This window comes from Nylanderia fulva, unplaced genomic scaffold, assembly GCF_048542155.1.
Source record: "Nylanderia fulva isolate GAGA-0341 unplaced genomic scaffold, ASM4854215v1 Scaffold11, whole genome shotgun sequence".
NCBI classification, from domain to species: Eukaryota; Metazoa; Arthropoda; class Insecta; order Hymenoptera; family Formicidae; genus Nylanderia; species Nylanderia fulva.
In genome coordinates, this window is record NW_028189302.1 from 980,001 (window position 1) to 2,115,000 (window position 1,135,000).

Here is a 1,135,000-nt window from a genome sequence, read left to right on the forward strand (position 1 = left end):
AGTTTTCGAGATAATGGCAAAAAACTAACATTTACCCCCTCAAAAAAGGCCCTGGATGAAATTAAGGGTATTTTCAGAATTTAATTAGAACATCGAAATATAGGTTTTCACAAAAATTCAACTTGTTCCTATTTTTTAAGAAGTTTTGTCATTTTCAAGTCTAATTTTACTGGACTAAAAGAAGACAAGTATATGCTTATTTTTTCCATATATACATATATGTAATGTTTTTTGATATATAAGAAGTTTATTTTACTCAAATAAAAAATATATATTTGAATAAAATAAATTTATTATCTAAATAAAATGTATACACATATTTGTTTAAAATTACACATACTTATCTAACAATAAATAAAATGTATATACACAATATATGTATATTTAAATAAAATAAACTTCTTTTAATCTATGTATATTACTTATCTAAATAAAATATATAAAATATATACATATATATATAAGTATTTAAATAAAATGAATTTTTTCTTAATCACTTCAAAAGCCTGAATCTATATATAAATTAAATTGATAATTTCAGTCCAGAATTTATTTAGAAATAAAATTGCAATGTCTTCAAATAGATTATAGATATATCTGTGTGAAAATAAAATGAACTTCTCCATATCTAGATAAAAAATATATATACATTACATATTATTTAGATAATATATTATATTATATAAAAAAGCTATATATAAAAATGAATAAACTTTTTTTGAACGAACGACTGTTTAAAAGGGCTAGAGATCCATATATAAATTCAATTGATAATTCCAATCGGGAATTTTGTTTGGAAATAAAATTCCAATATCTAGAAATATAAAATCGAAAGAAATCCTACATTATTGAGAAGATGTAGCGGATATTGCTGAACAAGAAAACACATTCGTATCGACGTGGCAGGGGCGCGAGCCATGTCTTTTTGCGACTTTGTCACTTTTCGCTCGCCCGCCTGTAATTGTTACTCTTTACGACGGAGAAGAATCGTTGTTAGCCGCTGGAGAGGAATTCCAGCGACTTCCGCATTTTGCAGGATAAAGGAAGAGCTACTGAGGCGTGTATAAAGACAAGTCAACCATGCGGAGCTATGCCTTAGTTATAGCTTCGTAAAACGAATATCACGTGATCAGCGATGAAAAAGTGCATTTTACTCGCTTTTTTATGGCTATTAGTGCAACAATAAAGTGCAATTTGCGTTGACACGTATATATTTCACGATAGTCTGAATTCATTCCTCCAGCCCTTTCTTTTATCGCGCTATTCGATAAGTTTTAAGCTCAAATATTTGTATCCATAAAATATATTGTTTCTACGGATCATGGAAAAATTTTGTTAAAAACAATTCTCTGCGACAAATAAAAATGTAAACTTGTTATAAAATAAAAAAAAGTTAAAATTAAAAAATTACTAATATATAATATTATAATATTACTATAATATTATTCTAATTTTAAAATTATGATAATTATTCTTTATTCGTATTTTCTTTTCTTCTTCTTTTTATTTTGTGGATATATGCATCCAAATGATGACGTATGTCTAACTCTCCGTTATTGTATTTCTTGGCAGACAGCTTGTCAACGAAACGTTAAACGAACGAAGACACGGGTAAAGGGAGTAGAGAATTTACGCCATTTTTCTCGCTTCGAAAAATTTACGGCGCCTGGCGTTGCTCCAGACTCGTAATTCCGCCTTTGAAATAAACATCCGGATGAGATATCGCGATCTTATCGGATTGAAGTTATCGGGCTGACATTGTTGTACGTAATAGAGTTATTTACGTGGTTACGCACGCATGGCATGACCAATAAATTCGTGTGCACGTATTTATGTTTCGCGCGAGATGTAATATAAGCGAGACTTATGTGTTGCTTGAGTTTTTGCATTCTATGTGTTTTATATTGAAATTTATATGCAATACTCTTTTTAAATCTTTCTAATAAATTTCTAAACTCACCACAATTTAATTAAAAATTAGTTATTTAAAATCTTGTTATACTAAATTTCTGTAATTCGATAATAAAAATAATTTATTATAAAGTTAACTTAAATATTTATGAAAAATTTGGTTCATATAAAATTCCTCAAAAAATCGATATCATACATTAATTTATATTAAAGTTGCAAAATTAAATATTTCTAATAAATTTCTAAATTTACAATAATTTTAAAAATTAATTGTTTAAATAATATAAATAATTTATTATAAAGTTGCTCTCTTTCTCTCTCTCATGAAAAGTACTAGATTAATAATTTTGCAAATTGTTCTCTCAGTTAAAAAAATTGTAAATATATAAAGAATCGATTGCCATTTAACTTTAATATTTATAAGGAATTTGGCCCATATAAAATTCCTAAAAAAATCGATATCATACGTTAATTCATATTAAAGTCTCGCAAATTCCGGAGTCATGTTTGCGCTCCTCCGTCGAGAGAAGAATCACGTCCGCGAGCGCATCATCAGGTCGGCGAGGATCAAAGGACACCCCTACGCGTGTCTCGTCGTAGAAATGCCACCGTCTCGCTTTATCGTTCGCCGGAGGTCTATCCGTTCATCTCCATGCGTGCACGCACGCATGCATGCACGGACGCACGCACGTCACAGGCGACAGTTGCCATATTATGCATTTATGCAGCGGCGAGTTGTTAATGCGCAAGCGTCGACGACGATTCGCACCTGTATCGAAAACAACTATAGCTCGAAGAAGCATTGGAAGGTGAGAATCGAGGTACCTTTTCGAGAGTCTCTCACGTTGGATCATACGTGACTTCTTTCGCTTCTTGCTCATTAATCTTGGAGTCGCGCGAATGACATTAGTCACCCACGTGCACAAAAATTTGCATTTTTTTAATATAGATATAATTTTAAAATTAAGTTTGACAGTTAATACAGATGTTTAAATAAATAATATGTTTAAAACATCATGGAGTCGCGCGAATGACATTAGTCATCCACGTGCACAAAAATTTGCAATTTTTTTCATTTTTTAAAATTGTCAATAATCTTAAAATTAAGTTTGATAGTTAATACAGATGTTTAAATAAATAATATGTTTAAAACATCTTGTGCAAATGACATTAATTACCAACGTGTACAAAAATTCGCAATTTTTTTCCATTTTTTTAAATGTCAATAATCTTAAAATTAAGTTTGACAGTTAATACGGATGTTTAAATAAATAATATGTTTAAAACATCTTGGAGTCGCGCAAATGACATTAATTACCCACGTGCACAAAAATTGCATTTTTTTCATTTTTCTTAAATGTCGATAATTTTAAAATTAAGTTTGATAGCAGTTAATACAGATGTTTAAATAAATATCCTTAAAACGTGTGTTTTTATGCATTATTTTGTGAAGAACAAATCTATAGTAAAAATAGGAGGAGAGAGCAAAAATTTAATTTATAGAATATATAAATTAAATTTTTTTAATAAGAATAATGCATATATATAAATTTTAAGATTAAATGAAGGTTGAGAAAGAGAGGCAGGTTGTTGAAAAAGTAGCACTTTGTAAAATTTGTATAATAAAAAGTAAAATTGATGGAGTCACGAAGCTTTTATGGAATTCGGAACATATTTATATGTACCATTAACTGGCGCGTGTCGGCTTAAACAATTAGATATCGCATACCGAGATAAATCTCGATTTTCAGTACTTAAGTGACAGCGATGACCATTAATCTACTCGATCGGCGGAATCACGACACCGATCTCTTCCGAGCTTCTAACGAGCGGGCATAATGCCAGCCTTTGCTGGCGAAAACTCGTTCGATCTTTTCGCTCGCTCTTTATTCCAAAGAAATGCGCTTTTTGACTTGTGGAGCAGAAGTTGTTACATACGTAAATCTTTCTTTAGATTCTAGATGTATGTGCTTGATATAAAAATAGATAATAAATCTCGTATGATATATATTACGGTAGATAAAGATAAAATAAAAATAGAAATAAATGTAACATAAATATAAAAATAACAATGAAAATAAAAATAAGAAATTTTTATTGTCACAATGTCATTACATTTTTTTATTTTCCTCATCTTAATTCTTGTCTATATGTATATAATCAAATTTATAATATAACCCAATCTCTCTTTTCTCTTTCTCTCTTAAATTATATTAAATATATTTAAAATTTAAATATATTAAATATATTTATTAATATATTAAATATATTTTAAATATACTTAAATATATTCTTAAGCATATTAAATATATTTAAAATTTTTGTATACCTTCTATATTTAAAAATTATATATTTTTCGAATATTTTCGTTCTCTTCGTTGTAATAGCTTGTTATAACTGCGAGCTTTATTCGGCCACAAGTAACGCTCGTATTTTTGCACATTATCCACACGTATATTACGATTATATGCGCGCACACACACATACATGTTCGATATATGTATATAAGTGTATGCCGTATGATAAAGTGAAGAGAAAAGGACAGATCTGGAGGATGGTTGATATCTGCGAGAGGGCTGGTGACCAGGCATCCCCGTAGCCCGTATATAACATCGATAATGGGCGACCGACCACCATAAACTCTCGGTCTTTCACTCTTGAAAATATCCCTCTTCTCATCCCCACTTGGAGTATTTTCTGCCTAGGTCTAAAATTTCTCATAAGAATTGTTGGTCATCTCGTCTTTTCTCACCATCTCGCTGTCGTCTTATTTACTTGCATTTATTTGCGAGCTTAATGTTTCGAATTCAATGATAAAGACAACCCAAAGAAGATTTATAAGAATAAGAAAGTGTCATATTTATTCATTACTGATACAATTAAAGAATAATAATTTTTTGTATACAAGAAAGTTTCCAGTTTCCAATAGTTAATTTTTTTCTTTATGTCAAATTCCAAATGTATACAAAGTTTTGCTTTGGCAAAAATTCCAATAGTTTAAAAATTCAATCATTTGTCACTTTTAACATCAGACTCATATTTAACGATTTAAAAAATTCTTAAAGTTGAATAAATAATTGAAAAGTATTTTTTGATATAATACTCCAGTTTTAATCATGAATATCTTATTATAATCCATAATCGAAAGGCTTAACAATAATTTTATGTTGTAGCTATAACAATAAAATGTATTAAAAATACATTTTCTTACAACTTTAATCTTAAACTTTTCAAAATTGTGACGTAATGTCCCATACAGCACAAAATATGAATGTTTTCAAAAAAAATATTTCTAAATATTTCTCTAAAATATTGCATAAAATATTTTAAAATGGTTTTAGGAATATTTTAAAATGATTTAAAAAATTTTTATGATAACATTTTTTTAGAATATTTTAAAAAACTTTTAAAAATTCTTCTTTATCACTCATTGTCAGATAATATTTTCTTAAATACATATTTTTGAAATTTAATATAAATTTATATTCAAAAATATTTCTGAAAATAATGTTTAAACATGAAAAAGCGGATATAGAAACATTTTAAAAATATTTTCGAGAATTATTTTATCTTTTAAGAAATATTTTTAAAAGATTTTAAAAATATTTTGTGCTGTATGGACATAGCAATAATTTGAAAGACGAAATCTTTGGCGTAAGAAAAAAAAATTACTAGAAATAATTATTTTCTTTTTATACCTTTTTCATTAAATTGTGTAATTGCACAAGCGTTATTTCCGCAATATTTAAAGTTTCTTACTACTATATCAAAAAAATAACTTCAAACACAGAGTTTTCCCTTTGCTACTGTACGATATAAAAAAATAATGTCTACCATACGAATAGCTAAACTTGAATCTTATCGTGACGTATAACGATCACACAAGCGTGGATGTGCTTCCCACATTAATGCTAGCTCACGGTGGTCTTTTTTTACGATTGCGCTCTGCGCGCACGTCGATAGCGGACTCCTGTATGTGTGTGTATGTGCCCCGTGGAAAAAAATTCCAGTTTCCCCAGGACTTTACGATCAACTTGTCGTATATAAGCGTCGCGGAAATGCTTTAAGAGAGTAAAGCGTGTATTCGTGCGCGCGCAAACCGAGTGTGCTGGCAACACGTACAGCTGAGTAATTATTACTTGGACGATATATGACGATTTCGGACGGAGGGAAAGCATTTTGTAGCCGCCGCTTGTGTCGCTCCGATTTTAAGAGACAGGATTATTGTTTTTACAGCGCCAGAGTCCCGGGTGCGTGGTGTAATATCGCGGATTTTATTCTCGCCACCCTTGCCACCCTTTTTTCTCTTTCCCTTCTCTCATTCACCCCCAGAAGGGACGCGAATATCGTCACGCGAAGATCGAACGAAATGACGTTCTTCTGCTGGTTTTAATAAGGATTGCGGGTTAATAATGGATTTTCAACCCGTTCTTGCCTTTACGAGACAAACCCTTACATGAGCGCAGCGTCTACCTGCTGGTATACATACATGCGGGATAAAGCGAGCATGCGCATATGTATCGATGTATGAGATTCGGGATGCTTTTTGCCATTAAGTTTCCCTAAACGCGTGTTCCGGATGTGCTGGAGATGGAGGTACGCAATTTGGGTGGTAGTGATCGATCGCGAGAATTTTTCGATTGGATCTGGCCTCCTTAATCCTTCTCCCCCGCAAATCGACTTCGAGTTTATTGTAGATCGTATAGAAACACATTTAAAAATATTATCTAAAATTTTTAAAAAATTTTTAAATACATAAAATTTTTTTAAATATATTTTGATTAGTAGAATAATTTTAAAAAATTAAGAGAACAATAATATTTGTCTGAAAACAAAAAATAATAAAAATTTGTATAAATAAAAGAAATAAGATTTTTTGGCTTCTCTCGCAAAGTTCAAAATGTATTAAAGGGATGTTGCCGTAGTTCTGTTTTACCGACTTTAAGTTAGGTTAGGTTCACTTTTTGTTGAATATACAGATTGAAAAATCCTCCGAAATTTTTCATACAGGCTTTTAATCTCATTTTATTACCTCTGTATTATTCTTTCATGGCATCTCTACTAGGAGCGCCATATTTTGTGCACAAATAAACTGCAGAACTTTTGTATTAAATAAGTATTGTTATGAACTGTGATGCAAAAGGCCGATAAAAACTGTAATTTTTTAATTTCTATTGTTTTTTATACAAAATTACAGCGCTCTCCATTCATTATTATCAGTACTTCAATTGTGGAGAAGGATTTTTCAATCTGTATAATCAATAAGAAGAAAAGCTCTTAAACTCAAAATCGGTAAAACAAACATGATCAGCATCCCCTTAAAATGACATTTAAAAAAATGTCTGTGAAATTTGAGGGAATCTTTGCTGTGGGAATAAGTTGCGAGCGATTTCGCGACTTGTGCGCGCACATATACGTGCAAGTGCATATACACGTTCCAAGTGTGTACATAATGAAATCTGTGTCCTACTACTCGTCCCGATGGGCGGAGCGCGTAGCAAAGACTTTGCATACTCGATGAGCACTCGAGATGGAGGCGGTGATGCAGTTTGCATACGGCTACGGTGGCGCAGCCTCACCATTGGTCCAGAAACATCTCGCTGCATCTCCCTACTGCTGTCGGCGCGCTATCCTTTTCTCCCACTACTTCTCCCTCCCCTTCTTTTTCCCGCTTATCTCGTCGTCTTGGTCCAGCGCGTTTGCGGCCTCGGTGCGCAACGTAGCGATGGATTAGATCGTCACGTTGCGCAACTCGCGATTATACAATGACGAACCAACACAACGTCATTTTATGTTAGGAGTGCGACGGGTCAATCGCAATTTCGATGTTCGATTAAATATTTCTCACCCCCTCAGTTTCCATATTGTATAGAGAGATCATGTTTTATGTATAAACATTTTATGGCAAATTTTTTTAATAATTTTTGATTAGTTTTAATTATTTTTTTAATACATAGGAGAGAAAGATAAAAAGAAATTTGTTTCTAAAATAATCTCCATTGAAATAACCAGCTATGTATAATATGTGCGAAAACAATAATGGATGCAGTTGAAAAATTTAAACAAATTATTATTAAATTTAAATTATTTATTATTATTATTATTTCAAATTATTTTATAGAAATTATAATTAAATTATTTATACATATAAATTCTATGTAACTTGTATCTGACGAAAGATGTTTGAGTTTGCGATGCGTTCGCGACTGTCGCTGCGAAACGGCGGATAACATGTCATCGAAACGAGCCGACCGGCGGGAAGAAGGCGGGATACCGGGATAAATACGAAATCGATGATAAACTGACCGGTCCTTAGGGCGGTTTCGTGGTAGGGATAGAGAAAACGACACCTCCTTAGAGTCCGGAATAGCTTCGTATACAACAACCTATGGTATCGCGCGGCTCGTATATATACGGGTTCTCTCTCGAGCTACTTTTTGCTTCCCACGGTTCTGGATCTCTCGTCTCGCGGTTCTTCTACATTCCACGAGACAAGTGCGTGTAACTACGTAGTTGCACGATCCGAGCGAGCGAGATGACGGACTCGAATCTCCCGAAATATCGCGCGCATCCTCCCTTCGCACATATTAACGCAGATAAACGTCAGAGATAAACTAAATTTTCATACTACATTACGATTATTCCAAGTATCTGTTTCTCGCTATCAGCCGATGATCAGCTGATCATTAGCTCACGTCAAGTTGAATTGATATAAAGAATATCAAAGTGTAATAAACAGGTTTGTATTTCTATTAAGGCAATTTAATGGGCGCATAAGTTGATCATAATGAAGAGAATGTATCTATCTTAAAACGTATTGCTATCAACTGGCAATCAGCTGATCATCAACATATATAGTATAATAATTAGAATATCAAGATGCGATAAATAGGTTTCCATTAAGCTGATCATCAGCTGAATTAGTGTGACAATTAAAATATTAGGATACGATATACATAGATAGGTTATTATATTTCTATTAATGCAATTTAATGGACACCTAAGTTGATTATGAAGAGAATGTATCTATCTGAAAAAATATTGCTATCAACTGACAATCAGCTGATCATCAGTTGAATTAGTGTAGTGACAATTAGAATATTAGGATAGGTTTATATTTCTATTAAGGCAATTTAATGGACACCTAAGTTGATTATAATAAAGAGAATGTATCTATCCGAAAAAATATTGCTATCAACTGACAATCAGCTGATCACCGGCTGAATTAGTGTGACAATTAAAATATCAAGGTGCGATAAATAGGTTTGTATTTCTATTGAGGCAACTTAACGGGCGCATAAGTCGACCATAATGAAGATAAACGACGGGATGCCGTCGAAATTACGTTAATTTATCAATTAGAGTCGAAGCCGAGTTCGCGTTAACGTTTGTGGGAAACGATCGACAGCTAATTACTCCTTCAGTATGGCTCCCCGATGATTGCCCAACCTAGCTCAATTGCTTTAACCAATTCAAGTGATTGCGTGACTTCTAAATACCTTTTAAGCAATCCAGCAAGAAGAGAATCTAGGTAGATCGTAAATCACTCCGGGCTTCAGTCTATAACCGATGGTCATCATCGATTCGCGTCACTATATTCGAAGGCTCGAATAATAATTCGATTATTGCTTCGACGGGGTATTGGACAAAAAATTTTTGTCCCATTCAAACTACACTCGTTGTTTCTATCAACATCGCATTTGCATCTATCTTCAGCATCGTCCCTTTAATCGATAGCTATCTTGCGCATCCGGTTTGGAAGTTAAATTGCCGGTGTATCTCTCGGTCGAAGCATTATCTCGGAGGTCAACGACACACACTCTCTCTCTCTCTCTGTCTCTTTTTTTCTCTAAAGACTGAAGTAACTAAACGAAAGCATAATAAGAAAGAGAGGGAAGAGAGAAAGACAGGAGGATAAAGAAATGGATAGATTTACATAAGCAGGCTCTCTCCTGACGTGAAGCCACTAGACGAAAAAACCCTGCGCTTTACAATTAAAAAGAACCTAACCCACCCTCCTTCTGCGCGCAAGCTGCAGGATATATTAAATAATTTATAATTGTTTTGTGTGCCCGACTCGGCGATACACGTCGGCCAGTCGTTTACACAGCCAGATACAAGCGCGAGGTTTTTTTTCGTCAAGAGCAGCGCACTGACAATGATAGATAGACGTTTGATCCGCGATTATGAAGTCTCGCGATGTACCTTGCGGTGTCCCTGCGTGGTCATCACATCCGGTCAGCTTCAAATCTTATCTGGTAATTTATATCAAGAAACTGTAGCTTCTTTTCTTAATTAAAAAGAAAAAAATTCCGAAAAAAAGATTACAAAGTGCGTTCAAATTTCAATTAATTGAATTGTTTTTTTTTCCTCGTCTTCCTTCTCTCTTTCTTTATATCTCTCAAAACATTCACGCAATCATAAGGAGGCACATAGTCGAACGCATCTCCGCCTGTTGACACGATATGACGTAACTCCTGTCAGATTCGACGCAGTGCGTTTCACTTCTGAATGACACGGTAAAATCAATCTTTCGCAAGATTATTTATCAAACGACCAAAAAATCGTTTTACAAGATGAAGCCACGGGATCTGCATGAATTTCCTAAGGCAGCTATCTCGCTACTTCATATCCAAGTATTTTTTAAAAATAGCTAGCGCATAAATTTTGGATCGGCGATTACTCTCCATTGGAGTTGGAGAGAAACATCCTTTCGATACACTCTCGGGAAGGATTTCTTGCTGGCCACGCGCGGACGGTACAAAGGACGCCGAGATTGAACGTCATACAAATTCAGAGTGCTCCTGCATCTCTCTTTCTCTCTCGTCCTTTTTTTCCGCGTCACGACATCGACCTATTTATTTGCCCGTCGTGTACGGGGGTACATGTCGGGTAGGTGAGAGACCAACTAAAATTCCAGCAGCGTGTCGGTCCATACATATCGATGAGAGACGAACGCTGTTTAAGTAGCGATCGAAGCGTCGCGCCGATGTCGCGCTCGTACAAGTTAAGGGACGTGTCCGGAGAGAATAGCGAGCAAGAAGGAGCGATCGCTTCTTTCCTCGCGCAAGAAGGACGACGGGGAGATCGCAGGAGCGGCATCCTGTGTCAAGGATGACGTATGGCCCGACTATCAGCCGCACCTCTTCCTCTACACTGTATACCTACTAAAACGCGATCGATATCGTCTTTTAAATTTTGCTACATAATCCGGGAATTCGTGCTGCACTGTAAACAAAATTTGTTAACTTGACTAAACCTTTCCTCAACTAAATCACTATTTTATTAATTGAACATATATTAGTATTTAAGTCAAATATACGGTTTGTTAGATTTAATATGAATATTTTTATATGTTCAATTAACAGAATAATATTTAGTTAAAAGGTTTGGTCGAGTTAACAAATTTATTTTACAGTGTGGGACTAAAGTGGCTAAATTTCAGGGATATTTCAAAAATTATTCAAATTCGATACTCAAAAATAGAAAAGTCGAGAAGAAAATGTTAGATCTTTCAAAATGTTGATTTTATATCCGTCTTCTAATGTTACATAATTATTTTAAAAATGTTATCCAGCAATATATATGATATAAATATTGCAATAATATTACTCTAAATATTTTTTAAATGTTAATCTAAAGTTTGATTTAATGAAACGTGTATGTAATATTAAGAATGAAATATTTAATCGCAGTAAATCGAAAAGGCTGTAATATACAAGTACAAATTTAAGATACAGATTAATAAGAGTCAAGCGCAGAAATTAGGCGCAGCAATCTTGTTATAAAATATTTCTTTATTTAAATTGAATTTAAAAAAATATTCAATTTAAATAATTCTTTATTTAAACTGATATTTAATTAAACAAAAATATTTAATTTAAATTAATAATTCTTTACTTAAATTGTGTTTAACGCAAAATTAAATCGCGCCTAATTTCAGCACTTGACTGAACCTGCATCCATCTTGTATAAATATTTAAAATTAAAATTATAAGTTAATAATAATAAAATTAATTGTATGCATCTCCCGATAACAAGTGCTATAAGATATTACTTCGCTTTTTGTCATTAATGCACGTCATATATTTATGATGTATATCTAGGGACCTGTCAAGTTGTGAGAAACCGAGTTCGCGTGCGTTACTATCAGTCAGAAGAATAGAAACACGCACGCATACAAGCACGTATCTCCAATAGAACAAGTGGGATCGTAAAATTATGCAGCAGCCTTCGGAGGGGACAGCTGACAACCCGTTTAACCTCATGATCGTCTCTTGTTTATGATAAAAAGAGGACGAGCCAATAAAGTATGACGTGCGCATTCGCGTATTATTAAAGATGGCAAGTGTTTTATTTTTTTACAGACTAGACCACAGGTCAGGACACTTCTATATCGACAACATGCTGTCAAGCATAACAAAATGTAACTAATATGGTTGCCAAGGCCGATTTTTATTCAAAGTGCGCCAAGACAGATTTTTTTTATTTTGACAGTTTTTTGATAGTTTTGTGTTAGATATTAATATTAAATATTAAAAATAGTTTTTGTTAAATTATTTAAAAATAGTGAAATATATTATAATATGACAGGCCTGAGATGGCCGCCATATTGGTTACATTTTTTATACACTTCATTTTAATGAACTGTATATAAAACCGTGGACTAGACACAACGTCCACCATTTATTTAAATGCACCTCGCGCGCCCCTTCCTGCAATTAACTGCTCCCTATTACAGAGAAATAGACAAAGAGAGAAAAGGAAATTGATATAAAAAAATTGGAGGTTAGAAAAAGGCAAATACAATCCAGAGAGCGCGCGCGAACATGTTTCATTCTATTCAATTTTTCGATTTTTATTCAAAGTGCGCCAAGGCAGATTTTTTTTATTTTGACAGTTTTGTGTTAGATATTAATATTACATATTAAGTATAGTTTTTGTTAAATTATTTAAAAATAATGAAATATATTATAATATGACAGGCCTGCGATGGCTGCCATATTGGTTACATTTTTTATACACTTCATTTTAATGAACTGTATATAAAACCGTGAACTAGACATAACGTCCACCATTTATTTAAATGCACTTCGCGCGCCGCTTCCTGCAATTAACTGCTCTTTATTACAGAGAAATAGACAAAGAGAGAAAAGGAAATTGATATAAAAAAAATTGGAGGTTAGAAAAAGGCAAATACAATCCAGAGAGCGCGCGCGAACATGTTTCATTCTTATCTCGTTCGAGGAGACCGGCATATCAACTTGGATGTCTAACGTTGTCATCCACAGCGAACGAGATACTCGGAGTCTGCGAGAGGGAAAGAGAGAAGTGGTGGAGACAGAAAAGGGAAGAGGGTGGCATCCGGTCGCCGTCGTGCCTGGCGTGCCTGCTGACGTCTCGCCGACTTGAAACGCATGCACGTCCGACATCCGACGTTCAATGTATATAATTTATGAAGTATCTGCATTCCCCGCAAGGATAAATCAAGTCGCCACCCCGGCAGGATCCGTCGCCGACGTTTTGGATTACGAATCTCGCGAATATCGCTCGCGAAAGGGTGATATATAGGGTGTTTCACAAATGTGGTCCTGAAAGCATATTCTATTCGTCGAAATGAGTAAAATAGTTCACATAAACAGGTGTCCAAAAATGACTTTTTAATTGACTCCTTCGTTCCACCAGGACGTTTGACAGCTGTCATATTTAAAGACAATTTTAGGAAAATTTTATTTGTCCATTTTGCTTGATAATGAATTATTTAGAAATATGAAGGATGTTTCACAAATGTGGTCCTGAAAGCATATTCTATTCGTCGAAATGAGTAAAATAGTTCACATGAACAGGTGTCCAAAAAGGATTTTTTAATTGACTCCTTCGTTTTACCAGGACGTTTGACAGCTGTCATATTTAAAGACAATTTTAGGAAAATTTTATTTGTCCATTTTGCTTGATAATGAATTATTTAGAAATATGAGAATTATTTTTCTATCGTTTTGTATTGTTGGAAAAAACCCAAATACGATTGTAACCCCTTTTTGCTAATTTTGACATCTAGAAATAAATTATTCGTTCATCCATAAGACTAGTTATAATACGCTATTTATTATTTTTAAAAAATTCGATAAATAAAATACGCTCTTAAAATAACAGTCCATATTTCTGATACACTCCTGTGTAATATATTTTTCCTTGATCAAAATACAACTATTTACACCTCTCAAGCGTCGTTTTGAATGAATTTCCTCATAAGAAAAATCTCATTTCCTTGTGTATTTCGTTAGACACTAATAGATCACAAGTTCGAAGGTGCAAGGATTTTCCTGCATCGATTTCAGTCTCGATTCGTCAAAGCTGATGCTCCCGTCTCGATTCCAAGCATCAAATAATGACGACGACGGCGCAATGGCAAGTCGCTATAATTGAGCTACAAATTCCGCGGTGATCAACCGGTTGCGCCGCGTCTCATACGAAATCAGGCTGTTTCAGGTCGATGGCGGCCCGATAACAATCGGCGACGGACTGCCATCGAGATATACTCAGGACGATTCAAACGAACACCGCCGTCCCGGCATTCCCGAGAGGCAAAAACTCCAGCTCCATGCGTGGTCACGTATGGCCGTGCAACGCCGCGCAACAACGTGCACCTGATACGTATTCATACTTCTCGATGTCGTTCGAGAAGTCGAGGATAGAGAAGAAGCGAGAGCGAGTCACTCAATCGCGCGCAAACTGTTTGCAACAATTTCGTATGAAAAATATGATTGTACAACAATTTTTATTATTTTTATTATTTAACAAAATTAAATAAAATAAGCATTTTTCGTTTTGAGATGAAAAATAAATTATGAAAAATTTGATAAATATATGGTATGAAAACGGCTAAATAAAAGTCAGGCAGACATTAAATAATTATTTTTTAAATTTTCTTTTACAAAAATAATTTATTTTTATTATTTAACAAAATTAAATAAAATAAGCATTTTTTGTTTTGAGATAAAAAATAAATTAGGAAAATTTATGTGATAAATATTAGGTATGAAAACGGCTAAATAAAAGTCAGGTAGACATAATAAAATAATAAAATTGTTTTTTAAATTTTCTTTTACAAAAATAATTTAAAAACCAATTTTATTGTGCCTAATATCTGCTTTTGATTTTTATTAGCCTTTAAATATCTGCTAAATTTATTTAATTAAAAAATGTATTATTATTTTGACAAAATAAAATTAAAAATAAATTTAAAAAACACTTTTGTTGCAATTCATAGTAAAAAAATGAAAAAAGAATTGAAAAACAATTTTGCCGCGTCTAAAATCTGCGTCTGACTCTCATCAATTCTTTCTACTTGATTTTTAATTTATATACCCGATCCTTTTCAACTGATTAAATTTGAATAAATTTGCTCCGATCGCCCAATAAATACTTGTCTAGTCCCATTGCATAATTCCGGCTAATCAAATGTCAAAACCTGTCATTAATAATTGCCCTCTATCGCTCCCGTTTCCTCGATCGTGACGCCCAGATTGCAGTTTTACGAGCGGCAAATCGCAAATGACCTCCGTCATGCACCAGTTAATCGTCCCGCGCGACGAATCGCGCCGGGAACGAGCCGGGATCAGCCGGCGGCGGGTGAAAATCAGCTGTGGGAGAGAGAGAGAGGGAGGGGCCTTTGACAGCGCGCCGACTTGATAGAGAGCGGAAAGGTAAAACGTCAGTCGGGAGAGAGGATCGCAAAACGCACGCGCTGCGTTTGCCCCGATACGGCCATTTCTGCCGCGCTACACGGCTGACAATCGAGGAACCTCGGCTGGAAAATACCGGGCATAGCATACGAATCTGACGACGACGTCGAGCAGGCTTATAACCGCGTCTCGGGATATGCGAGCGGCTGCTGGCCAGCATCAACCTGGACCGACCGGCCAGCCATGAGTGAGTTGAGTTGATACGATTGTTTTTACGGGCGCGCCCAATGCGCAAGAAACTGTCCTTCGCCAGTGACGCTCACCGTCGCTCTTGCTCGAGCCGTTTCACGGGAAAAAAGCCCTCTTTTACTGTTCAAAATGTAAATTCAAACAGGAAATTTTTAATCGCATTCCCTACATTTTAATGACATTTCAACATTTTTCAAGTAATTTTTTTAAAAATTTTATTATTTGAGAATAAGTTACTTGCTTGCTCTATTTTTAATTGATTAAGAAAAAAAACTGAAAATAATCCTTTGAAAATAAAAGTTAGCGAATATCTTATCTCGTACGAAAATTATGTAATATATGTAATAGAAATTTTTTGAATAAAATTTTTATTAATTAAAAAAAGTATTTAATTAATTTTAAAAAATGAGAAATTTCTTTACAATCTTTGTATGGAAAAATTAACGAATATCTTATCTCGTATAAAAGCGATTTTTCTGGTAAAATATGATTTAGGATAAACTCTATATTACTTGAAAATAAAATAAAATTTCAAGTAATATTATTAAGAATTTATTATTTGAGAATAAATTACTTGGTTGCTCTATTTTTAAAAGATTAAGAAAAAAAACTGAAAATAATCTCTTCACTAGACTCTTTGAAAATAAAAGAGTTAGCTAATATCTAGTCTCGTACAAAAATTATGTAATATATGAATAGACATTTTTTGAATAAAATTTCTATTAATTAAAAAAATTATTTAATTAATTTAAAAAAAAATGAAAAATTTTATTACAATCTTTGCATGAAAAAATTAACGAATATCTTATCTCGTACAAAAATGATTTTTCTAGTAAAATATATTTTAGGAGAAACTCTACTTAAAAATAAAATAAAATTTTTCCTTCTATATCTCCAATTAAACAATATAATTAACATTGATTAAGGGGAAAAAAATTGAAAAAATAATCTCTTTACTATTTATTGTATACGGAAATAAAAATTAATGAATATTATTTTAGTGGGAAAATGATGCGGCTCGAAAATGACAATGATGAGAAAGTAATTCTCGAAGCGTATATTTCTTCCCTCTGCGCAAAGGCGATTATGCGAACCACTGGGGGCGAGTTGGCGGGAACGCAGCTGCTGCTGCTCTGCCGGTGGACGTCTTTGAGTGCTTCGTTGCCTCCTTGAATTGCATTCACATATTTATGCGCGCTATGCAATGTTCCCATACTCTCTTTCTCTCTTTTCAGAGACGTCGCCTTTAACGGCAGTTAGTTCAAAATTCATTTGTTGTCCGCAAAAATACTCAAAGTTTTATACTCTGACGTATTTATTGACATATCTAGCTTCGATCCTTTCTCCTTTCTTTTAATAAGTATTCCGCGAAGCATCTTATTTACAAAATGTATCGTAATCGTAATTGCATATTGATTTATCATTCAAGAAAATTTCGTACGTCGTTGTTCATTAAATTATGCGTGTTTTTTTACAAAAATATTCATATCAACATATATATGTCAAAAATGATCTAACAAAAAGTCCTAATTAGCCCCTTCCGTCAGGATGTTTGACAGCTGTTATTTAAAGACAATTTTGAAAAATATTTAATTTATCCCTTTTGCTTAAGAATGAATTATTTTGAGATGAGAATTATTCTTTTATTGTTTTGTATTGCTAAAAAAATAATACGTTTTTCATAATTATTTTAGCCCCCTTTTTCCGTCGGGATATTTGACAGCTCCTATTTAAAGACAATTTTGAACAATATTTAATTTATCCCTTTTGCTTAAGAATGAATTATTTTGAGATGAGAATTATTCTTTTATTGTTTTGTATTGCTAAAAAAATAATACGCTTTTCATAATTATCTTAGCCCCCTTTTTTCGTCGGGATATTTGACAGCTGCTATTTAAAGACAATTTTGAAAAATATTTAATTTATCCCTTTTGCTTAAGAATAAATTATTTTGAGATGAGAATTATTTTATTATTGTTTTGTATTGCTAAAAAAATAATTCGCTTTTTATAATTATTTTATAAGATTCGATGCAAATATATGATTTTAATGTAAAAAAAAAAACGCATTTTCGTACATATGTTATATGAACTCTTTTGCTCATTTCGATGGAACAGAATACACTTCTGAAGCGGCCCACATTTTTGTTGCTCTCTGAATAATCATAATCATAACTTTCATGATTGATCGATCCTAGTTACACGCGCGATCGGTAGCGAGCGGAAGAAAAGGTTCTCCTCGCGAATGTCGAGGCGGTGTTCTCCGGCTCGCAGAAGAAGCAACGTGCCCAGGAACCCAAGTGCGAACGGAATGCGGTCCAATCCATTCGCGGAATCCGATCTTGCTTTAGCAAAATCGCAACCGCGGAAAAAGCGCGCGGAATAATGCGAGAGGGAGCTCCCGCGCGATCGGCGAAATTGTCGCACGAACAATTCGCCGGTTTTCGGACGGTTCTCGGACACTCGATCTCGGATACGTCACCTCGGCGAGCGAATCAGAAGGCGAACGAACCTCGATTTTCAAGACAATGTATTCGCGGATCTGTAAGAATTTTCGGTCTCTTTGACTAGAAAATTCCGCAGAGTACATCATATTAAATTATAATATGTAATATGTATTGTATGATAATAGTTATAATATAATCATTTTTTTTAATTTGTATCATATTGTCTTATTATAATTTTGTATCATAAATATATATCGTATTGTAATTTAATCATTTTTAAATGTTTGAATCATATTTTAATTTAATTTGTATCTTAATAAATTATTATTGTTTAATTATAATGAATAATATAATAATTGTGCGACATACGTCATATTTAAAATGACTTAATTTATCATTTTTGTCAGAAAAATTATTTTGGAATCTTTAAATGGAAAACTGTTTCTTTACTGTCGATTTAAAAAATAAAAAAAAATTTTTATATAAATTTAATCTGTCTAGAATCCATAAATTGAAGATAATTGATATAGTGTGAAATTTTCGAGTCGGCTTATCCGATTTCTTCCGGTCCGAAGTAGTTTTAGAAAGTCTCCGCGCACAATTTTCGATGACGGTACCAGAAAGTCTCCTAGCAAGCTTTTAGAATTTTTCTTTCCCGGAAACATGCGGTTAGAGCCGACCAGCGATTTCCCTCGTTCATCATGAGCATGCTTTATCGTTCCACGTGTTTCGAGCTGAAAGCCGCGACGTTGACAACAACGACGATACGAGGCGGGGTGAACCGCATACCTACAACGCGAACAATTTGTAGCCGAACGAGATAAAAAGCGACCAATTAAGAGAAATCTCTCTCGTGAACGGAACGGTGTCCTTTGCTCTGTCCGGTGTCGGTGTGTGCGTTTGTGAACGCACACAGTAGAAAAATTTGTGTTAAAAACGGTCCCCATTAACATTTTTGTATTAAATATTTAACACATTCATGTGTTAATTTAGCATAGTCCTGTTCTGTTAATTAAACTTAAATGTTAAATTATTAAAACAACTGAAAAAAATGTAAAAATAACACAATGTGCGTATTTTTAATTTTACACAATAAATATGATCTGACAAGATTTTTCTGTTAAAATTTACAGAAAAATATTGATTTTCTATTTTATAAGTGGGAATGATAAAATCTAAAATTAACATATTTTTTGTTAATTTTTACATTGAAAGTATGTTAAGTTTACACAAAATTTATTTTAAATTATTTGAAGTTTTGCATTTATTTTGTGTTAAAATATTAACACAATATTTGTGTCTCCATTTAACATATCCATGTTATGTTAAATTAACATAAAAATTTCTGTGCACATTATGGAGCTTTCTCGGTTTTCTCGGGGATTTTTAATGAGGCCCCGCCTGACGTTTAGACCGCGAATTATCCTGTCACGGCGCGTTAACGTCGCCTATTTTTCTCATCGCGTTAGTCGGTTACGAGCCGCTAATAGGCCGCGTGGCTTCGTTAAATTTCACGATTATAAAAATTGACGACTTCATGTTCGCGTTGCAGGAAACATGGCGGACACAATGTTATGCCAGATATTATATGCGACGCACGACGGAATTGCATGGCGTTATGTAACGCAATCAGTTGTTCCATTTATTTCCATGAAACGAACTTATTAAGCTGCGAAATCGTGTATTTCATGTCGTGAAGGATATTAATTGAAATATTCTGGTGCTTTTTAAAAAGTTAATTCACTTACTCATTTTTCGCACAATTTTAGATTTGATGCTATTTTACTAGGACTCGTGATTATCGATTAATCGATTAGAATCGATTAATCATTTATTCGATTTTTCTGATTAATTAATGTATTTATTTTTAAAGATTTTTTTCTTCTAGAATAATTAATTATCATTTTTAATATGTTTAACCGAATTAAACTATTTAAGAATTTAATCAGAAATGTATTAAGTGCCACAAAATTATTTTTAAATTCCTCTTTAATTATCTTGTAATTATTTTTTTAATGAAATAATTAAAAAGAGAAATTTAAAAAACAAATCTATTGCGCCTACATCTGTGCCTGGCTCTTATTAATCTTTTTCATATTTAATTTGTATTCTATTTAAATAATTTTAAAAGAGAATAATTTTTGATTGCTTAAAATATCAAAGAGTAGATGTCAGATTAAAAAATGGGGACCACACTGAAAAAAAATTTGTTGAATTAACACATATTTAGTTCAATACTGTCAAATGCATCATTTATTTGAAACAAATATTTATTCGTTTGGAAAAGGATTTTCTTATATCAAATCAATATTTTTCATAACAAATAAATATTATTAGTTTCAAATAGATGATTTATTTGACAGTATTGAAATTAAGAATTAACTAAATTTTTTCAGTGCACAAAAAGAGAAAAAAAATTGTTCGACTCGGGAAAAACATTCGAATTTAAATATTTTCAATCGCTCTTAGTTTGAATTTCGCGCGATAAATTTGCGCAGCTTCTGAAAACAGGGCATTCTTCTATCTCCCGCGCGGTCAGAACCGTTGTTGTTGTCTCCTCGCGTCGCGGTTTGCTCTCTTTTTTTTCTACCCGCTGCGCGCATTTGCATGGTGCAATATCGTACGTTCTTAGGCGGCCAATTACGCGAGTCGATTCTGGGTCCGATAGGAAGCCGGGTCCCACCGAACCGGCACGTCGGGTATCCCCCTTTTTCATGATACATTGCGCTTGCGCACGCTAACGCGCCGGTGCTCCCATATGTTGTCGCGGGCCTCTGTACGAGGTGAAACGACGAGGCCCAGAACGGAAAGGTTAAGACCGAGAGGAAATGCGTTCTGCGCGGTCATTAGCATAGGCAGGATGCGCTGCAGTTTTCGTGGCGCACGCGAGTCCATCCCGCAAGCTTATATATTATATGTTATGTCCTGTATAATTAGCATCTGACATCTTCGCTTGAAAATTACTCAAGTCATCGAGAGAATGCTTGATGTATAACTTTTTGTGTGTATGTTTGTTATCTATTATAATTATAGGTTATTATATGTATATTATCTTCTATAGATGTATATCTAATAAAAATGTTAATTTAAGCTTTATTAGAAATTTATATAATTTACATAACTTAATTTCTTATATAATTAAATAAATATATAATTATGTAATTAAATAATGCATTCTTATATAATTTTATATATACATATTACATATATATATATGTGTTATGTATTACAAAAATACAGATTATTTTATTATTACCTTCCACATATGTATCTGATAAAAATGTTATTATTCTAAATAAGCTTTATTCTTATAATTCATGTAATTTCGTATATAATTAAATAAATAAAAAATTATATTATTAAATAATAAATTCTTATATAATTTCTTGTGCAATAAATTATACACTTTTGCTAAAGATGCTCCGAATAAAATTGCAATAATATTTGGACATTTCTATTTATATTATACGATCGTCCAAAATGTCATAAAAAGTTGAGAATTTAGCGTCGTTGAAAAATGTTATAAAATTTTGAATTTAGCATAGAATACGCCCTTAACCGGTTGAAAAAAATGTCATAAAATTTAGAAATTAGCATCGTCGAAGATGTCGTAAAATTTAGCATTTAGCATAGAATGCGCTCTTTAACTCCAGCTGAGAAGAAAGGAACGAGATCCTGCGAAAATAACGTCCAGGAAAGAAGGCATAGATAATCCCGTGAGATCATCAGCATTGACAGGAAGCGCGAACACGCACATAACTGAGCCTGCTCTTTGTCTCGATATCTAAGTAGCGCAAAAGAGCATCCTAATCGGCCTCGATGTACGTCAAGTGATGCATAAAAATTGCATCGTTATACATCTTCATACTCGCTGCAACGTTATTCGGCACGGAGAGTGCGCAAAATAAACATAAAACACGGAAGTATATTCCACGCGCGTATAATTATTTTATACCAACAACTAAATGTATAATTGTTATACGCATAAGCGACATAAATATTTATAACGCGCACGGAACAATAGGCTACAACCGCAAACATAATGTTTGCGAATCAGATCGTGATGCTTTCGTTGCACAGAAAAATAATATTTTTTTTTTATTGTAGAAGAGAGAAAGAGAGACACATAAAGGTCTCGTATCGTTAATTCGTTCGCAAAACCGTGAACGCGCCGACTTTAATTAAAAACCAAGCACGTAGCATGTTAAGCTCCGACATAAGAGAATATTCTTCTCAAGTATATCTCTAATTGAGACGTTTATGCCGCTTTTATTACAACCGTTCTTTCTAAACATTGTTCCTAAACAGAAAACATTGCACTAGTTTACAGTCGAAAAGTATTTTAAACCAGAGAAAGTGTTTCTTATAGATTTTTGGGTGCTGAAACGAAAATTCAAATTCCACCAACATGTCATATTTCCAAAATTGAGGTTTAATGTGCAAAAATTGTTTTATTTGCGATATTTGAGATTTTTTTGTAAAGAAAGATTAATTGTTATCTGGAAATTGTGATGTCTTGAATCCCCTATAAAATGTATTTTTTTATTTCGATATCTTACGTTTAGCTATTATATATTATATAAAAGATTAAAGCTGGGAACTGTGCTTTATCATAAGGACAACTTTAATTTTGCATAACATAGCTAAAAAATAAGAAATAAAAAATGCATTTTATAAGAGATGAATAACATTTGAGCAAAATTTCCAGAAAATGTTAACCTTTTTTTACAAAAAAATGTTAATGACAATATTAAAAGTGATAATTTACAATAAAAAATGTTGTTCATTTCTTATAAAATGCATTTTTTTCTTATTTTTTAGCTATGTTACACTGTAAAAAATAATATGTAATATATTACACAAAAATTTGTAAAATTACATAAATAATAAGTGTAAAATTACACGATAAATAATAGAAATGCACTGAAAAAAATATTTATGTAAAATTACATGATTAAGCTAGGTTTTTTTCGGACCCAGCATAATCATGCAATATTGATACTTACATGGAAGATTACATTATATGTAATTTTATACGAAAAATATTCTTAAATATTTTCAAGATTAAAAATATTTCACTGAACATGTAATTACACATAGGAAATGTTAGGAATGTATAAATGCTATAAAATAATGTTATAAATAAAATAAATAAATACTTATAAAATAAAATTCTAATAAAGTAAAAATAGTAAATTTAAAATTACATATGATTTTTGCATAAAAATAATAATTTTACCTATATTTTACATGTATTTTTACATTAATATGTATTTTCCCTTTAAAACAAATGGAAAAAAAATTACAGTGATAAGCAAGTAACTTTTCCTGTTCTGACGTATAGTAATTTCTATGTAAAAGTACATGGATTTTTTTCAGTGTGTTTACCTTTTCATTATTTATCATGTAATTTTACATTTATTATTTATGTAATTTTACATATTTTCAATGTAATTTTACATATTTTTTTACATATATGCAAAATTAAAGCTGTCCTTATGAAGCAGTTCCCAGCTTGAATCTCTGATATAATACAGCTAAACGTAAGATATCGAAATAAAAAAAAAAACATTAATCGCAAAAATATCGATCTATTCGAAAAAATAGAAAATTAAAGCTTTTATAATGTATACAGTCGAGAAATAAATCGAGCACAGGAAGGTCGCGATCTAAAATCGCTATTACAGTCAACGAGGTGCTTACCGTTTCACGGCGGGAGAGTAAACGGCCGGCTCTCTCGGCACGCACACGTGAAACCGGGTAACGTAATGCGTGACACGTAGATAAGATCCCTCGTGACGGTGTACGGAGAGGAGAATATCGTGACGACGCGACGGGGGCGAAACGTATGCAGGAACACGTAAAGGCTCGACGCTTAACTCGAGCGCGAGAGGCCGAACACAGGAGGCCAGAGTCTCTTCTCGGTCAGCTAGATCTCTCCTCCGGCGGGTGTAATTGGCCGGGGCCCGGGAGATCCTATCTCGGGACACACCGGATCGAGATCCTCGCACCCGCGAGCTTACGGACACGCCGCGATCGCACGACCAGCTTCCACAGGGTTCCGGAGGAAGAGATCGTAAATATTTTTTGCCGATCCGAGCCGAGATTTTTTTCGGTTTCATTTTTATGGGGGTTACTCTCGCGCCCTTATTTCATTGCGATTCTCTAACAGAGAGCGTAAAGTTCAGAAAGAGATTAGAATTTTGAGAGTTTTTCCTTCTTCTTATGTGAATTGTATTTAAACATCTGGTAGCGTTTCTACATTGATAAATATATGTAATATATTACACAAAAATATGTAAAATTATACATAAATAATAAGTGTAAAATTACACGATAAATAATAGAAATGTTTACCTTTTCATTATTTATTATGTAATTTTACATTTATTATTTATGTAATTTTACATATTTTTTTACAATGTAATTTTGAAAAATTATTCATGTTTTTATTTTTACTTTAAAAATTATTCATAAATCTTTATAACAATTCAGTCATACAGACGAGAAATTGAAAGTATTCCCCTTGAAAAATTAAGATTTTTGTTGTTCTTTTCACAAAATTCTGTGTTTAAAAATTCTGTGAAATATAAAAAAATTTTAATAAAAGCACATCGTTTTCTTAAGTCTATAAATTTCCGTAAAAAATTTTGTTCTTTATTTGTTTCAACAATAATTGTTTAACAAATTTTAAAATTAAAAATTAATTTTTACGGTAATTACGGACTTACAAGAACTAGGTAACCTTTGTTTAAATTATTTTTTTCTTGTAGAATTCTTAAGCTATTTTATAAAAAAATAACCTTAATTTTTCAAAAGAGTTTCAAATGTTTTGAAGCACTAACAAAAAAATAATTTTGTATTTTATAACTCTAATAAAAGTTCAGACCAAGTTTCAAAATTTGTTGAATTTCCAAATTCGATAACCTTCGTTGTGAATAAAATTATTTGTTTTTTTCTTTTGTTACTAATTATTAGTTTAAAAAATTATTCGTATTTTTTTTAGTATTCGTAAATCTGTCCGGCGACTCAATCATACTGAATAAAATTATTCGTGTCTTTCTAGTTACTAGTTTTGAAAATTATACCTGTCTCTTTAACTTCCCAAAAAATGTATAAATAATTTTAAGAAAGTAAATAAATCTGTAATGCATCATTAATAAAAAAATGTTACTATTGTTGGATATATCTTCCTATTGACAATGTATAATTGTACAGAACAATCTATATTTTAAAACTACATTCATTTTCAAAAAAAAAGAAAGAAAATCTTTCTTAAAAACAATATGATTTTAAGAGAGAATTTACGACCGTAAAGTATAACTTGAAATATTATCGTATTAAAACGGAATATGCAATAATACGTGCATGAAGTAGCATCGACTGCTATCTAGAACAAATGTTCCTTTTTTTGCTGCAAAATCAGAGCGCGGTCCCGATATCGGGCGCGATAAATATACAAGCTAGGAAAAAGTCGTAACCATCTCGGATTCTTGTACCACCCAGCGAGTAAACTGGTTCTACGCCGCGGCACACAATAGCAGGTATCGCGTGTATGCGATGGACGGGTCAATGAGGTGCTTGTTATGGCAAACACGAAACACTTTGCATACACCATAGATGCTGATCGGCCACGGCGCGGGAGTGCGCAGGTCTCGGACGGAAGAAAAAAAATCGGGAAACGTGCGGGTTTATAAGTGGAAACGGGATCCACGTGTCAGACTTGACACTTAAATAGCACAACGCTCCGTACGTCAGTGTATCTTGAAATATTTTCATCTTCGATCACTACACGTGTACACGTATACTCCGAAACTCAGTCAGATTCTCGTAATGTATTATTACGTGAGCTTTATCGTGTGTCACATAAATACATTTCTTTCGCAATATTTCATTAATTAATAAATTTGTTTTTTATTTTATATGATAATGAAATTCTTTATCGAGGTTCCTAATTCCTGAGATCTTTTGTAAAATTGATAACTTAATTTTATAGATCTCTGCACTGTAAATATTATATTAAAAATATATATAATATAGTAATATATATGCTCTCTATAATGGAATTTACAGTATAATTATACATATATTAAAATATTATATATTAACAATACATATTTAAAAATTGTATATTTGTATTTACAAAATTGTTTAAAAATGCATAAAAGTGATATTAATTGCATTTATTTAAAATTGCATTAAAAATATTCAATTAATTTTACTTATATACAATTTTGTTATTATGCAATTTCTAAGGAATTTTTTAAATACAAATATACAATTTTTAATTATAATTACTTTAATATTTTTTTATATTACTGTATAATATACAGTAATTGCATATTAAAATTATTCAGTTAATATTACTTATATATGCAATTTTGTTATTTACGCAATTTTTATGGAATTTTTAAAATACAAATATGCAATTTTTAATAATAATTACTTTAATATTTTTTTATATTACTGTATAATATATAGTATAATATACAGTATAATATACTGTATAATATACAGTAATTGCATATTAAAAATTGCATATTAAAAATATTCAATTAATGTTACTTATATGCAATTTTGTTATTTACGCAATTTTTATGGAATTTTTAAAATGCAAATATGCAATTTTTAATAATAATTACTTTAATATTTTGTTATATTACTGTATATATTATAGTATAGTGTATATAGTATAGTATATATTATACAGTATAGTGTATACAGTATATATTATACTGTATAATATATACTATACTATATACACTATACTATAATAATAGTATAGTGTATACTAGGTGTGTTCAAAAAGTATCGCGAATTTTGTGTTTTTTCAAAAATTATTTATTTATTCATGAATATCTATTTTGTCCCCTTTAAAGTAATCCCCACCAGATATTATACACTTGTGCCAACGTTTTTTCCAATCCTCGAAGCACTTCAAAAAATCATTTTTTGTGATCTTGTTCAGCTCCTCCTTCGATGCCGTCTTTATCTCCTCAATCGTAGCGTAGCGTCGTCCTTTCATAGGCCTCTTCAGTTTCGGGAACAAGAAAAAGTCACAGGGGGCCAGATCTGGGGAATACGGTGGCTGCGGCATTATTAGTGTGTTGTTTTTAGCCAAAAATTGAGCAATTTTGGTATGAATTTCGCGGCGACCCGTGTCATGCCCAAATCATTGGTAAAAATCGAATGGCACGAGCCAATCGATATGTTTAGGTCCTCAGCAACTTCTCTAACGGTGATTCGACGATTGACCAATACTATTTTCTTTACTTCATCAATGTTTTCGTCTGTTGTTGACGTGCTCGGGCGTCCGGCACGCTCTTCGTCGTTCACATCTTCTCGGCCCTCGGAAAACATTTTGTACCACCGATAAACGTTGCTTCGATCCAAGGTAGCTTCACCATATGCCACAGTCAACATTCGGAATGCGTCCGCGCACTTAATTTTGTTTTTCACACAAAATTTGATACAGATTCTTTGATCCATTTTTTGGAATAGGCAAAAATCGAAGACGAGCCAAAACACGTGCAAGCAAAGCAGCTGTCAAAAATTAACTGAACATTCAAAATGGCCGTACTTGTCGGCATAAATGAAAAACATGAGTACCAACATAACGCCACAAAAAAATCGAAAATCGAATATACGTAACCCGCGGAAATTCAAAATTCGCGATACTTTTTGAACACACCTCGTACAGTATATATTATACTGTATAATATATACTATACTATATATACTATACTATAATATATACAGTGTATATATTTTTAATATTGCTGTATTGAATAATTTCGACATTTATAAAAATGTCGAAAGTTGAAAGTGGAAAACGCGTAATGTATTTCACTTTCGGCTGCCAAGTACCTATAGGATCTTAAATCTTGATTCGGGCGCGAAAATGGGTCGCGAAGGAAGCCCGCATCTTCCTCTATCTTCGTCTCGCGGGCAAATAATGCCACGAGTTCGTGCGAATCCCACCGGCAATCCCGTATTACGAATGTTTGTCGATGAGCGATAAACGCACGCATATCGCAATTATGTGCGTAATTCACTTAATTCGACGTTTCTCCTTCGTTATACAGGGGCGTGCGTGTTCCCGAAGGTAACGAACTTTATTGGCAAGAACGAATTTATCGTACCCTCCGATCTTGCGCAACTTCTGGCTCCTCCCTTCTGCTTCTGCATTGTTTATATACGTGGATGTGTGTTTAACGATTTGCCTGCAATTTTTTCCCAATGCAGACGCGAACTGTATATTTGACTAAAGCAGCCGACAAGTCGGCACTTAAAACGTCTCGTTAACGATTGCTTAATTAACGAATGGCAAAATTATGAAGAACGCTCCTAGGTCTCTGCTTATCTTATCCCGTATAGTATAGAGCGATATGGGATGCATTCAATTGTAATAGACATTACTCACATTTCCCGCGCTTCTTGCACGACTCTCGCGAATGTTTAAGGGGTTAATAATCTCTGAGACGAGATTATACGAGAAACCTTGCCGTATGGCTTATCGGGCATCAGGACGAAGAGAGCCAATAACATTGCAATTGTGATGCACTTTATTCCTTCGGCTCGGCGAGGCGTTATTTATATGCGCGCTGCGGCGGATGAGCGTACGATAACACGGCACGCAAATATTGTATCGAGACTCGATTCATGGATTCATGACGGTTTTATCACGCGATGACGTATCCTCCTCACATACGTGCAAACCTTCTTCCGAGCAACAATCATCATTAAACGATATGAGAATTGCAATAAGAGCACTCGAAAAATGTGAGAGAATGTCAGTCGTCAATTAAATTTCTACTCCCATAATTATATGTTTATATATTAAATAATATATGTTAAGATATGATATATTTTTAATATATATTTTACATTGTATATTAAATAATATATATTTAAAAATTGCATAGTTTCAATATTTTTTTATATTATTATACTATATTATATGTAGTCATTTTGACATTTATAAGGGTTGTCAAGTTTAAAATGAGAATTGAAACACGGAGAAAATTTTCCCTTAGAATTTATTCTGAAAATCATGGTAATCATGAACAATTGAAAGAATTTTATAAGAATTTCTCTGATTAATATTTATCACAATACAAAATATTAATATATACATAGTAAATTTTAGTATGTACATACATAGTAAAATTCATCGAACATATTTTATATTTTATTGTGCTAGATATTAATATTTTTATTGTGGTAAATATTAATCAGAGAAATTCTTATAAAATTCTTCCAATACCATATTGTTCATGATTACCATGATTTTCAGGATAAATTCTAAGAGAAAATTCCCTCTGTGAATAAAAGCAAAAGCTTCGAAAAAGAAGAGTGCTGTAAAATAATATATATATATATATATAAAATTAAATAAAAATATATTAAATAATTTCACATTTTAATTATAATTTGTTTATATTATTCTACAAGAATAAAATTATATGTAGTCATTTTGACATTTGATGATTGTCATTTTCGCGAGAAATCTTTGACGCGGACACAGATCCTAAATAATTAAATCCCTCGATTTTATTTAACGTTTTAACTCCTTGTCGGAACACCACGTCGCGAATTCCGCAGGCTCCGAAAAAGAATTCTTCCTCGGTCTAGCGTGATAATCACGCGTGTCCGTGCGTGAGTGTATGATAGTGCACGCGTGTGTACGCCTACTCGGCTGCCTGCCTGCCTGCCTGCCTGAGCACCCGCACTGACAGCCCATTCCCGCGGGCAAAGTTCAATGTTAGGAGCTCCTTGTTGTTTTATGTACCGGATTACGCCTCACCTACCTTGGAAGTCGCGTTTCCCTGGGGGCGAAGGAGAGTGCCGTGATCGAGACGTGGCCCTTCCGCCACACGGATTTCTCCCAGCTGATGGAATCTTAACTCTGCTTGACCGCTACTTTGCCTATCAGCTGCTACTTGGCTCCGCGATTCTCCGCTTTCAATCTGAAACACGTAGATGAAGCGACTATATTAATATTGTATTTGTATTATGGTATAATATACAGAAAGCTTAAAAAAAACGCCAATAATTATTAACACCTATATAGTGTTTTTGTTATGATTTTTAAAATAATAGAAAAATAATAAAAATTATATCAAATATATTATTGTTTCTGCAGAAGATTTTGAAGAAAAATTATATGATATTTTTGTTTAATTACAAGAATTATATTTTCGAAAATAATTATTATTTTCATGAGTGTCCTGATTTTCCTTAATGTACCTATAATAAAAAGATTGTAAAATATCTGGGAGTTCAAAAACACTAATAATTAATATATAGTGTTTTTGTTATGATTTGAAAAAAATAATAAAAAAATAATAAAAATTATTTCAAATATATTATTGTTTATGCAGAAGATTTTAAAAAGGAAAGTTATGATATTTCTATTTAATTACAAGAATTATATTTTCAAAAATAATCATTATTTTCATGATTGTTCAGATAATAAAAAGATAGCAATTTATTTTTGCAAACATCAAGCACTTCTTTTATAATTGTTATATTATGTGATCTTTATTTTCTTAATATATAAAATAAAAATTAAAATGTCTACTTCCATCAGCTACAGAGACTACTATAGTTTTACTTTTATATATTTACATTAGATTTTCTTTTTATATATTTATTTGATATATTTATTACCTATATTTCATATTCAAATTAGTTTTATTTTTATATTAACATAATTCTAAATTACTTTAAATATAAATAGCATATAAATCTTGACAGTTCGCGCAGCATCATAAATTTATCCGGCGAATGTCAGGTGCGCCTCGCGATGTGTGGGGTCGCCGTGATATATACCGAAGGAACAAAACTAGACAAGTTTCTCTTCCGAGAGAGACAGAGAGAAAGCGCACCTCATCCGCGCGTCGTCGAAACGTCGAATTGGATTGCGAATTTATTCGCAATCATCAGCAGTCTCTCGTGCGCGGACCGAGTGTTAACGTAGCGGGAGACGTCGCAGTAACGAGGATCGAATGGATTACACGTGCGCGTAATGACGCCGCTCTGTCCGAGGTCCCCTCGGTAGCGACCGGTAGCCGCACGCCAGGATTGAACCCTATCAGCCTCCCTGTGAACCCCGCGGATGGGCCGCGAACGAGATGGCTCGCGACACGGGGTTAATAGAGATCGCGTCAGTCTCTCTACCTACCTCCCTTCTCTCTTCCTCCTTCCGAGAGACCGTCTACATATACAGTACCCTTCACAAGTTTGGAAACACCTTACATTTTACAGTTAAACAAAAGGCGTCTTTTTAAGTAAAAAATCTTTTTAAGTAAAAAAAAATAACAATGTAATTGTGCATTTAGAAAAATATTTAAAAACTTTTTGTATTACACGTGCAGGCAAAGTGGCACTTTGTGTGCGTGTTTTCTGTGCGGAAAGCGGCCGATTTCCCACGCCACCGTCTAGCAGGCGACGCGGTGAGTGAATAAGCCGCATTCAAAGCCATTGCCTACGGCTAAAGCCGTGGACAATACATTGTCCACGGCTTTGCCTGCACTTGTAATACAAAATATCGTGTGTATCAAGTGCGGATTGACAATTGGTCACGAGTGCGGGGGATGGACGCACGAGCCGAAGGCGAATGCGACCACCCCACACGAGTAAACAATTGTCAACTTTCCGCACTTGATACACAATATACTATTATATAATACAAGTGCGTATATTAATTTAAAATTATTGAAATTGTAATAATTAAAATTGTAATAATATTTGGAAAATAAAGTTATAACTTTTTCAATTTAAAATATATATAAAAATTTTATTTAAAAAAACTTTATTGTATTTCTTCTCTATTTTATGTATATGTATATCAAAATATATAAAATTCCAATTTTAAACAATTCTCTGCATTCTACGCACTGTAAAAAATATGTAAAATTATATAAATATTAAGTGTAAAATTGTATGACAAATAATGAAAATGTATGATAATAATGAATACATTTTTATTATTTATCATGTAATTTTACATTTACTATTTATGTAATTTTACACATTTTTATGCAATATATTTTTTTGCAGATGACTGACAGTAAAAATGTTTTATATTTTCTTTAAATACCATTCGTCTATCGTGTTCCTAAGAATACAATTTTATAATAAAAGTTTAATCATTTTGAGAAATTTTAATTTAGTGTATATCTTTTTCAAAATGTACAGTACCCTTTACAAGTTTGGAAACACCTTACATTTTACAATTAAACAATCGTATGGCAGCGATTTGTGCAGATTTTTTATATGAAGAAGTCGTAAAATATTTAAATGACATTTTTTTATTTATGACAGATCGCTGCCATGATTGTTTAACTGTAAAATGTAAGATGTTTCCAAACTTATGAAAATTACTGTATGTAATAATTAACAAATGTCTATTTATAAGACTGTTTTTTATTATCACGATTAATAATATTTCAAATAACATACTGCATAAAAAACATTTTATTAAATTTATATTCTTGCATGTTACGAATATCTAATTAAAGAATATTTCTTTAGAGAATTTTTCTCTTAAATTAAGAGGATTCTTTTGACAGATCTGTGCAGATTTTTTGTACAAATAAATCGTAAAATATTTAAATGACATTTTTATTTATGACAGATCGTCGCCATGCAAGTGTTTACCGGAAAATGTAAGGTGTTTCCAAACTTGTGGAAGGTACTGTATAATATTCCGTGAACTTCACCGCTGGGGTCCTGACTATACCTTCGTAAGGTGCGCTCACTCTCCTGTCTTCAGCGAGCAAACCGTTACGTTTAGATGATGAAAATCGTTACGCAATATTGTTATAGCAGTTAAATTTTTATTTTTTTATTTTTTTTTAAATAACACTATCAATTATAAGCTAAGCTTTTTAAAAGTCAATTTTTTAATTTTGTCAGCCACACCATTATGCCTATTTTTATCTTTGTATTTATTATTTTTAAGTTGTATTGAAAAAGACCGAGTGCGGTCGAAACGTTTACATTAAATTTTAATTTAATATAATAAAAATAATATTAATCATACACCTAAAAATTTTTTGCTCGTTCCGCTGTTTGCTTGTTCCACTTTGTCTGGTTTAACATAATTTTTAGTTGCAAACTAACTAAAATATTAATATGTACATAGTAAATTGTACTACTAGTAAACTTAATCAAACATATTTTATATCTTATTGTGGTGAATATTAATATTTTTAATATTATTATTATTTATTGTGGCAAATATTAATCAGAGAAACTCTTATAAAATTCTTCTAATATTGTCCCACGATTGACATTTATGATAAATTCCAAGAGAAAATTCTCTCTGTGTATAGTGTAATCATAGCATTACAAAAGATCTGTCATCATATCGATCTGGCTTTATACAGTTCCGAAATTTACGAGCAAAACAAATTACATCAATAGCTATTATTCTTTATTCTTTTTTTTTGAACGTGAGAAAATTACATATATATTTATAATAATTGTAGCAGCTAAAAGTTCTATCAGCTGATCGAATCGATTATTTATCCGGCTAGGATGAGCCATAAAGAGAAGAACGATATTTCCGAAGATGTTCGCGGGCTCTAATTCAGCTGCAAATATTCGTATTAAACGGTTGAAGCGCAAGGCTAAAGATAATACGAGTACAACGGACCGCACTACAATTCGAGGGACTTGGAACTAGATTGCGTTTTCTTCCTCATCTCTCCCTTGGATCGTTAGGCAGTGTATTATCCATTAATCTAATCGAATCGCGATCGCGTAACGAGCTTTAATGCGAAATCGAATTTATCGGGCGATTGGTAACGGTAACGAAATTATCCTGTCCACGCCGATGATTGCTAATTGATCCTTCCAGTTACGCGTTTTTCTCGCGAGTCATCCTTAATGATTATCGAGAATTTTTCTCCAGCGTAGTTATGATTTTTTTTTTTTTAATTAAATACATGGAGAAATTTATTTAATTATTTTTCTTTAATATTCTATATACGCGAGAATATTATTTTGATTAATTTGGAGAAAATTGCAGATAAATATATATTTGACAGGTGAATAAATTACTAACTTCTCAATAATTCCATATAATAGCTCTGTAAACTGTGCTCGTTACAATTTATTCCCACGCAGACTGATCTCTTTTCTCTCTCATCTTTCTTTTATTTTTCTTCGAAACTCCATTCGAATCTGCTCGTTTCCCAGCTAGCTTATTATCATTATTTTGTGATAAAGATACGAAATGATCCAGACGTTCGATTACACTTATCCTCTCTCGGAGAAGAAAAGAGGTGAGGAATAAAGAGAGAAAGATAGGGGACAGAAATATATATATCTAAAAGTGCTAAGTATGATATTGATGCCGATACCTAATATATCGAGATCCAATCAAATATCATAGCTAACGAGCTGTCACGCCTGCCTGAACACGCTCTCTAGAAATCATCATCTTTCTCGTGAACGAGAGCTTCACCTCACGCCCCTTCTTACTTGCTTGATGCACCAGTTTGTTAAGTACAGTTGATTCTGCTGTTTATGAGATACACTTTTAATGAGTTCCGGATACTTTTCCGCGTAAAGCTCGAATATTTTGCGCCGCTCGCATTTCCATTTTGTTAAATTTATTTAATAATTATATTAAATAAATTAGTTATTTTTTTTATTTATTTAATAATTATATAATATGTAAAAATATTATTAAGATATTATTAGGTATATATCATATTTTATATATAAGATGAAAAATAAAAAAAGAAAAATATTTTATTTTATTATTTTCTTATATATATATATATGTGTGTGTGTGTGTGTGTGTGTGTTATTTGCACACAAACAAGGTATGTATTTTATTTTCTAATAAAGCAAATATTTGTAAAAAAAGGCTTTTTTGCACATCATACCTTTCAACAGCTGATAAACGCGTAAAGCGTCAAATATTGATTCACGCAACTGTTGAACATTGATCAGTAAACTACCTACGCGATAGTGATCAAAGTGTCATCAAAGAAAGAAAGAAACGAGCTCAAGTAATGCACGCAATTCTTTGGTGTGAAATGGATACCGGTGCAAGAAGATAGCGGCGTTCTTAGGCGCGATGCAAAAAACGCTTTCATCGACTTCGCTGCTAGAGATTGTCGACGAAGGTGGAACGACCAGGCTGGTTAACAACGTGGGAACAGCCCTGAACGTCACCTTCCAACAGTCAGCTGAGCAACGAGATCTCTCGCAAAGTCACATCACTGCGTCGCTTATTCGAGATTCCATCGGTTTTGCTCACAGCCTTATTCTTCTATCCAGTTTGATTGCACTTGTGAGCGCGTACTGCTAAAGTCGTTTTTAGCGAATATGTTACATGCATTAATTACAGAAAATTTGAATAATCAAGGTTTGGGATGAAAATCACTTCTTATATTAAGAAAATAAGAGGAGTTTTTTTAACTTTCTGGCAATTTTAGCTCATTGTCAGTTAAAGTCTGAAGATACTTATCATATGTTTATCATAAAATATAATATAATCATCACATTAATAATTCAAAATAATAAGTATAAGATAAAAAGGAGGGAAACTTTTTATATAAACATATACTCTTATATTTCTCCCTGAGAAATTACATTTTTCTAAAGAGGGAGTTAAAAATTAAGTTTTTATTTTTTTCCTCTTTCAGACAAGTTTAAAAATATGAAATTTGGTGGATATTTTCCATTTCATTTTTTTAATTTGTCTGTAGTTTGAGGAAAAAAATAAAAACTTAATTTTTACCTCCCTATTTAGAAATATATAATAAGAAACCCTCATTAATTTTTGACAAAGAATCATCCCCTAAAATTTTTCGCAATTATTTAAATACACCCTGTATATAATAAATAAATAAATAACTAAATAAATAACTAAATAAATAAATCAATAAATAAATAACTAAATAAATAAATATATAGTATTCAATAACTCGATTTGCAACGTGTGAAATGGATATAAGTGAGGAAATAACGATATATATATATAGACACACGTTTTGCGGAGAATGATTTCGCGGAAAGCCAAAGATCTGCGCTAATCCTAGGACGTGTGACGGTGTTTCTTGTCGACGGCCGTGGCTGATGCCGTAAAAGCGGGCGAGGAAGCTGGGCAGCATCGCACGTTGCAGTGGCCGTTTATATACAACAGACGGTGAGGATCTCTCTCTCTCTCTCTCTTTCTCTGTTCGCGGTCGGGTCACCGTATACGGCGGAATATTACCGTCATTAATCAACGACAGACCGGCGCGGAGGTGACGACAGTCTGACAGTTCTCTCCCGCGGCGCGCGCCTCTTTGCGCCCGCACTTTGCGAGAGGGAATTCCGCGTGTGTTTTCCGCGGAAAAGAGGCGGATTCTTTGACCAAGAAGGGGCGGAAAAAAAGAAGAAATAAATAAAAAAAAAAAAAAAAAACGAGAAGCAATTGCGCGCGAGAAGAGAAAACCGGCATTGTATTGTTCGCGATACCGCAGGATAGGACGGGAACAAAACGCACGGAGGTGAAACCGGAGAGAGATTGGTGTCTCTTCCCCGAATGAAAAACGAGATTTACAAATTGCCGCGCTTTTACACGGTGATTTTGCTTGACACGTCGCTGCGCGAAAAGTGCCGTAAACTACGAGCGCGATGATTTCTAATTTCAGACGGAAAGATTTTCGATCAGCTGATAAACGTCAAAATTGTCCTCGCTTGAGTTTCAGTTTAATATCAATTGGCATATTTAAATATTCTTTTTATTTTAAATTATAATTATATTATATTATATATTATTACACAATAGTATATTGTGTATCAAGTGCGGAAAGTTGACAATTGGTCACGAGTGCGACCACCCCACACGAGTGAACAATTGTCAATCCGCACGTGATACACATACTATTTTGTACTACAAGTGCAGGCAAAGTGGCTTTGTGCGCGTTTTCTGTGCGCGAGGTGGCCGATCGCACGCCGCTATCTTGCGGCGGCACAGTGCGGGAATAGCCGTGTTCAAAGTTATTGTCCACGACTGAAGCCGTGGGCAATGACTTTGAACGCGACTCAGCCGTAGACAATGGCTTTGAATGCGGCTTATTCACTCACCGCGTCGCCGCTAGATGGCGGCGTGGGAAATTGGCCGCTTTCCGCACAGAAAGTGCCACTTTGCCTGCACGTGTAATACAAAAATTATTATAAATAATATTTATAATTTAAAATAAAATAATAATTATATATATATATTATAAAAATAAAAAGAGCAAGAAGGATACATTTTAATACCGAGAAAGGTATAAAATCCATAAAGAAATAATTAAATGCAAAGAAAGACTAAAATACAAAGCTCTTTTTTTTTTGGATCATTATTTTGTATCATTTCTGTGTCTCGGCATTCTCGGAGTAAAATTATAAGTCGCCAGCTATGAATCTTCTAAATGACCAGCGTGCCTTTATCTCGGGAGGAGACTCCGCGACTCAGAGGGGGCATCTTCGAAAAACAGTTCAGCGACGCGGAAGATCGGAGACAATGCCCGCCGCAATAACTCGCCGTAGCTTGCGAGATGTGTTTTTAATTCCGCATAAGTCTGCCCCGGCCCGGTGCGGCGTCGGTGGGGGTTGCTTTTCCCCGGGGAAAAGACGTTATTAGCGGGGGCATTAATCAGAGCACGCCTAGTCTGGTTCGAAGGTAAAAGAGAGAAAGGGAGAAGAGGGTGGGCGACGAAAGGGACGAGTGAGTTGAGATATGAAACGAAGGAAAACTTAGCGAAGCCACGTTTCCCTCCCCCTTCGGTCTTTACCCCGGCTTCCTCTTCTTCCGCCGTTTCTTCCACCCTCTCCTTCTCTCATCTCTTCTTTTTCTCTCTCCTCCTCTCTTCATCGCTTTCTCTTCACTCGTCGAAGGATCCGGAGGAGAAGGGCAGCGCCTCGGAGCGGCTCACAGATGAACCGTTTTAATGAAAAGATGGCGTCGCGGCGGGGGTGGGAGGAAATAGGAAAGGGAGGTTGAGGGAGGGGAAGGGTCGGCGGTACAGAGGAAGAGGGTTGCTTTAGTTCGCTCATCAGAAACCACTGCATGAGTCGAGGCTCAAATGAAATTGCCGCTATAAAAATGATGCCTGTGTATATGCCCCGGGTATTAGGTGACCGGTGAGGCCGCGGGTATAAAGCCTCCTCGGAATTCGTTTGACGTGGCGAACGATGCACGATACACCCCCTCCCCCCTTATACACCCCCGCATAACGCATTCCTCGGGACCTTTTTTAATTAACCCAGTTTATTTCATCGCTAATGAAAATGAGGAATAATATATGCATAATAAGAACGACAACAATAACAACAACAATAATAATAATAATAATTTCTTAATATATAATTTGTTTGTGGAATTTGACATCCAGAAAATATATAATGTTCATTAAAGCTATGCAAAAGTATATGTACATTAATTCCTGTCAAAACTCTAAGTGTCAAAAATGTGTCGGAATTTTTCGCCAAAATACAAAAAGCATTTGAAAACCTCCTAAATGCCTAACAGCTGATATATGAGTGGTTGGTGCCCATATATATTAATGAAAAAGTGAACAATTATGCATTGACAGGAGGGTTAAATTTATTAAAGTTAACGATAACATTTCATCCGAATTCGTCATATATTAGATTTCGCCATATATAAGACGTCTTATATATAATATATATATATATATATATATAAAATTATTGCATAAACAATTAATATAAAAATATAAAAATTAAAATAAGCATGGCACTACATTAAAGCCATTATCGGCCGAATATTAATACGATTAATTCACAACTAATAGTCCAACATTGTTCACCACATTTGGCCATATATAGTTACCCATAGTCGGGCCGAAGTTATCATTCCATAATATTCCCATTGCTGGGCCAATCACGGTCATCATTATCGCGTCAATATAAATGACATGGCAACCATTTTTGGGCCAATATTAGGCCAATCGTAAAATCCTATATGGGACGTATCTAAATAAGAAAAAAATGTCTTTAGAAAAATGTACAACTCCTCGGAAAGGAATATAAGAGTACTTGTTTATATAAGAAACCTCCCCTCAATTTTTGCTAAAAAATCATCTAAAATTTTCCGCACTTATTTAGCTACACTCTGTATAAGATGACGTCGATTTCCGTGGTCAGTCGCTGATATCGCGCTTGATATCAGAGACGGGGGATGATTTCTGGTGCACACAGTGTGTCGACGACGCCACCTGCGGCACCCATTCCTCCCCTCTGTGAAGAGAAGAAAGAGCGCGCCTTCATTTTTCTTTTACATTCGCGAGCGCGGAAAGAAAAATCACCGGTTCTCATTACGCTCGACACGTAGGCAGCTTTATGAGTCTCTCCCCCGGTCCCTCGACCTTCGCCATATCTCCTTCCGAGACGTTCTCCTCGCACGATCCCACCACCCCCTCTGCACCCTCTTTCGTCTTCCCCCGCCCTCACGACGAGCGGCGCGAGAAGAAGAAGATATTATTTATTTCGTAAATTAACTCCCGGCCGTGGTGAACGTGACTGGAAAATCCTTCGTAGTTCCACGGAGCTTCTCCGTTTTTATTAATCGGCGCCATTCGCCTGGCTAAGAACGACTCGCTTCCCCTCGCGCCGTGACGTTATATAATTAAGGGCGCGAATCGCGTCCGCAAGCTCGATCCTCGCAAAATTCAACAACAGTCAACAGTTTTGAGTAAATAATTAAATACGATCTATATCCTCTAATTCTATTATTAAGGGGATGCTGTAATTTCGTATAAAAAAACAAGAAAAGTTAAAAAATTACACTCCGCATCAGAAAGTACGAATTAAGGGGATGCTGCCGTTATTCTGTTTTACCGACTTTAAATTAGGTTAGGTTACAGTTTCTTTATCGGTCTCTTGCATCACCTCGTAACAATACTTATTTAATACAAAAGTTCTACAGTTTATTCGTGCACAAAATATGGCGATCCCAATAGAGGTGACATGAAAGAATAATACAGAAGTAATAAAAATGAGATTAAAAGCCTGTATGAAAAAATTCGGAGGATTTTTCAATCTGTATATTCAACAAAAAGTGAACCTAACCTAACTTAACCTACCTTACCGACTTTAAATTAGGTTAGGTTACAGTTTCTTTATCGGTCTCTTGCATCACCTCGTAACAATACTTATTTAATACAAAAGTTCTACAGTTTATTTGTGCACAAAATATGACGATCCCAATAGAGATGACATGAAAGAATAATACAGAAGTAATAAAAATGAGATTAAAAGCCTGTATGAAAAAATTCGGAGGATTTTTCAATCTGTAAAAGTAATAAAAATGAGATTAAAAGCCTGTATGAAAAAATTCGGAGGATTTTTCAATCTGTATATTCAACAAAAAGTGAACCTAACCTAACTTAAAGCCGGTAAAACAGAATAATGGCAGCATCCCCTTGATTCGTACTTTCTGGTGCGGAGTATAATTAAATATCGAAGAGAGGACAGAGATTTCCACCCTCGTCTTCGCTCTTTTCCCCCTTCGAACTTCCCCTTCCCTTCACGATATCCCTGCGTGATTAAGCTTCTCACCTACCCCCCTCCTTCTCTCTCACCCTTCGTCTCTCGTCGTGATTCGGCGTGGCACATTGCGTGCGTGACGTGCGAGCTAAAGATCAGTCCGCCATTCTTCATTTATATTTCGCTGATTGCCGTTATTCCTTCCGATTCATTAACTTGGACCGCGTTTCTCTCTACGTGAGCTTATCGCCCCCGACCGAGAGACGGAAACGGAGAAAAATCGAGGCGGGAGCGGGAATAACCGCCGCGAAGAGACGATGTACGTAACTTAATTATATCGATATCGAGGCGAGGAAGAATAAAAAGGGAACAAATGACGGCCGGGATCGAGGAGATCCACCCGCGATTCCTATGATGTCGCGAAGAACCGCGATATTAATATGAGAGTCATGGCATCTCATTCATGGGCGTCCGCAGGATTTCTTCCAGGAGGAGGCATAATTTTTTTTTTTTTTTAATTTTTGAAAATTTAATTTCTTATATTAAATATGCAAATAAATTCCAGTGTTTATTCAAGGAAGACAAATTGCACTACAAATTGCAGTTAAAATTATAGTTGACAGTTGGGAGCTGTCAGCTGATTGTCCATCAGCAACTGTCAACCATGACATAGTGTAATACAACTTTTAATTATTCATTAAAATATATAATTTATTAATTAATATTAATTTTCTAATTAAAATTTTATTTAAATATTATAATCGCAGGTATTAACGTAAGGAAAAATAGAAATCTCGAAGCATTCTTTCGGAATGATTAATCCTTATCGTTCATTATCGTGAACTTTATCAGATACTTGTGTAATATACATACATGTTATTGTTGCATATATACATTGTTTTTGCTTTAATCACTTATCAGCTGATATGATATACGCATCGTTTCGACACACTATTTTTCTATTTGCTTCAATACAACAGACGCATGATTACGCATGAATTTATTTCTCATAGAAATGCTATTTAAAATTGCGTTTTCTTAAATAAAATTGCGATAAAGTTGCCAAGTGTAATAAAATAATAAAAAATTTAAACCTATGGAGAAATTAAAATTGAAAAATTGAGAATAGATTTCCAATTCATTAACATAAGGCAAATATTACTTTTGTTTAATTTGTACTAAAAATAGAAAATATATATCTATTCATAGTTTCGGTACAAAAGGAGCGATAACAATAGCATACGCAGAAAAGGCGGATACAGCGTCCTGTACCATCGTGATAAAAACCCACACGGTTAGTATATAGTTTACGATCGACCTTTATATTGTCGATATCTAGCCGTTCGAAAGAGGAGGGAAGGGACAGAGAAAGAGAGGCGAGTAGCGACGTTTTATATATGCGATGCTTATCTACGGGACACAGAATGTAGCGCGTTCGCTGTCATCGGCCATATCGTAAGCCTTTTGTCTTACTTATTTTTTATCATGATATAAGCGCGCTTATAGACGCACACATGCGCAGTCGAAACACCTTTCAGTCCGTTTTTCGCGTTTTATGTATATTTTTTCCTCATACAATCGAGAAAGATCTGTGAGCCTCTTTGGCGCTCAAAAATTCTGAAAAATTATTTTTTTATTTTTTGCTTTATTATTTTTTTGTATTTGTAATATTTGCAATCGCGTCCGATAAAAAGAATAATTTCTGGGCGGAATTTTTGGGCACTAATCATCCAGAAAAAAAATCTATGAGTCTATTTGGCGCCCGAAAATTCTGAAAAATTACTCTTTTATTTTTCTCTTTATTATTCTTTTGTATTTGAAATATTTGCGATCGCGTCCGATAAAAAGAATAATTTTAGGCGCCAAGGAGGCTCGCAGCTCCTAATTATCCGGAAAAAAATCTGTGAGCCTTTTTGGCGCCCGAATAAAATTCTGAAAAATTATTCTTCTATTTTTCTCGTTATTATTTTTTGTATTTAAAATATTTGCGATCGCGTCCAATAAGAAAAATAATTTTTAGACGGCACGGGGACTCACGCTCCTAATTATCCAGAAAAAAATCGGTGAGCCTTTTTGACGCCCAAAAATTCTGAAAAATTATTCTTCTATTTTTCTTGTTATTATTTTTTGTATTTGAAATATTTGCAATCGCGTCCGATAAAAAGAATAATTTCTGGGCGGAATTTTTGGGCACTAATCATCCAGAAAAAAAATCTATGAGTCTATTTGGCGCCCGAAAATTCTGAAAAAATACTCTTTTATTTTTCTCTTTATTATTCTTTTGTATTTAAAATATTTGCGATCGCGTCCGATAAGAAAAATAATTTTTGGACGGCACGAGGACTCACGCTCCTAATTATCCAGAAAAAAATCGGTGAGCCTTTTTGACGCCCGAAAATTCTGAAAAATTATTCTTCTATTTTTCTCGTTATTATTTTTTGTATTTAAAATATTTGCGATCGCGTTCGATAAAAAAAATAATTTTTGGGCTCGCAAGCTCCTTTCTCGATTAGAGAACCAGAACGGCACAGATTAATACGCGATTCCGCAGAATGAATTAATATACTCCGTTCGAGGATTGAAGAGGAACCGCGGCAGGGGCGATATAATCACGGTCCGCCATTTGGATCGGCGCTGTTATTACTGTCCGAGCCGTGAAAAATGGTTTCCCCAAACAAATTTTTGGGAGGAAAGGCCGGCCCGGATTAGGTTTAGCTCCCTACATCGTCGTCTCGTCATAATTATCGTGTTATCTTAAACGCGGCGTCCGGCAATTATGACGAGAGCCGGCTGGAGCCTTGGAAACGGAGAGGGCAGATCCTGCGAAGGGCATCCTAGAAGTCCCTACGAGCGTATATCCTCTCGTAGATATTTGGGGAAATTGTTGAGCCTGCGGTGCTGTCCTGTACAAATCATTCCTCGGTCTATACTTATATAGACACGAGAGTCGCTATATGCGATCGCTCCCGCGACGTATACAAATCATCCTTTCGGCCTGTACTTTTTAAGACAGCCGTCTCGAGAGAAAGAGAGAGAAAGAGAGAGAGAGAGAGAGAGAGAGAGAACGATAAAAGTCGGCGGCACAGAAGAGGAGCGCCTCGAGGTAGTCAGACTCCTCAAAGACGCGTGTGGGGGACGAAGAACTGGTTATTAAGTTCAAGACGTGCATTGGCAAACTACGACAACACATCGAGCAATGTTTGATTCTTGGAACAAGAAAGTCAAGAGTGCGCGCCTTCTTACGCCACGACCTGTCATCAAATTGATGACCGCGCCGCGAATTAACGCGATCAGTTTCGCGGAATTCATGTTTCGCATTGATAAACGTACACGGAGAGAATTTTTTTTTTTTTTTTTTTTTTAGTTGTGGGACAATACGATATTGGGAGAATTTTATAAGAATTTCTCTGATTCATATTTACTATAATAAAAATATTAATGTGTACATGGTAAATTTTACTAAGTACATAGTAAAATTAATAGAACATATTTTATATCTTATTGTGGCAGATATTAATATTTTTTATTGTGGTAAATATTAGTTAAAGAAACTAAGAATAATAAATAATAAAATTCAAAAGTAATCAAGAAGATCAAATGCATATAAGTATATATAATAAAAAAAAAGTCTTTCTTTTCTTCCGGTCTTGTTGAAGAAAATGTAAATTTTAGAATAATATTTATAATAAAAATATTTTATCTAAATTTATTTAAATTATAGATATTTTACAATATCATATATTATAAAATATACTATTAATCATATTATAAAAAATACTATTATATAATTATTTATAATTTAAATAAATAAAAAAAAAATAATTATACAAAAATAAATACTATTATAATTAATAATATATCTTAATTGCTTTCGACTACTTGATCAAAATCAGAAATTAAATAAACGAAACGCGCGTATCTTCACGCACGAGAAGCAGAAATAACCCAGGTACACATCTAATTCACCGAATAACGGAATGACCAATTTCCGCTGACGATCGCCAATCAATGATCGTCGATACTGTCCCTTTTGATGGGTTCTTCTTCCCGTCTGTCTATCCTTTCTTCTTCTTTACCCTCGCGGAAGAACTTCCCCCTTGTTGCAATTAACGCGAATTTTATCAGCCGTATAGTGTACTATTTTTTTATTTACATTGTTACATTCGCAAAATTTGATGTAAATATTTAATTACAACAATTACATAGGTGTGCTATGATAAACAGTCGTAAATTATAGATTCAGAATTATTTTAAAACAATATTAATAAAATTAGCAGTATTAATAATGTTAATAATATTAAATATTAAATATATTAAATATATGCTTTGTATCGAGAATTAATGAAGAAAATTATTCCGAACGGTATAACTTTCTGCATGCATAAAGCGTGTTATTTAAACCCCAAAAAATGTTAAATACAATATTTATGATAAATGAAAATTCTCGAAAGATTTCTTTCCATTAGCAATAGTTGTAACAAGGCAGAGTAATATTTGAGCGATGTAATATCTGAGCAGAGTAATATTAACGCGAATTATATCAGCCGTATAGTGTACTATTTTTTTATTTACATTGTTACATTCGCAAAATTTGATGTAAATATTTAATTACAATTACATAGGTGTGCTATGATAGACAGCCGTAAATTATAGATTCAGAATTATTTTAAAACAATATTAATAAAATTAGCAATATTAATAATATTGATAATATTAAATATTAAATATTAAATATATTAAATATATGCTTTGTATCGAGAATTAATGAAGAAAATTATTCCGAGCGGTATAACTTTCCGCACGCATAAAGCGTGTTATTTAAACCCCAAAAAATGTTAAATACAATATTTATGATAAATGAAAATTCTCGAAAGGTTTTTTTCCATTAGCAATAGTTATAACAAGGCAGAGTAATATTTGAGCGATGTAATATCTGAGCAGAGTAATATTAACGCGAATTATATCAGCCGTATAGTGTACTATTTTTTTATTTACATCGTTACATTCGCAAAATTTGATGTAAATATTTAATTACAACAATTACATAGGTGTGCTATGATAGACAGCCGTAAATTATAGATTCAGAATTATTTTAAAACAATATTAATAAAATTAGCAATATTAATAATATTGATAATATTAAATATTAAATATTAAATATATTAAATATATGCTTTGTATCGAGAATTAATGAAGAAAATTATTCCGAGCGGTATAACTTTCCGCACGCATAAAGCGTGTTATTTGAACCCCAAAAAATGTTAAATACAATATTTATAATAAATGAAAATCCTCGAAAAATTTCTTTCCATTAGCAATAGTTGTAACAAGACAGAGTAATATTTGAGCGATGTAAAAAGCATAAAATTGACGGATACTATGTTTCTTCCTAGTCACGTCACACACTGCGAAGTGCTGCTATTACCCACGGCATTACTAATTCTAGTTGGAATTTTACAACTGGCGAACGCGAGGCAGGCAACATGCAACGCATGCCGCGTTGCAAGTGCATTGAATTGCAGATATGATAATTTAATAACGTTAACGGTCCTGGGGCTCGTGGGGGTAAAAAGGGAAAGAACGATGGTCATGCTTATTATTTCTTCAACTCTATGAAAACGCGCGCGCGCCTCTTCCGAGTCCCGAGATTTATAGTCCAGGATCACGAATCAACCTAACGATCGATTCCAACGATCGAGATAGGTCCCGATTTATTTATTGTACGAGAGAGTTGCGAGCCGTTTCTGCATTATTATCGATATGCCCGTGTGTTTTAGATCGAACAGTGATTCGCTCGCTGATGTAATATTTCAAGTCCCGATAATAGATTGTTCTGTTTTTCCTCTTAATGGTACTGTGGAATACGTGACTTTAGATACAAGAACCTGTATTTCTGAAGAATTACATATAAAGAATATTAATTCGAGAGTAGGCGTAGCTTTTTAAGTAAAAAAGGCATAACAAATGTCATTGTGCATTAAGAAAGATATTAAAAAACTTTTCTGTTTTATTTTTAAGTGTTTTATATAATACAAGTGCGTATATTAAAATGTATAAAAAGTGTATAAAAATATTATTTAAAGAAATTTTAATTCATTGTATTTTTTCTGCATTTTGTATATGTGTGTATATCAAAATATATAAAATTCCAATTTTAAAAAATTCTCGTATGAATCAATCGTAAAATATTTAAATGACATTTTTTATTTATGACAGATCGCTGCCATGCGATTGTTTAACTGTAAAATGTAAGGTATTTCCAAATTTGTGAAGATTACTGTATGCAATAAATAACAAATGTCCATTTATAAGTCTGTTTTTTGTTATCACGATTAATAATATTTCAAATAATATACTGAATAAAAAACATTCTATTAAATGTATATTCTTGCATGTTACGAATATCTAATTAAAGAATATTTCTTTAGAGAATTTTTCTCTTAAATTAAGAGGATCCTTTTGACAGATCTGTGCAGATTTTTTGTATACGAGTCAATCGTAAAATAAACGTAAAATAATAAATGACATTTTTATTTATGATTTTTATTCAAATAATATATTGAATAAAAAACACCCTATTAAGTTTATATTCTTGCATATTACGAATATCTAATTAAAGAATATTTTTTTAGAGAATTTTTCTCTTAAATTAAGAGGATCCTTTTGACAGATCTGTGCAGATTTTTTGTATACGAATCAATCGTAAAATAAACGTAAAATAATAAATGACATTTTTATTTATGATTTTTATTCAAATAATATATTGAATAAAAAACACCCTATTAAGTTTATATTCTTGCATATTACGAATATCTAATTAAAGAATATTTCTTTAGAGAATTTTTCTCTTAAATTAAGAGGATCCTTTTGACAGATCTGTGCAGATTTTTTGTATACGAATCAATCGTAAAATAAACGTAAAATAATAAATGACATTTTTATTTATGATTTTTATTCAAATAATATATTGAATAAAAAACACCCTATTAAGTTTATATTCTTGCATATTACGAATATCTAATTAAAGAATATTTCTTTAGAGAATTTTTCTCTTAAATTAAGAGGATCCTTTTGACAGATCTGTGCAGATTTTTTGTATACGAATCAATCGTAAAATAAACGTAAAATAATAAATGACATTTTTATTTATGATTTTTATTCAAATAATATATTGAATAAAAACACCCTATTAAGTTCATATTCTTGCATATCACGAATAATCTAATTAAAAATATTTTCTTAGAGAATTTTTCTCTTAAATTAGAAGGATCCTTTTGACAGATCTGTGCAAATTTTTTGTCTGAATAAATCGTAAAATAAGTAAACGTAAAATAATAAATGACATTTTTATTTATGACAGATCGCTGCAATGCAATTGTTCAACTGTAAAATGTAAATGTTTCCAAACTCTTGTGGAGGATATACTGTATCAAAATATAAATAAAAATTCCCTAGATCTTCTCCATTTTCTCCCTTCTTAATACAAAGTTAAATATTCTTTTTTTAAATAATAGATACTTTTAAAAATGCATTCTGTAGATGACTGACATTAAAAGATTTATATTTATTTCGTTCGCCAAGTTGTTCCCGAGCCGTACAAAATATATATATATATAAATCGCATGAAGAGTCGTACGTATAGCCGGGGCTCGCGAGAGTCCCGTGAATTATATATTCGTGCGTTGAGAACCAATAATTCGATCTTCTTCGAGAGAGCATTTCACCGAGGAGAGGCGCAACGGTAACGACCCCGAGATGCCGAGGTGAGCCCTGGCTGCCGCGGTGGTGATTCAGGACGATCCTGCTTATTAAGTGGAGGCGAGTCCAGGGACGCGGAGGCCCCGGTGTATTATGGCTCCGGCCAAGTGTGAGAGGGAGAGAGAGAGAGAAAGAAAAGCGATGGATGGGTAGATAGGTGGGTATATAGTATATATAACCCCGTCTCTCTCACCCGGACGCTCCACACACAAACTGCTATTATTTATATTAAGTTTAATGCAACTACGTGACTGAATCCTTCTCGCCGGACTGCATCGCTCCCCCCTGTCCTCCCCTTCCTCCCCCGTATCATTAGTATACGCCTATTATTGCATTACTCGGCGGTCGAGCCGAGTATTACAACGAGATGTGCGCACCAACCCGGTGGACGATGACCGCGAAACACCGGACCCTCATCTCTTCTGTAGCATCACGGCCTACGATCGCGCGATTCTATCGGTGTCCGGATACTCGCCGCGCTCGTATTTTCGCGCGAAATCATCCTCCCAGTATGTTAATGATGATATAAAACCATCCCGTCTTCTCCACTTTCTTCCTTCTTCATACAAAGTTATATGTTTTTTTTAATATATATTTAATATATATTTTTAATATATATTTAATATATGTTTTTAATATATATTTAATATATATTTTTAATTATATTTAATATATTTTTTAATATATATTTAATATATATATTTAATATATACATATATAATAGATCTAATATATATTACTATATTACATATATATATATATTAATATTTAATATATATATTTACTAAATATATATCTATATATATTATATATATATAATTTAATATATATATTTTTTTATCTATCTTTTTACTCTATCTTTCCTCGTCTCTCTTTGTTTTAACTATATCTTTTTTTAATCTCCTAATTTTGTTGCATATATTTTTTCATATATCTTTTTGTCTATATATATTTTTGATATTATATTTTTAATATATATTTTTAATATATATTTTTATTTTACTATTATTATATTAATATTTTTAAAAATATTCTTATTTTTCACAGATTGAAGAGGCTTATTTGATATATAAATAAAAATGCAGGTATAAAAAGGGTTGGTAAAAGACAGGAAAAAAATTTATTTCACACCTGACACCTTAATTACTTTTATCCTTGTTACCACCTCATTCGTGAATGAAAAATTCGTATCAATTTGCTTCTTCGAATTATTCGCGAAATTAAACATATAATTATATATTAATGTAAAATATGTAAATCCAAACGATAAATAACATAAAAATTCAAGCGATAAATAAATTCAGGATAAATCCTCTGTCTATGAATACACAACAGGATGTGAAATGCCTTTGAAATTATAGGGCGCGTACGCTTGTAGGTGCGTATGTTTACACCTGCCTCTCTTCCTATGTTCTCAGCCTCACGAATTAGCCTCATCTAAGACCGCAGATAAGACAATTACAGAGGATTTGTATACACTTATGGTAAATTTCAAATTAACTTCTATCTTCTTACAGACATATATAGATACCGCCGGTTCTATTAAATGCAGATTGCGCGGTTTCGAGCGACTATAAACTCGTTTCTGCGTTTGAGTACTTACAACTTCTTAATCGTGTGAATCACACTTTATGTGATAGATGCCGCCGAAGATATATTGTAAGTAGCATTTGTGTAGGGTAGAAGTCATATACATATAACGGATTATATAAGAGCACGTGAGACGATTAAAGGTCAATAATTCGTAATTGTTGTGTTGACAATTATTGCTATTTTATATTATCGTTATTTAATAAGAAATAAATATTCATAGAAAAAGATGAACATTTTATTATATAATATTATTATACTTTTTATATTATTTATATAATATTATATAATAAAATTAATTGGAATAAATATGTGGATTTTAGAGTTTTTTACATGCACGTAACTTATATTTTTTCGCGCAAATATAACTGTCGCTAAGTTATAGATGTGCGTTATCTAGATACGAGAAGATTTTATCCAGCTTTCACGGATCGATAATAACCAGTGTATCTTGTGCGGATACTTGGATTCACGGTATTACGTTCTACTGGACAAGATCGCAATAAGATCGGTCATCATCGCGGCCGAGATCATCTCGCACGCTTTACTTCGCAAACAATAGCTCGTTCCCCTTACAATCGAACGAGATCTTCGTTGAATATCAGGGTTGTCGATTCTCACGAAATCGTAAAACGCATCATTATTAATGAGCCTCCTTTTAATTATTATTAGGAACTTTTACTCGAAACGTTTATGTTTAAAAAATTAAAAGATAATAAGATGTTAAGTTGTTATAGAAGAGAAAATTATGCAAAAATTGTATTCTCCTTTTAATTAATATTAAAAATTTTTAATATGTTCAAAACGTTTATGTTTAAAAAATGTAGATCACAATTAGAAAGTTAGACATATTAAGAAAGTTTAAGTTATAAAAGAGAAAAATGTATTTAATCATAATTATTTCTTTATTTATTAGATTTATGAGTCATATAAGAAGTAACTAGAATTTAACTTGTTTTAAAATTGTTGAAAAATTATTTTGTTTAAGTTACTTCACACGTCATCGCGATCGCGGATCGTATCATTCTTGTCCATTTTTTTGGATCTGGTTTCCACTGACCGGATTCCACCTGAATCTCGTTAACACCCAAGGCATTGTATTCTGCGGCGTTCTGGACGATGTTTACGTGACTGGAGCGGTTTTCATTGTGAGCAGTTACACACCTCGCTCGCGAGACCTAAAAAACATCCCTCACCTCGTCCAGGTGGTTCTTGGAACCACCGGCAAGCTTTTACGAGCCGCGTAAGTCATCGCGAGTACGATCGTTTTCTTCGAGGATCAGCGTGTCATTCATAAAATATTTTTATCGTATTTTCGATAGAGTTATACATTCTTTCCATTCTCGAATGGAAATTCGCGCTCAATTGACAGGAAAAATTCTAACCTCTTAATAAAGCTTCACCTAACATTATCCCCTACAGCACGAAATATTGCTAAAATATTGCATCAATATTTCAATTTTGCGCTATATTAGAAATATGGCAGCAATATTGTGCAAATATTATAAGTTATTATTTTATTAATTTCTAATATTATCCCCTACAGCTGAAATATTGCTAAAATATTGCATCAATATTTTAATATTGCGCTATATTACAAATATTGCATCAATATTTCAATATTGCGCTATATTACAAATATTACAGCAATATTGTGCAAATATTATAAGTTATTATTTTATAAATTTCTAATATTATCCTCTACAGCACGAAATATTGCTAAAATATTGCTTCAATATTTCAATATTGCGCTATATTACAAATATGCAGCAATATTGTGAAAATATTATAAGTTATTATTTTATTGGAGACATTGCAAAATATTACTGCTATATGTTGCACAATGTAGTTTAGGAATGGACATATCTAAAATATGGCAAGCTTTCAGGAATATTGCATGCAATATTTCAATCTTGCAAAACAATATGCTAGCAATATTCTTTCAATATTTCGTGCTGTAGGGAATGTTAAAGATATACAAATATGTATGAGCTACAAGTGAAAGATTATTATTAAAAGAATAATAATAAATATGTAGATGTTATTTTTCTTGAAAAGATGATTGTCTCGGTTTTATGCTCGATTTGCAGACAATTCGTCAAGACCACTTATATGACGTGGATCCAAGGTCATTTTTACAGCCTCTTTTGTCTTGAAATGAGTGAAGCCTGGCAAGGATTCGTGAGAAGACGCGGCTCTTTCTCGAGAGACCGAATGGGTAATTTGGTGCGCGTATACTGACGAATTTATGAATGGCGGGAAACATTTGAATGTTGCCAGGAGGGACGGCTCGCGTCTAGCCTTCGCTTCGTCCCTCACAGATATTTAGGCCGAGAGATTTAGAGAACTAGACCAGACCGGCTCTTCGCCGGGATGTAAATCATCCCGAGAGATCTCTAGCGCCACCCCTATAATCACTCGGTCTTGGTTATGCCGCTTCCTCGACTGGGAATCTCTCTCTCGACAAATTTGCGCCGACTTGCTCGTCTAAATTTCTTTTCGGTATCGCTTTTGTGCGTTGGACCTTCAAGACTGCATCAATATTTATGACTCGCGCGCGTTTATTATTGCAATCAAATATTCATTTAAAACTTTTTATCAAGCAAATAATCAATTTTCATTGCCTGTGAGAACTATTAAATGTATAATAATCTGTGTTTCTTTTTTTTTTTTTTTAAATATTTAAAAAATTAAATTTAATAATAGAATATTATTAATAAATATAATAATTATGAAGTATATTTAATTAATGAAATTAAATTAAATTAAATTTTATTTTAATTATTTTAGTTGAATTTAAATAAAGTAAAATTAAATTTAAATTTAATTTTTTAATTTAAATAAAATAAAATTTAAATTTACAATGTTAGCAGCTTTTGTAATCGCGATGTAGACCTTGCGAGAATAATTTTGTAATGCAGTGCTTTTTACAGAGAGCTCTCAGTCACACATTTAACCGCTGATTATGTACGTCTTCTAGTAATGGAGATCGTAAACAATTTCGCATAACAATTAGGCCAAATTTACCATTTTTACGGTTTACTCGCGGGGTGCAAAGGCCACCGGTAAAAATGAGCGAAGGAAGAGCTTCGAACCGAGTTAGCCAAATTACAGCTTCCATGTCAGGTGGGGTGATTGATGCCCTGCTGCCCCCAGAAACCACCGTGGCGTTTTCCAGGAAATTAAATAGGGCCGAGAGAGAGAAGGAGAGAAAGATAGAGATCAGGAGGCTGCCGGACGCGGGCCAGAAAAGAATTAAACGAGACGTTTGCGGTACCCTAAAAGATTCAAGTCTAGGTGCACTTCAAGGTCTGAGTGTCCTTAGTACAAAATAATTATCGCCCCAGCTAAGTGTTATTATTAGTACTTATATGCACAAATAGAGTGTTAATAGTGATGTTACATGCCTTATTGAAAAATAAATACAAATTCAGGTATAAAAGGAACTAATAAGAGCTAGGCACAAATATTAGAGATACAACAAAATTATTTTTAAATTATTTTATATTTATTTCAAAATACTTTAAAATTGTTCTAAAAATAATTTTACCCCACCTAATGGCTTTTATTATATAATAGTCCTTTTTATACCTGCATTTGTATTTATATATCAGAGCCTTTTATTACGCAAAATAAATTTTAAAATCGATGAGGTTTCTTTACGATCGACAAATTGCATAAAGCAACGCTGAAAAAAAATTATTAAATTAATAAATATTTATTTCACTACTGCCTTATAAATTATTTATTTGAAACAAATAAATATTTGTTCACATCAAATCAGTATTATTAGCTTCAAGTAAATGATATAATAAGGCAGTATTGAAATAAATATTTATTGGGATTCAATAAATGTTTTTTTTTTTTATTGAAGGAATTTATTCTTATTACAGTCTTTTTGCTTTGTTTTGCAAATTAGACATGAGAAGTTTATATCGTTTCGCTACCGCAAAAAGATGTCTTCGAAAATAAGCGATAGACCTTTTCGTTTGCTCCCAATCAGGGTTGAGTAATAACTAATTAATTAGTTAAAAGTTGAAAAAAGTTAATAACTTTTAACTTAGCTTAATTAATTTAAACTGTATTAATTTTTAACTTTAACTAGTTATTTTTGACCTTAAATAACTTATTAACTTTTTTCTTAAATTAAATTTTTTTATCTCTGAATACCATTATTGACTTTTTATAAACTTATAAACGTATTTTAAAATGAAAATAAAATTATTAATTTTTGCGTTTATTTGTCATCAATTGTAATTACCAGAAAATATATTTCTATAAAAATCAAAATTCCTTTGTTAATTGTTATTATATATTTTAAAAGAATTAACAAACAAAATTCTAATTCAATATAAATAATATTTTTCAAAATTAACCTTTGACTTAACTCAGTTAATTCAACTTTAACTGAGTCAACTAAATTAATTTTATAAGCAACCAACTTTAACTTAACTCAGTTTTAAAAAATCATTAACCTCCCCAATCCTGCTCCCAACCATTACAAAATCTATTTTTTTTTTTTGCACTCATGATCACTATCAGTCGCGCGACACGTAAAATTCGTGGCACGGACAGGATGAGATAACGGTTCTCCTCGCGGACAATGTAAATCGTGCATCGTGAATAATATTCAGGTCGCTCGTGATGGACGGTATCCCCCACCCTTTCCCTCGGATTCACGAGCGCTTCTGAAAGTTCTGAAAGTGCAGGGGCCTCCGTAGCCGCGATCCCGCCGTGAATCGTGACGCAATAAAATAGCGCCACCCACCGGGGTCTCGCTATCCGCCGAGGATCTCCGTAATGCCTCACTTCGGGCCCCACGGTCCGCTCTGAAAAGATGCGGCCCCGCGGAGGGCACGGATGCATAATGAACTTGTTAATTAACTATCAGGAAGCTGGATCGAATCTGATAAGGATCCCTGCCACACGACGCGCCTTTCTCTATCCCTGCTCCGGAACTCGCACACACTCTCCGATCCATTGCACTCTCTCTCTCTCTCTCTCTTTCTTTCGTGATTGGACTTAATGTTCTTCCCATAGCTTAGCGTGTTATCTTTTCCTGGATAATTTTCTAGCCATTGATAATTTAAAGAGCAATTTTTTTAATTAAATCGTATACACAGAAAGAATGTTCTCTGAAAATTTACCCGCAGTAAATCATGGTAATCGTGGGACAATATGATACAGGTTTTCTCTGATTAAGATTTATCATAATAAAAAGTATTAATATTTTTCACAATAAGATATAAAATATGTTTGATTAATTTGACTATGAACATAATAAAATTTGCTATGTATGTACATATTAATATTTTTTATTGTGGTAACTCTTATAAAATTCTTTCAATACCATATTGTCTCACGATTACCGTTTTCAGGGTAAATTCTCTAAGAAAAAATTCTCTTCTTATAATTATTATGAAAAATATAATAAAATTATTACTGTACTAATATATTAATAAATATTTTTTATTAATTTTATTCTTAAATATAAAGATATTTTTTTAAATATTTTATATTTAAGAATAAAATAAATTAAAAATGATATGATATATCTAAATGATACATCTAAAAAAGTTAATTAAATTGTTTTCTTTCAAGCTTATTTGACTTTGCATTATGTAACAATTAAAGTTACATGGCTGTGAACAAACGGGCGTGTCTTGTTTGAATTGTTTCGAAGAAATAAATAAAACGCGAGTTCAAATATGATCTCGATGCAATCATAAGATATATACACTTCTATTATTTCTTGCATATTTTCTCTTCTCTGTTTATTTAATTTTTCTTACTAATATATTCCTTTTTCTTAACATGCAATATCCTGCAACGCGTTTCAATCTAATGTAAGTTTTATGTGTTTCTGGTAAAACTTCTCTCTCTCTCTCTCTTTTCCTTTTATCGCAATAGTCTATTTTACACATTCGTTATACATTTGTATATCTCGCATATTACATTGTTACATTTATGCTCGCGGCATTTAACGTGGCAACTGTTGCGTTATGTTGCATCAATATTTAGTAACACTCGACGAGTTATGTGCATTTTTAAATCGCGATGCGCACGATCCTAAGTTGCGCCGACTATAATTATTTCCACGATGACGCGTCCGCATCGTGTCGAACTTTTCATCTCACGAACACTATCCATCCGATTGAAGATGTAAATAGCATGAAAGAGAAAAATGGAAAAACCAATCCACATCGAGCCATATATATTAATACGAATTGCAACGTCAATTGTCAATTGTCAATTTTTCAATTTTCAATTTTAAATTAATTTATTTTATTTCTTTCGTCCAATTAATATTTTTTAATTAATTTAATTTGATTTGCTTTACATAATTTAATTTACTTGATTTTTTAAATTATTTTTTTATGTAATCTAACTCTAGCTATAAAAACATGGATTAAAAAATAAATAAAGAAATAAATAAATACATCTTTGCCTACTATTTAGAAATGTACAAGATACATAATTTATATGTATGTATATTATGACATAAGTTATGAAAAATTAATATATGCGTATCCGACTTAATTTATCGTGTCACGAAACCTCCATGAATTTATGGTTCTTAATAAATAGTGTATATTCCGATACCGAAAAATGGCCTTAACCGAGTGACGACATGGATACTCAGAAAAACGTAATTAGCGACCGCACTTAATTGCCGCATTACTCATGCAAACGATTGCGAGTCAAGCGCACAGCTGATTCTCGTGACGAGATCAACGTGCGAGATACCGCGATGGCAGCGAACGGATTGGACAGTCGCCGAATGTCATTCGATGGTAGAATAACTTAATTCCCGATCGCAATTAACGAGCAATCAACGAATTCTCTCGTTACGAAGCGAGGAGAAAAAATTGCGAAAGTAAAATATCCCGTTTCCTGAAAAATCCCCCGAGTTATTTGGGCTTCTCGCTCTCTCGAAGTTCGCAACTCGGACTCGCCACTTCGCAAGTGTTTGCTCTTCATTATCCGCGGAATTAATGGGACGACTTCGATATCCAAGGTCGCCGCCTTCGGAATCGCTCGAAATCGGAGGAAGCGGTCAATAAATCAAGTCGGGCGCATTTAAAAGCGCATCAAAGCGCCAACCTCTTCTCCCTTTCTTCCTCGTTTCCCTCGCGACTCCCAGCTGATTGATATGCGTTTAATAACAGAGATCCGGTGCCGCGAAAGGCGCTCTCGTCTAGGAAGTTTATGGAGAGAGAGAGAAAGATGTGGGTCTCGATTAATCGGAGTCTCTCTGGAAGCCGGTTGCGGGTGGCTCTTTGGTACACACAGATATATACACACATATATAGATATAGTCTGATCTAATAATATGGTTTTATTCGCGAAGGCTTCCGATGCCGGTATCGTGACGCCTCTAGCTATCCCGGACGCCTTCCACATCTCTCTCTCTCTACTTTGCATCAAAAGAGAGATTATGTATATATATTTAAGACTCGTGATTATCGATTAATTCGATTAATCAATTAATCGAATTAATCGATTAGGATTGAATATACTGATTAAAATTGATTAATCAATTATGTGAATTTGATTATTCGATTAATTAATTATATGAATACGATTATTCAATTAATCAATTAATCGATTAATTATTTAATCGACTTTTATAATTAATTAATATATTTATTTTTAAAGATGTTTTCTTCTAGAATTAATTATTAATCGTTTCTTTCGATTACAATCGATTAATCGATTAATCGGTTAGAATCACGAGCCCTAATATATATATATATATATATATATATATATATATACGCAATTATTTATATCATATGCAATAAAAAATAAAAAATAAAATAGCGTATATTATGAAATTATATTGCCCGCAATTTTAACATAAAACTCTGTGACGTAATATGTAATACTGATATAATGAATATATGAGGGTAAGCTTATCACCACGGAGAGATGATCATATGCTACATTTTTTGCCCGATATTTCGTAGAATGTTTCAAGGAAGACCTTGAAAAGGAAAAGTAGGCCCGGCGAACCTTGGTGGCCTAATTGCTGCCACATCATTTGCATAGTTATGTAAATTGTAGGCGAAGCGCGCGCTTCCCCTGCCACCTTTCGCCTATTTACTTTGCGAGCCGGAACATTATGGCAAGTATTGTCAGGGTAATGAAATTGGCAGTGAAAGCTCGCGCTGTTACTACGTCGCACAACATATGAATACGATATGAATAAGAAGATTACATTTTTGTACGTTTGTATTCATTTTTGTTTTAAGTGCGTTTGTAATTAATAGTGCAATAAGAAAAAAGAAAACTACACAAAAAGTGATTTATTTTATAACACAAACTTTAAAAAAAAATACTGTGCTTTTTTGAAATTATAATGTGTGTCGATGAGTAAAGAAATATTTAATTATCTGTATCTAATATTTAATTATCTGGAAAGTGTATTGTGAGATAACACGAGGATTCATCGCGATATGACTAAAAGGAAATTAAATTTTTGTTGCACGTTTGTCTTAAATGTAGTTAAATGTGTAGTTAAATGGTGCAATAAAAAAAAGGAAATACCAAAAAGTAAAAATTTTTATTTTATAACACAAATTTAAAAAAAATTATTGTATGTTTTTCTTTTATAATAGCAATAAGAAATATTAATTATAAATATTTCTATATATCAAAATAAATTGAAAGAAGGAAAAAGATATGTAAATAGATAAAAAATAATTTAAAATATTTCAAGAATATAATAAATAAATACAAAACATATTTCATTATCTGAATAAATGTATAAATAGAAAAATTAATATTTCCTATCCGAAAATAAATATTTCTATATCAAAATAAATTGAGAGAACAAAAAAAGATAAATGAATCAATAACAAATATTTCATTACTCGAAAAGATATAAATAAATAAATAGATAAAAAATATTTCATTACACACGAAAATATATATTGCGAAATGAAAGGAGAATTCATCGCGCTTAAGGAATGAGACGCGTTTATTTCAGCCGTCGTCGAAACCAAACGTTGTGCATGCAAATCCGCCTAAATGTCGTCGTGGCGTCTGAATGGAAATGAGCTCTCTCGGAATATATATTATTATGCATTCAAGACGTAATTCGTTGAAAGCCGCGGTGATCATCACCTGCTGGGCGCGATCGATCACGCATTCGTGCACGATCGGTGCGATCGACCTCTCGCTAAGGTAATCCATTCGTATGTTTAATCGCGTTAAACAGGAAGCGCGTTGCGTCGGGAATACACCAGCTTCCTTGCGTTTCATTTATATACCCATACAGCACAAGATTGCAGCAACATTATGGCAACATTTCATTGCAATATTCCCATACAGCACACAAATTTGCAGCAACATTGCAATATTGTATATTGCATAACAATATTGCAGAAATATTATACAGGCATGAATTTGCAATATAGTTTAAATAACGTTGCAGCAACATTTGAGAAATATTATGAAAATAAAATTCACGCAAAAAATGTTAGGTACAGAACATTCAGTCCAATCATGTATTTGGCACATTTCTAATAATCCAATAGTAATATTACATATATATATATATATATATATATATATTTTATTGCATTATTGTTGCAATGTCGTAGAACAATATTTCTGAAAGAGAACATTTTACCATTGTTGCAACCTTGCAGCAAGATTGCTGCAACATTTCACAATGTTTATGCAATGTTGTAATATTGCAATGAAATGTTGCCACAATGCTGCTGCAATTTTGTTGTGCTGTATGGGTTCCAACATTGCATATATGTAATATTACTATTGAATTATTAAAAATGTGCCAAATGCATGATCGGACTGAATGTTTTGTACCTAAGATTTTTTGCGTGAATTTTATTTTCATAATATTTCTGAAATGTTGCTGCAACGTTGTTTAAACTATATTGCAATGTTGTTGCAAACTTGTGTGCTGTATATTTCTGAAATGTTGCTGCAACGTTGTTTAAACTATATTGCAATGAACAGTATTGCAATGTTGTTGCAATATTGCTGCAAACTTGTGTGCTGTATAGAATTACAGAGAAGGGAGAAAAAATGTCACACTCTTCTATCTATACAATTTACGTTAGGAAATACCTCGAGATTGCAAAAGATAGAGCCGTTAAAACCGTAACAAGACTGTAATGTACGAACAATTAAACATGTTACATGTTAATTACGTCAAAAGTATAACCAGCCAGTTACCCTATTATTTTCCATGCAAGAAAATTCTGCTAATTATTCGCTATAAGGAGAGAAGTAAATCTATCTCCAACACATATATATATTTAATTGCGATAACTGTTGCACATTCCATTAAATAGAATATATTATTAATGGCGTGTGTGCATGACGAGCTGGAAACTCTCTGCATGAATTAGATATAAATCAAATAAAATATGCCTAGAATATAAGAAGAAGGAAACAGAGGATCTCGGTGAGACTTTCCCAAGCAGAGAAAGCCCCAAGTAAAGGGAAAAAAACGAGAGTGCTCAGCGCGACCGAGAGGTTATTTCTTCCCTCGTTCTCCGCGGAATCTATTCATAAACGTGAGCCGGAATAAATAAATAAATTGGCTTTTATTTACGCGTGCGCTATTGACGTGCGAAAACCCCCGGCTCGAGTTTCTTCTTAGATTACGTGCATTTTGATGCACACGCTCGTAAATCACAGCCAAAACGGATTCTTTCTCAGATGTTCTCTTCGAGAGCTGTAGACGATTTTCAAGTCGATAAAATAACTGTGAATAAAAACACAAGCGATCCGCACAATCATATGAATCTCGAGCTTATTAACAATTCATCTAGATATTTATTTTCTGTTTTCATTTTAATTTAATTTTTATTTTATATATCAATAGAATTTAATTGTCATATTCCATACAGCACAAAATATTTTTAAAATCTTTTAAGATATTTTTTATCTATTTATCCATTTATATCTTTTCGAGTAATTAAATATTTTTTATCGATTTATGTATCTTTTTTGTCCTCTCAATTTATTTTGATATAGAAATATTTATTTTTAAAATCTTTTAAAGATATTTCTTAAAAGATAAAATAATTCTCGAAAATATTTTTATAATATTTCTATGTCCGCTATTTCGTGTTTAAAAAATATTTTCAGAAATATTTGTGAATATAGATTTAAACTAATATTTCAAAAATATGTATCAAATATTTAAGAAAATATCTGAGCGATAAAGAAGAATACTTTTAAAAATATTCTAAAAATGTTATCACAAAAAATTGTTAAATCATTTTAAAATATTCCTAAAACCATTTTAAAATGTTTTTATGTGCAATATTTTATAGAAATATTGAGAAATACTTTTTGAAAACATTCATAATATTTTGTGCTGTATGGGACATTATTTTTTTATTTTATTGTCATTACATATTTAAATCGTAAAAGAAAGTTTGAAACAAGATACCTAATGTTAAAAATATATACGCAATTTTATTAATCCAATCTTTTTTTATAAATATGTCAATTTCAACCTATTATTAATTTTTCTCCGATTGATGACTTAATTAGTCACAGCTTTGATATGGAAATATCCTATGTCTCTTGTGGCGCACGCATAAAATATTCTGACATTTAACCTGTTTCATCTAAGAATAAATAATTGCAATGCTTGTTTCATGTTCTCGCATTGCGTTTCCGCATGGAAGGTTGCGGTCTGTCGGTTAATTTTCATGCGGATAATGACGGTGTGAAAAAAATTAATAATTGCTATAATTGTAATAATCAGCATAATTGTGTATAGCTATCTATGAGATTTGCTTCCGATTCCGTATGCCATTTTATTCCAGACTTGTGATTTATGTTCAGAACATTCAATATCTTTCCATCTCATGAATTTAAGTGAAGAGTTTTTTTTCCGTTGTATTGTATAATATATACCTTTAAGAAAGCCGAATGTTAATTCGAATTAATTTTTATCTCAATACTATAATACTATTTAGAAATATCTCAATTTTGAATAATTTTAATAAATTGCGATAAAATCGAGAGAGAGAGTTTGCTTCGTATATGCTTTTGTATCTGTTCGTAATTATAATTTCTTTATGAGCATTACAATAGTTTTACTTTTTCTGTAAATTACTTCCTCGATATGTAAATAATAAACCTTTTATTAACGTTGCATACAATTCTGTATGAAGAGGAATAATTTAATTAAAAGAAAAAATTTCATTTTATTTAACGAAACTTTATGTAATATTATTTTTTTGCAATAGCGTTAAAAATAAATTATTATTAATAAAAACTCCAACAAAAAAATTGCATTGAGATTTAATTTAAAAATCCTTTAACCATGTTCTTGCTTTGCTCTTTATTTAAGGAAATTTAAAAAATTTATAATATCTTTGTAAACATTACAATCGTTTTACTTTTCCTATATAAATCACTTTCCCGTTCCTCGATATTTAATAAAACTTTAATTAAAGGTGCATAAAACTTTGCATGTAAATAAGAGAAAGTATTAAATTAAGAGAAAGAATTTAACTTAATTTAACAAAATTTTATATAACATTTTTTTCTAAAGAAATTAAATTAAATTAAGAACAAATTTGTAAAAATTTTTTATATATTTTTTATATAACCAAATTATTTTGTTCACAACTTAATTAATTTTTTTTTAAATATACATCTTAAAAAAATATTTCAAAAAAAATAAAATAACTTGAAAATTTTTACTTTACAATTATTTTGTTCTTGTCTTTTTTATTTATTTGTAGCGTTAAAAATAAGTAATTGATAAAAAGTTTGAACAAAAAAATGACATGGAGCTTTCGCTTGAAAATCCCTTAGGCATTCAGAATTAATATACAAGCATTAATCATACTGTCACGATTGCGACGATCACGATTAGGCTAATGCCGCAACATATTGCATGTCGCTCCTTGCTTAGAGAAATGCACTGCCGATCGCCTATGTTCGATACGTCCGTGCTTGGAATGTTGCGGACGCGGTTAGGAAATGGCTTTCAGTTTTTATTTACATCACACACAGGCACATACTGGGTGGCATTTGTGCATCGGTCGCGAAACTTATTACGCATATTAATGATCGCCTTCAGGAGACATTTATCGGCGCATGCAGCGCCTACAAGGCACGTATTCTCAACCGCATCTAGAGCAATCGAAACATTAACACGTCCCGATGCGTTAGCAAAGAAAATTGCTCCTGAAAACTCTTCCGTGCAAAAGGACAGATCGCATAAGAAAAAATATCGATGGCTAAATCAATTCAATTTTTTTTTTGTGTTACATAACTTATGACAAGTCGACTAATTATCTTTTAGATAAAATATTCTCCAATTTTGAAACATTTTTATAAAATTATAATATGTTTTTGTACTGTAATTTTATTTAAAAATTGAAATTTAATTTTATTTAAAAATTGAGATGTATATATTTTTTTATAAAAAAATTTAATTAAATTTGTGAAAATTTGGTACATATTTTTTATATAACAAAATGATTTTGTTCACAATTTAATTAATTTTTTTTAAGTATACATCTTAAAAAAATATTTCAAAAAAATAAAATAACTTGAAAACTTTTACTTTACAATTATTTTCTCTTCTTAAATTACATTTAATTTAAATTAAATATTCAAACTAGAGATAGACTCCTAATTAAATTAATTCTTGAATCAAAATGATCTTTACCTGCGACCTTTGAAGAAAAAAAATTTGAAAACCGTTTGCAGCGAAGAATACCCGCGATTCGAGGTCCGACTGTCAATAATTTGTGCGAAACCGCGAACTGTGCGAGCACATCTCGATGTTGCTTCTCCTAATAAGAATAATTCTTAGAGCTCCTCGAGTAGCTTCTTCACTTCACGTCTGCGCGGATGTACGTGCGTTATAATTGAGAAAATTCGAAAGGAGGGAAGAATGGTTTCCAAGAAAACGTTCTTGCTATCGGTAGGATCATGAGCGATGTTAATAAGCTGCACGCGGCATGGTGAGTACACAAAGAGTTACCCGCTCGGAATTGCGTGTTACCATTTCGTCCCTCGTCCGGCGCGTACGTGCATTTAAATAATTAAGCACAAATTTTGCATTCTACGTATAAATAGTAATGAGAGCCAGGTACGAATCGTGGCTTCGTATCGTTGGAGATGCGCGGAGTTCATTCATTCCAAACAAACTTGTAAATATTAACAATCATTGTCCCTTATAATAATTTATGACAAGTCGGCTAATTACAGATTTTTTCAATTTTCAAACATTTTTATATTTTTATAAAAGAATTTTAATATAAGAGATTAATTTTCAACATATTTTTTATCAAAAAATGTATAAAACATTTTTTACATATTTTTCATTTAAAAACTATAAAAATTTTACATGTTTTTTAAATAAAAAATATACATAAAAATGTACATAATTTTTTTATAAAAAATTTTATTTTGCAAATTATTTTCTTTTGCTTAATATCCCATATGTTAATTTTGGGATATTAATATCCTAATTTTAATTTAAGCAAAAGAAAATAATTTGCAAAGTAACATTTTTTATAAAAAAGATATGTAAACAATTTTTATGTATATATATATATTTATTTAAAAAATATGTAAAATTTTTTATTTTTTGAAAATGAAAAATATATGAAAAATTGTCGCGTTCACAAAATGGTAGTAGGTAAATTGTAAATTGAAGAGAAAAGAGGGCGCAAAGGGTATTTTAAGCCTTATTATGCATCGTCGTAACGTACTCTGTATGCGCGTCAACATTTTTATATTTTTATAAAAGAATTTTAATATAAGAGATTTATTTTTTTCAATTTTCAACATTTTTTATCAAAAAATGTATAAAACATTTTTTACATATTTTTCATTTAAAAACTATAAAAACTTTACATGTTTTTTAAATAAAAAATATACATAAAAATGTACATAATTTTTTTATAAAAAATTTTATTTTGCAAATTATTTTCTTTTGCTTAATATCCCATATGTTAATTTTGGGATATTAATATCCCAATTTTAATTTAAGCAAAAGAAAATAATTTGCAAAGTAAAATTTTTTATAAAAAAAATATGTAAACAATTTTTATGTATATATATATATATATATTTATTTAAAAAATATGTAAAATTTTTTATTTTTTGAAAATGAAAAATATGTGAAAAATTGTCGCGTTCACAAAATGGTAGTAGGGTAAATTGTAAATTGAAGAGAAAAGAGGGCGCAAGGGGTATTTTAAGCCTTATTATGCATCGTCGTAACGTACTCTGTATGCGCGTCATATCGGCCGTCTTGCTCCTGTAAATAGTGAGGTCAGTTCTTTCGATTAAGCGGTATTATAAGACACACATATACAAAAGGAAAGAGGGAACAATTGCGTTTGCAGGCGAGCGAGCATTCTGAGAAATTTTCGCTTCGCGCTCGCGCATATGTACGCATGTTACAATAGGTATATGTATGTCGTGAACGTATATGCATATATTGTATATCGCCGGCGAAATCAGTTGGCAGCTTCCTACGAGAGACAAGTAAGCACGCGCGTAGGTAGATAGATAGATAGGTATAACACGCAGTGTTATTCACCTGGCCGCTCATCGCGCGTTATCTGACACTTATGTTGTAGATTAATCGTATTCTGGAGAGTTATACGAATCTATCACGCTGTATCTCCTTTTTTTATATTAATGCTCGCTTAGTTTTTTCTCTCGAGTGATTTAATTACTTGATCCATGTTTTCGCAACTTTATTTTTCTAGAATTTCAAATTTGACAATTCATCCGGTGTATTTTTTCTTTATTTTCCTATAAAGTACAATTTTGATGTTAATTTTTTTTGAAATTATATTTTAGTAAGAAATATAAAAGATAAAATACATTCGAAGAGAATTAATAAGTATGATAAAAAGATCTAAATAAATAAATAAATAAATAAATAAATAGATAAATATTATATAAAATTGACACTTATATTGTAGATTGTAGATTAATCGTACTCTGGAGAGTTATACGAATCTATCACGCTGTATCTCCTTTTTTTATATTAATGCTCGCTTAGTTTTTCTCTCGAGTAATTTAATTACTTGATCCATGTTTTCGCAACTTCATTTTTCTAGAATTTCAAATTTGATAATTCATCCGGTGTATTTTTTCTTTATTTTCCTATAAAGTACAATTTTAATATTAATTTTTTTTTTTAAATTGTATTTTAGTAAGAAATGTTTCCGAAGAATTTATAAGTATGATAAAAAGATCTAAATTTAAAATAAATAATTAGAATATTATATAAAATTATAATCAGGTATATATTAGAAAATATTCAGTTTCAGAATTAATTAATAATGTCAATAACAAAGCAATTAATATTTTGATATTATGTAAAATAAAAAATAGCGTGATAAATTGAAAGACACGCATCATGTCGCATTAATAAAAGTCAAGAATTTGAAATCGCGAATTATTGATCTATAATTAAAATAAAATTCAAGACAGAATTCTATTTATAATTTCTTGCACATTTTAATACAAATATATATCCTGATCTTACAGTTTATACATAAATGTATATTTTACTTCTTTACATTTTTCTCTGTATTACACGATGCATAAAATTATATAGATGGAATTCTGTCCCGAATTTTTCTCGCAAATTATAGATCTAAAAGCGGACTGAAATTTGAGAAACACGTTTCCAGTTGTCGCACACGTTTCGGTACGACGCGATGCAGTGAGTTCTTTACGGAATCAGAGAGAGTGTAGGCAGACCGTGTGGCCCCTGACAGAATAGGGTAATTTGGGGTTGGTACGTTCCCCGAATGTGGAACGAAGGCGGTCATCGCGTCTTCCTTGAACGTTCCGAGTTAAATCGCGTCTCTTTGCCTTTGCGCGGGAATTCCATACGCCCAATTTCATCATCGGCAAAGAACCGGCACAATGCCACGCGTACGTCAAAGTAGTAGTGCATTTAGGGTATTCGCTATTCACGTACCACGTTGTCATTTGTATGATCAATCTTTGAATTATCGTCACGAAACAAGTATAATTTCAATAATTATGCAGACATGTCTCGAAGCATTTTTTTTAAATCAATTATTTTAGAAATGGATAGCGAAGGAGAGGGCGGAGAGAAGAGACAGAGAAGAGGACAGAAGAAGAGAGAGGAGGGAGGGGGAGGATGGGAGGAGGGGGAGAGAAGAGACGAGAGTGAGAGATAGAGAAGAGCAAGAGAGAAGGAGAGAAGAGAGAAGAGAGAGAAGAGGAGAGAAAGAGATAAGAGTAGGAAGAGAGTGAAGAGGATGATAAAGAGAGGATGAGAAGAGATGAGAAGAGATGAAGATGACAGACAATATGATAGATAGATATTAATAATTACATAATATATATAATATATTATAATATATTAATATATAATATATTATATAATATATTAATATATAATTATAATATTAAATAAAAATAAAATTATACAATAATAATAAAAAAAATAAACATGATTTCAGAAAACAGGTAAAAAAATATTAAAATATTGTTCTTCGATAAACAGATAAATATTTTCAAAAATTAAAGTTTCTCTTCCGCTGGCATTGTGTATATATACGTATATAGTCGCATCATATACAAACGCGTATCGGACTACGCGTTTAATGGCAGTCGCAGCAAATGAATATATGACCGCGGCCCACACACAGGCCGCGAGAGAGGAGCGGACACACTTGCCGCAATTTTATCGTCGAGAAAGAAGACCGTACATAAACGATCAACTGCTCGACCTCGTACGCACCTGGCTGCGAATACGTGTGCGACGACGACGACGACGACGACGACGCGCGGTCGCCGTATTCCTTCCTAAAGAAACCGTCCGTCGAGCGGAAGAGGGTGACTAATGCCCAGGCCGTGAAGCGAGCGGAGATCGGATTCATTTGCAATTTCCAATTGAATTTCACCGGCGAAGTAAGCGGCTCTCCCGGAAATGTTGATCGATGCGCGCCGGCATGTTTTATGTATCCTCGTGTTGCCGCAATGGTGATCACTCATAGAGAGAAATGCAGATCAAAAAATATATACGGCGTTTATTCTTTCCGCTTTGCGAATATTCTTTGGATTTTTCAGAATAAATCTACATTGGAAAAAAATGTGTAATATATAAAAATATTTAAATTAAATGTGACATATTAAATCTAAGAAAATGTAGATTTGACTTAAATATATTAATAAAATGTTCAAGTGAAAATAGTACTTTAGTTAAAAGGTTCAGTCAAGTTAACAAATTTTTTTGGTGTAGTTAATAATTATACATTAATTAGTTTTAATTTTTAATAATATATACAGCCTTGATCAAAGATATATATAGTTTTCAGTTTTAATTGTAATAAAGCAAAATGAAGTTGCTACATAAAAAAATAATTATTAAAAACATTTATTTTAAGAAATTCAATATTGACAACTATATTTTTATATGACAACTCTATTTCGTTGAATTGTTATTACAATTAAGAAAGGATGCTTTATATTTTTGATTAAGATTATATACAATGTATAATATTATTTAAGTATTATTTCTCGTTGTAATAAATTAAAATTTCAATTATATAAAATTGATAAACAAAATATTCATGAAATAGAAAGAAAATGCTGTATATTTTAATATCTGAAAATCTGAATTGCTCTCTACAAATGATTAACATTACAAAAAAAATATATAAAACATGTATATTTAAAAGATAAAATTTCTTCTAACATTCGCTTTTCATTCAATCCATTACAGATATAAAAATAATATGCATTCTACTCATTATATATATCTTTATTAATAATTACAAATATTTAATAGTTTAAATATTTTTAAAAATTAAAAACTTTATTCGCATAACGATGTAAAATATAAAATACGGCTAATTTTAAAAATAATTAATAAATGCCTACATTTTGCACCTGACAATTGCTCCGGCATTGTTCGACACTTCCTTCTCCATCTTTTCCTGCTCTCGTACGGCACTGGCACTTCCGGAAATACGATTAATTACGATCGTGCGATTAATTACTAATTGATGATCGCGCGGCACTTTGCACGGCACTCCCGATTAATCGTACGCGGCGCGCATTTTATTAAATACAACTGCGAGAGAACAACGCGACAATTATCGAGATCGTAAGACGATTATATATAATTCCCGTGTATTCCGCTTCAATTTTCCTCCTTAAAGTAAGATATACAATAAAGCGCGAAAAAAACAACTCTAGCCTAGCCTATAACCTATCTCGATAGACCTCGAAATGTAATACAACAACACGTACAAAAACGCGACTTACTCCACGGAATTTTCGCGCGCGAATGTCAACATGGCAAGCCCATTTTCGCGCGCGAATAACAACAAGGCGACCCCACATAAACAATAAGAATGTTAAAGGCGAAGATAGCAAATACGTATGTATGTACGTACACATCTCAGAATAATAAATGCGAAATATTGTATTTTACGCGTTATAGAATAATGTATGTTGAATATGTTCTGTATGTTTTCGAATTTAGTCAAGTTAATAATTTTTTTTCAGTGTATAATCTTACATAAATAATTATAAATCTTTAAAAATAATGTTGAAATTGTATTTGATATATTATAATTATAATTAATTTATAATTATTAATGACTACATATATGTATGTACACACATATATGTATATATGTATATTAACATATTGTATATATAATCTACATATAATTAATATGTATATAATATATAATATGTGTGTGTATATATAGTTAATATAGAATCTCTATATTAAAATATTAATATAAACGTCTAACATATTATTTTTCTTGTTTTATCATACGTCAAAATTCATATATGTATGTCATACTATAATATTTCTACTCGCTTTTAATAACAATAAATAAATTATTAAATACCGCGCAATTATGATCTATTAATTAGTGCGCGATTATAATTAACTGAATAACTAAATAATTAACTTAATAATTAATTAAGTATTTTCACGAATGAGTGTCATATCAATGTCATAGGTTATTTTATTACATTTTTTTTTCGCACGTGAGCCAATTTATCTATATTTCTACGTCCATGACTGATCGTGGACGAAAGTTGAAGAATGATCGACAACATTGAAAAAAAACATTTGCAATACGCAGTTGGCAGCTCATCGTGTGAAGCAAGTCCGCGTCGCGATCCGCCTATCAGAGTATCGACGTAAAGTCGCACGTAAGCCAGATTCTTCAAACCGCTTGAGATATTCGCGATGACGTCTTATGTCAACAGACGGCGAGCGGGCAGCAAGAGCTCTCGCGTTTCGCCGCTTTTCGTCGCGATTTATTCATCCGATCGGGAGTGCCGCGAGTGCCGCGAGTGCCCGGAAGTGCCGCGAGTGCTGTGAGTGCTCGGGAGTGCCGCGAGTGCTCGGGAGTACCGCGAGTGCTCGGGAGTGCCTTGTCGATCATCGCGTCCACTAATTCGACTCGTATTCACGTGTTCTCGTGTAAAGGAGAGCCGGGTCTCTCCTCGGAGTTGCAAGGACGAAGATCCTTGAGTGTAACCGAGTCGCGATAATCGCTCGTTCTTTCGTTTCGTTGCGCTTAACGTCAATGTTCGTGTAATCCGTGACGAATAAATAAGTATTGTGACATGTCTGACTGAATAAGGGTCTGTTATATGTGAGAAATAAGTGCCGGATATATGGGAGTGTGTGCAAGTGTTTGCTGCAACATGGCGGATTATCATCGAGGAATACGACGAAGGAGGTATCTTGGCTCCTCGAGATACGACGATAAAAAGCGCCGGATCAAGAAAGGACGTCAGTGAGATTTCGTCATATATTCGTGCGACTGTTAATATCCTTTGTTCCGTGTGAGACGACTCGAGCTTGACCTTCCCACACCCCTTTGAGATTTCCGGCGAAACGCATTTTCCGCAATTCTGAATCGAAGAGATTAGGTTGTCAAAATAGTTAGATTCGTTAAATAAACTCACTCGAAAAATAAATCAGGAGTGTTAAGAAATTTCGAGATGTCAAAAAGTGCTTTGTGTGTGCGAATTAATAAAGTCGCATGATCGAACAAAATAGTTGTTTCAAAACACTTCTCACATATCGCATTCTAAGAAATAATACATAAAACGTCGTCAGGTATTACGGTGACGATAATATGAAGCATAGAGAAAGAGAGAAAGAGAAAGGGAGAAGAGTAAATAAAAAAAGGAATGATACATAAACCAGTGATAATTAATACAAAAAAATTGTTAACTTGACTGATCCTTTCAACTGAATATTATTTTGTTAATTGAACATATAAAATATTTAATTTAAATTAAATACAATATTAAATCTAACAAAACGTATATTTTACTTAAATATTAATATATGTTCAATTAACAAAATAGTAATTTTGTTGAAAGAGTCAAGTTAATAATTTTTTTTCAGCGTATAAAAACTTCAAGAAAACCGAGAATATTTAGCGTGCATTTTTCTACAATGTATTGTATAAAGATTTCGTGACGGCGACTATAATCATAATCGTCATCAAGTATTCGTTTTTGACGCACTTTGTTGTTTATGCACAGATGTTTATGCGTCTTGTTTTTCATTCGTGCGGCAAGATTCGCGTTTCTGCATGTCGAAACATGATAGCACGAAGGTTTCGGGCGGCGTGAAACGCGATTATTTCGTGTAATTGTTACAAGTATAGAGTGATTATTAGTGATTAGTTTGCGATTCGCAATATTGTAAACATTACAAGACTGCCTCTACCGAGATTCGGCTACGTCAGAGTTATTTCGCGCGCTTTTTTCTTACTGCGATCGAAGCGAAGATAGGACGGGATTAAAAATCGTATGATCAAATACAATACACTGAAAAGAATGACTAAATTAATACGTATTTGCCAAATGAATCATTTATTTGAAACAAATAAATATTTATTTGTGTTGAAAAGGATTTTCTTATATCAAATTAATATTTTTCAAATAAATATTATATTTAATCAAATCAATATTATTAGTTTCAAATCAATGATTCATTTGGCAGTATTGAAATAAATGTTATACTTATTCGAATTAAATAAATTATTTTTCAGTGTAGTTTTTACCTTGTTTTCTCGCAATATATATGTATATAATAAAGTACGTATCATTAGAAATTATTTTTATTTCAACACACACGTAGAAATGTATATGTGTATTTTTAATTGTATAAATGCAAGAGAGAGAAATTGGTAGCGCAGAGAGAGAGAGAGACCATCAAATTATTTTTTTTCTCGTGATAAAATATTTAATTAAATAAATGCAACAATGATTTTTACTTTTGACACAATACTATGATAGAAATTTGAATGCGTTAAATGTATTTTATTTTTTTTATTATTTACTCATATTTTAAGAGTTTGTATTTGTTGTTATAATTTTCATAATAATTTTATATGTACACTTATATATTAAGAGTATGCAACACATTTATTGTATGCATGTATATGTAAAATAATTATAAAAATAATAATAATAAATATAAACTAAAGCTATAAGTAAATTATACAAAAATAAAACCCATTTTTGCACTGAAAAAAATTTGTTAACTTGACGAAACCTTTCAATTAAATATTATTTTGTTAATTGAACGTATAAAAATATTGAAATTAAACATAACATTAAATTTACAAAACGTATACATATATATTTGATTTAAATACTAATATATGTTCAATTACCAAAATAATAATTTAATTCAGTCAGTTTAATAGTATAGTGTAGTCAAGTTAACAAATTTTTTTTTTCAGTATGCGGGCATTTCTTAGCAAATTTTAAATTCTTGCCTTAAAGGCGATCCAAATTCAACGAGATGCAATTGCACATATTAATGCAAAAAAAAAATATATATATATATATATGATTGTTGTGAGCCATATATTATACGTGTCGCATAAAAGCACCTAAAGCACTCTGAAAAAAAAAATTATTAACTTAACTAAAATTGTCAACAAAATATTATTTTGTTAATTGAAACATAAAAAATATTTAAATTAAATATAATATATTAAATTTAACAAAACGTATATTTGGCTTAAATACTAATATACCTATATGTTCAATTAACAAAATAGTAATTTCGTTGAAAAGTTTAATTAAATTAACAAATCTTTTTTTTTCTGTGCACAAATGACATTTCGTGATTTCTTGTAATTCGTATGCGAATAAATCTCGGACGATCGAAAACACGTCTTCGACGAAAGACGACGTACAACGTGTATCGCGTTTCATTCTCCGCGGACTTCTCGGGACCCTCAAGAATCGCTCCGTGCACGTGCGCGATTATGACACAATCGGACAACGAACGGGAGGAGAGACTAGGGAGTTAACGACGCTCCTATCGCGTGAAACCTGTGTGTGTTACGACAAATTCGCTCGAGTGTCAATCGTGTGATCGTCTTCCTTTGTAGCATCGACTCAGTGAAAAAGAGAGAGAGAGAGAGAGAGAGAAGGGAGAATGGGAAAGATCGAGATAAAATTCAACTATAGACGTGAAAATAAATTATCGAGTGAAAATGGCTAATATACATATTTAAAAAGAGATATTTTCAAAGTTCTGCCAAATTGACAATTTTTATTCTTATTTTTTCAATTGTCAAATGCTAAGTATTATGTATAGGTACATATATTGAGTAAAGTGAATGTTTTTGTAAAGATGAACTGAATTATTTTTTATATTTTACTCGAAAAGGGAAATTCAAGATCACATCGTAATTTTAAAATACGATATATATATCATATATCAATTTAAAAAAATTTAGTGATTGTAGGAGCGAATTTAAATAAGTAAACATGTACATATATTAACTGCTTATTCGATGTAATTTTAATTGGTGTATACTACTGTAGGATAGATTAGAAATTCAACTCTATAGACGTGAAAATATCGAGCAAAAAACAGTTAATATACATATTAAGAAAAAATTTTTATACGTTCTAGATATTTGTCAGTTAACAATTTTTTAAATTACTCATTTCTTATTTTTCAAATCTGTTTTCTTTAGGTGATTTAGACTAAAAAAGACTACGCAATCGGATTCGAGATATCTTAAACTCGAGTGCTGGTCATAATTTTAATTTTCTTTATTTTTTAATTGACTAAAAACAAAATATTATCATTTTCCATATTAGAAAATTAATTTTTTGAAGGCCAGATGCCAGATTCACCCAATTTAAAGCGCGACATTTCTTAGTTCGAGTAAGTCTTTAAGTGAAGATAGATCAATATCGATCTTAAAGCGAAACAATTTTTTTACGACCAGCACCCCACTTTAAAATATTTTAAAGCCGCACTTACGTAGTATTTTTAGAATCATTTGTAGTAGTTTGTAGTGATTCTTATTTTGTGGTTACACGCTTTAGAAATTGCAGTTGTTTAAAAAATACTTAGAAAAAGATTTTAAAAAGTTTTACATCTGTCGTTTAACAAATTTTTTAATTCTCTTATTTCTTTGTAAGGAATAATTTAGGTACTTTACTGAATTATTTTACATTTGATTCAAAAATAGAATTTTACTTCGTGATTTGAAAAAATACATAAACACAAAAAAGACGATGATTGTAGGGACGAATTTCAGGAATGCGCGCTCCGATTGTCAAATTTATAACCGCTTATTCGATGCAATTTTAATGGCCGTATAATCTTATAGGTAGGAATAAGAATTAAGAATTCTATAGACATAAAAATATATTATCGAATGAAAAATGACTAATATTTAGAAAAAGATTTTAAAAGTTTCACATCTGTCGATTAACAATTTTTTTAAATTCTTTTATTTCTTCAAATGTCAAATATGAAGTATTGAATAAAGCAAATGTCTTTGTAAGGAATAATTTACTTTATTGAATTATTTTGCATTTTATTCAAAAATAGAATATCACTTCGTGATTTGAAAAAATACATAAACACAAAAAAGACGATGATTGTAGGGATGAATTTCAGGAATGCGCGCTCCGATTGTCAAATTTATAACCGCTCATTCGATGCAATTTTAATGGCCGTATAATCTTATAGGTAGGAATAAGAATTAAGAATTCTATAGACATAAAAATATATTATCGAATGAAAAATGACTAATATTTAGAAAAAGATTTTAAAAGTTTCACATCTGTCGATTAACAATTTTTTTAAATTCTCTTATTTCTTCAAATGTCAAATATGAAGTATACATATTGAATAAAGCAAATGCCTTTGTAAGGAATGATTTACTTTATTGAATTATTTTGCATTTTATTCAAAAATAGAATATCACTTCGTGATTTGAAAAATACATAAACACAAAAAAGACGATGATTGTAGAGACGAATTTCAGGAATGCGCGCTCCGATTTTTAAATTTATAACCGCTTATTCGATGCAATTTTAATGGCCGTATAATCTTATAGGTAGGAATAAGAATTAAGAATTCTATAGACATAAAAATATATTATCGAATGAAAAATGACTAATATTTAGAAAAAGATTTTAAAAGTTTCACATCTGTCGATTAACAATTTTTTTAAATTCTCTTATTTCTTCAAATGTCAAATATGAAGTATACATATTGAATAAAGCAAATGCCTTTGTAAGGAATGATTTACTTTATTGAATTATTCTGCATTTTATTCAAAAATAGAATATCACTTCGTGATTTGAAAAAATACATAAACACAAAAAAAACAATGATTGTAGGGACGAATTTCAGGAATGCGCGCTCCGATTTTCAAATTTATAACCGCTTATATTCGATGCAATTTTAATGGCCGTATAATACTGCAGATAGGAAAGATTACCGGCGGTAATGTCACAAAACCCAGTGGCTTTACGATTCATTAAAATACCATTTCTTATGCAGCGCACTTAATTACCCGCTGAAAAAATATCGTAGCAACACCCTTTCACTCCCTTCTTATGACGTGTCCTTTCTCTCCTCTCGTCCTTCCTTCTCTTCTCGTCGCGCGAAACTCAATCGGCCAGCTGGTTCATCGTAATGGTTCATATTATGGTAATGCGAGGCGTTTGAATCCCGTACGGCCAACCGTAAAGCCGTAAACGAGTCTCATACCGCCTACGAATAACGCGGAAAGCCCCGGCTACGTGTTTGAAGAACAATACCGACATATCATTATAAATCATGTCGGCGGCTTTTCACGAAAATTTTTCTCATTCCTTTACTGTCGCCTCTGCCGCCGCCGCGTTAATTCGTCTTTGTTACAAAACGATGTCTTACATTTCTTCTTTACATATATACGCATATACACATGCACTGAAAAAAAAGTTTGTTGAATTAACAAATATTTAGTTCAATACGTTCAAATAAATGATTATTGATATATAAATATTAATTAAAATGATTATTTATAATTTATAAATATTAATTAAAGAAACTCTTATATAATAAAATTCTTTCATTATATTGTCTTAGATTACCACGATTTTCAGGGTAAATTCTAAGAAAAAATTCTGTGAGTGCACTGAAAAAAAGTTTGTTAAGTTAACAAATATTTAGTTCAATACGTTCAAATAAATGATTCATTTGAACGTATTGAACTAAATATTTGTTAACTCAACAAACTTTTTTTTCAGTGCACTCACAGAATTTTTTCTTAGAATTTACCCTGAAAATCGTGGTAATCTAAGACAATATAATATTGAAAGAATTTTATTATATAAGAGTTTCTTCAATTAATATTTACCACAATAAAATATTAATATCTATCACAATAAGATATAAAATATGTTTGATTAAATTTTCTATGTACATATTAATATTGTTTTAAGGCCGGTTGTTCCAACTTCTTGATAAGACGAAAATATGCTACATATGTAGGGTAAAACTTACCAAAAAGTTGGAAAAATCGGCTCTTATTGTGGTAAATATTAATGGTAAATATTAGGTGGTAGAAATTAAAATAATACAATTTTCTTTATTTATTAATATTATTTTAATTTGATTTGTGCGCTATTTTTTTTAAAGAATAAATCTTTAATAAAGTAAGACGATTGTAAAAAAATAATATATTTTGTTTTAATGACGAGAGAAAAATATGAGAAACACAAAATTATCTGTTGCTCTAAATTCTAAATAATAATAATAATAATCTAAATAATCTAAATATTAATCAGAGAAACTCCTATAAGATACTTCCAATACCTGTCCCACGATTTTCAAGGTAAATTCTAAGAGAAAATCCTCTCCGTGAACCGAAGAGAGGCTGGAAACACAACGTAAAAGATAAATTTTAATCATGAGACGACGAGAAAGAGAGAGAGCCTATTTTCGCGGACGACCCCGCAAGAGATCGCATTATTTCCAAGGTATCTGCAATTAATTCCGGAATGAGAAACGGTGGCGAAGTCGCTTCACACCGGCCCTGATCGGCTTCCAAATACCGATACCCCGCGTTAGCTTCTTTCGTCACGCTCGCGAGCAAAAAAGCGCAGCCGGTCCCGCTGAGAGAAAGAGAGAGAGAGAGAGAGAGAGAGAAGAGAGCAACGCGCGCGCGCATCCGCCGGATGAATTTTCGAGGTGCTCGCTCTCGCAATTACAGCCGGCAGCGCATCGCGCGTAATAAAGAACGACGGGGCTAACTCGTTGCACGATCGACTACCGAGAGTATATCGCGTTAGTCCCTTTTAGTCACGGTCTGTAGAAGAGAAAAGTGCGGCAGCGTGCCGCCGCGCTAATAAAAACCCAGCCGGTGCATAACTTGCAAATTCGCGGTGTTAGCCGAAGATAAACGATCGTTCGCCAGCGTTTGACGTTGTAAACCGCGAAGACAGAGAGACGCGCCTCGGCGTTTTATCCCCTTGTTGTTAGTCTCTCGTCATCACATTCTTTTTTTTTTTTTTTTTTTTTTTTTTTTCGAAAATGACAAGAATGCCATAAGAACAAAATTAATCTTTTACTCAAATAATAATAAAATTATAAATAGTAATTATAAATTTTCTAAGAGATGTCATATCTTTGAAATTAAAATAATACAATTTTATTTATTTATTAATATTATTTTAATTTGATTTTTGCGCTTTTTTTAAGAATAAATCTTTAATAAAGTAAGACAATTGTAATTTCTTTCTAAAAATGACAAGAAATGCCATAAAAACAAATTTCATCTTTTGCTCTAAATTCTAAAGAATAATAATAATAAAATTAAAATAGTAATTACAAATTTTCTAAGAGAGTCATACCTTTGAAATTAAAATAATACAATTTTATTTATTTATTAATATTATTTTAATTTTATTTTTGCAGCAATATTTTTTTGAAAAAAAACCTTTAATAAAGTAAGACGATTGTAAAAAAATAATATATATATATTTTATTTTAATAATAAGAGAATAATTATGAGAAACACAAAATTATGTGTCGCTCTAAATTTTAAATAAAATTAATAAATAATTCAAAGTAAAATTAAAAATTATAATTACAAATTTTAAGGGATAATTTTATATCTGAAATAATTAATATAAAATTATAGAGAAATATACACAGGTTATATTTCGTTCTTATATAAATGCAAATTATAATTATACATGTGCATACGTATTGCGTGATTAACGAGTAGATGAAAATACGATAAACCCAAAGTATTTCATTCGGTCTCGTGCTTTATGAATTTCTCTCATATAGCTCATTTTCTATCTATGCCTGTAAAGAAAGAGAGGCGATTCGAGACGAGAATAAGTGAACGAATGAACTCTCCGAGGACGAAGGAAGAAGAGACGAGAATCGACTGCTCGTCGAACTGCGTCGAGATGCGTGGCAGATTTGGTTCTCCAATCTTCGGACCCGAACACATTCAAGCTTCACCCCCATTCGGCCTCTTCAGACGCGGCCGCCGCCGCGCATCGAACTGTCCGTGCAAATTTCAATTTTAACTGCTAATCTGCCAGCTAATAGCCCCCTCGTCCTCTCTCCTGCTGTCTCTCCCTCCTCTTTCTCGCATCTTTTCTCCATCGGCAACTTCCATCTTAATGTCCGATTCTTTAGCAGCGCCGCGCAAGTGTTTCCTTTGCCACTTCAGGTTCGAATTTTATCATGCACCTCATCTCGTCTAAACATTATTTTGCGAATAATTACGCAGAGAAAATTTTCTCTTAGAATTTACCCTGAAAATCGTGGGACAATATATGGATATGGTATTGGAAGAATTTTATAAGTTTTACTGATTAATATTTATCACAATGAAAATATTAATATGTACATAGTAAAATTTACTATGCACCTTATTAATATTTTTTTTATAATAAATATTAATGAGAGAAACTCTTATAAAATTCTTCCAACACCATATTATCCTATGATTACAATTATTTTTAAAGAACGATTTCTTATTCGTTCTTTTGATTTTTCATTCTTCCTCTTTTGCTCTTTTTAATTTTAATTATGCTTTATAATTTGCTCAGATTTAACAATTATATTTTTTATTTACACATTTATTATCTATTTTATTACATTTATTATATATATTTATTATTTTTATTATTTATTACATTTATTATATATTTTGTTACATTTATCATTTATTGCATATTTGATTATGTGTATTTTTTATATATTTATTTGTTTCTTTTGCATCATCTTATTCATTCGCGCGAAAATCTATTGTATTATATTAGATGCCAATTAAAGGAGATATAATCATCCATCGATTTCAACTGCTGATCTGGTCATTAAACGATTAGCGAATATATATTTTTTTTTATCTTATTCTTTGTTTTTTTCTGTCAGTTAATAAAAATGTATTCGCGTATTTTTTTCCTCACAATTCTCGAGAAAAATCTAGTCATTCACATATAGGGGACGCAAGTCTACCACTGGGATAATTATATATCTCCGAAAAATCGAACAAATGTCTCTCACAATAATTCAAAAAGATCAGAAACCGTTAAACCGAAATTTTAACGGATAAATGACACTGTAAGATCAAAAGCATATATGAAATATATATATTCCTTGAGTATATTAAATATATATTTTTAATTTATTTTTTATTGATTTTATTTTACTTAATATATTATTTATTATAAAATATATTTTTAATATTATTTATTATAAAAATATTATATGAAAAATATTATATTTTTAATGTCAACGTGTACGTACATTGAAAAAAAAATTTGTTAATTTGACTAAACCTTTCAACTAAATTACTATTTTGTTAATTAAACATATATTATTATTTAAGTCAAATATACGTTTTGTTAGATTTAATATGTTACATTCAATTTAAATATTTTTATAATTAACAAAATAATTAACAAAGTGATATTTAGTTGAAAGGTTTGGTCAAGTTAACAAATTTTTTTTCAGTGTAAGAGATAACGTAAAAATATCATTAAAGAGTAACGGAGGAAAAAGAGAGAAAAAAAATAAATAAAAAGTACGTTTGGTTAATAGACACAGATATTCACTTATCTTCATTTTCTCGTGAATAAGGACAAGGACTTATATTTTTAAGATAAACCTCAAAACGGCATAAACATCTCGACGCGACTCTGCATAAACACATTCTATCATTTCTCATCTTGTTAATAACGCTATGATTAATATTGCTCCTTATGAAAGATGTCGACACTCATGCAATCATCAGTCTCCTAACTTAACGTGGATCGTGAGATTTCCGTTTAGTCTCCTTCGGTCTCTTCTTTCTCTCTCTCTTTCGCTTCTTTTCCAATTCTTCTTTCCCATCGTCTCTCTTATTCGTAGCTGCAACGATGATTTATTGCAATATTTTGACGTGATATATATATATATATATATATATATATATGTATGAAAGATGAATTGACAGGAGACTCTTTATGACCAAAAGTTTGTCCCACCCTCCTCGCCAACAACCCCTCTAGACGCAACCCTCACTGTCGCCGTTGGAATCAGCAAATGCTACGGGCGATTAGTTATTTTTTTCTAATTTGGATATTAATCATGCTATGCGAAGACGTGAGGGTCACAAAATTGTTCGAAAAGATATAAGGAATCGTAAGCGACTATAAATTATTTAATCATTTTGTAGGAAGAAATATGTAATATGAATTAAATTATATCGTTTTTGTGCTTAAATAACTGTTTCATTTGTCAGCAAAATCATTGCAGAAATTTCTTTTTTTTTATCGTAACTACACTGAAAAAATTTATTAACTTGACTAAATCTTTTTAACTAAATTATCATTTTTCTAATTGAGCATATATTAGTATTTTAGTCAAATATACTTTTTGTTAGATTTAATATATGTTATATTTAAATATTTTTATATGTGAAATTAACAAAATAATATTTAATTGAGAGGTTTATTCAAGTTAATAAATTTTTTTCCAGTATACCTATAATTGGAAGATTAAGAATTTGACTCGGGATTTGACAATATAATATATTCACGTCAATCGATTTTTCGTTTTACATTTCCATTATGCATCTCTACATGAAAAAAACTTGTTAACTTGACTAAACCTTTCAACTAAATTTTTATTTTGTTAATTGAACATATATTAATATTTAAGTCAAAATATAGGTACGTGTTTTGTTAGATTTAATGTTATATTTAATTTAAATTTATTTATATCTAATTATTATATTAATTTATATATTTTTATATTTATATATTTTTAAATTTATATATTTTTATATGTTCAATTAACAAAATAATATTTAGTTAAAAGCTCTAGTCAAGTTAACAACTTTTGTATTACACGTGCAGACAAAATGGCACTTTGTGTGCATGTTTTCTGTGCGGAAAGCGGCCGATTTCCTACGCCGTCATCTAGCGGCGACGCGGTGAGTAAATAAACCGCGTTCAAAGCCATTGCCCACGGCTTCAATGACTTTGAACACGGCTATTCTCGCACCGTGGCGGCGTGCGATCGGCCACCTCGCGCACAGAAAACGCGCACAAAGCCACTTTGCCTGCACTTGTAATACAAAATAGTATGTGTATCACGTGTGGATTGACAATTGTTTACTCGTGTGGAATGGTCGCACTCGCCTTCGACTCGTGCGTCCATCCCCCGCACTCGTGACCAATTGTCAACTTTCCGCACTTGATACACAATATACTATTTTCAGCGTATGCGAAGCAAGCTCACGAATCTTACGTCAGCTGATCGTTCAATAAAATAACATTCGCAGTTCTCGGTGCAACGCGCACTCGCGCGCATATTCTATATCATTCGGCGTTCGAGGGAGGTTCGTTTGTTGAGCAGAGATCGCGGAGTCGCAATGCCATTATTATAGGAATGCATTACACCCGGGCAGGATCGCATTGTATTCTAATGGTCCATGCGAGAGTCTCTCGGGTAACCACGCTGCTACCTAGATACAGCACTGAGCGCAAGTCCAGCGACGCATACCCTCATTTGCCATTCATAGGAGTGCAGGAATGTGATCGTGCCTGCGCATTATATCCACGATAGGCATGCGCATTTACCGTTTAAGTGAGCCGTTATTATACCGGCACGAAAACACTTTGACTTACACGAATCGTCATATTTTTTTTCCTCAAATTGACTTTGAACAGAATTATCCGTATATATATATTGGAAGATGTCGCGAAATATGTGGAATTTATTCGTCATGTTAAATATAAGAGATATGGAGCGTTTGTATACATTTATTTATTTATTGATTTATTAATGCTAGTGAAATGCTAATTGGATTAAAGGGGAAATATCGAGAACAGATGAGTATGAAAAATATGTTTCATTTGGTCATATTTGATATATTTAGAAATTATATTATAATTGAGTTTACCTAATGATCAATGCGATAAATTTCATGAGAAATAATAAAAAAATATATTGATTAAATTGAAATAAAAACAATCGGACATCTAACAATAAATATAGACATTAAGGTGAGATGTCAGTCGATTTTCAAGATTTCTATATTTATTTTATATTTTTTATACAGTTTTCGAATTTAGAAATTTTAAAATAATTATTTTGCTCGAAAAACGCATATATTTTTGAGCTTAAAGGTGGATATACCAGTCGATTTTCGAAAATTCTATTTTATTTTAAAACAGTTCTCGTTTGTGGCATGTACGCCTTTCGAAAGTTTTGATAATTAAAACACTTAGAAATTTTTGTAAATAATTAGTTTGCCCAAAAAAACGCATATTTTCAAGCTTAAAGGTGATATGTGATCTGTCAATCAATTTTTGAGAGTTTTAATTTTTTAAAAAATAGTTCTCGTATAGTTTGTGACATGTACAAAACCTTTTCAAAAAGTTTTGATAATGAAAATTTTTTGAAATGTTTTAAAATAATTATTTCGCCCGAGAAACGCATATTTTCGAACTTAAAGGTAAGACGTCAGATTTTCAAGAATTCTGCTTATTCTAAAGCTGTGTCAACAAATGGCATTTAAAATTGATAAAACTATCGAAATATGGTTAATATCTTAACTCTATACATTTCGGAATATTTTTCTGACAAAATAATTATAAATATGTGTTTGCTTTTAAAAGACAAAACTCTTTGTAGAACTATAAATCTTTTCAATTCTGATAAGGAAAATGTCAAGACAAAGTGACACGATAATACAGAAATTATAATTACATTTAATGATTGACGTGTAAAATAATTTTACGAGAATTAATAATTTTACACTGTAAAAAAATATGTAATAATATTACATAAAAATATGTAAAATTACATAAATAATAAATGTAAAATTACACGATAAATGATGAAAATGTACCTATAGTCTTCATTCATTTTCGTGTACTTTTATATTTATTATTTAATGTAATTTTACATATTTTTATATGTAATATTACATATTTTTTTTACAGTGTATATACATATAAATTAAGAATATGATATCGACGTGGCAAATAATTTCACGAGAATTAACAATTTTATATATAAAATATCGAGAAAAATGAGGCGTGAAAAAACATGTTTAATTTGACTCGAGGTTGTATTTATATATACATATATATAAAATTGTTAATTCTCGTGAAATTATTTGATCATGAAACGCAACTATATTATAATTTCTAAATATGGTGATCGAATGGAACATGTTTTTCATGCGCGACTCGTCTTTTCTCGCTATTTTTCCCTTTGATCTAACTTAGCGTCTCACGCTGGGCGACAAAAACTGTGCTATTACAATGTTTTCCTCTCTGCAATTACTCCCCGATTTTATAGTCCCTATAAGAAGAAGTATCGAGGAGAGAGAGAGAAAAATCGCATTCCGTCTGTGTGAAGTATCCGTCAGCTGGTGCGTTTCCGATGAAAGTTGAAAAAGCAAGACTCGGGGATACTCGATAAGGCACCACCGAGTAATTACATTTGTCACGTCCTTACGTTTTAATCAAGCGAAATCGATGAGAAGCGAATGGATGAAAGGACAGGGGCCGATACCTCTGCCTGCGTGGCGCACAATCGTGATAAGAGAAAAAAGACGATAAGGCGGGAAAAAACTGGAGCGAAATGGACGTGCAGCCCTAATACGCAACTTTGATTTCGTGAGATCCGGGGGTCTCTCCAACGCATTATCTTATTCGACATTTTGGAAATTACAGGCCAAATGTGCCCAACCAACTGCCAGCTTCTGTCAGGTCGGAGAGAGAGAGAGAGATAGATGGTTAGAAAAAAGGAGCGCGTGTCTAGGGGACGGTAATAAAAGGACAAAAAAAACGCAGAATGACCGTCAACCAGTCACGCTTTTATGCTCGATATGTAGATGCGACGAATAAAGTGTCCATTATTATAGCTTTTTTTTCGGGCTTTTGTCAGGGAAATCAATGTTTGCATAAAATCACGGTCGACTTCGAGGACCCATGACAAATGAACCGGGGCGTATTTTCGTTTTGCATCTCACGATTCTTTACGCGAATGAGACAGAAAGCGTGCGAAACGATCACGATTTTTACGGTGTATTTAATTCGCACCGAGATTTATTGATAGGGTTACGTTTTTTTGAAGGAGGAATTTTTTTTACATATGAGTTATATATTTCTTATTAAATAATTTTCTTACATTAATGGTTATTTCTATAAGCATTTGTAAAATACGTCATAAAATTCATAATAAGTAAAATTGTATTATTTAAATCGAAATAAATTTGTATCAATTTTTACACGTTGATGCGATAATTATTATTTTTATAAAATATCTATAAAAATATAATGCGAAAAAATTATATTAATTAAATTAAAAATTAATACTGTACATAAAAATTTTAATCAATTTTCACGATAATAAATTATGAAAATAATAATTATCTGATCAATATAAAAATTTGATTAATACTGTACATAAAAATTTTAATTAATTTTCACGATAATAAATTATGAAAATAATAATTATCTGATCAATATAAAAATTTTAATTAATTTTCACGATAATAAATTATGAAAATAATAATTATCTGATCAATATAAAAATTTGATGAAAACAATAATTGTCGAACCGTGTGAAAATTGATGAACATACTTAAAATATTAATTTTGATTTAAATTAATATCAATACATTTTTTTCGCACTTTATTTATTGTATGTATTTTGTGTGGGCCGAGATTTATTGATATACTTAAGGTTTTTTGCGCCGTAGAATAATATATGCATAGTTTATTTTGAATAAGGAATTTTTTTATATATGAGTTATATTTTTCTTATTAATGGTTATTTTTAAGTACATAAAATACGCACGTCATAAAGTATATAATAAATAAAATAGAAAAAACTTATATTAATTTAAATCGAAATTGCATAATTTTTATCAAATTTTATACATTGATTCGATAATTATTATTTTCATAAAATACCTATAAAAATAAAGTGTAAAAAAATTATATTAAAATCAAAATTAATGCTACCTACACATACAAATTTTCTATAATCAATATTCACGATAATTATTTCTATAAATTATGAAAAAATAATTCTCGAATCAAGATAAAATAATTTATGGAAACAATAATTGTCGAATTGTGTGAAAATTAATGAACATACTTAATATTAATTTTGACTTAAATTGATATGAATAAATGTTTTTCCCGTTTTATTTATTATGTGTACATATTTTGTGGGCCTGTGGGATATGAAAAATGATTATTCCGTGGTGTATCGCGGCGTGTGGTCGGATTATTTTCGAGCGGACGACGCCAATGTAACTTCACTGGCGCCATTCTCGTGGCGAGCTGAAAAAAATCTGATTATTATTTTACTCAGAACGTTAGCGATCGCCGGGAATCGTTCATATCTCGACAAGCGCGCTTTATATCTTCCACTTAATGCGAGCGCGGCACGCGAGGCTTAAGGACCATCCATATGCTTGCTTTGTTTCGTATCAGTTCTCATTTCCCAGAACAATCCAGTGACTAGCGATCCTCTTGATCCGAGATAAGGAATCGATGTAATATCTATTATTTTTTTTTCACATCTATAATTGTTTTTAAGCGTATGATAATACTCTTCTATATTCTATTCTTAAATATTGAAATTAACTCTATTCTATATATTTTTTTTATATTTGTATATTTTTACAAAGTTGAATAAGTTAATAATTTTTTTAAACTAAGTTAAGTTAAAGTTATAGTTGCTTATAAAATTAATTTAGTTGAGTTAAAAGTTTTATGAGCAAAAAATTAACTCGTCAGTTAAATAAGTTAAGATTAAATTAACTGAAGTTAAATCTCAAAAGTTAATTTTTAAAAATTTTATTTATATCAAATTAAAATTTTGTTTGTTAATTCTCTTAAAACATATAATGACAAATAACAAAGAAATTTGATTTTTATATAGAAATACATTTTTTGATTATTACAATTGATGACAAATGAATATAAAAATTAATAATACTTCAATTTAAAAATAATACGTTTATATAACTTATAAAAAACAATAATAGTATTCAGAGATAAAAAAATGTGTTATAACTTTTTTTTAATTTTTAACTAATTAACTAATTATTATATACCCAACCCTGATTTTTTAATCGTTTGATTCAATATGTGAACTAGGAAAAAATAAATGAAAAACACTTTTGGAGCATAAAGCGACATCAAAGAAATGTCATTTAATAGTTAATGAAATTTAATTCTTCCATATATATACGAATATTATGCATTTATTGCTAAATCTTGAGTCGTATCTTATATTTTACGGTGCGTTATAATTTATGAATAATTTGTTGCAATATAAAGCGCTTAACTGGAGACCAAAAAGCGATAATTTCACTTATGCAGCTGTTATCCGCGTGTAACGGGCTCGTAAAACTAAATTCATAAGAAATCGGAGCCTTTAAGAGCGCGCTCGGCAAACATCGATCGCGTTATTACGATAATATCATGCAGAGAAAAAAGAAAGAACCCTGCTATTTCGCGCGTTGAACGTCCTCCGCGAGATGCGTGGTCCCTCTTTTTTCATCCCTTCTACTTCTCATCTCTTCGTCATCGGCCGCGCTTTTGCCTCGCTAATGTGGAAACTCGAGGACGTTAAGTGGCTCAACTAGACGACTCCTCTTTGATGTTCACCGCATCGCCGCGATGCATATACACTCGTGCCACGCAACTGCGTAACACTCGCGTATGATTATTATATTCCTTCGCTGACTTCGCGATCGTCCGTGTCAGTCAGTGATGGATTCAGGGCTTCGGGAACCCCTAATGTTAGGAAGATTTTTGGGGACTTCTATCGAAATAAATACAGATATACGAACTATTGAAATTTTATTTTTTAATTAATTTAATTTTTTAAATTATTTTTTTAAATTACTTTAATTATTTTTTAATTTTATTTAATTTTATTTTTTTTTACTATTTTTTAATTTATTTTTAATTTTATTTTTTAATTATTTAATTTTTTTAATTTTATTAATTTTAATTTTTTTGATTATATAATTTATACAAGCACATACATGATTAACAAATTGAGACAGGCAAGCTATTAATGTTTATACTTTTTTTTTTTTTAATTTATACAAGCATATATTAATAAATTGAGGCAGGCAAGCTTTGAAAAATTTATATTTTTTGTCAACAAATACAAACTACAATACAAGACTTACGAGCTCTTAAGGAATTTGTAAATAAGCGAACCAATTTACGAATCTTTTAGCAATCTTCGAGCTTCAAAGAATCCCTTTTGTCCGCTCTTCTCTTAGCGAATCCGTTACTGGTCAATATTATCGCGCACAATTACGAAGTCTTTCCTCTCTTCTTACAAAGTCACATAAGCACGCGACCATGTGCCATTCTGTCAACGTCATTTATATTTTTTTTTCCACGAATCTCGTTACCATGATCAGCGAAAACGCTCGGTAAGGGGATGCTTCAATAACGCTCCATATCGATTAATTAACATTACTTTGTTGTCGATTGTGAGACACATTATTTTGTCATATTTGACAATTATTTTTTTATACATGAATCCTGCAAAAAACTTCGCGTGAATAAATTAATGTATTTTCGAGCGATTATTTTTTTCCTGAAAATGTTTTATTTTCTTGTTTAATGATAAGTGGCAGAGAGAGAGAATTTCATTCTCAAGATAATATATTAATTTTACGATATCGCGGAGAGTAATATTTCGTACTTCTGGATAAAGTAAGAGACTTTTTTTTCGACGATCTCTCGATATTCTTCTCACCGACACCTGAATCTCGATAACGATCGCGGAACGCGCTTTGACGTAGAAATTAATCCTTCCGGCCGTTAAAGTGTAACTCGTTAACTGTGACAGTGGCTGGCAGCTGGATTGAATTGAGGCGCGTGCTATATTACGTTTGATATTGCTGTGAAACTCAACACCGCCGGCTTAGACCTCGACCCTTAGGTCGTCGCTGTTGCTACCGCTTTGGCTCCATTACCTCAACAACCAAACAGTATATCTCACCCTTAAATACCGTTATTCCGTCGTTTCCGATTCGCTTCTGTCGTGTCTTATCAAATATTTTATTTTTTAGCTATATCATTTTTTTAATATTTTTATATTTTTTATTTTTATTTTATATGTACGTATATATATAATATATTTATTATTATTATATAAGTATTTTATAAATATATATTATATATATATTTTTCTCGTTTAATTTATATAAAAATGTTAGCTATATAATTTTTTAAATATTTTTTAAATATTATTTTTTATTTTTATTTTATATGTATGTACATATGTGTATTATAGATATATATATATATGTATATATATATATATATATATATATATATATAAATTATTATGATATAAGTATTTTATAAATATATATTATATATTTTTTTTGTTTAATTTACGTAAAAATGTTAAATATTACTAGGTACGCAATTAGGCAAGATTATAATAGAATGCATATTTTTAAATCTTTTATTAAAATATTTTGTTAACACACATCCAATGACACTTTCTTATACAAATTACCGAGCTACATAATTCTTCCGAAATGTATGAATATTAATTTCTTTACGATTGATATTATTTGCACAACTGGATCTATCTCTTATTCGTGATGAATTAAGTTGTTTTGCTGAATATTTGTGAATAATGCGTTCGCGCATCTTTGATCATATATTTTCTTTTTTTTTATCGCGGTATTGTAAATAGCAATTAATAATGACACTGCATTCGCGTATTTTTCGCTTTATCAGGGCAAAATCAGGGTTAGGTAATAACTAGTTAATTAGTTAAAAATTAAAAAAAAAGTTAAAGAGTTAATAATTTTTAACTTCAACTAGTTATTTTTGACCTTAAACTTATTAATCTTTTCCTAACAATAATTTAAATTTTTTTATGTTTGAATATACTATTATTGGTTTTTTATAAGGTATAAACATATTTTAAATTAAAGTATTATTAATTTTTATGTTCATTTGATATTAATTACCAAAAAATATATTTCTGTATAAAAATCCAAATGATTTCTTTGTTATTTGTTATTATAAATTTTAAAAGAATTAACAAACAAAATTCTAATTTAACATTTGATTGAACTTCAGTTAATTTAATCTTGACTTTTTCGTTCATGCAACTTTTAACTTAACTAAATTCATTTTATAAGCAACTATAACTTTAACTTAACTTAGTTTTAAAAAATCATCAACTTACCCAACTTTGAGCGAAATTGACAGATTATGTAAGAACAGGGCTCTCACGCGTCGAGTGCGTAAAATGCGCGGTTGCACCCACGCAGTAGTTGCACAATTACCTTAATCCGGTGAATATTCCGACAGATAAAAGGGCCGCATGCGAAGGAGGTGGGGACCCGCGAGAGAGAGAGAGAGAGCCGAAGGGAGAGAGAAAAAGAACGCGTTGTCCGACAATTGGCAAATCGCGCGAGACCGAGTCAGAGGTCACTTGGCGCTCTCGCGTTCGCGAAACATTGCATTAGAATGTCAAGAATGCGCCCCTGCTCATTATACAGTCCTCGGGATATGGAGCTTGTTTTTTCGCCGGCCAGAATGGAACAGCAGCCACAGCTAGATAACGAGATGTATCCGAGAGAGAAAGAGAGAGAGAGAGAGAGAGTCGGTATTACGTGTCGCTGAAAATTACGTCGATTCTGGAAACGCTGTACATTGAAGTGCGACAGCTATATAAAAAATATTTAAAAAATATTTAAAAAATTATATAGCTAACATTTTTATATAAATTAAACGAGAAAAATATATATAATATATATTTATAAAATACTTAATAATAATAATAAATATATTATATATATAAAATAGATTTATATATATATATATATATATATATATATATATATATATATACATATATACGTACATATAAAATAAAAATAAAAAATATAAAAATATTTAAAAAATGATATAGCTAAAAAATAAAATATTTGATAAGTCGAAGTGATTTCAAAAATATTATTTATATTAAATTAAAATTTTGTTTATTAATTCTTTTAAAATATATAATAACAAATAACAAAAAAATTTTGATTTTCATATAGAAATTATATATTTTTGGTAATTACAATTGATGACAAATGAACATAAAACTCCTCGGTATATATTTTTGTCGCGTTGAAAATAAAATTGATTGATTAATTCATTAACTTATTAATTTTCTTTATCCGAAGAGCGCAAGTCATATGTCAAATGTCAGAGAAATTCTAGAAATAGTATATATTGAAGCGGCGACAGACTAGCATCTCTTTATTGCGTTAGAAGGATCGCGTTGAAAATAAAATTAATTAATTATAATTCAGTAAATTATTAATTTTTTTTCGGAGAGTACACGTCATATGTCAAATGTCAAATAATGTTTCTTTATTTTTATATCATAAGTTGAGTTAGATATAATATATGTTTTGTGAAAAATTCAACGTCATGCTTATTTTAGGAAGAACTAATTAAGCTTACAAGTCGATTTAATCCTATCCATCTGTTCATCAAGATAAGCGCATATATCCCGAGATTGCGATAATTTCTGTAATTATAAAATAGCTCCTTCGGCCCTTTTTATGCGCGCGGTGATATATGAAAAAAATAATATTTATATAAAGAAATAATATATATAAAGAATATTTATATAAAGAAATATTTATATAAAGGAATAATATATAGCAGGGTTGATAAGTTAATGATTTTTTTTAAAACTAAGTTAATTTGAAGTTGAGTTGCTTATAAAATTAATTTAGTTAAGTTAAAAGTTGTATGAACAATACATTAACTCCGTTAAAGTTAAGATTAAATTAACTGAAGTTAAGTCAAAAGTTAATTTTCAAAAATATTATTTATATTACATTAAAATTTTGTTTATTAATTCTTTTAAAATATATAATAACAAATAACAAAAAAATTTTGATTTTCATGTAGAAATTATATATTTTTGGTAATTACAATTGATGACAAATAAACATAAAAATTAATAATACTTTTATTTAAAAATAATAGGTTTATATAACTTATAAAAAAATTTGTTATAACTTTTTTTAACTTTTAACTAGTTATTACCCAACCCTGATTTTTTAATAGTTTGATTCAATATGTGAGCTAGGAAAAAATACATGAAAAACACTCTTAGAACATGTAAAGCGACATCAGAAATATCATTTAATGGTTAATAAAATTTAATTCTGCCATATACATATTATATGCATTTTTTGCTACATCTTGAGTTGTATCTTATATTTTACGGTGCGCTATAATTTATGTATAATTTGTTGCAATATAAAGCGGTAAAAAATTTAACTTAGGAAAAAAGTTAATAAGTTTAAGGTCAAAAATAACTAGTTGAATTTACAAATTAATACATTTTAAATTAACTGAGCTAAGTAATTAAAATTATTAACTTTTAACTAATTAACTAGTTATTACCCAACCCGGATATATAGTAATATATATAAAAAAAATATATATACGAGCACACGTTATTGCTATCTCGGGGAGAGATGAAGACGCATACATATATATGTATACATACGTCACATTCATCCGAATTTGTCCCGAGGCCGGCCTTGATCCGCTAATTATTGCGAGAGAGAGAACCCGCTTATTTTGTAATCGGCCTCCCTCGCACATGCGTAATATACGCCGAGAAAATTACCGCTCTCTTTCTCTCTCGCCGCGCGCGCTCGTTCCTCCTCCGTTCGTGTAAGTCTTCTCTTCGTGTCGTCGTCGGCATCGCGCGAGTTGCACGACCGGCCGCGCCGAGAATTGAGAGTTCCGTTTCCTTTAATGCGAAACTTCCGCAAAGCCGAGGATAATCCGCCGCTCACTGAACCAGTTTGGCGACGGACGATGAATCGTGCACTTTGCGCCGAAATGCCTGGAAAAAAACTCTGTCAGATTTGAATCGCTATTTTTTTTCTTTTTACTATATATAAAAGTTTGCTATTTCTATGTCTATATTTTTTTGTTTTCTTATTTTTTTATTCTCGATATGTCATCCATTGTATGAAAGCATATATGTATGTATACCTATACAAAATTTATCGAGTAAGTCTTGTATCGTAGTCTTATATATTTGTCAGCTGATTGATTTTTTAATACAATAAATTTTGTAATTAAATTGTAAAATAATATATAGCATATACAATGTATTTCAAAATTAGAATTATAAATTAAGTTGTTTTATACAGTTACTAAAATAATTCATATAATTTTGATATAACAAAAATAATAAAAATATCCTCGCAAAAATGTCTCGAGATTAAACGATAAAAGTCTGAAGAAAGGTGGTCTTTTCCTTTCGCAATTGTCAGCTGATTGATTTTTTAATACAATAAATTTTGTAATTAAAACAGAATTTTGTAATTAAAATTAAAAGCAGTGATTGGGACAAGCTGCATAAATTTTCAGAATTGTAAAATAATATATAGCATATACAATGTATTTCAAAATTAGAATTATAAATTAATTATTTGTTTTATACAGTTACTAAAATAATTCATATAATTTTGATAAAACAAAAATAATAAAAATATCCTCGCAAAAATGTCTCGAGATTAAACGATAAAAGTCTGAAGAAAGGTGGTCTTTTCCTTTCGCAATTGACGAAACGATTATCGTTAGTTTATTTTCCGCGTTTTATATTATTATAAGAGCCGTTATCTGACATTTTCCGGCATATGGAAAGGTCGGCCGTGTTTCGTAGGGACGAGAAAGGAATTAGGTATCTGGAAAAGCGGAGAAATCGAAGGTGTCCGAGAGAGAGGGGCTTTAATAAAATTGCGAGAGACTATCTTGAGGGAGAGAGACGAGTCGGCAACGCATCGCGGCTCCCTTTGATCCCTATTCACACACGCATACCGGCGTTTCGAAAGCGAGATCTCATTATATTTCCCGCGGCTTGAAAACTCGTATCTGATATATGCTTAATTTCACGCTCGCGCGGCGTCGCCGTACAGATTAATAAATTAATCGTTTCTTTCGCTCACAAACTTTTCTCCCGCTGGAATGAATATTTTCCGCTTAAGAATGACCGGTGACTCTGCAAAATCATGCTCAAAATTTCTCATTTCTTCAGGGAGATCCTTTTGGGGAGCGAGATCATTAAAAAGAATCACGTAAGCATCGCTGAAACAAGCAAACAGAGTTTTAATTTCGCTATGAATAATGCATAACTTAGTGATATACATAATAAATTTTAATTACATGTATATACTTGTACAAGGTGTTCGTTTCGTAACAATTCATAATTTTAGCTTTTAATTTTTTACTCTCAGATTTAACAAAATTTCTAAAATTCTGTGAATAATTACAAAAAATTTTTTTTCTGAAATAAAATATTGTAGACTTTTTACAATACTATAATAAATACGGTTTTGGGTGCTTCAAGGTTACACACAATTTATTGTAAATAGTTGTAATAATTCTGTTAAGATTGAAAAAAAATTCACCGAGTGAAAGTTATTACATTTGACAGGATAATCGATCCTTGTAAAAAACGGGACTTGAAACTTACTCTTTTGTGTAGGGTAAAAGATATGTGAATTTTCGTTAAGAAAGACCTTGAAAAAGGTACCTGCTATAAGTGTTTAAAAAAGAAGCGAATTTTCTTGGCATGTGGTTTTAATTTTGTCCAGAGTTATAAAGATATAAAAGTGATTAACTGAGGATGCGTGTCAAATTTGTGTATGTTCAACAAATGAGGGACCCGCTGCATAAAATTTGCAAGGATCCGAGTAAGACATTGTCCGTAAAAAAAAGGCACAAGAATATCAATCAAGAAATAGTAAGATTAACTGTTTTTTTTTTTTTTAGCCAGTAATTCTTTTTCTGCTTAAAATATTGCATTTTTCCCCGTTTTGCCAGCTTTCTCTCAAATTTCTTTGTTAAATTTCGCGTTTCGAGGTATCCTTGTCATTGGGGCAAAAGACGGAGAAGGACACAAAAACGATACCTTTGATTCGACGAAAATGGCAAACCGGCAAAGTTCGGTTCTCCCGGCTCTCAGAAACTTCTCTCCATGCGAGAAGTGCCGGGAACAATCACACCCAGAGTTCGCTCCGAGTTTTCATGAGTACGTGAAGAATTTAAAAAAGTACGCGCGCACACGAAATAAAATTAGCTCGTCGGAGAAGAATGGAGAGAATTCATTGAATTTGAGACGGTGCTTTCTCTCTCTTTTCTTCTTTTTTTCTTCTCTCTTGTATATAGCGCGATGCTGAAGAGTGTTTTTCTATATATTATTAGGCATCATAGATTTAAGCGTCAGGCGAAAGGCTTGATCCGTGACACAATTTTATATTGTGTAAAATAAAAAAAAATCTGTTTGGCACACCTGGCCTTTGAAAGGCTTTCACTGAGGGGTGTTTATATAAAAAAAAAAAGGAAAAGAAAAAATGTTCTCGTTGGGAAAAGAATTTTTCCCGTTTTCTGCGGTGTGCGAACACTCGATTGGGATCAAACCCTCTAATTTTGCTTGTAATAGCTCGTCTTTATTGCTTACTGGGAGGAGGGTGGACCCTTGCTGAGGAATCTAAGGAAACTCACGGGAAGTTATAGAAGGGTCTCTCGCGCGCGCGGCGTGTTTTAGATAAATGGATGTCGATTGTGTGTGTATGTTTGCCTTTCTCGAGATTTTTAAGAGTCGAAATCGCTGTAACGGTATTATATAAATGGAGTGCTGCATTTCAATCGGGAGATACTGTCGTTCGTTCTATGCTATTGTGAATGGATTGTGTTTAGAGTGCTTAGATCCTGAATAAAGAAAAATATTGCTTGCCCATAAATGCGCTACAATAATATTTTTATCAAATTTGGGTATAACTGAATAGTTGTAGATTTTGATGTTATTTAATCCTAAATAAATATATAACGTGTAATACTTTAGATTAATATTTATCTTAGAATATACAGAAGCTGCGGATGTCTTACTATACTGTTCTCGGATCTGATAATTTTAATTAGGTATAGCTTAACTTTGACAATAGACAAGATAAATTTCTTTTAACTAAGATTGCATTATAAAAATTTATAATAAAAATGTTTTTTTTTATTAATTTAATAATTAATGAGAAATACTAAAGTAGTATTGTTAATAAATTGTGGAAAATTATATAATATAGATAATATTTTTGTTCACGAATGCAATAATGCACAAATTTTAATTGTGTATATAATTATAAAGAGCGTCATACATGATATGTTTTAATCATCATATATAATAATTCTAATATTTGTACAATATATTTTTAATATAAATACGTACACACACATTTACATACATTTTACACTGCAGTTACAAAGTATGTTTATTATGCTTAAAATCGATTAAAAATACATTTTTTTTGTATAAAAATTTGGTAAGAAATATTAATATTCCGCGTAATAAGAAATCATTTGAGACTATAGTAATATTTATTCTAAAGAAATTACAAAGAGAATTTTCTCTTATTGTTAGAATTTACACTGAAAATCATGGTAATCATGAGACAATATATGATATTAGAAAAATTTTATAAGAGTTTTTCTGATTAATATTTTTCACAATAAAAATAATATTAACGGAAAAAGTGATCTGATTGCTAGTTGAATTTTTAAAACCAAATTAGACAGGAATCAATTGACCGACACCGGCAAAGTTAAAAATCTTTTATTAAAAAAGAAACGACGTTTTGACCCCAATTGGATCCTCTTCAGGCTGTTAAATTAAAATACATATTGAAATAACCAAATAATCAGGTAACTGTCAGTTGTAACCAAGCAAAAATGACAGTCTTGAAAGTAAAAATAGGAACCGAAAGTTCACTTTGACATATAAATTTACACGTGTAAATACGTGTAATAAATTTACTATGTATACATTAATATTATTTTATTATAGTATAAATATTAACAGAGAAATTTGTATAAAATTCTTCCATTATCATTTTCAGGATAAATGATAAAAGAAAATTCTGCATGCGAATACATTTCACACACTTACTCAATTATAAATATTTATTATGCTTAAAATCAATTAAATATGTTAATTATGGAATGAAAACTCACTAAGAGAATATTAATTAATATTCCGCGAAATCATCGCCGACATATTTATTCTGAAAAAGAAAAACACCTGTGAACGCCAGGTAGATCTCGCTCACCTGTATCGGTGACGAATCAGCGGCGAAGATCAACCCTTCCTCGTCGCGAGGTGCACAGGTACACCTATCTATTTCCATACAGGCTCGTTCGCCTTCTATTGAATACGAAAAAAAGGGGGAACTTGGCACCTGTCATCGGTGCATGGCCATGCAAATACATACTTGCACTCACGATGAATAAAAAAGAGGGTCCTCGTATATATGGCGAAGGGAGAAAGGGTTCGCTCTCTTCTCGCGCCAGCACTTTATTCAGATTAGGGACGACCGACCCGCCCGTGGCATTTAAATGCCGACCCTTCGGTAACGCCACTTGATCCTTTTGATTTTACACGGCGGCAAGTGTGTTTTCACCCTTCATCGCTATAGACGGAACTCCGCCCAGGGAGCGATCCTTCTTCGTCCTGGAACCGGATCACATGTTTCTATTTTCCTCCCTCTCAACCCCATCCTGCCTCCTCGTCAGGACGCTTTAATAATTCATATTAAAGACCATCGACGTCGCGAAATAGGTACGTTGTTGACACAACATTACGGACGTTTCCTCCTCCTCTTCCTTCAAGTGGCTCTCGCGAGTTTACTCGATTACGTCAACGGGAAGAGAATAGTCTCCAAACTTGGAACACGCTTTGGCGCGAAATGCCATCAATTATTCGATATATAATTCCAAAAGGACAGATGAATCAGGTGATCTTCCCGAGTCTCTTTGGGAAAGGATTTTTTTTTTCGCGCAGAGAACTGACTTATTATAATCAGAGTGCGCGTACATATTATTCGCGCCTCTCTCGTGACTTCGTGTCGGTGTAGGGGCGTCATTAAAATCAATACCGGCTCGCTCTCTTTCCTTCCTTCTCTATTCCTTCCCTCGTTCCCATATTATCTCCATCCTCGTCGGGTCCACGATGGACGAGGGTGGCGGAACCGAGGTAGGGGTTTTGCCCCTTCTTATGTATCCGGTCCGGCGTGTGCGAGGCGAAGGACGAAGGAAATGTTAGTGGGGACCTAGCAGGAAGGTTGGCGAGAGAAAGAAAGAGAGAAGGAATAAGCACGAGGAAGACGAAACCACCCTCTCGGGTGGCCGGGGGTGGATAAGGATGGCACGATAAGTGGAAGGCTGCGTTTGTGATGCGAGGTACACGCGATAAGAAGTGGGGAAGGGATAGCGTTCCCATGGCCAATAAGAACCTCTTTAAAGCGCCCTTTTTGCGCACGGGACTGCGCATGCCGGATTCAAATCTGGGCGAGCTAGGTATCGAGTAGGAAAAGGTAGGGGTGGAAAGCGACGACGAGGACGACGATGGAGGGTGGTAAAAGTGCTGGTGGTGGTGGCTGGTGGTGGTGGTGGTGGACGTCGGCTGTATGGAAATATGATAGCGCGATAAGAAAAAGAAGAAAGGCACTCTCTCTGACGCCTATATACGTGTGTGCAACGCGAAAGGGGGATATAGGAGTGGGGAGAACCGCCACGGTTCTCGCGACCAATAAAAGGGCTAGTTTAAAGCGTCTTATTTTTTTTGCACCGACACTGCGCATGCTGAATTCAAATCTTGGGAGTGGTGAGGCTGGATGGATTTGTATGGAAATATGATAGGTGCGAGAGAGGTGCTTTCTCTTTCCCCAGCTCGGCGGAGCCATGGCGGCTCCCGATAGGGAGGGTTTATGGACGTTCGACTTACCCTCGTCGCCGATATTTTCACGGTTTATATTTTTATATCGCATTTATAACCCGTTTCGCCGTTCGCTATTTCGAGCGACGCCAAAATCGATTCGAAATATTAAGATTCTGTCAATTCATTTGATCATATGTGGCATGGGAACGTTACATATGTACATTTTACATATACACTTATTTCAAGTACAATTGGGCTCTTAAACTTTCCAACAAGGGAAAAGAACCAGGGTAATAAATACGTTGTGTTACAACGTACTGTTATTTTGTAATGTATTAATTTGTCGAGTACAATGTCTTGTGTTCCTGTTAGCAGGAACATACCGTAGGTCAGCACAATAATCACATTGTTTGGCAAATCGCCCTCTCGAACGATCTCAACCTGTAACTGTACCCACCTGCTGCCATATCTCATCGAACCGTAACACAAGCTCTCAATCCTTAGGTATATCAATCTAGAGATCTCCAGAGAAGAAATCTCAATGCATCTATCATGATCTCGCGATGGACGAGTTGACACAAATTCTTAAATACTTTTTCAAATATCGGGTAATTAGGAAGAAAAGGTATACATGATATTTTTTTAATTTAAAAAATCTTGGAAATATGCAAAATATATATGATATATACCTAAATATATGAAATTTTATTTGTCATAGTATTTTTATTATTTATAGAAGAACAAATAAGAGTTAATAAATTAATTTCGAAATATCGAGTATCCCTGAGATATTTAAACGCAATTTTGCCACATATTATTTTACGATCTAATGACTCGAAATATGCAAAACATCTTGAAATGATTTCCGATTTCCGAGAACAATTTCGGTAATATATTGTGGCCATAACAATAAGGATTTGCGTGGGTGGTCTAGCGTGAGAGACTTCTCAGCCTTCCTCCGGCTAATTTTATCTCCAATCCTTCCTTACGTCCGCGCTAACCGCACTATCTTATATTATATTATCCGGTAGTTGCGCGTCCACGTGGGGTTATGTCAGAAAATACATTTCAACGAATATACATATACAACTCGCGATTTTTCGCGCGTCATTCCGCCGTCAGAGCCCAGTGAACGCATCTTCGTCATTATCCTGTGCGCGCGGTGAACTCTTATCGATCTCCAGTTTCTGGAGCAACGAGGCTCCTTGACAATTCGAGGCTGGCTGGAACGCGCTCTCGTCACATCCGCGTGACGGAAAAAAACATGCGAATCGAACCGGTCCGGCGCAACTCGTAGCCGGATTGGACGGTTGCGCCTGAATCAAGCCCGAATTTAATTCTTAAGCATCGGTCACGGAACGGGTCCTTAAGTATCAAGGTCTAATCGTCGTCATCTTGGCGGGAGTGGGGCAGGTAGCGCAGCGATTGGCGGCTAAAGCGTTGTATATGCAAATCCCATATGCTCTCTCTCTCTCTTTCTCTCCACGACTTCGCGGGGACCAGCGGAGTCGCGGCCGAGATGCACGCGAGATGAAAAAGGCGCGCTCTCGCTCGCGCGAGTTCTCTCCGGAACTCGCCTTTGGCTCGCCGGGCGGAGCCGCGTTTCCCTGCGATTGGAGGCGTCTTTCCCCACCGACGCGTCGCGGTGCCCCTCTTCCCTTCACTCATGACAATCGTGCCGGCTCTCTGTGTCGGTGTTGCCTGCCGCCACGGCTTCTCTCTCTTTCTCTCTTTCTCTCTGTCCCGTTCACGAACGCTCCCTCCTTGTCTCTCGCTTCAGCCTTTTCTGGAGAGAGAGAGAGAGAGACCTAACGACTCCCCCACCTCGGCTTACACCGAACCGTGGACGCGGCCGCCGCTCGTCGTGGCCGGTAGGACGTACGTGAGTCCTCTAGTGTAGCTGCACACATGCACGCGATAGCATCTGACCAGCCGCCGCCGCTCTGTAACCATCAGAGCCGTCGCATAATCTCTCGCTCGAGTGTGCCACGCCGCGCGAGTATAGACACAGATCAACGTCGGGATAGGTAGATCGATCCTAGAGTCCGAGTTGACGGTCCAAGTTAGCCACCCGAGTGTGTTTGTTGTCCGGGACCGGCTGTATTTCGTGCTGTGTCGAGACACCTGATCAGCGACTTGGCTGACGACGAGGAAAATACACGCAGATTATAGATAAAAAGTGGTGAATCCTGGTGTAGTGACCTCTGAGGAGTCGATGATATCGGCGTAGAGATAGTTTGTTGATGATTGTTCCTGCGGCGAGCGTTCTTATCTCTGGCGTTTCAATGACAGTTGCGAATGACATTGGCGTAAAGACTTGCGAAGGCAGCTTGGAGCAAAACGATTGACACAGTGTGTTTTTTTATTTTTTGATTGCAGCACCAGTGTGTGTTTTGTTATCTCCACGACCGATGGTTCCTGGTCGTCGTCTTGGAAATGATGTGCTGAGATCGAGAGACAGGGCGATCCACGATGATGCGAAGTTTGTGATGAAGGTGAAGATTTTGTTCTTTACGCAAGCGACAGCGACGATCAAGTGTTTTTCGCGCAGAAGTGGACAAGTCGTGTATTGAAAACCACCGTACACAATTGTGCATATAGACGTGACTGTGAAGAACAACTCGCCAGCTCGGGTGTGCAGTGCATTTGTTTGAGCAAGCAGTACTATGTGTCGTCGAGAAATCGAAGACATCGAATTAGACTTGATAGAAGCGACAAGGTGGATGCCACAAGGTTTCGGAGCCATCATCAGGAACCAAATAATACAGCATCTCAGTAGTTCTACGAGCGATGATAGCCGACGCGGGTCATTGAGTCATCAGCGTACGACCTTCCGCTGCGTGGACCTTGCGGGTGGGATTCTTCGTCGACAGCAGGTGAATCCAGCAGGTGACCACGTTGGATCTCGCGGCGTTGGCTGCTTACGGGGGCGTTTCGGGACCCAGGGTCGCGGTGGCGGGCACCGGGGTCCTCGCGCTACCCGGCCTGATACCCGACAAGGGTCTATCATCGCCCGGAGGCCAGTCCAAGCCAAAGTCCGCAGGGCTGGCGGGTCTTGACAGCGAGGCGGTGCGCCGGTGGGTCGCGGAGGCCACGCGGACCGTCCGGCAGGTTCCTCCATGCATGGTCGTGCCTGCCAGTTCGCCGCAGCAGCAACAGCAACATCATCGTCAACCGCAGCAGCATCATCATTCCGCTCACAGGAGTCAGCGTCAGGAGCCCAGCCCACCGTCGGTGGGCATCGCGTCCTTCGTTCTGCCGGCCTCGATGACGCAGACCCCCAGTATGCACCTGCTGGAGAACAACAACTTGGTCGAGGTCGCCATGGCCCAGCAGCAGCAGCAACAACAACAACAACAACAACAACAGTCCCAGCAACAGTTGACGCAAAAGCAGAAGCAAACGAGTCCCACGAACAATAACACCATAGAGGCTTGGAGATCGATTCAGGGTGGGCATCAATGGTGGAGTCCGTCCGCCAGCGTTCATCAGGAACAGCAGCAGCAGCAGCAGCAGCCGTCGATCGTCCAGGTCTCGCAATCGCCGAGTCTGGTGGTCGGATCAGTGTGCGGCCAGATACAGAGGCATCATCCGCAAGTGCAATCGGACATTGATCAGCCTCTGGACTTTTCTGTCGGCTCTCTGCAGCAGCAGAGGCTGCATTCGCGCGCGAGGACTATACACGAGAGAGTAAGTAGGATGCACGACAACAACAACGGCACCGTGAGCAGCCAGAAGATCATCAGGGTTGACGTTAGAAGACAAAGCAGCAGCCCAAGCGAAGCCAGCACCAGCAGCAGTGAGGATGAGGGTGTCTCCACCGGCGGCAGCCCTTCGGGACCTCTTCGGGGTGCTTCGGGTGAGTGTCAGTCAGATTCGCACGTAATTCATTCAAATACGGAATTATTCGCCATGATTCGATGTGTGATTATGAGACTCGAGAGGATAGGAAGAGATTCGCCGAAAAGAAGAATTAGCTACCATATAGTTCAATTTTAGCTGTTTGTTCATATATTAAACATGACGTTTAGTTATCACGCTTAAATTTTAGCTATGACAGCTAATATTTTTTAGCTAAACATTCTCCGTTAAACTATGGCTAAAAATATTATTAGTTGCCGTAGCTAAAATTTAGGCACGACAACTAAATTTCAGATTGTGATACATGGACAGCTAAAATTTAGCTACGGTAGCTAATTCTTTTTTTCCGTGTTCCATTATTTAATTATTTTATTGAATAATATATAATTTATAAAATATGAATATATGTTCATGATTAATGTTCGCAATTAACGTAAACTCGAAAATTTTTTCACCGTAAGATATGTATAAAGTACTGATTAATTCAAACTAAATGAATCAGAGTGACGTTTTAATTCCGCCGAGTATAAATGTAGATTAGATCTCATTATCATTTATCTTGCGCGGTTAATTTCGTTATTAAAAGCAATATGCATATAGCGTGTAGATACGACGAGATGGATACAAGCAAGTATCTGTCTTTATCGCAAGTTTCTCCTTTCGCTCAATCGACTGAAAGTATTGCGATAATCAAACAATTTTCCCTCTTACGCAATGGAATAAAAAATTATTCAACAATTCGAATTATTATCCGATTAAGCAAAAATATAAAATGAAACACTTATAAGATACTTGTGAAGCAACGGGCAGAAATCGTGCGTTTTCTGAAAAACGTTACGTTCGTCAGCTGTCAGTGCAGTCTGTCCTCTTCTTCCCCTCTTTCCTCCTCCCTCTGGCCCCTGTTCTCGACGCCCCCGCATTGCATTGTTGCTTTCCGTGGCTGCATTGTGCATCAAGGCATTGTATGGGCCGTGCGACCCCCAATCGCGAGAAAACCGATTTATCTGAAACGGCCGGATTTTGCATTCACGCATCTCTCTCTCTCTGCATGCAGAACACGCGCCAATTGTGAGTTTGGGACGAATTTACGTCTTAGGGTAAATTTATTTAACGTTTTTTATTTTATTTTAAGAGGAAAAAACCGATATTCTGCCATTTTTTTACTGCTGCATATAATTTTTAACGTGAGACGTATTCAGTATTATTTTCTTATTGCATCTCGAAAATAAAAAAAACAATAACTTATTAATATTTGATACATTAGATACTAGATTTTACATACACAAAAATAATTTAATTTATATATTATTTATATGAATATAATTTACATAGCGTCAGATAATTATTCGTAGATTCCATTTTATTTGAGATGATATATTAACACCAGTTCAAAAAAGAGTCCAGATCCTATTAAGAGCAACAAAATTGTTTTCAATGACTCTTATATTAATTCTTTTGCTTACCCAAATTTATTATATCGGAGGCAGCGTCTTCAACGTATGATTTTATATTACTTATTTCTTTCTGTCTAATATTTTACGTTATAAATCTTTTTCCACAAATAAATATTAATGAAGAAACTTAATTACCTCTTATTGCTTTTTATATGTATATTAATTTTTTAAAGAACTGTTACAAATTATATTACTTAAAACGCTTCCTTCTCATCCTGATGACGATGACTAACCGATTTGCTATCGTGTCAATGCGCATTCGCGTATTTATAAAATTAGTCCGAATGCTATCTACGTTAAGGTTGAACTTGAGGTTCGATATCACGCGCGCATCAACGGATCAGCTGACTCATCGTCGATCGCTTTGGCGGTAATTTTCCCGCCAAGACACTGCGATCGTGTAATTTCGATCGACAATATCGATGTATGATGAATGTGTCTTATTTGGACGTGCTAATTTATTAATAAAATTGCGGGTTTATTAATATCGCGCGTTTCTGCTCTCGATTCAGAATTACTAGTTTCTAAATAAATTTTCATGGATTCATGGATCGTAATTTTTCCAAAAATCGAGTCAACAATAAATGTGCTAGAATTTTATAGTCAAATTATTATCTGTTAATCTCCGTTTACATGATTGTCGCTCTATATATTTTTCTTATATTGATATGATCATTAATATATATTAGATATTTATCATAGCCTATATTATCACACGTATTCCAATAAAATTCATTAGGAAATGCGTTATTAGAACAGATAATCGCGATGATAAAATAGATGGAAAAATATATTGATTAAGATGGGGAAAAAGGGAGACGATTATATATCTGCCAAGAGAACGTAATATAATTTTTATACAAACTGTCTCTATTAACCGCGATATGCGAGGCGATAAATCGAAAATTATTAACGCGGATGATGTTGTTAATGTACGTTGATCAGTCGCGATAAGCATTAGATCCGAGAAATATAGGTAGAAAAATTGAATCGGCCATTTGATACTATTGATAAAAATACGATATAGCTTTAGTCGGTCCAGTGTTGTTAATCTATAGCAATTACGCGACGTCTATGTATTTCTCGTACCTGTTATCGAGGAGAGAGAGAGAGATTATCCACACGATAAGCTCGCCTCTCTTTCACATGCACCAATATTGCAAAAAAAAAACGTAAATAAATAAAAATGCAAATACACACGCGCTGCAAACTGGAAGAAAAAAAGCGTTATCTGTCGATAACATTTTCTCTCTCTCTTTCAGCTCTAATATTTGTTTGAATAAATATTCCACGTAGACTCGCGTGATTGCATAGTTATTTTCGGAAATCGTGACGCAAAAATCACACTTACCGATGTATTTTCGTCTCGCGAGTAATTATTGGTTCGTAAAATATCAATAATTATATTAAAAAATGATTGAAAAAGGAAAGGTCGTATAAAATGATGCGTGTTTTAGCGATATATACAAGAATTTATCTCTGACACGCATACAAGGGGAGGGATAATCCTCGGGAAAAAAAGAATAACTTTTAATGTGTTTCTCGGTTATAAATTATCCTGATTATATCTACTCCCATTTTTGATGGTATTCATAATCAACGATGATGATTCCGCGTCTCGTCCTTGATGAAAATGCGCATAAGGCGTAGATGGAGTGTATGGGCAGGTACCCGTTTCACGTTGGATACCTTGGAGGACCTGTTCCTGTACTCGAGCCCGGACGCGTATTACGATGTAACCTGATACGATGTTTGATTCTATGTTATTTACGAGCAGGTGGATCGCCCCGCAACAATGTTTATCGGCGTAATTAGATTCTATACACCCTAACGCAATCTTTATCACACGTCGATGAGTCGACGAGTCGCGGCGAAAATCATGCTTCTCAGAGATACACGCGCGGCTGCGCGATATAATAATAATTTGCCCGAACATCGATCTACTTGTACATTAATTTCTTATTTGTCATCTTTGCACGCTCTTTTTCCGCCTATTAATTTAGATTCGAAAAAAAAATATCGCAAGATCATAATTCGGATATTCGACTGTTTCCTTCAAAGCCCACTTTACACGATCTATATATAATTCGCGACAGAATTCGGGACTAAATTTCATTTATAATTTTATGTGTCAAATTGTGAATACAATTATTCGTGAGACAAAATTTTTGTATTATTAATTTGATTTAAAATTATGTATAAAATATTTGATTGTAATTGATAGATTTACTACATATAAACAAGGATATTTCTTATATTCACTTAATAAACATGTAACTTGTTCCCGAGACCAAGACTGTCACGTATATTTTTCTTCTTTTTCTGTTTTAAATTATTAATCAAATACGAAAGGTTAAGTTGTAGTTTATGTCATTTACAATTCACCAATCACGAATATTTGTACACTACGCATATTTCATGCGTCTTTTCTATTCATAAAAATAAAAATAGAGCATTCTACTTATAATTTGAGTGTCACGTGTTTTCTGTTTTACACGATGCATAAAATTAATAAATAAAATTCTGTCTCGAATTTTGTCGCGAATTTAAAATTGTGTAAAGTGGGTTTCATATATTTATACATAGAAAACAATTAAATTTGTTCTACAAGTATTGGGATATCAATTTTTCTATAAAAAGGTTGTAGAAATATAAATCATTTAATTAGAAATTAAATCTAAGAAATCTAAAATTATTTCATTGTAAAAATCTAAAATTATTTAAATGCAAAATATGTAATTTTTTTATAAAAATAAAAATTCGAAAAATATCATTAAATTTCTTCGATATAATTCCAAATTATAGAAATACAAAATTTTTTTAAAATAATTTTAGAATGAAATAAATGACTTTTTAAATTTCTACAATTAAAATATGTATATTAATGAGACGTGAATATCAAAAGGAAAATAAATTAAAATCATTTTCGTCTTTTCTCATGAATATTAATAAAACTTGTCTTTCTTTCTCCGTATTAGTATTAATAACGTATACCCGCAATAATCACATATAATTATAAAGCAATTTAAGATGTTTTATAAGGGGAATGTCTTTACGCGCGCGCGTTTCCGCTTATTTGCGCTTAATTTAGCCGAAGGTACACACGAATCCCTTTGATGTGGGGCTCTCGCGGCGTCTCTGAATCATCCTTATTGGGATCATCTTTTTCATCGTGTGATCGCATCCATTAGCTATATATCGCCAGGAGCCGCCGTCCGAGTTTCTTCCTTCATTAGCGTTTTCTGTGATCCGCTCTCGAGCGCCGTCGGATCACTCGCGTGCGGAAAATTAGACGGACCTCTTCTCTTCCGATTCGTGAGGGTACTCGAGTACTCACCGGGAGTACTCACGGAGAGAGAGAGAGAGAGACAGAGAGAGAGAGAGAGAGAAATACCTATACTCGCGCGTTTTTCGCTTCAGTGATTCTTCGGAGCTTCGGAAGAGATGCGTCGATGGAAATTCCGCGAAATCCATTCTCGTCCGGAACGAGACCCGAGACCGACCCCGAAGGATCTCGCTATTTAGGTAGCCATTTTCCTCCTGATGTGTCTGAGAGCCCCTTATCTTCCCTCGTCTAAACTTATATCTCCCGAGATCATCATGCTTCGGAATTGCGGAATAGTAGCGCGAGTAATTTCGAACTTATATATTTTCTCATCTGTCAATTCTGTTCATCTGCTTGTCATTCCAAGACAACAACTATAAAAATAAGATTGTTACATAGTTGAACTTTTTCTATTAAATTTAATAGATATCGCATGTCCCAAACGGTCCACAGAAATTTTTATGTTAATTTAACATAATATTGTGTTAATTTTTTAACACAAAACTTCAAATAATTTAAAATAAATTTTGTGTAGAATTAACATACTTTTAATGTAAAAATTAACAAAAAAACATGGTAATTTTAGATTTTATCATCCCTACTTATATTATAAAATAGAAAATCAACATTTTTTTCTGTAAATTTTGACAGATAAATCTTGTCACTAATAAAGCAGAACACATTTATTGTGTAAAATTAAAAATGGATGCACATTGTGTTATTTTTACATTTTTTCAGTTTTAAGAATTTAACATATAAGTTCAATTAACAGAACAGTAATATGTTAAATTAACACATGAATTTAAGACAAAAATTTTCAAGAGAACCGTTTTTAACAAGAAAACAAATTTTCCTACTGTGTAAGAAGAGCATATTTAATTTTAATTAATTTTATTCTAGTACCATGTTTAACTCGATATTATTAATTAATCATGTTGTGATTATAACGACACACATAATTATTTTATTAATATTATAATAATTAAAATACTTTTATCATATATTTGTTTATAAAATATTTTCATATAATTATTAATTGTGTATACAGATATAAATATCGCTAAGGCATATTTAATTTTAATTAATTTTACTCTACTCGATATTATTAATTAATCATGTTGTGATTATAACGACATTAATTATTTAATTAATATTAATAACTAAAATACTTTTATATATTTTTTCTTAAATATTTTTATATAATATCTTAATTTTGTCGACACTTCCGCACATCATAAACTCTGTGCAACGTCAGGACGCGCATCACGAAAAACTAGATCGACATAATTAATATATCGATGATGCGTTTCGTCGCAATCTTCGGTAAATTCGTGTGTGGACGATAAGATCGTATTTATTGACTCGGATTAATCGCGCGACTGAATATAATATATATTTATCTTTTTATGAGTCCTCCGGTCGAGAGAGAGAGAGAGAGCCGTATGCGAATGGAACGAACGAACGGTCTTTATCGATCGACGATCTCTCGCTCGCGTCACTCGAGAAACGAAGGCTTGGCTCGAAGATAAAAAGCCGGCGCGCTAAAGAAGCGGCCGGAAGCGCGTTACCTCGCACGGCTAATACGCACAATGACTGTGAATACATAAAGACTTCGCTATCAAATGGGATTTGTTCAACGGATGACGCGGTCGGTGTAAAAAGTATAGCGTATATGTATAAAAAAATTAATATTTCCAACAAAGATATATCTTATAAACTTTCCTTTCGCCTCTCTAACAGTGCTTTAGAAATTAAAATAATTCAATACAGCGAAACATATACATTTATGCAAATAGAAGAGAGTTTATTTCTATCTAACTTTTTATCTGATCGGTATAATGAATTTTAGGTATTTTTTTTTTTTTTTTTTATAGAATCCTAAATTGTATTATGACGTCTTTAAAAAAAATTCTGAAATATTACAGTGATATTTTAATATTATTTAAAAGATATTATTATAAAATCTTGCGGATATATAAGTAATCCAATGGTCTGAATTTGCAAATAATGACAAAGAACTGTATCCTTTTTTATCATATTATTTAATAGTAAATCGGAATTTTAGAATTAAAATTTATTAAAAAGAATTTATCTCCAACGAAGTGCTTTGGAAATCAAAATAATGCAGCAGAATATATATTTATATGTATTTTCTTTTTAATAAAATTTTAAATGTGTATAATGACGTTTTCAAAATGTCATTATATAGAACAAAAAATTCTAAACTGTTACAACGATATTTTAAGATTTTTTAAAGATGTCATAAAATTTTGCGGACATAAGTAAATCACTTATCTGGATTTGTAAATAATTACAAATAACTGTATCCTCCTCTCTCATATTTAACCGTAAACCGGAATTCTAGAGAACATGAAGTAATGACGGCGGATATGACTGCTCATACCGAAAAGTATTCGCGTCGCTCGACGATAAACTTCTGGCGCAATAGATATCCCGAGAATTTATTAACGCGGCGAGTTTATTTAATCTATACATACGGATGACAAGATACGCGGCAATCGATTCTAAATAATTGCAATGTAAAAACCACACAAACACGCCGTCTCTTTCTTTATATATACATATATGTCGTATTAAGTCCACTTTACGCGATCTATAATTCGCGACAAAATTCGAGACAAAATTTTATTTAGGATCAGAATTAAATTTCAGGATATTTTTCGAATTTTTATTTTTATTAAAAACAATACATATTTTGCATTTAAATGATTTTAGATGAATTAAATAATTTTAGATTTCTACAATGAAATGATTTTAGATTTCTTAGATTCAATTTCTAATTAAATGATTTTATATTTCTACAACATTTTTATAGAAAATATGATATCCCAACACTTGTAGAACATATTTAATTGTTTTTATGTATAAATATATTAAGCCCACTTTACACGATCTATAATTCGCGACAAAATTCGAGACAGAATTTTATTTATTAATTTTATGCATCGTGTAATACAGAAAACATGTGACAGTCAAATTATAACTAGAATTATAAGTAGAATGCTCTATTTTTATTTTTATGAATAGAAAAGACGCATGAAATATGCGTAGTGTACAAATATTCGTGATTGGTGAATTGTAAATGACATAAACTACAACTTAACCTTTCGTATTTGATTAATAATTTAAAACAGAAAAAGAAGAAAAATATACGTGACAATGTCTTGGTCCCGGGAACAAGTTACATGTTTATTAAGTGAATATATAAAATATCCTTGTGCTTTTATGTAGTAAATCTATCAATTGCAATCGAATATTTTATACATAATTTTAAATCAAATTATGGTTCGTGTAATACAAAAATTTTGTCTCACGAATAATTGTATTCACAATTTGACACATAAAATTATAAATAGAATTCCGTCGCGAATTATAGATTATGTAAAGTGGAGTCGGAACATTTTTCTCTTTCTCACTAATTTACATTTGATGCATGTAAAAGTATAAAATCATCGCTCTGTCATTAAAACAGTCATCGATGTGAACGGTTGACCAAGGTATGATACGATTTTAATGAACAACTCCCGCTATATTCCTCGAAGAAGCAGCCGGAAGTAGCCGAACCGCTCGCGTTGCGTCACCGGCAGCACGCTATAATGCCTCCTTATTTGCATTGTGTGTCCGCCGGGTTTCCGATTATACCCTGCGCGGGCCTTCTCGAATTAAGGCCCCGGCACCGTAACCTGCCCGAAAACGCTCCGGGGCTCTGGCACACCGAATCCCGATTATTACGTCGGGACGTAATACACTCTTTGCGACGCGCCTTCCGAGGACGATCGCCGACACGTGACTCGCTCGAGGACCCGTCATTTCGGCGGATCAGTCGAGAAGCAACATCGCGGTTCTTTAGGATACCGACTTCACGCTACCTGCGTTTGTAACCCTGATGAAGAGAAAGAGAAAGAGGAAAAAGAAGATATATGACATTAATCAAAGCTCGATCTTCGACATCTATATATTTTATTTTGTTAATGTTTTTAAAGCTCTAAACAATTCTTTAGTATATTATAATAAAAAGTAAAATTGAAAAAAAATATTTTTAATATTTTATAAAGAATTAGTTAGAACTTAAAATATTAAGAATAGATTAATTTAAACATATTTTTTTTTCTAAAAAAGTGAAAAATTCTAGAAGACTATTCTTTGTCGAAAATTAAGAGGGGTTTTTCATATAAACATATACTTCTATATCCCTTCCTGAAGAGTTACACTTCTTTAAAGAGGAAAAAAATAAGTTCTCATTCTTTTTCTTAAAAATTATTAATTTTATGAAAAAAACAAGAGAAATAAAAGAGTCTAATAAAAAATTAAATAGAGATTGTTTTATCCCCTTATAATAATACGGAAGATTTGAAAAATATTAATAATAATCCGTTTTACTAGCGAAAAATATTCACCAAATTTGTTTTTAACTTGTTCAAAATTTGAGAAAAAAATTAAAAACCTTTTTACATTTCCTTTGGGAAAGTGTAAACTCCTCAAGAAAGGATATAGGGTTATATTTATATGAAAAATCCTCTTGATTTTTGACAGAAAGAATCGTCTCTTAAAATGTAGAAACACTTTGTATACAAGGTGTCTCAGAACTGCCGGAAAAGTTTTTAATGGCAGATTCCTGGTATCATTTGGAGACGATTTTTCCTCAGCGAAAATGTTGAGACACCAATAATTTTCGAATTATAAGCAGTTGAAAATAAAGGCTTTTTGTAAACTAAGCCTTGTGGAAATAAAATATTAACAGAACTACATTGTTCAGTTAATTTTAGATAGAGTTTGCTTTAATAGAATTTTAATACAAGGCTTATTGTTAATTATAAAGATATATAATAACAAAATTGGGAACATGCTAAAAATGATGCCTCCTTCAACATTTCCACTAATTGTAAGGAAAAATCGTCTCCAAATGATATGCCATTAAAAACTTTCGCCAGTTCTGGGACACCCTGTATATAACATTAATAAAATAAAATAAAAAAACATAGTTCAATCTATTCTTTGTCTCTTTCTAGATCTAAACGAAAATATCACTTAAGAAAATCAAAATTATTCCAAAAACAAGTTCATGTCAATTAAGCCAATTATCCTGTTGCAATAAAAAAATAAACGTAATTCCAATTGACAGATTTCCTGCATCTTTAATAATAGCGGTTTCACGTGATCGTCGGTCGGAAAATCTCACCTGTTACTTTTAGCAGACACGAACTCGTCGCGCGGAAAAGCTTGAGATACGTGACCCGTACGAGCTGAAGGGTGGGTCGGTTAGAGTGAGAGAGGTTAGGTTAGGTGATGGTGGACACAGGAAGGGGAAGGTTCGCGAGGAATAGCAACGCGGGGATTCCTGGCAGATAGGCAGAGGCAGCGTAAGGAAGGTACAACCTATACAGCTCGTGGCAGGTAAAGCCGACGGATAAATCTCACCTTGGATAGGTCAGGTCGGGAGGATTCCGCCGAGAAAACGGAGGACCGGCGTGTAGGGGTCACGTGGCGGCTCCTCTTCCCTTTCCTTTCTTTCCCGCTCGCTCGCTCGCGTGTGTTCTTTTCTAGGACACGCGAAACCGGTGAAAGAACACAGGTAGGTCTTCCTTCCTCCGCTCTAACCCTTCCCGAGGATGCGTTTCGGTCCTGAAGCGACACGCGTGCGGCGCGGCGGCGACACGCGTACACGTGTGCGGGACCAGCCGGCTCCGTTCACGTACACGCGGCGACAAATCACTAGTGCGACGTGACACGCGTCCGACTTTCTCGCACCTTTTTTTAGCCCTAGGGAGATCAAGGTGGTTTCTACAAAAGATATCCTAAGCCTATTTGTACTGCTCGTTATGTCGAATTCTTTGACGGGTTTGGGGTTTTTTGAACGGATACTTTCGAGGAGTTTATAAATTTCGAGCGAGGGACGAATGTTGGTTTAATTAAATAAAAATTTATATATAAATTTTTTTTCTAATTTTATTTAAATATATATATACATATTTACATTTATATTATATTATTTTAGTTTGTTTGTATTATATTGTATTAGAATATTTTATTAAATTAAGATGAATAAAATATCAATATTATAATTTTATATATGCATATTTACTAAATTAATATTAATAAAAATTGAAAGATTATTAATAAAATATGTTCTATTTAAATGGTTTCTACAAAATATATCCTAAGCCTATTTGTACTGCTCGTTATGTCGAATTCTTTGACGGGTTTTTTGAACGGATACTTTCGAGGAGTTTATAAATTTCGAGCGAGGGACGAATGTTGGTTTCATTTAATTATATGAAAATTTATATATATATATTTTTTTTTTCTAATTTTATTTAAATATATATATATATATATATATATATATATATATACATATTTACATTTATATTATATTATTTAGTTTGTTTGTATTATATTGTATTAGAATATTTTATTAAATTAAGATGAATAAAATATCAATATTATAATTTTATATATGCATATTTACTAAATTAATAATAATAAAAATTGAAAGATTATTAATAAAATATGTTCTATTTAAATGGTTTCTACAAAATATATCCTAAGCCTATTTGTACTGCTCGTTATGTCGAATTCTTTGACGGGTTTGGGGTTTTTTTAACGAATACTTTCGAGGAGTTTATAAATTTCGAGCGAGGGACGAATGTTGGTTTCATTTAATTATATGAAAATTTATATATATATATTTTTTTCTAATTTTATTTAAATATATATATACATATTTACATTTATATTATATTATTTTAGTTTGTTTGTATTATATTGTATTAGAATATTTTATTAAATTAAGATGAATAAAATATCAATATTATAATTTTATATATGCATATTTACATAATTGAATTAGATTTGAAAAAATACATGTATATATTTAATTATTGCAATATTTACTAAATTAATAATAATAAAAATTGAAAGATTATTAATAAAATATGTTTTATTTAATTGAAACCAAGATAGATTAAATAATGATGATAATAATATACCTGTACATACACGCTGTAAAATAATATGTAATATATTACATAAAATTACATGATAAATGACGAAAAAATATATTTTTATTATTTACCTTGCAATTTTACACTTATAATTATTTATGTAACTTTACATATTTTTTATGTAATTTTACATAATTTTTTACAGTGTATACACATTCATAAAAGAATTAATATACCTGTATTAATATACCTGTACATACATGCTGTAAAAAATATGTAATATATTACATAAGAATATGTAAAATTACATAAATAATAAGCCTAAAATTCCACGATAAATGATGAAAATATATATTTTCATTATTTACCTTGCAATTTTACACTTACAATTATTTATATAACTTTACATATTTTTTATGTAAATTTTACATAATTTTTTACAATGCATACACATTCATAAAAGGATGCGCGACGACGACTGATGCATCTCGGACTCGACGCGATCGTAATCATCGCTAATCTCTGGCTCCGCTCGCGCGGAAGTTTTATCGAAGTTATGCCGCGCCATAACTCTTCGTTACAACAACATAGTGTTGCTGCGCGCGACATGCAAATTACTCGCATCGTTATCTCGTTCCGATCAATACGATCTCTCTCTTTCTCTTTCTCTTGATGACGGATGCACCGGACGGATGCACAGCCGTTCGCGTCGAGAGGTGCACGGACGACCTTGCTTGGCCGCCTTGCGTCGAAAAAGGAAATGCACCTCGCTCGTAATGAAACCTATCGTCGCGCACTATAGTATTAGCCGCGTAGCGAGAGATAATGCACCGAGAATGTTGCGCCGACACGTAGGACTTCACGCATATTTTCGCGAATCGATACTGCTTATGTAGCTGCATGGGAAATTTAAGTTTTGAAATCGCGGACGCGTATATGTAGTACATATACAGGGTGTCTAACAGGCATGGAAATCTGAAAAACCAGACATTGTCAGGAAATTTTACGATTTATCTGTACTGTAAAAAATATGTAATATATTACACAAGAATTAATTATGTAAAATTACATAAATAATAAGTGTAAAATTACGCGATAAATAATAGAAATGTTTACCTTTTCATTATTTAAGTATCATGTAATTTTACATTTATTATTTATGTAATTTTACATATTTTTTTATACAGTTTAGATTTTTTCACATTATTCTACATTTGTATATATATGGATTACATAAATAAAAAAGATATACAATTTCAATGTAGTTAAACAGGTAAGAAATAATAATTAAAAACATAGTTTACAAGTTTATCAGATAATTAAAAAATAATGAATCCAACTAAATAATTAAATAACTTAATCATTCGTTTTCAAATTCTCTTTTGATTATATCTAAATGAAAAACTGATATTTCTATTAATATTATTTTCATTGAATGATCGGATCAGTCAGGCTTTATGCTAAATTGAAATAAATCAAAGTAATGTGTCGATAATATTCAAATGATAGAGCTCGTTATCGGTGTCTTTTCTTGAATTCCGAGAACACATCTCGATTCACGGGAGTCAATTTCAATAACATTTCTCAACGTTGCGAGATCGTGACGCATACGCACTTCTTCAAGGATCGCGGTAGATGCGTTTGCACCTTCAGCCAGGGATAAATGATGGAAATGATCGCATTTGTCGGCGTAACACCGTCATCGAAGCCCGTATTTGGCGATATATCGTATGCTAATTCGTCGCGATTGGCAGCCCAGCTTGAAAAACGACGACTTCGCGAGCTAAAAGGACAAGGACTGCATAATCCGGCGATCTCGTTGACTCTTTCCCGAGTGAATTATAGTATAGAATCTCACGATCAAGAGAGAGAGAGAGAAGGCTCCGCAAAAGGGAAACGCGATACGCGACCTTGGTAAATCGCGCAATAATATATAATTCCGACAAAAGTAATGAAGTAACGACGTTCGCTCGCCTCCTCAACGTATAAATATGCGCGAGATTGGAAAATGATCTCTCTTTCTCGCACACACGATTGCATTAGTGCATTATCTGAAAGCCTATAGGTGAATCAGGAATATAATGCGCGCTCAGGATCAGATTGCGCCAGCTTCTGTGATTTTTACCCCCTCGTGGGAAGTCGTATATATCGTTCTGGATCATCGACAAGGAATGTAAGGACGAGACGGAACGTCGATTACCGGATTCCTATAGGATTGTGAAAGTACTCTGTACCTCGGTCTCTCTTTTCCTCTCTCACACGTCACGCATTACGAATTCTTTGCGACTCTTACAAAAATTCGAAGGTCGATTTATCGTTTTTTTTTTTTTTTGCAAAACCGTAATGACAAAGGTTTGATTTATTTTAGAATTTTTTGATTAATTGAGCTGACTTTGCTGTCAAAAAGTAGAAATAAAGTACTTTGCACTAATCTTGTGGACAGTGTTGTGCTTAGATAATTTTAAAATCAGTTGAGATAAAACTATGTAAATTTATTTTAGATAAGATGAAGATGATTTTGTTTTACATATACCTATCTAAATAAAAAATGAAATTATATGGCGATTTATCTAGATAATTTTTAAGATTGCTTATGTAAACACAGTTATAAAAAATTATTTTTTTCAAGCAATCGATTCTCGAGCAGAGGATAATTTCGAAATATCGTGATTATCAAAGATGGGTCCTTTCAAACAATTATACTGAAAAAAATTTGTTAACTTGACTAAATCTTTCAACTACATATTATTTTGTTAACTGAACATATAAGAATATTTAAATTAAATGTAACAAAACGTATATTTGACTTAAATACTAATATATGTTCAACAAAATAATAATTTAGTTGAAAGGTTTAGTCAAGTTAACAATTTTTTTTCAGTGTACAAATAAGGTTTGTAAAGGGATATCGATCAGGGATGCGCTTTTGAAAAAGGCAGATAAGAGTGCATGTTGCCAATAAAAGCCGATATTCGTCTGCTTGCTCAAACCATCATGTCAGTCATTGCGGTTCTTCCGCATCCTGCCACAAAATTTCGACTTGCATGCTTTTCAGAATTTGATATACGTTCGCATACCATATGTTCGTTTATGCAAATTACGCGTATTATATCTGTCAATGAATTTTGACATGAATTAGTATCGTAATATTGTCAATCAGCTGACGCGAAAATGTCAATCAAAGGAAATGTCACGTTTGCTTTCACCTGCAGCTGTATTAGAGTAATTAAGTCGCGCGTTATTAAGTGCTAGAGAAGCAGTTAAATTCAAGTCTCGAGATTTATAATACGGTCCTACATTTGTCTGCGAATGCTTGTAAATTCAAGCAATTTGATTTCCCGCGTCTGAAAGTTTTTCGATTTTTCTCCGCGCGCGATAATTCGCGAACCTGCAACGCAATATTGTGCAAGAGGCCCAGAGGCTCAAATTAATTGATGTCTGAAAAATCCAGCATGCATCAACAACGGCGTTTTAATTGCGACATTGTCTCGTGAGACGTGAGTTCTGCAATTAACGCGATTAGTATATAATTTAAATAATTAAAATGAGAGATTTACATGCAATATAGGATGAAGATTTATCGGTGCATATTTATCGCGGCTTAGACTGGGATTAAGGAAATCTTTCATATATACGCGGCGGAATATAAATTTATTCCGCCAACGACTCCGTTGTTGCACTCTATTGCACGTGACTTCATTATAAGTGCACATTCAGCGAATAATTTGCATTCTGCTAATGACTTGCATATATAGTTTACATATCAGCCGGATATTTATTCCTTATGATTGCATTGTTGTTTCTAACTGTTAACTAATTTAGCAGAAAAATCTCTATATTCATATACATACATATAAAATTCATGACGCAGAGAGTGAAGAATGTGAGAAAAAAATTCGAAAAAATTTCGTACATTGGATATACAGGATGTCTAGCAGTCAGGGAAATCTGGAGAACCGGATATTGTCGGGGAATTTTCTAAATTTGGAATTGTCAGAGAAAAGTCAGAAAATTTTACCATTTATCTATAACTGTAAAGAATATGTAATATATTACACAAAAATATGTAAAATTACATAAATAATAAATGTAAAATTGCACGATAAATACACAGAGAGAATTTTCTCTTAGAATTTACCCTGAAAATCATGGTAATCGTGCGACAATATGGTACTGGAAGAATCTTATAAGAGTTTCTCTGATTAATATTTACTACAATAAAAATATTAGTATGTACATAGTAAATTCTTAGTATTTACTATGAACATAGTAAATTTAAAAAAATGACTAAATTAATACATATTTAGTTGAATACTGTCAAATGAATAATTTATTTGAAACAAATAAATATTTATTTGTTTTGAAAAGAATTTTCTTATATCAAATAAATATTATTAGTTTCAAATAAATTATTTATTTGACAGTATTGAAATAAATACTTATAAGAATTAACTAAATTTTTTTCAGTGATAGATATATGCAAATTATATATTTGGAAAAAATAATACTAAAAAGTCAGGGAAAAAATTAATTCCTGGTCTTGGAAAATCTGAAAAAGTCAGGGAATTTTTCTCATTGAGTCTGCTGAACACCCTTGATATATCCCGCTCTTTTTCGTAATAAATAATTTCGGAGAGAATTGTCGTATTTTTGCGAGATTGTGAGATTCCGCCTCGATGCTGATCTAATGACGTTTGCGAGAAGATGACGCGCGCTGGAGGTCGTTTCATATTTCGCGCCATTATATGAGTCAGCAAGAGGGTAGCAGTAGGAGAAAAAGAGAGAGAGCTCGCGAGAGAAACCGGGGGTTTCGTTTTAAGCAAAGATAATGACAGTGTACACAGAAACATGCGTGGCTAATGCCGACACACGTCTCCGAGGTCTTGCTCGCTCTCTCGCTTCCTGCCTCATGTATTCAAATTAAACCACGTAACACACGTAGTCATGGAGAGCCAAGTATAATGGCAATGATGATAATGGTAAACGAGACCCATGGACTTCTTCCTTCGTTCATCGCCGTCAGATCTCGGGAAAGCATCGTGATTTCACGAACCGCATGACAATGCACACTAGCGATAATTTACAATCACGTATATAATTAATTCTGGAAATTATATACATCTCTTCGACTCTAATCGACTAAATCTCGATTTTTTAATCAGATTGCTTACTCGAGATTTTGAAGACATTTGAATTTTATTATTATTAAAATTACTTAAATTTTATTATCGAAAAAATTATTTATTATTTTATTTTTTTTTTATTTATTATTTTTTTAATTTAAAATAATTTATTTATTTATTATTTTTTTATTATAATTATTATATATTATTAATTTAATTATTATTTTAATTCAAAATTAAATTCTTTTCTTAATTTAAATAATTACTTTATTAAATAATTTATTTTATTAAATAATGTACTACCCTAAAATTATTAATTATTATATATTATTTGAAAAGAAGGGTATGACGAGGATAGCGGCGATTTCAAAGATACGCAAACAAACAGGGGGAACGTAATTAAGTACACGATGCGGCAGTGGTTCATAAAACGTATTCGGTCGGTTAACAACGACACGAAGGAAGAGATCATTGCCCGGCGCGCGAAGAAACTAATCTGTCGTCGGGATCATTTCGTGATTCCTTCGGATCTCTCTCTCTCTCTCCGAGCCTCTATAATAACCTCTTCCGGACCTACGTGTTCCGAGGACGTCGTTCCGCGAGCGACATAATTAAGCACGACGCTTAATGTAATTTTAATAACTGGATAAATAAACATAAGCGTGGGCAAGGCGGCGTAATTTGAATCCGGATGTGCCGACGATGAGCGGCTTCGATAAAGCACAATGTTAATGCCTCGCCATAGAGAGAAACTGCACGCATCTCTTTCTGTCTCTCGTCGAGCGAATATCTCACTGTTGCGTGCGATGCGTGCGTGCAATGAGTCCATGCGTGCGTGCATCGTGATGTTATTTTGTATATAGTTTATGCAACGTATGCTAATCTGACGCGCATCTCGCGGCTATTCCCCAAATAATGAATAATCAGAATCCCGAACTCTCTCTCTCTTAACCGCGATTAAATATTTTATATTTTACAATAATATATTTTACTTATTTTATTTAGATATATTAATATATTACACCTTGTATATAATAATATAGTATATGTATATTAATTATTATATATTATATTTATATTAAATAATTATATTAATATATTATATTTAATATATATTTAATATATATATATATATATATATATGTGTGTGTGTGTGTGTGTGTGTGTGTGTGTGTGTGTGTATTAAAAATATATATTTTATATTTTATATTTAACAATCCCTACATGACTCGCATTTTATCTCTCAGAATAAGTCCGATTAATTTATCGAGAGTTCAATTATTGCCACGGAATTTTTTAGGATCTTAAAATTAAATATTTTAAATATATATGTATGAAAAAATAATTAATATATTACTTATATACAGAGTGTCTAAATAAGTACAAATTTCTTTTAAATGTTTTTTTTTAAATATTATATTACTAAATGTCCTTTTTATTAGTGAAAAATATTTCTCAAATTTTTTAAATTTGAAATTTGAGAAAAAAGTAAAAACTTAATTTTTACCTCTCTCTTTAGAAAAGTATAACTTCTCAGGAAGGGATATAAGAATATATGTTTATATAAGAAAACCCCCTTAATTTTCGACAAAAAATCATAAAATTTTTCGCACTTATTTAGATATACCATGTATAATAATAATATATTATATTTTTATATAAATTATATAATTTATATTTATATTAAAAATATATAATATAATAATTTAATATTATACTAAAATAATATTAATTGAATAATATTAATAATTAATATTATATTAAAATATACATGTATATATAATATACATATATAAATTACTGTTGCCTATATTATATAATATTTTCAGTCCATTAAGTTTACGATACCCTTCTACATACGAGTTTTCGAGAATTTCTTCCTAATAATAGCGTGACTTATTAGATCTACTTCAACTGGAACGTCGATTTCTTCCTCGAGCACGCGTGCAATGACTTTATCATTAATTCTTAATTCTGAAGAAGGAATAACGAGAGAGTGGAGGTAATCAGCTTTTTTTTCATGCCTTCTTCTCTTTCCATTATTCCATTTCGTACGCCTTGACTAATGCGCAAACGATTAGATATTCAGATCGTGCGTCTCCTTTACGAACTCTTATGGTTATTCCGTCGCTCTTTTTCTCTCTCGGACGCGGCTTAGGCTGAAAAATTAACGATGAGATTCGCCGTATTTAATTACATCGAAGTATTTTTAACGATGTATGCACGAGGTTTTGCTATTTATGGAAGAGCACGTGTTGAAAAATGATGACGAAGTAAAAGCTATCTATTCTTTCATCCGACATATCTGACGATCTAAAAGAACATATATGAGAAGAAGAGAATTTCTTTATATATTTTTCAACACGTAGACAGCTTTTCAGGGTGTACACTTTCGGAAGAATCCTCGAAAACCTGATACATATTTTCAGGAAATTTTTTGACAACATTTGAGAAGACATATGTTTAATTATTGTGCCCTCTAAATCTATCAGATTCTCCATATAGTTCGCAATTTCAATTTACTTTTCCGAGAGGAGCGAGGATGATCGTCATGAATTTTCATTGCTGATTTTGCTTTTTCGAAGAGAAAAGATCGCCATGAATTTTTATTGCTTATTTTGCTTTTCCGAAAAGAAGAAAGGCTCATCGCCATGAATTTTCATGGGCGCCTCTCCGCGAGGTTCTTAAAACCGTTTTCGCCGCGGCTAATAAATCGCCTGTCGTCATGCAACGCGTACAAATTCGCGGCCGAGTTCGCGGCGAGTTTTGCGCAGAGATATCGTCGCGCTGAGCTCTCGCCAGACCACGAAGATTGATGGAAGTGGCGAGAACGATCTTTACACCCTTGTCAGCGTTATCTAGATAGAGATTCAAATTCGCCATTCAGTTAGACTCGGCGCGTCACTATTAATTAATCATAGCGCGCTCCATTTTCAAACGAGGTGTGAATCGCGATTGGCAAATTTCCTACAGGTACGCGAACCAACCGATTTATCGATCGTAATTGACGCAAGGATCTCTGGACTCGTGCCAGGGTAAGCGCAATTATTTCGTCCGACAAAAAACGAATAATCAATTAGTCCCATTGTATGTCGTCACGATTCAAAACCTTGTTCTTAATTCAAAACATTCGATTCTCTGATTATTATTTTCCGATAATATTTATTCTTAAGACATTTTTAGATATATAATTCATTATTTCGAGGAGAGGAAAAGAAATATAGGTATATATAAAAGCCAAGTATTATAAGTAAATTTTTAATATTAAATATTTTATAATAATATAATAATTTATATAATTTATATAATATAACATAATATTTATAGTATAATATAATATAAATATAATTTATATTATAATTATAATATATAATTATATTATTATATTATATTTATATTAATATAATATAATATAATAATTATATAATTTATATAATATGATATATTTAATATATTTATATATTATATATAATATATTAAAATGTAATATGATATAATATATATTTATATTATAATATTTAAAAATATAATAATATAAATCTAATTTGAAATAGTATAGCTGAATAATATAGTGTGAATTATAAAATTACTAAATGTAGCTTATTTGCTGAATATGCTCGAGATATTTTCGCACGGTTGTACATTTATATGCAATATGCAGTCATATATTCCTTTACAATAGAAGCATTGTAGATGCATTGATATCCCACGTCATCGGCGAGTGATAATAGCAGTGCACACACATGTCGACACCCTTGTCGAATCATGTTGTTATGATGAGAACGCAAATTTATTAATCGGCAAAACGCTCGTTTATTAATTGGTAATATTTGCTCGCGTCACGCATAACGACCCGATTTTTCATGCATCTTCAATCAAGTCTCGGAGCTTCTGCGAGGACGATCATGCATGTATGTAATACGTAGATGCGGTTAATATCGGTGCTACACATTGTTTGTGTGCGTGCATCTAAGTGCATAAGTATGCATAAGCATCCATGCATAAGTATGAATTGAACAATTTAGATGTCTGCTGATTAGCTGCTCTTGTTGGTTCTGCGTTACATTAAGGTGGCGTACATGTCAAGTATTTTATACATACATAGGGTATTTCAGAAGTCGAGTATTTTAATCGCAAATATAAATTCTTACTGTGCATAAATAAGATTGGACATTATTTTTTTAATCGTGATTTTATAACGCGCAATAATTAAATTTAAAATCGAAAATTATGTTAATATAAGACACTCTATTAATAGACGCTCTATTAATATTAAAAAAGTATTAAATATTTTATAATAATATAATATAATAATTATATATAATTCATATAATATGATACAATAATTTATACAAGTTTTTTCTAATTTCGAATTATTATATTATTAATATTATATTAATTAGAAAAATTATATTATTAGTGAGTTGACGAAGAAAAGATTTTTATTTCAGAAGTCGAGTAATTTAATCACGAATATAAATTTTTGCTGTGTATAAATAAGATTGGACATTATTTTTTTAACCAAAAGTGAGATTGTGATTGCCAGTTTAATTTTAATTTTAATTTTATTATTTTTTTAATCGTGATTTTATACCGCGCACTAATTAAATTTAAAATCAAAAATTATGTTAATATAAGACACATGCTTGAGATTTTATTTCAAGTTGAGTTTACCCCTGAAAATTTTCAGTCTTCTAATTTTGAAAATAAATGTATAAATCGAAAAGTGAATAAGATGAAAAAATTCGATTTTATTATAGACGCTCTATTAATATTAAAAAAGTATTAAATATTTTATAATAACATGATATAATAATTTATATAATATGATACAATAATTTATACAAATTTTTAAAAATTTTGAATTATTATATTATTAATATTATATTAATTAGAAATTATATTTTTAGTGAGTTGACGAAGAAAGGAACACGATTTTCTGTTTGACACATATTGATTCGGAAAAGGAGGTTAATTCTGACACATCCGATATATGCATGTAAACATGTATACTCGCGCATATTCCAGATTTTCTGACGCGCCGAAAGAGCGAACCATTGTTTACGGCGCTTTAATTAGCCCGTTAATGTGACCAGAATAAAACCGACGAGTCTCTTATCTGATATGTTTCCGGCGAATCATGGGAATTATTTCCGTACATGCAAATACCAGCGAAAAGGCGAATCGAGCTATGCTTCCGGAACGATCTCGCCAAGTGATAAGAACGACCACGCGTGACTAAGGACAGACAGATTTCCATATACTATGTGTACGGATTTCTACATGCAGATTACTCGAAATAATTCTACCTAATTATCTAATTCCGAAACAATTCCGAAGTATGTCACGGATCTTTCTCTAAAATATTTCTCATTTTTTCAATAATAATATTTAGTGATATTACTTATTTACTTATTATTTCAAAAAATTCATCTTTCTCTAAAATATTTTCATATTTTTAAAATAATTAAACATAATAATTTCATCTTTATGGAAGAAAATGATTATTTGAAAAAATTCCGAAGTATGTCACAGATTTTTCTCTTTCTCTAAAATATTTTTTATATTAATAATATGTAAAAATAAAGATTACATTTCTATGAAAGGAAATTATTAATTGCTACAAAAATTCTGAAGTATGTCACGGATCTTTCTTCAAAATATTTCTCATTTTTTAAATAATAATATTTAATGAAATTACGCCTCTATGAAAGGAAATTATTATTTCAAAAAATTCATCTTTCTCTAAAATATTTTCATATTTTTAAAATAATTGAAAATAATAATTTCATCTTTATGGAGGAAAATGATTATTTGAAAAAATCACAAAGTATGTTACAGATTTTTCTCTTTCCCTAAAATATTTTTCATATTAATAATATTTAAAAATAGAAATTACATCACTATAAAAAAAAAAATTATTAATCGCTAGGAACATTCTAAAAATGTCACGGATCTTTCTCTAATATTTTTTAATAATCAGATCTAAAAAAAAATATTTGTGTCTGCGAAAGGAAACACAAAAGGCTCGAAATATTCGCATAAATTCTTCGATGTTCGCAAAATTAAATTGACAAATAACAACACTCCGACCTCCCTATTATACCACACAAGTTTAAGCCATTACTTGAAGCGTGGCATTATCTTTTACGATTATCTCGTTTTGCCACGATATCTCGAGCCGACCATTTATAAGCGATCTACGCGCAAATGATAGGAATCGGCGTTCTGAGAGAGATCTCGGTCACGTTATAAACTTCAATCGCGGATAAGTAAAATGTGCTCGCGAGCTGTTAAGAGCGTTTACGGTTCCCTCTTCTTTTTTCGCACTCCGGAATATGAGCTGCCTAATTACACGTTTAAACATATATCCGCGTTACGGATGGACTAAGCGTGTCCGAGCACCCGATCCAATCAGGACTAACGATCCCTAACGGGCCGTGGCTCGTCGCGAGAAATCGAATGATAATTATATTTTAAGAGAAACGGTAATTAGGATGAGGCGAGAACGAAAGGATATTCCTCTGGGCGATCTCTGCGAGAGAGAGAGAGAGAGAAAGATCACACTTAAGGATAATATCTTTCGTATATAGTGGTACATATTAGGCGACTCTTAACGAGTCAAGCGTGCTTAACGGCGCGTTGAGCAGTTCCTTGGGATTAACTGGCCGTGCCTAAACGCGTTAATGCATTATTGTACCGGGCGCGTACAGAAAAGACGGAGATAATTAACCCCCGTACCACGTGTAAGCAGCGATATTTTAAGGTCCACTTGCACATGTCTTCCCGGTGACTTCTTAATCGACCGTATGGCTTCATCACGCCGGTGATTTCATTTTTCTCGACGCCCTCTCTTTCTCTTGCTGTCTTTCTTCTTTTTTTTTTTTTTCGTCGCTCCGGGTGTGTATAAATTCGCGATTACGAATATAAAAGAATATTAAATTAATTTTTATTGAACTAAAGATTAAAATAAGTCGATGTTTTAGGAATATTTGGATTGTTAAGAAAATAATTTGAGAAATTAAAAAAATATATATGGGAAATATACGAGAAACTTGGAAAATCGGACATTGTCAGGGAATTTTATAAATCTGTTTCTCTTAGAATTTACCTTGAAAATTATGTTAATTGTGGGACAATACGATATTGGAAGAATTTTATAAGAATTTTTCTGATTAATATTTGCCACAATAAAAATATTGATATGTACATAGTAAATTTTATTATGTATATATAATAAGAAATTAATCGAATATATTTTATATCTTATTGTCATAGATATTAATATTTTTAATGTAGTAAATATTAATTATAGAAATTCATAAAATTCTTTCAATACCATATTATCCTACGATTACCACGATTTTTAGGGTAAATTCTAAGAGAAAATTCTCTCAGTGTGGAATTGTCAGGGAAAAGTCAGGAAATTTTACTATTTATCTGGATTTTTTCACATTATTTTACATTTGTCTCAATAATTTTAAATTATTTTATTTTAAATTATTTTATTTTGAAATTATTTTTTTTACAAAACTAAAAAATTTGATATAATATATTTTTTAACTTCCGAACCTTTTCATTATTGATAAAAATATCTCAAGGATTTTATGATTTAACATTTAATTGATTTATCATATAGATATATGCAAATTATATATTTGAAAAAAATAATACTAAAAAGTCATGGAAAAAATGAATTTCTGGTCTGGGAAAATCTGAAAAAGTCAAGGAATTTATTTCATCGAGTCTGCTGAACACCTTAATTAAGATAGAAGAATTTATATAAAAGAAGTTTATTACATTTTTATTATATAAAAATTAATCTCAATATTTAATTATATATATTAATTTTTTTGATTATTTATTGAACGAAGAGAGACATTGTCGACGAGATAAACATTCTCTTATATTGCGATACACGAAATCATCCTTCACCCTTTCGAAGGTTCGTCAAATCGCGTTTCCCGTCAGGCCTCACGGCGATGTTTACATCCGTTCGACAGTATACGTATAAGTCGTTCCATGTGGGTGATTCATCGACTAACTGCATGCGTGAGAATAGTAAAGGGTAGCATTCCAGCTCAGAGAACGTTGCACCGGGACAACGCTTTATGCAGAATTTCCATCCGGAAAAGAGGGTCACGTATATATGCAGAATGATGGAAAATAACGAAAGGGTGTTTGCGATGCACGCTCGTGACTCATTACATTAATCCTGAACATAACATACAACAATACGTACTTTGTTTATTCATACGCCTCTTTATATTACCACACCTTATATGTAAAGTGAAGATATAAAACGTTACTCTTCTCTCTTTAATTCATTAATATTTAGCATGCACGGGAAATTAATTATATAGTAAAAAATATAATAGGTAAGTCTACGTGTGTTATCTTTTTAAATGTAGATAAATACTACGTAGTTGAATAACATAGCTAATGTACGTGTTTTTTATTCTCATCATATTATTATTTTCAACGTTAGTTAACGTTTAACGTTTTATGTTTTAAAGTAATGAAAAAATAATACTTTTAAAAAATAACAATACTATGTATAGTAGAATAAAGAAACACGTAGACTTTTATTTTATAATTAATTTATCGCATATATATATATATATATATATATCAAATATTAATTATTTTTTAAAATTCTTAACTAAATTTATTATTTTTTAACCAAATTTACAAAATAATAATAATATTAATTTTAAAAAATAATTTTACTTTAGTATGTGCAAATAAATGATTTAAGTGTCGTTGATTGCGTGATTAATTAAAATTTAATTAACTTGAAAAAATAGAAATTAATTAATGCAATATTAGCATTTTTATAAGATATCTCTTATTGGGATTTCGGTTGGTTCTCGATTTCAGTCAAATCTCTCATCAACGAGAGTTTATTAAATTCTAATATCGATCACTTCCGCAAAGTGTCATAAACCTCCTTCTCTTCATTAAGTCGCAGCTAAGACTATCACCGATTTACCGCGATGCAGGAAAACCTCAGCGTACATCCTTCTTTTCACATTCGTTTTCATTGTGCCGCGGCAACAACATCTTGTCGCGCGCAACACAGAGAGAAAGGGGAAATTAATCCTGAGAAACACGGCTTTTTGTCGGCGTGAACACCCAAGTGGCCGCGAGCCGCGTGTGTTTTAAACGCGCGAGAGGTCGGCTGTGAGGCAATTTGCGTCACTTAGGTGTGTTAATGTCCCGGCTTGTCGATCTACACCGTAGAAACTCGCACCATCTCTTTCATCGCGAAGTATAAATTTTTTAATAAACTTATAGCGTTACAATAAACAGAAAAAAGTCAGAAGCAATCAAACCCGTCGAATTTGATGGATGTATGAATAGTGTAACGGCATTACGTCGAGATTTACAATATCATTCTTCATTGTGAAACGTATGAGGTAATATATATCCTCTAAGTAATAATCTTTTTTTTTTTGTACATATTATTATATAGATTAACACAGTTATATTTATTGTTTTTTCTTACCTATATATTTACGATTAAACTCGAGTTTGCTGTCGTGTCATATGATTTTGACATTTGACTTTGACATATGACTTTGACATTTTGTCAATGAATGTCGGAGAAGTCTGTAATTAGCAATATGTATACAATTTTATTATTTTTAAGTGTAATTTTACACTTATTATTTATATAATTTTACATATTTTTTATGTAATTTTATATGCGTAATTTTTGCATGTGTACTTTACATGTATAATTTTTACAGTGAAGAATGACATGCTGTAAAATAAAATTCCATATGTAAAATTACACATGTAAAATTACATATGTAAAATTACACATGTAAAATTACATATGTAAAATTACACATGTAAAATTACACATGTAAAATTACACATGTAACATTACATATGTAATTTTACACATGTAAAATTACATATGTAATATATTACATATTTTTTTACAATGAAGAATGACAATGTATATTGATAAAAACGAAACTTTATGAGAAGGTAAGATAGAGACCCCCTTCCCCCTGTAAAAGGGGGGGTCCGATTCAATAATAAGAATTCCGCGCACGCGCGCGGGACACGGGATATTATTCGGTCGTGGTTTACGAGTCGTGGATCGTAAAAGTTTACTATTTCGCGCGCATAAGCCGACGCGATAATCATTACTACTTCCGCTCCCTCTCTCTCTCTCTCTCTCTTTCGTTTCGAGAGGAAGTCGCCGTCTCTCGCGGATTTCTCGCCCGTATCTCACGATCGACCGTCGTTCGAAGCTTTTGTTCGCATCCCGATGGGCGGGCGAGAGACCCATTGTCCGACTCCTTCTCTCTCACTCTCTCCTTAGGTCGCTACCTAAACTCTCTGCCGGCACGAAAATGCGTGCCCACCGCCGCGGTCGCTTACTTTTTTGCCCACGTAACTCTCATTTTGATCAATTTGAGTTTTTTGCCGGGGCGGCAACCGTTGACTTTACTACCAAGACCTCATCTCTCTCTCTTTTCTTTCGGCCCTTTCTCTCTCTTCTTCCTCGCTCCTGCTCTCGCTGATTACCTTTCTCGGCGATCTCTCTCTTTCCCTCTCGCACTATGTGTGCGCGCATACGTTAAATCTCGCATCTTCCATCCCTCGTGCTCCTTCCGTCGACGTAGTGACTCACTCGCTCGCTCGTGTTGCGCTTCCGTGACGTCCGGAGGAAGAGGAAGGGTGCAGTGACGGATTGTTAGCCGGGGGCGGCTCTGATAGTTGGCACTCTTCTGACTTTGGGATCGCGATGTAAGCTCGTCCCTCGCGACTCAAAGCGAATTTTGTGTATCCTTTGAACGCGCGAAACGCAATGCGATTTCGTCTTCCGGCCGCAATTAGTCGATGTATTAATGAGAATACATTTTTCGAGACCGATTGATTTGTGAAAACGCTCGAGCTAAGGATAATCCCTTCGATTTTATTTATAGATAAAATATCATGTGTAAAAGAATTCAATCTACAAATCATGATAATCTGGGATGGGACATAAATATTAATCAGAGAAACTTGTATCGTATTGTCCTACGATTAACATGATTTTCAAAGTAAATTCTAAGAGAAAATTCTCTCTTTGTACAGTTAAATTTTAGCTGTCCCTATATTACACATAAAATTTAATTATGCTTAAATTTTAGCTATAATAGCTAATATTTTTCAGTTATACAATTCTCCGTTGAACTATAGCTAACAAATATTAGTTCCACAATTATCATGATTTTCAGGGTAAATTCTAAGAGAAAATTCTCTCTGTGTAGGATTCGATTGATTGAAGTAAATAAAATTTGTACACCGACAGAGCAGAGAATATCGCATATACATATATTTCCGTCGAAATCAATGATCACTGACTATGCTCGCGATGATCGATAGTGATCCCGCGACATGTGTTTGCTCATCGGTAGAAAAACGTAAAACCCACCGTGAACGAGAGACTTTCCCATTATCGAGTGGGAGAATCGAGACTGAGGCCTCGGCGTAACCGCAATAAGTCACAGAAAAAAGGAATAGTCGATGCTCCCGGAAGTGGAGTCGGCGGCGGCGAATGAGCTAACGGATGGACAACGCGGACTATTATTTAACTTTAATTGATGATAGCTCGCAAACTGTTCCACATTGATGGTCATCGATAATCGCTAATGATTCCGATCTCTAGCGCACTGCTGAGGGGCAGCTATACCGCAAAACATTTCTCTCCGTCTCTCTTTCTCTCTCTCTCTCTCTCTCTGTTTTTCGAGAGATCTTCAAGTATACGCAACCGTGCGATGATCGATATTTCGTATCGATATGCTCATGGATATATGGTATATGCTTCTCTGTTCCTTTAACGGTACCGAATTTGGGCTCTCACGCCTTTCACGGCCTAGTTTAGCGAGAAACGTGAGTTCATTATAATACGGAATAGAAACCAACTGTTATCCTCGTTCACCTTATGTCTATACTCTATCGTACCAATACTTTTTACTACACTTTTATTCTGTTACGTAATATATAATGGAAGCAATATTGTATGTAATTTTTCATTCAGAGAAATTGGAAAAATAATTATTATTGCGCTAATATTAATATTAATTATTACAAATTTATTTTGTATTACACGTGCAGACAAAGTGGCACTTTGTGTGCGTGTTTTCTGTGCGGAAAGCGGCCGATTTCCCACGCCGCCATCTAGCGGCGACGCGGTGAGTGAATAAGCCGCATTCAATGCCATTGCCTACGGCTGAGCCGCGTTCAAAGTCATTGCCCACGGCTGAAGCCGTGGGCAATGACTTTGAACACGGCTATTCCCGCACCGTGCCGCCGCAAGATGGCGGCGTGCGATCGGCCACCTCGCGCACAGAAAACGCGCACAAAGCCACTTTGCCTGCACTTGTAATACAAAATAGTATGTAGTAAATAGCACTTGATACACAATATACTATTATAATATTGAAATATTTTTATTGTAATATTTTCATTTATGTGCGGACAAGTTTTTAGCCCATATACAGAGAGAATTTTCTCTTAGAATTTACCCTGAAAATGCATGGTAATCGTGGACCATATGGTATTGGAAGAATTTTATAAGAATTTCTCTGATTAATATTTACCACGATAAAAATAGTAATATCTACCACAATAAAATATAAAATATGTTTGATAAATTTTACTATGTACATATTAATATTTTTTTTGTGATAACGATCGATAATTTTCAGGGTAAATTCTAAGAGAAAATTCTCGCCGTGTATATAAATTATAAAAATATCAAGCTAACATATATATTTTTTTATTTTGTTGCTTAATAAATTATATATTCTCGGAATTATATTTACGCAATTTCTCATTTATGTGTGAGCAAATTAAAAAAAAAATTAAAATATTAATAAATTACGCTAATATTTATAAAAATAAAAAAGTAATAGGCTAATATATTAATATGAATGAACCAAAAATAAAATAATTCAAAGGTACCCCGATACTTGGAAATATTTTGGATACGCATTAAAGTACTATCTTATTCAGGATATATTCGCACATAGCGGACCCGCGTGTTCTCAAGTCATGGGAGAACTGTCTTGTTGTTATAACTCGCCACCCGTCGAATAGTGCAAGTAATCGGTTAATCGATAGATGGACGCATGATACGCCATGAGAAGCAGAATTCGCGTCCGACGAACGAGATCGTTACATTGTTTCTGCTATTTCGTGTGCGGGCGAGAGGGGGAAAGGAGGGGGAAGAAGAATCGAATGACGTGTTACAAAGGTAGTTAGCGGAAGAGGTCCTCAGGGCTACATACATACAAACACTCGAGCCAATATGTCTCTCTCCCTCTTGATAGAAAGAAAAAAAAGGACAGACGTCGGTTGGGGTACAAACGCACCCGCGGTGATGATTAACAGCATATCTCCGGGGCCTGAGATCGGCGAGGGTAATCGATTAATACGCGATATCGAGTCCGCGGATTTCTCCCTCTCTCTCGCAAGCATTGTTTGTTGTTAATTACACTGATACATCTAATCGACAAGCGAGAATCGGCTATGATTCGGCGATTTGACCGGTCGCGGACCCGAGATGTAAATGTTGCGCTTTTAATGCAGATCTAACCGGTCTACAATGTCAGAGACACGGCGGCATTGTTTGGTAACATTGGAACGTTGCACCGCACTCTGTTTATCTCGCGGCTGGCATCTCTCGAGAGGATCCGGCATTCTAATTAATATAAGTCGACGCGTCATATGATACGACCGGTTTCATTACGGATTATAATACGAGACGCGAGAATCGACGTTATGACACTTATACCTTGCGCCGCGAATTTTACTTTTCTGTCGAGAATTTTTGTATTTTCTTATTTTTGTTTTAAAATAATTTAAAATTATTTTATTTTTAATATTTATAAAGTGGCTTTGAGTATCCAAGACATTGACAGAAGGGTTAATCAGACAGTCTGTTACATTTTTTCGCGAATTTTACTTTTTTGTCGAGAATTTTTTTATTTTTGTTTTAAAATAATTTAAAATAATTTAGAAAATTTTTAAACAATTTTGTTGTGCCTAATATTTGCATACCTGATTTTATATTTATGTGTCATTTTTATTTTTTTTTATTTAATTTTATAATTTTATTTATTAATTAATTATTTTTTATTTTTAACATTTAAAGTGGCTCTGAGTATCCAAGACATTGGCAGAAGGGTTAATCCAGACAGTTTGTTATACTTCTTTAAAATTAATTCATTACGTTGTTATTGCTTTTGGAATTTTACAAGTTACATTGATGTAACACAACACATACATATTATCGACACAGATCTTATATATTTTCATTGACATTTATATCTACATCGATATACATTAACTTATTTCTACATACATTGTCAGATATTTTTTATTTCATATATACACTGAAAAAATTTAGTTAATTCTTATAAGTATTTATTTCAATACTGTCAAATAAATCATTTATTTGAAACTAATAATATATTTATTTGGTATAAGAAAATCCTTTTCAAAACAAATTAATATTTGTTATAAATAAATGATTCATTTGACAGTATTGAAATAAATATTTGTTAATTTAACAAATTTTTTTCAGTGTACGATTTTTTAAAATAAAAATTTTCGCGGAACGAAAAATCATTCCCTGGTAAAAATAATGAATTTATTTCTAAAATAGATATCTATATGGTGATACATTAGAGTATGTATGTGAAAGTAATATTTATACTGAATAAAAATATTTGAAGAGATACACAGAAGTCACAGTCAATGTATACGTCAGGAAGTGTTTATATGTAGATGAATGCGCATGAACGTGTCAGGTAAAACTCGGTGTTTTGCCTCATCAGTATAGCTGAAATAGTGTCGGTGAAAGCATTGTTGATCTTTATTGATTTCGATATGGCTAGTGTGTATAATTATATATTCCATACCTGGGATAACGGAAAACGATTGATGACAAAAATACCATCCCGTAAAGTTCTCAGTAAGTAAACGATGTATTGTTCATTCCCGATTATTATATCATCGATGACTTACAAATATGGAAACGACGCATATGCTAAAGAGGAGAATAATCTACAATCTAAAGTTTCTATACGTCGTCGCGCATGATTCTATCATGATGTAATGCGCTTTTACAAAAATATCGTATGTAATATATTGTTTTTCACTTCTATCTTCCTACCTTTAATGACAAAAAATATTTAATTAGTTCACTAGTTTTCTAAAAAGAAATTGTATTTTAATTAATTTAATTTTCTAAAAGATTTTTAGAATTAATTTAATATTTTTCTAAGTTAAATTTAATTTAATTTTCTAAAAGATTTTTAGAATTAATTTAATATTTTTCTAAGTTAAATATATTTGTCCAGAAAATATAAAATATTTATTCAGAAAAATATTTAATATTTTTTCAGAATAAGATTTCTAGCTCGTTATCTTAAATAAATATTGACACTTATTTTTCTAAACAAATATCAAACTAAATACTTTTCTATGAAATATACTTTTCTAAACAAATATGAAATATTTTTCGAAGAAGAATCGTTATCTTAAATAAATATCGACACTTATTTCTCTAAACAAATATCAAACTAAATACTTTTCTATGAAATACTTTTCTAAACAAATATAAAATATTTTTCGAAGAAGAAGATTTCTGGCTCGGTCGCTTCTCGCCTCCCACCTACTAAATCGAAGTTAACTGTTAAATCGGCAGTTAATTGCGCTCGCGCGCAAGAACAGAAAGACCCCTCACTGACGTTGAGTGTCGCGTTAATTACCGAGCGTTAGGCAGGCTCGTCCCTCTCGGCGTATAGGTAGACGGATGGATTACTTAACACTTGTCACGCCTCGCTAATTAACATTCAGTCATCTCCCTCTCGGAAGTGCTCCCCACGGGCTCCCTCCTGATGACGACGCGACAGGTGGAAAGTCGTTTAATATTTATCGACCATCGCTCCCGACCCCGTTGAAGGCTTCGGGGCCCCCGATAACTCCAACCGGTCCCCCGGGATCGTCGCTCAATCAGAATTCGTGATGGCGCGCGACGGCTTCACGGAAAATATTAGAATACGAGACGTCGATTAGCGACGGATAAAACGGACGGATATTCTTCTCCGAGTTTTTTTCTTCGTTCCGCGATTGTCAACGTCTCGCGTGGGGATTCTCCGGAATTCCAGATGCAGGACGTTTCGTTCCATCGAACAGTATCTGCGTGTTCGATCGCAGATGGACGGGTGTTGTGCTAACTAATGTAACTTGACACGTGACATTGCTTAGCTAATTCTAATATCGACGAGGATTCCTGGAAAATTGGCGCGAAAAGTGTTTACCAAGTATTGTTGTTTATCTGGATAAGAAACCCACTAGGTCGATGCTTATGAGATAAATAGAAATTCTTTTTGGCGACAAGGAAAACATAAAATATTGTTATGTAATTGTCAAGGAAATCGATTAGAGTGAAAATAATACTTCGTCTGGGGATGCTGATTGTTTCTGTTTTATCGATGAATATTATTTTCATTTATTGGTTATACAGAATGAAAAGTCCTTTACCCAGTATCAAAGTATTTAGGTTACTATATTGTATATAAAAAAGTCAAGAAATTACAATTTTCTTATTGGTTAGAATGCAAAAGACTGATAAGAAAACTGTAATTATTTAGCTTTCTTACATACAGGATTGTATCTAAATAAGTGAAAAAAATTTTAAGAGATGATTTTTTGTATTTTAAATAATTTTTTTTTCTAAAAAAAAATATATAATTTAAAAAAAATAATCTATACGATAATATCTATCTGTTCTTGTAATCATATACGAAATCAAAGCGAATGCAAAGCGTCATACGTGTATATAGAAATGAGTCAGATATTATAAATGTATTTACAGAATAATGATAGCGCTGTCAAAATGGTCACACATTACTAAATTTCTTAGTGGCGAAGTTGAGGAGTTAATTAACAAACTTAAGCAACATTTGATACGGTCAATGCTTGAATGGTTGACAGCCTGGGAAGACCGTGTCCCATTGGCGCTAATGCCGAGGCTAATGACTGTAGAAGTCGATGTCATAATTGAGAGGAAAAAAAAAGAAGATAATGCTGGTATCCTGTTTGAAGAGCGCGACGTCAGAAGAAAACGGTTATGACATAATTACGCAAATACGTCGTCTCATTTCACGCTTTATTCATTCAGCTTGCTGTTTAGCTTCGACCTGCAAAAAATTTAACGACACCTTAAATATATGTACAATTATTTTATAATCAAATAAATCTAAAGATACCATAGAAATCTCAGCTAGATACACCAGATGTAGGTCTTATACAAATTTTTCGGACCGAATTTTCGAACCGATTTTTTGAACCGATTTTTCGAACCGATTTTTTGGACCGATTTTTCGAACCGATTTTTTGGACCGATATATTTTTCTCGCATGCATCACTTCAGAGGGGTAAAAGAGGAACTTTTAAGAATTAATATCTCAAGTAAGAGATTTATCCTGAATGAGTCTTAGCAATTGCTAAGCAAAATTTCGTGCCTTGTGCACTATTATAAAAACACAGAGGGAGCTTTACTCTAATACTTTAATATTATTCTTCTACAAATAATGATAAAAAAAATGCACAGTGTGACATAACTATAAAAGCTTCGGAAAAGATCTCACTTTGACTTTACGGAATAATCACGGGTTCTCGCGTCATCGATGGCCGATCGATCGATCGCGGGATATTTACGTTATAATGAGACTATTAACACGCCGCGAGAAAACTTGGACGGTCGAGCGTTTATGATAGCCGATGACCTACCTAGCGGCTTCCATTAGAGAATAAGCCGCGTCGAGTGAGACATTTGCCGATCTCTCTCGTCTTCGACGCAGGTGCCGTCTCGAGGAAGGTACCATTTAAAAGTTCCTCGCTTTTACACTATACAACGACGCGTGCCTTCGGGCCCCCCGATCTTAGCTCGGCGCATTAGCGAGGATCTCCCCGGAGTTACGTAAAGTGGTTTCCCCTTTCGCTCTCTCTCTCTCTTTTTCCTTGCGATCGGCACCTTCAGATCGGCGCGCCGCGGTCGAATAAATTATCGCGGGAAATTTTCTCCGAACGTATGCAAATTACGCGAACCTGGCGGGAGAGAAGGAGTCGATTGCGTCGTAAGATTGCGTCGATTATACATATATGCGTGAATCACAGTCGCGGATGAACGAGCATATCGATGCACACACATATCGTGTAATAGATATGCATATATTGCGGTCGTAATCACCTGTGTGTCATTGAGCGGAATGGAGAATTAAAAATCGAAATTATCCGCGCGGCTTCCTCTCGCGACGTGACGCCGAGTGTAATTTAATACTACACATTGTTTCCTTTCGATGTGAATTCTCTCGATATATATGCGTTCAACCTTGCCGGTTAATTCTCTCGGAATGAGATGATGGAGTTATAGTTATTACTATCGACAGTAAAAGATAATTGTTTTGCGAAGTGAAGTCAAATTGAAAAACCGTGTAATGATGATTCCGCCTGCATCATCGTCTCGTAATAGATCATCGAGTTTACGTTTATCACGCGATTGTTTGTCGAGAACTACTGTCTACAGAATAGAATAGAAGCTTGGCGGAAATATTTTGTATACTTAGTAATTTTTATTATATTACGTAATTTTAATTAATTACTTCAAAGTTTATTATTTTAATTTAATAAAACTATTAATTTTAATAAATTTTTTTCAAAATTAAAAAAAATGTGATAAATTTTAAATTACATCAAATTATTTTAATTAAATTTTAATACATTTTTTATTAATTATTAAATTAAATTAAAAATTAATTTAATTGAATAAGAATTTTAATATAATTATTTTTTATATCAGATTTTATTATGATATTATTATTTATCAAAATTAATTATAACAAAAATAATTGTGAAACTCAAGCTCTTTTTACGAAAATATACCATATTTCATCTAAACGCAACGAGAGAGGCCGACAAGTTAGAGTTTTAGTCTCGAACGCGAATAATGAATTAATCAGCCCACTTGTGGTCGTGGTGACTATGACAGCTGATCGAATGTTTTCTGTTTCAGATTCGTGCGAACCCGTTGCGGAGCGACCTTACGGTGAGTGACTCACGATCTCAATTTCCTAGCGATTACGAGACCGTACTTAAGTGTACGGCACTGTATAAAAATCGTCGCGGAAACCTTCTATTCAGTATTTTATCCGTGAAAAAAAACTTTACCCTCTCCCATTACGCAGTCCGCGCAATTCAAGCTTCCATTCAAGATGCCTCATTCGCTGTTGATTTCATACGGCATTGCGAAATACGCGATGTAACGCCGTTGGGTTCCCGTTTTCTCTTCCTCTTTTTTTCTTTCTTTTGTAGCGTGCGCCGCCTATGCAAACGCGTAAATTAGATCGAATTCCCGGAACAATATTACTCGAAGCAGAGAGTATCCGGTGGCCAACTAGTTTTATATCGCAAAAATCCGGGCAAAAAGCCCGAGTGTCTTCGATCTTGTAAATATATAACAAACTACGCCCGTATTTCATTTTTCTTTCATCTATATAATCTAACTAATCTTTCTTATGATATCATTTTCGTTAGGGGACAATTTTTATTTTTTTAAGGATTTTTACTGCGATTAATTTTTGTTTTCCCTCTCTCTCTCTCTCTCTCTTCGATCGTCGACACTTACTCGAGTTCAATGACGGCGAATCCGACAACAAGCGAATCCATCCATCCGACGATGATGGTCGGAAGAAGAGAGACGTATATTTCGAAAAGCCGTCCATCTCCGGAGCGTGATATCAAGTCAGGTGCGGAGGGAAGCTGTTATAAGGACATAAAAAGTCGCGTTGCATCCGGTCTCGCGTCTCCTCTATGCCAGAAGTCGTAAAATTCAACGTTATGCGATTCGGGGCCTGTGTTTTGTCCCCCTTTCGAGATTATGATTATCCCAGCAGTGGCGGCAGCCACCGTGGCTAATATCACGCAATAAGCACGCCGGAGCCCAAGAAAGACCAACGGTCTATCTTTTCTCTCTACATATATCTCTTTCTCTCTTCTCGCTCGTCTTTGTCCATCTCCTCCTCTCGCCTTCTCATCCTCCGGTATATAATATGTGCCACCAAACCTGATGGTGTAAACGGCCATCCGGTGGAAACACGTGGATGGTCCAGGACGAGGTGGAGGAGAAGAAGGCCATCAAACGGGCCGCGCAGCCCCGCGGAGGGCATTTCTAACTTTCCTGAAGCAACTCCATCTTCACGGTCTATCGTACGTTTGAGAACACCGAGTCGCGGTAGTCGGGGGCTACCTAGGTGTGTTGCGTCGCTAATGGTCCCGGAATGCCCTCGCAGGGCTCTCTTCGGGTCGTCCGTATCCCAGGGAGATACGGAATATTTTACGATAATAAGCAAAAAATTATTTTGTATTACACGTGCAGGCAAAGTGGCACTTTGTGTGCGTGTTTTCTGTGCGGAAAGCGGCCGATTTCCCACGCCGCCATCTAGCGGCGACGCGGTAAGTAAATAAGCCGCGTTCAAAGCCATTGCCTACGGCTGAGCCGCATTCAAAGTCATTGCCCACGGCTTCAGTCGTGAGCAATGACTTTGAACACGGTTATTTCCGCACCGTGCCGCCGCAAGATGGTGGCGTGCGATCGGCCACCTCGCGCACAGAAAACGCGCACAAAGCCACTTTGCCTGCACTTGTAATACAAAATAGTATGTGTATCACGTGCGGATTGACAATTTTCCGCACTTGATACACAATATACTATTCTCTATTTCCTTTGTTTTTTTTTCATCTTCATCTGGGGAATTAAAACTCGCACTTTTGTGTAAGCGCGAATAGGATTCGCAGCCGAGGTTTTCGGGGGTTGTCGAATCAACAGGTCCCTTCCTCCGATTATGAGAGTGTAAAGCGTTTTGAATCTGACCCTCGTGCGCGAATCTCGATGTAGTAGGAGGAGAGAGAAAAAAAGGGCGAATCTTGTCCGTGGGGGGTCGTGTCAGACGACGACTCTCCTCTCCCGGATCGGTGAAATCGCGCGCGTATGTATACGTGTATGTATTAAACGTTGCGGGGGTGGTCTACCCCAGGCTATACGGGGATGCCTGACAGCCGATTAGGGCTAGGCGGCAGGGAGGCCCCCACGGAAAACTTAAAATAACATCGCTCGATCATCCGGGTGTCTTCGCAGACAGCCGAGGACGCCGTGCTCCGTCATTCAAACGCTTACCATCCCATCACCTTGCTTGCCGCTATTCTACCCTCGTACGAGATTTGATTGTCAGCGAGTGTTCCGTGTCGCGAATCAAACTGCCTTTAAAAACACGTGTTTGATTACTCCATTCATTCGTGCGACCGTACTTTTACATTCTATGCATATATTATGCATTATATTAATTGTTATATATATATATATATATATATATATATATATATATATATATATAGACATGTTTTAAAATATTATATTCTTTAAAATTTTTTAAAATAATTATATACAAGGTGTATCTAAATTAGGGCGAATCAAGCCTGTCTTTAAAAATACGTTTAATTAGCCGATTCATTCGTGCGACCGTACTTTACATTACGCATATATTATGTATTATATTAATATTGTATTAATTGTTATGTATATATTTATAGACGTGTTTTAAAATATTATATTTTTTATGTTTTAAAATATTACAATATATAAATAATAAAATATAAATATAATATTCTTTAAAATTTGTTAAAATAATTATATATACGAGGTGTATCTAAATAAGGGCGAAAAATTTTTGGAGATATTGGATTCTTTGTCGAAAAAATTAAGGGGGTTTTTTTATATATCTAAACATAAACTCTAAAAATTAAGTTTTTATTTTTTTTTCTCAAATTTCAGACAAATTTAAAAAATGAAACTTGGTGGATATTTTTCATTTCATTTTTTTTTAAATTAATATTTTTGTCTGAAATTTGAGAAAAAAGTAAAAACTTAATTTTTACCTCTCTCTTTACAAAAGTGTAACTCCTCGGAGAGAGATATAAAGAGAATATAGAGTATATGTTTATATAAGAAATCCCCCTTAATTTTCGACAAAAAATCATCTCCTAAAATTTTCGCGCTTATTTAAGTACACCCTGGTGACAACTTGTCTTAATATAATAATTAAAAAGTAAGTTGTTTGCGATTAATATTTGAAGACAGAACCCTCATATATATATAAATCACATATAATAAATTATATCAACTGTTTTGCGACTTGTTTAGTAAAATTGAATAAATCTATTCGGAATATTTCATATAAAAAAAAATAATTCATATATATTTTTTCTCTACATTTTGAAAAGAAGTATACACACAAGTTTAAAGTTACTTTTTAATTATTCGCGCGCGAGATAAGATTTCAACATTATTTAGAGAACATACAAAAAATGTTGGAATTATTTTTGACGTCAGGCGGAGGAAAATTTATCAAGCAGTCCGAGGTTGAGCACCTCTTCGATGCTCATTACAGAGCGTCCCGCCCCCGGCGGCGGATAATCAGGGTGTGCGGGGGAGTGAGGGGGGGCGGGGGCGGTGGGTGACCTCGCCCGGGGCCTTTACTCTCCTCTTCTTTCGCCCCTGCCACTTCCATGTCTCTTTGCTCTCTTCCTCCTGTCTCCGACCGAAGTATGCTCTTCTCTCTTCTCTCACCTCTATATACTAATCTCGTCCCTTTTTCTCCTGTCCGGCATCCGCGATCGTCTCCTTTTCTCCCGACGCTTTCGTCTACCTGCGAAGGTGACGGAGCAGCAGCTCCGAGGCTTTACGAATCGCGACCTCGCCGATACTTTGCATTCGGTGTGCATCGCTATCATCCTCCAGGTCTCTCGTTTCTCTTCGAAATTGGAGAAAGTTTCATTTATATACGGCTGTGTCTATATACAGCACGTGATGTCTTGCATTAGTATTTTTTTTTAGTGTCTACTAAAGGAATAATGAAAGTATTTATACAAGTTTTATACTTAATACTAGGTACTATTATAGTGTCAGATATAAGACAATTTTTTAACACAATAATTTTTGATAGTTTTTCTAAAAGATGATTTATATGTACATATATATATATATATATATATGAAATAAAACTATGAAAATATATAATTATAATTAATTATTTTATATATTAAAATATATAAAATAAAATTAAAACATATATGTATATAAAATTATTGTATTAAATATATTATTCTGTCTTATATTATACATTTATATTTTTATATCAGGGAGATATTGAGATTCGAATTATTACGAAATAATTTTTTAAATGTCATTTTTATCACTTGTGTCAGCGCAGTCGCTGTAAAACTATTGGTCGCCTCAATATTTTAGAAATGAGAAGATTAATCAATATCGCGAGAAAGAAAGATAGAGAGAGAGCCTCCAGCTATTTGGCCGCGAATAATAATAATGATTACGAAAAGATTATGGACTTCGAGCAGGAAATGACGTTGGTGAGGGTGGAAAGTGCTGTTCTTTTTTTTTTTTTTTTTATTTGCGAAATACGACAGCGAATCGTGCAATTGCCTTGCTTCCTTTTTCACGGTTCATTATCTATGCAGAGTTTAGTAAAGAGAAAAAGGGGGGCAGATGTAAGGAAACCAAAGGGAGACCAGGAAGAAAGAGTTCGGATTCACGAGGAATTGAGAGAAATTTCGAGACACGTCGCTGAATAATTGAAACACAAACAGGGGAATCGGCGTGGATGCTCAACCTGTGGATCCTCGAAGAGAGACAGAGAAAGAGGCAGAATTTAAAGATCAGAGAGGCCGAATAATTCCACGACGCTTCTAAAAACTAGTCTTCGACCGGAAGTTCTTCGAGCCCGATCTAATTTGCAAAGAAGCTGATCCTTTATTTAGAGACTAACTCCGTTACGGTTTCTCGTAGACATATAAGCGCGGATCAAAGAAATCTCTTCCGCGAACGATTTCCGAGAAGTTTTACATATCACGGTACTGGAGTGTCTAGGACGCAAGATATACGCTCTTTTCGCCGCTACGTATCGGAATGCGACTTTACTAGGATGTACTGTACTAGGATGATGCTTGATCGCCCGTTTGTCCCGTTACGAGAATTCTTTCTTTCCTTCGCAAACGCACCGGTCCATTGCGAACTTGTCCGATGGGGCAAAAAAAGGTTGATGTCACTCTAGATAGTCTATAAAGACTGTCCTTTTGCCCTCTCTAAGATGGTCAACAAAGTTCAACGAGTCGGAGAGAGCCAAACGCATCATCCGAGTTCTATTCTCCATTAAAGGATTCGAAGATAGCTTCATATGTGTTAATATATATTTCCCTTCTGTCAATGTGCATCATTTTTTATTTTCCCATTAATGTATGGGTGCCAATTGCATGTTTTCCGAGTACAAAAGGTCTTTGTATTTTATTTCGAGTGGAAAAATTGGTTTGGGTATCCGAGTACCTGTTCATTGACAGAAGTGTACAAAATGAGAACTCGCGTTTTGTAATTTTTATATTAATTATCCTCCGTTAAAGGATTCGAAGATAGCTTCATATGTGTTAAAATATATTTCCTTTCTGTCAATGTGCATAATTTTTTATTTCTATAAAGACTGTCCTTTTGCCCTCTCTAAAATGGTCAACAAAGTTCGAGTCGGAGAGAGCCAAACGCATAATCCAAGTTCTATCCTCCATTAAAGGATTCGAAGATAGCTTCATATGTGTTATAATATATATTTCCCTTCTGTCAATGTGCATAATTTTTTATTTTCCCATTAATGTATGAGTGCCAATTGCATGTTTTCCGAGTACAAAAGGTCTTTGTATTTTATTTCGAGTGGAAAAATTGGTTTGGGTATCCGAGTACCTGTTCATTGACAGAAATGTACAAAATGAGAATTAGCGTTTTGTAGAGTTTCCATATTAATTATCTTCTCTTTCCCCTCTTATTTGGAACGAATTTGGGAATGTGAGAATTTCCGGAATCTGTTAACGAGCGAAAATGAAGAACGGCGTCGCTGTCCGGTTTTATCCCTAGCTTTATCTCTTGATGGCTCCAATGTCCATTCACCTTCGTCACCACACGTCAGGAAACGCATCGTGACGTAGTTCGGGGGCTGCACCCGGCACCTGAGGATGATGTCGGGTCCGTCGTCACTTTGCCGCGAAAACGTGGCGCCATTCAGGCACTCTTCGGGACCCCATTAAAGAGTCCCCCAGACGGTGCTCGTGTCTCTTCTGAAAAAACGACAGAAGGGACACGAGAAGAGGATGATTCGACAGCCGCAGTAGTAGATTCTTGCCACAATAATTTTCCATGTCCTACGCAAATTCGTAGATTGCCTGTACCTTTCCGAAACAGACCTGAGAACACAGGTACGTGCATTTTTTCGGTTGATTTACCTAAGAAAGAGGGAGTGCGCAAGGAATTTGGAATACAAAATGTAAAAGAATCCCTAAAATATTTTAAATGCAAAATATCCAGATTTTTTTGTGAATCTAATCATTTTATTTAAATACATTATTAAAAAAAAAGAGTTTTCTAGATTAAAAAATGCTTTTTTTATTAAAATAAATATATGAACGACTAATTAAGAATGTAAAACCTTGCAAAATATATTTCCTTATCTTTCTACTTAATACTGATTTAAATAATAGCAAATCTCTTTAACGTCAGAAATTCTTACCGAGCACTTGTTGTTACCTTTCCAGTTATTATCGGCAATCTCTTTGGTTCATCAAGCGATATTGAGCCGCGTTGGGAAGAAAGTGATTACCCAGGTGAATTTAATTTGGCTCCCCGAGATCGATCTAGCGCGTATAACTCGAATAGGAATCCTCGATCCATTTTATTCCCCGTTCGATTCTCGATCGCGTTCGTGCGTAGCGCACGCATCTCTCCAAAGCCATGCCGAATCCAGGAGGGATTCATGAATGAACTATGCGGGTCCCGACGGAAGCACTATTATTTAGCATAGCCACTTTTTCTCGTTTCCCCCTCGCGGCGGCGACGTTGTATCTCTTTGTATCGAGTCGAGCGATGACGCTGCAAAGAGCTCGCGCGCTCTGCATTGGATCTGGAGCAGGTTCGTTTCTTCTCTCCTTCTCGGAGAGACCCTCGAACGTAACTAATGGACGCCACTTTCGCCCCGCTAGGACACTTTATTATCGTAATTCGACTTCTATTAGCGCGGCGAGACTGAAATTGTATTTTTTTTCTTTTTCTTTTTTTTTTTCAAATGGTCGACTGTATTAAACTCGATGCTTCGATTTATGCATCGTGCTATTTGCGTAGTCATAAATGATGTCACATGTAGAAATTTCTTGTAGAAATATATTATTTTATATTTAACCATTTCATATATTTTATTTATTATTAGTCATTTGTATAATTATTTATATGGTTATTTAAATATATATATATATATGTGCATATAAATTTATACCTATATATATAATTATATATTCAAATAATTGTATAAATAATTATATAAATAATTAATATATTATAATAAATAAATATATGAAATGCCTAAATAAAAAGATATACCTATATCAGTCTGTATTTTGTAAAAATAACTTTTTAGATAAGCGCTTTTAATAAAATTATCAAATACGCCGTAATACATAACATTGGTTCTCAATCATCTGTATTTCGGACTTTAATTTTTTTTTTCTTTTCGTTTAGTATTCGAAGTACACTTTCACGGTACAGGTGCCTCGAAATCGAGCCACAAGAGAATCGCTCTCGCCTGTGTGTAGCTGTTGTGCGCGCGGCGAGTCTAATCGCGGCCCGATAAAAGGCAAAGAGAGTCGCATAAGCGAGCTGCCCAGAAGCAATCAAGCGAACAATGACACCGACACTGGAGGTAACTTCACGCAACGCGGTGGACATTGTGCGTAGGATTAGCTTCCGGTTCGCGTTCCAGCCTCCCTCTTTCTCTCTCTCTCTTTGTGGGACCAGGTGAGTCCGCCTTCGAGAACCGCGAAAGAGACGAGGAAATCGAAAAGGGACTCCGCGAGTCGAGTCGAGTCTTTACGGAACCCCAATGAATGCATCGCGAGAGTCTGCGTTTCGCCGCGTTATTGCGACCGTATTTACGACTTGTTGTCGGAAAGGTCGTAAAAAAAAAAAAAAGCACTTGGGCCCTCACACGTGAGAACACTCGTAAGGCCCCCCGTAAGTTGGCTCTCCTGCTCTTCGTTCCTGATCCTGCCTCCTCTTTTTGCGCATCCCTCGTCACACCCGACGCCTTATTAAATCCGCGACAAGAAGCTCGGACGCACCACTTTGCCCGGCCGAAAATGGGCCTCTAACTGATTCTCTCCCGCCGAGCTTCTTTATGTCATCCCTTCCTTCTTATCGACCTTCTTCATCCTTCCCGCGCGTTTCTTTCGTCCAGGAAGATGTGTCTTCCCTGGTTCTTCTTTCGATTACGACTTCTTTTATGATCCATGAACGCAAGTAATATACAAGGTTTTAAATAAGGACGAAAATTTTTAAGAGATGATTCTTTGACGCAAATTGTAAGGGTAGTTTTTTATATAAATATATATATTTATTTTTTTTTATTAAATATTTTATTTAATATTATTTTATTAAATATTTTATTTCAAATATTATTTTATTAAATATTTTATTAAATATTTTATTAAATATATATATTTAGATTCCTCTCTGAGGAATTACATTTTTCCAAAGAGAGAGCTTAAAAAAATTATAGGTTTTTATTTTTTTTCCAATATTTACTATAATTTTGATTTGCTTGTTTTTTATTCTAAAATTTAACTTCTTATATCTCGAAACCTTAGGTATTTAGCAACCTTGCTGTGCATGATAATTTATTTTAATTTTTTTTTCTTGCAAATTATTGATTTTATTAAAAAGAAGTTTTTAGAGGAATTAAGTTTTCCAAAATATATTTTTAGATAATCATATTCTGATCCATTAAAGTTTTAATAAAAAATTGAATACAGGTTGCTAATTTTATTTCATCAATACGGAAGGATTAAAAAAATATTAATAAGCATTTTCTTTATTAATAAAAAATGTCCACCAAATTTTATTTTTTTAACTTATTCAAACTGAGAAAAAAAATAAAAATCTAATTTTCCCCTTTTGGAGATAACTTCTTAGGAAAGAATAAGAAGTATACAGGATGTGTCTAAATAAACGCGAAAAATTTTAAGAGATGATTCTTTGTTAAAAATTAAGGAGGTTTTCTTATATAAATATATACTCTTACATTTCTCTCTAAGGAGTTTACACTTTTCTAAATAGGAAAATAAAAATTAAGTTTTTATTTTTTTCTCCAATTACAGACAAATTAAAAAGAAACTTGGTAAACCCACTAAGTTTAATTTTTTTTAATTTGTCGGAAATTTGAAACCAAATAACTTAATTTTTATCTCCTTCTTTAGAAAATAGTGAAACTCCTCAGGGAGGAATATAAGAGTTAATTTAATTTCGACAAAGAATCAACCCCTAAAATTTTTCACTCTTCAGATACACCCTGTGTGATATCCCTAGATTTTATTTCGTGTACACATATATTTCTTAAAATTCTCGATGATGAATGTAAAAAAAAATCATCATCTCGCAAGAGAGGGAGAGCTACATTATTCGTAATTAGCGAGATAAAATATTACAAAGAACAAAAATAAAATTTGAAAGAAATAAAAACCTAACTTTTAAGCTCTCTCTCTTTGGAAAAATGTAATTTCTCAGAGAGGAATCTAAAAATACATTGATATGAAAAACTACCCTTAATTTGCGGCAAAGAATCATTCCCTAAAATTTTTCGCTCTTCAGGTACACCCTGTATATCCCTAGATTCTACTTCGTGTACACATATAATTCTTAAAATTCTCGACGATAAATGTAAAAAAAAAAAAAAAAATTCGTCATTTCGCGAGAGAGGGAGAGAGATAACTTCATCATCGAGCTACATTATTCGCAGTTAGCGTAAGGTGGAGAGTTCATGAACATAAATTACGACGCGAATGCCGCGGAGCTTTTAAAGCCGCGCCGTCGCGGCTATATCGCCGACGTGTTGCGGTTTTCGGGCGATCCGATCCCGGACCGCAAGAACGGGCCGATTACCGGGCTCGGTCATCCGGCAAACGACTATTAATGATATTTCGTGTCGGATCTGCATGCTCCGACCTCGGCAAAGGGAAGCCGACCGTGCCCGAACTTTCCGTGCATTACCACCGCACCGGCGAGATTTTTACGCGTGTTCCTTGCTCGGGGAAAAGGTCCGGCAGTCTCCTCGCGAGAGATCCACGTTTCAATATAATGCGATAATAACGCAATAGAGAGAGGATCGAATCGAGGTGTACCGCGAGGTATCTCTTTTCTCTCTCTTTATTCTCTTCGCACGGGACCACCTCGTTTTCCTCTCTCCCTCCTCTCTCCAATCCTGGTAAGCATATTCTCTCCTTCCGCAGAAGGTATATATCGGCTCCACCTCCGCGATCGGAGATGCAGAACATCCACCGATCTGCCGGCTATTTATCGAGACAGAGATTCTCAATGTTAATCGAGTATTTGTTCCTCCTTGTCGCGTTAAATGCATTTATGTGTAGGACTTTTAATATTTTTTTAATTTTATTTTTTTTTTATTATTTTATTATTTATATATTATTTTATTTATATTTAATTAGTGCACATTCATTATATTTGTGCACGGAGAAAATTTTCTCTTAGAATTTAAAATCACGGTAATCGTAGGTTAATATGGTATTGCGAGAATTTTATAAGAGTTTCTCTGATTAATATTTACCACAATAAAAATATAAATATGTGCACAGTAAATTTTATTATGTATGTACATGGTAAAATTAATCGAACACATTTTATATCTTATTGTGATAGATATTAATATTTTTTATTGTAAAATTTCAGCGAAAATTCTCGTTGTGTATAGTATTAATTTGTAAATGAAACAAGAAAAACGATTTTAACGCATTATTTTTATACACAAGAGACCAAAATTACAGAAATTAGAAAATAATTATTTTTTCTTATTTTATTGTTTATATATTATTATATTTATTAATAAATATTTCGGGAAAATCTACGAGATTTCTCCGGCGTATTTTTGAAATTACCTTTAAATATGCAAGAAATACAAATCACGCGAACATTTTTTTTAATCGTCTGATTCGCGACAGGTTGTTCTTCACTTATGCAAAACGAATTTTTCCGCACGTTTTATCGACGTTTTCTCACGGTGGGAGAGATCTTTTTTCTTCTTCCGCAGCTTTCTCTTTGCAATGATTCCTTTTACCCAGCACGCTAATTTTCTATGTTGTCGATTCATCTAGCGTGTTCGTTAATTTATATTTTTATCGTCGTGTTATTTTATTTTAATGTGTTTAATAGAGATAAAACTAAAAAAATTTGATATAATATAAATAAAAAGAGTGATTATTTAAATAGTTTATAGTAACATGTTTGTTTTGATTATTGTACATAATACAAATTGTATAATTGATTTAAATCTTTGTTTTTTTACCTTCCGAACCTTTGCATTGTTGACAAAAATATCTCAAGGATTTCATCATTTAACATTTAATTAATTTATCATATACACTGAAAAAAAATAACTAAATTAATACATATTTAGTTCAATACTACGAAATAAATCATTGATTTGAGAGAAACAAATAAATGTTAATTTGTTTTGAAAAGGATTTATAATTATATAGTTTCAAATAAATTATTTATTTGACAGTATTGAAATAAATACTAATAAGAGTTAACAAAATTTTTTGTATTACACGTGCAGGCAAAGTGGTACTTTGTGTGCGTGTTTTCTGTGCGGAAAGCGGCAGATTTCTCACGCCGCCATCTAGCGGCGACGCGGTGAGTGAATAAGCCGCATTCAAAGCCATTGTCTACGGCTGAGCCGCGTTCAAAGTCATTGTCCACGGCTAAAGCCGTGGACAATAATTTTGAACACGGCTATTCCCGCACCGTGCCGCCGCAAGATGGCGGCGTGCAATCGGCCACCTCGCGCACAATGCCACTTTGCCTGCACTTGTAATACAAAATAGTATGTGTATCACGTGCGGATGGACAACAACTTTCCGCACTTGATACACAATATACTATTTCAGTGTAGATATATGCAAATTATATATATTTGAAAAAAAATAATACTAAAAAGTCGGGGAAAAAATGAATTTCTGGTCTTGGAAAATCTGCAAAAGTCAGGGAATTTTTTTCATCGAGTCTGCTGGACACCCTGATATATTCAATCAGGGACGCGCGCAATAAAGCTACGCGGCAACGAGGTGGGTGGATTGCGTAATGCAGTTTTAAATAACGATCGGACGCGATTCTCCTCGGCAGGCATGTTTGCGCTGGACCAGGAGACCCGGCGGAGGATTAAGAATCCCGCAGTCCCAGGCTTTAAACGGCGGATCGCACGAACGCGAGAAGGCAGATACACAAATCAGGCCGTAAAGCCGATCAATTAAACGGCAGGCCGCCGATCTGCCGCGCGCATTATAACCGGTAATTATCCGTAATTAAATATTGGCCGCAGCCGGCCCGAGCGTTTTTAAGGGGTGTGTTCCATTCCCTTTGCTCGTATTATATTCGCCGCTCTTCTCCCTTTCTTCTTCTTTGCGAAGGAGCGTCTTGCGTCGCGACGCGAGTCCGTTCCGGGACGCCTTTGCGATTAAAATCAGCTGTTTTGTTTTTTGCAACTCGTAAATTAGCATACTTTCTCCTCGCGTGGAAAATGAAAGTTACATTTTAATTTGTAGCCGATGAATATGAAACATTCGAGCGGAGTATTATCGTTAAATTTATATCAAGTTTCGTGAATTGGCAAAAAATATATTGTATGAGAATTTAAAAATTTTAAAGAAATTAACAATAAAAATATAAAATTTGTTAAACGATGCTTCTCTCGCGAGATCATTTTGATAATGATTCTTGCAAGGGAAATAAGTACATACAGAGAATTACCCTGAAAATCATGGAAAATTGTGGGACGGTATGGAGAAATTTTATAAGAGTTTATCTCATTAATATATTTACGTCACAATAAAAAAATATGAATATCATGATTTTCAGGGAAAATTCTCTCCGTGTATTTTTAATCGCGCTTATCTCTGCGCGATGGTAGCGAACCATATTGAAAGGCAGCGCGTTAAATCCTGAGAATCATATATTGTTACGACGTATATCTATGTCAATTATATTTGATCATACGCTCCTCTATAATTTGTGGTTTCGTGCGCGGGATAGCAGCTCGGAGAGCAGCGATGTATAAATAAAAGATGATCCTTCCTCCACAAGGAAACGCGCCGCGTGCACTAAGGTATAGCGCCGGAAAGCAAGTGATGCTCGCGTTTCCTTAATTGCGAGACTTCTACGAACTTGTTAAAATTACGGCGACGCTTCTCGTCAGCGGAGGAAACATAATGATAGTGCCGAATGGCGTGTCTGAAATTTATGTGGACGCAAGAAGGTGGGTGGTTGGCGGAGCCACCGGGGTAGGTAGAGAGATGAGTAGGTTGATCTTTTTCTCTCTTGAAAGGAAGAGGACTTGTACCCCGAGCGCACCACAAAACTATCCTGCGTTGCTTGATTTATTTCCCGAAGCGCCGGCGAATAGGAAATTTCGTTCGGCCTCTAATTAAAAAGCAGCGCGGGAAAAGCGCTCCACAAATGATGTACGACAGGTCCTAACCTTCCTCTCGCAAAACGACGATGCCGATGCTTCCCTTAATTAATTAGATAGGTATCGGAAAAATATTACAAAGAACGACCGTTTATTATATATATATATATATGGGGTGTTTCAGAACTGGCGGAAAAGTTTTTAATGTCAGATTCCTGGTACCATTTGGAGAGGATTTTTCCCTAGTGAAAATGTTGAGAGAGCAATTTTTACTATTATGTATATCTTTATAACTAAGCCTTATATTAAAATTCTGCTAAAGCAAAATCTACCTAAAATTAACTGACGAATGTAGTTCTGTTAATATTTTATTTCCACAAGGTTTAGTTTCCAAAAAAGTCTTTATTTTCAATTGTTTATAATTTGAAAATTATTGGTGTCTCGACATTTTTGTTGAGGAAAAATCGTCTCCGAATTATACCAAGAATCTGCCATTAAAAACTTTTCCGTCAGTTCTAAAATCTTGTTTTAATCGACAGAAAATTTTCTTTCGTTTTTAACATAAAATCAGTATGTCCCGGCTTTGTTTCTATATGTCCTTAAATCATGGAAAAGCATTTATTATTCTGTTCAACCGAGAAGAAGAAAAGCGTGCAGAAAAATGATCGTTTTGTGGGTAAAACAGAACCGCTTCAGGATTATCTTAATAAAGGTTAATTACGATCTCCTCTTTTTCGCGGTTGATAGTAAAAATATTCCCTTCGCAGAAGATCTCTACCTTCCAGATACATAGGTACATACATACATATATCCCGTCGGCGTCGGCATTCCATTTCGGAGCCTCTAGAACGAAGACTCTCTCTCTCTCTCCGTTTAGGCATCGCATGACGTTCGTCTATTTATCAAGCAGTATCATCATTCGCCTTTCCTCTACCGCGATGCCGCCCCCTACGGCGATTTAATCTAATTTGTATCGCCCTTTGTTAATCGCGGCCGCGCCGTTAATTCGTTCGGGCTCGCAAACCGGGGCCCCATCTTGAAGAAGGAAGGGGACTCACCGCCCAAATAAACTACCGTACGTCCACGCTCCGTCCGGAGTCGTCATAATAAACGTAAAGGGGACAAAGGGGACACGCATCGTTCTTTTTTTCTCTCTCTCTCTCCGAAGAAGAAGAAGCCCGGAACGTGCGCGGCGTGATCCGAAAGGATAATGCACCGGATACCGGAGGTTAACATCGAGCGAGGATCGAGAGAGAGAGAGGAATCATCAGACGAATGATCATTAAGCTGTCGCGGCATTCGCGTTTCGCTCGAAACGTTGCATGAATATGAGATTTTTTTGCACGCCTTTGATTGACAGAAGTCTTTCAAAAAATTTTTGCTTTATTTTGTTTATTATTATATCTTTTTTAGTTACTCAGAGAGAATTTTCTTTTAGAATTTACCCTGGAAATTATGGTAATCTAAGACGATATAATATTGAAAGAATTTTATTGGGAATTTTCTCTAATTAATATTTATCCCACAATAAAAATATTAATATCTATCACAATAAGATATAAAATATATTCAATTAATTTTACTATGGACATATTAATATTTTTTATTATGGTAAATATTAATCAGAGAAACTCTTATAAGATTCTTCCAATATCATATTGTCCCACGATTATTATGATTTTCAATTTTAAGAAAAAATTCTCTCTGTACGATTTTTCTCTAAGGGAATGCTGACTTTGTTTTATTGACAACTATTATTTTTATTTAACTATTTATCGATTGTACAGAATGAGAAAAATGCTTTTCTAGAATTAAAGTATTCAATCCTATGTATATAAAAAAAACCTTTTTATATAAGAGTCCAAATTTATTATTATAAATATTGTATTTAAATTCTAGAAAAGGATTTTTCATTCTGTGCAGCCAATAAATAGTTAAATGAAAATAATATTGTCGAAACACACACACACACACATACAGAGTCAGCATCCCTTTAAACACCGAAGAGAGCAAGTGATGTAGAATTGGAGGCACATATTAAGCAGGATTATTTATTGGCTCGGCGTACGAGCCCTTGATTTGATTTAACAAACAGCGTTCGGTAACAAATTGATAAGCAGTTGCGGTCGGCGAAGATCAGAGGCTTGGTGCTAGTAAGAGAAAGGGACCGAGGGGTGTTGTATTTCATGAAAGGTTCGGGTCAGGGACGAACGAACGTAGCGCTCGGATCCAGCCGGGCAGAGATAGTACGTGTGTGTCTTTAGCCCTCTTTCCTTCTCTCTCTCTCTCTCTTTTCCTCTAAGCTTCGTGAGAGGGCGCCATTAGCATAGGGGGACCCCCCACGGCGAGTTCAGAGCCCTGCTGGGCCCTCCTTACCAATACACATTGCATAGAGAAAGAGGAAAAGGATGCCTGATATATAAACCGACTTCATTGATTTATGGATCAAACGATTCCTTTAATAATAATACGATATTTATTCAGATGAAGAGCCGCGCGGCCACTTTCGGAGTCACGCTGCTATGATAATACGCTGTATTTGCCGAGTTCTTACCTCCCACTCCTCGTCTATTCATTTTTCCCGATCCGTTCGTCTCAAACTTCCTCCCTAGGAGTCGCCTCTAGCCTGTCTTCTGCGATGATAGCGCGATAACTCTATAGAGCAGCTGGAGATGTGATAACAGCGCGGTTAGGTTTAAATGCTTGCAAGTAGAATTAGCTTAAATATAACAATGTAGATTATAAGGTCTATTGACACAGAGAAAATTTTCTCTTAGAATTTACTCCGAAAATCATGATAATCGTGGGACAATATGGTATTGGGAGAATTTTATAAGAGTTTTTCTGATTAATATTTACCACAATAAAAATATTAATATCTACCACAAAATTCTTTCAACACCATATTGTCTTACCATATTACCTACCTAATCATATATTACATATATGATTTTCAAGGCATGATTCTAAGAGAAAATTTTCTCCGTGTATTAGAGGTATTGATGTCAAAAATTGATTTCACATTGCAAGAACTTTGTCAAAGTATCAATAAATATGACAGCATCCTGTGTAGTCTTAGCATAGATCATAACATGGATGCGTTTTGCAAGTCTAAATATAATATATGTATACATGCACTGTGTGTGCATGCAAATTTTGCGATTACAATGGGTTTGCTCCCATTGTATCGGGTCACGATTATTAAGCCTCCTGCTGATTTCTAACACTCTGAATAAATAAATCTTTTGTGTCAAATGCACGAGAATTAAAAATCTCGCTCTCTTTTTCTTCTCTAGATTATAAATGTACAGGGTGTCCCAGTAGAAAGTTGCTGAAACTAATCAGCTGTCAAAAATTGTGTTGGAAAGAGAAAAATCTACAATTTTTAATGGCTATAAATGAAATGTATACCAGTTTATTTATTCATAAAAAGTAATGAAAAAAGTGCTAATAATCACAAAATCATAAATTAAATATTTTCAACAGTGCGAGATTTAATAGCAGCTATTAAAAGGATCATCAATAACATTAAAAATGACATTAAAAATAACATGGAAAATGTTTTTACAGATTTTCGTAAAAGAACAGAATTTTGTACAAATTCAAATGATGCGCACTTCGAAAATATTTATCATTAGTTTACATGTGTGATTATTAGCACTTTTTTCAATAAAATAAACTAGTATACAAACATTTTATTTATATTCATTAATAACTGCGTGCATTAAAAATGACAGCTGATTAGTTTAGCGATTTCCTATGAGACACCCTGTATGTAGATTATAGGTAAATATCGAAAATTCAAAGTAAGGACGGTGCATAGAAGAATGTATAGAGGATGTGGTAGCGAGCGAGGATGAATCCCAATCGTGTTCCCACACGTGGAAGCAACGTGGAACATACGATCGGTTCGACTCGGTAAAACACGTGTAGATAATTACCGACATGCGATATGAGCTCGCGATATTAATCACGATTAAGTCGATTCCGAGGCGTTTGGTGCACGCTACACCGGATCCACCTTCGTGGGGTCTCTCCGAAGTCCTTCTTTTGCCTCGCGATTTCTTGTTCTCCACTCACGCATCGCCGATCGTTATCTTCTTCCCTTCGCGCGTTATCGTTGCATTTAAAGCAATTTGCATATCGCTGTGCTGCAAGTAATCATTCACATTAATATCCAATTAAATATATATATATATATATATATATATATATATATATATATAATTTTTTTAAGGTTATTTTTAAATTTCTTAAAAATATGTATTTAAAAAAAATTAAAAATATATTATAATAATTATGTTTTAATATATATAAAATATATATATATATATAATTTTTTTAAAGTTATTTTTAAATTTCTTAAAAATGTGTATTTAAAAAAATTAAAAATATATTATATTATGATAATTATGTTATTATATTTAAATTCGTGTGACAGCATTGACAAATCGAAATTCGATGAAAAACTGGCATGATAGTTTTTTCAATTTTTCTTGAAATATTGCTTATAAAAGGTATTATAAATTATTGTTACATTTTTATGTATAGAAGCCATCTATTTGCCTTTTTATCAAGTTTCTTGCCCTACGACTCGTCCCGGATCCCTCGCGTTCTACCTTGACATATTTAAGATTTGCGCTACCATACTTCTGTCCTCTCATATCTTGTTTTCTCGTCGAGGTTTTTTTTTCGTCCGCTTCTCCACGCGCGTGCATACGTAGAGCTCGGTATAAATCAAAGTCCCATGCATTCCCTCCGCGACTGAGGATCGATCGGCATCCCGGGGTCGCGATACGAGGATGACAATGGCAGACGTTTTAATCGGAGCTCTCTCAGGAAACGTATCCTCAGTTTCGATAACGAGCACTTATTTATTTAATTATCACATAAAAATTCAGCATTATATATTATTATATGCTAATATTATGTCATATTATAATATTGAATTTTTATATGATAAATAAGTATTTGTATATATAAAATATTAAAATATAATAATATATAATATAACGATATTATATAAATTAATACATATATAAAATATATAATTCATATATTATATATAATATTTAATGAAATAATATAAAAATTTATAATATATAAAATCATATAAAAATTCAGCATTATATATTATTATATACTAATATTATATCATATTATAATCTTAAATGTTTGTATGATAAATAAGTATTTGTGAATATAAAATATTAAAATATAATATACATAATATAACGATATTATACAAATTAATATATAATATATATATATATATTTTGAAAAGAAGACATTTGCGACGATTTTTCGCTTCTAGTTTCGCTAAACGCACGCCGGGACGATGAGTAGGCGAAGGGACGAAGAATGGGCAGATACTTATTACGTGTAGTCACGTGTGCATAATTAGAGGCAAACCGATAACGGCTCGCAACGCTTGTCAAGCAGTTAAGTGTTACCCGAGGCCGCGCGGCCAGGTGGACTAATGATCTCCTGGGGCATCCTCGGCGCATCTTCTTCCTCTCTTCTCGGTCCTCTTCTTCCTCGCTTCGTTCATTCACGAAGGCGAGGAGGACGCATTATCATTGCGCTCATTGTTACCACTCCCCGCGATACGACTTCATCCTCTCCCTGCCGTGCTGCTACCACTCAAGTGCCTGTCAGTACCGCCTGATTACCGTGATAATCTGCAGGCACGGCAACGGGCTTTCGGGCCCGCGCGGATATGAAATCATTACTGCAACGCCGAGATGCACACGTATACACTCGGCCTCTCGCTGGCAATCTCGATTTCGTCGGTAATTGAACCGTGGAAATTATCCAGGAGCGCTCTATACAAATGATCGTGCGCGCATTTCCATGCATCTCTTTAGGGAGGGGGCAAGGCGACTTTGTAAATTAGATTACCATCAACTGTTAACTGTCTGCCCCGGTGTTATTTGCGATTCGCTGAGAGCAAGAAGAATGTGTGCGCTTGAAAATATACATCGCGCAACGAATTACTCCGCAAATTATCCCTTATTCGCGTAGCCGTGGAATTTCGCGAGGAAACTCAGCCGAAGCAGAAAATCTGGAAAACTGAGTATTGTCAGGGAAATTTTACTATTCGTCTGGATTTTTTCACATTATTCTACATTTGTCTCAATCATGGACATTTTTTATTAAATTGAAACTTAATTTTTATCTTTCTCTTTAGAAAAGTGTAACTCCTGAGGGAGGGATATAAGATATATGCTTATATAAGAAATTCTCTTTAATTTTTGACAAAGAATTATCTTCTAAAATTTTTCGCACTTATTTAGATACATTCTGTATATAATATTTAAATAATACCTATTATATAATTTTTATATTATATATTATTTTCATCATATTTCTACATAATTTTTTTATATATTTTTATATTTTTTTTTATATACATACGTCTAACAATGTAGTGCAATTCATCAAGAGTAAGCTTGAAAGAGGATTCTCCAATTAAAGAAAAAACTGTGCCGTCGTTATAACTCTAGGTTCCGTATACGTCACATTATTATTATTATTATTATAAAGTTATCATTAATATTATTATTATTTGTACGTCCTTCTCGAGGAATTAACTGGATGCACGCGATACCGGTGTAGGTATCATAATCCGCGTTTATGCAGCGCGTTACAGAACCGCCGACGCAGCAGCAGCGTTTGCGTGCGTTTCGCTTCGCTCGCCGGCCGTTTTTTTCCTTCTTCACTCGCTCGCGAATGCGCCGCGTCGTGCACACTTTTCACCACTGACGCGAATGCCCTAACAAGGATTTCGAGGCCGAGATACGACGATCAAGATTAGCTTCTTCGTCAAGCGAGACGCCTTTTGACTTCGACATCTCTTTAGGGCTCGATTATTGTGGCAAATCACTCGCGCAATCATATGTTCAATCAGCTATTTTCTCTTCTGCTTCTTCGTGTTTATCTCATTCATGCCGAATTGCTATTATGTAGGGATATTTATTTAGTGATATTTATTGTTATACTATTATTTATATGTACATATTATATTCAATATATATTGATATATAGAATTATATTAAATTATATATATATATATATATATATATTAATATATATTATATTAAATAATTTACATTAATATATATTATATTAAATAATATACATTATATACTCACTCCAAGAAAAAGCGATACACTTAAAGTTTGTTAAAAATTACCAAATTTCAAATGACAATAACTTCGTAAATCATAAAGATAGAAAGGATTTAAAAAAATGAAAATAAAGCTTGGAATCTCTACTTTAAGAATCTATTTGTTTCAATGTAGCGAGATAAATTTATTCAAAATGGCGGATAAAAAAACGAAAACATGCAAAATTGAAAAAAATGGCCCGAGTTTGCTAAGGTACATGACATGGATCAAATGTTGCAACTGAATGAAATAAAAAGCATATAATAGAACAGAGTCTCCCCTTTAAAATGCTTTTTTATTCATCTCAATACGATGATTTTTCGCCAAGATATTCGCATTTAAAGCAAAAAGCTGCTTTTTTATTTAAATACGAATATCTTGGCGAAAAATCATCGTATTAAGATGAATAAAAAAGCATTTTAAAGGTAAGACTCTGTACTAACATATGCTTTTTATTTCATTCAGTTGCAACATTTGATCCATGTCATGTACCTTAGCAAACTCGGGCCATTTTTTTCAATTTTGCATGTTTTCGTTTTTTTATCCGCCATTTTGAATAAATTTATCTCGCTACATTGAAACAAATAGATTCTTAAAGTAGAGATTCCAAGCTTTATTTTCATTTTTTTAAATCCTTTCTATCTTTATGATTTACGAAGTTATTGTCATTTGAAATTTGGTAATTTTTACAAATTTTAAGTGTATCGCTTTTTCTTGGAGTGAGTATAGATATATTAAATATTAAAGTATATAATTAAATAACATGTATTAATATATATTATATATAGTAGTATTTATACGAGTTTTTAAAGGAAAAAAATGAATACAGATGGTATTCATTGTAGATACTCGTTTTTGTACTGTTAACTATCTTAATGAGGATAATTATTAATAGTGAAAGCCTCGCAATTACAGTTTTTCCGTCCTGTATTATAAGTAGAGAAACGGTGGCAGGCGTTTTCGCAATATTGAGATTTCGATTGTTCAACAAGAAATATCGAGCAGATATCGTATTAATGAGGGTGGGATTCTTTAGGAACGCATATAAGTCGCTGATTGATATGTTTGCGGGGCGGTTTACCGCGCACGCGCAGTGGTTAGACGATGAAAGAGAAGCCACCACACATCCACACTTGCCTGATGATTTAAGGGCCATATATTACGGGCTCTTGGCACCACTTGGAGTACTACTCGCGCTTTGGTACCTGTATTATTGAGACGTCCTCGTGCGTAGGGCGAGGAACAACGGTAATCTTTCTCTTTCTCATGATCAAACAGTCATCTCAAACATTGATACAATTTTTTAGACTACAAGCATACACCGGGAATCATTAAACTTGCCAAATTGCCCGTACACATCAGTACGAAATCATTATTCTTGTATACATATACGGAATAAATAATTTGTTGTCTATAATTTTGTATTTAAAAGATACTGCAATATTAGTGAAAAAAAAATTACTTGTAGTAATTTGTAATATAAATATAATACAATTTTTTTTTAATATTTAATTTCGCAAATTATCTGAAAATCTGTACAAAATAAGTCCACGATAAATTTTTAGCTCAAAAACAATTTACAAAAGTTTTTCTTTTGCAAAAATATTATTTTCATTATATTTTTTATTTATTTATGATATTATCTCTGTATGTACATAAATTAAATAATTAATTAGATACTGTCGCATAAAAAACTTTTTAGTCAAGTATATTCTTGTAAACTTCAAGTTTTAGTTTATGTCTCTCCACCATGATTAAAGTCCAACCGCGCGTAATTGCTCATTATGCGCTATCTTTGATAATACCGCGCATAAAAGATCATTAACATACATTTCGTTCAGCATAAGAGTAAGCGTATCAAGAATCAAATCTAGATAATGCTGGTTATTGCACCTGCAAAATACAATTTTTCAGACTTCAAGTATACATCATCAAATTATTATTCGTACACATTTCAAATTATATAAAATCATCATTCTTATATATAATTATTTGTTTGTAAAATTATTTAGAAAATAATTGCAATATATTAGTAAAAAATAAAATTATATATAATAATTTATAATATACATAAATATTATAACATTCAACATATTATATAAGTATTATTAATATTTATAATAGTGTTATAGTAATTTTTAATTTAAATATCAAAATTGTTAAAAATTATTATAAATACTTATTGCTGTATGTATGAGAATAAAAAGAATAAAAGGAAAGAAATATAAAGATTAATGATTGCAAAGTTCTACGCAGATAAAGAAGTAGATCTAAAGTAGCTGTGACTTTTATGATACTGAGAGAAAGAAGAGAGAGAGAGAGAGAAAGAGCACATAAGGCACTTTGCAATGGTGCGTGCAACATAAACGTAAAGCTCTACGTAAAGGCCCTCCTATTTCCTGTCGGCGTCTAGCGATTTAAGTGCATTGTTAAAAAGCGGGAGCGATTTATTTGACGAAAATGAGGTCGCGTGACCGGCATTCGAAGACATTATCGCGACCATGACGTAGTCCAATTAAGAAGGTGCTGACTCGTTTCGCGGAAACGAATAAACAGGTAATAAAGCAGCATCATCAAATTACCTTGGCAAATAAACACGGTGTATATCTACGCGAGTCGGCATGCAAAGAGTCCGGAGAGTCGTCGAACCCCGGCTGTTTATCGCGGAACACCGGAAAACAATAAAACCCAGGCACCTTACATATATATGTATATGTTACATGCAACAGCTAACACTATATAGGCATCTTGTAATTATCGGCCTCGCATTCATATAATTATTCGACTCATCGAAGCCTTAAAATGTAACTAACAGGTTAGACTCTCAGCAGTGGAAATTATAATATCATTGTGAAACTTATATATTTTTTTTTTTTTGCAATTCGAGCTCAAGTTTCGATTTTATTACAAATAATTTATTTAAATAGATAAAGCATAATATAAAGTTTAATAATTATTCTCCTCCGAATTTAAAAAAAATTAAAAATGTATTGTAAATAATATATATTAATTATTTTCCATGGAATTTTAATAATTTGGAATAATAAAATATTAAATCAAATTTATAATAAAATATGCTCCCTCTCTCTTGACAATTGATAAATTATAGGTATATAATTTTATTTCTCACTAATATTGCAATTTTTTTTAAGGAGATTCTAAATATCCTTGAGAAGTCTGTTGTTTTTTCCCTGTTTTATCGACAAAATGTGAGATTAGATAAACTATAAATTTATTTATGGGGTATACGGATTGTTTTTTACCTGAAATTAGAGCGCTTCGTCCTTTGTTAATATCAATCCTTTAATTTGTACAGGAAAAAGATTTACCAATCTCTATAGTCTCATATATCTTGATTACAATAAATGAATTTATAGTTTATCTAACCTCACATTTTGTCGATAAAGCAGGAAAAAACAACAGTGGTAATTTCATACAATCTGAGACATATAGATAATTTGGTATAGGTTTAGTTATGTAAGAGTGTAATTTTTTGTATACTAAAAATCATATATACTTAGCAGACTGATTTTATATAGTAATATCGCTCTTCTGCGAAGCATGTAAGCAGTGATGTGGAAAATAAATTAGAAAGGAAAAAGGATTGTGCGCTCTCCGAACGCGTCACGAAGCCGCCGACAAGGATAATAACCCAAGTAGCCCCATACAATTCCGGAGGTGGTAAACGACCTCGAGATCAAATCGTATTCCCGACAAATCATGAGATACATCGGCGGGGAATCGATGAAGGGAGCCGCCGGCGCCGCCATAAGGCTATTTCGAGCGTATATATATTGGTACCCCTGCGGAGGCATCGATGTAAGGTCGTGACGCTTCGCGAAGGTTATGACACTCGTAGGAGGACAGACGAGGTCGGGAAACGTGTGTGTAGTTAGGTTGCGCGTTTCGCTCCCGGAGGTTGATGGATGATCTCGGACGTCGGAGATATGAGGCGGCGATTGGCCGATCATAAAGCAGAGACGAAGGAGCACATCCGTCCGGATGCTCCTTCCTCTCGCATCTTCACCTGCGATCGCGTAATCCGTCCACCTTAGGCGGAACTCCCTCGATCGGTTCCCTTTATCGTTCGTTCCCTCCTCCTTCGATGCACAAGTCGAGCTTCCGGTCGGCGATTTTGTTACCGATCGTAAAAAAAAAAAAAAAAAATTGCACAAATTTATCGTCATCGTTCTGCTAAACTTTTATTAAATATGGGAACTTGTACAAGTTTTAGTTTGACGTTTGTTGATTAATTAACGTTCCTGTGACTTTGATATATTTGCGATATATCGAACCGTATATTGCGTTGGTTTATAAATGAGTTTTGTTTGACTTAAATTGAATTTTTATATTTAAAATTGTGTAACAAATTTTACAATGTTTTTATAATATTTAATTTAGTATTTATATTTATTTTATATTTATTTTTCTATTAATTTTTAACAATATTTATTTTTATATTTAAAATTAGTCATAATAAAATCTAATTTTAATCTTATATATCCTCCATTATAAATTTTGTTCCCATTATTAGATTTTGATGGAAAAATATATATATATATATATATATTTTTTTTTACAAATTTATCTCAACACATGAAATTTTTTTTTCATTTAATGAATTTTCAAATGACAAATAAAAATCTGATGGGATAAGATCCGAAAAATTAAAAGAAGATAAAACTGATTACGAAGGCTCCAGAATTTTTTCCTGGATTATTTTAGCTGTAATCAGGTATTGTCATGCAATAAAATCACATTTTTGCGACTGGTTGCTTTTTTTTCTTGTAATTGCTGCATGTATGCATCTACCGCAATTGTTCCGTTTCGATTAAAAAACTCGTGGTTTCTCAGAAGAAGTGATTCAGTAATTATCTGTAGCGGTATTATAATTAGGATGAATTGATGCAAAGCGCAAGTTAATTTCGATCATCTCATTAACTTGTTATCGTATTATCTTTCTTATATACTTTCTCATATTCGCGTAATTATGCGGCTTCAACAAGCTTTTGCTTTTACGGGATCGAATAAAATAGTTGTTACGTGGGTGGTCAAAATATTGTTCTCGCAATCATCAATCATTTTTCGATAAATTATCGAGAATTCTTCATCGAGAAATTGATCGTATGTTTCTTTGTTTATCACTGCCTCAAGTTAAAATATCTAACTTTTCAAACGGTAAATATTTCTCATTTCTAAAACAATGAGAGCAAAGTGCCAGTTAGATGTGAATCATCATCATCATCATCTTAATGATATATATATAATATATTTTAATACTATAGTCCGATGCTAATTTTTATCTAAGCTTTCTTCTTTTCAAGTTACGACGTTTTTAATTGCGAAACTAATTTGCGCGATATATAACGAGCGAATTAAGAAATTAGTATACTGATTATATAATTCGTACTTTTTATAGAGCACCGCGCGAGTATTCTACAAAAATTATTATTAATTGTAGCGTAATTATATATATATATATATATATATATATATATATATATAAAATACGGTATTACACACAGAGCGTAATTATGACGGAATGTGAAGCTATAATAATAATAATAACAACAACAACGCGATTTCTAGGAATAACTTCTGCGCTATTCTCTTACACAATATTTTGATGTTGATTATTCAGCGTCGTGTGTGGCAATTGTCGGTCTGTTAATTGTATTACGAATCCAGCGGCAGATTTACATGCAGTTAATTGCGAGAGAAAAGATATGAAATTCCAAGTTGAGCGATGATACGCTAAAATACCTACCTGGAGTGAAAAATAAGTCACCAGTCAGACATCAGCTGTGGATAATAATGAATGCCTGCTTGCGTTTGAGCGAGATTTTGTACACAAAATCGTTGCATAATATCGTTACGTTGCAACGCGATTTTCTATGTAACATGCTAATTAGAACGCACATCGCTCATTATATGTATATAAAATCGCTCGCAGCGATTATGAAGGAAATTTCCTCTTTGCCTTCTACCCTGGTAAAAGTTGGGGAAGTTTCGCAAATGCGCAAAACGCAATATTTCACGCTAAGCTTGCTCAATTAATTAGGGAATTTGCATAATTAATTAATCAAAAGTCTCTCTCTACCCGACACGCATTACACTTCCCGGTAATGAACGTTCTTCGTATATAATATTCATTGATTTCATTACGATGCATTACAAAACACCAGGCGATGTGTGATAAACAGATATTTCCAAATCCCAGGCAACACACAATTAACTTTCTCATATTTCGCTTAATATAATTAGTCGATTAGAAATATCACGGATTGCGAAAAATGTCTTATATAATTTTTTTTTTAATAATGTCGATTAGAAATATCATGAATTGCGAGAATTGTGATATAATTTTTTATAAGCTTCATTTTGCGTTTCGCATTGTGAGATAATTTTTTTTTAAATATTGATTGAAAGTATTACGAATTGCGAAAAATGCATTATATAATTTTTTTATGAGCTGAATATTTGGTTTGGTGTTGCGTTTATTATTTTGCATCATGCAATGAATTAAAAAAAATAATATTCATTAAAAATATTGCGAAAAATGTGTGATATAATTTTTGATAAGCTTGTTTGGTTCCTTATCATATTTATCATTTTCTCATCATGCGGTGAAATTTAAAAAAAAATAATGTTGATTAGAAATATGGATTATGAAAAATACGTGATAAAATTTTTTATCACTGGAAAAAATAACTAAATTAATAATCACTGAAAAAAAATTTGTTAAATCAACAAATATTTTTTCAATGCTGTCAAATGAATCATTTATTCGAAACAAATAAATATTATTTTCAAATAAATGATTTATTTGACAGTATTGAAATAAATACTTATAAGAATTAACTAAATTTTTTTTGAGTGTACATATTTAATTCAATACTGCCAAATAAATCATTTATTTGAAACAAATAAATATTTGTTTTGAAAAGGATTTTTTTATATCAAATAAATATTTTTATATCAAATAAATAGTATTGAAATAAATACTTATGAAAATTAAATACATTTTTTTCAGTGTATAAGTTTGATTCTCGCATCGCGTTCTTCTCATTTCGCATTATGCGACAAACGAATTTTTTTAAAGGCATATCGAAACCTAACGTCAAATCGAAGGCTCGGCAAGTTAAACGAACGGAAGTTTGCGAGGTGTTCTCGTTTCTCGGGCGTGTGATAAAATAACTAGAATAAATAGCGGACGCGCCGAGAGAGAGAGGCGAGGGAAGACGGAACACACGAATGGACGGAAGGAGGAATAAGGACGCAGGACACACGAGAGAGGCCGGAAAGGACGTCACGTGCGGGACCGTTGGCAGTCGCTTTCTCTGTATGTGTGTGCGATCGCCTTTTTTTTTCCTCCCTCGTAGCTTCGCTCTGATCTTCCCTCTCTGTCTCCGCCGCGCACAAAGTTCAACGCGCGAGCAAACAATTTCAGAATTCGCTGTCTGATGAAGAAGAGGTCTCGTTTGTTTAGCCCCCTCCGTTCCTTCCGCTGCATTTCTCTCTTTCTCTCTCTCATTCGATCACTAGTTTTCCTACGATATTTCCATCCGCGATGTAACATCCGATATCGCTCCACTTAGAAATCTAGGATCGCTCGTCCATCTTCCCGCTATTTCTGCAAAAAAAATTTTTTGTATTTAATATAAGAAAATATAGGATGTTGAATAATTTTTATTTTTTAACTTAGAATAAAAAATTTCCCTGCGCGTTTAGTTGGTCTATTTTTTTCTTATTAATTTTTGAACTTTTACACGAGCTTAATAATTATTAAATTTTTTTGTATTTATATTATTTTTGTTACTTACGCTTTTTATTAACTTGGATGACTCTCTTGAATGGAAAATAATTATATTATTCAAATTTTCCCGAAGATTTCGTATGCAAAACCATATATGTCACTCGAAAGTTACGTGGGAGGGAAACATATGTTATCTGTCATCGGCGATATGTCAAATCTTGAACGCAGGTGTATATTATTTTTTATATTTTTATACTTACGCTTTTTATTAATTTGAACGACTCTTAAATGGAAAATAATTATATTATTCAAATTTTCCCGAAGATTTCGTATGCAAAACCATATATGTCACTCGAAAGTTACGTGGGAGGGAAACATATGTTATCTGTCATCGGCGATATGTCAAATCTTGAACGCAGGTGTATATTATTTTTTATATTTTTATACTTACGCTTTTTATTAATTTAAACTTTTAAATGGAAAATAATTATATTATTCAAATTTTCCCGAAGATTTCGTTTGCAAAACCATATATGTCACTCGAAAGTTACGTGGGAGGAAAACATATGTTATCTGTCATCGGCGATATGTCAAATCTTGAACGCAGGTGTATATTATTTTTTATATTTTTATACTTACGCTTTTTATTAATTTGAACGACTCTTAAATGGAAAATACTTATATTATTCAAATTTTCCCGAAGATTTCGTTTGCAAAATCATATATGTCACTCGAAAGTTACGTGGAAGGGAAACATATGTTATCTGTCATCGGCGAAATGTCAAATTTTGGACGCAGGTGTATATTATTTTTTATATTTTTATACTTACGCCTTTTATTAATTTAAACTCTTAAATGGAAAATAATTATATTATTCAAATTTTCCCGAAGATTTCGTTTGCAAAATCATATATGTCACTCGAAAGTTACGTGGAAGGGAAACATATGTTATCTGTCATCGGCGATATGTCAAATCTTGAAAGTAGGTGTATATTATTTTTTATATTTTTATACTTACGCTTTTTATTAATTTAAACTCTTAAATGGAAAATAATTATATTATTCAAATTTTCCCGAAGATTTCGTTTGCAAAACCATATATGTCACTCGAAAGTTACGTAAGAGGGAAACATATGTTATCTGTCATCGGCGAAATGTCAAATCTTGAACGCAGGTACGATGTGTCAGCGAGCTCTCATGTTCAAAAATCAACGTTCCGCAGGTATCTCGAGAGACAAACAGAATAGATAGCCAAAAAGACGTGGGAGGGAGAATATCCCATCGAATATTGCACGGAAAATGTGTTTTGCCCGCTCAAATTCGAGATCGGGCGAATTCCGCCGACGATCCGATTCCGTCTCGCGCTCTCGGCTTTCAGGACACGCCGAAATTTCCAGCGGAAATGAGAGAGATGAAGGAAAGAAGAGAGAGAGAGAGAGAGAGAGAGAGAGAGAGAGAGAGAGAAAGCGCACAGGCATCTCCCGGGAGACCTGCCACGAGCAAAAGGTCACGTTATTTTCCATCTGAGCTGCTATCCGCGAGGCCGAGGTCCTTCGAATAATTCCGTGGGAGAGAAGCCGGCCCGAATAAACGGAAATTTTCCCTTTAAAATGCGGAATGGCCGAGCAACGGAGCGGTCGATATAGCGGGAGGGCGCGGCCGCCCACCCTCTCCCCCTTCATCCCCTTCCGCCCCCTCTTTCGAGGACCCTCTTCCATTGAGTCTCGCAAATAGCTCTCGTTCCTGAAAGACCTCTTTGCCTTCCCTTCCCTTTCTACTTCCTGTATCTTGTGCGCACGTACACGTCGCGTCTGTTTCCATCTCGCGAGAATTTGCTTCGCATGGCGGCCTCCCCGGCTGTTACCGTATAAGTGTTGCGCTAATTCTGACGTAACCGTATATCGCGTAAATAGTATCGAAAAAAGCGCCTTTTTATTTTTTTTTTTTTTTTGGGGGGGGGGCTAAATGTCTCGGAAAAATATTCTTAATATACGCACTGTAAAAAAATATGTAATATATTACACAAAAATATGTAAAATTACATAAATAATAAGTGTAAAATTACACGATAAATAATAGAAATTTTTATCTTTTTATTATTTATCATGTAATTTTACATATTTTTTACAGTGTATTATCTTGTAGTAACATTACTATCATCGCTGTTTGTCATTAATAAATTAAGAAAAAAATAAATATTAAAAATAACAAATTAATATAAATTAATAATTGAAATAATTCCTGAAATAATAAATTAAGAAATAATTTTTGTGTTGCGTTAATTCTGACGTAACCGTATATCGCGTAAATAGTATCGAAAAAAGCGTTTTTTTTTAATTATTTTTTAGTTTTTTATTTTATTTTTGGGGGCTAAATGTCTCGGAAAAATATTCTTAATATATACTGTAAAAAATATGTAATATATTACACAAAAATATGTAAAATTACATAAATAATAAGTGTAAAATTACACGATAAATAATAGAAATGTTTATCTTTTCATTATTTATCATGTAATTTTACATATTTTTTTACAGTGTATTATCTTGTAGTGACATTACTATCATCGCTGTATGTCATTAATAAATTGAGAAAAAATAAATATTAAAAATAATAAATTAATAATTGAAATAATTCCTGAAATAATAAGTTAAGAAATAATTCTTTTTGAGAACACTGCGTTGCTTAAGTGAACTTTTTACCTTTCGTTGGCGATATACGCGACTTTAATCGCCGTTAGGTTTCTCCTTAATAAATAATATGTTTTGCCCTCAATCTTGTCGGAAAATTTCCGCGCGCAGATCCAAGATTGTATCCAAGAAGAGGAGGAAAAGCGGGAAAGGCGCGCTCGTGTATTTGCTTGGAATAAGCCAGAACCCAATTCAATTACACGTCGTGGCCGCACTCGAGGGGGTTGGTTGGTGGCAGTCTGGCGTGGAAAAGAGGTTCCCGCAGTTTTCTGACAACTCCTGCAGCGGACGAGGTCAGTCTCGTGCAACACGTTCGAAACGATGTCATTGGCCACCGCAATCAGATACCCGAAGGAGGCATTTTTCTTAATTATGTCTGAAAAAAATTATGAAATGTGTAAAAATCTTTGTCCATTATTTTTTCTGCAAAAGAAAAATCGCATATATTAATTATAATAAAAAAGTAACATTATATAATTATTATATTTTATAATTTTATAATTATTATATAATTATATAATATTACACATAATATTAATTAAAAAAATAAAAAATAAGAGATGTTAGAAAATATATTTTACAGATAGCATAATTTTTCCTGGCGATTAAATTTTTTTTAAAACACTCTTTGACATTACAAGACATATTTTTATGTCAATTAAATAATTTTATCGGATTTTTATGGGGGAAATTGCCCATTTGCAGTCGGCTATCGAAATTTTTTGAGGTAATATTTACCTTCGAATTATCTACGATGGAAATGATGCTGGCAGAAGAGAGAATGCACGTTTTTTCGGAAGAAGGGACGCGAAAAGTGGAGACAACCCCTTTATTAGATTATCGGACGAGTGTCGCAAGCATGGGCACTCTTTGAGTTCCCGACGACAACGACGACGAAGACGATGACCCTCCGGGCTTATTGTCTCGTTTCGTAGGAGCCTCACCCTCGGCCCTCATCTTCGTGGACTACGCCCACGTCCGAATCTATTTATTTACGCACTTTTAAGGCGTCATCCTTCCCCTTGCGCTCAAAGACTCGGTGAATTGGCTATGGGAAATTGATTTCAACCGATCTCGTTTCGAGAAGAATATAGGAAAAGTCGAATTTTTTTCCGAAATAATTTTGAAAAAATAGCATGTTTGTTACAAAGAGAGAACTTTTCATCCGGTAGTTTGTTGCACAGTTTCCGGCCTGTAAGAGTTACGATGACGAGGCCGGGTAATGATGGGACAGCTGCATGCAGCGGATCCATTGTTCGTCGATGAATTCACCCTAACTGAATTTTGAAAAGTCACATTTACGTTTCGCCGATCGCTAGCACGTGCTACGTCGATTGCGAATTTTTTTAGGCATGAAAAGGGACGTTTGTCATCGTACGCGCACGTAGTATAACATCTTTTCCGTCATCTCCCTTTTAATTTTTCCCATTTACAATTTTACTTTGAGTCTCAAGCTGATCAACGTTTTTGAACGGTTTTTCCGCTATATTCTTTTCACAAAATAAATATAACTATATAATACGTAATAGTTAACACACATATATAATAGTTAATTATATATTTATTATTATATATATATATATATATTTATATATATATTTATATATTATATATTTATTTTAATATATACAAAATTAGTATATATAAAATATATGTGAATAAATATCTTATGAAAATTTATAAAAATAAATAAAAATATATAAAATAAATAATCTTGTCTATGCAAGTTTTGACAAAAAAAATCTTTTCGACATCTACGAAATTTTCAATTGTTCTACCTGAAAAAAATTTATTGATTTGCCTAAATAATTTGTTAATTAGACAAAAATATTTAAATTAAATATAATACATTAAATCTAACGAAACGTATATTTGACTTAAATATTAATAGGATATGTTTAATTAACAAAATAGTAATTTAATTGAAAGATTTAGTCAAATTAACACGTTTTTTTCAGTGTACAAATGTGACTGACAACTTCTGAGCATTCTTTAAATATCAATTGTCAGTCGTAGCTTCGCACAGTTTAGAACCGACCTCAGAAATTTGTTCCAGTCGGTGCATCCACGTTGCATCGCGAGCAACGCAACTTGTGGAACGAATTCTTCCTCGATTGTCAAATCCCGCGTCTTTAATCTCCACGAGCCTTAAACGCAACAGTTTCGTAGAAGAAAAACCGCTCGCATTCGTCTTGATCCTGGCTTAGACGCATCGCGCCAGGGGAGGAAAACGTGAATTAGGGGTGGTTTATTTTTTTTCTTTTTTTTTTGTGAGGCAAGAGCCGCTCGCGGCATGCGTGTATATGTATATATATGTATGTATGTATATGTGTAGTCGCGGAATAGAAAAGGCGGGGGATGACGAGTGAATGACAGGACAATGAGCCCGGTCTGATGCACGCGAATGCTTTATGACGATTCAATATGTACGTTCTCGGAGAGAAAGAGAGGTTGCACTTTCAATGCACCTACGGAATCTAGGAGGGCGAAGAAGGGACTGGCTCGAATTTCTTTTTCTTGCGCGTTTTGATAGAGCGATCGAGGAAACGAAATTTACATTCATACATCATCGTGATATAATCGATGATGATGATTCCGATGAAAATTAATTATTCATCGAAAAGTTTCATATATCATTTTTAGGGAATATTGTGCACACTTGCAGAGAGATATCTACTTACTGCAATTTAATTACGGTTGCAGTAGTGTGTTGAAGAAAACGTTAACGTATCCGAAATGGAATCTGCGCGCGAGACTTTGCAAACTTCTTCTTGACATGTTCATATTTTCGCGGATGGCAACCAATTATTATCGAGAGTGGCAATTATGGGGTTCTATAAAATAATTGCGAATTTCTCTCCGCATTGTGTGTCTTTGGAGTAATTACGACGGGCTTATCCCCGGCCACGATCTTGCTGCTCGCGTAGTTTCCGTATTTGCTGTCATGGTAATCATGGTAATAATCTCACGGCGTAATTAACTGACACCGCGCCAAATGTGCGTCTAATTATAATACAGGTATATATAATATAGCGCCGGGGGACAATTTTGAATTCACAATACGTAGTTCCTCGTCCTCGTGTGCACAATGTGCCCGATCGCTATCGCTTCGGGATTGCACGCGAATGAATACGAATGAATATATGCAGTTTATACATAGGATCCAGAGTTCTCGGAGTTCTTGTTCGCTAAACAGGGTGTCTAGCGGTTAGGGAAATCTGGAAGATTTTATAAATCTGGAAAAAGTCAGGAAATTTTACTATTTATCTGCACTGTAAAAAATATGTAATATATTACACAAAATATGTAAAATTATATAAATAATAAGTGTAAAATTACACGATAAAAGAAATGTTCACCTTTTGATTATTTATCATGTAATTTTACATGTTTTTAATGTAACTTTACATTTTTTTTTACAGTGTGGATTTCTTCACATTTTTCTACATTTGTCTCAATAATTTGAAATTTTTTATTAAATAAATATAAGACTTTTCCCTGACTCCCAGCACACTTATTTTCTGTGTTGTTAAAAACCGATTTTATTTTATTTCAATGTGTTTGATAGAAACAAAACTAAAAAATTTGATATAATATAAATAAAAAAAGTGATTATTTAAAATTTAAATAGTTTATAGCGACATGTTTGTTTCGATTATCGTACATAATGCAGATTGTATAATTGATTTAAATTTTTGTTTTTTTAACTTCCGAACCTTTTCATTGTTGATAAAAATATCTCAAGAATTTTATGATTTAATTTATTTATCATATAGATATATGCAAATTATATATCTGGAAAAAATAATACTAAAAAGTCAGGGAAAAAATTAATTTCTGGTCTTGGAAAATTTGAAAAAGTCAGGGAATTTTTTCATTGAATTTGCTGGACACCCTGCTAAATTGTTTTGCGAATAATTCGAAGAATCATCAGATACGTTTCCATCTGTCCGTCAAATTCTTCTAGTCTAGAAACTTTACTATTTGTCAAATATCTTTAGGTCACAATTTTTCGTCTTTCTTGTATGGAGATCCTTCTGTCAAATCCTTCTTGCGAAATTAGAAATTTGCTATTTTTCAAATATCATGTTTTTCAAATATTCTATTGTTTTAAATATTCTAATCTCTCAATTATTATATTTGTCAAATCTATTTTTTTTAAATATATTATTTTTTAGATATCGTATACCTATTTTTAAATATTATATTTTTTTAATATACCTACTTTTCCAATATTAAATATATTTAAATATTGAATATATTTTTATAATTTGTAACAGCTCTTTAAAAATTAATATACATATAAAAGGCAATAAGAGCTAATTAAGTTGTTATTAATATTTATTTGTGGAAAAAATTTTTTAACATAAAATATTAGACAAAAAAGTTCGAACGTTTCGGTTGTCTTTTTCAACCTTCTTCAGCGCATCATTTAAAATTAAAGATTAATAGAAATTAACAATAAATTATTCATAACTGTCAATATACAGAAACAGAGTTATTCGCATAAAACTACGTCAAGTAGATATTATTTTTATATAATAATAATAGAATATATTTTTATATAATAATAATATTTTCCAATATGAATATATTTCGCAATTTTTGATACATTACCTCTTGCTCGTATAAGAGATTCCGTCAAAAGACTTGGATCACGTCGACGAGAGTTCACTGCTGGAGAGCACAAAAATACAAAAATACTTTTCAATCGCAATAAATTCCACGTGCGTACGAACGCTTTTAGATACGCAATGTTTCACCCGCAATGTGCACGGTTTCTTCTTCAAGAGAGATTCGATATTCCGCGCGCAATCGCCACGAATCCACTACTGCTCCACTTTCCAGAAATTTGTCCACTTTCCGAGAAAAAGGGAACCCTTTTCGGGCCCGCGCATTAATCGATCGAACGAGCACAGGTTATGGGGTGAGAGATCGCGCAACGATGAAGAGGAAGATTCTGAAAGCAGCTACCAGGATAGAGAAGGGAGAAGTAGGAGAATGTTAAAAGCAGAAAGAAAAAAATCAGTTTCCAGGATCGGGGCAACACGATGCATTGATCGACCTCGTACCTTCCCATGACCCAGAAATCTCGGGAATTCTAAAGGATCGGCGCGGATTTGCGTTCAAAAAAACAGGCGTTTTACCCGTTGCGGAACCCTCCTAACCCCCATTTTTCCAACTTTTTTTTTTGGGGTGAATGGCTTCTTCTCCCGGTTTTTTATTTTTTGTTCTCTCCACCCTGCATCCTGCCATTTACAAAAATCCGGTGAATATGCAGGATACGCAGATCCCTGCATCTCTCACTCGTCGACGACGAGGATCTTCCAGAATCACGGGAGAAAATTTACCTGCACCCCGCTAAGCTTCGCGCCTCTTTTTTTAGATAGGGGTTCGCGAGAACGACCTCGCAGCGTCGGATTTCACCCCGAAATAACGCTTTTTCACACAGTTTTTGCGCAGCGTTTGCTCCGACGGGGGCCTGGCTCCCTTTTTAAATCCCGCGATGTCACGAGATAGTAGTTTTCAGAAATACGTAACGAAATTTCTCATGTTCGACGACTCATCCCCCGAAATTCAGATATCGATTTATTCAGCAAAATTGGGACTGGAGGTATATTTTTAATTATTTGAAATTCACCTTTAAACATATCTTGAAAATTTTGGAAAGAGAATATCAATAATAGGGTTTTTTTTACAATTTTTTAAATTATTATATACAAAAGTACATATATATATATATATATATATAATTTTATTATATATATAATCAGAATTAATATTTATTGTAATATTAAATTCAAATTATTATAATATTGATATTAGATTTTGATTTTATTAATATTAGATTTTTTTACATAATAAAATTCATACTATATATAATTATACATATAGAAAAAGATGATAAATAATGACATGAATTTTATTAAACATGTACAATAATAAAATTATAATATAAATATTGAAATTATATTCAGTATTGTAAAATGTCGGATTTTGGTTGGCCAATTTCAAATAAAAAATCCATTTAAAAAATGACTGTAATCGTGAGGAAAATTAAATCAAAAATGAAAAAGTATCCCCCGAAATTCAGATATTGATTTATTCATCAAAATTGGGACTGGAGGTATATTTTTAATTATTTGAAATTTACCTTTAAACATATCTTGAAAATTTTGGAAAGAGAATATTAATAATAGGGTTTTTTTACAATTTTTTAAATTATTACATACAAAAGTACATATATATAATTTTTAATCAGAATTAATATTTAATTGTAATATTAAATTCAAATTATATTATAATATTGATATTAGATTTTTATTTTATTGATATTAGATTTTTTTACACAATAAAATTCATACTATATATAATTATATATATAGAAAAAGATGATAAATAATGACATGAATTTTATTAAACATGTACAATAATAAAATTATAATATGAATATTGAAATTATATACCGTATTGTAAAATGTCAGATTTTTGTTGGCCAATATCAAATGAAAAATTCATTTAAAAAATGACTGTAATCGTGAGGAAAATTAAATCAAAAATGAAAAAATATCCCCCGAAATTCAGATATCGATTTATTCATCAAAATTGGGACTGGAGGTATATTTTTACTTATTTGAAATTCACCTTTAAACATATCTTGAAAATTTTGGAAAGAGAATATCAATAATAGGGTTTTTTTACAATTTTTTAAATTATTATATACAAAAGTACATATATATATAATTTTTAATCAGAATTAATATTTAATTGTAATATTAAATTCAAATTATTATAATATTGATATTAGATTTTGATTTTATTGATATTAGATTTTTTTACACAATAAAATTCATACTATATATAATTATATATATAGAAAAAGATGATAAATAATGACATGAATTTTATTAAACATGTACAATAATAAAATTATAATATGAATATTGAAATTATATTCAGTATTGTAAAATGTCAGATTTTTGTTGGCCAATTTCAAATGAAAAATCCATTTAAAAAATGACTGTAATCCTGAGGAAAATTAAATCAAAAATGAAAAAGTATCGCTCGCCGCAAATGTAAAATTAGATCTATCGTATAGCAATACCCCTGAGATGTCTCCGCTTTTTTCGCGCCTTTGTTCCGTTATACGGCCACACTGCGGTTGCTAAATAAAACTTTTGTTCGCATAACTCACCCTTCGATTAACCGATATGCGAAAAGAATGATGTGCGAGAGTAATGAAAAAAAAAAAAAGATGACACAACGATACTCGAGCGGGGAAACAAGCTTTTCAATATCGATTGGTATCGCGAGTTCGATAGCTGGCATGTGTTAACGATTTGATTGAAACCCGAGAATATTGTGTGTTTAACCGCAGCGGATGATCAACCGATCGAGATAACGCGCGATAGAGTGGTTTAGAAATGAGATCAGTGGATTATGAATCGTTTATAAAATTCCGGAAATAGATGAGGCGACAGTCAAAGTTAAGCGACGCTTACACATAAATTTATGGCGACGTAAGTAAAGCTCGCGCATGCTTATTCATCAGCTGTTATCGTTATCAATTCTGCGCAGAGTTTATTCAGAAATATTGCACTTTATTGTGCTTATAATATTTCGCGCGAGATATTTGAGAAAGAGAGAAGGAAGACACTTAACTCGATCACAGATATCAAATTAAGAGAAGTATTTTTTTATCTTGAGAGGCGACAATAATTGTTCGATGATCTGCGATGGAAAATTAAAATATTCCGCGCAGACTAAGAGAGATCTTTAGAGAACACTGAAAAAATCCATGTATTTTTACATGGAAATTACTTGTTCAGAATTGGAAAATTACTTGCTTGTCACTGTAATTTATTTTTCCATTTCTTTTAAAGTGAAAATACATATTAATGTAAAAATACATGTAAATATAAAAATTACTATTTTTATAATCGCAAATCATATGTAATTTTAAATTTACTATTTTTAATTTATTAGAACTTTATTTTATAAGTATTTATCCATTTTGAAATATTTTAATCTTGAATAAAATATGTAAGAATTATTGATATTTCATACGAAATTACATATAATCTGTAATCTATCCATTTTGAAATATTTTAATCTTGAATAAAATATGTAAGAATTATTGATATTTCATACGAAATTACATATAATCTGTAATCTTTCATATAAGTAGCAATATTGCATGATTATCCTGGGTCGGAAAAAAACCTAGCATAATCATGTAATTTTACATAAATATATTTCTTCAGTGAATCTCTGCGGTATTTTCCCCCTTCATTAAGGTTATCGATAAAGGTGCGAGTTGACTCTCGGAAATGTTATTTGATTTGGAGCGATAATCTTATTAAAAGTTAAATATGTAAACATGTAAAACCGCACCTTCGCACGTCGCCGTCGTTATCTGCTCGTCGGATGACACATGATAATTCGTCCGATGACACTACGAAGCACCGACTCAATCCGTTGAAAGACCATTCCTCAGATCCATAGGATTATTCGAGGTTTTACGGAACTTTCGATCAGCTCTTCCATATATGACGAAATCGACGGTGACACAATAAACACGAAGAATTTTCCTGACGACATTATTCGGATCCCAGACATACGTACATATCTTGTCTACGATTTCTTGCGACATGTATTATTGTGACATCGAAATGTTTGAGACCTGTCGCTCGATTATCATATATTTGAAATCTCTCGAGTGCGTGAAATGAATAAATAACGCGGAGCGTGTTTCACGGAATTTTTTATCTTTCGTGATATAACGCCAATTATCTCTCCGCCATGGACAGAGAATATAAACGGAATAATCGGATTAATTCATTACGTCATGATAACAATTCAATTGTACATTAATCATATGCAAAATCCAATTCGATATTGGACTGATAATTCTTGAACGTAAAAAACTTGTATAAATTTATTATTAAAATTAATATATTAATTAATATTAATGAAACACATATTGATATATTAATAAATTATTATCTTTATAAAAAGTCTTAAGAAATTAATATATTAATAAAAATATATTAGTAATTAATATTTATGAAATGAAAAGGTTTCGATATATAAATATAAATTCAGATAGGAAACGGGCTGGTAAGAGCAACAAACTTTTTGTAAAATATTTTTTTTTAATTTTAATTAAAGAATTTCTAATCGTTAAATGATTCAAGTACGAGTGAAATATCGCATACGAGAATTATTGAGGAAATGAGATCGGATTTATATATACGGGTTTATGCAAATCGACGGAACATTTTCTAGCCGCTCACGCACAAGGAGAAAGTACTTGAGGAAAAGCGAATAATTTCCAGGAAATGGCGAGATTTCTTATTAAGTTTTATGCGTTGCAACGGAACTCACGCAACTGCAGGTGCTAATCAGATCTCTACGCGCATATAAAACATATATTATTATTATTAAAATTAAATCCGCGAATTTTCTCTGAAAGTAGCAATAAAAGGTACAAAGGAATTAACGATGCGAAAATGCGTAATACGAGAAATGAGAGAGAAACTTTTTCAATTTGACGTACATACATACGTCTCTTCAGGGATCACCTGAAAAGAAGACTCGCTCCCTATAAAAGCATCCCGAGAAGAAAACCTTCCTCTTCCATCATCCGATCATCGTTTTCTTCGTCTCCTTCTTCTTTGCCGGAGAGAGCCGTGAGAAAAATCCGTCGTCCTCCCTCATCCCCCCTTTTTCCTCCTTACTCCCTCGTATTCCAGAAGTGCAACAAGCTCGGAACCACACTGTTAAAAAAATATTTAAAATTACATAAATAATAGATATAAAATTATAAGATAAATAGTGATACGGTATACATCTTCATTATTTGTCGTGTAATTTTGTACTTATTTATGTAATTTTACATATTTTTTTGTAATATTATTACATATTTTTTTTTATAGTGGCAGTGTAAAAAAATGTAATATTACATATAAAAATATGTAAATTACATAAATAATAGATGTAAAATTACAAGATAAATAATGAAACAGTGAACATCTTTATTATTTATGTAATTTTACATATTTTTATGTAATAATATTACATATTTTTTTACAGTAATAGTGTTAAAAAATGTAATATTACATACAAAAATATGTAAAATTACATAAACAATAGATGTAAAATTACAAGATAAATAATGAAACAGTGAACATCTTCATTATTTACGTAATTTTACTTATATTATTTATGTAATGTTACATATCTTTTTATGTAAAATATTACACATTTTTTTACAGTACGGAGAAGTCGTCGATATATCGGGGGACACAGAGGTAATCGCGACAGAGGCCCGCAATGGCAATGCTCGCGAACCTAACCGGTGCGGTGGTCGGCTACCAGTTTTTGCGGGCTCGCGTCTGCGCATGCGCGCGCGCGAGCGAGCGCCTACGCGCGTTATTACGCATGCACGCCGGCGCCGTTGCGTTTTGCGCGAGGACGCATCGCGCTCTCTCGCTTTCGCGTATATATATATGTATGCACATATGTGCACGGATGCACGCGGCGAGTGCATTCGCGAAGAGAGCGCGGTTGCATTGGCGGCGCAGCCAGCCAATCGGGTTATCGGACGACGAATTTACCCCTCCAAGTTTCTTCGAGAGGTGAGCAGTTTGCTTTAAGGATCTCTCTTCGCGTTGGTTTCTCCTTTTTATTTTTTTTTGTTGTCTCTTCTCTCTGTCTTCATTCCGTTCGCGCTTCCTCTCATCGTCTCCTCTTTTCCACGAGTTTGCCGCTGCAGTGTCTGCGGCTCCGGGAGACGCAGCTGCTCTCTCCGGAGATCGAAATGGGATTGAAAAGTAGCGAAGGGAGTGCTAACAGAGGGGTTGAGGAGCCAAGAATGATTTTTGTCTCAAAACACATTGTTTGATCCTGTAACGAATGTATATAACGAATACAATTTATCTTATATAAAGATGTGAGAATTTCGATTAAGATCTCTGCTCGTGGTGGAATAAATAAAAATTTAACAAAAAAAAAAGAAACGCATCGCGTTTCCTTCCTCTCCATCACGCAGCTTTTTAAAGCTGTTTGCGTAAATCATGAATAAATCAGACACATGGTGTGGATAACAAATTGCCCGTGCGTCTTATCGCGTCGCGTGTATCGCGGTAGCGAAATACCTCTACGAACTATATATGGACGCAAAATATCTCGCGTGATGTTCGCGGAACGTCGATCGGAGAATAGGTATTACAAAGTACGTAGGTATCCCGTATTTGACTTACAAATGACGCCCGATTATCAGCGACGTGCTCGCTCGGCTCTGACATTGCATCGGCGGAAAGGTGGAGAAGCGAGTTTTTATCGCGCCGCTTATCGTCGAGAACGAGATCTCACCGCGAGCTATCGATTCCATCGAAAGGGGATCCTCGCGCGATTCCCCTCGGCGTCCCTGATTAATTAATATGCCGCGCAAGCGAAAAGTGCGCGCCGAGAGCGGGAGAGATTAATTAGCCATCGTGTAAAAGAGATAGCCGAGAGGAATTTACTAGGAATTTATTCGGAATTTATCCCCACTATTAATAATTATTATAATTAATAAGAGAATTATTAGTAAATTTTATTGAGAGATAACAAATGATTGGTTGAACGGAGATTAGCCGGAGGAATTTTTTAGAATTTATTAAAATCCCCACGATTAATAATAATATTACTAATTATTAATAAGAGAGTTATTAATAATAATTATTATTAAGAGATAATTATAATGCATGATGATTGAATAGAGAGATAGCCGAAATAAATTTATTAGAATCCCTTTATTAATAATTTTTATTAATACTTATTAATATTATTCTAATTTATTAGAATCTTTATTCGACGATACCTACACTGTAAAAAAATATGTAATATATTACATAATATATTAATAATATATAAGTGTAAAATTACACGGTTGCAATTTTACACATATATTTTGTATGTAATTTTAAATATTTTTAATGTAATTTTACATATTTTTACACGGTAAAAAAATATGTAATATATTACATAATGTATTAATAATATATAAATGTAAAATTACACTATTGCAATTTTACACTTATATATTTCTGTAATTTTAAATATTTTTAATGTAATTTTACATATTTTTACACGGTAAAAAAATATGTAATATATTACATAATGTATTAATAATATATAAATGTAAAATTACACGTGCAATTTTACACTTATATATTTCTGTAATCTTAAATATTTTTAATATAATTTTACATATTTTTTACAGTGTACGTGCACTCTCTGCGTTATTCACGGTGGATGCGTGAATAAATGCGAATCGTGAATATATGCAGACACGATTTCATCTTTCGAGTGCACGCATATAATGCACGCACTTCGATGTAATATGTAAAAAATTCAGAGAAACCTCTTTCTGATGAAAGGAGGAGGGAAGACGCGCGCGTCTCGACCAAACCAGAATATCCATAGTTAACATTACCATAGTTAATCACCGGGACTCTCATTAAACGGTCGTTTCGCGATGCAATCGTACGCAGGCGAGCGACCACGCTGCCAATTAGAACGATATAGTATGATTTTCCAAGAAAGTATACTACTACGGTTCGTTCACAAAGAGGAGAAAAGCGGGAAAACAACAGCACCACCCTTTTTGATTAACATTATATGCAACTTAGTTTTAACGGCGAGGTATCGTGTATTCCAGAGATTCGAGGATATGCAACTTTGTCTCGATAAAATGAGTCTATAGAGAACAATAGAGCATTTTATATTAAATATAAAAAAATATTAAATATAAATTAGTATAAAATTAAATATAAAAAAATATTGAATATAAATTAATGTAAAATTAAATATAAAAAATATTAAAAAATATTAAATATAAAAAAACATTAAATATAAAATCAATCAAAATTAATATTGGACGCTAATGGTGAAAATAAACGGCAAAATTGATTTTGACGTAACTAGCAATTTTATTCAATACTTTCACGACGTTTCGATTTGGTTGTGGTCCTTATCAAGTGAGAATTTTATAACACAATATTACACAATAAAAAGTATTGAATAAAATTGCTAGTTACGTCGAAATCAATTTTACCAAGTTTATTAAATATAAATCAATATAAAATTAAATAAAAAAAAATATGTAATTAAATAAAATTTAAAATTGTATGAATAATATCACATTATTTGAAAAAAAAAATCAATGTATATGTTGCTTTATATATTACGTCGATTTAATTGAATCAATTCGCTAGGAATTCCAAGGGTGAAAGTATTTATTACGTCGAAATCTACGACTGGATCAACTAGCAAAGCATTAGCCTCGTATGATGTATTATATTTCTGTCATCTCTCGTCCGTTAATAAGTTCCAATTTCTCAACAGGAAGTTCCATTATTACAAATTATCAAGATTGAAATTTCGAATATTCATTGAATTATTATAGTTAATCATTCACCGGTAATGATCGCAATTCTCATTACTCGTTAATAGTTGTTTTGGTCTGCACTGCCGGATACATATGTAGTTATACCAATTAGACTAATGAGTGTTAAATATTCCCGACTTTCCAGAAACGCGACTGTATAGTTTCCTGTTGTTTCGCATACGTGAAAAGATAAATAAATGTCGAAAGACATATATATATATACATAAAATAAGTATCGAGTATCTCTTCTCGCACTTCTGCAATATTATTCTTGAAATGTGTGAGATCTCAATATATATACATATATATATATATATATATGTAATATACAGGATGTCCGGACATTCGGAATATTAAATTTTTATAAGTATTCTAAAGTACGGAGATGAATTTTAGATTTATAAATATATTATGGAGCTTTTCCTTATTTTTATTTATATATTTGGCACAAAGTTATAATTTTCAAACATTACCTACACAAACATTACGTAGAGCTGTCAAACAATCGAAAGCCAAAGAGAGAACCAATCTCCAACACAAATCGCTCATTCGATACTCAGAAATTACCCGCAACTAGGGGTAGCTTCGTGCCAATTCGATGTAATCTGTCAAAAAAAAAAAAAAAAAAAGTGAGAAAGAGAGAGAACAAAAAATCTCGTAACGGTAGACTAACATTCGTAGTCCTTTCGGACGCGAACTCGGCATCGTTGAAATGCAGAGGGAGGGGGTTGAAAAAAAGTTTAGAATGTTTGAGGAAGGGGTGGCCGATCACAGAGGGTCCCCTTCCTCACGAAAGGTGCAGGGGTTGTGTTCCTTCGGAAAACGCGTGCCACGCACGTCCGTGTGTGGGCTCTCACGCACGCGCACGAGAGAGAGAGAGAGAGAGAACCTTTAGGGCTCGTGTCTCTCCCGCGCAGGCAGAAGCAGGCGGAGATCGAAGCGTTTAGGCGCGAGGCGAAACGCAGATGCAACAAAACGGCAGCGAGACGCCAGCCGGTGGCTGCTGACAGGGGATGGATAAACGCGGACGACGTGTGTGTGTCTGCCATTGTGATTTTAAAATCGCTACCTACCCCGACCGCCGTCCCTATCGCTCGTTAAAGCTCCACCTATGTTTCGGGAACTTGAAGGTTTTTGTCACCCCTTGGTTGCGCCGAATCTACTTCTCGAACGAGTCGAGGATCATTAAATACATTTTTCCTTTTAAGAAATTTTACTATTTATTTGCACTGTAAAAAAAATATGTAATATATTACACAAACATATGTAAAATTACATCATTAATAAGTGTAAAATTACACGATAAATGATAGAAATGTTTACCTTTTTATTATTTATCATGTAAGTAATTTTACATTTATTATTTATTATTTATGTAATTTTACATATTTTTAATGTAATTTTACATATATTCTACATTTGTTTTAATTTTACATTTACATTTTACATTTATTATTTATTATTCATGTAATTTTACATATTTTTAATGTAATTTTACATTTATTATTTATTATTTATGTAATTTTACATATATTCTACATTTGTCTCAATAATTTGAAATTTTTTATTAAATGAATATAAACTTTTCCTTGACTCCCAGCACGCTAATTTTCTGTGTTAAAAATCGACTCATCTACAGCGTGTTTGTTAATTTATATTTTCATCGTCGTGTTATTTTCAATGTTTATTTCAATGTGTTTGATACAAAACTAAAAAATTTGATATAATATAAATAAAAAAAGTGATTATTTAAATAAAGTTTATAGTGACATGTTTGTTTCGATTATTGTACATAATGCAGATTGTATAATTGATTTAAATTTTTGTTTTTTTAACTTCCGAACCTTTTCATTGTTGACAAAAATATCTCAAGGATTGCATGTTTTAACATTTAATTGATTTATCATATAGATATATGCAAATTATATATTTGAAAAAAATAGTACTAAAAAGTCAGAGAAAAAATTAATTTCTGGAAAATCTGAAAAAGTCAGGGAATTTTTTCATTGAGTCTGCTGGATAACTCTGGATAACCTATGTGTCTTGTAATAGTGAGGATATATTGAACAATCTAATTATTTGTTCAATTAGTCTTTAGATTAGCGTCTTTACTAGACGATTATTTGCTAAGCATATATTGATAATGATATCTCTCTCGATGTCTTTAGAGGTAAAATAATTTTTCAAGTACTTATATAGATTTAAAATTTTTTTGGATTGGAAAAAGATTGTATTGAGAAAGAAATAGTTAGAGAAAGAGAGAGAAAAATGCACTTCTCAAAATAATTAAGGGATAAAAAATTGTCCACAAAATAAGCAAATTTTAAATAGCTGTAACTTTGTTTCGAGAAATGATAATTTAACTTTTAAAACCCTTTTTTAAAATTTAAATTATCATCTTTCGAAACAAAGTTATAGCTATTTAAAATTTGCCTATTTTTTGCACAATTTTTTTTATCCCTTAAACATTTTGAGGAGTGTATGTATATTCTTTTTTCTTTTAACGCAATTATTTTTTTGAAATCCAAAAACTAAGAAAAATTTTTAGGAATACTCAAAAAATTATTTGAGATATATATGTATATAAATCTATAAATATATACATAAGAAATGTTTTAATTTATATAAATATAAAAAAAAAAATTATTTTATATAATTAAAAAATATACAAAGAAAGAGACTCCTTTTAATTTGAGTTGTACGTTTCTAAAAAAACTTAATTTTTCTAAAAACTTTATTAAACTTCTTCGATCGGCTTGGTGCTGCGAAAAAAAAGAAGATATCCGATACGCAGTATCGTTTTTGATCCACGAGTTACGACGTTCAGCTGTGCTCACAAAAAGAGAAAGAGAGAGCTCTGCGCCATATTTTTCTGCGGGAAAAATTGAACAACGGAAAACTCGTGGGACCCCTTGCTTTTCTACGTAACAGTACAGTTTAAAGTCTGGCCACAATGTACACTGTAAAAAATACCTATGTAAAATTACATAATAAATATGTAAAATAACAAATAAATAACAAATTACCTGATAAATAATGAAAAGGTAAACATTTCTATTATTTATTGTGTAATTTTACACTTATTATTTATGTAATTTTACATATTTTTGTGTGTAATATATTACATATTTTTTTTTCAGTGATAAGCTCTATGCTTTGCAACATACTGATAACACATATCTTTCATGCCCTCTCGCTTCCTTGTTCGATATCTCTTGGTCAATGTACACTGTAAAAAAATATGTAAAATTACATAAATAATAAATGTAAAATTACTTGATAAATAATGAAAAGTTAAACATTTCTATTATTTATCGTGTAATTTTACACTTATTATTTATATAATTTTACATATTTTTGTGTAATATATTACAGTGTAGGCTCTATGTTTTGCAACACACTGATAATATAACACATATCTTCTTTCGTACCCTCTCGCTTCCTCGCTCGATATCCTCGTCTCTAGTCACGATATAGCGAAAGGGTTGCGCGCGGTTCCACCCCTCGGATTGTAAATTTCGCTCAAAATGGCGGCTCGTCCCGCGAGTTACATGCAGATTGGCTGGGTGTCGGTGGAAAGGAGTTATGCCGTAGGGTGGTATCCGACATCCCTCGTTCGCGGGGCGGTTTCGCGCTTGCGCTCACAACCCTTGCCGCGTTTCTTCAGCCCCTTCCGCCTCGGCGGATGAGCCTCTTTATTATTCACGTTTTTTTATTGGACGAGGCGAGAGACCGAGCATCTCGTACAACGTAATGGCGATCGGTATAACTAAGAGGAATAGAACATCTAAATACCTAAAAATCCTATCTAATTTTACGTAAATTTACTCGAACGGTTACTTTATATTATTTATATATAATATTTAATAGTTACCCTTAATTACCGATAATTACCGATTTTAATCAAGAAGAGAAGATGATGTATACTAAATTATACTTAGTTGTTAAAAAAAATTGAAATGTTAAATTAAGTAAATCTTACTGCACATTAAATATAGGTACGAATTTCGGGACAGTCTGAGCTTACGAGGGTGTTAAGGTACTCGGAATGTGCGGGGGGTAGGGGGTTGGTTCTATCGATCGTTCCGACAAGGGCAACTGGCAAGAAACAGGGAAACTCGAATGCTGATCCTTTGTCTTTTTCCCTCGCAGGCATTGGGTTTCCATCGCGAAAGTGCGAGCAAGGAGTTGATAGAATAATTTCCGACGGGAATAAAAGCGGTAGGAGAAATAAAGAGAGGTGTAATTGAGCGAATTGTGCGGATTATTACAGAGATATATCGATATCATCGTATATTGCCTCGATAATTATTGTCGGCAACACAGTTTACACAGAAATCATAGTCTCATACGTGTAATACTAACTAGCGATTGGCTAACATTGGACTTTGTTTCCAGACATAATTTTATTATAAGTACGTGTTAGATCAAGATGAACAATTTCATATGAATGTATTGATATAATGTATTGCGATATATATTTCTAAGAATGGTCCTTTTCTTACGAAAGCATATTTACGTATGTTGAAGGAAATAATACGATAATATCAAGAGTTCGATAAGAGCACTTTATATAATTAGAACAAACAGCATACATTTTCCCGTACTATTATATCGTTATTGTTAACGTCATATGCATGATGCATTGGTAAAATATCTGTCATATCTTTATATTTTCTTAAATAGAAAATAGAAAAATTAGTAAAATAAAAATCATAGAAAATAAATAGAAAAATCAGGTAGATGAAATTATAGATAAAAAATATTTTTGTATCAGTAAATATATATTAGTATATACGAATGAAATATATATATAGTACATGTAGATAAATGGTTTCTTAGAAAAATATTTACTTTATCATTGATATTAAATATAAAAAAATGTTTAAAAAAATTAATATATGTGTGTGTAGGTGTGTACATGTACATTTATCATTTTATTAGGTCTCGTTTAACGACTTAGCTTGATTGATTGGTATTAATATTATAAGCATTACGAAAGAACTACGTTTTAAATTGAAAACAGGAAAAGATATCATCATGTTTGTGTACATGATGCACGTGTGTTTCCGATTTGATATCCAAAGAAACAATGATTAATGATTATATTTACCTGATACGTGACATTTTTTTATAGATCAAGAATTATTCAGTATTCTAGTTATTGCTCTTTACATAAAACAAATATTATATTAAAACTAGAATACAATTCTTGCAATCGTGGAACATATTAACACACATAAGAAAATCATAATATTTCATCTCAATATTCTTACGTATGTTTTATACCTTATATCTTACAAATATTCTAATACTTAAAATTTACAATAAATGTTACAAAAAAGGAATGTATTTTTCATGTAATTTGAAAACTTTTGAAAAACAATTTTGTGTCAGAGTTATAAGAAATAAGTTCATGTAACATCCATGTTCGTTGTAATTTCCCACTCATAGATGTAACATTTTATATAACATATATTACATTGTAGTTATATTGTAATTACATACCAAATAGCACATTGATGTATTGATAAATCAGTGCTATCTGGGATATAATGACAATATAACTACAATGTAATATATGTAATATTAAAAATGTTACATCTATGAGTGGGAAATTACAACTAACATATACGTTACATGTAACATCCATGTTAATTGTAATTTCCCACTCATAGATGTAACATTTTAATATAACATATATTACATTGTAGTTACACTGTAATTATATACCAAATAGCACATTGATGTATTGATAAGTCAGTGCTATCTTGAGATATAATATAACTACAATGTAATATATGTAATATTAAAAATGTTACATCTATGAGTGAGGAATTACAACTAACATATACGTTACATGTAACATCCATGTTAATTGTAATTTCCCACTCATAGATGTAACATTTTAATAGAACATATATTACATTGTAGTTATATTGTAATTATATACCAAATAGCACATTAATGTATTGATAAATCAGTGCTATCTTGGGATATAATGACAATATAACTACAATGTAATATATGTAATATTAAAAATGTTACACCTATGAGTGGGAAATTACAACTAACATATACGTTACATGTAACATCCATGTTAATTGTAATTTCCCACTCATAGATGTAACATTTTAATATAACATATATTACATTGTAGTTATATTGTAATTACATACCAAATAGCACATTGACGTATTGATAAGTCAGTGCTATCTTGGGATATAATGACAATATAACTACAATGTAATATATGTAATATTAAAAATGTTACATCTATGAATGGGAAATTACAACTAACATATACGTTACATGTAACATGTTTAAGTATATAACATTTATATACTGTGTTTGCTGGGAGATAATCGCGCAATTACTTCCGGCGTTCGTCGCTACAAATCGGCCGGTCGGTTTTAATCCGTACGTTCGAGCTGAAAATCGGAGACCCACAGACGGCCGGCGATTTATTTATTGGGGAAAGGGCTTCGGGGGCTCCGGCTTCCCTTCTCCCTCTCTCTCTCTCTCTCTCTTTCTCTCGACGCTTCTTCTATCCTAAGCAGGATTCAATTTGGCCACTGCCCACGGTTCTACCTTCAAAGAGGAATCACTATTGCCGGCGTATATGGCTGAACGACGTACGCTGGCCTCTAGCATTAATCTTATATCGAACGCTTTATCTCCGCATTCGCTTCCTCGTCCCTTCTCTTTTCTTCCCCTCTCTCCTCTCTAGCCACATCACCCTCTCTCTCTCCTATTCTCGACCTCCTCAACCCTCAGACGAGCAGGAATTTTCAATTCTTTCGAGTGTCACGAGGAGTGCAGGTCGCTTACAACATGTTGTTCTTCCGCGCTATCCGCAAGTTGGAATTGACAAGGTGTCTTATTGTTAGTTAAATGAGAGGTAGGAATGACTAGAGAGAACCATCTCGGACATTTTTCAATCAAATTTGGGATATTCTTCCGATGTATAAGTTATGTTTATATACGCGGAAAGAATATTGTAATAAAAATTATAATGTAATTTTTGTAATCGTGGAACATATCAGCATGTAAGAGAAATCACACTTACGATATAATATTATATTTTATTTATATTATGTAGTATTATATTATATTATGTTGCATTAATATGTATTGTATTATATTTTTCAAAGAAGTATTATAACTATTTATTATATTTTGCTAAAGCAAATGTATAATTTTTATAGGAATAAATATTCTAATATGATTATACTCCAGCTTTGAAGTAAATATTGTAAAAAGAGGAATGTAGTTTTCATATAATTCGTGTTATAAAAATTTTCTCCGTGTACACGAAGAGAATTTTTTATTATGTTTATCAATTTTTTATTGTTATAAAATATATAAAAAAAATTACTAAAAATTTTATCATGTTTGGTAATAAGTTGAAAATTATCAATATTCTATTTAAAACACTTAAAGACTCATGTGAATTTTTAACATATTTTAAAATTATTGAAATTTGATGTTCTAGTAAAATTAATTAAATCTATTTTATTGTGGTAGATATTAATCACTAAAATTCTTCGCAAAATACCATGTTATCATCATTATTTTTGGGATGAATTCCAAGAGAAAATTTTCTCTCCATATTATTTATTATATGTATATGTATAAAATATGCGTAAAATTCAAAACATAACGAATCCATATCTAAGCATCAAATTTTTCGGTCGATGCGAATAACTATTCTATGGGGGCCTCTATTTCGATTTCATCCTTGTTTCCGCGACGTGTGCGATTAATCGCGCGCGTGAATGGCAGGACGTGGAAAACGAGCGGCTTCTCAGCTAGCCCGATCTCTGCTAGCAGGACATTGGCCAGGACGAATAAGTAATGTAGAGGTCCATTATGCCGAAACGGTGAAGGGTCTCCGGTCGGGGTCAGCCAATCCCCCGGAGGGCCGTTAAAGTGAAATACTCCCGAATGCAAGGTGGCTGCCCGTCTCGCTCGCCTTCTTCAGCGATGGAGATCCCTGGCCACCCTCCGTCTCTCCTCTCTATCAGCCCCATCTCCAGACGCACCCTGCCGCCCTTCCCAACCCGCAGAAGTTTGCGTGTAGGTAAATCGTTGTTATCTGGACAGTGATAAACCCGTGAATGGAGTTTCGCGCCGGATTCGGACCGAGGACCAGGAGGGAATGCGAAGTGGAATGAAGGGAAATGATTCTCCACGAGGCTTATAGGGTGTATAAGGGGGGTGAAAGGGACGAAGTCCGCGGAATGGATGGCTCTGTTTATGCAGACTGGTTTCTGCTCGGATGTGTGGCTGCGCGACCCTTATTGGGTGGAAAAGCAAGGAACGATGCTGGGGACTTAGGGACGCGTAGATGAGGCCGATGGAGTCTATAGACAAGAGACTCTTTTATCTCCGAAGTGTATTTCGTCGAGAAACAATGGATTGAAAATTCATTGATTTTATATTTATCCAGTAATTAAAATAACAGTTCCATAATAGGCCAACTTAACGTTAAGTTGGCCCATTATGGAACAGTTATTTTAATTACTGCAATGGATAAATATAAAATCAATGAATTTTTAATTAGTCCGAGTTGAATAGAATCAATGAATCTTTGTGAAGAAATGAGCGATTGAAAATTCATTGATTTTATATTTATTCAGTCGTTAAAATAACTGTTCCATAATAGGCCAACTTAACATTAAGTTGGTCCATTATGGAATAGTTATTTTTATTTTACACGAGTCTAATTTTTAATTAAATATCCAGTCATTCTTTGCACGTGAACTCTTTCCTCGATATAATTTTTTCGCAGCCTTGTAATTTAATTGAATTTTCTGCAAGTTTGTATGAGCTTCATCGCTTCTTTCATTTTTATCTTCATGGGGTTGAACGAAATTAGGCGACCATGCAAACACCAGAGATTAAAACGAGGGCTTTGTACTATGTTGTTCACGTTTTTAGATCGTAGCCTCGGGCTACCAAACCATTCTTGTGGAAGGGACATGTGTGGAAATGATTCTTCAATATCCTTCTGAAGGTTTCAAAGTATCGGTAGGCATTTAATTAGAACTCTACATTTTTTTTCATATTATCGAATTTTACAATTATTAATCACAGAGAACCAGAAGCAATAATTCTTCATTTTATTAATAATAGTTTGCAGTACCTATATCTTATTTTTATATGTATATATTTTAGTAACAACAACAATAATAATAATTTTCAACTTAATTTTTATTATAACATATCGTCGCATATTCGGAATGCATTTTTATTTTGGAATCAAATTTTTTGAAGCTCCCGACAGAGGAAGGAAAATCGAAATGGCTTCGTATATGCTCTCGGAGCTTGTTCGGAATACCGGACAATGGTCGATCTAGCGGGGTAGATGGAGGTCAGCGGCCATTCTCTGATGATATTGATTAGCCGACGCCCTTAGTTAGCACCGGCTACACTTTCTTCAGCCCCACCGCATTCTGCCTCCTCCCTTCTTTCTCTCGATGGGGAAAAAAACGTTCTCTCTTCCTCTCGCGTAACCACAGACTCCGGTTACCACCCTCGCGCCATCCTTTTTCCCGCAAATGCCGCTGAACCCTTCACTCGCTCATCCCTCTCTATTCTCTTCCCGTCTTCTGGTTACTGTATTTCTGTCGCTCTGGAACAACGCGCACTTCACTGGTCGTCGTTAGCAGGCAGATAGAAGAACCGAGAGATAGAGAGAGAGAGACTATTGCATCAGGGATAGATGGGGGAAAAGTTAGCTAAGTATCCCGGGCTAAATCATTCGTCAAGCAAATAATACCGAGTCTGAGTCACGTCTCACGCATGCGGGGGCGAGATACGATATTCGCGTGTTCCATAAATCCGAGATCCCGAGCAGCACCTACGGGGTGCTCGAAAAGACACGACACGGACATCCGGGATTTCGCACGCGAGACAGAACATCATTTATTTGCGCATACGTGGTGTCAACATATATCAACCAAATCCGCATAGTTCAATCTCATATTATATATTAAATAAATTTTGTATATATTAATATGTTTATAATATTATTATATATAATATATTAATTAATAAAATATTTTTATTTAAGAGAAAACTATTATATATGTTCATAATGTTAATTAATTAATCGTAATATACGATGAATTCAAGTTTGCCTTCCTTTCGATTGCTTTAATAAATGTCGCATCTACAAATTTCGGTGCACCCTGTACATATCACCCTTAACAAATTTGGGAAGAAGAGGAAGAGCTCGGTATGCCCCCGTGTAATTAGACACTGCAGCCTGGAACAACATCCAGAGCCGGGCATTGTTCCCAGAAATTAAGGGAAACGGGAGAAAACCGGGAAAGCTGGCGAAGATAGGGGATTTGGAGGGTCGCTAATTACGGCGGGTTCGTTTCGGGGGAGAGAAGCCATTTTCTGCACACGCATAGTCGTGTCTATGTGTGCGTTGTATTAATATACGCACAATATTTATTTCGAGAGTCTCTTTAGCACTATTTATTCCATTTATTATGCGCTTTTTATTATATATAATATATATATATTATTATACATTATATATTTATATTATATATTATATATTATATAATTAATATTTTATATATTATATAATTAATATATTATATATTATGCAATATAATATATTATATATTATATATTATACAATATAATGTATCAAAATTATAATATAATATATTATATATTATATAATATAATATATTATATATTGTATAATATAGTGTATTATATATTGTATAATATAATATATATTATATAATATAAATATTATACATATAATAAAAAGCGCATAATAAATGGAATAAATACTGCTAAAAGAGAAAGACTCGAGATAAATTTTTAAAAAATGTATATATTTTTTTAAGTATATTTTTATAGGAAAACAATGTCGCGCATTATAATCACGATTCATAATGTGATTGTTTTATGTGACAGACTATGTTGTATCTGTGTGTATATCTAATTTCTGTTGATTAATTTGCGCAGGTAAAGTCTGGATTGGCGACAACGAGGTTGCGTGGCGGACGGAGCAGTCTTTCAAGAGGACATCACCCTTAAATCCCTGTACCACAACAACTACCACGACGACGACAGGTGGCGGGACACTGACACATCCCCACCTGTCGCCACCCGTAGCTGCCCCTATTACCACCCCCGATCACAGAAGCCCCAGTAGCATGCACCCGAAACTTGGCATCTCACCCGGTGAGTGAAAAAAACAAATCTCCATGTATATGCATGCTAGAATTTCGCGAGAAAACATTTTTCTGTTCTCGATGCAAAAAAACATTATTACGCGCGTTAAGCGAGAATTTAACGCGGGAAACGTTTAATGATGGGGAAAAAAGCGTGCAGCGTTTCGATGTTTTTTATTCCTACGTCACGTATCGAAGAAGTAACGAATTCGCACCCTCGCGGTTCATCCGTGAGAAACCTAGTTTGTGTCTGTCTTCGACGTAGCTCGGACAATCGAGGGGTCAGTGCGCTTAAAGCGAGTCCTAAAAAGCGAGGCTCTTTAAATAATACAATAAGCTTGATGCTATTTGCCTGGACATTCAGGGATGGGGAAAGAATTCTTTTTACGAGAAGGCCTTCCAGAGAAATTGCCTCTCTCGCAGGTGCATATCTCGAATCTAATTCCCTCGACAACAAGCTTCGCCAATCACGACACAAAGATTCGTGACGCTCGCCTCGCTGATGTCTTTCGCAACTCGATGATATAATGATTACGATTTATATTCTTTCGTGTTAAGACAAGATAAAATTGCGAAAAATCTGAAATTGCGTTCGATGTCATCAGAGGGATTATTATTTATGTACAAAATATCTTAGAGCGATCATATCGACTCATATTATTAACATTCTTCATCGATTATTTAAAATAACATTTTTCTCAATTAATATTTATAATTCTAATCGTATAAGGGACATTATATATATATATTGATTTTTTCAGGAAATTAATTTAAAAAAATTTCTAATATAATTAATATTAATATTAAATAATTATATCGATTAATATTAATATTATGTTAAATGAAATAAAATGAATTTTTCTTTGTATTTTATTAATCATATAACATAATATATATATATATATATATATTAAATTAAATTTTTGTGATATCATTCTCAAAGGCAGATGAAAAATGCAGTGCTTGGATCGCGATGGCTATCGATGAGAACTTTCGGAAAGCGAAGGCCGAAAAAACCGGAACGGCAGTTTCTTTCGTTTGCCTAAATAAATACGTCTCGAGGGGAATCGCGCTATCCAGGGCCCGAAACACCGGCATCGTCGTTTATACGATCGGGCCCTGGGACTTCGGAGAGGAGCGTTTTTCGTCTTTTCGAGACAAGCAGGGGGTTGCGATCTCGCGAAGGGTGCAGGAGAAAGCAGGAAGCACTCGGCGGGGCATGTTTAATGCATCGCTCAACATTTCCATGTCAAACATCGCTTTGACTCGCGGAATTTAAAACCGTCTTTCGCTAGTGCGCGTTCTTCAGGATCTCGTATGAACGAGAAAGAGAGAGAAAGAGAGACGGGGAAACTACTCATCTTTATTTACTGGATAACTGCTCGACGAAATGTGTTAAGTCCGCGACGCGGTCGATAAGGGTCGAAACTTAAAAGCCACGAGGGTGAAACCGGAGACTGAATGAGATTCCAGAAGCGATTTTAGGAGGTAAATGACGACGGGCCGATCTTTGGCTGAGTGCGTTTTACAGTCGCGAAAGGGCATTAACTTCTGTCTAAAGTATCATTTCAAAAAATGTATTCGGGATTACGCGATGTAATCTTCAATTATTTGTGTGATAAGGCTGATCATTCTCAAAATAATAATTAATGTTGACGGAGATCGGTAAAATATTTAGGTAATATTTATACGTAAAATAAATATTTAAAAAATATATTTTTTGGATTGGAACAAGATTCGTTCGATCATAATATTTTGCGCTTTATTTAATTATTTTTATGACAAAAATTAAGCCACAGACGGTTCCATTAAAATTACATTCCTTGTCGCTTATCAATAATTTATATAACGATATTTATTTACTATTTTATATATAAAAATCTAATAATCTAATGATTTATCTTAATTTTTACTTTGATGTATAAATTTGTTCTTACAACGCAAAACATAATTTATTATACGAAAATAACTAGTCGAGAGACAAAATCAATTTAGTTTCCTCACGCAGAGAGAATTTTCTCTTAGTATTTACCCTGAAAATCTTGGTAATCATGGACAATATGGTATTGAAAGAATTTTATAAGGATTTCTCTGATTAATATTTACTACAATAAAAATAGTAATATCTACCACAATAAAATATAAAATATGTTCGATGAATTTTACTATGTACATATTAATATTTTTTTGTATTACACGTGCAGGCAAAGTGGCACTTTGTGTGCATGTTTTCTGTGCGGAAAGCGGCCGATTTCCCACGCCGCCATCTAGCAGCGACGCGGTGAGTGAATAAGCCGCACTTTGCCTGCACTTGTAATACAAAATAGTATGTGTATCACGTGCGAATTGACAATTGTTCACTTGTGTGGGGCGATCATCCCCCGCACTCGTGACCAATTATCAACTTTTCGCACTTGATACACAATATACTATTTTTTATATTTTTTATCTATTAATATTTTTCTCTGATTTTCAGGGTAAATTCTAAGAGAAAATTTTCTCCGTGAAGAAACTAAATTGATTTTTTTCTCTCCATTAATTATTTTCGTACAATATTTTGCGTTGTAAAAAAATTAATATATTACAGTAAAAATTAAGACAAATCATTAGATTATTAATTCGATTTTCATATAAATTCTAAGAGAAATTCTCTCCGTGCTGGGACGATTCGAGGGGAAACTTAACTTTTGTCGCTGTTATCAGCATCGAGCATAGTGTCAACTTTAAGGAAGGAAAGATATTTTTTCCGGACATGGGGTCTCCGGCCGTAGCTATTTGCCTCGCAAAGCCGCCCTGCCAAGTGTGTTTATTCGGTATATCAATAAGGACGAAGTGGGCGAGAGCGAGAGGACGCGGTCCCCCGAGGACCTTCGTCCTTACGTGGCGGCGGCGATCGGCGGCGGACTCTTTCTGGACAGCTTGATAACATTATGTCGCCTGCGCCGACATATGCACCGGCTAGTTTTTAAAGGAGGGCTCTCTCCCTAAAATATTACAGGCTCGTGAACACGCTCTCGTAAAGACACACATGTGTTACAACGACAGGTCTTTTCTCGAAAAAAAAAAAAAAAAAACGACACTCGGTAACCCTTAAATGTTCGACACGCAATATACTCGATGGATAAAATATAAATCACTCCGGATGAAAAGCACAGGCGGAATAACGTGCTCGTCGATGATTATTCTTCGCTCAGTTTCAAATGAACTTTAACTTTCAAAGGAATTTTAATTGGGAGATTAGTTACGTAGATATTTCTCATGTTGAAAATTAATCTCTCCAGGTAGGATTTATTAGAGTCGGAACTTTTTATATTTGTTTAAACTATATTTATAATTATTAAACGAGACGGAAAAAATTGAAAATTATTTTGAAATCTCTATATGAGGAAAATAATCCTATATTGGCTTAATATATTGTCTTAAAATGACATTTGAATCAGGAATAATAAATATGTTAAATATCAATAAAATAATTAAATTTTATTAAGAAATTAATGGATTTTAATTAATAGATTCCATTAAAATATTAATTTTTGAATGATAAAAGGGGATGAACACGCGGTCTCTTAGAAAGTGGCTTTTGAAATATATAATTGTATTCGCGTAAATTACACGCTCGTCGACTACAGAAGAATTCTTTTTTGCCGGACAGTAAGAAGAAATCGTATTCCTCCCTCGGGACTATCACTCTTCCGCGTCGGATCGCCCTCTTTCCTTCGAAATATGTAAATTCGACGTTTATTCGACCGACCCCCTGGAATTATTTCACGTCTCTGAATAACATTCGGAGCGTGAGAAACGCACCGATGTATCCTCAGGAATGCGAAAAATTAATTATAAAATATATCAGAGTCATACGAAATTCAACTCCTATTTTCTCTTAATTTTATCATTTTTGAGCAAACAGTTTTGCATAGATACCCACAGCACAAAATATTATGAATGTTAAATATAAATAAAATAGAATAAAAATAGAATAAAAAAATTTTTGTGACATTTTTTAGCATATTTCAAAAGATTTTTCAAAATATTTTTAAAAATGTTCTTTATCGTTCAGATAATATTTTCTTAAATATTCGAGACATATTTTTGACAACATTAGTTTAAATCTATATTCAAAAATATTTTTGAAAATATTTTTTACACATGAAAAAGCGAACATAGAAAAATTTTAAAAATATTTTCGAGAATTATTTTATCTTTTAAAAAATATTTCGCAAAGATTTTAAAAATATTTTGTGCTGTATGTAAATAATAAATCTTCTCTAACAAATACTCGTCATTAAAAAGAAAAATCAGAATTTTAATCTAAATTTTTCGGCTCGTTACGTAATTTACTCGGTATGATGATGTGATTAAATTTTACTCACATGGCGCAAAAATTAATAGCCTTTTTTTTCGCCGAAACACGCCGGCTGCGATTGCGTTTATATTTTCATTTCGCTGGAATATGAAATATCGAACGTGTCCATATGCGGACCAATAACTAAGAAGCTACGTGTCGCTGGTGTATATATACGAACGTCCACGTGCGAGGGTGATTGGGGGACGAGAAAGGGTGGCTTTGAAATATTGGCTACATAGATTTTCGACCATTATTGTCGCGTGTAAAACACGGCGACATTTGGCGTTAAATCGATCAGGGCGCAGATCCTTTGCGAGAGAACTCTCTTCGTTTCCTCTTTCGCCGGACGAAATGAATAACGCCGCGGCTGATTGTAAAATTGCAGCATAAACGCCGTAAATATGTCTCAACGAGACGATCCGAGCGCCGTTTTATTGCGCGGAATCGATACCTTTGCATTTGCGCAGTTGTTTCAAGCAACTTACGGGTTTATTTAAGAAACTTTCCTAGATGTGACAACATTTAGAACACAATATAAATTGTTTATTAAATTTTGTGCAATTTTATAATGCAATTTTAATAATAAATTTTATAATACGTTCTCTTCGGAAAAATATATAGATTTGTAAAATTTTAATTTTATAATCTACAATTTTCTAGATAATTTATCCGCTCATTCGCGATGGAGATCTTCAACTATATAACCGAGAATAAACGAGCAAACTGTTTAAGCAGCGCGGAATAAATTGCAGCGATAATCGCGGAGAAAGAGAAAACGCTCGCTCGCCCTCGCCGCATTCGCCAAAAAGCAGGTGTACCGCAAATTAGCATCGGGCTGTAAACGCTTCATTCACGGCGCGGCGAACGGCTCGGGCGGCGATAATTGAAGAGCTAATTATCTCGCATTAAAGTCAACCGCCCCGATCAAAATCCATTCGTGGATTGAGTGCCCGCGCGTCGGAAATGCCCATTTGTCATCGCGTTCAGGTGTTCGTGCTCCCTGAAATTCATTGCCCTGAAATACATTGTGGTCCCGTCAACCTGCTCTAAAGGATTCGTTAAATTGTGTATACGTCGAGTGTAAAAATAAGACTAATGGTGCGCGGGGTATATATGAAGAGGAGATGGAAGAGAGAACAAGAGAGGGAGAGGAGAGGAAGAGAGGAAGAGGAAGGAGAAGAGAGGAGGAGAGAAGAGAGTGAGAAGGAGAGGGGAGAGAAGGACGAGAGAGTGAGTAGTGAAGAGGAAGATGAAGAGAGGAGGAGAGGAAGAAGGAGAATATATTGATATCATTAAGATATATTATATGTAATATATTACTATTTAATATAATATATATTATATTAAATCTATTATTAATTATATTGATTATATTCATCTACCTTATATATTGATATATTAATATATATTATATTAATATATTAATAAATAACAATATATATTAATATTATGTTATATATTAATATTTATTGTTATAGATTATTACTATTATTATTTATTAATTTTTAATTTTTTGATAGCTTTTATATAGACGAGAGTTCTGCGATAAATAAATTTATTCGGAAGACACATAATGAGCGGCGCTTCGAAAAAAATAAAAGCTAAAGGGATATAACAGCTTGCGTGGCTAAAAAAGGTACCAATTAGCCGCGAAATTTATAATAATACGCGATTTGTTATAATTAATCGGTTGTGTGCGCGCACACCTGACCTCTCGCGTGCAACGCACACATATATATATATGCATATACACATACATACACATACGCGCGAACGGCCGGGCACTTTTTCAGATCATAATTTTAGATAGGCCGTTCTCTCTCTCTCTTTTTCTCTCTTCGTTCTCGCCGAGGCAAATGGCGGCGTGTAGGCAAATTGAGGTGAGATTGGAGGTCAGGATTGCACCAGCCGTTACCGCATAGCTATTCACGTTTGCCGGGACAGTTACAAAAACGTTTCGAAGTTAGCAGCTTGCTATCCGCGTGCGATCTGAGCCTAGGATGGGCGCGATGCGTGAAAACGAGAATTAAGAGGATCTTCCCGATTGCACACATACACAAAATATATATGTGTGCATGCGCGAAAACGCTGACGTCGCTGACTTGTTGCGGGAAACGACCACAGCGATAAATTTCTTCTCAAAGGTGGTAGCTCTGCCGGATTAGATTCAATCCTGGTGTAGCTTAGAGCAACAGTGATAAAAAGAATAAATCGAACGATTTCGTGCACTCTGTCGATTTTTTTTTGCAGAGCGATATCTTTTCAACCCTTCTGTCAAAGCACTGCTGTCTCTTTTTTATCAACAAATATGATTTTCATTTAACTATTTATTTATATTAAATGAAAAATCCTTTACTAGAATTAAAGTGTTCATAATAACAAATCGGGGCTACTATATATGTATATAAAAAACCAAGAAAGTTAAATAATTAATTTTCTTATTGGTTCGAATGCAAAAGACTCTTAAGAAAACTGTAATTATTTAGCTTTCTTGTTTTTTTATATACATATACACATATATAATAGTCCAGATTTGTTATTATGAATACTTTAATTCTATATAGCACCTAAAGGATTTTTCATTGTGTATAGCCAATAAATGATGAAATGAAAATAATATTTATCGATAAAACAAACACAGTCAGCATCTCCTTAAAAGTATGTCGGAAAGAAATGATCGCAATGCAATGTGTCAGAAACGCGTGCAGTTGAGACTCGAGAATTTATGTATTGAAAATTATGCGTGACAGGAGGTTAATTTGACAGTTTAATGATAGATCGCTGCTTCTACCACTTTCGTTTTTTTCTTTCGCAAGATCAAAGGCCGGTTACATGCTCAATGTATTGCCAGAAATTGCATTTGCTTGATCAATTGCGTGAAAGTTGATGAAAAAGAGATGGAAGCCACGAGTCTATTATACCGGATCTCGGAGTATCCAGTCGTTAACTGGATGTACTTAACGAGCAGCCACTTTGTAATTACTGTCCATTGTAATTACGAAAATCCCATTAGGAAATCATTATGAGAAATCGCGATCCTAGCTTTCCGTGCGAAAACGTGCCGACGTAGAAAACTCGGGGACCTACTATCCAATCTAGCCCAGAAGAAACACGCCTAACGCTGCTTGAGCTCTTTAATTAAAGGCAGCGCATTTTCCGAACGTACATAATATCCAGAACGGTCAGTCTCCTTCGACAGGGAGTTGATAATTCCTCTCCTTTGATAATAAACGATCCTCGACGCTTACATTTTACCGGAGCGCGGACGTAATGGCCCTGCCATCCATCAATGTCATTGACACCAGGATCAGGGAAATATTAATAACGCGCGCAAACGCAAAAGAGAAGATTGAGGCAGGCTTCATGTCTCTCGCGATCCTCTTTTCGATGTCTTTTCTGCTTTTATTTCCGAGAAAGGAGAAAAAGAGAGAGAGACGGGGCCGTTATCTCTTGACTCGGCTCTACACGTGAATACGTAACGACTCGCTCGCTCTCACGTGCTTCCTCATCTTCTCGAGAGGAGCCGAGGGAACGATTAAGATAAACCGAACCGCTAATTAAGGGGGAGAGGCCAGGTAAGAGAGAACTCCGCGGTCCGTATTCTAGGCCACGCATCTCTCGTACGCTCGAGAGCGTGTAACAGCTTCTTCTTCTCGTGCAAATCAGCCGGCCAAATGTCAACCGTCGTCTGTCTCTCTTTCTCTATCGTATATATATTATACGCGGTCGGTCAGTTTGTATCTCCCGCGAGCGAGATCTTATACACGTTGGATGCACATCACGATATGTGTACCGCGGGAAAAAGGAATTATATATGTATATACGATCAGATGCGGAACTGATATATATACATATATTTTGCGTGTAAGAAGTTGCGCACCTGCGTCGTCATATACCTGAGATCGGAATGCGAACGCGGATTCGATGCGACCTAGTGGAGCGTGTATGCACGGCGCGAATTAGCGGATTATATGTGTATAATTTTTGAAGTGTTACCAGGGTGTCTAAAAAAATGTTCTGGAAAAATTGGGAATTGTCAAGGATTTTTTTTTATATTGAAAAATCCAGGTATTCTTTTTCGTTTATAATTTTTCAAATTAAAAATTTTATACGATTAATACATTAATATTGGGTTATACTAAAAAAATTGCACTCTTTGCAATTATGTGAATAGAAAGCGCGTACAATATTTTAAAAAGCTGCAGCTGCAAATTTTCTTACGAAAATACTTGACAAAAAAGGGAACTCTCAGAGAACTCACAAGGAACTCTTATGGAACTCTCAGGGAATTTTTTTACAAGATTTGAGTAGATCCTGATTACGAACATCTAATAAACAATGAAGAATTATGGGAAAAAATCTTGGTTTTCTCAGAGATTGGTGGGTGAAAAATGTGAGTAATCGAGGAAAATCGCTCGGCGTCACCCGGTATGTGAATTCGCGCGAGGCAACCGCGTAATACCAAGGGATCACGGTGGACCGGCTAACGTGATTATTATAAAGTCAATACGTTGCTAACTCATCAGCCGGCTCCGCCCTCTAACAGCCCGGTAATATGCACCGGCCAAGAAGTCAGTTACGCTCTATCAGAGAGTGCTCTTTTTCTCTCTCTCTCTCTCTCTCCTTCTCTCTCGCCTTCAACCTCTTATCGGGTTCCTTCGCGTCTCTCCTCCCTTCTTTTCTCGAGCGCGCAGCCTCCCTTAAACACGAGAGTGTGTCTATCTATCTACGTAGATAGGTAAGTGCCTACCTACGCGTGTAACCTACCGACATACGTGCGGTTTCCTTCCATCTTGCGTCATCGCGCTCTCTCTCTCTCTCTCTCTTTCTCTTCGCACAGGGTCGGTTCTCTACCTGCACACGTGCAATACACGCTTCGCGTATCTAAAGGCATCTGAACGAGCTGCACGAAATCGCCTGTGTGTGCCTGCAATTATCCCTGAGAAATATATTACTTAAAGGAGCTGGTGCATATGTGTGCGCGCGCTAAGAAAACGAGGCACAACTATTTTTCGCGGTCGCGCTATCTCTCTCTCTCTCACTCGCGACTCCCTTACATATGGTACATCGAACATTATCGGGATTCATTGCGCCGATTTTTTGAGAAAACCGCCGCTGAGGATCGCACTGCGCTCAAGTAGCGAGGAAACTTTGCGCGGATCGCAATTTACTCCCCCTTTTCTGGGGAGGATATGTTATTTCGGGATGAGATTCGTTATACGAAGGTGAGTATAATGGAAGTTTCGCGCTCGATGATTGCTTTTATTTTACGGGGAGGGGTCGCATTGTTCGAGAATCTTGCCTCGACACTCTTTACATAGGTATTTGCGTTATAATCGAGAATGCGAAATAATTCATCCGCGAGGAGAAAATTCTCTCATGTATTTTTTTACGCGATAACTTTCTCATTTAATTTTCGTCAATTTGGAATTTAGGTCTCTCAAAGTATCTTTTAATTAAAAAAAAAATTTAAATCGCTCTTTTTTTCTATCGCGTCACGATATTTTTCATTCGAGGGATCGTTATCTCGAGAGATTCTCGCGAGCGTGTTTCCCTTATTAAGTTTCGCGCGGTAGGCGAGAAAAGGCCAGCGTGTAATTTCTAACAGCGTACTCGTTACTTTGGGATAGTTCGTTACAAGTGACTTATGAAAGCAACACACAGTTACCTCCTTTGAATACGATAAAGAGATCTTAACTACATTCCAATTATTTTCATTAAGGTTTCGCTGGATTTATTGAATACGGTAAAAAGTGATTTTACCTCGCAATTAGATTTTTCATGAGTTTATTTTTTACATTTTTAAATTGAATTTTATTTTTCCTGTATTCCCATTTTGACAGTAGCTAACAGATTGTCGATGTGACAGGACAACTTTCATGTTTCTATTTTTAATTAATGTAATTGCTGAATAAGAACAACACTTGAAAAGGACCACATTTTTCAATAAATGAATAGCCAGTTTTTCGATCAACAATTAATTGTGAAAATTTTTTATTTTTCCTCTTTTCTTCATTTAGCTTATGTTATGGTGCCGAGCATAATTTTTTCCGCGTATGAGATAATAACGATAGCTTTAATCGAAAAAAGAAGATTGTTTGCTAAATGGAAAGATTTACAGACCGTGAAAAATCGGTTACGTTAAAATAGCGTTAACGGCAATTCTCTGGGAGAGAACAACGTTACGGAATTATCTATACTTCCTCTCTCTCGCTCTTTTCATGAGACGCATAGCGCCGCGTGCATCAGTGATCTATGAAAATTATCGATACTTATCGCGCCGCGGTTGTGCGCACGTGATAAATGCACGCACCAACACGCATGAATGCCAGAAAAGGAAGAGAACCGCGAGGCTCATCCGCGAGAGGAGCGTAACCGATAATACGTAATACGGGAAAAAGGGAAAAGTAAGAGTGAGAAAGAGAGAGAGAGGTGAAGCACCACCTCGCGTCCAAGGAGTATCTGTTACATGCCTTATGGACAGCGCGGAACACGTTATTACAGTCGGGAGGCGGGTACGGGAGGAATCGCGCCTTTCCCTCTCCCATCCCCTCGACGAGCGGGTTCAAGGTCAGGGTTGGGCCCCGGGTCGTTTCATTCATTCGTGCGAAAAGTATGCGTATATAGAGTCAGGAGATCGTGCAAGTAGATCTTAATAATCTCTCGAGCACACTTGCTCTCGCGGAATCGTGATTGCTTTTAGATCGAATGTGTGCATAAGATGAGAGAGAGAGAGAGAGAGAGAGGGAGAGGGAGAGAGAGAGAGATGGATCTGACAGATGAGTAATTCACGATACCGTATTGAATATAGGTCTGTTCGTTTTGGCTACACTGGCTATATACCTGTACACTAATTCATAGGTTATCTTTTTCCTTCCAATGTCAACCAAAAAAGACAACCTCTGAACTAGTGTAGCCAAGACAAACAGACCTTATGTCTCGGAAACACTGCTCGTTAGTTTGAATATCTATTCGGGACGAGATATAGAGCCCAACATCTTAAATTACTCTGGCAAATCTGGTGTAAATCGCGATATGAACACTTAGTTCCTATATCTGGATCGAATGTGTGCATAAGATGAGAGAGAGAGAGAGAAAGATGGATCTGACAGATGAGTAATTCACGATACCGTATTGAATATAGGTCTGTTCGTTTTGGCTACACTGGTTATATACACTAATTCATAGGTTATCTTTTTCCTTCCAATGTCGACCAAAAAAGACAACCTCTGAACTAGCGTAGCCAAGACGAACAGACCTTATGTCTCGGAAACACTGCTCGTTAGTTTGAATATCTATTCGGGACGAGATATAGAGCCCAACATCTTAAATTACTCTGACAAATCTGGTGTAAATCGCGATATGAACACTCAGTTCCCATATCTGGATCGAGACGGATAGAGCGAATCGTGCGTAATGATGTCGTTATGCTGACAGCGAATGTGGGTGCTCGAGAGAGTGAAGCATCTCCCTCGAGGTGAAGTCGTTAAGTTCCATCCGGACTTCTTAAAGGAACGGCCAGGTTGTGTTCGCGCGTCTCGACAGGTTTTCGTGGCTAATTTCGTGGAGGGAAGCGCGACGATCGGTTTCTCCGCTACGGCACGTGAGGATATGTGCGCGTATGTGTGTGTATACATGTGTGTTTATGTGTATGCGCGCGCGCGCGTCTCGTGGGTTCGGAGTCAGAGGTTAAGCGGCGTGATTGAGTCTTGCTTACAAGGAGCCGCCCTTCGCTGCTCCTCTCGGGCCCTACCTCTTGGGGAAGGAAACCATAATGCAATTTAAGCCATAATACTTGACTTTAAATTGAAAAGATTGCCCGAGGGATGCGAGGGAGCCGGGCGGTGCTTGTCGTCGTGTCTGCTGGTGGTGGTGGTAAAAGTAGTTGCTGGCCGAGTCTCTCGCATGGTGGACGAGAGAGGTTGACCCGCGAGGTGGGACTCACCAGGAAGATCGTCGCACATTTGCGCCAATAGAACATCGCGCCTCGTGTCGAGCGACACGTAATCTTCCGCGGGATGTACTTATTAGATAAATGATCATGACGCTGCCTATAATGGCGTTAAGCACCCGCTCGTACGATCTTTGAACTATCTATCCCGTTTAAAGCTACATCCTCACTGGAGCAACAACGAGCAACTTTTTGTTGGCGTGCCATCTCTTTAAAAAGTTCCAAGCTGAAGCAACAAACGAGCAACTTTTTTAAGAAACGTGGAACAAAAAGTTGCTCGTTGTTGCTCCAGTGAGGACGTAACTTAGGAATCCCTTTTCTTACCTCGATTGTTCCAGAAAATGTATACACTTGGTCATGACGATGCTTCTATTCTCTTCGCGCGTGATAACTCTAGTCGTGTGGGTGGGAACAAGAGATAATCGAATATGTAGTGCAGTACCTGAACGATGTGTACGCGTCAAAAATTTGCGACATTAACGTTTACCCAAACCGTACACACGGAAGCTAATTCCGAAACAGCGGAGACCGCGCACATAAAAATAACTCGCAGTGTAAAGAGAGTTGGAACGTGACCGGTACCTTAGACAGGTGTTAAGTTAAGGCTGCAATCAGCGTAGACGGCCGGAGTACATAAGGTGGCGAGTCTCTTTCTCTCTCTATCTACGTGGTTCAAACGAAAAGCAGTTTCCCCAATTGGCGAGTTTCTCCACGCTCTGACCGTCCTGCTGACCAGCGGCCATCTGTCGGTCCAGCGCTGATGTCCTGTTTTCCGCCCATCCCTCGATACCCTGCCCTCATCGTTCCAACATCGTCTTCCCTTTTCGTTCGAGCGAAGGCTCGTTCTCTCTCTCTCTCACTCTTACTCCGGCTTACATTTCCAATCAATAACCGATTGAACAAACCCCACCCCATCCCACCCCCATCTGTGCCTTCCCCATAGCATTCTAGCGAACTAACAGGCCAACCGATTCCACGTTTCGTTCAGTACAGATGCCAAGTTTATCGTCATTCCCGGTCGTGCAGTTCGCGAGAAAATTGAAATTTTAATGTGACATTTCTGTAATTCTGTGATTACGTTAAATGCGAACCTTCAGTATTGAAAGGACATTTTTAGAAACTATATAATAATAAAATTGAAGGAGACGTTTATTACTGTATCTGGGTTCGGCAGAAGGTAAAGACGTCAGAAATATAACGAAAACAAGTGCTCCCTCGAACGCGCTCTTGCAACCCCGAGTACGTCGTACTCGGCGAATTTCTTCTGGTAAAAGAGATTCAATTAACTGATACTATAATCTGCCCACGAAAATCGTATTTTTCCTGCTTTTTGTTTCGAATGCCAGGAGAGAGAAGAGACTCCACGATGACCTGGCGCACGATAATTACTGACGAGAAGTCTCTTTCTCGCGGCCAGTTTCTTTAAGAAAGGAAACGCAGCGAGCAGGGTGTGTTTCCACGGGGCAGTCAAAGATTGGAGAGTGAGAGAGAAAGGGAGAAAAAAGGAGCCCTTCTCTTCGCGTCGGCAACGCGAGATGATAAATCAGATAGGTGGCGGCAGCTGGTCCCCGGGAAATTGCCTCCCCATTGTACGAGGGACGTGTTATTTTGGAAAATCATCTCTCGGCTCTTTGCCTGCTAATTTCGAGACGAGGTTCTACGCTCGAAATTACTACCTACTTCCTGGGTCGCGGACCCGCAGTCGCCTTCGGTAAACGCGAAGTCGACCTGGGCATATGGAATGCGGTTTATATGCGCTCTCGGACCTATCCGGCATCTCTCTTCGTCGTCTGAAAACTCGTTTCGGGATTAATCGGAAGCGCGTGTGCATTTTCATCGTCGATTTCATCTTCGATTATGTCTGTCCGAGAATAGATTTTTTTTTTTTTTTCGTCGAACGTGAAAAGGTATTAGAATTTTTCTTATTATTTTGCTTGATTTATTATATATTAAGATGTTATATTTTTATTATTAAAATAATTAAATTAATTGTTAAAAAGATTTGGCTGTATTATTAGATAGTCACATTTGCTGAGCAAATCAAAGAAAATTGATAGTGATTGTATCTTAGATTAAAGAAATTATACAATTATATAGTTATAATATATTATAATTTCTGGATATTTTCAGATAAAAATGCAAAATCTGTTTACATCATTTTCCGTAGAAGTTATTTTAAAGGCTATTTTGAAATATATATGTATATATATTCCTAAGGTGTAGAAATATATTCTTTTGAGAATATAAAACATGCCGACAGTTTAATAGAGATATGAAGATCTGACAGCTACCTGCCGTTTTTATTATTCGAACGTTAGACCGCCTGGGTTTGTGTAAACGTGCTTTTAGAAAACCAGGTAAACGACCCGGTAATTTTGCTTTATTTGCTAATCGAGGAATTTCGAAAATATCAATGCTTGATCGGAACGTGACACTGAATTTTAAAAGATTTTTTCTTGTAAAAGAAGAGTATTGTCCTCTTAGTTTCCGCTGTTTAGCTCGCATTAGCATGTCGCAAATTTATAGCTTCGAAACCGATAGTTCAATAACTATGAAAAATACTTTTGACGTCCCTTCAGGTATGCTACGGATTTACTTGGAAAACACATAAAAGGCAAAAATTTTTTTTGTATCATAAGATTACTGCTAATATAGAATAAAATTAAAGTTTAAATAATTAACAAAGTAAATGCATTTTGCATTAATTTGATGCAATTGAGAAGAATCATACGATTCAAGATAAAATTGCAGTAAATAGAACCATAAGTACTAGCGCGTGTTGCGATTTTATTTCTTTACCTCCTGCGGTTCGCTTTTAAGTTTATCATAATGAGGCGTATAAAGTGCCCCCAAAACGAATTATTGAAAAGGCGACCTCTGACCCGGCTGACCTTTAACAATCGCAATACACGCGACATACGACCAATATCATTATACAACGTACAATGACGCAGTCTACTGCGCCCTAGACAGATCTAGCTTGACCCTCGATCTTTTGCTTTGTCGCTGGACAACATACGGTTTCTCCCTTGGAAAATATGTTCGCATCAATAACATTACGCGTGCTTAGGATCGCCCATTATTACCGCAACAATTTTATAAAAGTATATTAAATCATAAATAATATTTTATTTTTATTCATATAAAATTAATTATGATTACTATTTTATATTTAAATTATATATTTTTATATATAAATTTATATATAAATTTTATATATAAATTTTATATTTATATATAATTTTATATATAAATTTTATATTTATATATAATTTTATTTTTCAATATATTGTATATTTAATAGATTATATACACGAAAAGAATTTTATATAGATATTTCTCGATTTATTATTTATCATTGAATAAATAATATTTTATAAAATTATTGTGAAAATAATTATAATTAATTATTTCTATGTCTCACTGCGAATTGCAACGATCGAATATACGTCGTCCTGAATTTGACAGTTCTCTGCAAATCGCGAAACACATATATCTCTGTTCTTAATGGAAATCCGACATCCGAATACCGACATTAGCGCGACTTCCTGCAAACATTCAATCGGTTTTAATTGGCGGATGTGCGTTTGGGCCGCGCGTGGCGGCGAAACGTCACGTTTAGTCACGAAAGGGACGTTTCCCGCCCGGAAATTTGTCCAGCCTGCCTATTACCGTGCGCACAATTAAAGCCAATAATTCACCCTCTTTCCCGACAGAGGTGAGGGTGAATTATTCGTCGCGCGGAGGCCGATCTGCCACCCAAGCCTGGAATTCAAAGGACCGAAGTGTCTGCGCTCCACATTTTCGAGTGCGTCCTTTCTCCCTGGTCGAGCCCGAAACGTCGATTACGGCCCTCACATGCGTAGGTAACAATAATGGCAACTGACCATCGTCGCCAGGAATATTTCACCCCGACTGTCCCGATGATTCAATCTGACAATGGCCTGGTTCCTGGACAATGCTCTGGTCAAATGCACTGCTGTGTGTGTCTTGTGTGTTGACGGGAAGGGGTGCTTGCAAAATAGGGACGACCTTTGACTCGAAAAAGTGTGGGTGAGACGCGCGAATCGCTTTTCAGACGAGATGCGGGTGTCTTTTCCCGAAATTTCGACAAAGAGATTTTTCGATCGTAAAATATTATTATTATTCATGCTATAAATCGCATTTTCATGATAATACAATTTTATAAGAGAAAAGTTGCGCATTTTATATGAATTAAACCTCAATTACACGGAATTTTCTCTTTGAATTTATCCTGAAAATCGTGAAAATCATTTTATAAGAGTTTCTCTGGTTAATATTTACCACAATAAAAAATATTAATATGTACATAGTAAATTTTAAATAGAGATCTTAAATAAGTTTCATAGAAAATTGTTTAATTTTTTAATAAATAATATTTAAATAAATTAATACTCTTTATTTTATTTAATGAAAGTATAATGATATATCGCACTTTGACCAAATTAATTTTACAATTAATAAATCAATATTAAATATTAGAAGACTCTTGATAATTTTGCAAATTTTACTATGCACCTACATAGTAAAATTAATCGAGTATATTTTATAGATATTAATATTTTTATTGTGGTAAATATTAATCACAGAAGAGCTCTTATAAAATTCTTCAAATACCATATTATCCCACGATCATGATTTTCAGGGTAAATTCTAATAGAACATTTTCTCTGTGTATAAATTTCGCTATTATAATTTAATAACGATCGGAGCGAGAGCGGAGATTTTTTCTTAAAAAAAAAAAAAATTTTAATACGAGAGCCATTAGTCACACAGTTGATCAGACGATATACATAGAAAATAAAATGTAGAAACATTGCATTGCGATGCACATTCGCGCGCCAGTGAAACGTGATAAGCCGTCTTATTCGAGTAATTACTGTTTTTCTATACTCTTTTTGCAGATTTACCAGCGCATATATACCTATGTTAAAATGAATAGCATGAAAAACACGCGCTCTCTCTTTCTCTCGACTTGAGATGCACGAGTGCCTGCCACTTACACATACACATGCTCGGGCGTATGAATAATGAGGGATGGGCGTTTAATTATTATACTCATCGTAACGTATAATATACGGTGCATCGGAGAGCGATATCTTTACCCTCTCTGTATATACGCAGATATATTTTCTTGGATCAATTATTTTCCACGCGCGCGTACGCGATTATTCCGTAAGGAGTTCTTTTTTTTTTCTTTATAATATATTCGAGGAAACTTGTGTAAATCTTGACATTTCGACATCTATATCGCACGAAAATTTTCTACATCAGGATGTACGCTTTCGTGAAAAGCCTTGAATTTAATATTTTTTTTTATTCATTAGATTCAGAGAATTTTTAAAAAATGCCTCTTTGATAATTAATTCTTATTTAGCATTTAAGAAACATATAACGTATCTTTGAAATATTTAAGTTTTTATTAAAATTTCATGTGATGTGAAAAAATTTTAGTTTCGTTGGGATAACGCACTGTCATCCGCGATTTGGCTCTTATTGCCTGTTTATATACTTTAGGTTTATATAAATTAATACTCTTTATTTTAATTATTTTTATTTTATTTAATGAAATGATAATGATATATCGCACTTTGTCTAAATTAATAAATCAGTATTAAATATTTGAAGAACTAATCTTGATAATTTTGCAATATGAATAGAAAACATTATAAAAGCGCATACAATAAAAAAATTTAAAGCTGCATCTATAAATTTTATGTCTGTAATTTTAAATGAAAATACTTGGAAAATCATTAGAAAAATTTTTTTACAAGATTTCGCTCTGATTACGAAGAATTTCGTCGATATGATATTTAATTGTTTCGAAACGAAGAGAAGAATTTGCAAGTCGTGCGTGTCAACAAGGACGATCCATCATTGAAATCGAAGGTTTCACGTTTGGGGCAGATTGTATATAGGCTCCATCGGGGCCGGCTGCATCTGTTTCCCTGTTTATACAATTCTCCCTCGTTCTGCATCCCTTTTCTCTCTCTTTTTCTCTTTCCCGCAGAATGTATATATGTACATACATTCTCCTCGCTGGAGTTACTTCTCGTTCCCTATTTTCCGTTTTGTACCTAATAATGTACTGCTACATATTTCAAAACTCGTTCGGGAAAACTTTCAAACTGTCGGATTTTTCGTAATGTATAAAATAATAACTTTAATAATAATATTCGTTTTAACGACCGTCAGATTGAGAAATATACGGTAAAAAAATATGTAATATATTACACAAAAATATGTAAAATTATGTAAATAATAAGTATAAAATTACACGATAAGTAATAGAAATGTTTAATTTATCATGTAATTTTACATTTATTATTTCTGTAATTTTACATATTTTTCATGTAATTCTACATATTTTTTTACAGTGTAATCAGTTCTTAATTATTGCAAGATAATTTTATTTAATTAGGAAGAAAGAAAATTAATTAAATAATTCAACTATATATCGACAAAATGTATTTTTCAAGTGCTTATATCCTCTCAACTTTTTATATTTACATTCATACATTTTTTTTGTTCTCGAATGACCGAAAAAATTAATTAAAATATATGACATATATATTAAGCGTAAAAGATGTAAATTTTAATTCTTCGAATTGTGTAATACGAAAGGGGGCAAAACGGGAAACGACAAATTAATAACGATCGGAGCCATCGAGACGAAAGAAACCATCCGAACGATCAATAACAAACTCGATTACGTTCAGGCGGCAGATCGAGAAGGATGAAGGCGCCTCTGCGTATTCGTATTATCCGGACCCGGCATTAATTAAGGCAATTGATTAATTAACCGAATTAGATAATCTGCAGATAGATATCCGGGCGTAAAAGTAATTGAGCGCCGACGGTATCGCTTCTTTTGCAGGCAGGCGTTTTATTTATATTTGTGAGCCGCGATAAAGCCAATTCCATCGCAATTGCTCAATCGACATTCGCAATTATTATTACGTGCATGCAAGTTGGAGGAATTTATTTTAGGCCTTCGATGTTATCCTTGGCTCGAAACTGATAAAACTGTCAGTTACGTAATATATGTCAAGTTTTAGGTAACATAAGATGACAACATGTTTTTAAAAGGGTATAGGTATAAATACCTAAAAATATACCCTTACAAAGGAATCCCTTTTCTATTGTTTCTGCACTATTACATACCAAGAAAATGTGTGGTCTTTTTTAAATGCTTTATATGGCTTTTAGTTTTTTATTTTTATTTAACTATAATTTTGAATAAATTACATTGATTTTTGAATAACTAAAAATGGTTTACAGTATTTTTAAATTTTCTATTTTGTACAGATGTATTGTTTTTAAGATTTATTTTATATATATTTTCTTCATCTGACAGCCGAGCAAGGATGTTGAACAATCGATCGACGTTATCGTTTGACTCTTTCACGTCGAGGAACTCGAATAGTGGATGTGCAGTATTAATTAATTGTGCAATCAGGTGCACTAATTTTGTACGGTACGTTTGTATTCGTAAAAGGATTCTCTGTAATGTGAGACTCGCCAATTATTTTTACGGAAAAATCAATACGGAAAATAGGGAATTATTTTATATATTTGTGATGTGATTTTTGCACCGGAAATTTTCTATTTTTATTTTTTAATTTTCTTTTTACATCAGAAATTTTCTTGAATATATATAAAAGTTGAATTCTTTCGTATACATATAAATTACTGTATATTGTGAGCATAATTTAAAATTAAGTATCTGATTAATATTTTATTTTTAATACTGCAAAATTAATTTGTAGAACAATGTGTACTAATGACGAGATTAAAATAATTTTGATTCATATGCAAATATAATTTTTAAAATTAATAGTAAAAATTATTACAGTCGAGAAATGCAGGCGGAAGAATTTTTATTATTACGAATTTTATTTGTTATTATTCCGTTAATTATTATTACTACGAATTTTTATTATTAGAAACGTAAGAAAATCACGCCATAAAAATACAAAATAAATTCCTAAAAATATTATGTGTGAAAAAAAAAACTGATCTAATTGTCAAAGAAACGTCAAATAAAAAAAAAATAATTTTCGGCGAAATTAAAAGCTCGCGTCGATGTGCGCCAGCAAAGGCGAGAGAGATAGGAGATAATTCTTTCGTATACACACTGTAAAAAAATTTTGTAAAATTACATTAAAAATATGTAAAATTACATAAATAATAAATGTAAAATTACACAATAAATAATGAAAAGGTAAACATTTTTATTATTTATCGTGTAATTTTACACTTATTATTTATGTAATTTTACATATTTTTTTACAGTGCATATAAAATACTGTATATTGTGAGCATAATTTAAAATTAAGTATCTGATTAATATTTTATTTTTAATACTGCAAAATTAATTTGTAGAACAATATGTACTAATGACGAGATTAAAATAATTTTGATTCATATGCAAATATAATTTTTAAAATTAATAATAAAAATTATTACAGTCGAGAAATGCAGGCGGAAGAATTTTTATTATTACGAATTTTATTTGTTATTATTCCGTTAATTATTATTACTACGAATTTTTATTATTAGAAACGTAAGAAAATCACGCCATAAAAATACAAAATAAATTCCTAAAAATATAATATTATGTGTGAAAAAAAAAACTGATCTAATTGTCAAAGAAACGTCAAATAAAAAAAAAATAATTTTCGGCGAAATTAAAAGCTCGCGTCGGTGTGCGCCATCAAAGACGAGAGAGATAGGAGAGACGTTTCTATAATTCAGTGAGGTACCTCTCGAAACGTTGGTTGAGCGGGATCGGGGATCAGGGGTGGATAATGTATGTACCCTTGGCTGCACGAAAGCGGGAAGAAGGCGAGAGTTTGGGAAGCACGTAGGGGATCCATGTCTCTCTATCTTCCTCTCGCATTTTCTCACTCTCTCTCTCTCTCTCTCTCCTCTCTTTTTCGCACTGTTGAGGATATCTACGGGGGTGGACTCTGCAGACCAGATGAGAGAGAAGGGGCACTGCTGACCGATCGGGCTACTCTTGGTATACCCCAGTAGTAAAGTTGCCTCCGGCAAGTTAAGTTGAGGCCTCTCTATTTAAGAAAAAAAGGGGAGACAAAAGAAACTAATAGTGTTGTTTGGAAATTCATTGAACGAAGCGTTGACCGAGAGGTACACGAATATTCCAGGCTAATTAGAAACAGCAGACTTCATGAATCTCTCGAGGTCTTTCAGTTCTAAGTGTCAAGGACAAGGTGTTAATGTACGCGAGATGTTTTTTCTCCCGCTTTTCTTCACCTGACAGCCGAGCAAGAATGATGAACAATCGATCGAGGTTATCGTTTGACTCTTTCACGTCGAGGAACTCGAATAGTGGATGTGCAGTATTAATTAATTGTGCAATCAGGTGCACTAATTTTGTACGGTACGTTTGTATTCGTAAAAGGATTTTTTGTAATGTGAGACTCGCTAATTATTTTTACGGAAAAATCAAATAATTGAATCCGCACTATTTAAATAATTCTACGTGAAAAAAACATATTTCCCAAACACTATAGAGAAATTTAATTAAGTGTAAGCGAATGGCTCCTAATTGTACGATAGACAAGTGACCGGTAAGCGACGGCAAGTGTTGTTGCAAATTCCGGAAAGGGAAACTTGAATAGCTTTCTATTGGCGTCGAAGAAGAGATTTAACTTCGGGTTTCGATAAATGAAGAAAATGTACGGCGACGGAAAATCATTCTTGAGGATAAATAGTAAGGATATTTTTTTTATTATAAAAAAGACCAAAGAGAAAATTCAAAATATGTACTTGAAAAAAAAAATTACTCCGCTCACTCATCTCTCCGTGTTTTTAAATTCGATTAAAATAGAATTTATTTTGATTGAAATTTAGCCATTTTTTTGATATTAAAAATTGATTTTATTATTAATAAGTTTAAAATAATTTTTTAATATCAAAAAAATGGCTAAATTTCAATCAAAATAAATTCTATTTTAATCGAATTTAAATTCGATTAAAATAGAATTTATTTTGATTGAAATTTAGCCATTTTTTTGATATTAAAAAATGATTTTATTATTAATAAGTTTAAAATAATTTTTTAATATCAAAAAATGGCTAAATTTCAATCAAAATAAATTCTATTTTAATCGAATTTAAAAACACGGAGAGATGAGTGAGCGGAGTAATTTTTTTTCAAGTACATATTTAGAATTTTTTAAGAGGCAAAAGGCTTATTTTTTGCCTCTTATAAAGAACATATTTTGTACAATAATTTTGAAATTCTAAACTCTGTAAAAAGTGTCTTCCTTTAAACTGTCAAAAGATCTTTAGGCGATTAAGGAGGCGCACAATTGAAAATTATACGGCTACATTAGTTTCTCAATTCAATTAATTTCCATGTCAATTATACTGAGCAATGCTACCAGCATAATTCAAATTGTCTCGCTGGTTTCAACGAATTTTACCGAAAAAAATTGCCTCTCCCGCATGCGTCGTTTTAAATTAGCCTCTTCTCACACACGAAATTCTAACGTATCTATCAAAAAAAATGTACAATCGACCACGATGCCCACATTATGACATGCTTCGTCTATAACTGCCATCATTCCTTCCCCTTTTCATCTCGCCATGCTACATCAGCATAAATTATACAAGTTCCATCCTCATTGGTTCTCTAAACAGCCAAAATTTCGTCTCGCGTTACGTTTTACTTTTTATTTAATATATAGATATATATATCCACGATAATGTGTTTCATTCGAAAAAAATATTTAAACGCGTGCGGTTCGGCCTGAAAAGCATACAAATAATTTTGATGCTCTCAGATTGAGAGCTTAATTCTATTTTAGGAACTGTCACGCGGTCAATAGTTGCGCCGGCGCGATTTAAAATGCAAAACCAAGCCCCTTTCTGTGATTAGAGCGGCAATTGGGGTTGCTTTTAGGTTGTAGAGGGGACGACCTCGCTATTTAAACGTATGGCTTCCCTACGTTTTCCATTGCTCCGGGTTTTCTCGTCCCCTCCCTTAGTTCGCTCCGGATAATCTGTAGATGCACTTGAATTATTCGAGTTCTCTCGTCACTCTCCTCGACGAGATCGGCTCGTGCGATAGTGCCTTTCAAAAAAATATTCCTCTTCGTTTCATTGTGTTCTCCACTGTGTGTCACGTGCACTTACTCGATTTAATTTCGAGCTCTGCGTAACAGATGAAAAATACTGACGTAGGTCACTTTATCAAGGAATTGAATGTGCCAGGAACTTTTTTTTTTTTTTTTTTTTCAAGTCAGTTCCCGTTTCCCCGAATACGAGCACGAAGTTAATTAATTTTAATGTAAAATTAATGAGAAACACTTATGGTGATTCCGGGGTAGGCTTAGAAATTTGATAGGATTATGTCAATCATGCTTATATATCTATCGATTCCTAAGCAAAAGAAGATTATATGATTAGAGATGCGTCTAGTGGCTTGAAAAACTTTAGAAATTCTAAACGTACAGATTTTCTGTTTTAATAAGAAATAAAAAATTTGTTTTTTTATTGAACAACATTTTTGATGTACGAAAAATTCGAATTATTTAATTGAGATGAGATTCTCTTTTATTTATTGCGATATATTATATTGTGTACTTTGCAATTTATTTATTATTAATAAATTTAGGATGTATATTCAGGGTTGGGTAAGTTAATGATCTTTTTAAACTAAGTTAAATTAAAGTTAGTTGCTTACAAAATTAATTTGGTTAAGTTAAAAGTTGCATGAACAAAATATTAACTCAGTTAATTTATATTAAATTAGAATTTTGTTTGTTAATTCTTTTAAAATTTATAATAACAAATAACAAATTTTGTTTTTATAGAAAAATATATTTTTGGTAGTTACAATTGATGACAAATAAATATAAAAATTAATAATATTTCAATTAAAAAATAATGGTATTCAGAGATAAAAAAATTTAACGTAGGAAAAAAGTTAATAAGTTTAAAGTTAAAAATAACTAGTTGAAGTTAATACATTTTAAATTAACTAAGCTAAAAGTTATTAACTTTAATTTTTTTTAAACTTTTAACTAATTAACTAGTTACTACCCAACCCTGCGTATACTATATATTGTACACGGAGAGGATTTTCTCTTAGAATGTGAAAATTATGATAATCATGGACAATGTGGTATTGGAAGAATTTTATAAAAATTTCTCTGATTAATATTTATCACAATAAAAAATATTAATATGTACATAGTAACTTTTACTATGTAATAGTAAAATTCATAGAACATATTTTATATTTTATTGTGGTAGATATTACTATTTTGTCCATGATTACCATGATTTTCAGGGTAAATTCTAAGAGAAAATTCTCTCCCTGTATACTTCGAAAGTAAATTTTTTAATTTATTAATTCGTATTTAATAAAATAAGAGAAAATAAATAAAGATTTGATTGCAGATATATTAAACAAAAATTTTAGCAATCCTAGTAAAATTCTACGGTGCTTATATTTCTGAATTTTTTCTTCAACATGGCACATCTAAAAAAATTGAGTGTTATATTTTAAAAGCAGAAATTAATTAATTTGTGATAACTCTAATAAATAAAATAAGAATAAGAATATTTTTAAGTCAGCTCCTTAATTTTTTTTAAAACCACAATCTACACACTTCATTCCTCTCGTCTAATAGAACCAAACGCGATGTTATTGCGACAATTAAGAAAGGAAGAAAATTTGGAAACTAAGGAATTTGAATCCTATGGTTGGGATCTCAGAAATTTCCCTTGTTCCGTCTCTTAACATCCCCTGTAAAGAAATAGACGAGAAAAATATTGGTCCGAAAGTCGGCTGAATCGGGAACTTTGTGTTAAGAAACGGAACAAGGGGAATTTCTGAGATCCCAACCATAGGATTCAAATTCCTTAGTTTTCAAATTTTCTTCCTTTCTTAATTGTCGCAATAACATCGCGTTTGGCTTTATTGGTCGAGAGGAATGAAGTGTAAATAAAATAAGATTTAATATCAATAGTAGGTGTATCAAACAAATAATAAAATTTTACGGTATTTTACATGATTCGTCTTTAAAAACTAAAAAAAAATTGTAATATTTCAAAAGCAGATTACATAGTAAATTTTATTACGTTTTTATTGCGGGGTCAATATTAATCAGAAAAATTTTCATAAAACTCTTCCAATACCATATTGTCCACGATTACCATGATTTTCAGGATAAATACTAAGAGGAAACTTCTCTCTGTGTATGTACATATATATAAACACATTTCTATAATATAAAATTTTTTAAAACTTAAACGGAAACGTTTGTACGATTCCATAAAGGCCCGTTGAATATAAGGTCGAAGTTAATTTGGCTCCAGAATTTATTCGTAACACCGTGCGAAGGTTCTTGCGTCTTTCCCTTTATGGCGCACGTAACCTGCTCGCGATCTTGGGAGGGCGGTTTATCAGATCGTTATCAGGGGATCTGAACGCGTTCCTGCCCCTGGGCCGGTCACGATCGGGGCCCGATTGCCTCTCGGTTCTCGTTCTTACTTTGTACAGACCTTAATTAAGCGTTATGAGTTGAACTCCTCGTTAACGAAAGACTATATTCTCTCTGTATGTCTCGGACAGGTAGTTAGTTACAAAGGCAGTGCACATATATACACGCGTACACAAAATCGGAATAAGCTGTTTGATGCGCCGCCTAAGACGTCTAATGGCCTTTATCGATCAGCTGTTGCTGTCATGCATATAAGGGGAAAGAAATCATTATTGCGGAAAAGGAATTCACTGAAAAAATTATATTCTTAGCGCCAAGAGGATCCTCTTAATTGAAGAAATTTCTCTAAATTTTAGTACATTTTTTTCTGAAAATATAAGAATAAATTAAGAGGATTCTCTTCAAAAAATTGTCTATGATATATAAATAAATTATTTATTAAAGTATTAATTTTCTAGCTGCTAATCTACATATTTCAAGTAGAAATTTATATGTTTTCGACATATTTAATGTCGATTAAAATATTTCACTAATACTTCCCTATATTAAAAATAAAATTTGAATGTACATTTTATTGTAAGTCTTCAAAAAATTGTTTATAATATATAAAAAAATTATTTAGTAAAGTATTAATTTTCTAGCTGCTAATCTACATATTTCAAGTAGAAATTTATATGTTTTTGACATATTTAATGTCGATTAAAATATTTCACTAATACTTCCCTATATTAAAAATAAAATTTAAATGTACATTTTATTGTAAGTCTTCAAAAAATTGTTTATAATATATAAAAAAATTATTTAGTAAAGTATTAATTTTCTAGCTGCTAATCTACATATTTCAAGTAGAAATTTATATGTTTTCGACATATTTAATGTCGATTAAAATATTTCACTAATACTTCCCTATATTAAAAATAAAATTTGAAGGTACATTTTATTGTAAGTCTTCCAAAAAATTGTCTATAATATATAAAAGGCGCTAATTTTCGGTGAAAAAATGAATGATGGCGGGAACAGTTTTCTGCAAAAGGTACGAATTACCAGAGAGGGAACTGCTGGAGAACCGCTTAATTTTCTGCCTGCCTTTCCGCCCTGCCGAGTGCATCCGCTCTGGAAATAATATTTCTCCGTTTGGCCGTCAGTAGCAAGATGGCGTTCTCGAATTAATTAATTACATCCCCGCCGGCGCGCTAGTACCTAACTCGATCTCGCGCAATTGAGTTGTTCCTTTCCAGGCGCGGAGCCCAGCCCACCTCCACCTTCCTCCTCCTTCCTTCGTTTTCCTCTTTCACGTCGGGTTATTATCGATATTTGCACGCTACGATAATTATCGACCAATTCCATTCGCGGCTCTATCCCTCTTCTCGTTCTCCAGCGCTCGCCTTTCCCGAGCGATATTTCCTAAGCATTATCGCGAGATGTTACGTCCCGATGTGTTAGATTATATGCTATCAACCGAGGAAATTCATCATTTTCATGTAATTATCATTTTTCTACATGTAGACAATGTTTTACAATCAATTGTACATTCCATTTTTTTTTAATACAGGGAATTATTTTTATCAGTGTTAAATATATCGATTACACACATATATATATATATATATATAAATTTCTACTTGAAATATGTAGATTAGCAGCTAGAAAATTAATAATTTATTAAATAATTTTTTTATATATTATAAACAATTTTTTGAAGACTTACAATAAAATGTATATTCAAATTTTATTTTTAATATAAGAAAGTATTAGTGAAATATTTTAATCGACATTAAATATGTCGAAAACATAAATTTCTACTTGAAATATGTAGATTAGCAGCTAGAAAATTAATAATTTATTAAATAATTTTTTTATATATTATAAACAATTTTTTGAAGACTTACAATAAAATGTATATTCAAATTTTATTTTTAATATAGGAAAGTATTAGTGAAATATTTTAATCGACATTAAATATGTCGAAAACATATAAATTTCTACTTGAAATATGTAGATTAGCAGTTAGAAAATTAATACTTTTCTAAATAATTTTTTTATATATTATAGACAACTTTTTGAAGACTTACAATAAAATGTACATTCAAATTTTATTTTTAATATAGGGAAGTATTAGTGAAATATTTTAATCGACATTAAATATGTCAAAAACATATACTTGAACCGTGTAACGGTATGAGCATAACTAATGCATTGTAAAGTAAATTTAAAAGGATCATTTCATTTCTTTTTTCAGGATTCACTCTCCTTTTACACCCCGCTGTTGCAAACTGCGTTGCAGTTATGATATACAAACACCGTTTTTCGTCATACGATGTGAACAGAACCTGACTTTTTTCTTGCAGAATTGAGGTTTTTCACTAAACTGTCCCTAAACATCTGTTTAAATAATTTTTTTTAAATGACCACTTTATCCCTGCTGCGTGCGGACGTTTAGTAAAACATAAATTCTGAAGATAATATAAAAGGTCTCTCTTTTACACAACGCAGAATTTATTTTCGGAGACCGTGAGAGAATTACACGTGAAAGAATTTTTTCTTAGAATTTATCTGAAAATCATGATAATCGTAAGACAAAATAATATTGAAAAAATTTTATAAGAATTTCTCTAAATAACATTTACCACAATAAAAATATTAATATCTATCACAATAAGATATAAAATATATTTGATTAAAATCAGAAAGAAATATTTTTATCAGCTCTCAATATTAAGAATATAAATATAATGTTTTTTTTTTTAAACTGGCCAACAGAGCCAAAGCACGAAAAATTAATTATTCAGAACTGTATCTCTTGGTTTGAGATTACTAAGGCTCTGTTGGTCGATTTAAAAAAAAAATCATATTTGATTAATTTGACTATGTACATAGTTGAAAAATTTCTGTTAAATTTAACAAATATCGCATGTCCCAAACGGTCCACAGAAATTTTTGTGTTAATTTAACATAATATGGATATGTTAAATGGAGACACAAATATTGTGTTAATAGTTTAACACAAAATAAATGCAAAACTTCAAATAATTTGAAATAAATTTTGTGTAAAATTAACATACTTTTAATGTAAAAATTAACAAAAAATATGTTAATCTTAGATTTTATCATCCCCACTTATATTATAAAATAGAAAATCAACATTTTTTTCTGTAAATTTTAACAGAAAAATCTCGTTACTAATAAAGCAGAATATATTTATTGCGTAAAATTAAAAATAGATGCACATTCTGTTATTTTTACATTTTTGTTCGGTTGTTTTAATAATTTAACATTTAAGTTCAATTATATAACAGAACAGTAATATGTTAAATTAACACATGAATGTGCAAAATTTTCACGGAGACGTTTTTAACAAGAAGACACAAATTTTTCCACTGTGAACGTACCTACATATTAATATTTTTTATTGTGATAAATATTAATCAGAGAAACTCATAAAATAATTTTCACGATTTTCAGGGTATATTCTAAGAGAAATTCTAAATTCATATAAAATGTGCATTAATTATATACATATGCACTTCTCTTTTATGCAACTGTATTATCCTGAAAATGCGACTTTAATCATGAATAATAATAATATTTTATGATCGAAAAATCTCTCGAAAATCGAAAAAGTCACGCAGACTTCCGTTCGGAAACAGAAACTCAGTAATGTATATGGCGCGGATTAACGCGAACCCTTCTCCTTATTGTTTTCCACTCTCGCGAAACACACTCTCATCCCCACTCGCATCCAAAGTTTCCGACCATCCCTCTCGGATGGAGAACCATCGTGCTACGCCCCCTTAGTTATAACTTAATTACAAGAAAAGCTGCTCGCAGAGAGAGAGAGAGAGAACCGCCGGCTCTCGAAGCGATATATATTAGATTTTCTGTCATTAGAAACTTCTTGCCCCGGGAAATTATATCTCGGTCGGGGAATGGGGCGAGAAAGAGGAAGAAGGGGCGAGAAATGGTCGAGAGGGTGGAAGAGGGAGAGAAACGACGGCGGGATATTCGATTTCTTTTGTTGCCGCGAGAGAGAGAGAGAGAGAGAAAAGGGAGAGCGAGCTTCCGCGCACACGGATTTCCGGTCGATGGAACAATTAACGACCGAGACATAAGGCTCTTCTGGATCGGAAACTTGGAGATATCTTGCTGCTCATGTGCCTGGAGCAGAGAGATGGAGGTGCTCGAGCGAGTTACTGGCGCCGGCTTTTCGAGAATCGGTGACATACGCGAACAGCTTTTGTTGATATCCAACAATAAGTGTCGTCTGCTTATTGTTAGTCGTAGGCTAAATAATAATAAATAAATAAAATAAATAAAATTTATTTTATATTATTTATTTTATTTATTTTATTTATTTTATTTATTTTATTTATTTTATTTATTTTATTTATTTTATTTATTTATTTATTTATTTATTTATTATTTTATTTATTTTATTTATTTTATTTATTTTATTTATTTTATTTATTTTATTTATTTTATTATTTTATTTATTCATTTATTTTATTTATTTTATTTATTTATCATTATTTAGCCTACGACTAAGCAAAATTATTTTAAAACTTTATTTTATTTACGCTATTAATTTTACTTATTTATTATTATTTTAAATTACATAAGTATAATTAAAAAATAATGATAAATAAATAAAATAAATTTTATAATTAAAAAAATAATGATAAATAAATAAAATAAATTTTATTTATTTTATTTATTTATCATTATTTTTTTAATTATACTTATGCAATTTAAAATAATAATGAATAAGTAAAATAATAGCGTAAATAAAATAAATAAAGTTTTAAAATAATTTTGAACTTAAATAAATTTTTATACAATATATTATGTAATACGATTTTTATTACACGAAACTCTTAATAACTCATAACTCTTATTATACATATGTAATTTAAAATAATAATGAATAAGTAAAATTAATAGCGTAAATAAAATAAATAAAGTTTTAAAATAATTTTGAACTTAAATAAATTTTTATACAATATACTGATATATTATGTTATACGATTTTTATTACGCGAAACTCTTAATAACTCATAACTCTTATTATACATATGTAATTTAAATTAATAATGAATAATTAAAATTAATAAGATAAATGAAATAAAATTTGAAAATCATTTTAAGTTGAAATAAAATTTTATATAATATATTGATATTACATCATACGATTTTTATTACGCAAAACTCTATTATTTAAAGACGCATAACTTAATTAAATTAAATTTATTTTACTAATCGTTATTAAATTTTATTTTAAGAGGAATAACTGAATAATCCATTCTTCCAAATAATTAAATAAATACATTCAATTTATGTAAATAATCTCGCGATAATGATAACAATAATAAGCAAAACAAGAATCGAGCAAGTAGCTAAATTAATTATAACACTATTCCATCGCGCGCAGCTATTTCTGTAACTGCACCACAGTGCAAAGTAGACTCGAAAGAATCTGCCTTGATAGGAGATCTACAAGAAAGCAGGGGAGGAGAGGAGAGGGTTAGAACCTTTGTCCTCCGAGAGAGAAGCGGCGCCAGAGAGCGAAGTATCCGGCGGATCAAAGGAGAAACCGGCGGCGATACCGGCCGATACTGACGCGATGATATTCAAGATGTTAATTGCCGACAAACCTCTCTAATTACCGCGTAATTATGAGCAGCAGCAGCAGCGGTCGCGAGATAGGCTTGTATACGCACACAGGATCTCCCGCATGTCGCGCTTAATTGTCAGGATTGTGTATACGGGAGCTAAACGCGCCTGCGCGGCTCGGCTATTGTGCCAATTAAGGCAAATTTCCGTCGCTATTATTATTTTTTTTTTTATTTTTTATTTTTTTTTCGAAGAAGTTTATAGTCCAGTAAAGACTTTGACTTCAAAAAATTTAAATCAAGCTGAATTTTTGTGGAGACCTTTATTTCGATGTTCGAATGAAATCCTGAAAAGTGCCCGTAATTTCAACCAGGGCGGTTAATCTTAGTTTTTTGCCATTATTTCGAAAACTATCAATTTTTGGAGAAAAATAGTTATTATCAAATTTGTAGCTCATAAAATTCCCTACAAAAAAGGTCATTATACTTTTTTTCGTAGAATTAAGCGTTTCGAAGATATTGAGCGAATTAAGTCTGAAAGAAAATATGTATTATAAATATTGCTACTTTACCGCACGTTTTACTCAAAAACGATTAGTTGTATGAAATAAAGTATACTAACCTTTTCTGTAAAGAATTTTATAGGCTACACTTTTGATAATAACTATTTTTCTCGAAAAATTGATAGTTTTCGAGATAATGGCAAAAAACTGAAATTTACCCCATTTTATCCCCTATAAAAATTTTACTGGGCTATTATTGTACACACGCGCGCCTCTTGCGTTTTGCATTCGATGAATATTTCATCCGAGGGGATAATAATCGTCCGTTTAATCGACACGTTCCTTAATTAAAATCGCTCGACCGAGGCTCGTCCGATTGCGAGATAAACGAGAACAACCCCCTCGTTCGGAAAAAGTCGATGAAACGTGGAATACTTGACGTCGTTTTATTGTTCGACGTTTTGGTTTATTTTCCAGGTTTGTCGCGTCGAGTGACTTTTCATTTTTATTTCATTTGAAACTGATACTTATGGGATAATTACATATTTTTCATCGTATTCTCCTTTTTCAGTTTTATAATATTTTTCTTTTTTCATATTTTTTTTATTATACGTTTCAAAAATTCTAATATTATATACTTCATACGCTAATTAAAATCTTTTGAAGTTATATACATACATCACTTTGCTTAATTAATTTCCTTTAATGATTATAATTTCACTCTATATTTGACAAGTATATTGATGGCTATATATTAACACATTATTTGAATTTGAAATATTCATATCGCAATTATGTTATTGAATAGATTTGTTTAATAAAGCGAACTCTTTAAAAAAATTAAGGCAGAAACATCAGCATGTTAGCACAAACGCGACAGTTCGCATTTTCGGTATTAGCGTACTATCGTATGTGAGACCTAATTTAAACCTCGTTAATCACAATCTGCCACAATTTACGGCGATTTACAGCTGTTATTAGAATACCGTGACGTCGAATTGTCTTGAAGTCTGCATGACAGACGGAGATTAGCAGCGGCGGTGTGTATAATTCCAAAAGATTTTAATTAGTAATTAGTATCAAGTATGTAACGTACTCGATTTTTTTCGCTTTATTTAAATCTAAAATTATTTTGAAAACTTTTGTATTATTTATTATTTTCCATTTTATTTATTTTATTCATTATTTAAATTTATTTGATAGAAAAATTGTTTTAGGATTTGATAAAGGAAGGAATACAAAATCCATATTCCAAAATAAGACGTGAAGAAATAAAATGCAGAAAAATTATTCGTGCAGAATAAATTAAATATATTCATTAAAGAAGAAATTTATTAAAATTTTTGAAATGTATGAAAAAAATGTTCAATTGTCGATGGACGAAATTTCCCACCTCGCAAGGCATCAGTCTTTCGATCTCGATGCATCGAATATTTTTCGCCGTCGTCGAAAAAACAGCTCGATTGTTTCTACGAGTTTTTCTCGTCCTGGAATAAGTCGGCTCCATTACTTCGCCGCGTGAAGCACTTTTCCTCTCTCTACCCTTCTTCTGCGCGAAATACAGTCCCGTAATTCCCCCTCGGGTCCATGGAAAACCACCCCCATGGGCGACATGTTGGTATACGCGTCCCTGTTAATGGCCTCCTCGTTCTCCAACGTACGTGCGGCGAAACGGTCGCTGGAAAACGTGTCTGCACACTATCACGGTAATTCGAACGTAAAGGTACCCGGGAAATAAGGTACGTGTAAAATAGTGCGCGAATCGATTATTGTTGCTGTGGCAATTTTTCGCGCGAAAAATCTCACCGGAGTGGATCCTCAATTTTTCCAGCTGCAGGGTGTCCAGTAGACTCAAAATTCCCTGACTTTTTCAAGACCAGAAATTTATTTTTCTCCTGATTTTTTGGGATTATTTTTCCCATATATGTATATAATTTGCACATATCGGAAGTTAAAAAAAAAAACAAAAATTTAAATCAATTCGAAACAAACGTGTCACTATAAACTATTTAAATGATCACCTTTTTTATTTATATTATATCAAATTTTATTTTTAATATATTTTAACAAATTATAATACATATATTTTAATATATTTAATGGTATCTAATATCACAATAAAAATTTCAAATAAAACATTTTTAATAAAATTAATGTATTAATTTTTAATTAAAAAATGAATTAAAATGAAGTTCTTGAACAATATTATAATTCTTGAGCAATGTTATAATATATTTTGAAATATATAATACATTGAAATAAAATAACACGACGATGAAAATATAAATGAACAGACACGCTGTAGATGAATCGTTTTTAAACAATACAGAAAATTAGCGTGTTGGGAGTCAAGAAAAAGTTTATATTTATTTAATAAAAAAATTCAAATTATTGAGACTAATGTAGAAAAATGTGAAGAAATCCAAATAAATAGTAAAATCTCTTGACTTTTCCCTGATAATTAGAATACCGTGACGTCGAATTGTCTTGAAGTCTGCCAATGACAGATTTAATTAGTATCAAGTATGTAATGTACTCAACTTTTTTCGCTTTATTTAAATTTAAAATTATTTTAAAAACTTTTATTTAATTTATTATTTTCAATTTTATTTATTTCATTTATTATTTAAATTTATTTTATAAAGAAACTGCTTTAGGAAGGAATACAATCCATATTCTAAATTTATATTTATTTAATAAAAATTTCAAATTATTGAAACAAATGTAGAAAAATGTAAAAAAAATCCAGATAAATAATAAAATCTCTTGACTTTTCCCTAACAATTCCAGATTGATCAAATTCCCTGACAATGCCCAAAACTGATCATCAGACCTGGAAATGCAATCGTCTAATGAGAAAGCTAACTTCTTGATTTATCATCTGAATCATCCCGGTTGCGCCATCATGCGCGACAAAACAAGATGCGTGTTAGAGGGGGTCGAAGCGCGATAAAAAAAGGGGGTCCTTTATGCATTCGAGGTGTGGCACGCGACCCCTAACTCTTCCGAGTCGCGACGGACTCATCAATTTCAAATCGCTTTTCTCCCACTTCGACTATCCTCGTTTATTCGCGACACCCCTTATGCATCACTCCCCCTCCCCCTGTTTATCATCTGGCTGGGGGTGCAATTGCAGCACCCTAGCCTTCTGCTTAACCCTCTTCTTCTTCTGACGGCAGTTTTTTTCGCGAGATTAATTAGTGCATTCGATTGTCGCGATGGATCGACTTAGTTCGTACATATATAATAAAAAAAAATTTGTTGACTTGATTAAACCTTTTAACTAAATTTTTTACTATTTTGTTAATTGAAGATATATTAGTATTTAAAAGTCAATATTACACTGTAAAAAAATATGTAATATATTACACAAAAATATGTAAAATTACATAAATAATAAATGTAAAATTACATGATAAATAATGAAAAGGTAAAGATTTCTATTATTTATTGTGTAATTTTACACTTATTATTTATGTAATTTTACATATTTTTGTAGTAATATATTACATATTTTTTTACAGTGTATATACGCTTGTTAGATTTTATTTAAATATTTTCATATGTTTAATTAACAAAATAATATTTAGTTGAAAAGTTTAGTCAAGTTAATAAATGAATTTTTTAGTGCAGGGTATTTGTTATAAAATATATGTTGAGTGAGGCAATTTGAATATTTTTTTGGAAACCTTTAGATCTATCGGTCGTTTGATACGATAAAGAGAGACTTTTGAATATTTATACTTTGAGAGAAAATTGAAAATTAGCGTTAATTTATCCAAATGGCCCCGCTTTAATCCAAGTATTTTAATCCTAGGAAGAATGCATTCGATGCACCGCATGGCATTCAAGACGCCCAAATATCGGAGGCTGCATCGGAGGCTGACGCAGATTCCCCGGAAATGTGTCTCGAAAGAGCATGTAATTAATTACTTTATGCGAGAAAACAAATTATTATCGTGCACGAAACCCTCGGGGTAATAAATTGAAAGGGAAAGAGAGAATTAATCGGTCGATAAATGCACATTTTTTACTCTCTTGATTACGCCGCTATTTTTTTATTTTTACTAGCCCTACACTGAAAAAAATATTTATGTAAAATTACATGATTAAGCTAGGTTTCTTCCGACCCAGCATAATCATGCAATATTGATTCTTATATGGAAGATTACAGATTATATGTAATTTCATATTCTTAAATATTTTCAAGATTAAAAATATTTCACTGAACATGGAATTTGCACATAGGAAATGTTAGTAATGTATAAATGCTATAAAATAATGTTATAAATAAAATGGATAAATACTTATAAAATAAAACTCTAATAAAGTAAAAATAGTAAATTTAAAATTACATATGATTTTTGCATAAAAATAGTAATTTTACCTATATTTTACATGTATTTTTACATTAATATGTATTTTCACTTTAAAACAAATGGAGAAAAAATTACAGTGATAAACAACTAACTTTTCCAGTTATGTACTAGTAATTTCCATGTAAAAGTACATGGATTTTTTTCAGTGTATGAATAAAAAAATGTCATATTACATCATTAATTACAGGATTATACATATTTATTATTTAATGTTAATTCGACATAATTCAGGGTATCTAGTGGTCAGGGAAATCTGGAAAACCGGGCATTTTTTTTTGTCAGGAAATTTTACTATTCATCTGGATTTTTACACCATTATTCTACATTTGTCTCAATCATTTGAAATTTTTTATGAAATAAATATAAACTTTTTTTTTACTCCCAGCACGCTTAAAAAAATTGATATAAATAAAAAAGGTGATTATTTAAATAGCAGATCGTACAATTGATTTAATTTTTGTTTTAACTTCCGTATCTTTTCATCGTTGACAAAAATATCTCAAGGATTTCATGATTTAACATTTAATTGATTTAATATACGCAAAAATCAGGCAAATTTTTTTCATCGAGTCTACAGAACACCATATCAATCTTCCGTCCGGAAAAAAATTTATTCCCCATAATTTCTTTCAAAAATTATCAAAACTTGAAAATGTTGAAAATTCTAAGAGAGCAACTCGCGAATGGAGGAGATGAGCGTTTAAGTATCTTCTCGCACATAACTCGGTTTGTTTCTAACGCCTGCTTTCGACTTATCGAGTTATCATTAAATGTGCGTTGCGAAAGTGCTCTGGGGGTAGCGAAAAGCGAAGAGACAGACTCTCTCCCAACCCTTCCGTTCGGGTGGAGCAACTCTCATAATAAGAAAGAAGGCTCGCAACCACCACCATCGGCGCTGCCACCCCCGTCGGTCCGAATCGGCGGGGGTTCGTTGGACAAGGCGGTCGCTATGGAAACGGAAGATCAAGTGGGTTACCAGCGTGGCTCGCCCGGCGGACTGAGGCGCAAAGGGTGGCTGTGCGCGCCCGGGGTGGGTTGATTTCTTCATAACGGCCGCCATTATCGCGCCCTCCGACTGCGCCTCCGCTTCCTCATTATGTCCCGGGGCGGAGAGAGGAATATTCTTGTTTCAAAAATAATCGCCGCCGACCAACGCTCGCGAATGGCGCCGTTTGTAATTGGAAAAAGTCTCGGCTCGCGTATATATGGTACGCCAACTTTCCTCCCTCTTTTTCTTCTCCCAGCCGGTTTCTTTCCTCTTCCGCTTGAAAAGTTTCGAATTTAAAGGCCCGTCTAACCTGTGGATTTTTTCAGAACGCGGGTAAAATCTCTCTTGCAACTGAATGTTACGTAATTCGAGAGAATTAAGAGTCTTCTTATTTCTCTTAGATTATAATCTAAAAATAATATGATATATATATAATAATAAATATTTATTTATAATTATGGAAAGCAAAATTTGTATAGATGTAAATGTTGAAAAATATTTTGGAAAATCGATGCCTCCCCCGAAATGCATATAGCTTCGTGCTGAGAATATGGTATTCGTCGCCGAAATAAGGGGGTTGAATCGAAGATCGCAGGATCACGTATGCGATGGCACCGTCCAATCGGCTCTCGGCGCGAGTACTTCGCCGCGATTTCTCATCACTATTCACGCGGACGTTGCAGGACGGCATCAGGTATGATTTTCTGCGGTGGCCGGCGCCGTCGGTCGACCGGAAACGTGGTTTCCATATCGGGTTATCGGCGTCGGGGGGTGGCGATGCATACATATCGCCCGCAGCGCGCGAGGTTCTCAAAAATTGATGAGAGGGACTGGACCGCCGCCACGCGCGGGAAACTAGAGATGTATCCAGGTGCCGCCGGCATTTCGTATTCATGATCCGCGACGGAGACGGGATGGCGATGCTCTGGACCGAGGGGAGGAAAATAAATATAGGGAAAAATCGCGCAAGTATCGCATAGGGACGCGAGTCAACAATACGTCGCATATGTCATTCGCTCAGGATCATTTTTTTTAGCGCAGAGTGTCCAGCAAACGCAATGAAAAAAAAAAATTCCCTCGCTTTTTCAGATTTTCCAAGACCAGAAAATTTTTTTCCTGACCTTTTAGTATTATTATAGTCAATATACAATAGTCATATTATAGTCGATATGCAAATAGTCATAGTCAAATATATAATAGTCATGTTATAGTGAACATAAAATAGTCATATTATAGTCAGTATATAATAGTCAAATTATAGTCGATATGCAAATAGTCATAGTCGAATATATAATAGTCATATTATAGTCAATATGAAATAGTCATATTATAGTCAGTATATAATAATCAAATTATAGTCAATATGCAAATAGTAATAGTCAAATATATAATAGTCATATTATAGTCAATATGAAATAGTCATATATAGTCAATATATAATAATCGAATTATAGTCGATATGCAAATAGTCATAGTCAAATATATAATAGTCATATTATAGTCAATATGAAATAGTCATATTATAGTCAATATATAATAGTCATATATACAATCAGTATATAATAGTCAAATTATATATTTTTCAAATATATAATTTGCATATATCTATATGATAAATCAATTAAATGTTTAATTATCACGGAAAAAAATATTTGACTTAACAAAATCTGCAGTCGAATACGTGCAAATAAATATCAATGTAATAAGAACTAAATATTTAATTTAATTGCAATGCCAATGTTATAAGAACTAAGTATTTTGTTAAAAACAAAATATTTAGTTCTTATTTACATTAATATTTATTTGCATGTATTTGACCGCAAATTTTGTTAAGTGCAATGATTTTTTTTCAGTGATTAAATCCTTGAGATATTTTCGTCAACAATGAAATGGTTTGGAAGTTAAAAAACAAAAATTTAAATTAATTATACAATCTGCATTATGTACGATAATCGAAACAAACGTGCCACTATTTAAATGATTACCTTTTTTATTTATATTATATCAAAGTTTATTTTTAATATATTTTAACAAATTATAACACATAATATCACAATAAAATTTTTAAATAAAACATTTTTAATAAAATTAATGTATTAATTTTTAATAAAAAAATGAATTAAAATGAAGTTCTTGAACAATATTTTAATTCTTGAGCAGTGTTATAACATATTTTTAAATATATATCTAATACATTAAAATAAAATAACACGACGATGAAAATATAAATTAACGAACACGCTGTAGATAAATCGATTTTTAACAACACAGAAAATTAACGTGTTGGGAGTCAAGAAAAAATTTACATTTATTTAATAAAAAATTTCAAATTATTAAAACACTCTGTAGCAGGTTGAATATCAAATATTGCATCTTTACCGAAATTTTTCACTCCCGCGTATTGATTAGATATACATATGAAAGTGAATGCAAAAGTTAATTTATTTTAAGTTCCTCCATTCTGTGGCCCATACCTATCTTATTTTTAAAAATTTAATTTACTTTGTGATGATATGTTGCAGCATGAATAATTGCATAAAATCACGATTTATTCTTTAATTAAACACACATAACTGCATGATTTATAATAAATATTATAAGAAACTTTTTATAATAATTTTTATAGTAATATAAATTATTTATTATAAAAGAGTAGTATCTACTCCCTAGAAGAGTTGGGAAAATCGAGAATTTTCTTGGGACTCCAGGAAATGTTTTCGAAAATTGTGTTTTTTATAATTTTATTCTCATTCAACATTTGAGGAACAAATTGTTCATTTTTTAATAATATGTATTTAAATAAATTAGTACATCCTTAGGATGTTATATCTTATATATCTTTAGATGATATATATTTTTTATTATTTTGAAATATATCAATTTTAAATGCTAGAAAAACTGCATAACTGTCTTTGTAATCGAATGAGCAGAAAACATTAGAGACTCACTTATATACCTACTTAATCTGCAATTTTAAACAAAAATACTTGGAAGATCCGGGAATATTCTCAGAGAATTTGTTGACAAGATTTTGAGATAGATATCCTATATAATAAATCATTATAAAAAAATTATATTTATTATAAAAGCACCGAGTTAATGTGTGTTTAATTAAAAGACAGTTATTTTAGCTTCATCGTTTCAATGATATGTACATATATGTATATATAAAAGACAAAATTACACATGACAAGATTGGCGAAGTTGTGCGCAGCGTCCCTGTCGGGAAGCCGCATCCATTAAACCGGAGTGCGGTTAAACTACCGCAAAGCACTGAAATGTCAGCATTAATATTGCAACCGTCTCTTGCAACCGCCGACCGGCGCGGCGGTCGCTCTTCTATGCTTATTATACTTATTGTATCGTGCCCCGCGGGCTTAAATATTAAAATCTCGTTTCCCCGTCTGCGGCAACCTATAGATATATACACCGGCCACGCGTCGGATTGATCGCGAGTTTTATTAATCGGACTCGCCCCCAAGAATAACTTTGAGCGACTCTTATATCGACGAGAATCGAACTCTCGATCTGAAAAATCGATTTACAAAAATTATTTAAGCACAAGATGCGGCTTCGACATTTTTTCTCCACATGTGTGTTTAATTTTATTTTATGATTATTAATATAACATTTTTTATTTAATTTTATCTCTTATTAATTATATTATATATTTTGTTAATATAATTATATTTTATTATTATATATTATAATATATTATATATTATAATATACATATAATAATATATAATATTATATATTTTATATATTATAATATATTATATATTATAATATACATATAATAATATATAATATTATATATTTTATATATTATAATATATTATATATTATATATTATAATATAATATATTACATTATAATATATTTTATTAATTATATTTTTTAAATTTCCTTTGCACAAAAAGTTCCTCTCTTCGAGAATGTGAACTCTCATTTATTCCATCGCACACATTTCACGGATCATCGATACGGGGGGGACTAATCACAGCCGATTCGCGCCCGAGAGAGATTCATCCGATCGATAAAAATCGGCCTCCGGCGAAAACGAGATCATAATCGCGTAATAATAATAATAATAATAATAATAATAATGACAGGCTCTCTCGGACATGCTTCCGTCTTCGCGGATCGAAGACGGGCACCTGTCCGCGGTATATCGGCTTACAGGTGTCACGTGTGCACATACGTCATACGGAGAATGGGATCGCCTCTTGATGGGTGTGTTGCCCGTCACGAAAAGCACCGCGCTTGCACGAGAAGACTCATATAGAAGGCCAGGCTTCTGTGCCCTTTATGAATACCCGAGACGCGGAGAATATTTGGGGCGATAGCCGCAGACACGCGATTCAACGTCGGACGTGTCGAATTAATAAGTGAAAAAGTGAGCGCCGACAATGCCGTGACGTACTTCAGAATTGATGCCCGGCCGCGGAAATCTCGGCATTGATCGCTCGAGGAATCGGGAAAGAAAGAGAGAGAGAGAGGATGTATTTTATTCGTGCCCGAGCGAATTTTCCAAGAGCGAGTAAAATATAAAAAATATATAAAATATATGTAAAATATATTTTAAAAATATATAAAGCTTGCGAGAGATTTAATCCTTCTATTGAAACGATATCCTACTTTAAATGTTAAAAATGTCGGAAATTTTGCTCCGAAACGAAATACAAAGGGTCTTTTGTATTCGGAAATAAAATTCCTAAAATATAACGAGAAAGAATGTTCGATACTCAGAAACTGCTATAAAGAATTTATCACAATGCAATATGTGTTGTCCTGTTTAGTACGTTGATAAAAAAGTAAAAAATCATCCATTGATACAAGAGTTAATATTTACACAGCTGAATATAGATTGAATAATAAAAAGAAATAAATAATAAAAAAAGCTTATTTAGCACATTTTTATCTTATGACGAATTTTTTTCTCGCGAAGCTGGAGATCGCGATCAGATTTTTTTTATATGGATAGACAGGATGTCTAGCGGTCAGGAAATCTTAAAAATCTGGAATTGTCAGGGAAAAGTCAGGAAATGTTACTATTTATCTGGATTTTTTCTACATTTGTCTCAATAATTTAAAATTTTTTATTAAATAAATATAAACTGTTCCTTGATTCCCAGCACGCTAATTTTCTGTTGTTAAAAGTCGATTCATCCATAGCGTGTTTGTTAATTTATATTTTCATCGTTGTTTTATTTTATTTCAATATATTAGGTATATATTTCAAAATATATTATAACATTGCTCAAGAATTATAATATTGTTCAAGAACTTCATTTTAATTCATTTTTTTATTAAAAATTAATACATTAATTTTATTAAAAATGTTTTATTTGAAAATTTTATTGTGATATTAGATATCAATCAATATATTAAAATATATGTATTATAATTTGTTAAAATATATTAAAAATAAAATTTGATATAATATAAATAAAAAAGGTGATCATTTAAATAGTGACATGTTTATTTCGATGATCGTACGTAATGCAGATTATATAATTGATTTAAATTTTTATTTTTTCAACTTTCGAACCTTTTCATTGTTGACAAAAATATCTCAAGGATTTCATGATTTAACATTTAATTTATTTATCATATAGATATATATTTGGAAAAAATTATACTAAAAAGTCAGGGAAAAAATAAATTTCTGGTCTTGGAAAATCTGCAAAAGTCAGGGAATTTTTTTCATTGAGTCTGCTGGACACTCTGATAGAAATGATTCGTGATTAATATATGAATATAGGCGTAATTTTCATTTTTTCATGAAGGGAAATAGAGAAGAAAGGAGAAAGCGCGAGTATATGGGACTACACACTCGTCGCGTGATACGTGCAATGAGATAAAAAAAAAGTGCATGTGCAAACCGTAACTTCTTTATGATCCTCCGGAGAGTCGCCGAACGAGTGGAAAAGGCGCATCGTCGTACTTATCCCCGTTCATTCCTATTTAAAGGCGGCGACCGGCTCTTCGACAGTCGGTATTTCATTTTGATAAATTGTCGTACCTGCTGACGTTTACCATTAAACGAGAATTTTGCGAGACTCTCGATATAAAAGAATCGCGCGCGAGGGCAGAGAAAAGTCGATCTCGATACGTCAAGATATGTTTAAAAAAATCTGTTTATTTTTATATTTTATATGGACAAAATAAATTTGCACACACACATAGAAATATAATCGCTCGTGAGAGGATCAGAATATCGTTCGTGTTCTTTAATATCAATACTAACAATCGATCGATCGATCGCTATACTGATGAATTATGCATGATACTTTTTTTCTTGTTATACGTATTTTTTTTTAAACTTGCAAGAAAGATTGCTCGAGGCCTTATTACATTTGTGCACGAGGAAAAGTGGAGCCTCGGCACGAGACAAGCTCTAGCTTGGGATTATTTGCGCGAGGTCGCTCTTCATATTTAATGTAAGCGCGTACTACTTTCCAGAAGCAAGTCCTTCGCTCGATAATGAAAACGGTCTCGTCAAGGAACTCGCTTTGTTCAATTTTGCACCGACCTGGATATCTGGAATTGCATGCGAGTGCATAGAGAGCAGACGATAAATATACACAGTGTCCCAAAATTGTTCCTTTAATAATAGATTCTTTATATAATCCGCGGACTTAATTTCTCTACGATTTTACTATACATCTTTGTAATGAAATTATTAAATTTTACTTGAAATCGAAAACTGATGAACCTGGCTTTATTATTCACGTAACTTTCTCAAATTCATTATAAGCCTTCTTTTATTCAATTGTTTATTAATTTCTTGATATTTTTAAGGCTAAGAAAAAATGGAAATTTTGTATATAGTGTATCTAAATAAGTGCGAAAAATTTTAGGAGATGATTCTTTGTCGAATATTAAGGGCGATTTCTTATATAAACATATAGAGAGAAAAGTTACACTTAATTTTTTATTAATTTTAAATATTAATAAATATCCTTTTTATTAGTGAAAAATATTCACCAAGTTTCATTTTTTAATTTATCTGAAATTCGAGAAATGGGGATTTTGATAAGAAACCTTCCTTAATTTTCAGCAGAGAATCGTGTTCTAAAATTTTTTGCTTTTAGATACACCCTGTATAAACAATTTATACGCGAGGACACATCATTATATCACTGTCAGACAATTAAACGCTTGTTGTGCGCACCTTGAAGAATAATGAAAAAAAGTCTAAATATACATATCGGTCAGCTGGATTTATCGCGCGAATAAAACCCGCTAATCTTTCAATACGCTGGTAATGCGAGAGTCACGGAATCCTTACTTATCGTCCCTTTTACTCCGGAACTATCTATGTGCTACGTGGTCGTTACTCCGGCTACTACTATTTTCCACACAGTGGACACGTATATCCGCCCATATTTGTGGCGGGTTATCCGCGGCAGGAGTAAATGTATTGAAATGTCGTCCCGGGCACAAATACGACATACGAAGTAACAGGAGAGGAGAGAAGAGCGGAAGGAGGGAAAGGTGGGATTATCTGAATACAGTCGTTTCAGGGGTGAGTTGCGACCCCCCAGGGGGCAGTAGGTGGTCGCGCGCCCCTGGAGTCTCCGCCGGACCCCACAAACTTGTCCCTCCTCGCCGAGGTGACGTATGACGGTCATCCTCGCACCGAATTACCACCATCTTCTCTGGAAGAGAGAAGGCTAGGGTTCACAAATAGATTATTTGAATATCGATCGATCGGCCCCTCCGATTTTCAGGAAATTGCGATTCCTTTAACAGAATTCGACCATCCCAAAGTCTTATTGGGTTGACAGAGTGTCTACACTTTCTTGTTAGAATTTACCCTAAAAATCATGGTAATCGTGGGACAATGTGGTATTGGAAGAATTTTATAAGAGTTTCTCTAATTAATATTTACTACACTAAAAATATTAATATCTACCATAATAAGATATGAAATGTGTACCGAATTACCACCATCTTCTCTGGAAGAGAGAAGGCTAGGGGTCACAAATAGATTATTTGAATATCGATCGATCGGCCCCTCCGATTTTCAGGAAATTGCGATTCCTTTAACAGAATTTGACCACCCCAAAGTCTGATTGGGTTGACAGAGTGTCTACACTTTCTTGTTAGAATTTACCCTAAAAATTATTGTAATCGTGGGACAATGTGATATTGGAAGAATTTTATAAGAGTTTCTCTAATTAATATTTACTACACTAAAAATAGTAATATCTACCATAATAAGATGTGAAATATGTTCCGAATAAAATATGTACCGAATTACCACCATCTTCTCTGGAAGAGAGAAGGCTAGGGTTCACAAATAAGATTATTTGAATATCGATCGATCGGCCCGTCCGATTTTCAGGAAATTGCGATTCCTTTAACAGAATTCGACCACCCCAAAGTCTGATTGGGTTGACAGGGTGTCTACACTTTCTTATTAGAATTTACCCTAAAAATTATGGTAATTGTGAGACAATGTGGTATTGGAAGAATTTTATAAGAATTTCTCTAATTAATATTTACTACACTAAAAACACTAATATCTATCACAATAAGATATAAAATATGTCCGATTAATTTTATTATACACATAATACAATTTACTATGTACGTATTAATATTTTTATTGTGGTAAATATTTATTAATCAGAGAAATTCTGATAAAATTCTTCTAATATTGTATTGTCCCACAATTAACATGATTTTCAGGTTAAATTCTAAGAGAAAATTCTCTCCGTGTAGCGGTCAGGGAAATCTGGAAAACCGACCATTGTCAGGGAATTTTATAAATATGGAATTGTCAGAGAAAAAGTCAGAAAATTTTACTATTTATCTGAATTTTTTCACATTACTCTACATTTGTTTCAATAATTTGAAATTTTTGATTAAATAAATATAAACGTTTCCTTGACTCTTAGCATGCTAATGATTTAATATTTAATTGATTTATCTTGTAGATGTATGCAAATTATATATTTGGAAAAAATAATACCTACTAAAAAGTCTAAATAAGTCTAAATAATACTAAAGGGATCAAATTAATTTCTAGTCTTGGAAAATCTGAAAAAATCAGGGAATTTTTTTCATTGAGTCTGCTAGACACCCTGGTTGTTGACCCCCTGGTTTTAATCAGGGCGTAGATGTGGGTTTCGAGAGACAAGACTGTATAGAGAGAGGCGAGTTGCTTATAGCTGTGCTTCGATAGCAAAATAAATTTCCCATATACGCGATTTGCGAGCAATAAATCCGAATTCGGAGAGTTTGATTTTATTGAAATGATAATGAATACAGCAAGAGATACGCATTATTTGGCCTGTATCCGATTATCTCTTTTGGCTTCTCTCGTGCCGCCTTGTGTACTTGTACGTGTTCTCTTTCTCCTCTTGCTCTATATATATATATATATATATATATATATATTCTTTTATAATTCTCTAATAAAATCAACGAAGACGAGAGAAGCTCAAAAGTATAAATCAATGTCTTCGTTATCCTCTTTTCTTCTCTGGGGGAAAAAAAATAAAAATAAAGGAGAAATACACATACAAGTAACCCTAATATAATTAAGATAAAACCGTACAATGTATATAAGAGCGCGCTCGGCAATTTAAACGAAACAACAACAAGCATTTGGTATCGCATCATTCTTACGGGAAACGAACGATTTTCCTCCCGATCGGCTTATAGCGGCGGTGTCACTAACGAGAGCCTTGTTGCGCTTTTTGTTGCAGGCAGCGACGCGCTTGGACGAATCGATAAGGAGGAGCCAGCCTCGCCAGAATCCATACAAGGTGAGTTACAGAGTTTCATCGCTCGCGCCGTTCTCGTATATACGTACGTTCTTCATGCGATTAACGTATCGATGCGTCTGACCTTCGCCTTCACATCCGACATAAATTAGATTGTAGAAAATAAATAATGAATAATAATAAAAAATAATTAATAATTAATAATAACAATAAATAATAAAATATCTTGCTCCGAGCTGTCAATTTCTACCGGTTCTTATTTAAGGTCCTTTGAACTTAAATTATTTTACATGATACTAATTTATGATAAATTAGATTATAGAAAATAAATAATGAATAATAATAGAAAATAATAAATCAATAATAATAAATAACAATAAATAATAAAATATCTTAAAATATCCGATAAAATATCTTGTTTCGAGCTGTCAATTTCTACTGAATCTTATTTAAGGTCCTTTGGACTTAAATTATTTTGCATGATACTAATTTATGATAAATTAGATTATAGAAAATAAATAATGAATAATAATAGAAAATAATAAATCAATAATAATAAATAACAATAAATAATAAAATATCTTAAAATATCCGATAAAATATCTTGTTTCGAGCTGTCAATTTCTACTGAATCTTATTTAAGGTCCTTTGGACTTAAATTATTTTACATGATACTAATTTATAATAAATTAGATTATAGAAAATAAATAATGAATAATAATAAAAAATAATCAATAATTAATAATAACAATAAATAATAAAATATCATGTTTTGAGCTATCAATTTCTATCGAATCTTATTTAAGGTTCTTTGCGGACTTAAATTATTTTGTGGTAGATATTAATATTATTTATTTATGATAAATATTAATCAGAGAATCTCTTGGAAAATTATTCCAATACTATATCACATCCCACGATTACCATAATTTTTTCAGAGTAAATTCTAAGAGAAAATACACTTTGTGTAAGAGATGGCAGTTTGGATTGCGTAAATACGAAATAGATCTCAACATTGCTTCAATTTCATCAGCATAACATTGTTACATCTTTGAGATTTCGTTACCTTCCGAATCTTTTCTTTTTCCTTCCAGTTTCCATGGAAACGTCCGTTAACTCTTTCCACGTAAAATATGTCATAAAACCAATTACGTTTAGCAAATCTCGCCATCTCGGCGTTGCACGTTTTATTATTTACCTGGACAAAGTATTTTACAACCAAGCCTTTTACCTTCATTATCTGTCAACGATGTGCATTCGTCATGAGGATTTAGATTTTTCGTCAGAAAATAAAAAGATTATTAAAAGATTGCAGATTATCCACAAAGTTGTAGATGTTGTTCACAAATCGTTGACGATTTTTTGCAAAATTTAATCTTTTCTTTTCTTCGAATCTTTTACGATTTTTTTTTTTTTTTTTTTTTTTTTTTTACTAAGCGAAACGAAGACGAATTTTCGAACACTAAAATTACAAATGATCAACTCTCACACGACATCCGCTAAACGTAACCAAAAAGGAGAAATATTGCAAATTTCTAGTGTTGCACATCGCGTGGGAAAATTTCGGTCGGAGCTGCGTGACTATTATAGCAAACAGAAATTGGGGAAACCGTGCCTATTATATTTAGTATAATTTGTCTATAGATACCATTTGTATATAAAACAAAAGTTTATTCACGTAACATTTTTTCAATTTTATCTCCATATCAAATAAATCATAATTATATATTTCTATTATAACGATGTTATAAAATTCAATCCAAAAATTAGATCAATTAAACCGAGTCCGAATATTTTTTCTCGCAGAACATAGACGTCTGTCGTAAGTGCGTATTAACATAATGTATCGTCTAAAATACATATATAGCACACATATCCGTTGTTTGGATTCTCTTGCGTGTTGGACAAAAACAAACTTTTGTATAATAAAGCTAATGAGGAGAATCGTTACAGTTCCATGAACGTGCGTTTCGAGAACGAACTCGAAGAGGGTGTCACGCGTCACGAGATCTGACGTGTATCGTCGTTCGCAGAAGACGCGCGATAATGAGGAGGATGACAGAATATAACGAATGCCGCCAAATAGCTGCATCTGCAAAACTGAGAAATCTCCTCGATGTTAAAACTATAGCGTGCAATTCTACAAATAGAATTAGCATTGTCAGGAATGCTTCTTTCGACCTGACATTATTAGTGTATCTAATTATCTGTCCTAATATCAGGGTTGCGGAAGTTAATGATTTTTTTTTTAATAAGTTAAGTTAAAGGTAGTTGCTTATAAAATTAATTTAGTTAATTATTCGAATTTTATCAATTTTTTTAGTGTGTTAATCGGCTTCGAACATTTTATGTCTCCGCTCGCATGACGGCTTAATAAGAGATAATGGCGCGCAATAAATTTAAAGTTTTTTCTTAATTAATTTAGCATATTTTTATATATTAAAAATATTAATATATTTAAAATATATTTTTAATATATAAAAATATTTAATATATAAAAATTTTTAATATATAAAAATATGCTAAATTAATTAAGAAAAAACTTTAAATTTATTGCGCGCTATTATCTCTTATTAAGCCGTCATGCGAGCGGAGACATAAAATGTTCAAAGCCGATTAACACACTAAAAAAATTGATAAAATTCGAATAATTAACTAAATTAATTTTATAAGCAACTAATTTTAAGTTAATATATTTAATTCTTAAATTTTGAATTCATATTTAATTATGAATTTAATAATTAAACATTATTAATATTAATTTAATAAAAAGAATTAACTATACATGCGCCGTAATTAAAGGATGAAAGGTCCCAAAGATTCGAGGTTGGAATCTGTCGACAAAACGATAGATTTAATTACGATTCTCGCGAATCAGAAACAAACGAACGAACCGGCAGAAACAAAGAGAGCTGGCAAAAAATCCGCGATTGGACCGGAAATGCCGAACCGGTCGTAAACATGGGAACTGGTCCCCTCTTCGCTAACGTAGCTTCTCGTCAAGTGTCTGTCTATGACAAGAAAAGAGTGAACAAATGGGTCGGAGAAAGAAAAAAAAGATCGGTAAATAAAAAAGAAGAATATCGCGCGGCCTGTATTTTACTTTAGCATTTAGTCCACTGTTTGTCTTTATATGGCTATTAGAGCCTCCGCCAATTAGTAATTGCATTTTTAATGCCGATTCTCTGAATCGGGTCCACCGGGTTCCCGGGGGCCCAATCTTGATGGCTCGCGAATCGGGCCCCGAACGGAACCAGGGAGACAGAGGAGGGCATGTCATTAAGGATCATTAATATCGCGGACCTTTGTAATTTGACATACTTCCGATCGCCTAGCGCCACTCGTCTCCTCCATTTTTTCCTCCCAAGACTCTCGAACCTCCGTTTCCTGCAGTCTTTTTTGTCTCTCTTCCTTCTTGCGTTGCTCTGCGAATCGGCCAGAAACTGTCGTGCGACGAAATGTCATTCCGTGATTCTCACGAAAAAAATAATCGCGCCTCCGATTTTGTCAAGTCTCAAGGATCTTGTGAAAAATTACACAGATCTCTCGAAACGATGGTGCTTCCAAACTAATCTGAGACGTCTCAGACTCGTCGCGTACACGACGAAACGATATGATTATTTAATCTTATATATTTTTAAAAATTTATTTATACATGTACATAATAATATATATTTTTATATATATTTAAAAATATATTTTTAAAAATTTATTTATACATGTACATAATAATATATATTTTTATATATATTTAAAAATATATTTTTTTAAAAATTTATTTATATAATAATATATAAATAAATATATATAATAATATATATTATTTTTTAAAAATATATAATTTGTCAAAATATATATATTAAAAATATATTTTTAAATATATTTTTAATATATAAAAATATTTAATATATACAAATTTTTAATATATAAAAATATGCTAAATTAATTAAGAAAAAAATTTTTAATTTATTGCGCGCCATTATCGCTTATTAAGCCTTCATGCGAGCGGAGACATAAAATGTTCGAAGCCGATATATGTTTTTCGATTACGAAATGATGCGCGAGCGGATGCAACATTGGCGATGTAGCGGCGATTAATATGATCCCGCGGATGCTAATCGTTTATTCCCACATCGTACTCGCACACCTGTTCGACCGATATGGTCAAACCCCGGGGATTCTTTTAACGCCGATCTTCTCTCTCCCGCGAAAGATCATTCGAGCACGGTCACGTTAACTCATCATACTTTCTAATGTGTCGGCGCGAGCTTTTTATTTTCATAACGAAACGATGTCAGCTGTCATTAACTGTGAATCAAAGAAGTCGCTAACGTCACTTTGATCTGTCAAGTGAAAGACTGCGAAGGAAGAAATACAAGCCGTCGTATAGCACACTTCATGTTACATAGTTTATCGCTTGAGCTCATCTAAGAATGTCGTCTCTTAAAAATAGTAATAGAAATCGTATATATTTCATCTTTTTTTTCAATATTTTTTTACATTTTTTCTTTTTCATTTAATTATTTATTTTCGAGAGATATTGCATTATAAATCAATTCTTATATAAATTAATCTTTTTTTCAATATTTTTCTAAATTTTTTCTTATTTATTCAATTATTTATTTTCGAGAGATATTGCATTATAAAAAAATTCTTATATAAATTAAATATCTCCATATATACAATATATAAAATTATCCAACTAAATATTATGTATGTAAAATTAAATGCATATATAAAATAATAATTAATAAGCGCATTTAATAAGATATTTTTTTTAATTATAAAAGCGTAATCATATTAATTTCTTACAAGAATTGAAATAATTTCTTCTACATTTTATGAGAACTTAAGAACGATCGGTCACCGATTTGAACGATTTTAAAGATTCGTCTTCGCTCTGGCATCTCAAATCAGAGCGGAGAATGGAAATTCTGAAGGGCCAGATCGATTTCGCTTGGCATGCAAATATTCTCGCGATAAACTCGCCTGAAAACCGCTCGCTCATGCGGACACGAACGACAGTCCGTCTTCTTGGCGACTTTGTTATTCAAATCACTCGCCGGGCCGAGCCGACCATGGAAAACTGCTTTTGAATGTCAAAACGTCCCTTCCGACTTTCCCACAGGAAGTTCTATTCACACCTCACAGCCCGAAACGTCCGGTCTTTCACACATTTGTGACTCGTGAAAATCTTATTCTAATTTCCCACCAATTTTCCTCCTGCATTTTACTCTCCAGTTTAATTTTAATAAGCTAGCCGGAATTTTATTAACAAATTATTAAGTGTGAAAAAGCTAAACATAGCTTTTATCAGTCATTTGATGTGATTTAATGGATTGTCTGTACTTTTCGTTATTAAAATAAAATTAAGTTTATAGGATTCATATATCACTCTCTATTTTAAATTACCTGGTATTAATTGTTATTAATAATATTTGAATAAAAATAAAATAAATTAATAAAATAAAATAAATTGAATGAAAATAAAATAAAATAAAATAAATTAATAAAATAAAATAAATAAATTAAATAAAAATATATTCTGTGACAATTAAAAATGATATAATTGCTGAAAGCTTCTCCGTTTAAAGGAAATCGTGTCGATCGTTAAAATGTGATCGACCTGGTTCACTTTGTTATTCGGATCAGAGGAGTAAAAAGCGAGGTGTGGTAGTCTTTCTTCGAATATAGAGAAGCCCGTTCCTTATTCGAGCTTTTCGGGATTCATGCGTCACGATCGCAACGCGAGACGGAGCAAATTCAAATTCCGCGATGGGGATTTCTTGGGGATTTTCAGATTTTTATCGCCGACGTCCACCGTCAAATGTCCCGTAAACGGAATATGCTAAATTCAACTGAGAACGCTGACTACGACTTCTTTCCTGATGCTTGCCTAACATTGTTTTTCTTGGCAGAAATTTATGCATACCTACGACTATTTGTTTCTACGTGAAAATATTGATTTAAAGAATTTTATTTAATTTTATTACCAATTTTCTGCTCATTATTTATTATTAGAGATAGGAAAAGCAGAATTTTTATTTTTATTTTTGCCACGTGATTTACAAAATTTAATTTTAACTCTTTACAGATTCTCTATCATATTATTATATTCCAGAAATATAAATAGCAATTTTAATTAAGTTTAAAAAATTTTGGTGCACTATTTGACAGAATCCAAAAGATAAGAAATTGTAGATTTTTATTACATATTCTCTGTAATATTATTATATTGTAGAAATATAAGTAGCGATTTTAATTAATTTATACGCACTATTTGACAGAAACTTGGAAGAACTCATTGAATAAAAAATAGTAGATACACACAAATATAACGAGATTTTCCTTCTCTTTCGAGAAGAGGAAGAATTATGATGTGGATCGAAGAATGAAAAATTCCCGCGAACCGGGGGCAGAAAAATCGCGTAATTCGCGGATTCGCAAAAATCAGCTACCATGTTTCAGTGTATATTTCTCACGTTCTGAGGACGACTTTTATTCTTCAGGATGTCTAGCGGTCAGTGAAATTTGGAAAACCGGGTATTGCCAGGATATTTTATAAATCTGGAATTGTCAGGATATTTTACTATTTTTCTGGATTTTTTCTACATTTGCCTCAATAATTTGAAATTTTTTATTAAATAAATATAAACTTTTTCTTGACTCCCAACACGCTAGTTTTCTGTTGTTAAAAATCGATTCATTTACAGCGTATTTGTTAATTTATATTTTCATCGTCGTGTTATTTTATTTCAATGTATTATATATTTCAAAATATATTATATCATTGCTCAAGAATTATAATATTGTTCAAGAACTTTATTTTAATTTATTTTTTTATTAAACATTACTACATTAATTTTATTAAACATGTTTTCTTTAAAAGTTTTGTTGTGATATTAAATACCATTAAATATATTAAAATATATGCATTATAATATGTTAAAATATATTAAAAATAAAATTCGATATAATGTAAATAAAAAGGTGGTGATCACATTTAAATAGTTTATAGTGACACGTTTGTTTCGATTATCGTGCATAATGCAGATAGTAATTGATTTAAATTTTTGTTGTTTTTTTTTAACTTCCAAACCTTTTCGTTGTTAACAAAAATATCTCAAGGATTTCATGATTTAACATATTGATTTATCATATAGATATATGCAAATTTTATATACCTATTTGAAAAAAAATAATAAAAAATAAAAATAAATAATAAAAAATAGTAAAATAAATAATAATGATAAAAAAAATTAAAAAATAACACTAAAAAGTCAGGGAAAAAATTAAATTCTGGTCTTAGAAAATCTGAAAAAATGAGGGAATTTTTTCCTTGAGTCTGCTGGACACCCTGTTCTTATTCTTCCTCTCTGGAGCAAACGCAGCCTCCTCCCCCTTCGATTCAATCCCGGGGAGATTAAATTCATTCGCCCACGCGCTACGAAAATTCGTGAGAAACGCGGTCGATGAACGTAGAAGAGTCTTTTTATTTATGAAAATGGCGCGTGTTGTGATCGACGGATGGGTGTCGGCGTCATTGTCAGTGACATTAGGGGTTTAAGAAAGAGGCTAGCAATTAGCAATTTAACCAATAACACTGCAATTGATGATTCCGTTTAATGGGACACAGCTCCGTTCCCACAGAGAGGAATAATGTTTTTCGCTGTTTTTCTGATGAAGCCGCGCCAATTGCCTCGTGAACTATAATTATGGCATTAACGCATCTCCCTCTTCCCGCTTTCACGATTATCGATATAATTCTTCTCGTTTTTAATCCCCGATGCGAAGCGCATCAGGGCGTCGCTTCGAAAACGCATCTGCAGTTTCGCGTCTTCTTCTACTTCTTCTTCTTCTCTCAAGACGACGATGTCGTTAAGCGACGTTTCTAGAAATGAAACTACTCGTTAATCCGAGAACTGCGATCGAGCAATTGGTCTTTCGCGAGAAAAGTTTTGAAGCGAGACTTGAAAAAAAAAAAATAGATGAGTGCCCGTCTGCGAAAGGTAAAAGAATGAAGACTTCGCTCGTAATTTCGTTTTCACGTAAAACTCATTTATAAATTCAAGCTGTCTAAAAGGAAGGTTCCTTTTCTTTTCTCTCTCTCTCGATTCGAAGCTACATAAATTTTTCGTAGATGCATTAACGAAGAAAGTTTACAAAGATTGACGAAGAGAAAGTTTAAAAAAAGGATATACGCGAAGGATGTCAATATTTATTGTCAAAGCGCTTCTATTTATTACGTACGAATTTGTCATAAATGCATTTTAGGGTGAAGGGAATTTACAATAAAGGTTTAGAGAAAGAAGAGGTTTTGACGAAGATCAAAGTAAGAATAAAAGAAACAAATTATACGAGGAGATCCCAACATTTTTCTAAAGATTTTCCTTCTATTACGTACAAACTTTTTTTTTTACCAGAAGTAATTTTGCATGGAGTTTAAAAAAGTATTCCCATAGAAGAAAACAAGGCGTCAAAGAATTGTGTCACTATATATTATTCACCATTCGCAGCGGGCGGTAATTAAAAATGGCTTATTATTTTTCCGTGCGGGTCGAGCAGGAAATATATTGTTAATAAATGAAAACCTATTGAAAAAATATATCGTTAATAAATTCGTGTGACTCTAGAGTGGATGAATGAATCGGATGATAAACGCGAACTCCCAGTGTATCCCACGCGCTCGATTATACATTAATTAAACAATCAATATTTATTAAGCTCATTATTGAATCGGGAAATTAATTCGATTGCGCGTTTGTATATATCGAGGTCGAACACGTATTTCGCTTAAATGGTCGGCATATGGTTCATAACGATGCAATAAATATGGACGCGGTAAAATGAAGACGATAAATTATTGAACGCCCCCGCTGTCAGCATCCTGAGAGTGTCCTCTATCCTTTTAGTCTTTCTCTATATTGAGTTCTCTCTTTTATTGCGCCTTTCGACATTTTTGTGGACGTTAAGTGTTTTGTTCAAAGTTAAACTTAACTACCGTAAATTTTCAACGCAACTGTAAACTGAAATATATATAATTTTCATCTCCTAACTGCGAAAAGAAAATAGAAAAAGGAAGAGAGAAAGGTACAAATATTATACAATTGTGTCAAACAATTGAAATAATTTTATTTTTATGTTAAATATATTTAATAATTTATGTGTCACTTTTTTTTAATTAAAGCCATTTACAAGACATAGAAGTAGAAGAGAGTTAAATTAATCCTACATTTAACTATGACAATTTCTTTCAAGGTATAAAATAATATTAATTGTTTTAATATATTCAGGCGCTCTTTATCAATCATTTAACAATTATTACAAAAATTAGTCATTAATTTTGTAAAAAAAAAATTGTTAAATATATTTAATAATTTATGTGTCACTTTTTTTTAATTAAAGCCATTTACAAGACATAGAAGTAGAAGAGAGTTAAATTAATCCTACATTTAACTATGACAATTTCTTTCAAGGTATAAAATAATATTAATTGTTTTAATATATTCAGGCGCTCTTTATCAATCATTTAACAATTATTACAAAAATTAGTCATTAATTTTGTAAAAAAAAAAAATTGTTAAAATGTTTGCAGTGAGATTAAGACTTCTTGTACGATGTCGGAAGCGACGATTTAACTGGGTAAACATTTAAATACTTTCAACCCCCCACGATAGAATCTACGATTTTACCCCACAGACTCTTACTTCCGCTTTTCCTTACTCTCCGTTTATTATAATCAATTAGCGCCACGTTATCTACCAGCACGCGATTCTACAGATCGTCGATTGTCGACGTATAACACGTCGAGGGGTGCAACCCTCGCAGTTTTTTATGTACACCAAGCGTTCGTGGGAGTGGGCCTGCAACAGGCTGATGAGTGGCAATCTTTCTACGATCCTTTTTTTACTTGTTTTTTTTTTTTCAAGTCGCGATGTATATCAGTGAAATTTATTACATGTAAATTTCTTTGAATTATTATATTTGCTCATTAATATAAAATTCCATCCATCATTATTTTAAATCGCATAATGATGGATTATTTTTTTAAAGCAAATGCAAATTGATTATGCAATATTTGGAAGAAAAATATTATACTTTAATTTTATGGATGAGATAATTTTTAATTTTCAATATTAAATAATCTTACGCGTAAAAAAATTTTCAAGATAAATAATATTGAATTAAAAAATTCATCGCTATTTTTTTTATTGTGTTTTAATTAATTGTTTCTTTCAAAAACCAACTTAAATTACAGACATTTAATTTAATTTAATTTAAATTACGAACGAGTAAAATATTTCAAGTACGCATTTCTCGAGAGCGCAACAAATTTTCTGAATAATCCGTGTATCTCAAAATCGTTTTCCCAGCAATGGCGTTAATGATATCAAATGTATCTCTTAAGGAAGACTATCCTCCCCTTTCTCTTTTTCCTTCCCCCGAGGATGAGGCACGACGGACGGATTAAATTGCGCGAGAAATACGAGACAGCGCGCGTTTATCTTAAGCACTGGAATTGTATGAGTCAACTGACACGCTGGAACTGGCTTCTACAACCTACGGTATGTATGTATGTAAGGGTGTATTCAACGCGAGAGAAAGAGAGAGAAAGAGTGACGGAGACAGCACCTATCGCTCTTTCCGCGCTTTTCCTCGAAGATCTTTTACGCTTCTGCAGAAACCCGATAGCCCCGTCAGCCATTAAGCCAGAGCCGTGCCCGGTGAAAGGTTGGGTAGGGTGGTTTAAGGGCGAGTAACAATCGAGAAGGGAGGGAGGAGTAAGAGAGAAAGAGGGTGGTGAAGTAAAAAGGAGGGGCTCTCTTCGGGAAAGGGAGAGAAAATGCCTTCTCGTACGCAGAATCTCGCGATCTCGTCATCTCGCGAGTGCGTTGACGTCTCGACGCAGGTATACAGGGTGTCCGGTAACTAACGGACCAATGATTAAGGGCGGATTCTCTGGCCAATTTGGAGACGATTTTTCCTTAGCAAAAATGTTGAGAAGTCAATAATTTTCGAGTTATAAGCGATTGAAAAAAATAGGTTTTTTGAAAACTAAACGTTTCGGAGTTAAAAGTCTAACATAATTACATTCTTCAGTTAATTTCAGGTAGAGTTTACTTTAATAAAATTTTAATTTGAAGCTTAGTTATAAAGATACATAATGACAAATATTGGAAAGTTGTAAAAAATGATGACCTTTTTCGACATTTTCGCTGAGGAAAAATCGTTCCCAAATTGATCAAAGAATCCATTTGTAATCGTTGGTCCGTTAGTTACCGGACACCCTGTATATCGCCGTGAATATCCGTTAAAGAGAGATATGGGTCCGATTTTCCCGCCCCGATACTCTTATCGCACGATCTTCGCCCTATCGCAGGTCCGCGATCTCCTTTATTCGTCTTTTCAATACTTTTCGAAACATGGTACATGAAGGAGAATCATTTTTTTAAATTGTTTTGGTTTTATTTGAATTTTATTTAATTTCTTTTATATCAATGTGTTGTATTTTTGATAAATATAAATATACAGTTATGTGCAGAATAATAGCACCGATTGAAAAAATGAGGGGAATTTGTATATTTCCTTCACAATCGGAAAGTGATTATTAAAGAATTTCCTGGTATTCGTCAATTCGTTCAAAGACCACAAAAGTCAGGATTTAATCCTAGATATACAGTTAAAACAATTAAACATGGTGGAAGAAACATACAAATTCCCCTCATGTTTTCAACATAACTATATATAAAAAGAAAGAGAAAGGGAGGGAAAAACCTGCTGTCTACAAAATGTCTAGACCTCGATGTTGATGTAATTCACGCTGTTAGACTCAGCTGGAGACGGGCAATTTTGTATGATAATAATTTCTCGTCTAAAGTTATGGAAACAGATTTACGGTATTTCGTTACACACAGACATATATTTACGAGAAGATGAATGCGCGACGAAAACGCCTTGGAGAATGAGGTCCAAACGACCGGAACATTGTGGTGTTTAACCGAAAGAAACGACCGATGAGACGATTCTATTGCCACGTAATTGTCATTTCGCGGAGAAACAGCGACCACGTCTAGACGCCGCTCTAATTGTTGTTAAGGGACGAAGAACCACACAGGTAAACGTCTTTACTAAGACGTGACCATCTTGTAGTTGCTGAGATGCCAGAATAATTGGACCCCTATTATGCCTAATTTTAATTACCTCGAAGGCTGCATCAAAACTCGTATAATTGGTTTAACCAATCGAGCTAATCAACCGACCAAGCTAATAAAGGAAAAGAGGTTATAAATCTTATGTGTATTCGTAAAAGAGATATCATATAAATTTTTTATAAAATTTTAAATGTACAAGAGAGAGGTACCTTGTTAATCAAAATCTCTGGCTTCGCGAATGCAAGAGAAGCATGAATAGTAGGTTAGGTTAATACATTAATGGATTTGCAGTAGGTTAATATATATAGATTAATGGATAGTTTCACAGATAGAGAAGATAAAATTTCTCCGTTCCATTTTTTTCTTCCCAATGTTTCGGAGCGGAACTGTTTTAACAATAGCTATAATTAACGCTGATGCACACCTTGGTACTCTTCGGCAGCAGAGTGTAACATATTAAGACACGCTTTTCAAGAAATGTGTAATCCGAAACCAAGATAGAGTCATGATGGAGCGTTTTCCATAAGTGATACCACATATTGCGATGGTCAAAAGAGTTCAAGCTTCGCCGTCTCACATCTGGCATGAAAATCGCAACAATGTGTCCGCTCTCGTTTTGCAAGAAGAACCAAAGCTCGATCGAGCGCGAACGATTTTGAGAAACGGCTCTCTTTTTCGCGACACATTGTTTTACGTATATAAAGAATCGAGATTAACTTAAAGAGAAACTTCTGCGGGAGCCCGATAAGCCACAGGGGTATTTCACACTCGGACAGCCTTTTGTATAACATATTAAGACACGCTTTTCAAGACATGTGTAATCCGAAACCAAGATAGAGTCATGATGGAGCGTTTTCCATAAGTGATACCATATATTGCGATGGTCAAAAGAGTTCAAGCTTCGCCGTCTCACATCTGGCATGAAAATCGCAACAATTGTGTCCGCTCTCGTTTTGCGAGAAGAACCAAAGCTCGATCGAGCGCGAAGATAGAGTCATGATGGAGCGTTTTCCATAAGTGATACCACATATTGCGATGGTCAAAAGAGTTCAAGCTTCGCCGTCTCACATCTGGCATGAAAATCGCAACAATGTGTCCGCTCTCGTTTTGCGAGAAGAACCAAAGCTCGATCGAGCGCGAACGATTTTGAGAAACGGCTCTCTTTTTCGCGACACATTGTTTTACGTATATAAAGAATCGAGATTAACTTAAAGAGAAACTTCTGCGGGAGCCCGATAAGCCGTGGGGTATTTCACACTCGGACAGCCTTTTGTATCGCGCGGGGCGCTAATGTAGCGTTATTTAACTCGGTTAGAAAGAAATGTGCTCGCTCTCTCCCCTCGACCGGACGGACGGGTCGTTCGCGGGGAACCCCTGAAAAAATCCCGGGGGTGCTCGCCGTCCCGTGAAAACACCGCGCGAGGGCGGTGACACGCATAAAATAGCCGGCTATTCTGCCTATAACACGTCAGGTGGTGAACGATGAAAGTTGCTCTTTGTCAATCGCCCGTTTAAAGTTAGACAGGGGGTCAAAATTCCCATATATAATTTCTGGTGTCGAGAAAACTCCTCAGGTGTATATATAATTATTAATATTATTTTATTATATTTTATATTATTTTAATATTGTTCTAATAATTTTTAACAATTATTAATTTTATACATATATCGTTATAGTATTATAAACAATTATAATAATTATTATAACTATAAATAATAATATTATTTTATTATATTTTATATTATTTTAATAATTTTTTACAATTATTAATTTTATACATATATCGTTATATTATAAACAATTATAATAATTATTATAACTATAAATAATAATATTATAATAATTAATAAATATAATATAATTATGATATTATATATTAATAAATATATAATATAAATACCTATATATAATAATTAATAAATATTTGATGTGAGAAATAAATCGCGTTTCTCGGCCTTGAATCGAATTTTCTGTGAATATTTTATAATTTGAAAAAAATATATAATGCTTCGAATGAATGGTTGGCCGTTCGGAGCGATCGCTGCTACTTTAAGGAGGCCGATAAATTTTCATTCTCACGGAGGATGAATATCGATTGGGTAGGTAGCACGTGCCAAAAGGCAATATCTGGCGAATATGTTAAGGAAGTCGCATACATCGGGGTCAGTACAGCGTGAAAATAGAATGTAAAGTGCTCTCGCAAGCCTCCCCGAGGCTTGTGCTGACCGGCCTTAGGCGCAATAGGGTGTTTTCCACGGGGGGTTGGTTTGACGTGTATGACGTGCCGGCCACGTGACCGGCCTGCCAAGTCGACAATCACTGCCCCGCACTACGCGGGGCGAATCTTAAGCACGCGGGATATTCAAATAATGTCCACGTTGCTCTCTCGCTTCTTTCTTCGGGAAATTCTGCTCCGCGAAAATTCCTTTTTTCGCGATTTTAATTCAGATTTTGACACTTTTAAGTTGCGTGAAAGTGAAATACATAAAGTATCGCAATTATTTTTGTCAAGAAAAAAGAATGATCATTTTCCACGCGCGTTTAACAATATCTGTACTTCATCTTAGCGATTTAAAATTCTATTGCCTGGCCTCTTTGCCCTCGGAAAAAGATCTAAAAATCAAATTTCGCCCAATCCGCGGGAAAAGTTCTTAAAAGGCCCGGGAGTGGTCAGCACGCGGGTTTACCGCATCATACATCACTGCCAGTGGACCGGCAAAGGGTGCCGATGCGAGATGATGTCGAGAATATAGTCGTGAAACTTCCCCTAAAGCTCTCTTTTATATGCATAGTTTCATTTCCTCATCGGAAATTTACGGCGATGGCGGAACAATTTCCCCATATTGCATTGCAATTTTCGGTCTTTGATTTGTGTCATATATTTCTAATTAATATTTAAATGTTACGCAGAAATTAATTAATTTGAAAAATCTGCTTTTGAAATATTACAATTTTTTTCAGATTTTAAAGACGAATTATGTAAAATACCGTAAAATTTTATTATTTGTTTGATACACCTGCTATTGATATTAAATCTTATTTTATTTATTAGAGTTATCACAAATAATTAATTTCTGTTTTTAAAATATAACACTCAATTTTTTTAGATGTGCCATGTTGAAGAAAAAATTCAGAAATATAAAAGCACCGTAGAATTTTACTAGGATTCCTAAAATTTTTGTTTAATATATCTGCAATCAAATCTTTATTTATTTTCTCTTATTTTATTAAATACAAATTAATAAATTAAAAAATTTACTTTCGAAGTATACAGGGAGAGAATTTTCTCTTAGAATTTACCCTGAAAATCATGGTAATCATGGACAAAATAGTAATATCTACCACAATAAAATATAAAATATGTTCTATGAATTTTACTATTACATAGTAAAAGTTACTATGCATATATTAATATTTTTTATTGTGATAAATATTAATCAGAGAAATTCTTAAAAAATTCTTCCAATACCATATTGCCATGATTTTCAGGGTAAATTCTCAGAGAAAATTCTCTCTGGGTAACACTCAATTTTTTCTGCTATTTTGAAAAGGAAATTCGGAAAGGCACGAAAGAGAACTGTCTATAGAGTTTTGCCAGGACTCTTGAAACAGACCGATTTTACCAAACATCCAGCCTATATCTGCATCCAAGTAACGGCTGCGTTTGATCGAGTAGCACGTGCCTTCGAAGGGCCCGCACATTTGCCTTCGTCTAACGGTACACGGCCGCGTTGATGATGACGAGCGATGACGGCAACCTAACTGTTATCCGGCCGATTGTTTACCGATCCCTTGCATCTGCCGCGCGATCGGCTATATATTTTTCGTTTTCATCTCGCTGCAACCGCGGCTAATGGGCCGCGTGCGTCCGAGCGTCTCTCGCATGCTTATATATGTATAGGTACCTGGACCCTTAATTTTGGGGTACGAGCAACAATGATCATCGAATTTCGGCGATCAATGGCTTTCGAAATGGACGGAATAAATTAGGCTCCGTCCGCCCGTGAAATTCGTAATATTCATTTGGAGAGCCAGTTCTTAAATAGTGTTGAGGAATTCTCTCGCGTGGCTAAGGTGTTGCTAATTAGAAAACGAATCGGAGTTACGATCAAAAAATATTTCTTCTAACGCCATTTTTTTTACTTAGGATTTTGCGATCTTTTTCTGGGGAAAACCAGGGATTTTTTTACAATACCTTAAAAATCTCATGGACTTTTAGATGAGCTTCAGGGAATTTTTTTTTTTTTTTTTTTTCAAAATTTGTGTCTTTGATAATTTTATTCTTATTTAGCATATAAGAAACATATGTCTAACATATCTTTGCGATACTGAAGTTTTTATTGAAATCTGAGTTTATTGAGGATCTCTCTTTTTGGTATATTAAGGTTTTATGTAAGTTTCACATAAATAAGTAATTTTTTAATAATGTTTAAATAAATTAGTACGTCTCTTTATATAATAAATTACTTTTTGTTTTATATTTTTATATATCTTTAGAATTTATAGATGTAGTAATACATAGAATTTGTTATATATTATCCAAATTAATTTTACGGTTAATAAATCAGTATTGCCAGAAAAGCAATTGTAGGTATTCTTGGTAACTTTTGTGCAATCGTTTGAATAGAAAACGTTAGAAAGCTCGTCCAACAAAGGAATCCGTTTTAAAATACTGCAAAATTTTTTTCTTATTTTACCTAAAATTTTTAACTCTGAAACAAAGAAATCTCATGGAATTTTTTTACAAGACTTGAATAGACACTCTGTTGAATGACCTATTCGAAGAAATGAGAGAAATATGGTTATTACAAAAATTCTCCACATAAGGAAAAGAGCGAAAAATTTTAGATGATTCTTTGTCGAAAATTAAGGGGGCTTTCTTGCACAAATATCTAATTTTATATTTTCCCCTGAGAAGTTATATTTTTTTAAAGAAGGAGGTTTATTTTTTCCTCCAGACAAATTAAAAAAATGAAACTTGGTGGATATTTCCGGTTTATTTTTTTAATTTTTAAATAACTCCTCAGAGAAGAATATAAAATATATATTTGTATAAGAAACCTCCCTTAATTTTTGATAAAGAATCATCTAAAATTTTCCGCACTTATTTAAATACACTCCGTACAATCATTTTTTCCTCAGATTTCAAGCAAATTAAAAAAATGAAACTTGGTGGATATTTTTTGATTTAAAAAATTTTTAATTAACTCCTCAGAGAAGGATATAAAATATATATTTGTATAAGAATCCTCCCTTAATTTTCGACAAAGAATCATCTAAAATTTTCCGCACTTATTTAGATACACTTCGTACAATAATTTTTTCCTCAAATTTCAGGCAAATTAAAAAAATGAAACTTGGTGGATATTTTTTGATTTAAAAAATTTTTAAATAACTCCTCAGAGAAGGATATAAAATATATATTTGTATAAGAATCCTCCCTTAATTTTCGACAAAGAATCATCTAAAATTTTCCGCACTTATTTAGATACACTTCGTACAATAATTTTTTCCTCAAATTTCAGGCAAATTAAAAAAATGAAACTTGGTGGATATTTTTTGATTTAAAAAATTTTTAAATAACTCCTCAGAGAAGGATATAAAATATATATTTGTATAAGAAACCTCCCTTAATTTTCGACAAAGAATCATCCTAAAATTTGAGCAGCGAATCGTACGTTTCGCGTTTTTAATCTCGGTTCTCCGATGGAGTTGGTGCATCTTGTCGCGCGTGCGTGAAAAAAAAGAAGAGACACGGGTCGAAAAGGGGTGGAAGGAGGAGGATGGCCACGTGCCTCCGATAGCACGCGACCAACCTAACGGTTTTAGACTCACCCCACACACAAACTGCGCTCGAAAAACCAGTCCACCCCTTCTCTCTCTCTCTCTCTCATCGTCACCCTTTGCCTCGAGCCGCCGGGTTCAAAACACACGCCAGACGAAACACTGTTATTCCATTGGCTCTGCTATCTATCCCCTTTTGGTACCCACCCTTTTCCCTTTGATACGCTTCTCCCGTTCGTCGTCCTAGCTTCTACAGCCTCGTCGCGGTAACTGCCGCGATTCCCGACACCCAGCATCCGGACAATACTTGTGCGACTCCGTAGTCTCTCGACAAATGGTTCTTACAGATCAAGTTTGCTTGAGAGAGCACTCCAGGAACACTCTACTGCAACTACAATCGTTTATATGTATGAGAGAAATCTGAGAAATTTTTATTTTTTTTATCATTCGCGAAAATATAATTTTTATATATCTTGAGAAAATGTTAATTCGCCTATTACACATTATTCGATATCGTTATTTTTTTTTTTTTTTTTAATTATATTTGCAATATATTGCAATTATAGTTGTAGGAAAAATTTTTTTATAATTTATCAGGATAATTTATGAGAATATAATCTTGAAATGAATCAAGAGAGAGTGTATATGTAGAAAAATTCTGAGAAATTTTTATCTTTTTTTATAATTTGCGAAAATATAATTTTTATTGGTATTTTTTTCATTATACAATATATTGCAATTATAGTTGTAGGAAAAAATCTAAGGAATTTTAATTTTGTTATAATTTACGAGAATATAATCTTGAACTAAATCAAGAAAGCGTGTATACATATATAAAAAAAATTCTGAGAAATTCGTCCATTACATTATTCGACACTCTCTCTTTTCCAAGGAATCTGCAAGTTATAATATATCGCACCTTAGCCATATTTTTCCACGAATTAATGCCAAATCTCCCCGTGTAAAAATGTTCAGCATAACGACGTTTTGAGAAAGCGATATCGAATCCGATCGGACATTTTTCCCGAGACTGCCGTCGCTCTGAATGAAAATCGGGGCCCGGCCAAGCATAATCGAATGACGTAAGGCCCTAATAAAATCGTAAGTCGGTTGACAGGCGGTGCATATACCTCGGGAATAATAGTCCGGGAATTCCTCCCCCGTACAAGCCGGGCCGGGTTTGTGTATTGTCGTCGCCTTACGTAAGAATGGCGACGAAGAAACGGCGCGCAGGGCAGATGCTGCTTAGACATTCGGTCGCGTTGCTACACGAACGAGAAAGAAGAACGGGCCGAGAGAGGAACCCCGGCTCTAATGCGATCTGCCATCTTAGAGGGGTGCGTCTCTCTCGCTGAGAAAAACGCGAGTAAATCGGGAGCAAGGGAGTCTATAACGATGTCAGGAACTCGTCCAAGTCGTCTCGAGAACGCGCGAAAGTGATCGCAACATTCGCAGCGTGCCGAGAAAAATTGGGACATGATGTGTCAGAAATTGTGTTCATTATTAATAGATTTTAGATTATTAAAATATATATATATATATATATATATATATTAAAATATATATATATATATATATATTAAAATATATATATATATATATATATATATTAAAATATATATATATATATATATATATATATATATATGTATATTATAAAGGGTATCTCTAAATAAGTGTGAACAATTTTAGGAGATGATTCTTTGTCGAAAATTAAGAGGGAGATAAAAATTAAGCTTTTATTTTTTTTCAAGTTCAGACAAATTAAAAAAAAATGAACTATTTAATTTTTTTACTTTATCTGGAATTTGAAAAAAAATAAAAGCTTAGCTAGCACGGAAAAAAAAGAATTAGCTACCATAGCTAAATTTTAGCTATGACAGCTAATATTTTTCAACTCTAACATTCTCCGTTAAACTAGGTATGGCTAAAAAATATTTCAGACAAATTTTTAGAAAATGAAATATTTTCCGTTTTATTTTTTAAATTTGTCCGAAAATTGAGAGAAAAATAAAAACTTAATTTATAGCATTTATATTTTGTATTAAAGGAAAATCGAAGTCTAATAGTTTATGATCCTACATGTAGCAATTTCTTAATTTCTAAGAAACAGAAATATATATAATTACACCTGCCATCACGAACATTGAAACAATCAGGGAGAGAGAGTTCCCAGATTTCAGAAAGACAATGAATCCTAACAATGCGATATTTAATGACGCTTGTAATTCTTCACTCAATTAAGATAATCAGTTATGATTAAAAGAAAGGTGCAACGATCTAATTTGCCTACGATTTCACATTAGTTTGTCGCAAAAAAATATAAAAAAAAGAATAAAAATAAAAAAAAATCGATCGGTTAATAAATAAAATCGAGCGATTAAGAGCACCGAGAGAAAAAAATAAAAGAAGGGCTCGCGAGCTCGCGGGGGCAGATTGACCCGAGTGCGAGAGAAAGAGAGATAAAAAAGAGGATTCCGAACGCGGCACGCAACCGCGAAATCGGACCGAGCCGTGAAAATAACGATTTCTCTTTGTGATGCGGTCCGCGTTAAAGTGAGAAGGGCCGGTTTCCAGCGGGAGAGGACAGGATTCATCATCCATCGGGCCCCGCGTGACTCGTCGATATATTTTTCTCGGCCGCTTCGAAAATCGATATTTTATGTAGATCGCGCGGAAAGGGCAAGCACGCCCTTTCGTCGCCGGTGGCTATTCTCGCCTCTTGGCGAACAAAAACACCCCGAAGCGGAGAACGAGAGGGAGCGCGACAGAGAGAGAGAGAGAGAGGCCGTCGTTTAGGGAAGAGATTCTGGTTGCTGTGTAGCCAGAATTCATCCAGAAAATGGAACTTTTTCATAACGATTCCTCGGTCGCGAGGAGAAGGCAGTCTGTGTTGCTATTCATCCGCCGAGTCCGTCAATTTAGATGAAAATGCGTAGGCTACTGTTCGGCTAAAATCATGTGACATCATGCTGGAATCGATATGTTATAGCGTTGCTAATTTTACCCTGAAAAGGAAGTTCGATAAATTAACAAATATTTCGTTCAATACGTTCAAATAGAAATAAATATTTATTTGATATAAGAAAATCCTTTTCAAGAGACAAATAAATATTTATTTGTTTCAATTTGAACGAATGCAATCTGTGAAAGGAGAAACAGAACTTTAATTTCAAATTTAATTTTGATTTTAATTTTTTTCTTTATTTTTTTGACATGAGAAAAATACAGTGAAAAAAAATTGTTAACTTGTGGCTAAACCTTTCGACTAAATATTATTTTATTAAACATATAAAATTATTTTTAAATACGAGTTTTTTGGGTTAAATATTTATTTAGTGGCAACCTATGGTCAAAACTATGCTACATAACTATAAAATTAATTAAACTAATTAATTAATGAAAAAATGTTGCAGAACTATAGAATTCGTCGAAAACTATAAAATTTTATAGTTTTCGACGAATTCTGTAGTTTTACCGGCAACATTTTTTCATTAGTTTCAACAATTAAAACGATAATTTATTTTATCCAAATTTTATGCTCCGATTTACGTAGCATTATGTTATTATATATGTTCAATTAACAAAGAAGTAATTTAATTGAAACGTTTAGTCATGTTAACAATATTTTTTCAATGTAATAAAAAAAATTCTAAGAAAATTCTAAGAAGATTGATATTAATTTTGCTATTATAAATAAAAGTATCAGCATTAATTAGCAACAATCTTATGTTAGGAATCACGTCTACTGGATCCTGAATTTATAAAGATATTCTGATTTCACCAGGCATAATTTATGCGACTTGCATCTTTAGATTTTTTTCATTTCCTTTTAATTTGTAATGTATTATAATTGTGGCAACTTTCGCTTATTATGTGACTGCAATATTTATGAGGCGGTGCATAATTCAGACACTTTTGTTTGGATATCAAAGAATACTATTGTGCAAGTGTGTGTGTTACTTTGTTTCTCGTATTGTAATTTAGACGAGCTAGGAAAAAGGATATTACATTGAGACCTAACAATGCGAAAAAGAGATATGTTCCAGTAGAAATTATCTTCATTAAAGTATATTCGCAATGTTTCTATTTTCTTAATTAAATTTCGGTCTAAATATAGCTCATTCTCTCTTTCTCCTCTAATTTTCTTTTTCTGGGCCCAATAAGTGTTATTTATTTATCAATCCCATTTAAATTAATTTTCCGCATCCATAAATATAAATATATATATATATATATATATATATTTATATTTATGGATTTTTTGATCATGGCGATTTACCCATATATATTTATATTTTTATATTTATATTTTTTATACTTATATTTTTTATTTATAGTATATTAATTTATAGTATATTAGTTATAAGTATATAAATATACTTATATTTTGCCAAGTTTATATTTTTTATATTTTTTATATTTATTATTTATATATACACATATATATATATATATGTTTATTTTTTATATTTTTTATATTTATTATTTATATATACACATATATATATATATATATATATATATATATATGTGTGTGTATATATAAATAATAAATATAAAAAATATAAAAAATATAAACTTGGCAAAATATAAGTATATTTATATACTTATAACTAATATACTATAAATTAATATACTATAAATAAAAAATATAAGTATAAAAAGTATAAACATATATGGGTAAATCGCCACGATCAAAAAATCCTCCCTGTTATCAGATCGAAATCGCAAATAGAGCAAGGTAGTTTTGACCCCAAAAAATAGAAGAAAAAAAAAAGCGCGTCCGACGAAAAAATCCTCGGCCCTTCAGGTGCGCCATTGTTCCGTTTTATCACCTGACGGACGTGACTCACTCACCTAATCCCGAAAATAGTTGGTCGTGCTCGGGGGGTCGTCGGCCACGTACGTAGCGTCTTGGTTGGGTCACGCGAGGAAGAGAGGACCATCCGTTTCTTGAAGGGGGAGAAGGCGAAGGTCGCCGCCGCGGCCTCGCATCCTCGACCTTCGCTGGAAGGAGGAGTAGAAGGAGGCGGAAAGAGAGAGAGAGAGAGACCGGCACGTCTATACATACATATACGCGCAACAGACACATCACGGATCTCTGGAGGTTGCATCTCCAGCTGCATTTCCAGCCCCACTTCCCCATTCCATCAGTGGGTGCATGCACGCATCTTGGATGCGACTCTTCATGTATGCGTGGGTGATGGATAGACGTGTCACACTCGCGCGAAGCGCTAAACGGACTTGAATGGACCCGAAATTGCATTGGGTGCCCCACAATGGAGTGTGTATGTGTGTATGCAGATGCGGGACACAAAAGGGGATGAGGGATCCGAGGGAGATAACGATCTTCCGGATGATGATCGACATTCTTTCCCGATATCGAGATCGAGGCTCTTAATGTGAGTGCTCCTTTCACCAGCGGATTCTTCATGCGTATATGGGATCCTAGCCGATATATTTTGGAACTATTTAGCGAAGCTTCTTTTGGTTGTATAATTTATCTCTTGGTTCTTCAAAGGAATAGGATTGTGAAGAAATAAGAAAGTGCATTTTTTAGCTTCCTCTTCTTGCGTCTTTTTACAAAATGTACTCTCCAAATTTCTTGGAGTGAGAACTGAACAATCTCATTCCAAAAGAGTGGAATTTTACTCCAAAATAGTGGGATCTCACTCTTTTGGAGTAAATTTCTCTCTTTTTGGAATTTTACTCCAAAAGAGTGGAATCTCGCTCTTTTGGAATGAGATTGTTCGAATTTCACTCCAAGAAATTTAGAGAGTACGCTTTTTTTGCCTGGAAAATCTATTCTTTTCTGACGCTACCGAATGGGGAGGCAACTTTACGTTAAAAAAAGAATCTCTGTCGCATGACTATCCGTTGAGACTCGTTTTTGAAATCATCGCTTCTGATTCGCCGACAGAAGAGCGTCGGTTACTTGCTAGAAGGAAAAAAGTAAAGCTGAGAAACCGTCGCTTCTCCTGTCTCTGTGTGTAATTGTCTGCACATATGTGCACATACGGAAAAAAAGGAAATAAAAATCAATCGGGGGTAGTTTCGTTCGCGAATCACTCTCTCTCTCTCTCCTCCTTTCCGTTATCAAAGACATCGCACCTGGTTGAATATTTGGCGCCGCCATCTTTAACGTCTGTACCGCTTCGAGGAAAGGAGAAAAGACGAGTAACAAAGGAGCGCAAGGGTAAAGTCGAGAGAAAACCGGTAAAAATCGCCCCAAAAATCCCTCAGACCCCCTTCTTCCATCCCCCTCCAGCAACGTTGTCTTTCGCGACGAGGGGCCGCAGATTCTCACGGAAAAAAGCGTAATTTTCGATGAAAAAGAGGGAGGGACGATGCAAATTCGTGGATGAAAAGGGAAAGAAGCCGCGTGTGAGAGCCGCGCATGTACCTGCCGCAAATATAGGTATATCCCGATGATGCAGAGAAGGAAGAAGAAGGGTCCAGGACATAAGGCTCTCCTCCGGGAAAGGAGGACGTAGCCGAGCGGAGCGAAATTTTATAGGGATTCCAGCCGTCAGTTTCTGGAGGCCTATCCTACCTGACCTGTTGCATCTTTTTTTCGCCTCTTTTTTTTACGATTTCTGGGGATTCCTGCCACGTTGTGTCAGGTAAACCGTCGTCGGAGAAAGAGAGGGAGATGGACGAAAAAACGAACGTGCGCAGGATTCACAGGATTTTGAATTCCTCCTCCTGCGTCTCCTAACACACATCCCAATAACGATCGTTCCTGGGGCATCAGATGCCCCACCTGCGCCCGCGGCAAGCGCGTTTTTTATGAGGCTCTCTCGCGCGAACGTTTATCTCCACACATTTTCGGTTTCTCTTCTCTTCTCTTCTCGGCTTGCTTTTATCCCCCGGAATCGAGAGTCGATGGGAAAAGCGAGAGAGAGAGAGAGAGAGAAGCGGCTCCAAATGGCTAAGCGACTTCCACTTTTTGGCATCACTGACCCTCGTCCCCCTTCCTTTCTCCCCAACTTGGCCCTTCCGCGGTTTTCGAATTTCCCACAAGAATGCGAAGAAACAGCTTCTTCTTGTGTCTTTAGTCGCGGCTGATTGCTCGCTTTAGTTTACGTGTTCTTGCGTTTTTGCTGTAGGGTGGTATTTAAGAGATTCTATAGTTGAGCGAGTATTTTTAAATTTTATTTTACTATTTTATTATATAGAGTATATAATAATTATATTTTACTTGAAAAATAATTGAATTAAATTATTCGGAAAGAATAAAATTATTTTATTTTTGGAAGAAGAACTGAATTATTGAGGCAAGTTTATTTCATTTAATTACGTTTTACATCTTTGTAATTTGAATTTCAAGATTATTTTGAAGAATGTAATTTTAATTGCACTGAATACTGCCTAATAAATCATTTATTTGAAACTAATAATATTGTTTCGAATAAATATGATTTATTAGGCAGTATTGAAATAAATATTTATTAATTTAATTTTTTTTCAGCGTGTCAAAAGTATTGTTCTCGAAAGTCGAAAAGTCGAAATTTAAAAATGATCGATACCTCGATGGTTTTGCTAAGGAAAAATCAATTCCCAAGAAAATATCTAATATTAAAAAGTATATATTTCTTATACACGAATCTAAAAATATCGTTCTGATTTCTTCCAAAACACTTCAACATTCGAACATTTTTCTACACATATACACACCCTAGAAGACTACAACGCAATATATTACAATTTATAAAAAAAATGTCCGCGTTCATTTTGAACCGAGCATGCGCGACATACGTTCGGGCGCCATAAATCCCTTTGAAAGTAGCGTATCGAAATATTTATTAAAAATCACATGGACCAATCGCGGCCCGCTTTCTGCGTATCGGTTCCGTGCCATTATCCCCCGAACGAGCGGAGCACGAGCGAGCAACGAAGGATAGAAAGAGTGAAAGGGGTGGCGAGAGGGAGAGCAGTCACAAGATACGATGATGGATGCTCGCGAAGGGTTGCCGCGATCGAGTGAGGAGGAGAGGGCACGCCGAAAGGGCAAAAGGGTTCCTACGCCGTCTAACCAATCGGTTCGACGTAACTGATACGCCCGACCAATCCCGGGGGCCCGCTCGGGCCACGTGGTGGAGGGGAGGGTTGATGCGCCCTTAGCGGCGCGTTTCGTTGCGTCACGCTGACATTCGCTCCGTATCGGTCCGCCGACGAAGACCGCCGCCGCGAAAGTGACCTTTCAGCCCTAGATATCGCGCGCAGTCGAGGGAATCTAAATATTGATGAGGCGCGATTTCAATTAAAATCGAATCCGAGTCTCCCGCGTGAACGTTGATAAAGGTGAGGGACCCTTTTCGGAAGTGCGCGGATCCCTTCTTCCGTCCCGATGTCTTCCGAGGCGGGATGAGATCGCGCCGATCGATAGATCGACCTGGGATCGCGCGAGGACGAGCCGATCGTCGTGCTGGACCTCGAAAGACACCGTTGTTGTCCCGATGTAGGGACGGCGAACGGACGGGCCGAAGCTATGATGGTGTTCCTGGAGGAGCCCAGAATGATCTTCGCGGACATGCGTCTTCATGCCACCAGCACCCCGACTATCACCCCGACGCGTTACCATCATCATCGGAAATACAGGGCGCAGAATAACAACGACTGTACGATTCTTTTCTCATCAGTTCGATGAAGCTCGAGAGGACGCGTCAAAATATTCAAATATAATATATAAATATATAATATATTTTTTAATATATGTTATATATCTTATATATAATATATAATATATTATATATATTTATATCTAATAATACCGGAATAATATATAATATATATATAATATATAATATATATATATATATATATATATATATATATCTCTCTTATATATAATATAAGATATATAATATAAGATATATAATATATATATATATATATATATATATATATATATAATATATATATATATATATCTTATATTATATATAAGATATATATAATATAATTATATAATATAATTATATATAATATAAGATATATAAAAAAATATAAGATATATAATATATTTTTTAATATACATTAAAAAAATATAAATTCTAAATATCTGAAAACGGTCGATGTATAAATATTTATAGATCCCCCCGAATCTGTTCATAAGATATATATTTTTTTATTGAGAACGTTTATTGGGATTATTTTTCATGAAACCTGTCTTGTTTGCTTGTTACAGATGCAGATTTACACGGCGATGTTGACGGCCCGGAACTCAGCGGCGATGACAGGAGTATCGCGAGTGACATCCACGATGCCACCGAAGCGCACTTCGATAACGATTCTATGGACTCGGACAAGGAGGCCCTCAACTTGGTAAATTGTCTCATTTTATTTTATTTTATATATATAGGTATCAAATATTTCAGTCAATTTTATTTTACGAGAACCTTGAGGTTTTGTTTGATTTTCAAAATTGTGCGCGACATTATTTAATATTTGGTGTAAATAATAATTCATTTATTATTAGAAGACTCAGTGTTTATAGAAACACTGTTATGTAGTCATACTGCATGTTAATGATTATTATCAGGAAACGCGCAAGAGTGATGAAAAGAGGCGCGGCTTTTAGTGCCACGGGCAAAATGTTTACGAGTATAATTCATAAATAATTTGCACGTCATCTTGCGTGCGCGAGAATACAGCTGTTTAGATAATACGCGCGAAATTAGTTGCTTCTTCTCGGTCTCGAGGCTCGTGTCAACAATTCTATTAATATCTCGGTCGACGTTCGATATATGTATAATATACGCTCTCAAAATTAATAAGGAATTTTTGCGACCAAATAAATAATCGTCACTGTTATAAATCAGAAAATAACGTATTTTAATAATAGACAGTTTTGCGTTGCAGCAACATCTCGCTTTAAGAGTACCAAATTTTTTAGATATAATTTTTTGCAAATGTTAAAAATATATTTAATTTTTAATGCAATTTTTGCATAGAGGCAAAAACAATTTTTACTACAAAATATTTTTTTAAATAAATTATATTTTATGTACTCCTGTCTATAGAAAATTTTTTTTTAAATTAGTTCTAAAATTGTGCATTTTATTTATTCGGTCGTTATCGATAATTAAATGTTTTCTTGCACTTTGTAACTCGTCAATAACGTTCATAAAAATGATTTTGTCAATGATTCAACATGAATGGTATTTTCTCTACTTCTTTGACGAAATCTTGCTTTGTCATATGATGTATTATCATACTTGGCCTGTGTGCGTTGCTTAAATGTATCTCTCGAGAACGGTACCAATCTTATTTGCAAGCGTAATATCCGGTGAATGCTTTCTTTCGGGAGGAACGTCCCGGTCATGTCTTCGATTTTTTTCTTACGGGATGCTTTTTCTCTCTCTATCTCTCTCTCTCTCTCTCTTGACGGGCGTAAAAAAGCACTCGCGATCAATATTTGACAAATAAATAAAGGAAGCCACTAGCGAGATGAACGACAAGAAGGGACAACGACACGTAGGGAGAGTAGGTTTTATAAAACACAAAAGAGCGCAGGATGGACCGTAGTGACCAATATCCTGACCTGGCCGAGTGTAAACACGGCTTTGTTCGACGGCGAATTTACTCTGTAATATTAGGGAGGATTGCCCTCTTCGCGTGTTCTCGGCCCTACGTTACAGTGTGAAAAGTCCGAAGCCCGCATTTCAGGAGGAAGTCTCACTTGATAATTTCAAGCGATAAACCATTCGATCATAGAACACTAAGAGTCATCAACATATCATCTCTCTAATCGTAAAGACTCATTTCTTTAACTTTAATATTGGAACATATATCTTTTTAGAGTTAATAATAAAAGTGGTCTTGAAATATTAATATCCATTCTAATTATAAATAATGTTATTTTAAATAAATTTTATAAATCAAATTATAATTATAAATATATACCTCATTTTAAATAAATTATAAAATTTATAATTTATTTATAATAAGAGTTATAATCATTATAATTATTAAATAATTTACTTGAATTTAATTTGTAATAAAATTTTTAATTATTTATAATAAAAATTCTAAGTGTATATTTCAATATTAATTATAATTGTAAATATTATTAACCCTTAATTAGTATGGTGAGATCAAAAATGACCCAAGAGGTGTAAAAACTAATGTTAATTTTCTTACAGCGATTTTAGAAAAGTTATGTAATTAACAACACATTAATAAATGACTGATATGATTGATTGATGTCGTTGGAAGAGTGTATTGTTTCATTTAATCAAATAACCATAAAAATCTAATATCCCACTATTGAGAAAGTATTTTATGTTGGGGTCTCCCACGATACCAGTTAAGGGTTAATAATTATATAAAAAATGTATAATAAATTTTTTCCCTTAACGAATTTAATAATACGTAAGGGTGATTGATTGAAATGCAAATTGGATGCGATGTTGTTTTAGGTCACGGATGTCTCGCAACGGAACAGCAGTAGCGGTACCAGCGGCAGCGCGTCTCCCCCGAGTTCTGTAGTGAGCAGCCAGCTTACGGGCAACCATCAGCAAGCGCAGCAACAACACGCGTCCAGCCAGCAGAACAGCAGTAACTCGCAGGCGGCACTGGCCGCTCAATTGGTCGGCCAGCAATTGCTGATGCACGGCTCTCTCGGGACATTGAGAAGTCAAGATATCCAAGCGTTCGCTTCGACGCTGCAGCAGCAGCAACAGACGCTGCTGCAGCAACTCGCCATGTTTCAAACCAATCCGGGGCAGCTTCCTGCGCAGCTCTTTCTACAGAATCAGGTCAGTTTATGAAGCCCTTCCTTTTTTTATAGAGTTAGATGAGGGGGATAGACAAGAGGCTCTTTTATATCATATTCTTTACATGAATATAACTATCGATACGACTAGCAAGAGAACCTGACAATTTTGATGGACATTTAACACACATTAGATAGGGAGAATAAACAAATCAATTTAGACATTTTAATTGTACACGGAGAGAATTTTTTTCTCTTAGAATTTACCCTGAAAATGCATGGTAATCGTACGACAATTGGAAGAATCTTATAAGAGTTTCTCTGATTTATATTTATCACAATAAAAATATTAATCAGAGAAACTCTAAGATTCTTCCAATACCATATTGTCGCACGATTACCATGATTTTCAGGGTAAATTCTAAGAGAAAATTCTCTCTGTGTAGGAATGAAAGAATTATTTGAGCTATCAAAAAATATTTTATGACAAGAACACCTCTGTTTAATAATATTTTTTAAAAAATAATTAAAAAAACAATTTCCTTTATAAAAAAAAATTCCTACAAGCGCGTGTAAAGTTTCATCGAAATCAGAATTTTCGGAAGGGGTCTGCGTCGAGTTATCTTATCCGTTTGAATCGCGCATTACGATATTGTCGGAGCCGAATTGGAACTGAGCTTGTCGAGAAGCAGCGACAATTCGGTCCCGAGTCCTGCTATCTGATCGGCGCAGATTCGGCGAGAGTGAACGTCTTATTCTTTCGCGGACGGCATTCTCTCGCGATTCCGACGTCAAGATAGCCGCGGCACAAAGGAGACCCGGGGGATGCTGATGCCTCTCCGTTTAGGCCGATGCAAAAGCGCCAACTTACAACCGCATCGAGACTCTGCGCTTCGCGCTTCATTACGCCGCATTAAAGTCTCTTTCTGAGAGTAAGTCATCCCGGCGGATTTTCGAGTTGAAGCTTCCACGATATTATAATAAGATCTTACGTGGTCTTCTATAGATAAAAATAAAATGAAAATTTTATGAAAATAAATCATGTTGTTTGTCGCAAAAACATTTCTCCAAGAATATTCTTAATCGAAAATCGGATACGAAGATTTAGAATACTTAATGTATCATTGGAATATAAAACATGGACGACACAAGAAAACTTGGAAAACTGATAATAATTGAAGACATCCCCGGAAAAAGCGTACAAAGGAGATTTCCCGATGTTCCTCGATAAATATCACATTTCTCGAGCGTGCCTTTAAAATGCGCTTGCCGAAAAAGAAGCGACATATTTATCAGTCGTCTCTCGCAACACGCATTTCTCGGATGAAAAGAGCGTTTCACGATTTTCTTCCTATTTGTTCGTCGGATCTTTCGAATCGACAGAAGAAGAAGAAGGAGGGAATCGATCCACGATATCCGGGGATACGTTGAAAAACGATCCTGCTTCCTGGATGCTCTCTTCCCCTTCTCGATCCATACGCAGCCCCTCTCGCGAACAATTTGAATGGATCGAGCTCTGCATTTACGGGAAAAAAAATGCCTATAGAAAAATCCGTCACGACGTGCGCGTGCAACTATATAGTCTCCGGGAAAAATCAACAAAACGACTTCTGAGCTCTCCTTAGTTCGCGCTTAATGGGCAGCCGCGTTCTTCATGTATTATACATTTATTGTGCGCGCACATGTAGACGCATATTTGCGCGTAGGGCCCCGATTCTGGGTCCTAGAGGCCTTCTCTTGCTCCCTTCCTTCGCCTTTGGAAGATACCGCACGGTGCCACAAGGTGGGGCCCTTCGGCACCTTGCCACAGGGTGCCTTTTGTTACCTCACACGTGGCCAGGATGTTTCCTTTTTCTCGTCCCGCTTCTTCTTCGCCTAAGCCGATGGGAGGATTCTCTCTCCGCGCGTTTCGCTTCTCTTCTTTTTCCTTTTTTGTTCACGCGGAGCATTAAGAAAGGGCACACGACCTTCTTCTTCCTTCTTCGATCGGGGAACCGTTCCGAGAGTACAACCTGCATCATCCAACCCCTTCGCGGGCGGGTTACGTGTGCGAGCCACGTGAGGGCCTTTGTGGCTTATCTGCCGCAACAGACGTTTCATTTCTTCATTCGGAGATCACCCTTTTTCGGCTCTGATCACAGAGGGAATTTCAATTTTTTTTTTTTTTTTCTAATCCGAATAATTGCGCAATTTTTGGAATTATTCTTGTGTAAATGGAATTAGTACATATCCCCATAATTTTTAATCTCTTAGAAAATAAAATACTTTTCTATGAACCTGACAATTTTGATGACACTTAACACACATTAGATAGGGAGAATAAATAAATAAGTTTGAAAATTTTAATTGTACACGAAGAGAATTTTCTCTTAGAATTTACTCGCGACAATATGATATTGGAAGAATCTTAGAAGAGTTTCTCTGATTAAATTTTACTAAGAATTTACTATGTACATATTAATATCTTTATTGTGGTAAATATTAATCAGAGAAACTCTTACAAGATTCTTCTAATACCATATTGTCGCACGATTACCATGATTTTCCAAAGAGAAAATTCTCTCCGTGTATACCTATTGCTTTTTTTATTTTATTTAATATTTATGATTTCATACTCTATTTTTGTAAATAAATATTATATAAAATGGAATAATTTGGAAAAATGTTATATGTAAAACATAATAAATATATCACTATAATTTTTAATTTCAAAATCCCGGTTACATTAAAAAAAATAAGAGTTCTATTTTTCATATATATTTTTATTCATTTAATTAATTTTTATAAAATGTATACTAAATTCGCCTTATCAATTGTCATGTTTATGATGTAAAATGGTCAATATTTCTGTGAATAAATATTTGTAAGATATCCCGCGGGGGAGAGAAGATCAGTCTTGTTTAAAAGTAGATAAACGCCTTGGATGGGGTTTTAGACGATAACCTGTCGCGGTTGATCCCGCACGTGGCTCAACTCGAGGCGTTTCCGTAGGGTGTCTTCGCATAAACTAGCTGCTCGTATGCCGGCGACACGCGACCAAAACTCCGAACCCTTTTTCGATTCGTGACGCGAGCCCCTCATTCTCATAATCGAGCACCGTGTCCCTAAGGAAAGGGTGAAGATAATCGATCGGATAGATTCGACCCTTGGAATTATATATTACATACATACATTTTTTTCTTTACTCGTACCTGGTGCATCATACACGAGTCCGACACGTGGCGGCCCCCACCTTCGAACTTTCAAAACGCACGAAAACACCGAGACATTTGTCTTCATTTTTCGAGGCTGACGGGCGCAAAATTGAGACCGTAAGCGTCTAACTGTGACGTTTTTTTTTGTACTCGTAAAAGAAGCGAAAATTATCTTTAAAAACGAGTAAAAACGGAACATTAGATGACCATTATGTTGATTCTCTACCAATGGTCGTCGACGTCTTGCAGGGGCTGTTGCAGAGCGCTGGCTACCCGACAAGACCGAGTCATCCGCGCTCACAGTCCATGCAGGTACGGTCTAAAGCAGAATCCGTATCCGAGCATTATTTACCGTGAGAAAAACACGTTATACTTGAAAATCAAATTTTTCTAGAAGTGATACAGGATGTTTACTCCCTGGAAAAATCAGGGAAATGTTAGGATTTTTTTTTACTTTGTGAAAAATCTAGGAATTCCTCTCTATGAAATGTTTTTCAAAAATTGCATATTTTCTCTCTCATAATGCAAGAAGTAATTGATAATTTGAAGATTGGGTAAATTTTTTTTACATATAAAAATGCACATGAAGGGAATTTTCTATCTTTCTTATTGTGATAAATATTAATATTTTTTTATTATGGTGTAAATATTAATCAGAGAAACTAATAAAATTCTTCTCTAATACTGACCATATTGTCTCATAATTACCGATTTTCAAGGTAAATTCTAAGAGAAAATTTTCTCTGTGCATTTATTATTAAATTATGTATAAATAGGCTGTATTCAATTTTTAATGGACTTAAGAGTAATATTTTAAGGCCTTGTATTAAATATTTTTAATAGCACTTAAGAAACATATCTTTGCTACAAGTTTTTATTAAAATCTCTTTACTGACATTTTTTTAAATATCTAGGTCTTATATAAGTTTCAGAGCAAATTGTTCAATTCTTTAAGAATACTTAAATAAGTTAGTGCTAAATGTTAGGAAAAGTCTCGGATACGTACTCTAATTTGCATGTTTAAAAATTTGCATATAATTCGCGAGCGAGATCCTAGTTACTTGATTTCGAACGTTTTTATATTTTTAATTTATATTTTGAGATAAGAATCTGAAAATACTGTCAGGTCCAACAGGCGGTAGCTCAAGCAGCGCAGCAGTTACAGACTCTGCAGAAACAGCAAGCCCTTCAGAACAGCGGCAGTTTGGTCGGGCGAAATTTACCCCAAAGATCACCACCACCTAGCACACCGCCAGCAGTAAAACCGGTGAAGTTAGAACCTTCACCGGAGGAGACGACGGATCTCGAGGAACTGGAACAGTTCGCCAAAACGTTCAAGCAGAGGCGGATCAAGCTCGGCTTCACCCAAGGAGACGTCGGACTCGCGATGGGCAAACTCTACGGCAACGATTTTTCGCAAACTACCATCTCCAGGTAGAGACATATATTCTTCATTTGAATCACGATTAAACAAATCGTAAACATTCTAAAAATATTTGGAACGTTTCTGAATATTTCTGAATTTTTCAATTTTTGATGATTTTTCGTATGATTATTGGTTGAATTTTATATATGTATATATAGAAATAATTTACTTATAATATTTAGTAGATATAATAAAATATTATAAATATTATAATAAAAATTAAAATATAAATAATACAATATTTATAATAAAATATTTATTTATAATATTTATAATATTTTTGTATAATTTGTACATAATAAGAAATAAAATAATTTTTAATTAATCGAACAAGTTGAAATGAAATAAAATCTCTGCATTTCAGGTTCGAAGCGTTGAATCTTTCCTTCAAAAATATGTGCAAGTTGAAACCGCTACTACAAAAGTGGCTGGAGGACGCCGATAATTCCTTGAACAATCCCAATTCACTATCGAATCCACTTACGACACCGGAAGCAATCGGCAGACGGCGGAAGAAAAGGACGTCTATAGAGACCAGCGTGAGGGTGGCTCTGGAGAAGGCTTTTATTCAAAATCCAAAGCCTACGTCCGAAGAAATAACTATATTAGCGGATAGTCTCGCGATGGAAAAGGAAGTGGTTCGCGTCTGGTTCTGCAACAGGTAAACCTCCCCCTGAAGATGTTAATTAGACTTCATAGATTTCTGATTTTCGGCCTTCATTCTCTTCATAGAAGCACCTTATGTTGTAATCTGCGTTTCAGAAGGCAAAAGGAGAAGAGAATCAACCCACCAACGGCTGCGATGGGCAGCCCGACGATGACGTCACCCGCGCCTTCGGTGTTCGCCTCTATCGCTAGTTCCATGTCCGGCAGCCCTTTAGCTCTAACGACGCATTCCTCGGGTATGGGACACCCTCATCCAGCGTCTATGAACTCGCCCTTGCCGCTGGCCTTGGTCTCGACAGGTGGCAACTACCATCAGCTGAACAGCAAGTCTCACGAGTGACACCAGCAAGCGACCCATCAAGGGGACGCTCTCTATCACCAGCATCATCATCAACAGCACTCGCAACAGCAGCAGCATCATCACCATCAGCAACAGCAACGACGCTTGTGCAATTTACCGGAGTTCTATCATTAGCCGATAATCTAATTTTTTAAAATTAGTAATGAGAATGATAACCTTTTGGACCTTCTTATTCTTTTATTCGACATCGAGTGAGAGAATCTATTCTTCATTATTTCTCTCTTCAGTTCTTATTCATATTCGAATAATGGACCGAAGGAGAAATCGAGAATATAATAAATCAATTATCTCGGTGAACACAAAGAATATGAAAGTACCGATTGTGTTTCAAATCGACGAGGTCACAAGTCATCGATGATGACACTGGAGAATCATCGATAATCGCGATCTTGGTGATATCGGTTAAATTTCGGTAGTAATGCGAGAAGTATAAAGAGTCCATACGAAGAAACCATAAAGAGAATTCGAAATAGGTAATCAGTTTCGCAGGAAACGACTGAGTGTATAAGCGAGAATGTTAACGAGGATGCAAGTGTGCGAAAGTGAGAGTTGTGCGATATATAATAAGGGAGAGAATGTGTAAAATCCATGTTGTCATTAAGTAATCCCGGGATTGTTATATAAGTATCTACTAAAAAGTATACGAAGACACGCTGCGTTTTGAATGAAGCACGAAAATGGATGTAAGGTGATTTTTAGCGTAAGTGTGCAGTGAATTCTTTTGGATGCACTTAGTGCATACTGATGCATATTAAAGGCTGTCGTGAATTTTAAAAAATTAACGCGAAAACGTAAGCATGATATGTAAATGGCCGATTCTCCGTTAGATGCTTAGCATATATCTTATCGTGTTGATACATCATATGTTAAGCATTTCATTTAATGAAAACGGGGAAAGCCATTTATATTATTTCTTTACACAAGTAGTGTACACAATCGATTTTAAGATGCATCAGTGTGCAGATCCAAGATTGCAAATCTCTGCCAAAAAAACTTAGACAATTATAAGAGATCATTGATTATTACTATTTCTTTGATAACTTTGACAAATTTTTTTTTTAAACAGAATAACTATAATTCTGTTCTTTGAAAGCTACTCGAGCTGATATATTATGAACGGAAATTGTATTCGAGTTTTTTTCAAACGAAAGATACTGATGTTAGTATATTATAGATCGTGGCAATAATAGAAAAGGTTCAACGATTTCTGCATTTTTTATCTTCTGATTGCATTTGCAAAATTATGTCAAATTATGTGCTACGTCAACATCTTTTTCCATAAATACGAATTTTTATAATTTTTATAGAATTATTCTCTGATATACATATATATATATACATATATATATATTTCAGCTATATAGAAATGGACTTGAGTAGTACAGATGATACTTGCAGCATGTTTGAACCTTTTATTAGAATCTGGAAACATGATAGCATCAAAATGTAATCGAAACTTTCTTAAATTCGAATCTTTTTTATATGAGTACTCGGAAATGTAACAGCATCTAAGTAAAATTCTACAATGTGTATACATGTATGTACTGGATACTTATGTAATTCACATTAACTATATAATATATTCTTTACAATTTTAAATTTACTTAGATGCTATTATGTTTTAAAGTAAGCATAAAAGATTCGAATATATATTTTTAATCAATTTTCAATTACGTTTTGATACTATTATCATTTGCTATATATTATATTTGTTTCGTACTTGAATGTATGAAGTTTTTACAATGATATTAACACATACATACAGGTACGATTTTTTTTTATAAGCCATATTCGATTTCAATGAAATGATATCTATATATTGAATTGAACCGATTGTGTTAAGATATAAATACGTTTTGAACTAGATCCTATCTCTGCAATTATATCTCGGAAGCCGACAATTGACGATTTTTATTCATCGATTGTCTCATTCTTTTGTATCTTTGTCACTTCTCGTAATATATGCATCAAAGTCGACACTGTCAGAGTAATTGGGAAGTCGTCAAATAGTCTGATACATCGGTTCTATATAAAAATCGATATTTTTTGCGACATAATTATAAGTATTATTTTTTAGAAATCTGCTATCAGAAATTCACAAAGATATTTGAATAATAATTAAGATCATGTTGTGTAGGCATTGCGGAGAATATCACGTTAGTCATTTCCCCTTTCTATCAAATATAGTTTGAAAAATGATTTTATTTGATGGTGCAAGCAGGGTTTACGGTGCATCTCAACGGCAAAATGCGGCGAGGTCCGACAATACAGTTGTACATATATATACATATATATATATATATATATACACACATAGGCGTGTCTGTCATCGTATCGTACATATCTGTGTCACAGGGCTGTATATAATAAATAACACGAGTTTTCACGAGAGACCACCGAGTGTTGTACCGAGAAATCGCGAATATATCCACGCGCGACTGTTGACCTCCGAATCACGATCGAATAAAAAAAAAAGACGTAATTCATGCCAAAGTGTATCGCCTGTACAAGTATTATGAATGTGAACGGGAGAATTTCGTAAAAAAAAAAAAATAAAAAATATAAAAAAAAATAATTATTCGGAGGCGACGCGACGCGCGTGGAAATAATTTCTGTGTCGAGAAGAAAATATACACATATATTTCTTGTGCGAGCGATAGTTAGTAATATTTGTAGATAACACGGTACCTAAGTAATACGTAATGTATATACGATTATTTACACTATGCACATATGCGAATTTTAATGGCATATGTATATCCGTGCATCGAGATGGGATGCAGTAGAAAGGAAAAGAGGAGATTCGGGTCTTTCCGATATTTTAAGCGAGAAAGAGAGAAAATCTCCTTTTTTTATGAAAATACAACAAGATAGTGTAATGTATTTTAAAATATGTTTTTCTTTTAAACGTAGTTTAATATATATTTTTTGATGTATAAACGTTTCTTTTCTGTGAGCTAGGTAGAGATTTTTCGCCACTCGTCAAGATCGATGCGTTTTTCCGGTGGACTCTCGGTGATTAATTAAGGGCTATGATTTTAGATTATATATATAGGTCAGAAAAACGAACGTGATAAAATATTGATCGTATACTTATTCCTAAAAAAAAAAAGAAAAAAACAAACCCATACGCGTGTGTACATAGGTTTCATTATCAACGTGCAGAATTTGCGTAAGTGGTATACATATAACGATTGTAATGTCATAAGTATATCGTCGTATATATACATATACATATACATATATATATATATATATAAACTTGTGCGTGCATCGACATATGCATACATACATATATACATAAATGTAAAAAAAACGGACGTTGTACATATAATAGGATAAGATAGGATATTCCGTTAAGAAATGGCAAACATGTATTATTCTCATGTCATACAACCATCATCATCATCGTCATCTGTGTTGATTGAGATTACTACGTAATCAAACGAGATACATGCTACTGTTATTAATGTCGCTTGTCGTGTAAATTGACTTTTTACGTATCCGGAGGAAGATCAATGCTTTACTTTCTGCATATCTGTATGTAAAAATCCCCCGAAAAATGAAAAGGAAAAAAAGCGCGCGCGAACTGTCGATCCAACAATTTGCACGACACTGTGCCGATATATATTTATGTTTGCACATCAAAGAAAAAAAAGAATAGTTCTTAATGTAACAATATTTTTCATATGTATATATGTGAACTTTAATTCTACATTTTTCTTTCGACCTTATTTCAACGAATATAATTGATCGAGCGTCTTTCGAGAGAATTTGTGCAAACTGTCAGGTCATGTACTCTGAGCAATACATTCCCCCTTTCTCGACTCATTTCATCCCCTTCATCTCGTTTCTAAATTTCCCAAACTCCCCGAGTCGTGGACCAAACTGTAGCGAGAATGTCGACAAAAACACGCGCGCAAAAAGAGAGAAAAAGAGCGAGAGAGAGAGACGCAAATATATAAAAAAAGAGTTCCTATAAGGCCGCAAACATTTGTTGGGCGGACGACGATGAGCGAAAAGAGGACAAGAAGGCAATCGGGTAGAGGAGAATAGTTGAACGAAGAAAGGGAAGGGAAGAAAGAAGGTTTTGTCCGTCATGAGTGCTTGTAGATAATTAACAGGATAATAAGAATAATAATAATTATAGCGAAAGAAAGAAAAGAGAGATACGACTCCTCTCTCCTTGTCATCGGCATCATTCGTCGATTTATATGTTACAAAATGCGTTCGATATTTTATGCGATAACGCCGCAGGTGAACATATTAGGCATTTTTACTTGATGATCCGTAATTAGTTACATTCATTAATATAATTATTAGTAATTATTAATTATTATTATTATTTCATTATATTTTAACTTTTATTATTTGAGAATAAAAATGCTAGAGAGCTTTCAGTTACATCAGCATTATTTGTTCTTTTTCACCGTTTTTCAGTTTTTTCCGCTCCCTTCGATCCCTTCAATTTCTATTTTTGCGTAGAAAAAAAAAAACTAATTGATAAGCGAAACGAGATATTTATTTTCTGCTGATCCGCGACGATCGCCGCGCGATTTTTCTATCCTTTATCTAGCGAGCGTGGTGTCGTTATAGAGAAATAAAAAAAAAACTGTATTCCTCTCCTACCGTCCCGTCACCTTCTCATCTGTGTATATACTATCTGTATATATACAACTTTGTAGTAGTGGATAAATAATACTCGATACGCCATATACATGCATAAGAACCAGTTTACGATTGGACGGAAGATAAGAAGCAGAAGGATGCATCGATGAAATAATTTTTAATTCTGTATTAATATTATTCAGATCTTTTTCTAGCAACATCGATAATTAATTATCAATCATAAATTATAATTTTTTCCAATCAAATTTCTTTGCTGGCAAACTCGTAAAAAAGCTGTCTCTGATAAAACTAGAAATATAAACGAGAAGAATTGTATGAATTATATCTGCTTTTTATCTCCGTCCACGCAGTAATTGGCTTAAGACGATCCTATATGTTCAGTAATTAGGAGAAAACGAAGCTACAATGCTCCGAGTATACCAATTAGTCGACTACTCGTAGAAGAGTTTGTATTCTCAACGTAAGACACTATTGGATACTTTAAATTCGTGATGGTACTAAATGTCAAAAAAAGAAAAACTTAATTAAAATGTAATTTTAAAAAATATATAGACATATCTAATCTTTTTTAATATTATGATAAATTATAAAAAAATTTTTAATAATATAAATTATATAAAGTCTGTTCCTCTGTAAAATATTCAGAGAAGATTACGATAATTGTTATAAATTCTTCTCATTTTTCTAGATAATTTTGTGTGTACAATCGCATCGATTAATGATGATAAAGATAATTGTAAATTTTCGCGATTTGGCAATTATTTACCTTCGCGTTTAGAGTATCCAGTTTTTCAACGTCTTCTCGTGGAGGACATCATAGGGTTATCATATAGGTTTTAATAACGTTCGATGTGTGTAACACGTTATCACGAGGCACATAACATAATCGTATAAGGGTTAATTAAAATATACGCGAGAGGAGCACGGTATGACAGTTCTTAAAAAACGTCGAGACGATTACAGAATCCCGTTCAAACGAGAACGAGAAATCGTTTGACTATTTTGTACTAAGAATTATCGATTCTATTATATGCACGTCTGAGAGAGAGAGAGAAAGAGAGCGAGAGGAAATGAAAGGAAGATGAGAGAAAGTGAACGAAAAAATGTCGCAAAATTCGCGAATCTTCCCGTCGACGGACTGTAATAATTAATAGACAAATTTCTTGCTATAAAAATGCATGTCTATGCGGCAATCGTTTTTCATCTTTTGATGAAAGAACGAGCTTTTATGTGGAAGAGAAAGAGAGACAATGGAATAAATGGGAGAGAGAGAAAGTGCGAGAGCATGTTGAATGGTGTATAAATAAAATCATATCAATCGTAAATAGTTCGTGTTATCTAGATATACTACGATTATTACGATTATTATTTATCACAGTATGATTAGCGAAGGATATTGTAATTGTATAATAAACTGGGTCATAGATCATCTCTCTGCTGTCCTGATACTTTTTGATTAATATAATTAATGTATTGAATGAATATATAATTAATTAATTCACGTATGTTGAGAAAAATTTGAAACCATTTTTTTAATTTTATATTGCATTAATTATTTTTTTTTTAAGAAATATGATTTTTTTATATCTCACTTTTGTTAAAGAAATTATTGATATTATTAAGGTAAGTGATTATGTATATTATATACAGACGTCGATTAGAAAATTTGTAGAATAAATATAGAAATGTAAATTATAAATTATTTCACACATATACGCACATATTATAATAAATTGAAGACTTTTTATTAAAAAATTTTGACAAAAGTCAATAAGCTGTATTTAAAATAGACAAGATCAATATATTTAATAATCATTATTGTCTTCAGTCAACATGACTTAATCCTTATTTTTAATAAAACAATTAATACTGGAGAAGAGCTCCGTACTTACCCAATATTTAAATAAAATCCGCCCTTCTCAAAGTAAGAGCGAAAATTTTAATGTTACACAAAATATAATTGCACAAAAATACACAATATTGTAAAGCAAAGCAGGAGAGGATTTTCACAAAATTTTATTAAATTGTATTAATCAAAAAAACAATTAATACTGGAGAAGAACCCCGTACTTACCAAATATTAAAAAAATAAAATCCGCCCTTTCAAAGTGAGAGCAAAAATTTTAATTACGCACAAAAATATTCAATATTGTAAAGCAAAGGAGAGGATTTTCACAAAATTTTATTAAATTTTATTAATCAAAAAAACAATTAATACTGGAGAAGAACTCCGTACTTACCAAATATTCAAAAAATAAAATTTGCCCTTTCATAAAGTGAGAGCAAATATTTTAATTACGCACAAAAATACTCAATATTGTAAAGTAAAGGAGAGGATTTTCACAAGATTTTATTAAATTTTATTAACCAAAAAATTAATGAGTCTCACCGAGACGATATAGGAGAGCTCCGTACTTATCCAATCTTTAAATAAAATCAGCTCCTCAAAATGAGAGCAAAAATTTTAATATTGTACAAAAATATACACGCAATATTGTAAAGCAAAGGAGCGGATTTTCACAAAATTTTATTAAATTTTATCAACCAAAAAATTGACTCACCGAGACGATATACTTATTGTTAGCAGCAGCGGAATTGTAAACTGTAAAATATAAATAACATAAATTAATAAAAAATAAATATAATATAAATATATAATATAAAAACATAATAATAATAAAATAAAAAATATAAATAAATTACTCACCATAAAATATTTGTTCTATAGTTGCCCGATGCCACTTCGGGCCTCCTCGTAGAAGAATGCACTTGCACTCGCGTTACCTTTTTCGTTCACGACGTCCGAATTTTAATTATATCACAATCTTCGACGTCTTTCGATAAAACGCGAGAATTTATTCGCGCGCGAACAAAATCTAATTTTTTTAATAAGGCCATTTATCGAACAACGATGGCGACTTCCCCCGCGATGCACTCATAGAAGTCACCGATATATTACCGAATATTGGCCACTATATGTATACACGCTTCACTATATTTCAACGATATTTTGACACGACGGTGCGAAAGTACGACCAAACACGCGCAATTGTCTACTTAGAATACACTCAAGAACGTCGAAAAACTCGAGAATTTCAGCGTCGAAAGCACGCGGTAATTCTCACGATCGGTCCCCTCGGAAATTTGCGCGCCAAATAACTTTCGGCGGGCTCGAGTCGTCGCTGTGACGTCACGCGGTCACGTGTGCTTTCGGGAGGCTGAACGCTGAGCGAGATTCACACCGCGAATTTTGCGGTCGACAAGCGGCAATAATTTCGCGCGCGCGATCGCGATTAATCTGTCGAATACACGCGACACAATCGGATTTATAATTTTATACGACAATTAACGAGGTAAGACACTAATTAATATGTATTTACACTCAATGTTCGCGGACCGGCACGATGAGCGCGCGAACGTCAACCGCGAACAATGTAAAAGTGTACTAGAGTACAGCACTCTCCACTTTAGATTGCGTTCGGAATTATATTCCCCTAGGGTGAAACGCTGGACCAATCAGGACGAAGCAATCCTCGCTCTCTGATTGGTTGGACAAATTCTGAACTTTGACAGACGGATTTTCGAACATAATCTAGAGTACTGCTGCTATTTTGTACTCGAGGTTAACTTTAATGTCAATTTAAATGTAAAGATAATTTTAATTTTAACTTAAATTTTTAATTTTAATAATCTCAACTCTCTAATTTTAATTTTAAGTACTAACAGCCTAAAAAATAATTAAGAATGTACCTCAAGTTAAGGTATTTATATTAATGTAAACTAAAGACACGGCCACAGTTTCCCACTTTGGCATAAGATTATATTTTGTTATGTAAAGGTGTCTTTTTACGAGCCGCTGAAACCGATTGTTTGAACGACAAAATGATCACGTAACAACTTTTGTCGCTGAATTGAACAGCGATCATTTTTGTACATGAAAAGGATAGCAGTAATTATACTGCTCAAACGCTCAACTTTCAATTCTGTTTGCGCTGCTATTCTTTTCCCTCGCGTTATCTTTTTCATTCAACAAGGCCGGATTCTAATTATATCACAATCTTCGACGTGTTTCGGTAAAACGCGAGAAACTGATTCGCGTGCGAACAAAATCTTATTTTTTCAGTAAGGCCATAATTTATCGAACGACAGTGACGACTTCCTTCGCGACGTACTCAGAAGTCGCCGATATTCCCGAATATTGGCCATTATATATATATACGCTTTACTACAAGATTTCAACGACACTTCGACACGACGATGCGAAAGCACGACCGGAAACGCGCAATTGTCTACTTAGAATATATTCGAGAACATCGAGTAATTACTGCTCAAACGCTCAACTTTTAATTCTGTCGCGCTGCTATCCTTTTCATGTACAAAAATTATCGCTGTTTATTATTTTTAGGCTGTTAGTACTTAAAATTAAAATTAGAGTTAAGATTATTAAAATTAAATTAAAGTTAAAATTAAAATTATTTTTACATTTAAATTGACATTAAAGTTAAACTCGAAAAGATTCGTGAAAAGACACATTTACATAACAAAATATAATAATTATTTTAAAGTAGGAAACTGTGGCCGTGCCTTAGTTTGCCTTAATACAATATCTTAGCTTGACGTTCTTAATTATTCTTTAGGCTGTTAGTACTTAAAATTAAAATTAAAGTTAAGATTATTAAAATTAAATTTAAGTTAAAATTAAAATTATCTTTACATTTAAATTGACATTAAAGTTAAGCTCGAGTACAAAATCGCAGCAGTACTCTAGATTATGTTCGAAAATCCGTCTGTCAAAGTTCAGAATTTGTCCAACCAATCAGAGAGCGAGGATTGCTTCGTCCTGATTGGTCAGTCCAGCGCTTCAACCTACGGGAATATATTTCCGAACGCAATCTAAAGTGGAGAGTGCTGTACTCTAGTACACTTTTACATTGTTCGCAGTTGACGTTCGCGCGCTCATCGTGCCGGTCCGCGAACATTGAGTGTAAATACATATTAATTAGTGTCTTACCTCGTTAATTGTCGTATAAAATTATAAATCCGATCGTGTCGCATCTATTCGACAGATTAATCGCGATCGCGCGCGCGAAATTATTGCCGCTCGTCGACCGCAAAATTCGCGGTGTGAATCTCGCTCAGAGTTCAGTCTCCCGAAAGCACACGCGACCGCGTGACGTCACAGCGACGACTCGAGCCCGCCGAAAGTTATTTGGCGCGCAAATTTCCGAGAGGACGGGTCGCGAGAATTACCGCGCGTTTTCTACGCGAAAATGTCCGGATTCTTTGATGTTTTCGAGTGTATTCTAAGTAGACAATTGCGCGTTTTCGGTCGTGCTTTCGCATCGTCGTGTCGTAAGTGTCGTTGAAATATAGTGAAGCGTGTATAATAGTGGCCATATTTGGGAATATCGGCGACTTCTGAGTGCGTCGCGGAGGAAGACGCCATATCGCGTTGTTCGATAAATGGCCTTACTGAAAAAATAAGATTTTGTTCGCACGCGAATAATTAGTTTCTCGCGTTTTACTACCGAAACACGTCGACGATTGTGATATATAATTAAAATTCGGGCGTTGCAAACGAAAAAGGTAACGCGAGTGCAAGTGTTTCGCGAAGTGCATCTTTCTACGAGGATATGAGGCCCGGAGAGGCATCGAGCAACGACAGAGCACCTATTATGGTGAGTTAATTTTATTTGATATATTACTACATTTATTTAATTTTATTTATTTTGTTATTTTATTAATTTATAAATTATATTTTACAGTTTACAACCCCGCTGTTATACATCATATCGCGGTAAGTCTCATCAATTTTTACTTAAATTTTGGTTAATAATTTTGTGAAAATCATCCTCTTCGATTTTGCTGAAACTTTAATTAATGTATTTTGTGTATTTTTTGGTGCGTGAAACACGAATCTGCAAATTAAAATCTGCCTCCCTCTTCCCTTTAGGTGATTCGCAGGTAATGAATAATAAACGAATAATAAATTTATTTTTGATTTTTAATATAATTATAGTACACAATATTTATATTTTATCATCTGTTGGAAATCACAGAACCTGTATTTTTTCATATATTTCGTCATAGATGTCTCGTAACTCTATTTACATCATAAGTCACGTGACCATGTAACCTAACTTGTGTTTTGGGGAACCATGTAAAATACCAATACTTCTTGTTACAATTTATGTCAATAATTGTAGCATATTTTAATAATTGGTTAATTTATCAGTAAATGTTATAAATATAATTATTACGTGATTGACATCCAAGAGCGTCTGCTAGAGTTTGCTGGAAATTTGTAAACTCTCGACATTACTTTCTAGTACACGTGGTAAAGTAATCGCATTTTAAAGAAAAATATATAAAATATTTGCGAATTGTGATCAAGATGGAATCTAAGAAGACAGGACCGATCGACAATGCTTGGGCATTGAAAATTCCAGAGTTCAAAGAGAAAGACAATCCTCATCGTCTCCTGGAGGAGAGTTCGTTCGCGACGATGTTCCCGAAGTATCGGGAGCAGTACTTGAGGGAACACTGGTCGTTAGTGCAGAAAGCTCTGGCCGAGCATCACGTCAAGGCCGAGCTGGATCTCGTGGAGGGTAGCATGACGGTGAAAACCACCAGGAAAACCTGGGATCCGTATATCATCATCAAAGCACGCGATATGATCAAGCTGATGGCTCGTTCGGTGCCCTTCGAGCAGGCGGTGAGAGTCCTTCAGGATGACATCTCCGCGGATGTCATCAAGATATCCTCGTTCGTCAGGAACAAGGAGAAGTTCGTCAAGAGAAGACAGAGGCTCATCGGACCAAACGGATGCAATCTCAAGTCCATTGAACTGCTCACCAACTGTTACGTTGTGGTCCAGGGCCAAACCGTGTCTGCATTGGGGCCTTACAAGGGTTTGCAGCAAGTTAGGAAAGTGGTGGAGGATACAATGAAGAATATTCATCCGGTTTACAGTCTCAAAGCTTTGATGCTGAAGAGAGAACTCGCCAAGAATCCAAAATTGAAGGATGAGAATTGGGAACGTTATCTTCCTAAATATAATAGTAAGAATATCAGCAAGCGCAAGGAACCGAAGAAGAAGGTGAAGAAACCGTACACTCCGTTCCCACCAGCTCCAGAAGAGAGCAAAGTTGACAAGAAGCTGGGATCTGGTCAGTACTTCTTGACTGAGGATCAGAAGAGAGCGAAGAAACAGAAGGAGCAAGAAGCGAGACATGAAGAGGCTAACAAGAGGAGACAGGAGCGTAGAGCACAAGCATTTATACCACCTGAAGAACCTGTCCCAAAGTGAAATTACGAAAAGAAAAACAGTGTGATACTGACATTGCATGAATAAAGAAGTAAATTCATCAAGGACTCTGAAGAAGTACATGATAGAATAATAATGTTTCATAGTACGAGTTGCAACATATGTTTCATTTAATAATTTCATCATTTCTTTTAATGATATTAATGATGTGATATATAAAGGGATATGTGAAAAATTGAATTCTGTTACACAATATAAATTTACGGAAATATCCCGCCATTTTATTAAAAAAACTTGTTTTAATAATTACTGTAGTATATCGCATTCTTAACATATATATATTTATATATATATTTTTTACATTTTTGTAAAATATAGAGCAGAGGAAATTTCGGTATTTAGCATTGTTGAAGACGAATATACTCAAAATTTATTATATACATATTTTTTTGCAATAATATATGTATTTTTTACTTATCAAAAATCTTATAGAGAGAATATTTCAAAAAATTTCGAGATAAAACAAAATTCTGCACTTATTTTCACAGACAATTGTAAAAATATAATATATAATATTTTGTGAACATTATTAATCATATCCTTTAATTTTTGCTTTTTGTGAATCAGGATATTTTATTCCTAGTAGTATATAGTCTTCAATTATGCTAATACCTTGACTCGATGCAATTGCCATTTCAAATCTCGCTGCAAAATTATTCATAATTTTCGGAAAGTAGCAGATGCCGAACTGGCCGCTGTTTAATTATTTTTTTTTATCTTTTTTTTTCGATATCCAAAATCGCTCTTACATCAGACAAAATATACGGGCTAACGCATTATGTATCAAGGATGTAAATATACTCGTTCAATATAATACAGCACTCTTATTCTATCTGCACCACAATTTCGCTTCTCGAGTACAAATTTGCATATTACTGAATTACACCTATATTAACATTGACTGGTTATCAGCTATCTTAATATTAGGCTCGTGTCGCCTGTTAGCTTATTTTTACTGATTCTGGAAGTACATTTCTCTCTCGTTAGCTTATATCTATACTTTTTTCTCTCTTATGTCGTGCATATATTTATTTACAAATATACGAATATATATATATAAACGAGAAATAAATATTCATGCTGATTGCAAAACAAAAATTTCTGGAATTGTTAGGAGGAAGGTGATTCAATATAGAATATTATGCATAATTATTTACAAAGCAGCGATGAGAGATATAGACAAATTTCAGAGTAATTCTGCGTGTGTGTTCGATATCGCGTTTCTCGTACTTCCTCTTGGTTTAGTTGATTGAAATAAATTTTTTCTCAATAATAAAATGCTCCACCAATAATTACAAAAAATATATACATATATTTTTCGTTTTTTAGCTAATATCAAAGGGATTATTCGCGAAATTCACTCTTCGTATAATCGTTGAATTTAATTGCCAAATAATTTCTTATTAAAAAGTTAAACATTAATTAAGCTCCGCGTGCGAATTATTGCTCCGTGAAACTTTAAATAATCCGAAAACTAAGTTCCGTTATCTATGCTCTTGAAGCTCTTGGACGGCAAAATCCTTTTAATTCCAACGTTGACTGACTCTGTAATTAGAGCTCCCTCTCTCTCTCTCTCTCTTTCAATCTCCGGCTAACGGAAGGTCGACTTGGTCGAAAATCCTTCAAAAGCATCTGTAGCCGAAAGGAAGCGCGATAATACAGAGATACCTCATGTACATATTTACTATCTACGTGTATGTATATGTATATCATCGCTGGCCGCTTTTCCTGATTAAAGGAAAACGTTTTTAAAGGGCCGACGTTTTTTCTTTTTGCTTGCGCGACGATACGATAAAGATCTGAGATTTCTTTTAGAGACATTTTGATTTTCAGAAGCGATTTTATATCTTCGTATAATATGCGATCGTCGCCTTCGTTTAATCCGAGAAAAAGGCGAATCGATCGCGTTTATAATATTTATTTTGAAGTTGTTATCAGCTTATGTGTAGAGAGAATATTGATATCAAAAGAATTTTTTTTCCCTTTTTTTTTACCAGATGCTTAATCGTAGCAACTAGCGTGAAAACGTGTAATATATAATATATGTATGTGGATGCCCGTGTATTATACAAAAGTTCATTAAGATATATATATTATCATTTATATCTCGCTTCGCGATATTTTTTTATAGTCCCAGCACGAAGCAACGGCAGTAAGATATTTTTTTTATATCGTCGGAAAGTATAAGTGTACAAAAGATCACGTCCTCTGCTAATACGTATTGCTATGTTAGTCGTGTCAACTGCCACTTTGATTCACTTTTAACACGTTGTAGACGAGTAATCGGATCCACGAATGCATTTAAGAAAATTTTTTATGGAATTTTTACAATTTTTGAATCTTTTAAATCGAATTTTTCATCAATTACATTAAAATAAGAATTTATTTTTCTACTAGAAGTGAGAAGAAATTAATATCTCTCTCAATGATTATTTCCAAGCTCTAAAAATTCAAATATATATAATCGAAAATTCTTCTAATTCTTTTTTTTTTTGGAATGTTACTACCGAACTACAACATGTTAAATACGTTCATACGCTCCGGTTACGCCGCGCTTTTCGCACAACCAAGTAATATAAGTATACAATTAGTTACAAAAATAAATAATCTCTTTTCTGCGAATCTCGTATAGCGCATATTTTTGACGAGAAAGCGTTTTTGTTCGTCGCAATTTATGTTTCATTACGAAGATGGGGAGACATGGGTATCGGCGGATTCGAAAATGCGCCCCATATACTAATAATAAGATCGGATAAAAATAACATACATTTGCACGGACTTTGCATCTGACTTCGAGACTGATCAAAATAGCAGTATCGGTTGCTAAGAAGCTTCTTGCGTTGTACACTTTCAGTCATGTGTAAATAAAAATTAGTATAAAATTTGTGACTTTCGTGCAAAAAAAAAAAAAAAGAATATTTAACATTTTTTTCAAGATCGTCTTTAAAAAAGGGAATAGAATTTATATGAATTTGGTTAAAAATGTAAATGATTAATTTATGATTGCGAGATAGAACGAGAACACAATTGTGTCATAATTGGTTCTTTTTTCTTTTTCTTTTTCTTTTTTTTAGTAGTGTAAATAGCAAAAATCTTCTTTGCGTTATTTGCTTAAAAGCGTAATCTCAAAACGGTGTTTGTGATAAGACTATCGATTATCTAAAACATGAAGTAATGCCAAAGCTTTGGCTTTCTTCATATAAAAAAAGATTACATATACATAAGTAAAAAAAAAAAAAAAAAAAAAAAAGAGAGAAATTATCCATTAGACATTAAAGTACAAATAATTGGTCTTCGCTATAAATCTGGATTTATGATAAGTAGAAAAAAATGTCATAAACTCAGATTGTGTCTTGTATGCAAAATTATATTCTGACATATAAATATTGTTGCGCAACAATATATATAAGTATGCAGTGCGTATGCAACAATATATATTCTGTTTGTTTCATTATGTCATATATAAAAGAACAAAAGATAATTTAAGTTTTAAAAATCTGCTTTTTTAAAATCAATTTATAAGCAATGATCTTGTGTTTCATTAATTATGTTTCATTAATAGCATTTTTGAAATCAATCTTATAGACTGATTTCATTTAACTTGTCAATTGCCAATATTAATCAAAATTTACACAATTGCATTATACATAAATTTTTTATATCAACGATAGTTTCTTTAGAAAAAACTATATACTTTATGTAAACTATATACTTTATGTAAACTATATACTTTATGTAAACTATATACTTTATGTATACATTTTAAACTTTTATAGACGACACATTTTACGGAAAGTGAAGAGCTGATGTAAATCCACGTAATATTCTATTCAATTTCAATCTTTGTTCAAATAATATATTATATATTATATATATATATAATATATAGTAAAATCTTTACTTATATAATATCCCTCAAACAAATTCTTCGAGTCTAATCATGAGTCAAAATTGTGTATGAATACTCTGCGTATACAATTCAATTATTTCTTAATATACACATTTAGCTCCGTTTAATAACACTTTAAACCGCGAATACGAGGGATTTCTTCGCCCTGCTGACTTTCTTCGAGGCTAAAAGTGTTAAAAAATGACTCTTTTCGCTAATATAATTTTTCTTGTTTTAAATCCAGCGCACGTATGAAGCATATACCGTAAATCCGCGCATTCGAGAGATTAAGATGCAGTCGCGACTTAACGTGCCTCGGGTCGCAATATGCGAGAAACGGTATATGCAACTTCCGCATTGTCACTATTCGTACACACATTCCTCCGCGCTCTTTTTTTTTTACATTATTTTACTATAAATAATTTTACGCTTATCACACATCGATTGCGAGACGTCACCCTATCATTAAGGTTTAATCTTTTGTCATTATAAAAGGAGTATCGTGATGGTTTCTAGCATTTTTTTTCTTAGTGCCTAAGAAAACGATGAAAAGCGATAAAATTTCGAATGGATAATTAATCCCTTGAGTGTCAATGACGGAAAATCCGCCAAAATAAAACTGCAATGGCCAAAAGTGCTTCATGACGGAAAAATTCGCATATTTCATAACGCCAATAAATCACTTTTGCAGTGCAGCAATTGTACTGATAATGCATACTTTAATGTTTTTGAGGTCGCTGATTTTAAGTTTGATGTCGGATTTTAGAAATTGAAGATTGCGGATCCAATATGGCGGATAATAATTCTTTAAAATTAGTATAGTTCAAAAGTTACTTTATTTTTCAAATACTGGTTCAATGTATCAGATAAAACATTTTTCATACTGAAAATCTAAAATTAAACCGATAATTAGCAATACAGGGAATTGAAAAAATGTTTGAAGTTATTATCCGCCATTTTGAATTTTGGAATTCCGACCTTGGATTCTGATCGGCACCACAAAAAACCCCGGAAAAATGACTTATTTTATATTTCTAAATTTAATGTCATTGATAGCATCCTTCGCACACATGCGTTTTTTTTTGCCTGACACTCAAGGGGTTAAAATCGAAGCTTATATTGATTATAGTATGTATATCATATACACCAAGCAGTCTTAAAACATTTTTCACTTTTTTCTGCGAAATTATCCCGTCTTACGTTATATCATTTTCTTATAACATTATTAAGCGATTCCCCGCAGAGAGGGAAGAATTATCCAAATACACTCTCGTCTAAACTTTATGAGACAAACTGCATCGGGCATTCGCGATTTGCAAACAAGATAGGCTCTTCCTTCCGAACCATGTAGGGAGATCACGAGAAGAGCCACAAGCTACAAAGACGCAACGGTCTAGGATAAGTAAGATCCGCCCTAAATCGATCGGACAAGAGTCAAAAGTCCCTAATTAAGTAATAGCGTCTCTCCGATGCGGTCCGCCTCGCTTAAAATGATCTCGATGATCGAGTCGCGCGACGACGACGAATGAGAGTCCTGCGGTTGAATGATGGGTGTTCACCGCAACCATATCAGCTAGTGATTGTGATTGTAGAGATGCCACCTTTGCGTGTCCGCGTTCGAGTCGCACTTCTCGGCCGTGATACCGCGTTGCGCGTGATACCGCGAGTCCACGCACACGGGTATTCTCGTGTGACGTATCAGGCCGCCCTCCAAGTGCCGCCACTTCTGGTTCTCGCTGCCGTCGCAGATCTGCATCAGCAGCGTCGTGCCCTTGGCGTACACCGGCAAGGTCAGGCAGAGGTCGTGGTGCTTGATCAGGCCGTCCTTGGTGAGGCCCCACTCCTGCGAAGTGTATCATATCGATGTTTAGCTCCGCGTTCTACTTTTTTTTTTTTATCGAATTTAGGTTGATCCGCTAGGCTTACCTGGTTGCCGCCGGTGTTGTGACAAGGGTAGAGACCCACGTTTCCGTCGAGAAGATGACCCATGCTGTCTAGACAGGCTGTGCCTTGTTTCAAGGAACCACCGGGTCCACCCTCGCTCGTAGGTATGACTAATTCGGGGTAAACGTGTTTCAGATACCAGCTGAAAGGCTTGCAATGCAGCCTTCGTTTTAGCTCCATCCTATCTTGGATACTGCAATTATTTATACAATTAGCATAATCGAATTTTCATTTTAGTTTTAAAATTTTAATTTAATTCTTTGAATCAAATTCTGTTTTTATATATTAAGTTTTTTATTTTATATCATATATATTTTTCATATTTTTTTATTATACTTTATGTAGATATTATTTCTAATATTTTTATATCTTAGATATCATTTTTATTATATATTATATTTTTTATATTTAATTTTTACAATTCTTAATAAATTTGTTTTTATATATTAATCTTAATATATAATTAAATTAATATATACTTGATATATTAATAATTAATAATAAATAATTAATATACTTGATATATTAATAATTAATAATGAATATTAAAATATATTTAATATATTAATGTTCTATAAATGAATAAAAAAATTTATTTAGTTTTTTTATATATTAAATTTTATGTATTATATATATTATCAAGATGTATTTTAACGAGGGTTTAATTTTCAAAAATAAATTTCCATTTTGCGTAAAAAAAGTCTCGTTATAATTAAATTAATATATACTTGATATATTAATAATTAATAATGAATATTAAAATATATTTAATATATTAATGTTCTATAAATGAATAAAAAAAATTATTTAGTTTTTTTATATATTAAATTTTATGACGAGGGTTTAATTTTCAAAAATAAATTCCCATTTTGCGTAAAAAAAGTCTCGTTCCACGTATTTAGATGCGTATTCAGTAGCGTAGTACTTTGATGTGGCGTTAAATGACATGATGAAATGCGAGTGAAATTAGAGTTGCGTCTCCCTCCTTCTCCGGAGAGAGTTTAATTGAAACGTCGGCGCAAACCAGCGGACTTACTTTCCGTAAGGGATGTTTCGTGCCAACGGCACGGCGTTATAGTAGAACTGCTTGTAGTCGTCCATCCATACTTCGGCGGCGCGCCTCGTGTTTCGGGCAAACACGTTTCCGCTGCCTCCAGGGAACGAGTAAGGATGACGTTTGCGGAATACATGGCCGACACGTGAGCACGGAATAATCTCTAAGCTGCCACCGCATTGCCACACGCGGAACGATATTTCTGAAAGAAAGTTTAAGTTACAGGTGTGCGTATATAATGCCGCCGGCACACAGGCGCGAAACGTCAAATGCGAGGACGGAAGTAGTCGCGAGAGAGTTTAGAGAAACGAGAAGAGAATCCGTAAACTTCCGGATAATTTAATATATTCAGTTATTTTTAGTATTATTTTTTTAACTTATTTTACTATAGAATTGACATGTCTCTTCCATTGCAAATGTTTTTCGTTCTTTAAAGATTTTTAATATTTTTCATTTTTGAAATATTAATTAAAATGATTTTTTAATATATTTTTTATCATTTTATCGTATTATTTCTCAATACTTTTTTTTGTCTATGTATAATATTAAAGAAAAATTAAAAATCTTATCTACTGACACATTTTAAAAAGAGTTGTCTTATATCATAGAATATATAATATATTAATAAATAGAAAAAATGCTGTTTTAATACACAAATCTTTTATTAAATTACTTTAAATTGAACGTTAACATTATTTCAACAAACTCGAAAATTGTATCACATTATTCTTTGTATTCCTGGAGTACTTGTGATATTTAAAAATTATGTGCATGTAATATTTAAAAAATATGCATATTATATAATATTTAAAAAAATTACCTGTAGACACGTTTTAAAGAGAGTTTTATAGATATAATGTACATTATACACGTAAAATTTCGAAAATGATATTAATAAAAAATGTACCGTTTTAATGCGCAAATATTTGGTCAAGTGACGCTAAACTGAAATAATGTAGCCTTATTTCAAGAAACTCGACCATTTTTCTTCCGTCTGTTCGAAATGAGGTTGAAGTTATTTCACACTTTTGACATATATTGGTTTTCTCGCTGTTTTCCACGAAGTTCCTTACAAACTGCGGCGCGCAAGACGGTAGTTCCTGTCGAATAGTTTATTTTCTTTCTTGTTTGAAACGTGTAACGACAGACGCAGCATCTTTCCTGATACTTGGAAGAATAATTGATGCCTTGTACGTAAACACGCGAACGTGACACTTTACGCGATATCGATTAAATGCAAATCTTATTAAAGATGAAGAATCGCTTGATGAACTTCGACTTATTTTTTTGGTATTTATTTTTAAAATTTTTATTTATTTTTTTACGACGTTAAATAGACAATCGCGATTCTCTGTATAAACTTTCGAGAAACTAAATGTTTTTTCAGATTTATTTATTTGTGCGACTGTCGAATATTGTGACAAATAAGCCAATATTTAGGTCAATATGTTCGGATATTTCTCAATACAAACAGAAAATGTTTAAAACTTATTAAGAAATTATAACTCCCGACCATATTGATTGAATAAAAAGTTTACTTCGCAGCAAAGCACTCATCTTGAGTTGCGCGTGCCTCATAAGAAAGTTTTTGTAACGAAGTATATCGGGGGCAAAGAGAAAAGAGGGAAGGCCACGTGCAATATCTTTCATAGCATTTGCAATTCTCTTAAAGCGAAATATTCTTAGTTATTCTTAGAAAATAAGTAACAAATTTTTCAGAAAGCGTCCTTCTATAAAGTATTTTTTTAATTTTATTTTTCAAACATTTTCAATTTCTTTGTAGAAGAGATAAATAAACAGAAAAATATTTATTATTATTATTATAAAAAATATATTTTTATTTTTATATAAAATATAATAATAAATATTTTTCTTTTTATGTATCTCTTCTACAAAAAAGTTTTAAATAAAAAAAATTATATTGAATATTGAATTTTAAATTTTATTTTTAAAACATTTTAAATTTCTTTGTAGAAGAGATAAATAAACAGAAAAATATTTATTATTATTATTATAAAAAATATATTTTTATTTTTATATAAAATATAATAATAAATATTTTTCTTTTTATGTATCTCTTCTACAAAAAAGTTTTAAATAAAAAAAATTATATTGAATATTGAATTTTAAATTTTATTTTTCAAACATTTTAAATTTACTATTTTTTTGCGCACTGAAGAGGAGCAAGTAGTGCTCGAAACGTTTGTGTAATTATTATTTCAAATTAAGAATTTTCCTCTAAATAATAAAATAATATCGTATTGCTCGTTACACATGGCCTTAATTTAATAATTTATCATTTTAAATTTCTTTGTAGAAGAGATAAATAAAAAGAAAAATATTTATTATTATTATTATAAAAAATATATTTTTATTTTTATATAAAATATAATAATAAATATTTTTCTTTTTATGTATCTCTTCTACAAAAAAATTTAAAATAAAAAAAATTATTAAAAAACCACTCCTCAATGTTTAAAGTCGACCAGACTGGCAATAATTTATTATAAATAATTATTTAAAATACAACAACAACGTTTCGGCTGTCATTGCAGCCCTTTTCAAGTACATCAAATTTAAAACAGTAAATCAACTTCTATGCAAACTACCGACAATGTTAACGCTTGTTTTGATGAACAATGTAAGACTGACAGAAGTAAGCACATATTAAATAGATGTTAACTGTTCACAAGAATCTTAGTCACGTGACTAAGATTCTTGTGAACAGTTAACATCTATTTAATATGTGCTTACTTCTGTCAGTCTTACATTGTTCATCAAAACAAGCGTTAACATTGTCGGTAGTTTGCATAGAAGTTGATTTACTGTTTTAAATTTGATGTACTTGAAAAGGGCTGCAATGACAGCCGAAACGTTGTTGTTGTATTTCAAATAATTATTTATAATAAATTATTGCCAGTCTGGTCGACTTTAAACATTGAGGAGTGGTTTTTTATTAATTATTACTGGCAACCTTAAGGATTATTATTTAAAAAAAATTATATTGAATATTAACAAAATAAATATAAAAAAAATACACAAGTATTAGAAATATTGAACATAACGTATGTCGACTTTTCGCGAACACACTTTATATAGGTGTACACGAAAGTACACACACACATATATATATATATATATATAATCATACCTAGATTCTCGCCGCCCCAAACGTCCATCTGAGTATCGTGTTTGCCGAGTTTCTCAAAATACCCTTTGTTGATGACAAACAATCCGCCGGCAATCATAGGGGTCCTAATGGCCTGCGTCGGGTCCTTTTGCCTCGCCTGTCGTTCTATCTGGCTGAGATACTCCCATTTGAAGACGAGACTCCAATCAAAACCACCCCTGAGATCGGCGGAGGCTCCTAAAAACAAGATAAAAATCGTTCGCCTCGAAGGAAGGAAGGAAGGAAGAATATTGTTTACGTAAAGATGTTTGCGATACTCCGGAATCCCAGAGGACGACGTCGAACGATGTTTACGACAACGCCCACTCACCGATATATTGGAAAGTGTCCATACTGATTACGTCGATTACGGGACAGACCACCCTGGTCGGGTCCTCGGCCACCCTTTCCAGAAGGGGTTCGAGCCAGTCGGCGTTGCATTCGCAATGGGAATCCAAAAATGTCAACACATTCGCGGTGGCCGCGTCCGCACCTCGAACTCGCGACCTCATCAATCCCTCTCTTTTCTCGTTTCTGATCACGCGAACCTTGTGGATCCGCGACAGCTCCTCGCCGTCCTCGGCTGCGAACAAATTAATCAGCCTCGTTTTATGTGCATCACCGAAAAAAATATATAAAAAAAAATATACATATAATATTAAATATATTAAATAAATATATATACATATATTAAATAAATATATAATATATTAAAAAATTATATATGTATAATATTAAATATTATTAAAAAATTATAAAATATATATAAAATATTAATTTACTATGTATATTAAATATTATATATTATTTAAAAAAATATTACAGCCGCTAAATAACTGTCCCTACATTACACCTGAAATTTAGTTATCATATGTTAAATTTTAGTTATAACAGCTGATATTTTTTAATTGCAGTTTAACGAAGAATTTTGTCCGTTTAACTGTAGCTAAAAAATATTAATTGTAATATAGACACTCGGAATTAAATTTTTGTTATGATGGTTAACATGCATATTTTTCTGTGGTGATATTTTTTTAATTTTAATCGAACGTATCTCATATTTGCGCAACAATTGCGATATCATTTTACGTAGTTTGCGTTATGCGATATTATTTATCGTTTTAATTATTTTATTTCCAACCTATTATCTCCGTTTATCGATTAAAATATATAATTTCTTATTAAACAATAAATTTCGAACTTGCATACTATACTGTATATGCACCGAGATTTCGTAATTTATATTTATAAAGAGGTGAAGTTTGTTTGTTTTATTGTCCGGGATTTTAATCTCAGAAATTACTAAGTTGATTTAAAAAAAAATCCTTCATTTCTTTCTGATAATTTAGATCTTTCTGAGTAATATATAGGTTATAATTCGGCTAATTTTTTAAATAGTAATTAATTTGAACACTGTTATAATTTAGATTTTATATTTACATGTTACAGAGACAACGTAGTTTGAACATCAACCACTTTGCTGTTGTGCATCGGTATGCGTGAGTGAGATAAACTTTTATTTAATTTTGAGGTAACGAATTTATAGATCGTAGTTGTAGATTGTAAATTACAGATTGTAGAGAGATTCGTTACCTTAAAATGGATGGACTAGAATAAATTAGGTCAAATTTACTTATTATTACATCGGACTTTTGATAGACACCTTTAATATTCACATAATTAAAGCATATTGCACATAAAAGTGTAAATTAAAGTATAAATAAAAGAAAGATATATATAAAGAATTTTTTTATCGAGATTTCACTTATTTATTTTATTCAAAGAACGCGCTTGTAATTTTATTAATTCTGATTTGATTTATTGATTGTATTAATTGTAACAACTGCGTTATATATAACTCATTCTTTTAACACTGATTAAACGTTGATTATTCTAATTTTTTGTAGTCTATCTATCTACGTAGTATGACATATAAAAACATTTTACTTTGATTGATGTAAATCCAAGTTATCGATCAATTAAATAATCTTATACAATAAAAATGTTTTTAATGAATTTTATTTTATTATAAAATTTTATGATAAATAATAATATTAATATATATTATTTTATTTTATAAGTATATATTATTATATTATTATTAGAAAAATATTAATGAAACTAATTTGATCGATAACTCGGCGTTATATTAGTTAAAGCAAAATTTTATTAAATTCAACGATATAAAACAAATGATCGTGATTTCTTACGATCGTATTTGAACATAAAATTATGTTCCTGCACCGGCGATGCTAATTAGCCGGAAATGGAAGGAATTCTCTCCTTCATTGAGATCTTCGGTAGAGATCAAAGTATACATTTCTGATTAGATGTAATCAGAATGATTGTGGCCAAAAGGTAAGTTCACTGGCCTAAAAAGTAGTTAATTTAATCGTGTAATACTGTTGTAAAATATGGGTAAACAACGTAAACGCGATATAATCGATCTCATTGTCAGATTATTTGATACTTCACTTCAAAATATCTAGTTTAATGACATATTGTTTAGGACAATAAAATCATAAATAACAGATTAGTGACGAATCATCAATTCTTTAGCGGTATTAAATGCAGTGTTAAATGTAATATTAAGCGCGATTTTCCGTAATTGAATATACACATCATTTATATTTTAATTATGGTAAATGACGTTAAATATTACACGCGCGCAATATTCTCTTCCCGAGTGATTTGCCAGTATTAATTTGTCGGTTTCGTTTATGTATCGTATATCAAGCAATATTATTAATATCTTATTTCATGTTATTATTTTACAATTAAGAAACTCAAAACTTGCTTGATAGAAATAAAATTACTGAAATAAATAAAATTACTTATTAAATAATTTTTTTTAAGAAATTCGAAATTCGCTTGATAAATAAATGAAATTATTTATTATTATTTTTTTAAATTCTCGAGCTTGCGAGTAATGTATAAAACTACTTACGATGATCGCTGAAATCGTCCACGAGAATGATTTCCTTGATCAGATGTTCCGGACTTCTGTTCAATACACTAAAAAAAAAAGAGCGAAAAGATTTGTAAGTGCAAATTTAAATATAAAGACTCTCAAATTGAATAATATTATATTATATGCTACAATATTATTTTTAATAATCGTCTTATTTATTAGAAAAAAATGTCGAAAATTATAAATCAAACGTGATAAATACAGGGTTTGTCCGGAAAGTAATGCGTCGCATTTTTTTAAAAAAGAATTTATTGATCGCATAGGTAAAACAACTTAAAATTGTTCGAAGTATGACCCTTCTGCGTCAATACATTTTTGCCAACGCGATTTCCATGCGTCATAAGATTTCTGGAACTCCTTGACTGGGATGCTGTTCAGGGAGGCCGTCGAAGTAGCTTGTACGTTGTCAACCGACTCGAGCTGTTGTCCTTTGAGCTCCCTTTTCAGCCGAGGAAATAAAAAAAAGTCCGCCGGGGCCAAGATAACGTTGTTCAGGAAATTGGGATTATCTGCACAGAGTTGCTTGAGTTCTTCACAAACTTCCACTCGGTGTTGCTTTTGCGCATCGGTCAACACTCTGGGCACAAGTTTTGCGCAAATCTTCCGCATGGCCAAGTCTTCCGATACAATCTCGTGAACAATCGTTTTCGGCAAGTTCAATAATTCCGACATTAAGCGAACATTCATTCGACGGTCTGAATTCAATAATTGGCGCACACGAGTCACATTGTCGTCCGTTCGCGATGTTGACGGGCGTCCTGCGCGGGCCTCGTCGGCGACCTCCTTCCGACCTTCTCTAAACATCTTGTGCCATCTGTTTGACTGCGATTTGGAAAGGCAATCGTCCCCGAAAACTTTCTTGAGCATTTCAAAAGTTTCCAGCGGCGTCTTGTCCAGCTTCACGCAAAACTTTATCGCATAGCGTTGCTCTATCGTTCTCTCCATCACAAGTTCGACGCGACCACTAAGCAGAGGTTCACAGAATAAGCCGTCCTAACCCTCCAAGCGCATGGAAACAATTGAGCGACCTACCGTTGGAAAGCTAAGGGTACCCCCCTTCCTCCCCAACCGGTCCCATCGCTCTGCGATGTATAGTCGCGTCACAAAAAAATGCGACGCATTACTTTCCGGACAAACCCTGTAGTAGGTACATATAATAATTGTACTTTATTAGAAATTGAGATACGAAGCTTAAACATTAATATTGACATTAAGATTTATTCTTTCAATCTAAACTCTTTCTTCATTACAGTTATTCAATTGAAAAATTTCGATACGCCATTACTTTCTCAGAGTCACTACCATTCATTTCTATATAAACATTTCCAGTCGATTAAGGTCGAATAAAGTGAGGTACCGGATTAAGAGAAGAACAGAAGCTTCGGATTGTCCCATTGAATCTTTTATCAAAGTTTCGAGGACTCTGTGCCTGACCATTTGCCTCTTGTTTGAACGTTCTCGTGTTGCCTCGTCCTATTCTATTCACGAGTTTAATATAAAAGGATTATTGTGTAAATAATGAGGGCTTCTATTTTAGTTCAGATTAATTATTTACTTTAAAAATCATCTTTTTAAGAAAAATATTTTTAATTAAATCCACGGTTTTTCAATTTTAAATCTATCACATCAATAAACTTATTAAATAAATATCGGTGAAATAATAAAAGATTATTATATAATTTCTTTGATCGCAGTGAAATATTGCCTTAATTTTCGTAGAAAATTTGGACAAGTAAAATTGATCGCAAAGAATTAAAATTAATTACATAATTAGTTTTCTAATTTTTAATCTATCACGTCAATAGACTTATTAAATATATTGATAAAATAATAAAATATTATTATATATTTAAAAAGTTTTTTTCAATAGTGCTGAAATATTGTTAATTAACTTTTGTAGAAAATTTGGACAAGACGTGCAATTGATTGCAAAGAATTAAAATTAATTATGTTTAATTAAAATTATCTTTTCGTGAAAAAATTTTAATTAATATATAACACGATTAGTTTGCCATTTTTTTATCTATTACGTTAATAATAAGCTTTTTAATATATCGATAAAATAATTAAATATTATAATATATTTAAAAAAATTTTTTCAATCACACTGAAATATTAGTTAACTTTTGTAAAAAATTTGAATATTTAATTAAAATTTTCTTTTCGTGAAAACTTTTAATTAATAAATAACACGATTAGTTTCCCAATTTTTAATCACGTTAATAATAAGCTTCTTAATATATCGATAAAATAATAAAATATTATAATATATTTAAAAAAATTTTTTCAATTACACTGAAATATTAGTTAACTTTTGTAAAAAATTTGGATATTTAATTAAAATTTTCTTTTCGTGAAAACTTTTAATTAATAAATAACACGATTAGTTTCCCAATTTTTAATCACGTTAATAATAAGCTTCTTAATATATCGATAAAATATTATTATATATTTTAAAAAATATTTCAATCGCACTGAAATACTAGTTAACTTTTGTAGAAAATTTGGACGAGTCGTGAAATTGATCGCGAAGAATTTGAAGATGCGGTCTCGCCGCGCTAATTAAGACTTCCTTTTAATTTCATCGACCGGGGCGATAGAACCGATATATTTCCCTGACGCTGCGCGCCACGCGTTACAGACTTAAATAAATTTTCCGACTCTTGGCTGCTTCCTTCTTTCGGTACGGCGGTGAGAACTTTGAGTAACTTTTGCACGGAGGCTATATATACCTCCGACGAGAAATGTGGCTCGTACTTTTCTTCGCTTCGGAGTGGGGCGACGCCCCGTAGCGAAGACGTTTTAATTAATACGAGAACACTTATGACACTTATGAGAAATAGTAATGATTTATATCTCAAGATGAGATATGTTTCCGAATAGAGGGATAATCTAAAAAATATATATATGTTGAAGTAATCCAGAAAATATCAAAATGCATTCATGTTGTACTTTGAATTAAATAAAATTAAAAATAAAACCTTTTCTAAATAGAAAATTTTTAAAAATTAAATAAAAATAAATAAAATTTGAAAATCTATGTATTGAGAAAATTAAAAAAAAAAAACAAATATTTTAAGGGAATATTTATATAATTAATTTTTCAATCAATTACTTTTTTCTTTGATCGGTTTAGCAATTTATACTTTCCATATAAATAAAAATGAAGAGAATTTGTATATTTTCATATTTGACAAAGGTCTTTTCGGTTCTTTGGTTCGCATTTGTTGTACTTTGAATTAAATAAAATTAAAAATAAAACTTTTTCTAAATAGAAAATTTAAAAAAATTAAATAAAAATAAATAAAATTTGAAAATCTGTGTATTGAGAGAAAATTAAAAAAAACAAATATTTTAAGGGAATATTTATATAATTAATTTTTCAATCAATTACTTTTTTCTTTGATCAGTTTAGCAATTTATACTTTCCATATAAATAAAAATGAAGAGAATTTGTATATTTTCATATTTGACAAAGGTCTTTTCGGTTCTTTGGTTCGCATTCATATATAATACATACATACATACATATGTACGAGCGCATAATAAAGTGTGAGGTATATAAAACGATGGAATGACGATTAAAAAATTCCATCGCATGCCGTCACCCAATTCCGGCTTGAATTGGGAATCTTCGCGCGTTTCAACCACAACTCGTTGATCGCATCGAGAATTGAAGATTGCCGTGCCCCATATCTATATATCATCCACGATCACGTGAGAATTTGTCCATTCGCAATTATTTTATGTTTGAGAATTTAATCTACGAGCAAAAATGTGTTTATGCACAGTTGAAAAATTTCTGTTAAATTTAACAGATATTACATGTCCCAAACGGTCCACAGAAATTTTTGTGTTAATTTAACATAATATGGATATGTTAAATGGAGACACAAAAATTGTGTTAATATTTTAACACAAAATAAATGCAAAACTTCAAATAATTTCAAATAAATTTTGTGTAAAATTAACATACTTTTAATGTAAAAATTAACAAAAAATATGTTGATTTTAGATTTTATCATTCCCACTTATAAAATAGAAAATCAACATTTTTTCTGTAAATTTTAACAGATAAATCTTCTCACTAATAAAGCAGAATATATTTATTGTGTAAAATTAAAAAATAGATGACATTGTGTTATTTTTACATTTTTGTTCAGTTGTTTTAATCATTTAACATTTAAGTTCAATTAACAGAACAGTAATATAATATATTAAATTAACACATGAATGTGTTAAATATTTAATACAAAAATTTTAACGGGGACCGTTTTTAACAAAAAGAAACAAATTTTTCTACTGTGTACACATATTAAATCCATACTTTATTTTGCGGAATGTACAAAATTCTTTAATTTCCACGTTGTTTCTCATCTTTGATACTATTTAATTTTTTAAATACATATTTAAAAAATTTAAAAAAGAAATAAATGGACAGCTAACTTTTGTCAAAGTTTATATACAAAGCGTAATTGTATAACATAGAAAGTATCAAACTAAGAAGATCCATGTATTTAAATTTGAAGTGTAACTGCATTTGCATTTTATGTAAAACAAAATTGTTTCAAACTTACCTGACGACGGTTCTGAGTAGTGTAGACCGTGCTTCATTGTGGAAAGTAATTATAACGGAAGTCGGTGGCAAATCCTGTCTCCATTGTTTCATTCTACACCTGTAGCAAGAAAATAGCATAATTATGAAGTTGCCAAGAAATCTGAAACGTGTTAGTGGTTTCAATGAAAATCAAGGTTAGCGGGTAAAATATTCTGGTAATGCTTTTCCCTCTGTCGCATCTGTATCTATTATTCGCAGATGCAGATCATTAATATTATGCCTTATTGAACTATAACCGCGAACAAATAAAAACGATAAAATTGTTTTAACAAAATTTAATGAATTTAAATTAAATAGAAACTGCTATGGTATAATGGAATCGAACGCTAAATACATGATAAAATCAGGATCATGAATTATTATAATATTATGCGAAGTATAATAAATTTTTCTATACAGGTATTTAATTTAATATTGTTTTTAAATTGCTTCGTATATTCATTGCTTTTATCGAAGTTATCTACATGCTAATGTTTTTATCAAATTTTTTATTATTCTTCAAAAATTGTTATTTGATCTTCTAGTGATGATAGATGACATAGTGCTAGTTTTTTCCAATATTAGTTGTTCGAACAATTCACTGAGTTATCAGTCAAATATCGACTGATTATTATTATTTATAAATTCAAATTAAAATATTTTTTTATATTCTAGATCCGCTCTTCGCCAATAAACATTTTTTTTTATTTAGAAAATATTTATTTTAAATTGCTTAGTATATTCATTGCTTTTATCAAAGTTATCTACATGCTAATGTTTCTATCAAATTTTTTATTATTCTTCAAAAATTGTTATTTGATCTTCTAGTGATGATAGATGACATAGTGCTAGTTTTTTCCAATATTAGTTGTTCAATCAATTCAATGAGTTATCAGTCAAATATCGACTGATTATTATTTATAAATTCAATTAAAATATTTTTATATTCTAGATCCGCTCTTCGCCAATAAACATTTTTTTTATTTAGAAAATATTTATTTTAAATTGCTTAATATATTCATTGCTTTTATCAAAGTTATCTACATGCTAATGTATTTATCAAATTTTTTATTATTCTTTAAAAATTGTTATTTGTGATCTTTTAGTGATGATAGATGACATAGTGCTATTTTTTCAATATTAGTTGTTCAATCAATTCAATGAGTTATCAGTCAAATATCGACTGATTATTATTATTTATAAATTCAAATTAAAATATTTTTATATTCTAGATCCGCTCTTCGCTAATAAATTCTTTTAGAAAATATTTAGGCTAAATCTATAAAACTATATTTTTGTTGCATTTTGATATTTCTATTTCGATTTTTCTTAATAGCGATTTTGTACAGTAAATGCAAATCCTTGATTTAGTTATTACGATCGATGAATAATATGGAAATATATTTTCGGAATTCTCGGAGGAGAGTTTTTTACAGACTTCACTCTTTTTATTACGATTTCAAGACTTTTATGACGTTTGCCGGGAGAAATATAGTATTCAATATTTGGCGAGTCTTTCTCGTTGCAACATAAATATGCTCGTAAATGAGAAACAAAATGCGTTAAAACTGTCGCATAAATTCGACTCGACCATCCGCGTATAACGGCGTGAATTTTTGCGCCATATTCATAAATTCGTGCTAGCGCTTCACTAAAGACGCGCTTGAAAATTGTATTAGCCATTGCCTCGTATAGATATAGATGCAAATTGCCGGTAGCCGGAGCCATCGATATAAATTCTAAATCCCTCTCTCGTATTTCGCAATTCACTTTCTGTTAGTCCATCTCTCTAAATTCTTCTTCCTTTCAAAACGCATTTCTTATTTTTTTTTTAAATAATATAAAAGTTTGATAAAAAAATAAACAAGTAAAAGCTGAGTGTTTACGACGACCCTGCACTTTAATTTATGCAAAACAATTTATGCAGCACGGTAGAAAATATAGTCTCTTTCTCTCTCCTCTTTCTTCCGAGAGATTGTTTTAATTTCAAACTAATCGTTAAGAAAACTTTATTTATTTTTTAATATTTATAATTTCAATCTAATCATTAAGAAATTTTATTAATTTAATTTTTTAATATAAAAAATAACATACCATAAAACACATTTATAAAAAATATTGCTCAATTAAAGCTTTTTTTAATAATGCCCGCATTTAAAAAAAAATTAATTTTATATTTGATAATTTTTTTCGACTTGCTTTGGATTTTTAATATTTTCCTTTTTACGTTCGCTGTAAAAAAATTTGAATAAATTTTGTCATAAGCATTTATAATTTTTAAATAATAATCGCACTTAGGGATGCTTATAATGAAACTGATTGTTGACTTTTTTGATTATTTTTAATTTTTATTTGCAAGGTGGACAAAAGACAATTATTTATGATCAAATGTAGATAAATAATAGGCAATCGAAATACATATATAATTAAAAAAAAAAAACGTATCTAAGGGTAGCTCATGATAAAATTTATTCCTTTTTTATTCTTATTTTTTTTTTTTTGCAAAGTGAACAAAAACAAATTATAGATAATCAAATGCCATATAAATTTTGTAAAAATTCCCGTTTTGGAGTGCCAACTTCACAGATCTCAAAAGGGGAAACATGGAGAGAAAAGTTGGAATAATCATATTTCTTTGATGCGTCGCGTTTTCAGATGCTTGACGCGAAGCGGGAAGTGCCTAACCACCAGAAGTGGTGCTTAAGAATCCGAGGAAAACGGGAGAAGCTAGAGAGAAAGAGAAAGAGAAGATGCCCGTACTTATACGGCATCGGGGCACCGAGTCGGCGCAGAGAGGGCCACATAAATGCGGCCAGACGATCCCAATATGTCAGCCCCTCTTTGCCAAGATAAACTCGCGGGACGTGCACCGAATACCGTAGGTGCATAGATCCGCGCGCGAATGCACTTTTTCGCGCCGACGCGCGCGTCAAACGAGATCGCGAAAGTTTCTCGCCAGCTGCCGGCGTCTCGTATGCGAGACGTCGCCGCCAAATAAGGGGATGACCGGGTGAACGCGCGTGATTGCGATTTATCTAACTCGGATTCTGAGGCTTCTCAAACGTCAGCATAATGACAGACTGTCATTTATCCGTGCTTCTCTGAAGTCCACTTTACACGATCTATATTCGCGACAAAATTAGAAATTAAAATTTTTTATTTCTATAATTAGGAATTGCATCTCAGAAAATTAAGGATATTTTTCGAAGTTTTATATTTATTTGAAAAAATACATATTTTGTGCATTTAAAGGATTTTAGATAAATTAAATAATTTTAGATTTCTATAATGAGAAATGGTTTTGGATTTTTTAGATTTAATTTCTAATTAAATAATTTTATAATTCTATACATTTTTATAGAAAATATGATATCCCAACACTTGTAGAACATATTTATTTGCTTTTTTATGTATAAATATATTAAACTCACTTTACACGATCTATATTCGCGACAAAATTCGAGACAAAATTAGAAATCTAAATTTTTTATTTCTATAATTAGGAATTGCATCTAAGAAATTTAAGGATATTTTTCGAAGTTTTATATTTATTTTAAAAAATATATATTTTGCATTTAAATGATTTTAGATGAATTAAATAATTTTAGATTTCTACAATAAAATGATTTTAGATTTCTTAGATTTAATTTCTAATTAAATAATTTTATAATTCTACAACATTTTTATAGAAAATGTGATACCCCAACACTTGTAGAACACATTTAATTGTTTTTTTTACACGATTTATAATTCGCGACAAAATTCGAGACAAAATTAGAAATCAAAATTTTTTTATTTCTATAATTAGGAATTATATCTAAGAAATTTAAAGATATTTTTCGAAGTTTTATTTAAAAAAATATATATATTTTGCATTTAAATTATTTTAGATGAATTAACTATACACGGATATTGATATTTAAAAATATATAACTTTAGCTTAAAATGTAATTTGTCATGATTTAAAATTTTGTATTATTTTGTAATTCATTTATATTTTGTGTTCGAATTTAACAAATTTATGTGCTATTTTTACGAGACTGACATTTTTTTAAAAATATTTTTGCTGGAATTTTTTTATTATAATTATATATATTGATAATTAAATAAGTAATTTTAATGAATCAGAATGATTTTACAATAGCCTTTAAAAAATTGAGAACGAGGTATACGATATTAAAAACTTACTGCGCCCAATATATATCGGAAATTAAATTTTTTTATATTTCCACTTAAAACAATTTTTAGTATTAATATTTTGCTTCTAACAAATATTTTATCTCCGAAAAAAAATCTGGCCAAATATAAAAATATCTAAAAATTATTTTTATCCACTAAATTATTCGTTAATCTTACAGAGCTCATATTAGTAATTCTTTCGTGACTTATTGTTAATGAATCGTACAATTACTTATAATCCAATAACCAATATATATTAATCAGAGATTCGTATCGTTTTGTATAATCAGAAATTAAAGTCTGATTCATTATTACACTTTTATCGGCGCGTTGTTTATCGGGCAGCTTTAACGGCTTTAACGAACAAGTTCGGTAATGAGTAATTTAGATGCTCATTAGCGCGCTTCTAGACGCTTCGTCTGTTCCTCGCGGCGCAAGAATCGACAAATTAATTCCGGGCGACCATAATTCCGCATTAAAGCCAGACTAGTCTTTACGACGACATGTTTATCGACAACGAAATTGCGCGAGCCTTAAAGCGACTCCCGACTAGCTGAGACGGATCATCCGGGCGCGGTTTAATTCGAAATTTCAATTTAGGATCCGCTTCCGCACCCCTATATCCGCCAAAGTGGATAATGCGCGGCCAGCCTGCACGATTCCATTGGACGCTCGATCGCGTGTACAACGTTTCACGTGTATATACATATATACATGTGCATTGCATACTCGGATTGATCATTTTGCTAGAGAATATATCCTACGGGAGAGAAAGAGAGAGAGAGAGAATGAGAAGAGAAATTGGGTGCAGCTATGAAAGCAGGTCGATACAATTTATCAAAAGAACCTACAGTCCGGTAAAATTAGACTTTGACTTCATAAAAATTAGGCGCAAGCTGAATTTTTGTGGAGACCTTTTCGATGTTTTAATGAAATCCTGAAAAGTACCCTTAATTTCATCCAGGGCGTTTTTTTATGGGGGGTAAATTTTAGTTTTTTGCCATTATCTCGAAAACTATCAATTTTTCGAGAAAAATAGTTATTATCAAAATTGTAGCTCATAAAATTCTCTATAAAAAAGTCATTATACTTTTTTTCGTGAAATTAACCGTTTTGAAGATATAGAGCGAAAAAAAACGCGCCCAGTGCTCTACGAGCTACAGACATTGCAACTTTGCCGTTTTAATAAAAAACAATTAGTTGTACGAAAAAAAATATGACCTTTTTTGTAGAAAATTTTATGAGCACTATAATTTTGATATTATAATTTGGTAATTTTTTAAATGGATCTTCTGTGTTCTTAATGATTAGATTATCAAAATAAGAAACAGTAATTTAATTTAAATTGTTTATTTAATTTTCAATTCATGTAGTAAAAATCCAAGTAAAAATAGAAAAACGTTAGTTTCATAGAAATAGCACACGATAAATGACAATTCGAAATTCAAACACAAAATACAAATAAATCATAAAATGATACAAAATTAAAAATCATAATGACGGATTACATTTGAAATTGAAGTTTCAATTTTTAAATATCAATATCAGTGGATGTACGATATTGAGCAAATATTGATGAAAGAAAAATATAATGTTCGAATAAGAGAGAGAACACAAAAGTCTACAATTTAACTTTTATTAATAAAATTGAAGGACTATAATTTCCAATCTGCATATATGTCAAGAAAAAAAATACTTTCACGTATCTTTTCATTTAATTTCTAGTCACGTAAAACATAGAGAAATTCACATATTATGCATTTGAAAAATTCCTATAATGATATAGGTAATAAACTTTCATTATTTTGAATTATTTTGGTAGAAAGATTTTTTGTTGCAGATAATAATAATATCAGGCAGCATGTAAAGAAGTAACAAGCGATATCATCTACACTGTAAAAAAATATGTAAAATTATATAAATAATAAATGTAAAATTACATGATAAATAATGAAAAGATAAAAATTCTATTATTTATCGTGTAATTTTACACGTATTATTTTTTTATGTAATTTTACATATTTTTGTGTAATATATTACATACTTTTTTACAGTGTATATTTCCTAACGTCAATAATTGCTGACATAACTGTTATGTGTAACGTCAAATTTCCGGAATACGTATTGTATGACATACATACACACATACATTTTTTATTTCGACAGAAAAATATCTTGACTCGCATCCCCGAAGATCTATTAGAGTGGCTTTTATAGGAGGAACGATTGCGCGAGTCGCGAGGAAAAAGCATAAAGGGCGCGAAATAGAATTAGGACGTAACACTCGGCGCGAAAATGGAGCTTCTTTTTTTCCCGCGAAAAATCCCCGTGTAAACGTTGTTCGTCTCTCGTGGCATGAAAAAATTCGCGAAACATGATATTAAATTTTTAATCCATCATGCACCGGTCTACGTAAAGTCGAGCGAGAGAAACGGGCGGATATTCCCGGATAAAAAAAAAATAAAAAAAAAAAAAAAAAAAATCAGTGTCGCTCGAAAAGCGACAATCGAGTTGAATTTTCGATTCAATATCCGCGTATATAAAACTATTTAGGAGATATAAATCATTTCCGTCGTAGGGCTTTTCTCTCTGGAGATAAAAGGCACATTAATCCTCTGTGATAACATGACGCAGAACGCGAGCTTTTATTTATTAAGGCATTATATGGTATTATTTTTTATTACGCTTTTATCGGGGCTGACATCTCGGGACAGATATTTCGCAATTCGTTGAAAAGACTGTAATTATGCAAATGCAATCTCTGTGATATCGGTGTATACAATTTCTAGATAGACATCGATCGTGAATTGAATTCGTAATCCAATTTAATGGCGCCCGTCTGTACAAACAATCGAGTATTATCGAGACATTTGTTATTGTGACGCTAAATCACACGAATAAAAGAAATATATATAAAATGTTACAATAGAATATGGTAATTGATGCAAATACGACGCTCGCAAATAAACGTCATGAACACATTAATATTCAAAACATCTCTTGAGTTGAAATTTTTTTCCTATCCTGAGACGAAATTTTGTTTCCATTTTTAACTTTTATTTTTTTACGTTTAGGGATTTTGGAGGATTTTTTATTTTATTTATATAAATATTTTTGTATTGTATATATTGCATTTCTATACATGTATATAGGCATGAACAATTTTATTTTCTATTTAGATTAATTAAAGTAGATTGAATAAAGGCAAAAATTTAATAAAAAATTTGTTTCCAAATTTTTAATTTTACTTCTCAATCCACTTTAATATTTTAAACATTTAACTTATAATTTTGAAAACTCTTTTTTTAAATTTCCAAGTAAAAACTTGTTTGTTTACTACCTATTTGAGGTACAGGAAGTAAAAGTTCAATGTCTATATAAATTAAAAACCCTTTGTAAAATCTCCTCCGAAGAGAATCCATAAACGTTAAAAAATTGAGGCCGAAAATGGGAGGCAAATTTTTCGGTTTGGGATGTCGTATTTTTTCGGGGCAGAAAGGAGAAAATTTTTTTTATTTATTTCTCTGTATCATCGCGTTTTCCTCCCGCTATAAACTTCGCTAAATCCTGCAACCGTAAATACGGCATACGCTTATATTTTATATATAGTTCGGTAAAATAGACTTTGACTTCATAAAAGTTAGGATCAAGCTGAATTTTTGTGGAGACCTTTATTTCGATGTCCTAATGAAATCCTAAAAAATACCCTTAATTTCATCCAGGACGGTTTTTATGGCGGGGTAAAAGGGAGTAAATTTTAGTTTTTTTGCCATTATCTCGAAAACTATCAATTTTTCGAGAAAAATAGTTATTATCAAAATTGTAGCTCATAAAATTCTCTACAAAAAAGGTCATTGTACTTTTTTTCGTACAACTAATCACTTTTGAGTAAAATGTGCGGTAAAGTTGCAATGTCTATAGTGCGTAAAAAATACGTACTCCTTTTTATTTTTTTTTAATTCGTTCTATATCATCAAAACGGTTAATTCCACGAAAAAAAGTATAAAGACCTTTTTTGTAGGGAATTTTATGAGCTACAATTTTGATAATAACTCTTTTTCTCGAAAAACTGATAGTTTTCGAGATAATGGCAAAAAACTAAAATTTACCCCCCATAAAAAACGCCCTGGATGAAATTAAGGGTACTTTTCAGGATTTCATTAAAAGCTTGATCCTAATTTTTATGAAGTTTTACTCTTTTCAAGTCTAATTTTACTAGAGTAATAGGAGCACATTTTTTTCCTATACGTAAATATATAATATATACTATAGAAGCTTAATGGGACGACGCGTTAATCGCGTCGTACGATTTCGCGTTTGCGAAGCGCATCGTGAAACGCGCACAATCACGCGAGCGCCAAAAATCATGTTGCACTCTAACATCGCATCCTCCCCTTTCCGGGGATCTCGTGTTTTGTTCGCGCGAGCGAAGCGTTAATTTCTGGAAATGCAAAAAGCATTTCCGTGCTCGCGCGAGACCGGGATTGCGTTCTATAAAATCAGAGTGTATATCGCGGAATCCTGGTTTACAGAACTGTTTGTCGCGAAAAACGAGGGTGAAAAAAGAGAGAGAGAGAGAGAGAGAGAGAGAGAGAGAGAGAGAGAGAGAGAGAGAGGTATATCGGGTACCGCACAAAGTTTTAGACGATACATTGTTGTTGCTTGCAGTTTGAACGCCTCCGCTCTCCTAATGGATTACATATGTCTTATACGCGAGATATAAAATGGCAAACATTTTATAAAGCATTTCGTAAGAACGCCCTTTCCTCTTTTTCTTTCTCCTCCTGCCTGTACTTTACGCGATCAGTTTCTAGGGCAGAAATAATTTTGATCCTTGCGCACTGAAAAAAAATTTATTTAATTCTTATAAGTATTTATTTCAATACTGTCAAATAAATCATTTATTTGAAACTAATAATATTTATTTGATATATGAAAAATATTTATTTGATATAAGAAAATCCTTTTCAAAACAAAGAAATATTGATTTGTTTCAAATAAATGATTCATTTGACAGCATTGAACTAAATATGTATTAATTTAGTCATTTTTTTCAATGCGGGTGATCTTTTGTAATTTCGTCAAACCGTGAAAATTAGGATCTTCTAAATATCGTGGAAATGTTTTATAAAATCGCACTCAATGTTGTGAAAAATATCAAAAGTCGTGATTCCGTGAAAAGTGTATGATGGATGTGGAAACAACCTAGTTTTATAAACAAAAAGAAATTATATTGAAACAACTTTTTGTTTATTCGTGCAATCGAAAAAAAAATTTATATTTTATTTTTATTTTCGGAATTTTCAAAGAAATAATATTTTTATATTATTTCACTCGTATTACACAAAATACTCGCAAATCTCTCCAAACGAGAAAAAGAGAGCGCCTGAATGTAAATTTTTTATTTAATTCTCCACTTTTTTTCCACAAAAAAATTTAAAAAATATATGCCCATTTCAATTTCTAAAGGATTAAAATACTAACTGGTCAATTTGAAATGATTATTTTTTATTACTACACACGTGCCGAAATATTTTTAAATTAATCTATGAATAAAAATAAAAATCGATAACATATACGAAAGCCAGAAATAAAATATTAACGCGAACAAGCGCGTTTCCGGTTCGCTTCCTGACAGAATGGTGTATAAAATGCATAGTTTAAAATAGACCCCCTCCTTTTTCTGTTCTCCCATAAGTCTCCGATTCCCCTGGAAACGTATTGAAGACATCCCTGATTGCTTTTCCATTTGCGGGGGTTCGAAAACGCAGAGTGTGGCTCCCAGAGGGTGCGAAAACGCTCGCAGCTAACGAGCTACATTCGCCATCGTTCATTGTCACATGGCAGAACCTTTCTCTCACTGTACGACACGCTTTCGAACGGATTGCACTGGTATACGCAAATATTATTTTAACGAAGTTACAGGACGACCCTATCGGACCCATTGGCGGTACGGTCGCACGAGTGTTAGCTATCGATTTTCTCGTACGTTCGTATATGAATATCGGGCACAATGGTCATTTTGCTTTCCAAACAAAACGCACTTACGCTAAAATAAGATATATTTTTTCGGTTTAGATATATATTTTATATTGAAGTTTTATGAGTTAGAAAAACCCTCGACGTGTCAACACGACACGTGTGATACGGAAAAAAAATGTTGCGAGCGGAAGCTTTTATCATAGACTTTTTGGAAGAAAAATAAAAAAAATGTTTTTTTTATTTTTTCGAAAAGTTTGCAAAATTTATTACATCCTCTCCGTCATCGTGTTTCGAGGCTGTATGAAGATTCAAGAGACTGAGGGAGAGAGAAATATAACGAGTGGCGTAAATTTGCCGTTTTGCAAATCCACTTGCGCTAAAACGATGTTACGAATTTTATGAAATATATTAAGCTGACAATATTATAAAGAGATGCATTGATAATACGAGAAATAAAACGAGATAATATATCGAATTTGGCGCTTAATCGGGATTCGGCGATGGACACATATATCATTTAATTGAGCGTGATAGCGTCCATACGTGTCAATTCACAGCAGTGTCGTTAACGCGATCGAAATAATACGAGCGGAAGGGATTAATTTGCGCAGCCAGTCGTTTAAATTCATGTGTCAGATTACGAGTTTCAAGACTTGCGCGATTCGGCAAAAAAACGAGTCTAAGGGGTAATCATTGGTAATTGAATATTTAATCACACAAATACTGTGCACTATCGGTCAGATCCCGGCAATTTCGCCTGATAATTACAAAGGATCGGACATGCAGTCCCATCCCCTCCTTTCGTTGCAGTAAATAACGAGGTAATTTAAAAGAGCAGCCCCGGGGGACCGTAAAAATATGAATAGTCACTGCCAATTAACTTCACAAATGAGTATGGGGCGAATCATTATATTACGTATGTACGTATATAGTAGGCGTATATAATAGTATTTCATTCGGCTCTTTATACATTCACCGCGTTAATCGCGCATTCAACACATTTATACTCGTCAAAACCGACGAGTCACGCGCTTGCAATACACGTGATGGTATGTATAATTGTATTTAGCGACAGACTGTACTTGTAATTGCCTTTTAAGTAATCGAGTTATCTATGGCTCGTTTTCAATTTTTACGATACAGGATGACGTGTCGGGATATGTTCGGGAAAAATAAATTTTCGAAAGCCTCTCGACGCAAAAAAATTGCTGTCACAAAAACTCAAAGTTGGCTCTTGTTCCGAAGTTAAATTGTTTTTCATTTTTTTATGAAACATTTTACATAATATACATAAAAATTATTTTGTAATTATTATATTTAGTAAAAGAAATTTAAAATATATTTATTTTAAATAAAAAATAAAATATATTTCGAATTGAATAAACTAAGAGTTATATTTATTTTTTATTTAAGATAAAGAATAAAAAATAAAAAATATATTTATTAAATAAATATTATATAAAATAATATATAAATCCTAATAATAAAATTAATAAATAAAATGTAATACCTAATAATTTATATGTATATTATTACATTATTATTATAAATTTGTTACTCTTTTTGTTTTACTTTAATTCTTTTATTTTATGCACAAGAGTATAAAAAATCTATCGCTTCTCTAAAATTGTGTGCAAAATCATTACTTACGTTTTTCGCGCTTTACGGAATGTTTATTATACCATCTTTCTTGTACGCGTAGTTGCTCTAATTCAGTATTAGAGCGCGCGTACTTTAGGATTGGCGAAGGGTTATAAATTGCACCGATTTTATCGGAGGAAAATTTAGAGACACTATATAAAACCTCGTCGAACGCAGATGTATGTATATATGCGGAGATACCGTCACGGTGAGTTTAGTGCCGCATGTTAATCCGGCGACGTATATTTGAGAATATACGACGAAATTTAATGTAATAATTTCGGATAATTTTTCAGAACTTTAAACTTTCTACTTCAATTATTTATAAAAACGATGTCATCCAATTTATATCTACGCATTTATCAAATTCTTTGCTTTCTTTCATATTTTTTTCCATATTATTTTTTTTTACAAATTGTCAATACATTTATCTTCGATTATATGAATACAATTATTATGAATTAACAGATGATCAAATGAATCGAGTTAAGCGATCCTGCTTATCGTGTAATATGTATGCGCGATTTAAGATCCTCCTGTAAGTAAGCACTGTCGTTTCCAGGCCGCGGTAACACGATCGTAAAATCGTAAGAGTCCAATTCACTCAGTTCGCATCAAGAATTCACAAGGACATCAATCTTTCTCACAGCTTCGCGACCGATATTCGACGGCTCGTAACTAAATATAAATAACGTAATCAGGAATTTTCTTTTATGTACACGAACTGTATTCATATCTATCCGCTCATTCCGCAAATCGCGTCTTAACTCGATTCATCTGATTATCAATTAATTTATAGTAATTGTGATCGTGTGATCGACAATATTGAAACAGGGTGTCCAGCAGATTCAATGAAAAAAATTCCCTGACTTTTTCAAAACCAGAAATTAATTTTTCCCTGACTTTTTAGTATTATTTTTTTCAAATATATAATTTGCATATATCTATATAATAAATCAATTAAATGTTAAATCATAAAATCCTTGAGATATTTTTGTCAACAATGAAAAGTTTCGGAAGTTAAAAACACAGAAAATTAGCGTGCTGGGAGTCAAGAAAAAGTTTATATTTATTTGATAAAAAATTATATAATAAAAAATTTCAAATTATTGAGACAAATATAGAACAATGTGAAAAAAATCCAGATAAATAGTAAAATTTTCTGACGATTCTAGATTTATAAAATTCCCTGACAATGCCCGGTCTTCCAGATTTCCTTGACCGCTAGACACCCTGTTAAAAATAATATTGCAGAAAAAATATTAAAAAAAACAAAGATAGATATAAACTAGGACTCGTGATTTTAATCGATTAATTCAAAATCGATTAATCGAATAATCGTATACTCACCATAATCGGTTAATCGATTTTAATTAGTACATTCAATTCTAATCGATTAATCGATAGTCACGAGCCCTAATATAAATTGATATATCGGATTCTCGCACGTCGTAACCAGAAATGATTAATTAACGGCGGATAACTGAACGGCGACAGATTCGAGAAATCGCTTAATGAAGCTGCGGTGAAGCATCGCGCCGTTCTCGGTTCGCCGAATTGGCTGGTAAAGCGACGCGAGCCGTCCCTAAACCTGTCCATCCGTACGAGCTGGTATCATTATTCACCAAGTCCTCTCCGGGAAGGTTTCGTGAGAAGAAGAGAAAGATGAGACAGAAGAGAGAGAGAGAGAGAGAAGGAACGGGAGTTGCCTCCTTCCTGGACCAGCCATTCTACCGCGGTTTCGCCAACCAGCTCGAAACTTCCCTCGTCTCTGATCGTGAAGCTACCTACTTAAGGTAACGGGAGTTCCGGCGGACGGTCTTCCGGAGGATCAACATAATCCAACTTTCTGTGACCGCCGAAATGCAATCCGGTGTGTGCTTCGCATCGAATAATCGCGCTCCTTTCAAGTTTTTGAATTAAGCGTAGAGTAAACGAGATTATCTCAATTAGAGATCATTCTCACGTATGAATAAACGCGCACAAAGAGAGGAAAATTGAATTTATTAATAAATATTTTAGGAATTAATATTTAATATAAAATATTAATTTTTAAGTGAGTAGAACAATTAAGGGAAAATATATTAATTACTTCTGAGACCAGTCGATTTGACGTTATATGCAGTTTTTATTTTTTCTATATATACAATATTTTATATAAATATTTTATAAATATATTAATTTATTTCTTTTACTTATTTTTTAAATTATAAAATATGTTAAAAAAAAATAAGTAAAAAAGTTAAATGAAAATATTACTTCTGAGACCATAAAAAATCAGTCAATTTAGCATAATATATAATTCATAAATTTTTTAAATATACGTACACAAAAAGTAATTTATTTCCACATAAATAAGGTCCAGCACTTCAAATAATGATAGATGTTTTATTTTATTCCACGTTTTTTGTTCGCCTTGAAAGAATAATTCATCGCGCAAAAACCCGCCACCGGTGTACGCCTTTACGATTAATAAAGAAATAAGAAATCAATCATACTTGGAAGAGCTATCAGCCCGATCGTGCGGTAACCGAACGCGGTGTATCTCGTATTATTATTGAGGTTACACCTGTGGTAAATTATACGTCGGTCGTTACATTTCTCCCATTTGCTCTCTCGCTTCCGGCTAGGCATACTCTAAGCCCGCGGGGGAAAGAAGAAGATGATTGCGGTAATAAAACCGGTCGGATGAAAGAGAGAAAAAAAAATAAAGAATACCGGTGAACCGGTACAACCGTATTCATTCGCGATTTGCCGAGACGCTCCCTTTCCTCGGCAACACGAGAGGAGATGCAGCATCCTTTCTCTCCGCAAGTTGTGGAGGGAAACTGACGTCGCATTTTCTCCTTCGGGACACAGAGGAAAGCAGGTAGACGCATTGGCGTTTTAGCGAGCGGACAAATCGATGGATTAAGGTCGGTCTCCAGGCGGCGATCGGTGCATTAGAAACCTCAGAGTTTCGCTCTACCTTTCGTACCCATCCATCTCCTTCCCTGCGTTCTCTCCCTGTTTCTTTCCAATTACGCACGAGATACATAGATCTCACGACCTGCAGACATAACCGTAGTCACGAACCGGGTTATAGATGATCCATCAATTATGCTTTCAATTAGAGGGAGAACACAATTTGCTCTTGAACCTACACAGTAGAAAAATTTGTGTTTTCTTGTTAAAAACAGTCCCCGTAAACATTTTTAAGTATTTAACCAAATGAGAATAGTATATTGTGTATCAAGTGCGGAAAGTGAACAATTGTCAATCCGCACGTGATACACATACTATTTTGTATTACAAGTGCAGGCAAAGTGGCTTTGTGTGCGTTTTCTGTGCGCGAGGTGGCCGATCGCACGCCGCCATCTTGCGGCGGCACGGTGCGGAAATAGCCGTAGGCAATGGCTTTGAACGCGGCTTATTCAGTCACCGCGTCGCCGCTAGATGGCGGCGTGGGAAATCAGCCGCTTTCCGCACAGAAAACAAGCACACAAAGTGCCACTTTGCCTGCACGTGTAATACAAATATTTTTATCGGCTCTAAGTATTAATAATATAATTATGATATTTAAATCGGTCAATAGAGCCCAAGCGCGAAAATTAATTTTTTGGAACTGTATCTCTTGGTTTGAGATTACTAAATTCCATATATTAATTAACCTCGAATTTACATATGGAAAAATAGGCGAGAAATATATAGGTCCGAAAAGTCGCTGAAGCGGGAACCTCGGCCTATTTTTCCATATATAAGTTCGAGGTTAATTAATATATAGAATTTAGTAATCTCGAATCAAGAGATACAGTTCCGAATTCATTTTCGCGCTTGGGCTCTCTATTGGCCGATTTAAATATCATAATTATATTATTATTAAATATTTAACACATTCATGTGTTAATTTAACATATTACTGTTTTGTTGATTGAACTTAAATGTTAAATTATTAAAAGAACTGAAAAAGAATGTAGAATGAAAAAAAATCTCTTTTACATTCTCTATGATATACAAATACTTCAAAATATTGAACTTATAAGCTCCAAGAACGAAAAAGAGAGAAAAAATAAAAAACGGTGAGAAATATTTGATCCGAAAAATTATTTATTGATTCTGTGAGTACATGGTACTCATTTTTTTACAAATAAAACATACATAGGAAATCTTTTATATTGTCCATGTACATAATAGTATTTCAAAGTGTCACGTATAGAATAAATGCAAAAAAGATGGAACGTGAGAGATATTTAATACGAAGTAATTCTTCCGTTAACACGCGATAGAAAGAGTCAACAAATAAAAAAAAATAAAAAAAAAAAAAAAAAAATCGAAGGAAAACATTGACATTGTACATTGCGTCTCGAAAATCGGAAAGCGCGGCTTTCCATCATTCACCCGTCCGGAGGGGGGGGGGGGACGATTTATCTCCCGCCGTCCTGTTGTAAAGTATTGTCCGCGAGTGGCAAAATAACCCCCTGTCGGGGAGGGTTTCGAGAGAATGCACGGGAACGGTCCATTGTTATTCACGGATATCCGCGGCAGATAAAAGAAGAGCGGAAACTGGCGGCGTGTGTCGCCTATCTCCGCGCCCGGGCACCATATTCCACCATATACGTACGGCGATTCCCTCGATGGATTATAAATTGTCCCGGCCGAACGGGAATTATGGCCGGTCCGAGAGCCGACTTTTCGCCCCGCGATTTACGACGCCATTTTCGCGCGGTAACGTTTTTAGGTGCTCTCCAAACTGCCAAGGGCGCGCGAAGAGCGTTCGCGATCCCCTTCTTTTAGGACGAGGAAGAAAGGGGAGAGAGAGAGAGAGAGAGAGAAGGTTCAATTAAAAAGCGCGGTTTTATTAACCCCCGGAGAGGAAGTCAACAAGCCGAGAGAAGTTTGATCCTTCTGTCATCCATAATTTTTCACCCTTCCACAACATAGGAGTATTTTCAGGTACCGACCACACAGTAGAAAAATTTATATGATATTGGAAAAATTTTATAAGTTTTCCTGATTAATATTAATTATCATAATAAAAAATATTATGTGCATATAGTAAATTAATTTTAAGTGTCAGTTGGATCTCATTTATGTGAGAATAAATGACTTTTTACATATGTAAAAAATTCGCATATTACGCCAAATCAGCCGTCATAGAAACTTATAAAATTCTTCCAATACTATATTGTCGCACGATTATATCATGATTTTCAGGGTAAATTCTAAGAGAAAATTCTCTCCGCGAAAAAAGTTTTTCCGACAAATTTTTAAGTTGCTTTGAGAGTTCATTTTTCCAGAAGCCTCGTTTACAAAATTTTCCGAGTTTTCCAATTCAATTCACGTTTGAACGATGCAATAATTATATAATTATTAGAGAGTACATTCTATCGGCTAAAAACAAACCGCCTTTCTGGACATTCGAACTAATGCTCACTCGCGAGATTGCAGAGATTTCGCAACTTCTTGCAGTTTCGGTGCACGATCGAAACTCTCGGTCCCTCTGGTGAGAGAGAGTGGCAAACTTTTCTCCGAGTTCGCGAACGACTAGTCGTTCGCATCGGTGACACGTGTACCAGAGGATCCTGAACGGTTCTGTCCACGTGAGTAACACACATATATACACACACGAATATCGATTTTCGCGGGCTTCCTGCTGTATATCCAGGAACTTGCACAACCGGTAAGTGCTCCACCCGACGGCCATTAAATCGAATTAGGTATTCGCTTGTTCGCGCGTGGAAAGTGGCAGCCGATTAACTTTGACAGTACATCGTGTAAGTGTCCTTTCGCATAAGGATCTCGGAGGAAACAAACAACCGAACATACACACACACACATTATATATATTCATTAAATAGAAATTTTAAAATTAAAATATTAATTTATATAGGTATATTAATTCATATATGTGAGTTCCAACAATATAAAATGCAGTATAATTTATTTTTCCCAACAATATAAAATAAATAATTATTAACGACCCAACTAACATACAAAATATCTTTATTGTTGGTTAGATATCATAATAAAATAAAATTAAGGACAATGTTTCGACCCTTGTTTTGGGTCCTCTCTCTTATCAAGTCTGACATAAATTAAAATAAATAATTATTAACCTTGTTAGAATTAATTGTTTCAATACGACCTTTCGACAAGTTGACGTTTTACCATCTCGAAACGTTGTCCTTAATTTTATTTTATTATAATGTCTAACCAAAAATAAAGATATTTTGTATGCCAGTTGGGTCGTTAATAATTATTTGATTTATTTTATTAATCACTGGCGAGAAAAACGGAATTACTACTTAATATAAAATAATATGCTTTGTATAATTATCTTAACCTGAGAAAAAAATATTAATATTATGGTTAAATATAATTATATATAATCGATTAAGAAGAGAGCTGATGACATATGTTATTTTATATAATTATTAATATATATATATATATATATATATATATATATAAATTAAACAGAAATTTAAAAATTAAAATATTAATTTATATATGCATATTAATTCATATATATAATTCCCAACAATATAAAATACAAAAGAAATTATTTTTTCCGAATAGAATTCACAATAAAATAATATACTTTGTATAATTATCTTAACATGAGAAAAAATATTAATATTATGGTCAAATGTAATTATACATAATCAGTTAAGAGCTGATGACATATGTTATTTTATATAATCATTAATATTAATGATGTATAATTACATTTGATCATAATATTAATATTTTTTCTCGGATTAAGGTAATTATATAAAGCGTATTAATTTATTCCCAATAATACAAAAGGTATAGTATAAAATAATTCTCATAACTCAAAATTATTTCAAGTAAACTAGGCAAATTGAAATTTTCCAAAAATTGTCTAAATCAACATCTGTCAACCATCTTGACAGGATTAATTTAAAAATCATTTTTGAACCGTATGTTTATATAAACTATTTTTGCATTTCAAGAAGTGGAATGCGCTTCTGAAGCAGCGGTCCGTATTTATACATTCTATATACACACATATATAAAGAACTTTGGCTACATATTTCTTTCAGGCTGAGTTCGTTATTAGATCGAAAGCTATTGTTTCGCCATGATGCGTGAATTTAGAATCGTATATTCATCCCCGCGATGCGATATGATATCCAACTTTCATATATCTAGAAACCTCGCGTATATTTACGCACGAATATTTTCCGATGGAATATTTTTCGCTAGAATAATATTTCGCGGTAATAGAATTTCGGAACAATGCATCCCCCTTTTGTTCTATTTTTTTTTTCATTTTTTTAAACACAATCTCCCGTACTTGGCACAAAAGGGGCAGCGAAGAGTCTAAGCCGCCTAATATTGGCGGAAACTATATCCATCGATGTTGGTACACAACAAGGTTGATACGCCTAACTATTTTATCATATTATTACTTAGCGATAAGTAGGAAACGGGGGAGAGAAGTTATCACACGGATTATCCCTCTATATACTCCCGCGAGATGTTATGCAAATTATCGAACCCTCTCGGCAAACTCCCAGGCGCCAACTTAAAGGCTTCCGCTTGCCTGCCTTCCATTCGCGCGTGCACTCACGCTGCAACCGCATACATCTTCGTACATCCGTACGTGTCCTTATACAAGGTGACTCTGACAACTGGGACAGGATGCTGCTCTGCTGTTTTGTAAGTGAAGGTGGAAAAAAAATGGTAGAGGAAAGTATATTGCATGACGTACCGAGAGACTAACTTCCTATGACACCATTTTTGTCGCAGATGCACTTGCTCGTTGCAACTGCACTTTTTTTTAATGCAGTTATACTTTTTCTTTTTTTTTTTTTTTTTTGTAAATCGATTCTTTGCATTATTCTGCGTATAAAAGTATTAGATGAGAGCAGCGGAAAGTCAATACTTTACGACGTAAGTTTTTGATGTCCTTTCGTGTCGGTGCGCTTGACTTCAAAGAGTGAATCAAAATGCATTTTTCGAACAATGCATTGTGAATAATAATCAGCTGAAAAATGTTATGAAAACGCAATAAAATAGGTCAGAAAAATGATGAAACATTCAAACACTTGGTGTAAGAAATAAAATTTCTGAAATAAAATTGAATATCAGAAAGTATTGATTTTTTGATGACCTCATTTAATACTTTTTCCGCAGAATAATAAAAGAAATTTATGCAAAAAAAATTATAGTTGCATTTAAAAAAATGCAATGTAACGAAAAGATGCATTAGTGTATGTGCAACAAAAAAGATGTCATAGGAAGTTAGTTCTCAGTAGTAGTACGTCATGTAATATTTTTCTCTATCATTTTTTTTCTATCTTCACTTTCAAAACAGTAGCATCCTAGTTGTTTCACAAGTTGTCAGAATCACACTGTGGAATTACTCTTTTTCAAAGAGAAAGGTAAAAATTAGATTTTTATTTCTTTCTCAAATTTTGTTTTTGTTACATCTTTTTCCAACATATAACCCACTATAATTTCATTTTGCTTGCTTTTTTTTTATTCTAAAATTCTATACCACGTTGTGCTTGATAATGCATTTTATTCTTTATACTCTAAAACTATTGATTTTACGACAAAAATTAAAGAAGTAAAAAAAATCTAGAAATCAAGCTTTTTAATGCACATTTTCAGATGATAAAAAATTAAATAGAGATTGCTAGCTTCATCTTTTTCTAACGAATGAGAAAATTTAAAAATATTAATAAATATTTTTTCTACCAAATGTCCACCAAATTTCATTTTTCTACCTTATTCAAAATTCGAGAAAAAATAAAAATGTAATTTTTATCTTCCCTTTTAATGAAGTGTAACTCTTCAAGAAAGAACATAAAAGTAAATGTTTATTTGAAAGATTCCCTTTAATTTTCGACCAAGAATCATCTCCTAAAATTTGTCGCACTTACTGAAAATCACCCTGTGTGTACAATCACCATCTCGAGCTTTATTTCATGTATATTTCTTGTTCTATCTCGCTTAAGATGGAGCTTTGCTGAATATACTTTACACAAGTCATTGTTTCCTAATTACAGCGGAAATGGAATGTGCGTACGGGTTAATGGATTCCCATCGTTTCTCATTTCTATACATTTAACTGTATATACACAGTTGAATGTCTGTTAAATTTAATAGATATTACATGTCTCAAACGGTCCACAGCAATTTTTGTGTTAATTTAACATAATACAGATATGTAAATGGAGACAAATATTGTGTTAATATTTTGACACAAAATAAATACAAAACATCAAGTAATTTAAAATAAATTTTGTGGAAAATTAACATAGTTTTAATGTAAAAATTAATTAAAAATATGATTTTAGATTTTATCATCCCCACTTATATTATAGAATAAAAAACTCAATATTTTTTAACAGATAAATCTTGTCACTAATAAAACAGAACATATTTATTATGTAAAATTACGAAATAGATGCACAGTGAGTTACTTTTATATCTTTTTTCAGTTGTTTTAATAACTTAACATTTAAGTTAAATTAACACATGAATGTATTAAATATTTAAAATTTTTGACGGGGACCATTTTTAACAAAGAAAACACAAGTTTTCCTACTGAATACGATTTGATCAGGGTTGGGTAAGTTAATGATTTTTTTATAAAGTTGCTTATAAAATTAATTTAGTTAAATTAAAAGTTGCATGAACAAAAAATTAACTCCGTTAAAGTTAAGTTAAGATTAAATTAACTAAAGTTAAATCAAACGGTAATTTTTAAAAATATTATTTATATTAAATTAGAATTTTGTTAGTTAATTCTTTTAAAATTTGTAATAACAAATAACAAAGAAATAATTTTGATTTTTATATAGAGAAATATATTTTTTGGCAATTATAATTGATGACAAATGAACATAAAAATTAATAATACTTTAATTTAAGAATAATACGTTTATAACTTATAAAAAAACAATAATGGTATTCAGACATAAAAAGAATTTAACTTATTGTAGGAAAAAAGTTAATAGGTTTAAGGTAAAAAATAATTATTTGAATCTACAAATAAAAAAGGCAATAAGAGCTACATAAGTTCTATACTAGAAATATATTTGTAAAACGATTTATAACGATAAATAAAATTCTACAGAAAATTTCTGTATAATTTTTAATAATTTATGTTATAAATCGTTTCACAAATATATTTCTAGTATAGAACTTATGTAGCTCTTATTGCCTTTTTTATTTGTAGATTAAAATTTTCTAAAGAGCTTTTATAAATTATATTAATTATTTGAAGTTAAAAATTAATACATTTCAAATGAACTAAGCTAAGTAAAAAGTTATTAGCTTTTTAACTTTTTTTTTAACTTTTAACCACTACTTAACTAGTTATTATCCAACCCCGGATTTGACTGACGATTATCGAGAGCGTATAACGGATAAACGCGTAATGTCGCGAAACATAACGATGTAATTCTAGCATAATCGGGCTGTTGCACGCCCAGGTGGTTACATGCTAATGCGGCGAACTGTAATTTTCCAGGATCTTCCCGAGACTCTGCACACGGCGATTTTCCATCCGGCAATGCCGAATGGAATTCCGCCCGGAAAGATCCCTTTCGCAGACAGTTCGGAGATCGCGGAAATACCCGAGACTTCACTTTATTATTCTTTATCCCGCCACCGGAAAATACTACATGTACCTAGGGCTTCTATTCTCGCGTAGCGGAACACAGCCCCGTAACTTCAGAAATATCCACCGCGAGGGAAAACCGACGCAAATGCGAAATTACTTCATTAACATTTTTCCCCGTCCCGGTAATATTGCTGGAATAAAATCGGGAGAGTTATCGCGAGAGCTTTGAATTTATGGAATATAAGCGGAATAAGGAAAAGAGAGGGCACAGCATCTAGGCGCGCATCTGCGAGAAAAATCTTTTTTCGATATGGATTTTTGCACGTTGACACGTTGTCACATTTTCAAATCCTCTTAAGATTGCATTTATTATTGATATGCAATTTCTCGTTGACAGGTTTATTAATGTCGAAAAGCTTTTTAAAACCGAGTTTAAAGAGAATAAAGGATTATTTTTTACAAATAGATTTTTATATCTATATTTTTTATATTTATCTATGTACATATATATATTTTTTACACGTATATTTTTGCAATATCTCTTTAATATTCATAATTTTTCGGTCATAAATCAATTTAGTCGGAAATCGATAAATTAATTGGTTTGCTTAATTGTCCGAAATTATGTAATTTGCGATTTTATATTTTCCGGAAATTTGCATATTATATACATAATTATTTCTAGAATACATATATTTTTATATTTATATTCTTTGTTGAAAATTAAGAGAAGTTTCTTATATGAACATAAAAATTAAGTTTTTATTTTTCTCAAATTTTAGACAAATTATAAAAATGAAAGTTGGTCGATATTTTCCACTAACAAAAGGATATTTGTTAATATTAAAAGGAATATAAGAGTATTCATATGTTTATATAAAGAATGCCCCCTCTTAATTTTCGACAAATAATCATCTCTTAAAATTTTCCGCATTTATTTAGATACACCCTATATATTTTTTATATTTATCTATGTACATATATTATATTTTGAAATATTTTTAATGCACATAGATAAAATTTTATATACGTCTATACGTAGAAAAAAAATACAATATATATATATAAAATATAAAATATTTAATGTGACATATAATGTAAAATACATATGATCTAGAGCAGAAAACGTAAAGAATAAGTAATTTTGCAAGAATCCTCCCAGTGTTGTTCTTGCGAAAAATATTTGTTACAGCACTGAGTGCAAAGCTATGGAAACGCGAAAGGATTGTACGAAAGCTCGAGTGTCGTTGCGCAATACGATAAACAAAAGGATAGAGCACGCGGGACGTTAATATATATGCTTAAAGAGAGAAGACTGGAGCGCGTCTGTAAAGAGAGAGAAAGAGACAGAAGGGGATGAGAGAGAAGAAGCGTTTCTCTATGGGACTCTAGTGTGGCGAAAGTAATGCGGCTATAACTTACACGTCTCCTCCCTGGATTTTCGCATTCATGACGTGGCCTTGGCTAAGCAGAGCGAAATAGGCTTCCTTTCGCTCACCTTCCTCTCGTCTCGTCACTCCTCGTTTGCCCATATTTGTTTATACCGCATCTGCCGATATATAACGCTATTTTCTCTCCAGAGAGTTCACGAGAGGCCAGATTTATTAAAACAATATCTTCCTTTTTTTCCACGAAACTGCAAGCTTCTCAAGGGAATGCTGACCATCACTGTTTTACCGACTTTGAGTTCAAGGGCGTTTCTTTTTATTGGCTATACAGATTGGAAAATCCTTCTCTACATTAAACTGATAATAACAAACGAAGAGCGCTGTAATTTCGTATATAAAAACAATAAAAGTTAAAAAAAATACAGTTTTTTATCGGCCTCTTGCATCAGCTCATAACAACACTTATTTAATACAAAAGTTCTGCAATTTATTTGTGCGCAAAATATGGCGCTCTCTATAGAGATGACATGAAAGAATTCATTATTATCAGTACTTTCATTGTGGAGGATTTTTCAACCTGTATATTCAATAAAAAGTAAACCTAACCTAACTTAAAGTCGGTAAAACAGAACATCTCCTTAAACTTTCCAGCGCATACAGCCGCTTAACGTTAATCCGGAAGAGGCTTAGCTAAATCTTCCTCTTTCTCTCTCCGACTATATAATGCATATAAAAGCTCGTTGCGTGTAGAAAGTTCAGCTGCAAATTTTTATTCGTCTTCGAATAAGAGTTTCGTGGGCGCGCGAGATCGTTGTGTGTTGAGGAATGCGGATGAAAAGATGCAAAGCAGTCATCGATAAGAGCAAAGACATCAATTTTAGTGCGATTTGACAAGTCTTCGACTTGCAAACGACCTTGTCGGGAATGTTGCGGGACCGCTTCGTCAAGATCAATATAATGTCAAACTGACCCGCGCAAATTCGACAGAGAAGTCTTATTAAAGAGTCTGATTTAAGAGCCTCGTCTCAGAAGTCGCCAATTTAAATTCTGATATATGCATTTCGCAAAAGTGAAATCGTGAATACGAGATAGAGAAAAAAAATTAATTTTTGGTAGATATTTTGGAATATATATATATATATATTAATTTATTTTCTGAGGAACATAATCGTGTAATATAAAATGCGCATAATTGCCACAAATGACGTATACGATTGCGGCGCGCTTTCTCCACTTTTACATACATTTCAGATTAGGTGTATATCGTAAGATGACATCCGTGACTTCCATTTTCTATACTGCTGGAATGGGTAATAAAAATGCCGACCGCAGTCGGCATAAATTTTCAGCTGGATTCAGCTACGCATCGAAGTGGAAGAAGTATATTAATATTGCGAGTATATAATCTCGATTCTCTTGATTTTACGTCAATTTTATATTCTCGCACATATACAGAGTGATTCTAAATAAGCAAAAAATGTTAAGAGATTTTTTGTCGAAAATTAAGGGGAATTTGCATATAAATATATGTATTTACCTATATCTCAAATTTTATTTTTGTTCCATTTTTCCCCAACATTTACTATAATTGTTTTTTTTGTTTTCTTTTATTTTATAAACTTCAATTTTATGTAACTCAAAACCATGTTGTGCTCTGTGCTTATAATGCTTCTTATTTCTTTTTTTTGTAAACTATCGATTTTACGAAAAAAATAGAAATAAAACATTTTTAAAGAAATACATTTCTAACGCATTTTTAAATGATCATGTTCCGATCCGTTAAAAAGTTCTAATAAAAAATTGAATAAAGGTTCCTAGTCTTATTCCCATAATAACAAGAGAATTAAAAAGAAATCAATTATTAATATAAATATCCTTTTTATCCTAGTAAAAACTGTTCATCAAATTTCATTTTTTTAAATTTGTACAAAATTTGAGAAAAAAATAAAAATCTATAATCTTTACCTTTCTCTCTCACAATATATAGGAATATGAATAGGTATATTTATACGATAAATTAGTTTTTAATAAATTAACTTTATTTTCTTGGAAATCTCTCTGAATTTTATATATATTTATATAAAAGATTTCTCGCCAAAAAATTATCTCTTCAAATTTTTCGAATATATTTAAAATCACTCTGTACATATATATTATATATTGCGCTATTCGAAATTTAATAAAATTTCCTCGTAAATTTACAAGCTTACACTGGGATTTAATCTGCTTTAGCGCTGTCGCTGTTTTTGTTGCGGATATAATTGTTGTAGAATAAAATTGTATCAAATTTATATTTTTTTTTTACATATAATATCATCGGTTCGTCCATATTTCCGATTATCAGAGCGAAATTATGGGCATGTTGAGCTTCTCGCTATCTAAAACAAAACCTCGCCGCATAGTTCTGAGCGCGTTTGTACATGCAGAATTATTAATCCGAAAGTTAATTAGTTCAGGAACTGAATTTCGCCTTCTCAGCAGTGAGTTGTTCGATTGTTAGCTCACGACGTGATCGAAAGCAGCGGATCGAGAGCAACCGCTAGTTATGGATATATGTATAGGTATATATGTACATGTGTGTATGTGTATGTATGTAGAAGGGGAGGTCAACATTTGACTTGGCGAAGTTGGCAGAGCCACTGCAGGTCGAAGACTTTTGTTTAACAAGAGTAAAAGACATTTTGATTGCTTTTCCACCGACGATATTTACGAACGAAAGATATTTCCGCTGGAATTCCGCTTGACATTTATCTCTCGCGAAATATATAAAGCCGCATGTAAAACGATGAGGTGAGCGAAAAGTTTCTGCGAATTGTTTTTCAAATTAACTTCGCTCACAGTCGAATATTATTTAGACGAGCAGAGGATATAATGATAACAGCCGAATAAACAATAACGGTTAATAATAATCGAAAGTAATAAACGATTTCCGGGCGTTGTCATTAAAAACATCAATTAACATGTCCGATAATTGTTATGCGTGTCATTCGTGACAAAAGGAGCAGAAATGTCCTCTGTGTATCCATATGGACATATTATTATTATTCTCCGCTCTTCATTACGCAGATCCATCCATATATATACGTACATTTGTGTCATATTATTGCAATGAATATTCGCATGGAATTTGCGCTTTGTTTATGATCAGTTAATTGGTTCACTATCATACATATATCCGCTGTTAAGTGGCCGTATGTGAATATTAACGTGAAAATAGAAAGCTTGCACGATGATTATAGTCGCTACGATCGTAATCAGTAATATAGTAATTAATATATTGCCATTAGTACAGCTAAAAAATAATTTTGATAAATAATTTTAATTAATTAAATAATTTCGTGATTCGATTTTTTTTTATATTCGTAATTTTTCAGCCATAAATCAATAAATTAATTAAATATTAACGTGAAAATAGAAGGCTCGAACTTGCACGATGATTATAGTCGCTACAATCGTAATCAGTAATATAGTAATTAATATATTGCCATTAGTACAGCTAAAAATAATTTTGATAAATAATTTTAATTAATTAAATAATTTCGTAATTCGATTTTTTTTTATATTCATAATTTTTCAGCCATAAATCAATAAATTAATTAAATATTAACGTGAAAATAGAAAGCTAGAACTTGCACGATGATTATAGTCGCTACAATCGTAATCAGTAATATAGTAATTAATATATTGCCATTAGTACAGCTAAAAATAATTTTGATAAATAATTTTAATTAATTTTAATGAATAATTTCGTAATTCAATTTTTTTTATATTTATAATTTTTCAGCCATAAATCAATAAATTAATTAAATATTAACGTGAAAATAAGAAGCTCGAACTTGCACGATGATTATAGTCGCTACAATCGTAATTAGTAATATAGTAATTAATATATTGCCATTAGTACAGCTAAAAATAATTTTGATAAATAATTTTAATTAATTTTAATGAATAATTTCGTAATTCGATTTTTTTTTTATATTCATAATTTTTCAGCCATAAATCAATAAATTAATTAAATATTAACGTGAAAATAAGAAGCTCGAACTTGTACGATGATTATAGTCGCTATAATCGTAATTAGTAATATAGTAATAATATATTGCCATTAGTACAGCTAAAAATAATTTTTATTAATTAAATATTTTTTAAATAAATAATTTTTATTAATTAAATGTTTTATTAATTTTAAATAATTTCGTATATCTCGTATTCGTATGAAATCTAAACGTAGCGCGTAATTTTAGTAATTAAATCTGTAACATCTGACTAATCACTAAAATCACAATGATTATATTATACTAATTACTAAAAAAAAATTGATATGACATTATTCCAACAAAGTGTTAGGAAGACTAACGGTTAAAGAATATTATTCAAGTATGTGATCTCAATTCTTGTCTTTCCTTGAAACATGTTATTAAATGTTAAAGTAATAGAAAAATATGTATTTTTATTTGTGTACTTATATTTTTATATGCCTAATCTCAAGTTTAAGTGTTGTATACATAAACTCCGCAATATGAGATATATATTACATGTACACATATACATATGCATATTTAAACTTACCTTGTTCTAAAATAATTAACATCATTAATATCATTAATTAACATGATACCTACTATTTAAGTAATTTCGAGTGCCTCCATATATTTTTGGAACATACCACAAAATCTCAATAAGTTTTCACAATACGGCATAATGTTTCAATATCTTTAATACCTTATTACTTTATTTTTAAAAAAATTGGAATTAACAGAAAATACCAATTTGTTCGATGCAACCACGTTAAAACGATTATCAGTTATATAATTGTCAATTCCGACTTGCATTTGTCGCATAATTATATTTCGATAATAGAATATTGATAAACACGATTTTTTTAAAAATTCTTATATAATAAATTAATAAACTTATATAATAAATATAGAACGTATTTCAATATTTCTTTGACGGTTTTATTAATTTTTTCCTTTTTACTTTTTTATTAAATCTTGAACTTAGAATAATAAAATTTATATTACATTTCATGAATTCCCAATTTATTAATAAAATGCCAATTTTTTCCTGTTAATACGACCTCTTATATAATAGATTAATATTTGCACTTGGAATAACAGTCAAAGTAACAGATTCGAGGATAATCATGTGAGATTGTATTTTGAGATAAAAAAAAACACAAGCTGTGTAAAAAAACGTATCTTAAAATTTTTCGTCGCAATATCGATGTTATTATTGAATTACACGGACTTCAATTATTATTAACACGTAGTTCGCTAAGTTATTCTCTTTCTTCAATCATGGCAGTGCTTAATTAACGAGTGCAGTAAATAATAACATTTTAATTATCATTAATCACAACTTCTCTTAACAGACGATTTATTATATAAAAATACAATATTGCCAATGAATATACGTCAATCAATTCTTGTTATACATATACAGTTGTGAACGCTTCTACAATTAAAATTACAAACATAACTTTATTTTTATTGTGAATATATTGTATGTGCTTTATACTATATATATTATATTATATATGTCGTGTATTATATTAAATATATATTATATATATATACATTACAATTATAGTATACATATTAAATATTGTATATAAATATATACATATAACATACATATTATATAATACTATATTTATATACATATATAATATCAATATAAAAAGTTATGCACATTATTTATAAATATGTGTATATATAACATTTATATATACTATTCAAAAAATTTCCTTCCCATTTCGCTATTCACATCGATTGAGTATTGATAGTGAAATTTTAAAGAAATTAGAACACACGGTCATGTTTTATGCAAAGTACAAAGCGAAGCTACCGCATATCCGCATAGTTACGAATATTTTACATTATTTTATTCCAATAATTGATCGAACTCTTAATAAATTTAATCAATAGCTTCACATATATAACGAAAAACTGTCTCTATATATGCTTTCACATATTCTCTAGTTAAATATGAGATAAAACACGACAAAATAAATTAAACTGTCACTGTTACCTTGCCAATAAAAAAAAATACTTTTGCAACTAATATACATACAAAATAAACAAAGAAAAGATCTTTTTTATATTTTTGTATTACATGAGTAAAGCACTAATTAATTATGAATTTCATGACATGCGATTAGAACATTTTTCATTTTTTCACACAACTCAGGTATCATATTGAAATCTCGTTTTATACAATTAGCTAAGTATTCAAAAATTTCGTCCTTTTTCATTAAATTCATCAATATATATCCAATCTGTTTACAAGTATATTGTCTAAAAATATGCAACCGATATATATTCAAGAGCTTCTTTAACTTTTGCATATTTAAATATGTTTTTCCTGATAACTGTAGTTCTTTTGCTATAATTAAAAAGACACAAAATACACATTATTAGGCAACTATATACAGGAATTCCGCAATGTGAGATACATTACACGTACACATATACATAATTCAATGTACCTCGCTCTAAAATGACTAAAATCATTAACAGAAGACCATTTAAGTAATTTGTAGTTCCTCCATATATTTTTGGGATATACAGACATCTCAGTAACATTTCCACAATTTGGTATAATAATCTAATACATTTATCAATGTTTACTAAATAAATGTCATTAACAAATTTTTGATGTAATTTCTCATTCCCAAAGTTCGATGTAACCAAGTTAAAACGATCAGTTATATATTTGTCAGTTCCGACTTCCATTCGTCGTATGATTAGAAACAGTAAAAAAGTTTCGATAAAATATTCGTCTTTTGAAAACATTAACCCATTGTAGTCCAGTATGACGTGTGTGAGAAATAATTGCCTAGCAGGAATCAATAAATCAATATCAAATAGCTGTTCAAAGAAACTGATTTGGTCTGGCAAATTTATTTCTTGTATACATTCAATCAAATGTACTATTTCCATACCTACAAAGAAATTTTCAAAAATTGAATTGGATAGAATCAACTGTCCTACAATATATTATAGTATATTACATAATAAGATATATTTCGGTAATATTAAAGATTTTGTATAAAAATAAGCATACAATTTTTCGTAAAAAAATTGTTATTATATTTGTATTATTTATATTAATGTACCAAGCCGAAATTGTGAAGATTTTAGTAGGAAGATTATTCTCCCTCCGAAAAATTTACATTCGTTGAAACGAACTATCCATTCTGACTCAGGATTTATCTGAATTTCACATGCCGCTAATTGTAACAATATTATAATGTTTGTTAATACTTCCTGATCCCCTTCGCTCTTTTGCAGATAAGATAAGATTATTCTAATAAATTCTCTGCTTGTGGCTATTACATCTATCACTTCGTTAATATAGCATAAATTGATAATAATACGTAAAACAAACTTCTGAAAATATATTATTAATCGTTAAAATGATTGCTATAGAAAGAGAGAGAGAGGTAGAATATTTTATAAGATAAACTTATCATACAATTGTTGCAAAATATGGATCATTTTTCAATAAATACTTTGCCATGCAGAAGAAATTATGTTCTATAAGAAACAATTTCACATCTCCAAATACGCTCTGCTTTGATAAGAAACACAGAAAAGAATTCGTGTTATTAAGATCGAGTTTCTAAAAACAAAGATAACGGTAAATATTGTAATTACACTAATTGTCTACAGCCGTGAATATGTGTGACTGTAACAGCATTAATGTAGTTTGCTATATTAATAAAAAATTTTTAATAATATTTTTACAATTACAAATTGCACTTTCCGAATTCAGTTTTCTAAACAATCGAATATATACCGAAAAAAAGTTATCGAGAAATCAAACAATATTATATCAAACTTATGAATATTTTTCATTCATATACAGCACGCATTGCATTAATGATAAATTCGTGAAATAAAATGATAAGATAAATAAGAAAGTAACAGAGAAAGAGAATATTTTATGTTCGACTGATTCTCACAGCAGAGAATAGAATCTCGTAATACTATATATGTACATTTAGATATTTTTATTATAGCATTAGAAGTACCAATTCTATTATATATTTGATTGTTATTAAAAATGTTAGAAAGATTTTTTCACGAAATATTGCAGTTTTTTTTACGAGCGTAAAACATAATAATAGAGTTTGTTAATAGAAAAAATTACCCCGTCTTCTGGGTAAAAAATCCGATCTTTCAATTTATTGATTATATATATCCCTATCCAAGGAGGTTCGCCAATATATTGTACTTCCTCATATATTTCCTGATGTGATACTTCGAGTACTTCCTCACATAATTGATCTAACTCTTCCTCCTCACTGTCTGCAGCATTTGTTGAACTGTCAGTTTGGTCCGAATTTTCTATTATTATCTCATCCGCCATTACAATTAATTTTATTTTATATCTTTTCGACCGTCTTTCTTTTAAAATCTAAACGTAGCGCGTAATTTTAATAATAACTAAAATCGCAATGATTATATTATACTAATTACTATAGAAAATTTGATATGACATTATTCTAACAAAGTGTTAGAAAGACTAATTGTTAAAGGATATTATCCAAGTGATCTCAATCCATGTTTATCCTTGAAACATGTTATTAAATGTTAAAGTAAAAAAAATATGTATTTTTATTTGTGTATTTATATTTTTATATGCCTAATCTCAAGTTTAAATGTTGTAATCCTTTTGAAAAAATCAATAGACTACGTTTTATCTCCCATCGTTAAAGAAATGTCATTATCACCATTTTTGAAAGATTTTTTTTATTTCTGCTACAAGATTGTACCAAATTTTATAGCTGATTTTAAGAACAATTGATATGACACATATTATATATATGAGAAATATGAGCATATTGGTGAAATAATAGAAAATATATGTGATATGTCACAAAATATAATATGTGAAATAAGAACATTAACCGAATTATATAATAAAACTGCTTTATTGATATAAATTATGTAATAAGACTAGATATGAATTATACAATATTCACATTTAATAAGTACTTTAAAAAATGTGTCATCAAAATTTCGTGTTACATAAATTCAACATTAATTAATTACGGATTTGCTTTAATGCAATAAATGGCTTCCACTAATTTTTTTCATGTATCTAGTGTCATATTACAATCTGTAGATTTATTATATTCAATAGTCTAGTCATTTTCTAATACATTAATTGATATTAAACTCGTCAATATATAAGGAAAAATACTATACAAAACAAAAATATTTTATTTCAGAAATACGTGCAAACTGTGGTAGTTGTTTGCAATGTGGTCAGTGTATCTTTATTATTTTAACGATGTCCACTTTTGCCCACGTACTTTGCAAAATGTCAACTGTTACGTGGTGAAAAGCTATATTAATGCGTTCTTTGAGTTTAAATGGTGAACGTCTCGAGGTTATTTAGACATTTTATTTGATTTTTTTTTTATATTCCTCATTTTTCAGCCATAAATCAAAAAATTAATTAAATATTAACGTGAAAATAGGAAGCTCGAACTTGCACGATGATTATAGTCGCTACAATCGTAATCAGTAATATAGTAATTAATATATTGCCATTAGTACAGCTAAAAATAATTTTGATAAATAATTTTAATTAATTAAATAATTTCGTAATTCGATTTTTTTTATATTCATAATTTTTCAGCCATAAATCAATAAATTAATTAAATATTAACGTGAAAATAAAAAGCTCGAACTTGCACGATGATTATAGTCGCTACAATCGTAATCAGTAATATAGTAATTAATATATTGCCATTAGTACAGCTAAAAATAATTTTGATAAATAATTTTAATTAATTTTAATGAATAATTTCGTAATTCGATTTTTTTTTATATTCATAATTTTTCAGCCATAAATCAATAAATTAATTAAATATTAACGTGAAAATAAGAAGCTCGAACTTGCACGATGATTATAGTCGCTACAATCGTAATTAGTAATATAGTAATTAATATATTGCCATTAGTACAGCTAAAAATAATTTTGATAAATAATTTTAATTAATTTTAATGAATAATTTCGTAATTCGATTTTTTTTATATTCATAATTTTTCAGCCATAAATTAATAAATTAATTAAATATTAACGTGAAAATAAGAAGCTCGAACTTGCACGATGATTATAGTCGCTACAATCGTAATTAGTAATATAGTAATAATATATTGCCATTAGTACAGCTAAAAATAATTTTTATTAATTAAATATTTTTTAAATAAATAATTTTTATTAATTAAATGTTTTATTAATTTTAAATAATTTCGTATATCTCGTATTCGTATGAAATCTAAACGTAGCGCGTAATTTTAGTAATTAAATCTGTAACATCTGACTAATCACTAAAATCACAATGATTATATTATACTAATTACTAAAAAAAAATTGATATGACATTATTCCAACAAAGTGTTAAGAAGACTAACGGTTATAGAATATTATTCAAGTATGTGATCTCAATTCTTGTCTTTCCTTGAAACATGTTATTAAATGTTAAAGTAATAAAAAAATATGTATTTTTATTTGTGTATTTATATTTTTATATGCCTAATCTCAAGTTTAAGTGTTGTATACCTAAACTCCGCAATATGAGATATATATTACATGTACACATATACATATGCATATTTAAACTTACCTTGTTCTAAAATAATTAACATCATTAATATCAATAATTAACATGATACCTACTATTTAAGTAATTTCGAATGCCTCCATATATTTTTGGAACATACCACAAAATCTCAATAAGTTTTCACAATACGGCATAATGTTTCAATATCTTTAATACCTTATTACTTTATTTTTAAAAAAATTGGAATTAACAGAAAATACCAATTTGTTCGATGCAACCACGTTAAAACGATTATCAGTTATATAATTGTCAATTCCGACTTGCATTTGTCGCATAATTATATTTCGATAATAGAATATTGATAAACACGATTTTTTTAAAAATTCTTATATAATAAATTAATTAACTTATATAATAAATATAGAACGTATTTCAATATTTCTTTGACGGTTTTATTAATTTTTTCCTTTTTACTTTTTTATTAAATCTTGAACTTAGAAGAATAAAATTTATATTACATTTCATGAATTCCCAATTTATTAATAAGATGCCACTTTTTTCCTGTTAATATGACCTCTTATATAATAGATTAATATTTGCAATTGGAATAACAGTCAAAGTAACAGATTCGAGGATAATCATGTGAGATTGTATTTTGAAATAAAAAAAAACACAAGCTGTGTAAAAAAACGTATCTTAAAATTTTTCGTCGCAATATCGATGTTATTATTGAATTACACGGACTTCAATTATTATTAACACGTGGTTCGCTAAGTTATTCTCTTTCTTCAATCATCGCAGTGCTTAATTAACGAGTGCAGAAAATAATCACATTTTAATAATCAATAATCACAACTTCTCTTAACAGACGATTTATTATATAAAAATACAATATTGCCAATGAATACGTCAATCAATTCTTGTCATACATATATAGTTGCGGACGCTTCTACAATTAAAATTACAAACATAACTTTATTTTTATTGTGAATATATTGTATGTGTTTTATACTATATATATTATATTATATATGTCGTGTATTATATTAGATATATATATATATTATATATATACATTATAATTATAATATATATATTAAATATTGTATATAAATATATACATACAACACATACATATTATATAATATTATATTTATATACATATATAATATATATACAAAAAGTTATGCACATTATTTATAAATATGTGTATATATAACATTTATAAATACTATTCAAAAAATTTCCTTCCCATTTCGCTATTCACATCGATTGAGTATTGATAATGAAATTTTAAAGAAATTAGAACACACGGTCATGTTTTATGCAAAGTACAAAGCGAAGCTACCGCATATCCGCATAGTTACGAATATTTTACATTATTTTATTCCAATAATTGATCGAACACTTAATAAATTTAATCAATAGCTTCACATATATAACGAAAAACTGTCTCTATATATGCTTTCACATATTCTCTAGTTAAATATGAGATAGAACACGACAAAATAAATTAAACTGTCACTGTTACCTTGCCAATAAAAAAAAAATACTTTTGCAACTAATATACATACAAAATAAACAAAGAAAAGACCTTTTTTATATTTTTGTATTACATGGGTAAAGCACTAATTAATTATGAATTTCATGACATGCGATTAGAACATATTTCATTTTTTCACACAACTCAGGTATCATATCAAAATCTCGTTTTATACAATTAGCTAAGTATTCAAAAATTTCGTCCTTTTTCATTAAATTCATCAATATATATCCAATCTGTTTACAAGTATATTGTCTAAAAATATGCAACCGATATATATACAAGAGCTTCTTTAACGTTTGCATATTTAAATATGTTTTTCCTGATAACTGTAGTTCTTTTGCTATAATTAGAAAGACACAAAATACACATTATTAGGCAACTATATACAGGAATTCCGCAATGTGAGATACATTACACGCACACATATACATATTTCAATGTACCTCGCTCTAAAATGGCTAAAATCATTAACAGAAGACCATTTAAGTAATTTGTAGTTCCTCCATATATTTTTGGGATATATGGAAAACTTAGTAACATTTCCACAATTTGGTATAATACTGTAATACATTTATCAATGTTTACTAAATAAATGTCATTAACAAGTTTTTGATGTAATTTCTCATTCCCAAAGTTCGATGCAACCAAGTTAAAACGATCAGTTAAATATTTGTCAGTTCCGACTTCCATTCGTCGTATGATTAGAAACCGTAAAAAAGTTTCGATAAAATATTCGTCTTTTGAAAACCTTAACCCATTGCAGTCCAGTATGACGTGTGTGAGAAATAATTGCTTAGCAGGAATCAATGAATCAATATCAAATAGCTGTTCAACGAAATTGATTTGGTCTGGCAAATTTATTTCTTGTATACATTCAATCAAATGTACTATTTCCCTACCTACAAAGAAATTTTCAAAAATTGAATTGGATAGAATCAACTGTCCTACAATATATTATAGTATATTACATAATAAGATATATTTCGGTAATATTAAAAATTTTGTATAAAAATAAGCATACGATTTTTCGTAAAAAAATTGTTATTATATTTGTATTATTTATATTAATGTACCAAGCCGAAATTGTGAAGATTTTAGTAGGAAGATTATTCTCCCTCCGAAAAATTTACATTCGTTGAAACGAACTATCCATTCTGACTCAGGATTTATCTGAATTTCACATGTCGCTAATTGTAACAATATTATAATGTTTGTTAATACTTCCTGATCCCCTTCGCTCTTTTGCAGATAAGATAAGATTATTCTAATAAATTCTCTGCTTGTGGCTATTTCATCTATCACTTCGTTAATATAGCATAAATTGATAATAATACGTAAAACAAACTTCTGAAAATATATTATTAATCGTTAAAATGATTGCTATAGAAAGAGAGAGAGAGGTAGAATATTTTATAAGATAAACTTATCATACAATTGTTGCAAAATATGGATCATTTTTCAATAAATACTTTGCCATGCAGAAGAAATTATGTTCTATAAGAAACAATTTCACATCTCCAAATACGCTCTGCTTTGATAAGAAACACAGAAAAGAATTCGTGTTATTAAGATCGAGTTTCTGAAAACAAAGACAACGGTAAATATTGTAATTTAAGTCTTATAGTATTACACTAATTGTCTACAGCCGTGAATATGTGTGACTGTAACAGCATTAATGTAGTTTGCTATATTAATAAAAAATTTTTAATAATATTTTTACAATTACAAATTGCACTTTCCGAATTCAGTTTTCTAAACAATCGAATATATACCGAAAAAAAGTTATCGAGAAATCAAACAATATTATATCAAACTTATGAATATTTTTCATTCATATACAGCACGCATTGCATTAATGATAAATTCGTGAAATAAAATGATAAGATAAATAAGAAAGTAACAGAGAAAGAGAATATTTTATGTTCGACTGATTCTCACAGCAGAGAATAGAATCTCGTAATACTATATATGTACATTTACATATTTTTATTATAGCATTAGAAGTACCAAATCTATTATATATTTGATTGTTATTAAAAATGTTAGAAAGATTTTTTCACGAAATATTGCAGTTTTTTTTACGAGCGTAAAACATAATAATAGAGTTTGTTAATAGAAAAAATTACCCCGTCTTCTGGGTAAAAAATCCGATCTTTCAATTTATTGATTATATATATCCCTGTCCAAGGAGGTTCGCCAATATATTGTACTTCCTTATATATTTCCTGATGTGATACTTCGAGTACTTCCTCACATAATTGATCTAACTCTTCCTCCTCACTGTCTGCAGCATTTCTTGAACTGTCAGTTTCGTCCGAATTTTCTATTATTATCTCATCCGCCATTACAATTAATTTTATTTTATATCTTTTCGACCGTCTTTCTTTTGAAATCTAAACGTAACGCGTAATTTTACATCTAACTGGTCACTAAAATCGCAATGATTATATTATACTAATTACTAGAAAAAATTTGATATGACATTATTCTAACAAAGTGTTAGAAAGACTAATTGTAAAAGAATATTATCCAAGTGATCTCAATCCATGTTTATCCTGGAAACATGTTATAAATGTTAAAGTAAAAAAAGTATGTATTTTTATTTGTGTATTTATATTTTTATATGCCTAATCTCAAGTTTAAGTGTTGTAATCCTTTTGAAAAAATTAATAGACTACGTTTTATCTCCCAAATATATGAATCTACCATAATAAATATAACTAAAAATACTAATTAAGCGGTATTTTATATTAGGTAGTATCCAATTTTATTACATAACTTTATTATATAAAGAACAATTATCTTTAAATTTGGTTTACATGTCTCACGAATAAAGATATAATGATAAAAAATGCTGAAGCAAAATACTTATCGTTTAAGAAATGTCATTATCACCATTTTTGAAAGATTTTTTTTATTTCTGCTACAAGATTGTACCAAATTTTATAGCTGATTTTAACAACATTTGATATGACACATATTATATATATGAGAAATATGAGCATATTGGTGAAATAATAGAAAATATATGTGATATGTCACAAAATATAATATGTGAAATAAGAACATTAACCGAATTATATAATAAAACTGCTTTATTGATATAAATTATGTAATAAGACTAGATATGAATTATACAATATTCACATTTAATAAGTACTTTAAAAAATGTGTCATCAAAATTTCGTGTTACATAAATTCAACATTAATTAATTACGGATTTGCTTTAATGCAATAAATGGCTTCCACTAATTTTTTTCATGTATCTAGTGTCATATTACAATCTGTAGATTTATTATATTCAATAGTCTAGTCATTTTCTAATACATTAATTGATATTAAACTCGTCAATATATAAGGAAAAATACTATACAAAACAAAAATATTTTATTTCAGAAATACGTGCAAACTGTGGTAGTTGTTTGCAATGTGGTCAGTGTATCTTTATTATTTTAACGATGTCCACTTTTGCCCACGTACTTTGCAAAATGTCAACTGTTACGTGGTGAAAAGCTATATTAATGCGTTCTTTGAGTTTAAATGGTGAACGTCTCGAGGTTATTTAGACATTTTATTTGATTTTTTTTTATATTCCTCATTTTTCAGCCATAAATCAATAAATTAATTAAATATTAACGTGAAAATAGGAAGCTCGAACTTGCACGATGATTATAGTCGCTACAATCGTAATCAGTAATATAGTAATTAATATATTGCCATTAGTACAGCTAAAAATAATTTTGATAAATAATTTTAATTAATTAAATAATTTCGTAATTCGATTTTTTTTATATTCATAATTTTTCAGCCATAAATCAATAAATTAATTAAATATTAACGTGAAAATAGAAAGCTCGAACTTGCACGATGATTATAGTCGCTACAATCGTAATTAGTAATATAGTAATTAATATATTGCCATTAGTACAGCTAAAAATAATTTTGATAAATAATTTTAATTAATTAAATAATTTCGTAATTAGATTTTTTTTATATTCATAATTTTTTAACCATAAATCAATAAATTAATTAAATATTAACGTGAAAATAGGAAGCTCAAACTTGCACGATGATTATAGTCGCTACAATCGTCATCAGTAATATAGTAATTAATATATTGCCATTAGTACAGCTAAAAACAATTTTGATAAATAATTTTAATTAATTAAATAATTTCGTAGTTTGATTTTTTATATTCATAATTTTTCAGTCATAAATAAATTAATTAAATTGCTTAATTGGTCGAAATTATGCGGTTTTATATTTTCATGTACAAATTATTCCAAGAATTTCATTGATTTCGTTAGATATAGTTGATGCGGTCTTGGCGATATTGCAAAATACCATCACTTCGTAGTATGTCGCCAAAATTGCGTAACATGCGTTCAATGCGTGACAATGCGATAGGGATAATTTCGCGTCGATATGTAATGGTTCGGATTTCTCCCAGCGGAAATTTCGCATTGACGTATCACGCGAGAGGTGATTTCGCTTTTTAGCATTATTGGGAATACGCCTGACAATTATTTTCTGATAAAAAATACATACTCGAATTGTCAATTTCAAGCGCGCAATCTGCAAATTGTTTTCTTTATCGGAAAGGTATAATTATAATGTGATTAATAATTTTTTACTCCCCGACTTCTTTATACGTATCTATAAAAGTTAATAATAAATGAGAATAATGAATGTCTATTTCAAGAATTCTACTATTAGTCATTTTACCGGCATATATCTTTCATTTCCGGGTTAAAAATAATTTCCGGCCGTGTCTAAATATTTATAGCATCGTAACTTGGAGATATATATATATAATATTTAACGGTTTGATAATTTTAAACGCTTTTTTGGTAGCTGTTGAAGATGAATATAAAATTATAAAATTAGTACTAGATTTTATATAGAATGTCAGATTAAAATAAAAAAATTATTTTAAAAATAACGACATGAAAAAATATTTAGACACGATGTATTCGATCTGAAATTGTCTAAATTGGAAATTGAAAATATGTAATTTGTGTAAATTATACAAATCTGAGTGTCTATCTTTTCAAATATGCGCGAATCAAATAAATTAAGACAGAAATACAGGTCAAGAAAATTAAAAAAATTTTCTCATTATTATTTATTATTCTTTAAACTTTAATTTAATACAAATTTAATAATTAACACGATAAAATGCAATCTTTAAGACGCGATATAAAATCCATTATTCAATCTGGGTTCATCGCATCTCTTGTAAACCCACAAGAAAGTGTATCTGCGAAATATTTTTCCGAGATAGCCTCATAATATAAATAAAGTCGAATAGGTCGCGGCATATCCAGATATAGCGACTTTTTTCTCCTCCATCCCCTAATCCCTTTTACCTACCTCCCTCGCTTGCTGGCTTTAACTCGCGAAAGCATTTCATATCAGCTTAAGGTTCTTTTCCGCAGTTTCGGATAGTGTAAAAAGAGCGAGATATAGGGGAGCAAGGAACAGTCGTCCGATCGACCGGGCAAGGGAAATTGAAAATTTAATTTCGCGTAAGTTTTGAGAGAGGCGTTTATCCACCCCCGGAAGAAGGGCGTCTTCCCTTTTTAAGCTCGTAATTTCCGCGAAACTGCCACAATTGCGCACTTCCGGCCGCGCTCGTTTTTCCTATCTCGTACAGTCTCATTCTCATCTTCTTACGTATTTCAGCCCCTTTTCTACCCTTATCCTCCCCTTCAAGAAGATACCGGCTGGATTTAAACACAAAGAAGCGCCGCGAAGCACATTACATTAATTGCGCGAACGAATCGCGGGAAGGAAAAAAAAAATATATATATATATATATATATATACTTTTATTGCATCGCCGACGACGCTCGTATTCGAGAAAAAGAGGACATAAACAACATCTCTAGGGCTATGTACGGAGAACGATAACATTTCGTAACGCTCTAAACTTTTTCCCGACAACTTCCTCCTCGTTCACTGCCTCCTAAATTCAACCTATACGTATACTAGTCCTTTGCACTTAATTCTCTAATTTTTAATAAATTTTAAAACACTTCCTCCAATTAATATTGTAAAGCAAAATAAATTTAAAAAATCCATTTCCTATAATATAATTTCCTGTACTATTTTTTCTCTCTTTTTCATATTATTATTTTTCAACTTTAATTATATTTTTAATTTTTTTATCTTCACCAATAAAATTGACTTTCTAATTTAACTTAATTCCCTAATTTTTAATAAATTTTAGAGCTATCCCTCCTATTAATAAAAATTAATTTGCCATGTCCTATAATATATTCATATTTATCATAATCTCTGCAGCAAATGTGTTGTGCACGATATTCATAAAGAGTTAATAATTCTTCATGCTACCTTTGCACTTAATTCTCTAATTTTTAATAAAATTTAAAACACTCCCTCCAATTAATATTGTGAAACAAAAAATAAATAAAAAAATCCATTTCCTATAATATAATTTCCTGTAGTATTTTTTCTCTCTTTTTCATATTATATTATTTTTCAACTTTAATTATATTTTTAATTTTTTGATCTTCACCAATAAAATTGACTTTCTAATTTAACTTAATTCCCTAATTTTTAATAAATTTTAGAGCTATCCCTCCTATTAATAAAAATTAATTTGCCATGTCCTATAATATATTCATATTTATCATAATCTCTGCAGCAAATGTGTTGTGCACGATATTCATAAAGAGTTAATAATTCTTCATGCTACCTTTGCACTTAATTCTCTAATTTTTAATAAAATTTAAAACACTCCCTCCAATTAATATTGTGAAGCAAAAAATAAATAAAAAAATCCATTTCCTATAATATAATTTCCTGTAGTATTTTTTCTCTCTTTTTCATATTATTATTTTTCAACTTTAATTATATTTTTAATTTTTTTATCTTCACCAATAAAATTGACTTTCTAATTTAACTTAATTCCCTAATTTTTAATAAATTTTAGAGCTATCCCTCCTATTAATAAAAAATTAATTTACCATGTCCTATAATATATTCATATTTATCATAATATCTGCAGCAAATGTGTTGTGCACGATATTCATAAAGAGTTAATAATTCTTCATGCTACCTTGAAGTGAGTATGATATATGAAGACGTGTATCATGCGATGCTCTTCGAGCACGTGGATCGATGAGCTATGTGAAAATCGATGAATGTAAAAAGGCTCATTTCGCACTGATTAATGCCGTCGCTAATTATACCGTGCAAACGCACGCGGTGGAATTATTCTCCGACATTACGAAGAGCCATCATTCAAATATATACCGTATACGCATATTTCCTTCGCTTACAATAACGGAACATTCATAGCGCTTTCTAGAGAAACTTTTTTTTTTTCTACTAAAGATTAACTTTACAACTGTCACAGTAGAAAAATGTGTTTCCTTGTTAAAAACGGTCCCCGTGAAAATTTTTGTGTTAAATATTTAACACATTCATGTGTTAATTTAACATATATTATACTGTTTTGTTAATTGAAGTTAATGAAAAAAATGTAAAAATGACACAATCTATTTTTAATTTTACACGATAAATATGTTCTGCTTTATTAGTGACAAGATTTTTCTGTTAAAATTTGCAGAAAAAAATGTTGATTTTCTATTTTATAATATATAAGTAAGGATGATAAAATCTAAAATTAACATATTTTTTGTTAATTTTTACATTAAAAATGTGACATTAATTTTACACAAAATTTATTTGAAATTATTTAAAGTTTTACATTTATTTTGTAATAAATAAAATTAACACAATATTTATGTCTCCATTTAACATATCCATATTATGTTAAATTAACACAAAAATTTCTGTGGACCGTTTGGGACATGTAATATCTGCTAAATTTAACAGAAATCTTTCAACTGTGTAGGACAATTTCTTGTTAAAAACGGTCGCCGTGAACATTTTTGTGTTATAAATATTTAACATATTCATGTGTTAATTTAACATATTACTGTTTTGTTAATTGAACTTAAATGTTAAATTATTAAAATAACTGAAAAAAATGTAAAAATAACAATATGCATCTATTTTTAATTTTACATGATAAATATGTTCTGCTTTATTAGTGACAAGTTTTTTCTGTTAAAATTTACAGAAAAAAATGTTGATTTTCTATTTTATAATATAAGTGGGGATGATAAAATCTAAAATTAATATATTTTTTGTTAATTTTTACATTAAAAGTATGTTAATTTTACACAAAATTAATTTAAAAACGGTTCCCGTGAACATATTTGTATTAAATATTTAAAAACATTCATGTGTTAACATATTACTGTTTTATTGATCGAACTTAAATGTTAAATTATTAAAACAACCGAAAAAATGTAAAAATAACACAATGTGCATCTATTTTTAATTTTACACAATAAATATGTTCTGTTTTATTAGTGACAAGATTTTTCTGTTAAAATTTACAGGAAAAAATGTTGATTTTCTATTTTATAATATAATATATGAGGATGATAAAATCTAAAATTAACATATTTTAAATTATTTGAAGTTTTGCATTTATTTTGTGTTAAAATATTAACACAATACTTGTGTCTCCATTTAACATATCCATATTATGTTAAATTAACACGAAAATTTTTGTGGGATATGTGATATCTTAAATTTAACAAAAAAATTTTCAACTATGTGATCTACCGCGTTGTTCAAACTGAAGAAAATGAAGGAAGAAAATCCAGAATATATCGACCGGATAGAGAAAATCTAGTGAAGAACGAAAACGGGGGTCTCTCTTACGGGATTTCGCCAGGGGGTTCCTTACGAGAGGGAAGATTGAGTCACGTTGCGGAACGCGAGACCGAAATAAATGAGAATTTCGCTCGAGAGATCGACGCGTTAACAAGAGGACACTCGAGGTAAACGTAAGCAAGACGTGAGACAACTTTCCCCCGATTCAGCTAAAAGAGAACAAATAGAGTAAAAATATTTTTAATTTTTGTCAATTCCCAAATTTTTCATCAATTTAAAAGCAATCTGTCCTATTAATATTGCGAGGCAAAATAAACAAAAAAGTCCAAATAAATACATAAATAACGAAATATTTTGATAAAACCGGAGAAAATATTAACAGACATATAAAACGACTAAAAGAGAAGATAAAAGCTTGGAAATTTATTTTTGGAAAAATAACAGGGATTGGGAGAAGGAATCGTGTTCTAATCTCATAAAAACTGCAAGGGTTATAACTCTTACAGGAAGAGTTCAACCCGGTTGTTTCCATTCCGTGGGAGCGGAAAAGTGGCGTGTGTGTTCTTCGGTTAATTGCACACGGAAGATCCTGAACTTGATGTAAAATAATCGCGCACGATTATTATCGCGCGCATTAAGAGATGGAGATCTTTTTCGCGTTAAAAGTTAAAGAGCACCTGAGAAACGGCGTTTTCCCTCTCTTTCTCTCTTAATGCGCGAGGAAAATGTCGGACTCTCGCGAGGTTCAACCATCGTGACGTATACAAATCGTCCGCGTTTATGAATCGTCGGCAGATCTCGCGTGTCAGAAGTGCATCGGGAACGCGAATAACAGTTTGTGCGCGATCTAATTTTTTTGTATTACGAAAACTTTCACCGATCATCTCTCCTCCGAGAGATCTCACGCGAGGAGATACATCTTATTCCTCGCATTTACTTTCGCACAAAAATTGAATACCAGCCACACTAATATATATCGATAAAATTAATTAACAGCTGTTGATGACGATCATTTTCATTTTTTTTTTTTTTATTAATTAATTAGCCGTTGATAGCAATATAATTTTAGAAAATTAACAGCAGATTTTATAGATTTATAAAATTAACTATTAAAAAATGTGATAATAAAAATATATATCTTTATTTTATATATATCGATAAAATTAATTAACAGCTGTTGATGATGATCATTTTTAGATTTTTAATTAATTAATTAGCCGTTGATAGCACACAATATAATTTTAGAAAATTAACAGCAAATTTTATAGATTTATAAAATTAACTATTAAAAAATGTGACAATAAAAATATGCAATTTGTGTTAAATATTTAACACATTCATGTGTTAATTTACATATTTTACTGTTCTGTTAATTAAACTTAAATATTAAATTATTCGAAGAACCAAAAAAATGTAAAAATAATACAATATGCATCTATTTTGAATATTACACAATAAATATGTTCTGTTTTTTAGTGACAAGATTTTTCTGTTAAAATTTACAGAAAAAAATGTTGATTTTCTATTTTAGAATATAAGTGCAATGGGGACGATAAAATCTAAAATTAACATATTTTTTGTCAAGTTTTATTTATGTTAATTTTACACAAAATTTATTTTAAATTATTTGAAATTTTGCATTTATTTTAAATTAACAGAAAAATTTCTGTGAAATTTTTCAACTGTGTACAAAATCTCTGCTTAATTGTGTGCGAGATAAGCACGATATGAAGAAAATGGATCAGATATCAAGGATAAAGCAAGAAGGTTGTTGCCTTATCGCGGAAAATCGTATATATATACGATAGAAAAGAGGTTTATGTACAGGGTGTTATTAAAGTACCGGAACAGCAGAATAATTCGAAAAATATAAGTCCTAGAAAAAATGGCTATCCGACGTTCAGGAAAAAATCATAAAAACCCAGTACTTAACATTTTTTCTAGGACTCATATTTTTCGAATTATTCTGCTGTTCCGGTACTTTAATAACACCCTGTATATATCCCGATTCGCATATAAATTTCCGGATCCCTGATAATCCCTCCCTTTCTCTCTCTCTCTCTCTCGTTCTACCAGCTTAAATTACATTAATCTTGTAAGTTGAAAAACTTTTCTCAATTATAACTTCGTCACACGACGTAAAGAATCGCGCCTTGGCCATGCGACTTGGCGCTGAATCGGCATTTCCAGTCGCGACCGCGAAATTTATTCAAAGCGGCCGGCAAAGAAGCGCGTTTAGCGATTCTTAATGCGAAACAAAGTACCTCGGTGCACCAGAAATTGTCCGTTCACCGAGCGAGGAAGCTCTCCGACCGGATCTAAGGATTACTATGCGGGAAGACGAGGGAATAATTGAGCCGCATAATCTTTTCTTTTCTCCCTTGTAGGTTTTTTACGATCTAGCGCAATGGGTCCTCTGGAGAAAATTAAAGTCGCGGCAAAGAAGAAGAAAAGGGTGGATAATATATATATATCAGGGAAAGAGAGAAAAGGGGAAAGAAGGAGAATGGACACTGTATATCTACAAAATACACATATATTCAGTATTATATTTAAATTTTAATTTAATTTTTTATTTTAATTTATTAATATTAATATATTTATTTTTGGAAATATATTGTTATATTTTTATAAATATATTGGTATATTATTAATATATTTGTTTTAATACAATATGTTAATAATAATTGTTCAATTATATTTATAATTTATTAATAATTATATACAAATCGCTTTAATAATATTTATTATTAATAATATATATTATTGAAGCATAAAAATATTTTTAAAACATTATTATTCAAAAGACAGATCAGTAAAAAAAACTTTTGCGAATCATGCAAAATGTTCTTAGTTTTCGAATAAATTTTGAAAAAAAATATTTTAAATCGATTTTTCTCCAATTGCAAAAACTTTTGTCATCCGCAATCAGAAAACTTTCTTCCTTTTTATTTTCGATATTCAAAATCTTTTTTTATTTGGTTGAAAAAAAACTTAATGTCAAAATTCCGCAACTCAAGCGAGCGACAGCAAACCGAACGGCGGGTTAATTATTAACATCGGGTTAATTATTAATATTTATAATTTATTAATAATTATATATACAAATCGCTTTAAAATATTTATTATTAATAATATATATTATTGAAGCGATATATTCGCGGCGTATTTTTAAAAACTAGTAATCTAGACAAGCTGCACGCGCATAAAAAAATATTTTTAAAACATTATTATTCAAAAGACAGATCAGTAAAAAAAACTTTTGCGAATCATGCAAAATGTTCTTAGTTTTCGAATAAATTTTGAAAAAAAATATTTTAAATCGATTTTTCTCCAACTGCAAAAACTTTTGTCATCCGCAATCAGAAAACTTTCTTCCTTTTTATTTTCGATATTCAAAATCTTTTTTTATTTGATTGAAAAAAAACTTAATGTCAAAATTCCGCAACTCTCAAGCGAGCGACAGCAAACCGAACGGCGGGTTAATTATTAATATCGGCAAAGTCATTATCGCGCGCAAAAAGTCAACTATCGGCGAGGAAAGTAATTTCTTGCATAATTAAGAGGAAGGGGAGTATTAATTGGACCGCGGGTAATCGTTTCTCGCCACTTTCACTCTAGACTGACGTGAGCGCTTTCGCGTCGCGAAAGAATGTCGGTAGAAATGAAAGGAAGATCGGTGTCATCTCCCTTTTTCTCGTTCTCTCTTTGCTCCATCCGACTAGATAAAAGGAAGAAAAAAAAAGTGAAAAACGCGAAAGGATGGCGAGTTTCGGGAAAAAAGGCGATCGTTATAACACGAAGTAGCAGCTGCCCGCGTTTAAGAATTCACACGACCTCCACCTATCGACGCTTAAAAAAAAAAAAAAAAAAGGTCGGAAAAACGACGGGCAACTTTTTGATTTTAAAAGCGGTTTATGTATTATTCAGCAGAAACCAAACTGTAGCGCCGAGCCATCCAGAAAGAAGGGTAGGGGGTGTTTTATGGACGGCGAGAAGCGAAAAAAAAAGGGAGAGATTAAAGCGGCCTAGAAAGTCGCGCACGAGCGAATAATTAGTGTTAATTGAGTATGCCGAATTTGAGTCAAGGACTCCTCTTTTTTTTTCTAATAAAGGGGACCCGCGCGCCGTCATTCGATAATTACCGCGGCGAAAGTGCGATTTAAAGTTTTCTGCCACTGCGATTTCGTTGGAAATTACCGATTCACCGTGGACTGCTGCACTTTAATCTTTGGAGTTGTAAGTTTAACGACACAAATCGAGGAGGAATTTCTACCTGCGACCATTAGCGAGAAAGTGACGAACAGAACGTATTTCAATATTTCTTGGACGGTTTTATGCATTTTTTTCCTTTCCACTTTTTTATTATATCTTAAACTTGCAATAATAAAATTTATATTACATTTGATGCATCGCCAATTTATTAATAACCTTTTTAATAAGATGCCAAGTTTTTCCTGTTAATTTGACCTCTTAATAGATTAATATTTGCATTTGAAATGACAGTCAAAGTAACAGATTCGAGGATAATCATGTGAGCTTGTATAAATCTGAAATAAAAAAACACAAGCTGTGTAAAAAAGCGTACATGAAAATTTTTCGTCGCAATATCGATGTTATTTATTGAATTACACGGACTTCAATTATTATTAACACGTGATTCGCTATGTTATTCTCTCTCTTCAATCATCACAGTGCTTAATTAACGAGTGCAGAAAATAATCATATTTTAATAATCATTAAAAACAACTCCTCTTAATAGACGATTTATTATATAAAAATACAATATTGTCAATGAATACATCAATCAATTCTTGTCATATATACATATATAATTGCGAGCGCTTCTACAATTAAAATAAACATAACTTTATTTTCATTGTACATATATATACGTATACATATACATATATATATATATATATATATATATATATATATATATATATATATATATACACACACACACACACGTTTTATATTATATATATTTTATTATACGTCATGTATTATATTAGATATTACATATATTATATACATACATATATTAACATTATAGAATACATATTAAATATATATAAATATATACATATAACATACATATTATATAACATTATATTTATATACATATAATATATAATATCAATATAAAAAATTACGCACACTATTTATAAATATGTGTATACATAACATTTATATATACTATTCAAAAAATTTCCTTCCCATTTCGCCATTCCAATTGTTTGAGTATGATAGTCAAATTTAAAAAAAATTAGAACACACGGTCATGTTTTATGCAAAGTACAGCATAAAACGAAGCTAACGCATATCCGCATAGTTACGAATATTTTATATTATTTTATTCCAATAATTGATCGAATTCTTAATAAATTTAATCAATAGCTTCACATATCATATAACGAAAAACTCTCTATATATGCTTCCACATATACTCTAGTTAAATATGAGATAAAGCACGACAGAATAAATTAAACTGTCACTGTCACCATGCCAATAAAAAAAATACTTTTGCAACTAATATACATACAAAATAAACAAAGAAAAAACCTTTTTTATATTTTTGTATTACATGGATAATACACAAATTAATTATGAATTTCACGACATGCAATTAGAACATTTTGCATTTTTTCACGCAACTCAGGTATCATATTGCAATCTAATTTTACCCAATTAAACAAATATTCAAAAACCTCGTTCTCTGCCATTACATCATTTGGTATTAAACTCTTCACTATAGTAGCAATATGTTTACAAGTACATTGTGTAAAAATACAGAACCAATATAGACTTAAAAACTTCTTTAGCTCTGGTAAGAATAAATATGTTTCTCTTGGTAACTGTAGTTCTCTTGCTATAATTAGAATACACAAAATACACATTATTAGACAATATGTAGAAATTCCACCATGTGAGATACATTACACGCAAACATATACATATTTCAACGTACCTCGCTCTAAAATGACTAAAATCATTAACAGGATACCATTTAAGTAATCCGTAGTTCCTCCATATATTTTTGGGATATATTGAAATGTTAGTAACTTTCTCATAATAAAATATAATATATCAATACATTTATCAGTTCTTGCTATAAACATGGTATAAACGTGTGTAAATTCTTGATGTAATTCCTTATTCCCAACGTCCCATGTAATCACGTTAAAACGGTCAGTTCCGACTCTTATTTGTCGCATGATTAGAAAATGTAAAAAAGTTTCGATAAAATTTACGTCTTTTGAAAACCCTAACCCACTGACCTCCACTTGGGTGTGTGTGTAATATAATTGCATAGCAGGAATCAAAGTATCAATATTAAATAGCTGTTCCAAGAAATGGTCTGGCAAATTGATTTCAGATATATATTTAATTAATTTCATAATTTCCCTACCTACAAAAAATTTTCAAAAATTAAATTAGATAGAATCAACTGTCCTACAATATATTATAGTATATTACATCATAAGATATATTTCGGTAATATTAAAGATTTTGTATAAAAATAAGCATACGATTTTTCGTAAAAAAATTGTTATTATATTTGTATTATTTATATTAATTTACCAAGACGACATTGTGAAGATTCTAGTAAGAACATTATTCTCCTTCCAAAAAATTTACATTCCTTAAAACGAACTATCCAGTCTGACTTAAAATTTATCTGAATTTCACATGTCGCTAATTGTAATAATTTTATAATTTTTCTCAGTATTTTTTCATGTTTGCAATTTTGTAGATAAGATAGAATTGATCTAACAAAACTTCTGGATTTGCCTATGTCACCTATCACTTTCTTAATACAGCACAATTTAAGAATAATATGTAAAGTATAAATCTGAAATTATAGTATTTCTTAAAATAACTTTAACTGTTATAAAAAGATCGAATATTATAAGATAAATACGTATATCATACTGTCTCATGCAATTGAGGTTGTGGATTTGTCAAGAAATACGTCGCTATATTTAAGAAATTATGTCTTAGAAGAAATAATCGCACATCTTCATATACGCTCTGCTTTGCGAATTGTTTGAGAATTTCCTTTATTAAGTTTTTTTGATTAACATTTCTCTGAAAACGAAAGCAATGACAAATATTGTAATTTTACATCTTATATCGTATTTATAATATACACAAATATAAAACTAATTAAGTATACAGTCGTGAATAATTGTATCAGTAACAACATTAATGTAGTTTGCTATTGATAAAAAATTGTTCAGTTATCCAATTATAGATTGTACTTTCCCAATTCAAATTACTTAAAAAATAGAAAAGATATCAAAAGACCCAACATTATTATTATAAATCTTCTGAATATTTCTTATTTATATAAGGTATACACCGGGCACTAATTCTTTATAAATACGTGAAATGAAATGATTGCGCGTCCTCTCACTTCATATATGATAAGATTCATAAGATAAATGAATAATGAGAGAGCAACAGAGAGAGAATATTTTATATTCGGCTAATTCTCAACGCATAGAATCAAACCTCGCAAAACTGTACATATATATTTTTTTATATATTTTTAATATAAATTTAACAGTACTTAATTTATTATACATATTTGACTATTATATATTATAAATGTATATATATATATATATATATATATATATATATATATATATATATTATTATATATTATTATTATATATATTATTTATTATTATATATTTATTATTATATATTATTATATATTATTATTCTATATTATTATATATTAAAAAGGTTAGAAATATTTTTCCACGAAATATCGCTGCTCCCTTTTGACGAGCGAAAAGCATAATAATAAAGAGTTTGTTAACGCAAAAAGTTACCTCAAGTGTGCCAAAAGTCAGATTTTTCAACTTGTTGATGTCACTCAACCATAATGTCCCTTTTATAGGAGATTCGCTAATAAATAGATTCTCATAATCTAACTCTTCCTCCTCAATGTCTGAAGAATTTGTTGAACTATAACTTTCGCTCGAATGTTCTATAATTATCCTATCCGCCATTGCAATGGATTTTTTCCCGGCAAAGATATTTTCTCGACAATCTTTCCTTTCAAAATCTAAACGAAGCGCGTAATTTTAGCGATTAAATCTGTAATATCTGACTGAATAATGAAGTCACAATGTGTGATTATATGATACTAATTACTATAAAGAATTTGATGTTACATTCCAACACAGTGTTGGGAAGACTAACTATTAGAACAATATTGTCCAATGGTATAATCTTAATACTTGTTTCTCCTTGAAATATGTTATTAAATATTAAAGTCAAAGAGATACATTTTAATTTGTGTGTTTATGTGTCTATGCCTCAAATTTAAATGCTACAACGCTTTTTCAAAAATCAAGGGACAACATTTTTCTTCCTAATATATAAATTTACCTAATATATAATCGAAAATGTATGTGCAAATATAATATTTGAAATAAAATAATGTAATAACGATAATAATAAAGATAAAATAATAACATAAGTCATACAGTGAACTTGCTTTATTCATATGAATTATGTAATAAGACATTGATATAAATTATATGATGAGCACATTTAATAAGCGCATTAAAAAAGGTTTCATCAAAATTTCATATTACATACATTATATAGATAAAACATTAATTAATTACTTAATTAGATAGAGCATTATATAGATAGAGCATTAATTAATTAATTAATTAATTAAAAATTTTCTTTAATACAATACTAGTTTGCACTAATTTTTTACACATCTCTGGTGTAATATAACAATTTGTACAAAATTTATTATATTCAATAGCCCAATCATTACATGTATTTCAGAAATAAAATTCATTGTTGATATTATATTTTTACAGCGCAATAAATTGTACACTTCATTGATAAACATTTTGTAAAATATGATATAATGCAATATTAATACTAAAAAATTAGTGATACTTGCTTAAAAAATATATACTATATAAATATATATTTATATTTTATGTATGTACATACCTTTTTATATGCACATACTGTAACTAATATATTTACTCTCCCATTTACTCATACAAATTGTTTAAAATGTCTTTTAAAAAAAAATTAAAACATAATCATGTTTTATGCCAAATTCAGAATAAAATGCAGAATAAAACAAAGCTAACGAAATTATCTCTCGATGCGCTCTTATGTGTCTTCTAGTTAAAGAAAGAGACAAAACTTGTCAAAGAAAAAATGTTTTAAATTGTCATTGTCATTATTTTTATATATAAAAAATAATTTTGCAATTAATAAATACAAAAAAGTATAAAATAAAAGATCTTTTTTTCTTTATTATTCGTTATTATATCATTTAATATTAAACCCTTCAATATAGTAGCAATATGTTTACAAGTATATTGTGTAAAAATACGGAACCAATATAGACTTAAGTGCTGCTTTAGCTTTTGTAATAATAAATATGTTTTTTCTGATACTTGTAGTTCTTCTGCTATAATTAAAATACACAAAATACACATTATTAGACAACTATATACATAACTCCGCAATATGAGATATGTTACATGCATATATATACATATGCAATTTACACGTACCTTGTTGGAAAATGACTAATATCATTAACATGATACCATTTAAGTAATCCATAGTTCCTCCATATATTTTTGGAACATACCACAAAAACTTTATTATCTTATTACTTTATTTTTAAAAAAATTTGGAATTAACAGAAAATACCAATTTGTTCGATGCAACCACGTTAAAACGATTATCAGTTATATAATTGTCAATTCCGACTTGCATTTGTCGCATAATTATATTTCGATAATAGAATATTGATACACACAATTTTTTTTTAAATTCTTATATAATAAATTAATAATCTTATATAATAAATAAAAAACGTATTTCAATATTTCTTTGACGGTTTTATTAATTTTTTCCTTTTTACTTTTTTATTAAATCTTGAACTTACAATAATAAAATTTATATTACATTTGATGAATCGCCAATTTATTAATAAGATGCCAATTTTTTTCTGTTAATATGACATCTTATATAATAGATTAATATTTTAATTTGAAATAATAGTCAAAGTAACAGATTCGAGGATAATCATGTAAGCTTGTATTTTGAAATAAAAAAAATACAAGCTGTGTAAAAAAACGTATCTTAAAATTTTTCGTCGCAATATCGATGTTATAATTGAATTACACGGACTTCAATTATTATTAACACAAGGTTCGCTAAGTTATTCTCTTTCTCCAATCATCGCAGTGCTTAATTAACGAGAGCAGAAAATATAATCATATTTTAATAATCATTAATCACAACTTCTCTTAACAGACGATTTATTATATAAAAATACAATATTATCAATGAATACATCAATCAATTCTTGTCATACATATACAATTGCGAACCCTTCTACAATTAAAATAACAAACATAACTTTATTTTTATTGTGAATATATTGTATGTGTTTTATACTATATTATATTATATATGTCGTGTATTATATTAGATATATATATTATATATATACATTATAATTATAATATATATATTAAATATTGTATATAAATATATACATACAACATACATATAATATAATATTATATTTATATACATATATAATATCAATATAAAAAGTTATGCACATTATTTATAAATATGTGTATATATAACATTTATAAATACTATTAAAAAAATTTCCTTCTCATTTCGCTATTAACATCGATTGAGTATTGCTAGTCAAATTTAAAAAAAATTAGAACACACGGTCATGTTTTATGCAAAGTACAAAGCGAAGCTACCGCATATCCGCATAGTTACGAATATTTTATATTATTTTATTCCAATAATTGATCGAATTCTTAATAAATTTAATCAATAACTTCACATATCATATAACGAAAAACTGTCTCTATATAAGCTTCTACATATACTCTAGTTAAATATGAGATAAAGCACGACAGAATAAATTAAACTGTCACTGTCACCATGCCAATAAAAAAAATACTTTTGCAACTAATATACATACAAAATAAACAAAGAAAAAACCTTTTTTATATTTTTGTATTACATGGGTAAAGCACTAATTAATTATGAATTTCACGACATGCAATTAGAACATTTCGCATTTTTTCACGCAACTCAGGTATCATATTGCAATCTAATTTTACCCAATTAACCAAATATTCAAAAAACACGTTCTCTGCCATTATATCATTTGGTATTAAACTCTTGAATATAGTAGCGATATGTTTACGAGTACATTGTGTAAAAATACGGAACCAATATAGACGTAAGTGCTTCTTTAGCGTTTGTATTAATAAATATGTTCTTCTTGATAATTGTAGTTTTCTTGCTATAATTAGAATACACAAAATACATATTATTAGACAATATGCAGGAATTCCACCATGTGAGATACATTACACGTACACATATACATATTTCAACGTACATCGCTCTAAAATGACTAAAATCATTAACAGGATACCATTTAAGTAATCCGTAGTTCCTCCATATATTTTTGGGATATATGGAAAACTTAGTAACAATTTCACAATATGGTATAATACTGCAATACATTCATCAATGTTTGTTAAAGGCAAGGTATAATAATATAGAGGTAATTTCTTATCCCCAACGTCCCATATAATCTCGTTAAAACGATCAGTTATACATTTGTCAGTTCCGACTTCGACTTGTCGCACGATTAGAAAGTGTAAAAAAGTTTCGATAAAATTTACGTCTTCTGAAAACCTTATCTCCTTGATGGTGTGTGCGTAATAAAATTGCATAGCAGGAATCAAAGTATCAATATTAAATAGCTGTTCCAAGAAATGGACTTGGTCTGGCAAATTGATTTCAGATATATATTTAATTAATTTCACAATTTCCCAACCTACAAAGAAATTTTCAAAAATTAAATTAGATAGAATCAACTGTCCTACAATATATTATAGTATTTTACATCATAAGATATATTTCGGTAATATTAAAGATTTTGTATAAAAATAAGCATACGATTTTTCGTAAAAAAATTGTTATTATATTTGTATTATTTATATTAATTTACCAAGACGACATTGTGAAGATTCTAGTAAGAACATTATTCTCCTTCCAAAAAATTTACATTCCTTAAAACGAACTATCCAGTCTGACTTAAAATTTATCTGAATTTCACATGTCGCTAATTGTAATAATTTTATAATTTTTCTCAGTATTTTTTCATGTTTGCAATTTTGTAAATATAACAGAATTGATCTAACAAAACTTCTGGATTTGCCTATGTCACCTATCACTTTCTTAATACAGCACAATTTAAGAATAATATGTAAAGTATAAATCTGAAATTATAGTATTTCTTAAAATAACTTTAACTGTTATAAAAAGATCGAATATTATAAGATAAATACGTATATCATACTGTCTCATGCAATTGAGGTTGTGGATTTGTCAAGAAATACGTCGCTATATTTAAGAAATTATGTCTTAGAAGAAATAATCGCACATCTTCATATACGCTCTGCTTTGCGAATTGTTTGAGAATTTCCTTTATTAAGTTTTTTTGATTAACATTTCTCTGAAAACGAAAGCAATGACAAATATTGTAATTTTACATCTTATATCGTATTTATAATATACACATATATAAAACTAATTAAGTATACAGTCGTGAATAATTGTATCAGTAACAACATTAATGTAGTTTGCTATTGATAAAAAATTGTTCAGTTATCCAATTATAGATTGTACTTTCCCAATTCAAATTACTTAAAAAATAGAAAAAATATCAAAAGACCCAACATTATTATTATAAATCTTCTGAATATTTCTTATTTATATAAGGTATACACCGGGCACTAATTCTTTATAAATACGTGAAATGAAATGATTGCGCGTCCTCTCACTTCATATATGATAAGATTCATAAGATAAATGAATAATGAGAGAGCAACAGAGAGAGAATACTTTATATTCGGCTAATTCTCAACGCATAGAATCAAACCTCGCAAAACTGTACATATATATATTTTTTATATATTTTTAATATAAATTTAACAGTACTTAATTTATTATACATATTTGACTATTATATATTATAAATGTATATATATATATATATATATATATATATTATTATATATTATTATTATATATATTATTTATTATTATATATTTATTATTATATATCATTATATATTATTATTCTATATTATTATATATTAAAAAGGTTAGAAATATTTTTCCACGAAATATTGCTGCTCCCTTTTGACGAGCGAAAAGCATAATAATAAAGAGTTTGTTAACGCAAAAAGTTACCTCAAGTGTGCCAAAAGTCAGATTTTTCAACTTGTTGATGTCACTCAACCATAATGTCCCTTTTATAGGAGATTCGCTAATAAATAGATTCTCATAATCTAACTCTTCCTCCTCAATGTCTGAAGAATTTGTTGAACTATAACTTTCGCTCGAATGTTCTATAATTATCCTATCCGCCATTGCAATGGATTTTTTCCCGGCAAAGATATTTTCTTGACAATCTTTCCTTTCAAAATCTAAACGAAGCGCGTAATTTTAGCGATTAAATCTGTAATATCTGACTGAATAATGAAGTCACAATGTGTGATTATATGATACTAATTACTATAAAAAATTTGATGTTACATTCCAACACAGTGTTGGGAAGACTAACTATTAGAACAATATTGTCCAATGGTATAATCTTAATACTTGTTTCTCCTTGAAATATGTTATTAAATATTAAAGTCAAAGAGATACATTTTAATTTGTGTGTTTATGTGTCTATGCCTCAAATTTAAATGCTACAACGCTTTTTCAAAAATCAAGGGACAACATTTTTCTTCCTAATATATAAATTTACCTAATATATAATCGAAAATGTATGTGCAAATATAATATTTGAAATAAAATAATGTAATAACGATAATAATAAAGATAAAATAATAACATAAGTCATACAGTGAACTTGCTTTATTCATATGAATTATGTAATAAGACATTGATATAAATTATATGATAAGCACATTTAATAAGCGCGTTAAAAAAGGTTTCATCAAAATTTCATATTACATACATTATATAGATAAAACATTAATTAATTACTTAATTAGATAGAGCATTATATAGATAGAGCATTAATTAATTAATTAATTAATTACAAATTTTCTTTAATACAATACTAGTTTGCACTAATTTTTTACACATCTCTGGTGTAATATAACAATTTGTACAAAATTTATTATATTCAATAGCCCAATAATTACATGTATTTCAGAAATAAAATTCATTGTTGATATTATTCTTTTACAGCGCAATGAATTGTACACTTTATTGATAAACATTTTGTAAAATATGATATAATGCAATATTAATACTAAAAAATTAGTGATACTTGCTTAAAAAATATATACTATATAAATATATATTTATATTTTATGTATGTACATACCTTTTTATATGCACATACTGTAACTAATATATTTACTCTCCCATTTACTCATACAAATTGTTTAAAATGTCTTTTAAAAAAAAATTAAAACATAATCATGTTTTATGCCAAATTCAGAATAAAATGCAGAATAAAACAAAGCTAACGAAATTATCTCTCGATGCGCTCTTATGTGTCTTCTAGTTAAAGAAAGAGACAAAACTTGTCAAAGAAAAAATGTTTTAAATTGTCATTGTCATTATTTTTATATATAAAAAATAATTTTGCAATTAATAAATACAAAAAAGTATAAAATAAAAGATCTTTTTTTCTTTATTATTCGTTATTATATCATTTAATATTAAACCCTTCAATATAGTAGCAATATGTTTACAAGTATATTGTGTAAAAATACGGAACCAATATAGACTTAAGTACTGCTTTAGCTTTTGTAATAATAAATATGTTTTTTCTGATACTTGTAGTTCTTCTGCTATAATTAAAATACACAAAATACACATTATTAGACAACTATATACATAACTCCGCAATATGAGATATGTTACATGCATATATATACATATGCAATTTACATGTACCTTGTTGGAAAATGACTAATATCATTAACATGATACCATTTAAGTAATCCATAGTTCCTCCATATATTTTTGGAACGTACCACAAAAACTTTATTATCTTATTACTTTATTTTTAAAAAAATTTGGAATTAACAGAAAATACAATTTGTTCGATGCAACCACGTTAAAACGATTATCAGTTATATAATTGTCAATTCCGACTTGCATTTGTCGCATAATTATATTTCGATAATAGAATATTGATACACACAATTTTTTTTTAAATTCTTATATAATAAATTAATAATCTTATATAATAAATAAAAAACGTATTTCAATATTTCTTTGACGGTTTTATTAATTTTTTCCTTTTTACTTTTTTATTAAATCTTGAACTTACAATAATAAAATTTATATTACATTTGATGAATCGCCAATTTAGTAATAAGATGCCAATTTTTTTCTGTTAATATGACCTCTTATATAATAGATTAATATTTGCATTTGAAATAATAGTCAAAGTAACAGATTCGAGGATAATCATGTAAGCTTGTATTTTGAAATAAAAAAAATACAAGCTGTGTAAAAAAACGTATCTTAAAATTTTTCGTCGCAATATCGATGTTATAATTGAATTACACGGACTTCAATTATTATTAACACAAGGTTCGCTAGGTTATTCTATTTCTCCAATCATCGCAGTGCTTAATTAACGAGAGCAGAAAATATAATCATATTTTAATAATCATTAATCACAACTTCTCTTAACAGACGATTTATTATATAAAAATACAATATTGTCAATGAATACATCAATCAAGTCTTGTCATACATATACAATTGCGAACCCTTCTACAATTAAAATAACAAACATAACTTTATTTTTATTGTGAATATATTGTATGTGTTTTATACTATATTATATTATATATGTCGTGTATTATATTAGATATATATATTATATATATACATTATAATTATAATATATATATTAAATATTGTATATAAATATATACATACAACATACATATAATATAATATTATATTTATATACATATATAATATCAATATAAAAAGTTATGCACATTATTTATAAATATGTGTATATATAACATTTATAAATACTATTAAAAAAATTTCCTTCTCATTTCGCTATTAACATCAATTGAGTATTGCTAGTAAAATTTGAAAAAAATTAGAACACACGGTCATGTTTTATGCAAAGTACAAAGCGAAGCTACCGCATATCCGCATGGTTACGAATATTTTATATTATTTTATTCCAATAATTGATCGAATTCTTAATAAATTTAATCAATAACTTCACATATCATATAACGAAAAACTGTCTCTATATATGCTTCTACATATACTCTAGTTAAATATGAGATAAAGCACGACAGAATAAATTAAACTGTCACTGTCACCATGCCAATAAAAAAAATACTTGTGCAACTATAATAATATACATACAAAATAAACAAAGAAAAAACCTTTTTTATATTTTTGTATTACATGGGTAAAGCACTAATTAATTATGAATTTCACGACATGCAATTAGAACATTTCGCATTTTTTCACGCAACTCAGGTATCATATTGCAATCTAATTTTACCCAATTAACCAAATATTCAAAAAACACGTTCTCTGCCATTATATCATTTGGTATTAAACTCTTGAATATAGTAGCGATATGTTTACGAGTACATTGTGTAAAAATACGGAACCAATATAGACGTAAGTGCTTCTTTAGCGTTTGTATTAATAAATATGTTCTTCTTGATAATTGTAGTTTTCTTGCTATAATTAGAATACACAAAATACATATTATTAGACAATATGCAGGAATTCCACCATGTGAGATACATTACACGTACACATATACATATTTCAACGTACATCGCTCTAAAATGACTAAAATCATTAACAGGATACCATTTAAGTAATCCGTAGTTCCTCCATATATTTTTGGGATATATGGAAAACTTAGTAACAATTTCACAATATGGTATAATACTGCAATACATTCATCAATGTTTGTTAAAGGCAAGGTATAATAATATAAGAGGTAATTTCTTATCCCCAACGTCCCATGTAATCTCGTTAAAACGATCAGTTATACATTTGTCAGTTCCGACTTCGATTTGTCGCACGATTAGAAAGTGTAAAAAAGTTTCGATAAAATTTACGTCTTCTGAAAACCCTATCTCCTTGATGGTGTGTGCGTAATAAAATTGCATAGCAGGAATCAAAGTATCAATATTAAATAGCTGTTCCAAGAAATGGATTTGGTCTGGCAAATTGATTTCAGATATATATTTAATTAATTTCACAATTTCCCAACCTACAAAGAAATTTTCAAAAATTAAATTAGATAGAATCAACTGTCCTACAATATATTATAGTATATTACATCATAAGATATATTTCGGTAATATTAAAGATTTTGTATAAAAATAAGCATACGATTTTTCCTAAAAAAATTGTTATTATATTTGTATCATTTATATTAATGTACCAAGATCACATTGTGAAGATTTTAGTAGGAAGATTATTCTCCTTCCGAAAAATTTACATTCCTTAAAACGTACTATCCATTCTGACTCAGAATTTATCTGAATTTCACATGTCGCTAATTGTAACAATTTTATAATTTTTATCAGTATTTTTTCATTTTCCCAATTTTGCAAATGGAGTAGAATTGATCTAACAAAACTTTTGAATTTGCCTATGTCATCTATCGCTTCGTTAATATAGCATAAATTAATAGTAATACATAAAACAGGATACTGAAAATATATTATTAATCGTTAAAATAATTGCTATAGAAAGGTAGAATATTTTATAAGATAAACACAACATACAATTGTCGCAAAACGTGGTTGATTTGCCAATAAATACTTTGCTATGTGGAAGAAATTATGTTCTATAAGAAACCATTTCACATCTTCAAATACGCTCTGCTTTGATAAAAAATTCAGAATATATTTCATGTGATACATATCGCCTCCCTGAAAACGAAGACAACGGCAAATATTGTAATTTAAGTCTTATAGTATTACACTGATTGTATACAGCCGTGAATGTGTGTGACTGTAACAGCATTAATGTAGTTTGCTATATTAATAAAAACCTTTTCAATGATATTTTTGCAATTACAGATTGCACTTTTCGAATTCAGTTTTTATCTAAATAATATGTATCTAAACTAATCATTTTTATCTAAACAATCAATTATATATCTTAAAAAAGTTATCGAGGGATCAAACAATATTATATCAAACTTATCAATATTTCTCATTCGTATACAGCACACATTATAAGTTCTAATGATAAATACTATAACTATATGATAAATTCGTGAAATAAAATGATTACACGTTTCACTCACTCGTATATGCTTATAAGATAAATGAATTGTGAGAGAGCATAAGAGAAAGATATTATTTTATGTTCGGCTGATTTTCAAAGCATAGAATAGAGTCTCGCAATACTATTGTATATGTATATTTAGATATTTTTATTATTATAGCATTAGAAATACCAGATGTATCACACATTTGACTATTATTAAAAATGTTAGAAAGATTTTTTCACAAAATATTGTGTTTTTTTTTTTTACGAAAACATAGTAATAAAGAGTTTGTTAATAGAAAAAAATTACCTCGTTTACTAGGTCTAGGTCAAAAACCATGTATTTCAATAAATCGATTGTAATTGTATTTTCCCAAGGAAATTTGTAGTTACATTTTGCTTTAAAATTTTCTTCACGTAATGAAGAAAATCTTTCCTCTTCCTGAAATAATCTTTCTGCTTCTTCTTGAAGGTCTGCCTTCAAGATTATAAAACCGTCAAACGAATTATCAGTTTCGTCCAAAATTTCTATCATCATCTCATCCGCCATTGCAATTAATTTTTTTGTGATATCTGCTCGACCGTCTTTCCTTTAAAATCTATACGTAGCGCGTAATTTTAGTAATTAAATCTGTAACATCTGACTAATCACTTAAATCACAATGATTATATTATACTAATTACTAAAAAAAAATTGATATGACATTTTTCCAACAAAGTGTTAAGAAGACTAACGGTTATAGGATATTATTCAAGTATGTGATCTCAATTCTTGTCTCTCCTTGAAACATGTTATTAAATGTTAAAGTAAAAAAATATGTATTTTTATTTGTGTATTTATATTTTTATATGCCTAATCTCAAGTTTAAGTGTTGTATACATGAACTCCGCAATATGAGATATATGTTACATGTACACATATACATATGCATATTTATATAAACGTACCTTGTTCTAAAATACTTAACATCATTAATATCATTAATTAACATGATACCTACTATTTAAGTAATTTCGAGTGCCTCCATATATTTTTAGAACATACCACAAAATCTCAATAAGTTTTCACAATACGGCATAATGTTTCAACATCTTTATTACCTTATTACTTTATTTTAAATAAAATTTGGAATTAACAGAAAATACCAATTTATTCGATGCAACCACGTTAAAACGATTATCAGTTATATAATTGTCAATTCCGACTTGCATTTTTCGCATAATTATATTTCGATAATAGAATATTGATAAACACGATTTTTTTTAAAAATTCTTATATAATAAATTAATAAACTTATAGAATAAATAAAGAACGTATTTCAATATTTCTTTGACGGTGTTATTAATTTTTTCCTTTTTACTTTTTTATTAAATCTTGAACTTACAATAATAAAATTTATATTACATTTGATGAATTACCAATTTATTAATAAGATGCCAATTTTTTCCTGTTAATATGACCTTATATAATAGATTAATATTTGCATTTGGAATAACAGTCAAAGTAACAGATTCGAGGATAATCATGTGAGCTTGTATTTTGAAATAAAAAAAAACACAAGCTGTGTAAAAAAACGTATCTTAAAATTTTTCGTCGCAATATCGATGTTATTATTGAATTACACGGACTTCAATTATTATTAACACGTGGTTCGCTAAGTTATTCTCTTTCTTCAATCATCGCAGTGCTTAATTAACGAGTGCAGAAAATAATCACATTTTAATAATCAATAATCACAACTTCTCTTAACAGACGATTTATTAAATAAAAATACAATATTGTCAATGAATACGTCAATCAATTCTTGTCATACATATACAATCGCAAACGCTCTACAATTAAAATAACGAACATAACTTTATTTTTATTGTGAATATATTGTATGCGCTTTATCCTATATATATTATATTATATATGTCGTGTATAATATTAGATATATATATTATATATATACATTATAATTATAATATACATATCAAATATTGTATATAAATATATACATATAACATACGAATTATATTATATTATATTTATATACATATGTAATATAAATACAAAAAGTTATGCACATTATTTATAAATATGTGTATATATAACATTTATATATACTATTCAAAAAATTTCCTTTCCATTTCGCTATTCACATCGATTGAGTATTGATAGTGAAATTTTAAAGAAATTAGAACACACGGTCATGTTTTATGCAAAGTACAAAGCGAAGCTACCGCATATCCGCATAGTTACGAATATTTTATATTATTTTATTCCAATAATTGATCGAACTCTTAATAAATTTAATCAGTAGCTTCACATATCATATAACGAAAAACTGTCTCTATATATGCTTTCACATATTCTCTAGTTAAATATGAGATAAAACACGACAAAATAAATTAAACTGTCACTGTCACCTTGCCAATAAAAAAAAATACTTTTACAAGTAATATACATACAAAATAAACAAAGAAAAGACCTTTTTTATATTTTTGTATTACATGGGTAAAGCACTAATTAATTATGAATTTCATGACATGCGATTAGAACATTTTTCATTTTCTCACACAACTCAGGTATCATATCGAAATCTCGTTTTATACAATTAGCTAAGTATTCAAAAATTTCGTCCTTTTTCATTAAATTCATCAATATATATCCAATCTGTTTACAAGTATATTGTCTAAAAATATGCAACCGATATATATTCAAATGCTCCTTTAACTTTTGCATTAATAAATATTGTCTTCCTGATAACTGTAGTTCTTTCGCTATAATTAGAAAGATACAAAATACACATTATTAGACAACTATATACAGAAATTCCGCAATGTGAGATACATTACACGTACACATATACATATTTCAATGTACCTCGCTCTAAAATGACTAAAATCATTAACAGAAGACCATTTAAGTAATTTGTAGTTCCTCCATATATTTTTGGGAAATACAGACGTCTCAGTAACATTTCCACAATTTGGTATAATACTCTAATACATTTATCAATGTTTACTAAATAAATGTCATTAACAAGTTTTTGATGTAATTTCTCATTCCCAAAGTTCGATGTAACCAAGTTAAAACGATCAGTTAAATATTTGTCAGTTCCGACTTCCATTCGTCGTATGATTAGAAACCGTAAAAAAGTTTCGATAAAATATTCGTCTTTTGAAAACCTTAACTCATTGCAGTCCAGTATGACGTGTGTGAAAAATAATTGCTTAGCAGGAATCAATGAATCAATATCAAATAGCTGTTCAACGAAATTGATTTGATCTGGCAAATTTATTTCTTGTATACATTCAATCAAATGTACTATTTCCATACCTACAAAGAAATTTTCAAAAATTGAATTGGATAGAATCAACTGTCCTACAATATATTATAGTATATTACATAATAAGATATATTTCGGTAATATTAAAGATTGTGTATAAAAATAAGCATACAATTTTTCGTAAAAAAATTGTTATTATATTTGTATTATTTATATTAATGTACCAAGCCGAAATTGTGAAGATTTTAGTAAGAAGATTATTCTCCCTCCGAAAAATTTACATTCGTTGAAACGAACTATCCATTCTGACTCAGGATTTATCTGAATTTCACATGCCGCTAATTGTAACAATATTATAATGTTTGTTAATACTTCCTGATCCCCTTCGCTCTTTTGCAGATAAGATAAGATTATTCTAATAAATTCTCTGCTTGTGGCTATTTCATCTATCACTTCGTTAATATAGCATAAATTGATAGTAATACGTAAAACAAACTTCTGAAAATATATTATTAATCGTTAAAATGATTGCTATAGAAAGGTAGAATATTTTATAAGATAAACTTATCATACAATTGTCGCAAAATATGGATCATTTTTCAATAAATACTTTGCCATGCAGAAGAAATTATGTTCTATAAGAAACAATTTCACATCTTCAAATACGCTCTGCTTTGATAAGAAACACAGAAAAGAATTCGTGTTATTAAGATCGAGTTTCTGAAAACAAAGACAACGGTAAATATTGTAATTTAAGTCTTATAGTATTACACTAATTGTCTACAGCCGTGAATATGTGTGACTGTAACAGCATTAATGTAGTTTGCTATATTAATAAAAAATTTTTAATAATATTTTTACAATTACAAATTGCACTTTCCAAATTCAGTTTTCTAAACAATCGAATATATATCGAAAAAAAGTTATCGAGGAATCAAACAATATTATATCAAACTTATGAATATTTTTCATTCATATACAGCACGCATTGCATTAATAATAAATTCGTGAAATAAAATGATAAGATAAATAAGAAAGTAACAGAGAAAGAGAATATTTTATGTTCGACTGATTCTCACAGCAGAGAATAGAATCTCGTAATACTATATATGTACATTTAGATATTTTTATTATAGCATTAAAAGTACCAAATCTATTATATATTTGATTGTTATTAAAAATCTTAGAAAGATTTTTTCACGAAATATTGCAGTTTTTTTTTACGAGCGTAAAACATAATAATAGAGTTTGTTAATAGAAAAAATTACCCCGTCTTCTGGGTAAAAAATCCAATCTTTCAATTTATTGATTATATATATCCCTATCCAAGGAGGTTCGCCAATATATTGTACTTCCTCATATATTTCCTGATGTGATACTTCGAGTACTTCCTCACATAATTGATCTAACTCTTCCTCCTCACTGTCTGCAGCATTTCTTGAACTGTCAGTTTCGTCCGAATTTTCTATTATTATCTCATCCGCCATTACAATTAATTTTATTTTATATCTTTTCGACCGTCTTTCTTTTAAAATCTAAACGTAGCGCGTAATTTTACATCTAACTGGTCACTAAAATCGCAATGATTATATTATACTAATTACTAGAAAAAATTTGATATGACATTATTCTAACAAAGTGTTAGAAAGACTAATTGTAAAAGAATATTATCCAAGTGATCTCAATCCATGTTTATCCTTGAAACATGTTATTAAATGTTAAAGTAAAAAAAATATGTATTTTTATTTGTGTATTTATATTTTTATATGCCTAATCTCAAGTTTAAGTGTTGTAATCCTTTTGAAAAAATCAATAGACTACGTTTTATCTTCCAAATATATTAATCAACCATAATAAATATAACTAAAAATACTAATTAAACGGTATTTCATATTAGGTAGTATCCAATTTTATTACATAATTTTTCAATATAAAGAACGAATATCTTTAAATTTGGTTTACATGTCTCACGAATAAAGATATGATAAAATGCTGAAACAAAATACTTATCGTTTAAGAAATGTCATTATCACCATTTTTGAAAGATTTTTTTTATTTCTGCTACAAGATTGTACCAAGTTTTATAGCTGATTTTAACAACATTTGATATGACACATATTACATATATGAGAAATATGAGCATATTGGTGAAATAATCGAAAATATATGTGATATGTCACAAAATATAATATGTGAAATAAGAACATTAACCGAATTATATAATAAAACTACTTTATTGATATAAATTATGTAATAAGACTAGATATGAATGATAATATACAATATTCACATTGAATAAGTACTTTAAAAATTGTGTCATCAAAATTTCGTGTTACATAGATTCAGCATTAATTAATTACGGATTTGCTTTAATGCAATAAATGGCTTCCACTAATTTTTTTCATGTATCTAGTGTCATATTACAATCTGTAGATTTATTATATTCAATAGTCTAGTCATTTTCTAATATTAATTGTTATTAAACTCGTCAATATATAAGGAAAAATACTATACAAAACAAAAATATTTTATTTTAGAAATACATGCAAACTATGGTAATTTTTGCAATGTGATCAGTGTATCTTTATTATTTTAACGATGTCCACTTTTGCCCACGTACGTTGCAAAATGTCAAGTGTTACGTGGCGAAAAGCTATATTAATGCGTTCTTTGAGTTCAAATGGTGAACGTCTCGAGGTTATTTAGACATTTTCCGAAACATTGGATTGGACACGATAGTCCTCTCCGGATATTATCCTGTGTGATTTCTATTTTCATCAAGAGCATTGTCTAAAAAAAGTAAATGTGTCTCCTTCATTGAAATCAAAGCATTAATACATATTCCATCCGATTAGCAGCGTACGTGGATGCATCATTTGTCTAGACATCCTTCAAATAACTAATGAACGTACGTTGAGATACACTGATCATGTTGTGAACAATTTCTTCAGTTCACAAGTACTTCAGAAATCAAATTTCATTGTTTGATATTATACTTTTCCTTTTACAGCGCAATAAAATTGCACAATTTATTTACGAATATTTTGTATAATATAAAATACAATATATAGTAATTTAATAAAAAAAATGATCATGTTGCTTAAAAAAAAAAGACATATTATAGGTATTTACTTTATTAACATTTATTCTCCCATTTACTCATTCAAAATGTTAAAACTATGTCAGAATTTTAAGAAATTAAAATACATGATCATGTTTTATGTCAACTTCAAGTGCAAAAAAAAATGCAAAGCTAAAGTATACGCAAATCGCCTAGTTATGAATTGAGATTATTTTATTTCAGTAATTCACAGAGGTTTTGATAAATCAAAAATCGATAGTTTCAGATATTATTACAGAAACTCTCTCCCCCCCTCTCTCTCTCTCTCTCTCTCTCTCTCTCTCTATCTCTCGATGTACCTTTGTGTAAGTCTTCTAGTTAAAAAGAAAAAATTTGTTAAATTGTCATTGTCTCCATTTTTATGTATGAAGAATAATTATGTAATTAATAAATACAAAAAAATATTAGATAAAAAAGATCTTTTTTCATATTCTCTGATTTCTGATAAAAGATTGCATTACTATTAGTATAATATTTTGACGATGAGAGATGCGAAAAACATGTATCTAAAAATATTTGTAAAATAATCGAGATTATGTACAAATTGTTACAAAGTATAATACGTATTGAAATTAGAATTATATTTCGAACTCTGTAATTAACTTGATATATTAATACAAAAGTAATTCATTAGTATATTAATAAATAGCGACTATATAATTTAATAATGCTAGCTATGACAAGTAAAATTACACAGATATATATATTTGTAAAATAATCAAGATAAACAAGTTATGAAACAATAAGAATAAAAATTAGAATTATATTTCGAATCTCTGTAGTGAACTTGGTATGTTAATACAAAGCGATCGATAAGAATAATTATATACTTAATTAATACCATAAAAAATACAGAAAAGGATCTTTTTCGCAATTTTGTATTATATTAATTAAACATTAATTATTAATTTCATTACATGCAATTATAACATTTTTTATTTTTTCATACAACTCAGGTATCATACTGCTATTTAACGAGAAATCGTGGTCGGATCGACGTGAAAACGATGTCGATTCAACTTTTATTTTTCGCAGAGTATCTAATATTATATGATTAAATAAACATTCAAAAACCACATTCTCTGTTATTATATCATTTAGTATTAAACCCTTCAATATAATAGCAATATGTTTACAAGTATATTGTTTAAAAATTTCGAACCAATATAAACTTAAGAGCTGCTTTAGCTTTCGCAATAATAAAGATGTTTCTCTTGGTAACTGTAGTTTTTTTGCTATAATTGGAATACACAAAATACACATCATTAGACAACTATATACATGAACTCCGCAATATGAGATATATTACATGCATACATATACATATGCATATTTACACGTACCTCGCATTAAAATGACTAATATCATTAACATGATACCATTTAAGTAATCCAGAGTTCCTCCATATATTTTTGGAACATACCGAAATCTCAATAACATTTCCACAATACGGTGTAATGTTATAATATTTATCTTTTTAATTCTTAAAACTGGAAAATTAATAGGAAATACCAATAATTTGTTTGATTCAACCACGTTCAAACGATTATCAGTTACAGATGTATCAATTCTGTTTTGTATTTGTGGGACAGTTAGTAACCGAAATATTCTTTCGATCAAAGTTACGTCTTTCATAATAGTGGCGGATAACTGCCTAGTGAACTTCGGTATACTGCACGTGTAAGATTGCAGAGCAGGAATCAACTTATGAACATCAAATAGTTGTTCTAAAAAGCTGATTTGTTCTCGCAAATTTATTTCAGATATAGATTTCACCAGTTGTATTAATTTTATACCTATAAAGAAGTTTTCAAAAGTTGAACAGAATCAATTCTCTTATATTATAATGTATTATATTTTAATAATATAATATTGATAATTACGTGTAACACAATATTTTTTAAAAAATTCTTATATAATTAATTTCGTTTATATTTGTATTATTTATATATTAAAGTAATACCAGTAAAATATTGTGAAGATTCTAGTAAGAAGATTATTCTCCTTCCAAAAAATTTACATTCCTTGAAACGAACTATCCAGTCTGACTCAGAATTTATCTGAATTTCACATGTCGCTAATTGTAACAACTTTATAATTTTTCTCAGTATTCTTCCATTTTTGCAATTTTGTAAATATAACAGAATTGATCTAACAAAACTTCTGGATTTGCCTATGTCACCTATCACTTTCTTAATACAGCACAATTTAAGAATAATATGTAAAGTATAAACTGAAATTATAGTATTTCTTAAAATAACTTTAACTGTTATAAAAAGATCGAATATTATAAGATAAATACGTATATCATACTGTCTCATGCAATTGAGGTTGTGGATTTGTCAAGAAATACGTCGCTATATTTAAGAAATTATGTCTTAGAAGAAATAATCGCACATCTTCATATACGCTCTGCTTTGCGAATTGTTTGAGAATTTCCTTTATTAAGTTTTTTTGATTAACATTTCTCTGAAAACGAAAGCAATGACAATTATTGTAATTTTACATCTTATATCGTATTTATAATATACACATATATAAAACTAATTAAGTATACAGTCGTGAATAATTGTATCAGTAACAACATTAATGTAGTTTGCTATTGATAAAAAATTGTTCAGTTATCCAATTATAGATTGTACTTTCCCAATTCAAATTACCTAAAAAATAGAAAAGATATCAAAAGACCCAACATTATTATTATAAATCTTCTGAATATTTCTTATTTATATAAGGTATACACCGGGCACTAATTCTTTATAAATACGTGAAATGAAATGGTTGCGCGTCCTCTCACTTCATATATGATAAGATTCATAAGATAAATGAATAATGAGAGAGGAACAGAGAGAGAATACTTTATATTCGGCTAATTCTCAACGCATATAATAAAACCTCGCAAAACTGTACATATATTTTTTTAATATATTTTTAATATAAATTTAACAGTACTTAATTTATTATACATATTTGACTATTATATATATATAAAAAAAAAAAAAAAAAAAAAAAAAAAATATATATATATATATATATATATATATATTATATATTATTATATATATATTATTTATTATTATATATTTATTATTATATTTATTATAATATATTATAATATAAGATGTAAAAATCTCTGAAGTCACCAGATGATAATTAAAAATGGTAGTAATTTAATCAACCAACTCTGGCTATTTAATATATCTTTATTTAATATTCATTTATTTAATATTTTATTTAATATTTATTTAATATTTTAGTCTGGTCGATCATGCGATTTTATTATCGGACGACAGTTTTTATCCAGCAAACATCGCTAGGGTTAAATCGATACTGATAAACAATGGTTTTCCGTCGAATGTGGTTAATAAGTATGTAAAAAATAGGCTAAAATTACTTGAGACACGAAAAAATGATGATCGCAATGTTGACAATGATAATTTAGTCAGTGAAGAATTTGACCACATTATAAAATTACCGTACGTCAAAGAATTAAGTGAAGACGTTTCGAGATTATTGCAATCTACGGGCATGCAATGCGTTTATTGTATACCGAAAAAATTGAATACACTAATCAAACGTGTCAAAGATCCTTTGCCCTTAAAAGAAAAAACAGGAGTTGTATACAAAATTAACTGCGCAAATTGTTCCTCATCAAACGTCGGTCAGACTAAACGACAATTAGGCACACGCATAAAAGAACATTTTAATAACATAAAGGTACACAATAGTAATTATTCGGTCATTAGTAATCATAAATTCGATAATGGTCATGATTTTGATTGGTCCGCTCCTGAAATTTTACATCATGAGAAATATGTACGAAAAAGAGAAATCGCGGAGATGTTTTTTATCAAAAAATTTGACAACACAATCAATTTACAAAAAGACACGGATAATCTAAATATTGTTTACGATAAACTAATAAAGGTCGTTTAGTTTGATCGAAGTAATGAGTATATAAAGAGCTTGTAACCAACACAATAATATAGTTAATTGTTTCACATTACATATATCATGTCACATTTTAAGATCAGAAATTAAGTTTATATATAGAAAGTTGTGTTTAAGGTAGGATACATATTATTGTGTGGGAATAATTATTGTTACTCAGTTACTTTTTAATTAATTTTTTAATTTTTTAATTTTAATTTTCTAATAATTGTCATTATTATAATTTGTAGCACTTGATAAGGACCAAAACCCATGGCCGAAACGTCGTGAATATTAAATAAAGATATATTAAATAGCCAGAGTTGGTTGATTAAATTACTACCAATATTATAATATATTATTATATATTATTATATATTAAAAAGGTTAGAAATAATTTTCCACGAAATATTGCTGCTCCTTTTTGACGAGCGAAAAGCATAATAATAAAGAGTTTGTTAACGCAAAAAGTTACCTCAAGTGTGCCAAAAGTCAGATTTTTCAACTTGTTGATGTCACTCAACCATAATGTCCCTTTTATAGGAGGTTCGCTAATAAATAGATTCTCATAATCTAACTCTTTCTCCTCAATGTCTGAAGAATTTGTTGAACTATAACTTTCGCTCGAATGTTCTATAATTATCCTATCCGCCATTGCAATGGATTTTTTCCCGGCAAAGATATTTTCTCGACAATCTTTCCTTTCAAAATCTAAACAAAGCGCGTAATTTTAGCGATTAAATCTGTAATATCTGACTGAATAATGAAGTCACAATGTGTGATTATATGATACTAATTACTATAAAGAATTTGATGTTACATTCCAACACAGTGTTGGGAAGACTAACTATTAGAACAATATTGTCCAATGGTATAATCTTAATACTTGTTTCTCCTTAAAATATGTTATTAAATATTAAAGTCAAAGAGATACATTTTAATTTGTGTGTTTATGTGTCTATGCCTCAAATTTAAATGCTACAACGCTTTTTCAAAAATCAAGGGACAACATTTTTCTTCCTAATATATAAATTTACCTAATATATAATCGAAAATGTATGTGCAAATATCATAATTGAAATAAAATAATGTAATAACGATAATAATAAAGATAAAATAATAACATAAGTCATACAGTGAACTTGCTTTATTCATATGAATTATGTAATAAGACATTGATATAAATTATATGATAAGCACATTTAATAAGCGCGTTAAAAAAGGTTTCATCAAAATTTCATATTACATACATTATATAGATAAAACATTAATTGTTTACTTAATTAGATAGAGCATTATATAGATAGAGCATTAATTAATTAATTAATTAATTAAAAATTTTCTTTAATACAATACTAGTTTGCACTAATTTTTTACACATCTCTGGTGTAATATAACAATTTGTACAAAATTTATTATATTCAATAGCCCAATAATTACATGTATTTCAGAAATAAAATTCATTGTTGATATTATATTTTTACAGCGCAATAAATTGTACACTTCATTGATAAACATTTTGTAAAATATGATATAATGCAATATTAATACTAAAAAATTAGTGATACTTGCTTAAAAAATATATACTATATAAATATATATTTATATTTTATGTATGTACATACCTTTTTATATGCACATACTATAACTAATATATTTACTCTCCCATTTACTCATACAAATTGTTTAAAATGTCTTTTAAAAAGAAATTAAAACATAATCATGTTTTATGCCAGATTCAGAATAAAATGCAGAATAAAACAAAGCTAACAAAATTATCTCTCGATGCGCTCTTATGTGTCTTCTAGTTAAAGAAAGAGACAAAACTTGTCAAAGAAAAAATGTTTTAAATTGTCATTGTCATTATTTTTATATATAAAAAATAATTTTGCAATTCATAAATACAAAAAAATATAAGATAAAAGATCTTTTTTTCTTTATTATTCGTTATTATATCATTTAATATTAAACCCTTCAATATAGTAGCAATATGTTTACAAGTATATTGTGTAAAAATACGGAACCAATATAGACTTAAGTGCTGCTTTAGCTTTTGTAATAATAAATATGTTTTTTCTGATACTTGTAGTTCTTCTGCTATAATTAAAATACACAAAATACACATTATTAGACAACTATATACATAAACTCCGCAATATGAGATATGTTACATGCATATATATACATATGCAATTTACACGTACCTTGTTGTAAAATGACTAATATCATTAACATGATACCATTTAAGTAATCCATAGTTCCTCCATATATTTTTGGAACATACCACAAAATCTTTATTACCTTATCACTTTATTTTTTAGAAAATTTGGAATTAACAGAAAATACCAATTTGTTCGATGCAACCACGTTAAAACGATTATCAGTTATATAATTGTCAATTCCGACTTGCATTTGTCGCATAATTATATTTCGATAATAGAATATTGATAAACACAATTTTTTTTTAAATTCTTATATAATAAATTAATAAACTTATAGAATAAATAAAGAACGTATTTCAATATTTCTTTGACGGTTTTATTAATTTTTTCCTTTTTACTTTTTTATTAAATCTTGAACTTACAATAATAAAATTTATATTACATTTGATGAATCACCAATTTATTAATAAGATGCCAATTTTTTTCTGTTAATATGACCACTTATATAATAGATTAATATTTGCATTTAAAATAATAGTCAAAGTAACAGATTCGAGGATAATCATGTGAGATTGTATTTTGAAATAAAAAAAAAACAAGCTGTGTAAAAAAACGTATCTTAAAATTTTTCGTCGCAATATCGATGTTATTATTGAATTACACGGACTTCAATTATTATTAACACGTGGTTCGCTAAGTTATTCTCTTTCTCCAATCATCGCAGTGCTTAATTAACGAGTGCAAAAAATAATCATATTTTAATAATCATTAATCACAACTTCTCTTAACAGACGATTTATTATATAAAAATACAATATTGTCAATGAATACGTCAATCAATTCTTGTCATACATATACAATTGCGAACCCTTCTACAATTAAAATAACAAACATAACTTTATTTTTATTGTGAATATATTGTATGTGTTTTATACTATATATATTATATTACATGTCGTGTATTATATTAGATATATATATTGTATATATACATTATAATTATAATATATATATTAAATATTGTATATAAATATATACATACAACATATACATATTATATTCATATACATATAAATATCAATATAAAAAGTTATGCACATTATTTTTAAATATGTGTATATATAACATTTATAAATACTATTAACAAAATTTCCTTCTCATTTCGCTATTAACATCGATTGAGTATTGCTAGTCAAATTTAAAAAAAATTAGAACACACGGTCATGTTTTATGCAAAGTACAAAGCGAAGCTACCGCATATCCGCATAGTTATGAATATTTTATATTATTTTATTCCAATAATTGATCGAATTCTTAATAAATTTAATCAATAGCTTCACATATCATATAACGAAAAACTGTCTCTATATATGCTTCCACATATACTCTAGTTAAATATGAGATAAAGCACGACAGAATAAATTAAACTGTCACTGTCACCATGCCAATAAAAAAAATACTTTTGCAACTAATATACATACAAAATAAACAAAGAAAAAACCTTTTTTATATTTTTGTATTACATAAGTAAAGCACTAATTAATTATGAATTTCACGACAGGCAATTAGAACATTTTGCATTTTTTCACGCAACTCAGGTATCATATTGCAAACTAATTTTACCCAATTAAACAAATATTCAAAAACCACGTTCTCTGCCATTACATCATTTGGTATTAAACTCTTGAATATAGTAGCAATATGTTTACAAGTACATTGTGTAAAAATACGGAACCAATATAAACTTAAAAACTTCTTTAGCCTTGGTAAGAATAAATATGTTACTCTTGGTAACTGTAGTTCTCTTGCTATAATTAAAATACACAAAATACACATTATTAGACAATATGTAGAAATTCCACCATGTGAGATACATTACACGCACACATATACATATTTCAACGTACCTCGCTCTACAGTGACTAAAATCATTAACAGAATACCATTTAAGTAATCCGTAGTTCCTCCATATATTTTTGGGATATATGGAAAACTTAGTAACATTTTCACAATATGGTCTAATACTGCAATACATTCATCAATGTCTCTTAAAAGCATGGCATAAAAATATTGATGTAAATTCTTATCCCCAACGTCCCATGTAATCTCGTTAAAACGATCAGTTATACATTTGTCAGTTCCGACTTCGATTTGTCGCATGATTAGAATGTGTAAAAAAGTTTCGATAAAATTTACGTCTTTCGAAAACCCTAACCCACTGCTCTCCAGTTGAATCTGTGTGTAATATAAATGCATAGCAGGAATCAAAGTATCAATATTAAATAGCTGTTCCAAGAAATGGATTTGGTCTGGCAAATTGATTTCAGATATATATTTAATTAATTTCACAATTTCCCGACCTACAAAGAAATTTTCAAAAATTAAATTAGATAGAATCAACTGTCCTACAATATATTATAGTATATTACATCATAAGATATATTTCGGTAATATATAAAGATTTTGTATAAAAGTAGGCATACGATTTTTCGTAAAAAAATTGTTATTATATTTGTATCATTTATATTAATGTACCAAGACGACATTGTGAAGATTGTAGTAGGAAGATTATTCTCCTTCCGAAAAATTTACATTCGTTGAAACGAACTATCCATTCTGACTCAGGATTTATCTGAATTTCACATGTCGCTAATTGTAACAATATTATAATGTTTGTTAATACTTCCTGATCCTCTTCGCTTTTTTGCAGATAAGATAAGATTATTCTAATAAATTCTCTGCTTGTGGCTATTTCATCTATCACTTCGTTAATATAGCATAAATTGATAGTAATACGTAAAACAAACTTCTAAAAATATATTATTAATCGTTAAAATGATTGCTATAGAAAGGTAGAATATTTTATAAGATAAACTTATCATACAATTGTCGTAAAATATGGATCATTTTTCAATAAATACTTTGCCATGCAGAAGAAATTATGTTCTATAAGAAACAATTTCACATCTTCAAATACGCTCTGCTTTGATAAGAAACACAGAAAAGAATTCGTGTTATTAAGATCGAGTTTCTGAAAACAAAGACAACGGTAAATATTGTAATTTAAGTCTTATAGTATTACATTAATTGTCTACAGCCGTGAATATGTGTGACTGTAACAGCATTAATGTAGTTTGCTATATTATTAAAAAATTTTTAATAATATTTTTACAATTACAGATTGCACTTTCCGAATTCAGTTTTCTAAACAATCGAATATATATCGAAAAAAAGTTATCGAGGAATCAAACAATATTATATCAAACTTATGAATATTTCTCATTCATATACAGCACACATTGCATTAATGATAAATTCGTGAAATAAAATGATAAGATAAATAAGAAAGTAACAGAGAAAGAGAATATTTTATGTTCGACTGATTCTCACAGCAGAGAATAGAATCTCGTAATACTATATATGTACATTTAGATATTTTTATTATAGCATTAAAAGTACCAAATCTATTATATATTTGATTGTTATTAAAAATGTTAGAAAGATTTTTTCACGAAATATTGCAGTTTTTTTTACGAGCGTAAAACATAATAATAGAGTTTGTTAATAGAAAAAATTACCCCGTCTTCTGGGTAAAAAATCCAATCTTTCAATTTATTGATTATATATATCCCTATCCAAGGAGGTTCGCCAATATATTGTACTTCCTCATATATTTCCTGATGTGATACTTCGAGTACTTCCTCACATAATTGATCTAACTCTTCCTCCTCACTGTCTGCAGCATTTGTTGAACTGTCAGTTTTGTCCGAATTTTCTATTATTATCTCATCCGCCATTACAATTAATTTTATTTTATATCTTTTCGACCGTCTTTCTTTTAAAATCTAAACGTAGCGCGTAATTTTACATCTAACTGGTCACTAAAATCGCAATGATTATATTATACTAATTACTAGAAAAAATTTGATATGACATTATTCTAACAAAGTGTTAGAAAGACTAATTGTAAAAGAATATTATCCAAGTGATCTCAATCCATGTTTATCCTTGAAACATGTTATTAAATGTTAAAGTAAAAAAAATATGTATTTTTATTTGTGTATTTATATTTTTATATGCCTAATCTCAAGTTTAAATGTTGTAATCCTTTTGAAAAAATCAATAGACTACGTTTTATCTCCCATCGTTTAAGAAATGTCATTATCACCATTTTTGAAAGATTTTTTTTATTTCTGCTACAAGATTGTACCAAGTTTTATAGCTGATTTTAACAACATTTGATATGACACATATTACATATATGAGAAATATGAGCATATTGGTGAAATAATCGAAAATATATGTAATATGTCACAAAATATAATATGTGAAATAAGAACATTAACCGAATTATATAATAAAACTACTTTATTGATATAAATTATGTAATAAGACTAGATATGAATGATAATATACAATATTCACATTGAATAAGTACTTTAAAAATTGTGTCATCAAAATTTCGTGTTACATAGGTTCAGCATTAATTAATTACGGATTTGCTTTAATGCAATAAATGGCTTCCACTAATTTTTTTCATGTATCTAGTGTCATATTACAATCTGTAGATTTATTATATTCAATAGTCTAGTCATTTTCTAATATTAATTGATATTAAACTCGTCAATATATAAGGAAAAATACTATACAAAACAAAAATATTTTATTTTAGAAATACATGCAAACTATGGTAATTTTTGCAATGTGGTCAGTGTATCTTTATTATTTTAACGATGTCCACTTTTGCCCACGAACGTTGCAAAATGTCAAGTGTTACGTGGCGAAAAGCTATATTAATGCGTTCTTTGAGTTCAAATGGTGAACGTCTCGAGGTTATTTAGACATTTTCCGAAACATTGGATTGGACACGATAGTCCTCTCCGGATATTATCCTGTGTGATTTCTATTTTCATCAAGAGCATTGTCTAAAAAAAGTAAATGTGTCTCCTTCATTGAAATCAAAGCATTAATACATATTCCATCCGATTATCAGCGTACGTGGATGCATCATTTGTCTAGACATCCTTCAAATAACTAATGAACGTACGTTGAGATACACTGATCATGTTGTGAACAATTTCTTTAGTTCACAAATACTTCAGAAATCAAATTTCATTGTTTGATATTATACTTTTCCTTTTACAGCGCAATAAAATTGCACAATTTATTTACGAATATTTTGTATAATATAAAATACAATATATAGTAATTTAATAAAAAAAATGATCATGTTGCTTAAAAAAAAGACATATTATAGGTATTTACTTTGTTAACATTTATTCTCCCATTTACTCATACAAAATGTTAAAACTATGTCAGAATTTTAAGAAATTAAAATACATGATCATGTTTTATGTCAACTTCAAGTGCAAAAAAAAAATGCAAAGCTAAAGTATACGCAAATCGCCTAGTTATGAATTGAGATTATTTTATTTCAGTAATTCACAGAGGTTTTGATAAATCAAAAATCGATAGTTTCAGATATTATTACAGAAACTCTCTCCCTCTCCCTCTCTCTCTCTCTCTCTCTCTCTCTCTCTCTCTCTATCTCTCTATCTCTCGATGTACCCTTGTGTAAGTCTTCTAGTTAAAAAGAAAAAATTTGTTAAATTGTCATTGTCTCCATTTTTATGTATGAAGAATAATTATGTAATTAATAAATACAAAAAAATATTAGATAAAAAAGATCTTTTTTCATATTCTCTGATTTCTGATAAAAGATTGCATTACTATTAGTATAATATTTTGACGATGAGAGATGCGAAAAACATGTATCTAAAAATATTTGTAAAATAATCGAGATTATGTACAAATTGTTACAAAGTATAATACGTATTGAAATTAGAATTATATTTCGAACTCTGTAATTAACTTGATATATTAATACAAAAGTAATTCATTAGTATATTAATAAATAGCGACTATATAATTTAATAATGCTAGCTATGACAAGTAAAATTACACAGATATATATATTTGTAAAATAATCAAGATAAACAAGTTATGAAACAATAAGAATAAAAATTAGAATTATATTTCGAATCTCTGTAGTGAACTTGGTATGTTAATACAAAGCGATCGATAAGAATAATTATATACTTAATTAATACCATAAAAAATACAGAAAAGGATCTTTTTCGCAATTTTGTATTATATTAATTAAACATTAATTATTAATTTCATTACATGCAATTATAACATTTTTTATTTTTTCATACAACTCAGGTATCATACTGCTATTTAACGAGAAATCGTGGTCGGATCGACGTGAAAACGATGTCGATTCAACTTTTATTTTTCGCAGAGTATCTAATATTATATGATTAAATAAACATTCAAAAACCACATTCTCTGTTATTATATCATTTAGTATTAAACCCTTCAATATAATAGCAATATGTTTACAAGTATATTGTTTAAAAATTTCGAACCAATATAAACTTAAGAGCTGCTTTAGCTTTCGCAATAATAAATATGTTTCTCTTGGTAACTGTAGTTTTTTTGCTATAATTGGAATACACAAAATACACATCATTAGACAACTATATACATGAACTCCGCAATATGAGATATATTACATGCATACATATACATATGCATATTTACACGTACCTCGCATTAAAATGACTAATATCATTAACATGATACCATTTAAGTAATCCAGAGTTCCTCCATATATTTTTGGAACATACCGAAATCTCAATAACATTTCCACAATACGGTGTAATGTTATAATATTTATCTTATTAATTCTTAAAACTGAAAAATTAATAGGAAATACCAATAATTTGTTTGATTCAACCACGTTCAAACGATTATCAGTTACAGTTGTATCAATTCTGTTTTGTATTTGTGGGACAGTTAGTAACCGAAATATTCTTTCGATCAAAGTTACGTCTTTCATAATAGTGGCGGATAACTGCCTAGTGAACTTCGGTATACTGCACGTGTAAGATTGCAGAGCAGGAATCAACTTATGAACATCAAATAGTTGTTCTAAAAAACTGATTTGTTCTCGCAAATTTATTTCAGATATAGATTTCACCAGTTGTATTAATTTTATACCTATAAAGAAGTTTTCAAAAGTTGAACAGAATCAATTCTCTTATATTATAATGTATTACATTTTAATAATATAATATTGATAATTACGTGTAACACAATATTTTTTAAAAAATTCTTATATAATTAATTTCGTTTATATTTGTATTATTTATATATTAAAGTAATACCAGTAAAATAATGTGAAGATTCTAGTAAGAAGATTATTCTCCTTCCAAAAAATTTACATTCCTTGAAACGAACTATCCAGTCTGACTCAGAATTTATCTGAATTTCACATGTCGCTAATTGTAACAACTTTATAATTTTTCTCAGTATTTTTCCATTTTTGCAATTTTGTAAATATAACAGAATTGATCTAACAAAACTTCTGGATTTGCCTATGTCACCTATCACTTTCTTAATACAGCACAATTTAAGAATAATATGTAAAGTATAAATCTGAAATTATAGTATTTCTTAAAATAACTTTAACTGTTATAAAAAGATCGAATATTATAAGATAAATACGTATATCATACTGTCTCATGCAATTGAGGTTGTGGATTTGTCAAGAAATACGTCGCTATATTTAAGAAATTATGTCTTAGAAGAAATAATCGCACATCTTCATGTACGCTCTCCTTTGCGAATTGTTTGAGAACTTCCTTTATTAACTTTTTTTGATTAACATTTCTCTGAAAACGAAAGCAATGACAAATATTGTAATTTTACATCTTATATCGTATTTATAATATACACATATATAAAACTAATTAAGTATACAGTCGTGAATAATTGTATCAGTAACAATATTAATGTAGTTTGCTATTGATAAAAAATTGTTCAGTTATCCAATTATAGATTGTACTTTCCCAATTCAAATTATCTACAGAATAAAAAAGATATCAAAGGACCCAACATTATTATTATAAATCTTCTGAATATTTCTTATTTATATAAGGTATACACCGGGCACTAATTCTTTATAAATACGTGAAATGAAATGGTTGCGCGTCCACTCACTTCATATATGATAAGATTCATAAGATAAATGAATAATGAGAGAGGAACAGAGAGAGAATACTTTATATTCGGCTAATTCTCAACGCATATAATAAAACCTCGCAAAACTGTACATATATTTTTTTTATATATTTTTAATATAAATTTAACAGTACTTAATTTATTATACATATTTGACTATTATATATTTAAAAAAAAAAAAAAGAAAAAAAAAATATATATATATATTATATATTATTATATATATATTATTTATTATTATATTTATTATTATATTTATTATAATATATTATTATATATTATTATATATTATTATATATTAAAAAGGTTAGAAATAATTTTCCACGAAATATTGCTGCTCCTTTTTGACGAGCGAAAAGCATAATAATAAAGAGTTTGTTAACGCAAAAAGTTACCTCAAGTGTGCCAAAAATCAGATTTTTCAAATCGTTGATGACATTCAACCATAGTTCCCCTTTTATAGGAGGTTCGCCAATATATAGATTCTCATAATCTAACTCTTCCTCCTCAATGTCTGAAGAATTTGTTGAACTATAACTTTCGTTCAAATGTTCTATAATTATCCTATCCGCCATTGCAATAAATTTTTTCCCGGCAAAGATATTTTCTCGACACACTTTCCTTTCAAAATCTAAACGAAGCGCGTAATTTTAGCGATTAAATCTGTAATATCTGACTAAATAATGAAGTCACAATGTGTGATTATATGATACTAATTACTATAAAGAATTTGATGTTACATTCCAACACAGTGTTGGGAAGACTAACTATTAGAACAATATTGTTCAATGGTATAATCTCAATACTTGTTTCTCCTTGAAATATGTTATTAAATATTAAAGTCAAAGAGATACATTTTAATTTGTGTGTTTATGTGTCTATGCCTCAAATTTAAATGCTACAACGCTTTTTCAAAAATCAAGGGACAACATTTTTCTTCCTAATATATAAATTTACCTAATATATAATCGAAAATGTATGTGCAAATATAATATTTGAAATAAAATAATGTAATAACGATAATAATAAAGATAAAATAATAACATAAGTCATACAGTGAACTTGCTTTATTCATATGAATTATGTAATAAGACATTGATATAAATTATATGATAAGCACATTTAATAAGCGCGTTAAAAAAGGTTTCATCAAAATTTCATATTACATACATTATATAGATAAAACATTAATTGTTTACTTAATTAGATAGAGCATTATATAGATAGAGTATTAATTAATTAATTACAAATTTTCTTTAATACAATACAAGTTTGCACTAATTTTTTACATATCTCTGGTGTAATATAACAATTTGTACAAAATTTATTATATTCAATAGCCCAATCATTACATGTATTTCTGAAATAAAATTCATTGATTTGATATTATTTTTTTACAGCGCAATGAATTGTACACTTTATTGATAAACATTTTGTAAAATATGATATAATGCAATATTAATACTAAAAAATTAGTGATACTTGCTTAAAAAATATATACTATATATACTATATAAATATATATTTATATTTTATGTATGTACATACCTTTTTATATGCACATACTATAACTAATATATTTACTCTCCCATTTACTCATACAAATTGTTTAAAATGTCTTTTAAAAAGAAATTAAAACATAATCATGTTTTATGCCAAATTCAGAATAAAATGCTGAATAAAACAAAGCTAACGAAATTATCTCTCGATGCGCTCTTATGTGTCTTCTAGTTAAAGAAAGAGACAAAACTTGTCAAAGAAAAAATGTTTTCAATTGTCATTGTCATTATTTTTATATATAAAAAATAATTTTGCAATTAATAAATACAAAAAAATATAAGATAAAAAAGATCTTTTTTTCTTTACAACGCCATAAATACTAATTATAATATAATATAATCTAATATCATTTAATAAAATTAATTATATATGTATACACATACATATAATGTATATAAAATACTAAGAGCGCGTCTGTGCAATAATCGAAGTTACGTATATGTGCGACGTCACAAAATATGATAAGAATTGAATTTAGAAATACATTTCGAGCTCTACCATACATTTGATGAATAAATACAAAGCAGTTAATAAATAATAAAATAAACATAATCTTTCATAATTTCGCAATTCTGTATTATTTGTATAAGTACAACATTAATTAATTATGAATTTGATTAAATACAATTATAGCTCCCTCTACTCTTCGAACTCTGCGGTATACACACACACACACACACACACACACATTTGTGTATTAATAAAAAGCAATTATAATAAATAGATAGCAAACATATAAAAGTTTAGTAAACATAATCTTTCATAATTTCGCAATTTTGCATTATACGTATCAGCACAACATTAATTAGTTATGAATTTTGATTAAATACAATTATGGCTTTCTCCACTTTTTTACGCATCTGAAATGTCACATTGTAATCTGATCGTACAAGATTCATTAAATATTCAAGAACGTCGTCAACTTTTACTATTGTACTTTGTATTAAATTCTTCAATATGTGTCCAATTTGTTCACAAGTATAATGTGCAATAATATGTAACCAATAGTGATATAACAACTTCTTAAATGTTTGGAAATGTATTTCATTTTCTCCGTAATACAGTTCACCTGGCATGATTAAAATTTATATATCATATTATTACACAACTATATGTATTAATTTCACAATATGAGTTATATTATACATACACTCATATAATATAAAATTTATGTAAAATTGTGTATGTAATTATGATATAAAATATATTGTGCAATTTTATTTTTGTACGTACCTCTATTTAAAATAACAAGTATTGTTAAAAATATACCATTTAAAAAATTTATTATGCCTCCATAAGTTTTAGTTTTGGGTATATAACGAAGTTTAAATAACATATTTAAAATACCGTATAATAGCTTAATAGGTTCTAAATCTATTTCTGTAAGTTCATGTGTGTAATGTGAATCTGGTTCATTATTATAAACACGTATATTCTTATTTCCACAAGTGCTCGCTTTATACAAATGCCACGTATGAAAAAACTGTCTATAAGTCCCGATATGCTTAGTAATAAATTCGTTCACATCGGTATCTCTTCGATTTTGGCGCATGTCTATACGTCGTAGCCAGAGTTTGATCCACTCTGAGAGATTAGATTCAGTGATTTCGAATATAGTCCTCGTTCTATATAAATAAGATAATAGCAGCAAATGAAATAGTTTATCAAGATCAAATAGTTGTTCCAAAAAATTGGTCTCGTCTGGTAAATTTATCGAAAACATAGATCCGATTAAACGCATTATCATTACACCTACGAAGACATTTTTGAATATTAAATTAGATGAAATCAATTCTTATAGAATATATGATTATGTATTATATTATTATAAGTATATTACATTTAGTAAAATGTAAGAATTTTATTTCAGAATATATAAATACAAGATTTATCATATAAAATTCTCATGTAAAAAGTTTTGTTTATATTTCTATGTATGTATTAAAATATATGCGTATATATATATATATATATATACCAGTTGTATTGTTGGTTACAAAAGTGAATCTGTGTTCAATACCAAATTGTAGAAGGAACATCATTCTGCTCGCGAAAAAAATACATTCCTTGAAATGAACTATCCAATCTGACTCAGAATTTCTATAAATTTCATACGTCGCTAATTGTAACAATTGTATAACTGTTATTATTATTGTTTCCTTATAACAATTCTTAAGAAAACTCAAAATTGTTCTGACGAAAACTTTGTTTTTGCTTATTATGTTTATGATTTCATTATTATAGCATAATTTGATGGTAATCTTTAAAATATTCATCTGTGAAAATATATTATCAATTATTAAAAAATTGCTTTAGAAAAATTAAATATTATACAAACATCGATAAATGTATTAATACACAAGAATATACGATTATACTTATATGTACAATTATCTTGTAATGCCGTTTTTTCTGCAATAAATAGATTGCTATATCCAAAAAGTTATGTTTCATAAGATACACTTTTACATCCTCATATGTACTCTGCTCTACTAAGAAATTCAGAACATTCTTTATTCGTGTAATATTGTTTTTATAGCAATCATATTGCTGAAAAAGAAAATAATAAAAAATAATGTAAGTCTTATAAAACGTAAAACAAATTAAGGGCTGTGAATAATTCCATCGATAATTAATTAAAAAATGAAGTATAGTTTACTATTGATAAAAAAATGATTTTTCAATATTAATTATCAAATTATAGATTGCATTTTTTCAATATCTACAATTTATCTACACAACTAAATATTCGTATTAAAAAGTCGTCGAGGGATGGAACAGTATTATTATCAAACTTGTCAATATTTTTTAATCATATACAACACACATTTACTGGTTAAAGGACCATAAGATTAATGAGTAATAAGAGAGGAAGAACGTAGAGGATACTTATATTCGTCTAATTCTCAAAATATATAATTAAATCTTGCAGTATTATATTAAATATTTTTATTATATTATTAAAGGGAAGAATTAAATTTAATAATACATTTAAATGTATTATTAAAAATATTAGAAATATATATTTTCCATAGAACATTGCTCTGAGCAAAAAGCAGAACAGCGAAGAGTTTGTAAGTGAGAAAAAATTACCTCAGGTTTGTAAAAAGTCAAATTCATCAGTTCGTTGATTTTCTCTTCGCCTATCCAAGGAGGTTCACCTATCTGCGTATCTGACTCTTCCTCGTCAATCTTTTCTATAATTATCTTATTCGATATTGTGATGGGTTTTTTCTGATACATTTTAAGGCGAAATTCGCAAAATCTCCTCGTTAACATTTAATAGCTGAAGGTGACGTTCAACTTTAAGTGATTAAATTTTTATCCAACCAAGCGAGAAAATCGCAATTATGATATAATACTAATTACTCAATTCGCAAGCACAAAGAATTTGATACGACATCATTTGAACGAAATCGAAAGACTAACTAACTTGAAAGAATATTATCCTAGTGTTTAACATTGACTTGATTCTCCTTGAAATATATTATAAATATATATTACTGTTTTCATTTTTCTATTTCTTTTGTATTTTGTATTTATATTTCGAATCTCAAGTTTAATGCTGTAACACTTTTCCAAAGATCGGTAGACAAGATTTTTCGTCTCTAACATATAAATATCCCCTAATATACATATTTAATCCAAAACATTCATAATAATATTTCATATTAGAGTACCTCCAATTTTATTATGTTACTAAAATGTCTTAAGTATTAAGTATTAGATACAAAATATGATTTCTTTTTTCATTTTTATTTATGCTGTAACACGCTTTCTCAACGATCGGCGGACAAAACCCACATTGTACAAACAATATTTTATATTCTGCCTTGCTTGTACTTATGCAACGATAATATCTTTATATTCGCTTTACACGATATAATGAACAGAGGTATTACGATATGAAAAATGTCATATAGAAAAAAATTGACATTTTAAGAAATGTTATTGCCGTGGAAAGTTTTTTATTTTTCATATAAGATTACATCAGCATTCATAGTAAATTTTAATAAGGATAGATGTAACAAATAGAATTATAATAAGATACTAATTGTAAGAGTGTGTCTGTGTAATAACTGAGATTATATGCGCGGCGTCACAAAATATAATAAAAATTGAATTTACAAATATATTTCGAGCTCTACTATACATTTAATGTATAAATACAAAGCAGTTAATAAATAATATAATAAACGTAATCTTTCATAATTTCGTAATTATACAACATTGATTAATTATGAATTTGATTGAATACATAATTATAGCTCCCTCTACTTTCCGGTACATTTGTGTATTAATCAAAAGCAATTATAATAAATAGATAGCAAACATATAAAAATATAGTAAACATAATCTTTCATAATTTTGAAATTTTGTATTATACGTATTAACACAACAATATAATTAGTTATAAATTTTGATTAAATACAATTATGGCTTTCTCCACTTTTTTACGCATCTGCAATGTCACATTGCAATCTGATCGTAATGAGCTCGTAATAAGAAATTCAGAACATTATTTAGTTGTAAAATATTTTTGTCACAGTAATCAAGTGGCTGAAAATGAAAATAATGAAAAATAATTTAAGTCTCATAAAATATAAAACAAATTAAGGATCATAAATAATTCCATCGATAATTAATTAAGAAATAAAGTAGTTTGCTATTGATACACAAAAATGAGTTTTCAATATTAATTATCAAATTATAGATTGCACTTTTTCAATACCATTTATCTACACAATTAAATATTCGTATTGAAAAGTCGTTGAGAGATGGAACAGTATTATTATCAAACTTCTAAATATTTCTCGCTCATATACAACATACATTTATGACCATAAGATTAATGAGTAATAAGAGAAAAACGTAGAGGATATTTAATATTCGTCTGATTCTCAAAATGTGTAATTAAATTTTGCAGTATTATATTAGATATTTTTATTATATAATTAAACAGGAGTATTAGATTTAATTATACATTTAAATGTATTATTAAAAATATTGGAAAGATATATTTTCCATAGAACAGTGCTCTGTGTGGGAGCAAAAAGCATAACAGCGAAGAGTTTGTAAATGCGAAAAAAATTACCTTAAAAAATTTATTAAAAGTCAAATCTATCAGTTCGTTGATTTTCTTTTCTAATTACTAATTATATAGTTATAAATGACTATTAGCAGAAAACTTTTCAATAAATTATAGATCAAATTATAAATTGCACTTTTTCAATATTGGCCGCACAAATATATATATATATATCCACTACAAAATCATCGTCATGAAACAATATGTTACTAAACTACTTGTTAAACTTCTACATCATTCCTTATTTGTATATAAAAAATGCACGTTTACCCCCTTTTACCCCCCATAAAAAACGCCCTGGATGAAATCAAGGGTACTTTTCAGGATTTCATTATCGAAATAAAGGTCTCCACAAAAATTCAGCTTGCTGAATTCTATCCCGATTGCGCGAAAAAACACAAACGCGATGCAGCTTCGTCGAATCTCTCCAAGACGAAGAAAGATCGCGTTATTTGCATCGGTAGAAGATGAACGAGCCCGCGCCGCGCGTCCCACGCTATTTCAGATTACCTCTCGTAGATCAAATCGTGAAACTTCCCCGTCGGCTTTAATGGCCCGCGCGGGATCCCGGGTCCCCGGGAAAGGGAAAAAGAAACAGACATTCTCTCTCTTCTTCGCGTGTCTCTCTAGACCGGCTATTGCTCGGTGTGACTATTCGGAAGAGAATAAAAATACAAGCGATATTCGCGCAGCTTCTCTTTCACCTGGTCGGCTTAAAAAGTTGAATCGCGCACTTTCCCCGAGAGAACATGATCTCTATCGCATTTCGCTGTGTATATACAGGGTGTAACTAAATAAAGGTATACGAAGCACACTATCTGGTGCAGAACTACAAACTAAATCGAAAAGTCCTGAGCCATTTTTTAATCTGAGCTTTAGATTTCACGCTATAAACTGTTAAAGTTTGCCAATTAGCGCGTGGCTACAACGGAAAACAACGCAGGCGCCACCTACTAAAGCGTACTAAGGCGGCGCGTGACTACAACGGAAAACAGCGTAGGCGCCGCCTTAGTACGCTTTAGTAGGTGGCGCCTACGTTGTGTTCCGTTGTAGCCACGCGTTATTTGGCAAACTTTAACAATTTATAGCGTGAAAAATAAAGTATAGATTAAAAAATGGCTCAGGACTTTTCGATTTAGTTTATCGTCCTGCACCAGATGCGGTGTGCTTCGTATACCTTTGTTTAATTACACCCTGTATATGTATATACATCTGTGGGAACGCATCCTCTCTGGGAAAACGTCGTCTTGATCGAGTCCAGAAGTGAGATGCAGCGAGATCGATCGCGTCATGATGAATGTCAAAGGGGAGAGGAGGGCGGAAGGGATGTTAATTGCCATGTGCGCTCGTTAAGATTCATGCCTGTACAACTGGAATAATTGTCACGCGTATTACCTCTTAAACACATTGTTACGTAGATCCATTGCATAATGCCGCAAATGAACATGTGCCTCATTCAGCCATAATAATTAATAAATTCATTGATTAATTTGCATAATCTTCATCTGCCAATCCAAGGTATAATGTACTTTCTTGTAATGCATATTTTTTTATTTCTAGGTATTTTAAATTAAAATAATACTTGTTAATTTTAAATTAAAAAATATAGGAATTTGACATATATCCTGTAATGTCACATTTTTAGATTAATAAGCATTATTTTAATTAAACAATAATATCTACCTATAGAAATAAAAAAATATGCATTACATATTATATATATATATTATGCACCGAAAAAAATGTATTAACTCTTGACTAAACCTATCAACTAAATATTAAATGCTAATTGAACATATAAAAGTATTTAAATTAAATCTAATAAAACGTATATTTGACTTAAATATTAATATATATACAATTAACAAAATAGTAATTAAGTTGAAAGGTTTAGTTAAGTAAACAATATTCTTTTTCAGTGTATAGAAATTTTGACATACAATTGTGTACGTCACATTTTTTAATTAACAAGTATTGTCAAAAAAACAATCAAAAATGTCAAACGTGAGAATAAATATACTCTCAGTTCACGCTCTTTATCCTATTTCTCCTTAATTCTTCAAGACAAGAGAAAAAGAACTTTCGCTGTGAATTCCATCGAAATTTACAGTAGACGAGAGAATCTATCGTTTCTCTTTACTTCGATCTTATTTAATTCTCCCTCTACTCTTTTGTCCCTGTCTTATTCGATTCCCATTTCTATCAAAGTCTTGTCTCGATGTAGTTTTTTCCACATTCCTTCGCCGCAGCAAAGACTTCAGTATTGAAATCATCCGTGTAATTCGGTGATATTTGAAAGGATCATGCAATAAGTACTTAGATTAATTTCTCAAGCAATCGTTTTTTTGTACTCATTTTAAAACAACTGTCACATTAATGACATTTGATTATAGTAAAAAGATAATTGAATGTAATTAAAGTAATTGAAATAAATGATGGTTCAATTATGAAAATTAAAGAGCACAAAAATCGTGAAATAATCTCTCGCCTTTATAATAATAATAAACGTATCATGTAATAGGAAATATAGATGTGCGATTTAATTGGGCAATTAAGAACGCTCGCGTGTCGCATGGGATACATTGTCGAGAGAGACGTAAGAGAGAGAAACGGAGAAGGAAGGAGAATAAGACGGAGAGACTGGCTGTTTGATAGCAAGCTGAATCCGAAGACAAGTTAGTCTAAAAGAGGGTCTAGGATGCAAACAGATGTGCAAACAACTTAAATGGAAGGCAAACACAATTATCCTAGCAGCAGTAACCGGAGATTAGTTTTCCAGGTGCAAACCAACGTACCACGCACGTACGTAGCGTGCGCGCACATTTATTTTCGCGTGTGTAAACTAAGTAAGCGAGAGCTGTGACGCGTCGGGATACGAGGGGCGACATTACAAACGCGTCTGGTTGGATCTCTCGTGATGAGAGAGCGCATAATGTCGTTGTTCCTGTCGAGAAACTTCCTGCGAGCTGCGTGATAAACCTTCCAGCGCGCGTTAACGGTAGTCAAACTATAAAGGATGTGTGTCCCTAATATCGGATCCATTTTTTCAATCTCGTATTTGGACGAATTTTGTAAAAAAATTGAATAAATCACGTGGTTTACACGGATCATTAAAATAATGTCATCAATTTCTTTTAAAATTAAAGATTATGCGTTCCCTAATATCGGATCCATTTTTTTAATCACGTATTTGAACAAGATTTTGTAAAAAAAATTGAATAAATCACGTGGTTACACGAATATTTAAATATTTGTATAAAGAAAATTTGTCGATAATGTCATTCAATTTCTTTTTAAAACTATAAAGGATGTGTCCCTCAATATCGGATCCATTTTTTTCAATCTCGTATTTGGACGAGATTTGTAAAAAAATTGAATAAATCACGTGTGTTTACACGGATCATTAAAATATATAAAGAAATTGTTCGATATCATCAATTTCACTTAAAATTATAAAGGATTGTGTCCTTAATATCGGATCCATTTTTTCAATCTCGTATTTGGACGATTTTTTTAATCACGTATTTGAACAAGATTTTGTAAAAAAAATTGAATAAATCACGTGGTTTACACGGATCATTAAAATATTGTATAAAGAAAATTTGTTCGATAATGTCATCAATTTCTTTTAAAATTAAAGGATATGTGTCCCTAATATCGGATCCATTTTTTCAATCTCGTATTTAGACGAGATTTTGTAAAAAAAAATTGAATAAATCACGTGGTTTACACGGATCATTAAAATATATAAATAAAAGTTTTTCGATAATTTAATATAATCAATTTCTTTTTAAGAAATTTTTAAAAGTGACAATTTTCCTTATTAATACACTATCTTCCTAATATTGTTCATCTTATTCTTATTTTTTTTAATTTCAAATTTTTAATTCAGATTATTGAAAACAATCATTAATTTTAATTCATTAAAATTGTTTGTTTAATTATCAATAATAAGTAAAAAACGTCAGTCTCATAAAAATACCACACACATTTGGTAAATTACAATTCAAACAAAAATAAAAATAAATTACAAAATAATGCAAAATTAAAAATTATGACAGATTACATTTTAAATCGAAATTACATATTTTTAAATATCAATATCGTAATATACAATATTCATGATAAATATCCATAAAACAAACATGGCTATCCAAATGAGAATACAAAAATCTACAACTTTTATAAATGAAATTAAAGGACTATAACATATAGACATAAAAATACTTTTACGTATCTTTTCATTCAAAATACCTGTCTAAATACTCTCTTTAAAAAATTGTTTAAATAACTGAAATAATTTACACCAACAAACTGACTACTTCGTTCACTGTATACTACACAAAGAAGAAGCAATTAAGAGAGTTTTCCAAGCGAGTACAGTATTTATATCAGTAAAAAAATACAAGTGTACGATATTGAGTTCAATTCCCTTATATATATATCCTACGTTCTAGAACGCGTAAGATTGGAAAAATAAAAATCATGAGAAATTAGACGACTTCCTAGATATAAATGTGAGAAAAGAGAGAGAGAGAAGGAAGCCGGATGGCCTCGGTAAAATTAATTTTACGACAAAAAAACGCAATTGTTCCCAAAGAGGATAACGTCGCGATATATCGATATATAAAATGACGGAAAGCTCGATCCGGTTTCCGGTCTACTCTCGATAGCTAGGTGCCACGTCGAAATCCTCTTTCTCTCCCGAGGGAAGGATGTAACTATTTCCGCGTCGCGCCGGCGAGGGAAAACACGAGGTCAATATAACAGATTTCCGGAGTTAAGCGGACCACTAATTCCCGTTCTTTCTTTTCTTTCGACGCGACTTACCCTCCTTTTCTCGTCCCGGGCTCTCGTAAGTTCCGGCCGGCACACGCCGTCTATTTACGAGCGGCTTCCTAATTACCCGCAGTTTCCAACGTTAACAGCGAGTCCCGCGTAATGGCTCCGGTTCCTTTATGCCGGAGTTTTCTGATTTACCCCGATAAAGTGGACCAGGCAGCAGCAGAGGACCGGCTGGCGGGAATATTTCCATCGCGGCCGAGAAACAAATTTATTTGCGCGTTTTTTTTCACCGCATCGTTCGATTAATAAAAGAACGATACGTATCGCAAAAAACATTTATTGAATTCGAATAAGTATATTTATTTCAATACTGCGAAATAAATGATTTATTTGGAACTAATAATATTGATTTGATATGGAAAATATATATTTATTTGATATAAGAAAATCTTTTTCGAAACGAATAAAATATTTATTAATAATTCATTTGGGAGTCATTTGGGAAATATCAAAGGTTTTGACATATATATAATAGAAACTTAGATATGAAAAAGATATTTAAATTAAATATAATATATTAAATCTAACAAAACGTATATTTGACTAAAATACTAATTGGTATATGTTGATTTAACAAAATAGTAATTTAGTTGGAAGATTTAGTCAAGTTAACAGATTTTTTTTCAGTGTACATATACACTGAAAAAATTTATTAAATTAGAATAAATATTTATTTCAATATACTGTCTTGTAAATAATTTATTAAAACAAATAATATTGATTTGATGTGAAAAAATACTTATTTGATATAAGAAAATCTTTTCCAAAACAGATAAATAATTATTTGTTTTAAATAAATGATTTTTTGGCAGTATTGAAATCAATATTTATTAATTTAATAATTTCTTTTCAGTGTAAATTCAAATTCAGATATAAAAGAAATTATGTAAGAGCAGATATTTAATGTTAGATGTGACAAAATTATTTTTGAATTCTTGTATACCTATTTTAATGATAAAATTATTTTAAAATTTTTCTCCACTTATTTTAATGACAATAAGTATAGAGGAATTTAAAACAAATTTTTGTCAAAATAAGTATAATAGAAAAGTTTAAAAATAGTTCAAATAACAAAATAAATATAGAAAAATTTAAAAATTAACTTTGTTGCAATTCTTATCAATTCTTATACCTTCTGTATTTATTATCTCATATTACAAAATATTCACATTATATGCGTAAAAAATATATTTTTTATCAAAAAAACATAATAATAATATCTCTGTATTTATCATTTAATATAAATTAATTTAAAAAATATTTTTAAATATTGCATTTATATGTATATATCGATCGATCTCTCGTTTCTTCATAGATAGGATGTGAGTGCTAAATAAAATAGATGCGACAGCATTCGATAAGTGTCGTTGAATGAAATGTCGGAACAAGAAGATTTAGTAACGGGGGGTCACGTATCTATATACATATATTTACACGCCTCGGAGGTAGAAATTTCCATATTACGTGTAACGCAAAGATATACGACATAAAGAGGAATGCTAGGATATCGCCGCGCATTATTCATACAAAATATCAAGCTACACACGAAATCGTAGACATTATGAAATGAGATTTTGAAAGTATTCCGGAGCCTGAAAAAGATGGTTACTTTTTCTCTCATGCTCTCATATCAAAAGAAGAAATATTTCTTTCATTCTTTCTGACGTTTCTTCTCCTCAAAGAAGCTGCGCTCGAATTTACTTCAGGAGATAAGATGTACTTGTAGAAGAGATCCCGGTAGAAACTATTTGCATTTTACATATAAGATATGTGAAATATTAATTTACCAAGAAAACTGTCCGTTTAATAAACGAGGAATGTTATATTAAACACACACATATATATATATATATATATATATATATATATTAATATATATATATAATTAATATATATATATAATATATATATATAATTAATATATATATATTTAATTTATAATTATTTTATTTTCTATAAAAGAAAATTTTTTCCAATCGAAGTAGCTAATTATAATTAAAGATGTAGATATGGAAAGAGAAAAAAATTGTAATCTCATTTTATAATGAATATAATATATATAAAATAATATGAAATAATTTTTTTTCTTTGTCCATATTTACATTTTTAATTATAATTAGCTACTTCGATTGGAAAAATTTTCTTTTATAGGAAAATTAAAAGCCGTAAATTGGTTTTATAGTTTAATTAGAAGCTATCTATTAATACTTGCAAACTGTGTAAAGATACGCGCGAGAGGTAATAAGAATTATATATCGGATATTATTCATTTTCAAGTTAATATGACAGCTTGTGAACTTGGGAAAGTTACGAGATAAAATCAGACCGAATTCCCAAACGGCACGTTATTGTTTCAATATAAGAAAACTTTTACATTTCTGCGACTTATAACGACGTTATTGTAGAAATGAATTTATACAGAGTTTATACGGAAAACTCTCAGAAAGTCAGGAATATAAGAATATCTTGGAAATATTTTTCAGTTGCATGACAACAGAATAGTTTTATGTATGATAAAGAGTATTTTGCTATAGAAATTAAAATACATATCTTGGTTAAAAACAATATTTCATCCAAAAAATATGTAGCTTAGATTATTCCTGTTGTGAAAAATTTGCAGGAAGATGAACATTGTTCTTTTACAAGTCATCGCAGATTAATTTTCACACTTGTTCCCAGCACTATTAATTATTTCAAATTAATCAGCAGTGCTCTTTTTCCCAGATAAAAAATAAATATAAGACGAATGAAGTAATCAATTTGTTAATTTGAGCACGTAATTTTAAATCAGTTTGAAATTGTGGCAAAAAATAGCCTAATTAATCTTTCCGATCGATAAAGTAATTAAGTCCTTTCCTCTCTTTCTTTTCATAATACAAAGAAAAAAATGCTCAAATAAAAATTTAGAAGGGCGTACAATATTCAAGAAATACCATTTACAACCGTAACATTTCCGCAATAATTTTCGACGCGGATGGAAAAAATATACGCAGAAGCTCGATAACGAATCCCAGGGGTTACTCTCGTACTCGCGAAAGTATTTTTTAATACTCTTCGTCGAACAGTTATTTCTCAAATCACCGATCCTTCGATATCACTTCGATTTCACCGAGCGATGGAATCGCGGAAGCGATTTCATGCAGGAAGGGTTTTAAATAATTTTCACCGGCGCGCATTCGTCGAAGACTTATCCTGACAAAAATCACCGAAGTAATCGGACGAGATATGGCGTATGCGTTTTATCGGCGAATGTAGCTGCACGTAAAATAATTTTCAGCGAGCACCGGCTCGTAAAAAGATCCGCTTGAATCGAGAATGCGAGATGGTCGGCCGTGTTTATTGCCGCGATGAAATTAAGCCGCAACGGTGTGCTTACTTTTAAGAAGAGAAACTATCAAGAGAGTGAGAGAGAGTTTCTTCTCCTCCTACACCGAGGGATATAACTCGGCGTCAGCAGGTGCAACGATAAAAAGAGGGACCGCGAAAAGGGTCGTCCTCGAGTGTACTAAGGGACCCTGTTTTAACCTGGTAATAAAGTTTACGAGGGAGATGGATCCATTATTCGAGTCTTTAGGAAACTAGTTCTCTCTTCTCGATTTTTTTTTATTTTTATTTAACGACTCGTCCAGCATTTGTCACTTGCGCGATTACCCGAGACAAGGGTGGGCTTCAGCTATTTCTCTTGTCACTTGTTACATTTTGTTCTCGAAATATTTACAAAGTATATTATGTAATCCATATACTTATTAATAGAATTTTTTGGAGATTTGTTTCTCAAATATTTACGAAATTTTCCACCCTTATTCACTTATTAATTAATATTATTTATATAAAATAAAGTAGAATATTTTCAAATAAAAAATAGAAAAAATGAGATGTCAATTTTAATATTTGTTACTACACTCTAATAAAATATATTACATAAAAATATGTAAAATTACATAATAAATGTAAAATTACATGAAAAATAAGTGTTATTTTACATCTTTTTTTACACATAAAAATATGTAATATTACATAAAAAATATGTAAAATTACATAAATAATAAGTATAAAATGTATACATTTTCATTATTTATCATTAATTAATAATTGTGTAATTTACATTATTTATGTAATTTTACATATTTTTATGTAATATATTACAAATTTTCTTACAGTGAATGTAGAATTGACTTTATATTTTCGAAATCACATGTATAACTTTATAAAAACAGAATGTAATAAACGACGTAATAAAGAAATGGAATAGATCGGATGTTATGTTTTGGCATATTCTGTCAACCGTATAAAATTAGTAAAAATGACATCGGGATAAAGGGACATGTCGCGTGACATCCGATAAAAACTCTATCGAATTTAACGTCTGAGCGTGACAGTCACTGTATCGGACAGTCGTCGTCGTTGCGGAAGTCGTGCGTCGTATTTCCACATTGTGGAAGGCGAATCAGCGCCGGAGAGAGCTTCCTGTGCCCACGTTAATACCATCACCGTACACCAAAGTGGTTATAGAATTTTTCAGCTGAAAAATCCGTTTATCCCGCACCCCGCCTTATCTGAAAATAGCGTCGTATAAGGCGATGTTCGCTACAATGGACTTCTGAACTCACGGAAACAGCCAGACTTCGAATAGCGGACTCATAGATGTCTGTTGCGGAATCGTTACATATATACATATATATAGTATATGTAATATATTACATAAAAATATGTAAAATTACATAAATAATAAATGTAAAATTACATGAAAAATAAGTGTAATTTCACATACTTTTTATGTAACTTTACATCTTTTTTACAGACTATAAAAACATGTAATATTACATAAAAATATGTAAAATTACATAAATAATAAGTATAAATGTATACATTTTCATTATTTATCGTGTAATTTTACATTTATTATTTATGTAATTTTACATATTTTTTATGAAATATATTACATGTTTTTTTATAGTAGTGTAGAATTGATCTTTTTCATGTGAATTTGTTTTCTTAAAATTATTTCGTTTTGTCTCAACACAATTTTGGGAATAATAACAATTTTTACACACGTTTATAAATATATGCATTAATTTTTAATATAGGTATATACATATATAGTATATTTTTTTATCGTTATTAAATATATATACAAGTGTAAGTGCGTATAGATTTATTTTATTAAAACCATTTCGCTTTATCTTAACCCAATTTTGTGAAAATAATAAAAATTTGTAAAACCATATGTAGAATCAAAATTGTAGAAGTATATAAGAAGACATGTATACGTAAAATGTTTTCGCAACCGATATCTACGAAATTTCTATTTTAAAGAAATACTATATCTTAAATATAAAAATATTTAATCTCTAATAAAAATATAAAACTTATAGCATCTGTTCTCCGCGTTTCTGATCTCAAGTTTCTTATGATTTTTCGAACAAAATATTGTCTCTTAAGTTATAAATAAATATTAGCAAAAAAATCAACATGGTGACTTTAAGCGAGGAGAAACGGAAATAACATCGAGGTTTATGAAGCAGCCGGAAATCGGGCGATGCGGAGTGGATCTTGGAGCCTCGAAATCGCCATTGGAATTGTTTCTATCGGGGTCGATATCGCGAAACGAGCACTTTTCCGCGTCCTCGGAATGACGAAGTCTGAGAAGACTGAGAAATCAGTTTGCTCTCGCGATATCGCCTTATCGTAGGGAAAAAGAGAGAATTCTCGTTTCTCGTTCTTTTATATACGAAAAACAGGGGTGCGTTCTCTCGCACCCTCTCGCTTCTCTATCGTGTCGCACCTACATTTGCCAGGCGACACGCCTTATGTAAGTGCTGACGCAAGAGTAAGGGCGCGACAGGAGCTAGATAGGGAACGAAACTTCATTGTGTCAGCCAAGTGCATCGAACAAGATGGCATCTTTTGTCGCGGCTCCGAGAATCTCCGCCTGACACGATTCGGGCTTTCCTTGCCGCGTATAAAGTGTTTCTCTTTCAGCAATTCAAAAATCCGCAAAATGGCGCGCGCCGGTTGCAATTTGTTTTACGTTAGCGTCGAAACAAAAATTCGTAAGAAAACAATTTTTCTACAATTTTGTACACGAAAAGAATTTTCGCTTTGAATTTATCTTGAAAAGCGTGATGATCGTGGGACAATATGGTATTGAAAGAATCTTATAAGAGTTTCTCTGATTAATATTTAATTTTGTTTAATTTAATTTTATTAATATTTACCACAATAAAAATTATTAATATATGTACATAGTAAAATTAATCGAACATATTTTATATCTTATTGTGATAGATATTAATCAGAGAAACTTATAAAATTCTTTCAATATTATGTGTATCGATTGTAGCATTTGAAAAAGATCAAAAAATCAAATTTAATGATCGAAACGTTGCGTTTTAATTAATAAAGGAACATTCAAATTGGTCGAAGAAAATATATCAACGTAAAAAAAAATTTGGATCACAGATATGAGCGAATTTTTATCTACGAAAAATTAATTAAAACAATAATTTCGCCGATAACGGAGGGAATCGAATCGAGAAATTCGCTCGGCCAACTATTGTGCTATTCGGGCGGATTAGGCAAGACGACATCCTTTGTCGTGCCATCGACAATATCACGGTTACTCGATTCCGCTCGCCTCTTTCGAATAAAGCTTCCTGAGATTCTGCTGGACTTACTCGAATAACTTCAAATATACGGGCTTTATTCATGCGCTATAACGTTAACCCGGTCTCGCAATGTTCTCGTTACGAAGAATTCCTAATTCATCATCTCCGCAAGTTTTCAGGAATTTCCTAAACATTGAATAAATCGCAATAAAATCTAATATCCCTCTCATTTAGCGAATTGTTTTCTATCTGCAAATATTTTTATACTCAATTTTATATTTTATATTTATATTACAATGAAATATTTTTATATTTGAGATGTATCTATATTAAAATATTTCTATATTAAGATTTGTCTGTATTAAAATATTAAAATAAATATAAAATATTAAGATTAAATATTTTTACATTGAATTTTATATTTTATATTTATATTAAAATTAAATATTTTTATATTTAAGATGTATCTACATGAAAATATTTCTATATTAAGATTTCTGTATTAAAACACTAGAATGAAATATATATTTATTTTATATTTCCATTACAATATAATTCCATATTATTTTATATTTCCATAGAAATGTAAATATAAATTTCTCTGTATACATAATAAACAAGCGCTGTGACAAACGAGCTCTCCACATTTCCGCGTCAATAGAAAGAGTCTTTTGGGAAAGTACAGTAGAGTTGTTACATAATGCACACATATCACGGCGACGCACCTGAGGGGGATGTCGCAAACAGAGGAATTAAATATTTCTACGTCTGCGACGGACGAGGCACGGATCCATAATAATGCAAGAGACATATAAAACAGCCGGTGCACGAAATGAGGACCAAAGGAAAAACAACACACAAGCTGGCGCTTCCCCATACATCAAACGACAACGCATATCTGGCCTTAGAAGATCTCGTAATAGCGTACAAAGCTGCCTTTATTATAATTCATGACTACAGGGCCGTATAGGGGCTGGTCGTATTATTAAGAATAGAAGGAAGCGCAAGAAAAGGAACTACGTAAGCAACGATCTATCTCATGTTATACGTCGCGTATTTCATAATTTATCGAATAGCCGAGCAACAAACAGAGGTATAAATATCTTTTTATAGAAGTAAATTGCACGAAGACGCAGCATTTCTACTTTGAAATTTGATTGCCGACGTTCCGTCAGATTTTATATCTTTTTAACATACACTGATAAAATTTTGTTCATTCTTATAAGTATTTGTTTCAATACTGTCAAATAAATCATTTGAAACTAATAATATTTATTTGATATAAGAAAATCCTTTTCAAAACAAATAAATGTTTATTTGACAGCATTGAACTAAATATTTGTTAATTTAACAAATCTTTTTTAGTGTACAGACTTTTTTAATTTCATCTAATACGTCGATTCAAATTGAACATAGAAATGAAAATTAGTAATATACATATAAAATATATAACCGGAAAATTTTGCTCGAATTCTACTTAACTTTGATTTTCCTCTAAATAAAAGATAACATATGTACATGATTTATAAATTTAGGTCTTGTTACTTAATTTATTTCATAAATAAATTAAAAATGAATTAATTAAGTCAGTATTAATTACAGTTTGCAAATTACAATTAATAATAAATTAAATTATGTGCAGCTAATTATGTAAATGCTTTATATATATAGAATAATTGTAATATAGAGAAATTATAGTATTAATATTACGAATAAATATAATATAATTATATGTATAAAAATACATATATGTTATAAAAATTTTGTAGAATAAACTTTATATTAAAAAAAAAAATATATTCACTAATTTCATATTTTAATTACGTCAGTTTAGACTTGAAATTTTTAATAAAATTAAACTAAGGGAAATTTGATGTTATTTTCAATAATAAAATAAATATGCGAAGGTTCCGTATTTTGACAATAATCTCTAAAACTGTGTCGGTAGCGCGATTCTTTTCGCGCGTCGGAATAGATCTCGCGTGTTCATTGAGTCAAGAAGTAGTAGCTGCAAGTATATAGTCAGACGGCGCGAGTAGCGAAATCTTGTTATGTCAGACAGGAGGGATAGGCAGGCAAATAGATAGTTCTATCGCGCTCCGAAACGGATCTCTCGCAACTATTTTCCCAACCCCCTATAATTTTTCTCCCGAACATCTGTTACAGAGGTCGGTATCTTCGGCATGATCGTAATTCTTCATGTGACGGGCAACCCACACATAAAAAAAAAATCTTTTGAAATATCGTACCGTTTCTTGAAAAATAATAAATTGCAAATGCAATTGTTTTTGCGCACGATACTATTTTTTAAATTTTAGTTTGCACGAACCAACCACTGATTTATATACATATAAGTGTAATAATACCTTTCCATTTAATATATACGTATAATTTTCAAATCGCACCGTTCATTCTTATACCTGCATTTTTCTTAGAGATTCTTCAAAGTTCAGTCTTACGATGCTGGATTTTTTTATGAATATATATCGCAAAACCTCTCCCAAAATTTTATCTCGATCATACAAAGCGCATTATAATGCATCTATTGTGACATGCAAATATTGCTAAGACTTTGTATCGAATGTAAATTATAAGAGAAGGTAACGATGACGAAGTAGCGTATTTGCGAGACACTAGGATGTCTTTGTAAATTCGTGTGCACTCGACAGTTCAATGTTTGAACGCTGCTCAAACAGTCGAAATGTCATGCAACTCGTAGCAAAGAGCCCCGTGATTGAATAGAACCGCGGGAGACCTTTTACAGTCCAGCGTATATCTCTAATGGAGATTTTAAATATTTTAATATAAACAGGGAATTTTAATATAAATTTTTTTCTGCAAAGGACAAAATGTCGAAGCGGATCTATTTGTAAATCTTGTTCAACAGAAATCGTAATATTTATGTCATATTTATGCCGTATACATATTCTGTTTCTAATATTGGCTCGTCACAGAATGCTTTGTCCAGCAGATTCAATGAAAAAAATTCCCTGACTTTTTCAGATTTTCCAAGAGCAGATATTAATTTTTTCCCAAACTTTTTAGTATTATTTTTTTCCAAATATATAATTTGCATATATCTGTATGATAAATCTATTAAATGTTAAATCATGAAATCCTTGAGATATTTTTGTTAACGATTAAAAGTTTTGGAAGTAAAAAAAAAACAAAAATTTAAATCAATTACAATCTGCATTATGTATACGATAATCAAAACAAACGTGTCACTATAAACTGTATAAATGTGATCACCTTTTTATTTATGTTATATCAAATTTTATTTTTAATATATTTAATGAATTATAATACATATATTTTAATATATTTAATGATATATATCACAACAAAACTTTTTTAAAGAAAACATTTTTAATAAAATTAATGTATTAATTTTTAATAAAAAAATGAATTAAAATGAAGTTCTCGAATAATATTATAATTAAAATATTATAATTAACTTATATTATAAGAAAATATAAATTAACGAATACGCTGTAGATGAATCGATTTTTAACAACACAGAAAATTAGCATACTGCATTTAATAAAAAATGTCTAATTATTGAGACAGATGTAGAATAATATGAAAAAATCCAGATAAATAGAAAAATTTCCTGACAATTCCAGATTTATAAAATTCCGCTAGACGCACCCTGTTAAATATATTTTTTTATATATATATTCTATAAATTAAATTAAAAATTATAATTATAAAAAAAAATAAAATTATAAATGATATTAATCATTTATATATATTAGTGATATTTTCTATATACGTTTAAAATATTTATTTTTAATCCCAGGCGGCTAATATTTGTAAAATCCCTCCACGATTGATGTATTATACTCTCATCAGTTACCGTTCACGCAGTTCCAGATTCTTTTCCCCGTGATTCATGAGGCCGCAGCTAAGTAAGTAAAAGAATTTCCACGTTGCTCCGTCAGAAATCAAGGGTGCGATACCTCGTGGCGCGGTGTACAGTAGTGTACGGAGAAAATAAAACTCTTACGTCATATCCGATAACTCACGCGAGTCCGAGAGTTCGTTCCGAGAGCAGAACTTACGCGAAATTAATCAAACGGACGTAAACTGATTGCGAAATCCCCTTTCCGTTCTGGAAAGCGAAATTAATATCATCTTACGCGATATCGCGTAATCCGTCCGTAACCGAGGGAGACCGCGCAAGCGCGAATATGTATGTATATCGATATAGTAAATCACGTTCATTCTCGCGCGCGCCTGACAGCTCTCGCTGACGCTATCGCGGATCATATGTTGTTGGTCCCCGTGAAATGCGTGTCGCGGTTGCAGAGGCGAAGGAAATTAGATCATCTTGAATTGGTTGCTACAGCAATCTGGTCATCTCTGCGACGACAGTCGGAGAAAGAACGAAATTCGATGAATACAAAATAAACGCGGTTATTGATATCAAAATCTCTAATTATCTTGGACAATAAAAATTTATTTTTTAATACATTATTAAATTAATTAAATTTTAAAAATAATATTAATTATCAAATAAAATTTATAATAATGAATTATTCCTTTTCTAATTTTTATTCGTGTACTGAGAAAAAGATGCATCATACACTTTTATAAATTATTATTATTGTAACTATGCGAGGATAATTATTATCACGTTACTCCAGAACATACGAAGTATAAAATAAACGCGGTATTGGTTGTTTCATATCAAAATGTTCGGAAAAATCTCATTCTTGGACAATAAAAATTTATTTTTTAATATATTATTAAATTAATTAAATTTTAAAAATAATATTAATTATCAAATAAAATTTATAATAATGAATTATTCCTTTTCTAATTTTTATTCGTGTACTGAGAAAAAGATGCATCATACACTTTTATAAATTATTATTATTGTAACTATGCGAGGATAATTATTATCACGTTACTCCAGAACATACGAAGTATAAAATAAACGCGGTATTGGTTGTTTCATATTAAAATGTTCGGAAAAATCTAATTCTTGGACAATAAAAATTTATTTTTTAATACATTATTAAATTAATTAAATTTTAAAAATAATATTAATTATCAAATAAAATTTATAATAATGAATTATTCCTTTTCTAATTTTTATTCGTGTACTGAGAAAAAGATGCATCATACACTTTTATAAATTATTATTATTGTAACTATGCGAGGATAATTATTATCACGTTACTCCAGAACATACGAAGTATAAAATAAACGCGGTATTGGTTGTTTCATATTAAAATGTTCGGAAAAATCTAATTCTTGGACAATAAAAAAAATTTATTTTTTAATATATTATTAAATTAATTAAATTTTAAAAATAATATTAATTATCAAATAAAATTTATAATGAATTATTCCTTTTCTAATTTTTATTCGTGTACTGAGAAAAAGATGCATCATACACTTTTATAAATTATTATTATTGTAACTATGCGAGGATAATTATTATCACGTTACTCCAGAACATACGAAGTATAAAATAAACTGCGGTATTGGTTGTTTCATATCAAAATGTTCGGAAAAATCTCATTCTTGGACAATAAAAATTTATTTTTTAATATATTTTAAATTAATTAAACTTTAAAAATAATATTAATCAAATAAAATTTATAATAATGAATTATTCCTTCTCTAATTTTTATTCGTGTACTGAGAAAAAGATGCATCATACACTTTTATAAATTATTATTATTGTAACTATGCGAGGATAATTATTATCATGTTACTCCAGAACAAATACGACAAGGTTATTGATGTAAATGAAATTTGAATATCTGCAATTATAGAGAATATTTGAGTCATAATGAGTATTAGTGACATTAATACATATCATTTATGTATCCATTTAATATCACGACAATATATGTTGTAAAGTGTACTATATTATTCAATATTGGTTGTGCCAATAACGATTTAATTAATAATAGGATTAAACTGCAGTGTTTGTGGTGTCTCTAATCAAAATATGTCATACCATATAATATTGAAATACACAATAATTACTCTCCAAACGCGATTATCTCGGAGAAGTATAAATATCCCATTCCAAAGTTTCGTTCGAATAGACGATATTTTTTACGGGAAAAAATTCTTCCCAAGCAATCCCATTATCTGCGGATCGAGTTGATTCCATACGATTGCTGGCCCAAGTTTTGCCGCGTTACGCCATGCACACATCGGAAATTTCGATACATGCTCTCCACACGGAAGCGAGAGAGGCGCATTAAGGCGGTCCACGTTTTTATTAGCGGTATATATTGAACGAGACGCGAAGGGCAACGAGAGAGCAAGCAATACCATTAGGACCCCTAAACTTCGCAAACTCAATCCTATTGCTTCCCCCAATTTCCGTTGTTATTCCATCCCCCCATATTCTTCGAGTTCCGGAAAACTCTTCCACGCGACCTTCGAGAGAGCCTTTTTTTCGACTCAAAATATCGCGCGCGAAACTTGAACTTTTATTCTGCGCTTTCTCGCGCAAAAGCCGCGAAGACGTACAAGAATTCATCTCGCGGAGAAGCACGTTTCCGCCGTCGATTTTTCTCAGTAGCGGGATTTATAGAGAGATCCGCAATATATTTTATTTTTCTCCATCTATTCGCAAAGATATTTTTCAACATGATTTTTTTTTCTCCAACAAATAGGTAGAGAAGCAATCTTGCCGCAAAGAAAAATACCCGTTCGCTGTGAAATGAGTTTTGCCAGTTTTGAATTAAATATCGTATATAATGTAAATTAATGTCAGATTTCGTATAATAAAAAATATAATTGAGTAACGCATTTCCATCAGTCATAAATTAATTGCTTAAAATAAATTGAATTAAAAAAATATATAGTAAAATATTTATAAAATCAATCTTGCAGTCAAGCTAATTAAAATAATTGAAAATAATAAATGAAATTAGAAAATATGTAATAAAGCATTACATACATATATGTATATTGTTTATACAAACAAATTATCAATCTTAATACTTATTTCGAATTTTATATAGGAGACAGTTCATTACAAAATGCAAAAAACAGCCGCATATAAATCATACTATAATATCAATTAGATCTAATTAATGACCTTTTAATAAAGCACGCGCGGCAATGTGAAAATTAATGCATCCATCGAGGCGCAAAATAATGCAAATAACATTGCGATGTTAATTATCGATAAACCTTGACAGCGCATATATATCGCGGAGAGAAAGCGAGATGATCGATTAATATTTATCCGAATGACAAAGGTAAATTTTCAGTACGATATAAGAGACAACAGCAGGTTATCTTGAAACGATCATAATTTATGTATTAGTTATAAACGTCATATCAGCAGAGGCTATAAAACGTGGGAAAGTTTCACGCGAGACTTCTGAAGATTTCGAACGAATGACAGGCTTGACGTGTAACAATGTTAATGATGTATGTGTATCGATAAGAATTTATGATCGCGCGGCTTTATCGCTTTTCTTAGGAGGAAGACGAACTTGAGAACTCCTGAACGGTCGGAACGTATTGGAACTTTATGCCGCCTTTGAATCTTTCATGATGTAAAAAGGCGTCGGACAGCGTACGAGGATAGATTGCACCTTAGGTGGGTCAAGTGAATTTCGCTGGATGCAGGTATATCTCGCGATTCTGCGGCTCGTGGAAATTGCCAATTACATATCAGTCCAGTAAAATTAGACTTAAAACTTCAAAAAAATTATAATCAAGCTGAATTTTTGTGGAGACCTTTATTTCGATGTTCTATAAAGAAATCCTGAAAAGTACCCTTAATTTCAGCCAGAGCGTTTTTTTATGGGTGGTAAAAGGAGGTAAATTTTAGTTTTTTGCCATTATCTTGAAAACTATCGATTTTTCGAGAAAAATAGTTATTATGAAAATTGTAGCTCATGAAATTCTCGACAAAAAAGGTCATTATACTTTTTTTCGTACAACTAATCGTTTTTGAGTAAAACGTGCGGTAAAGTTGCAATATTTCTAATTTAATCACATTTAATATTATAGTAAAATGTACACATTTTCTTTCAGAGACTTAATTCGCTCTATATTTTCGAAACGATCAATTCCACGAAAAAAAGTGTAATGACTTTTTTTTGTGGGGAATTTTCTGAGTTACAATTTTGATAATAACTATTTTTCTCGAAAAATTGATAGTTTTCGAGATAATGCCAAAAAAAACTAAAATTTACCCCTCATAAAAAAACCTGACTGAAATTAAGGGTATTTTTCAGAATTTCATTCGAAAATCGAAATAAAGGCTCTACAAAAATTCAGCTTGATCCTAATTTTTTTGAAGTCAAAGTCTAACTTTACTATGGACTATATTGACTGTACAAAGGATCTTGAAGAGTCGTATTTTTATATAAATATATATGTATATATACACTGAAAAAAAATTAACTTGACTAAACCTTTCAACTACACATTATTTTGTTAACTAAACATATAAATATTTAAATTAAATATAACATATTAAATCTAACAAAACGTATATTTGATTTAAATACTAATATATGTTCAATCAATAAAATAGTAATTTAGTCGAGTTAACACATTTTTTTTCAGTGTATATATTTTTTCTCCAATGACAAAAAATCAAATTAGAATAATTTCACATATAAAACTCGATCAAAATGTTCCAAAAGCAAATTAAAGATTTCAAATTGCGAAATTCGATGAAATTATCGAGTATTCGATATTTCACGGTGTACCATCATATTTTTTTTATGAAGCTGCGATGGTATATAACTGGTAGGTGGAACGAATTGAGGTTGGATTACTTTTCGCAGGAAATTACTGAAGATATCCGGCGACGGAAATGGATTCCTTCTATCTTACTTTGATCGCGTACACGTTAACAAGAAATCGTATAAGATATGTGCTCCTTACTTACCTTCAGCATCCTTTAAGAATTACGATCGTAATAAAATAGATATTTTCAGATACATCAAGAAATCATGTACGCGGTAATCAATCTTCCTTCGTTCAGATTAATTGGATGTGAAAGTTTTTTATTCTATGGATGATTACGTTGTACGACCATTTTATTTAATTTTTTTTTTATAGACAGAAAGAAAGAAATATATTGCTACGTCTCTCGCAGATACATATCGCAAATAAATCTCGCGGTTTTTCTTCGATAAAGTAACTGTCAGTTTGAATGTATGTAACATGGGATACCGCGTGAATTTCCTCCGGATCGTTTGCAAGGAATAATAATAATATTCGACGAGAAAATCACGTTATTGGGCTGCCAATAATAAGTAATGTATAAGCGAACTGACAGGCCAATTTCTGTGTCCTCTTTATTTCTTCCCGTCGTCCTCTCTCTCGTTTCGAAGAAGGACCTGTCTCGCGAGAGGACTGTCTGACGGCAAATCGTATTCGACAATTGTTGCATTATTTAGAAACGCTTCGAGAAACTTGTCTGGACGTCTGATCGACAACGAGAACTTATTCCACGAGACATTTCGCGACTCTAAGAGACTTTCTCGATCGACGAAGGGAGTCGAATAAATATTGCAAAACGATAATACACCGATCAAGCTTCCTTTAGATAATATTATGTAATATATTTATGGTTAAATATAATTCTCTAATTTAAAAAACACGATAATATGTCCCTAAAAAATTCTTATTTATGATTAAATATATTTCTCCAATTTAAAAAACACGATAATGTCCCTAAAAAATTCAGGAACAAAATAATATGTCCCTAAAAAATTATTTTTATTGTAAAATTCTTATTTATGATTAAATATATTTCTCCAATTTAATTTAAAAAACACGATAATATGTCCCTAAAAATTCAGGAACAAAATATGTCCCTAAAAAATTCTTTTACGACGGCGACGTTTTAGATAGTATATTGTATTATATAACGAGGATTTCATTTATATATATCGCGTCTATATTTATGATTAAATACATTTCTCTAATTTAAAAAACACGATAATATGTCCCTAAAAATTCAGAAACAAAATAATATGTCCCTAAAAAATTCTTTTTACGACGGCGACGTAGTCGCCAGGAATGAAATACTAAGGGTAGTAGATATTAAACTGACTACACTGGCTGTCTATTAGATTTGTTAAACTATATTTATTGACGTTTCGACCATACGGGCTGTGGTCCTTTTCAAAATTACAATAGAAGCATTCTAGAAATTAATGTACATGCAATCAGAATCAACATTTAAATTGAAAACGTGAAATGTAACAAATGAGACTTACAATGAGTTACTGCATATCGTATTGACATTTAAAAGTACGCTCCGGTGAGACTTAACTTAAGATCGGATGGTAAATTAACTGCGTTTCACTTGTGTCATCTGCCACAACTGAACACACTGTACTAACGAATAATAAACACGTGAAATAGAAGAAAAAAGAGAAATAGCCGAATGTACTTTATCAAGAAATTGAATTCCACTATCAATTTACAGAAATGACACTGAACGCTTTAGTACGATATATGACAGTTTGTTTAGAAAATTGAAGTAAAAAATTTTTAACATACATTGTTGGGAGCTATTATTAGTAGTTATTATTGGTATGTTAAGGCAGGATGACATCAGCGAAACCGATTATATCTATTTATTTATTTATTTATTTATTTTTATTATCTTATACTTTTTATATTATATTTTATTTCTTATTTTTATTTTTATATTTTATTTTAGTAATTTGCCATATGGTACATCACAATTTAGCGAGAATGTAAATATTGTAACTTTTAACTTTGAATAATTTTCTCGGTCGTGTTTATCGTTAGTACAGTGTGTTCAGTTGGTGGCAAGATGACACAAGTGAAACGCAGTTAATTTACCATTCGATCTTACAGTTAAGTCTCACCGGAGCGTACTTTTAAATGTCAATAACGATATGCAGTAACTCATTGTAAGTCTCATTTGTTACATTTCACGTTTTCAATTTAAATGTTGATTCTGATTGCATGTACATTAATTTCTAGAATGCTTCTATTGTAATTTTGAAAAGGACCACAGCCCGTATGGTCGAAACGTCAATAAATATAGTTTAACAAATCTAATAGACAGCCAGTGTAGTCAGTTTAATATCTACTACGATAATATGTCCCTAAAAATTCTTTTTACGACGGCGACGTTTTAGATAGTATATTGTATTATATAACGAGGATTTCATTTATATATATCGCGTCTATATTTATGATTAAATATATTTCTCTAATTTAAAAAAACACGATAATATGGTCCCTAAAAATTCAGGAACAAAATAATATGTCCCTAAAAAATTCTTTTTACGACGGCGACGTTTTAGATGATATTGTATTATATAACGAGGATTTCATTTATATATATCGCGTCTATATTTATGATTAAATACATTTCTCTAATTTAAAAAACACGATAATATGTCCCTAAAAATTCAGGAACAAAATATATCCCTAAAAAATTCTTTTACGACGGCGACGTTTTAGATAGTATATTGTATTATATAACGAGGATTTCATTTATATATATCGCGTCTATATTTATGATTAAATACATTTCTCTAATTTAAAAAACACGATAATATGTCCCTAAAAATTCAGAAACAAAATAATATGTCTCTAAAAAATTCTTTTTACGACGGCGACGTTTTATAGATGATATTGTATTATATTACGACGGCGACGTTTTATAGATGATATTGTATTATATAACGAGGATTTCATTTATATATATCGCGTCTATATTTATGATTAAATATATTTCTCTAATTTAAAAAACACGATAATATGTCCCTAAAAATTCTTTTTACGACGGCGACGTTTTAGATAGTATATTTTATTATATAACGAGGATTTCATTTATATATATCGCGTCTATATTTATAATTAAATATATTTCTCTAATTTAAAAAACACGCCCCTAAAAAATTCTTTTTACTGTACAACGCTACAATGCGCATAAAATGCGAAAACAGAATCGGCAAAATATGTGTAAGAATTGAAGGTACTCACATGGCGCTGCGAGTATCGGGTATGTCCCGATTGCTCGGAAGACCGTCGGAAGCTTCCTGATTGAATTTATTCCTCGCGTATGGATCCTCGCCCGCACGCAGACCTCCTCTCGAAACGTACCTGTTGCTCAAAGAAAATTATCGCTATGCTATATCCCGTCGTTATATTTCTTCATAGCGCGTTTCAAATACTCCGGATGAGAACAAACGCGTCGAGAGAAAAAAAAACCACATCTATCACGATTATAACCGTACGTTCGAGACCGCAATATATAATTGCGGGATAACAGCCGAGAGAATGAAACATTCCAGGACGTAAATGCAACGAGCAATAATGGCGGCGCCCGGAAATGTCCCCTGGAAGCTGCCTCGCGACGAGATGCAATTTCTAGTCGGTCTGGTCGGAAAGTTAACACGTACGAAGAGACGAGGAGGAGGCACCCGGAGAATATATATGTATAATATAGGTTCTTGCGCCGCCGAAATAATTAATACCGCGGAGAAGATGTGCCCGAAGTGAAAAGTCGAGTTGCGAGTCTACGAGGATTAATATTGCATTCTTGCGAGCCGCCTTTCGCTTATGCTTGTGCTTATGCGCGACGAGAAAATATCCTACGAGAGACGCACGGCTGAAGTTTTCGAAGTGTATCCGCTAAGCTGATTATCACTCACCCCTGCTCGTCGAAGTAATTCCACGTCACCCTCGGATCCGGCGTGGGCGCCGGCAGCAGCTCGGATGACATTACAATGGCGGTGCCGTCCGGGTCCACGTAGCCGCCGGAATTCCCGCCGGCGGTGAGAGCCAGAGACGCGGGCTCCTTCAGCCGCAGGGCTCTGTTTTCGTTCTGCTGACAGAGAAACATTTGTTTCATTTAGAATTATATCTCGTAAAGTCAGGTATAAAGGGAATTAGGCGCGACAAAATTGTTTTTCAATTACTCGAATTATTTCAAATGAATTATTTAATTATTTCCGGTCGTTCCTTTGGAATCATCTTCAAGATATTGATCAGGGTGTTCAGGCAGATTCAATGAAAAAAATTCCCTGATTTTTTTCAGATTTTTCAGAAATTTATTTTTTCCCTGACTTTTTAGTTTTTTTTTTTTTTTTTTCAAATATATAATTTGTATAATGTCTATATGATAAATCAATTAAATCTTAAATTATGAAATTTTCGAGATATTTTTGTCAACAATGAAAAAGTTCGGAAGTTAAAACAAAAATTTAAATCAATTATACAATCTGCATTTTATACGATAATCGAAACAACCATGTCACTATAAACTATTTAAATGTGATCACCTTTTTTATTTATATTATATCAGATTTTTTAATTTTATCTCTATTAGGTAAACACATTGAAATAAAATAACACGATGGTAAAAATATAAATTAATGAACACGCTGTAAATGAATTGATTTTTAACACAGAAAATTAGCGTGCTAGGAATCAAGGAAAAATTTATATTTATTTAATAAAATATTTCAAATTATTAAGACAAATATAGAATAATGCGAAAAAATCCAGATAAATAATAAAATTCCCTGACTTTTTCAGATTTTCCAAGAGCAGAAATTAATTTTTTCCCTGACTTTTTAGTATTATTTTTTCCAAATATATAACTTGCATATGTCTATATAATAAATCAATTAAATATTAAATCTGAAATTCTCAAGATATTTTTGTCAACAATGGAAAAGTTCGGAAGTTAAAACAAAAATTTAAATCAATTATACTAAAAAAGTTATTATATTAAATAAGTTTTGATATATAAATCAGGTAAAAATTAAAATAAAAAGAGTTGTGAATCGGCCACAGATATTAAGTGCAACAAAATTATTTTTTAATTCCTCTTTAATTAAAACATTTTGAACATCTAATATCTACGTCTGGCTCCTTTAGCCTTTTTTAATTTTACCTGATTTTGTATTTATATATCAGAGTCTTTTCAATTTATTATTTCATCTCATAAGAATTTATCCGTCACAAATTTCACAAATTACACCATGATCAAATGCATTTCTATATTAGACAACGATAATAAATATTTGTAGAATAAATATTTTGTTGTCATTCGATAAATTAATTTTCATTAACTCTGTCAACGAACGGATATCCGAGTACAAAGCAAATTTAAATATTAAAGTTGTAAATCCAGACAAAATTACTTTTTCAATTCCTTTATACTAATTTTGTATCCTCTATACCAAAAAAAGTATAAAACAATTAAAAAATAATGTCACATCTATGCCTGGTTCTATATCTGAAAATATATTTATATACAACCTATCAGAACCTTTTCGATTTATGTTAAAACTTCATCGAAACTTTTTTTCGCCCAACACAAAATACAACAGAGCCTTTCTATGAAACGCAATTTTCCCGAAAAATAAAAAAAAAATTCGATGCCAGCAGTTGCTATACAGATGCTACACAATGCAATATGTCAGAAAAATATAATTGGTACCCGTGCATTGATGGAATAAAAAATTGTGCATTTAACAGAAGGGGTTAGTTTTCATCAATTTGGGAAACTACGCGTTTGAGACTATACCCCGTAGATGATATGTTCATACATAGTTACATGGTTCGAATATATGAAATATCGTATCTCCGCGTTATATAGCGCAGTTACACTGTATATCTCTGTTCTCCAGTTCAACACCATCTTGCCATCCAAGCAATTCCTCGGGATCGACAGGATGGTCTTGGTCCTTTGTAACTCGACCTCGACGACTCCCAGCCTCTCTCTCCCCGACCACTTGGCTCCGATGTTGGGAGTCAATTGTAAGGCAAAGACGGTCCGTTCTCCGTGTACTGACACATCATCGATATACGCCGTATTGATTTCGAATCCGGCTGCTGCCGGAGGTTCCCTTAGGTATCGCGTTCTCCCTATTGCCTTTGCACGGCGGACACATTGTGCCGCCGTCAATATGTGGGTCGTTGAATTTTGCTCATTACAAACGGTTGAAAAATTTGGGTTCAATTTAACAAACGATCTACACACTGTAAAAAAATATGTAATATATTACACAAAAATATGTAAAACTGCATAAATAATAAGTGTAAAATTACACGATAAATAATAGAAATGATTACCTTTTCATTATTTATCATGTAATTTTACATTTATTATTTATGTAATTTTACGTATTTTTAATGTAATTTTACAAAATTTTTTTACAATGCACACAGAAAAAAAGGAATCCTTGATTCAAGTATATTTTTATTCTTGAACGCTATTTGATTGATTTAAGCATAGAATGCTCTTTGTAAATTTTTATTTGCCTTAATAATAAATAAGTTTGTGTGAAGTATATTTTATCCTTAAGATATATTCTTGTTTTAAAAATTGCGTATGGTAAAAACAAACTTAGTCACATTTGAACTAAGAATTATTATATATATTGAAACGTATTTTTAATGTAATTTTACAAAATTTTTTTACAGTGCACACAGAAAAAAAGGAATCCTTAATTCAAGTATATTTTTATTCTTGAACGCTATTTGATTGATTTAAGCATAGAATGCTCTTTGTAAATTTTTATTTGCCTTAATAATAAATAAGTTTGTGTGAAGTATATTTTATCCTTAAGATATATTCTTGTTTTAAAAATCGCGTATGGTAAAAACAAACTTAATAACATTTGAACTAAGAATTATTATACACAGTAAAAAAAATTGTGTTAAATTTAACACATTTCACATGTCCCAATTTATCCACTCTAATTTTAATGTTAATTTAACAGAAAACAATTATGTAATTAAATAACACACGTAATATGTGAAAAAATAACACAAAAAAATATAATATAAGCAAAAATTCGTACATTTTTATTTAAATGTGTTGTTTTAACACTTAAAAATAGTGAATATTAACTCAACAGACAAATGTCAAAATAACATAACGACAATATGTTATATTAACATAAGAGTATGTTAAAATTTTAACACAAAAATTTCTACACAAGATAATTTCAACAGAAATACGAAATGTTTTTTACCGTGTATATACAATACTTGAAAGTACCGCTTATATCCGATGCTCACTTGTCACTTGTCCTTGCAATATTTATAAGTAAATTTCAGCTTCAACCAAGAATATTTTGCACTTTGTTTTAAGGATAAATTATCCTTTATCCAAAATTATTTATATTTGGCGCTATTATAAGGATAAAATACACTTGAATCAAGGCATATTTGCATTCTTTCAAGGATACTGTTTTTTCTGTGCACAAATTCTTGGTAATCCAACATACACTGAGAAAAAAAATACTGTTAAATCAACAACATCGATGCAGTTAAATTTTATTTTGTTACTTCAATGACATTATTAATCAAATCAAGACGTTTATGCTTTTGGTTCACAAATTGAAATATTGAATCCACTGCATATGTTTCTGGCAGTCGATGTTTAATTGAATCAACAGCATTTTTTTCTCAGTGATATGGATGTATGTTAAATGGGGGTACGAATACTGTGTTAATATTTTAACACAAAATAAAAGCAAAACTTCAAGTAATTTAAAATAAATTTTATGTAAAATTAACATAGTTTTAATATAAACATTGACTAGAAATATGTTGATTTTACACAGAATTTTCTCTTAGAATTTACCCTGAAAATCATAGTAATTGTGCGACAATATGATATTGGAAGAATTTTATAACAGTTTCCCTGATTAATATTTACCATAATAAAAATATTAATATGTACATATGTAGTAAAATTTACTATATAAAATTTACTATGTACATATTAATATTAATAATATTAATAATATTAATTTACTATGTACATATTAATATTTTTACCATGATTTTCAGGATAAATTGTAAAAGAAAATTCTCTCCGTGTAGATTTTATCATCCTCACTTATAGCATAAAATAAAAAATCTATAATTTTTTCTGTAAATTAAAAAAAAAAATCTTGTCACTAATAAAACATATTTATTGTGTAAAATTAAAAATAAGTGCGCATTGCGTTACTTTTACACTTTTTTTCAGTTGTTTTAATAATTTAACATTTAAGTTCAATTAACACAACAAAAATATATTAAATTAAGACATAAATCTGTTAAACATTTAAGAGAAAATTTTCACGGGGGATGTTTTTACCAAGAAAACACAAATTTTCCAATTGTGTAGATTTCTTCGAGCCTCTTGTTCGGTCAAGTCGCGAAATTTTTCGGGGATAACAGCGAATCTTTTAGCGGAGGCGTAGACATGACCCCCAGGTAAAGAGGTACGTGGTTCAACTTAAAATCGTCTTTATTTGCGCGAGAGGAAAACGTAAACGTGGCGCTTGGACAATCGCTCGGATTACCCTCGTCGGGGACACGTATGTCTTAACGATGAATAGACGGACGTCTGTGGAATATTTAAGTAGAGAATATCTTCTGGTTCATCGCTCTTAATTTTTTTATCAATTTAATTAATTTCATCGGGACAGTTAAGAATATAAGAGCAGAAAGGTAAAAATATATATTATAAATTATTTTAAAAAATTTTTATATTAGTCATAATTATATTAGATTATTCAATATGTTATTACAATAATTGTTTTAATATTCTGATTTAATTAATTTCATCGGGACAGTTAAGAATATAAGAGCACACGAAAGATAAAAATATATATTATAAATTATTTTAAAAAATTATTATATTAGTCATAATTATATTAGATTATTCAATAAATTATTACAATAATTATTTTAATATTCTGATTCTCTCTGAATCGCGATACAGGATATGACTTTAAATGAATCTCCAATTTAAGTGAAATATTGATAATAACTTGTGTAATTATACACGATATCGTAAAAACATGGAATTGCAAGAGGGAGATTAACAATGTAGAACTTAACCAGTGGGATTATTCCTCTCTGGAATATCAAACAGCGGAAAAGACACAGCGATCGATTGTCGATGGAAAAAAAAGGAAGAAAGGGCAAGAATAAGCGCTCTAAAAAAACCTATGCAAAAAGAGTAAATGACGATAAGTGCATCTGTACCAGAGCCATTAAATGCGTCGCATTGCAAGCCGATCGTTAGCTTCGCCGCAAATTCTTCTTCCGTCCCGAATCATCCCCTTTTTCCTGGCCCCCATCGACTACGATCCAAATGGCAGTGTTTTCCACGCGGAAAGACACGGATCGTTAACCTTATAGCGTCGATCTCACGCGCGACAACGTCGCGATAAAAGAACGCGAATCGAAGCGGAGGAGTATAAAATAGCGAAGCAGGGTGTCCAGCAGATTCAATGAAAAAAAGTTCCTTGATACTTCTTCAGATTTTCCAAGACCAGAAATTAATTTGTTCTCTGATTGTTTAGTATTATTTTTCCCAAATATATAATTTGCATAGATCTATATGATAAATCTATATTAAATGTTAAATCATGAAATCCTTGAGATATTTTTGTCAACAATAAAAAGGTTCGCAAGTTAAAAAAAACAACAATTTAAATCAATTATACAATCTGCATTATGTCACTATAAACTATTTAAATGTAATCACCTTTTTTATTTATATTATATCAAATTTTATTTTTAATATATTTTAACAAATTATAATACATATATTTTAATACATTTAATGGTATCCAATATCACAACAAAACTTTTAAATAAAACATTTCCAATAAAATTAATGTATTAATTTTTAATAAAAAAATGAATTAAAATGAAGTTCTCGAACAATATTATAATTCTTGAGCAATGTTATAATATATTTTGAAATATATAACACACATTGAAATAAAATAACACGACGATGAAAATATAAATGAACGAACACGCTGTAGAGAAATCGATTTATAACAACACAGAAAATTAGCGAGCTGGGAGTCAAGGAGAAGTTTATATTTATTTAATAAAAAATTTCAAATTATTAAGACAAATGTGGAATAATGTGAAAAAAATTAGATAAATAGTAAAATTCCCTGACAATTCCAGATTTATAAAATTCCCTGACAATGGCCGGTTTCCAGATTTTCCTGACTAGACACGCTAAACACCCTGTGATGGGGGATGGAGAAAAAGAGAGCTGACGAAGGAATAAAAGGATGACGAGAGGGTGGGGATGCACAGAGACGCACAATCGACGTTGATGAAATATTAATTCACCGGTTGCGGGAATTAAACCGGAAACGCGCAGCTCCCGGACGGCCAGCTGTTGCATCCAGGTTCCATCCGGTGGCGTTCGCCACGTGACGCCGCCAACAGCCGCGAATAAAACTCGATAAAGTGCCCTCGATACGATCAGTCACCGACGAGGGGTCGTCGAAAGCAAAAGTGTACCGTGGCGTGAATCAATATTTTTATTGTTTTTACGCCTCCCTCTCTCTCTCTCTCTCATTCTCCTCATCTTCCTTGCTTTCGTTACATGTGCTATAATAATTTATATATCGGATGTATTGTCAATCGCGTGTGTATTTTGTAAATTAATTATAATTAATTAATTAATATATGAATTTTACGTGCGCCTCTTAGATTCGTCAATAAATGACAGATGACAGATAGAATAGAGATAGGATGACAGATGATAGATTTAAAGATATACAAGTTTAAAAAAAATTGCGTGTGTATTTTGTAAATTAATTTTAATGAATTAATTCATATATGTATTTTACGTGCGCCTCTTAGATTCGTCAATAGATGACAGATGACAGATAGAATAGAGATAGGATGACAGATGATAGATTTAAAGATACAATTTAAAAAAAATCGCGTGTGTATTTTGTAAACTAATTATAATTAATTAATTAATATATGAATTTTACGTGCGCCTCTTAGATTCGTCAATAAATGACAGATGACAGATAATAGATTTAAAGATATACAAGTTTAAAAAAAATCGCGTGTGTATTTTGTAAATTAATTTTAATGAATTAATTCATATATGTATTTTACGTGCGTCTCTTAGATTCGTCAATAAATGACAGATGACAGATAGAATAGAGATAGGATGACAGATGATAGATTTAAAGATACAATTTAAAAAAAAAATCGCGTGTGTATTTTGTAAATTAATTATAATTAATTAATTCATATATGTATCTTATGTGCATCTCTTATGTTAGATCCGTCAATAATAAATGACAGATGACAGATAGAATAGAGGTAGGATGACAAATGATAAATTTAAAGGTACAATTTAAAAAAAAATTACATCAATTTTCACGAGTTACGGGCGAAATTTCTGAATAGAAAGGACATTTTTGATTAAAATCGTCGAATACATAGAGATTATTAACATATAGTTTAATTCCACATTTAGCGTTTGTAATTACGGAATTATGTGCCGCGTCTCACATCGGAATTGACAATTTCACGCCCGTGACATATTGGCAATATTAGCGCACTGTCAGTAATATCGGTTTCCGGTTTCTCGTATCGGATTCCGGTGAAGGCAATCTAATAACGTCGTGTTACAGGTTTAACTGTGCGTGTAACTGTGTGATATTGGGACGCAAGACATCGCATAGGGAGAGATGATCCAGAATTTAAACGTCTTCGGTTTGAAAGCTCTCATCCGGCAATCAGAGAAGCTGCGGGATGTAGAGTGTATCCCTTTTATCGCACACATACATACACGTTAATACACCTAACTTGTGTAAAAGACCGACATATACAGGGTGTCCAATTTTAAATAACGCATTGCTATTCATTGAAAACAGATTTCCATCAAAAAAGTTATATAGAATTTCGAGGAGGAAGTCTTATGTAATGTTTACACGAATCGATTTGTGGAAGAAAATCATGGTGATATCGTTTAAAAAAATAATGACGACCTCGAAATCTCGAAGATGCCTCAACCTGGAATGAGACAAGATGTTTTCGAAAGCCTACAACTCTTGTATAAAAGATTTTTCGATGAAAACCTTGGTTTTCGAAAAATAGCAATGCGTTAATTAAAATAAAACACCCTATATAACCGTAATAATTTCTGTAATAATCCTGCATATAATTCCATACTTTAGTACGTGAAATTAAACTAATTAAATGAACTAATTATTATTCGTAACATATTTAAGTAATTAAAAGCACAGGATTATAAAAAATCAATGGCATCCCTAGAACTTCTCATCATGTAAGTTAAAAAGAACACAAAATGATTACATAATCTCACGATATTTTTTATATATTTTTACCATATTTATATTACACACAAAGATAGATGTAACGGTCTCGACATCGCTCGATATTGGGAGACAAACACGTACATCGATTACATGAATCATAAACCGGATCGATCGTTCCGCGAGTAAATCGAGAAAAATGTACCGTAATCTTTTACCGAGACTTGTTTTTATCGCGTATATTCCGAGACAAATTTTTCTCCCGTTGCTTTTACGAGCATAATCGCCGTATCGCGAAGATATAATTATTTTATTTTTTATTTTATTTTTTTTTATTTTTGCGCGACGCACATACGTGATTTCCATAAAATTCATCGCATATACGCACCGATGCAACGATACCGCGAATCCGGAAGTGGCCAAGTGCATGCACGGAACAATATGAGATCACACATCCATTTGCAACGAAATCGCAGAAATACGCAAAAGAGACATTGAAGTGGACAATAAAAAAAAGGAAGAAAAAAAGAGAAAGAGAGATAGAGAAACAGAGCATGTCGGATCGACAGGATTCGCGGGCCGCTGATGCGCGGCGGACGTGACGTAGCTTCGATTAATGATTAGGCTCGATTTATGCCGTTTAACAGCATCACTGTACCTAGCATAATTGTAGATCCTTCCAACATCAGAATTGCATACAATTTAACGGTTTCTTATTTCTCCGTATACATATTTTCTCTCCGTGAAAATGCTAAACGTTCGCGCATGCGCTGTATGTACATTTGACATTCTCATTTTTTTTTTAAATAATAGCTCAAAAAAAATTATGATATATTATAAATACAAATTCAGGTGCCAAAAGGATTAGTAAGAACCAGGCACAAATATTAGGCGCGACAAATTATTATAAATCCATCTATATTTATTACGATGATAAAATTATTTTGATTTAAATTTAAAAGGGCTCTGATATATAAATAAAAATTCAGATATAAAAAGAACCAGATATTAAATGCGACAAAATTATTTATAAATTCCCCTATGTTCATGTTTTAATGACAAAAATTATTTTTGAATTTCTCGATACTTATTTCAATAACAAAATTACCTCTAAATTCCTTTAGACTTAATTTTGACGACAAGAAATTCAAAAATAATTTTGATGACAAAATAAGTATAGAGAAATTTAAAACCAATTTTTGTTATCAATCACTGATGACAGAGAATATAGAGAAATTTAAATATAATTTTAATGACAAAATAAATACGGGGGAACTTGAAAATAATTGTGTCGCGCACCTAATATCTGTAATCTTTTTATTCTATTCGGCGAGGGAAGAAAACTCTCCGGGGAGATTAAGAAGAACTGAAAAGCTCTTGCAGAAGCAACAACAACAAAAAGACACTCTCGTCCGCGTGAAAAGAAAGCAAGTTAAAACTTAGCCCGTTAGCATCCAATAATGCTATTTACGCGCGTAATCGCCGAATCTCGCCGAGTCGTGTTGCTGATCGACTCGCGACGTCCGTCGATTTGCGCGCTCGCGTGCTTTAACTTTTCGCGCGAAATTAAGTATGCATTTCGCCCTCGCCTCTCGCATTAATTTGTCATTGTCACGGCACTTTCCCGACTTCATCGCGACGCGCCTGGATGTAGTTCGCACGAAGTTATATCATTTCCAAGTTAGTGATTATAACGTCGATTCATCACGAAACGACACGTTTTCTCGCGCGTTTCTGTATCAGTTAATGATTATCGATCGCTCCAAGTTTAAATTTCGAAAATAGCAAATCTTTTTCATTTAGCTTCTCGCAACTTTCGAGCAGATCCGAAGATGGAGTACAATTTTCTATGATTATTTGTATATCATTTTTTGATATGTCAAACGCGCAGAGACTCGAATGACATTTGAAGATTTATTTCCCCTGCAATTTTATGACGAATGACAGAGAGATATGTCATTGTCCCTCTCTTCTCCCTCTCCCGCCTTCGTTATTGTTCACTGTCATTCTGCGTGATTGCAGATATAACTGATGAAATCGATCGAACGCAATATCGCTAAGTGATTTCACGATTATTATCGACGAAGATTGCATTATTAATGCGGTCATTGCTGCAAGCTTGTGTGTACTCTGTAATAATGTAAACTAGTTACTGACGTGTGTACTATTATTAGGACGCTTTGATACGGATGCATAAAGCGATGGAAACAAGCTCATAACGTCATGAGTGATAAGCATGCATAAACACGAAAATAAAGAATTATTATTTATTTACGACTGTCCGATTAATTGCAAGATGTAATATTATGTAATTTAATTTTGACACCGCTGGATGAGAGATTTGTTGTTACAATTTATTACTTTACTATAATTTAGTATAAATTAAATTAATATATAATTGAAAAATCAATTAGCGCATCCTGATAAAGAGAGGTAAAATTATTTAATATTTTTCTTTTGGCTTAGCTTTTACTCCGGGATCAACAATGAAACTTTTGATTCTACTTTTATTTCTTTTTAATTTTTTATATTAAAATTTGTCTAATTTTCTTTTATTTTTTAAATATATTTTTTATATACTTAAAATTTTATCTCTTCATTATTTGAATGATTGTTCAATAGGCAGCGTTAAATCATGGAATCTGATCATAAATGATTTTTTTTTAATTTGGAAGAGAGGAGTTTTTTAAAAAGTATTTGTTATAAATAATAATATATTTTTGTATATATGCATATAAAAATTCATTACGTTTCGCAAAATTTTTTCACAACTTTTGAAATACTTTTGAAAAATATATTGTAAATGGCAAAAAAAATGCAGTTGTAACATTATCCAGGGGCGGCGACGACATCGTAATGCAGTTGGGATGACATTTCATTGCATTTCTAATTGCAGCGTGTCGCTCTTTCATGTCGGTCACGCATTATATATATTCCCACTGTGCATATATGTTAATTCTCTCTTGCCTCTTACCTATCTCTGTTCACATATTGAAAAAGCCGAAGGCGCTTTTTACTGTCTATCGAGGATCAAGAAAAGGAAGTCGAGAGAGAGAGATATCTTCCGCGACGCATCTCCGCGATCATTTTGCATTTGCAAGGAACGAGTCTATTATTCACGAGACAGCTTGTCAGATTCGCTTGTCCGACACATTTTACTTTCAGAAAACATCTTAACCGACGCCGCCTCTTTTGTGTAAGTCCTTACGAGCACAAAATTTACTATTAATATGTAGAAGGTGGAACATTCTCTAGAATTGCAGAGAACGCAAAGACGCGTCTTGTAGAAAAGAATTAAATAAATTAATTATTTCAAAATTTAAAATCACATTTTACGACATATTTTGTTTCCATAATTTTAGCGAGATTTAATTATTTGACTGTGTATTTATTTTTTGGTCAGTTTTATCTTTCCCGTGCAAAATTTATTTATTAATAAATAAAAAATAATTATAAACAAATATGGAGAAAAAGAAAAATATATATTATAAATTTATTTATTTCGGAATTATTTTTGCTCCTCAAGACGAGGAAAGTATCATTAATTTAACACATATGTACTGAACAGTTGTTTCGCGCGGGAAAGAGATAAAACTGATACCAAATAAAGATTCTGGAAGATGAGAAACCTGTCTACTTGTCGTCCACGTAAAAATATGAACTGTGCACAGGAGTTTCACGGCAGGCGACTGTTTCATCCTTCTTATACTCGCCATATATATATATATACATACATATCCCGTCATAATTTTGTAGGGGATCGTGCTGGAATTTTCTGCGATTTTTCCATCTCCGGGTAGCTTCGGCAGGCATTTCGAGTCGACGGAGTGCGAAGAGAAGGACAGGAGGGGGGGAAGAGAAAACGGAATACACGCGGCAGGGAACACCGGACCTGTCCGATATGTTTTCGCTGAGTTATGAGTAGATTTGCATATAGAAACTGTCTGTGTGTGTGGGGGGCTGCGGAAACGGATTTGCCCGAAAGCGGACAAAGTGGGTGGGACGACACTTGGACATGACGTCGGTATTAAATTTGCGGTACCGACCGATCCGATCTCCGGGATTAAATATTGTTAGGACAAGGGAGAAGAGAAGACGCGAGACATATACAGGGTGTAACTAAAAAAAAGTACACGAAGCACACCATCAGGTGCAGAACAACAAACTAAATCGAAAAGTCCTGAGCCATTTTTTAATATGAGCTTTATTTTTCACGCTATAAATTGTTTAAGTTTGTCAATTAGCGCGTGGCTACAACGGAAAACAGCGTAGGCGCCACCTTAGTAGACCTTAGTACGCCTTACTGTTAGTAGGCGGCGCCTACGTTGTTTTCCGTTGTAGCTACGCGCTATTTGGCAAACTTTAACCATTTATAGCGTGAAAAATAAAGCTCATATTAAAAAATGGCTCAAGAGTTTTCGATTTAGTTTGTTGTTCTGCACCTGATGGTGTACTTCGTGTACCTTATTTTAGTTACACCCTGTATATATATGTATAATACACCTATATACAATTTCTGCACAAGTGATAGTTCCCCAAGTTTTCAGAGCGAACGAAGGAGCTGGAAGATTGTTGCAGAGGACGAAACAATTTATTCTCATCAACGTCTTTTGCTCTTAATTGAAATACGTGGCGCACGGCTAAGTAAAGACGAAAGTTCAGCAAGAGACTATTCTGAGACAGACGGAAACTCTTGCGGCACGTCGAATACAAACTCCTCTTTTTCGATCGATTTTTATCGCAATTAATTTACGATCAAGATATCGAGATATGCAATTTTTTTCGTGCGTTCAATTCTCTTTTTTTTTTATTTTAATTCGCCTCGTGCATGCAATTAAATAGAGTGCACCAACACGCGCGTTTCGTCCGATTATAAAAGGTTAATTTCCCTCGATAAATTTGACTCGGTTCGGGCAAAATCTAGTTAGCCGATGGCTCGCTTCAATCTTTCATGAAACGACCGTCGTGTATTTACTGCGGAACTCTTGTTAATGGTCGGCTCGTTCCACATCACCCGTGGCGGTTTCGGACAATTGCAGCTCCGGACTGCGAGCTTGTAATTAAATGTTTCCGCGGCAATCCACTTAACATCGTAACACGGGTCCCTGACTTAAGTGAATCTAAGATACATACATTTCCCGTCCTCGTATCTCCATTTCGCCGCGAGAATTACAGGCACCGTAAAGAAACAGCTGGCAGATATTACATGCATTTACTAGCTTCCGCAAGTACTTTTCTTCCTCACATCTCAAGTAAAAATAATTAATAACAAATTAATAAATTTTAAAAATAAAAATAAATTATAAATGTGAATAAATTTTAAAATAATAAATAATAATAAATACATTTATTATTTAATTTCTTAAATTTCCTATAGTTCAAATTATTATAAGAATATGTATATTGTTATACTATTAAATTTTATTTTGTTGCTGAAATATATTTTTATTAATATAATTTTCAATTAGTTGTCGCAATTGTTTACAGTTGATCGGTGAAAATTTTAACTATATGAGCATTACAATGGCTGCATATTATCATTCTATCCGATGGCAGAGCGTAAACACGTCGAAAGAATGCACGTCAATTTCAGTAACATCGTTGAAATTATAGAATATCGAATACGCGAAAGTTACATGGTGTTTAAAACCACATTCACAATGTATGTGTAACATAATCCTATGTTAAATTTTAAACTTATTTGGTATATTGTATGTGTTGTGCGCGCATAGCAGAAATTTATTTATAATTACTAACTATACGGTCTCGTTTATTTCCGATATATCCGACTAAATGCCGCACGGACTCCGTAATCGAATTCTTTGTCAAAATTCGCGAGAGTGTTTACGCGTACGTTATCAATGAATCAATATTGATTTCGATATTATTTATTAACAATATTATCAATTTCTATTTCTCGTTAAAGAAACCTAATAATATCAATTTGTACGAAAAAACAGCCAGGATATATTCATCGAATAATTTGCATATAATTTGATCATCCGTTGGAATGGAAAATTCATATTATCGCGTGCAATATGTATTTAACTAAATTTATATAACCGCTTATTTATTATAACCAATCAAATTACATATAAATTTCGTTATATGTCGTATACTCTTTACGGAACAAGTATATAATCGAAATTAATACGAAAAAAAAAATTAATACAATATATTCAATTTAATTTTTAATTATCGGCAAAACAATTTTTTTTGCGCATGAAAAATGACGTATTTAATCGTACGAATTTTTTCCAGGTTTCTGAGAGAGTCCGAGGTCTAGAAGTGTCTCGATTCTGATGCACGATATCTTCGATCGTGCCGGGTGAAAGACGACAATGGGATACGAAAATTGGATAGAGACATAAGACGCGACAAGAAGCTCCAGGAGCAAGAGGACGAGAGAAACTGCTTAATCTTTCATCAATTTCCTTAATTAACCGACAACAATAGCAGCTGCTTCGTCGATCCTCTCTACAGAAACAGGCATCCCGACATCCCCACGGGACGTATTGCAGGGTCGGTCAAATTCGATGTCTAAAGGACTATTTGTTCGAACGAAAGAGAGAGAGAGATTATTTCCTGTATTATACGAAATAAAAGTATCATTCTTTTTGTACACGATATACTGCATGAAAAGATTGCTATAATGAAATATAACCCTCCCTTATTTTTATGAAAATTTCTTATGACAAAAAAATTTATTATGTTTCGGGAAACAAATTTTATACGTATCGCGTCGATTAATTAAAATTTCAGAAAAAGCAGCGCAAAAAATATATGTAAAATAAAAAAATAAAATATAATATAATATATATATATATATATATATAATATACATATAATATAATTAAATAATATATATATATATATATATAATTAGATTTAAATATAATATATAATAAAATTAATATAATAATTTTATATAATAAAATTATTTTCATCCTTGATAATTTCACTTTTCTCTGATCGGAAAAATCGGAGGAAGGTGCATGCGTGTTTATGCGCATTATCGACAAGAGTGGCGTGCAAGGCGAATCAACCACGACGAAATTCCTGTCGAAACAAAACCTATTGTACGTGAGACAAAGACGAAGAATCCGATGCGCGCATTAGTGTTCTATATACATACACCGATTCGATGCGATGCCGGCGAAAGGGTTGAGCAAACCGGTCTCAATAGATACAGGAACAATGGTAAGAACCCGGGGATGACTGTCGTTTCCATCCCTCTCGCCTCTGGCCTCTCCACCCCTTTAAACAAAGCTCGATCGGCCGCGACCAGAAGGCTGAAGCGACCTCGACACTTTAACGAAACGACGTTTCTTATCGATCCTTCTGCTTGCGCTTGGACGACTGCACCGAGAACGAGAGGGTGTACAATTCACCCCCCGTTGTTTTCCCCTCTTTATCTTTTTTACCGGGGTGTCCAGCAGACTCAATGAAAAAAATTCCCTGACTTTTCAGATTTTCCAAGACCAGAAATTTATTTTTTCCCTGATTTTTTAGTATTATTTTTTCCAAATATATATTTATATGATAAATCAATTAAATGTTAAATCATGAAACTCTTGAGATATTTTTGTCAACAATAAAAAGGTTCGCAAGTTAAAAAAAAAAAACAACAATTTAAATCAATTATACAATCTGCATTATGTCACTATAAACTATTTAAATGTGATCACCTTTTTTATTTATATTATATCAAATTTTATTTTTAATATATTTTAAGAAATTATAATACATATATTTTAATACATTTAATGGTATCCAATATTACAACAAAACTTTTAAATAAAATATTTCCAATAAAATTAATGTATTAATTTTTAAGAAAAAAATGAATTAAAATGAAGTTCTCGAACAATATTATAATTCTTGAGCACAATGTTATATTTTGAAATATAATAATACATTGAAATAAAATAACACGTGGATAAATCGATTTTTCACAACACAGAAAATTAGCATACCGCATTTAATAAAAAATTATTGACACAGATGTAGAATAATGTGAAAAAAAAAATCCAGATTTATAAAATTCCCTAACAATGTCTGGTTTTTCAGATTTCCCTGATCGCGTTTACTGTAAACTCGGTTTATGCCTGAGCCCTTGATAAACACAGAGGGTTCCCCTTTTTTTTTTTTTTTTTTTTTTTTTTTTCAAACAGAATCAGGTCAGCGAGAGATAACTCACACAAAGTTTGGCCATTTTTTCCTACCCGGCCGCGGCAGCGTAAAATGAACTTTCTCTCTATGGAGGATGGCGAGAGGCTCGAATTTCTCCCTCCCTTCTTTTTCTACCCCCTCAACCGCGCCACGCCGCAATTTAATAAAGTTGGGCATTTAATTAACGCTTTTTTATGGCTTTGGATGTTTCGAGTTAGTTCGCTTTAAGGATGAAACATCGGAATTGCTCAAGTATCCCGCGATGCAGTGAACCGAAAGATTGCGTTCGTTTTATTTTAATTAATACGCATACTTTATATATAAAGAGAGAGTTCACCATTTGATTAAAGTTCTAAATTTTCCTAAAGTTTCTACAAGAGTAATTAATGAGGAATATAATTCAATTAACCAATTCTAATATTACAAATTAATTATGTTAATGCATAGACTGAAAAAAAGTTTTGATTAAATAATATAAGGTTTAATCAAGTTAACAAATTTTTTTTCAGTGCATTAATGAGCAATATAATTAATCTATAATATATAATATCTAAAATCTAATCTATTCTATAATACAAAAATAAAATATAATCTAGATTTATTAATTATATTTTATATTACTGTAATATTAATTATATATTTTATATTAAAGATATTACATTATTATAAATTAATCATCATATAAACGAGAGTATATAGCCTAATTATAATTACTCATTAATAAAATTAATATAATTGCATTATGTTAATGTAATTATATAAATAATAAAAGTGCATGAATATTAAACATGTCTTGGTCCTCTGATAACGTTTCAAAATTTGTTATTGATCACAGAGGAAAAGAGAGAACCGAATAATAATCCAGCAGGGTCGTGCATGCGCCGCCATAGATTTTATTTTTAATAACCAGATGCGTCTCTCGGCTTACAGGTAGAGGTGTGCCGTTCGTGTAATCCACGTGGTTGCAGTTGTGTCTAGCGTGACCTGTATGCTAAGCCCTCCACGTCTGCGGAACCGCATGCATCAAGCTGATGTAGGAGACATTAATGCCACGTCGTACGAGCCACACGTGCCACATCGTCTCGCGCCGCGTTTCAAACCGCGCCTCGGCGCCCGTCAACCTCGGATTCTTCATCTTTATCTCCGGCCAGAATTCCATTTATCTCCGTTACACCCCACCGTGCAGTTTCGCGCTCGAGAAAGCATTTCGCTATCTCATTATATCCATCGAATATTCCTCGATGCGCAGACTATAATATATATATATATATATATATTTTTTTTTATATTCATAGAATATATTTATAGAAAATAAATATTTATAGAAAAAATATATTTATAGAAAATATATAATATCTAAAATATATATATTTTAGATATTACATTATATAGTTTATAATGACATAATGCAGATTGTATAATTGATTTAAATTGTTGTTTTTTTTTAACTTGCGAACCTTTTTATTGTTGACAAAAATATCTCAAGAGTTTCATGATTTAACATTTAATTGATTTATCATATAGACATATGCAAATTATTTATTTGGAAAAAATAATACCTACTAAAAAGTCAGGGAAAAAATTAATTTCTGGTCTTGGAATATCTGAAAAAGTCAGGGAATTTTTTTCATTGAGACTATAATACATATATATTTATTATAGTAGACGCGTCCCTTTATAATATTAAAATAAATTTATTTAATATTAAAGGTTCATCGACAATGTAATTTCATAAGTGATATAAGACAAATTTCTAATTTCAGATGAGATTTAAAATAAAATTTATACTTGTAAATGTTTAATAATTATTATACAAATTTTGTTTCAAATCTCACCCGAAATTAAAAAATTAAAATTTTTCTTATTATTTATAAAATTACATTGTCGATGAACCTTATTTAATATTACTAAAAGAAATTGTACTTGAGCGATCTTTACAGACCATATTTTTAACTAAAAACATTTTTTTTGTATTTATAAATATTAAATAATAAATGCATGAAAGTTTTTAAAATAATCTACTATGCAGTTTAACAAAAAATTCTCAAAAAGCACCTTATTTTTAGCTTTCTAAAGCAGGCGCTCCCGTCAAAACAAATTTATTCTTTTAAAATTATTTGCATTTATTTTTAAATTTATTTGAAATTGAATTTATAATGCCAAATCCAATACATTTTATTTATGGATAATAATTTCGAAACTATCGAGGGAGATAACGTAATTTATCGCGACGTATAAGAGAAAAAAAATATATATATATTAATAATTATTAATTATTAAACATTTACAAGTATAAATTTTATTTGAAATCTCATCTAAAATTAAAAATTTGTCTTATTACTTGTGAAATTACATTGTCGATGAACCTTTAATATTAAATTTTAATATTATAAAAGGACGCGTCTACTTCAGAGAAAAGTTTTGTCTCGTTTTTTGAGAATTTTTTTGGACAAACTTTACAGCGAATCATTCCGAAACTTTTAGGCATATATTAATATATATTAATGTATTGATAAATTCGTTGTAAAGTTTGTCCAAAAAAATTTTCCAAAATCAACAAAAAAATTAAAAGAATATTTTTAAGTCAGCTCCTTAATTTTTCAAACCACAATCGAGATGAATAAAGTGTAGATTGTGGTTTTAAAAAAATTAAAATAAATTTATTTGATAAATTAGACAGTACTATGAATAAAAAGGGATTATATTCGGGATTAAATGTGCAGGAAGAATTCTCCGTCTGATTTTGACAAGCGAAAAGTCAATTTTTCGGCCCAGTAGTGAGAACCATTTGCGTATAAATTGTGCGCGAAGGAAGATAAGAGACGCGTTATTGCGCGCGAAAAATATGAAATACGCATTGTCGACTTATAACAAGGAGGCGGCATCATATAGTCGATACCAGACGGAGAGGCTCTGCGCGAGAGAAGCTCAAAACCAAAAGAGCTTTCCCGTGTCCTCGGCAGTCCTCTCTAATGTAAATTTACTGTCGGGCCGTTACTCTTAGCAGTTTTCTTTCTTACGGGATGCACTTTTGCATCGCCGCTCCTTAACCTATGGGCGCGTCGCGAAGGGATAAGCGTATTTATGAGGTCGAGAAAAATCGGCGGGAAACGAGACCGCAGCCACGAGGTTGCCAGAACATATTGATTTTTTTCTCCTTTTTTCTGTTCCGCGCGAGAAAATTCCTCTTCTCTCGAATCCTGTATCGACCGTTCCGCTTATCATCGGTATCCTGATAGGATCGTGCTTCCGTCGTTGAGGAATACACTTGGTGAATAGAAATAGGGTACGAGGAACCTTGCTGCAGGCGTCGATACTTCGTACATACAAATAAAGTATAGTCGCAACGAAAAACACAATATATATACGGGATGATCCTAGATGGTTGCCGCGATTTTTCAAGTACTTTCGGGATTCTGACAAAAAAAGTCACGAACGGAAATTTATTAGTTTTTAACCGGCAACAAATTGCAATAAAAATTGGCTCCACATTTTTTGTTTGATAAAAAAGCAGGTCACTCTGAATTTTTTACATGGAACTGCGCTTATTTTTTTATTTTTTTATTTTTTAATAGTAGACGACAGCAAAATAAATTTATCTAGTACGCACAATGTCATTTTAAGTTACATTACAACTCTGTAAACCATTTTCAATTTGCTGAAGCGTAATTCTTCGTTATCGAAGAAGATACTCGAAATATAAGTATTGTAGTAAGCAGATATAATATTTGATCTTGTTCAGTTCTTGATGTTGCTCAGTTTAGTTATTAAAAAAAATAAAACAATTATAATAATTAAAATAAAATGATCAAAGTAATCAAATAATAAAAATAATTTAAAAAAGGATAATTTTTGTTAATTTGGTTATTTGGTCATTTTGATCATTTTAATTGTTATAATTATTTTATTTTTTTTTTTTAGTTTCTAATTATAGCATGTTAAATAAAATGATCAAAACAATCAAAATGTAAAAAGTAATCAAATGATCAAATTAAACAGAATTTTTTTATTATTTTGATTTTGTGACGACGAAAATAATTGAAACGATCAAATTGATCAAAATTCTCAAAACATCAACAAGCATGAAAAATAAATAATTAAAAAAATCTTTATTCAAGCGAAAAGTTAACCCAAAAATCTTGATTTCATATATTCCCTCGGGGACAAAAACTGCAATAAAAATAATGCACCAAATATAAAACAAACAAAGTTCGAAATTGTTTGATGCTTGAACTCACCTGAACTAATATTTTTTTTCAGCTACTATAGATTGATATCTCAAACGTTTTCGATTAAACGCACGCCCATTGGAAGAATCGTTAGGCGATAAATTCGAACGTCACAGATTACGTATGACGGAAAGCGATGCGTTCGAATGGAAATTGATTTTTGTAACGCTGGGTGGAACGTGAACGCGTTATTTCTCGCGTGTTCACGCATGGACCGATAACAGTGTAATTTATCAACAGATAAGAGAGAGAAAGTGTGTCGTCAAGTGTGATCGACATACGTTTCATATCCGATGACCGCGATAGCGGCGAGCTACACTGTAAAAAAATTTTGTAAAATTACATAAATAATAAATGTAAAATTACATGATAAATAATGAAAAGGTAATCATTTCTATTATTTATCGTGTAATTTTACATATTTTTGTGTAATATATTACATATTTTTTACAGTGATACACTGTAAAAAAAATATGTAACATGTTACATAAAATATGTAAAATTACATAAATAATAAAGGTAAAATTACACGATAAATAATGAAAATATACACATTTTCATAAAAATATGTAAAATTACACTTATTATTTTATTATTTATGTAATTTTACATATTTTTATGTAATATTATTATACATATATTACAAATTTTTTTATAGTTATGTCACGTGTTGGCAGCAGCTTTTATGGGGGATTCTACGAAAATTCATAAAAAATCGATTCTATAAAAATGTGCTTACAGTTTACAGCATAGCCCACTTTTCGGCGGAACGTACCACTATCTCTCTCTTTTTCGAATTTATCGCGTACTCAAGCTAGAAATTCTGCGTTACCATTGTATAAACTTTGTTTCTTCCGTTTCATACGCGAAATAAATTTTACGTCAATTTCACTTACTTCCTTCACGGTAAAAGGCAGAAAGTTAATTAAACGAGTGGAAAAATGTACGTCAGAGTATTACATATTTTTACGTCTTTACCTTGCACAGAGACACGTCAATTATAAACGACACGGCGATAAATAAATATATACCGATAAACATTTTAAAATATCGCTAGAATTAATGAACTCTTTCTCAGAAAGAGAAAAAATAAATTACTTTTCTAGTGCTACGGTAGAAATATGTGCGTATACCAATTTACTCTCCAAGTTGCGACATGTACAAATTTCGCGGAATATTTTTCCGCTGCGAAAACAGAAATGGGGGCACGGACAAAATTTTCCCTCGTTTAACCATAACTGTCGGTCCTGCAATTTACGCATAGTCGCATATGTGTGTCTGTGTGTGCAGGTTTGCAAACATTATTTTTATTTATTAATTTTTTTTTTTTTTACAACCATCCTACGGTCCGTATGCTGCCGAAAGACGAAACTTCGAGACGAATCTCGCTCGCGGAGTCACGCACAGTGATTCTCGAGGAATACAAGGAAAGGGTTGGGCAAAAAGGACGGTCGCAGGGAAATGCGAAGATTAAGAGCACCCGGGGGACGAATAAAATGGGTAGAAAAGGAACAGAGAGAGTCCGGGGGTTGATGTCGAAAAGGACGTTTCGTCGCGCGTCTCGCTTACATAATATTTCTCGTCGACGACTTGCAGTTTCGTTGAGAGACGCGTCTCTCTTTCTCGACCTCATTCTCGAACTAGACGCGACGTAGTGGATTCACTGCGAGAATAATGGGGTGTGATGGATTTACAAGGTACCTTTCTTCTCGCACTCTTCACCCCGATGCAATTAATGGAGTATCTCGTCGGGCAGATATTTACGAATATACAAGTTTAGCGTATGCCTTACGTAAATTATTAAATTATACACGGAGAGAATTTTCGCTTAGAATTTACCCTGAAAATCATGATAATTACGGACAATTTAATATTGGAAGAATTTTATAAGAATTTCTATGATTAATATTTATTCACAATAACAAATATTAAATCAGATAAGAAATATATGTCGGCTCTCAATATTATTAATAATAATAATACATGAATTTTAAATCGGCCAATAGAGCCCAAGCGCGAAAAATTTATTCTTAATTAAATAATCTTAAAAAAATATTAATATGTAATAAAAAAAATATTAATATGTACATAGTAAAATTCATCGAACATATTTTATATTTTATTGTGGTAAATATTAATCAGAAAAATACTTATAAAATTTTTCCAATACCATATTATCCATGATTATCATGATTTTCAGGGTAAATTCTAAGAGAAAATCTCTCTCTGTATATAATTATAAGAAAATAATATAAAACAATTCATAAAAATCAATAAATGAATTATATAATAGATAAATTATACAATCAGTATACAAATCATTACATAATAAAATCAGTGTAATAAATATTTGTGAGAATCTTATTTTGTCGTTCCTTTCAAGAATTTATTTTTGCATCGCTTAAAATATTAAAAAATATCAATGTTTGATAAAAATATATATGTAATAATTTTCATCCAATAAAAAGTAATATGAGTATTACAGTAAATATTGGTTCATTGATTTAATGCTTCCGTGGAGGAAAGAAATGTACGCGATCGGCGCGAAAAATTGTGCGCTTTATTTATATAAATAAAAATAGAAAATTATTGTATTTCTTTCCGTTTTATTTTCCTCGCAATATACGGGCATCATTTACTACCGAATTGGGATCTCTCAAGTGAGTTTTGCATAGGTCGAGAAGATTTTCCTGTGATTTCCCACTCGGCGCAAGAGTTATTTTTACCCTCCCGACGTCGTGCGCGAGTTCCTTTAATTCCAGATTCGAGATTGAATTAATCGAACGGCGGGATTGTCGGAAGTAATAGCTGCGTCGCCGTGAAGGCCACATCGCATCGGCTTTATTCGAAATTCACGAACCAAGGATTTCCACGACGGCGTTTGCAGCGGGAGCGAATAGAGGATTCCTGAACGAAAGGAGATGCACTTTATTGATGCGTGACAGAAAAGTGCGGGATTAACGATAAGCTTTATAGAGCATCTTTCTAAGACGTTCTTTATATTCTCTAATCTGAGCAAAATTCAATCTATTATTCGGAAAGAAAAATGTGCGAATATGTATGTAGTTGCGTGTTCTAAAAATTATATAATAAAATAATATATAATATTATAAAAATTAAAATAACATATATTTAATAAAATATTATATGATAAAAATAACATGAAGATATATATGTATATTTGCTTTTTATACGTCAAATATTCTTTCTTCATTTTTTTAGAGCGCGATTTTAAGGTAGACTTTTTTTCGAACTACACATTTTTGACGGAAAAGACAGATATAATTATTGAAAAAGATAAAATCTTTTCGAAAATAGATTCAATATACCTAATAGTCGAATTAACCTTGACTAAAAATTCTAAATATAGTTTGCAGTGTTATACGACTTCAATGTCAAATTAAAATATGTTAACTGACCAGTTGCATAAAGAGACTCATTATAATTAGATTATACATTGGATGTGAAAATTAAGAGTTTAAGTTGTTGTTAACTAAAAATTAATACAAACGTAATAAATGTGTTAACCAATTATATTGAAAAAAAAAAAAAAAAAAAAAAAATTATAAAAGTAATTCGTATCGACACTTTCCTGCACAAAAGCTGTGTGTTATATTTTGATTAAAAGCAAATGGAGAAAAAAATGTCACGTCAATTGACATTTTTTAAATTCAACATAGTGAAACTTAAATTAAATAATGCGAATATAAAATAAAACGTTATAATATGATCATATACGAAAACACGAAAACACTTTGCGATAGAGGCGATTTTTTCACACTGCTGGTCAGTGTCAAAAGCTGATCCGTTCTTTCTAATCGAACTTCGGAATAATGTGATTGGACCGATATCGCCGCGAAATGTGTGTAATGGATGTTTTTTACTCCGGCGCGGCGTGGAAACAATTTTTCCCCGTAAAATTTTCACGAGAGCCTCCGCGCAACATTCCGCGAAAAATGATTCTCGTAAACGCGGCTGGGAATCGGACGTAGGTAGCAGATAGGTATCGTTGGTCGCCAGGGCGTGCCAAGCCAGCCGCCATGTAACGTTCACTTTTCTTTCTTCTTTTTTTTTTACCAATTTACAATTTCATCCCCTCAGTTTTACGATAGCGTAAAGCGTCCATAAATTCTGCGGAACGTATCCGTCGTCCGTTATGGCCGCGAACGCGATTTTTCCTTCGCGATAAACAACTTTCGGTATGAAACCGCGGCGGCAGGTAATTAATGACAGGAAACACCGTAAGCCGCAAAGGAGCGTTGATCTAATTTTAACCTGTCATAGTTGTCGCGTTATCGTGCTACATAATTTGTTGTAAAAGTTGCAGAAATATGGGTCGCCCCCCTTTATAATAAAAAAAAAAAAAGTACTTTTTTAGAAAAGTTACTTTCGTGACAGCGCTGAGAACAAAATTGTACGATTTATATATATTGTATATGTATCTGGTAAGTTTCAGTGCAAGGCAGAATATATTATTTGCTTCGCGAGAGTTTTGCTTTCTGAAAAAATGAGGCAAAAAAAGTTGATAGAAAAGAGATTGAACTAAATAATAGTGAAAGAAAAATGAGAACGATGAAAATTATTATACTTCGTACATAACTTTTTCAAAAATAGTTAATATAATACAGCACAGTTTTTTATAGTTTTCAATTTATATAAATATCTATAATTTGTGTGCATAAGTGTGAATAAGTGTATACATTTATAATTACAAATTAAATAAAGCAAATCAAATACTTGAAGCTTACACAGAGAGAATTTTTTCTTAGAATTTACCATGAAAATCATGGTAATCGTGAGACAATATATACTGAGAGAATTTTCTTTTCAAATTTACCTTGAAAATCATGATAATGGGACAACATAATATTGGAAGAATTTTATAAGTTTCTCTGATTATTTATCACAATAAAAAATAATAATATCTATCACAATAAGATATATATATATATATTCCAATTTTACTATGTACATAGTAAAATTTACTATGCACATATTTAAAATTTTTGTGGTGAATATAAGAGAAACTCTTATAAAATTCTTCTCCAATATCATGTTGTCCCATTATCATGATTTTCAAGGTAAATTTGAAGAGAAAATTCTCTCACCATGTCATTCAAAAATTAAAATTAAAATTAAAATTAAATTAAAATTAAATATCAATTAATTTATCAAATAATTAAGTTAAATCAAATAAATTAAAAATTTACCGTTCAAAAATTAAAATTATATAAATACTAAATTATTCATATCAATTAATCAAATAAATCAATCAACATCATATAAACTTGAAGCTTATTTAAAAATTAAAACTAAAATTAAAAATAAAAATACATAAAAATGAGAATAAAAATAAAACTAAAATAAAAAATGTTGCATATGTAACAAATCTGCGATTATATAAGTTCGAAACATTTTCCGATTCAGCAAAATGACAAAAAGAGGAGAAAACGGTAACGTTGACTGTAGTAATGCATGACGATGTGTGCCATACGGTAATTATAAGGATTCGAGCACTCGTGCACTAAAATACCCGTCATTAGAACGATAATGGTACGCTGAAGCGAGGCGATTTCACGTGGTATCAGCATTCTGGCCGATCGGTCCAGATGCGAGATGACACTCCGAAAATCGCGGCTACGTCATCGGAGATACTAACACGTTGTCGTAGCGTGAGCGAATTTTTAAAGAAAATTTCACTCGCCTTTTTCGCGACTGTGGAAAATTCTGTGCATTTCACTTGGAAATATTAAGAAATATTATAAAAAAATTCTTCAAAGAGAATAGAAGAAATGAGATACAGAGATAAAGGCTGATATACACAAAGAATATTCTAATACAGCAGCTTTATTTTCCAGTAGCAGTATTTTCTGCATTATAACGTTCGGTGAAATTCCTTTCTCTCGCGACTTTCACGAAGACCATATCGTATCGTATTTGTCAATAGAGAGATTATCTGATTTATATGTATACACACTGGATGTAAACTAAATCCTCCGGATCGTACGACCAAGTTGGTTCACACGCAACGCACCTGTCGCGTTAGATCGGACACGATTAATTAATTTCCGATAACAATTAAGTGCCGGGGTATTAGTCAACGTTAAACAAGGCGATTACTTATTTAGACTGAAACGTTATGTCTCCGGGCTTCTTGCCTCTGTCTTATTGCAGGTCAGCTTTAAGGAGATGCTGACCCTGTCTGTTTTACCGACTTTGAGTTTAAAGGCTTTTCTTTTTATTGGCTATACAGATTGAAAAATCCTTTTCTACAATTAAAGTACCGATAATAATGAACGGAAAGCGTTAATTTCGTATAAAAAATAAAAGTTAAAAAATTACAGTTTTTTTATCGGCCTCTTGCATCAGCTCATAACAATACTTATTTAATACAAAAGTTCTGTAGTTTATTTGTGCACAAAATATAACGCTCCCAACAGAGATGATATGAAAGAATAATGCAGAAGTAATAAAAATGAAATTAAAAGCTTGTATCAAACGATTCGGAGGATTTTTCAATCTGTATAAATCAATAAAAAGTGAACCTAACCAAACTTAAAGTCGGTAAAACAGAACTACGGCGGCATTTCCTTAAGCTCGACATATACGTAAATACGTTAGATACATGAACTAACCAAAGATCACGCCGGGGAGTGTAAGACGATTAATTCCGGCGGAATTGAATCGCTAGTGCTAATTCTCGCAAGATCTCTCGAAAGTACGAACAAGGGGGCTTCGAGAGACGTTTGAGAGGGAGCGAGTGAGAATTGTACTATTCCCCTGAAACTTTTGCGTGTCGTGTCGAAAGTTTGTTATAGATTTAATTTCGGTCGGCCAAATGTTGACTTAATTCACCGAATACCAGACAGCTTTGACTTACAAGACTGAAATTAGTCTTCGGATAATTTTAATTTAACGAGAGACTTTTGCGAAAAAGATACATAAAGTTAACTCCTCTGATCTTTCATTCCGTTTATCTCTGAATTTTTCGAGTGTCAGTATTTAGTTTTAAATTAAATTTCTTGTTTCTGTAAAACAAGAAATTAGATATACATACACATATAAAATATATATATATAATATATAAATATATAAATGTAAAATTTATAAAAATATAATACATGAAAATAAATATATAAAATGTATAATATATAAATATAATATATATGTATATCTAAAATACATAATATATATAACTTTTATTGTGTGCAACAATCATTGTGTAGTAGAAGGGAATAATCAAACACACACAAACGTTCGCTAACGAGTTTTGCGCGCACTCTCTCTCGTTTCATTAAACATTGTCGTGCGTTTTCTCCCTACTCAAACACGCATGTACGAGCCTTTCGTGTAGAATCGCGCTGAGCTTAATTAAAATAATCGTCATTGATTAAACATTCAATGATGCCAGTTGTAACGAAACAGCTCGCGGATACGCGGGAACAAAGATAAACCGCGCGTATTTATTCAAGATACTCGCGCTAGAATTACAGAAGCACTACATTACTTCCGGTATAGTTTCACAAAAGAGTGTTTACAAGACAGAAAATTAAATCGTTAAAAATTATTACGGTAATTTGCACTCTCGAGATCAATAATAAGCTTCTGATAGAGGAAAAATAGAAGATAAAAGATGAAAAAAAATGTGTTAAGCGATTCGTAATTCAGGGAATCAAAATACAGAGGAAAGGAGGACCTACTCAATTCATCCGTGTATCAAGGTCCTTCGGGGCTCGCCTTGATTGGCTTTCAATCCGGCGTCTTGGCACGTCACGATATCTCCCAGTTGCAGCTTTCAAACGGACATCCACATACCGGGATTCACGTTCAGCCTTCGAATCCACTCGCGCAATCGCGATCGATAGACAGACGTCGAACACCCTTGTATATACACAGAAAGAGAGAGAGAGAGAGAGAGATGGAGACCGTCGATTGCTTGAAACTTGGAATTGGGACAGCATACCGATATCTGCCGACGGGCAAGCCGCACACTCACGTATATAAGCCGACTAGACTGTGCATCGGTGCATCCGGTGCATCACTGCAAGGAACCGATGGAGTATATACGCAGTGTCCCGGAAGGAAAGATCGAGGTAATGGTATCGCTAATCTTATCCAAGATTTCTACGCACGCGCCCATCACAAACTGATGCATATATATAGAAGTGCATTGGAACAAAATTTTGTTGCATTAACAAAAATTCTGTTCGAAAATGGACGAAATAGAATTACTGGTGAAATCGACCAGAATTTCTTTTAATGCATATCTTGTTTGCACAACAAATCAATTGTTTGTGCAAACACGATTGTCGTTGCATTAAAAAGAATTCTGGTCGATTTAACCAGTAATTCTGTTTCGTCGATTTTCGAATAGAATTTTTGTTAACAAAACAAAAATTTTTTTTCGGTGTGGGATTAAAAAAATGGATTATTTTAAATCTAAAAGAAATGCGCACCTTACTGTAACTCGTGATAGTCTCTTATGCATTTTTTTCGATGCGCATCTTTGATTCTACACTAAAAAAAAAATGTATTTAATTCTTATAAGTATTTATTTCAATACTGCCAAATGAATCGAATTGATTTGAAACTAATAATATTTATTTGATATAAGAAAATCCTTTTCAAAACAAATAAATATTTATTTGTTTCAAATAAATGATTCATTTGGCAGTATTGAACTATATATAAATATGTATTAATTTAGTCATTTTTTTTCAGTGTAATATTCAAAAGCGGATACATCGGAGAGATATTTGAAGAATACTATATCGTGAAGTTTGGGGGATCCTTTTCGCCTCCGACACTCCGTATGTGACGCGATCCCGGATCGGTGTAGATTGTAGATCCCAGGTGTAGCCGACTGTGTATCGCCAAATTGATCGTACATATGGACACGCGCGGATACTACATACATTCACGATTCGACGACGGCGCCACTGCCGGACCCTGTCATTCGCAAAGTGACACCTCACGTCACGGGCCGGTCTCTTGTCTCGACGCCTCGTGAGATCGGAGCAATGCGAGAGAACGCGATATCCCGAGGTGCCGAGATGCCGTGATGGTGCTAAAGGGCTATTTCGACGATGGATTAGCCGATGCCTCGAATGCGCCTAAAGTTTAGATAAGCAGGTGGTATTCGACGAATTTATTTTTTCGTTCGTTCCGCGAATAAGCATTTTTTTATTGCGCGAGAAAGTGACGCGACGTGAAAAAGGATGAATTACGGTAAATTTGAAGTGCTTAAGGAGAAAAGTACACGTCAAACATTCAGTAAAGTATTCAGCGAGCTAATATACAAGTTATCCGATTTATATTATTTTAATGAATTTCTCTCTGAGAGATTCAGAGTAGACTAGTTTAACTTTACAGTTCAGTTGCAACAAGAAATATCATTAAAATCTAAATTTTCATGGCAATCCTTTTCATCGAGGATAAGTTGGTTCAAATACACGAGAATATAACAATCAATAATAATTTATAACACATACTAGTTATTATTAATTTTAAATTATTAATTAAACCTTTTCTGGTTATTTTAATTTGGGAAATTTTGAGTAATTCGAGAAACAAAAACACAATAAACAATCTCTGGTAATCGCGGATTTATCATAAATAATCGCAATCGTTAATTAAAAAATAATTAAACGATGCAATTTTTCCTTAATTACATGAATATTTAATTAATATGCAACAGTTGAAGAGAAACAAAAATTTGTAAATGATTTTCTTCTTTCGCTCCAATATTTTGAAACTTGCAATCGGCTAATTAAAAATGAAAGCTACTAATTAAAGACCTTGAAAAACAGCGATTGATCTCGAGATTCGTAACTTTTCGTCTGATTTAAAATTGCTGATACTTGGCTTAGGGTGGCTATCGAAGGAATTCATGTATGCGTGTGTTGTCTCTCACTTATCCACTAATCAATCAGAACGAGAACGCGAATGGACGCCGATAATCGGCTTAGTCGCCGACAATCGGCGATTTTAATAAATCCATCGAGATTTCAATCGATTTTGCGGGATTACGAGATTCTGTTCATCAACGAGTCATAGAGCGCATAACGCCGGAAGAATCAAATTGTGTACTAAATGCCAAGTATTATCCATTATTCGTGTTAATATATCGGCGAATTAATATATATAATCAATCGCACAAACGCGAGTAAAATGCGTGCTTTTCTGTATTTTAATGAAATATACTTCGAGTTGATTCAAAATATCAAATACATATATATTGTAATTAAAAACGTCTGTCCTTTTACGACGATAAACTTTAAATCTGTCATATCGCGTTGACGTAAATTTATAAGATGAGCTCCATCGAATTATCGTCGTCGCTATAAATTTTTCGGCGATGTGATACGACGAGAAAATCAACTGTCACGTTCGCGAACGTAACAGAAAAGTACTTCTCCGAATAAATAATTCAATAGAAAAATTTTATCATTATCGATATACATGTATAAAAATTCATTGCAATAATTAAACATGCGACACATTTTAAATTCAAATTTTTTATATATAGACATTTTATTATTTACTTATATTTTTACTTATATTATTTTAATATATAAGTTATTTAATTTATTATATGATTTAATATATAATTCCTTCTTATTATATTCACGAAGATAATTTTCTTTTAGAATTTATCTTGAAAATCATGGTAATCGTGGACAATATTGGAAGAATCTAAGAGTTTCTCTGATTAATATTTACCACAATAAAAAATATTAATATATGTACATAGCAAAATTTACTATATAGTAAAATTAATCGACCACATTTGATACCTTATTGCGATAGATATTAATATTTTTATTGTGGTAAATATTAATTGGAGAAACTTGACATTTTTTCTTTCAATATTATATTGTCTTAGATTATCATGATTTTCAGGGTAAATTCTAAGAGAAAATTCTCTCCGTGTATGATATAATAAGAGACCAGCATAATTCCTTTAGGCTAAAGTTAATTAATTCTTCAAATGCTTTTCTCGCGCTACGAAAAAATTCTGCAACTCGGTTACGTTAAATCAGCTGTGAAACCGAGCGATTAGAGACACACCGTCTCGAATTCAATTCCGAGTCGTCCCTCGTAAAATATCTCGCGAGAGATTCCGCTTCGGTGGAGCTTCGGTACAGTTTGGCGAGACGCTAAACTTTCTTACGGCAGTACTTTATCGCGTCATCGATAAATTCTAAACATCCACGTAAAAGAATTCGGAAGTTGCACGCGCCAACAAGCCCTTCGATCGAGAAAACCCTTCGCGCGCGCGCGCGCGCGCGAAAGAGAACGTGAAGAGGGAAGGAGATTAGGGGAAACTTCGCAACTTAGTTTTTCGCGAGTGCGAGTTTCGCGCGTCTCGAGACGCGAAAGTTGCTGAAGAGCTTCGGCATTCCCGAGGAGCGCGAATACGCTCGACTCCCTCTTTCACCCTCTTTTCTCTACCACCCCTTCACTGGAATTACTTCCGAATGTCCGCCATTTCTCGTACTTCTCGAGCCGTTTCACTACTGCTTAACGAGAATTAACGGCCGTCCTCTTCCCTATTCTCTATCGATTACAAGACGCGGTAAATACGCCGCTTTCCATGGCTGGATGCTCAATTAACGATAATGCGACGGCTAAATTCGCTCAAGTCGTGAGAGAGACGCGGACATTTTGAAATTTACCTCTCAAAACTCTTGTGCAGCTCGAGATAAGAAAGATGCAACATCCCTTAAGCTAGGAATTATTAACACTTGATACTCATTTTGATGTAATATTCCCTTGAAAAATAAAAAAAAAGAATATTTAAATATAAAATAAAATAAAAAGAATATTTAAATATTTTTTTGATATAAAATTCCTTATACAAAAAATTATATCAAAATAGAACAAAAATTGAGTTCTTTAATTTATCGAAGTATTATACACTAGAAAAAGATATATATAATATATAATATCGGGACCGCGTTTAACTGAATGTAAGCAAATCTATTCAATGCCAATTTCAGAGTTCATCGGTTTAATTTAGAGGATCGTATTGCATAAACCCCACAGTACTACTCCAGTTTTAAACGCACGAGTCGAGTGGGACACTTGATGATGAATGGGTGTTCAGAAACAGCCAACTAAGATGAGAGAGCGATGAGGAGTGGCAGAGAAACTAATAGAGAATTATTAGAGGACGCATCCTCCCTGTGCCATGTCGTATTCGTATCTGTTATCGAACTTCCAAGAGACGTTTTCGCTTATATTCCTCCTTTTTCCCCTTCTCGATATTCTTCCGATCGTAAAATACTGCGATATGCGTCGGAACGGTCGCTTAACTTATTCAGCTTCCATTTATAATCATTCTTTATCGTTAAACTAAATTTTTATCATTTATTATTTAGATCTTAATTATATTAATCTCAATTAATTATGCTGAATCTCAATACATACGTAATCTAATTTAAGGTGAACGTCCTTGAGAAGTCTGTGATTTCCGTCCTGTTTTATCGACCAAATGTGAGGTTAGATAAACTATAAATCTATTTATTGGGTATACAAACTCTTATCATTTATTATTTAGATCTTAATTATATTAATCTCAATTAATTATGCTGAATCTCAATACATACGTAATCTAATGCCAATTTAAGGTGATCCTAAACGTCCTTGAGAAGTCTGTGATTTCCGTCCTGTTTTATCGACCAAATGTGAGGTTAGATAAACTATAAATCTATTTATTGAGTATACTAATTGTTTTTTACCAGAAATTAGAACGTTTCGCACTTTGTTAATATTAATATTTTAATTTGTACAGAAAAAAGACTTATCAATCTGTATATTCTCATATATCTTGGTTACAGAATTATGAATTCTAAGAATTTTAAGAGTTCATAATTCTGTAATCAAGATATATGAGACTATACAGATTGATAAGTCTTTTTCCTGTACAAATTAAAGTATTAATATTAACAAAAGGCGAAGCGTTCTAATTTCGGGTAAAAACAATCCGTATAGCCAGTAAATAAATTTATAGCTAAATATAACCTCACATTTTGTCGATAAAACAGGAATTAAACTCAGGTTAGTTTAAGATTTCCTTAAATGTAATATATGTAATAAATGTAAATATATGTAAATATCTTATAAAGTATAATTATGTAATATATTACATATATTGTGTAATATATGTAATATATGTAAATGTAATATATTTGTAACATATATTTCCAATTTCAAATCCATAAATATTATAATATATATTGTAATATATGAATATTGTACAGATAATTACATTCCATGTAAATATATGTAAATATCTTATAAAATATAATTATGTAATATATGTAAATGTAATATATTTGTAACATATATTTCCAATTTCAAATCCATAAATATTATAATATATATTGTAATATATGAATATTGTAAAAATAATTACATTCCGATATTTTCATGCAATTATAATCCATATTCGATTCCCTTGAAAAAGGATGTCGCGTGTGTATATTGCAAAATTGATTTAAGTATAAAAAAATTAAAATTGCAAAGATAATTAAAGGGATTTGCATACTCCATAATTTTTTGTTGACTTTAATGCGCTCCGGTTTTTCGAGTGTAACGAGACGATATTAGTTTTGCGAAAGGGAACGAAGCGAAAGAGAGAGAGAGAGAGAGAGAGAGAGAGACGAGAGATGAAATATGACTCGATCATCGGGATACGTTCGCGAAGCTGAGTATCGGGCGATTGCCCGACTGAAAAGCGGAAATATTCATAAATTAGTAGATTAATTATGCGCTACGTCATCGCGCGGTGGTTGAGCGATGGCTCAATACGTTCTCGAGGCGATAAGCAGAGTGGAAAGTCGTCGTCGTCGTTGATCGATAAAAAGGTTCGTAAGGGGATTCGATATTTTATCTTACCAGCTAGTATGCGATAAATTACCGCGATGAGATTGTTACGTCCGGGCACTTCATTTTGCGATGTTATAACGAGTGGCACGGTACATTCTTTACCTCTTTCTCTTCTTTTTAACGACGCCGAGATGATGAAGAATTTAAGATTTTATGCCTGCTCTCTCCGGCGTAACGAATTCTAGTGCCTGGTTTTCATCAAGCTTTCCCATCCTTGCTACTCTTCGAATTAATAAATCATTTTCGCCTACGTGGGGGTGTGCGTAAAGTAATGGACGTAAAGTAAAGTCAAAATAATTATTTATCAAAGAAAAAATTAAGAGCTTGCTTACAAATTTTAGACTTAAGTAGATTAATAAAATATCGGCGACCTAACCGGATATTTTAAAAATGTTGCCAATAATGTTAATAAAAATTATTTATGAATTTTGGAAATTGAAAATACATTAGGTTTTTATTGAAGAAACTCGAGCGCGCGAATTCGACAGAAACATAATGTGGGAATTTTTAATACAAGATTAACGCCCGCACACGCGCTCTGAATATATTGACGGGAAAATCAATAATATTTAACATTCTATATGAAAGAGAGCGATAAATGGTAGGTACTCGACGCTGAGCGATCAGTCCCTCGGTAAATGCACAATAACGTTTGCAATTCGTTCCCTACCGCGATTTACAATGTGTCTCGTACTCTTTTCGAGTGCAGACATCGCTTGCATGCAAATGCATATAGTATATACGCGCGTATTACAAAAGCCTGATGCAGATAGCATTGACACGTATCCACCTGTATGCGCTGATATGGAGTGCAATTTCAAATCATTCAGGACGTTATCAAATATATTCAATCCGACAATGTACACGCATGGAGTATTCATTGCGTGTGTAATCGGCGTTATGATTATTTAACCGCTTTCGCGATAAAAAATTGAAACATTTTTCATGATCGAAAAATTGTAATAAAAAAGATACACAAATAGTTTCTCGCTAAAAATAGCTCTCAATGAGAAATTTTTTAAATATTAATTCTGACATATCAAGACAAAAATTTTAAATTTATTAATGCTAGGAGAACTGTTATTTATATATGACAAACTACTATTTAAAATTGCGTCTTTTTTTTAAATCGTCATTATTTAACCGCTTTCGGGAATTAAGAAGAATCTTTTAATCGAAAAATGTTGAGAATGAGAACATATATTTTAGTGTTAATACTAACACATAAAAAATATAAAATTGATTAATACTAGGAGAGCTATTATATTTATGACAAACTATTTAAAATTGTTTCTCGCTAAAAATAGCTTCCGGGAATTTAATAATAAAAAATTTCAACTTATAATCGAGAAATGTTGAGAATAGCTTTCAATGAGAAAATATTTTTTAATGTTAATTCTGACACATTAAAAGAAAAAATTTTAAATTGATTAATGCTAGGAGAACTATTATTTATATGATAAACTACTATTTAAAATTGCATCTCTTTTTTAAAATCGTCATTATTTAACTGCTTCCGAAAATTAAAAAAAAATCTTTTAATTGAAAAATGTTGAGAATGAGAAAATGTTTTTTAGTATTTAGGTATACTAACACATAAAAAAATAAAAAATTGATTAATACTAGGAAAACTATTATATTTATCACCAACTATTTAAAATTGCGTCTCTTTTTAAAAATCGTCATTATTTAACCGCTTCCGGGAATTTAATAATAAAAAAATTTCAACTTATAATCGACAAATGTTGAGAATAGCTTTCAATGAGAAAATATTTAATGTTAATTTCGATAGAAAATCACACGTCAAGAGAAATGAATTCACTGACTTTACGCGAGAATCACTATTTATGACAAACTATTTAGAACTGCGACAGATCGCGTCTCTTTTATAAAGAGATGTAGCAAATTGACGATCTCCTAAGTCTCCTCGTTTATAACACAGTTTGATCCTCGTAACACCTTCAACAGTGTCGGTGCCAGTCTGAAAGCCAGGCTTTGTCGGTAACGAAGGTACAATGCGTGACAGGAAGTCGAAAGGAAGTTGACTCTCCGAGACTTGACGCATATCCGTAGAAGACATTTGTAACACTTCTCCAGCAAAATTAAACTCATCTTGAAGCGGATATTCTTTACTTCACGCATTTATATTATGAAAATGAGTTTTTTTTTTTTAATATTCAAAGTAATCTTATTTCTTTCAATTAAAAAAAAGATATTTAATATAAAATCTAGTTATTTTGTGTGTATGGACAAAAAACTGGACAGAAAATTAATCTTCTGAAAACTTGAAAAATTATTTAACTTGAAAATTAAAGAATTATCGCTAAATCAAGATTTTCGTAACAGAATTCTGTGCAACATAGCGTCAGAATGTCAATGTATGTTCAAATGTCTACGACGAGAGATGCCTTTTCAGAGACATTTGTTGCAAGTACCTGGTATGCACATTAGTGCGTGTCGAGGATGCTTGCAACTTAAGTGTCGCACTCGTGACGTCTTATTTGCATGTAAGAGTGAATTTATCCTCAGAGTCTTGTACCAGAACACTTATGAATCTATTCCGAAAGCAACGCGTTTATGGCAGTCACGTACTTGGAAGATCGTCATGCTTATGTCGTCATAGTTATATCAACCTTGAGTCCACATTTTCTCACCGAATCTCCATTAATTCCTAGGTCTAATTACCGGCTGTTCTCGTTTATAACTCAAGCAGTTTATGACGTTTATCAGTTTCTTCCGCCTTTTAAAATTTGTTAAAAAAATTGTTTTTTCGGTTTAGGGTTCATATTATTAATTTCGCATATTATTAAAGTGCGTGAATTGTATTCAAATGTATGTGTGAACATAAACTTTTCTCCCTTTTCCACCATGTTATTTCGTGTGCGATATAGATCCCTGGATTATTTCTTCTCATGATTCTCTCGGCAAGCCAAGAGAGAACGGCAGAAAAAAAATTCTTTATTATTTCAAGCGGCTTTACGTCTGTCCAATTTATGATCGAGTAGACGTAATACAGGGGGCTACGAGCAAGAACAATAATATTTATGAAATCCGCGGACTTTTTCGATATAAAACTCCATCATCTCATTATACTAAGCCTCCGTTCGCGTCCTTTCTTCTTATTGTAAGATTTAAGGCTCAATTCAATTTCTTGGAAGAATCTACCAAGTTATCTCTCAACTTTTCAATTAGCTTTAATATACAGACAAATATACATAGAATGAGTCATCAATTTGATAATTTTCAATAAATCGTAAAATACTTGCTATAAAAAAATTATTCAAGCAAAAGTTTCTCTTATTAGTTTGTGAAAAAAATTATTAAAATAAGATTATCAAAAAATTGCATATTTCGTAGAAAATTTATATAAAATTATTAAATTAATGTATGAAATATCTGTATCTCGTAAAATTCTTATTTTTATAACTTTTTGCCGAATTAATTTATACCAGAAAAAATATTGAGTGGAAATCTATTTAAAAAATTCAACATTACCTTCATATCTTCATAAAAATGCAAGGTAGTAAAAATTATTATTGTATTATATGCCTTGATTCCAGGCAACTTTTGTTTTTCACATGACAATATGTTATGATTTATTCAATTGTCAAATTAGATGACTATCCTATATACAGAATATATCTAAATAAATGCGAAAAATTTTAGGGCATGATTATTTGTTGAAAATTAAGGGTAGTGCCTTATATATAAAAATATTAATAAATATCCTTCTTATTAGTGAAAAATATCCACCAAGTTTCATTTTTTAAATTTGCCTGATTTGAGAAAAAAAATAAAAACTTAATTCTTACCTCCCTTTTTAGAAAACTAACTCCTTAAAGAGGCATATAAAAGTATATGTTTATATAAGAAACCCCCTTAATTTTCGACAAAAAACCTCTTAAAATTTTTCGCACTTATTTAAACATCCTGTAAATTTCTGCAACCAATTACTGTCTTTTTTACTCGATATCGGCTTCATAAAAATAATTTTCGCCCCGGTACGTCCATTTTCCGAGGAGCGAATCAAATAGCCCACTCGACCGGCCACAAAACAAACCGCGAGATCCTCGAGTGTCTTACTCGCAATGCGACAGGGGTGATATATTTCACCGGGAGAGAAAAGGAGGGTTGATTCTCCCGCTCTCTCTCTCTCTTTCGATGGCCACTCTATTCCCATACTAGCTTCACTCCTGGCATCGTCGTGCGCAATATGCGAAAGGTTATCAACTCGCATGTGCTGTATTAAAGTCCGTCCTTCTTTCCTCGGACATATTTCCGCCTCGATATATCGTTTTCCGGAAAGTCGCGGAAAATTATAGGGATACAGTCGCGAAGGGTGTGGCACTTAAGAGGGAGGACAGGTAGAGCGAGTGCCAGCACACAAGAAGAGTGGGTTGGAAGAATGGAGAGTAGAGAGGGATGCCTTTTCTAATTTTCTCGAGCAAGATAAATTCGGTGCCGCGCGGAAACGCGCATAAATGCGCACACGTGCACCCTCGCGTATTGTAAGTAAGGCGGCGACTTGTGCTACAAATGTGTATATATATATATATATATATATATATATATATATATATATATGTATAGCTCTCGGAAGAAAACGAGAACCCGGATTCGATTCATGGCCCGCACGCCCTGGCATTTTCTTAATACACCAGGCGACGCGTGACGTATTATTCTGACACGGAAATAATTGAAACTCCCTCGCGCGCGACTTAGCGAGTCACCCTTCTCCCTCCTTCTTTCACCCTCTCCTGGTCCCCCGATTGTAAATGTGGTACCGTGGAGAAGAACTCCGAACGGGCGAAAATCCAGCGGTTGGGTGTGCTCGACTTCGACGCTTTCACACATTCGTCGTTTTCCAATTTCTCACCCGTCTTCTTCAAGCAAGAGAAATTTTCCACCACGCGTCTCGAACTCTCATATCCACCGAAAATATGATGCGCGAGATCCACGGGTGAAAGAACGCGCGTCATGTTATAATAAAATGTTCGAGGAAAATAATTAAAAATTTTGTGGAAAGTATTTTTTTAATGTAAAAATTAGCAATATGAAATTGTAAAAAGAATTATGGGTGAAAACATTTTTAGATTTTATACAATAAAATATAATAATTTATTAAAATATTTGTTGCCATTTTATTTTAATATTTTATGTAATTTATTATATAATTTCATAATTATAATTTATAGAAAATAAGAAATAAAAAAGTTTGTGAAAATTTATATTTAGAAGAAAATCGTGAGAATATCGTGTGAATATATATACATATATATATATATATATATATATATATATATATATATATATGAGTAAAAACATTTTTAGATTTTATACAATAAAATATAATAATTTATTAAAATATTTGTTGCCATTTTATTTTAATATTTTATGTAATTTATTATATAATTTCATAATTTTAAATTTATAGAAAATTAAAAATAAAAAAATTCGTGAAAATTTATATTTAGAAGAAAATCGTGAGAATATCGTGTGAATATTTGAAATTGATATATATATAGGTAAATGTACGATTGCGGAAATAATCAAATAAACGTAAGAAGACCGCGAGGAAAAAAAGGAAAAATGGAAAACGAGGAAATAAGTGAGTACAGGACGAATTGAGTGCGACGATATATATTTCGGTGTGATGACAGTTCGATTACTTCTCGCGCTTCGCGGCTCGCATGCACGGAAACTACGTGCTCGTATTTTCAGCGATTCATTATCATCGGATAGCTAACGGTCGACCATTTGGCACCATACATTAGAATGGTAACGATAAGGTTCTCGCGTGCGACGTGGGCGTATTACACTCGGTTTGTACTACTGTTGAAGTTTAGCGCGGCAATAGCTGCTGATGCATCTAATAATATTACTCATGAATATACTGATGATTATATAATTGTAGGGTGACTAGTTTTGAAAAAGAATATTAAGGACATTTCAAGGAAATTTGCAAGATTTTTCAATAGTATGATAAAGATGTAAGAAACCGAAAATTTTATTTATTTATTTTTTTTATCAAGTTGATATAAATTGCACATTAATGAAAATTAATATATGCACTACAAATATTCGATATAATATTTTTTTATATTACATTATATTTGAACTTTTAAAATTTACAGACATTTTTTTTCTTAAAATTTGTCCTGAAAATCATGGTAATTGTGGATTAATATATTGGAAGAATTTTATGAGAGTTTCTCTGATTAATATTTACTGCAATAAACAATATTAATATCTACTGCAATAAAATATTAATATTTTTTTATTGTGATAAATATTTAATGAGAGAAACTCTTATAAAATTCCATCCTACAATTACCATGTTTTTAGAGTAAGTTCTAAAAAAAAAATTCTCTCCGTGTATAAACAACTTATGCGTAACACATTTTTGGATTCCGTAAATACAAAATATATTGCATTATTTAAAAGGTAAGATTAAATATTTTTTACTCGAATAGTTTCAGCTGACTCTTTTAGGTGAATATTTAGAATCAAAAAAAAAAGATCTACGAAAAATTCAAATATATTTACAGGATTTTTAAAGGAGAAATAAAATTCCAGAACATTTCAAAGACGGCTAAACACCCTGGAAAAATTTAATATCTCGATTTACATATTTCTGTATTTAAAAAGTGATATCTTATCGCAGAAAAATTAAAAGTTTCTCATTTTTTTAAAGTAAATTTTGAATCTCAGTTTATACTTTAATAGATGTATCTAATAATATCATTTAAGGATATATATATATATATATATATTGATAATTATATAATTATTGCGAGAAATTTAAATATTTCAATTTACATATTTCTGTACTAAAAAAGTAAGATTTTCTCATTAAAAAAAAATATATTTTGAATATCAGTTTACTTCAATAATTGCTGATGCATCTAATAATATGACTCAAGAAGATACTATTGTAATAATTATACTATATAATTGCAAAAAACTTAATTATTCAATTTCCATATAAAATTATTAAAAAAAGTGAGTGTCATCTTTCGTCAGAATAATTTCTCTCATTAAAAAAAAAAAAGTAAAGTTTTTAAACATCAATTTATACTTTAATAATCTCACTGATGCATCTAACAACATCCAGAATATACTAATGATTACTTAATTGCGAGAGATTAAAATATCTCAATTTTCCTCCGTATTAAAAAAATAAATGGTATATCGCAGGAAAATTTAGACTCTCATTTCTTTTTAAAAAAGACAACTTTTAAATGTCAGAGTTTGTACCGCGTTCAATAACAATTTTGTCATAAAATTTACTTCGAGATTCCCCGTACGAGATAATAAAATCGCAAACACATTAAACTGTTAATTCTATTCAAAGTGTACACGCATTGTTGAATGAGCCGAGTTTAACGAGTTCATTTCCCGCTGACATGTGGTACAAAGTACATGGTACATTTGCACGTGTGTATATATGTACACACGCCGCGATATATCGAAGTTTCCTAATTAAAACACTTTTACTAATTATACGAGCTACGCATTCTACGCCAAGGAAAACGATAAAATATTATACAACCTCCGATGTGTTTCTCATCGAGTGTTTTCGCGGCGCTTCGTTATTTCTCTCTCTCTCTCCGTTTAAATATTATTAAATTAATGTTCTCTCTTCGCTAAAATACGATGCGTACATTTCCTCGCAAAAACGGATGCTTTAAACAGATCGGGTGGTAGGTATAATTTTCCCACAGGAAACCATTACCGCATATAAACGCGATTTGCGATACGAGGACATTCGGTCGATTCATTCCGATTGAATCAGAAGCAATTATGGCGCACATTTAGCTCAAAGCTAAAACGGGAAGATTATCGGGCGGCGCGTAATTGATAGGCAGCGCATTAATTAATAGGCGCGATATTTCGCAGACAACCGCGCTGACAACCAATTCGCGAATTTGCCGTTTGCGGTAAGCTCGACTCGATCGTTTCAGTTGTTTAAATTCTCTAATGAACAGGTCTGTCTAACACACATTATCGCTTAAACTTACTCCATCGGGAGGTCGTTATCGGTATCCAATGGCGTTTAATGTCTCACAGAGACGGAACGGAGAGTTGCTTTCAGATATAGCTGCTTCACTAACAGATCTAACACAGCTCGTGTTACAACCTATAGGGAACATCATTACAATCCTTTCTCTTCCCCAGCTCAAGCTTAAAGACGAGCGCGGCTAACAATGTAATTAATTATACTGTGGGTACTAATTATAAAATATTTTATATGTAAATGTATATTTTTTGCAAAAAAAAAATATATATATACATCTTTATAATATACACGTAGAGAATTTTGGTGAATTTTGAGAATTACATGGGACAATATGGTGTTGGAAGAATTTTCTCTGATTAATATTTACCACGATAAAAATATTAATATGTACATAGTAAAATTAATCGAGTATATTTTATATTTAATAAATATTAATCAGAAAAACTCATAAAATTCTTCCAATACCACATTGTCCCACGATTACCATATGATTTGCAGGATAAATTTTAAGAGAACATTCTCTCTGTGTACGTATATTATTTAATTTATCAGTAATAAAATTGTTTAATAAAAAATTAATCTAAAATAATTTTTAAATGGGATTTATAAAAGCAAGCTTAATTAACAAGGACATAAATTATTAACTCCAAAATTAAAAAAGTTATACAATTTTGATAAGTATTTTTATTTTACTGTGAATTTGGAAACATGATTAATTTTTCATTACACGCAAGTAAAAAATACAACGAGATTTTATAGAAAAAAATGTTAAGAATAAATTTTTTAAATGAGATTTAAAATATTTTTAATATAAAAACTACCATTTGCTACACAATTCATAATTTGTACACATTGTTTGTAATTTAAAATATTAAAAGTCTCATCAAAAGAAATAATTTTCTACACTGTAAAAAAAATTTTTTTTCATAATGTGTAAAATATTTTCCCTCCTTTCTTTATAAATGAAAGCAGAAAAAACGAATTTTAGAGGAGTCTAATTTTTCCGAAATAAATTCAAGCGGCAAACAAAAATAGAACATATTATGTTTGTTCGCTCTCTCTGTATATATATATTTCAAAAGTTTCACAAGTTTTCGGTCTTTCGCGTTGTTGGGAACCATAAGCTGAATTAAAATGATACAATCTTGCCGGGACACAAATGATTAACAAATCTCAGCGATCTGAGCGAAACACTGTGCAAGATATACCAGAGTTAGATAGTAGTAGCTGCAGTTTATCGGGACCGAGTACGTTGTTTGGTTTGGAATTGTTTCGAGGCAAACTGCGCTGTTCGCGCGCGCAACCGGTGCGCGATTATGCGATTTCGCGGCTTCGATATGGCCCTTTCCCTCGACACGTTACATTCCGAATGTAATGGCATCGGATGCAATTGCTCCAATTTAACTATGTGTTAGATAGCATAGGACTTTCAACATGCAAGTCGCGAGTATGAATAGTTGTTCGGTCCGCCGACTCGATTATTATTATAAGGGTGTCTATATAGTGAAATTTGAAAATAAAATTTAAAACCATATTCCAATAGTATACACTGAGGAAAAGTTTATTGAATTTGAATAAGTATATTTATTTCAATACTAAATTATTTCTTTGAAGCTAATAATATTGATTTATTATGAAACATACTTATTTGATATAAGAAAATCTTTCAAAACAAATAAAATATTTATTTATTTCAAATAAATGATTTAGTTGGGAATATTTAAATAAATATTTATTAATTTAGTAATTTTTTCAGTATAATAAAGATGTACAAATTGAAAACTTTATTTTCTTTATCAAGTCAATATAATTGTATGTTAATAAAAATTAATATATGCGTATTACAAATATTCAATACAATATTTATACTATATTTGAATGCTTCAAATCTATAACTTATGCGTAACACATATTTTTGAACTCCTAAATAAAAAATATATTGTATTATTTACAAAAATGAAATATCTTTTAATAGTCTCAATTTTTAGAAGCAACGAAAAAATCAAGGATCTACGAAAAATTTAAGCACATTTTCAGGATTTTTAAAGAACAAACAAAATTCCAGAATATTTCAAGGATTTCAAGGATGGCTAGACATATAATCAATAAATCGTAAAACGATAGATATATAATTTTTTTACCCCAAAAACAGAAATTATTAAATTTTCAAGTCTCTAGAGACTTCAATGTAAATGACTGATATAACAAATCTATCAAAAACTGATTCTATTTAATTATTTATTATTACTAATTGAACCTTGATGTAACATACGTTATTATTTAATAAACTGTTATTTATATATTCCAGTATAACGTTTAAATTGTTCGGTTCACTCGATTATCATTATTATTCAAATAACAGATGTGTAACAGATATGTATAATTCACCCCAAAAATAGAAATTGTTAAATGTTCAACTCTTTCCAACACACAGAGTATCAAAATGACTGATATATAATTAATCTGTCACAACTAATTCCACTTAATTATTTATCATTATCTGTGCGTAATACGCTTGTTTATTACGTTGTAAACAACGATATAATATGCGTAATTATATTTAATAAATTGTTTATTTACATATTTCAGTAACGTTTAATTTCGTTTCTATTTCGCGTGAATCACTAAAAGGAGTAACAACAAGAGCGATTCGTCAGCATTTCATCAGCAAAACATCACTTTTCATGTATATATATATATATATATATATATATATATATATATATATATAGTTGCAAAATGTTGCATATTTGAAATTCAACACTCGCGCGTAATGAAAATTACGCGATTACGTTTCTGTAACCCTTTTCTTTAGAGATTCTGCACTTGACAGCCACAATTTACTACGAAACATTCGTACAGAAGGAACACGGGAGAAATAAGGTACGAAATAAAGAGCAATGCTTTAAAAGCCGGTAAACATGACGCTTTCAAGCTATGTACGCGCGGCCTGTCAAGGTTTATTTGTTATTTTCGCCATACGCGTTTATAAATGTGAAAAAGTTAAAAAAAAACATGAAATGACGTGCACAGTTGGCCATTTTTATAATCCGATCTATAATAAAATATTTGAAATAAATGTAGGAAAGTGTAGTATTTCTCATCTTTAAATGTGTTTTTCAAAGTATTACGATTTTATCGACACTGTTAATGCAAAATCCAAGAATTATATTTATACCTATTTTATTTCAGAACTGTTTGCTGAATCAAAATATTTATTTAAAAGCACGTACGTTATTGATCAAATCTTTACACAAAAAAAATATTAGTCAACATAGCTAAATTTTGGATATCCTTTTATTACACCTGAAATATTGGTTAAAAATTACACGGAGAGAATTTTCTCTTATTGATAAAATTTACCCTAAAAATCATGGGACAATATGATATTGAAAGAATTTTATAAGAGTTTCTCTGATTAATATTTATCACAATATTAATACGTACATAGTTTTTCCTATAAATATTAATTAGAGAAACTCATAAAATTCTTCCAATACCATATTGTCCCACGATTACTATAATTTCAGAATAAATTGTAAAAGAAAATTGTGTATGTAGAAAAAAATTTAGCCTAAATTTTAACCATGGTAATTAATATTTTTTCAAGCTGAAAAAATTCAGCAGACCGTTAAATTATAATTAAAAATACGAATTAATATTTTCATATAAATCTAAAATTGAGACGTGGTAACTAAAATATAGACACCTAACATTAAACCACGATATATTTTTTTCCATGCAACCACGTTCCTTTACTCGTGGTTTTCATACGAGCGATAAAAGTTAAAGGGATAAAAAAGCTATTGGTCTATCTTTGCCGTTATACGGAGATCCACTGATCCCGCTTTCGTGCCACGGGATGGAAAATGGGGCTGTGTGTGCGAAAACGACGAGGCGGGTGTGGATAGTATATATAGGAAGGGTCGCGCGCGATCAACTGACAAATGTCTGGCGAACCGCAAACAACGGAGGTGCAGGGTCAGATGTTAGGGACGTTCTAACTTTTCTTTACGTTCCCGACACGTTTTTCCATCTCCTGGCAAAGAAAAGGGGGTGTATTCGCGGCTCGAATGCACCATAGTGTAATATTTTATGGCTGTGTTTATGGTTCGCGCGACTTAAAATCGGTCATTTAAGCAGCGCGACTGCGCCGTAAATTATTCATGACGTAAAAGCGCTCTGTTTAATTTACGGACGGATCGACCGACCAGCTTGGGGTGAGTGAGAGAGAGAGAGGGAGGGACAAGGCGAAATTGTAAACGACAAATGCCGTGACGACTACGTGCCTTGCATCGAATAGCGCGTATAATCTCCGTGTTTTGAATCCGATGATTAGGAGAAGCTTAGTTACGTGGTAGAAATTAAATTCTCCCCGGATTTTAATATATATCGCCCGGAATTAATGAAACTTCATGATGCTGGTTCGAGTTATCTACTTTAAGAGATTTACGTTTCACTTTTAATCTTCTTATACTCAAAAAGTGATAAGAATTTTAGATTAATGGTTTTTTCCTAATATAATGCACACAGATATAATGGAACAAGATTTTCCTATAATTTATTAAGGAATAATCGTTCCATAAATATTCTGCGGTTTAATTATTGCTACCGACTTAGTGCGAGAAATTCTTTAATTAATTTTTTTAAATATAATAATTTCATATTAGTCTCTGAAAAAACCAACATTTTTATATTGAAATAACTGCTCCATAAAATTTTCATCTTTTAATTGTTGTCGATTCAATGTGAAAAATTCAGGCAAACAAAATTACACTGTTAAGAGGATGCTGACCATGTTTGTTTTACCGACTTTGAGTTCAAGGGCTTTTCTCTTTATTGACTATACAGATTGAAAAATCCTTCTCCACAATTAAAGTACCGATAATAATGAACAGGGAGCGCTGGAATTTCGTATATAAAAATAAAAGTTAAAAAATTACAGTTTTTTATCGGCTTCTTGCATCAGCTCATAACAATACTTGTTTAATACAAAAGTTCTGCAGTTTATTTGTGCACAAAATATGGCGCTCCCGATAGAGATGACATGAAAGAATTCATTATTATCAGCACTCTCATTGTAAAGGATTTTTCAATCTATATATACAATAAAAAGTGAACCTAACCTAACTTGAAGTCGGTAAAACAGAACTACGGCAGCATTTCCTGGATACATACACTGTCAGACAGTGTATATTTTACACACATACCAGCGGAAGAATTCTTACGGTATACGCCTATATACCGGTACGGACACAAAAGCGATTTCGATTTCCCGGCGAAGTTCGAAGGTAAAGTCGCGGATGTCAGGGAGCAAAAGGAAGGGAAATATTCCGATCGTCGATGTAGGTTGCGGAGCGATAGATTCGGAGGATAGAAAACGTCCGCTCTCACGGAATGTTCTGGAATAAATTCTCGCATTCCAGAGCGTTGGCCGACGTGTTAGCGGGAAAAAGAGAGAGAGAGAAGAGAGAGAGATGGTCGTCGTCCAATCGAACGAACGGACTCTCTAGCCATCCTCTCCCCGAGAGTCGACCGATGCCGAAGGGCGGTTGCAATAAGGGATGACATTCTCTTACGTCTAGAACAAAGGATGGCCGCGCCGCCGTCGTCCAAATGTCAGGAAGTTCCATTATGCCTGTCCAGAAACCTCGTCTAGGGATAACGTCCCGGAATCGCGAGCGATTATGCAATCGCGGTAACCGGAATTCGGAGAATTTTCATTTCGATATAGGACTAAAATTATATGTAATATTACATTAATGTATAATAAAAACGTAGATATTTGAGAATCGCCAGACAGATAAGACTCTTCTCTCGACCGTACTGGCAAATATTATTTATTAAATCAATCTTATCAAGTAATTTGTGAAAATAAAAATAAAATTATAATTTTATTTTTATTTTTATTTTCACAAATTACTTGATAATGTACAAAAAAATTAAATTCGATAATTGAGCAAAACATTATACGTTAATAAAAAAAAGTAAGACTCTTCTCTCGACCGTACTGGCAAATATTATTTATTAAATCAATCTTATCAAGTAATTTGTGAAAATAAAAATAAAATTATAATTTTATTTTTATTTTCACAAATCACTTGATAAGGACTAAAAGAAGGGTCGAAACGTTGTGATTTAATAAATAATATTTGCCAGTACGGTCGAGAGAAGAGTCTTACTTTTTTTTTATTAACGTATAATGTTTTGCTCAATTATCGAATTTAATTTTTTTGTACATTATGCCATATATCCGCAATTATTCATTATCGAGATAGGTGGATATTGGAAAATTTATTGAATATTTATTTTAAATTAAATAATCAAGCGGAATTTCAAATATCGGCGATAATTTTACGCGAACGCGGAAACGTTTTATAATTTATCATCCGATGAATATCTGGACATATAATATAGAGACAGTCGAAAGATTATATCCCACTGAATTTGATTGCGCTTTCAATAAACAAATCGTAAAATTTTTACAGCTCAATTTTATATCTTGTATCAATTATCATTTTTTTTTCTCTCTCACTACGCGTGATTAAAAATTCATACGAGAGTGATAACGATAATTCTGAGTTCTCCGTCTGCTAAGTAAGAGCAACGTTTTGTTGTAAAGCGCGAATCACAAGTTGCAACTAAGTTGGAAAAAAAATCGCTGCAATATTTAAGACACATTCTCTCTCTCTCGACAGCCCTCCTTCCTTCCGGTTGCGAGAAAATCTCGTGAGAAATTATGCGCGTAAACGCGAAGATAAGTAAAAGTAGTTTTCAGTTATTATGTGTCTGTGGACCGACCGAGACTTATGGGACTTCCGAGTAACGGGTTTGTTAAGCAGGTACTAGTCCAACAGAAAGTGTTCAATTAATCATTAATACTGCCGACGCGGATACCAGCAGCGCCTCTGTTAAGTAATGGCATAATTTGCAGCTGCATAAACAAGGCTTACCCCGTGATTTAGATGCGTGGTTTTGCAGAGCGAAATACTCGCGCGTTTTCGCGAAAATGTATCACTGCGGCGATCGAGAATTACATGATTTCATCGTAAATTGATTCGAATATTTTTAAAAAACCTTTTTTTATTTTTATCAACATTTTTACTAACTCGTTTATTTTATTTGCGATATATTTTATTGCGATAATTTCTTTTTTATTGGAATACAAATATTTTTTCCCATATATGGTTAATATTCGATATATTATTGATTAATTACGATTCTATAGCATTCGTAAGACTTCTTCCAACAAATCATTCAGGTTTTCTTTTTTATATTTTTTGAAAATTCAAACTTGCAAAAAAGTAGTAAAAATAATCATTCTTTTCATTTTTAATGTAATATAATAATATAATATTATATTATTTACAATTATATTCTATTAATACATTAATATAAATAATATATTAATATAATATAATTCTACTTGATTAATTACGATTCTAAAGCATTCGTAAGACTTCTTCCAACAAATCATTCAGGTTTTCTTTTTTATATTTTTTGAAAATTAAAACTTGCAAAAAAGTAGTAAAAATAATTATTCTTTTCATTTTTAATGTAATATATAATTCTATATAATAATATAATATTATATCATTCACAATTATATTCTATATTAATACATTAATATAAATAATATATAAATATAATATAATTCTACTATAATTAATGTAATACCTATTACTCTTTTTTCAATAAAATATTCAATGAAAAATTATATATAGCTTTCCGTCCTCATAACAATATTATGTAAAGGATATTATGTCACATGCGATGAATGAGAATTCAATCACCGTCGTACTTCTCGGTCCAAAGAAATCTTATAAAAAGACCTTTCCACCCGCAAACATGTAGATCAATCCATTCGACGGAATAAAGAGAAAAAAAAAAACCCGAGGGCGGTTTGACTTACGGTCGGAAACCGCGCAGAACGCAAGCGAGGGGTGGCAAAGGCAAAGAGATGACAAAAAGAAAATAGAAAACACTCCTTCCTTCTCGAAACTCCCGTTTTTCCCCGCGAATTCGACAATCCGTTTTTCCCGGACTCTAACGAGCGCCAATATTTGTATCCGTAAATCACGTTTCAATATTTGCCTTCGCGCCGGTAACAACATTCTCGTCCTTCAGAGAATTTTTCGCATCTACTACCCCACCCTCATTCACCCTCCGTCTGTAATAATTCAGAAAAAGTCTCGATATATCTGTTTTATGTTCAAACTATTATTTTACCTTCGCTTAATATTTCCTGCATTTTCTCCGCAATCTATCCGTATTTTCTCGTATAGTGGATTCTGTCGACTTTTTGTCAAAACACATATGTGTCGTCTCTTACCGCGCTAACTTATTCTGCAAATGAATCTTTTATACGTCTTTTTTTATTTTTGTAACAAGGTTCGATCCCGAAATAACCGAATTATCCTTCTTCCCTCTTTCATTTTCTCTCCCAATCATCGCACGCTGTTTATAGCCAATTGACTATCTATTTGGAGTCGCAGTCCGCTCTATTCGTGTAAATAAAAATTCCGAGGAACCTTTTATGCGAAAAGAAAAACGGAACTTCTCGTAAAACGGAAAGGAGATAAAATTCTATATATGTATCCGATGAAAGACTCCGAGGAGGAAAAAAGAGAGAGCATTATTAATTATTCTTGACGTAGTTTGGACTTCGGAAGCTGAAACAAGGGAGGGGATCGTCTGTAGATTATCGCCCCTCCTGTCGGAGAGAGTTCTATCCCTACAATCTTCTTTTTGCCATTCTCGGGCTTAATTAACTTCGAATCGCGAGACTTGAGGAATGGAAAGGGAAGACGGAGAGTTATGAAATTTCGATGACGCCGCCGTCTCTCCCGAGACGATTTCTCGAAATTCGAGGAACGACCCCCGACTTCATCTATCGCCACGAGATAGGTTTTAATGCTTGATTGAACGTAGAATGGCTGATTACATTAGGGATGGCAATTACAGATCGAAAGTTTCCGAAGGAGGCGTTCGTCTTATCTGCGAACCGATGAGGAGAGCGAGATTCCGCGCGCTTTTGTTCGCCTCGTCGCTATTGAAATCTTTTAATTACGTACTTACGATCGGCGATGATCAGCGACAGCCAATCGTCGAACGTCTTCCACAATGTGACTTACCTGCAAAAAAAAACAAAATTATTTTCGTTAATAAAAATTAATTTAATTTAATTTAATTTAATTTAATTTAATCACAGTTGAAATTTCTGTTAAATTTAATTAACAGATATCACATGTGATCAAACGGTCCACAAAAATTGTTGTGTTAATTTAACATAATATGGAAATACGCTGTATCCGAAATACGTCTTAGCGAGAGATTCGTCAACTTTAAATGAAACCGTATCGTTGAAATTTCACGATTTTCTAATGATATATGTATAATTTGCTTAGAATGTGTGCTATTTTTACGCATAATGATTATTGATTATTGTTTTACAGAAGCGAAAAATGTATCATTGCTATATAATTCGAAATATTAGCGAGAGATCCATCAACTTTAAATCAAACCTTACCGATGAAATTTGATGATTATAACACAAAATAAATGCACTTCAAATAATTTAAAATAAATTTTGTGTAAAATTAACATACTTTTAATGTAACAATTAACAAAACATATGTTGATTCTAGATTTTATCATCCCCACTTATATTATAAAATAGAAAATCAACATTTTTTTTTGTAAATTTTAACAGATAAATCTTGTCACTAATAAAGCAGAACATATTTATTGTGTAAAATTAAAAATAGATGCACATTGTGTTATTTTTACATTTTTTGTCAGTTGTTTTAATAATTTATTATTTAAGTTCAATTAACAGAACAGTAATATGTTAAATTAACAAACACATGAATGTGTTAAATATTTAGCACAAATATTTTAACGGGGACCGTTTTTAACAAGAAAACACAAATTTTTTTACTGTGATGTTATATCATTGGAAAATAGAAGACTTAAGAAAATATTTTGCACACAATATACAATTTAAATGTGCCTCGCTAAATGTTGAAAATTGACAACGTGCAAAGTGTTTATCGAAAAATATTTTTTAATAAAACATTGATGCCTATATTATATATTGTGACGTGCGTCGATAAATAAATGTTTCGATTGTTATTGGTAAACGATCTATCAAGTTTTCTTCATGGAAAGATATAACATATCATGTTTTCTTTACTTTTATGATTGACATGTGCAACATGTATACAAAAATATAAAGTCATGTTATTCCATATTCGATTTTGCATGTCAATTATTATAGAGTTTGTCGCAAAATCAAGTTAATATTCGAAATTTGCATAAATTAGTAAGTCTTTTTTTAATTGTATTAATAAAAAAAAAAAATTTTATAAAATATTCGTATAACAATTTGCTTCATCACATTTTAATGTCAGCATCGTGAGATATAAAATAAATATCTTTTATTATCTTTGCTTTTATATTCATTATAAAAGAAAATGTTTTTTAATTATTTGCAATAAAATGTTAATGCACAAAAGGTGATACACAAGAAACGCGGAGCATCATTATTATGTATAATTAGAGTATAAATAAAATTTATGCGTGCAAGAGAAAAAACTTCATTCTCATCTATCCTAGTGCTGCTGCGCCAAAAGATATAAAGTACAAAGAATGTCAACCTTTAAAATTAATTATGACAAATTGTGTTGCGAAAATAATTATTTGCATTACGCGTAATTATATATACAGAGTTATACATTTATTTATACAGTCCGTTGAGTCTGATTCTCGGATTAAATTTCACGTCAACGTGTGTCAGACATTCTCTATTAACAAGTACGATATAATAAGCCGATATATGGAAGTCGGATCAAAGTGAGGAGGAGATATGAAACAGAGGCACGATTGAACACGATGAGACAAGAACTTAAGGCACATATACATGTTGTACGTCATACTATCTGTCGTTTAATTAATCCTCGAGTGCTCGTCGCTAGGTCTTTCTAAAGAGCCACTGCGAAATAATTACTTCAAGGATATTAAAAAGAGACGCGCTTCCATATTTCGCGACTCTATAAAAAGAGCAAAAAATATTACTAGGAACTTTGTGATAAAAATATTTTATAGTTTTGTATATTATATATTTTATAATTTTATATAAATTCTTAAATATTCTATTTTTTGACAAAATAAATAATTATAAATAAATTATTTTTTATTCTAATGTGCAAAAATTCTCAATCTTGGAAATCATCATTTATAAATTATGATATTAGAAACAATTTATAAATTGTATGATATATGCAAACAATATATACACAAATACCTGTAAATATATATAATTAATAATATAATAAATGGATGATATAAAATATTAATGTGTCTACGCGTACATTTATGAATTTTAATCAATAGCGTACAATTATCATTATCTCTTTGCAATATTCACGGAACAATGATTTCAATCTCTCGGATCATAATGAGAAGATCTGAAATTTCTCTCTTGTCTCATAATCCACATCAAAGGGCAAAGCTTGTGACGATAAGGAAAAAAAGAAATAGGAGAGTGGGCAAGAATAATATCCGACTAGTGCAATCAATAGGGAATCTCTGCGTTCTACATTCGCGAAGAGCGGCTGTTAATTCGAAAATAGTAGATCGGGGTAGCTTTGAAGTCTTAACGAATCAAAAAAATTTTCACGAACCGTCGAAGTCGAGTTAATCTGAGCTTTGCGAGGCACGGATCCGCGCTGAAAAAAAGAAGGATATCGAAAGATAGAGAAAGATTATGTGTAATGCTGTGAATATAACCAGATGTCATCGGCCGATTCTTACAAATAAACCTCGGGGAACGTTAGACTCCGATTTTTTCAATTTTTTTTCAGTTTTTTCTGATGTCAAAGTATGAAAAAAATCTGTCGTTGTTTTTAGCTCAAATGGATTTTTATTTTTTTTCAAATTTTGAATTTTGCACAAATATTTTTCACTTTTTTCCTTTTTCCACAATTGTATAACCAATTTTTTTAAATCTAATAATTGCAAGGAAAAAAGGAAAAAGTATATAAAACAAAAGATACAAAAAAATTGTTTAGAAAAGACTTAAAAACAGGTCAAAACTACTTAATGCGGTAAAAACAATTATAAACTATTATCTAATGTTCTATTTGTGTGTCGAGTTTCATAAAATCGGATAGATTTATTTGTAAAAAGTAAGAACTGGTTTAAACACGTGAAAAATCGTATATTTGCGCAAAATTAAAAATTAAAAAAAAAAAAAATTAAAAAAAAAATAAATAAATTTTGAACTAAAAACAACGACAGATTTCTTTATACTTTGACAACAGAAACAACTGTAAAAAATTTGAAAAAAATCGGAGTCTGACGTTCCCCGAGGTTTACTTGTTAGAAGCATCTACAGTTATTTCTTTTTAATTCATATATATATATACATCTCTCATTGCAAGGGAAAGAAAGTCCTCCTTTCGCGAGATTCCTCTACGGAAAGCGAGCAGCCTCGCAAAGCGTTTTCTCTTTCGACGATCGTGAATCGTCACGATTCAACACCGACTGCCTGACGTTTCCGCTATTGGTCGCGAAAAAATATCGCGACGCGACACAGCTATCTTTAGTGCCATTTACATTCACAAGATTGATGTTCCATAGAAATCGAGTGGATCTCGCGCATAAAGCCGAGAGTCATCCTCTATACACGTAATAAATATACAGCTCAACTTTTGTCTTGAGTTTAATTTCATTTACGCCGACCTGGATTCAAAAGTGTACGACCCTTGTGTCGCGTTAATTACGTAAATTGAAGCTACCGTATATACAGTTCCGCGGACAGTAAATACAATGTTGGGTGGTGATCAACTCGGCACAAAGTACGCGATGTACGTTGTTGTTTCATAGCAAATTTTCATACGCGTATTATCGTTTCAAACAATTTTATAAATACGGAATGAAATTAGATAATTGAAAAGTAAAATAATATTTCATATAGGACAAATTATATTGTTATTATATATATTATTACATATATATTGTAAGCTTTACTTAATTAATTAAATTAATATGTAGATATTTTTATTGTATATAACTATTTTTATTATATATAATTATTTTATATTATATTAATTATATTAATAATATACTATATATATGCCATATAATTATATTCAATAATTTATGTAATAATAATTGTAATATAATTATATATGATATAATATAAAAAATTATAATTATATAACATATAATAAAATTATAAATAATATAATATTTATAGTGTAATGGAAAGAAAGAGCAATCAATTTACTATCAAATTGTTCCACATAAAAATTATTATCACAGTCATTTTTTTTTTTGGTGGCGTAGCATCTTTGACATTTCGGAGCACATGTTTTACTTGACGTCTCCAAATACTATAAACGTTGCAACCACACTTTTTTTCCCTCTGCTCTCAGTTAATTTAATCGTTCTCGCAGAAGATTCCGGGCTATTCTCACGTAATAACTTAGTTCCCGTGGAAACGGCCGTTTCCGAAAAGAAATACGACGTCAGTCGTGAGAAACGTCTTCCCATTTCACAAGCGGCGAACCTTCGGGAAACCTTTGATCGCGCCTCTTAGACCCTCGATAATATATTTGATCCTCGTGTTCAAGCTGTCACGAGGCCTCGCCATAAATGTACGAATTTTCGAGGAATATAGAGCGGGAAAAATCTATTTTCTATATATACGGGGTGCGAAATTGTGCTCTGCAGTGCCTCGGCAACTATTTTCAGACAAGTTCGAAATTCAATATTTTCAACTTTGACAACTTTGTCGACATCTGTGTGTCTACACGTCTGGAAAACCCAGGCGTACAAAGACAACAGACATTCAGGGAGGAAAGGGCAAAGTATTCTCTGTGAGTTTCCTCGATTTTAGCTTCAAACCGAATAACATGACTTTACTTCTCTCTCTGGTCTTTAGTTTGCCGATGTTCTTCGATATCGTGACTCGCATCCGCCCTTTGAGGGAACCTAAACGTATTGTTACGACTCGAGACAAAGTCCAGATAATCCAGATTAATTCCGGACAATGCTTCATCGAAGACTCATCTCGTAAGAGTTCGGCAGACTGTCACAGAATTACGTGTAAATCCCGGATGAGTTTATCAATGTCGCACGTTAATTGCGAAATACCTCGCGTAATTACGTAGATCAAGAGTGAATAATTTATCGAATGGTAGTCCGGATAAAATTACCTTAATTCGTGGCAGATTGATTGAATCATATCATTTTGCGAAGCTCTATTTGTTTTTAAATATATACATGTATATATTAATATACATATAAAAGGCAATAAGAGCTAATTAAGTTCTTTTATTAATATTTATTTGTGGAAAAAATTTTTAATAACATAAAATATTAGACAAAAAAGTTCGTCGAACTTTTTTGTCTAATATTTTGTTATTAAAAATTTTTAATTAAATTTTTAATTAAAATTACCTTAATTCGTGGCAGATCAATGATTGATTGAATCATATGATTTTGCGAAGCTCTATTTGTTTTTAAATATATACATGTATATATTAATATACATATAAAAGGCAATAAAAGCTAATTAAGTTCTTTTATTAATATTTATTTGTGGAAAAAATATTAATAAAAGAACTTGATTAGCTTTTATTGCCTTTAAGTTCGTCGAACTTTTTTGTCTAATATTTTATGTTATTAAAAATTTTTTCCACAAATAAATATTAATAAAAGAACTAAATTAGCTCTTATTGCCTTTTATATGTATATTAATTTTTAAAGATCTGTTACAAATTATATGTAAATATATTAATTTAAATCTCATTTTAGCCACCTTTGATAATTGATTCTATAAATTAGTTAAAAGCCATTAAAATTAAATTTTATCCATCATCTTTTTACCGGAGGTAAAGACATAGGGTATCTACGATGGCCGTCACTATTTGATCTTAAAGTACCAGCTGCTCGAGTAAAGTCAAACTGAGCTTAGACCGCCTTGCGGGTGGCAAACTTTAGCAAGAGAGAACTTCCACTTAGTAAGCATGCTAAAAGAACCTCGTCACGAACGCTGAAGTTTTTCTTCCAGAGTAGAAGCCAAAATGTCGGAAAATTCCTCGGCTATGAGTTTTACGACGAGTTTTACGAATTTTTCTAAGCATTAATGCTTTTCCCTAAATCCTCTACTTGAAAAATTCTCAAGACACTTTTATTTTAGAACTTTGTTAATTAATATTTTAAGCTCACAAATGTCAAAATTTTCATTCCTTGATGCAACGTTTAAAAATTGATACTTTCAATTTGTAAATATATTCGTTGGAAAAATTATTTAAATAATACGAGCTCTGTAAAATCGTAATTTAATAAATAATAATTTTCTCGAAAAATTTACGAAACGTATTATTATTGAAGCGTTGAAGCAAGAGCGAAGAAGTTAAGACGCCGTCTATTCCTTTTTTATTTTGACTAGAAGGATTCGGTTTATCTGTGCAACGCAATTAACGAAGACCGGCAACGAGCATCCTCCTTCTCGGAATTAAAACTTCGGAAAAGATGCCTTGGCGGATATTTCGTAATCTTTGTCAACGATAGGGATTCCGTTTAATAGGATATTTTAATTCTTTTAGCTTTCAAACTGCATTTAGCTGGTCGTCTGTAGATAGAACTTAAAATTTCAGTAGTATTAAAACGTTTAAAAATTATAATAAGATTATTAATATTATATACAATTTTTATAACAATAAAATTATTAAATAATATAAAAATTTTATTAAATAATATAAAATTGTATAATATATAAAATAATAATGAAATAATTATTATAAGATAAAACTATCGTAAAAATATACTGTACGAACAAAATTCGGAAGATGATTTAATTAAGGACGTATAAAAATCTCGAATGAGAAGTATATTACATAGCGGCATTCGCATTCAATAGTGCAACCCAGGTTTGCGAAAAAAAATAGGAATGGGATCGCGAGATTTATCGGGAGTTAATTTGCTCCCTCAATTCCTATCCTACTTTCGTGGATAATTACTGGAATGCGCCATTTACAGAATAAAAGTGTGCGGGAAAAACGTCCTCGTTTCTTGCGGTATCCCGGCTCTTTCTCTTCGCACCCTGGATATAAAAGCCACCCTTTTAATCTTCGCCGTCAGAGGTGTATATATATATATATGTTCTTCGTAAGGCGTTCATTGCCTTCTGGCAGAAATGTGCGGCAAGAAAGAGAGAGAGAGAGAGGACTCGTAATTCCCTTGTCGGAGATCTGTAATACGCTTACGTACGCGTAAGTTTTGCGTCCAGAAATTTCATCGCGATAAGTCGCGGTGGCCATTCACGCAAAAGATCCCGAAGAAGGAGGAGAGGACTCTTTATTGTCCGCAGATGCGGCAGAATTGCAAAGTTTTGCGAAAGTACGAGAAGTGGCGGCAGGGAGACAAAAAGGAATGCGAGCGGATGAATACTGAAAAACAGGATTGCACTTGGCATGGTTTTCGAAAAGGACGCAATATCAGTCCTCATATTTTTAATATTCTTATCGCGCCAAGAGACAAAGAGTTACAAAACAAAAAAATTATAAAAAAATTATATATATTATATAAAATATATTATATAAAAATTATATATATATATAATTTTTTTATAATTTTTTTTTGTTTTGTATATAATTATTTTATATAATTTTTATATAATATATATACATATATATCATTTTTTTTATGTATATAAATTTTATATACATATATATATATATATATATATAATTTTATATAATTATATATAAAAATTATATACATACAAAAAAATTATATATATGTTATATGAAAATTATATAAAATAATTATATTGATAAAAAATTATACACACATAATTATATAAAATTATATATATGATCAAGTTTGTATCTGTAATATACATATATAATATAAATTAAAATAACCAGTATCGCGATATATTATTCATCGTTATATTCTCTTCCACCAGTTTACGTCATTTACAATTCGCTGTACACTCATATCACCAATAGATAAACTAGATAGATTATCGTCTATTTGCACGCGAGTATCAATAATCGATTTTTGATATGTAATTAATGATTTAAGCGCGATCTACATACATATGTGTGTATATATATATATATATGTGTGTTGCAACAGCATAATTTTATGTATAATTCGAGCGTGTAATTAATGCAGAAAGCGCGATATGTGATTAGAGAAATACACGCTCCTCTACCCCTCAGGACAGTAAAATTTCAGGTATAACACACAGATGCATAGTACTTGCGGCGTAGTTTAATCATGCATGGTGCAGTTGCGTCATAAAAACAACGTCACACGACGCGCGGAACCACAATTACAGAAGTACGGTAACATATACACACGTGTATATACGGTGCCATTGGTCCTTTTAAAGGATAAACTTTATACGAGAAGTTTTATTCGACGTACGAGCAAAACTGTAAAAAAGTTGCATTGTAAATTTTTTTACGGATTAAATATATATATATAGAAAAATCTCTTCCGCGGAAGAGAATTTTTTCCTATTTATTTTTAAATCGAGTTAACAATTTTTTCCAAGTTAAGTTACGCAATTCCTCGCATACTCGAGAAATCCTTTGTCGCGAAGGAATTAATTGAAGAATCTTATACTTCTTCGCGATCGATATTTACGAAGATTGGCGGTATAAGGATAGCCTATACTTATGGAAAAATTTTTTACCCCCGGAGGTATTCGCAATGTAATTGTGCAATTAATTTCCGTAGAAAATATTTGCAATATCGGAGGAACGTGATTTTGCCGTAAGTCTCCCGGGTACGTTTGAAGAATTCGAAAAATTTCGAACGTTTGCCTTCCATTTTTTATTTCCTTTTTAATTTCAGCCACGAATCATGCGAAAAGAGCGAAGAGATCATCCCCAAGGATATTTTAACGAGACGGGCGAAGGATCTCGAGGAAAATTTTATCACATGCCGAGGCATGTAATATGTCTCACTTCATTGAAACGCCATACGATGTCGTCGAGAGCCGCTCTTATTAAATACTTATTTAAGATCCATCAGTTTAATTAATATTTACGAAGCCGTCCGGGAACAAATATACGAGGAGTCTGTATATATCGATAACACCAGTGCTCCGATATTACGCAATAAATACCGGAGTCATATCTACATATAACAGATAATATCGCGATGTGGTATGTAAATATTGGCGTAATATATGCACCCGGTTAAAAGACAAAGTAAACTTTATCGAGCTGCTACAGCAGGAAAGAGTGAGAGAGAAAGAGAGGATCGGTAGAATATATATCCTCGAGCGCTAAAGTTGATCGCAGGGGATATAATTTAATAACGCAAAGTAAGAGAAGGTGGAGAACTAGTTCTCTCTTTCTCTCTCTCCCTGGCGACCGATTTACCCTACGTTCGCGTTACAGATCGACGCGCATCGTCGAACTCGGCGCGAAATTCCTGGGGGAACTCTGTCGCGGAATAATGGAGTCGAGAAAATTTTTCACGGTCAACGGACGCCTTTTTTTTCCCTCGACAAGTGCGACAAATGGCGCGCTAACGACCGCCAGGTAGAATCGAACCGGGCATAGCTTTGTCATTTAGCGAAATGGGGGTTTCGGGAACGGTTCAGTGCAACGCACAGAGAGCAATCTATTGTCCCGAGATAAACGGAGACAATGCGCTGCCTGCAGGCACGTCCTGTCAGAGCGCCTCAATTTTCGGAAATTTAACTATAAAGTCTGAAAGATGTGCGAATGAATTTTGTTTGCTTGCGCGATTGTTGCAACTTTTTATGTTCCCTCTTCTGTGAAAAACTAAGCTATCAATCATATGCGTCGGTTCTCTTCTATCTGAGTGGAATTATTCATGTACCGTATTAGAAAAAAAAATTGTTAACGGAATAAATCTCAAAATATTATACAGATCGAGACTTTTCGTGTTGAACTATTTTTAATAATTTCAATTTATTGTAAATGTATTTCGCCTTTTAATTTTGACTTAATTATCTAATTTATTTTGACTTTGTATTGCGACTTTTTATTTAGAATTTTTATTTATTTATTTGTTTTTTATTTATTATTATTGTTTTATTGCGCACTGAAGAAGATTAAGTATAGTTCGAAACGTTTGTAATTGGTTTTTTTAAATTAAAATTTTTCCATGGCCTCGTAATATTTAATAAGTTATCATTGTGTTATACACATCGTATTTTTTTCTCTCTGATCAGGTCTGACTAAACTTGATTTATCTACTTAATCCTTCGAATGTAAATATTTCATATTTTATTATTTAGGTTTGTAAATTTTTTTAATTACCAATTCAGATGTATAAAAAGGTTAATATTAATTTTAAAAAGAATTTGTTCGAAAAAAGAACCGAAACATTTCATATTAAAGACCAATTTAAAAACAATTTTGTCACGTCCAATTTTTATGCCTGACTCTAATTAACCTCTTTCATACCTGAATTGTATTTATATTAAATATCAAAGTCTCTATCATCAAGCTATATAAACATGGGCAGCCAATTTTTAGAAAATAAATTTTTTAATACAATAAATAATAGTATTTCGTTTTTGTAGTTGCTTGTGTAACAAAGTTTCGTTTATAATTTTAACGGTTAAAAAATAAAAGAAATTAAACAAATAAATTTTAAAAAATATAAAAAATTACCAGCACCTTTTGTTTAAACAAATTGTCAAAAAGCAATTTTTGTTAATTTTAAAGATTTTTGAAATCTGCTTTTTCCATCAGTAAATTTCGATTGCAATTGCTACAAACAATTACGAGCAAACGAGTCTGAATCACCTGGAAAAAAACAGATTTGAAAATCTTTAAAATTGACAAAGCTAACTCTTGACAATTTGTTTGAACAAGTGCAATATCTAAATCACGCGACTACAAACAAAACGAAAATTAATTTTTTAAACGTCGGATGCCAGGTTTACATAGCTCATCTCTCTTCAATGTATAATTTAATGTTTTATTACATGTAAACAAATGATTAAAAAATCGTATACAGGGTGTCCGGTAACTAACGGACCAATGATTAAGAGCGGATTCTCTGGCCAATTTGGAGACGATTTTTCCTTAGCAAAAATGTTGAGAAGTCAATAATTTTCGAGTTATAAGCGATTGAAAAAAATGGGTTTTTTGAAAACTAAACGTTTTGGAGTTAAAAGTCTAACATAATTACATTCTTCAGTTAATTTCAGGTAGAGTTTACTATAATAAAATTTTAATTTGATTGCTTAGTTATAAAGATACATAATGACAAATATTGAAAAGTTGTAAAAAATGATGACTTTTTTCGACATTTTCGCTGAGGAAAAATCGTTCCCAAATTGACCAAAGAATCCATTTGTAATCGTTGGTCCATTAGTTACCGGACACCCTGTATAACTACAAACAAAACCAGATCGATTTTAATTAACGATACATGTGTTTCTATGAAATATATGAAATATTTTTTGTCATTTCCCGGAATATATCTCTAAACGATTGAAAAAAATGGGTTTTTTGAAAACTAAACGTTTTGGAGTTAAAAGTCTAACATAATTACATTCTTCAGTTAATTTCAGGTAGAGTTTACTATAATAAAATTTTAATTTGATTGCTTAGTTATAAAGATACATAATAACAAATATTGGAAAGTTGTAAAAAATGATGACTTTTTTCGACATTTTCGCTGAGGAAAAATCGTTCCCAAATTGACCAAAGAATCCATTTGTAATCGTTGGTCCATTAGTTACCGGACACCCTGTATAACTACAAACAAAACCAGATCGATTTTAATTAACGATACATGTGTTTCTATGAAATATATGAAATATTTTTTGTCATTTCCCGGAATATATCTCTAAACGATTGAAAAAAATGGGTTTTTTGAAAACTAAACGTTTTGGAGTTAAAAGTCTAACATAATTACATTCTTCAGTTAATTTCAGGTAGAGTTTAGTATAATAAAATTTTAATTTGATTGCTTAGTTATAAAGATACATAATGACAAATATTGGAAAGTTGTAAAAAATGATGACTTTTTTCGACATTTTCGCTGAGGAAAAACCGTTCCCAAATTGACCAAAGAATCCATTTGTAATCGTTGGTCCATTAGTTACCGGACACCCTGTATAACTACAAACAAAACCAGATCGATTTTAATTAACGATACATGTGTTTCTATGAAATATATGAAATATTTCCCGGAATATATCTCTAAACCGGTTATGTATCTACAAAAGATTTGTTAGACATCGTGTAATAGAGAAAGAGGTTGCTGCATTTTTGAACGGAGGAGCGGAATTGAACGAACAGAAAAGCAAAGAGGCTCTCTGTAAGAGAGAGAGAGAGATTGAACAAATAGAGGGGAGAATGGAGAGTTGAATGTGATAACAACCTGCCTTTTATTCGTCAGAACGGTTCCAGTGCAAAAGCTGCAATATCCGGATAATCCGCGGGATGTACGCAGCTCTGGTCGAAGCGCGGGAAAAACTATGGGGGAAAAACGGTGACGAGGGTCGAAGGCTCGCGTGTTTTCTCCCCTCCCTCTCCTACCCCCTGTCCAGGCAGACACAAATATGCGGTCGAAATAGAGGGGTCGCGAGTCGGGTTAGCGAGAGTAGCCAGGGATGAGGATGCAAAAGTGGAGAGGGAGAACGCAATCGACTGACTTTAGTGTAGGCATCGCGAAATTTCAATGGACACGTTGGCCCAGAAAACCGATTGCACTCCATCTCCCCCATTTTTCTTTTTTCCCGATTTTTTTTTTTTTTTTTATCTCTCTGTTTTGAAAAGTAGGGCCTCTTTTGGCTCGTCAGCAACGCAAACAACACGTTGTTGCGGCCCGAATCGCTGCTTCCTCGCGAAACGAGTTTATCCCGCTTCAGTAATGACACGAGCGCGAAATCGCATCAGTTTTCAGAGTAAATTCGTTAACGTCCCATGTGGAAAATTGTTAGGACAACCTTTAAAAAATCGTGGCCTTTAAGGGGTCTCTATTAGGGATTTCCACATTACTGCCAGATTAGATCCTAGTATGATATCAGTTTTGAGTAGCTAATTTAATGTCTGCTAATTTATGGTCTGAATAAGAAAATCATATAAAGGTCCTGATAGGACTAGATGAAGGTAGCTGTTATTAAAATAAATTATGATAAAAAAATCGTGGCCTTTAAGGGGTCTCTATTAGGGATTTCCACATTACTGCCAGATTAGGTCCTAGTATGATATCAGTTTTGAGTAGTTAATTTAATGTCTGCTAATTTATGGTCTGAATAAGGAAATCATATAAGGGTCCTGATAGGACTAGATGAAGGTAGCTGTTATTAAAATAAATTATGATATTGTTTACTTATTATTTTACATTAAATTAGCTACTGAAAACTGATATCACCTTACTAGGACCTAATCTGGCAGTAATGTGGAAATCCCTAATAGAGACCCCACGTTTAAGCCCTTAAAGGCCCCGATTTTTTACCATTACTTGGATTGGTTTCCTTGATAGGTTTTCCTTGAGGGTAATATAAAGGATTTCAAAAGAAAACAAGGCCCTGATTACTTAACTTTTAAGGGTCCTCGATGGAAAAGCGTGAAGGATTCTTGGCTTCCACATTAGAACCTTAACAAAGTTAGGAAAAATTACCTTATCAAAGCCTTAACACAATTTCACAAGGATTATTTTTTTATACACACGCGAAAATAAGATTACAACGGTCCTTTGAGAGAGATCCTATAATTTCCACAACAGAGCTAATCGCGCGTCATTAATATCATTTATACAAGGTGTCCGGTAACTAACGGACCAATGATTAAGGGCGGATTCTCTGGCCAGTTTGGAGACGATATTTCCTTAGCAAAAATGTTGAGAAGTCAATAATTTTCGAGTTATAAGCGATTGAAAAAAATGAGTTTTTTAAAAACTAAACGTTTTGGAGTTAAAAGTCTAACATAATTACATTCTTCAGTTAATTTCAGGTAGAGTTTACTATAATAAAATTTTAATTTGAGGCTTAGTTATAAAGATACATAATGACAAATATTGGAAAGTTGTAAAAAATGATGACCTTTTTCGACATTTTCGCTGAGGAAAAATCGTTCCCAAATCCATTTGTAATCGTTGGTCCGTTAGTTACCGGACATCCCTGTACATATATCTGCTGTCAAGACGCCAAGCGGGACTCAAAGCTGATTATTCCGGCTAGACAAGCAGCCGATAATAATCGTGTATGATTATCATTTCGCATGTATTCACTTCAGCTGCTGGGACGTCATTGCATGCGATCTGCTATGCAGATGTCGTGCAGCATCGCGACATCCAGACACTTCTGCGTATGCTTGCGACAGGATAAGAGAGATTTCGTGTCCCTTTACGTATACTCGATCACTCAAATGATCCGGGTCGTTTCGTCAAACTGTCACTTTCGATATACATATATATACACGGCACGCCCGTATATAGTATGGTATGTACATATTAGGTGTGTTTGCAGCATGTCAACGACTTATCTGCTTATTTGACATCGTCAAGTGGCTCGATGACAAATATGCGCGCCCAGTTCGACTCATGGAAATTTACACGGCGCCTTCGAAGATTTGCGAAGCAAAGGTAAAGTCGAGATAAAGTCGTTGGTCTGCATATATGTATATTACACTGAAAAAAATTTGTTAAATTAATAAATATTTAGTTCAATACTGTCAAATGAATAATTTATTTGAAACAAATATTATTAGTTTCAAATAAATAATTTATTTGGCAGTATTGAAATAAATATTTATAAGAATTAACTAATTTTTTTTTAGTGTATTACTTATATCACAAAAAAAGTTCACTTGACAAAACCTATCTCAACTAAATAAAATTTTGTTCATTTAATATATAAAAATATTTAAATTATATATAATATATTAATCTAATACGAAACATGTATTTGGATTTAAATATTAATATTGTATATATGTATGTTCAATTAACAAATAATTTAATTTGGAAAGGTTTAATCAAGTTAAGAATTTTTTCAGTGTATAATAATATAGGATCTATTTTAATTCTGTTCAAAAATTTGCATATACATGTTCACATATAAATTATATAATATATAGATAATATTGTAATTAGATATTATTATTTATATATAATAAATAAAATATAACGTATCCTATCGTTCAAAAATAAAATCTAAAGTTTAAATAAAAAAATGATTTTTTTATCGATAGCAAAATCACTACACAGTGCAAATGTTTCTAAAAAGTCTGCGCAAGCAGATTTGAAATATCTCAATGTCAGGTGTGTCATTTTTTAAAATTTTAAATGATACAACTACAAACGAAATTATTGTTACTATAATTAACTATATTATTTTCTGTATTAAAAAATTAATTTTTAAAAAGTCGGGTGCTAAGTTTACATAGATTGCGCACACGCAAGTATCGAGCACGCACATACAGTCGACGTATTCGTTCCGCTTTAACTCGATATCGATTTATCTCTACTCCACTTAAAGACTTTAACTCAAACTTAAAGATATCGCGCTTTGCGCTAATTCTCGCGGAAATGTATATTATTTTTCCGTAACGTTTCAAAATTGTAAAAAGTTTATATATTGTGGTGTAAATTAATTTTTTTGGATTTTTAAAAATATCCAAATATCCAAGAAGAGACACACATTTCGCAAATCAATGATAAATTCATATTGGCTTCTGTCTCATATATAATTTTGGAAATAAATATTATCTATTATATAATACGTCTAAATTTTTTATATATTTTAAAAAATAATTTTGAAAGTAATTTTGTATAATATTCACATTCAAAGAGAAAGAGAGAATAAAATGAATAATATGAGAGAATAATATGAGAATAAGAGAATTTGCGAAGTCTAAGGAAGGATATTTTTGTCACATTATATTAGTCCAATTTTATATATTACGCTGCAGAAAAAAATTGTTAAAATTATTTTTAAAAAATTCAGAGGCTCAATCCTACTTTGTCGTAGAGTCTCTGCACAGCATTAATCCATTAAGTAATCCATTAATCCACGTGCAATCTGCGATATTCCTCAATGGTTTTTTATCCACTTATACACTTATTACGCTCAATTATATTCACGGATAACGCTAAATACTCGGAATAATATGTCATTTATTTCGATACAAAACATCATAATCGCGACCGAGTCGTTACTTGACATAATAACTGCCCAATATAAAAATTACTCGACATTCCCGATATTCGATCACACTAAAATCTATTATGGCGGACGCGCCGGCGTTACACAAATTTTCGCACGAAATCGATCAATCCGTCTCGATTGATCCCTCCCGGCGAGCTCGAAATACGCTCCTCGACGAGTCGGATGCCGAATAACACGCGCGATGCACCTTGGAGGAGTGAATAACGCGGGATTCGCGCGTCCTGGATCCTGCGAGAAACAGCGGATTGCCGGGCGTCGATTCGACCGAAACACGAGCGACGCGGATACTTGCACTTGACGTGTCAGTCGCCTGTCAAATCGACACGCGAACGATCGTCCGTCGACGGGCGAAAAGACGCGGAAGCAGCAAGTGACAGCGGGACCCGACTAACCTCCGGCAACATGCGACCCGAACTGACCGGCATTATACTATTTTTCAGTCACGTGATCGCGGCTCGCGGCTTACTTCACGCGCGACATGCGAAAAAGGCGCAATGTTCCAAAATGACATTTGCGTGCTGACACTTAGTTTCAATATCGAAAATAAAATATGTATAAAACGTCATGTAATAAAAAATAATTAATTAATATTAATATAAAACGTCACGTAATAAAAAATATAATTAATATTTATTTAAGCGGCAGAGAGTGTATCATATAATTAAAAATAAAAATATTATTTATTAATATTAATAATAAATATTTTAATTTTAATCATATGATACCCTCTCTGCCGCTGAATTTTTTATCGAACATCAAATGTCGATATATTTATTATACAAACGAATTCGAACAATTAAAATGAAGGTAAAATTTTAATACGATTAAAGATTATAAAATTAATGTACATTAAGTTAAAAAGCAAACATAATTTGTATATATTAATAAAATAGAAATATTTAATATAATAAAGAGCTAATGAAATTTGTGCATTTATTTTTTATAAAAATGTAATTGCATATACATATATATAATTGCAGAATATATGCAAGTTCAATGATTAATTATATTTATCAGTAATCGTAGTTCACACTTTTATTTTGTTGCATAAACTTTTGTACGCACACTTTAAATGACAAAAACATACATATTTTGAAGAATTTAAAATATTTTAATGCGATAGTCGAACAAGAGTAGAACAAGGTTTTCCACATTACGAAAACTGATAAATAGAACGAGCGAAAATCGACCGATTATCGTCGATGTTATTTTGTCGCACGAATTTTGTATGTTTGGCTACATTTCTTTACATAATGTAAAACGTATATCCTGCAAAATTATATATAACTTTCAAAATACTTCTACATTTAAATATATATATATATATATATATCCGACCTTTATAACGCATAAACAGAATTTCCCGGCAAAGATATTTTTACGCAAATAACGCACAAAATATGCAAACATGTATTTGAGAAAAATATTATGTTTGTGATGTTTAAAAAAAAATATTATATGCAAAAATATGATAATAGAAAAAAATCTGTATCAAATATCCGGCAGTTTCTTTTTATACATATGTATAGCTTCAAAAGCTTTCATATTTTTTGGTAGTTTTACACTGAATTATATTTTTCGCTAACATAATAGAAAATAAACTTTTGAAAAAATTATTATATTTAATGTGTTTAAAAATATTATATTTAAAAATAATTATAAAATAATAACAAACTATTCGTATTAAATGTACAGAAGTTTTTTATATATTGTATATAGCTTCAGGTTTTTATATTTCTTATTAGCTCTATTATTTTACTTAAATTATTTGTAGAATTTTTTTAAACATAATAGAAAATTAATTAAACAAAAATATTATATTTGTAATGTTCCAAAAAAATAATGTAGCTAAAGATACGATAATAATAGAAAACAAATTATTTATATCTTTGATTTTATATATATAGCTTCAAGCTTTTATGTTTTTCATTACTAGTAGTTTTACATTTATCCGTAAAAAAAATATTATATTTGTGACATTGGAAAACACATTATATCTGAAAATATGATGAAATTTTTATGTGTAATATAGCTTCAAGCTTTTATGTTTTTTAACTGTAGTTTTATGCTTAATTATTTATGGAATTACTTTTCTCAAACATAATAGAAAATGAATTTGATAACATTAATTCTCCTGTGTGATATACTGCTAATTGCTGAATTCATAGCTTAACGAGTGCAATTCAATAATGCATACGGTGAAATCTGTACTAATAAGCATATTTCGCACAACAGATAGACGTTGGCACACATACTTCGTCGAGAAACCACGGGACGATTGTAGCCTAATTAGTCTTGCTTCTTTGCACATTCCTTATTAACGAGCACTAGCATTTTCTGACTCGATAATGGTCGCGAGTTTTTACATGGTTAAGTAGCAGAAAATGATTTCGCAAGCGAAGATTCGCGAAATCATTCTCCGCGAAAACGATTCGCACGACGGCAGGGTTTCGTAAGTGAAGATTCATGAAACACTACAACGTTTCGATTAACGGCCGAAATTGGAATAATCGTGTATGTAATTCTAAATCGACGATAATGTTCCCGTCCGAGAGTGACGGGTTTACGGATTTACGCGATGCATCGCACGATGACATGCTTTTCTATCGCCGGAATTGATAGCAATGACTGTCAAATGAGACAAACCTTTAGCTCCTAAATCGAGTACGATAGTCGAGTAGTACGAGGCGCCATCAGTCAACATTGACAATGGACATAATCGAAGCGTGGAGAGCGACTCTCGACTGCCAGATCGAAAATCCGAACACAAGCAGGCTAACATTAATATGCGTCAATCAGACAACGTTCGTGCAGCGTAATATCGAATAATAAAATAAAACGGACAAAAATCGAAAAAAAGATGTAATTTTTTTTTAAAAATACGTCTTTGAATAAAATCCATTTTTTTAACAATAGAAATTTTATTGACACAATTTAGCAATAATTATTTTTTTAAGTCACGTTTAAATAAATTGATTTTTAAATAAAATCAATTTAATAAAATTTTCTCCTGCGTGTACATTTAATAAATTGTACAAAAACCAGCGTTTCTTTCAAAAAAAAATTTTGTGTGCAAAATGACGAGAGGTTCGATTCTCATTATCGCAACCGCAGAGTAAATAACTTTAGAAAATATGTAGAAAAGCTAGTCTTTTAAATAAAATCAATTTAGTTGACTCTTTCGCGTTTTTATTTCACATTTAATAAATTCTATAAAAGCCAGTTTCTTTAAAAAAATAAAAAAAAAATAAAAAAAAAAGTTTGTGTACAAAGTGAATGAAAGGCTCGATTATGATCGCAACCGCAGAGGCAGTAAATAACTTTTAAAAAAATGCAAAAAAGCTAGTCTCTTTAATCAATTTCTTCTCTTTATAATAGTTACAAATTTTACTGACAAAGTTTTGCAATAATTAATTTTGCAAGAAAAAAAGCTACGTTTTTTAAATAAAATTAATTTAGTTGACTCTTCCCCTTTGTACGTAGGTACGTTAATAAATTCTGCAAAAGCTATGATTTCTTTCGAGAAGAAAAAAAAACGTTTGTGTACAGAGTGATCGATCCTGATCGCAACCGCAGAGGCAGTAAATAACTTAACCGTTAACGCTACTATTTGTCAAGCTTAACAGCGGGAAACTATTAAAACAAGCTGCGACCGCACAGAATGAGAGGGAGTGGACTGGTAAAACCAGAGTGCGAAGACCGCAGACTATGGCGGACAGCTGTAAAAATTGGCCGGTCACCGCAGACCGACCCGAGACGTTATACTGCCTGTCAAAACTGACCGCGACCGCAGAAGCGGCGAAAGACGTTACAATTTGTCAAAGATGATCGTGACCGCGAATGGTGGCGTGGGACACCACCATTCGTCAAAACCGACTGTTGCCAGCAGGCTGCACGGACGATGAGATATATTACCGTAGCCGGAGCGCGTTATCGCGCCATCGCAAGATGCAATTTGATGCAATTTTCATGCAATTTTGCAGTCTCTTAAAAAAATAATTCTAGTCTACACAAAAAATTTTTTATTCTGTTATTTGGATCAGACGAGGTGTTTCTTATCAATTTTTGGATGTTGAAAAAGATGCTGCAAGTCGGTTTTCACCAGCACGTCATGTTTCCAAAATAATTGAGATTTAAATGGCTTTTTTAAGATATTTAATTTTTTTTTTAAGTAAATGTTATTTTAAAATTGTTTTAAAATTTTGATCATAAGTCAAATTATAAGTGCATATGACTTCGAGATGTAATTTGATGCAATTTTGCAATCTCTTAAAAAATAACTAGTCTACACAAAAAATTCTTTATTCTGTTATTTGGATCAGACGAAGTGTTTCTTATCAATTTTTGAATGTTGAAAAGATGCTGCAAGTCGGTTTTCACCAGCACGTCATGTTTCCAAAATAATTGAGATTTAAATGGCTTTTTTGAGATATTTAATTTTTTTTTAAGTAAATGTTATTTTAAAATTGTTTTAAAATTTTGATCATAAATCAAATTATAAGTGCATATGACTTCGAGATGTAATTTGATGCAATTTTGCAATCTCTTAAAAAATAACTAGTCTACACAAAAAATTCTTTATTCTGTTATTTGGATCAGACGAAGTGTTTCTTATCAATTTTTGGATGTTGAAAAAGATGCTGCAAGTCAGTTTTCACCAGCACGTCATGTTTCCAAAATAATTGAGATTAAATGGCTTTTTTGAGATATTTAATTTTTTTTTAAGTAAATGTTATTTTAAAATTGTTTTAAAATTCTGGTGATAAGTCAAATTATAAGTGCATAGAACTTCATCATCATATAACTACAAATAAAAGATCGAAATAAAAAAAATGCATTTTATAAGGAATAAATAATACATTCATGATCGACATCTGATCAGAATATCCGGATAATGTTAACCTTTAAAAAAATCTTAAATATCACAAATGATTTTTTTTTAGGCATTAAATCTCAATAATTCTAGAAATCTAACCGGTGCTAGTAAAATTTACGACATCGTTAGCATCCAAAAATCTACAAGAAACACTTTGTCTCGTTTAAAAATAATTGATCAATGTATAATTAAAACAAATATAATTTTCAATTTTCTCACGACTTTGTGTGCATACGAGATTACGTTTATACTCTCGTATCCCTCATCTATCTGAATAAGATTGATGATCGTGCGAAATCGACGAGATTCTACGAAAGTTTCTACAAATGACTCGTCAAATCGTACTTGCTCTCTCTCTACACAACGCGATAGGTAGTTACACAGAATATTAATGATCATAGCTGGAAAAATATATTTTGTGACTCCGACAACATCTCGAGGACTCCAACTATAGGATGATAAATCGTTACGAGTCTAAGATTATTAATTTTTGACGGTGTTATACAACTCGCAGTTATACAACTTTCGTATCGCTCTTATTTTTTGCTTTCGCGCAAATGTATCTCGACGAGAAACGATACTTCGATTCGAGCGCAAATAAAAAGTAAAAATAAATAAAAGAATCGGAAGAATTAAATCCTCGCGCGGTTCTCCGCAGAGAGTAATTTCGAGGATTGCCGAAATATATAACGCGCTTCTTCTATTCTCGAAGCATAGAATCGACGCGGCGGTCGTTTTTAACCGGCGACGAAGTGGCGTGAATGCAGCCATTGTGCATCTCGGGCAAAATGCGCAAAAGAGAAGGGTAGGTAAAAAGAACCGGGCTGTGTGTTAACGGGATAAAGGCTGAGCGAGCAGAAGACGAAAGGATGCAAAAGCCGGAGAAAGGAGGGTGGCTCCGCCGGGATATTTCACTGAAGAGGAGTAACTTCGTTAAAACACTCGCTGACACCAGCCGACACTCGCCTTTATTAACGTCCACGTAGCGACTCTTTTAAAGCCGACCGAAGTGCAAACTTGAACCAGATATAAGCCCGGCTGCGTCGATCGCAAATGACGCACGTATATTGTTCAAAGACTAATCAAGCGATTCCAAATGCTTTCATCCACTTTTACTCTCATCTCCAACCTCCATTTAACAAATTATCCTTCTCTACCAAAAAGATTTTTTTATCAGTTACAATATATTTAACAGAAGCGAAAAATGTACAAGTAAATGGTTTCTTTGTACTTTTTCAAACTTGGAATCAAATTGAGGATGCGCTTCTCAGTTTTATATTATTTAATATTTTAATTATATTAATTTTATAATAATTTTGCTTTGTTACCGAAAAAATCTTCCTTACTTTTTTAAATTTATAATACAATTGCTGATGATTATTATTTTCATATATTATTTCGTGTTATAATTTTATAATTTAATTATATCAATTTTATAATTTTATTATAATTATATTAATTTTATAATTTTATTATAATTATAATATTATAATTTTATTTAATATTAAATATAGATTATATAATATTGAAGAGATATATATATATAATTGTCTGTTTGTCTCCATTTGTGTCATTGACGTTACATAATTGAGTTAGGGTCATCACTTTACTTATATACCTACATATACGAGCTTTCATAGTAATTTGTGCTGCGCAAAGTTTTCACCAAAAACGAGCACGTATCGATAACATACGATTGCGAGTTACCTGACGAACATTCCGTGGAACATTTTGGAGATGCATCGGTGAACCACGACAATCCATCAATGTCCAAGGCAAAAGATAAAGTGAAACCAGTTTTCTACATACGTACATTTATCAAAAATGCCCCAACGCCTTGCTGCGAAAATATTTTGCTATTAATATTAATGCACTTTACTCTAACCATCAAATCTATAACGTGTGCGAGTTTCAAAAAGAAGGATGCATTAGTGAAAAAAAAAAAAACGCGTTTGAAGCAATTTCTCGTTATCTTATTTTACTGTCAGATCAAAATGCAAAATAAATTATTTTTGAAGAGAAATAAGAAACATTCAAGAATGAGAATTTAATAAAAAATAGGATGCGTATATTTATTTTTAAAATAATTGTAAAAAATTATATCTTATCGTATTATAAAATATGATCGAGATATAAAATCCGGAAAAAACTATAAAACATGTAACTCTTTGTTGTACAAATATATTAATTCATGAAACTCATAAATTTTAGAAAAATATTTGTTTCTGAGCGGAACCAAATATGTAAAAAGATCGCGAATTGCTAAATAAAACGTATAATAAATTACGAATTTTTCTGACTCAATAGAGCGCAGAATATCCGGCGTGAAAAATCCGAGTCTAATTAATAACGCCCCAATTTACATAACAACGCGCTCGTAGACGCTTATATGACTCTCTTACGTTACATTTATCGTGTCGCAGTTGGAAGAATAATATCGAATGCATAAATTTCATATAGAATAAATATACATAAATGCAGATGCGTGCAAAAGTAAACCTCCCATCTGTCAAAGAACAGAGAAAACAAAGACACAAAAAAAACCTATTTTCATTCTCCAACAATTTTAAAATTGCATTTTTCAAACGTGTATTCCTTCGAATAATAATAATAATAAGAGTGCAAAATAGAATTTCGCTTATTATCGTTATTTCATATTTCAACAAAGCATGTTTGAATTTTGCACGAAACGAATGATAGAATCGGAACGAAAATAAATACTGCATCGCGATTAAACGCGGTAGTTAATTTTGCGACAAAATATTAAATGACGGTATTCCAGTGAAAATCAAATGTATTTAATCATATTTTCGTGTGCGTGTACGTGTCTGCGCGCCACTCCGTATATATATTGGAAAATAAATTTAACGCCACTATATTTAATTATCCGATTACAGCAATGGCCGTCGCCGCCTACAATTTCATCGTCCACGGTCGTATAATCATTGTACAACCCCCGTGAATCTTTAAATTAAAATCGCTCGAAATGTTCCCGCGCCTTCTTCTTCCTCGCCAAATTATATTAAAATGCAACCGAGAGAAGAAGAGGAAATTTTCGTATAATAGACGTATATTCGAAGGAGTTTAATTATAAAAAATAAATTAAAATCGTCAGCAAGTTTAATGTTACAAGCTTGGAAATTGTTACCACCCTAATTAGCGCCATTTCTAAGGAATTTCAAGATTTGACTGTGTCATCGATGGGGAATGAGGATATAATTATCGTACAATTCGGAGGATCTTTGAATTAAAATTGCCCAAAATGTTCACATGTCTTTTTCCTTACCTAATTATATCAAAATGTCAAAATTAAATTAAATGTCAACATCATATCAAATGAAGAAAAGAGAACATTTTTAAACATCTAAAGGTAAATTTAATTATAAAAAAAAGAAATAAGAAACATACGAATTGTGAAAACGTCAGCAAGTTTCGTTTAACGTTAAAAGCCTGTATAATTGTTGCAATCCTAATTAACTACATTTCTAAAGAATTTCAGGATTTGGAAATGTCATCGATGGGGGATGAGTATATAATTATATCATACAATTCGGGAGAACTTTTCAATTAAAATCGCCCAAAATGTTTTCGCGCGTCTTCTTCTAATTAATTATACACGGAGAGAATTTTCTCTTAGAATTTACTCTGAAAATCATGGTAATCATGAACAATATGGTATTGAAAGAATTTTATAAGAATTTCTCTGATTAATACTTCATCACAATAAAAAATATTAATATGTACATAGTAAATTTTAGTATGTACATAGTAAATTTTACTATATGTACATAGTAAAATTTATCGAACATATTTTATATTTTATTGTGGTAGATTTACTATTTTTATCGTGGTAAATTTTTATCAGAGAAATTCCTATAAAATTCTTCCAATACCATATTGTTCATGATTATCATGATTTTCAGTGAAAATTCTCTCTGTGTATCAAAACGTCAAAAAATTAATATTAAAATTATATTAAACGGAGAGAAAATGAAATTTTGGAAAAAAGTGCATTTAATGATAAAAGAAGAAATAAAATAATACCAATTGTAAAAACGTGAGAAAGTTTCGTTGAACGTTAAAAGGCTGGCAATTTCAGCCACGTCGCCGTATAATTGTTACAACGCTAATTCGCGTCGCGGTATTTCTGAAGAATTTCAGGATTCGGAAATGTCATGAACACTGTAAAAAATATGTAATATATTACACAAAAATATGTAAAATTACATAAATAATAAGTGTAAAATTACACGATAAATAACAGAAATATGTCTACCTTTTCATTATATATCATGTAATTTTACATTTACTATTTATGTAATTTTACATATTTAAAATATAATTTTACAAATTTTTTTTACAGTAAACGAGGAAAGAGTATATAATTATCAATTCGGGAGGACCTTCAAATTAAAATCGCCCAAAATATTCCCGCACGTCTTCTTCTAATCCATAATTACATCAAAACGTCAAAAAATATCAAAACTATAAAATTGTTGAAAAATATGCATTTAATCATAAAAGAAGAAATAAAAAAAATACGAATTGTAAAAACGTCAGGAAGTTTCGTTAAAAGGCTGGCAATTTCAGCCACGTCGCCGTATAATTGTTACAACGCTAATTCGCGTCGCGGTATTTCTGAAGAATTTCAGGATTCGGAAATGTCATGAACACTGTAAAAAATATGTAATATATTACACAAAAATATGTAAAATTACATAAATAATAAGTGTAAAATTACACGATAAATAACAAAAATATGTTTACCTTTTCATTATTTATCGTGTAATTTTACATTTACTATTTATGTAATTTTACATATTTAAAATATAATTTTACAAATTTTTTTTACAGTAAACGGGGAAAGAGTATATAATTATCAATTCGGGAGGACCTTCAAATTAAAATCGCCCAAAATATTCCCGCACGTCTTCTTCTAATCCATAATTACATCAAAACGTCAAAAAATATCAAAACTATAAAATTGTTGAAAAATATGCATTTAATCATAAAAGAAGAAATAAAAAAGATACGAATTGTAAAAACGTCAGAAAGTTTCGTTAAAAGGCTGGCAATTTCAGCCACGTCGCCGTATAATTGTTACAACGCTAATTCGCGTCGCGGCATTTCTGAAGAATTTCAGGATTCGGAAATGTCATGAACACTGTAAAAAATATGTAATATATTACACAAAAATATGTAAAATTACATAAATAATAAGTGTAAAATTACACGATAAATAACAGAAATATGTCTACCTTTTCATTATATATCATGTAATTTTACATTTACTATTTATGTAATTTTACATATTTAAAATATAATTTTACAAATTTTTTTTTACAGTAAACGGGGAAAGAGTATATAATTATCAATTCGGGAGGACCTTCAAATTAAAATGCCCAAAATATCCCCGTCTTCTTCTAATCCATAATTACATTAAAACGTCAAAAAATATCAAAACTATAAAATTGTTGAAAAATATGCATTTAATCATAAAAGAAGAAATGAAAAAAATACGAATTGTAAAAACGTCAGGAAGTTTCGTTAAAAGGCTGGCAATTTCAGCCACGTCGCCGTATAATTGTTACAACGCTAATTCGCGTCGCGGCATTTCTGAGGAATTTTCCGGATTTGGAAATGTCATCGATGGGGGATGAGGCGTCGGGGGATGGGGAGGGGGGAGGATAGGGACGCGGGGAACGTGTCAGTCCGTGGAGCTCGGCAGGAATTCTGTTAATTGAACGCCTGGCGGATCCCAGGCGCGGTTGCGAGCGGTCGCATTCGACGCTCGGATAACTGCCGGATCTAACTTTAATCAAATTACATCCGTGACTCGCTGTTTTCGCTATGCTAGAGCCATCACCATCCGCCCGATCGTGCAGCTTTTCCCGCCTCCTCGTCTGCTGAATCGCAATGAGCGCGGGATGACAGAGAAATGGAGAACGAGGCTCTTTTAATTAAAAATTCAACTCCCAACAAACGCTCGTCGATCGACAAATCGCTCGTTTGTTCCCAGCTGATCAATCGATTTTTTTTTTTTTTTTTTTTTTTTATTTTTATGACGACAGTGTATAATAATGAATATTAAAAATTTATTGCATTCGCATCAAAATTGCAAAATTACTACGAGCGACGTCGGTGTTATTATTGCGCGTAGACTGCACTAGAACGCGAATATAATAGAAATTCCTGCTTTTGATCGATACTGCGTGTATTTGCCGGTCGACTTTGCTCTCTGCTTCTGCAAGATCAGCGCATCCTCCGTTTTATCCAACAAAGCTCTAGGAAAAACGCAGACTCCATTAAACCCGTCGTACAAATTAATTAACGGTTCCCGGAAAAGTTCCTGCGCATCGTTCGCTGTGCTAATAAAATTCATTCGTCTGTTATTTCAACATATCGATCGCAGATCTCACGTTTCGCATTGCAAAATATGCTAATCAGAGAAACTTTTATGTTTCAATACGGCCTTTCAAAAAATAACGAGAACTTAAATATTTTGACATATAATTGAATGTGAAATATGTCATTCCTGTCTGAAGACACGATTAAAAATAAATATTTTTCAATGGAATAAAGAAGTTGGTGACTATGTAGAAAAATGACATATCTTTCATTGAATTATGATTTAATTTCCTGTTATTTTTTGAAACACCTTCGTATATAAATTTTTGGGTTTGTACAAAAATAAAATCAATCAATATCAGTAAATTCATAAATCATATTTTTCCTCAAAATTTTGACAATTGTTCAAACATTTTGAATTGTTAAATGATAATAATAATTCAATTAAAATAATGTAAATTATTGTCCTTAATGTACATGCAATTTAGAGTTTGTACAAAAATAAAAGCAATCAATATCAATAAATTCATAAATCATATTTCTCCTCAAAATTTTGACAATTGTTCAAATATTTTGAATTGTCAAATAACAATTATAATTCAATTAAAATAATGTAAATTATTGTCCTTAATGTACATGCAATTTGGGTTTGTGCAAAAATAAAATCAATCAATATTAGTAAATTCATAAATCATATTTCTCCTCAAAATTTTGACAGCTCGAACATTTCTTATTCTCTTCAAACTCTTCTTATTGTCAATTGATTTGTAAAATCACTAAACGTGCCGAGTAAAAATCTTTATACGCTCGAGAGCACCTCGACAAAAAAAAAAAAAAAATATACGGAATAAAGAAGCAGCTTTATGCAAGAGAGTGTCAAGTTTGAAGAGCTGTTCCCTAAGACGGAGATCTTATTGAAGAGTCTCGTAAGAAGAGAAGCGTCCCCCTTTCCGGATCTGATAACGCGACGTTGTTCGGATCTTTTGTCAAAGGAACAAATTGCGGGATAAAGTCGACTCTTTCTCTCTCCTCGCTGACTTTTAGAACGCGTCAATAACGAGGGGCGCGAGCGTAAATCAGCGCGTTCCGCAAAGTTCGTGCTTTTTTTTATCAATTTATGAAGTCGAACTAATCCACGGGAGCAGCTTTTCTCTCCCAATTTTCCCGCCTTTTTTTCCTCTCCCTTCGGCATTAATATAACGCGGCCGCAATTTTTCTCCGTCCACAATAGCCTCGTTCGGCCATTGTCCACACCTCCTCAATAACGAATATTCATCGACGCTTCCATTTTCGCGCATCTATTCATCCAAAATATTCTCCCTTTGTTCCAGACTCTAGTCTGTAATGATTGCATAATGAACGAATAGGGCCAATAAAAACGCGGTCTGATGTTTTTATATATTCGACGCTTATATCGGATCCATCGATGTACCATTTCGAATTGCAAATGTCTTCGAATTATTAGACCCGAACACATTTTTCTGTCGAATCTACCTTTTACTTGGGGTTTTTTGCATTTTTGAATATAGTCATATTTACTTAAATTTTTTTATTAAAAAATGAAGATTTTTTTATCATTTTTTTTTTATACCTGAATGTTTATGTCATATTAATCATTGATATTGATTGATTTTATTTTTGCACAAACCCAAATTGCATATACACTAAGGACAATAATTTACATTATATTATAGTTGAATTATAATTATCATTTGACAATTCAAAATGTTTTAACAATCATCAAAATTTTGAGGAGAAATATAATTTATGAATTTACTGATATTGATTAATTTTATTTTTGTACAGACCCAAAAATTGCATGTATACACTACAGACAATAATTTACATTATTTTAATTGAATTATAATTATCATTTGACAATTCAAAATGTTTGAACAATCATTAAAATTTTGAGGAGAAATATGATTTATATATTTACTGATATTGATTGATTTTATTTTTGCACAAATCCAAATTGTATGTAGACTAAGGACAATAATTTACATTATTTTAATTGAATTATAATTGTTATTTGACAATTCAAAATATTAGAACAACTGTCAAAATTTTGAGGAGAAATATGATTTATGAATTTACTGATATTGATTAATTTTATTTTTGCACAAATCCAAATTGCATGTAGACTAAAGACAATAATTTACATTACTTTAATTGAATTATAATTATCATTTGACAATTCAATATGTTTGAACTGTCAAAATTTTAAGGAGAAATAAGATTTATGAATTTATTGATAATTAATTTTATTTTTGTACAAACCCTAATTGCATGTACACTAAGGACATTAATTTACATTATTTTAGTTGAATTATAATTGTCATTTGACAATTCAAAATGTTTGAACTGTCAAAATTTTGAGGAGAAATATGATTTATGAATTTACTGATATTGAATGATTTTATTTTTGTACAAACCCAAAAATTGCATGTATACACTAAGAACAATAATTTACATTATTTTAATTGAATTATAATTATCATTTGACAATTCAAAATGTTTGAACAATCATTAAAATTTTGAGGAGAAATATGATTTATAAATTTACTGATATTGATTGATTTTATTTTTGTACAAACTCTAAATTGCATGTACACTAAGGACAATAATTTACATTATTTTAATTGAATTATAATTATCAAAATATTTGAACAGTTGTCAAAATTTTAAGGAAAAAAATGATTTATTTCCTAAATAAACTCTAATTTTAAATAATCTGAATGTTATAATTAAGATCACTTTCTCTAAGAAATAAACTATTAAAAAACGATAAAAACGTTTAAGTTAAATAATCTAAACACATATCTGCAAATTGCATTATCTAAAAAAAAAAAAAAATGCCAATTATGCTAATCGCGACAAGTCAGGCGTAGGTTTAAAAGTCTCGCCCGCGTCGGATGAATAAAATTCGCACATGCTTATAGAACCACTCACTCTCGTCGACTTGTGCAATTTGCATCCTAATCATCGCGATGACCGAACGAAAGTACACATATACTATATATGCGCGCACGCGATGAAAAGGCAAATGGGTTAATTGTAATTAGTTGCATTGCGTGGTTGAGTGATGGAAGGATGAAGGAGAGATGAGATGGTAACTTCGTTAATTGCATTCCACCTAATTGACAGGAGCCAACGTGAGTGGGTGGATAGAGGGAGAAAGCGAAACGGTGGTCTCTAATTTGCTGTATCGAGACAATGTCATCGTATCGATCATCCTCTCCGTTAACAACTGGCAGACAATCATTACGGGTCATAATAATGATGATCGCGAGCTCCAACATCGAAATACCATCGTGTTTCTAATGCTACTTGAAATTGCCACGAAAGTTGCATAGTTTCTAAAGGTTAGGTGAAAAGGGATCAGAATATATATACTGGCGCGTCTTATAGTTGCTAACTTAGATTAAACGTGCATTAACATATTCGCATTAACATGGAAAATCACACACACACGTATACAAACTATGTGTGCGCGCATAATCAAAGGAAAACACTATTATATCTGAGTATGACTATGAGGCATTGTTTATACAGTTCGAAACGGTGTTTACAAAAGTCGAGTCGCACAGTTTCGACATAATGCGGTCTCCGATATATCTGGAATTTTCTCGAAATGCAGTTCAAAATAAAAATAATAAAATTCAAACGAAACGTATAAGATATGATATGATACATAATGCTGTTTTGTATTGTATTGTATTATTGTATTCTGTATTATTATATAATATATATTATAAATTTTATAATAATACAGAATGTTTTTCTTGTATTTTATTGTAATATTATTTTAAATAATATATTTAATATATATAGTAATATTATTTAATCTTTTTCTAATAAATCAACGGAAGATAAAAATATGTAAAGAGTTTGTAGATTAATAAAAATCCTCTTTTAATTCTACTTTTTCAAGAAATAAATTTAATACTTATTCTTTTAAAAATGTTCCACCTTTTTTAAAAATACATTTAAAATAAAGTTGAGTTTTAGTTTAACGCGTAGTAACTATATAATCAACTATTAAAACTATCATAATCAATGCAGACGCATTAATTCTAAATTGATCGTTACGATTAGCCGGAAATGCGATTTAATAAATTGTTCCCGAAATGATGTAATAATAATTATGCACACTTTATGGCGAGCCGGAAGCGTTTATCGATCAATTAATGATCAATCCCGTATTTATCGTATTTCTCATTCCGGTATGTATATCTGGACAACCGTGAAACGCACATCCTCGCAGTTAGGATTCAGGGACGAGGGGAAGGATATCGCCAAAATCGATTCGAAACATTGTTTAGATAGTTTGATGCGTTTGCCAGGGTGACAAGTCTCGCGCCTCGACGAATAGTTCAGTACTTGCAGCAGTTATATGTTCGTTATGTGCCATTAGGCATTTTCGCTCATCGAAAATCAAGACGCGAAGGCGAGTTATTTCGAAACAATGTTTGACGTGATGGACTTTTTTGCAAAAGTCGTGAATACTTGAGCCAGTTTTTATGTCACATGTATATATTAATAGTCTACGGTAGAACGTATATGATTATATATATAATATTTCTACACAGAGAATTTTTTCTTAGATTTACCCTGAAAATCATGATAATCATGGACAATATGGTATTGGAAGAATTTTATAAGAATTTCTCTAATTAATATCTACCACAATAAAATATAAATTATGTTCGATGAATTTTAGAGTATGTACATAGTAAATTTTATTATGTACATAGTAAAATTTATTAATAGTCTACGGTAGAACGTATATGATTATATATAATATTTCTACACAGAGAATTTTTTCTTAGATTTACCCTAAAAATCATGATAATCATGGACAATATGGTATTGGAAGAATTTTATAAGAATTTCTCTGATTAATATTTACCATAATAGAATAAATATATCGTTTATTCGTATAGTTTTATCGAAGAGTCGCTTGATTGATGAGACCCAAAATCGTTTTACGAGAAGATTCGACGTTGGAATCTCGCCAAATTCTGCTGTGTGGAAGAAACGTCGGTTTTCGTAAATCAAGAAACTTTGAGAATCTTCGATCTATTACATCGGATACCCGCACAATGCATTTCCTCTTTCCCTCTCGCGGAGAAGAAAAAGATATCGTGAAAGGAAATGACGAAATGTCCAAGTTGACACGTCTGTTACTCTTCATATAGGTAGATACACACAGTTCGAGCTGCGATTCTTTCCAATTGATTTCAAGAGAAAGCACGATGATATGGAAAAAGGTGGCAAAAAGGAGAATTTTCGTATCTCTCAATCAACAGTCCACCATTGCTGGTGTATGATACCCGATAATGGCACCGCAAACGATTCCTGTCTGCGAGAGATATGTTTCGAACTCTTGGTGATACGCACACATACCCACATGCGGAAAATAATAATAATATCTACCACAATAAAATATAAATTATGTTCGATGAATTTTAGAGTATGTACATAGTAAATTTTATTATGTACATAGTAAAATTTATTAATAGTCTACGGTAGAACGTATATGATTATATATAATATTTCTACACAGAGAATTTTCTCTTAGATTTACCCTGAAAATCATGATAATCATGGACAATATGGTATTGGAAGAATTTTATAAGAATTTCTCTGATTAATATTTACCACAATAAAAATGTTAATATCTACTACAATAAGATATAAAATATACTCGATTAATTTTACTATGTACATAGTAAATTTTATTATGTACATAATAAATTTTATTATGTACATAGTAAAATTTACTATGTACATACTAAAATTTACTACTGTACATATTAATATTTTTTATTATTATAAATATCAATCAGATAAATTCTTATAAAATTCTTCTAATACCATATTGTTCATGATTACCATGATTTTCAAGGCAAATTCTAAGAGAAAAATCTCTCCGCGTACACAAAAAAAAATTTGTTAACTTGATTAAGCCTTTCAACTAAATTACTATTTTGTTAATTGACCATATATTAGTATTTAAGTAAAATATACATTTTGATAGATTTAATATGTTACATTTAATTTAAATATTGTTATAGGTTCAATTAAGAAAATAATATTTAGTTCAAAGGTTTAGTCAAGTTGACAAATTTTTTAAGTATAATTTAAGCGTTGCGCTTTGTTTGTAATATTTGTACAATTAATTTCGTATAATTAATTGAATCTAAAAAATCTCTTAAAAGATTTTTTTGCAATTATTAGAATTTTTTTAATTATAGAAGAAATATATTTCATAGAATATTATAAATAATACCATAAATCATATATACTGCAAAATATACAATTTGTATGTATATGCAAAATAATGTCTAAATATATGTCTCAATTAACATATATATTAATACATGTGTATAGTTTGCAAATGTCATCGCACAATTTAAATCCAGATTGCCTTGAACTTTCATCGCATGTCTGTAATTAATAATCTAATCTACGGTAGAAAGCAATATATCTTTCTTATTTAAGCTTCTTGTTTATTGTAACTTTGTAATTAATTGAACCGATATTATTTTGTTTGATATTTCGAGTTTCGAAAGAGACGATATATCACGTAATATTATAAATGATTTAATATCACACACATATGTAGAATATGTATACGTATATGCAAAATACTTTGCCTGTCATCATCCAATTTAAATCCAGATTGCCTTGAACTTTCATCAACGTCGTTATCTGTCAACGAGATGCGCGGGAGTTTAACTTTCTTTAAGAGCACTCTCCACATCCAAAGGAAATATAACTTGCGGTATAGAGCTCTATTCTTATTATGTAGAGTTGTAGAGCTATCATCGCGCGCGTGATAAAATGTTGCTTTCTACGGAAGTATGTGAGACGACACTCTCGTGAACGTAAATTGTGTCACGTGCCGGGACACTCGATTGCTTATTCCTTTGCGTCTTCTCCTCGTTGCTATTAAGAGAGACAATATTGCAAATTGCAAATCAGAATCAACCATGTAAAAAAAAAAATGCGAGGAAATGTGCAATATACAGGGTGATTCTAAATAAATGAGAAAAATTTTAGATGATTCTTTCTCAAAAATTAAAGAGGGTTTTTCATAAAATATAATTATCTTCTAAAAGGGAGATAAAATTTAAATTTTTATTCTTTTTTCATATTTTGAGTAAGTTAATAAAATAAAATTTGATGAACATTTTCTACTAGTAAAAAATACTTATATTTTCTTTAATTTTCTCATATTATATGAAACTTGTAACTCTTTTTCAATTTTTTATTATGGAACTTTTTAATGGGTCGAAATGTAATTTTCTAAAAATATTTAGAAAGCTTGATTCTTTTAGAATTTTATTGCAAAATACATTATATTATGCATAGCACGGTGCTAAATGGCATAGATTTCGAGTTGCGAAAAGTTGAATTTGAGAATAAAAAAATCAAGTAAAACAAAATGGTAGCAAATGTTGGACAAAATGAAACAAAAATAAAATTTGAGAAAAAATGGTAAATTTGATAAAGTATAATATTTCTCAAGGAAAATTTATAGGTTTACATAAAAGTGTCCCCTTAATTTTTGACAAAGAATCACTTCCTAAAATTTTTCCTAAATTTTATACATCGTGTACCTAATATAGAAAACATGTGACAGTTAAATTATAACTATTATTATAAGAAATATCCTTGCTTATATGGAATAAAATCTATCAATTACAATCGATAATATTTTATACATAATTTTAAATCAAATTATGGCTCATGCAATACAAAAATTATTTCCTATGAATAAGTGTATTCATAATTTGACACATAAAATTATAAATAGAATTCTGTCCCGAGTTCTGTCGCAATTTATAAATCGTGTAAAGTGGGAGAAAGGAAAACAAATTTTTACTGCGCTTTACATCTCTTTAGAAGATTCCTTACTTTTAATATCAAAGTACATGGCTTGCATTTAGTTATTTATATATATGTATATACACACATAGTCTTCTCGGAGGATTCGTTAGCGAAATTCCATGCGGAAATTCTAAATGAGCCGACGATGTTGCGTCGCAGACAAGTCGTGACTGATTTATGCAGCTCGCACACACACACACACACACACACATATACACACTCAAGTCGGGATAGTCATCGTAATTTATATTCCGTATAAGTGTGTATTCTCCCGCGTGCGTGAAATCGAACGTGAATAGAAGGCTCTCCCAGCTTCCGACGAACGGGAAACGGGAGCATTTTCCCGGGAAGCAGCTCCCGCAGCAAGTTCGACCCGAGGTAATCACAACTTAGGTAAACCGCAATTTCTCTGAACAGATATTTCCGCGTACTGTTTCTTACGCGGACGTGCAATTTGCAATTCTGTAGATACTTTTCTATTATGTAGCATAATGTTGTTTAAAGACGCGCGCGGACTTTTGTAAATAGAAACGCGGTGCACTTCACTTATTTATATTCTCCGCATTATTCGCCAATTATTCATTACACGCTTGATAATACGTTTCTTATATATAAGAATTTGAAATTTTCGATCATTTTTATTATATATTAATATTATATATTTCTAATATATACTTAATATATATAAATATATACATATATATATATATATATATATATATATACATATATATATATATATTAAGTATATATTATAAATATATAATATTAATATATAATTAAAATGATCAAAAATTTCAAATTCTTATATATAAGAAACGTATTATCAAGAGTGTAATGAATAATACATATAATTATATATTAATATATATATATATATATATATGGTATATATATATTAATATATAATTATATGTCAAAGGTAATTATTTATTAATTTATAATAATTTGCACGTTACAAAATTATACATTAATTTAATATATAAAATTATAATCCTTTTTAATTTAAATAAAAATCTATATACATATATAGCAGTCTTATATATGCCACATAATACATAAATAAAAATTCTGAAAAATTTTTAACAAATATATTATTCATCACAGCTTTCCAAAACAAAGAATTGCGTATAAAATCATGTAAAATTATGCTTTCAATACACAATTGTCATGTAAAACAATACTTTTGAAAAAAGCCTAAGATTGCCAACTTTTGAGATTTGCATTGTTGAATAGCAAGCAGATTACAGATGTAAATAAATTCGGCGATCAACTACTGTGTTCAGAGAAAACGACAGCTTCTGCGGCCCTGAATGGCCCGTAACATCCTTTCACTCGCGTTTAACCTCATCCGACAGGAGAGCAAGCATGCGCAAATGAACGGGATGAACCAGTTCCCGGTTTAAATATAGCTTAATATTTTCTTTTTTCCCAATATCGTCTCCCTTTCGCAACTTTCGCGTTTTCTATCTCGCGAAAACTGCGTCAACGGTTCCGCCATAAATTTAGGAATACGTCGATCTTATCTAACGGCTATCTATCTATCCGTAAATCTAGCCGCCAAGTCGATATTTCGTCTCCCGAGAACGGATCGGAATACATTAGTCGGCCAGCATGATTTACTGGCTTAATTTAATGCACATCCAAAACGTGAGGCAATCTGTGGTGCATTTCGCGCGATTTAAAGCTAATTGAAATGATCAATTCATCCTGTTATTTGATATTATACAGCAAAACAGCAGTTTATATACATGTATACTTGAGTTAACGTGCGTTTATTGCAGAAAACAAAACTAAAATTGCATTGAAAAATTAATAATAGAATCCGATTAAGTCGAAATTCCTTATAATCGATAATTGCAATATTTGTTGATGGCATTTTTATTATTATATTAAGAAAAGATATAGAGAAATTGAAATATCAAAAATTTTTGAGCATCAATATTTCTAACATAAATCATTTTTGTCACAAAGAGAGAAAAAAGCTTTTTATAACATCCCGAAAAGAAAACGTATGTTACATATTCATAATCAAGATAGATCGTTTTATGCAAAATCTAAAAATTATCAATTCATCCTATTTGATATTATACATCAAAATAGCAGAAAACAAAACTAAAATTGCATTAAAAAATTAATAATAGAATACGATTAAGTCGAAATTTCTTATAATCGATAATTGCAATATTTGTTGGTGGCATTATTATTATTATATTAAGAAAAAATATAGAGAAATTTAATATAAAATATCAAGAATTTTAAAGCAGCAATATTTCTGACATTAATAATTCTCGTTATAAAGAAAAAAAAAAGCTCTCTATATAGCATCGCGACAAAAAACGTGTGTTACATATTTATAATCAAGATAGATCGTTTTATGCAAAATCTAAAAATTATCAATTCATCTTATTTGATATTATAAACCAAAATAGCAGAAAACAAAACTAAAATTGCATTGAAAAATTAATAATAGAATACGATTAAGTCGAAATTTCTTATAATCGATAATTGCAATATTTGTTGGTGGCATTATTATTATTATTATTATTATATTAAGAAAAAATATAGAGAAATTTAATATAAAATATCAAGAATTTTAAAGCAGCAATATTTCTGACATTAATAATTCTCGTTATAAAGAAAGAAAAAAGCTCTCTATATAGCATCGCGACAAAAAACGTGTGTTACATATTTACAATCAAGATGGATCGTTTTCTGCAAAATGTAAAAAATTCAGTGATACAACTGTCCGCACACCAATTACATTCGAATGAACACGCGAGGAGAAATCCCCCGCGTAGAAACAGCCTGTAAAACGCTTTGAACGGAAACGTGCTTGGATTTTCGATTCGCAAATCGTATTCCTCGGAATCGAGAGGGGAAATATTTTTACATGGAGTAAACATATATGTGTGTATGTGCGAGATATTACCAGCACATATATATATATATATATATATATATATATATATATGTATGTATGTATGTGTGTGTGTGTGTGTGCGCGTGCGTGCGTTTGTCGTGACTTTCTGTGACGATTTTTCAACTGCAATTTGTCGATGGCGCAAATGCATGTAACGCCGTATGTTCGCGTCGTACTGATGTCGTCTGTTTCTACTGCGAGTCACGCTAACAGACAGAACGATATTGTCACTACTGCGCAATTTTCCGAATTCCTGTGAAAATTCACGTAGCGTATTCAATCCGCACGAGCTATAGATATAAAACGATTCGCGCAATTTGACGTACGTTTTCTTCGATCACGAAATCATATTACCAAACATGGGGTGGAATTTGTTATAAAATGTTAAACTTATTTCTCAAACTATCTTCAGAGCTATAATTGGAATTTTAATTTCATGTAATTGTAATACGAAAAAACATGGAAAATTAAAAAAAAAATATATGCCATATAAAAATATTAATATTTAATATTTACCACATTTTATTTATTATAATATTAATATATTTATAATATGTGATATAATATTATACTATTTCATATTATTTTATTACATTATATAATATTTCCTACATGTCTGATATAAAATAGGTTCGATTAATTTTTCTATATTATGTACGTATTAACATTTTTTGTGGTAAATATAAATCAGAGAAACTCTTATAAAATTCTTCTAATACCATATTGTCCCATGATTTTCAGGGCAAATTCCAAAAGAAAATTCTCTGCATGTAAAATTATATAGATATAATTATCGGATCGATTAAATAAATATCAGTTGAATAAACACATGACGTATGACAATTTGACAGTTTGACATGTGTTATATAGTGAAACATGTAACAGAATTGAATTTTAACAATCTTTTGATACGTTTGTCGATACACAAAGCTGACTAAATCCAGCGTTAAGTGTGACTACGTCTTATTGTAGAACATCGAATTAAATTAAGCGCTTTTATTACGCTTACTTATCACGATGCCTGCCGCAAACACATATACACACAGCTGAATTCTAATTCCAACTCAGTATTATTCGCCCATAGCATATATATACAGGGTGTCTCATTTTAATGTCCCACCCCAAATAAGTTTTTTATTTTTGATTGTAAAAAAAAATGTTTCAGAAACAAAAATTGTATGGTTTCAAGAAAGTCATAAGGTGGTGAAACTTGTCTTATAACTCAAAAAGTACTTGAGATAAAAATGTTTCATTATAGTGTTTTGGAAAGCTTTCGATGTCAGCTGCAACAATATGTAATGAAAAGTAGGTGGTTTCATTTAAGAAATTAAAAGTGATCTTCACATGACCTTCAAGCAACTATTCAAGGTCAAACTAATGGCACCACCTTATGTCCTTCTCGAAACCATACAACTTTTTTCTCAAACATTTTTTTCTACAATCGAAAATACAAAACTTGTTTAAGATGGGACATTAAAATGAGACACCCTGTATACGTATATACATATATATACATATATATATATATATATATATATACACCTTGCATATACATACACACACACACACACACATATATATATATGTATATATTTGCAAAGCGATATTAAGCGAGCACACGACCTTGCATATACATATATACATATATACATATATATATGTATATATGTATTGTATATATATATGTATATATGTATATGCATATACATATATATATATATATATGTATATATATATGTATATGTATATGCATATACATATATATATATATATATATATATGTATATATGTATATGCATATACATATATATATATATATATATATGTATATATGTATATGCAAGGTCGTGTGCTCGCTTAATATCGCTTTGCAAATATATACACGCGCAAAACGGACGTGCGCGAAGGAAGGAAAATCTACGACTGTTCGCGACAAGATGGAAATATCAAAATACGAGGGATCCCGACGCGTTGAATAATACGTCTTCTGTAAGCTCCGAGCAAAGCTCCAGATATATATTGTACGTATATATGCGCGTTTGGTAGCTCGTGAGAAAAACACGACGAGGCAGATAAAAAGATCACATATAATAGAGAGAAAGGGGGCTCTCTTTATTGCTGCATGAAAATTTCATTCAAGCGCGTATAACCTGCAGTTTTACGGTTTTACTCGTTTCCTAGTGTCTTTCGGCAATGACGAAAAGGAAAAGCGTTTCACCGACTATTAACGTGCCGGAAAGACCGCAAAAAAATCGAATAAACTATATAACACATTTCTATCTCTCTGAAAGCTAATTTAAGATTCATTGAAACCGTTTAGAGATGCACACGGCAGTTTTATCATAGATATTTCATACTTTAATGTTAAGAAAAGAAGAATAAACCGCGAGTTAATAGCTTCTCTTATATATATATACGTCGCGAATAAAGCAATTTGGCTTCCGCGTTTAATTGGCAATATAACGGTGAAATATGCCCGATGGAAAGTGAAATAATAGCGCAGCCGCGAGATGCGTTTTCCGTTGCTCTGGACGCGCGATATCTCGCCATCAACATCAAAAGTGGACCCCAATCAAAAAGATAGGAGGTGGAAGAAGAGCTAAGGCACGCGATATCGCCTGCGGCTGCTGCTTAACTTTGCGCCGCGATCGTTTATACAATTGTTACGAGAACGGCAGCTTCCATTAATTCCTTCCTTTTCCCTCTGACTTCGTAAGAAAAAATGCGGCAGAAACGCGACGTCTATAACTTAACTCCCAACTTCGTCTTTTAAGTATCCCGAGAATTGCAATTAATAGCCGAGCGAAGACTTCATCCCTTAAATTAAAGTGGACAAGAAAATGAAAAAATCGTCGCAAACGCGGATACAGAGAGAGAATTTTCTCTTAGAATTTACCTTAAAAATCATGTAATCCTGGGACAATGTGGTATTAGAAGAGTTTTATGAGTTTCTCTGATTAATATTATATTATCACAATAAAAAATATTAACAATGGGAAAATTAATTTTTCGTTGGACATGAGTAATTATTTTAATCTGCCAAAGTTTTCTCGGAATAATCACATTTTGAAATTTTATTCTGATTATCCCCTCTAATCTCCCTAAAAGAACTAAAAAATATTAATATCTATCACAATAAGACAAAATATGATCGATCAATTTTACTATGTATACACAATGAAATTTACTACACTGAAAAAAAATTTGTCAAGTTGCCTAAACCTTTCTCAACTATATTATTATTTTATTAATTAAAAATATATTAGTATTTAAGTCAAATTAGATTTAACTATTTTTATATGTTCAATTAACAAGATAATATTTAGTTTAAAGGTTTAAGCAAGTTAACACATTTTTTTCAGTGTATGCACTGAAAAAAAAAGACTAAATTAATACATATTTAGTTCAATACTGTCAAATAAATCATTTATTTGAAACAAATAAATATTTATTTAATAGATTTATATTCTTCGCCAGAGAGAATTTAAAAAATAATAAGGAAATTAATGATTAGTTCGACCATACTGGCTCTTATTAATAAAGACGAATTATTAATAAGAACCAGTATGGTCGAACTAATCATTAATTTCTTTATTATTTTTTAAATATTTATTTGTTTTGAAAATGATTGTTTTATATCAAATAAATATTAAACTTGACAGTATTGAAATAAACTAAAATACTTATAAGAATTAACTAAATTTTTTTTTCAGTGTGGTACATATTAATAATATTTTTTTATTATGATAAATATTAATCAGAAAAACTCTTCAAGAACATTCTCCCTTGAGAATTAATTTTGCTATATTTCAAAATTCAGAAGTCGGCATCTGAATTTTCCAGCAAATGTTAGTTGAAATTATGTCGACGTAGGAATACGATCAAATGTTGCTTTCGTAACATTCATCGATGTAATTATTGGAACTGCATCGCGAAAAGTTTGCGTCATATTGGCGAGACATTTCACTTGTAAATAGCGGCAGAAACCGCGGTATGATAAACTCGGTAGCATCGAACGATCCCGCTATAGGTGCACGATTGGAAATGTCGATTGAGCAACTGGTTGACTCGTTAAGTAATCTTACCCCGGAGAACGAGCGTGATCGAATATGTCCACCTTTCAAAGGATCGTTCTCTTCCACGAAGAAGCCAGTGACACGTTTATAAACGTAGGTATAGAAACGCTGTGAGATGTGTATATAAAATAAATTAACTAAATAAATGAGACAACATTTAAATTTTAATTCACAAACTAATTCGTTCAGTTTGCGAGCGAAGAAACTTGCTGACATCAATATATCTTCACGTGTATATATGTATATATATATATATATACACATAACATCGGAATTGAACGTTTCAACCTTTTCGATTTAATCTTTCGAGCACTTTGAACAAGAGTCATTTGCTCAGTGAAGTATTCATCTAGGTATTAATGAAGATTCTATTCACACACTTGACATTTCATCACTATCGTAGATCTATCTAGCAGGGTTCATTTTATCTTTATACATACGCTCGTGAAATATCGCATTATTAAACTCTCATAAAATACAATGTCGAAGTTTGCTATGTATGTCGTTTGAAAAGATCAGAATAAAAATCGCCACATTTTCTATACATCAAATTTTGTTTAAAGTTTTTTATATAAATCATAAAAATGGAAAAATTGAAATTTGGTAGAAATAAGTATTTTAATTAAAGGTAGAGATAAGTATTTTGATTAATTTGATCGTTTTAATCGTTTTAATTAATGATCAATTTGATTATTTTGATTAGTTGTCTAATATGATAAAATGGTCAAAATGTTAAAAAAAATAAAACAATTGTAATAATAAAAATAATCAAAATTATTAGAATAATCGAAACAATCAAAATGATCAAAATAATCTATATAATCAAAATAACCACGATGATGAAAATAATGAAAACATATAAAGATATAATATTCTATTATATAGTTATATTATATAAACTCTAGTACATAATATATTCTATATATAAAAATATATATTCTATAGAGTATATATAATATTCTACAGAGAGAATTTTCTCTTAGAATTTACCCTGAAAATTATGGTAATCATAGGTAATATCTATCACAATATAAGATATAAAATATGTTTGATTAATTTTGCTATATACATACATAATCAAATTTATTATATATACATATTAATATTTTTTATAAGTAAAAATACACTAAAAAAAAATTTGTCAACTTGACTAAATCTTTCAACTAAATATTATTTTGTTAATTGAACATGTAAAAATATTTAAATTAAAGGTAATATAACATATTAAATTTAGCAAAACGTACACTGTAAAAAATATGTAATATATTACACAAAAATATGTAAAATTACATAAATAATAAGTGTAAAATTACACGATAAATAATAAAAATGTTTATCTTTTCATTATTTATCATGTAATTTTACATTTATTATTTATGTAATTTTACATATTTTTTTACAGTGTATATACTTAACTTAAATACCAATATATACTCAATTAACAAATTAACAAATTTTTTTCAGTGTATTAATCAGAAAAATTCTTAGAAATTCTTAGAAATTCTTGCAATACTATATTATTCCACGCGATTACCATAAAAATTTCAGGAGAAAAATAAATTCAAAGAGAAAATTCTACACGTACATAGTACGATATATTATTTCTTTAAATCCAAGGAGAAAATGCCTGTAATAAATAACAGATGATCATTCGTACGTGATCGTTTACATATCGCGTTTGACAGCTGATGCGACTCGAGCAAAGTACTTTACGCCGAGGCGTGAGGCAACAAACTCGGTTTACACGATTCATTCGGCGAACGAGCGGGAACATCTTGCCGGTCCACAACCCGATTTAATCTCGCGCAGGGCGATGTATCACGGACTAGTGAGAAATCAGTGTCGAGCCCTAAAAGCGTAGTCTCCCTTTCTCCGGGTCCTGTCACCCTCGCCGCGCGTAATCTGCTAAAAGCAACATATCAACGGAGAAACGCGCTTTATGAACGTTTCGCTGCGTTAGAAGATCCCTTTTCCCGACACTCGAGAGGAAGACGGAATCAAATTTGCCGACGCGAGCCGGGGATCGATGGTACGTATAATTGAACATGTCGTTTCCCGACGGCTTCCTGATTGCGCAGACTGCGCGGGAGAAATAATTGCATTCCATTAAAAATATATAAAAAAATCTCTTCGATGTTTTAAATCGAAATTGATTATAACTGTCGATATTGGAATCGATTTTATTCTCGGGACCAGTGTTTTCTCGCGGAAATAATCAGGTAAAAGATATAAGGCAGAACGAATAGTGTTATATATTGCGTAATCGGTGCAGCTTCTGCACATATATATGTATATATATATGTCATGTGAGAGGTCCGGCAGTGAAAGGATCGTCTAAGGAGAGCTTGATTATATTGTACTTAAACGACTCCAGTGAAAGGTAACCCGATCTTCGAGTGTGGGACTTGGAAATTTGTTTTCACTTCGGAGCAGATTACGCGTTTCGCGGCCGTAAGCGAAACACACAGCTGTTATTTGTGTGACCGTGTTACCTTTTCAAAGGTTAGACCAATTAAAGTGTCTATCGCGTCCTAAATATCCTATTCAATTCAGCGACAAAAAATTTTTAGAAACTGAATCAATCGGAAATATATATAACGCACAATTATTTGTGACATGCATAAACAGAATTTTATTATACATATATTTATATTAATAACAATATTCTGCACTCTGATAACGATATCCTGTACTTTGCTAAAATATTATTTAGGAAATAGTATATTGTGTATCAAGTGCAGAAAGTTGACAATTGGTCACGAGTGCGGCCACCCCACACGAGTGAACAATTGTCAATTCGCACGTGATACACATACTATTTTGTATTACAAGTGCAGGCAAAGTGGCTTTGTGCGCGTTTTCTGTGCGCGAGGTGGCCGATCGCACGCCGCCATTTTGCGGCGGCACGGTGCGGGAATAGCCGTGTTCAGTACATTGCCCACGGCTAAAGCCGTGGGCAATGACTTTGAACGCGGCTCAGCCGTAGGCAATGGCTTTGAATGCGGCTTATTCACTCACCGCGTCGCCGCTAAATGGCGGCGTAGGAAATCGGCCGCTTTCCGCACAGAAAACACGCACACAAAGTGCCACTTTGCCTGCACGTGTAATACAATAAATATTTTGCTCCTCTGTATTTCATAATTCTAAATTATAAATACTGCCTTGATAAAAAAAATTCATTTTATATGATATGGAAAAAAGTCATCTCGTAAAACAATTGTTTTGCTCCAAAGAGAATTCTTATATCGCGGAGAATCAGATACTTGTTTCTTGCTTCGTTCTCGTATTTCGTAATCAATCACTTCAAGCAATTTCGTGCAAGCTCACATAATATTGAATAGCACTGAAAGACAAGATTAAACCATTCTGTGTACGTAACAAACAACCATTTGCGGTTCGTCGGAGATGAGGGAGCTCGTTTTTCTCATCTCAGAGCTGTACCGGAAACTGCAATGTCGCCGTGGAGAGGATATCGAGTGTTAAATTGCGTCGGCACACAGTCTATTCCGTAATAAAATCATGCACAAGTCTGTCATCTCGCTCGTTGCGAGATGAGAGAGAAAAAGGACGGAAAATGTATTTAAAAAAAAAAACAAACGAAAACTCATCTCGAGCGTCAATTAAAGGATATAGCGCGGAGCGAAGTATTTCTTTAATAATCTCGCGGAAAAAAGGGACGAACTCGATACCTCCCCTGCTGATCCTCGCGATGCAGATGGTGCTGCGAAATTGATTTTTAAACGAGATTGCGAGGCCGATGTCCGCTATAAATTGCATCGCAGCAAAAGCTGCACGCACACTTGGAGAGCAACCAAGAGACGGCGCGATTAACTTCCATCGGGATATTTATCGTCTCGTAATTCTCCTCGAGGCTCGTCCAAAGACAGTAACCAAGACATTCCAACGAAATATCGCGGGACCAAATGTTCTCGAGTGACTTCCCGTCGCGAGTTTTGGTCCGATCAACCCTTCTATCAATGAACGGATACGCGAGGAGCAAAACATCTTATAAAATATTTTGTTTCCTAAATTATATTTTAGCAAAGTGTAAGGAATATCGTTATTAATATTCTTATAAGAGTGCAGAATATTACTATTAATATTGTTAATATTGATATGTAATAAATAAAATATATCAATAAGCAACTTGAAAATTTAATGAAATTTATATCGGAATTTTTCTTTGCCCGAAACAAAATATAAAGATCCTTTAAAAAATCTCCTAAATATATATCATATAATATAAATAATATATAAAATATATTATTTCAGAGAACTTGTATATGTAATTGTATTGTAACATGAAATGTACATCGAAAATGTCTGAAAAATAAGTTTCCAAGATAGATTCATGAATCATCTTTACGTTTTCCGAGTCACAATTTCTCAAGATCTTGAATCATCTTGAATAATTGATTAATCGAAGCTATTTGCTCTCGAAAAAAAAAAAAAAAAAAAAAAAAAAAAAAAAAAAAATATATATATATATATATATATATATATATATATATATATAAATATCTCGACTGTAGTAATTATTAAATAATAGAACGTATCATAGTGTATATTTAGATTTAACGAAGTGTCCTTCCACGTCCGAAGAAAAGAGCTATTGTATGCTACGCAATCGATGACGTTGGTTACTCAAGTTCGCTCGTTCTCACGGTCAAAAGGCAAAAGAAAAAGCGAAAATGTGTGACAAGATAGCAAGAATATCCAAGGAGAAAAAAAAGTCAGAACCGTGCGAGATAAAAAATAGCTGTCACGATAAGAAATATTAATAATCCTGTAATAACAAATGTCCATCTCCTTCATAAATATAATGTGATAAATTCTCTTGGGTGAACAGTACTTTTCACTTTGTGTCTTATGAAATATAAATTCATTATTTATTATGTCTCTTTCTCTCTCTATAACTCTGTAAATACTTTTATAATGTTTATTAAATATATATTTTATATTATATTTATTTAATATACATTAATATAATTAAAATAATTATATTAATATTAAATTATATATATATAAAGAACTAAGAAGTCACCAGTCAATAGTTAAAAATGGTAATAATTCCGTCAACCATATCTGGCTATAATTACTATTTATTAAGCTTCACGACGTTTCGGCCATGGGTTTCATTCCTAGATAGTTAGTTCGTAACACATTATCATGACAGTACATCACGTCATGACCTAAGATCAAACAAGTAGTGTTATTAAAATAATGCGGTATTAAGTAGCACTTGATAAGGGCCGAAACCCATGGCCGAAACGTCGTGAAGCTTAATAAATAGTAATTATAGCCAGATATGGTTGACGGAATTATTACCATTATTAATATTAAATATATTTAATATAATTAAAATATATATATATATTTATATATTATATAATTTAAAAATACATAAAAAAAAAAATATATATATATATAAAATTAGTATAATCCTTATTTTCGAAAAAACCGCAAAATATCTCGCGAGCGGTATATCGGAAAGTCCGAATCATGATATCGAAATCGAATACTAAATCCATCTAATTGTGCAACTTGCGGATCGTTAATAGATATTTCCAATTAGAGTGCACATCATTATTGTAGCCAGCGCACGCGCCGATTATAGAATATAAATGGAATTACAGAATATTCGTGTGCCGTGCGAATACAATGGACGATTACGAGATTTAGCGCGGCCGACGAAATCGCGCAATTTCCACGATATAAGCCGCCCGTGGTCGCGGAATTCCGCGTGCGGCAGCTGCGTGACCCGCATACTTCGCGTTGCGCCTGTGTGTATGTCACACGCGCGATTGAAATTTAATTAAAACGTACCTACGTGTAAGAGAGAGAGAGGTAGAGGACCTCTGCGCGCCGTTAATTGAAAGCCGGCTTGATTAATCTCAATTAAAGCTTGGCACGCGGGGACTCGCTACAATCTGACCCCTAGGAATGATAAGGTATCGTGAGAAAGTCGCATAGAAAAATTTACTTAAGGAGGCGCTGCTTTAGAGAACCGAAAAATAAGATTGGTTTCTGAACTTTACAGCGAATCATTCCGTAACTTTTAGGAATCTATTAAAATTTACAAATTTATTTATAAAAAAATGTTTGTATTTATAAATACTTAATAATAAATGCTTAAAAAGTTTTAGAATAATTCGCTATGCAATTTTTATAAAAAAATTTCTTCTCAAAAAACACCTTATTTTTAGTTTTTTATAAAGCAGGCGTACCCCTTAATTTTTTTTACACGGAGAGAATTATTTCGTTATATTTTAATGCAAAATTCACTACAAATTTTGTTTGGTAACATAAACACAATATTTTCATATTATGCTGCATTGTAAACTTTATATAAAATTATTTTATATATTTATCACTCTTTTGGCATCTATATATTCTACTTAAAACACTTAAAGAATCATAAGTTGTTTAATGTGTATTTTGAAATTATTGAAATATTTTACTACCTATATATTTTAGTAAAATTAATCAAACATATATTAATAGATATTAATATTTTTTTTATTATGATCAATATTAATCAAAGAAACTTTTATAAAATTTAATATCATATTGTCATGAATTTCAGTATAAATTCTAAAATAATTCTCTCCGTGTAGAATCCTCGGACCCTCGTAAACAAAGTAAAATATTTGTCGTCAAAAATGAGAGATCATTGATTAAGTAATCTTCCGCGCGAGCTAAGGCTTTTGCAAACATGTCAGCTGACTTTTCAGCGTCTCTCCTCTCGTGAATGGAAGAAAAACTTACAACCCTTTCTTGCGCGGTTTTGCCCGGAATTGAATTTTTACAACAAGATCCTACTCTCGTTTCTCCATTATTGCTACCTTCGGCTAGAGGAATATCCCGCGTGACGCGAAATCGATGAGAAGTATGATTATTGAATTACGGGAGTACCGGCAATTTTACGAGCTTATGGCTGTAACCGATTGCGCGGCATCTACGATGGAAAGAAGATGGGATTTTCCATCTCTCTCTCTCTTCCATCTTATACCTTGCAACGGACTCGTATCGGACAGCTGAAGCTGCAAGGTGATCGTATTCTCTCTACAACCACCTATTCTCCACTTTCTTTCGCGGAAACCGCGCGGCGGCACGTGATGTGAAACCGATAAAGGACACACGAGGTCGGAATTAATGATAATGTCCATCATTCTCTGTAATCGAAGATTCCATCCCAGAGAGGAAGAGAAAGAGACTTGGAAAATGGATTTTTGTCTAGAACAACACGGGGAAAATTGTGTCTTTTGTGCTTCCTTTCATTTTCTCGAGATATACTAAGACATTTTTTATCCTACACTGTAAAAAAATATGTAATATATTACACAAAAATATGTAAAATTACATAAATAATAAGTGTAAAATTACACGATAAATAATAGAAATGTTTACCTTTTCATTATTTATCATGTAATTTTACATTTATTATTTATGTAATTTTACATATTTTTAATGTAATTTTACATATCTTTTTTACAGGGAACTTTAGAATAGTAAACGAACCCGAATAGAAATTTCCCAAACGTTCCCAAATTGGATAAAATATTGCGATACCAATTGGGAATCTTATTTTTATTCCAATTATTTAAAAAACTTTGGGCAGCCCAAATGTTGAGGAAAAATGGAATCTATATACGGATTTTCCACTTAGAATCGTACTTTTTAAACATTACACTTCTAATTCGAATCTCCATAGATTTCCCAATCAGAATCCATCATTTGTTTGGAAAATCGAGATAGATTCCAATCAGTTCCCAGAAAAATTTCCATCCGAGAAGCAAAAATTTCATTAATACACGGAGAGAATTTTCTCTTAAAATTTACCCTGAAATTACTATGGTAATTGTGCGGCAATATGGTATTGGAAAAACCTTATAAGAGTTGCTCTGATTAATATTTACCACAAAAAAAAGTATTAATATGTGCATAGTAAATTTTATTAAGAATAGTAAATTTTACTATGTACATATATTAATATTTTTATTATTGTGGTAAATATTAATCGGAAAAACTCTTATAAGATTCTTCCAATACCATATTGTCGCACGATTTTCAGGGTAAATACTAAGAGAAAATTCTCTCTGTGTACAAATATATATACAAGATTAATCCTTATGTCGGACGTAATTTTTCACAAATGTATCAACCGCGTATTTTCGACATTTTGCACACTATGACAAGTTCTTTTAACAGCTGCTGGAACACATTTTTTCCCGTTATTTCCGGAGGTTTCCCGAATACAAAGGCCCTTTGTATTTCATTTCGAACGAGAAAAAATCCCGACACATTTAAAGTTGGTTCCCTTTCAATGAAAAAAGTTAAAGGCTTAAAAAAAAGGATCAGAACGGATCGACGTAGATTAATAAGAAACCTATATACTGCGACCCGTGTCATAAAATTCAAACGCGACTCTCTCTCTCTCTCTCTCTCTCTCTCTCTCTCGTGGGAAATGATTTGAAACGAGCGAGTTAAGTCGCGCGCGTCCTTAATTCCACATAATAGCTCTTCGAGCAGCTCTCTTGTCAGATAGCATCGCCGTGAAGCGATTACGTAAGCATCGCGAAGCGCAACATTCTATTCTCCTCCGCGTCGTCTTGCGAGACACGCAGAGGATGAGAAGGGAGACAATTTAAAGAACCATCTCTCGCGAAGAATTCGGGTGGGTGGTCCCGGGTGGGAAATAACGGTGTTACTCGGTCTGGATGTTAATAGCCGCCGAGATGCGATTACGGGACGCACGCGTGGCCTTGTTCGGAACCCGTCGTCCTTGACGCATTCGCGGTCTCGCATTCTCGTGCACGCCTCGTTACACCGAGGCGGATGCCGAGGAGAATGTTACTTTCTGGTGTTCTTGCGAATGACAGGGGCGTTGGAGATAGATAGATAGATATGCTATTGCGCAATCGATTATAGACGCGACGTCTTCGAGCGATTGCAACAGTTGTCTCGCACCTGCCAGTCGATCGATTAGATTACATCGTCACGATTTTGATGCAAGATGCCCGAGCTGTTATTATCCTGCGAATATGTTCTCGGATCGATTAATCATTAACGATTTCAAGTGTAAACGGAGAGGGAGAATTAAATCTGTATGTACATATGTACGTAGGTTATTTATTATAGCATTTTGAATTTTCAGAAATGTTTAGTACTTGAGCGATTCGATCATAGAAGAGGAGAATGAAATATTTCCTGCTTCATCCGAGAAGGAAGATAAAATGTATAATACAATTTTTTAAAAATAATATAATTACAGTTTGATATATTATTTAAATGTAATATTCAAAATTAATTTAATATAATTTTAAAAATATATATATTTCATATAATATTATTATGGTTATAAAATATTGAATTTATTTAATATAAAATATATATTTTTGAATTTGTAATAAAATAATTTTTCAAAAATAATATAATTACAATTTGGTATATTATTTAAATGTAATATTTAAAATTAATTTAATATAATTTTAAAAATATATATATTTCATCTGATATTATTATGGTTATAAAATATTGAATTTATTTAATATAAAATATATATTTTTGAATTTGTAATAAAATAATTTTTCAAAAATAATATAATTACAATTTGATATTTTATTTAAATGTAATATTTAAAATTAATTTAATATAATTTTAAAAATATATATATTTCATCTAATATTATTATGGTTATAAAATATTGAATTTATTTAATATAAAATATATATTTTTGAATTTGTAATAAAATAATTTTTCAAAAATAATATAATTACAATTTGATATATTATTTAAATGTAATATTTAAAGTTAATTTAATATAATTTAAAAAATATATATATTTCATCTAATATTATTACGGTTATAAAATATTGAATTTATTTAATATAAAATATATATTTTTGAATTTGTAATAAAATAATTTTTCAAAAATAATATAATTACAATTTGATATATTATTTAAATGTAATATTTAAAATTAATTTAATATAATTTTAAAAATATATATATTTCATCTAATATTATTACGGTTATAAAATATTGAATTTATTTAATATAAAATATATATTTTTGAATTTATAATAAAATAATAAAACTTTGAATGTAATATAATATTTAAACTTAATGCTTAATACAATTTTCTAAAGAACATATTTCATCATATTCGTGTATAATTCATCTAATATTATTACGGTCATAAAATCTCATTCTTATTTAATAATCGCGTTAACATTCTAAATAATGTTCACCGCTTTCTCAACCACGAACGCAATTATTCATGACACCACGCTATTATCAGTTTGTGAAAACTTTCGCGTTCAATCGCCGGTTTCCCAAATTTGTATCTCTCGTCCTTTATCTATCTCTCTCTCTTTTAACACGTATTAATTACGATAGCTTAAGCAATTAACTCGACGAACTAATTGCAATCGTAAATCCTTCCGGACGGTATTTCCGAAGAGAGCATCGCCGTATCTCGCATAATTATTACGGCCTGTTGCAGAGCGCGCGTGCGGTATGCGAGTGTATCGGGGGGATGCATCTGAAGTGGCATTTTAGGGGTGGGTTTTTACAACGGTTCAGGGTCGCTAATGGTACCGCGCTCGCGCGCGAGACTATTAATCATATGCGCCGGGAAAATATCTTGCGCTTAAAGTGCGCGGCGCGCGCCTCCGTCGACGCTGATATGCGCGAAGCTACATAAGTAATGTGCATAAATATATATGAACCCCCGAGGGAGGAGGCAGGGGAACAAGAGGTAAAAGCTGGAGAGTTATGCACGCGTACAGGTTCGAGTATTCACATGCGTAGGTATACTTATAAAGGTTTACGGCAAAGGATACACTTCAAAATTTTTATCTCAATATTTTAAATATATATATATATATAATAATTGATATTAATCTTATTATATAAATTCATTTCAATATTAATGCTATTAATATTTAATATATATATATATATATTATATATAATAAATATATATATATATATATATTTATTATATATAATATAGGAGAATAAAATATAATTGATATTAATCTTATATAAATTAATTTCAATATTAATGCTATTAATATTTAATATATATATTATATATAATAAATATATATATATAAATATATAATATATATATATATATATATATATATATATATATATATAAAATATAATTAATATATACCTAACGTCTTTTAATATTAACTTAATAAAAAATATCTACAAAATCATTATTATTGATTAAAGTAAATAATGAATAAAATTTTTCTTCTTTCACAAGCAAAGCTAAGCCTATTTATAAAAGATGAATAATCGTTAATGACATGATTGCAGCTAGACATCGCTATAGTGCGTGCTCGTTAAAACATTTTAATCTCTGTATCGCAGTGGATAACCTAAATCCGAGAAAAAGGATTTCATTAGCATCTAAACATTATAGCGCCGTTGCACGTTATGCGTTATTTATTGCGGTCGATCTCAGATCTCTGGTCAGGGACGAGGAGTATGATTGCTGATCGCGTTTGGGAGAAAGAGCATTCAGGGCCTCGAACAATGTGTGCGCGATGATTAATCAAAGCACACGGCTATTTGCACAAAACGGTACATAATCAAGAGGACGGCGTTGGAATTATTCCAAACCTGCGGCCTGATGCCTCGCGGATAAGTATCTAGGTCGTAATGCTTTCACATTTCGACGATTATATGTAAATTATTCCAGATTGGCGGTTAAGTATGCGCGGCCCTCATCGAGAAAGACGTGCGTGCGCCAAAATATATTACACGCGCGTATATAACGTATGCGTTTCTGATCATGCGAGTGGATAAAGTCCATCCATTAGGGAAGACGACAAAAATTCCACGAGGCAAAAAGGGCGACAAAAAAATTGGAGGGAATAAATTTTTCAGAGAGAGAGAGAGAAGTCGAGAGGGAAGCGTAAAAAACTCACACTTATCGTAATCGCTCATGCGTCAAAAGTGTGATGTATACCGCGTTGGCAATTAAAATTATAATTTACGAGATTAAAGCGCATTTAAAACTCCAGGAGAAGTACAACGTGCCCGCACATGCCCGTCAAAGTTTCAGTCGACGATAAAAATAACTGCTGCAACACTAATAAAAATGTTTTGTAATCGCCGTACGATATTTCCGTTGACGTTAAACACCATCGTTGCGGATACACCGCGTGTATAGCGGTAAAATTAAGCGGCGATAAGCCTGGCAGAGAGGGAGAGAAACACGGGTACGCAGCATGCAAATTTTTACGTCGGCCGGAAGCGAAAAGGGCGATTACCCCCCTTTCCCGACCCCTCTCCCGTCGCAAATAATCGGAATGCTAAAAGCGTGTTGCGCGCCCCGACACGAACATACGCCTGCGCGACACACAAGAGGAGAGGTTTAACATTCGCCTACTATTATTTCCGAGAGTTTAACATTTTTGCGTACTCGCGAGACTACCCTTGGACTACGATTACGCGCGATAAGAGTGCAAATTTATTGTTGTACGTATGCCCTTTCAAAACACATTTTTGCCTCCCCGAACAGCGAAATCGCTGCACTGCGGTTGCCGCATTGGCCGGTCAGCTGATCGGCAGCGCCGCCGGCCGATCGATCAGCTGATTTCTGTCATTCGACTCTTCCGCGGTTTTATCGTCTCGCGGCGCGTCAAACGTCTTTCGGCAGAGTTTAAATCTGCTCTCAACGTGTTTCCATACATGAAAATCACGTTCGGTGAAACATTAATCATCAGACAGCTACGCGCTATTTTGTAAATCAAAAATATATTCATAAATATTACGCTGGAAATTCTAGATATATAAATCTTTCTTCATCGAATTTCGAATAAAAAATCGATTCTCTTTCAAAATTGCACGTAATTCCACACGAATTTACGGGGCGCTGCTTTAGGGAACCAAAAAATAAGATTATTAAATATTTATTTATTAAATATTTACAAGTATAAAAATGTTTTTTAGAGATCACCTTTAAGGAATCTTCTCGCCGTCGGAGTTGCAAATTTGCCAGCATTCTCATATCTTCAAATTTCATATAAAATTTAAAAAACTGTCTTATTATTTATAAAATTTCATGAAATAACATTAATAAAAAAATTAATTTAAACAATTTTTTTGCAAATAAGTAAAACAAATGTACCTGAAAATCGTATACTATTTCAAAGTTTAAAGCTCGATCATATTGCCAATTTTATATATTTTTTGGTTGCAAGAAGATATTTATAGACCATATTAAAAAAAATTTTTTTGTGTTCATAAATGCATAAAAGTTTTAAAATAATTCGCTATGCAGTTTTTATTTTGAAAAAATTCTCAAAAAACGCCAATTTTTAGCCTGCTAAAGCAGGTGCCCTACAAATTTATCAAATAAGTTCACTTGCGGGAAGAGGAAACATTCGGAGAGGGATGGCAAGTTATTTGGATCGTTCGAGGCATTAACCAACTTGAATTCCCTCGCTACGTTAATGCCAGATTATTTCTATTACAAGGTTTACACGGCTACCCGCTTAAGCTGAACAAATGGTCGAGCTCTAATTAGCACCGTAAGGATGTAACCTGGAAATACAGCGGTTTCTTACTTTTACTTTCTCTCTTTCTCTTCTCCCGCGTTTGTTTTCCTTCCCGCGTAAACGAGCTGAATCGTTCGCGGATCCAAACCGAGCACTTCGGGAGAAGGGAACAAACACGAATACGTGTATATATAGAGTAGAGCAGCGTTCTGGGAAATAATGAGTTTGCTTTAGGCGAATTGACTGCGAGAGATGAGCAGACGTTGGAGAGCAACGCGAGAAACGTTTCACTTTTCTATACATCTTATTCTCATCTCGTTATTTATTAGAGAGAAGAGAGAAATCGCGACTTTTTATACTTCTCTTTTTTTTCGAAAATGTGCAATTAAAAAGAAAATTAAGAACATTCTCTGCGTACAACAATTTTAATCAATCTCTATCGCATTAAAGTGCACACACATTTTCTCTTCCCTCGTTTTTCTTACCTATATCTATTAAATACCGAAGCACACGAGAAAAGGATAAAAACTTTAGCACGGCGAAAGAATCTCGTATATATACGGTAGAAAAAGTGACAATTAATTACGTTTTCATTTGACAGGTCGAGAATGGTTCATAAACGTACAGAAGTATAAACGCATCAAGGCATGAATGTGACTTCGAACAGTAGGGGGAGAGGAAAATTAATGACCTTTCAGGTCAATCTGCGGTGATGCATGACCATTTCCCTCGTTAGAGAAAGAGAGATCCCGGAGGAGGCATCTCACGAAGGTAGATAAGTTTCAGCCGGATGAAGAAGGTCGACCTCCAATTATCGCTGTTAAAGTAGACGAAGGATACAATCTAGACAAATCTCGCGTCTCATGACTTCTATTTTCTTCTCTGTCCCTCTCATTCCTCTTCATCTTATCTCCAGGTAATCTGAATTTAATTGCCCCAGAAGTCGCGAATAAAAATAAGGGGATAATAAAGAATTAAAAAGGGAAAATTCGCGAGAATCTTATTACTGTCGTTATTATTATTGCGTTTCGCAGGGCTCGATTAAACTAACACTTTAACGCGAAACGGTATTATGTCTGTCGCGAGAGCGAAAATACTACTTTTAAGCGCGGACAATGAGAATATAATTATGATTGCGAGAAAATGTACCCCGAAACCGCAATTTTCTACTTCAACTGCGACTTCCAACTTTTGCTCTTTTCTGCACGTTTGGGTTCACGATGGCGACACAATGGTGCGAGGTATCGATCAAAAACGTCGAAATAAATTCCGCGAATGTAAAAAGAAATTTAATGAGCGCGCGGTCGCGCTTTTAAAATGATTCATTTGAATGCGAACGCGGTAAATGTAAATCATAATAGGTAGAAGGGCGGATCGAAATTGCGAATGAAAAACTGACGTTAACAAATTTCCATGATTTTTATCAAGTCGCTGAATTTATATTGTTTGACGAACCGCTCTTTCTTTATTCCTTCGCTCGCGAAAATAAGATTTTTCATATGATGCATAAATCGCGGATTTCTCGTAATGCGCGATTACAAAGTCGCATAAAGCCGTCCACAATTGCGATAAAATATAGAGAATGCATGCTCATTATTTTTTTATTTTCAAGCCAACCGTTCGCCGTATTTGTTTTAATTCAATCGCGCAATTAACGTTCATTAATAATTACGAAACGCATGGGAACGACGTACGTTTTGCACAATTTAATTTTCCGTACGCGTTGTAACTTCCTATCAATATGCACGACTATGGTCGTGCATTATTGCATATTATTACGATATAATTTTCCTCCGCCTTTTATTTCTCCGCCCGTTCTTTTTTCTTCTCTCTTCCCGTTTATTTACATCATTTGACGTTTTCATTTTAAGATCCGTATGTAAGCATCACACCTCGGTTACATATTAATGTGTTCAGCCTTCGCACGGCTACACTTTCTCTAATTATGGCACTTCATTTGTAACATCCCGTTACAATGCGCCGCAAATACAACGCTATGGGAACGTGATAATTACGCTGGTAATGATAATTGCGGCACATAATCGCGATGCTGATGATGGTTCTGAGGAAGAAGTGAAATATTTTCCGTATCTCTTTTGTTTTTTCTAGAACAATTTAAACGCGATGAAAATAAGTTGGTCACGTTTTCTCTGTTTATAGACAATTCGTAATTCAAACTCATTTCGTCTATTAACACTTTTTCTATCAGTATCTGATAACAGAGTATAATGAGGTGGAAGATTACGAGTAAAGTTAATGGGAGAGAACAATTAGCGAGAGATATTGCTCTTAAAATACAACGACACGCTCTAAAATTTCTCTAATGAACTTTAATAAATTCTTTCCCGCGCAAATCATATAGCTTGCGAGATTTATTTGCAAGATATATACATATATTTATATATTTTTTTATATTTAAATATAAATTTTTTTATATTCATATACGCATTTATAATATATTTTTTGGAGTCTATAAATTATAAATTATTGCTAAACTTTAATTTAATTGTACAATTAATGTAGAAAAGCTAGAAAACGTTTAGCCTGTAAAGAAACTTGAATGATTCGGTTTTCTATCAAAGATTCATAAAAAAAAAAGGAATATAAATATATGCAGGCGAATTTATTATTCACTGATAATTAGCGGTGTACCTCTCGGAGGCAAAGTGTTATCAGAAAAGGCGAAAGGTAAAGATAAGTCTGCGACAATTGATGATACTACTTCGAATACATACGCGAGCACGTACCTTTCACGATGCGAATTAACACGCCAGGTTAGACTGCGCCGAACAATAAAACGGGACAGCCAAAGTTACATAGTCCACCGGGAGTAATATAGAGCAGGATAATCTCCGAGCGAGACTGTAACGAGTTTGTAGCGCGCATTTAATCAACGATGTTAGTTATAGATAGCGCGGTAATTACGATAGGCACGATTTACGTAACTATTGACTAAAGGATTAACTGGTAAATGGCTTCAATATATTAAACATGGTTTAAATTAAATATATTAATGACAGAATTTTGAATAATACAAATTTTATATAAATAAAATTAGTAAGTTCAGGAAGAAAGCGCGTTGTTCGTTTTTTAAACGAGCTATTAATGTAAACTATACGATATATTCAAATTTAAATTCAGGTATAAAAAGAATTAAGAAAATAATTAAAATATTAAAATAATTTTATTGTACTTATATCTTACTCGCTCTTTTTATATCTCAATTCAGATTAAAATTATGATAACAATTTATAGACTTTAAAAATATCGTAAATGCAAATATGTAAGTACTATCTTATCAAAATTAAATTAAATATATTAATGACAGAATTTTGAATAATACAAATGTAATATGAATAAAATTATTAGGTTTAGGAAGACAGCGCGTTGTTCATTTTTTAAACGAGCTATTAATGTAAACTATATCTTCAAGGAATATATAAAGTTATTCTTAAGTTTCTTCTTATGAACAAGCATTTCCATTTTTTAATTAACCGCACAATTAGAATTAAAATTAAAATAATCAGTCGAAAAGACTATGCGATATTTAAATATAAATTCAGGTATAAAAAGGGTTAAGAATAATTAAAATATTAAAATAATTTTATTGCACCTACATCTTACTCGCTTGTTTTATATCTCAATTCAAATTAAAATTATGATAACAATTTATAGACTCTAAAAATATCGTAAATGCATACGTGTAAGTACTATCTTATTAAAATTAAATTAAATATATTAATGACAGAATTTTGAATAAAAATGTAACATGAATAAAATTATTAGGTTTAGGAAGAAAGCGCGTTGTTCATTTTTTAAACGAGCTATTAATATAAACTATATCTTCAAAGAATATATAAAGTTATTCTTAAGTTTCTTCTTATGAACAAGCATTTCCATTTTTTAATTAACCGCACAATTAGAATTAAAATTAAAATAATCAGTCGAAAAGACTATACAATATTTAAATATAATTTCAGGTATAAAAAGGGTTTAGAATAATTAAAATATTAAAATAATTTTATTGCACCTACATCTTACTCGCTCTTTTTATATCTCAATTCAGATTAAAATTATGATAACAATTTATAGACTCTAAAAATATCGTAAATGCATACGTGTAAGTACTATTTTATCAAAATTAATGCAGATAAGAAACTTTAAAAAATTGTGTAGTTAAATTAATTATGAGATATACCATGTCTTTCTAATAAACACTTGAATTTGCCTATCCTGAATATCGAAGATATCCTCTCTACCGGAGATCGATCAACCAACAAACAACCTTGAGCTGCATATGAACATCCTGCACATGCTTCTCTGATTCCATTAATGCAGTTTGGAGTATTGGACCAGTCAAATCAACTGTACTATCCTAATTAATCGAGTCAACTGAATTAATTCGAGCTTGCCCAAGGGATTAAACGCAATTCAGGTGACTATTACATCATTTCAAGAAAGATTCTCGGATCGTCGCATGCAAATTTGTCATCATTACTTTCCTTATGTCATAGAATATTATTAAAAAATATATATATATTTTAAATATTAACATTTAAATAAATAATTTATAATATATAATAAAACTATTATATACTATCTATACACTATATAATAATTATTATAAACTATAAAATATTTAAAAAATTAATTTGTATATAATAATTAGTATATAATAAAATTATTATATATATAAATTAATTTTTTAAATATATTATAAAATTAATTTATAATATATTTAAAAAATTAATTTCATACACAGATATACACCAAACTAATTATTTTTCTATTCACTTCCAACTGTTCGAATTTTCCTTGAAAATCATCAAATGAAAGATTTAGTTGAAAAATATTTCATACGGAATATTCGTCGCGGTGCGATTCAATTCTTTCCTACCGAGGAAAAGTCGTCACACACATTCCTGCAGCTCGGCTCGTTGATTCTTACGAAACACAGCTGCGTGTATCACTTATACGCGACTCTTGTAACGTTTTAATCTCGCGACAGAGACGGCGTTCGCGGTTGGTGTCGTTTTCACTCGAGGAAAGAACAATGGAGGCCGCGCAAACTATTCTTTCCACGCGTGCTTATTACGTAAAGAAAAAAAAAAAGAGACACATATAGAAAGAGAGAAAGCTCTCTTTCTCTTCCGTCTCTCTGAATCCCAACTGATTGTGAATCGCGAGCGATTTTAATGCGATCGGGTCGCGACGCCAAATTACTTTCGAGGAACGAAGATACATCGGCGCTTCCGCGATTTCTCGCGCTCGTTAATCTCGCGGATGTATCCGGTGAAATTTGGCGGATCTCTCGAATGTATTCAACGCGCCGAGCCGAGCCGGTTCGGTTCGCTCTCTCGACTCGGTTGTAGTAACTGTTGTCGAGTCTCTCGGTTGCGATTCATCATCATAAATCACGCGGCTCTCCGCCCGACTAGACAAGATCGGGCACAGCAATTAATACCCCGGGTATAGTATATATATATATTACGCGTGTAGATGTCTTTCTTGAAATCCTCCTCGCGAGAGGAGCCGTATACACTGTGAAATTTCGTCCAAACATTATGATCCGTCAAATGAATAATGGCGCTGCGATAATGCACCTCTCCGAAAATTGTGTAGAATCCACGTCCTCTCTCCATCGTACTTCGAAATGATTCATTTGGCAGTATTGAAATAAATATACCACACTTATATAAGAATTTAACATTATTTTTTTCAGTGTAGTATTTTTCACTTTATCAAAAGCACCGAAATCTTGTTTCTCTCGTATTTTAAGCAATTTTTTTTTTTGTAAAACAGAAACAAATAGAAATTATGTATCTTTCATGTTATTATGTAAAATTAAAATTGTTATTGTAATGAAAATTGAAAAATGTATAGTACAGTAAAAAGTACAGTTTATATACAAATAAATCTATTTATGCGATATTTTGCACCGAAAAAATTGTATTCTCGAAACTCAATAATGTATTCATTTTATAAAATCTCTCTTAATAAATATTATTATTTTACAGATAGTATTTTTAATTTTATCAAGAGCACTCAACTTTTTTTGTGAAACAGAAACAGATGGAAATTATGTGTCTTTCACTCATGTTATGTAAAATTAAAATGCGATATTACACCGAAAAAATTGTATTTTTGTGAAGCACAATAATGGATATTATAAAATTCCTCTTAATAAATATTATTTATTAAATAGACATTGAAAAAATGACTAAATTAATACATATTTAGTTCAATACTGCCAAATAAATCATTTATTTGAAACAATTGTTTCAATAAATATTTATTTGTTTTGAAAAGGATTTTCTTATATATTAAATAAATATTTGTCATATCAAATAAATATTATTATTAGTTTCAAATAAATGATTCATTTGGCAGTATTGAAATAAATACTTATACAAATTTAATACATTTTTTAAATTTTATCAAGAGCACCGAAATTTTGTTTCTCTCATATTTTACTCAATTTTTTTTGTGAAACAGAAACAGATGGAAATTATCTTTCATGTTATGTAAAATTAAAATTATTATTGTAATAAAAATTAAAAAGTGTATAATTAATATAAGTACAATAAAAAGTACAATTTTTGTAAAAATAAATCCCATTTCCTCTCCATTTTTATAAATTTTATAATATCCGATACCGACTCTTTAGAGAAGAGAATTCCCCTTATAAGAGGATTCTTTTGACGCCTATATGTTAAAACAGGATATTCGAAAAATAAATGAAAAATTCTTAAACTGAAAATCTAATTCTTTTTTTATATTAGCGCGAGGATTAAAAGCGTTTGCTCATCGTGCTTCGTAAATGATGTCCTCTGCAATTCGATGGTCGCCCGCGTTAAATCCCTAAAGATAGTAAAATCGATTAACTATGCCGGGCATATTATAGAGAGCGGAAATGACACGTACACATTTCGCTCCGCTTTTTCCATTAAATTTCTTTTTCCTCCTTTTAATCCATCTCTTTTCCTCGAATTCCGTCCCCTCCTTCGCTATTTTTCCCGAGCTCGTCCGCACTCTCTTCACTTAAGTATACGCGAGCCTAACTTCCGCACATGCATGAAAGCAGCGTGGGATTTTTCGCGGGACTATATATCGGTTCACGAACTCTCTCGTCGAGAGTTTTGTGGTTCACGAGCTCGATTTCTCTCTCTCTCTCTCTCTTGTATGTTTGTCGAATTTATTCGTCGGATCACGCAAATGCGCGAGATCCGACCATTATAACATCATCCATTTAGCGGTAAATTCTATACGGATTTTATGGGCACGTTAAATCATTTTCGGACGGGCAACGGAAGATTCGTATCTCGCGTCTGAATCACATCGCCTCCTCTTATTCTGAATAATATCCCCGGGTCACGCATGGCGGCGAAATTCTAATCGCAATCTATGAAACGATCGTTAGATTTATTATACACTGGAACAAACATTTGTTAACTTGACTAAACCTTTCAATTGAATTGCCATTTTGTTAATCGAACATATATTGATATTTAAGTTAAATATACGTTTTGTTAGATTTGATATGTTACATTTAATTAACAAAATAATATTTAGTTGAAAGGTTTAGTCAAGTTAACAAATTTTTTTAAGTATATTTTCATGCAGCGTTGCGCTTTGTTTGTAATATTTGTACAATTAATTTCGTATAATTAATTGAATCTAAGAAATCTTTCGAGAGATTTTTTTGCGATTTTTTTTAATTATAGAATAGATATTTCATTTGAATATTTTTACATGTTTAATTAGCAAAATAATATTTATAGTTGCAAGGTTTAATCAAGTTAACAAAATCTTTAAAAAAAAAAAAAAAAAAACGTATTCGTTTAATAATTCCTTAAATGTCAAAAATGTATCGGAACTTTTTTTCGTCCTATAAAAAATAATTTACATAAATTAAACCTTCTGTCAATGCATAATTTTTGATCTTTCAACGTAAGAGTTCCAATCGCGTATTTTTGACATATTATACTGTAATAATTTTTTTTTTATAACAGCTGTTGGGCATCAAACATTCTTTCTCGTTATATTTCAAGGGATTTTTGAAATACAACAAGAAAGAATGTCCAACTGTTACAAAAAAATTATTACAGTACAATATGTCAAAAATACGCGATTGGAACTCTTGAAAGATAAAAAATTATGAATTGACAGGAGGATTAATATTTATGTAAATATACACAAACGTCAAAAGCAAATGCAATCTTTTTTAGTGCCCTTACTAGTGTCGAACTAAGATATCTCCTACATGAATGCGAGGCATAGATGCATTCTCAATAAAAACGGAGTATTTGAAAAATCTGTGAAAAATTGAAAAACTAGCGCATCCTCGATTTACGGTACAATGCATTTTCTCCCGGTTGCAATTTATCATGATTTTGCTTCCTTGCACTTTTGGGAATCGGTATTTTTCAGTACGAAATGTAAGAGTGTGTCCTCTCTCGCTTAAGTATCCATAAAATCCTCTGTGTATTTGTAGATTAGAAAAAAAATCATTTCAAATAATTATTTTAAAATTGTAATAAAATAAAATAAAATGTTCATTTTTTTTCTCTTACCTTTTTGCCTTAATCAACAATTAATAACCATCAATAATGCTCTCTCAATCGTTAAAATATAAAAATATTTGACATTTAATTTTTCATCAACCGACAATATAATTGTAGACAGAGAGAGACTCTGCAAACGAGGGGGAACAAGATTATGCATTCTTTTTTTCAGTTTTTTTTTCGCCTGTCACCGTCCGACGACAAGTTGGCATTTTGCACAACTGCGCAATTTTCACGTATATTTTCACTTTTTAATATTTGTAAACGCGCAATGTAAAGCGCGTGAAAAAAAAAGAAACAACATAACGAATAAAACAAACAATACGACAAATACATTTTAAAGCGAAAATTTTTCATTCTCTCGTTTTTTTTTTTTTTTTTTTTTGCGGCGGCTTACCCGAGCGACAATGCGTTCCGCTCGCGAAGTTAATTATTTTTCAATTTGCTCGTCGGGAGTTATTCTCCGTATTAAAAAGCGCGGATTAAAAGAGCGAGCGCGCGGCGAGTTAGGGCGAAACAAAATTCCGCGGTAATTTAATGTCCGGCCGCCGCAAACGGAAATGACATATTTTCTATGCGCGGGCAGAAGTCGAGCGCGCTCGCGACACAAAGGCGGAGCGAAAAAGCTCCGCTTCGTAATTGCATCACGTAATAAAGCTGGTAACAGAAAAATTGGCGCGTACCCAACCAACTCCGGGTATATACTATATGTACGTATAATATCCGCGATATTTCTCCTGCGACAAGACGGCCGGGTCCTAGCGTGCGCGTGATTACGGCTAAAAATCGACGTGTCGTCTCGCTCTTTCTCTGTGTAGAAACTTGATAAGCGTCGAATACGTGCAAATAAATGTCATTTAATAAGAACGAAATTATTTGTTCAAAACAAAATACATTGATATTTATTTGTACGTAGATTTTGTTAAGCAATAATTTTTTTTTTTTTAGTGTGCGGATACTTATTGCGGTAAATTGGGGACAGGCAAATTATTCAATCAACAAAATTGAACCGGAAAAAAAAAATAGATATGTATAATTACAGCTCGGGGGATGGTTTCCCCTTTTATCGGAAATTTTTGAATAATAATATGCGGAACGTAACTTACAAAACCAGCGAGCTGAAATTTTCGAAAAGATCCGGGATAGAGAAACCAACTGTTGTTGACTTACCTGCAAACATAAATGGAATATTAATTAGTACGAATATTACGCAAATAATTATTTTAGCGCGAGCATAAATTATTTCTACATTTTCATATCTATCTAAAATATTTTTCCCTTGAAAAATATCCGAAAATTATTCTGCGAATTATTATTATACGGAGAGAATTTTTCTAATTAATATTTACCACAATAAAAATATTAATTTAATCGAACATATTTTATATCTTATTGCGGTAGATATTAATATTTTTAGTGTAGTCAATATTAATTATAGAGAAACTCTTATAAAATTCTTCCAATACCATATTGTCCCATGATTTTAGGGTAATTAAATTCCAAGAGAAAATTCTCGCAGTATAAAAAATACAATTTTTATCATCATTCAGCTTTGTTTGCTCTTCTATCCGGGGATAATTAAACGCAGCAGTCTCTTCGAGACAGCGTAAAAAATAAAAAAAAAAAATAAAAAAAAAAATGGAAAAAGCTTAAAGAAACGAGAGAGTCTCGGTCGAATCGAGCGGAAAAATTCAACTCCCTTGACGCCAGTGGGCTTGATAGGCATTCTCGATTAATCGTCGCTTCCGTGTGAACGGGCCTTCAGGAGCAACGCGCTACGTGAATCCCCTTTGATGCGTCTGCGATTGAGACGTCTCCTCCCTTTCTGGATCCCTCGTTAAACCAACCTAATCCACCCTTCTCACAATGCGCGGGCGCGGTGTCATCTCGCTCCGAGTCTTCGAGATTCGCTTTCGTTTGCGCTTCCTCGATTCTACGCACGCGTCCCTACATTATTCACATATATATTTTACGATATACGTGTGTGTATGAGATTCAATTTATAAACATGAGTTCGCGTCAATTAATGGACGGTGTAACTCACGGTGGCATTATTGCTTGTAAAATTCGAGATCGAGCATTTTCGTTGCAAAAATCATCGAATCTACAAATATGCCTATAAATTATCTAAAATTGTCAAATTTTGCTAGAGCTTCGAGCACATTTAATTTTAAAAATCTTAATAAAAATATATAATAAAAATATTAATAAATCACAAAATAAAATAATTACATTAGAATAATACAATACAAGATAAAATAATAAAGTAAAACAATATTAGAAAAAATATATGATAAAAAATAATAATAGCTAGAGCTTCGAGCACATTTAATTTAAAAAATCTTAATAAAAATATATAATAAAAGCACATATAATAAAAATATTGATAAATCACAAAATAAAATAATGACATTAGAATAATACAATACAAGATAAAATAATAAAGTAAAGCAATATTAAAAAAAAAAAATAAATGATAAAAAATAATAATTGTAAGGAGCAAAATTTCGTAGAATAATACAATACAAGATAAAGTAATAAAGTAAAACAATATTAGAAAAAATATATGATAAAAAATAATAATAGCTAGAGCTTCGAGCACATTTAATTTAAAAAATCTTAATAAAAATATATAATAAATATATAATAAATAAATAAATATATAATAAATAAAAATATATAATAAAAGCACATATAATAAAAATATTGATAAATCACAAAATAAAATAATTACATTAGAATAATACAATACAAGATAAAATAATAAAGTAAAGCAATATTAAAAAAAAAATAAATAAATAAATGATAAAAAATAATAATTGTAAGGAGCAAAATTTCGTGTTCTCCTTTGAGAATTTAGAAATTCGCTCTACTGGAGAACGCTTGAAGTCTACGAGCTTGTGTCACCTCTGACGGACTACCTCTTGATGGAACCTTCGTGCATGAAACAAGGTAAGACAGGGTGACGAACACGGGTCTCAAAGACTAGCGTAGATTGACTGACGTATCCCGTTACAACGGCAAATGGGATTCGTGTCTCGTCCGAACTCGGTATTAAGGGGACAGAAACGAAGCCGTCGCGCCGGAGAGGATCAAACTAATTTCGCCCACTTTCAGGAATACAGGAAGTTCAATCTGATACGCAGACCTGCTTAATTTAACACGTCGCGGAGTTTCGCACTTAGGCATACACCAACATTTTCCGAACACTCGTATAATGTCGCTGTAATATAGAGGTGTCCGATCGCGGAAACCGAAACTTTCCGTCACGGAGAAATCAAACGGAGGGTGAAGAAAGGGCTAGGAAGGCAAGTTTCACCATCATATCCAATTTCGCTTCTCTAGGGTGTCTTTTAATCGATCAGGCGGACGGGTGGAACGAACTTACAGCAAAACACGCTCCCTTTGCGAATAGATAGTATATATATAAACGAAGTTTACCGAGGATATTTAATGACATAAACAAATGTACATTGATCTATTTATATTTAACCATCTTATTTTTTATCATTTTATTTATATTTCATCATATACTTTGATCGGGTTTTGTTATTGATACCTAATCATCTCATTTTTCAATTATTGTTTTAATATTTGTTAAGACTTTCAAGTGACTAAACTTGCTCAAAAATCTATTTAGATGAATTAGATAATTTTAAATAAATTATAAAATATAAAAATTATTAATGCCTTAATAAAGAAAGCGAAAGAATAATAATGGCACTAAATTATTCCGACTAAAGCTTAAATAAAAAAAAAAAAAAATAAAGGCTTCTTCGCAATATTTACGTGATATTTACGTAGGTTATAATTCACATACACTGTAAACAAATATATGTATAAAATTACATAAAATAATAAATGTAAAATTACACGATAATTCATGAAAATGTATACATTTTTATTATTTATTGCAAAATTTTACATTTATTAATATTATGTAATTTTACATATTTGTGCAATATATTGCACATTTTTTACAGGGTAAAATTTCGAATTTTATTCGCAGATTAAACAGGATTTTACGCGTTCGCACATCATCCTTATTTTCGTCAGAAATTTGCAAACTATGGCTCAATAACGATTCTCTACAGTGCATATATGCACTATTACACTGCTTTCGGCTATATCTGAAACTTGGGAACTTGCAACTTTCGTGCAGTTCGAGAAGAGAGAGAGTATATCATCAAATTGTGTCTCGCTGCGCGGCGCAAGAGGATACGGCACGTTTGATCCTCGAAAAACTGAACTGATATTATTTCCGAAACATAAATTCCACCGGAGGCCGGCAATCCATCCAGAAGTAAGTTGAATTCTTCCGAAAGCGGCCCTTCCGCTTCCTTCGGGGTCGCGATTACTTCTTTCTTCCTCTCTCTTTCTCTTCCATATATATATACAATATACATATATATTGTATATATACAGGGTGTTTCGAAACTTTTAATGTCAGATTCCTGGTATCATTTTTTAGCATGTTTCCAATTTTTGCTTATTATGTATCTTTATAACTAAGCCTTATATTAAAATTCTATATTAAAGCAAACTCTATCTAAAATTAACTGAAGAATATAGTTCTGTTTATTTGCACCTGCTTATAATTCGAAAATTAATTGGCAGGGTGTCTAGTAGACTCAATGAAAAAAATTCCCTGACTTTTTCAAATTTTTCAAGACTAGAAATTAATTTTTTCCCTGACTTTTTAGTAATATTTTTCCAAATATATAATTTGCATATATCTAGATGATAAATCAATTAAATGAAACAAACGTGTCACTATATAAAATATTTAAATAATCACCTTTTTTATTTATATTATATCAAACTTTATTTTTAATATATTTTAACACATTATATAATATATATTTTAATATATTTAATGGTATCTAATATCACAACAAAACTTTTAAATAAAACATTTTTAATAAAATTAATGTATTAATTTTTAATAAAAAAATTAATTAAAATAAAGTTCTTGAACAATATTATAATTCTTGAGCAATGTTATAATATATTTTGAAATATATAATACATAAAAATAAAATAACACGACGATAAAAATATAAATTAACGAATACGCTGTAGATGAATCGATTTTTCGTGAAAGTTATATTTATTTAATAAAAAATTTCAAATTATTGAAACAGATGTAGAATAATGTGCAAAAATCCAGATAAACAGTAAAATTTCTTGACTTTTCCAGATATATAAAATTCCCTAACAATACCCAGTTTTCCAGATTTCCTTGATCGCTATTGTAAAAAAAAAATGTGTTAACCTGACTAAATCACTATTTTGTTAAATATTTAATATGTTTTATTTAAGATGTTTAATATGTTACATTTTATTTTAAATACAAATCTTATATGTTTAATTAACAAAAAATATTTAATTAAAAGATCTAGGTTTAGTCGAATTAACCAATTTTTTTTACAGTTAACAATTTATGTTATAAATCTTTTCACAAATATATTTCTAGTATAGAACTTATCTAGCTCTTATTGCCTTTTTATTTGTTGATTAAAAATTTTCTAAAGAGCTGTTACAAATTATATTTTTTTCTAGTATCTAGACACCCTGATTGGTGACATTTCCGCCGAGGAAAAATCGTCTCCGAATGATACCAGGAGAATCTGTCAAAAATTCCAGTTCTGAAACACCCTGTATACACATATACGAGAGAAGAAATCGGGCGCCTTGCGACTTTGCGTGCAGAGAGGAAAGTATATATAAAGAGAGGAAACACCGATTTAAGCCTCGGAAAATTGAGTGCACGCCTCGAAAGAGACGCCGGCTTGCGAAACTGTCTCTCGTCCTTCGCACCCATGACCTCGTCGTCCTTCAAAAGGCGCGCGCTTCTTCTTCCGCGTCCTCGAGAGAGAAAGACAGAGAGTTGAAAAGTCTATCTTTCTCTACCCTCGAAGTTTCGGCACACCCGGCGAACTTTGGGGTTGACGCCTCCGGAATTACCCTCCCTCGTTACTCTTCGTGGACTTTCTCCGCCGGCGTACGTTTATTTTACGGGACAGTGCTCGAGATTCATCAAAATGTCGCGAAATTCAGAAGGACGGACTTTGCCCACACTAACTCTTTGGGATGATTTATCCCACCGATAATTGACATATTTACATATTTAATTGATTCGATATAATATCGACGCGCAAATAACGCATCTCTAATTCGGGACATTTTTCGTTAATACGGGGAAAAAATTTTAATTAGATTCGGGCAAAAACTCTCTTCCAAATTTAATCACTGAGCTCTCCCTCGGGCGAGCTTTGTAAATTGCGCGAAGGGACACTCGTGAAATGGTGAAAAATGTGAAAGATAAATATCGATAGATAATAGCTTGTCGTAATTTCAACTAATATCGAATACATGATTCACTGCCTTCGATCGCGTGTCACGAATTGGCGAGAGAATAAAGTGGAACGAAAGTCACATCTATAACGAGCAGAAAAAGTAAGCTGACAATGGAGAACAAAAAAAGAGAAAATAAAAAGAAGATATTAGAAATATAGGAAACATATTATACAGCCACAGGATCATTTTTCAACCATTTATATTTTTTTATTACTTTAATCATGTAATCATTTGACCGGTCTAATCGTTTTAATTATTTTGATCATTTTTACCGTTGTGATTATTTTTTTTCTAAACATTTTGATTATTTTGTCATATTGAATAAAATAATTGAAATATTTTTTTTATTTTAATCGTTTTATTGGAAGAAATTTATAAGAGTTTCTCCGATTAATATTTACCACAACAGAAAATATTAATATGTATATAATAAATTTTATCGTGTAAAATAAGATATATTAATATCTTCTCTAAATATTAATATTTAGAGAAACTTGTAAAATTCTTCCAATATCATTGTCACAATCACCATAATTTTCAGGGTAAATTCAGGGTGTAATTATCAAAATAAAAAACGATCAAAACGATTAATGTATTATGTATAAATCTTTCGTTTGAAAATCATAATGAATCATATCGTTGCATGTCGGCCCTCATTGTCGAGTAAGAAAATGTCGGAAAAACCAGAGGCAGGTGGAAAGAGACCGAGTAAAGACCAGTGGTTACCACAGTAGTGCTTCGCACTACCGGATATGGCGTTTATTTTAGACTGATGCATGCTAATGTATTCTCCGCGGGACGTTCGCTAATTATGCGCTATGCAGCAGATTCCGGCTCGTTTCATAATGAGCGCAAAGGTTCATGTGTGCGTTCTATTTAAAAAAGGGTGTGCGACAGAACTATCTAAGAATAGATAATATTTCTTCCGCAATCAAGTTACGCACAAGTGAACCCGATGACGTATGGCTATACATTAAAAAAATATGTAATATATTACACAAAAATATGTAAAATTACATCAATAATAAATGTAAAATTACACGATAAATAATAGAAATTTTTACCTTATTTATCATGTAATTTTACATATTTTTAATGTAATTTTACATATTGTTTTACAGTGTACCATTAATGCTATCAACGTGTGGCTAAATTTAGTCCTTTTGTCAATCCTTAATTTTTCATGAAAAAAATTTTTAACTCGATTAAATCTTCCAATATCTAATTGAGAATTTAATTATAAAACTTAATTGAAAATTAAATTATAACTTATCATTAAGTCTTATAATGAAGACTTTTATTTATTGTAAATTATTAAACCCTTAATTTTTCATGAAAAAAAATACTATACATTAAAAAAATATGTAATATATTACACAAAAATATGTAAAATTACATCAATAATAAGTGTAAAATTACACAATAAATAATAGAAATTTTTACCTTTTCGTTATTTATCATGTAATTTTACATAATGTTTTACAGTGTACCATTAATGCTATCAACGTGTGGCTAAATTTAGTCCTTTTGTCAATCCTTAATTTTTCATGAAAAAAATTCTTAACTCGATTAAATCTTCCAATATCTAATTGAGAATTTAATTATAAAACTTAATTGAAAATTAAATTATAACTTATCATTAAGTCTTATAATTAAGACTTTTATTTATTGTAAATTATTAAACCTTATTTATTGTTAGTTTTCAAGGTTTACTTATTAAGACTAAATCTTTCAAATAAATATTATTTTGCTAATTGAACATATACAAAAATTTATTTAAATTAAATATAACATTTCAAATCTAACAGAACCCATATTTGATTTAGATACTAATATATATGTTCAATTAAGAAAATAGTAATTTAATCAAGTCTCAACAATTTTTGTTCAGTGCATTTTTTTCATAAACTTCTAAGCATCCAGGTGCTAAGAAATCGATTCTTCTTCTCTTATATAATAATTTTCCAAGATTTGTAACATTTCCTCGTTCATTGACAGAAGGGACTTTCTTGTGGTGGCTCGAAGCGGTTTTCTATCAAAACAAAATAATTTTTCCCGCTTGTCCGACAAAGAGATTGGTCTACAGAAACGGGACATTCTTTCGTAAAGTTGAGTTGAACGCATTTCCTCTGCGCGCTCCGAAAAGAGAGAGACGTCGCGTTTTAATGAATACTTCAAGCGGTTCCGCGAAATTAGTTTCCGCCGGTAGATCCGTTCCCAGCTGACTGAAACCGTAGTCGGGGGCGACTATCCCCGCAGTGCGACATAACGTTGTAAGGGGGATCTCCCTAAGAGAGCTCGTGTTTTACGGAGGCAAATACGCGCGACCAGAGCGCTCCGAGGTGCATATAAATATTCAAGCTACGAGGACGCGATCGCAATTACTGTGCGACGAAGCAATTTTCGCGATGGCGCTGTATTTTGGGTCGCGGGAATCCCCGACGGACGCATATCGGGTCTGTCGCACCGATGATAATATAAAGTAGCCGTTCCGTTAAACAAGCTTTTTTGCGATATTTTACGGCAGACGATATTTCGTGTAAACTCAAGCATCTGATATAATATCGATCGCGCTTTTGTTAAAAATATATCTGTACGATATATTCTTATATATATATGTGTGTGTGTAATTATATATAAGAATTTTATATATAATTATTTTTATAAATAAGTGTATAAAATAAAATTAAATAAAATATAACCCTATTATATAAAAGGTTATCCTCTTATTAAATTAAAATCGAAAAATCTTTTTAGATAAATATTTGAGAAAGCAAATATGAAGGAATTTCAGCTTGAAAGTGTTACGAGAAAAAATTGAAAAATGTGCACTCTTGTAAAAAATAATTGTCGAAAATTTCATAAAAAAGATTCTGCTTGAGAGAGAAAAAAAATCAGTTTTCAAATAATCATATATTAAATACCAAATATTTCAATAACAATATTACTTTATCATATAATTAAATTTCTCTGGAAAGTTTGTTTAAAATTAATACAACATGTAATTAAATTCGTTATATTAATCTTTTATCAACATCTTCCTTAATTATTTATCTCTTGATATTTCGCTTGGGAAAGAAAAAAAACCGTAGATTTATTCGATAGATAAATATATCCTCATCCATATTTTTCCTAAAATCCATTAGAAATGATTGGCAGATAAGAACTTTTCCACGTTATTTATTTAAAATTCGAAACCACAAGAATTATGTTTGCCGGTTATCGTATAATTTAACTTCTAACAGGATAATTATAATGCAAGTGACACACTACGCGGGCGATGTCGAAGTTCGCGACCGGAAGAGGAAAAGAGAGAGAGCAAGCCACCGCGGGAATGCGCGTAAATCCAAGAGAGGCACAAAGCACTCCACTTAGGAGCCACGCTATCCGTCCCAATCCTCCGCGGGGACCTTTCCGAGTGTTCCTTTGACGACAGACGGGGCTTTGAGGTGTTACGACGGAAGTTGTTTTACTGCGACCCGGCAGGAGAACGAAACTTCCCGTACTCATCAGCCAGATCTCCGCGGTGGATTCGACTTTCGGGACAATCGCTGCGCGCGATCCAGTCCGCTCTCACGAGACGAAAGCCTCTCTTAAGTCCATTCGGCAGGGAAACTGCTCTGATTGCGTAAACTCGAAACCACAACGCACCACGAAATGTATATATATATATATACAGGGTGTCCGGTAACTAATATAAACATTTAAATTATATATTGATTAAAAAATAATTATGATATTTCCTACCTCATTCACTAATTTATCACATTTATCTAATTTATTTATTTTTTAATTAATATATAATTTAAATGATTATTAAATTTAATAAACATTTAAATTATATATTGATTAAAAAATAAATATATTTCCTAGCTCATTCACTAATTTATCATATTTATCTAATTCATTTATTTTTTAATTAATATATAATTTAAATAATTATTAAATTTAATAAATATTTAAATTATATATTGATTAAAAAATTAATACGATATATATATATATATATATAAATAATTAATAAATTTTTTTAAATTATTTTTATAATAATATTTAAATATATTATATTGTCGAAAAAGGTCATCATTTTTTACAACTTTCCAATATTTCTCATTATGTATCTTTATAACTAAGCCTCAAATTAAAATTTTATTATAGTAAACTCTACCTGAAATTAACTGAAGAATGTAATTATGTTAGACTTTTAACTCCAAAACGTTTAGTTTTCAAAAAACCCATTTTTTTCAATCGCTTATAACTCGAAAATTATTGACTTCTCAACATTTTTGCTAAGGAAAAATCGTCTCCAAATTGGACAGAGAATCCGCCCTTAATCATTGATCCGTTAGTTATCGGACACCCTGTATATACATATATGTATATATACTAGGTTTCACGAGAGATTCCCGTGATTCACGGCTTTATGTATTTACTTCCGCTTAAGCTGTGTGTCTCTTTCTCTCTCAGTTGCATCTCTGCGGAACCGCATTCCTTGCATTTAACAAGCCTGGTAAATATGTAAGTGATATTTATTCAGATAATAAAAACATGCATGATTAACATTCTCGTTATAGCTGGTCAGTCACGCATGAGAATCCACGAAAATTTTCGATAATTCCCGAAGAGAAAGAAGAAACGCATCCATCAGCTATGATCGATTAACAAGAGAGAATATTGTCGGAATAAAAAAGATACATGTATATACTTAACGTCCTCGCTACAATTCACACATGAAAAATAAGTGCATTCTTCATAGAATTATATTTATACACGGTGAGAATTTTCTCTTGGAATTTACCCTGAAAATCATGATAATCATGGACAATATGATATTGGAAGAATTTTAGAAGAATTTCTCCGATTAATATTTATCATAATAAAAAATATTAAATATTAAATGTACATAGTAAAATTAATCGAACATATTTTATACTTTATTGTGGTAGATATTACTATTTTTATTGTCCATATTGTCCTACGATTATTATCATTTTCAGGGTTCAGTAAATTCTAAGAGAAAATTCTCTCTGTGTATTTTTTCACATTATTATTAACATCATTAAATATATCGGAAAAAAATTTTTTGTTATACTAACTAAAATTCTGTTCGAAAATCGACCAGAATTCCTTTTAATGCAACAAGAATCTTGTTTGCACAACAAATCAGCTGTTTGCATTAAACGGAATTCTGGTCGATTTAACCAGTAAATTCCGTTTCGTCGAAATACAACCAAACTTTTTTTTCAGTGGCATGAATGACCAAACTTACAATTAGCAAAAAGTTCAAGAGTTCTCGAGGAGAAAAAAATCACATCGATCAACTGATTTAATAACTCACGGAAAATATTGTCCGAAAAAAATACATACTTCTCGTTACGACTCACACATATATGAAATCCTTAGAATAATTATATTTATATTTTTCTGACATAATTAACATTGTTTATAAATTTATAATTAATTGTTGCGATAAAATGTATTAAAATTATAATTATTTTTATGTAACTTTTTATAGATTTACTTGAAAAGGGCTGCAATGACAGCCGAAACGTTATACATATATTTTAACTAATTATCTACAATAAATGATTGCCAGTTTGGTCGACTTTTACCATTGAGGAAAGATTTTTATTAATTATTACTGGCGAACCTTAAGGATTTTTATCTATAATTAACGTCGTTAAAGTAGCATCAATCACCAGATCAACGAATGAGAGAGTCTACGCAAACTTTCCAAGAATAATTCCCGCGAAGAAAACCCGCGTCGAACAGCTGATCAGTTAGCAAGCTGCACCTCGCCTAATCGATCGGGTAATATCTCGGGCATTGAATCTTCGCGTTATTATCGCGTCTGCGGTGCCGTGAAGAAGGCAATGATCGCGGGCAATTTTTGATAGAAAGTTGCACATCGCGTTGCAGATCGCGCGCACCATTAAGGCCGCGATCGCCCACTTTCAAGCATGTTTGCGGACGCTCCGGCGAAAGAGAAATCGATACAACACAACGCGAGGTATGCGCTACGTACGAGGTAAACTCGCAAGAGTGGCCTGGCTACGTGGAATGGCCGATGTGTAAAGTTGCCCCCTTTATGGGTAGGTATATACCTCTATCGAAAGTTAGATTACTTTCGTGTAACTTACGGGCAATGCGGACGCCGCGCGGTTACCTTCATCTTTCTCTCTGGCCGATATCAAGTTCGAGCTTCGCGACAGTGCTTAAAGAACGGAACGAGGAGAGAGAGAGAGAAAACGAAATTGGCGATCGGAGGAAGAGACAGGTGCGGATTATGTCGCGCATGACAGGTGGCGGATATGCGGCAATATATAGGATAATGCGTGCATTTTGCAACGTAAAATGGATCTGCGGTGAACCGCAAAGATAACAATGACATTTCGTTTAAATAAAGTGCCATTTCATCCAGTAAGTTTTAATCTTCCTCCGTTCTTAAATATTCTGACAAAAAGATTTTTCAATTTTAATTTAATGAGTATAATAGAGTAATGGAGGGTCATATTTCATTTATATAATTGCCCGTTTTCCTCTTTAGGAATAATAAGATTCTAATTTCGTATAATTTATGTGATTTATTAATATATATAATTTATAAAATAATTTATTAATTGCATTTCTCCATCTCTCTCTCTCTCTCTCTGTCTGTCAAAATTAGGATAATGTTTAAAAATGATTTATTCATAAAAAAAATTAAATTAATGCCATTTATTCTCGTTAAATATTGCCTAGCATTAAAAGCAAAATTATTTTTAGAAGAGAGAGGGAAAAAAATGTAATGAGAAACCATAGCCAAATGTTAAATCATCACTACGCAAATATAGACTTAATTCAGCGAAATTTTCGCTCTCGTCCGCTGGAGGAGAATTTTGAGCCCCGCAATTTCGAGGCAATTACAGAAATTGTGGTAAACTTTTCTCATCAGCCGCTTAGATCACATTCTGTCTCGGCGACTAATTGACGCCAATTTTCTCCGACTTGTCCTTCTATTTACGGTAATTGCGCGATTTTTGCCAGTCGACGTCGTCGTTGTCGCGAAGACGTGATGAGGAGGAATTTCGAGAAATATGGATTTCTAAGGGAAAACGGTTTGCGTGCACGGAAAGAGAGAGAGAGACCCGCCAAGGTAGCATCCACCACCAGACGGTGGATTAAGAATAAAATCGTCTTCGGCCTCTTCCCTGAAGCGGATAAGAGAAAACAGATATCGTTCGCTGGAGGATAAACTTGAAAATGGGAGTATGAGCGACCGATTAAGCGAAAACTATTCCTTGCTCTGGATCCTCTTGCGAACGAACGGGCCAATTAGAATCACGCAATATTGGAGCACTCGATCTAGATTGTCATTTAGGTAGGAACCCCGTTTTCCACGTACTTTGAGCATTCGATCGTGGATATCTATTCGAATAAAGAGTAATGTTCTCTAATTATTTTTTATGAAAAAATAATTAAATATTATTCTAATACTTCGTGAGAGAAGGAGAGACTTATATAAATAAAAGGTAGCTTTAGTATTACGATAAATTAAAATTGAAAAATCTTTTTTAACCGAATATTTGAGATTGAGAAAATAAATGAAAGAAGATTAAAAGAGTTATGGAAAAAAATGGCATTCTATATTTAATTAAAAATAAAAGATCAGAAAATATAAAAACTATATAAAAATATACAGAATATATAAAAAATTAGAATTAATAAAAAATTTAAATTATAATATTTAATTAAAAATAAAAAATCAGAAAATATAAAAATTATATAAAAATATACAGAATATATAAAAAATTAGAATTAATAATAGAATGTAAAATAAAGAGAAATATGAATTTTTTTTTATATATAAATATCTCTCGTTTTGACAAAAATTCTATGTATAATAACATTCGCGTACATATTACGTTTCTTCCATTCTTGTTTAAATAACTGAAATTAGAGACACGTTTTACGACCATTTCGTAATTATCAAAATTATTGCAATCTGGATCATCATCGCAGTCCTACTAGTTTTCACGAGCAAATTTCAAATCTCTACCTTCGCGCATAATAATCGCTATTTAATGACAGCGTTTACTGTAATTGTCCGTATCATCACACACCACATATATAATTTTGCCACAATTTCCGTATAACGCGGCTGGATCGTTGGTCTCGGATAAAAGTGAAATACTAAAATCGCACCGAGAGAACGTCGACGTTACAAATAAAATAAAGAGGACGAAGGAGAAAAGATAGATCTATATACATAAATATATTGTTTCCACTGTGCCAATTTTTCCTCGACCGAGCGAATTCTCCCCAATTGCGAGAGAGAGAGAAGAGGGCTCCTCCTATATCCGTGAAGGAAGCTTTCCTATCGATAAACCCTGGCGTCGGGTCGGATCGGGCAAATACGTGAAGCGCGATGACAGGCGCGTCCGGCGAGCCGGACATCCGGCCCGGCGAGTTCCGTGGATGATCGCCGTTTTTGCGGAGGAGCCGGGCGCAGTAAGTGCCTTATGTGCCGGGGTGGGAAATCCAACCCCCTTTCCACCCCCGGTTTTAACGGCATTGGCCGGAAGATTGCCAGAGACCGTAATTGGACGAGCGCGACCGCCGTTTCCGGTCCATAATAACTAGCACTAGTTATGACGAGACGGCTGGTCCAAGGGAAAACTCTCCAGGGAGAGATATATATTATATATAAGTGTATATATATATATATATATATATATATATATATATATATATATAGTATTATAGTGTATTATATTAATATACTATAATATACATATATTATATTAATAATAAAGATTAATATGCATCCCCTGTTTATGCATAATTAAATATGCTTTGCTTCTTTTAAGATAATGATTTTTTCAACACTTAAGAAACAATACGAATAAAACTCATAAAATTGCATTTCAGAATTAAAAGATAAAATATCTTTTGAAAATAAAATTAGTAATAAAATTCATCGATTTCCAAACAATAAAATAATATATATATATATATATATATATATATATAATTTCTAACCTAAGTTTCCTTCCTGTTTTATCGACCAAATATACGATTAGATTCAGCTTAAAATCTATTTATTGGCTATACGGATTGTTTTTTACCTGAAATTAAGTATTTTTTCTATACAAATTGAAGTATTAATATTAACAAAAGGCGAAACGTTCTAATTTCTGGTAAAAACAATCCGTATAGCCAATAAATAGATTTATAATTTATCTAACCTCACATTTTGTCGATAAAACAGGACAAAAATCACAGATTTCTCACGACGTAAGCTAAGGCACCTGTGTTTCGAAGATTATTTGCTTTTTTCATAACAAATGTATTTTGTATTTCTTTTTTCGTTTTTTTTTTTTTCAGATACAAAAGTCGGAAAAGACAAAGTTTGGTATATCTGTGCACTCTCGCTCTCGTGTATTTTCAATCAGACCGACAGCTCTCTCTCTCGTTCTCTTTCCGTGTGAAGGTTCGGGAAGATACAAGGGAAACCCGGGTTCCGGTCGAGAAAGCGGCACGCTGAATCTCATTACTCTGCCCGTGATTTTCCCGGTCGGCAGAGATTCGCGGCACGACTGATTACGGGGAAACTAATCAGGTTTCTCCATCAGGATCGAGCTTCTCGGGATACAACGATCCAAATGCGTTCAATAACGATCGGTGTTGCCGAAACGAGGCGCGATTGTTTGCGATCGAAATGATAGTCTAGCATATAAAAATATATATGCGCGATCAATGACACGTTTCCGGATATTAGAAGCGTCCCGAAAAAACTTTAGATGCTATTAAAAAAAAAATTGAGACGCTATTTTTCACCTAACATTAAATAATATGGAATAACAATATATTAAAATTTGATATAGAAGAATAAAATTAATTCTAGAATTTTATTTCATTATTTGTATTTTGTATTAATACAAAATACATATTTTTCTTACAATTGTAAGAAAAATTATATTCAACTTTTTTAAATACATTCAAAGATCAAATTTTTTACACACATATTCGTATGGAACGTGTTCTTCAGTTTATGCTCTGTTAAATCGGTCAAGGTTCCAAATAATCATGGGGACCACACAGCGATATACAATTTTTGTACCGTTATATACACTCGCGTGACATGCCGAAAAATTACCTTTCCGACAATGGAATTTTTATATCGACGATAATTGCGTACGCGCCGCGAATTTTTTTTTAACGTTTTGCAATTCATTCACCATTAATTCGTTTTGTCACCGTGTGGCCGAAATTTCTTTTTTATTTTCATAGCGTTCTCATATAAATTCCACACGTATCGATAAAAATCGTCATTAAACTAAAATCATTTATACTACTACACATGCAGAAAAGCTCAACGGATTCAATTGTCTCGTCCAAAAAAAATTTATCATTTTTTTTCACTGTACAATAAATTATACAATAACTTTTATTGGATTAATTTTTTTGAAAAATTACTGAAAATATTTTTAATAATAAAGATTAATATACATCCCCTGTTTATGCGTAATTAAATATGTTTTGCTTCTTTTAAGATAATGATTTTTTCAACACTTAAGAAACAATACGAATAAAACTCATAAAATTGCATTTCAAAATTAAAAAATAAAATATCTTTTGAAAATAAAATTAGTAATAAAATTCATCGATTTCCAAACAATAAAATAATAATTTACAAATAGTTTTCGATTAAATATCGATGAGTAATAATGGATATTACTTCGCAAACATTTGGGTAACGTGTTATATTAACGAAATAATAATCGTAAATGTAAACGTGTGATTCGAAAGAAGAGATTGCATTTTATTTCTCCTTTCACGATTGCGTAAACAGGGCATTCAGATTGCTAAAATAAAAGTGCTGACATCATCGAGTCTTCGAGATAAGGCTCTATTGCAACAATGAGACAGTAATAAATTACCAAGTTATTTTATCCTTACACGACGATTATCTTGATAGAAGAATCGAAAACGATAGAGTCTATCGCGCGAGATATTCTCGCAATGGCTGAAACGAGAGATAATGGTGAAACTTCGCCCATCAAATTTGGCTAACTCTCGCAGGAATTCGCCGGATAATGTTCTGGAACAACGTGACAGATTGCTACCGAAATACTCTCAGACAGAGATAAATTGTTTATCTATTAGCTTCGAGAAATGCCTGCTGGAACAAACAATTATTACGAGTATAGAGCTCGAGCAACTCGAGCGAAATTTGGTTAGATGATGAAATAATAGGAATATAAATTAATATATAAATCGCAGAAATGAGAAATAAAATTTCTACTAAATTTATAATGTCGGATTTTATTTTTTATTTTTGTTATTTCTCTATTAATTTACACATTATATCATTCAACTAAATTTCACTAAATTTTGATATTTTTGACAATACGATATTATTAACACTACTATTAATATGTACCACAATAAAAAATATATATAGGTACATAGTAAAATTAATCGAGTATATTTTATATCTTATTGTGGTAGATATTAATATTTTTATTGTGGTAAATCAGAAAAACTCTTGAGAAAATTCTCTGTGTAATTATGATTTTATGATTTAGACGTTAAATTTTAGAAATGTTCTCGTTATAAAACAAAAGTTTCTCGGTCCCCTCTTTTTTTGTCCAAAACTTTTTATTCGCGTATTATTAATATCGAACGAGAAAATCCATTTCAAATTTCAAAGGACACTGGACAAAGTTCAAAAACAGATTTCAATTTTTCAACTTTCAACCTGTCCGCGAAGATGAGACTGTAAATACTTTATCGGTCACACAGATTTAAACGAGCCAGTCTCTATCGGTGAAACACTGAAAGAGGGGTCGAGAACCTTCTCTCTTTCTCTCGACCATCGACGAGGGATCCTGCGGAAGTTCGTGTACCATCAACGAGATTCCAGACACTCAAACTTCACTCGTGTCGAGGATCTATTATTGGATTCTCATTCTGTCTACCCTGAACGCCTTGGTCCAACAGAAACTTCGGGAGCTACTCGAAGCAGTGATTGTAAATCGGATTCTCCTTGTGACATTGCATCCTTGAAGAAACGCTTTGACAGAATTCGTAACCTGGCGTAGCCAAAGGATTATATAATAGTCACCGGATGAACGGGACTATATATAATATGCTATATATAACTATTATAGTGACATTTCTCGCACGGTTGAACAAGGAGAGCTGATGGAGAACCGTGAATCTTTGTCCAGCAAGCTTGGATCGATTAGGATAAAGTTTAACATTTAATCGTCGCTCTAATTTTAATTCTGCAAATCTTCATTTTGAAGAATAATTAAATATTTAAAATATTAACTGTGTGTTTTATTACTTTAGTTGTCAATGTTTTAGATCAAATAAAATCCATTCCAAATATATTTATCATCCTGCAATTTATATTGCGTGAATCTTTGTCTAATAAGCTTGAACCGATTAGGATAAAGTTCAACATTTAATCGTCGCTCTAATTTTAATTCTACAAATCTTCATTCTGAAGAATAATTAAATATTTAAAATATTAACTGTGTCTTATTATTTTAGTTGTCAATGTTTTAAATCAAATAAAATCCATCCCAAATATATTTATTATCCTGCAATTTATATTGTGTGAATCTTTGTATAATAAGCTTGGACCGATTAGGATAAAGTTTAACATTTAATCGTCGCTCTAACTTTAATTCTGCAAATCTTTATTCTGAAGAATAATTAAATATTTAAAATATAACTGTGTGTCTTATTACTTTAGTTGTCAATGTTTTAGATCAAATGAAATCCATCCCAAATATATTTATCATCCTGCAATTTATATTGCGTGAATCTTTGTCTAATAAGCTTGGACCGATTAGGATAAAGTTCAACATTTAATCGTCGCTCTAATTTTAATTCTACAAATCTTCATTCTGAAGAATAATTAAAGATTTAAAATATTAACTGTGTGTCTTATTACTTTAGTTGTCAATGTTTTAGATCAAATGAAATCCATCCCAAATATATTTATCATCCTGCAATTTATATATTGCGTGAATCTTTGTCTAATAAGCTTGGACCGATTAGGATAAAGTTCAACATTTAATCGTCGCTCTAATTTTAATTCTACAAATCTTCATTCTGAAGAATAATTAAAGATTTAAAATATTAACTGTGTGTTTTATTACTTTAGTTGTCAATGTTTTAGATCAAATGAAATCCATCCCAAATATATTTATCATCCTGCAATTTATATATTGCGTGAATCTTTGTCTAATAAGCTTGAACCGATTAGGATAAAGTTCAACATTTAATCGTCGCTCTAATTTTAATTCTACAAATCTTCATTCTGAAGAATAATTAAAGATTTAAAATATTAACTGTGTGTTTTATTACTTTAGTTGTCAATGTTTTAGATCAAATAAAATCCATTCCAAATATATTTATCATCCTGCAATTTATATTGCGTGAATCTTTGTCTAATAAGCTTGGACCGATTAGGATAAAGTTTAACATTTAATCGTCGCTCTAATTTTAATTCTACAAATCTTCATTCTGAAGAATAATTAAAGATTTAAAATATTAACTGTGTGTCTTATTACTTTAGTTGTCAATGTTTTAGATCAAATGAAATCCATCCCAAATATATTTATCATCCTGCAATTTATATTGTGTGAATCTTTGTCTGGCAAGCTTGGATCGATTAGGATAAAGTTCAACATTTAATCGTCGCTCTAATTTTAATTCTACAAATCTTCATTCTGAAGAATAATTAAATATTTAAAATATAACTGTGTGTCTTATTACTTTAATTGTCAATGTTTAAAATAAAATGAAATCGATCCCAAATATTTATCACTCTGCAATTTATATTATATAAAAAGAACGAATTCAATTATCGTTCGTGAGATTAAAGATGCATTAGTCAGGCGTAAAATCTTGAATCTTTCATCTGCTTAACCAGGACAAGCGGATAGACGTTGACATGGGCTCGATGGGTGCATTAAAATCGCCACGTTAGGAGATAAAATTTTCCCGGGGTCTATTAAGGCCGTCGATAAGAGGTCTACCTTCGATAGGACGCAGTTTTCCTTGACGAGGAGGTTTACCATCGTCGAAAGATTCCCGACGAGCTATTCTACGCCGGGCGTCCTCGTTCTTTCACGAGGTCGAAACACGTTGTTATCGTTAACTCGCACCGTTTTCGCGGCAATCTCGCGCCGCGATAAATGATAACTGCGATCCACAAACGAGAACGGGCCACGCCTTACAGGAGAATTGTTTCCGTGCTCCGGTGCGCGAGCGGGTTTATTAGAATACTGATTATGCGGAGAGAAGCGAGGAATCGATGCGTTCCGGAAACTTTGTGAATGTATGTAAGTATATATGTGCTCCGATAGACTTTTGCTACGATTCTTTAGGTGAGATATCTGCAAAGTGTTTTACATCTAGCAACGATAAAGTGCATAATAATCGGTCCTGTTGTCTAACTAATCTCTGAACATTAAATTGTTTTCATACTCAAATATCTACACCGAAAAAAAATTTGGTAACTTGACTAAACCTTGCAACAATATTATTTTGCTAACTGAATCTATAAAAATATTTATATTAAATTTAACAAAACGTATATTTGACTTGAACACTAATATATGTTGATTTAATAAAATAGTAATTTAGTTGAAAGATTTAGTCAAGTTAACAAATTCTTTTTCAGTGCAAATAAGTCTAAAATAGTAACAATTTTACATAATTTAAAATGCAAGCATGAAAATTGACTAATATAATTATTATAAAATTGGGAAAATAAGAAATTGAAAGAATCAAAATAATTAAAGAGAAATTTAAAAGCAATTTTGTTGTATCTAAATATCTCTGCCTGGCTGTTGTCCTAAATCTGTACACTGAAAAAAATTTTGTTAACTGGACTAAACCTATGAACTATAAATTTTGTTTACTGAATTAGATATTAATGTATGTATTTAACAAAATAATAATTTAATTGAGATTTTATAAAAAATTTTTTTGTCAAATTAACAAATTTTTTTTAATGTATTAAAGCCTTTTCAGTTGTTTAAAAATTCCCTTTCTTTTCTCTCTCTCTCTCTTTCTTGTTTGGATTATTAAATAATTTAATACGCGTGTAGAATTTTCGTCCTAATATAATTTTTTACATTAAATCATCAGATTTTAAACTATTTTTGACTGTGCAGTTTAATTACGAAAAAGTTGTCGTCAACCTGGTGTATAAATGCGCAGTGTATCAATTATTCCATTAGTCATCATTAGTCTGAATTTTTAATATCATTCGTCTCTTCTACATTCTATCACATCACTTTCTAAAAAAATCTACCTTTAATCACGTTACTTTGTAAAAAGATCAAATAAAATTTTTGAAACATAATACATAATGCATAAAATATGTGAACACATCGAAAGAGAGAATATGAAATAGTCTGCAGGGAAAGAAATACAAGAGCATGCAGCGTGGAAATTAATTTATCTTCATCTAAAGTACCCTCAGAGCGTATAAAGTTCTTTCGGTGCTTAATCTCCCGAGATCTCTCCATCTCTCTCTCTCTTCTTCCATGCTCCCCTCTCGCGCATTATCGTTCGTGACATTCGACAAGGAGCCACGGTACTCGTAATATTCTCTACAATGATGCAGTTTTCATATTCCACATCGAGCCAGACCCAAGAGAAGAAAAGAGCGCGCGGTCTCTCGTCTCGTTGCGGCGATTTCGAAATTATTAATGCCAATTCTAGTCTCTCTATGGGCAAGCCACAATTTTTTTTACGTCCAACCATCCAAACGAGCTTTCTATCTTCCACCTGTGTAAAATATTCGCGATCGTTTGCAGGGAAATCTTCAACCAGCCGCGCCGCGCCGCTTCAACTCGTTCCTTCTCCGTCGAAAGGATAAAAATTCCAAGCCCGAACCTCGTCTCGCAAGAATCCACGTTTCCGACGTGACGTCGCTCCTCGATCCCTTCGTGCGCGGGCGCATCTGCGGAAATTATATCGTTATTTTTCCCCGTCTTTCTCGGAATCGTGCCGCCGCGATCGCGAAAACAAACTGTAAAAATCTAGCAAATCGAGCGTGACACTTCCGTGCGCTCCCTCTGACATTCCGATCGCGCGTTGTCGTTCGAAAATCTTATCCGGAATGCGTTTACATCGCAGTCACGGAGCGGAAAGACGCCGCGGGACCCGAAAGTTTAGACGTTTTCGGGGTCGACGGACCGAAAGAGCGAGGGTCACGTTCGCGCGCCGCGACACCGCCGGATTGTCGGATGGAATTTTCACACACAGATCGAGCCCGAGAAATCGGCGAGGGAGACGAGAGAGAGAGATGATAAATCACGGCCAAGTTTCGCTAATGGTTTCGCTTCGAAACACGAATCACGCGTAAACGTCTCGCGCGCGCGGCGAATTGACAATTCGACAATTCGACACGTGCGCGGACGCGACATGCCGTTAACTGTCATGAGCAGCTTCTCGCGGCGCGGCGAATCGAGGAATTCGAGTTTGCTCTCGGCAAACGGACCCGATTGATGTGAAAAAATTAAATGATAATACACAGTTGAAACATTTTTGTGAAATTTATATGTCCCAAACGAATCACAGAAATTTTTGTGTTTATTTAACATATAATATGGATATGGAGACACAAATATTGTTTAATATTTTTTTTTAATTAAAATAAATTTTGTGTAAAATTGTCTTAATGTAAAAATTAAAAATGTGTTAATTTTAGATTTTATTATCCCTATTTATAAAATAAAAAATCAATTTTTTCTGGAAATTTTAAACAAATACATCTCTTGTCACTAATAAAACAGAACATATTTATTGTGTAAAATTAAAAATAGATGCACACATTGTGTCATTTTTACATCTTTTTTTAGTTGTTTTAATATAATTTAATATTTAAGTTTTCAATTAATACAACAGCAATATGATAAATTATGAATGTGTTAAATATTTAAAACAAAAATTTTAACGGGGACCATTTTTAACAAAAAAACAAATTTTTCTACCGTGTAACTAATATCTATAAATACACTGAAAAAAACTTGACAAAACCTTTCAACTAAATATCATTTTATTAATTAAACATATAAAAATATTTAAATTAAATGTAACATATTAAATCTAAAAAAAAATGTATATTTGACTTGAATACCAATATATATTCAATTAACAAAATAGTAATTTAGTTAGAAGGTTTAGTCAAATTAACAAATCTTTTTTTAGTGTATACATTTACGTATAAAAAAGGATGGTAATGAAAGACAGAAATAATATTAACATATTATTTAAATTATACACGGAGATAATTGTCTCTTAGAATTTACCCTGAAAATCTAATAATCGTGGGACAATATTGGATAATATAAATCATATTATTATATTATATATACATATATAATATTATATACAATATTATATAAGAATATTGTTAAATTTTTTCAAATATAATGTAATTTTTTATACAAATCTATTTCGTGATATTTGCACAGAGCGAACTTTCTCTTAGAATTTATCCTGAAAATCATAATTGTGGGACAATATTGGAAGAATTTTATAAGAGTTTCTCTGATTAATATTTATCACAATAAAAAATTAATATGTACATAGTAAAATTAATCAAACATATTTTATATTGGTAAATATTATTCAGAGAAACTCTTATTATAAAATGTGTCCGACTCTTATTAGGCTTTTTTTATGACTGAATTTGTATTTTATATATCAAACCCCCGACGTTTTCAGACAAGACACATCTTTACTTTTAATATATATTCAGTGTTTTAAAATTAAAAAATTCTTGCAGAACCATATCGTAATTTCGATCGGCGGATTTGTATCGCGTTGCAATAAAAGGTCTTGCATTTTTCGCGTTCCGACGATATACAATCAATACGAATTTTACAAAGGGTCGGCTTTAAACGTGATAATTTATCGTTTACGAAGAATGGTATTTGCCATTTTTTTCGTTCGTAAAACGAATAAAATTTGCGCGCCTCGCATACTCAAATTAAATTGCGCAAATTTCGAATACTTTGAAGATTGTGTCGATATAAAAAAAGAAATAAAAAAGAAAATTCTGCGCCGTGTATTTAAACATATTAACACTTTAACACGTAACGCGGCCATTTCTGTCAACTGTTATCCAATTCCTCCTGCGTTTTCTCATCGTGTCACGATCGAGTCCTTCGGAAAGTTTCTCTCGGGATAAGCGTCCTCGAGATTATTCCGGTGTAGTTTTACGACGACATCTTGCGCGCGGCTCTCTGATATCGAATTCATAGGGAATTCCGATTTCTTTTCAAAGGCGCGACCGTTCCGGTTTCCGAAGGCGGAAACGAAAATGACACGCGGTGAACTTAAAAGGAAATACGGAAGAAGACTTACGAGACGGCGACGATTCGCAACGAGTTGATCGAAACGGGCTACGGATGCTGCATGTGAGATCATCTCCCGAAGAAAAGATTCGTGCATACATAACGCGCGGATGCAATCTGAATTTTATCCGACTGACAAACACGATATCGCAGCGGTGATTTATACTTTGTGCACACACGTGTGTTTGTTAAATAAATATTAGTCGAAGGCTCATTGTTAGCCTCTCTCTCTCTCTTGCGTTGCGAGTTAAACGGTTGTAATATCGTATAATAAATATCGTCGTCCGATCAAATCCGCAATTTATCTTCGAATTCGTCAATTCTTGATTTATTGCGGCCAATATACCAATTAATTTTTAATTTAATTTTAATTTGATCGACCTGGTAATCATTTATTCTGAACAGAGTTTCTGAAGGAAAAGAAGGCCTCACAAATTATTTTATAATTATACATCAGTGTCTCGCTCAATTATCTTAATTGGTTCGTTAAAATACTAGACACGCGTTTCAACGCTTCCGATTTTCTCGTGTGTCGTAAAAAGGCATCTTAATAGACGCGAGACACGAACGAATGCGAATGAGAGAAAGTCCGAGAGCGACAGGAGCCAGAAGAAAAAGGAAGAAGCGATACATTATTTATCAATTTCGAACTCTCCGCGCAGTTGACCATTTGCGTTTAATTATTAACAGACAAATAAAGCAAATAAAGTAATGTTCGATTTTCCTGTCAGTCAATTATTTTTTTCAAAAACCAGCTCACAATCAGTCTTCATTTGTTTACCAAAACTTTATTTATCAAACCATTTTTCTCTTATTTTTTTACTACAAACTTCGTAGATTTAAAAAAAAATATTTCGTACGATCTATTGTTTCAATTTAATGTGTTCGTCGAGTCAGAGGATTATTTATTAAAACAATATAAATATTTAAAATATAAATATTATAAAATAAATATAAAATATATATTTATATTATATTACAGTATAAATATATATTTATAAAAATCTAAGATAATGAGACATTTTTTTGCAGCTTACAATTTACGATATAATAAATTAAGTGAAATTATTTAAGATACATTCTCGAAATATAGTGAAAAATATTTTTTTAGCACGAAAGCTATGGGAATAAAAAAATCTTTCTCGAAAGAGATGAAAATTTCCACGAGGTTCAGTTACAAATTACCGAGTATAAAACGTATAATTTCGAAAGAAGCACCGAACAAAAATAATAGCTACGTAATATGTGTTATTTAAAAGTGAGATCTCTGACAGGTTTAACAACGCGTATCGTAAAGATGGGAAATATATAAATTGACGTTATTCGACATTTTATTATTCCGAACGCAATAAAAACATTATAAAGGTGAGAAATTGCGCGCGTAACGAAACTTTCAGTCCCTTTATCATAATGTACTTTTTTCATTTTTTTTTTTAAATTTGTTTTTACGCCATCGCGAGAATATCAAAGCGAGAAGTTAAGCAAATTTAAATCGACAGGGATCGCTATATCGGCAGATATAGTGAGAGAACGCAAGGTCCGCGTGATCCGACAAATTTATCGCTAATTAATTTCGATTCGATCGAGTCACGCGTGTCGCGAAATTTCCATAGCGAAATTCACGGCGTGCTGTAACCGCCGTGTCCGAAAAATGAATTACTCTCGACGTCGATGCGTCATATTGTCGTTTATTCGACGCCGCGGACGTGAAAAAAATAAAGCGCAGCTCGACGTGACAGAGGGAAGGGCGATAACGATCTGTCGACAACTCGTAAAACCGATTATTAATATTTTATTTCCAATCCGCGTGTTCGTCTCTCTCGTGCGTTGCAAAAAAAAAAAAAAATAAATAAATAAATAAATAAAACGAGTGTCGAGTATTCATCTATTTATAAAGCAGCAGTAATATGCCTCTATAATTGCATATATCAGTACAAACTTTCCAGTTTGTATCTTCTTATCCGCGACTTATGTAAGCCAAACGTAATGCGTAATAATGCGTAAAATGAAAAAATGCAACATGCGATCATAGTTATTAGAAAATTATAGTTTCATCGTGCGCAAACTTATATATCTCTCTCATGCGTGTAATCGCATTTATCTATTTATCACGTGAGAAAAGAGCCATGCAAATGTTGACAATATGCGAGAGAAACCATGTCAGTGTAATTTCCTACGGCACTATTTGCATATATATATATATATATATATATATATATATATATATATATATAGGTACGTATGTGTACGTAATTGATTATATATATATATATATATATATATATATATATATATATATATATATAGAATTGAATTTCTAATGATGAAAATAGATCGTTGCATATGGAGCTATTACATACGCAAGTAATCAAAGTTGAAGAGCAAAATACTCTCATGCATGTGTTTATAACTGCTGTCGACTATTCATCATTTCGACTGAAGTAGGATGCATTTTTAACAAAATAAAAAAATTAATAGAGAGAAATTCCTAAAATCTATTGTAGAAGAATATAAATTGAAAATCTGAATTAAATTACAAAAATATTAAAATTCCAATATATTGTTTTTATAATAGTAAATCTAAAATTATATTTTAATTATAATTTTTCAGCGATTCTCTTTGATAAAGTGTGTTTTTAGACTTTGAAGAATGTCCTTTTCAATGGTTGAATATTAAAAACAAATTACCCTGCTCGTTTAAAACAATTTTCATACATAATAATAACACAGTATTATATTATAAAATTCCCTCGTATTTATAAAATAATGTTAAATGCAAAAATTTGTTTGCAATACATATTGATTCTCATCCTTGTATATTTTCATTTTAAATTTGCCAAACAGAATATTAAAAGCGTGTTGTTATATTTATATCTCTTCATAAATTTTTATTTTCTTTATTTATTAACATACACATTTTTAAATTAAATTTTCAATTATATCTATTATTTTTAAATATCACCAATTTTTATTAAAGGAAAAGAAGAATAATTTAAATGAAATGTGATATTACGTCTTTCTTTCTAGATAGCACTACTTTCTACTAAATTAGCACAATGATACCATAACGGTACAATTGTTCCAATTAAGATGCGAGAAAGAAAGAGAGAGCAAATGTATGCTAATGTTGCCTCGAACTTACGGAGAGCTCGATAGAAAGTTGATAATGAAAACATGACGGAAGTTTCAGACTGGCTCGTTAATCGGCTCAATAAAATTACATCGAGATGTCAAGATGACAGAAATGTTCTTTATGTCTAGTGTGATTCGCGCGATCAAAGCAAATCATTTTCAATAGCGTGTATCACCATTTCTCATCAATCCTACTTTATGCTGGCTATGAATTAACGCCTTGTCCTTTCTTCATTTGCCAACACTCGCAAATTGTGTGATTTTTGAATACTATTCATAATTTAATATTCAAATAATTATATAATCTTTCCTGATATTTTCTCAAATTCTTTAAAAATAAATATTAAAGAAAAAATACACATATCACAAATATACTTTATTTCAGAAATATTTTTAAAATTTATTATATTATTTAATTTAGAAATTAACAGAGATATTATTCAGTGAATATAAATGAGCCATTTTAATATTAATTATATCTCTCTTTTCCTAAATTTTTCCCTAATTTTTTAAAAATAAGTATTGTAGAAAATATACAATCAAATAATACTCTAAGAATTTTCAATTTTTTATTATTATATATATTTATATATTGATTAATAAATTTAAAAAGATATATTATTTGAGCAAATAAGATATTTTCTAGTCTCATTTGTTAATTTGATTTTATGAGATAAATTATTGTCGCATTTATAAATAAACGGGTAATGTGTTTATTGTACTTTATTGCATATCATGATGATTTAAATTTTCTCTCGATTTTCGTTCCGTGAAAATAAATGTTGTTTTTCGACGCCTCAATTACATGTGCGTTTTAGACCGATATCGGACCAATAATACGCATCGAATAACAACCATAATATATTTTACCCTTTTCGTGAAAACTAAAAAAATTTCCTCGTCTTGACGCGCGTAAATGCGAAAAAATGCAGCACAGTTACGGCAGTTCTGTTGAAGAAGAAGAAGGCGACTTGATTGAATTACAGATTTTCAAGACGGCGCGACAGTATAAAGATAAAGGGATAGACAGAGAGAAAGAAAGAGGAAAGAAAAAGAAAAAGAGAAGGAGCGCGGTTTACTACGAACTCACTTTGCCGCCTTCCATCACACAGTAGCAGCTGCTTCTTTTATTCGCGGCTCCAATTTCTTCGGGGAGGTCGACGACGTCGCCGCTGACAATAAAACACATCCTGACGATCGTCGTTACCCGCTGCTACGGGTAGCGATAATAAATTTTCCCGTCGCAGCCGGACGGAGCTGCATTGGCGAAGTGTAGTGCAAAGTGCGTTGCCAGTTACACAACGATAAAACCATTGTAAACGCGCGACATATCCGAGACGGGATGTCTCTCGTCGTTGCGCAATTCGTTGCATATTGAACGCAAGCGAGAGAGAATAGATGTTCGATCGTAAAAACGTATATGGGCACTTGTACAAATGCGGACAATAATTTAGCGGACAGAATCGTTAACGAGTGATCTTATACAAAACACTCCATTTTCACTTCGGATGTCTCTTAATTTCTCAATCAATAACACGCGATAATAATATGTAATAAATAGCATGTAATAATAATTTCGAAAATATTTTATTTTTTTAAATAGAGTATTTTTAATATACAATATTTAATATAGGTGTCTTTTTTTAATTACCGTTTACCTTTCGCTTAATTTTCTCTAACAAATAGATTATAAGAATTATCAATAATATACGTAATAATACATTTTAAAGTATAACTCTTCTCTCGACCGTACTGGCAAATATTATTTATTAAATCATAATTGATTTGTGAAAATAAAAATAAAATTATAATTTTAAGATATCAAGAACGAATATAGTGTCGGTTTGACAACACGTTAAGACTCTTAGACGAGTTATGAGAGACACTCATCAGTCTCTCATAACTGAGTCTAAGAGTCTTGACGTGTTGTCAAACTGACACTATATTCGTTCTTGACATCTTAAAATTATAATTTTATTTTCACAAATCACTTGATTAGGACTCAAAGAAGGGTCGAAACGTTGTGATTTAATAAATAATATTTGCCAGTACGGTCGAGAGAAGAGTTTTACTTTTTTAAATTCTGTCTGGCGATTCTCAAATATCTACGTTTTTATTTTAAAGTATATTTGGTATACCTAACTCTCTTATATTTATTTCTTAAAAATAATTGAAAAATTAGTTGAAAAAAATATGAAAATATTAAATTATCCATAAAATTTACGACTACGAGTGATCTTACAAAACACCCCATTTCACTTCAGGTATCTCTTAATTTCTCAATCAATAACATGTAATAATAAATTTCGAAAATATTTTATTTTTTAAATAGAGTATATTTAATATATATTTAATATATATTTAATATTATTTAATATAGGTATTTTTTAAATTTACTTTTGCTTTATTTTTCCTTAAAAAATAGATTATAACAATAATCAATAATACATTTTACAGTACATTTGTTATAGCTCCTTTATATTTATTTTTTAAAAATTATTGAAAAATCAGTGGAAAAAAAATACAAAAATTAGTTTATTAAATTATCCATAAAATTTGCGACTATATAAAAAATATAAAAGAGAGAAAGAGAAGGGAAGAGAATATTACTTTTTCGAAAAGTTTAAAAATTACGGTTTACTTTTCGCTTAATTTTTCCTAACAAAAATAGATATAAAAATAATCAATAATATACATAATAATACATTTTAAAGTATATTTGCTATAGTTTCTTTATATTTATTTTTTAAAAATTATTGAAAAATCAGTAAAAAAAAAATATTAAATTATCCATAAAATTTGCGACTAAATAAACAATATAAAAGAGAGAAAGAGAAGGGAAGAGAATATTACTTTTTCGAAAAGTTTAAAAATTACGGTTTACTTTTCGTTTAATTTTTCCTAAAAAAAATAGATATAAAAATAATCAATAATACATAATAATACATTTTAAAGTATATTTGCTATAGTTTCTTTATATTTATTTTTTTTTAAATTATTGAAAAATCAGTAAAAAAAAAAAATATATTAAATTATCCATAAAATTTGCGACTAAATAAAAAATATAAAATAAAGAAAGAGAAGGGAAGAGAATATTACTTTTTCGAAAAGTTTTAAAAAATTACGGTTTATCTATCTCGCGTATAATTTTCTAAAGAATAGATTACAACAAAATTCAACGACGAGGGAACACCTCTGTATAATATTTAATCCATAAATAACTCTCGAAGAGACGCTTAAGGGGCACTTCTGGCTAAACTTCCGTCGTGTTCCATCCGAAAAGTTTTTCCCTCATCAAATTTTTGTAAGAGAAAATAAACTCTCTCTGGCGCGAGACCGAGATGACCGAGCCCTCTTTCGCGATATTTTGAGTTTCTCTTTCAAGTTTCGAGCGCGCGATAAAGAACGGCGAAACGGAGTTTAAAGATTTCCACGGGAGAGAGAGAGAATTCGCCCGAAAGAGGAAACAGAAACCGCTCGTTAGGATGAACCATTCAAAGAGCTTTAAACATCATTATCGAACTCCCGGGGTTCGATCGATTCGGTAAGAAGAAACGAATCTGGGTCCCAGAGACGTGGAAAACTTTTCGTGTCGAGCTCCTTTTACGAGAGGAAAACTTTTCGCGGACCCTCTCGACCCTTTCGCGGTCGACGATTGCGAGTCATTCATTCTGGTCTGTTCTCACGTTCGTGCGGGGGTCTAACAAATTTTAACTTCTATAACGAGAAATAATGGTCCTATCGGTTCAAGTGGAACCGGTTGAATCCAATTTACATAGCGATGTATAACTCGCAGGGCCCTCGCTACGGTAAATCTATTTTTAACACTTTGCCAAGTGAAGATCCTCCCTCTCTCAACCTTCGAAAGATATTATAAACCATCACGATTTTATTATCTTTACTTTGCTATATCCCACCTATTTGCGTACACCTATATCTTTACAACTTTTAGCCGCCATCTCGTGTTTAGCGCCGGTTCAACTTGTTGGAGAAGTTACCTTTTACGATCGAGATAGATATATATATATATATATTTCGTTACGATACGAAATATTGGATTAACGAGCCTTTTATACCGCAAACTTGCGTAATGCATAGACTATTACAAATATGAATATTAATTCTTACGTGGAAACTTTCCGCACTTCACGTGAGTATTAAATTGACCCCGGCGTATCTTATGCATAAAGATGATAACTTCGTATATATCTCGCTATCTCTCTCTATTTCTCTAAGTATGCAAAATAATTCAGGGAAATTTCAACCTTATGCCTTAAAGAATCGGACGGGACCAAATTTTAGAGAAATCAAATATAATCTGAGAGAATAGAGAAGTGAAAGTACATGTGTCTCTTATGTGGGCGAAATATAGAAAATTTTGATAAATATTGGAAAGATGTTAAATCGAGATTCGACGACGAAATTTATTTATGCCACTTGAGCAGTAATATCATTTTATTTTCGAGGTCTCGAACAGACTCGATGAAAAAAATTCTCTGACTTTTTCAGATTTTCCGAGACCGCAGAAATTAATTTTTTCCCCTTTAGTATTATTTTTTCCAAATATATAATTTGCATATATCTATACGATAAATCAATTAAATGTTAAATCATAAAATCCTGGAGATATTTTTGTCAACAATGAAAAGGTTCGGAAGTTAAAAAAACAAAAATTTAAATCAATTTGATCAAGAAAAAGTTTATATATTTATTTAATAAAACATTTCAATTATTGAGAAAAATATCGAATAATTTAATTATAATAAATAAAAATTAGAAATAAATTTCCTAACTTTTCCTGATAATTCCAGATTTATAAAATAAAATTCCCTGACAATGTCCGGATTTTCAGATTTCCCTGACACCCTGCTTTTTACGTCTAAAGTGTCGATTTTCCGCTGATTTCGAAATGTTTGGCGGCGCCAAACAAGACTGGGAGGCCGGAATAAAGTCCCCGGAGCACTTATTTCCGAAAAGCGTTCATTTAATTCGCGAAAATACGGCGATGGCGGACCAGAGCGCAAACAAGCATGAATGTTTGCAATTAGTAAACATCAGCCATCGAGGCGGAAAGTTGGTTGACGATTCGCGTAACATTCGGTGATTGCTGCCGGAAGTCGGAACTTGGTCCCTGCAGCGAAGCCTTCCGGGGAATGGAAACCTGGCCTCGACAGTCTCATCGCGTTCTAGCCGCGCCAGTCAGTGTTACTTCCGAAACAATTGCGGATCTTCCGCAAAGTCACGATAAACCGGGGGAGAAGCAGGCGCATGAAGCTTAACCCTACTGCAGAAACTCCTATCGAAATCCAGACGAGAACTAAATCTCGACAATTAAACCGGGCAACGTAGCGTCAGGTCCCATCCGCGATTGCATGTTGCGGCGAATTAAAATAATTAGCTTTCGATTGAATGAAAACACTAGTCTGATAGTGCGGATAAAAATCGAATCCGCAAATTAAAGCATTGTTGACGTAATTTCCCAGAGAATTATATATTATATAAGTTGTGGTATATCGAAATATAATTGCATAATATATTATAAATATTTTAATATATAATATATAATTAAATATAATATATAATATATATATAATATATAGATATATAATATATATCTATTAAATATATAATTTATATTAAATATATAAAATATATAATTTATATAATATTTATATATTAAATATTAAATTTATATATTATACTATTATAACAAACTATTATTACTATTGTGTCGTTTGTTACACTTCCAGTAACAACATTTATGAACAAGAATTTGAGTTTTATTACTAAAACATTGTATAAAATTATATAACACATATAACATATAATTTTTATCTTATTATATCCTATTACTATAATTGATGTTATATTAATTATCCTCAATGAATCATATTAATAAATTTTAAAATGTTGCCAGCGGACGCAGAGTTCTATCGGAAATCCAACAAAACGACAACAGTAACATAACAATATTGATTGCGCGATAAAGCGATTTAATTTGGACAATAATAAGCTTAATACAGGAATTCGTATAAATACGATATGCAAAAATATACCGCGAGAGGGCAGAAAGGGGCCGTGGCACTTTGACGCGTTAGGCCTCTCTAATAATTAAAGTTCGCTGCGCGCGTGCTGCCAAAGCCAAGCTCTAGTAATTACGACAAGCTCGAGGGTCATTTTGCCTACGAGAGAGAGAGAGCTCATAGCGCTTCGTTAACGTTATGATCAAAAGCATTGCGTTGCTCAATTAATAATTCACAACGCGCTCAGGTAGCATGTAATACAATAATACGCCTGTCCTGTGTGTTGCGTTATACACACATACACATATATATATATATATATATATATATATATATATATACGTATTTATCCGTGGAATATTAGCCGGGACGGGAAAAACGAGATATACCATAACGGCATATCGAATCGGCGTCGATTGATTAAATATCATCAGTTTGAAATTATATTTTGTCACGTCAAAGAGAAAGAGAGAGGGAGCGGTTAGGTTAACGTGTGTCAATATATATATGTACACGGGTCACCCTATTGACTGCAAATTTCGACTAGATCCGCAAAGAGCTGAAAGCCCCGTTTTGTTCGCGATGCATATGTAATGAATCGCCCCGTTAAGCACTTATTCGCATGAAACGTTCTAACGTTAATCAGCGAAATGCGTTTAAAATCGTGGCGCCGATATTAAATAATTTCACGACCAGGACTGGAAACGTTTTGTTCAACCTACAGTTCGTCAACATTTCAATTACGATCTTATAAGCACGCGCTCTAGGTGGCTAGCTCTCTTTCTCTGATATTTCAATCAATTAGCGAGACAATTTAATTACGCGACGTCGCGGAAAATATATTTCGCGACGCTTCGTATGCAATAAAGTGGATATATGCATATATATATATATACGAATTCGCGAGGGAGTAATAAAATTTTAATTTTCAATTCGACTCAACAGGAATCCTGAAACTCCTCACCCCGAGGCAGGAGCTACCCTTTTAAGGGTCGTATATATACTAATGGCGAAACAACGAGTTCGGCATACATAGAGGAGATCAAAATTCGTTATGCGGCTTTTTGCCCGACGAGCGAAATATTTGCTTATTTTTGCGCGTATATGAATATATATTCTCGTGCAATGAAACTCGACTTGACTGAACAAACGACACGATGACTAATAGGCTAGGTAGCTGCCAAAGTGAGTTACCTCTCGTGAATGAGCTGTGTATCGAATGTGTTCGCTCTTTGATACACGCGAGATTCATCTCTTTCCCTTTTGCCTTTTGACCGTGATCAAAAATGCAAAATATATCGCGTTTCACGATAGCTTTTACTACATTATATCAATTTTGCCGAATAATCGTATGTGACTTTCAATACGAAAAGTGATATTGCAAAATGTTCCGCGAGTAAATATGACGAAAATATTTCTCGTCTCTGATTAAAAAAATCCATTATTTTATAATAGACTGTATAAAGGACATAACAGAATTTAATATAAATTGTTATTTAAATTGTTTTATAAGAAGTAAAGAAATATATAATTAATATGTGATAAGTACGAATTATCTTTAAAAATCCAGAATAATTTAAAGCATAAAAAAGAACAAATCGTTTCAAATGTCATACGAAATCCTATTAATTGCATTACAATTCTGACAGTAGAAGTGCATGTCAAGTGCAGAAAGGATTGAAATCCCTCCCCCCCCCTCTCTCTCTCTCTCTCTCTCCCTTCCTCTTTTTCTCTCAGCAACTTGGACTGTAACTGACGAAACTTGTCCCGGTCTGTAACTAACCAGGAACTTGTATGTAACACGTGTTCTTACCTGCAGGCGTTTAGTTAACAGATGCATTCATGCTTGCAAATGTAGAATGCCATTTAAATGCATCTCGTGGGTTATTAACCGTGCTCAATCGCGAGATGCGCGATTCATGATGATTAGCTAATCCCAGTAATAACTATTTGCAATCGGAGCAGTAACAATAAATTTCAATTTCTCAGATTGCGAGAGAAATAAGTTTCTATTTGCGATAATAAATTAAATTTTATAAGAAAAAAAGAGAGAGGAAAAGAGCACTATATCACAAAAAAAAAGATAAGAAAATCGAGAAAAATATGGAATATACATAAATTTATCATAATTGATTGTTATCAACGCAAGTTATTTCCATCATCGCTTTGCGATCAGAGTTCATTCAATCAATGACTCTCGTCACCTTCCAGCTCGCTTTTAATTTAATATATTTCAATCGGATCGAAAAAGTTAAATACCATAGCGTCGGAAGTGCACGTCAGCGTGTCAGCTACAAGAAGCGTGGAAATATCGAAGTTACTTCAGTTCCAGCTTCAGCTCACTGTTACTGCACACAGCCGAAAACCCCTATCGCGCTTTGCCGACCGAGAAAGTACATACATAATATACACATACAACTACCTGTCTACACTCGAAAATGAGTTTCGCAGCGTTAACCTGCGATCTTGACCGCGACACGAGAGCGCGATATCGCTGCGAAACAGACGACGACTAGACAACACGCTAAATTAACAAAACTAATCTACATTTTGGTAGATTTGCAAGAAAGAACGTACAATAACTCTGAACAGTTATTTTTAATTAATTCATCTTGTTATTCAATTCTTTCTAATATGTAATATAATTTTATATAATCAAATATAACATGATTATATGTATATATTTTTCTGTTAATTTATTTATTTGTACATAGAAAATTTAGACTCTTGTTATAATTCTTTAAACTCGATTAATATTTTTGACAGATATCAGCTGATTTCTGTCAAAAAAATATTAATCGAATTTTTGACAGATATCAACTGATTTTTATTAACTTATTGATTATTATTCAATTCTTTCCAATGTAACATAATTTTATATAATCAAATATAACATAATTATATGTATATATTTTTCTGTTAATTTATTTATTTGTACACAGAGAATTTAGACTCTTGTTATAATTCTTTAAACTCAATTAATATTTTTGACAGATATCAGCTGATTTCTGTCAAAAAAATATTATTCAAATTGTTGATAGATATCAACTAATTTCTGTCAAAAAATATTAATCGAGGTGCTTGTGCTACGTGAAATGTTACGGAATACATTTAAATGGGTCAAAATTTGCTAAATACATCCTTACGCTGTCTAGAAATTAGTTTCACGCAGTTTAATAGAAATAAACTAAGTGTCTTCAGTTCAGTTAGAATTTATCCTGAAAAGCACGATAATCGTGAGATAATATAATATTTAAAAAATTTTATAGAACTTTGATTAATATATACCACAATAAAAAATGTTAATATCAATCTACCATAATAAGATCTAATATGAGAAAATTCTGCGTAATAAATATGTATAAAATTACATATTTGAAAAAATATATATATAATTAAATATTTGATTATATAAAATAATATTATATTTAAAAGAATTTAATAACATTCTTATAATATATTTATTTTATATATATATATGTACGTACATACATAAAAAAGGAAACTCAACAATGGGGAATCTGTTAGCAAATTTATGTCGCGCAAATTTAATGCGTGATTTAAATAATTTCTCATTTATGTAAATATTCATCATAAAGATATTGTTTCGCAAGATAATTTTTGCTGCGTGTGCATTTCTCTCGAAACTATTACCCATACGACTTGCAAATTTGCGCAAACCATTCGGTCGAGTTTATCGCTTATACTAATTTATCAATAAACAGCCTCGCTATTCCACATTGAAAGAGCAATATACAATTATGAATTTCTTTGAATTTACATTTACGAGATATTTCACGCATATATGCATATATTCCTGCGTATGTATAAAATAGTTACGTTATGCGTATAAACCACAAAATGTCAGGCAAAATTGTGATATTCGTGAGTATAAACCTGAAATATATTAGAAGCAAAACGTGCAATTTGACGAAAAAAAAATGCACAACATACGATTATTGTGATTTACGTCATTTAATTTACGTCGTTTAACGTATGAAAATTGTCGAGATAAACAGGCGTTTATTGTTGTGAAAGAATATCCCACGAGATTTGTTAATGTCATGAATGGAGCGATAAATTTTCGAGCGCGATAACGGATCGATGAACGCGATACCGTATTTTAGAATGTTACAAATTCGTCTGGGATATTTATGTCCCGTGATTCGTTAATTCTATTGACGGAGAGCGCTGCACTCTCTCCTCTCTGCAACCGGATAATAGAGATAAACTACGATAAATTATTACGGAAACTGTGTGTTTCGGAAATCTTTAATTAATTGGACGTAGACTAAAATTTAGTTGCTCCTTTACAAATACACCTATACCTAGAGAGAACTAAACGCGTTTGAGACATCCTAAAAATATTTTTTTAATGTTTACGCATGTTATCTTTTTTTATGTCAGCTGAACAAATACTTCGTATTTATATTGCACAGAACCGTTTCGTACAATAACCGTTGTAACAATAACGGTTAGGACTGATCACAGCGTGGGCCGAAATAACAGGCACGTGATTATTGCACCGCATGGAACAACTGTATTTGCACCGTTGTACCTGCCAGTCAACTTCCTTGGTGGAATACTGACCCCGGCGCAATGGCTCCTTCAATAATAGTAACAGAAACGGGGACGAAATCGTCTAACACAACCGTATAATAGGTACACAAACATCATGTGAAGTCTAACAAAATATTGCCAAAGACTGGATACATCGTTGTATATCCATATATAAAATATATATCACGATAATCATCCTCTCGGTAATAAGAAATTTGTACACGTCTGATAATTTAAGATTTTCTTGGAATATATTTGCAATTGCGTATAATATTGACTCTTTCTCTTTCTCCATCGTGTGCATAATTCCCGAGTACTTCGATATTATTCAATATCAATTTTATGCGATAAACTTTATCGTTAAAAGCATTTTTATATATTTAAAATGTATACGCAATATTTTTTACGCTAGAATATTAAATACACGAATTAATATCAGATTGCACATCGTCTATAAATTATTCTTTCAACTAAAATATGCGCAAATATGTAAGAGATACACAGAATTAAAATTATACTAAAATAATAAAGAAGAGATAAACTTTATATACATATATTCCCCTTTCATTATATATATATATATGTATATAAAAAATATTTTTACAAAAGATAAATTTATTTTCTATTGTTCTTATATTTTCCTTCAAATTATTTATAATGATTTGAAATTAAAAAATTTCCAATCAAACCATAGGTAATTGACCGTAAATAAAAAATTCGCCGATCAATTTTCACATTTTCGCATATTTCGCAAAAATTTGCACGTTTCGGACGATCGCAAAAAGATTTATCTTCCGTAAAAGTTCTCTCTTATCGCGGATCAGAATCCAACGCCGCTACAATACGGCATCGGTGATATATTCCCGTCCATTTGCAGTTCGATCTAATCGTATTTCAATTTCTTCCAACGGATCGGCGCAGAATGCCCGGGCGCAAGTTGAGTGCAAAATGCAACTCGTAGCTGCCATAAACTATGGGAAGAGCAGAAAACCGAACCGGCTATTCCGGTCGATCGAATATAATGCCGTACAGACATTTTGCACGTATAACCGCGATATAACGGCGCTTCTCTCTTTACAAACTCTCATTACGATGTTACTATCGTACATAATTAATCTCGGCGCGCATAACCCCCGGTGCATAAAAAATTATCTATTTTTAAAATGAGAATCGATTATGAATATTATTCGCGATATCTGTGAAATATAATAATGGAGAGGAGCTAAAAACGTTTTAAAATATATTTAAAAAAATATGCGCGGATTAATTATATTACATTATTAGCGTTTTTAATATACATATATCTTTGCGGTCAATTTAAAAAAGAATTGTTATATATGGTGAAATTATTATAGACGAATATACGCTCTATTTTCCGAAATGATTGTTCTACGGTTTCCTCCAACCGAGAACGGTCTTATATGCATATCAGCACATATGTTAGCTCGCTGGCTGGGATAATAAACACCTATTACACCCCAGGTAACTCTCAATATTGCAGCTTACCGTCGGATCGATTACAGGACGCGGAGCGGCACATATTCATTTCTAATAATGCGCGTCTAAATTACCATCCAAAATTCGGTTTCCGCGCACCTGCATCTTGCACCGACGTTATACGAATCCGGTGCCATGCGGCGATATGATAGGATCAATGCGGCGTGTGGGAGTTGTGTCGGGGATGAACGGGGGTTCTTAACATAAGCCGAGAGAAATCATGGTATTACGCGTTCCAAGCGCCGGCTTGCTCGAGCTTAAGCTAGTCGCCAGGATGAGGGAGAAATTTTTAGTTTCGAGCGAAGCTAATGGCTGATCAATTATCATACTTATAAGTTAGAAGATGTAGGATTGCGTACAAACGCTTATTTCTCGTGTATATAAATAATTTAATAAATATATATCACAGTAAAAAAATTTATGTTAAATTTAACACATTTCACATATGTCTCAATTTATCTACTCTAATTTATTTGTCATTTTAACAGAAGACAAATATGTAAATAAATAACACACGTAATATGTGAAAAAATAACACAAAAATATAAAAATAAAAATATAATATAAGCAAAAATTCGTACATTTTCATTTAATTGTGTTGTTTTAACACTTAAAAATAGTGAATATTAACTCAACAGACAAATGTCAAAATAACATAACGACAATATGTTATATTAACATAAGAGTATGTTAAAAATTTAACACAAAAATTTCTACACAAGATAATTTCAACAGAAATACGAAATGTTTTTTACCGTGATTGTATATTAAATTATATATATTATATATGTTTTATTATATATTATATAAAATTATTTATGATAATAAAAAAATTAATGGCTGATCAATTATCATACTTATAAGTTAGAAGATGTATATAGGATTGCGTACAAACGCTTATTTCTCGTGTACATAAATAATTTAATAAATATATATTGTATATTAAATTATATATATTATATATGTTTTATTATATATTATATAAAATTATTTATGATAATAAAAAAATTAATGGCTGATCAATTATCATACTTATAAGTTGGAAGATGTAGGATTGCGTACAAACGCTTATTTCTCGTGTACATAAATAATTTAATAAATATATATTGTATATTAAATTATATATATTATATATGTTTTATTATATATTATATAAAATTATTTATAATAATAAAAAAATTAATGGCTGATCAATTATCATACTTATAAGTTAGAAGATGTAGGATTGCGTACAAACGCTTATTTCTCGTGTATATAAATAATTTAATAAGTATATATTGTATATTACATTATATATATTATATATGTTTTATTATATATTATATGAAATTATTTGTGATAATAAAAAAATTAATAATGCACTACAATATAAAAATTATATATTTCGCGTTGCATCGTTCATTTCTCTTCAGTATTGCGAATCATTTTTATTCTTGTTTTTACAATATCTATATATATACACAAAGAGAATTTTTTATTAGAATTTATTCTGTATGAATCGTAATAATCATGGGACAAATATGGCATTGGAACAATTTTATAAGAATTTCTCTGATTAATATTTACAACAATAAAAAATAATATCTATCACAATAAGATATGTTCGATTAATTTTACTATGTACATATTAATATTTTTTAAACTCATAAAATTCTTCCAATACCATATTGTACCCACGATTACCATGATTTTTCAAAGTAAAATCTAATAAAAGATTCACTGTGTATTTATAGTTGAAAAGTTTAAAAAATTTAAATTTAAAAAATTAATAAAATGTTGCGTACAAAAAAATATTATATAAAAAGATATATATATATTTTTACTTCTTTACTGCAATTATAAAAAAAACTTCAATTATACAATAATAAAATTTTTAATTTGTAAAATATTGTCAATATATATACTATTCCTATTTTGTTCATGAATAAAATAATTTGTCAACTCAATTTTAAAGAGATTGATCACTGATGCAATCTTTTTTAATCGATATCACTATAAGATCGTGTAATTGCAATTACGTTTTTCTATGTTACAATGTGTGTAATTGCTAACGATCTCGCGGCAATTAGGTTTTTTCGTAACTTGATGAATAATTCATGAATACCATGTTATACCAAAACAGTTGTTTTATAGCATTATACTCGATGTATATATATATATATATGTGTAGGGGATGCTTAAATTAGTTACGATAATGCAAACTGCGATTACCGTAAGCTTTTGAAAGCTCAATTAAATATAGCAGAACGAGTATTTGAATTCGAAAATCATAAAATTAGATACTTATCGAAGATATTCATTATCGTGACTATAATAAATGTACAAATCATTATAACAATATATATTGGGATTAAATCGCCCTTTGTTTCTCTAATTATTTCGGAAATATTAATATGCAAATATTTATACAACACTAAGCTTCTTATAACACAATAATATTAAAAATAAAAATAATTGCATAGCATCTCAGGAATACGAAAAGAATGTACTAAAATATTTATTAATAATCTCTTACTCGCTAAATGTTTTTTTCGTTTCTTTTAATTAAACAGCAATATTGCTCGCTATAATATTAAAGAAATAATATCCGCGGCATTGCAATTCTAAAAGAATGAGTACTCGCCGCTGCAGTGCTTTGTGTAACCGTGCTTGCTCTGCACAAAACCTACTAAATTCTGTAAAGAAAGACTCAAAACTCCCTCTCTCTCTCTCTCTCTCTCTCTTTTCGCGGGCGCGCGCGGAAAACATAATATTAAAATACTCGGCACGAAGAATCGACGGGAGAAAAAGGAAACTATGCACAAAGGGAGGATTAAACTCGGCAACCGGCCGCGGCGCGGTTCAACGTGCGATTTTTATTTCGCATCGCGAGAGAGCCGAGAGTTGCAGAGCCGCGCGCGCGGTTTTATTCCTGAAGCGTGCGCTCGCAACCGAGCGTGTCTTGTACATCTCGGGCATATCGACCAGACCCGCCGGTAGTTTATCACGAGTCAATCGCTCGTATCCGGAGCGTAAAATGAATTTCCACTCGCTATCGTTAAATCCCTTCAGGATTACTGTGCGCGCTCGCCAGAGTTTGCTGTTCTTGCCCGGAATTTTCCCGATTCTGACATCCACGAATACATGTATGTATACAGACACACATACCTATATATATAGGAGGGTGTTTCAAAAAGCAAATTAAATATTTAGAGATATATTTAATTCAATTAGAGATAAATGGGTCATAGAAAAAAATTGTTTTTTATCTTACATCATTCCTCATAGAATCCTACACAGAGAGCATTTTCTCTTAGAATTTACCCTGACTATCATATATAGACAATATGGTATTGGAAGAATTTTATAAGAATTTCTCTGATTTATCACAATAAAAATAGTAATATCTACCACAATAAGATATAAAATATGTTCGATGAATTTTACTATGTATACATATATTAATATTTTTTATTATTATAAAAAAAATTGGTCGAAAATGGTATATCTCTAATTGAATTATATATTCCTGGCTGAAGGCACAACCAAAAATATTTTGTTCTAATGGAATAAAAAAATTGGTGATTATGTAGAAAAATGACATATATCTCTAATAGAATTAAATATATCTCAAAATATATTTAATTAGCTGTTACTTCTTGAAATATATCTTCGTACGAGGCGCGCGCTGCGAGATTTTGAAGGAAATTCGTGTTTTTTGGAGCACCCGATGTATACAGAAGGATCCAGTTTGTATCCTTCCGTCTCTTTGTTCACGTTCAATTATGTTGGGGATGATAGGTGCAATTAGCTGCAACGCCGATAGCTCGAATCGGCGGATACGTAAGCCCCGCTGCGATTTGGACGCGAACGCGTGTATGTGTGTGTGTATGCGTGTCGTATAGGATATGCAACACATATAGATATACATGTACGCGCAAGTGGGCAGCGGACAAACAGGTTCGTTATAACTATATCTGTATACGGGGTTAAAGTGCCCCGTGCACACTCCACCGGGGAAATTAAACAAGGCACCGATCATGATTGCATTGCCGGAAAGTAATACGTCCCGACGTAATTAGAGACATCACAAGTGAAAACATATATTGAGAGACCAAAATGTTTCGACGAGAAAAAAAATTATAATTTATATAAATCTCTCTCTGGAAATCGGAAACGCATATTAGGCATTTCTATTAAAATTAGATCTGTGCAATTTTATATTAATTATGGCAATTTATAATAGCTTCTGTACTTAATTATTTTGCATTTCAATAAACGGAAATTTTATTCGAGATATTTATACACAGAGAACTTATTCTTAGAATTTATCCTCAAAATTATGATAATCGTGGGACAATATGATAGTGAAATAATTTTTTTTTTTAAGATATTAATATTTATTACAATAAGATATAAAAAAATATGTTCGATTAATTTCATTATGTACCTATATATAAATTAATATTTTTTATTTTCGTAAATATTAATCAGAGAAACTCTTAAAATTTTATTGTTTTATGTTTATATCATGATTTTCAGGGCAAATTATAAAATATTCTATTAATATATTTTAATAAAAATGTATGGTATTTCTTAAAAACCAAGTATATAGAATAATAATAAAAAATTAAACGTTATGCAAAATTATATTAGAATAAATATGCAGAGAGAATTTTCTCTTATTAAAATTTACTCTGAAAATCATGGTATAAAATCGTGGGACAATATGGTATAGAAAATTTTATAAGAATTTCTCTAATAAATATATATATATATATATATATATATATATATATATATTTATCAGGATAGAAAATATTAATATCAGGGCAAATTATAAAATATTCTATTAATATATTTTAATAAAAATGTATATTTCTTAAAAACCAAGTATATAGAATAATAATAAAAAATTAAACGTTATGCAAAATTATATTAGAATAAATATGCAGAGAGAGAATTTTTTCTTATTAAAATTTACTCTAAAAATCATGGTATAAAATCGTGGGGCAATATGGTATGGAAAATTTTATAAGAATTTCTCTAATATATATATATATGTTATTTATCAGAATAGAAAATATTAATATTTACCACAATAAAGATATAAAATAAGTTTAATTAATTTTACTTGTAGATACATATTAATATTTTTCAGGGTAGATTCTTATCAACCATGATTGTCAGAGTAAATTTTAATAGAAAATTCTCTCTGTATATAATACTATTCTCTTATAACTATATACACATATATAATATAATAATTAAATATTATTCTTCGTTAGAGCAATAAATTCACAATAGACTCGCACAATTGGAAGGAAAACAATCGAGGCAAAAAAACTCATCTCGACCACGATAAGATCCGCGCAAATGATAGCCATAGAAATTTAATTCCCGCGCATAGAGGATATCGCGATCGCGAATAATTTGCATTCTCGAATAAGAAGGTTCGAGGTTTCTCATTATCAGAAGGTGCGAAGGTTTCTCGCGCACCGAGTCGCTCTCGTTAAGGTCCTTTTAAAAAAAACGGAACGGCGGAAAACTTGGGAGAGATCTCCTCTTCGTCGAGGGTTAAGTCTGCTGCTGTCCACCTCCTCTGAGTCGCGCCACCTCGTTATGGTATTATAAGGAGAATGCAGCTGAGCGTGAAGCTGGGCGACGAGAAAAAAAAAAAAAAAAAAAAAAAAAAACGGAAAGAAGAAAAGAAACGGAGGGAGAAAGAGCCCTTAACCGGGCTACGGCTTTCGTCGCACGGTTTAAGTGCCGCGGTGATACGGAGAGAGCACGAAATAAAGATTTTTATCGCGGCTTCCTTTTTTCGCGCGAAGACATCGAACTTAAAAAATTAAAAAAAAAATCAAAAAAAAAATCTGTAATTTCTGCGAGATTTTTCCGTTATCGCGTCCGCCTCCGGCTGAGATACTGGTGTATCTCGTCTTTATTAATCCCCTTTCTTGCCGCACCGAGATATCCATTAGCGATTCTGCGAGATGACGCGAGTTTACTCTCTTCGTTAAACCTGACGAGTCTTTGAGATTCATCTCCTCGTTTGTTGCGTCTAATCTATTAAAGCGATCGCCTAAAGATGATACGTGCTTTAACATTGACTGTGCATCAGATTTTGCTGCTTTTTTGTAAAGAGAGAGAAAAAAAGGAGGAGAGAGATTCGTGGAATAAAACATGACGTAGATATTTTCTTCACAATTTAACGCAGTGCCTTAATTTATTTAAATATTTAAGATTCTTATTTTCAAATAAAAAAAAATAAATCAGTCTATAAGAAAGTGTTAGGTAGCAATTCTGTTATGAAAAATTAAATATTATTAATAATTAAGAATTATATAAAATAATTATTGATAATAATTAATTATATCATACTATAAGATAAAGCAGATGAATAATCTAAAAAATAATAAAATATTAATTATAATAAAAGTCAACAAATTATTAAAAATTTGATTCGTGAAATAAAACATGGACGTAGATATTTTCTTCACAATTTAACGCAGTGCCTTAATTTATTTGAATATTTAAGATTCTTATTTTCAAATAAAAAAAAAAAATAAATCAGTCTATAAGAAAGTGTTAGGTAGCAATTCTGCTATGAAAAATTATATTTATCGAGGCGCTGTTTGCTTTTTGCTGTACACCTTGTGCATGTAGATAGTTCAAACATTCAAAGTGTCGTGGAATATTTGAATTTGAAATGAGTTCTTGCCCGGACAACTTCGAAAGCTCCTAGTATGTACTCGGCAGAGTATTATCCAGATATATGTATATGCTGGAAAAATCCTATACAGTGCGGAGTCTGCTTTACAGAACAGAAAGATTTCTCGAGTATCTCGATATCTCGCGTATATGTGATGCAAAAATAATCAAATAATCGGACCCTCTTTTTCATTATTTTTCGAAAGCTAGAGATTAGAGAAGTTGATTAAACTGTGCAACTTGTATAATTAAAGCCAGAAAAATTCGCAAGAATTTTCATTCCTGTCAGAATTCGAGGTGCAAAGTCTATTAAAAACACGTTGTCAAAAGTCCACGAGTCTCTAAATCCGTTAATTCCGTTGTCGGTTTTCCAAGAGAGAAAATCCGCTACTTCAAGACCTCGAGCGACTTCGAGCTTCTCTAATTACCCTCCTTAGAATAACATTAGATACGATTAAATGTACATTCCAGCGAATGTAAGTGAAAAAAAGACGGAAGTAATTAGAGAAACGTAAGAAGAGACAAATTTTTTGAAGTAAGTAGTATTCAACGCGAGAATATTACAAAACAATAGATGACTACAAGTTGTTTTATATATTGCAAATATGTAATCAAATAGATTTGAGCAAAAATTAAATTTGATCAATGTTAGTCTCCCCGGGTAGATAAATAATCTAATATTAATAAAAATTATTGAAGCCACAATCTCCACTTGATTCCTCTCGACCAATAAAGCCAAACGCGATGTTATTGCGACAATTATGAAGGAAAGAACATTTGTTCAACAAATGTTCTTTCCTTCATAATTGTCGCAATAACATCGCGTTTGACTTTATTGGTCGAGAGGAATCAAGTGGAGATTGTGGCTTTAAAAATTAAAAGAGCTGACTAAATAAGTATTCGCATTATTAATAAAAATATTAATTATATAGAATATTAATAATATAAAATAATTATTGATAATAATTAAGTATATCATACTATAAAATAAAGCAGATGAATAATCTAAAAGATTATTTTAATTATTAGAGAATTAATCTAAAAAATAATAAAATATTAATTATAATAAAAATCAATAAATTATTAAAAATGTAATATATAATTCAATATATAATAATTATACAAATATATAATATTAATTATAAGATAAGGCAGATAAATAATCTAATATTAATAAGATTAATAATTATTTAGAATTAATTTAAAAGAATATAATTAGAAGAATAAAATATTTATTAATATTGAATAATTATATATTAATAATTATAAATTCCAAAGAATATTAATTAGAGGAGAAGCTAACGAGGGATTTCGTAAAACCTGTGCAGATAAATAATCTAAAAGATTATTTTAATTATTAGAGAATCTAAAAAATAATAAAATATTAATTATAATAAAAATCAATAAATTATTAAAAATGTAATATATAATTCAATATATAATAATTATACAAATATATAATATTAATTATAAGATAAGGCAGATAAATAATCTAATATTAATAAGATTAATAATTATATAGAATTAATCTAAAAGAATATAATTAGAAGAATAAAATATTTATTAATATTGAATAATTATAGATTATTAATTATAAATTCCAAAGAATATTAATTAGAGGAGAAGCTAACGAGGGTTTTCGTAAAACCTATACAATATTTCATAAGCGGATAAACCGCGCATGATCCGAATTTCGATGCAATTGCACGCGAAGCTGCATATCCAGAGCTCTCCCGACTGCGTCCTAATAAGAGAGGACGTAGATTAAATATCGCGTGGAGAATTTCGCGCATCTCGTAGGGGCAACACGTCCTCGCAGTTTCAGCTAAACGGCAAAAAGGGAATGCTACTTTGGTGCACGCCCGCGGACCAAAGAGCGGAGGAGTGCTTCCGTTTACATTTACCGGAAGTTAAGTTGCTCACGGCGAAGGATGTACCTCGGGTAATTTGCACGCACAGTTTCTCGCCAAGTATATACACTGAGAAAGGCACCTTCAAGGCCTCCCTCTCCTTAATGTTTTAAGGTATATATACATATATATATGCAAGTTTGTACACACCTGAGCACGGGATCTGAGCGCGTGCCCCAAGTCTTCCGGGAGCAAAGCAAATAATTACACGAACCGGTAAAACGTCAGGCATGACGGATCGCTAAGGAATCACGAAAGTGTCTGCCAACCTGGCTACCTGCTGTATGATAAACAACAGAGTGAGCCTCCCGCGTCATTAGAATGCCAGATTTTGACCTTTGTTACGTGAGTCTACAATCTACTATTATTACGATTTAATCGCGTTCGTATATAATCGGTTTAAGGGGATGTTGAACACGACTGTTTTACCGACTTTGAGTTCAAGGATTTTTCTTGTTATTGGCTATATAGATTGAGCATCAGCTCGTAACAATACTTATTTAATACAAAAGTTCTGCAGTTTATTTGTTCACAAAATATGGCGCTTCCAATAGAGATGACATGAAAGAATAATACAGTTAAGTATTGTAATAAAAATGAAATTAAAAGCCTGTATCAAAAGATTCGAAGGATCTTTAAATCTGTATATTCAATAAAAAGTGAACCTAACCTAACTTAAAGTCGGTAAAACAGAACAGCGGCAGCATCCCTTTAATCTCGATTTCAAAATGGGATAAAAATCGGTGGAACTTTCCAAGTTTCGATACGGCGGACAAACATAACGAACCTATATGTATACCTATGTAGAAATGTAAATCTCCCCGGAGATTATACCGCTTTTAAATACCCCATTAACTGTAATAGTTCACTAGGAAAGTTTTCAGTTTTACTGTTGTTATGAAAGTTCCTTCGGAAAACTTTCCTCCACAGTAGGTTTAACCGAATAGCGCTTTCAGACGTAAGAGAAGGATAATTTGCAAGTACTGCTAATTGCGCTTGATGACGTTTATTTATATCTCTCGACAATAACTATTATCTGCGGTCTTAACAAACACAGTTACGGCACCTTTATTTGGAGAACGATAAAAATCTCATCAATAATCCAAGATAAACCATACTGACGTATACAAGTGAGTGTCGAACCCTTAGCTATCTCTCTATATGATTTTATTCCTCACTCGCGTTACTTTTTTTACTCCAATTTCCATGACACCGATAGAAGAAGATCCGAATCTGTCGCGTATGATGTATGTCTCGCAATATTGTTAATATCTCCATATCTCTGAGCGCGAAATATGTCAAGTCCTAGAAAAGCGTTCGAGCGTATTGGTAAATGATGCGTCTCCACGGTTTCTCTCGTTCCAACAACCGATTTGCTTCTCCCGAAGGCATACAACGAGAGTGACAAACGAGGCTATTGGAAGCACACTCGTCGTGTTTCGTCGCGTCTAAATATATTCAGCGGTTCGCGCATTCCCCTTCGGTCGCGAAGAAACGACGTAGCGGCTCTGTGCAAATATATTCGCATCTCGAACAGCTCGAATAGCACGTGGACGGTAAATAGCAAAATTATTATGTATAAATATATAATATGCACGGTTGGTCGGAAAAGTCCAGTGGGTTGAAAAAACCATGTAAATTCCGATTTTTACTATCCCGGATTTTATCCATGGAATAACTAAACTGGTAAAAATAATATTACACTAAAATGCATTTATATAACTTTATGAAAAAAATGTTTTAATTAATAAATCATATTAATCACTATTATTAAAAAAACGAGAGAAATATAAAGTCCTTTTTTATTCAAATTAATATATGAAATACATTTTTTTTTAAACTTTGAAGATATTACTAAAGTTTATATTAATTTTTGATCTAATAAAAAAAAAAATACACAAATTACTAACATGTAAAATAAAAATTTTTTTTTATTAAATTTATTTATTAAAAAATTTATTTAATTTATCATTTTTAGAAAATGCCAATTTTTGCCAGTTTTTTTCGGAAAATATCGGTTTTTATCATTGGCATGGACTTTATCAAAAAAATATGGAATTTTGCCAACCCTGATATATATATAATATGGTATAATAAATATAATAAATCATATTGAATTTACGAAATTTATCTATCTATTCAGCTGAAAATTAATTCATTATCGAATAAAAAATGTTTCTGCATATATTGCATATATATAATAGTATTAGATATTTGTGCAAGAATAATAAAATTTACACACTGTCATATTTCGCATGAGGACGTCTTTTATAAATTTCTCTGATTAATATTTATCACAATATATAAGAATATTAATATTCTGTTACAATAAGGTATAAAATATATGTAAAATATTCGATTAGTTTTACTATGTACATAATAAAATTTATTATGTACATATTAATTTTTTTTTATTAAATATTAATTAGAGAAACTCATAAAATTCTTCCAATATTGTCCCACGATTATTATGATTTTCAGAGTAAATTCTAGTAAGAGAAAATTCTCTTCGTACATATATGTCACATGTTTTCAGGAAGGGTTTTTAATTATGTTTATAATCATACAACATAAAAAAAAGAGTCAGAAATATTCAATTATTTCATTTTTATGCCTAATATCGCGATTTAAATTTAACGTCGTATCTAGTAAGAAAATAAATAGAGTTTACATCTCTCTCCTGATTTCCTGCACAGTCGAAGAAGCTATAAAAGTGTGATATGCGAATAGTCGTTGGAAAGATCGTAAAAATAACATCACATTATAATAATCCACGCGACAAAATTACGACGTTTTCTTCTTATTACGACAGTTTCTCAAACTGCAATAGCCATAATGAAACGCAAGTAAAAATGCCGTCACTGACAGATCTTATTTAAATTTTGAATCATAAAAAAAGAGAACTTCGGAGTGTACTTTTCTTTATAAACAATAAAATTTCTAATCCAATAATAAATACTTGAATTGAAAAAAAATTGAAATATCAATTGAAAAATTCTTGAAATTAAAATTAAATTATATTTTTCTTAGTTTTCTCGAACTATTGACATCTTGATTTTCTTTCAATTCTGCGTGTATAGGTATATGTTGTTTTTTTTCGGCATTTCAGCTAAAGATAATTCGCCAATTAATGAATATTGAATCCAACTTTATAAGCTGTTAATGGGTATTCTCTCATCCAATACTATTTACTCGTCCGTTTCATGCGCAATTCAACTCGTGTGCAAGTAAACACGTTTCACAGACCTCTAACGAAGAACACGAGCCGGGCTGTGTACTTAACTGATTAACAGAGTCGAGCTTGTAAAGTGCGCTTAAAGCCGAACACACGTCTTTCATCCTGCACAGGGTGCAAAGCCGTTTCTCGTTCCTTAGCACCACCACCACCAACTATTCTCTCTACTACGATCGCTTTACTTCTTCTACATTTCGTCCCTTTTACAGCCCTTACGATTGCCAGTAATTTAACGAATGCTGTCGTTAACATGATTTTAGTATTATGATTTTCGCTAACTCTCTCTCTCTCTAGGAGGCTTCTCCTATATGCTAAATATATTACGTCTAACGTTGATGATATTCAGAAATAGAAGTAGACACGCTATCCTTATCGCAGATTGTGTTAAGAAAGATATTACGACGTGTAATAATAAAATTAACAAATAGTAAACTAATCCTTTTCAATTACAACGTCTACATTTAATAAAGTGCAATTATTATCAATTGATTTATTACGATATCACTATCGTGTTACTTTTATAGATGGTTATGTCATATGTATATATCTGTAAAATATCCGTCAACAGTCACGCGACGCTATAATCTTACAGGAAATATTATATAATGATACTCTATCTGTGTGATAAAATAATACCTATAATCGAGGTAAATCTGAAAGTATATAGAAGCGTCAATTAGATAATGTATACTTCCAAACAAATCGAATGAAAATTAATGTGCAAATAAAAAAATTTATTATTGAGAAGAAAATTCTTAATTTGAAATAATAATTATACAAACGTTTCGAGCTCTACTTGCTCCTCTTCAGTGCGCAAAAAAAATAGTGATAATAAATAACGATAATAAATAAATACATAAAATTCTAATAAAAAATCCGCAATACATAGTCAATATAAGTTTTACATTGTAAATATATTTTGCGTTTTAACTATGACTCAACTATATAACTTATATTGACTATGTATTGTGGGTTTTTTATTAGAATTTTATGTCTTTATTTATTATCGTTATTTATTATCACTATTTTTTTTGCGCACTGAAGAGGAGCAAGTAGAGCTCGAAACGTTTGTATAATTATTATTTCAAATTAAGAATTTTCTTCTCAATAATAAAATAATATCGTATTGCTCGTTACACATGGCCTTAATTTAATAATTTATCATTGTTTTTATTGTCATACGAGCTTGAGCATTGGTATGTGATGTTTTGATTAGGTATTAATTTAGCAATAAGATTGTCCTTTACATATGTATATATAAAAAAAATTTATTAACTCGACTAAACCCTTCAACTATAAATTACTAGTTTGTTAATATTGAACATATATTGGTATTTGAGTCAAATCTATATTAAATTTAATATGTTACATTTAATTTAAATATTTTTATACATTCAATTAAGAAAATAATATTTAATTAAAAGGTTTAATCAAGTTAAGAAAATTTTTTTTTTCAATATTTTATGAATGAACCTCATACACATAAGCAATAAATGTATTGTTTATCACTTCGCAAATTATATTATGGCATGAGAATATTGATCGCGAGAGATTTAATTAACGTGAACAATAATTCGGTTTTAGTATGCAATAATCACGTTGTATCCTTGAGTTAGGTACATGGGATTGACGTTATATTCGAAAGCATCATTAATATGTCAGGTACGTATATGTGTGTATACAATACACATACATGTACATACGCGAAGCTAAAGAGCGAGAGAAACTATTACGCCTGTCATAATCAACGCTCGACAAGAAGATAACGACCGCATGTATACGAGTTAACTTAATATATAAGTTAAGTCAATTTCATCTTTTATAACAAGCCGGGTATTATGGTAATGCGGAGACGATCATTAATTCATTTATAATCCGAAACAACTGCTAATATTTGTGCATCGAGACTCAACACGCGCAGAGAATTCGCGAATTAACAACTTACTTAGTTAAGATAAAGCAGTTGGAACGCGTCAAATTAATTTGCACGAAGCGAATTCGAAGTATAGGTATACTATTACGAGATGCGTGGTTTCGCCGAAAATTCTTAATTAACAACACAGCGTAGAGAAGTGAATGTAAATGCATCTATGATTTATTTATTCAAATCGACAATATCTTATCGATTTAATTTTGCCGTTCCGTTCCGAAACCGTTTCGTTATTATATTTTCTCTAAAAATAAAAAATTAATATACATTTATTATACTGCAATATTATTAATATATATTAATATACATATAAAAGGCAATAAGAGCTAATTAAGTTCTGTTATTAATATTTATTTGTGGAAAAAAATTTTTAACATAAAATATTAGACAAAAAAGTTCGAACGTTTCGGTTGCCTTTTTCAACTTTCTTCAGCGCATCATTTAAAATTAAAGATTAATAGAAATTAACAATAAATTAAAACGTAGTTTTATGCGAATAACTCTGTTTATGTATAGTTTTAGTATATTGACAGTTACACGGTAAAAAACATTTCGTATTTCTGTTGAAATTATCTTGTGTAGAAATTTTTGTGTTAAAATTTTAACATACTCTTATGTTAATATAACATATTGTCGTTATGTTATTTTGACATTTGTCTGTTGAGTTAATATTCACTATTTTTAAGTGTTAAAACAACACAATTAAATGAAAATGTACGAATTTTTGCTTATATTATATTTTTTTGTGTTATTTTTTCACATATTACGTGTGTTATTTAATTACATAATTGTTTTCTGTTAAATTAACATTAAAATTAGAGTGGATAAATTGGGACATGTGAAATGTGTTAAATTTAACAATTTTTTTTACTGTGTATGAATAATTTATTGTTAATTTCTATTAATCTTTAATTTTAAATGATGCGCTGAAGAAGGTTGAAAAAGGCAACCGAAACGTTCGAACTTTTTTGTCTAATATTTTATGTTAAAAATTTTTTTCCACGAATAAATATTAATAACAGAACTTAATTAGCTCTTATTGCCTTTTATATGTATATTAATTTTTAAAGAGTTGTTACAAATTATATTAATATATACTATTTTATACTGTATTTATATTTTACTGTATCAAAAAATAAAAGTGAAAAAGATAAAATTATTGGTTTTGATTATTTTATATGACTATAATAAAAAAGGAATGTTAAATTCATAACTAAAAAATAGCTATATTTTTATAGAAATAAAATATCCGATATATCTGTGTAATAATAATGAAGAATGAATGAATCATAAAATATGAAGCAAATAATTTTATTTTTACATTCTCCGCGCTTCTTTTATCTTCGTTCGTATTATTCATTCAGCAATACGATCTGGAAAAAGGAGGGATTGCACAAAAGAAGGCTTGATTCTCTCTGCTCGACCTATTCCCATCCCGCTGTCAATTCTGTCACGTGGCGTTTATACCACTGATCTCGTTAAAACTTAAAGTCATCCCCACGAACGATTTCTCCCGCGCGAGACGGGAATCTCATATCGGGTTTTCTCTATGCTTTATCGCCGGTCTAGCTCGAACGAGCGCGATAAATTTTTCACGTCTGCGAAGGGGAAACATGGAAATGAGCCGTCTTGGCGCAGTAGCGCAATAATAAAGACGCGAAGGTTACTTCGAAACTTTAACAAGCACTGAAATCAGGAGGTGCTCTGCGTGTCCTGAATTTCCATCGCAGAGGCTTTTTGTGTCGACTTTTCAGCGCCCTCGCGAAATTAAGTGTGTAAAGATATATCTTCCATAAAAAAAGAGAAATGAAAAAAGTTTCGCAAAGATGTGCTCGGCGGAATGAACGTCATATAACGTTCCCTTGCTTTTCGCGCAGTAATATTAATTAATTCAATCTTGTTAATTTATTAACACATAATCAAAGAAAAAATCGTTATAATAAATTGTATCATATGAAAATTGTATTATATAAAATATGGCTTAATATGAAAATTATTATGTTATAATATAATTATGCACAGAGAGAATTTTATCTGAAAATTTACCCTGAAAATGATGATAATCGTAGGACAATATGATAGTGGAAGAATTTTATGAGTTTCTAAAAATCTACCATAATAAGACATAAAATATGTTCGATTAATTTTATGTATATAGTAAAATTTACTATGTGTATATTAATATTTTTTATTGTGATAAATATTAATCAGAAAAACTAAAAACTCTTAAAATTCTTCTAATATCATATTGTCGATTTTCAGAGTAAATTTTGAGAGAAAATTCTCTCCGTGAAATTATTAAAATTATAATTATAAAATTATAAAAGAATAAAAAAATTGTAATAGATAATCATTTTTAATATTTACCATAATAAAAATATTAATATCTACCACAATAAGACATAAATATGTTCGATTAATTTTACTATGTACATTTTAATATTTTTTGTGCTAAATATTAATCAGAGAAACTCATAAAATTTTTCCAATACCATATTGTCCCACGATTATCACTATTTTCAGGGTAAATTTTGAGAGAAAATTCTCTCCGTGAAATTATTAAAATTATAATTATAAAATTATAAAAGAATAAAAAAATTGTAATAGATAATCATTTTTAATATTTACCACAATAAAAATATTAATATCTACCACAATAAGACATAAATTTGTTCGATTAATTTTACTATGTACATTTTAATATTTTTTGTGCTAAATATTAATCAGAGAAACTCATAAAATTTTTCCAATACCATATTGTCCCACGATTATCACTATTTTCAGGGTAAATTTTGAGAGAAAATTCTCTCCGTGAAATTACAATATTAAATATATAATTATAAAATTATAAAAAGAATAAAAAAATTGTAATAGATAATCATTACTTATCTAAAAATCGAAAGAAAATAAAATATATATTTATTTTCGAAACTCTAGTGTCTACATACTTCCCTGTCCCGATAAAAATTTTCGTAAACTCTTACACGGAACTCGCGCGAAAAATGATTGTTTCATCTTGATGGTAGGAAGTTTGGAATATAGTTATATATGGAGAGTCCATTGTCCCTTCTACTATTTCAAGACTCTATAGTCACGATCAGTCGTCTCCGCTCGATCGGGCACACACACACACACATACACATACACACACACATACACGAAGGCTCACACCTCGATGAGCATTGGAGCGATACGTAACGAGGAAGACACGCATCGTTGACAAGACTCGGCGCAAAGATAGCGAGACAGACGGACAAATAAGGTAAGGAAAGAAAGATGAGGCGTTCACGTAATACCGACCCCCAGCGTCAATGCTCGACATGATCAATCGCCCTCCTTCTCTTTCTATCCATCCCTTCGCGTACCAAGTGGAAAACGTGATCCAGGAACAATATTGCGGCAGTGTTCTTAGTTCAACCTCGCAATTTCCACCCCTCATCGCCTGATGTTCTGGTTCCATTCCTCCCAGAAGAATTTCGTTCCGTTTCGAGATGAAATCCCTATGAAAAATCACCGGGAAAACTTATGCCTCTCCCTCTTCCCCGCCACTCCGCAAACTCGAAGAAGCCCGGAGAGATATCTTTGAATCTAATGGCATAAACTTGCCATCTACACCGGAAGAGAAAAAAGAGAGCAGAGTGCCCAGCAGACTCAATGAAAAAAATTCTCTGACTTTTTTAGATTTTCCAAGACCAGAAATTAATTTTTTCCCTGACTTTTTTGTATTATTTTTTCCAAATATATGATTTGCATATATCTATATATGATGAATCAATTAAATGGTAAAAATTATGAAATCCTTGAGATATTCTTATCAACGAAAAGGTTCGAAAGTTAAAACAAAAATTTAAATCAATTGTACAATCTGCATTATGTACGATAATCGAAACAAACATATGTCATAAACTATTTAAATAATCACCTTTTTTATTTATATTATATCAAATTTTTTAGTTTTTTTTTTAGTTTTGTTTCTATCAAACAAATTAAAATAAAATAACACGACGATTAAAATATAAATTAACGAACACGCTGTAGATGAATCAATTTTTAACGACACAGAAAATTAGCGTGCTATGGGAGTCAAGAAAAAGTTTATATTTATTTAATAAAAATTCCAAATTATTGAGACAAATGTAGAATAATGTGAAAAAATCTAGATAAATATTAAAATTTCCTAACTTTTCCCTGACAATTCCAGATTTATAAAATTCCCTGACAATGCCCGCACTGAAAAAAAAAAAAAGATTAAGTATTTGACTTAACAAAATCTGCGGCCGAATACGTGCAAATACCAATGTAATAAGAGCTAAATGTTTTGTTAAAAATCAAATATTTAGTTCTTATAACATTGGCATTGCAATTAAACAAAATATTCAGTTCTTATTATATTGATATTTATATTTGCATTCGATCGCAGATTTTAAGTCAAATATTTTATTTTCAATGCGGTTTTCCAGATTTTCCTGATCGCTAAACAAAATATTCAGTTCTTATTACATTGATATTTATATTTGCACGTATTCGATCGCAGATTTTAAGTCAAATATTTTATTTTCAATGCGGTTTTCCAGATTTTCCTGATCGCTAAACAAAATATTCAGTTCTTATTACATTGATATTTATATTTGCACGTATTCGATCACAGATTTTAAGTCAAATATTTTATTTTCAATGCGGTTTTCCAGATTTTCCTGATCGCTAAACAAAATATTCAGTTCTTATTACATTGATATTTATATTTGCACGTATTCGAATCGCAGATTTTAAGTCAAATATTTTATTTTTGCGGTTTTCCAGATTTTCCTGATCGCTAAACACCCTGGAGGAAACAGCTATGTATAATTTTAAACGGCGTAACTATTATCGCGCGATGACGATACCGTTGCTCGGAGCAGCGCGGTATAAATTCGTCGTAAACATAAACAGAATTAATCGCGATTGACGCCGGCGCATATATACACGCGCGAATCTATTTTAATTTCTCGCAAGCGTATGTTGCGAGAAAATCACGAGTGTGTTTACAATGACTTTATAATGACTTTTTCGACAACAAATTGCTAACGAACGTAGCGTGCTGTTTGTTTGCCATAGCGAATGCACATAATCATTTTACGCTGGGGCTTCGGACAAAATTGCATTTCAAATTCCATCACAATTCGCTTGGCTCCTGGACACGCTGGTTTTCAAGCGACGCACGACGGTTGAATACTCCGTTAGCGAGCGGGGACATTTTTCGCGTTTTTTCTTTGCTTTCATCATAAAACGAGCTTTAACTCTCTCGTCGTCGCGCTTTCATCGTCGGCCTTCGTCCATCTCTCTGGCCGGGACGGGCCATCGTTATTGTCACTCAATTATGCATTCAGTGTCTCGTCATCGGCAGTCAAATTTGACAATGTTCTGTACCTATATCCGCGTGCACGACGGCAGTTATCAGCGGGCTGCATAATCATTTGTAAACTAACATATGTGAGATAGACTGGGGACATTGGTCACGGTAATTTGGACACCCTCTCGTTGCGTTAAAATACGATTTAGGTCCTGTGTATATAGAGAAAATATTTATAATTATTAAAAAAAAATAATCGAAAACGCTCCGACATAAAAATACAAATAAGTGTTAATAAACTAGCCTTGCAGAATTTTTTCGATTTTACGAATTCCTAATATTTGATTTATTGTGCGCTCGCATTTGACAAAGAATGAATTAATAATTTGCGGGAAAACTAACTTCACTTAAAAAATCCATGTATTTTATTCACATGAAAATTAAGTGCTTGTTCAGAACTGGAAGAATTACTGAATTATCACTGTAATTTCTTTCCATATTTTTTTAATGTAAAAATATACGTAAAATATAGGTAAAATTATTATTCTTTTGCAAAAATTATACGTAATTTTTAATTTAGTATTTTTACTTTATTAGAATTTTATTTTATAAGCATTTATTCATTTATAACATTTATTATAATGGAATATTTTTAATCTTGAAAATATATACAAATATATTTCATGTGAAATTACATATAATCTGTAGCCTTCCATATATGAGTAACAATATAGCATGATTATGCTGGGTTGAAAAAAACCCAGCATAATCGTGTATAATTTGACAGAAATATATTTTTCAGTGTTGTCCCTTTTTTAATCGCGAAATGTGAAGTAAACAGATGGACAATCGCTAAATCTCTTCGCGCAAACTGACACTTGGAAGTAGACAAGAGCTCGAGTAAAGAGGCTTCTGAAGATCTATTCGGGAATAAAAGGGAAACGGGTGTAAGATAGTCGAGGCATGACGAGTTTTAAATTTCCCTCGTCGTTCCGCGGTCGGGTATCAGCTGGAGGGTCGTAATGTCGGCAAAAATCCAATATCGCATTCAATAAGCCGCGCCACGCGGAAAAGATTCAACCGCCTGCGACCATCCCGGGGCCTCTGGCTGCCACATGACGAAATCACGAAGAGGAAAAGAGAAAGAGAGCATCTCTTCGCCACCCTCTTATCCTTGATGACCTAACCCCCTAGGACGGAAAAGATTTCTCCTTGTTCTTCTGGTCCGAGTTATTTCGTCCGGGTATGAGATGGTTCATCGAACACCGAGGGAGATAGAGAAGACTACAAAACTCCGTCGTCGCGCGATATGAGCGATTTTATTTCGCCGGAAACGAACTCGACCAGAGACGGCTACGTAGTTCGTAGCGCGGTGGAAATACGCGGAAACCGCAAACAATGGCGGAGGAAAATTGAGAAGGGAATTGAAGGGACTATCGTCGTTCATAGCTCGGTATTTCTGAAAGCGATTTATCCGGGACGATTTTTTTTTGTCCTACGCAAAACTCCCGGAGTATCCGCGTACTCTGGTCAGTGTCGAAATGGAATTCGCCATAAATACTCGATCACAACACGAGAACCCGTTTTTTTTCCGGAGATCACACGATAAATCTTCGATCTTCCTGTCGCGGTGATAAATTTATTTTCCGAAAGAATTTTATTTTATTACTCTCTCTCTCTCTCTTTTTCTTGTGTTTCCTATTTTTTTTCGAAAATATTTTATTACACGTGAATTACCTGGTATAATTTGATTTCGGTCAATGCGCAGAGAACGTTGCGCGTTTGCAAACAGAAATTATCCTTAAAATGTAGCCTAGACACGGAAAATGCATCGATGCACCAATGCATCACGGCGTACGGGACGTACTAAATAAATTTATAGTCAGGTGGATCAACCGATCGTAAACCGACTGCGCATACGCATGTGTCGTTTGCACGTTAGTTCACATCCATTTACGAAGTTTAAAGGCTCCGTTCCCGATAACAACGCGGTAATAGGGCAAGCAAAACCAGAGTCGAGCGTTGCACGGTGTTTGATGGTTAACCACGTCAGGATAGTCATTGGTAAATCACCGGTGGTCGTGACCCACCATATAGCTATTGTATTGGTTGCTATAATAAACCTGGACAATTAAATTTCCGCGTTTACGTGTCATTGTGCGAGGAACAAAACTGCACTTATTAGGTATATCATTATTGCAGAGCCATTTGCATCTGTATAGCTATTTAATTGAAACAGAATAAAGGACGTGACAAAAATATAATTGCTGTAAATAACAAATATTTTAAACCTCGCTAATTGATTTTCGAATATTCAATGAGTTAAGGCAGATTTATCGATTTCAAAGCGCGATAATACCTATAGAAATGCATGGTGAATGATGAGATCAACTTATTGTAGCTTCACGCCAAAATGTCGTTAGCTCTATCTAATAAAGCGGAGAGACGGTTCTCAAACGAGAAGCATCGTGTCAAGTCTAGCAATAATAATCGTATCAATCTAGTAACGGAGTATAAAGTCATTTAAGAATCGGAATTACGTTCGGATCTCTCGACGGCTGTTATCTCACAAGAGGGGATACGTCTTACTCCCGATTATCGATCGAGAAACCATTACTCATCTATACGAGGGGGCAGGAGCGAAAAAAGAGCCGAGGAAAAACGAGCGTTAAGGATATAACCCAAAGGAGGAAGAAGGTTCCATCATCTCTCTTTCTCTCTCTTTGACGTGGAAAGAGGCAAGAAGAGACAGCGCGCGCGTCCTATTCCATTGTATCTCGTATCTCGTAGATACTACCACGTCGAGTATTGTGTCTCGTCAATGAAATCGATTCGATTTGATTTTCCCGTGCAACGGCAGCTCTCTCTTTCCTCCTGCTTCATCGGCCATGAATGGAGGAGCATCTCTCGCTCGCGCTTTGTCATATTTTACGCGCCCGTGACTTCACTTCACCGGAGAAGAAAGAGAGATAGATAGAGAGAAAGAGAGAGAGAGAGAGCCTCTGACGCCAAGAATACAAGAAGCAAAAAAGTCAAAATGAAATTTCAACACGCCTGAGCGAGCCGTACAAAGGGTTCATTGTGCGTCACACGCGTGCCCCGTTGCACTGCATGCGCATCGGTGCGGAAACTGTGTTAAAGGATAAAAAGTTATCTTCGTGACTTGAGAGAGAGAGAGAGAGAGAGAGAGAAGAGAGAGAGAGACGCGAGATTTCAAGTATCGATTGCGAGTCCGCTGTCTTTCGCGAAGAGAGAGCGCTTGTTTCAAAACACCGCTCGGATACATCCGGGCTAGATGATATTTTCAATTTCGATCACCCCTTGGCTGTGTGGAATCATGTTATATCTACGTGGAATAGCAAAACTGTAGTAAGAATTTATTTTAAAGCGTATTCAAGTGTGTTTGGTTCCTTTAGTTATATATTTTTTTTGTTCGAAGAAAAATAGAATTTATCTTTCAATGAAAAAATAAATTTATCTATGTGAATTTATAAATGTACAAATAATATTCTATGTATTAATATAATATATATTATTTTTTGTATTATATAAATTATATAATACGGAATATTATTGGTATAATGACAATTCTGTCATACAGGCAATTTCGATCACCCCTTGGCTGTGTGGAATTATGTTATATCTACGTGGAATAGCAAAACTGTAGTAAGAATTTAGTTTAAAGCGGATTCAAGTGTGTTTGGTTCCTTTAGTTATATATTTTTTTGTTCGAAGAAAAATAGAATTTATCTTTCAATGAAAAAATAAATTTATCTATGTGAATTTATAAATGTACAAATAATATTCTATGTATTAATATAATATATATTATTTTTTGTATTATATAAATTATATAATACGGAATATTATTGGTATAATGACAATTCTGTCATACAGGCAATTTCGATCACCCCTTGGCTGTGTGGAATTATGTTATATCTACGTGGAATAGCAAAACTGTAGTAAGAATTTAGTTTAAAGCGGATTCAAGTGTGTTTGGTTCCTTTAGTTATATATTTTTTTTGTTCGAAGAAAAATAGAGAATTTATCTTTCAATGAAAAAATAAATTTATCTATGTGAATTTATAAATGTACAAATAATATTCTATGTATTAATATAATATATATTATTTTTTGTATTATATAAATTATATAATACGGAATATTATTGGTATAATGACAATTCTGTCATACAGACAATTTCGATCACCCCTTGGCTGTGTGGAATTATGTTATATCTACGTGGAATATCAAAACTGTAGTAAGAATTTATCTTACAACGGATACAAGAGTGTTTGTGGCTGTTCTAGTTATACATATTTTATTTTCAAAGAAAGATAGAATTTATCTTTCAATGAAAAAATAAATTTATATGAATTTATAAATATTATATAAATTATTTTTAATATAACAAATAATATTTTCTGTATTAATATATATATATATATATATATATATATATATATCATATGTAATACATAATATATTATTTGTATAATAATAGCACTGTACAGTCAATAATTTAACGAAACATTGAACAGCTGAGAAAAATATATTGTATAACAGAGAGAGATCAAATATCCCAAAATTCAAATACGTATCGTATGTCAGGAATAAAGTTATATATTATGCAACGCACACTGATAGTATCTTATAATATAGTGCAATATTTAAAAACACATTTTTATTATAAATAACGAACAGTCGATTTCTGCCAAAATGTTTGAAGCTGAATGCGTTCTCATAAAATCGCGTATTAGAACGCGAACGTTTTCCTCGCCATATGGCGTCATTCGGATGTCCGTGCGTTTGCAGAGAGAGTTGCAGAAATTTTCTTGTACGCTGCTCCCCTTTTATTTTTACCGTTTCGGAGGACGACGTGGGGTTACACGAGAGTATAAACGGACGGCAAAAGACGGGTAGAACCGTGACGAAATAAGGCGATCACTATGCATTCGACGCTCGGCAACGGCTGTGTCCTAAACGAGGGGCGTTGAGAAAAAGGGAAATAGTCTCGGAAACGCGCGGTATATGCGTTTGCGTATCTTAAAGTTACTTTATTTCAGTCCCTATTTGAACCACAAGTATTAAATAGCACATCTTTTTCGCGTAAAACATAAAAAATAATATCTATAAATTTTAATCTTGATAAATGCCTATAATAAGAGGAAAATGTAATAGAATAATTTTAGGTAAAAAAAATTTCCCTTAATTATACACGGAGAGAATTTTTTCTTAGAATTTACTCTGAAAATAGTGATAATCGTGGGACAGTATGGTATTGAAAAAATTTTATGAGTTTCTCTGATTAATATTTAGCACAAAAAATATTAAAATGTACATAGTAAAATTAATCGAACATATTTATGTCTTTTATTGTGGTAGATATTAATATTTTTATTGTGGTAAATATTAAAAATTCTTCCAATACCATATTGTCCAACGATTACCATGATTTTCAGGGTAAATTCTAAGAGAAAGTTCTCTATGTAAATATTAAATAGATATATTTTTATATACTTCTTCAATTTAAAAAATCTTGAATTTTTCTTATAAGTCAAAAATCACTAGCACAAAAATATAAAAAATTATCTAAAAATTTTAATTTTGATAGACGCCTAAAAAGAGATGAAGAGACGAGATAACAGAATAAAAATATTTTAAATAGAAAAAAAATTTGCGTTAATGAAAAATATGAATTCTGATTAGTTTGCGTATTTATCTTATACTTTCTTAAATTAACCGACGTATTTCTTTTATCGCTTGTATAAATCGAAGCTCGATTGGCTAGCAACGCGATATATTAATGCAAAAACACGCACGAGGCATACTATATACAGAAGCTGGACCGTAGAGCAATAAATGATCGCCGCGGATGCTTCCGGCGTTTCTCTTTATTTCAACATCAACGATCAGCTGATGCTGAGCGTCGTGAAGAATCGGAATCGGAACGGCGCTTGCAGATGCGGAAGCTCGTTTAAAGAAAGAAGCGATATTTCGTTCCGCGACTTCGTCGCAGAATCTGCAAGAAACAAACGACGGTTTCCGGTGATATTTGTTTCTTAATATACCCGTGACGAGGTACGACTAAGCCGTTACGTAAGAGCAATCGTCATTCTTATCGAAAAACCACCGTTTCCGATGGAACTTTTTTAATACAAAAATTCTATCGGCAAAAAAGCAGGGGATGTCGACTGTTCTGCGGATGGCATTTCTAATATTTGGGATATGAAGAAGATATATCATATTCGAAAGAGGGTTATAATTGTGTGAACTGAAAAAAAAATCAAAGTTACGACTCTTCGAGCTATGTAAATCTGGAACCCAACTTTTCAAAAATTGAAGTTTTAATACAGAAATTGCGTAGCATTTCGTTTGTAATTTTATTAATTAAAAAATAAAATTTAAGATGTAGTTGCACGGTTTAGGAATTGCAATAGTTTAAACAAATTGTCAAAAGTGATTTTTGTCGATTTTAAAGATTTTTCAAATCTACTTTTTTCATCAGTATATTTTCAATTGCATTTCAATTGCAACTGCTACAAACAACAACAAACGAGTCTGAATCACCTAAAAAAAGCAGATACAAACAGTTCTAAAAAAGACTGTGCAAGCGGATTCAGATGTCTTACAGTCGGCTAATCATTTAAAAAACTTTTTATATTTTTTAATTAATAAAACCACAAACGAAATACTATCATTTTCCACATTAAGAAATTAATTTTTATAAAGTCAGGTACCAGGTTTACATAGTTATATAACTCTTCGTTATAAAATTTAAGAGACGCTACCAAGTTGGCAGCGTATAAGACAATGAGAAATAATAATTTAGTTATAGACAATTTAACTTTATAATTGAATGCAACAATATATATATACTTTCTTCGTTCCGCAGCGCGCCTTCATTTACGTTCACAATAGAACAAACTTTTCCATGTTTCCCTTTGACAAAGAATAACGAACAGCGAGATAAATGAAAGCGACCCGCGTATTTCATACGGAGGGACGTGATCGTACTATGTAATTGAAACGGCAGTCAAAATACAGAAATATGTGCGGTAGGTTGAATATTATGGAGAAGAAAATCAAGTATAGAGTCGCGATCGTTACTATATTAATTTCAGTTAATCGACCGTAAGAACCAGTCAACCGATTGTGAAAAACGTGTTAAATCGTCTCGACGGATCCATTTTTCCAGACGTCGCTCATCATCGCGATATGACATATCGTAAAAAAAAATTTTTTAAATAAAAAAAGATTCTATGAAAATTTTATACAAAATTATCCTTTTTACATTCAAACATAAAAGTTGTCTCTCTTAGCGCAATTAACAAGTTAATTAATTTTTTTATACGACCTTCTTCGAGAAAGATGTTATTTATTAATGGAACAGAAGCGTCGAGAGCGACACGTTATTATATACCATCGAAATTTATCACGCGACGCTGTATAAAAAAAAAAACATACATCTTGAAAAAAGATTCCATGAAAATTTTATACAAAATTATCATTTCTCCATTCAAACATAAAAGTTGTCTCTCGTAGCGCAATTAACAAGTTAATTCGACCTTCTTCGAGAAAGATGTTATTTATTAATGAAACAGAAGCGTGGAGAGCGACACGTGCGTTACCATCGAAATTTATCACGTGTTGGAAAAATTTATCACGCGACGCTGTATATAAATTAAAAAAAAAAATCGTGCTCTCGCCCTTTTTCCGTCACGGTTCTCACGGTCATGACACCGCAACTCGGGCGCACGATAATTATCGCGGTGACCATTCGCGTTCTCGCGCTCTCGCGCGACACATCGAGGGAAATCAATTAACGGGGACGAGCGGCCGAGCATCAGGGAGTGGGATCGATGAGACAGGCGGCGAGATCGATTGTATCGCGTGTCGTGATCGAGTAATTAATGACTCCACGGCGCAACGCGATTAAAGCCCTCGCGCGTCCGCGGTCACCGTGAATTACGGAACGTAATATACGGGACGCGACTTCGGGGAACGGAAAACGCAGAGAGGGCGGATGAAACTTGTTAGGGCGACACGCGCGCGCGTGCCAAATCATTGCGAGCAGAGAGAAATTTGCGAACGAAATCGGGTCACATAATTCGGCCGTTCTATATAGTCATTGCAACGGCTCGTGTTATCACATTGGAAACGTGAGAACAATATATATAGACGCTGTGTTTAGAAATATATATGAAATATTTTAATGAAATGTTTTTTTAGAAAATGTATTAAATAGATTAGTGATATATTTTTCTAATATTTACTACAATGTATAAATAGATTAGTGATATATTTTATAATATTTTTTAGAAAATGTATTAAATAGATTAGTGATATATTTTTCTAATATTTTTTTAGAAAATGCATTAAATAGATTAGTGATATATTTTTCTAATATTTTTTTAGAAAATGTATTAAATAGATTAGTGATATATTTTTCTAATATTTACTACAAGAAGAAATATATGAAATATTTTTCTAATATTTATTACAAGAAGAAATATATGAAAATTTTAATGAAATGTTTTTTAGAAAATGTATTAAATAGATTAGTGATATATTTTTCTAATATTTTTTTAGAAAATGTATTAAATAGATTAGTGATATATTTTTCTAATATTTACTACAAGAAGAAATATATGAAATATTTTTCTAATATTTATTACAAGAAGAAATATATGAAATATTTTAATGAAATATTTTTTAGAAAATGTATTAAATAGATCAGTGATATATTTTTCTAATATTTTTTTAGAAAATGTATTAAATAGATTAATGATATATTTTTCTAATATTTTTTTAGAAAATGTATTAAATAGATTAGTGATATATTTTTCTAATATTTATTACAAAAAGCATTTCTTTAATATTTAATATACTTGCAACTTTATAAAAAAAGATACTAATTAGAAATGATTATCAATGATTAAGATTTAGATTATTAATTAGCGAATATATACTGCTTCAAATGAAATAATTTTTAACAAAATTGGGTCGCAAAACTCGGTCAACCCAGTCATTATAAAGTGTTTGGAAATTGCAGTAACATGTGTTTAAACATTGTAAATATAAGATAAATATAGACATACACAATATGTAAAAAATACATATATTAAATAATAATGATTTATTTGCATAATATTTAATATAGAAAGTATTTCATTAATATATTGTATTTCAACTTTAAGGAAAAGATACTAATTAGAAAGGATTAGCAATTATTAAGATTGATTTAGATTATTAATTAGAGAAGGTTGTTAATTAGCAGAAAACGATGAGAATATATTGTTTTATATAAATTATTTTTAACGAAATTAGGTCGCAGAATTCGGTCATCTTAGTCACTACAAAGTGAAATTGCCGCAACACGTGTTCAGGCATCATAAGAAAACTGTACAATGTATATTAAATATTGATAAATAAAAAATACTTTTTATATAAAATATTAATATGTTTTTATTATATTTAAAAAACTTTCATTAACATTTGATATATTCCATTTGAACTTTACGAAAAAGATTCTTATAATTAGAGAGAGATAGGTTTATATATTAATTATTATATATTAGTTATAATATAAATTTAGATTGTTAATTAGAGAAGATTACTAATTAGCAGAATATACACAAAGTAAAACATACCTTGCAATGTTTGCGATGGAAGTTAATATACTGCGTCAAATGTGATTATTTTTAACAAAATTGGGTCACAAAATTCGGTCATCCTAATTATTATAAAGTGTTTGGAAATTGCTGCAGTATTCAAAGATTCAAACATAAATATAATAAAAATATAGACAATATATAGAAAATATATTAAATATTAAACAATGTATATTTTATATTAAACATTAATTAAAATATTTTTATTAATACCTAATATAAAAAAAAGATTGTATTAACATTTAATATATTCCAATTTCAATTTTAAACACGATTACTAATAAGATAGATTTAGATAAGTATAAAAGAAGATTATTAATTAGCAGAATGATCAGACTTAATATGCTTTAAATATGCGATTATTTTTTCATAAGTTGAACAATAAAGAGGACATTTAATTGCACGTTGAAAAAATTTAATATTGCCCATTTAGTGCGACAACTGTGCGCTACAGCTGTAATTCGCAAAAGTGGGACTTTAAAAAGCTGCGTAATCTCGGCTATAAATCTTGAATAAAAGAAATGTGCGTCCCGATGGCGTTTAAAGGTAAGTATAAGATACCGTCCTTTCGTGATGTCTATCAGAAACGAACGCGGTCGGCTTACCGCCCTTCGTATTACAGCCCTTGCACATAAAAGCGGTTAACTTCTGTCGCTTTCTTCTTCATTTTATCTCAGAGGCGGTTTTCGCCGAAATACAGTTTCGCGCAATTTCGCGAAATATCTCACGTTGAAAAGCTCGTCGTCATATCTTCATTAAAATGATCTCCCCTTTTCATGCACGTCTTTCGTTCGCTTTCAATTTAAATTCCATTATATCCGGCGAATTATTCGTGAAGATTAATAAAGAAAATGTCTTTTATTTAAAATTAGTATTTTATAAACAGGTATTATTTATTATTATATTATTAATAACATGCTATTGATAAATAATAATTTTATGGAGCATTTTCTATATTTAATATACAAATTAAATTTTGTTTGCATTACTCCAAAAAATTTCATTACTTGATAATTTTCCCTTTAACTCTCATCTTATCTCATATTGCAATAATTTTATAATATATAAAGATGTATATAAAATATAAAGTCCTTTTCATAACTTTATAATAGGAACTATGATAATTTCAAAAGAGGAAATAATTCATTAGCAAGGTAAATCATATCAACGCTAATCATAGATCTCGTCGCATTAAAAGTGGACGAGAATGTCGCGAAACAACTGCCGCTAATTCTTTCATTTTCCACCGATATTAAAGTCGCGCGGCAAACTGCGGATTAATAATGTTACAACGGGGTAAAACTAACTTCAGTTTATATAAGCTATTCACCAGAGGAAAGAAGTACGTGCATGCGAAACTCGTTAATGAAACTGACCTCGAGGGGAGACTTGTCTTGTCTCTCGCTTGTAATTCGCCATTTACATTCTTCTACCAGCGCGATTACGAGATGTCTTACTATTATCTCATTATCATGTATATTCGCGACCATTTATATGATTTTGTGCAAAAATTTTTAATAAAAATTTTTTTTAATATTTAAAGGATAAATATTAATATTTTTAAAATATTAAAAAATTTGTTTTTACTATTTTTTAAATATTTAAAAAACTTTTCTTACCCGTAATTTTCGAGAAAGAATCACCTAAAATTTTTCCTACTTATTTATGCTCATCCTGTATATTTTCACATTGAAAAAAAATGTGTTAACTGACTTGACTAAACCTATCAACTAAAAAATATTATTTTGTTAATTAAACCTATAAAAATATTTATCTATAATAATATATGTTCAATTAACAAAATAGTGATTTAGTTGAAAGCTTTAGTCAAGTTAATAAATTTTTTTCAGTGCACAATTGCGACAATTTAATTGAACGGTATAGGAAATTACCGACAATGCTTTCTTCACACTTCGTATATCACCGCGAGTTGTAATGCAGTATTACATCAACATGACATAATATTTTACAAGTAGATCGTGATTACATCCATCAGAATATATCGTTGAACGAGACAATGGAAAATATAGAATCGCGCGGAGAATTTGTCCGAATTGTTTCGCTTTTACATTCGGTTTCGGAAATAATGCTCTGGAAATATGCTTTTCACGCGAGTTCGTCGTATTTATTTGGTATATGATTATAAAACAAAACTACTTATTTTCTCGAAAGTCTTTGCGCGCGTACTGATGTATTTATATTGATTATGCGCAATTAAACGTGTAAAATGCTTCATTATCAGCTATTTACGCAATTGTCTCTTACGGTATATTTTTATTCAAATTAACCGATCGGAAAAATCACTGTAGCTCTCTCTCTCTCGCGTCTCTTTTATGCTTTTTCTTATTCAAAATGCACCGGGACGCCCTTTTTATTCCGTGCAATCTTATGGGTTCACTAGGCAAGTGGAACGTCTTCAATTTCTCGAAAATCAAGAATCTCTCGAACAAATGTGAACGTGGTAGTAGCAACGATGGAGAATTCTAAATAAAGATATATATATATATATATATATATATAGCATGAAACCTTTATATCGCATCGCATCACGCTAGAGAGATCGAGAAATAGCTCTAGCACTCGTCCCTCGTAAAAAAGGTTACTATCAAAGGGCAGGATCTCGTATCTAACGCAGATCAAAGGGGTGTATCAAAGATGGATTTAAGCTCCACGTCTTGGATAAGCAAGTGTATAAAGAGATCCAATCTTACGAGTTCTTAATATAATTTTCTCTGTATGTTACTTGAAGAGAGATAGAGAAAGATCATCTTGATATATAGATATATATATATAATATATACTTCAAAATCTTTATTTTACTTTGTACTTATGAAATTACGCGCTGTATAAATTCAGTTCCCTTCTGTTAAATTACGTTACGCGCATTTTCTCTCTCTCACCCCGATAAGATAAAAATTGGATTTCGCATTAAAAGATTAAAATGTGCCATTACGATGAATCCCGGCGGCTGTCCTCTTGCCATGTCTCCATAAATGTATGTGTCCTATATAAATATATCGCGAGTCTCATAACATCGTGAGAAGCGAGAAAAGTCGATTTCTCCATTTCTCTTACTTATAATCGCGCGACCGGTGTTAATGGAATTTTGCGGTGAATATCAGAAGCTCGCCATTTCTTTGCGAAGAAATTAATACAATCAGGTCAATTTTCTTTATACTTTCTCATCAGAGTATGATGTTTATAGATGTTTATCCGAGCCTGCGAGGTTACCGTGTTCCCATTTTTCCAATTTTACACGCACACGAAAAAAAAGTTACACGATAGCTAATATTTTTCAGCTATAGAATTCTCCGTTTAATTATAGACTATAGCTAAAAAATATTACATTTCATATACACATTTCTTACAGGGGATGTTTAGAGAAGGAACAAGGGGAATTTCTGAGATCCCAACCATAGGATTCAAATTTCTCAATTTCCAAAAATCTTCTTATCTTAATTTGTCGCAATAACATCGCGTTTGGCTCTTAGTCGAGATGAATATGGAGTTTTTAAAACAATTGGAGAGCTGACTTACAAATATTCTTATTAATAAAAAATATTAGTTATCGTAGCTAAAATTTAGACGTGACAACTAAATTTCAGGTTGTAATATATACCAAAAAAAATTATTAAATTAATAAACATTTCGATGCTGTCTAATCAATAATTTATTTTTAAAACAAGTTAATATTTTGAAAAGGATTTTCTTAAAAAATGTCAAATAAATGATTTATTAGGCAGTATTGAATATTTATTCGAATCCAATAAATTTTTGTTTAGTATAGGGACAGTTAAAATTTAACTGTGATGGCTAATTTTTTTTTCGTTACACAAACGTCATCGTCAGCTGACTATAGACACTCTTCTTCGTGACCGAGGGATTTTCTTATAAAAAATAAATGATTCATTAGGCAGTATTGAATATTTATTCAAATCCAATAAATTTTTGTTTAGTATAGGGACAGTTAAAATTTAACTGTGGTGGCTAATTTTTTTTTCGTTGCACAAACGTCATCGTCAGCTGACTATATAGACACTCTTCTTCGTGACATATGTGCGTGACACACGGCGGCGCGTACACACCGTCGTGACCCTGAAGTGGGTCGTTCGCGACCCTGAACCGGAACCGAGAACGAAAGTGATGGCCCCTAGTCGAGTCGAGTCGGCTCGAGAGAGCCTTAAGCCCGTTTCACGTCTCTCCGCGCCGGTGTTGCAGTTGCGCAATCGCGACCGCGAAAGTACGCGGACGGAATATTCATAGAGCCGCGTGTAAGAGTGACGAAGAGAGAAAGTCAGCTATACAAACACCTACACACGAATTCGGAAAGCAGAATTGGCTTGGCGCCGGAACGGATTTGCCTTCTTTTTTTTGTTTCGGAAATTATACAGGGTGTCCCAAACCTGGCGGAAAAGTTTTTAATGGCAGATTCCTGGTATCATTCGGAAATATTTCCTTGTGGAAATAAAATATTAACAGAACTACATTCTTCAGTTAATTTTAGACACATTTAAAAAAATGACTAAATTAATATATTTTTAGTTCAATACTGTCAAATGTTTCATTTATTTGAAACAAATAAATATTTATTTGTTTTATGAAAAGGATTTTCTTATATCAAATAAATATTTCTCATAACAAATAATTATTAGTTTCAAATAAATGATTCATTATTTGGCAATATTGAAATAAATTACTTATTCAAATTAAATAATTTTTTTTTTAGTGTAGAGTTTACTTTAATAAAGTTTTAATATAAAGTGTAGTTATAAAGATACATAATAACCAAAATTGGGAACATATGCTAAAAATATTTTCACTAAGGAAAAATCGTCTTCAAAAGATATCAGGAATCTGCTATTAAAAATTTTTCCGCCAATTCTGGAACGCCCTGTATAGCTGTCAAACCCGTATAATTTCTAATCTCTATAACACGATCTTGAATGACAAAGAAATATGAGGAATCGTCTCACAATTACATTTTGAATGCTCACGTTATGATAAATAGAGATCTTCCTTTTATAGGAGATTCCACTCACGCGATTTAGCAAACATATTTAACAAGAATTTACCGTTATAATGAATATCGTGTCGACACAAAAGAGGAAAGTTGTGGAATTTATAGCTCTAATGAAACTAAAATAAATCATTAAATTTATGATGAGTTTATTTATGCGTTCGTATTTTTTTCGGCACCGTTTCAAACATTCCTGTCTTAAGATTCAACGTTAAAAAAATGCGACTAGTTTTTAAGATTTGTAGAACCAAAACGTATATTCTTCAGGAACTCGTTTCGTGACACATTCGCTTCAATTACTAATAAAGTAATTCAAGAGACATTTAAGGTCCTGAAATTAAGTATAATTTTAAATCAATTTCTTACGTGTCTGAATTAAAGAAAGTATCGTAAATACGTCAGAGAAAAGAGTAGAAATCGTATAAGGACACATCAAGCGTCGTTATAAATAATAAGTTTTCATGCAATCATTCTTTCATATATACACGAAGGAAAATGCTTCATCGCATGAAGATACGAGTTCTTCTTTCATTAGATTGCTATTAGAAAGAAAGAGAGAGATCCATAATTTATGAAGGCTCATGCGCGAAACTAGAAATCGAAAGAGACGTGCCCTTTCTGAATAATTTACGATCAATAAAATTTAAGTGTAATTAACGCATTTTACTCGGTTGCGCCTAATTAAGGTTAGCTTTCCCCGGAATCTTTTTCGCGAAAAATTTTCAACGCGGCTTATTTATTTTTCCTCAAATTATACAGATATAAATTATGGATATAAATATTATCAATTTATTTTTATTTTCTCCACAGAGAAAGAGAATCATCATTTCTCTGACCGTTTTATATTTCGTTCGTTATCGCGTAAACATTTCTGTTAAAAGGTACACGGTGCGATATTGTGAAAAATTCGCGGAAAGAATGAATGAAACAACGCGCAATTGTGAATATTCGACAATAAATAAATAAAGTACAAAGCAAGATAATATAGCAGTAAACGCGGAATGTGTCCAAGATTTTTGAAAGTCCATCCTCATGATCTATTGCATTTTTCTCATAAAAGCACGCCCGCACAAAATGCATTTAAACTACTGATATATTAATTTTACATAATGTGACTGTTTACTTATATAAATAAATAATTGACCCAAAAAAATCGTAAAAAATATAACGTATATTTTTTTCTTTAGCCAAAAAGGACCAATATTGCGTATATAATTAAATATACAAATATATATATTTATTTTCCCTATAGAGAGAAAATCATAAGTTTTCTCTGTGTTGTATTTGGAATAATGACATTTAATTATATAACTTTATTACATAATTAAATATATAAATTTTTCCTTATATTAATATATGATTATATATTTGAATTTTTGTAATATATAAAAATTTAAGAAGATATATGCATAATAGCTTCTTTTATACATCGTTGAAGACGAGAATGATCTCGAGGGACACCCTTCGCAAAAACTGCGGTAAGAAAGCGAATCGTCGTGAAACGTGAAACTATGCGACTCTCTTATGCTTCGTCGTGACGAATTTCACGGTAAATAAAGTACTGCCGAGCAGCGGCAAGCAGCACGGAATAAAGAATAAGGAAAAAGATCTTGCGCAAGAGAGGAAGCGGGTGTAAAATGCCGGGACGAGCCAGTCAAGACGGTGCAACGTAGAATTTCTACAAGGATCGTTTTAACACAGCAGCGCAACATTTTAGTTGGTAAAAAAAAATTCAGCCAGAAATACGATATTCGAAAATTTAAATACCGCTTGTGAGATTTTTAGCATTACCCTAATTCGCAATTTTTCCAAACTAATGAATACAAAAATACATTAAACTATTTTGCTTCATTAAATCATAAAGCTGTTCTTTATTAAAGTACCTATTAATGAGCTTTATTTCATTTTTCTCATCAATTTGCGTAAACTGTCGATTTTATTAATTAGATAATTTTAATCCATCTTTGATCCATTTACAAATATAACTTTTTCAATTTTCTTAATCTTTTCTTATCAGTTTTAAATTATCCCATCTCAATTTTTTATATTTTAAAATTCATTATTAAAATTCCTTTTAAAAGAATTTAACATTTTAATTAATTATTTTTTCTAATATAATTATTTTTATAAGCTCATTAATAATTTTTTAGAATTATTTCCTTATATTTTTACTGCTGCGAGTCATTTCAGATTTTGTTTATATTTTTCTTTATAACTATATGAATTTCTATAATCCTTTTTAGAATCATTAATTACGTTAATGATTTTTAGACCCCTCAAGGAACACCAATAATTCTCATACCTTTTATAGTAATTATTGAATAAACTGTCGTAAACACTGTCATTTTATTAATTAAACAATTTAAGTCACGTCTTCAAGAAAGTACATAAATGATTTCGCACAAATTGCATGCATTTTCCTCGGACAGAATTATTCAGTCTGTTAAAAGTTACGGATGACAGTGATGTTCTCGTCACAATAAAAAAGACTGATGGATGACAGTTCACGTCTGTTATGACTGCAATAAGATTCCACTGAAGCGAATAATTAAGAGCAACCGCACTGTCTCTTATTCGAAAATGCTCATCCCGACGTAGCTGACACGTCAGTTTCCGGAGAAATCGTTCAAAAAAAAAAACAACGAGATGGGTAAAGAAGAAAGGGAAAAAAGCGAGATCCGACAGAGATTGGCTGTTTGTACTCGGAGAACTCATACATCTTGCTCGGAGCGAAATTCCGCCTCCTTTTCCGGCGCCGCTAACTCGGGAAGAAGAAATGGGAAGTTGTACATATATCTCTCTCCCACCCGCTCCATTTCGCCGAAAATTAATTGCATGTTGCGCGGAACGTAATTAGTAATTTTGTTCTAATTAGGGGAAATTACTCCCGGGAGTGCAGTGAGGGAGAGAGAAAGGAAGCTCTTGCAAGGTTATTTATACACGACAAGTCGCGAATCGTACGAGTGTAAAATGGAGGATTTGTTATAATTACAACTCTCAATATGAGAGGTGTGAAAGAGGGATTATATTAAGCCGATTATTATTATTATTAGATCATAATTTTATTTATTATATATGTATAAAAATATTAATATTTGCCACAATAAAATATACAATATATTCGATTAATTTTGCTATAAATCTAGTAAAATTTACTCTGTATATATTAATATTTTTTATTGTAGTAAATATTTAATCAGAGAAACTTATAAAATTTTTCCATGTCCCACGATTATCATTTTCAGAGGAAAATCTAAGAGAAAATTCTCTCCGTGTATATAATAATATATGCAAATTTAAAGAAATTATTACAAAAATAATTAGAATATAATTTATAAAATTTATAATAAAAAAAAATTATATTGTAAGGTTTAAAGTTTAGTAAAATTAACTTAAAATCTTGATATTATAAAATAATAAAACATAAAGAGGAAAAAAATCTAAAAAATAAAATTAAATAAATATTATTAGAGATAATAAATTTATATAAATATAAATAAGAATAAAAGAATTAATTATCAATAAAATAAAAATAAAAAATATTTTTGAATTGAATAAGAAAAGATAAATTAAAAATCATTTTATTACCGTGTACAAAAAAAATATATATGTATAATATGTTGCCAAATGTGCTTTTACAATTAGATTTCGTTACAGAGATAAGTTAGCGAGATCAGAACGAATAAAAAATGAAAAATCGTGAAATATCACAGATATACCTATACATACATATAAATAAAAGAATGACGTGGCGTTTAATTTTTCTTACTTTAAACAAAGAATGCGTCAGATTTGACACAACTTTTCTGCATATTTACGAGGGAACCTAATGTTTCCCAGCGCGACCTCGGATAAAAAGGCGCCCCGCCGCGTAACTATGATTTATAGGACGTGGATGACGCTTGTAAAGCGGCCATTGTTCGGTACTTTTTGCAACGACAACTCCCCCCCTCCCCACCCATCCCCCTTCCCTTCCCCCGCGCAATTGTTCCAGCACGAAGGGTGCATACTATTTTGAGCGTAGCCTGTCAACGACCGAAAATCGGCGGAGAAGAGCGAAAAGGGGTTGATAAATGATATCGGTATACAGATGCGTGCGTGGCGCATTCGCGGTTATATATAAAGGCACATTACTTCTCGATCTATGCCGCTAATTAAAGATAATCGCTCGCACGCGAGCGGTGATGTGCGAAAAATAGGTGAACGATAATTCCTGTAGTCTCTCTGTATAAAAATAGAGACTATAATTATTCTTGCGAATATCTGACACGAGATATCTAACTTAAAAGGATCCTAAGCTAACCCAAGTTCAAAAATATTTTTTATTTTTATTTTATTGATAATTAATTATTTTATTCTTATTTTTATATTTATATAAATTTATTATCTCTAATAATATTTTTTTATATAATTAAATTCAAATTTAATATAATAAATTCTAATAATTTTATTAATAAAAATATTTATTTAATTTTATTTTTTAGATTTTTTTCCTCTTTATGTTTCCTTCCTGTTTTATCGACAAAATATAAAATTAGAGGTTAGATTAACTATGAATCTATTTATTGGCTATACGAAATGTTTTCTTACCGAAAATTAAAACGCTTCGCCCTTTGTTAATATTAATATACTTTAATTTGTACAGGAAAAAAGATTTATCAATCTGTATAGTCTCATATATCTTGGTTATAGAATTATGAATGCTTAGAACTCATAATTCTGTAGCCAAGATATATGAGACTATATACAGATTGATAAATCTTTTTCCTGTACAAATTAAAGTATTAATATTAACAAAGGGCGAAGCGTTCTAATTTCGGGTAAAAAACAATCCGTATAGCCAATAAATAGATTTATAGTTTATCTAACCTCACATTTTGTCGATAAAACAGGACGGAAATCACATACTTCTCAAGAACGTTTAGGATCACCTTAAGACAGAATCAGGTATCGGAGAAAGCAATTTGAAAATTTAATATTATTTACAAGCGCAAATGTTGTTTTAAACACATAATGTATAATTTATAATTTCAATGCTGATGTACAAAATGTTTCTCGCGTGGAAAACGAGAAATCGTATATTTATTTAAGAAAGTATAATAATGTATAATGTTTGTATAATATTATACCGTCCGAGTAACCTGCTGATATTCAAATTGCGAAAGGCAAACAAAGCGAGTCCAAGAGACAGGAGAAAGAAAAAGTTTCGCGCATACATATATTATACATTTCAGGACTTCATCGCGTTGCTTTAATTAAATAGAATGCACATGGTAACGTATATACTTGGACCACCCGGTCCTTGTTTTTTCTTTTAATCCGCGCGTATGAATCTCTTCTCTCGAGTCTCTGTCTGTAACCCATTCCGTGATATAAACGCATACAAAAGCGCAGCAAGGATCTGCAGCAGAAACGAAAGAGAGTCGGGGAATGCACTTGCGAGAAACGCGACCGGTCACGTTGAATTTTAATCAACTCGCCAACGGAAATAGTATTCGCTTCGATGGCCAATTCGAACTTTCGTATATACTTTGCACAGGATACGGACGAAATATTTCAGGAGCAACGGCGTCGCGAGAAGGTACAAAAAATGGACGACCGAGATAGAAAAATTGAATCGCGACCATCATTGGAGCCTCTCTTTCTCTCCCTCTCGACGCGCGTGGAGAAATATTATTCCACGACAGCAAAAACATCGATCATTCAATTTCCGAGGATAACGTTGCGTCTACTATACAATATATAGTCCGGGCTAAAATTATTTTTTTCCCTTCTTTCCCAAATATTCGCGCGCGCATTTTGCATCCATGCGCCAAAAGTGCATCTAGCTGCATATACACAAAGCAACTATATATATATTATATACACTACTATATACATATATATAGGGAATGTCGGCTTAACAAAGGCCACTGCGATAAATCTCTTGGTTACGAGAGGGGAGTTAAAAATTAACCCGCTTGATGCTACCCGGGCACCGCCCAACGCGTCTCGGCTATTTGTCATGATCTACGGTTTATTGTCCGAAAGGAATTTCCCCTGGCAAGGAAACTACGCGGAGAACTACAGAGCTTGCATAAACCCGCGCGTCACGGAATTTCCAGAATTCCTTTTGCGGGTGACAATAATGACACCCCGGGATCTCGGGGCAAAAATTCAGACGAAACTCGAGAGAGAACGCAATATCATCTTAAATGCAACAATATATTTCTTGTACATTACCATAACTGCGATTTTTATAGGACATGCACATCTCTCTCTCTCTTGAATCGCATCTGCGGAGGAAATTTCTCTGATAGGCGCATTTTTGTGGCTTACCTGAAACGAAAGGAAAAAAAATGTAAGTTTATTTTTCAATTTTTTTTTCTCTCACGATTTTCCCCGAAGGGTGAAATAATTACGAAAAATTTTAGGAGATGATTCTTTGACTTTTATTATTTTTTCACGAAGATCGTATATCTTAAAATTCACACTTATTTAAATTTCCTCTCTTCAGAATACGTATTTTTTCAAAGTTTTCTTTCGTACGATTCCCCGAACGGGATATATACATATTTCCTCTCCTTAGAATATTTTTGCACTTCTATTTATCCTAAAAATATTGCGCCCCTCTTGTGGATTTGCACTTCACCACTTTCGAGACAAGCGAGCCGTATATCAAAACTACCATCCTCGGCATCACTGGCTTTCTGATGTCCTTTTTCATTTCGCCGTGCACAAGCACCGTGAAAAGCTGTGCGTTAAAAATAATAAACGAGAATCTACCGCGCAAAAGCACACAGGATGAGCGTCGTGCCGTCTGCGGCATCCCTATATCTCGAGATCTCTCCAGACCGGAAACACTCGAAAGCCCTCGATCTTTTTTTATTTAATAAGAAGGACTATCTCAGTAAACCGCAATTGCTCGGAAACGACTCATAAAATTTTGAATCCCCTGTTTTCCCCGCTACCGATGGGCGGGAATGCTATTTAATCGTGATCAACGCGCGCGCGCAACAGAGAGGCTGGAGACGAAATAAAATTAAAACGGATAAATACTGCGCACTGCGGTAATTCGGCCAGTTCCCAGAGATATAGTCGGACATATATACAGGGTGTCCCAACCTTACCGTACCATCCGTTTATCACAGAGAACATTTTCTCTTAGAATTTAATTTATCCTGAAAATCATGGTAATCGTAGGACAATTGGAAGAATTTTATAAGAAGTTCTCTGATTAATATTTACCACAATAAAAATAGCAATATCTTCCATAATAAGATATAAAATATACTCGATTAATTTTATTATGTACATAGTAAAATGTACCTATTAATATTTTTTATTGTGGTAAATATTAATCAAAGAAACTCTTATAAAATTTTTCCAATACTATATTGTCCCACGATTTTTATGATTTTCAGGGTAAATTTTAAAAGAAAATTAACTAGATAAAAATGAGATAAAAATATATAAATTTATCTTAGATAAGATAAAGATAATTTTATTTTATATATCTGGATAAAAGATAAAATTATATGGCGATTGATCTAGATAATTTTATAGGTCATAATTTTTATGACTGCTTATGTAAGCATAGTTATAAAAAAAAATTATAAAAGGGATATAAAAATATATGTATTCATATTTTTATTTATAAATTTTTATCGTTTACTGCTTAAGTTTTATTATTTAAGTATTTTATGTGCTATGATTCTTAACTAAAATTATCTACAAATTAGTCTAGATAATTTAGTAAAGATAAAACTTTTTTCATCTAAAATGCAGATATAGATCATACATATTTTTATTATCTATATAAAGATAAGATGACCCCAAAGTTTCATCTAGATGATCATCTATATAATTTTAAGATAACAGCAAACACTGGTAACTAAGCCTTAAATTAAAATTCTATTAAAGTAACTTTACCTAAAATTAAGTAAAAAATGTAGTTTTGTTAATAAATTATTTTCACAAGGCTTAGTTTACAAAAAAGCTTTCATTTTCCATCATTTAAAACTCGAAAATTATTGCCTGGAAAAATCGTCTCCAAATTGCCTCAAGAATTTCCCATTAACGAGTGCTACAGTAAGTCTGGAACACCCTGTACATACATATATACACACACACACATTCGTAGCTGCATTAAGCGAACGAATCTCCCTTTCTCAAACCTTGGAGTTTTATACCCGCCATCTTTCTCGCTTTTACCTATCCTCCTTCTCGATCTCTCGTATTATCAGTTTCCCCTACATCCTGCAGGAAACCACAACGATGGAAAACTCACAGTGAGCATTCGCAAGAAGGGTTCGGCCGCGGTCACATAGATCTTTCGGACCAAGTAACGTTTCACTCGATAAAATATTTTTTTCCAAGAGGAATATCACGTTAACTGTGTACGAGTTTCGAATGGTGGAACTGGGATAAAAGCAGAAGCCATTACGCATTCGCATGGTTAAAAAATAAAAAGAAAAAACATACAGCGGTTCGACAAAACGCACTTGTCGAATTGCATAAAAAAATTTTGCAAAACTTGCAATTCTCTTATATAAATATATGTATATTTATATATATTATTCCAATTGATATTTTTATGTTTTAATAATTTTCTTTTTTTTTTTTTACTAAACTTGATTTGAAAATTTATATTTTCCGATCGATTGTATAAATTCTTAATCTATTCTGTTAAAAAAATTTATTTAAGCGATACATTTAGTTTAACACATTTCTTTTAAGTTTCATCTTTTGTACGACGCGCGACTGTCGCGTCTCCTGATTTTACGTCTGCGATGAAAGCATTAATAAATAAAAATATACAAATGGACGGTGCAGTGTAAAACTTGCCTTACATCCGAGTATCGCGTTACGGGTATACATGACAGGGATGTACACTAGATATGCGTCTGACAAAAGTAAAAAAATTTTTTGGTGGAAAATCGACGCGCTGGCTAAAACGCGAGAGAAGTTTCTTCCTTTCAAAACGCATACACACGTAAAATCCTGACATATGTGTAATTTTTTTGACAAAAAAAAATAACAAATCCATGAAATATTGCGCGAGTTATCCTATAAATTGAGACTGAGTGTGATAAAAATCATGATCTCTCTGTAATCTCCTAATTGCAAACTTGATTCCTCTAATCAATTCATGTAATCTCTCAAAGCTCTCATTAATTTTTATCAATTACTATTATTATTTGAATAAAAAAAAATAATAAATTAACTAAAAATAAACTACATAGAACTTAAACTATATCTAAAAAATATATATGTATACATATAAAATACAAATATCAAGTATATAAATAATAAAAAAAATATATTTATATTTTTATATATGTACATATTATATAACATAAAAATATTAAATATATCTTCGATATTAATATCATTTGCCAACTTAAATCAATTTATACACCAATCATATTAATTTATCATTTATCTCTTTTTTCCATTTTTCATTCGCATTTATAGGACAATAAAATAAAAAAAAAAAAAAAAAATATTTAATGCAACCCGGACCACGGATTCGGCGTAAATAAATCATAGTAATTCGTCTTTGCATGAGCTTTATATGAGGAAAAAGGAGGAAAACGGCGATGTGCTGTTCATGTCCGCGAATGCAGCTGGCTCATTACGCCGCGTGTTTACGAGTGTGCGCTAATGCTTTAACACTATAATATAATCGCCGGACGGTGAATCCCACCGGAGGGGAGGAGGGGGGAGGGGAGGAGGGGGAGGGGGATGAGAAAACACTGCGGGGGTGAATCTCGTCCGCGCGGCCTGGACCAATTACGCTGAAACGTTGCCGTACAATGCTACGCTACGAAATGTACACTCACGGACATCATGCCGGGAATTATGGCAGGTATTAAGAGCATTAGGAAGCTATTGTCGCGCGTATAGGCGTGTGCAATGTGCCGTACCAAATATCCCGTGTAATTGTTCACCGTCGGATGATCAGGGATCGTCGAAGCTGCCCAGAAACTTAACCACGTTCGTGAGAGAGCAGGTGCATGCATTACGAGGAATATGCGCTAAATTTCGCTAAAATATAGATCAGAGTGTCCAGCAGACTCAATGAAAAAAATTCCGACTTTTTCAGATTTTCCAAGACCAGGAATTAATTTTTTCCCTGACTTTTTAGTATTATTTTTTCCAAATATATGTATAATTTGCATATATCTATATAATATATCAATTAAATGTTAAATCACGAAATTCTTGAAATATTTTTGTCAACAATGGAAAGATTCGGAAGTTAAAAAAACAAAAATTTTAATCAATTATACAATCTGCATTATGTACGATAATCGAAACAAACGTGTCACTATAAACTATTTAAATAATCACCTTTTTTATTTATATTATATCAAATTTTTTAGTTTTATCTCTATTAAACACATTGAAATAAAATAACACGATGATGAAAATATAAATTAACGAACACGCTGTAGATGAATCGATTTTTAACATAGAAAATTAGCGTGCTGGGAAAAATTTATACTTATTTAATAAAAAGTTTCAAATTGAGACAAATGCATTGTAGAAAAAATCCAGATATATAGTAAAATTTCCTGACTTTTTCCTGACAATTCCACCAGATTTATAAAAAATTCCCTGACAATGCCTGCACTAAAAAAATTTAATTGATTCTTACATATAAATAGGTATTTAGTTCAATACGTTGAAATAAATCATTTATTTGAAACTAATAATATTTATTTGATATGAGCAATTTTTATTTGATATAAGAAAATCTGTTGAATCATAAAAATTCTTCGAAAATCATTACATATTTGTTGAATTTCTTCTTTTTCTTTTTAATTTCCTACGCTATAGACCCTTGAACAGGTAAAACCAACATAGATCTGTCTCGTGATCAAATGCCAATAATTTTAGTTGAAAATCGAAGCGCTAACTTCCGCACGTACTCACTTTTTTGTCAAAGACATTTTCGCAATCGCGCAATATTAGAAATGAAAAATTCTAATCCAGAGCAGACTAAGAAGATGTTTCACCTTTAAAAGCAAGAAAAATTGTAGAGAAATATTAAACTTAATATACCTGTACCTTGATATAATGATGTACTGAAAACCGCCATAATTTTAACAGTTGCTGCTCATTAACGTCGTTCTCCCTTAGTTTTCTACGTTGTCGATTAGATTTACTCAGAGTTCTGATATTAACAACGTACTTACAAAAGTTACTTTAATTGAAAGTTAACGTATTATAACCGTTAAAACGTTATTTTCTCACTCTTAGGTGTATCTCAGTCCAGTTTTGGAATTCTGTTTTCTCAAACGATCGCTTTAGTTATGCTGATAATCGGTTTTCCAAAAGTCTTAAAAACACATATTTTCTAATTAAGTGTTTAATTGACACGCGAAACGAATATTCAAATTTTTTTAAATACGTCCGCTCGAATCAAAAAATTGAAATAGAAAAACATTATATTGACGTCCATGATAATAAATAGTTTTTCGTATAATTTTATTAATTTGTATTTCCAAAGATTATAAGAAATTAAACCCCCATTACACATTATTTATAATTATTTTTTACGCAAACAGCCGATTTTCGAGCATATGCGTAGAGCAGACGAAAATTTTTCGAGAGTTGCTGTATTTAATGAGAACCGTCCGTAAGGACTTTGTCAGTAAATGTAGTTATGCCAAAGAGTTACCTGATATGAAAATCGGAAAAAATTATTTGCCTCACGAAATTTTGCGCGGAAACGCATAATTTTGAGCACAAGAAAGTTGTAGAGCAGACGAGTCCAAGTTCAACTTTTCGAGAGCTGTCTTTTTTGCAATAACATTCGCATGTTTTTTCTGTACAAAGCTTTGCCAAAAGTTGTCTGATCAATAAAAACTCCCTTACATATTTCATTTATATTATCTTATTTTAAGTGACCTTGACAAAAACGGCCAATTTTCTCACTTAGGTGAGACATTAGCGTTATATCATTATTCTCTGTTTTTTTCTTTAAAACATAATTACTCGATATCATTTTTACATTGACATAATTTTCCAATACGCGTTTAAATTCAAAACCTCTTACCAACTATTATATTTAATTACGAATATTTTAATCAAAAGAAAAAGACGGATCATATTTGTCACCAACTCTTAAAAGGTCAACGCCCATATGTATTTCCAGAGTTTTTTTTTTTTCCATAAAACATTTCGTTATCATGTAATTTGTTCATGTATAATGTATTCTCCTAAAGTCTAATAATTGAACTTAAAATTGACTATTATAATTCTTTTTTGTGAATGTACCCTAAAACTGCCTATTAATATGAAGTGATACGCCGCAGGCATTTTCGGAGCTGGAGTCAAAAAAAAGTACTTCCATACATCGTCGCGCCATTGTTAATATCAGTTTCTCTAGCTCCACGAGAATACCAAACGGCTTCCAACTTGTCTAGATCTAATAATGATTGACGTTCATTCTCCGAAAACGTCTTTTCGACCTGAAACGGTGAGACTCGTCTCCCACCCATTTAGAATCCAAAGATAAGGCGTTTTCAAGGAAAAAAAATTAAAAACGAATTGTAGACTTTTTTAATCTTCAAACTTTCTAGGACAACTCATTGTTCATGACAGAATATATCCAAAAAAATCATTATAATAACAAACCCTTTCAAAATCAACACTATCGTTCTCATTTTTATAAAATTACGCAACATTAGACGTTTTCGACGTTAAACTAAGTTTTCAAAATAATTTAACTGGAATTAAAAGCTTTTCGATACGATCATTCCTGTGCATCATGACTAAATGAAATAGTATTTGATAAAAATAGAATTTCACAAGAAAATGTCACATTGCGTCATCATATTCGAGTCATTGGTCGAGATTTATAGACGTTTTTCTAATATAATATTAAAATATTTGTAAGAGTTTTAATTATCAGAACTCTTTGGAAACTCATTGTACATGACAATACTATACGAAACTACTTTATAATAATCAGAACTGTCGAAAATCAACTGGCGTCTCACCTTTACAGTCGAAATTAGACGTTTTTCGGGTAAAATAATTAATTAAAATAATTTGTAAGTGTTTTAATTATCAGAACTCTTTGGAAACTCATATACATGTCTAATACTATACGAGAACTGTTTTAGAAAAAACAAAACTCTCGAAAATCGACTGGCGTCTCACCTTTAGAGTGGAAAATAGACGTTTTTCGGGTAAAATAATTAATTAAAATAATTTGTAAGAGTTTCAATTATCAGAACTCTTTGGAAACTCATTGTACATGACAAATACTATACGAGAACTACTTTATAATAATCAGAACTGTCGAAAATCGACTGGCGTCTCACCTTTAGAGTGGAAAATAGGCGTTTTTCGGGTAAAATAATTAATTAAAATAATTTGTAAGAGTTTTAATTATCAGAACTCTTTGGAAACTCATTGCACATGTCTAATACTATACGAGAACTGTTTTAGAAAAAACAGAACTCTCGAAAATCGACTGGCGTCTCACCTTTAGTGTCGAAAATAGGCGTTTTTCGGGTAAAATAATTAATTAAAATAATTTGTAAGAGTTTCAATTATCAGAACTCTTTGGAAACTCATTGTACATGACAAATACTATACGAGAACTACTTTATAATAATCAGAACTGTCGAAAATCAACTGGCGTCTCACCTTTACAGTCGAAATTAGACGTTTTTCGGGTAAAATAATTAATTAAAATACATTGGAAGTGTTTTAATTATCAGAACTCTTTGGAAACTCAATATACATGTCTAATACTATACGAGAACTGTTTTAGAAAAAACAGAACTCTCGAAAATCGACTGGCGTCTCACCTTTAGATGTCGAAAATAGACGTTTTTCGGGTAAAATAATTAATTAAAATAATTTGTAAGAGTTTCAATTATCAGAACTCTTTGGAAACTCATTGTACATGACAAATACTATACGAGAACTACTTTATAATAATCAGAACTGTCGAAAATCGACTGGCGTCTCACCTTTAGAGTCGGAAAATAGGACGTTTTTCGGGTAAAATAATTAATTAAAATAATTTGTAAGAGTTTTAATTATCAGAACTCTTTGGAAACTCATTGTACATGTCTAATACTATACGAGAACTGTTTTAGAAAAAACAGAACTTTCGAAAATCGACTGGCGTCTCACCTTTAGTGTCGAAAATAGGCGTTTTTCGGGTAAAATAATTAATTAAAATAATTTGTAAGAGTTTTAATTATCAGAACTCTTTGGAAACTCATTGTACATGTCTAATACTATACGAGAACTGTTTTAGAAAAAACAAAACTCTCGAAAATCGACTGGCGTCTCACCTTTAGAGTGGAAAATAGGCGTTTTTCGGGTAAAATAATTAATTAAAATAATTTGTAAGAGTTTCAATTATCAGAACTCTTTGGAAACTCATTGTACATGACAAATACTATACGAGAACTACTTTATAATAATCAGAACTGTCGAAAATCAACTGGCGTCTCACCTTTACAGTCGAAATTAGACGTTTTTCGGGTAAAATAATTAATTAAAATAATTTGTAAGTGTTTTAATTATCAGAACTCTTTGGAAACTCAATATACATGTCTAATACTATACGAGAACTGTTTTAGAAAAAACAGAACTCTCGAAAATCGACTGGCGTCTCACCTTTAGTGTCGAAAATAGACGTTTTTCGGGTAAAATAATTAATTAAAATAATTTGTAAGAGTTTTAATTATCAGAACTCTTTGGAAATTCATCGTACATACCCAGAACTATACGAGAACTACTTTATAATAAGCAGAACTGTTAAAAATTGACTGGCGTCTCCCTTCGACATCTATAGATACAGGTATCCGATTATCTTAATTTTGGTTTAATTAATATTTTCTGCTTTTAGAAGGTAGAACTCTTCTTAGAACTCATGTAGAACTATAGATCTTTTCATTTCTGATCATTTCTGATACGGAAAATGTCGTAGGACAAAGTGAGACGCTGCGTGAAGTTGGCGTCTCACTTTGCACTAAGCAATTTTTTGGCTTTAACGAGCAGAACTATGTGTTTTACCTATCAGGAACTCTAGAACTATTAAAAAGGAAGTCAGAACTCTCAAAATATAATGAGTTTCCGCAAAATGATACGCCAACTTCACACACACAAGAAAATCCTGTTGAAAACAAATAAATAATTCATTCGAACGTATTGAACAAAATATTTGTTAATTTAACTTTCTTTTTCAGTGCGGTTTTCCAGATTTCCCTACCGCTATAGACACCCTAAAAATGCAACAGGTATATAATCCAAAAATTAGATACATGTCAGAAAATAATCGTTGATCGAAATTGCAATTAATTTTATCGATATTCGAAGAAAAATTCGAAGCGCTTAAATTCTCCGCATTACTATTACTTGTTCCATATAAATGTCGAACGTGTATTCATTTTCGCAATCGCGCATACTAATTAGGATAATGAAGAATAAATTCTACATACCAGAGGCAACCAAACTACATTTCGTGTTTCGCGCTATTAAAGCCGAATGAACGAGAAATGTGGTAGAGGGAAATATTAAACTCTTATATATAACTCTAGTACCTCCTTTAAGAAAATATTAACACATGACTGTACTTTGAAAACTCGGGCCATAATTTAATTTGCTCCGTTGCTCAGCTCATTACCGCTCCGTTCTCCGTTAGCGCTTTTTCTTACGTTTCTCATTTAATTACGAGTCTTACGTCAGACGTGGTGCGACCGATATTAAGCCGATCATCGTAATAATATCGAAGAAGGTACTTTAATGGTGAAAAGATGTATGGAACGAGTCTGATAACAGTTTAGAAACAGTATTTTCTCCTCTTTGTGCGTGTATCTCGGTCGCAGTTCCTTGGAAATTTCATTTAGGTATAGCAATCACAACGAATCGGCTTTAGGTTCATGCTTGAATAGATCGGTCTATCTCTGTGCAAAAGCTCTTAAAAACAACATATTTCCGAAGTAAGTCGTTTAATTGGACGACGCGATATACTGGAATATTTGCAGAAGGTTGTTATTATAAAAATTACGTCCGGCAAATCGAAATCCAAAAAATTGAAAATAAAAAAAATAATTATAATTGAGCACAAGAAATAAATAATTTTAATTCGTAGTAATTTTTTTAATTCGTTTTAATTGCGATACCATAATTATAAGAAAAATAATATCCTCTCATTAATCACATGTATGTTATATATTTTTTTTTTGCAACATGCCGATTTATAACTATGTAGCATATTGCGTAAGAGCGAGACGAAAATCTCCTTTAAAAACACGTGCTGTATTATAAATGGAGAACCGCCGGAAGGAAAGGCGTTTGCATACCGAGTAAAATAGCTTAGTTATGCCAAGAGGAGTACCGTGCAGAGGAAGAATCGGGAAAAAAATGTATTTGCCTCAGCGAGAACTTCTGCGCGGCAACGCAAAATTCTGAAGAGCAGCAAAGAAACGGTTCGTAGAGCAGACGAGTTACTTAACGAAGGTTCAAAACTTTTCGAGAGCCATGGAAATATTTGGAAAGGAAAAAAATTAATGCAGGGCACTACTCGACATTGCAGCAGTGTTTTTCTCTTTTTTTTTCGAAAGCTAAACTTGGCTCAGAGACAGATCTGCACTCGTGCAATCATAAATAGATCTCCTTATATATTCTCAGAATTTATCCGATTATTCTTATTTTAAGTGACTCAAGTTATAGACAAAGAAACGGCACAATTATTCCGTCGACTTAGGAATGTATACAATTAGCGTTTAAAAATATCAATTTAATCTCTCTCTTTCTCTCTGCGATCATTTAAAAATTCATAATTACTCAAATACTCACTTTATATAAATTGCATAATCTTTTACCAATTACGCGGTATTAAAATTCAACCTTCTTTTTATCGCAAGCTATTGATTCAACCAGTTTCAAGTAAAAAATAGCGAATATTTGTCAAGTGCAAAAAAGCAAATAATGTTTTGTACATGAGATATCATATAATAATTGTCAGCGCGAAAGTGTCAAAATGCAGAATTAACGAAATGTCAACGCTCTGCATATGTATTTCCTATATAATAATTATATACATTTTAGCTGTCCATATATTACACATAAAATTTCGTTATCATGCCTAAATTTTAGCATTGACAGCTGATATTTTTTAACTGTAACATTCTCCGTTAAACTGTGGCTAAAAAAATATAGATGGACAATTAAAATTGAGCTATGATAGCTAATTCTTTTTTTCCGTGAAGTGTATCCCTAAATCTGCGCTATTAATATGAGGAGCCGATTACGATGCCGGCAGGCAAATATATATACGGCAGCTGGAGCAGAAAGAAGAAAAGTACAATTAAACCATACATCGTCGGCGCGCACGTTTTGCTTTAATTAGTCCAGATTTCTCTTAGCTCCACGAAGAATACCAAAACGGCTCCAACCCCTTTGTCTAGCGATCTAATAAAGCCCTCGGCATTGCACGTTCATTCTCGGCGAAAATTTCTTCCGCCTGAAAATCAGCTGTAATCTCAAGTTTCCTCGCGCTGATACCAACTTATTTGAGAGAAATCTACCAAAGATACAAGGAGATATTTAAAAAAGGGAAAAAAAGAAAACAAGCGAAATGAGCTACGAACTTCTTTTTTAATCTTCAAAATTTTCTAGGGACACATAACACTTTCAAATAATTGTTTCTTTAATTGGAAGTGTAATAATTTCCAAAAAAATGTCATGTAAATAAAAAACCACCATTTCAAATTATTCATATCTACTATTCGTTTATACATTTTTTTATATACTATTATGCAACTATTTTTATTTGACAGCGAAACATTTTCGACGCTTAAACAAGTTTTCCGAAAATACAATTTAACTGGAAGTTAAATAGCTTTTCGATACGATTTTCTCTGTGCATCAGTGACTACAAAATGAAAATAGTATTTGTATAAAAATAGTATTTGGCACAAAGAGAAAATGTCATTCATTTGCGTCATCTAATGATTCGAGTCATTGGTCGAGATTTATAGACTAATATATATATATATATATATATATAAAATAAAAAAGAATTATTGTGTCTAGAAAGATGCAGAATTCTAACTATTTAATCAAGTTTATTAAAAAATTATTTAAGCATAAAATAAATGCGCGGTAAAAAGAATACTGCATAAAACTGTTTACCGAGAAGAAAATTTCCGTCATAAAGTTTGCCGGCACTCCTTAATTGCTCGATGAAAAAAGCAAATAAACTTTGCAACGCTTTCTTTCTCTTTACTTGTCCCCCATGGTATCTTTATTTGTCGAGAGAAAAAAAGAGAGGATCGAAGCGTAACGCGAAAAAAATATAAAGTCCTCAGGGTCTTTATTCCTTTCATTTCCAAAGTCTTCCCTTTCATTTCCGTGATATCATTTATACAAGTATACTCGAGAATAGATCGATTACATTTGTTGCTGACTTTGACTGTTGTGTTTGATCAAATATCTAGGTCTTTTAAATATGTATTAAGTTAACACAGATAATTTTTCTTCCTTAATATCTATATAATTTTTAAATATTGTTTTCTATCAAAATAATTCATTTTTTATTAATTAAATTATTAATTAAATAATTCTACTAATTGAAATTAATTAATTTGAAACGTTGTGCAACTTGATGCATTGATGATCAGTTTGATCGGAAAAATTATAGTTTATTAATATTACACTGACAACTTACTTCTACTTCATAATTAATTAATTAATACTGCACTATGTATCTTTACTGTAGAAAGAGTAACGTGCGCTATGACAGATAATTTAGTGAGAATGTCGCTTAATATACGAGAACTGCTCGGACGATTTATCGCGATGTACAGCCTATTTTATAGGATAACGCGACAGGAAAGGATGATGGCGCCGAAACGCATCAAGAACGGAGTGACATTCCGGAAATTAACGATTTCTAGTTGCTGACAAAGCCGGATTTATGGATCGAGTCTGCGCGCGTAGGTGCTTTGGATATCGAAATCGGCCGCTTTAATGAACCCCCGGACAATCCGCCGCTTAACCCTCGTGTCGCATGCAATATACATACGTTCCAGCCGCAAACTCAGTTCCGTAACGATGCCGATTCCTGACGAACAGAATCACGCACGTGTAATTTCGGCCCGAGTGCATATATTCGCGAAGACTCATCACGGCAAAGCTGAATATACATGCTTGCATATATAAGATATAATCTTTTCCAAAATTTGATTACTTATTTTTATAAAATAAAAAAAAAAAAAAAACGTAAGCTGACACGGAAAGAATTTATTCTTAGAATTTATAAATATTAATATATGTAATATGTACGTAGTAAAATTAATCGAATATATTTTATATCTTATTGTGATAGATATTAATATTTTTTAGTGTGATAAATATTAATCAAAGAAACTATTATAAAATTCTTCCAATATCATATTGTTTCACAATTACCATAATTTTCAGGGTAAATTTTAAAAGAAAATTCTCGTCTGTGGTGCAGATATGCATAGCATAATAAAACAAATTGCATCTATATTGTAATTTTATATATACAATATTAAAGTTTAGTTTAATATCTCACGTAAAATACCGATGTGCAACTACTGTAATAGATTTTTTGAAAAATCATTTCGGCTACATTTTTTTTCTCCGTAAAAATACTACACCTAACAGATGATATATTTTTACAATGAAAACAACAATTCAATGTTCAAAAGCAATAACGACTGTGAGAAATCTCCATTTTACTATCTCTTGAAATAGAGACGAAACAATTCTTGTTATTTATTTTAAAGACAACTAACCGAGATGAAAGAAAAATGCGAACGAGAAAATACGCATAAATAAAATAAAATAAAATCGAAAAAAATAATAATAGATTCGTTATATATCGATAAGAAATCAATGTTATACAAAAGTACAATAAAATATTTTTCGTAGTTCAAAAATATTTTATAAATTCCATTATATCAGTTTTCCCTTGAAATCTCCTCCTATACTACTTATGTATGCAGAAAGCCACGACCTTCTGATGTCCACGATCTCGCAGTAAAGTAGCGATTTGCGCGACTTCCGGCTACTTACGGTCCAGCCGGTGCGTCTCTGCGACGGGACGCAGTAGAAAAAGGATCGTGTGGCCGGACAAACCTTCCTATATACCTGCCTTTATACACGCGCTGCTTTATAGAGAACGGCAAGTGGAAACTCTGCGGTGAAACCTACCAGCAGCTTGACGTTCGCAAGAAGGCGAATCGGGTCAAACCGAACGAGAGGCGCGCGCATACACAGGTCGACCGACCTCTGTGCATACATATGCAGATCTGCATTGAGGATCGTCTTGTTACCGCCGACCGACCGAGCGTATCCTGCGCAAAGGCTGAGAATCCCCCGCATACGCGGTTATAGACATTAACTAAATATTTGCGCGAGCGGAGAACCACACGCGAGAAACGTCTGGGATTAACCTCGGGCGATGGTACGTTAACGCGATGCGGGAGGTAGAAGATTGCCTGCGAGCGGAGGTAGATGTGGACGACGGGTGGTGACGAGGGATTCGACCCAGAGGACGACAAGCCGACCGGAAAAGCAGAGGGAGAGAGACTCGAAATTCAACAGTAAGATGCTAATCGCGCGCGCGTCTGTCGGCGATTTAAACCCCCTTTTGTGGAGCGGAAAGAGAAATAGAAAATAGAATTAAATAGTATCATTTCTTGTTTTTTTCTTTTTTCATGACGTTTGTTTAAAAAATTATAGAAATGTACGTAAATAATAAGAACATTGAGATATTTCGTGACATCTCTTTTGTATCTCTGATATTTCCGATATTTTATTTAATGAGGTATATCTTTGAGTTTCCAATATTGCGCACGGAGAGAATTTTCTCTTAGAATTTACCCTGAAAATCATGGTAATTGTGGGACAATATGGTATTGAAAGAATTTTATAAAAGTTTCTCTGATTAAAATATTTACCGCAATAAAAAATATTAATATATACACAGTAATTTTTATTATTACTATTATTTACTATTATATATATATATATAATATATATATATAAATTTTACTATTTACTAAAAAATTAATCAAACATATTTAATATTTTATTATGTGGTAAATATTATTTTTATATTGTGATAAATACTTAATATTGTGATAATATTTAGAGAAACTCTTATAAAATTGGATTCTGTCCCACGATTATCATGATATTTCCGGGGTAAATTCTAAGAGAAAATTCTCTCTGTATAAATATAGATTTATGCGGAGCAATTTACAAACGACATTACAAATGATTAAAATAATATTCAAATTAAATATACCGATGGAATCATTTTCTAATAGCACGGCATATTGACAAGTTTAATAACTCTATTAAATATCGAACCAATTTATTAAAATATCGCTGAGCGCTGATTTATATCAACCGGCAACTTTGTTATCAATCGATGACGTGGTCGTAACGGATCAATCGAGTGTCCACGTGAAAACGAATTTAAATCCAACCGTATGTTATCGTTTGATTACGTAACATTGTATAAATAGCGATAAATTTGTCAGAATCAAATTTATGTACAAGTAAATCGTATAAACACGAGGAAAATAATTAAGTATACATCATGTTATATTCATGATGAACGCGGCAAATTGTATAATAAATAAATAAATAAATATTATTATTTAATAAGAAGTAAGAAGTGCCTTTAAATTATTTATATAGTTTGCTCTTAATTAAAATCAGATTACAACTAAAAACAAATATACTTAAATATATATACAATATATCTTACTTCTTATTAAATAATAAAAAATATATTTTTTCCATCCACAATAACTTTATCGAATAATTCCGGAAAATAATTTCCGGTACAATTCAGAATTGAGGGAAGAAGGTTATCCGCATGAAGGTTAAAAATTCCCAGAAAATCCCGGGATTTCACGATTTGACCCGTCACCGTCCGTTTTATTTTTCACTTTTGACAACCGGTCATAGACGTCACATTCCACCGGGCAGAATATCTCGCATGCCCCGATATCACAACGGTATGTACACGATACGGATATACGTATGTATATACATACATATACATATACATGCGTGCGTGCGTGCGTAAGATACACGTGCACACGTGACGATGTGATTCGGTGGTGCGCGAATCGGACAGTCGTGAATCGGGTCATCAGAATAGCACTTATTTCAAACCGGTCCTCGCGAGAGTGGATTATCCCTATATTTTACGGACACCTGTGTGCACGCACACGTGACACGCACACAAGGTCGTGAAGATCGACATATTCACGAAAGGGGACAAGGGTACTGCGAATATACCATTATTATCGATCGTACAACTCGTGCTCGAATAATTTTACATACGCAACAAACCGGCGAATCTCGAATAAATGCGTAGTCTAAATGCTCGTCACATCGAACGGATTTTGCGTCGCATTTTTTTATTCTTTTTTATTAGAACCTTCATTTAAAAAATTAAAAATCAAACGGTTATGTATATAAATAATCTGGAATGTGATCGTGATTTTTTTTTTAATCAAATGTCAAAAATTTTATTTCGTCGAGATAAATTTATTTTTTATCCTTTAGAAATTTTCCTGGCTACATTTATAACATTCATTCTTTTTTGTTAGTCTTGATTTATTTTTTAAAAAGTAAAAAATCACACGATTATATAGCTATAATATCTAGAAAGTAATCGCGATATTTTTATGAAAAAAAAACAAACGTCAAAAATTTCTTTTTATCGAGATAAATTTATTTTTCATCTTTTTCCGAATTTTTCCGGATTACATTTATCGTATACGTCGTAGCAGATTTTGGAATGACCGAAATCAACCGAGTGGTGCCGGGGCTATATATACGAGTGACATTGCATTTCACCGAAGTGCGTTTCGCTCATTACAAGCCCCGAAATCTATACGTGTGAAATAACGAGTGCTGTTCGCTACATGTGTTCACGAGTTACGTGCGAGATACGCGCGTTTTTATCCCGTAAATAAGGTACACTCCCGCTGAAAGCTACGTTGATAATCACCGTTACTTTAATGTTTCAAAAGAACGCGTCGTGCGCATTGCTATTTTTCCCATAAATAAAGGATAAAGGATGTATGCGCAATGCACAATATAATTTGCCTTTCTAATTATTTTAATATACACGACTGTTCTTTTCTCGATTTTAACATTTTCATGAATCAATAATTGGCGAGCTTGTTATATTTCTACGAATTTTTACTTGTTATTCACTTTCTATTTTTAATGAACAAGCACAAAAAATTTTATTTGTCTGTAGAGACTTCATCTCTATATAGTTTTTATCCAACAATTAATTATCTCCTAATTATAAATATTAAGCATACAGAAAATGAGAGATTTTCAATATTCCGTTAAAAATTTATTTACGGATAACAATATAGAAATTTATTATCGATTGGAGGTAATATGAATTTATTATTGAAAGAATAAAATAAAAGAGTGTCAGCGTTTTGCTCTCGATTAAATAAGTAGAACATAGCTTACAAGTTGCAAATATCCAATATCAAAAGCCAATTAGTGAATATCAATTTGTTGGACGATAGTATGGCTGAAAAACCAGATTACTGTTCCATATCGTAAATAAATAGCATGGATAAATACCAATTAACTGAAATCTGTACGAAACGACGATAAAACCGATAAATGAGCTCGCCTGATTAACTAAGGTAAAATTTGTCGATTGCAGTTTAATCTGACATGCTTTATTAATACATATTCCACAATTTAAAAAATTTAAAACATTGTGCATGCGATAAAATAAGGAAACAATTAATATTTCAATAATTTTTTATATTGGAAAAATATTGAAAATAGTCAGGAATCTGTAAATTCCTTAAACAAAGATGAGATAATTTAAAATAAGTGAACCAAGAGGAAGTCATTATATCAAACTTTTCTCGCACATCTTTTTACACGTGACAGATCAGGAATATTATACACCGGCGTAACATTGATAATTACACAAATCGAATTATTCGCCTGTTCTACATTTACTCATCGCGATAATTAACGTCTCCCGTTGGTGGTAATGTAATATGGCGGATGTAGCATGCAACGGGAATAAAGCGTGAGAACCTGGTACGGGATACGTCTTCTCGGCTTACAAACCAAGAAGAATTGCAATGTAATATCGTTCATCACGTGCTATTCGTCGGCATTAGTTTCTCCTCATTTGTGTACCATATGCTTCTCTAATAAAAGCTGATTCATTCATATTTATTTTTTAATACAATAATAGTTTTATATTCAAATTTTCCGACGCGATCAATAATAGAAGAAACGACGCTGTTCCACATATTTTTAGCCTTATTCACAATGCGAAGTAAAAAGAACTATTTGCATATAATAAGATCGAGAAGAAAGAAAAGCGGGCGCGTTATGAGGAACTTATATGACAATGTGCCATTTTCCTTGAAATACCGCAATGCGTTTCGTCGAAGTGCCAGGGCAATGATGATTCGATCGTTCCTTTATGTCGTTCTTTAAATATATGTATGTATAAAACGGTACCAAGTATACCTGTGCTGTGAAAACCATTTTCTTTAATGCTTCAATCTTATTTCGAGCGAAAATGGAATAAAAACTTCAGATATGCATTAAATTTAAGTGCATTTTTTGAAGAATTTAATTAAATTTTGACATCACAACAAATACATAATATATTATATTTATATATTAAATATAATATGTAATATAAAATATATCAATATACATATAATATGAAATATAATATATACATATACAATATTAATTAATATAACGTATACATATATACAATATTAATGTATCAACTTATGTATACTATAAAATATAATATTATAGTATATGCAATATATTAATATATAATATATAATGTAATATAATCTATTAATATATTAATATATTATATAATAATATAATAATATATATTAATATATAAATTAATATATCAACATATAAATATGTTATATATTAATATATACATATATTAATTAAAAATACAAATGCCGATAAAAAAATAAAAAAGTTGGAAATTACGCGTACGACAAATCAAGATATATATGCTGCGCATATATCACGATAAGGAAGAACAGATTCAAGTGCTCCCCTGCGAGCGGGACACGTCTCGTCGTCGTAATCTGATCTGAAATGCGCATAGGAATGATTGCGGCGCGGAATAAAGCACGCGGAATATCTCGATCGGCGATTGTGTAAAACGAGCGTTTCGGTACGACACTCTTAGCCGAAGTGTTCTCGCCGTATAGTAGCGTACTACTCCAAACAACTGATGATTTAATCAACCCGACTATACGAAAGCGGCACTCGACGGCGGACCGGCGCTTCGATTGCGGCCGCCGTGTTTAACGACCGAATCGTTTCCTGCAGGTTAACGCGATTAGTCCGCCCCATTAGCGCGTTCGCGTTTAAGCGCCGTGCGTCGCGTCGGCGATTACAGAGAGACGAGTCAGGTCAGTCACCGAATGCACTTCTCTCTCTCTCTCTCTCTCTCTCTCTCTCTCTCTCTCTCGTACTCACATACCGCAAAACGCGCCCTCGAATTTAACGAATTTAACTATCGACTGGGAAAAAATATTCCTACCCCCGAGAGGGAAGATGAGAACCCCCGTGGAGCGACTTCGCCCAATGAATTTTATTGCGCCCCGCGATAAGTGCGCGGAGACATGGATTCCGCCGTCGTCGGTTTCCGCGGTAAATGGCGGCGACGAAATTTATAGCGTTCAAGAATACTCCCTTTAAAACGTTTAAACGACGAGATTTCGGCGATTCCGCAGTTTCGCGCCGACCGACCAAGGGAAGATCGGTATGAATAGAAAATATCGGCCAGTTATTATATTATTACTTGGATTTTTAAGAAATATTAATTTTTATTATAATAAAAATATATTCGTAAAATATTTTAGAATTTTTGAAAATCATGGTGTATTTAATCATGAGACAATTAATATGGTATTGGAAAAATTTTATTAGAGTTTCTCTGATTAATATTTACGACAATAACAATAAGTATTAATATATGCACATACATAGTAAAATTAATCGAACATATTTTATATCTTATTGTGATAAATATTAATCAGAGAAACTCTTAAAAAATTCTTCCAATATCTTATTGTCTCACGATTACCATGATTTTCAAAGTAAAATCTAATAAGAGAAAATTCTCTGTGTAGAAATATGAATTCTTATTAATATGTATTATAATATATTTCTTAATAATTTTAATTATTGTCCTAACTCTCGACGCAGCTATTAAAATAGAATTGACGAATCCATAAATGAAAGTCGGAGTAGATCACCGATAGTAGATATCCGATATATAATCAAGGCTACTTATAAGAGAGATCAATTCATGTCGAATGCTCAATTACATTAATTCGTTTCATCATCGAACGATTAGCGACGATTAATAGGCGTCAGAGAACGGAACGATTATGATCTACGATTTCCGTTATTCGGAAAATGCGATTCAGTGATGTAAAGTTAATGGTAAAACATCGGTCGCTGGTTGTGAAACAAATGCCTTCCGAATTTCTTTTAACCTGTTGACAAGTATATAACGAAATAAATAATACTTTTATCGACATACAGTGTTTGCTGTTATCTAAATAAAATTATATATAAACGATCATCTAGATGAAACTTTGACGTTATCTTATCTCTATATAGATAATAAAAATATGTATGATGTATATCTGTATAAATAAATCTTGGATGAAAAAAAGTATTATCTTTACTAAATTATCTAGATTTAGAATCACATAAAAGTACTTCAATAGTAAAACTTGAGCAATAAGCGATAATTTATAAATAAAAATATGAATACATATCTTTTTATGTCCCTTTTATAATTTACATTTTTTTATAACTGTGTTTACATAAATAATTTTAAAAATTATGATGTATAAAATTATCTAGATGAATCGCCATATAATTTTATCTTTTATCTAGAATACTTAAAACAAAATCATTTTTATCTTATCCAAGATAAATTTACATATTTTTATCTCATCTTTATGCAGCTAATTTTAAAATCATCTAAGCACAACACTGTCGACATAATATTAATAAGCGCTCGATGTGCTTATTTAAACAAATTTGTTAGATCGTACATTAATCGAAGACTATGATTCATGTGTAAATATATGCTACGTATGTAATGTTGAACTGCAATGATAACACTTAGCGAAAGGGTCAACAAGTTCATCAAATATCGAGAACCCTCACTTAATTGCATTTGCTATTCGATTTAATTAACATATATATTAATTGTTACAGCAACACGTTTATTCAACGATATATGAAAATATAAATGCCCGTTTGCTATTTTTATTCTCGATTGTAAAATGTAATTATATAATCATTAAATAAATTATTACATTATATTCTTTTATTTAAAACAGCGAAAGAATACGCAAAAAAGTGGTTTTAAAAAACATGTTTTTCTCTTATATTGTGTATATTAAAAGTTGTAAATAAAAAATATATTTATATAAATTGTTCGTATTCCTTTTTTAATATAAAATTATAGTCAAATTATTTTAAAATAATTTCTTATAAATATAATTTTTGCAATAAATTCGATTATGTCATCAAATAAGAATCCAGAAAATACGATTAACTTATTAATCTTTCAGCTGAGCATATATAAGAAAATGCGGTCGCAATTGCGTTAAGTTCCGCGGGGAATAACAAAAACGAATAGATAAGAAAAATTAAATTGGCGATGCAATTCTGAGATAATATTATTCAGCAAATGATAGTATTGTTCAGCGAGAGACGCTCTGGAATAAAAGCAATCCTCAGGAAAAATAGAGAATCTAAATGAGAGTTACAGAGCCTTGATCGATCTCTTCTGCGGCTTTTTAACGGCAAACATAAGCTTTAGAAAAGACCAACGTTATACTATTCGTCCATATTATCCGCGTTATCCGTCTTGCTACTACTTTCCGCGTCTAAGATAAATTGATACAGTTTATACGAACAAAAAAAATCTGACCGCGTCAAATTGTCCATAACAACAATTCGCGAAAATTTATATCGGCCAAAAAAGCAAATACACGTGTAATATATTACTTTTTACAAAAAAACTCAAATTCACCTTTCATTATATTTGAATGTATCACGAAATGCGAAATGTGACGAATAAGTAACTGCACGTAGCTCATTTTATTGTTAGTTTATCCGACACCGACCGAAAATACAATACGTACCTACGTATTGTAAGTTGCGATGTCCTCGAAATAATGTAGAAATAGCTTGATATGTTTACGATTTAATGCATTACCTCGACAAGGATATCACGCGACGAAATGCTCGGATATTGTGCCACCTGCACGTCACTGCATATGCATTATATATATATTTGTATGCGGTACATTTGTCCTCACGCGTTATAAATGAAATATATGCATATTAATATGTTTACTTGCAGATGATTATTTAATTTTTCGCATCATCGATTAAATTCGACCAAATTATTTCGAAACAATATACAAGGAAAAAAGTTCTCTTTTTATTGCAAATTTTATAAATAACTTAAAATTTAAAAGATACTTCGATTCAAGAGAATAAAATGAATAATGTAATCTCAAATCGCGAGAAAATGTAAATGATAAATGTAAGTATAGATTTTACTTAATACTAGTATGCAGCCAAAATAATACGACGATATCGAAGTATAACGTTCAAGTTCAATTGAATATTTCCGAATCGTGGGATAATTTTGCATTAATGCGATTTTGTCACGAAAACGTTCTTGCGACTAACAGAGGATCTTGATTCTTCGAGGTGATCGACCGCGGTTTTGGCCGATGTACAAATAAAATATCACAGTCCAGAAGTTATCGTATCTTTCGTATAATGCATGCCAAATTTTAATAAGCATTCTTGGCATCAGAAATAACTCTTTTAACGAAATTGGTTTGGAATAAATATAAAATTAATCCACTTAAAAGATATTCGCATGCATTATCTTATTTGATGATAAGTCACTTATGTCTCAGAGTTCTCTTTTTCCAATTTTTCATCATATCAATGCGCTGCAAAAAATTTGTTACTTGAAACTTGATTAAACCTTTCAACTAAATTACTATTCTGTTAATTGAACATATATTAGAATTTAAGTCAAATATATGTTTTGTTACACAGAGAGAATTTTCTCTTAAAACTTACCCTGAAAATCATGGTAATCGTGGGACAATATATGCGGTATTGGAAGAATTTTAGAAGAGTTTCTCTAATTAAAATATTTGCGACAATAAAAAAATTAATAAATATGTTCGATTAATTTTACTATGTACATACAGATTAATATTTTTTGTTTCTAAGAGAACATTCTAAGAGAAAATTCTCTCCGTGTAGATTTAATATTATATTTAATTTAAATATTTTTATATTATATGTTCAATTAACAAAATAATATTTAGTTAAAAGGTTTAGTCAAATTAACAAATTTCTTTTCAGTGCGAGATATAATCTGAAATATTCTACGAACATAAAATCGACGCAATCACTTCGTACATATATGTATATATTCTCGAAAGACATAAAAGGACGCGGAAGCCTGAAGCGACAACGCGTTTCTCTCTTACGGATTAAGTAATTTGGAGTATAACTTCTCATAATTGCGTAACTCGCTGGTGCAAATTGAGGCATAACTTCGCATACTTAATTGTAGCTCTAATCCAGTCTAATCTAATCTAAGATGCCGGGCGATTTCGCGTTATAGACAAGAGAGTGGCCTAATTAACGCATATAAATTTCATTATACGGGCGAAGGCACATCGCTAATTATTCACGCGACATTTCTAGTTTCACTTGACAAATTGCGACCCAAATTTTGCACGAGTAATAACAACTGCGATTTATCATCCTTTCCTCCTTCCTAATCATAATTTGTACGTATATACAAATATACATCTAATATCCCCCCCACAGGACACACAGATACACACATTCGTGTTCACATACAGTAAAAGGAAAATATTTCACGCCGTTATAATAAACGGCATGTACACGTTTAATAATAATGGCGATTAAATATAAAGGCATTATCTAATTACGGACGTGGTACCTATATTAATGCGCCGGAATTTCGGTTGAATCGGTTTAACCATCGATATAATTCGTATATACACGCACGTGTGTGTGTGTATGGATCAGTCTTTTTATCGAAACTCGACGAGCTGTAAATTACGCCAGAAAATCGCGGTTGCCCGGAGTTTGTCCGATGAAGCGTCCGCGTTGTATATAATGTATAATACAGTAACACAGATGTAAACGCATACGTACGTACGTGTCGCACGCGATCACGCGAGAGTAGTCAATCGGAACGCGGTGCCACGACAGAGGCCGTCGCACTCTGTCATTATTCACGTCACATTAAGCATTTATTATGTTTAACGTTACATTTACCTCAGACCTTCGTTCGTTTCCAGAATTCGATGTAGCGTGCGAACACGCGTCACCCGAATCACATCGGATACCAATATAATATATATACAATAATAGATATATATATATATATATACATATAATAGCCGCGAGCCGTGCATTTATGTAAATAAAGTCTTTGTGCCGCGATCAAATTCAAAATCATTAATACTCTCGCTTTACTGCTACGCTACTTCCTTCCTTTTTGTCTCTTATTTAATGCATATTTTAGTATATATTATTTTTAATATTTTCTTCTACAAATAATATGATAAAATAATGTAATATTCAATTTATTTGAAAATAAAAGTGGAAAATTGTAATTAAATTACTTGTCATTCTTTATGAAAGAATTTGCTGATACCAAATCATTAAATAGTAATTCCCGGCACGTTTGAATATATTAAATCGCGCGTACTGATTTCAATACATTATTAAATTATAATATATTCAATTAATCTTATCTAAATATAATTAATATCAAGGATTAAATTATTTCTATATTAAATTGTCGGTCATAATAATTTTATACGATTTTACATGATTTAGTGCTGTGTGATACGGATTAATTCATTTATGAAATCATATTGTGCGATCTCGAAGAGTCAAAAGGGTCAAAAATCAAATTGAGATTCATGGATTACGATTTAATTTGACCACTAGTTAATAAAAATACTGCTTTGCGGCGAGATTGGAGACAATCGATCTTTTTTTCTCCTACAATTATCGGGCTAAATATATTTGGTGATATTATTTCATGGAATGCGGATGTTGATCACGTAATGGGGTCAACATGCCGCTTGGGATTTAAAGTACAGTCAAGCACATCGGTTATTTTCGCATAAATAAAAGAATATGCAAACCGTTCCGAAAGCATTCTTGAAAAAGAACATTATTTCAACTAATATATAAATAATAATCTGCAATAATATAGTAATCCGGAAATAATAAAATATATCGGATAAAATATGTTTATTTTTCTTCATTCGAAAGATTTACTGTGCGATAATATGTATAAAAAATCTAAACAAGTATTACAGAAATTATTTTGCCATTTAAAAAAGAACGTAAATTTACGCAATCGTGTTCGCTCAGCACGTTATATCTTTAAACATATATTAAAATTATCTGGGATTGCGAATCCCAGAAGCGGACATACGGAATACTTTTAAAAATTACATGCAACCACAGCAAAAAATTTAGTGGAAAAATATGTATATGTTTGGTGGTACATATTATATACGTTTATCAACTTTTTGAGTGCGCATATTTATTTATTTTTGCAAATCTCATCAAAATATTCGTGCAAAATTAAAATATGCAAAATACACATATATTTAAAAATAAATATATTTATTTATGTATATTTTATATATTAAACAGAATGTTAAAAATGTAAATAACGCATATATCCCTTGGCGCCATTTTAAATTCAAACTCACGAGTGTTTGGAAACATCGCATTATTTTATCGTCCCGATCAAATTTTCGATTTTTGACATAAACTTTTCGAGGAAATTAATTCATCACATCTATTATATATTACAAGTCAATTATATTACGACTAAATATGTGATTTTCATTGACGATGTCGTGAAAAACTAAAGGAGCAGCAACAAAACAGCGGCTAACCTCTCTACAAAAGTACAGATAATACATCACGCGTCTATACAGAAAAGTACGAAAAGTCTCTCTCGTGTGTTCCGAACATTACATCGATGGCGTCATTTGGCACATTACTAGATTGCCTCGGAAGCCCCTAAATGCTGCGGTCAGCTGACAATGAATAATGTCATCCTACCTTCGTATCCCTGGACGTGTGATAGTAGTAAACAAAGGCAAACATCCACGCGCATGACAAGAGCAACGCGATCTTAACATTCCGCCGCATGACTGATCCGGGATCTCGCGTATGTCAGAGCCCTGATCTGCCCGGCTGATTTCCTCGATATGTCCTCTCAGCGCAAAACCCTCGTCCTTTCCTCGCACGAAACAACACGCTCACCCGCGAACACGTATGACACTACGAAATATCACCAACGCGCGTACCGGCAGTCGAAGCCATACTGCCGAGGACGGTTGAGAGCGGCGACTGTGATGCTGCTCGCGTGTTCGACGCCATCTGGTGGCGGCGCGTCAAATTAAATTACACCCGCGCGCCGAAGGGCGGCAGATTTCGGACGAACGAAATGTGGTTAGGTGGATTACATAAGGCGAAACGAAATCTCATTTTTCAATTCAACTTCCCAAAACCCAAATCAAGTTTTAGATCTTACGCATTTCGTATGGGAAAATATTATTGCGATCCCATGTTTCCAAATAACGAGTAAAGTTGTTAACACATAATTTATGTTAACATGTTAATTAGATATTTTTTTTATATATATAATCAATATTCAGACTTCAGAAAAGAGAGATAGAAAAGAAAACAATGTAATAATGTGCTCTATATATTCAAACTATTTAGTATTGCATATAAATACATTAAAAAAAATTTATTATCTTGACTAAACTTTGCAACTAAATATTATTTTGTTAATTGCATATAAAACTATTTAAATTAAATATATAACATATTAAATCTAACAAAACGTATATTTGACATAAATATTAATGTACGTTCAATCAAACACAATTAATATATGTTCAAAATAACAATTTAGTTGAAAGATTTAGTCATGTTAACAAATTTTTTCAGTGTATAATAATAATATATAATCTATTTTAATTATGTTCGAAAATTTGCATATACATGTTCCAATATAAATTATATAATAAATTATATAATAAATCGGTAATATGATTAAACTATATATGTATAACAATATAATTTAAAAATGTGTTCTCGCGCGTGTATGTAAAGTTGGAATCTCATTTTGTGAAAACTCATAAATAATTGAGAATTCTGATTTTATTTACAATAGCACTAAAGATACCGATATAGTTTAAACAAATAGTTCTGGCCATTAATACCAAAAATTTTTGGCCAAAAAATTAATTTTTTAATACGAAAAATGATAGTATTTTATTTGTAGTTGTTTATAGTAACAATAATTCATTTGGCAGTATTGAACTAATATGTATTAATTAAGTCATTCTCTTTCAGTGTAGGTGTTTGAAGTTTTGTTAATAGATGCACATTTTAAAAACTGCAATTAATTAAACAAATTGTTAAAAGTAATTTTTATCAAAAAAGAATTTTTAAATCTGCTTTTTCCAATATAAATTTCGATTGCGATTGCTACAAACAATTTTTAACGAGTCTAAATCACCTAGAAAAAGCAGATTTGAAAAATCTTTAAAATTAACGAAAATCACTTTTCACAATTTTTTAATACTATTGTAATTTTTAAACCGCCCACCTACAAACAAAACGAAAATCAGTAGAAACAACTAGAAATAATTCTAAAAAAGACTGTGTAATTAAATTTGAGATATCTTAAATTCGGAAAGCTTAAATTTTATATAATTATAAACAAAATACTATCATTTTCTATATTAAAAAATTAATTTTTAAAAAGTCGGGTGCTAAGTTTACATAGGTCCAGAACTATTTGTTTAAACTAACAGGAACTTTATAACTACTGTAAATATAGTCAGAAATTTTTTATATTTATTAGTTTCCACAAAACGTCAGCTTCACACACACCGTATCCTATCGTTCGAAAATATATATATATATAATCTAAATGTTTTTAAATAAACGAATTGTTCTTTTATCGCGATAACTTGAGTAATATTAATACAATATAATCTATTAACTTATTGATATTTATTTATTTAATGAATATATATTAGTAATGTAACTGCGATATAAGAAAGAAGATAAAATTTATCAAAGTAGATATAATAAGCTAATAATCAGATACACGAATAACGTATATAGAATAAAAAATCTCAGATTTTTTAGTTAAAAATAAAATTCAATTTTTGTTTAATTTTGGTGGAATTTTAAAAATATTCAAAAACAAAGAACACATTTTGCAAATCTATGATAAATTCATAGTTTTTCATGTCATATAATTTTGGAAATAAATATCGATTATATATCTAAATTTTTTTACCGATTTTTATACATTTCAGAAATTTTTAAAGCAATTTCGTATATTATTTACATTAAGAAACCAAAACTAAAAAAAAAGGGAATTTGCAAAGTCGAAAGAGAATATTTTTATCATATCACACATTTATCAAACTTTATATATTACGCTCCAAAAACATAATGTTAGAATTATTTGTAAAAAATTCAGAGGCTCAATCTTACCTTGTCGTAGACTCTCAGCACATCATTAATCCATTAAGTAATCCATTAATCCATTAAGTAATCCATGTGTGATACTCCTCAATGATTTTTAATGCACTGACACTTATACACTTCACACTCGATTATATTCGCGGATAGCGTTAAATCGCGGAGTAATATATGTGTCATTTTTATTTTGACACATAATATCAACGTTCAGTATTAACACATTGTAATCGCGTCCGAACCGACACACTTGACATATACGATTGCTCGATATAAAAATTACTGACACTCCCGATATTCGATCACACTCGCGAAAATCCCGTAACGTAGGTTATATTTGCACATATAACCCTCCTTCGAAGGGCGCGTACGACACTTTGTTCGACGAGAAAATGTAGGTTAGGTTGACAAACCTCTCCTTCGAAGGACGCGATTTCTATGACGTAATCACTGCGATATAATCACGATCGATATATCGATTATATGCTCACTAGCGCGATCTGGTAGGTTCACATTGATCCACTTTTGGCGCGCAATGTATCTTGGATTTGGCGGTAAAATTCCGAGGAAGAAGCCGTGATCCATCATGGCGGACGCGAAACGGCGTTACGCAAATTTTCGTACGAGATCGATCGATTCGTCTCGACTGATCTCTCCCGGCGAGTCCGAAATCCGCTCCTCGACGAGCCGGATGCCGAATAACACGCGCGAGTCACCTCGGAGAAGCGAATAACGCGAGATTCGCGGGCCCCGGATCCTGCGAGAAACAGCGGATCGCCGAGCGTCGATCCGACCGAAACGCGAGCGACGCGAATCTTGCACTTGACGTGTCAGCCACCTGTCAAATCGACACGTGAACGATCGTCCGTCGACGGAGTCGATACTCCGGACGATCTTTGCACGCGGATCCGCCCGGGATGGACGAAAACACGCGGGAACGACAAGCGGCAGCGAGACCCGACTATCCCCCGGCAACTCGCGACTGGAAGTGATCGAGGCTGCGTGCAATTGCGGTCACGTGACCGCGACTCGTGGCTCACTTCGCGCGATTACTCGCGGAACGGGAAGAAGACGCGATGTCGTCCCAAAATGGCCGAAATTGCGCACTGACAAAATGTGATATAATTGAAGATAAAAAAAATTAGCACAGGATGAAATCGAAGTTTGATTAATGTATTTGATTGACAGGTACAAGAGAATCAAATAGACGAGATTATACATACATGGTGGAGGCTGCGAAATTATGACAGCACGGAGGAATGGACGTGTCATATTGCCGATGTAGAAAATGTATTGGGCGAAGTATGGTTTTACGAGGAGTTCGAGAGGACCGGACGGCCTGGAGGAAGGTATTGTGGTGCAGTGTACAATCTTTACAAGGTATACACTAAAGCACTAAACTAAGGTTTTAACAACGCTGCTACGTAACCTTCAAAATTCCTATTTTCTTTGTTCTATAAATAATGCTATATTTGTAAATTTTTGTTGAAGAAAAATTGTCGATTATTAATTATCTATTAACGTCGTTAATTTTTTAACGCTATTAATTTTCATGTTTTTTTTTTGTTAATATTTTTTATTACTATAAAATGCAGAAAATTATTAATACAAGTAAAATAAAAATATTTTCTATATATTTATTATCTTTTATATCTATTTGATTGATTTATTTTTACATTGTTTGTCTCAAATTATTATTCCTCTTACAATTAGTATTAATATTTATAATATTTTATGCCGTAAAATTTTTGACTACACAAAATTAAATTAAATAATTGAGTGAATATTTATATCTGAATAAATTTTCAAATTATTCACGTTTGACAAATATTTTTGTAGAAAAGTGATTGTAGAGAATCTCAGATTTCTTTATTACACAATATAGTGTTATACTATATTGATATTGTGATATATATATATATATATATATATATATATATATATATATTTAGGAGAAATAGAAATAATTAAAATATAAAAATTCTCACAGGAATACACTTATTTATTTCTTTTCTATAGATACACAAGTAGTTTCTTACTTAATTAGATTTTATTTTTCATTTTTATATTCTTTAAAAAAATAAGCATAAAATATATTCATTAAGATAATTGCAAAATAATTTTAGAAAAATAAATAATCAGGAAGTAATAATCAAGTTCGATTAATATATTAATTCACAATATATTAATTAATATTGCTTTTTTATTTTTCAATATTTTAATTTATTTCTCAAAAATAGAAGATATTTATAATCCAGTGCACACATATGCCAATTTATAATATATTAATATTAAAATATTTGGTTTAATTTAATTTTAATTATGCTGTAAAATTGAACTATAGAACAAATAATACAAGAATATATGTATATTAATAGTAAAATAGAATTATAACAATGTAATATTTTTTGTATATATTCTTCAAAATAACAAACATGTAATTTGGTATAAACAATTTGCGTGAATAATATGCAATATTAAGATTTAATAATCTTTGAAATCTTATATTAAATAGTCTAAACCTAACATGCATTATTATAGACAAATGCATTATTGTAGAAAAGAAATATATACATGTTTTAAAAACATTTGGCATAATCGTTCTTTGATTGCAACGATTTTTCGATGACTTTACATCAAATTTATCTTGTTTAGCTTATAAAGCGACTGTAAACCGATATTGGGTGGATTTCGATAAATCTCACAAATACGCCCACTCAGGAGATACAGACGCGCGATGCCGGCCTCGAATCAATCTGTTGCGACCTGTCTTTTCGAAAGGAGTTCCGTGAGTTTGCTACAAAGTATGATTGGATAATATTTAATTTACCGTGAAGTTTCAAAACGCCACTGGCATGGCTTTTACACTGAGATGGTTTCTATTATTACACGTGAGTTTCTGCGCAGCATGGATGGACGAGAGGTACGTAAGAGTTTGTACTATTTTATTACTAATATATTCGTATATTCTGTTCTATTTTAATTTTACATTATAATTAAAATTAAAACCGAATACTTTAATATTAATATAATATATATATATATATATATATATATATATTGATATATATATAAATGTGTATTGTATCATTTTCGTTTGCATCTTTTGTTTTGTCATTTGCATTTGTATAACGTTTATTATATATCGAGTCAAAAGAAATGATCGTGAATTTGTATGTACGATATCAATTTTATTTAATTTTATTGTCTTTATTTGTTTATTACTATTAATTTTATTAATTTAATTGTATTACTCTTTCTTGATGAGATTGCATGAATAATATATAAACTCTTTTCAGACCTGTTCTGGAGTCTCAAGATGGACATCTCGTGATCTCAAGCGCAAAGGACAGAAATATCACCCTGAAGATAATAGGGGGCGGTCACGTGAATGTCAATGAGATCAATCTGCTTCACGTAGCGTCAGCGGTAACGTAACATACTGCACAGTCTAAATGTACAGCGTAATCGAGATAGAATCGGTTAACGCGTACATCTCGATTCCCTTTTAGGCGCAAAATGCGACGCGGGTCATTGACAGATGGCGGATGGGATACTTGGCCGAGATGGAGAGCTCTCTTCACCAGCTAATGACTGTAGTGACAGGCCCTACAGGTTTACAGGGAAGAGTCACCCAGCTCGAGAGGAGCATCGACGTGAACGGCACGATTCGCGCAGGAAACAGATCACGTATATATCCGGTAAGAACACATACACTGCGCGATATTGAATCAACAGCTTGCGATGGCATATCTCTTCCTAATGTACTCTCAAATTACGCTAACAAAATAATGCAAGCATTATTTCACGTGTAAAAATTAATTAGAAGGAAAATTGCACAAACAGTTTTATTTAAAATATTATATTATTTATCTATTATTTAGAGACAAATTAATTTTTTGTGTTTTAATAAAAGTTATTAAAATTCATAACATTAATAAAAATTATATTTACATGTCGAAATAAAAATAAATAAATAAATAAAAATAAGTAAATGTTTGCTGTGTCAAATTATTTTTACAAAGTATCTGTATCTTTTCAGAATGTAAATCCGAATTTGTTGCCGCTTAGAACTAGAAACACCATTCGCCGTATCAGCATACGAGTATGTAAAAATTTCAAATTTATTAAATTATATATACATATGTACAATGATCTATATGATTAAACAAAAAAATATATCTTTTTTTTAGCTTAAAGTATTAGAAGATTCATTGAGAGCTATGCAAACGCTGCTTCGAGAAAATGAGTGTCAGAGTGATCCTTGTCAAAACGGCGGTACATGCGAGGATCTCTATGACGGCTATCAATGTCATTGCCCATCAAATTGGGAGGTATATAAAGCTCGCTGTGTGACAAGAACGCGTTGACATTTCATTAGCATAATTGACGATAATTTTAGGGCCCGAATTGTATGACGGACGTCAATGAATGCTTAAAACTTCTTGGCACAGAACTTGGATGTCAAAATGGAGTATGCCGTAATTTGCCTGGATCTTATCGGTATGCAATATTAACAATTACATTTTCTATTACAGTAATTAATATCAAGCAAAATATTTTCGTTTGACTACAGATATTTTAAACAAATTTACAATAAGCGTTTTTTACATATAAAAATTCTATTAAAAATAATACTTTATTAATAATTTAAAAATAAATGTAAAAATTAATAATTCATAAATAATTTTAATAATATAAAATCTATTTTCTTTCATTCTATTGCCTCGTCTGATTATAGATAAAAAATTATAATAAATTTTTTATATAAAAAATTATATTAAAAAGTAATGCATTGTAAGTAATTTAAATAACATTTCCTTTTTTTTTAATTTTGTTGCTTTAACTAATTATAGACTTTTACATAACAATTCTATTAAAAAATAACATTTTGTAAATGATTAAAATAATTTAAAATCTTCTATTTTTTAATTCTATTGCTTTGTCTGTGTACTATTTTACATGAGCTTTTTACATAAGAAAGTCTAAAAAATAATACTTTGTAAATAATTTAAATAACTATAAATTTCCTATTTTTTATTATATTATTTTACATACAGGTGCGACTGCTTGGCGGGATGGTTCGGTCTTCATTGCACCCAGAAGACGTCGATTTGCAATACGGAGAATTCCGAGGCGCTTTGCGGTGAACACGGTGTCTGCATCGCCAAAAGTGGCTCTCAACTAGGCTACACATGCATATGCGATCAAGTAAGTTCTTTTTATATCTTACTTATTTGGTTTTAATTATAACTCATATTTATATATATATATATATATATCTCATATAGAACTTAGCTATAAACCTATTATAGTAGCAGACATATCCTGAACCTTTTATTTATCGCTCTTAGGGATGGGAGAGCGATGGCACGAGCCCAGCTTGCACCAAAGATGTAGATGAATGCGCGGCATACCATCCACCGTGCTCCGTAAATCCACCAGTATCTTGTCAAAATACTCGTGGCTCATTCACCTGCGGCGCCTGTCCGCACGGTTACAGTGGAAATGGCTATTATTGCACTGACATTGACGAGTGTCTGATTAACAACGGCGGTTGCAGTATCTCGCCTTACGTGCAATGCATAAATACAATGGTAAGAATTCTCCGAAAATATTTTATATATCTATAAATGCACTAGTAGACCCTGATCGATAATAGAAGAGATTTCGGTAAAATTATTTGATTTGATATTTTTTTTATATCGAAGCTTAGCTTTTATTCCAGGATCAACAACATGAAACTTTTAATCTCATTTTTATTATTTTTTTTATATATATTTAAAAAAATTTTTTATATACTTTAAAAAATTTGTTTTTCTTTATTTATAATTGTTCTCAAGTTCTGTTTAATCTAAACATCTTCAATAGACGATATTAATGTATGTATGTAATATGAAATCATATGTATATAATATAAAATGTATGTATGTAATATGAAATCAGTGTAAATTCTTTTTAATTGAAAAGTTTTTAAAGGAGGAGGTTTTAATTTCCTTCTCTAAGATTCATTAGTGCATAAATGTATAATATACAAATTTTATTTGTAAATGAGTATAAAAATATAAAAAATAAAATATAAAAATTATAAACCGTAAATTCTATTATCGTATTATTGCAGCAATCTATTGTATAGTTTTGTATTGATTTAATTTTTAATTTATTATTTTAATGAATGATTTTAATTGTAGGGCTCTAGAGTATGCGGCCCCTGTCCCTCGGGATATCGCGGCGACGGAGTTAGTTGCATTTTCGTCGGTGGTTGCGCCATCAACAACGGCGGATGTCATCCATTAGCCACGTGTAGCGAAAATCCGTCGCTCACAAGTTCTTACGTGCTATGCCGTTGTCCGCTAGGTTACATAGGTAATGGAATGGGACCAAACGGCTGTCAATTAACTGATGTATCAGTTAATACAGCGTGTTCCAGCAACCCTTGTGTTCATGGCGCATGTGTGCCAAACGGCGCAAATGGCTTCACTTGCACATGCAATCCGGGATATTCAGGTACAAATTGGGGAAGAGAGAGAGAGAGAGAGAAACGGGATAAAGGAAGGGAGGGAAAACTTTCTTGTAAACTATAAACGTTCTGTTACATGCATCTCATCACATAAGTAAGATATGGGATTAATTCGTGTTTAGCAAATACGTAAATATTGTCAAATTTAAATGTAAGTTATACGTAAACTCGTGAAAATTACGTTTGACGTTGTGGACAATAATTTCCATAGAAGTTCTATTTTATTTAATAAAAATAGAAATATGAAAATATATAAAAATTAAAAAATATATATATTTAATAAGTATTGAATTAATTGCAATATATAATTGTATTCTCATTAGCTTTTGTTAACATTTAGGGATTACGTGTAACATAGCGGCCGATCCATGCTTGCCAAATCCTTGCCGAAACAATGGCATTTGCGTCGTATTAAACGGACAAGCAACTTGTCAGTGTACATCTAGCTTTACGGGAAATAGATGCGAGACGCCACGGCAATCGTGCGGCGGTGTATCACGAAATTTTATGGGAACACTTCAGTACCCTATGGGCGGTAGCACTTACCAGCACGGATTGAGCTGCGCCTGGGTGTTAATCACAGAACCTTCGAAAGTTCTCAACATCACCTTCACGGCTTTCAATCTCGAACAGTCCACGGATTGCAAGTTTGACTTCCTACAGGTGCGATATGTGCTAACATCACATTTGGTAGTTCTAAAAGTTTTGTCAACTTCTCGTTTCTATCTTCGTAAGTAGAGCCATAAGTTCTGGAAGTCCTCGAAGTTATGTTATAGCCATTATTTGTGTTCTTATAATCTCAGGACAAAATTAGTAAAACAATTGTTTCAAGGATTTGTAAATTCTTTAATATTTATTCTAAAAATTTTTAATATTTTTAAATACTTAAATTTCAATTTTCAATTTTATATTTGATATAATGAATTAGTAAATATAAAAAATTAAGCAGAATTTTGTAGGAAATATAAGAGTGTATTTTTTTTTAAATGTATGAATATATTTTTAGATTCACGACGGCAAGAACGCTGGAAGCCAAATGATCAATAGATTTTGCGGTCCCGCATTGCCTAATGGAAACGGAAATATCATCTCGTCTCATAATAGTCTCTACTTGTGGTTCCACTCGGACAGCACTATATCTCACGACGGATTTACTTTCCATTGGAATAGCATCGATCCTGTTTGCGGAGCCGTTTTAGAGGATAATTACGGTACTATCACGTCTCCGGGCTCGCCAGGCAGATATCCCCCCAATAGGGATTGCTACTGGAGGATCTCCGTTACACCCTCGAAAAGGATTCAGTTTCATTTCGGTCAGCTGATGCTCGAGGAAAATTGCGAAGCCGACTACGTGGAGGTAAATTTTTTATACTACTTCATAAGTCGACTGGCACATAATATTATATGAGTAAACCTTCAGATTATATTATTATTATTTACGTGAAATATATTTTTCCTTTGTCAATTTTGATTTTATATTTGATATATATATATAGATAAAAGGTATGGAGGAAGAACGTTTAGGACTTTACTGCAATCACACTCGTCCCCCGCCTCTGATTACACCCAGTTCTGAAGCGACTGTTCATTTTCATTCTGATGCTACTGGTCAAGACTCCGGCTTTCAGATTCATTATTCGACGGTTGAAGGTAATAATTTGTTTGGGATACTTGATAATTAATAATTTGCGATTGTTTGATTGTGACGTCAAAGGCAAGAGAATGCACGCTGAAAATTTTTACATGCTATTTTTAGAGAAAAAAAATATTTTAATGAAACACAACTTCAGACTTTAAATGGCTTTAGCACACTTTTAAAATATTTCGAAAATTATCCTTTTCTCTTTATCAATTAACTGTAAAATGACTCCAAGGAGCCTTAATTTACACAAATTATTTATAATATAATAAGAAAATTATTTGTTAAATTATTAAATTATAAATAAAAATAATTTATAATGTCAGGCACTCCCGGTTGCGGTGGGGTTTATACAAGTGAAACTGGAATGATAAGTTCGCCCGGCCACTCGGGATCGTCTTATCAATCGAATGTGGAATGTGAGTGGAAGATACAACTGCCAGCAGGCGCACGAATCAGAGCCACGTGGTTGCGATTTAATCTCGAACCATCTTCCAGCTGTCAATTTGACTTTGTCGAGGTGATCCTTCAAATTCATTTAATCTTCCTAGTAATGGATGAGACGGGCCGCCATTGATCTTATTTTTATTCTTTCAGATTTACGATGGACCTAACAGACTTTCGCAGCTACTCGGTAGATACTGCGGATCGGATATGCCGCCGGCGATTAAGTCGAACTCAAACACTTTGGTCGTGGTCTTTAAATCTGATTGGTCTTACGAAATGGAAGGTTTCACACTGTCTTATGAGACTTTATGCGGCGGCGAATTCCACGAGGAAACGGGAATTCTCACGTCACCCTTCTATCCAAGCGTTTATCACGGCTCGAAAACGTGTATTTACGAGATTATACAACCGACAAATAAAGGAATCGTATTGACCATAGAAGATTTGGACATCGAAGGTAGAGATCCGCCGAATTGTTACTACGATTACGTCGAGATTTACGATGGTGATAACGAAAATGCAACGAAGCTAGCTACGTTATGCGGCGAGGAAGATCACATTCCAAACACTCCTTACTATTCAACGCATAATTACATGTACATCAAATTTACAACTGACAACAGTGTCGAGGGTCGAGGCTTCAAAGTTAATTATACGACCATTGATCGCAGTAAGTAGATCTGTAATATTTGGAATAATAATTATCGATGTATTTATCATATGTACATAATAATTGAATCTTTTTGCGTAAAAATGGAGTTTCGAGGATAACAAAATAAATGTTGATATTGTTCTTGTTAAGGATGCGGCGGATTGTTCAAAGAATCAACTGGAGTGATTCAGCCCCCTGTTGAAAATGGACGTTATGCCGATAACGAACAATGTATTTGGACCATTCAAGCACCGCCAGGATACATAATACAACTCACTTGGTTGTCGTTTAATTTGGAATCTCATACTAATTGCATTCATGATTACGTCAAGCTTTATGAAATTTACACTTCACCTGATGAAAATATAATAGCCACGTATGTCGCAATAAAATCATTTTTTTAAATTTTTAATTGCTTAAATTGAAAGACAATATTAATAACAAGTGCTAAGTCATCCGGAAAAGCTACAAATAATATCATTTCTATTATACATATTATGCTTATTTCACAATTAAAATTTTTCTTATATAAACTATTATTATTTTATATGTTATTATTTTTATAATTATTTTAATTAAAAATATATTATTTAGTAATATACTATATTATATATATTTTAAATATGTAATAATTTATATTATAATTTAATATAATTATAAATATAATAAATATTATATATTTATATTATAATTATATTTCAGATATTGTGGTAGTAATAAACCACCCGACCTCATGACGCAGGAACGTACACTTACCATAATTTTCCGCACTGACTCGAGTATTTCGCACGATGGATTTGCCGCCACATATGTTTTCGTGGACGTGAGCAAAGTCTGTGGCGGTCATTATTCGAAATCAAATGGTGTTATTAGATCGCCAAATTATCCTGATAATTATCCGAGTGAGAAAGATTGCACTTGGATTATTGAAGCGCAGAACAGGCACAGAATTATACTTACGGTCAATCACTTTGAATTGGAAAAACATTTAAATTGCGCATTTGACTATGTAGAAATCAGGTAATTAATTTGAACGTTATACATTATTAAATTGAAATAATTTAATGTCATTACTTTTCTATACATACGGATAATCACGTCATGTGTCTTATATTTCTTATATTAGAAATGGTGGATATAATTCTTCACCGTTGGTCGGCAAATACTGCTCAGAAATACCCAGTGAAATACCAAGTCAAACCAATCAAATGTACATTAGATTCGTCTCGGACTTCTCGAGATCGTTCCAAGGCTTTGAGATACAATGGGACAGTACTACGGAAGGTAATAGCTAGTTGTACACATGTAAATCTTCCTTTACAAAAATTATTAAGCAATTTACTTATATAAACATTCAAATTGCTTTAAATATTATTTATTAAAAATTTTTAAACTTATAAATAATCTGAAAATTTTATGTGTATTATACATATATATTTTTTTTAATGTTCGAGTATCTAAAACATTTAAGATTCTTGAAAAATAAGATATCTGGAAATAGAGATAGATTAAAATGATATTAATTAATGATTAATAATATATACAATAGAATATATTGAATATAACAGTACAGTTATAATTTTTGTACTAATTTTGAAAAACAAAATTTGTTTATAGTACTTATGTATATGAATATATGAAAACGGAACTTTATTTAGAAGCTAGTATTTTTTAATTTATATTTCTTTTTTTAATTAAATATAATTTTTTTTATTTAAAGAAAATTATTTTATTTTCCACACGATTGTTATTGCATTTAATTGATATTTAAATATATTTAAAATAATATCCATCTTTATCCAACATTTTCAAGATTTTAAAAAATTCCTTGATTTAAAATAACAAATCCGAACAATTCAGAATTTTTGTCACAGATTTTTGTCATAAAAGTAATTCGAATATATTTTTAATCCATATATTATATATAATAAAAGCTCTGATAAAGTTCCACATTTATCTCAATTTCTTTTGTACATTCGACTTCAGGATGTGGTGGTATGATGACAACAGTCACCGGAGATATCATGTCTCCAAATTTTCCCCAACCTTATTCATCAAACGCGGATTGTTACTGGAAGATAGCCGTAGCAGCAGGTAGTTTAGTGCAAGTCGTAATAGTCGATCTCGATCTCGAGAATCACATCAGATGTCGATTTGACTTCATCGAAATATTTGATGGTATCAGTCACCGCACAAATGGAAGACGTTACTGCGGTACCACGTATCCCAAAATTATTCAATCTACATCTAATCAAATGACCATTCGATTTCGCAGCGACTACAGTTATTCTACCCGCGGTTTCCATCTGAAGTACGAAACACGTAAGTATGTTATTAAATCGATGCTATGTAATTTTAATTTAGTAATATTTAAAAAAATATTTAAAAAATATATATTAAAAAATATCCTACGTATTTTGCTAAAGATTTTTGATTATAAAGATATTATCAATTATAAAACGTAACACATTTTTAATACATTATATAAAAATTTGAATTAATTTTTATTTTAACTTATAATTGTGTTACTTCATCGTAGAACATTATTTTTTATGATGCAGAATGTCACAATAAGCTACACGGCTACTACGGTGTGATAGAATCACCGAATTTTCCTAATAAATACGAGCACTTGATAAACTGTACTTGGACAATTGAGGCTCCACTTGGCAACACGATCAATTTGACTTTCACACATTTCGATCTCGAAGGAGGCACATTTTCGCAGGCTTGCTCATTTGACTATCTACTGATTATGGAAGGCGACGACGACACTCCCAATACCGAGTTAGGTCGATTCTGCGGGAATGAGTTTCCATCGAAAATTAATTCGACCCAGCATCAAGTGTTCATAACATTTGTCACGGACTCCTTTATCGCCTATAATGGCTTCCGACTCGAATGGATGGTGCACGGTTGCGGTGGACAATTGAATAAACCGTACGATTCATTCACATCACCTGGGTATCCATCTGCTTATCCGTCGAATATCGTCTGCGAATGGCTGATCGAAGTGGATTACATGCACAGCATCGAACTCACTTTTCACGAAGTGAGTATGCTGAAAAAGTACCAATTTATGAATTTACAGAAGTGATGCTAGTGAAAGTTGAATCGCGAATTTACTTTTAAAATGAACTCTTCTCTTGTAGGTGAACACCGAAAAAAATAAAGGCTGTATCTTCGACAAGATTCAGATTTACAGTGGCGAAGACGCGGATGCGCCAAAATTGACCGAGCTTTGCTACTCGGAAAAGCCGGTAATCTACACCAGTCCTGGGAACAGAATGTTCGTAAAATTCCAGGCGGATGTATCTTACGCTGGTCGAGGATTTAACGCTAGTTACAGAAGCGTTCCTATTCATTGCGGCGGTAAATTTACAACCGACTTGGGGATTATTCATTCGGCCAATTATCCGCAGAACTATCCGAGTGGTCAGAATTGCGAGTGGCTGATAGAAGTCGACAGAAATCACCTTGTAAATCTCACATTCCTGGACTTTGATATGGAGAACAGTAGAAATTGCACTGATGATTACGTTAAGGTACGTGTTATAATGTTTAAGATAAATTTAAAAAAAATTGTAAAGTTCCGAGTGCGTTTTAAATCCAGTAACAAATGTTAACTCTTTTCTGTATCTTGTATTTTTCTAGATCTTTGACGGGTCAACAAAGGATGATCCCTTGCTAGGAACGCAATGTGGCAATCAATTACCACCGCCATACATTTCGACTAGTAATCAAATGTTAGTAACCATGCGAACAGATACGATGATTTCAGCCAAAGGTTTTAAAGCTCAATATGCTAGAGCCTGCGGTGCTCGCATAATTGTGAAGGATCACGGTTTTATTTCACCCTCGAATGGACATACTGACGTACACGAAAGCCTTAATTGCACCTGGACGTTGATAGCTGAAAATCCAGGTAAATATCACGGGGTGAGCCAAATAAAATGTTGCAAGCTTCGAAAACATTCGAATTGATTTTTTTACATTAAATGGAATAGAAAGGTTAACTCTAGCGTGTAAGCAAATTTGTGAACAAAAAGAGGTTCTTTTTATTTTATTTTATTATTTATTTTTTTTTAGATGAAACGGAATTTATTATTTTTTTTTATTTGGATAACTTTTACAATTAATAACTTACTTTACTTGAAATATTTCTTTTTATTCTGCATTGTTAAAGACTTACGACAGATTTTTCCTTTGTACAATTAAAATCTTTAATAAAAATTTATTTACATATTAAATAGCCAGTCCCCAATTTTTATTTAAAAATTATGTAAAAAATTTAAATTAATATCCAATAATTTCAACAAAAAAACAACTTATAACACTTTATTTGATCCACTCTGTATGTAACTCAACGTTTGCCTCAGTTTACATGTTTGTATAAGTATTTGTATTTCTTCTTAAATTTCAATCAATTTATTTTCTGAATATTATTTGTTGTAGATGACCACGTAACTGTTACTTTCACGCATATGGAGATCGATCCGGTCGGATTTGGCGACATAGAAGGCTCCTTAGGTTCCTGTTTTTGGGACTACATCCAGGTATTCGAGGGTGAGAGCGTAGATGGACCGGTTTTGGGGAAATGGTGCAACAATATTACGCCGCCGTCGATTACGAGCACCGGAAGTGCACTCACGCTGCATTTATTCGTGCGTTATGAATTTACAGGTCATTTCGTCGCCAGTTATTCCGCTCTGAATACAGGTACGTCAAAAGTATAATATATATAATGATATACAGAATGTATATTCTCAGGAAAAAATTTGAAAACCTGGTATTCTCAGGGAATTTTGTTTTACCTTGAAAAATCAGGGAATTCTCATGAAATTTAATCGGAATTCAGAGAATTAAAAAAATGTCTTTTTGATAATTTTTTATTGACGATCCATTTCATTAATATCAATCTTATGTAAATTTCATAAAAATTGCTCGATTTTTTAATAGATAATATTTAAATTAGTACTCCTTTTATTTAATAAATAATTAAATAAATAATTTTAAATATTAATATTTCTTACGAAGTTAATAATAAATTATTTTATTTTCAATTTTTATTTTAAATTATATTCTTGCATATATTTTTAGCGTTTAGATATAATAATATATTGCACTTTGCGCTATTGTCCAAATTAATTTTACAATTAATAAATCAATATTAAAAGCTAAAAACCAACGCTCTTGATAACTTTTCTATCGTATGAATAAGAAACATTAAAAAGTGTGTACAATAAAGGAATTTTTAAAAAGCTGCATCTACAAATTTCCTCATTTTAAACGAAATTTTAAACGAACATACCGGGAATATTGGAGAATTCTCAGAGAATTTTTTTTACAAAATTTGAGTAAGCACCCTGATTAAAAACAAAAAATATATAAAATAAATGATATATAAGAGATGGACGCGAACGAGATTAGAAGATGCTTTTATAATCTCTTTTATTATTTTTCAGCATGTGGCGGAACCTACACTTCCGTCCAAGGCATAATTACATCGCCGGGTTATCCAAACAGCTATCCATTGAACGCGGAATGCGTTTGGATATTGAATTTATCCCCCGGCAACAAGATCACTCTCTCGTTCTCCGAGTTTGACATCGAATCAAGTGAAAATTGCGATCTGGATTACCTCGAGATACGAGAGGACAGCGGAATTGGAAAGCTCATTAGCATTTCCTGCGGCAAAGACATCACGGCAATTACGGCCTCCAACAAACTGTGGATTAAGTTCAAGAGCGACGATTCCGGCACCGCCAAAGGTTTCGTGGGCGAGTATAATTTTATCGGAGGAAATGAACTCGAGGGACCTACAGGACGTATTACTTCACCTTTATATCCGATGCCTTATAGACGTGCAGCTACCTTCTCTTGGCGCATCACCGTCGAAATGAATTCGATCATACGCATTGAATTTACAGATTTACTGAGTGAAAATATCGGCGAATTGTGTATATCTAACATTAAAGTAAGTATCGTTAGAGAAAGATAAATATAATATTTAATATACATAAATATATTTAATAAATATTTTATATAATCAAATAATAATATTATAATTATGATTATTTATTATATAAAAATTAATTAATTAATTAATTTATATATCAATAAAAAATATATATTTATATTAGAATATTCTTAATTTCTCGGTTGCTTACGATTAATGAAATTGAAAGGTTTATGTGTAACTTAAATTATTAAATACTTTTTATCTATTTTCGGTTAGATATATGATGGATATGATAACGAAGCACCAATGCTATTAGAAATATGCGGCTATACTCTGCCAGATGCAATACAGTCATCAAGCAACGTGGTTTACATTACGATGACAACTAATTATCTCAGACAGGGAAGTTGGTTTGATCTCACATGGCTTCAAATACCAAGAGAAACTTCTGAAAATAATCAGGAGATCAAATGTAAGTTTTCTATATACATATGTATAATTGTTTTAATTATAAATAAATATATAATGGAATTTTATTATTAATTCTATTATTAATTCTTCCTTAATACAACTTAGAATTTCAATGCTGTATTAGCACAGCAATATAATTAAAATATAAACAAAATATTTATTTAAAAGATGTTTAAAATATATATAGCAATTAATTTTATTTCCTCACAGTGTCAGATGCATGCAGTAAGGAAGTAGCTCTGATAGGTGAGCGCAACAACACGTATACCTTCAGCTCTCCCGGCTGGCCGTACGGCTATGCTAGCAATCTGCATTGCAGTTGGATCTTCACATCGCCTCCCGGAACACATTTGGTGCTGAGAATACTAGCTATGAACTTGGAAGAAACCAATGATTGCATAGCGGATTCGGTTTCCGTATATTCGGGATACGCACTGACATCGACACCGAGCAATGCTGATCTGTTAAGTAGATTATGTTTGGCAAATTCCACTTGGGCACAAATCAAAGGGACTAATGTGATGACAGTGAAATTCGATTCGGATGGATTTATTAACAAAACCGGCTTCAGCGCATATGTGTATCGAGGTTTTGAATACTTTATTTTTGTGGCAAGATGAACTTTTTAATTGCGATTCAAATATTCGTGTAAAAAAATATTTTTATTGTTTAGATTGCGGAGGTAACCTGACCGGTCCCAATGGCGTGATTGAATATGATAATTCCACTTCTACAAGAGCGATTCGCACGTGGCGTTTCAATTGCGAATGGATTGTGACAGTGAAAACCGGCAGAACAATTAAAGTTCAGATTACCGATATGTCAATACAAGAAATGCCTGATCATTCATGCGGCAATAATTATTTGTTGGTTAGTAAACGTATTATCAATTTTTAGTGTCATTAAATCATAAATATTAACGTTTACATTTAATATTTGGAAAAATCAATTAACATGTGCGTTTATAAACAAAAATCAATTTATATGAGAGCAAATTTAATGTTTAAAAATAATATATATTATATATATATTCTATATTTTATATATGAATCAACATTTTATTGCGTTTTCTCAGGATTACAATTATTATATATACAGTGTATTTTTAACCACTAACTTATATTAACTGAAATTATCATTTTGCTTAGCTGAAAAATGGAGATGGAATTCTTTCACCTCTGTTAGGCAATGGAAAATATTGTGGTAGTGTAGTACCACCAGAATTAGAAACCACTGGGAATCGTCTTTATGTTAAAGTTGCTGCCATGGGTTATCAATATCGTTTTAAACTCACTTACAGGTAATTGTGGCATATTTTCTTAGATTTAAATATACATATACGTATATTTCTGTATACCTATACTATACATATATATATATATATATACTATACATATATATATATATACGTTTATTTTAGTTTTATATTAATTTCATCTTGTTTATTTTAGAGAAGTAAGTATGAACTGTAGCGGTCAGTTTGTCTTCTCAAGCAAACAGAAAAGATGGGAAATATCATCCCCCAACTATCCAAACATCCCTCCAAACTATGCCGAATGTACTTGGACAGCTATTGCTCCTGCTGGTGAAAGGCTTTCAATCCATTTCTTGGAGAGATTTGATTTAAGTTATTCTGAAAAGTAAGAGATTATATTCGAGAGAAAATAAATTTCTTAACTAAAAATTTTCGCTGACGAAAATGTTTCTATCATAATAACAATTTTTTTAGCTGCAAGAGAGAATATATTGAAATAAGAGATGGCGGAACTGATGGTTCAAGGTTCATGGGAAGATATTGCAAGGACGTTGCACCCAGCAGTATGACTACTACTGGCAACATGATATATATTTACTATTACACGGATTTACCAGAACCTAAAAATGGCTTTAAAGCTGCAATTATCTCAGGAGGTACGCTAAACGCGCTTTAAAATTTATTTTTATTTATTAAAGCAATTATAATTAATTATTTATATTAAATTTAATTAATTATAATTGCTTTAATAAATAAAAATAAATATTTAAAACAACATAATTTAATTATATACTTTAATAATTTATAATTATATTTTTGTTCTAATAATGTAGTGTTAATTTTTTTTACATAGAGATCTGTGGTGGAATTTTACGCAGTAGTAGTGGTGTTATCTCATCTCCGAATTATCCGAATTTCTATCCTACAAATCAGACTTGTTCCTGGTTGATAGTAGCACCGACGGATCATATCATAAAATTAGAATTCCGCGACCTACAGTTTCCTGGTTTTCATCGGTGTGATTCGACCGATCACGTGAAAATTGCAGAAAAACTTCCAGAAAATGATACAAGTAAGTAATAACGCAATTGGTTACGTAAATTCAGATTTGTATCCATCAATTAATCGTAAGGGTGATTGCGTGTTTAATATAATATTTTTAAAGTTTCAGACATTGGAACTTTCTGCGGTCTTATAAAACCGGATGTAATTGAGACGTCAACAAACGAAGCATACGTTTATTTCAAGAGCGATAATAGGGAGTACCTAGGTTACAGAGGGTTCAGTTTAAACTTTACTGTTAGTCGAGAAAGTTAGTAACCGTGAAACAAACTTTATTATCAAGCTTATTGTTAATCGTACAATTACAAACTATACTCGATATGTTATCCGTACCATTTCTAATTTTACGTTACGTCATATGTCTGCTTGTAGCATGCGGTGGTTTATTAACTGCAATGAGTGGAGTAATTAAGTCACCCGGATATCCTAATCCACGTACACGACCCAGGTAATTTTATTTTTTTTAATTTTAAAGAACCTAATCCTATCGTCAAACTATATATAGAAAAATATTTTACATATATCAAACGCCTATTAAATAAAAAATTAAGAATAATTAGATTAATCGCAGATTAAAACATTTATACAATTTTACTTACACAAAATATTGCAGACATTGTAATTGGCGAATTGAATTACCGCTGGGTTATCAAGTGGTGATAAACATTATGGATATAGACATTGTTGACGATGTCCAGGTGCATTATGGGCTCTCGGTAAATATAATAATACACTAATAAAATATAAGAAACATTTCAGGGGAAAAGAACGTGCTAATAATTTTGCCCTTTGCAGTTTTACAACGATTTTGGTTTTAATTCCAAGATCATAGGCTTGGGACAGAGTGCTACTAGTACAGAAGAGATAAGGAGCTCTAGTAATACTATGATTATCAGTTATTGGTCTTCCACCGGGCACCGAGGTTTCAAACTTCGATATACGGCTCAAGCGCCAGCCCGTAAGTTTCCAAAGCCATTATTGATTATAATTTATTCATCATGCATTATAATAAACGCAATGTTAAATGTGTGTGGAAATACATTTTCTAATTATATTATAATTTAATTTTCGTATGATACTATAAAAAATATAAGGAGAAACACATACAATTTTTTAATTTTTTATTAATTAACTTATTAATTGATTTATTATGTGATATATTGATTTTAATTTATGGATTCAGTAAAGTTATTGATTTATTAATTTATAAATTTTTTATTAATGCATGCGCAGCTTGTGGTGGACATCTGAGACAACTTGAAGGCAATATAACGACTCCTACAAGTCTGCCGTTTAATCAAACTTCATTTGTCTGCTACTGGAAATTGGAACCACCCGAAAACATGATCGGTTCTATTTATGACAACCGTATGACATTGTCAATAAAAATCATGGGCTACTTGAGCAGATCTGACAATGTGTCTATTATTAGAAGAGACTGCATCTATCCTATATACGTTGAACTGGAGGGTAAGAGAACTTTAGTAAAGAGATACTATTCGATTTTTCTTTCTCTCTCGTTTTTTATTTCATAATAACAAATGTCGAAAAATAGTAAATAAAAATCAATTAATTATAAGTGCGTTATAAAATGTACAAAATGTAATCACTAATTGTAAATATTACAGATTTTGGAAGGAAATGCGGGAATATAACGACACCAATATATTTAAGAAGCCCGAAAATGATCAACAGGTTGACGGTAATTAATATTTATTCTATACATGAAGTGCTGAAAAAAAGGAATTTTAATTAATCTATTAATTTTTAGATAATGAACGCTACTCGTGGAGAAGTTATGAATTTTAATATGCAATATCAATGGCAAGCTTGCGGTGGTGTTTTGGGTGGTCCAGTTCACACTATCAAACCGCCGAAGAATATTTCTTATCCGATAAACTGTGTGTGGCATCTGGATTATCCCGATGGTGAAATGATCAAATTAACTTTCACCAAACTTCAATTGGAAAACAATTGCGACCAGAACTATCTCATTGTCAAGTAGGCTGTATTATAATTTTTTTATTTTTGATCTCAGATTCAATCACAGTTGAAAAATTTGTGTTAAATTTAATATATATATATCACATGTTCCAAACGGTCTACAGAAATTTTTGTGTTAATTTAACATAATATGAATATGTTAAATAGTGACACAAATATTATGTTAATATTTTAACACAAAAAATGCAAAGCTTTAAATAATTTGAAATAAATTTTGTGTAAAATTAACGTAGTTTTAATATAAAAATTAACTAAAAAAATGTTAATTTTACATTTTATCATCTCTACTTATAGAATAAGATCAACATTTTTTTTATAAACTTTAGACAAATTTTGTAACTAATAATACAGAACGATTATTATGTAAAACTAAAAATAGATGCACATTTTATTATTTTTACACTTTTTTTTTAGTTTTAATAATTTAACACTTGAGTTCGATTAACACAACAACAATATATTGAATTAACAGATAAATGTGTTAAATATTTAACAGAAAAATTTTAATGAGGATCTTTTTTAACAAGAAAACACTCCAACTGTGATCTGAATTGATTATTTATTTAGTTATATTATTTATTTATTTATTTCTTGTGTGTAATCAGAAATGGCAAAGCATCTGCGCCGCAAATGGCAAAGCATTGCTTGCATGCTGAGAGCCAGCTTGAGAAATATAATATAAACAGCATATCGAATCACCTGTGGATAGAATATTACGCCTCGCATAATCAAAGCGATTTTGAGATTCATGCGGAGCCTTTTAACAGAGGATGTGGCGGATCATTACGCGGTCGCAGTCGCGAAATTACATCGCCCGAGTAATTATTTGTGATAATAATACAGCTTAAAAAAAAGATTGTTTAATAATATTTTTGCAAAATATTGCAGATTTCCCAAACAATATCCGAACAACGGTGAGTGTACCTGGGAAATAATTGGCGACAATGGATATCATATAGGTCTAACTTTCATCGATCGTTTCAACCTGGAGACTAGTCCTAATTGCGAGAAAGATTATGTGCAGGTCTAATTATTTACATCAAATTTATTTTAATTAAATTATATTTATTATTAGATCATTACATTTATAATTTTTTTTTTTCATATATTGCATATGTATGATAAATAGTAAATATTTCTCATTATTTTATTTTTAATCTTTTTGTTAGAATAATATTTTGTAATAATGTTTTGGAATTTTCTAAAAATTATTATTAACAAAATAAATTTTACAAAATAATAATTTTTAATTAATAATTTCTATAATTATAATTCATAATTTTTAAATTATTATTGACGATAATAACTTGTATAATTAAAAAAAAATTTTAATAGTAACAATAATTATTAAAAATGATTGGCGAATAAAACGATGCTGTGCAGCTATTCGATTGGATCGTAACAGACGGAAATAACGACAGTGGAGAATGGAAGAGTCTCGGCAAGGTTTGCGGCAGAAATACACCTGCGCCCTTTAATTCGACGTCGAACCGGATGAAGGTGATCTTTCATTCAAACGAGGCAGTACAATCGGACGGTTTCCGCGCCGTCTGGGACGAGAATTGCGGCGGTGTTTTCAAAGCGACCGAGAAGGTTAACATCATCCAATCGCCGTTGTATCCAAACCTGTATCCGTCCAACGCGTTCTGCAATTACACCATCGTCGCCCCAGACGAGGACATTATCGTCGAGTTCACTGACTTTCAACTCGAGCGCGGTGAGTGAATCTCTCACCCTTCTTCTTCTCCTCCTCTCAGCCTGTGATGAAACTCCGTGCATTATGTGCTACTGCAAGCATAATATAGCACCTTAGTAAGCCTTTCATGAAGGATACGATAATGTTTGAGATATGAATAAAGTTTACGAAAGTTTTAAATGGAGAGAACGCGAGAAAAATTGCAAAAGATCAGAGTGATGTTAATTTTGACAGGTCACAGTGACTGCCGCTTCGACAATGTCACGGTCATATCGAAAATTCAATACGTGATAGGACATGAGGAAAATGTCGAGGTTTATTGCGGCAACAATAAACCGCCACTCTCGAAGACTGTCTCACCTGTACAGATCATCTTCATCACAGATAGATATGCGCAGCGAAGTGGTTTCCAATTTAAATATTTCCTTAACAGTAAGTTTCTCACAAGCATTAAATTAACACAAATTCAGATATGAAAAGTATTAATAAGAGAGATAGATATTAAGCGCAGCACAATTGCTTTTAAATTCCTCTTCAATTAATTGGAACGTTTTGATTTTTCCTCAGCATATCAATTAATAAAAAAAATCCTGTATATTTTTTTACATCTGAATTTGTGTATATATATATATATATATATATATATATATAATAATAATAATTGAAAAGACTGATATATATATATATATATATATATCAGAGTCTTTTCAATTTATTATTTGAGAATTATATTGAAGAATAATTTATAATTATTAGAGAATACAATTGGTGCTTTTAAAATATACACGATAATTTTACGATAATAAGATAATTATAGGAAAATTGAAAAAATAACGAAATCAATGTAATTAACAGAATGCGGTGGCATAATTACACACCCCACCGAACTCAAACCTTTGATGCGTGGAGAGGAATATTTTGGACGTATGAATTGCACTTGGATCATTAAAGCGCCGGAAGGAAAGAGCGTGCTTGTACGATTCGAGAAGTTCATCCTCGAGTTCAGCTCAAGGTACGCTCTCAATACATCCACGTTTATTTATATATGTATTAATAATACATAAATATTGTAAATTTTTACAGCTGTTACTTCGACAATGTTGCCGTTTACGAGGGTGCTTTAATTAAGGCTGATAAACGGCTAGCTCTGGTTTGTGGAAACTTGACTGAGCATTTACCAACATTTAAATCCGAATCCAATTCCATGGTCGTCAATTTTAATGCCGATAGCTCGAGGCACTTCGCAGGTTTTACGGCCAAAGTACTGTCTATTGTCATTTTTAATTATTTATTTTATTATCAAAAGAGATTTATCAAAATGGATAATAACAAGTAATAAAAAAATAATGACCGTGTTTATCAAAAAATTCACAATGACAAGTAATAAAAGAATAATAACCATATTTTTCATCACTATTCAATTACTCTTCTGTTATTACTTTGCTAACATTGTCGATCAAATTGGGGTGAAACAATGTGTAATAACAATAGACAATTTTTTTTAGGTATTGTTCACAACAAGTCCAGTTGATGGTTGCGGACAATATATCAATATGACCTCGATTCAATCCAAATCGTTTAAAACTCAGCAGACGGCAACTTATCAATCATTTGAAGAGTGTCATTGGACTGTGGTTACTACGCCGGGAAAAAATATTAGATTTACTATTAATAGTATGGATATCAAGAATTCGACTAGTAACTCCACTTCCATCAAGCAAGATGATAGATGCAACGGTGATTACCTCGAGGTAAGTTTGCGCACTGATAAATAAAACTACTGATAGCATTGCATTGCAGCAGTATATGCGTAATGTAATGTCTTATGATAGATAATAAAATAATACGAAGCTATTAAAATGAACAATTTCTTGCCATTCTTCAATGCAATATCAATAAAAAAATTGAAATTAGCAATAGATAAAAAATAAAAAGATTATAAAGAAGAAATACGTATTATTGTAATTTGTTAAATTTTTTATGTTTGTGTTTTTTATGACAAAACAGGATAAGAAAAAGGTAAAATAATTTAAGGCGACTTAGTATGTCTGAAAATAAGTTAAAAAGTCTAAACATTAGGTCCGCAAATGAGCTATTTATGAAATATTTGCAATATCTCATATAACTTAACTCACCTTATAACTTATCTATAAATTTATCTATATTCACATGAATAAAGTAATATAAAAGAAAATAATAATAATATAAAAATTTGAAACAAAAAATCGATTTGTTTTTGGGCATACTAAATCTACTTAAAATATTTTATCCTTTTTTTAACATCCTAAAAAAGTAAAATAAATAAATATATAAAAATAAATTAATATTGTACATTTTATTATTTTTAGATTCGAGATGGTGCTGGATTGTATGCCAAACTTCTCGGTCAATTTTGTGGAAATGTACCGCCACCACTTCCTGTAATATCCACTTCAAACTCCCTGTGGATTAGATTTTATACTGACGGAACTAATGAAGGTGCAGGTGCAACAGCCACCTTAGATGTTGTCAATTGTAAGAAATTTTGTACTTATCATTTCAACAATTGATTAATAATTCACGTATTTGTATATGACAAAATATATTTAAATGCGCAATTTTTTCATGATAAATGAATTAAATCCTAGCAATATATTCATAATTTTTCTCTGTCAGTCTTTTAATTATTTTTATTGATTCTAAAGATGCGCGTTCCAACTACCTAAAAGTTCTTATATTTATTATTATATTCGATTACAAATTTCGTTGACTCTTTCTTTGATTAGCCTTATTTTAATGATGGTTTTATTATATTACAGCATTGTGTGGCGCAACTAATCGAATAGTAAACAGCACAGTACAAATACTCACTTCTCCAAATTATCCAGATACGCATACAGCTGGAATACAATGTCAGTGGATCTTACGATCTCCTGATAGGTATAGTGACAGACAACGAATTCGATTTATAGATTTTGATATGACAGACTCGAGCAAGTGCGAGAATGAGTATTTAGAAATTGCTGAGCAGGGGGTGAGTCTTTAATAACATACAGAACAAATATTCTAAGTCTGCATGGATTTGTTGATAATATCTTTTATTTTTAAAAAATGTATATAATTCTCTCTATTATATGTGTATATAATAATTTAAAACTTTTATAATTGATCAATTTACATACATTATTTTTTTTTAATAATTAATAATGTTTTTTTTATAAAATTAGAAATATATAAACGAAGGCTTCGGAACAGACTTTATTTTTAGTGGTGTAAAAAAACACCAGGTAACCGTTGAGATGGTAAGTTTTTTCTTTTTCTTTCTAAAATGACTCATTTATCTTTTTTATACAATTATTCTTTTATTTTGTACTTTATTTAAACTTTATACATATATACTTATTTTATATTTCAGGGTAGCCTTATACCTTCCTCTTCGTACAAATATTGCGGCAGCGCTTTGCCACACGATTATTATGGGTTTGAATTTTATTCTACTAAATTATTATATGATTAAGAGCAGAATATTTTATGTCAAATTAATTTTTTCCCACAGTTACGGCGACAGCGTGCAAATAACTTTTAAATCGATGTCGAATAACCACAAAGGCTTTAAGTTCGAATACAGTACAGCGAACTGCGATCGGAATTACACGAGTGAACAAGGACGTATCTTTCATCAGGGATTTACTAACTGTTGGATCACCATCACAGCTCCAGCAAATCATACTATTTCCTTGTACTTTAATCAATTTAGCGTTTACGATATAGAACATTGCACGCAAAACGCAGTACAGGTAAATATATTTTATTTTTCTACTAGGATTATTATTTGAATAATCGTATAGTTTTATTTTCCGACTCTTATTACTAGAATTCCACTCCGTTTTATTTTCATAATTTAATTATAATAATAAAATATTGTTTAAAATACAAATATAATTAATATAATATATAATCAAGGTTCGGGTAATAACTAGTTTATTAGTTAAAAGTTAATTTTTAACTTAAACTATTTAGTTATTAACTTTTTACCCTAAATTACAAATTTTTTTATCTTCAAAAATGTCATTATTTTTTTATAAAATCTCATATATTGGACAATTTAATTTTTAATTAGGATTAAATTTTAATAAGAGCATTATTTTGTCATTCTTACAAGTATGATAATAAATAAAGATTTTATATATTATTGGTTTTTTTCATAATAGTAATTACAAAAAAAAATACATTTCTATATAAAAAACAATTTTTGTTATTTGTTAATTCTAAAAAATTAAAATGTTAAATTAAAATATTTTAAAGTTATGATATTTTCATTTAATATATAAAAAATATTGTTGAAAATTAACTTTTGATTTAACTTAATTTAATCTCAACTCAACTTTAACTGACAATGAGTTACTTTTTCGTTCATGCTACTTTTTAACATGACTAAATTAATTTTATAAGTCATTAACTTTTAACTTAGTTTTAAAAAACAATTATTTTACCCAACCCTGAATTTAATATATATAATGTAATAATATAATTATTTGAGAAATTACAAAACTTATGTATGGTGTTAACTTATTTTTAACGAAAGAAAAAATTCAAAGGACGCAAAATATTTGTCCTTGCAACATTGTACATCTAAAATTTCGAGTAAATTGTGTTAACATTTCATAGATTCATGACGGAAACTCCAGCGGACCGCTCATAACGACACTTTGCAGCACAACGACACCAAGTCCGATTTTCAGCAGCGGCAACAAACTCACTCTGCACTCCTGGACCGAGGGTGCCAATTCTTATCAAAGCTACGACATAATTTACACGACCACGAGTGCAGGTATCATTCTTCTGTCTACCTCTCCTACCCCTTTTGTGTCCGATTAATGCGCGCCACCAGATGCAGAGAAATTACAACAATGATTTACGAGGTTTGCACATATACGCGTGCTCGTGAAACGTTGCGGTTTATTTTCGCGCGAGAGGATCCTCCTGATTATACGATGTCGCTTTTCAAACGTCGCGTTAAAACAATGAATATACATGTATGGTATACGTTGGCTGCAAAAACGAAATTGTCGCAGGTCGTGGTTGCGGCGGTCGGATATTTAATTACGGCGGCAGATTCACCTCGCCCTTGTACCCCAATGTATATCGCAACAACACCGTATGCACTTGGGATGTAAGCGTGCCACGAGGCTTCAAGATCATTCTTCAGTTCCTGGTCTTCGACATCGGAACGAGGAAGAATTGTGACAATAACAATGTCAAAGTTTACGATGTCGTTCCTAGTGGTGAACTGTTACAAACCACTTATTGCGGCGGAGTAAGTAGTGTCATCGAAATTATACATATGAGTATATATATAGACACGTGTCAATACTTAACATACTGATACGTAAGAAATTGTCTAAAAAATTTCCTAAATATTTTTATGAACAGAACTTTTTGGATATATTTAGGGGCAGCCTATGGTCGGAACTATGTTGCACATTTTTCTAAATTTGAACAATGAAATTATATAGTTTTCGACGTGTTCTATAGTTCTGTAACATAGTTCCGACCATAGGCTGCCTCTAAATATATATTTAACTCAAAAAATTCGAATTTTCGAATATATGATAAGCGTTGACGTTTTTTCATATTTTGAAGCCTGCTTAAACATATTCAACATATTAATTAATTATTAATAAAGCATTTTAATAATTATTTAATTTATGAATTATTTAATTATCTAATTTTATAGTTATTTATCTGTATAAAGAGCCTTATTTTAGTATTATTATTTAATTTGTATTAATAATATATTATTTAAAGATTCATATTTTTTAACAGTTATTAGCTGATTTCTGTCAAAAGATTAATGGAGTTCAATTTTTATTATTTTTTTAAATAAATATCAATTTTTTTAATATAAAAGTGAAGAATGGCGCACGCTTGTGTTGTTCTAGTATGTAAAAAAATTAAATTTCAAATTTTTCATTAAAGGATCATACATAATGGATAGTTTTCGAAATTTTTTTTTGTAACATATATGCATATATACAATTAAGAATATATGTATAATATTATTTTTTTGTATAGGATGATCCTGCGAGATTGGAAATTGATACTGATCGAATTCTCGTGAAATACACTTCGACAGTGAACAATATTGGAACGGGATGGGTTATTGCATTTATGGCACAATCTACTGGTAAGTATAGACATTCGTTTCCACATGATTGGAATCTGAATTTTTCTTCCTATAACTCAAATCGTGCAACGATAAAAGATTTTATATATATATATAATTGTAAAATAATTTTTTTTTTTTTTTTAGATCATCCCGTCGATTTAATGGATAGTAACTGGTGAGAAAAGTATCAAGAGAGACTGTAAAAAGTGATGTTTATAAATTTAAAATTTAATAGCAGACTTTTTCGAATTTACGTATAATTAGATATAAATAAGTAAAATAAATAATGATATCGTGCGCGATATCATTTGAGACGATTAAATTGATATAATGCGATAAAGTTAATATATAGTATATGAGTAATCTTTATTGTTCGACATTTTAAAATCTTTTCTAGTATATCAAAATGTTATTCCTCCAATCTTGTACAGTCTTCGTTTTGAGCTAGACATTTTTCTTCGTTTTCTATCTCGCTTTTTTCCACGGTGTCCTCTTCATTTAAATTTTCAACTTTATTTACGCTTTCTTCTTCTTCAATAGGACTTGCCGCTTGTTCCTCTTCAGTTTCCTCTTTCTCTTGCACTGTTTCCCGCTCTTTCTTATTTTTCTTACTTATCTTCGGTGTTTTTTGAGCCTCTCTTTTCTGCTTCTCCTTGGTCTTGCGCACATTTTTTTCCAACTCGGAATCTTCAGATGGCAAATCGGTTTCTAATTCTTCCTTGGTTGTTTCGGACCCTAGTTTTTTAGATTTTTCTTGCTTTTTTCTGTCATTTTTTGTTTTCTTATTTTTTTTATCAATAACGTCTTGAACATTTTCAGAATGTTCTGATTTGGAGCGCTTTATCCTCTTCTTATTTTGAACCTCAGCATTTGCATCATCTTTAACATTTTCTATTGCGTCGATATTTTTCGATTTCTTATTCTTTCCTTCCTTCCTTTTCTCTGACTTTTGGCGAATCTTAGAATTCTGAGAAGCCTCGAATTGCTTCTTAGATTCTTTAGATTGATCTTTGTTGCTATTATCTTTCTTATTTCGTATTTCCGTTTTCGTTTTATCTTTCGCTTTATTTTCGGAATTTCTATTTTCTCTCTCGCTTGTCACTTTAATATTTTCCTCACGTTTGTTTCGCTTGTTCTTCGATTTCTGCTCAGAATTCTTTGCCTCTGAATATTTTTCAGAAGGAGTTTCGACATTTTGTTCCGACGAACTGCTCTTTCTTTTTTTCGTGCTCTTATCGAACTGTTCTTTATCGTGTTTGTCATTTTTTCTCGATTGATGCTTATCTCTAAGAAAAGAGAATCATTCATAAATAACATAGAACCATATTAATAATATTGACAAAAAATTGTAGTTTTAAAGATATTAATTTATATTTTTATTTGTTTATTGAGAGATCCAAATATAATCTTTCTAATTCTAAACTTTTTTAGTCCAACTTAATATGGCATAAAATAAAGATGCTAAATGAATGATAAAAATATATAAATTGATTTTTTTTTGTTTTCTGTTTATCAAATACTCACTTTGTATTGTGCTGTACATGGATTTCTTTTCGTTTCTCGCTGTTATCTTTGGATTCTACATCTTTATTTCGTTCTTTATTTGATTGTTTCGCAAAAACATCTGACGCAAATATCGCGACTAATAAAAGGGCAGTCAATAATATCCACAATCTGTAAATAAGAGAGATCAAATTTTGTTCCTTAATATGTTGAGAATTATTAACTTAAGTGTTTCTTGTCATATAATATATAATTCCGAATGTTTAAAATAAAATATATATAATTTCTTTTACCGCATTGTAAGACAATTTGCGAATATCACTTAATCACACTTTGATTTTCTTCGTACAAATAATCACGGGGCCAGTCTGGCGCAACACTATCTCTGTGGAGATATTACTTGCCCCTTATATCTCCGTATGTTCTCACCAGTAATATCTCGATAAACACGTATGTATGTTCATCAGCGTCGTTATGATATCAATATCGCGAACGCTATCTGAATCAAATCTGTGCAGGAATTATAACTTACTAAAGCGAATACGTAGTATACGAATGCGCAAAATATAAGATTCACGCGTCAATACAAACTTTCTTACTGAGTTTTATAAACATAGACACGACCTAAATGACTTGAAATGTGATAAGATAATTTTCTACACTTTTAATTCTTCCATTTATCTCTTATATGTTCAAATGTATACATTATTTGAATATTTATAATATTTAGATTTTACTGATGTATTTTTAAATAGGAACTATATATTTTGATAAATAATATTTCAATCCTATAATAATACTAAAATAATATATTAAAGTGGATATCTTATTAGAGATATCTAATCATAATATCAATAATGATTGGCTGACAAGTGTTTCGTATCTTTTTTATGTTATCTTAGTATAGTTTTTATGTTATCTAAGCACTCAAACTATATAAACATATAATAAACAAAATTTAAAAAATAACTTTTTTATTATGTATATATAAATGGATTTAATAATAAGTGATAAATTTAGAGGATACATATTTATCATCGTAAAAATCTCAAAATCTATTATTTCTCTTAAAAATATTATTTTTGTTATTTAAATGCATTATTGTTTAAATTATTTGTTTTATTAAAATTAAATTATAAGTCATTCTTTTAGTCTACAATTTTTTATAATTGTAGTTCTAATTTTAATAATCTATACTCTATACATATATATATACATTAAACAAATCATAACATTAATAAACATCGAAATATCTAAATAAGATTGAAATAATATATTTCAAAATGCTATTAATCGTGTAAAATTAATCATTATATCAGGGAGAAGTAAACAGGTCTACAAAATAAAGCGCAAAATGCGCAATAATAGTCATTCATGAAAATTAATTCGAAATGCAAGAAACAGAATATAGTGTTCAGTGTTGTATTAACATCTCTTGAAACACGATTATTCCGTATGAACAATAACCATTATCAGCTCGCTCAAAATTAATTGACTCCTATGATTAACGATTTGTGTAAGCGTATCGAAACAACGGCCGTATATTGAAGTAGATATTCGAGATTTATTCGAAGTAGAAATTAAATCAATATAAAAGGGAATTGCGAATTATAAATTACTGTTTCATGGTATTTAGAAATTAATTAATTTCTTTAATATTAATTTTGAATTAAAATAATTTTACCGCGTTTTAAATTTTTCATTAATTTTATGTATAATTATGTATTAATATATATAATTTAATGTAATTTGATCGACTAATTCAAATAAGAGAAAGTCAATATTAATATTTTTGACAATTATCAGCTGATTTCTGTCAAAAAAATAAATATTTCCGAATTGTTTGTCTAAATGGCTATTAATTTAATATGACGTATGTATATAGAATGATTGTTAAATATTAAAAGTATTAATAATTTTCGACTGCATAGCGTATAAATACGACGTTTTTGTGCGATTGATGATTTATTAAAATCTCTCCTGCGTATATGAAATTAGTCTAGAAATCGCGAACGACCGTAATTAAACTTCGCGCGTTTTTCCCGCGTTTTCTGTCATGATCACGTGACAATGATGAACGTCGTTCCGGAGTCTAGAGCAACGTCCCAAACGCAGGACAGGTGGATTCTGAATCGCGATGTATTTATTAATTGGTAAGTCATAATTAGAATTGTTTTAATAATTTTAGATTGCTCGCAGTATGTAAAATCGACGTTCGGCGATACGCGGAATATATCATCGTTTACGCACGCTGTCATATATTGTTGTCATTCGCGCGACGATTCTCGAACAGGTAGGCAGCTCCAGATTACGCATTTTTCGAGCCGCGATTGCGAGAAGTATTACGGATTACGGGATTATTTTCTGAGTAATTAGTGAACATCATTTCGCGCAATTGCTTGACTCTTACAATTAAATAAAATTAAATTGCTAAATAAATCATATTTTAATTATTTTCGATTGTTCACTTAACCTCCGCTATTTGAAGGATGCGAAGTTAGTCTCTTTCGAATCGAGTTAGTTTCTTTGGAGATATCGAGATGGCGCGGTCGTGACTATCGAGAGTTTCGCGCGCCTTTCCCGCGTTATTTTCCCGCCAATTGAGTACGTATCGCCCGCCATTAAAGTTAAAGTCGAAATGTCGCGCGCTGATGAATCGTATTCGAGTGTGATATAAGTGCGCGCGTAATTACTTGTGTTTACGAGTATGTGCTAATTATTAATTAATTGTTTTCTGTAGTGAGTACCACGAAGGAGTAACAATATGATGAAATAAAAGAGAAGGAAGTTCGGCATGGCATTAGGCGTCTTTAATTGAAACAATTTTAAGGTTGGATTTATTATTTATTTATTAGTTATATATAATAAAATAAAATTTATTCGTTGTATTAAATAAAAATTTATAAAATTATTTAATTTCTGCTTGAATTTTGTATGCGTATGGGAAATAATAATTCAATGTATACAATAATATAATTTTTTAATTAATAAATTAAATATTAATTATTTTGTGCGTTACTATAATATGAATTTTATTTGTATGTTACAGATATAAAATCCATCTGACGATTTTGAAAATCTGAGAGATCTGGGAGAAATATTAGGTATCAGAGCAGAGTAACCAAAGTTTCGCCTGTTTAAACATTAAGTGCGGGAGTGTCGTGTAAAGTGTCGCGCGTTCAAGTGCTGAAGTATCGTGTAAAGTGTCGCGTGTTCAAGTGCGGGAGTGTCGTGTAAAGTGTCGCGCGTTTAAGTGCGGGAGTGTTGTATAAAATATCGCGCGTTTAAATCAATAGACTGATAATTATCATGCAATCCTGATCAATCTGAGAGGAGGAGCAGGCCTAGGAGAGGCATCAAGCGCCGGTGGAGCAACTCTGTGGTGAGTATTTATTTATATAATATATTGGTGGTATATACTTTATTTATATAATATTAGGAGTATTTATATATATAATATTTACACAATATTTATATCATATTATATGCAAATCACGTATTTTTTACGCGTATATAATAATGAATTCTATTTAATATATTTGAACAATTTAAATAGAGGAAAATTAGAGAGAAATACACTTTGTATAAATATTATAAAAGTTTATATTAAAAAAATTATCTTTACAAAATTTATATAAAATTATTCAATTATATATCTACTGATTTTATTGTACGCATCAAATATAAAATTTAAAATAAAATACTAATTTTTAGAGATATTAATTATATAAAGCATTGTTATAATTTATTTTCTATTTGTATGTTACAGATCAACGTAGCTTTCAATACAGTCAACTTCGTTGTTACGCATCATCGATTGGTAAGTGATAAACTATATTTTATTACCAGGTTTTTAATCGTTTTATAAATATATTTGATAGTAGGGATATATATTTAAAATAAGAGATTAGACTAAAAATTGCGATAATTAATTTTTTCACATAAATTTAGGGTCGCCATTTAAACATAAATTAACAGTTATAAGTTTATAATAATGTACAATTTGCTTTAAACATTTACATAAAGTTAAATTTGCTTTCGTCACATTGGATAAATTATTGCATTATTTATTTATTTTTATTGTTAATTGCTTTTTGAAATTTGTAGCATTCTAAGTTCAAAAAATCTATTTAAAATACATCAATCTATAATATGTCTAATAATATATAATATGCATGTAATATGCAATATTTTTGAAAGGAGGGAAGAAATGATAATCATATAATAAAAATGCTGCAATTAATAAAACTATCTGTGTTAACTTATATATTTTGAATTCAATCGTATCATGTATAATCTTCATCCTATATTTGTCATATATTTATCGTATAATATATTGTATAATATCCGTCATTTCTAGAATAACAATTCGCATAATACAGTCTTTACTAATATTAACTTCCTGGTCCTCGACTTTATAGAAATGCTAATCTTATATAATTCTATTCAATAATGATAAGTTAATATAAAGACGTTTAAAGAGAGAGATAAATTGATAATATTGATGAGACATTGCCACATGACGCACTAACGGAAAATTTCTATAAACGCGATACATAAATATATTTTATATAAGAAAAATTATATTCATATGTGTGGTTATAAAAATACATTAAGAAACAAACTAAATTAAAAGTAATATTGTAGAATGCAATAAATTTGTTTTATTTCCATTAAAATTTATTTATTTAATAGAGAAATTGCAGTTTATTTAAAATGTTAAACAAACTTGTTTTTAACAAATTTCATATATATATATATTGCAAGAAATAAATTTCTATAATAAAATTAATTATTTCTATAAGAAAATTTCTTGAATTATAATTTTAAGAAAATTAAGTTTTCTTTTAAAGTATTTGAAGTATATTATATTTTAAATATTAATAAAAATAATAGAGCACATTCGTCCCACATTTAAAGTTTATAATTAATTTATAATTATAAATTCTAATTGTAACTAATTTCTACAAACATATTATTATACGAAGTGAAAATAATGTAATATTTTCATCTTGTATTATGTATTACCACAAAAACATTATTTAATAGCCAGGGTTGGGAAATAAAGAGTTACTTGTAACGAAGTTACAGTTACTTTTTTTCGGTAACTTGTAACTGTAACTAGTTACTTTTTCAATGAAATAACTGTAACTGTAATTAGTTACTTTTACAAAGTAACTTTCCCAACCCTGATAATAGCACATCATTAATGTATAAATCTTACATATTTACAGAAGTATATTTATGTATCGATATATACTTTGATTTTACCAATTTATATAAAGTACTTTGTCCGCAAATAATAGAATAAAATTAAATTTACAATACTCTCATATAACTTATTTAACAAATATGCATATATGTTAATAGAATCATTACCATATATATTTATAAAAATATGAATGCCTAAAGAAATAATAATCGGCAAGATAATATTTTCTCTTATTAACGTTTACATATAAATAAATATATCTGTTACTATATAATCTAAAAAAATATGTGTGGACAAATCCTTCTCTAAATTTATTTGTACAACACGGGTTTTATATGGCGTTACATATAATAAATATTCTTTTCGTCAGATTAATAGGGCTAATTTATAATTGTGAACATTTTTATCTCTCTCATATTACCTATATATCTAAATCTCAATACTTATTCAAAAAAATTATTAAAGATTATTATACATTATTAAAAATATCAAGAGCTCTGTTCGAGCTTTATTAGACCAATTAGAAACCATCTATAACAAACTAATAGAAGTCTGTCAAATTCTATCATTTTACTTCATTCTTTCTATTTAATTCATGTTGATTATACAATTATATTCTATGCAAAATTGCAGAAAGATTATTTTTTGCAGATTTACGCTTTAAATATCTCTAAACGTATAATAAATTTGAGACAATATTTTCGCATTTTTAAATATAAGCATTTAAAACATATGCAAAAGATATATATATATATATATATAATTTTTGTTGTGTTTTATAGCACATTCGTTCAATAAGTCGAAATCAGTAATAATTCACATCATTATATAAGATCTAATTTTAGAAATTAATTATGTTTATGTAGATATATATATCATCTTATGAATAAAATTATTATATAACATACTTCAAAAAATGCAAGAATGTAGACAAGAAAAATTGGACGAATTATCGCATAATATTGAAAGTGCAAAAGCTTGCGAGATGTTCTATTATATTAAATTTATCCTACTTAGATAATTTAAACTGCGTTATTTCCTTAAGAAACTAATAAATAAAATGCTAAAAAAGGCAACATCCTGAATTATCTGAATAGGATGACTTATTATCTTATAATTTCCGCAATCTATTTATAATAAATTATTTCTTTAAACATTGTGCATTTACAATACATAATCCGTGTTGAAAATTGAAACATTTTGACATTATCTCTCTGATATTCTTCATAAAAATATAATCTTCTCGTTATATATTGTTCTATATATCATCTCGCTATTCTATATATATATCATTTCTCCATATATTAACAATCAGACCTATTTACAATAATAGAATATAGTATTGAAAATATATGTATTATATATATGTATATATACATATACATATATACACATATCTATTATATAAATGTAGCTGTTTTATGCTTTTAAATAAGCTAATAAAAAACATGAAAATAAAAAAAAAATAAAAAGTTATTATTAAATTAAAAAGAAGAATAGAAATATAATTCAAAAAATTGAAAATTGAGGAAAGTTTGAAAATTAATTTGATTTTTATAACCCGAAATAAATATATATTATGTTTTTGATATACTCGATCGACTAAGAATAATTTTGCTCCTCTCGCGAGATGAATCGTTTAATGGCTGAGAATCTTCTTGAATGGATTGAGGATATTTCTGATCAGGATAGTTCCATGCTTGTATATCGGCTGTACCAAATACTTGGTAGACAATATACGTGCTGCAGCATACACCTGCGGTGACTGCAAATACGTTTCTCCATGCATCGAGAGATTGCTGTTGGAAACATATTATTTTTATATATTATATTGTTTTTAATTGTAATGAACGATAAAAAAATCAAAGAAGAAAAATATAATACTTACGCTTTCTTGTGTAAGTAGACCAGCTACTATAGGAGATAGGAAACTAGCACTCATGTGAATTGTCTGTGCAAACGCTAACACCGGCCCTAAAAGGAAAAGGATATCGATTTATAAATACTGAAATTTCTGCTAAATAAATCTATTTGCAAAAATTATGCATATTCACCAGCAAAATTGGGTGCGATGTCAACAATATTAGCCATTGCACCCGCGTAACCAGCTGTTATGAGGGTGACAGCTATAAACCATATAATTAAAACGAGAATAATATCACAACCCAAGTACCCAATTAAAACTACAAGGATTCCAGGAACCACTTGAGCTATAAGAAAAAAATAAAACTATTAGTTATAATTCGAATACAGAGTTTCCAAGTATTAACTAAATTGAAAAAAAAACAGACTTACATAGTGCAGTAAATATCTTGCGCACAGTGATTAAAGTCATAATTTGCCGCTTAACTAGAAGATCAGCGACGTAGCAAAATACAACAGAACTTAAGTAACTGCAGATAAAAGGAGCACCTGACAGGATACCATTCTAAAAAAATAATAAGCTTATTAGTTTGAGATTGCATCGATCAAATGAAAACGAAGATTCTTTGGATAATAAATGCATACTGCCTGTATACTGAATCCTAATACCGTCTTCATGTACATCGGACCGGGAATGATAAAGACATAATGGACCCATATTCTTCCAAAGGTTGTGATACCGATAGCCCATGCTGGCCAAGACGTTAGTATATATTTCCAGGGAACAGGCATGTCCTGAAACATATGAAATACTACGTTAACGCGTTTGTTCGCGTAAAAAAGACACTGTTGAATAACAAATATATACTGCCTTACCTCATTTGCTCCAATAACTTGGTTTCTAACACATTCCTGAATGTAACGAAGTTCCAGTTTAGATATTCTGGGATGCGAGGCAGGAGTGTCGAAGGCGCAGAAGTACCAAAACACGCACCAGACGAGGCCGATAGTACCGGTTGTGTAGAATACAATCCTCCATCCGCAATGGGCGATGATAAACGCGCACAACGGGTAGGTTAAGCCAATGCCGATGCTGAACCCTGAAAATCTAGATGTTAGGAGTAGCTCACCCTACGTGCCGGAGGAAAGAAACATGATGCTTGTCGAATGGCCTTCGGTCTTGGTTCGTTACGACACTCATGCTTGGTGATGATGATCGCTCTTCAGTCATGATGTATGTATTTCATCCTGTAAAGCGATTCAAGTAAACACTTAGTACGCGGGGACGAGGATGGACATGATGAAGCTGTTAATGGTGGGACAATGAAACTTCTATATCTGCAAATAATAAGAGCATAAAGTCGTTCTACCTGCAAAAGAGTGTCACTCACTCTTCATATATATAGAGAGCGGTATTAGAAACAAGTGTATGAATAAATAAAAAATTAATAATATAAAATAAGTTAAAAAAAGCAGGTTTTATTTGTTAATAATATCTAGCTATGTTAAATAGATAAAGGTTATAACACGCGTAAAAATAATTTAAACTAACAAGAAAAATAGATTTAATATTACGGAACCACTTCTCACATCGTGTTATTACATTATTATATTAAGCTAATTAATAATGTTTATTCTGTGAGTATTTATACGAGTCGGTAAAGATATAAATATTATTTTAGCGGACATTTCGTATTAACAGAGCAAGAGAGTGACAAGTTTAGAGATATTTAGATTAGTAAGCAAGCAAACAGATAAACGCGCCGTATCGGAAATATACGAAATGAAACTTGCGGTCCGTCTCTCACAAAATTTAAGTGAGAAGAATGATTAGATTAACTCGTATTGCAGACTTGACCAATAGATAGAATATACTGATATACATGTAAAAGAGACAAGTATATATACAATAATATATTTGACGAGAGCCCGGCTGATTCTACCAGCTGGAAGTATACTCGGCCTTTCTCATGCTGTTGAGCGGTCGCTGTTGAGTATACCCCTCGGTCCGGCGAATGCAACATGGTACAGATGAACTATTCAGAATCATTAATTAAGCGAAGCAACTTGCACAGATGAAACGCCCGCAGCATTTATATAAAAAAAAATTATTTGCATTTAAATAACAAATTATATTCTTGCTCCGGAATTTTGACTGAAACAATAATGTATATAGTATAGAATAAATTGCTTCTCATTCGAACTTCCGTATTCCATTCTGAAAAAAGCGTGCATTAGTATTCACGAGAAACACAATTAAAAGGAAGTGTGCGACTTTCATTTTACGGCGTTACACTTGCAATATACGACGGAACGCTATAGCTTTAGCTTAATTTTGCCATATCGAGCGTATTGAAGTTTCACTGTAACACATGAAAATCTCTATTAGCGACTGATATTTGATAATGTACCTTGGAAGGAAGACATAAAGCGTGAACGTTCTGCGGGTGGAATCCAGTGTCCGATTACGGCGTACATTGCAGGCCACGTGAGTCCCTGTTTTCACAAAGAGAGATAAATATAAATTATTAAAGTTTGTTTCAAACAATATAGAAATTTAAGCAATATTCAGAAGATAATTCAAAAATTTGCAATTTCTTAAATTATTTTTGACATTTTAGAAATTTGTCTCTAATATAACAAAATAATATAGTAAAATTTATAATATTTAAAGTTTTTGGTGAATCTATCCGGTGATTACATAAAGACTTACACTCGCGATGCCTTGTATACTGCGTAACGCTATCATTACTCCATAATGAATCTCCGCGGCAGTCGGCATAAGAAGGCTACATACGGCAGTAATAGCTTGAGATCCACCAAATATGGTTTTGGTGCCAAAATATTGAGTGAGAACACCACCCAGCATTTGTGAGAGTATGTAACACCAGTAAAAGGAGCCGATAATAGCTGACTGAATAGCCGGGCTCCATTCGAATTCGCCTTCCTCCTGTAAATAAGAACAACTTTGTATAGTTCATGCGCAAAAATCATTCCGTTAATTACAGCAAGTATTAAATGAATTAATTTTCCACTGAAGAGTGATTAAATTTTGATAATATTTTTTCATATTTCTTATCTTTAATATTTAAAGAAAAATTCAGTAAACGGTGATCTAAACAAGATCTCTATTATTTTCATAAAAACAGTGCTGTAAATACTGCACTTTACAATTTTTGATAAAAAATAAGCGTTACTTTCAATTAAAAATTTCTTATTTATTGATTTTTTCTTCATTATTGTACAATTGCAAAAATCTTTTAATATTGTTACAAAAGTTTATTAAAAATTATAATTTAATTTAATTTTATTTGCTTGAATCATTTTACAATGTTGATGATAAAATTAGAAATATTAATTTTGCATGTCATGATTCCCGGATGAGAAATAGAATAAATGTTATCATCATTTTATCTTGTCTAAAGTAAAATAAATGTCTCATTGCGAATACATCTATTGTATTCAATGAATCACATTTTCATCTTACACATTATAACAACGAAACATGTATAAAAAAGCTTGCTAATCAATTTTATTCCTCGACATTACATATTTCGGATGTCTAAATGTTTTATTTTTAAACTTCAGCTGAGAGTCAATTTTCTCACTCTTTTTTTCTCCGTTATATAAAATAATTACATAAAGTTTAAAATAATTACTAAAATTATCTATTTAAATTTATAATTTTGTTTTCAAAGTTATTTAAAATATTTATGTTCGTGTTTTTTTTTGTGTGCTGGTTTTAAATATTGTTACATCACGTTGATGAAATGATAATAATACCTATGTATTTCATATTCATCGTATTCATACAGGTTGTCGTGACGTTAATCGTGCAAGTCATTATACAAAATATCCTGACCTGATTGTGACTGAGTAAACATTATGCACTCATATATATTTATCTTCCCATTGAAATACATCTTAAAGACGATAAAAAACGGCTTGGCAAAAAAAAGTTACAAAGCATAATTCTGTTAGTGCAGATTGATAGAAAATGATGATGCACAACTGATGTGTAATAGGACAAAAAATTATGCACTATGCAATTTATTGCATTATCGCAATAAGCATACCTCCGGTCTGATTATAGTGGTAGTATTTTCCTCATGTGACGCATTCGATATTGTATAACAATGGACCGCAATGGTTTCATTGTTCGATGTTGACGGTATTTTTGCCATTGCCACCATAGCGATGTTAATGTCCGTTCTCATCATAAAAGACACGAGGAATCCGGAAAATGAGAGCATATACAGCACGACCCGTGCTGGTATCATGTCTGTAATTACGAAATCTATATAATTATCAGAGACAATGACATACACAACAACCATATCGATGAATTAGAATTAGAAGGAGAATTTGTAATGTGACAGCAGTCATCATTTTCTTCTATAAAAAAGGCTTATTTCTCTAAATCATGTTATATAAAGAATATTACCTCCTAATCTTCGTAAACTGCAAGATGATCGTTCTTTATACATATCGGATTCTTCATACCTGTAAGATCAAACACAAAATTATTGCAGGATATTCCACAGACAGATAATCAAATCGTTAATCATGTTTTAAGATAAATAACATCATCTTTAATATACTCGATCTTCAGTTTGCTTAGCTTGGACTCTAATCTATGTATGAGAAAGACGATAATGGGAAATACGATAAAATAATCGTAACATATACATTTTGTATAATATATGACGAGATTAAGTATTTTTCTGTTCAGAAAGTTTGTGCAAATAATAAAGAAAGATTATATAGAGTGACCTGAAAACATTAGGTTTCTTTTAATAGCAGATTTTTTTGACTAATTAGAAATCGATTTTTTTCTTAGAGATAATATCGAAGGATGTCATCATTTTTTAAATAAGAATTTTCTATTATATTTTACAATTTATAATATTTTACATTTTACAAATGTATATATTTTTGTATAACTATTTTTATGTAAATTTCAACTTAAAATTTTATTAAATTAAATGTTATCTGAAATTAATAATGTGGAAATGGAAAATGTAGTTTTATTGATCTAATTCCACAAAATTTGGTTTTATGAAAAAATTTTATTTTTTAATTAAAAAAAAACATAAATGTCTGGATATTTTTGCTAAGGGAAAATCGTTTCCAAATTCGTCAGAGAATTTATTAGCAAAAAGACATTCGAAATTTTGAAACATCCTCTACTATACAAAAATATGCAAAAAAATTTAATAAAAAAGTAATTAAAGTGAATGTGTATAAATAGAAAAATAGAAGTTTATATATGTTCTCTCACACACACATATATATATATATATATATATATATATATATGTTTCTTTACCTTTGAGATTCTTCCATTTTTGTGCAGGTACAATTGTTTGAATAGAGTATACGAATTTTTTATGCGAAGTAAAAGCACAAAGATCACCTCGGATTCTGTAAAACAGAGAGAATTTATTTAATTAATTAATCGTTATTTTGTAAGAGAGTAAATCATGCATGGCATGATTCGATTTAAATGAGTTTTCGCGTTACCCAACGTATAATATAGCATCAATAAAGCTTGCAAAGCATTCAAAGTATTGCATCGAGGTCAAAACTCATAAGAATGAGATGAAATTCCAACGTGGAATTTATATCGACATTCTTGAAACCCTAAGAAAACCGTCGCAAAAAATTTATTTATGATTACTATATCCATTAAGAACACGGAAGAGAAATTAATTTTGTGAAAAAAATATCTATATATAAAAATTACTTCATTAAACATAGCTTTTTATTCGTGCAATATTTTATGGATAAATGGTTATAATTTAATTATTGTGCATGTTGCTACTTGGAATTTTGTGCAAATACTAGTAACAGCGTATCTGCAATAGAAGAAATTTTCAATGATTCAAAATCTTTATTATTGTTACGCTTATTTACTTTACAGAATAATCAGCATAGTTATATTGTTCTACAATATCAACTTAATTATTCTTTAGTGTATTTTTAACGTTTCCATTGCATGTACGTAAATTTATTTTAAATTTGTGCAATATATTCAAATGAAATGTTTAGCTAATCTCTGTAATGACTTGTACGAAATGTATATATATGTAAAATATTAAATTTTCACAAGAGATTTTTGAAAGATGATTGCGAAATATTAATGATAAAGTTAACTATAGAAGATATACATATAATGACTAGATAAAAAAAGATAATGATTATATAAATGAAAATAATATAATCGAAATTAAAAACTTAATCTTCAAAAATAGAAAGTATGTATATATCTTCTATTTTTAAAATTATGTTTTTAATTTCGATTATATTATTTTCATTTATAATCATCTTTTTGCCTAGTCATCATATGTGTATATCGTCTATAGCCAACTTTATCGTTAATATTTCGCAATCTTCTCTTATTTGATGGCAGTAATCTCTTGCGAAAATTTAATATTTTACATATCTACACATTTCGTACAAATCGTTACAGAGACTAAATAAACATTTCGTTTGATTATACACACACACACACACACACACACACATATATATATATATATAATATATAATAATATAATATATAATAATAATAAAATATAAATATATATATATAAAGTAAAATCTTTAAATAACTTTTAATTTTATTATATTATTTTTATTAACGTAATATGTAAGAAATCATTATTCTGACAATACAACGCAATTGCATAATATTATGATTTATCTAATATACAATAGATAGAATAAACATTTTTTTATAATAGTTTGTCTAATATTAAATAAATTGTAGATTTAATATACATACAAGTAGTAATACCAAATCTTTATCTATTGTATCAGAGATGTTATACAAACACAGTATCAAAAATTAAAATTATATGATAACAAAATAAGATGATACATTTCAACATTTTTAAAGATTGATATATATGTATAAAAATAATAGTCAGAAGAGAGAATAAATTCGAGATATTTTATCTAACAATAAGTATAGTTATTATATATTTAGATACTTTTGTCTCATTATAATATTAATGACTAAACTTATTAATTGTTAGTAGATTAAATTAAATACATTAGGTAAATCGCGTATTAGCAGGAAAATCGAGCTGATTACGATTGCAACTACGTGATGTCTTTCATCTTATTTGCATATTTCAAGGTAAAGCATATAAAACTTGCTGAATAAATCGTGATAATGAATAATTAAAAAATCAAAAATACATTATTTATTTCCGACCCATTAAAAACATATACTAGTAAAAGCGTAAACTGTCTGAATCCTCTTTAAAAATAGAACTTCGAACTTCTGGTTTTTAAGTAGAAAATAAAAAAAATTATATTAATGTTGAAAACTAATATTTAAAACTATATGTTTTTACTTAAAAATTTTCTAGAGTTTAAAAAAAATTAATAAAAAAATGTTTAATATTTTTTTTTAAATCTAAAGAAATAAAAAGAAAACAATCTTAATTTTATGTAAAATTATAGTCACTATAAAATTCGATACATGATATTGATGGGTTATATAAACTAATATAATACTCTGTTTAACTTCTTCATGAAATATTGCTATTATCAAGACTATCTCCCTCTTTAGAAATATGTTATATTTTTTTCTTTTCGTTTAATTGAAAAAAAATTATAAACGATAAGACAAAAGTATGATGAATGGCATTACATAGCGTAATATTCATTATCTTCATTTTCAATGAATCACGTTGATGAAGTAAGAGTATTTAATGCAAAAACAGCAGCACACGATTATTCCATTTATAAGTGCAATTTAGTAGCATTGGTGAACGGGCAAATTCGTCACATCAACAGTTTTCTTGCATTTTTTCGAGTCACGTCATGTCGAACATACAAACGACCTCGAAAATACCCGATAATAGTTATTATAGTTGGACAAAGCACACACAAGTTCGCTTATAACAAATGCAAAGAAACGTAATGTCAACGCTGTGTCGTCGTGCCTGAAGTGTCACTTACGTATGTCAAAGATGAAGCTTGGGAAAAAAACGCGATTACAATTTGACACGACCGTGCGATAAATGCGATTCGAGATGGGCAGCGAACGTAAGAAATCGCAACACAATCGACATGATTGCGGACGGAACGAAATGCCGGCACTGAAAGGCACAATCGGACCACGAGGCGTTGACTATCTTCGCGACCCCACCATCGCGTCAGTTTTCGATCGCGTTCTCGGTACAGCGCGAGACGTGAATGCTATACCTATTTTATGAGTAAGAACCTGATATAATATGTAAATCATGCCACTTTTTACGATTGATTATTGATAGTCATGTGCTTGAAATTCAATTAATAAGGACTTTTTTTAAAATGTTTATCGTATAAGAAAAACTCTGAAAAATTAGATGCGATATTGGTCAAAAATCTTAGAAATTAATTAAGTTAATTATACTAGCTACAAGTGTATGTTTATATTTAAAAATTAAATTTAGGTAGTTTAACATTCATTAAATTATATTGAAATGAGATTTGCACTAATTATCTGGTAATAGAAACATGATTGATTAATTTCCCAAACGATAGTTGCTATATAGTGTGATGAATGAGTGGGGGCAGGTGGGGAAGTAAACAATTATTGCGTCATAACTGATAATTAATTGCTGAAAACTGAATCATAATATTCTAATACCGTCATCAATAACGTATAAAGTTTATAAGATACAATTACAAAATAATTAATAGCTACTTAAGAGAGTGACTTTCAAATGACCATTTTATATAAGAATAAATACGTGCGATAACTCAGGAATGCGTTAATTGTGTATTATTATTCAATAGATAAAGCTCGAAAAAAAGATATTAATTTAGAGAAAAATATATTTAGATTCACAAAAACGATATTTTATTTTATAAAATAATATTCATCCAAAACCTGAAAAAAAATTAACTCAGAGAAAAATATATTCGAATTCGCAAAAATATTTTATTTTAGAAAATATTATTATTTATCCAAAGTTTGAAAAAAAGATTAACTTAGAAAGAAATATATTCGAATTCGTAAAAATGATATTTTATTTTAGAAAATATTATTCCTCCAAATAGTAATACGAACTGGTAAATTCTTTTCATACGCAAATTATTATATAATACGCAAATAATTTATCAATCTTCTCCTACGCAGCACGTGTACATGCAGTTGTCAATATAAAACACATTATACACATGCTCGTTATAAATTATTTCCTGGGTACATTCTTAAGTGTATTCTGCGGTGAAATATAGAGGCAGCGTTTCTTGATCGATCAATAGTTCGTGTCATATTAAAACTATAGACAAATGCTGATTCTTAATGTTTTGACCTTATAAACAAGTTTTAAGGGTTTCCTAATATATGCCATTTTTTGGATAATATATGACAATAAATTAGTAAAATATATACATCGATATAATTTTATATACATATAATTCAAATTCTCTAATCAAGTCGAGTGATTTCGAAGAACCACTGCTTTCATCTAAAGAAAGAAATTTTGTCACCCGCAATATTGGGCTTAATTATCTCATAATTGACCTTATCAAGTTTATAATCGAGACAAGTCACGCAATTCGACCAATGGAATTGTACTCGAAGCATACACGCATCACAATAACCATGTATGTAACACATTTATTATACAGCTTCGTTTCTAAGAAATAGAACTCTATATTTTCTTATATAAGTATTACTCTCACAAAAAATAAGCTCTTATTACATTAATTTATTGAATAAATGTATTATTTTGCCAGAAAAAAATAATATAATTTTCCTGAAAAATGATAATAAGATATCAAAAAAGGTTCGCGATATTTGTTGAAAAAAAATCAATTGTGAATACCATGAAAAAAATAATATAGAAAGAATTCACAGGGCATTGCATGTTAAATTATAATTATGTGCAACAGGTGTACCAAACATTATTTGACTTAATTTTTTAATTGCATAACATGAGTGAAGTAATCTACTTACAAAAAAACTTAAAAAAAAATTTCTTTTCGATTTTGATCAATTGATAAGATAAGAGCCAGACGTTTTATGTATGTAATTTTATATATACATATATGATTAATTTTTAAAAAAATTTTAATTATAATTATTAATGATTTCGTTTTAATAATTTAGGACATGGTAAATGATACTTTTTAAAAAACATGTAAAGTTATTATCTTTTTTGTATTAAAAAAATTTTTTTAGAAATCGATAAAAATTATGATGGTGATAATTCACATTTAATACTTGACTTATTAACATTTTAATTATTTGCAACATTGTTTGGAATAATTTTTTCAACAATAAATGTGAAGACGTGAAAGAAACAAAAGACTATACTCATCATATGATAATTAATTGTTAGAGAGAAACTCTGCAATTCTTCTTATATGTTAATGTCATCATTAATTCATCTTTGACTCTTTATTATTTCCAAAACGAGGAGCTCAAACAAACTTTCCATTTATTTACATACCTATACTTATAAATAAAAAGAGAATAAAATAACAATAGAAAGTCTTAGCTCTGTATGTATATAGAAAATTATTCCCAAATATTATCAAAAGAAAAATTGTTCTGTCAATTTATAATTAGTGGCGCCTAATGATAGAGTACATCCAGGCTTGACTGAATGTGCAAAGGTCTTGAAACATCGTAAATGTCGATATTTATATCGATACATTACGTATTCATATCGTTACATATCGATATTCTTTAAAATGTTGATTTAAATATTCTTAGGAGCAACAAATTGCGAAACGATAGAAATGTTCGAGGCCACAAAAGACACTTGACAAAGGAGAACATGTCACCGACACGAACCCATGGCCACGACGTGTTCGGTTTTGAGGTTAAGTGTGCCAGCTTCCTCAATTTCTGAGGTACCACGTGGCCGGGCGGTCAGCTGTCAAACTGTTCTCGCTCGAGCGATTTGACACATCAAAGGTTAATCGATCGGGGGCTCACCTTGGTGTCGTTTCTACGTCCAGCGAATACCTCGTGAAGCGTGAACGTTCTCTTGCGCGGCATTTTCATCCACGCAACGCGGCACACGCGATGATAATTCGCTATAATTGTTCGGCGCCGCGATATCAATCAACGCTTCTTCGTCCACGTCACCGATTGGCGAGCGAGGAAGACGCGTCTGTACGCGATGATCAAGTCGAGAGAATGCGGCACGTTGCACCAAATGCACACGACCGCCGGTCCCTATGTTATGTCCGCTCGTTACGTCGGTCCTTTTGATGACGCCGCCGTTCACGTGACCCGAATACAAGCGATACCCTGCGATCGATTAAAAGTCACTGCGCCGACGCGCAGTGCTGTAACACGCGGCGAGCAAGTTGGATGCATTCCTGACTTGTCAGCAGATGGTCTCGTTACGTAATGCTTTTAATTAGAGATTCATTCTTTATTAATAAATATAAATTCTTTCCCCCCTCTCTCGCTCTTCCGTTTTATTTTAAGAAATTAATTTTTAAATATATTACCGTTTTGATATAACTAAGAAGTAATTTTGAAAATAAAATATTTTATTCATTTAGTCACAAAAAATAATTATATATGGTATCTTATTGTATGTATTTTAAATGACACTTAACAAAAAAATTTTAATATATTTTAGAGACACAAATACACATGAAAAATGTTTCTTTACGTTTTTAGAATCAGATCTCAAAAAATAAACTTTTATGTTAATTTCTTTTTACAAGTTAAAAACTTAATAAACAAATTAATTTTAATAAGCTATTAAGAAACTTTAATATTTTCAAGAGAGAATAATCTTATAATTATTTTTACATTACATATCTACTATACTTTTAAATAATATAGATATTTTATTTTTTATATCTAACATTCTGAACATGTATAAGCATTACTATTTTTGCAATTTTAGGTCAAAGTCGATTCAGAATTGATCTTACTTTCACTACATTTTTCAAGGTGTAATTAGGATATGAAACTGTACAATTAGAACGAGGCCTTTTAAAACCTGTTCATAATAAATATTACAATCACGCGAAATAAAACGTGCAAAATTTTAAAAATTAAACCGTATAACTTTATATCAGATATTTCATTGGTTAGCAAATAAAAAATATTGATATAGAAAGTGAACATTATTAAAGTATGAGCTTATATCGTCTCTAAGTCGTGACTTTTAAGATAACTAAACATGTATGACTAAAGAATGAAAGTTATAAATAGAATCGTTTTCTATTCTTACACACGTTATAATTATCTCCTTCATATTGAATCTATTTAAATCGATCTTTCTTACGTCGCATGATATAAATACAACTTCGGACAAATACTTAATTTTTGGCGACGTAAGAAAATTCATGTAAATGTTGTCGAATTCGTTAATTAACACTATCATCCAAAACATGAGCCAGGGAAATTCCTCGATTCAGGCGAGAAAGAGATTTCCGAAGAAGTCCTTATTCTTATCACACGACAACAATTGCAAGTAGGTTATATTAGGATATGTCACATTAATACAACAATGAAAAAATGTGCAATTCTTTAATTGGCAATTATCAGCAACATATCACTTAAGATAAAATAATACGTAACATTTTACTAGATTAAAGATATTACCTTCATCATCATGCATATCAAATTCTACAACAGGAGACCCTCAAATTGTGAAAGTAGATTCATGGGAAGACGACAAAATCGGTCTCGATTGCAGCAAATCTTCGAATCGAATCAATAGAATGGTAATTGTGCAGATAGACATGCATTTCACACATATAGAATGCTAAGAAATATATGCCAAATTTTACTTACACATTCGCTGCCAGGTTTCCAATGCGAATTTCTCCGCGAGAAAATTGTGGAATAATGCTTCCAACCATACTAGGAACTCTATTCCTGTAAATGACGTAATCGAAGAAGGTTTGACAAAAATTTATACAACGTACATTGAGAGGAGTTAATATTTAATAACGAATATATAACAAGAATTTGTTACACAAAGTTTTGCATTATGCATGAAACGCTCGTTGCCATGTTTTATTTGAAATTATATCACTGCCGCATTACTTTTAGAAAGTGAGCTCATTAGTATGTTAACGAAACAATTACAATTGGCTCAGTCGCAGATGCGAAAGATGCAAATTGTTTTGACGAAAGCAGAGGAGGGATTGCGAACCAAAGATCAAGATATCGGTCGCTTAAAGCGGAAGGTTCTCTGTACGCTTCTCTTAATCTAGGAATGTAATATCATAAATTCATAGCAAACACTCTTTTAGCAGAAAGATAATCATTATTGGATTTAATTACATTTGTATTTTTTTATTTGTTAAATTTATTTAAAATAATCTTGAATATATATTTCTTCTCTTTTTTTCTCTTTTTCCAATTATTTTTTAATATTTTTATTTTAGAAAAGATATTTTTTAATTTAATCTAATAAATTCATAGCATATTTTTAGCAGAAAGATAATCATTATTGGATTTAATTACATTTGTATTTTTTTATTTGTCAAATTTATTTAAAATAATCTAGAATATATATATATATATATATATATATATATATATATATTTCTTCTCCTTTTTTCTCTTTTTTTCCAATTATTTTTTAATATTTTTATTTTAGAAACGATATTTTTTAATTTAGTCTAATAAATTCATAGCACATTTTTTAGAAAGATAATAATTATTAGATTTAATTACATTTGTATTTTTTATTTGTCAAATTTATTTAAAATATATAATCTTGAATATATATATTTCTTTTTTATTCTCTTTTTTTCTTTTCCTTAATTATTTTATAATTTTTTTATTTTAGAAAAGATATTCTTTAATTTAGTCTAACGGTTTTTAATTAAATCTCTCTCCGCGTTTTTGGATCATACATGATATTATTTTGACATAGATCAAAGAATGGGAAGCTAAGTATAGGAATCAGGAACTTTTACGGAAGAAAGAGCATCGAACTCAGACTAACAATTCCGAATATTTTTATCAACGATGCCTGACATTAGAAAATAAAATCGTCGAAATGGAGGTTTGAATTTACGTTTTTAGATACGATTCGTATTTCGTAGCAATAACTAGCAATTGCGATATGTTGATTTTACAGAAGTTCTTGGCTGATTATGGGCTGATATGGGTGGGTGAAAATACAAAAGACGCAACGAATATAGGCAGCAAGTAATTAAAATAATAAACATTATTAATTTAATGGGAGGGGAAATCGATTTGATAATTAGTAATTCCATTATAGTTACTTCGACGCCTGTTATGATCAGCTGATTGCGAATATCGATCAGTTAAATCTAGCCGCGGGAAAGGGCGAAGTTCATGTTCACCATAATGAGAAAGGAGGAGGAGCGACTTTTAAAGTATTCCTCTAATTTAGAAATAACGCATTTCATTACACATGATACAGTTTCAGCAAGATATAACTTTAAATATCAAACATCAATTAATTTATTAATTATTGTCGATCAGTTGTTGGCATTAACCCAGCACAAAATATTATAATGTTTTTAAAAAATATTTTTAAATATTTCTATAAAATATTGCATAAACACATTTTAAAATTGTTTTAGGAATATTTTCAAATGATTTAAAAATGTTTTGTGATAACATTTTTTAGAATATTTTTAAAAACTTTTAAAAATATTTTTATAAATGTTCTTCTTTATATCGCTCAGATAATATTTTCTTAAATATTTGATACATATTTTTGAAATAATAGTTTAAATCTATTATTTAAAAATAAACATTTTAAAAATATTTTCAAGAATTATTTTATCTTTTAAGAAATATTTTTAAAAGATTTCAAAAATATTTTGTGCTGTATGGATAATTATTCTATATTTCGGTAATTGTCAATTAGTATTTTCCTTGTGTATTTTGTGATTGAAGACTCCATCCTGCATGACGTTGAAATTTTACAAAAACGGTATAATCGTCAAAGGAGGACCATTACGATCTTATGATGATCCGACTGCGAGCTCGTTTATTCGCGATATTCTGGATGGATACTTTCCGTCTGAATTGCAACAAGCATATCCTGATGGAGTACCCTTTATAGTAAATTATTAGTAAAATAAGATTGTAGGATATACATATTTTTGTTGCTACAAATTCTTTAATCAATGCGAAATTGATTGATAAAAATGTAAAATTGACAGTCATCGGTTTTATTTTGCCTTGTATAGGTAGAAGATCATAGAACGGAATTACATGTAGGCGATACTGCTAGCTTCCCTGGTCAAGGATATCGTTTGGGAAAGCAATCTGCAGTAGATAGTTTGTTATCATCTGGCTCGCGCAGGCCAAGTAACGTCCTCCAAAGATCTGGTCGTATCAGTCCTTTATCGAAAGATAGTGCTTCCGAGAATATTCCGCTTTTATCTCTGTCAACAAATCGGTATTATCACTGCTTATCCAGAACGGATAAATTATTTAAAATTTAAACACGTAGTCTTACATTGATGTAGGACAACGTTTGCTAAATCGTTAATCAAGCTTTAATGCTTTCTTATACTTTTCATTAGTTCATTGAAATCCAGAATTTCTTTGGAAACGCCTTCTGGTAATTTATTCTCTCTGAGATCGCAAATTTTGGCCTCGCACAATAATGTTTGCTCGAGTTCCCATATTCAGTCTCATATTAACGCTGAATTAGCGCGAAGTAGTCGACGAGAAAAGGTACAATTATCGATAAGCAAATAACTCTGTATATTCGTCGAAATTTTCAAATCCCGAAAGATATTACAAAATATTATTATTCCGAAAAAAGAGGGAATTAGCTACAAAAAATCTGGAATTCGATATGTCGACGAATGAACAATCGTTCTTGTCGAGGGACGTTTTGAGAACTCAAAGTGGCAACAGGATGCGGTATCACAGTTCTTCCGACAGATCGTCATCCAGGTTCGCTTTCAGATCAAAGAAATAAAAAATAAATTTTATTTCCGCCCAGTTTCATATAAATCATAGTCTTATTTATTTTCGGATTAAACTTTTGTTAGGCCGGGAACTGTCGGAAGTCGCCTTCGGCCGCGTTCGAAATCCGCTAGTTTGTCTGGAGGACGATTGAATATCGGTATGCAATCGATATTACGATCAAAAGCATCGAGCACGGCGGAAATCAATGATATCGGCGGACTCAAAAGCGTTAATTACACTTCTGGATATTCCACGACGAAACATCCCCGTGTTTCAAAATCGGCTACTTATACAAGGAAGAATGCATCGGTGAGAAATGCGTCTGACTGCGAATAACAAAATATACCGGCAAAATCATGCCAAAAGTGAAATGCATTCAAATATGATCCATTGAAAATTCAAGTATTATTAAAATAATAAATTGGAAAAAGGCCCTGATACGCAAATATGCAAACTCAGGTATGAATTAAAGGGCTAATAATGAGAATCGAGTATTATTGTTTTTTTTAGCCTCCGTTATTGCATCAGATCAACGAGGCGACTGGAAAGTCTGGCGAGTTGCGATTGAAAGTTAGATCATTAACTGGTAGTACTGTTTATTTGGTGCATATGTTTGCTGACGAATCGGTGGAGAAATTATACGAATTACTTGATAAAGCTATGCAAACATCCGGACATAGAGGATATAAAGTAGTGTTGAGCGGGTAAAGAAATATTTATTTTTTTTTATCGATTCACATTTGATCATAACGATATCACCAATTTATACTTAATTTATGGATAATTTTTTAATATGATTTAAAGATATTCGCCGAAGAGGTTGGAATGTACAAATGCATGCTTAAAAGAAAACGGAATTAGCAGAGATTGCGTCCTTCATCTTGTGAATAATTGAATGTTTATTAACTCGTGAAAATAGAATGTCCATGTGTCACGTTTGTCAAAATAAATGTATAAGTAAATGCTGTAAAATTAAAATCTTTAATATCATTTATGTACCTAATAAATTTACAAATATATATTTTAAAATAATTTTTGAGATTATTGATTGTTGAACAATTTTTCTAGTTAATGTAGAAAATTAATACACAATATATATATATATATATATATATATATATATTTCTTATAATATCTGTTGTATATGCATGTAATAACATATAATAACATGCGTATGCAATGGACAATAGAATTTGAATTGTAATTAACCTCTGAGATTATTGCTCATGATTTAGGCTTCATCTAATTAGAGAATGGGTTGATATACGATTTAGTTAATTATCCTGGCACGCAAATACTTAAAGATATCACGTTATAATTACTATCCATTAATTATTAGTAGTATCTTTCTATGAAGAAAATTTTATATGTAAAAGAGATTTCATATTTGATTATTTTCTTATTATATTGATAAGGAAAAGAAATTTCATCAAGATAATCTTTGAAAATATATTACATATTTAGCTGTAATAATTACTATCATTTATGAATACACATGCTATCAAATAGAATTTAAATTACTATTAGAGATTTACTATATGATACTATATGCGAGATTTATCAAACCGGTATTTAGATCTATACATGCATAAAGCGTACATTAAATAACGCGGTAGATTAAATACGATAACATTTGCATGAATGTTGATATTAGCAATTTTACGGGATTTGCTATAATCGTCATCGCGACACGAACTACGTCATGATGGCTTCAAGCTTTATCAATCAATTCAGGATAGGACTCGTACTGATTTATCTATGAACTCTGACCGACAGATCTGTCAACGGAAGCTTTTCGATCAGATATCAGAGAGGAACGTTTAATAAGAGGTTCTGTTTGTCAATCGATATTCAAACTAGTCAACACTCTCCTGGGAAATTCCTGGCATGGTGGCTCGTAAATTTTGCAAGTACCGAGCGAGCCAGACTCCGCTTAATGGCACGATTATTGAAAATATAAGAACGCAATCAATTTGATTGTCGTGAAATAAGAACCGAAGAATCGCTCATTAAGATTCGCGTCATTTTTTTTTTTTAATAAGTTTTTTTAGATTGTGCAATATTAGCGAATAAATATGCAGCACGTGCATTTTAGTGCATTATACACTGTAAAAAAAATATGTAATATTACATAAAAAAATATGTCAAATTACATAAATAATAAATGTAAAAGTACACGATAAATAATGAAAAGCTATACATTTTCATCATTTATCGAGCAATTTTACACTTATTTATGTAATTTTACTTATTTTTATGTAATATTATTATATATTTTTTACAGTGTATAGCATATGGTTGTTATAAACAGTATAATTATCTTGGCAAATCGACTTGGTAATCGATGAATGTAATATTTTACGCAATAATGTTTAATGTAAGAAATTTACGTAACGATCACTTTACATTTTTATAGCTGTTAATAGTTGATAAACTATTATTAAGTCTACTTTTACAATTATTTTGGCAAATCTAAACAAGTGGATTTTATGTAACAATATTTAACATTTAATAACAGATTATTTACTATTTTCATGTTAATATCAATGTTAACAATTGATTGACAATTGTTGAATTTATCTGGGAAATTGCTTTTAAATAAATATATATAATATATTCTTATAAATATTTAAATATTTAAATTAAAATAATCTAAAAAAACACATGAACTACGTACATTATATTGCGATATATATTTTAATATATTGTATCATTAATTACTTGATAGAACATTATTGAATCAATTCAATGATCAGGTTTCCAATTTCTACATTATTCCAAAATCGATTAAACGGAGGCCTTTTGATGTATAACCTAGTTTAATATCATCACCGAATGAATATCATGAATACTATACGTGAAATAGAATATATATAATATTTACAGAGAGATAGATGGCAATAAATAATCAGATTAAATTCTAAAAAAAAAAAAGAAACAATTTTTTTGAAAATATTAAAATATGGAAGATTTTTGTGGAAAAATTCAATCCAATCATCCTTGTTCAAGACCATTTGTCTTTTGTTTATTATCTTTTATTTTATTATAATGTGTTATTGATAAAGTAGAAATATGAAAATACGCGATAATGTTGTTGTTTGGCAAAATATCAAGAAGTGCCTAAACAACAATTATTATTTATCTAACAAATTACTCGTTTTTTATATTTTCAATGATCGCGTATAAGATATAATTTCATATTTTCTTGAGACAGGGAATATTGAGATAAAATATGTCGTTATTTTTGTAATTATTAACTAGGAGTTGCAAGAAATTAATCGAGGATATTAGAAATAATTCTCTGTAAAATAAAGAAATCATTTTTAAGAAAATTCCAATCAATTATTTCATTGAGTCTTGTAAATTATATAATTGATAAATAAATAGAGGAATACATTTTTTTTTAATATTTTTTCTTTGTCCCAGGAAAATATGAAATGATATATTATACGCAACTATTGATTAGACGCTTAATAACCGAAACATAAAGAACGAGTAATTTAGCAATTTGTTAGATAAATAATTATTGTTTTGGCATTTTTTGAGATTCTACTAAACAACAATATTATCGCGTATTTTCGTGTTTTTACTTTGTTAATAATTTACACTTTGCCTCGATTACTATTGTTGCCAATGAAACGGCCGCAATACATTCTGTTTGTACCTTGCATTTGCGCACTTTGTTTAATCGCTTAAACAACGACAAAGGACGTAATTGTGTTGTGATATAAAGGAAAGCCAGGGCTCTCTCTCTCTCTCTCTCTCTCTCTCTCTCTCTCTCTCTCTCTTTTATTCTGTCACTATGTTAACAATAACATTTGCTTTAACTTTAAGGCATTGAATTATTCCCATTTATCTCGAAAGGGGAAATTCAGCAATCTGATTCGAATAATAAAAAGGCACTGAAAAAAAATTAAATTAATAAATATTTATTTCACACAATGCAGCTTTATAAATTATTTGAAACAAATAAATATTGTGATTTGTTTTGAAAAGGATTTTCTTATATCAAATAAATATTTTTTTTACATCAAATCAATATTATTAGTTTCAAATAAATGATTTATTATGTATAAGAGGCAGTATGGAAATAAATATTTATTCAATAATTTTTTTTTCAATGTACGATATAACAATTTATTTAATAATACATATATTTGAGATACATATATATATATATATATATATATATATACATTTATGTTTGTAAAAAAATTACTCTGCAATAATGAAAATAACACTTTTAGTATGGAAATAATTATTCGCGAAATTTTATTTAATTCATGTTATACAATGAATGCAGTTTTTATATTTTAATATACTTACTTCACCAACGATTTAATTTTTAATGACCGGTTTCCGTTCCGATAATATGAAATGCACGGGTGAGGAGTGCAAAAATAACGATATGACATCGTTTCGCGCGAAACACTATTTAATATTTGTAACTATTTTGTGTTACATTAACGATTATCGCTATCCCAGCTGCTATCTACAATTACGGAAAATGTCCTGCGCAATAACGATAAAACAGCAAGTTGATATAATTTTAAGACTTCTAAATAACTGAGGAATAAAAAGATTGATCAAACATTATTATGAATATTATTAAAAATTTTATTAGAAAGATAAAAATATCAGTTGTCATTAACATATAATAATTTGTTAAGAATGTAATGTTTACGTTAAAAAATCAAAATAAAATTGAAATTAAATAGTTAAAATTTTCACTATTTTAACTATTTAATTTCAATTTTATTTTGATTTTGTAACATAAACATTACATTCTTAACAAATCATTATCTAATTAATCAAGTAAAAAAATTGCCATCAATATTAACATTTAGGTAAATATTGGGACTTGTTTAGCTTGTTGTTCCTTCTATTTTTTTTAAATATTGAGATTATTGAGTCTTCGACCCGATTATCGAATCTGAGAGTTGCGCAATCGTCCAATCATGCATATTTCGTCGACTGCTTTATCTGCTTTGTTTCACGGATATCGGATTATATACGAATGTAGATTCGCGATGAAACAATTTCCTCGAAATCCATCGAACATAGTTCCTCCATGCAGTGGATTGTCGAAATCGATTGTACACGGCATCGAGATACCTTCCCGGCAGATTTGTCGGAAATATCGATACAATGAGATTGACGTAAATACTGTTATAACCGATGGTTCAAGGTAGGGATATTCAAATATTTTACCAGTTGTGATTCATGGAATATCGTATTGACTTGACTTGTCATACACGAAAATAAAATTGCCGCGTTGATAGAATTACCTGCGATGGAAAAATATAATTGCAGAGTTATATGTATGAGCTCGCCAAAAGCTTTCGATATAAAAAAGCGCTTGAATATTCTTTCATGAGACGAGAAATTGATTGATCGCTTCACCTCGTGGTTAAAAGAAGTCAGATAGGCAGTAATGGTGCTCGATAGTCAGTCCAATAGATTAAATTGCGTAGATAAAGATGCTTGAAGAAGATGAGAAAAATAAAGCAAAAATAATTTAGTATACGAAAAAAGCGTATGAAGAATTTACATCATAATCCTCTGTCCCACTTTCTAATTTTCAATTCTATTTGGGAATAATTTACTTCTGCTTTACAGAATTTATGTTTTCATAAAATACTTAAAATTCTAGTTTCTTTTATAAAAGTATTGAAATATCTATATATACCATATTTATTTTTTTGAATATTGCTACTTCTTTTACGTCTTTTTTATGAATAACTATTCAATTACAAATTTAAAAAATTCTCTTTACATGTAAATGAGTGCTCTCTATATACTATTGCATGGTAATTGTGAGAAGTATATTAAGTTGATGTACACAGATTATACAATTTTTACGAGCGTTGAAAATGTTTATTCTTTGCATTATTCAATATTATACAACCGATGTTTAAACCTTTTATTTCGATGTAGAGAAAGTATCCAGACATCTGCTGCTCTCTTTCTGTTGCTCATAGACTTCTTCTTTTCATTATACAGAACAATAAATGATCATTGTTAGATTATTATTCGACGAAGAAGAAATACAAAACTTTATTTCGCCGCAAATACCGTAAAGTGTATCGTAATAATATTCAATCAATATATTCACTTTTAAAAATGCCAAAAAAAAATTGCAAAAAAGTGAGGTACAGAAATTTTACGCAAATAAAAATAATATATCGCTACAGTACAATAATGTAACGTTACAGATTTGCCGATATCGGATTTTCAATTGAAAATTTATTTCGTTTGCGTAGACTTTTGCACATGGAATCGTCTCGCATCCGCTAATAAATTAATTTCCGCTTTTTGACTGTACGTGTTTCACACAACACTGCTTTATATTTAGCCATATAAATGTGTTGAAAATGCATAAAGAATTGCTTGGTTAAACGGATTGTTTGGCAGTATGGATTGCTCGTTCTTTAACGCACGTACTGTATTTTTTTTCATTCGTCTTTCTTTCTTTTATTTATTTTCTCGTAACGAAATTTTTGTCTGTTAAGTGCTCGCATGCATACACTTACATATTCACACACCCCAACACGGCTGTAACGTATTAATAAATTCGCCGCACATGACGTAATCTCCTCTCTCAACAAACAGCGATATAATATATTCACAATATATGAAACGCCGCCGTATATAGCTAAAAACAGTTAATCGGCTTACCTACTTTTTTTCTTTCTTCTCGTGAAAAACGCTCGCTGTACATACATCAGTGATAATAAACTATTTCGATTGTGTCAAAATATGACTAGGTTTTTCGCGCGTTTCGCGGATTTTATCTACCTAAACCACAAGCGCGCGTATAATAATATGTTCGTATTTATGTACAAATACACGTCGACGTATACAATACATATACATATTTATACATATACATTACGTTAAGTGCATTTATAAATCACATACATACACACACATTCACACACATCCATGCATATATATATATTTATACAAAAGATTTATAAATCACTTTTCAACAATTAGTATACCATCTTGCATATAATACAACGTTTAGATGCGATCGAGTAATCGTATTTTTTTCTCTCATCGTTTATTTTTCCTTCATTATTTTCACGATTCAATTTTCGATTGATTTTTTTAAATGTAAATTATATAATTGCTAATATGTGTGTTTTTTTTTAGAAATAACTAATATTTTTGCTAAATCGCATATTTATACAAACGTTCGCGCAGACGTAGTATAGTATTAACATGGCAAAAGAGATTTTTTATAATATATACAAAACGTTATTATTATAATTTTAATGAAGATTTATAGAGAGGATATATATTATATTTATTGTAATTTTTTGTGACTCGAACTTTGAGTTGTTTGTTCCTCTAATTAAATGGTTCAAAGAGATTTCTAATAAGAGAATTGGTAAAAAGTGTAGAGTGTATTTTTCATGAAATTTAAATTTAAATTTTCGCTAATTATATATTTTACGAAATAATATGTAGAATTATTTTAGAAAAATTTAGAAATAATATCAATTCTTCGTAATAAGAAGCATCATTTGTATTAACTTGTGTCGCAATTTAATTTTAGTATTTGCTCATCTTTCGTTCAAAAATTATTGAATATTAGTTTTTATTTTTTTTTGCTTTGACACTTGTTTAGGCTTTTGGCAGTGGTCTAATTCGAATTTGGTCCGAGTCATATATATGATACAGCTGTCGATGTTTTATTGCACTATATTTATCATCGCGTGTGAGTTTTTATTTAGCTGTTTTATAATCGATTATTTTATTCATTTTATTGGTTCCTTTCGCTTCGCATTTTCGATCGAGATCGAGGATTCGTGAAAGAAAAAATACTATGGGTTGCAAAATTATAGTCTGAAATTATTGTCATTGGAAATTGCATTCCAATGGACGTTGGCAATCGCTAGTTAGTGTGCGATCAGCTGATCTCGCGAGCGACCTCGCAGAAACCGCAAAATCTGACATGGCAATCCCATATCACTGTCAACCGCAATTAAGTCGTCGCAGATACTTTTTTTAGCTATTTTATCGCTTTGGCGCAGTTTCCGCGAGAAATTTGCTAGCCTACGAGTCGCGATGTAATTTTGAAATACATTTCTGCACGCGAAAACCAGCCTTTGACGGACTTGATCGACCTTCTAAATACGTTTCGATATGTGTAATTTGAAATTCGGCTCTTGTAACCACCTCTGCTCGCGTTCTACCGACATCGCAGTCGGTTTCCGAGTCGGTCTCTGGTTGGACACACTTCGGACCAACTCAAAATTCGGCTCTTTTCACACTCCGAAACACGAGCAATTCCTGGTCAACTGGCATTGCGCGGCATTTCATTTTCCATGCATATTTTTCCCCTATTATTCCTATATTATCGCGATTGATCTACGACACTCATCTATGACACTGGCACTTTTCGATTTGATCCCGGCTCGATTTGTTGGTCGAACGTATGTTTCCATCAGCTATATATGATACCGATAGGTGAACAGAGCATTCCGTTGTTTTCACATATAGATACCAGCTTTGATTCGGATAGTTTCCGAGAACCATTCGTTCGCCGAGACGTCAGCCTACATTGACGAACGTGGCAGGGTAGCTCCCATTTTCCTGATTGGAGCATACGTTTTTGGCATCAACACCGGTTCGATCGATACTTGCGTGGGCGCCGGTGGTGATTTCGTTGAGTCTTCTTGAGATAGTATCATATCCTACACATTTGTTTACTGTTGGAACAATAGCGAGTACACGGGAGAACGTATTTCATACAAAAGGAAATGAAAAAAGGGAAGATAAAAGAAAAGAACCGTTGCAGTTCTCTCGTCCGATTGATCGATCGTTCTCAGCCTTCGATTTCTCGTCGGCACGCTCTCAATCAATGATGATCCGATCATCGTCGTCGGCGCGGGATGGCCCTCGTTGCGGTTTACCAACTCGCTCCGGCGACTATATGTGCTATAAGCAGGTCTCCTTCTGATCGATTACGTTGATGACCACCGAGGCCTGCGTGGACAGCTCCTTTTGAGCGGGCACACCTGTCGGCACCTCTTCGAGTATTGGTCAAAGGGTCGTGGTCCTCGAGACCGTGGCCGAGGGTGGCGGTGGCGGTGGAGGCGGCGGAGAAATTACTACATCCGGTTCACCCGCTAGGTCGCAGTCGAATCTCCAGAGAATATTCTCAGGATGGTCACCTCCTAACGTAGCACAGCGGTTAATCATTCAGTTTCATTCGAGTCGTCATTGGGATGAATATATTTGAACGGAGAAAATTTTCTTTATTTAGAATTTATCCTGAAAGTCAAGTTAACTCTTAACTGGTATCAAAATGACCCAAGAGGTGTAAAAACTAATGTTAATTTTCTTATAGTGATTTTAGACAAGTTATGTAATTATTTAACAACACATCAATCAATGACTGATATTATTGATTGATGTCTTTGGAAGAGTGTATTGTTTTATTTAATCAAATGAATAACCATAAAAATCTATAATAATATCCCACTAATGAGAAAGTATTTTATGTTGGGGTTTCAAATGACCCCACGATGCCAGTTTAGTCAGTGAATTTGACGATACCAGTTAAGGGTTATTTGTGGGACAGTACGATATTGAAGAATTTTATAAGAATTTCTCTGATTAATATTTACCACAATAAAAATATTAATATGAACATAGTAAATTTTATTATGTGTATAATAAAATTAATCGAACATATTTTATTTATATCTTATTGTGGTATAGATATTAATATTTTTAGTGTAGTAAATATTCATTAGAGAAAATTCTTTCAATACCATATTGTCTCATGATTATCATGATTTTTAGGATAAATTCGAAGAGAAAATTCTCTCAGTGTACAAACTTTATGAATAAGTTTCAGGGACCAAAATAAGCAGAAAATGACTTATCAACATGGGGTCGAAAATGTTTCTTCCTAGAGTTATGACGGTTTCTTTTCTTGTTATACTAAATGCTGAAAATGACTTTCATTTGAGTCCAAGGAAGAGCTTGTGCCTGAACCATCATAATTCTACATAAACAAGCGTTTTCGCCCCTATGTTTATATGACATTTTCTTGTTTTGGTCTCTAGAACTTATTCCCAAAGTTTGTACAGACCATTCAGATACACTCTGTATTTGCCCTCCATCGATATAATTAATTCTTTGAGCTTGTAAAATATTTTTTTCAATTAAAGTTTAATTGAAAAAAAATATACCGCGGCGCGAAATATTTTTTAAATACTCTCTAATCTTCTTGGAATAGAATCTTGCTCCGAAGAGGTGGAATCGCACTCTTTTGGAGTGAGATTCCACTTCAAGAAATTTAGAGAGTACATTGCAAATTTAAACATGAACAGTTATTGCACTAAAAAAATTTATTAAATTCGAATAAATATTTATTTCAATAGTGCCAAATAAATCATTTATCTGAAACTAATAATATTGATTTCATGATTTGAAAAATATTTATTTGATATAAGAAAATCCTTTTCAAGACAGATAATATTTATTTGTTTCAAATAAATGATTTATTAGGCAGTATTGAAATAAATATTTATTAATTTAATAACTTTTTTCAGTATATACAAATAACTGATAAATTGTAAATGAGGATCATAAAATTATGAAAAAATAACGCTGCTAATAAATACAAGAAAATTTAGAAAATAAAAAACATAGTTAGGACTATAGAAAAATTCTAATAAAATAGAAAGAAATTGGAAAGATTAATAAGAAAAAAATAAAAAATCATTTCTTAATAACCCATTTTTCGTTATAGATAGAAAAAAAGTAATTCTTTGACATTTCGAAATAGGAAGAGAGAGAAAAAAATACTCAACTTAAATTTACAATCCTTTTTTCTTCTCTACTGAGTTTATCACAACTATACTCACGTTTGAAATTAATCCATGTAAATTTAACCATAACGATCAACGTGCTCGACGTAGCAAACATAATAGGATACGGTATAATCGGTATTTCGCGGCCGACGATAGACACAATCGTACCTTGACCCAAGATGATGCCCGAAGACCCCCGTCTCTGCCTCGGCGGAGGTGCTTGGTGTTTGTGCGCATGGTGGCTGTGTAGGTGTGAATGTGAGTGGCAGTGTGTGTGACGCGTGTGCGTGGGAGTGGCTTTGCACGGTTGTGGTTGCTGTTGTTGCGACTGCTGCTGAAGTTGCTGCTGCTGTTGCTGCTGCTGCTGCTGCTGTTGTTGCTGACGACGAAGGTGAGGATGAGGCCTGTGCTAGGTGTTTCCGCCATGGGGCATCTGATCGAAGCTCAATGATTTCTTCATCTCCGTCATCGACAACGCACCACCCTCCTGCTGAGGAACAAGTATAAGGGCAAAGTGTTAGCTGTATCGCGGACCGATAGGCGAGGAGTCGACTTTCGCAAGTAGTCACAGACGAGTTATTAAAAGTTACGGGAAGTTGTTAAAAGTTATTAAAAAAGAAAAGGAAAGAGAGGACAAAAGGTTATCATTAAGTCGCGTTGATATAACTACGCCTTTAGAGTTGTCTATTTGAAATGAGCAGCACGTGACAATTTTTGTTTGTCAGGAATTTTGGAATGTAGCTTTCAGATCACGTTTTTAGAATGGAATAAAGCGAGTTAGCTTATTATTACGATATATACGCAGATATATTGCCGGATAAGAGACAGCTATATGAAGGTGGAGCGACTCATAAAAGCGAATAGCCACCTTGCGAATATTGTCTAGTCATCTTATATGTTGGTAATTGCAAAATAAAAAATAATTACAGGTTAATACGTGCTCACGTGACTAACTACTTAATAATTTCTAACGTTAATGGCAACAAGATCATTAAATGCAGAAAGCTTAAGAGCTAATACTACCGCTTTTAAGAGCATCTTAGAGAACTGTTATAATTCTTTACGTACGTTTTAGGAAATTGAGAAATAAATCTGATTAACAGAAACGTTGGAAAACGTGAATAATTACATTACAAAAATCAAAATAAAATAATTGATATAATTATACTTATTTTATATATAATTTAGTTGAAAATACTTAGAATTAAATTTGAAATTATATGAATAAAAATTATTTCAAAATCAATATTATTTTTCACGTTTGCAGATTAATATAAATATACGATAGACAATTACTAATATTTTTCATATCTACATATAAATAGATAAATTCTTTTAATTGTAAACTTACAAGTAATCGCGAAAATTGACAAGCACGCAACTGTGATAATGTGACAGATAATGAGTAGAGAGAGAGTATGCAAAATCAACGGAGACAGAATAATACAGTCGATGTGGTTTATTGGAATTCAGAATGCGCAATCTTCGCTTGAATACAATTGAATTTTCTCGACAATGCGGATGTCGCATATTCGTTGTATATGTCAGCGACAAACGGCGCACAAGTATGAGTTAATTACTGTTAGATGTATAGTTAAGCCACGTGTGTATTTATGCGACACAATACGTACGTTTGATTTCGCGAACATTCCGCAATTACTCGATCGTATGCACGAAAATTTACATCGCGCGTCAAATAACAAATTGTCAAAAAAAAAATTATTTTTTCTATTTACGTTTCGATAAATAAGAACAGAATGAGTAAATACGATTGAAGAGTTTTTCAATAGAATTGACATTTGTAATTGATCAATCTGCGTCATTGTGGCAAATATAACTCTTTGAAAGTTACATCACATATCTACGTAGAGAAACGTTGTTGGAATTGCAGAAGTAACAGTTTCAGATGGATCCGTCGATTGAGTCGCTAATCCTACTTTGGCATGATCGTAATTAAACTTTAAAGTGGAAAAGTCTGCGTGACGAGAGGAAGAGACAAGATGTCAAAGTGGAAAGAGATGAAGAGAGAGAGATAGAGAGAGAACGATACATTATCGTTCTTGTCACGCGGAAATTTACTTTGGAGTGTGTTAATATCTTACGAAATTTTCGCTGCTAATAAAAGGTATCGCCCATCTTAATCTTTGTCACTTAAATATTATCGTACACGGAATGGAAAGATTAGATTTAATCGCGAGAAAAATACCTACGCAAATAGTTCTAGAATTTTTTCTTATGATTGATTATAACTCTTTTTGACTAAAACAAAGCATTATTAGTAGCATTAAAAGGAAATAAATATAAAAAAATAAAGAGTTGGAAGAAAAAATATTTTTTATTAATTTTAAAAATGACAAAATTATACAATTTTTTTTTATAAAAGCTTTATATAAAATAAATTATATATATATTATCGCAAAATTATAATAAGTTTTTCTCTCTCAATTTCTCTCTTTCAATTTCTCAATTGTTGATTTGATATTTTAAATATGAAAGAAAAAAGAATGCTATGATCTATGAGTTCGAGAAAATGCAATTCAAAAAAATGTATCTCGCGATCTTTTAAAAAATTATTTCATTTTCAAGGCTGTAATGCTCACGAAAGTATACTCTTGCAAGTTTTCATACGGGATAATAATATTGTATCGAACGGATGCAACTTTCAGAGCATAATATATTCCTCACAAGTTTTTAAGACGAGCAACATTGACGAGCAACTTACATCATTCGACGAAAGGAAATAAACGTATAAAAGATACGTCAGACGTCAATCTCATTTATGTATCTTTTATACGTTTATTTCCGCATCAATCACATATTATATTGTGTTATCATGAAGCCAAATCATTCCCGACGGAAATTCCATTAAATTAAGCTCGAAGGTAGAACGCACGTTATTATTGTTAGAAGTTTACGCATGTAATTAAGTGTGTGTATATTGCAATTGTAAGCGTGTGATATATGTATAATCCTTGAGACGTGACACCGCAGGCAATTCTCTCAAAACTGCGAGAGGTACAAACGTGCGATAATAAAAAAACATATTGTTGTAATATAATATATATTTGATTAATAATTCAGTAATATAATATATATCATATATATCATATATATATATATATATATATATATATATATATATATATATATATATATATATATATATATATATATATATATTACATATTTATAACAGAAATATATATAATATATAATTAATATAATATATAATATACATATAATGTATAATATATAATATATATATATATATATATATATATATATATATATATATATAATATATATATATGTATATATTTTTTGCACATTTAAAGGAGTCTCGAAAATCAAAAAATTAACTCAACAGAGCTATCCAAAAATTATCATAACATTTTACAGAAAGACGTGTAGAATAATGCGAGAAATTCTTAGGAGAAGAAAATTAATTGACGTTTGTATAATTGTACTCCCTTGTCGAGATGTGTACAATATTCTTCGATTATCCGTCATTTTTCTGATTTTGAGAGCTCTGTATAAAAATATGGAGGAATGTTCGGGCTCCTTGGAAGCTGTACTCTCAGCACGGTAATGCAAATTATCGCGCGAATCTGAATTTTCGAGTGACTATGCATGCGTATAGTTCTTAGGGGGTTCTTATTTTCTCGCTACAAAAGACGAGAGAAATCCGGAGGTCGGAATTGGCTTTGCTTGGAAATTGAATTACCGTGGAATGAGTATCGCTCTCTCCGCGACCAGCAATCGGCTCTTCTCGGAAAGCTCCTATAATCTACCTTCGCGTTTGTATCTTTCCTTGATTGTTACGCCACTTTTATTCGCGAATAAAGACGTCAATGACAATTTTTTTATTCCTCACGAGTTGTTGAATAGAATCCACAATTGCTCGAGCAGTTGGGGCGTTATTATTAAAATTATTTTTTTTTTTTCAAATTGAATGAAAGATAAAACAGAAGCAGAATATATGCAGTTTGTAACAAGAATAATGTCGCATAATTGACTAACGTGTGAAAGGAGAAGAGACAATAAGGGATTTTTTGGCCCGCCCACAGAATCTTCAAAAAATATTTTTCTGTATTGTATGATAATTGGAAAAATAAAAAATAAGTATTAGATGAAAAAAAATTCGAGTCATAAAGCTAAAATTAATTATTTATTAGACTAGGTGTCTTCTCATGATAAAACATTTTATTATGCCATCATATTAACGTTATTTTAGATTGCAACATGTATCATCCTCAAAAGGTTTAATATGTCCAAGAAACTTAAAAACAAAAAATCTAAGAAACAAAAAATTCAAAAGCAGCAAAAAAAAATAAAATAAAAAATAATAAATACTTTAGATGTCCTATCAAAATTTTTTTTATTAAATTATTTATTAAATTATTTATCACAACAGAATCAGGGTGTCTAGCGGTCAGGAAAATTTGGAAAACCGGGCATTGTCAGGGAATTTTATAAATCTGGAATTGTCAGGATAAAGTCAAGAAATTTTACTATTTATCTATTTTTTCATATTATTCTACATTTGGCTTAATAATTGAAATTTTGTATTAAATAAATATAAACTTCTCCTTGATTGTCAGTACGCTAATTTTCTGTGTTGTTAAAAATCGATTCATCTACAGCGTGTGTCGTTAATTTATACTTTCATCGTCGTGTTATTTTATTTCGATGTGTTTGATAAAGATAAAAATTTGATATAATATAAATAAAAAAGGTGATTATTTAAATAGTTTATAGTGCATGACATGTTTGTTTTGATTATGCAGATTATATAATAGATTTACATTTTTGTTTTTTTCACTTCTGAACCTTTTCATTGTTGGCAATATCTCAAGGATTTCATGATTTAATATTGTTTTATTATATAGATATATGCAAATTATATATTTGGAAAAAATAATATTAAAAAGTCAGGGAAAGAATTAATTTCTGGTCTTGGAAAATCTGAAAAAATCAGGGAATTTTTTTCATTGAGTCTGCTGGACACCCTGCACAGTTAAATTTTAACTGCCTAATAAATCATTTATTTGACATTTTTGATAAGAAAATCCTTTTCAAAACAGATAGATATTTATTTGTTTCAAATAAATTATTGATTAGGCAGTATTGAAACATTTATTAATTTAATAATTTTTCCAGTACATATTACAACCTGAAATTTAATTTAGACATCCTGTTGAGCCTTCTCCCCTCGAAAACATGTGAAACAAAAATGGAGCGTTATCCTCAAAGACGGCGATTGAGACGAGTCGCGGGAGCCCCCGTCATGCGGGACAAGACTTACACCATTTAATCGCGGGAACTCGATGCTCGGTATGTAGGTGGTCTCCTCGTGTTCCGCCGCGGAGCAGAGCCGCGTTCTCCTTCTGTAGGACAGTTCGGAATTGCGCGACTTCGCGGCGGGCCTCTGGCGGGAACCGCAGCGGACGGCGAATCGCAATTCCGAGGCCATTTCGGCGCAGAGGGACTGTGTCGTGGATCGGTTAAACGGTGGCCGAGAGAGTGAGATAGAGAGATAGAGAGACGAGTCGGGAGATGCACGCGCGTGTTTACCAAGGTCCAAGGAACAGGCGCCGATACGACAGGTACAACATACACCAAGAGACATAAAACATATACACAATACACACGAGACGATCAGACGAGAGACCGAACGCATGCAAGAGGCTGATTTCTCTCTCCGTCGAGCGAGGTCGTTCATCAGGCTCGTTGCTCCGGATGTCGTTCCTTTGATTGCGCGAGTACGACTTATCGCATCAACATTCCGCGTGTACACGGAGTAGGAAAATTTGTCTTCTTTTTCGTTAAAAACGATCCCCGTGAACATTTTTGCTCAAGAACTAATTTTTTATACACAGAGGGGATTTTCTCTTAGAATTTAATATTAAAAGAATCTTATAAGAATTTTTCTGATTAATATTCACCATAATAAAAATATTAATATGTACATAGTAAATTCTTAGTAAAATTTACTATGTACATAATATTTTTATATAATATTATATATAGTTAAATATTCTTATATATTGCACTCATTGCCAGTCTCCAAAATTCTATGTACTAATAACAAAAAAAATTGCAAATTTTCTGATTAATATTCACCATAATAAAAATATTAATATGTACATAGTAAATTCTTAGTAAAATTTACTATGTACATAATATTCTTATATAATATTATATATAATTAATTTTCTTATATTGCACTCATTGCCAGTCTCCAAAATTCTATGTACTAATAACAAAAAAAAATTGCAAATACTATATAATATTATATATAGTTAAATATTCTTATATTGCACTCATTGCCAGTCTCCAAAATTCTATGTACTAATAACAAAAAAAATTGCAAATTTTTCTGATTAATATTCACCATAATAAAAATATTAATATGTACATAGTAAATTCTTAGTAAAATTTACTATGTACATAATATTCTTATATAATATTATATATAGTTAAATATTCTTATATTGCACTCATTGCCAGTCTCCAAAATTCTATGTACTAATAACAAAAAAAAAATTGCAAATTTTTCTGATTAATATTCACCATAATAAAAATATTAATATGTACATAGTAAATTCTTAGTAAACTTGACTATGTATACATAATATTCTTATATAATATTATATATAGTTAAATATTCTTATATTGCACTCATTGCCAGTCTCCAAAAATTCTATGTACTAATAACAAAAAAAATTGCAAATTTTTCTGATTAATATTCACCATAATAAAAATATTAATATGTACATAGTAAATTCTTAGTAAACTTGACTATGTACATAATATTCTTATATAATATTATATATAGTTAAATATTCTTATATTGCACTCATTGCCAGTCTCCAAAATGCTATGTACTAATAACAAAAAAAAATTGCAAATACTAGAATTTGATTATTGTTTTATTTAATAGTTCGAGACTCGAACGACCTCGGTCAATCGAGAGAAAGTACAACTCATGCAACACGTTCACACGCGAAGCGCAAAATAAAATCCTGTGTAAATAAGTATCGTCCTGTCGGCATTTTGCTCAACTTACCCTGTCCGATTGGACGTTCTTCTTGGAGTTCCAGCAGAACTCGAGGATCGCCACCAGAATCGCGAGCGCGAGACCGCAGAGTAGGACGACGAAGACACCGCCTGAAATGACAAAACCGGAAGCTCGTTATTTTAATGCCGGGAGGGTTGATCCCTTCTATAATTTTGCCATAAGAGAAAAAGAGGAAGAAATACTGTCGGCGATCACGAAATACGGGCTGTTTATCCTCCATCTCGCGAATCCGTTCTCGTATCTCCTTCCTCCATCCCTGCTCGTCTTCGTTAGTTCGCCGGAGATCAGAGGGCAAAGAGTAAAAGAGGAAGGAGAAGAAGGGTGGAAAAAAGAAATAAAAAAAGTTCTTGGCCACGGAAAATCGTGCGCGCAATATCTAAGCGAAGCTCGCCCTCTCTCAGATCGATCGCCTTTTCGTCGTTTCACCAGGGGAGGAAAACTAAGGAGGGATGCGAGTGTGTGTTCTGCGCGTGGAAATGCATATATGCTGATAAACGGCCGGGTATTTGTATTTATTGCGATGCGGAAGTCACGTGCAAAAACGATAAACCACGTGGGGTGTTTACGCGCTTGGCGCGAAATTTAGTTCACGATGGAAAGGGTGGCAAGTATGCGGAAGTTGAAGTACGCACTCGTAATTAATGACTGTTTTCGCGAAATTTCGCAAGATTATTCGTAAGATTGGAACTATCTGTTTCTGTATCTTATCGGTTGATTTATGTTGCAACGTGTGTTGCTATGTTTTTCTATTCTCATTTTTTAGACAGCATTATGTATACACGGAGAAAATTTTTTCTTAGAATTTACCCTGAAAATCATGGTAATCGTAGGATAATATGAATTTTATAAGAGAATTTTATAAGAGTTTCTCTGATTAATATCTACCACAATAAAATATACTCGATTAATTTTACTATATATATACATAGTAAAATTTACTATCGATTATTATTATTTATTATGGTAAATATTAATCAGAGAAATTCTTATAAAATTCTTCCAATATATCCATATTATCCTACGATTACCATGATTTTCAGGGTAAATTCTAAGAGAAAATTCTCTCCGTGCACCGATATTTTAAAATCGAGATGATAAGATTGCAGAGAATTAAGAAATGTCGAATATCTTAATTTGGTATTTTACTTCAGGATTATTAAATTTGATAATTAAATATAGATGCGCAAAATTGTAATTAGGTATATACATATATATAATTAGAAAAATTCTCTTTAATAAAGTAAACACTTCAACTTTGTCAGAAGTTGTCAATATTTCTTTTCATTTAAAAATTACCGAATATCTTAATTTCGTATGCTATTTCGAGATTAAATTTAATAAATATATAAACGCGCAAAAAGTAAGTGATTTGGTATATAAATATATATATATATAATTCGGAAAAACTGCCTTTAATGAGATTGAATGGAACACTTCAACTTTGTCGGAAGTTGCCAATATTCCTCTTCATATGATCAGAGATAAGTTTTCACTTCGTTGGTTGAAAATACAGTGCGCCAAGTTCGCTTCGAGCAAGTTTGCCTTTGAGACGAAGAGTTTTCAATTTCTCTCATATAGATTTCCCGATGAGAGAAATTAAATCGTGTTTTCGTAGCTATTATATCCATAATAATGTTTTACTATAATATTACACAAAATTTTATTTATAAAATTTATTTTCCTCAATTTATTTCGCTTTAGTAATTTATTTTTCTCTAATTTATACACTGAAAAAAATTTAGTTAATTCTTATAAGTATTTATTTCAATACTGCCAAAATAATTTATTTAAAACTAACAATATTTATTTAATATGAAAAATATTTATTTGATATATGTAAGAAAATCCTTTTCAAATAAATGATTTATTTGGCAGTATTGAATGAAATATGTATTAATTTAGTAATTTTTTTTCAGTGTGTATACGAAACAAAAAAATGAAACATAATCAAATCAAAGAGCCAGATAAAATAAGTTGGCGTGAAATACATTCACTTATGTCGGCAAATATTCCTTATATCCCCGCGAGAAACTTTCCCAGCTATATATCTCGGGCCGGGGAAAAAGAATGAGGAACAAAGTGTATACGTAAAAACGGGAGGAGGCATTTCGGAAGCTAAAAAGTGTCCACTTATCGTAGGCGAAGTCGAGCTAGGCAACTGAGCCGGGAATCCCCGGCGAGGGTTGCGAGAGTAGATTTGCATAACTACACCTGATTTACGACGACAGTCCGGACTTACTGTCGCCGGAAGAACAAAAGTTTGTCGCGCACGGGGCTGATATCGCCGCGGCTTCGCGCCTATTTCGCCCCGAAAACGATATCAAGGCGAGGAGTCGCAAACCGGAGTTGGGTCGCGCGCGACATTGTGCGCCTACAGGCCAATTCAAGTTTTCGCGGTTGAAGAGGAACTTCTCTCTCTGCTCTCTCGCGTCGAGAGATATACCCTTTCCCAAGTTTCCTTCTCAGCGCAGGACGACGGGTTCTCGCGAAACACTTGGCAATTATCCGTTAACTCATCGTTCTCGAAGAGACTCTCTCTCGTTGAATCCGGAAATTCGCAGAGTTGGCGGTGCCCAAAGATAAATGAGCGAATGGAATGCAAGGTCGCGCGAGCTAGACGTTAATTGGATTTCGAGCAAAACTCGACTACTCTTTTATCTTTATGACATGTGCAGCGATATCTCGCTCTATCGATTAGAAATGTCGAATAAATTGGGTATTATATCATTTTTAATTTAAATGTGCGCGGAGAGAATTTTCTCTTCAAATTTATCCTGAAAATCATGGCAATCGTGCGACAATATGGTATTCGAAGAATCTTATAAGAGTTTCTTGGAGACGTTAATTGGATTTTGAGCAAAACTCGACTACTCTTTTATCTTTATGACATGTGCAGCGATATCTCGCGCTATCGATTAGAAATGTCAAATAAATTGGGTATTATATCATTTTTAATTTAAATGTGCGCGGAGAGAATTTTCTCTTCAAATTTATCCTGAAAATCATGGCAATCGTGCGACAATATGGTATTCGAAGAATCTTATAAGAGTTTCTTGGAGACGTTAATTGGATTTTGAGCAAAACTCGACTACATTTTTATCTTTATGACATGTGCAGCGATATCTCGCTCTATCAATTAGAAATGTCGAATAAATTGGATATTATATCATTTTTAATTTAAATGTGCGCGGAGAGAATTTTCTCTTTCAAATTTATCCTGAAAATCATGCTAATTGTGCGACAATATGGTATTCGAAGAATCTTATAAGAGTTTCTTGGAGACAGTTAATTGGATTTTGAGCAAAACTCGACTACATTTTTATCTTTATGACATGTGCAGCGATATCTCGCTCTATCGATTAGAAATGTCAAATAAATTGGGTATTATATCATTTTTAATTTAAATGTGCGCGGAGAGAATTTTCTCTTCAAATTTATCCTGAAAATCATGGCAATCGTGCGACAATATGGTATTCGAAGAATCTTATAAGAGTTTCTTGGAGACGTTAATTGGATTTTGAGCAAAACTCGACTACTCTTTTATCTTTATGACATGTGCAGCGATATCTCGCTCTATCGATTAGAAATGTCGAATAAATTGGGTATTATATCATTTTTAATTTAAATGTGCGCGGAGAGAATTTTCTCTTCAAATTTATCCTGAAAATCATGCTAATTGTGCGACAATATGGTATTCGAAAAATCTTATAAGAGTTTCTTTGATCAATATTTACCACAAAAAAATATTAATATGTACATAGTAAAATTTACTAAGAATTTACTATGTACGTATTAATATTTTTATTGTGGTAAATATTAAAAATATTAATACGTACATAGTAAATTCTTAGTAAATTTTACTATGTACATATTAATATTTTTATTGTGGTAAATATTAATCAGAGAAACTCTTATAAAATTTTTCCAATGCCACATTGTTGCACGATTACTATGATTTTCAGGGTAAATTCTAACAATAAGAGAAAATTCTCTCTGTGTGATTATATAAAATTTATATATAATATTTAAATAAAAATTATATATAGATAATTTATATATAGAACTTGAATAAAAATTATACATAGAATTTATATATAGAATGTAAATAAAAATTATATATAGAATTAATATATAAAATTTATATAGAGAATTTATATAGAATTTATACATATAGAATCGGTTAACTTTTCAAGCGTACTTCACTTGATGTTTCTGCGTGTGTTTATTTTTTCTTTAATTCTTCTTACGTTTAAACCAATATAAAAAGAATCCGCAGTTTAACCGGTCTTGTGTTTCTTTTCCACTCTTTTCAGATCTAACTCTCTAGGAAAACAAAATATAAACTAAAGTTAAAGTAACTAAACGCTGATAAAACTTACTCAGTGGTAGTTTTAAACATCTCACATACCTACTTGGCTTCTTGTTTTATTTCTTTCTTTATTTGTATTTTTTGTTATATTATCAAAAATTAACAACGATATATTTATTATTATCTTCAGCATCATAGACATCTTTTGTAAAAAAAAAAAAAAAAATAATAAATAAATAAATAAATAATAATAATACGACATTTCTGCAAAATCTCTCGTGCAAATAACTTCAATTTAAAATAATCACAGGACAACTTGCTGCTTTAAGAAAAGATTTTTCTCTGATGTCATTAAAGCGTCAGGGAAGGAGAAAGAGCCAATTTATTTCACATTTCTATCTCAATCACTTTCAAAGATTATAAGGATGAAGGGAGCTTTTTTTCCAGATGGTAGACGACGTTCTGCTTGCTTTTATGAAATAATGCGAAATAAAGGTCAGCCTAGCGCGACGATCGTTCATTCTCTACGGTAAATAATCGGGACATTGAAAAGAAGCCGGGATTAGCAATTCAACTGTAATTTCGCGAGATTTTTCGCGCCGCGACGCGACGCCGGGACGATTCGTTCTTCTTTCTGTCTCGTCGAGTACATTTACACCATCGGCAAAGTGGGTACTTATCCAAGTTACAGACTATGACGGGAGAGAAAAAGAAAAGAGAGAAAAAGGAGGCAAAGTAGATAGATAGCTCGAGAGTTTCCGCGAATGAGAGAAAGAAAAAAAAAGAGAAAAACTCAAGCCAAAGCGAAGAGAGAAAAAAGGAACTTGTTGTGACTTCCATAAAAATCCGGAAGCGGTTTCCGAAGAGTTCTAAGAAAAATTTCGTCCGAACTTCGCGCGCGAGATTCCTGTCTTGCTTGAAAGCCTCTCTTTTTCTCCGGTTTAGGACTTTGTCTCCATCGCTTTACTGTGTAGTAATAAATTAACCTCTTTTAGTATTTTTTAATTAAAAGATTTATTTATTTAGAGAGACTCTACGCGGAGAGAATTTTCTCTTGATAATCGTAGGACAATATGGTATTAGAAGAATTTTATATGAATTTTTCTGATTAAAAATACAATATTTACCACAATAAAAAATATTGATATATATATACATATAAATTTTATTAAGTAAAATTAATCGAACATATTTTATATCTTATCGCAGTAGATATTCATATTTTTATTGCGATCACAGAGAAACTTTTATAAAATTTTTCCAATATCACATTGTCTCACGATTACCATAATTTTCAGAATAAATTCTAAAAGGAAATTCTCTCCGTGTCATGTTTATATGAAACGTTTCCGTAGAAATATTACTGATATTTATTCTGACACTTGTATGATGACATAACAAATATAATTTTTAATCGAAAGGCGATTTGACAGACATTTATTAATCAAGAGATTAATTGATTAAGAGAAACTTCAATATTCGTGCGAGATGTTTCCGTAGAAATATTATCGATATTTATTTTAACAGTTGTCTGACAAATATAAATTTAATCGAAAGGCGATTTGACAGACGAACGAGACAAAGGATAATCTGAAAAAAATCGAACATGAACGGGCAAATAATCTTTTTTTTTTTTCATGCTACTTTATGTAAAAAAATGTTATCGCGTCATATAATAAATAAATAATATATAAATAAATAATATAAATATATTCGGTTTGTGTATAATATTTTGAAAGTTGATTTTTTCCTTGCGACTTACATCGCGGTATAATAATGTCCCTGTGCGTGACTTTTACGCGCGCAAAAATAAATGGCATATCTCATAATTGAAGTGACTGGAAACTTAAAACAGGCGTGTCGTATACGTGAAAGTTATGACCACTAAACACGACTCTTTCGCCTGTGCAAATGTATAGATGTAACTGATGGGAGGTGCTCGAATAATGTATCTTGTGACCGAGATTTGCAGCGTACAAATAGCAAATGTAACATATATGTTTTTACATATATACTTTTTACGTCATCGTCATATAAGATATATAAACGAGCTATAAATCTCGATAAGCTAATTCGTTAATCTAATTAATTAAGCAACCGTGGGAATATCGCGAAAAGGCTTCAAAGCGATCAGTTCTCTGGAAATGGATCAATCCGCAAAATCTTTGATACACTCCGTTATGTAATCTCTCGTCGGAAATTGATATCTCGTTATGTAATTAGTGACTCTCTGAACAGAGTTTCGCGATTTCGCTCGAAACTCTAATTTACAACAGTATGACGTGAGAATTTCCAGAAACTAATAATTTGTTGGATGCTGTAATCGCTCTTTTCTAACTCACGTGTGCAGCAAAAACCATAGAATTTCAATCCTCGTAAAATTCGTTAATAACTCACCGATATTTTCGACTCCGAGAGCGTTGGCCTTGCTCTCTTTATTCTTGTCGTCTCTGTTACACACATCGCCGGTGTTCTTCCACCATTTATCGTAGAGGATCTGTATTACACCTTTTTCCTGCAGCTCCAGAATAGCTAGAGATATTTTATCCCTCCAGGGCGAGCCTGCATATAAAAAGCCTTCGTTAGGCTGGTCAAGGGTTTCGCAATTTCTGCCTCAGCGACATAATTCCGAACATAAATTTGCCGTTAGATTGTAAATTAAATATACGAGAAATAATGTAAGATAAAATTATATATAATCAAATTATATAATTAAATATACGGGAAATTTTGTAGAAATTCTTGGAATTTCTTCTGCTTCGGAAGGAACACAGAATTATTTCAGTATAGTATAAGAGTTAAAGTAGCTGCTTTAGGACAGGAACTTTTCTTAAACTTGAATGTATATTCTGCGTCGGCTAATGAAGCTGATTTTTCTTTGGCAGAGATTTAATTAGCCGCCAGCTGTTTTAGGGGAAACTTTTTAACTTTCAATATTAAATGTACGTTGATAACTAATTCTTAAATTAAATGTTTGTGCGAGAGAGGTTACATTGTTGCACTTTTAATCATATTTACCTTTCGGAGTAGCAATTCCGTATCCTTTGCTGTCCAATAAACCTCCAATTTGTGTCAGATTGCAATCACGGTGAACTGCATAATCGAGCATGGTCGATTCCATCAAGAATGCATAGTCACCTTCCAGGACCCTCTTTATGCCTTCTTCATAACTTTGAACGAACACAGACGGAGACTTCGATTCCATGAACCTCCACATTTTCTGATAGATCCCAATTTTCGAGTCCTATTAAATTACACAATATCAATTAACTAATTTCTGTAACGTTTTATATTTCCGATTTTCTGTTCTACATTGTAAGGTTTGATTTAAAAAAATTTAATTAAAAATTTTTAATTTTAAAGTGCATTAAAAGATGAAAAAAAATTGATACCGTATTATAAAGAAGATCGTTGACTTTTTTGAACGTATCAGCTCTACGAAACAGATGTTTTTATTGGATGGACAAAAGTGGTCGTTCTTTGATGTTATCTACCATAAAGTTAAATTCCGAAATTTTTTGCTTATTACAGCGCTTGTTAATTTGCTCGTCTTTTCATAGTATGAAGAATAAACGAGAAGAAGCGGAATTTATAAAAGCGGTTTTTGTTTAACGAATATATAATATATACATAGTTTTTTTGATAAAATATCATGTAGAAGGAGACTCAATACTACGAAAATATTATCGAAAATATAATATATCACAAATGATAACGGATGAGCAGATTTTCAGATATATTTTTTTATCTTATTATTGTTAGTACGAATATATATTAAAAATATATATAATTTTATATATAATTCTTCTTCGTATATGTTCATAACACTGCATTGTCCATTAACGTAGCATTTCCCCTATCAAAATTCATTTCGATATTTATTCATGTAAGTCATACATCGCTTGATGCGATTGCACGATAAAACGAGAATTTAAATGCAAAGAGTGTCCGATAAAAAAATACGATGAAAAATGTTTTCTAAAGAAAAATAAAATATCCAGATATGAAAATAAAATAAATATATATTATCGATTAAATTCCGGGAGACGTGTGATTAAAATATAAAAAATGCAAATTTTTTTCCCACAATCTTGTACTTACTCTGAAAAATGTTTTCGTACTTCCACCCTCTAGAGTACCGTAAGATATATCGGTCTGCTCCGCAAGATCGGCGGCGTTCTCGATTGGTGTTATCATTCTTTCAACCGTCAGAAAGGCCGCCAGATTCGCGGTGTAAGAGGAGATGATAATCAGCGTGAAGAACCACCATATGCCGCCTACTATTCTCGTACTAGTTGCCTGACAACGAGGATTCATTTTCTCTAACTTCATCGCACGATTATCAAATAAACTCGATGAAATAATATCGCATTTCTCACTCGCGGCAATTAATACGAATATATATAAATTGGATAATCATCCGGGAAATAATCTTGATTAATGAGATGAATCAAATGATTCGTAATATTATAATAATTTAATCGTACTTGTTATTCATTTGTATAGGTTTCATTAATGAAAATGTTAATTTATTTATTTTTCGATAGAGATTATTATATATGTATATATAAATAGATCGCGCAAATTCCCGACAAATTTATTCGTTGATTAACAATAATCATCCGTATAATTCGCTATAATTTTGAAAACGCAACGATTAATTTTCGTATCAATTGCACGCGATTACGAGCGATCCGACAGCGTCAGAGGAATATGTTAAACAGTCCAGTTTTGTTCTGACAATGTGTTATCATTTTAATCCGCGTATATCAATCAAAATCAATCGTCGTGTCGAGAAATCAAATGGTTGTAAACCGCGCGAGAGAGAAACTTCCGGTCGTAAAGTTCCGGTGGAAAAAGGTCTCTCACGCGTGTGAATGTTTTACCGATATAGGGATCCACCTCTTTTATCCCCTTCTGTCGCGAAGGGGAGATCCGTAAGGAGATTGAGGGATCGATCGAAAACGCATCAAGGACGAGTGACGGGGTCGATCCCGATCTGGAAATACCGCGACGAGGAATGCAATACGGGGGATTTCTCTCGTTTAAAATTCGCCGCCGGGATATTTCAACGCATTAACGGCAAGACTCGACGATCTCGCGGAAGCGATCGTCGAATATGGAATGCCGGGTGCGAATGGGTTCTCTCTTTCTCTCCCTATCTCTCTCTCATTCTCGCGTCAGACGGCGAATCCTCTCTCTATTCGGCAGTTTTGTGTTAAACGATTTTAATTCACTACTCTCGCGCCGTAATATTACGCGAAAGAGTATTCTCGCCCTTCGGTGTGCAATCCGAATGCATTCTGGATGCGTATAATGAATATGCTTAATTTTCATTCCGACAAAATATATGTATAATATATGTAATATATATATATTTAATATATTATATAAATTATATTATTATTTTATTATACATATATTTTTAATTATATATTTATATTATTATATAATTATATAATATACATATAATTATATAATTATATATTATATTATTATATTTTTAATTATAAATATAATATTTATTACATTTACAATATATTATAATATATAATATATAATAATACCATATATTATAATTATCCATATATATAATATAATTATAATATTATAATATATAATATATTATAATATACAATATATTATAATATATAATATATTAATATATTTAATATATTATATATTTAATATATTATATATTAATATATTATATAATATATACTATATTATATAATATATATATAATATATTATATACATGTATATTAATACATACGTATTATATATTATAAATTTATTATATTATGTATCCTGTTAAATATATATTTTGCGTGGGACAACCCCTTTTACTTATTATTATTGTTATTATTATTTCTGGTATCGAGATAAGAAATTTTCCGCGCGCGTATACGGAGAAATTGATGACAAAAAGGGACATGCGCGCTATTATATATTTGCAATATTACACATTCCGCTCTATATATTCAACAGCGACTCGTGATGCGCCTGGTTTGACGTGAAATACAATTTGCTGACACTCGAGACAGTGTCGCGACGACAACCCCGCATGTACACACGTGCCACCAGAGTCAAATTAGCATTGCATGGTGTACAGATACCATAAATATTTATATGTTTCCACATGACATTATATTCTCCAGCTTATTTCTAATTTTTTTTTCCTACGACATTTCTAAGGAACGAATAGTTGCAACGTTTTATATCGAACAAACTGATATCTATATTTTTCTTACCTTCACAAACACATAATATATGTAATTATATAACGAGGAATTGATTTAGCAAGAAATCGGTGAACTCTATTCGTGAAATTTAAATTATAAACGATACAAGTCGAGTGATATTATGCAATATTGTGACATATCATTTCTTTATACATTTATCATGTATAAATACTTTTTGTTCATATTTTTTTTCCGAAAAATAGGTATCACAAGATATTCGTGTATAATTATTAGTTTGAAAACGAAAACGAAAAAACACCGTGTTCCAGAGTACATATCTCGTGATTTATAAGTTCAGACGAGTTGACTTCATGTCCCGATGATTTAGTAACGTGATAAACGAGCACGCTGACCAAATAATGTCGAAATTATTGTTCACATCAAAGTTGATGTTATTTTTTTCATCATATGTACATACATATATATATTTCGTACGCTTTTGCGTATTTATTATATTCTAATCCACATAGAATTAAATAATTTTATCCAAATATAATTTAAATAAAAAACAATTATGAAAATTCCACGTATATAAGTACATAATGTAGACAATTGTTTGATTCAATTCAATTGACTATTGTATAAAACTCTGTTTCTATAAAACTCTGATATTCATCTAAATTTTAGATGATGTATGTCGAGTGATATTGAATATGCAATATTGTGAGATATACATAGTTTGTGCTAGTAATTGTGCTCTCTCTCTCTCTCTCTCTCTCTCTCTCTCTCTCTCTTTCTCTCGTATTACACACTCCCAATATATGTAGTAATATAGAAACGGATAGGAAACTAAAGGTATGTATGGAAATTTGTGAGCATTCTCATACGAGCGGCGTACCGAGGATATGCAATTGTTTTCCTATATGTATATGTATGCTTAGGTTCAACAAAATCCTCATTTTACTATATTATTGGCATTGTTCGGAAAATAACGCATTTGAAATTATTCGAGTAGTGTGGCAAAACCACACGAATTTCTGTGTTCTGAATACGCTGCTGCATTTTCGGAACGTGTTCCAAGGCAGCAAAATTAATGTTCAATATCGAGCACCTTAATATGAAGTGTCTTTTCTCTACGTTTTTAATACACTGAAAAAATTTAGTTAATTCTTATAAGTATTTATTTCAGTACTGTCAAATAAATCATTTATTTGAAACTATAATAATAATATTTATTTGATATAAGAAAATTCTTTTCAAAACAAATCAATATTTATTTGTTTCAAATAAATGATTCATTTGACAGTATTGAACTAAATATTTGTAAATAATTTAACAAATTTTTTTTTTGATTTCGATAAAAAAGTAGCAAGTTAAAACGTACTTTATAATACAATTTTTTATATATTTTTTTAGATATTAAATACCTTGTCATATTTTACGTAACAACAAGAAAACATTACGACGAGGATTATAAAATATCCGAAGTATTCTTTCTCCCTTCTAGTTCTAGTTTTTCATCGACATTCTTCCTTTCTTTCTTTCTTTCCTTCTTGCGTGACGTGAAGTATGAGGCAAGAAGTTTGGAAAACACTGTTCGATATATACTACAATCCCTTCGGAAGAACATCCGCAGCAGCGTAAAAGCGGAGAAATCGAGCGTCGAGAGTTTACTACCCGTGCATTTACGCGAAGTTACTTTCACACCGCGCTTCTTGCATACAAAGTTCATCGTCCATTAATCCATTGTATAGGCGCCGAACTAAAAAAGGTAAAATCCGAACGAAAAGGATTGATGGATTATTTTCATATCGTGTGCATACGATGTTAAAAATACAAGGGTTGTGCAATCCCCGAAGGCGTACACCTTTATCGTATGTAAACTCTATGATAAAATAATCTCGTATTCTCAACATAAAACAAGCTGGTAGAAAATATAATGATATGAAAACATATCTGTAATATGAGTTCATTTTACATATGATCATTAAAATTTTAAATTAATAAAATATTGCCGTAACGAAATATTAATATATATATATATACAGGAGAAATTAAATTAACTTGTATGCGCATGCAGGGTTGACAAGCATTTTCCCGCCTTTTTCTTGATGACAAGAGTGCAAAGTTTGATTCGTTTGTACAAAATTAACGAATTATTATTTAGCCCGGCAAACGCAAATTTTTTTATATAATAAAAATGTGTCACGGGAAGAGCAAAATAAGGTTTCGAGAATAAAGCTATATGTGTAAGCTCCATTTCTTTTTTTCTCAATTTTTATAAGTACGGTACACAAGAGGAGAAAAAGATATTGCGCGAATAATAACGGACAACTCTTTTCACTCTGAATGCCCCTATTGTTGTTGCCATCTCAGTTTATACTCCTAGCGACTCTTCTCGCAAGATTGACGGAAGTCAATACAATATTGCGCGTATTATTCGACAACTGAAAGCCAATTGCGCACTATTCTGTACCGTGCGTTTTTCATCGTCTTATTCCATCTATTGTATTACACGAACCGGCGTCCGTATAAATAAAAATCGATCCGAATGTCGGAGGAATAATAATTTCATGGAAAAAATATATAGTGAGAGAGTGCGAAGAACCTATATATTGTTTCTCTCTGTACCAGAAAAAAATTACAATCCGTCATTTTTTTTATCATTGTGGAGGGAATTAAATTTTTTCTTTTGCTGTATAAATATTTTTCCTTCAAGTCTTATATACACGTACGCTACATTTTAATTTTTAAAATATTTGCGCAGTTAATATCCTTTTATTTTACCGTCTTGTAAAGCTATATTAACGCAAATTTATTACAAATTCTGCAAACGTTGCATATATACATACATATATAAAGTTCTTTTAAATTTTATAAATTCACGTTATTTATTCATCTTCTCATATGATGATTATGCACGGTGTACTTATATATATGTGCTCTCTCTCTTCTGGCCATTATATGACATTTATTTACTTTCCGTCTTGGAATATAAAATTCGTTGAATTTCACGTTGCACGCAAGTGAATAAAATTATGTAAAAAATATGTAACTGAGATTTGTGACATTTTATACGTGGTTGGTGAAAAATGCAGCAATACAGTTATGCTGCTAACTTAATTTGTTTCGTGTTATTATTCTACAAAGCATATTATTACACAATAATGTTTTTCAGAAGCAAAGGTAAATTTTTTTTGTTACACGAAGATATGTATAAAAATATATATTTTTTTTTTCGTTCTCTTCCTTTACGCAATATGATAAAATTAAGAGAGATATTTAAATTTAATGTAATAATTTTGTCACACAGAGGGGGAAAATAGATAAAAGCGTTAAAGGTCTCGTATTTATATTAGATTTTTTGATATATATATATATATATAAATTGTCCGATCGATTGTCATATCTTTCATTTTTTGCAAAGGTATAATAGTCTGAGATATCGTGGCTAATAAAGTTTCTTTTTCTACTTCTTTTTCTCCTATTGCTTTTCACACGTGGTCGAACAGAGAGTGAGTAATTTCTAAAGCATATATATATATATATATATATATATATATATATATATGCTCGCTATTAAAAGAGTGGAAAACTGTTTCGTGCAAAAATGGTCTTTTGGATGGCGTGAATGTGGACGCTAATAAAAGGAATAACAGACCAATATAAAGGAAGGATTTTGCGTCGTAATTATTTCTCGAATAAATCTAGGGATCAGTTTCTCTCTTTGACGTGCTGACGCTATTGGAAATGAATTCAAGAAAGGAAAAGAAAGAAAGTTATACAAACCACGGCGAACAATGATCATTCATACTGTTTCTCGGAGTGTTTGAATTGTTGAATTATTGACATAGGAAGCAGGAGGAAGACAAGAGAGGGCATTTGCGCTCTTATTATTGAATATCAAAATTTTATTTATCAAAATTTATTATTGAATATCAAGAATAATTCAACAAGTTCGTAATTCCATATTATTATTATTATTATTACGTAAATTATTACATTTACGTAATAATAATAAAAAATTCTATTAAGAATAATTATATTCTTAATTTCAATAATAATTCAACAGAGTTCGTATAATTTTATAAAATTATATAATAATTTTATAAAATTACGTAATATTTATATAATAGTTAAATTATTATATAATTTTATAAAATTACGAACTTGTTGTAAATTATTATTGAAACTAAGAATATAATTATTCTTAATAGACATTTTTATCTATCATTCTGTGAAACATTTATAGCGAATAATAAAATCCGCTAACGAATGCAACTTATTGCGCGCTTTCTCTCTCTCTCTTTCTCCCATAAAAAGAAAATTTCCATCAAAAGATGTCGTAAAAACTGGAGGATCGACATTTTAATGCATGTATGTATAAAGAGAAGTATAGGATATTGCGACGCGCAGAAATGGCTCGTTTCATTTTACGCTTTGATCAAAATTTGATTGAGCCGCGCGAGGCTAAAGTGATTTCTCTGGATCTGCTAACACGTTGCTGCTTAAACGAGTATTTTGCTGTCGTAAAATCTTTAAGGAGAAGCCGAAATCTTATATCTGGACGTAAATTACGCGACGCGCGCTTCTCCTTTAATTAACGCCGTAAAGGCATTTATGAAAGTTGATATTTGATGCGAGTGTATTTATTCGGTTATTTCAAACAAGTCCGACAAATCTCCTCGAGAGTCGCACACTTCGTTAAGAATAAATTTAAAAAAATTTTTTCTCAGAGCTCTTTGACTCTCTCTCTCTCTCTCTCTCTCTCTCTCTCACACTCTTTCTCTTTTTTGTGGTGGCACGTTTACCTTAGGGTTGAGGTCGCTGCCTTGTTGCATAAGTGTGCCGACCGTAAACCAAAAGCTGTTGGCCAGGCTGAACTCGTTGACAGTTCTCAGCAGCGGAATGTCGTCACTATCCGGATCCAAGGCGCTCACGTGACCACCCTGATGACAGTGCGATAATGGCAGCCCCGCCAAGTGATATAGATTCGAGAATGATGATATTATTTTAATTTATGTGCACAGTATTTTTTATACAGAATCGCGCGTGAATGTTCAATCGCGAGGAATGAAAAATTGCAAATGCGAATTATTTTTAAATTTTTTACGTATACATTTTCTCTAAAAGAAGGAAAATATAATATTTTTCACCGTTTAATGAATTTACTCTCTCGTGAATGAAGAGCGCGCCGCGTTAAAAGTAGATTATCGCAGAATTTGTTAATTGGCCGTTCTTTGTTCATCGGTTAATATACCTACATTTTTTTGTAATACATGTTAGCACGAAAATGAATGAGGAAATTGCGTATACTCTCTTTTTTAATTAAAAATAAAATTATATTAAAAAATATTATTTAATACTTGATCACGTCTCAGCGCTGCAGGAGAGATTTTCATTGAAAAATCGATCGTTTCGTACCACTTGGCAGGTGCCTACCTGCAAGGGGCAATTGCAACTTGGGCAGGGTGACGGCTCCACCCATTCGTAGGGCGAGAATCTTGCCACTATCCATATCGTCAGGGAAACCATCACGTAAGCGCCCAGCAGGGACAACCAGATCTCCACGGCGAGAGGATTCATAAACGAGAAGAGGCGCGACGGCGTGCGTTTGGTCACCTGAAGCAATGACATATTTGTTTCGACGTTACTGACACGTGGGGAATTGGTGACCGATTAAGAGCCCGATTTCTAGATTTTCACGATGTTCTATCGTCGCGTTCCGGATTCCCTGCTGAAAAATAGTAATTTCGCAGGAAGACGCGGATGGTTTATAACTCCACCGCCGCACTTTTATTTTCCTCCGCAATATCCAGTCTCTCGAATGGCTCGAAAAGACGATTCTTTATTTCGATGGAGTTATGAGGAAGCGTATTATTCTCTCCGGCGTTTATTCTCGGCCGAAACACAATGGTGCAAACTCCGAATTGCGGCTGCGTGCTGCTTTATTTTTAATGAGGAATCGCTAACGTGAGAGAGGTAATTGAGCTTGAATTTTAAAACGCAACAATACAGCTGTAACGTAACTCTAACAAGTGACGAAGGAGAATTTTAAGCGATATATAATTAAAAATATATTTTTAAAATTTAATGCGTCTAAAGTTCATCAAAAATTATTATTCCAGATCATCTTTCTCATGTCTCTAGTTTTCTGTAATATTGCGTCTATAATTTATTGATAAGAAAGATGATTTTTCTGCAATAATACAAATTATGCACACATTAACACGTTTCTGCAGTTAAAAAAAAAATAATAGAGTAATATATTATAAAAAAAAATTATTATTACAAAATTAAAAATTATTATTCTAGATGTGTCTGATCATCTTTCTCATACCTCTAGCTTTCCGTAATATTGCGTCTATAATTTATTGATAAGAAAGATGATTTTTCTGCAATAATACAAATTATGCACACATTAACACGTTTCTGCAGTTAAAAAAAAAATAATAGAGTAATATATTATAAAAAAAAATTATTATTACAAAATTAAAAATTATTATTCTAGATGTGTCTGATCATCTTTCTCATACCTCTAGCTTTCCGTAATATTTCGTCTATAATTTATTGATAAGAAAAATACTTTTTCTACAATAATGCAAATTATGCACACGCGTTAATGAGTTTCTGCAGTAAAAAAAAGAGTATAATATCCTAAAAAAAAAATGATTATTACGAAATTAAAAATTATTGTTGCAAAATTAAAAATTATTATTCCAGCTGTGTCTGATGATCTTTCTCACAGTTGTAGTTTTCTGTAATATTGCAAATACATGTTTCCGCAACATAAGCAGATTTAAACGAATCAACGAGCGCCTTGTAAACACACATGTGCTGTTTGCGCTCCGGCGAGATGATGGATTTATGTACGCGCGCTGCCTCGTGAATAAGATTCGCATACCTATATGTATACGCGAGCGAGAAGGAGGAACGAACGAGGGTGAGATGTCGGAGAGATGAGAGACATGTCCCGGCGGTGCAGTTTCAAGGTTTACGCGCGGTAAAAAAAAAGTATGTACGTAGTCCAATGTGGCGGAGCACCTCGTCGAGTGTACCTTGGGGTTGAGCCCGCTGCCCTGCCTCAGGAAGGTGCCGGTGATGAACCAGAAACTGTTGCTGACGCTAAACTGGTTCTCGACCACGTCGCTCTCGGCCAGACACGGATGCGGATTGTTCCACTCGTACGGGCTGAATCGAGCCATCACGAAGAGGGTGAAGCTCACGAGCATGTAGGCGGCGAGGACGTAGAGCCAGATCTCGACCGCGAGCGGATTCATGAAGGAGAAGAGCCGCGTCGGCTGACTCGACGGCACCTAAATTATGTCACGCTACGATTTTAATTAAAACGGATCCCCCGTCTCGTGACGCGACGCGCCACGAAACAATTAGCTTTCGATTTGCTGGGCTTTCGATTCACGGCATTCAAAGAGTCTCTCTTTGTGAGAGTTCGACGATTTGCGACAAAAGCGAGAATTCAGAAAGGCGGATTATTATTTGATAAATTAATTTTTTTTTTTTTTTTTTTTACGTTTTATCGTATGAGTACACCTTGCATATATATATATATATATATATACAAGATGGTTCTAATTAACAATACGACAAATTTTAGAAGATTCTTTGATTCTTTTGTCGGAAATTCAGGAGAATCTTTTGTATAAATATATATTTCTATATCTCTTACCGAGAAATTACCTTTCTCTAAAAAGGAAATTAGGTTTTTATTAAGTTTAAAAAATGTTTCATTTTTGTTCAACATTTATTATAATTTTCTTCTGCTTTTGCTCTTTTTATTTTAAAATTCACCTTTTCGCGACTCAAAACTTAAGTCATTTAGCACCATGCTGTGCATCGTAGTGTATTTTAATTTTTTTTCTTGAAAATTATTAATATTAAATAAAAAATAAAAGTAAATTTCTAAAGACATCAAGCTTTCCAACATATTTTTAAATGCTCACATTTTGCCCCATTAAAAAGTTCTAATAAATATTCTTAATAAATATCCTTTTTAGTGGAAAATGTTCAAATTTTATTTTTTAATTTGTCCAAAATTTAAAAAAAGGATTTTATATTTATCTTTTCTTTTGAAAGAATATAATTCCTCAGGAAGGATATAAGAATATATTCATATGAAATCCCCTTTAATTTTCAAAAAAGAATCATCTTTTAAAATTGTTAACATTTATTTAAAATTATTTAATGTGATATATAGACAATCGCGAAACAATTAATACATCTGTTTACGTTTTACATTATTCAATTCACCCTGTTGCGATAATGGCTCGCATATATGGACATCGCTTTCATCAACTGACTAATACATGTGTAACTTGAAATAAACACGTTGGAGGTAAACATCTATATTACAATGAATGAACAATATAAGTTATACATAGCATGCACAGATATTATCGTAAGAAAAATTTAATTAATAAGGTATTAAAACTCACCTTAAATAAGATTCCAATTCCGAGATTCATAAACGGCTTTGTGAAGTCTATTACGCTTTCCCTGGCATAATTAATCGTCATGGAGGCAACCGCTAGATCCGCTCTCTGGAAAAAAGGCATAGCATTCGAGGAAGTTGAAGAACTTTAATTTTCTTGACGAAATTGAAACCCGTACAAAAATAAGAACGCTTATGACATATAAGAAGAAGCGGTAAAAAGTAGTTCTGTTTTACCGACCTTAAGTTAGGTTAGGTTCACTTTTTATTGAATACACAGATTGAATAATCCTCCGAATCTTTTAATACGGGCTTTTAATCTCATTTTTATTACTTCTGTATTATTCTTTCATGTCATCTCTATTGGGAGCGTTATATTTTGTGCACAAATAAACTGCAAAACTTTTGTATTAAATAAGTATTGTTACGAGCTGATGCAAGAGGCCGTTATAAACTGTAATTTTTTAACTTTTATTGTTTTTTTATAGGAAATTACAGCGCACTCCGTTCATTATTATCAGTACTTTAATTATGGAAAAGAATTTTTCAATCTGTATAGCCAATAAAAAGAAAAGCCCTTGGACTCAAAGTCGATAAAGCAGTCATGGTCAGCATCCCCTTAATCAAGATATATTGTAATCAAGATATATGTGCGCCTGATAAATGAATCTTATGACTCGCGCTGATAAACGCGAATGGAAGCGCGAGAGTCACAAAATTACTGATAAATTCTAGTCCCGTGTTCTCGCACGGTAAAGTTTACCTTGCGAGATGGTGGATGCATTCTTTATAAACGGGTGAACGTCACAGGTTATGAAGCATCGTTCGCGTCATTCTACGTTTTGAAATATCCGCCTATGGTTTCCTGGGTTTCCAGGTTAAAGCGTCATCCCCCTTTCACAAGGAGCAGATTGCTCTGCATGTTTTATAAACCGCTGATCTTCGGTATTCAACGAAAGAGACGCCGGAAAGAGAGACGAGTCGCGAATTTTGCAAAGTGCGCGCAATTTTTTTTTAGTCGTTTCCTTTCTCGCGTTTCGAATTAACGTCAGCAGTGGATCTTCTTTTATCTGACACATGTATGAGTACACGTATGAGCATTTTTAAAATAAATTCTGAGCTAATCAGCTTTATATGAGTACGAGATGTGATAAAAATTGCTCGACTGGTTTCCTAGAAACATGTAATAGGGATTCGGCTCTCTGTCGAAATATTATTTAACATCCTTCCTCTTGACAGAAGACGAAATAGTTTATACCTTTTTAGTAAATGAAGTAACACGTGTTCTCGCTGTTTATTTCACTCTTGCTTAAAATGTCAGAAGAAAAAGAGCAGCGCGTATATTAATTTTGTGTTAAACATAACTTATTAAAAAATGCTGCGGAAACTCTTTGAAATGTTGAAAGTAGCTTATGGGGAAAATTCTTTAAGCCGTTTTTGGATGTCTAAACAATTCGAAGAAGGCAGAGAATCGATCGATGACTACACAATTCATCAAAGAGTACAAATAATTTAGTCGCTGTGAACTAATTAATTCGTGAAAATAGATCATGACAATGCAAGAAATCAACAAAGCAATTGAGAGACGTTGTTTGACGTAAGAAATAGAGAACTGCATTTCGTGTTTTGTGACAAAACACAGCATCCCTGTGATTTAACAATCATCGTATTTACCTGATCTGGCTTCTTATGTTTTTTGACTTTTTCTTCAAATGAAGAAATAGTGCTGCGAAAGGAAAGAGATTTGATGACATCGAGCAATTAAGAGCATTTCGAAAAATTTGTACAAAATATTTTGAACAATGACAAAAGTGCATAGATACAGAAGAGTACTTTGAAGGGGATTAAATGTTTGCATTAATAACCAATCAAGTTTATTAATAACCGCTCCGAATATTTTTTCATCACACTTCGTACATCAATGGTGTTTATTCTCATTCAATATATACATATATATATGTATATTACTCTTTTATATTAGCTTTCGTGAAAATTAAAAATATATAAATTGCCGACTCGTTGACTGTACAACAATAATGTTGCAACAACAATATTATCGTGCTATTATGAAATATTACACGATAATTTCAATAACTCAATACTGTGTAAATATTGAAAGATTTTTGATTTGCTAAACAGAATATATATATTTTTGATTTGCTAAACAGAATATATAGATTTTTGATTTGCTAAACAGAATATATATATTTTTTATTATTGTATCGTATATATAATGTCGTGGATAATAAACTGTTGCATTCGCAAAATATTGTAGTTCAATAAAAAAAGCCGAGTAGTTTATATATTGCATATATATCGCGAACGATAGAATGGGCGATGAAAATGTTAAGAGCTTTTAACAATTCTATAAATGTATACGTAATATATTATTATACGTGGTATATTATTTGTTTTGACAAAAAAATACTTGAATTATTTATCGAATGTAGGCAGAAGCTTTATCATAGATACATAGATAGATAGATAGACAGAGAGAAAGAGAGAGAGAGAGAGAAAGAGAGAGAGAGAGAGAGAAAGAGAGAGAGAGAGAGAGAGAGAGAGAGAGAGAGAGAGAGAGAGAAACACGTGTCGGGTCAATTCGAGCATATAAGCGTCAATCACACATGTAACATATGTGTATGATACAATCAAGCAGAGAACGTACTAAAAAAGAGAAATGTACTTCCAAAAACAGTGGAACATTTTTCGATTATTGTCTACATCCATTTGCTTTGCTTCAATGATTAAAATGTTACTACTGCAGATATCAATTTTTCAGCTGGCCACTAATGGAGTCTCTTTTTAATTCAATATCACATTGTATCTATGCACCTATATATTAACGCATGAATCGTCAGAGAAAGTCCGCGTTAGCGTATTTTCAATATCACAAAGCTCCATGTATAGTATCTTCCACAATATACCGTATATTTTAGTTATAAACAATTGCATGGCAGCGATCTGTCACAAATAAAAATGTTATTTAAATATTTTGCGCTTTAGTCATACAAAAAAATCTGCACAGATCTGTCAAAAGGATTCTCTTAATTTAAGAGAAAATTCTCTAAAGAAATATTCTTTAATTAGATATTCGTAACATGCAAGAATATAAACTTAATGTTTTTATCAGTATATTACTTGAAATAATCGTGATGGCAAAAATAAAATTTGTCATAAATAAAAATGTTATTTAAATATTTTACGGTTTGTTCATACAAAAAAATCTGCACAGACCTGTCAAAACAATCCTCTTAATTTAATAGAAAAATTCTCTAAAGAAATACTCTCCAATTAGATATTCGTAACATGCAATAATATAAACTTAATAGGATGTTTTTTATTCAGTATATTATTTAAAATATTATTAATCGTGATAACAAAAACCAGTCTTATAAATGGACATTTCTTATTTATTGCATACAGTAACATAATTTTTTTCAGTGTAAAATGTAAGGTGCTTCCAAACTTGTGGAGGGTACTGTCCATATATATAATATTATATATCTTTTTTTCCGCGTTTGATTCTGTGTAAGTGATACATTTTTACGCAGTGATATTGAACGGCGCGCGATTTTATCGCGAGTGCAATCTGGTTTTTGCACGCCTATGTCTCTCCATAGCAAAAATCCAATAAGAATCCATTCCCTTTTCACAAGTTCCCTCTGTCCTGGCGCATTAACGTTCGGCTGTAACATTTTTCCATTTTTCGTTCGCGAAGGGATGCGCGCACACGTATCTTTCTCTCCCTTTGCCGGCGCGTAACGACCGCGCGGAATACGATCGCGGGGAAACACAATGCGGAATAGAGAACTTCTTTTCCGGTAACGGAAAGACAACATTTACCTTCCTCCGGGATACAATCGTGAAAAAGTTAAAGCTATAATAAAAGCTTGGAAAAAGAATTTTTCATGTTGAAAAAACATCCAAAGATTTTCGAGATATCGAATTTCCTCCTGTTTTCATGATTATTACTTTGTTTCGGTCGCTAATAGAAAATTATTAAATGAAAATTATAAAGTTACAAAATTGAGCATTTTTAGGATAAAGCATTGTTTCGCAAATTATGACATTTTATTTGCGAGTTCGTATCGTTTTGAAGTTTTTGCCTCATTTATTTTGAATAAAATATTTCTGTGATATTATTTTTCATAAAATATTCTCTCATAATTAAAAATAAAATATGTACAAATATAATTTTGAATGCTAAAATTTTGTCATTAACTTCGTCAAATGTGTGTACAGTTGAAAAATAATTTTTTACATTGAAAAAACATTTAAAAATTTTTGACTCCAAATTTCCTTCTATTTTCATTACTCTGTTTGGCTAAGAAATTTTAATGCAAAGATGATAATATTTTATGAGACACGATATTGCTTCGAATTATATAATATTTTATTAACTTACATCACATTTTAACGTTTTCGCTTAATTATCTCACTTTATCATAAATTGGATTATATAAAATAATTCTGTTAATAATACTCAATGCTTAAAAGAATACTTTTTAATTTTTATCAAACATTCTATTAAATATAATTTTTTCTAATAATTAAAAATGAAATGTACAACTGCTGAAATTTCGATCCATCGTTAATTTAATTATAAGAGCCGCGCGCCCGATTTAACAATTGTAATGTTGCAATGATTCACCGTGGTTTTTCAATTTGTAAGAGAAATTATGCGAACATCGCGTCTACTCGATCATGCAGACAATAATGGATCGGCGACGCAAATTAAATCTGAAAGACGCTCGGATGCGCATACATCAAACTTTGATTTTAATAACCGCGCGATTTTACAATTCAAATAACAGGGGAGGAGTGGAAGAGGCAACATCTGCGGTTTGATCTATGAATTGAAATATCGAATACTCTCGTCCTGTCATGGAAGAAACAGTTAATCTAGGTAATTCTTGTATTCGACTACAGACGTAATGAAATTCCTGGCGGGATGGATTTATTGCGAAACGTCCGCGAACGCCCGCGGAAATTTACTTTACTGCACACGTAAAATCGACCCTTTGGGTCGCATTTTCCCCACTTTCACCCTCCTCGATATGTTTCTCCTGATACATTATTGCCGTTGTAATTCCCCCAACAGCATTAACCCCTTAGGCTACAAATTAATTTTGACAACAAGGTATAAATATGTTGCCTTTATTTTCACATTTTCAGTGTTGGCTAACATAATCATCGATTTCTCTGTCATATAGAATATTTTGTAATAAATTTGGGCAATGCGTTTATAGTTATGATCATTAAATAATAATTATATAATATGTTAGAGTCGATTATTAAATGATTATTAAATAATTATATTTGTATATAATTAAATGTCAAAGTCGATTATTAAGTGATTATTAAATGATTATTAAATGTTAAATCAAATAATTTTATTAAAACATTTTTTTTATATTTTTAATTATTTAAAATGTTTTATTATTTGATGATTATTTAAATATTTTACAATTTTATTTTATTAAAAATTTTTTTAATAAAATAAAAATTAAGAAATTTCTCCGATTTTTATAATATAGCACACTGTAAAAAATTTTGTAAAATTACATTAAAGGTAAACATTTTTATTATTTATCGTGTAATTTTACACTTATTATTTATGTAATTTTACATATTTTTGTGTAATATATTACATATTTTTTTTACAGTGCAGTTAAAAATTCTGCCCAGAAATTTCGTTATTTCTCAGCTCGTGTTTTATTTGATCTTTCGGGGTATTGAATTATCCGCAAATGGTTGCCGGGAGAAGGAAACAGGATTTACGTAAACGATCTTACCTTCTCCATGAGCTCGCGCACGATGCCGTTCCACTCCTTCGTCTCAGGATCGTACACCCCGTACATGTGATCGGGCACCATTTTGATCGCGTATTGAAAACCGACCTGGCCGGCAATCCACTTGAGCAGATCGATGCAGAAGCCCTCGAATCGCGCGTTGCCAGTCAAATTCTTGTCTTCCTTCACCATGACGTAGGGTCTTTCCTGCAGAAGATTGGATCGTATTGATAGATCGTAGAATCGTGTTCATCGTGACAGTGGCATTGCAGGGGGCAATCTTTAAAAGCCCTTATTTCCGCGTGAGAAAGCCGTATCAAAGGGTGGGGATGAGAAAGCCGACGTTCAATGCGAATATATGGCATTCTGATCTTGTTCCTCAAACATTTCTTTTTTCCGAACGCCAACCATGAATTTTTCATTTTCCCCAGAATACATACGATGACCGATAAAACGTTCCCTTCAATAACTAGGCTCCCTTTTTGATATGACAGCCTGCTCTCTCTACGCTTTAACATCTAAATACGCTTAAATCCCGCTCTTATTTCTTTTAGAAACTGGTCAAATTTTGTTTATTCAATTATTTATTCGTTTATTTGATTTATCACAACAGAATCAGGGTGCCTAGCGGTCAGGGAAATCTGGAAAACCGGGCATGTCAGGGAATTTTATAAATCTGGAATTGTCAGGGAAAAGTCGGGAAATTTTACTATTTTTCGGGATTTTTTCATATTCTTTATTGGTATCGATAATTGAATTTTTTTATTAAATAAATATAAACTCTTTCTCGACTACCAGCACGCTAATGTAAGAATTAATTAAATTTTTTTAGTGCAGGCATTGTCAGGGAATTTTATAAATCTGGTGGAATTGTCAGGAAAAAGTCAGGAAATTTTACTATATATCTGGATTTTTTGTACAATGCATTTGTCTCAATTTTTTATTAAATAAGTATAAATTTTTCCCAGCACGCTAATTTTCTATGTTAAAAATCGATTCATCTACAACGTGTTTGTTAATTTATTTTCATCGTCGTGTTATTTTATTTCAATGTGTTTGATAGAGACGAAACTAAAAAATTTGATATAATATAAATAAAAAAAATGATTATTTAAATAGTTTATAGTGACATGTTTGTTTTGATTATGCAGATTGTATAATTGTGTGATTTAAATTTTTGTTTCTTAACTTTCAACCTTTTCATTGTTGACAAAAATATTTCAAGGATTTCATGATTTAACATTTATAATTGATTTATCATATAGATATAAAATTATGTATTTGGAAAAAATAATACTAAAAAGTTAGGGAAAAAATTAATTTCTGGTCTTGAAAAATCTGAAAAAATCAGAGAATTTTTTTTCATTGAGCACACAGAAAAATACATATATATATATATATATATATATATATATATATATATATATATCCGCAAATATATAAGTTCATCATAAGCATCAAATTTATTCAAAATGTGTTTTTAATGCTAATAAGTTTGATATACTTTAATGAAAAATATTAAATTAAAACAAATATTCTATTTGTTTTTTTATCTGACTTCTTTGATAAAAGTTTATAATATTCTTAAAAAGAAAATAATTTCTTCTTTTGAAAATATGATAATGAGTATTTCTAATATTTGTGATGAGTTTACCTTAAGTCTATTAGAAAGAAAATATTTTTTGTTAAATCTAATTGTTACTTAAAATAAGGGAAGTAAAATGAATAATTAGTTTTCTTAGCAATAGAATGATATTTTTCCGTGTGAGTCTGCTGAACACTCTGAGGATACAATTAATTACAATTTTTAGTACCTTCTATTTAGCGAATACTCATTTTTCTTATCAATATTTAATACGCAAATAATCGAAATAATTGAACACGCTTTTATATACACGTTTTATACGAGTCGCTGAGAAATCATCTCGAAAATACTTGCTCAAGCTGTTTACTCTCTGGCTTAAATGTGAATATCTCATCTCCGCGCGGCATAACAAATTTATCCAGGCCCGTTTAAAGCAGCTTTCATATCACCACGTAATCAATGTTCGCGCAATATCCTGCCTAATGATTAATTTGAACGTGCATGTGGGTCACAAACGCGGCTAATTTGGGTACAAGGTGTCATTACCTCTCTCGTCATTACTACGAGAGTAATATTCGTCGCTGTGGTCTCGTAAAAGGCGTCCAGATCCGTAACATTAATACCGGACCCGGATTTCCATTCGCCGACTTTAACGAGCTCCTCCTTCTTCAGTTTCAAAAGGTCTAGTTTGAAGTTGGTTCGCTTCCCTTCATTGAATTCGATATGTCCGGTTAATCCGTGTAAGCCTGCCTGCAACAGAAATACCTCGCATAAACCTATAAAAAAATGATTGCCCCTTCAAACGCGATTATATATGTACAGAGTGTCTCGTTAAAAAATGCTGAAGCTAATCAGCTGTTATTTTTCAATGCATGCAGTTTTGGCGAAAACAAAAATTGGATTGAAAAGAGGAAGGTCTACAATTTTTAATGGATATAAATAAAATGTTTGTATACCAGTTTATTTTATTGAAAAAAAGTAATGAAAAAAGTGCTAATAATCACATATAAATGCGTGCATTAAAAAATGACAGCTGATTAGTTATTGCATGCAGTTTTGGTGAAAACAAAAATTGGATTGAAAAGAGGAAGGTCTACAATTTTTAATGGATATAAATAAAATGTTTGTATACCAGTTTATTTTATTGAAAAAAAAGTAATGAAAAAAGTGCTAATAATCACATATAATTGCGTGCATTAAAAAATAACAGCTGATTAGTTATTCAGCAATTTTCTATGGGACACTCTGTATAAATAATATAGCGATATTTTTCGCGTCTCGCGCGTTATAAAATTATTAATTATTGATACACTGTACACGAGTAAATGCAAGCTCTCCCTGATAAAATGCATGCTACAGTGAACATTGCTTTCATGAAAATGCATGTAGCTCAGCTGTATAATTCTTGCCGAAGCTGTATATCTTTGCTATTTAAATATAGGTACATAGGTGCGTGTTGAAAATTGCATTTTTATGTAAATAGCGATCTTCCGCGATAGCAATATCTCGAAGTCGTGCAGTGTCAAAAGAGTCAAGCCCCTTTCAAGTCGAGTGAAACGCGAAGAGATCGAAAGAAAAAAAAGAAGAAAAGAAAATAACAAAATTCTCATACGGTTTTTCCGCAACATTGCTTGTTTAATGACAAATGCGGCCGCCGGATTCGCCGTTCGTTAAATCACGTGCGTCTGATGCCCCGTTAAATTTATTTTTCCTCCTGTGTCTAGTAACTCACGAGGATACGCATACATACGCGCATACGATTCATTGCTGACGGCCTACATTTCCGGCCTGCGCATGCAAACCGGGCGAAATTTTTCGCATTAATTACCGTTTGCGGTCTACCGGCGGTCTCCGCACCAGTTTATTTGATTTACATCTCTTTTTTAGCGTACTATGTATATCTGCCGTCTCGCTGGCGAGGCTGGCGGAATATTCCATCCGAAATGTGGGTGGCTCCTTTCTAAACTCGGCTGTTTAATCTGTGCCGAGAATAAACCTCTCTTCGCGTTAAAACAAAAAAAAATATATATATATATTTATATATATATATATATATTTATATATATATATATATATATATATATATATACTTGTGAAAAGTACTGTATATATATATTTACAGTACTTTCCACAAGTTTGGAAACACCTTACATTTTACAGTTAAACATAATCGTATGGCAGCGATCTGTGTAGATTTTTTGTATGAATAAATCGTAAAATATTTAAATGACATTTTTATTTATGACAAATTTTATTTTTTTTATAATCATTTTTAATTAATAACATTTCAAATAATATACTGATAAAACATTAAGTTTATATTCTTGCATAATTACGAATATCTAATTAAAGAATATTTCTTTAGAGAATTTTTCTCCTAAATTAAGAGGATCGTTTTGACAGATCTGTGCAGATTTTTTGTATGAATAAATCGTAAAATGCTGCCATGCGATTGTTTAACTGTAAAATGTAAGGTGTTTCCAAACTTGTGAAGGGTACTGTATGCAATAAATAACAATGTCCATTTATAAGACTTTTTGTTATCACGATTAATAATATTTCAAATAATATACTGAATAAAAAAAACATCCTATTAAGTTTATATTATTGCACGAATGTTTATATTATTGTTACAAATATCCAATTAAAAATATTTCTTTAGAGAATTTTTCTCTTAAATGAAAAGGATTCTTTTGACAGATCTGTGCAGATTTTTTTTGTATGAATAAATCGTCAAATAAACGTCAAATATTTAAATAACATTTTTATTTATAACAGATTGCTGCCGTGCAATTGTTTAACTAAAATTTAAGGTGTTTCCGAACTTGTGAAGGGTATTGAATATGTATATTCTTTTAACGAGGAAATAGTTTTGTCGAAACTTTGTGCAACTATTCCGTTTAACCAAAGGAATTCATTATGTCTAATGTATAATTGATGATCGGGGAATTAACAGCATTCTTCGTTTTCTGATTTCATACAATGAAATATTGGCTCGTTCTTTCTTTTCTTTTTTTTATCGCCGAGTAACGCGCGCCGAGGATTCTTCGAATATCTATACCTAGGTATGGCTGACCTATGGGCTGATATATGTATGGTTGTATCACTTTAAGTACACGCCTCGCGTTTTATTCCGCTCGTATAATCCGGATTCGTTCGAGGATGATAATGGTATACGGAATGTGAAAACGCGAGTGGGTTTTACTACACAAAAACTGTATAACAATTGATGTTGCATCCGCATTGAGAATATGGATCAATTCGGGGTTGGATTTTTTCGCGGTTATTCCACGTATTCACATATGACTTAATCTATCGCAATGAGAATAGAGATCAGTCTGAAAATAAAAATATTTTAGTTGTTTCGTTTCTATACATATACAAATTAAAAATTTTTATTAAAAATTATTTTCTTACATTTTTTCACGTCTGCAATTATTCAACATAAAATATTCATATAACGCAGGTTAAATTAATATTGATAATTTATATAAATAATATATTATATAAATATCATATTTATATAAATTATATATGAATAATATTATATATAAATAATATTATTAAAAATTTATTAAAAATTATTTTCTTACATTTTTTCACGTCTGCAATTATTCAACATAAAATATTCATATAATGCAGATTAAATTAATATTGATAATTTATATAAATAATATATTATATAAATATCATATTTATATAAATTATATATGAATAATATTATATATAAATAATATTAATAAACACATTAGTAGCGACTCGAGGAAAAATTTCATCGGCTTCGAAAAATTATTAACACTGCTTGAGATTGTTATGTATTTTCGTAGCAGAAAAATCCGTTGCGAATCGAGCTACGAATTTTTACGAATTTACGGTTTGACGGAGTTATTTCAATAATATTTACAAAGCTCTATGTATCTTTAATTATTTCGTAGGGCAATCGTCATAAAGTCACAGCTTGACTGCCGAGAATTTTAGCAGTGAAAATTTAGCCTGAATTTTTTTTTTTTTTTTTATTTAATTTACTCTGTCGATGACTGCGATCGATAAATCTTCACTGCGATATCTCGTCAGCGTCGACGTCGACGAGCCAGTCGAAAATATGCCGATGCTCGCGAAACAATTGGCGGCAAAGCGCTACCGGAAGTGACCGAGTCGGTGCCGCATGTATTTACGATACTCGACCTACTCTCGCCTGACGTATACGCACGTTAATTGCGCCATCATATGTACATATCGCATCGATATGTACATATGATGCATATACATACTCGCTGCGTACACACGTATTCTACGTAACAGAACACGCGAAATATTTTTCCGGTAACATGTTGTTACAGGGATCTAGTTTCAAAAAGAAGAGAAGAAAATTCAAACTGCGTTTATAAACGGACCAATTTCAAGTATTTTAGTTTGTTTACTGCAATTTTTTATTTTTAGTTTTGTTAGAATCGGTAAAATATGCGGTTGTTTTTCGAAATTGAATATTATAGAAAAAGTTATAGAAATAGCGAGAGAGAAAAATGGACAAAGGTTCTTATATTTTCAATGCGAAAAGCTGGTAAAATTGCATATACAAAATAGAATTTGAAATACGCTCGATTGAAAAGTAATAAAGCATGTTTCATAAAATTTTCGATATCTCTTTTATTAATATATGGATTAATCCTCTGCAATTAGTAAAACATCTATTGATTGGAATAATATTTTTAATATTTATATCGAAAAGTGCATGTTTTTTGTAAAACCAATAAAATTTTTCGTAAATAATTAAATCGCATATAACGCATTTTACAAGTTCGAAATTTTTCATTGCTTTAGCTTATATAAAAAAAAAGCTTGGCTTTGTTATTTCAAATTGAAACTTCTGCGCGCTATATTTTCATGCGTGTTGTTTGTGTTATGCTATTCAGTTTATGTTACGTATATATTTATCCAAGTCTATAGCTCGAATTGGTTTGTGCATTTCCAACTTCGCCTATTCGCATCCATGTACACTATGATAGAGAATTATATTCCTGTTCGCAGCTAACAGATATCAATTTGCGAGCGTTCAGTAATAGAGATTCACTACGCTGTTTGTAAATTCACTTATCCAAAAGTTGATATCGTGAAAGCATATTGCACGACATTATTTTGTTATCGCTATTATTATATATTTCATGTTGAAATAAGGAAAACTGTTCGATTTAATTAAACATACACGTTATAAACTCGTTTATTAATTGAAATTGTTTTGTTTCATTAGCAGAATATTGAATCGACACATTATTCTGATCAGAATAAATCTTTTCCTCAAAAGAATAAATTGTAAAAGTAGGCCTCGAAGAATAATTTCAATATTTTTGTTGGTATTTAAAATTTTAAAACTCGCTACTGAGCGTTATATATTAATTATATTACATAATTAAAATTTTATTCATTAATACATATTAATTATAATTGTACAAAGATAAAAATTATTATACCATATAATATTATCATAGTATAAATGGAATAAAATATGAATACATTATGAAAGTAAAATAAGATATTATTACAATGCATTCGAAAATTATCCTTCGTAATTTATTTAAGGGAGAAATAATTTATGTGGAATAAAGAAAATTTTTAATTTTTATTTCAAATATAACATAATCATATTAAAAGCGATGCAGTATCTATACGCATAGCTGCATTTTTGCAAGCTAAATAGATTTTACATATTTTACATATTTTACAATGGTTGATTAATCATTTTATATTTTGAGCCGGTTGCTCGTTTCTTGTTCACACGTACTTGCTTCTTTATATATATGCCTCACACACACATATATATATATCTCACCTTTAGAACGCTCCCTACTATAGAATATATACCTGGATAGGCAAAGCCGCAAAAACCGCCTATACTTGGCGGAGTGCATTAATCTTGCCGCTTTTGCAACGGGTTTTAGCTTTCAGCGTTCAGCTCAGGTTGCTTAAGCGGTGTAAGATTTGCGGTTTTCGACCGTAAACTGTAGAGTTTGTAAAAATTATAATGTAATTAATATTTTATATATCTATATAGATATATTTGTTCTCTATATTAATATATAAATAAATATTATATAATATTATAAAATATTATATAAATATTATATTAATATATAAAATATATTAATATATTTTAATATATAAAGAGGTAAAGTTCGTTTGTTCCATTGTTCGGCATAATTTCAGAAACTATCGAAAATTATTTGAAAAAATTCTTTAGGTGGATAGTTTAGATCTTCCTGAGTAACATAGGCTAGAATAATTTGTTGAAATAGTAATTCTTGTAAACACTGCTATAAACTTATTAATTCAGTTAGAAATATTGTATAAATTGTTAAAGAGATATATATTATATAAATATTTATATTAAATGTTATAAAAAAGTTTCTACTTAATTTTCTTTTTAATTTATAGAATTTTTTCATTATATATAGTTTATTATTATTATGCACTAAATGTAAATTCGGCGCATATAATCCGAAAATAATTTTTTGAAATAGTAATTTGAACGCTATTATAATTTGGATTTTATTTTGTATGTTACAGACAACGTAGCTTGAACATCGACTGCTTCGCTGTTGTGTATCAGTGTGAGTGAGTAAGATAAACTTTTATGTATTTTGAGGTAACGAATTTATAGATTGTAGTTGTAGATTGTAGATTGTATTGTAGATTGTAGAGATAGATTCGTTGCCTTGGATGGACTAAAATGAAATAGATCCAATTTACTTAATGTTACATTGGACCTTTAATAAACATAATTAATAGACCTTTAATAGACTTTTAATATACATAATACAGATAAAGCATATTACACATAAAAGTGTAAATTAAAATATAAATTAAAGGAATAAGATATATGAAAAAGAATTTTAATTTAGATTTTATTTATTTATTTTATTTAAGGAACGCGCTTGTGTGATTTTATTAATTGTATATAATAACAACTGCGTTATATAAAAATAACTTCCTAATTCTTTTGTAGTCTATCCATCTATGTAGTGTGATATATGAAAATACTTTACTTTGATTGATATAAATCTAAGTGATCGATTAATTAAATAATGCATATAACATGAACGTTTTGAATTTTATTTTATTATAATATAAATTGATTATAAATTTTATTATAAGTAATATTATATATTTTATTATTAAAAATATCAGTGAAACCATTTTGATCGATGACTCGGTGTTACGTTAATTAAAGTAAAATTAAATTCAACGATGTATAACGAACGATCGTGATTCTACGATCATATTCGAGCGTAAAATTATGCTCATGCACCGACAATAATAATAATTAGACGGAAATGAAAGGAATTTCTCTCTTTGATTGAGAGAGACATATCTGACTAAATGTAATCAGAGTGATTGTGGCCAATAAAGGTAAGTCCACTGACCTAAAAATCGTCGATTTAATGGTGTAAATAGCACCATTGTAAAATACGGATAAATATAACGTAAACGCGATACATTCGTTCTCAAATTTAATATCTGACATTTAACGTTCAAATGGACAAATATATAATTTTTGATTGTATATATGTGTGTGCATTATCTAATGTATATATATATAAAATATTAATTATAATACACAATACATTATGCAAAAAAAGGAAAGCACCATATTTTTCAGATCAATGATATAATGAAATTTCATTATAAAAACCTTACTAATTTGATGGGGATAGCGATAATAATCTCACTAATAGCAATTTCTTGCTTAATTCAAATACTAGGCTAGTAATATGGATCTAAATATTAAGCTGGTCATTATCTATCTAAAATTAATCAAGGCCAACAAAAATAATATCGATAATTCACCGAATTGCTTACTTATTTACAGCATGGTGGTTCACAGAGGCATGATTACCCCGTTAATGGAGAGTAGCAGCTATATATGTCCAAATTTGGCAATTTATATCGCCATGCGGAATTTAAACGCGAAATGTAACCGCGACACCGCATATGCATACATATATGCACGTGTACCTCTCTTTTATTCGCGATGCGTTATTTATTTCGGATTTAACGTGAAAGGAACTTTCAATATAACCGATAGATGCATCGGGTGCAGTGACGTTTCGAAAAGTATCACGGGACCAGAAAGAGCGTTGATATTTACGAACGAGTGGATGCTACGTGAAAGGAATGGAGCAGACTTATCAGGAACTTTTATAATTTCTGTGGCAAACTTTTCTCTCGTTCTTTCTCTCTCTCTCTCTCTCTCTCTTTTTCCTTCCTTTCACTCGAAGACATTTTTCTATTGCCTGATAACGTTCCGCGATTTAAGCGGGATGCAGCGCATCCGTTCAGATAATAAAAAGATTGTTGCCAAAATTATATAGTTTGATATATTTTTCTCTTGGACAACATGCTTTTAGTCCAGCATCAACAACGTGATGCAGCTTTCGATCTTGTTTTTACTATTTATTTTTTTAAATTGAATAAAGTTAAATGAAATTAAATAACCACTTTTTATATTCTTTCGTTTTTCAATTTAAAAAATTTTATATATTTAAAAAATATGTTTTACGTTTGTTTTTTCTATTTTTTTTATTATTTAAATAATTTCATTCGAGTTCTTTTTAGCTATTTCTCTAAAAAAAAAAAAAAAAAAAAAGAAATATTCAACAGATGTTAAATCAGTATAATTGATTTTTTTTTATTTGAAAAGAAGGGGTTTAACCCCAAAATCTCTCTTGAGATCTGCCAGTGTCCCTTGAAATAAAACGACATATTACATATTACATCTCCGTCGTATAGCGGTGATCGACGATGATATATACTGTTAAAAAAGTCATGTGACGTAAGTTTCAAAAAATTGTCACGATTCACCGCCTTCTCTTCATCTTCTCCCTTTTCTGTCTTCTCTTATTTTTCTTCGCGACATCTTCGATTATTCCGACCCGAACTTTCCTACGCGTTCTCAATTTTCTTTCTGGCACATCGCGAAAAAAGAGAAACTTTATAATACCGCGGTAGGGAACGTTGCAGGAATAATTCGCAGGAAGTTGTCATAGTGTAAACTTATCAGTTTTCCCTCTCTCTATCTCCGTGAGATCTACAACGTACATCGTTACATTTCCGCTTTTCCTCCGACGTTTGTAATCTCTTTTTCGCGTTGAAACTCTCAACTCGCTGAGAGTTTAATGTATACGCATTTGCGAGACGCTCTCTCTCTCTCTCTTTTTTTTCTCTCCTTCTCTTGAGATAATACGCTCTCTATTAAAAAAAAATTGGAAATTTAATATTAAAAAAAAATTGGAAATTTAATATTCCTCGCAAATTAATAAAATTGGCATGATATTAATTGATTTAATTACTCCGCGTGATAAAATTAAATGCCATGTCTGATGGTAATAATCGCTAATGAAAATGCTTTCGCAGTTTATTGCATCTACTCGTCAAAATGTCACTGCATGGTGTATACACTGCACTTTAGTTAATGCTGTTTACACGAAACACATTATTATTACGCGGGCAGATATTGCGATACAAGTATTTGGTAATAATTCCTTAATCAAACAAATATTGGCATTATTAATTATACTCCATATATATGTCGGAAAATTTTTTAATAATAAGTTTGATGGCTTTCGAGAGAGATGCATATGATTGATGAAACCTTTGTATGTTCTGTCAAAAGATTTTACACAAAGGATTTTTATTTATCTTTTTAATATTGAAAAGAATTGTCTGACATTACATGTTGGAAAAGACAATTACACATTGATACAACAATTATATTATACTTTTTATTAATTTTTTTTAATAATCAATGTAAATAGGGGAAAAAAATAGCGCTTTAACTTCTTCGTATATTTTAACTAAATAAACTCTGTCCATTTTTCTCCGAGAATATAAAAAGTAGCTTTAAATCGCTCTTTCCACCTTTTCTCTTGCTCTTTCTCCTTTTTCACAGCCAAATTGCATTTTCTTAACAAATACTTTGCGCAAAAAATCCTTATTAAATTTAAAAAATCTTTCGTAAGAACATAATTCGCGAATTTAAAAACAAAATTCGCGAATGACACAGAAAATGACTTATGGATAATAAATCCCGAAAAAAGGAAACGTCGTGATTTCCTCGATTAACAGGCAACGTCGCTGTCAAAATGCATTTTCTTATCAAATACTTTGCGCAAAAAATCCTTATTAGATTAAAAAAATCTCTCGTAAGAACACGACAATTCGCGAATTAAAAAAAAAATTCACGAATAAAATTTTGTTTAAATTCGCGAATTTTTAAAAGGATTTAATAAGGATTTTTTACGCAAAGTATTTGTCAAGATAATTCATTTTGACTGTGAAAAAGGAGACGGTGCTTCAATATTAAAGATAATTCGTTGCCCGAATATTTGCCTGTTAATCGCGAAGAAAATGACTTATGGACAATAAATCCCGAAAAAAGGAAGCGTCGTGGTTTCCTCGATTAACAGGCAAAAATTCGGACAACGTCGCTGTCAAAATGCATTTTCTTACCAAATACTTTGCGCAAAAAATCCTTATTAGATTAAAAAAATCTCTCGTAAGAACACGACAATTTGCGAATTGAAAAAAAAATTCACGAATAAAATTTTGTTTAAATTCGCGAATTTTTAAAAGGATTTAATAAGGATTTTTTACGCAAAGTATTTGTCAAGATAATTCATTTTGACTGTGAAAAAGGAGACGGTGCTTCAATATTAAAGATAATTCGTTGCCCGAATATTTGCCTGTTAATCGAGAAAGAAGAAAATGACTTATGGACAACAGTAAATCCCGAAAAAAGGAAGCGTCGTGGTTTCCTCGATTAACAGGCAAATATTCGGGCAGCGTCGCGATTTAAGCACCGTTTAATTCGTCATCGTCGGGCTGACTAATAGGTAGGTCCGATTCGAGTTGCGCTCGGATAATAAAGCTCGCCGGGATCTATTCATGAACGGCACGTATGAGCGAGTTTACGTACGTGTCTCTCCCTCGTATGACGCGGTCGTGCATTCGTGACGGAAAGCGCGACCGCGACGACCAAAGGAGGAGAGAACCTCCCCCTCCCTCCACCCCTTCTGCCCTTCTACCACCCACCCCTATTCCGAGAGGAGAGTGGCTCTCGACGCTGTAGCTATTTGCTAAATACGCTGTTCAATTATTCATGTGTCAACGTTGCTTTCCTTCCGTTGCTATCCATACGACCGCGGCTTATCGTCGAGCTACTAGCAATCTGCGCGAAAGCAACGTTGAAGGGAACTTCTCGCTTCTCTTCCAAGATCATCGCGAATTTCATGTATCTATGTGTGCTTCCCTCGACGCTCGCGGAATTTTAATTTTCCCTGATCAACGCACAGTAGACAAATTTATGGTTTCTTGTTAAGAAGTTAGTGCAGGTTATTAAATTTTTGCGTTAAATATTTAACACATTCATGTGTTAATTTAACATATTACTGTTCTGTTAATTGAATTTAAATGTTAAATTATTAAAACAACTGCTTTATTAGTGACAAGATTTATCTGTTAAAATTTACAGAAAAAAAATGTTGATTTTCTAATTTATAAGTGGGGATGATAAAAACTAAAATTAATATATTTTTTGTCAATTTTTACATTAAAAGTATGTCAATTTTACACAAAATTTATTTTTAATTATTTGAAATTTTGCAGTTATTTTGTGTTAAAATATTAACACAATATTCGTGTCCCCATTTAACATATTCATATTATGTTAAATTAACACAAAAATGTAAAAATAACACAATGTGCATCTATTTTTAATTTTACACAATAAATAGGTTCTGCTTTATTAGTGACAAGATTTATCTGTTAAAATTTACAGAAAAAATGATGATTTTCTATTTTAGAATATAAGTGGGGATGATAAAATCTAACATTAACATATTTTAAATTATTTAAAAATTTGCATTTATTTTGTGTTAAAATATTAAAATAATATGTGTGTCTCTATTTAACATATCCATTTTAACACAAAAATTTCTGTGGACCGTTTGGGACATGTAATATCTGTTAAATTTAACAGAAATTTTTTAATTGCGCGGATGTTCCGTTATATCTATATCGTTTTAGGGTTTAAATGTATAGATATTATGGTAATTTTTTGCATCGTTTGTACATAGAGACTTCTAATTTTAAAGGTATAGTGAAACACACACACACAAAGATCAGTTAATAATCTCTTACGAAGTTAATAATATTCTTACGTTCGGTCGATCAATCTAAAAATGACAGGAAAAAGAATGTTTAATGAAGTTCTTGAAAGAAAATGATCAAATATTAAACCTTATATCGTTTTCTTACACTGCTAATTATAATTTTACGGGACAGTAAAATTTTATAAAAAATATTAATAAATCAAAATTAAAAAGTTACATTTAAAATAAATATATATACATATTTTTTAACTATTCTTGAATCTGGTAATTATTATATATAATTTTTCTTGTTTTTCTGCTTTAATATTCTTGTGATTTCTTGTTAATAATAGTTCCCACAAAAATCAAGTGATTTATTTCACCATTTTCTCTATTTTGGGAAGATAAATATCTCTCTCTCCCATAGGACAACATTGTGTGTTTGAAAACCTGTAATATATTTTCGTTTAATTACTCTAGGCAGAGTCGTGCAATAAATTTACATACTACTTCATTTAATTCTGATAAAATAACATTTTTTCTTGACAGTGTAAATTTTGATATTTACGATTAGATCAATATTTTTTATAATATCAAAATAAAAATGTTTACAGACAATATTCAGTAATATTATTTTTAAATTAAAATTGAATATTTGAACTCGATATTATTTTAAATTTATCTTTAAAAAAACACATAAAATCTATATACTATAACCCAGTTATCTTGCTTTATTTGCAATTAATTATACAAAATATATATTGTAAATATTTCGTGGATATTGTTATATATATTATATTAATGTTATCAAATTTATGCTACGATGCTATCAAATGTTTTAAATAAAATTCCAATATATTTGCTCTCAAAAATTCTTTTATAGAATAAAGATACTAAATTCGATTTGATACCAAGAGAGATAAATATTTTAGTCATCGAGCAAAATACGATAAATATTATTTTCCTTATTTCGAGAACATATAAAATTTATACATAAATAAATTTATATTATATTTATATATAAATTATATTTATATGTATATTATATATATATATATATTTATATATATATTATATTTATATTTATATATTTATATATAAATTTATATTATATTATTCATATAACATATAAAATTTATAAAATTATAAATAACAAATTTAAAATAAAATTTCCATTTTCATACAGCCTTTCATTTCTCGCCTCGTTATGCTTCCTCAAAGTGGAGAAGCAGACATGTTATCTCGAAATATGCATAATCGAATCGAAAGCTTGCATTATTGTCAATTAGCATCATTCCGGCCAGATTCCGGGTCGCTTAAAGATTCACAGAACGTACGTACGGCATTAATATAGTTGTAAAGTGATAAACCGTCGTCCCAAGGTTCCTCTTTCTCGCAGGACAGATTCGCCGGTCTTAAATCGTGGCTGCGGTCCAGGGCTGCCAAACCGTGCGCGAAAACCTGCACGCTATCATACACCAAAGCTGGTTCTGCCTGAAACATACGTTTCCTTTTGACAAGAGTTCGCGCTTTGTGCATTTTCTTGTGCAAAACTTGAGCTTTAGAAGAACTATTGTATTACATTAACACAAAGCTGTTTTTGCTGTAGGGTAGAAATATAGGTCGAGTTTGGCTACGATTAAATTTTAACGAGACTTGTTTTCGATTCTGTGTTCGCAGAAATTAATGGGACTCTCGAATATAATTGTCATTTGTATTTATTACTCACTGTAAAAAGTTTCTTGTTTCATTTTGCAGTCAAAAATGCGATATTAAATGCATCTGTTGCGTTCAACATTGATATTACTTGCAAATAAGATTCAGTTACACGAAAATTTGTTTTCTAAGATTTCGAATTATAAATTGATGCATTTTAATTTAATATAATCCTTCAAGTTACAATTCGTACTTTTCTCCTAATATTAAATATTTTTGAATTTAAAACTACACAATTAAAAAATTTCTATTAAATTTAACAGATATCACATGTCCCAAACGGTCCACAGAAATTTTTGTGTTAATTTAACATAATATGGATTTGTAAAATGGAGACACAAATATTGTGTTAATATTTTAACACAAAATAAATGCAAAATTTTAAATAATTTAAAATAAATTTTGTGTAATATCAACATATTTTTAATGTAAAAAATAATTTTAGATTTTATCATCCCCACTTATATTATAAAATAAAAAATCAACATTATTTTCTGTAAATTTTAACCGATTAATCTTGTCACTAATAAAGCAGTTGTTTTAATAATTTAACATTTAAGTTCAATTAACAAAACAGCAATATATTAAATTAACACATAAATGTGTTAAATATTTAACACAAAAATGTTTACGGGGACCGTTTTCAACAAGAAGACACAAATTTTTCTACTGTGTATTAAAATAATATTAAAAAGAGTACGAAAGGCAGAGAAAAGAATTGAGTAGGATGCAATTTGAAATATATTAATTTTTGTTATATAAAAATAATGAATAATTCTAATAAATTAAAAGAGCCCATTTAAAGCATTTTCAGCAGATGGCGACCATCTTCGGAGTCCTTACGAGAAAACCGTGCTTGGCGCGCTCAATTGATCCGAGTTAATGACATTGCGGCCCTGGCCGCGGGCGAAACTCACTTAATTACTGAAGGGCTGACAAAGCTCGAACTGGACACACAGACTCTGCTGACCGGTTCCATCCGACTTTTCAGCCCCTCTGCTTTTAGACTCTCGTCTACATTTGCTTTTACCGTCATTCGAATTCGATGCAATGCCATTTTGTAATGGCGTGAAATTCGTTCCACATATTGCAGAATTTAGAAATAATTTTCAATTTCGCGATAACAAACAATATTTTTTTTTACGTGTACTTAGAACTGACATATTTGTTTAGTAGACAATTTTTTAATAAAATTGTACTTCTTTAAAATGTGAATAAAACAATGTGGAGAAATTTTTTGATATTATAAATTTTTGATAAGTAAATGTTATTACAAATTTATAAATTTTTTGATGAAAACACTTTCTGAAAATTGTATATATCATAAAGTTGACAGAAATATCGCGTTTTCTAGCGCATACACGCTTGAAGACAATCGTGTTTTTAGAATTAGACTTGTTTGCGTTTAATATGGTTCGCAGAACTCACGAGGTGAATTTTATCTCTGATGTCTCTTGCGACGCTCAGTAAAAAAAAAAAAATAATTTAATCCCTTTTGTTGCATCAAACATAAACTTGAAATTTCCACCAACCTGAATGACTCCCGTTTTGTTCAAAATGGCATAACCAATAGCTGGCTGGAAACGTTCCATCTGCTTGAGTACTTCGGCAACCTTGGGTTCCTCCAGATCCACCAAGCGAAAGGCCGTCATATTCACGCTGTTATATTTGAAGTCTTCTAGATCGAACGTTTCTATATCCTGCAAAAACAAACAGAGGAAAGATTATTCGTTTATATCATTTTAAGTCCAGAGACTTTGTGTGTGTACTCGCAATTTATTAAAATAATATTTCCAACTTCGATCTTTTTCGTATTTTCTAAATAAACTTGTAACAGCATGATGTCAATTTCATATATTTCCAAAATTCTATCCATTATTAATTTATTCTACAAAGATCGTGGAAAAAAGTCTCTTCAATTTGGGTCATTCTTTTTTAGTAAATAGGTAGAGCTATGAATTTCTTAAACATTTTAAAAACTAAAAATAAATTTGATTTTTTCTCGAGCTATTTTTTTTTTAATTTAACTAGTTACTATTTCGATCTTTTTCGTATTTTCTAAATAAACTTGTAACAGCACGATGTCAATTTCATATATTTCCAAAATTCTATCCATTATTAATTTATTCTACAAAGATCGTGGAAAAAAGTCTCTTCAATTTGGGTCATTCGTTTTTAGTAAATAGGTAGAGCTGTGAATTTCTTAAATATTTAAAAAAATAAGAATAAATTTGATTTTTTCTTGAGCTATTTTTTTTTTAATTTAACTAGTTACTATTTCGATCTTTTTCGTATTTTCTAAATAAACTTGTAACAGCACGATGTCAATTTCATATATTTCCAAAATTCTATCCATTATTAATTTATTCTACAAAGACCGTGGAAAAAAGTCTCTTTAATTTAGATTATTCTTATTTTTAGTAAATAGGTATAGAGCTTTATGAATTTCTTAAACATTTAAAAAATAAGAATAAATTTGATTTTTTCTTGAGCTATTTTTTTTTATTTAACTAGTCTATCCATTATTAATTTATTCTACAAAGACCGTGGAAAAAAGTCTCTTTAATTTAGATTATTCTTATTTTTAGTAAATAGGTATAGAGCTTTATGAATTTCTTAAACATTTTAAAAAATAAGAATAAATTTGATTTTTTCTTGAGCTATTTTTTTTAATTTAACTAGTTACTATTTCGATCTTTTTCGTATTTTCTAAATAAACTTGTAACAGCACGATGTCAATTTCATATATTTCCAAAATTCTATCCATTATTAATTTATTCTACAAAGATCGTGGAAAAAAGTCTCTTCAATTTGGGTCATTCTTTTTTAGTAAATAGGTAGAGCTATGAATTTCTTAAATATTTTAAAAAATAAGAATAAATTTGATTTTTTCTTGAGCTATTTTTTTTTTAATTTAACTAGTTACTATTTCGATCTTTTTCGTATTTTCTAAATAAACTTGTAACAGCACGATGTCAATTTCATATATTTCCAAAATTCTATCCATTATTAATTTATTCTACAAAGACCGTGGAAAAAAGTCTCTTTAATTTAGATTATTCTTATTTTTAGTAAATAGGTATAGAGCTTATGAATTTCTTAAACATTTTAAAAAATAAGAATAAATTTGATTTTTTCTTGAGCTATTTTTTTTAATTTAACTAGTTACTATTTCGATCTTTTTCGTATTTTCTAAATAAACTTGTAACAGCACGATGTCAATTTCATATATTTCCAAAATTCTATCCATTATTAATTTATTCTACAAAGACCGTGGAAAAAAGTCTCTTTAATTTAGATTATTCTTATTTTTTAGTAAATAGGTATAGAGCTTTATGAATTTCTTAAACATTTTAAAAAATAAGAATAAATTTGATTTTTTCTTGAGCTATTTTTTTTTAATTTAACTAGTTACTATTTCGATCTTTTTCGTATTTTCTAAATAAACTTGTAACAGCACGATGTCAATTTCATATATTTCCAAAATTCTATCCATTATTAATTTATTCTACAAAGATCGTGGAAAAAAGTCTCTTCAATTTGGGTCATTCTTTTTTAGTAAATAGGTAGAGCTATGAATTTCTTAAATATTTTAAAAACTAAGAATAAATTTGATTTTTTCTTGAGCTATTTTTTTTTTAATTTAACTAGTTACTATTTCGATCTTTTTCGTATTTTCTAAATAAACTTGTAACAGCACGATGTCAATTTCATATATTTTCCAAAATTCTATCCATTATTAATTTATTCTACAAAGATCGTGGAAAAAAGTCTCTTCAATTTGGGTCATTCTTTTTTAGTAAATAGGTAGAGCTATGAATTTCTTAAATATTTTAAAAAATAAGAATAAATTTGATTTTTTCTTGAGCTATTTTTTTTTTAATTTAACTAGTTACTATTTCGATCTTTTTCGTATTTTCTAAATAAACTTGTAACAGCACGATGTCAATTTCATATATTTCCAAAATTCTATCCATTATTAATTTATTCTACAAAGACCGTGGAAAAAAGTCTCTTTAATTTAGATTATTCTTATTTTTTAGTAAATAGGTATAGAGCTTTATGAATTTCTTAAACATTTTAAAAAATAAGAATAAATTTGATTTTTTCTTGAGCTATTTTTTTTTAATTTAACTAGTTACTATTTCGATCTTTTTCGTATTTTCTAAATAAACTTGTAACAGCACGATGTCAATTTCATATATTTCAAAATTCTATCCATTATTAATTTATTCTACAAAGATCGTGGAAAAAAGTCTCTTCAATTTGGGTCATTCTTTTTTAGTAAATAGGTAGAGCTATGAATTTCTTAAATATTTTAAAAAATAAGAATAAATTTGATTTTTTCTTGAGCTATTTTTTTTAAATTTAACTAGTTACTATTTCGATCTTTTTCGTATTTTCTAAATAAACTTGTAACAGCACGATGTCAATTTCATATATTTCCAAAATTCTATCCATTATTAATTTATTCTACAAAGACCGTGGAAAAAAGTCTCTTTAATTTAGGTTATTCTTATTTTTTAGTAAATAGGTATAGAGCTTTATGAATTTCTGAAACATTTTAAAAAATAAGAATAAATTTGATTTTTTCTCGAGCTATTTTTTTTTCGTTTGTGACCCAGTTACTAGTTAAATTGAAGGAAAATAAAAACTGGTTTAGTTATTGTTATAGCGTAACAAATCTCAGCCGTTCTCTTCTTTGGTTCTCGGCTAGAAAAGCTCGAGGGCAAATATATGATTTATAATTCTACGGTGATGCATAGCGACGCAGATTGTTAAGGTAAATAGCGTGGCTTTTCTGCGACGATGAGGTCGTTCACCGGCAGCTGCGTAGTAAAATTGGCCGTGAAATAGATAAAACCTCGAGCTCGCGTTCCCTAAGTGATTTCTTCCCTCGCTACCGCTTTTACACTGCTTTCCTCCGTTCGCTTTAAGTCTGCTGTCTACCCTCTTTCAAACCGCGTCGGGAGAAAGTTGCGTAACATTCTCTGCGAATATGATTTATTCAGAGACCTGAGGATATCTTTTAGGTGGTCTAATAGAAATTCGAAAGAGTGCATTAAGTTTTTTTATGTTATATTTTTGATGCGAAAATTTTTCTGAATCAACGTTAAAATATAGTACAACAATACAAACATATATTATTAAATTTGAAATTATTTATTAACAATATTAAGAATATTTTATTGCCTCTCGAAATAAATACCTAATATATATATATATATATATATATATATATATATATATATATTATTTATTAAATTTGAAAGATTATTTTACAATTCAGTTGCAAATCTTTGATCATTATTAACATTAAATTGCGTTTATAATTAATTTGTGATAGGTAAATACTTTGCTAAAATTCAACAATATCAAAATAATACATCGAAAATGTATAATCTCTATTAGATTTTGATAATATATAATAATTTGTAATAATTTTTGCAATATGTAATTTTTGAAAATAAGTTTATAAATGAGAAATATAAAACTATTTCAATAATATAAGATTTATAATATGCTAATCAAATAATTAATCGCAAAATGAATTCTGTAAATAACGCTTTTGACTGTCACATTGTTTTATCTTTATACCCAGTTTGCGCTATTATTTAACTAATATTAATAACAAAACATTAACTAATACGCAGTCAATAGTCAATAGATCGAATCTAAATGCACGTGCTCAATACAGGTTCTCTATAGTTACTATACTATAGGCTGCCATAATTAAAGTACCGTATACAGTACTATAATTACGGCAGCCTATTGTTCCGTACATTATTAAATCTGAATTACACAATATAAACAATCTTAATGTTTTAGGATGCAACAATTGTATCAAATATCATATTGTTAATCCAAATTATTTTTATATGTAAAAAAAGTTAGTAAGAGTTAGCAAGAGCCAACAACAAAATTATTTTTAAATTCCTCTATATTTATTTTGACTTAATATATATTAGGTGAAACAAAATTATTTTTAAATCCTTTATATTTATTTTGTAATTTTGTAATATTTTTTAATATTAAAATAAGTGTAGAGAGGAATTTACAAATAATAATATTTAATCTAATAAGTATATATCAGATCAAAATAAATACAGAGAAATTTAAAAATAATTTTCTTATATCTCAACTCGTTTTTATATCTCAGAATCTCTTCGATTATTGTCCAAATTATCCTCTTCGTTTCCCGAAAATTACAAATAAATCGGATAGAATAAAATTCGCTGGAAATTATTTCAAGACACGCCCGAGGGGTTAATATCTAATATCGTCGATTAAACAGAACTACATGTATATTTGCTTGCAGAAAACGAGCGATCCGATTTCTAGCGAGTCTGTCGCCGCAAAATTCGACACACATATACACGCAAGAACGCGTAGTTGAACATGGCTCTATCCCTCAGCCTGGTGCATATATAGGTACCTACTGTATGTTGGTTTATAGATAGATACAGCGCGTTTGCGGGCCGTAACTTCGGCTATGCTTGGAGCCGCGGGGTTTGTACGCCTCGTTAGCTCCATTTAAAACAGAAATTTCGGAACGGCGGGTCGGCAGAGATTGGAATTCAAGTAGGGCGGCTCAAAAGGCGACTATATCACCAAAGAAGACCAGTTTTGCTCAACCAGAACAGATGAAGCATGCAAACTTTTTAGACACACATATATATTTATTTATTTATACATATATATTTATATACAATATATATATATATATATATATATATATATATGTATATATATATACAGAGTGTCTTAGAATTTTCACTAAAGAAAAATCGTCTCCAAATGATACCAGGAATCTGTCATTAAAAACTTTTCCTGCAGTTCTGGGATACTCTATATATATATATATAATTTCCTATATATATACAGGGTGTCTTAGAATTTTCACTAAAGAAAAATCGTCTCCAAATGATACCAGGAATCTGTCATTAAAAACTTTTCCTGCAGTTCTGAGATACTCTATATATATATAGAGAGAGAGAGAGAAATAGAGATGTATTTTGGATTTGCGTCGTTATTCGGAGATGTCTAATTTTCACGGTTCATTCCCCAAGACCCTAATGCGGAATAATATACGTAATAAGCTGTATACAGTGTACAAAGAGACGAGGGGTCGCTAAGAGCGCGAGGTATGTCGGTTATGAAGATGATGAATGGTATACTGAACACGGGGTGTAGTTAGGGTAGGGTAGTTTCGTCTTGAAGAACTCCTGAACTCCTCCATCCGTCTGGAAGGGAGGAGTTTACCCTCGCCTATTTCTTAAATATTGCTTGATGAATGTTGGATGAAACAAATCTCTGTCCACTGATGCTCTATTGAAGCCCAACAGGCTGTTAACAGACCATGCATAATACGCTCAATTGGAGAAATGTTCCATTATGTCCGGTAAATATTCCAAATTCATTAATAGTCCATTACAATACCTTAATTATATATTTAAACGTTGATTGCTTTCAACCGAGAAATGGATTCGCCTATTCATCTGTTTAATAGATTAGTAATCATATATATATATATATATATATATATATATATATATATATAAGTATATATATAAGATTATATATATATATATATATATATACACAAATATATCGTAAATATTATAAATATTCAAGTCAGATATGCACAATTTAAACTCTAGTATTTATAAGCATTAGATTTAGTTTTACTTAGCTAATATTAAATTAAAATATGATTACTTATAATTAGCTAATACTAAATTTAAATTTGCCATCTATTTATTAATCTTACAGTCGATAATTTATGATAATTCGTGACAATTTGTAATAATTCGCAATTCTTATAAATTATAAATAAACACGAGGACTAAATAATGCAATAAGTATTTCTGATTTTCGATAGTATTCCGGTGTCAAACTTTGATAATATCGAATATTTAAGTTTTTGGAAAGACTTGAATAATAAATGTGTTTTATCTTTAATATAAGATTTGAATATGATTTTAAAATATTGATTAATGTAATTGTTACCGTTCATTCTGTGGATATCATTCAGTAATTTAAGCAATTTACATTTTAAAAAATGTTGAAAACGGTGCAACATTAAGTAGCAATATCTGCAGTAAAGTAAATTTTGATTTTATGAAAAGAGAAAGTTATCACGCGACCCTGAGACGTAATCATTTATTTTTGCTAATAAAATGATATGATTAAGTATAATAATATGTTTTTTTAATTTATATTTCAACACATATATAAATAAATAGGTAACCAAACAGTTAAAATTAAAAGTTTTTGAGGAGATTTAGATTCTATTATATATCAACATTTACATGTAAACTAAGAATAATTTGTATCTATTTCCGCGACCTTCTCTTCTTTCTTCTATTCTTGTATACTTTTACTTGAAATAATCTTCTTTTGTATTTAGTCATACACTATCTGTAATACGTAGCGAACATCATGGCACACTCATCACAGAGTACCTGGCAATGGGCATTGGAATATTTTACACAAATAGATGCTGAACGTGCAAAATGCAATATATGTGCTGGAGAATATACTAGTTCTAAGTTTCAATTAAGGAATGCAATGATACATTTAATAAGGTATCACAAGGAAGAGTTTCACAATTCTATTTCAAAGAACTCACCAGAAGGTTGGCAGTCAAAATTCGATAAAATTGGAAACTCTCGTATGAAGTGCAAATTATGTAACCAAGAAATAGCTTTATATAAACAGCAACTTTACACAACACACTTATTTCCAAGACACAATTTAACAGAGAAAGAACACAACTTGGTGACTAAATATTTTAAGAAATTGAATTGGCAGAAACGACAATGTACAAAGTGTAATACGGTTATTGAAAATTGTAATTTTTTGGTCTTCGTGGAACATTTCAACCAGTGTTTGGATGACAATAGACCTTTAGACCTCAGAATAACGAAATAAAGGAAAAAGCGGTAAATATTATAATCTATGCTTTTTTTGAATTACTTATTAATGCGTTTACGTACAATGAATAAAATTGTGTATAATAAATTAAAATATTTAAATATTTATCATATGTATATGATAAATATTACAAATATTAAAATCAGATATGTGCAATTTAAACTCTAGTATTATAAGCATTAGATTTATTGTTAGTTTTACTTAGCTAATATTAAATTAAAATATGATCACTTATAATTAGCTAATACTAAATTTAAATTTGCCATCTATTTATTAATCTTACAGTCGATAATTTATGATAATTCGTGACAATTTGTAATAATTCGCAATTCTTATAAATTATAAATAAACACGAGGACTAAATAATGCAATAAGTATTTCTGATTTTCGATAGTATTCCGGTGTCAAACTTTGATAATATCGAATATTTAAGTTTTTGGAAAGACTTGAATAATAAATGTGTTTTATCTTTAATATAAGATTTGAATATGATTTTAAAATATTGATTAATGTAATTGTTACCGTTCATTCTGTGGATATCATTCAGTAATTTAAGCAATTTACATTTTAAAAAATGTTGAAAACGGTGCAACATTAAGTAGCAATATCTACAGTAAAGTAAATTTTGATTTTATGAAAAGAGAAAGTTATCACGCGACCTTGAGACGTAATCATTTATTTTTGCTAATAAAATGATATGATTAAGTATAATAATATGTTTTTTTAATTTATATTTCAACACATATATAAATAAATAGGTAACCAAACAGTTAAAATTAAAAGTTTTTGAGGAGATTTAGATTCTATTATATATCAACATTTACATGTAAACTAAGAATAATTTGTATCTATTTCCGCGACCTTCTCTTCTTTCTTCTATTCTTGTATACTTTTACTTGAAATAATCTTCTTTTGTATTTAGTCATACACTATCTGTAATACGTAGCAAACATCATGGCACACTCATCACGGAGTACCTGGCAATGGGCATTGGAATATTTTACACAAATAAATGCTGAACGTGCAAAATGCAATATATGTGCTAAAGAACTTACTATTTTTACGTATCAATTAAACAATGCAAAGGAACATTTAGTGAGGTATCACAAGGAAGAGTGTCACAATTCTATTTCAAAGAACTCACCAGAAGGTTGGCAGTCAAAATTCGATAGAATTGGAAACTTTCTTATGAAGTGCAAATTATGTAATCAAGAAATAGCTTTATATAAACAGCAACTTTACACAAAACACTTATTTCCAAGACACAATTTAAGAGAGGAAGAACACAACTTGGTGACTAAATATTTTAAGAAATTGAATTGGCAGAAACGACAATGTACAAAGTGTAATACGGTTATTGAAACTTCTAATTTTTCTGTCTTCGTGGAACATTTTAACCAGTGTTTGGATGACAATAGACCTTTAGACCTCAGAATACCGAAATAAAGGAAAAAGCGGTAAATATTATAATCTATGCTTTTTTCGAATTACTTATTAATGCGTTTACGTACAATGAATAAAATTGTGTATAATATATTAAAATATTTAAATATTTATCATATGTATATTATAAATATTACAAATATTAAAATCAGATATGTGCAATTTAAACTCTAGTATTATAAGCATTAGATTTAGTTTTACTTAGCTAATATTAAATTAAAATATGATTACTTATAATTAGCTAGTACTAAATTTAAATTTGCCATCTATTTATTAATCTTACAGTCGATAATTTATGATAATTCGTGACAATTTGTAATAATTCGTAATTCTTATAAATTATAAATAAACACGAGGACTAAATAATGCAATAAGTATTTCTGATTTTCGATAGTATTCCGGTGTCAAACTTTGATAATATCGAATATTTAAGTTTTTGGAAAGACTTGAATAATAAATGTGTTTTATCTTTAATATAAGATTTGAATATGATTTTAAAATATTGATTAATGTAATTGTTACCTTTTATTCTGTGCAGATCATTCAGTAATTCAAGAAGTTCAAGTTTTAAAAGAGATGCTGAAAACGTTACTACAGCAATCAGTAGCAGCAAAAGATGTTGTAAAAAACATTTTGATCACTTAATAATTTACATAATTAAGAAGAAAAGGAACCAAACATATATATTCCTGATGACGAATCATTTGTTTTTGCCATTTTGATGTGTGACTTTAACTAAATTTACTTTAAATTTTTTCTTATTCTAAGTATATTAACTTATTAATTATTTATTTATATAATTATTAATTGTCATTAATAATTATTATTTATTTATTGTAACAACGATAATAAAACTTTTAAAAATTTTATAAATAAAATATTATCAGAAATAACTATAATATATATCTTTATTTTTACATTCCAACACACATATACGCACAAAATATATTTCTTTCAACTAATTTCGCATTTTCCTTGTTGTGGACTCTATATTATTTGTATTCTTTCCCTAATTTGTATAATTTCCCTCTTATTTGTTTATGTGGGCAATTTAATAAAAATTAGAGAAATAAAATAATTTTTTTTATCTTATAAAAGCTCATATTTAAAAATAGAATATTTTTTTCCCGAAATTATATAATTATGCTATTTAATATATGTTTATTATTGTATACATCGAATTTGAATTATGATTTTAAAATATTGATTAATCCAGTAATTGTTACCTTTCATTCTGTGGATATCATTCAGTAATTCAAGCAATTTACATTTTAAAAAATGTTGAAAACGGTGCAACATTAAGTAGCAATATCTGCAGTAAAGTAAATTTTGATTTTATGAAAAGAGAAAGTTATCACGCGACCCTGAGACGTAATCATTTATTTTTGCTAATAAAATGATATGATTAAGTATAATAATATGTTTCTTTAATTTATATTCCAACACGTATATAAATAAATAGGTAACCAAACAATTTATATTAAAAGTTTTTGAGGAGATTTAGATTCTATTATATATCAACATTTACATGTAAACTAAGAATAATTTGTATCTATTTCCGCGACCTTCTCTTCTTTCTTCTATTCTTGTATACTTTTACTTGAAATAATCTTCTTTTGTATTTAGTCATACACTATCTGTAATACGTAGCGAACATCGTGGCACACTCATCACGGAGTACCTGGCAATGGGCATTGGAATATTTTACACAAATAGATACTGAACGTGCAAAATGCAATATATGTGCTGGAGAAATTAATTCTTTTATAATTGACAAAGGGAATGCACGGAAACATTTAAAATGGTGTTACAAGGAAGAATATCGCAATATTACTTCAGAGAACTTACTAGAAGATTGGGAGTCAAAATTTGATAGAATTGGAACCACTCGTATGAAGTGCAAGTTATGTGACAAGGAATTAATTTTATTTAAACAGCAACTGTACACAAAACACCTACGTAGAAGACACAATTTAAGAGAGGAAGACCACAATTTGGTGACTGAATGTTTTAAGAAATTGAATTGGCAGAAACGACAATGTACAAAGTGTAATACGGTTATTGAAAATTCTAATTTTTCTGTCTTTGTGGAACATTTTAAACAGTGTCTCGATGACAATAGACCTTTAGACCTCAGAATAACAAAATAAAGGAAGAAGCGGTAAATATTATAATCTATGCTTTTTTCGAATTACTTACTACTGCGTTTACGTACAATGAATAAAATTGTGTATAATATATTAAGCTATTTAAATATTTATCATATATATATATATATGATAAATATTACGATATATATATATATATATATATATATATATTTATATATATATATTTATAAGATTTATAATATACTAATTTATATTTATAGATTTATTTATATAGATTTATAATATACTAATCAACAAAAATATTATATATGTATATTACAATAATAATAACAATTTAAATATTTTGAGAATGTCGAGTATTGAATAGCTTTATTAAAAATCTAGATTTTCTTCCGCCCTTTCGCTTTTGATCAAAGCTAAAATAAAGATGTATACTTACAAAGGTTGTAAACATGTAGTGATATCGGTAGTCGTTCATTTGTAGCTGTAATATCTGTAACACAAAAGAAAAGCAGATTGTATATCAAGGGTATCTTCACGATTTCAACTGTTTCATCGAGCGATCGATACATTATTATGCGATACCATTAAAAATGACTTTTTTTAACATACATATTTTATACTTATATGTGCATTCATAATATATAAAATATCGTATCCACGATATGTAAAATATCGTTTCAATATGTGAACAGTTTTGCGATGGTTTTCATTTCCGATGTGTACTTTTGTGCAAATCCCACGTAAATATTTTCGCCGCAAAATGGATATATTTACAAGATTACACGTGAAATATTACACCGCGTGCATATCATTATTTCTCGCTGCCAAGAATATCGATATCCCGTCCTTTTTGCGTCTGGCTCGACATACACTTATATAAATAATTCGTCGCTTTTCATTTTTCGCGCTAAGGTCGCGGCCAATATGCATCGATCGCGGCTGCATGCATCTTCCTTCAGAGATGGAAGTCGGGGATGAAAGGAGCGTGGGATCTTTCCCGTAGGAAAAACGTTCGAAGAGAGAGGGAAAAGGTTAAAAGGATATACGAGAACCGCATGAAAGCATAGACGTTTTTTGATTACTCTCGACCGGTCGAGAGGGACCTTATCCTCGGAAATTCTCGAGGGACGCAACATGCAAATAACAGGTCCGCTTCGATCCGCGTCTGAAGTAAGATTGCCTTCCCGGGGCGCCGTCGACAAAATCGAGAAACGCCGGTAGACGAAATCTAATCCCTCTCTCGTGCTTCCGATGTATTTACGGTCTTAATCCTTAAGATTGCGAACGAAGTTTACCACGTCTCCCGAAACTTGATTACACTTCTCTCTGTGTAGAGCACAATTGTTTTACTCTTCTCGTTCTGTGCAATTGCGCTCTGACTTTGGATCCTCTTTCATTTTCCTCTATTATAATTTTATATCGAAAAACTTTCTTGTTAAATTATTTGTTCTAATTGCGCCACTGGAAAAAAATTATTAAATTCAAATAAATATTTATTTCAATACTGCCAAATTATTTATTTGAAACTAATAATATTTATTTGATGTGAAACATTTATTTGATATAAAAAAATGTTTTCCAAAACTAAAAAATATTTATTAGAAAGTTTTGTCTAATAAAACCTTCTCGTAAAATTATTTGTTCTACTTGCACCACTGGAAAAAAATTATTAAATTCAAATAAATATATATTTTAATACTGCCAAATTATTTATTTGAAACTAATAATATTGATTTGATGTGAAACATATTTATTTGATATAAAAAATGCTTTTCAAAACTAATAAATATTTATTAGAAAATTTTGTCTAATAAAACCTTCTCGTAAAATTATTTGTTCTACTTGCACCACTAGAAAAAAATTATTAAATTTAAATAAATATATATTTTAATACTGCCAAATTATTTATTTGAAACTAATAATATTGATTTGATGTGAAACATATTTATTTGATATAAAAAAATGCTTTCCCAAACTAATAAATATTTATTAGAAAGTTTTGTCTAATAAAACCTTCTCGTAAAATTATTTGTTCTAATTGCGCCACTGGAAAAAAATTATTAAATTCAAATAAATATTTATTTCAATACTGCCAAATTATTTATTTGAAACTAATAATATTGATTTGATGTGAAACATATTTATTTGATATAAAAAAATGCTTTCCCAAACTAATAAATATTTATTAGAAAGTTTTGTCTAATAAAACCTTCTCGTAAAATTATTTGTTCTAATTGCGCCACTGGAAAAAAATTATTAAATTCAAATAAATATTTATTTCAATACTGCCAAATTATTTATTTGAAACTAATAATATTGATTTGATGTGAAAAATATTTATTTGATATAAGAAAATGCTTTTGAAAATAAAATATTTATAGGCAGAATTGAAATAAATATTTATTAATATAATTTTTTGTTCCAGTGCGTATACATGTAGTTAATTTATTACTGCGTAAATTAAATCCGTTCCTAACAATTTGTCTCTTTATCCACGTCAAGAATGTTTACGAGTGGGAAAAGGAGAAACCACATATAATTACATTACCTAAATTATGCCCGACTAACGTAGTCGTAAATTTATTTTCGTATTTACGTCGTACTCAATTTTGTTGTAAATTAAACACTGAATTATTTATGAGTTACCGTGTGTTCTCGTTACGTACATAAATTACGACAGGTCGCGGTTTTCTCACGCGGTATTGAGATGCGTGCATATCCTATATATACGTATATATCCTATACGTCATAATGAGTAAATTTCAACGTGTTTCAAACGACATTATCGACAAAACTAAAAATGCGCCCGATAACGCGACGCGTGTGTTTCAATGCTGAATAATAATCGAGGCGTGCATTTCCGGCGCGGTGATCATTTCCGTCCGATTATGCAAATTTTTCTATTCGTCGGCCGGGCACGCAACAACGTTCGGAAAAGTGTCGGGAATGACGATGAAAAATATCGGGAGAGCTTTTATCATTTTCCGCGAGCACGATTTGCGATTTGCTAGGACTCTGTTTTCAACGTTTGTTTCGTTTACCGTTCAACAATTCTCACCATTTAATTTGACGATATGCTGATCTGCGTCGTGGCTTCTACGCGAATAAATTATTAAAAACATTTTGGAGCCGCCATCGCGCAATTGTAAATTATTCACAGTTCAAAATCATCATAAATTATCATTTATAATAATAAATTATAAATACATAAATATGGGCATATCGATAGTTGTATAAAAGAAAATCAGAGAGATCTTTAAATACACCATAAAAAATTATTATACAAAATGTGATATATATATGTATATATAAAGGCTTTGTTTATATTTTATATCTATTGATACTTATATGTATTTATATAAATTTGACCTGAAATAATGCACATAAATTATTTACACCAATTTATAAATAATAAATAAAGCATACATATATGTATGACTTATACTTGATTTATTATTCTTTAAATATTCTTCAAATTAATATTCTCTATCTTACCATGCGATCGCGCATGACTATTGTTACTAAATTATTTTTACCAGATGTTCACAAACGAGAAAGAGTATCCTATCCATTCTGACAGATAATCCGACGGATAATTTAATTAGCACGGAGCCGCGAGATTCGAATCAGCTGTTCTTTGCGCAGCGCAAAAAACTTCCGGGATATACAATTTTTTTGCGCGCGATGTCTCTCTCCCGTTCCTTTTCTTTTCTCCCGAGTCGCGAAGCAGAGTCCCAAACTAGAAAGCAAAACAAACGTCGGGAGGAAAAACTGCAACGCAGTGGCCATTAATCCTAATTGTAAGAGTCCTTTTAATCTCCGCGCGCAGACCCGAGTACTCGTACATGATTCTGGAAAGTTATTTACGGCATGCGTGTTCCTCCTGTGTTTATTCCCCCTTTTTTTTTTTTAGTTTTACATCCGGTAAACAACTTGTTGTCTCATCAGCTTCATCCGTTCGCATATGATCACCGGGAGCTGCTGCTTTTCCTAAGCGCGTCGCTTATTTCGACGCGGTTTGACAGATGCCTCGGATAGGTATTAAGATTAAGTGTCCTCCGCCCGGATGACGGAGGATGATCATTTATATAATCCACGAGGGTGTGCGTTGAAACTCTGCCTTCGCCGACTGCATCGATCAATATTTGTAGTTTCCCGCGTTTTTCCAAACGGAAGAAATTTGCATCGCTGAAGCTCTATTTTCGCTTTTCCCGCAAAGTAAATTTGAAATGTTCCATCGACACATGCAGGGTGACTCAAAACTATTTGATGTTCTGGAAATATATTCTTGAACGAAGTCTGAGACCATTTTCCGAAATTTCGAGAAAGGCCATCTTTTCGTAATTAAGCCTTAAATTAAAATTCTATTAAAGTAAATTCTACACACTAAAAAAATTTGTTAAATAATAAAAATATTTAAAGTAAATGTAACCTTAAATCTAGCAAAACGTATATTTGACTTAAATACTAATATATGTTTAATTAACAAAATAGTGATTTAGTTAAAAGATTTAGTCAAGTTAACACATTTTTTTTACAGTGCATGAAATTAATAAAAGAATGTGATTTTATTAATATTTTATTTCCTCAAGGCTTAGTTTGCAAAAAAACCCTTTATTTTCAAACGCTTGTAACTCGAAAATTATTGATGTCTCGACTTTTTCGTTGAAGAAAAATCGTCTCAGAATTCGTTCAGGAATATAATATAATATTTCCAGGACATCAGATTGTTTTGAATCACCCATATATTATATATCCGTTCGTCTGTAGCAATTTTCGTATTTGCGAATCAAATAGATGGAAGAAGATGAAATAGCAAAGCTTATGGAAAGCAGATAAATTTGATATTTATTAGCTAATATTTTTATTTCGATACATACACACAAGAAGGAGCAAATCCTTGAATAATAGCGTCAATAAATTTCCATTTACATAGAATCCTTTCCTCTCTTTTTTCTGATGCTCTTTCATTGTATAGTGTTTCGTTTTATTGAAAAAAACGTGAATTCATTTGGATAAAAACAACTTGTCAGATTAGTCATGCAAGAGCTTAAGCGGCGCAGAAAAATAAGATAGACATATATATATATATATATATATATATATATTTTTTTTTTTATTTCCCTGCTCTGCTTATCGAAGTATAACAGTATTTTGAACGTGATGGAAGAGGAACCTAACATGATCGATATGTGTGAGAGGCAAAAAATGGAGATTATAGAGAGAAACTTTTTTCTTCGAAAGACTCGTAAGAGAAAGAAAAAGAATTCGAAGTAAAAGTTTTTTAAACGCTCGACAGACTCTCGTATACAATTTTAATGTCCCACCTCAAATAAGTTTTTTATTTTTGATTGTAGAAAAAATGTTTCAGACAAAAATTGTATGATTTTGAGGAAGACATAAAGTGGTGCCATTAGTTTGACCTTGAATAGTTGCTTGAAGGTCACGTAAAGGTCACCTTGAGGTGAAGAGATCTTGTCTTATATAACTCAAAAAGTACTTGAGATAAAAATGTTTTATTATAGTGTTTTGGAAAACTCAAGGTGACCTTTACATGACCCTCAAGCAACTATTCAAGGTCAAACTAATGGCACCACCTTATGTCCTTCTCGAAACCATATAACTTTTGTCTGAAACATTTTTTTCGACAATCAAAAATAAAAAACTTATTTGGGGTGGGACATTAAAATGGGACACCCTGTATATCGAACATCGAATAAAATCGTGAAAAATGCATACATATATATAAAACTTACCGCGCGAAAAAATTGTTGCATGTGCGCCGGATCCGTGTCGACGATCAGCTTGAAGATCTCTTTGTGTCTAACTTCCCGCAGGACCTGCCGGTAGGATCTAGGACCCGCTTGACGAATGTACATCTCGGTTCTCACGGACGGCGGGGATTTCACGAGATCCTGGAGTTTGAACAGCCCTGTAAAACAGAGGAGAAAGATATTTCTCACGCTGGACTTCATCATGGCGCGCCTTCATCCGTATATTTTTCTTTAATCTTTCTCGCTAAAAAGGGAGAAGAGGCGTCTTGCAAAATATGACTAACGTGTTTCCCGGATTCTTCTCTTTCTCGCTTTCTCTGAATATTTATTTTCAACTACGAATTTAGCAAGATTTTTTATACATATTTTCAAGCAACGTAAATAAAATTTTATACGAATTTTATATTAATTTTTTATTTTTTTACAGAAATTTTATTTTAATATTATTTTTCCAACAATGGAAATAAAGTTTTACTAGTTATTTAGATTAATGAAATGTTTGAATCATTTTTAAAAGCTTTCATAGTTTTTTAATTAATTGTTTTTATTATAATTATAAGAAAAATGAGATTGCTATTATTCAAACTCATTGAATAGAATATATTGTTAGGGGAAACTGAATTGAGCAAAATACGTATTAGTAGAGGAAAAAATGCACTTTGTGTGCGAAAAGTAATAAATAAAATAATCGATTCCTCGGAGAAGAAAAAAGGTTTCTATATACTGTAATTTGATCAATAATATATGTTATGTAGAAATAAGTTATTTTCACGTACAGATTATTCAAACGTAAAAAAAAAAATAATAATAAATGCATTTCTATGCGATAGAAACGAGCTGTAAAACTCGTACTTGTTTGCGAATCGAAGAAAGGAGAATGGGAGAGAGGGAAGATCGTTAATTTGATTTCTAGGGGATTCAACACACATATCACGTCTATACAGGGTGTCTGATATAAAGTGTCACACCGATAATATACAAGTAGATTTTGTCATTTGAAGACGATTTTTCCTCAACAAAAATGTCGAAGAAGGTCATCATTTTTTGCATGTTCTTAAATTTTGCCATCATGTATCTTTATAACTAAATCTTATATTAAAATTGTATTAAAGTAAACTCTACTTGAAATTAATTGGAGAATGTGATTTTGTTAATACTTTATTTCCACAAGCCTAAGTTTGCGAAAAACCCTTTATTTCCAATCGCTTATAACTTGAAAATGATTGACGTCTCAAGATTTTTTGTATTACACGTGCAGGCAAAGTGGTACTTTGTGTGCATGTTTTCTGTGCGGAAAGCGGCCGATTTCCCACGCCGCCATCTAACGGCGACGCGGTGAGTGAATAAGCCGCGTTCAAAGCCATTGCCTACGGCTGAGTCGCGGTCCAAATCATTGCCCACGGCTATTCCCGCACCGTGCCGCAGCAAGATGGCGGCGTGCGATCGGCCACCTCGCGCACAGAAAACGCGCACAAAGCCACTTTGCTTGCACTTGTAATACAAAATAATATGTGTATCACGTGCGGATTGACAATTGTTCACTCGTGACCAATTGTCAACTTTCTGCACTTGATACACAATATACTATACTGAGGAAAAATTGTCTCCAAATAACAACATCTACCTGTATATTTTTAGTGTGACACCTTATGTCAGGCACCCTGTATATGTCGAGTTCTATCAAGTACGGTGTACGGGAGGGGACTTTTCATAAACTAGTTTGATAGCATTAACAGAATTCGCGAAGAAATGTCGGTAAAAAGACGAGTCCCCGACTGTAGCAATTCGCCTTCCAGCCGATTGTTCCTCGACTACTTCCTAAAGTTGCGCTGTCGACTCGAGTTTTCCGCGTGCACAGAATTCGTTACATGCGGTTACATTTGCTCCGCGTTCATTCCTCTGACTTCATCAACATCGGTTAACTTTAATGACAGTTTGACTGCTTCTGTCTCCCTCTCTTTCTTCATTCTCATTTCCATTCCCGAGAGAGACGCCGAATTATTCAATTATTAATGCGACGCTTGAATAATTTAACGCCCTATCGGTATAAAATATGTACCTTCATCGCTGAAAGAGGACTTTCATGAAGGATACATATAGAAACGAACAAGAAGCGTCACCATTAGCTCGAGGCTAAATGCATTCGGCGGATTAAATACCGTAAATTTCCAAGTCTTCTCTCTCGTTCTCTCTCTCCTGACTTTGGACCGAGAGGAGGCACAAATCTTTGACAAAGTTGCGAGATTCTACGGCGTAATCCTACTTTTCCGTATTTCTGAAAGAGACTTACTCGGACATACTCGGATAGGTGCCGCCAACTTTGAGCTCGCTAATTACTCCCCCAATCCTTCTCTCTCCAACTCCTGTAACGATCGTGACGAATAGAGCAGCGGCAAGAAGGGGATCGATAAACATGGCTAAAGGACGACGAAAGGGAGGCGGAAGATAAATCTCCCGGCGCGTTAACGAGCGAGAGAGGACTGGCACTTTCTCGACAAAACGTACAATTCGAGAAAAATGATAAACTTCACTTGCGGAATAAAACTCGAGATAATTGCAGCTTATCCTTGCACGGTAGAAACTTCTCCTTCCGTTCGTTTGTGGACAAATAGGCTGACTAATCAATTTCGGGATATTAATCTTCAAGAATCAGGATTTTTTATTGCTATAATTTGAATTTTGAAACATGGCGCGATTATTTTTTATTGCATATTATTTTTTAATATAAATAATTATTAATTTAATATAAATAATTATTAATTTGAAGTTAGTTAAACTGATAAAATTCTTGAAATTAACATCATCAATCGAACATAAGAATAATAAAATATTAACACAAAGATTTTTTTATTATACAAAATACAAATAATAAAACAAATCTATATCGAATTTTAGTACGATCTATTGTTGTTTTATATTATTTAATTTTATGTTAATATTTTGAAAAATGATAAACTTTACTTATACAAAATAAAAATCAAGATAATTGCAGCTTACTTTTCTTCTTTCGTTTGTTTGTGTACAAATAGGCTGACTAATCAATTTCGGGATATTAATCTTCAAGAATCAGGATTTTTTATTGCTATAATTTGAATTTTGAAACATGGCGCGATTATTTTTTATTGCATATTATTTTTTAATATAAATATAATAATTATTAATTTGAAGTTAGTTAAACTGATAAAATTCTTGAAATTAACATCATCAATCGAACATAAGAACAATAAAATATTAACATAAAGATTTTCTTATCATACAAATAATAGAATAAATATCTATATCGAATTTTAGCATGATCTATTATTATTTTTATATTATTATTTAATTTTATGTGAAAAATGATGACCAATCAATTTCAGGATATTGATCTTGAAAAATCAGCATTTTTTGTTGCTATAATTTTAATTTTGAAACATAGCGCAATTGTAATTTTTTATTGCATATTATTTTTTAATATAAATAATTATTAATTTAAAGTTAGCTAAATTGATAAAATTCTTGAAATTAACAATCATTAATCGAACATAAGAGCAATAAAATATTAACATAAAGATTTTCTTATTGTACAAAATATAAATAATAAAATAAATATCTATATCAAATTTTAGTATGATCTATTATTGTTCTATATTATTTAATTTTATGTGCAAAATTGTGACAAATAGTGTCTAAGGTTTTTTTGGGACGCTTTTATTGAAAGTCGAAATTTGGGACTCTATAAACAAGACAATACTTAGGAACTTTCAAGATCTTTATTTTAATGACACCTTCTTCGATCGAGATTGACGTCGACATTTCTGGTACAGAAATAGCGACAAGTGGGAAAACGAGGGAAAATTTCGCAAAACTATTAAGAGAGATGAAATCTATTCTCCTGGAAGAGAGTCTCTTTTCAGAACTTTCCATTCTTGTATTATATGTGTTTTTCTTTTCTATTTTCTTTCTTTCTTTCTTTCTTTCTCTTCTTTCTTCCAATATTTCCAGTTTTTCTCTTGTAGATCTCTATTCCATTATCTCCATCTTCCATTATCAGTTTCTCTATCTTGTCTTCCACTTCCTTGATCCTCTTTTCACATATATATATCTCCCATAAATTCTTTCATTACATTCATATCTTTCTCTGTCATCTTTTTTATCGTCTTCTACACAGTTGAAAAATTTTTGTTAAATTTAACAGACATTAAAGGTCTCAAGCGATCCATTGAAATTGTTGTGTTAATTTAATATAATATGTATTTAAAATAAATGTTATGTCAAATTAACATAGTTTTAATGTAAAAATTGCCTAAAAATATGTTAATTTTAGATTTTATTATCCTCACTTATATTATAAAATAAAAAATCAACATTTTTTTCTTGTAAATTTTAACAGATAAATCTTGGCACTAATAAAACAGAACATATGTATTGTGCAAAATTACAAATAGATGTACTTTGTGTTATTTTTATATCTCTTTTCAATTCTTTTAATATTAATTCAACATTTAAGTTTAATTAACACAACAGCGGTATGATAAATTAACACATGAATGTGTTAAATGTTTAACACAAAAATTTTAACGGGGACCGTTTTTAATAAGAGAACACTTTTTTCTACTATGTATATACATTTCTATATGATTTTTAAAAAATTCCTATTTAATATATTTAATTAATAATAATTAAATTAATTTAGTAACAAATAAATGTTGTCACTAATAAAACAGAACATGTTTATTGTGTAAAATTAAAAATAGCTGCACTTTATGTTATTTTTACACCTCTTTTCAGATGTTTAATTAATTTAACATTTAAGTTCAATTAACAGAACAGTAATATGTTAAATTAATACATAAATGTGTTAAATATTTAACACAAAAATTTTAACGGGGACCATTTTTAACAAGAGAACACATTTCTATATGATTTAAAAAAGATTTCCTCCCAATCTATTTAATTAATAATAATGAAATGAAATTAATTATGTAAATAGAGCATAGAATAGAGGAGTGCAAATATCTCAAATAATAAAGGTTTATAATGAAGGTCGTAGGGTAGCTTGCATTTATATAGAGATTCCTAGAGTACCGCGTTCAAGAAATGTGTGAAATGAAAAGTAGGAAGATTGCACACGCAGCCGCTAGTCCAGTTTACAAAATTAACTCCGTTAGATAACGGTAACTACATGCAGTGCTATATTTGAGAATTTACGACATCGTGCAACGATACGTAGAGTACATAAAGGTGGGGAAAAAATTCAGGAAAAATGAATGCGATTCTCGTTCTCTCTTCCTATCGTTCCAACAATAACGTTTATATGCGAGATTTCCTGACTTCGTTGCAATCATACGAAGCAAAATGTAGATAGTGCTCGTTTATGCGAATTTTCACCGGAAGAATAGTTCTGTCACATGTGTTCACGTTATTGAAATATTCAAATTTTGTGAATTGTTATTTTTTTTTTCAATCGTTCACAGAGTAGAAATTCGAAAATCTCGGGTTTACTGATTAAACTTTACAAATTTAGCAAACATTTATTTCAGTTTTATATGACACGAGCATTTAATGGAATTATTTGGTAAAAAGCGATATTTCTTATTTTACACTGACAAGTTAAATAATTTAATTCAGCATAGATTTCAAGCTTTTATTAGAAAGTAGCGAATTTCATTGTATCATATATATAAATGAATTGTATTAAAAATGAGAGTAGCTGACTCGAGTGGTGAAGTAATGAAATATATTTTTAAATGCAATATACAGGGTGTCCGGTAACTAACGGACCAATGATTAAGGGCGGATTCTCTGGCCAATTTGGAGACGATTTTTTCTTAGCAAAAATGTTGAGAAGTCAATAATTTTTGAGTTATAAGCGATTGAAAAAAATAGGTTTTTTGAAAACTAAACGTGTTTTGGAGTTAAAAGTCTAACATAATTAAATTCTTCAGTTAATTTCAGGTAGAGTTTACTATAATAAAATTTTAATTTGAGGCTTAGTTATAAAGTAATGACAAATATTGGAAAGTTGTAAAAAATGATGACCTTTTTCAACATTTTTGCTGAGGAAAAATCGTTCCCAAATTGACCAAAGAATCCATTTGTAATTGTTGGTCCGTTAGTTACCGGACACCCTGTATACACAGTTCGTATGTTTCCGAAAAAAGTTTAGTTGACGAAAATTAAAAGCGACTTTACTCCAGTTTCGCGCGTTATCTCATACACAAAGTATTTACGCGTCGAAATTATTGGACATTGGCAGAAGAGAGCCGTCGCTTTTCAATCCATTATTATTTTACGGCGCCAAAAAACGAAACTTTTTACGGCCAATAAAGTTTTAACGAACTGCGAAACACTAGGGCAGTTATGAATAACTAAATAACAGCAGGGAGAAACTTTTCCAAATTTCGAGAAGCGTTCAAAATCTCTCGCGGAACGCGAATATTCAAGATAAATTTATAAACAAACGTCATGGGGTCGACGAAAAAAATACAGAAATTATTACGAATGTTGAGATTCCCGGGGAAAATTTTTTATATATATAATTATATATAAATAATTGTATAATTATATATATAATCGTAAAAAAAAATTATATATGTAAAATATGTCTATTTTTATACATAATTATATATAAATTATAAGGGTTTATATATAATCATGTAAAATTATATATGAGACGTATATATTTATATATATATATGAAGAAATATTTATTATATATATATATATATATATATATATATATATAATTGTATATATAGAAAGCACTTTTACTAATTATGTATGGACATATTCCAGAAATATAATTTTGCGATTATATGTATAATTTTATTTCTACATAATTTTTTATATTTTGTTATACAAAAATTTTTTTAATTAAAAATAAAAAATTTTAAAGATAAAAAATTTTTTTTCCGGGTCGCAAATCGTGCGTATATGCTTCTGTCCCCCGCGACCGCTTAATATTTAACGGCGTTTAAGCGAGTGACTATCTCTCCGCACGTTGAAGTTTTAACGAGCTCGTGAAAGACGGATTTACCCCCGATGAATATTTAGGTGGAGTACCGGGATGTTACATTTTCCCGGGTCGAGTCGGGGCACCCTTCGAAGCGTGCTTTTTCACGGACGAGAAATTTTGAAACGTCTTAACCTCCCCCCCACCCCCCACCCCCTTCACCCCCACCCCCTTTGTCGTGAATTTATGGCGAGCTATAGACATCCGAGAGACCAGGCGCAAAAAAGACGCGCGCTCTTTCCGTTTCCTCCAGTTTTATCGCTAACGGCAACGTTCTACTTCGTGCTTCTGTTACACGCCACGTTACATCGTCCAATCAAGAGCGGCAATTTAGGGAAGATAAGGTCGGCGACTCTTTCTATTTTGCTCCTCGCCAGAAAACTACGTGAGGGGGCGAAGAAGGATTCGTTTCGCAAATTTATATGGCGTGGGGATTCGCGCACGCGATATCCATTATTAATAATACTTCGCACAAAACAACATCGGGATACAAAGTATCATTGAATTATCGCTCGAAGTGTGAAAATTATGACAGTGGATTTTTATAAAAAAGTTTTACACTTATTTGTCACTGAACAAAAAGTTTATTGAGTTTGAATAAGTGTTTCAATACTGCGGCAAATAAATCATTTATTTGAAACAAATTATTTGAAAAGAATTTTCTTATATCAAATAAATATTATTAGTTTCAAATAAATTATTTATTTGACAGTATTAAAATAAATGCTTATAAGAATTAGCTAAATTTTTTTCCAGTGTACAATATATGAAGAAATCAGCTGATTTTACCAATTTGAAACTAATATTGATTTGACGTGAAAAATATTTATTTGATATAAGAACATCCTTTTTCAAACAGATCAATATTTATTTGTTTCAAATGAGTGATTTATTAGGCAGTATTGAAACAAATATTAATTTAGTCATTTTTTTCGAATGTCTCGAATGTCTAATAGGATTTCACATAGGTTCAAAAACCTCGCATTAATCCGATATAAAATTGAATTTTGGTAAAATCAGCTGACTTCTTCATATATTGTACACTGAAAAAAAATTTAGCTAATTTTTATAAGTATTTATTTCAATACTGTCAAATAAATCATTTATTTGAAACTAATAATATTTATTTGATATAAGAAAATCCTTTTCAAATAATTTGTTTCAAATAAATGATTTATTTGACAGTATAAATATGTATTAATTTAAGACATTTTTTTCAGTGTAGTTTATAAATAATTTACTAAACAAAAACTGTTCATTATTCAGTATTGAGGCTATTATATCTTTCGTTCAGCTACGAGATATGAAAAAAGTCCGGCCAATTTTCCCAAGATTTAATTTGACATTAAATTAGATTTACCCGAGATCCATTTCACGTATAAGATTAGCGCGAGGTACTTTCCATTTTTGAATTTCCAGATTTACTCCGACAATAAAATTCTTCCGCTCAAACAGGCAAATCATTTGAAACTATATTGATTTGACGTGAAAAATATTTATTTGATATAAGAACATCCTTTTTCAAACAGATCAATATTTATTTGTTTCAAATAAATGATTTATTAGGCAGTATTGAAACAAATATTAATTTAGTCATTTTTTTCGAATGTCTCGAATGTCTAATAGGATTTCACATAGGTTCAAAAACCTTCGCATTAATCCGATATAAAATTGAATTTTGGTAAAATCAGCTGACTTCTTCATATATTGTACACTGAAAAAAAATTTAGCTAATTTTTATAAGTATTTATTTCAATACTGTCAAATAAATCATTTATTTGAAACTAATAATATTTATTTGATATAAGAAAATTCTTTTCAAATAATTTCAAATGAATGGTTTATTTGACAGTATAAATATGTATTAATTTAACACATTTTTTTCAGTGTAGTTTATAAATAATTTACTAAACAAAAACTGTTCATTATTCAGTATTGAAGCTATTATATCTTTCATTCAGCTACGAGATATGAAAAAAGTCCGGCCAATTTTCCCAAGATTTAATTTGACATTAAATTAGATTTACCCGAGATCCATTTCACGTATAAGATTAGCGCGAGGTACTTTCCATTTTTGAATTTCCAGATTTACTCCGACAATAAAATTCTTCCGCTCAGACAGGCAAATCAATGCAAATACGTCTTTTCCGGCTAGAAGTGGTAGAAATGGCGGGCGAAAATTCATACATTTCCTCGGAGGGACGACGATAGTTAAAATATACTAATGTGATTCGGAAAGAATGGAAATGGGCCGAGGTAGGGTGGATATTATACGTCAACGGCGCGTCGCGGAATTTCGATGAGTCGTCGCGGATGGTGCCAGGCCGTCGCGAGATGAAAACGGGGTGTTATGGGGGCGAACCACGGGGGTTAAGTTGGCGGCAAAACGCGTCGAGGGTGAGCAATCTCGTTTTCGGACGGCGAGAGATCGCGAGGGAAAAAGAGAGAGTTTACATCATCGTATGTAAACGCGGTTACTTCCGCGTGCGGATGACAGGCCCGACATCCGGGCGGCGGCGTCCACTTCCGGCGCCTGATTCCGACGTTCTATTTGCATGGGGACGCATCATTCCGACTCTGTGGAGGAAAATAAAAAAAGGGGAAAAAATGGAGGCAACAAACGTTTGCGTAATAAACGCGCTGCCGCGGAGCGCTAACGAGAAGAAACCAAAAAAAAAAAAAAAAGAGAGAGAAGATCGCCTCTTCTACAAATATCTATGGAGCGGTTTTCCCGCGTTGTGTATTGCCGTTTTCAACGCGGAGCGCTTGGTTTTGCGAAACGGGGTGGTCGCGAAATCTTTCAGCCCGGCCACTGATGTTGTTCGTATTGTCCGCATGTTCGCTCTTGCGGTTCGTCGCATTTTTCTGCCACTACGTTTCGCACAAAATCATTATTATCGCGCTTTTGTGGAGAGAAACGTATGCGCTAAATTAATTCCAGCAATACATCTAAGTTCAAAATCGATCATGCCACTGCGGTATTTCTTTTTGTTATTTAAATATTAAATATAAATATTTATTAAATATATATATATATATATATATATATATTTATTAAATATTTAATGTACACTTATTTTATATTTTAATATACATATATTTCATATGTAATATATATTTAATATAAATATTTATTAAATATATATATATATATATATTTATTTAATATATATTTATTAAATATTTAATGTACATTTATTTTATATTTTAATATACATATATTTCATATGTAATATATATTTAATGTAAAATATATAATACTAATATTTATTATAAGAGCTCAATGAGCATATGAAAAGTTACTTTGTTGCAAAATTGTCAGAAAATTAAAAATACGAACTATAATCGTTCATAATAATGAACGATTATTACATCAAGAATTATACGGAAAAAAGTAATGAATTTATTATGAAAATAAGTTACATTATTATATTATACATAAATGTAACTATAATATATATTTAATATAAGATATAAACTAAATATAAATGAATATGTATATTAAATGTGGAATAGGATACGCGGATTTGGCAAATGCAGATATGAAGAGAAAATTTAGATTATTCTAGTCAAGATATGCGATTTCATCCATATATTCGCAGTTTATTTGGAGTAAAGAAATTCCGCTGCAGCGGAGATTCTTCTCGATTGTACGTACACGTTATTGTTCTCCACTTACCGTAATCCTCTTCATAGATAATGGCCACTCGGGTCCAGTTTAGGAAGGACATGAGATCCTTGAACGCTTTGTTGAGATGATCTGGAGCGGGATATAGGTTAATGCTGAACTCCTTAAAAGTGGGCTCGAAATCGACCCGCGCTTCGAGATGAGGAACATCCAAAGCCTCACATATGCTTTGTATGTGAGCGCCTAAAAGTGGGTCGGATGGCCCGAAGATGCCTTGTACCGACCTGGATAATTGCTTGCAGGCTGCAATCAAAAATTCAACGCTCTGACAAATTCTATATTTATTATTAAAAGGATGTTTCCATACATTTAAATCGTACAACACACATATATATATAATATTTTTAATTTATTTATATATGTATTTAGATTTATTTATTTATTGCTATCTTGTTCAAAAATCATTAGGTAAAAAAATTAAACTAGTAGATATTTCGATTGTGGTTCACCAAATTCTTCAGAAATATTAAATATCTTTTACTCTGGAGTACGAAATAATTCGTATTTTTCAATCAATTTAGTACACTGAAAAAAATTTGTTAACTTGACTAAATCTTTCAAATAAATATTTTTTTGTCAATTGGACATATAAAAATATTTAAATTAAATATAACATAGGTATTAAATCTAACAAATATATATATATTTGACTTGAATACTAATATATGTTTAAGTACGATATAATTCGTATTTTTCAATCAATTTAGTACACTGAAAAAAATTTGTTAACTTGACTAAATCTTTCAAATAAATATTTTTTTGTCAATTCGACATATAAAAATATTTAAATTAAATATAACATAGGTATTAAATCTAACAAATATATATATATTTGACTTGAATACTAATATATGTTTAATTAATAAAATAGTAATTTAGTTGAAAGGTTTAGTTAAGTTAAGAAATTTTATTTCAGTGTATCATATTTTAAACTGATTTATACATATTCAAATTTATTTATTTATTGCTATCTTGTTCAAAAATCTTTAGGTAAAAAATTAAGCTAGTAGATATTTCGATTGTTCACCAAATTCTTCAGAAATATTAAATATCTTTTACTCTGGAGTACGAAATAATTCGTATTTTTCAATCAATTTAGTACACTGAAAAAAATTTGTTAACTTGACTAAACCTTTCAAATAAATATTTTTTTGTCAATTGGACATATAAAAATATTTAAAATAAATATAACATATATTAAATCTAACAAACATATATTTGATTTAAATACTAATATATGTTCAATTAATAAAATAATAATTTAGTTGAAAGATTTAGTCAAGTTGACAAATTTTTTTCTCAGTGTACAGAAAATTTTTCTTAGAGATATCGAACTATTAAGAATAAATAGACGAATATGGCAATGATATATCGCGAGATAGGCGAGGAAGATGTCAATAGGGGCACAGGGGCGTGCTAAAACGGAGATTGGAAAACGACTGCCTCTGACACGTCGATTTCATATTTCCAGATGAAGCGTACTTAGAAGTTCTGTATCAGCGAAAGCTTTGGTAAAACGATGACGGACACTTTTGCGAGGAGTCCTCGCTACTATCCGCCATATATAATTTTGTATAATAGATTACTCTCGAAACGAATGCATTTTAAAAAATTGAAAATAATCCGTTTGTATTTTTTTTATTGATGGATGTATCGTCGAACAAATCCGATGAAAAACAACGGTGTAAAAATTTCACGAGTTCGTGCAAATATACGCCAGAGGTTATAAATAACGTAAAATGCATAAAAGACGTGTGATATAAATTTGACAAAATTCTTCTTTAGTAAGCATTAATTCGCCAGATATACGCAAATGTATAATATAATGATAGAACATATTTTTTCTTGCTTGTTCGTTGACTCTATATTTATTAATTTTTTTTTTTACTTTTATATCCGATCGTTAAATCTAACTAGAGTTTAAATCGGAATTTAAACAACTCAGAAAGCGCAATAGGCAATTGGCTGTAATCGCAGCAATGCACAGAAAACCGATATCAGCATGCGGTGATTATTTAGGTTACGCATTTATCCATTACGCAAATTAAAATACGAGCTGCATGCGGAAAATAATGTCAATGCAAATACTAAATGCAGAGAGAAGCATACACATATATATATATACATATATAATAATCAAATAATATATTTGGAGTAGAATGCAACGATCGATGAATAGCGATGAATAATCTCGATCGGCGAAAGAACAACGATATGATTTATGAGCTTTCGATCTACGCATTCCACGGTGAATAGACGATGTGAATTGATACATTCCTTTAACGTCTCAACTTTCTTATCCATTATACTTAAGAAGGGCGAGCTCTCGGCGAGAGAAGCGCGCCGTTATTCTCCCTTACATCGCAAATTATTCCTGGCACGCTTTGTAAGGGCGAGCCGAATTGAAGAATGGATAAGTTGGATTTTGGTAGTACTATTACTACTTCTAAGGAATCGCTGGTTGCGTTTTATCGCGATATCCTGAATTATTCACAAGCGTTTCTTTGTTCTTTTCTTCTGCTGCGAATCATGGTCCGCTGATTCGCTCAATTTTATCGTATCACACACACAATATACATTTTTACGAAATTAACTTCATTTTTTATCTACAAAGAAATTATTATGATTTAATTAATAATATACGAATAATCATTTTAATGCGAGGTTTATGTACAAATATGCTATTATTATTTATTTTGTAGGATATATAATTTATTTTTCTAATAAAACTACAATTTATTATAATAAATTAAAAATATTTCGAGATGTTTCTTGTAAAACTGATCGTTTGTAAGGAGACAATAATAGGATGAAACAACTTTCGTATAACAATACTATTGGATACACAGATAAAATAGATTCGCGGTATTCCTTTTGCTCCGAGAAATCCAATAATTTTAATGGAAATAGGAATTTTCGTGAAACAATGCAAAGAAGAGGAGAAAGAGAAAAGAATAGAGAGAAAACGATTAAATGTGTTTGATCGTCCCTTTGCACAAGATTTACACTCCGATATTATTAACATTAAGAGATTGATTGAGAATTAGTTCTATCTTTTTACCATTTTGTTTAATCTGTTTTCGACGCACTTATATATATATAATAGATTTTAAAAGATCCTTTAAGAAATATTTTTAAAAGATTTTAAAAATATTTCAAAAGATAAAATAATTCTCGAAAATATTTTTAAAATGTTTCTATATCCGCTTTTTCACGTTTCAAAAATATTTTTGAACATAGATTGAAACTATTATTTTAAAAATATGTATTCAAGAAAATATTATCTGGGGGATAAAGAAAAACATTTTTAAAAGTTTTTTAAATTATTAAAAAAAATGTTATTACAAAAAATTTTTATAAATTATTTTAAACTATTCCTAAAACCATTTTCAAATGTTTTATGCAATATTTTATAAAAATATTTATAAATATTTTTTGTAAACATTCATATTTTGTGTAAGCCTTAAATTAAAATTCTATTACAGTAAACTTCACCTAAAATTAATTAAAAAATGTAGTTTTATATTTCAAATTAATTTATTTCCACAAGGCTTAGTTTACAAAAAAAAACTTGTATTTTCAATCGTTTAAAATTCGAAAATTATTGGCGCCTGGACATTTTCTGAGGAAAAATCGTCTCTAAAACGCGTCAAGAATCTCGCATTAACGTGTGGTATACAATAAGTCTGGGACACTCTGTATATACTTTAGAAACAAGTGTCGTAAATTTCGCAATTCTCTCTATCTCTCAATAAGAAGCGATATTGTTGAGCGTCGCGCGCTTGCTTAGCTTTCGAGGAAGCCGCTGTTTTGGAGCAGAAACGCTCGATTCTCGCGAATATACGTCTGCTGAAATTGCCAAAAAGCCGCTCACAACAGCCTCATTGTCAGTTCGGCGAACGCATTTCGTCGAATGCGCATCGGCTTCGTAATTCGGCGAAGCGAAATTATCTGTTCTGTGTCTCGCTGATTAAGTCGAAAGCTTCTCGCTCGACGAGAGAGAGAGAGAGTAAATAAGAATCGTTGCCTCGTTACGATATCGCGAGTTTCGTTTAACGAACCGGCGCTTATCCATTTTGTGGTAATGAGGAACGGCAGAGTTTCCTTCACAAAGAACCCGCTTCATCATGACTTTTATGAGCCCGATATATATATATATATATATATAATGCACAATGCGCGATCATCTTCCACAATTTGGCGAATTATCGCAATTAAGGAGGCGATTCTGTATGACGGCTCTCGAAAATATATCTTCTCTCTGTATCTTAATTGCTCCACAGATCTTCGTTAAATCAATAATCACTTTGAACGATTCATTTCATTTCAGAGAGAGACAGATTGTATTCCGTCAATTAGATTTGCAATAACGAATACAAACCTTTTCACATCGAAAAAAAATTATTGAATGCTATTTAAATAAATATTTATTTCAATTCTGCCTAATAAATCATTTATTTGAAACTAATAATATTGATTTGATGTGAAAAATATTTACTATATTTTACTACATTTACTTTATTTTATATATTTTATTCTCTGTGTACAACATATCCAGTAAGCAAGAAACATCATTTAATCAACATTTTAAAATGTTGATTTTATATAAATTTTCTGCGTTAGATGTTTTATAAATATTAAAAAAATGTTTTAATGAACATATTAATAACATTTAAAAAAATATTTTAACTCATGTTTTAGAAATGTTTTAAAAATATTATTTAATATTTCTTTGATATAAAAAAATCCTTTTCAAAACAGATTAATATATATTTTTTCTCAAAGAAATGATTAATTAGGAAGTATCGAAATAAATATTTATTAATTTAATAATTTTTTTCGCAGTGCAGGAAGGGATTGGATTACCTTTATCTTGTCATTTCCAAACTACAAAGGTTTAATTTTATAAAGCAAATATTCGCAAACTCCTGTTGACAAACGATTTAACCTGATTTGATACACAAGTTTGCAACACGCAAGTTAACTTTTCGGAGGAGAAGGAGGCGGAAGAAGAGTGCACTAAAAAACTAATTAATGCAAACGCCACAAAATTGCGCTGCTTGCCCTGCGATCATCATCGTAATACGGATGAAGGATTCGGCAAACATTCTATCTCGTTAGTTTCGTCATTAAAAGTTACGTAAGCAGCTCTGTGCGCTCGTGTGCCCGCGAAACTTTCGCATTCGGGGGAAGGAAGGGGGATGAAAGGGAGGAAAAGAGGGATGTGGCAATTTGAGTTACCAATAAATTAAGCTGACTGACAATGACAGGTTGTAAATCTCTGACAAAAAATAGTATATTGTGTATCAAGTGCGGAAAGTTGACAATTGGTCACGAGTGCGGGGAATGGATGCACGAGCCGAAGACGAGTGCGACTACCCCACACGAGTGAACAATTGTCAATCCGCACGTGATACACATACTATTTTGTATTACGAGTGCAAGCAAAGTGGCTTTGTGCGTGTTTTCTGTGCGCGAGCTAGCCGATCGCACGCCGCCATCTTGCGACCGCACGGTGCGGGAATAGCCGCGTTCAAAGTCATTGTCCACGGCTAAAGCCGTGGGCAATACATTGCCCACGGCTTCAGCCGTGGACAATGACTTTAAATGCGGCTTATTCACTCAACGCGTCGCCGCTAGATGGCAACGTGGGAAATCGGCCGCTTTCCGCACAGAAAACACGCACACAAAATGCCACTTTGCCTGCACGTGTAATACAAAAAAAATACCGTTGCAAAGCCATTAAGAGAACCGACAAGGATGAGGGAGCAAGGAAAGAAATGGAAGAGAAACAGCTGAGATAGAGTTGTCTATTAGGATTACCAATGCAACGCGCAAGAGCGGACTTGCTTTTCTGCGTGAATGCCGAAAAATAAAATCCAAAGCGAAATAATCGTCATTTGGTTAGCAGTACAGGTGCGTGTGTGTGCGTTTGTGTGTGCATTTCTAGTCCTGTAGACTAAACGGAACCTTCCATTAAAGTGTTCCGCCTCGTTGGCTCGGGCCGCCGCTCCTTAAAGTTATCCAATCAATTTCCCTGGTTTGGGTCCTCCCCGATTTCTATCTCTTCCTTTGTTTTCCACTTTTGCGGTGACCCGAATGAAATTACACCCCTACGAAACTTGAAACTTGGAATTTTTCGCGCAACGTCGCCTCGTCCCGTTTCTCTCTCTGTAACGCGCACGAGAGTACGACAATATTTTTTCGACATGACGAAAAATTAATAAAGAGCCCGGCGTGTGTGTCTGTGCACTTCCTATCGCGAAAGTAAGTTTCCTTCCTTCTCGCGGCGCGAGAAGTTGAAACGAAATTTGTGCCGCACATCCGACGATGTTAGGGGAAGGAAAATTCCTTTCGGCATAGCAAAAAGTAGGAATGTCTACTTTAAAACCTTTTGTTATTAGTTTTCCGTACCTTGCGTCAGAAATGTCATGTTCTTCAAAAATAAATATTCTAATTTTATTGGCCGCGATATTTTATTGTCGCGCTTTTAGCAAAATCTTTGTGATCGAGTTTTTACCATAAGTAAAATTCTTAAAACAAAGCGAACGCGAAAATTTAAGATATATATAAATTTATGTTATATTTAACAAATGTCACAGATATATTTTACAAATAAGAAATATTTTTTGTATATAAATTAACAATATATAAAGATATTAATTTATATAATAATTATACAATAATATATATATATATATATATAAATATATATAATATATAAATATTTATATATTATATTTATATATTATAATATATAATAATTTATATATATGTATAATTTTTCGAATATCTGAAATTGCTTCTATATAAAATATGTCTTAAATTTTTGCTGGTTGAAGGAAGAAAATGAGCAGCTTACTTTCATCTATATTGCATCGTCTCGGATCTTGTGCTGAGCAAGTATATAGTTGCCTTGACAATCGATTAACTCCCACGCGCTTCACTCTTCCGTCCAGTAATATGTCGCAATACCTCGTAATCCGCACTAGATGCACTCAGAAATTCATAGAGGATTTTCCCGAGTCGAGTATTTCGCAGCGAATTCAATTTCCTGCCGAGTCCTGTTCCTCCGCACGTTGACATAACAGACATCGCAGAAAATAAAGAATGCGTATAAGTAACAATTTTCTCAAGGATAAACTTTGCAGGACGCGTGTCTAAAAGCTTCTGCAAGATGCAGTTCTTTTATATTTAAAGGCACTTTCCGGCTCGATGTAAGACCGAAATGTAGACGAAAAATATTTCCCATTCATCCATTTCATGGGAGATAGATTCTAATGTATAGAGTCAAGAGTGCAAAACTAAAACAAGCAACACATTTTTTCATAAAATACTTTTTTTTTTTCGTATAAAGATCCATTCATCTTAACTGTATAAAATATGTGAAAGACTCTTTTAACCCTTTCCCATTCGGAAATTCCCGCAAATATCCCTAATATCCTCGGCGCGGAATAAGATTTCGTGGGAGATCCCAATCCATTTGAAAATTTCCGCGCGAGAAAATCCAAACCGCGGACACATTAAGGTCAAGATAACGTAACGACTACAATAGTAGCGAGACCGTGATTACTTTTAGGCGGAATTCGCGCATTCGCGGCGTATTAACCGGCGAGTTCGCGCGCACGCAACATTAAACTCGTGCAATTCTTGGGTGGGAAAATGTGTACATGCATTTCTCTCTCTCTCTCTCTCTCTCCTTTCCTCTTTACTCCGGGGAAGATTTATCGCGGGGTAGGAGCGCAAAAGAAAAGTTGGAAAAGTTGCGCCGAGGTTCGACACGGCTCAGCCCCTCTAGATTCGCGAAAGAGGAAAACGCGAAGCAATCCTTTCAGCCGCGACTCGAATGCGGGAAAGAGAGTGCGAGTCGTCTACGCACAATGGGATTCTATATTTATGGCCTAAATATTCCCCTTTTAGATAGAATCCTAAGGAGGGTGTAAATGAAAGAGCGAGATAGCAAGTTAATGTCGAGATATAAATGCAGCGTACATTTTGTCACATTTAAGGGGTTGCATATCTTATTTTCGGAATTTTTTTTTCAGTAATTAATGCAAGGATTTTTTAATTTTATTTTTGTTATATATTTGAGTATATGTATATGAAAAATAATAATTTTTATTTCGTCTTTTTATAATATAATTTTTTAATTTATAAAATTCACGAAATTATAGGTAACTTATCGAAGAAAAAATTACAGTTTTGCCACTTTTTTTATTATATAAAAAATGAGATGAAAAATTAAAAAAATTCCGACAATTCGTAACTGTAACATTTCTTCACAACAAAAATTTTTTTTTTATTTGTCAGGTTGAATTGAACTAAAATCTACTAGTACAAAATCATGCAGACACTGGAACCATTACTGATACATGCAACTTATTATAACAATTTTTTATGAAACTTAATAATTTTATATACATCTGTACGCGAGTATATATTATATATACTCAAATATAAAAAAAAAAAAAATAAAAAACCTTTGTAAAAATAGGCGCGTTTTTACGCTCGATAAAGATATTTAATCTCTTTAGAGTCCTACACAAAAAAATTTTACATCTTACATATCTTTATTAAAATTTAAATTGTTATTGTTTGTATTTATTACAACATCCCTTAAAGAAGAAAGATGAAATGAGCCTCGCGGGAGACGTTTCCAGTGAACTTGGAAATTGCGACATAAACACGGGGTTCAAAGTGATCTCTTTTATCTCGTCGGTTTAGTGGGTTAAGGATCTTTGCTGTTACTCGAGGAGGAAAATTTTTACGCACTCCCCGAATAGTTACATGATTTAATGCTCGAGTGTAATCGTTGTATCATATTCACGAGCTTTGTGTACACATCAGCGGTTTTCCTCTTTCCTTTCTATTATAACTTATATCGACTTACCCTCACTGTAAATCTCACTTCACCGAATCATAAAATAGATAAATATGATCAATACTTTATGAGGAAAATATTTATATATTTAAATAATAATACATATATTATTTGAAAATTTATTCAAAATAAATTTTTAAATAATAATTAATTTTTTTAAATTTATTAAAAAAAATTATATTAATATTATTATTAAATTTATTTAAAAAAATTTTTAAATAACAATAAGTAAGATAATATGTAATACATTGATTACAAAATAAATAAAATAGACAAATATGATAAATACGCATTCTCTCGCGCGGGTCAAAATGATTCTCCGACATGTAACTTTTATTACAAATTCTATATACAGCCGCGCGTTTATCTCTTCCGGGCAACAAAGTACGCACTTTTATTTGTAAAGGCCCTCGCTCCCGAGAGCCGTTGATACAAATCAAACATTTGGAATCTTCGTCGCGTTTGCGCGCGACGTGATGTAGAATTTTCTAAGAAAACACATTTCGGGAGAGACATGACTCCGGTGGCGAATTCATAACCCACCCCTAGCTTGGGTTAAGAAAGACAGAGAGAGAGGGTTGCGCGTGAGATTTATCTTTCGCGCCCGCGATCAGGAGAAAGAGAGAGAGCGAGAGAGAGACACTGTTATGGTTTCGGCTCTGGGTAGTCGATCCGGTTTCGTGTTATTTTACATAAATCTGAAGCTACACCATGTCGCGTGCGACGTCCTCGCGCTGTAATTCATGCTATAGCCGGCCCCACGCTAACTGAATTGCTTTCGCCAGGCTTCCTGCCAACTTTTAAGCTCGCGTGTCAAAGGCACGGCACCGACACGGAGATTTACGTCACGCGCCCCAACCGCGCCAGTCTTTTGATCGCATTAATATGAAAATTAAATTAATTAATTAGTTAGTTCTGGATATATATATATATATATATATATATATATATATGCATATACGATGTTACGTCACTATTTCTGACCGCCACGCGAAGTTGATTTATGTTCTTTGCATCGCGCGGATTATTATGATTGCATGAACTAAATACCGGCTGATTTACATTTTCGCATCCATCCGCCGTCCTCATATGCGAGGTATAAATTTGCGTCTCATATTCTGCGAACTGACCCTAAACGCGATCGCATTTGCAATTAGCGATTATCAACCCCTAGCGATGAATTAATTTCTAGTCATAAATGATAATATCGAATGTGAAACAAACTCAGTAAGTAAGAAATATTTAATCAACATTTTTATACATTTTCTAAACGTTGTGATATACTGTTTTATATAAATATGTTTAAAATATTATTAATAAATATTTTTTTTTTTTTAATATTTTAACTGATGTTTTTTTTATAAATGTTTTAAAAATATTATTTGATATTGGTCTCAAAATATTAATGAAATATTTGAAAAACGTTAATTTCAACATTACCGAAACTTCTAAATCGATGTGAAAGTTAAAAACTACATACTTGACAACAATAATAACGTTGTAGCAATGATTTTTTGCTTTCTGGGAAAATATCGTGACTATATAATTGTTCATTGAATAAGGTATTTCGTCTTTGACGTAAAAATTAAAGCGATAGAAACCATGAATTATCTTTATGATATAAATTAATTATGTCGTTTACGGGTGCTAATTATTTTATTTAACATTATTTGGTAATCAAATTTTAATTGTCGCGCTTTGAATTTTTCGCTGATTTAAATATATTGTATTTTGCTCATCTTCGAATTAAATGAAAGAACAAAATACCATGATACATCAGCGATTAATTAATAATTAATTTGGAGGATTATTATCTCGGAGATACGACATTACATTTGTTGTTAACTGATATGAATGGTTATTAATAGATTGTATGTATAATGCATACAATAATGTATAATACAATAATATGCTCCAGAACGAAATTGTTACCTTGTGCATTACAATATTCGAAAATATATCATCCTCTTACTAGACTACTCGCGCGACAGATTTCGATAGAATAAATCATATATAGAAGCGAAATGTATTTATTATTAAACAGTCGATGCAAAACGTCTTTCCATTATTTGTATCACTCGATTCAACAGTTTGCATATACATATATCGATCCGTATTTTTAATCTAAAAATGGGACACATGAATATGTTATACTTAAATATGCAAAATATTTAAACACTAGAGATATTCACGATTCCAAACATATTTTCAGTAATATTATTCATAAAATCGCAATTTATAAATTTTATTCCCTATTTTATTCTCTCTTGAACTTCTTATTTCAAATAAATGTTTTAGTACAAATTTATACTTTAATAAATAGTCACTGTTTTATACATGTCGTTTATTTATAAGCTAATTGTCAAGAAAAAATCGATATATTTTCAAATATCAATTTTTATTATAGAATTATAATTTTAATTCGCACACAGTTAAAAAACTTCTACGTTAAATTTAACAGATATCACATGTCCCAAACGATCCACAGAAATTTTTGTGTTAATTTAACATAATATGGATTTGTTAAATGAAGACACAAATATTGTGTTAATATTTTAACACAAAATAAATGCAAAATTTTTAATAATTTAAAATATGTTAATTTTAGATTTTATCATCCCCACTTATATTATAAAATAGAAAATCAACATTTCTTTCTGTAAATTTTAACAGATAAATCTTGTCACTAATAAAGCAGAACATATTTATTGTATAAAATTAAAAATAGATACATATTGTGTTATTTTTATATCTTTTTCAGTTGTTTTAATAATTTTACATTTAAGTTCAATTAACAGAACAGTAACATGTTAAATTAACACATAAATGTGTTAAATATTTAACACAAAAATTTTAACGGGGACTGTTTTCATCAAGAAAACACAAATTTTTCTACTGTGTATGAATATATATTCACATTAATGATGTCATATTAATTAATATTCGCTCTAGAGAACTAAAGCCTGCAGCGTTTATTGACAATATAAATGTAATATCGTATCTCTGTGCCGGTAATTCAATTTTAGCACAAGCATTGGTGTCAATTTATTCAGCATAAGGGTAGGGTCAATTTACGGTGTCATTGCGGTGTCATTGTTGACGACGAGTGGTGTGTGAATTTGATCGCGTGACTTTCGGAAGCTGAGTTGCAATCGCAGTTTCCGCGTTATTCTCTATCGCAACGCACGTAAAAAACAAATTGATAAAAAAAAATCAACTAAAATGAGCTACTTTAATTCAGGATGTCAAAGAAAACTTATTATTACAAATAAAAACACGTCAAACAAGTTGTTATTGCAATTAATTTTCAATCAGTTTTAGACTAAAAACTGTTTAAATGTAACAATAAATTTGAAGAAAAATTTGACACATATTAAGAAACATAACATTTTAAAAGATTGACTTCTAAAGAAATCGGGCTGCCTCACTTTTTGCTTACTAACGACAATTTTTTCTTTTCTTGGAACATGGTCCTAATAATTAATTATATTTGTAACACATTGCGAAACATTTTAGACAACATAGACTAATTGTCAATATGCGAGTTAACATATATAATTTTAGGCATAGATGTTTTAATCTTTTTTTAATCTTTCGTTTTCAAATGTTTATTGTTTATTTGATTTATTATGCATTAATTGTAAAATTTAATTCTATTCTTAATAATTTTTGTTTGACATCCTGACTTATTAAGGTAGCTCGTTTTAATTGGCCTTTCTTTTATTAATTTGCTAAATTCATACGAGCCAAAACTTTTAGTATAAATTTAGCACGTAAAAAAAGTTTTATATCGTGTGCAAACAACGTTGAGAGCGTGTGTGTGAGAATAAACAGTGCCACCCGGCTGTTATAGTTTTTCAATTAGCGCGATACATAATGATTAACCGTGCTCTCATGTTTGTGCTACAAGAGCAATTAAGCATAAATATATAAAAAAAGAAAAAAAAATAATTAAAAACAAAATAACAAATAACGTATAATGTTTTATTTACTTTATTTGTTACTTGCTCGACATCTCCACAATAATCTTTTATTTTGCGTAATTATGTAATATAATGTACGCAACATATTTTAGATTTTATTATTTGCAAATACATTTTTTAATAAAATAATTATAATATATATTATAATATATTATTTTAATATAAAATTATAATATAATATATAATTTATGAATTTATAATATATATTAATTAATATTTTTATATAGATATATATAAAATACTCTTTTTAATATTATGTTTAAAGTTTATATCTGTTTGTATTATTTATTATATATAAAAATTTATTTTCTTATTTATTGTATTTTTATTTTATATTCTAAAAAAATTCAGATAAAAAATTTCTTAAAAATTTATGTAACATTTATATTAAAAATATTTTATCGGTTCTCGAATTAAATAAGTAATGTATATATATAATTTATTTATGTTAAATATATTTGAAAGACAAATACAAAATTATGCATAATTATTTTTCGATATATTATTCATTATTTTTAATATGTGTTTTTTAATTTAAATATATATTTCTATTTTATGGATAAATATTATGCATCACACACACACACACACATAACTATGTGTAAATTTTTAAAAAATTATTCTAATATCTCGAGGCCAATTATACTTTCAATTTAAACATGAGACGGTGCATTGAAAAATGTGCGAAATTGAAAAATACGTCTAATATTAAAGTTGGATGCAAAATTTTAAAGTTGATAGATACGATCTGTCACATAAACACCAGACAATATTGGATATGAGTATTACACATGTATATGTTTAATTACCAAAGTAATGGAATTACGCAACAATTATGTTTCTGCACAAAAGTTAATCAATGTCGATCTTGCATATTGAAAAATTACCGACAGTTTCTCTTCCTTTATTACGTATTCTTATTGAAAAGGTTCATCGCGCTTTATCTTTAATTACGTTATTCACAAAAATAAAGCGATAAAAAGAGACTCCGCAATATAACGCAGCTGTTACATGCTTGGAAAATAAATGACACTGCAATTATCAGCTCTATTAAGTTGCGTTATCAATTACTGTCACTGGCTTCTATAATATATCATGTCACCGTATCTTGTAAAACGCGAGTTTACAAACAACAAATAAGCTCTCTAACAAATTAATTTTCTCCTGTACATAATTGTCATTCTTTTTTAACGATTTCGACGCAATTTTAAATATTTTTCATTAACTTGCAATTTACATTGTAACGTTGTAATATAGCAGCTAAGCAGTTAAGCGATATATTGCGAGGAAGCATATTACAGATAGCGTCGGTCTCGTCGCCTATTCTATCAGTTCCTATTAGACGATGAAGTCATGCCTTATCATCGATACGTTAATGGCTATCGATACGTTCTCGTGTAGAGGATTGCACTCGAGTTCTATTGACATAAACTCACGTTAGGAGATATAATAGGTGACTTGTGTCCGTGCAAATTTAATAAGCTATTCAAGATAATATTCTCTCTTATCATCATTTTTACATTGAAAAAAATTTATAGAATTTAAACAAATATTTATTCAATACTGTCTAATAAACCATTTATTATATAATAGATATATAAATCAATTTTCTTATTTATCGTATTTTATAATGTTATATTTTATAAAAATTCAGATACAAAAATTTCTTAAAAATGTACGTAACATTTATTATATTCAATATATTTGAGAGACAAGTACAAAATTACGCATAATAATTTTTTTTGAAATTAATAATATTGATTTGATGTGACAAATATTTATCAATTTAATAATTTTTTTCAGTGTATATTTCTCATTTCCTCTATTTTTATTCTTATGCAATTTATTTTCTTACCTTTCTTGGACGTGCGGAACGAGTCGTCTTTAGGCACATATTGTATATCGTAAACCAATGTCGTGTTTGCCAGGAGAGTCTTATCCTTGTTGATCTTGTAAATGGCGTATTTGAAGGCTAACTCCGATGGGCTATCCTTTTGATCCTCGGTAAAGATCGCTCCTGCAACAATTTGAATAAATGCCTTCTTTAAACGCACTAAAGTCTTTCATCTCATATTCGGGACTCTATAATGTTACAGTAGCTATGAATTATTAATATATACTATGCTATTTAAATAATTGAACTGCGTACGCTAAAATATTATTTTTAAGTATACAGTAACGATATATAATATATACATTTCATTATAAAAAATTATTGATATAAAAATATGATTAAATAAATAAAAATATATATGTATATATAAGTGGAAAATAATAAAAATACAATTTGCGGTAACAAGAGAAACACCAATAAAGCTTCGAAATGTTGCGCTTTTTGATCAAAAGTAAATACAAATTTTGCATTTAATTAACCGCGCGTATAATTTATTAATTTCATTCAATTAAAATCCATTACGGTGAAAAAAGAAAATTGCACCGAAGGGAATCAAAATGGATCAAAGCGAATTCTGTTCGCGAATGTAATTTTCTTACAAAGAGGCATTTTATCTCGCGACTCTTAATAGGCGAATAGCAAATTTCAGCATGTTCGCTAATTGCATGTTCATTTTGCCCGGTGATAGAGTAAGTACGGAATTTTATTTTACAATTACATTATATATATTGAAGTTTTGCCGAGGGAGAGGAAAAGAAAACGCGTCCACGCCAGAAGCAGAATAAGTGTCGGCGAGCGAATCCGAAAAAGAGAAAACTCCGCTAAAAGAAACTGAATTCATTGAAAGTTATAACCGAGTTCGCGAACTTGCAATAACGATCCTCGTTCCCTATCTGTCATACATATTCTACATATACATATACAACCCGTAAGGTACCCGCGCGATTCTCCTCTAAATTTAATTAATGACTTCACCACGGACGCAGCTCACTTCGAACGCGAGTTTTAATTAAATTCGAATAATTACCGCGGCCAAAACCGCGCTCACGGTGTCAGAAAGTACTTGGGAGAAAACTACTTCTCGTAAATTAAACCGTTGAATTTGCGTTCAAAATCGATATTAAGAATTACATTTCTTTTTATCGCGCAATTCATATACAATTACTTTACATTACACTTTTACAAATTGTTTAGAAAATAAATATATCAAATTATTATTTATGTATTCGATGAAAATTGATTGAGATAATTGATAATTAAATTGATCTCTCTTTCTACCTCTTTTGAGGAATAATAAAATAATTAATGAAATTATTTTGTTAATTAATTTGTAAAATGAAATTTACTTTGTATAAATATCGCATTTTCTCTCTCGACTTTAGAACAAGATTAAAGAGAAACATCAATCAGATAAAATATAAAGTACAAAAAATATTTATAACTCCTGCTTTGTTCTGTGTTTCGAATATAACGATTAAATGTACTCGCTCTGATGCATTTGTAAAGTACGGTAAATATTCCGCTCTGCTGCTGAAAACTCTCTAATACTTTTATACGAGATATCTAAGAATAAAACGGTACCGTAATTAACGGCTTTGTCACTTTGTATCGCTTTTCATTATATTATCGTTCATTAAGAAATTTTGCTACGCGAAATCTCGGTTCGTTCAAAGACGATTTAAGCAAAGCGGTACTTTGCCGCTTGAAAATCGCTTAAGGTAAACGCGTTTACGTCGGTTCATTATTTTATTTCTTTCTTTCTTTTTTTTACATCGCGGTCATTTTCGTGATTGCGGTAATCAACTTCATACTTTCAAGCTCTTCCAGCTTTGCCTTTCTCGCGTTCGAATTGATCCAATGAAACGCTTTAAAAAAAAAAAAAAAAGATGATACATTTTTCTATATCAACTTCATTGCGACTAATCTATCTGGAAGTAATCTAACTGTTATAATCCCTCGAAGCGCTCTTCGCTAGGTAACTTCAATTTCCCGGCTTTATCTTGCAGCACGTGACTGCTACAGCGTTTGAGTTTTTATACGAGTGATTATTTCTTCTTTCATAAAAAGAGATTTCTTCTTTTTTTTTTTATTATAAAGAAGACCAGACATCTAATTAACTTGAGTTGGAAATATTTCTAATATACTCTGTACTTGTGTATCTATGTATATTTGAAAGTACCATCCATCGCTTATATAAGAATATGGTAGATTGCAATAAATATATTTGCGTATACCTGGCGAAATATGTTATTTATTTTTATAAATTAATATTTAAAAAATAAAAATAAAGAGTCTAAAACTTAAAAATCAGTCACAAAATAATTTGTAAAATCTAAATCCAATAATTAATTCATAAAAAACTTGTCACCTAGAATATCTAAATTATTATGCAGTTAGAATATTATTTGATAATATAAGAACGTTGCATTCAATTATGATTCATTTATAGACATGCAAATTTATCTTCGTCACGTTCAGAATTTTCTAAGATAAAACTCTTATGGTCGGCGAATCAATCTCCGTCACTCATCCGAAAGAATTAAGTCAGTAATAATTACATAAAGTCAGTTATGTTTTTTTAAAGTGTTATTATGACAGAAATTATTTGACAAGATAATTATTAACAGAAATTTTTTTATGGAAATATTTAAACATATTTCGCAAACTTATTCTGCTCCAGGTATACGCAAAGGGATTATTTTGAATGCCAGTTCTCTTATTATACTAGAAAAGTTGTTTATATAAATTTTTATACTTTGATTGAACTTTTCCACTTCAATCTTATTTCTATTAAAATTTACAATATTATTTACAAAATGCTCTTTATAATGTACACTATTGCTCTTTATAATACACTATTAATATTTTTTTGTGTATGTATGTTATATTTTATAATATAAAACCTATCACATAATAAACATTTTTTAGCATGTGAAACTTTGAAAACAATTGTTTGGTCAATTTTTTATATATTATTTTATTATTTACAAAATTATTTACAAATATTCTATAATATACTATAAATAGTATACTATTTATAATAATATACTATTTATAGTAATATATTATTTATAATACAATATACTATTTTTATAGTATATTATATACTATTTATAATATATTATTATTATATATTATATATACTATTTATAGTATATAATATACTATAAATAGTATATAATATAATACAAATAGTATATTATTGACAAAATTTTGTATTTTGAAGATAAATTTCAATTATAAATTACATATAGTCGTTGTTTAATAACTTTTCTACTCTCTCTCTCTCTCTCTCTCTCTCTCTCTGTTTGTATATATTAAGCGTTTAATTAGACAGTCGCTGATATTGCTTTAATAATATTTGACAGAAGCTCGTATTGTACTTAGCACGTAGCTATGCGATGGACATTAACGTGACCATATCTGAGTTCAAACCGCATTGCAGCAATTGTGCATGCTCTACACAGAGTTGCATTGTTCTCCCGAGTGCAGTGAGAAATACAGGGATAGACTAGGGTATTTTGATGATAGTGCATTATTATCGTTAGGGACGATGAACACAAATGACTCTCTAAGACATTGTCTCTTCTTGTATGTATGAGTAGAATTTTTTCTCTCGTTTGCTAATCACGGCTAAAATTTGCATTAATCATATAAATGAAGCAGGAGTGGTTGCAAATATCGTATTTATGTTAAGATTTCCACAAATCGGTAAAAAGTTATTAAAGTACACAGATTAATAGAGTTTGACGTAAAGACACTTTTTATTTAATCGAACGTAGTATAACATATATTTATTTTTCAAATGTTTCAAATGTCACTTTTATAATTTTGAATTGGCTTTAATTTATTAAAAAATAAATTAAAAATTATAGGGTATAATATGTTATTCTTATTAATTTGCGTGCATATCTGCAAAGTTCATTAAAATTACATGTCGACTTTTTCGTATATTCGATCAAGTTTAAATATTGTAATAAATAATATAATTTTCGAAACAATAATGATCAAGCGTCAAGCACATGCAATATTTAACGTAATATTATTGAGTGAATTAAATAATATTTCTCGCCGCCATCGGCAATTTTGCAAATAATAATTATAGCTCGGAATATTCCATAAGAGAGAAATGTTATTGTAGAAAGTACAAATGCAATTAAATAAGATATAAATGAGGTTAAAATTTATTTTTAAATTTTTTTATATTTGATTTGATTTCTTTCTTCATTTTTTTTATCATTTATAATATCGTGTGTGTTTTGTAATGATATATCTATATTTGCGTACTTTTCAAATTACTGGCAACGGGATCTCACAGTGAAGCCTCTCCTCGGAGACAAATAAGCGCCAACTTTTATTGAAATGAAATGCGCTTTTGACTTGAGAAAAGTCAGAGAAAAACTTAAATATACCATTCGTTTTTATTCCGATGCTCATTGAGAGAATGACGAGTCTTCAGAGACTAGATATACATTGAATAAGCTTTATGCTTTCCCGAAATAATCAGGAAGCAAAATAATTAAAATCGAAAATATTCAAAGAATTGTAATAATATGTTTTAAATCGAAGAGTTTTTAGAGAACTATAAATCACCATTCTAGTTCGTGGTATTTTAGCTTTATAAGAAAAAAAATCTATTATTCATCTGATATGGAAACTAATTTTTTGAGGTAAATGCCAATCTTATAAATAAAATAATATATAAAAAATTTATTATGTGATAGATTTTATATTATAGAATATAACATACATACACAAAAAAATATTAATAGTATGTTATAAAGAGCAAACACAATTTTGTATTGCTGCGTATCGATATTATTGTTTTTGAATATAATATATATTCTATCGGATTTTCCCAGTTTTGCGTATAACTGTAGTACTTTGAATAGATACATATATGCATCTATTTGCTAATAAATTTTCCTGTAATATTTCACGAGAGAGCGCGGGATGTTGAATAAATTACTGGAAAAACCAAAACGAGAGCGCGGAAAGCGCAGTATTATTTTCAATACCGTGCATAATATTCATTAACATTCCAGTTTTGAACGATATTATCTCAGTACGTTGATTATTTTTGACAGTTAATATCGAATATGGGAGAGACTTTGCGTGTGATCATACGTTGTCATTAATAATTATTTTGTTCAATACACAGTTAAATTATATACGTTGAACAAATGCCTTTCTCTCGGTTAAGATTTTAACAAACTCTTTATTAAATTCATGGCATTGTGTATTCATTACATGCGTTAATACTGTGATCAAAACATATGTCACTCGTAGATTGAATGTAGATAAAATGATCCAGATAATTGAATAAAAAATGATAACAGAAATTTCTCACTTATATGCATATTCTACGCTTCAATAATGTAGTAATTGAGAGCGAGATAAAATAACAAAATAAATTTGACATAATTATTGATTAATTATTAGCTTTATAAATAAAATATACAAATATAAATTTCGTTAAGTATTAATTGCAAAAGACATTTTATTCATAATTAACGAAAGTTTCGACAAGCTGGTTACATTTGTATATTTATAAATGAATAATTAATAGAATTTTCCCTTCTTTCTCTTCATTGTGAGCATTCCTTTCAAAGTAAAGTAATACAACTTGTTTATATTTTGCTTAAGAGATTTTTTGCATCATTTTTCTTAGTAAAGTACAAACGAAAAAAGTAGAAAAGACACACTGAAACTCGCAAAGTTTGCATTCCACGCGCGAACAAGGTAGAAGGAGCTAACATAACCGTGTGAATTGTTGTGGACGTGGTAAGACCCGCTCGATGAACTTGGGCAGGGCTGCAGCTGATGCATATGTAATTAGTCGTGCAAGTTGTCGCGAACATTCTGCAAATTTCTATGAACATCGAGCCAAGATTAACGTAAGATAATTTCATACTAATGATGTCCGCATCAAAATTAGCAACAACTTTGTAATATGTAACTAATGAACCCTACTACGAGCGATTGATTTCTCATGTCAAAGTTTATAAGTGTAACAATATCTGACAGATAATTAAATGCAGATATTATCTGTATTTAATTTTCACTTTCTCTCTCTCTCTCTATCGTGTACGCGCAGTCTATTTTTATATAAAATTGTTTGTTTCAGTCATGTAATTTTTTTCGATAGTTTTTAAGTATAGTTCTCGTTTATTCTATTTCTCGTGCACGTCAACACTTTTCAATAATAATTTTAATTGCTTTTACATGCTGATATCGAAAAACAATTTTTTGCTATTATTTTTATAATAAAAAGAAACTTTATTTTATTTAATATGAAATATTCAATGTTATGACGTTTAATGTATAATATATAAATAATATTAAATTTGTGAAACAAAATAATATTTTATTTCATGAAATAAAAAATATATTTCTGATTTAAAAGTTTTGGATACATTTACTTAAAAAAAATAGTAATATATAATATAATATATTTAAATACACATATATAAATATAATATTATTTATACTATATATTTTTTAAATATGATATATTGTATCAATATAATATAATATATTTTATCAATATAATATATTTTCTTATCAATATAATTAAAAATTTCACAATAAAATGGATACTTTTTAATTGTTTGATGAAAAGCTTCTCGTGTTTCTTAAAATAGCGCGCGAAAATCATTTATCTCAATTATTGCAGTCAACAAGTTAAATAAATTTTAATCTGAAGAAGTTGGAGAAGAGAGAGAGAGCATCCTTTTTACACCCGTCTCCTCAAGGAGCCATTCACCTTCCCACTCAATTATTATACGTTGATAAGATTCTCGCTTTTCCAATGAAGCTTCTTGTGGAAGTTGACGTTGCAGATTCACTCGTCGGCAGTTTCGCCATTATCTTTCGCTATCGCTGCTCATTGATCCGGCGCGGCGAACTTTGTAAACTTCGGACAACTGTCTGCACCCACGTTGATCAGGCAAATCGGCACCCACAGAGGGGCTGACTTCGTCCTTTCACCCGCTTCCGGTAGCGGCGGCTCGGTTCTGAGTTGGTGAGGGTGATACGCGTCTCTTGGTAACAGAGTCGGGCACTTGATTAAATTTGTTTGCTCAACATCTCTCTTAGCTTGCATTCCGTTCGTGGGCGGAACGCGTGTCGAGCTGGGGTATTAAAACAGACAGCGTCGATTTCCCAAGTAACAATGAACACGTGTTTGATTACGTGCGCGTCCTTTTGGATTATCTTGACGATTTTTTAAATAAGTGCGTAATATCAAATTTCCAGAAAAAAAATTTGATCAAAGAATTAATTGATATTTTTTATTTTAAGAATAATCTGTAGAGTTTAAAAATGTACACTTATTTTTAACATAAGTGCATAATATCAAATTTCCAGAAAAAAATTAAATCAAAGAATTAATTGATATTTTTTAAGAATAATCTGTAGAGTTTAAAAATGTACACTTATTTTTAAAATAAGTGCATAATATCAAATTTCCAGAAAGAAATTTGATCAAAGAATTAATTGATATTTTTATTTTAAGAATAAGCTGTAGAGTTTAAAAATGTACACGGAGAGAATTTTCTCTTGGAATTTACCCTGAAAAAAAAATTTAGTTAATTCTTATAAGTATTTATTTCAATACTGTCAAATAAATTATTTATTTGAACTAATAATATTTATTTGATATAAGAAAATTCTTTTCAAAATAAATAAATATTTATTTGTTTCAAATAAATGATTCATTTGACAGTATTGAAATAAATATTTGTTAATTTAACAAATTTGTTTTTCAGTGTGGTAATCATGGATAATATGGAAGAATTTTATAAGAATTTCTCTGATTAATATTTATCACAATAGAAAATATTAATATGTACATAGTAAATTTTAGTATGTATATATAGTAAATTTTACTATGTATATAGTAAAATTCATTGAACATATTTTATATTTTATTGTGGTAGATATTACTATTTCTATTGTGTTAAATATTAATCAGAGAAATTCTTATAAAATTCTTCCAATACTATATTGTCCATGATGACCATAATTTTCAGGATAAATTCTAAGAAAAAATTCTCTCTGCGTATAATTATTAAATAATAATTCTAAGAGAAAATTCTAAAAGAAAATTCTCTCTGTGTATAATTATTATAAATAATAAATAATTAAAACATTGGTAAGACAATCGATTTTAACTTTATAATTTACAATTTCTATTAAATATAAATATTCAATTTTTTCTATAAATACTCCAATTTTTACTTATTTTTTTTAAGTATAATACTATTTTACAAATAAAACCTTTGAGATAATAAGTCTCAAAATGTATGTCACAATTCTTCTTTATTAATGCGATTGATAATAAAACGTAATAAAACATTCATGTATTTTAAATGCTATTTAAACTAACTTCGTTTTCAACTTTTCATCGAAGCTATTCATCCTTGAAGTCTCACTCGCATAAGCACGCGAAGGTTCTTTAACTCAAATCTTCCTTCATTCACAGTCTCCCTCGAGCTAGCAAGAAATCTCGAAGGCGTTTGTAACGAATAATACCTATGGATTCATCTTTAAAAGTAAGTCTTAGAGAACCTGCATCTTCGGAATTTCTCCAATAGAGACATTGAAATTTGAACGCAGAGGAAATAAATTTTTTACAGCTTTTTTATTCTTGAGATAGACTGTATTCGTTTTTATTAAAATGGTGGAGGTGTTAAGTATTTCTGTCAGACTGGAAAAATAAGAAAATATGGTATACGTTAAGAAAATTAAATTCAAGCGTATATTAGGTAATTATCTCTAACAAAGAAGCTAAGAGCTACCTATAATATTGTTGACAAATTTATTGATATTTTCTCTCGCCGGCTCTATTTATTTTTCCATTAACGGGGATAATAGTACCACTTCTAACATAATATAGCCTTAACGAAGACCATGCTTCTTCGTTAAGCTGATAACACGCTCGGTCTGAATAAGTTGAGTCAATATTAGATTATGTAAGAATGACGGAACAGTCAACAATAAAGCACGAAAGATGTATTTTAAAATTCTCTCTTTTCCTAAATACGGAGCAAAAACGATTTTTACCAAAGAAGCAAAATATTTTTAACATATATAAATAATTTTTTAAAATTGAAATTGGATTTAATCTTTACAGATTTTTTTATCTTAATTTTATTTTTATCTTCTCAAATGTTTTTGTAAAAAAAAAAATATATAATATATTTTTTATTTTAAAAATTAAAAAAGGGTACGAGAAGATTGCACGGTTATTAATTCGTAATCTTGTAAGTTGAAAGAACATAAAACGTCTTTGGTGATCCTTCACTGCTCGGACCGGGTACGAGATGCATTTATCAATGTTCCGCTGCCGGAGATGAAACTCAGGGAAGATTTCTTCTTCGCGTAAGTTCCGGCAGCCATATGCTCTCGGCCGAACACATAATCGCAAATGACTTTGAGCGATTTTGATTTTGAAACGCGCGGATTTATCGTTAGAGTCCTCTTTTGACATAATAAGCTGCTGATCAAACAAGACGTTAATCTGATAGCCACTACGTGTATCGAAAAATCAAAATATCATTATCTTTTCTATCTACGCGTAAGCAAGGTTATCGGGTAAAGCAAAACAGAGGAATTACATATCTAGAAAAAATATTAATAATTGTTGTATATTTTATATTTCACTTTTATACAAAATATATAATATAATATTATATTATATAATAAAATAATACATAATATATCATATATAATATATCTAGAAAAAAGATTAATAATCGTTGTATATTTTATACTTCATTTTTATACAAAATATATAATATAATATTATAATATATAATAAAATAATACATAATATATCATATATAATATATATATAATAATGTATAATGTATAATATATATAATATATAATATATAATAAAATACAAGATACCTGCTATCAATATAATAAAATATTAAATATAACAATTTTTTTTTATATAATGTAATTTACGGAGTGTATAAGTAAATCTTGACGTTTTTACTTTTTGCTTAAAATAATGGCGCACAAGCAATTCCCGAAAGTGACGTAAAACAAATTGCAGCTTTATGTGTTCTCAATTATTTAGTTTAGCACAATAAAGAGCGACGGCGGATTAAATATCGACTGTTCAAGCGAGACAATACCTTGAGCATCGAAAATGGTCCACGGTGTATCCATGAAAATAATTCTCCGGGAGAGAAGAGAGTGAGAGAGAGAGAGAAAGCCTTCTGTATGCCGGGACTTGAATTATCGCGGTCCCGACGTAACGCCCAGGGGAAATACGGGACACAACCGGAACCGATAATGCGCTTCCGGTATAAACGCGAGCAGATATCCGCGTCGTTTCGTACGTATCGACGCGAAGCTCGTACGCAGATTTATCAATGGATCGACAGGTTATTGTCCGACGGATTAACAACTTATTACGTCATCGCGTTGTGCGCGACGCAAACGATCCGATCTGCTATTCGCGGGTTACCGTTAATACGATTTAAGTTCGCGTATCGGAATCCAAGAGATCGAATCATTCGAATGTAATATCGAAGTGCTGCATCGGCATCCAATCTGAGAGATTCCAATCGCTGCATGTTACATATATCTGGCTTTTTTGACAGTTTCCCCTTCTAGTCCAGTGAAATTATATAGACGTGAAAAGGGCAAAAATTACGATCAAGCTGAATTTTTGTGGTGACTTTTATTTCGATGTTCTAATGAAATCCTGAAAAGTCCCCTTAATTTCATCCAGGGCGTTTTTTTATGGAGGGTAAATTTTAGTTTTCTTTTCTTGCCATTGTCTCGAAAACTATCAATTTTTCGAGAAAAATAGTCATTATCAAAATTGTAGCTCATAAAATTTTCTACAAAAAAGGTTATTATACTTTTTTTCGTACAACTAATTGTTTTTGAGTAAAACGGCAAAGTTGCAATGTCTGTAGCTCGTAGAATACTGGGCGCGTTTCTTTTTCGCTCTATATATCTTGGAGACGGTTAATTCCACGAAAAAAGGTATAATGACCTTTTCTGTAGAGAATTTTATGAGCTACAATTTTGATAATAACTATTTTTCTCGAAAAATGGATAGTTTTGGCAAAAAACTAAAATTTACCCCCCATAAAAAACCGTCTTGGGTAAAATTACAATAGAATTTTCAGGATTTCATTAAAACATCGAAATAAAGGTCTCCACAAAAATTCAGCTTGATCGTAATTTTTATGAAGTCAAAGTCTAATTTACTGGACTATTCGAGTTTTGTACAAAGATATATAAAAATTAATATACAGTTGCGCTCAGTCGAAGAAGAAGGTATCGGATGACGTCGCGAGGAAAATCGCTAATTAGGGCGCGCGATTACTTACGCGAGGCCGGAAAATTGTCAGATCTCGCGTGACTAATGAGCGACTAAGTAGCTCAAGATGATCTCGCGAATGCGAGGAACTAAACTTCCGGGGAAACGCGCGAAGGTAGAAAGCTAAGCGTACCGGCGCGGCGTAATGATAAGAAGTTCTCCTCTCTGCGTTAAACTTGTTAGCCTTCTACCGGTTTTCTCGACGCGCAATCGCGATTCCCGCCCCGTTGCACAGGGATTATCTACGCCACGGTGAAACCGCCTACGAGGTTAATTATTCGCATTTACGACGGTTTATTAACGCTTCCGCGCGATAAGATTTCCGTTAACTCGGCCAACTCGCGATTTTCCGACCGATTTTTGCCGTAAATACGAGAAAAAAAAAATAAAGACACAAATGGATCAGAATAATTGATAAATATGTTGAAGATAGGATTATATATAACATATTATATATCAAAATTATATGTAAAGATAATTCTATATATTTAATCTTTTGTGCCTTTTTATTTTTTTCTAATTATATAGGAAATAAATATAATTTTTTATAACAAAATTATTAATTATATAATTACATATAATTAATATTATTATTTATAATATAATTATGCAATAATATAAATTTATATATTTAACGTTATATGTAAAAATAATTTTTTATATATAACATATTATATATCAAAATTATATATAAAGATAATTCTATATATTTAATCTTTTGTGCCTTTTTATTTTTTTCTATTTACATAGGAAATAAATATAATTTTCTACAACAAAATTATTAATTATATAAAATTACATATAATTAATATTATTATTTATAATATAATTATACAATAATATAAATTTATATATTTAACGTTATGTGTAAAAATAATTTTCTAAAAAATAATTGCAAGATTAATTGAATTAATTGCAGAGATTCGACTATGTTTAGCTTTATTTGCAAAAAGTGATCTCAACAGATTTACAGTAATAAAGGGAATTTAATTTGAAATTTTGATTAGAAAATCGATTACGCTTATAAAAGGATGACGCGAATCCTCCGCGATTAGCATCCGCTTAGCAAATGTAAGAACGCTATTTTCAAGTGCAATTAACAGTCCCCGCGCATGAACGCTGCCAAATTAATACATCCGCTCAAGTTTTCAATGGCGCAGGACCAGGGTGAAAAAAGTCGCCGGGAACTCTCATCCTCTCTGCTTCACCTTTGTTCCCGGAACGCCAAAGCTCTCTTCAGAAGAGGCAACTTCAATAATTGCAATGCTAACTTATCGTTCTCTTTAATTCGACTGTCTTTTCCCTCCTCTCGACTTCCTCGACGATCCGCAGGCGAGATTCCGTTCGCGAAACTTTCTCGTTCCTTGATTACGCGCTTCGTCTTTCTCATCCGGTTCTCTCTTCCCGTGTTTTTGCGCGCGTGCAGCTCTCGCGTGGCGGAAGCGAAGTGTCTCCAAATAGAATGCAGCGCCTCTTCGCGAAGATATAATTATTTGTTTGTCCGCGGAGTCACGTTGACGTTATGTCGTTCTGTGACTGTTACTGCACCACACCGGCGAAGTTATATTACACTTCGCGGATCTCGTTAATCTCTTGCGCCTACGACTAAGCGGACTAGTTTCCGTAGGATCGTAATTAAAACTTCCCTCGTTGCGTTTGAAGTCACTTCCTTTTTAGAATTATTTTTAGCCGTTCAATTAGTACGCTGCATATTTTATATATATATATTTTCCTGCTTTGTACAAGGTTGCTTCATGAATAACTTTTATTCTACAAACTTAACAAATTAAATTTTTAATTTAAAAAATTGAGTTAATTTGCGAACAATTTTTAATTAAGATTAAAAATTATTTACAAAATTTTTGTATTTTAATCCGTATTCTCCTCTATCAAGTATAACTTGTTCTTGTATTTGAACGATAATTTGTTAATTCCTTCCTTGAAGAGTTTTTCAGATTTTAAAGGAGTTTTCTTTCTCCGATCTCAGCGTCATAATGAAAATGTTTTCCATTTAATGAATTTTAGTGTAAACTAAACAGATAAAAATCTGATGCAAAGTTCCGAGAATAAAGAGGATGAAGTAAAACTGTCCGTGAAAGCTCGAGATTTTTTTCTGTGTTATTTCGTTATTTTATGATCGAGCGTAGTCGTATAGCAAAATCACTTTTTTTGCGATTCATCGTTTCTTTTTTATTTTTCTTGTATATTTGCTGTCATTGCTGCATATATACATTTGCTACGATATAGCGATACTTATTTAGAACAATAAAATATTAAATTTCGTTCGCCAGGAATGAAATACTAAGGTAGTAGATATTAAACTGACTACACTGGCTGTCTATTAGATATGTTAAACTATATTTATTGACGTTTCGACCATACGGGTTGTGGTCCTTTTCAAAATTACAATAGAAGCAATCTAGAAATTAATGTACATGCAATCAGAATCAACATTTAAATTGAAAACGTGAAATGTAACAAATGAGACTTACAATGAGTTATTGCATATCGTTATTGACATTTAAAGTACACTCCGGTGAGACTTAACTTAAGATCGGATGGTAAATTAACTGCGTTTCACTTGTGTCATCTTGCCACTACTTATTTAGAAATTAACCCAATTACATTTAAAAATATGATTATGTTGATTATTAATTATTATAATCGTTTGAACCGTTTTCATTATTTCCATCGTTTTGATTATTTTAATAGACTATTATGACGTTTTGATTGTTTAATTATTATGATTGTTTAATTATTAAATTTAAGTATTTAATTATTATGATTGCTTCTATTATTTTCATTACTTGATTATTTTAATCATATTGATTATTTAATTGTTCCAAAAAACAATCAGAATGATAAAAAAGATATATGAATTATAAAAATAGTCAAAACGATCAAAAACAATGAAATAATTATTTTGGTGTACATAAATGCTCTTCTCTTTCCACTTGAAAAAGAAGCAATATTATTGTCACGTGACATCGAACATTTCTCACCAATATTTACATTATACTCATTCAATCATTTAATTATTTAATTATTATGATTGCTTCTATTATTTTCATTACTTGATTATTTTAATCATATTGATTATTTAATTGTTCCAAAAAACAATCAGAATGATAAAAAAGATATATAAATAATGAAAATAGTCAAAACGATCAAAAAACAATGAAATAATTATTTTGGTGTACATAAATGCTCTTCTCTTTGCACTTGAAAAAGAAGCAATATTATTATCACGTGACATCGAACATTTCTCATCAATATTTCCGTGCTTAATCCTCTTCGTAAAATATTTTTCTCTCTGAAAATCAAATGTTTACGAGCTAATGCTGCAAATTGCCGTCTTAAGTCTTTATCCCGCTGCGATTTATGATACGTTCGGTTTGGCATTCGCGTTCTGCGCGATGATCGATAAAAATGTCCATTTGGAAGCTCGCTCGCTCGCGAGCTCGCGTCAAATAAGAATCGTCGATGATGTATGCGCCGCTTAAAGCAGTCGTACGTATCGGGTTCGCGTATATCGGATCTCTCGCATCTCCGTGCACTCTGTGCATGTGCGGCGAAAGTGCCAACCCCGTAATATTGGCGAACGAGAGGGTGGCCAGGAGGCGGTCAGCCTTCGCATCCGCCAAAGATTTATTCGCGAAATTGCGAATCCGGGTTCCGCGGATAATGGTATGCATGTATCATGCATACGCCGCGAAACTTTCCCGCAGCAAATATCTTTACGCGTTCATCTTTATACGCCGCGATATCTTCATATCTTCATTCTCCCCGAGTTGTACGTTCCTATTTCATGCCGTCGCGATTTCGATCGCGCGATAATCCTGCGCGAATCTCCGCAAATATCGCGCATCTCGCCGCCGATTGCGTAGAAAAATAAATTCATCTCACGGCTGTGTGAGTGAACTAAATTTGTTGGACTGTGTATTAATGTTTCCCGAGCGTTTTTTCGTCGTACCGAAAATTCCGCGTCTTCGCGATTTGACAGCTCGCTAAACTCGAGAGCGAAGCGTAAATATTTATATTCGAGGAATTGAATTAATATTATATTAGAAATTGTACTATTTAATACATTATTGCTTTATATGAATGCTAATTTATGTAATGCACAAAATTGTCTTGTTACATTATTTTTATTTAAATAATTAATTAGAGTCCAATAGAAACGCTAAAATTGCTTAAATAAATTAAAAGTTTATTTTTATTGTATAAATGTAAAACTTTTTTTTAAATGTCTTTATTTCTCTGAATATACAAAAATATAAATGTTTATATTCAGAAATTTGTACGTCAAAAGCAAATTTATGAGTTCATATAATTTATTTCTATAATATATCAAACAATGTTATATATGCAATATTTATGTAAAGTAATTATTAATACATAAATCTTCTTTTTCATTTGTGTAATTTATAGGGGGCACACATGGAGCTATAAATTTTATATCACATCTTTGAATCTTTTTTATAAAAACTTACTTATTAAAATATGAAAAAATTTTTAAATATTTAAAATATTTGAAACATGAAAAAATTTTTAAATATTAAAAATTTTTTACATATTTTTAATATTATATATAAAAAATTTTTTAAATATTTAAAATATTTAAAATATTTTAAATATTTATAATACTAAAAATATTAAAATATTAAAAATAATAACTTTAAATGTTTATAATACTAAAAATATTAAAAATATTAAAAAGATTTAACAATGATAAGAATATTAGATCGGCTCTTAATATAAAACATTTAAAATATTTAAAATATGTATATATTTTAAGAGAGAGAAATGGAAAATGGGCAAATTTCGCAGAGGCCTGATAATAATAATGATCGTTCTTCGGCATCGTATGCCGCAAAGCGCAATTTGCAGGACGCGCATTAGTCGGTCAAGTGCACTAGTACGACTATACCACTAGCTATACTACTAGCTTTGTGTGTCGCGCGCTTCTAGTTACATCCCTATCTCCCGTGTCACACACACGATTCGTTTCTACCCCTAAACGCGCCGTTACATAAATGTCGGTCGTTTCGGCTTTCACGTGGCTGCTCTCTCTCTCTCTCTCTCTCTCTCTCTCTCTCTCTCTCTCTCTTCTCATACTTATGTTCCGCTATAAAGGTTCTTGCCCCTGCTGAGAGTCAGACGTTCTTTTCTTGTCTTCCCTCCGACATGCCTGTCGCAAAAAGACGTTCGCGCTTTTACCCGTAGAAAGTAACGTAATTATCGTTAGAACTTCGACGTTATATAGTCGCTATTTAAGCCCTTCTCATACTCTGGACGCGAAAGAGTCTCAAATAATTAAGAGAAATTCATCATTTTCTTCAGATTTCTCTGTGCAAACCGCACTCGCTTCTCTGACGGAAAGACGAGAAAAATGATCATCTCTTTCTTTGACTTTTAATTGTTTTAAAACATTTATTTTTTTTACAGTTTTTTTATTCTTGACGTTACATTTCTTTGTGTGCATTATAACAACATTTTAAATACTTTCTTTATGTACAGTTTCGTGTATTATAACATCTTTCTTTGTGTACTTAATGTTTTAAATACTCTTTTTTTCTCTCTCTTTCTCGTTATATATATATATGTAAAATTGTATGCGTTTCCTACATATTTTCTAAATATATATACGTTGTATATGCTCTTCATTAATCGATGAAGGTCGATGAACTTATGCCCTTTCCTTTTTCGCACGAAGTAACGCTACAAAAGAGTCGATAAAAAATGGATAAAAGGATATTCCTTTCACCGATAATCGAGAATTAATGTTCAGGAAACCGTATACACAAGGTTCAGTGTTACTATTCACTTCTCTTTAAGTTTTTAATGCGTTTAAAATAGATCGCATCATCATCAATTGTGTCTTGTGTCACAAGACATATTATTACCCCATATTTTATTTCAGTGATGTATTTTTATAGAAAGTTATAAGGGCGAGGCAATAATTTTGAAATGCGGGATAGTATAAGATCGACGTAAAGTGTATTATAAAGCTGTTTTCCTCAGGAAGGTTAGGGACAGAGAATTCTTTTCTTTTTTTTTTTTATATCTTAAAATTTGTCGGGGATAAAGAGGACTATTTCTGAGACAAATGGGACATTGTCAAAACCTTCGGGTAAACAGTGGAGAAAACTTTTCTCAATTTTTTAAAATGACACATTTTTATATTCAACATATGCGAAATTACATACAATACGATAAAGTGCAAAAAAACATTGTGAGTCAGAATGTAGGTATATTAACTTTTTTAATGTATATATGCACTAGCGAATTCCTGATTATTTTTAGCACAATTATTTGGTTTTGTATTTTTCTTTTGATGTCACATATTTAGTTTTTATCAACAATATAAAATTTCTGATCTCATTTGTACGTTTTCTAAAATTATATATGTACATATATATATATTTTTTTTTAATTAAAAATATTTTTCTATATTTTTAAAAAATTCTTAAAATATTTTTTTTATTATTTGAATAATTCGCCCTCGAGTTCTACTTCATCTAAAACATATTCAATAGACAGTGTTAAATCATGAAATCGATATAACTAATTTTTTTTAGAAGAAAGCTAGGGATTTTAATCTCAAACTCCCCTCAGAATAGTGCATACACACTGTAAAAAAATTTTGTAAAATTACATTAAAAATATGTAACATTACATAAATAATAAATGTAAAATTACACGATAAATAATGAAAAGGTAAACATTTTTATTATTTATCGTGTAATTTTACACTTATTATTTATGTAATTTTACATATTTTTGTGTAATATATTACATATTTTTTTACAGTGCATATATAAGTATAATGACGCGCATTTCTTTGCTTTCTGCATTTTTGCATGATTTTTGCCATCAATCTCCGACGTCAGCATTAATATGGATCGACCGTAAAATACTGTAAAATGTTATCGGACAACGAGATAACGGCAAACGAGATAAAGAGATGTATCGGTACATATACCACACACACATATATATATATATATAAACATATATGAGCAGTTCAAGATTCAGAATAAGACAAAGGCGGAGAGAAGCCGCAGCTGTGTTCGTACATAAAATACATTTTATCGGCTTTCATCGTCCCCCACTCTTTTGAAATTCATACCTGCATACCTCCGTCAGATTTCCTCGATGTTTCCTTCCTTCCGCATCCGTGACGTCAAGAAACTCAAATTTCCGTTTACCTTCTCTTGCCACGCTTCGGATCCTTTGCGTTTGAGGAATCTCTCTCGTTATACCACTCGCGCGTGCCTTCCATATCTGACATGTGAAGAAGCCACGTATTTTCGACGCGGCGAGATCGAGGCGACTTTAGATTATTGCAAAAGTTCGACTAAGAATTTTGCGGACTCGAAAATATTTTTGGAATCCGAGAGTGTAATGTTGCGCACAAAGTCTCATGAAGGGTTTCGAAGAATGATACATGAACCTAAAACCTGAATGCATCAAAGCTGAGTTTATAAAATCCTAAAAATGAAATTTTTATAGGGGATTTGATAAAATAAAACTTATGTTCTTAATTTATATAAATTGTACATGTAAAATAATAATTTATATTTGAACATTTTATTTAAAATATTTAGTTGCTTTTTTACGAAATAAATATTTCAAATTTTTCTTGTTAAAAGTATTAGATAATTAATTTAAATTATTATTTTTTTATATAATTGATGACACACAGTAATTACATTTGAATATTATTTTCACGAATTATTTGGTTTTTATTCACATTTTATTAAATTAATATCAAAATAATCAACTAAAAATAATGCAACATAACTATAATAATAAGAACAATAAATGCAGAATTAAAAAAAACGGTAACATTGTAAATCGTATAGCAAAATCACTTTTTTTGCGATTCATCGTTTCTTTTTTATTTTTTTATTTTTCTTGTATATTTGCTGTAATTGCTGCATATATACATCTGCTACGATATAGCGGTACTTATTTAGAAATTAACCCAATTACGTTTAAAAATATGATTATGTTGATTATTAATTATTATAATCGTTTGAACCGTTTTCATTATTTCCATCGTTTTGATTATTTTAATAGACTATTATGACGTTTTGATTGTTTAATTATTAAATTTAAGTATTTAATTATTATGATTGTTTCTATTATTTTCATTACTTGATTATTTTAATCATATTGATTATTTAATTGTTCCATAAAACAATCAGAATGATAAAAAAGATATATGAATAATGGAAATAGTCAAAAAGATAAAAAAACAATGAAATAATTATTTTGGTGTACATAAATGCTAATAAATAAAATATTTAGTTGCTTTTTTACGAAATAAATATTTCAAATTTTTCTTGTTAAAAATATCAGATAATTAATTTAAATTATTATTTTTTTATATAATTGATGACACACAGTAATTACATTTGAATATTATTTTCACGAATTATTTTGTTTTTATTCACATTTTATTAAATTAATATCAAAATAATAAACTAAAAATAATGCAACATAACTATAATAATAAGAATAATAAGTGCAGAATTAAAAAAAAAAAACGGTAATATTGTCACTTTCTCGTGTTCGTTTACATCATATTTATAATGTAAATATATTTCTCCAGTTTCCTAAGGAACAAACAAAATTTCGCGACACCGAGATCCCCGATGAGAGACGCATAACACGAAATCCGCTAGCGAGAGTCGAAATGTTTACAAAGCATTTTCGGTAGAGATGTAATATGTTACCAGTTTCACGTGCATATGCGACGTAAATAGAGAACATTGATACTTCGCATAATTTCGCGTAAATGATGAAACGCTTCGTTCGGAGAGTCATAAAACAAAACATTCTCGCACAACTATTTCAATCAAAATAGCTCCACCCTGTTTTACACGTATACATTAATATATTTCGTGGTTACATTATCGAATAAACTGATTAAAAAATAAGATTAGAGGTGTAGCATAATTTTGCGAGAATTAAAATTCAATAACGCGACTGCACAAAATGTGAAAATTGTTCTAAGCCTTGTTTAACTTATTAGAAATCTTTCGCGTATCTAGTTTGCACGTATTTTTCAAGTAACTTTTTTACAATTTTTCCATTTCTTTGAATTCTTTTACTTCGTTTCTATCTGCAACCTGTCATTAAATAAGATCAATAAAACGAGAGAATACTAATTAGCTGACTGCTTTGAACTTGAAAAAGTCTATTTAAAATTAGCTTTTTCTTTTTCTGACTAATCGGATTCGACCGAGAAAATTGACGAAATTTATTCATTTTATAAAGAATATAAAGTGAGAAAAAATATAATTTATAAATTTATTAATTTGACTTTCTATTTTATTATATTAAGCCTAATGAATTATAATTTTTATCACGTGTGAAAAGAATAGAAAAATTTCGACTATCTAACAAATATGTAAAAATTATTGTAAAATTGTGTTGTCGAAGATATGTGTATATAATAATATAATTATTCATGTCTCCAATATGCTGCAATATTTTTGTCGATACAAAAAGACCAATATTAAAATCAAAATTCGTAATAATTCGTGCAAAATATGTCATTAATTACATAGCCGATAATAATACGTTTAATAATGATGAGAATGATTTAGTTGCGCGCATTTAATGTAACATAACACGTTATCGGTGTTAACTTGGCAATCATGCATAATTATGGTACATGTTAATTTGCGTAATAACGTAGGAAGTTGCGTAATGAGTAGCACATCTGTCTATTAAAAGTTGTTTAGTTTAATTTTCTACACATGCGAACCTTCTCGAGTGTAACATGAGTTTCATTACAAAACGCAATTTCGCGTTTTGAATGAAGAGAACTCTTGCCTTTGATCAAAAAGCTCTATATAAAGCCTCGGCAAAACTCTTTTTACACGAAAACATCAGCTAACATTAGGCAGAAATATAGAAAACGTATCTATATTATAAACATTATGCCTAATTTTTATTTTAATGTTTTTTTAAATGCTTTCTAAAATAATTCAATCAATAAAAAACAAGTAATGGAATTTTAGCCCTATTACATTGACTTCAAATAAAATATGATGTGAAACAGTTTATACAGTTTGCAAACCAATTTAAGCTGTGTAAAGAATTGATCACTATTTGAAGTGCTCTCAGATTCTTCTGCTGATATACATTTAGAAAAAAATATGCTAGGACAGTACAAATATTTCGCACACATTCCATAAATAACCGAGTAAAATAACCATATGTTTTATTTAAAAATATAAATCCAGAGTAATTGCAGAGTTTAGCCGCATAAAGATGTGTTTAAAATTAATTCAACTATTTTATATTCTTTTATAACACTTTTTTAAATTTAACTTGAAAAAATTGCACGACATTACTTTTGTAACAATTAAATTATACATATATTTTTTCACGAATATTCGTGACAACTAAAAATATTTTTAATTTAAAAAATAAAGGTAATATGTCTCTCGTGAGAGATATATATCTCGCAACCGAGTATCGTAATAAAAATTGTGGAAAATATAAAAATGATAACAAATTTTTATTGTGCTAAAACTAGTTTGTAGAATAAAAACAAGCAATATTTAATGTATGGGTGGGCGTTTTCGTTGATCATAGTTGCAACATTTTTGTATAAAAATTCTAATTGAAATCAAACGTAAATATTTAATGGATAAAATAGATTCATCACAAGAATAAATTTAAAATATTTCTATTTCTCATTCATAGATCGTAACACATGTTTTCGAGTAAAATATTGTATAAACAAGTACATAACAAATATACATACATATTGCAATTTTCAAAACTCATTTCGTTTGTCTTCGATTTTTCACGACTTTTCAAAGTGATGTTTATCTCATATTGTATCTGATACAGAATATAAAAGGAAGATATTTTTTGAACTGTACATTTTTAGATCTCCTTTCATATTCCAAGCACCAAGATTGATATGAGGTGAACTTTTTGATGCTTATACTCAAAAGTAAAGATGAATAACATTTAATGTTTCTTAGAAGATAAAATTTTTCAGAGGTTTAAAAATTGCAATATGTATGTAAATACACACTCACACACACATTATATATATATACAATATATATACATATCTTTCTCATTTTATTTAATCCAATTAAATATAATTACGCGCACAAAGCAAAGTTATATTGTTTTTTAATAATAAAATATTAAAAATTGCAATGCATGCACAAATATATATCAATTAATTGTGCAATGCATGCATAAAAATATATTAATTAATTGTGCAATGCATAAGTATCCAATATTTAAATCTTCAACCAAAAATGCGAACAGAAAATATAATTTTTTACAAAAATCTTTCAATCAAGATACCTGCACTTTTATTAGACTCGCGCGTCTTTGTACATCCGCGACGCTGTACATCTCGCGCGAGACTAATTTCTCGTCAGGCAAGGCTCGTTCTTGACTGTAAAGTTAGCTTTCAACGCGGGGTGACGACACAGCACAGGCGTTATGCGATCAGTAGTAGCGATCAGTTTTGCGCGAGACATGCAGCGTGGCAGACAATGAGGTCGCTTTCAATGGAAGCACAGGCATTTTGATCGAAAATTCTTGTAGAAAATTCTATTTTTTGTTCACATTTTCTGAAAAGATATAAATAAAGATATAAATATTGAAATTTAAGTATTCCATAATTAATTAATAGATTTTATTATTCATGCATTGCGTTAATAATTTTTATATGCATGTATCGCATTTTTTATATTTTATTTAATCAAAGAATAATATATAACTTTGCTTCGCACACGCATTATTATATTCGATTAAATTCAAACAAAATGAGAAAAAAATATATATATATGTCTAGGAAGTCAATACGAAAGAAATTACGATGGCAGGATGTTTTATGCCTCATGCGGTTTCGATATATCGATTGGAGATGAGCTGTGCAAGACGCTGGTAGTCGATAGGAAGTGAAATCTTCGCCGAATCTCTCCCACAAACTATGAACAATGTATTGGAGTATTTTCAATCGGGCTAAGTTAGAAGATTTGCGTTTTAGCCTTGCGAATACAGTTTCGCCGAATAAGGGGATGCTGCCGTAATTTTGTTTTACCGACTTTAAGCTAGGTTAAGTTCACTTTTTATTAAATATACAGATTGAAAAATCCTCCGAATCTTTTGATACAGGCTTTTAATCTCATTTTTATTACTTCTGTATTATTCTTTCATGTCATCTCTATTGGGAGCGCCATATTTTGTGCACAAATAAACTGCAGAATTTTTGTATTAAATAAGTATTGTTATGAGCTGATAAAAAACTGTAATTTTTTAACTTTTATTGTTTTTTATACGAAATTACAGCGTTCCCCGTTTATTATTATCAGTACTTTAATTGTGGAGAAGGATTTTTCAATTTGTATAGCCAATAAAGAGAAAAGCCCTTGAACTCAAAGTCGGTAAAACAGACATGGTCAGCATTCCCTTAATAGGACACAAGAAATACGGGCGATTTCTCTCTCGGGAGGATCCTCGGGCTTAGCATAATCGCGAAAATGGAGGGCCATGTTCGCGCGATATTTCTTTCCTCTTTCTCTCTCTTTTTCTCCCTTTTTATCTTTTTCTTCTCATATCGCGGATTAACTTCACCACGAATCCGACTTGACACGCATGTCGCGTCTTTATCCGGAAATTCAGAATTACATAGGCGACGACGACACATGTATGGCTCCGCTCGTGCTCGGTCGATGGTGAAAGACGCAGTCGCTTCAGAAGGACCTTCCTAATGTTTCGGCGAATGTGAACTACGTGAGCCGCATATGGTCCCCCATTTGCGAGATCGACTTCTCGACCGATGGTCTCTACGAAAAGATTTCGGAGATTCCCTCGGGCTTATTACATCCGCCACATTTTGCCGACGTGTTTATATTTCGCATTCAACTGTAATATTACAGTGAACAAATTTACATTTACAAAATAAAATTATTTTTGTCCCTTTAATATTCTCGTTTGTTCTAAAATTCGAAATAAGTCGATCGTTCGCGGATGAAAAAGATAAATTTTGATAACAATTTTTCTCTCGATTGTATGTATAAAATCCCGTGTTATTCGCGTTAATATAGAAATTACATTTTGTAATAACGTGTCATGTGTGCGTACGACGAAATCATTAAATATAAAATATATACATATATTGCTTGATCAATTCAACGTGCTCTTGCAATTTTATCATTTGATTAAGTTATACATTTTTATTGTCATTCTGTGAAAGCGCTCCGATGCGTGATTTTAATCCAGTCGATAGAAGCCGCACAATTCTTCATAAACGGAGCATTCACAGCACGGACGATGATAAAAATTCATGGAAGTAAAATGCAATAGTCTCAATAATCGAACGAGCATTCGATTTTAAACAAAAGGAATTATACATTTTTTTTATTTTCCTGAATTATACGTAGAATGATAAAATAGAATATATGAAATACATACATATATATGTCAGTGTTACATTTCCATAATTGCATAATTCATATATTGAGTAAATTTTTATCGCGCTAAAAATTATTCTTATCGCATCCGCGATTATCGTTGTCAGAAAAAAGGGTGAGCAATTATCTATCGCGCTATATATTTGACATCGAATCAGCTGATTGTCAAGTCGTGCGATTCCGCCGAGCGATTGCGCGACCGCAAAAATCCGACGCGAGAAAAATCCTCGTTAATGAAACGTCCGAATAAGAAGCTTTAATTACGCTCATTTACCTTCCTTAATGGCATCCACCGGCTCCGGATCCGGATTAAGCGCGCGGTCGAGCGTTAATAAATATTGTCATACACTCGCGCGCGGAATTGCGATGCAGCACCTTTCTGGCGCGGCACGAACCAAACCGGTAGGATCAGCGAAGCCCGGGGAAGCCTTTCATCGGCGCGATTAGTTAAGTCGACGTCCACCTACATATATAAACTGCCGAGGCCACTCGGAGAGTGCGACTCGTATTTCTGCTGGCGAAACGTGAGCGATTCGCCTTTTTTTTTGGCCATCGAAATTTTACAACAGTAATACGACACATAGATCGTATTACCGTTGTCAATTTGATAGTTCTCTCTCGCTCTCGTGTAAGGTCGCCAATCGAAAAATTTATATAATCGACGTAGTGCGTCAATGTGAAAGTTAATACAATTAGTTATTGTATTATTATTATTATTATTATTAAATTGTGATATTAATAATACGCAGTTAAATTTATAAAGGAATAATGCGATTATAAAGGAATTTGTGTAATAATAATTTTGATAATTATTAAGATGATAATATATTTTGACAACAATAAAGTATTGACAGGACAGCTAATTATGGAATACTAATAAGTTTGAAATAACAAAGCAATATATAAATTTTCTTTTAAATTATAATTCGACAAACTTTATAAAAAAAAGTGGGATAAATATAAATCGCACATATAATATACAATTTATTTTTAATTAACTATATTGATCATGTCTGTCGTTAAATTTTTAATTTATTTTTAATTAACTGCAATAATCATGTATATCGTTGAATTTTTAACTTATTTTTAATTAACAGCATTGATCATGTATATCGTTCAATTTTTCGTCATAAATAGTACGTCAAATATAGGCTTTTTCATTTTGTAAAACTTCTTGTTGTGTTGCATAAAAAATTGAATACTTTTATTTGAAAAAGTTTGGATAATCTTTTCCACACTTTTCACGTATCGTATTTAACATTTTTTAAGAATCTGCTTTTCTGCACATATGGCTTCTCTTTTGTCGCAATAAATTCACGCCAAGAGGAACGAGGAATGGCACGCGACGTAGTAGGAAAAAGCGAGATAGGTCGTTATCGTGTCCAGAGATTCGCTTCACCAAGCGAATAGCACGTGGAATAATGCATGAGGCGGAAACAAACGATCGAAGTCTGAACACGCGTTACGGAAGAGAACTCGCACAAGTGATCAAATAGTCCATCAAATGTTTCAGTATGCAGTTAATCACGCGAATGTGTGTACTATATTATATTGTTACTCCGACTCGCGTTCTGTTTACTAATTTACACGACGCTTCTATCTAATATTCAATAATGATACATATAAGTGCAAAAGTGAGAGAGAGAGAGAAGGAAAGGAGAAATTTGAAAAAAAATTATTTTAATATTTGTTTACACATATTTCGATACATGTAATTCATATTTCAACGTTAAAAAAACACTATTGAGAGATAAACTTTTATTTTGGTTGTTCGCGATTATATATCTTTGGTATTCGGTGGACACGGACACAAATATTTTCACAGGGCTTTATTCAGCAACAAATGTTGTTTTTATTTGTGTCCTGTAGCTTGACATAGCTATAGATAACTTCAATAAATACTTGGTTCTTTTTTTTTACAACAAACATTCAAACACCTGTCTCCAACATTTGCCGAGCAAATTCACCCTAGTCGAGTCATCTTTTATCTCTAATGGCTTTATCTCTACATTATTCCTTCAATTGCCCTCAATCTCAATGTCTCTCTTCATTATGCAATTTAATTCTCTTTAAAATCTAATTTATCTGATCGCGTATGTGTAAGTGTAAAATTACAAGAGTCAAATATCGCTTTATGAGAAATTATATTTCATTTTTATCCAATTAATTTCTTTTTCCTTTTTTTATAAATAAATATAAAACATTTTACTCGGTTAATTTTCTTTTTCCAGAAATTTCTTTTATTTATTCATATTTTATATATATGTATATATATAATATTGTATAGTTATTTTTAAAAGTAAAATTCTAAATTTTTTTTATAATATTATCCAAAAAGCATTATTTAAAGTGAGCTGGGAAATGAATAAATAATGGTTAAAGGAAAAACACGAATAAAAAAATTAAAAAAATTATTATAATACCACTACACTTAATTTTCCTGCGAAAGTTGAAAAGAGCGTGCACCCACATACAAAGAGAAATCTTTGGAATCGGACATCTCTCGGAGATTCCCCAAACGATCTGGCTTTGTAATCGCGCGCTCACGTACTACGGTCCATTCGCACGCAAAGCCGTGCAAGATGCGCGGAGTTACTCGGAGGAGAACTCGCGTTACGAGACCGCACTCTCTCAAGGGCACTCTCTCTCTCTCTCTCCTTCCGCAAATTCGGCCGGCTTCAGACTCGGCAACGGTAACGTACGAACTATCCCCTGCGTCTTAGGAGTTTAAGCCGACGAAAACGCCGGCGGAGAACCCTGCAACACGAGCACCTGTCAGTTGCAGTTCCAGGCTCGAATAGCACTTGAAGTGCATTCGAATTCCGAGCTGCAGCTCGGGCGAAGACGCTGAGTGGTAGGGTCGGATCGCCGAGACGGCCCCCAATTTGCGTTCTCGAGGACGTCCTCTCGTGCCAGTTCTCGTTGGATCGCGTTCCCGGGATTCGAGTCCACTTGCTCGCGTAAATGGATACAGGAGGTGAGAATGGACGTCCACTTTCGCCGACGTCGATCGGAGCGGATCGATTGTGCGACCACGTCCTACGGATTTCGAACTGTCAGAATAAGTGGTAGAGCCTACCATAAATCTGCCTTCTTTCCCTGGCGAACCTCTGTCGGGACGACTGTTTTATTTATTAGCGCTGATAATGATCTCGGATGTCTGTTATTCTTATCTCTCGTAATCAATTAGGCTTAGCTTCTTACATCAGCAAATTCGCTATTTTTGCGTCTAAAGAAATATATTCACGAAAAAAATATTAGCTACCAGAATTAAATTTCAGGTATCTTTATTAGGTACACGGTGAAAAACGACGAAATTAATACATATTTAGTTCAATACTGCCAAATGAATCATTTATTTGAAACATAAATTTTTATTTATTTTGAAAAGGATTTTCTTATATCAAAGAAATATTTTTTATATTAAATTAATATTATATATTAGTTTCAAATAAATGATTTATTTGACAGTATTGAAATAAATACTTATAAGAATTAACTAAATGTTTTTTCAGTGCACCTATTATATTTTTTGAAATTTAGTTATCATGTTTAAAAATTTTAGCTCTTCGATAATTAAATATTTTTAATATCACGGAAAATTCTCTATTAAAATGCAGCTTAAATATTTTTTTTTTACGTTTTCGGTTGATCGAATATATGTAATAAACTCATTAATGATTTAATTTTTCAATCGTGAATAAACATGTATTGATTGTTCCAAAAGAATTGTTTATTGCAAAACAACTAATCGCAATCATTACATATGCAATTGTTTGCAATGTAACACAATTAAGCTCGACAATCGATTTAAATTCAGCTAAACACATAGTTTCTCCAGAATTTCATTGTAGTAATTGAATTACGTCTTTCTGCAATCCGGTATTGTCTTTTGGAGGAAAAAAGTTTCAATTTGCACCGATATTTTATTCGCTTATTCCATTCGACTGTGCTTGTCCGATTTATTAGCAAATCCCAAAGGGCGACCAAAAACGCCGGCCGCCGATAAACGCAATTGAATTCACTATTTCCACTAGCTAGCGCATTGGCAACTCTACGAATTGGTATCACGCTCGTTATTCTGTAAAGGTACACACAAAATGCAAACAAAAGGACCAGTAAATCGAATACGTATTCACTCACATATACTCTTGAGATTTGAATTCGATAAGCGGGATTTTCGATGAAATCCGAAAGTAAAATCGTTAGCACATAAAAAAAAGAGAGCAAAAAATAAAATATATACATATGTATGTATATACAATAATTTCTACCTCGACAACGATCAAGAAGATAATTCTCGAGATCATGACGATTGAAAAAAAAAAGGGAAATTTAATAAATGTTTTTACAAATAATCTTTCTCTTTCACGCGCTAAAAAAATAGATTATACTCGTTACGGATTAAAAATAAGCGTCTCTGATTCCTTTATATCGCGTCCTATTATTAATATATACGTATAGCGGGCGAACCGGATCCGGAAACGTGATCTCTTCCGCGATGGTCCCCCGACGAAGAATTATATTATCGCGTTGTTACTTATTTCAGCGTCCACGCCCGAGAGCTTATTTCGGAGATGGGTTGTCGGACACGTTCGCGGTTCGAGGAAGCTTTAATGCAATTTCGTCCCCACCGCGATTACTGGAGCTAGCTCGTTTCGTGGCTAAACGTTCTGCGTTTTCGTCGCCTCGCTACTGGCGTTAAATGACGTTTATGTAAATTACACTACGCGGTAATATTTTCAGGATGTTTTACGAATGTACGTTCATAATCGAGAAGAACAAGTTTGCTCTTCGTATATTACAGTCCAATTATCAGCCCAACCTATCAAGAAACCCCATTTAGCATTTATTTGAATTGGAAATATACTATATATGCTCGCACATTACAAAAAATATATTTTTATATATATTTATATTTATATATATAAATATATTTTATATATATTTATATATATTATATATATATATATATATTTTTATATATATTTATATATATATATATATATATATATATATATTTTATATTTTTTATATATGTATATATATATATATATTTTATATTTTATATATGTATATATATATATATATATTTTATATTTTTATATATGTATATATATATATATATATTTTATATTTTTATATATGTATATATATATATGTGTTATATAAGCCGATAAAATAAATTGTAATAAATTATTGTAAAACAATTAATTACAATTTATTTTATCAACCTATATAATACATATTAATAAGTATAAATACATATAATTAAATGTATTAATAACTCGAATTATGCATTTATTACAATGACAATGAAGCTTATCATTTTTGTTTCGGAAATGTTCTATATTTTACAATATGGTTTGCGAAACAACGTGACACGAACCGTAATGTTGCGTATTAATTAAATGTTTGTTTTTAACACATATATATCATCGCGCTCGATGTACACCACGCGATGTGAAATTGTAACGCAAAATGTTCCCATCGAGGCTGCCGAAATTTCGCGGGCGGCGGAAGTTGGCGCGCGGAAATCCGCGCCGGGATCTTCCGGATTTACTTTTCACCGTGGTTTCGTCCGCCGACCACGAGAAAACAGAACGTACAAGTCGGAATTAAATTGCGGCTCGCGCTCGCGATAACGCGCACCGGAAGTGACACACGCGCGAGTACTTATATCTCGGGTTTCACATTTTTCGTCGTATCAGCTGATCGTCTCGAGAGATCGGGGCGGCTAAAAATGCCACGTAGCTGGCATCAGTCATGATCGCTGAATAATACATGTGACGACACGAAAAGCGGAAGGAGAACAGCGAGCTCGACGAAACTCGCGATCGTTTCCGGCACGTTCTTGGCCCGATGTATCGTGTAAGGTTGCATAAAACGTGTCGCGAAGACTGCAGAGCGGTATCGAGACATTTTTTGTCGTCGGGTTTAATAGTGGACCCTCATCGGCTAAATTTTCGAATCCGCGGAAGCCGGGAAAACAAGCTTCCGGAAACTCCGAAAATCCTGCAGGGACGTTATAATGCTATTAGTGCGCCAAAAACTACTGCATTATTCGTAAAATTTTGAAAACTGCATTAGTTGGTCAGACATAATATCTATAAATAATTTTGCGATACTCCTTCTTTTTGTTTAATTAATTAATTAGTTAACTTACGCATGTTATTGCAAATTATTATTTATGATCTAATTTATTATTATTTTTTATACAGTAACAAATATATAATACGAATATTATATTAATGTATAGTTTCGGTTAACTTTAATTAATAATCTGCTGTATGAATGAATAACTGTAGAAAAAAGTAATTTTGTTTTTTTGATTCTTGAATTGCGAAAAGATAATAGCAATTTCAGAGAGAAAAATAAAAATTTTATTATTATTACATAAAATATGAATAATTTAATTCTATTCAGATAGGATTTATTTTAATCTTCTACATCTGTCAAGCAGAGAATGAGAATAATTGTAATTGTAATATTCTTACATGAAGAAAATCAATATAGTTACATTTTAACTAGCTAACTAGCAAGTAAGTTATTATACAATCTATCTTATCGTTTATTTACCAAACATTTTCTTATACAAAATAGAGTATTATATTAATTTTTCGTCTTTGTACATTTTAATTTTTATCATTTTACATTTTTTAATATATACGCATTCACGAGTAATCCTACTCATTTCAACAGTAAATATTTGTTTACTTGAAGAGATTGTGTGGTTGCTTCAATATTTGTCGAATGGATTTTCTGAACTTTGTTAAATTCCACAATTTCTAATATAAAAATCGTTAAGCGTAAATATTCAGGAAAGCTGATGGAAATATATTTTTTTTATTTAACTTTTCCGCTGATAATAATAGTCGGCTGTAAATATAAAAATTTACATTTTACTGCAAATAGTGCACTCGCAAATAACTTTTAAATTCTAATAATCGTGTGTAATTTTACTGGCTATTTTGCGATCTGCATGTAAAAATAGAATGAGCTAAAACTCATATATAATATATATGTTATGATCAAATAAAATTAAAAGTATTATTATGGTAATGTGAATTTTACTCAAACGGTGAAAAACAAAATTATATTATAATTTAGGTTTATAAAATAAAAAATAGTATTTGTTATTTTTTTTACATATTCTGTAGCTTAATTAAAAAATTACAAAGATATCAGAAAAAGATATATAATATAAAGAATATAAACTACCTAATCATAAATCGTACTTTTTCATTTTTTTAAAAATATCTGTGTCGAATTTAGAGATCATAATAATTGGAAAAATATATTTAGCAATAACATAACATTTTTAAATGCCATTATTTATGGTTTCTCTTTTTCGTTAGTTTCGGTCGGCAGCGATCAATTCTTCATTCATACAACAATTTGTAGATTAATGCTTTGTTCGCTCGATATAATTCTGACCACACGAATATTGCAGTAGCATATAATATATCAACAAAATAACAATATGCATGAATATAGAGGATTTATTACAATGTTTACTACCATGTAATAATTAAAGTATCTTTGATTTCTAAATTATTTACGCATGAAATATCTGTTGTACATATTTATGAAATTCATATATTTTCTTCTTTTTTAACGAGAATTCTAAAAATCTGAATTATTTATATAAACATTTCTATAATATTCTCTTACGATAATTAATTCGTGATTTTTATATTGTATTTACCTATTATAATAATTGTTTACAATTTTATTTTTTATTTCACTTAATTACTTAGCAGTATATTCTGAGTGACGTTATTTCTCAGATATTTAATTTCAAAAAGTTTTTCTTGGGTTGTCAGAAGTGTACAGTTCTGTGATGTGAAAAAAAAAAATTTTTTCCGAGTTCGCGTACATTTTAGACAGCATTTTACCCTTTTAAGCCGGACGTCTGTTAATTTCGTAAAACGTATTTCCTTGATTTTGCAAACTCGTGATATTCCCCGAGAAGTCCGAGAAGCTACTTCGTCAGTTTCATCGATCGGCGGATTTCCAGCGGACTTGTCGACACACGATGAGATACAACACTTGGAAATCCGTGACCCATCGATACAATTTAATTAACGGAATGGCATCGTCACGCTGAGACGAGGGGTTAATTCGAATCTGCGAGTATACAATATATACAGGGTGTCCCATTTTAATGTCCCATCCCAAATAAGTTTTTTATTTTTGATTGTAGAAAAAAAATGTTTCAGACAAAAGTTGTATGGTTTCGAGGAGGACATAAGGTGGTCCCATTAGTTTGACCTTGAATAGTTGCTTGAAGGTCATGTGAAGGTCACTTTTTCATTATTCTTGTACGTGACATCGAGAGCTTTCCAAAACACTATAATGAAACATTTTTATCTCAAGTACTTTTCGAGTTATATAAGACAAGATCTCTTCACCTCAAGGTGACCTTTACGTGACCTTCAAGCAACTATTCAAGGTCAAACTAATGGCACCACCTCCTTGAAATCATACAATTTTTGTCTGAAACATTTTTTTCTACAATCAAAAATAAAAAACTTATTTTGGGTTAGACATTAAAATGAGACACCTTGTATACGTGCTATATAGTTTTGGCCGTCTGATTCAATTAAGCATTGTGATCTGCATTTTCTTCGTGTCTGTCCTGCTGTATTCCCCCTCTTAAATGTCCCGAGGGTTCAATAATGAAATAAACATGGGCGCTACACGATAGGTAATTTAATTCTACACGTGTTTGACCACGTGTAGATTCGCGCCGACAACTAATGCCGATAAATTGACTATAAAGCGCGTATGGTACGCGGCGAAGTAAAGTGATGTCATCCGGTTCCGCTTTTGACGCGTAAATTGAAAAGCGGCCACATGCGACCGCGCGATTAGAATAACGCAACGTTTATACGTAACGATTATCGGCGGTATAGTTGCTTATTCGTGTTTAAACTATTGATATCGACGTTCGAGAGCGAAATCATGTCGAATTTTATTATACGTTAAGTTTGCATTACGGTTTTAGTAGGAGATTCCGAGATAATTCCAATTTAATCCCGTGTTTGCCGAGATTTTATTCGAACGCAATAAAATTCTAATTTTTTACAAAATAATTTTTTTATTAATAACATTAATAAAAAAATGTGAAATATTTAAAAATATTTTATAAATATAACATTATAATATATATAAAAAAATATTTTATTTTTATTAATAAAATTTAGATTATTATATCAAGACATGACATTATTTTAAATAGAGACATTTCGGGGTGATTTAAATATTTAATTCTGTCGAGATTTTTATTCGAATGCGATCGTTTCTAATTTTTTTTTTTTTTACGATAATAAATACTCTGTTTTTTCCAAATATAAATATACCAGATTAATTCGCAATTATTAATTTGTTTTCCCGAAAATTGTCAGTTTTGAATTCGACGTGTGGTTTATTGATACGAGAACCCGCAAAACTTTCGTCAAAGTGAAATATTTTTCGCGCGAAACGAAACGTCACATCTCTTCGCTTACATGTCGTACGACCAGACTCAGCTGACGTTGCATATATATATATATATATATATATATATATATATATATAATATGTAGTATATAAAGAGTGTCGTATAGCTTTTAAACGCTCACGTAGCACCTGACAAGCCGATATTGTTAACCTTTTGTAATCTTTTCGCGTGACTTTAATGTAACCTGATAACTTTTGACATATTTCGTTAGCAGCGAGATCGAATGCAATTCATGAGTTTTCATTGACATTGCAGAAATGATATGATAAATGCGATTCGACAACGCGACGTTGCTAAAAAGGCGCCTCTTACAAAATTACAAATAATTTTTCTACGGATCTTATATTTAAAAAAAAAAATTTTACGGAGAAAATCCGCGAAGCTGAATTGAAATTAAAATATTAAAAATATTTAAATTAACTGTAACATATTAAATCTAACAAAACGTATATTGAACTTAAATACTAATATATGTTCAATTAACAAAATAGTGATTTAGTTGAAAGGTTTAGTCAAGTCAACAAATTTCTTTTACAGCGTGACACTATAAAAGAAGGTCATGCGCGCAATAATCCTTTATTCGTGAAAGTATCTTTTGTCTCTCCACCTTTTGTCCCTCGTGGTTGCTTAATATCGGCCAGCCAACAACGAAGCACGGGCTCGGTTATATGCAGTGATCCATGTGTACTTATCTATATAACGTAACAGTGCATAGCTCATCAGTGACGCCGATCGATGCAATCATTGCACACTGCACTCTGTCTCTGTTTGCGAAACGCCGCCTCTCTATACATATAATCGCATATATATATATATATATATATATATATATACTTATCTGCGTATAATTATTCAGGTTACCGCGCCTCTTATATACGTACAATATGTTGGATCTATTTACGTGTGCACGTAAAATGTCACGATTAGGAGAAACGTGAGATCCGCGACGATCCACGGTTCTCATGTCTCGCTACGGAAATTCTCGCTTAACGATAAGCAATCGCGTTCGACGTCTCAAAGGGATTTCGTGATCCGGATTGCATACATTTCGGAAGATCTGTCAAGAAGACAAGCGTGTGTCTGTCTGTGTGTGCGTATACGAGTATAAATAGAAACGCTTAGCATTATATGATCTCACAATCAGCTATGCGTACTAATTAATTATACAGTGGAAAATATTTTGTTAATTCTTATAAGTATTTATTTTATTACTGCCAAATAAATAATTTATTTGAAACTAATAATATTTATTTGATACGAAAAATATTTGATATAAGAAAATCCTGTTCAAAACAAATAAATATTTATTTGTTTCAAATAAATGATTCATTTGACAGTATTGAATTAAATATGTATTAATTTAGTCATTTTTTTCAGTGTACATCTCTAGAAAGGGTGTGCAAACTTTTAGTTCAAGTGTTTTCAAAATTAATTAATAATTATTTAATATTTATGTGAATTAATATTGATTAATACTAATTAATTACTATTATACATCTTAAAGAGATATAAAAATTTTGCCTAAGATATTTTCGTCATGCGAATTAATATCGATTGATCGATGTAATAATTTGATTTTTAACACTAAAGAAATATTTTTTAGCGAAATTGCATACACAAAAAAATAACGATATATCTCCATTTAACTAATTGTGAGACAAGCTGAAAAAACTCGAATCAAAGCGTATAACATTATAATTTTATAGCGATGCGTAATTAACTTTTATAAAGAGTATAAAAACTTTGGCTGAAATATTTCAAAATTAATGCGAATTAATGTTGCTTAATCGATGCGACATTTCGAGGAAACATTTCAGCGAAATAATATAACTATATGTACCTATATATTTTAAATACGTGAACAAATAAATAACATTGTATATCTTCACTTGACAAGCTGAGAAAAATGATATGCGAGATGAAAAATGGTGGATATTTCCCAAAGCACCGTTTACAAGAAAATTAAGAAGCAGATAAAATCATATATAAGATAAATTACACATCCTTATCCGGAAAACATTTCGGTGAGACACCGCCTGTTATCTGTCAAAGTTAGCTCCCGAAATATCCCAAGAGGCATAAGAGACAGCACGCGAGAGAAATATATCGACGTGGACGCCATACTTTTCCGTAAAATGAGATTATTCTCTACATACAATGTACCATTCGGTCTGTCAATTTTCTATCGCTTATATAAAATCGAGCACACTTCAATTTATCTGTATCTTTGCGTTTGTCTTTGTGACATTATATTTGTGTAATACTGAAATAAGGATATATAGCGTCAAAAATTAATAATAATAAATTGAAAAGACTGCAATATAAATGCAATATCAGGTATGAAAGCCAGACTTCTTTTTTAAATTCTTTTCTAATTCTTTTGAACGTTTTGGTTCATCTTCTTGATTAAATAAAATTAGATCTCAGTTCGTTATATATTAAGATATACAAGCACTTTGAATTTTTTTACATTAAATTTGAAATGAAAAAAGACTCCGATATTAAATCTGATATCTAAATAACGAATGGGCTAATTAAGAGCGATAAATAAAGTGCGCGAATTATTTTCATATATGTATATTATTATTTTATTTCATTTATTTGATCTCCCAGTTTTGGACCACCTTAATCAATCTGCTGAATATTGGTCCAAGAATGTTAAAAATAAATTTGGCCCTTATTAGTTCTTTTATATTTGATTTTTCCACACTGAAAAAAATGACTAAATTAATACATATTTTGTTCAATACTGTCAAATAAATCATTTATTTCAAACAAATAAATATTTATTTGTTTTGAAAAGGATTTTCTTATATGAAACAAATATTTTTCATATCAAATCAATATTATTAATTTCAAATAAATGATTCATTTGGCAGTATTGAAATAAATACTTATTCGAATTAAATAATATTTTTCTCACTGTACTTGATTTATATCGCGACAAAGTGGCGACGCAAAAATATATCGGCGTCGCGCGATTTTAACCCGTAACCGAATTAACCGCGAGCCTGACGTTAAGACACTTACATTACCTGAAATGTCGAGACACGTGGGGGACCTATACGGTGACCGCGGCGCGAATGCGAGCAATTAATTCCGCTCTCGCAACAGAAGCGACCGCGCCGCGGAAACAATTAATCCCGCTCTCTCGGACCGCAAGGCTCGTTTGTGTGGAAAGAGAGACGAGTCCGAGGTATCAATAGAACTATTAGAGGGAGCCAGGTCGTAGGAAGAAGAGGGTGTCCTGCCTCTCTCCGGCAGACAGAAACAATTTCAGCCATTTATCTAGCCGTTGGCCGCCACGCTTGCAATTCACGTGCAATTCGCGATTCTTTCGGTGTGTACGAAATACGTAGAAAAATTTGTGTTTTCTTGTTAAAAATGGTCCCCGTGAAAATTTTTGTGTTAAATATTTGACACATTCATGTGTTAATTTAACATATTACTGTTCTGTTAATTGGACTTAAATGTTAAGTTATTAAAACAACTGAACAAAAATGTAAATTAACACAATCATCTATTTTTAATTTTACAATAAATATGTACTGCTTTATTAGTGACAAGATTTAAAGTTCACTGTTAAAATTCACAGAAAAAAAATGTTGATTTTCTATTTTATAATATATAAGCGAGGACGATAAAATCTAAAATTAACATATTTTTTGTCAATTTTTACATTAAAAGTATATTAATTTTACACAAAATTTATTTGAAATTATTTGAAGTTTTGCATTTATTTCGTGTTAAAATATTAATACAATATTTGTGTCTCCATTTAACATATCCATATTTTCTGTGGACCGTTTGGAACATGTGATATCTGCTAAATTTAACAGAAATTTTTCAACTGTGTATGTGTGTGCACGGGGGAGATCTCTCTCGCTTTTCTTTATTTCTACATTTTAACGGAATTGGCCGCGTACCAAACTGGATGGCGCGTAACCGCGCTTAGAAACGCGCCGATTATCGGCCGGACATGACTTACGACTCGCGGTCGCGAACGCAAAAGTAAATTCGCTCGCGGATTTCCGCAATGTTCTCTCTCTCAAGCTTTCTCGTAATTTTTTTCGTGTTGTTACACAAACGTTTACCGTCTCGCATAAATTATTGCTTCGGCGTTTGATAGTCGCGCGTTTATGTCTCTTTACACCTCTATTTCGAATGTAGTCATAATTAAAAATAAAAAGAGAATTATTAAATTTTTCTTTTATATAATATATTGATAAAATTTCTACAATTAATAAAAATATCGTAATTATATGAAATAATTATGATATTACAAAGTTAAACAATTATTAATTAATTATTGAGAAGATCCTAATATTGATAAAAGATAATCAGCGATTATAATCGAAAGCGCTGAATAATAAGTTTAATTGATTCAATAAATGTGGGATTAAAAATAGAGTAAAAAATCATTAATGTAATTTAAAATTCAAATAAAGTTATTGAGATTTATACTGTTTAATTTAATATAAGATTAATAAATAAGTATATAGAATAAAAAAATATTTGAATAAAAGAATAATACAATAAAAGAAATATTTATATTATTTATATTGTTAATGAAGATAAACAAAATCTTGACCAGAAGCTATGAAAATATATACGGTTAAATGGAAAACCGTACAATTTTATATTTACATTAAAATATATTTATAGCGCGCGGATTACAAATATATTTATATTTTATTGACTTGTGAAAAGAGCGAATTTTCAAAACCTGAAAATTCCACCTAATTTAAATTATTACGCACGATATACGTGAATGCGAAATTTCACCGCATATACATATATGATATGAGAAGAGATGTTACCATAATTAATACATCGCAAAACCACGTGACAGATAACATACGCGTATAATGGATAGCAGTATGTGCAACACGCATGCTATAGTTTATTATTCTATCTCTCTGCTGGTTCGATACATTTGCTGTCAAGAGAAAATCCGACCGTAATGTTCCATTGTATCAGCGAAGTATTAGAATTTCCGTAATGCGGCAGCTGTAATACTTAATGAGCACATCAGTTAATTAGACACTATGTATATATGTACATACACGTGTAATCCACACAAAATCCAAGAATTTCGATCGCGATTATCAAGACAAATCCCTCTTATACTTTTCGATATACGCGATATATCGAATCTTTCTTTGAATTGTTCCGATGATCACTTCTTTCGTGCATCATCCGATATTGAAAATTAGAAGTAAATTACAGCGAGAAAGCACATATAGACCGTGAAATAAATCATTTACGCAAGATAGGAAGTCTCTATACTGTATCTTCTGAACATTAATCACGGAAGAGCTTTGAAATGAACAGCATTGTCGTATTATTGAGCGTGACTTTTATATAAAGAGAATTGAGTATTTTGTGTCCAAACTGAATAAAGGACTTCTAAAGTCTTTTTATTACAAAAGCGAACTTTATTACCATTATGGCAGTATCTCTTATTTCTTTCGAACGTGAGTACTCTTCAAATTTTATTTTTTTACTTGATTTTTTACATTGATATTTTCATTTTTAGTACACTTAAAAAAAATTATTAAATTAATAAATATTTTTTTATTAATGCTGCCTCATAAATCATTTATTTGAAACAAATAAATATTTTCACATCAATATTATTAATTTCAAATAAATAGTTTATTAGGTAGCATTAAAATAAATCTTTATTCGAATTCAATAAATTTTTTTCAGTGTATGAAGCTTATTTTTAACTAATAGTATTCAATAATGGTATACATCTTTCGACAGTATATGTACTTCTTTTAAATTAAAATGGCCTCTTTTCTATTTAAAGTTTTATTTGACTTTTTACTTGATTTTTTACATTGATATTTTTATTTTTAGTACACTGAAAAAAAATTATTAAATTAATAAATATTTTTTTATTAATGCTGCCTCATAAATCATTTATTTGAAACAAATAAATATTTTTACATCAATATTATTAGTTTCAAATAAATAATTTATTAGGTAGCATTAAAATAAATCTTTATTCGAATTCAATAAATTTTTTTCAGTGTATGAAGCTTATTTTTTCAGTGTACTAATAGTATTCAATAATGGTATACACCTTTCGACAGTATATGTACTTCTTTTAAATTAAAATTGGCCTCTTTTCTATTTAAAGTTTTATTTGACGTTTTACTCGATTTTTTACATTGATTCTTTTTATTTTTAGTGCAAAGCTCGTCCTTAACTAATGATACTCAATTGTGTGACACGTATACACAGAATGACCGAGCATGGATTCGCGCTGCCGTATTTCTCGTCGTTCGCCATCAGCGATCGCGAACACCAAAAAGCGTAAAGGTAGCAATGAATCACGCGGTTTGGAAGTAACTGACCGATTAATTGAGCACAGTTGATTCCGGCGTAAATTCGGCGCCAGCCGTTCGGCGGGGTTCGCGTGACCTACACTTGTCTCGTGGTTTTATCGCTCGCGATATATGGATCGGCTGGGTCGTCGAGCCGCGAGATCGCTGCTCGTCGGGGTATAGCAACGTCGATAAAGCGGAATTGTCGGCCTGCCCGGAATGGGAAAGGGCGGCTCGATCGCGTTTCCCAGAGAAAAAAAGGGAGAAAGAAGAAAAAAACGGCCCATTACTACCTCCATTCCGTGGCGGCGGATTCGTGCTCCTCGATCTTTTACGAACCGCCAACCCTTACAACCATGTACAGACTTATATACGACTTATTGCCAGAGGACGATGAATGTTCCGAAGCTTTTTCGTGATTTTTTTACAATTTTTCTCGTTTTATTTTTTATCACACAATATTTTAACTATTTTTATTGTAAATATTATTTATTTAATTATTTTAGAGAGTATAACGTTTGATCTTTTTACCTTGGCGTGATATAACGTTGTAGACTTTTTAAAATTATTTTTTTTCTATAAAAAAAAAATAATTCATAATAAAAGCAGGGTTATTCCTTTGAAATTTAATACCCCAAACTCGAGGGATCATTATCATCTCTCTACACTCTCTGTCGCTGGGGTACGACCTAACAAGCGACAGGCATTTAGTACTCTTTAACAGTTCACAGAGGATGGATGTCACCCCTGAAAAAGGCCTATGAAGTAAGTCAACCGTGGAGAATGGATTTCTGATAGCGACGTTGATGGATGGATTTGGAGTTGATGGCTTGTATTACACGGCGGTTCCAGTTACACGATGGACAGGAGGTCGAGTACATGTGTACCTAGGACCATCTAGGGGATTATTCCGTTCCAGGTTTGTCTAATCACGAGAAACGTTCGACCAATTTCATTATATTCGCGCGTTCCAACTTAAATGCAGCAGTTAAAGCTAGGCAGCATTTAATTGAATTATCGGCGAGTATAAACCCTGCCACAAACAGACGCACATCTCTCTGTTACATTTTACGACACGTGATCTAATTACAAAGAGCCTTTTATCCGGCGAAGTTACTAAATTTTGCTTTTCACAAACGAACAGAGAGATCCGTTATAATAAAGCAGAAGATGGATATTTCCAAATCAGGATAGAGATTCTCTCTTCCGTTTTCCGCGGTGAATAATATACCATCGTGTTCAATCCGGTTCAGACCGGTTTTCTTCTTCGGTTCTTCTCTTCTCATCGAGATTTCCCTTAATCACATCTACGTCCAATTCAATAATGGACGAGGGCTCCGACTTCACTTTGACAGATTTTTTCTTTTTTTTTTTTATTAGCTCAGGCAACCGATATACCTGAAACACACACCCGCCATGACCGGATGCAATTGGAAAAATAACATTCGTCCCGGTCCGCCGTTTCATTTAACGAAGTTTAGCCGGAACGTGACACCGACGCGCCGCGGCGCTTCTCGTTTGTCCCAAACCCACCCTGAATTCATAGCCTCCCCTTCGGCGATCTCTTATTTCATCGGAAACACGGGAAGAGAGAGAGAGAGGGAGAGAGACAGTCCCTCCCTCGATTTATAGACTCGGCGAGATTTAATCAGTCGAACGGATTCGCGTCCGTCTCCTCGAGACGCGATCCTGACAGACGGAGATGTATAAGGAGCTAGGAATTGGTTCAACTAGAGTCCCAAATAATACTGATAATATAAGAAAAGCGCAATTGGTACTTCCTTCACGCTTCCTATGGTCGCCATGTTGAGCCCGTAACTGTCCACTTAACATACAACATTTGTAATTGTATATACAAACATACAAATCATGATCCAAAAAATATGATTCTAAGCAATTCTAAGCAGCACAATGTACAATACTTATACATTATTGCCGAATTAGAGAATATTGCTTCATTTCTCAATTCGATGTGATATTTTAGGTTAGGACTCTACACATTATAAGTTACTTTCCATTTACATCAAAACTCAGATAAATCTCACTTTTGTTTTTCTTTGATATGGATATTGAAGAAAAACAGAAGTAAGATTTATCTGAGTTTTGATATAAATGGAAAGCAACTTATAATGTGTACCCAGCAAACACCGATATATAATTGTTACATTGCTATAATAAAACGGAATATAACAGGTAATATAACGTGTACGTTACATGTAACATCCATGTTAGTTGTAATTTCCCACTCATAGATGTAACATTATAATATAACATATATTATATTGTAGTTATATTGTAATTATATACCAAATAGCACATTGATGTATTGATAAGTCAGTGCTATCTTGGGATATAATGACAATATAACTACAATGTAATATATGTAATATTAAAAATGTTACATCTATGAGTGGGAAATTACAACTAACATATACGTTACATGTAACATGCTTAAGTATATAACATTTGTATACTGTCTTTGCTGGATAGAGTCCTAATCTAAAACATCACATCGAATTGAGAAATCGAGCAATATTCTCTAATTCGGCAATAATGTATAAATATCGTTTGTATGTTGTATTGTACATTGCTGCTTAGAATTGCTTAGAATATTATTTGAATCGTGGTTTGCACACATAGGATCATTACGAGCCCAACAGGCGGTCAGCCAATTAGCGAGCGAGACGCCAATTGCGCTTCTCTTATTATTTAGGACTCTAATTTATACTCGGCTCGAGTACAAACTGACGAAAAAAGCCGTTACCGCCTCTTCTTAAAATTCGCGGAGTGCGAGGACGAGGGAGAAAGACGTCTTTGCTCTCCTTTCTTCTTTATTCACTTCTTGGTTACTTGCGCTAGAAAGTAGGCTAGCGCCTTCGCGGCGGCAAAAGGAATTGCATTGACGCTGGAAAATTGTATTCTAGAGAAGGAACACAATAGTCAAGAGAGAGAGAGAGAGAGAGGGAGGGAGAAAGATGCACTTCCGATTACATTCAATTACTTAACATCCGGCATTTTCTTAAAGGACGTGATTCCTTTTCGGACCCATTAGCCCTTTAACGTCGTTTCGCTTTGTTTTAGCAGTTTAATTTAGCTTCTGTCAATGTATAATTTACTTCAGCTTTTCATCAGTGTATAAGTACTCCAGTATAAACTGGATTTTTGACTCATAGCACTGTGATTATTTTTTTATAGCAGCTGTTGGGCGTCGAACATTCTTTCTCTTATATTTTAGGAAATTTCTGAATATATAGGCTCCTGTTTTTTTTTTATTTATTTTGATATTTGTAGTTGCTTTTAATATTTAGTTCGGTATTATAGTTCGACTATATATAAATATTAAATACTCGTTCATTGACAGAAGGAATTATTGTATAGAAGAAGAAAATAATGTCAATATGTTATCATCAAGCAATTCATCCGATAAAAATATATATCAAGATTGTTATATTTTGCTTCCTTTCTTTTTCTTAAAGTAAAATAGTTTGGTCAATTTTTTATTTAACGTAAATGAAAAAATATATTTATTTAAATAGAAGTACCTAAAAGATGACTTATAATTATATAAATATTACATTTTATTCCGCCTTTTATCGTATGAAATAGCTGATGCGATAACGCGAATAAATTCAGGGAAAATAATCTGCGTGCTGCTAATACACAAACCGAAACGATTTTCCAAAGTGTTTTATGCGTAAAACTTAACGTGATTAGAATCGAATCAGTCGCGTCGACAGCTCGACGGAATCTCTCTATATAAGAAGACGATGGCCAGGTCGGACGCTCTAAAGTTGGCTAAGTCCGTTTTCATGAGATTCTCAAGAGGCGAAGGCGCATTCTTTCATACCACATCAAAGTAAGTCGCGTAGTGAGAAAAGAGAAGCTCCTTTATATCTTTGTGTTAAAAGGAATCCGTGCCAGCACGACCTAAAACAATCTCTTCTCCTGGATGCTTTGGCTCGAGCTAACTATTCTTCGCATAGTACCTAGTTTCTTTTGTAACTGGCGGATGATCCATCTCATGATTGCTAAAAGAATAATTTTACTTCTTTCAAAAAATTACAAATCATCTTCATTTATTTTCGTAGGAATTTTGTCAGTGATTTCGAATTTTGTTTATGATTTCGATAATCTACAAATTGACATTTATATATGTATGTATTTTTTCTGTTATTAATATGTCAGTTTCTTTGATCATCTTTTTTCTAAATATAATATTCTTGATTAAAAGAAAAATATTAATTGATAATTTAATTTTGTGAATTTTATAAGTCAAGATACACAATAACGCATTGCATTCTTATTACATATAATTAGTAAGATTTTTGTAAGATTCTGTTAATATAATCAAATAGTCTCAATTAAGAGAATTCAAAGTCTTAATGAAGATAATTAAAGATTTTTAAGAAGAGCTAAAACTTAATTTAGTAAGAAGAAAAATATTTTTCTCTGTGTTTAAATAAAAGGATATCTTTTTATAAAATTATTTTTTTACACACCTTATATTTTAATAATTATTAGAACAATATTAATAGACAAGAAGTATGAAATAAATTCAATATTGCTGTAATAAATTATTCATATTCTTGCGATCTATTCTTCGTGCAATTTCTAATTTCTACGCTATTAGAGAGATCGTAATTAAAAAGTCAAAATGCAAGCGATTCTCTCGTCTTATGCAAATTTATGCTAGGGAAGATCGAAAGCGTGAATTCTTTGAATTCGAGAGATCGCGCCTGCGGGAAATAAAGCATCGTTTGATATTCAGTCTGGAGGGCATAGAGTCCTTGAGATTTCATAAGCAATCTTAGCATGGCTTCTTTGCAATATCTTCCAATATCCTGCGGGATTCTCTTTATTGATTTTAGCGATGCTAATGAAATTTGTATATGAAGAGAAAAAGCATATTTTTGATACCTCTTACGTAGACTTATCGCCATTTTTCATGATCTGTATATGCAATGTAATCTATTACTAGATATGATACCCAGAAGAAAAGATTATATGAGAAAAAAATATTTAAAAAATTATAAGAATATAATTAAAGAGAAATAGAGCGAGTTAAGTAAGTTACTGCATATAACTGTAATACAAATATTTTTTCGAATAAAAATAAAGAAGCGATCTATTAATTCGAGAATGTAAAAATTTTAAAAATATCTCAAGAGGCTGATACAAATAATTTCTCTATTTAACAATCGGTTTTTTTTAATTAAATATTAATATATAATTGAAATGTTATTCAATACATCGATATCCAACTATTATCCCAATTTAAAAGAGAAGACAGCTATTAATAATTCATTTAATTCGATATCATATCCAAGGAAAATTTGAGCCGATTTAGCATCGTTACATTAGCATGCAACGAAGTGACTTAAATTGGATGGGCGAGGCTTCCGGAAGTGGGCGAATAGCTTTGGGCAGTTCCTGTACTGTTTGTCAGGGCTCAAGTGAAGCGTTCGATTTATCAAACGGATCGGCAGCATTCACGGTACGTTAAGCTAACTGCAAAAGCCGCATGCAACTCCTGTAGATAGTTAGCAAGGGAGCCAATTAAAGCTCGCTCCCTCTATGCATTCTCGAAATACAATTTACACCTAGGTTCGACACAGTGTCTCGAGTGTCATGTGTGTCGCCGACAAGTGGTTCGTTCTCGGAGGACGAAGAACTTTGCAATCGGAATGTTCGTCCAGTCTAAATCCAATACTATGCACATTGCAGATTAGACTGCACTCTGATTTGACGTTTGCATATGAAGGGAAAAAGCATATCTTCGACATCTTACGTCGACTTATCACCGTTTTTTATGCTCTGTATACATGCAATGTAATCTATTACTTAGATATTATACCCATAAGAAAAGATTAGATGAGGACAAAAAATATTTAAAAAATTATAAGAATATAATTAAAGAGAAATAGAGCAAGTTAAGTATAAATTACTGCATGCAAATGTCACTGATGTAAGATGATTTAATAGATGTTGTATAAACTCAGGGTGTCTAGCGGTCAGGGAATTGTCAGGGAATTCTACTATTTATCTGGATTTTTACATTATTCTACATTTGTCTCGATTATTAAAAATTTTTTATTAAATTTTTCGTTGACTCCCAGCACGCTAATTTTCTGTGTTAAAAATCGATTTATCTACAGCATGTTCGTTAATTTATATTTTCATCGTCGTCTTATATTATTTCAATGTGTTTAATAGAGATAAAACTAAAAAATTTGATATAATATAAATAAAAAAGGTAATTATTTAAATAGTTTATAGTGACATGTTTGTTTCGATTATCGTACATAATGCAGATTGTATAATTGATTTAAATTTTTGTTCTTTTAACTTTCGAACCTTTTCATTGTTGATAAAAATATCTCAAGGATTTTATGATTTAACATTTAATTGATTTCTCGTACAGATATATGCAAATTATATATTTGGAAAAAATTATACTAAGAAGTCAGGGAAAAAATTAATTTCTGGTCATGGAAAATCTGAAAAAGTCAGGGAATTTTTTTCATTGAGTCTGCTGGACCCTTGAAACTAGAAAATTGAAGAGCTAAATATAAATTGCTTTTTTCTACATGTTTTTTAAAACATGCTTTACAATACTTTTTGGACATATTAACATGGTTATGCTTTATTTTCTCTCTCTCTCTCTCTCTTTCTTTACTTGATTGTGAACGAATTAATTTTACATTTACAAATCGAATAAAAATATAAATAGACGATTACATGCTGTAATTGTTACATAGCTTTAAAAATCGTATTTTACATAATGACATAAATGCCAGTTATATGTTGTGTATTTATTTTGCAACACAATACTGGCAAATGCAATTTGCAAAATGGTATAATCCGACATATGCAAATTGATATATCTCTTTGAAATTTTTTTAATAAATATGTATGTGGCCATCACGTAATGAATACGTTGCAGATTTTTCACCATGTTGCAGCACAAAAAAATGTGTACAAGTATACATAAATGTTACAAATTTTCACGTTTACTGATATGTCCGTAAATTTTCAACTGCAATAATTTATTTTATTCGACCCTCTAATGCTATAAATGATTTATAGTAATTTCTAATTTGCTACAGTAAAAAAAAATGTTAAATTAATAAATATTTATTTCAATATTGCCTAATAATTCATTTATTTGAAACAAATAAATATCAATTTGTTTTGAAAATTATTTTCTTATATCAAATAAATATTTTTCACAACAAATCAATATTATTAGTTTCAAATAAACGATTGAAATAAATATTTATTTGAATTTAATACATTTTTTTCAGTGTGTAATTAAAATGGTAAATGATTACAAACTATTCTTGTAATTATTGTTGTTACATGCACTGATGTATTGCAGTAGTCGACGTGATTATTAGTACCGTAAATAGTTCTTATCCGTGCTTGTTCTAAGTAAGTGAGGCATTTTTTTGGAGAAACTGCTCGTTTTACATCGAAAAAAATCGTACTCTTCTCTTCCGTCCATCACTCTCTGGTTTGCTCTTTCTAAGCTTCTCTCGACATTTCTATTCAAGGCAAAATAGAAACGCCGTGTGCGTTCATTACTCTTCTCGTTAAGTGTTCTTCCTTGGTATTCGCGGCGAAGACAATATATTATTTCGACTGTTGTACTCTTGCTTTTGTGTACAATGGAGTAATCTAAGGTGCTCGTTAGTTGCCCGCGATGACAATCCGAAGGAAACACGACTGCGCAATTTAGAATTAACATCTTCGCGAATACGCAAAATTATACAAATGTAAACTGGTTATTTATTCATAAGAGAAAGAGAGGCAGAGAAAGAGATGCTAATTTTAACTTTTCAGGGAACACGTGACGCGTTATGTTAATTTCGCTTACATACGTCTCTGTATTAATTGGTGCAAAAACATTAATTAATTTCTCCTTGGAATTTTAATCACTCTCGGTTCGTATAATTTATTCCCCGTATTTTTGCATTTGTCTTCTTCGAGAGACGCGAATATCCAGGGACAAATTCATTCTAGACGACACTTCTGCGAAGTTTGGCGAGATGTGTAATCCCGTATTCGCACGCGTCAGGAAAATATGAGATTTATGCCACACACATTTCACTTAGGTGGCTACTAATTGATCGAATTACGCATACCGTAAATTCCTCAAAACTATGCGGATAATCCGCGGCTTCGTAGAAACTTGGTCTCGCGCTTTGCCGCAACTTCGGCCGGGAAGTTACTTCCTCGTGATACACGTTCAACCTTCGCACTCCTGGAAAATCGAGTGCTTCCCGGACGATATATATATGTATATATATGGGTCGAGGCGTTGAAAAGCGCTCACGAGATGTAATGGAAGAGTGATGAGATGGACATCGTCACGTGCTTGTAAGATTCGAGGAGTTGTTCGCAAATTTGAACAAATATTTTTAACTTTTTCTGAATTCAATTTAAATAATTAGGTACACTGAAAAGAAATCATGTCACTTAACAAAATATTTAGTTTTTATTACATTGATATTTATTTGCGTATTCGACCGCAGATTTTGTTAAGTTAAATAATTTTTTTTTTTTTTCAGTGTATATACTAATTTAATTAAAATCGTGTTTAACTAAAATCGTGCTAATTAAAAAAGTGCTCTTTACACGTATAAATTATTTATTATATAATTTGATTAATTTTTTATTTAATTATTTTACGTATATGTACGTATTGCTACACTAATTTTACTTAAAAGACTAATGACTATATTTATTATGCTTTATATACACAATTTATATTACGGTTAAATCTTGTATAAAATAAATATATTAATACTTCATATAAAATAAATGTATATATTATATATATGTACAATATATTAATATATTTATTTTGTATAAGATTTAAACGTAATATAAATTGTATACAAATGTCAAGCATCTCTGAATGCGAATTTAATTAAATGCGTTCTCGCGAATACATTTTCATAGAAAATTTAAACGAAATAAACAAATTTTTAAGTGGTAACATTATTATTACATTGCACAGAATATCAAAAACGCGTTTTTGAAATTTATATATATATATATATATACGTAACATCAATATATATGAGTTTTAAATTCTGTTCTTTTTTACCTCTCGGTTTTCCATCATCCCGGTGGCTGTCACAAAATGTATCCTCGGTCGGCTTAAATAATAAATGCGACCGAGAATGTGAGGTCGACGCACACTTACGCTCGCTTATGCCGGCGCACAATTGTAACGTTGCATCAAGAACGGCCAAGAATATGAGATCCCGGACCTTTCGTGTGAAATACGATGCATCCTACCGTAGCGACGTCTCAACAAAATGGAGCCGGAGCAAGGATTTTCAAGACTTACTCCGCTGCAGTGGATCCGCACACATTGTGGATGCGCATACCGAGCTTTAGAAAATTATATATAAAAGTTTCTGCGACGTTCGCGTAAAAAGAAATTATATTTATCGCGTTCTCTTATTCCTTATTCCAGCTCGTCTTGGCAAGATGTATCTTGGAATTCTATTTCATCGATTAAACATTATTTTTGCGCACTCTTTTCTTTTTATTGGTTGATAGATTAATCTGCTACACGAAGAAAAAAAAAGATTAAATTAATAAAAATGTATTTCCATACTGCCTAATGATTTATTTATTTGAAATATTGATCTGTTTGAAAAGGATTTTCTTATATCGAATCAATATTTTTCACGTCACATCAATATTGTTAGTTTCAAATAATTTATTAGGCAGTATTGAAATAAATATTTATTCGAATTCAATGCTTTTCCACGATTAAAGTACATTAAAACAAAAAAATTTTATAAATTGAAAAATTAAAATTTTTTTTGTTATCTCAACATAAAATCGCACTTTATTTCTATATGTATTTTAATCGTGGGAAAGCATTTATTATTTCATTATTCTATTCAACTAATAGAAGAAAAGAGTGCACAAGAATGATGTTTTCTCGATAAATGAAGCATTTAGGATCGCCCTAAGACGTAACCAGTGTTAAGATTATTCAAGTCAACCATATCTCGATCTAATCTTCAAATTTACCCCCACGATCATCATGTTTATCTGCAGAGATGCTCACGTAATTCGCAATTGTTCTCTCGTAAACACGCGGAATGGGATTAATTCTCCCATTATACAGTCGCTATTGAACCATTTAGGTATCCCGGACGCTCTTCCCATTTCTCGGAGAATGTTTTAGGGTATAAGTAATCAGTATCGCGCGCGATAACTCGAATCTCTCTCGAGTACATACACACCGGGGTACATTGTGTGTACCGAGAAGAGAGCACGGCGCAGCTTCAGCTCTCGCGAAGATGCATTACCGGAGATTATGGCGCCGCGGATACTAAATCTCTCGCAGGCTCAAACCGCTCGCTAACGAGAATCGTGATTTACGTGACGCTGACAGTTTTCGTCTCCTCCCTTTCCTCCGCCTTTTCCGGTCTCTTCGATCTTACGTTCGCTTCCTGACCGCGCCTTATCCGGCAGCGCCTGGACGAGAACAAGATGTCCGAAGGACAGGAACATGTGCAGCGAGAGAGCTGGGACGGAGAAAAAAAATGTCAGCGAGGAGACAACAAAAGTCATCGTCACCGAGAACCTGGTCCTGCGAGCCAAAACGTGTCCCGAATTCGAGAAAGGCGGATGAAAGCGTGAAAAACGGCGGAAATTCCGAGGAGAACGAGAGAGAGAGAGAGAGGACCAATGAAGTTAAAAAGTCACGTCAATCGCTCCGAGAAATTGTAGGATTTGTCGGACTAGAGGTCCGCCGCGCGAGCGAAGGGACAATTGGGAGAGATTGGAGACAATTTCCAAGTTCCGGAGAGATGAAGCTTACCGCTGCTCGCCCTTCCTTGGTCAATCCTTGAGTTATCGCGCGTTCTCCAGGGAACACGGCGATTACACGGGCCATCTTGCTCCGACAATCAACACTTTCGCGATCTCGCGCGGACTCCCGAACGTGCGATGCATCGGAATATGCATACAGAAAAAAAGGAATCCTTGATTCAAGTATACTTTTTATTCTCGAACGCTATTTGATTGATTTAAGCATAGAATGCTCTTTGTGATCACAAATTTTCATTTGCCTTAATAATAAATAAGTTTGGGTAAAGTATATTTTATCTTTAAGGGAATGCTGACCATGACCTGTTTTGCTGATTTTGAGTTCAAGGGTTCTTCTTTTTATTGATTACACAGGTTGAAAAATTCTTCTCCACAATTACAGTACTGATAATAATGAACGGGGACCGCTGTAATTTCGTATAAAAAAATAATAAAAGTTAAAAAATTACAGTTTTTTTTATCGGCCTCTTGCATCAGCTCGTAACAATATTTATTTAATACAAAAGTTCTGTAGTTTATTTGTGCACAAAATATGGCGCTTCCAATAGAGATGACATGAAAGAATAATACAAAAGTAATAAAAATGAGATTAAAAGCCTGTATCAAAAGATTTGGAGGATTTTTCAATCTGTATATTCAATCTGTATAAAAAGTGAATCTAACCTAACTTAAAGTCGGTAAAATAGAACAACGGCAGCATCCTCTTAAGATATATTCTTGTATTAAAAATTGTTATATGGTAAAAACCAACTTAGTCACATTTGAACTAAGAATTATTATATATATTTGAAAGTACCGCTTATATCCGATGCTCACTTGTCATTTGTCCTTGCAATATTTATAAGTAAATTTCAGCTTCAACCAAGAATATTTTGCACTTTGTTTTAAGGATAAATTATTTTTATCCGAAATTATTTATATTTAGCGCTATTATAAGGCTAAAATATACTCGAATCAAGGCATATTTGCTTCCTTTCAAGGATACTGTTTTTTTCTGTGCAGGACGAAGGATTTTCGGAGAAAAAAGAAAAATATGCCTGTGTTTGTGTGTGTTTAAGCACACTTTACACGATCTATAATTCGAGACAAAATTAGAAATTCAATTTTTTTTATTACTATAATTAGGAATTACATTTAAGAAATTTAAAGATATTTTTCGAATTTTTATTTTTATTTTTAAAAAATACATATTTTGCATTTAAATAATTTTAGATTTCTACAATGAAATAATTTTAGATTTCTTAGATTTAATTTCTAATTAAATGATTTTATATCTCTACACCATTTTTATAGAAAATGATATCCCAACACTTGTAGAATATATTTAATTGTTTCTTTATGTATAAATATATTATAATTTTACATATACGTATAAATATGTATTCTGAGAAAATCTGCGTTGTTTTCTAATAATTAATTATCGTTACGGGTAAATCGGTGAAATACATCTCCGGCGGGAGAATAAATCAGAAGACTAAAGACACTCGCGACTCGCGAGTAATCCTATTGTGACACGCGATAAACTTTCCAAAACTGTGACATTTACGAGAAGCTATGCGTCATGGTTGCGCTTTAACAACAAACTGAAGATAACAGCGCGACACTCTCTCGGTACTCTACGGAACAGTAGTTTAACAAGTTATGAGTGCAGTTTGCGCCGACTAATCAACTAATCATTTGGCAAAATGTACCCTGTCAGTTAATTAACGAGCTGGGGATAAAGGTAATCGGAGAGAGAGAGAGAGAGAAAGGGGGGCGAGAAGGAGCAAGAACCTCCGCGAGGGATATATACACCATTAACCCCTTGCTAACTAACTCTCAGACCGACCTAAATCAGGGTGCACGATGTACACTCGCTGCGCGCTGACCTATCTTTACATAGGGCGCGGCCTGTATAAGCCGCGGCGGAATGTCTAATAATTCCGCGCGTAATTATATCACGGATTTAGGGCGAAATTCCCGGCGGGTTTAATTCCCCTTTCGGAAGACGGAGGCTCCAATGTGAAAAGCTCGTGTGTTAAACCGAACATTTTTCACGCCGTTGAACGACGTATCCCGCCTGTGCTTTGGTGAGAAAGATACGCTGTCCTAGGAGAACCGAGGTACCCCACATACCTCTCTTTTTACTCGCAGAATGCTGCGCAGAATCTGATAACCGCTTTGACGCGCGTGGCACTGTGATACGATCCCGTCTTACGCTTATTTTTTCACGGTATTTTTATGCGCGCGCGGTACCGTTGCAATTTAATACCCGTCATGAACGCCGCATGAAGCCGGGAAAGGTTTTAATTACGAGATAAATTACAACAACGAAACCTTGTTCCCTCGTGGCGATACGCTTTTACGTTGGCTCCTTTTGAAAGCTCGCTATTCGCAAACGCCTGGATATTTTATTCCCGGTGAATTGTAATTAATTCCAGCTAGCTTTCTTTCAGACGTCTTTAGGACATCGGAATACTTTTATACTGACTGCAGTTGAGGATCTAACTTTATGTTTAAGATATATCTTTTTATATAATAATAATGGAAAAGTAACAGGGATGCAAGAAACGTTTCGGAAAGAGTCTGAAAGTATCATCAATTTTTGTATATTAGCATTAATTTTTCAACTTTTAACATTTTTTTATTAAATTTTGTTTTTCATTTTTAAAACATGTTAATACATCCAAATAATGTTTTTTTTTAATAATGTATATGTCAATTTATATAAGCATTAATAATTATCAATACTATGTGTAAATGTTTTGCATCAGGATTAATATTTGATCGGTAAATAAAATTATTAAATGTTATTTACTAATAATATAATTTTAATCAAATATTTATATCTTCAAATACACCGCATATATAAATATTTTAAAAATATCTTTTCGAAATAAGATATAAATAGAATAAAATCGTAATTTTTCATTGTCAGTTATAATGTGCAAGAGATCAGCTGTTTTCTGTCAAAAGACAGAAAATGTATCTATACACGAATAAAGATATTTTGGAAGTAAAATCGGTATCGGAGCATCCTTTCTCGAGATAATAAGCTTCCAGTCAGTGATCTGGTGACATTTCGGAAATATGTTAATAACCGTTCACTCGAATATACTGAATATAAATATATATAAATGATAAAGAATAATATTTTTTCGAAATAAGATATAAACAGAATGAAATTTAGAATGTAATCATAATTTTCTATTGTCAGTTATAATGCACAAGAGATCAGCTGTTTCCTGTCAAAAGACAGAAAATGCATCTATACACGAATAAAGATATTTTGGAAGTAAAATCGGTATCGAAATATTCTTTCTCGAGATAATAAGCTTCCAGTCAGTGCTCTGGTGACATTTCGGAAATAATAAGCGTTTACTCAAATATATACTGAATATAAATATATATAAATATATTAAAGAATATTTTTTTTCGAAAAAAGATACAAATAGAATGAAATTTAGAACGTAATCATAATTTTCTATTGTCAGTTATAATGCACAAGAGATCAGCTGTTTCCTGTCAAAAGACAGAAAATGCATCTATACACGAATAAAGATATTTTGGAAGTAAAATCGGTATCGAAATATTCTTTCTCGAGATAATAAGCTTCCAGTCAGTGATCTGGTGACATTTCGGAAATAATAAGCGTTTACTCAAATATATACTGAATATAAATATATATAAATATATTAAAGAATATTTTTTTTTCGAAAAAAGATACACATAGAATGAAATTTAGAACGTAATCATAATTTTCTATTGTCAGTTATAATGCACAAGAGATCAGCTGTTTCCTGTCAAAAGACAGAAAATGCATCTATACACGAATAAAGATATTTTGGAAGTAAAATCGGTATCGAAATATTCTTTCTCGAGATAATAAGCTTCCAGTCAGTGATCTGGTGACATTTCGGAAATAATAAGCGTTTACTCAAATATATACTGAATATAAATATATATAAATATATTAAAGAATATTTTTTTTTCGAAAAAAGATACACATACAATGAAATTTAGAACGTAATCATAATTTTCTATTGTCAGTTATAATGCACAAGAGATCAGCTGTTTTCTGTCAAAAGACAGAAAATGCATCTATACACGAATAAAGATACTTTGGAAGTAAAATCTGTATCGGAGCATCCTTTCTCGAGATAATAAGCTTCCAGTCAATGATCTGGTGACATTTCGGAAATAATAAGCGTTTACTCAAATATATACTGAATATAAATATATATAAATATATTAAAGAATATTTTTTTTCGAAAAAAGATACAAATAGAATGAAATTTAGAACGTAATCATAATTTTCTATTGTCAGTTATAATGCACAAGAGATCAGCTGTTTTCTGTCAAAAGACAGAAAATGCATCTATACACGAATAAAGATACTTTGGAAGTAAAATCGGTATCGGAATATTCTTTCTCGAGATAATAAGCTTCCAGTCAGTGATCCGGCGACAACATTTCCGAAATAATAAGCGTTCACGCGTGCGCGAGGTATCCGCCGGGTCCCTGGCGGACGAAACTTCATTCGCGACTACTTAGTACGGTCGGCCGAACTTCGCCGGGCGAACTATATCGGGAGATTAGCGCAACCATGAACCTGAATCTCGTAATGGGCTAATATCAGCTTGTACGGACTATGCAAATGAAATATCGGCGTTGGGACCCGGCCGGATTTCCAGCTCGGAGGAAATTTCCGCGGAGACTCGCGCACGAGAGAGGAAGCCGATGCAGAGCGAGACCGACAGAAGGGGATTAACATTGCGGCCATCTTTGGGCCCGGTCCAATGACCCGGCAGAACCGCCGTTGGAATTAATCGGGATTGATTTAGACAGGGCGAGTGCAATTCCGAAAGACAGACAGAGCGAGCAAGAGAGGTGCGATGATTCATACCGCAAGCCCGAAGAAGCCTGACCGCACATGGAATATTAATTCTCTCTCGCGTTCCGCGTCGGCCGGCTTCGATTTTCCGTCTCGCTTTCCTCTTTCACCAATCTGATTTGTGCTCCTCGCACAACAATCTGTATTCGATATTTGATACTCTCTCTTCTCTGTTATGCTTTTCGCTAATCCTCCTCTGTGTAAGAAAACTTTCCTGAGAAATGTAAAGTAAACCACGCGGCGTAACTTTCGAAGAGGGACCTTCGTTAATCTTATTGGAAAGTGTAATCTGTTATGCCGCAAAAATATTGAATTATTATCAACAAATTTTTACGGAATCTATGTAAAAATTCTTAATTACATTTTTTTAATTATATTTATATTCATTATAATATGTTTGATAATAATTTCATTATAATATATTAATTATATTATATTAAAATATATTTATTTTGTGACACAAGTGTAAATTGGAGTTCTTTGAAAGAAAAATGTGTCGAAGAAATTTTTCTCGTCTTGAAATAAAATACAAAGAGCCTTTATATTAGAAAATTTTCTAAAATTTAAGGGGTAAATATGTTCTATGTCCAGCAACTGCTATAAAAAATTATTACAATGCAACACAATTAGTATTCGGGTATCAGTATAAAAATATATAAAATTACATTTATTTATTTATATAATTTTACATATTTTTAATATAATATGGTACATATACGCATATTTTGAGAGTGCATGCATTGAAAAATGATACATCGAGAGAAGAGTTAAATCGTACACATCGGTCGGCGTTAAATGTGGCTCTCCGATTTTTGTTTTTCGCGAGACGATCTTTCTCGTATCAGATAAGTGAAATCCAAAGTCAGTCAGTCGTATTTAATGCCAATTGCACGGCGAGAACATTACTCTCTGTCTCTATAAATGCGTGTTCCGCGAACCTCATGGGGGAGGCTCACAGACGAATCGACGCGACTCGGAATCGTTTCGGTCATCGATCGGCAATAATTTCCTGCAGGGAATCGGGGGCGTTAATTCGAAATCACTGTCCGCAAGACGAGGATTTCCCGTGATCCGATTTGCGTTATCTCTCCTCGAAGTTTCCTCTACGGAATTTAGCGTACCGGCTAACCCTTCAATTGTCCCTCGATTTACGATAATTACCCGCGTGCTGGATGATGGTCATTCGTTATCGCGTTTACGTACGTTATTCACTAGATATCGGCGTTTAACCTATATATTACTATCTATGAGCGTGCGAGAGCAAATATATACATATAATGAGAAATATTAAAATATACGATACAAAAAAATGAATTTTATTCTGACATATAAGAATTGATTTTGTATTAACATAGAAAATCCAGAAAAGGAACGTCGAGAATTTTTTTGAATACTTTTTTTCTATAAAATTTGCGAGAGTAAATATATACATATAATGAGAAATATTAAAATATACGATATATATTTTCCGATACAAAAAAATAAATTTTATTCTGACATATAAGAATTGATTTTCTATGTTAATATAAAATCAATTCTTATGTCAGAATAAAATTCTTTTTTTTTTGTATCGGAAAATATATATCGTATATTTTAATTTCTCATTATATGTATATATTTGCTGTAGAGAATTATTATGACGTCTCACTTTGAGTAATTTTTCACACGTTATTATACGTTATATTTCATCACAATTAATAGTAAACACTTTTTTATATTTATATAAAATTTTAAAATTTTAATTATAATAATTTTATTAAATTTAATTATTGTAATTTTAATTATAATAATTTTAATAAATTTTTCTCTACAGTAGTACGTGTATAAATATAAAAAAAAGTGTTTACTATTAATTGTGATGATATATAACGTATAATAACGTGTGAAAAGCTACTCAAAGTGAGACGTCATAATAATTCTCTAGTTTTCTGACTCGTCGTATATAATAAAAGAGTCAAGATTTTTTATACTTGTGGCTTGTAGCCATAATAACTTGTTATTATCTACTTTAGCAAGTTCTCTCGGGCTGTAACCGGATTTGGACTTCCTGCGCAAGCACAGGAACCGCCTCGCAGGCAACAGAGAGAGAGAGAGAAGGAGCCTTTCATGCGTTGTGAAACTTGCGCGTGTCGTAATTCTAAACTTTTCGCGCCACTAGAGACGGCGGGAAACACAGCGGAAACAGATATCTCGGCTAGTAACTTACGCCGTATCGTTTTCGCTCGGTGGCGCATTACAGTGTTAATCGATCGCTTTTGTATCAGGGAGAAAGAAGTAGAAAACAGAATACGCTAGCCACAAGAATGAGGCTGCAACGTGAGAGAAGAACGTGAAAAATGCAAATCAGAGCGAGCGATTTTCCGATATTTATACTATTCTATTTAGTTTATCTAGAATTTCTTTTCAGTCTCTTTTTATTTTTTTTTATATTTTATTTTATATATTTTATTCTATTTTATATTTTTATTTATTTTTTAATTTTTTATTTATTCTTATTTATCCTTATTTATTTCAAATTAAAATAATAGTCAAATTATACAATTTTGTTTCCTTTTGTCATTTTTTTGTGTAAACGAGAATTTTTTTACATTTTTATCATATGTTATATCATATGCTTCTCGTATGGCAAGGAAAGTGCACTTATACTATTTTATTTAGTTTATCTAGAATTTCTTTTCAGTCTCTTTTTATTTTTTATTTTATATTTCTTTATTTCATTTTATATTTTTATTTATTTTTTAATTTTTTATTCATCCTTATTTATTTTGTCAAATTATACAATTTTGTTTCCTTTTGTCATTTTTTTGTGTAAACGAGAATTTTTTTACAATTCTATCATATGTTATATCATATGCTTTCCGTATGACAAGAAAAGTGCATTTATACTATTTTATTTTATTTATCTAGAATTTCTTTTCAGTCTCTTTTTATTTTTTTATATTTTATTTTATATTTCTTTATTTTATTTTATATTTTTATTTATTTTTTAATTTTTTATTCATCCTTATTTATTTTGTCAAATTATACAATTTTGTTTCCGTTTGTCATTTTTTTGCGTAAACGAGAATTTTTTTATAATTTTATCATATGTTATATTATATGCTTCTCGTATGAGAGGGAAAATGCATCCACTTGTCCTCGTCATTATTGCAACATAAACATTATTACGATCGATCTTGCGCTGTACGTAATTTGATTCTCATAGTTTATCGAGATACCGTACTGTTGTAGAGTTGCATACGGAGTGTTCTATAACTGCATCCTTAATTTTAATCATAGTTCCTTTGATCAGAGTCAAGGCCTCTTAATTGAACTATAAGTACTAGTTTACAAATGCTAGAGGAAATAGGATCGTATTGCTTTACGGAAAATTAATATAATCCCTCTAGAAAATTAACAAATCCCCTAACAATTATCAATCAATATATAATAACAGTTTATATATGCTGTGTTATATGTATAATTTATTCTATATTAGTCATATTCTTTGTTTTTTTTATAAATAATATAAATTTTTTATTTATACGAATTTTTGAAAAATTCTATATATATATATATATGTATATATTTTATTCTAAACCGTTTAGAATTAAAACCTTTAGAGATGCCCTAATTTTTGTAAAATTCTCGTGTAAACTAAATCAAATATTGTATTTAGCTTATACGCGAATTTTATAAATATGCATAGCTCGGACATGAAATCGTTTTATATTCGATAAGGATTAAATGGAGAATTCGAGAAAGTGTCGTCTGGTATATTGTTGGCAAATAATTTTTCTCACGAATTCTATCGGAAGGCACCGGGATTAAAACGAAATTTTTAATCAAACCGATAGCACGTTCATAGAAGGCTATCCATCTCGCGGATCGATTTTGCAAAAACTCGTTCGCCGTCTGCCTAAAACAATTTGGACAGCTGCGGCGATAATTTTCTCGGATCTTTGACGCAGCTTAATGACATATAAATGATCCATTTAACCGACCATTAAATTAACGACTAATCATTATTTTTATCTCTCTACACTGTTCCTTTCGCTTTTTCTCTTTTTTTTTCAACGAGACTCGAGCCTGCAAATAATATTTCATACTATTCTATTTTTTTTATTAAAATAAAAAACCATAAAAAAATATAAGCAACGATACGTGTAGCTTTAAATTAATTAATTTTAATATTATTATTCAAATGTTATTTGGATAATAATATTAAAATTAATTAATTTAAAGCTACACGTATTGTTGCCTATGTTTTTTTATGGTTTTTTATTTTAATAAAAAAAATAGAAGAGTATGAAATATTATAAAAAATCATAAAAAAATATAGGCAACGATACGTGTAGCTTTAAATTAATTAATTTTAATATTATTATTTAAATGTTATTTGAATAATAATATTAAAATTAATTAATTTAAAGCTACACGTATTGCTTTTTCTCTTTTTATTTATGGTATACGTATTTTTTTATGGTTTTTCATTTTAATAAAAAAAATTGAATAGTATGAAATATTATTTGCAGGCTCGAGTAAAGTATATTTATTTTAAATATTATTTAAATATTATTTATTATTATACTTCGAGATTTGCTTTCAATTTTTTCATATATTAATAAGGTACTAATGATATACTTGGTGTAATTATGAGACAAATATCTTATCGTTAAATAATTCCGATTTATAACACGCGTTCTAGAAACAGACGAGCTTTTTACTGTGAATTCGAATTTCCGATCTACGATAACCGCCTATTTTATGCAATTATTATGCGTCTCGATCACAGTTTCCATTCGGTTCCGTGAAATGTTTACGTTTAATTAACGAAATATAACGTTAACCAGTTCATAATAAGAGCGAACGCGCACACCTGGCGTTGCGTTAACGCGCAAAAGTTCGTAATTAACATTTCTATGCAATTGAAAATTACATATTTTTATACGCGATTTCAATCGATACATTCATTCGCTCATTCTCATTCAGGAAACACCCTTTTACACGGAAGCAGTTCCAAGCGAGGCCTCCGGCGACCGATCGAGTCGTATCACAGATGAAACAATTAAACTTACTTTTACTGTTAATTAATCGTAAATTCGGTAGCGTAATTCGTTGCGTGAAGAGAACCCCTATGGTAAATAACGTTTGACGAGGAGGGAGAAAGATAGGGCTGCGAAGAAAATTCTTCTCTTTTATTCCTGCCACTGTGAAAAAAAAAAATTGTTAACTCGACTAAACCTTTCAACCAAATATTATTAAATATATAAAAATATTTAAATTAAATGTAACATATTAAATCTCACAAAATGTATATTTGACTTAAATATTAATATATTAATATAAATATATTAATATAGTAATATAAAAATATAATAATATATTAATATAAATATTTTAATTATTAATATATAAATATTTTAATATATTAATATAAATTAATATAAATTAATATATTAATATTATATATTAATATATTAATATGTTCAATTAAAAAAATAATAGAAATTTAGTTGAAATGTTTGGAAGTTAACAATTTTTTTCAGTGTGTCGTCGTTCGAGGATTCTCCCCGAATTCGAAAAGAAAGAAAGAGAAAGGAGAAATTTCTCTTTGTAATCTCGGTCGATTATTCTAGCACCTCTTCAGCGGGATGAAAATGACAGCTCGGCGCCCCGAATTTTCGTTCGGGGTCTGCGAAAACTGTCTCTTGTCCTGAATCTCGGATCATTCGTCTACGTGTCGTTTGCTTCGATTGTGTCGCTTACGAAGGAAGCAACGTGGCTCGAATAAGTCCGCACATAAGGCGGCGCCGCAGTTTTGCTCCTCTGCACTTTTATCCTCCTCGCGAATCCACAAACGGCGAGAGAGAGAGAGAGATTTGTCAGTGTGCTGGTACACGCTATATTCGGTTTGCAGTTCACAGCTTTCAGCTTATGAATTTTATACATATATACAAAGAGATCATTTAATCAAGCTGTAATTAATATTAATTATTTTGTAAAATTGATAAATAATATGTATATCTCTCGGTGTGTAAAGAGGGATTTCGGGATAATATATTTCAGGCTAAAATATGTATATTAACTGATAAACAGCAGTTCTATTAATTTCGCGAATTTGGACTTTCGGGAATGAGGACAGGACTATTACACGTGTATATGGTATATCCTGTTGATGTTGCTACAGTAATAATTCGATATAATGCATGTTAATTTCGAAATTCAATGAAAAATATATATACCAACGTACATGGCGTCTATTGATTAAACAACATATAATTATTTAATGCACAGGTGGTTTCGTTTGTTTTACTGATTATCGCAATCACTTGTTGCGAAATATTCAAGATTAAACCCGATATTAACTTTTGATTATTTTGATATAATAACATTTAAATAAGATGTAAAGAAAAAAAAATGTATCAGAAAACGAATTCTAAAATAATTTATAAATAATATATAATTATATGAATTTTAATTTAATTTAATTATAAATATTTTATAATTATTTATTTAACGAGTAAAAAACCCTTTAGTACTTACAAAACAAATAATAATAAAATTACGTAAACAGTAAGAAAATAAATCAATAAGATAATGCAAACAAAAAATTATATATATATATATATATATAAATATTATGAAATAAATATTATATAAGAATTATACATATGAGAAAAATAATTTTTAAAGATACTTGATCATAGTTACATTTTTATTTCGATAAAAAGGTGCTCGATTATTGTTGAATTACAACATTACATTTCGCGACAATTCTGTAAAACTCGCGCGAGATTGAGATAGATAGGTAGAAATTTTTCCCTCACACCAAGGATTCAAGGACCTTATGATGTCTCAAGAAATGATTTACGATTTTCTCTCCCGTGTTTGCTTAGGTTTCCAATCCCTCCTACCTACGGTCGTGCGTTTCCATTTTCCTCGCACATCTACAACTTGCATTTTATCCTCCCTGATGCAGAATTCGCTGATCTATAAATCCTTAAGCGACGCAGTCGGATACACGCGCGACGATACCCTTCCGTTTTCCCTGAGATTCGCTGCAACCGATAAGTTTCTTGCGACGCGACAGTCGACTTGCGTCGAGCTTCGAGGAAAAGTTTATAGGAAAAATATTTCGGATATTTCCATCTCTCTTTTGGTTCATGAGACCATCTTTATTACGAAACTTTCGACGAGACAGATGTTCTTCCTTTAATTCTTTAATTCTGTCTCTTCCTGTCTCTTCTAGCTCTTCTATCAAATTCATGCTAAATTTATCTCGTTATATATATATATTTATATAATATATTTTATATATTATATTATATATTTATACAATATATATAAATATTTAATTCTGTCTCTTCCTGTCTCTTCTAGTTCTTCTATCAAATTCATGCTAAATTTATCTCGTTATATATATATATATATATATATATATATAATATATTTTATATATTATATTATATATTTATACAATATATATATATGTATATATATATAATATATTTTATATATTATATTATATATTTATACAATATATATACATATATATATATATTATATATATTTTATATATTATATTATATATTTATACAATATATATATATATATATATATTATATATTTTATTGCTTTGCATATATTATTTGATTTTATTATTTGATCCTCGACGACTGATCCTTTTATCGGATATCGAACTTGTAAATTTTTGATTACATATTAGTGAAGTCTAACGCAGTCAGCACTCACTTTAAACACACATACATACACGTACGCGATGTGCAATGCATTTGTAATACTTGTGCGGACGAGCAATCGATGCCGGGATAAAAATACGTTGAAATTGTTGCCTGTTGGCATTTTGTTGTAAAACTGTTTACGTTTGCTACTTGTTTAGATTGGAGCGTCGCGCACACACAAGCTCGATCGAACATTCGAAAACGAAAAATACGATTTTACGCCCAAGCAGCAGCAGCAGCCAACCAGACACGTAACATTGCGCGTTTCTATCAGATACTTGTCGATACGTTAAAATGAGGAAGCGCTTTCTTTCTTCGATTATGTATTACGTATTTATGTGTATATACACACACACACACACACATTATATATATACACAGTATTCTCCACAAGTTTGGAAACACCTTACATTTTACAGTTAAACAATTACATTGCAGCGATCTGTCATAAATAAAACTGTCATTTAAATACTTTACGTTTATTTTACGATTTATTCATATAAAACATCTGCACAGATCTGTCAAAGAGATCCTCTTAATTTAAAAGAAAAATTCTCTAAAGAAATATTCTTTAATTAGATATTCGTATAGCATGCGATAATATAAACTTACAAGGGACATGTCACAACTGTCCGGAACCGATTTGATTCTCCTTGAAATATGTTGTTAAATACACAAATCTAAAAGACACGTATTTTTTTATACGTGCGCAATTTGAGTTTTAAGGGGTGAAACACCCCTTTAAAGAATAACGGTATTTTTCTTTAGGATCAAATATCTGCTAAACTATAAGAGATATAAAGAAAAAACGTACAACAAATTTTAATGGCTTGAAGAGTACTTTAAAGTTATATGAACAAAAATTTTTTTTTTTTTTTTTTTTTTTAAAAAACCCTCACCACCTAATTTTTTTTTTCAAAATTAAAAATTTTGTTTTACCTAATTTAAAGCTTATTTTTTTCCAAATTCAACCATGTGTAATAAAGTATGTTACGAAATATCATTTTCGAAAATTAATTATAAACGCTCCCGTATATACGCTCATCCGTGCTATGTGCGTAAGTAATTACCGTCGAACAATAAAATATATAAAAAATGTTTTTGTATAATTCTTATTTATGTTTTCTATGTATTTATAACTGTGTATTGTGTATATTTAGATTTTTTTAAAAATGTATTTGCATTTTATATTATTCACTCATTATACACATTACAATAATGATATTCGACAAAAAAATGTTTCAAACATAATGACTTCTTGCACCAAGAACATCTTACTACAGCTATATTATTGCAACCTTCGATATCACATTTTGTTAAAGTTTCGTCTAAACTAAAGTGTACTGGATTTTCGAATTCGTCTGGTCTTTCATTCGTATAACCACTTTTAAACCACGAATATTTAAATAAGTTTTGATATCGTGGGGATGACAATTGATTATGTATCAAAGATTGCAATTTTATTATATTATTTCGTTCATGTAAGTTTATATTACTTTCCAACAGTAAAACCGCATCTGAAAATCTTTTAGCAAAATTTTTCCAAATTCTGAATCCATAAACATCTAATGGTTGTATTTTCCCTGTAGTTCCTTTCGGTATTATCATAGTAGTAATATGTGTTCCAGGAGGTGTTAAATCCGAAATCATATTGGGGCAATGTCCAGTCCATGAATCGATAAGAAGAACGCTATTAGGACCAATGTTTGCGAAATAAGCTTCTTCTAACCACATTTTAAAATGATCTGTACAAAATATAAATGTTAATTTAATAGTTATTTTATGATTCTTATTAAATTGTTAAATAAAATAAGGTTGTTAAAAAAAGTAATTATAAAAGGAAAATACATGATGTCATTTTACCAGATTTCGATGCTTTTACAATAACATTTTCTGCTTTAAATAAATTTTCTTGTACTCTTGGTCCAAATTTACCATTAGCTTCTTTTAATACAATAAATAAAGGGGACAACAAATTGCCATTACAGGATATTATTGGTTGTATCGTATATGAATGGGTTGTTGATGATATGGATTGCACGACACGTTCTACTTTCTTTTCTCCCTGGTTAGACAATGATCTTCCAGAGTGAAGTTCCAATTGGAAACCACTTTGATCTGAATTGTAAATATTTTCAGATCCAAACTGTTCAATAAGAGGTTTTACTGTTTCCAGAAAATCATCAGCTGATTTTTGCAAATCAGCAGAATCTTCTAATGTTCTTCTAGTGACAAACTTCGTAACTTTTCTTGAAACAATTCGGTGAGACTTCTTAAATCTTGCTATCCAACTGTGAGATGCTTTAAATATAGGATTTAAATTTCCTATTTCTTCTTGAGCTTGTAAAGCCCATCTTTTTAAATCAATATCATGAACCATGAATCCTGATTCGACAGCTGCAGTAAATTTATCATGTGTAAATTTGGAGATGTAAGATAATTTTTCTGTACGACTTCCACCTGATTGTATTTGTTCTTCCCATCGCCTTAACTGACGTTCAGATGAAACTCTTCTAAATTTATTTTGTACTACTCTTAGAGGACGATTCCTTTTTCTGTCATTACTGTTTTCATCAGTGTCCCGAAATCGCCAATACTCAACAGCTCGTCTTTTATAAGAACTATCAAAATTTGTATCATCATTTGAACAATGAGGATGAGAATTTAAACTATCTTCATGCCATGCTTCTTCGTCATCTTCAATTATTTCAAAACTATGTAATTTATAAGGTTCTTCATAATCGAGATATATTTCTTCCGTTACTTCCACCCCATTATAATGAAAAACGCTATCCAGTAATATTTTTTTAATGTTTTCCTTTAATTCCACTTCTGCTTCAGTTACTGGCGTTTCTGTTAAATATATTGAATTTATTGACACCAATAAAAGTCTAACAACGTTAAGCGGATTGATAATCATATTCAAAGATGTTATATTTTGCTTTCTATTGCAATAAAAGAACAGTTTACACAGATATTATTACAACGAAAAGACTACACCGACTGTGAGAATTATGCTGCTACATGAACAATTTATATTAACTTATCAGAAATACGTCATCACATAATCTTATTTTATTATTTATTTTAACGTATTAAAGATTTTATTGTAAAAATTATAACTTATCTGGAACACGTACACATAATCTTATCTTATGATTCATTTAACGTAAGATATAAAATTTGTTTATGCCAAATATTGCGACATTGGTATTCGCAAGATTCAATTAAAAAATAATTTTATTATAAAATATAATTGTTTTTAATTTTTATAGAAGAAATTAAATATTAAAGAAATAATAAGAAAGCAGGGGGTATATTTAAAAAATTCTTATTAATTATATTTAAAAATTTTTTTTTAAATCTAAATATACACAATACGCAGTTATAAATACATAGAAAACATAAATAAGAATTATACAAAAACATTTTTTATATATTTTATTGTTCGACGGTAATTACTTACGCACATAGCACGGATGAGCGTATATACGGGAGCGTTTATAATTAATTTTCGAAAATGATATTTCGTAACATAACTTTATTACACATGGTTGAATTTGGAAAAAAATAAGCTTTAAATTAGGTAAAACAAAATTTTTAATTTTGAAAAAAAAAATTAGGTGGTGAGGGTTTTTTAAAAAAAAAAAAAAAAAAAATTTTTGTTCATATAACTTTAAAGTACTCTTCAAGCCATTAAAATTTGTTGTACGTTTTTTCTTTATATCTCTTATAGTTTAGCAGATATTTGATCCTAAAGAAAAATACCGTTATTCTTTAAAGGGGTGTTTCACCCCTTAAAACTCAAATTGCGCACGTATAAAAAAATACGTGTCTTTTAGATTTATGTATTTAACAACATATTTCAAGGAGAATCAAATCGGTTCCGGACAGTTGTGACATGTCCCTTGTTAGTAGGATTTTATTCAGTATATTATTTAAAATATTATTATAAATGGACATTTGTTATTTATTGCATAGAATATAAGTTTCCAAACACACCTTATATTTTACAGTTAAACAATCGCATGGGAGCGATTTGTCAAAAATAAAAATATCATTTCAATATTTGACGATTTATTCATACAAACAATCTGCACAGATCGCTGTCATACGATTGTTTAACTGTAAAATGTAACGGGTTTCCAAACTTGTAGAGGGTACTATATATTATATTGTATATATATATATATATTATATTGTATATATATAATTTTTTTTTGCTTGCTTTGCGCTCCATGGGTGTCGGTAAAACAATTTTATGAATCGACGAGGGTTCGCATCACCCTTTTTTCCTCCCCCATTCCTCCCAGAAAGAGCATACGTCGGATAACGGCGATAAAGTGTAAATTATGAAGCTATCTCTGTCGGCGATAAATGCTTGATCGAACGGCAATTTTTGCTCCGTGTGAAAATGCGCAAAATGCCGCGATATAATCGCACATGAATAAACGCACCGTCATATCACGTAAACCACGTGATATTACATTGCAAATGATCGCGCTTTCTTCTGTAATCTGATAACGTTGAATATAAACGGATTATTTCAGACTTTTATGTATCGATAGGTTGATTAACTTATCAAAGACTTGTCTATCCGTTTTTACTTTCTCTCTGTCGCATAATAATGAGAGAATAATCTTATGTAATCTCTCATTTAATCATATATAATATCATATTATATATAATTATATTTATATTTATATTAATTAAATTTTGTATATACAATATATTAATTATATATAATTATATATTATATATAGAATCTTGATTTAAAGTGTTATAAATTATTATAGTCGAATATCGATATTCGTGTGAAAAGGCATTTTTGATAACTTTTTTAAGCATAATCAAAATTTATTCTTGGCCATGGATGTTTATTTTGAGAACTGCGCCATTCTACGAGGCTAAATCTTCTTGAGGTCCTTGCTAGGGTCTGTCTCCCCTGTTATTGGGCCATTATAAACCACTCAGAATATAGCCGCTTCTTGAAGCCTTCTATTTGTATGAAAGATTTCATCTCCCTGCTATAGAGCCTTGAAAGTGGATCGTAAACTTCTTCACATTCACATGGCGAATATTTCTTTACCATTCGATGAATGCGCATTCAATTCTTATATAGTTATTGTTGATGTATTTGTTTTGCCATTTTCATGTTTCACAATAAAAAGATGGCACAATAATTTTATGCCAGTTTACATTTATTAATAGCTGTATAAATTATGTATGATAAAACTCTGTTGTTAGTTAAGATATTTCCTATAATTTTAATTTAACTGCATACACATATGCATGCACTATTACTCAAAAGTTTAAAGAAGCCTACAATTTTTAAAAGACATATTTTTCACATAAATACATTTATTTTATTGAAAACATCGATGCTTGTTTATAAATTATAAAGGTACATTTATTTTGATAAAATTAAAATAACTTAAAATTACATATATTTAAAAAATATATTATAACTTGATAGACCTGTATCTAAGAAGTGTTCTACTTTTAAAGAAGACTATTGGAAAATTCTACAAGAGGTCTACGAAAACTTGATATAATATCGGAGCAAAAATTATCAAAAAATTAATCATCAAAATGTCAAGATTGTTTTATGCTGTCAAATGGAAAAATTCTTTTGCAAAAAGAAAATTTAAGCAATTTTATTGACTAATATTGTAAATATTATAACTTTTTATTTTTATTTTTTTAATTATTTTATCCAAAAATAATGTAATAAAATATTGATATTTTAAATTAGACAAAATAAATGTATCTATGAAGAGAGGAAAAAATATAGGTTCGTATAAAAATTTTGCTCCAATCTTTTGAACGGTAGTGTACACTTTAATCATTACACATGTGAAACATAAATATTTTTTAAGCCGATGACATGTGCTGTTTGGACGATAATTTGGATCGTTTATCACGATTGCCGTTTCTGTTGTTATTTGTTGTCGATGTAATTCTGTATTATGGAATTAAAACCGGAAATGCGGTCGAAACGCGTTTGCGTCACCGATAATCTCGTTCGGGCTACTAAGCTATTGATTCGTTAATCTTCTCTTCTTCGGAACGTGACCTTTAACCTACCAGAGTACTTGAAAGGGGTTAATAGCGAGGATGTAAATTTAATATAATTTTAGTTTTATCTAAACGACTTTGGTTGCTGCTATCTGCTACCGAATGGCCAGAACCCAAACGACACTCGATGGACTAAAATGCGACCTCGAAGGTGCGCTCAGTTCTATCTCAGCCAACGATTACATGTGGTTAAAGACGATTCTTTTTTCAGAAGGGATAAAATGGTTCGCAAGTGTGCAATAAAACTGTGTAATTTTCAGAAAATCTCCGAAAATCTTTTTCGTATTCTTTTAAAATACTTATTATTTAAATTTAAATCTAAAATTATATATATATGTATCATCTTAATTTATTTCAATTGTAATGCAAAATTAAATCGAAGCTAAAAGTTTCGCAACTTTATAATTCAAGCGTAAATAATATTTTCCGATTAATTAAGATTATAATTGAAATAAAATTATAAAAATACATGTACACATTGTTGTGTGTGTATTATACAAAAAAAATATATAAAATACCTATTAAATGCTTATAATCCAGTATTTGGAGACCGGAAAAGATCTTATTTCTTAGGGATTTCTAGTGGATTTATAACAGGTGCGGACTGAGAAAGAAGGGGTGAACTCTTAAATGCGTTCACGATCTACGGACCTCGCTATCTCTGCTGACGATTACGTAGCCGGGGGTTGAGATTCTTTTATCCTTAAGCCGGTAAAGAAGAATGCACTCCCTTCTTTCCCACGAAGACTGATCACGAAGACCGGGAGCTCCCACGGCCGATCTCGGTTTTTAAGTACAAAACTTTTCGCGCGACGTTAGCGCGGAATAAAAGTAGAAAAAGGGAAAGCAGATCGAATTACAACAGAATGAAGGAAATTATCGTCCTTTTCTTATTCGTTCAATTTTCAGCGGAATCGTTTTACGGTGACTGGCTCCGGGACGTCTGAGAAATTATCGTTCGAATGTGAGACTCCGTCGACGATTTAAGCCGAGAGACAGAAAGAGAGAGAGAGAGAAAGAGCTCTATGCATGTATATATGCAGATAAAATGGAATTTATGTATACAACACAGATTGTGTAATACGAGTGAATATTTATGTGAATATATATATATATATATACGGTTGAAAAATTTCTGTTAAATTTAACAGATATCACATGTTCCAAACGGTCCACAGAAATTTTTATAATATGGATATGTTAAATGGAGACACAAATATTGTGTTAATATTTTAACACAAAATTGTAAATAATTTAAAATATGTTAATTTTAGATTTTATCATCCCCACTTATATTATAAAATAGAAAACCAACATTTTTTCCTGTAAATTTTAACAGATAAATCTTGTCACATTGTGTTATTTTTACTTTTTTTTAGTTGTTTTAATAATTTAACATTTAAGTTCAATTAACAAAACAGTAATGCGTTAAATTAACACATGAATGTGTTAAATATTTAAATAAACACAAAAATTTTCACGGGGACCTTTTTTAACAAAAGAACACAAATTTTTCTATTGTGTATATATATTATTTTCAAGCAATGGAAATGACATTGTAAATGCAAATGGATTTTATTTATAATTATAATGATATTTTTTAAAGACTCTCTCGAATAATTTTTTATTTTATCATATTGTTATGTATAATCTAGATTATCAAGAGACGTCAGTATAGTACGTATAATTATTAATCTTGAGTTACAATAGTGTAATACTCTGTACTTGAAAGGTTATTATAAAATTGATTGAGATCAAGTTGCTGTTTTGCTTACGCGACATGCACATGCACTCATTATAATATTTATTTATCCAAGATTTAAAAGAATGGATATATTTATAAATGACTAAAATATCGAATTTTGCTATTCTTTAAGAACAGAATAATTTCTTGAATGTTTTGAACTTACAATAAGTAATAATTCTAAGTGCTTTAAAAAATATTAAATATAAAGACTCTAGAAAAGTTCTCATGTAAATTTTAATTTTTTGACATTTAAATATTTCTTTTTACAAACCACAAATCCAATTATTTTTCTAAATTTATGTAGAAAAAATATAAACTAGTGGTTTTTCTGCTGAATTTAAACAGATTATAATTTTATTAAAAAATTAAAACAATCAAAAGTTGATTTTATTGGCTTAAAAGTTGTTAAATTACAATTAAAATTCAAGAAAAATTTATTCAGCAAAAAACGAGGATCAAAATGTTGTATGACGAAAATAGCGAAGAAAAATTATTCGAATGTTAGTCTAATAAAGGAAGAGGAATATAAAGATAATCAGTTTCGTCAAATAATTTTGCAATTACATTTGCGCCCGCGTAGAGTAGAAAATATAGATGATAGAGCCATGTCTTGTGAAATGTGATAGCATAACTCTAGATTAAATTTCTCGATATGATGACAACACGAAGTTCCTTTCCCATTGAGACAAAAGATAAAAGATGACGAAGCAGGAAAATGTGTTTGGCGTAGCAAACACGATCTCTCTGCTTACTTCGCTTCCTGAAAGGTGTTACCGCCAACTCAGGAGGACCTTTTATTGAGTCTGAGATTACCTGAGGTGGTTTTTCCAGTTCACTTTTCTCGTTCAAACACTTTATTTTCTACTAGACGCTCGATTTCAACAAAAACTATTAAACCATGCGCACTTTAGAACAGAATTTAATTTTATAATTTAAACTTTCAAACTTTTTTACCTAACTTTTATTCGCGATCAAAGTATTTAACACTTGATTACATATATGTTTTCAATTTTTCTCACTTGCGAAAAAAGGTGGAGAAAATTCTGTCATGACAATAAATAATGTCCCGAATAATAAATGCCTAATATTGAAATAAAAAATATTAATTATACAGACTGTTTTTTAATGTTATTTGTGCAAGTTAATTGTTCAAATAAATAGATAAAATATTAGAGAAAAGAATATTTCCACAAATGGCAACAAGTGCAACAAGTATTTTATTGTATACGCACACTTTCAAGAGTCTCTGTATTATCTAATTATTTCTGTAAGAAAGAACTACATTTTACCATCACTTTTCAAGACTGCATGCTTTAATTAATCGCTCAATTACGTAATCCCTAATTACAGTCAGTAGAGAACAAAGCTTGGAATTCAACGTAGAAGTATATCTTCATTAATAGAAACAATTATTTTTTTTAAACACACAGGAGAGTTATATTCTTACACAATAAAAATTCTTTGCTAACTGTGTATATATTTTACAAGTAGATATACTTATTAATAAAAATTCTATCAGAAATAAAATTTGAACAAGCAGGCCGAACATAAGCTACAAATATGAAAGTGGAATTAATAATTACATATTTTAGTTAAATTATGTTATATTTTTCATGTACAAAAAGTATATTATTTATATAATAAAAAAATTAAATTTTATGTAAAATATTCATGTTATTCTTTTATCTAGGTAAAAGTAGAGCGTTCTTAAAAAACCATTTCTTACTAAAATTGGTAAATTTAACATGACATAGGTAATGATGTATCACTCTAACATCAACTTTGCGTTACGAGCCACCAATGCTAAATGAAAAATGAAAATATAACACGACAGCTCATCGTGCACTGTCAATATCATGCATATCGTTGAATTGAAAAGTTTGCCAATAGCAGAAGCATTTAAAGTATAACTTCTGAGAACAGGAAATACATGCGCGTAATTCTTATTGTGTGCAAAATTTAGTTGCAAAAATGTAATTATTATATAAACAAAAAAAGTAAAAAGAAAAATTTAGATTAAAATTTTGATTTTGCAAATTAGAGATTGATTGAAGATAAAATATACATTCTTTGGAATCTTGAAAAAATGTATATAACATAATTTTCTCGCCTTACATCTTTACATTTTAATTTTTTAATTTTGTTTCTATATTGTTTTTATCTTGTTTTACAATTTACCGCGTGCGTTAAAAATGTGCATGATAAAATATAATAAAGTAATTCGGAAAAAAGTTAAGTTTTTTAAATGTAAGATTAATTTTACCTGTATTGTGAAGTATGATATAAATTTAATGCATGTACAAATGACATTTCGGTATTACAACTTTTTACGAAATTCGATACAGCCGATATAAAAGGTTGCAACATGCAACATTTGATTTTTATTTTTTTGCACAACCAAACGCATGTATTCACGTTACGCAATACGTGGTTTGAAATATTCAGCAAATCTTTGTTTGGCTCGCGTCTCTCTCTCTCTCTCTCTCTCTCTCTCTCTCTCTCTTCGCTAGTAGAAATTCTATTCAGCTAGTAGAAATTTTCGGTCGTTATCTGCAAACTACAAACAATGCGGGAGTATCAATCTGCAAGTTCGATATGAAAATATTAACAATTCCTCGAATTGTATCGTAGAAACCAATTTCAATTTTAGTTTCATTAATTTTCAAAATATTTATTAAAATTTGAAGCTCTTTTTAGAATTTTACAATTTAATCTAAATTTTAAATTTTGAAAAATTTTCAATTTTTAATTTTACTGCTGCTGTTATATATATATATATATATATTGTATATATAGAATTCGCTAAAACATTAGTAAAAAAATTAAAAATTGAAAATTTTTTCAAAATTTAAAGTTTAGATTTAATTGTAAAATTCTAAAAAAAGCTTTATATGTTAATAAATATTTCGAAAATTATTGAAACTGAAATTGGTTTTTATGATACAATTCGAGGAATTGTTGATGATTTTATATATATATATATATATATATATAAAAGGAAGGAGGGGGATTAAAAACCTTCCCTTTCAAATTAAAAAAAAATTAGTTATGCTAATTTCATGTAAACGCCAACAATTGAAGATGTTTTGTAATAATTAAACAGAACTTCAGGATTATCATTAAAATAATGAAGAAAATTTTTTAAATATGTAAAAATTTTTACTTCTTTTCTAATATAAAAAAAATTTTTAACGGTAAAAATTAGATGAAAAGTTTCATATTATTAGTCCTGGATTAAAAACTAAGTGTGATACCAAAAGAAAAACATCAAATCCAATAATTTTGTCGAAACCCTTTCCATTATCAACTTCAGGATCCACTAATCTACTCTATTGGATGCTTTAGCATTTGTTAAAAATCTATTACCCAAATCACACATTTACGAAAAATAAATGTGTCATATAAATTTCAGTTTCTTCAAAATAAATCAAAAAATTTATATTTCAAAAAATACAACCTCAAGTCTTCCTTCTTATGGTTTTATACGTCTTTGCACACATTCCCTTGACAACCTTCGAAAACGCGAAAACAGGAAATGTAGCAGCTTACATACGCACGTATTATTGTCATTCGCGACGACGTAATAAACGGAGCGGAATTTTTCACGTACGCGGTCTCTCTCTCTCTCTCGAGCTGTTTTTCCCGCCGTCGACGACGTCTTCCCGATGACGATGAGGAAGTTCAAGGTTTTACGGCGTCGCGTGATGCCGCCAGGCCGGCACCATCGGTTAGAAGAACCGCATTAGAGAGAAAAGGGGAACGAAAAATAAAATAAAATAAAATAAAATAAAATAAAATAAAATAAAAAAGAAAAGAAAACCCCCGAATCGAACGGTATGGTCAAGAACGAGGGAAAATCGGTTGGTACCCGCGGGAATTCGGGTTGCCAATCGAACGCGAAGGTGATTTGTAAGAATAAAGGCTCTGATTGAACCACCCGTACCCGATCGTCTCTTCTGAGTATACTAAAAAAGGAAGAAATGGGGTTCACGCTCTTTAAGAACATAGTGACGCAAGACAGCATTTATGATCGGAAATAATGGCGAATTATATTCTGATCCCCGATTGAAAGGATAATTAAGAGGATAGTCGTATTATCTTCGGTCTCTTTGACTTGAGGGAGTAATTAAAGAAGTATAATTGCGTATTGCTTTCAATCTCTGATTGAAAAAGCGTTATGCAATATCAGTATCTATATTAAATCGTTCTCTCTCTCTCTCTCTCTCTCTTTATTTGAAATGACTTAAATAGTAGATATTATTAAAAGATCTGATTCTTTGTCCATGTACGTTTTTTGTAACTCGAATTTATACGGATATTTTAATTTTAAATTAGTATGCAGCTTTTAAAATAACTTGAAAAATATTTAAGTTTACCTTTGATTTTATGCTATTTCTTGTTACAAAGCACATCGCATTGAGATGTACAACACGTTCTATTAAAAAATTGCAGTAAAGTTTACAAAAAATATTAATTAAAAATAATATTTATATATGCGTTTATTTTATTTATTTATTTTATTTACGCAAAGCAAACATCTCGCAATTTTAATTCTTCTGTAGATTTAATTTGACTATCAAAAATTCTGCAAATTAAAATATAATAAAAAGAATTTTTATTGCTAAATTGAATCTCACAATTTGCACGTCAGATAATATCTTCTTTTGACAACCTTAATTAATTTTTTTCCAAACTATTTTTTTCATCATTTGCTCGATGCATCTTTTATTTATTAAAATACTTGTGTACGTTTAAATGAACAAATTTTATTTAAATAAATACAAATGTCGAAATGTAACATTCTCTCTTTCATGACTTATTAAACAGACGTATAACAGGCTGTCAATTAATAATCGCGAATAATGATTATTGTTATTGTTGTATACACAACTGCGTTGAAATGTCGCGATGCAAAAATGAGAAAACGGAAAGCTCTCGTCCCGATGCTTTAACAAATGCGCGTTTATAAATTAGAGTTTATTATATCCCGCAATTGCACATGTTTGGCGCGCACATTTTATTTAATACGTTTGTATATGTTTGTTCGATCGCCATGTGCGCGACAAATATTTTTGCGTAGACAAGTTTAATTCAGTTCTACTCGTTCACTAGTTGATGCTATCGAGTGTCGTTATTAATATCGCGTATCAAAACCGAGTTTTCCATATCCGGCTCCCGCAGATAACGTTGCAGGACATTTTGTAACAAACCTTCAAAATTCATCGGCTCGATTTTCGAAACGATATATATATATATATATATATATATATACAAAATACGTTTCATGCAATCCTTTTGTGTCAATATATATATTGTCAGCATTTCGCTGCGTATATTATCTAATACTATCATATTAACTTGTAACAATCATTCGTATGAAATTATATATCAAAATGTAATCGTAATATCGTGTGTTTGCGCGTGCAATTTTAATACATCCTTTTCGAAATATATGTTACATAATATTACACATTACGGTTTGTTCCGTATCGGTAAACTCGCGTAAAAGGTGCGCCCAGTTTGCTTTTAATAATGATTAATTGTTTACCCGCGGAGAGCTCATCAACGAATGTGCGAATTCAAAGCACGAGGTAATAAATTAGCGCTCGAGTTCTTAGTCTCGCTTGGAAAGCTACCAATCGACCGGAACTAATTAATTATAGCGGAGCGATGCGAGAGACGCAATTAATCGATTGTCGCAGTTCTGCACTTTCATTATTGCCCCGATACTTTTACCTTGCACCTAAAACTACCATTACATCAATTTCGAGTGCTTAACCGGCGACGGCGTTTTGTAATTAAAAAGTATCGGAATGCAACTATAGGGTGAGTTACCGATATGAACTCTCCAGGAGAAAAAAATGGCGAACCGCGAGACAAATTGAAGCAACAGCGAACATTGGCACGGAAATATTAGCTCATGAGGGGAAAATCGGTCCTCAGTAGCATCGTTTTCCATTAAAACTGTCCCATTTGTCATTTCTTTTAAATGGAGGGAACACTTTTGCGCAAAGCAAATTTTTTTTATCATTAAAATGAAAGATATTCAAGAATTTTATTGTTTTCCTCTTAATTAATACATATATTAATGAATAAGATAAAAGGATGTGGAAGAATTTTATTATTTTCTTCTTAATATATAATAATAAGATATATAAAATAATATATAAAAATAAAAAATATACTTATATATATATATTATATATATATATATATATATATATATATATATAAATTTTAAATATACTTAAAAAATATATATATATTTTTTTTAAGTGCAATTAATAAATATATATATATATATATTTTTTTTAAGTGCAATTAATATATATATATATATATATATATTTTTAAGTGCAATTAATAAATATATATATATATATTTTTTTTTAAGTATATTTTTATTTTTGTGCGAGAAAAAGAATTTATAAATTGCAGTTATAAAATGATGAACGTAAGTAAGCTTTTAATCTACACTTATATAAAGAGATGTAGACATATATCATCCGGTAAACAGATAAATGATATCGCTTGTGTAACAAAGCTGAATCGTAAGGTGCACAACACTGAGATAACGCGAATTTGCTGCTCACTCCTATCGGAGTTTCTCTCTATTTAACCGATTCTGCAGGTGCAGAAGAAAATGACCGAGAAACACGAAACGCTAACTCAGATGTGGAAGAATCCAAGAGGAAATCGAGTTAATTACTTGTAGAAGCAAGTAGAAACCATTTGCAAATTCTATCAATGAAAAGTACTCAAGGATTCTTTTGTCAAAATTCATCAGCAGTAATTGCAGACTCACAGAATAAATTCTGCCCTAAAAGAATTAATTTTCAACAGATATATATAATTAATATATATAAAAAACATAATTAATAATATACATATACATACAATTATATAATTTATAAATTTATTACAATACATAGAAGAAATTCCAGACGGATAATTTAATATAATTTTACGACTCTTTATCATAGTACTTATTTATGTCGCAGCTCTCAGACTAAAAAACGTAAAAAAGATTTTGCTCTACACAATCGCGAAATGCGCGTCTATTTTAATATGAAAGACTTCGAAACGAACATCGGAGATTTATTGAAAGATTCTATAATGACAACCGCACAAGAAGGAAAAGCAAGAAAATCTTCGATGCAGCACGTCGCCGGAAATTTAAATGCGAGTATTCGATGGAATGTTATAAAATAGAGAGATAAAGAGAGAGAGAGAGAGAGAAGAAAGAGAGATCGAACTTGGTTGCCGAGTCGAAATTAAAACGTTTCTTCGTAAATGTAAGGCGTAATTTAACTTTCTGAACGGCGGATCTTCAAAGCGATAGTTTGCGCGTCGAGCGTCTAATTATGGATTATACGGAAGACAGAAGACAATGGGGAAACAGGTGTTCACCGAGCAATCTCGAAAGAGCGAAAGGGGCTTCTTCGATTGTCTTACTTGTCGATACCGGAAAAATCTTCGAGCGGAATAATATTCCGATAATCCGGCCAATCAACTTGGCACGAAAGCGTCGTGCGCGCACAAGATGTAACTTAATAACTTAATAACCAGTATATCTCTCAGACCCTTATTCACGTTTCATAAAAGTGCACGAAATTTTTATTGAATTAAATGAGATTGAGCTAATAAAGGGAAGAGCTCCAATAAAAGCAGAAGCGGCAAGATACATTATATTCGAACGTCTGTCATTTATATTTCAGAGCTAATTAACATCGTTCACGGTATAATATTTTTTTATTTTTATTTTGTAATATTTAATTAATTAATTAGTTTATAGATCTCAAGAAGAATTTTTGAATATTTTTCGATGATTAATTTCTTCACAAGCAAGGCTAAAAAAATTATATTAAAGTTATATAAAAATCTGTTTACAGTATAACACTTTCATTTTTATTTTGTAATATTTAAAACGGGTTGAAAATTAATTAGATAGACCTTAGGAAGAATGTTTAAATATTTTCTGATGATTAATTTCTTCACCGCAAGGCTAAAAAATTATAAAAAAATAAGTTCGCAGTGTAACACTTTACATTTAACCTGAAAGTAACCTGAGAAAATTTAAATCGAGATGAAAAAATTAGTTAGATAGTTTATAGATCGCAAGGAGAATATTTTCTGATGATTAATTTCTTCGCAGGAAGGCTAAAAATTTCTATAAATATATATCGTAGGACCTTTGACGAACGCAAAATACGTTTCATTGGGATAAAAGAACTTTAGATTATCACACCATTCTCTTGTGCGGCGAGGAACATCCGGCAGCGTGTTCTCTCTTTACGAGAGTTTGCTGGTAGTTGGTCAACTTGTGTTAAACGAAGTGAAGAAATGACTGCCATCGCGCAAGGAACGCACTCAAGCGACTCGGGGTAAATAAAACATGGCGCAGGGTTCGACAGGCTGATCTCATCGCCGAAATGACTGCTTCTTCCACACCCCGCCCGACAATATCAGCCTGCTAACCCTGCCCGTACTGATGAAAATTCCGCTTTCGAATTCGCAGATGTACACAAACGTCCTCATCCTTATTATCCCCCTAGAGTAGAGTAAATTCTCTCGTATACTCGGAGGAATTAAATTAATCAAGACGGCACAATATTTTCGCAGAAGACTTTTTTTGTCCGTGAAAAAAATCGAATTTCTCTTGATATGCAGTTTTGACATTTACACACAGAAAAAAAGGAATCCTTGATTCAAGTTTACATTTTATTCTTGAACGCTATTTCTATTTGATTGATTTAAGCATAAAATGCTCTTTGTAATCACAAATTTTCATTTGCCTTAATAATAAATAAGTTTGTGTAAAGTATATTTTATCTTTAAGGGAATGCTGACCATGACCTGTTTTGCCGACTTTGAGTTCAAGGGCTCTTCTTTTTATTGGTTACACAGGTTGAAAAATTCTTCTCCACAATTACAGTACTGATAATAATGAACGGGGAGCGCTGTAATTTCGTATAAAAAAATAATAATAGTTAAAAAATTACAGTTTTTTTATCGGCCTCTTGCATCAGCTCGTAACAATATTTATTTAATACAAAAGTTCTGTAGTTTATTTGTGCACAAAATATGGCGCTCCCAATAGAGATGACATGAAAGAATAATACAGAAGTAATAAAAATGAAATTAAAAGCCTGTATCAAAAGATTCGGAGGATTTTTCAATCTGTATATTCAGTAAAAAGTGAACCTAACCTAACTTAAAGTCGGTAAAACAGAACAATGGCAGCATCCTCTTAAGATATATTCTTGTATTAAAAATCGTTATATGGTAAAAACCAACTTAGTCACATTTGAACTAAGAATTATTATATAGTATATACTTGAAAGTACCGCTTATATCCGATGCTCACTTGTCCTTGCAATACTTATAAGTAAATTTCAGCTTCAACCAAGAATATTTTGCACTTTGTTTTAAGGATAAATTATTCTTATCCGAAATTATTTATATTTAGCGCTATTATAAAGCTAAAATATACTCGAATCAAGGCATATTTGCTTCCTTTCAAGGATACTGTTTTTTCTGTGCAGAAGCCAATAATTTGTATTGCGTCCACGTTGCTGTGCAATTTCCTGCGAGCCTGATCCTCCGGGAATTCTTGGTTCTCGATATAAATCTCGCGATACTTTGAAATGTAAAATTATACTTGTCGTCCGTTTTAGATGCGTAATCGTTTTGGCCGCATTGTATGCTCGATCTATCGGTATTCGCGTCTGTCTCTCGTGAAGCACTCTTGGGCACAAACGATCCACTCGGAAAATGGGGCGAAACTTGGTCATCTGGAGTACTTCCTCTTCGGTCGAGCACTATAGTTTGATGCATGCGACAGTCTGTTATAATTACTAGAATTTCAAGCGCAACAATGCGAAATTGTGACCTACGCTTTACTCGGGTAACCGACCTCTTTAGCAATTTAATCCATCCAAGTTCCACACATACGCCACATTTCGGCCTGCATGCTTAATATTAATTGCATCCGTCCGATTCGCATCTTGTTATTAACGGACAGATATTGTTAAGCAACATTTTTGCCGGGTAAGATAAAAGTTAAAATGAGAGATCTAAGGAAATAAAATAAAACGGAGAGAATTTACCCTGAAAATCATGCTAATCGTGGGATAATATGGTATTAGAAGAATTTTATAAGAATTTTTCTGATTAATATTTATATTACAACAATATTACCACAATAAAAAATATTAATATGTACGTAGTAAAATTTATCGAGCATATTTTATATCTTATTACTTGTGATGGATATTAATATTTTGCATTGTGATAAATATTAATCACAGAAACTCTCATAAAATCCTTTCAATACTGTTCCACAATTACCATGATTTTCAGAATAAATTCTAAGAGAAAATTCTCTTTGTGTAAAATTTTTATTAAAATATATAATTCAGAATTTTTCATGTTTTATTTGTAATAAATAGAGACAAGATTTTTCAAAATTAATCCAGTAGTATTTTAATTTTAACAGAAAATGAATTAATTTATTTTACATTTGTAACATTTATTAATATTTATTATAACAACGTATGTCTTCGAAACTTAACAAATGTAAGTTAAGTTGGCGAATACGTCTGCGATACCGGAGATGCAACGATTTCACGTCTTCCTACAAATGTTACAGACGCGACTTTATTCTTCTTTGTAATGTCGAGGACACTCGGGTCAGGCAGGCAGCCAGAAACTTACAGCGAAGAAAAATAGATAGTTTTGAGAAGTCCGTGGCATTCTCTGTTCTCTTTTTACGGCGCAGTCTTTGCCCTAATTGTGTGAGTGTAACATTTCTTTTTATTATTTATATAGAAGAAACTGTCTCGCACACACACAGAAAATTAATATATAAGCTACGTAGTTTTTTCTCTATTCACAAAACCCTCACGGAAAATATAGCCAATAATATGACAACTTTCTGTCAATCAAAAATGATGTTAAATTTTTCAATCTATATTTCACAGAAAGAAATGAAGGAAAAAAGGGGATACATAAAATTTACTATACTATATACATTCTATACTGATTTATTTAATCGGAAAAAAATTGAACGGTATTTTATTCACACTTAAGATATGCCAATGAGAGATTTGTACAATTGTAACAAATCCATGGGCGTTTTCGCAGGGATTTGCAAATCTGATCAAGGGGATTCTCCAAGGAGGAGGATCCCGCCAGCCCGCATCTGATTATCAGGTTAGAGCTTGCTCTTTCTTTTTTTTTGTTCCGACATTTTATTTCACTATCGTTTAACATCATTTCTCACCTCTTAATGATCCTCCCCAATCCGATCAAATTCGCTATTTTTATGTACATTATGAAATGGACTCCTCACGCGTACATGCGTGATAATTCGCAAACTCCTTCTCCACATAAAAGTCAGTTTTATCGGATTTGTCGTGAGGCAGAGATCGCGGAAAAATTTTTGACATATTTCGCCATAAAAGATTTATAGTTCCCAACGGAGTAGAATGCGAACTGAATGACACATATTCGCACGAGAAGATGACGGTAGAGAAAAAGTTTGCACGAATAATGGCAATTTCAGCGAATCGATACTTTGTTTATTAAAGTAAAAATAATCTTACTTAATCAAAACATGTTAATATTAACATTACTAATATTTAATAAGTTTAATTATTTAATTTATTATTATTCAATATTTATTTAATATTTAAATAAAATTATTTCCATAAAGTAACATTGTAAAACATGTAATGTAGAGTTTATTAGCAGCACATTTGACAGCAAAAAAAAATACAACTCGCGTCATTTGATTCTCTTTAAATGTAAAAATTTGCACTATTGAATCAAGACATATTAATATTAACATTAATATTAACTTAATTAATATTTAATAAACTTAAATATTTAATTTATTATTTAGCAGCACATTTGACAGCAAAAAAAAATATAACTCGCATCATTTGATTGTCTTTAAATGAAAAAATTTGCACTACTCAATCAAGACATATTAATATTAACATTAATATTAAATTAATTAATATTTAATAAACTTAAATATTTAATTTATTATTTAGCAGGACATTTGACAGCAAAAAAAAAATACAAATCGCGTCATTTGATTCTCTTTAAATGAAAAAATTTGCACTACTTAATCAAGACATACTAATATTAACATTAATATTAACTTAATTAATATTTAATAAACTTAAATATTAAATTTATTATTTAGCAGCACATTTGACAGCAAAAAAAAATACAAATCGCGTCATTTGATTTTCTTTAAATGAAAAAATTTGCACTACTTAATCAAGACATATTAATATTAACCATTAATATTAAATTAATTAATATTTAATAAACTTAATTATTTAATTTATTATTTAGTAGCACATTTGACAGCAAAAAAAATACAAATCGCGTCATTTGATTCTCTTTAAATGAAAAAATTTGCACTTCACTGGCCATACTTTGTCAGGCATGGGCCATTTGCCGGAATATTGCCATCGGTTATCGCGATAAGCAAAAGGGAGCTTAAATCACGACAAACGATTCAAAGGCGAGCAATGAAAGTCTGGCGCCATCGTAGATTTTGGCCTAGACACTGTGACCCTTAATGCTACAAAGTAGAAGTCGAAGTATCTGCATTGGCGCAAGATACAACGTAATGCAGTACTGCTATTCCGCACGTCGCAAATATTGGAGGACACTTCTGAATATCGTGCAAAATACAAGAAACAAATGGGGTCGTTATCGATGAAGAGTCTTACTTTCTTATACGCAAAGAAGAAAGATTCGAGAAAATCTCGACGAAAGCGTTTTTGCTGAAATATCTGATATGATTTATGTTCGTGTATAAAAATATTTCCTCTCTTATATATCGCGTACTTCACTCTCTTCCTTATTACTTCTTGTTATTATTTGTAAGAAAGCGACAGAGAACGACTTGTGCGCGTGTGTTGGCGAAAATTGCACGTTTTATTTCTTTTTTCGCGCAGATGTACGCTTTATTATTTGAAAAAAAGTAAGTTCCTCTTAACATATTGTTGAAATTTACATTCTCGGTAGCAGCTTTGTGTAATTAACACATTTGTGGATTTTAAACTTTATACATTATTTATGTTTTATTTTTATTATTCAGCATAATCATGCATTTTTATAAAGCAAAACAATTTCTGTTCTTGTGTTAATTGTGCTTATGCATTTATTTAAAATAAAGTAAATTTATTTTTGAAACAATATATGATAAACTGTAGATTAAATAATATCTATATACTTTTAACTCACGAGATTGTGCTTTTTTATATCGCTAACAACGACGTTTTAATTAACATTTTTCATTTACGATTAATTTATACACTGCCTATTAATATTATTTTCAACTTTTTATCTATTGCTTTGATTTTAAAATATACGCAATTTATTATTATGTTCAATTTAAATTTTAATTAAATATGCATCTGACAAACTATCTCGTAATTTGTATTTGTAATCTCTTTATCTTTATTATAATTAACAAAGCGTTATACGACAATACGCCGTTCCGTTAAAAGTCGCCTGTCGACGTTCTCATTGAATGCTGTTGAAAGCATTTTAAAAACAAGAAAAAAATGCTTTTCCTGTATTGCAGACTAGGACAGATCTCTCAATGGAAACGAGCTTTGTACAAGATCAGCAAACTCGACTTTTAATCAGAACAGTTGAAATATTATACTTTCCTCGCGTTTGAGATCACAGAAAAATTAAAATGCAAATCACACAAGTAAACACATTAAGGAAATTATTCGATAATTAAGATAAAATAAACTTGACAAGTGATTACTTAAAGTGACTATTAATTAAATAAAATATCTAGAAATGGATTTTAAATAAATTTAATATATATATATATATATTAAATTTATTTAAAATCCATTTCTAGATATTTTATTTAATTAATAGTCACTTTAAGTAATCACGTGTCAAGTTTATTTTATCTTAATATATATATATATATATATATATATGCTTTTAAATAAATTTAATATATATATATATATATATATATATTAAATTTATTTAAAATATTTAAAATAAAATTAAATAAATTTAATATATATATATATATATATATATATATATATTAAATTTATCTAAAATCCATTTCTAGATATTTTATTTAATTAATAGTTACTTTAAGTAATCACGTGTCAAGTTTATTTTATCTTAATATATATATATATATATATATATATATATATATCCTATATATATATGATTAGACTTAAATAATCCGTAAACCGATTTTTTCTCTTACTTTTTTGTACTGCAAACTATATAGAAACAAATTTCTCAACAGGTCGAGTTAGCTCTTTATACAAGATCAGCAAACTTGACTCTTAGTCAAAACAGTCGAAATATTTTAATATTTTCGTCGCGTTTGAGATAATCCGCAGACAGAGATTTTCGGTCTCTTGCTTTTTTTGCATTGCAGATTAGAACAGATTTTTCAACAGAAGCTAGCTTTTTATACGCAAGATTAGCAGACACTCAACCAGAGCAGTCGAAATATTATTATTTTGCTCGCATTTGAGATCAGAGGAAAATTAAAATACAAATCACAATTGGACACTTTAAGGAAATTATTCGATTGTAACTAAAATAAAATAATACATGATTACTTGAAAGTAGCTATTAATTCAAATAAAATATATAAATAAATTTAAAATATATGTAAATTTTTAATGGCTCTAAAACATATATATGATTATATTTAAATAATCCACAGACAAAGTCTGTTTTTCCTTCTTTTGTTTTTCTTGCATTGCATACTAGAACAGATCTCTCAGCAGGACGAGCTAGTTCCTTATACAAAATCAACAGACTCTATTCTCAATCAAAATATTCGAAATATTAAAATACTTTCGTTTGAAATGAGAGAAAAATTAAAATGCGAATCACAGTTAAACACATTAAAGAAATTAATCGATTATATAATAACTAACAAATGAAATAAAAGTAACACGTAGTTACTTAAAAGTGGCTCTATATATCGATCGATAAAAAATGTAGAAAAACGTGCTTGGAGTCTCAAATAATTACGTTAAAATAATCCGCAGAGCAGAGAAATGCCTGAAAAGTTCCTCTGCAAAACGCATCGACGAGTGCTCTCATCATCGCGAATTATTATCCGACGATGTTTATACGCGCAACTGATTATCGGTGTTACAAGCGCGTTGCAACGCGATGCAATCAAGCGCAAGTTGCAGGATATGGATCAAGGCCCGCCGATACTTATCCAACTAGACATTCCGATATTGCAATTCAGCGTTTTGCATCGAGACTTCGTGTATACGTATATATATATATCCCGACTCTTTCGCCTTTTCCGCGTTTTACCAGTCGGTGTATTTGTGCGTTTTTCTACGTATACGTGCACTTTTGTGTCCGTGGATTACCGAGAGAAAGCAAGATATCGTGAGAGGACATCGCTACGAGGATAAACTGCCGACGACACGCTGGGAAATAAATGGACGCTATAGAGAGAGAGACCAAGAAGAGACCTGTTTTTTTTTTCGTTTTTTTTTCTTTTGCGTGAAAATTGTCGGGCCGTTCGATTATTGATATTCCGGGTGAAAATCTTTTATGCATCGCGCCGCTCTCTGTTTAATTATACATGCATGTGGAAAAAAATTTGCTTTTTCTACAGCTCATAAATGCGTTTTACTTTTAAACGCATTTTTTGTCACCTCATGTCTTATAAGCGATTGTGTCTTCTTTCACCGAGATGTCAGTGAGTGTCGTTATCGATATTTATTTGAAGGTTAAATCGACCGGATGTTATTGCATTCCTATTAATCTCACATTCTCTTTGAAATCGATCAGTTTCTGTTCGATCGCAATCTGCAAATATGTGAGCACGCTTCATAATTTAATGTAGATATATGTCATCGAATTTCTTATTATAGCTGATCGATTTCTTATTACAGTTGATCGAGCTTTAACACTGTGTGCTCGATCTATCAGTCATCTATCTTGAATATAGTTCTGTTTGCGTTGTAATATATGCAGTCAAATTATTTAATAATCAATTCGACATTTTTTTTCCAGTATAAAATAATGTGAACACGTTATTAATTTTTTAAACTTTAAAGACAAATTTAAAAAAAAAATTAAATCTTATATAAAATAAAATGATAACTATATAATACAAAAAAAAATCGGCTCAAATGATAATAATATATATAATCGAAATAATTGAACAAAGACCTTTTTTCGAGCAAATTTTGCGAATTTCCGCAGTGTATTATTTTTTAATAATAAATTAATTGTCAAAAAATTTGCTCGAAAAAAAGGCCTTTGTTCAATTATTTTGATTATATATACTCATATAAAATAATTATATGTGTTTTACATTTTTTATTTATTTGTGCACGAAAATATTCTTTTATATACATAATACTGTATAATACTTTTTTTGTAACAAATTCTAGCAATTTAACAGAAATAAAATAGAAAATAAATTTTTTTATGTTGAATGTGCGTGAATTGAAATAAAAGAACAGGAAAAGAAGATGATTAAAAATGTGTTACAAATTATTTCTGCAAAATATCTAGATCGCGAAAGAAATTTACTCGAAATTAATTGCAATGTGCATTTTATAATAATAACCGCATTCACAAATAAGTCGCGAACAAATAATTGTTCTGTGCTCCACATTTTGGTATCAACTTCCTACAGTTACATAATCAAATATATATTCTGTACAATGAATTTTTGTTCTGGCATAATGCCACAAAAAATTTAGGAAAAGTTCTGTTCTATCTCTGGAAAAATGTTCCCATTGTAGGAAATTCTGTGGAAGCATAATTAAACAGTGACATTTGATATATGTCAGAAAATATCCAAAAAGTTAAAAAATCTAATTGCACGAAAATATTTTATGTTACAAAAAGGCTTTTACAAATTTAATTAAACGTTTCTCTCTTTGTGACAAATATAAAAACAGTATAATCAAATATGAAAGCTCCCGAATAATTGTATAATGAAAATATCCTAAAATCTTTAATCTCTCTTCCTGAATATCTAAAAATATTCAAACGACAATTTTATTTATTATTAATTTGATATATTTACCTATTTATTAATTTTATATTAATTTATTATTTTTTAAAATTTCTTTGTACAGTGAAAAAAATGTGTTAATTTGACTAAATCTTTCAACTAGATATTATTTTGTTAATTGAAGATATAATAATATTTAAATTAAACGTAACATATTAAATTAAATACAATATATATGTTCAATTAACAAAATAGTAATTCAGTTGAAAGGTTTAATCAAGTGAACGAATAATTTTTTTCAGTGTATATAGCTACAATAATAATTCCAGGAGCGCTATAAGGAGCAATTGAAAGTGTTCGAACGACAATTTTATTTTTATCCAACAATTTTATTTATTATTAATTTGATATATTGATCTATTTATTAATTTTATATTAATTTATTATTTTTAAAAATTTCTTGTAGTGAAAAAAATGTGTTAATTTGACTAAATCTTTCAACTAGATATTATTTTGTTAATTGAAGATATAAAAATATTTAAATTAAACGTAACATATTAAATTAAATACAATATATATGTTCAATTAACAAAATAGTAATTCAGTTGAAAGGTTTAATCAAGTGAACGAATAATTTTTTTCAATGTATATAGCTACAATAATAATTCCAGGAGCGCTATAGGGAGCAATTGAAAGTGTTCGAACGACAATTTTATTTTTATCCAACAATTTTATTTATTATTAATTTGATATATTGATCTATTTATTAATTTTATATTAATTTATTATTTTTAAAAATTTCTTGTAGAAAAAAAAAAATGTGTTAATTTGACTAAATCTTTCAACTAGATATTATTTTGTTAATTGAAGATATAAAAATATTTAAAAATTAAACGTAACATATTAAATTAAATACAATAATTTTTCTCAGCGTATATAGCTACAATAATATTCCAGGAGCGCTATAGGGAGCAATTGTATCGCGACAGTGAGTTAGAGAGTGAATAATCATACACAGCGTGCAGTTGTAAAAGACAAATAGATACCCGGCAAATGAGCGCGCAAAACTCTCGACTCTTCCTTACCGCCTTCGTTTACCATGTGTTATGTCAACCTCCTCGCATCTCGCGACCATGATAAATATGTGAATAAAACGCGTGTGGAGCACCCGGTTATGTCATGTTTCACGTAAGCGCAGTAACGGCCAGTAAGACATTCCGCGAGCGTCTCGCTATCGTGTGCCTCAAATACGACCTCCGCTTCCGGCCTCGTCGCGAAAAATTGCAGTCACGGTCGTCATGGGAAATGTCATCCGTCCGAGACATTTTGGATGCAAGGCATGTGTACATACGTATGTACCTATATATATGCACACCTCGCCGATCTCGCCACGTGATGAGTTATCTCGTTTCTCTTCAGTTTGCGCGCTGAATGGCGCGAAAATCTTATTGTTGCGAGCATTTGGGCCAGATGGAAAAATCAATGCTCTCGAGGTACTGCTCGGAGGAAGCGAGGGAAAAATCACGACGAGAGAGAGTACGCGGAAATACTTAATATAAAATAATATATATATAATCCGAAAGGAGGTATTCGATGACGAACTTGCCATTTTCGCGACTGAATCCTTAGAAAGCTTTCAATTTTGCGACGATCTTTCGAGATAACAATTATGATTGCTTTCGCTTACTTTTATGCTTCTGACAGTATTTTAGAAGATTAAATAAGCAACTTGTTAATTAATTTAATAACGAGGGAATATACTTAATATAATATTTTTTATATTGTTGTTGAAAAAATTTATTATAAAGGTAATAATTAATAAATTAGATATAATTTAAATTCAAATTGACTTGTTAAGATATAAATGTGTTACAATAAAATAGATTTAATAGTAATACAATTTTAATTTTAATTTTCAAAAAAAGTTGTAACAAAGTGAATATATTGAAAAGTGTAGTTTTAAAACTTAGAAATTATAATTGAATAAATTATAATTTTAGTTTAATAAAAATAGTTTATTTATAATAAAAAGTATATTTATTAAAATTGGATTAAATAAAGGAGTTATTATAATTGTCCAAGCATTCCAAGCAGAATTTCATCAGATTTATACTCGTATAAGATCTCCGTAATATAAGTTTTCCTCTATTTTGCATTTCAAAAATCTCGCTCAGCAGCCAAGATCTTTCATTCGATAAAGAAATGATGAGAAACGAGAACGAATCAAAGCTATAACATATTGAAAAATTTGTTTTGAAATTGCTTATCTCCCTATTGGTTACGTCTTGGAGCAATTTTCGCAAGAATATTTCTGCGAACGCAGCATCGAAGAAATATTTTCTTTAAAGTATCCGGTATATGAGTTCCCCATCACATACTGGTACCATGCAATATACCATGTATTTGTACCTCCTGTCAACATACCGAAGTGATATCCATAAATGCATAAACATAAAGTATATACATTTGTATACATATATAACGCCTCCGTTATTATATTTATAATACCCAAAGCGTCAGTCGACGTTTAAAAATCTGTATATCACCTTATCACGCAAAGCAATATTCTATTAATAAACCACTTGTCAACCGGTTACCTTGATAAAGCGCGCAACCTCTCTTTTGCGCCTTGTACCTTTCATTATTACTTCGCGGAATTACATCGCGCTAATGATTTATTTCTTTGACGTGAAAATGGGAAGAGAATTAAATGCGAATGAAATTATTGGTCGCATTTTCATGCTGAGGCACGCGAGTGCAGTCGCATACTATACTACTGTACTCCAGGGAAATTGCAACGCGATGGACGCTTGTTCCCCGAGAAAATAGGGTACAGTTAGAAAACTCGTTACACACGACGAGCGGAAACGGAACCTGCGAAATGTCGAATGTAAACTGTGAATTCGGTCCGGAATTAGAGACCGGGAATGACAATTTAATCGAATCTTCATTTAACTCGTATTATTCTTCGCAACAACGCGACTGCAGACAGCATGAGGGACGAAAAGACGATAAGACAGCGTTCATCTATGAAGGTTTCCGCACCGAAAATATTGGACTCTCGAAGTGAGAGGACTGTATAATATAAAATCGCTCTGGACAGATATTCTCAAGTGTTTCCAGAATTATCCTTTAACTAAGAATGTATTTTTTGTTAATGACAAACGGTCATGTGTTTTTTTAGAGGGACATTCTTCGAATGAGAATATAATTTTCTCATTGCATTATTCAGCGTTGAATCGTGTAAAAAAACGATTAAAGAAAATTAATAAAAAATTAATCTTATTTTGTTTACATTTTTAAAAATTAAAAATATATTAATGTTTAGAGGATTTCCCTTTTAAAGAGTAAAATAATTTTTTTAGCGTCTATTTTGAAATAGAGTGAGAAAATTTTTTAAAATAAAAATATATTTTTAATGCAATATTCAGCTTTGAAAATCCTATTCTGTCTATATTTTAAAAAATTAGAAATATCTGTTTCTAATGTTTAGATTAAGAAGGTTTTTTTTTTTTAAGATAAATGGAAAATTTTTTGAATAAGGATACAATTTTACTGTATAATATAAAATCGCTCTGGACAGATATTCTCAAGTGTTTCCAGAATTATCCTTTAACTAAGAATGTATTTTTTGTTAATGACAAACGGTCATGTGTTTTTTTAGAAGGACATTCTTCGAATGAGAATATAATTTTCTCATTGCATTATTCAGCGTTGAATCGTGTAAAAAAAAATGATTAAAGAAAAGTCATAAAAAAAATAAAGCGTCTATTTTAAAATAGAGTGAGAAAATTCTTAAAAATAAAAATATATTTTTAATGTAATATTCAGCTTTGAAAATTCTATTCTGTCTGTATTTAAAAAAATAAAAAATATCTGTTACTAACGTTTAGATTTAGGTTTTTGTTCTTATTAAGATAAGACGATAATTGGAAAATTTTTAGACTAAGGATACAATTTTTCAGTGTATTATTTAACTTAAAATCAAATAAAGAAATTAATAAAATAAATTCCATTTTATCACTTTTATAATTTAGGAATACACGATACTAATTTAGAAGATTCCCCTGTTAAGGTGAGATGATATCCCTTTAATGTCTATTTGAGAACAGATTATTCTAAAAATAAGTGAGAAATTCAAATGAGAATAAAATTCTTTTCCAACGAGTCATTTAATCGCGAACCGTGTGAGAAGAAAGAATACAGATTAAATGAGATTAATAAAATTTTAATGTTCCATTCTCGATTCAGTTTCAGATTATATACGCGTAGGAGTCGTGCAAAGGCATTATTGCAATGCGCTTTTAAGCTGTGCAATGCAAACGCATACGCAAGCGCATTTCGCATCGAGCAAATACCAGCGAATGCTATAACGCGATCTTATCGTCGCTTTATAACGCGCATTAACTCGAAATGTATCTCCTCGTATAGAATGTATGTGTACGCATTAACGCTCATAAATTACACTTCCCGATTATTCCATTTCACGCTTTACGAATAATATCTTCCGATCTATATATATATATATGTACGCTCGCGAGGCTAATTGTCTCCCTCGTCCTCGCATTTTCTGAAAAAAAAATTTTATTGTTTATTATCTTTTTTTTTTTTTTAATAAAAAACGAGACGCCTATTATTCGAGATCTCTCTAGTGAAATTCAAATTGCGAAGGGAAAAGTTGCAAACTCGTTTGATCGAATAAAGAACTCTGCTCGACGTAAACGATTTCGTTGGAAAAAAATTGCGCGATCCAAACTTTCCCGATGATCCTGATGATCTCTCGGGCGGGATTTTCTGACCGGCTGTTCCTTTTCGTACAGAAAAACGCGAAATCGAGCGTGGCAACGCGACGAGGCCCTAACCGGAAGTAGTTACGTCCGTCGAAGTTCAGAAGCGAGAAGAAGATTCACAAGACTTGCGCGCCTCCTCGTCGATTCCTTCGAGTTCGATTATCGACGTAGCGCGAGGAAAGCATCTCGGAAACGCGCGAAACGAGCGAGCGAGAATTCCGGTTCTTTATGGAAACTACTTAGACAAACGATAGGATCTGCTAGAGAGTCGCTTCAAGTAATTTTCACCGAGCTTTAATGGCAGAACTCGGTGCTGGTAGCCCGATAAGGATGCCTTTATTGATCTGTTCCGCCGAAGCCCGATGACTTCATCGTCGATCCCTTTTTTAACGTGCGCACAAAAATTATGTCACTTCTCCTCTAACATCTCTTTACATTTTATATCGACCCTAATTAATTCTATATACGTTATTGTACAATATTAATACGTGTATATATACTGGGTTGGGCAGATACTTTGATACAAAATATTTAAATACAATATACAAGATACTGTTTGACGTATATTTAAATACTATTGAAGTGTACTTTGGTTTTGAAATATATTTATAAATACTAATTGTATTTAAATACTTAATTATAAATACTTTTAAATATTTAAATACAAGATACAAGATACTGTTTGACGTACATTTAAATACTATTGAAATATACTTTGGTTTTGAAATATATTTAAATACTAATTATTTTTAAATACAATTAGTTTTTTAATTTTCTAATTATATACTATATACTTAAAATTGAAATAATTTCAACAAGATTTATATACAATATACAAGATACTGTTTGACGTATATTTAAATACTATTGAAGTGTACTTTGGTTTTGAAATATATTTATAAATACTAATTGTATTTAAATACAATTATAAATACTTTTAAATATTTAAATACAAGATACAAAATACTGTTTGACGTACATTTAAATACTATTGAAATATACTTTTTGGTTTTGAAATATATTTAAATACTAATTGTTTTTAAATACATTTATTACTTTTAAATACAATTAGTTTTTTAATTTTCTGATTATATACTATATACTTAAAATTGAAGTAATTTCAAAAAGATTTATTATTATTTTAGATTATACAATAAAATTTTTTGAATAATAGTAATAGTAAATGATTTTATTGTAACTTTAATGTTAAGTATAATATAGTCTGACGGTAGAATTATATTGAAAGATAAGTTTATTTATTTCAACTTTAAACTTTATAAAATAATAATAATTAAAATAAACATATAATAGCATATATTATATTATATATGTATAATAACATATAACATATATTGTATATGTAATTACATAAAAATACATTTAAATACAAGATACATTTAAATGAAATAATAAATTACGAAATTTTGAAATACATAATTATTCGGTATTTAAATACTGTATTTAAATAGATACATATTTAAATACGTATCTCAAATACTTTAAGATACATATCTGCCCAACCCTATATATAATTAATATTGTAATAGCGTGTAATGTTCCGCTTGAAGGAAATTCAGAAAGCATTGTGATCCTTTTCACGAAAAATAGCTTCCATGTACGCCATTATCTCTTCACATTTACACGTTGACGTGACACGCAATTTCTGTGAATTCTCAGCGACAACTTCAATTTTAGTTTCATGTTCAACACGATACAGAGAAATATATGTATATTATTATTATTTATTATTATTATTATTATTATTAATATATAAATTTATATACAAAAAATAAATCGATACAATATTTTCTACCATTTGGGAATAATAATATCCGTGAGAAAAGTGCAATTCCCTGTATGATATTCAATAAGTCTGATTGTGAAAAACATGAAATATTAAAATTAAAAATATCATAAATGAAATGAAATCATCCAATTAATTAAGGTAACACGAAATATATTCCCGCGATAACCGAACTCGTGCTTGCGAATATGTGGGCGCGAACAAGCGTGATGATATACATACATATTATACTTGACTATATAAGTTTTCAAGCACATTATGATTCTTTCGTCTCGCTCGCGAACAACTTATAAATCTTCGATGCTGTCAACGCACGATGGCGATTTACTTCCCGAAGAGGTTTCGGGAAGTTTATTAAGCTCGTTTATACTCGCGCCTGCACAAGCTGAAGTTTATTTTTTTTTCTTTTTCTACAGTAGCCAACTTACAGGCGTCTCTGCTTGATGTTCCGGGCATTTTTCGCGGATTTAAAAATTTTTCGGCATGCTACAAGAGAGATCGGACACTTATAATACTTTCAAAGTGCGATGTATCGACAAGTGACTGCGTCGATCATTTTTATAAAACAGTTTATTATGTATAGAGGACAATTACTGGAAATTAATCTCGTTCTGGTTAGATTTCTCTCAAAAAATTAATAAAAAATTTAAATCTAAATTTAAATTAGTTAAATGAATTAATTAAAAAATTCAGCTTAAAAGTATCATGTTTTAAAAATGTGATTTCCAAATGAAAAATCCTTGCTTTTTCTAATATTTTTTTCAAAATTCTTTTCCATTCGACATTACATAATTAATTAGAATATTTAAAAAGCTTTGCCCAAATAAAAATTTGCAACGGTCCAATTAGCATTGGTCGATATTCCGTTTTTGTTGAAACTCTGGATTAATCAAATAGAATCAAGAAATCTCAGTTAAATATTCTGAATTTTTTATAGCGATAGAAAAAATCAGAGAGAAATTTTTTAAGACGATAAACTAACATTATTTCCATCTTACGATTCACAATCACGCTTCACCAGCTTTTACATCCTATCTCTGGACATTTAAAATTTTTTGCGAGGAAGTTGCATAGCGGTAAGCAAAAAACTAATACACTTTTATTTTTTATCCTATTGGGAGAATTCAATAGCTAGTATAAAAATAGGATTTCCTTATCCGATTCTATAAAAATATATACTCGATTTTATTAATCTAATCTATCAAAAAAAAAAAGATGCGAATTTCCGCATCCGTTTCTGTTTTATTTCTAAATCGAAGTATCGAAAATAAAAATGGGATTTCGAATTGATATCGCAATATATACGATATACAGCCCAATTTGAGACAAATTTTGGTGTTCTAATCGGAATCCACGCTGTGTGGATCTGGGAAAAAGCTCGGGAAAATTTCTACGGGAAAATAGCGAGACATGTGGTGTGCAGCTGTGTGCAACTCGCTGCGATTCATGAACTCGCATTTGGGAAATGCGCACGCTTTGTACATACCTCGGGTAACAATGGAGGAAAAAGTGGTCGTAGAATTGCAGCCTCACGTTTCTCCCAGCACGTAAATTTGGTAAAACTCTTATTCTAAGAAGTAGTAAGAATTTCGCGGCGCCTCTCTCACTCCTGTAAATGGTTTACTTAAAACGCGAAAAACATCGCGCAGCGTCGTATCATGAAATTTTCAGACTCTCGCGCGACTATCATAAATTCTTTAATGGCTGAATATTTTTTCTCTTTTCTTTTATAATAATACCTTCCAAGAAACCTGTATGACTATTACAATATTAAACTATACCTACTATTTAAATAAGTAATACGACTCTGATAAAGATTTGAAGGATGACGAACTTAAAGATTCAGAGAATATGTCATTTCAGAAAAACAACGAAATTTTTAGACTCTCGCTGGACTTTCATAAATTCTTTAATGGCTGAATATTTTTTTTCCTTTTTTTTATAATAATACAAGCCTGTATGACTATTACAATATTAAACTATACTATTTAAATAAGTGACACGACTCTGATAAAGGTTTGAAAGATGACGAACTTAAAGATTCAGAGAATATGTCATTTCAGAAAAACAACGAAATTTTCAGACTCTCGCTCGACTTTCATAAATTCTTTAATGGCTGAATATTTTTTTCCTTTTTTTTGTAATAATACAAGCCTGTATGACTATTACAATATTAAACTATACTATTTAAATAAGTGATACGACTCTGATAAAGGTTTGAAGGATGACGAACTTAAAGATTCAGAGAATATGTCATTTCAGAAAAACAACGAAATTTTCAGACTCTTGCTCGATTTTCATAAATTCTTTAATGGCTGAATTTTATTTTTTCTCCTTTTTTTATAATAATACAAGCCTGTATGACTATTACAATATTAAACTATACTATTTAAATAAGTAATACGACTCTGATAAAGATTTGAAAGATGACGAACTTAAAGATTTACGAATATGTTATTTCAGAAAAACAACGAAATTTTCAGACTCTCGCTCGACTTTCATAAATTCTTTAATGGCTGAATATTTTTTCTCCTTTTTTTATAATAATACGAGCCTATATGACTATTACAATATTAAACTATACTATTTAAATAAGTGATACGACTCTGATAAAGGTTTGAAAGATGACAAATTTAAAGATTCAGAGAATATGTCATTTCAGAAAAACAACGAAATTTTCAGACTCTCGCTCGACTTTCATAAATTCTTTAATGGCTGAATATTTTTTTTCCTTTTTTTTATAATAATACAAGCCTGTATGACTATTACAATATTAAACTATACTATTTAAATAAGTGATACGACTCTGATAAAGGTTTGAAGGATGACGAATTTAAAGATTCAGAGAATATGTCATTTAAGAAAAACAACGAAATTTTCAGACTCTCGCTGGACTTTCATAAATTCTTTAATGGCTGAATATTTTTTCTCCTTTTTTTTATAATAATACAAGCCTGTATGACTATTACAATATTAAACTATACTATTTAAATAAGTGACACGACTCTGATAAAGGTTTGAAAGATGACGAACTTAAAGATTCAGAGAATATGTCATTTCAGAAAAACAACGAAATTTTCAGACTCTCGCTCGACTTTCATAAATTCTTTAATGGCTGAATATTTTTTTCCTTTTTTTGTAATAATACAAGCCTGTATGACTATTACAATATTAAACTATACTATTTAAATAAGTGATACGACTCTCATAAAGGTTTGAAAGATGACAAACTTAAAAATTCAGAGAATATGTCATTTCAGAAAAACAACGAAATTTTCAGACTCTCGCTCGACTTTCATAAATTCTTTAATGGCTAAATATTTTTTCTCCTTTTTTTATAATAATACAAGCCTGTATGACTATTACAATATTAAACTATGCTATTTAAATAAGTGATACGACTCTGATAAAGATTTGAAAGATGACGAACTTAAAGATTTACGAATATGTCATTTCAGAAAAACAACGAAATTTTCAGACTCTCGCTGGACTTTCATAAATTCTTTAATGGCTGAATATTTTTTCTCCTTTTTTTGTAATAATACAAGCCTGTATGACTATTACAATATTAAACTATGCTATTTAAATAAGTGATACGACTCTGATAAAGGTTTGAAAGATGACGAACTTAAAAATTCAGAGAATATGTCATTTCAGAAAAACAACGAAATTTTCAGACTCTCGCTCGACTTTCATAAATTCTTTAATGGCTGAATATTTTTTCTCCTTTTTTTTATAATAATACAAGCCTGTATGACTATTACAATATTAAACTATACTATTTAAATAAGTGATACGACTCTGATAAAGGTTTGAAGGATGACGAATTTAAAGATTCAGAGAATATGTCATTTAAGAAAAACAACGAAATTTTCAGACTCTCGCTCGACTTTCATAAATTCTTTAATGGCTGAATTATTTTTTCTCCTTTTTTTTATAATAATACAAGCCTGTATGACTATTACAATATTAAACTATACTATTTAAATAAGTGATACGACTCTGATAAAGGTTTGAAAGATGACGAACTTTAAAGATTCAGAGAATATGTCATTTCAGAAAAACAACGAAATTTTCAGACTCTTGCTCGACTTTCATAAATTCTTTAATGGCTGAATATTTTTTCTCCTTTTTTTATAATAATACAAGCCTGTATGACTATTACAATATTAAACTATACTATTTAAATAAGTGATACGACTCTGATAAAGAGTTTGAAAGATGACGAACTTAAAGATTCAGAGAATATGTCATTTCAGAAAAACAACGAAATTTTCAGACTCTCGCTCGGACTTTCATAAATTCTTTAATGGCTGAATATTTTTTCTCCTTTTTTTATAATAATACAAGCCTGTATGACTATTACAATATTAAACTATACTATTTAAATAAGTGATACGACTCTGATAAAGGTTCGAAAAATGACGAACTTAAAGATTCAGAGAATATGTTATTTAAGAAAAACAACGAATTTAAAATTTTTATCAGAACTGCGAATTATTTTTCATTCGTCGCATTAGAGAATTTATCATATATTCCTGACACATTAAAGCACTCGTCGCAAATCTTTCGTGACAGTTGATTCAGCATTGCATATTCGCAAATCATATCATTCCCAGCTCGCGGAAACTACGCGGAAGCGATGCATTTATATAGTTCCATCCCAGCCCAGTGTTTGCTGAAGATATCTTGATCGTTATTGAGTATTCGCGCTCCCGTGACCTTTTTCCCTTTCACCATTTCCACTTCGCGAAGCCATTCGGAATTACGTTAATCCGATCTCCCTCCTTGTCATCCCCCAACCAACCCTTATCTGCGCGCGAGTCCTTTATGTCATAAAATCGCAAACAAAGAAAATTCTCTACGAAAATATTATACGGTGATGAGTATCGCGTATTATCCTATATGTGCATCCGTAATTTACTGCATATAACGTTGGCACTGCAACTAGAATGCTTTTGATTTCAAAAGTAATAATATTAAAGCAGATAATATTAATTTGGACCAGCATACGAATAATAAATTATAGTAGAATTAATTCATTAGTATTATTAGTAATAATATATTATTTGTGTGTGCCATTAATGAAATTATTAGTAACAATATATTAACGTGCATTTTGATTGAATGCACGCGTAATAATTTTCTCAGCAAATTTTATTTCACTATAAGTCTAATATAGTTCAGATATAATTTAATATCTAGGTGATAATAATAATCAGTCTTTTTCTTGTGTGCCTGCAACTGTTTTACGAAAGGATTATCGATAACTTGCATTAATAATATCAAAAATGTTTTGTAGAGCTGCAAAATCGAATGCGAGGAAAAAAATTATGAATTAAATATTAAATTCAATGTTAATGAAATCATATGGGTATTTTTAATAAATTTTTGAAAGTGTGATTTTAAAACGTGTTTATCTGGGAAGCTGTTTTTTAATTCCAAGTTGAAATAAATAAACGTAGGTTGAAACAGATATGTGAATAAATATGTAAAAAAATTTGTCAAAAATTTTGTAAACATTTGTAAACATGTAAATAAACAACAAATTTTGAAGAAAAAAATTTAGCCACATTTATATTTGACATTTTGTTCAGAATTATGAGATGCGTAAATAAATTCCATTTTGTATTGAGTGTATTTTTATGTAGGTTGTTAACAGCTCATTGGCCATGTGTTCATAAAATTTCGGTTCTACTTTACTTATTGATTACAAATAAATACTTTTCAATATTTTCATTTTTTTTAAAGAACATTTTTAATTAACGAACCGTGAAAATATTGTAAAAAATGTAACATTTGCATAAATAATAAAATATAATAAAATAAATAATAAAATAATTATTATATATATATATATATATATATATATATACTTATAATTTTAATATTATAATACTTTATGATATTTTTATTTATTTAGTTTTATCATTATTCTAAAACTTAATAATTGTGTAAAATACAAACAATCTTGTATTATTTATTAAATTCATAGTATGATAATTTCAAGATTAAAGCAGCATATAAATTTTAAATCAATCTTGTTTCTTTTTTTTTCTCGATTATCTGTAAGACATCGAAGATCTTTCAATTTGCGCTTGATAAGAAATAGGAGATTCACCCAGCTTAACTCGCAATCAGCTTAAGATCTTAAATTTAGCTTCAGATGTCATCGAAAAAAAATACTAGAACGCAAAAAATATATTAAAACCATTCTATCCTTTTTATTGCTGAAGGCTGCAGCGAGGTGGAAAATTTTTCACTTTGCATAACAACCCCCCGTACACGTACAACTTTTATTCGAGAAAGAGTCATGTAACTTCTATATGTATTTTCATCTTTTCTCTCTCTCTCTTTTTCGAACATATAAAAATTGATTTTTTCCCTGGCACCACATGGCTGAATTATTAATCCTAATCACGGCCTTTTGTATATATTTACTTTCGCGTTGCACAACTTTCGGACACGTATCGTAATAGATATTTCAATTACGTTCCCCAAATGCGAGAAAGATTATGGTAGCGGGCATGAATACATAATATCCCTGGTATTTTCTTCGCGATCTCTCGAAACGAGAGAGGAAGATGCGAGAAAAAGACGCGTGTGTGTCGAGAGATGCCAAGAGGCGAAGAGAGAGATATATCCTCGGGAGAGTATCCCCCTGAGGGATATACCTTACTCTCCTTCTTTCGGGTTTCCCATTCGTCTTACATAAGACGCGGGCGCGCTCCGTCTGACACACAAGTCCCGTGTGCTGCTTTCGCCTTATCGCTCTCTCTTCATTCTCTCGCTACGACATCATAGGAAATTGCGGACAAGTTTCCCCCGAGGCGCGGTCGCCTCGCGGAAATTTAACCAATTAGATCGACGGAGAACTTTCCTGCCGTCAGCGACTTAACTCGAGCCCCGACTCTCGACTTACGTACATGCGTGTCTATTCGGCTGCGAATAACGCGACACACACGTGTATATACCTACAGTAACCTTCACAAGTTTGGGAATACTTTATATTTTATAGTTAAATAATTGCATGGGGCTCTGTCAGAAAGAAAAATGTCATTTAAATATTTTACGATTTATTCGTACAAAAAATCTGCACAGATCTGTCAAAAAAATCCTCTTTATTTAAGAGAAAAATTCTTTAAAAAAATATTTTTTAATTAGATATTTGTGACATGCAAGAATATATACTTAAGGGGGTGTGTTGCCCTTTACAAGTTTGGAAACATCTTACAGTAAAAAAATTACATGACAGCGATCTGGCATAAATAAAAATGTCATTTAAGTATTTTACGATTTATTCATACAAAAAATTTGCACAGATCTGTCAAAAAAATCCTCTTTATTTAAGAGAAAAATTCTCTAAAGAAATATTCTTTAATTAGATATTTGTGACATGCAAGAATATATACTTAATGGGATGTGTTGCCTTTTACAAGTTTGGAAACATCTTACAGTAAAAAAATTGCATGACAGCGATCTGTCATAAATAAAAATGTCATTTAAGTATTTTACGATTTATTCATACAAAAAATCTGCACAGATCTGTCAAAAGAATTCTCTTTATTTAAGAGAAAAATTCTCTAAAGAAATATTCTTTAATTAGATATTTGTGACATGCAAGAATATATACTTAATGGGATGTGTTGCTTTTTACAAGTTTGGAAACATCTTACAGTAAAAAAATTGCATGACAGCGATCTGTCATAAATAAAAATGTCATTTAAGTATTTTACGATTTATTCATACAAAAAATCTGCACAGATCTGTCAAAAGAATTCTCTTTATTTAAGAGAAAAATTCTCTAAAGAAATATTCTTTAATTAGATATTTGTGACATGCAAGAATATATACTTAATGGGATGTGTTGCTCTTTACAAGTTTGGAAACATCTTACAGTAAAAAAATTACATGACAGCGATCTGGCATAAATAAAAATGTCATTTAAATATTTTACGATTTATTCATACAAAAAATCTGCACAGATCTGTCAAAAGAGTCCTCTTCATTTAAGAGAAAAATTTTTTAAAGAAATATTTTTTAATTAGATATTTGTAACATGCAAGAATATATACTCAATGAAATATTTTTTATCAGTATATTATTTAAAATATTATTAGTCATGATGACAAAAAACAGTCTTATAAATTAACATTTGTTATTTATTGCAGTACCTTTCACAAACAGCGATCTGTGCAGATTTTTTGTATGGATAAATCGTAAAATAATTAAATGACATTTTTATTTATGACAGATCGCTGCCATGCGATTGTTTAACTGTAAAATAATCTAAGATGTTTCCAAACTTGTGGAAGGTACTGTATGCGTGTCAATTTCTACGAAGGGATGCCGAAGTCGAAGCCTGGCATCCCACGCACGAACACGTTTGTTCTACGCCCATCCGAAACCCTTTGGAATACTAATGAGATCCCTTCCATATACCTGTATACTGATAAAGTCGCGCGCGGTAACAGGTGAAGATTCGATCCCGTGTTTCTCTTTAACGATTCTCTCCCTATAATTCTCGAATTGCGACGGCACATCTCTACCTGCCGAAAGTTTCGGCCAACTTCGCGACCTATGACTGCTGAAAAAGTTGCGGACAGAGAGAAGATCGAAGTCTCTCTGAGACTGACTCTGACTTGATGAGTTCGCGGAACCTGAGAAAACTCGAAATCTTTTACGCGCTGCTCCACCAGACACTTCATCGTAAGAATATTTTATCATAATTCTAATAAGAGTTTGTTTATTATCTTTAATAAATATTATCAAAAATTTTATGTATTATCTTATATATTAATTTATTTATGTATAAATATTCTATAAATATATATATATATATATATATATTTATTTATTTATAGATAAAAAATATATAAATAAATTAATATATAAAATAATACATAAAATTTTTGAAAATATTTATTATATATTTTTTGATGTATTAATATATCGAAAATATATGTATATAAAAAAAATAAGATATATTAATTATATAATATATATTATTATATATATTCTCTCTCTATATAATTAATATATCTATTATTCATAATAAAGATGATAAAAATAATTTTTTTAACTCCCAAAATTGCCATCTTTTCGTAGATATTAATTTATACCATTTCTCGTTGTTGTAAGCTCAGTCATTTGCTATTCTATTTGCGCAGAAAAACCATGGATTTTATATAACAAATTCTACCGTACAATTGATCGCTGATGGCTTTTTTGCGGGAATATAACAAAAGATTGGACAATTTCGCGCGAATGACCGAACTAATTGACAGTCCAAGAGCGAACTATGCATAGTGACAGGTTCGTTTTTTGTACAGTGGCAATCCGTGATATCAACGGTTGCTCGTAAAACCATAAGTCACGACGAAAAATGTCGGTAGAAATAAAAAAAAAAAAAAAAAAAAAAAAAAAAAACACATCGCCTGTTAATAAATCGCAAAAATATTTTCGAAGCTTGAAAACTATAGTTTCAACGAGGAAGAGAAGAATGACAGATTTTCGTTTTTAAAACTTCATAAGATGTTTCGTGAACAATTTTTAATTATTTATGTACTTAACAGATGCTTGACTATTTATTGAGTATTTATTTAGCTATAGATTATCAAAAAGTGCCATTTCAGATGACAGAAGTATTTTAAGCCATGATAATTATATCCAGGGTTGGACAGATATGTATCTAAAAGTATCTGAGATACGTATTTAAATGTGTCTTATTTAAATACCGAATAATCAAGTATTTCGAATATGATAATGTTATTATACATATATAATATAATATATACTATTATATGTTTATTTTAATTATTATTATTTTATAAAGTTTAAAGTTCAAATAAATAAACTTATTTTTGTAATTACTTTAATATTAAGTATATAGTACATAATCAGAAAATTAAAAAAATAATTGTATTTATAAATGTATTTAAATACAATTAGTATTTAAATATGTTTCAAACAGTATCTCGTCTCTTGTATTTAAATATTTTGTTTGGAAATATCTGCCCAACCCTGATTGTATCTCGTGCATAATAAATAAATTCGAAAAAATTGATATATAAATTGGTACTCACCGATTCTAATGACCGGCGGCAGCGACATGGCAGTAGTGATCGAAATAACGATTAGGGCGAACAACAGTGCCATCGTGTCCGACGTGAAGACAGTTCGCACTTCGGACGGCTATGACATCGTTCGTGCGGATTTCCCGTAAGATAAAGCGCAATAAAGGAAAGAAAAGGAAATCATAGATATATATATATATAGATATATATATATATATATACGCGAGGCTGCTCCTCTCTCACCGACACTTTAACACAGAACTGCACATCCTCAAAGACTCGTCGCACGTCGGAGAGGATTCTTAGATGACCATCATCTTCTTTCCCGTGCACAATCTGAAAAGAAGGACAGAAAAAACTTGCAATAATATATAAGCGCTCGAATAAAAATCACGAGTTTCACAAAAGATGATATTTATTTTAACAGATAAAATATATATATAAAGTATTCTATTTAAAAAGAGGTACAATTAGAGGTATAATAAAAAAATAGAGGTATACAATTTATTTATTAAATCGAATTGAAATTTAAATAATTAAATATTAGTAAGATGCATTTTTATTTTGGTTTTTCTATATTTCTAGTATTTAAAATAGTATTTAAAAAATTAATTCGCCTGAGAATTTAAAATGTTTTAAAAAAAAATATATATATATATAAAGAAGTCGAAAATTATAAACTGTCACAATATGCACTTGTAGATATGCGCGATAGAGGAATACGATTTTTGTAATGTTGTATTTTCTCTCTCCTGGATAAATAAAATTTTTGTAATATTTCTTCTGTTTTCTCGCCCACGCCTGCACAGAGATATTGCAACATCGCTCATACTTATTCATTAATATACCCTTCTGGTTTAACGAACATTTACTGGAGAACGCAATGCAGACGTTAAATTATCGACTTCATAAATCCAGAATCTAAATCAGGCAATGTACAATCTGCCGAAGGCTTTTCTTTAAAAATTTCATTGCTTAAATAGCACGAGTCTACAAGTACATTTCTCAGAAATAACAACATTAATAAGTTGCTATACACATCATTTCTATTTAAAAAGAGGTACAATTAGAGGTATAATAAAAAAATAGAGGCATACAATTTATTTATTAAATCGAATTGAAATTTAAATAATTGAATATTGATAAGATGCATTTTTATTTTGCTTTCTCTATATTTCTAGTTTTTAAAATAGTATTTAAAAAATTAATTCGCCTGAAAATTTAAAATGTTTCAAAAATATATAAAAAATGATAGTAGATACCTAGTAGAATAAAAAAAAAAAAAAAGAAGAGGGACAGACAACTTTGTTTTTTTTTTAATAATGTCACACCTACATTCTTAAAATGACAGTTTAGAGAGACAAGATTGAGAAACCCTGCTCTAGACTTTTTAACATAGTCGGCAGTGCATCAACACTGTTGGAACCAGAGGGTCCAGTTTACATTTATTTGCGCCAGACCTCGAAGAGGTCGAGATAAAGGGGCATCCTCGGTACGGTTCACTCTCCGGGACAAAATCGCGTTTCCACTCCCGGAGGTGCATTTTCCATAGGGGAGATGGAAAAAAGGGAGCTCGGCCTTTAACCTTCCCGGTAGATACGACCTTCCGTCGTTACGTCGTCGAAGATACCACGAGAGATACCCAGTGTCGCGCGAAATTTTCGATGACTTCGATTGCCCTCTCCAGATACGCGACAGACAGAATTTCGTACTTAAAAACTCTGTTACGATAGAGAGAGAGACGGAGAAAAATTTAGTTGTAGAATCGGAACAAATTTTCCCGACGGGAGAAAAATTCCCGGGAACCTTCAACAACATTTCGCGGATGCGAAGCTACGGAGGAATATCGCGAAGAAGGAATGTCGTTGAGAGAAACGAAATACAGTCATAATTTCTTTCTCGTAAAATAACATAATATTTTGTGGGCGATTATTTCTACTGATACGTCTTTCAGATTTTTTTTTTTTTTTTTTTTTTTTTTTTTATTAATAGATCGTCACGGTGCTAAAACGTGAAGTTAGATTTGATCTTTTTATTGGGGCTATGTAGATTAAAAAATTCTTTTTCACAATTAAAGTACCAATAATAATGAACGCTATAATTTTATGAAAGTAAAAAGATGAAAAATAATTTTTTTAATGGCCGATATAAAAGTAATTTTTTAACTTTTTTTACCTAAAATTATATAGCTTTCCTCGTTCGTTAATATTAATACTTTAATTGTGGAAAAGGATTTATCAATCTGTATAGTTAATCAAAATATATATTGGTATACTTATGAGTTAAAGTATGAATCTTTTTATTTGCTATACAGATTGATAAATTCTTTTCCACAATTAAAGTATTATATATAAAATATTATATATAAAAGGTTAAAATTTAAATAGTTGAATATTAATAAGATGCATTTTTATTTTGCTTTCTCTATATTTCTAGTTTTTGAAACAGTATTTAAAAAATTGATTCGCCTGAAAATTTAAAATGTTTCAAAAATATATAAAAACTTTCAAAAACACATTTAAAGTATTATATATAAAAGGATTTTTCAATTTATAAAACCAATAAAAAGATTCACAGGGTGTCCAGCAGAAATCCTCAATAAAAAAATTCCCTGACCTTTTAGTATTATTTTTTCCAAATATATAATTTGTACATATCTATATGATAAATCAATTAACTGTTAAATCGTGAAATCCTTGAGATATTTTTGTCAACAATGAAAAGGTTCGGAAGTTAAAACCAAAATTTTAATCAATTATACAATCTGCATTATGTACAATAATCGAAACAAACATGTCGCTATAAACTATTTAAATAATCACTTTTTTTATTTATATTAAATTTTGTTTTTAATATATTTTAACAAATTATAATACATATATTATAATATATTAAATGGTGTGCAATATGACCACAAAACTTTTAAATAAAACATTTTTAATAAAATTAATGTATTAATTGTTAATAAAAAAATGAATTAAAATAAAGTTTTTGAACAATATTATAATTCGTGAGCAATGTTACAATATATTTTAAAATATATAATACATTGAAATAAAATAACAAAGGGATGAAAATATAAATTAACAAATACGCTGTATAGATGAATCAATTTTTAACAACACAGAAAAAATAGCATACTGCATTTAATAAAAACATTTCAAATATTGAGACAGATGTAGAATAATGTGAAAAAATCCAGATAAATAGTAAAATTTCCTGATTTTTCCTTCACAATTCCAGATTTATCAAATTCCCTGACAATGCCCGATCTTCTAGATTTCTCTGACTGATAAAAGCTTTAAGATCAGCTTATTATAAAGTACCCAATTCGCGCTTTCTGCGATATCACATGCATCTGTTTAAATATTTCATTAAACAATCTGCTAATACGGTCGCGATCTCGCTTATAAATGCCTTTTAATGTGCCTGGAATTATTTATGATCCATGCAATTACCCTACTTCAGCCTAATAATATCGATACGTTAATTTACTACGATTATATACATAGCATCGGCAAGTTATTGCGCTGTTCCATATTTGATTATTATTATTATAAACACATGGATACGAGATTCAATTACATACAATTGTTATCCGCCAATGTGCCTCATGTAACCATACTGTTACATCACGCGAATTCAAATAACGTGGAAATTCGATTGCGATATCTGCATTCGCCCTATCGCGCATCCAAATGGCTGCAGTTAATTGACTATGCTCGACTATAAATTATGATAGATATCAATTGTCGTTAATCGAAACTCTTGATAGCCCGAGGGCTACGAATCCTTCCTCCGTGTGACCTCATATATATAGTATATCGTTACAATTGCGCAAGAGATAAATCGGATCGAAAAGCCGAATCCGGCGCTAATATTTGACGTTCGAAAAAACTGGACGAAAACGAAATAAACCGGCTGCTCTATTTATCGAACGCGAAGGTCGGTGGTTCTCGGCTGATGTTTTGGCGGTGTCGATGCTGCATGCGACTCACGCTTTCGCCATTAGAGTTAGCGTAAACGGATTTCAACTAACCCAATTTAGCCTACGGGGGTGGCTCTGCTTCTCTCTCTTTCGCTCTTTTGCGTGTTTGTTTGCGTCGTTCTAAGCGCGTCGCTCAATTACATAGGAGTGTCCGCTGCGTGCAAAACGGGGTGGTTTTCTTCCTTCCTTTTTTTTTTTTTTTTGACTATTTATTCCTCGCTTCAGCCTTGACTCCTTACGGCACTCACTCTCGTTTCCCTCTTTATAATCCTCTTTGGTGACTCGGAGCAGATTTTAGCAAAACCACGGTGTACACACGCGGTCGCTTTGTTTAAAAATTTATCCAACGCGCGGAATATATCTCGAAATTATGCGCATTCTTTCGCAAACATTGCGCTGAAACTCGCACAATGAAGGGCCATTATGAGGAATTACAAGCGGCGCGAGATATTTCCGCGGATATAAATTATATTTTTTTAAAATCTGAAGCGCCTGTTTTTTGGATATAATTATTGCCTGGAGGAAACGGTTTATTTCGCCAATTAAAAACTGCTTGTAATAAAACAAATGTAATAGAATTATAATAAAAATAAAATAAACAAATAAATATAAAATAAAAATACAATAAAATTAATTAGTTAATATAACGATATCATGCTGCGAATTTAGACAAATGTTTAATTTTATTACAAATGTATATATATTGTATTATTATTTTGCCAATTAAAAATTGCTCGTAAAAAAATATAATAAAAATAGAATAATATATATTAACTAATTAATTTTATTGTATTTTTATTTTATATTTATTTGTTTATTTTATTTGTATTATATTTTTTTACGAGCAATTTTTAATTAGCGAAATAATATAAGGGAATAATATAATTGACGATATAATATAAAATAATATATTCTTAATAATATATATATGATTATTTGCTGAAGGGTGTTTATTTATCGGTGACAGTTTAGAGAATTGCACGTTAGAGATAAAATGAGATATATACTCGTCCACGCTTCTTCTGCAGTGGATAACACTCCGAGTGCGTTTTATTGTCAATAAAAACCACGTCACTTCCCCTCTTCATAGGTTTTACGATCGAAAGAGATTAACTAGTAAAAAGGATAACGTCTGAGATCGTAAAAGAAAAAACGCTGGCAACTATATATGATTGTATGCAGAAGCTATATTTTTTTCCTTTACCACTTCTACAATCATTTACTTTTACGATCTTGTATGTCTATTGCACTGTCGCACGAATAACTTGAAAAATGCGTTTTATTTGATAATAAAATTATTGAAGATTATATTGTCATCGTTCCTTTAAACACTTTACGAGTGTCATTTCTTTTAAATGAAATGACAAACGTCAATAATACAGAAATTATTAAGCAGCAAGTTAGGTTTTTACACTTCTCAGAACTAATTTTTAATTTAATAATTTTTTAATTTTGTATATTTAATATTTATTAAATTATATATTTAATAATATTTTTAAATATTTTCTCGATAGAGATACAAGTAATCTTAAATGCGCACTATTATTAGGCAATAAAAATAACTATATTCGTTAATAAAAAATAAAAAAGAATATATATTATCGTTCTCAAACACTTTAGGGGATGCAATTCGCGAAGACTTAAGTAAATCAATCTCGCGCGAACGAGCGAGGAATAGATATAAGACGCGGCAAATTAATGCGATAAAAATCGCGCGACGTCAAAAGTTTCGAGGGTAAAAAATATACCAAAAAGTAGATGCTACGTAGAAGCTTTCAATCGGCTAGATTAGTCACAGAAAGTGCGCACGATATACTCCCTCGCGCGAACTCTAACTTCCGTTCGTGTTTCTTCTTGTTTCATTTTGCCTCGCTTCGCTTCGCGAGGCCGCAATAAATTTCGAAAAATTATCGAGGCGCGAGAGGTGGCGTGTAATCTCTGTCGCGTCAACGATACATTGCCTTCGGCGAATGAATGAATGCTCGGTGGGCGGTTGCGCGATTAATAATGCGACGGTGTGTCAGCGAGAATTTCATAACTTCCACATTTGAGAGGAGCGATCCAGGAGGTAAGGTCGATGTATATATGTATATATGTATATATATATATATATATATATATATATATATACATATGTACATATATATATATATACATATATACATATATATATATACATATATACATATATATATATATACATATATACATATATATATATATATATATATATATATATATATATCCGCGCCTGAGCGAGATTTAACGGTTGCATAACGAAGAAACCGGTAAATGGTTAATCGATAACGTTACCGTCTCGCACGTATATGTATTTCTGACGCGCGAGGATAAATAGATCTGACGAGAAAAGCCGAAGAAATTAATTGTCAAGTTACGACAAACGTGCGCGGAGTTCGCGATGACGCGAAAACTCTTCCGCGACTCTCTTCAGCTCCGACAAATGAGATTTTTCAGACAGCTGCAATAATTTTCGCGGCCATTCTGGTCGAGAAAAAGATGACAGATTTCGAGGTTCAACTATTGTACATTTTTTTATATTTAAAAAAAAATTGTTTAACAGTTCTTTTAATTGATATATATGTATTTTACGTGGATCTCGTGTAGTAAAGAGAGATTGACAGATAGATGACAACTTGGTGATTTCAAGATATAATTTTATTATATTTGAACAAAATTTTTACATTAATAATCCTTTTAATTATAATATATGTATTTTAGATTTGTAATGGAGTGAAAAGAGATAGAATGACAAATAAAACGACTGACAGATAAAGGATAGGATAAATTATAAGAAAATTTTGACATTAATAATCCTTTTAATTAATATATGTATTTAGGTATCTCTTAGATCTATCATGGAATAAAAAGAGAGAATGACAGATAAAATGACAGATCGAATAAAGGTATAGACGCAGATTTTTAAATGATGACAGATTCAAAGGTACAAATTATTGCAACTTTTTCATATATTCAAGAAAGAAGTTTTACATTAATCGTTTTTAATTAATATACGTATCTCTTGGATATCCGTCATGCAGTAAAGGAAGACAGGATTTGTGTCGACAGCTGCGTGAAACGGTTAAAAGCGAATGCAGGTTAGAAAATTATGAATTTCCAACACGTAGCGTCGCTTTCAGGAAACGTGTGCCTCGGAAGCGTCATTTATGTCGCGCCGCGAAACAGAGACAGATAGGGAGGAAGAGAAAGAGAGAGAGAGGGAGAATAAATGTCATTTGACGGGCGCATCTTATTTGTCACGATTGTTTCAAGATGTTAAGCACGCATGCGAGGTCGGGGCAAGGTATAGGCGCAAGGGATACTTAAAGCAGGAAAGAAGTTGAGGAGTGGCGCGTCGTTATGTACACCACCCGTGACTTTATCGCGTTATACAATCCACGCGTTCCGCACGCGCGCGCGAGAAACCCACCCTTCTCACGTGGAAGCCCCAACGACGCGACGCTCGCCTCCTCTTCGGGAAGCTTCTCTTTACGAATAGAGAGTAAGTGCTCGGCAAAAGGTATCCGTTTTCAATGGAAAATACGAAACGCAAAGGTGTCAAAAGTGAATTAAAAATGTAGCGATTTTTGCGAATAAATTCCTCTCGTTAATTAATTCGCAAATCACCCGGGAAAACATTTTTTATATGTAACAATATAAAATTATATAGAAATATATAAAATTATATATGAATGTACATTATTAGATAAAAGTACTTTTTATATATAATTATATAAATTTATATATATATATATATATGGTATATATATATATAATAAATATTTTTTTATATACATATATATATATATATATATATATATATATATAAATACCTATATATGTTTCATATATAATTTGACATGATTATATTGAACCTTTATAATTTATATAATTATATATAAAAATGGACATATTTTACAAATATAATTTTAAAAATATATGTATAATTATACAATTATTTATATATAATTATATTGAAAAAATGTTTTTCCGTGTACTTGGTTTTATAACAAGCGCATATTATTATAAGAGAAGATCGAACGCGGTATATTGATTTATAATAATAATCTGTCAACAGAGAGAACTAAAAACGTTAATAATTAGCATTGTTGTTTTATGCATACTTATATACATATATATAGCGATACGGAAAGCATTTTTAATTTGATAGGTATTATGCAAAATGTTTTCAGTTCTCATCACTTATGTGCATATTTCACGTGTTTTTCGATCGAAAAATATTTATTCCAACTATGATGTACATGTTTATGATGTTTTCTTTATTAATTTTGTATTATATTTTTCGTTTTTCTTTTGTAATATTATTTTATAAATACACTACGCAGAAAAATAAACCTTCTATATTATCTGCATACATTTACATAGTTTATGAACGAAATATATTCTCATCAGTATTAATCAAAATTATTCATCATACGCATTGAGCACTTATTAAATGCGATGTATGCATATGAAATACGCTTAATGAAAAAAATATATATTTGGAACACACTATACATAATTGGCATAAATACCTTTTAAATTCCTCGTAAATTGAATAGGTATACGTATATATAATGCGTATGTTTAATATTTAAAGTAAGATAATTAATTTAAGATTTAAATACATATATATATAAAACAGATATTATAAATTACTTCTTAAAAAAACAGACACTCAAAAATTTACGTACATTAAATTTTCTTCATCTACGTCTTGCTAATATATCGAATAAATCATAAATGTCAAAAATTACAATGTTTTAATGTATATAAGATTATTTACACAAACTTTAATTAAATAAAGTAGTATTTATAATATTTAATCAAAAATGACATTTATAATATTTATAACCTGACACAGATACGAAAACAAATAAATGAAATGATGAAATTATTCTATTGCAAATGATATTTTGATCTCAATTTGATCTAATTTAATTAATTTGATTTAAATTGATTTTCAATTAAAAACCAAATGTGCTACATGATATATTAATAAAGCATCTCGAAATAGTTATAAGAAATATATTTAAATCATATCAAAAATAAATTAATTTACGGTGAAGTCTTTTAATAACCCTCAAATTTTAATTAATGTTATAAGATATTGCACGATTCTAATAATATAATAATTCTAATAATATTTATAGATAATAACACATTTTTAGATTTATGGAGAATTAAGAGTAAAAAGACACTCTTTTCACATTAAGCTTATTAACATGCAATAGCGTGTTAGTAAATTATAAACTATTAAATTATATCTTATATCTTTAATTATATGTATTATGTAATCTATTTAATGTTATTTTTTCTTAAATTATAATCTGTTATATAAGTAGCGCGTGATATTTAACACCAAAAATTAAAAACTGGCCAATAAATTATACTTTCCATCAAAGTTTTGTCAGAGGAAAGTAAATTTGCTTAAGAATTTTTTATTTCTAAAGCTTAAAGTTATGAAGCACTCTCTATATACGTAATATGCGATCTATTAAAACATAAAGCGTTTTGAAAATTTTTCTTAAAATTTATTTAAATAAATATATAAGTATAATGTGTGCGTAATGTTATATGCAAATATTTTTATTAGTAATATTAGATATATACAAATAAAAGTGCAGTTTACATCAAAATTTTTATATTGCGACAAAAAACACATAACATGTTCAAAAGATACGATATTTGTTTTCAAAATCTGTTTGTGATCATTTTACAAAATTTCGAGGAAATAAAAATATTATAGATAAAAACAATAAAAATATAATAAAAACAACTTGTTAAATGGTTTTGAAATTTCATAACTCACTATGTCAAAGAGATTGCTACTGGAAATTTATATTAAAATTGAAACAAAGTTATATGTATGACGTGATGATGTATAATAAATAGCGTATTATAAATATACAACAAAGGAATAAATAAAATGTTCGATTAAATGTCAAAATGAAAAATAAAAAATACTGACACAATACACATACACACACACACAATTTCAAGTTAAGTATGATGAGAAAATATATAATACAATTAAACTTTAAGTAGTAGTTTTATCTAATAATATAATATGGTAGAAGAGAAAAGAAGGTGTGAGTGAGAAACAAAATAGGAACGAAGACTATTTTAACTACATAGATTGCTTGTTAATTGTTATTTGATCGGAAATTGCATGGAATTTGCCGATATTATCACATTTCGAGTTGCATCGTATTGTAATCATGAACAATGTGAACACACTTAATCGTATCATTGGAACGTTGTGATAATGATTATGATTAATGATTCCGTCTCGACGTCTATTATTCTAGACCACATAAATTAGCAATGATCTCATTACCAAACAAATGATTTGCAAACGTCAACGGAAATCAAATCGAGTATACTTAATCGAAAAGTCATTCTAAAATTTCCATCGTTATTTCTTTGCATTATATTTTGTATATATGAAGAAATATATGTAATATATTAATGAATATAAAATATATTAATTTTTCTTTATTTCCTATATTTTCTCTTCGTTTTCAACAATATTTTCTAACAAAGAAGATAAAATTATATAATAAATAATTAAATAAAATTATATAAATATAAAGAAGAAAAATGATAAAAATGATAATAGTACACGTGCATATTATTTACAATTACATTTGCAATTAAATTACATCTTGTAATTTATAATAATTATACAAATTATATGAAATGAATAAATAAAATCAAATTAAAACATAAATAATCAATTACTTTAATGACGTCATAATGTGAACTTTCTCACAAATAATATATTTCTAATTATTAAACAGGCGTTTAATAATTACTCGAAAAAAATGAGCTCTTCTAAAAGTTTGAAATTTTGTTCATGAAATGCTTTCAAAAATTCTACAGTACTAAAATATTGTATGAACGCAATTCTGCCAGGCTGTTTAAAAAAAATGTGTGTTAATAAGGACACTTTTCGATATTGTACTAATATTATTTATCACTCTCATTCCTTTTATTATCATATGTATGCAAAGTATTTCGAGTTAAAATACTTTAATCGGCTGATAATAAATTACTTATAAGATAGAAAACCCCGTACAATTTTAATGGTGATACTATAAGTATTTTAAAGTCTGCGTAAAAAAATTAATGAACATTTAATCACACATAATTATTCGTTTCTAAATTAGTTTTCGAATAAATTGAATTTTATTAAACTTGCAAACCATATGTAAATTACACTAAAAAGCAGTAAAGTAAATTTCCATAAATATTAGTTAAAATTAACTAGCCTGTATAATTAACTGCACGTCTCTTTTTAAAGATGGCACTAGATTATTTAAGATAACTCTTGTTAATTTTAGCCGACATAAACTACTTCATGTCATCTTTGTCTTAAAATTACAAAATCCATTATCAAGAAATTTGCATTTCTTCTCGAAACAATTTACGCATGCATTTTCCCATAACCATCAAATTTCCTCAATTTAATTTATCACACGTAATTATTCATTTCCAAATATCTTTCAAATAAAGTAAACCGTTTTTAACTCACAAACTGTACATATAAATTACACAAAATCAGCGATGAAACTAAAGTTTCATGAGAATTAATCGAAACGAACTAGGATGTATAATTAACTATTTGTCTCTATTTGAAGATACTAGACCGGCTTAACTCCGGTTAATTTTGAGAAACTATAGAAACTGCATTTTCCGCTCAAAATTACGAAAATTACTCCATTATCAAAGAATTTGCATTTCCTTCTCTCGGAGGGTTCTGCAGCGCGTGCCTTTTCCTCCGCAAGTATCCAATTTTCTCGATACAATAACCCGGTAACTCGAGATAACACTCACGCGCGTCTATCCGACGTAGAATGTGTCGACACACCTCACGAGACTCGTCCTGCACAACATGATTGCCATCGACGATCCTCGCGTTGGAAAGACGAGACCGCTTCTCTCGCTCTCGGCTCGAGCCGATCGAGGGCCGCCCTTAACATTCCAATGCGTCTCCTTTAATCCCCGACGTGCTACTCCACCACCACTTCCCTCGCACTTTGCTGCACAGAGTTATCCCGATCCTTCGCGCACTCTCTCATCAGACGATCGAGTCCTCTCTTTGCCGTCCAATTTTCATTCATTCCTCACTGGCGGAAAAAAACCGTCGTCCAACATCCCTATGATTTTACATCGGCGCCGCGTTCCGGTAAAAATAAGAAGAGACACAATCGGAGAAGCTGAATCTATCGTCAGAGGTTTGTATATTTTTTTATCACGGGAAAACCGATTCATTCATTCGTGAACAACTCTTACGAGATCACCGTCGCTCCCCGAAGAATCTCAAGATCGCGAGGGTCGATCGCTGGTCCGATCGTCGGACGATCCGGAGCATCCCGGGATCCGCTTTCGTTCCTCGGGAGCGAAGACGCTCGCGATCGCGCACTAGGTCACGCGGAAGAGAGAGAGAGACAGATCTGGTCCTGACCGGCTTCCGTGGGAACGTCCACGCGGAAGAGAGAGAAAGAGCCGGTCCTGACCGGCTTCCGTGGAACGTCCACGCGCGTGACGACGACGACGACGGCGAGAACCTCCCCGTTTTACGTACGCGCGGTCCGACGATCGCGAGAGACGCGCGGGCACTGGCTGCGCGAGAACTTACCGCCACCCCCAGACGAGTGCGCGGACAGGCAGTGCGGGATAGTGGGTGGCCTTCGAGGGGTGGCTCGAAAGGGGTGGCTGGAGAGAGAGAGAGGGAGGGTGAAGGAGAGAGAGAGAGAAATAGAGGCACAAACTATGTAAGGGAAGAGGAAGACATGCATGGAGACACACGAAATTCTCGTTCGACATTCTACGCCGAATGCCGAAGACAATCTCGCGAAAAAGGGAGCCTATGTATCTTCTGGCCTATCTGGGTTAGCGGATTCGCGCGACCCTGACCAACTTCCAGGGGTTGATTCTGTACGAGGGATTCTCGGGGTGTGATTAGCGATGCTATTATCGAAGATATTTAAAGAGGATCATCGAAATAATCTTGTAATAAATCGGATTAATAAATCGAAAAGATTCTGATGTATAAATTTGGATGTTAAAAGAGGTAGTAAGACTCAGGCACAGATATTAGGTGTAACGAAATTATTTTATTCTCTATTCCTTATTTGAATAAATGTAAAGGAATTTAATAATAATTTTTTGTTGCACCTAAACTCAGATATATGTCAGATGCAACAAGAAAATTATTTTTAAATTTTTTATACTTATTTCAACTAGTAAGTATAAAGGAAATTAAAAATAATTTTGCTGCACGAATAAAAAGAGTTAATAAAAGCTGGACATAGATATATTGGTGCAACAAAATAATTTTTAAATTACTCTGTTTCTTATTTGAATAAATATAAAGGAATTTAATAATAATTTTTTGTTGTATCAAAACTCAGATATATATTATTAGATGCAACGAGAAAATTATTTTTAAATTTTTCTTTACTTAGTCATCCATATTTGCTCGTGTAAAAGCCTTTCCTCTTGTATTAATTCTCTATACTTATTTTAAATAGTACGTATAAAGGAAATTAAAAATAATTTTGCTGCACCAATAAAAAGAGCTAATAAAAGCCAGACACAGATATTAAGTGCAACAAAAGAAATTATTTTTAAATTCCTATTTATTCCTTATTTTAAATAATAAGTATAAAAAAATTTTAAACTCTTTTTATAGAGTTTAACGATATTTAAAAATATACTATAGAATATACTATCAGAATTTAAAATATAAAAATATATTCTATAAGAATTTAAAAATATATTTACTATCTTTAGATGGAAATCAATTTGTGCGCAACGCTAAGAAGAGAAAGAAAGTACATTAAATTAATAATTACAATCCTTATGTACTTATTTCCTCTGACTTTTTGCATCCAAGAAGTTTATTCGCAGGCACTTGTAATTAAGAGACTTCGGGAGAATAGATTTATTTCAAACTCTGGACCAACTTTAAGACACAAAATTCTAGCATAGAGCAGCGTCGAACTAGTATATATAGACCAGAGATAGACTCGTCTCTCGTCTTGAAAGCTCTTCGCTGCGAGAGAAACCGAGTTGCATCTTATTACCGGATTACCGAGTTTCCTCGACATACTGACCGTATCGATGCGCGAGAGAGTTTCGCTATCGCGATCTCGCTTTAATTCAATCTCGCGATATCTCGAAACGCGGCTACATATATCGCTAGGCTTCGAAGACACGGTTTAAAAATTGTCGAGGCACCTCGTCGCGCGAAGAGACGCCGTGGGAGCGAAAAGATGGGGCCGACAAAAAAGAGGAAGAGATAAAAAGAGACTGAGAACGCAGAGAGGCTGAGAATAGCATCAGGGGGTGGCCGCCACCCCTTTTCTCTTCAAGTACATAAGGCAGTCTGATGAAGAACCGAAATTGCTTCCCAACCTGGATTACTGCGCGCCCGCTCGAGTCTGACCACGCTCTTGAATTAAGCTCGTATATTTGACAATGTTCGGGGTTCGTACGTTTTGCTAAGAGGAATTAAAGCTTCATCGCGTACCGGGATTTACGCGAAGAAAGGAAATTTCGCGCGCTAAGAAGGAACCACATTTTGCTTCCCGCGCACGTGAATCTTTCTTACGTGTTTGGTCGAAGACATAAAGTACACTGAAGAAAAATTTAGGTAATTCTTATAAGTATTGATTTCAATACTGTAAAAATAAGGCATTTATTTGAAACTAATAATATTTAAGAAAGGTTTCTTTAAAAAGACCACACTGACAATGCTTTATTCAATTAATCATCAACACAACGTTCCGACCATGAGTTTTGGTCCTTCTCAAGTGTACTAAGTTCCGTTGGCTGTCAAAAACGGCCAGTAATTTTTTTTTGGAGTCTGTTCTTAACTTCTTATGTGTACGATGTGTACTTCTTATGTGACGATGTGTTTTAACAGAAAGAAATTTTCTTTTCATCCCTTGTTCGACGAAATTACTGGTTTTTGACAGCTAACGTAACTTAGTACACTTGAAAAGGACCAAAACCCATGGAAACGTTGTGTTAATGATTAATTCAATAAAGAATTGCCACTGTGGTTAATTAAAAAATCTTTTTTGACTTTATCTACTAGCGACTTTCATTAAATTCGAATTAATAATATTTATTTGATATAAAAAATATTTATTTGTTTCAAATAAATAATTTATTTGACAGTATTGAACTAAATATTTCTTAATTTCACAAAATTAAATTTTTTTTCAGTAATTGCACCAGTATATTTTGCTAGAGTCCAAAGGAGAGCTGTATGTGTATCCTAAACATCCATATCCTTCGGCGAGGGAGATAACACGAATATACGAAACGGCGTTACTGAAACTATAAAACTTAGGAGAAAATCGCAAATGGAGCATACAGAGGTTTGAGGATAGGATAAGCGAAGAGGCGCATATATCGACTGCGAAATGGCTCCGAGGGTTCTCTCTCCGAGCGTTGCGGTGCCAAGCAAAAAGAGGCGAAAAGAAGGGAAGTAAAGGATGGAAGCGAGAGAGAGAGTCGGGAGAAAGGAAGAAAGAGGGTCTAAGTTGATTCTATGCTTTCTCTGGAAGAGTGCAGATAGGGGACCTTAGCAAGAGAAACGTAGTCGTTTTATCCGCGTTAGTGGACAACGAGCCTGACCACTTCCTATGCAAAGAGGATTGAGATAAAGTTCGCATTCATCAGAGATGATGATGTTCGTCCTAAACTGTCGCGCACTCCTAGTTCCCGTCCTAACCCCGTCCTAACCCCCGGAAACGCATTTTCCCCTTAGTTACGAAAATTTCTCATTCTTATAATGTCAAATTTTCGAAAGGAATATTTCCCTGGCCCGTTCGTCTTTCTCCGAGATAAAGGAAAATCATTCCGACGAGAGAGCGACGGAGATTTTCGTTCGAGAACACGGTTCGATTAATTTTCACCGAACAAATGGCATTCGTTTTATTGGAGTTCCACGGCGAGTAATCTTCCTCTTCTTCTACAGGGAATTTGTAATCTTTTACTTTTCGCGAAATAGTAAATCTTGATTATATCTTCTAAGCATAAATATAATGAATTACGATGTAAATATATTCTATACACATTAAAACAAATATAATAAAACATATCTTTATTTTTTATGTGTAATATATTCTTATTAATTATCTTATTAATTTATTCTCTATTATGTAATTTATGTTCCATTTAGATTTCATTGATATCTTTCTCTTAAATTATTCTTCACTGCAGAAGCGTGAAACTTAACACTTTGAAAAACATTAAATGTAAATATGAAAAATGTAAGTTTTGACAGTTTAAGCTACATATATGAAATTCCGGTTCTTTGTTACAATATACAGAAGATTCTCAACTTTAGTAATAAAAATTATGAGACGTTATTGGATACGATAATATATTATATCCTGAATCTATATAATAAATGACAATGGCTTTTCAAGATGTCAACTATCCACAAGATCCTTTTCGATCTTCTTCGTTACAATTTATTTCTTTTCTACGTTATCAAGTATTTTTTATTATTATTGCTTGCATGAAATTAATAATGTAACCTATTATAGAAGTTTGGTAGCATTATTACAGAGATCATTAATTTATCAAGTTATAGCTGAAGAAACTGTTGTTAAAAATATTCTTATAATTTACCGTGGCAAGTCATATAAAGCTTACATTCATTTCTGACTTATTCATTTTAGTATATTTTCTCATTGAATACGATTTAATTAAACTCTCCGAAGAGAAATGCGAGGGAAAAAAATTCCGTTTACCGTGCGCATTAAATTGAATCGAAATGTCGCGGTTCGCTAAAAGCTAATGAGCAGTTTACTTCATTTACTCGTCTGTCGATCAACGAAGTAAAGAAAAAAATTCCAACAAACTCTACCTCGTGCCTCTGAGAAAATTCCTATCAACACTGTTTCCTCGATATTCTCTGTTTTGTGTTATCAAAAAAAAAAAATTTTAATTATAAGAAATATCGAACACAACGATCATATCGGGACTTCTTTTTTCGTTATATATAATTGTATACATTTATACAATATATATGCAATATAATTCTTTAATAGATGTTCAATTATCATCAAACATTATCGCGTCGCGACATCTCGTCGTACCGATGTCTTCTTTCGGTAACATATAGTGACATTTTGGCTGAATCCCAAGAAAACTGCTGACAAAATTTTCGCGAAAGCATGTAACTCGGCGCGCATATCCTCTCTTAATGGGATAATAAACTGTCGTGACAGTTACGTAAAAAAAGCGGACTTCTTACCTTACAACTGATGAGCGTGGCAGCGTCAGCTGATATACAATTGATATAAATCACACGAGTAATATTATAATGAATTTCTTTTCTTCGAATAATTAATTTTGGATAATACGGCTAAATTTTTTTTTTTTTTGACATCGAAATTTAATTTACACACATAACAATAATAATAAATCGTCGTAGCTTGTCGGCATAAAATCTATAAACGCGCATTTCGATGAATATTTTCCGCGCATATTTCAATGAATATTTTCGTTAGTTTCCTCTTCAGTGAACTAACAAAATCTCGATGAGCGTGCGTATAATTTCATCTCTTTTATTTACCGTACTCGAGAGGACAATTTTTTTTTTATTTTATATCGCGCAACGGATGATGGTTTGAGCGAACATTGCGAATACGTACTTTTTCACGATTTTCATATTCGGATGTCTATATATACTCGTAATACTTTTATTTGTTGCCAGTAATAAAATACAAACAATATTTTAGTTTCGGTTACATAAAAAACATGAATATTTACATAATATAGCAGAACGTTGATTTAAAAATAATGCGAAAAGAGAGAGAGAGAGAGGAAGAGAGAAATCTGGAGGACAGTTGAAGTCAATAAATCGGTAATAAAAATTCTTGTAACATAAATATATCGATTATTTGGATTAAAGTTTTTAATAAATAATAATAATAATACCCAGGTAGAAATCTGCCTCGATTTTCCGAGATTAAATACAGGGCCTAGGTAAAAAGAATCCAGTTCGAAATATTTTTGAAAGAATATATGAAGCCCTAATTATTTCCAGACAAAATTTCTACCTGGGTAAAGTGCAATTATTAAATACGTGTAAAATTAATTACAAAATTTAGAATGTCTAAAAATGATAAAATATGTATTATAAAAATGTTTTAATGTCAAAATAATCGCAACATATATTTTTTTATTTCAATGTTCAATCTGATAATACAATAATATCGAGTAATATATAACTGCGTACAGATTTTGCTTTAATTATATAAAAAACTTTCCAAATACGTGTCGACCATTTTGTTCAAATATGTTACAGGGCTAAATTGCCTTCATGCACAGGGGTAAGTCGTTTATACTGATGCACAGCGAGTGCATACGGATATTGCGACACGCAAAATTTGCTTTTTGTTCTTCCGAGGAGACGGAGAAAACTGCACGGACACATCCGCGTGTATAAAAGTACAATAGATAAATCAAGCGCGGTGAGCCAGCGACATGACAAAATCTCTGTTTATTTTTTTTTTTTTTTATTTTCTTTTTTTCGCGCGCTGTCTCGCGCTTTTTCGAAAGCTCGGTCCTCGAACGATTACTTGCGCGATCGAAGTTCGCCGATTGCCGCGGACAAATATATATCGGATAGTAATCTTCGCAGAGCATTGTTCCTTCTTTCTCTCTTGTCTTCTTTCTTTTTTTTTTTTTTTTTCTTTGCAATCGGACCATCCAGATTGCGTCGCGCGCGAAAGAGGGCTTTGTAACCTTCTTTTATAACCGAAACTCTATATCTGTTTGCGTGTAATTCGAAATTCTCGACTCTGCTGTTTCGCTCGATATCGCGCACCTTTATTTCTGTCTCTATTTCTTTCTAAATTAATTATTCGCTTTGTGACTCTCGCATTTTTACTTGACGAAAACGTTCTTGTATATACACACGCAATCGAGAAACTTATATATTACTAATGTCTTTTATATTGTAAATTATTCTTTTATATTGTAAATTATTAAATTATTCGAAATTTTGTCTGAAATAATTTTTTTAGTCACTTCAGGTAATTTATTCAAATTGTGGGACGCAAATGTGCGACGAAAGAAAGAGTTTATTTAAAATACACGACTATTTGGTATTACTGAATAACTTTGTTTTATATTGTATTCCGTGTGATTTTCTGCAGCATTAGGTTTGTATAGTAGAAGCAATTTTACTCGTGCATTTCGAACACTTTGATTTTGAAATTGTGCGTATTATAGTATGCTATTGTACGATTCTCTGTCTATTCAGAGCCTGCTATTTCACTAGGTGAAAACCATTTTACGCCTCTCGATTGATATAATTATTCTTGCAGAATTTGATTATATGGTTTTAGGTCTGGTGCATCGCTATGCTAGAAATTTGGCCGACTCAGAATTAAATTATCTTTTTTGTAATACACCACGCACGACGCGCATACACAATGAATAATTATTCTTTTTTTTTCTACCGCACATACAACATTCATCGAACTGAGCGTTCGAAAAATTTAGTTAATAAAATTGCAAATTGAATGATTAAATTGACATAAATTTCAAAGAAATCTAGCGTTTACTTCACACAAGCTTAGTTAAACGATACAAATATTTTATTTAATTTTTACTTCATCTTGCTACAATTGATTAATTTTTATATATTTGAATAGATACATTAATTTTAATATATATATTTCTATTTTATCTCTTGCTGCAATTTAATAATTTTTATTTAAATAGGTACATTAATTTTAATATATATTTCTATTTTATCTGGTTACCATTTGATATTTATCGTTTTTGGCTCCGTTAAAAATCCACACTAAAAGGAGATGTTCTTTTGTGCGAAAGCTCGAGAAACGAGGATATTCCTTATGAAATTCCTTTCTCCTAGGTGCTTCTATAGGTGCAAGTGATATACGTCGAGCTCGTCTGAGTCGAAATTGTGTTACCCTGTTTATTTGCGATGATATTCGGGCCCATTGTTCATAAACTCGGCGCGCTTATATCGATTGCCGGTTTCTTGGATTCTCGCCAGATCGTTTGGTACTCAACGAGCTAGTCTGCGACTTTCATCCTTGACTCCTTTCTCTCCTCTCTTTTCCTCTATAATATTTACTATCTCGATTTTCCCTGCGATTGTCGTTCGATTGCTGATGCGTGTACACAGTAGAAAAATTTGTTAAAAACGGTCCCCATTCAAATTTTTGTGTTAATATTTAACACATTTATGTGTGTTAATTTAGCAGAACATTAAGTAACACAACTTGACCTCAATCAATTTTATAATAACCTTTCATGTACAGAATATTACACTGTTGTAGCTCGGGATTAATTAATTACACGTACTATACTGATGGCCTTTTTAATAATAATTTTAATAATCTAGATAATACGTAATAATATGATAAAATAAAAAATTATTTAAGTGCCTTTAAAAAATATCATTATAATTATAAATAAAATGCGTTTGTATTTACAACGTCATTTCCAATGCTTGAAATTAATATATATATATATATATATATATATATATATATAAAAGCAAAAATTTTTCTACTGTATATATATATATATATATATATATATATATACAGTAGAAAAATTTTTGCTTTTTTTTGTTAAAAACGGGCCTCGTTCAAATTTTTGTGTTAAATATTTAACTCATTCATGTATTAATTTAACATATTACTGTTTTGTTAATTAAACTTACATGTTAAATTATTGTAACAACTAAAAAAATGTAAAAATAACACAATGTGTATCTATTTTTAATTTTACACAATAAATATGTTCTGCATTATTGGTGACAAGATTTATCTGTTAAAATTTACAGAAAAAAATGTTGGTTTTCTATTTTAAAATATATAAATAGGGGTAATAATCTAAAATTAACATATTTTTTGTTCATTTTTACATTAAAAGTATGTTAATTTTACACAAAATTTATTTTAAATTATTTGAAGTTTTGCATTTATTTTGTGTTAAAATATTAACACAATATTTGCGTTTCCATTTAACATATCCATATTATGTTAAATTAACAAAAAAAATTTCTGTGGACTGTTTGGGACATGTGATATTTGTTAAATTTAACATAAATTTTTCAACTGTGCATGCATTCTTTGTTATTACGTGGTTCACTGTTAATTTTCTTAATTCGCGAAATTTCATTGCATTTTGATAAGTGAGGTAATAACACGTAATTATTAATTTATAATTAATTTAAATAAATTTGTTATAATTTCTCATAGCAAATTTAGACACAAGAACCTGTTACGTTTCTTGGCAAATATCGAAGAAGAGAAAGGTAAAGTCTGGAATATATTAATTTGAATGTCAAATATTATTTTACCGTGTATTTTTCAACTTTCTGAATCTACGATGGCAGAAAGTAATACATCTTTTCTTTCTCTTCTTTAACATGCATCTCTTAATTAATTTATATTATATACTTGCGAGCGAGAGAAAGTATACACGCATTATATATACATTTTGCGACGTGATGTAAGATTATATGCATATTCATTCGGAAATGTGTTGAAAAAAATTAAAATTTCAAATCGCGAGAATATATCTGTAAATAATTAAAAACTTCAATGTTCATATATCATTAATAAACATTTAGCGCTCGGATCTGTTCGAGGCGGAAAGTTTTCAACGCGCAAACTTTTTTACGTCGGTAGAAGTGTTAAGCGCAGTGTAAAATTCGATGTAAACAATTTCACAAAGGTGGACTTCCCTTGAATTATACAAAGAAAATTTCCCGTATAGTACAATTACTCTTTGATAAGTCGCGTTTCTTCTGGTCTCGCTTCGCTTGAATATTAAAATAAAAAAAAAAAAAAAAAATGTTCGTCGTCGCGAATGCTTCTAACACAATTGCACAACCTGCAAGGGTTTTACATTACAATATGTAATAAGAAACAACCATCATCGATCGTCCAACAGTCACGAACACGCTGTGCTGGAATTTTTAACTGCATTTTTAAACAACGAAAAAAAAAAAAGTCTAGAACTCACAAATCAGATCTGTTCTTTTTGATCATCTCTTTCTTGCTCCTTCCCTTTTTCCTTTTTATTTTCTCTCTCTCTCTCTCTTGAAAGCTCTCTCCTAAATATGCACCTATTTCCTTTTATATTCTAAAGATGGAAAAGCAGCAAGAAATTCTATGCTCGAGAATCGCGAAGTAGAAAATGAAAGTACAGAGTAACAATGTTACGTATGTACTTGTATTGTGAAAGATTTCATTGTTCATGGGGTTAAAAGCAACGCGCAATGCGGATTTTCTACGCGATATATATACGTATGGTATTTTGTATTACCGATTGTATTCGATTTCTCGTGGTTTTCTGCAACAGTTGGACGAAGATTCATCAATGTGGACCCGGACGAGAGGTTTTCGCGATAGAGACGTTTAAAGTGCGCGTGTACCTCCTTCCTAGTTCAGCCATTAGCAAAACCGTTAATTAAAGTGGCAAAAAAAAACGGCGCCTGGCAAAGAAAGTAATAAAAAAATGAACATTAAAGGTGGAGAACGAGTTGAAAAGCCAGTTCACGGCACAGTGACCATCTCTATCGTCGCTGTAGAATTTCTCCCTTTTTCTCTTTTTGTTTCTCTTTCTGTTTCCCTTCTGACCAACCTTTTTCCTCATCCTCGCGCCACTAGCGTAGCGTATCTCTGTTCCTCTTCATCTTCTCTATTTCTCTCTCTCTTTTCTCTGCTTCCTGACGATAGAAAGGTCCACTTATCATGCCAAAAATAAATCCAGCTCCGGTCTGACCGGAGATAAATTCGGGGAAACGCATTGGAGCGCGAGGTGACTAACGATGACTATCACTCACCCCCTGAGCTTTCTTTTAAGGACGAGCTAAGCACGAGCCGAAGCACCTCCGAGGAGAGGCGAATCCGCCTTTAAGACGCCGCGCCGGCGTTCGAAATTAATTAAACAACGCTTATGCAGCTCTCCGTAGTTTATCCTTACTCGCGAGAAGCCCCTCAGGTACCTCGGAAACACGGAACAGGTCGTTGAGCCAAAATCCACTTGACTTGAAAGCAATTTATTCCACAAATATTTTGGAAACGATATATATATATTGTAATTAATGTTGCAATTAACAGACTCGTAAATTTGACGTTTTTACCAATTTCTTCGCAAACGAAAGTCCGACGAAAAAATTGGAGATTCTAGTTTCATTCATTTAGAAATTCTGTAATCAATTTTGACGTCAAGCTAATTTTTTTAACACTTTCAAGAATATAGATAATTTTAAAAAATGTAAGTTTTATTTTTTGTGATGTGAGACTTGATTGGAATTTAAATGTTGGCTTCAATCGAGCCACAGTATTACTATATTTTAATTTAATATAGTATTTTAATTTTTATTTATTTATATTTTAATTTTATATATATATATATATATTATTTATATATTATATTTTATATTTATATATTATATAAAATATAATATATAAATAATATATATATATATATATATATATATATATATATATAATTAAAATATAGATAAATAAAAGTATTTTATATTTACATATTATTTTATATATATATATATATATATATATATATGTATAATATTTATTTATATTTTAATTTTAATATTTATATTTATTTTACTTTATTTAAATTTGAATTTGAATTTAATTGATCTGAACTTATTGTAATTTGTAAAAGTGTCATAATGCATGTGAAATAATATAATGTAATAAGATAAAAAAATAAGAAATGTTAAATGTAAAAATATAAAATTGCAGAGATGTAAACTGGAAGTCGCAAGGCAAGGTTTAAATAAACAATGCAATTATTTTAAGTAAAATTAATTTTGTCGAAAAGAGCAGAGTTTATACGATTGCGAGTAATCATCGATTTTACGTAGTTTTTTATAGCATTAATCTTTCAACAGTAACCTGATAAATGTTATCAATAAAAGACGAACTTTTTTTCAAAGAACTTTGCGCGAATGATATCGCACTGTTGTTTTTATTTCGTCACATTTCCACCCCAAAAATAACCGATTATCAGAAACAATTCCATCAATTTATTCCTCCCCAGCTTTTAACCTACTTTGTCTAAAAAGACTTTAATTAAAGAAGACATAAATTCAGTAATATCTATCTCGGCTTACGGATTTTGTTAAAAATGTTAGTACATTTAACGCTCGCAAACAGACACGTCTAATTAACATCTTTCAATCTTTTACTTTTCATTTCCGACACAGTTATTTTCTTTCTTGCTAATTTACTTTTAAAAATTTTAATGTACGAAAATACTTTAAAAGTGCAAATATGTTGAAGCGAAGTTTTTTTACAGTATTATTATAATGTTAATTATATATTAATTAATATTAATTATAAAAAACGATTATATTTAAATTTCTTAATGATCAATACCAAAATTATCTTTCTTTTAAGATTCACGTATTTTATAAGTATATACGTTTATTTCACAAATTGATGTTCTAGGAATTTAATTAGTATCAGGGTTGGGTAAGTTAATGATTGTTTTAGACTAAGTTAAGTTAAAATTAGTTGCTTATAAAAATTAATTTAATTAAGTTAAAAGTTGCATAAAAAATTAACTCCGTTAAAGTTAAGTTAAGATTAAATTAACTGAAGTTAAATGTGTAAAAAGTTAATTTTTAAAAACATTATTTATATTAAATTAGAATTTTGTTTGTTAATTCTTTTAAAATTTATAATAACAAATAACAAAAAAATAATTTTGATTTTTATACAGAAATATATTTTTTAGTAATTACAATTGATTACAAATAAATATAAAAATTAATATTTTAATTTAAAAATAATACGTGTATAATTTATAAAAAAAAAATAATGGTATTTAGATATAAAAAAATTTAACACATTGTTAGAAAAAAAATTAATAAGTTTAAGATGGAAAATAACTAGGTAAAGTTAAAAATTAATACATTTTAAATTAACTAAGTTAAAAGTTGCTAACTTTTTAACTTTTTTTTAACTTTTAACTAATTAACTAGTTATTAACCAATCCTGATTAGTATGATATTATGTTCCAAGTACCCATATTTTCCAGGAGAAAAAAATCAGGATTACTACCCAGTAAGCAAGAAATATTTAATCAACATTTTAAAATATGATTAATAAATATTTTAAAAAATATTTTTACTGATAATTTTATAAATGTTTCAAAAATATTATTTAATAACATATTGTTCTCAAAATATTAATAAAATATTTTAAAAACGTAAATTTCAACATTTCAACCAAAACATCTAAATTGATGTCAAAGTTTGTTCATAATGATGTTGCATACAATGTTAAAACTACATACTTAACAACTATAATAACGTTGTAACAATGATTTTTTGCTTACTGGGTAAAAAAGGAGATTAAAGGATACACAGAGAGAATTTTCTCTTAGAATTTACCCTGAAAACTATGATAATCATGGACAATATTAGAAGAATCTTATAAGAGTTTTTCTGATTAATATTTGCCACAATAAAAATATTACTATGCACATAGTAAATTTTACTATGTATATAGTAAATTCGTAATAAAATTTACTATGTACATATAGTAAATTTATTATAATATAGTAAATTTATTATGTACATAATAACACTACTATGTACTAATTTACTTTGCACATAGTAACAGTACTATGTATATAGTAAACTTTATTATGTACATAGTACTGTTACTATAGTAAATTTTACTATGTACATAGTACTGTGACTATACATAGTAAATTTTACTATGTACATATTAATATTTTTTTGTGGTAAATATTAATCAGAGAAACTCTTATAAGATTTTTCCAATACCATATTGTCGCACGATATATATGTATAGTAAATTTTATTATGTACATAGTACTGTTACTATAGTAAATTTTACTATGTACATAGTACTGTCACTATACATAGTAAATTTTACTATGTACATATTAATATTTTTTTGTGGTAAATATTAATCAGAAAAACTCTTACAAAATTTTTCCAATACCATATTGCACGATTACCATGATTTTCCGGGTAAATTTTAAGAGAAAATTCTTTCCGTGTAGGTGACACATTGCCATAAGTGAGCACTCTAATGGCGACTCGGTTCTTCAATGCTGCAGGAATTGTTCGGGCGTGTCGGGGCGACTACGCCTTCGCTGCAAGATTATGTACGACCCGCAACAAGCTGGAATCGTACGATGGAAAAGCATCCGCGTAGGTGGAAATCGATATCGCGCGGGCCCCCGCATAGCTCTCGGTCTTGAATTTTGCGGGCGAGAGGCGAGATTTGGATTTTGTCCAGTTACCAAGTCGAGCGAGTCACTTGTTCTCGTTCCATTTTGTTTCCGCGAGAGGAAAGGCAAAGCCTCGAGAAGAGACAGGGCGATGAAAGAATAAGATTAACGCGCGCGAAATAATATGTTAATTAACGCCATGTAACTTTCTAAAACTCGAGCCAAAAGTTTAAAATACATTTACTTTCAATCTTTCGACGAAAAATTTTATCGCCCCTTTCTCTCTCTCTCTCTCTCTTTTTCTTATGAGACTTTTATAATTATTCGGACGCTAATTCCCGACATGGATATTATGTCGTTTTTTGGAGAGAAAAGCAGGTACTATTACGACATGTTTTACGGTACGTTGGCTTCAATAAATTTCGCAGCTTTTATTTCTTGCCTTCGAAATATATGGAACACTCATTTCCTATATCTTCATTTATTTCACATCGCTAATTCTTTCACCGCGTTAATTAACTCGCGATTTAAAAAATGCGAAAAAAATAGATGGGCGATATTTTCAATATATATTTAGCTAGTTTGGTTTTGGTAGAGTGATAAAATAAGGAAATACAATATGTAAAAAGTAATATTCTCCAGTCGACTGTGTTGTTATATACGTTATTTTGTGAGAAGGGGATGCAATTTAGAAACAGTTTATTGTTTCGTGTAAATCGATGCAAAGCAAGTGTCCTATTCTCATTTTGATGATCTATCATCTTAATGGAAAAACAAGTACATTGCGCTCGAATTGCACTTTCATTAAATCAACAAGAGTTCTTGCAATCGCACTTACTTACGGTTCTTTCATTAATTCGCTAATTGATGGCAATTGTGTGTGTATAATTATAGCAATGGTTATTAAAGAAAAAACTTTCAGTTTCTTACCCGATCAAAAGCGACTCCAAATAAAATCTCATAAATTTTTGTTCTAGTTTGTTAACGATCGCAACGAAAGTTGTACCAAAGCATTTTTTAAACTCACTAGTTTTTAAAAATCAGTATTTCGAGATTTTTCAGCGTTTCATAGAACTTGTTCTCCCTTTATCGTAGTAAAAAGCTTTTGCAGTTTTTTTCTGTCTTTCTGCTAATATCTACATATCGACTTTACAAAGCTATAAAGAATTTCTCGATTTATAATGAATATTTTTATAATTAATATATATTATATATGAATATATTTATAATTAAAAAATAATGTGCGTATATGAAATTTTGCCTCAAAATTTTTATCTCATTTATATTAATCTTTTTATATTTTTTTTTATATTTATTTAGTGATAATAAGCTATAAATAAGCTGGAAAATAGCTAAATTGAAAAAGATAATTCTAAAGGAAATAATTAAAAAAGAACATAATTAAAAAGATATTATAAATAGTAAAAATTATACAAGCTTTATGCGTAAATGATGAAACCTTTGAACAACAAAAAATATTGTTCATTATTTTGTGCTATTTATCGTTACATTCTGATTACATGTTCCATTCGTCTCTGATTACAAATACGCGGCGTTATTTTAATTTTCTAGATAATTTTTTAATTAACTCGTCAATATAAAGAACGGATTTCCGTTGAGATTAATTAACTGACAGGATTTCAAAAGAATACGCATGTTTATGATTACCAGATTGTTCATTAAACTTTTTGCCGTGCTTCCTGTCGCTACACCATGATCTAATATCTCTGTCGGACATGTTTTAATCCATATCACTGTCGCGTACTTTTTCCTGCCTTAGTATTTTTATTTTTAATTTTTTTTTGTCATAACTGTACACTTGATCAACAAGTTTCTCGCCATGTCTCTAGTATGTATATTATATCTTTTGATTATACATAATTATATAAATTAAGTTCTTTATATACAATATATGTACCATATATGTTATATAAATATACACTGAAAAAAAAGTTTGCTAAATTAACAAATATTTAGTTCAATACGTTCAAATAAATTATTTATTTAAAACAAATAAATATTTATTTGATATAAGAAAATTCTTTTTAAAACAAATAAATATTTAAATAAATAAATATTTGTTAATTTAACAAACTTTTTTTCAGTATATATATAAAGGATATTATTAATAATTTATATACTTTTATAAATACTTACATGTATGATTTTTTATATAATTGTAATTTATCTGTATATATTATATAATTTGTTTCATTATGATATTTTCATAATGCTTTATACGAAATAGATTACATGATACACACAAATATAAATTACAATGAAAAATAAGTAAATAATTATGTAATGCAAAATATTTACATTTAACTGTTAGATTATTCTTTCTACGAATAATTTTCGCGATATGATTTTGAAATTGGAAAAAGTATTATACAGTCGAGTACTCAACGTACCTCGTAAATTTTCCTGCTACGTATATGAAGTATTTGATCGCGTTAGATGGACTTTAAGCTAAAAGGCAGTGAAAGTATTCCTTTGAAGCATGACGAGAGTAATGACACTTACACTAATGCAACTGCACCTGGATACGTGTGTGCTCGGATCTATTCGAATTATCAATGTACGCCATTTCTCTCCACCTGACGGTCACCATCTCTGTTCTTCTCAACGGTATAAAATAAAAAAAAAATAACGATTCATGTAACGTATATATACTGAGAGAGAACTCTCGTAATATCTATAATAACATCTATAATAATTATAACTAGCTTGTATTATTACGAATAATTCTGGACTCATAGTATATCTGTAATAACATCTATAATTGTCTTTATTAGCCTTTTATCGTAGGCAGAAAAATTGAAAATTGTAAAACAATCAAGCCGATTTTATATATTTGTTCCTGGAAATGCAATGAGCGAAATTTAAATTCATCAACCGTATTGTATTTTCGTCCGTGATCTGTAATTAATTCCGGAATCTCTTAATCGATAACGAATTGTGTATTCGAGTCGCAACCGAAATTCGCCACGAGAAATGCTGCAACAATCAACTTCCCGCTGTATTTACCCTGACAAACGTTTCCGGTTTCCATGCCATTTGAAAATTCAATCGTGCTGTTGGGATTTCATTGGCGGAGTCTGGCTCTCTGATCTGATTAGCGGTATAACGCTTCCTACGAAGATCGAAACGAGAGCAGGCTGCAGAACGGGAAAAGGCGTAGACATGAAGTCCGGTTTTATTACGAGAACCTTAACGCAACACACGATCGCACGCACGAGGTGGACGCGTGCACACATATGTGCATTTACGTGCAGCGATGCACGTAACGATCGCATGTACCTACACGCTACGTCATTATCATTCGGTGCTGAGAGTAACACGGATAACTTTCGTTTTTTGATATAACATTAACATACCCATGCACAATATTCGAGTGAATATGTATATTTTTTTAGGATTTTTTGTTATATTTTTATTACATTAATATTTTAAGTATACATATCTATATGTTTTTTTTATATTTTATTATTAAATATTTATAAAATATTTTAAATCTATATATATAGATATATATGTTTACGGAATTTTATGTATACATATATGTATATTTTATATGTATTTTTTTATTAATTTTAATTTTTATATTTTTTTAAGTATATAATTTATATTTAATTTGTAATATATATTTAAAATATATTATATTTAAAAAAAATATATATATGTATATTAAAAATATTTACTTGTAAAAAATACTTAAAAAATATATATGTATGAATATATAAAATTCTTATTTGGAATTTTTCAAATAGATTCTAATGACGAAAATTTTTCTCCCAAAATATCGCTTGCACGAAATAATAGTTTGTTATTATTTCTCCAAACAAATTATACACCTTTCTTACAGTCCTTTATGTCACTTTTCTATGCGAAAAGAGGATTCGAGTGACCTGGTTTAGCGATATGAAAATTGTCAAGCCGAGATAGAAGGAATAGAAGGAGATACGCGAGAGAGAAGGAGGGTTTATAACAGGCGAATTACTCGGACAGAAGATACGACATGAACCAGCTGTTGCTTATTGCTGGTATGCGCGCACATGGTGCCAACTCGTTACGCCGCGTTTGTTGTAGAGCAAAACTCATCTTAAAACACGCATGAGCAATAAGAACAAACGCGAGCTAACGAGCGATAGAATTCGGGAAATGGTCCGAAGAATCCTTTTTGGCCTTTGGCGAGAGGAGCAAGAAATTTTTTATAAATATATTCTCCGCGAGACGGAGAAGTGCGTGAACTTAAACGAATATTTTATATCGAGATAATGAACCCGATAAAAAATTTTTATATACATATAATTATATAATATTATATATAATATATATTATATATAAATAATTTTAATTGTATATAATATTATATATAAATAATTGTATAATTATACATATAATCGTAAAATTATATGTGAAATATGTCTATTTTTATACATAATTATATAAATTATAAGGGTTTATATATAATCATGTCAAATTATATATGAAACATATATATTTATATACGTATATGAAGAAATACTTATTTATGACATACAATAAATTTATATAATTATATATAAAAAGCACTTTTATCTAATTATGTATGGACATATTTTATATATCATTTTGCGATTATATGTAATTTTATATATTTTTATATTGTTATATATAAAAAATTCTTGACCGCGGGAAATGTGTTCAGCAATATTTTGAGTAACGAAACATGTTCAGAAAGATCGTATTACGAGATTCAGTAAGGTCGTAAATTCCGCTCCATAATTATAAGACAAATAAGAACTATTTATTGCACTTACGTTAAGCATAAAGCAATAACGATTTTATTAAGGAAGCAGTTGTATATCATTATCTATCATTTTCTGCAAGTTTTATTCCGTTATAAGAATAGAAAAATAAATTGTGCATTAATATGCCATTTAAATTCTGTCGAGAAATAAGAAACAAGTAGTTGGGAGTTTTAAAACATTTTTGTCTCTAAACTTGCCATTATAACAAGAGCTATTATAATAAAATTAATTTACCAAAGTACAAAAGCTACACCTCTGTATTATTATTTTCACATAACAAGACATTTTAATTTTCTTCTAACAAAGTACACATAAATTATATATGTATAATAATTACGTCAGAAGTAAGGAAATTTTAAACAATGTGTGGTTGCATTTTCATCAACATATTTTTTTTATTCTTGTAAAAAGCGAAAGCTCTCTCTTGATTAACGTTCTTGTAATAAAATTGTAATAATAGTACATTATTAAACTATCTTCCTTTATGTTATCACCTTGTCAGAGATTCGTGAACATCCTTTGTATTAGTCATATACCGTTGCCTCACTTTTCTCTTTTCTTCTTCTTTCTTCTCCGACTACTTTCCTATCCGACTTTTTCCCCTTTACTTCCTGTTCATATTTTAGAATTGTCTTTCAAGACAGTCCAGTCTTTTTATCCCCTTACAAGTTTTCTCGCAACTTGTCTGTCCCCTTTTCAAGTTTCTCGCCTCATTTCTTTTTTTCGCACATCAACTTAATTTATCCCTTGCACATCTCAGAAAATTCTATATAAAAGAGCGAAGATTCACGTCGATGCAAATTCCAATTGTAATTTTGTCTCGAAAATACACAGAAAGAGAGAAAGAGGGATATCGATTAAAAATTATTTTGGAAAATACTTGAATTACAAATTCCTAATTTTCACGTATTGTACGATTTATTTCGATAGTTTTGCAATTTATTTCTATAAAATAAAAGAATATCAATATTTTGTAAGCATTAAAGTTTCGAGATACTATGTATTTTCAATTCAATTACCTCGATAAATATTTGTTTAGCCGTTTAATAATTAAAAATTTCCATTATCCAATTGTCCATACGTCTATTTTTTATTTCCAATTAACTCTCTGTGTCGCCTGCAGAATTAATCTGATATAATCTATAGATATATACGGATATGGATCAAAAATATATTATATTCTAACTACCATATACCTACATATATCGTTACAATGCAAAAAGATATAAATATGTAAATTTATTTAAAATTCATCTTTTTTTCTCTCTCTTCGTCCGATATAATAAAAAGTAAATTAGTCCACAAATTCCAATTGCTGCATTAACATTTTAATTCTTTAATCCATTTTTTTCGCAAAAATTGTCCGAGGGAGAAAATATTAGCGAGAAGACGAAAGCGCGATAATTCGAGGCGGACCTCATTGTTGGAAATATATTGGATGTCGGACTAGCGATACATTGCACATTATTTCGCTGGATATTCGCAGAGGGATGCGCTTGCGCGCATCCTCCATCTCTTTCTCTCCCTTCAATTTACCCCGAAATTCGAAAGCCCGGGAAGACCGGAAACCGTCGTTTGGTCTTTCATGGACTGGCCCAGAAAGGCAATTTCGACGCGTCAGAAATTGAATTAACGTTGGTTATGTATTGCCATCGCAATGCGGCACCGTGAGTGACAATATTATAATATATGAAGGGCCTCTCGTAGGTTTATTCGCCGTATAATAATTAGACTTATATACGACGAATTTGTGTTGCGGAATAAAATGACACGGGATATTCATTTAAATCAGACGAACGCAGTATTTTGTTTTCGCTGCTCCGTGAAATTTTGTTCTCCTTTTTTTTTTTTACATGTCACATTTTTGATAAATGTATAAACATCGGAAAAAGCATCCGGAACTGCGATATTTTATCGGATCTCTACGTTTCGATTTAAATTTTTATATTGAGTTAACTGTTTTTCCAATATTGCGAGAACTTTATTGTCAACTTTTGCAAGTAATTCTACTTTTGGTTTTTTTTTTTTTTTTTTTTCTTTCTTCGCGTTATTTTAGTTTTCTATTAGATTTGCTAAAGTTTTGTCGAAAGCTGTTGCTTTCGTGGACACAAAATTAAAATCGCGTATCCTTTCGCTAACCGTTTAATAAACTGTGAGACAGAATGCACTCGTTTTTAGAATGCCTCGTTTTTTTTTTTTTTATTGTCGATTTTAGGAGAAAAGTCTATCGCAGGAGATCGCATGATAATACATGACGGTATAATGCTCTTGGATATTGAAATGTCGTAAAATTTTATGCGCCACAAAATTACTTATCATAAAGATGCATACGAGCAAATTTTGATGAACGCTGTATAGTTATTATTACTGACAGTGGAAAATTTTGCGTACATTATCCCGTTAAAAAATTTTTACACTATTTATTTATATGACATACAGCTTAATAAAATATCTACAATATATTCTCTTTATTCCTAAAATTTTGTCAAATTTAAAAAAATATGCAAAATAACATGTTTTCAACAACTATCATTTTTTTATCTAATAATCATATCTTAATATGCACCCTCGCATATATACATACATACAAATATAATATGTTTTATTTAATATTCTTCTTCTCTCTCTCTCTTACATTTCAACTTTATTCTTATGGATCTGTCCTATTTCCATAACAATCACGTGAACTAGCATCGGAAGTTTTACGATCACATGAATCATTTTACGACTAGAAATCTACCCACATGTACGTTTCTAAATCCAAAACTACCTACTTATTTAACACATTCAAAGTTCTGCGGGAATATTAGACAAGGAAATATTGTAAAAAATTTTCGATGCTTTTATGACAATTTAAACTAAAGATATAAATGTCATACATTCTCTCGTGCTATCTAAAATCTTTATGTATGTATTATAATAAATACAGAGACCTACAATAAGAATGAAAAATAGAAGGAAGTATAAATAGCTCACTGTATTTTACGTTATTAAAATAATGTCGCTCATTTATATATTTCGGAATTAATCATTTCGAAAATTTTCATATTTAAAATCTTCAAATTTATAGAGAAGGAAATATTGTAAAAAATTTTCGATATTTTTTTGACAATTTAGACGAAATGTCATACATTCTCTCGTGCCATCTAAAATCTTTATATATGTATTATAATAAATACAGAGACCTACAATAAGAATGAAAAGTAGAAGGGGATATAAATAGCTCACTGTATTTTACGTTATTAAAAAAATGTCTAATTGATTTGTTAAATAATCCGAGAAAATTCGTGGACGCGAAACACTCATTCATGTACTTCGGAATTAAATACATTTCGAAAATCCCCGTATCTAAAATTTTCAAATCTATAGAGAAGGAAATATTATAAAAAAATGTTTGATATTTTTATAAAAATTTATTAGATGAAATATATATAAATATCATACATTCTCTCGTGCCATCTAAAATCTTTATATATGTATTATAATAAACACAAAGACCTACAATAAGAATGAAAAATAGAAAGAGATATAAGTAGCTTACTGTATTTTATGTTATTAAAAAATGTCTAATTGATTTGTTAAATAATCCGAGGAAATTCGTGGACACGAAACATTCATTCATGTACTTCGGAATTAAATACATTTCGAAAATCCCAGTATCTAAAATTTTCAAATGTATCCACTCGCCAGCTGAGTAAAGCTAAAGGGCAGATTCGTCGGAACCAACCACTGGATGCATGAATCAAGCATGATGGCCACAGTTTGCCGAGGACGACGGTTTTCCTTGACGAACGTCTTAGTGTTGTTACTGTAAGCAAACTGACGTAAAGCGGAAGAGAGAGAGAGAGAGAGAGCAAGAGAGAGAGAGAGAAGCTCGCAGGTTTACACTGGCAACGAAAATTTCACGGATCAACCGATACTATCCATCTCGAGTACTTTACTAACATGGCAAACGAGCGAGTCTTTAGCTTCAGCAGAGCTCCGAGACGTTTCGCGCGGCATTCGAAGTTCGCTTTGACGCGATATCCGTTTCCTCTCTCGCGGGTTCGTTGAATATTTTATGATCACGAACTTTACACGCGCATTTGTGCATGTGTGTGCGCACGCCGCAGCTTCATTTGGATTTGGAGTTTTGATGTTCTTCATCTTCTTCAAGGGCTCGAACGGAATCGCGACGCGACTAACAAGAAGACAACTTCGTTTGACAGCTTCGGAAATATACGCACATACATACATGTCCCGCGGTTAGGTTTAATATTGTTTAAAGGATTTGTTAAGAAACGAGTTACTCTGAATTTATCTCCTCCCGAGAATATATTTTTTATAACGATATAAAATTATATAGAAATATATAAAAATATACATAAACAATAAATATCGAATTTAATCAAATATTTTTCAATATATAACCATTTGTAATTATTTAAAAAATATTTTTTTTTATAGGAGAAAAGAGATGATCAATATTATTTTTTGATTTTCGCGAGATGTTTATTGCCGAATGCGAATAATCGTACACTGAAAAAAAATTATTAAATTAATAAATATTTTATTTAGTTACTGTCTAATGAATTACTTATTTAAAACAAATAAATATTTATCTGTTTTTGAAAAGAATTTTCTTATATCAAATAAACATTTTTCACCTTAAATCAATATTATTAATTTCAAATTAATGATTTATTTGGCAGTATTGAAATAAATATTTATTCGAATTCAATAATTTTTTTTTCAATGTAATAAACTGTGTCGAGTGAACGAACGCGTCTTTCCTTTGCGTGCGACTATAAGAAGTATATGCAAATATACGTAACGAGGTATATAAATCATATGTATGTACACTAGAAAAAATTATTAGAATAATAAATATTGATTTCAATATCGCTTAATACATCATTTATTTGAAACAAATAAATATTTTTTCTCAAATCAATATCATTAGTTTCAAATAAATGATTGATTAGGCATAATTTTGAAATAAATATCGAATTCATCAATTATTTTTCAGCGTACAACCATCTGCAATTATTAAAAAAAATAATGTTTATAGAAGAAAAGAGACGATATTATTTCTGAATTTTTGCGAGATATTTATTGCCAAATGCGAATAATCGTAATAAACTGTGTCGAGTGAACAAACGCGTCTCTCCTTTGCGTGCGACTATAAGAAGTATATGCAAATATACGTAACGAGGTATAAAAATCATATGTATGTACACTAGAAAAAATTATTAGAATAATAAATATTGATTTCAATATCGCTTAATACATCATTTATTTGAAACAAATAAATATTTTTTCTCAAATCAATATCATTAGTTTCAAATAAATGATTGATTAGGCATAATTTTGAAATAAATATCGAATTCAATCAATTATTTTTCAGCGTACAACCATCTGTAATTATTAAAAAAAATAATGTTTATAGTAAAAAAGAGACGATAATATTTCGATATTATTTCTGAATTTTTGCGAGATATTTATTGCCAAATGCGAATAATCGTAATAAACTGTGTCGAGTGAACAAACGCGTCTCTCCTTCGCGTGCGACTATAAGAAGTATATGCAAATATGCGTAACGAGGTAAAAAAATTATATGTATGTACACTAGAAAAAATTATTAGAATAATAAATATTGATTTTAATATTGCTTAATAAATCATTTATTTGAAACAAATAAATATTTTTTCTCAAATCAATATTATTAGTTTCAAATAAATGATTGATTAGGCATAATTTTGAAATAAATATCAAATTCATCAATTATTTTTCAGCGTACAACCATCTGCAATTATTAAAAAAAATAATGTTTATAGAAGAAAAGAGACGATATTATTTCTGAATTTTTGCGAGATATTTATTGCCAAATGCGAATAATTGTAATAAACTGTGTCGAGTGAACAAACGCGTCTCTCCTTCGCGTGCGACTGTAAGAAGTATATGCAAATATGCGTAACGGGGTAGTTTGGGAGCGACGATGAGATTGTGTAAAGTAAAATTGTAATTCACGGTAACGAGATACATTCAGATTTGTGCGTGCATCTCTCATAGGCGCGCGAGCGCATTCTGAATTGGGTTAAACAATTAGGAACTTTGCGAAACTAATTTCGGAATTAGGGACTTCATAAAGGCAGTCGTACTCTGTTCGTGACCTTGCGGTTTTCAAAAGGAAGCGTCGTCTGTCTCTCTCTCACCCTTTCTCTCTTAGAGCTACGTTAATATGCATTTTCCATTCTGCTGCTGCGAATCTCATGGATCAATAGATACTTAAACGATTTTGTGCAAAAGCATTCGAGCTTAATAAATAGTCTTATTGTTAATGTAGTGCAAAGGCTGAAGAGAGTTATTATAGGATTTATTCAACATTGTCGAAACATAGTGTTAAATTTGAAAGAACAAAAAGATCTCCGAGTTCAGATAAAAAAAATATTTAAATTTATTTATTAGATCTTTTTGATTATACAAGTTTTCGTGTGTAATTTTCTAACGTATATTTGAATATTCTAATAATTTTGCATATGTGTAATATTATTACACGCGCGAGACAAAATTATATTTATATTTATCTTTGATTTCAATAATGAAATACAATATTTACATTACTTTATAAACTCATTAGTGACATAATTACGTAGTCATATTTTAGTTAATGCATCATGTATTATACATATATTGATGATCAGCTTATAATAAGATTTAAATAAATCAATCTTTTAATTGTACATATTATATCTTCAATCTATCAAATAATATATAATTTTAATTGAATTAAAATTTATAAAAGATTATAAAATAGATTTATTTGATTTTTTTTAACGAACAGATAACTTATACCATTGAGATTGTAAGAATTCTAGATTGATCGTTTTCTCTTTTTGTTTTTTGCGATGTTTACAACAGAATTTTTGATAGCTGGAGACAAATGAATAGCGATTTTCGAACAATCTTATTGTGAATTTTCTTGGAATTCTTTTGCGTATGTGAAATTGCATTGATGCAATGTATAGCTTTTATTTCATGAACTTATATTCCAACTTAACAATTATATTCCACATGTCCTTATCGGCCTTTCAAATCGGTGTATAGGCACAACTAATGCAAGATAATTGCAAAATGCATCGCATTCCACGGCCTCGCACTTACATACGCGCATGTGTAAATACACACACACACACACACACACACACACACACACACATATATATATATATATTATATTTATTTTAGTTATATTATATATAATATATCTTATAGTTATATTATATATTATATATTATATATTTTATATTATATATTTTATATTATATATTATATATTATATATTATATATTTTATATTATATATTATATATTATATATTATATATTTTATATTATATATTTTATATTATATATTTTATATTATATATTATATATTATATTTATAATTATACATAAATATATATGTATATATATATACATACATATATCGGTATCTGAAATTAATTGCACACTTGTCGTAATTACAAGTGAGTGAAAAGTTAATAGAAAATAAACAACATTGTACACAAATAAATAATCACAAAATTACACGAGAGAAGTAAGTGCACTCGCGATTCTGTAATACTCGACGCGTAATAATCGCGTCCCGGCAATTAGTTTATTTATCATCCATATATCTGACGATATATCGGAGAGAGAGAGAGAGAGAGAAAGCGTAACGCCACGCAGGAATTAATCGCTTTTCACATGTCGGATCCGCGATACATCATGAATTTTGCGCGCGCGCCTCTCGCGGGAGAACAATTCGCATCATCGATTGACAAGTGGATGCGCGCCGCCGGAAATTAATGAAGCGCGTAATTGACTAAACTCCGGGAAGTGGCGCGCGATCAAGGTTCCGCGCTATTAAAGTGGCTTAAGATTAATGCTGCACGCGCCAAAATCCGACCGCGAAGTTTAATAATCTCGAATGTTCCCTGCCGGAAGAACTTTATGATTCATCTTTAAACTTGAACGCGGATGTTTTAAACGCTTATCAATTTCGCTAACAATTCGTTAACTCCGTAAGAGAGAGAGATCGAGATACGATTTTATAACGAACGGAGATCTAACTCGTAAATTTTCGAGAGAGAGAGAGCTGCGTAATCATTTATTTCACTCACTTACTTATTTTATCCCTCTCTCTCTCTCTCCCTCTGGAATTCTCTAATCTTGTCGACAAACAAAAAATCAAGTAAAGTAGGTAAACCTGCGTGTTTCCTTGGAACATTCAAACTACTTTGCTTTGTCGCGAATCTCGGCCATTATTCCGCGTCCCTTTGCTGTCTTTTCATAACTGTATCCTTAACTTTAATGTACTATAGAGTCTTGTTGCAAAAGCGTTGCTCGTTAATGTTCTGGAGTTTATACTCAATTGTCTGTTTAATCGTCTTTATCCGAGAGAGCAGAAATGACTCGCGAACCGGCATTAAACCAACAAACGGTATAAACGAATAATTAAATTTTATCGAGTTAATAACGAAGTATCACTGAAATAAATAATTGAATATTAATATTATATTTTGACATGAATTGAGACGAGATAAACACTTGAAAAATCGTACCGAAGATATTGTAGATTTCAAGACCAAAACGAACGATAAAATACAGAGAAAGAAATTTTTTATATATTTTATATATTTAATATTACAATATTAGATATAAATAAAATAAATTAGAAATCAATTTTTGCAATTTTATTTTTTAATCGGAATATAAATAAAAATGTCAAATAAATAAATAATTTAGCTAATTTGTATTTTTACGAAATTAATATTAAAAATAATTATATTATATTATAAAAATTATATAATTAATCAAATATATAATAAAATTACGAAAATTGTGAAATAAGAAAATTAAATTTAATTATTAACAAACGTATAGGTGAGATGAGGTTTAAACGGACAAAATACACGCGACATGACGCGAAAATGGTGAACATCAGAAAAAGAATGATGTGCTCGCGTGCTCGGCGTCTAAATTTCATTTTACTTCCGCTTAATGTTTTCGCCCTTCGCTCGTTCTCAATGACAAGAAAACCAGGATGATGCGGCTCCTCGTTTTTCTCACTTTCGTCAATCGATTCGCTCGGAAGAAAAATTCGGTACGCGACACACCACGTGTGTGTGTATCCTCCGGCCATTTTTACGCCGACGAAACGTCAGGCCGAGCGAGCCAGCCAGGTTCGACGATCTCAAAAGACGTGGAAATGAAGCGGCGCCAGGCCGGCGTGCGGCCGTCGACTGAAAATCCTCCGGGTATTCGCGGAATTTTCCGCGGATATTCGGAATGACCTGACTGTACGCGAGTGGGATGTGGAATGTCGCTGACACCACGGAGGAGCACAATCGATTCGAAGTAGAATGCGCGTATGACTATTGCGCGAAAGGGCGCACATTACGTATTAACGCGTCTGTAAAAAAGTAACGAGCTCTCGATCAAAACTCGTGCTTTTTTTATTTTTACATCTTATATACGTACACAATATAGATTTCAGCAAATATACGTTTTGTTAGATTTAAAAAATTATGTATATTTAATTTAAATATTTTTATACGTTCGATTAACAAAATAATATTTAATTGAAAGGTTTAGTCAAATTAATACAAAATATTCAAAACGTGTATTCGCTCGTCTATTGATTAAAACAAAATTTTGTATATAAAAAAGGCCAACAATCGAGCATTATTAGATGATATAAAGCTTTTTTTATTTCTACATCTTATATACGTACACAATATAGATTTCAGCAAATATACGTTTTGTTAGATTTGATAAATTATGTATATTTAATTTAAATATTTTTATACGTTCGATTAACAAAATAATATTTAATTGAAAGGTTTAGTCAAATTAATACAAAATATTCAAAACATGTATTTGCTCGTCTATTGATTAAAACAAAATTTTGTATATAAAAAAGGCCAACAATCGAGCATTATTAGATGATATAAACTAAGTATTTATTCTATATAAGATAATACAGTACAAGTTTTTCTTACAGGGGATGTTAAGAGAAGGAACAAGGGGAATTTCTGAGATCCCAACCATAGGATTCAAATTCCTCAGTTTCCAAAAATTTCTAAATCTTAATTTGTCGCAATAACATCGCGTTTGGCTCTTAGTCGAGATGAAGATGGAGTTTTTTAAAAAATAGGAGAGCTGACTGACAAATATTCTTATTAATACAGTACAAAGTTTGAATAAATTTTGTTTCAAATTAATACATTTTTTCTTTGAGCAATAATTGAACAGACTCGAGTCTCCATTTTGCTAGTACAGACATTTTGGAGAAAAAAAAGCAGAATAAAATGCGAAAATAGAAATTTGAATTTTTCCAATAGCGTCGAGTTTATCATGCATGTGGAAAAATCTTCACCAAAGTTACGCGTGTAGATAATAAGCAGTCGTGAAACGTTCAAGAAATCTTCCGGAAATGTTCCCATTCTACGGTCATCGTGGTAGTAAACACGACGTAGTTTGTACGGCACAACAAGCTGTAAAAAAGACATTTCAAGAGACGAATCTACTGCGCGAGCTCTCGCTCGTTCCCGGCTTCTCTTCATCAAACATGACTATAGCCGGGTTCTTCTAAGAGTATTATACGTATCAAGTAAAATTAACACGAGTAATTATGCACGTTTTGCGACAAAAAATTAGAAACACGCGATATAATATTTAATGAATAACGGTATAGAAAATTCGCTCCATGTCAAAAAAATATTCTATTTTTTATTTAAAAAATTAAATAAGGCACATTTAATTATGTATAATTAAAGTAATAATTTTACCGAAGGTGCAAAATAAGTAGTCGAAACTACTTTTATCGAAGTACAAAATAACAAGTAAAAAAAGGAGAGAGAATAAATATTAATAAATGTTCTACTAATAGAAATTAACATTAAATATAAAATATAAAATATAAATAATAAGAAGAACATATTTAAATTATTTGATCACTTTATAAATCATAAAAAATTATTATTAATTATAATAATGCTAAATAACGAGAAAGGCGTAAAAACTTTGTTGACTTGATTAAACCTTTCAACTCTAAATCGCTATTTTATTAGTATTTAAGTCAGATATACGTTTTGTCAGATTTAATATGTCACATTTAATTTAAATATTTTTACATGTTCGATTAACAAAATAATATTTAATCAAGCTAACAAATTTTTGTTTAGAGTGTGGATTGAAAAAATATTTCCCGATAACTATCCTCTAACGAAGCATCTACGAAGTAGGAATATTGCTGATGGTACTTATTGCTACCAGTCGATAAAAGAGTGAGAAAAACGCGGTTCATCGTATCTATTTTCGCGCTTTTCCCTTTTATTTTCCTCCTGCGACATCGTCGGCCATTCCGGCATACATCTCTCGCTATATAAGGCGCGTAATTAAATTTACCTCCGCGCCGGCACTTTCCCCAGAGTCCTGTGAAAAATGATAACATAATAACACGCCAGGCTGATAACGTAATAATGCACCGGGGGTGCTTACGCAACGAATTCCCGCCTACGTGGTGGCGTTTCTCCGCATTTCGCCATCGCGCTCTACATATACAAAAGTCAATGAGACTCCTCGCACCCTCTCTTTCTCTCATTCTCATCTCTTTTTATTTTCTTTTCTATCTCTTTTTCCCCGTTGGTCGTCTAATTGATATCGTACGTACTTTATGTATCGGAATGCCGGAAGTAATGGCAAAAGTACACGCATGCGAGAGTGAAATTCATTCTGCAACGTCACATTTGACTTCCCTTCGACCACTCTATTCAACCGTGCGATTAATGCGAAGTAAACGCTTTCACTATTATTAAACGAAGAAAATACGCTTTGGAAGATATGACGACGAAGCTAGATATTTTGCGTTTCAAAAATCACAACGTATATGTGCAGTTTTGTTTGTGTAAAAAAAAGAATGAAAAAGACACACATTTATTAAATCGCTATAATGATACGAACAGAATTTAAATACGCGGAACGTTTATTTTCACTTTTTTTTCTTTCCGCGACAAAAAAGTGTTTACTCTCCCATATTCTCGTATATACAGGGTGTCCCAAAACTGGCGGAAACATTTTTAATGGCAGATTCCTGGTATCATTCGGAGACGATTTTTCCTCAACGAAAATGTCGGGACACCAATAATTTTTGAATTATAAGCAGTTAAGGTTTTTTTGAAAACTAAGCCTTGTGGAAATAAAATATATTAACAGAACTACATTCTTCAGTTACTTTAGGTAATGTTTGCTTCAATAGAATTTTAATATAAAGCTTAGTTATAAAGATGCATAATAATAAAAATTGGGAACATGCTAAAAATGATGGCCTCCCTCAACATTTTCACTAAAGAAAAATCGTCTTCAAATGATACCAGGAATCTGCCATTAAAAACTTTTCCGCGGGACACCCTGTATAATTTAAATGAAAAAAAGAATTATATAATTATTTCTTACTATGTCTTTCTCCCTCTCTGTTGAATTTCAGAATTTAAATATTGCGTAATCAGAAACCAGTTGCTCATTGTGTGTTCCATTTTATTCCTTTCAAATTGCTCGATTTAATCCTTTTGATTACTTCATCTAATTACTTTGTTAAATTAATCTCCCGCTCTCGCCTGCGGGCGCGTTCTGCAATTTTAGCCTTTTAACTCCGCCACGCACCGTTTCCCTATATCACCTTTGGCATCACGCGGGAGTAATTATTGCGCTCTTTTTCAAGGCCGAACTACGTGCCAATTAAATTGCTCTTTCCCGGGGGATATATTAGAATTTTTTAATTGTACAATTCTTGCCTACTTGTCAACGATTCGCAAAACTGACCATGACTGTTTTACCGACTTTGAATTCAAGAGTTTTTCTTTTTATTGGCTATACAGATTGAAAAATCCTTCTCCATAATTAAAGTACTGATAATAATGAGCGAGGAGCGCTGGAATTTTGTATAAAAAAAACAATAAAAGTTAAAAAATTACTTTAATACTAAAGATCTGCAGTTTATTTGTGCACAAAATATGGCGCTCCCAATACAGATGACTTTGGCATCACGCGGGAGTAATTATTGCGCTCTTTTTCAAGGCCGAACTACGTGCCAATTAAATTGCTCTTTCCCGGGGGATATATTAGAATTTTTTAATTGTACAATTCTTGCCTACTTGTCAACGATTCACAAAACTGACCATGACTGTTTTACCGACTTTGAATTCAAGAGTTTTTCTTTTTATTGGCTATACAGATTGAAAAATCCTTCTCCATAATTAAAGTACTGATAATAATGAACGAGGAGCGCTGGAATTTCGTATAAAAAAAAACAATAAAAGTTAAAAAATTACTTTAATACTAAAGATCTGCAGTTTATTTGTGCACAAAATATGGCGCTCCCAATACAGATGACTTTGGCATCACGCGGGAGTAATTATTGCGCTCTTTTTCAAGGCCGAACTACGTGCCAATTAAATTGCTCTTTCCCGGGGGATATATTAGAATTTTTTAATTGTACAATTCTTACCTACTTGTCAACGATTCACAAAACTGACCATGACTGTTTTACCGACTTTGAATTCAAGAGTTTTTCTTTTTATTGGCTATACAGATTGAAAAATCCTTCTCCATAATTAAAGTACTGATAATAATAAACGGGGAGCGCTGTAATTTTATATAAAAAGAACAATAAAAGTTAAAAAATTACTTTAATACTAAAGATCTGCAGTTTATTTGTGCACAAAATATGGCGCTCCCAATAGAGATGACATTAAAGAATAATACAGAAATAATAAAAATGAGATTAAAAGCCTGTATTATAAGATTCGTACTTGAATTAATTGCGGAATCGATATCGAGGCATAAAACAGCAAAAATTAATTGCCGGACAGCGCATGTGGAGGATTTTTCTATCTGTATATTCAATAAAAAGTGAACCTAACCTAACTTAAAGTCGGTAAAATAGAACAACGGTAGCATCCTCTTAAAGGACCACGTTTATCTCTCTTTTTTTTCTGACGAAAATAATTGGTTTTACGTAAGTCGTTATCGATTAATGATGAATTTCTTTGTAAATTAATAGATCTCGAGTGAACAAGACATTTGCATGCGTAAAGCACGCATGGTTGACGATATTTTTATTAATTAATCACATTATCTCTCACAGATATAACGGCAAATCAGCGCACGGAAAGAAGAGAAAAAAATTAATCGCCGTTTTTCGCTAAATGCAGCAGTATTACTGCGGATTATATTATGTCCTTTTAATTTCGCTTCGCGTATGCAATCTAATTTATGATTCGTTGATCGCGAACGTGATTTCATAAGCTTTGAATTTTAAATGCTTTCTCGTAAATACCATTTATCATTTTTCCCAATATCAAAGATAAGAGGAAGTCGTTCGATTATTTAGTGTCAATTCGGAATCTTGATTTTTCTCCTTTATATTAATTTTTATATAAATTTTTATATATTAATTTTTATATAAATTTTTATATATTAATTTTTATATAAATTTTTATATATTAATTTTATCAATAAATTTTTATTATATTATATTCATTTCATATATCATATTATATTCACTTAATATATATTAATGTAAAAATACTTTTTTGTCTTATACGTCTGATTTTATATATGTATAAATTTATATTATACATTCTCTCTATAGTCCGAAAAATAAGAAAGAAAAATAAATATATATATATATATATATATATATATATAAATATATATGCACGAAGGACAAGAAATGCAGTAGCTATTTTCCTGACGTTGCAGAAGCGCACAGCTTCGGGCAGGAAAAACGGCATTAAAATCCCGGCAATCATGCTTGCAAGTGTGTGTGTGTGTGTTTGTGTATCTCTGTGTCTTGTATCTCGAAACTATCGCATTATGCAACCGCGGGTGGTACGCATCGTCCATTGTGCAAGGTCCCGTAACCGGACTCTTTCCGAAGAGAAATTAATCGAGCGTGGATGAGGCAGCTCGTAGAAGAAATTACCCCAATGTCGCCGCGAAAGAAGGTGAAAAAAAAAGAAATGAAAGAGAAGACCAACACCTTCCGCTTCCCTAGGGAATTTGTTCCTCTTTTTCTCCCTCCATCTCTTTCCATCGTTTTTTCGCGTTTCTTTGCCTTCGTTCTTCCTTGGAGATCCTTCAAGCAGCCTCCGTTTGCTGCTTGACGTGCGCGCGTTTTCTGTCTCCTTATCCACCCTCTGTCTTACTCCCTCGGGATCCCTTTCCCGGGCTCTGCCTCTCTTTCTTACGCGAGGCCGACGAAAATTAACGACTCGGAAATTCTAATTCAATGGCAAGGCTGCCGGCGCGAACTAGGGTCGCGCCTTTCTTTCCTTCACGCCTTACGGCTTCTCCGTCTTGCTCCGTGCGACTCATCCGGTGTTTTTATTACGCAAGCAGCCCGCAAAACTGAAAGGATTTCTCTCTCTCTCTCTCGCTCTCTTTTTGGCCGGTCGAGATACAAGAGCCAGATGAAAAAGGCGGACCCTTCGTCGGTGATTAAAGTGGTAACGATTGCTTATCGTGATAATGATGGAAAAGAAATATACGTAAATGTAGTCTTTTCCGACCCAAAGTGTCAATTTAATATAACACGTTGAATGATAAAAATTCTATGCGCGTAAAGAATTATTATTATTAGAAACGAAATATGTATGTGAAAATTGGGCCTGTAAATACAATAGGAAAATAAATTCGAACCTGATATTTATTGACACATAAAAATTAAAAAAGAATAAATTAAAACAAAAAAAAATAAAAATAAATTCTTACTATTATTATATAATAATATTTTAAACGCTATTATTGTTATTAACATTTTTAATATTTATTATTATTATATCGTGAATATATAATAATAATATTAAAGTGGTAACGATTGCTTATTGTGATAATGATGGAAAAGAAATATACGTAAATGTAGTCTTTTCCGACCCAAAGTGTCAATTTAATATAACACATTGAATGATAAAAATTCTATGCGCGTAAAGAATTATTATTATTAGAAATGAAATATGTATGTGAAAATTGGGCTTGTAAAAAAATAGGAAAATAAATTCGAACCTGATATTTATTGACACATAAAAATTAAAAAAGAATAAATTAAAACAAAATAAAAATAAATTCTTGCTATTATTATATAATAATATTTTAAACGCTATTATATACGTAAATGCAGTCTTTCCCGACCCAAAGTGTCAATTTAATATAACACATTGAATGATAAAAATTCTATGCGCGTAAAGAATTATTATTATTAGAAACGAAATATGTATGTGAAAATTGGGTCTGTAAACAATAGGAAAATAAATTCGAACCTGATATTTATTGACACATAAAAATTAAAAAATAATAAATTAAAACAAAAATAAAAATAAATTCTTGCTATTATTATATAATAATATTTTAAACGCTATTATTGTTATTAACATTTTTAATATTTATTATTATTATATTGTGAATATATAATAAATACATTATGTGTATTAAAAAAAAGTATAAGTATTTCACTCATTCTGACAGCGATTGTCAAATATGATATTGTGAGATATATAGACTCTTTCACGCGGAAAAGTACGAAATTACGTATGCAATTACGTATTTAATATTGAAAGCTGCCAACGACATGATATTAGAATATTGATTCGTTATATGAATAATGATTGAAAAACGGCATGTTTTTTGAATTCATGATAAATATGTTTGTCAAAGATTGATTGAAAAGCCAACGTCGTGTAATAACAGGCTCGATATATTTCCTGCAATTTCGCGTACCGGGAGTAACAAATAAGTGATATGGAATTACAACATTCATGCGATTTCTAGAATGCATACAAAGAGAGAAAGAGAGAGATGAAAGAATCGTTGCACCTGGATTACAAGTTGCAAAATTTTCAGCGTATATTTTTTTGTAATCGTATTTCTGAATGTCTCTGTTTCGTTTTTTTTCCTTCCCTTTCAGTCGAACAAAGCGTAACGTTGCGTTTTTCCGACGACAATGAACACCAGAACGTTGTCTAGTGCGATATTTGTCTTTTTGTCAATTAAATCCAACGTTCGCAAGTGCAAAAATACATTGCAAATATTATCTTATAGAGATCATTGAGGCAATTAAATTGAAGGCACCATTTTGCAAAAGTACTATAGTGTATAAATGCTAGCTAAATATATAATCTACTGATATAACATTTTATCTGCAATAAATATTTGCAGACTAATATAATTTAATTTTCATTGTTTTCTTTTGTAATTAGAGCTCTTTATATAAACGCACATATAATTGTATGTGATAGTTTTATATAATACATAATTTTATATAATATATAATTATATATAAATATATACAAAATATATTTTATGATGTATAATTATAAACTTCACTTTTTCTAAGACAATATAAAAATTATTTAATTACTCTTATTATTTTTGTAAATTATGTAAAAAGTACATTATATAAGAGATATAGAAAATATACATATATAGAGACATACTGTACTGTATATATATAATTATATATATATATATATATATATATATGTATACAATTATAAATAGAATGATTACAATAAATAATTATAATAACTTGTCATGAATATAATATACATAGATAAACCTCTATTTATCCTCTTAATTATCAATTCTCTGTCATATAATTAATGTGCATGATATATTAATATACATAAATTATATCAACTATAATATATGTATTATTAAATTCGCAAAATTTTAACAAACGACAGCAGAAATTGCGCGCGTAGGGAGTTATCGAGCGTCGTGCGCTCTCCACGAGTGAATAATTAAATGCCGCGGCTGCTCTTATGGGACACTCGATTGAGCTAATAATAATACATCGAACGGGATTGCGAAAATCATTCGACGTGCCATACAATCGGATTAACTGTTTCCGCGGACGCGAGGATGGTGAAAAACCGTGAAAATGCAAGCTGCGACTCGCAATTGAGTTACCCACGTGTTTGCGTTTGACAGGTGACGGAGACGCGGCTGTCATCGCGCGATGCAATAAGGATATCCGCATCGATATGTAGTATACTAGAAAGAGAGATCTCGTATTCTTCTTGTCGGATTCGATATGCGATGCCGGCGAAAAAATAAAGAGAGAGAACGAAATAATGTCAACAACGTCGATGCTACCTCGATGCGCCGATGCACTTATTGCAGTCTCGCGAATTGAAATGCACGATTTCTTCATGTTTATCCGCGATGCGAGAAAAATGCGATTTTCGTAAATCTGCATTTCTATCAGAATCCGGCTACATAAATGCCTCGGAAGGGGGAGGAGGTGTTAATCGAGTACGATTCCGATAAGCTGATTGGAAATGTATCTGTATGAAGATAGAAGAGGAGAAAGCTTATTCGTCCGATGGGGAAAAAATGCAACGGGGAGATAAATTGTGTTTATTGAAAATTTTGTTTAGCCAGATTATCGTTCGAGCGTGGCCTGTTTTACATGGCAGCGTGAATTTTACATCAAACGCGTTTTACGCGAATGGAAGGTAAAGAGCTCCATCCACTCGGAATATTGCAAAAAAAAGGAATAAAATTACACATCGCTGTACATTTAAAAATATTATTTACACACTAATGTTTTTAAATGTTTTATTATTAATATTCGCGAGCACGCAACTGTCTGATGTAACTGCGCGTTATTGATGTAAGTGGATTTTTAAAAAAAGCAATATTTATCGTTTTCAAATATCAAATGACGCTTATACGCGCATTTCGACGCGTCGTGCATCGAAAATATGTATATATATACGTACATAGGTTGATTTATGGAAAACAGCGTGGAATTGTGGTTTATGCACAATTTACACGCGACGTTTAGGAATTTGCCGGCAGTTTCGCGCAGCAGCTAATAACGGAGTTATTGAACTTTGATTTCCACTTTATTCCATGCATTCAATCCGATTTCACTTGTAGTCGACACACGCCGAAACCTTTATGTAATCCGCGGCGTTACGAGCGCGCCGCGCAAATGCAAATGTTATACCTGCAACTCGCGTGATTCTCTATCCATAGTCATTACAAAATGCTCGTATTATATATGAAACCGATCTATATTTATAAGAGAATTATAATTTCGAAGTTTCAAGTCGATCGACTAAAAAATAGAAATTAATAATTATTCGACGCACGCAATTTCGATATTTTATATTTACCGTACATAGATGTAAATAGTGATCGAAACTGAAAATCACAAATCCCAAGCGCAAGACTAATTGTATATAAATATTATAAAAATATAAAATTTAAATAATAATATATTTTTTAAATATTGTAAAATATTGTAAAAAATATATAAATATTTTAAAAAACATTTGAGAAATGAAAATTTAGTAACATATTCTCAGTGCACGTGTTTAAAAATATGTGAATATATAATATAAATATTTTTAAAATATAAAATAGATGTAAAAATATTTAAAAAAAAAAAATAAATACATATATAATTTAAAAGACGTTAAAAAATAAAGTTTTGGGACATTCTCAGGACAGGAGTTTACGACGTTCTGTTAATATTCGCGTTAGAGTAGGCTGGTTTTTCGAAGCTCACGTGACAATTTCGCGCACCAGCGAATATTTTGCAGGGAAAGCGAGGAGGAAGTTGGAGGCCGATCGTTAGTGAAATCTCGTACATACATACGTCTTTTATTTTCAGTATATCAAAGCATCCGACCTCAATCGAATTCCGCGCGGCCGATTTCCGCCACTATATGTGAAGTAACTGAGCGGAGATTTTCTCGTAATAAACCATGCGTGCGAGTGCGTAACTGTGAAAGAGTCTCGATTTTTCATACTTGTCGCGCGATTTCTGTGTCGTCTCTTATTTGTGCATCCCATTTTCATTTCTCTGCCGAATTAATCGAAACCTGTCATATATTATATGGTTGATATAATACTGTATAAATATAAATATGTATGCATTTAATTTCATTTATGCATCAAACATTTATTTAATTAGCATATCAATTACTTGATTCGTAGCTAAAATTGTAAATAAATGAAGAATAAATACGCGTAAAAGAGAGAGAAGAGAGAAATTTCAAGGAAAAATGTATATCTCTTCGAATCCTTATTTCTTCGTTTCATCTGAAATTTCTTCAAAATCGATCGATAGCTCTCAATAACTCGTTGAAGAAGAGTTCGAATCATATCGAAGATCCTGCTAATCTCACATACAGAAGTGCAATTATAAGTTGTGATTATGTTTCGTAATGTATATTCCAGATGTATAAATGGAGTTTCTGAAATCGGGTGAAACTTGGAAGATATGTTCGACCGACTCTTGAGATTAAATGAGTTTATACAGCTCGAGAAATGCATCCTGCCACGAGAAGACTAGCAAAACGATTGAGCTCTATTGACGTTTGTTACTTTTTATAATACGCGGAGTTTGCTAGGCAAACAGCTGACATAGCTATGTTCGCTTCCACTTACACGTAATGACGTACGTAATATGAATTTAGCTGGTACGTAAATATGATCTGGCTCACTCAGTTGTCAAATATTATTACCGAGGAAACTCGTAAAACGGAATAGGAAATATTTTCGTAGCTCTATCATTTCATCGTCAACAGCGTAATCGTACTGTTGCATTTTTTAGAAATATCTCGAATAAGAGAATCATCCCTCATTCCCGCATTTCCTGGTTTTCTCTGTCCCTCTAGCTCTCAATCAAGCGGGTAGAATTGCATGCGTTTTCAAAATACGAGTCGTGAAATCGTTCCATTGCGTAACATCGCGGAATCCTTTTACTAGAACATTTGTGGCAATACGCGTACGAATGGTGGGCAAGATTGGATTTTGCCAGCCGCAAAATTCAAAATGCTCGTAACAGAACGTTTTGCAAAGCCAATTCGCCTTTTCAGCAATCGCGAATGCGGTGGCTTTTTATATTACGGACGATCAATGTCGATTGATAATGAGTAATTGATAATGAGTTACACCGACGGTTTTATAGGTCTCTGATAATAGAGTTTTCCAAATTGAGATTAAAAAATATATATTTAATAATTAATGTACATATTTATTTATTTATTATTTTACCTATTTTTTTGTGTTGCAATTTTATTTATTTATTAATTTTTTTTTTTCATTTATGCAATTTATATTTTTAATTATTTTTTAATTGTGCTGATGGTGACCTCAAAAAGGGACTATTGCTTATTATATTGATGAAATATATATTTTATATTTAATAAAATATACGCTCTAATAACTGTGTTTGACTTTTATTGTCATGTTTTTATTATATCCATAATAGCCTTTATAATTGCATTGTTTAATTTTCGAAATCATTACAATTTGATAGAAATATTTTAAATTATTATATAAGAATTCTGTCAATTTAATGACAAGCGAGTTTCAATGAATATATAATTAAAAGCTGCTTTACTAAGATTTGTGAGAAAAAAATCACAAAGCCGTCTTTCTTTAAAATATCTCGGAAATAATATTGTGTTAATATTGTACTAATATGAAGTTGTATAATTGAAAATAAAATCTTCTTTTCACTTTTATCGAAATTGATTCTGCTGTTTTAATTTTATTAGCGCTAAATTATAAATTGTCAAATCTTTTTAGAATAAAATCGATATGCATTTAATTTTCCATTTACTTATATTTCACATTATAATACAACAAGAGTCTAGTAAAAGTGCAAAAAGAAACAATTTTATGATTAATATCGTGGTAATGGTCAAGGTGAGCGATTGCCTTAGTAAGTGAACGTAAAAGAAAACGCTGCTATACTCTCGTCTAGTTACAGATCGACTGGATGAAAAACGCGTTTCTAAGAAATTCTAAGAAATTCGCGTAACGAAGCTTCTTCTTATATACCGGAATCTTTTCGCGGCCTTCGATACAAACGATTTACAATCAAACTTTTCTCTTTCCACTATTATGTTGTGATTTAAAGGAATTGGAGTGAGAGATCGAGAAAAGCAAGAGAAAAAAAGAAAAAGAAGGAAAACAAAGACCCCTCACACAAATTTTTCACGAATTTTTTGGTGCAATTTTGGTGCAATTTACGTTTTATATCTTTGACATTTGCATTTTTCCTCAAAAATTCGGACTCCAACTCGCGATCTTGTAGCTGTAACAGACAAGACAGATCAGCTCCGGACTTAGGCGTGGTTCTTGCGTAACGCAAAACGCGAACGAGTAACTAACCCGCGTTGCGTATGCAAGTACGTATATGTATGCACCGTGCATAAGGATACTTCAATCTGATGTGGTGTCTATCTAACGCGTATTTCAATATATAATATTAGTTTTATTTTTCCTAATATTAGGAATATATTTCCTAATATCAGTTTTATTCTTCCTCAAGTTAGTTTCATTTTTCCTAATGTTAGGAATATCTTTCTTAATGTTAAAAATATATTTCTTAATATTAGTTTTATTTTTCTTAATATTAAGAATATATTTCCTAATATTAGGAATTTATTTATTAATATTAGTTCTATTTTTTCTAATATTAGTTTTATTGCTCCTAATATTAGGAATATATTTCCTAATATTAGTTTTATTTTTCTTAATATTAGAAATAAATTTCCTAATATCAGTTTTATTTTTCCTCAAGTTAGTTTCATTTTTCCTAATGTTAGGAATATCTTTCCTAATATTAAAAATATATTTTTTAATATTAGTTTTATTTTTCCTAATATTAAAAATATATTTCCTAATATTAGGAATTTATTTATTAATATTAGTTCTATTTTTTCTAATATTCGTTTTATTTTTCCTAATATTAGAAATAAATTCCCTAATATCAGTTTTATTTTTCCTCATATTAGTTTTATTTTTCTTAATATTAGGAAAGATATTCCTAATATTAAAAAAGAATATATCTACTAATATTAGTTTTATTCTTCCTTTTTCATCTAATCGATTTAATGGGACGGAAAAGAAAAAATTCTAATATATTCACCTACAATTTAATAATTGTAAGGTGTTTAATGACGGCCAATATTCGCGAGTTAAATATAATGAAAAGTAGAAAGCCATCAGTATAGGTACGCGTAAATTGCGGCCATCGTCCTTCGATATATTAATAGCGAATTTTGTATAATTGCTGTCATTGGGCGAGAGTCACTCGCAAGTTTCCAGACTGTCAATCGACGAGAAAGGGCAGCGTTATATGGTGGACACTGCATATTGAAAGCGGCTAGAAGCGATCGAAATTATAGGTGAAACTCGGTTAATTCTGTGTGTCAGCTTGTCAACTTGTCTCTCCTCTGACTTTACCGCTATCATATATTACACTGTTTACAAATCGACAAAAAATTGTTAAAGTTATATATCATGCGCCTATTTTTTTTATTAACTTACATAAATAATTTAATTACTTACATAAACGATGTGAATGACACAACATATTTTATTAAAAATGTATTATTTACTATTTAAAATAAAATGTGAAAAAGAAGTCAATTAATTAATTATTAATTTAAATACAAATTCAATTTTACATTCAAAGAGAAAACCTAATTAAATTTTTCATTTTTCATTTAAATATATTATGAGATATATTTAAATAATATTATAATTAATTAAAATAATAAATACATATATCTATAGCAGTAATAAATACAGCGAGTAAAAGAGACAATAAATTGTATATTGGACTAATAATTAAAATAATCGCAAAATTGTTTCTCTTTCGTGCTTTTAAGAGGTAATATTTCAGCTATATTATCAGTTCCTTGTCTTGTATACAGTTGACATGATAATTTCAGGATAACTTAGCGTGTTATGAAAGGTGGCATTCATATTTGTGATGGTTGTGTAAGTATGTTTTAGCATCATAAAGTTGCCATGCGAGACCTCAGACTCGTAACGTATATCAATTTCTACCAGAGACGCAAAATATGACACCGTTGAGTATAATTCCTACGAGAATTTATCAACATCTGTGTTAAATGCGAATTTATATATCTTTATTATTATAAGAAATTTTCCTCATCCATTAACAGGTCGACATACAAAACTGCAACTTAAATATAGACCGTAAAAAAAATTTATTAAACACCGCATGTTTGAATTCGATTTTACGCAAATTGAAGCATTGCGAGTTATTCGTGGAAATCGTATAGAATTTCTCATGGGGAAATGAATACATAAACGCCTGGCTCTTTTCACGGTGTTAATAAAATTCTAATTAAACGGCGGATAATCGCCAGTAATTTTATTCGTATTTCTGTGCGGCAAGGAATAAAAAATACAGGATACAGGACAAAAATGGATTTCATAACGATCGCGTGGTACATAATTAAGACACTTATTAGGACGATATCACCTAGAATTTTGAACGGACGAAACATACTGCTATTGCATTTTCCACTTATAGAGACTTGTGCAACTTGTGTGAATTTATCTCGTTAATTACGCCGCGAACGACCTATAAAGGGCGCTGCTGTTATGAGATAGGCCCCTCATAAAATTTCTCCCTCATATATGTATCGATTCATCTAATAGTTTGATAGAGTTTTAGAATTATACAGTTAAATTTACTTGACTTTAAATGCTGATAATAAGTCGTTTCGATAAAGGAAAAAGAATATAAGTATAATAAATTGTACTTACTTGATTATTAATAACCTGGAAATTTTTGGAGATTTTTGAACGCTTTATTTATGAATTTTGAAATATTATCTGTCATAATCGAAATGACTGCAGACAAATTATCGTGTTTTTCTTGTTTCTTATATTTTTAAATATAATTATCTAGGAAACAAATAAAAGGGGCTGCGCACAAGAAAAGAAATAAACAACAGGGAATAAAGAATAAAAAATACGAACAGGGAATAGGGAACAGTTCAATATAAAACATATGAAATATAATTTAATATCGCAGACTAAAAGAACAGATAGATAGTGCTAAGGTAAAGTGATGAAATTTTTCTATTGTGTGTAAATTACATATTACATACGTCTTATATTGAACTGTTCCCTATTTCCTGTTCCTATTTTCTGTTCTCTATTTTCTGTTTCTTATTGATTTTATTGTGCGTAGCACCTATATTTGTATATTTTAACATATGTATAATAAAAATAATCGCCAAAAAGTTTTTATCATGTTCATAAATATGTAAATGTACATGAACCAAAAAATTAAAATTTTTAATATTTTTATTTCTTTAGCATATATTTGTAATTTTTTTTAAAGAAAATTATGTGTACGTCATTTTTTCAATAAAAAAGTTAACATAAAATTTAAAATTTTTCTTTCTTTAGTTAATTTTTGGTGAATTAATCTGCATATGCAAATGTTATATATATATATATATATACGTATACATACGTGATACACTCACCGATACGATGTGCAATAGTAGATCTGTATAGTACAAAGCGTTGATCTATAACACAAAAGAAACACAAATTATATGTATACAAAATAGTTTTCAAAATAATTAATATTTGAAAAAAATCAAATGCGCAATTAAACTTTTATTCGTACTATAAAATATATTTATTGAAATACGTCATAAAAAATTATTAAACTTCTTAATTATTTTTTAGATCTAAATTTATATAAAATATAATAAAATTTAATTTTAAGATAGTCAGTTAAATAATTATAAATTGAACAATATTAAAATTATATACATATACATAAAATTTTTTATTATTAATTATCTAATTATAATTAAGTTTAACATAATAATTTTTTTCTGTAAATATTACCTTAAATATCCTATTTATTTTTTTTATTAAATTATTTTTTATTTCATTCCAAAGTTTTAATATTAATTTATTTTAAACTGTATTTTAATAAAAATTTAAATAATAAATTTAATATAAATATATTTTATCGCATGGTAGCTCTGCCGATGCCTGATGCCTCCTCTTCCTCTCTTGTAGCGTTTTTTTGACACTTACACTGCACACACTCGCGAAAATAAAATCACGCGCCCGCAATAATCAACAAAATATAATAATCGCACGACACTTTGAACGACACTCTCGACATTAATCGTACGCGACATTATATACGGCACTTCCGATTTTAATCGCGCGATACTTCTGTGCGACACTCCCGACATTCGCACGTGACTTTTCATACGGCACTCCCGGATTTTAATCGTACGCATATTTTATACGCTTTTGTTAATTATATATACCACGTATATTTGAGAGAACGACACGCGACAATTATAATCATACGAAGCTACGATCCGCGAGGCGCGTCACGCGAAATTTAAGCGGGATGTCGGCACTGATGTCAACCCTCTGTCACGAAATATGCGGGAAGTCGCGACGATGATGTCAACTTTTTGTCACAAAATATGCGGAAGTCGCTACCAACAATGCCAACTGTCAAAATAAAATTATAAAGATTATAGTCTTTTCCGATGAATTATTTCGTCAAATAATTATATGTAAAATATACGTACATGTTACAACAGATTCAGATTAAACGCCGAATTTATGCTACGTAATAAATATTGATATATTTTATTATTATACGTATTTGCAACCTCACTATATTTACGCGCGATATTTTGTGCGAAACTTCCGACAATAATCGTACGTACCTTTTATACGACATTCCCGATTTTAGCTGTATATCTTGTGCACGACACTTTTGTTAATTACACGCGACGCACGATATATTTATTTGAAAAAATAGCAGACGACAATTATGATTGTACGAAACTCCGAACACTCGAAATAATAGAGATGAGCCTGAGCGAGCGCTCTATGATAATCAATCTTTTCAATGATCGATTAATCGCGCGCAAGACTGATGGTTTCTAATTTGACAGTTGACGTCACTGCGGCGAAATACCGCCTAAACTTCGCGCATAGCGTCGCGCGGATTGTAGCTTCGTGTAATTATAATTGTCACGTGTCGATCTCTTAAATATGCGTCGCATATAATTAACAAAAGCGCGTAAAATATACGTACGATTAAAAGCAGGAGGGCCGAAGTATGAAAATAAGTTACGTGTACGATTTATTTCGGAAGTGTCGTTCACAGTGGTGTGTGATTAAAATCGGTGAAATAAAGTCGCGTCTGATTATTCTACTGATTAATGCATGCAAACAATTGTATTTTTGCGAAAGTGTGCTGTGTCAAAAAAAGACGCTGAAGAACAAAAGAGAAGGAGGAGTCTTCGGGCAACAGCGGAGCTACCATGCGGTAAACAGATTAGAATTAAAATAAATTTATATTATAATTTGTTCGTTTAATTTCTATTAAAATAAAGTTTAAGTCAATATTAAGAATAAATTTGGAATAAAATTTCATAAAGGAAAACTAGATATAAATATTTAAAGCAATTTACAGAAAAATAAAAAAAAATTTTTATTAAACATTATTATATAATTAGATAATTAATAATAAAAAAATTAATATAGTATATATATAATTTCAATATTGTTTGTACAATTTTTAATTATTTAACTTACTTATCAAAAATTAAAATATTTTATTATATTTTATATAAAAATCTGAAAAAAATAATTAAAAAGTTTAATAATTTTGTGACATAATTTTATTAAATATATTTTACAGTACAAATAAAAATTTAATTGCGCATTATAGACTTTTTTAAATATTAATTATTTTGAAAATTATTTAGTATGCATATAATTTATAATATGTATAATAGATTAATTACTAGAGGAACTAATTAGAGCGCAATTCAGAAAAAAGAGTTAAGAAATTACATGTTAACTTTATATAAAAAAAATTTAAGAAATTATATATTAACTTTTTCATTTAACACAATAATTTACATAATTTTCTTTGAGAATTTAAAAAATATGCAAGCAAATAAAAATATTAAAAATTCTCGTTTTTTTCTGTTTATGTATTTTCATATATTATGAATATGATTAAAACTTTCTAGCGATTTTTTCTGTGTTTTATATATATATATATATATATATATATATATAATATATAAATATAGGTGCTGCGCACAATAAAAGGAATAAGAAACAGAATAAGAAAGGAAATAGAGAACAGAAAACCAAAACAAGAAATTGAGAATAGTTTAATATAAAACATTAATGAACGCAACGCAATAACATTTAGTAACGCAAAAGAGAGAAATTTCATTATTTTATCTTAGCACTATTTCTCTGTTCCTCTGTTTTGCGTTACTAAATTATATTTTATATGTTTTATATTGAACTGTTATTCCCTATTTTCTGTTCTTGTTATCTGTTCTCTATTCCTTGGTCTTTATTTTTTTTTATTGTGTGCAGCCCCTAAACATGTATGCTATGTACACGAACCGAAGCAGAATATACCTTTGGTAAGCATTATACAGCAATATCTCGATGAGATATTGCGGTATTTCGTTGATATCAGACACTATAAGCAAACATCAATGAAATACATTTCAATAACCTTTGAAAACTATTTAAATAGCTTTCTTTTCAATATATATTAATATATCCATTATACATATGTCTATATTAGGATTGAATGACGAATCACAAAATTCAGTTTTGACTGATTATAAAATACTTTCCTTAATTAAAACATAAATTATTGAATCTCTTGAATGGCAACATTATGTAATATGAATGCCGCATATGTGTACTTTCTTCTATACATGGTAAATTTATTTATTAATAAATGATCAATATTTTACAACTTTCCGTTGTATGGATCACTCGGTAGGTTGTTAAGCGTGAGTATATTAAAAAATGCATGTATGTATTAAGGAAATAATTATATTGCTTGTAAATATATTATACAACGCAGAACGATAATTTATAATTCTCATCCTTTATTTTGCTTCAATTTCAAACGTGAATATATTGCGCGAAATATTTGTTTCGGTAAATAATTGCTGCGCGATATGTGTTCACGAATATTTAATTACATACACATACACACGCGCGCGCGCATGTACAGAGTAATTAATAGACAGGCTAATAATCATTAGTAATTATTTCTAAAAAATAACTGCATTTTAAAGAATGTTATTTAAAACGAATCGCGTCATTATCATTACTTAAAGTCTTCAAGATTTGGCGATTTGTGGTATTATTGCACGTTATTTTTTTAATCCGAAAATTATAATAATAAAAAATTACATATTAGTAAAAAATAGTTTAAAGCGGTATCTGAACTAATAAACATTAAAGAAATGATATAAATATCTGCAGTACTTTATAATGTGTATATAATATAATACAATATTATATAATTAATATATATATATATATATATATATATATATATATATATATATTAGATAAAAATTATTTTAAGCTAAAGATTTAAAAAATAATAAATAATATTAAAAATAAAAACGAGAACAGATTCTTTACGTCAGTAACTTCTATTTTTTACAAGTTTTAGTTTTTTAAATTTAATTTTTATTTAAAATAAAGAACACACACATACATTTGTGTATAAATATGAATATTTTTGGAGAGAGAAGATTATATTGTTTTTTCGATGGAATACCACTCGCAATCTTTTCGATTTTTCCCAATGGATATATCGTAAGTGTCGATCACCGTATTGATAAAATATTGCTTGGTTACGTATATTGTAGTATTCGTTACAACACTGCGATTCAATCATAAAAACTTGCAGGATTCTATATCGCGGTTTATCATTTTTATGCAACTTATCTTGACCTACTCACTTGTTTTCATCGATCATAATCTGTTGTTGTGTTGTAACCCACTCTTCAGATGGATCTTTAGTCATACTAAATTTTATTACGCAGAGATCTTGATTTGCCTCAAAATATTTCTAACTTTTTTCCAAGTAAACATAATTAATTAAATTCAATTATAATTGTATTTAGAATTAAAACTGCAGTCACACAATACTTTTTATCTTATCTATATTTACTTCATTTTCATTTGTGTCGCGATGTCAAGAGTGTCGATTGATAATTATGCCGATATATTATATGTATAATCAGCTGGATAAGTATTATTTTCATTAAGTACGATGGAGTGATATCAACAATTCCTAGATCACGTCAGGGAGGAGCTAGACGGATCCTCGATGTAATCTCGTAGGAAACCGCCGGTGTTAATTCCGGGAGTCATTTGAAGAACATGTTAGATATCCTCTCTGTCGTGAAATTGGACGTGCATCTAAACTCCACTTCTCATTTGAACAAGTTTGGTCTGATTTCTGATAAATTAATAATTGACCTGTAAGTACCCATTCGACATATAATTTCCACTAGATTTTTAAACGTTTACGTTATTTAACGTTGTTGAATAAATCAAGCCGTTAATTATTTTGCGTTATTTATTTAACGTTGTTGAATAAATAAAGCCGCTGAACATATTATTTTAGTAAATATTCCAGATTCATGTTTTATGTAAAAACTACTTGGATGGAAATTATAAAAAAGTTATAACATAAAATCGGTATCAGACAATTCCTTGCACGAGGAACAAAAAATTAAAAAAATTTACTCTTTAATTAACGAAATAAATTTTATTTCTATCAAAAGTTACACTTTGAGAAGTTACATGTAATTTAGCAGGTAGCGATAGAACTAAAAAAATTTTGATTAGAAATTTAAATATTAATTTGATCTAGAAGAAGAATGTTCATTTTTCTCACTACAATACGTATCGAAAGTTAATAACAAAGTGAATAATTTTTATAAATTTTTTTACGCAATTAAAAAGTTGAACTATGTGCTAATGTAGCTACGTAATAATTATGTAATTACATGATAATGTAAGGTAGTGATAATTACATTTTTCTAATCATTTAAAAACTTAGATGTATCTTATTATAAAAAATTAGAAAGAAGTCAGAACAATCATGTTTAATTTTTTATTTTATTTATTATAATAATTGATATTTCCAAAAAATTGCATCACTAATAATATATATTAGTAGAAAAAGAAATTGCGGATATTACTTAATATGTTTTATATAATATGTTTCAATATAAGAATGAAAAATCAATATAAAATAATATGAATCTTAATAATCGATATCAATATACAATCTTGAATAAGCTTTATCTAATAAAAATAATTTTTATCTAAGAAATGTATATACATATAATTACGTACAATCGATTCCTGATATTAGAAACTCGACATAATAATAAAAATAATTTATCCGCAATCATAGCTTTACTTCTGATTAATTTTCACAATTAATATAATATGAAAAAAATTGCAATATATTTTAATATTACTTTTGATTTAATGGAAAAATATATATATAGTACTATATATACTAATATATTATAGTGAGTATTATTGTGTAATATTCCTATAGTATATATACTATTGTATAATATTATTATTACTATATATAGTATATACTAATATAGTAATACTATATATAGTATATACTAATATAGTAATACTATATATAGTATATATTACTATATTTAGTATATATTAATATAGTAGTAATCTAATGCAAATTTCCTTGCCGTGTTTTTAAAATATTATATAGCACATACTAATAGTATAATATTAGTATATACTATATTAGTATATACTAATATTATACTATTAGTATGTGCTATATAATATTTTAAAAACACGGCAAGGAAATTTGCATTAGATTAGAGCATTTAAAATTTCGATAGTCAACGACGGGCAATTCGACAAGTGCGTGAGATATCGATATCGTTGATTCCACTTGATATCGCTTCTATCACTTCTATCGGCATGCGTAACTAACTAACGTAGCGCTTCGGAAGGATTTACGAGCGTAGTTTCCACATTCGCTGATGACTCTCGCGCGAACTGTAATGAATGTAACGCGCATTCCGCGGATTCTCCTTTGCACCTAATCGCACGCATGCATGCACGTTCGACTGCAACGGATGACTGCAAGAGAGAAATGTAAAACCTATACGGCAATTAACGATCAACGTCGGAGGAGATGCGCGTTCGCGATATTGAAACGCCTCACTTTGCTTCGGGAAATCACGGACGTGATCAGCGATATATCATCGTTTCCTTGCGTTAGAGAAAGCGAATTTTTTTTTATTAAGCACAGCCTCGTGGCGCAAAAGAACGCGCATGCATGCATGCATGAAGCTTTTCATTCGTCTTTCGGGAAACATGCAATGGGACTTTCGATTTTTAAATATATGACGTTTCGCAATCGCGCGACTTTCGACCCGATTTTATTCGATAATGTCTGTGTTATACAAGAACCAATATTGCATTTGCGCAAATACGTTTCTTTATTTGAAAAATATAAGAAATGCTGCTGAGAAATTTTTACCAAGAAGTTTCAATATATTTAATTAAATAAAAATTAAAATACTGCTATTTGTATAAAAATTATAATACATTTTTTTGAATTCGATATAATAAATTTTATAAATTTAAATATATTAAATATTAATATTTAAGTATATTTAATTTTAAATATTTTATATATACGATATGTTTAAATGTTATTAAATTAATTTTTAAACATATAAATATTAAATGTTATAAAATTAAATAAAATAAATACAAAATAACTAGAGAATTAAAATAATAAAACAATTGAAATATATGTATGCACATGATGAATGCTATGTGTTAGCAATAAAAAAGTCTTCCGGAAACATTTCTTTTAGATCGAAAGATATTTTTTCAGTTATAAAAACATGTAAGTATGATGAACGTTTATTTGCTTTCTTCCTAATTCTTATTTGTAATCATTATTTCCGAAGAATAACTTCCAACTACGCATATTATGCATCGCATTATGAGTAAATCATATGTTCCGGTGAAACCGTGAAATTGCTCCCAAACTGCAACGCTAACAACTTTCACGGTCGAAGTATAATTTTGCGAAGCACTTGTTTGAAAATCGATCGTGTGCACTAATTAACGACAATTTATCGGAATTATTGCGCTTCACGAAAATTTATGAGAGTTTATCAATTTCAGCATTTCAGAGGTTTGTATATTTTATAATTTCATTCTGCTATTCTATTAAATGACAAAAAAAAATGAGAGAATCAAACTGTTTCCATTTCATATATCATAAAATCAATACTCGGTTTGGTCATAGATCGTATTACACTTTAAGATAATATACGACTCGTAACATTACATTTTTTAACGAAGTTCACTAATTCATAGCTTTATCAAATTACAGTTCATATTTCAATATTATTTCGAAAAGCTCCGTGTAAACTATTGAAGCTAATGGAATCAAAGAGTAACACCTTTATGTTTCTACGATAAGTCATTAACGTAGTCTCGCATATCGATAACGAAATAATTAATAATCTCATTGGAGAAGTATATTTTACTGCATTACTGCTTTGCAGCATTTGTCGAATACCTAGTAGAATAATTTCTATGCGAAATAAATGAGGAATATTACATTTCGAATGCATTTTGAAGTATTACAGAGAAGTATATTATCACGATTTTGACTGGACTTCGCCGGTTATTTTGCACAGTGAAAAACACGTAAGAAAAAGAGAAATCGCTGAAATGTTTTTTTATTAAGAAAAATAATAACGCTATTAATTTACAAAAGGATACCGACAATCTAAGTAATATCTACGACAAAATAATAAAGGTCGTTTAGTCTTTTATAACTCGTCAAAGAGTCTTGACGTGTTGTCAAACCGACACTACAGGTATGTTCGTTCTTGACATCTTAAAATTATAATTTTATTTTTATTTTTACAAGTATGTTTCGCTTCTTTTTATTATTTTGTAATATTGCTAAGTGAAGTAATTTTTTTATTGTATTATATTAATCTCTGTACTGTATTTCTTCTTTATGTATATCTACATCACTTGATAAGGATTTAAAGAAGGGTCGAAACGTTGTGATTTAATAAATAATATTTGCCAGCACGGTCGAGAGAATAGTCTTACTTTTTTTTTAAATATTATTTTGTTAATTAAACCTATAAAAATATTTAAATTAAATAAAACATATTAAATTTAACAAAACGTACATTTGACTTAAATACTAATATATGTTGATTTAACAAAATGGTAATTTAGTTGAAAGGTTCAGTCAAGTTAATAAATTTTTTTTCAGTGTGTATTTAAATCTTCTACACTAGATAAAAACTTCTAAGCTGTCAATTAAAACATTATCATGATGCTTATCTATTCTATCTAAATATTTAACATTAAAAAAAAATTTTTTATATTCTCGCATAACAAGACTATATATTTTTATAGCATTTTGTGACATTTTCCTGAATTCACGCGCTATGTTTTTCTGTTGCAAATTTATAATAAATAAAGTCGACGAGATGGAAAATGCTTCTACATATATAAATATATATATATTTCTTTCCTTCTCGCGCGCATCTCCGACAGAGTGTATCTAATAATAACTCAGCAAACGTGGACTGATTCGGGTTAAATTTCATATCAACGTCCCCGACGTACTTTTCATGCACGGTCTGATGCGCGTTATTCGTACACCGCCGCGATTTCTGGCGCGTAAACGCTCCTTCCGTAGACGTTTCTCGTTATGTTTGCTCACGTTGCAGCGCTGACGTATACACGTCCCGGCCGCGATATTTACATTCGCGAGTCATCCAGCTTCCGGTCGTGTGCAAATAGGACGATTCTCGCGCTCTGCTCTCCCGAAGACACCTAACAGTCAGGCTTATAAGACGCGGTAACGCCTTCGGCCTGGATTCTAGAGCATGAACTTATCGGGAGCTAGGCGGTAAGAGCGAGCTATCATTGCGCAAGAGCAACTGGCTCACAATGCCTTCGGATCGGGCAAAAAGTACTCGCGGCGAACGAGAGAGAGAGAGAGAGAAAGAGAGAGAGAGAGATCGAATTATCGAGGAGATTGGTCTCGCGATCGGCTCGCTCGGTTGCAACTGCAACATTATAACTTTTGCCGTGAAAAGGAAAACGGCTGATGAAAACCTCGATTTCGATTGCCGCACGTTTACTAGCGATATATTATGTATCGAGGCTAGGGTTGTCACTTGATTTTATCAAGCTTTTCTTGGAGATCGTCTCGAGAGAGAGGGAGGAAAAGAAAGAGAAGTATCCGCGCTTATATAGCTGATGTGTTTAATTTATAGATTTCTAAGTTTGTTAGAACTTGTCTCAATATCGATCTTTGAGATCGATGATTACATTCGAAATTAAAGAAAAAATAAAAGATTTTTTTCACATATGCAAAGATCGAGCCAAAAATTGAGTGCAATTATAATTAGTTTTAAGATAAATATAGATATGACGAAAATTTTTAAGTGTTTTAAATATTATTTAATTTTATTTCCAAAATTTTTAAAGATTATACAGATATATACCCAGATAGCCACAGTAATTATTATGACATCATTTTGATGGCAAATGATGCATTTTGACATCAAGAAATTCTTAAACCGTTTAATTAAATTTCTACTTTGTTAATTGAACATATATTAGTATTTAAGTCAAATATATGTTTTGTTAGATTTAATGTGTTATATTTAATTTAAATATTCTTACATGTTCAATTAACAAAATAATATTTAGTTGAACGATTTAATCAAATTAATTATAAAAGCAGATTTTTCTAAACAATTATTTAAACTTTTAGAATATCAATATTATTTGAAGATTTTTGATAATCTGGTTTTTTAAATAATATTCGAAGCAATTAAAATTTTTATATAATTAAATTGCTTGAAAACTTTCAAAACGAACGTTTAAACAACTATTAATGACAATCCTTATTAAGACCAAGATTTAATATTCCCTCGAATAGAGTATTTCTTAAGTTATAATCTTCATTTTGCAACTCATAACACTGATTAACAAATTCCATTATATAACTTTTTGCATTTCTACATTGTTACAAAGTTATTGCATATTTTAGAAAGCACAACTCTTATAAAAGTAGCAATAAGCAAATGTGTAAAATTATGTATTTTTATTTAGAAATAATTATAAATTATGTACATTGATATACATATAAGTGATATAATGACCTAATTTATTAGTATAAACTATCTAATCATTTGATGCAAGACTCACCATATATAAGAACGTTCGATCCATGTTGAAATGATTTATGGATAGTTTTTACATTATCGCAAAAAAATGATTTCTTTCTTTGCATAGAGTTATGTTGAATAGAAAAATCTTCTAAATAAAATAAAATGATTATTTTTATTTTATTATATACAAATAAAAAGCAACTCGTATGTTATGTTTTCTGCGTGGATTGAGACGACAAGCGAATTATTAAAGTGGTATACTATATTTTGTTGCTCGTTGCTGTGGTTTATTGCAAACAATGTAGAAAGGTAAATCGAAATTTTCACAAGCGAAATCCTAAAATCTAGCCGATAAAATCCTTTAAGCTCATCGAGCGTATACAATGCAATAGAGTAAAGAGGGAGGTGGAAGATATCTGGACTACTAAAACGGTGGAAAACTGTAATAACCAGAGATACAACGTTAATCCCGAAGAATAATGCTATAATCCTATCAAGAGAGATAAAAAGTTTAGAGAACTCAATGAATAGCATGTTTTCGAAGAGAACTTTTTTAAATGGCCAAAATGTTGGGGAGTGAACTCTCTTGGAAATTTCAAAACTTATTTTTCTCCTCAATACACTAGTTTATCACCTAATCTAATCGTGTGTGAAGAAGTACGTTTAAAAATTTTTTTACGTAAAGCATCCCTAAAAGTATGAGCTTTTTTCTGCTTTACTATAAATTGCATTAAGCGGTAAACTAAGGAGATAAAAACAGAACTTACTTTTCGTTTAATATCCGAGAGCCGAGTTTGCTTAATAGACTTTTTGCTCGAAATCAGAATTTTTTGGGCAATTATGTTTTTTTCCCTTGGAGAAAAATCATTGGTACCTCGAATTTGATTCCAAAACGAAAAAAAATGGTTTTGATTCTAAAATATTGATACCAGCAAATCGATTCTATAACTTTTAACGATGTTGCTATCGTTACGTATTTTTGTGTAAAAAATCGTCAAACGCACATACATATGTAACGATATGTGACACCGTTAAAAGTTAGATAATTGTTTTTATGTAAATTGATATTGAATAACTATACATATACATATCTGTCAAAATTTGACATATCTGTCAAAATTTGACATATCTGTAAAAATTTGACTCATCTGTCAAAATTTGACATATCTGTCAAAATTTGACATCTGTCAAATTGCAAGCATTGTCGATCGCGAATAAAGGATCGATTAATTAATATCAACTGCAGCGACTTTAATAGTGCGATCGAAAGGAAAATCGGTCGCTTTTACATTTCGCCGGCGAAAATCCGCGGTATCTTCGTATTTTGCGTGATTGCGACAAAATGGCGGCTTACGGCTTAACTAATTGTCGGTTTTGATCGCGTTTCCGCAAATCGCGACGGTCCAGCGCGGTTTCTTCGTTTTTCCTTCGACGAAGGATATATATATATATATATATATATATCGGACGGCGAAGCGACGGAATGGACAATTTCCGACGGTCTTTATGGGCCGTTAAAGCGTAAAAGATTGTCCCACTCGGGGGATATAACGCTGGGATTTTGTCAACGCTCGACGAAGGAAGCGGGAAATGAAAGATGCCGTGGACTTGGTGGTATACAACTGCCGCTCTTGTGAACGCACAAATACATGCATTATCGGCCGACATGCATTACGGTGAAAAGTATTATTATTATTATTGCAAAGAGAAAGAGAGAAAAACGGGTGGTTTGCGTTTTGCGACGTGGATATCTCTGATAATGTTATTTCGACAGAAAATGCTAGGAGAAAGACATTAAATTTCACAAATAAATTGCAACCATTCCTTGTATTTCTCATTCTGCATATTTTTTTAAAAATATTAAATTTTTTAAAAATATATACTAAATATTTTTTAATATATATTAAATTTCTTTTTAATTATTATGCATATTAAAAAAGTTTTTTAAATAGATTATAATAATACAATTGCAGTCAAAAGGGAAATTGCGGTCGCTAAATAATATAATTATAATATTAATATATAATTAATATAATTCATTAATTTATTATCCTAATAATATATAGAATTACAAAAAAATTTGAAAAAGTAATGAAAAAAGACGCTTTCTCGTTACGTGCGATTTCCGATTCTAAACTTCCGCGATTTCGTAAAACGGTAATACGATAACACGACGTACGACAAAGCGTTCTTGCACAGTCGCACAGTTTTCGCAAATTGGCGACAACTCGAACGCATCGCGCGTCACACAAAAGTTTCTGCATGCCGGGAAAGTTTCGCGGTACTTTAAAGCGTCGCACGGTTACGTCAGTAAAACGAACGCTTCAAGTATCTCGTACAAGTGTTTAGAAATAATGCCACATTTTTTCCTCGAATTATATATGTATCTCTTAATCATCTTAATCGTTCAAGGATTCTAGTCTGAATAATTGTTACAACACGTGTGAGCTCAAATTTCGTGTGCTATTGTCACTTTTGTTCCTTGACACATGATTTATTCTGTCGATATTAAGTGGATCTCTTCTTTAAATATGTTAATATGAACACATTTCTATATACCTGCACAAAAGTAGCAGACACTATTCTATGGAAATGTTCATATGGGAATGCTGATTTTAAATATTCTCTGTTTTTTAATAATGGTCAAGAATAGTCTCATCATTGTGTTTTATGTGGTGAATTCATTTCGCACAAAGTTCTCATTATCAAATGGAATAAATTTATGGAGCTGTTAAGCTAGACAATTTTTGCTCCATTCATCATCTTCTATTCACTTCTGATTATGTCTGTAAGTGTGGTGCCACACACAGTACGACTTTTTAATATGCGTGAGTCGGTGAACCGATGTAGCACTACCGTGACTCGAAATATGCATTATTTAGCGCCGGAGATGGTAGGCGATTTTAATGATACAGTAAGAGGACCGTTTCGGATCATAAAGCTGCAAAATTAGCTGACTACTGGTTATTTCCTTATGCGATTTCGTTACGGAGAAAATTGCATATGTAAACGTAGAATATATCTGGAACAAATGTGCGAGAAAGTGGACACAAGAAAGCATTCTCGCCATAATGTACCCCGATTTAGTAATAAACATAAATAAATACCTAATATATTGAAATTTAAGGTACTTTTATAGCGTCTATCAATTTTTATATTTTCCTTTCCATATTTTTTATATTTTTATTAGTTTTAATTTTAATTTTAATTTTTATATTTTTATATTCTTGTTTTTATTTATTAATACATTGTATGATATATTTGTTTTATAGCATCTATCGAGAAATGTTTATTTTATTCTTCTTATGCAATATCACGTGATTTATCAAAAGTTTCGTCTCAAGTTTTGTCTTTTCCGTATTTTTTTTTCTCTTTTTTATCTCCTTTTTAAAAAACTCTTATGTATACATATCTAGATATAAAGAGTGTTTGAATTAAATTAGATATTTTCTAGGTGTAAAATCTTAACGTGAAAGTTGCGATTCGAAGATGAATATTACAAAATTTTTCGTTACACAAATGATCTTGAGTTATGGAATATTTATTAGTCGAAAACATCGAGAGACAGAATACGATGGAGATTATTTGCGCCACGAAATGATCTCCATATTGATCAATAAAAGCGCGCTAGCAAGTGCACCGAGTGTCCTCGAAATTTATCAGTTTCTACTGTACTGTACTTTACCGCGTTGTTCCGAAAAACGACTTCCGTTTCGTGCACATGAGCTTTATCTCCGACACAAAGCGGATAAAAGTGTCTGGAGACGTCCGAGGGATGAAATTCAGATCTCGTTGTTAACCCTGCTCTCGAATATCGGAGACACCGCGTGCATTTTCCTAAGCTAAGAGAAAAGCTGCACTATAAAGAGGTTTTTATGACTTGAAGGATCGAGAAACAACGAGATAACTATCGATAACTTTTAGAAAGTATCCTCGATATCTTTAGACATCAATTACAAGATTATTGGTGATCAAAGTTATTTTTCTCCAAGAGAATTTTACCGACCAATTAAATTACATCTGTTTGTGACAATTTTATGATTCTTACGATTTTTATGATTCAAACTTTACGCATAAAATGCATATAAAGAAAGATTACTTAAAAGAACATCTCTTAAAATCTGGATAGAATTATATTAGTAGGTTGATTCATAAATAAATTCCACTATTGATAATAATGAATCACTTCTTCTGATAACCTATGGTATCTAATTAATTTCTTTATGTAAGTATGTATCTAATTAATTTATTTTAAGTCTATCTAATATCTTAATTGTATTGTATCTATTTTAATATCTAATTATTATATCTATTTTAAATATTTTTTTTGCAAATAGCTAAGAGTGTAGTGTTTACGATTTAATTTCAAAATTTTTAATATTTATATTGTTTATTGTAACGTTTCTTAAATATCAAAATTTAGTTTGTGTTAAGTCGAACGAAATTTATTTATGAGTCAATTTAATAATTAGTGATAATTAGCAATATTCCAAATTGATTCTAGAACACTTCTCTCATGTATCCAACTCCAACACGAGGCTTCAACCCTTCTGCATAATTCATCCTCACTTTCCATCAATGTAACTTGATATCCGAGTACGAACTGTGTGATTTCGACACATTATAGATTTTTCGAATATACAGATTGAAAAATCTTCCACAATGAAAGTATTATTGTGTATTATTCTTGTATGTCATCTCTATTGGGAGCGCCATATTTTGTCCACAAAAAAACTGCAGAACTTTATTGTCATGAGCTGATCCAACACACAAGAGGCCGATAAAAACTGTAATTTTTTAACTTTTATTCTTTCTTTATACGAAATTCCAGCGCTCCCCGTTCATTATTATCAGTACTTTAATTGTGGAGAAGGATTTTTCCATCTGTATAGCCAATAAAAAGAAAAGCCCTTGAACTGAAAGTCGGTAAAACAGACATGGTCAGCATCTTTAAAGTTGCTTTGAGTAGCACACATTAACAGAAGAGCTAAATTGCTTCGGAAGCCCGTTCATTGACAGAAGAGTCGAGTTGCTTCGGGTATCCGTTCATCAGCAGAAAGATTAAACTTTAGTTTCTCGTCGCGTGCAATACGGAAGCCCGAGGTTAACGTGAGAATCTCTCGTCGCGATCCGCGGGATCAGCTAGGCTCCCGTATATTCTCGTTTATTTGCTACGGAAATATATATATATATATATATATATATATGTATATATATATATATATATATGTATATACGGTGTATATACGCAACCAGATATACATGCTATACCGCTGTCACACGCGTGCATATACAATACGCGGGACACGTAAACGACCGACCGACCGGCCGTCCGGAATGTAGTTATTATTCAACATTTACGCTCGCCTGCTCACGAAGCAAGTCGCCCCGCCGGGCTCATTAATATGTGAGCGGATATGCGAGAGAATTGTAGCGTATCTGCGCGCGCGGCACGAGTTAACTGATATGTGAAAATAGAAAAAAAATTTGTAGGGAAAAAATATCGAGAACGCGAGAGCGAGCGGGCGAGGCGAGAAAAATCGAACGGTGGTGCGCGAATTGCACTTGAATTGTGCAAAATCGCGGAGACGAAGGATAATACATACACACACATATATATATATATATATATCATAACTTTGTTGTATTGCTTTTTTTTTTTTTTTAGAAACGAATAATAAATGGCAAAGAAATCCGTTGTAACGTGGCGGTAATTGTAACTCTATCTCGTAATATAAGAACGTAATGTAATAATAATTATCCAAGTACTATTATGCATATATGTATATCTACATATATATAACGCACGCGCACGCGTTGTAAAATTTACGTGACTTGCGTAATTTATTGCGCGGAATGAACGTTGCTCTACTACGCCCCTTTTAATGAAGAAATTTTTGAGAAAGTGGAAGATATATAAGCCTAATAAGAGGTGGGAAACGCGAACGAATATGCATAGCGAGTATAGGTATTATTTAACGCCATATCTATATCGCGTATGGGATACATACACTTGTTGTTAGCTTGACATATAGTCGAAACTGGGAAATGAACGAAGAGACAGCCGCCATTCCCGGCTATATTCCGTGATCGTTAAATGTGCGCGTTATGTACTTGAATGCTCGAGAATTTATTTTACAACAAGCGAGCGTCTAACGAGCTGAAGGAGAGGGCGATTTCGGATTCACTTCGTTTTTTTTTTTTTTTTTCATGATTTATCCGAATGGGAACCGGAATTGTATAACGAGCTTCATCTGCGAGAAAGTCGGAACTTGGCGTTTCTATTATATTTATGCGCGTAAATCCTGGACGTGTATATTAATGTAATTTCGTATCCAGAAGCGTCGCTTCGTTGATTAATAATTCATCGCGAGATGCGATTAAGATTGGAAGATCAAAAAATATTAAGAGATACATAATAATATCATTAAGAGGTATATAAATCATCCATTTAATGTGTTCATCTGGTTTCAAGCTTACATTAAATATTGAGCATAATTAGAGATAAGGATTATAAATTTTGTGGATCCAGAGAATAAAGTACCAGGATGCTGAACACACGTAACCGATCAAGTATAATCATTACCGCACCAATTACAATAATATCCGAAAGGATTGGTGTAATAAATTTCTACATGTCGGCAGTTTAAACTAACGCAAATACCGTAAGAATTAGAGATCACATTCCTCGCATACCCTCTTTCGAAATATATACTTGCTTATCAGAAAGGACTACTCACGTACTGGGACTCGCCTGGTGATATAACTGGAATAGAGCAATTATCTGCCAATTTTACTCGCGCGCTTGGGATATTCGCCGCGTTAGAATTACCATGGTTTTTCAATTTCCTCGCGATTAATCAGACTGACAGAGAGCCAGGACGAAGCGATCAAAACGCGGATTTCCTAATACGGTTAAGTAATGAAAGTACATATACACTGTACTCCGAAAACCTCCTTCTTAACGGTATGTTGCGGACGCTCTTTCCTATAACGTGACTATGAGTCGGTAATTAGCCACTGTAAAAGCGTATTAATTAATCCTCTCTTCCTTCTTCGTCTTCTTTTTCCGTTGAATTTTTTCGAATTTCCAATATTGACGCGATGCTGGTGATTTTTGCACTCGTTCATGACGATCTGTAAAAGAGAAAATAAATATCAAACGGATTTGTTCGAACGACGTGTTTCGTTACTTCAATAGCAAAATAGTTTTAGATAAAAAAAAATTACACAGGAGGATATTTTATTCTGATGGATTTTTCAATATTTTGCATATTTTTCTTCATTCTCCCGAAAATTTCTGTAGCTGTTTTTTAATAGATGTATTTTTATATAGATATTGCGTGCAATCATTAAAACGTGCTGCCACGTCGTAAAAAGTATAGATCGATGCTTATATTATGTGACTTCAACTTTTGGAAATTTATTACGTCTATAAAAATGCTCAGCTATATTCTACAAAGCCAATAAAACTGCTTTATGTTATGTATATGTATTTATCATAGGAATAATTCACTGGTATTTTAATATGCATATGATAAGATATTGTTGTCGTAAAGAAGCAAAAGAATGAAAAGGTTATTCAACAAATCTCTTTCATGCTCATAGAAAGGTTTCTATGTTAGTATACTCCATTTCGACATTTTTTTCTTGTTATGTAACAGTCTTCTAATTAAGATCGCATTGCTTGGAATTGAACGAGTATTACATAGAAGCAATCGGTACGATGTAATTTTCAACTATTACTACTAACTAGTACTACTGAAAATGGTATTCACATAAGTATGTGCGTTTAATAAATCTTCCAACCTGAATCAAATATATCTAGTTGTACAATATTTAACCAAAATTATTTAACTTTAAAAAGAACATATTTCTGAGAGAGAGATTCATGTCATATCATATTATATTTTATTGCAGAATTTTAAATAAATAACTTTCACACAGGTTATAGCAGATTGATTAAAATTTTGCATAAATTTACAAAATTTTGCTGTTTAGAATGTATTTTAATATATGTAAAAAAATTTTGTCTGACTAGTAATATTTCTTCCTTATCATATTGTCAATAAGAATCTTTACATAAATTTAGTGCAATTAAAATTATGTAAATAATTTTCAAACCTATTAAAAACTTGTGCTCAAGTTTAGAGGAAATATTAGAAAAATACTTTTGTTATTATTTTTAAAAATGCAAAAAATATATATTTTTAATAAATAATCAATCAATAATACATCCTTAGATGTAATCTTTGGAAAGCATTTTGCGCGATCAAATACAGATGGCTCGGAAAAGATTGTTACATCTTTGTCGTTTGAATCGGATAAATACATTCTAGCAAACAGCTGCGAGAACGTTTCCGTATTCTAAAAGAAACCAGTTTGATTAGATTTTTAGGAGAGATATCAACTTATATATATTTAAATGGAACTATCTCTTAACTTCAGAAAATTGCATGGATTCTATAAGAATTTTGATATTGAGACTTTCAGAGATAACGAATATCTCTTAAATATTAAATCAGTTTAAATAAATTTGATTTTAGATAAATATAATCTCTCTCTCTTTCTTTCGATTTTATGAAATGCAAAAATCTATTGAAAAAGAGGACTAGCTTTATCATATTTATTATAAGCAGTTTTACATTGTTATTAATTCAAACAATATTGACGAACCATGAAATATAAAATGGAAAAATATGCAAAATAAAATTAATATTCTCCTTGTAAATTATATTTTTTTAATATATTCTAATATAAAATAATTTAATTGAAATGTATAAAATGTAATAATTAAAGAATAGGAAAGATAATATTTTTTAATACAAAATAAATGAAAAGTTTATTACTTTGTTTCACAAATCATTATTGATAATAATTGATTAAATAACGCGACAATTAGCTGATGTAACCGTAGTTGTAAATTTTGGTATACACTATTCCCATCGATCGAATAGAAACTTTTCGTTCGAGTTCTACCGTGGAAAAGTTACTGATGCAATACTGATCACAAAACACGTTATGTCTATTTATATGCGTGCTACAAAAAAAGCAACTACAAATAGAATGATTTTTTCCTATTATTAAACAACTTTGCCCTAATCTCATAGATTATTAATATTAAATATTAAAGTGTTACGATAGATCTATCGATTCGACTTTCGCGATAAAATTACAAAACTCTCGACTCTCTACTTTAGTTATATCGTGAAATAAAACTAACACACATACAAGCGTATAAAATTATAAAATTATAAAATTTCAAACAAAAATACGCCACATTTCTATCCTTATTTTCCAGTTTTTGTGAAATATCAATCCGATTGTCAGATTAGATCGATCAAGAAAATGTTTTCAGAAAAATACATTATAGATATTTTCCTCTTCTCTTTCAATATAATACATTTACGGTATCGCAAAAGGTTAAGCTCGCAGATCGTATAAAAGGATTAACTGTAGCATTAATCTTCCTATAAAGATGCTGAACAGAGAGATAACGACTGTCAAATCAGATACAAATCGACAGTGGTTGTTCTGGTAAGAAAATCCAGAAGAAAAAAAAGCGAAATATATACACAAAGAGTTATTTGAAAAATGCGTGAAACACAGAAATTATATGACTTGGTCAACACTTTTGCGAGAGATCTGTTCTTCTTCTTTTACATTTTTTATTTTCCAATTTTCTTTCTCTCCGTGCAAAACAAGTCAAGGGTTCATATACAGTCGTTTCATTTCGAGTAAAAAAAAGATGCAATTTGACGGATCCATATATATAGCGTCGACAATTGTAAGGGCAGTTCGACGTGGAAGGTTTAAACGTTATTGGATCCGATCGTTTCATCTCTCTCTCGTCTGTTTCAATTTAAACGATTAACTTATCAACGTTTTGGGACAGTTTCTGGCGAATTTTAGTAACGAATTCACCTCTAGAGAATTTTTGTAACACACACGAGTCCGTTTTAAACGACGACACAGGCCTGCATATAACGATAGACTCAATCGAGGCACGGGTCAGCCATGGTTTTGGCTGGTAAAAAACGATAAAAAACGAGCGAGAAGTGATAACAGGTAAACTTTTCATTTTCGCAACCTCTCTGAAAAGATCGGCCGAATTTATGCGCCAATTTCGCGAGCTTCGCGAATGAAATAGAGCAGAAAGGAAACACACTAGCTAGGACTTTCATTAGTTTAATCTCCCAGGCATTGTATATGCGACGTAATGAAATCAATATATTTTTATCGTCTTTAAGAGAGAGCTATGGAACTCCGAAGTTTCTTTAATCACTCTCGCAATATTCACGTATTATCCTTGATGTTTTTTAATGCCTCTTGATTCTATCCAGATATAATAAGAGCCACGCTAATCGATAAGTGATTGGTAACAAAGAGTGATGTCCCTCATCTTTATTATTCAATTATAAAGAATATCGGTTGAGACTGCAAAGCACTTTGCGTTGATCGAAATTCCTTAGATTTTTTAAAAATTTGCCAAAGTTCTTGATGCATCAATTGATAATATATAAATTATTTATACTGCGTATAGAATAACGTTTCTACATTCATACACGTATTTAATAATTTATACCTTTTTGATGTTATTATAAATTATATAACATTTTACAAGTTAATTAAAATTAATTTAATTCTTTACAAAAAGAAATTAAAATTATCCGACGAATTTTGAAAGCAAATACGGAGATTTTTATTTAAAATACACTCGCAAATAAAAATCTTTAACCTAAGCGTTTAATAACATAACGAGATGCTACGCTTCTTCTCTATTATTAAACCATCTGTATCTTCTCCAATATTTATTTGCGATTAATCAAAATCATGTTAAATTATATGTTTATATCGACATTCCATTTTACGCGAAGGATTATCGTTTTCGATTCTGACGCGACGTGATTAATCGCTATCCTCCGCCATTCATCGAATTGACGTAGACGACCTAATGAACGCGCATTCCGATCATCGTATAAAAGTGCACAATGAAAGCGACCAAAGTGATACGGTATATGTATGCGTTCAATGTGGCGATATTCACGTATACAAATACTATACGCGACCACACGACCGAGAACGGTCGGCAGAACACGGAAATGATGGGCAGGTCTGCGCTCTGCAAACGGCAATAGCCCATACACATACATACATACGTACACACACACACACGCGCGCGCGCGCGCGCACACACACACACACGTTATCGCGCGCTCCACCTTATTGCGTAAGACTACTTTCCTAGCTTGGTCAGCGCTGCAACGAAGTGTGGCGAGTGGAAGCGCGTCTCGCGATCGCGCTGATCCGTCGTCTCTCTATATGTGCCCTCGATTTTCTCTCTCTCTCTTCGCGGCAAAATTCTGATACTTCCTCGATTAAAACACTCTCTAATTATAAATTCTTTTCTCCTGAAAAAAAAAAAAAGAAACTATGTTCTTGAGAAATAGTAGCGAAAGTAACGAGAAAATAACTATTTGATTGGGATTTCGTTTAGATATAAGATTTATTTCCCGTAAAGATGATAGATACAAGTGTAGGAAATAACAACGTTGAATCGTGATAATTGAAATTATTAACCAAAATTAGAATTGAGAAAGGATTGTGAAGGATTCTTATCTGTCAAAATATTTAAAATTTTTTTATTTGTGTATATTGAGATATTTTTTATGATATAAAAATGTATATATATTTATTATTAATTTACAACTAATTTAATAAAATATGAATAAAAATTCTAATGAAAAGTAGAAAATAAAAAGTGATACAACAAGAAAAATAATAATTTTAATTATTTAAAGCCTTCTATAAGAAATATATATTTAAAACTAAAAGCAAATTTTAAATAGAATATTAACAAATATATATATAAAGTATTATTTTTGCATTAGTTATAGTATAGTAGGGAAAATAATTTACATATATATATAAATATCAAAAAAAAAATATTTTTTCTACTTTAAATATATTACTTTACCATTATCTGCATGGTACAACACTCTACTTTTCTCTACTACTGGAGAACAAGTATTATGTAACGATGTAACGTGTTTGAAAATTGTGGTTTGCCGTGTACGATAAATCGACTTGAGTTAATTTTCAACATCCAGTGCATCCTTGCTATTTTGTCGGAAGTTTATACTTGGAAGAAGACGCGCAGCGACGTTAATAGATATCTATACGTGACTGAAGGTGTAATAATAGCACGCTCGGTAGAACTGAGCTACAAGGTCTCTACTTAAAACTTAAGTGCAGCTTACAGGGCACCTCTTAACGTCATATAGCGCGCGAACGATCACGTTGTTGTCGATTGAGATAAAATTTAATTTACACTTAAATTTTAAGCCGCTATCCTGTACCCGAGAGCACGCGTCAAACCTAAATAAGGGAGTACAAAAAATGTTAAAAAAAAAAAAAAAAATTAATGGAGTAATTTTCTAGACACGACGAAGTATGACATTCTTCAATATTTTAATTGAAATTTTAAAATGAGCATATTTTACTTTTTTTATAGTACTCTTCGATTTATTAATTGATTCATAATTGAAATATATGCTTACTTAAATGCCGTGTTTATTATTTGATAATTTTGATTAACTCACTAACATGTAATTTAGTTTAGGTAGAATAGAAAGGTATCGAAGCGCGAAGCGAACGTGCTAGAATTAAAGCGATCGAAGTTTCAAATTAGTCTTGAATTAACTAAAGTTAGTACATTAAAAGGGACATTGCGCGCGTGTTGAAGCATTGTGATTAACTATTCCATTACATTGTATTAAGTTTCATATTATAGTAATTGACAGAAAGTACGATTACTCATCATATTTCGCAAATTTATTTGCATGCAAATATAAAGCGATATCAGAACGACTAAAAAGTGCTGATGTTGGAAAATAATTTTTGATGATTTTAAATTTTTGTACGACGCAATATATATTCTTTTTATTTTAAATTGCGATTATAAGTGTACTTATTGCCCTAACAGCAGAAATGTTCGAAAGATATTCAGAGAATATCCATAGAATGTTGCAATATTCTATGAATATTCTCTGAATATCTTTCGAACATTTCTGCTGTTAGGGTGTGTACCTATTTGTTATTATAAATCTGACATAAATATTGTGTACTTTATACTTGGACGGAGTATTTACAATTTAAAATATATATAATGATATCAATGATATTTCTATTTATAAATCAGAGCTATAATCACAAACTCACTTGACCTCAATATGATGCAGTAAACAGCGTAATTAAAGACGGCGTTATACGCAATGCTTTTCTTATTTCATTGCGAAAGTGTTTTGCAAATTAGATCATTACTAAAACGGTCAGAATGTGTAGTCACTTATATGCCGTTTCGGTAATGCACCAAATAATATGGTAAGCAAATGGATTATTCGAATTTTGCACTGAATAGCGAAATGTATGTACAATGCATGTTTAAACCTAATAAGGAAATTGGGTTAATCTTGGATAATGAATGCGCACAATTCGAATCAATCAATGAACCGATCATTTATCAATCAAGCTTGATTTAAATCCACTTAATCAACTAGATCTAAACGCGGTATATAATGCCGTGGACTTTGTCATTATAATTTGGTAGCAGAATTGCTATTCTCTATCATAAAAATAATTTATTTAGAAAGATATTTTTACACACAATTTCGGAAATTTATATCTGAATCGATCGACTATTAGCTCTGCTTTCCACACAAATTGTGACGTATCGGATCAGTAATAATTAATTTAAAAGAATATTTTATACTGTAAAAAAATATGTAATAATATTACATATGGTAAAAATGTGTAAAATTACATAAATAAAAAGTGTAAAATTACGCGATAAATGATGAAAAAATGTATAGCTTTTCATTATTTATTGTGTACTTTTACATTTATTATTTATGTAATTTTACATATTTTTATGTAATATTACATATTTTTTTACAGTGTACACACGGTTTCGGAAATTAATATCTGAATCGATCGACTATTAGCTCTGCTTTCCACACAAACGTACCGGATCAGTAATAATTAATTTAAAAGGATATTTTACACCGTAAAAAATATGTAATAATATTACATAAAAATTTGTAAAATTACATAAATAATAAGTGTAAAATTACGCGATAAATGATGAAAAAATGTATAGTTTTTCATTATTTATCGTGTACTTTTACATTTATTATTTACCAGTAAAAATATGTAATAATATTTACATAAAAATTTGTAAAATTACATAAATAATAAGTGTAAAATTACGCGATAAATGATGAAAAAATGTATAGTTTTTCATTATTTATCGTGTACTTTTACATTTATTATTTAACGTTACGTATTTAATGTTACATATTTTTAATGTAATATTACATTATTATAATATTACATATTTTTTTACAGTGTACACACGGTTTCGGAAATTTATATCTGAACCGATCGACTATTAGCTCAGCTTTCCACACAAACGTACCGGATCAGTAATAATTAATTTAAAAGGATATTTTACACCGTAAAAAATATGTAATAATATTACATAAAAATTTGTAAAATTACATAAATAATAAGTGTAAAATTACGCGATAAATGATGAAAAAATGTATAGTTTTTCATTATTTATCGTGTACTTTTACATTTATTATTTAACGTTACGTATTTAATGTTACATATTTTTAATGTAATATTACATTATTATAATATTACATATTTTTTTACAGTGTACACACGGTTTCGGAAATTTATATCTGAACCGATCGACTATTAGCTCTGCTTTTCACACAAATTGTGACATACCGAATCAGTGACCGGGTCGATTCGGGCTGATGATAAGATGCTACTTTATCCAAGATGAGTCTCGGTAATGCAGACGCCATCACATATTATATTACGTAGGAAGAAATTTTTCCCATGGATCTCGTGCTTGTGCGCCGCTCGCGCGCTATTTCATGAATAAAATTTCTCTAGTTTCACATCCTCGTGTTATGTAAAAATTGGTGCAAAAGCGCAGAACGCGCGCTCAGCGACGCGCCGCCGTCACGGCGCGAGGTCGCGGCGTCGTTTTGCAAACGCAATGTTGCGGAGACTTCGACGCGTGTGCGTATATGTATGCGTGCGTGTTCGGGGGTCGTCACCCTAGGCGAGAGAAGAGTATTCTTCGCGAAAATTGAGCTGGCAGGAATATATCGAGATGGAATACGTAAGCCTGCATGCAGCGACTACGTCGCACGAGATATTGCAATTTCTGATTTGAATAAATAAATATGTAATATATATAGATGAGATAGATAGATAGATAGATAAGTAGATGGAGAGAGAGAAAGAGAGAAAGTAAATAAGCTTGGCGAAAATAATGTATCTCATAATTACATACAAATTTTACGGCAGATAATAATTAACTTATTTATATAGAATGATAATCTAAATGAAAGAGAGATTAACAGAAAGAACAAAAATTATCTAGCTATGTAATATGCTTCTTAAAATAAATAAATATATATATATATTGAAACAAAAATACTAAATTAATACATATTTAGTTCAATACTGTCAAATAAATCATTTATTAGAAACAAATAAATATTTATTTGCTTTGAAAAGGATTTTCTTATATCAAATAAATATTATTAACTAAATTTTTTGTTTCAGTGTACAACAAAATAAAAAAAGAATGAAGAATATAAAGAAAGAAAAATTCGAAAAAATGTGTATATGATAAATCAAAGAGTAAAATTATATATAGATTGATGTTATAGATGTGTCTTAGGTAAGTATTTGATACGAGAAAATATTATATATGTATGTGATTTTTAACGCCTTGAGTATTATTCATATTCTGTAATTACGTAACGCGAATAATCGCAGTTTCAATCAAAGCGATATATTATAACGAGTCGCTAAATGATCTTTGATCTGCGTAATCGTTTCGAATGCGTGCAGATCGAGCTATTTGAATAAATAATCTTCGTCGATTAAGTAATTCTAATAATTCCACGTGTCGCGACCCCCATTCAAATGGAGCACAAATCGCGGCGCCTCCATTTCGATTCGATTCACGGATATATCGGATCTGCACGTAGCCGAGAAAGTCGCTTTATCACAGAGGTATATCCCTGAATATTGACCATGCGAGCTAGCCAATCGATACTCCATCGATCCGTGAAAATCGCTCAATAATTCAAAATGGGGACGCGGAACTGAATTCTGAAACGCGATTCCAAAAGCATAAAAATCGCAATTGCGTGATTACGGTCCTCGATCGGAGCCGTAGAAATATCGCATTTTCTCGACGAGAAAGAGGGAGAAAACAATGGGTTAATAATTATTCCGTAGGATTCAGCGAGATCACGAGCTGAGTCGAAGGGATCGGCGGATAATTGCGCGGTAATTACAGAATTCGTTTCTTCGATCGCTGCGAACGAAGCCCCGATTGTTGAAAGGAGTGACGAAAAAAAGGGTTGACACGTCGCTCGCTGCTCATTAAGTAATTTCATGATTAATGAGACAATTAACACTCGCGCAGACTGGCTCGGTGTTTCGATCAAGGAGAAGACAACAACTTCCACGAATTTATATTACCTATACATACAAACACGGAAAAAACAGTATCCTTGAAAGAATGCAAATATGCCTTGATTCGTGTATATTTTATTCTTATAATAGCACCAAATATAAATAATTTTGGATAAAGGATAATTTATCCTTAAAACAAAGTGCAAAATATTCTTGGTTGAAGCTGAAATTTACTTATAAATATTGCAAGGACAAGTGACAAGTGAGCATCGGATATAAGCGGTACTTTCAAGTATATATAATAATTCTTAGTTCAAATGTGACTAAGTTTGTTTTTACCATATGCGATTTTTAAAACAAGAATATATCTTAAGGATAAAATATACTTCACACAAACTTATTTATTATTAAGGCAAATGAAAATTTGTGATTACAAAGAGCATTCTATGCTTAAATCAATCAAATAGCGTTTAAGAATAAAAATATACTTGAATCAAGGATTCCTTTTTTTCTGTGAAGTAATAAATTTAAAAAAGGATTTTAATAGGGCTAATAATTTATTTCGAACAAGATATTTATTGAACGAAACAGGTATAAAATAATAATTTTTCAATTTCTCTATACATTTATGTTGAAGATGTTAAAATATTCGAAACAAAATAAGAGAATATAGAGGAATTTAAAAAAAATTTTGTGGCACCTAACATCGATGCATGTGTCTGACTCTCTTATACCTGAATTTATATTCAGAATCGGGTCTGGTTGTTATGTCAAACGAGAAGAGATACGAGGCGCGGGCGACTTTCGCGAATAGATTGACATTTTTCGCGGTCGGTCAAATAATATAATGGCTTTCACTTTGCGCGTGCCGGAAAAGTATCGCGGCTCGTATGATAAACGGGGCAGCGCGCGAAAACGAAAATTAATTAATTGGAATGCGTTACGTTTCGACGCGTCGCACTTCAGCACTCTTATAAGACTGAGATTGCTCATCGCCGCTGGTTACATATCGAGTTATGGAAAGTTCACGTTAAAAAAAAAGAAAGTTTACGAGAGGAAGCGTTAAACATAAGTGTGCGATAATGATGAATCTAATCTTAATAGATTATTATATCTCAATTACACGTTTATAAGCGTAAATAATTTCTAACACGCTTCTAAACACGTGTGCATATTTCTGTTATTTCTTCGCTCATATTCAATATTCTCAATAATGTGCAAACTTTCACGGATATTGATATATCTCTCTAAAATATCATATTGATTTTTAGAATATTATTGCAGCACACTGATATTTTTATGTGTCTCGCAAAAATAAAATCAGCTGATACAGCCATAAAATGACGTTTACAGGCACTTGGAAATAATAGCTATAATTGGGAAATGTTCGGATCGTCGAGTCTCACTCTGGATACTCACGACGATCGTAATTCTCAATCGTTCACAATAGCAGACAATCTTTCAGGCCTAAGATTTTGCCATCTTGTTTCCAGCTTTCAGTTGGAAATTAACGGGTTGGGGTAATAAGTAACAACCGACGGAGCTGCAGCGGCGGGCAGACAATCTATTTAGAAAAGAATTCAGGTCTCTTAAGGCCATTTTAAAGACCCGTAATTTCAACTCTTTAGAACGTTTCAGCATTCGCGCCAAACGTGAAACTCCTTCACGATACGAGCGCCTCGTTTCTATATAATGTATAATGAGAGCGAACCGTAATCAGGATCGCCGACCATTTAAATCTTCTTTTCTCCAATTTTTTCAGACAGTGACAAATTTTTCGTTCATGTCCGAATGTATTAAATTTTATTTTTTTTACTCGGATATATATATATATATATATAGAGAGAGAGAGAGAGAGAAAGAGAGAGATAGAGATAGATATCACAGTTTTTCATGAATAGTAATAACTTTTGGTTATTTGAACAATTTGTGTCAATTTTTATATTTTTTCGCAAAAAGCACTCTGCATTCTGAATGAAGGTAAAAAAAATTAAAAGCCCGGAATCGGTTTACCTTAAAACGAGCGCTCTTAAAATAAGCGCATTACGCAATGCATTATGCCTTTGATTATATTCGAGGATTCTCATTGTGATCCCGCAGTCAGAATCATTTATTTTCACCAATCGTGACTCTCCCCATTAAATCGTCCTTTTAAATTTAACATTAAAGTTGCAACAAAACGATGAACAAAGAACATGACTTTATCACGGAAATACGGCTGCAATAATTTTCATTAGTTATTTCACATTGTCCAGTTAACAGATATAATTGTATATATGTATGTAAAATGTACACTTTTTTTTATACTATCGCAACACAGTAATTTTTAGAGAGCTATATCTTTTTTAATCATCTTAATTTTATATGAACTTTTTGTCTTGAATTAATTTTTCTTTTTGATTACACAAAGAGAGCAATATCGTTTGTTTCTTGATTTTCCCGAAAACATCACAGATTATTGTTATGAAAAACTTCCATGAGAAAACTTGGATGGAAAACGTCGGTTTCCATCATCTAAAAGCTTCATCCCGCGATTGCCGGACGACGATGCATCACGGTTCCAATTAGCTAAAGTGACGATCATCTGGCGTTATCGGCGCTGCACCTGCGCGCTGTCCCTATCTGCGGCCGGGAAAGATTCCGCTAACTGCGCGCAAACTGTGTACCACTCGCGAGAGCACCACGCCTGCGAGAAAGAGAGTTGTATCGTAGGTGACCCGGGTGGTGCTTGGTTGCACTTGGTTGCGGCGTACAAATCGAGCGTGTATAGAGGAAAGTAGGAGGCTGATCCCCGTGATAGACACCGGTGGGATACAGGCTTTTACAAACGGCAATCTCTATATCCACACCGTTGCTGGGGGACCCCCTCGTGGATTATAGTTTTTCTGGAGGAGAGGGTGGTGGAGCGCCTTGCTTGCTTTCGAAAGGATGGTGATTGTGGAGCGTGTCCAGAGTAGAGTTAGGCGTATATAAAGCCCGCCGACCCGGCCCAAGTCAGTCATTCACCGGACTATCAGCCCAATACACACACCAAACATGAAGGCCTTTGTGAGTATTGCATGGCGGGATTAGTGAGGTGTTCGCGAGGTGTCTTTAACTCGTAGTCTCTGTCTTTGCGCCCTCGAGATCGGATTTTCCTACGATTTTTCATCTCGCATTTGCGTATTTTCGCTCGCGTCTTTATTATTGCTCTAATAAATGTTTGTTTGTTCGGTAATTATTTACTTGAAGAAAAATTGTGTCGCTCTCTTCGCGATCATCGGTCTTTAAATCGGATTATATTTATTTGTAACCCTTCCTGAATAAATATAGTGTCAATTTCTAAACTTTTGAACGAGCTTTAAATTACTTCGACTTCTCACTTTTAATAATATTACTCGTAGATTTTCCGTTAATCGCGCCGCGAAAGTTTCCTTTTGCTTATCTCGCTCCCTTAAATATCTCAGTCTGACACTTCTTAATTGAAGTCGAGCAGGAAATAGAATTAATATGAAATTGTATTTAATATTTGCAAGCGAGAGAGATAAACGCAAGTTCGGAAGTTTTCGATCGGATCAATAATAAACATCTATTCGCGTCTATTAATACGTCTGCATTGTACCGTTGCATTTCTTCTTACTGCGACCGCGATGATTCAATGTCACGGTTGGGATACTCTCGCTGTTTTCTCACGTAAACAGACAAACCGACTTTCATTCATAAAACAAAGAAATCTTACCGCATCGCTCGACGAAACCGGTTATCGTCGCAGCATCATCAATGAGTAAACCGCGAACCGGTTCTATCCCCGGCACATCTTCATTCACGAATTCGTATGCATCTTGTCACTTTCTACTCGTTACTTTCCCCATATCATTTGGATCGGCAAAATATCCTCGAGTTCCGCTTCCGTTTCTCCTCTGAAAGCATCAATAAAAAATCGTAACTGTTCGATTATCCAATATATACCGATATATATCGGTATATATCGGTATATATCGGTATATATCGGATAATCAAACAGTTACGATTTTTTGTTGATGCTTTCAGAGAAGAAACGGAAGCGGAACTCGAGGATATTTTGATACCGATATATACCGATATATATCGGTAATACTCTCGATAACGATATCTTGGTAAAATTGCGACAGACATGTCTTCGCAAAATGTCGACGGAAGCTCGCGCGCGACGCGTTCGATTTTGAAATCGGCACGCGATCGATCCTTTTCCGCGAGGTCGCGGGAACGCTCGGTCGGCCACGTCGCACGAGCCTAGGTGATAGTCGGTTCGTTTACGTTCCGCGGATGTGAAAGTTTCGCGAAGTCGTTAGATATGCATAATTCCAGGCCGCCGCGGTGCCATTTAAGTTCGCAACCGGTCTCCAACCGGGCGTGACACACACGCCGTATAGTCTCTAATGCCGCTCGCACGCGATCGCGAAATATCGGTTATGCACGGTAACAGCGCCGATATATCTGATCGGTCGATTGCTCGACACGGGTCTACGGCCGCGTAAAACATTTCCTTTCTAAACGCCACTTCCCGTATTACGTGCCGCAAAGCGATTACCGATTCGAACGTATCTCTCGAGACGTGACGTAATCATAGGTCCCGATTCGCATCTCATATATTTTCCGAAAATGCATAAGAGAATTGTCGAAATTTCTCGATTAATAAAAAACTACGGATTTTTCGACAAATTGGTTTGAATAAAATTAATCGGAATTAATTAACTGATTATTAATTATGAACTTTGTGAAATATCTTTCAATTAATATCGACAAATCGATTTGAATAAAATTAATTCTGAATTCTGAATCTCGTAAAATATTTTAATTGATCAAAAGTTACAGAATTCTCAATAAATTTCGTTAAATAAAATTAATCGGAATTAATCAGCAGATTAATTATGAATCTTGTGAAATATGAGGTGATTCGCGTATTAACTTGCTAACGCGGATTTTATGCAATCGCGACTGCACTTTTTCTACGGTTTCGACGATACGCGAGTTGCGCGTGCAACGGCCTATTAGCGGATACCTTGGAAGAGTTTCTTTTCCTAATACGGTCATTAGGTGTGGTGACTAGGGTAATCGATGTATGTGCAAGAGAGAAAGAAAGAGGGGAGAGAGAAAAATCGTAGCGCTATCAAGCCGATTACGAAACATTACACGGCGAACGCGCAGGTTACGGATATTTCATCTCGTCACTCGAACGCAACATTCGCGCGCGTTTCTCGCTATGCATTTTGCAACGCGAAGTCCAACGCGAAGCCGACACGAGAGATTTCGAGATCATCTCGAAGAGATCATTTAGAAACTTCCTTTTCACGCGATACCGCGTATTTCCGTCATTTCGGAGATTTCCTCGCGAGCGCGTTCGCGGAAATCAAAAGTGAAAGCCGCAATTATGTTGCTCGGTAATCGGCGCCGAGCCAATGGAAATCTAGATCCGTAACGGCGATAGCCACCCAGCACGCAACGCTTCCGTAAATCATGTAATGTTCATCGTTCGACGTTCTTAAATCTTTAAACATCTAAAGGTCTCGATCGGCATTTATCTCGGATCACGCGTAAGACACGCTCGATTATCTCGTACCTCTTTCTTTTCCAGATTGTGTTCGCCTGCTTAGCGGTAGCGACGGCCCGCGCCGGAATCGCTCATGGTGGTTATGGTGGTTTGGGAGGACACGGTCTGGCCATCACCGGACGTGGAGGACATGGTGGTGCCGGTCTGACCGGTGGACTCGCCGCTGGTGCTGGAACCGCCGCCTCCCTCCAGGGTGGTGCCTCTAGCTTGGGATCCGGTGGTCTTGGTGCCAGCTACGCTGCTGGTGCGGCGGCGGCGGCTGGTGCTGCAGGAATTCAACAAATCGTCTCTGGTGGTGCGTAGCCGCATTCCCACAACTCTGAATCTTTACCGTTAACGATTTCGACTGATCGCTCGCTCTTCTCGCAGGAGTCATCGGCGGCAGGTCCGACATTGGACCCGCTGAGGGACCCAAGGCCAACGTAGGACCCCAAACCGGACCATCTGATCTCGTAGGACCCCAAGAGGGAGCCAAGTCCGTTGGTGGACCCCGCACTGGACCCGCCAGTCTTGTAGGACCCGCTGCCGGCCCATCCACCCTTGTTGGACCGTCCCAGGGAACCGCTACTCTTGTTGGACCCTCCCAAGCTACTGCTAACCTTGTTGGACCTAGCTACGGTGGTGTTGCCTTCTTCGCCGGATCTGGTGGCATCAACGGTGACGATGGAAGCTCTGGAGCTGCCGCTAACGCCGCGCCCGGTGGTAAGTTTTGCTGATTATACAAATATATACTGCATTATACAATGTTAAAATAAATACTTCTTCTTTGTTCTTTATCAAGCAAATATATTTGAGCCCTCTGCTAATGATATCTTCTCGAACAGGTGGTGCCGCACTTCTCGGTGGTGGTCTCGGTCTTGGTGCCGCTGCTCCTGGCGCAATTGCTGTCATCGGTGGTACTGCTGGATATGGTGGCGCTCTCGGTGGCGGTGATGCCGGAGTTGCTGTGATCAACGGACCCTCTGGCGCCATCCACGCCGGTCTTGGAGCTCATGGAGCCGTCATCCCGGCGCCCATTGGCAAGTGGTAGACGTTTTAAGACCCCAGCGATCTCGGCTCGGCGACGGCGGCAAACTTACCACAGTCACTTACCGGTCTCGAACGATCCTCAAACGCGCTCAACGTCTTCTTCCCCAAAGCTTCGCCCGGTCCTCGGAACATGGTCGAAGCGCGTCCGACGCCAGTGATATGATCTGATCGACAGATCGCTCGGAATTGCACACACGCACTTATACAAAACAGGTTGACGAAGCGCGAATTTGAAAGACGGACGGCGCCGTGTCGGGTCGGACACACTCTCCAACCAACAAACGAGATATCGGCAATCTCGCGGTTTCGCGGTCTCTGTTTCTTCATCTCGCTCTCGGCCCGTTTACTTACAAACCCGGGCGAAATTTAGTCAATTACCGTTCATCTTATGGCGGGAGGCCAAACGATATAAAGGCGAGAAACGAATTCCGTGCCGCGTTCGTTCCGAAACGTCGACACTTGTCATTCAACCACGCGCGATATTCCGAGTTGCAAATTTATTTCGCGTGCAACCTAGCCAACCGTGCACACACGCGTGTCTAACGTCGCGCCGCATCATGGGCCCAGGCCAAAGTGGACGAGCTTTGGCACTTCGCAGTCGCCGGATCAACTGGATCTGTTCTGTTTTCTGAACACTTACCGTTGCTCCGGCGCGCTAAGTACTTCTTCTCTTGCGTCTTCCACCATCAGTTAAGGCCGCCGCTCTTCACATACATATTTACTACTTCTCTCTATTTTTTTTTTCTCTCTCTCTTGGGTCGGTCGCGTCCTCAAGCGCACCCTCCCGCATGTTGTTATACTTACCGCCGCACTTTCTCCTCCCCCAAGCATACATATTATTATTACATACTCGTCCATGCACATATGTTTTTCTTATATATATATGTATACATACTATTATCTATTACTTTCGCACATATATATATATGAACACATTGCCACACATACGCGCGCTCACGTACATACACACACATACACTATATATATGTGTATTTCGTATATATAAATATACAACATACAATTATACACATATATTATATAATCGTGTTATATGTTAGTGAAAAGGAGAGACCGGTAGATTATGGTAGGTCAGCCTTTTTTTCGTGAGTGAATGAATGTAAATAGACGGCGCGCCGCCGCCGGCCACCGACCCCGTCCGCCCTCGTCATACCCTTTCTTTGCGATCACGACTAGCACCCCACCACCACCATAGATAGATACCACATATTTATAGCGTTTATACATTTATACAATACTTTATATAAAATAAAGCATCAGTATTTAAAACTCATTTCTCGTTTATTATCAAACACACACACTTCCCAAGTTGCAAATTTTATAATGTCTTCCTTTACTTGCTCCTTTGGATTTCAGAGCTTATTTTATTGGCCTTCCATCTTACAATATTATCATTAGCTGTCCGATATTGTTTAATTAAAATTTGATTATTAAAAAATTATTACAAGAGTGACGACAAGTGTATTAATTTATTCATTGTTGTGTTCAATTAAACTACAATTATATTAAAAATTTATAATATTCTGCAAATTTAAATTAGATAATTTTTATTATTCTTTTAATTTTTAAGAATCATGTCAAATAGAGAGAGAGATTTTTATACAGATTCTCCCTTGGATTGTAAAAATTAATATATTTATCTAATGTATTTGAATTTGATTAATTGTAGTATTTGGATTAATTGGATTAATTTAAGGCATTCAATAAATTAATCAAAAAAAGAAATAGTAATACACATTAAAATTAATTAATTACTACTGCTATAGAAGTATACCAAAAAAGAAAAAGGTAAGAATTAACATTAATAATTAATTAATATTAATTTAAATGACTTTATTAATTTGATTTATTTGCTCTTTATTTTATAGTTATGTATTATTTAATGCACGTTAGATATCGAGCTTAATTATTGCAGAAGAAAGTCTGTTTTGCAATTGTAAGTATCAAGTTTTTATATAACAGGATTAAAAATTTTTTATGTATATATATTGTGAAACAGAGACAATAAAAATTTATTACATATATTTTATATTTTTCTTCACTGAATGTTCTAATATCTAATGTTTAGTAATTTTATATATACTAGACAATACAATCGCGCGCTTTGCGCGCTCCTTCGATATTGCTTCTATTGTTTATTTTACAACTGTCCGATTGTTCATCTTCGCAATGACGCTGCTTGATGCTATGACTATAATTTTAATTCGTCAAATTTCTATTATGTATATAACTTTAATTTATTGCATTTCTATTATATACATAATTTTAATTTGCTAAATTTCTATTGTATTGTTTGAGAATTATTTTGTATATATATATATATATATATATATATATATATCCCTTTATACATTTTTCTCATTTTATTTATTTTATTCAAATATAATTACATGCGCAAAGCAAAGTTATATTATTCTTTGATAATAAAATCTTAAAAATTGCAACGCATGTATAAAATTATTATTGCAATCAATACATAAAAAATATATTAATTAATTATACAATACAACGCATAAAAATTCAATATTTAAATCTTTAACAAAAAATACAAACAAAGAAATGAAATTTTCTACAAGAATCTTTTGTGATCAAATATCTACGCTTTTATTAGACTCGCGCGAGACTCTATACCCCCTATCCGTCATGCTGCGCGGCTCGCGCGAAACTAATTCTCGTGCGGGATATCGCGAGCGTGGGACCGATGGTCACATGACCAGTGGTCACATGACCAGGGTCACGTGATCTCAACTTCGCGCTCGCGATACCTCGCACGAGAATCAGTTTCGCGCGAGCCGCGCAGCGTGATAGATGTGTGGGGTATGGAGTCTCGCGCGAGTCTAATGAAAGCGTATAGATATTTGATCAAAAGATTAATGAACGTAATTTATATTATTTCGAATTATATATTTAAACAAAATAATCACAAAGAATTTATAATGCATACATTTTTCATTATATGAAAAAGTCCTTATTATCCTCATATTCATAATGGCATCTTATTAAAGCATTCTTAACTACATATTTAAAGCATTATATATAATTATACATTATTTAGTTTTTAAGTATATTTTTCAGATATGTCTCTTTCAGCATTAAATTAGGCCGTCTCTTAAATTAAAATAAAAAATATAATTAGTACTAAAGTATTATATTAAATATGTTATAAAATAAAATTAGTTTATCTATATCTTATATAAATGTTCGACAAGTCTTATATTCTAATGAACAAAATGCGATTTTTCTAGACATTATCATCAAATATCGTTAAAAATGAAATGTATTTGAATATCTTTTGAATTATTCGTTATATTCAGCATTAAATTGTCCCGTACTTTGTAAAGTAGGAACGTGAAGGATCAGAAACCGTCTTTTAAAGAAACATTAGATTGCAAATGGACCGCCTGTTGCGTTAATCTGCTTTAATAAAGAAATTTGTTTTGCTAATGTCCGTTAAAAGAGCTGGCTACGACTCGTTTTAAAGTTCTACCATTGTATTTAATTTGTGCGCTTAATAGATCATTAAAACCGCAAAAAAGTACTTGTCCCTGTTCCATGAAAAAGTTGCATCTTCGAAGTGTTCAAAGTAATATTGAAATATGTATAAATTCGATATAAATATTAATGCATTATTATTATTATTATCTCTGGGTGATTACTATTTTAAGCATAAATGCTTATGTTAAAGAACAAGATAATATCTATATAGATACATTAATATAATCTAGAGTATCTCGTTATATATCTCTTCCAAAAGATTAAGAGACCACGAATCATCTCTCTCAATTCTCTATTAGCTTTAATATAAATAGCCGGGTATAATAATGCACTAACAATGATAATTAAATCAAAGGAATTAAGTAATAATGATTTTTCTTTTCAGAAGCGAACAATTATTAGTTTGAACATCAGAAGAATCTTCTACGAAATAAATACGATAATTGGGAAATAAATAAAATTTTCAATAAAAAATTATTTTTAGACGTGAGAGAATTTTGATTTATTTTATCACGGATAAAAGTTTTAAAAAAACGAAGTCTTGCAAATTTTTTGTAAAACATTTATGAAAGAATTGTAAATCTTTTCTGAATACGCCGAGCATATTGGGAACTGTTTTTACATTTCTCAATGCAATGGATGAAAAATAAAATTTATAAAAACGCAGACACGTGCTATATAAGCCTCGGAATAAAATGAAACCTCATCTGACTGGAACACCGATTGGTGATGTGGTAGAGAACATGAAATGCGAATGCATCGAGATGCTCGTGTTTCTCTTTTTATTCCGACTTTCTTTTGCTCTTTTCTACTTTTCCATAGGACGGAAATAACATAGTCCACCGATTTCCACGGCTGACCGTCCAAAAGTTATATATATTTTTAAATAGAGATATATATATATATTATATATATACATATATACTTCGAAAGATGAATGTGAAATCCTAGAATAAAATTCTATGGATAAAATTCTATAGATTTTTAAATAATAAAATCTCTTTATTTTTTTATACAAACAGAATTAAATTTTAATTTTTAGTGACATATAATTGTCTATCTAATTATCCATTAAAGAATTTTTGACAAATCCGTGATATTGAATATATGAGTATAGAAATTATATAAAACATATTTTTTTATAGTGTTATTTTTTTAAATTTATTTATCTATTCAAAGCAATTTAAGTAGAATTACTCTGCATAAAATTTTTGATTTATTAATGAATGATATTTCGATAAAACGAGAAAATCCTAATAAATAGGCAGTATAGATACACATAAATACATTATCCCATTTTAATACATTTTTAATACAAATAATAAATTTTGCTATAAAAAATTATAAATAAATTCAAACATTTATAAAAAAATATTTCTGTGTTCAAAGATTATTCTCAAACATATATAAATCATGAAATAAGAAATGTCGATTTAACCCGTACGCGGATCGCGCCTGATATAATTTTCCAGGCTGGACAATCACATGAAAACACGAAGAAGGAGGAAAGTATAAGCGAGTCTATGATGTTGCAAAGTGTCGTAAGTTGTGTCATAGAGATATGCCTTTCGTAACGCGACGACCGTCAGAGAATAATCAGAGGAGATGGAAGCCTATCACACAATGCCGGATGCGGAGAGGCGCGGTCCTTTCACTCTCGGGGGTGTACGATTATACTCTGCACGCGTTTTCCCAGAAGAATTTATTCACAAAGTATTATAAGGTCATCCCCTTTTTACGATCAAGGTCAACTCGGAAAGAATTATTCATATAACTTTTCATCTTATAGAAAAGACTTCACAAATGTATATTACATACTAACAAGATATAAGTTATTTGTAGAAAGACATTACAATTTTTTCAAAAACATTTATACAAAATAATATAAATAATAAAAAAATATTATATAATTTATATAAAAAATATTTACATAAAATATATTTACTTTTATTTTTATTACTATTTTTATTGTTATTATTATTGTCTATATTTATATTTATTATTATTTTTATTTGCAAATATATTTATATTTTCTACTAAAATAAAAAAAAGGGAGAAAGAAATAGAATTCTGAATACTTGAAGCGCAATTACAAGACACTTTCGTAATTATGTTTATAACTAATTATAGTAATCTTTCCTCTTTTTTTCCTTAAAGGGACTGAACTTCGGCAACTTCTCGTGGTCTCACGCAGAGCGGCGAGTAGGTTGCATGCTCCCATAAACATCTTGCCTTGCATTGCATCCGTATCTACTGCGCCGCAGACAATGACTGCAAATGTCAGTCTCACCATTAACATTGATCACGCTCAATCGCGCGGCGAGGCAACCGTACCACCTTCAATCGCTTCGCGTAAGTACGAATTTTCAGAACGTGATGCTGCGGATAAAGTCATACGGCGGCGCAACTGCTTTGTGAAACATTTACAGACACGTAGCGTTTTATAGCGCAACTAAAGAGGAAAGGATCATGCTTATATAAAGGTCGAATTTCCGATTTCTTTTTCGCGGATACTCGCCCTCTCTTTATTCGATCCTTCAGCAACGCATTCAAAGCGCCTTCTTAACTTGCCAGCGCGTATATATTTTCTTGCGCGATCTTTCAACATTTTTTTCTGCGCGATTTTCAATTTGTGCATCAAATAATAATTATTTTTTATATTATTTATTTCCTTACGTAAATTCTTTAAGATATTTTCATACGCGTTAAATAAATTTTATAATGTAACATTTAATATATATATAACGATGTGTATAAATATCATGAAAACTTTACTTGCAAGAAAATAAATGATATAAAACATTGCAGAATAAAACGAATAATATCACAGAAGAAAGATATCTCTTTATATACGCGAGAAATATTTCTTTCCGCCAGATATGTGAATACGCGCAGAAGCTCTCACGGTCTTTTTCGTAATTCTAACCAGAAACGTGATATTCACGTGGAATTAGAGCGTTCGAGCATCTTTCATCGCACCCGTTAAAGGTCGAATGCGCGATGTCGGTTGGCTTCATCGGTTATATATCGTGCGCATTGAAGAGCACATTAATTCTGAGAACGCGGGCTCTTTCCCAGCCCGCATCTCGATTCACCTTGCTCATTTTGCATAAATTGCAACCTAGAACTTCATCATATTATAAACTGCTGCATTTATGACAAGGCGGGCATCTCTTTCGCGTGTCGTATTTAAAACATATTAGAGTTATTACTCAAAAAAAACGGATATATAATAACGCTCGAAATAGGAAATTTTATTAAACGATTAATCGCGGTTGGAGACTCAATAAAAAAAATTTTTTTATCTTTGTAACAAATTTTAACCTGGGTTTGCATAAATTGCAACCTAGAACTTTATCATATTATAAACTGCTGCATTTATGACAAGGCGGGCATCTCTTTCGCGTGTCGTATTTAAAACATATTAGAGTTATTACTCAAAAAAAACGGATATATAATAACGCTCGAAATAGGAAATTTTATTAAACGATTAATCGCGGTTGGAGACTCAATAAAAAAAATTTTTTTATCTTTGTAACAAATTTTAACCTGGGTTTGCATAAATTTCAACCTAGAACTTTATCATATTATAAACTGCTGCATTTATGACAAGGCGGGCATCTCTTTCGCGTGTCGTATTTAAAACATATTAGAGTTATTACTAAAAAAAAAACGGATATATAATAACGCTCGAAATAGGAAATTTTATTAAACGATTAATCGCGGTTGGAGACTCAATGAAAAAAATTTTTTTAATTTTGTAACAAATTTTAACCTGGTTTTTAAAAATATATAGTAAACTTTCATTGTTACGTAAAATGCAGGTAACAGTAAGTTATAAAATTACATAAAACTTTGTTTGCAAATTGTAACATATGTGACGAATTAAGACATAATATATAATATATTATTAAATAGCTGCACTTAAAATACGTGAATGTGACCTAAGGTTTAGTTATATAAATATGTGCGCAATCTCACGACTAGTGCGGTTCTCAAAATTAGCATATATAATCAAATTTACTTTAACGTTGTGCATGAAATTGTCCTCATAATTATGTATAACATTGCTGAACATTAATTTATGTATGCATGATATATGCGCGCATAACAACAGTGTTTAATTTTACATATTTCAATACACTTGCACATATTACCGCAAATAAATGAGAATAATTTCTTAATAATTATAACTTTAATCAATTTTATATATTAATATTTACACATTAACACTTTTATCCTAAATTTGCCATATATAAGATTGCTGAATATATGATTAAATTATACGTGCACGTTATAATACATAATTAATTCTTTATATTTTCCAATACGTTTACATATTACACAGTAGAAAAATTTGTTTTCTTGTTAAAAACGATCTCTAAAATTTTTGGTTAAATATTTAACACATTTATGTGTTAATTTAACATATTACTGTTTTGTTAATTAAATTTAAATGTTAAATTATTAAAACAATTAAAAAAAATGTAAAAATAACACAATGTGCATCTATTTTTGATTTTACACAATAAATATATTCTGCTTTATTAGTGACAAGATTTATCTGTTAAAATTTACAGGAAAAAAATATTGATTTTCTATTTTATAATATAAGTGAAAATGATAAAATCTAAAATTAACATATTTTGAATTATTTAAAGTTTTGCATTTATTTTGTGTTAAAATATTAACACAATATTTGTGTCTCCATTTAACATATCCAAATTATGTTATAATAAATTAACAGAAAAATTTCTGTGGATCGTTTGGGACACGTAATATCTGTTAAATTTAACAGAAATTTTTCAACCGTGTATTATTACAGTGCACAAATATAGATAATTTTTTGATAATTTTAATTTTAATCAATTTTCCATGTCAATATTTGCACGTCAATGTCTTTTTATCGTGAATTTACCATGAGAGATGTACCGAGGAGTTTACGGAACACCTTGTATGTGACCTGTAATCTTCGGGGTTAAGGCTCGATTGCCCTTCTCCCGAATGACTCAATCGGCCGATTGACCTATCCTGCAACGTGGCATCACGCAATTGAGATTCAAAATCCAAGTAGCGGATTCTTCGGAGAAGTACCTATATTACTCTCAATTTGATGAAAATTGCTCATTTTCTCTTATTGAAACTGATTTGTTACAGAAGAGATGATGTAAGGCGTTGCGCTTTGTTTCCACGACACGGATTACGAAACTGTAGCGGATTATGACGCGGAATAGAAGCAAGTCGATGTAGGTAATTATTGTACTATCAATTCACTTTGAACGGTATAATTATTGCAAATATCGGAATGTCCGAAAAATAAACACGCACATGATAAATTGAAATATTAAAATGTTTTACATTAAAAGTGATTTTTTTATTTTAATATGGAAAATATGGTCAAACGTTAATTAGAATTCATAAGATTCCATTGCAGAGCATGATTTAAAAAGGATAACTCAAATTGTTTGAAATTTATAATTATATAAAAAGAGTGTAAGAATTTCCTGACATGAGATATTTATTTTTATACTTCTGTGATCCAGCTTCTTTACACTAAAGATGAAAGAGACTTAAAAGAAGATATTAAAGTCTGCGACGTCTTTCATAAAAAAGAAAAGCGTGAAAAATTCATTCAACGACGTGTAAACGTGTATATAAAATTAAGTATGTAAAAAGAGAAAATTTTTTTACTTTCGAATGAAATATTCTTAAAAGAAAATTGTTTAATTTCCAGTGAAATATTCTTAAAAGACGACGAAGAAAAGAAAGAAACAAAAATTATATGACTCGATTGTATACTCTTTTTGTATTTTTTTTAGAAATAAGAAAGTTATATTTAGATGTAAATTAAATATCTTAATCTACTTAAATCGATAAAAAAAATATATTATACATATATAAATATATACATCTTACATATAAATATATTTTACATATTTAAATCGATCAAACAATATTTTAATCATAGCAATTTTTTAAATACGATATATGTATCTCGGATTTCGAAACATTTATTGCAAAGCAATTGAACGGGACGTTTGCGATTAACACGTCTATAAAGGTGCTCTTTAGCCAGCGAGTCTTAAAGGTGCCCTTTACGGCTTAGATAAAGGAGGTTGGTTTCTGAAATTTCTAGGCCAGAGGTTTCCGGCGAGGGTCATGTAAAGGGATCTTACGTCCGAAGGAGGGTAGGTGTGTCGGACGGTGACCTTCTTACACAATGAACGAGAGACCAACATCGTCAACGGATATGATTCGAAGGGATCAAGCGCGGGCGCGGTCGCGGAGATCCTGGGAAACGTATATAAAGTCTGCCGAAGTCGACTGCAGGCACATTCAAGCATTCCCGGTCGGCACGATGAAGACCCTCGTAAGTATTCGTTTCGACGGACGGAAGTGCGCGAACTATCCCTTTCTCTTTATTTTTACCTCGACAATCCACGTGTCGCGATCGGCTCCATTATTGTGCTTTTTTAACGAGACGCTCCAGTGAGACCATAGTGACAAACCGAATAATTTGATCGAGAATTCTTCGCGCAAAATTATTCATTGCTCGATATAGAATTATATATAATTATACATAATTATAAAATTATTCATTGCTCGATATATAATTATAAATAAAAAAAAATATAAACTTAATTTTGGGGTAAAAAAACCATAGCTTCCAAGTTAAAGGGCTATACATTTTTTCCCCTAAAATTAGGTTTATATTTTTTTAATAGAAAAAAAACTAGGATAATCTATCTCTCTCCGGACTGACCTGAAATTCTGCATCTTCAGTTCATCTCGCTCGCCTTATGCGCCATTGTCGCCGCGGCACCTCGTGAACGACGTGAAGCTGTCTTGGCTGGTCACGGGTTTTACGGGGCTGGTCATGGAACTTACGGTGGCCACGGAGCTTACGGTGCTCACGGAGCTTACGGAGCTTACGGTGGTCTAGCGGGCTACGGCGGTCACGGGGTCGCCGTTGCTGGACCGTTGCTGGGAGCGACCCACGTTGTGGGTCCGCACGTGGGCGCCACCGCAGTTTCCGCTCCGGCAATTGGGCCGGCTCGATTGACCGGATCGATCGCCGGTCCTGCTCACGTGTCTGGCGCCGTGGCCGGTCCAGCTGTCGTGACTGCTTCCGTAGCTGGTCCCGCTCACGTGGAAGGCTACGGTGGCCCGTACGACGGTGGCTACGCTGGTGATCATGTTGGTGAGTAATTAAAGGAATTCATTTTACAGAATGTCTTATATTGCTAAAAAATAAAATGTATTTTGTGATGAGCGCGAGTTTCTTTTTTTATAGAAAATTTATATAATATTTTCTTAATATTAATATTAATATTTTCTTTTTATATAAAATTCATCATTTTTGGCACAAATATGGTGAGAAGTATTTTTGCAACAATATATATTAATCAAGAAAATATAAATAATGTAATATTACATAAATGCTCCCTATATTATATTTGTGCAAAAATCATTTAAAAATAAATAAAACATGATTAATGAAAACTTTTAAATTATCAAACATAATATAAATAATTTGTGTAATATTAAATAATATTCTTATTTTACACTGTAAGAAACAATTAAAAAAAAATATTTCCGCATTATTCGTGCCTTAAAAAATAAAGAAAAAAAATATTGACTTTTGAGCTGATCATTTTTCCCTTATTATCCGCAGGAGGTTACGGAGGATACGCAGCTGGTCCTGCTTACGGTTACGCGGGATATGCTGGAGGTCACGGGGGATATGCTGGAGGTCACGGTGGATATCACGGAGGTCACGGAGTGGTTGTAGCCGGACCGGCCAGCCACGGCGCGGTTCTCGCCGGACCTCATTCCGGAAGCGCGGCTATTGCTGGACCGCACGCTGGTTCGGTGGTGATTGCCGGTCCTTCCGGTAAGATCACGGCTCACGGAAGTGGTTACGGCGCCGCCATTCACGCCGGACTCGGCCACGGCCACGGTCACTGGTAAAACACCCCTGCGAAAAGCTAAAAAAAAATAAGAAAAAGAATCACCTCTTTCCAAATCTCGCCACGCCAAAGGTGTAGAATGTCATCCCTTAGGCGTCTTTTTCAAAGGGAGCTTAACAGATACATTATAGACATATTTAAAGCTGCTATGTATAACACGACGGCGTTCGTCGCGCTTGATACTTCTTATTTACACGGTGCGCTCATGGATACTTACGTCTTTTTTTTGTGTGTATGAATGGAATAAATTCGCTTTCTTCTTCGAGAGGAGGCATTTGTAATATAAAGTACCCAGAACGTTATTTATTTATTTTCACCCGTGTTTCGCATCAATTCCGATCTCCGATCTCTGCCCATCGAATTCATTAAGCTCGTTATACACAGTTGAAAAATTTCTGTTAAATTTAACATGTAGATATCACATGTCCCAAATGGTCCACATAAATTTTTGTATTAATTTAACATAATATGGATATGTTAAATAGAGACACAAATATTGTGTTAATATTTTAACACAAAATAAATGCAAAATTTTAGATAATTAAAAATATGTTAATTTTAGATTTTATCATTCCCATTTATATTATAAAATAGAAAATCAAAATTTTTTTCTGCAAATTTTAACAGATAAATCTTGTCACTGATAAAACAGAACATATTTATTGTGTAAAATTAAAAATAGATGCACATTCAATTAACAGAATAGTAATATTTAGTAAGTTAATTTAACACATACATATTTAACACAACAATTTTAACGGGGATCGTTTCTAACAAGAAAACACAAATTTTTCTACTGTGTATCTTTTTCGTTTTTTATTTATTATTTTTTAATTTTTTAATTTTTTAAATTTTTTATTACGAACAATGGACGTATAAAATTGTAGAAAGTACTGCTTCGGTAAAGTCTCTTCCGAAATTCCCTTGTACAAAGTCCTGCGGAAGTCTTGCGTGTTAAGTCAGACCAATTGTCTTACGCAAATCGTCGTGACAACGGCTTATTAACTCCGACCCGATCTTTATCGACAAAGCTTGAATTATCTATGATGAAAGCAACCGTCGATTACATCCGGCAAAGTTTTGAATAATTGTTTACCACTTGAACAAACCATTGCTACACTAATTTTACGGATGAAAGTATGTACAGTAGCGTATTGCAAACTATCTTTATGCACGAAATATATTTATACTTCAACAAAGAAGTTAAATATAGCTTACAAATTATCCCATAAAAATATATAAAATATATAAGGAAATAATAAATACATAAAATATAATAAAATAATAAAAATATATAATAAAAAATGATATAATATAAAATCACATATTAAACTTTCGAATATTCATTTTTAACTTATCTACACGATATATCGTACTAATTAGATTTTAATCCGCTTCATAATCTTAAAAATGAACATCGCAAGCAATTTATCAAAATAACTGAAATATCTAGAAAATCTATCTCTTGCTGACCTTCACTCGCAATTTACGTTACGATTCCGTCAAACGGTTCATTAAATCCGACGAATACACGCACACACACTTCATCTCCCGCAATTGCGCTTCGTTATCCTCGAGTATATCTCGTCGTTATTTTTCAGCATAAAAATTCTACCGCGAAACAATAATCGTTCCTCGTACTTGGTTCAGAAAACGAGCGTTCGTTTCGCACATATATTCGATCGCGGATCGATCATTATCGGCACGGTACGGATTCGTGTCGTTCGATAATAGATAACGCGCAGTGTCTGTCGAGCCCGCAATCGGGCAGACTTAACACAGGTACATACACAGCCTCAGTGCAATCCGTGTAACGGGTTGTTGCGGTAAAGGATAAGGTCGACATGAGCGTGACTCGAGGCAGACATCAGTTCGCGAGCTGAACAGAAACTAAAAAGTCACGGTCGGAGATAGAAAACTAGGTGGAAGCAAAATTTTACCTCCAAACTGTCAGCATGTAAATTAATATTATATCAATTCTTTATATTATATATATATATATATATATATATTAATTAAAATTATTAATATATTAATAAGTTTAGAAAGAATAATTTTAATAATTAATAATTAATTATATTTTGAAATTATTAATATATTAATATGGTATATTAATGATTTCAATATTAATTGCGAATATATATATATATTCGCAATTAATATTGAAATCATTAAAATATATATATATATATATATATATATATTAATTAAAATTATTAATATATTAATAAGCTTAGAAAGAATAATTTTAATAATTAATAATTAATTATATTTTGAAATTATTAATATATTAATATATTAGTGATTTCAATATTAATTGCGAATATAATTCTTGAGATTAAAATTCTAATCAGCTATCCGTTTAGCGGTGCAAAATCAAATCAATTCGCGATATCGTGCATCAAAATGATAGTTAATATATATTAGTACAAATTATATATATTAATTAAAATTATTAATATATTAATAAGCTTAGAAAGAATAATTTTAATAATTAATAATTAATTATATTTTGAAATTATTAATATATTAATATATTAGTGATTTCAATATTAATTGCGAATATAATTCTTGAGATTAAAATTCTAATCAGCTATCCGTTTAGCGGTGCAAAATCAAATCAATTCGCGATATCGTGCATCAAAATGATAGTTAATATATATTAGTACAAATTACAACAGCATGTCAATTAGAAATATATTAATCACAATCGCGTAATCGTTAATTTAGTGCTCGTATAATTATTAGTACAATATCAGACGATACACGTAACGCTTTTGTGTGTCGATTAGAGAACAATATACATTCGGAATGATAATTTACCGGAATAAAATGTATAAGAGTTTTCGCTCGTAAATTTTGGTAGGAACGAGGCCTGATAACAAATTACGGGGATGAAGCTCGAATATCAAGAAGCTACCCCCGATATAAATTGGAGCGTCGGGCGAGCATCTAGCAACTAGCGAGTAATTTATATAGGATTTGCGCGAAAGCCGAATATAAAACGCGATTTACGATATCTATTACGCGTGTGCGTTAAAATTTATCTCTCTCTCTCTTTCGCGATCGCAGGATGTTTAATCTAGGATCACCCGTGTGTTTTGTCCCATCCTCTTTCCCGCGGACAACAAATCACACGCTATCGCGGAAAATGAGAGATATGCAACGCTCCATTCGGAATATCGAGCGATTCGTTAAGCGAGGTGCCTTAACCCTATGGGAAAATCGTGGCATCTCGGCCGAGATAGAGGCCGCGACTACGTAATCTCGCGGCGTTTCATCATCGCGACAGCATTGTGAGAATGCACCGAACCCCCACAAATTCCGAAAGGTCACCCGCTTGCAAACGGCCGCCCATCGTCGTCGCTTGTTGAATAAGAAAACGGGTCGAGCAACAGGAGGGCTGCATATTATATTTTCACGCTGAATGCGTGGATACGCGCGCCATCCAAACGCGAATGTTAATTATTGCGGACAATGGTGGGCGATGATACAATAATAATAATCGATCGCGAATTATCTAGTATCTAGAAGTTGACGTGAGTTGCTGACGTCATAACCGTGAGAAAATTCTGTTCCCTTTTGCGCTCTCTTGGGTTTTCAAGATTCGCTCCAGCAGTGTGCATCAGGCGTGCAGTAGGCATTTATTCAACAATTGTAATATATAGAAACGTTCGCGTTACTATATTATTATACCTATGTGAAGTCGAATCAATCTCTCCGTTATTGTTTCGTATTTACGAGCAGAATTTAGCAATATGCGAGATTGATTGACGTGGAAAATATACAATTATTAAATCACCGACATATAATTTGGTCTTATTATTTAATTTGAATTATTTATCTTATTAAATTTCTTATGAATAATTACTCACGTTTATATTTGAAGTATATTATAATATAATAATATTAAAATTATATTAATTTAAAGTAAAATAAATCTCTCCGTTGTTTCGTCTTTATGAGTAGAATTTAGCGATATGCAAAATTGATTGACGTGGAAAATCTAGGATAAATATACAATTACCGACATATAATTTTATTTTATTATTTAATTTGAATTGTTTATCTTATTAAATTTCTTATGAATAATTACTCACGTTTATATTTGAAGTATATTATAATATAATAATATTAAAATTATATTAATACGAAGTAAAATAAATCTCTCCGTTGTTGCGCATTTACGAACAGAATTTAGCAATATACAAGATTGACGTGAAAAATCTAGGATAAATACAATTATTGAATGACCGATATAATTTTGTTTTTTAATTTAATTTGAATTATTTTATCTTATTAAATTTCTTATGAATAATTATTCACATCATATTAAAATTATATTAATATATAATAAATGTTTTAAAGGAGATATAAATTCATATATTTTATTATTAAATTTTCTTAGACGTATACAATAATATTTTGTTTTATTATTTAATTTAAATTATTTATCTTGTTAAATTTCTTATAAATAAGTATTCACGCGTTTATATTTAAAATAGATTATAATATAATAATATTAAAATTATATCAATATAAAATAAATGTTTTAGAAAAGATATAAATTCATATATTTTATTATTAAAGTTTCTTAAATATATACAATAATATATACAATAATTCATTATATCTAGAATATATAATTAATGAGGTAGATCTGTAGTTTAGATGAGGTAGATATGTGTTGATAAAAATGGCTGAAAAAAATCGTCGGCTCTTTTCTCATTTTAACATACGCGGCTTTACAAAAAATTAAATACCGTAAAATACACTTTGTATCTTCATTAAAACTACGCTTTAATGCTTTTCCAACAATAAATAACGTTTTGTTTATTTGTTTTGTGAATTTATATGAAAAGTTAAATATCTCTTGAAAAAACTATTTTGTAATATTTTTCTTTTAAGAGAAACTTTCAAACTTTAAACATAGTTCAAAGTTATTTTAAACGACAAATTATTACAAAATACTTATAATCACAGAAAAAACAGTATCCTTGAGAGAATGCAAATATGCTTTGATTCAAGTATATTTTATCCTTATAATAGCACCAAATATAAATAATTTTGGATAAAGGATAATTTATCCTTAAAACAAAGTGCAAAATATTCTTGGTTGAAGCTGAAATTTACTTATAAATATTGCAAGGACAAGTGACAAGTGTGCATCGGATATAAGCGGTACTTTCAAATAAATATAATAATTCTTAGTTCAAATGTGACTAAGTTTGTTTTTACCATATGCGATTTTTAAAACAAGAATATATCTTAAGGATAAAATATACTTTACACAAACTTATTTATTATTAAAGCAAATGAAAATTTGTGATTACAAAGAGCATTCTATGCTTAAATCAATCAAATAGCGTTCAAGAATAAAAATATACTTAAATCAAGGATTCCTTTTTTTCTGTGATCTAATTACAACATTAATGAGGCAATATTTCGACTACATATAAGGAAAAGCCATTTTTTCTTTACAATTTTAAGAGACCTAGATTACGCATAATATATATATTTACTATTAAATATCATGATTCTGATAGCAATATCTAAGTTGAAAGTCATCGAATAAAATAGGCAAACTAGTTGAATAAGCTGTCGTGTGAATATATCGATTATACGTCCGGGAACTGTAACAAAACATCGTTATATCCGTGCTTTCTGCAAAATGCATTTATAAGGGTCTGAAAACGACAGAACCCGTGTGTGAATTCGTCTTTGTTGCCGTTATAAATCACGAGTCTTGTCGCGGGTCAGAGTTACGACCGAGACCGATCGTCGGCTACCAGCTAACCGGTAGCATTCCTGAAGAGATCGATCTGCGAGGAGAACGTGAAGCAAGAAAGCCGGATTGTTTTCTTCTGGCACAGTCATTCTCTCTTTCTCTTACTCTCTCTCTCTTTCTCTTCTCTTCCGCGTTATATGTATGCATAACAATGCGCGCGAAAATGGCGCAAGGCGCGGCTGTTAATTACGAGGCGAATAGAATGTGTGAAAGATCGTCGGACAGCCGATGCAGATCGCGCAAGGTCGATCAATAAATCCTTCAACGGCCATGAGAGTTTCGGAATGCAGATCCGCGCACGACGCACTTTTCTTTTCGAAGAGAGCCTACGAGAAATTCAAAAGAATGTGTTATAGAATTTTCGAGAGAAGAGAACGCGGAATTGTTTCATTAAATATTTCGCGAATTTGCTCATTCTCGTTCTCAATTTTTTTTTATTTTAGAATTAAAATGTTTCAGATAAAAGTTAGATGATCTGGAAGACAAATAAGGATGAAATTAAAAAATGATATCGGAAAATTTGTAATAGAATATGACTAATTACAAGTCTTTGAAAACGATTCAATATTACAAAAATTTGCTGTCGAAAATAGGACATCACATTTTAGAAATAGAATAAGATAATTTTAAAAAATTGATTTTTTCGAAAATTAATTTTTCCAGACTATACACAACTTTTGCCTCAAATATTTTTTCTAAATATAAAAAATAATTGATTGTTCAAAATGGATTCAATATAGATATATTTATTTATATATTTAGATTGATATACATATTTATTTGATGGTAAAATAAAATGTTTGCATAACAATTTTTAAATTAAATTATCGAATATATACTGCTCCCAATTTTTCGGGAAACAAATTTTTTTCTGACTAAAATAATTGCGTACCTTTTATTGATCGATATCGAAATTGAGAGTAATTTATTAGACTCTTGTGGGATATAATAATTATTTTTAATTGCCTCGCGAAAAAAATCACTGCCGTATAATCGAATCTAAAATTAAAAATTGATACCATTAAAACGTCCCTATAAGTCACCGGCATTTTTTTATTATATCTCTAAATGCGATTTTTATGACATAACGTTCTCGCGTTTATCGGATAATGCGAGCAACTATTTTTCCTCAGATTTCACGTAGAGAGAGATATGAAACTTTTTAAATAATGCCTGTTGCACGCTACTGCCAGTTCAACAGTTTGTAGTCTTCATGTAAATACAGCTCACCTGAATTGTAAACACCTGAAGCGCCGCCGAGAATCCTCTTCGCCGCAAAGTTTCGCTCGCATCCAGCTGGATCCAGCTCTCGAGCTCCGCTTCTCATCGAAGCCCGGCGACCGATTGATCCCCGTCGACGAGGACGATTCGACGATGCGGCAACTTTCCATCGGCCATCACCATCGCGGAACTATTGCCGCGCAAGCTGATGCTAAGTGAGCTTTTATAGCCCGGGATATGCAACCCGCGGACGCACGTGGGACGCGCGAACTTGCGGCGGAATCAGGGCGGAGCCTGCGTGACGAGGTTTGAAAAAAATCCGATTAATCGGATCGAAAACAGCCGTGCGTCTACGCGACGCAGCCTCGACCCGGGATCAGAAACGTCAAACCGCACCCAAGCGAGTTCGGGCGAGATCAACGATCCGGGTGGCGATTTTATCAGCTTCGCGCAAGAGACGCGTGGTTTATCGGAGATACAGAGGATTGTATTTGCTCCGAGATCTCGAAGAGAGGGAGATTTTTCAACCGTGTTACAGACCAGCGCTACAATAGACTGATAAGTGCTATTTACTCGGGAAAAGGCACTCACAGCTTGCGCGGATAAATAGATAAAAAAAGCTATGATATTTATTGATACATATGTGAGTGTATATCAATAAACTATTATATTATTAACATTAATGATAATAATAATTTATATTAATACATATTCAAACATTATTATCAATAATATCAATATTTTATATTAATACACACATATAATTATTAAGTGCGATGATATATGCGAACTATAGTACATTATTACAAATTAATAGAAATATTATAATAAAAAATTAAATACAAATAAAATAAAATTAAATTAAATCAAATTAAAATATTATATGAATAAATGCATGCTCTATAATATCGAATAAACTTGCAGAAGAAAAAAAGGATGATGATCTGATGAGATAACAATAATATTTTATATTAATAATAAATATTATAATAAAACTAAAAAATTAAATACAGATAAAATTAAATTAAATTAAATCAAATTAAAATATTATATTAATAAATGCATGCTCTATAATATCAAATAAATTTGCAGGAGACAAAAAGGTGATGATCTGATGAGATAACAATAATATTTTATATTAATAATAAATATTATAATAACACTAAAAAATTAAATAAAAATAAAATTCAATTAAATTAAATCAAATTAAAATATTATATGAATAAATATGTGCTCTGTAATGTCGAATAAACTTGCAGGAAAAAAAGGACGATGAGGTCTGATGAGATCAATGGTGCGCGATCTATCGCACTTGGCGGACAAATAATTCGGTGGCGCGATCGATCAATCTTGTTGCATATCGAAAATCCACGCAATGAAGGATAAGCCATCTCTGCGCCACCGTGCAGTAGTACTTGTAGCAGGACTCGCTTGGCAGTGCTCGGTGATTGATGATGTACAAATCTAAATTTACAGCGGCTACCGCTGATCACCTTGATGAAAACATGTAACGTTGCGGCCGACGGCTCGGCAGAACCATTAGCCGAATGGTAATCGATTAATGCACGCGATGTGCACGCTTGTAAGCAACTTTGATAATCCGTTTATGTCATGTTTCAAGCTTTGTAATTGTAAACCAGTTAGAAGAGATATCGGCATGTATACACGCGTGCATATGTATACATACGTAGTCCAAAAATTTTGCTTAGCCGATCGCGTTTCGCGGATGTGCTTTGATAACTAACAATAAGCGGAGAACTGCCAATAATATTGTGCAACGCGCGTCTAAACGATTAATTTATAAATTGTTCCATATGCAAGAATAATAGCGATACAATGCTAAACTATACAATTACAAAATGTAGTGTGGTTTATACACAGAGAGAATTTTCTCTTAGATTTACCCTGAAAATCATGGTAATCGTGGGACAATATGGTATTGGAAGAGTTTTATCAGAGTTTTTCTGATTAATATTTACCACAATAAAAATGTTAATATCTACTACAATAAGATATAAAATATACTCGATTAATTTTACTATGTACATATTTTAATATTTTTTATTCTCTCCGTGTACAAATTAAATATAACTAACAGAATAAATATATCGTTTATTCGTATAGTTTTATCGAAGAGTCGCTTGATTGATGAGACCCAAAATCGTTTTACGAGAAGATTCGACGTTGGAATCTCGCCAAATTCTGCTGTGTGGAAGAAACGTCGGTTTTCGTAAATCAAGAAACTTTGAGAATCTTCGATCTATTACATCGGATACCCGCACAATGCATTTCCTCTTTCCCTCTCGCGGAGAAGAAAAAGATATCGTGAAAGGAAATGACGAAATGTCCAAGTTGACACGTCTGTTACTCTTCATATAGGTAGATACACACAGTTCGAGCTGCGATTCTTTCCAATTGATTTCAAGAGAAAGCACGATGATATGGAAAAAGGTGGCAAAAAGGAGAATTTTCGTATCTCTCAATCAACAGTCCACCATTGCTGGTGTATGATACCCGATAATGGCACCGCAAACGATTCCTGTCTGCGAGAGATATGTTTCGAACTCTTGGTGATACGCACACATACCCACATGCGGATACACACGCACACGCATTCGTATCCGATGTAACAATAGGACCCTCATTCCTCGCGACAATCTGCGAACCTCGAATGATGCGTGGGCAATGCAATCCGTGCCTCGCCTAGACGAATGCACAATGCAATGCAATGTAATCGGTCTAATGGCGACAGATACGTGTCTATTTACCGCGGCGAGAGAAAGCAGGAAGAGGACACGTAGACATAGAGACACTTCAGTCGTCTTTGCTCTCAAGGTCGTTAGGATGATTGAATGCGCCAAGATAAACAGCTGATATCATCCTTCACAAGACAAAACACGTGACGGCGTTACAAATCAAGTAAACATCTTCGAGCAATAAGTGCATTTTTTTCCTATCATTTATATAGCTTTTTTTTTATTCTTTTAGGGTCGGTTGTTCAAACCACGGTCTTATATACAGGTCAGGAAAACTTCTTGTATATCGACTACATCCTGTCAAGCGTAACAAAATGTAACTAATACGGCTGCCAACTCAGGTCGATTTATTCAATGTGCTCCAGCGCAGATTTGTTTTTAGTTTGACAGTTTTTTGACAGTTTCGTGTTAGATCTTGTGCGCAAAAATGTTAAAAATAAACACGGTTAAAAAACCGTCGGAATAAATATTAAATATTAAGAATAGTTTATTATAATAAATATATTATTATATTATGACAGGCCTGAGTTGGCCGCCATATTGGTTACATTTTTTATACACTTCATTTTAATGAGTATCCTGACCTGTCAAACCTCTTCGTAAATTTTATTTGACAGATAGCATAAGTTCGTCTTTTTTTAAACTTATCTAAAAAAAAAAAAAAAAAAAAAAAAAAACGAAAGTATGCTGACAGGTAAAATTTAGCAAGAGACCTTCGGAACAACCGGCCCTCGAAGAATCTACGAGATAAAAGAGAGATGCTGGAAATAAAAAAATGAACGCGTCGAACGCCGAGGGTGGATAAGGACTATACGTCATTCGCCTTTCAACAAGTTGACCTAACGTCAATCAGATTTTCAAGTATGCGCTCTCGAGAGGGAGTTAACAAAAGGCGATATGTCGCATCGAGATATCGATCTGTTGTTACTACTGCCGATTGCGCAAACAGACCGAGGGAAATGCAACGCGCGCGAGCCCATGCCATAGACGGATGCGTTGAAATGGAGCGGCGCGACCCTCGTGCACACACGAGAGAGGTGAGATATTTATGGAGGTATATAGGTGTACACTCTGCGGAGTGTCACCAATACCAGGTGACAGAGACTCGACGCCGATAAGGCGTCGCGGAGAATGTTTGGCGTGTCCTGGTGCCCCGCCCTTTGAGGTCGGCGAGCAGTCGACCGGACCCCACGTTTGGGGATAGACGAGATGTCCCTATAAAAGCGCGCCGGACATCGATCGATGGCAGCCACATCCACCTCAGCCGTTGAAGGAAAATTCTCTCGGTTTCGACCACTACCTCTTCGTCATGTATTCCTCGATCGCGATCCTCCTCGTAGCGGCTCTGTCGATGGCGAACGCGGCCCCGTCGGCCTACCTGGGCCTCGGCGCCGCCTTGGCCGGCCCGATTCTGGGTCCCGCGACTCTCGCGGGACCGGCTAATGGACCGTCCGTACTGGCCGGACCGGCCGTCGGACCCGCGCGCATTTCCGGGGCTGTTGACGGCGGCGCCGTCGTTACCGGAGCGGTCGCTGGACCGTCGGTCGTTTCCGGTAGCGTCACCGGACATGCGGCGCTGCTTGGCCCGGCTCTTGGACTGGCGGCGCCAGCCGCCTTGGGATGGCCTGGAGCTTACGGTGAGATACGACAAGGATTTATTTGTATCGAATTTAAATGTAGGATGTGAATGGTATAAATTTTTTATTTTTTATTATTTTTAAATTTATTATCAATTGTTATCTAAGAGAGATGTGTATTTAAGAAATTGTAGACAACAGAAATTGTAAAAAAATATGTAATATATTACACAAAAATATGTAAAATTACATAAATAATAAGTGTAAAATTACACGATAAATAATAGAAATGTTTACCTTTTCATTATTTATCATGTAATTTTACATTTATTATTTATGTAATTTTATATATTTTAAATGTAATTTTACAATTTTTTTTTACAGTGAAGAGAATGGCAAGTTGAATATTATAAATTTTATATTTAAAAATTTATTATTAATTGTTATCTACAAGAGATGTGAATTTGAGAAATTAATGACAAGAGAAATCGAGAGAGAGAGAGAGAGAGAGAGAGAGACAATTTACAATTTAAATATTGATACGTTAATATATTATAATATAAATATGGCTTTGTTATGTGAACATGATCTTAATATTAATTAATCTACATAATATTTAATAATAATTGATATAAATTAATAGTTTATATTAACTTGTTTGCTCTCTGATTTTTGGCAAATCAATATTACATAATGTTATTCCAATGCAATGTAATGCTTAGGAATCTTATAATAATTTACAATTTACATTTTAATATTTATCTCGACTTTTTAATCTTAAAAAATTATAAAATCTTTTATTTGTCCGTTTTTTATTCTAAGGAATTTATTCTTTAATATAAAATTTATTTTATAATTTATTAATTTAATAATATTTTTCTCTTTTATAATGAAAGAAATTAAATTTTAATCTTTCTATAAATATATATTTGATTGTTTTTTTAAATAAGTAACACTTGAAAGATATTATATAAAGTATATTCTATAGACATTCTATAAAGTACCTAAATGACTCTAAAAGAGCAGAATTACACTTGCTTTAGATTTGAGAAACTTCTCTCGTTCAAGAAAACATTATTATCAGCTTTGTCTTTAAATTGTTTAAAATACGCAATTACTTATTTACTACAAAATTCAAGAAATAGGCTAATAAAGGATTGAACGAAACTATTAAAATTTTCAATTAGCTATTAAATAACAGTACTTTCTTTTTTATTTCCAGAAAATAGTTATAAAACGAAGTCTATTTATTAAAACTTTTATTCGTAAATTTTAAATAAACGAGAAACTTTTATTTTTTCCTAAGTTGAAAAAAGTTACAGATAAACAGGAACTTTTATTCTACTTTGAAAAAGTAAAAGTTTGTGGAGATGATCAAACGCGTTTTTCTTCCGTTAATATTACACAGGGGTTTGTGCATGGTTACGATAAAGTAATAATTGTTTAAATATGTTATTATAAATTATATAAAATATATAAAATATATAAAATTACAGAAACATATGGTTCTCTTCTCAGTTAATGATACACCGATTTCTATTTCAGAAGTTCTGATTCATTTACGCTTCTTGAATCGCGATCAATAGCTTGTTTTCCATATTTCGATATACAGCCTTTTTAATTTTTAAAATTTAAATAATACTAATTAAAACAAGTTCCAACTTTTATAATTTAAATTAAAATAAACTTTAAAAAATATATGTTTTCTCAGAACTGTTTTAACATTAATTAAAATAACTATTAAAAATAAACTTTTACACAGAGAAACAATTAAATATTATTATAAATTAAAACTTAAAACAGAAAGAAAATAATTTGAAAGTTAAAAATTCATAAATAATGTTATATTTATAAAAGTTAACAGTTAACAGTTTTATTTAATCCTTGTTAATTAAAACCAGGTGCAGTAATTAGGCGCAACAAACTTGTTTACAAATCTTTTTTATTAAATTTGAAATTGCAATCCTATATTTGGATCATCATGAGTAAATTAATTGACAAAAAATCCATGCATCTTAATTTACATCCCTACCTTACTCTTTGCAAAGTAAAAAAATTTTTATTAATCGATTTGTTGATAATAATCCAAAGAAAGGATCAAAATGTTCAAATTTAAGAATGAAAATTTAAAACAACTTTGCGCCTAATTTCTGAACCCGGCTCTTATTAGTCCTCATTTTACTTGAATTTTGTACTTATATGTCAGAGTCTTTTTGTTTTTTGTGTATTATATTTATTTTTTATCAAATATTTATTTATTTTTACCTGTTCCAATGTTCTGTGTCTTTCAGGAGCGGTTCTTGCCGGACCTGCTGTAGGTCCAGCAGCCCTCGCAGGACCAATCGCAGCTCCAGCTCTGATTGCTGGCCCATCTGGTAGCATCACTGCTGGACACGCCGGATTAGGCGGAATCATTCGTGGATATACACCTGGACACTGGTAATTCGCATTATTTGTCAACATGAAGGACCTCCGCGACTGATCTCTCCGATACTCGCCAACTCGATCACACATCGCGATCTTCGTCATTTGATGTATCTTTCTCTTATATGTATGTTACGTGTACATAACATAATTTCGTATATACATTGTTATATATAATAATAATAATAATAATAATAATAATAAATGCACTTCTGGAACAAAAATTTTAGCATTTTACATTTCCCATCTCATATTTTTGTCTTATTATTATGTCTAATATATCCACATAAATCAAAATTTGTTTTACATTTATCAGAATATTTTTCAATTATTTTACAAAATCCCTTTCTAAAAAAGGCATGCAAAGTTAATTATCGCAATATTGTTGCTGCTTTTCCGCGATGCTGCGATTGATTATCTCAGTTAACATTGTGTGTTATATTAATAACATCAATATATCAACCGATGGTCGAAATGTAGAGTATGATTTAATAAAAAATATAGTCAGTTTGGTTGAGAAGAAATAAAGGATTTTATTATTTTTACACTGACAAGTTATTACATTTTACTATATATCATTTGGTTTAATCTAACCAAATATAATTACGCACGCAAAACAAAGTTATATTAGTCTTTGATAATAAAATCTAAAAATTTGCATGCATGCAAAAATTTTTAATAAGTGCATAAAAAATATATTAATTAATTGTGCAACACAAAAATTCAATATTTAAATCTCTAACAAAAAATACGAACAAAGAAATAAAATTTTCTACAAGAATCTTTTGTAATCAAATATCTACATTTTCATTAAACTAACGCAAAACTTTATACCCCATACATCCGTTACGCTGCGCGGTTCGCGCGAAACTGATTTTCGTGCGAGGTATCGCGAGTGCGAAGCCGAGATCACGTGACTAGTGGCCCACTGGTCATGTGACCACTAGTCATGTGACCATCGGTCCCGCGCTCGCGATATCCCACACGAGAATCAGTTTCGCGCGAGCCGCGCAATATGATGGATGTAGGAGGTATAGAGTCTCGCGCGAGTTTAATAAAAGTGTAAATATTTGATCACAAAAGATTCTTCTAGAAAATTTTATTTCTTCGTTCGTATTTTCTGTTAAAGATTTAAATATTGAATTTTTATGCGTTGTATAATTAATTAATATATTTTTTATCTATTGATTGCAATAATAACTTTTGCATGCATACGTTGCATGCATTGTAATAATAATTTTATAAATGCATTGCAATTTTTAAGGTTTTATTACCAAAGAATAATTTTGTTTTGCGTACGTAATTTTATTCGATTAAACTAAACAAAATGAAAAAAAAATATAGAGGGATACATATATACAAAATAGTTCTCAAACAATACAATAGAATTTCGACAAATTAAAATTATCTAACAGAAATTTAATAAATTAAAATTATATACATAATCGAAATTCGGGAATCAAAATTATGTACATAATAGAAATTCAGCGAATTAAAATTATGTATATAATATAAATTGACGAATTAAAATTATGTACATAATAGAAATTCGGCGAATTAAAATTATAGTCAGAGCATCAAGCAACTGTCATTACAAAGATTAATAATTTGACAGTTGTAAAACGATAGAAACGATTGCTTGTGTTGTCTAGTATTAAAATATATATGATCAAATAATTCTCTATTTATAATCTAGTTTATTTCTCGCTTATTCTCTTTGACATGCTTTTGTTATAATTATAAATATATAAAAACGATCTAAAGTTAATGAGACATTTTCTTCTCATTATATGTACAGCAAAATTAAAAATCAAAAATTAAAATTCAAGCGGTCAAGGTCCATTATATCGGTATAATATCTTCTTAGAAGCTAATCGGAATTGGCTGGCCTCTATTTATCCATTAGGTACGTCGCCGTTGCATTAGTTCCGATATGTCTCCTATTGCGCGACAATATCCGTCCCCGGTAATTGCTGGAAATTGCCTCAATGCCACACCAATCAGTCCCCTCCTGTATTCTCTGTGTTAGTGTCTACGCGACATTCGGGCGAACGTTGAAGATCATTTCCCTTTTCGCTTCGCGATGCATCGTTCGCGCCGCGACTGATATCGCGACGGATATCGTTCTTTTAATCTGCGCTTTTTTAATCACGGAACGCAAGACGCCGCGTCATAATGGACCTGTCTCATCATCATCATCCGCTCGTATCCATCTCCATAGTATAGCTTATGCGCGGCTGGAAACTGTGAAAATTATGACTACATCATCCGCGCGCATTATCATCTCAAAGGGGATTTCCCTGCGTTTCAGGGAAACATAGTTCGGTACGACGAGTATTATAAGTTCTTACAAAAGCGAGCCATGTAAATTGAAACTTTTGTAAACGCCGTCGTATATAGCGTCGTTTACAATGTGCAGTCAAACATGCATATTATTATATTAATAACAAGATGAGTGTATGTATTTTTTTCGCCCATTCTTATGTATGTATATTTTTTTATATTTTTCTGATTATTGTAACAAGTCATGAAATTTCCGTATATAATTTAATGTGTACAATTATCGATAATAATTCGAAACGTTTCGAAATGTATTTCAATTTATTAAATAGCATTTCTATTCATTTTTTTATTTGTTCTTATCTTATCCATTTATTATAATATTTATACATATATGATTCAATGGCATAATACATATGTGCATATAACAAAAAATCTCTGATGCATAAGCTAAAGTTGAAATAAAATAAAACTGTTATGTAAAAGAGAGCACATATATTATTTTTTGTGCAGTTATAAATTAATGAACTTAAAATAATTAAAAATTAAAAATAAATCGTAGCACGCTCTACAGAGAACATTGATACTTTAAATTTTAAATAATACATCTGTATAAATATTTGCTTTGTTTACATTTTGTAGAGTGTTGTCTCTAATATAAAAATAATTGCAACAATGATGAATTATATTTATAATTATCAAAAGTAAAAAAAACTACAATAATTATCAAATAATATTATATTGTCAAATCTTCCGTCACAAATTTTTATAATTAATTATTATCGCACTAAATAATTTCTATTATAAATATTAAAAATATACATTAAAATTAAAAATTATATGTTTAGAGTGTCATTTAGAAATAATGTGAATTTTTCTTAAAATGGTATCACAATTCTGAAATAATATTTTTACTGATTTAAATTAAAATTTCAAAGTCTGAAATTTAAACTCGTACATAAATTTATGTACTAATTTGCCGGATTCTAACCCAAAAAAATAATTTTAAATAAACTTTAATAGTATTTCGGTGATCTAAATAAACCTCGTTCTTTCATTTTTCTTATAGCAATGTTTATATTGCAATATATTTGATATTAAGATGTTGTCTAATGACAATAATATCAACACTTTCTACGTATGCAGTAGCGTCTGTATTTAACAGCATTAGTTGTAAACTATGTCACAATTTTTTGCAAGTTGTATAAGACTATATTATCATTACTATTGTGACATATGGAGCACTAGCGTGCACACACATATTCGCAGAATAGAAATATATACCAGACGAATTGCGAAATTGAAGCAGCTTAGCGACAGCTGTGGGACACGCAAGACAAATGTCAGCACTGCTGACACTCTCGTGACACTACGCTGTATGTTTTAATATCATGCATGTTTTAAATTCAAGCAACACAGTCGGTGCTCGAGCATGTGTCTGCTCGACTTGCACATTCCTCCATAAAATTTATTACATAATCGCGTGTAATAATTGCAATTATTATAATACGTAAAAACACAATATATTCCAAAACAATATTATTAATCGATAAATTTCTTCTATTTCTTTATGTTCGACGAGTGAAGCCAATGATCATGATTTAATTATAAAACAAAAATTATATTTTGCAAATAATAATAAAAAATTTATTTTATTATTTTAATACTTGTGATCTTGCGTTAATGGAGCTAAATGCGGCATAAAATATAAACATCCTCTAAATCATCTACTAAATTTAAACAAGAATCCGAAATAAAATCCAAATTTAAATCGAAATTGAAGTACAAACCAAAGGTCTGAGTTTGGATTCTAAGTCGAAAAAATAATACCTGAACTGAATAAACTTTTTTCAATTTTTTATTCAATTTTATTTTTATTAATATTTAAATTGGGTTATTTTAATTTTCGTATTTCAGTAATTTAATAAATGTATATCAAATAAATGTACATCAGAAATATTTAAACAAATATTTGCATATCATCATATACTTTTCACTTGAATTCGATCCTTTGTTTGGATCTGGTCCTTTGTATGGATTTGACTCTTGGTTTTCATTTATTCGTTTTACATCTGTATCTGATTTTGCCATCAAAGCAGTTACAATTTGTACGAGAAGTAAAACCATTATACAGGAAAATAAGATCTGAAAGTATTAAGAGAAAATATCGCAATAACTGTCTTTGAAATACATATGTTTGACATCAATGGCATTGCAAAAAGTGTGTAATAAACGATAACGAGTGAATAAAATTTACAATATTTTATATGTTAACCATTTTAAAGGATTCTCTTTTTAACCTGTTCTTTTTTTCAATCTTATTCTGTTTTAATTAATTGCTTTGAAATTATTTTATACATCAAATTGCTCAGGAATGTAACAAAAAGTACAAAATTTTGTCGTGCAGCGACATTTTGCGCACACAAGTCATTTTAATTTCAGTTTTTGATCACAAGTGTAATAATACTTCTTATTATAACGGAATAAACATCATAATCTGGTCGTGTAATTTCTCATACGGCTTTAAATTCTCGTTGCTCTATATTGTCTGGTTTTTGTGGTTATGGAAACTGCGAGAATTATGACTACATCGTCCACATATATTACCATTTCAAAGAGGACTCTTCTGCGCTTAAAGAAGCATAGTTTCGCGCAACAAGTATTATGAATTCTTATGAAAGCGGACCATGTAATGGAAATCTTTGTAAAGCCGTATCGCAGAATGAGATGTGTGCGATCTAATATGCTATTTTTATTTATACTAGCGGCGAAATTAATAACGACATATTAATAATATATGCAAGAAAGTACATTGATTTTTTGATCTTTCAAGTTTTTCAAATCTTTTAATTGTTTTTAATTTATATAGAATCTACTAGACTTTAGAATTAAAATTATACTTTTTGATACGGGAAAATTCTTTAGTGATATATATGTTACACTGACTTATAATTCCGATGTACGTTAATGAAATTCGCTGAAACTCGTAAAAACGAAACTTAAAAAAGTAATATATTCTGTATAAAATAAACTTGCACAAAAAAATTTTAGAAAAGATAAATGTAATAAAATTGTAACAACTAACTATATGTACTCTTAATATTATTTATATGTACATAAAATACAACAAAATCTAAAACAATATTGCACAGATTATATATAATTATATTTTTATATAATTATGTATAATTTTTCAAAACTATAATTATTATCAAATATAAACAATTATAAATAATTATTGTTTTTAGAAATTATATATAATTTTAATAAATTATTTTTATAAATATTGTACTTTACTATATCTCTTGCAACAATTCTGAAGCATTTCAACATATGACTCATATGTAATATTTTATTTTAATAGATCCGCAGTTTATACGTACAATAAGTACTCTCCACAATGCCTAATATCTGAATTGTTAGTTATCTAAATTACCGAAAGACCCTATCTGACTATGAGTCATAATGTTTAAAAAACGCAATTTATTTCATTGCCTCATATGCATATATAAAAAGCAAGATAATATTCACTATATTTTACACAATAACTCAACTTACTCAACACAATAATTCACATACATTCAACTTGTTATTCATTTATTTTAACAATAAATATTATAAAACAAACAGAAAAACATTTTTAATATTTTAATATTAAAACATTGTGAAATCTACGATTTTATTAATTATTTTTAACGTTATAAAATACAAATAAAACATTACATAAATTTTTATAAAAAATAATTATTATAAAATCTTATTTTGTTACAACTTTAATTATACACATATGTGATTTTGATTAATTGCTTAATCCTTTTAAAAACTTGAAGTATTCTTGAGTGAAATTTTTGGATAGCACAAAAATATATAATATATGTATCAATATATCATGTAAATATATTTATGACGGATCATAATTTTTATTATACAATAATCTTATCTTTTCACAACTGATTCATCCTGCATGTTATTAGCAATAGTATTTCGCATAATTGAAAATTATACCATTAACTTCTGATTACCACATATCGATTATTTAAAGTCCTGTAAGAGGTTTAAATCAGTACAGTTTGACTTCTTCAGTCGAAATCTTGCTTGGTGCACCATCTTGTTTTGAAACTCTACTTTAATAATAATTAAATATATATATATATATATATATATATATATATCAAATTTAATTTAACATTAAAAATTAATACAAACTCTACTTCGAATTATATTAATTCTAATCAAATTTTGAAAATTGGCGATATTAAAAGATAACAGTTTTGCATTAATAATTAATAATAATAAAATATATAATGTAATATAAATAAAATATAATTAATAATAAAATTTATAACGCTTAATTATTTAGTTTGTAAAAACTGTGAATTTCGATATTGTCTTTTACGATGTAGATGTTCGTCGCCAATTTGGCGGTAATTGCTTCGTTCTCTTCGGAACGTCAACGTCGATTTTAGAATATGAGATATTAGCGTAATGGTTCTAGATGCTTTAAGAAACAGGGTAACCCTTGACGAGGACCTGTTGCACATATCGCTGCAGTGATCGCGCCAGTTTCACCTTCCGTTCACCTGGACGTTGTCGGACTTATATCCGGTTCTGCTACTGTAGACGATCCAATTACGAGTTCGGCGACTAGATCTGCTTCTGGTTTTGCGACTTTATTATAGTTGGATCTGCTACTAAATTATTAAGTATCTGTCGTGGGTCCTGTTATAAATAGGGATAAGTCCTTTGTATCCTTAATTCGAAATATTAGATTCTTCGTAGCTCGACGCATTAACTGTCTCCTTATAGAATTTTATAAATGAAAATTACAATATCATTTATTGCATCTCCGAACGTTGGCTGAACCTGACGAAGCGATATTCGCTGGGGTCTGGTAAGATATATGAAACAATGAAAACAAACTTCCGAAGGAAGTACGGACTCAGTAATACCTCGTCCATAATAATTGTATATATCAATACTTTGAACTACAATCATGTATTATTTAACATATTAGATAAGATAAACTTATTATTTTGTAGCACTCTTAATAAATTATAATGATATTATATGATTCGCTAGGTTTAAAATCATATGCTTAAATCTTTTAAATTATATTTTAAATAATTAATAAACTATATTTGTTGAATAATACAGTAAATAAAGTTTTGAATATGTACGTATATGTTTTGTAATTAACGCATTTAATTCTTTATAATTAACTGCGGATATCTTATGAACCGACATTGAAAATTTCTATGGAGAGTTGAAACTCCTAACAAAATAGTACCTTTTGGTGACAAAAAAACGTCTTTAACACATCTCACATTATAGCTATATTATGACAAAGTTCGTGAAAAAAGCTCTTTTTGCAATTTTAAATGCATGTCTCTTAAAATTGTGACGTGATGGAGAAATAATGAAGACAAATTCATGTTCAGCTTTCAGAAAGGTATAACAAATGATAAGCTCTCGTTCCCGGGTTAAAAAAAAAAATCATTTTTTGTTGAATAGTGTTATCAGAAGGCTAGTGTTTGACACAATTATATAAATCATAAAAAATATTAATTTTATTATTAATATAGTATACATTTAACTTATCATGTCAAGAACTTGTGAGTTTTGCTTCTATGCTTTTAACTTCATCATAGTAACTTCGGCGATTTTAATCTTCTTAATTGGTTTTAGTTTATTTACTAGACTTTAGAATTATACTTTTGAAGGGAAAAATTCAATTTTAGTGATACACTGTTACACTGCTTGTAATTTCGATGTAATGTTAATGAAATTTGCTTTAAGAACAATTGCTATAAATAATATCTAGAGTATCTTTTCTTATTGAATTAAATGTATATTTTTACAGAATAAAGAATATTTTACAGATTAAGCAATATTTTATCATTGCTATGTGCGCAAAAGCATATTATGCCTATATATAAAAAAATCAACATATAGTGTAAACGCTTAATAAATCGCAAAATTGGCTTTAACAACATTTTAGACACATAAGATAAACTCAGCAACCTGTCTGTTTTACTTTATGACCCTTGTAACATCAAACTATAAAAACAAATCTGGATATAATATATTCTGATATATTCCGCATAAAACTTGCATGTTCTTGGAAAAATTTAATATGATGAAATTATGTCACAATTATTACATATAAAATAAAATAAAATCTAAAACAATATTACAGTTATTAAACTATTTTATTTTTTTTTTAACGATTTTTTACAATGCTTATATTTCCATATTGATAAACCATCACCAAGTAAAATTATAATAATATCAGATCCTAAGTAGAACAGAAGATCAAAATAATATCATTTTGACGCCATACTGATCAAATTTGGAGTTCAAATTTGGTCAATATGACGTCAAATTGACATTATTTTGACTTTTCTGTTCTACTTGAGATATCATTTAAGTGTTAAGACATTATTTTAGATTTTCAATTAACACTTATAAGTTTTTCTTATTTCAATTCTTATCTATTTTATTATGTGTAAACTTGCGTTGATTGTACGGAAAGCAAACCAGGTGTAAATCAGGACTCAAATCCAGATTTTAATTGACAATAATTTTTTTTGTTTTTTCTTTGCTTTTTGATTGCAATTTTGCTGTGATTTTGATTAAATCTATCACAAGACGCCCGAAAGAAGAGTATCCACAAGAGCATCAATGGATTTGATTAATTCACTTAATGTATTTTGCAATCCATCTTTTCCAAAAGAGTAAATTTTGATTATCTCTTATTGTCTACATAAATATTTTAAATATATTTGAAGTACAATCTTTTACCTACGAAACTATCAGATTTGCTAGAAGAACTTTCATGTCTACGTATACGTGACATAGTTTCGGACAATTTTGCAGCTGAATTATTCATAGGAAATATAATCAACATCATAATACAAGAAAGTAAGATCTGAAATGTGAACAAGAAAAATCAAAGCGTTAGTCTTATAATGTTATTTGTATTGCAAAAGAGTGAAACAATTAAATAACAACTGAATAAAACTTACAATGTATTTCATATCCATTTTAAAGAATTTCTTCGGTTTTTTTACAATCAGGTTTTAATTCAACGTTATATTTAAAAATAAGTTTGTGTTAAAAGCACTTTTTTATTTAGACGTAATATTATACACGTATGTAGCAGATGCTAACAAAAACTATGAACTCAAAAAGACAATTACTAAATTCTGTATGCGATTAATACCACATGAGACACCTATATATACAATGTATACTACTGCTATCATACTAATTATTACATTATTTTACGTAATTAAAATAAAGGATATTTTAATCGTCGATTATCTAGAGTAATAGAAGATCATATATATTTAGGTAAAATAATAGGTAATTTTTTCTTATCTCAAATATTCACAAAAAGCTAATGTCGCTCATTATGATATTGCGTTATATTTAAAAGGCAGTGTTAATGATAATATAGAACTCATTCTCATTTATTGAAGATTTTATCTATGAGATGACTTTAGCTAGATATGAATAAATATTATTATTATGGCGATTTACGAGTCGATGAAAATATCATCTTTAAGATCCAGTTTGTGATGTCTGTCAGGCACAGCATCTAATTTTGTATTTAATATATATAAAATATATATACATATAAAATAATTCTGATATATGTATATACATATAAATGACTCATATGTAATATTTAATTTTAATAAACCCGCCATTTATTTATATATAGCTCTTATTCTACTATGGCATAGTAATTATGTTGCAGTAATAATTACTCATATACTTGTTACTGCATCATTATACGTATCCATTATTATAAATACTAAATAATTATATTCTGTTGTTATGAAACTATATGTAATTGTTTTATGTAATCATTATCATTATTAGGCAATATGTCAGTTATCTAAATTGTTAGCTATCTAAATTACCGAAAGACCATATCTGACAATAAGTTGAGAAAAATAAGATAATATTATTGTTTACACAATAAATTCAACTTGTTATTCACTTTATTTTAATAATAAATATTATAAAGCAAACAGAAAAAAATTTGTGATATTTTAATAAAGAGTGAAACAATTAAGTAACAACTGAATAAAACTTACAATATATTTCATATTCATTTTAAAGAATTTTTTCGGTTTCTTTACAATCAAGTTTTAAGTCAACGTTATATTTAAAAATAAGTTTGTGTTAAATGCACTTTTTTTGTATTACACACATATGTGGCAGATGCTAACAAAAACTATGAACTCCAAAAAATTGTGTCACTTATATATATCTACGACGGGTCATGATTTTTATTATACGCCAGCAATCTTATCTCTCCATGACTGATTTATCCTGCATGTTATTAACGATCTTTCGCAAAATTGAAATCTATTCCATTAACATATCATTATCACATTTCGATTATTTAAAGTCATTCTGTAAGAGGATTAAACCAGAACAATTTGACTCCTTTAGTCGAAATCTTGCTTATAGGGTATCATCTTGCTCGTTTTGAAACTATACTGTAATATTAATTAAATGCATACATTATATTTAATTTAATATATGATTAAGTTTATACAAATTTTTGAATTACATTAATCCTAATCAAATTTTGAAAATTGGCGATATTAAAAAAAACAGTTTTGCATTAATAATTACTAATAATAAATTATATAATGTAATATAAATAAAACATAAATAATAATAAAATTTATAACGCTTAATTATTAAGTTTGTAGAAACGCTGAATTCCATTATTCGATGTAGATGTTCGTCGCCGAATTAGCGGTAATCGCTTTGTTCTCTCCGGAATGTCAACGTCGTTCTGTGGGTTTCAAGGTGTAAGATATAATAACGCAGTGGTTCTAAATGTTTTAAGAACCGAGGTAACCATTGATTTGATCTGTTGCACATATCGCTGCAATAAATGCGCTAGGTTCATCTTCCGTTGACCTCGCTGTTGTCGGACCAATTTCCGATTTTTCTACTGTAGAAGTTCCAATTACGAATTGGTGACTAAATCTACTCCTGGTTTTGCAACTTTATTATAGCTAGATCTGCTACTATCTCTACAAAACTACTAAATATCTGCCGTGGGTCTTGCCATAAATAGGGAAAAGTTTTTTGTATCTTTAATTCGAAGTATTAGATTTTTCGTAGCTGACGCATTAACTGTCTCCTTATAGAATTTTATAAATAAAAATCACAATATCATTTATTGCATCTCCAAATATTGGCTGAACCTGACGAAGCGATATTCACGTCTGGACTTGGTAATAAGATCTGGTAAAATATATAAAACAATAAAAGCAAATTTCCGAAGAAAGAGCGGACTACTCTGTACTATCTCGTTCATAATAATTGTATATATCAATATTTAAACTACAATTATTTACTACAATTTTTACTATAATTTTCAACAATCCCAGGTAAGCCTCCAGGCACTGTCGCAAGTAACCTATGACAACCGCCGGAGCAGTCGTCGATTTTATCACTGCGGCTGTTGGCGGACCCACAGATACTCTCAAATCACTGCATCGCTTTCGATCGGGATGGGTGACTGCCATTGCAATAATTTTTAGAAATATGTGCATAAATAAATTTTTATTTTAAAATAAGTAATTTATTTACTATATAAATAATATATATCCATATATTTATATATGTATATATATAATGTATAAATAAATTTGTTTAAAAATTATTTTAAGAACTAATGATGTACAGTTTTTATATGAATATAAAAATTTGAAAGAAAAAATAATCCATATTCTCAGTTTACTAAAATTAAGTTTCATGCTGGTGTCATTATGTTGTCTGTTGAACTTCTAAAGCTGAATAGGATTGAATGATCCTTTGTCTTTATGGCATTCTTTTCTCACCTCATTTGCCTCAATGTCATCCACACACTCGCAACAAAAACACACAATTTTTTACATCTATATATTTATATAGATTATTATAATTCTACCAATGGGCGTAATCTGCGCGATAGATTAAGAATCTAGCAAATCGCTCAAGAATGATACTGCATGATATTCAAAATGCAATAATAATGACAAACATTGATGTGTAATCTAACATGCTTATTATTTATATTTATAATAAGAAAGTGGCAAAATTAATAATAACGTATTATTAATATTTGCAATAAGCGCATTCATTTTTTGATTATTTAAGATTTTTATACTTCTTAATTGTTTTTAGTTTATTTACTAGACTTTAAAATTATACTCTTTAAACGAGAAAATTTAATTTTAGTTATACATGCTACACTGCTTGTAATTTTGATGTAATGTTAATGAAATTTGATTTAAGAACAATAGCTATAATTTCTAGAGTATCTTTTCTTATTGAATTAAATGTATGTTTTTACGGAATAAACAATATTTTACGGATTAAACAATATTTTATTATTGCTATGTGCTCATAAGGCTGTATATAAAAAAGATGAAAATAAAGTGTGAACGCTTAGTGAATTGCAAAATTGGCCTTAACAACATCTTACAATTAGATACATAAGATAAACTCAGCAACTTGTCTGTTTTACTTTATGATCCTTGTAACATCAAACTAGACAAACAAATCTGGATATAATATATTCTGATATATTCCGCATAAAACTTGCACGTTCTTGGAAAAATTTAATATGATGAAATTATGTCACAATTATTACATATAAAATAAAATAAAATCTAAAGCAATATTACAGTGGTTAAACTTTTTATTTTTTTTCTTTTTTTTACGATTTTTTACAATGCTTATATTTTCATATTGACAAACCATCACCAAGTAAAATTATAATAATATCAGATATTATTTAAGTGACAAAACATTATTTTAGATTTTCAATTAGCAATTATAAATTTTTCTTATTTCAATTCTTATCTATTTTATTATGTGTAAGCTTGCGTTGATTGTATGTAAAGCAAACCAGGTGTAAACCAGGACTCAAATCCAGATTTTAACTGACAATAATTTTTTATTGCTTTTTTTTTTGCTTTTCAATTAATTTTGCTGTGATTTTGATTACATATTTTCCCAGTTACACTTAATATTATATAGAGTAGAATTCATGGTTATTCCATATTTGTTAAATCTTTATGGTTATCCATATTTGTTAAACCTTTATGGATATCTTTTCAAAAGAATAAATCTTGATTAGCTCTTATTGTCTATATATAAATTTGTAAAATATATTTGAATATAATCTCTTACCTATAATACCACGAGGTCCATTACTCTGAATCCCAAAATAAGATGTTTTTTCTCTACGTATACGTGATATAATTTCGGGCAATTTTGAAGCTGAATTTTTCATTGGAAATATAATCAACATCATAATACAAGAAAGTAAGATCTGAAATGTCAATAAGAATAATCAAAGTCTTATAATGTTATTCGTATTGCAAAAGAGTGAAACAATTGTATAACAACTGAATAAAACTTACAATGTATTTCATATTCATTTTAAAGAATTTCTTCGGTTTTTTTACAATCAGGTTTTAATTCCACGTTATATTTAAAAATAAGTTTGTGTTAAAAGCACTTTTTTATTTAAACGTAATATTATACACGTATGTGGCAGATGCTAACAAAAACTATGAACTCAAAAAGACAATTACTAAATTCTGTATGCTATTAATACCACATGAGACACGTATATATACAATGTATACTACTGCTATCATACTAATTATTACATTATTTTACGTAATTAAAATAGAAGATATTTTAATCGATTATCTAGAGTAACAGATCATATATATTTAGGTAAAATAATAGGTAATTTTATTATCTCAAAAAAAAATCGCTCATTATGATATTGCGTTATATTTAGAAGGCAGCGTTGATGATATGTCAGTTATCTAAATTGTTAGCTATCTAAATTACCGAAAGACCATATCTGACAATGAGTCATAATGTTAAAAAAAAACAATTTATATAATAGTTCACATTTTTATACAAAAAATAAGATGATATTATGATTTACACAATAAATTCAACTTGTTATTCAATAATAAATATTATAAAGCAAACAGAAAAAGATTTGGAATATTTTTATATTGAAACATTATGCGCAATTTACGATTTTATTAATTATTTTTTTAATGTCTTAAAATATAACATTATACAAAAATTTTTTGAGGAATAATTATTATAAAATCTTATTACATTACAACTTTATTTATATATGTGTGTTTGATTTATTGATTAATTCTTTTAAGAATTTAAAGTATTTTTGATTAACATTTTTAAATAGAAACAAAGCTATAGAATACATGTATATATATCATATGTGTAAATATATATAGGACGGATTGTGATTTTTATTACACACCAACAATCTTATCTCTCCATGACTGGTTCATTCTGCATGTTATTAGCAATCTTTCGCAAAATTGAAATCTATTCCATTAACTTATCATTACTACATATCGATTATTTAAAGTCATGCTGTATGAGAGTTAAACCAGGACAGTTTGGCTCCTTCAGTCAAAATCTTGCTTGGTGCATCACCTTGCTTATTTTCAAAATATACTGTAATATTAATTAAATACATTATATTTAATTTAATATGAATAGGTTTATACAAATTTTACTTCGAATTATATTAATCTTAATCAAATTTTGAAAATTGGCGATATTAAAAAAAAGCAGTTTTGCATTAATAATTAATAATAATAAAATATATAACGTAATATAAATAGAATATAAATAATAAAAAAATTTATAACGTTTAATTATTAAGTTTGTAGAAACTGTGAATTCCGTTATAGATGTTCCAATGTAGATGTTTGTCGCCGATTTAGCGGCAATCGCTTTGTTTTCTCCGGAACGTCAATGTCGTTCTGTGAGTTTTAAAGTGTAGGATATAATAGCGCAGTGGTTCTAAATGTTTTAAGAACCTGGGTAACCATTGATTTGACCTGTTGCACATATCGCTGCAATGAATGCGCTAGGTTCATCTTCCGTTGACCTCGCTGTTGTCGGACCAATTTCCGATTTTTCTACTGTAGAAGTTCCAATTACGAGTTGGTGACTAAATCTGCTCCAGGTTTTGCAATTTTATTATACCTGGATCTGCTGCTATCTTTACTAAACTACTAAGTATCTGCCGTGGGTCTTGCCATAAATAGGGAAAAGTTCTTTGTGTCTTTAATTCGAAATATTAGATTCTTCGTAGCTGATCAGCATATTTTTATTCTGTAGCATTTTTAATAAATTATAATTATGATTCGCTACTTTTGAGATCAGATGCTTAAATCTTTTAAATTATCTTTTAAATAATTAATAAACTATATTTGTTGAATAATACAGTAAATAAAGTTTTGAATATGTTCTTATATGTTTTGTAATTAACGCATTTAATTCTTAATAATTAGCTATGGATATCTTATGAACCATTACCGACATCGAAAATTTTTATTGAGAGTTGAAAATTTTAACAAAATAGTACATTTTGGTGGCAAGAAAACGTCTTTAACACGTCTCAATTGTAGCTATATTATGACAAAGTTCGTGAAGAAAGCTCTTTTTGCAACTTTAAATGTATGTCTCTTAAAATTGTGACGTGATGGAGAAATTTTGAAGATAAATTCGTGTTTAGCTTCCAGAAAACTATAAGAAATGATAAGTTCTTGTTCCTGTGTTAAAAAAAAAATCATTTTTTGTTGAATAGTGTTATCAGCACGCTAGTTTGGCACAATTATACAAATCATAAAAAATATGATATTTTATTATTAATACAATGTACATTAACTTATCATGTTAAGAACTTTTGAATTTGCTTCTATGCTTTTAACTCCATCATAGTAACTTTGGCGAACATGTTTTTAATTAATCAGTCGAATCCCAAATAATATTCAAACTAAAATCTAGATTAAAATCCGAGATAGCACAAATCTAAATGTTACTGGAGCAAAAGTTGTAACTTTCAGTAAGCTTTACGAGTGCTTTGACAAATTTGTCCGCACCTCGTTTAATAAAATTAATAGCTATACAAGATGCGCGAATTGAACATCTGATTGCAAACAGCACTGTCAACAAATTCCGCAAAAAGAATCCATCATTGTTGATCAATTTTTATCTCATCTATAATGTTTCATATATGTTTTTAACTTATATAGGTATGTTTTTATAAAGTTTGAAATTCATAATAAATTGTTTGTTTTTAATTTTATACTCTATGTAATCTATCTGCTTATCGAAGTCAGTTACAATCCCAGGTGAGCTTCCAGGCACTGTCGCGAGTGACCTATGACAACCGCCGGAGCAGTCCTCGATTTTATCACTGCGGCTGCTGGCGGACCCACAGGTACTCTCAAATCACTGCATCGCTTTCGATCGGGATGGGTGAGTGCCATTGCAATAATTTTTAGAAATATGTGCATAAATAAATTTTCATTTTAAAATAAGTAATTTATTTACTATGTACATAATACATATCCATATATTTATGTATGTATATATAAATTTGTTTTAAAATTATTTTAAAAAATAATGATGTACAATTTTTAGACAGATATAAAAATTTGAAAGAAAAAATAATCCATATTTTCAGTTTACTTAAATTAAGTTTTATGCTGGTGTCGTTATGTTGTCCACTGAACTTCTAAAGCTGAATAGGATTGAATGATCCTTTGTCTTTATAGCATTCTTTTCTCACCTCATTTGCCTTAATGTCATCCACACACTCGCAACGAAAAAACAATTTTTTACATGTATATGTATGTATGTAGATTATTATAATTCTACCAATGGGTATAATCTGCGTGATAGATTAAGAATCTAGTAAATCGCTCAAGAGTGATATTGCATCATATTCAAAATGCAATTATAATAACAAACAATAATGTGTAATCTAACATGTTTGCTATTTATATTTATAATAAGAAAGTGGCAAAGTTAATAATAACGTATTATTAATACATGCAATAAGCGCATAACTGAGAATATGGTTTATTTTTTAATTATTTGAGATTATCATTGCTACGTGCGCATAGGGCACATTATGCCTGTATATAAAAAATATGAAAATATAGTGTGAACGCTTAATGAATCGCAAAATTGGCCTTAATAACATCTTAAACACATAAGATAAACTCAGCAACTTGTCTGTTTTACTTTATGATTCTTGGAACATTAAACTATACAAACAAATCTATAAATATAATATATTTTGATATGATATATTCTGCATAAAACTTGCACATTTTTGGAAAAAAATTTATAGGATGAAATTATGTCACAAGTATTACATATAAAATAAAATAAAATATAAAACAATATTATAGTTATTAAACTATTTTATTTTTTTACGATTTTTCACAATGCTTATATTTCCATATTGATAAACCATCACCAAGTAAAATTATAATAATATCAGGTGTCATTTAAATGTTAAGACATTATTTTAGATTTTTAATTAACAATTATAAATTTTTTTTATTTCATTTTGTATCTATTTTATTAGGTGTAAGCTTGCGTTGATTAGACGTAAGACCAGGTGTGAAACCAGGACTCAAATCCAGATTTTAACTGACAATATTTTTTTTGCTTTTTCTTTGCTTTTCAATTAATTTTGCTGTGATTTTGATTACATATTTTCCCAGTTACACTTAATATTATATAAAGTAGATTCATGAGAATTCCATATTTGTTAAATTTTTATAGTTATCCATATTTGTTACACTTTCATGGGAATCTTTTCAAAAGAGTAAATTTTGATTATCTTTTATTGTCTACATAAATATTTTAAATATATTTGAAGTACAATGTCTTACCTAGGAGACTATCAGATTTATCAGATTCACTAGGACTATCATACGGTTCTTCTCTACGTATACGTGACATAATTTCGGACAATTTTGCAGCTGAATTATTCATAGGAAATATAATCAACATTATAATACAAGAAAGTAAGATCTGAAATGTCAATAAGAATAAATCAAAGTCTTATAATGTTATTCGTATTGCAAAAGAGTGAAACAATTAAATAACAACTGAATAAAACTTACAATGTATTTCATATTCATTTTAAAAAATTCCTTCGGTTTTTTTACAATCAGTTTTGAATTTAAAGTTATATTTAAACAAACAAGTATATGTTAAATGCACTTTTCTTGTTTGAAATAGTATTATACGCATATGTGGCATATGCTAACAAAAACTGTGGACTCAATGAAACTGTGTTATTTATATATACAATATATGTATACTAATGTTATCATACTAATTATTACATTATTTTACGTAACTAAAATAGAGAATATTTTAGTCGTGGATTATCTAGAATAACAGGTTATTTATATTTAGGTAAAATTAAACATAATTTTTTGTTATCTTAAATATTCTCAAAAAGATAAAGTCGCTCATTATGATATTGAGTTATATTTAGAAGTGTTAATGATAATATAAAACTCATTCTCATTTATTGAAGATTTTATGTATGAGATGACTTTAGCTAAGTATGAATAAAGATTATTATTGCGATTTACGAAGTCGGTTAAAAGGTGAAAATATCATCTTTTAGATCCGTTTGTGATGTCTGTTAGGCAGCATCTAGTTTTCTGTGTTTTCTTTAAACATATACATATAAATTAATTCTAATAATTTATTAATTGTACTTTTAAGCGTAACTTTTGAAGAGAAATTATAATACGGTGTAGAAATTACCATTCTTTAATACAAATTTGATACAAATATCTATTCTTTTGAGACTTAAATATATATATATACATATATTCGATACGATTATAAGATAAAAAAAATTTATAAAATTTCTTTTATAAATTTGCTTCTTTTTTATTTATCGTTGTCAAGATTACTTATAAATGAGATCTGTGATAGAAAGAATTAATGAGAAAATCGGTAAGATTTCAGCTGGCAATCCAAAGGGGGTTTTGCGCGGGCGTGAAAAATCCATGAAAGAGGGTTGAAAAAGTCATCGTCGAAAATACAGTCAATGAAGTTGCCGGTAAGCGAGCAAACTTTATTGTACTTCATCAACCGAGTGGTCGAACGGGAGCTTGTTATGCCGGAAGTATTCGCCGCCGCGTGCTTGATGAGAAAAGTTTAATCTACTGGTCCGTAATGCACTTTTGTGTCACTCGTGAAATATGAGTCAAGCGGTATCGAGCTGTTTTTGAATAACATTGCCGATGTTGGTCATTTCGCAACGCGTCAAATTATTTTTTTTTATTTTTCCTAAATAATTTCAAAAATATTTCTTCTTTCCATTTAATTTATTTCTAAAAATACTAATATATTCATAAGCTTTGCGCGCATTTAAATGACCGGCTCTCCGTCATATTAAAAATTAAAAATTCTTTCGAAATACAATATATGTGCCATATTGCTATTTTTCGTGGAGAGTCGCTTTTTTGGGAGTGAAGGATCCCGGAAAAAGAGAGACCGCGCGATGACGTTACGAATGAAATCGCACGACAACACCAGCCCGCCGAGGTATGCGGCGCACGTCCGCAACGAACCGAGTTATGCAAATTCGCGTACGCGTAACTCTGTATCCGTTCTCATTGGCCGGGACGGATGCACGTCGTTGATATTGTTCTCAAATCACTCGACATGCTGACGTGGGACCCGGGGAATGAGCGCGCAGCCAGCGCGCGATGCCAGTCGACGATGATATTCCGGGTCTCCGATGCGATTATGCCCTCTAAATGATACGGATCCGATTGGGAATACATTGATTTACTACGCATATTCAGCAATACGTCTGAATCATTCGCATGATTTTGCACGGACAACGAGCGTTTCACGCACAGCGACGCGTCCGCCTTTGTAATGCGTGTTTACCTCTTTCAGCTGTCAAATGATTTCGCAGTAAAACTATATCTATCGGATTTGCCGCTGCCTCTTCTATTAATTTTCCCGGATATGTAATACAATATATATGTATTCCCTTGTATATATTTGATATTCGTAACATTACTCGATATATACACAGTAGAAAAGTTTGTTTTCTTGTCAAAAACGGTCCCCGTGAAAAATTTTTGTGTTAAATATTTAGCACATTCCTGTATTAATTTATTACTTAAATTATTAAAATAACTGAAAAAATGTAAAAATAATACAATGTGCATCAATTTTTAATTTTACCCAATAAATATGTTCTGTTATTAGTGACAAGATTTATCTGTCAAAAGGAAAAATGTTGATTTTCTATTTTATAATATAAGTGGGGATGATAAAATCTAAAATCAACATATTTTCAATTTTTGCATTTATTTTTGCATTTGAAGTTTTGCATTTATTTTGTGTTAAAATATTAACACAATATTTGTGTCTCCATTTAACATATCCATATTATGTTAAATTAACACAAAAATTTCTGTGGACCGTTTGGGACACGTGATATCTGTTAAATTTAACAGAAATTTTTCAACCGTGTATCAATTGATATTACTCGATATCACAGTTTAATTGCGGCATTGAATTTGTTTAAAACTAAGGATGTAAACTGATATATTAGGGGAAGCAGTCTTTTCAACCTAATCTTTGGCTGGAATAATTAATTTTTTACGTTGATTGTTTATTAGGAGAACAAAAATTATTTCTTATACACTTGTAAAATCTTTTCCTTAAAAAAACATACAAAGTCGATTTATCGCAAATTGCTTCGCAACCAAGTACATAATACACCCCAGCAACATATATTGGAATTTTATAATATGTGCTTGAACTGTGATTGCTACTAGAGTATCTATAGACAGCACCATCATGCGTCGGTCCAGCGAACATTGTAAACGTAATAGCTGTGGCGCAACCATTACATTTCAATCAGCTTTCCTACTGCATACATGTATTCATGACCGCCAACGTCGAAAGACTCGTCCAAACTGCCTTATTCGTTTAAACAATGATAGTTGTAGCACGATACTCGATCTATAATATGTCGTTATCAAAATCGTTATTACACTGGTATAAAAATAAAAACATGAAATTAAAATAAGATCGAAAAAGGCTCAACATGAATTCAGATATAAAAAGGACTAATAGGAAAAATTATCGGGTGCAACAAAATTATTTTTAAATTTCTCGGTATACTTATTTTAAACGTTTCGGTTAGAAATCTTTTTTTGGGGTGATATATTTATATTAATATTTATATTTTATTATATTAATATTGAAGTGTCATAATTGGTTGCAAGAAATTTAAACAGTGATAGTTGTAGCACGATACTCGATCTATAATATGTTGTTATCAAAATCGTTATTACACTGGTATAAAAATAAAAACATGAAATTAAAATAAGATCGAAAAAGGCTCAACATGAATTCAGATATAAAAAGGACTAATAGGAAAAAATATCGGGTGCAACAAAATTATTTTTAAATTTCTCGGTATACTTATTTTAAACGTTTCGATTAGAAATCCTTTTTTGAAGAGATATATTTATATTAATATTTATATTTTATTATATTAATATTGAAGTGTCATAATTAGTTGCAAGAAATTTAAACAGTGATAGTTGTAGCACGATACTCGATCTATAATATGTCGTTATCAAAATCGTTATTACACTGGTATAAAAATAAAAACATGAAATTAAAATAAGATCGAAAAAGGCTCAGCATGAATTCAGATATAAAAAGGACTAATAGGAAAAAATATCGGGTGCAACAAAATTATTTTTAAATTTCTCGGTATACTTATTTTAAACGTTTCGGTTAGAAATCCTTTTTTGGGGAGATATATTTATATTAATATTTATATTTTATTATATTAATATTGAAGTGTCATAATTGATTGCAAGAAATTTAGGAATTTCTTTTTTTCGTTAAGCGAAATATTTTGAAATCCGAAAGATATTTTGTGTGGAAGTAACGCCATTGGAGAAAGCCACTGCAAAACTACAGATTTAATTATTTGTTAGTTCCAGAATGCTACTAAATAGAAATCTCGCAATTTCCTGTTCGACTGTTGATTTCATTTTCGCAGAAAGTATCAACAGTAGAAGAAAGTTTCTGTAATTTTGAAATTGTGTTCTGAGTATTACAACACATACATATACAATGTAAAATTATTTAATAATTTAATGTAAACCTACTTAATATAATAATTAATTTATAGTGCAGAATTATTTCGCACTAGTAGTTACATAATTACACATCGAATATTATCTTTCTCTTAAAAATCTATGTCGAGACAAACAACTATTGTATTCAATGTTAAAGTGATGTAAGAGAGAGAAATAGAAAAAATGCTGGATCTACACAATGCAAGTTACGATCAAAATATATGTCAAGAAGGAAATAGCTCGCGCAAGGACAGTAAGATAGTGCATGGCAGAACTAGACGACATTGGCGACCGTTAATTGCTTTCTTAACTGTTACTGTCGATGAGATTTATATCGCCGTTTCTGTGTACATAAATGTCGCAATACTTTTGTTAGTTAGAATTTATACCGCTTCGATAGACTTACTTTTATAGCCACTCCTCTATATGGAAAAAGTAGTAAAAGTCATTGGAATACAACGATTACGCTCTATTATATTTATAGTTTCTCAATACACATGTAATGTATTTTAATAACAATGAGGCAAATTATTTTATTACTTTAAAATTAAATAAAATCGAAAAAGGCTCAACATGAATTTAGATATAAAAAGGACTAATAGGAAAAAATATTGGGTGCAACAAAATTATTTTTAAATTTCTCTATACTTATTTTAAACGTTTCGGTTAGAAATCTTTTTTAGGGAAGATATATTTATATTAATATTTATATTTTATTATATTAATATTAGTGTCATAATTGGTTGCAGGAAATTAATCGTTAAGCGAAATATTTGGAAATCCGAAAGATATATTTTGTGTGGAAAAATGCGGTAAATTGGTTTAAAAATTATACAATAACTTATTAAAACTGTGTTGCAATTAATGTGCAAGTATGACGCAATTAACATGTTAGTAGGATTTTTTTATGTAAACATAAGAAGCGAGTATAGCTGATGTACAAGCAATATAAATCTTACACCGGAAATTCGTTTGTCAACGTTCTGCTTTTACTAAGTAAATATCTTTACTCAGTAAAAGCAGAACGCGCACGCTGCAGAATTTAGATTATATACTAGATCTCATGCTTTTGCCCATGATTCAATTCTAAGATGGTTTGTTCTTTTCATGCGTGAATTTGTTCCGAATTTTATACATATGGCAAATAAAAACGGTATATTAGCAAGTGTAATCGTGATTTTTCTCCGCTTTGAAATTTGTGGAATTTTATTTCTAACGTATACATTAAAATAAAATGCACATATTATAATTTAAGCAGAAAAAATACATCTCTGTAAATTTATCATTGCATATGCCGTATATAAATCGCAATTTACGATTATGCAGCATGCATGTAGAAAAGATCACAAAAACACATATTGTTATTTTTATATAATGCACTGAAATTGAAGAAACATAAGAATGAAAACATAAAATTAAAGTAAAAATTAATAAATAAACAAGTTATATTTCGTAATACATGCACATATATTCTAGAATTATATCTGAATATTGATTTTTACTAGCGCACATTCAGCGAAAATAATTTTGCATCATTCGAATTATTTAACATTAAAGATATATCTATAAATATATTGGTTTTATATAAGTAAATATCTAATTATTTAATCTCTATTTATCTTTTAGTTAGTAAAAATCGTAAGCAGAATTAAAAAATAATAGGATATGTCACATGCAGTTAACACCATCTCGATATTTTTTATAAGAATATATTTTATTTTTCATTTGGACACAAGTATTTGCGATCACTAGTATTTTGCAATTGCAACATATGTAATGTACAATAAATATTTAAATTACATATTACATAGTATTTGATAATCTCAATGTATAAATAAATATATATATATATATAATATATATATATTAAAATATTATATATGTATATATATAATTATATGTATATATAAAATTATATATCAACATTATATATAAACATTAATTGACGCACAGTATATTCGATTGTTTCAGTTTAAATATTTAGCTTAGGCTCCAGTTGCAGAACTAGCAGCTGCGGATGCTGCACCACCACTAGAGCCTCCTGCTTCGTAATTGCCCAAAAGACCTTTTCCCAAGAGACCTCTTCCCAAGAGACCTCTTCCTAAGAGACCTCTTCCAAAGAGACCTGATGTTCTTAGATGTTCGCTAGGCACAAGACTCGTTGCAACCGAGTCTGCAATAGTGTCCGCGGCTCCGTTCAGAATGGCCGGATGACCAAGACCCGATAATAGTCCTCCATTGAAGAGACCGTGCAGACGGGGTAGAACATTTAGACCGCCTAAGCCAGTACCGAAGTCATCCATGTAGGATCTGACACGTGCTGCCGCGCTAGCCGCCGATGAGGCAAGATCATGAGAAAATTGGCCAATTCTGGGTATGTCTAAAAGATTGACGAAATTGGGCAGAGCATCTTGATGGAATAATCCCTGCAGTGATGGAATAATCACTCCTGCTTGTATCACCTGCATAATAATTATACAAGATGTTAAACAATATCCAGTACAGCCAAATATGTTATATATTGTACAGGGTGTCTTGAAATTAATGGCAGGTTCCTAAGATCTTTTGGACACGATTTTTCCTCACCGAAAATAAAAGGTCTTTCGCAAACTAAGCCTTATGGAAATAAAATATTAACAAAATCACATTCTTTGATTAATTTTATGTAGAGTTGACTTTAATAGAATTTTAATTTCAGATTTAATTACGAAGATACAGGATGGCAATAATTAGGAACATGCAAAAAATGATGGCCTTTCTCGACATTTTCGCTGAGGAAAAATCGTCTCCAAATGATCCCAGAAATCTGCCATTAAAAGATTTGCTATTAATTTTGGGATACCCTGTATAAATTAAATTACTTTATTTTATTATATAAAATATTACTATATTAACCAGTTAATAATTATTTAGTTTACAATTTTTATGTATCGAGATGCTCCTCTAGATCATCTTGTAAATTATTTACAAATAATATTATACTTATAATATTATTTACAAATAATTATTTATTTTTTATTTAATTAGTAATTAAAATAAAAAATAATTATTAATATCAGTAATTTAATTCCGTTCAAATCTTTTCCTATTTTATCAAAAAATATTGACGTGAAAAATGTTATAATATGTACATACGTTGGCAGAAATAAGCGCCAAGAAGACGACAGACAGAACGTGTCTTTGAACCATAATGAATATCAAATCCACCTTTATATAGCACAAAATGGACCACTTAATTACTTGTACTAAGTAATTGCACACGACTAATTGCTCCCGTTTAGAAGCATGTCTTTTTATATTCACAGTGACTGCATATTTTCAGATTCGCATGAATAATCTCTATTATTCGGATAGTATGATATATCCAAAGTTTCTGTGTATATAGACGTGTCTTTAAACATTGATATGCCTCGTCTCTGCATTCATCGGTTTTCGACTCTTCGCACGATTTCGATTGCAATGCAGAGACGATAACGTAAACAGGAATATGCTTACGATAGTCACAGGCGAAGTGCGCCGATCTCACGTTTGTCCTTGAAGAAATTCTCTGCATAAGCGAAATACAATATTCACGAGTGAAATTTAAATAAGTTAGTAGGTGAAAGACACATATGCGAAAAAATAAAATAGAATCAATTTTTTTTTAAATAAGATACAATACAAGTATAAATTCGGTAATAACAAAAATTTATTAAAATATTTAATTTATTTAATACAAATTTTTATTAACATAAAAATTTAATAATTTATTAATATAAAAATTTATTCTATTTAGATTATTTAATTAAAATTTATTTATTGTTTTAAAAAAAAGCACGTAATTAAGAGATAATAGCAAGAAACTAATAATAGACTCGATGGAATATATGCGTGTATACGTGGACAATGTGCAGTTGTCAGCCTTCCAATGCGTATAGTATTTGAGAATGTTCGATTGTTGTAAGTTTTAATTAGACAAAATTGATTATCTGTAATTCTCTCTCTCCCTCTCTGTGAACATACAGTGAACGCACAAATCATTGCGCGCAAAGGGACATTCTTCTCTCTTCTCGTTAAATCCTAAATGGAAAATAATGAGAAATATCACGCACAGATGCGTGTGTAAACGCAGCCTCCCATTATAATTATAATTATAAAGCTATAATTACTATTTGATGATGACAGTCGCATATTACTTTAATAAAATGAGTAATTACAGAGTAAGTTAATTTGCCGTTTTAAATCATTATAAATATAATGCTTTAATGTTAATATGTTTGAAATTGGAAATAGAAAATGAAAGAAAAACAGAAGTAAGAAAAATAGGAGCCAACACAGAAGACGAGTAACTAAGAAGGAAGCATAATGCATAAAGAAGTAAGTAATACGAATAAATAGAAAGCAAAATGAAACATTTTATAGAAAATATCAAATTATTATATTTATTGTTATACATATATATTTACTAATATTAATTATTATATTTAATTCTTTGATATGTAATTACAATATTGTATTGATTTTATATTCTCGACACATAATATGTATAAATATGCGCAATTATTACTTTCGAATTATTTGTATAATTAGTTTTGTAATTATCCGTGTATTTATTATTTCATTATATTTTCAATTATACAGATTCTTATTTTCAATTATGTAGACTATCTTAATTAAATCCTAATTAAATTAAATCTTGTTGTTTTCGAAATAATAAGGGAGTGTATTAAAACAAATTAATTTAGATTAGATTAAATTGAGATTAAAAATAACATCTGATTTCATTGAATAAACTTCCAGTCCGATAACAAAAAAATGTAAATAAAAATATATATTTTTTCTGTATATTTTTCCTAATTAAAAAAGCAAAGTTAGAAAAATAAAGGAAATTAATTAATATTATATAGCAAAATTACACTTGCATCTTGCATTTCAACAAAAAATATTCAAACACGATGCATCCTGTACCTTTATTATGTCATCACTATCTGTTGAAATCTATTGGAATTAATATAATATTTATCCATTTTCTTAACTTATTTTTGAAGTTTGCTCTTATTTAACTTTTTCTTTTCTTTTATTAATTCTTTCTTTAATCTAAGAACTTTAAATGTTACAAATTACAAAGGATGTGAAAAAAATATCAAATTTTTGACTACAAAAAATGAATTAACTTCATTAAAGAATTCACAGATAAAGTATATAAATTATATAATTTTTGTTTCATTTTCCACGTGTTCATATATCTACATTTTTTATCATTTATATTTTCTGCGCCGATAATAAGTAGAATAATTATTCCTTCTACATTTTTTTTCAAAAAAATTAAGTCGTTATAAGATAATTCGGTGCAATTGAGAATAATCGCGAATAACGAGGATATGACGATGCACGTGTGGTCAAGCAATTTTCACTCTACGCAGTTTTATCGCACGCTATAGAAATTCACATAAACGAATCCTGCATTACGTGACGTTGCGTTACTGGATGTCAACGAGTATCAGAACTACCGGATGGCCCATTCTCGAACTGCATTTGCATTATCAGGCATTTCGGCATCGCAATCGCGATGACGATGTAAGCGAAACTGTCGCGCAAACGACAGTTGAGCGAAAACGAGCTCGATGCAAATGACTTCCGCCGGCTATGAAATCATTTATTCGAGAAAACTTGATCCATTCATTTTCATTATGTATGTATTATGTTACTATCGATCGAGTCAACAATCTCCTTAAATTTTAGTTGTCTCATTTGCATGTTTCTGTGATTAGTGCACAAATAAATATTTATTTGTGTTGAAAAGAATTTTCTTATATCAAATAAGTATTTTTTATATTAAATAAATAAATAAATAAATATATCAAATAAATATTTATTTGTTTCAAATAAATGATTTATTTATTGAACTAAATATTTGTTAATTTAACAAACTTTTATTTCAGTGTGTGCGTATTAAAGATTATTTAAAAATAAATTTAAAATCAATATTATTGATAAAATGATCAAGAATGTTCAAGTTACTTAAAAATACGTGTAGCTATTTAAAAATGTCTTAAATATATTTATCATTTGCGTATATATATATATAAATGTTAAAAAACTCAAATAAAGAATTCTATTATTCTTTAACATAAAACAATAATTTTGACAATTGCGTTTCTCTGTTTTCTCATTGTCAGAGAAACGCTAATGAAACATTACTCGCTATTCAATTTGGATCCAATCACTTTTCGACAATTTTCGGAATGCGCTGTGTAAATATTGCGGATCGATAAAAAAGTTCACGTAGCGCAGTCGTGATTTTTTTGATCTCGCTAACAGCGAAGCGCGCAAAACTAACGAGCGATTCTGTAGTACACATCGACGTATTTTTCTCGGTACATTGCATGCTGCTCACAGGATCAACAACACATAGACATAGATATAGAGACAACAGAGAGAGAGTTAACAATGAAATACAATTAACCAGACAATTTTACGCGGGTGCGGAGAAAAACAGGAGAGGCATTTCCCGTTGGTAATCCTGATAATGGCATAACGCAAGCCGGGGACTTGGATGCACTTTGCTCTAATGCACTCAGCATCGCGACCGCCAACATGCGCAGAAATGAAACGCTCGAAAATAATATCTCATTACAGGATATCCGGGAATTCGGACGAAACGATAATGACAAGGACGTTAAAACTCGTAATGTACTTATATCTTTATATCTCCGGAGCCTGTATCTCTTTAGTTCCCTATTTTGTGTTAATTATCACTCATCGGGAAAGTACATACAAGTATAAAAATATTAATTTAGTTATAAGAGGGGCTAATAGGAGCCAGACACAGATTAAGTGCGACAACATTATTTTTAAATTCCTTTATACTTACTTTGTCAAAAATTATATGTAGACGAATTTCAAAATAATTTTAATCCGTTTCATATCTGAATTAATAATTATATCAACATGTTTCTAATTTATTATTTAATTTATTATTTTGATCCAAGACGAATTTGAAAATAATTTCTCAGGTGCGACAAAATTATTCGTAAACTGCTCTATACTTATTTTGTCAAAAATAATAGTATAGACGAATTTAAAAATAATTTTAACCCGTTTCATACCTGAATTTACATTTATATCAGCATCTTTCTAATTTATTATTTAATTTATTATCTAATTTATTATTTTGGCCCAACACGAATTTAAAAATAATTTCTCAGGTGCGACAAAATCATTCGTAAACTGCTCTATACTTATTTTGTCAAAAATAATAGTATAGACGAATTTAAAAATAATTTTAGCCCGTTTCATACCTGAATTTACATTTATATCAGCATCTTTCTAATTTATTATTTAATTTATTATCTAATTTATTATTTTGGCCCAACACGAATTTAAAAATAATTTCTCAGGTGCGACAAAATCATTCGTAAACTGCTCTATACTTATTTTGTCAAAAATAATAGTATAGACGAATTTAAAAATAATTTTAGCCCTGTTTCATACCTGAATTTACATTGATATCAGTATTTTTCCGATTTATTATTATTAAAAAAAAATCGAAAAAACACCCACGTACTTAGCAAAGAATGCGGACGTTTGAGTATTCGGGATGAAGGCGTAATAAGAAATGAATGCGAGATAGGACGCATGCGGAACTGACAATTGGCGGATTGCATGTTCTTTCGATCGGGAAACAAAACCTTTCGCCGAGATAAGGACGTATCGCGGTCACGAAGGAGGAAAGCGATCAGGCGTCCCCGATAACGCTATCAACTTTGCTGCCTTTGGCCAAGATAAGTCCCGGCAACGTAGACGCAACGTCAAACGAGAACACCAGTGCGAATTCGGATTCATTCGTTTACACCTCGCTAAAAGGATCGTTCGGCGACACGCAAACAATGGCGTAAAATAAAGGGATCGCGTCAAAGCTGTTCCGAAAGAGGAAGAATAAGAAAATCGCGCGATGCAATTGACCTAATTTCTTGCTATGAAATTATTTAATCCTGACAATCTTACTGTAATTATGTCGGTTATTAAATCTGACTTTAACTTTCCTTAATTAAATTGACGCTGCGCGTTTCGGTGTATCTGCGTAAACCAATAATTTTTGATCAAAATTTATTGTAAAAAAAAAAATTGTAAGCATACACAAATGTGCATTATTATTCTGCTAATTTGGGTTGTCCTTTATATACGGAGAGTAATTAACAGTCGTTTGATTTATTATCCCAGTGCAAAGAGATAGACGAAATTTGGTGTGTTAATTAGTATTAAAGATGTATCTTAAGGCTTAATCTTGGCGGTATTATTAACTTTGACTGTACCATTAAATCAAGTGGCCTTCGAAGAGCGGCTTATATTCGTCGAGAGACTCTTTTAACGCTCGCCCTTTCTCTACGCCATTGCGAGAGACCTAGGGAGAATCAAGGAGGATCCTCTAATCTGACGGCAAAGAGGCCAGACGAAGATTAATGGTCCCATGATACTGGATCTTACCAGGCTATAGCTTCTTCGTATAATTTGTACAAAACTTGCGATTCTTCCCGAATTCGGGAAGTATCTCGCGTATCGGAATATTATCAATTGTTTTTTCGCAACGTATTAAATACAATATAATTCAGCAATTTTATTGAATGACAACTCTCTGGAGACGCTCAAAATATTTATCCATGGAGCTTCAATTGCATCATATATTGTTGTACATTAATATTTCTGTCTTTTCTGTATTTTTTGATTGTGAAAATTATTGCAAACTTTTCCAAACTTGTAGGATCTGCGCAAAAACATATATACACATAATTATATATGAAGATGCAGCTTTCCGGTAAAAAAATTTTTATATATAATTATTTATAAATAATATATGTAAAAAATTACACATTTAATATTATAATTAAATTAAAATTAAATTAAAATCAATTATTTTTGCGCAACGCATTAAATATAATTCAGCAATTTTATTGAATGACAACTCTCTGGAGACGCTCAAAATATTTATCCATGGAGCTTCAATTGCATCATATATTGTTGTACATTAATATTTTTGTCTTATTTTTTAATTGTTAAAATTTTAATATTTCAAACGTTCCCACAAAATTGTAGAATCTGCGCAAGATATAAATACTATTACTAACAATAAGTTAACTATGTAAAAAATTACATATATTTAATAATTCAATAATTAAATTAAAATTAAATATATTATATAAAATATATTTAATATAATTATATTATATTAAACATATTATAATTATATAAAATGACTTAAATTACTTAATATAAAATGATTTAAATAAATAAATGAAATATATAATATATTTAAATATAATTAAATCGTATCGTATACGCGTAAAAGTGATGAATTCTCATTGAAATAAGTAAGACTCAACAAAAATATGGATTTGCAGAATATTTTTTTTACTATATATAGGTATTCTTTATAATTCCACACGCTCCGTGGACACGATCATTTCACTCTCATCTTATCGATCTGAAGAGGTCGAGCATTGGTTTTCCATCTATTCTCGTTACGATCGCGCCCGTCTTTCTACCATCCGCGTAATCTGCTTTTCGCATACAAATCGCGTCGTCCGAGGCCATTATCAAACGGTTATCAATTTTGAATTTGATCTTTGTGACGCTCGCACGGCAAACTTACCCGGACGATTTATGATCCATCGAGGAAAAACTGCGAGACCTTCGCGTGAATTCGCACAAATTGCTTTTATTACGAGATAAATGCAGACTCCAATGATTGAATCGTCGATTATGAACGAAAGATGAAATAAGATACGCGCACGATTGTTCTGACATATATAATAATTACAGTTTTAGGTAAATATTTCGAAATATGCATATGAAAAAAAAAACAACAGATAATAGAGCGTGACATTATTTAAATTACTTAGGCAATTTAGAAAATATAAAACGTGCCGCCTATCATCGTCATTAGTGTATCTAATTGCCTGCATTTAACTATGGTATATTTATAATTAGTTGCTTATCATTCGGCGATTATCGCCATTATTGTTGCAGACGATTATTAAGCAGCCACTTTTTGTCCGTGGAAGCTCGAAATGCAACAATAATCTAAACCAATTTAAAGATAACGGCGAAACAATACCGAGAACGTGTGGGCCATTATGGCGTAATCGCCGATAAATTTCAACTACCCTTGAGATACGTTTCAGGTAATTCTTGCATGTTAACCGCGATAAGGAATAAATGAAAGGATATCGAAATCAACACACGGAATGTTGCTAAAAATCTTTCAAAATGCAACATCGCGCTCATTTTTGCGTGGATTGCATTCATTAAAAGCAAACCGATTCTATCAGTTAATGAAAATAATAGATAAAAGAGTTTTCTTTTTATTCCAGATTTTTTAAAGAAAAAGCCATGTGAACACACAATCATATTTTCCAAAATTTTGTCATTCCCAAACGCATCTTTATTATTTTTTTTATTTATTTTTAAATCTTTATTTCTACACACAGTTGAAAAATTTCTGTTAAATTTAACAGAAATTTTTGTGTTAATTCAACATAATATGGATATGTCGTTAAATGGAGACACAAATATTGTGTTAATATTTTAACACAAAATGAATGCAAAACTTTAAATAATTTAAAATAAATTTTGTGTAAAATTCATAAACTTTTTGAAAAAAAAACAACAGATAATAGAGCGTGACATTATTTAAATTACTTAGGCAATTTAGAAAATATAAAACGTGCCGCCTATCATCGTCATTAGTGTATCTAATTGCCTGTATTTAACTATGGTATATTTATAATGTAAAAATTAACAAAAAATATGTTAATTTTATAGATTTTATCATCCCCACTTATATTAATAAAATAGAAAATCAACATTTTTTTCTGTGAATTTTAACAGATAAATCTTGTCACTAATAAAGCAGTACATATTTATTGTGTAAAATTAAAATTAGATGCACATTGTGTTATTTGTACATTTTTTTAGTTCTTTTAATAATTTAACATTTAAATTCAATTAACAGACCAGTAATGTGTTAAATTAACACATGAATGTATTAAATATTTAACACAAAAAATTTAATGGGGACCATTTTTAACGAGAAAACAAATTTTTCTACTGTACACTATAATGAATTGCAAGTCATTTAGATAATTAACGATCTGTGATTTATGTATATAATATAATCTGTGTTATATAAATATAAATGCGCAATTGTTAAAACCGCAATTCCATTAAACACGTAGCGCATAAAGTTATTCTCTCGCGTTTTACAATAATTCACCGATGCGCAATGATCCTCCCCAATCATCAGTTTCAAAATTATAACACCGGCAATGAGTAACAATCGTGACCGCTCGGCCATATACAATGGCACCATTATATATATATTTCACGGCGATAAATCTGTAACCTCTGGATGCCATCCAAAAGTTTTCTTATGCACGTGGAAGCTCGGTGGAATCGCGCGAAATTCCAAAAGACGTCTCTGTTCGACAATCCCCGGCGCTTTTTTCCCTCGTGGGATTGAGAGTGAGACACGCCCATTCTTTCTTCTCGCTCCCCTTTCTACGTGAAAAGTGCTCCAAAAATTAAATCGAGATTCATTCTTCATTCAACGTATTCATCTCTTTCTTTAGAAGCGACAAATATAGTAAAATAGAGTTAACTTTTAATAAAACATCTTATTTCCAAATTAAAAAATGCAACAAACTGCAATTTTTTAATTCCCTGTCACTAAGTTGCAAAGCATTTACGTATATTTTTTTTATTTCTGTGTTTTATGATAAATAAAAAAATTTAACAAAGTAAAATTTTATAAATCTACAAATGCAAAAAGTTGCATTTTAAAATTAATTTTATTTTTTTAATTTTCAATTTTAATTTTATTTTACTTCTTCTATTTTTTTGTACAGGGTGTTTCTAAACCTCAGAGATTTTAAGAACGTATTCTAGAGGTTTAAATAAGAAAAAAGTTCTTGTAAACATGGATCCAAAAATGCTTTTCCTCCGAGTTGTGAGAAAAAATCGAAAAATGTATTGTATAGCTCTCAAAGACTTTTTTACAGATCGTTGAAATTTTACACAACGTAATAATTAGTAGTAAATATTTTATTTTAAAAGAGGTGTTAATTTTCATTTTTGGAGCCTCATGTTTATAGGAACTTTTTTCTGATTTTAACCTCTAGAATACCCCTTAAAATTTCTGACATAGGTTCAGAAACACCTTGTAATGCTAATTAATTTTACTTAAAAATAAAAATTAATTATTATTATTTTACACAAACGACTCGGATGTAATTCACTAATATTTCCTCAGCTTCCGACACTCTGCAACAAACGCAGAACGTGAAATTCTTTGGTTTCACCGTCATACGTCTGAAGATAAGAAATACCTCTGGCATGTCTGGCTGGCTCTCGCCGACGTTTTTCACTGTCGATGCGTTTGACCGCACTCAAAGTTCTCCACAACGTCCATGGAGAAGTGTAATTCTCCTCTGTCTGTGCTGTCGTGGCGAGTGCACCGAGGAATTATTTCTCCGGGATAAGGGCGGGAAGTCTCACCCGCTCCTGGGTCTCGGTGCCATTAGTAATGGTTTTAATTTGTGCGGCTGAAAGTTCATCCCCCTCGGGCCGATCTCGATCGGCGCGAAATCGATGACGAACGAGTTAGAGGAATGCCGCGTTGGTCGGAAATGGGTTTTCCCCGGGGAAAATGCTGCCGATCGGATTTCGTTCGCAGAAGTCGTGCGGAAATCGAGGAGATTTTCGTGTTGTCGCTGCGATATAATCGCGCGAATTCGTTCGAACGTAATTAATTACTTGATCCGCGCGACTTCTCTTGTTTGCTTTTTTTATTTCAGATATTGACCAATCAAGAATTGCATGATCGAAGCTCTTTACAGCACATTGGAAAGATTATTTCGCGGACTTGACAAAGAATGTTTCTAATCGAATCGCTCGTAAATTGAATGAAACGAATTAATTCCGACATTTAAATATAATTATTCATTAAAGAAACTAGCACTCTATGTTTTTAATAAAATTTAATTACAAAGTTACTCAAAAATTGTTTGCATAAATATTAGGAAAATATCAGAGAGAACATCAGATATAAATTAGCTAAGAGATTCTTTTCATTATAATTTAATATTAAATATATTTGGTTTTTGTGCTTTTGTGCATAATGTTTGATCAAATCGCTATTTTTTATTTATTAATAAAGATTCTTAGGTAGATTTCATGTTTATTGGATTGTTTCATAGAAAAATTGGAAAAATTTGTGAATGCTAATAAGATTAATGACGGTGCTTCTCTCTCTAACGCATTAAAGCAAATATCTGTTTATTGTGCTCTTTCACCCCTTTCACCCTTCCCTAAAAAATACATAACAAGTAGCTATATATCGAACATACCGCCATCCTCCGGATGCATAGAGCAACTATTGCACCATGTTCGACTGCAACTCCAACCAAGCACTTGGAAACTCGATTTCAATCCATCACAAGGTTTGTGTCTCGACTAACTCGTGTTCTCGTCGTAAAACCTGTTGCTATTTAAAACTTTTACATATTACGACATATTTTTTTTGTATTTAGATTAATGGAGACTTCGAGATATCTAACGTTCTTATAGAAACGTAGAGCTTACACTACTAGAGCTAGTATTACTTCTCTTTGCAAAACCTAATTAAGCAAGAAGCAAAAAGTGCGATGATTATAAGATGTCTGAAAAGATGACATAATCTGATATTTTATTCAGTTTCTTTATAAAGCGAAGTTTCTTTATGAATAATTTTAATTAACATTTGTTGCAGTACATACTTTGCATCTTATCCATTTATCTTAAAAGTATTTTGAATATGAAGACAAGCTTTCATCTGGTTCATTTAATAAATTTTTTATTTTAGATAAAATACAGCTACGAGAAAAATATTATAATTATAATAATTAGTTTTGTTTACTCGTTTTTACTATCTTATCACTATTATATGTGTAACTTTTTGCAAAGTTTTGCAAGCTTTTCTAATAATTTTCTTCTAGTAAAGAAGCAAATAAATATTCTACATTAATTATTGAATGTCGTGTTTGTAAAAGTTATTATCGTTAATATCTCAACTTTCCAAAATCGTCGTTTATATGTGAAAAAGATGGAACGCACGTCTAGGCACGTGAAATTTTTATAATGAAAAGAAGTTTACGGAAAGCGAGTAACGATCCCTGTTCGTCGGCGGCTAAATTGCCATAAAAGTCCTTTAAGTTTACGGTGCATGTAGCTGCGCATGAAAAGCATGAAAAAGGTACTAAAATTGCTGGTAGCTGGTAGAACTTAATATATAGCGATTTCGCCTCCTTTATTCTTTTCTGCAGCGTAACTTTATGTAACTTTTCAAAAATGAGAAGAATAATATACAGAAATAAGATATTTTCTCTACATGTTTTACAATAAATTTTCACGTGATTATTTAATCAAAAACTTATTGTACGTTATACATATCCAAGAAACATGTAAATGCATAAGAATGATTTAAAAGTTAATAATTGTTAAAATTAATAATTGTTCAAGTTAATGTTCCATATTGCATTGTGTGCAGTTTCTCTCGAGACCATAAATTCATTGGAAATTATAAAGTATAAAGTATGATTATTTTAATGTCAAAATAATCATTAAGAGAAGCAAAGCATAAGATTCAGCTTTTACTTTTAGATTGAAAACATTATAATAAGTTTTATTTAGAAATAAGAATAGGGAGTATCAATTTTTTTACGTACACACATAAAAAATAAGAATACGGAGTATCAATATTTTATATCTGTGTATATATTATACATATATGTATAACCATGCAATACTGTCTTAAAATATTTATATATTAAAAATTATATTTAAAATATTAAAATATTTATATATTTCAAAATATTAGATAAAATAAGAAGTATATAGAAGAAGAATAAACTGTTAAAATTAAATAGTAAAATATCTCAACACGACAAGAAAAATTACCATCACATATTTACGACTCGCTCCGACAGCGGCGAGGCGCACACTGACAGATGACAGTTCCTCACGTGCTCTCGAGCACGTGAGCGCGCGCATGCGCAGTAAGACGACGAGCACGTGTCGCGAGCGGCGAAGCTCGGGCGTCTTCGGCCGTTGTCGCGAGTCGACGACCGACCGACCGAGCGGCAGTCGCGCGCCGGCCGCTGTCACGATAGGATGTGTATGTTTACGTTTCCGCGATGATTACGATTCGACCCCCATAGAGGTTATGTTTATGCGCGCCGTGCGAGGACGATGCACGTCTCTACGCACCGGCATTCCTAAGGATCATCGCTTCCGAATGTCCAAGTGCCCCGCGAAACGTCAGCCTAACGATATTACAAGAGTTTCGTGAGGTTTTGCCAACAGCGCCATTGCCCGAATGCTCCGAAAATTGCGGCGAAAAATGTGAGTAAATTATTTTGAAATCTTTTATAAAGAAGAAATAAGCGATAGAGATCGGAAATACGAATTAATCTGCATTTTCAATTACACAATCTCGATCGAGGCGAGTCTGTATAATTTAAAAATGCTGATATATATGAATATAATTAGCGAGCCCTATTTTCCACTCGCCACTTGAAGTTGTATGCATTTAAGTTGTGCTTGGAAATTATTTGCATCGAAAATACACTGTATTAAACAAATAAAGTTAGATATTACATGAATGAACAAATTGATTTTTTAATGGAATTATAAATTATATAGAATCTTTAATTTCCTTATTTATATTAAAAAATTATTAATTGTTAATATATTTCGACATAAAAATATTGTTTTTTTTTAACTTTTTTTTCGTTATTTCATTAAAAGAAGATAGTTTCACAAAACAAAAAAAAACAATTTAATTTCTGAAAAATTTATTGAAATAATATAATTTATTAACAGTGTATCCTGAAAATGTGAAATGTGATTTAATAATGAGTATGTTCTCTTGAGTACATAATATCGCGAAATTGAATTTGTTAAATTTTAATTCAAGAGAGTCGTCGCGCGAAAGCAACTTTATTACTTCTCCTTGTCTTTTTGTGACATTTCTATGGCTGGTAAAAACAATATACGTCATTCATTTATTCCAATTTGGTGAGCAAGTTTCGTCGCGATGCGGTTCTGTTCGGTTCGTTGGCGAAATCGATAACTGCCTCCCGAACCGAAACGAATTGTCCTCCTAGTTTGGAGTTTGCTGTCCGCCACGTGACTTGTCAGCCAACCAAGTCTTTCAATAACTTTCTTTTCGTTTCTTTTGTACAACTTATAGCTACCATATAAAGTTCTATGATAAATTGTTTTCTATTTATTATATCATTTTACATACACATTAAGACCTTCTATATTTTTTAAATTTATTATATATATATTGCTTTAATTTTACATTATTACTGCAATTATATCGAGAAAAATGTAATTGTTAATTTACAAACGTTTGTATTATTTTATACGATTATAGGAAAGATAATCATTAACTGAATATTAATTATATCAAAAAAGCGAGCAAAAACAGAAATTATCATCATTTGTACGCATCATTATATTGGTACTGATTGTAACAAAGTATTACAATTGCGTGATAAACATTGAAGACAATTTTGATGACATAATTGCGGAATATATTTAAATTTCTGTGCATGGAAATTTCTCGTATTCAACTACAAGAGCAATTGCAAATAATGCATTATTCTCTATGCATTAATTATTATACTGCATAATGTACATAATTATATACATATGCAAGAGAAGATTTAGTATATATAGCTAAGTACAGATATAATTGAGTGTGATTGATTTAGAACAGCGTACGATTCGTACTAGATTAATGAATATTCGATTCTTTTAATTAGATTTCCTGTCTATTATATTAAATTAAATTATACGCGTTAAATTAATTTCAGTAAATTATTCACGGCGGAATTTTCAGTAAATCAGAAAATTCCGGGAAGTATTTTAACGTCGTTATAGAAATAACAATATGCGAATGAGACAAGGTAGTTTTTAATGAAATTTTGCAATCGAACGTGAAGTTACGTGTTATTTTATGCGCATGCATAATCCATATCGATGCTATCGCTTTGATATCGAACGAATAAATTTAATCACCGCTTTAGCATTGATCGGGAGAAGTTAAATAATACTTGTCGCTATGTCGGAGACAATTTTACAAATTATGCTCATGCATCTCATTCTCCGATCGTATTTAACAACTTTCGTACACGAGATACTGAATTGTGCACGAGAACAAAATGTATAATTAGAGTTATTTACAATTTGTTAAACTGCAGGATTTGTGATAAGTTTGATTATTAGTTGTCGTATTTTGTACACGCTTTTGTAGATTTTATGGTCTCATCATTATCGAAGAAACTAATAATATGATGTTAAATACATTTAATACACATGTTTATGTGTATAAATTATTTACGTGTAATCATTATTTATTGATTACAATTGTAATAAATAAACACGATTATTTCAGGAATTAAACATATATATTATAGGATTAAACAACTTGCGCATTTAGCTTATAATAATATTAATTAAATAATTTATGAATTAGTTAATATCAGTTTCCGGGTTGGGTAAGTTAATGATTTTTTTAAACTAACAATAAGTTAAGTTAAAGTTAGTTACTTATAAAATTAATTTAGTTAAGTTAAAAGTTTTATGAACAAAAAATTAATCCAGTTAAAGTTAAGTTAAGATTAAATTAACTGAAGTTAAATCAAAAGTAAATTTTTAAAAATATTACTTTTATATTAAATTAGAATTTGATTGTTGATTATTTTAAAATGTATAATAACGTAACAAAGAAATTTTAATTTTTATATAGAAATATATTTTTTTGTAATTACAATTGATGACAACATACAATTAAACATAAAAATTAATAATACTTTAATTTAAAAATAATACGTTTATAATTTATAAAAGAACAATAATATTATTCAGAGATAAAAAAATTTAACTCAGGAAAAAAGTTAATAAGATTAAGGTAAAAAATAACTAGTTAAAGTTAAAAATTAATACATTTTAAATTAACTAATCGTAAGCTAAATTAAACGTTATTAACTTTTCAATTTTTTTTTAACTTTTAACTAATTAACTAGTTACCACCCTGATCATTTATTTGTCAGTATACTTATAGTGACAAATTTGTTAAAGGATTAGGAAACTTCCTGTCGCCACTTTCGAAATTAATTATTATTGAGGGAATCTGAGTACATATACATATAGAGTTTTCGGAGCATTTTAAAAGGATTCTTAACGTCTATACGCGCAATAAATATTGATTGTTGTTAACTCTCTATTCGCCGGACAAGTAAACGGCGATCTATGTATTTTTCGCGGCGTTTGAACGACCGAGTGGATTAAAGTGGAGCGTGTTTCCGCCCGCCAGCTTTGCACACTCGCCGTTGTCGATATGGACGATTAAATTTTATTGCATCGCGCGCGGCGAAATGATCGCACCAGAGTCTCGATATCCAGAGCGTCAAGCGCTGATAAATCGAAGATAGGGCGCGTCCTGAAATCGTGGAGGAACGGAGAAGAAAGGAGCGCACTTTATCGAGTTTCCCTGTCGTATCTCGCGAACGAGAGCCCACTAAAATCCGGAAAACTGGCATACGAACATCGCATACGACTAAGTTTTCGCGCAGAACGACTTCTTTCGCACCCTACTTCTTCAATCTTTTTCTTTCTCTTTTTCTAAATATGTCGAACATTTATTACGACGAGAGGAAAGAGCAATTTTACAAGGATCTGTGAAAACAGCTCGGTTGACGTAATCATCCGGTCACGAATCCTCCATAAAATTCTCACCCGCATGCGAGCGAGAAGAACTACATATTCTGCTGACAGAATGCGAAGTATTTCAGAAAGAGGTTTTTCCTCGTGCAGAGAAGAGAGCATTGATGATGGATCGCCTATTACTCGGCGAGATCGGGGATCGGTCGATATGAATTCGCTTTAAAATAGCACGAGCGGAGAGGAAAAGTCTGTAAAAAAAAAAAGCAAGAAAGGAGAAAAAGAAAACACATCCCTTCCCGCTTAGCAAGCATTTCTCTCCCCGTGTGCTTTCGGCTATCACAGAGAGAGAGAGAGAGAGAAACGAGGGAAATGACCGTGTTAACGAGAAATTCCGGAAGATTCACTAGCCGGTTTTCCTCCTATTTTCCTGCCCGAGAGAGCGACTCGGCGATATCGCGAAGATGGTTTAGGACGACCGTAGATCACAAAAGGTGGCGGGCGGCCAGAAACGCGGATCGGCGAAAAAAAATATATTTAAAACACCCGACCGCGTTGTTATTCCGACTTTATTCGCTCATCCCTTTATCGCCTCTTCAGCTTCACCTCTCTCTCGCGCGCATGCGCGCGCGCGTTGACCTCCGCTGCTTTCTCCTCTGTGCCATTAAGGCGTTTCTATGGTCTCGACGAATTATCGCGTCGAATAAAGCGGCGCGATTAAGGCAACCTGGACGCGACGTACAACGAATCGGAAGAATTTCGTATAACAGCCCGCTCATTTTCCCTCAAAGCAGCTCTTCTCGCGCGCGGCGATATATCTTCCCTCCAGATGTTCGCGGCCTTTCACCCTCCGACGTGCTAATTGCGAGATTACAAATTGCCAGTATGTCGCGATTCCCCCCTACGGAAAGGTGGAAGGAAATAGAATTAATTTCCTCTGCGTTTTAATTACGATAACGATAATCTCTTACTTTGGATTCCTTACCAGGGTGTCCAGCAGACTTAATGAAAAAAATTCTCTGGCTTTTTCAGATTTTCCAAGACTAGAAATTTATTTTTTCCCTGACTTTTATTAGTATTATTTTTGCCAAATATATAATTTACACGAAATAGCACGACGATGAAAATATAAATTAACGAACACGCTGTAGATGAATCGATTTTTAACAACACAGAAAATTAGCGTGCTGGGAGTCAAGGAAAAGTCTATATTTATTTAATAAAAAATTTCAATTATTGAGACAAATGTAGAATAATGTGAAAAAAATTTAGATAAATAGTAAAAGTTCCCGACAATTCCAGATTTATAAAATTCCCTGACAATACCCGGTTTTCCCTAACCGCTAGACACCCTGCTTACATTTCTCGCTTACGAAGAAGAGAAGAATTCTTTTACAACTCCATTTTCTTTCAACTCTCGTCTCGAAACTTTGAATATCTATCTGTGGGAAAACGTGTATAAACATATAAAAAATTTAAAAAAATAGTAAAGATTAAAAGTCGCGTCCAACTTTTTGCAATAAATGTATATATAATGTATGCGATTTTAAATTTCTTACATTGAAAAAATTGTACGAACTTTGTATTCACCGACTGCCGACTGAAAGGATTATCTATCGCTGTATTTCTCAAGGGATTATCGTCGGATCGTTCTTTCTTTCACGACATTGTAAAGCGAACCGCGCCTCAAATAAAAGAGTCGCAATTACTCAGGTCGGAAACTTCGCGCCGGAAAAGTGGAAATAAGAAACGCGTCCCTTCTCTCAGTAATAAAGTCGAGTGAAGAGGGATATGGGAAATATATATATATATATATATATATATATATATACACGCGGAATTTTCTCCGCACAAGAGGAGGAAGACGCCAGCCAGTCTGCGCGATTCGCCACTGTATATGGCAAATCCGCGACATCGCGAATCGCGAACTGCGAAACGCCATTGTTTCTTTTGAAAACTGCAGCGACGTAGAGGAAGCCGGAAAGTTTCGCGAATCCTTCCCTTCATTTTTCGCGAAGAAATCGCGTGACATTGAATTAAAATCAAATAATGCCGGCAAGTTTCTGCCAACATTCTTGCGTGCCATCAGCGACAAAACACCGCGGTTATTTCGTAATTTTATCGATTTACGAGACAGCGACGACGAGAGCAAGAAACGCGGCGCAAGTAGAAGCGAAATGCAAAGTTTGCAGAATAATGCGCGTAACGCGCATAACTTGGTTTGTTCGTGAAACGTGAAAAGTATGTCACGAGAGAGAGAGGGAAGATGCTAGAATTGACATAATCTGAAGGCTTGCTTTAAATGCCTAAAATCATAGTAATAATTAAACAGTTGTAATATCATAGAAATAACCACTTTGCTCTTTTGATAATTTTTTATTATTTTACATTACAATTTAATTAACGTATGTATCCTAGATACATAGCTTTATCTTTTTATCACATACATATATGCGTTTCATTGATGTGTTTAATTTTTTATACTGTTGTAATAAAATATAAAACTATGTATATATTAATTAAATTGTAATACAATTACAAAAACTAATTTAGAGCAAATTGATATGTTTAATAAAACTTATTAATAGAAAGATTCAAGTAAAAAGTATATTTGCGAAATATTCAGAAGTATATATTATAGCTGTATTTTGAATTCTCTTGATTATGGAAGTTTATGAAAGTATTTCATATTTTATATGTATTACGCTATACGGTATCAAACGCGCAGTACATATTAAATATCAACGTGCATACTAACTATCTGCTTTAATTATTTATATTGCTGAACATAGCTAAAATTGCATCGACAGCTTTATAAAAATATGATATTTTAAAACTTCTGGCTGGCGTCTTCCTCTCTGTGAATTGAATATATATTCACATAATATTTCTCATTCCTTCAGATATATTTCACTTTGCAATAAATATGAATAATTTAGTAAATTAAAAAATAATATTTTTGCGTTAGAAAATTAATTAGTAACAATTTAATTAATATAAATTACGCAATATTGTGTAATCTGACGTGTATAATAAAAAGGCTGCAAGTGTAATTTGCACATTGCAAAATACATTTGCATAAAATTTTGCGTAAAATATTGGGTTGTATTTGTAAAAGATATAAAGATATTACACAAACAAACATTTGCTTTCTTCCTCTCTCTCTCTCTCTAAAAAATATTGCCAAAATATTTTACATGCTATGCGCGTACACATACGCGGAATTTTATTGAAATTATACAAGTATATTAAAATAATCGATCGTGCAAGTTGATAATTATAACAATTATATAGAGTGATCCCAATTCGCATTATAATATAATAATACATAGAGCGCTTACTTCTAGCTCGAGTTTCACTGTGCAAATGACAACAAAGCTGTGAAATGTATCGCGTAAATTATATATACTATATCCCCACCTAGCGCGTGTAAAATATTTCGACAACGAATTATCAATAACAAAATATTGGAACTTTTGGATTTTTTTCAAAGAGGATATAATTACAATTTTTTTGTTCTTACTTAATTTTTTAATTATTTTTATTGTTTTATATTAAATATACAATGCTTCCTTCATTGATTTTTAAATGATTAAAATATGTGTATATATAATTCGAATATTGTGAGAACGCGCAGAAAAAAAGCGAATTGCAAATAAAGATAAAAATATATACAAGCTTTATGATACATTAAACGTCAAGTAATAATCTTAAAATATATGTATAATTTAATATTTTGCGTATATAGGATATTCGATTATACATACATATATACTTTTGCTCAAATAAATTTGAAACATAAAATGATGTGAATGATACATTTTCAGGGGAAAAAATTTACAAGCTCAAATGGCATGCAACATGAACATTCAAATTTTCGACAATATATCGAAACAATAAAAGTAGACGAGCAATAATAGTAGCCATTGAATTGGATTTTGAAGCGTTTACGCAAAATTTTTAACTTTCTCTGAGAGTCTGCAAAAAGCTATGTTCTTCAATAAATCGGAAATTGCAAAATCTCGATTCCCTGATACAAAAGCGGTTCTTTTTAGCATTCAAAAGTCAAATGTAGCAAATATATTCTGCCCCTGACTGATATATATTTCAATGAAAAGTTTTAATTAATATACCGAGTAATAATGAATTTTGAATAGTAATAATAGACAAAAAAATGGCAAAAGTTATATTATATTCGTAGTTTTACATTTACATACTATTTTAAAATTTATTCTCCGAAATCATTTGATAATAAAATGATATAAGCGTTGAATTTTGATATCAAACAGAATTAGCATTAATTTTAATTATAATTAATCTTTAATCAATTATTATGTGTACCAAAATCAGAATTTTTAATCTATTGATTTAATACAAATATATATTTTTATTTATTTATTTATTTATTTTTTTCAGATAAATGCGTAAGAGCGTTGGGTCTTAGTCCATCGCAAACATAGTTTGTGCGGTAGTGTTTGTGTGAAGGGCCATCGAAAAAGGCCGCGGCGGTGGGCTTCCGAGATGAGCTATGAATCTGGGCTGCCTGGTAGCCACTGTCTTCGTCCTTCAGCTGCTCCAGCTGCCCTCGGTGCTCGACGCTCTACCCTCGGTCGTCAAAATCGGTGAGTTTATACCTCCACTCTATTTTATGAACAGGTTTCATTGCTTTGCATATCCCTAACCATATCCCTAACTCGACCAATTCGATGAAATGATGAAATTGTATTAAAAGAATTGATATTTCTTTTATATTATTTTTTTATATTATTATTTCACATATATATTTATTTATTAAAGCATTTCAGTTTTTAAACGAATTAAAAATTGACGGAATATTAAATCTTAAACAATATACATCCTTATAAATATTGTGTGAATAATTAGGTATATTAATATACTAAAATTATTTTAAAATTTATAAGTTCCATTGCTAACCCATACAGCACAAAATATTTTTAAAATCTTTTAAAAATATTTCTTAAAAAATAAAATTCGGAAATATTTTTAAAATGTTTCTATATTCATTTTTAATGTTTAAAAATAGTTTTGAAATATTCCTTAATTAATCATTTTAAAATATTCCTAAAACTATTTAGAAATGTTTGTATGCAATATTTTATAGAAGTATTTAAAAATATTTTTTGAAATTTTCCTAATATTTTGTGCTGTACGAAAAGTTCAACTTAAATTTTAATCTTATCCTGCATTTATATTGCAATCTTCTGAAATAAAATCTAAAATAATAATAATAATAATATTTTGTACATTTACGTGCATTTTATCAAATAATATTTGTCATTTATTGTACGTTACGATCTGACATTATCAAAATCGAAACTGCGGAAATATCATCTCTTACTTCTTGTAAATCTGAATCATATATCGATCGTGGAAAAGTTTGTCAAGTATGGACCGTACTAGACACGTGCGGGTTGATATCTTTCTCTGACATTTTTCGAAGATTGTTCTTTCCCCCTTACAAGTTGCCTTCCCGAAAACTTTGACGTACCTAAGAGCCGCTTCTCAAATCAAACTTTTGTAGAAGTTGCCCCTAGGCTACGCTCGTCTCTACAGTGTCTCCGACAATAATTATTGCACTCAAGGCACGTGTGGATCTTGAAATACTCTCTCAGCGATTTCATCTACTCTGTTTGCGCTCCTTTTTCTTTCCCGCTTTTCAACCAATAAAAACATTTCGGTGTTGTTTCTTGCGAAAGGGGAAGTCACATATATACATATATATCGCAAATTGGAAATTTAGGCTTTTCACAAAAATTATACTTCTTTTATAAAACACCGATTTACAAAGATTTGACACTTTACAAAAATTCTTGTGAAATATTCTTGTGAAAAACAAACTGAATATTATAATAAATTTTAATTTATATAAAATATTATTTTTCGACTCTCTTGCAACTCTCTTTTATATGTTGCAGAAGCTTCTTAAATTCAGGTATTTTATTAATTCTTTTTGCAAATTTTAATTTATATAAAATAATATTTTATATAAATTAAACTATATAAAATAAAATATTATTTATATAAGATAGAAAATGAAATATGATGAAACAAGGGGGCGATTTTATAGAACGTAGAATAGTTAATGATCCTTTCTATTGTATATAATAATATTAGATTTAGAAAATAATTGTAGATTTAGAAATATATATGTCTTACTGTATATACTATTATAAAATTTATCATTTTTTTATATTAGATAAAATTCTACGAATAAATATTTAAATTATCTATAAATTTAATTATAATTATTTTGTGAAAAATGAATAGAAGAGAAGAAATATTATTTATCTAATTTTCTTTGTCATGTTGTGATATTATTGCGTTTTATAAAAATTAATCACATAACGCAATGTCATGATTTCTACTAATAATATTATATTAGTGGTGCTATTTTGGTGCTATAGTATCATAATAAAGCCATTAGCTATTTAGCATATCAGATTACAAATACATAACAATCCATTATCATGTTACTCTTGAGAACCCAACGAGTTATAAATAAGTTCTTTTGAATTACTAGTCAAAGTAATTAATATATTCGGTTTATAATATTTCTTTTCTATTTTTTTCTTTTTATTAGATAAATTCTTATTAAATGCAGGAATATGCGATTCAAACTTTTCAGTGAGACATATATATTACAATTATATACAACAAATCAGACTTTAACTATATTATTAGATTATTTGTTTTAAACGATAAAAGATGAAATTCTGGTTTATTCTAATCAATAAATGTATAGATACCTTATTAGCGAAATAAATGAGCTGATCATATCGCATGTAATCATTATATTTGCACACTATTTATCACACACACGATTTGGCAAATTTATGTTATTTCAGCAGAAATTTTAAGGGCTCAGGAAATTGGATGTTTAGATTATGAAACTATCAATTTCAAAATTTATCTGATCGTGTTTCGGCCGCGTCTCGATTACGCATTTAATGATCAATAACAATTTAAAACGATACATTCACATTAATGGGGCGATATTCCGGGACGTTTAATCAATCTTCATTAAAGCGGGAAAATGAATATTTTAATTTCTACTTAAAGTCTCATATTTATTTAAAGAATGAGAAGGCAATTTAATTTCGGAGGTATAAATAATCGAAAGATTTTACGCGTCACATATGTGATCAATATATATATATATATATATATATATATATATATATACATGTATATATTACTTCGTCTCTACACAATGCGAGAAATACGAGATTTTATTTTATGAAATAACTGCCAAATTTCTGGCACGATCCCTACGGGTAGGAATGACCATAGTAATTCTCTGTGTTCAGTAGGGTTGTTGTTAATTAATGTGCGCGATACAAGCGGTTCGCAGCTGGGCAGCTGAATTTGCTCTTAAATAGTGGATGACCACTACAAATTACCAATGCTTCACTTCATTTTGCTAACAGCACACGCGTGCGTGAGATCATTATAATGAAAAAGTTACTGGCACACTATTTTACTTGATACGTGTTCTAGAAATAAGTAATACTCTTTTTTAAAAAACTAAATAAAATATTCAGCGCGCTCTTATGAAAAAACTAAATAAAAAATTCAGTACACTTTTATTAAAAAAATAAATAAAATATTCAGTACACTCTCATCCCGATTAAGTTTTGTTAATCGTATACGTTCGCTTTAGTCTCGTCGTGAAAAAAATTCTTCAAAATTAGCTCTTTATCTCAATTGGAAAATTTCAATAATGGTTTTCTCCTTCCTTTCTTTTCCGCGCTATATCGGAATAATTAATTTCTCGTCGAACATATAATTGATTTCTTTTCTCGATAATTAATTTCTCTCTGGGTATAAGCCGAAGAACAATATCCACGTAATAAACGCGATGATGTAACGTCCTGAAACGCGATACTCGGCTTGTTTCACCTTTTCATCAAAGTTGGATTTCTCGTCTTACAAAATACTCCCGAGACGGCCGCGAACGTGTAACACGTAAAATGTTTAGACAACGAAAACCCGGAAACGAATGCACCGATAAGGAGAACAGCAGATATATATTATTTGCCAAGTAGCAGAGAAGAAGAGAGAAGGAGAGATAATTTACATCAGCCTTTGGAATTCTAATTCAAATCATCTCTCACTACGGGCTCTTTCCCTCGCAAATTGGATCTACATCCGCTTCTTACGACAATATTATCTCAACAAATGAGAGAAATTATCTGATTACAAATATCATAAAATATGCAGAACATGTAACGCCTTCGGCTAAGCTTTCGTGTTTTCGCGTTTGCGCTGAAAAAAAATTAAACTGTCAGCAAATGCGGCAACATCCTATTTTGTATTCAATTGCTCAAGTTTTTGCTTTAACGAACATGTAAATATTAGAGAGAAAATTATAGTCGAAAAAAATTTAATTGAAGATATATTAAAAGTGAAATCACCTGCAACAAATAATTTTTTGCAGTGTTTAGCTAAAATAAAATTTATCAAAATTTATATCCCCCTCTGAAAATTATCAAGTCTCATTAATTGCAAGGCGCTCTATATGCTGAAATATTTAATTAAAGATATTAAAAATGAAATACCTGCAACGAATAATTTTTGGCAGTGTTTAGCTAAAATAAAATTTATCAAAATTGATATCTCTCTCTGAAAATTATCAAGTCTCATTAATTGCAAGGCACTCTACATGCTGAACTATTTAATTAAAGATATTAAAAATGAAATACCTGCAACGAATAATTTTTGGCAGTGTTTAGCTAAAATAAAATTTATCAAAATTTATATCCCTCTCTGAAAATTATCAAGTCTCATTAATTGCAAGGCACACTATATGCTGAAATATTTAATTAAAGATATTAAAAATGAAAAATCTGCAACGAATAATTTTTGACAGTGTTTATAGCTAAAATAAAATTTATCAAAATTGATATCTCTCTCTGAAAATTATCAAGTCTCATTAATTGCAAGGCACTCTACATGCTGAACTATTTAATTAAAGATATTAAAAATGAAATACTTGCAACGAATAATTTTTGGCAGTGTTTAGCTAAAATAAAATTTATCAAAATTGATATCTCTCTCTGAAAATTATCAAGTCTCATTAATTGCAAGGCACTCTACATGCTGAACTATTTAATTAAAGATATTAAAAATGAAAAACCTGCAACGAATAATTTTTGGCAGTGTTTAGCTAAAATAAAATTTATCAAAATTTATATCCTCCTCTGAAAATTATCAAGTCTCATTAATTGCAAGGCACTCTATATGCTAAAATATTTAATTAAAGATATTAAAAATGAAATACCTGCAACGAATAATTTTTGGCAGTGTTTAGCTAAAATAAAATTTATCAAAATTTATATCTCTCTCTGAAAATTATCAAGTCTCATTAATTGCAAGGCACTCTACATGCTGAACTATTTAATTAAAGATATTAAAAATGAAAAACCTGCAACGAATAATTTTTGGCAGTGTTTAGCTAAAATAAAATTTATCAAAATTGATATCTCTCTCTGAAAATTATCAAGTCTCATTAATTGCAAGGCACTCTACATGCTGAACTATTTAATTAAAGATATTAAAAATGAAAAACCTGCAACGAATAATTTTTGGCAGTGTTTAGCTAAAATAAAATTTATCAAAATTGATATCTCTCTCTGAAAAATATCAAGTCTCATTAATTGTAAGGCACTCTATAAAGTAAATAAATGAGAGCTAATGCTATCCTATAAAACCCTTTTATGTTGTAATAAATGGCGTAGACCGTGATTAATTGTCAATGGGGAGTTTTCTAGATCACGCTTCATGCTGCCCCGTCTAATCAACGTCCGTTAATTTGATGGATAAATAAGGGCGGGAAATCTTGTTGAAAGGCTTATCACGATAAATCGTTCCGTGGCGGACGTTCTTTACTCTTCAACGTATTCCGGTTGACAAAGCACAGCGCCGACGTCTAAATGATGCTCGAATAAATCCGTTTTGCTGATTAATTAACGTCGCGCAAACTATAAACAGCCCGTAATTTGTTCGCGATAACGCGAATGTATATTAAATATTGTTTACAAGACAAGAATCTTGTTTTTTTCAAGATTTTTTCATCTAGAAATAAAATTTGCGTCGTTCGAGCAGAGCTTCAGCTTTAGAGTGCAAATATATATCATATAGTTTTTTACTTGTTAATTTTGTCCACGCACAGAATCGCTGTTGCAAAAGAGAAACTAAACGTGAAAGCGTAATTTTTGTTCTATTCGCGTTCACCTTTTGCGCGTAAAATAAGTGCGCGAAACATTTATTTTACAATTTTATGAGGGAAGTAACCGGCGGAAAAACTACGACACGCGTTGCAGAAAAACATGCAACTGCCAACGCGCAAATTTTATTTTAAATGTTACAAAATCCGCGAACAGGCGGAGCAAAAGGTTTGGGTTATGAGCGAATTTTGCGGATTCGTGAGAAAAAAATAATCGACGCTGCGCATTCAACCGCGAATGTATGTCTTTTTTGCCTATATCGACCCGAGAATTTAGCATTGTGCGACTTGAAAAAGAAAATTACTTATTCTCGTGAAAAAAAAAGTTCGCGAGAAGAAAAAGTGTGTTGCACTCCGTCAAAATCGATCGGTTCGCCACAGCTCAGCGGCGCGAAATGCGAGGAAAAAGGGCCGTACGGAAATGCAGAGGGTATTCACTGGTTAATCGTCCGTATTCATCCTTTCAATAAATCTTCCGGGCAAGTTTAACTGTCTTTTATAAAAGGAAACGATTCGAAAAGGGAAACTCACGGCGCCGTTCGTGCATGCTCACCATTCATCTGCGCGATGCAAGTCTGATCCACGACAGATTGTAACATAAAAAAGCCTCTACATTACGAAGCAATTCGTAACATATTGGCTAAAATCGCTAAAATTTAATAATAAAATAATTTTCAAAGTCTCTTTTTCTCTCTTTTAAAAAAATTAAAAATATTTTTGTACATAATTAATAGATATCTTATCTACGAGAAATTGTGATAAAAAAAATTTGTCTCGATTTTTGAAATGTCATTCTTTCAAAAGAAAAATAAATTTTTTTTACATAATCAATTATGTAAAAAAACATAAAAACAAAAAGCCAGATTAATAAAGCTTAGCTTAATTTTGGAAATGACGCTCATGAAAAAAAGTCTCTACATTACGAAGCAATTTGTAACATATTGGCTAAAATCGCTAAAATTTAATAATAAAATAATTTTCAAAGTCTCTCTCTCTCTCTTTTAAATTTAATAATAAAATAATTTTCAAAGTCTCTCTCTCTCTTTTACAAAAATTAAAAATATTTTTGTACATAATTAATAGATATCTTATCTACGAGAAATTGTGATAAAAAAAATTTGTCTCGATTTTTGAAATGTCATTCTTTCAAAAGAAAAATAAATTTTTTTTACATAATCAATTATGTAAAAAAACATAAAAACAAAAAGCCAGATTAATAAAGCTTAGCTTAATTTTGGAAATGACGCTCATGAAAAAAAGCCTCTACATTACGAAGCAATTTGTAACATATTGGCTAAAATCGCTAAAATTTAATAATAAAATAATTTTCAAAGTCTCTCTCTCTCTTTTAAAAAAATTAAAAATATTTTTGTACATAATTAATAGATATCTTATCTACGAGAAATTGTGATAAAAAAATTTGTCTCGATTTTTGAAATGTCATTCTTTCAAAAGAAAAATAAATTTTTTTTACATAATCAATTATGTAAAAAAACATAAAAACAAAAAGCCAGATTAATAAAGCTTAGCTTAATTTTAGAAATAACGCTCATGAAAAAAGTTAAAGATATATATATATATATATACTTGATGTATAATCGATGCATTAAAATGCCTCATATCGTTGCTTTTATCCGCTCGAACTGTCGATGGGATAAAGCATGATAAAATACATATAAAGATGCGATAAAAATATTCTAGAATCGTAAAAGGGAAAATGCAAACATGGCATATTCATCTCTCATAGCGTATACATCTCCGGCATTTTGTACGATGCGATACGCGAACACAACGCAACCCCGTGAGTTTATCCATTACATATTCCGTATTCGAGAAATCTTTGAAGCATTTCCGCAACAATATCGCACCAAGGACATTTCGGGGATATCACGTTTGTCACGGCGAGCAGGATGTCTCGGAAAATCCGGCTTTTCCCGCGGGCTTCCTACTTCCTTCCCTCTGTCAACGAGCGAGTGACGAAAGAAGAAAGTGAATAAATGGAGCCGCGAGTAACTTTCACAACAAAGGGAACTCCTGACAGTCCTTTATTTCTCTCTCTCTTCTTACTTCTTCCTCATCGTAAATCTCGGAAACTCCCGACATTCTTTGCTCCTCATACTTGTGTCGCAGACAACATCTTGCCGATTTAATAATTTCGTCACTCGCTCGATCATCTTATTTTGCATAGAGTCTATATCTAACTCTCGTTTCGCCATTAGCGATGTAATGAGAAAACCTGCGAAGGGAAACTCTGTCTTTAATGCCACATAAATTGCGTTGGCCAACTTCATTTGCGAGTTGAATGAACACGCTATTCGCCCTTTGGGTAATTGCGAGGGATTAAAGCTTTAAACCTTCCCGAAGCATCGATTCCTTATTTAACGCTCAAAGCATTAGCCAGAGAATATCGAAATTAGCATTGAACTTTACGTCTCTGAAAGCATCGATGCATATTAAATTTCGTCAGAAAATATAGAAATCGGATGTATACAGTAATATAATCTTTAGTTTCGAAATTTGGATATTGAAAAACATTTACTTCTCTGTATACAATTATTATATATTTTTTTATAATATATAAAAAATTTTTTATAATTATAATACAATTTTTTATAATATATAAAAAAATAATAATATATAATATACTACTGTTTGTGATAATTGCAACACCATGAAGGAATAATGATACTAGAAATGTGTTGCAATTTTCATAAACAGTATATTATAAATTATTATGTTTTTATATAGTATAAAAAATTATCTCATAATTATAAAAAAATGTTTGATATATTATAAAAACATATATAATAATGTACAGAGAATGCAGTAATGTATTTGTTTCAAATAAATAATTTATTTGAACGTATTGAACTAAATATTTGTTAATTTAACAAGCTTTTTTTTAGTGTATGTAGACGGAGAAAATTGTTTTTCTCTTAAAATTTACCTTGAAAATCGTGGTAATCGTGGAACAATATGGTATTGGAAGAATTTTATAAGGGCTTTTCTGATTAATATTTGCCACAATAAAAATATTAATATCTACTACAATAAGATATAATTTAAAATATACTCGATTAATTTTACTATTTTTTATTGTGGTAAATATTAATCAGAGAAACTCTCTTCCATATTATCCCCCGATTATCGTGATTTTCACGTAAATAAATTCTAAAAAAAAATTCTCTCCGCGTGTATAAATAACACAATAATAAATATAATAATAAAAAATATATATAAAATAATAAATTAGTAAAAATATATATTATATATATTATATATTAAAAATATATAATTATAAAAAATATATAGGTGGAAAAAATAAAATAAAATAATACTAATAAAAAAAGATTTGTAAAAAATACAAGAAATATATATATATATATTAAAAATATATTAAAAATATATAATTATAAAAAATATATAGGTGGAAAAAATAAAATAAAATAATACTAATAAAAAAAGATTTGTAAAAAATACAAGAAATATATATATATATATATATTGATGTATTAAATGTATTAAATGCTATTACGTAGTACGCACGAGCGAAGAATCGGTGCGCGCAATTTACGCGCGCATTTATTCTCCATGCAGCTTAAACGTCTTGTCTATCTATTCTCGAACATTCGTTTCCCCATTTCTGATTGCATCGCTACACACGAAGCGTTCGCCACCCCTGGTCTGTGAAAAGTGAGGTCGGCTACCCCGACTGATTCTCTACACGCTGTAGGAGATCAGACTACTGTGGTAACGCAATAAGAGACCTGGGAGAGTAGAGGGCATGTATATATATCGAGAACGAAGGAGGAGGAGATAGATAGGTGGAGAAAGAGAGAGAGAAAACAAATGGACAAAAAGGAGGGAAAAGCGAGGGAGCGAACGAAGGGATAGATACGACTTCGTGGCGCCGTACGGGTATCAGTATCTCAAGAGTTTTCTCTCACCCTTCCTAGATTTTGCAGGTTTTAACCCCAGTGCGCTCTCTTTCCGCGGAGTATCGTCGGCGCGATACTTTCGCTTGGAACTCGGTATTATACACTCATTTAGTTGAGTTGCATATTTCATTAGGGTTAAGGAAGTTAGCCGTTCAATTAACGTTGACCCTTGAAAATTCAAATGCACGAGAAAATCTTTAATATGCGTTCGTTAAATTCACTTAGCGGTTTGCTTTATAGAATAATTAGCGCGGAAAGTTAATCGCACTTATTCTGCAATGTTCGCGGGTTACTATGTACCGTTGAAAATGATTTGAATAGTGTACCAGTGTGTGAAAATTATTCTATTTAAATAACTCTTTCCTCCGTAAGAATTTGCCCTCGGAAGAGTAAAAAGGTTTTTTATTGAGATGGAGTTCTAATGGAATATTCTCGACAGAAGTGTTATTTTTTTAATCGCGCTGCGAGTTATATCTTACGAGAAAGAATATATATATTATATTTTATAATGCAATTAAATCGAAATAAAATACAATATGAAATACTTAATATGATATAATAAAATATTAGCAAATAATATTTTATTTTGTCATATATTAAATAATATATGCATCTTCATTTACTTTTTTGTGTCCACATATTATATCCAATTTATATGAAAAATTTTCGGAATTAATCATTATCCGTCATTTTATTTTATCGCTATATATTATTCCCATTTTATGAGAAAACTAAATTTGCATATATCGAGAAACATCTTCCCAACTTTGTTCAAAAGCTGAATATCCAGAAATTGTATAAATCGCTATTATTCAATTTTATTTTCAAATCGAAATTCAATTAAATTTCCGATTGATGGAACTCGCTAAAGTGATATTTGCTCGGAAATCAGTTCGCCGAGCGCGAAAGATCTCAGAAATCATGGAAGTCGCTTAGCGAGTCGTGAGAGAGTCGCAACGAGTCTTTCATCCAACTGGTTGTCGGACGGCTCGGAAGGATGTCGTAAACAGAGGAATGCTTTTAATAATTCCGCGATGGAGAGTTTCGCCGAAGGATTATTCCCTCTTCTGGGTCCTTCATCGTGTACTTTTCCTGGGAATTTTCCCACGTATACTCGATCGCCTCTCGATTCTCCCTATTCCGTCAGCTTCTTAAATTCGACGAGATTGAAACGCCCTATCCGAATCGCGACGACCGACTGCAAACTTCCGAGACGCTCTCGTAATTCATAGCTATTTGCTCTCTTCCATGACTCATCTGTTTCCCTCGCGTCCTGTCGGTCTTTCCCGTCGTATGTGTATATCGAGATCAGATACTGAACATGTTCAAATGGAGATTTCGAGTTCAATGTTAAGAAGATAAATGCGCGCAAAATCGCGTTTTCATATTATGGAAATCATTGATGTAATCAATGCGCTGACGTTCTTCAGAGAACTGATTCGATCATATTTTTCATATTATTTTTTATTTATTGTCATATTTTTGATATTATTTTTTTGAGTTGTTAAAACTACCTTGACATTTTTTTCAAAAATAATATATTTTTTTTTTAAATAATTTATTATTTTAAATAATAAATATATATTTTTAAAATATATATTTGTAAATATATTTTTAAAAATAATTTCTCAAAAATAACGTGGTTAACTATATTTACTGCACGCGTCCACATTTCTGTAATCAATGCGCTGACTTTCTTCAGAGAACTGATTCGATCATATTTTTCATATTACTTTTTATTTATCGTCATATTTCTGATATTATTTTTTTGAGTTGTTAAAACTACCTTGACATTTTTTTCAAAAATAATATATATTTTTTTTTAAATAATTTATTATTTTAAATAATAAATATATATTTGTAAATATATTTTTAAAAATAATTTCTCAAAAATAACATGGTTGACTATATTTACTGCGCGCGTTTACATTTCTGTAAATATAAATAATACATTGATACTTTCTGCAGTTATAATAATAACGTTTCGATCCATTCGCGAGTGTGCGACGGAAATATTAATATCCGGAAAAGTCAGTAATATCGTAAGTTTCCGACCGAACGTGCCGTAATCAAGTAAGTTTTCGGTCCTATTTTTTTCGGAATAAACTTTGCCCCAGACGCCTGAATTCAATCGCAAGGTGATTGCGTGCTTTTTTCAAATAGTCCCTAGTGCGAAAAGTTTCTCTTTTAATAATCGATGAGAAATTTAAAGAAATGCCGCTGCATGGAATTTTGCATATTGCCCTTTACCGAAGACGAAACAAATTATTTAATCATAGGTATGTAATATTCTTCTTATCGATGAAGCAACAGAAAAATATTACATTTATTTTCTTATATATTTTATTTTCTTAATTTTCTTATATTTCTTTTTTTATATTTATTTTTTCATATCGCGACGTTTACTTTATATTGATAATATTTGCTATTGGAAATCTCTCTCTTTTTATAGCATATTTTATAATGCTTTTAAAATGTTCTCTACTATATAAAATCTTCCTCCCTAGATAAGGAAAATTGAATATCGAGCAATGCAAAAGTAATGTTGCGGACGATATCAAATATATTTTTGTAAACAGATAGAAGAATTGATACATATATTAAATAGACCGCATATATAAATTTTACGCAACAAACGACGACGTGTGCTCTTGTCATTTCTTAAATATCATAATCATTTATTACACATATATATGTACTTATTTGTAAAAAAAAAAAATGCATTTAATTATTTTTAAATACTTACAAAATGAAGAAAATAATTATTTAAAAAAATAGAAAGAATATTCTTTTATTTGTTTATTTTTATACGCGATGTCAATTAAAATTCATAAAACAAATCGGAAAAAAATGCAATTGAGTGAGCTAGGGATATAATGAATATTAATAATATAAATTGCGAGAAAGGATAGAGAAATGTTTCACACGTAAGTGGATTGCAGAATAATTTGTGAATGCATCCCCGAAGAATTCGGAAATTGCATGCATTCTCAAGTTTCCCAAGGTAATTTCGCTGAACCGCGAAATATTTGTCGATTCGTCGAGGAATACCAGAGGGAAAGCTGCCGAAAGTTTTTCAAGACATAATCGTGTCAGGAATAAATCGAGTCAACAGCGCATGAGTATATCTGAAACATTTCTGAAAGAAGTAGTTGATGATAGCAAAAATGATATGCGAAAACCCGAGAAATGTTTTACACATCAGATGTTTTATTTAGAGAATCCGGACGTTGAAATATATATTTTCATATTTCTTTATAATATTCCGATCTTTTTCTCACAATTGCGCGGGTATAGATTGAGAGGAGAATAATGTTGTTATATAGATTATATAAAATCGACTTCTCGTATTTTTGTTATTTTTATGTGCATTTCTGCAATTATACATTTTATAAAGAAGAAACGAGACAAAAAACAGTTCACGGTTTTTATTGCCGTTATTATTATTTTTTTCTATTAAAAGAACTCTCGAGAGAACTCGAGTTTTATAAAATCAATATGTCGGCGAGTGTCAAATAGAAATTACACGTTTCTATACTCGCGAGTTTTTCTCGTCGAGTTTTCCGAGTTTGATCGCGATACGTAAACAAATGAATTTATCTTGGCGGAAAAATAGTTGAGCAAACTCAAGTAATATTCTTCCCGTAACAAGAGAGCCTTCGTTGTCGCTGGAAAGTGCGATGATAAAATATTTGACTCTTGAAACCGTCTGTAACGACGACGTTAACGATATCAAACGTTATTTCACTCACTTCGACTGGATAATCGTAAATTTACACATTGATATATTTCGTCTTGTTCTTCTGTCCTTGTTGATTCATGAAGATCGAATCGGCTCCCTCGTGTTTTTTATCCTTTGATTATTCTGACATGAATGGATATAGTTAAGATGCTTCATCAAATACCACTGACCTCCCGTCAATCATCAAGTCTGCTGATGACCCGACTGATGGATTAGGGCCATTAGTATCGTGGCTCCCCTTCAAACTGATGTCTAAATTACCCAAACTTTTCGTTGCTCCAATATTCTTTTCGCGATTGTCGCATTATGTAGAGATACATTTTAATGTTTCCATTATTTGCTTAATGGGATACTCAAGCCATGTTACATTATATAACAGTAAATTCTTTGATAATAATCCTCCGCATTAAATTGATTTATTTTTATTTTAAATTAGCAATGAAAATAAACCTGAGTTTAATACAAATTTTTAAGTATGTTCAATATTTAATTTTTATTATCGTTTTATAATAGCTTTTCACCTTTTTTTCTGTAAATTTTAACAGTTAAATCTTGTTACTAATAAAACAGAACATATTTATTGTGTAAAATTAACAATAGATGCTCATTGTGTTATTTTTATATATATATCTATTTTTAGGAATTTTAATAATTTAGTATTTAAGTTCAATTAATATAACAACAATATGTTAAATTAACACATGAATGTGTTAAATATTTAATACAAAAATTTTAACGCGGATGGTTTTTCAAACTTATGTCTAAATTGCCTAAACTTTTCGTTGCTCCAATATTCTTTTCGCGATTGTCGCATTATGTAGAGATACATTTTAATGTTTCCATTATTTGCTTAATGGGATACTCAAGCCATGTTACATTATATAACAGTAAATTCTTTGATAATAATTCTCCGCATTAAATTGATTTATTTTTATTTTAAATTAGCAATGAAAATAAACCTGAGTTTAATACAAATTTTTAAGTGTTTAATATTTAATTTTTATTATCATTTTATAATTGCTTTTCATCTTCTTTTTCTGTAAATTTTAACAGTTAAATCTTGTTACTAATAAAACAGAACATATTTATTGTGTAAAATTAACAATAGATGCTCATTGTGTTATTTTTATATATATATCTATTTTTAGGAATTTTAATAATTTAGTATTTAAATTCAATTAATATAACAACAATATGTTAAATTAACACATGAATGTGTTAAATATTTAACACAAAAATTTTAACGGGGATGGTTTTTCAAACTTATGTCTAAATTGCCTAAACTTTACGTTGCTCCAATATTCTTTTCGCGATTGTCGCATTATGTAGGGATACATTTTAATGTTTTCATTATTTGCTTAATGGGATACTCAAGCCATGTTACACTATTTAACAGTAAATTCTTTGATAATAATCCTCCGCATTAAATTGATTTATTTTTATTTTAAATTAGCAATGAAAATAAACCTGAGTTTAATACAAATTTTTAAGTGTTTAATATTTAATTTTTATTATCGTTTTATAATTGCTTTTCATCTTCTTTTTCTGTAAATTTTAACAGTTAAATCTTGTTACTAATAAAACAGAACATATTTATTGTGTAAAATTAACAATAGATGCTCATTGTGTTATTTTTATATATATATCTATTTTTAGGAATTTTAATAATTTAGTATTTAAGTTCAATTAATATAACAACAATATGTTAAATTAACACATGAATGTGTTAAATATTTAATACAAAAATTTTAACGTGGATGGTTTCTCAAACTTATGTCTAAATTGCCTAAACTTTTCGTTGCTCCAATATTCTTTTCGCAATTGTCGCATTATGTAGAGATACATTTTAATGTTTTCATTATTTGCTTAATGGGATACTCAAGCCATGTTACACTATTTAACAGTAAATTCTTTGATAATAATCCTCCGCATTAAATTGATTTATTTTTATTTTAAATTAGCAATGAAAATAAACCTGAGTTTAATACAAATTTTTAAGTGTTCAATATTTAATTTTTATTATATTTTATTATATTTTTATAATTGCTTTTCACCTTTTTTTTCTGTAAATTTTAACAGTTAAATCTTGTTACTAATAAAACAGAACATATTTATTGTGTAAAATTAACAATAGATACTCATTGTGTTATTTATATATATATATATATATATATCTATTTTTAGGAATTTTAATAATTTAGTATTTAAGTTCAATTAATATAACAACAATATGTTAAATTAACACATGAATGTGTTAAATATTTAACACAAAAATTTTAACGGGGATGGTTTTTCAAACTCACGTCTAAATTGCCTAAACTTTTCGTTGCTTCAATATTTTAAATTAGCAATGAAAATAAACCTGAGTTTAATACAAATTTTTAAGTGTTCAATATTTAATTTTTATTATATTTTTATAATTGCTTTTCACCTTCTTCTTCTCTCTGCAATTAACATGGAAAATGAAATTTTTCCTATAAAAGTTGCCGTTTTACGTGTTTACATGTAATCTTTTACCTTCACTACAATAGAATTTACGACGTAACGAAATCGAGATTCCATCACAGTAGTATAGCCAAACGATTTGGAATCCTGTCTAAAATACAACCTGTCGGCTTATCCTGATCGATCGCAACAATTCTTAGCGTGTCCACAAGTAAACTGTCCTTTTTGTGCAAAAAGGAGCTGCACTCGCGTACTAATGGGCACTTAATTTTTTTCTCACACATGAGAGAACATTCGAAATACGTTTTCGAAAATTTGAAATGTCGGTCGAAATTTATACGGAATAAAATTCTTCTGAAAAATACATTTTAATCGTATTTGTGCGACAAAGTTGCATGTAGGAAAACTTGTTTTCTTGTTAAAAACGATCCCCAGTAAAATTTTTGTGCTCAATTTAATACATTCATGTGTTAATTTAACATATTGTCGTTATATTAATTGAACTTAAATCCTAAATTATTAAAATTTCTGAAAATATATATATATATATATATAAATAACACAATGTGCATCTATTGTTAATTTTATACAACAAATATGTTTTATTTTATTAATGACAAGATTTAACTGTTAAAATTTACAGAAAAAATGTTAATTTTTTATTTTATAATATAAGTGGAGTAAAATCTAAAATTAATATATTTTTAGTTAAATTTTAAATTAAAACTATGTTAATTTTACGCGAAATTTATTTTAAATTACTTAAACTATTTTGCATTTATTTTGTATATTAAAATATTAACACAGTATTTGTGTCTCCATTTAACATATTATATTAAATTAACAGAAAAAATTCTGTGGACCATTTGGGACATGTAATGTCTGTTAAATTTAACACAAATTTTTCAAGTGTGAAATAAACATGGCGAAAATATAAATGGAGAGTAAAATGATCAATGTACCATAAATTATCAAATGAAGATAGAAACAATCGTGAAATTGCTTCGCGAAAAATGTTGATCGTTAAACACACGTAATCCATCACACGGTGATAACATTATGCATATTTATATAAACAATACGGCATCGTGTAATTGCGGCGTAATGTGTAATAACGATAAACAATAGCTAGATGTCGCGTAACAGATTTTATTAAAACGTTTGAAGCGTCGCGTTCGGGCCTGCATTTAGGGGAAAGTGGCGAGAGAGGGTTCAGTGACAAAGCTTCGTTTCACCCATTCGTCTGCCGTGGCGAACTGGTGGGGACAATGACGGAGTGCTGTCGGGGGTGTAATGAGAGCTATACACGGGGGTCATAATGCGATTACACTCGGGGGCTTCAGCCAACTACCCCTGAACCCATCAGATTCCCAGCTAGCGTTCCATGTGAGCTAAGTACTCGAGTATGAATAGTCACACTGGAGATTTGCATGGTCAAAAAAAAAAATGTTATTTATTTGACTGTTCAATATTTATGTAAAATGCAATTTTATTATTGACATTTGTATACTAAAAAAATTATTTGTAATTTATTTCATATATAATATTTATTTGTTTTGTCGTTCATTCTAATATATATATATTCTGATATATTTATATACATCTTTGTATATTTATATGTGTAAATTTTAAGGATTTTTTTTTAATATTTTTTATATTATACGATATAAAATTATAAACCGATTTTTTTCAACATTTATATACTAAAAAAATTGATTTATAGTTTATTTAATACTGTAATAACTTATTTATTGTCGTTCATTCTAATATATATATTCATCCTGATATATACGTCTTCGTATATTTATATGTGTGCATTTTAATGATTTTTTTCTGTATTACACGATATAAAATTATAAACTGATTTTTGTCAACGTTTATATACTAAAAAAATTTATTTATAGTTTATTTAATACTGTAATAACGTATTTATTGTCGTTCATTCAAATATATATATTCATCCTTATATATACATCTTTGTATATTTATATGTGTGAATTTTAATGATTTTTTTCAAATATTTTTTATATTACACGATATAAAATTATAAACCGATTTTTGTCAACATTTATATACTAAAGAATTTATTTATAGTTTATTTAATACTGTAATAACTTATTTATTGTCGTTCATTCTAATATATATATTCATCCTGATATATACGTCTTCGTATATTTATATGTGTGCATTTTAATGATTTTTTTCAAATATTTTCTGTATTACACGATATAAAATTATAAACCGATTTTTGTCACGTTTATATACTAAAAAAATTTATTTATAGCCTATTTAATATTGTAATAATTTATTTATTGTCATTCATCCTAATGTATATATTTATCCTGATACGTTTTCGTATATTTGATATATGTGTGCATTTTAATAATTTTTTCAAATATTTTCTGTATTACACGATATAAAATTATAAACTGATTTTTATCACAAATTCCGAATTATCCGGTAGACTTGAGAGAGATAACTAGATTCGAAGGAGCTATAAAAGTTAAAACTTTTTGCACGAGCGGATGCAGTTACTTATAGATTGAGAAGGCGGGAAGTCGAAAGTGAAGCGAGTTCTTAAAAACGAACAATTTTCTTGATGCCTTCTTTTAATTTTCTTTCCCTCCATTTGCGTTTCGCGTTTCTTCGAATGGAACACAGGAAATAGGAAAAACATAAGTTCGTAACGTTCTCCGTTCGGAGACAATATCTTGTCTTTCAATCAGGAAGTAATCGTGCATCTCCATTATATCCGCCTTTCCTCCCGATCGTTTTTCGCTGTCTCTCGCAATCTGAAAGTATCAAATAAATAGCAATATCTGAAATGGATTTTTTTGCAATTTTCTATGCTAAAATAAAGGCAAATAGGATAAAAATATGTTAAGAGAGAAAACGCATAAAATTCATATCTAGCGATATTCTATAGTTTTCCAACTCCTTCGCTCGCGCTTCGCAAAATGCTTTTGACAGCTTCCGCGAAGACGAGGTCAAAACTGCCACATCTCGCGATCCCGCTGCTCCTTCTAAAGCGAAATGCGTTCGGATAATACGGAACAGTCGGAATAAAAATGATATGAGTTTTATGTTCCCGAAAGACACATGATATACAGATCGAGGAGACGCGACGACATTTTAGCGACCTCGTGTCGTATCAGAATCCTCACTGTAGAATCTCAGATCCGGCACGCTTAAAAGGATAGTAAGAAAATGGTAAATATTTTCCGAAATATATATACGTATGTAGCTATATATAATACGTTATATATGTTTTTGGTGGACACTGTTGGAACTGTTCCAATCGCGAAATTCGAAAGTTGACTTTCAAACGTCTCTCCAGTTGAGTTATCATTATAGATGAAAAAGTGTTTTCTGCTAGTATTCATATTTTTTCTTATTTTCTTCATTTTTCTTTCTTATCCAAATCTAACGACATCCATTACACTTTCGATATCTTATAATGATAGAACAATTTTTTCAACAAAATTGACATATCTTTTTCTCTTTCCGCATAATTGATATGGTTTTTCTGTTATTTATTTTAATTGTTTAGTGTTTTCTGCTAGTATTCATATTTTTTCCTATTTTCTTCATTTTTCTTTCTTATCCAAATCTAACGACATCCATTACACTTTCGATATTTTATAATGATAGAACAATTTTTTCAACAAAATTGACATATCTTTCTCTTTCCGCATAATTGATATGGTTTTTCTGTTATTTATTTTAATTGTTTAAACAATCTTGTTGATTGTATTAAATGTGAACAAATATCAAAAGAAATGTGTTCCGTTTGATGTAAAATTAAAATGGTTGGTAAAATGCCTGAGGATGAGTAGCAACTATAATAATAATATTAGTTTATTGTTATACGACAAAATATATTGATAATCTCATTTAAACATCGACCATTTTCAATGGGCTGAGATAAGCCCATTAACATTGTAATTGTTTCTGCTGTTATTTGAGATAATATGCCACAATCCATTTCAAGATAATAATATCAACAAGAATAGAATGCTTACATGTCACTAATTACTATCAATCGAAAATGATACAATTGAGAGAATACGCGTATTTGGATTAATTAAATCATCGATATTCTCGACAATTACAATGTAATTTGACATGAAAACTTGAAGTTTTGATCGACTGAATTTGCTTCAAAAAATATTATCGATTATCAATTTATTTGTTAATTAAAATATATTTATTGAAATCATTTGTCTGTCGTTCGCAGTAGCAAATCGATGTAAATACATTAAAAACGAGAAGCTCCATTTATCAGCTCTAGATACCTTCTTTTTATCTCCGATGACTTAGATCCCCTCGTTAGAGAAAAACGTATATCACGTAGTGACAGATTTGGCATCTCTCTGGAAGCTTCTCCTCATTTTCAGGTATATATATATAATATATATCTTCGCGCAATTTGCCTAAATTGCCAAGTATGCATGTCTCAGCGAGCAATTTTCCACGACATCGCGAAGATGATCCTTCACGGCACCATTCTGCCTCTCACCTATCCGCCTTCTATTCATCAGTGTTATCATTATCAGGGTTAGTCATATATAAAAAGTGTCGGAATTTTCACGATTATCCAATAAAAATGTTTTTTTCATTTTCTTCCTTGACAAAAATTCAGTTTCTAATCAATCAATTTCGCTGACATATCCGTTTCTTTCTCCCGCAAGACTTTAATTCTGGCTGTCGATTCAACACTGTCAAATATGAAAGGATTAAATTTAAACCAATTTCTTGAGTTAAATTTGTTTAACTATCTATACGCATCAAATTTATTATTTTAACAGAAAATATATAGTTAAAAACATTTTTTTATTAAGTCAAAGGGTTACATTAACTTATACACCTAGTAAATAATAAACTAAATTTTAGTCAAATTTAACACTCTTTTTAAATTAAATTATTTAACTCCATTTTTTGTTTTAATTAAATTAACAATATTTTGAGTATAGCAGCGGCAACCTATAGGGATGGTTAAAAATAACTGAAATTGGGTGAAATTTAACACAATGAATTTAACAGTGAAGAAAGACAGAGAGAGAACAATATTATTTTCTAGGCTTACTTTGTATGTACACATTGCACACTATCAACAAAGTTTGCATTCGCGCGTGAGACCACATTAATCCAGTATCAGGAGCATAGATTGCATTATTCAACACTACATTTGTAACGTTGGTTTGAAGGCGCGTCTATCGACGTTAGTTTCCTATCGGCGGTAGTTTCCGACGATTGAGTTGCGATCCAGAACTGCAGAATTATTCATCGAGTGTTTGTTCCGCGAACTGTGTCGGAGAAAGGGGAGATATATAATCTATAAGTTTTTTAATCGCGTTTTTTTATTACCGAATAAATTTTTATTATATAGAATATTATTTTTTTAATCGGATATTATTTGTGAACAATTAAAATTTAAATAAACAATAAAAAGGCCAACTAACAGGAGACAAAACGCAGGATGTTATCCATAAGAACGTTAAAATTTATTCAATTTTAATTTATATTATGAACTTGATATAAAATTACTAAAATACTCATAAGATACATAAAAAGTGTTTATTTAAATTTTAATTGCTTGCATTACGGAGATTAATTTTAAGATATTTGATTTTTTGTGAAATGTAGAAATACGAATGACATATGCTAATCTTCTTCTTTTATTACGAGCTAAGATATTTACGAATCGTTAATTAAAAAATATTGAAAGAAAATTTATCAGAATATATTCATGACGATAGTACGATATTATTGGTGATCGATCAAAGTGTCGCGAGACTTATAACTTATAACTTGAAATAAGAATAAGACGTAAGTGTGCCAGGCAGGATATTTATTAACTTTCATGAAAGTTGATTTCTCTCGCTCTTTGTTTATTTTTCTTTCGCGCTGCAGTTTAACATTTTTCTTTTCACATATGATCGATTAATATCCTTTTCCACGTCACCTGAAAAGCAATATTGGAAATTCTAATCCATGTGAATAAAGAATTGGCTTAAGGTTACCGAATATCGATGCATTTTCTCTTGAGTTTTTTTTCTCGTACTTATATTCACTTTATACGCGACAATGAAGCTATAATTTAATAGTAATAATATAAAAATAATAAATGACAGAAAGTAGTCTATTGAATTTTCTACTGAGATAAGTATTTTAAATGACAACGTAAATACATCTTTAAGTTGTTGTGTTTATATATTATGATACTAAATTTTTAAATAATATTAAGTTTATAAATTGAAAATCGATAACTCCAAAGATTTGCGACGTCACGCTTCTAACTTGAAGTTTTGTAAAGAGAAGATTTCCTTTTAATAATGGCATTTGGCATATATAATTATTTTTCTGCAAGAAAACTTATTTATTTTTATTATAATTTATTTTTTAATTTTTAAATTTAATTAATGCATTTTATAATTTCATAATTTTTTTATATTATTATTATAATTTATTATTACTTTCCCTGACGTCTCTCGAAGAACGAGAAATCGATTATATCTCACTTCAATTTACGTTGCGCAGAAAGAAAGGTGGTGGTTTTCTTCTAAATGAGTTACGGACAATCAATTGTCATCGCGAAGAAGAAGAATCTGCATGGCGAAAGCGTCGATTGTTGTTGGCCATTAATTCAAATACCTCACTTTCTGCCCGTTCGTTAAATCGGAGCGAGTGATTTTCGTTGCGATTCTAGACTAAATTAACTCGTCGACGCTCTCTTAGTACACTTCCTTCCGTTTCTTTTCCATCTAAATTTCTTTGGACCGTTGAACTTCTGAAGTTTGTCTTCGCGTTTAATATTCCACGTCACTCTTTTTTCTCTTATCACTGAAAAAAATGTATTGAATTCGAATATAAATATTCATTTCATTACTGCTTAATAAATCATTTATTTGAAACTAATAATATTAATTTGACGTGAAAAATATTTATTTGATATAAGAAAATCCTTTTTAAAACATATGAATATTTATTGGGCAGTATATTGAAATAAATATTTATTAATTGAATAATTTTTTTTCAGTGTATGCATATATACACAGTAGAAAAATTTGTGTTTTCTTGTTAAAAACGGTATTTATTCAATTTTTTGTGTTAAATATTTAACACATTTATGTATTAATTTAACATATTACTGTTCTGTTAATTAAATTTAAATGTTAAATTATTAAAACGACTGAAAAAATGTAAAAATAACACAATGTGCATCTATTTTTAATTTTACAATAAATATGTACTACTTTATTAGTGGCAAGATTTAAAATTCACAGAAAAAATATTGATTTTCTATTTTATAATATACATATAAGTGAGGATGATAAAATCTAAAATTAACATATTTTTTAATTTTACACAAAATGGAGACGCAAATATTGTGTTAATATTTTAACACAAAATAAATGCAAAATTTCAAATAATTTGAAATAAATTTTGTGTAAAATTAAAAAATATGTTAATTTAAATTAACAAAAATTTCTGGACCGTTTGGGACATCTGTGAAATTTAACAAAAATTTTTAACTGTGCATATTTTTGTCAAAAAAAAATTGCTTACTTTCGTCTTATCAACGCAGACAGTGTCGTTGCAAGCACACAGATTCGATTTATTTAGCTCTCCACCGCAGACAGCATCTTCGCAGACAGTTTCTTTTAGGTAGAGGAGAGCTCTCGCTCCCGCTAGATACAACAGATTGGAACTTACAAAACCCCCTGATTCCGTATTCATGGGAAGCATGAGGATTCCCTCAATCTCGACGTGGGCTCAGGTTTCGGAGCAACACTCGCCGGAAGACCTCGGGCTTGTTCGACAAGCAGAGAGACGAGAGACCGCCGATAGAATTCAGAAGACGCCTTGTCGTGGTTATTGAAATGCTATAGAGATCGCCTTGCGAATGCTGCGGTGTTATTGGAGAAATATCTCGCGATTATCAAGGAGTATCTTATTAGTTTTTTTTTATTGCGTCATCGAGATCTCTGAATTATTTGTGAAAAAAGAAAAATATATAATACGCGACACAATTTACGAGCAGATTATTAGAGGTCGTAAATTCGATTCGAATGCCCCATTCCCGAAGTAGATAGTAATCGTTTAAGCTCCCTTTATTATTATCTAACAACTCGATCACGAACCAAGTTCTCAAGTTGGATCTCGTATAAGTATAATTTCCTCGTATATTAGTCCAATGATGAAAATTTAATATTGTTTATTGAAATAAACGTCATTTTGCATACGAATTGTTCGGATTTCTGAACACTATACATTCGTAAAATGATTGATGAACAATATATATAAAACGTATTTATAAAGAGAATTTTCTTTTAGAATTTCATAAGAGTTTCTCTGATTAATATTTGTCACAATAAAAAATATTTATATGTACATAATAAATTTTATTTAGTAAAATTAATCGAATATATTTTCTATCTTATTATAGATAGGATTAATATTTTTTATTATTGTGGTAAATATTTTAATCAGAGAAACTCATAAAATTCTTAAATTTTTAAATTCTAAAAGAAAATTCCGTGTAATAATTTGGGGAAGATTTTCTCGCGCTTTCTGAAATATTTGACAATTCTCTCGAAATTATAATCAAACCCAATCCAAGATAACGTTAACAGCGAAGTAATTTCGCGTCGGGGCTGTGATCAGGATCTATTCTAATTTGCGTAAATGTTCGATAAGTTCGGTATGTTCCACAAGGTCTTTGCGTGTAGTCCGGAATCGATCGCGCCAGAAATTGCATTAGCGGAACAGGGCCTCTCAAAGTGTGGTTCTGCGGATTACCGCAAGCCCATGCGGAAGCTCCATCGCCGAGTGAATAGCCAGACACGACCACCAACGGCATAATTCGTGGATAACTACAACTGGTTGTAACAGTCCCTCTTTTTTCTCGCGTTGTACAGCGAAGCCAGTGTTATACGATTCTCTATTGGACTTAGCATCTATTGCATTTCCCTACATCTCGCCGTAAGCTACATTTAATTATTCTAGCCCTGTACAATTTACATGTTATCGCATTAATTTAATCAAGGTCTGTAATCAACGCTTATATTATTTCTACATTTAATTTCACACTTGCTAAACTGCATTAAAATGAGCTAAATCCTGTGAGATATATCATATGTATAGATGCATACATATATGTATATCATTTTTTATCGCCAGTCTTCGTTCGAATCTTAATTTGCACACATATATATAGACACATGAACTCTTAGTTTTTGATCATTTTTTTAATAAATAATAAGCGACTGTTAAAATTTTTTATTCAAAGTTCGGATTTCGACAACGTCAAAATTATTGCTAGAGGGGATGGAAATATACTAAGAAAAAAATGTATCTATTTAAATTGAAAATTCTATCGATGTTTTATAAAATATTTAAATTTAGATCTTTATTTTGTTACAATTAAAATTACGATTATTTAATACTTTTGTTATATGAAAGAAAAAATTTGAAACAAGCGTGTTTCAAATTGTAAACTAGAATTATTATTTTAAATGGATAAGCTAAAACAAGAAAACTATTTGAAAATTCAGTTGGAGGTAATCTTTAAAGAGAAAGTAAAAATTAAAGTTTTTAATAAAATTATTTTTATACATATAAATTTTTTATTTCACAAAAAAGTGTGAAATGTGAAAATGATGAGAGAAATCTGCCGTATAATCTACTTATTAACTTGATTTCAAATTTCCTCCTTTTTATTATAAAAAAATGTAACACTTTTTCTTTCTCTCTCTTCACATCACGATTATACGCTATATGTAATATTAGAGGACCGCCATTACCGCTAATTGAAAAACGGACACTGTGAAAAAAAAAAAAAAAAAAAAAAAAACAGCGAAACATACGATGGTTATCTATCTTACATATTTTTAAAAAATCCTCTGGCTCTTCCTCTCTTTCTCCATGATAAAAATCACCGGTTCCGGAAAAGGGTGGAAATTTAAACCTCGGCCCGTGAACAACAAACTCGCGCGGCGCAAAAACAGATCGTGCGTTTAATGGCGCGCTGTTAAATTCGCGCGCAGCTGATTCTCTTCTCGCGTGCGTGACGGAGTGGCTGCTGCCGCAAACGCACTTTGACTCGAAACTACGCGGCATACTAACGAGACCAATTCCGGCCGACACGTAGCATCCCCGAGAACTGTATGTGACCCCACCTTCTCTCCCTCTTCTTCAATCGTGCATGTCAGTATGTAAGGTTCTTCCGCAATCGAAGGAGAATTCCCGTTAATGACAGACATTAGTTTAATAACTCGTTACCGGAGAATTAGGGAAGGCGTGTCTGGCAAGTGCGTCAAATCCCGATCCATCAACACCGACGACGGAGTTTTAATCGGCTTTCACGCCGGCATAAGTAATTAATGAACACGCGAGGGTGTTCCGAATAGGCGCCGCTTCGCGCAAACTCGGTTATTTCGTTGCCTTTCTTTGTTATATCGGAAACCATTTTCGGTTGTGTAATGAAGGGAATTTTATGAATTAAGGGGACGCTGATCATGTCTGTTTTACCGACTTTTTCTTTTTATTGGCTATACAGATTGAAAAATCCTTGTCCGTAATTAATTTCGTATAAAAAAACAAAGTTAAAAAATTACAGTTTTCTATCTACATTTTTTATCTATATTTTTATCTATATTTATTAAATTATACATATTTTTGAAATATTAATATAGTCTGCGAACTGATGTTGGGAAATATTTGCTGAATTTATGCTCCCAGTGTTTCTGAAAATATTTTTTAAACATGAAAAAGCGGACGTAAAAACATATAAAAAATATTTTCGAGAATTATCTTTTAAGATATATTTTTAAAAGATTTTAAAAATATTTTGCGCTGTATAGATAGGTCCTGGATTTGCAGCCGTATTTGGCAGAAAACTGTTTCCCGATTGTTAACAATAGTTAGCTAAGAATAAAAAATAAATCTAACTTAACTCAAACTCGGTAAAACAGAACTACGGCAGCATTTCCCTTAAATTTGCTTTTTTTTTACTCGAGATTTTTTATTAAGAAGCTGATTATCTCTTGATAATTTACCGTATCGTTCTTGTTCGAGGAAAGAGGAGTTTAGGGGATCATTTACGTTTGTACGCAGGTGTATATCTATATGTAGAACGTTAATGATTGCGAACCAAAACGGCTCTTGGCTAGAGTACGATCTCGGCCGCAAACTGGGCATATCGACTTTGCGCGACAGCGGAGGAAATCCGCCCCAGAAACCACTTGGCAATAACTCACACCGCTACGGTTTCGATCGTACCAAATTAGGGTTACGTAATTCAATGCAAAAGCGATTCTGACAGCATAAGCCGTTCCATTTCCGGATGTTTCCGGTTTGTTTGTCAATTAACGCAATATATGAAATATTCAATGTATTATTAATTAAGACTCATCATTCATTACGTGTTCTACATATAATAATAGAAATAATAAAGTATATTATATGAAAATAAAATAAATGAAAAAATAATATTATAACAAAAAAAAATTTTTACGAGAAATATTAAATATATTATTATATATTTTTATTGTTATTTTTTATTATTATATGTTCTATATTTAGTTTGATAAAATAAAATTTTTACTACTGGCTTTTTTCATTATTTTTAGGGTTTTTATACATAATGAAAATTGATTTTTGCATATCAAAATAGTCATCGTAATATGCGTAAGCATGTTATTCAGTAATGAATGCAAAATTAAATCTTTATCTTATCTCTTTGATTTGTTCGCAAACCCGAGATCTTGTCTCCGACTTCATATCCGTATTCGCGTAATAATTATCGCTATTATTAATTATGAAGTTTCGCGATGTTATTTGCTTTACTCATCAACTTCAGATTACAGCTACTCCCGATTTGCCAAAGTTTTCCAAAAGAGTTCTCGCAGCTCGTATAATCCGTGAAATGGAAAAGTTCCCGAGGAAAAAAAGTTTCACTCCACTTTTCAGAGGACTATGCCCCTGATCTGCGCCCATCTTCTTATCTTGCTCTCTCTTCCTATCGCACTATATCCCCCCCGAATCGTTTCTCGATCTGACTTTCTCCCCGAAGTTTTTTTGCATACCTATTTGCAAGAGAGAGAGAGGAGGAGTGATTTTTAAAATGCCTGAAAAGACCCTGGCATCGTTTCTCTGCTTTGCCCTTTTTGTCAATCTTCTCTTCATCAGACGCTGCCTTATTCCTTTCCCGTCACTGTCGTTCACATCTCAGTCTTATCTGAATGGGAGGAGATTGTTTCGCTCGATGAAATTCGAGTCTCGTTCGGAGAGAAAATCTGGGCGGCGACGAAAGCCGGTCTCTTTTTTCCCTCTCGGAAACAGCGGGACAAAGAAACGCGAAACAATCGAGATGTTAACTCGCGACACTAATGAACTCGAGGCTGAGGTTTGCTTCAAACGTCGCAGTTGCAACAGTGTCTTTTGAATGCGGAAAAAATATCACGTTATTAAATTATTATTCACGCTTACTTACCCATATAGCACACAAGTTTGCAGCAATATTGCAACAACATTGCAATATTGCACATTGCATAGCAATATTGCGGAAATATTATATAGACATGGATTTGCAACATAGTTTAAACAACGTTGCAGCAAGATTTCAGAAATATTATGAAAATAAAATTCCCGCAAAAATGCAACAGTCTTTTGAATGCGGAAAAAACATCGTGCGATACGTTATTAAATTATTATTCACGCTTACTTATTCATACAGCACACAAATTTGCAGCAATATTGCAACAACATTGCAATATTGCACATTGCATAGCAATATTGCGGAAATATTATATAGACATGGATTTGCAATATAGTTTAAACAACGTTGCAGCAACATTTCAGAAATATTATGAAAATAAAATTCACGCAAAAAATGCAACAGTCTTTTGAATGCGGAAAAAATATCGTGCGATACGTTATTAAATTATTATTCACGCTTACTTACCCATACAGCACACAAGTTTGCAGCAATATTGCAACAACATTGCAATATTGCACATTGCGTAGCAATATTGCGAAAATATTATATAGGCATGGATTTGCAACATAGTTTAAACAACGTTGCAGCAACATTTCAGAAATATTATGAAAATAAAATTTACGCAAAAAATGCAACAGTCTTTTGAATGCGGAAAAAACATTGTGCGATACGTTATTAAATTATTATTCGCGCTTACTTACCCATACAGCACACAAGTTTGCAGCAATATTGCAACAACATTGCAATATTGCACATTGCATAGCAATATTGCGGAAATATTATATAAACATGGATTTGCAACATAGTTTAAACAACGTTGCAGCAACATTTCAGAAATATTATGAAAATAAAATTCACGCAAAAAATATTAGGTACAGAACATTCAGTCCGATCATGTATTTAACACATTTCCAGTAATCCAATAGTAATATTACATATTTATTTTATTGCATTATTGCTACGATGTTATAGACTAATATTACTGAAAGCGGTATTTTACCGTTGCTGCAACCTTGCAGCAAGATTGCTGCAACATTTCACAAGGTTTATGCAATGTTGTAATATTGCAATGAAATGCTGCCACAATGCTGCTGCAATCTTGTTGCACTGTATGGGTAATTATATATATATATATATATATATATATATATATATATATATATATAATAAATGTGTGTTTCGCAAATTCTTCTCGCGTTTTGTTGTTTCAAAAAATATTCTAAATTTTGCATGATCATAATTTTTCCGCAAGCAAATACCTAAGCGAGAAATACCGAGCGCCATTCTATTTTACTGCGATACTCCGACACCGAATATACCTGGCTATACCTCGGGAATAATACTATCTGTAGGAAAGTGGTCACGCGAGGGAACATATAAGGGGAGAGATTGAATTTATCATGTTATGGGGGACAAAATAGCAAAGTTTTATCCATGAGCGAAACTGATAAAAGCGGTCGAGTGAACCCGGCATCGCAATGGACCCGCTTATCGACGTGTGCAGCGAAAAGACATGCAAGTTGAGTATATGAAGCACATGCCCCTGGCTATTAATAAAAAAAATATGAAAATACTAGACACACGTATTATTGTTTCATTTATAATTACACGCTTAATTCTATAATAATTTATTTTTTAATTTAATTAGGCTTTTATTCACATCATACACCCTCTAGCTATTAAAAAAAAAAAACGAAAATACAAGACATGCCTATTATTGTTTCATTTATAATTGCACGTTTAAATTTATAATGTTAATTCATTTTTTATTTAATTTAATTAGCCTTTTATTCAAAGCATTGCACATATCCCGCTAGCCGTTAAAAAAATATGAAAATACAAAATATGCATATTACTATTTCATCTATAGTTACACGCTTAATTCTATAATATTAATTTTCTTTTCTTTGATGTAATACAAACAATAACGGAAAAATAACTCATCTAAAAATGAACTTGTATAAATTAATTGAAAGACTAATTAAATTATAAAATTTAAATGGAATATTCTATATTGGAATTTTGTAGCACACGTCATCGGTTGAAAAAATAAAATAAAATATTAATATGTATTTACGAGCTACAAGAACGTAAGCTACTTTTATTTATTAAATAAAGCATATCACGAATATTAAATTAATTAAACATTCTATTTGTTATTTCTCGGCATTACGAGAATTAAGTAGTAATACATAATTAAGAAATGTTCATATACAAGAACGAACGAACACATAAGCATTCATTCGCATATCATATTATACGAGGAAAGATCGACAGATCTATAGTAGAAGAAAATATTATTCTTTATCCTGATATATAGAAAAAAGTGCACCGACATATTATCATTTCATTTAAGTATTTATAAACACTTATATTTTTCCACCTGCTCGCAGCAACGAGATTCTGAAATGAATTTAAACTAATGATTCGAGCGCCATTTTAATAGCCGCACAATAAACCGTTTTTATCTGCCGGAAATAACACAATGAATTTCCGGCATTTATATATAATAAACTCGTTCACGCTATTTCTCTTAATAGATTAAATGTTATCTGCGTTGATTGAAATATTTAATTGAATTTTTTTTCAACTAAATAAAAATTGGCGAACAAGGACAAATTGCTACAAAAGAGAGAAGCAGTTTCTCTCTTTTAGTTTAAATAATTTTTATAAATCAAATGTTTAAATTTTTGTATATAATAATTATTTATTCGATTAGAACTGTGGATGTGTGCGATTAAGTATCTTTTCGGGATTCATACATATGTAATCAGAGTTGGTTTTAGACGACTAAAGTTCAGAAAGGAAACTTTAATATATACATGCGAACCGCGTCGAATCGTACCTCTAGAAACGCGAATGCATCTGGGATAGGTAAATTTCTTGCCAAGTTTCTCCAATTGCTCATCTTTGCGCGGTTCTTCCTTTAATCTCACGCACGCATGTAATCACAAGGTGTTATAACGAGCAGTCTTCATGCGACGCTCCTCGTTATTTCATCGTTGCGCTGCTATTAAAATGTCATATTGAAGTCGTATGGAAATCAAATGACAAGAAAATAAAATGAAGACGGGGAAAAATATCAAAATCAGACATATTAAAGAAGTTAAGCTAATCTTTTATCTATTCTCACTTTTGATGTAATTAAAATTAAATAATATATATTATTTTTATTGTTATAAAAATTATTCTTTTTTTAATTATGTCTCACACAGCACAAAATATTATGAATGTTTTCAAAAAATATTTTTAAATATTTCTATAAAATATTGCATAAAAATATTTTAAAAGGGTTTTAGGAATATTTTTAAATGATTAAAAAATTTTTTGTAATAACATTTTTTAGAATATTTTGAAAAAGTTAAAAATATTTTTAAAAATGTTCTTTATCGCTCAGATATTTTCTTAAATATTTGATACATATTTTTAAAATATTAGTTTAAATCTATATTCAAAAATATTTCTGAAAATATTTTTTAAACATGAAAAAGTGTACATAGAAACATTTTAAAAATATTTTCGAGAATTATTTTATCTTTTAAGAGATATTTTTAAAAGATTTTAAAAATATTTTGCTGTATAGAATCACAATTTCAAACTCCTCCGATTTTACAAGTAAAATGATTATAACATCTAATACTCATTATACATTTTTGTTTTATTCTCAAACGTACAATTTTGTCTCTCGTAACAAGAAAAGTATTATCAAGAAATTATAGCCTCAAGGTCCCTAAAGATTATTGCACTGTATCACCGATATTTGATAAAAAGAATATTTAAATTGTCTCTGGAAAAGCGTATCTTGAGCTGTAAATATATTCAGCACGTTTCCTAATAGAAACCTATTATTATTTATGAGAAATTAGCATGCTAGGATCCTTCGTAAATCTGCCACAGATTCCCCATGAGATTGAGCAAAACCAACATGTGAGTTGGTTACGAATGTAGCACATAGGAATACATATATGTACAATTCAAATATTGAGCAGCGAACACATTTTCACAATGTAAAGATTTACGAACTGTTACATAATAGTCTATTACTTAGCGCAATGCCGACAGTTTAGATAGCCAAGCATCTTTTATTTTTAGATCTTCAAAATCTTATTTTTATAATAATATTAAATATTATGTTAAATATTTTTACATAATAATGATTATGTATTTAATATATTTAGATCTTCAAAAAATCGAATGAATTTTTAATAATAAAATATCGGTCGAAATACATATATTTGACTCTAAGTATGTTTAAAAAAATAATTATTGTTCGGAATGATTGCAATGAAACGATAATTTATCATTTGAGAGAGAATTTTTGTCACTTTGATTCTTAATGGATTAAATGAATAAAATCAAAATGCTAAATTAATTAAAATATCATAAATAAATGAATTACGCGAAAAGCGTATTTATTCGAGTCTTATCACGCGAATGATTATTTTAAAATGCTTGTGTAATTTAATATTCCACGTATATATGTCATGTACAATATTTTAGAAGAATATTTCGAAATTACATATATTTCATCTGATTATTTATCGTTTGACTCTCTCTTCTAAAATAAAAGACAATATAATCGAATATAATATAATTTAAATATTGAGAACGCGCAGTGAAATAATTAATTGCAGGAGTAATTATAATAAAATAATAATAAGCTTTGTTATAGTCTAATACATAATTAATCTATACTTTTAAATGCTATATAATTTAATATTCTGCTTCAATATTTTGATATAATTTAATATTCAGCTTAACATTCCATTTTAATATTTCGATATAATTTAATATGCTACGTGATACAGAGCTTTCGATAATAATTACCGCCTCTTGTGTACAGATAGAGGGTTAAATTGACAATGAGCAAGTCCAATATTGTTTTGCGATCTTATCGATTTTCAAATATCAATATACTTCTTCTAAAAAATTTCTTAAAATATATATATGTATATTTATATACACATATAAAATAAAATATTAATTACTTTTATAAGAAATATTTATTTATGTATTTCAATATATAGAAATTTATATATATATATATATATATAAATTTTTACATATTGAAATGCATAATTGAATATCTCTTTTAGAAATAATTAATAACTGATTCAATTAAGCAAGACGTAACTGTCGATATTATCTATATAATAATTACTTTTGTATCCGTTTTTTAATTAAAACAAACAAATGCTTAATTAGACCGGAAACTGATCACTGGAAACTCTCTGTGACGAACAAAAATACGTAGGAATGATCTACTTTTTATTTAAACGCAACTAATTGTCGAGCGCAGCCGTAGTCAATGAGATTGCAAGAAAATGCCGAAAGAAATCATCGTGAGCATTTCCGAGAGGATAAGAGTACTTAACGTGTTGCGGCGAAAATGGGAAAACGGAAAAAGAATGGTGCAAAGAACAATACTGCGGGATGAGAGATGGAAGACGGCTAATGCGCATCCACTGCGTTACAGATAAATGGATTAGCTAGTTACGACACGGTACGAAAAGCAAAAGAGCGCATCGGATGGGGAGAAAATAGCCGCCGGGAAGGGTTATAAGAGAGAACCGATGAAAATGTCGGTGATTTGGCGGCACGTAAATATACGAACGTAGCTCGTTATCGCTCGTGATGTATCCATTTATTTTCGCGCGATCGAACGTACTTTTATCTGCGAATAAAATGGTTAATATTAACCTCTCTCTTTCGCTCTCCATTGTAATTTGGAAACGAATATTCAATTAAATCCTTGCAGTGTTTCAACGATACATTTCAAACCGAATTCAATTTATTTCTGAATTTTCACGAAATATTCGCTTTTTGAAATAAAATACATTTCAATTTTCATATAATTTTAAAAATGCGTAATCAGTTTGAGTATCAAGTTGATCATTTAAATTTTATAAGTTTTGAAAGAAACAGGCGTAAATGACAGTTTTTAGACGAAATAATAATTATTTTTAATAATTTGCATAACAATTTAAAATATTATTTTTGGTTCAACAGTATTAATTACACGTTCATCTCTTTTTCAAACTTCTTTTGAAAGATTTTAAAATTAAAATTTTTTGTGTATTACGCGTTGTTACATGAGTTACATCGTATAATAGACGAGTTACATAAAATTATTCACAAAGAAATTATAAATTCTGCAAAAAATTCGATAAAATTTTATGTTAATTATTTAATTTACAGTAAACTGTGACGTACAATTAAATTAATTAATGAACATTATAAAATATGAAAAGTCTAGATTCTTTTTGAAATACATTTTAAATATTTAAAATAGACTGATAAACCTTTCGTTCTCTTTCTATTGTCTTTTTCAGCTTTCTATTATTTTCTATAAATATAAGATTCTTAAAAATGTTCTTATCTATAATATATATATAAGAACTTTATTATAGAATTATCTTATGATATATATTCGGTGAAATGAGTAAATTTTCCATAATTTTAATATTATCAAACAGATAACAGTCGACTAGAATACAACTTATTGTGTATTGAAATACCCGGGGTATTTTTAATTAAATTTGTTTGATTAAACTTTTTTATAAAATTTTGTATTCCAAATTTTCAATAGTAATTAAAACAAGCAATAATGCAAGCAACGTTATCGGATAATGTGGGATAAATCTTGCTCTAAATAAAAAATTACAAAATATGAAACCGTACATTATATCATTTCATATTTAAAAAAAAACACAAAATTTTTCATATTTTAATCAGGTTCTACATCAATTTCTATATCAGACTAAAATATGAGACATGTAAAAAACTGCGAATTTTATTAACAAATAAATAAGAGTAAAAATGTTGGTTCCTGTAAATGTATCGAATTTATTCACTCAAATTTAAATAACCGAAAGAAAGAGAGAAGCTTGCAGATTCCGACGTATAGTATTCCTCGACTTGTCAGATATTTAAAAAAACAGCGAATGCTGGCGAGCGCTTTCAACATCGCTCGCGTTTGACCATAAAATTGCCCCTGGCGCTAGGTCAGGAATGCATCTCACTTTCTGTTTATCAGGCAAACGGCCCCGACTATTTTGCGACGAGAGTCTGCATACCGAGATTAAGTCTCCTCAATGCCGTAGCGTCTTTAAATATTCCTTTTTCTCGAGAAACTCGCGATGATGAGATGTGTATAGCATCTAGAATCGCTCCCTAAAGCCCGCTGTTCGATAAATCCGAAGTACATTCTCGGTACTTTGAAACGCGTGACCTCTTTGAAGGTTCTGGGTCACAAGAGACACGAGCTTTCGCACACTATTAACACCCAGGGGCTATTTAATCAACGTCAGTCGATGAATAGGGTTATTAGAAACCGCTCTTCTCCTATTCAGGTATACCAGACCTACAGAAATAACCTTGACGCAAGCATATTTTTAATCGAGACGTTTTCACTTTTGCATTTTCTATGTCGACAGTCGAGCGATAAACTTTGCTCACTCATCTATATAATGGTGAACAAAATTTTTGATTTAATATTCTAAAGCTTTGATGTATTTTAAAAAGAGAATTGAGTGTGTGTGTGTGTGTGTGTGTGTGAAGTTAGGATGTCATTGCATGGAAGATCATAAATAATTGAGAGTTCCGGCTTTATTTTGAATAGTTCTAGAGCTTTTGATCATTTAAAATTTTATAAACTTATATAAGTTATATAATATTTAATTTTTAATTAATCATAATTTTTGATCACTCATCTATATAATGGTGAACAAAATTTTTAATTTAATATTCTAAAGCTTTGATGTATTTTAAAAAGAAAAGTAAATGTGTGTGAAGTTAGGATATCATTGCATGAAAGATCATAAATAATTGAGAGTTCCGGCTTTATTTTGAATAGTTCTATAGAGTTTTTAATAATTTAAAAGTTTATAAATTTATAAGCTGTATAATATTTAATTTTTAATTAATCATTCTTTTTGTACGAATCGATTATAAATTTTACTTCTTTTTTCTTTATATGCGACACTGAAATAATTTAATTATTTTCCCTGAACTCTTTTGAAATTGAATATTACGCTCAAATTTTATCAAGGCTAATTCGCAATGAATATATAACATTTATTTTATAATAAATAATATATTTAAGGAAATAAGAAAAAATATATACTACACTGAATAAAAAATTATTGAATTCGAATAAATATTGATTTCAATACTGCGAAAGGAATCATTTATTTGAAACTAATAATATTAATTTGATATGAAAAAGATTTATTTGATATAAGAAAATCCTTTTCAAAATCAAATATTTATTGATTTCAAATAAATGATTCATTTGACAGAGTATTCAAATAAATATTTAATTTAGTCATTTTTTTCAGTGTGGGATATGCAATAAAAATTAAATAATATATGAATGGCATCAAAGTTGTGCGTAAGTTTCATTAGATAAGATTCTTGCCTTGTTCGGGGCTCAAAGTTGATTAGCATAGACGAAACTTTAATCGTTTGAAAGCGTTATCGCCACGAAATGCAGTTTGCTGTTTTACTTAAAGATTAACGCGATCATATTCGTGTGTGCTCACTTTTCAGGTGCTATATTCACTCATGACCAAAAGGATAGCAGCACAGAGCTGGCCTTCAAGTACGCCGTTTACAAGATCAACAAGGACAAAATTATCTTGCCAAAGACCACACTGGAGTACGACATCCAGTACGTGCCAAAAGATGATTCCTTCCACGCGTCGAAGAAGGGTGAGTGAGGCTATTCGTTTAATTCCTTGCATGTGATTAATGTATATTATATATATATATATATATATATATATATATATGTATATATATTTTATTTATATTTATATATGTTTTATATATATATATATATATATATATGTATATATATTTTATTTATATTTTATATATGTTTTATATATATATATATATATATGTATATTTACCTATATATATATATATATATATATATTTATTTATTTATTTATTATATATATTTTATATAGTTTATATATATATATATATATATTTTTATATATATACGTTCTCCATTTTCAAATGACCTAATTAATTTTATTTATCGTCGACGCAAGAAATGACGCAATTTCAGCGTCAGAACTTATCGTGCAGAAAATTCTTCAGTATCGTAATTAAACGATGCCGCATTGCACATAGGTTCGTAAGAAATTTCACTTAAATTAAAAAACATTCCTCACGCTCATTAATCTCGCGGCTTTCCGCGCGTCAAAAATGATTTATTCCTGGCTGCTTGTTTTGTTTCCACAATTACAGAAAATTGCAAAATGGCTTGATAATACATTTTGACATAAGTTCAAGATAAGGTATTTAAAAAAATATGTGGGAGACAATTTTTTAATCTTTTTTTGTGTTTGCCAAAACTTTTATTCACACAATTCTTTTCATCGAAAAGCACGATATTAAAATTTTTTAATTAAAATTATTTTCACTTTAACTCATAAATTAAATTCATAAATTTATAAATTTACAAATGTATAAATTTGAAAATAAACTTGTAATTTTAATTCAAAATTAAATGAAATCAAATTTTAATATAAAATTTAATTTAATTTGTATCTTGAATTAAAATGATCTTAAATTAAACTAATCTTGAAAATTTCGTTGTACTCGGAAACGACCGAATAATCGATCCTAAACGCCTATTAGAGTCGAGATGAAGGGGGACGATTTATCGGGCAAAATCATGATACTCGTGCGAGAATATCTCGGGGTGTGTCTTGAATATCACGAGCGTCCTTATGTAGTCAACGTGCAATGTAAGGAACGTTACCGTAAGCAAAATTTATCATCTTGACAGCATGTATATATAAACCAACCGAGAATAATAGGCTCGCTCGTGGCTCGTCATTATTAAAGTACCACATACTCATTATTATCCTTTTTCGTCCTTCGCTATCGGATACGGTAAACAACCGTATCTGATTCGTTTCATGGCATCATTAAAAGCATTTTCCACGCCTCCTGTCCGATATATGAGAAAATTTCGGAGACAAAATTTATTGTTGTCTTTACACGCTGAAAATATTTCTATGATATGCTTCAGCATGTTGGTTCTTTTATACTACTGACAATCCGTTAATAATAGTATTAATATTATATAGGTAAAAGTATTTTACCTATTTTTGTTATCACACACACACACATATGATAATCCCATAAATTTTTTATATGAATTTATTAATTAAATTTAATCACTAATTTAATTAATTTATAAATTATAATATATAAATTAAATTTATATAAAAAACTAGATATCATAAAAAATGATTAAAATATCGTATTATGATAACAAAAAATTTCTATTTTCATTTTTTGCAAGAAAATTCTCGAAACGAGCTTCTTTTCAAATATATGGTGAAATGTAGTACAGATTCGTTAGTTTCGTTGTTCTAACAAAAGCAGAATTTACTGTAATCCTGCAAAAGTCGAGCAGATTTAGCATTTCTTTGTTTTTCTAGTAAATATCCGGATTTGCGTCATATTTAACTCTTTATAAAGAACTCTTTTATTCGTCGAAAATAAACGGAATGAAAAACTCTAATCTAGGTCGACACCATCGTTTCTGATCGAATAGCAACACAATTATTATATGCACTACAAACGTTATAACTGTTCGATGTAGATGATTAGTTTTCGATATTTGCCTTCGGCTAATATTGATGACAGATTCATTAACAAGCTGCCTTTATAATTTTACCTTCAATTTCGGATCTAAATTTTGCCAGGGAATCCATATTGTTTAATAAAAACAACGTATTCCATATAAATGAGGTGTATATTCACAGATATGAGATATGTATAAGACGTATTTTTAGTTGATTGGTTTTTATTTTTGTATTTTAAATATCGCGAATCACTGAATTCATAATACTAATATTAATTATAATAACAGCAAAAGTTTGATACTGTCTTTGACTATATAATATTTTAAAATAAGATTTGAAGGGTCTGATATTAAACAATATTATAGTAATATTGTATTTTCTCTATGTTGTCACAGAAGTTTTGATATGACGTCTGGAACGCGATATTTGAACGTGGCTTTGTTATATCCTTTCGCATGTAAGCACGCAAACTACATTCATGAAATCCGATTTATTCAAATTTATTTTTCAATGTAATTTATTATATATTTTCATTTTTATGTTGCATATATACAATACTTTTAACCCACGAGCTTTGTAATCCGATTTTTCTGTGCTTATTTTATAAAAAATGTTGTATCAGGTTCATTTTATATGCCTTTCTAAAATTTATTTCGTTAAAACACAATATGCGGCCTACATAACATTTTTATAATTGTTAAATCAGAGGATTATATATTGCAACACTGTATTGCAATTTCGGAATATTAAATTTTAAAGCACTATTTTATGTTATTTATTTATAATTATTTATATTATTAAATAATTATATTATTAAATAATTTTAATGAAATTAACTCTTTACATTATTATAATGTGATTTAAATTTTTCCATATATCTGGATAAAGTTATTCTTGGAATATGAAGCTGATCAGCTGTTGCTCTTATACTCTTTCCTTCTTTTAAAATGGCATTTGCAGCTGTTTGAAGTCGTTCCTGCGTTGTAGAAGCTCTATTTGTCTTTCGCTTATATGTATACGCATTCTAAAATAAATAAACAGCAAAATTACTATTTAAATTAATACATTATTTTACTATATATGTGGGGTAAGTTGGGCCACTGTCACAACAAGTCCCGTCTATGAATTTTTCAATATATATCCTTATAACTCGCATATTGTTTAAAAATATGCAATTTGTACAATAGCCTCAAATAATATAATAATAACAAATATTAAAATTTATTTTACTTATTTTAAAATTTATATTACTTACTTCAATTTTTTCTACCCTCTCGTTAACGTTTGAGACCAAAACTCAGCAACGACAAAAAGTTCACAAACAAGGTATAAAAACACATATGTCGTGTGTCCGTCCGTCTCGAGTGACTGAACGCGACTAAACTCGGTGCGCGATATCATCGTTATAAAACGCTCTTGCACGTGCAAGCTCGTTCCTGTACGCATCTTTGTTTCTGAATAACCCAGCCATTGACCTACTTGCCCCAACTAGCTTCGGTCTACCCTACACATATCTCGAATAAAAATATCTTTCCATCGAGCTTCTTTAAATATTGAATATACACACGTGAATATGTTATTAATTGTTTGTTGATGGAAGATAAATCAGATGCATCTCTAAATTCGAACGATGATATGACATACGTATACATACGCTTTCAATTGCTCGCAACCAGGGAAACTTTAGTCGTTGATATTGGCGAATTCGTAGCTCGGAATTGCCACGTAGATCGATAGAATGTGTACATGTATCGTGTACCACTTTGGTTGGGAAGCCACTTCGAAACCAATCCATAGTCTGCTTGTAGCGCCGAGGGTTTTCTCTAGTGACTTTTCATGGACCCGTTGGTTCATCCACGGTAGCACGAGATAGTCGAATTTATTTATTTCGAAGTTACGTGCTCCGAAAATTAAATATATTGTACATATATATATATATATATATATATATATAATGCGTGAAAAAAATACGCTACAATAATCAAATAATCTTCGTTTCTCGTTAATTGCAATTGGACTTTATACAAATAAAGATTCCGATTTTGAGACTTTATTCAGATATTCTTTTAATATAATTAGTCCAGTAAAATTAGATTTGAAAAGAGCAAAACTTCATAAAAATTAGGAACAAGCTGAATTTTTGTGGAGACCTTTAATGAAATCCTGAAAAGTACCCTTAATTTCATCCAGCGCGTTTTTTTATGGGGAGTAAATTTTATTTGTTTGCCATTATCTCGAAAACTATCAATTTTTTGAAAAAAATAGTTATTATTAAAATTGTAGTTCATAAAATTCTCTACAAAAAAGGTAATTATACTTTTTGTCGTACAACTAATTGTTTCTGAGTAAAAAACGGGTTCGTAAAAAATACGTACTCCTTATTTCCACACCATTGCAAGGGTAGAGTACTGGGCGCGTTTTTTCGCTCTATATCTTTGAAACGGTTAATTCCACGAAAAAAAAGTATAATGATCTTTTTGTAGGGAATTTTATGAGTTACAATTTTGTTAATAACTATTTGTCTCGAAAACTTGATAGTTTTCGAGGTAATGGCCAAGAAACTAAAATTTACTTCCTTCTATTCTCCCATAAAAAACGCCCTGAATGAAATTAAGGGTACTTTTCAGGATTTTATTAGAACATTGAAATAAAGGTCTCCACAAAAATTCAGCTTGCTTCTAATTTTTATGAAGTCAAAATCTAATTTTACTGGACTAAATATAGAGTTGTCAATTATTTTGTCTATCTGTAATAAAATTTAACGAAGACGTGAAACGTCTTTCCTGAATCGACAGAAATAAACCGTATCTCTCGAATCGATCGGAAGCAGTATTAGTGCATCGCTCGTTTTCCCATAGAATGAGATCACCATACAAATATTAACGTAGCAATATGCATCGCGCATAGAAAATCCGATAACCAGCTTTCATATAGTATAGTGTGCATATAACCGTAAAGGTCTACGAAAAAAAGAACGTATTCTTTGGCGCAGATAACGTCAGTTTGCAATATCCAACGATCATCGCCGCGATCTCTACGTGGACCATTTGCATGACCACGTGCATACACTTATGCAAACAACGCCGTATTTAAGGCGACGCGACAAATAATAGTACCAGTCAATGGACGCGATTCTCGGTTAAGCTCTTTACTTACATTATTCGCCACATTTTCTCCTATCTCATCTTTAATAACGATCTCTCACTTTGAGTAAAAGCGTGTCGCAAATTTAAAAAATCGATGACAATTTTCATTCAGAATTGGAAGTGCTTTTTAATGATGTTGAAATATAAGTTTTTATTTTTCTATTGTACATTTTATTTTAATTAATTTTAATAATTTTTATTTTTTTATTCCAATTTCTTTTTTATTACGAATCGGATTTTCAATTATTTGAAAATGGGATTTTATCGCCGATTTACATTTGTGTGTGTAGTTTTATATACTTAATTTTAAAAAATAATTAATAATTTTTTTTTTTTAAAGAGAACCCGTTTTGTCAAAATTCAAAGTGAGAGAAACATAAACACATAATTTCCAAAATTATCGTCAGATAAAGGAGACCCAACGCTGTCACGTCGCGTGTTCGAGAGCTCCTCTCGAACAGGTCGCTCCCGATTTCTCTTACAAGCACTGCTTGTCTTCGAATTAATAATGTTCTAGATTTTCGATACGAAGGTTTCTCGGTCACGACTATGTATGTACATCCGAGAACTTTCGACCGTGAGCTGCTTTAGAGCTTTTTGTGAATAAGAAAAGCTGGCATTGTCGATAAGCTTACAATCTCTAGCATGGCTTACATAACTTGGATGCAAATAAATAATTGAGGCTTGATATTTATAAATAGATTTAAATTCACATTAGAGAGCGAAAAAAACTCTGAAGACTGATAAAAAATTAAATTGAATGTAAGCGATACGAAACAACAGGAAATTAAATCGCTTCAACGAAAGTAGCAAGTGTGGGCGTATCAAATAACTTGACTTTATTAAATAAAAATATTGCTGTAATAAAGTGACGCGTGTATTATAATATAAAAAAATAATATATACACGTGAACTAGACAAATGGCCCTTAATTTAACTTGTACAATTTACTCAGCTTTTTTGTACGTGCTACAAAAAATATTGCCATAATAATAACGAACGTAATGTACTTAAAAAAATATAACGTACACATGAACTAGATAAATGATTCGCGCAGACAAAGGTTGCGTGAAATCTGATGTCATCGAGAGAGATGAGAAAAATCTGAGGGAAGACTTAAATATAAAGAAAAGCGTCTGGCGAAGAGAAAGAGAAAGAAAGCAGCATCCACCACGCCGAACGTAAAAATTCATTTGTCAGATAAGGGATGAGGTTCACTATTGTCGTCCACTTATCCCTTTTTGATGCGTCATAACAGCTGAATATGCCACCGTGAAATCTGCAAGTAATGAGTGTTACAGCAAATCCCGCGAATTTGACTTTCAGTTTAATCCTCTGAGAGTGAGCATACAGTTTAGTTGAGCGCGACGCTGCCATCATGACCACTGCTTGCTTGCTCAACAATTTAAACTTTGGGGTGAGGGCATTTGCGAGTTGCGATTGTATCGATCGAATAATCAGCCGAGTAAATACATATCTAAAAATTTATTATTTATAAATAATTTGCATACATTTTTATTTTATATGAGGTCTATTTTATAGAAATTTGTATAAGATATATTTATCTAAGAAATTTATATATACAGATTTATTTATATGTATAAATATGTAAATAAATAAATTTCTATATTCTATAAAATTATTACAATATATAATGAATTTATATAAATTTCTATAAAATTTATATATGAACTCTATTTTATATAAATTTATATAAAATATTTATATAAGAAATTTATATATATAAATTTATTTAATAAATATAAATATACAAATATATAAATATATAAATAAATAAATTTCTATAAAATTTATATATAAAAAAATATATATCATATGATGATGCATATAGGAATACACGCGAACACAAATGAAGAATCAACTCGAGTTACGATTTTTCCGCGTTTCCATTATATCTTGACATAGAAAAAAAACGAGTGAAAGAGGCAGAAAGAGCGAGAGAATGATGGGAAAAAATTTCCAATCGATATTGTTTGCAATTATTGGTCGCATCACGTTTCTTAATACTTTAATCTTTCTCTTTCTTTTTTTATATCCTATCGGAAAATCCTCCCCGGATACGAAACCGGAGGACATGTTTATCGATTTAGCTCTTCGAATTTTTCTTGCTGTCGCGTGCGAAAGCGGATTTGCCCCGCCGCTTGTAAATAAATCCTGGGATATAATACCGGCGGCAGAATAAAAGGCTTAGGGCCATATTTCAGTCTTATAATCTGCGTTTTCCGTTGCGCTTCTATTGTGTATATATATATATATATATATATATATATATAATAAATGTTATAAATATAAATTTCTACTCTCACTTTCTTATCTCTTAAGAATTGCATCTAATCAGGGTTGGGCAGATATGTATCTTATAAAGTATCTGAGATACGTGTATTTAAATATATATCTTATTTAAATACCGAATAATCAAGTATTTCGAATTTTGGCTATTATATATGTTTATTTTAATTATTATTATTTTATAAAGTTTAAAGTTCAAATAAATAAACTTATATCTTTCAAAGTATCGAAATTAACTTACTTATATTATTTTCATATAATTCTACCGTCAGACTATATATATATATATATATATTATACTATGATGATTTAAAAAATATCATTTTTTAAATAATAGTAGATAATCTTTTTAATTACTTTTTAATTACTATTAAGTGAGTAGTATATAATAAGAAAATTTTAAAAATAATTGTATTTAAAAGTATTTATAATGTATTTAAATACAATTAGTAACTATGATTTAAAAAATTTCATTTTTTAAATAATAGTAGCTAATCTTTTTAATTACTTTTTAATTACTATTAAGTGTATAGTACATAATCAGAAAATTTAAAAAATAATTGTATTTAAAAGTATTTATAATGTATTAAAATACAATTAGTATTTAAATATACGTCAAACATATCTTGTACTTAAATATTTTGTTTCTGCCCAACCCTGCACGTAATATTATCCTCGCATCTGTATCTCTGTTAAATGTAAGTTTTAATTTTAGTTGCTCTTTTTCTTTCCCCACTCAATCGTTTTAATCTAAAATCAGTTTTCCCAAATCTCAAATTTAATAATCATGGCACAAAGTCTGCGTTTACACCGAAACTGAATGAGTGTTCCCTGTTGACCAAGGAACGTTACGTCAAAGCGCACTTCCGGCGACGGAAAGAGGAAATCGAGAGTCACTTTATATCGACGTTTCCTCAAATTTCATTTCCCCCTCTCGGAAATACCGCGAGATGAAAAGAGTGATGGTAGGTGGCGCTTCGAAGAAAAGCTTGAGAAGGCGGAAGGAAACGCGAAACCAATATCGGAACGGAAACGAAGCAGACTTGTCTTGAGCTCGCGGACACGTTGCAAGTGGAATAACACGGGTCGTCTCCAGCCCCTGGAACAAATTTAATCGGGAATTTCCCGAGGACACCCTTTTTTTACCGCGCGAGAGAGCGAGGGATTTGAAAGCGCACGAGCGACACTTTTGCATTCGCCTAAGTTAGTAATGTCATTACGTATATAGCACGGGGCTTCCTCGAGTTCCTCCCTTGATGCGAAAGCGACGATATATATGAGATATAAATATATGTATAGAGACTGTACGCTGTTATTGAACGCTTTGGAAATTTTATTCGATGTCTTTATTATGTATAAAAAATCTCTTCTTGCTGAATCATCGCTGATGCAACGTTTCGCAAACATTTTTGCTGAGAAGAGAACGTGCCACGTCATGTGAAAAATTATGATATTTATATGGGAGGGGAATTTAGGTTCGTCCAGGAAGATGATTTCTCATTCGAAAATAATCGTAAATAAATTTTGTAGGTAATTTTTGTTTTATTTTTTTTAATGCGATTTTAGGAAGAGAATAATATTTTCTTCATATGACAGGGAAAATACTTTTGAAATTTAGAGAATTAATATATTTTTTTAAGCTTGAATAATCTCTAATAGTTTATTGAATTCATCTCGACAATTATTATTATATAAAATTATAAAAATACAAAGTTCTGTTTAATTAATGTAAATGATTTAATATCATTTAAGTTACATCAAAGACCAAAAAGAAAAAAATACTATCTCTTCTGTACATGTTTTAATATAATTACATTATTTTATATAATTCTATATAATATTATAATACAAGATTTTTAGAAATTATTCAACTTTAAAATAGTTTAAATATATTGAAACTCAAAAATTTCTCGAAAACATTTTTTAAAAAAATTGCATTCTACATTTTCGATTTAATTCCACGAAGATTCATATAATTCGTTTCATGTAATAAAAGGCTTATACCATATTTTTCACTAGTGGAAGAGAGAGAGAGCGAGAAAGAAGTTAATGAATAAATTGATAAATAGCGGCATTCTGTTCTCTTTGAACAAACGAATTAACAGCGGCTTAATCTTTAATTCTTCCCAGCTGATTAATCGAATCTCGCGCGGGTGAAGCAAGCTACGGGGAAAACACCATAGCGTGTATATATCCCTGTAACGGGGAGATGTACGAAGATAGCTTGGGAAGCTGCAAAATTGATTCAATGAGCAAAGAGATTTAACGCGCAATTACTCTGATTGAACGAAGCTGATGGTCCGGGATCCGTCGGCAGAATTGCCGACGTCAAAGTACAGAGCGGCACTCGACCCTCCCTCATTAAGAGGACTGAAAAGAGAAAGAGAGAGAGAGAGAGAGAGAGAGAGAAATCCAACAAGCGCCGGACATCTTTGCGCTATACACACATTATTGTTCCTCCGAAAACAATACGTCTTTGTCTATGATTCGTTTGTCACCGTATATTCAAAATATGTCCACAGGGTTTCTGATTAAATATTAAATTATATCCAGGGTTCGGCAGATACTTGGAAACAAAATGTTTGAATACGAGATACAAGATACTGTTTGACATATATTTAAATACTAATTGTATTTAAATACATTTATAAATACTTTTAAATACATTTATAAATACTTTTAAATACAATTATTGTTTTAATTTTCTGATTATATACTATATACTTAATAGCAAAGTAATAACAAAAAGATTTTCTACTATTTTTAAAAAAATGAAATTTTTTTAATTGTAGTAATAGTAGATGGTTTTATTGTAATTACTTTAATTATAGTAATTTAATTAATAATAAAAATATATATTACTTAAATATATGTTATTACTTTAATATTAAGTATAATATAGTTTTAATTAAATTAAATATTAAATTATATCCAGGGTTGGGCAAATACTTGGAAACAAAATATTTGAATACGAGATACAAGATACTGTTTGACATATATTTAAATACTAATTGTATTTAAATACATTTATAAATACTTTTAAATACAATTATTGTTTTAATTTTCTGATTATATACTATATACTTAATAGCAAAGTAATTACAAAAAGATTCTCTACTATTTTTTAAAAAATGAAATTTTTTTAATCGTAGTAATAGTAGATGGTTTTATTGTAATTACTTTAATATTAAGTATAATATAGTTTTAATTAAATTAAATATTAAATTATATCCAGGGTTGGGCAGATACTTGGAAACAAAATATTTGAATACGAGATACAAGATAATGTTTGACATATATTTAAATACTAATTGTATTTAAATACATTTATAAATACTTTTAAATACAATTATTGTTTTAATTTTCTGATTATATACTATATACTTAATAGCAAAGTAATTACAAAAAGATTCTCTACTATTATTTAAAAAATGAAATTTTTTTAATCGTAGTAATAGTAGATGGTTTCATTGTAATTACTTTAATATTAAGTATAATATAGTCTAACGGTAGAATTATATAAAAATGATATCAAAAGTAAGTTAATTTCAACGCTTTGAAAGATAAATTTATTTATTTGAACTTTAAACTTTATAAAATAATAATAATTAAAATAAGCATATAATAGCATACACATGTAATTACATAAAAATATTTAAATACAAGATACATTTAAATTAAATAATTAATTACGAAATTCGAAATACTTAATTATTCCGTATTTAAATACTGTATTTAAATAAGATACACATTTAAATACGTATTTCAGATACTTTAAGATACATATCTGCCCAACCCTGATTATATCTCACAATTAGATAGCATAATGATGTAGAGAAAGAAAGAAAAAATACGTTGCTTTTTGTATAAAAAAAAAAAGAATTTAAAATTATACACGAAAAAGAGAAACTTTCAAAATTTTTTGTTTAGAGAGCTCATGTGATAAAAATTTTTTTCACTTTTATTTAATACATGAATGCGATTTCCACGTTCTTATAAAAAACTGAATGAAATTAGGACTTACTTTGTCGAATATATTTCTCTCTTTCTTTATCTTCTTTTAAATCTTGTGTCGAGATTTTTATAGAGAATATTTGTTTTTATCAGCACACATAGAAGGAATAATTTCGAGAGTAAAACTTTCACATTCTTTACATAAAATATTTTTGCCCCGTTGGATTATTTAATGGATACGTTACGCAACCACCTGTTGCAGTAGTAGTGAATTGTGCGAATTCGAAACTGGCAAATAAATATGATGAAGTTTTACTATCGTTTCTCGGAGTGCGTTTGATCGTTTGATCAACATTGATATATTTTATAACGAAGGTTTCTCTTAGGAAATTTGCCGATTTTGTCGCAAAATTCAGCGAATAAGCACGTTCGCATATATAAATGACAAGTTATCCGCCTGAAGCGACTCGAAGAATAGTATCGCGAAAGTTTATCAATTTCAAATTTCAAATTACGATGATACTTTGTGCAACGTAAGCAACGAGATACTGATTTTACTTGCAAATGAAAGATAATCTAATTGTAAGTCAAAAGCAACAAGCGTTGGATATTAAATTTTATTAATTTTCATTAAAATTTTAATTGACAAATAATCCTAATTATTCAATAATAAAAATTAATCAATCATTATATATGTAACCAAGATTAATTTAATCGATTAATAATATTAATCAGTGTAGAATTAATCGAAGCAAAATAATCAGTTAAATTTTTTTAGTATTATTTTCTTCTGCTTCTGTTGCATAAAACGCTTGAAATATTTTGCTCACGTTTTTGTTTTTGGAATAAATTCTTTTCTATTTCTTGCGAAAAATGAAATACATGTATATGTTTAATATGTGAAACACCGAGTTAGTTGAAGAAAAACATACACGCGCAAGTAATAAGATTTTTCAGATAACGTTGATCAACTAACGTCGAAACGAGATCACGAGTAGCTTAATTTACTAAAGACGAAAGAAAGGAGAAAGATCTCGAGAGCACTTTATTCCTCTTTTCTTGCTCTCTCACTTTATTTTTTTTTCTCTCATTTTTCGCTACATCTCATTTTTTTCTCACATTTTTTCCATTGAATAAATGACAAACCAAATTAATAAACAAATAAATTTACAAGTTTTCTTCTTGATATCATGTGCAAATATTAAACATGCTAAAGGAAAAATTATATAACCAATAAAATAAATAACTAGTTATTTCATATATCTACAGTTTATGTTTCGAACCATTTGCATGTACTTATAAATATTAGCTTGTTTTACGAAATGCTTGAAGAACGTTGTTTAATGTACTCAATATAATATTCACCGTTATCAGTTCTGTTGTTGACACTTATTACAAATGAGATCGAATACGCAAAGCAAATTAGCACATGGAATATATTTTAATATAAACCGCATGCAACATACAGATATTTGTTGATATCATTGTCATCTGATAATTAATAATATTAAAGTCAAGAATTGCGAATATAGACGCGCGTTGTATATTTGTGATTATTAACATTCGCAATATTAATGTCCTATTTGTATACTTATTTATATATATTTTGAAATTTAATTTCGTCATTACAAGTATTTGCATCACAAATATTAAACAATGAGTTGCACAACCTTGTCAAGCTTATTGATAGCAGATTCTCCAATTTATACATAATCAATATATTACTTGTGCTATAATAAATACACATTTATATATTAATACTTATTGTTAGTATATTTCATGTGTAAATTTAACTATATACTTATCTATACATTTTTGAATGATATGAAAAAAAATTAAGAATATTTAAAAATTCGGAAAATATAAAAATTTTGTATTCTATGATTTTTTAAAGAAAATACATAAAATCTTTTTAATAGCGCGCTATTTGGGGCTTCAAACATATATAACAATGAGATTTTAAAATAGAAAAAATTTAAATATAGATATTTTTTTAACTGAGTAACTATTTTAAACTTTTGTTTATTTAAATTTTAATTAAATTTTATTTAATTTAATTTTAATTAAATTTTTATTTATAATTTCTAATCTTATAAATCGATTACACATACATAAAAAGTATTGTTCATTTAAATATTATTTATATTAAAAAGTAAATACTTCCTCTTTCTAAATTCTAATAACCATTATAAAAATTTGTTATAAAAATTTCCGTCAACTTTTCTAGCGATAATATAAACAAAATGTGCCTCTCTCTCCTCGATCGCGTGAAAATGTTGAAATATATGCAAAGTCGCTACGATTAATGCCTAAGAAGTTATTAGCAAATTGAAGGGATGATGGGGAAATGATGAGACACGAAAACGGCTCATCGCGCCGAACGTGATGCCAGGATGGTACTTTGAAAATTTAATGAGCTGCGTTCTTCTCCCGACTTCGTCGTCAATGTGAGAAGAAACGGTCCTCGGCGCCGACAAAGTTGAAAGTTGCCGAGGAAAGGCCATTCCCGCGAAAAGTTGCAAAGTTAATTAGCATGGCGCACCTTTCACGGGGATGCTCGACGCGGTTGTTAAGCTTTCGGCTACCGGTATATACGATAATCTGAAGGGACGTAAAGGAAAAGAGGCCGCCGCCAATAAAGCTGCTCGTTATATGCGATGCGCAGGGTACGGTAAAATAATACGCCCTTGCATTATTCCCTGGAAAACTCACTTTACTAACTGCGAGGGTGGTATTAGAGATCGCTGCACAAATTCTTGCCGTTTTGTATATATAGAGTTACAAAATTATCGGCCCTTTTTGCATTTGTGAATAATATTTTAGAAATATATTTAGGCCAGATGTTTGTAGAATAATGATTACACACGTGGATGTGGATTCAAAAATATTCATTTTATTCTTTAACTATAAAAGAAGAATATTTTGAAAATTACTTTTTGCTCGAAATATATTTTTGCACTGAAAAGCACCTATTTCATTCGAATAAGTATTTATTTCAATACTGCGAAATGAATCATTTATTTGAAACTAATAATATTTATTTGATATAAGAAAATCCTTTCCAAAACAAATACATATTTATTTGTTTCAAATAAATGATTCATTTGGCAGTATTGAATTAAATATGTATTAATTTAGTCATTTTTAAGTGTAGTTATGATATTATTATTAATGTTTGTTTAATGTAAAATAATAATAAAATATAGAGAATGATATAGAAAAATAGAAGAATAATAAAACGATGCGGAATAATATTTTACGATACAGAATTTTACAATAACGTATTAAAGATTTATATAAAATTTATAGTATAGTCTAATAATATTTTTGATAACAAATGGCCACTTTTGGCCCTTGCATTAATCCGTGGAAAACTCACTTTACTAACTGCGAGGGTGGTATTAGAGATCGCTGCACAAATTCTTGCCGTTTTGTATATATAGAGTTACAAAATTATCGGCCCTTTTTGCATTTGTGAATAATATTTTAGAAATATATTTAGGCCAGATGTTTGTAGAATAATGATTACACACGTGGATGTGGATTCAAAAATATTCATTTTATTCTTTAACTATAAAAGAAGAATATTTTGAAAATTACTTTTTGCTCGAAATATATTTTTGCACTGAAAAGCACCTATTTCATTCGAATAAGTATTTATTTCAATACTGCCAAATGAATCATTTATTTGAAACTAATAATATTTATTTGATATAAGAAAATCCTTTCCAAAACAAATACATATTTATTTGTTTCAAATAAATGATTCATTTGGCAGTATTGAATTAAATATGTATTAATTTAGTCATTTTTAAGTGTAGTTATGATATTATTATTAATGTTTGTTTAATGTAAAATAATAATAAAATATAGAGAATGATATAGAAAAATAGAAGAATAATAAAACGATGCGGAATAATATTTTACGATACAGAATTTTACAATAACGTATTAAAGATTTATATAAAATTTATAGTATAGTCTAATAATATTTTTGATAACAAATGGCCACTTTTGGCCCTTGCATTAATCCGTGGAAAACTCACTTTACTAACTGCGAGGGTGGTATTAGAGATCGCTGCACAAATTCTTGCCGTTTTGTATATATAGAGTTACAAAATTATCGGCCCTTTTTGCATTTGTGAATAATATTTTAGAAATATATTTAGGCCAGATGTTTGTAGAATAATGATTACACACGTGGATGTGGATTCAAAAATATTCATTTTATTCTTTAACTATAAAAGAAGAATATTTTGAAAATTACTTTTTGCTCGAAATATATTTTTGCACTGAAAAGCACCTATTTCATTCGAATAAGTATTTATTTCAATACTGTCAAATGAATCATTTATTTGAAACTAATAATATTTATTTGATATAAGAAAATCCTTTCCAAAACAAATACATATTTATTTGTTTCAAATAAATGATTCATTTGGCAGTATTGAATTAAATATGTATTAATTTAGTCATTTTTAAGTGTAGTTATGATATTATTATTAATGTTTGTTTAATGTAAAATAATAATAAAATATAGAGAATGATATAGAAAAATAGAAGAATAATAAAACGATGCGGAATAATATTTTACGATACAGAATTTTACAATAACGTATTAAAGATTTATATAAAATTTATAGTATAGTCTAATAATATTTTTGATAACAAATGGCCACTTTTGGCCCTTGCATTAATCCGTGGAAAACTCACTTTACTAACTGCGAGGGTGGTATTAGAGATCGCTGCACAAATTCTTGCCGTTTTGTATATATAGAGTTACAAAATTATCGGCCCTTTTTGCATTTGTGAATAATATTTTAGAAATATATTTAGGCCAGATGTTTGTAGAATAATGATTACACACGTGGATTCAAAAATATTCATTTTATATCATTTTATTCTCTAACTATGAAAGAAGAATATTTTGAAAATTACTTTTTGCTCGAAATATATTTTTGCACTGAAAAGCACCTATTTCATTCGAATAAGTATTTATTTCAATACTGTCAAATGAATCATTTATTTGAAACTAATAATATTTATTTGATATAAGAAAATCCTTTCCAAAACAAATACATATTTATTTGTTTCAAATAAATGATTTATTTGGCAGTATTGAATTAAATATGCATTAATTTAGTCATTTTTAAGTGTAGTTATAATATTATTATTTTAATGTTTGTTTAATGTAAAATAATAATAAAATATAGAGAATGATATAGAAAAATAGAAGAATAATAAAACGATGCGGAATAATATTTTACGATACAGAATTTTACAATAACGTATTAAAGATTTATATAAAATTTATATCAAACTTTTTTGTCTAATATTTCATGTTAAAATTTTTTTCCACAAATAAATATTAATAACAGAACTTAATTAGCTCTTATTACCTTTTATATGTATATATAAAATTTATAGTATAGCCTAATAATATTCTCTCTGCAAAAACATGTTACGATTATTGTTGACGATAAAATATGTCGGGATAATCGCTGAGCAACTACATCGATCTCGATACATCACCCCAGGTCGCTCGTCGGTTCTCCCTTGGCAAGGAAACTCGAGACACTCTCCTTTACAGCAGCTTAAATCTACTGCATCTCGGGAGAATGCCTTGGCAATGACCCGGCAAGACCTTTTTACGAGCGCGGAATAATTACGAGTCCAAGTCCGGCTGTTCACATTTTCACGTCGTGCTCCCTCATAATAACTCAACTCGCTTCTACTTAGCCCCACTTGTCACGATCCCTCGTTAAGGGATCGCAGCAGTTGTTTTAATATTTTTTAAATAGTACGTCGTAATTTTTTCACGAGGGCGAAAAGTAGATTAACGCAAGACTGCTTTCAATTTTTTAAGGTGCTGCTTCTTATGCATAAAATCCTAAGGATCCATTACATCGCACGATAAAATATCCTTCTGTTAGAAAAATGTATTCATTCACAATTCAATCTAGAATGCCACGTTAGAGCAAAAAATTTTTCTATTATTTATATCTTATTATTATTATATATTTTTATTTTCTATTTATTAAAAAAGATTTAGTTAATTCTTATAAGTATTTATTTCAATACCGCCAAATAAATCATTTATTTGAAACTATTAATATTTACTTGATATAAGAAAACAAAGAAATATTTATTTGTTTCAAATAAATAATTCAGTATATTAATTTAGTCCTTTTTTTCAGTGTATTTATATTAATATTTCTGAAGGAATATTTTTTCGTGTCATATCGCCATATGATAATATAAATGAAATCTAAATTAGACAAATATATTATTTTATATTTTTATTTTCTATTTATTAAAAAAGATTTAGTTAATTCTTATAAGTATTTATTTCAATACCGCCAAATAAATCATTTATTTGAAACTATTAATATTTACTTGATATAAGAAAACAAAGAAATATTTATTTGTTTCAAATAAATAATTCAGTATATTAATGTAGTCCTTTTTTTCAGTGTATTTATATTAATATTTCTGAAGGAATATTTTTTCGTGTCATATTGCCATATATAATAATATAAATAAAATCTAAATTAGACAAATATATCGCCTCCGCGTTTAATTAGTAATAATGTAAAGACAGTCTATATTTAAATCCTAAATTTTACGACTGCTTCATCCTGTCTCGTTTTCTGTGCGTGAAACTCGTAAGATAAATTCACACGAGATGCTAATCGGTCTGATTACAGGACGGCACTTAAATGCAAGCTCGCGAATGCTCTCGCGCGACGCAAAAAGCACATAATCGCGCGTAATGGCTCCTTTTTCTACCCCTACGTCGGGCTTTATCTCCGACGTTCTCGCGCCATTGATTTAAAACGCAGCCGCCCTTATCTCGCGAAATTAAGAAGAGCGCGCAATCCCAGATAGTCGCCTCGCGACTTAGATTCATCATCGCGAGCAAAGGGAGGAAGATAACTCTCGTGGCCGGCGGCCAAACTCGTAACGTATCCGAGCCTCCGCGAAGATCTCGACGGGTTTTTTTTTTCGGTCCGACGACGCGACGTCGACGAAAACGGCGAAGTAGATCCGTGAGCCGAATGGATCCTCGTCGAGGAAGGATCGAGAGGGAATAGCCCTTTTCGGGCTCTCCATTGTGCAGATTCCTTGCCTTTTCGATTTATTGTCGGAAAATTCGGGCGCGCACAGGATCCCGAATCCTGATATACCGAGAATCCTTCGCGCCTTTTTGTGCTCCTGTCCGGAAAAGGACGTTAACTTTGATCGCGCGGACGAGCGGATCCGAGGAACTTATTCCGAAATGAGAAGGAAGCGGGCTGGTTTTCTGTGATCCGATCTCCTTCGGATCCTCTTGAGATGTGTGATTGATATCAATTCGTTCGAACTGACAAGAGAGAGAGAGAGACGTTTTTTAAAAGGGCCGGGTTAACTTTCGTATTTCTCGACGTGGACGACGTCGACGTCAGCCACAGAAACTTTTTCGACAGCGCGCTGTCATCGTAAACAAATTCAGATTACGATTGGCTGGCTGGCTCGCCTCCACCGCTCGCTTTCCTCCTTTTATTTTTGCCGCGTTTCCGGACGCCCTTTCCTCCCTTTCCAACCATCATATATTTCACCCTACACAATTGAAAAATGTCTGTTAAGTTTAATAGATATCGCAAACGGTCCACAGAAAATTTTGTGTTAATTTAACGTAATATGTTAAGCGGAGACGCAAATACTGTGTTAATATTTTAACACAAAATAAATGTAAACCTTCAAGTAAATTAAAATAAATGTAAAATTAACATAGTTTTAATGTAAAAATTAACTAAAAACTTAATTTAATATAATTTAATATATTAATATTATAATATATTAATATATAATTTAATTTAATATTGATATGTTAAATGGAGACGCAAATACTGTATTAATATTTTAACACAAAATAAAGATAGTTTTAATGTAAAAATTAACTAAAAATTTAATTTAATATATTAATATTATAACCCTCATATATTTCACCCTACACAATTGAAAAATGTCTGTTAAGTTTAATAGATATCGCAAACGGTCCACAGAAAATTTTGTGTTAATTTAACGTAATACTTTAAGTAGAGACGCAACTGTGTTAATATTTTAACACAAAATAAATGTAAACCTTCAAGTAATTTAAAATTAATGTTGTGTACAATTAACATAGTTTTAATGTAAAAATTAACTGAAAACTTAATTTAATATAATTTAATATATTAATATTATAATATATTAATATGTAACTTAATTTAATATAATATTGATATGTTAAATGGAGACGCAAATACTGTATTAATATTTTAACACAAAATAAAGATAGTTTTAATGTAAAAATTAACTAAAAACTTAATTTAATATATTAATATTATAACCCTCATATATTTCACCCTACACAATTGAAAAATGTCTGTTAAGTTTAATAGATATCGCAAACGGTCCACAGAAAATTTTGTGTTAATTTAACGTAATATGTTAAGCGTAGACGCAAATACTGTGTTAATATTTTAACACAAAATAAATGTAAACCTTCAAGTAATTTAAAATTAATGTTGTGTACAATTAACATAGTTTTAATGTAAAAATTAACTAAAAACTTAATTTAATATAATTTAATATATTAATATTATAATATATTAATATATAATTTAATTTAATATTAATATGTTAAATGGAGACGCAAATACTGTATTAATATTTTAACACAAAATAAAGATAGTTTTAATGTAAAAATTAACTAAAAACTTAATTTAATATATTAATATTATAACCCTCATATATTTCACCCTACACAATTGAAAAATGTCTGTTAAGTTTAATAGATATCGCAAACGGTCCACAGAAAATTTTGTGTTAATTTAACGTAATATGTTAAGCGGAGACGCAAATACTGTGTTAATATTTTAACACAAAATAAATGTAAACCTTCAAGTAATTTAAAATAAATGTAAAATTAACATAGTTTTAATGTAAAAATTAACTAAAAACTTAATTTAATATAATTTAATATATTAATATTATAATATATTAATATATAACTTAATATAATATAATATTGATATGTTAAATGAAGACGCAAATACTGTGTTAATATTTTAACACAAAATAAATGTAAGCTTTAAGTAATTTAAAATAAATTTTGTGTACAATTAACATAGTTTTAATGTAAAAATTAACTAAAAACTTAATTTAATATAATTTAATATATTAATATATAACTTAATTTAATATAATATTGATATGTCAAGTGGAGACGCAAATACTGTATTAATATTTTAACACAAAATAAATGCAAAACTTCAAATAATTTGAAATAAATTTTGTGTAATTAACTTACTTTTAATATAAAAATTAACAAAAAATATGTTTATTCTAGATTTTACGATTCCCACTTTTATATTATAAAACAAAATATCAACATTTTTCCCGTAAATTTTAATAGAAATAAAAATAGATGCGCATTGTATTATTTTTACATCTTTTTTCAGTTGTTTTAATAATTTAATATTTCATATTTTTTAACAAGAAAACACAAATTTTTCTGGTTTCTGTTCCGCGTTTACGAAAATACGCTGTTTTCCCTCTTTTATATCGACCTCCCTTTTCAATTTACTAACATCCGAGACCAAAAGCAGACACTGCGTCCTTGAAACACAGAGAACGTCGACGTCGCCCTTTGTGTAATAACGATACGATTCGGCCATTACTCGGAATTTCTCTCTACGAGACCGAAATCTCGGATATGGATTCTGGCGAATGAGACATCTCTCGAGCTTATCGAGTTGAAGTTCGAATTTGCCTTTACGAATTTACGCAAAGGACGACGATAAGACCGACAACACATCTCGCTCGGAGAGTTAACGGATTAATGAACGAATCGCGAGGCTTCCATCGCATCGGAGGTATAGAGAGCTCGAGTATAAAGCCGAGGATAATGTAATATATTTATTGGCGCAGCCGACAAATTGGATTTTCCGCGTCGCGGTTCCTCTTACCGAAACTGTATACACGGTTCGTTTGATTCGCCTCGAACGATTCCGATCTCGAGGATAATCGATAGGGGACTTTAAAGTGCCAATTATTGGTCCTCGATCGGCGATGATATAATTACTAATGAAACAAGTGAACAGGGTTCAGAGGTTACTCTCTTACATTGTCATGCATATATAGTTACCGGGGAATCAATCGACGAGGACTATATACAGGGTGTATCTAAATAAGTGCGAAAAAATTTAGGTGATGATTCCTTGTCGAGAAATAAGGGAAGTTTCTTATATAATATAAACATATGCTCTTATATATCCCTTTCTGAGAAGTTTACACTTTTTTAAAGAGGGTAAAATTTTTTAAAGAGGTAAAATTCAAGTTTTTATTTTTTTTTCTTAAATTTCAGACAAATTTAAAAGATGAAACTTGATGGATATTTTTCACTAAGAAAACGGATATTTATTTATATTAAAAAAAAATAAAAATTTAATTTTTACCTCCTGCTAAAATTTTTAGCACTTATTTAGATTCACCCTGTACATGTACGATTGATATAACTGTTCTAGCAAGACGGGATCGAATTAGTTTCGCGGTAATGAAGTGACGCTATGGCGGAAACTCGGAAACTCAAGCAGTGTCCGAGGGAAACCGCAGGGAAATAAGATTCGATTCGATTGATTCGACTCAATAGATTACTTTGACAGATCGGAGACAGGATTTGACATTTCGCAAATAACACCCGATTCGTCGCATTTTATTAACGCCTTTATCAGTTTACGGTAGCCAACTACGTATAAATTTATTTTGAATAATTATGAAAATATTTTAAGAGTCTTAATTTCGTCGGCTCGAAACATTTCGCGCAAATTGAATCATTTCAAACGTAACCGCGGCTTGTTTGTACGTATGAAAAGCGAAATGAATTTACCGGAGCTCTAACTGGATTTTTTTTTATATAAACGATATTATAGTTCTTCCGCGATATAAATTCCGGGTGATTGCAAAATTACGTTCTCGGGTTGGATTTTGATTTTTTCCTCTCGTCATAGCGATAAAAGTCGCGGGCTACAGAAAGCAGCAATTCGGTGACGAAATTCCGAAACCACGCGGATCCAGTCGCAAACCGAATAAATTGAATTCATTTCGTTCCGGATGACAAATGTGGTCGATCGATATAGTGCGGAACGACCGCAGTCGCATACGTTTACATTGCGTTTCGGATCTTTAATTACGTGACGAGATTTCGCGTGTTTGCACCGTACCGTCGTAATTATTGAAATATTTTTTTTTTTAATAGACTATTTCTGGATGTAATCCTTGAACCAGATTTTTTCCAAACCGAAAAAAAATATAACATACGTGTATACGTTCATGTGTCAATTAAAAATGTAGAAACTTAATATTGTAGAATATAAAATGTTTTTACTTTGAAAATTTAATTTCTTGAAGAGAAAAAAAAATAGATATGTATATAATTGAACAATATATTCGTATTAATTATTTATTGAATTGATAAAAGAATTTGCCTCGTTTTTGAGATAATGGAATTTGAAATTATTGTCAAATATTTCGAAAGTCGTAAAAAAGAGCTATGCTTCACAGCGGACGAAACTAAAAGCACTTTATTTCATCTCTGAATTTATGGTTCAACGGTAAATCCAATTTCGTAACTCAAGTTAATAACTCAATTTCTACAAAATATGCCGGTTCTGTGTGGGTTTTTATATGTTAACGAAAATGTAAATATATTTTCTTTATATATTTTTAAAAATAGACGGAAATGACCGTGCTTTTTTTTAAACTAAAAATAATTACGGAAGTATAGTAAATACTGACAAATAATGTCGAATCTATTGTCCTTTTCCTTCCCCGTTTCTTTCCTATCTTGGTTTATATCCTTCAAGTATGTTTCTCGATCCAGAGGCTAACCGGACACGAAAGTAATAAAACGTCAAATTTTTATTTCTCGTCCTGATCGACGCGAAAAATATTTGTCTGTGCGTAAACATGTGCGACGATATAGAATTATTTGCGAGGAAAATACAAATAATGATTTTTTTGCTACCCTATAGATGTATCCTTTTTTCAACTATTATACAACTTGCAAAATTGAATTTATTTTTTTATATATGTATGAGTCTATACTTTAAAAAATTTATGATAAAATTTTGGACAATATTCTTACTTATAATTTGCATATGTCACATGTAATACAGATAATATTTGGGAAATTAAAAATACGATGTATATTAAAAAATATATATTACTTAAATACGAATATATTTATATTATATAGACATATATGCGTATAAAATTAACAATGGACTGTGTTGTTAAATAGCAATTACACGATTAATTAACTCTCTTTGAGAATTTAGCTCTAGAGATATTTGGATAATAAAATTTTGAGGAAATTCGAGCTCTTTGTACGAATCTATAATAGTTTAATTGATTAATTTTCTATATAACAAAGAAATTAAATATAAAAATATCAACAATGTGCTTTTAAAATGATTATTTTCCGATAAAGAAATATATTGATATTGCAAAAAGCTCTTGCGAAATTGCAACAATTGCATGAGCAGAAAAAATATTAATACCCGTGTAACAATATTAATACAAGAATCGAGAGGAAAATAGGAATAGTTACACATTTATATAATCCAATATTTGTACTCCTATATATATATATATATATATAGTACAAATTGCGTTATATTATTTTTTTACGAAACACATAATACAAACGTCAATACACATCCAGACGCAGCAAAGTGAAAGGAAAACGGGAAGAAGAGTTGATGGATCGGGCATCATCGCATTTATTTCTTATCAGTCTCTTTGGTTCCTGCATTCTAGCGTTATATTCGCCATTATACATTTCCTTTTCTGCGCGCGCTAGTTGTCCGCTTCCATTTTTCGACGTGCATTTTATTTCCTTGCTATTCAGCTGCCCACGTAACGTTCCTTTTACTTTCCGCTTTCTGTCCCATTTGCTCTCATCTCAATTCCCATCGCACACTATTCTGTTCGCTGTTCTTTCCTCCTTTCTCTTGACAATAACGGGAGACACGGTTGGATTGAAAGGAAATCGATTGTACGGATATTAAAAATGAAAAATAATAATAAAAATGCGATATGCCGTTTAATCTGAGAACGCTCGAAGAGCGGACAGAAAAAAGAAATCCGATTGATTAAAGATTTCCTCTCGAGAGAAAGGCGCGAGTCTTTTTAATATTGAAATTTTTCAAGTCGACATTTTTTGTCGATGATAAATCGAGATTCTCGACCAATCAAAAAAAATGTATGATGAAAAAAAAAATATATATATGTATATGTATAAAGCGGTTCTCTCTGACATTTTTTGCGGGAATGTAAATTCATTTTATAAACCAACGATCACAAGGGTAATCTTTTCTTTTTCCTTTATTTTTATATTCCGCGTTTTTATATCGCTAGACTTTTTTACTTTATCTTTCTATTTTCCAACGCAATTTTTTATTTCCTCGCATTGTATTTCAACTATCCGTTCTCGCTTGAAGAACAAAATGGGATTTATTTTGAAAAGGAATCGATTGTACGAATATTTAAAAGAAGAATAATATACATCGCGAAAACACACACAAGTTATGAAAGAAACATGAGTGGGAAAGGTAGAGATTGAATTCGATTTATTATGAACGTATTTCGCACTGAGAGTTGTTTCTCTAGAAAAGTAAAGTGCTTTAAGGAAAAAAAAAACAAGAGTCTAAAGAGAAAAAGAGGAAGTTGAGGCGCGTGTGTTGGACTAACGATCACCCCATTAGGCAATGAATTAAACCTCGTTTAGTTTCAAAAGAGAAAGAGAGAGAGAGAGAGAGAGAGAGAGAGAGAGAGACATTCGTTTACAGCCAACTTGATTTTTTTTTATATTCTGCGCCGAGTACGAATCGGCTGAAAGTTTATTTTGGCCTTAGCCATTTACCTTTGCGTATTTCCCGCTACGACTTTAATAATCTGTGCAAATTTAACGGTCGAGCAGGTTGAGAGGCAAAGCAATAAGCCGCGTTCAAAATATTGATATAGGTACCGTAAACGCAAAATCAATATATCGAGCGCACTGTAAATTAAATAAATTCATTTATGTATATATATGGGCGAAGTATGGATAATCTCTTGCAATTTCAGCTTTACAAATCGTTTTACAAATTACGATATCTTTGCGTCTTTAGATATTTTTAGTGTAATAAATCGACACGACTTTATATGTCAAAGTCATAAAACAAAATTATTTTAAATTTTTATAATTTTAAATAATTCTATTATTATAAAAAAATAGTATTAGTTATTATACTTTTATTTTATTTTTCGTTTTTTAATATTATTTTTAATGTATTTTTTGTAGTATTGTACACTTGATAAGGACCACAATCACATAGTCGAAACGTCGTGAAGATTAATAAATTGATTTTTGCTAGTTTGGTCGATTATTTGATTTTTCTATAAAAAAAATGTTACAAAAATTATTCTTTAATTTATCTATAATAATATTTGCAATATATGTATAATATCTTGTATATAAATAAATTAATAGATTATAAATATTATTTTACACAAAATCATTTTGTGTAAAATAATATTTATAATCTATTAATTTATTTATATACAAGATATTATACATATATTACAAATACAAGATATATATATATATATATATATATATATATATACAAGATATTAAAATACATAAAATATATAAAGTAATATATTTTAATATAAATTTAAATTCAATAGCCTAGATTAATTGCTCTTTATAATATATTTATTATTATATAATATAAAAATTATTTTATACAAAATAAATATAGAAAAATTTTCTTGTATCTAATATCTATATCTGACACTTAGATTAGATATCAATCATTATAGAAACCGTAAAAAAAAATATTTACAGGGATACCTACGATGTCTTTCATTAAATGCAAATTTGACAAGCACGCGCGGTTTATTCAATATATATATATATATATATTTCGATCAATTTGAGCTTCAAGCGATATTACCACCCTGTCCCATCCCCCGAGGTAAAATTTCATTTAACCAATCGCGTTGACCATCTTTGCCCCGCGGTTTTGTATTACCGCGTCCGAGCAGAAACGATACGCGGTAAAGAACGAGATCGTCCGGATTGTTGTAATCCGCGTATAATGACGGCACTATCACGACGTCGTAGTCGGTGGAATGATAATGGAACCTCCAAAAACCCATTATCTCGCTGCGCGAGAAGCCATTATTCGCCGGCTCTCCCGTTGATCTTTTCCACTAGTTTCCTTGTGTGATAACTGGACGTGAGGCTCTCCGGCTTAAATTACGTCGGCGTATCAAAAATGACCCGACATTCTCGGAAAGAGATCATCGCGAATAATTCGTTAATCGTGGTGCGTTTTCCGTTTTTACCTCGACCGAACGATTGAGATCTGATATTGTATAAATATAAAATATGATAAAAAGGGCTAATAAGAATCAGATATAGATATCAGATACATGAGAAAATTATTTTTAAATTCCGCTATATTTATTTTGTATAAAATAATTTTTTATATTATATAATAAAGAATATATTATAAAAATATTATAATAAATATATTACAAATATTATTGTAGATGAATTAAAAAATAATTTTATTGCATCTGATATCTGTGCCAACGCTTTATTTACGGTTTCTATAATGATTTATATCTAATCTAAGTATCAGATATAGATATTATACGCAAGAAAATTTTTTTATATTTATTTTGTATATATAAATAATTTTATATTATATAATAATAAATATATTATAAAGAGCAATTAATCTAGGTTATTGAATTTAAATTTATATTAAAATATATATTACTTTATATATTTTATGTATTTTAATAGCTTGTATATAAATAAATCAATAGATTATAAATATTATTTTACACAAAATCATTATACATATATTACAAATATTATTATAGATAAATTAAAAAATAATTTTCTCACATCTGACATTTGTGGCAACCCTTTATTCACGGTTTCTACAACGCTTTACATCGAATCTAAGCATTATATCCTGCAACAATAACATTTACTATATAATAACGCAACAATAACATTTATTATATAATAATAAATATATTATAAAGCAATTAATCTAGGCTATTAAATTTAAATTTATATTAAAATATATTATTTTATATGTTTTATGTATTTTAATATCTTTTATATAAATAAATCAATAGATTATAAATATTATTTTACACAAAATCATTATACATATATTACAAATATTATTATAGATAAATTAAAAAATAATTTTCTCACATCTGACATTTGTGGCAACCCTTTATTCACGGTTTCTACAACGCTTTACATCTAATCTAAGCAACAATAACATTATTGAACGTGCATACTCAATTCGAATCGCAGTTCAAGTTCTCCCATCGCGACAATCGGCACGTTGCATTTCGCGCGGCAACTTGGCGAAGCGTCCTTAACGAAACTCGCTGTTCGCGGCGCTCGATCTAACTAATGTCGTCTTGTTGCTCGGACGCGCAAGTCGGAAAATCAATTTCCGTCCGCGCAACAACGTAAATTAACCCGGCCAACGTAACGACGGCAAACGGGAGAACTATATATATTATATGAGGGTTCAAGAGGGATGAAGAAGAAGACGATAAGAGATAGAGAGAGAGAGAGAGAGAAATGTTCCTGAACTGATGGAGGCTAAACTCCGATTCGGTCGGTTTAGACAACCCGATGCGGCAACACTTGGAGAACTTGGCGGGAGATAACTCGACCGAGAACCGGAGTGTGTGCCAAGGCGACTTCGGTCATTCTGCACGTACGACGACAACAACCCTCACTTATGCTCGCGGCTAGTAGTGGTAGCAAGTAGTGTGTCCTACATTTAGCACGGCGTTAATGCGGCGTTAGCGTCCGTCCAGAGGACAGACCTCTCTTCCAGGGATTATCGACCGTGACACGGGCGTCATTATGTTCGCGTTACAACGTTTTCCGGTACCTTCCAGGAAAACGTCGCTAATTTTCGAGTTAATCGGTTTCCTCTTTCTCATTCGGCGGAAACGGACGGAGGAATTAATATTAATTGCGTGGGAGGGAGAAAAAAAAGGGATGGGAACGTTAACTCGATTGTAAACTAATAGCGAATTAAGGAGCGTCATTACCCGCGATAATTAAAATTAAAAGTACTGCTCGTTCAAGAGAGTCGGCTTGAATTATCGCTCCTGGATTCAAACTATTGCGATTGAATCTATTGTTGCGTTATGTACACATTTTGTGATCATGATCATCGATATAATAATTATAATTAATATTTTACCAAAAATCAATATAATCCATCAACATTGATTAAAATAATTATTAATCATCCTATATATGATAGGTTTACTAAGAAAATGAATTTTATATGTTTAAACTTATTTATACTAAATTTCAATATCTATTATATCTTCTCCATTCTTAAGTGCAACTTGTCATTTAAATGGTAATTTATTAATTCGAAAAATTTTGGAGATTTTTGATGCAGAAAAGTTTTTTCAATTCAAATTCATCGATCTCAACATCATTATGAAAATTGTTTCCATCTAATGAATTTTAAAGTAGACCTAAACAGATGCAAATTTAATGGGACAAAGCTCGGAGAATAAAGCGGATGAGATAAGACTGACCACGAAAGCTCCAGGATTTCGACCTGAGTTATTTTAACCATATATGGTCGAGGTTTGGATCATTTAGCAAAGTCACATTTTTGCGATTAATGAAGGCAAAAACTCATGGTTTCTCAAACGAACTGATCAATTATCTATAATGAATTTTTTTCTTATTTTTAATCAACTTAATATATTTGCTGATTAGTGTTTGCTCTTATCTAAATAAAATTATATTGACAATCATCTAGATGAAATTTTGGCGTCATCTTTTCTTTATATAGATAATAAAAATATGTATTATCTGCATCTTACAATTAAATGAAAAAAAGTATTATTTAGAATAATTTTCAGATAATTTTGGTTTCAAATCATAGCACATAAAAATATTGAAATAGTAGAACTTAAGTAGTATAAGCGATAAAATCTTATAAATAAAAATATGAATACATACATTTTTATATCCCTTTTATAATTTACATTTTTTTATAACTGCCTTTACATAAACAGTCTTAAAAATTATTATCTAGAAAATTATCAAGATGAATTACCGTATAATTTTATCTTTTATCTAGGTATATTTAAAACAAAATCATCTTTATTTTATCTAAGATGAATTTAAAGCATTTTTTTATAATATTTATTTATTTTAATACTCTCTTATCATAATTATTTTCTTATTTTTATTATTTTTATTTATTTATTAATATGTAATTTATATTTAATTCTTATTAATATACACGAATAAAAAACGAGTTAATAAAGAGATAAGGTCAGATGCAGAAATTTACATTTTTTTTATAACTGCGTTTACATTAGCAGTCTTGAAAATGATTATCTAGAAAATTATTTAGATGAATCGCCATATAACTTTATCTTTTATGTAGACATATATTTAAACTTATTATATAATTTTATTATTTAGATGAATCACCATATAATATTATGTAGATATATATTTAACACAAAATCATCTTCATCTTTTTTAACATGAATTTATCTCATCCTTATCTGGATAATTTTAAAATCATCTAAGCACAACCCTGATAAATGAACGCGCGTTTATCATTTTTCTTTATCCTTTTAGCGTGCCAGCAGGTCAAGTACGGCGTCCAGGCGGTTTTCGGACCCTCGGATCCTATCCTGGGTCAGCACATACACAGCATCTGCGATGCCCTCGATATTCCACATCTCGAGGCCAGGCTGGACCTGGACGCGGAGGCCAAAGAGTTCAGCATTAATCTCTATCCCGCACAAAGTCTGCTCAACATCGCTTATCAAGACGTCATGGAGTTCCTTAATTGGACCAAGGTGGCGATCATCTACGAGGACGATTACGGTGAGCGATAGGAGATTTAATTCGATTGATAAACGCAATGGTAATATGCTATTTGAATTTCTTCCGCTCTATTCAATTGACGCAGCCATTTCAGCATAATCAAATAAAATTGCAGAAATTTAATTTTCCTTCCGTTTTATTTTTTTATTAATTTTTACCGAAAACGGTGCTCGCGTTTAAAAGATGCTGTTTTTGCCACAGTAGGGTGTTTTCTTGTCCCCGTTCAAATTTTTGTGTTAATTGAACTTAAATATTAAATTATTAAAATTTCTGAAAATAGATATAAAAATAACACATTGTTAAAAATTTTTGTCTTAAATATTTGACACATTTATGTGTTAATTTAACATATTGTTGTTATATTAATTGAACTTAAATATTAAATTTTTAAAATTCCTGAAAATAGATATAAAAATAACACAATGTGCATTTATCGTTAATTTTATACAATAAATATATTCTGTTTTATTAGGTGACAAAATTTGAAATTTACAGAAAAAAATGATTTTTTATTTTTTATTTTATAATATGTATAAGTGGGGAAGATAAAATCTAAAATTAACATATTTTTAGTTAATTTTTACATTAAAATTGTTAATTTTCCACAAGGTTTATTTAAAATTATTTGAAGTTTTGCATTTATTTTCTGTTAAAATATTAACACAGTATTTGGATCTCCACTTAACATATAGCCATATTATGTTAAATTAACACAAGAATTTCCGTGGACATGTAATGTGTTAAATTTAACACATATGACACATTTGTTGCGTAAGAACGCATTTATTCGCTCTTGCTACTTTTTCTCTCTCTGCACGCGGAGGAGCATTTGTCGAAATCAGTATTACACGCTCAGTAAAGTATTTCGGGACATTTGATGCGTGCTATCGTAGGATCGCGTTAATGGTGCATTTGTAGCCGTAAATAAATGAAAATGCGTCGTAGAACTCACGTTTCAAGCAGGTAAATAAAAATAACGCGTACGTACTGTGACAAATTTTTCGAGAGAACGCACTTTTCTCTTTATCGCGAACGAGAAAATTGCACGTATTCTTATCATCTATTCTCATTGTCGAGGGTTAGCGATATCGAGCCGCCTCTCGAATTTCTTGGATTGCGAAGCAATGCGTTTGTTCCAAAAAAAAGTCAAAGATAAATTTAAGAGGAGGTATTCTTTTTTTCGCTCGAATTTCTCGCGTTGAAAAAAAATAGTAAGAGAGCGTCAAATGAAACGATTCGAACGGAGGTCTCGTCTGAAATTCTCGCCGGCGTAGAGTCTCGATTTGAAAATCCTCTGAACTCCAAAGTGAGTATTGTACAAAGAATTCGCGTATATATACAGTGGGCAAAAAGAAAACACATACATCCCGCTCTTTCGCGCGAAATTTAATACCTTTACCTAGTCGAGAAAGCGACGCGGAAAGAAGTGAGAAATAAATACACAGCGATAAATGTTTTGAAAGATTTAGCCAGATATGAAGTGAGATTGAATTCGTCCTTTTACGGGAAAGAAACTCTCTTCATGATTTTAATTAATTCGCATAATAGATTTATTCCAATAATTTGAAGACGCTGCAAGCATTGCCTAATTTAGATAAGTGACAGATCGAGTGTGTTAAAATTATCAAATTAAAGGGAGAATTTTTCGAAGAATATAAAGTGTTATCTTTTAATATATCTTAATGTAAAATGTGCGCGATAATTTTTTAATTAAACTTAAATTTCA

At 31.1% G+C, this 1,135,000-nt stretch overlaps 22 protein-coding genes and 4 long non-coding RNA genes across 42 annotated transcripts in view; 9 read left to right on the forward strand and 17 right to left on the reverse strand.

Annotated features, from left to right (window-relative positions):
• Positions 1-70,405: 70,405 nt before the first annotated feature.
• On the forward strand, positions 70,406-281,102 carry LOC114945581 (uncharacterized). 7 transcript variants are annotated; one of them, XM_085486163.1, is made up of 11 exons: positions 70,406-70,930; positions 101,117-102,596; positions 138,556-138,588; positions 194,162-194,380; positions 241,370-241,429; positions 268,518-268,654; positions 270,751-271,089; positions 274,490-274,552; positions 275,367-275,674; positions 276,031-276,327; positions 276,399-281,102. In XM_085486163.1, the coding sequence occupies exons 2-11, from the start codon at positions 101,861-101,863 to the stop codon at positions 276,670-276,672; spliced, it is 2,466 nt and encodes an 821-aa protein (XP_085342289.1). In that variant the 5' UTR covers positions 70,406-70,930; positions 101,117-101,860; the 3' UTR covers positions 276,673-281,102. The 7 variants fall into 7 exon arrangements, with proteins under 7 accessions (XP_085342289.1, XP_029177681.1, XP_085342293.1 ...); XM_085486167.1 differs by lacking the exon at positions 70,406-70,930 and having other exon boundaries at positions 100,356-102,596; positions 275,376-275,674; XM_029321840.2 differs by lacking the exon at positions 70,406-70,930 and having other exon boundaries at positions 100,359-102,596; positions 276,429-281,102.
• A 5,171-nt stretch (positions 281,103-286,273) lies between these two features.
• LOC114945633 (uncharacterized) lies at positions 286,274-435,637 on the forward strand. Of its 2 annotated transcripts, none has more exons than XR_014925495.1 (4): positions 286,274-287,000; positions 287,088-287,119; positions 300,155-300,204; positions 435,274-435,637. It is a non-coding gene; the product is annotated as an uncharacterized LOC114945633 (long non-coding RNA). The 2 variants fall into 2 exon arrangements; XR_014925493.1 differs by having other exon boundaries at positions 300,155-300,198.
• dbe (KRR1 small subunit processome component homolog dbe) lies at positions 287,442-289,463 on the forward strand. The gene has a single exon (XM_029321891.2). It carries the CDS (start codon positions 287,717-287,719, stop codon positions 288,629-288,631), a length of 915 nt encoding a protein of 304 aa, XP_029177724.1. The 5' UTR covers positions 287,442-287,716; the 3' UTR covers positions 288,632-289,463.
• Positions 288,912-646,182, reverse strand: Pgant2 (polypeptide N-acetylgalactosaminyltransferase 2). 3 transcript variants are annotated; one of them, XM_085486206.1, is made up of 10 exons: positions 645,193-646,182; positions 420,598-420,770; positions 419,927-420,046; positions 306,254-306,352; positions 301,653-301,720; positions 299,037-299,288; positions 298,688-298,903; positions 295,519-295,738; positions 294,465-294,675; positions 288,912-294,381 (listed from the first exon to the last, which is right to left on the reverse strand). In XM_085486206.1, the coding sequence occupies exons 2-10, from the start codon at positions 420,666-420,668 to the stop codon at positions 294,112-294,114; spliced, it is 1,527 nt and encodes a 508-aa protein (XP_085342332.1). In that variant the 5' UTR covers positions 420,669-420,770; positions 645,193-646,182; the 3' UTR covers positions 288,912-294,111. The 3 variants fall into 3 exon arrangements, with proteins under 3 accessions (XP_085342332.1, XP_085342328.1, XP_085342325.1); XM_085486202.1 differs by lacking the exon at positions 645,193-646,182 and adding an exon at positions 642,730-642,994; XM_085486199.1 differs by lacking the exon at positions 645,193-646,182 and adding an exon at positions 642,730-642,994 and having other exon boundaries at positions 420,598-420,773.
• LOC114945644 (uncharacterized) lies at positions 335,741-338,560 on the reverse strand. Its single transcript, XM_029321911.2, has 5 exons — positions 338,203-338,560; positions 337,525-337,671; positions 337,166-337,439; positions 336,536-336,991; positions 335,741-336,432 (listed from the first exon to the last, which is right to left on the reverse strand). The coding sequence occupies exons 1-5, from the start codon at positions 338,419-338,421 to the stop codon at positions 336,179-336,181; spliced, it is 1,350 nt and encodes a 449-aa protein (XP_029177744.1). The 5' UTR covers positions 338,422-338,560; the 3' UTR covers positions 335,741-336,178.
• LOC114945660 (uncharacterized) lies at positions 341,823-344,703 on the reverse strand. The gene is made up of 5 exons (XM_029321936.2): positions 344,300-344,703; positions 343,606-343,752; positions 343,247-343,520; positions 342,617-343,072; positions 341,823-342,513 (listed from the first exon to the last, which is right to left on the reverse strand). Exons 1-5 carry the CDS (start codon positions 344,516-344,518, stop codon positions 342,260-342,262), a joined length of 1,350 nt encoding a protein of 449 aa, XP_029177769.2. The 5' UTR covers positions 344,519-344,703; the 3' UTR covers positions 341,823-342,259.
• LOC114945701 (uncharacterized) lies at positions 356,056-359,304 on the reverse strand. The gene is made up of 5 exons (XM_029321994.2): positions 358,742-359,304; positions 357,831-357,986; positions 357,480-357,750; positions 356,866-357,306; positions 356,056-356,766 (listed from the first exon to the last, which is right to left on the reverse strand). The coding sequence occupies exons 1-5, from the start codon at positions 358,919-358,921 to the stop codon at positions 356,498-356,500; spliced, it is 1,317 nt and encodes a 438-aa protein (XP_029177827.2). The 5' UTR covers positions 358,922-359,304; the 3' UTR covers positions 356,056-356,497.
• LOC114945710 (uncharacterized) lies at positions 361,539-364,716 on the reverse strand. Its single transcript, XM_029322006.2, has 5 exons — positions 364,209-364,716; positions 363,313-363,468; positions 362,962-363,232; positions 362,344-362,787; positions 361,539-362,244 (listed from the first exon to the last, which is right to left on the reverse strand). Exons 1-5 carry the CDS (start codon positions 364,386-364,388, stop codon positions 361,976-361,978), a joined length of 1,320 nt encoding a protein of 439 aa, XP_029177839.2. The 5' UTR covers positions 364,389-364,716; the 3' UTR covers positions 361,539-361,975.
• Positions 367,003-370,138, reverse strand: LOC114945651 (uncharacterized). Of its 2 annotated transcripts, XR_014925450.1 has the most exons (5): positions 369,580-370,138; positions 368,780-368,926; positions 368,434-368,704; positions 367,815-368,259; positions 367,003-367,715 (listed from the first exon to the last, which is right to left on the reverse strand). XR_014925450.1 is itself a non-coding variant. In XM_085485942.1 (4 exons), exons 1-4 carry the CDS (start codon positions 369,817-369,819, stop codon positions 367,946-367,948), a joined length of 972 nt encoding a protein of 323 aa, XP_085342068.1. In that variant the 5' UTR covers positions 369,820-370,138; the 3' UTR covers positions 367,003-367,945. The 2 variants fall into 2 exon arrangements, 1 of the variants encoding a protein (XP_085342068.1); XM_085485942.1 differs by having other exon boundaries at positions 367,003-368,259.
• On the reverse strand, positions 371,342-374,260 carry LOC114945667 (uncharacterized). The gene is made up of 5 exons (XM_029321948.2): positions 373,813-374,260; positions 373,118-373,264; positions 372,769-373,042; positions 372,139-372,594; positions 371,342-372,035 (listed from the first exon to the last, which is right to left on the reverse strand). Exons 1-5 carry the CDS (start codon positions 374,029-374,031, stop codon positions 371,782-371,784), a joined length of 1,350 nt encoding a protein of 449 aa, XP_029177781.2. The 5' UTR covers positions 374,032-374,260; the 3' UTR covers positions 371,342-371,781.
• Positions 384,247-385,788, reverse strand: LOC114934556 (uncharacterized). The gene is made up of 3 exons (XM_029307209.2): positions 385,336-385,788; positions 384,642-384,788; positions 384,247-384,566 (listed from the first exon to the last, which is right to left on the reverse strand). The coding sequence occupies exons 1-3, from the start codon at positions 385,552-385,554 to the stop codon at positions 384,279-384,281; spliced, it is 654 nt and encodes a 217-aa protein (XP_029163042.2). The 5' UTR covers positions 385,555-385,788; the 3' UTR covers positions 384,247-384,278.
• Positions 387,924-390,623, reverse strand: LOC146724945 (uncharacterized). Its single transcript, XM_085486081.1, has 5 exons — positions 390,241-390,623; positions 389,341-389,496; positions 388,990-389,260; positions 388,370-388,822; positions 387,924-388,261 (listed from the first exon to the last, which is right to left on the reverse strand). Exons 1-5 carry the CDS (start codon positions 390,418-390,420, stop codon positions 387,924-387,926), a joined length of 1,398 nt encoding a protein of 465 aa, XP_085342207.1. The 5' UTR covers positions 390,421-390,623.
• On the reverse strand, positions 391,697-394,983 carry LOC114934559 (uncharacterized). Of its 2 annotated transcripts, none has more exons than XM_029307211.2 (5): positions 394,499-394,983; positions 393,794-393,955; positions 393,426-393,681; positions 392,639-393,157; positions 391,697-392,474 (listed from the first exon to the last, which is right to left on the reverse strand). In XM_029307211.2, exons 1-5 carry the CDS (start codon positions 394,682-394,684, stop codon positions 392,215-392,217), a joined length of 1,383 nt encoding a protein of 460 aa, XP_029163044.2. In that variant the 5' UTR covers positions 394,685-394,983; the 3' UTR covers positions 391,697-392,214. The 2 variants fall into 2 exon arrangements, with proteins under 2 accessions (XP_029163044.2, XP_029163043.2); XM_029307210.2 differs by having other exon boundaries at positions 393,384-393,681.
• A 41-nt stretch (positions 646,183-646,223) lies between the features above and the next one.
• Positions 646,224-674,833, forward strand: Cubn (Cubilin). 2 transcript variants are annotated; one of them, XM_085486195.1, is made up of 55 exons: positions 646,224-646,293; positions 646,366-646,557; positions 647,833-648,100; positions 648,477-648,606; positions 648,690-648,878; positions 649,220-649,282; positions 649,371-649,511; positions 649,580-649,680; positions 650,238-650,388; positions 650,532-650,774; positions 651,369-651,684; positions 652,038-652,360; positions 652,704-653,054; positions 653,194-653,347; positions 653,663-653,856; positions 653,934-654,453; positions 654,586-654,811; positions 655,138-655,455; positions 655,562-655,719; positions 656,422-656,757; positions 656,997-657,487; positions 657,588-657,980; positions 658,090-658,360; positions 658,891-659,154; positions 659,901-660,412; positions 660,674-660,869; positions 661,079-661,456; positions 661,542-661,738; positions 662,017-662,168; positions 662,320-662,508; positions 662,598-662,779; positions 662,977-663,195; positions 663,289-663,435; positions 663,558-663,633; positions 663,799-663,901; positions 663,981-664,143; positions 664,419-664,655; positions 664,814-664,887; positions 664,957-665,186; positions 665,795-666,007; positions 666,078-666,213; positions 666,573-666,906; positions 667,120-667,317; positions 667,741-667,897; positions 667,969-668,146; positions 668,391-668,636; positions 669,234-669,399; positions 669,684-669,898; positions 670,092-670,166; positions 670,280-670,344; positions 670,421-670,661; positions 671,533-671,695; positions 671,940-672,181; positions 672,940-673,051; positions 673,178-674,833. In XM_085486195.1, exons 3-55 carry the CDS (start codon positions 648,033-648,035, stop codon positions 673,210-673,212), a joined length of 11,232 nt encoding a protein of 3,743 aa, XP_085342321.1. In that variant the 5' UTR covers positions 646,224-646,293; positions 646,366-646,557; positions 647,833-648,032; the 3' UTR covers positions 673,213-674,833. The 2 variants fall into 2 exon arrangements, with proteins under 2 accessions (XP_085342321.1, XP_029168402.2); XM_029312569.2 differs by having other exon boundaries at positions 646,235-646,557.
• Positions 673,381-675,110, reverse strand: LOC146724946 (uncharacterized). Its single transcript, XM_085486209.1, has 3 exons — positions 674,830-675,110; positions 674,558-674,707; positions 673,381-674,319 (listed from the first exon to the last, which is right to left on the reverse strand). Exons 1-3 carry the CDS (start codon positions 674,832-674,834, stop codon positions 673,443-673,445), a joined length of 1,032 nt encoding a protein of 343 aa, XP_085342335.1. The 5' UTR covers positions 674,835-675,110; the 3' UTR covers positions 673,381-673,442.
• A 3,665-nt stretch (positions 675,111-678,775) lies between these two features.
• On the reverse strand, positions 678,776-692,845 carry LOC114938583 (sialin). Of its 2 annotated transcripts, none has more exons than XM_085486224.1 (12): positions 692,563-692,845; positions 686,941-687,035; positions 686,056-686,114; positions 685,688-685,893; positions 684,325-684,561; positions 684,023-684,107; positions 682,488-682,711; positions 682,257-682,406; positions 682,044-682,176; positions 681,803-681,958; positions 681,637-681,722; positions 678,776-681,547 (listed from the first exon to the last, which is right to left on the reverse strand). In XM_085486224.1, the coding sequence occupies exons 2-12, from the start codon at positions 686,955-686,957 to the stop codon at positions 681,326-681,328; spliced, it is 1,575 nt and encodes a 524-aa protein (XP_085342350.1). In that variant the 5' UTR covers positions 686,958-687,035; positions 692,563-692,845; the 3' UTR covers positions 678,776-681,325. The 2 variants fall into 2 exon arrangements, with proteins under 2 accessions (XP_085342350.1, XP_085342354.1); XM_085486228.1 differs by lacking the exon at positions 692,563-692,845 and adding an exon at positions 689,586-689,742.
• Positions 692,846-693,944: 1,099 nt separating this feature from the next.
• Positions 693,945-698,404, forward strand: LOC146724947 (uncharacterized). The gene is made up of 14 exons (XM_085485952.1): positions 693,945-694,066; positions 694,184-694,319; positions 694,404-694,497; positions 694,651-694,787; positions 695,483-695,614; positions 695,690-695,760; positions 695,834-695,951; positions 696,481-696,648; positions 696,777-696,988; positions 697,116-697,269; positions 697,361-697,488; positions 697,584-697,818; positions 698,020-698,213; positions 698,314-698,404. Exons 1-14 carry the CDS (start codon positions 693,945-693,947, stop codon positions 698,402-698,404), a joined length of 1,992 nt encoding a protein of 663 aa, XP_085342078.1.
• Positions 698,405-706,633: 8,229 nt separating this feature from the next.
• On the reverse strand, positions 706,634-917,566 carry LOC114938581 (glutamate receptor ionotropic, kainate 2). The gene is made up of 21 exons (XM_085487905.1): positions 916,794-917,566; positions 904,958-905,284; positions 799,273-799,434; positions 784,545-784,796; positions 773,854-774,029; positions 768,534-768,587; positions 757,136-757,303; positions 755,229-755,381; positions 742,291-742,494; positions 740,163-740,366; positions 734,372-734,476; positions 732,977-733,234; positions 731,293-731,540; positions 730,730-730,907; positions 723,836-724,033; positions 722,753-722,978; positions 722,132-722,296; positions 715,414-715,514; positions 713,652-713,832; positions 708,513-708,834; positions 706,634-706,697 (listed from the first exon to the last, which is right to left on the reverse strand). Exons 2-21 carry the CDS (start codon positions 905,028-905,030, stop codon positions 706,691-706,693), a joined length of 3,435 nt encoding a protein of 1,144 aa, XP_085344031.1. The 5' UTR covers positions 905,031-905,284; positions 916,794-917,566; the 3' UTR covers positions 706,634-706,690.
• A 73,874-nt stretch (positions 917,567-991,440) lies between these two features.
• apd-3l (apidermin 3 like) lies at positions 991,441-996,363 on the forward strand. The gene is made up of 4 exons (XM_029303672.2): positions 991,441-991,522; positions 994,068-994,338; positions 994,413-994,745; positions 994,868-996,363. The coding sequence occupies exons 1-4, from the start codon at positions 991,511-991,513 to the stop codon at positions 995,071-995,073; spliced, it is 822 nt and encodes a 273-aa protein (XP_029159505.1). The 5' UTR covers positions 991,441-991,510; the 3' UTR covers positions 995,074-996,363.
• An 8,542-nt stretch (positions 996,364-1,004,905) lies between these two features.
• LOC114931557 (uncharacterized) lies at positions 1,004,906-1,006,836 on the forward strand. Its single transcript, XM_029303676.1, has 3 exons — positions 1,004,906-1,004,955; positions 1,005,369-1,005,786; positions 1,006,261-1,006,836. Exons 1-3 carry the CDS (start codon positions 1,004,944-1,004,946, stop codon positions 1,006,554-1,006,556), a joined length of 726 nt encoding a protein of 241 aa, XP_029159509.1. The 5' UTR covers positions 1,004,906-1,004,943; the 3' UTR covers positions 1,006,557-1,006,836.
• A 10,720-nt stretch (positions 1,006,837-1,017,556) lies between these two features.
• Positions 1,017,557-1,020,539, forward strand: LOC114931558 (uncharacterized). The gene is made up of 2 exons (XM_029303677.2): positions 1,017,557-1,017,957; positions 1,020,189-1,020,539. Exons 1-2 carry the CDS (start codon positions 1,017,630-1,017,632, stop codon positions 1,020,338-1,020,340), a joined length of 480 nt encoding a protein of 159 aa, XP_029159510.2. The 5' UTR covers positions 1,017,557-1,017,629; the 3' UTR covers positions 1,020,341-1,020,539.
• Positions 1,020,540-1,028,791: 8,252 nt separating this feature from the next.
• LOC114931554 (uncharacterized) lies at positions 1,028,792-1,029,825 on the reverse strand. The gene is made up of 2 exons (XR_014925453.1): positions 1,029,627-1,029,825; positions 1,028,792-1,029,529 (listed from the first exon to the last, which is right to left on the reverse strand). It is a non-coding gene; the product is annotated as an uncharacterized LOC114931554 (long non-coding RNA).
• Positions 1,029,826-1,033,552: 3,727 nt separating this feature from the next.
• Positions 1,033,553-1,034,237, reverse strand: LOC114931555 (uncharacterized). The gene is made up of 3 exons (XR_003819692.2): positions 1,034,046-1,034,237; positions 1,033,813-1,033,954; positions 1,033,553-1,033,732 (listed from the first exon to the last, which is right to left on the reverse strand). It is a non-coding gene; the product is annotated as an uncharacterized LOC114931555 (long non-coding RNA).
• Positions 1,034,238-1,037,885: 3,648 nt separating this feature from the next.
• LOC114931556 (uncharacterized) lies at positions 1,037,886-1,038,763 on the reverse strand. The gene is made up of 3 exons (XR_003819693.2): positions 1,038,615-1,038,763; positions 1,038,381-1,038,522; positions 1,037,886-1,038,301 (listed from the first exon to the last, which is right to left on the reverse strand). It is a non-coding gene; the product is annotated as an uncharacterized LOC114931556 (long non-coding RNA).
• A 5,588-nt stretch (positions 1,038,764-1,044,351) lies between these two features.
• Positions 1,044,352-1,045,916, reverse strand: LOC114931553 (uncharacterized). The gene is made up of 2 exons (XM_029303674.2): positions 1,045,773-1,045,916; positions 1,044,352-1,045,099 (listed from the first exon to the last, which is right to left on the reverse strand). Exons 1-2 carry the CDS (start codon positions 1,045,824-1,045,826, stop codon positions 1,044,623-1,044,625), a joined length of 531 nt encoding a protein of 176 aa, XP_029159507.1. The 5' UTR covers positions 1,045,827-1,045,916; the 3' UTR covers positions 1,044,352-1,044,622.
• An 11,887-nt stretch (positions 1,045,917-1,057,803) lies between these two features.
• LOC114931552 (glutamate receptor ionotropic, kainate 2) overlaps positions 1,057,804-1,135,000 on the forward strand; it is a 191,613-nt gene continuing 114,416 nt past the window's right edge. For all 4 annotated transcript variants that reach the window (XM_029303673.2, XM_085486235.1, XM_085486236.1 and 1 more), the window contains exons 1-4: positions 1,057,804-1,058,051; positions 1,065,798-1,066,003; positions 1,102,805-1,102,966; positions 1,133,023-1,133,274. In XM_029303673.2, the coding sequence (XP_029159506.2) occupies positions 1,065,910-1,066,003; positions 1,102,805-1,102,966; positions 1,133,023-1,133,274 (508 nt within the window). In that variant the 5' untranslated portion in view covers positions 1,057,804-1,058,051; positions 1,065,798-1,065,909. The remainder of the gene's footprint in view (positions 1,058,052-1,065,797; positions 1,066,004-1,102,804; positions 1,102,967-1,133,022; positions 1,133,275-1,135,000) is intronic.

What these genes read in the sequence shown, in the direction of transcription:
- LOC114945651 (XM_085485942.1), bottom strand. Translation starts at nt 369,819, where the DNA reads ATGGCGGATGAGATGATGATAGAAATTTTGGACGAAACTGATAATTCG. An exon ending in AACCACGTTTTGCGACAATT is followed by an intron (nt 368,705 to 368,779) that starts GTATGTTGTGTT and finishes ATATATTTTCAG; the next exon opens with TATCCTGTTTTATGTATTAC. An exon ending in ATCTTCACAATGTGATCTTG is followed by an intron (nt 368,260 to 368,433) that starts GTACATTAATAT and finishes ATTTCTTTGTAG; the next exon opens with GTTGGGAAATTGTGAAATTA.
- LOC114934559 (XM_029307210.2), bottom strand. Translation starts at nt 394,684, where the DNA reads ATGTTAACGAGGAGATTTTGCGAATTTCGCCTTAAAATGTATCAGAAA. An exon ending in TGACTTTTTACAAACCTGAG is followed by an intron (nt 393,956 to 394,498) that starts GTAATTTTTTCT and finishes TTTCTTTTTCAG; the next exon opens with CAATATGATTGCTATAAAAA. An exon ending in TGTAACCAACAATACAACTG is followed by an intron (nt 393,158 to 393,383) that starts GTATATATATAT and finishes ATGTCTTCGTAG; the next exon opens with GTGTAATGATAATGCGTTTA.
- LOC114945701 (XM_029321994.2), bottom strand. Translation starts at nt 358,921, where the DNA reads ATGGCGGATAGGATAATTATAGAACATTCGAGCGAAAGTTATAGTTCA. An exon ending in TGACTTTTGGCACACTTGAG is followed by an intron (nt 357,987 to 358,741) that starts GTAACTTTTTGC and finishes TTTCGTTTTCAG; the next exon opens with AGAAATGTTAATCAAAAAAA. An exon ending in ATCTTCACAATGTCGTCTTG is followed by an intron (nt 357,307 to 357,479) that starts GTAAATTAATAT and finishes AATTTTTTGTAG; the next exon opens with GTAGGGAAATTATGAAATTA.
- LOC114945581 (XM_085486163.1), top strand. Translation starts at nt 101,861, where the DNA reads ATGGTCGTGCCTGCCAGTTCGCCGCAGCAGCAACAGCAACATCATCGT. An exon ending in ACAAGGAGGCCCTCAACTTG is followed by an intron (nt 268,655 to 270,750) that starts GTAAATTGTCTC and finishes ATGTTGTTTTAG; the next exon opens with GTCACGGATGTCTCGCAACG. An exon ending in CGCGCTCACAGTCCATGCAG is followed by an intron (nt 274,553 to 275,366) that starts GTACGGTCTAAA and finishes AAATACTGTCAG; the next exon opens with GTCCAACAGGCGGTAGCTCA.
- dbe (XM_029321891.2), top strand. Translation starts at nt 287,717, where the DNA reads ATGGAATCTAAGAAGACAGGACCGATCGACAATGCTTGGGCATTGAAA.
- apd-3l (XM_029303672.2), top strand. An exon ending in TCAACAAATCGTCTCTGGTG is followed by an intron (nt 994,339 to 994,412) that starts GTGCGTAGCCGC and finishes CTCTTCTCGCAG; the next exon opens with GAGTCATCGGCGGCAGGTCC. An exon ending in CGCTAACGCCGCGCCCGGTG is followed by an intron (nt 994,746 to 994,867) that starts GTAAGTTTTGCT and finishes CTTCTCGAACAG; the next exon opens with GTGGTGCCGCACTTCTCGGT.
- LOC114938581 (XM_085487905.1), bottom strand. Translation starts at nt 905,030, where the DNA reads ATGGCACTGTTGTTCGCCCTAATCGTTATTTCGATCACTACTGCCATG. An exon ending in GTTCCGCACGTCCAAGAAAG is followed by an intron (nt 784,797 to 799,272) that starts GTAAGAAAATAA and finishes TTTTGATTGCAG; the next exon opens with CCTGCAAGCAATTATCCAGG. An exon ending in TCTCGGAGTCGAAAATATCG is followed by an intron (nt 715,515 to 722,131) that starts GTGAGTTATTAA and finishes TTGTCATTTCAG; the next exon opens with GCGGTGTCTTCGTCGTCCTA.
- Pgant2 (XM_085486199.1), bottom strand. Translation starts at nt 642,819, where the DNA reads ATGCGGCGGAATGTTAAGATCGCGTTGCTCTTGTCATGCGCGTGGATG. An exon ending in ACACGTCCAGGGATACGAAG is followed by an intron (nt 420,774 to 642,729) that starts GTAGGATGACAT and finishes TTTCTCTGTCAG; the next exon opens with CAGAACGAAAACAGAGCCCT. An exon ending in AATTACTTCGACGAGCAGGG is followed by an intron (nt 420,047 to 420,597) that starts GTGAGTGATAAT and finishes TTTGAGCAACAG; the next exon opens with GTACGTTTCGAGAGGAGGTC.
- LOC146724946 (XM_085486209.1), bottom strand. An exon ending in CATGTACAGCACAATACAAA is followed by an intron (nt 674,320 to 674,557) that starts GTGAGTATTTGA and finishes CTCTTTTCTTAG; the next exon opens with AGATAAGCATCAATCGAGAA.
- LOC114945710 (XM_029322006.2), bottom strand. Translation starts at nt 364,388, where the DNA reads ATGGCGGATAGGATAATTATAGAACATTCGAGCGAAAGTTATAGTTCA. An exon ending in ATCTTCACAATGTCGTCTTG is followed by an intron (nt 362,788 to 362,961) that starts GTAAATTAATAT and finishes ATTTCTTTGTAG; the next exon opens with GTTGGGAAATTGTGAAATTA. An exon ending in TTTAGTCATTTTAGAGCGAT is followed by an intron (nt 362,245 to 362,343) that starts GTACGTTGAAAT and finishes TTCTAATTATAG; the next exon opens with CAAGAAAACTACAATTATCA.
- LOC114931553 (XM_029303674.2), bottom strand. Translation starts at nt 1,045,826, where the DNA reads ATGGTTCAAAGACACGTTCTGTCTGTCGTCTTCTTGGCGCTTATTTCT. An exon ending in TGGCGCTTATTTCTGCCAAC is followed by an intron (nt 1,045,100 to 1,045,772) that starts GTATGTACATAT and finishes ATTATTATGCAG; the next exon opens with GTGATACAAGCAGGAGTGAT.
- Cubn (XM_085486195.1), top strand. Translation starts at nt 648,033, where the DNA reads ATGGCTTTTACACTGAGATGGTTTCTATTATTACACGTGAGTTTCTGC. An exon ending in TGTGTATATCTAACATTAAA is followed by an intron (nt 660,413 to 660,673) that starts GTAAGTATCGTT and finishes ATTTTCGGTTAG; the next exon opens with ATATATGATGGATATGATAA. An exon ending in AATCCACGTACACGACCCAG is followed by an intron (nt 663,634 to 663,798) that starts GTAATTTTATTT and finishes AAAATATTGCAG; the next exon opens with ACATTGTAATTGGCGAATTG.
- LOC114945667 (XM_029321948.2), bottom strand. Translation starts at nt 374,031, where the DNA reads ATGGCGGATGAGATAATAATAGAAAATTCGGACGAAACTGACAGTTCA. An exon ending in TTTTTTACCCAGAAGACGGG is followed by an intron (nt 373,265 to 373,812) that starts GTAATTTTTTCT and finishes CTTTGTTTTCAG; the next exon opens with AAACTCGATCTTAATAACAC. An exon ending in ATCTTCACAATTTCGGCTTG is followed by an intron (nt 372,595 to 372,768) that starts GTACATTAATAT and finishes ATTTCTTTGTAG; the next exon opens with GTATGGAAATAGTACATTTG.
- LOC114934556 (XM_029307209.2), bottom strand. Translation starts at nt 385,554, where the DNA reads ATGGCGGATGAGATAATAATAGAAAATTCGGACAAAACTGACAGTTCA. An exon ending in TTTTTTACCCAGAAGACGGG is followed by an intron (nt 384,789 to 385,335) that starts GTAATTTTTTCT and finishes CTTTGTTTTCAG; the next exon opens with AAACTCGATCTTAATAACAC. An exon ending in ATCCATATTTTACGACAATT is followed by an intron (nt 384,567 to 384,641) that starts GTATGATAAGTT and finishes ATATATTTTTAG; the next exon opens with AAGTTTGTTTTACGTATTAC.
- LOC146724945 (XM_085486081.1), bottom strand. Translation starts at nt 390,420, where the DNA reads ATGGCGGATAGGATAATTATAGAACATTTGAACGAAAGTTATAGTTCA. An exon ending in AACCTCAATTGCATGAGACA is followed by an intron (nt 389,261 to 389,340) that starts GTATGATATACG and finishes CTATAATTTCAG; the next exon opens with ATTTATACTTTACATATTAT. An exon ending in ATCTTCACATTATTTTACTG is followed by an intron (nt 388,823 to 388,989) that starts GTATTACTTTAA and finishes ACTTCTTTATAG; the next exon opens with GTATAAAATTAATACAACTG.
- LOC114938583 (XM_085486224.1), bottom strand. An exon ending in CAGTTTACGAAGATTAGGAG is followed by an intron (nt 685,894 to 686,055) that starts GTAATATTCTTT and finishes TCGTAATTACAG; the next exon opens with ACATGATACCAGCACGGGTC. An exon ending in CAAGATATTTACTGCACTAT is followed by an intron (nt 681,959 to 682,043) that starts GTAAGTCTGTTT and finishes TTTTTCTTATAG; the next exon opens with CTCAAGTGGTTCCTGGAATC.
- LOC146724947 (XM_085485952.1), top strand. Translation starts at nt 693,945, where the DNA reads ATGTTGTCGAATTCGTTAATTAACACTATCATCCAAAACATGAGCCAG. An exon ending in TTATCTCTGTCAACAAATCG is followed by an intron (nt 696,989 to 697,115) that starts GTATTATCACTG and finishes ACTTTTCATTAG; the next exon opens with TTCATTGAAATCCAGAATTT. An exon ending in GAAGTAGTCGACGAGAAAAG is followed by an intron (nt 697,270 to 697,360) that starts GTACAATTATCG and finishes TTCCGAAAAAAG; the next exon opens with AGGGAATTAGCTACAAAAAA.
- LOC114931558 (XM_029303677.2), top strand. Translation starts at nt 1,017,630, where the DNA reads ATGTATTCCTCGATCGCGATCCTCCTCGTAGCGGCTCTGTCGATGGCG. An exon ending in GGGATGGCCTGGAGCTTACG is followed by an intron (nt 1,017,958 to 1,020,188) that starts GTGAGATACGAC and finishes TGTGTCTTTCAG; the next exon opens with GAGCGGTTCTTGCCGGACCT.
- LOC114945644 (XM_029321911.2), bottom strand. Translation starts at nt 338,421, where the DNA reads ATGGCGGATGAGATAATAATAGAAAATTCGGACCAAACTGACAGTTCA. An exon ending in ATCTTCACAATTTCGGCTTG is followed by an intron (nt 336,992 to 337,165) that starts GTACATTAATAT and finishes ATTTCTTTGTAG; the next exon opens with GTATGGAAATAGTACATTTG. An exon ending in TTTAGTCATTTTAGAGCGAG is followed by an intron (nt 336,433 to 336,535) that starts GTACATTGAATT and finishes TTTTAATTATAG; the next exon opens with CAAAAGAACTACAGTTATCA.
- LOC114945660 (XM_029321936.2), bottom strand. Translation starts at nt 344,518, where the DNA reads ATGGCGGATGAGATAATAATAGAAAATTCGGACGAAACTGACAGTTCA. An exon ending in TTTTTTACCCAGAAGACGGG is followed by an intron (nt 343,753 to 344,299) that starts GTAATTTTTTCT and finishes CTTTGTTTTCAG; the next exon opens with AAACTCGATCTTAATAACAC. An exon ending in ATCTTCACAATTTCGGCTTG is followed by an intron (nt 343,073 to 343,246) that starts GTACATTAATAT and finishes ATTTCTTTGTAG; the next exon opens with GTAGGGAAATAGTACATTTG.
- LOC114931557 (XM_029303676.1), top strand. An exon ending in CTACGCTGGTGATCATGTTG is followed by an intron (nt 1,005,787 to 1,006,260) that starts GTGAGTAATTAA and finishes TATTATCCGCAG; the next exon opens with GAGGTTACGGAGGATACGCA.